The 1153433-nt window shown below is 41.2% G+C and overlaps 3 protein-coding genes and 1 non-coding gene across 17 annotated transcripts; all 4 read right to left on the minus strand.

Moving 5' to 3' along the window:
* Nucleotides 1-107413: 107413 nt before the first annotated feature.
* Nucleotides 107414-107552, minus strand: LOC134609531 (small Cajal body-specific RNA 11). The gene has a single exon (XR_010090813.1). It is a non-coding gene; the product is annotated as a small Cajal body-specific RNA 11 (non-coding RNA).
* Nucleotides 107553-183349: 75797 nt separating this feature from the next.
* On the minus strand, nucleotides 183350-735339 carry SLC4A7 (solute carrier family 4 member 7). Of its 14 annotated transcripts, none has more exons than XM_063452197.1 (27): nucleotides 735073-735339; nucleotides 660253-660334; nucleotides 648813-648956; nucleotides 646936-647074; nucleotides 642603-642763; nucleotides 632230-632379; nucleotides 626672-627004; nucleotides 621691-621806; nucleotides 618614-618771; nucleotides 615629-615716; nucleotides 614859-615005; nucleotides 614514-614617; nucleotides 613635-613809; nucleotides 610542-610675; nucleotides 609460-609705; nucleotides 608627-608732; nucleotides 607272-607433; nucleotides 606714-606827; nucleotides 603786-603947; nucleotides 602654-602905; nucleotides 600086-600154; nucleotides 598932-599105; nucleotides 597224-597355; nucleotides 596020-596043; nucleotides 589236-589336; nucleotides 587265-587372; nucleotides 580079-583521 (listed from the first exon to the last, which is right to left on the minus strand). In XM_063452197.1, exons 1-27 carry the CDS (start codon nucleotides 735118-735120, stop codon nucleotides 583440-583442), a joined length of 3711 nt encoding a protein of 1236 aa, XP_063308267.1. In that variant the 5' UTR covers nucleotides 735121-735339; the 3' UTR covers nucleotides 580079-583439. The 14 variants fall into 14 exon arrangements, with proteins under 14 accessions (XP_063308271.1, XP_063308267.1, XP_063308264.1 ...); XM_063452194.1 differs by having other exon boundaries at nucleotides 596020-596040; nucleotides 632191-632379; XM_063452193.1 differs by having other exon boundaries at nucleotides 632191-632379.
* Nucleotides 373717-568070, minus strand: NEK10 (NIMA related kinase 10). Its single transcript, XM_063452208.1, has 36 exons — nucleotides 568015-568070; nucleotides 552490-552600; nucleotides 549531-549591; nucleotides 543991-544112; nucleotides 542979-543077; nucleotides 529809-529893; nucleotides 528252-528293; nucleotides 519008-519086; nucleotides 516360-516427; nucleotides 498683-498762; nucleotides 496510-496596; nucleotides 492876-493100; nucleotides 490660-490799; nucleotides 489673-489734; nucleotides 488522-488605; nucleotides 487723-487787; nucleotides 485861-485963; nucleotides 484140-484268; nucleotides 482422-482559; nucleotides 481598-481643; nucleotides 481006-481127; nucleotides 476401-476503; nucleotides 463945-464020; nucleotides 434053-434182; nucleotides 431601-431671; nucleotides 431199-431409; nucleotides 419150-419324; nucleotides 418680-418766; nucleotides 415361-415412; nucleotides 407820-407857; nucleotides 402854-402954; nucleotides 394589-394699; nucleotides 385545-385647; nucleotides 376821-376873; nucleotides 374547-374602; nucleotides 373717-373975 (listed from the first exon to the last, which is right to left on the minus strand). The coding sequence occupies exons 2-36, from the start codon at nucleotides 552564-552566 to the stop codon at nucleotides 373957-373959; spliced, it is 3300 nt and encodes a 1099-aa protein (XP_063308278.1). The 5' UTR covers nucleotides 552567-552600; nucleotides 568015-568070; the 3' UTR covers nucleotides 373717-373956.
* A 171690-nt stretch (nucleotides 735340-907029) lies between the features above and the next one.
* EOMES (eomesodermin) lies at nucleotides 907030-912650 on the minus strand. Its single transcript, XM_063450674.1, has 6 exons — nucleotides 911704-912650; nucleotides 910160-910314; nucleotides 909115-909236; nucleotides 908489-908647; nucleotides 908338-908399; nucleotides 907030-907771 (listed from the first exon to the last, which is right to left on the minus strand). Exons 1-6 carry the CDS (start codon nucleotides 912480-912482, stop codon nucleotides 907030-907032), a joined length of 2019 nt encoding a protein of 672 aa, XP_063306744.1. The 5' UTR covers nucleotides 912483-912650.
* Nucleotides 912651-1153433: the final 240783 nt, after the last annotated feature.

Below are 1153433 nucleotides of genomic sequence, written 5' to 3' on the forward strand. Positions count from 1 at the left end.
TAGAGGGGGTGCGATGGTGAGAGGTAGAGGGGGTGCGATGGTGAGAGGGAGAGGGGGTGCGATGGTGAGAGGGAGCGGGGAGATGGGGTGCGATGGTGAGAGGGAGAGGGGGTGCGATGGTGAGAGGGAGAGGGGGGTGCGATGGTGAGAGGGAGAGGGGGGTGCGATGGTGAGAGGGAGCGGGGAGATGGGGTGCGATGGTGAGAGGGAGAGGGGGTGCGATGGTCAGAGGGAGTGGGGGGTGATGGTCAGAGGGAGTGGGGGGTGATGGTCAGAGGGAGCGGGGGGTGATGGTCAGAGGGAGCGGGGGGTGATGGTCAGAGGGAGCGGGGGGTGATGGTCAGAGGGAGCGGGGGGGATGGTCAAAGGGAGCGGGGGTGATGGTAATGTGAGAGGGAGGGGGTGATGGTAATGTGAGAGTGAGAGGGGGGTAATGTGAGAGTGAGAGGGGGGTAATGTGAGAGTGAGGGGAGTGTGATGGTGAGAGGGAGAGGGGGTGCGATGGTGAGAGGGGGCGGGGGGTGATGGTGAGAGGGGGCGGGGGTGATGGTGAGAGGGAGCGGGGGGTGATGGTGATAGTGAGAGGGAGGGGGGTGATGGTAATGTGAGAGGGGGGTAATGTGAGAGGGGGGTAATGTGAGAGGGGGGTAATGTGAGAGGGGGTAATGTGAGAGTGAGAGGGGGTAATGTGAGAGTGAGGGGGGTAATGTGAGAGTGAGGGGGGTAATGTGAGAGTGAGGGGGGTAATGTGAGAGTGAGAGGGGGTTAATGTGAGAGTGAGGGTAATGTGAGAGTGAGGGGGGTAATGTGAGAGTGAGGGGGGTAATGTGAGAGTGAGAGGGGGTTAATGTGAGAGTGAGGGTAATGTGAGAGTGAGGGGGGTAATGTGAGAGTGAGTATTGTGAGAGGGGGTAATGTGAGAGTGAGGGGGGGTAATGTGAGAGTGAGGGGGGTAATGTGAGAGTGGGGGGGGGTAATGTGAGAGTGAGAGGGGGTTAATGTGAGAGTGAGGGTAATGTGAGAGTGAGGGTAATGTGAGAGTGAGGGTAATTTGAGAGTGAGGGAGGGTAATGTGAGGGTAATGTGAGAGTGGGGGGGTAATGTGAGAGTGAGTAATGTGAGAGTGAGAGTGAGTAATGTGAGAGTGAGTAATGTGAGAGTGAGTAATGTGAGAGTGAGTAATGTGAGAGTGAGAGGGAGTAATGTGAGAGTGAGAGGGGGTAATGTGAGAGGGGGTAATATGGGAGTGAGGGTAATATGAGAGTGAGTGTAATGTGAGAGTGAGGGGGGGTAATGTGAGAGTGAGAGGGGGTAATGTGAGAGTGAGTAATGTGAGAGTGAGAGGGGGTAATGTGAGAGTGAGAGGGGGTAATGTGAGAGTGAGTAATGTGAGAGGGGGTAATGTGAGAGTGAGAGGGGGTGATGTGAGAGTGAGAGGGGGTGATGGTGAGTGGGGTGAGGCTGAGGGTGGTGACGGAGGGATATGCTGAGGGTGGTGAGGGGGTGATGTGGGGGGTGATGCTGAGGGTGGTGGGGGTGAGGGTGAGGGTAGTGGGGGTGAGGCTGAGGGTGGTGGAGGGTGATGGTGAGGCTGAGGGTGGTGGGGGGTGATGGTGAGGGTGGTGGGGGGTGATGGTGAAGCTGAGGGTGGTGGGGGTGAGGCTGAGGGTGGTGGGGGGGTGAGGGTGGTGGGGGGTGATGGTGAGGCTGAGGGTGGTGGGGGTGATGGTGAGGGTGGGGGAGGGGGTGAGGCTGAGGGTGGGGGGGTGAGGCTGAGGGTGGTGGGGGGTGATGGTGAGGGTAGGGGGGGTGAGGCTGAGGGTGGGGGGGTGAGGCTGAGGATGGGGGGGTGAGGCTGAGGTCGGTGGGGGGTGATGGTGAGGGTGGGGGGGTGAGGCTGAGGGTGATGGTGAGGCTGAGGGTGGTGGGGGTGATGGTGATGCTGAGGGTGGTGGGGGTGATGGTGAGGGTGGTGGGGGGGTGATGGTGAGGCTGAGGGTGGTGGGGGGTGATGGTGAGCATGGGGGGTGAGGCTGATGATGGTGGGGGTGAGGCTGAGGATGGTGGGGGTGAGGTTGAGGGTGGTGGTGCTGAGGGTGGTGGGGCTGAGGGTGGTGGGGGGTGATGGTGTGGGTGGTGGGGGGTGATGGTTAGGGTAGTGGGGGGTGATGGTGAGGGTGGTGGGGGGTGAGGCTGAGGGGGGTTGGGGGTGATGGTGAGGCTGAGGGTGGTGGGGGTGATGGTGAGGCTGAGGGTGGTGGGGGTGATGGTGAGGGTGGTGGGGGGGTGATGGTGAGGCTGAGGGTGGTGGGGGGTGATGGTGAGCATGGGGGGGTGAGGCTGAGGATGGTGGTGGGGTGAGGCTGAGGATAGTGGGGGGTGAGGCTAAGGGTGGTGGGGGTGATGGTGTGGGGGGTGATGGTTAGGGTGGTGGGGGGTGATGGTGACGGTGGTGGGGGGTGAGTCTGAGGGGGGTTGGGGGTGATGGTGAGGCTGAGGGTGGTGGGGGGTGATGGTGAGGGTGGTGGGGGGTGAGGCTGAGGGGGGTGATGGTGAGGGTGGTGGGGGGTGATGGAGAGGGTGGTGGGGGGTGATGGGGAGGGAGAGCCTACCTTTCCCTGGTGGTCCAGTGGGCTCCCTGGTGGTCCGGTGGCCACGCAGACCGTGTAGTCTCGCGAGATTTCAGAGCGTTGCCGTGGTAACCCGCGGCAACGCTCTGATTTGCCAATTCTCGCGAGTCACATGGTCTGCAGCTCTGCACACTGCGGAGCTGCAGACCAGTGTCTGCCATGGTGGCCGGGCAGCCAGGAGGGGCCTCGCACCCGGCGGCATACCGGGCAAGCCGCCGGGCCCCCTCCTGGTGTCAGGTCCTCGGTCAGTGACCGAGGACCTGACACACTCTGCCAACAGGCGGTTTAGGCGGCCGCGAGGCCCCCGCCAGTGCGAGGCCTTAGGCGGCCGCCTAAACCGCCTAATTAGAGAGCCGCCTCTGCAAAGACATACATATATTCACTCACACTAGCCCTTACAGTTAATATACACACAGAAACACACATCCACTTTACACGTACATATAATCAAATACACGGTACACCTACACCAGCATATATATCGGTCTGCTTTGGGCCCAGTTGCTAATTTTGCCCGGGGGCCCAGGCCACTGTCAGTCCGCCCCTGACCTAACCTATAATTAAATGAATGATAACCTCTGCACAATTTGCAGAAGCAAATGGATTATATTCAGATCTAGCATGCAAATTCAGAGGAATAGATAAAGCATGTAAATAAAAATGGTGGCATGCTCTACTTGGCGAACCTCCACTGCATTCTAATCCTAGAAAACATTTTTATTTTCTGTAATAAAGAAAAAGGCTAAACAAAACAGGATCATTACAGCTTCCCTTAAGAGCAACCACATCATCAAGAAGCTGAAATATAAAGAGATTTTCGGTTAATTGCATTGTTTATGAAAATATTAAATGTACCCGCGGCGCAAATATCTATTGCTTTTGAGAACCAAGCTTTTTTTAATTTTTTCCGACTCGATATGGCTTTGTTCCTAATGGTACATTACAAGCAAATGAAAGCAATGGAGCTCGTAAATGCATGGCCTACTCGTTCAAGTAATCTAATGGCAGTTTTAATTAACAATTATGTGTTTTGATACCATCACTTATTAAAGGAGCTTTGTCAAAATCGCCAGTAAGTAAGAGTGTTTTAAATGGAATATAATGTTGTTAGGGGAATATCCATTACATTTCAGTGCCAATACTGGCTAGGAGATTCATTGCTAACAGATTCCGACACTCGTTGCTATAAAAAGAACTGGGTTCTCTACAAAAGAATTGGTAGGTCAGGATCACCTTGTGTATCATCTATTTTTAGTTTCACTTAACATTTCTGTATGCATTCATTATCTATTTAACCTTTGTTGACCATTACCTTCATAAACTTATCTTACGAAGAAAATGACATAATGAATGACCACTATAAAGGAAATTATCTGATCAAGTGTCTTTCTGCCTTTATAGTTAAATGTGACATTCAAAGTACTTTCAGACTGGATGACAAACACTGATCATGTGCAGAGATTGCTTACCCCTTTTTTTAAGGTCACTACACTTGTATTTTTGTCCTCCGGCATGACTTGAAGCCTCACGCTCTTATTTTTATTTTTATTTTTTTATCAAAGTTTCATTTTCTTTAAAATTTATATGTTTGCAGAGATAATGAAAACATGGTCCTATTTTTAAATTTTTATTTTTTTTTACATTTTTTAAACTTATTAAAAATTTATTTAAATAATAATTAATAAACAGCTCCATAATTAACATTGTCAGTCTTTTAGTATTCTGCACTTTATTCTTTTAAATGTTTGCAAATAAACATTATACGTGTGAGTGAATGAACAATATTTCAAACTGCCTTCTATTATGGCTCTGCTTATAACATCATATCTGCTATTAAAATTCACTGGTAAAATAAGGTTTGATAATGCATAAAAAGTAAAAAGCCTCATTCTTCATCTAATTATGTTTTTTTTTTGCTGCCAGAGTGGACTTCAAAGCATTGTAAAAGCGTGTTTAAGGGAGACACAAAGCAGCAGGAACCTTTAAAGAGTTGGTATAATTGTGTTCACACAGATATATATTTACAGGAGGCTTAGCTGCTTGTGTTCTAAATGTGTTCATTCATGTTGGCTAATATTACTGCTGCTTCAGCTGTTAGCATTTGTATTGTCCCTCTGCATTGTTTTGAGACAAGTCATCTTATTTAGGTTACGATCTCGGCATGCGCACATGTATGCAATCATTCTGAAATAAAACATAATTGCGTGATTACGGGACCTTCATCTCCCATTGTTCCCTCTCAATGTGCCAGGACTTGTGTGTGTGTGTGTGTGTGTACATGTATGTGCTGTGTGATCTCCTATTACTTCAATGTGCAGTTTGTGCTTTCAAATGCTGTACTGTTTGGATGTTTATGTCACCCATGCATTGTTCTCCCAAATGCACGCTTTGAATACCTTCTGCAGGGAGTGGTCCGTAATCCAGAGTTATATTAATGTCAGCAACTGCAAATAGAAGCTACACTCCGGTATCTTAACTCCCACTAATCTTGGCCGAATGGAACTTGTGTATACTTTACAATTCGGCCCTAAAAATAAAGGAACTCAACCAAACCCATTCAATGGCATTATTCTCCAATCATGTATCACCATTATGTATATTTTCTTCAAACTCTCCCTCTTCAAACTATGTGTTTTTTCCACTGTAATTTAATAATTTCCCTCTAAGTCAGTGTACCCATACATGACATATTTTTAAAGGACAGATAGGGTTTTCTTCTAAAATCCTGGATGTATAACGAACACAATACTAGTCATGAGCAAAATACAAGAAAAATTTGGAAAAATTAAAGAAACATTTTTTCAAGGTTTTGCACATAACACTTGTCACTGTGAAATATAAATCAAAACAGATTCACTTATTAGTCGCTATTATGAACATGTTTCATATGCCTAGGATTCTGTTGAATTTGTTGAAGCTATAGGGCAAATATGGCGAGTAGAGGGTATCAGGGTATTTAACTTTAAGTATGCTAACAGTATCACTTAACCATTTTGTCACCAACCCAGCCAAAACCATTTTGCCAGGGTTAATTTCCCAGACCATATATGTCCTACTAATGTAAAGGCCCCTCACTTGTGTTCTGCTACTGCATTCGAGTACAGCAATACCCTACATACATAACTTTGTTAGGTCTGGGGGAAACTTACTGGGTCACATTACAATTGTGCCCTAATTTTGGCATAATTGCTTCATAGATATGTCACCATACTGACCAGTGTCAGGGCTTCACACTTTTTCTAACCCTTCCTTAAAGGAACACTTAAGCCAACAAAACCACTTCATCTAAATCACGTTTTTTGGTGCCAGGAGGCCCCCAGACACACTCATACAGTCAATACAGTCAGTTTTAAAATGGTTTAACTCTCCATTCCATCTTACCTCCCCCCCCCCCCCCCCAAGCGGCATAGGGGCGTCACTTGTTATGAAATGCATATAACAAGGTGAACTGGTTTAAAGATGTCCTCACTGCAGAGCTTAACTTGAGGCCAGAAACAAAATCTTCAGCAGTCGCATTACATTTTGAAAAATTAAAAAAGTTAGAATTATACTAAAATTGCTTACTTAATCTGTGATTGAAGCGCAGGGCAAATGCCTTCCAACAATATTGATATTTCTTTGATTTAAATGGTGGCAAAAAAATGACAGTGCTTATTCACATTTTCTCTGGGCACCCTTGACTTTCATCTGAATATAAATGCTATTTCCCTCCACTTACCAGATATTGAAGTGAAAACTAGCACAACCAGAGGGGCACATGGTTCGTGAGCCCTCTAGGATAAATAACAAGAGGGCTCAGTCCCTAGAATATAATACCTACAGGACCAGAAGGTATCATAATGGTAGCAGAGATATATCAGTGTTAATACCTATGTTGCTACAACAACAAAAAATAAATGCTAATGTGTTATTTCCAAACCTTGTATGAAGCAGAGTTTAAATCAATGATAATTGTACATATTAGTAATATAGTTACCTTCGTTTTTGGTAGTTCTTATCACCAATTACGAGAGAGAGAGAGAGAGAGAGAGAGAATGACTGTCTTACTTACCTAATCCAGCTGCTGTCATTATTATCAATAGGAGCTAAATATATCCCATAATTCCTGTCTATTGGACATGTAGTTCAGTAATTAGCAACAGATCCATTCAGAGGAAAAATTCTTACCTAATACTTAAGAGAGCTATAGTGTGGTGATGGCTATAGAAAAAATTATTCCTAAAGGATTTCGCTGGTGGGAATCTCATTCGTTAATAACTTTAAAAATACCCCAAAACAGACTGCTAATATCCTGTCAGGGTGGCGGTCCGGTGACTGGGACACAGACACTGTCTGGGCGGTGGTCGGACGACCGGGACCCAGTATGCCTGATGAATAAAGTAGGAGTCACAGTGTGGAAGTGGATTAGCAGGGTCTGGTGCAGGGTAACCGCACGCCCCCTGGTGTAGAGCACCTGCGTTTGTGCAGCCACATACCAGGACCCTGATGCAGCTTCAGCAGATCTCAGGAACTAGGAGATTGGAAATAAGCAGACCTCCCAGGAGCTGAATAGAAAGGCTCTGCAGCAGGAATGTATCCAGTACAGAAACAAGGCAAGGCTAGGATAGGCACCAAACATGAAAACAAGACAAAACTAGTAGAACCCAGAACCAGAGAAGGATAGGAAGCTAAACCCAGAACATGTACACAATACATAAGGGAAACATTAGCAGAACAGGGGCAGGACAGGACAGGACATGACTGTACATGGACTGGGAATACAAAATAAAACAAGACAAGATATAATAGGCAAAACAAGAGTAGACAAAACTAAGTACTATATATGTAAAACATTGGAGATTTAGACATACATAAATGGCCAAGATGTATGCACGTGGGAAACTGCCTAAATATGCATGACTAGTAAAACACACACAGCACTTACCTGCAAGAAAGACTTGAGCAACTGCCTGCAGGATCCAACTGAAACAAAAGGAATCATGGAGAAGGAATGGGTGTGGCAACATAAAACAAACATATAAAGGAATCCTGGAGACTGGGAATTCCAGGAATGGAATACAGGAATGAACCCAGAAAACCCAGCATAAAGAAAACCAGACATGGAATAGAAAACCAGAAAAAACAAAAATCTAAACAAGAATTGTAAAAAGAGTATTGGATACTAGAAGCCATTGCCAGAATGATCCACAGCTAGGAACAGGATGTGACATATCCACAATTATAATTAGGTATAAACTCAAGACAGAACAAGACAGAACTAGTAGAACCCAGAACCAGAGAAGGATAGGAAGCTAAACCCAGAACATGTACACAATGCATAAGGGAACCATTGACAAAACATGGGCAGGACAGGACAGGACTGTACATGGTCTGGGAATACAAACTAAGTACTATATATGAAAACTATGGGGATTTAGTTACAGTATATGATCATACATTGCATAAGCCTGCCACAACGCCAATGTACCCCATATCTGGCAGGTCCTACTCTGCCTAATGTATGCCAAAAGAAGCATAAGAAACACATATAGCACTTACCTGCAAGAAAGGACAGAAGGCTTGAGCAACTGTCTGTAGGCTCCAACTGAAGGAATCATGGAAAAGGAACGGGTGTGGCAACATAAAACAAACATTTAAAGGAAGCCTGGAGACTGGGAATTCCCGGGACAGAATACAGGAATAAACCCAGAAAAAACCCAGCATAAAGAAAACCAGACATGGAATAGAAAACCAGAAAAAACAAGAAAAACTAAACAAGAATTGTAAAAAAGAGTACTGGATACCAGAAGCCAAGGCCAGACATATCTGCAGAACATGGCATGATGTGGCATGATGTGAGAAAAACATATTTGTCAACTTCAGGGATAAGTAAACAAAATATTAAAAATCTTGGGTAGTGTCAATAACCTTTAAAATAGTCAATGCTACACCTCATGCAGAGGCTACTGGTGGCCTTATTGTCCCAGAGGTTATTGTCCCAAGTTAAGAATGTCACCTTCGATGGAATATTTCTAATTCCCAAGCAAAAGAGGGCCCCAGACACAGCACCCAGAGATCTAGTGGTGCGCTTCCAGAATAACAGAGATAAAGAGGTAGTACAGACGGCCCTGAGAGGGACATCTCCCTACAAATTTGAAAACTTAGAGCTTTTATTCTACGCTGACCTATCTGGAGACAAGTTACAATGGCGGAATTCACTACAGCCATTCACCACTTTCCTTCGGGTACATGTCATCCGCTACCGTTTGCTCCTCTCCCAGAACCTGCTGGTCCTCTACGCTACTTCGTCTCACACTGTCCAAGACATGCAAGAAGCGGCTGCGCTGTTAGAGATGCACTGCTGTTAGAGACGCACTGCAACTGCCTGGACCACAAAGAACCTCTACGTCTTTGCATTTATGGGACATGGCGAAGGTCACTCCATTTGTCCCACAACGGGCCTTCTCGGACTCCTACGCAGCGGCCACAAAGGCCTGAGGCCTCATGCACCCTTTATGGCTTAACATAACATCTTCGACAAGATCTGTTTATAGTTAGTTGTTTACTTTCTTCCTCTTCTGCAAGCTTTTTATTTATTTTACCCATTTTCATTTCCTTACTGGACACCAACAAGGTGCACCATGCTTTTAGTGAATTTTTGAGGAGCGCATAGCTCTCTCCTATCCTCCCCGCTCTAACTCTGTGTATGCCCAATTAATTTCTTAAGGCCCTGATGCGTTAAAAACACCTAGGCATCCAACCTCCCATCTGGAGTCTACCTGACACCCAGCAGTTCTAGCTGGATGGCGGTATACGACTACGCCCCCTGATGCTCAAAATAACCCACTTACTTAGTCACCTAAGCAAATGTAGGGCCAGAAGCCGATTGTTGAAAAGAGCGTCAGCCCCAACTAGCCCATCATTCACTTTATTCCACTACACACGGCAGTTTAGTTCTACTTGTCTGTAGTTCACTCTTTACTCCTGTAATAATCCTCAGCTCATTGACTCCCCCATCACTGCGTATTGCAAACTCATATATACTTATGTCTTATGACAAATTCTCTCTCCCATAGGACTGTGTTTCTTATCTATGCTTAACAGTTGAACACTAATGACCTAGTTATTCTATTATATTACAAAAATTGTGCATATCAATTTGAATGTCCCAAATGTGCTGCATGATGCTATGCTTGGGCAAGCCGTTGGGGCACCACAAGCCTGTTTGTATATTTATGCACTGCAAAAATACCACATAAACAAAATAGTCAATGCTGTACATCAGTAAAAGAACAAATGTGACATTAAAAGTAACCTTTCTATCTAATTATCTAATTGTTTCAGACCTCGCATTTCTGTTCATTCAATGTTCATAAAACTGTTGCCATCATAAATCACACTCTATAAATTAAAACTGTAGATACCGTTAAATCTATATTATTAATCTGTTTGTCCAAATGCTTTAAGTTGGTACTGATGAGTCCATCGAGTCCAAGGTTATTTTTTTATATAATTAAAGTCATACTCTTGTGTTTTTCTTTCTCTTTTATTGTTTTTTTTTCTTTCTTTCTTTCTTTCGTTCTTTCTTTCTTTTTCTTTATATCTGTCTTTCCCCTTGTATCTTAACCTCTTCAGTTTGAGATACAACTCTGTGTTTTCACACACTCTGCTTCTTCTGTACAAAGGACAACACAATAACGTCCCCGCAATTCTGGCTTTTTTAAAGGATAATAAGGAAGAATCAGGCTACCCCTCATCAGATGCCACAGGACATGTACAGTGGTCTTGTGGAGTCCATGCCTCTATGCATCAAAACTGTTTTGGCAGCATGAGGGGGACCTACATGATCAGTGGCGGCTCTCTAATTAGGCCTCGCACTGATTATGGCCTCGCGGCCACCTAAATCACCATAGTTCCAACTGACCTGTCGGGTCCTTGGTCCATGACAGAGTTTCCGACACAGGAGGGGGGCTGGCAGCTTGTCCGGTGTCGCCAGGTGTGGGGCCCCTCCGAGAAGTCTGCCCTGATCGAGAACCACCCAGTACTAGAGTCACTAGAGTGCACAGGGCAGAGCTGCAGACTGAACTGTCTCTCGATCTCCAGCCAATCGGAGCGTTGCCGCAGGTAACCATGGCAATGCTCTGACTGGAGATCGCAAGAGACTTACCACGTGGCCTGCAGCTCTGCACCCGGTGGAGCTGCAGACTAGAGAGCCGACCCACCGGACCACCAGGGACACAGGAAGCCCACTGGACCACTAGGGTATTGACTAAGAAAAAACAAAAGGTACATTACAATCCCCCCTCACACTATGTCATCCCCCTCATTCTTTGTCACCCCCCTCACACTATCTCACCCATACTCTCACACTATGTCACCCACCCTCTCACACTATATCACCCCATCTCACATTAATGTCACCTTCCCTTACACTATGTCACCCCCTTACACTATGTCACCTTCCCTCTCACACTAATGTAACCCCCTCTCACTCTAATGTAACCCCCACTCACACTATGTCACCCCCTCACATTAATGTCACCCCCTCTAACACTAATGTCACCTACCCTCTCACACTAATGTAACCCCCCCTCACACTATGTCACCCCCTCACACTATGTAATTCCCCTCTCATACAGTCACCTTCCCTCTCACCCTATCACCTTCCCTCTCACACTATCGCCGTCCCTCTCACACTAATGTAGCACACTCACACTATGATACCCCCTACTCACACTATGTCACCTTCCCTCTCACACTGTCACCCCCCTCTCACACTATGTCACCTTTCCTCTAACACAATGTCACCTTCCCTCTCACACTGTCATGTCACTCCCACCTCCCCTTGTCCTTTCACACTCCCTCCTCCAACCATACCACACTCATCCCCAGCCCTGTCACCCCCCAACCCTTCCACACTCATCCTGTCACTTTAATGCCTCTAATCCTGTCACTTTCACCCTCTAAATTAACCCCCCTTAATACTGTCACATTCACCTCCCCTTGCCCTGTCACACTCACTCCTCCAACCATGCCACATTCACCACAACCCTGTGATACTCACACCCCAAGCATGCCACATTCGCCCCAAGAATGCCACATTCACCCTAATACATTAACCCCCTAATCCTGTCATATGTACCTTCTCTCTGTAACACTCCCTCCTCAAACCATGTCACACTCACCCCCTTGATCTGTCACACTCACCCTGCCACAGTTACCCCTTTACTCACTCTGTCACTCTCTGAAGACAATCTTTATACACATAAAACATAGCTTCGCCATAAACTCAGGCAGCACACTCCCCCATACACAAAACACTGCAAGCAGCTGCCCCACACAAATACGGTCCCAGACACAAACATACACATGCTCAGAGAAACATACATACAGATACAAGGACACACACTCTCAGGCACACGCTGGTAGACAATGCCGTACACACTCAGAAATACACACAGCCAGATAAATACACATTGTGACTGATTTTTTTTCAAGCACAACCAATAAAATTTCTGTTTCCAATAACCCCTTCACACCAGCACTTATGTAGACACAACTGCCACGCTATGCAACTGTACCCCGCAATCGTGTATAAACAATTAGCATAATTGTTCATTTATATTTGTTTATTGCAAGTTATGCTATAACCACAGTCAGAGAGCTTACAATTGTCAGGGTACCTGAGGTCTCTACCTCCGAAAGAGGTAGAGACTTAGTAGTTTATCCTTCCGGCAGGGCTGCTTCCTCCATCCCTCGCGGCTCTCCTAGTCACTCACACGCCGGCCGCGAGGGATCCGTCCCCTTTTATAACGTCACGCACAGTGCTCGACGTCATGACGTCAGTCCGGACCGACCTGTCACTCAATTGACTGGAAGCCAGTCAGGACTCGTCGGAGGCGGGTCTAATCACTGATCCAGGGTATTTAACTCTGTTTCTCCCATTCACTCATTGCCCTGTCGTGGTTCTAGTCAGCCTAGTCACACAGTGCTCTTGTATCCTCTTGTCTTTTGGTTCTGACCCGGCTTTGTTATTTACTTACCTGTCTTCTCGTTCCCTCGACCTCGGCTTGTCCCTGACCATTCTATACGTAGTTTTATGTTAAGTCCGGCCATTCTAAGGTCCGGTATACGTATCTGCTACTCTTTGTACCCTGCGTGTTGGATCCCTGACCCGATCCTGACATTACGACAGGGCCATGGATCCTGCAGGTACAAATTGTCAGCTTGGTTCTCCTGATCCTAGGTTTGACGCCATGGAGCATAGGATGGATCAGATGGCAGCACTACAGGCGTTACTATCACGTCCTATTAATCCACCTGAGGAGATGCGTAATACTTCTGTTCCTCCTGTGGGTTCAGGGCTAGAGGTAGCTACTGTAGGTGCTTCTTCCCGAGTTACCCCACCTGTACGTTATGCTGGTTCTCCTGAGAGGTGTCGTGGCTTTTTGAACCAGATCAGTATTCATTTCGAGCTACAGCCCCGTTCCTACCCTACTGATAGGGCAAAAGTGGGATTTATTATCACCTTACTCATTGAGAAGGCTCTGAGATGGGCTAATCCGTTGTGGGAGAATGATAATCCATTAGTCTATAACTATAATGCCTTTGTAGCTGCTTTTAAAAGAACTTTTGACCCCCCTGGCAGGAAGGTCAATGCAGCTAGATTACTGTTGCGCCTTAGACAAGACAACCGAACACTTGTGGATTACGCACTAGAGTTCAGGTCTTTGGCGGCAGAGGTGAAGTGGAATGAACAGGCCTATATAGACGTATTTTTAAATGGATTATCCGATGTAATACTTGACGAGGTAGCGACAAGAGAGCTTCCCGAGAACTTGGAGGACTTAATTTCCTTTATCTCTCGCATTGACGAACGTCTAAGGGAAAGGCAGAACACTCGAGATAGAACCGGTAGATCTTCCTTTAGACTAGCTCCATCATTTCAAAGTCCTGAAACCAACACTCCACAGTTTCCAGAACCTATGCAGTTAGGCCTTACTCGCCTGTCAGAGGAGGAGAGACAGTACAGGAGAAGGGAGGGACTGTGTATGTATTGTGGAGTCAGAGGTCACTTACGTTTGAACTGTCCCAGTCGTCCGGGAAACGCTCGCACCTAAGTTTCTCTAGAGGACAGACCTTGGGTGTTTCGATTTTGTCCTCTACTCATAACTATAAAGAACATAGACTCCTATTACCCGTCTCTTTAACTTGGGAGAGGGGAACCTTAGAGACTATGGCATTGATAGACTCTGGAGCTGCTGAGAGCTTTATCGATCAAGTTTTTCTCACCAAACACGCTATTCCATCCCAGTTAAGGAAGACACCCTTGGCTGTTGAAGCCATTGATGGTAGACCTTTAGTTGAGCCTGTGATTTTCCGGGAGACCACACCTCTTAACTTAACTACTGGTATTCTACACAAGGAGGAGATATCTCTACTACTCATTTCATCTCCTTCTGTTCCCATAGTCCTGGGATACTCCTGGCTTAAGAGACATAACCCCGTTATAGATTGGAAATCAGGGGAAATAGTTTCGTGGGGTCAGGGTTGTCAAGAGAGTTGTTTAAAGAAAGTGTCACCTCTCTGTAGTGTTAACACACTTAATAACTCTACCGACTCTACTAAATTACAGATACCGTCCTTGTATCTAGATTTAAAGGCGGTATTTGACAAGGGAAAGGCTGATACCTTACCACCACATAGGCCTTTTGATTGCAAAATTAATTTACTTCCTGGTACTATGCCTCCCAGGGGTCATGTATACCCTTTGTCTACGAATGAGAACTTAGTCTTAGAGGAGTATATTCGTGAAAACCTAGACAAACGGTTCATTAGGAGATCCTCCTCTCCTGCTGGGGCTGGATTTTTTTTGTTAAAAAGAAGGATGGTTCTTTAAGACCCTGCATTGACTACCGAGGTCTGAACAAGATAACCATTAGAAATGCCTATCCGATTCCCTTGATCACCGAGCTTTTTGATCGATTAAAGGGTTCTAAGATTTTCACTAAGTTAGACCTTAGAGGTGCTTATAACTTGGTGAGAATTCAGCAGGGACACGAGTGGATGACTGCGTTCAATACTCGATATGGGCACTATGAGTATACTGTAATGCCTTTTGGTCTCTGTAATGCCCCGGCGGTATTTCAGGATCTAATTAATGAAGTTCTTAGGGAGTTTCAACATGACTGTGTTATTGTATACCTCGATGATATACTTATACATTCCAGGGAGATTGAGACTCACCACGGACAGGTCAGAAGGGTTTTACACAAACTTCTTCAGCATGGCTTGTACTGCAAATTAGAGAAATGCAGCTTTGACCAATCCCAAACTACCTTTCTTGGTTACGTGATTTCTGGAGAGGGGTTTGAAATGGATCCGGAGAAGCTCCAATCCATTTTAGATGGGCCTTTACCTAAGGGTCTCAAGGCTATTCAGAGATTTATTGGTTTCTCTAATTACTACAGACGTTTCATTAAGGGATACTCCTCTATCATTGCCCCCATCACCAATATGACCAGACAAGGGGATGATACTAAGAATTGGTCTACTGAAGCACTTCTGGCTTTTAAGACTCTCAAGGAGCTGTTTGCTTCTGCACCAATTTTAGTTCACCCTGATACTACTCTGCCTTTCCTACTCGAAGTTGACGCTTCTGAGACAGGTATAGGTGCCATTCTGTCCCAAAGGTTGGGTGTGGATAAACCATTACATCCATGTGGGTACTTTTCCAAAAAATTATCAGGTACTGAGAGCAGATATGACATTGGTGACAGGGAACTCCTAGCGGTCATCATGGCCTTAAAGGAGTGGAGACATTTATTGGAGGGGACTTTGCATCCTGTTACTATTTTGACAGACCATAAAAACTTATCCTATATTGGGGAGGCTAAACGATTATCATCGAGACAGGCTCGTTGGTCTATATTCCTCACTCACTTCAACTACATACTCACATATAGGCCTGGTTCTAAGAATTCTAAAGCTGATGCCTTGTCTCGCCAATATGAACCTTCTGCCATATCTGAGCCGGTTTTGTCCTCTATAGTACCCAAGTGTAACATTATCGCTAACACAACTCTCAAAATCCATTCCCCGCTTCTTGATCAGATCAGGAGCTTGCAGCATCTGGCACCTAGACTGACTCCTGCGTCTAGACACTTTGTTCCTCCTGAACTCCAACTGGAGCTCTTACAGTGTCTTCACGAGAGTAAGGTGGCTGGCCATCCGGGCGTCCGCAAAACTTATTCCTTGATCTCTAAGGATTTCTGGTGGCCTTCGTTACGGAGGGATATTAAGGATTTTATCGGAGCCTGTGAGGTCTGTACTAAGACTAAGCTACCACATTCGCTTCCTTGTGGCCTTCTACATCCTCTGGAAGTTCCAGAGAAACCTTGGTCCTGTGTGGCGATGGACTTTATTGTGGATTTGCCTGTTTCGAAAAGGCACACTGTTATCCTCACTGTGGTTGATAGGTTTACCAAGATGGCACATTTCGTACCTTTACCTAAACTTCCGACTTCTCCTGAATTGGCGGAGATATTTGCTAAAGAAATTTTTCGCCTGCATGGGATACCTTCTGAAATTACTTCTGATAGAGGCTCCCAATTTGTCTCACGTTTCTGGAGATCATTCTGTTCTCAATTAGGCATCAAATTGAATTTTTCTTCCGCCTATCATCCTCAGTCTAACGGAGCTGCCGAACGTACCAACCAAAAAATTGAGCAATATTTACGTCGTTTTGTTTCCGAACACCAGGACGATTTGATTCCTTGGGCGGAGTTTGCGCACAACAATCTCGTTTGTGACTCTACTCATTCAAGCCCCTTCTTCATGAACTATGGCTTTCATCCATCTATTCTTCCCTCGGTTTCTCCTTCCCAAGGAGTACCGTCGGTTGATGTCCATGTTGCCAATTTGAGGAAGTTGTGGGATCAGACTCGACAAATTCTTCTACACAATTCTATGCTGGTTAAGAGACACGCTGATAAACGTAGAAGGGCGGCTCCGAATTTTGTTCCAGGCGATAGAGTTTGGTTAAGTACTAGGAATATTCGGCTTAAAGTTCCTTCCATGAAATTCGCTCCTCGATATATTGGCCCCTACAGGATCTTGACTCGAATTAACCCAGTGGCGTATCGTCTAGCTCTCCCAGCTGCCTTACGCATCCCGAACTCCTTTCACGTTTCATTGCTGAAACCTCTAGTCTGTAACAGATTCTCCTCCACGATCGCCCCTCCTCGCTCTGTTCAGGTGGAGGGTCAGGAGGAGTATGAGGTTAACTCCATCATCGATTCTCATATCTCCCGGGGGAGAGTACAATATTTGGTTGACTGGAAGGGTTATGGTCCTGAGGAGAGGAGTTGGGTACCACAAGAGGATGTTCATGCTCCTCGCCTTCGCAGGGCGTTTCACTCCCGCTTTCCATCTCGCCCTGGTTCCTTCCGCCCGGTGGGCGTATCTGAGAGGGGGGGTACTGTCAGGGTACCTGAGGTCTCTACCTCCGAAAGAGGTAGAGACTTAGTAGTTTATCCTTCCGGCAGGGCTGCTTCCTCCATCCCTCGCGGCTCTCCTAGTCACTCACACGCCGGCCGCGAGGGATCCGTCCCCTTTTATAACGTCACGCACAGTGCTCGACGTCATGACGTCAGTCCGGACCGACCTGTCACTCAATTGACTGGAAGCCAGTCAGGACTCGTCGGAGGCGGGTCTAATCACTGATCCAGGGTATTTAACTCTGTTTCTCCCATTCACTCATTGCCCTGTCGTGGTTCTAGTCAGCCTAGTCACACAGTGCTCTTGTATCCTCTTGTCTTTTGGTTCTGACCCGGCTTTGTTATTTACTTACCTGTCTTCTCGTTCCCTCGACCTCGGCTTGTCCCTGACCATTCTATACGTAGTTTTATGTTAAGTCCGGCCATTCTAAGGTCCGGTATACGTATCTGCTACTCTTTGTACCCTGCGTGTTGGATCCCTGACCCGATCCTGACATTACGACAGGGCCATGGATCCTGCAGGTACAAATTGTCAGCTTGGTTCTCCTGATCCTAGGTTTGACGCCATGGAGCATAGGATGGATCAGATGGCAGCACTACAGGCGTTACTATCACGTCCTATTAATCCACCTGAGGAGATGCGTAATACTTCTGTTCCTCCTGTGGGTTCAGGGCTAGAGGTAGCTACTGTAGGTGCTTCTTCCCGAGTTACCCCACCTGTACGTTATGCTGGTTCTCCTGAGAGGTGTCGTGGCTTTTTGAACCAGATCAGTATTCATTTCGAGCTACAGCCCCGTTCCTACCCTACTGATAGGGCAAAAGTGGGATTTATTATCACCTTACTCATTGAGAAGGCTCTGAGATGGGCTAATCCGTTGTGGGAGAATGATAATCCATTAGTCTATAACTATAATGCCTTTGTAGCTGCTTTTAAAAGAACTTTTGACCCCCCTGGCAGGAAGGTCAATGCAGCTAGATTACTGTTGCGCCTTAGACAAGACAACCGAACACTTGTGGATTACGCACTAGAGTTCAGGTCTTTGGCGGCAGAGGTGAAGTGGAATGAACAGGCCTATATAGACGTATTTTTAAATGGATTATCCGATGTAATACTTGACGAGGTAGCGACAAGAGAGCTTCCCGAGAACTTGGAGGACTTAATTTCCTTTATCTCTCGCATTGACGAACGTCTAAGGGAAAGGCAGAACACTCGAGATAGAACCGGTAGATCTTCCTTTAGACTAGCTCCATCATTTCAAAGTCCTGAAACCAACACTCCACAGTTTCCAGAACCTATGCAGTTAGGCCTTACTCGCCTGTCAGAGGAGGAGAGACAGTACAGGAGAAGGGAGGGACTGTGTATGTATTGTGGAGTCAGAGGTCACTTACGTTTGAACTGTCCCAGTCGTCCGGGAAACGCTCGCACCTAAGTTTCTCTAGAGGACAGACCTTGGGTGTTTCGATTTTGTCCTCTACTCATAACTATAAAGAACATAGACTCCTATTACCCGTCTCTTTAACTTGGGAGAGGGGAACCTTAGAGACTATGGCATTGATAGACTCTGGAGCTGCTGAGAGCTTTATCGATCAAGTTTTTCTCACCAAACACGCTATTCCATCCCAGTTAAGGAAGACACCCTTGGCTGTTGAAGCCATTGATGGTAGACCTTTAGTTGAGCCTGTGATTTTCCGGGAGACCACACCTCTTAACTTAACTACTGGTATTCTACACAAGGAGGAGATATCTCTACTACTCATTTCATCTCCTTCTGTTCCCATAGTCCTGGGATACTCCTGGCTTAAGAGACATAACCCCGTTATAGATTGGAAATCAGGGGAAATAGTTTCGTGGGGTCAGGGTTGTCAAGAGAGTTGTTTAAAGAAAGTGTCACCTCTCTGTAGTGTTAACACACTTAATAACTCTACCGACTCTACTAAATTACAGATACCGTCCTTGTATCTAGATTTAAAGGCGGTATTTGACAAGGGAAAGGCTGATACCTTACCACCACATAGGCCTTTTGATTGCAAAATTAATTTACTTCCTGGTACTATGCCTCCCAGGGGTCATGTATACCCTTTGTCTACGAATGAGAACTTAGTCTTAGAGGAGTATATTCGTGAAAACCTAGACAAACGGTTCATTAGGAGATCCTCCTCTCCTGCTGGGGCTGGATTTTTTTTGTTAAAAAGAAGGATGGTTCTTTAAGACCCTGCATTGACTACCGAGGTCTGAACAAGATAACCATTAGAAATGCCTATCCGATTCCCTTGATCACCGAGCTTTTTGATCGATTAAAGGGTTCTAAGATTTTCACTAAGTTAGACCTTAGAGGTGCTTATAACTTGGTGAGAATTCAGCAGGGACACGAGTGGATGACTGCGTTCAATACTCGATATGGGCACTATGAGTATACTGTAATGCCTTTTGGTCTCTGTAATGCCCCGGCGGTATTTCAGGATCTAATTAATGAAGTTCTTAGGGAGTTTCAACATGACTGTGTTATTGTATACCTCGATGATATACTTATACATTCCAGGGAGATTGAGACTCACCACGGACAGGTCAGAAGGGTTTTACACAAACTTCTTCAGCATGGCTTGTACTGCAAATTAGAGAAATGCAGCTTTGACCAATCCCAAACTACCTTTCTTGGTTACGTGATTTCTGGAGAGGGGTTTGAAATGGATCCGGAGAAGCTCCAATCCATTTTAGATGGGCCTTTACCTAAGGGTCTCAAGGCTATTCAGAGATTTATTGGTTTCTCTAATTACTACAGACGTTTCATTAAGGGATACTCCTCTATCATTGCCCCCATCACCAATATGACCAGACAAGGGGATGATACTAAGAATTGGTCTACTGAAGCACTTCTGGCTTTTAAGACTCTCAAGGAGCTGTTTGCTTCTGCACCAATTTTAGTTCACCCTGATACTACTCTGCCTTTCCTACTCGAAGTTGACGCTTCTGAGACAGGTATAGGTGCCATTCTGTCCCAAAGGTTGGGTGTGGATAAACCATTACATCCATGTGGGTACTTTTCCAAAAAATTATCAGGTACTGAGAGCAGATATGACATTGGTGACAGGGAACTCCTAGCGGTCATCATGGCCTTAAAGGAGTGGAGACATTTATTGGAGGGGACTTTGCATCCTGTTACTATTTTGACAGACCATAAAAACTTATCCTATATTGGGGAGGCTAAACGATTATCATCGAGACAGGCTCGTTGGTCTATATTCCTCACTCACTTCAACTACATACTCACATATAGGCCTGGTTCTAAGAATTCTAAAGCTGATGCCTTGTCTCGCCAATATGAACCTTCTGCCATATCTGAGCCGGTTTTGTCCTCTATAGTACCCAAGTGTAACATTATCGCTAACACAACTCTCAAAATCCATTCCCCGCTTCTTGATCAGATCAGGAGCTTGCAGCATCTGGCACCTAGACTGACTCCTGCGTCTAGACACTTTGTTCCTCCTGAACTCCAACTGGAGCTCTTACAGTGTCTTCACGAGAGTAAGGTGGCTGGCCATCCGGGCGTCCGCAAAACTTATTCCTTGATCTCTAAGGATTTCTGGTGGCCTTCGTTACGGAGGGATATTAAGGATTTTATCGGAGCCTGTGAGGTCTGTACTAAGACTAAGCTACCACATTCGCTTCCTTGTGGCCTTCTACATCCTCTGGAAGTTCCAGAGAAACCTTGGTCCTGTGTGGCGATGGACTTTATTGTGGATTTGCCTGTTTCGAAAAGGCACACTGTTATCCTCACTGTGGTTGATAGGTTTACCAAGATGGCACATTTCGTACCTTTACCTAAACTTCCGACTTCTCCTGAATTGGCGGAGATATTTGCTAAAGAAATTTTTCGCCTGCATGGGATACCTTCTGAAATTACTTCTGATAGAGGCTCCCAATTTGTCTCACGTTTCTGGAGATCATTCTGTTCTCAATTAGGCATCAAATTGAATTTTTCTTCCGCCTATCATCCTCAGTCTAACGGAGCTGCCGAACGTACCAACCAAAAAATTGAGCAATATTTACGTCGTTTTGTTTCCGAACACCAGGACGATTTGATTCCTTGGGCGGAGTTTGCGCACAACAATCTCGTTTGTGACTCTACTCATTCAAGCCCCTTCTTCATGAACTATGGCTTTCATCCATCTATTCTTCCCTCGGTTTCTCCTTCCCAAGGAGTACCGTCGGTTGATGTCCATGTTGCCAATTTGAGGAAGTTGTGGGATCAGACTCGACAAATTCTTCTACACAATTCTATGCTGGTTAAGAGACACGCTGATAAACGTAGAAGGGCGGCTCCGAATTTTGTTCCAGGCGATAGAGTTTGGTTAAGTACTAGGAATATTCGGCTTAAAGTTCCTTCCATGAAATTCGCTCCTCGATATATTGGCCCCTACAGGATCTTGACTCGAATTAACCCAGTGGCGTATCGTCTAGCTCTCCCAGCTGCCTTACGCATCCCGAACTCCTTTCACGTTTCATTGCTGAAACCTCTAGTCTGTAACAGATTCTCCTCCACGATCGCCCCTCCTTGCTCTGTTCAGGTGGAGGGTCAGGAGGAGTATGAGGTTAACTCCATCATCGATTCTCATATCTCCCGGGGGAGAGTACAATATTTGGTTGACTGGAAGGGTTATGGTCCTGAGGAGAGGAGTTGGGTACCACAAGAGGATGTTCATGCTCCTCGCCTTCGCAGGGCGTTTCACTCCCGCTTTCCATCTCGCCCTGGTTCCTTCCGCCCGGTGGGCGTATCTGAGAGGGGGGGTACTGTCAGGGTACCTGAGGTCTCTACCTCCGAAAGAGGTAGAGACTTAGTAGTTTATCCTTCCGGCAGGGCTGCTTCCTCCATCCCTCGCGGCTCTCCTAGTCACTCACACGCCGGCCGCGAGGGATCCGTCCCCTTTTATAACGTCACGCACAGTGCTCGACGTCATGACGTCAGTCCGGACCGACCTGTCACTCAATTGACTGGAAGCCAGTCAGGACTCGTCGGAGGCGGGTCTAATCACTGATCCAGGGTATTTAACTCTGTTTCTCCCATTCACTCATTGCCCTGTCGTGGTTCTAGTCAGCCTAGTCACACAGTGCTCTTGTATCCTCTTGTCTTTTGGTTCTGACCCGGCTTTGTTATTTACTTACCTGTCTTTCTGTTATCCTTGACCCGGCTTGTCTCTCGCTTACCTGTCTTCTCGTTCCCTCAACCTCGGCTTGTCCCTGACCATTCTATACATAGTTTTACGTTAAGTCCGGCCATTCTAAGGTCCGGTATACATATCTGCTACTCTTTGTACCCTGCGTGTTGGATCCCTGACCCGATCCTGACAACAATGCACGATGAATACAGCTCTCTGTATCCAACACTGCAATCCCACCCTTCAATATATGTACAGCTTCTTATACACAAACAAGTCAACTGCTATTTTCTTTTCACAAATGGTGTTAGTGGGGGCCTCATGTTTGAGTTTCGTCCAAGGCCTTGCCAAGTCTAGAACCGCCACTGTACATGATATTAGGCAGGTGGTTTTAATGTTGAGGCTGATCAGTGTATGTTCTCTTTGTTACAATTATTTTTTTTAAGGGATTATATGATGTACATAGTTCCATTAAATGCGGGGCTAGAGTTCAATCTTGCGAGATCGGAGCGTTTCCATGGTAACCGCGACAACGCTCTGACCTCGCGAAAGGAACCCATCAAATCTTTTATTTTTATTACTCCCACTGCACTGTTTGTTGGAAGAAGTGGTTGAGCAGCCAATCACTGGGATCTGGATTCACTTAGCAGAGTAAGGTGGGTCACTTTGACTCCCATATTTATTTACTTCACGGTCTATCCTTTTGCTAGCAAAAAATTATTGGAGGTCCTGGAGACTCCTGTCATTTTGCTCTAACAATATATGTATTTTATGTGCTAAATAGATGTGCAAAATATTTATATATAATGAAGCAGACTATATATATTCAAAATGCACTAATATTTGCCTGGCACGCTAAGATAAGATGCTCGTATGTGACCAACACCCAAACCTGCACTCTATCACTGCTGGCTCTCTTGATCTGCAATATGTGTACAATTCTTCTCAAATGTGGTCACATACATGCAACAGTCTAGTATTACTTTGACATTTCAAAAAGATCACGCTTTTTCTAAGAAAAAGTAGTCACAACCTTTTCTTCTGTATAACCCCCCAAACTTAGATGAATTTAAAAAAAAGAACAAGAAAAACAGTGTTTAACAGTATTTATCAGTGTTAGATGCACCTGAAGTACATGCAGCGCTTTTGCACACATGCCGTATTCCGCTTCTGTTATTTATACTGCAGTTGCTTTGTATTGTTGAATTTGTGCGTATATGAGCTATTATATTGTATATGTTTATGAGTAGTTTGTGGTATCGTGTATGATACCTATGAATGTGGGCTGTGTATCCCCCATACGTACGTGCTTATGGAAATGTGTGTGTGGAGGATATGTCACATTGTGTGTTTGCTAGTGTGTGTATGTGAGGGGATGTTTGGGGTATTGCATGTGAGACACTGCATGTGGGGTTGTGTGCATGTACATATGAGAGGAAGGCTGAACTTGATGGACGCAAGTCTCTTTTCAGCTATGTAACTATGTAACTATGTATGTGGATTGTCAGTGGTGTTGAGTTTGTGTGGATTGTGTGTTGTGTTTGTGTGAGTTGTTCGTATTATTTGTATGAGGGGAGTGTTATTTTGCATTTCTGTGTATATCTGGAAGTGTTGGTGGCTTCCCTGGGTTCCAGTGGGGAGCAGGCTGGCCAGGTACAGGTCAAGGACAGGAGCTGCAACAGCAGCTGTGCGGGCTTCTCTACTCCAGTGTGGATTCCCATTCACAAGTGCTGGGGGGAAATTATTGTAGATCACTTCCTCCATGTGCTTCAAGGCATAAATTGAGGAGTCACCACCTTTTCGTATCATCAGATATCTGAAGTTTTACTAGGACTCCTGATAGGCTTGAGCCTGTTTGGCTCTTGCAGTCTTGAGTGCCGTGCAGAGTACCGTGCTTGGCACACGTGCCATAGGTTGCCTACCTCTGATCTAGGTCTAGGTTATCTGATTTCACAGCTAGGAGATTGTCCCTGCTGTCTATTATTATACAGTTTTATCAAACAGAAAACTAATAGTATATATTATCTGGATCTGATAGTAAGTGGAAATGTCTACGCATCAGAGCTGTTTTGGCAGCATGAGGGGGACCTACAGGATAATAGGCAGGTGGTTTTAATGATTATATGATGTACGTAGTTCCATTAAAAGTGGGGCTAGAGTTCACTCTCGCGAGATTGGAGCGTTTCCATGGTAACCGTGACAATGCTCTGATCTCGCGAAAGGAACCCGGGCAGAGCTGCAAGCCAGAGCTCTCTGGGTCTTCTCCTTTCTCCCTCCCCAGCCTGTGGCTGCATGTCAGAGTCTGAGGGCCAGTAAGGGAGATATTTGACCTCCCAACTTGCCATGAAGGCACACAGCAGGGCCCGAGCTCAAATAGCAATTATTTTTTAAGGGATTATATGATGTACATAGTACCATCAAAAACTTTTATTTTTAATACTCCCACCGCACTGTTTGTGGGAAGAACCTAAAGTATATGCACCGCTTTTGAAGAGTCAGATGTAAATTACAAAACTACTTCTTCGCAGAATCAAAAAGATTAAAATGTAGGCACACATGCTGTGCTTAAAGATTTTAATCTAGGTCTAACTTATTTGATTTCACAGCTAGGAGATTGTCCCTGCTGTCTATTACTATACTGTGTTTATAACAGTATGTGAGGGGTGCTGTGTGTGTGTGAGGGGTGCTGTGTGTGTGTCTGTGAGGTTGATGTGTGTGAATATGTTTGGAGGTATTGTGTGTGCAGATGAGATAGATTAATGTAAATATATATTTTTTATTGTAATTAAAAAAGCGGATTCAGAGTGTATATAGGGATCTATTGTTTGTGTGTGTAGATGATCCAGAGTTGTTTGAGGGATCTAGTGTGTGTCTGGAATGTAATGTGTGGAGGGGTGCAGTGTGTGTGTGAGGTGGGGCTGTGTGTGAGGGGAGTGTGTGAGTGTTGTGTGTGGGTTGCAGTTTGTGTGTAAGGGGTGCTGTGTGTGCATGTAGGGGCTGTATGTGAGATTTGCTGTGTGTGTGTGTGAGGGTGCTGTGTATGTTTAAGTGTGCTGTGTGTGAGGGTGCTGCGTGTGTATGAGTGGGTGCAGTGTGTGAGGGTGCTGTGTGTGTATGTGAGGGGTACAGTGTGTGAGGGTGCTGTATGTGAGTATGTTAGGGTTGCAGTGTGTGAGGGTGCTGTGTGTGTGTATGTGAGGGGTGCAGTATGTGAGGGTGCTGTGTGTGTATGTGAGGGGTGCTGTGTATGTGTATATTAGGGGTGCTGTGTGTGAGAGGGCTGTGTGTGTAAATATGTTTGAAGGTATTGTGTGTGTGGGGAGGGGGAGATAGATTAATAAATATATATTTTTTATTTTAATTAAAAAATCATTGTATTCACCCTCCCTTCTTACCTTTTGCCTGAGAGGGGGGACCATGCTTCCATGTTATTTGCCTGTAGGCACAAAATTCTATGGTGCCACCTGTTTCCCAAAACCGTAAAAAAAGGCATATAACTATAATAAATTTATTAACTGGACATTCCAGGTCTAAAACATCTAAAAAATACATTCATTTTTGACAACTGCATATGTATTAATATATGTATGTTTTTAATTGTAATTTATAACTTTACAATAGTCAAGTATGATTTACACATTCATTTGCATGATTCACAAGTTTTAAATGAAGACAATTAAAACACAAAATAGTAGTAAATACAACTAATTTTAATGTCTCATTTGTTTTACTCCTGTTTTTAAGATTGTGTCAAATGTTTATTAATCTGTAATATTCTCTACAGGCATGAAATAGGTTTAAGGAGTTTAAAACAAATACAGTGTTTGAATGAAGAAAAATTTCACATAAATCTTTCAAAACAAGTATGATGAGTATAGTTCCCTCTGCTGTTTTGAGCCACTGGGCTGTAAAATGTATCAGTAAAGGCAATAGCTAAATAATGTATGAAACAGAAATCCGGAAAAAAAAATATGGAAGAACATTTTATCTTGTTGATATTTCACTAGAACACACAAAAGGTACCACTAAAAATTTAACAAACTCAATATTGCTTTTTTTGGTTTTAAAGGAAAATTGTAATGTTAGGAATACAAAGATGTATTCCCAACACTAAAGGGTCTCTTGCCCTCAGTCAAACCCTTCCCCTTATGGCAAGTAAAGAGTTAACAAGCTCACTTACCTAATTTCAGAACCAAAAGCCCTCAGTGCTGTTTCAGGCTTCTCCTCCACCGACATTAGCCAATCGGGGGACCTAATGCGCACGAGTGGTGCGCACTGCACACACATTAGGTCTTTTTAATATGAAATAATTGACTCAATGCTTTCCTATGGGGTTTTAGAAGATGCTGGATGTCTTCATGCAAAGCGTGAGGGCGTCCAGCGACATTTCACGGAGCCATGAAAGGCAAGAAAGTGCATGGGAGAGAGCCGCTAGCAGCAGGCGTAACCCGGCAACTTAAATATTGTTATTTCTCTGAAGCTGCAATGTTTGTAGCTGTATGGCTAAGGGGAGAAGAAACAGAGCACCCAGACCACTTCTATGAGATGAAGTAGCTTAAGTGCCTATAGTGTCCCTTTAATTGTTTTTATTTTTCAAGTATTCAATGTATTATTACATCAAACTCATTATGGTTAGCAATAGCAACTGCAATTATATATAAATATAAATTATATGTATGTGAATAATTATCTCGGATCCAATTTATCATGTTGCTAATACAGTGTTATAATTATAATACTTCCAACTAATGCTTTTTCCAGTGTGGTACCCTGTAATGATCTTCCTTGACTTTTTTTTTTTTCAAGACACTGCCTCAATACTTTACTGCTCTTAGTTGTCCCTGCCATTCATGCTATCATTTAGAATGCAGTCACTTTGGTAAAATAACCGCAGCTCACAGAGTTATAGAATTTATTTGACATGCATGGAAAATATATGCTAGTGTGTCTCTATTAATGTATCGATAGAACCTTTATAACTAAGTCCTGTAGTCAATGTATCAATATTGAATGAAAGAAAGAGGCAATTCAGTGCTTGTAGATACTGGTACATTTCACTGGGGCAGCCTAACAGCCAAATCTGATGTTTCTCTTATCCGGTGCAAGTCAGAGTCAAATATAGCAGAGAGGTTGATGTGGCGCCTTTGTAATTCCTCAGATGTATATGCAAAAAATAGAAGACAAAAAGAAGAAACGAGCTGATAGTGTAGTATATTTTGTATTCTTTAGAGAGATGTAATCAGCAAGATGTACATTTATACTTTTCTGGAGCTTCAATTCAGCTCCAACTTGAGCACTTCGGCAGAACAATCCCTGCTTAAGGATATGATGTAATAGTGATACAGCAAGAAGTCTTTTGGACATAAGGTAGAGTAGAGAAAATAATATAGTGTAGTATATCAAACATAGTGTTTAATGATTAAACCTACTCATTCATTTATTACACCACTTCGAAGGAAATGTGTCTTGGCATATTTAAAAGGAGGAAAGAGAAAAATGATGGAGTTAATAATTACATAGAGGCAATAAACCTACTGGTAGGCTATAAAATATATCTCTGGTTGATGGCATTTGCAGTGAGAAGATGGGGGGTTGTTCAAAGAGCAAACATAATGCATAATCGTCAGGAATTGACTATACAAATAGAACAAAACAAATCAATACTGCACCTTTAGGTAGCATATTTATCTTTTACCTCCTCAGCCGATGTCCAATCCAGTGCTCCTCATAAAGTGTCATTTGGGACCTAATGTGCATGCTCCGCAAGCTCTGTGAGCACAAACTTCCCCATAGGAAGATATTGAAATAATCACATGACCAAGTGTTATTCAGTCAGTGCCTCAGTAGGGCCTCTAGTGGCTGTCATACTGAGGTGGACTTAACACTGTAACAAAACATTGCATTTTCTCGAAAACAGCAATGTTTTACAACATGTTAAAAGGACAGGGACTCTGCACCCAAACGCAAAGATAAAGTGGCCTGTGTGATTATACTTTGGTCAAATGTGTACTTCTATACCTCAACTTCCTACCTTACTTTTGAATTGCAAACTGTTGGGTTTAACAAGTAAAAACTGTAAAATTAACACGTTTTACACTCTTTCTATACCAAAATGTCTAATTTGACGTTTCCTGGTTGTTTGAGCTAATCTCCACTGCAGCTCTCAAAGGTTTACTTTAGCCATGTAAAGAAAGAGGCAGATCAGGTACCTGAAATAGAGAATATAAGCACGTTTCTGGGTGCAATATCAAACCCCCACCATATTTTCCTTAGTGCTGTCAGTAGGCAACATAGACATTAATGAAACTGAATATAATTATTTTTTTCCTGCTTCTTCTTCTTTTTGGTTTATAGTATGCATTCTGAAGTGTTGCACTATTTCCCATGTAATCACCTGGGGCTAGAAATCAGTTGTCACAGAACATCAGTGACATATTGCTAAAGCCATGATTTGTGACAGGAAAAATACACTTTTATTCTTTATCATGATTTACCAGTTGAAATTATGGTATCCCTATGAAACTGTACCTTATTTCTTATGATAAATTAACAAAAATAAAATACACAAGCATGTAAACTAAAATTAGCAAAGCGAACTCTATGTTTAATCGTTGTCTCTTTAAATAATTTGTAAACACAGAGTAATGCAAAATGAAGTTTAGCACATAAATCTCCACCTATTTCATCTTCTCAGTCATTAGAGAAATATTTTTTCTTTAACCCCTTAAGGACTAAACTTCTGGAATAAAAGGGAACCATGACATGTCACACATGTCATGTGTCCTTAAGGGGTTAATGGTTCCACTCTGTCCCTTTGCTACCCTGCTGACGTACTGTAAAATACTGAATGGTCTGACCCACTTTTCTATGAACGCCCGCCAATTAGGACAGTACAATTGACATGATTTGCCCTGCCATCTAACATCCCATGTGAGAGAATGCTGATATTGGGTGGTATGCATGGAGTAACAGGATGTAAGCTGGGAACTTGATTGCTGTTGATCTGAACCACATCCAGGGTTCTACCCCATCATTTCAATATATTATTAGCTGTCATTGACATATCTGTTTTTTTATCACGATAGTACCTTCTCAGTATGGTCTGATTTTCCTACAATTTATGAAACTTCACAGACCTGATATTCTGATTTCACCAGGCTGTGGAGATGTGTAACAGCACCAAAATGGAAATACTGTCTGAAGTAGCCTTTTGCAAAAATAAATAAATGAGGGACGACAAACAGATGAACTTTTGGGGCAAGATTTTCTTGGTAGAGTTCATCCTGCTTATTCCTCCAATTAAATATATGGGTAAATGCTCTTTAGGTGGTAATCCTGAACTTTGATAAGCGAATTCAGCGATTATTTTCTCAATATATAATTAAATCACATTTGCAAGTACACGTGAAAAGGATGTCACTTTGTGAGACATTAAGCTGCAATAAATGAACACAGTTACAGCATAAAAACCGTATTAAACATTTTAATTACATAGTACATTTCATAGCTACATCAATAACTTTCAAACCCTTTTCTACTAAAATCATGTATACACATTTTAGCAATGCTTTGCAATTCAAAATTAAATACATACAACTCCAGTTATCTTCCTTGCTACCTGTATACTGTATGTCAGCCATAATGCTGGCAAAAGCATCGTGGGAGGTGTAGTGCATATCTGGAGTTCCAAAGGTTATCTAACCCATCAGCAGAGTCTCTAAATCCCCTCAATATTTAATGAAAAGGATAAACACCTTGTGCACATGTAGAAAAATACATTTTTTAATTGTGTTTGTTGGTAAACGGGTTAAGTAAATCAAACCGCTGTGAGTTATTTTCGGGATATGATGTTTCTTAAGATTTCTTTCTTTCAAGGCACTTGGAAGTGCCACGTTATATTGCTACTGTATGAAAAAATGAATGCACTAATAAATTGCAATGCAAGAGAAACTTTGCAAATTTGTAGGTACAATGAGTCAAAATTCTAAATCCTGGGTTACTTGCAGACTTGAAGGATGGAAGGCATTAAACTACCTGTAACGAGAGATTCTACTGTAATAATCAAGGTCATGGAATAATACCAGAGGGGAAGAAGCAATAATACAAGCTTCTAGAGAAAGTACAGTTTTAATGATTAGCCCACATTACTCTGCAACAGAAAATGCAGCCACACGGTTTAAACTTCAAAGAGGGCCACATTCTGGGTCAGGATTTAAAGATTTTAAAACCATTTAATTTATAAAATAATCAAATTGCTTTATCCTGATTACGTTTTAATCCCCTATTAATGTCAGATCTTTTACATAATACGCCCCAAGGTTATGTTTATTTAGAAATGTTTCCTTTCAACATATTATTTCTTACTAACCTTGTTCTTGACATTGTATTAGACAAAGGTATTTTGTGCATAAACATGATCCTTCCCTGTCCTTGGTTATAAACTTTTACCTAGATTAATTTGGAATCATAGCACCCAGTTTGAGCTGTATTTTTAACATGTGTCTACAAATCTATTAATATTTCAGAAATGAATTAGCTTTTTAGTTACTTCTATTTTAACTATGAACACTGAAAAAATAAAAATTAAAAATACTGAGCATGAAATGATAGCAACAAATATATTTACTTTATTTGCTGCATATCTACAGTTATTTTACATCTCTACAGTTATCGTTCTGGTTAGTGACTCAGTCATTCTTGATATATCTTTATGGGAATGCTGAGCATACTGCCTAAACCTCAATCAGGCAGAATTCTAAGAACCCAGAAGTGATTTAAAGCAATCACTGAGAGTTATAGTTAGTTCAGCTGTTTAGTGCAGAAAGAAATCCCTCCTGTGCATTTGGACTAACACGACTGAATGTGAAAGCATTATGCACTATAGTGCATTAAGATTTATGAGAATATTAGTCATGTGAACATTTGAAGATCTTTTTAAGGTAAATCATTTTGAAGCATTAGCAACTAGCTATTACATGTGTGACTTGATTTGTGACCTGCCTTATTGTCATCAGCAGGCCCAGACTGGCCATTAGGAAAACCGGCAAGTGAGATGCCAGTGGGCAAAAGCTGACAAGGGAGATCAAGGATCTCCCCGGCTGGCCCATGCAATGCCGACCTTGCTGTCTGCCTTCTTGAGTAGGTTGGGAGATCAAAGTTCTCCCTCATTGGCCCACCAGCACTTTGTTGAGGAGAGGTAAAACAGAGATGCTGAATATTCCTCTCGCGAGCGTGGAGCATTGCCGCACTGCACTCTGTCACAGCACTTAGCCAGAGCTTGCAAGAGGAGTGTGTTTAGCTTGCAGCCAGCAGACCACAAGAGCTTGTAATGCCCCCCCTCTATGGGCAAAGGTTAGAAAAAGGGAAGGGAAATATAACATTATTTTTTTTACTTTTTTTTTTAAATAAAAGTAATAAATATGTTTGCTCACTTCTCACTCCCAAACCCGATAGAGAGCTTACTCAACCAAACACATTGCACCCCCACACGCCAAACCCCCTCACACACTGCCCACCTACATACACTGCACCCCTCGTACACATTGCACCACCTACACACACTCAACCCTTCCTCACACTACAGCCCTACACACGCTGCACCCCTAATACACATTGCACCAGCAACACACACACTACATCTCCTATACACACTATTGATCTCCTAAACACACTAGATCCCCTATAAACACTCTACACAACCTACACACACTACATTCCTGACATACACTACATCCCTCTTACATACTCTGGATTCCCTATGCACACACTAGATATCCTGTACGCAAACACACACACACTACATTATGTAAACACACACTCTCTACATACCCCTAGACACACTATATCATCTATACAACCTTACACTACAGCCCCTATGCACACTCACTGTACCCCATTTACACACACGTTCTACAGCCCTAAGCCACACATGTTACACCACAAACACAACAGAGCTGAAACTAACCTATTTACACAAAACACCGTACCACAGCCCACTCTACACACACTCATTCCCACAAGCAGCCTCCAAACACGTGCACAATATGCTTTCCTGGCCCTTTTGTTCTCTGGTATCCTACTTATGGATACACCAGAGACAAGTCACAAGCAGATGCAGCACAAGCATGTCACTAAGTTTGCTTGCACACAACAAATACTGGACCTTTTTTTCATGCAAGAGCTAGTCAACAGTGCTCTGCGCATGGGCTGCCCTGAAAGAGCATTGAACCGACATGCTCACTTTGAGAAGAGGCATGTTTGTCATTGATAATGGACCCTCTTTACTTCCCCCTTGATCCACTGTGATTAAACAAATGCCTGGGCCAATTTATTTTTCCAGTCCTGCCCTGGTCATCAGCACCACCTCCAACTCTGCAACCGACCTTGCATACAACTAGCCTAACACCAATTTCTTAAAATGAAACAAAAAGTTTCCTTGTTTTTATATCATATTTACTTATCTATACATTGATTAAATATGTATTTGTGTGAAAAATAAGATTAATTGTAGAAATACACACCTTTTTATAGCAACTATGCCTCTCCATCGTAGCTCCCTGTCCATCACTGTTATAAGCTCTGTCCCATCTGTAGGTGATGTTTAATGTTGAATAAACTGTGTAAATTCTAGAAAAGTGATAGTTCCCTTTTTAAACTCCAATTCCACCTCTGCCACCATTTAACCAAGAACATACCATGCAATTAGTCTCACACTTCCTTGAACCCCAACACCCCCAAAGTGAAGCTCATCAATAAACAGACTCCACTTTCCCATAGGTAATGACCTCCTATGACAGTCTCATAAAGAACTGATCATGGAACAGAAGAGGTATGACAGTGGTCTCTAATGCTCCAGTAAATTTGTGAAGAGATATGTGGATGCTACATCATGCATTGGTGGCAAAAGGTGAATCATTAGCTGTGGTACGATAACATGTATCTTTATTTGCTTTATATATCAAAGAGAAAGGATCCAGAAAACCATAGGTAAATATCAATACCCCCAAACCAGGTGTTCACAAATAACATACTGTAGAGAATTAAATTAAATTAATACTTTACATTACACATTTTCAATATTCCATGTTAGGTAATGTATGTCTATATCAAATAAACAAATAGAAAATAGGCTATTTTGTGATCAGATTCATACAGGTGATTGCAGCCAGTCACAAACATTACACCCCAATACCTTAAACAAACAACAAAACAGAGTGTAAATAGGTGACCTCACATACAGCTGAGCGCGTGAATCACCGCAAATATTCAAGTATGCAAGTTCAGTTGTGGAAATACAATAAAATTACCATACAGGAATGTGTTATTAATTCCCAGAGGAGTTGCAATGTTTGTAGATCAGGAAAAAGCCTTCATTCAATATAAATTCATCCTTGGTAGTGAATGCCTTTTGTAGCTGCCACAGAACCAGTTCTCCATGACAATATAACACTCTTGAGGTGAACAGCCTATAACCCCATCTTCAATGGGAAATGTACCTGAATTCTATTGCAATATGTCAAAACTTATACCCACATAACAATTATGGTTGATGTTTTCAGAGCTTCTGCAAAGCATAGATTTCAGGTGTATCGTGTAAATGTATTGTAATACTGAAATGTAAATAACTAATTAAACATGGGGATGAACATTACCTATATACAGAGGCGGCTCTAGACTTTATGAGGCCTTAGGCGAAACGCAAACATGAGGCCCCACGAACAAAAAAGTGTCACATATACACATTGATGCACTGTCTACCTGTGTATGTGCGTCTGACAGAGAGTATCCTTGTGTGTGCAAATGTATGTCTCTGTGAGCATGTTTGCGTTTTTGTCTGAGACCCTATGTGTATGGGGTAGCTGATGGTGAGAGGGAGCGGGGGTGTGATGGTGAGAGGGAGCGGGGGGTTGATGGTAATGTGAAAGGGAGCGGGGGGTTGATGGTAATGTGAGAGGGAGCGGGGGGTTGATGGTAATGTGAGAGGGAGCGGGGGGTTGATGGTAATGTGAGAGGGAGCGGGGGGTTGATGGTAATGTGAAAGGGAGCGGGGGGTTGATGGTAATGTGAGAGGGAGCGGGGGGTTGATGGTAATGTGAGAGGGAGCGGGGGGTTGATGGTAAAGGGAGAGGGAGCGGGGGGTTGATGGTAATGTGAGAGGGAGCGGGGTGATGGTAATGTGAGAGGGAGTGGGGGGTGATAGTAATGTGAGAGTGAGAGGGGGTAATGTGAGAGCGAGGGGGTAATGTGAGAGTGAGGGGGGTAAATGTGAGAGTGAGGGGGTAAATGTGAGAGTGAGAGGGGGTAAATGTGAGAGTGAGAGGGGGTAAATGTGAGAGTGAGGGGGGTAATGTGAGAGTGAGGGGGTAAATGTGAGAGTGAGAGGGGGTAATGTGAGAGTGAGAGGGGGTAAGGTGAGAGTGAGAGGGGGTAATGTGAGAGTGAGAGGGGGTAAGGTGAGAGTGAGAGGGGGTAAGGTGAGAGTGAGAGGGGGTAAGGTGAGAGTGAGAGGGGGTAATGTGAGAGTGAGAGGGGGTGATGGTGAGTGGGGGGAGGCTGGGGGTGGTGACGGAGGGTTATGCTGAGGGTTGTGATGCTGAGGGTGTTGGGGGGTGAGGCTGAGGGGGGTGATGCTGATGGGTGATGCTGATGGGGGTGGGGGGAGTGATGCTGAGGGTGGTGGTGGGTGGTGAAGCTGAGGGTGGTGAGGGTGATGCTGAGGGTGGTGGGAGGTGAGGCTGAGGGTGGTGGGGGGTTATGGGGGATGATGAGGCTGAGGGTGGTGAGGGGTGAGGCTGAGGGTGAAGGGGTAATGGTGAGGGTGGTGGGGGTTAGGCTGAGGGTGGGGAGGGGTGATGCTGAGGGTGGGGAGGGGTGATGCTGATGGTGGTGGGGGGTGATGGTGACGGTGGTGGGGGGTGATGGTGACGGTGGTGGGGGGTGATGGTGACGGTGGTAGTGGGTGTAGCTGAGGGTGGTGGGGGTGAGGCTGAGGGTGGTGGGGGTGAGGCTGAGGGTGGTGGGGGTGAGGCTGAGGGTGGTGGTGGGGTGATGGTGCGGAGGGGTGATGGTGAGGGTGGTGAGGGGTGATGGTGGTGGGGGGTGAGGCTGAGGGTCGTGGGGGGTGAGGCTGAGGGTGGTGATGGTGATGGTGGGTGATGGTGGTGGGGGGTGAGGCTGAGGGTGGTGGGGTGTGATGGTGACGGTGGTGGGGGGTGAAGCAGATGGTGGTGGTGGGTGTAGCTGAGGGTGGTGGGGGTGAGGCTGAGGGTGGTGGGGGGTGATGGTGGGGAGGGGTGATGGTGGTGGGGGGTGAAGCTGAGGGTGGTGGGGGGTGAGGCTGAGGGTGGTGATGGTGGGTGATGGTGGTGGGGGTGAGGCTGAGGGTGGTAGGGGGTAATGGTGATAGTGGGGAGGGGTGATGGTGGTGGGGGTGAGGGTGAGGGTGAGGGTGGGGAGGGGTGATGGTGGTGGGGGTGAGGCTGAGAGTGGTGGGGGTGAGGCTGAGGGTGGTGGGGGTTGATGGTGGTGGGGGGGTGAAGCTGAGGGTGGGGAGGGGTGATGCTGAGGGTGGTGGGGGTGATGGTGACGGTGGTGGGGGATGATGGTGACGGTGGTGGGGGGTGATGGTGACGGTGGTGGGGGGTGATGGTGACGGTGGTAGTGGGTGTAGCTGAGGGTGGTGGGGGTGAGGCTGAGGGTGGTGGGGGTGAGGCTGAGGGTGGTGGGGGTGAGGCTGATGGTGGTGGTGGGGTGATGGTGGGGAGGGGTGATGGTGAGGGTGGTGAGGGGTGATGGTGGTGGGGGGTGAGGCTGAGGGTGGTGGGGGGTGAGGCTGAGGGTGGTGATGGTGATGGTGGGTGATGGTGGTGGGGGGTGAGGCTGAGGGTGGTGGGGGGTGATGGTGACGGTGGTGGGGGGGTGAAGCAGATGGTGGTGGTGGGTGTAGCTGAGGGTGGTGGGGGTGAGGCTGAGGGTGGTGGGGGGTGATGGTGGGGAGGGGTGATGGTGGTGGGGGGTGAAGCTGAGGGTGGTGGGGGGTGAGGCTGAGGGTGGTGATGGTGGGTGATGGTGGTGGGGGTGAGGCTGAGGGTGGTAGGGGGTAATGGTGATAGTGGGGAGGGGTGATGGTGGTGGGGGTGAGGGTGAGGGTGGGGAGGGGTGATGGTGGTGGGGGTGAGGCTGAGAGTGGTGGGGGTGAGGCTGAGGGTGGTGGGGGTTGATGGTGGTGGGGGGGTGAAGCTGAGGGTGGTGGGGGGTGATGGTGGTGGTGGGTGAAGCTGAGGGTGGTGGGGGTGATGGTGGTGGGGGGGTGAGGGAGGTGGGGGGTGATGGTGGTCGGGGGTGAGGCTGAGGGTGGTGAAGCTGGGGGTGAGCCTGAGTGTGGTGAGGGGTGATGGGGAGGGAGAGCCTACCTTTCCCTGGTGGTCCAGTGGGCTCCCTGGTGGTCCGGTGGGCACTGCTCCCTCCCCCGCGGCAACGCTCTTATTGGGCAATTCTCGCGAGTCACATGGTCGGCAAGCCGCCGGGCCCCCTCCTGGTGTCAGGTCCTCGGTCACTGACCGAGGACCTGACACACTCTGCCCTCAGGCGGTTTAGGCGGCCGCGAGGCCCCAGCCAGCGCAAGGCCTTATTAGAGAGCCGCCTCTGCCTATATATATATATATATATATATATATATATATATATATATATATATTGCCTTTATATAGGAAAAAGCCCACAAAACAACACTCATCTTTCCGTTTTATCTAGTTCTGTTTTCACTCTGCACACAAAAACATTTGTCTGTCATTTCTGCATAGGGGCCTTCTTCATTTTCAGTCCTGAATTTTGCATATTTTTCACATGCTATCATTGCACATCAAATTGCACATCAAATTTCACATGTGCACAGAAATCATTGCACATCAAATTTCAGAGATTTGTTTTAGCAGCCAGAGAAGGATGTGAATTTAGAGAGGTATTCGAGCACCCTAGACATACTACAGTGATTTCTTTCAGCTGTAATGTAGTCATGAAACAGCGTAGCTAAGGGGAATGGGCCTTGACATTGCTAGGGAACAGGCATAGAATGTGGGTGTTTGTGATTGGCTAGTGGGGGAGGGGTTGTGGCTGTGGGAGTATATATAATGGCCATTTTAGATTAGTGGCCACCTTAACTAATCCTAACTTACCTGTTGTTGTCCCACCTTCCCTCCCTTTGTTTTAGCTCCCGTTTGGTCACTGCGGTGGGGAATGGATAGAAAACTTGGGGTGTAGGTCGTTCATTCATCTGTAGGATAGTTTTAGTTTGATAAGAACAGTTAGGTTTGGAATGGTATTGGCAGGTTTAAGCTTATTGGTAGCTCCGAACCTGGTGTGTATCTCGGTATATCCCTACATTGTGAAAATCATGCCCTCGGTGGCGATGGTTTATGTTTCATATGTTATTAGATGTTATAATGTGGCATTAATTATTGTTTATGTGGGTCATTGTCTTGGGTAGAATTATTAAAAGAATTGGTGTTGAGATGTAATGTTCAAGCATGTTGACACGTTTTTACGTGTCTATCATTTAATGTCATTAAAGCTGTGATATTTTTTTTTCCCCAAAACAAGGTGTCTGAGTCTTCTTGGTGGGGTTATGGGTTATGTAAATCATATGCCAAGAGGGCGACTATGCATATGTCATGTAGTTGTTCATGCAAATGCTTGGTGTCATTTTGCTTAGTGTAAACAAGTATTGTGCCCACATATAACCATCAGTTTTATATTCTAGTGGCATCTTTAATAAGTTGCATGCAGAGAATTGTCACAAGGTTTCTAATAAATAGACATAAGCTGGATATTGTCCTACCGCCTGTGAAAAACGTGAAATATCGGCTTCTGTGCTAATATTTCAGACTCTGTCTGAGATCCCTTATACCATATCATTTCCAAATTGTAATGAACAATAGAATTGAATATAAAACTTTGTACATTTACAATATATTCTTTTTGTAGGTATCCCTGAACAAAAATCAGTAAAAAGAAATATCTGTTTTATCTAGTATTTATACATTAGCTATAAGCCCCTTGGTTTGAATACAAGTCATGCAGTTTCTTACAACAAATAGAATAGGCAGTGGATGGCTTTAATGTATATATTAACCTGCCTTGTTGTCAGTTTGTTTCTATTGCATTATTATTATTATTTTGTTTAGGCAGCATGAATAATTCTGAGATTATGATGTTTTATGGAACACGTTTTTTAATTGGAATGTAGTGCCAATACACTCAAGTAGCTTGTGTAAACAGATTATATAATAATGAGTTTCTGTGTTTTATTGCTTTAGAATGAATTGCAGTTTTAACCCCTTAAGGACACATGACGTGTGTGACACGTCATTATTCCATTTTATTCCAGAAGTTTGGTCCTTAAGGGGTTAATAGACTTTTGCTTTAAATTTACATTCTAACAGACTCCTGCTTTAAATTTATGTTTTTTTACGTTTTAATGCTGTCTATTTGTAGTGTGTGTTTGTGCGCATGCACGCGTGTGTATTTTGCCTAGGGACTTAGCTTTTACAGTAGACAGACATTGTGCTGTTTTGACTTTAACTTGGCCACTCAGTATAAATACAGAGCTCAGGTAGTAAAAGGGAAATGCAAAGAAAATTGGTGTTTTACGAAAGGTTAAACCAGGACAATGTACACCAAAATGTTCTGATTTTTGAATGTTACTGAAGGCTTTCAGAAACCTCTTTGCAATGTATTGTTTCATGACAGAATCACTGATCTATTCTGATAATCTGAGTGAATTTCTACCTGACTGCATGTTATGGACATAGGAAGTGATTTGATCACTTGTTGGAAATGTTGTTGCCCAGAAACATCAATGTGTGAGAAGCAGAGCGTGGTCCCTTTCATATGATTCACAGTCAAAATGGAGAAAAAGCACATGGCTAAACAGATAGCATCCATTACACTCCTTTCTCCATGGAACACATTAAGTCAGCTTTATGTAATCTGTTCTTTATAAAACAATATTGGCAACTGCTAATGATAGCTCAAAATCTATCCATAAATTTTACTTATTCTATTCCTTCAAATACAGGGGGGCCAGATCCACCATGTTTACAGGGACACATATACGTTTTTCATATTTATAAAAACCATGAAAAGGGTTGCCCTGCAGTCATAGGCGTGCGCAGCCTCTTGCATTAGGATGTGCATTCTAAAGCACAAACACACACACACACCGTGTGTATATGTATGTGTATGTATATATGTAAATATATATTTTATATACACACACACATATACATACAAACACTGCTGTGTGTGTGATGGTGCTGTTAGTGTGCTGTGTGTGTGAGGGTGCTGTGTGTGTGTGTGTGTGTGTGTGAGGGTGGTGTTGATACCGGAGAAACTGACGGAAGCCAAGCACAGAGAGATGGACACAGGTTTCTTCAGGAAGGAAGAGATTCTTTATTCGATTCACCGAACGGGACTCAGAGGGACTAGTGTCACCAAAATACAACAAGTTCTGAGCCCCGGACAATAGTGTAGGCTCCTTATATAGGCATGTAACTCCACCCATAATTAGCTCCACCCACACATACTCTTACCCAATCAATCGAACAAGAACTAACTTCCTGTTTGACCACATGGCTTGCCCAGCACAATGGAGGAGGGGAATACTACATCCGGTATTCTCGCACATGCTCCGTACATTACTGATTGTATCTTTGCCACGTGCAACCAACCGACCGAGACACCAGTATATGCACGTACACATGCCACGTGGTAATCTCGGCCTACTAAATTTATTTTTACCGAGATTCCACCACAGTGTGTGTGTGGGTGGATGCTGTGTGTGTGTGTGAGAGAGATTGCTGGTACTGTGCTGTGAGGGTGCTGTGTGTGTGTGTGAGGGTGCTGTGTGTGTGTGTGTGTGTGTGTGTATGTGTGATAGTGCTGATAGTGTGTGTGTGAGGGTGCTGTGTGTGTGAGGGTGCTGTGTGTGAGGGTGCTGTGTGTGATGATGCTGTGTGTGTGAGGGTGCTGTGTGGGCTGTGTGTATGTGTGGATGCTGTGTGTGTGTTTCTGAGGGTGTTGTGTGTGTGTTTCTGAGGGTGTTGTGTGTGTGTGTGTCTGAGGGTGCTGTGTGTGTGTGATAGTGCTGGTAGTGTGTGTGGGAGGGTGCTGTGTGTGTGTGTGTGTGTGTTTGAGGGTTCTGTGTGTGTGAGAGTGATGTTAGTGTGCTGTGTGTGAAGGTGCTGTTAGTGTGGTGTGGGTGTGTGTGGGGGTGCTGTTAGTGTGCTGTGGGTGCGTGTAAGGGTGCTGTTAGTGTGTGTGAGGGTGCTGTTAGTGTGGTGTGTGTGTGTGTGTGTGTGGGTGCTGTTAGTGTGCTATGTGTGTGACACACAGTCACACACACACACACACACTAAGACATACAGACACACACACACACACACACTAAGACATACAGACACACACACACACACACACTAACAGACATACACACACACACAATAACAGACACACACCAACAGACATACACACACACACTAACAGACATACACACTCACTTTTTATTTTTTTTATTTAACCCCCCCAGCCTCCTTACCTTTGGGAATGCTGGGGGTGGGGGGGTTCCCTCTCTCCCTAGTGGTCCAGTGGCTGCTGGGCGGCACTGGCGGGCGGCTGGCGAGGGAGCACTTCATCTAAACTGTCTGCTCAGCTCCCTCGCACACCGCAGAGTGAGGCTTTGATCTCCCCACCGGCCCATGGAGGCACACAGCAGGGCCGGCGCTTGGATAGTGCCGGCTCTGCATGGGCCGACAGGAGAGATCCTGTGGTCTCCCCTGCCGGCCTCGATCCATGCGCAGGCCGTGGGGATTAGGGTCTGCCCAGGCACACCCTGCACCCCCCCATGTGCACGCCTATGCCTGCAGTATGTATAATGCATATTCTGCATTATTGCCTCCTGTTTAATTGCTTGGTTGCAGGATTCTTCATTGCCTAATTGCTTAATCTAATACCTTCTGAATTCTACATACTACAGGGCTACCATTTTCATGTGCTGCCCATCAATATGTATTTGTAAAATATGTGCAAAAAAACATGATGCATCTGGTCACCCTGACCATATAACTCTATCATGCATAAATTTCAAGCTAAAATATTATACGTGCTGTTGCTTTTTAAACATGAGCACAATACTTTATGCCATTTCTTTGCTTTAATTTAATTCATTTAATTTTTATTTTATAGTATAGACCAGTGGTTCTCAAACTTTTTAGGTTCAAGGCGCCCTTAATATTTCAATATTTTTCCTTAGCAACCCAAGTCAAAATTTCTAGGTTGTATATCTGGACAGCACTGCAACATTTAATGGCGCTATAGTGTAATGTACAGTGTTGGTGTTTGAAGAGGTGCTTGTATATAGCTTTTGTGTTTTTAAAAAAGGGGTCTGTTTGTATGTAATGTTTGCGTTTGATTGCAGGAGTGTGTTTGAATGTAATGTTCACTTTTAAATGCGGATGTACATTTTTGTGAAGTATTTGTGTTTGAGTAAAGGGGTGTGTTTATTTATCTTTTGGGAGTTTGAATGCAGGGGTGTGTTTGTATGTAATAGTTGTGTTAGATTGCAGGAGTGTGTTTGTATGTTGTGATGTAGATTAATTTAGAAATAAACAAATATGTTTAAATGTCTATCTGTTCCTGTCCAAATCTGAGATGATTAAATTGCGTATACGCAGAAGTAAGTTCACACTGACACATGCAGTTCAGGTTAAAAATAACTTCAGAAAATTTAATGGCATCTGGGAAAAAAACAGGCTTGCAGGCCCTTATAAGACCAAAATGACATCATCATTGAATATCAGATAATAACAAATAAACATCATTAATTGGATTAAATGTTAAGTGGCTATGTCAATGTCCACCCATCAATATTATTAATTGGCTCAGGGATTTGAGTGACTAGTGGGGCACCCTCCCATCATGGGATGTCGTCTTTACTCGATGGGAGGGGGAATCTGGCGGCTAGCCATTTTGGGTAGTTAGTGATGTCAGACTCGTGATCAGGCTCAGGGTTCTTTTTATGAATAGAACATTTCATTAGTACAGTGTTCTCATGGCCTTCAGATTATACTATGTTGCAAATTACAGGAGATTCAGCAATTCCGGGGTTAGTCATGTCTTTATAGAAAATACAGTCTCTATTCATTATACTAAATGCTGTTAGGAAATTCTGTCATGTAATGTAGACAAAATGGAGGGTCTGTCATAATGTGAGGTTATGTGAGATTAAAATGGAGTTAGTACAATAATTCAATACAGGTACAATACAGATTTTTAAATAATTCTACATCAGTTGTGTTGATGTATGACTGCTTGGATGTATGCACATACACTACCACATACATACATACATACATACTTACACAGATATACATACACATTCATATAGACACAGACACCTATACACTTAACACACACATACACCAACTCACACAAACTTTGATACACGCACACAGATACACACACTGACATAAAAACACACACAATGACACACAGATGCATATCCTGACACACAGATGTGTGCGCATACACATACACACACACTGACACAGAAGCACACCGACATATATACACACACACACAAACAGATGCACATCCTGACACACACACACACTCATACACACATGTGCAGACACTTATACATACATAAACACACACTCATACATAAACACACACAAATTCATACATATACACACACACACACACACATACAATCATACATACACACTCACACTGATACAAACACACACACACACACACACACAAATAATATTTTTAAAGGGACACTAGTGTCACAAGAACAACTACAGCTTATTGAATTTGTTCTGATGAGTAGAATCATTACCTTCAGGCTTTTTGCTGTAAACACTGTCTTTTCAGAGAAAATGCAGTGTTTACATCACAGCCTAGTGATAACTTCACTGGCCACTTCTCAGATGGCTATTAGAGATCGTTCCTGGGTCATGACTGCCTAAAATGCATCCAAATATTCAATATCTCCTCCCTCTGCATGCAGACACTGAACTTTCCTCATAGACATCCATTGATTCAATTCATCTTTATGAGAAGATTCTGATTGGATCAGGCTACCACTTCTGCTGATGTTAGCAGGCAGTGGGCAGGTCTAAAGGAAGCAGGGACAAAGTAAACAGCTGCAGACTTGAATACAAGTAAGATTTTACTATATTTAGGGAGGCATGAGTGGACCAGGGCGGCTAGATGGTGGTTTTAACCCAATAGGGTCAGGAATACATGTTTGTGTTCCTGATCCTATAGTGCTCTTTTAATATCTCCAGCCACCCTCCTCTTAGCTTAACTTCTGCTTGGAGTCCTGGTCCTGCTGCTGCTTGTGGGAATGAGGGGTCTGGAGCTCTTTTTGCTCCCTAATGCTGTGGCTGCCTGCTCTCCCTCCCACGCTGACACCCGACTGGGCCCCTGTTAAGCAGTATTGTTTCCCTGGTGCTATAATCATATCACCGAGGAAACATTGGGGCACTGCAGCACACAGTTTGGGAACTGCTGGTGTAGACCATATAATTATCAGTTTGCACAACATTTGGTATATTTGCATTTCTGTATGATGGCTGAATCATCTGACATGTATTATATCTTAACTAATTTCTCTCAAGTGTCATATCTACCTACAATGATTGATATCATTGATAACCTTACAGCTGATAGCTTTGCATATTACTTTACTGACAAGATTGAACAGCTAAGGAAACAATTCTCCCCTCCTTGCCGTTCTCTTTCTCAACCACACATAAATCATGCTTTCCCTACCCTTCAGACTTTCTCCCCAGCTACTGAACAAGAGGTGGCTGCACTTCTCCATTCCTCTCGCCCCACCACTTGCCCACTTGATCCTGTCCCATCTCACCTCATCAGATCTCTCTCCCCTTGTCTTGTGCCTATCCTAACACACATCTTTAACTGCTCTCTCTCTTCTGGCACTGTTCCTGCTGACCTTAAACATGCCACTGTAATACCTATCCTGAAAAAAACATCTCTTGACCCGTTCTCCCCCTCTAACTATCGTCCCATATCCCTGCTCCCTTACTCATCAAAGCTTTTGGAAAGACTTGTCTTTACCCGTGTGTCTCACTTCCTTAATTCCAACTCTCTCCTTGACCCTCTTCAGTCTGGCTTCCGCCCTCTCCACTCTACTGAGACCGCTCTTAGGTCTCAGTTAAAATCTCCGCTAAATCCAAAGGTCACTACTCCATATTAATTCTCCTTGACCTCTCTGCTGCCTTTGACACAGTTGATCATGCTCTCCTCCTTCAAACTCTTCAATCACTCGGTCTCTGTGACTCTGTCCTCTCTTGGTTTTCCTCCTATCTCTCCCAACGCTCATTTAGTGTCTCCTTTTCCAAGGATACCTCCTTCCCTCGCCTTGTCTCGGTTGGAGTTCCCCAAGGCTCTGTCCTTGGTCCCCTTCTATTTTCTCTTTATACTGCCTCTCTTGGAAAACTTATTGCCTCTTTTGGATTCAACTACCACCTGTACGCTGATGACACTCAGATATACCTCTCCTCCCCGGACCTCTCCCCGGCCGTCCTGCAACGTGTCACTGCTTGCCTCTCTTCCATCTCTGACTGGATGTCGTCACGCTTTCTCAAACTTAACCTCTCTAAAACTGAACTCCTTGTCTTTCCTCCCCCTAATACTGATCCTCCTCTCTCACTCTCCCTTCAAGTCAGTGATATCCACATGAGTCCATCCCTACAAGCGCGCTGTCTTGGCGTCATACTTGACTCTGGTCTCACCTTTGAGTCTCACATCCAGTTTGTTACCAAGTCCTGTAGGTTCCAACTCAAAAACATAGCCCGCATCCGCCCCTTTCTTACGCAAGATGCTACGAAGGAGCTTGTCCATGCTCTAGTAATTTCCCGCATGGATTACTGTAACCCTCTCCTGATTGGTCTCCCCAAAAGCCGTACTGCCCCGCTACAGTCTGTAATGAATGCTGCAGCTAGACTGATTTCCCTATCCAGTCGGTCCTCTCACACCTCGCCCCTCTGCCAGTCCTTACATTGGCTCCCTGTATCCTATAGGAGTCAATTCAAAGTGCTAACCCATACATTTAAAGCACTGAACAATTCCAGCCCCTCTTATATCTCTTCACTGATCCAAAGGTATGCCCCTCCTCGTACCCTCCGCTCTGCCCGCGACCACCTCCTGACCGCTGCTCGCACCCGTACGGCCAACTCACGCTTGCAGGACCTCTCACGGGCGGCTCCTCTCCTATGGAATAACTTGCCTACTGCCATCAGACTCTCCCCTAGTCTTCAATCATTTAAGAAGTGCCTTAAATCCCATCTCTTCAGGAAAGCGTATGGCCTCCCAGAGTAATCTCTCCCTTACATACCTGTCTCTTGCTCTCCTATGGGATAGTGCTTTGCTCTCTCCTCCAGCTCTGCTTCACTCCTACTTGATATTTCCTATCCTAATGTTTCTAATACCCCACCTCCTATAGACTGTAAGCTCATTTGAGCAGGGTCCTCTTCAACCTATTATTCCTGTAAGTTTTCTTGTAATTGTCTTATTTATTGTTACATCCCCCCCTCTGAAAATATTGTAAAGCGCTACGGAATCTGTTGGCGCTATATAAATGGCGATAATAATAATAACAATAATAATAATATGAGGTTATTCCTTTTAATAACCACAGATATTAGTGGAGCAATTACTAATGGGGAAAGTGGTATAGAGTTGGTATTTGTGGCGGTACTTATAACATTACCTGAGGTTGCCCGAACCTATGTTTAAGTGTCCCGAAATGCTACGTACCCCCCTGTTCATGGACCGAATTGAACTTGTGTGATTTTATTAGTTTAATGGCTGCCATTTTGTCTCCCGAATGCAAGCAGCAGTACTTGGTCATCAAGCGCGTGGACCTCCTTTCGGCTACACAATCTCGAAAACCCTGGCAAAGATGGAACCGCTGCCCATATTCTTTTCTGACCAGCTACACGAACAACATTCGGGAGATAAGAACTACCGACTGAGGGGAGCATTCGCTCACTAAGATGCAGGGGGAGCATTCATTGGTGTTTGTACGGGAACCCCTTAAAGTAGGTCAAAACTTCACCTGAATGGCGATTTTGTGTTACCGAACAGATCTGAGTGCTTTTTGGATATGTTGGGCACTCAGACCTGGGCTATTCGAGGATATCAGACGTGTGGGGTTCCTGTAATATTTTCATATGATTTGTAATATTTTCTGTTACTTCAAGTAGCTGAGAGATAATTGAGTTAGCTTTTCTCAATTATCTCCCAGACACAGAGACACCTGGGAGGAGTTTGTACTATTTTCTATGAAGAACCCCTTCTGGGGGTCTGTGCATAAAAAGCCAAGTGTGGCACAATAAACGTCAGTTGACTCCCAGAACTGTGTGTTGTCCAGTTACTGGGGGAATAGGCTATAATCACTGAACAGCACTTTCTTCCAGCTCCAAAGGATTCCAGCGGAGATATTCAGTCTTCTGATTGCAGCTCCACTACAGATATATTGTTACAGTGAAATCTACAGTATAGTAGTTAAGTGAAATTCTGTTTAATGTGTTATTGTATTGTTATTCCAAAACAAAATGTTTGGAATGGGCAAAAAAAACAAAACAATGGGGATTTAGTTACAGTATATAGTCATACATTGCATAATACCCATCTCTGTCTCATTGGAGATTTTGCCTATTAGCTGAAAGCAGCAAGGTGAATGCTTAGTGTATGCCTACAAATATACTAAAAAACCTCCAGTTATTTAACTTCTTAAGGAAAGCAGACGTATGAGGTACTGTGACGGACCGCCTGCTACCCCGACCTGGTGCCTCCATCAATCGATGCTCCTAGTGCTCACCGAGGACTCCAAGCACTCACCATAGTGATGTCCCGAACAGTTCGCCGGGAACCGTTCGCCAGCGAACATAGCTTGTTCGTGGCGAACGCGGCGGGCGAACATATGTGATGGTCGGTCCGCCCCCTATTCGTCATCATTGAGTAAACTTTGACCCTGTACCTCACAGTCAGCAGACACATTCCAGCCAATCAGCAGCAGACCCTCCCTCCCAGACCCTCCCACCTCCATGACGAATAGGGGGCGGACCGACCATCGCATATGTTTGCCCGCTGCGTTCGCCACGAACAAGCTATGTTCGCTGGCGAACGGTTCCCGGCGAACTGTTCGGGACATCATTACTCCACCAGATACCATCAGCACTGTAGCCCCCTGGCCGCCGTAGCATGGCTGGGGGTCTCATCATCCCTCCCCAACCTGGTCCAAACTCCTGGATCCAGTTCCGATGGGGAAGGCCTCTCCTCCAAGAGAGTATAGCTGTGACGCTCTTATAAGAGCTTGTGATATATCATGTATAGCAGGTCCCTACAAACACAAGGCGAGGTTCTATGTTGAGGGTAAAGCATGACTCAATTTGAATGGTGCCACACTGGCCTTTTATGACAATCCCCATGGAAGTGGTACGCACACATGGACCTTGTAGGGGACTCCAACACAAAGACACAGACCAATAAGAACAGTGATTAAATGCACGACACTTCTCTAACAAACATACAATCCCTGGGAGATAATTGAGTCAGATACTGTATTAACCCAATAATCTCCCGGCAGAAAAAACACATATTTTACAAAACCCACATAGTACCCCAAAAACAAATGATATCCCCACAATTGTAACATCCACTGATAACCCTTATCTGGGTGATCAACATATCCAAAAATCACCCAGATCAGGTCAGGGGTTCAAAAGTTCGAAGGAAGTCATATTTTGACCGACCGCGCGCATGGCCCAAGTTCCAGAGAATCAGGCTATGCGGCCGGTCTACTTTGGAGATTTGAAGTACAGTTTGAAATACCAAACGTAACCGTTCGTGGATGAAGTCAGTGTATGTCTCTTGTTCGTGAGTTTCTTTTTAACGAACGCCGTTCGACTCCCATTCAAACAGCTGAACATCCATAGAAGGTAAAGTTTAACGGTGTTCACGCCTATGAGTGTCCATTTTGAGTGCCATGAACTTGATGACCAAACACCGCTCATTGTACTCGCGGCATAAGATGGTCGCCGCCACGTGGTCTAATGGCAATTCCAATGGATTCGGGAGTTCGAAGTGCCACTTCGTAAGTTCGAATTGTTCATGTTAGAAGTCCAAGAGGCACAACCAGAGTCGTTAACCCAAAATTCATTACAGGGACCATAGTCACAGGACAAGAGGCTGGCAAGCATGCCCCTCCAAGAACCCGTGACAAAGTCCAGAATGTATTTTAGCCCCCAGAGAACCAAACACACCTGTACATGGGTGGTATCACTGTACTCAGGAGACGTTCCCGAACACATATTGGGGTGTTCTTTGGCAGTAATACATACCAGGAGCTGAGAATCTATGCCTAAAGTACAATGTGTGTAAAAAATAACACAAAAAAATTACTACCTGAAAGGTTGACAAAGACTGGTGGTAGAATTAGTGCATGAAAAGTGTTAAAATACCACCATTTGAAATACCCTAGGGTGTCTACATTTCAAAAATATATGGTTTTATGGGGGTGAGTTACATTGGCCGGCTTCAAAAATGTCCCAAATAGGACATGGGTGCATGATGACCATATGTGAAAATTCCAAGTTGGAAAACTGGAATGCACAATCTCCAAATAAGGTATTTTAGCCCCCAGAGAACCCGACACACCTATACATGGGGGGTATCACTGCACTCAGGAGATGTTGCTGAACACATATTGGGGTGTTCTTTGGCAGTAACCCTTAAAGTTCTCAGTACATGTATTCTTATATTGCTATGTGTAAAAAAAATCACCAATATTTTGTTTGTTTTTTTACATTTGGCATAGATTGGTGGTAAAATGGTTGCATAAAAAGAGTAAAAATACCCCAAGTGTAATACCTTAGGTTGTCTTGTTTTAAAATATATATACATGTTAAGTTTTTTCAGGGATTCCTGACAAATATCAGTGTTACAATGTAACTTCCGTTCATTTTGAAAACAAAATGGTTTGGAAATAGCAAAGTACTACTTGTACATATTGCCCTATAACTTTCCAAAAAAAAAGATAAGAACATGTTAATATTGGGTATTTCTAAAACCAGGACAAAATGTAGAAACTATTTAGCATGGGTGTTTTTTGGCGGTTGTAGATGTGTAAGTTCAAAAAAGTGTTTTTTTTTTACATTTTTTCATCATATTTTATCATTTCTTTTTATAGTAAATTATATGATATGATGGAAATAATGGTATCTTTAGAAAGACAATTTAATGGCAAAGAAAACGATATATAATATGTGAGGGTACAATAAATGAGTAAGAGGAAAATTACAGCTAAACACAAACACCGCAGAAATGTAAAAGAAAATTGAAAAGTGGTCTGGTCACTAAGGGGTAAATGTGCATAGGGATTTGAAAGAGTGTGCAAGTAACATTTGTCTTTGTTTTTTATTGTGTGTAATGGGGCTGATGTGTATTATAGTCTTTGCTGCCATCAAGGAGTAGTGGACGTTTGAGCACAGGGATTAATATTGTACTATATATATATATATATATATATATATATATATATATATATATATATATATATATATAAATACAGACAGCTCTTGCACTCTTCACTATTTGTAAAGTACCTGGTGCTCTGGTAGCTCATGCACAACAATAGAAAAAATATACCAGCACTCCTAGGATTTTCAAATGAAGTTTTCCTTTTATTCCAAAGTACAATATCGACGTTTCAGCTCTCCCTCAGAGCTTTCATCAGGACATATACAAAATTCTAAAACATAAACAGACTTATATAGGGAGCTAAAATCAAGGTAAGTACTCACTTTTACAGCTTTTCCCATTCCCGCCCGATTGCTCAGGTTGCCTGTGCATGTACTTCCGGGTATGGTCATGTGACCACCATAAGGAGTTCCGATTCGCCGAGCACATCACGTTTCCTGGGCAACCATGGGCATATTACCTCATTGGTTAATCCCCCGTGTACTGGTGCTGTCAAGGCTCAAAATACATCATTGCCACGGACTTCCTATTTACACGTCACCATGGTAACCTGATCGCAGCCGGGCTGATTTTCTGGGAAGGGAAATGTACAAAGAAACATAAACAAAGGGGGAACACACTTATTTATATGTTAATATACCAGGGCTGTGTGAAATCTATTCCTAGAATGTGCATATTAGTAAGGATTATCTACTTAACTGTGCACAATAATGTGTCTTATACATAAAGTGCAAATTTTAATCTGCTCATACAAATAAATGAGAAACAATCAAAATATGTAAATATATTATAAAAAATGGTGAAAATATGCTAAATCACTTAGCAAATGTAAATATGTGAAAAAAAACGTGTTTAACAAATGTTGCATGAGTTGTTGATAAATGTGATTACATTAAATATGAGGAATTACTATGTGAAAAAATTGCAAGTGCCACAAACTATTTTACAATCCCCATATTAACAATTAAGTGTCTGATGTTACCTCTATGAATGAGTCATTATTATATTCCAAGAAATCCTGCTTTTGCGAGCCCACCTTGAATCATTATCTAAAAACATTATTAATATGGAATTCTTAGTTAACAGTAGTAGTAGTATACAAATAAGTCTAAATCACGTCACATATTAAATCACCCCAAAAAAACTGTTAAGGAGTATTTTTCGTTCAGGCCCTTGGGTGCCAAGGTGTTCAGTTGTGTTATCCAATATATTTCGCGTTGCATCAGGAATCTGCCTCTGTCCCCTCCTCGGGCCGATATAGGTATATGTTCAATTGCCACACATCTCAGGGAAGATAGTTGATGTTGGTGTTCCAAAAAATGTCGGGCCACAGGTTTGTCCGACTTGCCATCACGATAGGCAAGCCGGATACTAGATCTGTGGCCCCTAATTCTCTCGCAGAGTGCCGTCTCTGTTTTACCTATATAGTTGAGGCCACAAGGGCATGTCAACTTATAGATAACATGATCCGTCCTGCAATGAATTCGTTGTCTGATTTTATAGATTTTACCAGTGTATGGGTGACTGAAGGTTTTGCAAGGAATGATGTGCCCACAAGTGACACATCCCAAGCACCTAACGCACCCAACATTCTTACTCTCTTTAGCTGCAGGATTATAGCAATGTTGCGGATCAGTTCTCACCAACAGATCGCGCAGGTTTTTGTTCTGTCTATAACAGAATAACGGTTTTTGACGTAACTCATCTGGGAGAGTGGGATCAACTTCAATTATATTCCAATTTCGACGTATGGATGATGTCAATTCCTTAGATGCAGTGTTAAAATTCATAGGAAAAATGGGTCTGGTGTTAACCATTTTTTTATTAGAGGATGTTGGTGAGGACAACGTCGTTTTAGCCTTCAATACAGCCTTATCAAGGATACTCCTAGGGTACCCGCGTGCCTGGAATTTCTTATACATGTCCCCCAATTGTAGGTCCCCTTGGAAGCTTTGAGAGTTGTTACGTAATACCCTTAGAAATTGTGTATAGGGCAAAGACTCTTTAAGATGCTTTGGATGAGCACTTTCAAATCGCAGCAAAGTGTTGCGATCCGTGGATTTAGTGAACAGTTTAAATTCCAACTTCTTATTGATGTTCATAATTTCCACATCCAAAAATTGGACACTCCTCTCATCAATGTTGGCGGTCAGTCTTACCGGTGTAGGTAGCTCGTTGAGGTTTTGTACAAACTGTATTGCTTCATTTTTAGAGCCTCGCCACAGAATCAAAATATCGTCGATGAATCTAAAATATTTAACAATTGAATGGCCATATTGTTGAAAGATGTGTTTCATCTCGTATTCATACATATACGCGTTAGCATACATGGGGGCCATCGCTGCTTCCCGCTATCTGGAGGTACCATTGTGATTCAAAACGAAAATAATTGTTCTGTAAAGCAATCATAAGCAATTCCAAAGCAAACTCAATTGATGGACCTTTGTAGCTTGGAGAGTGAGTGAGGAGGTCCCGCATGGCCTGCACAGCTTCCTCATGTGGGATGATCGTGTACAGGCTCCCTACATCCATTGTAATGAGAACCCCATCGAATTCCTCAACTTGCTTAAGTTGTTGCAGCAGATCAGGGGTATCTCTAATGCAGGTGCTGAGGGACGTTACAGGGTCTTTGAAGATGTAGTCAAGGTACTTAGCTATGGGTTCCAGCAGGCCTTGTACTGCAGAGACTATGGGACGACCCGGCGGTGTTTTTAAATTTTTATGTATTTTTGGTAGTGTGTAAATTATCGGGGTTCTGGGATGTTTCTTTTGTAGGTATTGGAACAGGACCAGATCAATGTGTCCAGCTTGTAGACCAAATTGTAGTGTTTCACTGATTCTGTTGGCAATTAGAGTTGTGGGATCACTGTCCAGTGGTTTATAGGTATCAGTGTCCATTAATTGTTGTTTGATCTCCTCAGCATATTCAGAGTAATTCAAGATCACAATCCCACCACCCTTATCCGCCGGTCGTATTACAATCTCAGGATCCATAGCCAAGTTTTGTACCAATTCACGTTCTTTCTTTGAAAGGTTGGAATGCGTCTGTTTGTGTTTCTTCAACATAGTATCAGTTTCATTTTGAACCGTTGTTAGAAAGTATTTAATGGCCACCTGAGTTGAAGGAGGGTCAAAAGTGCTAGGTGTTCTAAATTTATAAGGTGTCCCAGTAGTTGATGAGGGAGTCAGAGATTTTGGTTTCTGAAAAAAATCTTTTAGTCTGATAGTGCGACCAAATTTAAACAGTTCTATGTCCCATTGAAAGTGGTTGGGGGGAGTGGTAGGTATGAACGACAGACCTTTACTCAAAATATTCACCTCTAGGGGTGACAATTCCCTTGTGGATAGATTGAAGATTGGGATCATTTGCGTATCGGTGGTTTCCCTTTTTGACCAATGGAGACATCCCTTGCATCCACGTCTGGTATTTGTCCTTTTGCATTTTTGAATTTGCTTCTTGTGACCGTTGTCGGTTGTTTCTCCGCACTCGATTCCCCTTCTCTGTCTAAAAAATGTACAGAGGGTCCTCGTTGACTGCCCTCACCCTCTGATGCAGACTCACCAGATGTTATATCGATGGTGGTGATATTCGGTTTCACTATTCTCTTACGGAATCTTCTCTGTTTCCCCCTCTGCTCACCTGATAGCCATCGGTAGACTGAATGTTCTTGATAGTCCAGTTGCACCCTCTCCATCTTCTGTCTCTTAAATTTGATCAGCTGGTTCTTATATTTGAGGATTTCTTCACTCAATTTCAATGCCGTATTGTTACCCTCCTGTGTATTGAGAAGTAATGCATACTCAGATTCAACATTTTGTATTTTCCTCCGAATTTCCACCAGATCCTCCTTGACATCCTGTATAGTTATAAGCATCAGGTCTAATGAACACTTATTAAGGACTGCTGTCCAGTCCCTGCAAACTTTTGCTTTTGCTCTCCCAATTGTAGGGATGTAGGGATGTTCCTCACAAACAGACGCATTCCAACCTTTCAAAGAAAGAACGTGAATTGGTACAAAACTTGGCTATGGATCCTGAGATTGTAATACGACCGGCGGATAAGGGTGGTGGGATTGTGATCTTGAATTACTCTGAATATGCTGAGGAGATCAAACAACAATTAATGGACACTGATACCTATAAACCACTGGACAGTGATCCCACAACTCTAATTGCCAACAGAATCAGTGAAACACTACAATTTGGTCTACAAGCTGGACACATTGATCTGGTCCTGTTCCAATACCTACAAAAGAAACATCCCAGAACCCCGATAATTTACACACTACCAAAAATACATAAAAATTTAAAAACACCGCCGGGTCGTCCCATAGTCTCTGCAGTACAAGGCCTGCTGGAACCCATAGCTAAGTACCTTGACTACATCTTCAAAGACCCGGTAACGTCCCTCAGCACCTGCATTAGAGATACCCCTGATCTGCTGCAACAACTTAAGCAAGTTGAGGAATTCGATGGGGTTCTCATTACAATGGATGTAGGGAGCCTGTACACGATCATCCCACATGAGGAAGCTGTGCAGGCCATGCGGGACCTCCTCACTCACTCTCCAACCTACAAAGGTCCATCAATTGAGTTTGCTTTGGAATTGCTTATGATTGCTTTACAGAACAATTATTTTCGTTTTGAATCACAATGGTACCTCCAGATAGCGGGAACATCCATGGGGGCAGCGATGGCCCCCATGTATGCTAACGCGTATATGTATGAATACGAGATGAAACACATCTTTCAACAATATGGCCATTCAATTGTTAAATATTTTAGATTCATCGACGATATTTTGATTCTGTGGCGAGGCTCTAAAAATGAAGCAATACAGTTTGTACAAAACCTCAACGAGCTACCTACACCGGTAAGACTGACCGCCAACATTGATGAGAGGAGTGTCCAATTTTTGGATGTGGAAATTATGAACATCAATAAGAAGTTGGAATTTAAACTGTTCACTAAATCCACGGATCGCAACACTTTGCTGCGATTTGAAAGTGCTCATCCAAAGCATCTTAAAGAGTCTTTGCCCTATACACAATTTCTAAGGGTATTACGTAACAACTCTCAAAGCTTCCAAGGTGACCTACAATTGGGGGACATGTATAAGAAATTCCAGGCACGCGGGTACCCTAGGAGTATCCTTGATAAGGCTGTATTGAAGGCTAAAACGACGTTGTCCTCACCAACATCCTCTAATAAAAAAATGGTTAACACCAGACCCATTTTTCCTATGAATTTTAACACTGCATCTAAGGAATTGACATCATCCATACGTCGAAATTGGAATATAATTGAAGTTGATCCCACTCTCCCAGATGAGTTACGTCAAAAACCGTTATTCTGTTATAGACGGAACAAAAACCTGCGCGATCTGTTGGTGAGAACTGATCCGCAACATTGCTATAATCCTGCAGCTAAAGAGAGTAAGAATGTTGGGTGCGTTAGGTGCTTGGGATGTGTCACTTGTGGGCACATCATTCCTTGCAAAACCTTCAGTCACCCATACACTGGTAAAATCTATAAAATCAGACAACGAATTCATTGCAGGACGGATCATGTTATCTATAAGTTGACATGCCCTTGTGGCCTCAACTATATAGGTAAAACAGAGACGGCACTCTGCGAGAGAATTAGGGGCCACAGATCTAGTATCCGGCTTGCCTATCGTGATGGCAAGTCGGACAAACCTGTGGCCCGACATTTGTGGAACACCAACATCAACTATCTTCCCTGAGATGTGTGGCAATTGAACATATACCTATATCGGCCCGAGGAGGGGACAGAGGCAGATTCCTGATGCAACGTGAAATATATTGGATAACAAAACTGAACACCTTGGCACCCAAGGGCCTGAACGAAAAATACTCCTTAACAGTTTTTTTGGGGGTGATTTAATATGTGACGTGATTTAGACTTATTTGTATACTACTACTACTGTTAGCTAAGAATTCCATATTAATAATGTTTTTAGATAATGATTCAAGGTGGGCTCGCAAAAGCAGGATTTCTTGGAATATAATAATGACTCATTCATAGAGGTAACATCAGACACTTAATTGTTAATATGGGGATTGTAAAATAGTTTGTGGCACTTGCAATTTTTTCACATAGTAATTCCTCATATTTAATGTAATCACATTTATCAACAACTCATGCAACATTTGTTAAACACGTTTTTTTTCACATATTTACATTTGCTAAGTGATTTAGCATATTTTCACCATTTTTTATAATATATTTACATATTTTGATTGTTTCTCATTTATTTGTATGAGCAGATTAAAATTTGCACTTTATGTATAAGACACACTATTGTGCACAGTTAAGTAGATAATCCTTACTAATATGCACATTCTAGGAATAGATTTCACACAGCCCTGGTATATTAACATATAAATAAGTGTGTTCCCCCTTTGTTTATGTTTCTTTGTACATTTCCCTTCCCAGAAAATCAGCCCGGCTGCGATCAGGTTACCATGGTGACGTGTAAATAGGAAGTCCGTGGCAATGATGTATTTTGAGCCTTGACAGCACCAGTACACGGGGGATTAACCAATGAGGTAATATGCCCATGGTTGCCCAGGAAACGTGATGTGCTCGGCGAATCGGAACTCCTTATGGTGGTCACATGACCATACCCGGAAGTATATGCACAGGCAACCTGAGCAATCGGGCGGGAATGGGAAATGACAATCAGCTGTAAAAGTGAGTACTTACCTTGATTTTAGCTCCCTATATAAGTCTGTTTATGTTTTAGAATTTTGTATATGTCCTGATGAAAGCTCTGAGGGAGAGCTGAAACGTCGATATTGTACTTTGGAATAAAAGGAAAACTTCATTTGAAAATCCTAGGAGTGCTGGTATATTTTTTCTATTGCTATATATATATATATATATATTGTTTTTAACCCCTTAAGGACACATGACGTGTGTGACACGTCATTATTCCATTTTATTCCAGAAGTTTGGTCCTTAAGGGGTTAAAGCATGCAAGCATTTTCTCATTTAAGGTAGGAACTTAATCCTTTGTTTCATTTTATAATATGTACTACAAAAAAAAATCAAATATACAGGCACTCTTTTATCCGTATTGGTGCAAAGTATCCAGGTAGCCCATTAACCTCCTAATGATCAAAAACAATAAATGATACTGCACTCAAAAAATAGAATAGAATATAAAGTTGTATTTAATTATTTATAATTAATGGATTTCATAGGTATTTCATGAGTATTTAAATATATACAAAAAAAACTTGAAAAAATAAATAATGTAGATCGAATAAATCCTATAGCAATCAATATGATTACATGTAAAAAAAAATACACTATTGTATTTGGGTGGATCTCACCAATATGTCCTGTTGAAAAAAAGAAGGTCCAATTCCAAGTGAAGCTGCCATACTTTGTTGTCCCAATTGTCTGGGTTGTAAAAGGGACTGCGATGGGCTCAAATGTAGCTCCTACATATGCTAATATCTATATGAACAGACTAGAAGAAGTACACATATACACCGCCCCATTATTTGAGAAATGTCTCACGTGGAAGAGATTTATAGATGATATATTTGTATGCTGGGGGGGTACGAGAGCTCAGTTGGACACTTTCTTTGACCAACTGAACTCTCTGGACCCCAACATTAAATTCACCATGACATGTGATAGGGCAACTGTTCCATTCCTTGATACTCAAGTATATTTGATTGCGGACAAATTACACACGAACATTTATACTAAACCCACGGAAAGAAATAATCTCTTAGAGTATACCAGTTACCATCCTCAACATTTGAAGGATGATCTGCCGTATGGTCAACTTCTGAGACTTAAAAGAATAATCTCACAGGAAGATCAAGTTAACTCTGGGATGGAATTTATGTGTAACAAATTTATAGATAGAGGCTACCCACTGGAATTAGTGGAACAACAAAAAAGTATATAATAGTATCCTATTGGCACAAGGAATACGATAGACAGAAATCCTTTTATCTCACCATTTACACCTTATAGTTATGATATCAAAAAAATCCTAATGAAGCTCTGGAACATTTTTCAGGGTGATGTCAACTTACCAAATGAGTTTAGGAATCCACCTCTGTTCTCTTACCAAAGAGCACAGAATTTGAGAGACAAACTGGTACACTCTGGCAGTAATAGAAAACAAAAAAGATTTTTTTCAGAACCTAAGAAGGGCACTTACCCATGCCTAAATTGTATACATTGCAACAGCATAATCAGGGGTGAATGTTTTGTTCACCCACGATCAGGCAAGTCATACAAAATACCTGATTACTACACGTGCAACTCTGATTATGTGGTTTATATTTTGAAGTGTCCATGTGGGTTTCTCTATGTTGGAGAAACAATTAGACCTGTGAAAGAACGCATTGGAGAGCATAAAGGGGATATTAGAGCAGCTATCCAGAAAAGGACCTGTGAGAAACCTGTACCAAGACATTTCTTACAACAAGGAGATAATGTCAACCAATTACGCTTTTAAGTGATTGATGGTATTAAACCCCTATGGAGAGGGGGAGATCGACAAAAAGCGCTTTTGTGAAAAGAAACAAAATGGATTAGCACTTTGGAGACATTACACCCGGATGGTCTAAATGAGGACTATGACCTCAAACATTTTTTGTAAACTAATTCCCGGGGGGTGTAGACTTTTATTTAGGGAGTACATTTATTTGTCCCCTAAGACTAATGTTCTATGTTATATTTACAGTGTACTATTGGGTCTATATATGGTACGTCTGTCTCCATTATCCCTTAAGGATCTCTAAAGAGGTTTACCAATTGTGGTCCGTTACCCGACTGAAAGCGGGGTCCAACTTAAGGGAACCCATGGGCATCTTTCACACACAACACTGCTGGTGAGTATGCCCTCCTTTATTCACTATATTATCAAACTTTTAGAAGAGTGAACCACTAACTTCTGATTATCTGTTGCAATACTACTCCTTTCGAACACAAAACAATTTGAGCCCTACAACTATGTGAAAAGGTATCGAATAGAAATATTAACCATAACTTTATGTATACAAAAGAAATATCTTCTAAAATAAATTTTCAAATAGTTTTTTAAATATAAAAAATTATTTTTCTAAAAAAAAAATGTTTTCCCCTGAGATAGTGTCCCTACAGAAATATTAAATTTATTTCATCTTTGAAGCAACCCTCTACCTTAGATATATTTGAGAGGGTACAGGAGACAGTACTCAGATATTTTACAATACCCTGCTGTATATCCTGCAAGTAATTTTCAGGTTATTTCATGTATTTATGTTTTTATACACATATATATGATGTAAAGAGTGAACATTTATGTGTTTTTGTATGTGCTTTTTATGTTTGTTTACATTCTTGTACTGTATTTTTTACACCCCTTTGTATAAATTAGGGTGGAACTGGTAATGTGGCAATAGTACACATTGACATGTGTGGTTGTACACTGCATAAATTATGGATACTACAACTTTGAAAATTGGACGTATAAGAATTAATTGGCTACATTTTCCTCCGGTATAATGCATATGAGCGCATTCAATGGGAGACGCATGCGCTGGTGAAGCAGTCACATGCATGCGCATACGGAGAGTAGCACGTTAATGACGTCATGTGTGTCATGACGTCATTCGGGGGCAACCCGCGCGAACAAGCGGGCGCGCCCAATGCCTTCATAAATGCGGACACATCACTCTTTCCTTCACCTACACAGGGCCACCGAAGGGACTAAAGGGTCCCGAGCGCGCAGCCCATCTTCTCAAGAGTCTGCTCTCTAGACACATCTGACCAGGACCTGCCAAGGACGTATAGCTGTACATTAACTAAGAAGGAACAGTCTTGACAATTGGGACAACAAAGTATGGCAGCTTCACTTGGAATTGGACCTTCTTTTTTTCAACAGGGTTATTGGTGAGATCCACTCAAATACAATAGTGTGTACACACTGGGACTGTATATACATTTTTTCTTTTTTCTCTTTTTTTTTCTTTTTTCTTTTTTTTTCCTTTTTGTTTAATTTTTTCATTTTTTTTCTATTTACATTTTTTTCTACTTTTTTCTACTTTTTTCCACTATTGTATATATTTCCTTGTCAGTATTTGTCAATATCCAGATTTGGAATTGCTCATGATACTATAGAGTTTAAACATTTACTGTATATCAGTGAGTCAGCTCTTGTAAGGATCTCTTTTTTTTTTTTTTTTTACATGTAATCATATTGGTTGCTGTAGGATTTATTCGATCTACATTATTTAGTTTTTCACGTTTTTTGTATATATTTAAATACTCATGAAATACCTATGAAATCCATTTATTATCACTAATTAAATATAACTTTATATTCTATTCTATTTTTGAGTGCAGTATCATTTATTGTTTTTGATATGTACTACAAAAGCCTTAGCATAAGTTATTATTCCCCCATTTATCTTTAAAATGCATGTGCTTTTAAAATGCAAAAGTAATCAGTGATTTGGATATGACCATTTTTCTCTCAGCGTGTGTTTGCTTCTCTGTGGTTGATTCTGGGTTTATAAATCCATTTGAACAGCTGAGAGGTATGCTTTATTGCATCTGTTACTCCCAATGACAAATAAACAATAATCACACCCTGTCAAACAAAGAAACACAGCAACCAGTGTCAAGCATTGTTTCGTTCTCTATGCCTTTGTCAGGATTGTATATTTCCAGATGCTACAATACATTATTTTGTGCTCCATCATAGAATCCTCATTAACCCCTTAAGGACCAAACTTCTGCAATAAAAGGGAATCATGACATGTCATGCATGTCATGTGTCCTTAAGGGGTTAAACCACACATGCCCATTAAATGCCCGATATCCAACACTGCTCGTTATAAATATTTTGCCATTATATAATTGTATACATATTATAATTATCTTGTAAAATAATGAAACTAGAAATACACAGTTTTCAATAAACATTTTTAAATAGAGATGTGCATTGAGGCTAGTGTGCTGCTTCTAGCAGTGGTACAAGAACGTGACTATGGGACTTGCATAAGCAATAATAGGTAAAAATGCCTCTGGCTCCTTTCGGAATACTGTTTCTTTCTTCAACTCATGTAATCAATTAAGTGTTCATCCAGAACTGTGGCAGTTGGGGATAAGATCAGGCGATTTACTGACTTTAGTGTGCATGACAATTCACTTACACTATGTTTTTTATGGGCTACAGGTCATTTCAAAAGTGTGCAGAGCCACGCAAAAGTTAGCTACAATTGCCAAAATGGATACATAAAAACAGGGAAAACAGAGAAAGATTTAACACAAGCAAGGGAAATTTCCAACTAAAAGCCACAAAGTAGATACAAAAACAAACAAACAGGGTAGTGCAAAAATTCAAAGAAGAAAGAGTTTATCTATTGCCTCAGAGCAGTTTGTAGAGTGGGGCAAGAAAAATTGGACTGACAAATTAGTCGTAATAACCTTAGGGGTGAAGATCCAAATAAAAATGTATCCATGTTGCAATTAGCCATTGACTGAGGGCTAGTCTCAATTGCCTTGGAGCTCCTTATATTTTGTTATAGACCGCACATTGAATATAAATAAAATATATCTAGAGTAAAAACAAACGTGTAACCCTAAAAACCTCTTTTTATGATATGGTAGAGCCTAAATTCTCACTTATCATAGTAAAAGTATATATCGGGCATTAATACTTAATGTGTGTCAAAGAGACCAAAAGTTAAATGGTCATTAAAAACCACTAGCAAAAAGTATCATTAGAAGAAGGGAAAGATAAGCTAGAGACAGGAGGGAAGGTATAGAATAAGTGCAAAGAGAGAGGAGAGGAACATATTCAAGAACTTGTAAAGGCAGCAATAGGATTTCACACCTCTGATTAGGTTAAAAAAAAAAAACAGAAACACTGTACTGCCCACCACACACAGGGATGGAAATTCAAGAGGTAGAGAAGGCACCTGCCTACAGGCGCCTGTTATGTAGGTGGTGCCAAGTTTTAGCACTAATAATGTACTCTTATGAATCTCAGCTGGGTTGATGGGGAGAGAAATGTACCAGATGCATGTCCTCTGAAGCTCAGCCAACCTCCTATGCTTGCATCAAGGCAAGCCTAATTCTAATACGTAATTTCATAAGGTATAGACAGGACAGAAGTGTGTACCGGTCCTTGATAAAGGCTGGATCTAGAAACCGATTAAATGGCTGCAAGCAGACTGAGACTAAATGTGAACCAGCTGAGATCAAAGGGACCTAAAGGTTCCAAAAGATGTGTTTAAGGAATTAGGAAGTAAACTGAAGAAAATAACCTCCAGGGTAGTATTTTCAGAGATATTACTGCACTACAGTGGAAAGGAAGTGGGATATTTGGGAGATTAATGCGTCGCTAAAGTTGCATTGTAGGAAAGAGGGTTGAGGCTTTTTAGAGCACTTAGCTAGTGTTGAGCTTGGGTACAATCTCGATAGGCATGATGTATTGCACCTAAACAGAAGAGGGTCTGCTATGCTGGAAGACAGTATTACTAGAAGGTTGGAGGTAATTGTAATTTTGTGTTAGGGGGTGAGAGACACAGAAGTCGCCAAAATGAAGATAGATTAGAAAGAAGATGACAGAAGTGTAGTGGAGATGGAGGAGGGGCAAGATCAGAAGAGAGGAAGTATGTCATAAAAATGTACGTACAGTGCAACTGATTATTGACAATATTAAATGTATGCTTACTAATGCAGGTAGCCTAAATAACAAATTGGTGGAACTAGAGACAATAACATACACTAAGCAATATGACAAATTAGGCATAACAGTAATATGGTGTGACGAAACACATGACTGGGCAGCTAACTTAAATGGAATCATATCAGTTATACAATTTATATGTTTGTGCGGCAACCATGAGTTTAAAATATCATGCAAGTGGTATGTGATTAGGAACATGGGAAAAATGTTGAAGACTTATGGGTAGATATCTGCTTACGACAAACGAGGGAAACAATTATTGTCTGGAATTTGTTATAAACCAACTAATATTAATGAGAAAAAAGCAAATTGAAAAAAACGCACATCTGGGTCACACATTTATTATTGGAGATTTTAATTAGCCAGACATAAATTGGAATACATGGACCAGAGGTTTAGCTAGGGGATACAGGTTTTTGAACCTGTTAAATGACACCTTCATGTCAATATTGGTAAAAACACCAACTAGACAGGATGCTTGTCTGGATCTGTTTATAACGAGCACATGAACAATGTTGACATTTTGCCAACCATTCAAGTAAGAAGAATGACCTTGTTACTCCAACAACTTTAATGGGCCACCGGGTGCTATAAGCTAATATCCAGCATTTATTTATGTCCTTAACCATTAAATAGTGTGCAGAAGGTTATTAGTCTTTTGAGGCACTCACTTCCTGACCAATGTAAAATCATGTGGTACAAACATAAACCCGTTCTGCCAATTTTCATAATTCTTTACAATGTATTTTTATGTTGATTTTAATTGCAACATTAAATGAAGATTGTTACCAGGCAAACAGTCTTATATTTCATATTGTATACCTAAATATATGACAGGCATATTTTTAAAAACAAATCTAAAATACAGAAATGAGTATCATTATTTTGCTAATGGCAACCATGATTTTGTGTGTGGCATATGTTGTCTGAGTTACTTTAAAAGAGCTCAAATGATGCCATCATTTCAATTTATGCATTGCTTCACACATGCAGAGATTTTGCCAGTTTCCAAATGTTAACATCCTTTGACACAGCAGTCAGTTTTTTTTGTGTGTTCTGCTCAGAAAGGTCACTGTATGACTGTCGGTGGAAAAGGTCATGGCTATCTCTGTTTATTTTTGATCTGTACAGTATGAACACAGACAAGCGAAATATGTTCCACTTTGAAAAAGATCATTTTTACTTACCATAAATCCTCAAAGATCCTTTTGGTCTGGTAAAGTTAATGTTTGTTCTCAGTCATTTGCTCTCATCTTGGAAACAAACAATGTAACATTTTACAGAAAAATCCTTACAGTTTTTTTTATCGCTACACTGTGTGTTTATATGCACACTGATCTGCCATAACATTCAAACCACTGACAGCTGAAGTGAATAACGTTGATTAATCATTTCAGTTGTGTTGGAAGAAGCAAAAAGTGCCAAATAGTTATGACTAGACAACTGGATGAGAGAATCTCCAAAACAGAAAGTCTTGTAGACTGTTCCTGGTATGCAGTGATTAGTACCTACCACAACTGGTGCAAGGAAGGACAATGGGTGGACCAACGTCAGAGTCGTGGTTGCCCAAGGCTCCCTTGATGCATGTGGGAAGAGAAGACAAGTCCTTCTGGTCCAATCACACAAAAGAGCTACTATAACTCAAATTGCTGAAAAACTTAATACTGGCTCTGATAGAAAGCTGTCAGAATATACAGTACACAGTACACAGTTTGCTGGTTATGAGGCTGAGTAGCCACAGACCAGTCAGAGTGCCCATGATGACCCCTGCTCACCTCCGAAAGCACCTTCAATGAGGATGTGAGCATCAGAATTGGACTATGGAGCAATGGAAGACCATGGTTGCCTGGTCTGATGAAAAATGTTTTCTATTAGATTAGGTGGATGGCTGGGTGTGTGTTATGTACCTGGGGAAGAAATGCCAGCTGGATGCATTATGGGAAAAAGGCCACCAGCAGAGTCAGTGTTATGCTTTGGATAATGTTCTGCTGGAAAACTTTGGATCCTTGCATTTATGTGGATGTAACTTTGGCACGTGCCACCTACCTAGAGATTGTTGCAGATCACATATACCATTTTAATGGCAATGGTGTTCACTGATGGCAGTAGCCTTTTTCAGCTGGATAATATACCCTACCACACAGCAAAAAATGTTCAGGAATGGTTTAAGGAACATGACAAAAAAATGTAAGTGTTTTCTTGACCTCCATGTTCCCCAGATCTTGTTCAGATTGTGCTTTTGTGAGATGTGCTGGAACAACAAATCTGATCTATGGAGGTCCCACCTTGAAACTTGCAGGACATAAAGGATCTGCTGCTAAAATCTTGGTGCTGGAAACCAGAGGACACTTTCAGAGGTTTTGTTGTGTCCATGCCTCAATGCATCAGAGATGTTTTAGCAGTACGAGTAGGACCTATACAACATAGGACAGGTGGTTTTAAGGGTGTGACTGATCAGTGTGTATTTAAATAAATATGTATATTCACAATGTGTATTGTGTATCTGCCCTGTCTATATACAATATGGTATAATATAAAATAGCTGGAAACCAAAGATTAGCTGAATAAAACTAAATACAAGTTATTCATACACAACTATAGCATAATGTTAAAATAAAATAGTCAAAAAGCAAATTAAAAAAAAAACTACTACTACAAATTAAAAAAAATAAAATACTTATGAACAACTGTGCTCATAAGTGTATACACAGTTGCCAAAAGGAACAAATTGCACTTCTGCACAATTGGGCTCATATCACCTGAACCATGAAACCAGTGAAAAGCCATCACCCAGCAACAATTGAGCCCAAAAAATAAATAAATAATCCGGCAGAGAATAAATAACATATATACACAAAAAGGCAATCGACACTTCAAAAGGCAGAATAGGCGGTCCTCTAAACTTAAACAAGTATGCAGCAGAGTGAAATGTCTTGAGGAAGTCATCTTTTTGAAAGACAAAACACGTAAACTATGTCAGACTTTTTTTACCACTGCTACACTCTAGGGCTATTTAATGGCGGCTTATTTCACCGGCTCTTTTCACAAAGCAACGTCACACTCCTGGAATTTTGCAAGCTGTACGAAGATTTGCGGTGGTGGTTGAATTAAATCTGCTCATATCTGCATTCATGAAGCTGCTTTGCCACAGCCAGGATTTGAATATCTCACTGCTGCACACTTTCTTCGGTTTGGTGGCCCACCTATTTTGCCTTAAAAGTGTCGCTCATGGACCAAGCTGAATATACAGAGATGGTGAGGAACTTTAGTGGTCTTGATCATCCCCCTGCTGATTATACTGCTGTTATATATATATATATATATATATATATATATATATATATATATATATATACAAACTGCAAATGTCCCGCACTCAATGTACCGGTCTTGTGCTTGCCTCGGTGCTGCCTCAGCCTTCAATATATACAGATGAAAAGAGTGCACTCGAAAGGTCTTCTTAAAGATATAAACAATTTATTGTGCCAAACTTCAAAGACATACAAGTCGACGTTTCAGTCCTCGTGGGACTTTTTTCAAGACAATGAAAGGCGGAAAAAAAGTGATTTAAATATACCTTACAGGTGATTTGATTGGAGAGTAGGTTATATGAAAGAGAGGCTGTGCAAACGTGAAAGTGATTACTCAACTTTGAAATAGGGATTAACCCCTTAAGTGCCTAATAGAAAGGCCTGAAGGTGAGTGTGGTTACGGCCAAAAGTCTAATAATCTGCACTCGCAGACATATTAAAATTCAAGGATAAGAAATATCGAAGCCACCTTAGATTGACTAAGTGTTTAAGACTCTATTTGAATATTTAAACAAATTTGTACAATACCTTACGATTGCTACATTTTTTAATTTTTAAACAATAGCATAAGGTGGCTACGTTTTTAAATTGGAATTCCAAGTGCCAAGTGGTTGCAGACCTAATTATAGACACATTGTAGAAAAAAACTTCAAAGTATATTTGAATAACCCTAGGGATACTATGTATATACTTACTTAATTGTATTACAAATTAACGGCCATACAGTCTATGGAGTATAACAGGAGCATCCATAAGCTAACATACCCAGCTAAATAAAAATTAATATATAATTAATATACGATTGATTTAACAAAAAGTCTCATGAGATAATCACCAATAATGGTTTTTCTGTGACTTTTAGTACAGATATGTATCAATTACTATTATTTACAAAACTGTGGCTTCTTTATCTTTTCGGGATGAAGCAGCTGAGTGGGTTGATTTCATTAAGTCCCCCCGGGGACAAAGTTCCTAATGTGAAGATCCAAAAGGCTTCTCTTTGAAGAAGTAGGACATCTCTGTCACCCCCCCTGTTCGGGGCCGGAACATGTTCAATGCCCATAAATTTCAATGTGGGCAGTGTATGCCCTGTTTCCAGAAAATGTTTGGCTATAGGGGTGGTTGCTGTGCCGCTGGATAACGCAGTCCTGATGGTAGATCTGTGTCCCCTCATGCGCTCCCTGAGGTCATTAGACGTTTTGCCGATGTACATGAGTCCACATGGGCAGGTGATGCGATAGACTACGTGTGTAGTGGTGCACGTGATCCTTTGCCGTATCCTGTATTCTTTACCTGAGCGAGGGTGGTAAAACGCTTTGCCCGGGGTCATACTATTGCAAGCCATGCACTTCAAACAACGATAACAGCCTGGACTTTGAACAGACTGATGCGCCATAGATGTATCTGTATGAACCAGATAATCTCTCAGGTTCCTGTTTCTCCTATAACTAATCATAGGGGTATTCTGGAATATCGTCGGTAGTGTCTTGTCTTTTTTAAGAACCTCCCAGTTGTGTCTTATTTTCTGGGACATCTCGCCCGATAGTGAATGGAACGTTTGGGGGAAGATCATTCTATTTTGGTTGCTTTTAATTTTAGGGCCATCAGTGTAGTTTTTGAGTGCTTTTGAATATGCACTCTCCAGCATCTGTCTTGGATATCCACGTTGTGAAAATTTTTCAAGCATTTCTTGTACCTGGTTTGCTGCTTTTATAGAATCAGAGTTGTTCCTCAGTATTCTCATAAATTGAGATACCGGTAAAGATTTTATGAGATTGGGTGGATGGTGACTGCTGGCGTGTAGTAACGTATTGCGGTCAGTTTCCTTTGCAAATAGAGTATACCCCAGCTTGTTATTTTCTATAAAGATACGAAGATCCAGGAAGTCGATTTGTTTGTTGTTAATTTGATGGGTAAGTCTTACTGGTGAATCCAATTGGTTCAGTGACCCTATCATGTCATGTAGACTTTGTTCCTCACCCATCCATATGATGAACACGTCATCGATATATCTCAGGTATTTCAGAATATGTTGACCATATTTTTGGAGAATGTGTACCTGTTCATATGCATGCATGTATGCATTAGCATACATGGGTGCCATAGGGGCACCCATCGATGTCCCGGATATTTGTATGTAGAATGCTTTTTCAAATCGAAAATAATAGAGTGTAAGACATAATTCCAATAATTCAAGTATATATTCAATCGGGGGCTCTATACGTTCTTGGTACTGTGTTAGTACTTGGCGCATCGCCTGGATTCCCTCCTCGTGGGGAATTATGGTGTATAAACTGCTTACGTCAATGGCTGCTAAGAAAACTCCTTGTGGGGGGAGTTCTATGGAATTTAAGGCTGCTATGACTTGCGCCGAGTCTTTCACATAGGTAGGTAATGACATTACCGGTTTTTTAAATTTTGTGTCTAACCATTTCCCTATGGGTTCTAACAATCCCCCGATCGCCGATACTATCGGTCGTCCTGGTGGGCGCTCCAGGTTTTTGTGAACCTTAGGCACTGTGTATATGATCGGGCACCGAGGGTGGGTTTCAAATAAGTACTCATATTCCGTAGTGGTGAGGAAACCTGCTTCTAAACCCCTTTGCAGTGTCTGTTGAACAACTTTACTGAATTCATAGGTGGGATCTATTAGCGTGTATTCATAGACTCTGGTATCTTTTAGTTGTTTAAGGATTTAAATCACTTTTTTTCCGCCTTTCATTGTCTTGAAAAAAGTCCCACGAGGACTGAAACGTCGACTTGTATGTCTTTGAAGTTTGGCACAATAAATTGTTTATATCTTTAAGAAGACCTTTCGAGTGCACTCTTTTCATCTGTATATATATATATATTGATTTAACAAAAAGTCTCATGAGATAATCACCAATAATGGTTTTTCTGTATAAATATATATTACTGGTCTGCTGGATTATTTATTTATTTTTTGGACTTACTATTTTATGGACTCAATTGTAGCTGCCTGATGCTTTTTCACAGTTTAAATTAAATGAGCCTGTGGCGGACCACCTGGCACCCCGACTGGGTAACTCCATCAAACTCGCTTCCTAGCTTCAGCCCCTAGCCGCTGCAGTTTGGCTGGGGTCTCTCTGTCGCTTCCCACCCTGGAACAGAGTCCTGGGTACAGCTTCAAGTGATTAAGCTATTCTGCAGATAGTACAGCGGATCCACCCAAATACTAGCCCAGACTGAGTGAAGGGTGTAAAGGAACTGGTTCATTATGGCCAAGTTGACTGCTTTTATACACAGCCCCCAGCATATGGTCTCCATTCAATGCAAGACAAGCCCCTCTCATAAATCTTTGTGCCTGGGAGATAATTGCATTAAATACCGGTAAGCTAATTATCTCCCAGGAACAGAAAGGCAGGAACAGAGAGGCAAACAAACATAAAAATACCCCGAAAACATCATCAACATATATAATAACCCCACAAATAATATATCCCCAAATAGCCCTGATCTGAGCGCCAAGTTCTCCAAATAGCGCTCAGATACATGATCCACATAGGGGAAATGCTACCATGTTAATGATCTGACCGGCCGTACATGTGGTCCTATGCCCAAAACAGTTTCAGGGCATTTGGTGGTTTGGTCAGTCGACTTTCGGGAGCTCCTAGTCTCTTGCACCTTCCCTCCAAAAAATGGTTCAAAACCGCAAACCAAGGTATCCGGGAACTGCATGGTCACTTAATGCCGAAAACAGTTCCATAACATTTGTGGTTAAGTCCCGCTGAGGTGATCAGGAACCCACGAAGTCCTCATGCTGAAATTAATTCCATAGCGATCGCAGCTAAGTACCGCTGAGTACTATTTGTGGGTTTAGTTTATGCTAACGGCCGCCAGAGAGCCAGCATTCGGTTCCATTCACATGAAGGGAAAGTGCCGAACCAGGGGCACCCAGGGCAAGCTACTAATGGTGGCTGGAGAGGATTAACTCCTGAACAGGGTCTTTGTATATGGTCCATAGTCCTTGGGCAGGAGGCCAGCTAGCAGACATAGGCATGTTTGCCACATATCCCTCCTGCCCTCCAAGGGAAGACTAACCAGGTGCCAGACTTCCTGTCAGTCTGTACCTGAGTTAGTCGAGAAGCCTGTCCAAAAACACCCAGTTAACCTTGTAGTGTCCTGCACCATTCTTCATTTTAGCAGTTCCACATCCGTCAACCCTGATGTCTCCTGATAACAGGCACTACCGCTGGGGAGTGACACGGATTATCTCCCCTCCCTGGAACATACTCTATTACTGGGGAGTGAGACTGACAGTATCCACTCCCAATAAATCACACTGCTGCTAGGGTTTGACCGGTTGTGTCACCTCCCTAGAACACAATCTGCAGCTGGGGAGTGAGACCGGTTGTCTCTACTGGAGATTCAGTCGACTAATATCTACTGGAGAATTAGTCGACTAAAACTAGATTAAAACTAAAGCCACTTAGATGACTAAAATACAACTAAAACTAAATTACCTTTTAGTCAAAAACTATGACTAGAACTAAATTAAAATGTGCCGTCAAAATTAACACTGCAATCAATGCTAGAAGGTTGGAGGAGATTTTAAACTAGTAGTAGGGGGGGAGGGTCATAGCAATCTACAAAATGGAGATAGGACAGAAAGGAGATGGGCTTTAGAACAGTATAAGGAGGGTGGAGACGGGGGGAGGGGCAAGCTCAGAACAGAGAAGCTATGTAATGTTGGTAATTCACAAAATAAACAAGAGACGCATGATATTAAATGTATGCTTACTAATGCAAGGAGCCTAAATAACAAAATGGGGGAACTAGAGGCATTAGCATACACTAAACAATATGATATAATAGGCATAACTGAAACATGGTGGGATGAGACACATGACTGGGCAGTTAACTTAAATGGGTACACATTATTTAGGAAGGATAGGAAAAACAAGAAGGGTGGTGGGGTATGTTTGTATGTCAACCATGATTTAAAGCCAAATCTTAAGCAAATTGAATGCGATGAGGAAAATGTGGAAGCTTTATGGGTAAATATCTGCTTGGGGGAAAAGAAGGGAAACCAACTATTGGTTGGGATATGTTATAAACCACCTAATGTTAATATTGACGAGGAACAACAGCTGTTTGAGCAAATTGAGAAAGCTGCAAATCTTGGTAACACTTTAATTATTGGAGATTTTAATTACCCAGACATAAATTGGGACATAGGGACTAGTAGCTCAGCAAAGGGAATTAGGTTTTTAAACTTGCTAAATGACAACTTCATGTCACAACTTGTACAAGCACCAACTAGAATGGACGCTTGTCTGGACCTGGTTTTAACAAACAACGTTGATCTTTTGACCAACATTCAAGTAGGTGAGCACTTGGGAAATAGTGATCACAATATAGTGTCCTTTGAAATAAACTCAAAAAAACAAAAGTACATGGGGTATACTAAAACATATAATTTTAAAAAGGCCAATTTCAATAAGATAAGGGAAGCTTTACAATATATTGACTGGCATAAACTCTTTAGTGAAAAGAACACTGAGGATAAATGGATCATCTTCCAACAAATATTAGAAAGGTACATTTCTCAGTATGTACCATTGGGAAATAAGTATAAAAGAAACAAATTAAAACCAATGTGGCTTAGTAGAGAAGTAAAACAAGAGATTACAAATAAGAAAAGGGCATTTAAAGCATTTAAATCAGACAAATCAGATGCATCTTATAAAAGATATAAGAAAGCAAATAATGCGTGCAAAAAGGCAATTAAACTTGCTAAACTTCAAAATGAAAAAAATGATAGCTAAAGAGAGCAAAACAAACCCCAAAGCATTTTTTAAGTACATAAATTCCAAAAAACCCAAAAATGAAAGTATAGGTACACTTAAAACTGAAACGGGGGTGTTAGTTAATGAAGACCAAGAAAAGGCAGGAATTCTAAATAACTATTTCTCCTCCGTATATATTAAAGAAGAACCCATGGCAATAGATGTGCAAATGATTGCTACTAAAAACTTGCAGAATAATTGTAATTGGTTAACTCAAGACAATGTGCTGCAGCAACTAAAGAAAGTTAATATAAACAAAGCTCCAGGGCCTGACGGTATCCATCCACGTGTACTTAAGGAACTAAGTGTAGAAATAAGTGAACCTCTGTTTTTAATCTTTCAAGATTCTTTTCTTTCAGGAAGTGTTCCGGAGGATTGGAGGAAGGCAGATGTGGTTCCTATATTCAAAAAGGGTTCAAAATCCTTGCCTGGAAATTATAGACCTGTGAGCTTAACTTCTGTGGCTGGTAAAATATTTGAAAGGTTATTAAGGGATAATATTCAAGAATTCCTTGAGAAGAATATGGTTATCAGCAAAAATCAGCATGGTTTTATGAAGCACAGGTCATGTCAAACTAACTTGATTGCGTTCTACGAAGAAGTAAGTAGAAGTATAGATCAGGGTGTTGCAGTGGATGTGATCTATTTGGATTTTGCCAAGGCATTTGATACAGTTCCACACAAAAGATTAGTGTTCAAACTCAAGGAAATCGGTCTCGATGAAAATGCTTGTTCTTGGGTAGAACATTGGCTTAAAAACAGAATACAAAGAGTTGTCGTTAATGGTAAATTTTCAAGCTGGACAGAGGTGGCAAGTGGTGTCCCTCAGGGGTCTGTTCTGGGACCCCTTCTATTTAACATTTTTATAAATGATCTTGAAGACAGCATTGAAAGTCATGTTTCAGTGTTTGCAGATGACACAAAACTTTGTAAAATAATACAATGTGAGCAAGATATTACTTTGCTGCAGAAGGATTTATATAGACTGGAGGACTGGGCACTCAAATGGCAGATGAAATTTAATGTTGAAAAATGCAAAGTTATGCACTTCGGCGTAAAGAATACACAAGCAACGTATACCCTTAATGGAAGTGAATTAGGGATAACAACACACGAAAAGGACTTGGGAATTGTTATAGACAACAAACTATGCAACAATGTGCAATGTCAATCAGCAGTGGCCAAGGCCAGTAAGGTATTGTCATGCATGAAAAAGGGCATTCATTCTCGGGACGAGAATATCATTTTGCCTCTCTATAAATCACTGGTAAGACCACATATTGAATATGCTGTGCAATTTTGGTCACCTGTTCTAAAGAAGGATATCATGGCACTAGAAAAAGTGCAGAGGCGGGCTACAAAATTAATAAAAGGAATGGAACATATCAGCTATGAAGAAAGGTTAACAAATTTAAACCTATTTAGTTTAGAAAAACGTCGCCTGAGAGGGGATATGATAACATTATACAAATATATTCGGGGCCAATACAAACCATTGTGTGGAAATCTATTCACAAACCGGACTTTACATAGGACACGAGGCCATGCGTTTAGACTGGAAGAAAGAAGATTTCGTCTAAGGCAAAGGAAAGGTTTTTTTAATGTAAGAACAATCAGGATGTGGAATTCTCTGCCTGAAGAAGTGGTTTTATCAGAGTCCATACAGATGTTCAAACAGCTACTAGATGCATACTTGCAAAGACAGAATATTCAAGGATATAATCTTTCAATGTAGGGTAATAACTGCTTGATTCAAGGATAAATCTGACTGCCATTCTGGGGTCAAGAAGGAATTTTTTGTCCTAGCTTGTTGCAAAATTGTGCTTCAAACTGGGTTTTTTTTTTTTTTTTTTTTGTCTTTTGGATCAACAGCAAAAAACAGGTGTGAGGAAGGCTGAACTTGATGGACGCAAGTCTCTTTTCAGCTATCTAACTATGTAACTATGTAATGCCAGTCCGGCAGTGCTGAACATGTTCAAGTGGCTTGTATATTCTTCTGAGGGAAATTATGTATATGCTTCACAAAGAGTATACGCTCACCAAACCTAGAGGGTAATGTAATGAAATGTACTACTTTTACAACCCAGAACTAAGTTATCACAACTATCACCACTATATATTGATGTGTGCTTTTACCCTGCAGTGATAAACCAATTCTGTTTGTCTACTTGTCAAAACATGTTTTACCGCTGCTACAAGAAAATATTAATAAAAACAATAAAACATACAAATATAGCCAGCAAGATATATCATGGATACATTATTTAACATTGTGTACATTTGCATGCCAGGAAATATAGTCTATACAGAATACTACTTTCAAATAAATCAGCAAAATTAAATTAAAGGATTAGAACAGTACAGTTTTTGGGTGTAGGTAAATTAGTGTTACAACCCATAGCTAAAAAGGATTACTACAAAAATTGGAATAAATTATTTGAATTAAGTGATTTTTTTCTAAAAAAAAAAATGTTCTTAAATTCCTAATCCCTCCAGGCTCAGACCTCTCTGAGTGCACAACTGTCTCAATAATAATTATATTTTAATAAGCAATATAAAGAGCTAAATGTGGCCAGTCACATTTTACTTTTATTTATATGTTCTTATTTCATGCTATTTTGTTTTTGTTCTGACAGTGTCTAGCAATTTGCAGCTATATTACTTGTAATAAATAGCTGCATGGAATGTTTATTTGTCTTGCTACCAAATGTTTTAAAAAAAAACAATAATGGTTTTGAAGTTACTATTATTATTGAATATTTTTTTATTCAAAACATTTCCAGTTGTGTTTTACTAATTTTGAAATTTTAAAATGTAACAAGAACCTTTCTTTCTTACTCATTTTTATAAATTGTACTGTGTTAAATTCGGAGCTCAGATTTTTAGTATTATCATGTATATCTATCATTAAAAAGCTGATATCCCTTTAGCACACTTGAGTTCTCTTTAATGAAAGAGCCTTGTGTCCCTCTAGGTAGCAGGCGACTGCCTCATGGATTGCAATCACCTGTCTACTAGGTGACTTTTAGATAGAAAACTGACTTTACATCTTTCATAACTGGGATTTCTGATAGGCAGGGGACATTGCCAAGGTGAGTCAGTGCTATGCCCAAAATATTATTATTATTATTTATTTTTTTAAATATCCAGATTACAGTATGAGTTATTACCACAAAGAAATGCATGAACATAGATATGAGTAGCAGATATGATCATATAATAAATAAAAACAATAGAAAAGGCTGCCCACACAGGATAGGCAATAAAGTCCAATTTTAAGAAAGAAAGGAAAAGTCCAACTGTTTTATCCTTACAAATGTCCTTGGTAGGTAGGGTCTTCTACTATTGTAGTGGTTCCACTTTTTATGAAAGATAAAAAGAGAGAGAAGGACAACCAATGGTGCAGTATGTAAAATTCAAATGTAGATGTAAAAGAATAATAGTATAAAACTCACATTTACCAGAGCTAATGTCCAGCTCTGGGGTGAAGCGCATACAGCGGTTTAATCCCCGCTTATGGTATCCAGTTCTCGGGATAAAAGAAAACAGCCAATAGTGCTCACTGTATAGCAATATTGATAAAATAATAGAAGAAATGTACTTACAAGGCGAGAGCAGAACTACTGCTCTATGATGACAGCTTGGGTGGATTGATCCCCACCTAAGGATTTCAGTACAGGAAACTTCCAGGGATTTTCAAGGTTTTTTTATAAAACCAATAAAAAGTAAATAAAATAACAATAAAAAGCCAGGGTAAAAAAGAAAGGTTATGTGTCTATAAAAAAGATAATTGGCACAAACAAATGACCAAAAATACTTTAATATATATAAAAAACATAATATTTAAATTTCCATAACGCGTTTCATCAAGAAGGCTTTTTCAAATCGTTATTCCATTTGAAAAAGTCTTCTTGACGAAACGCGTTATGGAAATTTAAATATTGTGTTTTTTATATATATTAAAGTATCTTTGGTCATTTGTTTGTGCCAATTATCTTTTTTATAGACACATAACCTTTCTTTTTTACCCTGGCTTTTTATTGTTATTTTATTTACTTTTTGGTTTTATAAAAAACCTTGAAAATCCCTGGAAGTTTCCCTCATCGTTGTGTCTCTTTCTGTATCCCCGACCTCGGCACGTATTCAGACTATTCTTTGGTACATTAAGTCCGGCCATTCTAAGGCCCGGTAAGACGTTACCTTTTAGTACTAGGTGTGATACAATTCTAAGTGGTGGATCAACTTGTGTTCCTGACAGCACCCATGTAGGGAGCCGACCACTATTTTTGCTCCCACAGGTGTTTCCATGGCAATGTTCCACTTGAAAGAAGCAATACAAGTGCTCCTCACCCACAGAAGGTGCAAACCAGATGATGCACTAACTGCATCAACAGGAATTAGTATTATAGTATTATATAGACATGTGCAATTTGTTTTGGTCCGAATTTAAATTCTGAAGAATTTTGTCAATTCGGACATTCGAATGCTTCTGAATGTCCGAATTGCCGAATTTCCAAACTAAGGAACCGAATTGCCGAACCGCCAAATTCGGCAGTGCCGAAGTGCTTCTGATTTCTGAAAAGTGGCAAAACAGTAGAGGGAGAGAAAATTAAGAGAATGATGACAGGAATCTAGCCCTTACCCTACCCCTAACCCTAACCATCTAATCACATACACCAACCATTTTGCATATATGTATATATTAAGGGAGGGGCGGCATTGAGAAAACAAGCCTTAAGCAGCAAGTAGGGTACATGCAGCCTTATACAGAAGCATTGTATTTTTCTTGTACATTAAAGTACATTTGTATACAACACTACACATAGCTACTCGAGAATGAATGAATATTATAAAACAAAACAGTAAAACTAAATAATTCTCATATGTGCCCTCTCTAATTATGAAGAGAGCAGTTACACCCCAATTCAGGTTCCATCACCAATCTTGGTCCATTACAGTGAATAAAGAATAAAAAGCATAACACTCTATTCTTTGTAATGGATAAAGTGCCTTGTATAAATTGCAAAATGATAAGACAAAAAACATACAGTTAAAGCTGGTTAAAACCAATAAGCCAAATAATTTAGAATGACCCAATCATCCCTCAATCTGATTTTAATTTTATTACGTGGAAATATTTCATTATTTACTAACCTTACTAACCATCAAACCAGGCACAACTAATTTTGCCAAGCAGAATGATCAAACATTTGCAGGATCCAGATGTACAAAGCTGTTATAGACTCACCTCAAAAATCTCACAACTAACTAATTATAGCATTTATTGTTATATTAACAATAAATATTAAAGTATTAATTCAGGGGTTGAATACTTTAGCAGACATCAAATATATGTAATTGTTTTATTTACTTGTGTATCACAATTCTAAGTACTCTATACTGTGATGTAATTCCAGTAAAATACAAGTTTAGCAGGCTAAGATTGCCACAAGGCATATGTATGTATATGTGTTTGTAGTATCAGTTAGTTAATTACACGTAGCTAAGATACTGTTATCACTGTACTGACCAGGTGCAGGAATGTAAGAACTGGAATTACGCGTCCCTCTCCTTTGTATCAGATGAGCCACGTGGTTAGACCGGATGGATGAGTTTAGACTCTATTTATTAAATAGGTTAAGGGTATGTGTGGGTGTAGTTAATTGTGGGAGGAGCTACAGTGCTATATAAGGAATGTACTCTATGTATTCAGTACTCAGACTTTGCTGTATTTTGGTGACGCTAGTCCCTCTGAGTCCCGATCGGTGATCCAATAAAGAATCTCTTCCTTCCTGAAGAAACCTGTGTCCATCTCTCTGTGCTTGGCTTCCGTCAGTTTCTCCGGTATCATTTGGTGCGTTGGCCGGGAAGCTCATCGTTCAACGGTAGCTGAGAGGCAGAGGCGTGAGACGGTCTATCTTTGCCCACGTTCTCTACGGCTGCACCCCTGAACTTCTGCGTGGACCTCCCTTCGTCTCGGCGCCACTGGTCTGTTGTCCAGGAGATCATCGGCCTCTACGTGAGAAGTGCTGGGGTGTCCCCGTCGATGAGTGTGAACTCAGGTTCAGGAACGAGGAGGTAAGACAACTGCTGTTTTAGACGGCAGGACCCACTAGGGGTATACCGATTGTGCGGTAGGCCCAAAGGGGTTTTGAATCTGTGTATCTGCCCCCTCTGTCGGAGGGAAGGAGCGAAGGCGCACCGCTCGATCGAACGCTCTTTAGTCAGACCGTTTGATTTGGTTAGTCAGGCGGGGTCCTGGTGTAAATAGCCCTAGCCGGACACCGGTGTCTTGTCTAGACTAGCGTTCTAGGGTGTATATTACGTTCGCTAGGTCGGAGGGACCGGGAGACTAAGCGGCGCCTGTGTAAATTCGGTTCGCTAGTTCTCATCCTATCTGGGCTAAGTGGGAAGGCGTGTAAATTTGGAACCCACTAGACTTTTGATAGTGCGACTAAGAGGCGCCTGTGTAAATTCGGTTCTCTAGCTCGCTATATATGTGGTGATTGGGCAGTGTGGCTAACCAAAACGGGTGTATATAGTTTTAGGTAGTCCATTCAAGGTACTGGCCAATAGTTTAGTTGGGAATTGTAAATGTGTTAACGATTGTTTTAGTAAAGTGTATATCTTGTTAGATAGCGCGAGCTCAGCCGTCTAGCGAGAGTGTTAATAGTGTGTTGCTGTATTATAGTGCACGGTACCATAACCCTGTATATTTACTGACATTATATAATAAGTACTAATCATTGTCGTCCATTGCATGTTTAACACCATAACCACTAATAATTGTATTGTGACCTTAACTTGTGCTTTGACCTATGCTAACCGTACTGTAACCGCTATTTGTAAAAGACGATGTTACTGGGGTGTGTTATAGACGGGTAATTCGTATATAGAGAATTATAGCGTGGGTGACTGTATAGTTACGCCAAAGGGCATAATATTGATTATATAGTGACTGGTGTAACAGCTGTGTGTGTACGGGAATTCCCTGAGTGTTTATTGTTATTGTGTACGTTTCACTTGGTAACCGTACCACGTGGTGCTGTTGCCAGAGGAAACGGGTGTGACTGTTGAATAGTACGCGTGTATAGTATTCGTTGTCGACGACGTTCCATTGTTAAGTATGGGTGCGTCGCAGTCAACGATTCCGGATCCCTTAGGATGTATGGTTAAGAATTTTAAAAAGGGATTCAAAGTTTGTGATTTTGGGGTAAAGATGTCTCCTGTACGTTTGGTCACTTTGTGTACTAGGGAGTGGCCTACTTTGGTTGCGGCATGGCCGCCACGTGGCAGTTTGGATCCAACTCTGGTACAGCGCTTACACGTGGCTGTATCGGGTAGGCCTGAACTTTACGGCCAGTTTCCTTATATTGACTGTTGGAGACAGGCCGTAAATGACTCGCCAAAATGGCTCCAGACATGCCACGAGGAGCAGTGTCGCCTCATGGTAGCTAGGACTTGCTCGTCCACTAGGACTGGTGTTAGGCCCATTTTGGACACGCCCCCTGAGTCCGAGATCCCTTTGCCGCCCCCTTACTTTCCGTTAAGAAGAAGTGACGCAAACGCAGGAAGTCCTGCACCCCTCCCCTCATTACCCTCATCCACTTCCGCTTCCTCCTCCAGTACAGGATCCACCCCCCCTCGTACTAAATCTCCCCTTCCGGAACCAGAATCCACCCCCATTAGAAACGAATATCCTGATTTGGCGCCACTTCAGACTTCCGGTCAAGCTTCATCTAGCTCGGCTCGAAGTGTTTTATTTACGACCTTTTCCCAAAACCGACCTCCCACATCCCCATACCCTATCTCTCCCCGACCGGAACCCATGACTGACGCCTCTCTACGTAGCCCCATCCAAACCCGACAGTTGACTGGTGCCCAACAATTAAAGCACTATCAGATGCCTCTTCGTCTGAATCCCGGGTCAGCTTATATCGATGCCGCAGGTCAAATGGCACACGCTGACCCAGTCTTCGTATATGTCCCATTTACCACAACCGATCTTTTAAACTGGAAGACCCATAATTCCTCGTATACTGAGAAACCACAAGCTATGACTGATCTGTTCACCTCAATAGTACAGACGCATAATCCGACATGGGCTGATTGCCAGCAGTTACTAATGACTTTATTTAACAATGAGGAAAGGACAAGAATAAATCAAGCAGCCATTAAAGCATTAGAGGATAGAGCCCGTGCTTTGAACCAAGCCAATCCAGCAGCATGGGCCGCGACACACTATCCCAACACCGATCCCGATTGGAACGTAAATGGTGCTGATATGGTTCAACTCAGGGCCTATAGAGACGCTATAATTGCTGGCATGAAAGCCGGAGGAAAGAAAGCCATTAACATGTCGAAGACAGTTGAGGTGATCCAGAAAAGCGATGAAGCGCCCAGTGTCTTTTATGACCGATTATTGGAGGCATACCGCTTGTATACCCCCTTTAATCCGGAAGACGCAGACAATTCCCGAATGGTTAACTCCGCCTTTGTCAGCCAAGCATACGGAGATATTAAGCGCAAGCTACAAAAGTTAGAAGGGTTTGCAGGTATGTCCATCACCCAACTAATGGAGGTAGCAAATAAGGTCTATATGAACAGGGATACAGAAAGTAAGAAAGAGGAAGAGCGCAAGATGCGTAAAAAGGCTGATATGCTAGCGGTAGCGATCGCAGGCGTAGATAAACGGGGCCCAGATAGAGGCAATAATAGATGGAGTAGGGAGCCTTTGAGTAGGGATCAATGCGCGTATTGCAAGGAAGAAGGGCATTGGAGGAACGAATGTCCGCAAAGAGAGCAGTACGAGAGAGACCAACCCAGGGCAGGCTACGGAAACTTTAGAGGTAGAGCGAGAGGTAGAGGAGGCCCCGGAGGGAGTAATGGTTATAGAGGGAGTAATGGGAACAGAGGAAGTGTTAGGGAAGACAGGTATATTCCAGCAGCGCAAAGGTCCCGCGATAGAGAAGGTAGGGACTTTGTAGGATTGGCTGACACTGTCATGGAGGACTATTGATACCGACCGGGCTCCATCCCCCTTGGTCGAGCGGAGCCTATGGTCGATGTATCAATAGGGGGGAAAAGGAGTGCGTTCATGATCGACACTGGTGCTGAACATTCAGTGGTGACTAATCTAGTTGCTCCTCCATCTGGAAGGACTATTACTGTGATAGGAGCAACTGGAAGAAGTGCTGAAAAACCGGTTCTTAAAAGTCGACTCTGTACATTGGGAGGCCACGTAGTAAAACACCAATTCCTTTATATGCCTGAATGTCCAGTCCAATTGCTGGGACGTGATATGCTATCAAAATTACAAGCGCAGATTACGTTCCTACCAAATGGAACAACATCCTTAAAGTTTAATGGACCTTCAGGTATTATGACTTTATCCGTACCAAAGGAAGAAGAGTGGCGACTTTATACAGTGTTGACTAGCCAAAACCCTAGGAGTGATGAGACATTGTTTAACATACCAGGAGTTTGGGCAGAGAACAACCCACCAGGACTGGCCCGCAATATTCCACCAATAAAAATTGAACTGAAACATGGGGTTTATCCAGTGAGCCTAAGACAATATCACATTCCGCAGAAGGCTAAGAAGAACATCCAATCCTATCTGGATAAGTTCATACGGTATGGTATCCTAAAATTCTGTACTTCCCCCTGGAACACCCCATTGCTGCCTGTTCAAAAGCCCGGTACAGATGAGTATCGACCTGTACAGGACTTAAGAGCAGTCAATGATGCGGTTGTTAGCATACATCCAGTTGTACCCAATCCATATAACCTGCTTGCTTTAATTCCGGGCGGGGCTACTTACTTCACAGTCTTAGATCTCAAAGATGCCTTCTTTTGCCTCCGAATTGCCGCAGAAAGCCAATGTATTTTCGCTTTCCAATGGGAGAACGCTGTAACGGGCTCAAAACGCCAAATGACTTGGACAAGACTGCCCCAAGGGTTTAAAAATTCACCTACCCTATTTGGTTCAGCTCTAAGTCAAGATCTACTGGATTTCGAGTCTATCCCAGGAGAATGTGTATTGTTACAATATGTAGATGACTTGTTGATAGCAGCAGTTACAAAAGAAAAATGTCAGCAAGCAACGCACGATCTACTACATATTCTCTGGAAGGCAGGATACAAGGTGTCCAGGAAGAAGGCTCAGTTGTGTTTGCCAACTGTCAAGTATCTGGGATTCCATATCTCTGAAGGTCAAAGGATTATGGGGCCAGAGAGAAAAGAAGCTGTCTGCCAAATACCAATACCCAAGAATAGAAGACAAGTGCGAGAATTCTTGGGGGCAGCAGGCTTCTGTAGGATATGGATTCCCAGCTATGCGATACTGGCAAAACCTCTGTACGCAGCCATCAAAGGTACAGAGCACGACCCCTTCTTATGGACCCAAGAACAGCAAACGGCATTTGAAGATGTGAAGAAGGCTTTGATGAGTGCCCCAGCATTAGGTCTACCTGATCACACACGACCATTCTACTTATATGTACACGAGCAAAGAAGAATGGCTGTGGGAGTATTGACACAGTACTTGGGATCATGGCAAAGACCTGTTGCCTACATGTCTAAGCAACTGGATGCAGTGGCCAGCGGACTTCCACCTTGTCTAAGAGCCGTAGCTGCAGCCGCCCTGCTAGTAGCTGAAGCCGATAAACTCACTCTGGGTCAAGAACTTTATGTACGAGTCCCACATGCAGTACAGACGTTGTTGGATTACAAAGGAAATCATTGGTTTAGTAACAGCCGTATGACCAAGTATCAAGCAATGTTGTGTGAAAACCCAAGAGTGCATTTAGAGACTGTAAACACCTTAAATCCAGCTACCCTTTTGCCGCAACCTACTGAAAGTCAACATGATTGTTTGGAAGTAATGGATGAAGTATTTTCAAGTAGACCAGATCTTCGTGATTTTCCCATCCAGAACCCCGATGTTCAATATTACACCGACGGCAGTAGTTATGTGAAAGAAGGGATCCGCTATGCAGGATATGCAGTGACAACAATAGACAAGGTGATAGAAGCTCGGCCACTGGCGAAAGGAACATCAGCACAAAAGGCAGAATTAATAGCACTAACACGAGCGTTACAATTGGCTGAAGGTTTAAGAGTAAATATCTATACGGACTCTAAGTATGCGTTTTTAACCACTCATGCCCACGGAGCTTTGTATAAAGAAAGAGGACTACTGAATTCAGAAGGCAAAGAAATCAAGTACGCAGCTGAAATCCTACAACTATTGGAAGCAGTGTGGGAGCCGAAAGAAGTCGGTATCATACATTGTCGAGCGCATCTGAGAGGAGATGGTGATGTAACCAAGGGAAATCGGATGGCAGATAGTGCAGCTAAGCGTGCTGCTGAATCAGGAAGACAGGAGTATGTGGGGCATATAGCTGCTCTTATACCAACTCCACTGTCCCAATGGACTCCAGTTTATACAGCTCAAGAAGAGGAGTGGTTAAAGACTGAACCGGGAAAGTATTTGGAGAACAAGTGGTATCAGCTAGAAGATGGAAGAATAGTCATACCAGCATCACTAGCGGTAGAAATTGTCCAAAATTATCACAACGGGACACATTCTGGGAGAGACAGTACTGAAGAATCTCTCAGGAAACATTTCTACATACCAAGATTGTCCAACTTGACTCAGACCATTGTACGCAGATGTGTAACGTGTGCTAAGAATAATGCAAGACAAGGACCAGTAAAGCCACCAGGAGTCCAGTTTATGGGGGGACTCCCCATGTCCGATCTACAAATAGACTTTACAGTAATGCCTAAATCGGGTGGACATCGTTACCTGTTGGTAATTGTGTGCACCTATTCAGGCTGGGTAGAAGCATGTCCTACTCGTACAGAGAAAGCAGGAGAAGTTGTAAGATTCCTGCTACGAGAAATAATACCCCGATATGGACTACCCTGTTCTATAGGATCGGACAATGGTCCAGCTTTTGTTCATCAGTGCCTACAACAACTGACTCATATGCTTGGTATAAAGTGGAGGCTTCATACTGCATATAGACCCCAGAGTTCTGGTAAGGTAGAGAGAATGAATAGAACTATAAAGAACCAGTTGGCTAAAATGTGTCAGGAAACCCAACTTAAGTGGAACGTTCTCTTACCCATAGCTTTATTGCGAATCCGCAGTACCCCTACCAGAAGGATGGGCCTCTCTCCTTTTGAAATCATGTATGGGCGACCACCTCCCGTACTTGGTAACTTAAGGGGGGACTTGAGTCAGTTGGGAGAAGGAATTACCCGGCAGCAGGTTGTAGAGTTGGGTAAGACTATGGAGGAGGTACAGAAATGGGTACAAGATAGATTACCTGTGAATATTTATCCCCCTGTTCATAGTTATCATCCAGGAGACCAAGTGTGGATTAAAGAGTGGAATAATGTACCGTTAGGGCCCAAGTGGAGAGGTCCTTATGTTGTTCTTTTGTCTACCCCTACAGCGATAAAAGTAGCCGAAGTAACTCCGTGGATACATCACTCCAGGGTTAAACCAGCAGCAGTCGATTCTTGGCAAATTACAGCAGATCCAGAGAATCCCTGCAAGATCCGGTTGAAACGCACTACTCAGTCGGAGTAACGAGGAATTATTGTGGATTACAAATTTTATTGTTACAGGTGTGAGTGAGAAGGCCATAATAAAGCCTGTCCGCTTACCAACACATAGTGTATAAGCCAGGAAAGTCTCGAAGGGACACCTGTGAAGACGAGCAGAACTCCATTCCCTGCAGCCCTCACATCCTGGAAGCTGAGGTTCCATCGCACGGACGAAGACTGAGGATGACGGCGAAAGATGTGCTTTTGATTGTGTTTATTTATATGTGTTTTTATATTCAGGAAGGTAGAGGTACCGACACTCCTAGCTGTGAGGTATGCATTAAGACTACGAGAACAGGTAACCATATTTCCCAAACCCTAATTTGGCATTCACAATACGAATGTAAAGGAGAGGTATCAAGATGTAGATACCTAAATATAGACTATAGTGTGTGCCATTTAGGAGTAGGAGAACCTAAGTGCTTCAGTCCAGAGTATCAACCTCGTACAATTTGGTTGACTCTCAGGAATGGAGATCCTCAGGGGACCCTAATTAATAAGACGGTGTTAGAATCCGTACATTCTTCGGGTGTTCTGCTATTTGATGCATGTAAGGCGATATCAAGTGGTAGAAAACCGTGGAATGTATGTGGGGATCTTAGATGGGAGAGGACGTATGGGTCTAATGATAAATATATTTGTCCCAGTAGTAAAAATAAATATGTGAGTCCTAGATGCCCAAATAAAGACTATAACTTTTGTCCATATTGGTCTTGTGTGGGGTGGGCGACTTGGGGACAGACAGTAGATAAAGACATGATAGTGACTAAGTTGCCGACTAGCCCTTATTGTAAGTCTATGGAATGCAACCCAGTCCATATACTTATTAATAACCCCGACAAGTTCCTAGATAAGTATGGAAATTTATTTGGGTTTCAGATATACGGGACGGGTTTAGATCCTGGGACATTATTGTTTATAGGAATAGAGACTGATACGGTATCCTCCCAGACTCATCAAGTATACCATTCCTTTTATGAAGAGATGAGTATAGATAATAAGATCCCCCATAACGCTAAAAACCTGTTCATTGACCTAGCTGAAAGTATTGCCGGTAGTCTTAATGTTACCAACTGCTATGTGTGTGGAGGTACTAACATGGGAGACCAATGGCCTTGGGAAGCAAAGGAGGTAATGTCCGGTTCTGAGGCAGTTGACCAACTAATATCTACACAAGCCGATTATCATTTGAGTGTTAGAGGTAAATCTGAGTGGAGATTAAAGACCTCCATCATAGGTTATGTTTGCATAGCAAGGAAAGGAATAATGTATAATACTTCTGTAGGAGAATTAACTTGTCTAGGGCAAAAAGCTTATGATGATGATACTAAAAATACAACTTGGTGGTCGGCTTCAAATGTCTCAGAACCATCTAACCCGTTTGCTAGATATGCCAGTTTAAAGGATGTGTGGTTTGATTTATCCATCACATCTACCTGGAGAGCCCCAGCAAATTTGTACTGGATCTGTGGTAAGAAAGCCTATTCGGAGTTGCCACAGGACTGGGAAGGGGCATGTGTGTTGGGTATGCTCAAACCATCCTTCTTCTTGTTACCGATTGAAACAGGTGAGACTTTAGGTGTTAAAGTGTATGATGTGAATCATAGGAAGAAAAGGGGACCCTTAGAGATAGGCACCTGGGAAGATAATGAATGGCCTCCCCAGCGTATCATAGATTATTATGGGCCAGCCACGTGGGCAGAAGATGGTACCTTTGGTTATAGAACCCCAATTTATATGCTCAACCGTATTATAAGATTACAGGCGGTGGTTGAGATTATTACTAATGAGACCTCACAAGCACTCAATCTTCTAGCGAAGCATAATACCAGGATGAGGACAGCAGTGTACCAAAATAGATTAGCCTTGGATTACCTTTTGGCAGTAGAGGGAGGTGTATGTGGGAAGTTTAACCTGAGCAATTGCTGTCTTCAAATAGATGACGAAGGGCAAGCAATAGCTGAGCTTACTAGCCATATGGTTAAACTAGTGCATGTGCCTACTCAGGTATGGAAAGGGTACAATCCAAGTAGTTGGTTTGGTAGCTGGTATGAGTGGTTTGGAGGGCTTAAGGCAGTGGTAGGTGGAGTCCTACTGATTTTACTGTTGTGTCTACTCCTACCGTGTCTTATACCCTTAGTAGTTAGGTCTGTGCAAAGCCTGATAGGAAGTATAGCAGAGAGGAAGGCTGCTGCACAGATAATGGCGATATATAAGTATAAGGCTCTAGATCAAGGAGAACCAATGCAGGAAGATGAGTGTTAAAAGATTCACATCATAAGATAAGTCTGGTCTGGTTCATGGTAACCTGAGGTATATGCAAACCAAGGTTAAGTGATGCCTCAAGTAATTGTGAAATATCAGAGGCATCAAAGGGGGGAATGTGATGTAATTCCAGTAAAATACAAGTTTAGCAGGCTAAGATTGCCACAAGGCATATGTATGTATATGTGTTTGTAGTATCAGTTAGTTAATTACACGTAGCTAAGATACTGTTATCACTGTACTGACCAGGTGCAGGAATGTAAGAACTGGAATTACGCGTCCCTCTCCTTTGTATCAGATGAGCCACGTGGTTAGACCGGATGGATGAGTTTAGACTCTATTTATTAAATAGGTTAAGGGTATGTGTGGGTGTAGTTAATTGTGGGAGGAGCTACAGTGCTATATAAGGAATGTACTCTATGTATTCAGTACTCAGACTTTGCTGTATTTTGGTGACGCTAGTCCCTCTGAGTCCCGATCGGTGATCCAATAAAGAATCTCTTCCTTCCTGAAGAAACCTGTGTCCATCTCTCTGTGCTTGGCTTCCGTCAGTTTCTCCGGTATCAATACCTTCAAAGAGACAGGAATGCAATTTAAAACAAATGGCAAAATCCTTCTAAATTCCATTTAAAACTAAAAAGAGAGTATTTACTAAACAACACATTTTACAAATTAAATCCAAAAGAAAAAATTCAGGCTAGGAATAAAAAAATAAGCTGTGACTAAAGCTGAGCTGAAGAATTTTTCCAATGTAGCTATTTTTGCCTATGTTTGCAGTTTGCTAAAATTGATAAGTGATAATGAGGAAATATCTAAAGGAGTCAATACTTATGCAGGGCATTGCATATAGGTAGGGTTGAAACTTCTGTAAGGACGAATAGCATTCATATTGATAGAAAATGGCTTTCCATTTCAATATTATTATTAGGAAAAGTATTTAATTATTTAATTTTAGTTAGAGACCAGAGATCAGCATTGCTAATACTGTATGTTAGTATGCTAATTTAACCCCTTAAGGACCAAACTTCTGGAATAAATGGGAATCATGACATGTCACACATGTCATGTGTCCTTAAGGGGTTAAATCTAAATATTGGATTAAAGTAGCTATCTGGACCAATCAACTGATTTCATTAGATTCTCCTTTTCACATTCTATTGTAAAGGTTTACGTTGACATGTGACCATTGGATGAAGGAGCCCCAAATTGTGTAGTATAAATACCTGCCAATCGCACATTTAATCCATTTTAGTAAGGCACCAAATAAAACTAAATTATTAGGCGTCTGAAAGGCAATAACTGCTCACAACTAGACTCACTGCTGCTCTCATATACTTGGAAACAACCAAGCCCATTTAAACGGGGTCTGAAAATCAATATTAGGCCACGCTGCTCTTTTTTTTTTATTATTTAAAATGCCAATCTCCTTAAGGTATAACATTTTGAAAATGACAAAGCTTGATCTGAAACTTTCTTGACAGATTTTGAACATAAGAACACTGCTATTTTACAGGTAATCTTCTTTTTTTAACATTTATAGTTTATTAGAGTTTTGTTACAAGTAGGATAGCACAAAGTTACTGTGACATATAATATTGTACTACAAGGTAGTACATCACTTAATGTCAGCACTGTGATAACTGTTCAGTACCTTTCTTGTCATGCATGGGGTAATAGTAGATTACAGGCATAAATATTTCAACATGGTGTGTTAATGACAAAGTATGTGTTTAATAATGAGGGCACAAAGAAAAATGTATAATGGGAACCTAGGAATTTTCCAGGTATCTAGAAATGCCCATGTTTTGTTACTGGAAGAGAGAGACATGCATTCATTTATGTAAAAGTGCTGAATTTTATCCATGAGTTGGAAGAGTTGGGCAATTAACAGATTTCCAGTTGGAAGCTATAAGGTTAAGAGCCGCTAACAAAATAATAGCAGTTAGCTGTCTGTGCTTACGTTTTAGGGTTGGGGCAGGGGCGTACCTAGAGCATTTGGCACCCGGGGCGGGTCCTATTTTTGGCACCCCCCCTGCCCCCTCCCCCCCTCAAATTTAAATATAAAAACAACCAATTTTTTTTTATGTATTTAGCACTAAGCAGTGTTTGTGTGTTTGAATGTATGCATGTTTTTGTATGGAGTATATGTGAGTGAATGTAGCGGTGTGTTTGTATGTAGTGTTGGCGTTTGAATGCAAGCATGCATTTGTGTGTTGTGTGGTATTTGAATGCAGTGGTATGGTTATATATAATGGTGGGGTGTGTATGTAGTGTTGACGTTGAAATGCATGAGTGTATTTGTGTGTAGTGTTGGCGAGATTTTTAGATGTCTGCACATATACACATACACGGACATACACACATGCAGATACATATACACACAAACACAGTCACACACAGATACACATTGACACACATGCAGACATCGTGGCGACTCTAGGAACAATATATATGGGGGGGCACATAAGATACCACAGTCAAAACAGGAGGGGGAGGGGGAGCAGTAAATCTTCTCACTAGGAGATGGGGTAATATGCTGCCATTGGCTGTCTGATGCCAGCATGCTGTGTTCTGCATGCTGGCATCTGACTACACATTTGCATATTATTCACATTAGCCACCCAGATTTCTTGTTGTGGGCTGGCTGACACCTCTTAATTTCAATCTTTGTTTAGCAGATAACTCCTATTTGCTATCCTTTGTGGGATTGCCATATTTAAGGACACCAAATAAGGTGCTATCTGCTAAACAGCACCCTCATTTAGTATCTTTAAATATGGAAATCTCACATACGGGCACCAATTCAGGGAATGATCTACTAAACAGCTAAAGGATAAAAAAAAGCCCTTTTCTTATTTTCAGTTGTTTAGCAGATAAATCCCTTATTTGTTATCCTTATGTGGGATTGCAATATTTAAGGACAGGATAAGGGATCTATCTACTAAGCACATACGCAGAGATACACACAATCACAGATATACACAAACACAATCACTGACCCACACACATACAATCACAGACACACAATCACATACACACACAAACATTACATACATACACACATTTAATCATTAAGAGGTCCACCCTGACTCCCTACCTTGCTCTAGAAGGGCTGGAGTGGATCCTCAGTCCCTGGTGGTCAGTGGTTGCTGCTGGGATCTCTGTGCTCTTTCTGCACAGTTCCATCGCACGCCCTGTAATGATGCAGAGGCCGCGATGACATCATATCCTGGCTGCCGGCTCACTGCAGGGCGAAGACCGTCAGACACAGTCAGATGCACACAGTCCCACACACAGTCACTCACACACAGTTACAGGCAGACAGTCAAACACACAGGCAATCACACAGGCAGACAGTCACACATACACACACAGATTCACAGACAGTCACACCCACAATCACAGGCAGACAGTCACACATACACACAACACAGTCACAGGCAGTCACTCACACACACACACACACACAATCACAGGCAGTCACACACACACACACACACACAATCACAGGCAGACAGTCACACACAGTCACACAGACAATCACAGTCAGACAGTCACACACACAGTGGCACACACACACAGTCACATACAGTCACACACACACTCAGAGGCAGACAATCACACAGGCAGACAGTAACACATACACATAACATAATCACAGACAGTCACACACACAATCAAAGACAGTCACAATTAGGGATCGACCGATGTTGATTTTTTAGAGCCGATACCGATAAGCTGTGAACTTTCAGGCCGATAGCCGATAACTTGCCGATATTCTGTACATTTACCATTTTGAAAAAATAAACTCTTTCTAACGGTAAATGCACAAAATATACATGCCACATGTAGTGGATGAAGTGTATTTAGACAGGGGAGCTGTGTGTGTAGTGGATGCAGTGTGTATTTGTGTAGTGTGTATATATAGCGTATGCAGAGTGTATAGTGAATGCAGTGAGTGTTTGTGTAGTGTGTGTGTATATATATAGTGAATGCAGAGTATGTATAGTGAATGCAGAGTGTGTGTTTGTATACTGTGTATAGTGAATGCAGAGTGTGTGTTTGTGTAGTGTGTGTATAGTGAATGCAGTGTGTGTAGTGTGGGTAAAGTGAATGCAGTGTGTGTATATAATGCAGTGTGTGTGTTTGTGTAGTGTGTGTATGTAATGCAGTGTGTTTGTGTAGAGTGTGTGTTTGTGTAGTCTGTGTGTGTGCAATGCAGTGTGTTTGTGTAGTGTGTACATATAATGCAGTGTGTGTTTGTGTAGTGTATGTATGTATGTAATGCAGTGTATGTGTTTGTGTAGTGTGTATGTATGTAATGCAGTGTGTGTGTGTGTTTGTGTAGTGTGTATGTATGTAATGCAGTGTGTGTGTGTGTAGTTTGTGTATGTAATGCAGTGTGTGTGTGTGTTTGTGTAGTGTGTATGTATGTAATGCAGTTTGTGTGTGTTTGTGTAGTGTGTATGTATGTAATGGAGTGTGTGTGTTTGTGTAGTGTGTATGTATGTAATGCAGTGTGTGTGTGTGTGTTTGTGTAGTGTGTATGTATGTAATGCAGTGTGTGTGTGTGTGTGTGTTTGTGTAGTGTGTATGTATGTAATGCAGTGTGTGTGTGTGTGTTTGTGTAGTGTGTATGTATGTAATGCAGTGTGTGTGTGTTTGTGTAGTGTGTATGTATGTATGTAATGCAGTTTGTGTGTGTGTAGTTTGTGTATGTAATGCAGTTTGTGTGTGTTTGTGTAGTGTGTATGTATGTAATGGAGTGTGTATGTATGTAATGCAGTATGTGTGTGTGTTTGTGTAGTGTGTATGTATGTAATGCAGTTTGTGTGTGTTTGTGTAGTGTGTATGTATGTAATGCAGTGTGTGTGTGTGTTTGTGTAGTGTGTATGTATGTAATGCAGTGTGTGTGTGTGTTTGTGTAGTGTGTATGTATGTAATGCAGTGTGTGTGTGTTTGTGTAGTGTGTATGTATGTAATGCAGTGTGTGTGTGTGTTTGTGTAGTGTGTATGTATGTAATGCTGTGTGTGTGTGTGTTTGTGTAGTGTGTATGTATGTAATGCAGTGTGTGTGTGTGTGCTTGTGTAGTGATGTAATTTGTGTAAAATGGAGGGGGGGATTTTTTATGTTTATTATTTTTTTTTTATATTTAAATTGTGTTGTTTTTGTTTCTTTTAGTCCCCCCCCCCTCCCTACTTCTTAACGGGGAGGGGGGATATAGTATTCCCTGGTGGTCCTGTGGCTTGTTAAGTACTGTGGGGCGGCTGGCAGCAAGCACTGACTTACCCTCCCAGCAGCTCCTCCAGCTCCCCAGTGTAAATCTCGCAGCCCTTAGTGCCGCGCGGAGCGTTGCCATGGTAACCTGTGGCAACGCTCTGCAGCCGCGGGTCTCGCGAGATTTAGACATGGAGCTGCAGGAGCTGCTGGGAGGATAAGTCAATGCTTGCTGCCGGCCCCCCAGGACCGCCGGGCTTGTAATGAGCCTGGCGGTCCTAGGAGGTATTATCGGCAATATTGGTAGCTATATTGGCCGATATTGCCGAAAATACCGAATATCGGCCGATTATATCGGTAAAACCGATAATCGGTCGATCCCTAGTCACAATCACAGTTACACACTCACACACAGTCAAAGACAGTCACAATCACACTTACACACTCACACACAGTCAAAGACAGTCACAATCACAGTTACACACTCACACACAGTCAAAGACAGTCACAATCACACTTACACACTCACACACAGTCAAAGACAGTCACAATCACAGTTACACACTCACACACAGTCAAAGACAGTCACAATCACAGTTACACACTCACACACAGTCAAAGACAGTCACAATCACAGTTACACACTCACACACAGTCAAAGACAGTCACAATCACAGTTACACACTCACACACAGTCAAAGACAGTCACAATCACAGTTACACACTCACACACAGTCAAAGACAGTCACAATCACAGTTACACACTCACACACAGTCAAAGACAGTCACAATCACAGTTACACACTCACACACAGTCAAAGACAGTCACAATCACAGTTACACACTCACACACAGTCAAAGACAGTCACAATCAGTTACACACTCACACACAGTCAAAGACAGTCACAATCACAGTTACACACAGCACACACTCTCTCACTTACAGTAAGCTTGGGCTGGAGTAGGAGTGGATCCAGTCCCTCCTGTGCTGTAGTTGGGGAAGCAGGGACTCCTTCCTGCTTCCCCTCTCTCTGTGTGCAGCAGTATGAGGCTGCATTTAGCTCCGCCCCCGCATCCGGCTTGGCTCCGCCCCCACGGCCGTTTTAGCTCCGCCCCCAAATCTCCGTGCAGGTTTCCTGCTTCCAGCCCCTGCGTGTGAGCTGTGTCGGCTGCCCGGCGCCCCTGCTGCTATCTATGGCACCCGGTGCAGCCACACAGCTCACAGAATAGCAAGCCTGGCCAGCCCTGGTGGCACCCCCCTGCCTGATGGCACCCGGGGCGGACCGCCCCCCCCCCCCCGCTCCCACCTTAGTACGCCACTGGGTTGGGGGAAACAACAGGAGTAATCAACTGGATGCCATTATGGGGAAAGTGGAAACTCCAAGTAATTTCAGGATGAAGTCGACATCCTCCCAAAGTGGCCGAATGCCACCACAAGACCACCAGATATGGATAAGGGTCCCCCTTTCTGAAGCACATCTGCAGCACATAGGAGGTATTAGGGAACATATGTTGTAATCTATGGCGGGTCAAATACCACCGGTAGAGTAGTTTCCTATGTGCCTCTATATGGGAAAAAACATCTCATCCATTTGGAGAGATCGTCAAGGGCATGTAGCCAGTCATCGTCAGTCAGTGTCATACCACAGTCAGATTCCCATTGTGACTTGCTTGGCAGCAGTTCTAACCAAGCTTTATAGCACAGGGAAAACGTTTTCAGTTTATTGGGGGATATCCAGCATCTCTCCAATATGAATTTGGGGGAAATAGAGCCTAGATCTAGTGTAGGAGTTAGGAGGGTTATCTGTTAAATAAGTATACTCTTGGTTTATAGTTATGAGAAGATAGTATGGTTAGGGACATGCCAGGTATCTTGTAGAGTGGGGCTTGGTTTGAGGGTTTGCCCCTCCAGGAACTGGGATACCTGAGAGATCTCTTTCTCCAGCCAGTCAGTATATCTGCTGCCAGAGCCCCAAGAGCTGTGAGAGGGGATTTGGCGTGACATTTGGTTTTGTAGCTCATATCAGACAGGAGCTCATCACAGTATTTTAAGGTTACAAGTGTGATCGGGAATAAGTCCATTCTGCTTTTCCTAAGGTGTTTAGAGGTTCACAGGTAGTCTACAAGTGAGTGGTCTTGGAATTGCGTTTTTTCCTTGCCTACCCACTGGATTATGTCTGATGGCGTGTGGAGTAAAATCCCTGCCGACAGGCTACCTTATAGTAAAGCCAGTAAAGCCAAAGGTTTGGTAACCCTACGTCTCCGGTTCGAGGAGTTTTCTGTAGGAGGGCAGAGGGCACCCATGGTTTCTTCCCATCCCACACAAACAGGTTGGAATAGTTTGCAGTAGGTAGCTGTGATATGGATGGGTATCATTCAGAAGGTGTACAAAACAAAGGATAGGGTCATCATCTTGTATGCATTTATCCTTCCCATCCATTAAAATGTTACATGTTTCCACTTGTTAGTTTCTGTTTTGCATTTTTGTTGTAAGGGGACATAGTTAAATTTCATGATGCTGGCCGTAGAAGAGGCGATCTTTACTCCCAAGTAAGTGAGGGTAGTCGTTCTAAAGTCAAATTGGTAAGAGGAGCGCAAGGAACCATTGAAGTCTGGAGGTAAGTTAATAGTGAGAGCCTGTGTTTTATCTTGGTTAAAACGATAGTGTGAGATATCACCAAAAGTGTGGAGTAGGTCCAAAAGGGGATGTAAGGATCATATAGGTTTAGAGAGTGCTATAAAAATTTAATTTGCAAATAGGGCTAGACAGTAATCTCGACCCAATACTGGTAAACCTGTGATCAATGGATGGTTGCATATCTTATATGCCAGGGGATCCAGGGAGAGGATGTAAATGAGGGTGACAGGGGGCAGTTTGTCCATTTGCTGCCACTTGTCTATTAATGATAGGTCTATATTTACATCCTTTATCATTTCATAACTGGATCTTATTATTCTACATAAACAATATACCACTGGATTTCTGGATACTGAGCTGCCCTAATAAAAATAGCTCTGCTCTGGATAACTTCAGAATGTTGAACAACTTTCTTTCTTTCTGAATTTTTAACGGTTCAGAACTATAAAATAATATCCATTTTGCTTCTATGTGCCCTAACACACATGTGCGGCTAATGGACATTCCACAAATGGGATTTGAACGTGCAACCCAGGAGTTGGGCAGATTTTGCTGGTGGTGCAACAGCCCGCTGAGCTATCTCAAAAACAACAATAGTGATCCTTTCTGAACTGCCTGATATACATGCGACACGTCACTTCCGGTTACGGATCGAAAATGACAGGAAGCCATACAAGTTTTCTAAACTAACCAATGGGAATTGATATGCTAGTTCAGACTTGAAAGGAAGACAATGAATATTGTTATACATTTATATTAATTGTTAATCATATTAATTATTTGCCTATATAAACTGATGTTATATATTCCCAAACCACACTTCTGATGAAGCCTCCAGGGTGAAAGGCATAAAGTATGGCTCTGTCTTCCATTTGGATTGTAATATATATATATATAGTCTATGCTCTAGTTCATGTGAGTAAGATACCTATCTTTTCATATCTGCATTACCACTTTGATATAAATATTGCACTCAGGGCCGGTGCAAGCATTTTTGGCGCCCTAGGCGAAAACAAATTTACCGCCCCATTTGCTTCACCCAATCATGCAGACTAACATACACGCTGACTTAAGTAGACACACACTGACCATGCAAACTGACAACAGACACACAACAGACAAGGTTAAAAAATACCTTTTAGAAGGTCGAAACGTTGCTGCTCTTTTTGTTCCATTAAAATCTGCCTGCGGCTTTAACACTCTGAGTGCCTGGAAATTCCCTTTTTGCCTAAACGTGTTGGATTGCTGGTCCTGTTCCAGTGCACCGTTAGTTGCTGGGATTGAGTGCGGTTCCTACAATCATCTTTACACTGACCCATACAGACACACACACTGACCCATACAGACTGACACTGACCCATACAGGCAGACACACTGAGCCATACAGACTGACACTGACCCATACAGACAGACACACTGACCCATACAGACTGACACTGACCAATACCGACAGACACACTAACCCATATATGACAGACACACTGACATATATAAACATACTGACTGAAACAGACTAACGCACATTCTCTGACATACCTTACTTTCATTGATGTTCATTCCCTGCACCTGGCTGCTCTTTCTCTACACATTTCCTCCTTTCTCTGCACATTATGCTCCCATCCACTTCTCCCCACGTACAGGTAAAGGGGCGGGAGCGAGGAATGGAAGCACCCGCACGCTGCCACAATGCATGCATGGGAGGGGAGGCCTGGCTGAGCGGACAGGTCTGTATGCCTCCGGAACTGTGTTCTACTTGGCGCTAGTAAGTAACAATGTAAGTGCTTCCAAGCACCCGGTAAAATGCCCGGTGGCATACTCAAAAAGTAGTAAAATCTTACTTGTATTCAAGTCTGGAGCTGCTTGCTTTGTCCCTGTTTCCTTTAGACCTGCCCACTGCCTGCTGACATCAGCAGAAGTGGTAGCCTGATCCAATCATAATGCTTCCCCATAGGATTGGCTGAGACTGACAAAGAGGCAGATCAGGGTCAGAGCCAGCATGATTAAAACACAGCCCTGGCCAATCAGCATCTCCTCATAGAGATGAATTGAATCAATTGATGTCTATGAGGAAAGTTCAGTGTCTGCATGCAGAGGGAGGAGATACTGTATGTTTGGATGCATTTTAGGCAGCCATGGCCCAGGAAGGATCTCTAATGGCCATCTAAGGAGTGACCAGTGAAGTTATCACTAGGCTGTAATGTAAACACTGCATTTTCTCTGAAAAGACAGTGTTTACAGCAAAAAGACTGAAGGGAATGATTCTACTCACCAGAACAAATTCAAAAAGCTGTAGTTGTTCTGGTGACTATAGTGTCCCTTTAATAGAGAAGGGCAAAATGTTCATAAATTGTTTTGCTGTTTATTTGCCTTTTTGTGGATTTCTGACTTCTCATTAATGATGTCATATTATACATTTTGCCCTCACACCTTTCTTATTTTGTGTCTGCTATTTGATGCAGCCATCTGATCCTATGCTGCCATCATTAATTTCTGCATGTTGTTACACATCTGTTCCCCACAATTATTATCTCATAAGTGAAACTTCTTTTGCAAACTTTATTGTACACTGTCTTATGCTTGTCAATATTTGTATTGAAGATTTCTATTATATATGTTTTGTTTTACCAGAGACTTTTTCACTAACCTTGCTCTGACATTTTGATCTTTCTGACTGAGTGTTTGAATTAACGAACCAGAACTTGTCTGATCTAGGGAATTTTTATTTCTTTATTCTTGCACAGGTGGGGATCTGTTGTCTGCCAGAGACTGAGTGAGAGTCTTTGCCAATGTGTTAGATATAATCCCCACAGCAGAGAAAATTGCCTCTCTTACTGATGTATTCACTGAGGCGTCAAAATAAGTCTGCATATCCTCTGCTTGAACACTAAAACAGGTCTCTTTGCCATTATCCTCATTAAGATTCATTGCAAAATCTATGTTTTGAACAGCAGTCTTATTTTTATCCCTTGTTAAACTATGACTAGTAGAAAGAAAGATTCTATCTTTTTTACAAGACATTGGGGGATTTAACCACTATATTACTTTAGGTTCTACACTAATCACTTCAATTAAATCTGTTTAATTCTAAACTAAACATTTGGAATTAAATACATTATAGTAACACTTCACCCAGTGTAAAATTACACCAAACTTTTTGAGTACAAAATTGAAGTTTCCGCTGTCACTAGATTCATAATTTAACATTTGATTTGAACACGGCTGTGTGACAAATATCAGGGTAGAACTATTTTTTTCTGCACTTGTAAAAGTAAATTAGATTAAATTACAAAAGAATGTGGCAACTTTAAGATGTCTGCATGGGCGGCAGTAAAATGGCTGATTGCTACTTTGCATGTGCCGCAGGATTCGAGATGGAAGCTAATCATCACAAACAACTGTTACAGCAATAATAGGTACAGTAAAAACACACACAATGCAAACAGTTTCACAAGAATAATTCCCCAACCAAAAAATTTCTAGTTAATCTTATGAATAAAGAGAATATATGAAATGGTTAAAAAAAATCTAATCAAACATTTGTGGTCCCTAACAAATAATGGGGACACGCCACTATAAAAATGCTTTCATTATTATTAACAATACGATAAAAATAAAGCAATTGAACAATGTAACAACAAATACATTAAACTTACTTCTCCTAAATGAAAAAGTAGATACATACAAGACACGCATAAACATACAAACATACACTAACACAGATACATTTTCCAAACACATACACATACAAGTACATTAATGACTGTACAAGCGGTGTTATTTTTCTCATTTATATTCTTCTATTTTGTAAGTGGTTGGTATCAGTTCCCTTTAGCAGACCTATAAATTGATCTTAATGTTATTTGTATCATACATAGTTCTCGATTTAAGAATTTTGGATAAGCTTTTCAAATGATTTTTTTTTTCAATTTGTATTTTATTTGAACTTGTACACATAGTATAAATGATTTCCATTATGCAAGGGTAGTATAAGATGTAAAAAGACTATATACTGAACATGAGCACAAAGCAGCAAACAAAGATCAGTGTAACAAAAAGAGAATGTTTATATCTCAAGGACACATAAGGCTATATGTATAACTAATCCTTAACTCTGTGAGGATTAGTGAATAGGAATGAATAAGTTATACATAACGATGTGTAGACAGCCTAGTAATGATAAACATGGAGGTCCTTAGACCTCTGAGCAGTAATCACCTCTGATGGGCAGCAAGTATGACATTCTTTATGGAGCTTCCTCTGTATTCATCTTCCCTTAGTTGGGATCTCTGGCTGTGGTTTGGCAAGCAGGTCTAGTCTCTTTAAAAATGTCTGTGGGTCACCAGAAGAGGTCAGGGTAAGTAACTCATATTCATGCATGACTACAAGGGAGTCTTCCACTCCCCAGTGGTATTTAGCATACTCCCTTATCCACTAAACAGCAACTTCGGTGCTAACAGATTTTGTTATTTTTTTTTTTTAAAAAACACCTAATCTAGGCAAAACATAATGGGGGTTTAGCCTGCCACAACGTCAATGTACCCCATCTTTGGCAGGTCCTACTCTAACAGCCTAATGTCTGCTTCATGAGCTACTTACAGAAATTTTTACTTACCATAAATTCTTTTTTTTCTTAATATGGTGGCAGTACCTGTGGGTTGTGCCTCCTTAATTGGGACAAGCATCTAATATAAGAGTTGGTTAAAAGTCCATCCCCTTTATCTCATAAAGGGCTTCCCCTGGCAAACCCACCTCATTTATAGAAAAAAAAACACACCACACAAGTCAAATACAACAAGTAAATTTTTAATTCAGAGGGAGTATTGCAATGCCACCATATTAAGAAAAAAATAATTTACGGTAAGTAAAAATTTTTTTTTTTTTTTGGAATATGGTGGCAGTATCTGTGGGATATAGCAAGATTCCTATTGGGTGGGTATTACGCCACAGCTGCTTGAAGCACCTTATTCACAAATGAGAAAACATGAGAAAACATCTAGCCTGTAATGCCTGATGAAGATGTTGAATGATGACCAAGAAGCTGCCTTGCAAATTTCTTTGGACAAAGCAAGAGCCTTTTCTGCCCATGATGTCAACATTGCTCTTGTGGAATGTGCTTTAAGAGAAGTAGGTATAGGAAGGTTACTGGAAGCATACGCCATCTTGATGGTATCAATCAACCAACAAGAGAATTACGAGAGGCTCTTTCCCCTTTCAATTTCCCTTGGAAATTGACAAACAGGTGATCAGATTTTCAATAATCGGCAGTTCTTGGAAGGTAGATCTGTAAAGCTCTTCTAACATCCAATTTGTGCCATTTTAGTTCCTGCGGCGAGGTGGCATTACTGCAGAAGGAAGGTAAAACAATGGGCTGATTAACAGCTCTAGAAGCGATAACCTTCGGAAGGAATGAAGGTTTAGGATGGAGCACTACCTTATCTTGATGGAATATAATTAATTTGTTTGATGAAGAAAGAGCCTGAAGTTCACCTACTCTTTTGGCAGAGGTGATGGCCATTAAGAAGGCTGCCTTGATGGTTAGATTATTTAATGGGACCTTCTCCAAAGGTTCAAAAGGAGGTTCACAGAGCGCTTGCAGGACTGAAGAAAGATCCCAGGAGGGAAAATATGACTTCCTGGGTGGTCTAAGAAGCCTTACTGCTTTGAAGAATCTCATAATTAGAACATGCAATGCTAAATCCTTCACTAGAAAAAAACTCAAGGCAGATAGTTGGACCTTCAAAGTGGAAATACCCAGACCATTGTGAAGCCCATCCTGAAGGACGTGTAAAATAGAATCAACCAAAGGATGAACTTGAAGATATTGATGTTTCTTACATCAACGTAGAAATTTCACCCAAATTCTCATGTACAACTTTGAGGTGGAACGTCTGGTAGATTGAAGGAGTAATTGGACCCTGTCTTCCTGAAGACCCTGATGACGAAGGATTAGCCTTGCAACAGCCATGCCGTCCATCTGAACATCTGTAGAATTTCCAGAGGTAACTCCCTGTTTTCTATCAGAGCTTTTGAGATTGGAAGTTCCCAGTACGTGGTAGCCATTTCCTTCAAGTATGAAAACCAACTCCTGTTTGGCCAGTATGGAATGATTGCTAGAACCACTGCCCTGTCTGTTTTTATCTTTTGAAGAATTCTAGGGATCAGCTTTATTGGAGGAAAGATGTATGCTATGGAGAAAACACATTGGATAGATAGTCTGTCCATTGAGGATGATCTTTCCTGAACAGGGAGGCAAATTTGGGAACCTTGGTGTTCTCTCTTCTTGCCATTAGGTCTACGACGGGCATTCCAAATCTCTTTATTAGAAGGTCGAATATCCTTGGGTTTAGAGACAACTCTTTCTGATTTAATTTCCCTCTGCTGAGGTCGTCGGCGATAACATTGTCGATGCCCTTTATGTGAACTGCAGATATGTCTTCTAAGTGAACCTGAGCCCAGTACATAATGTTGGTGCATAGCCAAAACAGACTTTCCACTCTGGTACAAGGAAGAACTGAGGTGGGTTTTCCCGGGGAAGCCCTTTATGGAATAAAGGGGAGGGACTTTTAATAAACTCCTGTAGCGGAGCTGCAATATTAAATCCCAAGATATCCGCTGGTATAGAAGGTAATCCAAAGTAAAGCGCTGGAAAAGAAGGCAATATCCCAAATCCCCCCAGTAACCGGACGAAAACACAGTTCAGGGAGTCAACTGTCAACTGTCATTTTATTCCACGGACACAGTATTTATGCAAGACCCCATGCAAGGGATTTCCTGAATGACATTGCAGGGGTTTTACTACAGAGGACTGTGTGGGGAACCTTGCTGTACAGGAGAGATAATTGTGCAAGAATGTACTGTTAACCACATTATCTCTCTGTACAGGAAAATTTAAATAAAAAAACATAACTGATATAATATTTTTAGACAAATGCTACACACTGCATATAAAACGAGCATAGCAACAGTTAACAAAATATTCACCCTGTAGATAAAAAAAATAGAAAAGTATTAGCGCTATTTGAGTGGTGTGTTTTATTTATATATATATATATATATATATATATATATATTAAATCTAAATAGCTGCCAATCATCGTGAATATCTTTTAAACCAAGGTGGTAAGAAAATAGAAAGGTGTACTGGTGAAGCGCTTATGTATAATATGAAATAGATATGGGATCAAATAAACTTTTACCTAATACATTTTTTTCCTTTTTTACGTAGTCAATTGTCTCTTATTAACCCCTAGGTAAAACACAAAAAGATACACAACATAGTGCAAACTGTATTTTAGAAACAAATACATTTATGAATAAATGCCAATTGGCAACTCACACTTTTCTGAGCTATTGAATCTAGATTTTAGCGCCTTAGGGTCCGTGTAGGCGACCCTCTCCCTTCTTCTTATTTATGCAATCCAATCCTATATAGGTACAGAAGGGGGTATATAGTGCAGTACTGTCTGTACTATAAATAATATATATAAAATAGTGAATTAGGTACTCACAAACCCAGAGCCGATATATAGGCTCACTTCAATGCGCATATGTGGTTAAGGACCACATTCCTTCTTTATATCAGCAGGAAAAAAAGCCATAAGTGTATAAAAATTATAATTTATTGACTATATTTAAATTTATTCAACAATATAAAATCATATAAAAAGTATATATAACTAAACACTTATTTGGCTTAAAAGTCCAATAGAGTCCAACAAAGTCTCTGTGCTCACTTTTCCTCCAGAACGCGTTTCGCCAGAAGGCTTCTTCTAGGCTAAACCCCCATTATTTTTTGCCTAGATTAGGTGTTTTTAATAAAACTAGTCAAATCTGTCAGCATCAAAGTAGCTGTTTAGTTGATAAGTGAGTGCGCTGGATTTCTATTTTTACTGTACTTATTGGCCCCCAGCACCCTATTTAAGCATGTTTAGGTGAGTGCAGCCAGTCCCTTGTTTTCCCATATATATTTAGGAGCCTAGCCAGCTCCTTGGTTTTGCACCGCCCCCTGTCACAGGTGTCTCATCTCAGGACCCTATTTAAGCCTTGTACTGCATAGAACTCGAGATGGAAGGATTTCCCCAAGTGCGTAGCTCATTTAGTAGACAGTTGGCAGTGAGAGTAGGACCTGCCAAAGATGGGATACATTGACGTTTGTGGCAGGCTTATGCAATGTATGATCATATAGTGTAACTAAACCCCCATTATTTTTTGCCTAGATTAGGTGTTTTTAATAAAACTAGTCAAATCTGTCAGCATCAAAGTAGCTGTTTGGTTGATAAGTGAGTGCGCTGGATTTCTATTTTAACATATGATGTAACTAAACCACCATTTTTTGCCTAGATTAAGTGTTTTTTAAAAACTAACAAAATATGTCGGCACCGGAGTTGCTGTTTAGTGGATAAGTGAGTGTGCTGTTTTTTTTTTCATTGTATTAATTGGCTCCCAGCAGCACCCTATTTATGCATGTTCAGGTGAGTGCAGTACTGGAGCTCCATTAGATACTGCAGCAGATTTGCGCACCCGGGAGGTCTGTGCACCACTTAAAGCGGCACTGTCATGCCGAACTTACCTTTCCTCAATCTCTTCCTCTTCTCCCCCTCTCTCGGCATCTGTTATTCTTTTCTTCCTGTCTTCTTTAGTTTTCTTTAAAATCATAAGACAAAGTAGGGACTCTTTGCCTTATGGAGGTTTCCTCCGCTTGACCAGCTCTGACCAGCGGAGGAGCAAAGTGTGCTTCATTTCCGCTGGTCAGAGCAATTTTCCCATAATCCTTACCTTTCCTCTGTGTTCCCGCGATGCTTCCTGTCATTTTAGATGAAAGAGAACAGTATGTTCGTTTATTTTAGAACGCAATTCGGCACTTTGTTCGTATTGGAATTTCATTTTCATTCAATCTTGCAGCCGCTTAGTAGATAACTCCCTAATTCCCACAGTATCAGGGAGCTATCTACTAAAAGGCTGAAAGACCTAAACTGGTCTTTCAGACACATTTACTAATACTAAGCCTGTGGCTGCTCACTGTAAAAAAACAAAATCAAAACAAAAAAACTAATAACCGCCCCCCCTTGCACGGCTGGTGGGGGCCCCCTAAATAACAATAAGGGGGGGGGACCTACTGTCCTCCCACCCTGGCCCCCACCCCTGAGTGGTGGGTGGGGGCCCTAAATAAACATAGGGGGGACCTACTGTCCTCCCCCCGGCCCCCACCCCTGAGCGGTGGGTGGGGGCCCTAGATAAGAATGGTGGGGGGGACCTACCGTCCTCCCCCCCCGGCCCCCACCCCGAGCGGTGGATGGGGGCCCTAAAAAAACAATAAGGGGGGGACCTACTGTCCTCTCCCCCTGGCCCCCACCCCTGAGCAGTGGGTGGGGGCCCTAAATAAAGATAGGTGGCGGGACCTACTGTCCTCCCCCCCGGCCCCCACCCCTGAGTAGTGGGTGGGGGCCCTAGATAAGAATGGTGGGGGTGACCTACCGTCCTCCCCCCCGGCCCCCACCCCTGAGCGGTGGGTGGGGGCCCTAAAAAAACAATAAGGGGGGAACCTACTGTCCTCCCCCCTGGCCCCCACCCCTGAGAGTTGGGTGGGAGCCCTAAATAAAGATGGGGGGGCCTACTGTCCTCCCCCTGGCCCCCACCCCTAAGCGGTGGGTGGGGGCCCTAGATAAGAATGGTGGGGGGACCTACCGTCCTCTCCCCCGGCCCCCACCCCTGAGTGGTGGGTGGGGGCCCTAAAAAAACAATAAGGGGGGTCTACTGTCCTCTCCCCCTGGCCCCCACCCCTGAGCAGTGGGTGGGGGCCCTAAATAAAGATAGGGGGGATCTACTGTCCTCCCCCCTAGCCCCCACAACTGAACAGTGGGTGGGGGCCCTAGATAAGAATGGTGGGGGGGACCTACCATCCTCCCCCCCGGCCCCCACCCCTGAGCGGTGGGTGGGGGCCCTAAAAAAACAATAAGGGGGGAACCTACTGTCCTCCCCCCCCCCTGGCCCCCACCCCTGAGAGGTGGGTGGGGGCCCTAAATAAAAATGGGGGGACCTACTGTACCCCCCAGCCCCCACCCCTGAGCGGTGGGTGGGGGCCCTAGATAAGAATGGTGGGGGGGACCTACCGTCCACCCCCCATGCCCCCACCCCTGAACGGTGGGTGGGGGCCCTATAAAAACAATAAGGGGGGGACCTACTGTCCCCCCACAGCCCCCACCACTGAGCGGCGGGTGGGGCCCCTAAATGAAAATCCCCCCCCATCAAGGTGACTAGGGGTCCCATGCCCCTAGTCACTCCCCCCACCCCCCCCACCCGAATCAAACTATCCCCTACCTACCCTCCTCACCCTAAGAATAGTGAGGGGGGAATAAAATAACTAACCTGTAAAGAAAAACTAATCTTACCATTTGACGTCTTCTTTTTTCTAAAATCTTCATTTTTCAGCCCCCAAAAAATAGCCATCATACACGTCGTTTTTAAATTAAATTTAAAAAAACGAGCGCAAAAAAAAATCCAGACAAAAAATGAAAAATCCGACGCTAAAAAAACATAATCCATCTTCACCCTTCGAGGGCACGCCGCATACTGAGCTCCGCAGGGCGGGTCAAGGCTTATAAAGCCTTGCCCCGCCCTGCAATTAGGCTTAGAACACTCTGATTGGTTGGTTTAAGCCAATCAGAGTGCTCTTTGTCATTTTACACAGCGTGGGAAAATTCCAAAGAACTTTCCCACGCTGTGTAAAATGACACAGAGCACTGTGATTGGGTGGCTTGAAATCCATCCAATCACAGTGCTCTTTGTCATTTTACACAGCGTGGGAAAATTCCAAATAACTTTCCCACGCTGTGTAAAATGACACAAAGCACTGTGATTGGATGGATTTCAAGCCATCCAATCACAGTGCTCTGTGTCATTTTACACAGCGTGGGAAAATTCCAAAGAGCTTTCCCACGCTGTGTAAAATGACACAAAGCACTGTGATTGGATGGCTCAAAATCCATCCTATCACAGTGCTCTGTGTCATTTTACACAGCGTGGGAAAATTCCAAAGAACTTTCCCACGCTGTGTAAAATGACAAAGAGCACTCTGCACCTTCGGATTGTGTTTTATATTGGAGTCATACATAGTCTTTTCATTATGAAAAGATTTACATTAACTGTTTAAAGCTATTTAAACTCTAAATATATATTAAAGGGACACTATAGGCATCAAAACAACTTAAACTAAATTAAGCAGTTGTGGTGTATAGATCATGTCCATGCAGTCAGACTGCTTATTTCACAGAGTGTTCTTAGCCTAATTGCAGGTCGGGGCAAGGCTTTATCAGCCTTCCCCCGCCATGCGGAGCTCAGTCTGCGCGGAGCCCTCCGTGGGTGAAGATGGATTATTTTTTTGCGCTCGGGTTTTTTCTTTTTCGTCTAGTTTTTTTTGCGCTCGGGTTTTTTATTTTATTTTATGTTCGACGGGTGTGATGGTTTTTTATTTGGCCTTTTTGGGGCTGAAAAATTATGATTTTAGAAAAAAGAAGTTGTCGAATGGTAAGTTTAATTTTACCAGGTTAGTAACTAAACCACCATTTTTTGCCTAGATTAAGTGTTTTTTAAAAACTAACAAAATATGTCGGCACCGGAGTTGCTGTTTAGTGGATAAGTGAGTGTGCTGTTTTTTTTTTCATTGTATTAATTGGCTCCCAGCAGCACCCTATTTATGCATGTTCAGGTGAGTGCAGTACTGGAGCTCCATTAGATACTGCAGCAGATTTGCGCACCCGGGAGGTCTGTGCACCACTTAAAGCGGCACTGTCATGCCGAACTTACCTTTCCTCAATCTCTTCCTCTTCTCCCCCTCTCTCGGCATCTGTTATTCTTTTCTTCCTGTCTTCTTTAGTTTTCTTTAAAATCATAAGACAAAGTAGGGACTCTTTGCCTTATGGAGGTTTCCTCCGCTTGACCAGCTCTGACCAGCGGAGGAGCAAAGTGTGCTTCATTTCCGCTGGTCAGAGCAATTTTCCCATAATCCTTACCTTTCCTCTGTGTTCCCGCGATGCTTCCTGTCATTTTAGATGAAAGAGAACAGTATGTTCGTTTATTTTAGAACGCAATTCGGCACTTTGTTCGTATTGGAATTTCATTTTCATTCAATCTTGCAGCCGCTTAGTAGATAACTCCCTAATTCCCACAGTATCAGGGAGCTATCTACTAAAAGGCTGAAAGACCTAAACTGGTCTTTCAGACACATTTACTAATACTAAGCCTGTGGCTGCTCACTGTAAAAAAACAAAATCAAAACAAAAAAACTAATAACCGCCCCCCCTTGCACGGCTGGTGGGGGCCCCCTAAATAACAATAAGGGGGGGGGACCTACTGTCCTCCCACCCTGGCCCCCACCCCTGAGTGGTGGGTGGGGGCCCTAAATAAACATAGGGGGGACCTACTGTCCTCCCCCCGGCCCCCACCCCTGAGCGGTGGGTGGGGGCCCTAGATAAGAATGGTGGGGGGGACCTACCGTCCTCCCCCCCCGGCCCCCACCCCGAGCGGTGGATGGGGGCCCTAAAAAAACAATAAGGGGGGGACCTACTGTCCTCTCCCCCTTGCCCCCACCCCTGAGCAGTGGGTGGGGGCCCTAAATAAAGATAGGTGGCGGGACCTACTGTCCTCCCCCCCGGCCCCCACCCCTGAGCAGTGGGTGGGGGCCCTAGATAAGAATGGTGGGGGTGACCTACCGTCCTCCCCCCCGGCCCCCACCCCTGAGCGGTGGGTGGGGGCCCTAAAAAAACAATAAGGGGGGAACCTACTGTCCTCCCCCCTGGCCCCCACCCCTGAGAGTTGGGTGGGAGCCCTAAATAAAGATGGGGGGGCCTACTGTCCTCCCCCTGGCCCCCACCCCTAAGCGGTGGGTGGGGGCCCTAGATAAGAATGGTGGGGGGGACCTACCGTCCTCTCCCCCGGCCCCCACCCCTGAGTGGTGGGTGGGGGCCCTAAAAAAACAATAAGGGGGGTCTACTGTCCTCTCCCCCTGGCCCCCACCCCTGAGCAGTGGGTGGGGGCCCTAAATAAAGATAGGGGGGATCTACTGTCCTCCCCCCTAACCCCCACCCCTGAACAGTGGGTGGGGGCCCTAGATAAGAATGGTGGGGGGGACCTACCATCCTCCCCCCCGGCCCCCACCCCTGAGCGGTGGGTGGGGGCCCTAAAAAAACAATAAGGGGGGAACCTACTGTCCTCCCCCCCCCTGGCCCCCACCCCTGAGAGGTGGGTGGGGGCCCTAAATAAAAATGGGGGGACCTACTGTACCCCCCAGCCCCCACCCCTGAGCGGTGGGTGGGGGCCCTAGATAAGAATGGTGGGGGGGACCTACCGTCCACCCCCCATGCCCCCACCCCTGAACGGTGGGTGGGGGCCCTATAAAAACAATAAGGGGGGGACCTACTGTCCCCCCACAGCCCCCACCACTGAGCGGCGGGTGGGGCCCCTAAATGAAAATCCCCCCCCATCAAGGTGACTAGGGGTCCCATGCCCCTAGTCACTCCCCCCACCCCCCCCACCCGAATCAAACTATCCCCTACCTACCCTCCTCACCCTAAGAATAGTGAGGGGGGAATAAAATAACTAACCTGTAAAGAAAAACTAATCTTACCATTTGACGTCTTCTTTTTTCTAAAATCTTCATTTTTCAGCCCCCAAAAAATAGCCATCATACACGTCGTTTTTAAATTAAATTTAAAAAAACGAGCGCAAAAAAAAATCCAGACGAAAAATGAAAAATCCGACGCTAAAAAAACATAATCCATCTTCACCCTTCGAGGGCACGCCGCATACTGAGCTCCGCAGGGCGGGTCAAGGCTTATAAAGCCTTGCCCCGCCCTGCAATTAGGCTTAGAACACTCTGATTGGCTGGTTTAAGCCAATCAGAGTGCTCTTTGTCATTTTACACAGCGTGGGAAAATTCCAAAGAACTTTCCCACGCTGTGTAAAATGACACAGAGCACTGTGATTGGGTGGCTTGAAATCCATCCAATCACAGTGCTCTTTGTCATTTTACACAGCGTGGGAAAATTCCAAATAACTTTCCCACGCTGTGTAAAATGACACAAAGCACTGTGATTGGATGGATTTCAAGCCATCCAATCACAGTGCTCTGTGTCATTTTACACAGCGTGGGAAAATTCCAAAGAGCTTTCCCACGCTGTGTAAAATGACACAGAGCACTGTGATTGGATGGCTCAAAATCCATCCTATCACAGTGCTCTGTGTCATTTTACACAGCGTGGGAAAATTCCAAAGAACTTTCCCACGCTGTGTAAAATGACAAAGAGCACTCTGCACCTTCGGATTGTGTTTTATATTGGAGTCATACATAGTCTTTTCATTATGAAAAGATTTACATTAACTGTTTAAAGCTATTTAAACTCTAAATATATATTAAAGGGACACTATAGGCACCAAAACAACTTAAACTAAATTAAGCAGTTGTGGTGTATAGATCATGTCCATGCAGTCAGACTGCTTATTTCACAGAGTGTTCTTAGCCTAATTGCAGGTCGGGGCAAGGCTTTATCAGCCTTCCCCCGCCATGCGGAGCTCAGTCTGCGCGGAGCCCTCCATGGGTGAAGATGGATTATTTTTTTGCGCTCGGGTTTTTTCTTTTTCGTCTAGTTTTTTTTGCGCTCGGGTTTTTTATTTTATTTTATGTTCGACGGGTGTGATGTTTTTTTATTTGGCCTTTTTGGGGCTGAAAAATTATGATTTTAGAAAAAAGAAGTTGTCGAATGGTAAGTTTAATTTTACCAGGTTAGTTATTTTATTCCCCCCTCACAATTTTTTAGGGTGAGGGGGGTAGGTAGGGGCCTTTTTATTTTGGTGGGGGGTGGGTGACTAGGGGCTTGGGGACCCCTAGTCACCTTTGATGGGGGGGATTTGACTTAGGGCCCCCACGCGCCGTCCAAGGGTGGGGGCTGGGGGGGGAGGACAGTAGGTCCCCTCTCCCCCCTTTTTATCATTATGGCCCCCACCCGCCGCCCAGGGGAGGGCAGTAGGTTCCCCCCCTCATTATCATTATGGCCCCCAGCCACTGCCCAGGGGTGGGGGCCGGTGGGGGGGAGGACAGTAGGCCCTCCCCCATTATCATTATGGCCCCCACCCGCCGCACAGGGGTGGGAGCTGGGGGGAGGACAGTAGGCCCCCCACATTATCATTATGGCCCCCTACCCGCCGCACAGGGGTGGGGGCCAGGGGGGGGAAGGACAGTTGTCCCCCCCTTATTATCTTTATGGTCCCCACCCACCGCCCAGGGGTAGGGGCCGGAGGGTGGGGAGGACAGTAGGCCCCCCCCCTCATTATCATTATGGCCCCCACCCACCACCCAGGGGTGGGGGCCTGGAGGGGAGGACAGTAGGTCCCCCCCATTATCTTCATGGCCCCCACCCGCCGCTCAGGGGTGGGAGCCGGGGGGAGGACAATAGGTCCGCCCCCCTTATTGTAATGTATGTAATTTTTTTCTACAGTGAGCAGCCACAGGCTGCTCACTGTTTAGTAGACATGCCCCTACTCGCGGTGTAGCGAGCAGGGGCATTGGGGAGATTTTAATCTCCCTTATGCTATTATGGGGGGCCTTATGCTCCCTGCCGCTTCTGTCTTTACATATTAAAAGGAGGGTGCTGCGTGCCGGTAGCTCCCTCCTTGTAACAAACTGAACGAACAAACTAACACTGATACACAGTGTTAGTTTGTTCGTCTGATTTTTCTATTCATTCATTCGTCTGTCTGATGAATGAATGAATAGATGAAATTCCCGTTCGCATGTCCAGGTTTTTCACTGGGCATGTGCGGGAATCTCAGCGCTATCTAGTGTGGGCAGCTGACGTGTCCCACAGGGACTTCACCTACCCACACAAAGATGGCGGCGCCCTGAATAATGATCGGGGCAGAAAATAAAGATTAAAAAATAGGTAATATGGGGGGCTTAGGGGCCTTTGGGGGTGACTAAGGTGTCAATTGGATGTAGTGGAGGCGGGAGGGGGTTTAAAAAAAAAAACAGGATTCGGCATGACAGTGCCGCTTTAATACCCATTGAGGTGATTTGTTTCTGGACAAATTGCCGCAGCATCTTACATTGCACCTTTTCTGGCCATCTCTGGTAATCTCACTTGCTTCCATTGCTCTTACTTTTTGATGTATTATTCCTATCATAGTTTAGGCCTCTAGAAAGTTGGCCTTCATTTATCAGTAGTTTTTCCGGAACTACTAGAGGCATCCCGCAATATATCCTGAGACGGGGATTGTACCGTCCACGCGCACCAACAGCTGAGCTATGGGATAACTCTGGGAAATGTGAGTGTAACTGCCTTAAAATATCTACATAACCCGCTGGTTATAGCTATAATACTGCACTATTGTTCTTTTCTCGATGTTCTTATATTTTGAGGTCAACTGGATTTAGACCTTGTTCACACTATTTCCGCCACAAGGTTGGGAATCCTTGTGCTGGTTACTGCTGCCCAATACTATTAGTATACCTACTACTATAGTGAGCGCCTTATCCTTCTGTTTTTCTATCAGTTAGCACAGTCTAGATTCTCCAGTTGGCACTAAAATTGAGGTTACTACGCTATTGGCCTTAGCATATCATCCACTCATAACCACAATTCTTATTATTTTTATCACACTGAGTTTATTTAAATATTGAATTTTAAAACAGTTATTGCACCCTAAGGAGATTATTATTATTTTTTTTTTTTTTTTAAAACTCCTACTGGATTTTGAAAAGCCTCAGGCATTTACACATTTTAAATATTCAAAGCAATGCCAATACTTGATCTAAGTCAAAATAAATGCAGGCAACAGCATGCAAAAATATTCTAGGTGAAGACATGAAAAAAACAACTTGACATTTAGCAGAATATGCCTAGTACTTGAATTCTTTTTTTATGTTTCTGTATTTAAAAAATGAAAATGTAAACCAGCACAAACCATTTGGAATTGACAGTATATCATATAGAAAGATGAAAGTTGTGACATTTATGAGTTGTCCAAATATTTTTAATTTGTTTCAACATTGATGTAACACTTCTGCTGCAAAAATGTATTTTGTGATAAGTTACATTAGGATTATATTATTGTTAAAGTAATGTTACTATATTTTCTATAGTAATATTTTACCACATATGCTGTTTTTGTGAAATTAAAAGTTGGCACATCTTGGGCAAATACTGACTCAGAAATGTTCTTAGTAAGTACTGCAATGGTTTGTGTACTTTACCATAAAATAAAACAAGAGTCAAAAATGTCAAACAGTCATTACACGAAAATAATTTGATATATCATATTGAAGTCATTGTTTTACAGTAAAATTGGATACATCAGTAGTGGTATAGTGCGTAGAAGTTAGGAAGCACACTATAGGTAGAGCATAGTACCCTGGCTGATGCGAACATTGCATAGGATCAGGAGTTATGACCCTTATCACAAACACCATTCAGTTAACATACAGGATCCTAATTGCTGATATGTGTGGCATTGGCACTCAAATAGAAAAAAAGTATATTGAATTTATATATAGAGTGCTTGCTTTCAAAACAGTTGTGAAAAGCAGCTTCAACACTTGTGTGGATTTCCCTCCTATATAACTCACCCAAAAATATATTTTTAAAAAGTGTGCGATAGTGGAGCGCTTCCTATTACTTACCCTAATTTGTAGGGTTTCTAATAAACTTTTGCCAGTATATACAAATAAAAACAATATAGTGTAATACAGTACTACAACACCCAATGTGTATGTAAAACATGAGATAGTCTATATACATATATACAGGGAGTGCAGAATTATTAGGCAAGTTGTATTTTTGAGGATTAATTTTATTATTGAACAACAACCATGTTCTCAATGAACCCAAAAAACTCATTAATATCAAAGCTGAATATTTTTGAAAGTAGTTTTTAGTTTGTTTTTAGTTATAGCTATTTTAGGGGGATATCTGTGTGTGCAGGTGACTATTACTGTGCATAATTATTAGGCAACTTAACAAAAAACAAATATATACCCGTTTCAATTATTTATTTTTACCAGTGAAACCAATATAACATCTCAACATTCACAAATATACATTTCTGACATTCAAAAACATAACAAAAACAAATCAGTGACCAATATAGCCACCTTTCTTTGCAAGGACACTCAAAAGCCTGCCATCCATGGATTCTGTCAGTGTTTTGATCTGTTCACCATCAACATTGCGTGCAGCAGCAACCACAGCCAGACACTGTTCAGAGAGGTGTACTGTTTTCCCTCCTTGTAAATCTCACATTTGATGATGGACCACAGGTTCTCAATGGGGTTCAGATCAGGTGAACAAGGAGGCCATGTCATTAGATTTTCTTCTTTTATACCCTTTCTTGCCAGCCACGCTGTGGAGTACTTGGACGCGTGTGATGGAGCATTGTCCTGCATGAAAATCATGTTTTTCTTGAAGGATGCAGACTTCTTCCTGTACCACTGCTTGAAGAAGGTGTCTTCCAGAAACTGGCAGTAGGACTGGGAGTTGAGCTTGACTCCATCCTCAACCCGAAAAGGCCCCACAAGCTCATCTTTGATGATACCAGCCCAAACCAGTACTCCACCTCCACCTTGCTGGCGTCTGAGTCGGACTGGAGCTCTCTGCCCTTTACCAATCCATCCATCTGGCCCATCAAGACTCACTCTCATTTCATCAGTCCATAAAACCTTAGAAAAATCAGTCTTGAGATATTTCTTGGCCCAGTCTTGACGTTTCAGCTTGTGTGTCTTGTTCAGTGGTGGTCGTCTTTCAGCCTTTCTTACCTTGGCCATGTCTCTGAGTATTGCACACCTTGTGCTTTTGGGCACTCCAGTGATGTTGCAGCTCTGAAATATGGCCAAACTGGTGGCAAGTGGCATCTTGGCAGCTGCACGCTTGACTTTTCTCAGTTCATGGGCAGTTATTTTGCGCCTTGGTTTCTCCACACGCTTCTTGCGACCCTGTTGACTATTTTGAATGAAACGCTTGATTGTTCGATGATCACGCTTCAGAAGCTTTGCAATTTTAAGAGTGCCGCATCCCTCTGCAAGATATCTCACTATTTTTGACTTTTCTGAGCCTGTCTTCTTTTGACTCATTTTGCCAAAGGAAAGGAAGTTGCCTAATAATTATGCACACCTGATATAGGGTGTTGATGTCATTAGACCACACCCCTTCTCATTACAGAGATGCACATCACCTAATATGCTTAATTGGTAGTAGGCTTTCGAGCCTATAAAGCTTGGAGTAAGACAACATGCATAAAGAGGATGATGTGGTCAAAATACTCATTTGCCTAATAATTCTTCACTCCCTGTAATAGAATTCAGATAATATAATGGAGCTCAGATCCTATTCATTTCTGTGCCATTCATTGAATGACTTATATTGTAAAATTAATTATGGATATACCATAACTCCCATCAATGAGGCTGGGAGGCCACTGAATATTTTTTAATAAAAATTATTTTTTTTTTAAAGATATACATATTAATTTTATAAGAGGGGCCATCCTATTAATTTTCAATTAGAATTATTTTAGCTCAACTGTGATTTTTATTTACAGATTTGTGGAACATTGATGGGAACCAGGTTTTCACCCATTTATGCAAATTTATTTATGGCCTTTTGGGAAAAATCATTTGTATATCAAGACCATGGTTGGGTAACATAGATTACTTATTTTTTATTTGGAAGGGCAAGGAGGCAAGTTTATTTCAGTTTGGTTGTGGTACATGTTATGCATGCACCAACACAGGCAGCACAAAAAGAAAAATTGATACTTTTATAGATGGCCACAATAGGAAACATGAAATAAAATGATCAATCCCGCGTTATTTCAAGAACATAATTAATTTATTAAAGTGTCCACGTGGTACATTTTTTAGGGCAAACCAACCCCTACATATAAGATTGAGAAAACAAATAAGGAACAGTAAAATATATATTTGAAAAGCACATTGTTTCAATCCATTTTATTAACGGACATTGGTGTTCTCTAGGACTTGAATTTATGGGCATTTAAAAAAAGTTAATGTAAATTGGAGAGGCGACGAAATAATAAGAAGATTAGGTCAGGCTCAAATGAAGTGGATATTCAAACTTAATACATTAGTCCCCGCTAGTGATGTCGTGAACGGCGAACGCGAACTTCTGCAAATGTTCGCGAATGGGCGAACCGCCATAGACTTCAATTGGCAGGCGATTTTTAAAACCCACATGGACTCTTTCTGGCCACAATAGTGATGGAAAGTTGTGTCAAGGGGACTAACACCTGGACTGTGGCATGCCGGAGGGGGATCCATGGCAAAACTCCCATGGAAAATTACATAGTTGATGCAGAGTCTGGTTTTAATCCATAAAGGGCATAAATCCCCTAGCATTCCTAAATTGTTCGGAAAAACGTGCTTTAAAACATCAGTTATGAAGTTGTATCGATCAGGTACCGCTTCACAGTGACAGGCCAAATTCCCCGTTTAACGCACCGCAAACAGTTCATTTGCACAACCGCAAACTCCCCATTTGCACATGTTCTAGTCTAACTACTAATATAGTTGAAACTTGCTACTTTTATTCATGCCAGACAACCATGCAGGCCAGACTAACAAACATGCCAGGGCCAATCATAGTTAACCACCTCAGATAGTAACATGGCTCCCTCTATATACAGAGTAAACATGGCTCCCTCTATATACAGAGTAACATGGCTCCCTCTATATACAGAGTAACATGGCTCCCTCTATATACAGAGTAACATGGCTCCCTCTATATACAGAGTAAACATGGCTCCTCTCTATATACAGAGTAACATGGCTTCCCTTTATATACCGTGTAAACATGTCTTCCTCTATATACAGAATAACATGGCTCCCTCTATATACAGAGTAACATGGCTCCCTCTATATACAGAGTAACATGGCTTCCCTCTATATACCGTGTAAACATGGCGTCCCTCTATATACCGTGTAAACATGGCTCCCTCTATATACAGTGTAAACATGGCTCCTCTCTATATACAGAGTAACATGTCTCCTCTCTATATACAGAGTAACATGGCTTCCCTCTATATACCGTGTAAACATGGCTCCCTCTATATACAGAATAACATGGCTCCCTCTATATACAGAGTAACATGGCTTCCCTCTATATACCATGTAAACATGGCTCCCTCTATATACAGAGTAACATGGCTCCCTCTATATACAGAGTAACATGGCTCCCTCTATATACAGAGTAACATGGCTCCCTCTATATACAGAGTAACATGGCTCCCTCTATATACAGTGTAAACATGGCTCCTCTCTATATACAGAGTAACATGGCTCCCACTATATACAGTGTAAACATGGCTCCTCTCTATATACAGAGTAACATGGCTCCCCTCTATATACAGTGTAAACATGGCTCCCTCTATATACAGTGTAAACATGGCTCCCTCTATATACAGAGTAACATGGCTCCTGAGCTGCGGGTGGGGGCCCTATAAAAGAATAATGGGAGGGGGGACCTACTGTCCTCCCCCCCCCCACCCCTGAGCTGCGGTTGGGGGCCCTAAACAACAATAAGGTGGGGGACCTACTGCCCCTCCCGGCCCCCACCCCTGAGCGGCGGGTGGGGGCCCTAAATGAAAATCCACCCCTCCCCCATCAAAGGTGACTAGGGGTCCCCAAACCCCTAGTCACACACCGAAATAAAAAAAGCCCCTACCTACCCCCATCTCCCTAAAAAATAGTGAGGGGGGAATAAAATTACTACCCTGTAAAGTAAAATACAACTTACTATTCAACGTCTTCTTTTTTCTAAAATCTTAATTTTTCAGCCCAAAAAAAGCCATCATACCCGTCAAACTTAAAAATAAAATAAAAAAACCCGAGCGCAAAAAAAAAATTAATCCATCTTCACCCATGGAGGGCTCCGCGCAGACTAGGGTATTAACATATACCCTATTGTTACAATTGTTACTTGAAAAGCATGAGGAATGCCGTTGGGGTACCACATGCTCATTTGTTATACCTCCATGCACTACAAAAATAAAGAATTAAAAAATAAATAAATAAATAAAAAAATGTATGCAGCTTCCAAATGAATCTAAAATGGATGCTGTCAAGGAGGTGGGAGGGTCTGCTAGGGAGGGTGTGCTGCTGATTGGCTGGAATGTGTCTGCTGACTGTGAGGTAGAGGGTCAGAGTTTACTCTGTGGCGAACGCGAACACGCTATGTTCGCCTGGAACTATTCGCCAGCGAACCGTTCGGTACATCACTTGTCCCCGCTGGTTTAAACATTGACTTCGAACTACATAATTTTTTTATAAAAACAAATGTGCTTCCTATAAGTCCAATTTGTTAGGGTATGCAATTTTTAGGGTGTTCCCTTACATATGTCTATTGATTTTAATAATGATAATTTTTCAGCATTTTTTAATTATCATCCATTGAGTGTTTTGCAAAAATAGTGTTGCTTGCTTTATTTTTTATTTTTAACTAATGTTGTTTTTTTTGTTTTTTTTAACTGCTGTTTCATTACATATATTTGGATTAAACATTATTATCAATAATTTAAATTTCTGAGCAGTATAATTCCATGTTTTGCAGGCTGTAAAGAAAAGGGTTACATTATCATGAATAATTGTTTATTTTAAGAAGCAGCAGTAGGGATTAAAATATTCACAACCTCTATGGGAAATTTGAAGATTTCAAATATTGTGTCTTAATACTTTTTTGTGTAATTGTAAAACTCTAAGATTGTTATATGATTCCTTCTGTGTGCATCCATACACATTCTACAAGTATCACTATGACAACAAGGACACCCCTTAAGGACCCCTTAAGGACCAAACTTCTGGAATAAAAGGGAATCATGACATGTCACACGTCATGTGTCCTTAAGGGGTTAAGCATCAAGTCCAAGACCAGAAGTGACGTGACGCAGTGGCTCTAATAAGTCACTTCCGGTAAAGATTGGGATAAGGGAAAAGAGGACAAATGCCCACAATTACACTGACTGGATGTTTGGTGACCATGTGACACCTTGGGGCGAAAAATTTTGGCGATTTTATTTGTATTTTAATCTTTTTAAATTTAACAAATAGAGTTTTTTTCATTTTCTCCATTTGGATTTATTATTTCATCACAGATCCAGAGCTGCTTTATCTGTGGCAAAGGATTGCCAGCTACATTTGGCACAATATTCTATACATTTAGAGCCAGCAATATTTTAGGCTCTTTACAACGTAGGAACACCATATAGTGTCTTACTTACCTTTAAGAAACACTCACATCATATCCTTTAAGTGGGGATCATACCGCTGTATGCTATCCACACCAGAGCTGGCTTAAGCTCTACTAAATGTGAATGCAACCCTATTATCTTATTGTTATTAGTGATGTCGCGAACATAAAATTTTCGGTTCGCAAACGGCGAACGCGAACTTCCGCAAATGTTCGCGAACCGCCATAGACTTCAATAGGCAGGCGAATTTTAAAACCCACAGGGACTCTTTCTGGCCACAATATTGATGGAAAAGTTGTTTCAAGGGGACTAACACCTGGACTGTGGCACGCCAGAGGGGGATCCATGGCAAAAGTCCCATGGAAAAATACATAGTAGATACAGAGTCTGGTTTTAATCCATAAAGGGCATAAATCACCTAACATTCCTAAATTGTTTGGAATAACGTGCTTTAAAACATCAGGTATGATGTTGTATCGATCAGGTAGTGTAAGGGTTACGCCCGCTTCACAGTGACAGACCAAACTCCCCGTTTAACGCACCGCAATCAACCGCAAACAGTCCATTTGCACAAACGCAAACTCCCCATTTGCACAAGGTTGGATACCAAGCTAGCCATGTCCCGTTCCTTGTCCTCACTGATGTCATTGAAGGTCTCTCTTCCTCCACCCAGGAAGTGGGAGATGGAAAAAGATGCTTGGTCGGTCCTCCTACTTCAAATTTGGGGCACTGCGCGTGCAATCTAATGTGCCACCAGATAGGAGTGGTGTGTTAAGTAGTCCCCCTCATCAGGCCTTTTTTAGTCAAATGTATCGCCCACTGTCAGTCCCTTCGGGATCCATCCCTCATTCATCTTAATAAAGGTGAGGTAATCTAGACTTTTTGGACCTAGGCGACTTCTCTTCTCAGTGACAATACCTCCTGCTGCACTGAAGGTCCTTTCTGACAGGACACTTGAAGCGGGGCAGGCCAGAAGTTCTATCGCAAATTGGGATAGCTCAGGCCACAGGTCAAGCCTGCACACCCAGTAGTCAAGGGGTTCATCGCTCCTCAGAGTGTCGATATCTGCAGTTAAGGCAGTTAAGAGGTAGTCTGCTACCTGTCGGTCCAGTCATTCTCTGAGGGTGGACCCCGAAGGGCTGTGGCAATGCGTAGGACTTAAAAAGCTCTGCATGTCCTCCATCAACAACACATCTTTAAAGCATCCTGTCCTTGCCGGCATGGTCGTGGGAGGAGGAGGATTACTTTCACCTCTTCCCCTGTTAGATTCCCGTTGTGCTGTGACATCACCCTTATACGCTGTGTAAAGCATACTTTTTAATTGATTTTGGAACTGCTGCATCCTTTCCGACTTGCCATAATTCAGTAACATTTCAGGCACTTTCTTATACTGGGGGTCTAGTAGCATGGACACCCAGTACAGGTCGTTCTCCTTCAGCCTTTTTATAAGAGGGTCCCTCAACAGGCACGACAGCATGAAAGACCCCATTTGCACAAGGTTGGATGCCGAGCTACTCATGTCCTGTTCCTCGTCCTCAGTGATCTCTCTGAAGGTATGTTCTCCCCCCCAGCCACGTACAACACCACGGGTACCAGATAGGTGACAACGAGCACCCTGGGATGCCTGGTGTGGTTGGTCTTCCTCCTCCTCAAAGCCACATTCCTCCTCTGACTCCTCTTCCTCACAATCCTCTTCCAGCATTGCCACTGGTCCAGCAAGCGATGCTGATAAGGCTGTTTCTGGTGGTGATGGTGACCACAACTCTTCCTCTTCATGCTCATCTACGGCCTGATCCAGCACTCTTCGCAGGGCACGCTCCAGGAAGAAAACAAATGGTATGATGTCGCTGATGGTGCCTTCGGTGCGACTGACTAGGTTTGTCACCTCCTCAAAAGGACGCATGAGCCTACAGGCATTGCGCATGAGTGTCTAGTAATGTGGCAAAAAAAATCCCAACTACGCAGAGGCTGTCCTAGCACCCCGGTCATACAAATACTCGTTAACGGCATTTTCTTGTTGGAGCAGGCGGTCGAACATTAGGAGTGTTGAATTCCAACGTGTCGGGCTGTCGCAAATAAAGCGCCTCACTGGCATGTTGTTTCGCCGCTGATATCAGAAAAGTGCGCCATGGCCATGTACGAATGCCTGAAATGGCCACACACCTTCCTGGCCTGCTTCAGGACGTCCTGTAAGCCTGTGTACTTATGCACAAAGCGTTGTACGATCAGATTACACACATGTGCCATGCATGGCACATGTGTCAACTTGCCCAAATGCAAGGCCGCCAACAAATTTCTTCCGTTGTCACAAACCACTTTGTCGATCTCCAGTTGGTGCGGAGTCAGCCACTGATCCACCTGTGCGTTCAGGGTGGACAGGAGTGCTGGTCCGGTGTGACTCTGCTTTCAGGCAAGTCAACCCCAAAACGGCGTGACACTGCCGTATCCGGGATGTGGAACAGTACCTGGGGAGCTGGGGGGGTGCCGTTGATGTGGAGCAAGACACAGCAGCAGAAGAGGACTCAGCCGAGGAGGTTATGGAAGAGGATGGAGTAGGAGGAGTAGCGGAGGTGGCAGCAGGACTGCCTGCAAGCTGTGGCGGTGTCACCAACTCCTCTGCAGAGTCACGCATTCCATGCTTGCCAGTCGTCAGCAGGTTTACCCAATGCGCAGTGTAGGTGATATACCTGCCCTGACCATGCTTTGCAGACCAGGTATCAGTGGTCAGATGGACCCTTGCCCCAACACTGTGTGCCAGACATGCCATTACTTCCTTTTGCACAATCGAGTACAGGTTAGGGATTGCCTTTTGTGCAAAGCAATTTCGGCCGGGTACCTTCCACTGCGGTGTCCCAATAGCTACAATTTTTTTGGATGCCTCAGACTGGACCAGCTTGTGTGGTAAAAGCTGGCGGGCTAAGAGTTCAGTCAAGCCAGCTGTCAGACGCCGGGCAAGGGCGTAGGGGTGACTTTGTGACATTGACTTCTTACGCTCAAACATGTCCTTGACAGACACCTGACTGTGGGCAGATGAGCAGGAACTGCTCAAGGCAAGAGACGGAGGGGCGGATGGTTGAGAGGGGGCAAGAAGGACAGCAGTGGTTAACATGGCTGAAGATGCTGGACCAGGAGAAGGATGGCGGCTTTGAGTTTGTGTGCTGCTTGTACTCATGTGTTGATCCCATAGGCGTTTGCGATGTGCGATCATGTGCCTTCGCAAAGCAGTTGTACCTAGGTGGGTGTTGGACTTCCCACGACTCAGTTTCTTTTGGCACAGGTTGCAAATGGCATCGCTGTTGTCAGAGGCAGACACACATAATAAATGCCACACTGCTGAGCTCTGCAATGACGGCATTCTGGTGGTGGCAACAGCATGCGTTGATTGGCGTGCTGTCTGGCTGACCCCGGGTGCCGATGCATGCTTTCTGACTGTGCCACTAGCTCCTTGTGACAACCTCCCCCTGCTTCCAACTAGTCTCCTCCTCCTCCTCTCTGTCTCCCCATCTGAACTTTCCCCCTGTTCTTCTTCTCTTCTAGTGGGCACCCACGTGACACCCACGGATGCATCGTCATCATCAACCGCTTCACTTGTATCTGACAACTCAGCAAAGGAAGCAGCAGTGGGTACAACATCATCATCATCACACCGTACGTGTGTAATGCTGCCTGACTGAGACATATCCCTGTTATCTACATCCTCTGGCAATAATGGTTGCGCATCACTCATTTCTTCCAACTGATGTGTAAATAACTCCTCTGACATACCAAGTGAAGCGGCTGTGGTGCTAGTGTTGGTGGTGGCGGCAGGCGGGCGAGTGGTAACTTGAGACGTGCCCGAAGCTAAGCTGGAGGAGGATGGTGCGTCGAGGTTCCGAGCGGAAGCTGTAGAAGATTAGGTGTCCTGTGTTAGCCAGTCAACTATGTCCTCAGAACTTTTCAAGTTCAGGGTACGTGGCCTCTGAACACTGGGCATTATTCTACTGCCAAAGGGAATCACAGCACCATGACCACAACGGCCCCTGCGGGGTGGCCGGCCTCTGCCATTCATTTTTTTTTCGATTAGTGGTACTATGCGTGCAAGCTACTGTGACAACAGATATGAGTGGCACTGGTGTGACACTGTGCCCTGGCAGGCCCTGAAACGCACACTCGTGAAGGAAACTGACTGCTATTATATTACAGTCCAAAAAGTTTTTGTTTTTTTTAAATGCAAGCTATTGTGACACCAGTGAGTGAGTGGTGGCACTGGGCAAGTGGACACAGTATATGCTGTGAGCCTGACACACAGGCTGGCAGGCAGGCAACTGCAATTACATTACACAGAAAAAAAATAAAAATAAAAAAGCAGACTGATGTTCTAGCCCTAAAAAGGACTTTTTGGGGTGCTGTCCTTAAAGCAGAGATCAGATGAGTCCTTCAGGACTGTAGTGGACACTGAATACACTAGCCTAGCTATCAATTTCCCTATCAAATCAGCAGCAGCTACACTGTCTCTACTCTCACTAAGAATGCAGCTTCACAATGAATGTAAAATGGATGCTGTCCAGGAGGTGGGAGGGTCTGGGAGGGAGGGTCTGCTGCTGATTGGCTGGAATGTGTCTGCTGACTGTGAGGTACAGGCAGGGTCAAAGTTTACTCAATGATGACGAAAAGGGGGCGGACCGAACAGCGCATGTGTTCGCCATCCGTGGCGAACGCGAACAGGCGATGTTCGCCAGGAACTATTCGCCAGCGAACAGTTCGGGACATCACTAGTGTGCAGCACTGAAGGTCAGCATCTCCACGCTCTGCATGGAGATGGTAAATGCTCCTCATAGAGATGCATTGATTCAATGAATCTCCGTGAGGAGATGCTGAATGGCACAGTGCAGCATTTTGCAGGGCATGCAATAGCCTCCCAATGCTTTCCTATGGGAAATTGTTGGATTGGCTGAGATTGTCAAACCAGCTGCAGTGAGACTGGCACTGCACTAATAAAAAGTAAGTAAAATACAATTTTAAAGGGAGGCAATTGGGGCAAATTAAAAAGTGATACAGTCATGGCTGACAAAGCAGAATTATGTGCCCCTGAAGGCCTCTAGACCTGGCTTTGTGCTGCCATAGCGGACGTGTTGCCCAAAGCCCTTGCACCCTTCCATGGTGACACCCTACCTGACCCCCTGTACCCAGCACCTGGCCGCTCAGGTGCTCGGGGATCTGACTCGGGTGACTCCCTCCGCTCTGGTCAAATGGGCTCCGCGTGCAAAAGGCCTTGGACAGACCATGGTGATCCCACCGGCAAAGGGAAGATGTCGGCCAAATTGGCCAGGATGACGTTTGGCTTGGGTGGCCACCCGGTGGATGAGAGTTATAATGTACTAGATAAGACCAGGGCCAACAGCTCTGGCGCTGAATCCCCCAGTGAGGTATTTTTTCGGTGGTCAATCCTTTTAAGTGAGGGAGACAGTGTTAAACTCCCCCGAGTCCGATCGCCAGAGGACCCGGCCAGCCACCGCTGTAGATTCCGGTGAGATTCTGGACCCTTCAGGACACCCCCTCTTTGACCCAAGGCTGATCAAACATCTTCGATCATCGGAATGGGCCCCTCCAGACCACATTGTGGAATTCCTACATTACTGACTCCGCTGCCCTTTGGACAAGGAGGTCAGGGCAAAACTTCGGGCAACATGCCCCCGCCCAACACTGCTGGAACAAGTGACCCTCACACCCAACTTTGACCCGGTGTTTAGCACCTTTATGACCAAGTCTGGGAAAGACCCTTGTAAGGTCCTGGAACAGGGCCTACGTTCGGCCCAAGACAAGTTACTTGATGTCAATGGGCTGCTTACGCAGATGTTTCTCATGGCTGATGATGCACCACAGGGTGGTACCCCGGCGGATGCGGAGCTTCTTCGCTAATGGGCCCAACGGGCCATCTGCTTACTTGGCAATGCCGATGTGGCACTGTTCTCTGAACGCCGCAAAGCAGCCCTTTACAAATTGGACAGCAAGTTGGTGGATTTGGCGGCCATGGAACTGGGTCCTGATGCCAAAGGACTTCTATTTGGGGACACCTTCATGACAGAACTAAACTGACATGTCGCTATATATGCATCCCTCAATAAGGCACAGATGTTCCTTTAAGAGAGTTTTCTGATCAGAGGATTGTTTTTCCTCCATGGCTAGTCGACAGAGGGGTCGTTCCACCAGCAGAACCGCCTTCATGATCAACAGATCACACCTCTTGGAATTATTCTCCGCCTTCTCCTCCTCCTGGTACCAGTACCACCCACCGTTTTCCCGAGGTGCCTCCAGAGAACGCTGTGCATTCTCCACGAGAGGAAGATACGCTTCAGGTAAAAGTCCATCCTTATTTGCCAAACTTACCCATTGCGGGCAGACTGTCTCATTTTTTCCCTCGGTGGGAGGCCATTACAGGGGACCCGTGGGTTCTGAAGACCGTGTCCGGGTTTAGGATCGATTGTTGAACCTCCGAGACAGGTCACCGCTCCCCAGCGGATACGCATGGCCGCAGCGGCCTCCGCTCTAGTCCACTCAGAAATTCTATCCTTGCTGGACAAAGCCGCAGTGGAAAGGGCGACAGGCCCTCCTTATTTCTTGAGCAATATCTTCCTTGTACGGAAAAAGATGGGGGACTTCAGCCCCATTATCAACTTGCATGCCCTCAACGCATTTGTCATCTACCGACATTTCAAGATGGAGGGCATCCATCTGCTCAGAGATCTGCTCTGCGAGGGCAATTGGTTAGCTCAATTGGATCTAAAGGACGTCTACCTCCCGGTCCCTATCCACTGCGAGGACAGATGCTTCCTTCAGTTTTCCTGGAGGAGAGAGCTCTTCACATCAACTGTGTGGAACTGATTGCAGAGTTGTTTGCCATTCGCAGCTTTACCAAGGGTTAGAGTCACTGTTCTCTACTTCTCTGCATGGACAACGTCTCGGCGGTCCGCTACACAAACCGTTTGGGAGGTTCCCATTCCAAACTACCTTTGGACCTCATGGGACAGGACAATCAAGTAGACAACTGGTTCTCCTGCCACTGGAGAGACGCCAGCGATCGGCAACTCCACCCTCCGGTGTTTCGATTGGTGGATTTACTTTGAGGCCCCCTTCATCTGGATTTTTTCACATCCATGGTGAATCATCAAACGGAAATTGTTTTTCAGTTGGCTTCCGGGTCCTCTCAGCGAGGCGGTGGACGCGTTTCTCCAAGACTGGCCTCCCTTGGGGGTGTATGCGTTTCCCCTTTTCTCCATGATACTTTGGAAGTTTCATCGGACCAAGCTTCTGGGGGTATCGATGCTCCTGGTTACACCTCTTTGGTGGAGTCAACCGTGGTTCCCTCTCTTGCTGGAGTTGTCGTGTGAAGACCCTCTACAACTCCCTGTCTCCAGGTTTCTCCTACGGAATCCTCGAGGGAATCCACATCTGTTGATGTTAGAGGTACACCTACCGCTGGTGGCCTGGACCATTTCCGGGGTTCCTGGGATGTGTCGGACCTATTGACAACGATTAGAGAATTGCCCTGGGACTCTTTGGTGCCTGGAACCAGACAGTCATGTCTGGCGATCCTGGCATGGCTGGTGTCTGGAGAGGCGTTTGGATCCCTTTACGACCCCTAATATGGCCGTCTTGAATTTTCTGGTGGAGTTATTCTCTCGGGGTAAGTCGTATAGGACCATTAACATTTTCCAGTCAGCCATCTTGGCAACTCATGTGCCTTCTCAAGGTTCTCGCGATGGTAAAGACCCCTCAATCTGCAGACTGCTTCGACTTGTACTCCTTTCAAAACCCCCTACTTCTCACTATTCCTCATTTTGGGATGTATCACTTGTTTTCAGATTCCTCGAGGAATGGCCTGATAACGGGGACTTGTCTATATGCCAGCTTTCTGCTAAGCTGGCTCTCCTGTTATGTCTTATGTTGTTTGATGTTCATGCTTTTTGATGTAGACTCTTTTTCCTTTTCGACAGATGGTGTGTCTGTCTCCATCTCACACAGGATGAAATCTAATTAATCTTCTGTGTTGTATCCCTAAATTCCGCATAGACCACATCTCTGTGTAGCACGTTGTCTATAGACGTATATCTCTAGGACCTTGTCCTTTCACCCTTCTGCTTATGAGCAGCTGTTGATTTCCTATGTACGACCGTTTAGGGCTGTTTCTACTCCTACGATCGCTCGTTGGATTCACCGGCTTCTATCATCGGCTGGCGTGGCGAGTTCCTTCGGGTCATATTCGGTTCCGGGCACTGCAGCTTCGGCAGCCCTTGAAGCTGGTGGGTCCCTTACGGATATTCTCGGTGCTGCTGATTGGTCTAGGGAATCGACTTTCCATACTTTTTATTTCCATCCACAATCTCATGTTTCTTTGGCTTTTATATCTGGGTGTTAAAATTCCAAATATGAAGCCTCCTGTCTTGCCATAAAATTAGGGATTATTCTAGCCTCGGTGAGGGACTGATCTAAATTTTAATAAAGACAGGAGGTGAATATTTATCTCACTTGACGTTCCCCTCCCTGCATTTGGAGTTTTTTCTATTATGTTAATTGCAGATATTGTCATGTTTTTGTAATGTACGGTCTCATTTTGTTTAATAGATGTTTTTTCTTACTCTGTCTTGGTTGTCCGTGTGCATTTGTTCATCATGTGCTATATCGTTGATGTAATATTGTATGTGCCTTGGCAGTTTACTTTCACAATGTTTCTTTTTACTTGCAGTGTAATCTGGATTCCCTCTGGTTTTGGCGATTTCTACTCTAGATGTGTCTGTTAGAAGTTGGATTTGTTGGTTTTCCTTGCTCTCCTGCTCAACCTCATCAAATAAAGAGGAAGTGGGAGGGTCTGACTGAGGGATTTCATACTGCTGTTATTTTGTTCTGATTGGTTGTTTGAAAAAGTTCTGTTAACTATTTCTTTGCTGCTGGAGTTTTTCAGTAGAAGGTAAAGCAAATATTTGCCTCCTGTCTTTATTAAAATTTAGATTATTCCCTCACCGAGGCTAGAATATTCCCTAATTTGTTATATAGAAATTTCCCTGTGAGTCTGTATTCTACTGTAGTGAATTGTATAACGTTGATAGAATTAACATGCATTTATTTTTTGGAACCACAATTCGTTAATTTTCATGCTATCACGTTTATTTACTAAAACCTAATTTGGCCATGATGGAAGGAGCTAAATATTATTATTTTAAAAGCCTGTTTTAGTCTACAGTTGTGTTTTTTTGTGTTTTAAGCAAAAGAGTGTTAAGATCCCTTATTATATTACCCATTAAGGCCTATGATAACCCAATTAACACTACCAATACTTGAAGGTTTATTATTTCACCTCTGGTACTTACTATGTTATACAAAAGTAAGCATTCGGTATTTAAGTGTATTTAACTTGATGGGTACAATGTTGATTTTTTTTAATTCTCACACTGGATCGTGATTTTTTTCTGCACATACATATACACCACACAATCTTTCATTTTATGGTATAGTCTACAGTACACCCGATATTGGGTTGGAGATTAACCTTCAGGCAGCAAAAAAACCTATAACAAACAGCCAAATCAGATTTTAAGTGCAACAACCTGAATGTCTTACCACTATCGAACCAAAGAACAGATTGAGAATCTTTGGAAATTATTAAATAATTGCTGTTCATAATCATGATCACTACAATCAGCTGAAGTGGTGTATTGAATGTGCTTTTTATTTTTGGGGAAAAAGGTTTGCACCTTCCATGTGTTAGGCATATTGTGCAAAAAATATGATTAAAAAATTCCAATACATTTTAACAGTTCATCTTGTGGAAAAACACAAATTGAATACCCTTAGAATGAATTGTAATTTTACCCACCTAGTGTATACAAACATGTAATCGTAGCTACAGCAATGCGTTGTACTGTTACACAGTCATTCGTTACAGGTATGTAAGTAAAATGTGGTTTCATGAACTAAAACAATTGTGTTCAAACTGATGTTTTAATCAGAATCCTGCAAACACTAAACCAAATACACATTTTGTGTAAACGAGAATCCCTGCTGCTACTTCACATCAGAAGTTCTAAGTAAATATATGCAACTTGCCAAAAATACAAAAATCGATTCATTGTAAACCTGAAAAAACAATTTACACAAATAAATTCTATGAATGGGCTTGTCTAAAATTGTGAAAAATACAAATACATCACTGTAACATACAACATGTAATTTTGAATTAATCTAGTATTTATTTTTATTTTTAAATTCTCTGTTATGAGTATAAAAGTTAAATATATATGAAAAGAAGGATAATCACACAAAAAAGGAGAAAACACAAAATTAGAAATTTTTGATGATACAAGGATTACTCGAAATATGCACCTTGCATTGTATGTTTAATATTGTACAGTACTGGCTATATTCTATACCACAGTAAATAAATTCATCCATTGAAATCACTATCTGAAATGTGTACTCTCACAATGTAGGCTAATTGCTAAACAGTGAATTGTGGTGAGTTAAAGAAACACTCCAAACACAATAACGGCTAAAGAAAACTGTAATCTGCTCAAGGAGCCAGTAGTGCCCTGTTGCCAAAACTCAATGTAAGTAGTCAAACAAAAACAGAGAATATGTGAACTCTGAGAATGGGCAAAAGCTTAGAGAAACTCAGTAGTGTGCCTTTCGGTTAGTCCTCTCTCAGGTTTCAAAAATGCTTGTGCCACTACATAGAAACTACACTGTTTGCATATCAGACTGATTTAATTAATGAGGGCAGTGCAAAACAGAAATGGAAGCAAGTCCCTTCTGTACAAGAGATACAGCAATCCTGGACAATCTTTCTAAACTTTTTTTTTAAGTTTCAATAAATGGGGTATTCATTTAACTGTTAATTATAGCAATAATGTAGTCAAATTTCAAGACTTAAATATCTACATTGAGAAAGGCACTATTAGAACTAGTACACACTTCAAATTGTCAACAACTATATATATTTAAAAAGTTGCAATTTCTCCCCATGGTTAAACAATATACCCAGATCAGTTTTTTTAGGGTGTGTAGAAATCAGATCTCAAAAATTTTCACACACAAACTACAAAAATTCAAAAAATGATATATATTTTAAGATGAAGGGTATAACATGGATGTATTGGGGGAAAAAAATGAGGAAATATCAACAATAGATAGTGACTCCATATTTAGATATAAACCACAAAAAGCACTAAAAGTCAGGTGAACACTTTTATAGAACCACAGATTAAAGAAAGGAAATGTAGAATATAAAAGTCTAATCACTTGTTTCTCAAAGAACGTTATCTACCTAGTATATTGCATATGTAACTTTTAATATGTGGGAAGAACAAAACACCCCCTACATATAATGATAGAAGAACATTCAAGAAAAATTGTTATGAAAAACATAATGTTTCTTTGCACTTTAAATTAAAACACAATCCAAAAGATCCCCAACACCCACATTTTTTTTCTTTTTTGTATTTCCGACATATACCTGCCTTGTATGGTTTTGTTAGTGTTTCTGTAATTCAGGCCATGGTACTTTAGTCATCATAGATATCTCTTGCAATCTTAAATGTGCTCCCATGCCCCCCACACCGCCTCCAAATCCATATAGATTAGTTATATATTCTAATCTATTCTATCGTTTTACTTAATACCTTTCTTTGGGAAAAGAGAGAGAGAGCCTCTGGGGGTTGCGATCTTGTATCTTTTCTTTTCCTACCTCCTCGTTTCTGGTCCTCTGCTCTTTCACCTGAGCTTTAACTATACTTAATTTAATTATTTCATAATGGGTAGAGTAATGGGTAGAGTAACCATATTGGTATTTGTTAGGTTATAATTTCCAATTTACATATCCATGCATCCCAGTCTTCTATTTGGGTGTATCAGTTTCCTAAATTCACCAGGATGCCCTTTTCCATTCTTGCTTACCATCTGATTTGAGATGTTAATTCTTGAGTGCCTGGTATTGTCGCAGTTTTCCAGTTTCGTGCTAACATAATTTTAGCTGCTGTAATTATATGTAGGATAATCATCAAATAGTTTGTTGTCATTTTTGGCCAGTGCAGGTTTAATAAAATCACTTCAGGCTTGAAAACGAATTTTATTTCTGTTAATTGATATATTATATTAATTACTTATTTCCAAAAATTATTTATAGGTATGCAATTCCACCAGCTGTGGATTACGTTACCTTCGTTAGTATTGCATTTCCAACATCTGTCTGAAGATTCTGGAAAGATTTTTTTTTTTTTTAAATTTCGGTGTTAGGTACCACCTGTTTGAGAGTTTGAATTGGGTTTCTGTAAGATTTAGAAAGTGTACACGTTTATTTAATTTGTTTAGAGAACGTATCCATTCTTCTTCTTCTATTTGTACTTGTAGTTATTTTTCCCATTTGTTAATAAGTTCTATCGGTTTGTCATGTCTCCATTTGTATATAACTTTAGCGCAGTTTTCCATTAGATTCTAATCGTTTTTTAATTCAAAAATATGTTTGAGGGATATCATTTTCTCCCCCTCATGTTGGAAAAGGTGTTTTACTAAAAGGCTCTTCATTCGCAGGAAGTTGAAGATTCTCTTATTCCTCCAGATATCAGGTCTATTTTTATGTTATCTTGCATATCTGTAATGCTAGAGAAAGGGAGTTCATCTATTCTGTTTCTAAGGCCTATATTGTTTGAGAATTTGTTCCACCAGCTCGTTAATTCTTTGAGGATCTGAGATTTAGTTCGTGCCTCTTGGATGGATTTTTTGTTCCCGTCTTGGACCCAAAATAGTGATGTTAAATTTCTTACCTTGGTTTTGCCTTTTTCCATATACCATGTTTCTTGGGTTGCTGCAATGTTTTGTGTAAGCATTATGTGATTTAGTTCGTGCCTCTTGGATGGATTTTTTGTTCCCGTCTTGGACCCAAAATAGTGATGTTAAATTTCTTACCTTGGTTTTGCCTTTTTCCATATACCATGTTTCTTGGGTTGCTGCAATGTTTTGTGTAAGCAGTATGTGGAAAAGTCTATTAGCTTGGTAACATTGTAAAATTTCCAGACATCCCAGACCGCCATCCTGCCTTGATCTAGCCAAAACTTTCATTTTAACTCTTGCTTTCTTACCACTTTACCATTTTAGAAAATGATGAGTGTAGCAGGGATAACCAGTTTTCTGGGAAGTCCAGTTTAAGGCCAGTTTAAATGTAATAACATAACTTCCGGTGTTAAAGAAACTTTAACTTTACATTAACTAAATATTATTTTTTGAATCCATGCCCAAATACTCAACACTCTTTTACAGGACCACCACAAATGAATATAATTCCCATTTTCTGCCCCACGTCTCCAACAGTTTTCATTAACTCCATATGAGAACTCCATAATCTTGTTGGGGTGATATACCATTATAACGAATCACCTGGCACCCCGACTGGGTACCTCCGTTAAAGGATGCTCCTAGCACTTCCCGATGGCTCCAAGTACTCTGGCAGACTCCACAACCACCGCAGGCCGAACCTCTCTTCTTTCAGAGCGAAGCAGGAACAAGCTCTTAAAAGAGCTTAGGAGTGATTATAGCAAGGGAATATGCAGAGCATAGCAATCCCTTGTAGCAGATTCCCCCAATAAGAGATGGAACTCCAAACTGAGGGTGAAGTAGAACTGAAGCTTTAATCCAACACTCTGCTTTTATGCACATTTTACACAAATAGTACTGCCCCCAGGGTTTTGCAGAACAACCAATCAATACGTACAATACACTCAGACACTCCCAGCAATTACACATAAAATCCAATTACACTCCAAAAACCAGTGGCGAGGTCCCCTCCGCCACATCCATAAATTTACAACTTTCTGTGTTTCGATCAAAGAAAGAGAGTGAACATACTTATTGATCTTTTGACTAGATAAATTCCAATCTTTTACACTTATATTAATCTTTAACCCCTTAAGGACCAAACTTCTGGAATAAAAGGGAATCATGACATGTCACACATGTCATGTGTCCTTAAGGGGTTAAATCTCTAGTCTTTTTTTTTAAAACAGGGGTAATTGTATATTTTTTGCTCTGTTCCATTAATTTTACACGTCAAGAGAACAGATGTTTTAATCTATTATCTTTTACTATGCCTTTCATGATGTTATATAGATTACCATTTGATACTAGTAATGTTTGATCCAAAAAGTTATTTACTGTAATATAAGAGAAAGACTAGTTTTTCAACTGAAACTCTCTCATTAAAAGATTGAGAGATTTTATCTTATTGTTTAGGATTAGATCTTTTATTGTATCTATATGACTAAGTTTCCAGGATTTTAAAGAAATATTGTTTATTGCTCTCTCTAATACCTCAATTTTCAAAAAATACAATACTTTCTTTTCCAATCTCAATCTCTTATTCAATTTTATCTATAAATGCATAATTTGATTTAATATAAAAGTATTTGAATAGTCATATTTTTTTGTATTCCATATTAAATCTAATGGATTTTTAATCTGAATGGCTTCCAATTCTATACTATACCATGTTTCTAATTTACTTTGCTGTAATTGGATTATCATTATATGCATGGCTATATCCGCTTCATAATATTTTGTTATATCCGGATACCCTACTCCTCCTTCCCCGATTTTGTTTGACAGTATAGAGTTCTTAATTCTTGTTTTTTTCCCCTCCAAACAAACATTGTTAGCCAAGGAGTAGGAACGGACAGTGGTAACATCCGGAACATATATATCCATTTTGGGAGTACATATGACTCCAGGATGTTAACTCGTCCACACCAGGAGACCTCCAAATGACGCCATTCTTTTAGGTTTCTATTTGTTTCTTTTAAAAGTTCCATACAATTTTTAGACATTAGTCTTTTTAAGTTGTTTGCATATCTTTATCCCTAGGTATGTAACTATCTTGGGGTGTAGAAAACCATATTGTTCTTGGCAGCCTTTTCTTATCATTTTTATAAATATTCATATATATAGCAGTAGATTTAAAATTATTCACTTTGTAGTTAAAAACTTTACTATATGTATCCAATTATTCCACAGTATATCGAAGTGATGTTGAAGGATTAAATAAAAAAAGTATAACTTCGTCTGCATAAAGTGAGAGTTTTAACTTGTTTTGTGTTGTAGAGTAGCCCTTTACTATATTTGTCTAAGTCTTAATGCTAATATTTCAATAGTTAATATATACAAGAGAGGAGATAGAGGACAGCCTTGTCTTGTGCCATTTTTTAATTCAAACCAATTTGCGCATATATTGAGGCGTCTTGTCCTTGCTGTCGGGGCTTTATATAATGATAAAATTGTGACTAGTATCCTGCCTGACAACCCAAATGCTTTAAGAGTAGATTCCATGAATTCCTAGCTAACCTTGTCAAATGTCTTTTCGACATCAAGAGACAGGATTATCATGGGTTCTCCATTTTTATCTGTGGTATCTATTACATCAATCGACCTTCTAATTTTATTACTAACCATTCTTTCAGAGAGAAAACCTATCTGATCTGGAGGAATTATGAAGTTTAATACATTTTTTAATATCTGCGCTATAATAGAAGAAAACTGTTTAGTATCCACATTTATAAGAGATATTGGATGATAACTTTTTACCTTTGTTGGATACTTCCCGGGTTTTAATATTGGTAAGATGTTAGCTTTTAACATCTTACTTGGGAATCTGGCTTTGGTTACAGTGTTATTAAAAGTATTGGTTAAGTAGTCTGCAATTACATGTTTCATTGCTTTATAAAAGCCATTCCCGAATCCATCGGGGCCAGATATTTTGCATCTTATTGTTTCTTCTTTTGATATTTATTTATTTAATTAGGCTAATTGTATGGAAGTAAGCTTAGTGAAATTTACAGAGTCAATATATTCATTTACTACATTTAAAGGGGTATTTTCTGGGAGATTATATAGTTTTGAAAAATATTGATTAAAGGCCTCCCCTATCTCTGGTAATATGCATATGTTATTATTTGAAATAATTTTTTCTACTAAATTATTTGAGTTTCTTTTTTAGCAAGTTAGAAAGTATCTTATCAGCTCTATTATATTTATGATAATATTTTATTTTTGATTTTACCATATTTTTATTTATTCTCTCCATATTTTTATTTTTAATCTCTTTTTTTAAATTAGCTATTTTTTGTTGCATTTCCTTAGAATATTGTTAATTACTTTCTTTAGTTAAATTATAAAATTCAACATGGAGTGTTGATTAACTTGTTCCCACTTTTATTATCTCTTAATTTCTTTAACTTTATGCAATGCCCCCTTATAACTGCTTTATAAGAACACCAAATAATATCCTCTTCTATTTCTCCTTTTTTGTTTTCTTCAAAATATAAAAAAAATTAGTAATTTTTCTAAGTGATCTTTATATTCTTTATTATTCAACAGAGATTCATCAAGTCTCCATGTTATTTTTGGGTAACCTCCTCTATTCTTTTTCAATTCTAGAGTAACACTGTTGTGATCTGACGAAGGTATTGATTTAATTTCTATTTTATGGGTTCTCTCTATTAACTTTGAGTTCCCCCCCCCCCCTAAAAAAAACGATCCTAAAATATGAGTCATGAGGCCATGAATAAAAAGTAATTTTTTTTGATAAGGGGTTATTAATTCTCCAAATAGCGAATAAAGCTTCCTTTTTCAATATGTTATTAAAATTCTGGCATTTTTTATCATGTAGTATTTTAATGTTTGGAAATTTATCTAGTAGTGGATCATGAGTACAATTTAAATCTCCAACAATTATATACAAGCCCATTTCTACTTTTTCTAGTCTTTTTAGCACCTGTCTCATGAGACTCAGAGGGTTTTTGTTGGGAAGATATAAATTTACTAGGGTGCATAGTTCATCATTGGTAGTACATACAGAAATAATAAATCTGCCTTTCTAATCTAAATCTATAAGTTTAACATTAACTTTTAAATACTTTGAGAAAAGAATTGTATTAATTGATACAAATTTAACCATATTTGAAGGTTCTAATTATTTTTCCTGGGCTAAGTAGCGGGCTCTGGGTGACTAAGACGCATAACAAAATCATAAATACACTATACATACAGAGGATGGATAAGTAAAAAACTAGGGGCAAAAAATTTATTTATTTATTTATTTATTTATTTTTAATCTTTAGATTTTTTCTATAAATTCTTCCTAATTTCATAAGCTCTTATTAAGGTGCCTTCCCTTTTTCCTCTCCTCTCCTCTCCTCTTTTTATTTTCCTCCTCCTTACTCTCTTCTATATCTCAATATAATATCCTCTCCTATATTTAGGAAGTCAAAACCCCAAGAAAGGACTGATGCGGAGCCAAGCAGCCGAGCGAGACGGACGTACATTTCATGAGCTCCGTAATACACAGCGATATTTACAGCTTCCAAATACCTCCGGTGACCCGAACCCGGGAAAAACAAGCACCCTACTCATAATGGGTCGCAAAACAAAAAAGCAAAAACCCGACAAGCCCAGGATGAGCATGAATATCGGGGACCTCCTGAGACAAGCGCACACAGTGAGTGGGCCCAAGATGGCCGCAGAAAACGACGACTTTTCAGATTCCTCTGAGGAAATGCTGCCACACAGGGGATCTACTATACTACCTTTACCTCGACCTCCGGCAGCCCCTCGAGGAGATGACTCCCAACCAGTGACAACAGCTGTCCTGAAGGACCTGCTAGCCAGCCTTCAGAAGACCATTCAGGCCGATGTGGCCTCCCTCCACTCGGACCTCTCAGGCCTTGTGGGTCATATAGAGATCGTGGAAACAACATCCACGCAACAATCCCAACGGCTCACATCCCTGGAAGACGAAATGCGATGCCTTAAAAAAACACCAACTTTGAGCAACACTTTGCGCTCCTGGAAGACGCCCTGCGCCGCAATAACATCAAGGTCCGTGGCGTCCCAGAAGACCTGCCAATGGCAGAATTCCCACACCTGGCACGGCGAATGATCGGGGCCTTGCTGACCCCCAAAAGGGCCAGAGGCATCAACATCGATGGGACCTTCCGAATCCCAAAACCACAGAGAGCACCGGAATCCGCCACAAGCGACATCGTGATACGTTTTTCCTGCAATGGGGATAAGGCGGCTGTCATGGCGGCACTGAAGGGAACATCACCATACGAGTTTGAAGGCATGGTGCTTACCTTCTATATCGACCTTTCTGGAGACACACTTAAATGGAGAAAATCCCTGCAACCCTTCACAACATTGCTCCGCAACAGAGACACTCAATATCGATGGCGCTCCCCACGAATGCTACAGGTCCTGCAGGGCAATGTTACCTATATGGTTCGAGATCTGATGGAGGCATCCACTCTACTAGAGGTCCTAGGCCTCCCGCGGGACTCTTTATCCAGGCCCGGCTCGCGCGGCACTTCAGCGCTAACACATACCTGGAACATGGAGAAAGTTACCCCTTTTGTTACCCCTACAAGGCAGCCGCAACCTGAACAGTCGCAATGAAGTTTTTATTGTTTGCTTTGTTACCTATCACTTTTTTTTTTTTTTTTACATTTGACACACTCTCAGGCACTTGACTTACACAAGTCCATACAACTCAGCAAAGGGCCACTAAGGCCCGAATTCAGCTCCTCAACCCCTCCGCCCCGACGACCCTGACGACCAACCGACAGCCAAAGCAACACCCAGGGGCGTAACATTACCGCAGCTGTCAGTCTACCATCCTGCAGCCCAAGACAAATGCCAAGCCCATAAAGTCAGGCTCCGGAGGCTAGACTAGCTCTAGCGACGCCCACACACCAATACTACTCTAATCGTAATCGTTTTGGTTCCCTTCTAACCATCAAACGTAATTTTTACTTTATTATTTTATTATACTTTTAATGGCCCCCATATGCAACCTCTAGCCACAGAACACCTAAGAGTCACACGCTCACTGTAGCACCTTGCAATTGACAACATGACATACGGCCACCCCACATGGAGGCCACTTAATAGATTATATACAACGTACCGAACCCAGCATTCTAATAACCAAAAAATACTCACCTCAGTGTTTAAGAAGCATCTGACACAATCTCTGTAATGTTGTATGCAAACCGTGTATTAATATTGTTTGTAAGATTTGGCAACTTACTGCTTATCTCCCAACATTGAGGAGAGCAAAAATAAAGAATTAAAAAAAAAAAAAAACAAGAAAGATGAGGAAAATAAAGAAGATCCCAATCAATAATTAAAACATTCAGAAGAGAAGGAGAAAATAAAACACCAAAAAAAAAATCTTACAAACTTTAATCTACTTATTTGTATTTTGATTAACCCTTTCAGAGATTTGACTCAAAATGTGATTTCTTTCTTGTGGTAATTTCTGTGAACTGTATAAAATTAACTAGTGATTGTGTTCACTTCCACCAAATTTATTCCTATGTAACCCTTCCCTCTCCTTTTTCCTTCCTTTTATCTCTTTATATAATACTCTAAATGTCACATCTCAATTGGTGCATAGTAAATTATGTCTTTCATAGTTCTGTTTGCCAACCTTTCACATAGTGTCTAAACTGTCTAATTTATAGGTGAAAAAATACAAACACCCAATACATATTAGTTGCTCATATTATCTAAAAATAAATAAATATATATACATAAATATATATATGTATATTACATTATTAATATCCTTAATTATTTTTTATTAAACCCTTTCCTATTTAACATGATTCCTCTCTTTGTTTATCTCTTTCATTTTATAAAGCAAGCTTGTGAATTTCTTCATTCAATCTTGTGTGTTATCTTATTTAACATTTTTCTTTTTTTTCTTTTCTACTTTAACCCTTTGCAGATATACAAAATGTTCTAGATTCCCGTCACAATTGTGCATCTATCATCTCTTTCCCTAATATCTGAGGTGTCTATTTTACAAATACAATTTTTGTATTAATTGCTTATAACCTTTACCATAAAAAAGCCGCAAAATGTCTAATATGAACCAACATTCTTTATTCTCCCTCTTTATCTTCTCTTTCTCTTCTTTCAATCTTCAATTATTTTCCCGTTTTCAAGTTTCTTTTCCTTTTCCTTCTTCTTTTCAGGAACCTTAAATTTTTTTTTAATGAAAACAGTCCATATTTATTCTTGAGTGTAGATCTTTTAATTTTCCTTTCTTTTGTTTTCATGTGTACTTCGTTTAACTGGTTTTTTTTTTTAACAGCGACATCAAGAAAAATTGATAGACATTTGCAGTACAAGTCGTGGCATTCGTTTGTCAAGGCACATTTTTAGATTAATGAGATCAATATTTCGACAGCTTAGGTTCTCGTTTAGTTTAAATGATTTAACAAGATTTAACAAGATGCATACGTCAGGTAGGAGTATTCAGAGGAGTGACAAAGAAGGAAAGTGCAGGGTAAGTTATAGGCATAAACAAAGACTCGTCCAACAGATTAGGTCGTCATAGACATTTGGTATAGGTAGTCAAGATATGCTGCACCATATCTTTTTTGTGAGATATCAAGATAGGAGCATATTTAAAACAGGGCATGGTATAGCAATGATTTACAGTAGATTCAGGCTAAGCACGCATAGCTATATGAGTCAGCATAGACAGGTTTTTGATATGGTCGCAGATTATACAGTTTCATGACATTTGCTAAGGTACTAAATGTACGCGTGTATATCAAGCGTGGCTAAACAATAATTATGTCAAGGTTAGATAAAGTAAGATAGGTGACGCTTAACAATGCTAAATTAAGTGTGTCAATGTCATTTTAAAAACAGTGGTTTGTCTTGCAATGTGTCTATAGTTTGGCCTGTGTATGCTATTTATACATATTGTGCTGTACGTACATAGGCTACGAGGTATTAAAAGACAAAAAACATAACATAAGTAACCACAACATGCAAGGTGAGAGTTATGAGCGGCATACATTCTCCTCTAAACAGAAGGGATTCAGGAGACCTTATTATGATACTATAAAAGAGGGAAACATAAATATATCTGTGAGTCTCAGAATGCATACAGTTGATTAACTCTCATTATATGATGAAAGTAAAAACGAAAATAAAAATCACATTCACTAAAAAAAGAAAAAGAAAAAGTAGACTTTTGTTGCCTCCGGGTAATGAGAGATTCTGCATTATGAGCAGGGGCACAGGCTGTGAGCCGTGCAACGTGTCAGTCCAGGCTGCTTCAGCCAATGCCTGTTTTGGAGGCCTTATCCGCATACCTGGGGCGGCGGATTTCATGTATAGTTGCTTGGCCATGCCGTTGGAGCGGTGTCACCCCTGTTGCATTGGGTACCTGTGGAGGTCTTGGCTTCACCGATCTCCTCTGCTTTCTAGCTTTGCGTGAGAGAGGTGAACGCTGAGCTCTGTGGTCTGCATCCGAGTGGTGAAGGTGGAAGAGGTTCAGTGGGTACTGTCCCGACCTACGCGGTTGCGCCCAGTCCCAGCATGTAGTGGGGTGCGGTACCTGTAAGGTTCTCTCCGCTTGCCTTGATGGCAGGCTGGGTTTGGCTGGGTTGTTGTTGCGGCTTGTTGGTACCATCGGCTAGGTTGATTGCGTAGGGTTGCGCTTCCTCGGGAGGGCCCTGTTTCTTTCGGCGCCTTTTTCAGGCTCTGATTGCCGGAGGGAGTGTGCGCCCGCATTGGGAATGTGTCAGCAACACCTTGGGATGGGTGCATGTTTCGAGAGTGGGGTTTGTCTCATCTCTCCCATTGCCTTTACGTGCCGGGTCCTGCCACTTCTTGCCAGCCGAGGGTTCTGTGAGTGGGGACTGCAGTAGGGCCTCCAGCCTCTCCCAGACTGCCCTGAACATGCGTTCGTACCTGAGCTCTGTGTCCCTTCTGATCTCGCACCTAGTAGTGGTGTGTGAGCCGGCCGCCATTGTGATTTCTCCGCATGTGGCCTCCGGACTCCGTGGTCCTGACTCTTGGGTATGGCTTGTCCGGCTGATCTTGTGATGGAGGACCGGGAAATCCCCCGCCGGTCCATAGGGGGGACGACGAGGGCTCTGAGTCTGCTTTTCCATTGTTCTGGGCATCAGGAGAGCGGCCGCCTCTCCCGCGCCCGCCATGCCAGCGTGCCTCATCGGTGCATCGTGCTTCGATCGGGTTGGGTGTCGCTTGTGGGGTATCATTCTGTTTGCCCCGATTTCCCCCTTCGCTTGGTGGCTGTAGCTTGGCGTTTTGGTGCCGTTTTTAGCAGCTTAATGTCGCTTTTACAGAAGCTGGTAGCAGGAGCTAGTTAGGATTGCTGCCGCTCAGCTCTGCGGTCCGGCCCCGCCCCTCGTTTAACTGTTTAACCCCTTAAGGACGCTGGACGGAAATTTTCTATCATTGCAGAACTCCCGTTAAGGACGCAGAACGGAAAATTTCCATCTAAATTGTTGGGTTAATGTTCCTGTAGTGTGTCTCCATGTTGGAGGCACACTACTGTGGACAGTTTCACTTTAACAGCCAATGTGATCTCGCTCTGACCATGTGTCAGAGCGATCACACATGCTGCAGTGAAACCTGATCTGTTTCCCTGTAGCTCCGTGTGAGCTGTGAAGTGCAGAGAGACAGATCGGTGATGATCTGGCTCTAGCTGTAAAAAAAAAGTGTTAGTAAAATCCCACCCCACCCTCACCTCTTTTAAATAAACGTTAACCCCTTCCCTGCCCTTTGATCACTGTCTGCAATTATCAAAATACAGATAACAGTATTTCAATGTGATCTGATTTTATCTTTTAACCCATGAGGGTTAACTTTTATTTTTTTTTTAATCCTCACGGGTTAAATTTATTTGGTTAGTTACTTAAATATGTTTAAAACATTTATTTATTTAGCTAAGGTGGGTAGAAGTTAGTGGGGAAATTGGGGGATTTACTGTTAGGCTACTTAGGGGTTAACAGTAAAAAACAAAGTTTTAAAATAGTAGAATGAGTTGTTAAAAGCTACAAAAAACTTTTTAAAACTTAAAAAAAATTAAAAAGGGAAACAATTCATATTATTTCTACACTTGGTACAGGCTAGCAAAAAAATTATTGCTGTACTCAGGCGACATAGCTGAGCAAGATAGGAAGTATTATATAGCCGTAGCACACATAAGGTTTGCAACATATACAGTACAAACTCAATATGCGTGTCAAGAAGGCAGAAAAAATGCTTATTACTACTACACTTCGTATAAGCTAGCGGAAAAATTATTGCACACTAAAGTTCAAAACATGTCTTTTGAAATACCCTAGGGTGTCTTCTTTAAGAAATGGTATGCCTTTATGGGGTAGCTGGAATAATTAACCTACTAACAAAACTCCAAAGTGGGGTATGGACACAGCGTAAAAATGTAAAGTTTGAAAAAAACTTAAATGGCTGTGTCTCAAATGTGCACCTTCAATGTCCACATATACCTGGCAAAGGTATATATGGGGGTATTGCTGTGCTCAGACGACATAGCCGAGCAAGATAGGAAGTATTATATAGCCGTAGCACACATAAGGTTTGCAACACGTACAGTACAAACTGAAAATGTGTGTCAAAAAGGAAGAAAAAAATGCTTATTACCACTACACTTGGTAAAAGCTAGCGGAAAAATGATTTTACGCTAAAGTTCGAAATATGTCTTTTGAAATACCCTAAGGTGTCTTCTTTAAGAAATGGTATGCCTTTATAGGGTAGTTGGAATAATTAATCTACTAAAAAAACTCCAATAGTGTGAATAAAAAAGGAGAGGGAACCACGCCCTAAGCAATATATGTACAAATGGTATACGTACACAGATGTTGTAGTGATGGTCTCTATACAATTGACCTCAAAGTAAAACAAACATAAAAAGTAATAGTGCAGTACAATAAGTATAGTAGATATGTGAATGAGTTCTTTAGTGAATGCACACTCACATTTAACAGAGCTAACTCAGAGCTTAACTGTTATTTCGCGTTGACGGAACAATCCCCATCTTAGGATATATATAGGCGTCTTATCAGTCTACGGTAGATGATATGTGGAGAAAATATAGAGAACCCAAATAGTGCAATATATATTGGTAAAAAAAATATAAAATAACAGTATAAAATGGCTTACTCACATTTGCTAGAGCAAAACTTGCTCTAGTCGGTATGGCATAGGTGGTATAATCCCCGCCAAGGAGTATGATGGCAACCAGGAAGTAAAGAAGTTGAAGTCCAGAGTGATAGGAATAATAAAATTGTACTATTTAATAACCAACAAAAGTAATAAAACGCTGAATATAAAATCACTCTTAAAGTCCACTTAACGCGTTTCACCTGTAGAGGCTTCTTCAGAAGTGTAGATAGAGTCCTGGTGCCATCCATTTTTATAAAGAGTTTGTTAGGGATAATGGTTTCCTGATGTGTGGTAGGGGTTATTTCCTGTTTCCTGTAGACATCGGTGAAGCGCACACTAGTAGACAGGGATAGCACACACTAGCTTTACGAAATATGCATTACAAAAACCTTGTTATATGTGAATATGTGTTGCGGTCACCGGCCCGCCGAGCCTCACGGCCGTGCCCGACCGGCACGGCCACGCCTACAACACGAGCTTACCTGCTCGTCGGCGAGCCGGGAACCGCTCCTTCCGTTCTTCCGGGCATCACGCCCGAATCAAACATGGCGCCGACCACGTGGTCGCGCCTAAGAGTAGCTCCGCCCCCGAAAATTATACCAACGTGTGCGTGACGTCACGACGTCAACGCACACGCACGTTTTGGGGTCAGAGGTCGCCCTCTGACCAATCATAGCCTAGAGAGGGGTATTTAAACCCCTAGCTTTCCCCATTACTTTGCCATGTCATGGTTTCAGTTTCCTGGTTTCCTGAAAGTGCTAATTCTGTGTTTCTGATTTCCTGGTATCCTGATCCTTGGCGTTTCCCTGGTTATTCTGATCTCTGGTTTCCCTGACTTGGCTTGTTTAATCGGTATTGAGTATTTTCTGGCTTTCTTGACCTCGGCTTTCCCTTTGACCATTCTCTGTCTCTAGCGTATTAGTCCGGCCATTCTAAGGTCCGGTTTACGCTCTATCCTGTTATTTTCCTTTTCTTACTTATGTATATGTTTACATAGTTTCTGCGTGCTGGACCACATTACTAGTCGTGACATTACGACATGGCCATGGATCCTGCAGAACTATGCAAGCATATGATCGCATGTGAGAGTAGGGTGGAGGATATGGACCACAGGTTAGACCAATTTCCCCAGGCATTTCAGACCTTGCTCCAGAGGACTGCCTATTTAGAGGTCCCTCCGGTACCACCTGTGGTTCCGCCACCTGTAGTGGTTCCCGTACCACATAAACCACCGTCCATAACCTTGTCACCGCCCCCTCGCTATGGAGGTGATTCTAAGGAATTCAGAGGTTTTTTAAACCAAATTGAATACCACTTTGAGGCCTCCCCAGGTTCATTCCCAACAGATAGATCAAAAATAGGCTATCTGATGAACCAATTAACTGGAAAAGCCTTGACCTGGGCTAACCCCTTATGGGAAAGTGGTGACGCAGTAGCCCGTGATTACAGTACTTTTCTTACGGCCTTTAAGGCTACGTTTGAACCGAAAGGCAGGGAGAAGAACGCTGCCAAAGCCCTTATGAGAATCAAGCAAGGCAGTCGTTCTGTAGCCGATTATGCAATAGAGTTCAGGACATTAGCGTCTGAGGTTGATTGGACCAATAGTGGTCTGGTGGCTGCTTTCTCTGAAGGTCTAGCTGAGAGTATACAAGATGAGACTGCAGCTAGAGACCTTCCGGTTAATCTTAATGAGTTTATTGCCTACATGATAGACATTGATAACCGGCTCAGAGAGAGAGAGAAAAACAAACAACGTAACAGACGTTCTAATTTGTCCATAGCTCCTCGTTTCTCTAACCCAGTGGTGAGTAGCCAAACGCCTCTTCCAGAACCTGAACCCATGCAATTGGGTAGCGCTAAACTCACTGAGGCAGAGAGACAACACAGACGTAACGAGGGGTTATGTATGTATTGTGGCAAGAAGGGACATCTAAGATCGTTATGCCCGGTTCGGCCGGAAAACTTGCACACCTAAGGCACGTACGGGGACCGACCTTAGGTGTGATGTATATGTCCCCTAAATTGACTAAGAACCGTTTCCTTGTCAAAGTAACCTTATCTTTCAAGAACACTACTGTTCAGTGTGAGGCTATGATTGACTCTGGGGCAGCGGAGAATTTCCTAGACAAAGAATTCTCTGCAAAACATCTCCTGCCCTTAAGACATAAAGAGAAACCGATAGCAGTCGAGGCCATTGATGGAAGGCCTCTTACCCAGCCTTTCATCACACACGAAACTCTGCCAATCACTGTTTCAGTGGGTATTCTCCACTCTGAAGAAATGACCTTTCAAATCATATCTTCACCTACATTTCCGATAATACTCGGTTTCCCTTGGCTCCTGAAACACAATCCACGTTTGGATTGGATTGAAGGAGAGATTGTGAGTTGGGGTGAGAGATGCAAAGGTGTTTGCTTTAAGCAAATCCCACAACCTATTGGTACCATTAATGTTCCTGTTGCACCTCCCTTGACCACACAAATTCCACCGCAGTATATGGATTTGAAAGAGGTATTTAACAAGGTCCAGTCAGAAGGGTTACCTCCTCATAGACCTTATGACTGTACCATAAACTTATTACCAGGGACTATGCCTCCCAAGGGAGGAGTCTATGCCTTGTCCCCCCAGGAAAATCTTTGTTTGGAGGAATATATTAAAGATGCTCTCAGAAAGGGTCATATCCGTAGGTCCTCCTCACCAGCCGGGGCTGGATTCTTCTTTGTCTCTAAAAAAGAAGGAGACCTACGCCCTTGTATTGATTATAGGAGTTTGAATAGGATTACCATAAAAAACGCCTACCCTATTCCCCTTATATCAGAGCTGTTTGACAGATTGAGGGGAGCTCGAGTCTTTACCAAGCTCGATCTCCGAAGCGCATACAATCTAGTCAGGATTAAGGACGGTCACGAATGGATGACCGCATTTAACACCAGAATGGGACATTACGAATACCTGGTTATGCCGTTTGGATTATGTAACGCTCCAGCGGTATTCCAGGATTTTTTTAACGATGTCCTAAGAGAGTACCTTCACATGTTCGTTCTAGTGTACTTGGACGACATTCTCATCTATTCCTCAGACCTAGAGACACATCACGAACATGTGAGAATTGTACTGAAAACCCTGTTACAGAACGGCCTTTACTGTAAACTGGAAAAATGCCAGTTTGACCAAACGGAGATACAATTCCTTGGATACGTTATATCTCCGTCTGGTTTCCAGATGGATCCCCGTAAACTGGAGGCAGTCTTACAGTGGCCATTACCCAAGGGCCTTAAAGCCACTCAACGCTTTATAGGTTTTGCGAATTACTACCGCAAATTCATAAAGGGTTTTTCCTCCGTGATTTCCCCTATAACCAATTTAACCAAAAAAGGAGCAAATTGTACATCTTGGCCCAAAGAAGCAAGAGAGGCATTTGAACTGTTAAAATCTTTATTTTCCTCAGCACCTGTCCTGACCCATCCTGATCCAACCAAACCATTTATCCTAGAGGTGGATGCATCAGAGACAGGAGTTGGAGCCATTCTGTCTCAAAGAGAAAGTCCTGATACACCTTTACATCCTTGTGGATTTTACTCTCGCAAACTCACACCTGCAGAGAAGAATTATGACATAGGGAATAGGGAACTTTTGGCCATTGTACTTGCACTTAAGGAATGGAGGAATCTCTTGGAAGGTTCCAAAGAGCCACTTTTGATCTTTACTGATCATAAGAATTTGGCTTATATTGGGGACGCTAAGAGACTGTCCTCTCGTCAGGCTAGATGGTCATTGTTCCTCTCCCGATTCAATTTCATAATTACGTACAGGCCTGGTACTAAAAACACCAAGGCAGATGCACTTTCTAGGCAGTTTGAGACAGATGAAGCTCCGGAACAGGTGATATATCCTATTATACCTCCTGAATGCCTCATTGCCACTACAGTTACCGAAGTGTCTTCTCCACTCTTCTGTGCCATAATAGCAGATCAAACTCAGGCACCTGTGGGAAAACCTCCGGACAAACTGTATGTGTCACCTCAGTTTAGAAAGAAGGTACTAGATTTGTTCCATGACAACCTCACAGCAAGCCATCCTGGAGTTCACAAAACCCTCTCCGCCATCTCCCGGAGGTTTTGGTGGCCTGCTCTTAGAAACGATATCAAAGAATATGTTGGGGCATGTCAAATATGTGCCGTTTCTAAAGTTCCTCCTAGATCGCCTCCTGGACTCTTACAACCACTGCCCATACCCAGTGCTCCTTGGACCCACTTAGCCATGGATTTCATTGTGGATCTACCCAGTTCAAACGGGTTTAATACAGTCCTTATGGTTATCGATAGGTTCACAAAGATGGCACATTTTGTCCCCCTTAAAAAATTACCATCTGCTCAAGATCTAGTTCAAATATTCTTGAGAGAGATCTTTCGGTTGCACGGTGTACCTAAAAGCATTGTATCTGACAGAGGTACCCAGTTTGTTTCTAGGTTTTGGCATTCCTTTTGTAAGCAATTAGGCATTGAACTCTCCTTTTCGTCGGCATATCACCCTCAAACTAATGGAGCAGCAGAGAGGGCGAATCAGTCTCTAGAAGCCTATTTACGTTGCTTTATAAATGCCAATCAGTCTAACTGGTGTGAGCTCTTACCCATGGCTGAGTTCGCCAGGAACTCATGAATCTTCTAATCATAGTCCATTCTTTGTAAATCAGGGTTATCACCCCACTGTTTTTCCTTCTGAATTCTCAGACACGGAAATTCCTGCCTTGAACACCCGTTTGGAATCAATTCATGATACCTGGGATTCCGTCCATTCAGCTCTGCAGAAAGCTTCATTACGAGCAAAGGCCCAAGCTGAGAAAAAACGGGGCGCTAATCCTGTATATCTTCCAGGTGACAGGGTGTGGCTCTCCACAAAACATATCAAGCTTAAGGTCCCGTCCATGAAATTTGCCCCTCGGTACATAGGTCCCTTTCGAGTTACCCAACGTATTAATCCAGTGACCTATTCATTGGCACTTCCGGCTCACATGAGAATTGCAAATACTTTCCATGTGTCTCTGCTCAAGCCCCTTACTTGCAATCGCTACACCAGGTTATCCACTCCTCCTCCGCCCTTGGTAGTGGGTGATCAAGAAGAATACGAAGTCCGTTCTATCATGGACTCCAAATTATCCAGAGGTGTCTTGTCCTATCTCGTTGACTGGAAGGGTTATGGTCCCGAGGAACGTTATTGGGTTCCTGCTGACCGGGTCCATGCGCCCCGTCTTATCCGGTCATTTCACAACCGCTTTCCTCTTAAGCCGGGTCCTTCCCGCCCGGTGCGCGGTCTTCGAGTGGGGGGTACTGTTGCGGTCACCGGCCCGCCGAGCCTCACGGCCGTGCCCGACCAGAGAGGCTTCTTCAGAAGTGTAGATAGAGTCCTGGTGCCATCCATTTTTATAAAGAGTTTGTTAGGGATAATGGTTTCCTGATGTGTGGTAGGGGTTATTTCCTGTTTCCTGTAGACATCGGTGAAGCGCACACTAGTAGACAGGGATAGCACACACTAGCTTTACGAAATATGCATTACAAAAACCTTGTTATATGTGAATATGTGTTGCGGTCACCGGCCCGCCGAGCCTCATGGCCGTGCCCGACCGGCACGGCCACGCCGACAACACGAGCTTACCTGCTCGTCGGCGAGCCGGGAACCGCTCCTTCCGTTCTTCCGGGCATCACGCCCGAATCAAACATGGCGCCGACCACGTGGTCGCGCCTAAGAGTAGCTCCGCCCCCGAAAATTATACCAACGTGTGCGTGACGTCACGACGTCAAAGTACACGCACGTTTTGGGGTCAGAGGTCGCCCTCTGACCAATCATAGCCTAGAGAGGGGTATTTAAACCCCTAGCTTTCCCCATTACTTTGCCATGTCGTGGTTTCAGTTTCCTGGTTTCCTGAAAGTGCTAATTCTGTGTTTCTGATTTCCTGGTATCCTGATCCTTGGCGTTTCCCTGGTTATTCTGATCTCTGGTTTCCCTGACTTGGCTTGTTTAATCGGTATTGAGTATTTTCTGGCTTCCTTGACCTCGGCCTTCCCTTTGACCATTCTCTGTCTCTAGCGTATTAGTCCGGCCATTCTAAGGTCCGGTTTACGCTCTTTTCTGTTATTTTCCTTTTCTTACTTATGTATATGTTTACATAGTTTCTGCGTGCTGGACCACATTACTAGTCGTGACAATATGCCAAAATAGAGGAAAAACACAATTTTACTCCAATATTTAGAGATTGGCGTTGAAATGGCTATGTAAAAAGTGTCAAAATAACCTTAGGTAAATAGCATGTGATGTCTACTTTATACAAATATATACTTTTGTGTGGCAATTTTGTTTTCTGTAATGGGTATTAAACTTCCAAGACAAACATACCAACTTCTAAAATTGTTTCACTTGAAATTTTATTTTAGACCTTGTAGATTGTGACCTGTAACTTTCAAAATAAACTGAAATCCTACACATATTATGTACTTTGTAAATCAAGATAAATGAATTGATTTTGAATTACTTTTCCTAAGCTGGACATATTATGCACATGTTAATATTGCCAAAACTTGGGGGAAAAAAGCATTTTTTTTGTTTTCCCCCCATTATTTTGCATTGTTTTTTTTAATAAATAAGAATGTATGTATGTATATGTCACATCAAATTAAAGTTAGCAAATTGTCTAAATAATGGTATATAATATGTGTTGGTACAATAAATGAGAGAGATGCAAATTGCAGTTGAAAACAAACAGCCAAAAATTCAAAAATTGCTTGTGTCCAGTTTCTGAAGCTGTGTCCTTAAGTAGGAATCTCGCTGTTTATGTTTTTTTTGTCTTTTATGTTTTTATGTTTTCATCCAATTCTGGACTTGTATAGACTCAAATGTTTCCATTTGGCCATCGGTTATAATCTTGAGTTTATTTGGATAGCCCCATGAGTATTTTATATTATGCTTGCGCAGAATATTTTTTACAGGAACAAATCTTTTTCGCTGTGATCTGGTATAAAAAGTATGGTCTTGATAAATGATAATATGTTTAAATTCGTCTTCTTTGACAATCTTGGAACAGCTGGCACAGAAAATATTTTCTTTAAATTGAAAAGATTGAAAATGTATTATAATATCTCTTGGATGTTTCTCAGATATTGCTTTTGGCTTATATAAGCAATTATATCTTTCCATGTTAGTGTTATATTTGGTTACATCTATATCCATTGCTATCCATAGCTTTCCTAAAAAGACTGGGATCTTTTCTTGCGTTATCGACTCTGGAATATTACATATTCTTAAATTATTTTGTCTTGTAAGATCTTTGTCAAATGTAAATTTTGTTCTCTCAGTCAGTTTTCTTGATATTCTAAATTAATAATTTTCTCTTAAGTTACTTGTAATCTGGTAGATATATATATATATATATATATATATATTTTTTTTTTTATATATTTTTATATTTTTATTGAGGCATAAGCATTGCATAAATAGATACTGTTGACAGCGACAACAATTAACAATAGGGTAGAGCGCCATGGCATGGTTACAAGAGTAAATACAAGGTACAAGGTAAATACAGTACGTCAGGAATGATGGCAGCATAGTTAAATGAGATTGTGAAGGTACAACATTTTTTATATGTGGGGACATAGGTTTTGTGGTGTGTCCGCGCTGGGAAAACCCATGACTTGGTAGGCCGCACCCTACCCTCTCTATTCCCCGCAATGTTCCCCCGCAAAGGTCTGCAGGTCCTGAAGCTAGAGTTTTGCTGAACGGCCTTTGTCAGTTACTGCCTGTGTAGGGTTGAAAGGGGAACTAAGGGGACAGAGATGTTATGCTATGCTGGTTATTAGAATACCCGGTGTGACATTCAGGCATGGTGTGTGGATAGTCATAAGCACGGTGGAGTGCCGATTTTAGTTAATAAGTTTGTTAAGCACAGAACTCTGGTGTGGGGGGGGGATTCGTTAATGCCTAAACATGGGTCAAGATGGCTTATCTTTCGTCCTCCCTTTGACAGGAAAGGTAGTTCGAGTTTACCAATGGCTCCCTTGTAAGATCAAGGATTGTGTAAACTAAGGAAAAGAAAAATGGTTAACAATTCTAGCAATCATATGTATTTACCCAGACAAACAGTGGATTAGGCAAGTATCTTGGCTGCACTTGCTATCTTCAACCTGGAGCAGAAGACCCAGCAGGGATGAATACTGTGACATTGGCAACGTCCCAGTGGTGAGTGGGCCTAGCTGTGGTGCTTGAGGTGCTGGTGAAAACGGAAACAGAGCTGCTTCTGTTGCTGCTGTGAGCCTGAATCGTTGGCCATTGTGTTTGGTTATCAGAGCCCGTGGGTAACTCCATTTATAGGGTATTGCTGCTGCCCGTACCTTCGTTGTCACTCCCTTAAAGGCGACCTGCCATTGCAGTGTGGGGCGGCTTAAGTCCTGGAAGAAACTTAGAGAGTGTTCCTCAAAATGAAAAGGCGTTTGGTCCCTGGTTGCTTTTTGGAATGCTTCCTTGTCTCCTCTGGACCTGAATCTCATGATGACATCCCTAGATATGGGGGATTTGTTGTGAGGTTTGCCCGGCAGACGGTACATTCCATCTAGGATTAGGCTTTTGGCCTGCTTAGGTGGCAGAGCTGCAAAAATCAGTCTCCTCATGAACTGTGGCAATTCCCCTGGGTCAATAGTGTCAAGGACCCCTCTCACCTTCAGGTTGTGTTGTCTCATTGTATCTTCGAGGTGTGGCCTCTTGGCACTTAGTTGTGCACATGTGAGCTGTACCGTTTGTAGTTGCGCCATGGTTGAGTCTTGCTTGACCCTCAGGTCGTGTACAACTTCTTCCGTGGCCCTGATGTGTCTTGTCAGAGTGCTCAGATCCTCTTTCAGGCACGCCATTTTGGATGCAAAGAAGTTCTTGAACTCCGTGACCATGGAGCTCAGGTCTAGTTTTGTGCCGGGAGTGGTTCTGGCCATCGTGCAGGTGGCACTTTGCTCCGCCGCAGTGGAGGTATAGCCTCCTCCAGCTCTCATTCCTCCTCTTCCGAAGCTGATAGTGAGTCCGGGGTGGAGGCATGGAGGATGTCCGCCATTTTTGTCCTATTCGGCTGGGATAGGAGCTGCCCGATATCCCAGATCTGCCCCTCACTGAGCCCCTGAGATTTCTTGGGGTGTTTCCCCATTGTAGCCCAGAGCAGTAGGAGGCCTTTGGTAAGTTGGTGCACCGCCAAACCGCTGTAGTATGCGTGGTTTATGTGTATGAGCGGGAGCTCAGGCGCCATGCGACACGCCTATTTGCTGGTTAGTTCCGCCCTCGGTAGAGAGATATTTTTCTTGACTTTTTATTTCTGCTGTATTGATATTTATGTGTGATTGCCTCTAGTTGTGTCTCTAAGCAAATCTTCAGGAAGTCAGTTGTGATGTAATTCTCATTTTGTTAAGGAACATTTTTAGATGACTCTTCCATCCTTGTAGGAGAGAGAAGTATTATCTGTTTTTTTATCCTTTGATGATTGGAGAAAAAACCTTTATTGGGAAAAAAAGGACTTTTGTCCTTTTTTGTAGGAATTTTCTCTGAGGATTTAGTTGTCATTTTGAACAGCTGTGTTACGCTATCCAATTCTTTGATTAACAGTTGATTAGTGGTTTTAAGATCTTAACCTTTTTCCTTTTTATTCTTTTTTTATCCACCTAATTGAAGCAAATATTTAACCTATTCAGGTCTTTATTTAGCTTAGCTTTCTTAATCTACATATTTACATTAATTTCAAAGCTTTGTGATATTTTTTTCTATTCACATCTTCATTCCTCCAGAATTGCAAGGATTCACTCAGAAAAAAAAAGAGAAAAATAACTTAACAGAGTAAAAGAGAGAAAAAAAATAAAAAAAATAAATGAAAAAATAAATATACTTTGTCCAATTAAGACTTGATTGAAGCAGGGATTCAAGTTGTTTAGTTAACTTTCCCCCGGTGACGAGGTTATGTTCGTCACATAAAATGTGACGGACACCTGGCACCCCGACCAGGTACTTCCATCAATCGCTGCTTCCTAGTACTTGCGAGTGCCATAAGCACTGCACTAGAACACCATAAACACCGTAAGCCCTACAAACCGCCGCAGCTTGGTTGGGGTCTCGCCGTTCTCCACCCACCCTGGACCCAAAATCAGGATCCAGCTTCCAGTGGGTAGGCCTCTCCTAGTCCAGAGAGCGTAGCAGGAACAGCTCTTATAAAAGCTAGTAATTATACTCAGGGGAGTATTGTGATATAGCAATCCCCAGAGTGTATGTAGTTCTCCAATCCTCCAAACATGAGCCAAGACTTCATGAAGGGGTAAAGCATTCTGTTTAATGGCAGCCACCACTGGCCTTATATGCAATATAATATATATTGGGTCTGTCAGCTTTGTTTATCCCTTTCTCTTTACTCTGGCTGAGTTTGCTGGCATCTGTTGCTCTCTCGTGTTTGCATTCTTCCCTTCGTCGAGACACCGTCTCCCTGCCTTAGGATGCGTGCGTCCTCCCACTCTACGACATCACTCAACCAGCTGTTTTCATTAGGGTTATATGTAAAAACAGCTTGCAAATGCTATAGATCTTTTGTTTTCCCCTTGTAAACAGACTGTCTGTGTCTGACTATTAAGTTTAGCTCCACAGAGCTAAACAATCAGGAAGTAACAGGACTGGTTATCTGATTGACAATGAGGTGGGTGTAACAAGCAGGGCCGGACTGGGAACAGAAAGCAGCCCTGGAAAAAAAATATTCCAGCCCTTTAATTCATTGTGTCACATAGTATGCTTGTATTGTTTATATGTATGTACTTTGGAAGACTTTTGTCTTACCTGCAGCCCCTCGCTCCAGATGATCCATGGGTGTTACAGTGCTATAACCGCCACCCTCCAGGACGCCCCCTGTCCGTTGGTGACCGGCTCTGCTTGGGGACAATTCTTTAAGCAGGGAAATACTCCATGCCGATATCAGCATATCGGCATCAGTGTGTCAATTATATAATTTCAGAAAATATATATATATTAAAAGGATGTTCCACATTAATAAATCACACTAGTTCAATGGCACACACACACTGACTACAGAAAAGCTCACTGACACAAACAAGCTCACTACAGACGAGCTCACCGATACACACAAATGCTCTCTGACCCATGTACAAGCTCACTACAGACAAGCTTACGTTCACTGACATTCACTCAAGCACACTCGAGACAAACACAACCCAACTACAGACAAGCTCACGACACACACAACCTCTCTGACCAACACAAGCTCGCTAATAACAAACACAGAAGTGCTCTGACCCACACAAGCTCACTGAGACACAGAAGCTCTCTGACCCACACACGCTTACTACAGGCAAGCTCACTGACACACACAAGCTCACTAAAGACAAGCACACCAAAACACACAAGCTCCCTGCGCCATACACAAGCTCACAACAGTCAAACTTATTGACCCACACAAGCGTATTACAGGCAAGCTCACAGATACACACGCACACTACAAACTCACTGACAAACACAGGCTTACTACAAGCTAGTTCATACACACAAGCACACTACAAGCTAGTTCATACACACAAGCACACTACAAGCTCATTGATACACACAAGCTTACTGATAAACACACAAGCCCACTACAAGCTCACTGATACACACAGGCCCACTACAAGCTCGCTGATACACACAAGCTTACTATAAGCTCGCTGATACACACAAGCTTCCTACAAGCTCGCTGATACACACAAGCACACTACAAGCTCACTGATACACACAAGCACACTATGCTAGCTGATACACACAAGCACACTTCAAGCTAGCTGATACACACACAAGCACACTACAAGCTTACTGATACACACAAGCACACTACAAGCTAGCTGATACATACACAAGCACACTACAAGCTAGCTGATACATACACAAGCACACTACAAGCTCGCTGATACACACACAAGCACACTACAAGCTCGCTGATACACACACAAGCACACTACAAGCTCACTGATACACACACAAGCACACTACAAGCTCACTGATACACACACAAGCACACTACAAGCTCACTGATACACACACAAGCCCACTACAAGCTAGCTGATACACACATAAGCACACTACAAGCTAGCTGATACACACATAAGCACACTACAAGCTCACTGATACACACAAGCACACTACAAGTTCACTGATACACACACAAGCATACTACAAGCTAGCTGATACACACACAAGCACACTACAAGCTCACTGATACACACAAGCACACTACAAGCTCACTGATACACACAAGCACACTACAAGCTAGCTGATACTCTCTCTCTCTAACTCTTTCAGTGTCACTCATACAATTACCTGGCAGTGTGGATTCTAAGCTTGGTGTGAGTTTCCTTCATGATATGCTTCCTCTTCCTGTGTGAAAGTTCACCAGGCTGAGGCTGGGGGCGGAGCTCCAATGCAGGGGTTGGACCCTACCAGACTGGCTGTGCAGAGGAGCTGGCAATGTGTGGGAGACTCTCACTGCTCCCTGCTGCAGATGGCTGCTACCTGTCTGTGTACCAGCCTCTAGCAGCTACCTCGGTAATTATCTGACCCAGCCCCCAAACAAAACTCAGAGGAGGAAACAATATTTTTTCAGGTGCTGCACTGCCGGCCCCAAGTCTACCGGCCCACCGGGAAATTCCCCGGTATCCCGGTGGGCCAGTCCGGCCCTGGTAACAAGGTTAATTTATAAATGTTTTTTTTTTAAATCTGCACTTTGTATAAAATAAAAAAGAAGACACACTCTTCACACAAGCTAAAATTGCTTTAGGTGTGTGGAATGTCCCTTTAAGCAGAACTTGAAAATTGAATATTGTTAATGGACAATCATTTCTCATGCTTAGCTTTGTAAGAAATCCTTATGGGTCCTGATTCTAACGAAATGAGGATTAGAAAATCTCTTGTGTTCAATTTCTTTGCTATAATGTGACCATGTTGAAATTGCATAATTAATAACTGCATTTGTAAAGAATAATGCAGGACAGCCGTTAGGCTAGCTTCTGACCTGCTTTTCTGTGTGTGTCAGTTCATTCTGCAGAGGATTGGCCATTCTGCTAAATTCCACATTTTACTTTGCAATTTATTTGATATTAATATATTAATGTAGCAGAGATCTGTGTACATTTCAGGCCAATGCTCTGTAACTGACAAGGTCATAAATAATAATAATGAAGAAATCAATAAAACTCATAAAATATGTTTCACCTGCTGACTTGCATTTAACCCCTTAACTGCCCAGGTCCTTTTGATAAAAAAAAAAAAAAAAAACATGGGACACGGGACGTCAACATATAATAAAAAAAAATAAAAAAAAATTACAGAATGTAAATGTACATAATCTTTGTTTAATTTATTAGTTCACAAATTAATGAACATGCAGTGTTTCTCACAATGTTTGCTTAAAAGGAAAATTACATTTTTCTTATACACAGTAGGTGTGACAAAAATAGATAAATAAAAATGGTCACATAACCAGTTTATAGGAATTAGCAAGGACCATGAAGATATTACTAGCAGTATAACTGACAGAAAATTGAAACACAATGCAAAAAGAGTAATTTCCCTGCGTACAATAACCCTTAAAAAAACTCCCCACCAACCACCGTGCAACAACTTCCCCCAGCAAATTCACCTTATAATAAAATAAAACAAAACAAAACTTAACAGGAGAGTAAAAGTCACAACTAGCTGGATTTATTAACACCACTAAGACATTAATGGAAATAGAATTACACGTTTCTCTAATGGAAGTGCAATCATGACCTATAAATAAATAATCGGTTATACTCCTCAGGCCCCAAGGAGATCCAGCTCCAACCTGATCCTGCAGCAGAGTACCCATTGCACGCACCCAAGTTGAGGTATATAGACTGCAAGGGAGGTTTTCGGCACAGTCTCTTTATCAAACTTTATGAAAGTACTTTATCAAATTTTTTAAGTCTCTGGAATGACTAATAACCGAGAGCTGGGTACACTCTGGACTAAGTAAGGGCTTGTATCCAAACTCCAAAAGTCATCCATCAGACTGCCATATGGTGATGCACAATAGTGCTTCTTCCACAGGGACAATTGAAGCTGTGGAGTAAATTAAAACAAATCCCCACTGCTATGTATCATTGAAAACTAATACCATGAGATACGAAGCCGTTAGTGCATCAAATAAGGAACCAATACCATATTAACCCCCATGATTTTGAAATGAGGTATTCAATATGTATCTATAGGTGACAGCTGTAAATGGACCCTTGGTCCATTAGTATAAGACAGGGTTTGTATGCTGTGTTGTATGCTGTTGTCTCTGCCACCTGCCATCTCAACACACATACATCATGAAAATGAAAGGTGAGGTAGCAGGCAGGAATTGTGCACTACCCTACCCTTTGGTTATTTAAAAATTGTTTGATTTCAATATAGACAATATATGGTCATCTTCGAAAAACCATGGAGGAAAAGTTAGTAGGTTCTTTTTCTGGAAAGAAAATGGCTTAAACTAATTGGTGCTTGAGACATCTGCTATCCAACAATTTATTGATGAAATAAAAAACAAACAGGCAAATGGTTAGCGCCTAATTGTTTCTTTCCATCCATTTATTGTTTGTGTTCTTCTTTTCATTTCCCATCTGAAATTTTTCATAATTTACATTCACACGCTGTTGCAGAGAGGTCTGGCATAATTAGTCACAAGCCTGACAGATGGGGCGATGATAAGGAAGTGAATGGACCTTCTCTTGGCTAACAGACTAAGAAACGCATGATGGCTACACAGTGAATTACAGCCAGTAAAAAGTACTTGAGGCAATTGACTTTAGAACAGTAAAATGTCCTCTTTTGAAAATAGTTTATGGAGTTGTAAGTGTAATGGAAAATAAAATTCTATAAAATGTAACATGCTCAATTATTTTATGTTTTTGTTTTATCATTTCTATATGACAGTATTATATTTATTTTTACTGATGAATGAACAATTTACAATCTGTAGGTTTTTTTTTTTTTAAAGAAATACTATAGATGGTAACTATCCATGTCAAAGTGTGAAAATTGTAGATTATACTAGCTTTAGTGTAACTATAATCTTAATTTTATTAATGACAGGAGGCGAATATTTGCTTAAGTCTCTCTTTACTAGAACTCCACAGCAGCACATTAACAGAGAGATAAACACCAAAGACAAAAACATAAGGTATCTATATAAGGCTCCTCCTAAGCCACCATTTCCTCTTTCACGCTGCGACAACGTAACGTACACAACAATGACAATAACTAAATAAAGAAAAATTCACAACATAACGATGAATGTCATCTGGAAAAACTTCGGATAATGGATGAACTTGATCTTTATCCCGCCAAACGGCCGATCCTATGAACTGAAGTCGAACCATTAAACTGAAACGAAATAAACAGAATCGAAAACACTGATTAGTGAACGAAATGTACTGATAAAACATAAATCCCACGATCCAGTACTGATAGAATAAAGACACGAAGTCCATACTAATGACCGTCAATACAGTATAACATGCACTTCCCACAACATCACCCCAGACTAACCAACCTAGCCCAGATAATCAGACAAATCAACAGAAATACAATCCATCCAAAACAAGGGGGGGAAGAAATCAAATTGGGTGGGAAATATTCGCCTCCTGTCATTAATAAAATTAAGATTATAGTTACACTAAAGCTAGTATAATCTACAATTTTATAGCATGACAGGAGGCTTCATATTTGCTGTTTTAACGCTCCGACAGCAAAGCAAAAGAAGCATGTTCCGACGGTCTAAAGTAAAATAGGCGAAAAAACTCTACACGGGACCCGTCCGCCGAACGCAAAATGTCCTGAAGGGAAGCGCTCGCCAAAAAAGCTCCGGAAGCTGCGGCGCCCCTAACCAAAAGCGCTCCGAAGGTCGCATCCACGCCCGCCAGAGCCAAAAGACATCTTATCCATCGCGCCAGTGCCTTCGCTACACGAAGCTTAGGCGAGTCCTAGAAGTAAGGGCATGATACAACCGTCGAATCCGACTTGGTACGTCTAAGCACCTTGACTGAGACCCCCTCTGGAGAAAAACGAGAAAGCGCCGACACCGAAGGCCCGGACATCCGAAACACATCTGAACGAGACCAGACACAAGAGGGCAAATTTCGCTGAAAGCTGGCGAAGAGAAAGGTCCTGGTTATCAGGCCAATTCCGAAAGAACGCCAAAACCAAACGCACGTCCCAGAGGGAAGAATACTTGGGCGCCGGAGGGCGCACCAGTCTCATTCCACGCAGGAGCCTGCAGACTAGCGGATCCTGGCCGATGGGGAAAAACCCGAAGCGGGACAAGTGCCGTCGAGATAGCTGATCTAACCACGATAACCAAGCGATATGACCGACCCAGGTCAAAGACAAGAGACAAGAAATTCAGCACGCTAGATACAGGACCCGTAAAGGGATCGGTATCCCGTTCCAAGCACCAGCGAAACCAGGAGCTCCATGTTGAGAGATAACACCTCTAGTGCTCGAAACCGAGTGGTTGATGTATTGCACCGCCGAACCATTGTCCATCCGAAGGAGCACGCATCAGTCTGACAGATGCTTCGCCAGGCTCCGAATTGCCAACGAACCTGCAATCAACCCCAGGCAATTGATGCGGGATTCCGATCTATTGTCTGACCACGGGCCCCCCGTGGACCTCGTCGTGCACGAGGCACCCCAGTCCCAAAGACTCGGATCCGACTCCTACACGAGATCCAGGGTCATCCCGAATATCGCCTTGCTGTTCCAGGCGGATATATGCGGGAGGCACCAGCTCAATCCGGCCTGCACGTCCGAGGCCAAGGAGATCATCTGGTCCTAAGAGGGTCTCTTGCGTAGAGAGTGCGCCTTCAGCCGCTGCATGGCCCTGTAATGTAGTGGGCCCGGGTAGAACACCTGTATAGAGGCCAAGAGGAGACCCACCACGCGAGCCAACCTCCAGAGGGGAGTTCGGTCTTGTCGAAAACACGTCTGATCTCCTTCCGAATGGTCGTTATCTTCGCCACAGGCAGGCGGAGAATGCCGTCTTGCGCAACGACTACGAAACCCAAGAATTCCACCGTCTGCACAGGCTCCAAGGCCGATTTCTTCAGAATGACCACGAACCCCCGGCATTCCAACGAGGAAAACGCAGAGCGCGTCCGAAATCTGAGCCCGGCGGGGTCCTCGCAAAGATAAGCAAGTCGTCCAGATAGACGATGCAGCGTACGGCCTCTGCTCTGAATTGGGTGACCACCGGTTTCAGGAGCTTGGTGAAGCACCAAGGGGCCGAGCTGAGGCCGAAGGGGAGGCATGGGAATTGGTACGGAGAGTCTCTCCATACGAATCAGAGGGGACTGCGACAGCCCCCATCCACCGGGATGGAGAGGTAAGCGTCTTCTAGGTCCAGTCTCGTGTCCCAGTCTACTGGCCAGAGAAGGCATCGAAGAAGGTGAATGCCCTCCATCTCGAAGTGGTTGTATACCACGAAGGCGTTCATTTCTCCTAAATTGATCACTGGACGGAATTCTACAGACTTCTCCCTTACCAGGAGAAAATCGAGCTGACGAAACCCCCCAAATCCGGGGCCTGTAGGACCGCGCCTTTGGCTAGCATTGCTCGAACTTCCACCTCCAACAAGGGCTGTTGGCCTCTTGTGATGACGGGGATCCTCGGGCGTCCAACCTGTGTAGGGGAAGAGTGGAAGTCTGTGACATAACTCCGCACTGTCCCAAGGTAACCGTGGGCGGAAGACCCTCCCGATTGAAGACTTCGCTTTATCCCGGGAGGTAAACAGAATAATCTGTTTCTGCAGTTCCTCAACGAAAGGCTCCCTGAACAGCAGACCTTTAGCCAAAGGACCCACATCTTCGGCTCCCAAATCCGACAGCTTGTTGTCCATATGGAAGAGTGCCGTCTTCCTGGGTTCCGTGCAAAGGGCCACAGTGGCATTGCCCAGCAGGCAAATTGAACGAAGTGCCCAGTCCCTCATGGTGGCTGGGTCCAGAGCCCTACCTTCTGTGAAGGCCTTGTCTGTTAGGGCCAACATCCGGGGTAACCGCCACCCTGTCCGGCAGTACCGGTCTGGGGCATTCCGCCCGCAGCTTCTTGCAGGCCTCACTTCCAAGGGGTCTACGGACCCAGTAGCGCACAAATTGTGCCAAGTGGTCGGGCAGTGACTAGTCCGAGGACCTGGGGCGTCGGATAGATTGAGGCTCTAACAGAGGTTCTCCAGTAGTGCCCAAAAGGGTATCGTCCCCCAACATTGTCGTGGGGGCCCTAGTCGGTGGCGCGTCTTCCTCCTCCCAGCGTCCACCGGGACCCTCGCCAAGGTCCGCAACCCAAACATCTTCTCCATCTGAGGGAGGCTGGTCTGCCCGCCACACATCCAGCACGGCCAAGGTGGGGGTGGGGGGTAAGGAGGCCTCCTCCCCTGCGCCCGATAGGCGGTGGCGCCTGGCCGGCGAGGTTGTCAACCTCAAACCACGTCACTTCGCCGGAGTCTTGCCCGTCCGGGAGCGTGGTTCAGGGTCTTCACCCTTTCAATAGCGCGTTCGCGCACTTGCCTGCTCTCGCACCTGAGAGTCTGACTCATCCGAGTCTTCTGCCAACTGAGGGGTTCCACACACACCCCTGTCCGTATGTGGTTGAGGGAGGGCCCTAGCCAGGGCTTTTTCAACAGATGCGGTCAAAGCCGCATTAAGTAAAGCCTGCAAATTCTGCTCCTGTGCAGAGGCGTCCATAAAGTCTGAGTCTATGATACTTGATACCTACGAAGCTAGAAAACAGGTATCATAGCAGGCAAAAGGGGCAGCACCCCTAGTGTTGGCAGAGGCAAGTAATAATGCATGCAGGCTCAACAAACCGTTATCCAGGGTATGGAGCCACCAGTCCAATAGCATGCATAGTATGGCACAGACAAAGCAGGCCAATCATGGGGCACAGACAAAGCAGGCCAATCAAGGGGCACAGACAAAGCAGGCCAATCAAGGGGCACAGACAAAGCAGGCCAATTATAAAGGCACAGACAAGGCAGGCCAGTATAAGGGTACGGGCGGTACCGACCCAGAGGTATAATGCAGGCGGAAACCTAGATCCTTTTAGACATGTAGTAGAATCTTGACTATTAGGGTGCAGGGTAGAGACGAAGCTGGGTCCTTATAGGCAAGGTTCTTCAAGATAGCGATACACTTTAGTTTTTATATGGTTGTGCCTAATCCATTAGGCCACAAAATAAGAGTGCCATGCTCAACCACCCAGATGGGGCCTGAACCCACAATCCCTGGCTTTTGACGCCAGTGCAACCTCCATCAGGCAACCGAGGCTTGATTAGAGCAGTCCTAGTTCAATAAGTGGGTAAGGACACCAGGCAGGGACACCTGCAGGAGGCACGCAGTGCCATGTGGAAGTCAGGAGAACCAGTAAACCGTAAAACCATGTCCATAGAAAAACACGCGGTCGCGGGGAAGGTGACCGGGAGCCGAGGCTCCCGCGGCAAATGAATAGATCCCTGCTCCGTCCCCACTCTGATAACAGTGTTAGCGAGTGAGCGGGGACGCGGGCAGGGTAAAGAACAAAACGGGGATTCCCGCTCGGCGGACGAAGCCGGCGGGCGGGAATCAAAGGCAACACACGAGGGACCGCAGGAGTCTTTCTCCGCGGTCCCGGCGGTCGGCACGGGGAGCGGTCGGAAGACCGCTTCTCGGCGACCACCACGGCCAATAAGCCAGAGGAAACAGAACAAACAATAAAGCCAACAGGGTAAAACAAAACTCCCAAGGAGAAAACAAGCACAAAGAAATAAACACATGGCAAACTGTCAGTAATCTGTATAACTAAACACATGGCAAACTGTCAGTAATCTGTATAACTAAACACATGGCAAACTGTCAGTAATCTGTATAACTAAACACATGGCAAACTGTCAGTAATCTGTATAACTAAACACATGGCAAACTGTCAGTAATCTGTATAACTAAACACATGGCAAACTGTCAGTAATCTGTATAACTAAATACATGGCAAACTGTCAGTAATCTGTATAACTAAACACATGGCAAACTGTCAGTAATCTGTATAACTAAACACATGGCAAACTGTCAGTAATCTGTATAACTAAACACATGGCAAACTGTCAGTAATCTGTATAACTAAACACATGGCAAACTGTCAGTAATCTGTATAACTAAACACATGGCAAACTGTCAGTAATCTGTATAACTAAACACATGGCAAACTGTCAGTAATCTGTATAACTAAACACATGGCAAACTGTCAGTAATCTGTATAACTAAACACATGGCAAACTGTCAGTAATCTGTATAACTAAACACATGGCAAACTGTCAGTAATCTGTATAACTAAACACATGGCAAACTGTCAGTAATCTGTATAACTAAACACATGGCAAACTGTCAGTAATCTGTATAACTAAACACATGGCAAAATGTCAGTAATCTGTATAACTAAACACATGGCAAACTGTCAGTAATCTGTATAACTAAACACATGGCAAACTACCAGTAATCTGTATAACTAAACACATGGCAAACTACCAATAATCTGTATAACTAAACACATGGCAAACTGTCAGTAATCTGTATAAATAAACACATGGCAAACTGTCAGTAATCTGTATAACTAAACACATGGCAAACTGTCAGTAATCTGTATAACTAAACACATGGCAAACTGTCAGTAATCTGTATAACTAAACACATGGCAAACTACCAGTAATCTGTATAACTAAACACATGGCAAACTACCAATAATCTGTATAACTAAACACATGGCAAACTGTCAGTAATCTGTATAAATAAACACATGGCAAACTGTCAGTAATCTGTATAACTAAACACATGGCAAACTGTCAGTAATCTGTATAACTAAACACATGGCAAACTGTCAGTAATCTGTATAACTAAACACATGGCAAACTGCCAGTAATCTGTATAACTAAACACATGGCAAACTGCCAGTAATCTGTATAACTAAACACATGGCAAACTGTCAGTAATCTGTATAACTAAACACATGGCAAACTACCAGTAATCTGTATAAATAAACACATGGCAAACTGTCAGTAATCTGTATAAATAAACACATGAAAAAAACGATCAGTATTGTAAAGGAAACATTCACCAAAGAAAATAAAAGAGCCAGAAAGGCACATAAATCTCACAACCAAGCATAGTTCATAACAATCATAAATAAATCACACTAAATCCCAAAGCCACCCACAAGAAGCAGGAGGCAGAGGTACTCTGACCTGTACTGATGCAGAGCAGCAAAGAAAGAGGAAATGGTGGCTTAGGAGGAGCCTTATATAGATACCTTATGTTTTTGTCTTTGGTGTTTATCTCTCTGTTAATGTGCTGCTGTGGAGTTCTAGTAAAGAGAGACTTAAGCAAATATGAAGCCTCCTGTCATGCTATAAAATTGTGCTTTTTAAATGGCATAACAAAGCTGTTGTAGAAAAGCTTTTGTTATCATGTCTTTATAAAGATACACTTAATTCTTCAGTGCTGTACATTGTGCAAAATGACACATTTAACTTGAGAGAATGGAGAATGCAGAATATAAAGGAATAAAAAAAAAATCTAAAACATTTTGCGGTATCCAAGAAAAACCTGCATTCAATCTTAAAATTATGTTTTGCTGTTTTACTCTTGATACATATTGTAAAATAAAACATATATTCAATATAAAATGTGATACCTTTGATGTAAAAGAAATATAAATAAGTAAAAAAATATAATAAAACAATGAGAACATTAATTATATCTTCTTTATAATAAAAGCAATGCAGACATCCTAGTCCTTATAATTTTGACTATATGTTGGATAAGCTATCTAGAGATCAATGCCATCCTTTAATAAAGATACATGGCCAATTAATAAATAATTTACAGACTGAGGGGCATTGCAAGTTGCACCAGTTCAAATTATGGAATATCTGAAGTGTGGTATCTAAAAGTTAAACATATCCTTTAAGGACTGAGTATCAAAATGGTGCCAAATACTGGTTTTGAAGAAATGTGCATTGGACCTTATTACTTTAATGATTGAAATTCTAAGTAAAAACTTGATAAAATAGCAGCATAAAAATCTGAAGTATTATTATGGCAAGATGCACAGGTTGAACTCGAAAACATACAGTAGTCATACGTACTCAGGAGATAATGTTAGTATCACTAATTTCGAAAAAGACTTGGAATCTCTAAATAATCTATAAATTTAAAAGGGATAGTCTTGATTGCCAGTTTAACTAGGGGGTATACATGTAGATAGAAGTATTGCCCAACAAAACCCGAAATAAAATTGGTCCCAAAAGTGAATCTGTTTATACCGGTTTTATAGCAGATCTTTTTTATGGTTGCTACAAAAACCCAAAGAAGCAGGATGGATGCTATACCCAAAAAAAGAATGGCAACAGATCCTGAGCAAAATAGCCAGAAAAAAAAAACATAATACAAGGGGTACTTGACTAATTTACCTCTTTTAGAATTACAGATCTCAGCATTGCCGAAAATGACTTGATTTTGTCCCACTATAAAGGGGTGATCATTTTTTTTGTCAGATAGACTTCCAAAGATTATTTGATGCCATTTATTTATCTGTGTTTTCTTTTTAGCACTCCCAGATCTCAAAAACCAGTCAACACAAGACAATGATTTTACAGTGGATGCTCATTCTACAACTGGGTATAAAGTTAATTTGGAGGTTTATAATAAATGTTTGTCATTTCCTCTTGTGACTAACAGTTCAGTGCAAACATTCGAATGTGGTAAAAACTAGAGCGGAACAATTAAATTGGCATGCACAAAATATCAGACACAATATGACTGTAAGAGACAGATCCTAAAGGAATTACAAACTAATCCTAATATTACCATAAAGCCAATGGATAAAGGTGACTTGTTCGTGATACAGAATAAACAGGATTACCATGAAGAGGTAATGCAACAGTTGTTAGACAGATATAACTATAGAAATCTTAAATATTTTTCAAATAGGCATGTACCTAAGATAAGCATGATTGCTATTGATAGAGCCGTTTCTGATAATATTATCACAAAAGCGCAACATGTTTACTATATTTCAAGTAACACTTTTTTGATATGCTTTCAAAGATGAATAAGAATGCAATATGCCCACAGGGCAGTCAATGTTCCAACCACTAGCAATTCATATTGACTAATTTCTGCAGTCTTGGGTAAGCTCTAGCTTTTCCTATGTCACGAACCCCAAAGATTTTCCTTGCAGAGATCAAAGACATGGTACCCTCTGAAGTCTCTGCGCGTCGATGTTTGCACCTTGTTTAATGACGTGAACACGTTCAAGTGCTTGTTCAGCTCCTTCATAAAAGGTTCGCCGAACAAGTTGCCACGTGCCTGAGGGCCCAACTCCTACGCCACAAGATCCACCAGTTTTTCATTGATTCTAACGAGTGCTGCTCAGTGTCTCTCTTTAACAAGAGGGCCACATTAGTATTGCCCAAGTAGCAGAAACATCTTTGGGCCCACAGATAATAAGACTGTGTGAACAGCTCCGCTTAGCAGCACCAATAAAATGAAGGCTCACTCTAAACCGGAGTACTAGGTAATACCCTGACCGACTGACCTCTTATGGTTTCTACTAACCTGTAGCAGGTCACTGAGACAGGTAGTAAGTAGAAAGCAGGATGTTGAAGAAAAATTCCACAAGTTTTCACACTGCACTGTAAAAGACGTCTACACAGTATAAACTCCAATACACACTCAGCATTTAAAATGGCCGCCGGGACTCAAATCCAAAATGGTCATTGAAAAGACTGCGAAACTGCAATAGGATTTATGGGAAAAAACTCCCAACCATTCACAGAGAAACAGACAAACCTAATGGGAAGCTAACTAACGAACGTGAGTGCTTTGTTAGTCAGGTTCAGTAGGTACGATGTGGACGATATGCGAATGCTGGCGCCCCGAACACACAGGGGAAAATTTCACAGACCACGTAACATTAAACTGGCTAGGGGTTTGCTGAGTGTCACATGTGACTGTATGTCAGATATATGGCTCAGTCAAAAGAATGGTCCACAAAGTTAAGGGAAGAAATCATCACCCTTTGCAAACAACGAACAGGATACAAAAAGATAGCAAAGGCATTGAGTGTTCCTAGAGATAGCTTTGGAAGCATTATTCGCAAGTTCAAAGGAGAAGGAAACTACCGAGACAGGGCAGAAAAAGGAAGCTATCAATGGTTGCAACCAGATTTCTGATAAGGCAGGTTGTGAAAAACCCTTGAGCGACTGTAAAAGACCTGCAGCAAGACTTGTGGCAAATGTTACTGACGTTTCAGTGAGCACAGTAAGGTGGTGTGTCAAAAGTAACCTCGCCACTGGTTTTTGGAGGGGCCTGTTTGCCAGCCTCCTACCCTGGGACTATGGTCCCTGTGATAACCCATGTTTAAAAGTACTGTTTCTGCCCTTTGGACTTTTAACTAAAACAGATTAAAGCATATGGCGGCGGCCATCTTAAATTGTCCAGCAGTGTTTTGTCGTCGAGTGTATGGAACTGTTTTGGGCATCGTACCAACGTGCACGGTGGAGCAAAAATAAGACTTCCAGAAAATTCCTGAACCCCTGAGGTGATTTTTGGATATGTTGTTCACCCAGATCAGGGGATGTGACTTTTGTGGGGATATGTTATATGTTGGGGTACTTTTTGGGGTTTGTAAAAATTTATGTTTTTTCTGCTTAGAGTTAATTGAGTTAGTCCATTGTCTTTGTTAATTATATCACAGGCAGAGGGGAGGGATTGTGCACACTATATGGGAGTGACTGAATGTAAAACTATGTTTTTATTGGCTTGTTGTTCCTGTGTCTCTGTGCCTCACAAAGTCCACCTGGGTGGTAACCTTGGGGGGAAAACTGTATAAAAGACCAAGCTGTTCAATAAAACCTCAGATCTCAGAGTTCCTGTTTTACCCTCAACATAGAGCCTCGCCTCATGTGTGGGGGGAAAGGCTGCATCTACCCTGGCGATTGCTATATCACTATACTCCCCAGGGATTATAATCACTAAGCTCTTTTAAGAGCTTGTTCCTGCTACTCTCTCTTGGAGGAGAGGTTCACCCACTGGAACCGGGAGCCTTTTCGTAGGTCCAGGGTGGGTAGGAGACGGCGAGTTCCCAGCCAAGCTGTAATGCTGGACATGGGGACTGCGGTGCTGATGGTGTCTCGTGGAGTGCTTGGAGTCCTCGGTGAGCACTAGGAGAACCTGTCGGTGGAGGTACCCAACCGGGGTACAGGAAGCTCTGTTATAGGTGGATACTAAATGCAGAAAGTTTTCATGCCAGAACTCAAGACATACACCACTACTGATCCAAAAGCACATTTAAAGTCATCTCCAATATGCTCAAAATCATATAAATAAACCACAGAAGTTATTTGTTTCTATTCTGTGGAGTGATAAAACAAAACTGGAACTTTTTGGCCCAATGCATCAGCAATATGTCTGGAGGATGGAGAATGAAGCATACATTGAAATGAACACTCTACCTACAGTTAAGAATGGTGGTGGCTTTGTGATGTACTGGGACTCTTTTGCATCATCAGGCACTGGAAACATGCAGCATATGGAAGGCAAGATGGATTCACTGAAGTATCAAAAAAAATCGTTGGAGGAATCTGAAGCTTGGCCATTATTGGACCTTTCATGATGCCAAGCATGCCTCAAAATCCACCACGGCTTAGTTGGAAAAGTCTTCAGTGGCCATCACAATCACCTGGATTAAACCCTTTAGAAAATCTCTGGTGGGATTTGAAGAAGGCAGTTGCAGCATGCAACTGGAAGCCATTGCTTATAAGCAATTGGCTAAGATTCCTCAGGAAAACTGCCAGAAGCTTGTGTCTGGCTATGCATCTCAATTCTAGCAGGTCATGATAGCCAAATGGTGCTGTACTAAGTACTAAAGATGCTTGGCATGAAAGGGTTGAACAATTTTGAGACTGGATAAGTCATTATAATATGCATTTACAATTGAATATGGGGAAACCACTTGAAGCATTCGCTGTGTTGAGCTATTTCAAATGCTTTTGTTTGATTTGTTCATTGCAAACAGCTGAAAGTTTGTAAATTTTGACAATAAACCTGATTTTTAATGGAGGTTGAATAATTATGATCACAACTCTCTATTTATATTTCAGAAAAAATATTACAGAGTATTGCATATTTTTATTTATGTCGTTTGAGTTTTTTTGTATTTGTTATACTCTGGGATCTGGTTTTCATTTATTTTTTTTATAAGAAAACACATGGGGGAAAAAAAAGAAAGGAACAAAAAGTAGCAAAGGTTCCTTTTAACAAACATTTCACTTTGTGTGCTAGCTACCAAATCCCAAATGCAATGACCAAAATGGACTCCATTAACAACTCTAATGGAAAAAAGGACAAATGTTTAACACTACAGTAAAAACTGCTGAGTATTTCATTATTTCCAAGGAGACTTTGTTGACTTTGCAACATAACAGCTTATGATTGTGTTGTATTTTAATTAAATATATCGACAGTTAAGGCTGCCTGCTAAAATGACACCTCATAAGACACTTGATTTTTATGCTAAAAAGCAGATGTTGACTTGATTGGAGAACTATAAAGTAGATCAGTTTTGTCAATATGTATAATTCCCACAAAGCACCTCTTCAGTTTTTCTTGGTTGATCCTGTTTGAGAAAGCAAATGGAGGAAAATTAACCTATCATGCCTCAAATTATCTTCAATGAGAAATTGTTGTCAAGATCAGTCAGAACAGCATTTTCTTGTATTGATGCAGATGGCAACATTTTAGAACAAAACTGCTTTAGATGTTTTAAAAGCAACTACTGGAGCTTAGCCACTAAACATTGAAATGGTTTTGTTCACAAACATTGTAAAATTCAGTCCATGATAACAAAGCTAGAAAAATAGCTCAGATGTAGAATTTGTCTAATTTGAATACTTTGGCCTAAAAATATGCAATTGCCTGGCAAATCCTCTATAATTTCCAGTTTAGGGAACTACCCCATTTAGTTCAGATTCTAGTCTTGGAATCTGAAGGCTTGCACAGACAGCTCTTTATAAATAAAAATTACTGTTTATTAATATTATTGTTATTATTATATTTATATAGCTACAAAGAAACAAGTCCTGCGCTCAAACTCCCATTACTCCTGGGCGGCAGCAACGACCATAGTACACATCAGCCAAAATACATATAGTAAAAACCAAAGATAAAAGTTACCTGCGCTCTTTCCACATCCCTATGTATTTTTAAACAAATTGATTTTTTTAGTTACCTCCAATGGCCATGAGAGGATATGCCCACCTGCCACGTCAAGGCAGACCTCTTAGGTGGGTCCAAACTCTAACCATTTACCTTGCTTCCTTGAGCTTCTGGCAAAGATATCTCTAATGAGACAGAAAGGGGATTTTTTTTATATACATCCCTACATGCTTATTAACCCTTAATAGGGAACACATGGGATGGGCAGCAGCATTGTAACCTAGCTGTGTGATACAAAAATAAATACAAATACAAAGAAACAAGTCCTGCTCTCAAACTCCCATTACTCCTGGGCAACAGCAAAGACCATAGTAAACATCACATCAAGGTCTGCCTTGACGTGGCAGGTGGGCATACCCATAGCCATTGGAGGTAACTAAAAACCTCCATTTGTTTAACCCCTTAAGGACACATGACATGTGTGACATGTCATGATTCCCTTTTATTCCAGAAGTTTGGTCCTTAAGGGGTTAAAAATGACATAGGGATGTGGAAAGAGCGCATGTAACTTTTTTTCTTTAGTTTTTACTATATGTATTTTGGCTGATGTGTACTATGGTACTATATGCCGCCCAGTAGTAATGGGAGTTTGAGCTGGGCATACCCTCTCATGGCCATTGGTGGTAACTAAAAACCTCCATTTGTTTAAAAATACATAGGGATGTGGAAAGAGCGCAGGTAACTTTTTTCTTTGGTTTTTATTATATTTATATAGCGCCAACAAATTACGTAGCACTTTACAATGGGTGGACTAACAAACATGTAATTGTAACCAGACAAGTTTGACGCACAGAAACAGAGGGGTTGAGGGCCCTGCTTTATGAGCTTACATGCTAGAGGGAGTGGGGTAAAGTAACACATAAGGTAAGGGAAGTATTAGGGAAGTAGATTGATAGAAGATAACTAAATCCCAGTGCTTGTCATTCAATAAGAGTTCACTGGGAGAAAGCACAAGAAAGTCATAAGTAGCCAAATAAAAACCTAAGCTTTATTCTCAATTAGTACATGAAAATAGACCACACAGCCCCCAAAAAAGAACGCAGATTTTAGCGTTGGAATGTGTTGTGCTTTTTTTTACTGATGGATGGCATTTCAGTAATCTTAATGTAAGACTTTATACTTTTCTGTAATAATTGTTATGGTTTTACACTAACTGGTGTTGCCTTCCTTGTGCCCTTTTTTATCTGAGGATCAAGCTCCAACCTGTCTAGATCCATATTACACTGCATTTAAAGTGATATTACCTGAGCCAGTTTTGACATAACAGGCTCAATCAAATGTGAGTTTGACCATACAGAGACTTGATAATTTTATTTACTACTTTTACAGTGTTGTCCTATAAGATTTTCCTTCTTTATATTGTGTAGGAAACCTTGTGTTAATATCTCCATTATTGGAGAAGGGGCTACACTGTATTAAGGTACAGTTGCAAGAAAAAGTATGTGAACCCTTTGGAATGATATGGATTTCTGCACAAATTGGTCATAAAATGTGATCTGATCATCATCTAAGTCACAACAATAGACAATCACAGTCTGCTTAAACTAATAACACACAAAGAATGAAATGTTGCCATGTTTTTTATTGAACACACCATGTAAACATTCACAGTGCAGGTGGAAAAAAGGATGTGAACCCCTAGACTAATGACATCTCCAAGAGCTAATTGGAGTGAGATGTCAGCCAACTGGAGTCCAATTAATGAGATGAGATTGGAGGTGCTGGTTACAGCTGCCCTGCTCTATAAAAAACACACCAGTTCTGGGTTTGCTTTTCACAAGAAGCATTGCCTGATGTGAATGATGCCTCGCACAAAAGAGTTCTCAGAAGACCTACGATTAAGAATTGTTGACTTGCAGAAAGCTGGAAAGGGTTATAAAATTATCTCCAAAAGCCTTGCTGTTCATCAGTCCACGGTAAGACAAATTGTCTATAAATGGAGAAAGTTCAGCACTGCTGCTACTCTCCCTAGGAGTGGCCGTCCTGTAAAGATGACTGCAAGAGCACAGCGCAGACTGCTCAATGAGGTGAAGAAGAATCCTAGAGTGTCAGCTAAAGACTTACAAAAGTCACTGGCAAATGCTAACATCCCTGTTAGTGAATCTACAGTATGTAAAACCGTAAACAAGAATGGATTTCATGGGAAGATACCACAGAGGAAGCCACTGCTGTCCAAACAAAACATTGCTGTACGTTTACAGTTTGCACAAGAGCACCTGGATGTTCCACAGCAGTATTGGCAAAATATTCTGTGGACAGATGAAACCAAAGTTGAGTTGTTTGGAAGAAACACACAACACTATGTGTAGCGAAAAAGAGGCACAGCAAACCAACATCAAAACCTCATCCCAACTGTGAAGTATGGTGGTGGGGGCATCATGGTTTGGGGCTGCTTTGCTGCATCAAGGCCTGGACGGAGTGCTATCATTGAAGGAAAAATTAATTCCCAAGTTTATCAAGACATGTTGCAGGAGAACTTAAGGTCATCTGTCTACCAGCTGAAGCTCAACAGAAGATGGGTGTTGCAACAGGACAATGACCCAAAGCATAGAAGTAAATCCACAACAGAATGGCTTAAACAGAAGAAAATATGCCTTCTGAAGTGGCCCAGTCAGAGTCCTGACCTAAACCCGATTGAGATGCTGTGGCATGACCTCAAGAAAGCGATTCACACCAGACATCCCAAGAATATTGCTGAACTGAAAGAGTTCTGTAAAGAGGAATGGTCAAGAATTACTCCTGACCGTTGTGCACATCTGATCTGCAACTACAGGAAACGTTTGATCGAAATTATTGCTGTCAAAGGAGGTTCAACCAGTTATTAAATCCAAGGGTTCACATACTTTTTCCACCTGCACTGTGAATGTTTACATGGTGTGTTCAATAAAAACATGGCAACATTTCATTCTTTGTGTGTTATTAGTTTAAGCAGACTGTGATTGTCTATTGTTGTGACTTAGATGGTGATCAGATCACATTTTATGACCAATTTGTGCAGAAATCCATATCATTCCAAAGGGTTCACATACTTTTTTGCAACTGTATATCCATACTCACCTTTTTATACATTTGGTTTAAACTTATACATGGTTTAAACTTTGGGAGCTCGAGCACCAATGCTACTCCTTTCAAAATTTAGCGCTGAGCACTTTAGTTTGTATTGTATAAAATAAATATATAATTTGTTTTCAATTTTGTATTACAATATGTTTTGTTTTTCTCTTATTTTATGTACCCATTGAAATGCTCTTGTATTTTATATCTACTGTAAGTACATAGTTATAGAGCTGTACTTTCTGGTCTCTCAACTCCACCTGTATGCAGTACTGCTTGCTGTTTTTTTTACTGTTTGATTGCTGAACTATACGATACATACTATAAATGTGTAATGAGGCTGACTTAAAATCACAGTACCAGTAACTGTAGAAAAAACATGTTTAATGCATTATAGTTATGAAAATTATAAGAATGCAGAACAGTATGCTGTTAACCTTCCACTCTTAAAAAACTGTTTTAGTTGCGTAGTTGCATAATTAGATTTAAATCCAGTAGGTCAGTCATCAAAATATAAACCCAATATGGACATTCTAATGCTATGAACAATGCATTAGAAAAAGCCTGACTTTGTGAGGCAGCAAATGAAGCTCATTTAAAAGATGTCATCTTCCATACCTAGTCAAACCTAGTCAAACCTAGTCAAACAACTCTCTATACGTTAAGCATTCATTGTACGTAATATCATTGAAATTGGTCCATTGATAAAAATGTTATTGACTCATCAAACCCTACTCTGAATTTTGACCCACACTGTATTATGTGTATGTTTGAACAAGAAATATAATTAGGCATGCTGTTTGTTTATTTTGCCATATCGCATGAAGTTTCGAAATATAAAGCAGGTTAAATGCAATATTTTTCACTCTGTTACAACTGTCAGTTACACTGATTCTTTTTGGAGGTTGTTTTCCAATGTTAAGGAGTATGAGGCATTAATTGTCTATGAATTGCATATTGAAGTGGTTACCAGGGATACTGAGAGAAAGAAATCAGAATTTTGTCATCACTCTAATAGCAGAAAATGGAAATAGATAGCATTTCTATATAGCAAAATTGCCAAGGCCAATAGAAAACACTGGGGATTATTGAGTAAACAGTGAATTGTAAATTGTGGTCACAAAAAAAGAAAAGAAAAAAAGAGTTAACCAATTTAGGCCATAATAAGTAAATTGTAAATATAACTAACCTGGAGAATTGTTTAAACCTATCTTTGGTGGATAACATTTGGCAACTCATTGTTTTTATTCTTCACAACAATTTAATATTATTATTATTATTATTATTATTATTATTATTATTATAATTATAATTATTTATTTTTTATGTTTCTTTCCTAACATCAGTGTCCGAATAATGTAATTTTTTTATTAAGGATAGGAGGCGAATATTTACTTAGCCTTCTTTACTGTACACCCCCAGCAGCAAAAAAACTGTTGATGAGTGAAAAACAGAATCAACCCATCACAATGCATACAGGAGGTGCCCACCTGACTGAATTCTTGTTCTACTTACTGACTTTTTGTTTGGTACCATGTTATAAATTATTCTTTGAATTTATTTTCACTTCTGTACATAATTTACTTATCTCATTTATAAAGGAAACTATAATGTGTATGTGTATTTCACTTATGTATCTGTTTTATTTGACAACAGTTCATACATGATTGTATTTATGTCATTATTTTGTTATCTGTTGTATTTTCAAATACAAAATATTAATAAATAAATTAGACAAATAAAGTTTAGTAGTTACACCACGTGTAGTCAACTATGTAAACCAAAACAGCCCAAACAAGATGATATATAGTCAATCATGTAAACAAGAACAGTCCAAACGAGATGATATGTAGTCAACCGTGTAAGCAGGGAATTGTTCAAACGAGATGTAGAACGAACACACCTTGAAGGTGGAGAAGATACTTCACACTAAAAAGGAAAAGAAAATATCTTAAAAGTGTGGTTCTTGTTAGGCAAATGTAAAATGTGCCATAATGGAAAACCTAATCATGGATAACATAAACTATGTCATAATCAGAATAATTAACAGTAATGATACAATAGATAAGATATGCAAGAAAATAATGAAATCCAAAATTACACCGTGGGAAAAATATAAATACAATTTTGATTATTTTGTTACTAAAGTCAAAATAATTCCTAATTTTAAGGTAAAACAGAGGCTTCATATTTGCTATTTAATGCCTGAAAATTAAAGGAAAAGATGCGTGAGATGAAGGTCAGAAAAAAAAGGTACTGGAAGTACATTCCCTAGAACAATCAGTCAATGATAAAATGTCAGAAAGGGAGCTTCCTATGAGAAGGGCAAAACTATCCACGGCACCACGAACAGGAAGCATCCTTTGCCTGCATGACCGATAAGAGATCTAATCCAGTGAGCAATACTGGGGCAGCAAACCTGGATGGTGAAGACATACATAAGAGACAAAGAGGGATCCTGAAGGAGCGAGAATTGGAGTAGTAAGAGTGATATACCATTATAAAAAACAAGCCACACAGACAGAAGGTCTATCTAGAATATATGTATAGAACATGGAAGAGGAAAGAGCTTTTGTGTGATGGGTGATGAAAAGACATACTATTTCATGTGTAAAGATGACAGCATGGTGTCATGACTACTATATGACCCAACACGCAGAACAATGAAAAACCAAAACGTATACCAGTCCTTAGAATGGGCTGTACTTAACGTAAGAGAATAATCAAAAACAAGCCGAAGACTGGGATACAAAAGTAGAAAAGACATTACAGGGTTTAAATATGCCTCTCAGTGCTGTGATTGGTCAGTACATAGCTTTTGACCCCAAAACGTGCGTGTGTGTCGACAGCGTGATGTCAAACGCACATCAGTGCCATCTTTGATGTGGGCATTGTATCTTTTATTACTTAAAGTGGGACTGCAGCGGGCTGCGTCCCATAGAATGGTGCACCAGTCGGGACCAGTCTCACAGGAGGATCGGGCGGCAATCCAGGTAAATAATCCTTTCCCCTCTCGGCGTGACCATCCTGCTCATGTGTGGCCATGCCAATCGGGGACTTCTGTGCAGCGAGAGTATCGGCGTGACTGCACTGATCAGGCGTGGTCATGCCGATACGATCTCCCAGCACTGTGACACATCAAAGTCAAATGTCCTGATATCAGAAACTCTCAGAAAGGAAATTAAACAAAGGAGTAACGCCAATTTAGCTGAAAATTTTGTAAAGAGAGATCCGAATTAGAAGGCCATTTCTCCAAAAGGTAAAGATTTGTGGCACATCCCATGAATGGGTGTATCACTGTGAAGGAAGCCTGATGAGACTAATACTCCTTTTGCAGACAGAAGGCTGTCTGCCCATGGATGAGTTGAAAGATTACTGGTAAGGGTAGACAAAAAATGAATGATATTAATTAAAGATGCTGAAAAGGGATCAGTTTCACCACACACCAGCTATTCCAGATCTGCCATGTGGAGAGGTAGGAACATAGTGTTTTGGGAGCCCATGAATCTCATAGTACTCCCCAACCAGTGTTCAAAAGTCCTGAGATATTCCAGGTTACCCTGAAATGGTCCAAGTCATAAGCTGAAGAGAAGATTGTGGGTTTGAGGTAGACAAAGAGGGTGATCCACAGACATTTCCAAAATTTCCAAACACCTGGGGTATCAAGGTTGGGCCTCCAAAGAGGGGTTATCAGGAGGATTTTGACCCCAAGAGTTCTGAGTTTGTGAAAAATCCAGGGTATCAGGTAGAATGGTAGAAAGGTGTAAGCACCCAACATCATGCTTGAAATAATGCATTGATGGCACAACACCCAGGGTCTGGTAGCCAGCTGAAAAATTAGTCAGTTTGAAGATTCAAGCATGAGGTCTAGGTAGAGAGGACCATGATACAGATCAAGATGATTGAAAATGCAAGGATACAATTGCCCATCACTCCCGTTTCTCCAGTGACGAGAAAACCAGTCGGCCACAAGGATGTCCTGACTGAGTCTGTTGGTTAATGGGATTAGAAACTTGGACAACTTGGTGTTTAACAAAAGACTTGGTGTATTGTGAAGGAGCATTGTTCTGTTCATTAATGGGAGGGCCATCATATGAGTATCCAGCACAATACTCATCTGTGATATGTAGATCATAATTAGAACAGAGCCCTCAAAGGGATCTAAATTCTGACGAGTAGGAATGTCCTACTTTAGGGGTCTTAGCAGGCACCTTGCCTTTACCAGTAGATATATGCACATAGATTGGGGGAAGATCTGCTAAATGTAATTTTTTTTTCACTGGGTTGTGTTCACATATATTGTTGTTTTTCTTTACCAGTAGAGTTCTGCAACCCTTACAGCGATATTTGCGAGGAGCTCTATCATGATCAGAGAGATTTTGGAACTCAGAAAGGTGTTGGAGTATTGCCTTGGGAAAAGGATTAGGCTGCTCCTGAAAAACAACCAGTGCTTAAGGAATAAATTCTGCAATATCAGAGTAAAGCCAAGCCTTAATCTCAGCAGTGACAGAGGGGTCTGGTTGTTGACACTTATTAAATTGATGGAACTAATAAACTCAAGAGGAGTAAGGATTATTAAGTAATAGATGTGAGTATTGGCACCTTAATAAAAATTATAAATTAATATGCATACAAAATTGGGGGTCACCAAATATAGGCTAAGTTGGGTCACTTGGGGCAGAAACCATGCATCGTTAACTGACATGAGTGGAAAGGAGAGAAAAAGCGTGATCATGAGGGAAAGAGTGGTTGCGGCACTTAAATATTAGCGTGGTGAATGAGACCAAAGAAGGCAAAATTACACTGGAGTACAAAGAAAGGCCAAAAGGGCCAAAATTACATAAAATAACTAAATAGAAGCCTTGAGGGCTGACAGAAAGGTCGGCCCAGCATAACATAACTAAGACCAGTGGAATAAGTACAAAAATAAATATTTAAGAAATATTGAATACTTAGCAAAATAAATACACAAGAAATAAACTCTAAACAGGGCAAAGGGTATAATTTCATATATTTTACATATCTGAAGGCAATATAATTAGAATAGACTCACCTGTGAGGTAAGCAGCAAAGAAAGAGGAAGTGGGAGGACTCTCGCAGCCCTATATTACTTATATTTGCATTCGGATTGGTTGATTCTGTTTTACACTTTTTAACTGTTTCTTTGTTGCTGAAAGGTGTATAAAGAAGGTTAAGCAAATATGAAGTATCCTGTCTTGTCATAAAATGTTATGTTTACTAACTAAAGTCTGTCACATAGAGCTTGTGTGTATTAATTCGTGATTATTGTGATAGCACCATGTTTATTTGTTGTGACAAACATAATTGTATGCCTGGTCACAAGATTTGCAGTAAAACCTATGGACTTTATGCACAAAATTTTTAAACATTGGTTATAGATTTATGGAAGCATCACAAATTATATACTATATTATATGTAAAAAGTATACACTATCTGAAATTGATGAATACAAAATAGGGTAGGGGATCATAGCACTTAGTGAGAAGGGATGCAGATCACATTTAGCTCTTGCCAGTCAATAGACTGGAAAAGGGGTGATGGAGGATGAAGCCTCTTGCCCCCAGTCTTGTGAACCCTGATTTCAGAGACCGCCTGCTTCCAGGGATGTCATAAGTCCCATGTGGAAAACTTACAATAAAAGTAATGTCATGCTTAGCGAATGTCAAGGAGTGATTTACACATCAGCCAAAATCACAGGCCGAGAAGTCAGATCTCAGCAGGTGACAGGCAACAAGTTGAATCAATATCTTTTAAGATGATAGTCGGGGTCCACTGAAGATATGATTTATGGAAACCTCACTATTATATCTTTTATGCCTTTAGTACCAGCTTGGTCAGTACATATTCACTCAAAGTCCTCCACGGCGCCTCTGTCAGCCTAACAGGTGGCTGTTACTGTGAGAGGGCCCTCGGTGCTCACTCTCCAGCTAACCTCAGAGGACTAACTGGAGAGTGAGCACCGAGGGCCCTCTCACAGTAACAGCTAGATGTGATCTGCATCCCTTCTCACTAAGTGCTATGATCCCCTACCCTATTTTGTATGTATGCTGAAGACAAGAGGAAGTCTTTGGGGACCTTTTCTGGATACTTCACCTAACACAGGGAAGTTCCATTGTTGTTTACAAACCATCACTATTTTCACTGGGGTTGTGTTCACATATTTTGTTTTGTTTGCATGAAATTGATGAATGTAATGGATTTAACTGGATATTGCTGGCATAAAAATATCAAAAAAATATAAAAATTTCTGCTTATAATGTATTCAATCAGTGAGTGCATGCAGCTGTGTAAATGCATGCAGCGGTAAATATAGTGTCAGAAGTTGGTTAGAAAGTGACTAATATTACAGGTAGATTACATAGGCATGGGCGTCCGCATGGGGGGCAAGAAGGGGCACTTGCCTCCCCACCCCCTGTTTTTTTTATCTTGTGCTGCTATTTTTCGTTTAGTGTGAGAATACATTGCAATACCGGCGTCGGCCAGTAGATGGCGCTGTGAGTCGAGAAAGGCAGGGATAGGAAGCTACAGCTTATCCCTGCTTCTCTCTCCTGACTGCATCCGCAGGGGAGCAGCACAGAGCCAGCAACTCCCAGACTGCAGAGACAGCCTACATATCAGGTAAGTAAGGCATGGGGGGGGGGGGCAGACTACAGTTCAGGTAAATGAGGTATGTGGGGGCACCCTACAGAAAGGGTCAGCAAGGAGCTGGAAGGGGCTGCAAGAAGCTGGATGGGGCAGCAAGAAGCAGGAAGGGTTGGCAGTGAGCAGAAAGGGGCAAGAATGGACTGAAGGAGCACAGCGGTAAAGGAGCAGAAAGAATCAGAAGGAGCACAAAGCTAAAGAAGGAGAAGGAACAGAAAGGGTCTAAAAGGAGCAGAAGGGCAGAAATGAGCAGGAAGGGACAGAAGGAGTCAAAAAGGTGAAGGAGCAGAAAGAATCAGGATATCAAAGGTAAAGTAGGAGAAGGAGTAGAAAGGAGAAGGAACAGAAATGAGCAGTGAGGGTCAGCAATTATCTGGAAGCGGCAGAAGGAGCAGAAAGGAACAGAAATGAGCAGGAAGGGTCTGCAAGGAGCAAAAAGAGTCAGCAAGGAGCAGAAAGGGGCAGGAAGGGACAGAAGAAGCACAAAGGTAAAGTAGGAGAAGGAGCAGAAAGGGACAACAATGAGCTGGAAGGAGCAAAAGGAGCAGGAAGGTACAGTAGGAGAAGGAGCAGAAAGTGTCTGCAAGTAGCAAAAGGGGGCAGCAGGAGCAGCAAGCGACAGAAGGAGCACAAAGGTAAAGGAGCAGAAAGGATCAGAAGGAGCAGAAAGGAGAAGGGACAAAGGTACACAGGTAAAGTAGGAGAAGGAGCAGAAATAATCAGAAAGAGCAGAAAGGAGAAGAAACAAAGGTACAAAGGTAAAGTAGGAGAAGGAGCAGAAAGGAGAAGGAACAGAAATGAGCAGGAAGGAACATCAAGGAGCAGAAAGGAGAAGGAACAGAAATGAGCAGAAAAAGGAAATCATGGAGCAGAAAGGGTCAACAATGATTTGGAAGGGCAGAAGGAGCACAAAGGCAAAGTAGGAAAAGGAACAGAAATGAGCAGGAAGGGGAAGCAAGAAGGAGGAAGGGTCTGCAAGAAGTAGGAGGGCGCAGCAAGGAGCAGGAAGGGCCTGCAAGGAGAAGGAAGGGTCTGCAGAGAGCAGAAAGGGATCAGAAAGAGAAAGGAGCAGAAGGGCACAAGATAAGCAGAAAGTAGCAGAAAGGTAAAGGAGCAGAACGAGCCAAGGAGGAGAGAAGACTGTGTCAGAAGAAAAAGAAGACTGTGTCAAAGGAAGGAGAAGAAAATTAGATTGGAGCAGGAAGGACAAGTGAAGTGATCCCTCCACTTCATTCTGGACACCATATCATAAGGCTTTGGTACCTGGGCCTGGCAGGAAACTTTAGACTTTCTCATCTCCCCAGGTAAAAAAAATATCATTGTTAATGTGTTCACTTTTATTTACTGAGTGTCAGGGCCGCTGGGTAGGGGTGCTGCTAATTGGCTAGAGCAGTCAGCTGGCACTCTAAGCCAATCAGTAGCTCCCCATTCATAAAAACGTAAAAACAATTATGAATTGGGAACTAGCGATTGGCTTTGAGTGTCAGCTGACCACTCTAGCCAATCAGTGGCATGCATGCCTGACGTCAATCTCCACTTCCTGACACTTTGTTTCAGAAGCCGAATACCACTGAGCGACATTGAGATCTGGAGCTGGAGGAAGCCTTTGGGGGTTACAAAATTTGAGAGCGGTTTCACTCCTTAAAGGAAAGAGAGCGCCCAGGGGCCTCCTTGCATCATAGCATTTTCATTTAGATTAAGTTGTTATGATGACCAGACTGTTCCTTTAATTTGATTAAAGGAACACTAAAGTGTCAGGAATACAAACATGTATTCCTGACACCATAGTTGTGAAAACGCTATTCACCCTGGCTTCACGTGATAATAACTATGCTCCTCCCCTTCATGAGACTATCAAAAAGTAGCCAAGCATGGATGTAATTACAATTAGCCCTCCCCCTCTCCCCCCCCCCCCACCAGAAAAATTCCTGTGGATGCCCATGGTTAAGAAGATGTATCTCTTGAGAGGGGTTATACTGTAGTTGTGGTGTAAATGGTGTTTAAGATTTTTTGGTTTATGGTTAGTTACATTTAGTTTTGGGGTACAGGGGCTGTAAAGCTTTTAAGAAGAGTTAAAGCTAGGATTAAGATTAAGGTGTTGTTTAAGGTTAAGGCTTTGAGTGCTTTAATTTGGGATTAATGAAATGTTTTGTTTAGGTTTTGGGAAGAGTTAAGTGTAGGGTTAAGGGTAAAGGGGTGTTTAAGGTACATCCATGTATAGTTAAAACAGTTGTCTCTAACCGTTGGCCCTGAACCACTTGTAATACAGCCAGTTGTTTTCCGAACTGCCCTGCAGTGAGCCAGCACCTGGGATATAATGTCCTCCCAGCATCAATACTGGGTGCATGAGGGACCTGTGCAGGAAGACCACAGTGATCCCATTACAGCAGCAACCACTGGATACCAAAAAGAGGACCCACTCCAGCCCTCCCAGAGTAAGGGAGGCTGGGTGGACCTTAATTACTGAATGTGTGTGTGTGTGAATGTGACCTAACAGTCAGAGTGCTTTGATTGGTTGGCTTACTAGTCAACCAATTAGAGCACACTTGGTCATATTCCAGAGCATGGCCAATTTTCCCATGCTTTCCAATAGCCGAGGTAGCGTGTTAAAGCCCATATAAGGGTTTTCCCCGCTATAAGAGCTCTACGGTGAGTCATCCATCAGTGAAAATGGATTAATTTTATTGCAAAGCACTTTTTATATTTTCTGTTTTAGGGGGCTATTGCAGGATTTTTATTTTTATTTTTTTTCATTAGATGCATTCTGGATTTTTATTTGGTCTTTTTGGTTAATGAGAAACAGAAGAAAGAAGACTTCTGAATGGTAAATATAATTTTTTGTTAACAAGTTTTACATTTATTGTCCTCTTCTCACAATTATTAGGATGATCCCATGGGTGGGAGCCAGGGGGAACATTAGGTCCTCCCTCCTTTACTATTAATATTAGCTCCTTCCCGATTTTTTTTTTTTAAATATTTGGGTTTTTAACTTCATGCCCACTGGCTGCTAATGCTACCAATGGGACATAGTTCTTCAAATTATCGTTCACTTGCAAAAAGCAAGTGAATGAAATTTTGCAAATGTGCATCCTGCCAGGTGAGTTCAGTGTATATACGGTCACTCTGCGGTCATTGATAAATATGTGATTTCTGTGCGTTATATTGTTTCACGTGGGGATATGGATTTTCCGAGTGCTTTTGTAAATTTGAGGATTTGCCAATCCAGGTTCCAGTATTCTTCCATTCAGACAACATCCGGTTGTTTAGTGAATAACCCTGTTGGCGTAACCTTGTAGGAAAATAATGGTTTAATTAAGATATAACATATATCTGAAACAGGATATAAGAAATCTAGTTAAAAATGTAACACATCTAAATATGTTCTTTATATTTACATGCCTGTCTCTACTTTTGGTCCGGCTAAGCCTGCACCCAAAATTCACCTTACAGTGTTTTAAGAACTGTTTAACTGTCAAATTTGAACCTGCCTCCACCTCTTTTATCATTAATATAACATGCTGATGTTCTAATATAACCATTTTAAACAAAACCTCTCATAAAAGTAACAGATTTAGAATACTATGATTTGTTTCTTTAATGTATCAGTAAAACAAATTTTGTAGCGTCACTTCAGAGATTAAAGAGCCTATCGTAGCATAATGTAACAGTCTGTGACTAAGCATCTGTCAGGGCCTTCCATCCCAAATGGATTCCAGGATGACTCAACGTTTCAGACACGCTGTCTTCAAAAATTAATTAAATTTAACTCCTTTATAATAGGGTAATCTGAGCTGAGCATAGCCAATGTGAATAAGTCATTATTTTAGTGTGCTATTATTGTAATGGAAAATGGAATCCATTCTTTTTTAACTGCTCAACAAATAACTCAAAACCTAATATAAGTGTTAGAAAATAACAGCAAGACAGCACAGAATTCTGTAAATAATAACATACTTTTGTAACACACACTGCCATAATTAATAAAATATATCATTGCAATCAAATTTCACCAGCAGTTTGCTAATTAGATTATATAGCTGGAATATTATATGCATTAAATTCTTCAGTTTCCTTACATAACGGATATACAAAATGTATATGGGTTGGTTAGAGCAGTGGTAACATCTACGTCTTAGAACTGTAAATAAGTAAGTTTCCCTGGGCAAGACACCGAGCAAGATATATTGGCTTCATACAAATTGTAATAACAATACAAAATACAAAAAGAAACAGCGCACACAAAAACAGTTTTACGTATGAGGTATGTAATAGTAATAAAAATTCACATAAAGTACAAGAGACTCGTGCTAGTTTTAAATGTATGCTTACTAATGCAAGGAGCCTAAATCATAAAATGGGGGAACTAGAGGCAATAGCATACACTAAGTAATATGACTTAATAGGCGTAACGGTGACATGGTGGGATGAGAGACATGACTGAGCAGTTAACTTAAATGGTTACATATTATTTTGGAAGAATAGAAAAAAACAGGAAAGGTGGTGGAGTGTGTTTGTGGGTCATCCATGAGTTAATATTTGGCTAGTGGAATGTGAAAAAGGAAAATGTGGAAGCTTTATGGGTAGATATCTGCTTGAGGCTAATGAATGGGAATCGATTATTGGTTGAGATATGTTATAAATCACTTAGTGTTGATAATGATGAGGAGGAACAGCTGATACAGCAAATTGAGAAAGCTGCACATCTGGGTAACAATTAAAACAAAATAATTAGCCTTCATGTCACTTTTATGTCACAACTGGTTCAAGCACCGACTAGAAAAACACAGAGGATAAATGGAGTATCTTCAAACAAATATTAGAAAGGTACTATTCTCGGTAAGTATCATTGGGTAATAAATATTAAAGAAACAAACTCAAACTATTGTGGCTTACTGGGAAGGTACACCATGAAATTAAAAATATGAAAAGGGCATTTACACCATTAAACCAGAGGCATCCTATATAAGATATTGATCAAAGATAATGCATGCCGAAAGACAATTAGATGGACTAAATGAGAAGGAGATTGCCAAAATAAACAAAACCAAATCCCATTTTTTTAAGTACATAAATTAAAAAAAAAAAAAAGTGTAGGTACACTTAAAATAGAGATGGGTGAGTTAGTTAATAAAAAAACAGGAAAAGGTGGACATTTTAAATAACTATATTACTTCAGTATATATTAAGGAGAAACCTATGTCAAGAGTTATACAAAAGATTGCTCAAAAAAACTTGCAGAAAAATTGTGATCGGATGAGTCCAAAGGTGGTGCTGCAACTAAAAAATGTTAATACAAACAAAGCTTCAGACACTGACGGTATTCACCCATGGGTACTTAAGGAGCTAAGTGTGGAAATAAGAACTTCTTCTCACAGGGTGTGGCAGTGGATGTGATCTCCGTGGATTTTGTCAAGGCATTTGATACAGTTCCACACAATAGGTTAGAGTTCACACTAAAAGAAATTGGTCTAGATAATTATTCTTGTTCTTGGGTTGAACATTGGCTTAAAGATAGAGTTTAGAGAATTGTCATTGATGGTACATTTTCAGGCTGGACAGAAGTGGTAAGTGGTGTCCCTCAGGTTTTTGTTCTGGGACTGCTTCTATTTAATATACAGTGCCTTGCAAAAGTATTCACCCCCCTTGACTTTTTACCTATTTTGTTACATTACAGCCTTAAGTTCAATGTTTTATTAATCTGAATTTTATGTGATGGATCAGAACACAATAGTCTAAGTTGGTTAAGTGAAATGAGAAAAATATATACATAAAACTATTTTTTAGAAAAAGAAAACAGAAAATTGGCATGTGCGTATGTATTCACCCCCTTTGTTATGAAGCCCATAAAAAAGCTCTGGTGCAACCAATTACCTTCAGAAGTCACATAATAAGTGTAATGATGTCCACCTGTGTGCAATCTAAGTGTCACATGATCTGTCATTCATATACACACACCTTTTTTGAAAGGCCCCAGAGGCTGCAACACCTAGGCAAGAGGCACCACTGCCATGAAGACCAAGGAACTATCCAAACAATTAAGGGACAATGTTGTTGAGAAGTACAAGTCAGGGATAGGTTATAAAAAAATATCAAAATTTTTGATGATCACCAGGAGCACCATCAAATCTATCATAACCAAATGGAAAGAACATGGCACAACAGCAAACCTGCCAAGAGACGGCCGCCCACCAAAACTCACGGACCGGGCAAGGAGGGCATTAATCAGAGAGGCAGCACAGAGACCTAAAGTAACCCTAGAGGAGCTGCAGAAATCCACAGTAGAGACTGGAGTATCTGTACATAGGACGACAATAAGCCGTACGCTCCATAGAGTTGGGCTTTATGGCAGAGTGGCCAGAAGAAAGCCCTTACTTTCAGCAAAAAACAAAATGTCACATTTTGAGTTTGCAAAAAGGCATGTGGGAGACTCCCAAAATGTATGGAGAAAGGTGCTCTGGTCTGATAAGACTAAAATTTAACTTTTCAGCCATCAAAGAAAATGCTATGTCTGGCGCAAACCCAACACATCACATCACCCAAAGAACACCATCCCCACAGTAAAACATGGTGGTGGCAGCATCATGCTGTGGGGATGTTTTTCAGGAGTCGGGGCTGGGAAACTGGTCAGGGTTGAGGGAAAGATGAAAGGTGCTAAATACAGGGATATTCTTGAGCAAAACCTGTACCACTCTGTGCGGGATTTGCGGCTAGGAGGGAGGTTTACCTTACAGCAGGACAATGACCCCAAACACACTGCTAAAGCAACACTTGAGTGGTTTAAGGGGAAATATGTAAATGTGTTGGAATGGCCTAATCAAAGTCCAGACCTCAATCCAATAGAAAATCTGTGGTCAGACTTAACCCCTTAAGGACCAAACTTCTGTAATAAAAGGGAATCATGACATGCCACACACGTCATGTGTCCTTAAGGGGTTAAAGATTGCTGTTCACAAGCGCAAACCATCCAACTTGAAGGAGCTGGAGTGTAGTGTTGCGAGGAGGAATGGGCAAAAATCCCAGTGGTAAGATGTGGTAAGTTTATAGATACTTATCCAAAGCGTCTTGGAGCTGTGATTGCCGCAAAAGGTGGCTCTACAAAGCAGTGACTTTATGGGGGTGAATAGTTATGCACATTGACTTTTTCAGTTATTTTGTCCTATTTGTTGTTTGCTTCACACAAAAAAAAAAAATCTTCAAAATTGTGGGCATGTTCTGTAAATTAAATGATGCAAATCCTCAAACAATCCATGTTAATTCCAGGTTTGAGGCAACAAAACACAGAAAATGCCAAGGGAGTGAATACTTTTGCATGGCACTGTTTCTATAAATTATTTTGAAAAAGGCTTTGAAAGTCATGTTTCAGTGTTTGCAGATGACACAAAACTCTGTAAAGTAATACACTGTGAGCAGGATATAACCACTGAAAAGGGATTTAGAGACTCAAATGGCAGATTAAATCTAATGTAGATAGATGCAAATTAAAGGAATTCTCCAGTGCCAGGAAAACAAACCTGTTTTCCTGGCACTAGAGGATCCTGGAGTGTCCACCCCCCCCCCCCCCTCCCGCCCCCCATGCGCGTGCATTACACCTCCCCATAGGAAAGCATTATTATTCAATGCTTTCCTATGAGGATTCGGGTGACGCTGGAGGTTCTCATGCATAGCGTGATGACGCCCAGCTTCATTTAGACAACCAAAAGTATTTTTTTTTTTTAATTCTTTATTTTTGTAGTGCATAAGCTTTGAACAGTTGGTTGTGAGGTACCCCAACGGCAATCCTCCAACGCAGTATAAACAGCTGAACAGAGAGGTACATGAAATAGCTAGCACAAATGTTATATTTAAAGGTAATTGAGTATTAACATGGTAGGAAACAAGCTTAGGTAACATTATACTGAGTAACGCTGTGCAGACGTTTGAGTGCATATCTACTGAGTGTATGAGTAAGGCTAAACGATGTGCCATGCTGGGGCGCACAATGTGTAAGCATGTTAGGTCTATACAGTATTCTGTAAAAGTAATTTAAGTTAAAAACAAAAACAATGAAGGGTCTCATAGCCAAGTCTTGCTCGTTACAGTGATTAGCCTCATTGTGCTATCTAGTCATAAGTATTAAGTTGTGTAAAAGCTGCCTAGGCATTGAGTTATGAACCACTGGAGGTTAATTTACGCTACAGTAACTTGCCTTCATGTGCTGATATTAATAGGGGGATTTGCATGAGACAGGTTATTACAGGCTTAGGTTTATGGCAAGATGGGCCAAGCTGTGCATTATGCATGAGGGAGAGGCCATTGATAAATTAAATATGCCTGAAACTGCAAGGAACTTAAATGAGTAGCTGACTACATGTTGGTTATTCTGCTGCGCAAGCCTAAGTAAACAAACACGTTAGGTAATAGTCCCCAGAATGTCCCCACAGGATAATAAACTAATCTTGACTGGATAGGAGATTTTTAAGGTTAACCTGCGGTTCTCTCCCTGCGATCGCTGTGTGCAGGAGAAGCTGGTGAGGGCAGGTTTCCCAGTGCTCAGTCCAAGAGTTCATTCAGCCGATGCCTTCCAAAGGGGCTCTACAATCCCGCAGCTCAGAGGGGCACAGTGAGCCTCTGATTCCAACACCAAAAGTCTTTTAAAAAGCCGGAAGTCCCTCTAGTGGCTGTCTGGTAAACAGTATCTAGAGGAGGACTTAACCCTGCAAGGTAATTACTGCAGTTTATAAAGACTGTAATATCTTAGGTTCAATGAGCTGAAGTGGTCTGGGTGCCTACAGTGTCCCTTTAATGCATTTTGTGTCAAAGAATGTAAAAGCAACTTACACCCTGAATGGCAGTGAATTAGGGATAACAACACATGAGATTTTTAAGATCTCAAAATGTTTTATGAACAATTTTTACCATGTGGGCACAAAATAGGATTAAAGCACAGATTTTGAGCAGCTCTCATTGGCAGCCTAGATAAAGGTGGTGAGGGATACTCAGCAAATGGCGGGGACACTGATGGAACTACCGCAGTCCCAGGGGTCGCAGCTGTGACTGGACCCGTCATTCTAGGTGGCCTGGCCACCCCATCGACCCCTGAGACCGGGGTGCCCACCAGCATTTTATGCGGCCTCGACCACATGGAAAAAACTTTGGTGCTGCATTGAAGGAGCCCATCGGGTGGCCTATGCTCTTGGGGCCACCCGATGGCAATGGATTTCCTGGGGCACGGTCAGTGCTGTGGTGCTTTAAGAGTGCAACCAGGCCCCAGATATGATGTCAGAGCTGGGAGAAGGCCGTCACTTCCTCCCAGCCAACAGAGTACCGCGCAGGAGGAGAGGAGCGAGTCAGAGTGGGAGCTCTGACTCCCACCAGCATGAGGTAACCACTGGACCACAGGTAAGTCACTAAATGGTTTTAACAGTTTGTGTGTGTGTGTGTGTGTGTGATAGAGAATGTCTTTATCAGTATATCTGTGTGTGTGTATGTGTGTGTGTGTGTCTGTCTGTATGTGTGTGTGTGTGTCTGTATGTATGTGTCTCTGTGTGTATGTGTATGTGTTTGTATATCTGTGTGTGTGTGTGTGTCTACATGTGTGTGTGTGTATGTATGTGTCTCTGTGTGTGTGTCTGTATGTGTCTCTGTGTGTGCGTCTGTATGTGTCTCTGTGTGTGCGTCTGTATGTATAGGTCTGTGTGTGTGTGTGTGTGTGTGTGTTTGTATGTATGTATCTGTCTTTGTGTATGTGTCTGTATGTGTGTCTGTGTGTATGTGTGTGTCTACATGTATGAGTGCCTGTGAGTGTGTCTGCGTGTGTATCTGTCTGCATGTGTGTGGGGGGCGGGGACGTATGGGGTGGGGGGTAGACGTGTCGGGGGGCCCAGGGCAATTTTTGCATCGAGGCCCCATGGTTTCTAGTTACGCCTCTGGGCGGGGATAATGTCTCATGCTCATAAATCTCACTCACCTTACTTAACTAGATGATACTAATGGTTGTAGTATGTGTACTCCCTTACGTTTCTTTACTATACAAATCAGAGATTCTGAACTTGAGGCCTCATGAGTTATGACTTCAACCTAGTAGGTGTTGATCTCAGGAATCTGTAATGTAAATGATTTAGCATTTCTCACTGAGGATATCATCACAGGCAACTTCCTTTCCCTTCTTTATTTTTCTCCCTCTCCATTCTAATCATCTTCTCTTCCCCCTCTTATTTATTTCCAGTAACTCCATGTGTTTCCAATACCTTTTTTCTCCAGTGGAAACACAGCACACTATTCTGAAAGTTGCATAATGCATGAAATTATTAACCCCCTTAACCCCCACGTATCCATGGATTGAATAAAGTTATATGACAGACGAGACAGGTAAACAATGCAAGGTTTGAGTATGATAACTTCAAATCTCAATGCTCTATGAGACCTTATAATATCAAATGATTTACAAGAGCAATCACGCACACTGGCCTTTAGGAGTCCTGGTTACTGCAGAACGGCATAGTATTCTATAAATTATATCAAATAAAGTTATATGAGGCTGTATCCAGCACACAGAAGTATTTATGTATCCAACACAATCTCCTACAGCGCAGCGCTCTAGAATACTATGACCATTATGTGTATTTTTTTTTATCCTGAAAAGCCTAAAGTTAGTGTCTCATTTCCAGTTTTGTTGCTATTGTTTACTTTCCAGCCACACCTTACTAAAGTGCTCCTAATATTATTATTAGCAGTTATATAATACCTGCTGCTTAGCAAATGGTTTTTGACTGGTTTCCAACCCCTTTATGACTGTTTAATGGTTGACACTATTCCTCAAAACTTAAAAGGACATGCACATGTTTGAGACAACTGTCTGATTGAAAGACTTTGCTTTTAAATGAAACAGTTATCACATTCAAATTTAGAAAAAAAACATGTAAATATGATTTCCCCCCCCCCCCCCATATATTGACTTGGTTCTTCTTTTCTGCATTTTTCATGCCTAACTTATGGCGGACACTGGACCCTGCCAACCAGTGTCCTCTATCCTTAGGGATCATTGAAAATCGCATTGTACAAGCACGACTTGGTTAAGCATGCACAAGTGAAAGATCTTGTGACGTCATATGTGGTGTTGCAAGATCCTAGGACATGTGCCTCTGTTTGTCATTATTATTTTCCTGACTCTCACCCTCCTTTGCTCTTTTGTTTGCAAAAGTCATGAGCGAGCACTTCCTTTTTCATGCATTGCTAGTGCTAGTTTATGTGAAACTGAGATGGATGGGTTAGTGGATGTGTAGGAGGCGAGAAGGAGGCTGAAGAAACTCCCCCAGCTCAGAGGTCTGTCAGAGACAGCAACTGACATAGTTTATAGTAAGTTTATTAATGTTTATTACATACTTTTCAAACTTTTACTTAGCCTATTTTTGCAAAAGTATGCAAAAGGTTTAAATAAAATTGCAAGTCATGCCTGTCCCCTCAACACCAGCCCCTTGCCTGGTGCAAAGTAGTTAAAAATACCTAACTCCCCATATACCCAATAGTAGAAATACATACACTAAAACGGTTTCATTATGCTAAAGTTGTTTTGATGCCTATAAATATGCTTCTATATGTGCGTTAGGGTTTCCATTATATGGAAGGGAGAATGTTTTAGCAGACTTTCTTAGCATACACCAGATAGAGGCAACAGAATGACATCTTTCAAAGACAGTATTCCAGCAATTGGTCCAGAGGTGGGGACTTCCCCAAGTGGATCCCATGGCGAAGACTCAGAATGACCAGGTTCTGTCCTTTGTGTCAAGGAGGTACCATCCGAAGGCGATCGTTCAGAATGCCCTGTCAATCAAATGGTCTTTTCATATGGCTAATGTTTTTTCCCCCATTCCTCTTATTCACACTGTTATGAGGAATATTTCCAGGGAACATTGCAAGGTGATAGCAGTAATCCCTTTCTGGCCACATCACCCTTGGTTTCCCTTTCTGAAAAGGCTAGTGATGGGGCAACCTTGGGAGATTCCAGTCTCCAAGGATCTACTGACTCAAGGCCCTGTGTTTCATCGGGAACCTCACAAGTTCAGGCTTCAGGCATGGCTATTGAAAGGCAATCCTTAATTGAGCAAGGCTTATTAGACCAGGTGGTCTCAACCCTCTTATGTTTCAGGAAAATAATCTACTTCCTCTACTTACCATAAGATCAGGGAAGCTTTTGCATTATGAAGACATTCCATTGTACAGAATATAGGCACTCCTACCATATCTCAAGTCCTACAAGCAGGCCTGGAAAATGGTCTTAAGCTTAACATCCTTAAAGTGCAATGTTCAGCTACCTCTGCTCTTTCTGGGATTTGATGGGCTATGCATCCTATGGTAGTTCGTTTTTTTCAAAGCCGTAATATGTGTTAGACCTCCTATTAGAAAATGTGCTGCACCTTTGAATTTCACTCTGGTGCTCCAGGCTTTGATGGATCCTCCCTTTGAGCCTATTGGTGATATTCATATGCAGGTCCTTTCCCAGAAGACCCTGTTGTTACTGGCATTGGTCTCAGGGAGAAGGATGTCTGACATCAGGGCAATATCTGCCAAATAACCTTACACTACCTTCTTTGATGATAGGGTGGTTCTATGTCCAAGACCAGAGTTACTCCCAAAGGTAGTAACGACTTTCCATCTCATTAAGGAGATTGTCCTACCTGCCTATTTTCAGAATCCATTTTCTCCAAAAGAAGCAAGGTGTCACAATCTAGACCTTCGGAGGTGTTTATCTACATATATTGAGCATTCAGCTGATTAGAGAAGATATTTTTAATTATTTGTGATCCCATGGGGTTCTCGCAAAGGTGAAGCTGCTTCAGTCTCTACTCTCCGTTCCTGGACTATTTCTGCTGTTTTTAAGGCATATACAGCAAAAAATTTACCTGTTCCCAAAGACATCAGGGCACATTCTACAAGGTACATTGCTACGTCATGGGCTGCAGAGTAGGTAGTACCTGCAGAGAGCCTGTAAGGCTGCCAATTGGTCTAAATACCTTTGTTAAATACTACAAAGTTGATGTATCTTCTCGCTTGGATTCTGAGTTCGGCCTGTCTGTTCTGAACGGTTATAATCTGCAAATGTATTAAATAAAATGTTTTATGCAGCATAAATTACCCTGCCTGTGTTATTATTGCTTTGGGAATACCATATGTTAAATGCTGCCATGATTAGCCAGGAATATGGAAAATGTATTCATAATTACCGTAATTTTCTTCTCCTGGCATCATTCGGTTTTCCCACCCTCTATTGGATTTCTTCTTGTTACTTGACTGAGGAATGGAAGCTACTGGGGTCCCTGTTATACCAGGGGAAGGTATGCTTAATTTTTGAATTGATTGTGTTTCCTGTCCTGATCGTTATGGGGAGGAACTAAATCATATGTTAAATGCTGCCTTGAATAATAGCCAGGAAAAGAAAATTACAGTAAATATGAATAAATTTACCGTAATAACACATCTAAAGCTAATTCTCTCTATTTTGTCCGGACTCCTACATTATCTTTCTGAAATATAAAGCGTTTTTTTTTTTATTTTTTTTTATTTTTTACTGTACACCTTTTATCTCATATTAAGAATGAAGTAGACTTTCAAGATTAACAACACATATATTTTGAACATAGCCATTAAAAGAAAAACATTATTTTACATAACATGCTCTTTTTCAGATTTGTATGAATATGCACTTTGCTTTTAATATAAACAATTTCTTCAATGGAATGTTAACATGTATCATCTAGTTCACTTTTAATGAATACTATTTTTGGACATTGTATAACAGTACGCAGTATTTTCAAGACTTTCTATTTCAGTTTCTTATATTCTTAGTGCAAAGATGAGCATTGTTAACAGACCACACACATTGCCCGTTTTTTTTTTTTAATTCTTTCTCATCATTATTAAAATGGCCCTTATGTAGCTCTTTGTCCAGCTCTCCTATTGTAGACGATACACTTTAATCTTAGCTGCAAGATATTTTAAGCATTATCAGAGTTCTTATTTGTCTCCTCTGTGAATTGTAAGGTACAGCAGTGTTATTGTATATTTTAAATTTCATTTTATTCTTGAAGATGAAGCAATACCTTTAAGGGAAATGTAAAGTCTTTACACGACTTCCAAGTTCATGTTCATTATAAGTAGGTCTTTTTTTTATATATAAGAACCATTTAAAGAAAGACCATGAGATTACAAGTCACCTTAGGATTTTGGTATTTGTACTTGCAGAAGATTTGTTGGCCTTTTTTTCTTTTCCACTTTGCGATTTAACCTCTCTCTTAATGGTTAAAACGAGGGAGAAAAAAACCCAGCCACCTAAAAATATATTAACTACATTAACTTAATATATTTCTATATTGTTTTCATACCTAAGAAACAAACAAATTGTGGTGTAGCGCTTAAAACTACAGAAAATTCAATATATGTGCAGAATATTTACTATTTAAGGTGTCACAACACCTGTGCAAAACCAACTTGCAATATGCTCTTGAAGTGCTCGTGCAACAAAAACATTCATTTCTATGTGTAATAAACCCTTAAAGGACCACTATAGACACCCAGACCACTTCAGCTTAATGAAGTGGTCTGAGTGCCAGGTCCAGCTAGGATAACCCTTTCTTCTATAAACATATCAGTTTCAGAGAAACTGCTATGTTTACCTATGGGTTAATCCAGTCTCTAGTAGGTGAAGCAAAATATATACTTTCCTCTCTTCTCAATTGGTCCAGCAATGCTGCAAAGACAGAGAGGTATACAATAGTGCAGATAACTGACAGCTATATTAAATATTGCTTATATATGAATGCACTCACAAGAGTAGAGCCATAAAAATAACCTGGCTCTGGTGTAGATGGCTTTAGGATCTATAACGGTGATCCAAATCCCTCTGTGGACGGTCTGGGTACCTGGTCTGGATACCTTCTCTGGATTACTGGAGTGGTATGGTCTTCTCCCAGCAATTAATAGCAGGAACTCCAATAATGTAAAAAACAAATTATTTATTAAACATGTGGATAAAAGAAAATAGAAATAAATACTTTATAAAATGTCCAATTTGTTGCCAAAACGCGTTTCGCCTGATATGGCTTCCTCAGTTGGCTTGGTTAACTTTCTCCAGTCCGTTTTGTTCTTTAAGTACATTTTGGTTCTCGGTCTTTTTTTCTCGTGGAACGCATCCTGCGTTCCACCTATCCATCGATATCTCAGTTCCGGGTTGTATCACTTCCGGATCGCGTCACTTCCGGGTTGTGATGTATCGAATCATATGGTTCTATGATGTAATTGAAACGCACCTCGCTCATTTAGTTGGCAACATACACCCATTCAGAGTTTTGAGTCTTTGGAACGCACTTTGCGTTCCATTCAGCCGATAGTTTTTAACAACAAAAGTCCTGTGTCTCTATATGGTCTCATATTACACCGAAATCATACACATATCAAATCATTATATTGGAAACATATGAATATCTATTGAATAGTGCCCTATTGGATAAACATATTAAATTAATTTCCCCTTTTTTTTTTTCATCCTCACAGATATAAGGATTAAAAAATGTACACATAGCTAATATTTAAAGTGACCATTTAGCCATAATATATGTGCATCAGCACAATCCTTTTTTAAAAGCCCTAAACATATTGATATATGGTCTTTATGTTAAAAACATATATGGATGTATAAATATCAATTAAATCACACTTTCCTCCATTTTATTTTTACTTGTTTACAAATCACTCATATTTAAATTGACATATTTAAAGTTGAGAATGCTTTCCTATGGACTGGCTGAATGTGCACGCGGCTCCTGCCGCGCATGCGCTTTCAGCCGATGACGTTGATATGGAGAAGAGGAGGAGGAGAGTTCCCGCCCGGTGCTGGAGAAAGAGGTAAGTTTAACCCCTTCCACCCCCTAGAGCCCGGCGGGAGGGGGGCCCTGAGGGTGGGGGCACCCTCAGGGCACTATAGTGCCAGGAAAACGAGTATGTTTTCCTGGCACTATAGTGGTCCTTTAATAACATATCTTCACAAACGTGTTTAAAAATCTTATAAGGTGCTTAATGTGCTGAACAAATTTTTGTGCAAAATTGTAAACACAAAATACCAGCCGTGGTTAAAGTGCATGGGCTACAATAAATATTTGTGTCAATATCGAGGTATTGGATACTTAGTAGCGATACAACTTCTTTGGATTATATGCTCTAGTAATTTCCTGCATGGATTATTGTAATCCTTTCCTAATTGGTCTTCCCAAAAGCCGTATTGCTCAGCTTCAGTGTGTAATGAATGCTGCTGCCAGACTGAATTTCCTCTCTAGTCGGTCCACTCATATCTCACCCCTCTGTCAGTCCTTACAGAGGGGTGAGGTTTGTATCCTATAGAAGTCAATTCAAAGTGCTAATCCATGCCTATAAAGCATTGACCAATTCTAGCCCCTCTTATATCTCTTTACTGATCCATAGGTATGCCCCTTCTCGCTCTCTCCGCTCTGCCCATGACCATATCCTGTCCGCTGCTCGCACCCGTACGGCCAACTCGTGCTTGCAGGACTTCTCGCGGGCGGCTCCCTTCCTATGGAATATCCTGCCTACCGCCATCATACTCTCCCCTAGTCTTCAATTGTTTAAGAAGTGCCTTAAAACCCATCACTTTAGGAAAGCTTATGGCCTCCCAGAGTAACCTCTACCTCACATACCTGTCTCTTGCTCTCTCCTAAAAGGCAGCACTCTACTCTCTCCTCCAGCTCTGCTTTACTCCGACCTTATTTGATTGCTATTTCCTGTCCTAATGTGTTTTACACCCCACCTCCTATAGTCTGTAAGCTCATTTGAGCAGGGTCCTCTTCAACCTATCGTTCCTGTAAGTTTTCTTGTAATTGTCCTATTTATAGTTAAATCCCCCCTCTCATAATATTGCAAAGCATTACGGAATATGTTGGCGCTATATAAATGGCAATAATAATAACCATAATAATAATATATACTTCAAAAAATATAAAAACAGAAAACCACATTAATAGTGAAAACTGTTTATACAAGATGAGAATCAAATATATTCCCACTATAACCTTTTGGACCTTCACTCACATTGCTTAAAGCCTTGCACCTGGCTCTAGTTCATACGCCTTGGGGTCTCTTTTTTGGGGGATTTCTTCCCTCTTGTCTCTGGTGATACTGACCTCCAAGGACAAAGACAGATTACAAAATTGAGTGCTATATTTCTAAATGCAGTCCACACTTCATGTCCAGTATAACCCCTACACCTGTGAATTGACCTGTTTACACCACTGACATGCTATTGTTCTTCATGTTTATTTAAAAAAAAAAAATTAAGTGCAATTTCATCACATGTCATGTATAAGTAACCAATTGTTTTGAAGTCTTTTGTTAATGCTCTCTTGGCCATGATGGCATATGTGTTATTAAATGCACTGCAATCATAAAGAATTAAAATAAATACAAAATAAAGTGAAATGACTAAGCTAATTAAACGATTTAATGAGATTGAGTCAAATCACCTTACAGGTTATTTTTTGCAAAATTAATTTTTTTTTTATTATCTTGCCTGCATTTCCAAGTATATTCAAACAAAACATATTTTGAACGTCAAACTTCTTGATCCAGCATCCATGCTGCCCTTTAAAAAAACAAAACAAAAGCACACTGTTTCAGAATTACAATTGTATTTCTGTTGAAAAGTTTATTTGAAAGAATGTACACTGTCTGATCATGATAATTTGATGTAGCAATCAAACAATAAACGTTTGAATTGCTATAGGGATTTATAGTTTCACATTTGTAAATCTATCATCCTGTCTTCCAAAGCCATTCCTTTCTTCAAAGCTAAGCACTTGTTTCTTTGACATACTAGCCTAAGCACACGTAACAAGTCTTTTAATTAGAAATCTAGACAATAGGTTAAAACACTATTAAAGTTACTTAAAAATACCACAATCAAAGCTTAAAATAACATTTTAGCGTACTGCACCAGTGCTACCTCAGTTGCCGCCTCTTTTGCCATTTTGAGCTTGGACACCCTTGGAACTAGTCGTTCCTAATTGTGGACAGCTAACCTAGCATAATTGCTGCATGTACCTTCTCAGGACCAATCATCAATTTTACATCTCCAAAAAATAGGTTTATGTGATCCATTTGGTCACTGCCTCTTTTTTCTTTTGTGTCACAAGCTACCATGATGGTGTTCTTGTTGATACTCAAACCAGGTGGCCATATGGATATTTGGTAGAGGACAGCCCTCATGAATGGTGGCTTCCCAAAGATGAATGCTGAAAGAGGGCCTTTGGGGGTGAGTATTGCCCTTCCCTGGCTACGATATCATAATCATTACAGTCTTTTTTGGGGGCCAAAATCTACACCCAGAAGTGCTTAAGTATCATGCATCCATTTGACCTTTTGCTCTTATGTTGTTTAATAAACCCAAATGACTCTGATTACTGGGGTTTATTAAACAACTTCAGTTGTTATTTACAATAACTTCAGCTTTTTGACACTACTGACTGAAAGACTCTGCAACTTTGTGTTAAGTTGTGGGTCTCCAGATATTTAAAGAGAAATGTTGAATTTGTCATTAAACAGTGTGGCTTTGGACTTCTGGCTTAAACATTACAATATGTAGAATATCAGGATACATCATGTTGTGCTTTTATGCTATTAGCATTTGTTTTGACTTTATATCCTCTTTTGGGAATGCTTGGATTTCATTTGCTGATGTAATATTCACATATATGTTTAGTGAGGGATATGTGACCATTTATTTGGCACGGTGTTGTTTTAATTGTTATTTACTCTCTTGTCAGTTCACAGTTTGTTCACACTCTTTGGGGATATGTTTCACTTTATTTTCATTATTATTTCTAACTGTATACAATTGTAATCCCATGTAATACATAGCAGGGAAAAAAAAACTACTTTGAGCTTTTAGCTTGCAGTTTTTGCAAATACATGTTTATTGTATGTTTGCAGGGGGCTTGCCTTTTTGTGAATGCATATTTATTTTATGTTTTCTGAGAGTCTGCCTTTATCTCATCGTATACATTACTGGATCCTGAATGGTAAGAATTATACTCCAAGACAATATCCATGGGGTGGATGCAGGGTCGTAACTGGGAACCACGAGGCCTCAGCACACAGAATCAAAGAAGGACCCTTCATTGCCCCTGCAAGATTCCCTCAAAGCAATACAGCTGACTCGGATGTGTGTGGTGACTGTGTGCGTGATTGCAGGTAGGACTTGGCTAAATGTACTTGGGGTGGCTGGATGGGTGTGATATGCATGTGTGGAGTTGGCATGGTGTTTTTGTATGTTTATGGAGTTGGATATGTGGGATAAGTGTGAGGGCTGGCTGAGTGTGTTTGTGTGTGGAGTTGGCTGAGTGTGTTTGTGTGTGGTGTTGGTTGAATGTGATTGCGTGTGGACATGTTTAAGTGTGATTGAGTGAACATCACTTAGTGTGATTGAGGGTGGAATTGGCTGAGTGTGATTGTGTGTGGGATTGGTGCTGGAGGTTGTAGTTGGCTAAGTGTGATTGTGTGGGAATACGTGTGATTATGTATTATGTATGACACCTTGGAACATTGTACATTAGAGGAATGTAACAGTTGTTTTTTTTATTAAACAATTGATTTAAGATATGAAGTATAAATTTAAACTGTTTGATTCAATTGATTTATGCTTTGTTCAACCAATGTAAGTCAGTAGGATTTATGTTCTGTCAGATACAGTATGGCTATACAGTTTGTGCTATAATTGTTTTAAAGGCCATGGTCTCACATAAAAGCAAATGGGTAAAAATATGAATCCTTAATATTTTAAGCAACACACTGAACAATGCCTGATGGCTTTCTGAAGAATTATTAAGTAATAATTAATTATTAATTTTAATACTCTTTAACAGAGTATTTGGTTGATAAATATTGGCCAAAACAGCAAACTTGTATAAATCAACTAAATAGGCTGTTTTGTTATAAATTAGCAATTCACTTAAAGGAACACTATAGCGTTAGGTGTACAACAAACAAAACACTGCGCTATGCCAGTCAGATGGCCTCTATAAGACCTTCTAATAGAAATAGCTGTGTTTGCTCAGCTGTTGCTTAGTAAGCGCCTCTAGTGGCTGTCAGAGTAATGAGGCATTTAAACCTAGCAATGTAAATATTTTCTTCTTTGCAGAATGGCAGTGTTTTACATTGTTGGGTTAAGCAGACAGGAACATTGCACCCAGACAACTTCATCATTTGGATTACTCTTTAGACTTAGGGAGACAATAGTCCTAATTAACCCCTTAATGACCAAACTTCTGGAATAAAAGGGAATCATGACATGTCACACATGCCATGTGTCCTTGAGGGGTTAAAGCAGTCAAAGACAGAATTTCTGAAAACACTGGGAATGGATAAGAATCTCATTAGTTTGCTGTTTTTTATTATCCACCACTCAGGTTTTCAAGTATCCATTTGTCTATCAGACTGATCCCACTCACAGGAGCAGTCCAGAATTGAAATACCAGCAAGTGTCATTATATAGGAATTATAGTCACCACAGAATTTAGTTAAAGCATGTATAGCTTATAACCCTCTGGACACAGTGAACAAGGGCTCCACATATGGATTACCATTTTAACTGAATAGACAATAGCATAATAAGCCAAAACAGACTTTGTAAGAACATTGAGAATAGTTGGACCTGTATACAAGCTTTACTGAGAGAGAAAATCTGTGTACAAACCCATCACCGCCTACATCACACTTTGTTGTAAGAAGTGACAAATACTTACACTAGATTGGTTTAAGTGTTTATCTCCAAAGATGATTGAGATGGAGAAAAATCTGGTAATCCAGTTTCCAATCTATGTAATAATTCAGGACCCTGGAGTTCCAGTCCGCAACCACATTGGACAGACTTAGAAGATATTCTGCTTTGAGGCAAAAATGCCAAAACATTTTGTTGAGATCTACAATTGGTTTGGACTTCCCCCCAACTAAATGATTTATATGTTGGACCACTGAAATGCTGTTCATCTTCAGAAGGATGAAACAATTCACCCAATCCTTTGCAAAACTCTTCAAACCCACTAACAATTCCAGGCAATTTATGTGTAAAGCAGTGTTGTCTAAGGACTGCTCTCCTCACATGGAGAACAAACTGCACCAAACTCCCTAACGCATATGTCTCAATGAACAAGTCTGGAAGGAATCTGAATATGGCTTTCCCGTTCCAAACTTGAATCTGATGGAGCCACCAAAGAAGTTCTTGTCTGGCTTTGGAATTTAGGAGCATTTTGTTTGAATATCCTAAACTGTTTCATAACTGTGCTGCTTTTAGGCGTTGGAGAGCCCTATACTACAATGGTGCTGGGAAAATGGCTTGAATTGATGAGCTTCAAAGACCGCATTCAATCAACTCAGTCAATCAACTCTTTCTGTAAATGAGTCTTAATTTCTTTTCTGAAGTATGGAGTTTCAGATACGATAGACTGAGGGAAGCTGATCTGGTGACCAATAGAAATCCCAGAAATTCTATTGTCTGGGTAGGATTGAGAACAGACTTGGATTTGATAAATGATAAAACCTAAATCTTTAAGGAGGGAAGTGTTCATTCCATGTAAATGTGTATTTGGTGCACATGTTTGGACATAATGAGATAATTGTCCAAATATATACCGTATTTACTTGAATCTAATGTGCACCTTTTTTGGAAAAAAAAAGGTTCCAAACTTTAAATGTGCATTACATTTGGGGCCAAAATTAGAAAGTTTCCGGCAAATTGCATTCCGGCGAATTAAAACTGGTGAAATAAAACTAGTGAATTAAAACACAAACACACAAGTTCTAACAGACAAATTTAAACAGGTGAATTCACACTGGCAAATTAAAACCAGTGAATTCAAACAGGTGAATTTCATTTTGGTGACTTCACACAGAGAAATTTAGTGCTTAAGAAAGAATAGACTGAACATGCCACTTAAAATTAAAATACCATGGTATATGCCAATAAATCTTTTCATTGTAGCACAATGTTGTATTGTAGTATCTAGTATAACTGTGCATTACATTTGCCAACAAAAACATTTTTCAGCTTCCAGGTTTCAAAAATTGAGGTGCGCATTAGATTTAATGGCGCTTAAGATTTGAGTAAATACAGTTATTAACCTAACTCCTCTTCTCTGAAACAAAGAGATCACCGTTTTCAATAATTTAGTGAAACACCAAGGGGTTGAGAAAGGGACTGAAAGGGACTGAAAGGGAGGCAACAAATTGCCATTTTCGACCTTGCCAAAGAAATTGTAGATAATGTTGGTGCAATGCATAGTCATCCTTCAAATGAATCTTTATCATCCAATCAAATTGGAGAAAAAGATTGTAAAGAATCCTTTCCATCACAAGATTGCTGAGAAAACTCGGGAAATCTAAAGGACCTGAGATCATGGCTCCTATTTGGAGCCATGCTAGTTCTTTGATTCCCTGTGATGCTTGGGTTTGATCTTCTGATAACAAAAGGTTGAGGGGTTCTTGACTGTATTTGATCAAATTCTATCTGGTAACCTGAAAGAGTGTTTAATACCCAACTGCATGATTCTATCTATGGCCAATTGTGAAAAAAAAATAGGGCAATTCTGTTTGTGGGGGAAAATTTATAGCTAGATAGCTTACCTGATAAATGTCTTGATCTGGAGAAACTTTATTATAATCTTTGTTTCCATGGACATTCTCAAAGGGGTAAGAAAGAAGTCGTTAAATTCTGACTTCGAATTTTCCTATGCTGGAATGATAATGGGGTCTGAATCCCTGTCTAGCCTGGGAGGCCACCTTTCCCAGTGTTGTGAAAAACCTTATGGTGGAACATTTTGCAGAATGAAATCTGCGCTTTCTCTCGGGAAGTTAAACCATTGACATAGTTATTTATTTATTTTATAAAGATATCACCAAATAACATATCAGCAGCAGGACATTACAAATTACTTCCTTCTTTCATTACACATAGCAGCATTGGTATTGCCTTACAAGCAAACTGCTCTTTAAATCCAACCTCTCATGGTGTGATTATCATATTCACACATTCTGGTCAGTAGACCAATAACATCCAGCATTTTGTCCTGACATAGTTTAGAAGATCTATCTAGACTGTTTCTAGGGTCTTTACCCAATTTACATGGAAATTGGGCAAACTTAGGATCCAACTCTGGAGTGAAACATACCTTTTTTGGAAGAGAAGCTCTAGGGAAGTCAGCCTTTAATGTATTTTGAGCCAGTCTATCCAATGGTTTACGTAACCAAGTATCTATGTATTTAGACACTGCAGGCATTGGGACCCATTCGCTCAATCTCAGGTGTTTGATATGATCTGGGTCAAATAAGGAGTAACCTTGAACATCTAATAGTGAAACGTCTGTGCTTTCAAAAGTCAAATCTAAATTTGGCTCTGAATCTGAAAAAATGACTTGCATTTTCAGTAAACAAATTTGGATATGCACTCCCAGAATCCTTTACAGTAGTAACATCATTGCAGATTTGTGATTTCTGTGAGAAAAGCAAGTCTTATGACTTGAGTGGTGTGCAGATTTTTGGTTAATATTGTATTAACTAGCTATATATATATATATATATATATATATATATATATATATATATATATATATATATATATATATATATACATATATATATACACACACACACACACACACACACATATATATATATATATATATATATATATATATACACACACACATTCATACATACATTTGCATTCATTATAGGGTGCTGCTGGAACCCTCCCTGTCACAGGTGCCTCATTCCAGGATCCTATTTAGCCTTGACCTGCAGAGAGTCCCAGGAGGAAGTATTTCCCAAGTAAGTGGATTGATCTTACAAGGGCAGGCATTAGGCTGCTAGAGTAGGAACTGCCAAGAATAGGGTACATTGATGTTGTGGCAGGCTTTTGCAATATATGATCATATAATGTAACTAAACCCCCATTTTTTTTTTGCCTATGTGAGGTGTTTTAAAATAAAACTATTACAATCTGTGAGATTTCAAATAATTGTTTAGTGAATAAGCGAGTGTGCTGAATTGTGTATTTTGTATTTTTTTTTTACATATATATATATATATATATATATATATATATATATAAAACATATATATATATATGTGTAACAACCCCTGGATGTTGGGCTAAGGTAGCATCCCCAGGACGTACTTGGAAACCAGAATAATCTGAATGTACCTTTCCTGGTTAAATACTTTGTTATTTTATATATATATATATATATATGCAACCACCCCCCCATGTTCCATATATATATATATATATATATATATATATATTTTGCATTTGCTAAACAAAAAGGAAGACAGTGAAAGTTGGTAAAAAGATTACACTATTGCATTTGGAATATAAATATATATTCTTCACACTATAGTTCCTTTTCATGCCATATCCAAGTGCATAAAAAAAGTTTAAAACATTTTTACTAACCTTATCCCAGACTCATTTGGTGCTGCCATCCTCTCCTTGAATCCAATGCTTCCCTATGAGCAGCTTTTGATGAAGTTTAACATTGAACGTCACATGACCAAGTCAAACTCGGCTGTTGCAGTTGAAGCACCTCTAGAGACTGTCAGGAAGACTTCCACTAGAGATGTGTTAACCTTGCAATTAAAACATTTACCGTTTCTACAAAACGGCAATGTTTTTTATTGCATGGCTAAAATGTAAGCAGTGCAAGGGTTAACCCCTTAAGAACGGTGGGCGTTCTATGCCTTCCTTGGGGACCCGGCTCTAAACACGGGCAGGCGGCATAGAATGCCCAAGTTGTCCTATGTACTTACCCGGTCGCCAGCGAGCCCAGGGAGTCCCCCTCCTTTCTCTTCGGCCCCCCTGGGCCATGTGATCGCGAGGTCCAGTACTCTATTCTCTCCTCCAGCTCTGCTTCTCTCCCACCTTGTTTGATTGCTCTCTCCTGTCCGGTTGTGTTTTATACCCCACCTCCTATAGACTGTAAGCTTGTTTGAGCAGGGTCCTCTTCAACCTATTGTTCCTGTAAGTTTTTGTAATTGTCTCATTTATTGTGAAATCACCCCCTCTGATAATATAGTAAACCGCTACGGAATATGCTGGCGCTATATAAATACTAGTAATAAAAATAATAATAGTACTTTAAAATAATAATAATAAAAAAAACTGTAACGGAGCTTCCTGTACCCCGGTTGGGTACCTCCGCCGACAGATGCTCCTAGTGCTTACCAAGGGCTCCAAGCACTTCTCCAGAAACCATAAGTACCGCAGACCCCACAAACCGCCGCAGCTTAGTTGGGGTCTCGCCGTCTCCTACCCAACCTGGACCTATGACAAGGCTCCAGTGGGTGAACCTCTCTACTTCCAGAGAGCGAAGCAGGAACAGCTCTTACAAGAGCTAGTGGTTATTCAAGGGAGTATGAAGAGCATAGCAATCCCTTGTAGCAGTTTCCCCCAATAAGAGACAAGACTCTAGATTGAGGGTAAATCAGGAACAGGAAGTTTAATGGCACACACTGGTCTTTTATACAAGTTTTACAGCAAAGGTGACAACCAGGTGGACCTAGTTGGGCACCGAATACAAAACATACAAGCCAATAAAAACAGAGGTTTACATTCAGACACTCCCATACAGTGTACACAATCCCTCCCCTCTGCCTGTGATACAATTAACGAAGACAATGGACTAACTCAATTAACTATAAGCAGAAAAAAACATACATTTTTACCAAGTCTGGAAAACACCCCAAAACACCACATATCCCCATAAAACATCCCCTAATAGCCCTGATCTGGGTGAACAACATCATCGAAAATCACCCAGATCGGTTCAGGGGTTCAGGAATTTCCTGGAAAATTCTGATTTGTCTTTTTCCAACCTTTGTAACTAGGTAACTATGGCAAAGCCTTTTCTGTAGATCCTTTTACTCATGTTCCTTTTCAATTAACATGTTCCTTTTAAAATTAATAAAAAATACTAATACTAAAGAACAGTCGTCAAGCTAATTGAAGAAAAACAGAAAACTTTATTTATTTATTTTTTGGCTGAATAATGCCTTTTTGTCACCAAAGATGTAATTGCCCTATTATGCTAAATAGACTTGCATTTGTGTTTGGAAAAATTATCAAAAATGTAGGTTTTCAGTCATGTAGTTAACATCCGTATGTCTTGGTAGGAATTATAGAATTTCTGAATGACTTGACTGAATTTTGTTCAGAGCCATTTGATTATCCGGCAATTGAAGTGAGCAGTCACTGGCTGCATCCTGTTTATCAGACATGTCCTCACTCATAGAGTGGTGAGGGTGGGCAGGTATAAAAAGCATTTATACCTCCTGCATGCCCCTATTTGCGATGCCAATGATTGCTCGCTGTAATAAAAAACTAATGACTGGGCAGCTCGGAAGGCAGCCCTCTTTGCACTCTAAGACATATATGATCTACAGATCTTCTCATGCAATGCACAAAGAGATGTTTATAGTATCTATTGTACATTATGTAGAAAAATACTATTTTAACACATTTTCTGTCCTGAGTCAAGGTTGATCGAAAATGGCAAGGCAAGTGAAAGCTCACTAGAGTTCCACTTTTTGCCACGTGTTCCCTCTTTTTCACAAGTACATAAAACACAGCAGATCAAATATATCAACAATTTTTCTATTCAATCTTTGTGCAAAACTATGAAGCAACAGTGCTGCTTTACATTAATTTATATGAACAACTTAATTGAAAAATAAATATTGCTACAAAACGTTTCCCATTCCATCCATGCACATTTCTCTTTCACATCTTTTGATTATCTTTCTTGCTTCTATTTAATGTATCTGTGTATTTTCCTTTGTATCTGATGCTCTTGTACCTATAGTGATGATTCTTTAGAAGTAATTTTTTTCATAACTATAAAAGGTTGCACCTGCTTAAAGCCGCTGGAGATCAGAGAACACAGATGATTCTCTTCAGTGCACAATAGCTACAGTACCCGTTCTGGTTGACAGGGACCAGCTGAGACAGGAACACTCGGGAGAAAACATATATAGATGCCAGAGCTGGCCCTGGTACAAGCTAATATGCTGCAGACAAAATATTCAAGCTCCCAGAAAAAAATGCATTTTAAAGCACTCCTATAGAGTAGTTACATGCAGCATTTCATAAATATGAATTACATTTGTCCCTTGATAACTAATCTAATTATCTTCAAAAAGGAAGTAAAACCACATTCGTATTGCTAAGTGTAAAGGCATACTTACTGCATAAAAATCTATGTAGTATCAGTTTACTGCATCTTAGTGAACATGTTTACCAGATTTATTAAAGGGACACTGTAGTCACCTGAACAACTTTAGCTTAATGAAGCAGTTTTGGTGTATAGAACATGCCCCTGCAGCCTCACTGCTCAATCCTCTGCCATTTAGGAGTTAAATCCCTTTGTTTATGAACCCTAGTCACACCTCCCTGCATGTGACTTGCACAGCCTTCCATAAACACTTCCTGTAAAGAGAGCCCTATTTAGGCTTTCTTTATTGCAAGTTCTGTTTAATTAAGATTGTCTTATCCCATGCTATGTTAATAGCTTGCTAGACCCTGCAAAAGCCTCCTGTATGTGATTAAAGTTCAATTTAGAGATTGAGATACAATTATTTAAGGTACCGTATATACTCGAGTATAAGCCGACCCGAATATAAGCCGAGGCCCCTAATTTTACCCCACAAAACTGGGAAAACGTATTGACTCGAGTATAAGACTAGGGTGGGAAATGCAGCAGCTACTGGTAAATTTCTAAATAAAATTAGATCCTAAAAAAATATATTAATTGAATATTTATTTACAGTGTGTGTATAATGAATGCAGTGTGTGTGTATGAATGCAGTGTGTGCGTATGAGTGCAGTGTGTGTATGAATGCAGTGTGTGTGTATGAGTGCAGCGTGTGTATGAGTGCAACGTGTGTATATGAGTGCAGCGTGTGTATATGAGTGCAGTGTGTGTATGAGTGCAGTGTGTGTATGTGTGCAGTGTGTGTATGTGTGCAGTGTGTGTATAAGTGCAGCGTGTGTATGAATGCAGTGTGTGTATGAGTGCAGTGTGTGTATAAATGCAGTGTGTATATTATGAGTGCAGTGTGTGTATGAGTAAAGTGTGAGTGTATGAGTACAGTGTGAGTGTATGAGTGCAGTGTGTGTATGAGTGCAGTGTGTGTATGTGTGCAGTGTGTGTATGAATGCAGCGTGTGTATGAGTGCAGTGTGTGTGTATAAATGCAGTGTGTATATTATGAGTGCAGTGTGTGTATGAGTAAAGTATGAGTGTATGAGTACAGTGTGAGTGTATGAGTGCAGTGTGTATGAGTGCAGTGTGTGTATGTGTGCAGTGTGTGTATGAGTGCAGTGTGTGTATGAGTGCAGCGTGTGTATGAATGCAGCGTGTGTATGAGTGCAGTGTGTGTGTATAAATGCAGTGTGTATATTATGAGTGCAGCGTGTGTATGAGTGCAGCGTGTGTATATGAGTGCAGTGTGAGTGTATGAGTGCAGTGTGTGTATGAGTGCAGTGTGTGTGTATGAATGCAGTGTGAGTGTATGAGTGCAGTGTGAGTGTATGAGTGCAGTGTGAGTGTATGAGTGCAGTGTGTGTATGAGTGCAGTGTGTGTGTATGAATGCAGTGTGAGTGTATGAGTGCAGTGTGTGTATGAGTGCAGTGTGTGTGTATGAATGCAGTGTGAGTGTATGAGTGCAGTGTGAGTGTATGAGTGCAGTGTGTGTGAGTGCAGTGTGTGTGTATGAATGCAGTGTGAGTGTATGAGTGCAGTGTGAGTGTATGAGTGCAGTGTGAGTGTATGAGTGCAGTGTGTGTGTATGAATGCAGTGTGTGTATGAGTGCAGTGTGTGTATGAATGCAGTGTGTGTATGTGTGCAGTGTGTGTATGTGTGTGGCAGAGCCTTGGTGGGGGGTGGGCAATTGTATTGTTATTTTTTTAAATGATTTTATTATTATTTTTATTATTATTTTATTTTTTTATTATTATTTTCTATTATTATTTTATTATTATTTTTTTTGTCCCCCCTCCCTGCTTGATACATGGCAGGGAGGGGGGCTCTCCTTCCCTGGTGGTCCAGTGGCATTGGCAGTTCAGTGGGGGGGAGGAGGGGGGCTGCAGATATGTTACTTACCTCTCCTGCAGCTCCTGTCAGCTCTCTCCTCCTCCGCGCCGTCCATTCAGCACCTCGGTCAGCTCCCAGTGGGAGCTGACAGAAGAGCTGACCGGACGGCGCGGAGGAGGAGAGAGCTGACAGGAGCTGCAGGAGAGGTAAGTAACATCTCTGCAGCCCCCCTCCTCCCCCCCACTGAACTGCCAATGCCACTGGACCACCAGGGAAGGAGAGCCCCCCTCCCTGCCATGTATCAAGCAGGGAGGGGGGACAAAAAAAATAATAAAATAAGTAACATCTCTGCAGCCCCAGTCTGTATTATGGCAATGTAAATTGCCATAATACAGACTATTGACTCGAGTATAAGCCGAGTTGGGGTTTTTCAGCACAAAAAATGTGCTGAAAAACTCGGCTTATACTCGAGTATATACGGTAAATTACATCTGTTTGAAAGTGAAACCAGTTTTTTTTTCCATGCAGGCTCTGTCAATCATAGCCAGGGGAGGTGTGGCTAGGGCTGCATAAACAGAAACACTGTGATTTAACTCCTAAATGACAGTGAATTGAGCAGTGAAATTGCAGGGGAATGATATATACACTAAAACTGCTTTATTTAGCTAAAGTAATTTAGGTGACTATAGTGTTCCTTTAAATATTAGCTTATTCCCAAGATTTTACTGCTGCAGAACCAGTTTAAAGGGACACTATAGTTACCAAAACAACTTTAACATTATGAAGTATTTATACATACATGCAGACAAACACACACACACATACATCCATACAAGCAAACACACACAAAATGTTTAGGTCACCCTCCTGTGTCCTACCTTTAGGTGAAGGAGGGTGACTTTCACTGGGGTCCAGTGGTGGTTCAGGTAGATGGGAGTCAGAGTTCCCACTCTGACTCCCTTTGCTTCCTCCCGCGCGGGCTCTCTGTATGCTGGGAGGAGTGACGTGCAGTCACTTCCTCTCAGCTTGTGATGTCATCACAGGGGGCTTGGTCATGCTGTTAAAGCACCCAGCGCTGACCGGGGCCCCTTACAATCCATATCCATTAGGTGGCCCTGACAGCATAGGCCACCCGATGGACCCCTTGGACGGTGGCCACGGCGGTTTGCCGCGTGGACCGGAGCCGCAAAAGATGATGGCGGGTACCCAGTCGCAGGGGTCTGCAGGGCGGCCGGGCCCCCTGGAGTGACAGGCCCGGTCGCAGCTGCGACCCCTGTGACCGCGGTATGTACGCCTGTGGTGCTGTTCTCTGTATAATACAGGTCTGTGTCTGTATAATATCCCAGGACAGTCAGTGCTCCCTGTATAGTGCTGCTCTTTGTATAATACACGTATAATACCCACAGACTCCAGGAACTAGAAGAACTAGAAGCAGTGAAGTGGTGACTGAAGCTTCAATCTGAGACAATGAACATGTTGAATTGGGGGAATGAAAAGGGGCTAATGGAATATGTGCATATGTTTTCCTTTTGCTCCCATTTCTCTCATTAATTCCATTCTGTAAATTCTCCTTCTATATCTTTCATTTCCTATTGTCAGCTTTTTTTTTTTAAATATATCACTCCCCAATATAATTATTTTTGCAAACTAATGTATGTTCTATGTTATAGACACAAGTCTCTGACTGAAGCACATCCGCATAAGGACTTTCTATATTTGTACTGACCGTGTCACCACTGATACCCAACTCACCTAAAAGTGATAAAATGTACCTGCCTGATATAGGTGTTGTGCTGTGAATGTATCTATCGCACACCATGGATGCATGGTTCTGTTGGTGGGAACTTGCTGTTAAAAAGGTCTACTCGATAAAGAGAGAACTGCAGGGAATTGTGTTGGGAATTTCAAACTTTAGGTCGAAATAGTGCAGCTGAATGGGAGCATTTTTCCAACTAAGGCCTTAAGTTTAAAATTACCATCTCAATTCTTTGTAATTCTCTCTTTATTGAGTAGACCCTGTAATCTGCACTATAAGTAGGCAGAGATGCATAATGTGGCTTGGACATAGTGGGCGGAGCTTTGTGGCAGTGGGTGTGGTAAGTTTTCAAGATTATAATTGATAGCCTCTTCTGCAAAGTGTCCCTGGAATTTTTCTTTCAAATGTTGGCAACTATGCATAAAAAGTAATGACTGTGGGAATTAGGTAGTGATCTGTGGAGGCTCCCACCACCTCGCGAGATCCTCCATAGAACTCTGTCGTACTTTTGCACATGCACAAGAATACAGCATTGACATGGCTTCTAGCAAATGTGGCACCAGGAGCTGAGTAAGACCACCAGGAAGATGATGGAAGTGGTCACAAGGAATAGTTCCAGGTAAGTAAAACCACTTGCAGCCACAGGACCCATACCTGATCTATCACTTTATTGGTTCTTTGCATAGTATGAGCCATGGAAAAGGTCCTTTGACTCTAAAAAGCTTCCATGTGCCTCAAATAAGTAATCAAATAGTATTATTAAGAAATCAAATAGTATTATTAACCCTGTAACTGACACACCTCTGACGGTTTGCATGCAAATAAATAAATAAAATAAAAAGCATAAATAAAAACAATTGAGAATGTAAAGATCCCATATGTAGGGCTTGGGGACTATAACAAATGACAGTTCCTAAAGATCTCTAAGAATCATTACAAATCAGTCAAGATCATTGACGATTCTTTCCACCACATGCCACCTCAGTCCACTACTTTTTAATGAATTATAGCTTAATACATCAAAAATAATATGCAAACAATAAACTAAACGAATACAACAAATAAAGATAAAATCGAATCGTTTTTAACTGTGCCTCGTATACTTTAAAATCCCCAACAGTTTACAATAAACCACTTGCATTGCAGGAGAAAAAACATGTTTTAAAACATACTGCATCATTTTTATTGTTTTCTATTCTTTTAAATTATTCCTCTCTCCCATGGAACTACTTCTCTAAAAACTTCACAGCCCAACACCTGGTCTACTTTAAGTCTTTGCTGCAAGGCTTTTACTCTTTTACTCCTTTAATCCTTTCTCACAACCGGTCTATGTGAACCCATTCCTTTGCACATTTCCCTTCCCTGTCAGCTGCTCAATGTCAATAAATATATTTAACTTCCTTATTACCACTGACACAGTCTATATATATTTTCATTCCTCATAGTTACATAGGCTGAAAACAGACATGTTTCCATCAAGTGCAGTCTTTCTCACATCTGCTTTGATGCTGGACCAAAATAAGTAAAAATAAATGCCCAGTTTGAAGCACTTTCCAAATTTGCACACAAAAAAAAATGGTAAAAATGATTTCTTGATCCCAGGATGGCAGTCAGATCTGTCCTGGAATTAAGCTGTTACCCCACAAATTAGAAATGATATCCCTGAACATTATAGTTTTGCAAGTATTCATCCAGTTGCCATTTAAATATATGTACAGACTTTGATAAAACCACCTCATCAGGCAGATAATTCCATATCATTATTGATCTTACTGTACCAAACACCTTTCCTTTGCCTTAGACTAAATCTCCTTTCTTCCATTCTAAGTGAGTGACCTCATGTCCAGTGTATAGTCATGTTTATGAATAGATTTCCAGAGAATGGTTTGTATTGGCCCCGAGTATATTAGTATAATGCTATAATTTCCCCTCTGAAGCTATTTTTTTCTAAACTAAAGAGATTTAAATATGTTAACATTTATTCATAGCTAAAATGTTCCATTCCTTTTATTATTTGTAATAATTGTAGTCTGCCACTTTTTCTAGTGCCATAATATCCTCCTTTAGAACAGGTGCACACTATTGCAAAGCATATTCAAAGTCACCATTGATTTATAAAGAGGCAAAATAATATATTCATCCTAAGAATGAATGCTCCTTTTTATGCATAACAAAACCTTACTTGCCTTAGCAACTGCTAATTGACATTGCACATTGTTGTCTAGTTTGTTGTCTATAACAATTGGCAATTTATTTTCATGTGTTCTAATCCATAATTCACTACTGTTTAGCGTGTAAATTGCTTGTGCATTCTTTACCCCAAAGTGCATAACTTTGCATTTACCTACATTAAATTTCATCTGGCATTTAAGTGCTCAGTTCTCCAATTTATCTAAATCTATGAGGGACACCACTTGCCACTTTTGTACAGCTTGAAAATCCACCAGTAATGACAACTCTCTGTACTCTATCTTAGAGCCAATGCTCTACCCACGAACACATTTTTTTATCTAGACCAATTTTATTTGTGTTTAAATACTAACTTATTCTGTGGAACTGTATTGAATGGCTTGGTTAAATTCAAGTAGATCACATCCACTGCAACACCATGAGCTATATTTCTACTTACTTCTTCATAGAATGCAATTAAGTTTAACATGACATGTGTTTCCTAAAACCATACTGATGTTAGCTAATACCAATGTTCTTCTCAATGAGTTCCTGAAAATTATCCCTGAAGTTAAGCTAACATGTCTATTCCTTAAATGCAAATATGTTAAACCCTTTTTATATATAGAAACCAAATCGGCCTTCTTCCAATCCTCTGGTGCAATTATTAAAAGAAAATAATCCTGAAAGATTAAAATCAGTTTCATTTATTTCCACAGTTAGCTCCTTAAATACTTGTGGGTGAATAATGTTAGGCCCTGGGGCTTTGTTTACATACATTTTCTGTAGTTGATGTAGCACCATGTCTTGAGTTATCCAAACATAATTTTTCTGCATGTTTTTTGCAGCAATCATTTGCACATCTTTTGCCATAGATTCATTCCTAATATATAATGGTTAAACATATTTATTTAAAATATTGCAAAAAAAGGTATAGACTATATACCAACAAGTGGAGCGCTATAGTAAGTGTGAAAGATAAGGGGGTAAACTTACCCCTCCAGTACAGTGACACTCTTGTGAATATATACTCGAATGTACATACAAAATAAAATAACAAAAAGGAAATATAGTGCAGATGGTTTAAAAAATAGGGATGAGTGATAGTAACAAATGGCTAGAACCACTCACATGGACTGGAGCCTATATGCTATTGGCTCCGTAGGTCAATCCTTTTTGCTTTTGAGGCAGCAACACACCCCTTTGTCCCAAGCGGTATTCCTCCGGGGATATAGAGTAAAAAAGAAGAAATAAACCAGATGTGTAGTACTGTATGATAAATTATATACATACAATGGGTGGAATGATTCGGTTCAGGGTAAAAGATGGTGATATGAAGATATCACCATCTTTTACCCTGAACCGAATCATTCCACCCATTGTATGTATATGAATTTCTGTGATTATTTGTGTGGATAGAGAGGTTACCACACGGGTGTTTGAGTGTCTTGGTATCTATTTGGGAAACACGCTGTGACTCTGTACTTTTATTTCTATATTGTATGATAAATTAGTATAACGTAAGTGGTGATGGTTTTGCTCACCTTAAAAAGAGCCTTGGATTCCTGGCTCCAAGGTTGATTGGCAGTATGCTAATTTTGTTGAGATAGCATTCCCCACATGAAGTTCCTGAAGGCTAGAAAGGACTTCTTGGACTAATCTATGTAATTTTAAAAAGTAATTAACTTCCTCCAATCCTGTCACACTGACTTCCCCATGACCTTTCACACTCGCTCCTCCAACCATGTCACAATCGCCCCCCTATCATTCTCACCCTTCCTCATTCTGTTACACTCACCCCCTAAACCCTGTCTTATCTACCCCCTCACCCTGTCACACTCACCCTGCCACAGTTACCCCTTTACTCACTTTGTCACAGTCACAAACTGAAGACATTCATCATACACACATGCACAATGGTCACAGGCAATCACCATAAACACCACACACCGCAAGCAGCTACCCCACACACACGGTCCCAGACACATACTCATGAAGACATACATTTACACACAAGGATACTCTCGGTCAGACACACACTTTCATGCACATACATAGGTAGACAATACCAAACACACTCAGAAATACACACACTGGCAGTAATGTATACACGACTGCAAGGCTATGTAATCATACCACGCAGTCATGTATAAATAATTAGCATAATTGCTAATTAATTTTTTTTATTGCAGATTAATTTAGTTTGCAAATTATGCCATAACTACAGTCGGAGAGCTCACAACACACTTTCTTTTTTCTTATTTTTTTTTTAATTTCGAAAAAAGACAGTGTTTACTGCAAAAAGTCCAAAGGAAATGATTCTACTCACCAGAATAAATACAATAATAAGCTGTAGTTTTTCTGGTGACTATAGTGTCCCTTTAATAAAAAAAAAATATATATGTTTTATCAAAACACTGTTATTTGGTTGGAGTAACACTTTAGTATCTTACTTTCTATGCATATCTCTCTATAGGTTATACAGTTTGGATTTTATTTTATTTTTTTATCTACCCTTCTTATATAGAGCATTATATGTAGATTAGATAGAAACACTAAAAGCAATGCAATTTAGAACAAATTAGAATTAGATAACTAAAACCTCTAAAATATTAATGGTATATTTCACCCTATACTCTATATGACCCCCAAGTGTGTATGTTTTCAATATGCAAGAAACTGTACCTGGCGACATGGTACTCTCTATTTTACAGATTTCACTTTTCTCTTTTGTGAATCGAATCAGAAGAAAAGAGCATTTTGGCTGCATGCCACCTGTATGAAAATCTTTGAGATAAATTGAAGTGGAAATATTATCATTGTAACACCAGGGGATCAGTGAGAAAAACAGATGAGCCTCTCATTTTTCTTTTGTTGAGAAATACAGAAGAATAGTGTTGATGTGTGTGCACGTGTATGTGTGTTTAATAATTTCTATGCACAGGTATTTGCACAAATGTGTAAAAAAGCACAAAACATGTCTTTATCTTTAACATAAGCCAGAGCATTAGAACAAGTTTTTATTTTATTTTTATACCTACCATAAATCATAATTTCAATAGTAATAGGTTTTTAGAATCTTGTATTCTATTTGGTTTGTCTCTGTTATTGTACACTTGATTCTGTAGTAACTAGTATTTTAATCCACAAACGTGTTGATACACTATTTTAGTTTTACAATCCTTGCTTTTCTTTGATTTGCTGCATGTAAGACGTACAATGTAGATTATGTTTTTCCATTTATATAGGGTAATGGAGCATGAAACTAGAATTTCTCCTGGATGTTTCCACATTGAACTTTTATAACCTGGAATCAAAATTGACTTTATTGGGATTTTTGCAGAAATTATTTTTCAGAAATTGGAAGGTAATTAAATATTTTTCCATTGTGACCCAAAAGATAAATACATTTAAAAAAAAAAAAAAACACGTATGTTAGTTAGATGAGAATTCATCTCCTTTGCTGTAAAATCCATAACCAACTGATTTGGGAAATCATATAGTAAGCTAAAAGGAGACCATGTGTCTGCAATTTAAGTGTGATATAATCTCAAAAATAACAATACTTGCATGAAGCTTGATATAGATCTTGCCAGAGATCATAGCTAAACAACAATGCTTATGAAGATCAAGGAGTTTTCAAAAACACACGTAGGATATATTTCTGGACAAGCATTAATGAAACACACATGAATACATGATGCAAAAAAAATGAATATTTTGCTTGTATGTTGAAAAAAATAGGCAATACTTAGATATTCTGAAAACTAGACTTGGAGATATGGATCAGTCAGAATCGATCAGAATACAACATTTTGAATGATTTTGTGTAATTTTGAATCTCGTATTTTGAATTGAACTTTAATCGAAATTCATCACAAAATGTTTTTTTGAAAATCGGAAACATATCTGTTTGGAAGAATCGAACATTCTAGTAGCAAATTCCTCTTAACTCCAACTTTGAATCACTAATTTACAGATTGAGAGTTATTGTTATCTTGTTAAAGGGACACTTTATTTCACTTCATTTTAGGACTTCCTAAAATTAACTTTATAGGCACTTTTCTTTTGCTTCATTTTAGGACTTCCTCTTTAATTTCCAATCCGAAATATTTGGAAATTACCCTTAATTTTGAATTCTGAAAATTTGTGACTGAAATTCTTTAGAAGCATAACATTTTGGATTCTTAACTGTATCAATTTAGAAGTACCAAAAATGTTGCCATGCACAATGATATTAAAATATCTGGAACATGCAAAAAAGATATTACTTCACAAAAATTGTGTATGACTGGGCTGCAAACAAAATATATTTTTTTGTAATATTCGATCTACAAAATTTAGGTTGCATTAGTGTGACTATAGCTAAGTTAGATAATTTTATGTCTAACTCTTTAACTTTTTGAAGAGGGAAATGGGTTCTTGTTGAATTCAACTATATATGAGCAGGACTGGATTAAGAGCCCATTGGGCCAGGAGCTGGCTATTATGATGGGCCTAATAATAGATTATCTTATCGACAGAAAACACTAAAACGGTTATATCTCCCAAGCGTCATATATCTGGTGGAGGTGGTGCTGGAGGGAAACTCACAGGATACACAGAAAAACATACTCTATGCCAATCTCTCGCTTTCATTTTTCAAGTAAATCCATTCCCCCTAACAGCGGTCCAATGAAGCAGGATGTTGGTGGGCGGAGTAAAAGGGTGGGCCAGTGACGCAAGTCACATAACCAAAATCGCACAAAGGGGTGAACTTGCCCAAAAAGGGGGTGTGTCTGCACAAAGAATTAGATGGTCAGCCTGGCATTAATGCATGTCAGGCTGCATGCCAATCATGCAGCATGACCAACCAAGGGCATACTGTGCAGACAGCAACATGAGCTTGGTATAAATGTGTCTAATGAGGGGCTAGGTCTAAGCAATCACTTTTCTACTCCTCTCCTAACCTTTTTACTAGCAGACAGAAGCTCCTGTTATACAATCTGGGACAGAGAAAAATTATATGTAGTGAGTGTTGAAGATAGGGAACGTGCCTTAGTGTTAGAGAGACTGAAGCACCAAGAGCATTTGCATAGAGGGCAAAGTCAGCTTTACCTTAACTAATTTTATTGTCTGCCAATCCACGCCAGTTTTCCTCCCCTACATCCCTCTTAAGTTTCCATACTTAAACACCAGAATGTGCAGAGTAGTAAAAAAAAATATATATATATATATATATATATATTATAGGGTCTATTCCATAGGTATGCGCCTGGAGCTACAGCTCCATCAGCCCCTATGTTAATGTGGCTCTGTATATGAGCAACCTTAAAATACTGCCTGAAGGGAATGTTTTATGTATGTTTTGTTATATGATGAGTACTGGTGGCATATTTATTAAATATCACAATCAGGATATCTGTTACCATGGCTCGACAAAAACTGTACAGTAGGAATTAAACAATGCTGACAATTATGGCTTAACAGAAACAATCTATATCCAAGGGCAAGTCATGAAGATCACTTTCATAGATTGTGATTTACTTTTTGAGTTGAGAGATTGAACACAATGTGAAAATAGCACATATTAATTCTAAAGAACTGTGATGGCCAAAGGACCCTATGGTAAGACTTACAGGGTTAGTCACTAAAGTGAAAATTCAAATTCAAATTCGAGGCCAGCGTTACCGAACTGAAAGCATAATTGACTTAAAGAATGTTTCCAGTTTGGCTAGTTTGACATTAAATTTGAAATTCACCTTGAAATTAGTGAATACCCCTGTTGACAGTGTTTTCTTAAAGTGAACCTGTCATAACAGATATGAGTCCCAAATCACTTGTGAACAGTGTTCCCATGAACCATATACACACTTACCTGTAACAGTGTTCATTCTGCAATTTCCCTCGAAATACAGCTTATTGACTTCCTGGAGGTGGGATGTGGTAATTAGATGATGCATTTTGCTGTCTATTCAGCTTCCTTAGATCACTTAATTGGGTGCATCATGCTGCAGCCTTTTAAACCCACAAACCCTGACAATCAATGAGTGCTCAATCAATTAGGGGTCCTATATGGCACTGTAACTTCGCAAGATAGTGCCAATGGCATATATTAGGATTTTGTTGTATTCAGGGTTTGCTGAGCATAATTTGTAGCACATATCAGATGTGCAAAATAGAAAACTTTGATATAAAAATGCACAGCACGTTAAAGCACAATATACACCATACGAGATAGCATGGAATGTTTACTTTTACAAATGGCAGGCATTTGTAGGTTAATTTGAACAGTCAGACTGCTATGATGCCCCAGAATGAGACATAGGCCCACCAAATCAATCTATTAAAATTGTAACTGTAAAAACTGAAATGGTCAGGTTTCATATGGCACTGTAGCTTCACAGGATAGTGGCAAAGGCATACATTGGGGGTAAGGTTACTACAATATTTAGCAGAGACTGGCAGTTAAATGGCTAAAGTGTCAAAATACCCTTTGATATGTAGTCTGTGACGTCAACTTTATATAAATGTATACCACATTTGTTTTCTGTGATGGCCATTAAACTTACAAGATAAACATACCAAATTCTAAAATCATTCCACATTGAAATTTTATTATATTCCTTGCATTTTGTGACCTGTAACTACCAAAAATAAACTGAAATCCTAGACATATGATGTATGCATAGAGTAAAGGGAGCAGCGCCTTGAGAAATACTCAGTTGTGGCCAAATACGTAACAATACAAGAAGAAAAAGGGAAAACTTTATATGATTTGGAAAAAGTAAGCTCTGCTTCTGTGCAACTGCGCAGTATAATCCCCATCTGAGGATATAAGGTGTATCACTTGGTCCAATAAGAAGTGACCCTTAGTACCAATATAAAGTGTAGAATGTTCAGTGTAGTGGATATGGAGGATATAGTTTATGAATATGCATTCACATTTTATAAACCCTCAAGATTGTTCTTACTAGATGACTTGAAGTATAATCCCCACTCTTGGACATGCAGGTATAATGGTCCTCATGGTAAGAGTGTAGATAAAAACAGAATACAATATAGTGGTAAAATATAAACAGATGTAATTGGTAACTCACAAATTGAGACCAAAAAAGGGTTTTGTTTTATTTTTGCTCAATACTGAAGACATAGGGCAAGGGTAGGCAACCTATGGCACGTGTGCCATGCACGGCACTCAAGGTGCTTTTGCATGGCACTCAAGGCTGCTAGAACCAAACACGCTTTGGCCTATCAGGAGTCCTAGTGAAACTTCAGATATCTGCTTATACGAAAAGGTGGGGAAGGACAATCCTCAATTTATGCATTGCAGCATGTAGAGGAAGTGATCTCAGATCACTTCCTCCTAGCACTTGTGAATGGGAATCCACACTGGAGTAGAGCAGCCCGCAGGTGCTGTTACAGCACCTGTCCTTGACCTGTACCTGGCCAGCCTGGCCACCCACACTGCTAGATATATACAGAGCTGTAGAATAACCCTCCCCTCATACAAATAATACACACAGCCTACACACAAACATAAATCCAATCCCCATAAATTCAACACCACTAACAATCCACATACATGACGGAAATGTTCCGCCATGCGTCCTTAAGGGTTTCACTGCAATGACGAAAAATTTCTATCTAGAGAAGAGGTTAATTATGCACACATTATTATGCCCACATTATTATTGCCAAATTATGCTAATTATGCACACATTATTATTGCCAAACTGTGAAAAATGTTAATTTTTATTTTTCTTGCATTTGATTCCATTAAAAAGCAGTATATTATATGTGCTGTGCAATAAATGAGAAAGATGGAGTTGCGGTTGAACACACATATATCAAAAATGCCAAAATTGCTTATGTCCTTATTGCAAGATAAGCATCTCAAGCTGTGTCCTTAAGGGCTTAAACAGTGCTTCATGTAATAGAAATATTTCATTAATATTTGCTTCACTAATGGCAACTAGATCATGTCATGTGTACAATCCATTTCATTCTATTTAAAATGTATTTGATTGTCTAAGAAAGTGAGATGTCTATTAGACGTTTTTTGTAGACATTCATCTTGAAGTTCAACAGTTACCAATCCTAGTTCAATTACATTCTAATCTATGCAAACATTTTATGACACATCCTATTTTAATACAAGTTTGATAAATTCAATTAGTAGTGGAGTTTGCAAGTGTGGTTTAAGAATCATTAAGAGAACACTGTATTCCTAACACTACAGTCCTGATGTCCCTAGATAGTTTAGGTCCCTCACCTGTTAAAAAATAAAAAAACATGAAAAAAATTACTAAACTTTCCTCCAGCGGCGAGCCTCCTTTGGCACTGTTGCAACCTCCGATTTGGAGCTGCATCATCCTGGAGGTGTGCCCTTATAGAGGAGCATTGAAGAACATAGGCACATGCATGGTGCTTGCCGTGATGCACCTCATATTCCTCCATAGAGAATCGATGTATTCAATGACTTATGCACTACACGTGCGTTATATCACGTTATTAGAGCCAGGAAGATTTCCAGCTCTCATACCCAAAGGCGTAGCTTGAGGCTGCGCTTTCAGGCTTTCTATTTAGTGTAATATTGGGTTTTGGTGTATAGGACGGGGGTGCAGGACTGCAGCCACTTTAAGAACTTCAGTAAGATGAAGTTGTTGAAGGGCCTAAAGTGTCTCTTTAAGGTCCAACTGGCAGTGAAAAAGACGAGTGCAGAAACAACATCAATGCATTTGAATTTTTACACGACATAAAATAAAGTACATTACTCTAGACTCTAGGCTCATACTGCAGTTACTTACTGATATCCATAATGACACATTTATTTCACGATATATTAATTTAAAGAAAGGTAACTGGAGCATTTGTGTTTTTTCATTATTCTTTAATATGGATAAATATGAATTGATACAGCATTTTAGTGCACTTCTATGAAGAAAATGAAATCCAAAATAGTAGATGTATGAAATTGGAGATTATATTATAAAGGACTTCATCTATATTAACCTAAATTTTGCAAGTCCGTTCCCAATTCCCGAGAAGTCATAGTTAGAGAGTAGACCCCTAAGAAAATAAATACATTGAAAAAGAATATAGATTTAAAGATTTGTTTTACTATTAACCGAAATCCTTCGGAAAAAAATTCAGAAGAAGCCCTAACCTGGGCAAAACGCGTAAAGTAAGGGACTGGAAGCTTGCTTTTAATACATAGATTTTATTCTTTAACTAAATAAAGGTACTGCTTTTTTCCAACTCCTTTTTTGATTTTCTACTTGTTCCTGGTGCTACTGGAATCCTGCTTATTGTTTATATTCCTTGATGGGGATTATACCATCACCACCAGAGCAAGTTATTGCTCTGGAAATCGTAAGTAGGATACCTGCTTCTTGTTATATTACCAAATACACTGTACATACTGTAATTTGTATCCTTTAACTTAAATTGTAAGAACAATGACCATATTAGGAGATGGCTCATGTTCCGTTTCCCCATTTTTCAATGTGTAATTGCTAAGGTCTCACTGTGATCACAGTTTCTTTGCATGATCAATAAACCTCTTCACTAAAACTGGTGGTTATTTTATTATTTGTCCTCCGGGAGGCATAACCACCTAGCAAAGCTAGTGGGTATGCGGCAGCCTACCGGAGTCAAATACCAGAGCTGAAAAAAACGCTTGCGCTGTGCTCCTGCACAGCAACAGCTTTTCAGCCAATCAGGTAATCTTAGAGGCAGCCCCATCAATGTTAGAAAGCTCCATAAGAGAGCTTTCCTTGTTGGGGATCTATCCTCTTCATCTTCTGAGGAGAATATGGTCCCAGTTTTACGTAAAAAGAATAAGAAAGGTGTTTGGTCTCTTCTTCAAGTTCCTTGTCTGAGGAAAATTTTTCTGCTCCTCCTTCCCCTAATACTTGTTTGAGTAAGCACAAAATTAAAGGGACAGGATCCCAGGATCCCAAAAGAGGAATAGTGTGTTTCCCTCGTTTGAGCACCAGAAACACCTTCCAGAGAAAAAAGGACAAATCTCATTGAAGGTTAGATAGTTCTTCTCCTTCCTCTTCTAGAGCTTTTGCTCATTCTTCATCCTAAAGCCGTTTCAGTTCTAGACACAGATCTCCGGAAAAAGACTGGGAATCTGAGGAAGTGGTCCGTTCAGCAGCTTCCACTGAGTGAGGGAAACTTAGCAACATTCAGATGGCTAGAGTGAGTCTGCTAGGAAAGACTCTCCAATCAAAATTATTTCCCTCCAACTGGCTACGGAGCAGGATTCTAAGGTTAGAGATTTTGCCAAACTAGCCTTTAGATCCCCCTTGGTGCCGGACATCCAGGCTTTAATGGCTCCTGAGGTAGATTCTGCTCTGTTATCTATCACAGGGAGTAATGTATCTACAGATCCCACAGACCAGACTTTCTGTAATATACAGTTTAAAATTGCTGTTGTGGGCTCACTATTACTGATGGTGGATAAAGCAGAAAAAGAAGGCAATGCTCAGAAATCTTCTGCTTCAACTTCGCTGGCATCTAAGATGGCTATATTGAATGCGTCTGGCAGGGCAGTGCTAATTATTGGCAAATCCTTTAATTACATCTCAAACATTCACAGAACCCACTGGCTTCATGTCTGACCTAGCCCCTAAATCACATGAGTTCACAAATTTGGAGGATTCTTACCTTTTCGGTTCCTTCTTCATTCAGGAGGTTAAAGGCTGTTATAAGGTAAGGATATCCTTTTCAGAGCTCAAAAACATATTTTTCTGGCTACAAGAAGTCCTTTCGGACAGAGGGTCACCCCTATTGGGTTGCAGGAGCATCCCGAGAAGCATCTCACCAGGCCCCAGTACTGCCACTATAGTGAAAAACAAAAGCTCCCATGCGGTGGCAGAGGAGTTAATTCCAGAGGTGGTCCAGCTTCCAAGAGAAAACATGGATTCAGGTAAGTGTGCCTCCTCACACACCAGTATATTGGAAGAATATTTATTTAGCCAATTGGGTTGTAAAGATTTTTCAAAGGGGTTTACAACTCCCCCTTTTAAGGTTCCCAGTTTAGAGGTTTGCACCCGGCAGAGCGGTAAACCTAGTGCTAGATGCTTCCCTTTCCCTAGCTTTAAATCATGGGAAGATAGAGTTGGCAGACATGTCTATTTCAGTATGGGTCAGTCCGTTGTTCCCAATCCCAAAATCAGATGGTTTCTGGAGACCGGTTCTAAATGTGAGGTCTCTGAATGTTTTCATCTAAAGAAAAAGGTTCAGGATAGAGTGTTTATCAGATCTTCCAGGCTTAGTACAGAAAACATTTTTCTGCATAATGTTAGACCTAAAAGATGCTTTCCATTCAGTCCCTATAGCCGGGTGTTTCCTCAGGTTTCGGTGGAAAGGAAAGGTGTGGCAGTGGACTGTTATGGTGTTTGGCCTATCCAATGCACCATACACATTCTCCAGAATAAGGAAATCAGTGATAGTCCATGTCAGACTAAAAAGTTACATGTATTATGTTCATGCTACCCAGATAGGCTATTCCTTGCTTCTCAGAGGGACTATCTTGCTTCCCTTTTATAAGACCTAGGATTTGTAGTGAATTTACAGAAATACTGCCTAATTCCCACTCCAAGCATTCTCTTTCTGGGTTTTGTACTGAAAACCAGGGCTATGTCACTAGGAATCCTTCAGGACATATTGGACACATTATTGGTACATCTGACCTCATCTCTCAGGCACCAGAGTTGGTCCTTTAGAGATCTTGCAAAGATTATCGGGAAATTAATAGCTTTAACACCAGTCTACAATGATTCCCCTTTACTTTGCAGAAGTCAGCTGTTTTTAGAGAATCGATTAAGACAGGGTGACGAGAAAAACAAGTAGCAAGAGAGTTGAGAATGGACAACAGTTCAATTAGCCTGTCCTTCAGTGGGTCCCTGCTCAGATCTCAAACTGGTTTTAGCTCATCTAGTTCCATTACAGAGAGAACATATCTAAAGCATATCAGACTGGTCCCACCCATACGGGCAGTCCAGATCCAAAATGCAAGCAAGTTCACTCTGCACGAGAAATACAGCAACCCCAGACGATTATTTCAACCTTGTAAGGTATCATCAGTGAGGTATAGCCAATATCCCTCTAGGCACCGTGAGCAAGGGGTCCACATTTGGATTGCTCTTTAAACTTAAGGTGAGAAAAATAAATAGCAAGAGAGGTGAGAACGAACAACAGCTCAATTAGCCTGCCCTTCAGTGGATCCCCGCTCGGATCTCAAGCTGGTTTTAGCTCTTCTGTTGCCATTACAGTGAGAACATACCTGAAGCATATCAGACTGGTCCCACCCTTATGGTCTGGCATTTCAGATCAGGACTGCCCGTATGGGTGGTATCAGTCTGATATGCTTTAGATATGTTCTCTCTGTAATGGCACAAGTTTAGCTAAAACCAGCATGAGTTCTGAACGGGGATCCACCGAAGGGCAGGCTAATTGAGCCGTTGCCCGTTCTCACAGGGATTCCTAGATGTTATAAATAATTGACTGATATTTCTAAACATAGCAGAAAGGTCAATGTCAATCCAGACGTGGACCTCTTGCTCACGGTGCCTAGAGGGATATTGGCTATACCTCACAAGGTTGAAATGATCATCTGGGGTTGCCGTATCTCTCGTGCAGAGGGAACTTGCTGGCATTTCAGGTCTGGACTGGCCGTACAGGTGGGACCAGTCTAATATGCTTCAGATATGTTCTCTCTGTAGTGGCACAAGTTTAGCTAAAACTAGCTTGAGTTCTGAGCGGGGACCCACCGAAGGACAAGCTAATTGAGCTGTTGTCTGTTCTCAACTCTCTTGCTTTTTATATTTTTTTCACCTTGGGGTGGCCATTGGGAATCAAAATTATTTATCCCCTAGAATGTCAGAGAAGAGTGGAAGTCTATTCTGGGGTTAGAAATTCCACTTCCTCGTCCCCTGTTAGAGCAGCTGTTTGCAGTTACTCTGACGTCAGATGCCTCAAATCACGGTTGGGGTGCGTTTACAGCCCAAAACGCGATGAGAGGAATTTAGTCAGACCAAGAGAAACTCCTTCATATAAACATCTTGGAGTCAATAGCAATGCAATTAGCTCTCCAGGGCCTAGTTCCTCTAAACCAGTTACCGACATTGGTACAAGTCCAATCGGACAACAGGACAGCAGTGGCTTATATAAACCACAGAGGGGGCACAAGATCAAGGGGTCTTTGTTTGGAGGCTCTAGATCTTTGGTCTTGGACTTTATCAAACAAAGTTTGTGTTTACCAGAATGCGTTCTGGTAGAGGTGAATGAGCTCACAGATTCTCTCTCTCGCCAAAGTTTGTCTCTGGCAACAATTCAATTAAAGAAAGCATTTTTCGCCAGAGACAAGAAGATCTGTTTGCATCCCAATTTTCTGCCCAAACTCCCAGGTTTGTCTCCAGGATTTGGACAAAGGGAGCTTGGAAAATGGATGCACTTTCTTTCCAATGGACAGATGTTCCAGTCCCTTATGCCTTTCCCTCTCCATCCTTACTGATGAAAGTGCTGGAGAAGATCCGCAGGGACAGGGTACAGAGTTTAGTTCTTGTTTACCCAGTATGGACCTCCAGACCCTGATACCCCTTGATCCGTCAGTTAGCCAAGGGAACCAATGTCCCATTGGGCAGGACGGTGGACTGCTTTCAGGGAACCAGGGATCTTTTGCTAAAGCTTTCGCAGCTGATGTGGATCGCATCCCTGGTAGGTTGTTAAAGCATCACCTTTTATTGGATCAGGGTGGTGCAGTAGACATTGCTTACCTAGATTTCAGTAAGGCGTTTGACACTGTTCCACATAGAAGGTTCATCAATAAACTGCAATCTTTAAGGTTGGATTCCAATATTGTTGAATGGATATGGCATTGGCTGAATGACAGGCAACAGAGTGGTGTAGTCAACAGAGTATATTCAAAGCAAGGTCTAGTTACCAGTGGGGTACCTCAGGGATCTGTACTTGGACCTATAATCTTCAATATTTTTATTAGTGATATTGCAGAAGGTGTTGATAGTAAGGCATATCTTTTTGCTGATGATACTAACATTTGCAACAGGGTTGATGTTCCAGGAGGGATAATCCAAATGGCAAATGATTTAGGTAAATTAGAAAAATGGTCAGAGCTGTGGCAACTGACATTTAATATGGATAAGTGCAAGATAATGCATCCTGGACGTGAAAACCCAAAGGGAGAGTATAGAATATTTGATACCCTACTAAGTTCAGAGAAGGGCTACTAAACTGGTTCATGGATTGCAGGGTAAAACTTACAAGGAAAGGTTAAAGGATCTTAACATGTATAGCTTGGAGGAAAGATGAGACAGGGGGATATGATAGAAACATTTGCATACATAAAAGTGAATCAACACAGTAAAGGAGGAGTCTATATTTAACCCCTTCCCGTCGAGTGATGGACCTGGTCCGTCATGGCTGGGAAACATTTAACGCTGAATGACGGACCAGGTCCGTCATGTGGTAAAGTTAATACCAGAACGCCGTGGTCGCGGCGGTCGCGGGGTTGGCGCTCCTCCGATCTGCCTCTGTATTAGAGGCAGACGGGGAGCACCCTTTTAGAGCGGTCACATGGCCCCTGGGGGTCCTAAATTGCAGAGGGGGGACTGTCTGGGCTGGGCCCAGACAGTCCCCCTTAGAGGAAGACTGATCGCCAGCAGGGGAACGGCAGTACATGGTCAGGGAGGGGAGGAGTTAATTATTTTTTTTTATCTTTTTATTTTTAACTTAGTGCCTTGACCCCTCGAAGCACTAAGTACAGGCAGAGCATCGGAAGCCTGCCTGAAGGCTTTCGATGATATTGCCTTCACTGCCAGGCGCCACGTGAGGCAACCCGGAAGTGATCATTCTGAGCGGGAGTGATCCCTCAGGTGCCTGGCAGTGTGGGGGTATTTCACGATGCCTTGGTATCGTGTAATACCCTTAGAGTGGGTGGAAGCAATCACGATCGCTTCCAGTGCTCAAATTTACCACGGATGTATGAGGAATGTTTTTGTCCGCAGTCCTTAAGGGGTTAAGGGGTTAAATTTTTACCCTTAAGTTCCATTCTGGTTTAGCGGTCAGCACCATCAAGACCTATGGATCTGCTTTAAATTCCCTTATCCCTATCCTTACTCAGGATGCCCTCTATTTGAGATTACTAAAAGGGTTATCAGTCTGCTGCCCATATACTTCATGTTGCACATCTACTTGGGATGTAAACCTCTTATTACATTTTCTTAATTCTTTGTATAATGCTAAAATTGCTTTAAGATGGACTGAAATTAAATTGGCTTCTCTGCTGTCTTTGGCCATGGACGCTAGAGGAGCTGAGTTAACACAAATCCATATTTCAGAACCGTGGTTGTCCTGGACCCCGGAAGGGTTCCATATTATACTAAAAGGGAGACGAAAAACATTCCATATACCCCAGGTCCGGTGGAATTGGATTTGGTTCAAGATCCTTCTGAACCAGGCTTTTATGTTTAGTCAATCTGTTACAATTGTACCTTGACTTTTCTGCTGCAGTTAGAAATTATATCAGCCAATTATTTATTACATCAAGGAATCCCTTTCGTCCAGCCAAGGTTAATACACATAGAGATTGGATACTTTCCACCATGTCTTTGGCTGGTATTTATGTTTTGGTGTTCAATTAGGGGTGCCTCGGCTATTAAAGTAACAGCAAAGGGCCTTCCCCTCCCTATTATCTTGAAAGCTGCAAGGTGGTTGTCCAGTAAAACCTTTGTTAGATTTTACTGGAGGCCATAAGAAGTTGAACGCCTTCAGTTTCTTAGGACCACTACTAGGTGTGTGCTAGGTGGTAATACCTCCCGGAGGAAAAATCTGAGTTTGCTGGAATCTTTAATCTGTAAACTTTCTTTGTCTTAGCGAGGAGCATAACCACCTCGTAATAGCGCCCATCCCACCCTCTCCTAGTGTAAGGGTGTTTTTCTTTACATAAGGTTATCTTGTGGTTGTTCGGCCTGTTTCTAACTGCTTTCTGTTTTTTGCAGACTATAACCGTACTCAAAGAAAAGACCAACAAACCAAGTAGGAAGATCGGATGCTAGTAGTATTGGCAATATGGAATTCGCATGGGCTCCCTGCATTAAGAAACTTGCTTTCAGAAATCTGCTTTCAGAAACTTGTTACAACATTTAATTTATCTTTACAGAACGTATTTTGTTGCAATTTACGATGTTCCAGTTTCAGTGTCTATTGAATACTTTCTTAAGCTTATACATTGTTGCCTTGTTATCTGTTTAGCTGTGTGCATTATTGTCACGCCACTCCTTAGCTGATTTGCCTTTGTGCAGTACTCATACTCACCACTGTTTCTGTTTGGCACTGTTCCTCATTTCTTTTCATTTAGCACTTCACCTGATCCTTGTTTAGCACCTATTTAGTTTGGGTTCTCCCCTCACTCCTGGCCAGATCATTGTTTCTTGTCTCCTGTTTCCCCGGTTCCTGGTTTCCCGTGATTCTGGCTCCTGCCTCCTGGCTCCTTGATCCTGCATACTGTTCTTTGTTCCTGTGTTCTCCTGGTCTTCATCCTGTGTCCTCCTGGTCCTTCGTTGCTGTGTCCTCCAATCCTGTGTTCTGGTTCCGTGATCTCTGCTTTATTTCCAGTGATCCTGACCCTGCAGCCTGGTTCATTTATTTTGCCTTTGGTCTTGCTTCCTGGTATATCTGCCTTGTGATCTTTGGAACTGTGTCCTACCTATTACTAGTGGTGCCTGCACAATCCTGCCTTCATACCAAAGGACTATTTTTTAAGTATTCACTGCCAGCACTATTCATGCTTATCCTATATTGTTATATACATTTTGTTCTGTGACTTTGTATATATTTATTATGTTGTTTTGTTATCTTTTTGTACTTTGATTCTCTTAAATATATATTTCTTTATTTGCACTTTTCATTGTGTCTTTTGCATTTATTCTTTGCTAAATTGGTTCCTACATTTAAAGGGATAGTGCTGTCTCTGGGCAGCACCCCTTCATGTCCATGACAATTATACAAAAGTTTTCAAGTCCATCTCATATGTCTTTGTGACCTATTAAATATTTTCTTGTTCCCCTTTACTATTGGGTTCTTGAATTCTTTTTTTGTTTAGATGTTTAAGTTTCTCTACCCTCTTGGGTAATATATATTCTCAGTGCTTCGTGGGATGAGCTAACCATCCGCAGTTTCCCAATTTAAAAAATCTGAGGTAATCAGAATTCCTGCGCTGAGCACAGCTCTCCTGATTATCGGATTGGCTGAAACGGTGTTGATGTGCAAGAGCACAGCGCAAGCGTTTTTTTCAGCTCTGGCATTTGACTCCGGAAGGCTGTTGCATACCCACTAGCTTTGCTAGGTGGTTATGCTCATCCCTAAGACAAAGAAAGTTCCTGCAAACTCTGATTACTCCAACACCTGTCAGTGGTTTTAATGTTGTAGCTGATCAGTGTATGTTAATTAGAAATGTTATTAAGAGCTCAATAAAAATATAACACTATTTGACAAAGTCATGGATCTGAATTCTAGCTTTAATATATTTAAGATTAATTAAACCTACACATTTCTAACTGCTTGTATTAGCTGTTCTGCATTTTTATATTATTGCATGAATAGTGTTCCTTCTTTTATGCATCCATTTTAATATGAAACCTGCTAATACTTAATCATTTTTTCAAATATATCAGACAATTTTGTTTTATTAGACTAGACATTCATAGCATACTCTGATACTTCTGTTTGTGTCAAAGTCATTTCTCTTCATATGCTCCACACAACCACTTTCCTAAATAAATGAGGCAAAGCTAAAATGGTAGTTGGAAGTGTATCAAATGGAGCAATACAACCGAATGAAATCAGTCATTATGTACTCTGATTAGCAGACTATCAGAATGTCTAATACTGTATTCTTGAAGCTATGATTGGACTGCTGAGCATGATGGTTCCAGTTCATAAACTGTATTAGGTCCTACGTGTGAATCGGAATAATAGGTTTTGTTTTTCGATATATATTTATAAGAAATGTTCAAACCTACATGAAGTTCAAAAAGTGTTATTTTTATTCTCTTATGTGCCAAAAAAGGAACTTGAGGGTCACTCCCAGCACTTTTAAAAAAAAGTGTACAGTTAGGGGGGCGGAGTCAATGCCAAGCGGAATGGCCGCATAAGAGCAGAGCTCCTGGCAGGCTGGCGGCAAAACGGGCCAGAAAAAAATGACTAGTTGACAAAAACGGCGACTAGGAAGATGTCCCACCCAAAAGGGAAGAGACAAGGGGATAAATCCTCCCTCTTTGTGCCAAAACCCTGGCGAAATCGCAAGCAGAACAGGAAGCCCTTCAATATGGCGGCCCGGAAGGCAGGGAAAGCCACACATATGGGGATGACCCCTACCCTTCTCCAAACGATGCTCAACATGCAATCTGATCAACTAATTGCCAAATTCGAAACATCCATACAGGATCTGAAAAAATAAATACAAGACATTGGCTCCCGTAGCTCGCACCTTGAGTCCAAACAGGATGAGTTCACCATCTCTCACAACTTGGTGGCTGACCAACTGCTGAAAATGGAAGACCGGCTGGCAGCACATGAAGCAAAATTAACCGACCTCGAAGATCGTTCACGCAGGAACAATCTTCATCTCCGCGGCATGCCGGAGTCCACGGCAGTGAGTGACCTGTCCTCTTATGCTACAGGGTTGTTTCACACACTGTGCCCAGATATACCAGCGAACATGTTCCTTCTTGACAGGATACACCAGGTGGCGAAAGCATGGGTAGCCCCACTAACTGCACCACGGGACATGCTTCTTAGAGTCCACTATAACCACATTAAAGAGGCCATACTACAAGCCAGTAGTGCAAAGGAATTACCAGGCGTTAATGCACAGATCCAAATCTTTGCAGACATCTCGCCTGCTACCTTGGCACAGAGACGGAGTTTCACTCCCATCACTGCGCCACTTCGGAAACAACAGGTGGCTTACATCTTGGGAATTCCCCACAAGTCTGTTGATAAACAGGAATGGGCAAACTCACCCAACCAAGTGAAAAACCCTGAGGAAGGGTACACTATGCTGAAACAATGGGACATACCGTTTGAGAACTAACCATCTAGTCTTAACAGGCCACTGCGCCCATCCCAAGAATGGCAACCAGTAAAACACTAACAAGAGTGGCTGGACTGCCACTACAGCCACACAGCAAACCATGACATGCATGTAAATACGCAAATTCCTCACACTGACAGATGCCGACATGGGCCTACCAACAGTGAAGCGCTGAGCACTGAGGATTAAATACTACTAGAGTTAAAAACCTCAAACTGTACGTCCACAGGCGAAACACTACTACCGAACGGGCTCGCAGCAGGCCTAAGAGGTATAGTCTAATACTGACTCACTTTTCCCATGGCTCCAAGGGCGGGTGGGGGTTCATGGGGCCTCACAATTCTCAAAGTTAATGATCAGCCCATACCTGAACCCTTGCCCGATTTGCACAAGCAGACTGACTGATTTGGCTACACACAGCAATTTGCATTGCACCCTCACCGAATCCTAAGACACTGTAGGGGGGGCAAGGTTTAACCCTTTGGGGCTAGGAGGACCTTAACCCAGTGATGCCGCAACACTGTTGGTCTGATAGACATGGCTTGAAACCGGACGATAATGAGCAGTGGGGGGACGCCCCTGGATCTGTGAGCATGTATAATACTTTGTATAGTTCCCTGAGAGAGGCATTCAAGCAGGGTAAAGCACCTAAAAACTAAAGCGATCCCGCGACACGGGTCATTTAGCCCAGAGCTAGCGCAGATCTACTAATGCTTCAGGGGTCATAGATAATGTATGTGTAACGGAATGCAGTATATTAGTCCACGATATCCGTTGGTATCCTCAGGAAATCCACAGTCAGAACAGAAAGCACGGCAATATTCCCCATCCTCCCAATAACCGGACGAAACACAGTTTGGGAGTCAACTAACTCAGTTTATTCGCAAGCTGGCATATTTAAGCAGTTCCCCATGCAAGGGGTTTCCACACAGATAATCCAGGGGATTTCTCCCAACATGCATTGTGACTTTCCCAACAGGCACCGCTGCACGAGAAGGATACTCCCACTAAAATGGACGATTAAGTGGATTATCCCCTCGTGCAGCAAAACCGACAATTGACTTTAAAATATATATTTTACACAATATTCGGTACTTTGCGTTGGCGGAACGTTCGGCAGATAGCTGGGGTCGGAGCGCATACTTTGTGAGAATACCGCTCCGATCCCAGCTGAATTGACCAAACGCCGCACAGAATACATTCAAACATTGAGTTCGGTTTAAAAGTACCGAATCATTGTGGGGAACATAATGTACCGAACGCGGAACTCCCGAACGCTCTGGAAGTCCAGCGGTGTTCGGATCATTGAGTAGCCGTTTTCAGTTCCAGGCTCTCGACGACCGAACACCGCTGCAGAGACAAAGGATCCAAGATGGCCGACCGCCGCATGGTCGGTAGCCGAACGGCGGCCACCTTGGAGAGCCCTTAATTACCGATTGCAACATTGTTGCAATCGGTTAATTGGTGCCACACGACTTGTGAATGTGTGGTCTACCTGGGGAGCCCGCATTCGTACGGCGAACGGCCGGGATAGCCGTGTTTCGTCGAACGAATGCTTTGTATGCTGGCAGCGTACGGCTGCCAGTATGCGAACGGCCATAACACAGCACTTATATAGGTAAGGACTTACAGTATACATTCAGCCTATGGACAACCTGCAATACATATAGTTCAGAAGTGGCTAGGTTTGCCACAATGCTCCCCCAGAACCAAGCCGGCATACACAGTCTGATCCCAACGGATCGGCTTGGGGATGTCCGGGGGAGTACTCACAGATCACTTCTCTAGTTCAGTCTGTCTGGATAACCCGTCAGCGTTACCGTTTTGTTTTCCTGGCCGGTAGTGGATGGTAAAGTCAAAGGGCTGCAGCGCCAAACTCCAGCGCAGCAGCCTGGCGTTGTCTCCAGATACACGGTTTAGCCACACCAACGGGTTGTGATCTGTGAGTAAGGAAAAAGGTTGTCCATACAAATACGGCTGTAACTTTTTAAGGGCCCACACCACGGCCAGGCATTCTTTCTCAATGGCGGCGTAGCTCACTTCACGGGGCAACAACTTGCGGCTTAAGTAGGCTACGGGATGCTCTCCGCCATCGGCTCCCACTTGGCTCAACACTGCCCCCAATCCAAACATTGAAGCGTCTGTGTGGACAAGAAATCTTTTAGTTGGATCAGGAGCAGTTAACACAGGAGCATTAGTTAGGGCTGTCTTGAGCTGTTGGAATGCCTGCTCACACTCTGGGGCCCAGACAACCAGTCGAGGAAGGTTCTTTTTGGTCAGGTCCGTCAGGGGTTTGGCCAGGGTGCTGTAGTCGGGTACAAATTTCCTATAATACCCTGCAGTCCCTAGAAACGCTAGCACCTGGGTTTTGGTCCTTGGGGTAGGCCACTTAGCTACGGCCTCAATTTTGGCTGGCTCGGGTCTCTGCTGCCCACACCCTACTCGGTGTCCTAGATACTGCACCTCGGCCATACCTACGTGGCACTTACTTGGTTTTAACGTTAACCCGGCTTCCCCAATACGGTCTAAGATCGCCCCTATATGTTGTAGGTGATCTTCCCAGGTCTGGCTGAAGATGGCTATGTCGTCCAAGTAGGCACAGGCATAGTCCTGGAAGCCGTCCAGTAGCCGATCTACCATCCGCTGAAAAGTAGCCGGAGCGTTTTTCATTCCGAAGGGCATGACCTTGAACTGGTACAGGCCAAACGGAGTGACAAACGCCGACTTGGGGATGGCATCATCGGCTAAAGGAATCTGCCAGTATCCCTTACATAAGTCAATGGTAGTGAGATACTGACCCCGTGCCATCTTATCTAGCAGCTCGTCTATCCGAGGCATCGGGTAGGCATCAGACACTGTCTTGTCATTCAGCCTCCGGTAGTCAACGCAAAATCGGGTCGTGCCGTCCTTTTTAGGCACCAGGACTACCGGCGATGCCCAGGGGCTATCTGAGGGTTCGATAACCCCTAGCTGCAGCATTTCATCCAGCTCGGCCTTCATATGGGTCCGGACTGATTCCGGAACTCTATATGGCGCCTGTCGCATAGGTAGCTGTCCCGGGGTTTCAACTCGGTGGGTGGCCAGCGGAGTGTACCCAGGTAAATTGGAGAAGGTAGCCCCTTTAGCTACGATCAGCGCCTGTACCTGGGCACGCTCGTGAGGGCTTAGCCGCTCCCCCAGTTGAACTCCCCGGGAGGGCTCTACCGGTTCTTCCGGTTCTAGTAGATCAGGTAGTGGCAAGTTCTCCTGATCTTCTACGGCGGAGGCACAGATTGCCGTCACATCCTCTATCCGCTCATGGTAGGGTTTGAGCATGTTTACGTGAAGCATGCGTCTCTTCCCCACCCCTGAGCAGGGGCCGATCACATAGGTAGTGTCGCATCGCTGCTCCACTACCTGGTATGGGCCTTGCCAGATGGCCTGCAGCTTGTCTGTGCGGACAGGTTTTAAAATTAAAACCTTCTGTCCCACTTGAAAGCTGCGGTCCCTGGCTCCTCTATCGTACCATCGTCGCTGACGTTGCTGTGCCGCCTGGAGGTTGGTGTGCACAGCCTGACTTAGCGCCTCCAGACGGTCTCTGAACTCCAGTACATATGATACGATAGGGGTTTCGCTAGCGGTACTCTCCCCCTCCCAGTGCTCCCTAATCAATTTTAAGGGTCCCCGTACTCTTCTCCCAAACAATAGTTCAAATGGGGAGAACCCGGTCGATTCTTGGGGGACCTCTCTATACGCAAAGAGCAGGTGAGGCAGGAACCTCTCCCAGTCTTTGTGGGTTTCCCCGAACGTCCGAAGCATCTGCTTCAGCGTCCCATTGAATCGTTCACATAGTCCATTGGACTGGGGGTGGTAGGCTGAATTGACTATTGGCTTAATGCCACATACCTTCCACATATGTTGGGTGACCTCAGCAGTAAATTGGGTGCCCCGGTCGGATATTATTTCCTGGGGAAACCCTACCCGGGAAAATACTTTCATTAGAGCTTCCGCCACGGTTTCAGCGTGAATGTTAGTGAGGGCCACAGCTTCGGGGTATCTGGTGGCGTAGTCCACCACGGTTAGAATGTACTTTTTACCAGAGGGACTGGGTTTTGGCAGGGGCCCTACTATGTCTACTGCTACCCTGCTGAAGGGTTCGGCAATAATGGGTAGGGGGCATAACTTGGCCTTGTGGCGATCCCCTCGTTTACCTACTCGCTGGCAGACGTCGCAGGAGGTGCAATATTGTCGCACATCCTGCGAGATTCCGGGCCAGAAAAACGCATGCGTTAGGCGGTATCGGGTACGGGTCATCCCTAGGTGTCCTGACAAGGGGATATCGTGAGCAATTCTGAGCAGCTCCTGCCTATACTTCCGTGGTACCACTAACTGTTTGTTAGTCAAGGTGACAGACCCCCCCACGTCCTTGGCTGTGACACGGTACAATAACCCTTTCTCCCACGTGTAATGCTCCCCCTCTAGCCCGGTCTGGTCAGCTTGTGCCCGGTCCCTATAGACTTGTAGAGTGGGATCGGTCTGTACTTCAGTGACAAAGGTAGTCGGGTTATCCCAGGATATGGGAGTCGGGTGGGGGTCATGGTCTCTTACCTGAGCCTCAGAGTGTATCGGTGTAGCCGTGGTGCGAGCCTGTTGCCGTGTGGTTACTGGATGGGCTTCCTGGTAGGGGGCCTGTGGAACAAAGGCAGAGGTCATCTGACCCAAATCATTCCCTAGCACAACATCTGCTGGTAAGTTCTGCATTAGCCCCACTTCTACTGTCCCCTCTCCCGCACCCCAGTTCAAATGTACTTTCGCCGTGGGTAGTCGGTATACAGCTCCCCCGGCTACCCGAACAGCCACAGATCCGCCGGTATGCGTGCCCTCTGAAACCAAATGGGGGGCTATCAGGGTTAAGGTAGCTCCCAAATCCCGCAGTCCCTGAACCTCGTTCCCCTCAAGTGTTACCAGCTGCCGGTGATGCTGCCGGTTATCGGTGGCTCGGACCGACATTACTTCGTGTAAGATACCCAGAGGTTCCTCCGCATGCACACTCCACAAATCCTGAGTGGCTGGTTCCCTCTGGTAATGGTGAGCAGCCGCCCTGGGTGCGGGGTTTGGACGCCCCTGATTCCAGGTGGGCCTGCCGCGATTCTGGGTGCATTCTCGGGCCATATGCCCCCATTGTTTACAGGAATGGCACTGGATGTTGGCCCGCCCGTTGTATCTGGACGGTGGCGGTATCTGTCCTTGTGAGGGACGGAACGGAGCGGCGGTGGGCGCTAGAGGTGGTGTAGCGCTAGGTAGTCCTGGGGGTCGGGAGTAGCTTTTGGCTACAGGTCCCTGGTGCCTCCGGGCATCAAAGTGTTGATCGGCCAATCTAGCCGCTTCAGTTAGGGTGAGGGGTTTCCTGTCCCGCACCCATTCTTGAGTCTCCGGGGATAATCCATTAAAAAATTGCTCCAGCAACACCATTTGACGCAATTCCTCCATGGTGGTGGCGTTGCTGGCCTGTATCCACCCTTGGAAGGCTTGATCCAATTTGTGTGCCCATTCTGCGTGCGAATCTCGCTCTGGTTTGCGTAAGTGTCTGAACTTGCGCCGGTATGCCTCTGGGGTAATGGCATACCTCTCCAAGATTGCGCGCTTTACTTTTTCATAATCTTTGCTGTCCTCACTGGGCACAGCACGGTACGCTTCGGCTGCCCGACCTGCTAGTTTGCTTGCTAGCAGTTGCACCCATACTGACCGTTCTAGCTCATGCAGATCACACAGTCTTTCAAAGTCCTGCAAGTACCCATCTATCTCGTCCTTTTCCTCGCAAAAAGCCCTGAAGGCCTGGTACGGGATCTTGGGCTTTACCGGGTTGTAGAGGGACCCTGTGTTGGACTCGGTTCGAGTCAAGGTGTGTTGCGGGCTGTGTGCCATAACATATTCCTGCACATTTGCTATTACCATTGTCAACATGGCCTCCGATATAGGCTGCGGCAAAAATGCTAGCCTGGTCCTCATCTCTCTTTCATAGAGCGTTTCCTCCATAACTACTGGGGGTGTAGCGCTGCGGGCTTGGTCTCCCTCCATCAGCTCGGCAATTAGTGTAGCCTTGGTTTTGCTGCTGGCTACTTTCCCTCTGGCTTCCAGTAGTTCCTGTAAAGTCTGTCGTTTCAGTACGGTATAATCAATCTCCATACGAATTGCCTTTGCTTTCCTCGTTCGGTAGTTCCAGTTACACAAACTCCGCTTTTCGGCTGTAAGGTTCGGATCCCGTCGCTTGCCACCAATTGTAACGGAATGCAGTATATTAGTCCACGATATCCGTTGGTATCCTCAGGAAATCCACAGTCAGAACAGAAAGCACGGCAATATTCCCCATCCTCCCAATAACCGGACGAAACACAGTTTGGGAGTCAACTAACTCAGTTTATTCGCAAGCTGGCATATTTAAGCAGTTCCCCATGCAAGGGGTTTCCACACAGATAATCCAGGGGATTTCTCCCAACATGCATTGTGACTTTCCCAACAGGCACCGCTGCACGAGAAGGATACTCCCACTAAAATGGACGATTAAGTGGATTATCCCCTCGTGCAGCAAAACCGACAATTGACTTTAAAATATATATTTTACACAATATTCGGTACTTTGCGTTGGCGGAACGTTCGGCAGATAGCTGGGGTCGGAGCGCATACTTTGTGAGAATACCACTCCGATCCCAGCTGAATTGACCAAACGCCGCACAGAATACATTCAAACATTGTGGGGAACATAATGTACCGAACGCGGAACTCCCGAACGCTCTGGAAGTCCAGCGGTGTTCGGATCATTGAGTAGCCGTTTTCAGTTCCAGGCTCTCGACGACCGAACACCGCTGCAGAGACAAAGGATCCAAGATGGCCGACCGCCGCATGGTCGGTAGCCGAACGGCGGCCACCTAGGAGAGCCCTTAATTACCGATTGCAACATTGTTGCAATCGGTTAATTGGTGCCACACGACTTGTGAATGTGTGGTCTACCTGGGGAGCCCGCATTCGTACGGCGAACGGCCGGGATAGCCGTGTTTCGTCGAACGAATGCTTTGTATGCTGGCAGCGTACGGCTGCCAGTATGCGAACGGCCATAACACAGCACTTATATAGGTAAGGACTTACAGTATACATTCAGCCTATGGACAACCTGCAATACATATAGTTCAGAAGTGGCTAGGTTTGCCACAGTATGGTTATGCAATGCCTAGCCGTCTCGCCTGTGTGGAGTAAGCCTTGGTGGCGCACCTTCCTGTTTGGCGTTAACCAAAAATCCCGAGGGCGCTGAGAGGTCCTACTCAGCACACTCAAAACACACTGTAGATCGCTGGAGGGTGATCATCCTGGTCAAGATATGACCAGTACTCTTTCCTTCTCAAGGAAAGTTTTTCTTTGCTGCTTTTCCATTTTCTTCTCTCTTTCTGCTTTGATTCCTCTTCAGAGGCCTCGTATAAGGTGGTTCGGGGGATGGGGAGGACAGAACCAGGGACCAACAGGGGTTGTACGCATCCTTCATTTCAAACCATGAGATAACTATCTCACAACGTTAAAAGGCTTAATGCCCCATTTAAACGGCACACACTGTATGGAGAAATTACCCGACTGAAGGGTGACATTGTATGCCTACAAGAGACGCACTATAAACAAACCGATCCATGACGATTTCAAATTAGAAAATTCCCAACTCCATGCATCAGCTGACAACAAATCAAAAGGGGTCTCTATGTTGATCAGCCACCAATTCACTTTCTCCCTGATCAAATCCATTAAATGGTAGATTCATTATCATAGTAGCGAACATCAATGGAGGCACATACACTATAGTTAACATATATGCCCCTAATGACAATCAGGCTAGTTTCCTTAGTAAAGTATTCCAGAAAATAGAATAGGTGCACCAAGGCATGGTACTGCAATGCAGAGATTTTAACTGCACATTGGAACCAAATTTGGACTCCTCCTCGCAAAAAAACCCCACCAGGGCCGCACAACAACAGAGTGTGGCTAAATGCCTACATATACTTTTCGCAGTTCATAATCTATACGATGCATGGAGGGTGACCCACCCATCAAACAGGGAGTATACTTTCTGCAGTGCACAATAGCTACACAAGGATAGACAGGTGGTACATACAGGGAACGTCATTGTTGCAGGTAGAGGACTGCTCCATAGGTAACATAGAATGGTCAGATCATACCCCAGTCACCCTGGACATATCAGACTTCTACAATTTTAAGGGTAAGCCCCACTGGAGACTGAATGAATCCCTTCTTCAAGATACTGAATTTTCACGTGCACATTGACACTATCTTGCAGGCACAACAAGGCGGTCCTGCGGGGGCTAATAATAAAACAAGCATCACATGTCAAAAAGAAAGCCCAACTCCAAATACAAATATGGACGGATAGACTAAAACACTTAAACAAACTAAACCAGACCAAATGTACAGGAACGAGATTGTACTCCTACAATCCAAAATATCTGAAGCGAACCTCAAACACTCCAGCTATTACTTAACGCAACTGAAACTGTCACATTACACTCAAGGTAATAGGGCAAGTAAGGCAGCCAGTCTTAAAGATGGAAGGGCCCAATCTAGAATCCCTTACACAGTCACAGAGATGGGGGGGGGAGGGAGGGCAAGATCATCACACCCTCAGAGATCAGCACTGGATTCTCTCACTTCTATAGTGAATTGTATAATTTACAACAGGATAACTCTTTACATCATGCATCTAGGGAAGAAATTGTGTTATACCTGGGACCCATCGGTACCCCGGTACTTTACACTACACAACAGGCCAGTCTAGATACACCCTTTACCGCAGAAGAAATTTCAACAGCTATTGACAACCTCCTCCTTAACAAATCACTGGGTCCCGACAGCCTACCGAACGTATATTACAAAAAATTCAAAGAAGTTCTGACCCCACACCTCCTTCGACTGTTCAATGAAGTGATTGAGCTCTCAAGACTACCCAAAGACATGCTGACGGCGACAGTGATCATCCTTCCTAAACCAGGAAAACCCCCAACTAGCTGTAAAATCTTTTGACCGATTTCCCTACTTAATTTGGACTCTAAACTCTTTGCAAAATTGATTGCCAATAGACTCAAGGAAATCTTGCCATCCGTCACTCACCCTGACCAGGCGGGGTTTGTGAAGGGGAGACAGGGGACAGACAACACTAGAAAGGTAATAGATATTTTGCACTCAATACATAGATGCAAAACGAAGGGCATCCTGATCTCCTTGGATGCAGAGTAAGCCTTTGACCACCTAAGTTTGAACTTCCTAGAGGCAGTGCTGCAGAAATTCCACTTCCCAGGTAGATTTAGCCCCGCCACCCTAACACCCTCACCCAAATCAATAATACACATGGTCAGCTCTCAGCCTTCTGAAACACTAACTTCTATTTTTCCTATTTTCTTCCTGTTCCTTTCCTTTGCAATCTCTATCCTTGCTCTAAAATGGAAAGTTGTTAATGTAGCGGTATTTGTTTCCAAATAATATCATACTGTTACAATCTACAAGCTAGTGACGGGGCTTGTCCATCATCTTGCCTTATAATGCTTCACTGTACATCACACTTTTATTGTTCTTATACAATTACTGCTAGTTTGCGAGTAATCGAGTTTTTCTGACTGCAAAAATAAAAGAAATACTGATTTAAAAAAAAAAAAGGTACAGTTTCAAACCTTACAGGGCTACTTAAATTCACCTTTAAAGAGTAAATAAACAGTAATATCGATATGTAAGATGTAATGAATGTAATAAATGCACTTTTATGTTCGTCCATTTGTTTTTTTCATTTGACTACGTTATTTTCAGATTTCATATGTTAATGAAACGTTTTCATAGGAATATTCATAAATATATAATATCAAAAGATATCTTTACAGCAAGATGCATTATGATAACATTCAATGATATTGTTTCTATTAATATCATACATTTGGTTGCAATCAGTACAACGTTTTGATTTAAACATCCTAGTAATTATTGTTGTTTTGTTTCTTTGACACCAGGCCCTCTTTACTTTCAAACAAAACCTATTAATCTGATCTTAACCCCTTAAGGACAAAACATCTGGAATAAAACGGAATCATGACATGTCACACATGTCATGTGTCCTTAAGGGGTTAATGGAAGTCAAGGTCCTGAAGGTGTTATGTTAGAAAACCATAGAAATTGAGAACCAGGAGGTCAATAGGCAATATCAGTAGCCTATGTCCTGATGTCCCACATAAAAGCAAGTATGACTTCTTTGTGCTGCTTTTCTTGTCACAGATTGTCATTGTCATTGCCTGTTATCTAGTATTATGTAATATTGATTAGTAGAGCAAAGAAGCTCATAACAATTTGTGGGTAAATTTGACAGGAACACAACCAATAAGAGTGCTACAGAGAATGGTCTGCAACAATATTTTCCTTGTTTTCTTATTCCATTTTTCACTCATTGAAATCCTGTAAAGAACAAAATATTTCAAATCATTAACATATCTCCCATTCCAGCTCCGTCCTCTCCGGACTTCGTTTTCTGTTAGATACAAAGGGGATCCTACGTAAATCCTCTCTCATCAGTGTGTCTAGGAGTATGTATCTGTGTGTACCAACTTGTGTCTGAGTGGGTGCCCGGTCAATTTTAAAGGGCCCCTATAATTTCCAATGGTAAACCTGAGCATGACATGTAAATTAAGTTAAATTAATCTGCTTTTTAAAATGTTCACAATATTATTGAAATAAAAAACATGGCAGACAAAAAAAAACAAATTAACATGACCTAGCAAAAAAATGTTTGGGGATAATATTTAAGTCCATGATCATTTGGATAATCGCATTCAGTAATAATTCCAAACAGCCAAGACATATCATAGCTTGAAACAAACTTTACAAAAAAGGCAAATGCTGAAAACACATTGACAGACATTAATGATTGTTCAGTGAATATGGTTATCTATATATGCTTTTGGGGATTAGATATAAAGCCATATGTGACTAGATAAAAGGCAAGCAAGTAAACTGAAAAGGATAACAAAACATTGTGATTATTTCAAGTCTTAAGGGACAGGGGCATCATTCAAGAAATACAAGGACAGTGACAAATCTGTAAAAGGCCAAGAGATTATCTAGAGGAAAAAAATTGAAAACAATTGCCAAAGATAAATTGTAAACTGTTTTTAAGTAAATAAATGGCACATTGATTAAAAAGCCCTTACAATGTCACACAAGTAAGGTTACACAAGGAAGGTTACAATAAAGAACCACACTTAGGTTTCATATTGATTTTGCACAGTGGAACAATTAAAATTAATTGATACTGTAGTAAATAAAGCACTGGTCCCAAATGGAATATGCTCAATATCAATATACGTTGATCAGCCACAACATTAAAATCACCTGCCTAATACCGCGTATATCCCCCTTGTGCTTTACAAACAAGCTCTGAAGCATCAAAACATGGACTCCACAAGACCTCTGAACGTATCCTGTGACCGAGACATTAGCAGCAGATCCTTTAAGTCCTACAAATTATGCAGTAAGGCCTCCATGGATCAGATTTGTTGTTCCAGCACATCCCACATATGTAAAAAATTTACTTTACCAGCATTATGGGTGTAAGAGCATTATTGGGGGATGTAGTCCACAACATCTGTAGTGCCAAAGGTTGCCTATGCCTGGTCTAGAGCCTGACAGTATTCACCCATGAGTGAAACATAGGTTGCGTTAAACTAACTTAATTGCATTCTACAAAGAAGTAAATAGAAGTATAGATTAGGGTGTTGCAGTAGATGTGATATACTTGGATTTTGCCAAGGCATTTGATATGGTTCCACACAATAGGTTAGTGTTCAAACTAAAATAAATTGGTCCAGATGAAAACAGACATTTTTACTCATTATAAATTCTTTTTTTTTTAATATGGTGGCAGTACGTATGGGTTGTGCTTCCTAATTGGGACAAACATCTGCAAGATAGGTTACATAGTTACATAGTTACATAGCTGAAAACAGACTTGCGTCCATCAAGTTCAACCTTCCTCACATTAATTAAGAAAAGTCCCTCCCCTTTGCCCTATAAAGGGCTTCCCCCGACAAACCCACCTCAGTCGTAGCAAGAATACACACCTAAGCCACACACTGTAAGCAAAATTTTAATTTAGAGGGAGGGAGATTTGTACTGCCACCATATTAAGAAAAAAAGAATTGACGGTGAGTAAAAATTTCTGTTTTTTTCCGACATATGGTAGCAGTACGTATGGGATATAGCAAGATCCCCAGTCGTGTGGTCCTTATGCCTAAGCAGCTTGAAGTACCTACGCCCCAACGCAATTTTAGAGGCAGAGAGTACATCTAGCCTGAAAATGCCTGAAGTTTTTTAAGGTGCTTAAAGCTGACCAAGAAGAGTCATGCTGATTACTTGGGTGAAGCAAGAACTTTCTCTGCCCATGAAGTGGCCATTGCCTTTGTGGAATGCACTGAGAAAGATGCTGGTGAATCAAAACTAGTGAAGCATAGGCCATTATGATTGGAAAAAAAAACCAGAGAAATAGAATTACGAGAGGCTTCATTCCCCTTGAACTTTCCTAGAAGTTGACTACAGGTGATCTGATCTTCTGAATTCGGCTGATATTGATAGGTATATCTGAAATGCCTTTTTTTAACTCTAGAATATGCCATCTAGTTCCAGTGGGGAGGTGGCATAATTACAAAAGGATGAACTGATGAACGTCTCTAAAAGATAACTCTGGTAGAATTTAAGTTTTAGGATGAAACACAACTTTCACCCTGATGGAATATAAGAAATACTGAAGAAGATATATCCTGAAGCGTGCTTGCTCTCTTGGCAGAAGTAATGGCCACTATGAATGCTGGTTAAGCTTTAGCATAATAAAAGGAACCACCTCCAAAGTAAAAGGGGACCTGACAGACTGAATAAAGATCCCAGGAAGGAAACAGAACTTCCTGGGTGACCTAAGAAGCCCATTGCTTTAAAGACATTTCTAATCAGTATATACAAAGACCAATCAGTTCTCAGAAAGAAATCAGGGAATACAATTTGGTCTTAACATGGAAACGCCCAACCTGTGGAAATCTCCTGCTGGTGGTGTAAATTTTAACCAACCGGACAAAGGAATTAGAAGACAATGACATTCCTTACAACAATGTAGAAACTCTACCCAAATCCTCATGTAAAAGTTAGAGGCGGAACGACTAGAAGATTATGTGCAACAAGTGGACTCTGACTCATGAAGACTCAGGAGATGAAGGATCCACCATGCAGCTGTCCTACTGTCAATAAGAACCTATTCAACATTTTCAGAAGGATATTCTGTCTTCCAAAGTGTTTTTGAGATCGGGAGATCTCCAAACTTGAAAGTCATCTCCACCAAGCCTGAAAACTGTCTCGTGTTTGGCCAGTACGGAAAGATTGGCAGAACCACTGCTCTGTCCGTTCACCTCTTTTGAAGAAGTCTTGGGAACAGTCTATAGGAGAAAAAATGCAAGCCTGGAGAAATACCCTTAGATAGATAAACCAACTATTCAACATGAACTATCTGACCTGTATAGAGAGGCAAACATGAAAATCTTCATGCTCTCCCTCTTTGCCATAAGGTCTATCTGGGCACTTCAAATCTCTCTGTAGACCATGAACATGATCGGATCTATAGACCATTACTCTTGATCCCAGTTTCTGGTGCTGAGGTTGTAGGTGATGACATTGTCAACACATCATGAGTGGAATGGAGAGAGGTCCTCCCAGAGATCCTGAGCCCAGTACATCTGAATCAGTGAGGGGAGTTAATAACTGCCTTAAGAGCTCTGAAATCAGTGGACTATATTTCTTAGGACCAAGAACACTGGCAAAATAGAGAATTTAGACGAGCAACCCAGCCTGTGTTAGATGCATTCTGAGGTGAAAATTACTTCTTCTATAGGCTGAAAGGATAGACTTATCGAAAAATAACTTGACATTGTCCACCAGTTAAGCTGATCTTCTGCTTTTTTCCAAGATTTCCACACTTTGACCCAGAGGAGAGAATTTTCCACTGTAGCAGCCAAATCCAGATTTTGCCCAGTTGACTGCAGGAATTGAAGAAGTCAGACATCCCATCAATCTCATTTCCTGTTCATACGGAGGAATTTTCGCTTTATTAGGAATTGGACCTTTCCTTCATGAGTGCAGTAGATGCAGAGATAACTTTTAAGGTTAACACGCATTTTAAAAAAAACAAAAAACTGTTTCCTGGAGAAGAAGAAAATACATTATAGTCTCCGTATCCAACCGTGTTGCAGTAGCGCTCTGCTAGCTACCTGAACATACTTAAAGGGCGACCAACCTGATTAGCACTAAGTAGCCTAACTCCCAAGTAGGGAATGCCTCCTTCCCTAAAATATGCTGTTAAGGAGTGTTTTGAAGAGTAATAAAATCTCTTCAACCCACTTATTATGGCGTATTCTCAGAAAACATTTTGAGGGGCCGCAATAGGGATATGTGGGAATATATCTCTGTGATCTATATACACCGTGAAATTCCTTTCTGCAGAATCAGAGTTACAGAAGCAGAAGTTTTGATTCTGAACCGCAGGAGAGGAAACAATAATATAAATTCAAACTCGGATTGATCCGAGTTTGATAACCAGGAGATTCCTGAGGAACCCAACAAACTTTGTGGTTCACAGAACTTTGTGGTTCACAGAATCCAACAGGAACACTGTTTCTGTAAATAGAGTATCAGATGTTCAGAAAATTATGGATTGGGCAGATTTTAAAAGAGCAAGCAGTGTCCTTTTTAACTAGATCAAGAAACCAGGGATTGCAAGTAGGTTCTACTTAAAGCCTGGCAACAGATATTGCGATATATACTAAGTGACTCCATTGAATGGTACTTCAGTCATCTACCTCAAAGGGATGTAGGGCTAAGTCTACCCTGCAGGGTAAATGAACCTGTGAACCCCCAAGGGTTGAACAAGGTCTAAACCCACTGAGCTATTCACACTTCGTATAGAAATGCAGGATTACGCCTCCAAGGAAGCACAACCCATCCGTACTGCCACCATATGTCAGAAAAAAATCTTATTCTTCGGTAGAACAACTGGCTTACAGATAGAGTTGTCATTAATGGTAAGTTTTAAAACTGGACAAAAATGGTAAGATGATTGTGTTCTGGGAACCCCACTACTCAACATTTTGATAAATGATCTTGAAACAGGGCTTGAAGGCCATGTTTCTGTGTTTGCAGATGACAAAAAACTCTGTAAAGAAATAGAATGTGAGCAAGATATTACTTAAGTGCAGAGGGATATTGATAGATTGGGGAACTGGGTATTCAAAAGGCATATGAAATTTAATGTAGAACTTATGAACTTTGGAGTAAAGAAAGCACAAGCAACTTACACCCTAAAAGTCGGGATAACACACGAGAAGGATTTGGGAATTTTTTTGAACAACAAACTAGGCAACAATGTGCAATGTCAATCAGCAGTTGCTAAGGCCAGTAGGTTATCATTATTGTCATGTATAAAAAGGGGCATTAATTCCCTATGATGGCATACCATTTGCAAAAGTAGGGAGCCCAAGGTATTGCAAGTGGGGTATGTCCAGTCTTTTTTAGTAGCCACTTAGTCACAGACACTGGCAAAATATTTATTTTTTTGCTTTTTTCACACAAAAACAAATATGAACGCTAAATTTGGCCAGTGTTTGTGACTAAGTGGCTACCAAAAAATACTGGACATACCCCATTTGCAATACCTTGGGTTGCCTACTTTTGCAAATAGTAGGCCATCATGGGGGTGACTCTCATTCCTGGGCTACCACACGGTCTCAAAGGTAACATTACCAATCTGGCAAATTTCAATATGAAAAAACAGAAAATGGAATGTGCTACATTTGACCCTGTAACTTTCTAAAACACTGTAAAACCTGTTAGGGGTGTACTGTTGTACTCATGAGACTTTGCTGAATATAAATATGTGCATTTTATTGCAGTAAAAGCTAACAGTATTATGACATTTACATTTAAAATGTCAGGTAGTACTACACATTTTTAAAGAAAATCTTAATTTCTCACAGGTTTTTTATTTTATTCATAATAAATTATGTTTCATATATGAATAGTTCATGAGTAATGAAAGCCCTGTTTCTCTGATTAAAAAATATATATATATATATATATATATATATATATATATATATATATATATATATATATATATATACACCGTATATACTCGAGTATAAGACGAGTTTTTTAGCACATTTTTTCTGCTGAAAAACCACCAACTCGTCTTGTACTCGAGTCACTGTCTGTATTATGGCAATTTACATTGCCATAATACAGACAGGGGGCTGGCAGCGAGCGCTTACCTCTCCTGCAGCTCCTGTCAGCTCCCTTCATCTCTGCGCCGGTCCGTTCAGCACCTCTGTCAGCTCCCAGTGTAAGTCTCGCGAGAGCCGCGGGGTCATAGTGCGGCTCTCGCGAGACTTACACTGTGAGCTGACAGGGGAGCTGACTGGACCGGCGCGGAGGAGAAGGGAGCTGACAGGAGCTGCAGGAGAGGTAAGTGCTTCCTGCCAGCCTCCCTCTTCCCCCCACTGAACTACAAATGCCACTGGACCACCAGGGAGTGAGAGCCCCCCTCACTGGCCAGCTAAAATTAATATATATAAATAATAATAATAATAATAATAATAATAATAAAATAATAAAAAAATAATAAAATAATAAAATAATAAAATAATAAAATAAATAATAATAATAATACAAATATTAATGAAACAAAAAAACAATATTAAAATAATAATTAAAAAATAACGCCCCACCAAGGCTCTGCATCACACTCTGCATCACACACACACACACTGCATTCATACACACACACTGCATTCATACACACTGCACTCATACACACACACTGCACTCATACACACACACACACTGCACTTAGATGTGCACTCATACACACACACTGCACTCATACACACACACTGCACTCATACACACACACACACTGCACTCATACACACACACACTGTACTTAGATTCTTTATTTAGAAATTTACCAGTAGCTGCTGCATTTCCCACCCTAGTCTTATACTTGAGTCAATACGTTTTCCCAGTTTTTTGGGGTAAAATTAGGGGCCTCGGCTTATATTCGGGTTGGCTTATACTCGAGTATATACGGTAAGTGTGGGTGCACTTAATATGAAACAGGTGCATTACGGTTGAACAGACATATAGCGCGAATTCCAGTTTTTGTTTACATTTTGTTTTGATCAGAACGTGTACTATTAACTCCTCCTGAAGGGGTTAAAAGGCCTATGGCCTGTTTATTTTCTGTTGGTAATGAGTAGCCAAGTACATCAGGATACAACAGGATATACAAAGCAGCAATGCTTCCAAATAGTAGAAAACCTTCTTTCTCCACAAAACACTTCCCTCCCTCCACCCTGCTTTACAAGCAGTTATAAAGCTGCCACGCCCCTATAAGTGAGGCTAATTACCTTGTTAGGCAGTGAGCCAGAACTCCTCAGAAAATCTGGGCTGGACTCATGCACCGTCACTCTGACAGTGGGGTGGAGAATCGGCCCACCCTGCTCTTCCGAATACTCCACCCCAGGGACGCAAATAACAACATAGAAAAAAAAACTAAATTTAAACTTAACTTTCTCTGGGGCATCATGTCCTAACCCACATGTCAGGATAGTGGCTGTGCAAAAGTCTGGGTGCCAGATATACACCCCTGACCCCTATCCCCAACACTCTGTCACAACATATTAAAATCATGTAAATAGTGTGCATTGCAATAGTCCCAAATTTGTCAGAACCGTCCCAATTTTTGAGTCCCATCCCACCATCCTGACTGAGAAACTGTCCAAAATAATCATAGCATGAGCACATCATGAGATCATGAGATGTTCAGGGCACTAGGACCCTGCAGAGAGCAGTCAAATAGTGTTCCTGCAACATCTGCCTGAATCAGCTGGCCCTACAAGATTCACAGGAAGCCAGGGGTGTATTCAATCCAGGCTGACTTGCCAGTAACATGGGCAGAGCCAGCAATTGCATCACTGGCGTGCCCTCTTCACTCTTCTCCCACTGACATCCCGATTCGTGGACTGCCTTAGTTGGGAGGTATGATCCTAGTGGTCTTGTCATATCTAGTTACCACCATCAATTCTAGTGTGCTGCCCCAAAGTAATATTTCTTCTGAGGAAGCAGGTAGAAACCAAGTCTTAGACAACCTTTGGGGCAATTACTACAACTTGACATCAATGCACAAACATTAAATTACACAAAGATATGCTAAATGTATATTTGTTGAGTTCTTCCAAAACCATTTGTTGAACTAAGAAATTAACGCTTAAAGTTTAAGTTCTAAACAAAAACATTTTTTACGAATCTGGATGCCCTGGATGTACAGTGAGATTTTGTTTATTACATTCAACCATTTCATGTCATGTCTATGTCAACACTCACTAAGCAATGTTTTGGATTTTTCTCACAGTGATCCAAAATATGTGACTTGTTCATCAAGATTTATTTCATGAAATTCATTGAAGTCTACATATGTCTGAATAAGTTAGGCTATGTCAAATTCAATGTGTACTGAACTCTGTGTAGAAGTTATTAAAAATGCACTTTCCTTGTATCTGACAAATGTGTTTTAAAATATATCTAAAAAAAATGAAAAAGTGCATTGAAACATTTTAGCTACCAAACATAACAAGATGTGTGGTAACTAAAATGTCCTAATGTGTTTTAAACCCCACCTCCTATAGAATGTAAGCTCGATTGAGCAGGGTCCTCTTCAACCTATTGTTCCTGTAAGTTTTTTGTAATTGTCCTATTTATAGTTAAATCCCCCTCTCATAATATTGTAAAGCGCTACGGAATCTGTTGGCACTTTTCCCACTTTTCCCACTTTTCACAGGCAAACCACCCATCTATTAGAGAATGGATCCAAAGGGTGGAAGGGGTAAAACAAATGGAGGAAATCACATATGCTATGTCTAAAAATTACAGAAAGTTCTCCCTTATTTGGGGACCTTGGAACCCCTTTTTAACCCCTTAAAGACACATGACATGTGTGACATGTCATGATTCCCTTTTATTCCAGAAGTTTGGTCCTTAAGGGGTTAAGGAAAGTAAATAAGGACGTAGTACTAACACCTGAAAGAGTATAGACCCAAAATTGATAGTAATCAAGGAAATAGCTGTTCATTATAGGTCATAGGTTGCAAAGCGCAAAGTTGTTCTCCTATATGACCATAGCGATGTATAGCCACTCAATGTATGCATTTAATCATATAAATTCACTATGTACACACCCATATCCCAGATGCTTTCAGATGTAGAAGAAAGATATCTATTAACTGTAGTTGATGCACCTATTTTATTTTCTTCACCACTGTTTTAAATGTTCATAATCTCTATGTAAGCATTTATACAAAATCGAATATAAAAGATTAAATAATAAAAAAAATTTAAAAATGGCCAATATTCCTTTAATAATGAAATAGTTATTAAAAACAAACCAAATGTTCATGTAATAGTGAAACTGACAACCTGAGTTGGTGTAAATGTTCCAGGAGCTGATCCACCTAAAATGGCTTTTGTGTTTTATATCACCAATAGGATTGTGTTGAAATTAATATTGCTAAAAACAAACAAAATCGAGTACTTCAGGAGAAAGTGCAGCAGTAGGGTGTGGTGTGTACACCTTTAAATCTGCTACAGGCAGAATAAATGGAGTATACACCAAATACTATACTTTATAAGTAAAGTTGTAAACCATATATGATAGAGATATAGTATATAGAACTATTCTCTATAATGTGATGGAATTAAGTCACCTGGCTCTATAACGTAATACAACCATATATGGTGCATATATCTTCCAATCTGTTATAAACAGACAAAATAAAGTATACACCTATATAATATACTTTATAGTAAAAAGATGTAAACCATATATGATGTAGGAATACAGTATTTGGAACTGCTTCCTATTTTGCAATAAAATCAGGTATCGCTTTAAAATTAGAAACCACTTATTTTCTAAAAGACTGGATATAAAAATATGATTTTAAACAACAATAAGTTTATTAGTATAAAAAATATATATGTTAAAATGTTAAAATATATAGAAATACAAGCCAGGAACGATGTGCAAGAATGTTACCAGCAAAGTAGTAGTCCTTGTTTGAAATTTGCCACAGGGACCGGCTAGGATGGATATAGATACTTTGTGTTACAGTTGGTTTCTCTAGCGGCCGGCTGTCAGTGAGGTTGGCGTGCGTCTCAGACCTCACTCTGAGGGATGAACGCTGTAAGACGATCGGTCCCCAATTTGTGGAAGATTGTTGCATATAATAGATCGTTATACAATCAAGTTATAAATTGTAGCACTAATAAGTCTGGTCACGGTGGTTTAAAAAAATTAGCATATTACACAGGGATATGGTATACAATTATATGAGAAAAGACAATAAGTTACAAATTAAAACTTAATTATTAAAAGTTGTGTAACAATTATAATTCAGATATGTAGAAATTACATACTATTGCACTTTATGATAACATGTTTGAACACTAATTCTTGTATTGTATAGGAAATAAAATATAGATAAAGATACAAATAAGACAAATATAAAAGGAATTGCATTATGATATATGTATGGAAACTCATAAATGTCATTGTTTAGTTGAATTCAATGCCGTGCGAGGTACATAAAAAGGGGGAGAAAGAGAGATGGATAAAACCAGTTAAAAATAATCCAAAGAGCAGTACAGAAAACAGTTAATGATGCACACATATGGATATTTGTTGTTAAATAGCAAAATGATCTAATAATATGGTATAAATCCAATATGTACATACTTAATTTGGAATGGACAAATGCATATTTGTAATATAACCTGATATGATATGTTGTACATGAGAAATGTAAATATAAATATAAATATATTTTTATATTTTTATATGTATGTGAATGTATATGTCTAAATCTTTAAATAAATAATGCAAATGCGCAAATTCATTTGTGTCATGGTATTATAGTACATCGTCTGCTAGATACGTGGTGACTGTGTTACCGTCAAACTGCCTTGTTTAATTTACAAAGTGACAGTATTTTTATAAAACTAGTTGTACAATGTATCCTTAGTCTCATAAGGAAACGGTAAAATACGATTTTCTTTCCTATTATCCCTAAGTTGATTCCAATATAATTAATAGGCAAGAAGATCGTTATAAAGGGCATCCCCGAACATTCTAAAACTATAAATAAATATAGGAGCGAAAAAAAAAAAAAGGATTGTGGAATACAGAATAGATAGTAGAAAGGATATGCAAAGGGAGAACTATAAAAATAACCTTATTGCAGCTCGTACTTCCAAAAGGTTAATAAACTATATTAATATATATGTCTATGATATAAACGAACATAATTGAACACATATATAACATAAATAGTATCATGAACCCATATTTCTGTTAGGGATAAACATAAAGTGTATGGTGTACATAAAAGGGAGTGGGGTGAGGGTGTATATGTAGAGTTACCCATATTCATAGGTACATGGGGTATATGGGAGATTAATCTATCTTGATAATTATAAATGTGTTACATATAATGTGGGGATTGTGACTCCGTATACATCGAAAGGTGTAGATATATAAATATGTGATTAATAAATATATAAAGGTGAGAATATAGAGATTACTACAAAGAGCTTATTTTAGAAATGTGATTTATCATTGAATGATTAAGTTTAATGTTAGGGAAAGAGTGCCTGTGATAAAAAGATATAATCCAAGAGGTCCTTAAAAAAGGGGAGGGGGGGAGGGGGGGAAGGAAAATGAAATGTATAAGATATATATGAGAAGTAGAAAATGGATGGAAGAAATTAGTGTAATATGATCCAAATAGAAGAAACATATAGAAAAATATATATATAATATATATATATATAGAAAACATGTAGAAATGTGTATAGAAAATCTATAATAAGGGAAGCAATATATGGATATAGAGATAAGATAAAAATTCATTACGTACTCATAAATAATTCTTGAAAGGTCTATGGATAGACAGACTGTGAAAAATCAGATAAAAAAAAAAATCATATAATAAATAAAGTATAAAAAATAATTTAAAAGCCAACATTATAAAAAAGAGTGTATCTGGGCTCCTATTTGCCGATGCATTTACTTTGACTGTATTCACTTTATTTTATTTTTATTTACCTGGGCTCCCACAATGTCTGTAGCTGCTCTATCATGTGCTGGAGTTTGCATTAAGTGTTGAGGGATATTGTTAGGCTGCCTCGAAGCAGCAGTTTAGCTTTCCACTGCTGGTTCTGGGTTAGACAGTCAGTCTAGGGCGGTATATAGGTGCTGTGTTGCTTTATTTCCCCCCGGTTTACGCTGGGAGGTTCAGCTTTATCTCAGTACTCTTTCCTTTTGAGTCCTTTTTACTACAGGGAGGGGTTACATACAGGGCCGGTGCTAGGATTTTTAGTTACACAGGCGAAGATGCATTTTGGCGCCCCCAACCCTCATTAAAAAAAAAAAATGCATCTTCACCTGTGTGTCTTTCCTCCCAAGCCACAGGCACACAGGCATCATTTTTCAGTCACACAGTCAAAGTCATACAGGTACACTGTCATACAAAGACAGCAATAATCATACAGAGACATACAGTCAGAGACATACAAGCAGAGATATACATGCATACAGAGACATGCAGGCATATAAAGACACACATGCATACAGAGGCATACCGTCATACAGACACATACATACAGACAGGCATACAGAAACATACATACAAAGACATTCAGGCACATACATACAGACATCAGGGCCGGCCTTAGGGGTGTGCGAGCTGTGCGGCCGCACAGGGCGCCATGGAGCAGGGGGCGCCGTGCGGCCGCACAGCCGGCCGGGATTTAAAAAAAAAAAAAAAAATTTAAAAAGAAAAAAAAAAAAAAAAAAATTGCAGCGGGGGCAGAGCTTAACGTGCGGCGGGGGCGGAGCTAAAAGCGCCGGAAAACTGATGCAGGGGAAGCAGGAAGGAGTCCCTGCTTCCCCACCAAACAGTCACCAGGAGCTGCACTGCCTCCACAGGTAACTGTGATTGTCAGGTGAGTGTGACTCTCTGCCTGTGTGTATTACTGTCTGTGTGTGTGTGTGTGTATGACTGTCTGCCTCTGTGTGTGTATTACTGTCTGTGTGTGTGTGTATGACTGTCTGCCTCTGTGTGTCTGTGTATGACTGTCTGCCTGTGTGTGTCTGTGTGTATGACGGTCTGCCTGTGTGTGTCTGTGTGTATGACTGTCTGCCTGTGTGTGTCTGTGTGTATGACTGTCTGCCTCTGTGTGTGTATTACTGTCTGTGTGTGTGTGTATGACTGTCTGCCTCTGTGTGTATGACTGTCTGCCTGCATAGGCGTTCGCACGGGGTGTGCCGGGTGTGCCTGGGCACACCCTAATCCCCGCAGCACGCCTATGTATTGAGACCGGCAGGGGAGATCTCAGGATCTCCGCTGTCGGCTCATGCAGAGCCGGCGCTATCCAAGCGCCGGCTCTGCTCTCAGCCTCCCTCCCCACCGACCCACAAGCAGGGAGGGAGGCAGGAGAGGACCGGCGGAGCTCTTGCCAGCAGCTCCGCCGGGTTCCTCTCGCGAGATTTGAGCGTTGCCGCAGCAATGCTCAAATCTCGCGAGAGTGAACTCTAGCCCCGCAGGGTAGAGTTCACTCTCCACTGGACCACCAGGGATGGCGGTAGCATGGTCCCCCCTCCCTACATAAGGTAACAAGGGAGGGGGGATATTAACTAAACGGCACCTCACCTCACCTCCACTGGACCACCAGGGAAGGCAGCAGGAACAAGAATACCCCCTCCCTACATAAGGTAAGAAGGGAGGGGGAATATTGAGTCATGTACCCCCACCTCCACCCCCCACAATCACGCACACACATACAGCACACACACCCACACACATACAGCACCCTCACACAGCACACACACACATACAGCACCTTCACACATACAGCACCCTCACACAGCACACACACACACATACAGCACCTTCACACATACAGCACACACACACAGCACACACAGGACCTACACACATACAGCACCCACACACACAGCACCTATACACATACAGCACCCACACACACATACAGCGCACACACACACATACAGCACCCACACACACATACAGCACCCACACACACATACAGCACCCACACACAGCACCTACACACATACAGCACCCTCACACAGCGCACACACACATACAGCACCCACACACAGCACCTACACACATACAGCACACACACATACAGCACCCACACACACACAGCACCCACACAGCACCTACACACACATATAGCACCCCCACATACACAGCACACACACAGCACCCACACCCACATACAGCACCCACACACATACAGCACACACACACACAGCACCCTTACACGCACACACACACACACACAGCAGTGTGTGTGTGTGTATAAATAAATATATATATATATATATATATATATATATACACACATACATATACACGCGGCGTGTGTTTGTGCTTTAGGGTGCACACCCTAATGCAATAGGCTGCGCACGCCTATGTCTGCCTGTGTGTGTCTGTGTGTATGACTGTCTGCGTGTGTGTGTGTATGACTGTCTGCCTCTGTGTGTGTCTGTGTGAATGACTGTGTGTGTGTCTGTGTGTGTCTGTGTGTATTACTGTCTGCCTCTGTGTGTCTGTGTGTATTACTGTCTGTATGACTGACTGCCTCTGTGTGTGTCTGTGTGTATTACTGTCTGTGTCTGTGTGTATGACTGACTGTCTGCCTGTGTGTGTCTGTGTGTGTGTGTGTGTGAGGCTGTCTGCCTTTGTGTGTGTGTGTATGACTGTCTGCCTGTGTGTGTGTGTATGGCCGTCTGACTCTGTGTGTGTCACATACAACCAATACACGCATATCACACACTGTTAATACACCCATTACAAATATCACACATAGCATACATATCACACACAGTCATCACACCTACTATCACATACACAGACAACACAAACATTACAGCATACGTGGATGACGGGGGGGGGGGCGCTGTGAAGATTTTTCGCACAGGGCGTCTAAATGCCTAAGGCCGGCCCTGACAGACATACAGGCATAACGAAACATACATACAGAGACATACAGGCATGCAGACACATACATACATACATACATACATACAGGCATACAAAGACATACACACATACAGATACATGCATGCATACAGAGACATAATGTCATACAGACACATACATATAGACAGGCATACAGACACACATCCAAAGACATTCAGGCACAGACATACAGGCATAAAGAAACATACATACAGAGACATACAGGCATGCAGACACATACATACATACATACATACAGGCATACAAAGACATACACACATACAGATACATGCATGCATACAGAGACATAACGTCATACAGACACATACATATAGACAGGCATACAGACACATACATACATGCATACATACAGAGGCATACCGTCATATAGACACATACATACATACAGAAACATGCATACAAAGACATACAGGCATACAGAGACACACAGACACACACATACGTACATACAGAGACATAAAGGCATACAGTTACATACATGCATACAGAGACATATATACAGACATTCAGAGACAAACATACATCCAGTTACATACATGCATACAGAGACATACGTACAAGACATACAGGCATACAGACACATACATACATACAGAGGCATACCGTCATACAGATACATACATACAGACAGGCATACAGAAAAATACATACTCACACACACACACACAAACTCACAGACACATACTCGAACACACACACACTGACAGACACACATACTCACATGCGCACACACACACTGACATACACACTCACACACACCGACAGACACACAAACTCATAGACACACTTACACACACACTGACAGACACACATACTCACATGCACACACACACACTCACAGACACACTGACATACACACTCACATGCACACACACACATACACACACAGTAATTAATAAATAATTAATAATAAATTAAATTTAAATGTCCCCCCCAGCCTCCCTACCTGGAGAGCTGGCGTGGGTCTCCCATTGGTGGTCCAGTGGGGCTGCTGGGAGGCGTGCGGCTGAAGTGGATTAGGAGGCGGCGAGGGAGCTCTGATCTCTCTGACCGGCTCCCTCGCAGGCTGTTTTCTGATGCCGCGGGAGCCGGAATATGACGTCATATTCCGGCTCCCGCGGCATCAGCAAAAGGCGCGCGAGGGAGCCGGTCAGAGAGATCAGAGCTCCCTCGCCTCCTCCTAATTCAGTTCAGCCGCACGCCGCTCCGCTCCGCTCCGGGGATCCAGGAGGTGACCAGGCAGGAGGGAGCACTTCCCTCCTGCCGGTCACTGGAATTTTTCGCCCCCAGAGCCGGTGCGCCCTAAGGCGGCCGCCTGTGCCGCCTTATGGACGCGCCGGCCCTGGTTACATATTAGACCCCCGGTAGGTTTCTTTAGGACCTTCCTGGCCGCCTATACGTGTGACTACTGTTATACCCTTACTCCTGTTATCGACACTATTACCACTGCCAGGCACCTACTATCCCTCACCTCCTTTTTATGCTACTCCAGGGCCGCCATCAGGGGATGACAACCATAACGGTTGTCACGGGCCCGGCGGCCCTGGGTGATCCCACGTGTAGCGGCGGAACTGCCGCCGGTGCAGTTGCACCGGCGCCCGCACGCTGATGGGGCCCGTCGGGTGACCCATGCACTTAGGGCCACCCGATGGGCCCCATATCTTCAGGGGCCCGGTCAGTGCTGCGGCCGTGGTATAGCGCGACCGGGCCTCTTTAAAAAAAAAAAATGCAGCCGCAGCGCAAGTGCTGCTGGGAGGAAGTGGTCACTTCCTCCCAGCTCACTCCGCGCAGGAGGAGCGCTCGCCAACCGACTGCCAGTCCCATCAGCCCCAGCCAGCCACCCTCTTGCAAAGACAAGGTAAGAAACAGGAGGGTGGCTGGAAAATGAGCTGTGTGTGTGTATGTCTGTCTGTCTGTGTGTATGTCTGTCTGTGTGTGTGTTTGTCTGCATGTATGTCTGTCTGTGTGTATGTCTGCATGTCATTATGAGAGTATGAATGTCAGTGTATGTATGTCTGCATGTCATTATGAATGTGTGTATGTATGGATGTCAGTGTCTGCATGAATGTATGTATGCCAGTATGAAGGTATGTATGTAACTATGTATGTCTGTATGCATATCTGTATGTATGTATGTATGCATGTCTGTATGTCTGTATGCATGTATGTCTATCTGTATGCATGCCATTATGTGTGTATGAATGTCAGTGTATGTCTGTATGTCATTATGAATGTGTGTATGTCTGTTTGTATGAATGTATGTATGAATGTATGTCTGTATGTCATTATGAATGTGTGTATGTCTGTTTGTATGAATGTATGTATGAATGTATGTCTGTATGTCATTATGAATGTGTGTATGTCTGTTTGTATGAATGTATTTCTGTATGTCATTATGAATGTGTGTATGTATGGATGTCAGTGTCTGTATGAATGTATGTCTGTATGTATGTCTGTATGCATGTATGTATGCATGTTTGTCTATCTGTATGCCTGTCATTATGTGTGTATGAATGTCAGTGTATGTATGCCTGCATGTCAGTATGAATGTGTGTATGTCAGTATGAATGTCTGTCTGTATGTCATTATGAATGTGTCTGTGTCTGTATGTCCTTATGCATGTGTGTCTGTATGTATGTTAGTATGTGTCTGTCACTATGTACGCCTGTGTGTCTGTATATGTGTGTATGTCTCAGTATGTGTGTGTCAGTATGTATGCCTATATGCGTATCAGTATGTGTGTCTGTTAGTATGTATCAGTGTGTGTGTGTGTGTATCTGTGTCCTTTTGTATCAGTGAATGTGTTTGTGTCTGTGTGTGTATTCCTGTGGGCGGGATTTGGAGGCGGTCTCTGTGGGCAGTTTTGGAGGCGGGCCCCCAAGGGCCCAGACCCTGAGCTCAGTTAGGGGCCCCAAAATTTCTGGTGGCGGCCCTGTGCTACTCTAACAAGTATTTATACTGTTTTCATTAGAACCAGATCAGACCGTGTTGGGCTCCTATTTGCCGATGCATTTACTCTGATTTAATTTACTTCATTTTACTTCTACTCACCTGGGCTCCCACGATGTCTGTAGCTGCTCTATCAGGTGCTGGAGTTTGCATCAAGTGTTGAGGGATATTGTTAGGCTGCCTCGAAGCAGCAGTTTAGCCTTCCACTGTTGGTTTTGGGTTAGACAGTCAGTCTAGGGTGGAATATAGGTGCTGTGTTGCTTTATTCCCCCCGGTTTACGCTGGGAGGTTCAGCTCGATCTCAGTACCCTTTCTTTTTGAGTCCTTTTTACTACAAGGAGGGGTAACATATTAGACCCCCGGTAGGTTTCTATAGGACTTCTCTAGACGCCTATACTAGTGACTACTGTACACCCTTATTCCGGTTACTGACACCATTACCACTGCCAGACACCTAATATCCCTCACTCTCTTTTTATGCTACTCTAGCAAGTATTTATACTGTTGTCTTTAGAACCAGATCAGGCCATTTTCCCACCTAAGTTATAAGGGTTGTGGATGTTTTTCTTATTTGATCTTCTTTGAAGCTCCTCCAATATCAATCTATCCACTCCCCTACATATGTATATGTTTAGGTGGTATTATAGGAGCATTTCCTCCAGGTTTTTATGATAAGTGATTTGTTTGTTTTCTTCACTTTATCACTATTTATACACATTTATGGTGTATTTAGTCTTTGGTCATTTTGTTTCTAATTACTATTATTACTATTAAAGGTCCTTTATCATACTTATGTTACTTTCTACTTAAAAGGAGTATTTTGTGAACAGGAACGGACCCCATTCACTACTAGTGAGTGGACTCCCCTTCCCATTCTTTTGTCTTTTGTTTTATACATATTTAAACCATTGCCGAACTACCAAGCTTTATTCTATCTCTGAAGAAGTGGGGCTGACACCCACGAAACGCGTCAGACTGAAGTAAACCAAGCAGGATACGGATGCAGTTTGTGGATCCAGCAGTAGGAACCTTATCTGTGCCAAAAAATCTTCCACAAATTGGGGACCGATCGGCTTACGGCATTCATCCCTCGGAGTGAGGTCTGAGACGCACGCCAACCTCACTGACAGCCGACCGCTAGAGAAACCAACTGTAACACAAAGTATCTATATCCATCCTAGCCGGTCCCTGTGGCAAATTTCAAACAAGGACTACTACTTTGCTGGTAACATTCTTGCACATCGTTCCTGACTTGTATTTCTATATATTTTAACATTTTAACATATATATTTTTTATACTAATAAACTTCTTGTTATTTAAAATCATCTTTTTATATCCAGTCTTTTAGAAAATAAGTGGTTTCTATTTTTAAAGTGATACCTGATTTTATTGCAATATAGGAAGCAGTTCCAAATACTGTATTCCTACATCATATATGGTTTACATCTTTTTACTATAAAGTATATTATATAGGTGTATACTTCATTTTGTCTGTTTATAACAGATTGGAAGATATATGCACCATATATGGTTGTATTACGTTATAGAGTCAGGTGACTTAATTCCATCACATTATAGAGAATAGTTCTATATACTATATCTCTATCATATATGGTTTACAACTTTACTTATACAGTATAGTATTTGGTGTATACTCCATTTATTCTGCCTGTAGCAGATTTAAAGGTGTACACACCACACACTACTGCTGCACTTTCTCCTGAAGTACTCGATTTTGTTTGTTTTTAGCAATATTAATTTCAACACAATCCTATTGTTGATATAAGACAAAAGCCATTTTAGGTGGATCAGCTCCTGGAACATTTACACCAACTCAGGTTGTCAGTTGCACTTTTAGACAGGTTTTTGGTGAACTCCTGTTTCTATCCAGTCTTGAGCAATTCACCGAAAGTCAGACTCCCTCATCCCTGTGTGTTGCAATAGGCATACCAGACAACTATATTTTTACAAATGTTCATGTAAACTGGTGAAAGCCCTGTGTTGGCGAAACACATTTGTTTAGTTTTTTAATCATTATTTCATTATTAAAAGAATATTGACCATTTTTATCTTTTTGTGCCATATACCTGTTTTTATTTGCTCATGTATTTTTATCCTGGTCACCTATCTACATCTTCGGAGAACAACTCACCAAAGAATCCCAGGTGGGGATTATACCACCTACGCTTCAAAAATTGAGCAGTAGTCCCTGCTCCGTTAAATGTGAGTATAAGATCACTCTTTACTGTATATTACATACTGGTTGTATAAAGAGAGCACTATTTTGCCTCGGCTCTTTATTTTTGGGATACCCATCTCTGAGAAATCTGTTGAAGATACCATTACCTATATCCTACCAGTGGAGGATCAACACCACTGGATGTGAATTACACCAGAGCTTGTATTAGTTCTAATATATGTGAGTAGGACTATTACATACTGTACACTACCTATCACTTGTCTGTGACATATCACACTATTTAGTTTTTTCCTTCTTTTTACAGTTAATCGGATTGAAGAAGCCTTAATCTCCTGATTCCCACAAGAAAGCAATGTAAATAAGGTCCTGATTATAACATTTGCTGTACTTCATAGTTTGGAAATGTTTCTATTTTTTTATATTGAACACATACTGGACTTTTATTGTTTTTTTGTTAGTTTTTTTGTATTTTTATTTTTGTTGTGCAGGTAGGTACAAAGCATCAGCAAACGCCACAACAGCGTACATAGAGTCATACAGGCAAAACAGCAGCATTAGTAATTGCACAGTTTTTGTGTTTTATGAACAAGCATACCATAACTGGTGTGTCGCTGTATAGTATATGTGTGAGGTAAGACTGTGTCACGTGAGAGTTACGTAGTTTAGGTCAGGCTAGGTACCGTGTGGTAAAGAATGGCATGCTTGGTTACCCATTAACATAGACAATGATAAACTAGAATAAACAATTAGAAAACAAGTTAGGCTTAGTGTACTGCTAGGGTTTATACATGGTGTGCATACACAATATATGTGTCCTAAAGAAAGCTGGGTAAATCTGCCTAAATGTATTGTTAATAATAGCTAGCTTAACCAGTATCCTAGAATCTGTCCAAGCTGCAAATCCAATTGTAGTGCACATTATTTCCCATTGCCGGGATCAGACGAGTCCTCTGTGCGGCAATGTTGGGGGAGCGTTCAGGAGAGGAGTTAGAGTTGACGACGGGTGCATTTGCTCAGATATCGGCTTGGGAGCAGTAGTCAGGTGAGATCGATAATTCAGCCTAAGCTGCATGTGGGCCACTGCAGACAATCTATTTCCAGACTAAGTATGGGGTATACAAGATGGCCAGAACCTCCTCGGGTATCATGCCCGTCACCCTCTCTCCGTGTGTCTTTTAGGTAAGATCCTGGTGATTTTTGGAAAGCCCCGATCGGCATTGGAGCTGGGGCTGTGGAAGTTCTCCTGTGGGAGAGAGACTCTGCGGTGGGGCTCTGCGAGCAGGCCTAACTCCTGAAGCTGGTCGCTTGGGTGGTCTTCTACAGCACTTGGGTGTTTTGCCGTTCTTCTTTGGAGGCCTCGGCAGGGACTGCTGAACTACAGGAGGTGAGTGGTGACGCAAGGTTTCCCCTCTTTCCTCTCCTCGAGCTTTTGCCAGAATGCTTCAAAGATTAAGTTGAATTTCATTAGTAGCAGCTCTGTCTGGCCTTGTGGTGCGGTGAAGAATCCGGCATCCTCTATCTTGGGTCAGCTAGGAGGGTAGGCTTTATGCCACTGTATGCGCTTGTGCCTCGCCACAGGTCTACCAGCAACAGGTAAGTGTGGCTGGGGTGATGGGGTCAGGATAACCCCCACCAGCAGGGGGACTGGAGCCCATGCTTTATCAGCTTATTCTAGTTGGAGAGATATTGTTGAGAACGGCCGCTTCTCCCACACTCTCACCTCCAGGTAAGCCTCAGTAGTGGTACGGGCTCAAACTGCTTGTCGGTGCCTGTAAAGCTTCAGGCTGGAACAAAGTAGGTTGTAGGCTAACTCCAGCTCATGGATTGCCATTTTTCAGCTCATTCAGGGGGGTGTAGGATCAGCAGGGATTGTCTCAGTTCTTTCAGCCTCCAACCAGCTCCTTCCCAGGATCAGGCAGTGCAGTGATCCAAGGGGAAGGGAATCTAGACAGGCTGACTCTGATTTCCTGCATGCTCAGTGTGGACACGCAGGGGAGAAACCTTCTTGTTCTTGATTATTATTGCTTTTTATTGCTTTTATCTGTTGATATCTCATCAATATTTTAATATTATCTATTTTAGGCCCCAACCATCAATCAGCAATTTTACATTCTATATTTTGATTGTGCAGAAAACAAAGCAGACATATTTGATGTAGACATGTTCACAACAAAATTAAGTTAAAAAAAATCAGTTAGAAGTGAACAATACACATTAAAAGGCTTAGCACAATCTATGTTTTTTTTGTAGTAAGTCAAATATAACAGGCTTTAAGGCAATCAGCATCGGCATCAGGTGTACTCCATGCTTGTATACTCCTAAACTATTATGGGCTGGGATACAGGTGATGCTAAGGTAGGTGAAAAAACGTAAGCTACAACAAAGAGTTGGATAAAAGCGAACAAGCCATAAAAGTCCAAAATGAAGTATAGAGGTATAGGTAAGTCTATAAAAATGTGCCTTTATCTCCAGGTGAGTATGTCTTCTAGATAGTTGATGTCCAGGGACATAAAAGAGAAAAGAAGAATTCCAATAGTGCAAAATGTATAAAATATATTGAAAGCTTAGGTAAAAGGAAAACCAAACTGGCCTACTCACATGGAATAGAGCTTAAAACCAGCTCTAGTGTGAAGCGCTTGCAGTGGTGTTATTCCCCCACTTCAGGGATTTGGTAGAAGGTATAGGCCAATGTGTATCTTGTCAGCAGGATATGTAAGAATGCAAACAAAAGGGCAACAGATAGTGCTCTCTGTATAAAATATATGTATCCAGAAGAATAAATAAATGAATAATACTCACATTTACCTGAGCAGGTATCCCGCTCAGTATAATCAGCGTGAGTGGTATAATTCCCACCAAGGATACTTTGTGAGGTAAGATAAAACATTAATGCCAGGTAATAAAGAAAAAAAAGGTATATGGTACTAATATTGGTAATAAAAGATACCAAAACCTTTATTAAAACCTTTATTAAAACAAATATAATGATAATACAAATCCACAACGCATTTCACCCAAAATGGGCTTTTTCAAGTGGTGATTAAAAAAATCCCTAACCCTATTGAATAGCTTTGCTTTTTTGTAAAACGTACAGTCAGGTCCATAAATATTGGGACATCGACACAATTCTAATCTTTTTGGCTCTATACACCAACACAATGGGTTTGAAATGAAACAAACAAGATGTGCTTTAACTGCAGACTTTAATTTGAGGGTATTAGGTGAACGGTGTAGGAATTACAACAGTTTGTATTTGTGCCTCCCACTTTTCAAGGAACCAAAAGTAATGGGACAATTGGCTGCTCAGCTGTTCCATGGCCAGGTGTGTGTTATTCCCTCATTATCCCATTTACAAGGAGCAGATAAAAGGTCCAGAGTTCATTTCAAGTGTGCTATTTGCATTTGGAATCTGTTGCTGTCAACTCTCAGTATGAGATCCAAAGAGCTGTCACTATCAGTGAAGCAAGCCATCATTAAGCTGAAAAAACAAAACAAACCCATCAGAGAGATAGCAAAAACATTAGGTGTGGCCAAATCAACTGTTTGGAACATCCTTAAAAAGAAAGAATGCACCGGTGAGCTCAGCAACACCAAAAGACCCTGAAGACCACGGAAAACAACTGTGGTGGATGACCGAAGAATTCTTTCCCTCGTGAAGAAAACACCCTTCACAACAGTTGGCCAGATCAAGAACACTCTCCAGGAGGCAGGTGTATGTGTGTCAAAGTCAACAATCAAGAGAAGACTTCACCAGAGTGAATACAGAGGGTTCACCACAAGATGTAAACCATTGGTGAGCCTTAAAAACAGGAAGGCCAGATTAGAGTTTGCCAAACAACATCTAAAAAAGCCTTCACAGTTCTGGAACAACATCCTATGGACAGATGAGACCAAGATCAACTTGTACCAGAGTGATGGGAAGAGAAGAGTATGGAGAAGGAAAGGAACTGCTCATGATCCAAAGCATACCACCTCATCAGTGAAGCATGGTGGTGGTAGTGTCATGGCGTGGGCATGTATGGCTGCCAATGGAACTGGTTCTCTTGTATTTATTGATGATGTGACTGCTGACAAAAGCAGCAGGATGAATTCTGAAGTGAGGCACATATACAAACTGGGGTAATTACTCTGGGCATAACACGTGTAGTGTCAGCTTATGGAGCCAGGTATGGGAAACAAGTAACAAGTGAAACATAACAGATACAGAACTGAAACTGTAATCAAAAGAGATATATTAGAAGGCGGAGTCTGAAGTTGTAGGAGGGGTAACCCGGCTATATAAGCCCAGGCCCCCTACTCCACAGGGCTGATGCCTCCAGGTTCATTGAGAACTCTTGACTTCTGGTTTCCTTACCTGTATACCTGATCTCTCGCTGACAACGCCGTCTCGCCAAAATTATTGGTCCCGCCGGTATTTACTTACCGTTCCCGCCCGCTCTCTGGACCTGCCACAGCATCTCTAGGATCCCTCCTGCATCCAGCCCGGGCGTCAGCTCCTCCAGCCACCGCTCAACCGGCTCCACAACCCCAGCAGGTCACACGGTCGACCTATTACCTCTCTTGCACTTCCGGGTCGCTCCATCCACTTCAACGAACAGTGAGTCTGTCCGAACAGGCAAATACACACCAGCCCATCACCGTTCGTATAAACTTACCACACAAACCATTTGTTACCATGCCTTCTCCACAGTCTAAGTAATTCACCTGTTCGGCAACCGTCCAATTAGATGAACACTCGGGTCAAATCATTGCCACACTGCCATCTAATGGCCAAATATGGGTACTACGCCGTTCGATATTATACCCTATGCATAGAAAAAATTTGGTCCTATCATTCCTTTTAAAAAACTGCTACTCCCATCTCACCCAGACCAATACTGTTTTAAACTGTAAATGCACATACAGATAAAGAATAATGTCACGCTGCCTCGCAGAGCTGCCACTGTCATTACGCCTCTGTACTGTTTTCACTATCTCACCATACGTATGCTAAAAAGTCACTCTTTTCCTCATAACTAGGTCAACCATTATGTCCGTGCTGATTTTCAGCAGCCTATACGGCCAATATTTACTGTCAGTTAACCGAATATCTTCCCCTCAGAACCATAAAACGTAAGTCTGCTAATTTCCTTCACATGTTATGTCACAATCATAATGCTGCTCTATTCTCAAATAACCTACTACTGCCATATGTACTTCCGTATACTCATGTCTCCTAAGCCACCATAATGACTATATATCTATACCAAACTAGGTGCTAACTACGTCGCAAACTATCCTCCCATCCTCACTACAACAGGATCCACCCGGTACCACGATTCAGGTATAGAATTGCGCCACGTTATGGGGGGCCCAGATGTTACTAGGACATCTTTATCCTTACCTTAGAGGGCCGCCTGTTCTTAGTAACACTCTCAAGCCTTACCTTACCTGTTACTTACTTGTTGTTACCCCTATATGCATATGACCGGGTCCGTCTTTGTCATCCATATTCTCTTTAGGTACTCCCTAAAGTTCAGACTACTCCCTTTTCTTTTGTGTATCCAGCAGTTCCATACAACCTAGGTAAGTCTGCCTTAAGCCCAGGGCAAGTAAGCCCGCATCCCATTCTTCCCTGGAAACCCTAACCCTACCCCTGTCAGCACTGATAGAGTAACCAACTGGCTACGTTGTTAGGATCTTAAGACCTTAATTAGTCACTTAAACTACCCTGTGAAGCATGCAACCCACCCCCCCCCCAACCATACTCAACTCTAGCCTAATACATACGCTTTGTCACGATTCCGGGGAACCCAACACGCTAACGCACACACAGACACACACACAGAAAGTGTGCAGTACCGGTCCTTAGAGTGGCCGGGCTAAGCACACACAGAATAGTCAGGAGACAAGCCGAGTAAGGGGAACCAGAAAACAGAATAACGAGAAACAAGCCGAGGTCAAAGGGTAGGAGAAAGTCACAAAGTCAGTATAACAAGCCAGAGAGTACGTAACCAGAAAGCACACGTTCAGAATCAATACTATGAAGCAAAGACCACAACAGGGCACAGAAAGACAGGAAAGGTAAGTATTTAAATCCTAGCCTGAATCCTGATTGGCTAACCACCAATCAGTATTAACAAACACACGTGGGGGATATCTATACCCCCCACTGTGTTTGTTGCACTGTAGCTTTAACGGGCGAAGCACCCAACCGTTCATGTCCTCTTACCCTGTGAAGAATATAGATAACCCCACTACAACTAAAAGAGATCCAATAGATATTCCCAAATTCCAGGCACTGTCCGACCTACTAGACACCAAACCCTTCAAACCAAATACGAACCTCACCATCAAAACTGCAGTTTACCTAGCATTCTATGGGTTCTTACGACCCAACGAATTTACCGCTGACAACATCAAATCCTGTAAAAGTTACCTAAAAGTATCCGACTTAAATAAACATTCAGATCATTATGTTCTCACCATCAGTCACACTAAAACCAACCAACCAATCAGAAATAAATTACTATCCCACTGCCAACAAATGGTGCCCGGTGGTAATACTAGACCGGTATGTAGCATCACTCGTTGACATAAATTCTAACAAGGCCCTATTCACAATACAGGGCAAACTACTCACCACAGCCAAGTTCATTTCATATAACATAACATTTCATATATCAGAATTGGAATCCATGCTCAAGCTGGAGAGATATTATATGTAACAGCAATCACTTATACTAAATAAATGCTTATTCCTGACCATGAATGGTATTTTGTAATATTGATTTCTTTTTTGTATGTGATATCTTTTTTGATATTCTAATATTTAAAAAATAATAATTTTAAAAGTTAAAAAAATAATTTTAAAAGTTTATCATTCAATATTAAATAATTTGAAAATCGTATTCAATTTTATTAAATCAAGACCCGACTATTTAATCCGTAATGACTATAAAGATCTTCACTGTAAAATATCCTTTCCTTTCTTTATAGTTTACCCATTGTCATTTAAAAATATTTACAGCAAATTTATAAAAACTTCAAGTATGCCTTGTTATATACAATAACAATGCACATCTTCTCATCTTGCATTAGACATTTCTAAAAAAAAAAAATTCCTCTTCAGTCACCACGTCGGATTACGTCAATGTATTATGACATCATCATACAATGATGTCACACTCAATCAGGAAATCTCAACAGCAGCCAGACTTCTTGGTTGCTTATTAACCAAAAACAAGCAGAAATATTTAAAGGTCCACATATTTTATCCTATACAAGTTTAAATTCAAAAGTTAAAATGTGCATATACATCTCTAAATTCTGCACCAGTTATTCCTCATTCCTCTAATAGAATACTTAGATAATAAGTTTAACAGATCTTTTGAGATTTTTGAGACAGGTTAAACTTATTCAGATACTCACTTTTACCTATAGAGCATAGCTAGCTAATGATCGTTATATATTAAATACATCTTCTGAATATGTAGTTTTATATTCATTGAGGGATTTAGAACAATCTCCAGGAAAAAAAACATTGTGCATTTTGTTAATGTTTGTTTTGATTGTATTAATCATTTTTACTTCATGCACAAATTATTATCTATACTTCTCTAAAATGGAGCAAAGACCAATATCCATTAAACATATACTCATTTTGGCTCATTTTGTTGAAAAACATGCAAGTGACCCTTTCTCTTTTAGCATATATGGCAAGTTTTAGAAAGCAAACAAATTGGAGTTGTGAAGATAACTTCAAGGAATTGGCAAAGTTAGAGACTAAATAGATCTTCAATGTAGACACTCTTTTTCCAAACGGTTTAAATTTAGATTTTAAATTTGTACATTTTTAATACTTCTTATATATATTTTTGTACTATATCTTTATGTATATGTATTTATTTTTAAATATTTACATATATAATATATATATATATATATTTATTAATATATAGTTTTATATACATATTGTATTTATTTCTATAATCCCTAAAAAATGTGTCTGCATTGGTATATTGCATAAACTCCTATTACTTAACTTATTATTTTTGCATTGGAGGCACTTAGATTGCTGGTGAATGTAGACACTCTTTTTCTAAATGGTTGTACATTTTTTATACTTTTATATATATATTAGTGTACTATATTTTTATGTATATGTATTGTAGTTTATATATTTATATTTTATATATTGTTAAAGTCTCTAAAAATGTGTCTGCATTGGTATAATGCATAAGCTCCTACTACTTAATTTATTCTTTTTGCACTTTGAGTCACTTAGTTTGCTGGTGATATGTTATGACATTAGTTATTCAGTATGTATGTAGGGCTAATAGACTTATTGCATTTTTATATTCTGTATTTCTTGGTTAATATTTCCTTAATTTTCTTCTGGTTTTAGAATGTGGCCTATTGCATAGAGTGTTGGTGATTGATTTGTTATGCACTACATATGTCCACTACCAACTCTTTTATAGTACCCAGTGATTTTATCTTGATATTATTATTTCTTGATCAACTGTGTCCTGTATTAATACAATATATTTTGGTGGAACTAATGACCATTGTGTACTTCATCCTTGGAAGTGGATCCTGTAGCCACCATATTTGGCACATTCAAGCCCTTTATACATAGCCTGGCATGTCTCTGGGTCATTTCAGTTGTATCTCAGCCCATACCCCTGTGCTATATATTGCTTATAACAGTTCACACTATGTTGCGTTTTTTTTCTCTTTTTTTTTATTGTAGATAACTCCATATATGAGTTGGTATATTGTTTCATCTATTCATTGTTTGCACTTGCGTTTCCGATTCACTGGTATATTACTTGTTTATGCTCACATCTGTCTTTGCCCATAATGCTATACATGTAGATTTTTAAATAGGTACAGTTGCATTTTTGTTTAAAGTGAACACAATATTTATTTATCTCTTTTTGGAAAAACTGTCTTTACATCTGAATTTGCACACATCCCAACAGCATCTGTTCTACCCCAACAGCAATCTGCAAATATGAGACCAAACAAAATTGATATAAAATGTGTAGAACATCTTATTGCCTTCCTTTACAAATTAATCAACGTGCTACATGCCATGGTCCACATCCCACAAGCAACATCATGTTAACTATGTCAGTTCATAACGGATGAATTTGGTAGTTCAGTGTATATTCTAAGTTACAATAAGTGCTTGAAATGTAACACATGGAGGTTTGTCCGAGGGTAAATAACAATACATTTATTTCCGAGCTAAGCAATAGAACTCCAAGATAAACTGATAACAAGGCTGTTGAACTCCTGCAAATGATAGTTATTGTTCAAAACTAGACAGACAAAATAAACAAAGTTTTAACAATGAAGTAACAGTTATACTATATATACAGAATTAGAGAATTGATATGCCAGTGAACATGTCATTGACATTTAAACATCAATCTATCTAATTATTTTATCCATTTTAAGTTGCACAAAGACTCCTTTAAAAATTGAGGTGGAGTTGAGAAATAGCATTGTACTATTTTACAAATGGTATTTTTGCTTTGCTAAATCACAGTAGTGATAATAGGTGATATGTGCCCTTAATCAATGTTCGTATATGTGTGTTCTTCTAACATGTTTTTACAATGGATATGTGTATGTGTTGTGTAACATTGCTTTTTTTTCTTGCTTTATTTGCAGTAATTAATCAAACAGGAAGCACTTTTATAAGGTTTTGTCATAAAATATGACAAGTTGTATGTGATTATTATTTTATTTTAATTATTTATATAGCGCCATCAAATTTCGTAGCGCTGTACAATGGGTGGACTAACAGACATGTAATTGTAACCAGAGTAAATGGTGAGAACCGCACTCAATCCCAATGGCCAACGGTGCTCCAGAGCAGGACCAGCAATCCCAGAACAATAATCCAAGAAGTAAAAAAAAACTCACAGGCACTCCAATTTCAAGCCGCAGGCAGATTTATTGTGGCAGAATGCAACGCAACTTTTCAACCGGAAAGGTCTTTTTCAAGCTCAGCTCTGCCACAATAAAACTGCCTGCGGCTTGAAATTGGAGTGCCTGTGAGTTTTTTTTTCTTCATGTAATTGTAACCAGACAAGTGGACGCACAGGAACAGAGGGGTTGAGGGCCCTACTCAATGAGCTTACATGCTAGAGGGAGTGGGGTATAGTGACACAAAGGGTAAAAGTAGGGGTGTCAAGTAGGTTGTTAGAAAAGTATTCACTGAGGGCTTAGTAGGTAATTTTTGACAGTTGCACGAGAGGAGTCATTGGGGACAGGGGATGAAAACCTGCTAACAGTTAAATTGATATGCTTTCCTGAAGAAGTGAGCTCTCACATTTTTTTTTTTTAAGGAGTGGAGACTGGGTGAAAGTCTAACGGAGAACGGAAGGGAGTTCCACAGAAAAGGTACAGCCCTGGAGAAGTCTTGAAGGTGAGCATCAGAGGTGGGAGTACGGACAGAGGATAGGCGTAGGTCTTCGGCAGAGCGCATTATAGATTGCGGCGGTGCCAGCTGGTAACATGTATTAACCACTGAGAAGGGGATTGCAGTAGTCAAGGCGAGAGAGAATGTAGATCATTTGCACCTTTATGTTTGACAATTCCAGTGTGAATAATTAATTTATTGAATGGTGACAGGGCCGGACTGGGAGAAAAACTCGGCCCGGGCATTTTTTTATCACAGCGGCCCACTAAGAAGGGGGCGGGGCAGAGAGGGTGTGTTTCGTCATCACCAATGACAAACACGCCCCCTCTCAAAGTGTTGGTTAAATGCTCTTCCAGGGCAGACCATGCGCAGAACTCTGCTAAAGAGCTCTAGCATGAGAAAAAAAAGCCCTGTATTTGCTCTGCACAGTGCAAGCAAATTTAATAACATGCTTGCACTGTGTTTCCTTGCAACTTGTCTCTGGTGTCTCTATAAATGGATACCAGGAGACAAAAGAGCATTGTGCATGTGTTTGGAGCCTGCTTGTAGGATTGTGTGTGTAGAGTGAGCTGATTGTGGTGTAGTATTGTGTAATAAGGTCGGTTTTAGTCGTGTTGTGTTTTTGGTGTAATGTAATCCATATGTGGCTAGGGGCTGTAGAGAATGTGTGTATAGGGGATGTAGTAAGTGTGTGCATACAGGCTATAGTGTGTGTGTGTGTGTGTGTGTGTGTATATATATAGGTGATGTAGTGTTTGTAGGGGTTGTAGAGAGTGTGTGTTTAGAGGTGTAGTATGTGTTTGTTTACAATTAATCTAGTGTGTTTATAAGGGATCCAGAGTGTGTATTTTAGGAATGTTGTGTGTGTATGTGTGTGTGTGTAGATGGTGCAGTGTGTGTGTATACAGGAGTCTAGTGTGTGTTTGAAGGACCCAGAATGTGTAGGAGATCTAGTGAGTGTGTGTATATAACGGATTCAGAGTGTATAAAGGGATCTAGTGTGCGTATATGATCCAGAGTTTGGTAACGTAATGTGTTTAGGAGTGCAGTATGTGTGTAAGGGGTGCTGTAGTGTGTGTGTGTGTGTGTGTGTGTGTGTGTGTGTATATATATATATATATATATACACACACACACACACACACAAACATATTTATATTATATATAGATATATAGATATATATATACATACAAACATATATATATATATATATATAATATAAATATGTTCGGAAGTATTGTGTGTATGTGAAGGGTGCAGTATGTGTGTGTGTGATGGATGCTGTGTTTGAGGCGTGCTGTGTGGGATGTGTGTGTGGGTGCTGTGTGTGAGGGTGCTGTTTATGATGTGTGAGGGTGCTGTGTGTGATGGGTGTGAGAGTGCTGTGTGTGATGGGTGTGAGGTGTGAGAGTGATGTGTGTGAGTGCTGTGTGTGATGGGTGTGAGTGCTGTGTGTGATGGTTGAGAGTGCTGTGTGTGAGAGTGCTGTGTGTGATGGGTGTGAGAGTGCTGTGAGTGAGAGTGCTGTGTGTGAGAGTGCTGTGTGTGATGGGTGTGAGAGTGCTGTGTGTGAGAGTGCTGTGTGTGCTGTGTGTGAGAGTGCTGTGTGTGCTGGGTGTGAGAGTGCTGTGTGTGCTGGGTGTGCTGTGTGTGATGGGTGTGAGAGTGCTGTGTGTGAGAGTGCTGTGTGTGAGAGTGCTGTGTGTGCTGTGTGTGAGAGTGCTGTGTGTGAGAGTGCTGTGTGTGAGAGTGCTGTGTGTGTTGTGTGCAGGGCCGGCCTTAGGCATTTAGACGCCCTGTGCGAAAAATCTTCACAGCGCCCCCCCCCCCCCCCCGTCATCCATGTATGCTGTAATGTTTGTGTTGTCTGTGTATGTGATAGTAGGTGTGATGACTGTGTGTGATATGCATGCTATGTGTGATATTTGTAATGGGTGTATTAACAGTGTGTGATATGCGTGTATTGGTTGTATGTGACACACACAGAGTCAGACGGCCATACACACACACACAGGCAGACAGTCATACACACACACACAAAGGCAGACAGTCTCACACACACACACACACACACACAGACACACACAGGCAGACAGTCAGTCATACACACAGACACAGACAGTAATACACACAGACACACACAGAGGCAGTCAGTCATACAGACAGTAATACACACAGACACACAGAGGCAGACAGTAATACACACAGACACACACAGACACACACACAGTCATTCACACAGACACACACAGAGGCAGACAGTCATACACACACACACACGCAGACAGTCATACACACAGACACACACAGGCAGACATAGGCGTGCGCAGCCTATTGCATTAGGGTGTGCACCCTAAAGCACAAACACACGCCGCGTGTATATGTATGTGTGTATATATATATATATATATATATATATTTATTTATACACACACACACACTGCTGTGTGTGTGTGTGTGTGTGTGCGTGTAAGGGTGCTGTGTGTGTGTGTGCTGTATGTGTGTGGGTGCTGTATGTGGGTGTGGGTGCTGTGTGTGTGCTGTGTATGTGGGGGTGCTATATGTGTGTGTAGGTGCTGTGTGGGTGCTGTGTGTGTGTGGGTGCTGTATGTGTGTGTGCTGTATGTGTGTAGGTGCTGTGTGTGGGTGCTGTATGTGTGTGTGCGCTGTGTGAGGGTGCTGTATGTGTGTAGGTGCTGTGTGTGGGTGCTGTATGTGTGTGTGGGTGCTGTATGTGTGTGTGGGTGCTGTATGTGTGTGTGTGCGCTGTATGTGTGTGTGGGTGCTGTATGTGTATAGGTGCTGTGTGTGTGGGTGCTGTATGTGTGTAGGTCCTGTGTGTGCTGTGTGTGTGTGCTGTATGTGTGAAGGTGCTGTATGTGTGTGTGTGTGCTGTGTGAGGGTGCTGTATGTGTGAAGGTGCTGTATGTGTGTGTGTGCTGTGTGAGGGTGCTGTATGTGTGTGGGTGTGTGTGCTGTATGTGTGTGCGTGATTGTGGGGGGTGGAGGTGGGGGTACATGACTCAATATTCCCCCTCCCTTCTTACCTTATGTAGGGAGGGGGTATTCTTGTTCCTGCTGCCTTCCCTGGTGGTCCAGTGGAGGTGAGGTGAGGTGCCGTTTAGTTAATATCCCCCCTCCCTTGTTACCTTATGTAGGGAGGGGGGACCATGCTACCGCCATCCCTGGTGGTCCAGTGGAGAGTGAACTCTACCCTGCGGGGCTAGAGTTCACTCTCGCGAGATTTGAGCATTGCTGCGGCAACGCTCAAATCTCGCGAGAGGAACCCGGCGGAGCAGCTGGCGAGAGCTCCGCCGGTCCTCTCCTGCCTCCCTCCCTGCTTGTGGGTCGGTGGGGAGGGAGGCTGAGAGCAGAGCCGGCGCTTGGATAGCGCCGGCTCTGCATGAGCCGACAGCGGAGATCCTGAGATCTCCCCTGCCGGTCTCAATACATAGGCGTGCTGCGGGGATTAGGGTGTGCCCAGGCACACCCGGCACACCCCGTGCGAACGCCTATGCAGGCAGACAGTCATACACACAGAGGCAGACAGTCATACACACACACACAGACAGTAATACACACACAGAGGCAGACAGTCATACACACAGACACACACAGGCAGACAGTCATACACACAGACACACACAGGCAGACCGTCATACACACAGACACACACAGGCAGACAGTCATACACAGACACACAGAGGCAGACAGTCATACACACACACACAGACAGTAATACACACACAGAGGCAGACAGTCATACACACACACACACAGACAGTAATACACACAGGCAGAGAGTCACACTCACCTGACAATCACAGTTACCTGTGGAGGCAGTGCAGCTCCTGGTGACTGTTTGGTGGGGAAGCAGGGACTCCTTCCTGCTTCCCCTGCATCAGTTTTCCGGCGCTTTTAGCTCCGCCCCCGCCGCACGTTAAGCTCCGCCCCCGCTGCAAATGTTTTTGTTTTTTTTAATTTTTTTTTTTTTTTTAAATCCCGGCCGGCTGTGCGGCCGCACGGCGCCCCCTGCTCCATGGCGCCCTGTGCGGCCGCACAGCTCGCACACCCCTAAGGCCGGCCCTGGTTGTGTGTGAGAGTGTTGTGTGTGCTGTGTGTGAGAGTGCTGTGTGTGAGAGTGCTGTGTGTGCTGTGTGTGAGAGTGATGTGTGTGAGAGTGCTGTGTGTGAGAGTGCTGTGTGTGCTGTGTGTAAGAGTGCTGTGTGTGCTGTGTGTGAGTGTTAGAATGGATAGTGTGTGTGTGTGATTGGGGGGTAAAAAATAAAAATAACTAAACAGGCATTAAATCCCCCCCTCCCTTCTTACCGTTAGCCTGGGAGGGGGGGACCGGCATGGTGGTACCTGGGAGGGGGGTTCCGGCACGATCCCTGGTGGTCCAGTGGTGAGTGAATTCTAGCCTGCGGGCTAGAGTTCACTCTCGCGAGATCCGGTCGTTGCCATGGCAACGCGCCGGATCTCGCGAGAGGAACCCGGCGGAGCTGCAAGATAGAGCTTCGCCGGGTCCTCTCCCTCCCTCCCCAGCCGCATGTGCCACATGTCTCTCCAAGGGGGCCGGTGAGGGAGATCTTTGATCTCCCCACCGGCCCTCCATGGCAAACAGGGGGGCCTGCGCTCGATAGTGCCGGCCCTGCATAGACCGGCAGGGGAGATCCTGGGACCTTCCCCTGCCGTCCTCGGCCCGTGGCCACCGTGGCCCACCGGGCATTTGCCCGATGTGCCCGATGGCCAGTCCGGGCCTGAATGGTGATGTGAATGGTTTATCAAATAATGTTGGGGAAAAATTACTCCATTAATGTGCAGATAAAATGTATCTGTTATTGTGATATTTAAGCTTAACTTAAATTTGAAACGTTACAGTAAGCCTCCAGCTTTTAGCTTTAATAATAAAATAGATACTATGCTATTTCTGATTCCTGTCTCAATTTTTATGTAAGACTTTGTGGAACATGAAATATGGATACGATGATCAGATAGATTGACATTCAAATGTGATTAAAATCAGCTCTATTTATATAATTCCCCCTAATTATATCATGTTCCATTAAAAAAAAAACTTCACGTGCAGGAAATGTCTGGTTATCTTAAATCTGTAAATGTTATGTCCGAAGAAAGATACATCATGTAAGGCATGCTGGAGCTTGGAGCACAATTCACATACATGGGAAAGAAAATATCTATTTTTAAGTGTAACAACTCATACTGTCAACAACTATTAGCCAAAAGCCAAAGGGAAGGAGAAAGAACGCTCTTCACTTGGTACTTCATTCAGCGGAGTGGATTTATAATGGATTCAGATTATTTATGGCCTATCAGTTTCCATTGCAATATATACAGCCATTTTATCCACTGGAGCATGCTTTTATGGAGTTCTTAACGTGGAATAAAAGGAACAAAATAATATAGTATAGTTTTGCAATATTTCTCTTTCTTGTACGCCTAACACAATCCTGTACAATATTAAAACCAAAAGCCTTCTTTTAGGTTACTGGGGACACATGAGAAAACCTGAAGTAGTTTTATTTCCATTCACTTAGTAGTTTTGAAAAATGTTGTCACTATATGTGATGAAAACACCTGTATCATTTTTATGACAGACTGAAAATGATGGGAGGTCTGTAACATGCAAGCATTCAAAACAGGATTGGCCTAGTTTTTAACCTTGAACTCAGATCAACCCTGTATAGGTTTCTATTAAAGAAATGCCTGTGGTGGTATATGTCTATTTGCTGTATTTTAAGAAGCCAATGAAACCCACTGAAGATAGCAGGATCTGGCACCACAATGTTTATTTATTAAGGGGTGGAAAGGCAGTCATACCTATAAAAGCAGTATCCTCAATAATGTATTATCTTTGACTTGGCAGAAAATTGGGTTCACATGAAAAGCCTGTTACCTCAAAAAATCATTGTCCTTTTCCGTATCGCCTTAAAATCTGTGTTGCCTGAGGGACCTAGGATATATTGCTCTGTCTGTGCAGCAAATCCCTCTGAATGGAGTGTTAAACGCTGAAATACAATATTAACTGCATTATCACCAATAGCAATAGGCTGAAATGCATGTTTAATATTTTATGGGTGGAGACATTTGGAGCATTAAATCTGTTACAAAACCCAGTCATTATATGGCTGCCTGCTATATTGTAAATATTCACTTTATTATTCCTACTATTAAGTTGATCTTTGATATATACTGCAATTAATAGTTTCTAAGTCACAAATATTTGGCCAAATGAGATACAATTCAAAATAAATCAAACACATGTAAGGCACTTACAAATGACCAAAAAGGTGCTGTAAACACCACATACATTAAAAGTGCTAAAATTAAAAATTGTGATGTGCTGTCACTTTAAATTTTAGATGTGTGCGTCAAACCAATATTTATACGTATACCATTCTTTCCCCTTCATATCATTATTGTATATGTTCCTGTCAGAAGAAAATTCTATGCGCAGTGCAGAAATCTTCTTCAACAAATATGGGCAACACCCTCTTTCTCCCTATGGATTGCACTCACATATACCAGAGTTGAACAACACGATCATGTGAGGGGATCACCCCCAAGAATCTTCCACCAACACACTGAATATAGCAGAAGCTCACATGGAAGAGGAAAATAGCCAAGGACACTCCAATAGTGTAAAACCATTCACAGCTTTATTACTACACACAAGATTAAACGTGGGAGCCTATTACATGTCTTTTGGTCCTGAGGCCGTTTTCAACTATTTTGGCTGCAGATTCAGTCCATCATTGGAAAAGCGACTGGAGTCTCATTGACCCAACAACCAGAGGTATTCCTGTAAGATATGTTACTGAATTCTCTGAAAGGTCCACAGAGGGAGCTAGTCATGCATATATTAGTGGCAGCAAAATTGAGCATAGCTAGAAACAGGAAGCAATCCGCACCCCCTCAAGATACAATGATGATAGACTATTTAAACACAACAACATTTGTTGAGGATATGTTGCATAGAATAACAAACTCCTTGCTGAGTCATGATAAGGTATGGGCGAACTGGGATAGTGCTGTCCCCGCACTTTCTGGTGTTCAGTAACTCAGTTTCAGATGAAAGGCTCAGTTAACTGTTTAAAGAGGGTACCCTTATTGATATGTTCCATAATGAGCGGGTACGGGAAGGGGTCCATAATGACTGCTGGTGATGTATATATAGGATGCTGTGATGTAATGTACTGAGATGTTGATGTTACTATAATAATGTTATTGTTATTTTATATTATGTTATTTTACTTTGTTTTCCTTTCTGTAAATGATACAAAATGTTATGATAAATGTTAATAAAAAACTTAGACATTCAACAACAAAAAAAAAACACTTACTTTGAAGGATGTGAGCTCTCAAATAAAAAAAAAAATCTCCCAAACAAAACTTTATACAAAGGTTCTGGTTATCTCTCATATTGCTTCTTCCATGTCCGTCGCGTGAACCATTCTTTAGTAAATTAATCCCATACAAGGTTAATTGCTAAAGTTAAGATTCCAAGTAAATTTCAAAATTAGACCAAAATGGCAAAATTGGAAAGATTCTCTAAGTCAGCTGTGTTTACAGTTCAGTTACTTTGCACTAAAATTTTAAATTCACGTCAAACATTCTTCTCACTTTAGTAAATAAATCTGTCTATCTTTAGATTGTTGCTGGCTCTGTTAGAGATTTAATTAAATCAATGCGGAGTAGGGATGTGAATGGGCAAAAACTTTGGTTCGGAAATTTGGGTAAGTAAAATAATTTGTCTGCTTCGGCAATTCCAAAACAGGCATTCAGTTACGTTCAGTAAGGCATTCAGTAAGGCTATCCTAACTATAAGATAAGGCCAGGGACTAATACAAGTATTTAGAAAATTGTGCAGACTAGATTGGCCGAATGATTCTTATCTGCCGTCACATTCTATGTTTCATTCGTAAGCATCCGAATGACCAAATTGCATGAAATTCGTCTGAATATACATTCGGAACAGAACTAATTGCACATTTAAATGCGGAGTTATGTGACTTTTTCATTACAACAATACCAATGCTTGAAGAAATTTAGATACAAATATAAATATAACCCAGAATATGAGCTCAGTTTTGTGTTTCAATACGTTTTTTTTGTTCATATTTCTTAGTTTGCTTAAGGGTTCACAGGGTACAAAAAAAAGCCAACAAGATGGAAGCACTATAAGACTATAGAAGTTTTCTCAATGTATCATTAACATTGAGGTTCAGGACTTAGACACCGATTTCATTTTTTAAAAATATTAAAATTATAAAAGTAGATAACATAAAAAATCTAACAATATTTAAAAATATCTAAATATTTTTCAAAACATTAAATCATTTTAAAAGTTTTTCTTAAAAAAATTAAATCATTTAAAAAGTTTTTCAAACATATTAAATCAGATCCTTATAGTTAGCACAAGACATGAATAACCAATCAAAGTTTGCCCAAAAATTCACATTATGGAAATTGTCAGTTTTTTATTATGATTTAAGATACAAGCCTTCTTTTAAAAAAAGAACCAGAAAAGTTCACAATAACATTACAAAATTCAGTAAGGAATTGACATTTTTAAATAATGTGTCATAGCTGTTTTTTTCATGCAGGTTAGAATAGTGTGAAAGTCAACTTATTGATATATTAAGTCGAATAAAGTCTTCTTACCTTTTGAGACCATGATAACTTTGCAAGTGTCAAGAGAAGAGATTAATAGTAAAAAGTGGAGGCCTTCAGGCAAAGAAAATGTATCCTGTATGTGCCAGCTTGAAAAATAAAAGTATCACAAAAAAAAAACACACATACAATGAAATAGTCTAAACAATAGCTGTGGATGCTATCTCAGGGAAGGCAAACTAATATGTAAATGTTCAGGTTTCCACTATAAATATGTTAAAGGAACACACTAAGCACCAAAAACATTTCATCTTAATTAAGTCTAATTTTTCAGGCAGACTAAAACATTGCAATTTCAGAAACTGTAATGTTTGCATTTGTCTGAAATCACACCACTATCGGCTGCAGGGGCGGACTGAGAGTGTCCTGGGTACCCAGGCAAAATTAGGACCTGGGCCCCCTGCAGACCTGTGTTTCTGTGTGTATATTCACTGTAAGTGAATGCATGTATGTCTTTGTGTTTCGTGTTAGAATATGTGGGTTCAGAGTATATTTAAACAGAAACAAAGATACAACATTCAAAACTTGGTGGGGGGTGGGGCACTAGTAATTTCCACCACTAAATCCTTTTCGTAGTATATGCACTAATTACCTAGTGCTGCTCTTATGATATTAAATCATTTACTTGGCATATCCATCTTTCAGGGGCTCCCTGCAGGTTAAATAGGTTCATTGTTGCCTCATTCCAGAGACATATTTAATTTTGTACTGCAACAAGCCCCAGAAGAATGGATGTCTCAAGTAAGTGGGCCACGACTCTGCACCCGACTCAGCAGATGCAGAAAACCATTTCAGTTTTCATTATGGATGTTCATCTAAAGCTCACAAAAAAGAAATAGTTGCTTCTCAACATTTAATAGGGTACATCGGACAAGCGTGAAAGCATTTATTAATAATGGTGAGGGGAGTTCTTAGCAAAAATGAAAAGTATATATCTCAGGGCTGGATTTCCCTCTGGTGGGTGCTTGTTTTCAGAATTTATAATGTGCTAGGGATGTGCATGGGAAAAATTTGTTTTGGTCCGTTTGGAAATTTGGGTAAATAAATAATTTGTCTGCGCTTTGGGACTTAGGCATTTTGGACATTCCGAAGCATCCAAAAGTCCGAATGGCATGTAATTCATGCGAATGTACATTCGTAACGAAACGAATCGCACATGTCTATAATGTGCCTTTTTAAACTTCTGTAAGCTCATGGAGAGAGAGTACCAGGATCCTTGCCCAGTAGTGATGTCGCGAACGGGCGAACCGGGCGAACCGCCATAGACTTCAATGGGCAGGTGAATTTTAAAACCCACAGGGACTCTTTTTGGCCACAATAGTGATGGAAAAGTTGTTTCAAGGGGACTAACACCTGGACTGTGGCATGCCAGAGGGGGATCCATGGCAAAACTCCCATGGAAAATTACATAGTTGATGCAGAGTCTGGTTTTAATCCATAGAGGGCATAAATCACCTAACATTCCTAAATTGTTTGGAATAACCTACTTTAAAACATCAGGTATGATGTTGTGTCGATCAGGTAATGTAAGGGTTACGCCCGCTTCACAGTGACAGACCAAACTCCCCGTTTAACGCACCGCAAACAACCGCAAACAGTCCATTTGCACAACCGCAAACTCCCCATTTGCACAAGTTTGGATACCAAGTTAGCCATGTCCCGTTCCTTGTCCTCACTGATGTCATTGAAGGTCTCTTCCTTCACCCAGCCACATACAACACCAAGGGTCCCGGAAAGGTGACAACAAGCCCCCTGGGACGCCTGCTGTGTTTGGTCTTCAACCTCCTCAAAGCCACCTTCCTCTTCTGACTCCTCTTCTTCAGACTCCTCTATCTGCATTGCCTCTCTCTGCGTTATTATAAGGTGTGTTAAGTAGTACTATTCCTATCAGTTTAATTCCTGTTACGTCCCCTATCAGGGGACGTGGATATAAGGCATAGATTTTAGGAAGCGGGAGATGGAAAAAGATGCTTGGTCGGTCCCCCTACTTAAAATTTGGGGCACTGCGCGTGCAATCTAATGTGCCACCAGATAGGAGTGGTGTGTTAAGTAGTACTATTCCTATCAGTTTAATCCCTGTTACGTCCCCTATCAGGGGACGTGTATATAAGGCATTGATTTTAGGAAGCGGGAGATGGAGAAACATGCTTGGTCGGTCCTCCTACTTCAAATTTGGTGCACTGCGCGTGCAATCTAATGTGCCACCAGATAGGAGTGGTGTGTTAAGTAGTACTATTCCTATCAGTTTAATCCCTGTTACGTCCCCTATCAAGGGACGTGTATATAAGGCATCGATTTTAGGTAGCGGGAGATGGAGAAACATACTTGGTCGGTCCTCCTACTTCAAATTTGGGGCACTGCGCATGCAATCTAATGTGCCACCAGATAGGAGTGGTGTGTTAAGTAGTACTATTCCTATCTGTTTAATCCCTGTAACGTCCCCTATAAGGGGACGTGTATATAAGGCATCGATTTTAGGAAGCAGGAGATGGAAAAACATGCTTGGTCGGTCCTCCTACTTCAAATTTGGGGCACTGCGCGTGCAATCTAATGTGCCACCAGATAGGAGTGGTGTGTTAAGTAGTACTATTCCTATCAGTTTAATCCCTGTTACGTCCCCTATCAGGGGACGTGTATATAAGGCATCGATTTTAGGAAGCGGGAGATGGAAAAACATGCTTGGTCGGTCCTCCTACTTCAAATTTGGGGCACTGCGCGTGCAATATAATGTGTCACCAGATAGGAGTGGTGTGTTAAGTAGTACTATTCCTATCAGTTTAATCCCTGTTACGTCCCTATCAGGGGACGTGTATATAAGGCATAGATTTTAGGAAGCGGGAGATGGAAAAAGATGCTTGGTCGGACCCCCTACTTCAAATTTGGGGCACTGTGCGTGCAATCTAATGTGCCACCAGATAGGAGTGGTGTGTTAAGTAGTACTATTCCTATCAGTTTAATCCCTGTTACGTCCCCTATCAGGGGACGTGTATATAAGGCATCGATTTTAGGAAGCGGGAGATGGAAAAAGATGCTTGGTCGGTCCTCCTACTTCAAATTTGGGGCACTGCACGTGCAATCTAATGTGCCACCAGATAGGAGTGGTGTGTTAAGTAATACTATTCCTATCAGTTTAATCCCTGTTACGTCCCCTATCAAGGGACGTGTATATAAGGCATCGATTTTAGGAAGCGGGAGATGGAGAAACATGCTTGGTCGGTCCTCCTACTTCAAATTTGGGGCACTGCGCGTGCAATCTAATGTGCCACCAGATAGGAGTGGTGTGTTAAGTAGTACTATTCCTATCTGTTTAATCCCTGTAACGTCCCCTATCAGGGGACGTGTATATAAGTCATCAGTTTTAGGAAGCAGGAGATGGAAAAACATGCTTGGTCGGTCCTCCTACTTCAAATTTGGGGCACTGCGCGTGCAATCTAATGTGCCACCAGATAGGAGTGGTGTGTTAAGTAGTACTATTCTTATCAGTTTAATCCCTGTTACGTCCCCTATCAGGGAACGTGTATATAAGGCATCGATTTTAGGAAGTGGGAGATGGAAAAACATGCTTGGTCGGTCCTCCTACTTCAAATTTGGGGCACTGCGCGTGCAATCTAATGTGCCACCAGATAGGAGTGGTGTGTTAAGTAGTACTATTCCTATCAGTTTAATCCCTGTTACGTCCCTATCAGGGGACGTGCATATAAGGCATCGATTTTAGGAAGCAGTAGATGGGAAAACATGCTTGATCGGTCCTCCTACTTCAAATTTGGGGCACTGCGTGTGCAATCTAATGTGCCACCAGATAGGAGTGGTGTGTTAAGTAGTACTATTCCTATCAGTTTAATCCCTGTTACGTCCCTATCAGGGGACGTGTATATAAGGCATCGATTTTAGGAAGCTGGAGATGGAAAAAGATGCTTGGTCGGTCCTCCTACTTCAAATTTGGGGCACTGCACGTGCAATCTAATGTGCCACCAGATAGGAGTGGTGTGTTAAGTAATACTATTCCTATCAGTTTAATCCCTGTTACGTCCCCTATCAAGGAACGTGTATATAAGGCATCAATTTTAGGAAGCGGGAGATGGAGAATCATGCTTGGTCGGTCCTCCTACTTCAAATTTGGGGCACTGCGCGTGCAATCTAATGTGCCACCAGATAGGAGTGGTGTGTTAAGTAGTACTATTCCTATCAGTTTAATCCCTGTTACGTCCCCTATCAAGGGACGTGTATATAAGGCATCGATTTTAGGAAGCGGGAGATGGAGAAACATGCTTGGTCGGTCCTCCTACTTCAAATTTGGGGCACTGCGCGTGCAATCTAATGTGCCACCAGATAGGAGTGGTGTGTTAAGTAGTACTATTCCTATCTGTTTAATCCCTGTAACGTCCCCTATCAGGGGACGTGTATATAAGGCATCGATTTTAGGAAGCAGGAGATGGAAAAACATGCTTGGTCGGTCCTCCTACTTCAAATTTGGGGCACTGCGCGTGCAATCTAATGTGCCACAGATAGGAGTGGTGTGTTAAGTAGTACTATTCTTATCAGTTTAATCCCTGTTACGTCCCCTATCAGGGAACGTGTATATAAGGCATCGATTTTAGGAAGTGGGAGATGGAAAAACATGCTTGGTCGGTCCTCCTACTTCAAATTTGGGGCACTGCGCATGCAATCTAATGTGCCACCAGATAGGAGTGGTGTGCTAAGTAGTACTATTCCTATCAGTTTAATCCCTGTTACGTCCCCTATCAGGGGACGTGTATATAAGGCATCGATTTTAGGAAGCAGAAGCTGGGAAAACATGCTTGGTCGGTCCTCCTACTTCAAATTTGGGGCACTGCGTGTGCAATCTAATGTGCCACCAGATAGGAGTGGTGTGTTAAGTAGTACTATTCCTATCAGTTTAATCCCTGTTACGTCCCCTATCAGGGGACGTGTATATAAGGCATCGATTTTAGGAAGCAGGAGATGAGAAAAGATGCTTGGTCGGTCCTCCTACTTCAAATTTGGGACACTGCGCGTGCAATCTAATGTGCCACCAGATAGGAGTGGTGTGTTAAGTAGTACTATTCCTATCAGTTTAACACCTGTTACATCCCCTATCAGGGAACGTGTATATAAGGCATCGATTTTAGGAAGCGGGAGATGGAAAAAGATGCTTGGTCGGTCCTCCTACTTCAAATTTGGGGCACTGCGCGTGCAATATAATGTGTCACCAGATAGGAGTGGTGTGTTAAGTAGTACTATTCCTATCAGTTTAATCCCTGTTACATCCCCTATCAGGGGACGTGTATATAAGGCATCGATTTTAGGAAGCGGGAGATGGAAAAACATGCTTGGTCGGTCCTCCTACTTCAAATTTGGGGCACTGCGCATGCAATCTAATGTGCCACCAGATAGGAGTGGTGTTTTAAGTAGTACTATTCCTATCAGTTTAACACCTGTTACATCCCCTATCAGGGAACGTGTACATAAGGCATCGATTTTAGGAAGCGGGAGATAGAAAAAGATGCTTGGTCGGTCCTCCTACTTCAAATTTGGGGCACTGCGCGTGCAATATAATGTGTCACCAGATAGGAGTGGTGTGTTAAGTAGTACTATTCCTATCAGTTTAATCCCTGTTACGTCCCCTATCAGGGGACGTGTATATAAGGCATCGATTTTAGGAAGCGGGAGATGGAAAAACATGCTTGGTCGGTCCTCCTACTTCAAATTTGGGGCACTGCGCATGCAATCTAATGTGCCACCAGATAGGAGTGGTGTGTTAAGTAGTACTATTCTTATCAGTTTAATCCCTGTTACATCCCCTATCAGGGGACGTGTATATAAGGCATCGATTTTAGGAAGCGGGAGATGGAAAAACATGCTTGGTCGGTCCTCCTACTTCAAATTTGGGGCACTGCGCATGCATTCTAATGTGCCACCAGATAGGAGTGGTGTGTTAAGTAGTACTATTCTTATCAGTTTAATCCCTGTTACATCCCCTATCAGGGGACGTGTATATAAGGCATCGATTTTAGGAAGCGGGAGATGGAAAAACATGCTTGGTCGGTCCTCCTACTTCAAATTTGGGGCACTGCGCATGCATTCTAATGTGCCACCAGATAGGAGTGGTGTGTTAAGTAGTACTATTCTTATCAGTTTAATCCCTGTTACATCCCCTATCAGGGGACGTGTATATAAGGCATCGATTTTAGGAAGCGGGAGATGGAAAAAGATGCTTGGTCGGTCCTCCTACTTCAAATTTGGGGCACTGCACGTGCAATCTAATGTGCCACCAGATAGGAGTGGTGTGTTAAGTAGTCCCCCTCATCAGGCCTTTTTTAGTCGAATGTATCGCCCACTGTCAGTCCCTTCGGGATCCATCCCTTATTTTTTTTTATTCTTTATTTTTGATGTGCATAGCAGAATTCACAGAGTAATCAAGACATTGCATAGTAAGACATGAGTGAACATTAACAAGATTACATTATGCCTGTCTGAGGTACGGCACATTTTTTAATAATTATGATAGGAGATAGCAGGGTATGGTGCCTACCAAGGATGGATTATAATGAATGGAAATGGTGACTAGTAGCTATAAACTTGTTCTATGTATTAGTGGGGGTTGCAGCGGAAGGTAACCTTGGCAGCGTACAAGGCATGAGGGGATTATCAGACTATTATTGCCACTAGTGGGATTTAATTAGGCTACAGCACACATTGTATGTAATTAAGTTTACAGGCTACAACAAAGCAAAAGTAGTAGCACAAGTGTCGCTGTAGAGGTTGCGTTTAGCTCACTCAGCCGATGACTTCAGGAGGTGAGGCACAGTCCCTGGGTCATTGGGTGCCATCAGACTTGAGCAGGTTGCTCCACTGATCCCTAGCTGCATTCTGCGTGCCTCTGGGTGCCGCCGTGGTGCAGGTATAGTTGCAGGTGCGAGTGGGGGTGTCCCTCCAGCCCCAGGCTGTTGTATAAGTCGGTATTTCTGTGCCGCATCTTAATAAAGGTGAGGTAATCTAGACTAAACTAGAGTAGAACTAGGTGACTTCTCTTCTCAGTGACAATAACTCCTACTGCACTGAAGGTCCTTTCTGACAGGACACTTGAAGCGGGGCAGGCCAGAAGTTCTATTGCAAATTGGGATCGCTCAGGCCACAGGTCAAGCCTGCACACCCAGTAGTCAAGGGGTTCATCGCTCCTAAGAATGTCGATATCTGCAGTTAAGGTGAGGTAGTCTGCTACCTGTCAGTTGAGTCGTTCTCTGAGGGTGGACCCCGAAGGGCTGTGGAGATGCGCAGGACTTAAAAAGCTCTGCATGTCCTCCATCAACAACACGTCTGTAAAGCGTCCTGTCCTTGCCGGCGTGGTCGTGGGAGGAGGAGGATTACTTTCACCTCTTCCCCTGTTAGATTCCCGTTGTGCTGTGACATCACCCTTATACGCTTTGCAAAGCATACTTTTTAATTGATTTTGGAACTGCTGCATCCTTTCCGACTTGCCGTAATTCGGTAATATTTCAGGCACTTTCTGCTTATACCGGGGGTCTAGTAGCGTGGACACCCAGTACAGGTCGTTCTCCTTCAGCCTTTTTATGCGAGGGTCCCTCAACAGGCACGACAGCATGAAAGACCCCATTTGCACAAGTTTGGATGCCGAGCTACTTATGTCCTGTCCCTCGTCCTCAGTGATCTCTCTGAAGGTATGTTCTTCCCACAGCTACGTACAACACCATGGGTACCAGATAGGTGACAACGAGCACCCTGGGATGCCTGTTGTGATTGGTCTTCCTCCTCCTCCTCAAAGCCACATTCCTCCTCTGACTCCTCTTCCTCACAATCCTCTTCCAGCATTGCCGCAGGTCCAGCAAGCGATGCTGATAAGGCTATTTCTGGTGGTGATGGTGACCACAACTCTTCCTCTTCACGCTCATCTACGGCCTGATCCAGCACTCTTCGCAGGGCACGCTCCAGGAAGAAAACAAATGGTATGATGTCGCTGATGGTGCCTTCGGTGCGACTGACTAGGTTTGTCACCTCCTCAAAAGAACACATGAGCCTACAGGCATTGCGCATGAGCGTCCAGTAACGTGGCAAAAAAAATCCCAGCTCCACAGAGGCTGTCCTAGCACCCCTGTCATACAAATACTCGTTAACGGCTTTTTCTTGTTGGAGCAGGCGGTCGAACATTAGGAGTGTTGAATTCCAACGTGTCGGGCTGTCGCAAATCAAGCGCCTCACTGGCATGTTGTTTCGCCGCTGGATATCGGAAAAGTGCGCCATGGCCGTGTAGGAACGCCTGAAATGGCCACACACCTTCCTGGCCTGCTTAAGGACGTCCTGTAAGCCTGGGTACTTATGCACAAAGCGTTGTACGCTCAGATTACACACATGTGCCATGCACGGCACATGTGTCAACTTGCCCAAATGCAATGCCGCCAAAAAATTTCTTCCATCATCACAAACAGCTTTGCCGATCTCCAGTTGGTGCGGAGTCAGCCACTGATCCACCTGTGCGTTCAGGGCAGACAGGAGTGCTGGTCCAGTGTGACTCTCTGCTTTCAAGTAAGTCAACCCCAAGACGGCGTGACACTGCCGTGTCCGGGATGTGGAATAGTACCTGGGGAGCTGGGGGGGTGCCGTTGATGTGGAGCAAGACTTAGCAGCAGAAGAGGACTCAGCCGAGGAGGTTATGGAAGAGGATGGAGTAGGAGGAGTAGAGGAGGTGGCAGCAGGCCTGCCTGCAAGTCGTGGCGGTGTCACCAACTCCTCTGCAGAGCCACGCATTCCATGCTTGGCAGCCGTCAGCAGGTTTACCCAATGCGCAGTGTAGGTGATATACCTGCCCTGACCATGCTTTGCAGACCAGGTATCAGTGGTCAGATGGACCCTTGCCCCAACACTGTGTGCCAGACATGCCATTACTTCCTTTTGCACAATCGAGTACAGGTTGGGGATTGCCTTTTGTGCAAAGAAATTTCGGCCAGGTACCTTCCACTGCGGTGTCCCAATAGCTACAAATTTTTTGAACGCCTCAGACTCCACCAGCTTGTATGGTAAAAGCTGGCGGGCTAAGAGTTCAGTCAAGCCAGCTGTCAGACGCCGGGCAAGGGAGTGACTTTGTGACATTGGCTTCTTACGCTCGAACATGTCCTTGACAGACACCTGACTGTGGGCAGATGAGCAGGAACTGCTCAAGGCGAGAGACAGAGGGGCAGATGGTTGAGAGGGGGCAAGGAGGACAGCAGTGGTTAACGTGGCTTAAGATGCTGGACCAGGAGGAGGATGGCGGCTTTGAGTTTGTGTGCTGCTTGAACTCATGTGTTGATCCCATAGGCGTTTGTGATGTGCGATCATGTGCCTTCGCAAAGCAGTTGTACCTAGGTGGGTGTTGGACTTCCCACGACTCAGTTTCTTTTGGCACAGGTTCCAAATGGCATCGCTGTTGTCAGAGGCAGACACACAAAAAAAATGCCACACTGCTGAGCTCTGCAATGACGGCATTCTGGTGGTGGCAACAGCATGCGTTGATTGGCGTGCTGTCTGGCTGACCCCGGGTGCCGATGCATGCCGTCTGACTGTGCCACTAGCTCCTTGCGATGACCTCCCCCTGCTTCCAACTCGTCTCCTCCTCCTCCTCTCTGTCTCCCAATCTGAACTTTCCCCTGTTCTTCTTCTCTTCTAGCGGGCACCCACGTGACATCCACGGACGCATCGTCATTATCAACCGCTTCACTTGTATCTGACAACTCAGCAAAGGAAGCAGCAGTGGGTACAACATCATCATCACCACACCGTACGTGTGTAATGCTGCCTGACTGAGACATATCCCTGTTATCTACATCCTCTGGCAATAATGGTTGCGCATAACTAATTTCTTGCAACTGATGTGTAAATAACTCCTCTGACATACCAAGTGAAGTGGCTGTTGTGCTAGTGTTGGTGGTGGTGGCAGGCGGGCGAGTGGTAACTTGAGAGGTGCCCGAAGCTAAGATATAGGAGGAGGGTGGTGCGTCGAGGTTCCGAACAGAAGCTGTAGAAGATTGGGTGTCCTGTGTTAGCCAGTCAACTATGTCCTCAGAACTTTTCAAGTTCAGGGTACGTGGCCTCTGAACACTGGGCATTATTCTAGGGCCAAAGGGAATAACAGAACCACAACCACGACAGCCCCTGCGGGGTGGCCTGCCTCTGCCTGTCATTTTTTTTTTCGATATGAGTTGCACTGGTGTGACACTGTGCCCTGGCTGGCCCTGAAACGCACACTAGTGAAGGAAACTGACTGCTATTATATTACAGTCAAAAAAGTTTAGTTTGTTTTAAATGCAAGCTATTGTGACACCAGATATGAGTGGTGGCACTGGGCAAGTGGGTACTGTATATGCTGTGAGCCTGACACACATGCTGGCAGACAACTAACTTCTATTCAATCTATTACAGTCAAAATTGTATTTTTTTTTTAAATGTACACTACTGTTACACCAGATATGAGTTGTACTGGTGTGACACTGTGCCCTGGCAGGCCCTGAAACGCACACTAGTGAAGGAAACTGACTGCTATAATATTACAGTCCCAAAAGTTTTTTTTGTTAAATGCAAGCTATTGTGCACCAGATATGCGTGGTGGCACTGGGCAAGTGGGTACTGTATATGCTGTGAGCCTGACACACATGCTGGCAGACAACTAACTTCTATTCAATCTATTACAGTCAAAATTGTATTTTTTTTTTAAATGTACACTACTGTTACACCAGATATGAGTTGTACTGGTGTGACACTGTGCCCTGGCAGGCCCTGAAACGCACACTCATGAAGGAAACTGACTGCTATTATATTGCAGTTCAAAAAGTTTTTTTTTTTTTTAATGCAAGCTATTGTGACACCAGTGAGTGAGTGGTGGCACTGGGCAAGTGGGCACAGTATACGCTGCAAGCCTGACACACACGCTGGCAGACAACTAACTGCTATTCAATCTATTACAGTCAAAATTGTATTTTTTTTTAAATGTACACTACTGTTACACCAGATGTGAGTTGCACTGGTGTGACACTGTGCCCTGGCTGGCCCTGAAACGCACACTCGTGAAGGAAACTGACTGCTATTATATTACAGTCCAAAAAGATTTGTTTTTTTTAAATGCAAGCTATTGTGACACCAGTGAGTGAGTGGTGGCACTGGGCAGGCCCTGAAACGCACACTAGTGAAGGAAACTGGCTGCTATTATATTACAGTCAAAAAAGTTTAGTTTTTTTTAAATGCAAGCTATTGGTACACCAGATATGAGTGAGTGGTGGAACTGGGCAGGCTCTGAAACGCACACTAGTGAAGGAAACTGACTGCTATTATATTACAGTCAAAAAAGTTTAGTTTTTTTAAATGCAAGCTATTGGGACACCAGTGAGTGAGTGGTGGCACTGGGCAAGTGGGCACAGTATACGCTGTGAGCCTGACACACACGCTGGCAGACAACTAATTGCTATTCAATCTATTCCAGTCAAAAAAAAATTTTTAAATGTACACTACTGTTACACCAGATATGAGTTGCACTGGTGTGACACTGTGCCCTGGCAGGCCCTGAAACACACACTAGTGAAGGAAACTGACTGCTATTATATTACAGTCCAAAAAGTTTTGTATTTTTTAAATGCAAGCTATTGTGACACCAGTGAGTGAGTGGTGGCACTGGGCAAGTGGGCACAGTATACGCTGCAAGCCTGACACACACGCTGGCAGACAACTAACTGCTATTCAATCTATTACAGTCAAAATTGTATTTTTTTTTTTTAAATGTACACTACTGTTACACCAGATATGAGTTGCACTGGTGTGACACTGTGCCCTGGCAGGCCCTAAACGCACACTCGTGAAGGAAACTGACGGCTATTATATTACAGTCCAAAAAGTTTTGGTTTTTTTAAATGCAAGCTATTGTGACACCAGTGAGTGAGTGGTGGCACTGGGCAGGCCCTGAAATGCACACTAGTGAAGGAAACTGACTGCTATTATATTACAGTCAAAAAGTTTAGTTTTTTTTTAAATGCAAGCTATTGGGACACCAGATATGAGTGAGTGGTGGCACTGGGCAGGCCCTGAAACACACACTAGTGAAAGAAACTGACTGCTATTATATTACAGTCAAAAAAGTTTTGTTTTTGTTAAATGCAAGCTATTGGGACACCAGATATGAGTGGTGGCACTGGGCAAGTGGGCACAGTATACGCTGCGAGCCTGACACACACGCTGGCAGGCAACTAACTGCTATTCAATCTTTTACAGTCAAAATTGTATTTTTTTTTTTTTTTAAATGTACACTACTGTTACACCAGATATGAGTTGCACTAGTGTGACACTGTGCCCTGGCAGGCCCCGAAACGCACACTAGTGAAGGAAACTGACTGCTATTATATTACAGTCCAAAAAGTTTAGTTTTTTTAAATGCAAGCTATTGTGACACCAGTGAGTGAGTGGTGGCACTGGGTAGGCCCTGAAACGCACACTAGTGAAGGAAACTGACTGCTATTATATTACAGTCAAAAAAGTTTAGTTTTTTTTAAATGCAAGCTATTGGTACACCAGATATGAGTGAGTGGTGGCACTGGGCAGGCTCTGAAACGCACACTAGTGAAGGAAACTGACTGCTATTATATTACAGTCAAAAAAGTTTAGTTTTTTTAAATGCAAGCTATTGGGACACCAGTGAGTGAGTGGTGGCACTGGGCAAGTGGGCACAGTATACGCTGTGAGCCTGACACACACGCTGGCAGACAACTAATTGCTATTCAATCTATTACAGTCAAAATTGTATTTTTTTTTTTTAAATGTACACTACTGTTACACCAGATATGAGTTGCACTGGTGTGACACTGTGCCCTGGCAGGCCCTAAACGCACACTCGTGAAGGAAACTGACGGCTATTATATTACAGTCCAAAAAGTTTTGGTTTTTTTAAATGCAAGCTATTGTGACACCAGTGAGTGAGTGGTGGCACTGGGCAGGCCCTGAAATGCACACTAGTGAAGGAAACTGACTGCTATTATATTACAGTCAAAAAGTTTAGTTTTTTTTTAAATGCAAGCTATTGGGACACCAGATATGAGTGAGTGGTGGCACTGGGCAGGCCCTGAAACACACACTAGTGAAAGAAACTGACTGCTATTATATTACAGTCAAAAAAGTTTTGTTTTTGTTAAATGCAAGCTATTGGGACACCAGATATGAGTGGTGGCACTGGGCAAGTGGGCACAGTATACGCTGCGAGCCTGACACACACGCTGGCAGGCAACTAACTGCTATTCAATCTTTTACAGTCAAAATTGTATTTTTTTTTTTTTTTTAAATGTACACTACTGTTACACCAGATATGAGTTGCACTAGTGTGACACTGTGCCCTGGCAGGCCCCGAAACGCACACTAGTGAAGGAAACTGACTGCTATTATATTACAGTCCAAAAAGTTTAGTTTTTTTAAATGCAAGCTATTGTGACACCAGTGAGTGAGTGGTGGCACTGGGTAGGCCCTGAAACGCACACTAGTGAAGGAAACTGACTGCTATTATATTACAGTCAAAAAAGTTTAGTTTTTTTTAAATGCAAGCTATTGGTACACCAGATATGAGTGAGTGGTGGCACTGGGCAGGCTCTGAAACGCACACTAGTGAAGGAAACTGACTGCTATTATATTACAGTCAAAAAAGTTTAGTTTTTTTAAATGCAAGCTATTGGGACACCAGTGAGTGAGTGGTGGCACTGGGCAAGTGGGCACAGTATACGCTGTGAGCCTGACACACACGCTGGCAGACAACTAATTGCTATTCAATCTATTCCAGTCAAATTTTTTTTTTTAAATGTACACTACTGTTACACCAGATATGAGTTGCACTGGTGTGACACTGTGCCCTGGCAGGCCCTAAACGCACACTCGTGAAGGAAACTGACGGCTATTATATTACAGTCCAAAAAGTTTTGGTTTTTTTAAATGCAAGCTATTGTGACACCAGTGAGTGAGTGGTGGCACTGGGCAGGCCCTGAAATGCACACTAGTGAAGGAAACTGACTGCTATTATATTACAGTCAAAAAGTTTAGTTTTTTTTTAAATGCAAGCTATTGGGACACCAGATATGAGTGAGTGGTGGCACTGGGCAGGCCCTGAAACACACACTAGTGAAAGAAACTGACTGCTATTATATTACAGTCAAAAAAGTTTTGTTTTTGTTAAATGCAAGCTATTGGGACACCAGATATGAGTGGTGGCACTGGGCAAGTGGGCACAGTATACGCTGCGAGCCTGACACACACGCTGGCAGGCAACTAACTGCTATTCAATCTTTTACAGTCAAAATTGTATTTTTTTTTTTTTTTTAAATGTACACTACTGTTACACCAGATATGAGTTGCACTAGTGTGACACTGTGCCCTGGCAGGCCCCGAAACGCACACTAGTGAAGGAAACTGACTGCTATTATATTACAGTCCAAAAAGTTTAGTTTTTTTAAATGCAAGCTATTGTGACACCAGTGAGTGAGTGGTGGCACTGGGTAGGCCCTGAAACGCACACTAGTGAAGGAAACTGACTGCTATTATATTACAGTCAAAAAAGTTTAGTTTTTTTTAAATGCAAGCTATTGGTACACCAGATATGAGTGAGTGGTGGCACTGGGCAGGCTCTGAAACGCACACTAGTGAAGGAAACTGACTGCTATTATATTACAGTCAAAAAAGTTTAGTTTTTTTAAATGCAAGCTATTGGGACACCAGTGAGTGAGTGGTGGCACTGGGCAAGTGGGCACAGTATACGCTGTGAGCCTGACACACACGCTGGCAGACAACTAATTGCTATTCAATCTATTCCAGTCAAATTTTTTTTTTTAAATGTACACTACTGTTACACCAGATATGAGTTGCACTGGTGTGACACTGTGCCCTGGCAGGCCCTGAAATGCACACTAGTGAAGGAAACTGACTGCTATTATATTACAGTCCAAAAAGTTTTTTTTTGTTAAATGCAAGCTATTGTGACACCAGATATGAGTGGTGGCACTGGGCAAGTGGGCACAGTATACGCTGCAAGTCTGACACACACGCTGGCAGACAACTAACTGCTATTCAAAAAAAAAAAAGCAGACTGATGTTCTAGCCTTAAGAGGGGCTTTTTGTGGGTGCTGTCCTTACAGCAGAGATCAGATGAGTCCTTCAGGACTGTAGTGGACACTGAATACACTAGCCTAGCTATCAATTTCCCTAACAAATCAGCAGCAGCTACACTGTCCCTACTCTCACTAAGAATGCAGCTTCACAATGAATGTAAAATGGATGCTGTCCAGGAGGTGGGAGGGTCTGGGAGGGAGGGTCTGCTGCTCAATGGCTGGAATGTGTCTGCTGACTGTGAGGTACAGGCCAGGGTCAAAGTTTACTCAATGATGACGAATAGGGGGCGGACTGAACAGCGCATGTGTTCGCCGTCCGTGGCGAACGCGAACAAGCGATGTTCGCCAGGAACTATTCGCCAACGAACAGTTCGTGACATCACTATTGCACAGTGTCCTCTGTATTTCAATTAGTCTTATCAGAGCTGCATGAACAGTAACAGAAGGCATAAAACACAGTGCTGTCCCAGCTCCCCTAGTGTCTGTGTGTGATGCTGGACAGGAAGTGGAAGGAATCAGTTCCCATCAGCCCACTATCAGCCTCTCACACAGGAAATGTCTTGCAGAAAGGGTAGGGGAAGCTCTGAGTGTTGCACACTTTATAACTGCAGCTCTAGTCTCAATCATATGAGATTGAATGGTCTACAGAAGACATAGGAGAGTAAGTACTTTGCGAATAAAAATTTAAACTCAACAAAACCTAAACCCTGAATGTAACCCCTCCTAAAAACCTAAAGTAACCCTTTCATTAGACCCGAAGATAGGCACTGAAAGCATAAACCTGAAAATAAACATGTAACTTAAAGGGACACTATAGTCACCTGAACAACTTTAGCTTAATGAAGCAGTTTTGGTGTATAGAACATGCCCCTGCAGCCTCACTGCTCAATCCTCTGCCATTTAGGAGTTAAATCTCTTTGTTTATGAACCCTAGTCACACCTCCCTGCATGTGACTTGCACAGCCTTCCATAAACACTTCCTGTAAAGAGAGCCCTATTTAGGCTTTCTTTATTGCAAGTTCTGTTTAATTAAGATTTTCTTATCCCCTGCTATGTTAATAGCTTGCTAGACCCTGCAAGAGCCTCCTGTATGTGATTAAAGTTCAATTTAGAGATTGAGATACAATTATTTAAGGTAAATTACATCTGTTTGAAAGTGAAACCAGTTTTTTTTTTTTTTCATGCAGGCTCTGTCAATCATAGCCAGGGGAGGTGTGGCTAGGGCTGCATAAACAGAAACAAAGTGATTTAACTCCTAAATGACAGTGAATTGAGCAGTGAAATTGCAGGGGAATGATCTGTACACTAAAACTGCTTTATTTAGCTAAAGTAATTTAGGTGACTATAGTGTTCCTTTAATCCTATGTTTAACTCTTAAAAACGAAACACCACATGTACCTCAATAGTACATTTAACCCAATGTTACCCCTAAACCAGGCATAGGCAACCTTCGGCACTCCAGATGTTTTGGACTACACCTACCAGGATGCTTTGCCAGCACTTAAGGTTGCCTATCCCTGCAAATATTCCTAAACACACTCTGCACCCAAGTACTAAACTTAACCTCACTCTAACCCTAACCCCAATAATCGTAAACAGACCTTATACTGCAACTTTAACCCATTTTAAGATATACTCGTTTTAACACTAAACATCCTATGTAATCTATCACTGATGTTAACCCTTCTTTAACATTGACTCTGCCCCCTTTACCTTAACCACTTCTAATATCATCTTTACCATGTTTCCCCGAAAATAAGACCTACCCCGAAAATAAGCCCTAGCCGAATTTTCGGGGTGGGCTGCAATATAAGCCCTACCCCGAAAATAAGACCTAGGCATTTTACCTTTGCGGCCCGGCGGGACTTCCTTCTTCTATGAGGAAGAGGTGGAGGAGCGTTGCGGGCCCGGCATCGCGCAGCGTGATGACGACGTGCGCAACGCCGTCAGTCTGCCTTCACGGATCTTCAGCGGAAGGATCCATTCCGGGCGGTGAGGCACCCAGTGGTTGGACTCTTTGAACTGTGAGTAGATACCGGTATTTTATGTCTGGGACTTAATTAATTAAAGGGGGGGGTGAATTAGTTAAAGGGGGGGTGAGTTAATTAATGGGGGGGTGAATTAATTAAAGGGGGGTGAATTAATTAAAGGGAGGGTGGATTAATTAAAGGGGTGTGGATTAATTAGAGGGGGGGTGTGGATTAATTAGAGGGGGTGTGGATTAATTAGAGGGGGGTGTGGATTAGAGGGGGTGTGTGGATTAATTAGAGAGGGTGTGTGGATTATTTAAAGGGGGTGGATTAATTAGAGGGGGTGGATTTATTAAAGAGGGGGGTGGATTAATTAAAGGGGGGTGAATTAATTAAAGGGAGGGTGGATTAATTAAAGGGGTGGTGGATTTATTAAAGGGGTGGTGGATTAATTAGAGGGGGTGGATTAATTAGAGGGAGGGTGAATTAAAGGGGGGTGGATTAATTAAAGGGGTGGTGGATTAATTAAAGGGGTGGTGGATTAATTAGAGGGGGGTGTGGATTAATTAAAGGGGTGGTGGATTAATTAGAGGGGGTGGATTTATTAAAGAGGGGGGTGGATTAATTAAAGGGGGGTGGATTAATTAGAGGGGGTGGATTTATTAAAGGGGGGGTGGATTAATTAGAGGGGGTGGATTAATTAAAGGGGGGGTTCAATGTACATACCGGTACCGTAAATAAATAAGCCCTACCCTGAAAATAAGCCCTAGTGTGTTTTGTGTGACTAAAATTAATATAAGACCCGGTCTTATTTTCGGAGAAACACGGTAACTGAGCTAGCATTTACACAGCTGCACACACTCACTATACTCACAAATTCAAGCACAATAAATTACAAGTAGAAATATGCACATATATATATATATATATATATATATATATATATATATTTATGCATATGTATTTGCTAAATATGAGTATGTGTTTTGCATATGTGTTATGCCTGCAATGTCCAGTTAACAAATTCATTATATTTACTTTATCTACCATTTTCTGGTTTGGGGGGTAGAGTGAGCCTTACAATGTTGTGCCTAGAGGCACCTGACATGTAAATCTGGCCCTGATAGATAGGCATCTATAATATAGGGCTAGAGTAGATATACCACAAGAAAATAGGTAGCTGTAGACAGGTGCCAACTCTAGCAACTGGTAGCCCAGGGGAGTCCTAAGCCAAGACTGCAGATTTTTAGGCACTTTAAGAATGCAGTATCATAATGTGTATAACAATATGTAAAAAGTGGAAGCATGACTAAGGGAATATATTTTATGATTTCAGGAATATTAAAGTTTCCCTGAGGAATTCTTATTGACATCGGGTATGTGATAGACCTCTCTATCCTTGTATTACTTTTATTTTATGCTGGTTCGTCTGTTTGTTCGGTTATTGCCATGTCCGTACGGTCCCTATGCTGAGTTCCCCTTTTGCCGAAAGAACTACCGAATGGCCGGCCACCCAGCAGAGAAGTGTGCTGCTTGTTAACCTCTTGGCCTCATTAGAACTTTGTGGTTTCTATTATCGAATGATCGGCTGGGTGGTCGTCATTCGTATTAACGAACACGTGGTGGCGGCCATCTTGGACATGCGAATGCCCAGCGGTGTTCGTCGACGAATCTATGGAACTAAAAACGGACACTATTTTCATATGAACACCTCTGAAGCCGCTGATCTTCTGTCATCTGTTCATACGAACGCTAGGCCGTTCGGTACATTATGATGCGAACAGAGACACCCCAGATAGCTATCCCATGGAGCCCATTCATATAACGATAGACTATGTGAAAGACTTTGGCTCCATGGCGATTGAACTGTGTGTATAGGATCTGAGTGCTGTTCGGTAATATTGTGTGCTCAGATCCAAGCTATCTGGGGATATGTTAAATGTGGAGATTCTGTTCGGGAGTTTTGGAATTATGTATTTTTATGTGTTTTTATTGTACATATAAAATTGAGGTTATGCCCTATCCTGGAAGGTAATTGAGTTACTTCTAGCACTTAACCCAATTACCTCCAGGATAGAGAGGATGGGGCTGTAATGCTTATGTGGGAGTGTTTATACCTGTATGTATTCTGATTGGTTGTTACAGGAACTTTTCCCAGTTTTCCACCAGGTCCCCTATGGCAGTGTCCCTGGTGGAAGACCTGCATAAAAACCAGGCATGTAGCCCACATTAAACAGATTCCTGCTTGACCCTCAATAAAGAGCCTTGTCTTGTACTTGGGGGAATTATTTGTGTGTTTTGCTGTTCGGTGCTTAGGAGTGTTCGGTAGCTGATCCTGCGTTCGGGAAGGGAATATCTTTGGCAGCATTAACCCCTTTTGTACCTGGGGTGCCGTTACAGGGTACAGTACAGTGCTTCTCTTGCAATACTGCACATATTAAAACTTCCAATGTGACTAACCCCTCTTTATTATTAATTCTTTTCATATTGGTCTTGCTTTCAGATACATAAGGAATAAGATACAAAGGTATATGTTTAATCACTCTTTTTATTTTCCTAAGATAATACAAGAAACAAATGTTAAAACAGAAAAATAAAGTTACGTATTACTAAGGTACCATAATTATCGTCCAATGCAACAAAGAGGCCATTTAAATATAATGTATTGCTGAGCAGATTGACACATAGAAAGAGATAAACAACAGAAAGGACAAAAGCCCAAGGAAAATGGAAGTAAGAGGGAAAAAGAAGCATTGAAGCAAAAAAAAAAAAAAGACCAAATTGGAAGGGAAAGGAGAGACTGTCTATTGCCTGTTCAGATTTTGAAATTGAGGTGTGAGCAAAATATAGTGGCGCTGAACCATATTTGAGTGTGCTCAGGGGCTGGAATACATGGGATTCTGGGTAAGCCTCAGTCTGTGGGCCCCCATTACTCATTCATCTCTGTGAGCGCTGATACAAACATACACATAGAAAAGAGCAATGGCAGACATATATATATATATAGAAAAGCACAACACAGACAGAAAATAACAATGATAGACACAAAGAATGACATACTACAATATTATTATTTTATTATTTATAGAGCGCCATCAGATTCCATAGCGCTGTACATACACACTACACACACATTATATTTTCACACATACACAGTCTTGCACACATCACATTCTCACACATACAGTCACGCACACATAGAAAAGCACATACGTAGAAAAAAAAACATTTTTACTAAACAAGAAAATGTCAGGACACCTGGGCATTGTATTTTGGAAGCTAAAATAGCAGGTCTGAAATTAATTTACAACTCATTTATTTTACAGGCTGACTGTTTTGGTTTAAGATTTTTAATTCCCTTGTCACTTTCTGACAATTCTGGTACACCGAAAACCTGGTAACTCTCTGGAGAACACCCTCACAACCTTTGGGCCTGGACTGGCTGGTCCAGACTATTTGGTTTGTATGGTAATTGAAGCTGATTCATGGAAGGATATGTTATTCTGTCTCACTCTCCAGAAATTTTTGTCCCAAGCTGTCAATCTGCTTTTCCCTTCCAAGTAAGCATGTCAAACTCAAAGGCTAACCCTGGCCAAATAAACAAGGTGTAGGTTTATGGGCTACTGAGAAGGGGCTACTGGTACTGAGCAGTGGTGAGAATGGTCTACTAGTAAAGGGGAGGATCTGCTTTTGGTAATGTGCAAGGGAACAAATGGGCTACTGATACTGGACAAGGAAGGGAGGAGAATGGGATACTGCCACTAGGTAGTCGGGAGGGGTAATGATATTCTGTGCAGGGCTGACTTTAGGGCTGTGCAACCTCTGTGATTGCACAGGTTTTACAGAGAGAGGAGCATTCCTCAATTCCAAATGTATATTGTTCTGGTGTACTTGTATTATCACCATACTAATGTTAACTTGCTATTGCTTAAAATGTTTTGTAACAAGTAGTAAAAAATCTGAAATAATATTAACATGTGCATATATATAATATTAACATATACACATAAACACAAGTTTCTTTACGTAAATGTATACACACATCCAGTGAGAGAACTACTGCAGTCACAGGGGTCGCAGCTGCGAACGGGCCCGCCACTCCAGGGGGCTCAGCCACCCTGCTAACCCTTGCGATCGCAGTGTCCGCCGCCATGTGTTCCCCCCTGGCCAACATGGTAGAACTGCCTGGGCCGCACGTTAAGGGGCCCATCGGGCTGAGCCACTGGATACTAGGTAAATTCACCCACCTGCACCTAAAAGGTAGGAAACAGGAGGGTGACTAAAACATTTTGTATATGTATGTGTGTATTTGTGTATGTGTCTATATGAATGTTTCTCTGTATGTGTGTGTATGTGTGTGTGTTTGTATGTATCTGAGTCTGTCTGTGTGTATGTGTATGTGTGTTTGTATGTATGTATGTGTGTGTGTTTATGTGTCTGTGTGTATGTGTATGTGTATGTTTGTGTTAGTATGTATGTGTCTGTATGTGTGTTAGTATATGTGTGTCTGTATGTATGTGTTTGTGTCTGTATGTCTGTGTGTGTGTGTTTATGTATGTATGTGTATGTGTGTCTGTCTGTGTGTCTGTATATGTGTGTTTGTATGTATGTGTGTGTGTGTTTGTATGTATGTGTGTGTCTGTATTTATGCATGCCTGTATGTGTGTGTATGTTTGTGTCTCTGTATATGTGTGTGTGTCTATGAGTTTGTCTGCATGTGTATCTGTTTGTCTGCATGTGTGGGGGGGCAATGTATCGGAGGGGGAGGGTAGACATATGAGGTACTGGCAGGGATGTAGACGTATTGGGGGGGGTGGGGGCCCAGGGCAATTTTTGTACTGAGGCCCCCGTGGTTTCTAGTTACGCCTCTGCACACATCCAATACACTGTAAGGGAATAAATGCATTCAATTTTCATCCCTTGCCTGCTAGACTCTTTAGTTTGCTTATTCGCAGCTTGTTTCTTGCACATCCTAAAGAGATTTTATTTTTTACTTTACGTAATGATGCTTTTTCTACAGAAAGAGCCTTTTTACTGCCTTATTATAAAAACAACAAGATACCAAAGTACAAACTTTACAGAATTTCTTTAGATCCCCCTTTTTTAAAGACAAGGCTTGCTGTCATTCCTCTGAGTTTATAGACGCCCTGCTTGTTTATCTTCTCTTATTGCATGTTTGCTTATAGATGCAGTATCATTTTTCACATCAAATACTGTCTCTCTTTTTACAGCCAATCTAATAGCCTGCCAAACCGCTATAAAAAAAACCTTAGTCAATGAATTCACATTGTGTTTCAACAGATTTCTCAAGGGAAGAGAAGAAACAAAACATCAAAGGTGAAGGGGGAAAGTATCTGGTAAGAAAATGTATTCTGCAAGGTACCAGTTTTAAGCAGAAGCAAATCAATCAGCTGTGTTAAACCATTAGCCACAAAGGGTTTTCAATTTCATTTTCTAATAACATTATAGGTATGGCAAAATTAACTTACAAAACCAACGGTTCTGCTGAATTCATGTTTATAACATAAATGCACATGCATTCCTGTTTTTATTATCTGAACTTTCATATTTTTTACATTGTACAACTGAATACATATATACATCAGAGAGTTTGAGGGGTGAATCTATTGGACTTATAAACAAGACAGATTTACTTTGAGGCCCAGGGAAGAAGTCATTGACTAGGGTACAATATACTCAAAAATGAGGTCCATCAGGGGTTTACTCACTAAACAGCAAATTGTAAAAAATGGCATTAGAACTGATTTGGAAAAAATGTTTGTAACTATCTACAATAACAATTTGGCTTTGTTAGCTTGCATTTAGTTCGTCTTTTTTATGAATGGAGCCAATGATATTATTCACATTGGATTTTACTGTACATGCAGACCATGTTGTAGTCGTTTGAGGGGCGTTTGTCAACATTCTGTCACTATTGAGTATTTCATAAAGATAAAATCTTTATGAAATACTCAAACTGACTACATTTGAATTTCACTGTATATCCAATGGAACTAAAATAAATAATTTAAACTACTTTGTCTCATGGCCATGGGCTACATTGACAAAGTTCCACCATCTAGTGATGCATACCCCACATCAGCGTCCCATGAAGGTGGAGTAAAAGGAGGTAGGCCAGTGATACAAAACGCATTACTGACACTGCTGAATCGGGTAGGATTGCCCAAGGAACTGGCTGGGCTCTTTGTTTCAGCACCCTTCGTATTGTCTTAGTGCTTGCACTACACTTTCTGCGGGGGGGATGGTGTTCCCAAAACTGTGACAGCAGGTATCAAATTCGAGAGCATGTGACAGGTCCCTAAAATGCTGAAATTAGCATTGTCTCCGCAGCTCCTGTCATCTTGAGATCACCAAGATCGATCTCGGCCAATCTAACGCTTTCCTAGGCCAGTGCGCATGCTCAGCAAAACGTATCAATGTGCCAATCGGGTGGTCTCTCTGAGAGTTTCACTCTGCTATTTCCTCAGAAGTGCCTCTATATAGTTACATAATTGTTCTATGCTTTGAGATGAAGTGTCTTGGTGTCTATAGTGTGCTTTTATAGAGCCTAGGATCCTGCCTTCTCAGGTTATTTCAGTTTTTTTGTCGTAGTGACATGACTATATTAGTATATAGCAGTAAGTTTTAGTGCTCCAGTATTTGTGGGCTACATTTCCCATGATTCTCAACAGCTGGATTTCCGGAGGTAAGTGCTCATTAGTGTACAGGATCAGAGTCTTAGCAATCAGTAAACAGAAGACAAGTTTAATAAGCTGTTTCATAAAAATAAATAAGGGACATTAAATAAAGTTATAAGCATAGAAACATTTGCAAACTAACACATTAAATTCTATAATCTAAAATCTCTAATTACACATTCATCATCTTCCTGTGCAGTACATATTTTCCATTATTGATGTCCCCTCAAGATATTCTGTCATTCAATCATTCACTAATTTTACTTCCCTCCTTTCAGTGCTAATCCTTCACTGAAATGAACATGGTGTTTGTATTATTATGGAAACCTAAGGATAATGCTACTCGGAAAGTCACAACTGTAAAACCAATGTAAAACCAATTACTAATCTAACCAATATAAAATAGGGATTTTTGATTAAAATGTTAAAGGCTGCTTCATAGAATGATTACTAACTTCAAAAAAGGCAGAGCCTGCAGGCTGATAATAAAATTAACAAGGATGACTGAGAATATTAATATTTAAAGTTACATTACAAGCTGTATTTTACACACATGTAATGCATTAAGGAAGAATACATTAAAAAGAAAAAAATTAAAGTTGAAAAAAGTAATCTGAACTTTCTAGTCTTTGCTTCACCAATGCAGCTGCTCGATGCACCATTAAAGGTCCACTCCACACATATTAAGCACATTCGCTCGCTGAAATGTTTTATGTGTTTGATGTGTTTTATGTGTGACGAGGGTGTCCTCTATTTTTCCATTTATAAATTGCAGATTTATAGAAATTAAAACTTTATTAAATAAACCTTGTTACACCCCCTAACTGTTAATCAGACAACCACTCCTGTAACTTCCTGCTTTGGTTAGCTCAGTGGAAATAAGGTCAAGAGGCAGACACTTGCCCAGAGCACCTGCCTTTGTTTACATTGTTTTAAGTACAGGGTTTGTAACTGATTGTGGTCCCCAAGGGACAAAGGAACCATTTGTGCACAAGCATCCTGATTGTCCAGTTCAATAAAACAAATGATGTGCATTTTTTGAGGCTGTGTATATATATATATATCCCTATATAGAATTATAGCAAAAAACAGAGGAAAACCAATGGCTCTTTTTAACTATGTCACAATGTATTGTATCCTATAGATTCCAGTAACGTCTGCTATCTATGCATGCAGCCACATGAGAAAATTAAATCCATTTTGAATTATTTTCTAAAAAGTTAATTGAATTGCGAGAGCTAACAAGTAACTAACGAGTTGATTGTATTCTCAAACTGCAATTGCATTAATAAATAGCCTAAAATAACACAAACCAAGCAAATAAAGAATATAGTATTAACATACCTACTTAGCAGCACTGTGAAGTGACTAGCTCTCAGTGGCGGAAACATATCAGTCAATACAAACTGAAGTCTCATTATGTAGACAATGTTAAGAAAGGTGGCAATGTAAATGTATCTTCTCTGCTGCGCAGCCTCATATAATCACTTAAAACTCAGACAAAAGTGATGCCCACATCTCATCAGTAGCGAAAAAGGTCCTTAGTGTAGTTTCCTCGTTGGTATTTGATGTAGCAGAAAAACCGCTCAGTATATGCACATATTCCTGTCTAGCTGGACATGCTAGCAACCACCTAGATGTTTCATAGAACATTCATAGTGACTTCACAAGGTGTAGGCAGCAGGCACCCATTGTGACCTCATCTGATCTGCACTACATTTACATGTACTTTTATCTGAATGGACAATGTATCCTTCTCTACAATCCCATCTTCACGTCACTGTATTTTCAGGAAACTTATTTAGGTATGTAGAAGGGAGTGATATATATTGTAGTAAACTACAAGCTTGTCTTTTCTAGAAAAAAAAAGTGTGACGGCAGATAGGAAACATTTGGCCCATCTAGTCTGCCCAATTTTGTTAATATTTCTTTAGTCACTGGCCTAATCTTATAGTTGGGATAGCCTTATGTCTATCACACACATGCTTGAACTCCTTTACTGTGTTAACCTCTACCACTTCAGCTGGAAGGCTATTCCATGCATCCACTACCCTCTCAGTAAAGTAATACTTCCTGATATTATTTTTAAACCTTTGCCCCTCTAAGTTAAGACTATGTCCTCTTGTTGTGGTAGTTTTTCTTCTTTTAAATATAGTCTCCTCCTTTACTGTGTTGATTCCCTTTATGTATATAAATGTTTCTATCATAATAATTTTTACAATCAATTATGGATGCTTTTGTGAGATAATAAAAACGTAATCTCTAATTAATATGGTTAGTTGCAAACTCACAAATTTTGATAACATGTGTGTCAAGGCAATAGGAGTACAAATGTGACACCTTGATTTGTACATTACACAAAGTATGCAAAATGCAGGATTGTAGGAGAAGAGAACCTCAGATGTGTGATCTTTCTTACCCAATTTTCTATACCTTTTTTCTTTTCATGAGTGTGCTGCCAAAATCTATTGCAGTGTTATTAAGAAGACTGAGAATTGCTGGAAATTCAAAGTGAATTTGAAATTTAAGGCCAGAAAAGCTGAAATGGAAACATTCAAACAAATGTGAAATTCACTTTGAATTCCGAACAAATCTCAGTTTAGTGAAAAATGCATTTGCTGTGCACAATGTCAGTATGAGTTTTGCAATGCTTGTGTGTGTGCAATTTCAGTGTGTCTGTGTAATGTCAGAGCTGGAGTGTGTCTGTGTGAAGTGCCAATGTGGCAGCTAAACAATACATGATGATTATGGGGAAACGGAATGTAAGTGGCAGTGAATGAAAAGTCCAAAATGTCCAAAACATCTTAATGCAATCACCAAAGCCATTTGTGTGTTCAGGAAGTGAAATCAAAAGGTGAATGCTGTAATGTCCAACAGTTTGTAGCACTACTAACCTGAAAGTTAACCATTATGATCATTTTTCCATTACCTTCCTCAAGGCAATTAATGGTTGTATTGCACTCTACCTCATACAGCTACACACAGAGACATTGCAACACTGATACTGCACATAGACACAAACACTGCCACACTCACACAGACGTCACACACAGAAAATGCTACCACACTTATACAGTTATTTACTAAAGTGAGAATTGTCACAAATTCAAAGTTCATTCAAAGTGTATTTCAAATTTAAGGCCAGGTAAGTAGAGAAAGAAAATCCAGCTTGGCTATTTTGCCTTACATTTTGAATTCCCATTTAATAAAACACAAATTCCCATTTTAATAATTAACTGTGAATGTTTATTGTTATGGGCAAATGCAAATATTACAAGTTTTAGAATGAAATATTGTATTCCTCAAACTGTGTACTTTGTCTTTAAGAGATATTGCAAACTGACAAGGTGTTAGAAATGGAACATACATACATGTTTCTTTAAGCAATAACCTCTTACTCACAATCAGTGCATATTATGTTTGCACCATTTTGTCCCAGACGAAATACAATAACAATAATGCATAAACAAGCTTCAATGCAATGCTACGACTCTTTCAGTACATAATATACTGCGGTAACGCTAAATAGATAAAGATGTTCAGACTTTAAGATGCCATCAGGGAATTTTCTATGACGTGTACACCCTTAAATTTTAGTTGTATTTTTTGCCAGGGTCCTAAAATGGATAAAGTAAAATAAGTGTTACTTTTTCATATATGAACTACAGTAACCCTAAAATGAAGACACCTAAGGTATAAATAGGTGTACTTTTAAATGTTAAGGGACAGAGGAGAGATTTAGAGACAGATGCTGCTCCATCTTAAAATGACAGAGAGGCTGACATGATGACATGTTCAGGAGGGTATGTTAATCTATTAATAAAATATTTGCAAGCATATAGTTTACTCTTAATTATTGTAATGGATTTTATATGTCTATATTTATATTTTTATTTAATAAAATATCTAAAAGACAAAACTTTATTGCTTCCAAGACAATCCTTAGTTTTATATTGTATTCTCAAATTTTCATACATGTCAAATAGATGATCTCTTACTAACCAAACCCCCCCTCTTCCTCCCCCCTTAGGGGTCATCCTCTCCCTGACACCCTTAGTGCCCCCCCATTCCAAACCCCCTAGTGGTCCTTCCCCTCTTCCCATGGTTACATTATAAGTACAGTAAAGTTGTGGAAGTTATTGGGAAACTGCTTTTGGTTATCTTTGAGGCCATCAGTGCTCCAAACTGTTAATCAGACAAACCTCTCTGACATAAACCTTTAGATTTCATTTCCTGAACAGGCAGATGGATTTCGGGATTGTACAAAGATGTTTTACATTTATACATTTCCATATACTATATATATCATGGAGCCAGTAGTTCCCTAGTACCCACACTCCCATTTGTTAATGGTTTGATCTTAGAAACAAAAGGGCACGAGGTGCTTGGTTCCCAACAGGGGGAACTAGAGTGTGTCTGCAGGACTCAGTAGGGGATAACCCTTGTATATATACAAAAATAGAGAGAGTAGGCGTATTCCCTAGCTTTCAAAGCTTCGGGAGCGCCCAGAATGGGAGTTCTGCAGCTGTTGTACTGCTTTAAATAATAGTCTAAAATAATTTAATCGTGGGTATCATTAAAAATATGATCCCAAATGAAAAGTAAATCAACAAATAAAACTTAATATACCGCCACCATAATAAACACACTGGGGTGGGTCTGTACAATATATATACAGTGAACCTGGTGCTGTAACAGGGACAATACAGCTGCTTGCGTTAAATTGTGCACTAAAGGCTTGTTAGCCTGAGAGGCCCAAGTAGATAACTGCTAACTGTGTCCCTTAGCATCAGAATGTAGAGAAACCTATTTTAAAAGGGAATAGGTAACTTGATCCCAAGTATCCACTAGTAGGAAACAAAGTATCTCTGTATAGCCAAGGGGATACAGAGTTGCCGCTTGACCTGCTAAAGATACAGTGTTTCAGCCCAAAGGTAGGGCAAAGTTAGTGGTTGCAATAGTTGCTCCTATTCCAGTGTGGGCTCAAAGAACCTGCTGCAGGAGAGAAAAGATTACTCCACTTTTAACAGCCCAAATCCTGTCGAAGGCTGACTAGAGTAGCTTGCTGCAGTGCTTGCCCCTACTGTTTCAGGAGCTATGGTGAGTCCGCTGTGGAGGAAAAAAGATTTCTACACTGTTCACTTCTAAAATACTAATTGTAGATAGCTCTAACGTCGGTTAGGCGAGACATAGACCCACTACCCTCACCCAGTGATCACATCAATTCGTGCTGGTGAAATAAAAGAAAGAGTAACGACCTAACGTCCGTTTCGGCGCTGTTAGAGCGCCTTTGTCAAAGGTGAACCGGCTCCTGTGCCTCGCTGGGTTTAAATAACCAGACCGGCAGTGCAAGTGACCAATCGCGGCGCTGGGCGTGTCTTGCCTCTTAGCGCCAAATTTCCGTGTAGTCTGTCAATCGTCCGTGTATCCGCCCACGTGGGTGTCAGTAGGGCGGGTCTGCGGACGTAGGGAGGATGTCAGTCATCGGCTGACTGAAGGAGGACTCCTCCCCCGTATGTAAAACGGCTTTTACGGCTAACCACTTATACCACATACAAGTTCTGGTTACAAACCCCTAATATACGGTATCTTGGGTTTAAAGACCCATAATCAGCGGAGGCTTAGTTTACATGTATCGATAAGTCCTGTATTGGGATTTAGGAGTGCAGGATTGAGTTAACCCTTGCTGGTGTATGACAGGGATCGTGCTACAGAAAGCAAAAGAAGAAAAAATAATAAATACGGCTCCCACATTCATCATAGACTTGTGAAGTGGGAAGCACTGTTATTGTAGTTGTACTGAATGCTTCTGAACACTGTAGACAGTATTTGCAGATCTCTTCCTAACGGAAGGTGGGATGCAAACAGAGACCCTCTATTTCATACAGTGTAGGGAGGATCCTATTGGTAAAAATAGGCAATCACTTTTTCTCCTAATGGAGCCAAACAGGACAACCGGGGGAGGGGGGGTACCAGGACTGGTGGTTTAGTGGAATAGGTAATGAGCGGTCACTTGTTATGCTGGCACATAGGCGCCCGGTAAATCACACTTCACATGTACAGAAAGAAATATCTGTTAACAAAAAGACCTAAGTTAAAGACTGGACAACACAGATCTATATACATATATACACAGTGGGGATAATCATCATTCAATAAACGGGGTGAAGGTGAAGCCTTCATTGAGGCCTTTGGGGGCTAGTGTGTCAAATTTGTAAATCCAATAGCATTCCCTTCTTTTAAGGGTTTGATCTAGATCTCCACCCCTTTTGCCCAGTTGGATTTTTTCTATTCCCGCAAATTTAATACATCTAGGGGTGTCCATGTGGTTGGTTCTAATGTGTCTGGCAACTGACGTGTCTCTGTTAGATGTTACAGAGTGGACATGTTCCATGATGCGTCGCTTGAATGGGCGTATAGTTTTGCCCACATATTACATGCCACACTTACACGTGAGTAAGTAGACCATTCCCTGGGTATTACAGTTAAAGAACTGTTTTATGGGAATCTCTACAGAGTTGTTGTGGTTAGTAAGGGTTTTAGACCCTTTGGCTATGTATGTACATGCAACACATTTCCCACATTGGTACGTGCCGTGTATAGTCATCCAGGTGGTGTTCGTTTTTTTAGGGGTAGAGAGGTAGCTGGGTACAAGCATCTCTTTTATGTTTTTACCTCTTTTCGCTGTAATAGACACCTTAGTGGAGATGGTGTCCTTCAGATGTGGATCCTGTGTCAAAAGAGGCCAAAAACGGCCCATTACTTTCTTTACCTCGTTCCATCCAGCATCATAGTTTGCTACACATCTGATTAATTTCTTTGAGTCCTGCTTGGGCTCATCCATGAGCAGATCTTCGCGAGTACTATTAAGTGCTCGCTGGTAGGCATGCTTTAGGCAGCGATTTGGATAGCCTCTTTGTTTGAATCTGAATCTCAGTTCGGTTGCTTTTAGTTTGAAGTCCTCAATAGACGAGCAGTTCCTCCTCAATCGGAGATACTGGCCCACCGGAATCCCTCTTTTGAGTGGAGTAGGGTGGTGGCTCTCCCATCGTAGCATGCTATTGGTAGAGGTGGGCTTACGATATAGGGTGGTTTCAATACCCAGGTCCTTGGTTATCCTGAATGTGCAGTCTAAAAAGTTGAGTGCCTGGTCTCCAAACTCCATAGTGAATCGGAGATTTAGATTGTTCCTGTTGAGTGTCTCAACAAAAGTCTCAAATTGTGATTGAGTACCTGTCCAAATGATGAGGATGTCGTCTATGTACCTTTTCCATAAAAATATATAGTCGGTAAAGTCGGTGTTGTGTTCAGTGAAGACCCTTTCACTCTCCCACCATCCTAGGTGCAGGTTGGCGTATGATGGGGCACAGGATGTCCCCATCGCATTCCCCTGCACCTGATGGTAATATTTACTTTGGAAGATGAAAAAATTATGTGTGAGGATAAATCTCAGTAGGTCTAGCAATGGTTTGATCTTACCTGGAGTTTGTCTGGTGCTACCCCCAACCTTCTCTTAGCAAGTAGTAGCTTATGTTAGCTCTTCTAAGCTAATCCCTGCATTGTATGGCCAGCTTATTGGATGAGAGGATCAGTTAATCACTCTCAGCCAAGGAGCTAAGTCCTACACCGCCAGGCTTATCGCAGAAATTAGAACTTTAGTTATAACTCAGTTATGGAGAAAGCAGGGGATGGTGCCCGCCGGAAAACAATTTGACTACTTACATTGGTGGGGAGCCAGAGTACTCCTGGGTACTACAGCACACTCTAGTGATTATGATGCATGGAGTGGTTTTTTTAAGTGTTTGACTTGATCTGCTGAATAGAGCTGTAATGGAATTCTTCCCTTTGAACACCACTTTACATTCCCTTTAACCATAGTATCTTAGCTTACGACCAGAGCCCTTTAATCCTTTTTATATTGCTTTGTCTATACTGTGTGTCTATTTTCCCCAGTTGTACAGGGTTGCAGAATATGTTGGCTCTTTACAAATGGCAGTAATAATAATAATAATAATAATAATAATGGGTGAAATGTGTGTAGTAAAAAAAATAATAATCTTTAGAACGCATTAGACTCTCACTGGTCATTAGCATTTAGCCAGTGGACTAGTGTCAAAGGGTTGATGTGTATCATCAGCATACAGGAAAAACATATGGCAGTGCACAGACACTCAACATTTATTTGGTAATCTATAAGTTCATTCTCTGTTCCAATCTTACATATGTTTATATATATAAATATATACAACGAAAAAAATAAATAACATTATATATATATATATATATATATTTATATATATATATATATATATATACTGTACTGCTGAATGCTTAGCTATGCACTGTGAACCGGGGGCAATGCTACTCGAGATCTTTTTAAATAGGATGTGAAAGAAGGAACGTCTCTGGCAATAATATTTTTATATGTAATCTTTCCATGCCATGTCAGCGTATTGTAATAAGATTGTGTCAAGCCCAGTCCCTGTGCTACGGGGGATCACACTGATTAGAATATGATAGACTGCCATTGGTAAGGTCTGCTTAGTGCAGATTCAGCAGCTACGTCGTGCATGGGTAAAAGCAGCCTTGGCAGGTTTTCATTAACAGGACTGTTGAACAATCTTTAAACCTAAGAATATTTATATGTCTTCAAGGAACAAAAAGACACTTGCTGAAGCATTTTATCTTTTGGTGCACTTATTTGAACAGCAGGTAAGAATGGCTTAAACAGTATTGACATATTATACAGTAGAAATCTGTCAACTCCTTTGTTGCCGGAGAGGTTTATATATAATGGCTTTCTTTTCTAAATTATGAATTGTGCAGAATTTAAAAGGGAAATGCCATTTAGGCCATCCTAGCTAAACTGGAAAATGTTGCCAACTATGTATTCCAGCCTGCTTGTATTGACATAAATCTTAAAATTCACTTGACATTTCTTATAAAATCTGGGTTAGCGGGTTAGCCCAAATATTTTAAATATGTTATAGATTAGAATTAGAATTAGGATTTGGGGTTTTAATGAGCTGTAAGTCATAATCATCGCACTTATGACAAATCACGGCTTGAACTATCTTGCTTTGCATGTAATGTGTCTATCTCATACATTAGTTTCCCCTTTTACGTTGCATTACTGAAATAAATGAACTTTTGCACAATATTCAAATTTTTCGAGTATCACCTGTAGGGATAGATGAGTAATCAACTATACTAATTAGGTGGTGTCAAATTTCAAAGTGGAAAATACATAAAGGGACAGATTCACTAAACTGTCATTTGACTATAGTACAGATACCCTAAATGTGGGTGATTTGTGAGGCTTAATATATGGGAAGAGAAAGGGAGGAAAGTTCAGTCCAAAAAGAAAAAATGAAGGAAAAAATATTCCTTAAACGAAATACACAGGTAGGAGGAAACAAATGTTTCAACGTCACACAAGATAATTTGAATACGATTGGAATATAGTGCAGAAAGGTAGCACAGTCTGATAACCATCAATACAAGCTTCCCAAGGACATCACAAAAAGTCTAGTAACCTTGGAAGGGGGTAGATAGTTTTATACAGGGCTCGAGTCCTGCAGGAACGCGTGGGAACGGCGTTCCTGCACTTTTTTTTAGTGCAGGAACGCCGTTCCCGTTTATGGTCCTGCAGGCACTCAGGGGGGCGGCAAAAAATGCCACCCCCATATTTTCCCGTGTTCCCCCTGTCATGGGGGGCCCAAGAGGTGGCCAAATGGCCACCTGATGGACCTCCCCGGCCGGCTCTTGTCTCTCTCTGTCAGACGCGGTGAGGGAGCTGTGTCCTCTCTGCTCCCTCTCGCCGCGCCGTTTGCTGATGCTGGGAGCCGGAATATGACGTCATTTCCGGCTCCCGGCATCAGCAGACAGCCCGCGTGGCGAGAGGGAGCAGAGAGGACACAGCTCCCTCGCCGCGTCTGACAGAGAGAGACAAGAGCCGGCCGCACTGAAGCCCCACTGGACCCCAGGGACAGGTCCACGCCAGCTCTCCAGGTAGGGAGGCTGGGTGGACATTTTTAAATGTAAAAAAAATACAAATAATTTTTGTGTATGTGAGTGTATGTATGTGTCTGTGAGTGTGTGTGTATGTATGTATGTGTGTGTGTCTGTGAGTGTGTGTGTGTGTCTGTGAGTGTATGTGTGTGTGTGTCTTGGAGTGTGTGTGTATGTGTCTGGGAGTGTGTCTGAGTGTATGTCTGGGAGTGTATGTGTCTGTGAGTGTGTGTGTGTGTATGTGTGTGTGTCTGGAAGTGTGTATGTGTGTGTGTGTCTGTGAGTGTGTGTGTGTGTGTCTGGGAGTGTGTGTGTGTCTGGGAGTGTGTGTGTGTGTGTCTGGGAGTGTGTGTGTGTCTGGGAGTGTGTGTGTGTGTCTGGGAGTGTGTGTGTGTGTGTCTGGGAGTGTGTGTGTGTATGTGTCTGGGAGTGTGTGTGTGTATGTGTCTGGGAGTGTGTGTGTGTGTATGTGTCTGGGAGTGTGTGTGTGTGTATGTGTCTGGGAGTGTGTGTGTATGTGTCTGGGAGTGTGTGTGTATGTGTCTGTGAGTGTGCGTGTGTCTGTGAGTGTGCATGTGTCTGTGAGTGTGGGTGTGTCTGTGAGTGTATGTGTCTGGGAGTGTGTGTCTGTGAGTGTGTGTGTGTGTGTCTGTGTGTGTGTCTGTGAGTGTGTGTGTGGACCTGAGTGTGTGTGTACGTGTTTATATATGCATGCAAGTTTTGTTTTTTTCTGGTGGTGGGGTGAGGGTGGAACTCGAGTGAGTTCCCACACTTTATTCCCCAGGACTTGACCCCTGGTTTTATATATAGAGGTAAAGTATGCTCTTTCTCCATTAGCCTCCTAATTAATTTTAAAACTCTCTGTAACGGATCCACTGGCACCCCGACTGGGTACCTCCGTTAAAGGATGCTCCTAGCGCTTCCAGAGGACTCCAAGCACTCCACCAGACACCATAAGCGCCGCAGGCTGCAGCTATCTCCCTTCAGAACGAAGCAGGAACAAGCTCTTACAAGAGCTCAGTGATTATAGCAAGGGAATATGCCTAGCATAGCAATCCCTTGTAGCAGATTCCCCCAATAAGAGACAGGACTCAAGTTGAGGGTAAAAATAGAACTCTCTGGCTGCTAGCTTGCAGCCCTTTTTATTAGGTGCTCCCATGAAGGGGAGGGACACACACAGTAACGTACATTAACCAATCACACAATAGTTACATCCCACACATAGCCCTCCCCTCTACCTGTAAACTAATTATCTGTACACACAGGAAAATACAATTATCATATGTAGGGAAAATACAGTTTTTACACAACATTCATAACTCCCAAAATATACATCACATTCGCATGAAAATACATATTCACAATCAATCCATTCGGGGGAACAACATACTCAAAAATCATACGAATTGGACCAGGGGTTCAAAAGTTAGTACAAATGTGCATTTGACCTTCTGGAAGCATGTTTTTTCCAGCTTAAATTAGTTCCCCAGAATCCTCTATCCTGGAGACAATGGAGAAGCTGATTTAATTATATCCAGGGACAAACACAGCCTCCATTAAGCACATGTTACCAGCAACCACCAAAAGACATAAAAATACATAACTCCTGTTATACTAAACAGAACCCCCACATTCAACCCATCCCCAGATGGCTTGGATCTGAGCCCTCAACATATCCAAACAGCGCTCAGATGCCACAAACACAGTTCAAACGCCATGGGGTTTAAGTTTCGTATGGGCTGATGAGAGGGCCCATAATCCTGGGGCAGCCCAATAACCCACAGTATGGCCAAATACCGTGCATAAAGGGCCAAATCGCCCAGGGACCGTAGTCACAGGGTAAGAGGCGGGCAAGCAGCCCCCTCCAAAACACAGTGGCGAAGTGGCTTTCGCTACATATCTTCCCATTCGGGGGTAGACTAACCAGGTACCTGACCTTCTGCCGGTCAGTACCTAGATTAGTTGGGCAGCCCACCCATAAAACAAAATTAGCAGAGTAGCCCACCCACAAAACAAATTTAGCAGTGTAGCCCCCCCACAATAAAGAATTCACAGAATAGCCCCCCCACAATAAGTCATACTGGCCTGTAGGTCCCAAGTTGTAGGGTGAAACTGTGGCACCCTCGGCCTTGCTGGGCAAATGGCTGTGAGTACTTGGGGGCCAGATGCCCGATGTGCTCTGCTCCGGGGTCAGAGCTGGGGTAGTCTCAGGGTAAGGAAAAAAGGAAGGACAGAGGCCAGCGGCGCTCTGCCCAGTTGCCAGTTCTTCCTCTGGGGCAGCCTGTAGAAAGTCAGGCTCAGGGGAAGGAAACAAGGGAGGACAGAGGCCAGCGGCGCTCTGCCCAGTTGCCAGCTCTTCTGCTGGGGGGTCAGGGAACAAAGGAGTTGACTGGGGAGGAGAGCTATCACTTACCTCCCCCTGGTACTCCGGCTGCTGCTGGGGGGGAAGGTCGATGCTCTCCACTTTCTGTAACTCCAGCTCTAGTTGGGGATCTGGGCCGGTTGCCCAGCATCCCTGTAGGGCCGGTGGAGAGATCTCGGTCCCATCTCCACCTGCCTGCAGGGGGTCCTCCCAGGACCAGTCTATGAGGTCCTCTACCTCGGGTACCTCTGGTTGCTGTTGGGGAGGGAGACCGGTTGTCTCTTCCTCCAATAACACATTCTGCCGCTGGGGAGTGAGACCGACTGTCTCCCCTCCCTCTAAAACATACTGCCGCTGGGGATCTGGGCCGGTTGCCCAGCATCCCTGTAGGGCCGGTGGAGAGATCTCTGTCCCATCTCCACCTGCCTGCAGGGGGTCCTCCCAGGACCAGTCTATGAGGTCCTCTACCTCGGGTACCTCTGGTTGCTGTTGGGGAGGGAGACCGGTTGTCTCTTCCTCCAATAACACATTCTGCCGCTGGGGAGTGAGACCGACTGTCTCCCCTCCCTCTAAAACATACTGCCGCTGGGGATCTGGGCCGGGTGCCCAGCATCCCTGTAGGGCCGGTAGAGAGACCTCGGTCCCATCTCCACCGGCCACCTCGGTTTCTTCCTCATCCCACTCTACCTGTGGCTGAAGTTTCTCCCAACGTGCCCACTGGCCTTCCCTCAACGCCCTGTGTTGTAGGTTCCGGGTCACCATGTCCCACACGAACCGCACGTATTTCTCCTCTGGATTGGGTCCGTAAAACTTCAGGTGCAACCCTACCATCGTGCCAAACTCTAGTACGGAGTAGCTATACACCATGCTGCTGTAACCACTGCTGGTTCAATTATGTTGCTGAAGATAGGGACGCTGCACAACTCCACACGTTACCAGTGTCTCTGAGCTGCTTCTCCTCACACTAGGACGCCATCCCACCGCTTGCCACCAATGTAACGGATCCACTGGCACCCCGACTGGGTACCTCCGTTAAAGGATGCTCCTAGCGCTTCCAGAGGACTCCAAGCACTCCACCAGACACCATAAGCACCGCAGGCTGCAGCTATCTCTCTTCAGAACGAAGCAGGAACAAGCTCTTACAAGAGCTCAGTGATTATAGCAAGGGAATATGCCTAGCATAGCAATCCCTTGTAGCAGATTCCCCCAATAAGAGACAGGACTCAAGTTGAGGGTAAAAATAGAACTCTCTGGCTGCTAGCTTGCAGCCCTTTTTATTAGGTGCTCCCATGAAGGGGAGGGACACACACAGTAACGTACATTAACCAATCACACAATAGTTACATCCCACACATAGCCCTCCCCTCTACCTGTAAACTAATTATCTGTACACACAGGAAAATACAATTATCATATGTAGGGAAAATACAGTTTTTACACAACATTCATAACTCCCAAAATATACATCACATTCGCATAAAAATACATATTCACAATCAATCCATTCGGGGGAACAACATACTCAAAAATCATACGAATTGGACCAGGGGTTCAAAAGTTAGTACAAATGTGCATTTGACCTTCTGGAAGCATGTTTTTTCCAGCTTAAACTAGTTCCCCAGAATCCTCTATCCTGGAGACAATGGAGAAGCTGATTTAATTATATCCAGGGACAAACACAGCCTCCATTAAGCACATGTTACCAGCAACCACCAAAAGACATAAAAATACATAACTCCTGTTATACTAAACAGAACCCCCACATTCAACCCATCCCCAGATGGCTTGGATCTGAGCGCTCAACATATCCAAACAGCGCTCAGATGCCACAAACACAGTTCAAACGCCATGGGGTTTAAGTTTCGTATGGGCTGATGAGAGGGCCCATAATCCTGGGGCAGCCCATTAACCCACAGTATGCCCAAATACCGTGCATAAAGGGCCAAATCGCCCAGGGACCGTAGTCACAGGGTAAGAGGCGGGCAAGCAGCCCCCTCCAAAACACAGTGGCGAAGTGGCTTTCGCTACATATCTTCCCATTCGGGGGTAGACTAACCAGGTACCTGACCTTCTGCCGGTCAGTACCTAGATTAGTTGGGCAGCCCACCCATAAAACAAAATTAGCAGAGTAGCCCACCCACAAAACAAATTTAGCAGTGTAGCCCCCCCACAATAAAGAATTCACAGAATAGCCCCCCCACAATAAGTCATACTGGCCTGTAGGTCCCAAGTTGTAGGGTGAAACTGTGGCACCCTCGGCCTTGCTGGGCAAATGGCTGTGAGTACTTGGGGGCCAGATGCCCGATGTGCTCTGCTCCGGGGTCAGAGCTGGGGTAGTCTCAGGGTAAGGAAAAAAGGAAGGACAGAGGCCAGCGGCGCTCTGCCCAGTTGCCAGCTCTTCCTCTGGGGCAGCCTGTAGAAAGTCAGGCTCAGGGGAAGGAAACAAGGGAGGAAACAAGGGAAATTATGGGCTGATGAGAGGGCCCATAATCCTGGGGCAGCCCAATAACCCACAGTATGCCCAAATACCGTGCATAAAGGGCCAAATCGCCCAGGGACCGTAGTCACAGGGTAAGAGGCGGGCAAGCAGCCCCCTCCAAAACACAGTGGCGAAGTGGCTTTCGCTACACTCTCTAATAGTCTATCCAATGCTAGTATAATATGCTCCTACAGCAGCACCTTCCTGCACCTTTGAGGGTAAGAAGGACTCATTTATTGGGAGCCACAACTGGCCTTATATGCATGTCCTCATGCAAGGGGCACTCCCACCTGGACCTTGTGGGGGACTGCAACACAAAATCACAGACCAATAACAACAGTGATTAAATGCCTGACACTCCCATATACAAACATACAATCCCTCCCCTCTACCTGGGAGATAATCGAGTCAGATACTGTATTAACTCAATTATCTCCAGGCAGAAAAAAACAAATAAGTTATAAAACTCCAAAAGTACCACAAAACACATAAGACCCAAACAAATGTATCCCTTGATAGCCCTTGATAGCCCTGGGTGACCAACATATCCAAAAATCACCCAGATCAGTTCAGGGGTTCAGGAATTTTATGGAAGTCTTATTTCTGACCAATCGCACACGAAATTACAGTCCGAAAAGAGTTCCATGAAATCAGGCTGTGTGGTCGGTCTACTTCGGGGATTCGAAGTACAGTACAAAATACTGTACGTATAAGATCGGGAGTAGGCTCAGTTTACGTCTCTCGTTCAGGAGTTTATTCCCACCAAACGACGTTCGATTCCCATTCGAATAGCCAAACATCAGTGGAAGGTATGTTTTTAGTGGTGTTCGGGTCCGATTTGAGTTCCATACACTCGACGAGTCCATTGTGGTCGTGGCTTAAGATGGCCGCCGCTACGTGTTCGAATGCCAGCCAACTGCTTTCAACCGCTTCTAAGCGCTTCGGGAGTTCGAAGTAATGCTTCGAGAGTTCAAAGTGTTACCATACAAGTCCAAAAGGCATGAACATTGTCTTTAACCCAAAGTTCATTACAGGGGCCATAGTCACAGGGCAGGAGGCTGGCAAACAGGCTTCTCCAAAAGCCAGTGGCGAGGTTACTTTCGCCACACACATTATCCCGGAAATCACACACACAATCTGATGTGTGTGTGGGATTTCCATTATATTGTGTATGATTTGGCCCCCTAATTCCCCATATTGCCCACTAATCAGGGGCCCAGTAGGGTGCCAGCCCCTTTAAGAGCCGACCAAGCTACTGTGATATCAGCCTGCAAGGAGGAAGTGACCACAACTTCCACCCTGCTTCACAGAGAGCCACCAGGGAGGACTGGATGGAGGAGGCAACAGATGAGAGAATAGCAGCATGGAGGTACAGGAGAGGCTGGAGTGAGCTGCTGCTACATGCTCAGTACCATCAGCCTCAACCACCACCATAACTTCAAGCAAGCCTGAGTGTATGTGTTAGTGTGTTTGTGTGTATCTAAGTGTCAGTGTGTATCTGAGTGTATGTGCCGGTGTGTGTGTTTCAATGTGTGTATCTGTGTGTCAGTGTGTTTGTGCCAGTACGTGTATCCATGTCTGTGTGTTTGTGTGTTGGGGAAGAGTTAAGCTTGTGAGGGGGTTGGGGGGGGGGGGGGCAGTATCTTGTGAAGCCACCTTTCTGAAATGTATTTTTGCACGTTGAGATGTCTGAATTATATATTGTTTTATTATTCCCCTTTATTTATGCAATCAACTAGCAAATTATTTTTGGTTCATCTGCATAAAATGGGTAAGCAAATTTTGGGACAAAGAGCTCTCCACTTTCTTTTTTTAACCAAATTATCACATAATTCATCTAATTTATATGGTATTGGTGTAGTGTCCTAGAAGAACCCATGTCAGTGTTGTTTACGTTGTTGCTTTTGTCTATGCTTTGTTTAGTTTTTTTGGAAAAAAAAGTCTATTTCACAAATCCACACATTAGAATGATCATATGTTACATAAATCTGTAACTGCTTGCAAAATACAATAATTATTTGAAACTAAATCCCCATGTTTTTTTTTATAAACCTGCGTGCATTAACAGCTTTTGTCAGCTGATCATTTCTGATCTGTAGAGTCTACAGCTGCAAGTTAGTAGGTAAGTCTCTTTTAAGTAATCAGTGACCTATAGTTGAGCATTATGGGAGCTGTAGTTAACAAATGTATGGAGTGTCAAGATCAGCCATCACTGCATTGCACGATACAAGGGTATTTGGACAAAGTCATTTTAGATTTTTTTTATGCTTTTGTGCTTAGTCCTGTGCCTTGTGAGTAACTGTATTGTGGTTGTATTTTATTTAATTACAGATGCTATAATATTTTACAGGTAACGTTTTATCACTATGCAATCAGGACAAATAACATTGATGTATCACTTCAATTCAGAATTTCACCCTAAGGTTTGCAATTTTTTCAAAATGTGCAAGCCTCCCAGCAATAAATCCTTTCACAGAAACACATTGCACTGCATTTTCTTTTCTATTACACATTTTTTTTCTTTTAGTTATTGAAGAGCTGTGAACGGGATGACAAATATTTTGTTGGTATATGTGATAAATTGAAAGTATGAATGATGAGTTAAACATGCAGTATTTAGAGAGGAACTGCCGCTTCCCTATGTTCTTCGTTTTTCAGTTCACTATACTTAATAAATCTTTTTAGTGAGGTTCAAAGACTAATATAACGTTTATGTGTGTATTAAAAATAAATTGTGTTTGTATCACAGTTATAGCAGCTTCGTTCAATAATTACATTTTGTACAAGTTCTCCCTATTAAATTATTCTTCTCCTTTAGAGACAGTCGATTGGTTCACTCAGTAGGTTTTATTGCCACTGTACAGTGCTGCACTAATCACAGGACAGCACCAGAAATTACATTTCCTGCTTTGTTTAGAGAATAGTGGGAGTTTTATGCAGCAGCTGGTTAATGCAGCATCCATTCTAAGTCATAGCTCTCCTTAGCTGAAATAAAATTACACTGTGGGCACCCAGATCACTTCAGCTCATTGAAGTGGATGGGTACAATGTCCCATGTCCCTTACCCGTACAGTGGTAATTATTGCAGTTTCTGAGAAACTGCAATATATACCTCTAAAGGGTTAACTCCACCTCTAGTTGCTGTCTATGAGACAGCCACTAGAGGGACTTCCTAAATTGAGACAGACCCTCGGTCTGGTATCTGACGCTGAACGTCCTCACGCTCTGCACGAGGACTTCCAGCATCAGATTTGTTCCCCATGGGAAAGCATTGAATAATGCTTTCCTATGGGGAAATCGTAATGCGAGCACAGCCTTTGCCATGCATGCGCATTAGGTCTCTCCAGCCGGTTGACGTTGGAGGGACACCGGAGCTGGATTTAGGTAAGTGACTGAAGGGGTTTTAACCCTTTGAGCTCCGCAGGAGGGGGGCGCAAGGGAGGGGGGCATTGTAGGATTCTATAGAGCCAGGAAAACGTCTTTGTCCTTCCTGGCACTATAGAATCCCTTTAATGGCAATGGTCCAGACACTAAAACAGTAATCCTAGCATTAACAAAATCATGGAATATAAAATATCCATAATGGTGAAGCATGTATTGGATGGTAATAATGCCCTCTTTGATTTCTCCTTCATTAGTGTTCCTTTGGTCTTGTGGTTATTACGGTGTCTCCACATCCGCTCAATGACATTCTTTTCCACAGTTTTTATGTGTCTCTGCCCCTGTGTGTTGTGAGTGTGGCTGTGTTTCTGTGTGTGCAATGCCATTCTGACAGGGATTTGTGAGTGCAATGCCATTGTGTGTGTGGCAGTGTTTAAATATATGCAGTAACTCTGTCAAGTGAGAATTGACTGGAATTCAAAGTGAACTTCAAATTTTTTTTTTTTTTCAATTTGTTTTTTATTGGAGTTTCCAATTCCAAGAAGCATCTGCATCATTATATGAGGTACATGTACAGATAAGCAGGATCAGAGAACTACATGTACTCAGGTGGTAGCAACACATAATAGACTCTAGTTATTTAACAGGTAGTGGTATGCCTATGAGGGTAGGTATATCAACCTGTCTCTGTAGGGCGTCTGAGCTAGGAATGGTCATACTTAAAGCCAGATGCGACTAAGGTGTTGGTCCATTCTACTGTACTTTCTCGCCTTGACTACTGTAATCCGCTTCTCAGTGGTCTTACGTGCTCCCAACTTGCGCCGTTACAGTCCATAATGAATGCGGCGGCGAGGCTCATCTTCCTGTCCGCCCGCACCTCCCATGCCTCACCCTCCTGTCAGTCCCTACATTGGCTTCCTATAAAATATAGAGCTCAATTTAAAATTCTGGTTCTTGCTTTCAAATGTCTACATAATGCTGCTCCCAGCTATCTATCCTCCCTTATACACAAGTATGTCCCGTCTAGGCCCTTACGCTCTGCTGAAGACTTACGTCTATCTTCTGTCCGTACTCCCACCTCTGATGCTCGCCTTCAAGACTTCTCCTGTGGAACTCGCTTCCCTCCTCCGTTAGATGCTCACCCAGTCTCCACTCCTTCAAAAAAAATCATTAAAAACCTGTATCAATTAAACTCTTAATAGCTCCCAACTGATTCCTCTTCTGCAACTGTCACTAGTCTAATACTATCCTTACCTTTTGTGTCATTTAACCCCACTCCCTCTAGCATGTAAGCTCAATGAGCAGGGCCCTCAACCCCTCTGTTCCTTTGTGTCCAACTTGTCTGGTTACAACTACATGTCTGTTCGTCCACCCATTGTAAAGTGCTGCGGAATTTGACGGCGCTCTATAAATAATATAATAATAATAATTAAATAATAATAATGTAATATAAGGAAAATAATTGGTATAAATGAAATAATTATGCAAGATAAACTGGATAATGGGACTACGACTTACTGTCCTCAGTAAAGTATCGCTTTTCAGGGCGGGGCTTCCAATATATGGGTTCCTTCAGAACGGCTCCCAGCCAGGTGCAGTCTCTGCAAGAATGCATTAGAGTCCCCTTGCAAGGTCAGGGTGATCCCGGTATTGCCGTGTGTCACAGTTATGGAACCATCGGCTCCCCAACGATATTTGATTGCAGTGTTTCGTAGTTGTGTGGCTATCGGGGCTAGTCGTTCGCGTTCTGTTAGTATGGTAAATGGCAGATCTCCATAGATCGCCACTGTGTATCCTTCAAATCTGATGTTTCCAAGTTCTCTAGAGTGTTTCATGATGGCGGTGCGAAATATGACTGTCACCGCTATAGTGTCTCTGGGTGCTCCAGGTGGGGAGGCCACTGCCTTGCGGACTCTGAAAGCAGATGTGAGGATTGAGCACTCCATGCCCCCCTTCAGGCCTAGGGATGCCACTAATCTCTGAGCAAAAGAGAGCAGTGCTTTCCCCTCCAAACTGTTACGGTATTCCTCTGAGACGTATATTGCATCTCCTATGTCTGGTTTCCAGCACTGTGACTGACCTGGTGAGTGTCTGAACCTGTTGGTTAAGGTTGTCTACTTGGTTCTGGGTATTCTGCAGCTTGCTTTCTCTAGTTTGCTCCTTTGTCTTCACTGCATCAATCCTCTGTCTGAGAATATCCATCTCGGCTTGTGCTTCCTGGAGGTCGGCCTTCAAAACCTTCCTCGCCTCTTGCAGCAGGCTCTTTATATCCCCTTTTGTTGCTGGGGAAGTGTCCTCATCGGATTCAGACTCCTGAGATATGTCAGCCTCTTGGGGAGAGGTAGGCTTCTCACTTTGTCCACTCGACCCTTCTGATGCCTCTGGCTCTGCTCTTGGCCGCGCCAGATAAAGCGGGACGTTCAAGGCACAACCTGATGTTGGGCAATTTGGGGGTTTCTGGGTATTGAAACCTCCTATGTTTGGGCCCCATGGTGTCTGCTGGTGGGGGTAATTAAAGATGGGGTGTCCATGGAGCTTTTGGGTCAATTTACAGGTCTACTAGCCGAAACTCTGTCGGAACTACTCTTAAACACGGTTTTGCCGCTGCCCAGTCAGCGAAACGCCCGTGAACTTCAAAGGTAAGGAAAAAATTGACAAACTGGAACAATTATTAATGTATTTATGATTCAATTGACTCTAATTTGGCTTTTAATATGAAATTCACTTGAATTCACTTTGAATTCCCAATAATTCTCACTTTATAGAATAAACCTATGTGGGTACGTTAGAATTTTGTGTGTGTTGTGATGTGAAAGGCAAAAACTATTACACGTTGATTTTGTTGAGAAGATGTTATGTAATGTCACTACCCTAAACTATCTACCTTAAACAGTTGAAGAATACAACTGTGATACTGGTTACCTGAAGTTACGGATAGGGAATACTACTATGGATGATCCTGGTTATGGAGATCAGTTAAAAACTAATCAAGCCTCAAAGTTTTCATTAGTTATAGACATTTTGCCTCTTAAAGGAACACTATAGTGTTAGAACCACCATCTAAGAGGCATGTATCACCATAGCCACCTTAGAAATTGTTAAAACGTACCTTTTATCCGGTGCCGCCTTTGGCTAACATCATCTGAACTGGCGGGCCTCATACAAATGCATTGAATCAATGCATCTCTATGAGGAAAGTTCAGTGTCTCCATGCAGAGTGTGGAAACGCTTAACATGTGCATGACTGCACCAGGAAGCACCTCCAGTGGCCATCTTTAATATAAACACTCGCTCTAAGGTAAACAGTGCCTTTTCTCTGAAAAGACAGGGATTCCATGAAAATGCCTGCAGGGACAATCTATACACACCAGAACAACTTCAATTTTCTGTAGTTGTTCTGGTGACTATAGTGTCCCTTTAATGAGTTTGTTTTATTATTTTGTTTGTTTTGTTTGTTTGCTTTTGTTTTGTTTTGTTTTTTTACAGAATCTGTGAAAGCCACTGAGGTGGCTTACATTCTTCCCTTGGAGACTACCTTCCCTTGGAGACTACTTTGTTGATAAATCTGTTTTCCAACATATGCCACAATTTTCCAGTGTCTTGCTATCCATTGTAAAGAATTGCACTAGAAGATATTTTACACCCCCACCTTTATAAACTTGTAATCTAATGGATTCTGATACTGTTTGCATCACAACTGCCAAAAAGGAGAACTTTAGGATTAGTAAGCATTGCAGACAGAAATTCAAGTTCAGGATAATATTAAACTGTGTCATAAGAAACTCAAGATTTCAGTTTATAGACATTAAACACTGTCTACTTTTGCTACTTGGTTGTTCTATAATGTCTGGGCCATGCGCACATATTCTGAATTATAAACTAATTTGTGTATTGCTATCCGGATCTATGTGCATTTTTTTTTCTTCTCTTCTTGCCTTTTCTCTTTTTTTTTTCTTTCTTTTCTTTCTTGTTCTATCTTCATTAATTATTTCAGACATTACCAGCCTTATGTGCATTTTGTTACACATACTATACGTTTTACTAAAAGACCCCTTTTTTATTTATATGTGGGTTTTTTTTGTCTGCCCTGGCCCCTGGATCATAATTGCATTTCTAGCTAAAGTAACATTGTGTTTACTATCTTTATATTAAATGCTGAGCTATTTTGAAAATACTCTTTCTATATTACTGCTTTTATCCAGTTTTTCTTTTTAACTGTAGGATTATTTATTTAAAAATTTTTTTCTTGTTTATTTCATATACTCTGAATAACTGTGCTTATTTAAACTTACATAAAGCAATAGCTTACAAAGTGTAGAAAATACATATCTACCAGCTATTTGGTCAGACAAAATGTTTAATGATGGCTGGTAATGTAATCTGGTGACCTCGGCCAGATTTGTAAATTAGGCAACTGAACTGAGCACTGATGTGTGACCTTTGGCTCTCTGCCTGTTGTAAGCTGCACAGAGCCATTACACAAAGAATATATCTAACCAACCGTACATGATCAGAGCTCAGAAAAACAAGTATGAATATGGTTGAGGAAAAGAGTTATTTTCTGAAAAATAAAAAATAAATACATGACAGATATTAGTCACATACACATACACACACTCCATCATAGGCGTGCGCACGGGGTGTGCCGGGTGTGCCTGAGCACACCCTAATCCCCGCGGCACGCCTGTGAGTCCTGCAGGAACGCGTGGGAACAATGTTCCCACTGTTCCTGCAGGCACTCTCCCCCCCCCCAAATGCCCTCCACCTCCCCCCCGTGTTCACCCTGTCATGGGGGGGCAGCAAGAGGTGATGGACACCTCTCCCCCCCCCGGTCGGGTGCCTGTCACCATCCGCGGCGAGGGAGCTGTGTGCTGTCTGCTCCCTCTCGCCGCGCGCCGCTTGCTGATGCCGGGAGCCGGAATATGACGTCATATTCCGGCTCCCAGCTACTGTAGACAGCCCGCGCGGCGAGAGGGAGCAGAGAGCACACAGCTCCCTTGCCGCGGCTGATATGGAGAGAGGCGTCCGCCTCACTGGACCCCAGGGACAAAGTCCACGCCAGCACTCCAGGTAGGGAGGCTGGGTGAACAATTTTTTTATTAAAAAATAATAATTTGTGTGTTTGTGAGTGTAAGTGTGTGTGTCTGTGAGTTTGTGTGTGTGAGTTTATGTGTGTGTGTGTGTGCCTGTAAGTGTGTGTGTGTGTATGTGTGTATGTGTGTGTCTGTGAGTGTGTATGTGTGTGTGTCTGAGTATGTGTGTGTGAGTGTATGTGTGTGTACGCGTATATATATACACACACACACACACACACAAGTGTATATTTTTTTTTGGGGGGGGGGGGATCTTGGGAGAGTTCCCACACTTTATTCCCCAGGAATAAAGTGTGGCTCTGCTCTAAGCCTCCATGGGCCGGCGGGGAGATCAAAGATCTACCTCACCAGCCCACAGCAGCATGGAGGGAGGCAGGAGAGGACTCGGGGAGCTCTAGACAGAAGCTCTGCCAGGTTCCTCTCGCGAGATCTGAGCGGTGCGGCGGCAATGCTCAGATCTTGCGAGAGTGAACTCTAGCCCCGCAGGCTAGAGTTCACTCTCCCTTGGACCACCAGGGATGGCACATGACATCAAGGATCCCCCCTCCCTACATAAGGTAAGAATGGAGGGGTGTTATTTACTAATCTGCCCCCACCTTCACAATCCCCCCAAACATACAGCTCACACACATACAGCACCCACACACACACAGCACCCTAACACAAACAGTGCGCACACACAGCACCCTCACACACAGCACACAAACAGCACCCACACACACCGCACCATCACACACAGAGCATCCTCACACACACACACACACACACACATAGCACGCTCACACACACAGTACACTAACAGCACCCTCACAAACACACACACACAGCACCCTTACAACACACAACACCCTCACACACAGCACACTAACAGCACCCTCACAAACACACACAGCACCCTCACACAAACAGCATACTCACACACAGCACACTAACAGCACCCTCACACACAGCACACTAACAGCACCCTCACACACACACACACCACACAAACAGCACCCTCACACACACACCACACAAACAGCACCCTCACACACAAAGCACACTAACAGGACCCTAACACACAGCACACAAACAGCACCCTCACACACAAACCGCACCCTCACACACAGCACACTACCAGCACCCTCACCCACATAGCACACTACCAGCACCCTCACACAGCACACACACAAACAGCAGTATATGTATGTGTGTGTGTGTGTGTATATATATATATATATATATATACATGCGGCGTGTGTTTGTGCTTTAGGGTGCACACCCTAATGCAATAGGCTGCGCACGCCTATGCACTCCATCAAAACTGGCGACATCTGTGGCCTATAGTGGCCTTTTATTGTGGCCAGCCTAAGGCACACCTGTGCAATAATCATGCTGTCTAATCAGCATCTTGATATGCCACACCTGTGAGGTGGATGGATTATCTCAGCAAAGGAGAAGTGTTCACTAACACAGATTTAGACAGATTTGTGAACAATATTTGAGAGAAATAGGCCTTTTGTGTACATAGAAAAAGTCTTAGATCTTTGAGTTCAGCTCATGCAAAATTGGGGCAAAAACAAAAGTGTTGGGTTTATAATTTTGTTCAGTGTACATTCATAATTTACATTCCTGAAAATAAATTAGTGCAATACAGAATGCTTAATGTATCCTGATCAAAGTCATCCAGCTGGCTGGGTACATTCTGAATTGCTTAGGGGACTCTTCTCAGCTTGGACAATGGTACCCACTGGTGAGGATAAAGCCATTTCCAAATGCCCATTGAGGAACTGTAGGGTGCCTCCTGAAACACATGCTGATCCCTACCAGTTGCCCTCTGGGGCATGTGATAAGCCCCAGGGCACAGGTAGGTATTTTCTGGCACTCCAGATGTTGTGAAGTACATCTTCACTGATGCTTTGTCAGCATTATGGCTGCAAGAGCATTATGGGAGATGTAATCCACAATATCTGGAGTACCAAAGGTTGATTACCCTTGCTTTAGGGTACTGATAAGCAATGTGACAAACTGCCATTTGCCACTGGGCATTGGAGAGGACTTATTGCTAGCCTCCTGCCCTGCGACTATGGCCCTGGAAAGTATTGCCCTTTGAGACTTGCATTTGGGCCTAATGGATCTTGGTATACTGTTTCTGGCCCTTTCACTGTGTTGTACAAAGAAAGGGTTTGTACTTTTAAACTGGCACTTAGAATGCAGTCGAAGTGCCGAAGCAGTCGAAGTGCCGAAGCCGTCGAAGTGTCGAAGTCGTTGAAGTGGCCGCCATTAGACAGTCGAACACGTGGCGGCAGCCATTTAATCCAGTCGAACGCGGTGACCTGTACCTTCTCCTACCCTTCGACACTGCGGCTGGAGGCTAAGTCCCGTTCGAAGATTCGAACACCCGTTCGAACGGGACTTTGTCATTTTGGTGTAAGAAAGACCTCCGTTATACTATTGAACACTGCTGGAACGCAACCCCAGTTCCACTTCGACAAAAGTCGAAGTGAGTTCGACGATTCGAACACCGCCTTCGGATGGGACTTTTCAGGGCAGAAATAGACCGACCGCACAGCCTGAATCTGTGGAACTGTTTTGGGCAGGAAAATGTGCTTGCGGTCGGTCATAAAGGACTTCCAGCTAACTCTTTAACCCCTGGATGGAATTGGCTGAATTTTGGATATGTGTGTAAGTAAAGTATGCTAATTAATAATATGTGTTTTGTATGAAGATTGAATGTATAGTTGTAAAGTTATAAAAATTTATGTTTAAATTGTACGTTATAATTGGGTTACCTCTCAGGCTAAGGGGAGGAGATCTGTGGGATGTAACCATTGTGTGATTGGGTAATGTTTAATTGGATGTGGGCGTCTCCCTTGCAGGGGAGAATTGCATAAAAGCAGAGTGTGTGTAATTAAACATCAGAGTTCTTCTTGACCCTCAATACGTAGCCTTGTCTCGTTATTGGAGGGAGCTGCTATATCACACTGGGGATTGCTATGCTCTGCATACTCCCTTGAGCTTTAATCACTTAGCTCTTTTGCGAGCTTGATCCTGTTACGCTCTCCTTGGAGGAGAGGTCTTCCCCACACGGTCCTGGATGCTGGAGGTTCATACAGGGTGGAAGGAAGACGGCGAGACTCTAGTTAAGCTACGGCGGTTGTGGAGTCTGTGGTGGTTGTGGTGTCGTCTGCAGTGCTGGGAGTCCTCAGGAAGCGCTAGGAGCATCCGTCAATGGAAGGTGTCCGTTACAAGCAACTCCCATAGCAAATTGAGTCACTGTAGCTAAAATTGTGATAGTATACTATCCAGATGTGTAATAAAGCAAGGTAACAGGGATACAAAGTGATAACATTCAAGTGTGCAATGTAGTGAAGAGGGACATTTCTAACACACTATAACACACTGTACTGCCTGTCACTTATAGTTTTAATAACTACTACTGCACATACCCTCCATCTTCTTTAAAGTGCTCAGTCACTCTGTAGTTGAGACCTGAGACACATATGCTGTGACTAGTTGAAAAGTTGTGAAGCTTCAAACTGCAGGACTGGAGCTGTAACTCTGAGGACTGATCTGATTCTGATTTCAAACTGTTTTAATGATGGTTGATTCTGTTAACCATATCAGCTACATCTTTGCTCCATATAATCACTGCAGATTAATTATATTGTCAGTTGGAAATCAAATAAGGAGTCTATCAGGATCCTGCTGCATTAACACTGTGTGCACTGTGTGCTGAGCGCTAATAGTGAGTCAGGAGTAGCTGGTATGGTTGGAGTCTATTAGTATCTTGAAGTTTTAACCATGTGCACACTGTTAGATAATGGAAAGCTAAAGTTATCATTGCAGGAGCACTACTGAAGATGAGATCATGTAAGGGAGAGCTAAGAGAGGGTTAGGAAGAGAGAGATAGATGGGATATTTACAGAGACATGTACTATGTGGGGATCTCTTTATTGCAGCTCTAAAGTAATCTGGCTCTATGGTATATTTATGAGTATCTCCTTATTGTGTCCATCTCTTTGTGGTATTTCTCTGTATTTTACTCAGCTCTACCTGTTGTATGGTTATCTCTAAACTCATTAGCTCCTTTGGCTTCCAATATCATTTCTATGCGGATGATATGCAAATCTATCTGTCCTCTCCTGATCTCTCCCCATCCCTCTTGACTTGTGTCTCTGACTGCTTCTCTGCTCTTTCTAACTGGATGACTGACACTTCCTTAAACTCAACTTGACCAAAATTGAAATTCTGGTCTTTCCTCCCTCAAGTGTTGCTACTCCTGTGTCTGTCTTCCTCCAAGTCAACGGTGCTACCATCAGCTCCACCACGCAGGCTCGCTGCCAAGGTGTTCTCTTTGTCTCCGACCTCTCCTTCATGCCTCATGTTTAGTCTATCGCCAAATCCTGACGCTTCCATCTCAAAAACATTGCGCACATCCGACCCTACTTAACGCCAGATGCAACTACGGTGCAGGTCCATTCCTCTGTCCTTTCTCACCTTGACTACTGTAATCCACTTCTCAGTGGTCTTACGTGCTCCCAACTTGCGCCATTACAGTCTATAATGAATGCGGCGGCGCCCGCACCTCCCACTTCCTGTCTGCCCACACCTCCCATGCCTCACCCTTCTGTCAGTCCCTACATTGGCTTCCTGTAAGATAGAGGGCTTAATTTAAAATTCTGGTTCTTGCTTTCAAATCTCTACATAATGCTGCTTCCTCCTATCTATCCTCCCTAATACACAAGTATGTCCCGTCTAGGCCCTTACGCTCTGCTGAAGACTTACGTCTATCTTCTCTCCGTACTCCCACCTCTGATGCTCGTCTTCAAGACTTCTCGAGGGTTGCACCTTTCCTGTGGAACTCACTTCCCTCCTCCGTTAGATGCTCACCCAGTCTCCACTCCTTAAAAAAATCTTTAAAAAAACACTTTTTCATAAAAGCTTGTCAATAAAGCTGTCAATAGCTCCTGACGACTGATTCCTCTTTAGCAACTGTCATTAGACTAATACTGTCCATACCTTTTGTATCACTTTACCCCACTCCCTCTAGCATGTAAGCTCATTGAGAAGGGCCCTGAACCCCTCTGTTCCTGTGTGTCCAACTTGTCTGTTTACAATTACATGTTTGTTCGTCCACCCACTGTAAAGTACTGCAGAATTTGTTGGCGCTTTATAGATAATAACATAATAACATAATAATCTCTGTAGTCTACCAAGCTTTGTACATTGTATAGGTATCTTTGTATTGTGCCCAGCTCTATTTTTCAGCATCATATATGACGAAAATATAGAAAAAAGGGAACACATAGAGTAGATCTTTATATATATAATCCCTCTATTTATTAGAAGTAAAAGAACACAGTGAAAATAAATTTACATCTGCCCTACGCGTTTCGTCCACATTCTGGACTACCTCAGGGAAAATAAGTCAGTAATACATAAATATACAGACACTGCTTAATACATATATACACACTGCCTAACACTTACATACACACACTGCCTAATAAATACAAACACAGACACTGCCAAATACATGCACACACACTTCCTAACCAATACATACATACACACTGCCTAATGAATAATACCAAAACACCTCCTAATACATACACACACAGACACTGCCAAATACATGCAAACATTCACACAGATACTGCTTAATGCATATACATACATACAAACACACTGCTAAACACATACATCAGCAAACACTCACACACAGTAAACAGCCCTCCTTGGTCTCTTACATACTCAGGTGGGGGTTGGGTGCACTGAAAGCAGCACATTTCGGTTACCGTTGCATCTCCTTTCTGTCTTGGGAGATCCTGCTGCCATGCTTCCAGTACTGAATTTTTATTCGAGGACAAGTTTTTTTTATAGCCAGAGTCCCAGTATGGGGTTTCCATACATTTACATTGTAAGCCTGGGGTAGTGGGGTAATAGCTGCTTGATCCAAGGAGACATCTGACTGCTATTTTGGGGTCAAGAAGGAATTTTTTCCTAGTTTGTTGCAAAATTGGAAGCGCTTCAGACTGGGTTTTTTGCCTTCTTTTGGATCAACAGCAAAAGCATATGTGAAGAAGGCTGAACTTGATGGACGCAAGTCTCTTTTTAGCTATGTAACTATGTAGCCTGCCCAGGCATCTCTGTGTCTGGGAGACAATTGAGTCAGCGACCATCAACTTAATTTTCCCCCGGACACAGAGCCCAAACATGAAATATAATTAAAAAAACAAAATACAGTTTCACCCCACAGGAACCCCACATTTCATATATCCCCGGAAAGCTCTTGTCCGGGCACCCAAGTAGTCAAAATAGTGCCCGGATCCATACTGAATTGTCTAATCACCAAATGGTGGCCACCCAGACAGAGTGCTTCGATGTCGTTGGGGAGAGGGAAGATATAGAGCCAGGGGAGCACATAGGGTTCAGTAAATGAAGGGGAAAGAATCCTTGTTCGGGAAACTAACAGTGGGGAGTACGGGCAATGGAACGTACTGAAAACCAGTTCTGCTACACTTCACACTGTAGATGACTCCCAGGTGCAGGACAAGGGGCAGCAGCACATGAATGTTGCACCCTTGCATTGCCCTGCTGTTTGGGAGTCGGGACTTCATGGAGAGTGATGTCGGGCGCGAGATCTGCCGGGTAATTTGTGCTCCCGCTTGCACCCGACAGAGTGCAGCCAGCATTTTCTTGGAGGTGCCCAGGCAGGCAGTATATCCTTTACGGGCAGCTCCACTTAAACTGCCTCATCACCTAACTGGGCTAACGCTGGCATGATTGGTTATAGGAAGGGCAAGGAATAATCGAGAGGGGTGGAATTGCTCCCCCTTGTCCCCCTGTAGTGTTACCTATTGTTCCAGCACTTACCTATTTTCTATTACAGCAAAATTGATTATTTAAGAAACATTAACATTATAGATATAATTGGAATGCTAGTCTAGTAGTTGTTTAAAACATTTTTTTTTGTTTGTTGTGAAGCAGAACATAAAACGCTACACATCAATAGAAAGTAACTTCTCTGACAAATTGTCGATGTCTCTCAGCAGTTAAACTAAGACACAAAGAGCACATTGTTTTTTTGGAAACAATCAAATATGTGTCCTCTTAGAGCTCAGGAAGAAGATTTATCACTGTATTGCAGAATATATTTGTGTGGCCTTGGCAAAAATATATTAAACATTTTCTGGTTTGGATATATTGGGTAAACACTGCAAACACAGCAACGCTTCGATCCACACTCGGATCTTTGTCAGCTTGTTTCTCCAATAAAACTGCTATTTGAAAAAGACCCTGAGTGCCTGGACTACATTGTCTTCACTATATGGAATGGGGGATTGCCAGCCCTATGTACAGTGCACCCATGTCTACAAGTGATGAGAGTGTGGATCCCTCCTTTGTTTGCAATCACTGGTTTGGCTATAGGCTGATGATATTCATGAAGTTAATACTATCATTGATCCAGCCATATTTCAGGATGTTTGCTTACTGTGTTAGTTTTTTTTCTTGCTGTTTATGAAATAGAGGAGAACTGATAGAGCTTTATATGGTATAGCTACAGCATGTAATTATAATTTATCTTTATGTATCTGGGTGCCCAGCATAGGCGTGCGCACGGGGTGTGCCGGGTGTGCCTGGGCACACCCTAATCCCCGCGGCACGCCTATGTATTGAGACCGGCAGGGGAGATCTCAAGATCCCCCCTGTCGGTCCATGCAGAGCCGGCGCTATCCGAGCGCCGGCTCTGCTCTCAGCCTTCCCTCCCCGGCTCACATGCAGGGAGGGAGGCAGGAGAGGACCGGCGGAGCTCTTGCCGCGGCAAAGCTCAGATCTCGCGTGAGTGAACTCTAGCCCTGCGGGGCTAGAGTTCACTCTCCAATGGACCACCAGGGATGGCAGCAGCAGAAAGGATCCCCCCTCCCAGGCATAAGGTAAGAAGGGAGGGGGGATAACTGATCTGCCCCCACCTCCACTGGACCACCAGGGAAGGCAGCAAGGAAGGATCCCCCCTCCCTACATGAAGTAAGAAGGGAGGGGGGATATTAAGTAATGTACCCCCACCTCCACCCCCCACAATCACCCACACACACACATACACAGCACCTACACACATACAGCACCCACATACATACACAGCACCCACAGACATACACAGCACCCACACTCATACACAGCACCCACAGACATACATAGCACCAAAACACATACAGCATCCACACACATACACAGCACCTATACACATACACAGCACCCACACACATACACAGCACCTAAACACATACAGCACCTACACACATACAGCACCCACACACATACAGCAGCCACAGACATACATAGCACCAAAACACATACAGCATCCACACACATACACAGCACCTATACACATACACAGCACCCACACACATACACAGCACCTAAACACATACAGCACCTACACACATACAGCATCCACACACATACAGCATCCACACACATACACAGCACCTAAACACATACAGCACCTACACACATACAGCACCCACACACATTCAGCACCCACAGACATATACAGCACCCACAGACATACACAGCACCTACACACATACACAGCACCCACACACATACAGCACCCACACACATACAGCACACACACACATACAGCACCCACACACATACAGCACCCACAGACATACACAGCACACACATACAGCACCCACAGACATACACAGCACCCACACACATACACATCACCCACACACATACACAGCACCCTCACACATACACAGCACCCTCACACACATTACACAAACAGCACCCTCACACTCACACAGCACACTAACAGTACCCTCACAAACACAAACAGGACCCTAACAAACACACACACACACACACACACACACAGCACACTACCAGTACCCTCACACATAAACAGCACCCTCACACACAGTACATTTACAGCACCCTCACAAGTGCACACACACACACAAACAGCACCCTGACACACAGTACATTCACAGCACCCTCACAAGTGCACCCACACACACAAACAGCACCCTGACACACAGTACATTCACAGCACCCTCACAAGCACGCACACACAAACACCCTCACCCACATAGTACACTACCAGCACCCTCACACACACATCACACAGCTTTGTGTGTGTATATATGTGTATATATACATACATACACACATATATATATATATATATATATATATATGCCGCGTGTGCTTGTGCTTTAGGGTGCACACCCTAATGCAATAGGCTGCGCACGCCTATGGTGCCCAGGCAGTTGGAGTGTCATTGGAGCTTTCCTTTCAGTCAATCCATACAGCATCTCTCACAAAATCTGGGCATTTCTAGTTGTCAGAGGCGGCTCTAGACTTTATGAGGCCTTAGGCGAAACGCAAATATGAGGCCCCACTAACAAAAAAGTGTCACATATACACATTGATGCACTGTCTACCTGTGTATGTGCCTGAGAGTGTGTCTGACAGAGAGTATCCTTGTGTGTGTGAATGTATGTCTCTGTGAGCATGTTTGCGTTTTTGTCTGAGACCCTATGTGTATGGGGTAGCTGCTTGAAGTGTGTTGTGTGTATGGGGGGGGTGATGGTGAGAGGCGGGTGATGTGAGAGGCGGGTGATGGTGAAAGGGGGGTGATGGTGTGGGGGTGATGGTGAGAGGGAGCGGGGGGTGATGGTGAGAGGGAGCGGGGGGTGTGATGGTGAGAGGGAGCGGGGGGTGTGATGGTGAGAGGGGTGTGATGGTGAGAGGGAGCGGGGGGTGTGAAGGTGAGAGGGAGCGGGGGGTGTGATGGTGAGAGGGAGCGGGGGGTGTGATGGTGAGAGGGAGCGGGGGGTGATGGTGAGAGGGAGCGGGGAGTGATGGTGAGAGGGAGCGGAGGGTTGATGGTGAGAGGGAGCGGAGGGTTGATGGTGAGAGGGAGCGGGGGGTGATGGTGAGAGGGAGCGGGGGGTGATGGTGAGAGGGAGCGGGGGGTGATGGTGAGAGGGAGCGGGGGGTGATGGTGAGAGGGAGCGGGGGGTGATGGTAATGTGACAGGGAGCGGGGGGTGATGGTAATGTGAGAGTGAGGGGGGTAATGTAAGAGTGAGGGGGGTAATGTGAGAGTGAGGGGGGTAATGTGAGAGTGAGGGGGGTAATGTGAGAGTGAGGGGGGTAATGTGAGAGTGAGAGGGGGTAATGTGAGAGTGAGAGGGGGTAATGTGAGAGTGAGAGGGGGTAATGTGAGAGTGAGGGGGTAATGTGAGAGTGGGGGGGCATAATGTGAGAGTGGGGGGGCATAATGTGAGAGTGGGGGGGAATGTGAGAGTGGGGGGGTAATGTGAGAGTGGGGGGGGGGTAATGTGAGAGTGGGGGGGGTAATGTGAGAGTAGGGGGGGTAATTTGAGAGTAGGGGGCTAATGTGAGAGTAGGGGGCTAATGTGAGAGTAGGGGGCTAATGTGAGAGTAGGGGGCTAATGTGAGAGTAGGGGGGCTAATGTGAGAGTGAGAGGGGGGTGATGTGAGAAGGAGGGGGTGATGGTGAGTGGGGTGAGGCTGAGGGTGGTGACGGAGGGTTATGCTGAGGGTGGTGACGGAGGGTTATGCTGAGGGTGGTGACGGAGGGTTATGCTGAGGGTGGTGACGGAGGGTTATGCTGAGGGTGGTGACGGAGGGTTATGCTGAGGGTGGTGGGGGGTGAGGCTGAGGGTGGTGAGGGGGTTGATGCTGATGGTGGTGGGGGGAGTGATGCTGAGGGTGGTGGGGGGAGTGATGCTGAGGGTGGTGGGGGGAGTGATGCTGAGGGTGGTGGGGGTGAGGCTGAGGGTGGTGGGGGTGAGGCTGAGGGTGGTGGGGGTTGAAGCTGAGGGTGGTGGGGGTGAGGCTGAGGGTGGTGGGGGTGAAGCTGAGGGTGGTGGGGGTGAAGCTGAGGGTGGTGGGGGTGATGGTGGTGGGGGGTGATGGTGGGGGTGGGGAGGGGTGATGGTGGTAAGGGGTGAGGCTGAGGGTGGTGGGGGGGTGAGGCTGAGGGGGGGTAATGTGAGAGTGGGGGGGGTAATGTGAGAGTGGGGGGGTAATGTGAGAGTAAGGTGGCAAATGTGAGAGTGAGGGGGTAATGTGAGAGTGAGGGGGTAATGTGAGAGTGAGGGGGTAATGTGAGAGTGAGAGGGGGTAATGTGAGAGTGAGAGGGGGGTGATGGTGAGTGGGGTGATGGTGAGTGAGGTGAGGCTGAGGGTGGTGACGGAGGGTTATGCTGAGGGTGGTGGGGGTGAGGCTGAGGGTGGTGAGGGGGGTGATGGTGGTGGGGGTGAGGCTGAGGGTCGTGGGGGGTGATGGTGGGGAGGGGTGATGGTGGTTGAGGTTGAGGGTGGTGGGGGTGAGGGTGGTGGGGGGTTATGGTGGTGGGGGGTGAGGGTGAGGGTGGTGGGGATGGGGAGGGAGAGCCTACCTTTCCCTGGTGGTCCAGTGGGTTCCCTGGTGGTCCGGTGGCCACTGCTTCCGGTCTGCAGCTCCGCATAGCTGCAGACCATGTAATCTCGCGAGATTTCAGAGTGTTGCCGTGGTAACCCGCGGCAACGCTCTGATTGGCCAAATCTCGCGAGTCACATGGTCTGCAGCTCTGCACACTGCGGAGCTGCAGACCAGTGTCTGCGATGGTGGCCGGGCAGCAAGGAGGGGCCTCGCACCCGGCGGCATACCGGGCAAGCCGCCGGCCCCCTCCTGGTGTCAGGTCCTCGGTCACTGACCGAGGACCTGACACACTGCCAACAGGCAGTTTAGGCGGCCGCGAGGCCCCAGCCAGCGCGAGGCCTTAGGCGGCCGCCTAAACCGCCTAATTAGAGAGCCGCCTCTGCTAGTTGTGCAAGACTTTGGTAATACTTCTTTCCTGGCCATATCCATGACAGCACAACAATGGGTAGCTCCTCCCTTATCCCTAATTAGACAGGAACTAATTAAAATAAAGGTACAAATACCCCCTCCTACCTCCTCCTCCCTCAGTCTTTTTGTTCCTGTCCTATCCCTATAGGACCTATTAGTCTATTACAAGACTACAATTATTTACTTTTTTGGCTTACCTGAGGATCAAAGAAAAGAAAATGTTACTTGCGCTTTCTCCTTAATCCCTATGTATATTTAGACACATTACCTGAGGATCTCTACCTTCTGTCCCCAAGGGAGTTCAGCCTCTCTTCCTTGGGAAGCTTCAGTACCCGGCCCTGTGCAAAGGTGTCCCCCTGAAGATACCCCCTTAGTGACTGGGGGTTTACTTGCTGTGACCCTAGGGGTAGCAAGAGAAAAAATGCCAATGAACTCTTTATTCCCTGCAGTGACCAAGAGGTAGAAGGAAGTGGCAAGAAGAATATATATATATATATATATATATATATATCCTGATAAACATCCTCAGATTTCTCCATATTGAAGCCCACATGTAGGTATACATATAAATACTTTTCATATATATATTGTATTTCGTATACTTATACCTGTGGGTTCCCCCTCCTGCCTATCATTCATTCATACATAGCTTTGTTTAATTTTATTTCTGTCTAAAACATTTAAAGGGTTGATATGTATTTTATTGTTGTTATAATAGAAGGGCCCAATGAAAGAAATAAGACCACTTCAGGTAAAAAACTGTATCATTACCATGCTCGGCGTCCAAGAGGTTAATTTGCGCATGTGTGCGGTGTTCACACGTGCGCGCTGTCCTGTTCACGTGCATGCTGATCCTCTAATGTGCACTTAGGCTGGGGGCACAATGGTCGCGGTCGGGCGCGGGGGCGAGTGCCCACGGGTCCATTTTGATGATTTGACATCGCGGTTTACTTCCGGGTTTGCCGCGCATGCACATAGGAAAATTTGGAGATCCCCTGGTTCAGAGCATGCGCGAACAGGCGGTGACGTCAGTTATGACGTCACACACCTATTTAAGCGCCAAAATGGATTTAAATCATCGCCTGATTCCTTCATTAGGTCCCAAAACTATCGCATGCAGTTCAAATTTTCAATTTGAAGTATTCACTTGATTCTGGCAGAAAACCAAACATTATCAAGCTTAAGGTAGGTTTTTTCTTCCTTAAACATAGAAACATAGAATGTGACGGCAGATAAGAACTATTCGGCCCATCTAGGCATAATTGGTAACATTTATTTAATAAAGTAAATTCCTTTTTTTAGTCTATTCTTAAGATCAATATGGAGAAAGAAAAAAGGAGATCAATTTCTTCTGACTCAGACTCTTCTGGATACAAAAATAGGTCACACTCTAAGAGCTATAGGTAAGCCATGAATTTTTTTTCCCCCTCAATCTATATTACAGATGTAATAAGTAAAAACAAAAGAGAGCTAATACAAATTGTTTCCCTATCATGATAGTTCTACGGGAAAGAAAACGATGAGACCATCTAAAGGAAAATCACCAAAAAAGAATCATCGTGAAGCCTGTGATAAAAGACCGCTGGAAGGCAAAAGATTATGTGCAGAATGTCTATCGGCAGCAGCCGGAACATCTAATCCTTCCTCTGATATTATACAGTTTATAAAACAGGCGGTGACTCAAGGCACTAAAGAAGCAGGTGCAAGAACCAAAAGACCCCGGTTATATGATCCTGCAGATTACCAACAAGACGATTCATCAGACAAATCTATGGATATGGAGTCATACTAAGGAAATTTCTTGTCTTCAGATGAGGAAGAAACTCAAGCTCCCCCAGATATTCTAGAGCCAGCTCAAATAGACCATCTTATTCAACTCAAGACAGATGGGTGCTGAATATAATACAAGGAGGTTATTTCATAGAATTCTCCAGAAATCCTCCTTCTCGCTCCTTTCAAAAGACGAACTGGCCAAGAGATATAGAAAAAAGAAACGCCCTAAAGGAATTTATCTCATCCCTTCAAAAAGATGGGGTTATCGTTCAAGTGCCACGGGCTCAACAGACACATGGGTTTTACGCCCATATCTTTCTCACCAGAAAATCCACAGGGGGATGGAGGCCTATACTAGACCTAGGCAGGCTAAACAAGTTCTTGAACATAAGAAAATTCAAGATGGAATCTCTTCAATCCATTGTAAAAGCAGTATTCCCAGGACAGTGACTTATGTCAATAGACTTGGCAGACGCATACTTCCATATTCCCATCGTACAACAGCATCAAAAGTTTCTAAGATTTGCAGTGGAAGAAGGCCACTTTCAGTTCTGTGCGCTCCCCTTTGGCCTAAGCACAGCCCCACGTACTTTCTCTCAAAGGTTCTGGTAGTTCTAATTGCGGAACTCAGGAAAAAAGGCATCGCAATATATCATTATCTGGACGATATCTTGATTCTGGCAGAAAGCAAAGATGTTCTAGAAAATCACGGTCTCATATGTTTACAATTCCTTCAGCAACACGGTTGTAAAATCAAAATTTCCAAAAGCAATCTAAAGCCATCTCAGAGCATGATATATCTAGGTGCTTCATTCAACACGGCAAAAGGATTGGTACAGCTGTCCCCAGAAAGGGGTATGAAAATTCAGAGAAAAGTCAAAGACATGTTGGAATCCAGTGTTTCATCGGCAGAGAAAGCTATGAGTCTCCTAGGATCCATGTCCTCCACTATAGGACTAACAAGATGGACCCAATGGAAGATGAGACCTTTCCAAATAAATTTCCTTCATCAATTCAAAAGGGAGAATCTGTCTCGTCCTATCAAAATCCCTTTCTCAACTTCGGAAAACCCTCAGGTGTTGGACACAAGAAGAGTTTCTCTTCAAAGGTTTCCCCTAGGAAATATCCCTTGGACCATTATTACCACAGATACCAGGCAATGGGGTTGGGGAGCTCACCTTCAGGACAACTATGTTCAAGGGAAATGGTCTTTTCAGGCTTTAGGTATCCCTTCAAATCTCCTAGAGCTTCTTGCAGTTTTCAAGGCTCTGAATCACTTCCAACAGCTTCTATTCTACAGGTGGGTCAAAATCAGGTCAGACAACGCTACAGTGGTGGCATATATAAACCATCAAGGAGGAACGAGGAGTTGCAGAATTATGAAAGTAATGACACCTCTGATGGCCTGGGCACAATTTAATTTGGAGGGCATCTCTGCAATACATCTCCCAGGAATACAAAACTCAGTAGCCAACTTTCTCAGCAGGGTAACAGTAGATCCAGGGGAATTGAGTTTATCAAACGGCATATTCCTTCAAGTTGCAGGGAAATGGGGTCTTCCTCAAATAGACTTGATGGCGACAAGCAACAAAAGGAAGGTAAAGAATTTTTTCTCGAAAATTCCAGATCCACAAGCCATAGGAAGAGACGCATTGACATGCAACTGGGAATTCAACCTGGCCTATGCATTCCCTCCAAATCCTCTCCTCTTTCCGCTGCTAAGGAGACTGAGATAAGAGAAGGTATCATTGATCCTGATAGCCCCTTTTTGGCCATGCAGGCCTTGGTTTCCTCTCCTACTAAGTCTCTGCAAGAAAGACCCATGGCGTCTTCCATCGGTTCCGTTCCTACTACAACAGGGTCCAATCTTTCATCCAAACCCAGCATCCCTTCATCTGATGGCATGGTAATTGAAAGGGAAGGGCTGAAAAACAAGGGATTTTCTCAAGCTGTAATTGAAACTCTCCTACAAGCAAGAAAGAAGTCCACTTCTTCGACTTATTACAGAATCTGGGATGTATTTTCTTCATGGGCCAGTTCAAGACCTTTGGATATTCTGAATCCATCAACCAAAGATATTTTAGAATTTCTACAATCAGGCCTGGAGAAAGGATTGAGTTACAATACCTTGAAAGTTCATATTTCAGCCCTCTCTGCTTTAACTGATCACAAATGGACATTGGACTCGGACATAGCAAGATCTATGACAGCGGTCTTAAAAATTAAGCCTCCCGTTAAACCCATTACTCCACCTTGGGATCTTCCTCTGGTCCTTATAGCTCTTAAAACAGATCCCTTTGAACCATTAGAATCGATTTCTTGTCATCTCCTCACTATCAAGACTGTTCTGTTGGTGGCCTTAGCCTCTGGGAGAAGGGTGTCAGATCTTCAGCCTCTTTCTGCTGAAGAACCTTTTACTATATTTCATAAAGACAGAGTCATTCTAAGGACAGTTCCAGAATACCGTCCTAAAGTAACTTCGGAGTTGCATGTTAATGAAGAAATAATACTCCCTGCATTGATTCCAGAAAAATCAGACGACAGAGAAGACACTGACTTGAGGGCTATTGACTTAGTGAGATGCCTCAAGATATATGTACAGAGATCATCAGAATGGCGTATTTCTAAAAGGCTTTTTGTAGTTCCCAACAGCTCTAGGAAGGGCCTCCAAGCCTCTAAAGCCACGATCAGTAGATGGATAGTTGCAGCTATTATACAATCATATAAAGCATCTAAAACAAGTATCCCTGAAGGTCTAAAAGCACACTCTACACGTTCTCTTTCCTCATCCTGGGCAGCTATTGCAAGAGTTTCGGCAGAACTGATTTGCAAAGCGGCCACTTGGTCATCCTCAAATACGTTTATCAGACATTATCATTTAAACGTAAAGGCTGGTCAATACGATGCATTTGGAAAATCTGTTCTTTTCGCATCTAATGATTAATTTTCCTCTTTCAATGTTTGTCACGTTTGGTTATTTGTGCCAATACACTTGCAGTATATCTTAATTGTCTGAGTTGTCTTTCCCTCCCTTGGTTTTAGCTTGGGTATTACCCATTGTTGTGCTGCCATGGATATGGCCAGGAAAGAAAAACATGTACTCATACTTACCGTAATTTTATTTTCCTGGTCATAGGCCATGGCAGCACAAGGATCCCACCCAGGGATATTGCTGTTAACTAGACTGAGGGAGGAGGAGGTAACATTGATCCTTCTTAGAATGAATATACATTTTATTTGAGAAAATAACTGAAATCATAAGCATGAATAAGCAGACAAAAAAATAGCAAACATGGATAGAACTTGTAATCTTTATATTACAAGCCCAATATAGCACACTTCTACTAGGCTGCTTTTTTAATAATGATTTTGGATAAGATTAACTTTGAGATATTATCAATAGGACACCCTGCCTCGTATGTCCTAGAGGAAATTAAATGGACTCTACAGAAATCATCCCAATGAGCAGACTGAGCGTGTCTGAGACACATTCAAACTAGGCATTTCTTCACATTTGGCCAAAGTTCTACACATGTTCAACAGCTGATCCAGACAGCCATCGTTCATTATCAAAAAATTATCATGTACTGTACAAGAAACTGTGGAGGGGAAATTGCAATACTGAAGTAGTGTGTTAAGCATATTTACCATTTAAAACTTAAATTTTTAATTTACAGTATATTCTATAGAATTTGCTTTTAGAATGGCAATTTGCCAGTTAATCCACCCCACCCAGTACACAATGTCAGTAGTTTGCTCTTATACCACTGGCAATAGACTTATTTTAAATGTATGTGATGCCAACAATTATCTAGTGGGGCACTGCCCTAAGTACCCTTAAAAACTTTAAACTTTAAACTTGGGCTGTCTGTTGATTGGGGCTAAGAGCTATGCGTTTGGAATTAAACACAAACAACTACCGGTAATCAAACTTTTGCACAAAAGCGAAGAAATACGATACAGCTAAAGTTATTTATTATGTTTTTGTTTCTTAATCTGAAAGAATATTTTCTAGGTGACATTTATAAGAAGTGAAAACAGGATGATGCCAAGCCACTTATCAATGCTCCAAATGTGTCAGTGAATAGTAAATGCACTAAATTCTGGCTACATAGCTCTAAAATGTGACTGCTTTAATTAAATTGTTTGTAATTTTTATCAATAGAACTTGCTGCGTTACTTTATTGTAGCTGAAGAAATATGATAGCTTCCAGCTGCTTTCCTTAAACCTAGATACTTAACTCAGTAATACAATTGTCTAGTTATTTTATCTTCATTGTATCTTGCAGACAGGGCCAGATTAAGAGCCCAGTGGGTCTGGTGCTGACAATTATGATGGGGCCTAATTACAGAAACTTATCGACCAAAAACACTAAAACAGTCATACCTCTCAAGAGTCATGTATCTGATGGAGTTGGTGTTGGAGGGAAACTCAAAGGATGCAGCTATAAGAAAACACATACTCTATGCTAATCTCGCAATGTCCATGGGCAGGGTAAAAGGGTGCACCACTGACGTGAATCACGTGACCAGAACTGCCAAAAGGGGCGAACATGCCCAAAAAGGGGGCATGTCTGTCCAAAGAATTGGAAGGCCAGTCTGGCATCAGTGTCCCTATGTATCACAGTGTCAATGTCCCCATGTCGCCCAGTCCCCTAGTCTCCCAGTGTCTGTGTCCCCATTTCTCCCAGTGTCCCCATGTCTCAGTGTGTCCCGTGTCACTAGGATACTAGGGGACACAGAGACATGGGGGCACTTGTGAATACAGACATGGGGACACTGGGATACATGAGGACACAGACATTTGGGGACACTAGGAGAAATAAGGAGACAGACACTAGGGACACAGACACTATGGACACTGGCTGGGAGGCATGGGGACACAGACACTTGGGGACACTGGGAGACATGGGGCACTTGTGGACATAGACATGGGGACACTGGGAGGCATGGGGACACTGAGACATTTGGGGACACTGGGAGACATGGGGACACTAAGGACACAGAGACATGGGGACACAGACACTGGGAGACATAGGGACACAGACACTAGGGACACTGGCTGGGAGACATAGGGACACTGGAGACATGGGGACACTGAGACACTAGCTGGGAGTCATGGGGACACAGATACATGGAACATTGAGAGACATGGGGACACAGACACTTGGGGACACTGGGAGAAATGGGGCACTTATGGACATAGACATGGGGACACAGACATTTGGGAACACTGGGAGACATGGGGACACTAAGGACATAGAGACATGTGGACACAGACACTGTGAGACATGGGGACACTGAGACACTAGGGACACTGGCTGGGAAACATAGGGACACTGGGAGACATGGGGACACTGACTGGGCGTCATGGGGACATTGAGAGACATGGGGGCACAAAGACATGGGGACACAGATACTGGGAGACTAGGGGACACTGGGAGCCATGGTGACACAGACATTTGGGGAAACTAGGACACTAGGGACACTGAGAGACATAGGGACACAGACTCTAGGGACACTGGCTGGGAGGCATGGGGACACAGACACTTGGGGACACATGGGGCACTTGTGGACATAGACATGGGGACACTGGGAGACATGGGGACACTGAGACATTTGGGGACACTGGGAGACATGGGGACACTAAGGACACAGAGACATGGGGACATAGACACTGGGAGACATAGGGACACTGGGAGACATGGGGAGACTGATACACTGGCTGGGAGTCATGGGGACACTGGGAGACATGGGGACACTGAGAGACATGTGTCCCCATGTCTCCCTGCTGCCTTTTCCCCCATCCTTCACTTACCTGAACTGTAGTCTGTCTCTGTGCTGTGTAGCTGCTCGCCGGTGGATCAGGGAGTAGAGAGAGGCAGGGAGATGCAGAAGAAGCTGTAACTTCCTATCCCTGCCTCTCTCCCCTACTGGCCGGTGCTGGTATTGCAGAATAATCTCCGTTTATACGGAGAAAAATATTTGCATTTGTATTGCTTGTATTACTGCAGTACCGTCATGGCCAGGCAGTCTTAAATACCAGCTGTGCCTTAAAATACCAGTCAGGTGGTAAACCTAAGAGTAGTCTGTAAAAAAAAAAAAAAAAAAAAAAATTTTTTTTTTTTTTTTTTTTACAATGGGCCTATTCCATGGGCCTGGGCCTGGAGCTGCAGCTCCATCAGCCCCTATGTTAATCCGGCCCTGCTTGCAGATTTGAGGCAAAATGTCTGTTGATGCTTGGAATGGAATACGGGTTTTAGGGGCCTATTCACCTGAAATATTCACTAAAGTGAGAATTGTTGCAAATTAAAAGCAAATTAATGGTTAACTGGCCTGGAGAATGAGGGTCTCTGCCCCATTCTGACATGTACTTTAAGAATTTGACACCTTGTAGAAGCCTTGAAATACTCAGCCTCTGAAACAAGCATCCAGTTTGTGCTTTGGAACTTATGGACATATACATAATTGACCACAAGGCAACCTTTGGCACTACAGATGTTGTGGAATGCATCTCCCCTGATGCTCTGCCAGCATTATACTTTAAGAGCAGTGTGGGAAATGTAGTGCACAACATCTGGAGTGCCGCAAGGTGCATACCCCTGCTCTACACGTTGGGACACCATATCCGTTTTAAAGGACACATATCACCTATCTATATGGATGGACTATACATGGAAAGTGTTAGCCTGTAGTAATCAACAAATCTATTGACTTTTAATCAACATCTGAACGAAACGATATTTCAGGGATTTTCTTGTGGAGTCTTATTTAATGAATGAAGCTCTGCAGTAAAATCCTGGACAGATCGATGCATTCTGGCGCAGACTAAAAAGCATTTGATTCGTTCATCCCAGCTGAAAAGCATTTGTGCACAAGTCTAGTAATCTAGTGATCAATCAGGAATCCTACAGAACATAAATAAATGTTTACATGCTGCAATTCAACATGATGAAATTACTGGTATGTGCGCACAGGAAAACATGCTGGATATAGCCACCCTGCCTACTTAACTCGGCCAATGGGCGGCCCTAACACACAAAGATTTTTTGTTGTATTTATGCTGCTTGGAGGCTACTTTCCTCTGCGTATACCCACTCCCCATTAATCCTACCATAACATATATAAATATCACCCTTTTTATTTTGCATTTGTATTTGCCAGGGAATACAGATATCCTTGTGGTGGTTTTTATATTTTGGGCACCCCTGCTATACATACAAGCAGTTGTTTTTCTGTTTTTATCGTTATGTTTATTTTTATAGCTTGGGTTTAGCAATATTCCTTTTTTTCTATAGTTTATTTTTACTGCTGTTCGACTTTTCACTGAAAATAAATCAAGGAAAAAGAACAACCATCTAAGAGGTGACAAGAAATTGAAAACATTTTATTTATCATCTCCACTAATAATCAACGTAGGTTTGAACTGAATTGCAGTACGTAGAGAGAGAGAGAAGAAGAATCTCTGTTAAATTATCATAGCTGTTTCCATATAAAAATAATTGGCTGAAGAAATCTTTAAATATAAATAGCATATGTTCTGTTGCCTTTTTCTCTCATTTATTTTGGATCATTTACCTCTAAGACCATTAGACAGAGAACAGTATAACTGTACATACATTTTGTATTAAGAGTCTACTTTGTGTAAAAGGCTACACTAGGGATTTATTTTGTTATTTTTTATTTTTCAATAACATTGCATTTTTTACTTTGAGCTGACCTATGCACAACAGGTCTTATCATTTAAACAAATGATGTAGCAATGTATTCAGACATTGTAAGGAACTAAAATATTATTCTAGGCAAATGCAGTACTGTAAAGAACTCGAAGAAACATACAACCGAGACACTATTTACAGTAAGGGTAGTAAAATAATGGAGATCCCAGTCTATGGATAGTTTGACCCCTGATTTCACGGAAGTCTGTCCATCAGAGGGAGCCAACGAAGACCAGTATATTTGCTGCAGATGTTGGCTTGTAATTACATAAGTAATTCTAAAATACATATATCTATATACATTCATTGGCCACTTTTTATTAGGTACAAATATTTTGTAAAGAGCAGAAACCCTCTCCCAGAAGCTCTTCGGAAGCAATGCTTTGTTGCAATGTGAAATTCAAGATATGTTTAGCTGGCACCAATATGTAACAACAAAACATTTCCACGGAACAACACATTTTACCAATTGTCCCTTAGATTCATGTGACTTAGACTACATACTGACCTTACCAGTGGTGTGTCACTGTGAAACCAACGACCATTCATCCCATCATCAATCGTCCATTGTTGGTGTCACTTTTCTTGTCAAAGCTTGGTGTGATAACTTGGTGTGATATGCATGTGGTTTGACATGTTTGACTTTCAGAGATGATGTCCAGTGTATGATTCTTATAAACAGTGGGTATTTGAGCATTTTGCCTTCCTTCATACCAGCTTGAATGTATCGGGTAATTATTTTTTTTTTACTCTCTCACGAACACAGTATCTTCACCTATAGAACTATTGCTCACTGCATAGGTAGTTTTCTTTGTCTATTGGATATATACCAAGGGTAGGCATGCCAGGTGTTGTGAACTACATCTACCCTGATGCTTTGCCATCATTATGGTTTAAAGCATTATGGGAAATTTAGTCCAAAACCTCTGGAGTGCCGAAGTTTGCCTAACCCAGAATATAGCATTCTAGCTAGATATAGAATGTAGTGTTTTATGGTTCCAGAAGGTGAGCTGTTTCTGAGATATCTGAACCATATCTGGAACAATCATCTTGTACAATAATATTAAACTAAAAGTTGCCTAGGGCATCCATCTTCTTCATTCTAATGTTTGACCAATGTCAGACAAAATCTTTTGACCATGTCTGCATGCTTTATGTATTATTTTAGATCTATGTATAATTAGTGTTTGTGATTAAAATAAACTGCTTGCCATATACTTCTGTATACTCATCTTATACCCACACTTACGCTACTTTGATGTTTTGTACTGAAGTCAAGCATGATTATTATAAAAAACTGTGCAGTCTTAATCTATGCCATATGAATGTTCACTACGAGACGCTGATACCAGCTATTGTGGCAGTACCAGCATGTTTGTACTCTTTATGCACTCAAAAATAAAGAATTTAAAAAAATAAAAATAAATAAACTGCTTGCTCTTCTTCTGCATTTTATTTTTATCTACTGACAGTTTTATATCTGTTTCCTGAAAATGTGTCTGTCATACATGAGAATGTTTTAATTAAAGTGATGATTATAAATGTGTGTGCAAATACAGTTTAGGAGTATAGATGGAAAGCGGGTGTTTGTCACCTCTGTAAACTTATCACAATAGGAAAACAAAACCTCAAGGAACCCAAAATAATGTGAGTCAACAAACAGACTTGTGTGAGTGTAAACATTAGATAGAGTGTGGGGACTGGCAATTAGGCCAAGCAGATGTGTCTGAGTTGGGCTCCTCACCAAATCCCAAATACATGGATTAAACTGTGGCACCCAGCCCTGATTGTGCACTTCAGCTACTACTTAGCTGACCGTGCTAGTTGAGAGGACACCTCGCTCCATTATTGAGCTTCCCCTCGATCTCTATGTCCTGTAAATCAAGATGCGGCCTGTGAAGCCTGACAGGCCCTGGAGGCGGGAGATGCAGGCGATCTCCCATTTTGTATCCACTGATTCTGCTGCAGAGTCCTGTTGGGACCTCATTCCTCCCCGGGCCGGTGGGGGGTTATCCCGGTCCGCACTGGAGCATAGTGCAGGCTCTGGAAGCTGGGCCATACACAAGCTACAAGTGTGCAAAACGCTTACCTACCTAAGATGGCCATCGACATCCATGTGACTGAGCCCGTGATCAAGGCGAAGCAACAGTGACAGCATTGAGAAGCAGCTCCTGATGCCATGTACGACCAGATTTGCTGCAGCCTGGAGGTGAAGACACATCAGCCCTTTGTACCTGCAGTGCTGCTTGCTGAGGTGGCTTGCTCCTCTCCTGGGTTGGAGATCTATGGGAGGATCATCCAACACATAGTCTGTACCCTCCGGGAGATCTCTGCATGCGGGAACTGTCTGGGGACTTAGTCCTGAGCTTAGTTCCACACTTTGTGTGGTCTCCGGAACGGACCTGGGGCAGGGAGTGTGGAACAGGGGGATGCACACATGCTTAGGCATAGGATAACTTTAAATCCTGACAGGCATTTAGAGCTATGTTTAACTTGTAACTTCCCTTCATTTGAGTAAGCTTTCATTTTTCCATCGGCAATTCCACTTTATAGCCAGCAACATTCATTAAGCTTGATTTGTTTTGTTTTTTAAGTGAATCGCACTATCTAGTTACACAAGTTTTATATTAGTCACTATTCTCAGAACATACTCATGCATTAAGGGGTGTGCCTCCTCTCCAGTGGTTATTTTTTTCTTGTATCTTTTTTTTTTTTACTTTTATTTATTTATTTATTTTTGAAAACATATAAATATGTAGAAGAAAAATTCAAATACATAAATTCCAGTGTAGTCTACACGATTAAACTACATATTTAAACACAAAGTATAAACACATTTTCATAATGTTATTAATGCATAGATGACTATCATTAATAATACAAATCATTAATTGTAAATTGAAAACTTGTAATATTCTAAAGAGGACTAACAAAGATATGTTAATAAATTATAAAGCAGACATAATAATTTTACACTATACAAGAGGCTCAAATATTTGTACCTCAAAGGAGCTGAGACAACTGTGAAGGGCAGGTAGGGCTCTCTCATCCAAACCTAAATGCAGTATTTTATAATAAATAGGGGACCAACCTATAGGGCAAAATAGCAGAGGATATTATATATCGTATATCAATGTCAGGTATTAAATGCTGTAGGAGCATTATTAATTCTTTAAATTACGTAAACCAGGTCTCCCATATCTTATTTTATTTTGTTATTGTAACGGACCGTTTCACTTACAAGAGGATAAAACCCAGTTTAGGCGATAATCCCCTTTCCAGATGCAGAGGCAGCTACTGCAAACACCATTCTCCCGACTGGAACCACACGAACACTGGAACAGCTGAACAAGAAAAGCAGACATCGGCTTACACTCTTGGCAGTCAGCATACAATCCCATTCCCCCAAAGACCGAGACGACACATCGCTTTGAGGGTTAAGCAAGAACTCTAGACTGGGACACCCAGTCTGGCTTTTATTTCCAACTCACACATACAGGCCACACCCAGGGGGAGGCATAAAAGAACCAATGACATAGATGTTACCTCCCACACATCCCCTCCCCTTAGTGTGACACATAATCCCATTATGCATACAGAGTAAAATATACTTTTACACAACTTTCATAACTTTAAAACCATACATCACATTCACATAAAAATACATATCCACAATCCATCCATTCAGGGGAACAACATATTAAAAAATGGCATGGATCCGACCAGGGGTTGAAAAGTTACTAAAAGTATCTTTTGGGCCTTGGCTTGCAGCATGGCACAATCTGGCCCAAACAGAAGTAAAACATCCCCCACAATGCATCCCGGCTTCCTCCCTTCTGCCCTGGAGATAATTGGAGAAGTAATCCAATTATCTAGGACTAGAGTCAGACTCCATTAACCACATGGTTGCAAAAAGACAGTAAAAGACATAAAATTAAATACTGATACATTTAACACATAAAACACACATTTCTACATATCCCCAGTTTAACTGAACACATAAATACCTACATAATATTTAAGACAGTATTACTGTGATATGTTACAAAGTCTTAAAGGGACATTAGTCCCAAAAGTCCCAATATGTCCATCGCTGATTTTAAAGGGCCAGTAGCAGCAATATAAATTATTACATGCCCAAATATAGTTTTTCCGGTACAATATGTCCAGGGGCCATAGTCGCAGGGCAGGAGGCTAGCAGCCAGGCCTCTCCAGTTCACAGTGGCGAAGCTGGTTTCGCCACAGTTATGTTACCATCATTATAATATACTGCTTTTTCCATAAATCGTTGGTAATTAATCTGTGCTCTTATTTATTCTATGCTGGGAGATTCCTCCTTTTTCCAATATCTAGCCGTACAGAGTTTCAAAGTCATTAAGATATGGACAACTAGATATAACAATGGTCTAGATAAACAAGGAAGGTCAACATGAAAAATAAATCGTTTTAAAGTTATATCAATTTTCAAGACTGAGAAGATTTTTTTAACTTCCAATTAAAGATGGTTTCATTTAAGACAGTCCCACCATATATGTTTTAGTGAGCCAACATTTCTATTACATTGCCAACATAGATTAGAAATATTTGGTTGAAATTGACGTAGCTTAGTAGGAACCATATACCATCTATGTATAAGTTTAAAGAAGGTCTCCTATATATTCACACAGTGGATAGATTTCCCAATTGTTTTAAAAGAGTTTTTTCCAAGTCTGAAAAGAAAACGTTTTATCCATGTCTTTTTCCCATTCTTTAATAGATTTTATTTTCATATTTGGATTTAGGAAATATATGACTTTCCTAATCTTAGAAGATATATTTCCATAATCTCCATTAAGGAGCTTATCTAAAGGTGATTTATATTTGAAACTTTACGTAATAAATCTTCTAATCTGATATATGTAGTTCTTTATAATCAAGATTTGATCTTATTTGTAGATCCAAAAACGTATTGATTTTACCAGCATAATAAATATATTTTATTCTTATTAATCCAGCGTCTTACCAACCTGTCAGATTTAAATCTTGAAAGAATAATTTCCACGCTATCAATGGGGTACGCTTAGAAAGTAGCTTGTTTGTAAAAAAAAAAAAGAGCTTCTTTATTGGCTCTACAGAGTAAAAGACTTGATTAATAACAAAGTTGTCAACCTTCAAATTTTTCTATCCAAAAAAGATGGAAAAGCTTGAATTTGCCACACAGCTTCCTTTCATATATATACCAAGGTTTCATAAAATAATAATTGTTTTTCCATTCAAGAAAATGTGAGAAGATAACAGTGTCATGAATAAGAAAAACATTTTGAAAGGATAAACCCCCGTCTGATTTTCTAGTTGTCATTGTTTCAAAGGCAATTCTAGTTTTTTTTGCTCCCCCAAACAAAAGATACAAATAGTCTATGGAATGATCTCAACATTATGGGGACTCTGAAAGGTATTGTCCAGAAGAGATATTCTAACTTTGGGAGTAAATAAGATCTAAGTGTATTTAACCTCCCAAGTCAGGAGAGCTGTATTTTACTCCATTTATCTGTCATCTCTTTAAGCTCTTAGAGCAGTTCATTATAGTTTTCCTGAAGCCAAGAAATAATGTTAAAATGTATCTTAATTCCAAGATATAAGATGGAATTATTGGACCACTTAAATCTAGAATCTTTTGATAAAACTTCCACCTGTGAATGTGCAAGATTATTATGAATAACTTGAGTCTAATGTATATTGATTTTATAGTTGCAGAGGTAGTTGAATTCCTGTATATAGCTCATTACTGCTGGAATAGACGTTTCTAGATTAGTCCAGGTCAAAATGATATTATCGGCAAATAACGTTATTTCCTGTTCTTGGCCAACTAGGAAAATACCTGAAATGTTACGTGATGATCTGATATAGTTTCTCTTGTATCTTAACTGTTTTAGTAGTTCTCTCAAATGCCATAGCACTCTATATTGTGTACTGCTTATATTTGATGTTGTGGCATACCAAGCTTGTATGTCAAACTTATGCACAACAAAAATAAAGATATATAAAAATCAAAAATTACAAAAAAAAAGGATGGGGGGAAGGATACTGTCATACCAAAAATTACAATAAGTAATTAAAAAATGTTTAGAGAAGCAAAAGAAGATTATTTCCATGGCTCATTTAGTGGTATACAAATACATCACAAAATAATAAAACACCTAAGTGCTAATTTTAATGAAGGACACAAAAACAAACATAGACGTTTTGAAGATACAAACCATTCTTCAAAGGGTAATGCTTCTGTGAGTGGAAGGAAGGCCAAAAGCATAGTCAGAGTAATCTTCAATATCAATGGATGTTAGAGTGACCATTCGTTTATTTTTTTAAAGGGATAACCCTCTGCCCAAATAAAACATTTAAAAAAATCATTATTTAGTAAGTACACCACAAATAAAAACATGCATGCATTTAATTATGCAATTTTTCACCCTACTCGTCATTTTATGATTACCTGCCATTTTTGGACAGAATACATGGACAGAAACGTATTCTGCTTCACTTTTCTTTTTCCCTCCTCTCTACATTAGAGGTTTTCTGAAATGGATATTTCTACGAAAACTGGCTGAATTTATTATAAAGAAGAGCAACACATTTAGAACACGTTAATACATTTTATTAAAGAAGTTTTAACATGCGTGGGATAGGCATAAGGCTATCCTAGACTTAAGATAAGGCCAGGGACTAATGAAAGTATTTAGAAAATTGGGCAGACTAGATGTGTCGAATGGTTCTTATCTGCCATCGCATGCTATGTTTCTATGTTATCAATGGAATTTAACTTTCATTTTTCGGAACACTTTGATACATACCACCCACTATTTCTTCCACCCCTCAATGCTGTGCTTTTTTTCACTAAACAAACAGACCGTGTGCGCTTGTATAAAAATAGACCTAAAACATATAGTGACATGCCAAATTTGTTGAGTTTGGGTCACATCAGTTCTCTTGTTGACACCTATAAATTATATTACAATGATTTCAAGGATAATTGATTTTGTGACCTCCAAATTAATGTTAACATAATTATTTTCTGTATCTCTCTTCATTAATTACATAGACAAATAAAGAATGACAAAGAGTACAAATGACAGCGCTATAAATTACTTGAAAATTATTTTCGTCTGTGTAAATCACAGCTATCAGACCCTGTTCCAATTAATATATTACCATTAAAACAGCACCAATTACAGGAACAAAACATCTGACCAATATGAATTTATAGTTACACATGTATGTTGGGATTTCATATAACAAAGTTATGGATTTTTATACCATATAAACTGTGTTTTACCTACCGAGTTTGTTAGCCAATACTCAGAGGAGATCAGGTGGATCTCAAGTGAACATCAGACAACTTGAAAAATTTAACAGATGCCCAGTTTAAAGTTAAAGTATTAAGCATTCCCCTTAATTGATTTGCATTCAGTAAAGGCTCCGAGGCAACCTACCTCAGCCACATTGCTACTTAGTAGAAGACATTGAGGGAGCAATTACTGCATTTTGAATTCTCCATGGTATTGATTGACTCATGTTGCATTCAGGATTATTCACTAAAGTGAGAAATGTTAGGAATGTAAAGTGAATACATATTAAGAAACATAATGGGGTTAATAATGTAAAAACAATTAACTTTTCCCCTTTATGTTATTGCACATTTATGTGGATGTGTGTTTTGGGGGTTACTGTGTTAGTTTGTAGTAGCCAGATTAATGAGAGGAGCTGTAGAATTTTACGTAGCATTGCACAAGTGTGAAAGTGGTTGAAAGCATTCGAAGGAAGGCTCAGAAAGGCAAGTCCCACCAACTCTTCTTACCATCTGCTATGATTGGATCCCAGGCATGCAGTTCCTATCCTATAAACCATCAGTGAAGCAGCTCTTTCTAGTGCCTGGAGCAAAGTAGTTAAGAACAGAAACATCAACTGCAGAACCCCAAGCACACTCCTGTTGACTACACAATGCTGACTCGGAGACCAAAATAACAGGGAGACCAGTCCCAAGCACTGCTGGTTTCAACAGTGAGTACAGGCATTTGACATCTGTTACATGTCTGCAAAAGTCTCTTAGGATGAGGGTGGATGATTCTGCAGAGCCAAGATTTAAACAGGAGGGTGTAAATAATGGTAGCTGATGGGTTTGAGTTGGTGGTTTACAAAATCGTTGAAATTGGAACATAAGTCCTTTCTCACCTGGCATGGATTCTACATGAATCCTCTTAATTGTAGCCAACCCTGCAGTATAGCCTGCTAAGCCAGACTAGCTGTTTGTCATGGTTCTAACCGCGACATCCAGTCTGCCAGACGAGGTCACCCTAGGAGTGCCCAGCAGGGGATTTGAACCCTGGACTTTGGATTGTGAATCCTGCTCTTTTGCCACTGTGCTATCCAGCCATTCATGTATTGCTTTTATAGGTGTCCTCACCTTGTTTAAAGCACTGGGAGCTGAACTTACCCGTGGCTGCTCTGTACACCTGTATCCCATATTAATTGGCTGGATATAAAAGCCTGCCTCACCCTGGGAGGGGTGTCAGTTCATTGACTCTGATTCCCTTGTTTGGTTCCTTCTGACCTTGGCTTTCCTCCTGGACTATTCTGATCTCTGGCTTCCCTGATTTTGGCTTTCCTTGACTACGCTTCTGCTAATCCCTACTGTACTGAGACTTGGAGCACTTTTCCTGGAAAGCCCCGTGCACAGACTCACAGGCCAGGTGGCGTCTTACCTGGTCACCCTGGTCTGTGTCTACTTTGCAAGGGTGAGCGTATAACTCTGCGAGCTGGACTCCCTATCAGGTAAGACTCATTACAGATGAACTGAACAATGGAGTCCGCAGAGTTATACAAAGTACTCACCTCCCTGGCCGAGCAGGTCTCCAACCTGTCCCAGAATGTTATGAATCTGCAGAGATGTTCATTGGCATTTAAGGGAGCAGCACATCCAATCCCGGAACATATATACCCAGAACCTTATGTCATTATGCCTGACAGGTTCGACGGTTCCCATTCTGCTTTCCCGATGTTCAAGACGGATTGTGAACTACTGTTTGCCCTGAAACCTAGAACCTATGCCACCGACCTTATCAAAGTCCGCTCCACTATTACCTGTGTACCGGGTGGATTAAAGCGTGGGCACACCAGAAGCTGCAGGAGTGAAGTACTGTCTTGGACTCCTGGGAGTTGTTTATGTCCGCAATGGATTCTCAGTGTTTTGCATCAAGAAAAGCAACGCCCAAGCCTACTTCAGGTTCTCGCAGAACCCGGTTGCCTAGAGAAGAGGAATTATTTTATGAATACAAGAATCCCATCTTGCTACAGTCTAAACCTACCTCCAGGGACCTGCCTTGTCATCATAACGTTACCCATGTGGAACTTGGCACTCTAGAGGACAAGGAGGAACCCATGGAGATCGGCTCCGTCCGCACTAGAACAAGACTGCCATCTAGAGAAAGAGACCAAAGGAGGGCTTGTTGTCTCTGTTTTTATTGTGGAGAAGGAGGGCACTTTATCTCCCACTGCCCTATTCGCCTAACTCGGCCTAAGCCTTTTCAAGTAGGTACTACTCAGCTTCATCCTGTCATCCCGGCAAGACAGCCTGGAAACTGCCAATCCTGTCCCCGTCCTGTGACACAAAAGGGTACTCAGACTATGGCAAATATCACACCCAGTACTCCTAATGAGTCTGCACCACCTCCAGAAGACTCTCCTGTTAAAACTGGTACAAACACCACTTCCTGCCTGCCCAAAGGAGAACTACCTGCGGATTGCACCTATGGTACCAAGGTCCACAGAACAGATCTGGAAACATTTGAAAGGGCTTTGAAAGCCGCAAACTCTGCTCCTGGTGAGGCACCTAAGGAAAAAAGTTCAGAGAAAATGACTCCTGGGATCAAGGTACTTACCGCCTGCACCGAATCCATGACTAACCTTGACCTCTCTCGTTTAGTACCCGAAACTGGTACCAATAAGTCCCAGGCTGTAAAGGGACTCCGCTCTGGATACCTTGATTATAAAGTCTTTCTTAGTGATACTGAGACCGAAGATGAGCAGTACTATTTCCAAGAAGAGCCTGTTCACGCCCGGAGGGCGTTCTTGAAGGGAGGGTACTGTCACGTTTCTCACCGCATCATCCAGTCTGCCAGACGAGGTCACCACAGGAGTGCCCAGCAGGGGATTTGAACCCTGGCTTCGTGAATCCTGCTTTTTTGCCACTGTGCTATCCAGCCATTCATGTATTGCTTTTATAGGTGTCCTCACCTTGTTTCCAGCACTGGGAGCTGAACTTACCCGTGGCTGCTCTGCACACCTGTATCCCATATTAATTGGCTGTATATAAAAGCCTGCCTCACCCTGGGAGGGGTGTCAGTTCATTGACTCTGGTTCCCTTGTTTGGTTCCTGTCTCTCTGTATCTGCGTTCCAGTTTTCCTGTCTGATCCGGCTTCTGAACTTGGCTTTCCTCCTGGACTACTCTGATCTCTGGCTTCCCTGATTTTGGCTTTATTTGACTATGCTTCTGCTAATCACTGCTGTACTGAGACTTGGAGCACTTTTCCTGGAAAGCCCCAGTGCACAGACTCACAGGCCAGGTGGCGTCTTACCTGGTCACCCTGGTCTGTGTCTACTTTGCAAGGGTGAGTGTATAACTCTGCAAGCTTGACTCCCTATCAGGCACTTTTCCTGGAAAGCCCCAGTGCACAGACTCACAGGCCAGGTGGCGTCTTACCTGGTCACCCTGGTCTGTGTCTACTTTGCAAGGGTGAGTGTATAACTCTGCGAGCTTGACTCCCTATCAGGTAAGACTCATTACACTGTTATACTCAGGCCCTTAACAGGCTGACACAGCAGCCAGTCTTTTAACACAAAAGATCCCCTGGCACCTCAGTGCAAAAAGGAGGAGAAAAAAAGGGAATTGACAGCTGCATATTGTGTACTGCATAATGTTGAAAATACAACAGTTTTATAGGTATTTATTAGTTGTGTACACTCTCCTCTTCTCATTGCACCCGTGTCCAGTCCAGTCTTTCCTGCCCCGTGTGCCCTGTCCTCACTCGCTGCTCCTGAGTTAGTTGTCCTCTCCTCACTACCTCTGTGCAATACCACAGTGTGTGTGTATGTTGAAGCATGCTGCCAGACAATCCCAGGATTCCTGATACAGTTTTGTTTTTGTCTTATTCTGTATCCTCAAGACTTCTTTTTAAATAAAATTCTCTATGATGACAATTGTAATATGTTCTTATTTCAGAATAATTTATTGTATCAGAGCAGAAGTAGTACAACGTATTGGCCTACACAATGCCCTGCATACTGAACAATACATAATTATATGTTTTTAAACAATTCACAAATACTGTGCAATGTGCTGGTCATATCTGTGGAACTCAGAAGGCTTAAACCAAGATTTTTTTTTATTTTTTTTTACAGCTATTAACATTTGGAGTTTAGTGGATCAGAACATGGGGTTTCCAGAAAGAGGGATGGAGTCAAATTCTGTGGGTGGAGCCTGGTGCACCACAATCAAAAACCTTCACCAGCCATCATTGAAGGTGGATACAAGCTTAATGGATGCAGTGATACATACTAAATGGTTACTGGGTGTGACATTGCTGGCTTTATTTGTACCATATGAAAGATTGTGCCTCCAAAAGAGCTGTATAATATAGAGTTTATAGCATTACAATTGGTTAGCTAGAAAATAGATATAACTGTGATAGGAGTGTGGTGTTTGTTTCTGTATGGAATGTAGGCTAGAGTGTCTGTATGTGACTAAAGGTTTGGTTGAGATGACAGTTGGGCAAGTGCACAATTCAGATTACCTACATGTGGGTGTTGTGATTTTACTTTCCAAATACATTTCTTTGTATTTGTGAATTTAAACTATTATCTGATCCATTCAACAATATGCATACATTTTATAAAATTATCCAAGCCACCATATTAAAATGAATCATAATTTCACTGTTATTGAACAATTACAATATAAATGTTGTTATTTTGCTCAATGAACTTGCTTCAACAATCAATGTATATATTTTTTCAATATCTTTGATTTCTGGAACGATCTCTTTTTTTTTATCCTCCGTTTAATCCACCCCTGAAAAAATAAATTACTGTAGGAAATAAAAATAAAAAACTCTGCTAAATAAGGGATACTGAAGTTTGAATTTAAATATCCCTTAATCCTGGGAGAGGCTCTTTGACTGCTTGAGACTTGAAATAAAGTGAAACAGCCAGATTCCTCTACAAGGAGAAAAAAACTCACAAAAAAATAAGGAAAATAAGAACCTTTATGGAATTAAATAATATCACGGCTTGGGCATACAATGGGGAAGAATTGAATCAATTCAGACACATTTTGAGCCTACTATAGCACTTCCTTGGGGGCCCATCTATGCCTACCAAGCTTTGTCTAGCAATCTATTCCCATTAAAAATTGTCCATAAAAGTCAAATGAAGTTGGCTAGCAAACCCTGAATAATAGGATTTAAATATCCCTTCACTTATTATGCCAGTCTCATATAGCAGGCAAATGTCCTGCAATCCAGTGCACAGAATGTATGATTGTGTGTATGTGAGATTAGGTCCAAAGGGGGTGGATCCAATGCTTAAAGTCCTTTTGAATCATTCTACATAAATTTGATAGCTGCACGCCAGTAGCTAAATGTAATCTGCACAATAAATCCTGATCATTTACTGACAGTTCTGGCACCTGAAATGTTCAGTATTCAACCAAGTGATTTTAGCAACCTTTACAAAAAATAAATACCAGCTGTAATTAGATTTGCAGTGTTACTTGATCTTTTCATACAACCCACTTTCTCCATAAAATAATAATGCTTTTCTGTAAAACTTTTCATAGTTAAAACTGTAGCTATTTGCTACCATTTAATTAAGAAATATATCCTTTTATTTTGCAGCCATCTTGGTTTTTAATTAAAAATATAAATATAATATGTAAATATAATATGTAAAAATATTATGCATTCATTTGGAGGGCCATTGTGTCACCTGCAAATATATGAAGAAGAATTTAAAAAGCTTTGCAAACAAGTCTTAGAAACAAAGGATTTCTTTAACTGCAGATCCATGGGAGTTGTATATTTGATCCGTTGCTCTTGTGGAAAAAAGTAAGTTCGGGAAATCTTCAGATCATTTAAATTACGTGTCTTGGAACATGTCATTTTAATCAGAGCCTCAAGACAAAAAAGTGTAACCAGACACTTGAAGAATATAACCGTAACCAGAAACCATAAATTCTGCGGGGTAAAGTCTATAAAATAGGGCCAGAGATTGGGGCTTTGAATTGAGCACATGGAGTCTTTTTGGATCTACAAATTAAAATCATTGACCTCTTTAGGCCTGAAGGAAGATAAAGTATTGCCTATGTAGGAGATGCTCGTTATACAAGGAAGCGGGGCTACCAGTCACTCACAAGGGAAGTGTTGTCCAATAGGGCTACACGAAGAGGGAAGAGATATATCGCCTTCCCCCCTCTCTAAAATTCTGCACATTCTCGGCCACATCACTAACAATTGTAGTAAGGTCTGAGACGAAGCCCACCTGTAATGGGGTGAAATGCGTGTTGGACCCATGCTAGCACCTTAGTGTGTTCAACTGTTTTTTTGTTTTTTCCTCTGCATTCAGCTCATTTCAATGTTGCCCTCCGGATTGAAATGCTGTGGCGGGACCTTAAGAAAGCTGTGCATAAATAAACGAATGCCAGCAAACCTCAATGCACTGAAGCAACATTTTAATAAAGAAGAGTGGGCAACAATTCCTCCACAACAATGTGAACAGCTAAGGAAAGAATTCTCCCCTCCTTGCCTTTCTGTTTCTCAATCACACATAGATCATGCCTTTCCTACCCTTCAGACATTCTCCCCAGCTACTGACCAAGAGGTGGCTGCTCTTCTTTGCTCCTCTCGCCCCACCACTTGCCCGCTCGATCCTGTCCCATCTCACCTTATTAGATCTCTCTCCACTTGTCTCGTGCCTTCTCTAACACACATCTTCAACTGCTCGCTCTCCTCTGGCATCGTCCCTGCTGACCTTAAACATGCCACTGTAGTACCTATACTAAAAAAAACATCCCTCGACCCATCCACCCCCTCTAACTACCGTCCCATATCCCTGCTCCCTTTTTCCTCAAAGCTTCTGGAAAGACTTGTCTTTACCCGTGTGTCTCATTTCCTCAATTCCAACTCTCTCCTTGACCCTCTTCAATCTGGCTTCCGCCCTCTCCACTCTACAGAGACTGCCCTTATCAAAGTTACTAACGACCTAATCGCAGCTAAATCCAAAGGCCACTACTCCATACTAATTCTTCTTGACCTCTCAGCGGCCTTTGACACCGTTGATCATGCTCTCCTTCTTCAAACTCTTCAATCGCTTGGTCTCTGTGACTCTGTCCTCTCTTGGTTTTCCTCTTATCTCTCCCAACGCTCATTCAGTGTCTCCTTTTCTAATGATACCTCCTCCCCTTGCCCTGTCTCAGTTGGAGTTCCCCAAGGCTCCGTCCTTGGTCCCCTTCTATTTTCTCTTTATACTGCCTCTCTTGGCAAACTTATTACCTCTTTTGGATTCCACTACCACCTGTACGCTGATGACACCCAGCTATATCTCTCCTCCCCGGACCTCTCCCCTGCCGTCCTGCAACGTGTCACTGCTTGCCTTTCTTCCATCTCTGACTGGATGTCCTCCCGCTTTCTGAAACTCAATCTCTCAAAAACTGAGCTCCTTGTCTTTCCTCCTCCTAATACTGATCTTCCTCTTTCGCTCTCCCTCCAAGTCTGTGGTACCAACATCAGTCCATCCTTGCAAGCGCGCTGTCTTGGCGTCATACTTGACTCTGGTCTCACCTTTGAGCCTCACATCCAGCATGTTGCCAAATCCTGTAGATTCCATCTTAAAAACATAGCCCGCATCCGCCCCTTTCTTGCACCAGATACTACCAAGGAGCTTGTCCATGCTCTAGTAATTTCCCGCATGGATTATTGTAACCCTCTCCTGATTGGTCTCCCCAATAGCCGTACTGCACCCTTACAGTCCGTAATGAATGCTGCTGCTAGATTGATTTTCCTCTCTAGTCGTTTCTCTCACACCTTACCCCTCTGCCAGTCCTTACATTGGCTTCCTGTATGCTATAGGAGTCAATTCAAGGTACTAACTCACACCTATAAAGCACTGAACAACTCTAGCCCCTCTTATATCTCCTCACAGATCCATAGGTATGTCCCTTCTCGGTCTCTCCGTTCTGCCCGTGACCACCTCCTGTCCGTTGTCCGCACTCGTACGGCCAACTCGCGCTTGCAGGACGTCTCGCGGGCGGCTCCCTTCCTATGGAATAGCCTGCCTACCGCCATCAGACTCTCCCCTAGTCTTGCATCTTTTAAGAAGTGCCTTAAAACCCATCTCTTTAGGAAAGCTTATGGCCTCCAAGACTAACCCTTACCTCACATACCTGTCTCTTGCCCTCTCCTAAAGGGCAGCCCACCTTATTTGATTGTAAATTCCTGTCCTAATGTGTTTTACACCCCACCTCCTATAGAATGTAAGCTCGTTTGAGCAGGGTCCTCTTCAACCTATTGTTCCTGTAAGTTTATTTGTAATTGTCCTATTTATAGTTAAATCCCCCTCTCATAATATTGTAAAGCGCTAATGAATCTGTTGGCGCTATATAAATGGCAATAATAAATAAATAAAATAAAAGACTAATAAAGGCATACAGAAAATGATTACTTCAAGTTATTGCTGTCACGGCAAGGGTGCATAATTTAGTATTACATTATGAAATATTATCCTTTAATGCCATTTGTGTAGTAAATGGCACAAAAGGATGCTATTGCTGAGGTCAACAGGGGTTACATCTTTTGAAGCTGGGACCCCCACAGAGGTTGGATAACAGAAGGGGAAGTGTGGATGGCATAGCAAGGTTCAAAGGGTTTTACTAATATGGATGTGAAGCAATCAAGGCTCTGCAAGGTGTGAGGTTCTACACTTGGGAAAAGTCTGAATGTCTCTTCATCCATTTGGCCTGTACCATTAAGTGCTGAGTAAAACTCTTTGAAATGTAAATGCAATTTTAGCTTTGCTCCAGTATCATACCCAAAGGAAGGACAAAAACATTCATATTTACCCCACAGAATAATAATAAAGCCTAATTTTTATTATATTTGGAATGGGACAAGCCCAGTCTTTTAATTAAGCCTAAACATGAGTTGCACAACTTAAACCGTGTGACAGGAATTGTGATGTCTGTCCTATTGGATCGCAGGTGGGGCGTGCAACATGTCTATGGAATGGGAAAACAATAACAAATTCATAGAGGCAATTATTATTTCTGTGGTAGGTACAGTAGAGGAGATAAAACCAAAAAGTTTATATTTGGCTTGCTGTTTCTGGAACAAAGGAGGTGGTCACTTGGAATCACTATAGGTACGCCCCTGGGTGGGGTGTGCTAATTCCACAAGGTATATCTCCTGTGATCCTGAAGGGTGGTGTGTACTTTCTTGGGGCCAAGATCTAATTTTGAGTGAGTCACCATCATCCTTCCTTGCCAGAGACCCCCTGGACAGAAGTTGTACTTTGAAAAACCTAAGTGAGTAATTAGGACTTCTGTTATTTTATCCTTTTTGTTTTTATCTGTTGTTGGTGTAAATAATTTGTTTATTATATATTGTTATATGCACTGTGACTATTTTTGCTCATAATAAACATTCATTTATTAAGTTCTACCTTTGTCTGGTTAAGAATCACGTTACCTGAAGAGACTAGTTAGTATTTTTGTAATTCCTTAAATATTGTACTAAGTAATATTTGGTGGGTTTTATTGTTGATTTACCTGGGGGACCAAGGCACCCCATTTATAAATTGTCTTGGTGGTGGCAGCGTTAAGATAGTAATAGTTATATTATTATGTTTAAGTGTGGGTGGTGTTAAAAAGGGGGATTTTGTCATTATTTCCGGTCTAGTGCAGACAAATAGTGTACTTTAACCCTTTCACCACCACAACTACGTCACGCACACTCTTGGAGTAGGGTGCGTTCGTGACAAATTGGTGGCATAGCGGTGGGATAACTAAAAGATTTTTCATCTTTTTATACCAGATTTTAGTGTTGCTGGATTTGTTGGTTAATCCAGGCACTAAAAGAAATTGTGTCTCAATTTCCAAAGGCTGAACTCAGTGCATATATAATATATTTACACCTCAACAGTCCCCCCCCCCCGTCTCTGTTTTTTCTTTGCTATCTTTTATTTACCAAATGGAGTACCAGGCGCAGTCCAAGGCAGTGCTAGACCAGCTTTGCCGGGAGAGATCTATCCCCTGTCGGGGAAAAACAAAAGAGGAACTATTACAAGCACTGGTGGACTATGATATGCAACAAGCGGTGCAAAATGATGCCTCAAACACTGCAGAGGAGATACCTGCAGCTTTTGTCAATGATGTACCGAGATCTGGAGATCCTTTGGATTTGTACTTGCAAACTGTGTTGAAATATGTGGACTCAGCAGATACAAACCAAAAACTGCAGCTTATCCTTAAATATCAGGAGGGTGAGAGAGAGCGCCAAGCTGAGAGAGAGCGCCAAGCTGAGAGGGAGAGAGAGGCTGAGAGGGAGAGAGAGGCTGCAGAGCGGCAAGCTGAGAGAGAGGCCGCGGAGCGCCAAGCTGCCAGAGAGCATGAGCTAAAAATGGCTGAGTTGGAGAGGTTGACTGCCTCCCCTATAAGTATTAATTCCAGAGACTCTTCTGCACCCAAACCACGTGCAGAGAACTTTCCAACTTTGGACAAAGATGGTGATTTGGATGTTTTCCTGCGCAGTTTTGAAAAGGTTTGCAGGCAGTACCAGCTACCAAAGGACCAGTGGGCAAAATACCTCACCCCTGGTCTCAGAGGTCCTGCACTGGAAGCATTTGCTACGCTTCCAGCAGAATTTGACCAGGACTATGATGTGATTAAGGCTGCCTTGCAAAAACGGTACAACCTTACTCCTGAGGTGTACCGAAAGAAATTCAGGACTTTGCAAAAGCATCCCACAGAAAGTTATGCAGCAGCGGTGGGGCACCTGGCGACAGCATTCCGACAGTGGACTACAGGGCTGGAGATTACCACTTTGGAAAGTTTGCAAGACTTGTTAATAAAAGAACAGTTTTTGCAGCTCTGCCCAGCCGATGTACAGGAATGGTTGCTGGACCGGAACCCCAAAACGGCATTGGAGGCGGGTGAGCTGGCAGATTTCCACACTGCCAATCGAGCAACAGTGGACCGGAGCAGAGGTTTTGCCAAGGGAACATCCAGCTGGAGGACCACACCACCACGACTCCCCATCACCAGGCCTAGCGGGCCATCCTTTGTTTCAGCTCCTACCTCAGGGAGAGGGGGAACTAGTGCCACTTCTGCGCAAGGAGATAGTCGCAGATGTTTTATTTGCAACCGAATGGGGCACTTGAGTAATACCTGCCCAGAGAAAAGGAGGTCAGCACCCTCGTCCGGAGGGGGTCAACCTGCAAGAGCCCCATCTTCTGTGTTGTTCGTGACCAAGTCAGAGGGCAACAACAATGGTAACCTGCAGCCTGTTACGGTGGGAGAGAAGGTAACTGTGGGACTCAGGGACACTGGGGCAGATGTGACTCTTGTGCGTCCAGAGCTAGTGCGCTCTGAGGACTTCATTCCTGGCAGGACTTTAGCCGTAAAAGGGATTGGGGGAATACGTCCTGCAGTGCCAATGGCACGTGTATATTTGGATTGGGGAGCGGGCAGGGGTCTGAGGGATGTGGGGGTATCGGATAATATTCCTACAAATGTATTGCTTGGTACCGACTTAGGTAGGTTGTTATCCCAGTATGTGCCTGAGAGTGATATGTGTTACCAACCAAAGCCCTGTAGGGGACCTGCTGAGGAAAGGACAGGGTGCACATGTTTATGTAAATTACTGTGCTCTGAGGGAGGTCAGAATGTATGCCAGTCTGTGCCAGAACCAGATATGTCTGCAATACGATGTGAGAGTGTGCCAAGACAGAGTCACTGGGAGGGAGGGCAGAGTGAGTGTGTGTATCAGTCTGTGCCAGAACCAAACTTGTCTGTGGTACCCTGTGAGGATGTGCCAAGTGCAAATCACAGGGAGGGGGAGACAGAGGTTTCCACTGTAGCTGTTGTAACCCGGCAGCGGTCTTACCCGAGTAGGGAGCAGGGCCTGCCGCAGCCTGCAGACTCAGAGCATATGTCAACAGGAGAGCACCTAGATGGGGGAACCAGGGAGTCTTGCACCTTGTTACCATCCCTTCCTGTAGTCCAGGGGCAGGAATCTGTGTCCGAGCCCCCTATTGACTCTGAGACCGAGGCGCGGTGTCCTGAATTCCAGCAGGCCCAACAGACAGATCCCACGTTAGAGGTATTGAGGGAACGTGCTAGGCAGCCACTCACAGACAGGGATAGGGAGAGAGTGTACTGGGATAATGAGAGGTTATACAGAGAAACCATTCCTACTATGGGGCAGGAGCCTTGGGTAACAGAAAGGCAGCTGGTGGTACCTCAGAGGTACCGGGACCAGCTGCTGAAGGTAGCTCACGCCATCCCCATGGCTGGGCACCTAGGGGTGGCGCGGACTAAGTCTCGCTTGTCCCACCATTTTTATTGGCCTGGTATGGGCACAGATGTGGCAAATTATTGTCGTTCCTGCCCTGAGTGTCAGAGGGTGGGAAAGCCTGGGGAAGTAGGTAAGGCCCCCCTAATACCCCTTCCTATAGTTGGGGAACCATTTGAGAGAATAGCTGTGGATATTGTCGGCCCCCTTGCCATTCCCAGTAGTTCGGGCAAGCGATATATATTAACCGTGGTAGATTACGCCACTCGCTACCCAGAGGCAGTAGCCCTATCATCCATCAGGGCTGACAAGGTGGCTGATGCTCTGTTAAGCATATTCTCCCGTGTGGGATTTCCCAGAGAAATGCTAACCGATCAAGGCCCCCAGTTCACCTCTGATCTGATGCAGTCCCTCTGCAAAATTGTACAGGTAGAACATCTAGTGACCAGCCCCTACCACCCCCAAACAAATGGCTTGTGTGAGAGGTTTAATGGGACCCTCAAGCAGATGCTGAGGACCTTTGTAGAGTCACAGGGGAAGGATTGGGAGCGATACCTGCCACACCTCCTGTTCGCTTACAGGGAGGTGCCACAGGAATCCACAGGCTTTTCCCCATTTGAGCTCCTCTATGGACGTAGAGTGCGCGGCCCCCTAGCTCTGATCAGAGAGGGGTGGGAAGGAGAGTTGGGGGCCCCAAAGACCTCTATTGTAGATTATGTACTCCGGTTTAGGGACAAAATGCAGACTTTCATGGGGGAGGTGTGTGAGAATCTGAGGGCTGCCCAAACCAAGCAGAAGGGGTGGTATGATCGGGATGCCCGAGAAAGAGTGTATGGAGTGGGTCAAAAGGTTCTTGTGCTGATACCCACAAAGCAGAACAAATTGCAGGCCGCATGGGAGGGTCCATTTACTATTCTGCAGCGGATCAATGATGTGAACTATGTGGTATCCCTGGATGAGGGGGGAAGGAGGAAAAAGGTGTATCACGTAAATATGATTAAAGCCTATTATGACAGGGAGACTACGGTGTTAACCGTATGTAGTCTGCCTGGGGACGAGCAAGAACCTGATCCCCTTGTGGATCTACTGGCTGCAACCCGGGATCTAGAGGGCATTGAGGTAGCCCAGGTTAATACCCACCTAACAGAGGGACAGAGGAGTCAGCTATTTGAGGACCTTAGACCTTACCATAGTTTCTTCACAGGGAAGCCTGGCAGGACACGCCTAGTAACCCATAACGTGGACACTGGGGATCACCATCCCCTCAGACAGGCTGCCTATAGAGTATCCTTAGAAGTGAAGGCAGACATTAGGAGGGAAATAGAGGAAATGATGGAGCTGGGTGTAATCCGGAAGTCTCACAGCCCCTGGGCCTCCCCAGTGGTACTGGTCCCCAAGAAGGACAAGACCACTAGATTCTGTGTGGACTACCGGCGGTTGAACCTGGTAACTGCATTTGATGCATATCCTATGCCACGCATTGATGCATTGCTAGACCAACTAGCTGGAGCTAAGTTCCTTAGCATTATGGATCTCAGCCGAGGGTACTGGCAGATCCCCATGACCCCTGAAGCGCAAGAGAGATCGGCCTTTATCACTCCCTTTGGGCTATATGAGTTCCAGGTGATGCCCTTTGGGATGAAAAATGCCCCTGCCACCTTCCAACGTCTAGTTAATCACCTGCTAGAGGGACAGGAGGGGCATGCGGTAGCATATCTGGATGATATTGCGGTGTTCAGTGATACTTGGGAGGAACACCTGCTCCATTTAACACAAGTTGTGGACCGCATAGCAGCAGCTGGGCTCACTATAAAACCAGATAAGTGCCAACTGGGCATGACAGAGGTTCAGTACCTGGGGCATAGAGTGGGAGGGGGGACGCTTCGCCCTGAGCCCAGTAAGGTAGAGGCTATAATGGCCTGGCCTGCCCCCCAGACCAAAAAGCAGGTGATGTCATTCCTGGGTACTGCAGGGTACTATAGGAAGTTTGTACCACATTATAGTACCCTGGCCAAACCCCTAACCGATCTCACTAAGAAAGCACTTCCACGAGTGATTAAGTGGACACCTGAGTGTGAAGTGGCCTTCAACTCCTTAAAACAGGCCCTTACTGATTCTCCCATACTACAGGCCCCTAATTTCCACAGACGGTTCTTAGTACAGACCGATGCCTCTAATTATGGCCTGGGAGCGGTGCTGAGTCAGGTGGATGAGAAGGGGGATGAGCATCCTATTGTGTATCTCAGCCGGAAGCTGCTACCTAGGGAAGTGGCCTATGCCACTGTAGAAAAAGAGTGTTTGGCCATAGTTTGGGCCTTGCAAAAACTGCAACCATACCTGTACGGGCGCCAGTTTACCGTGATTACCGATCACAACCCCCTACACTGGTTACATAGGGTGGCTGGGACAAATGGGAAACTCCTTAGGTGGAGTCTGGTTCTCCAGCAATATGAGTTTACCATACAGCACAAGAAGGGAAGTACACATGGCAATGCTGATGGTTTGTCCCGCCAGGGGGAAGACTCCACCTAATGCGCAAGGTCGAGGCATAGGAGCCTCCTCCCATTGCTTCTCTTATTTGGGGGAGGTGTCACGGCAAGGGTGCATAATTTAGTATTACATTATGAAATATTATCCTTTAATGCCATTTGTGTAGTAAATGGCACAAAAGGATGCTATTGCTGAGGTCAACAGGGGTTACATCTTTTGAAGCTGGGACCCCCACAGAGGTTGGATAACAGAAGGGGAAGTGTGGATGGCATAGCAAGGTTCAAAGGGTTTTACTAATATGGATGTGAAGCAATCAAGGCTCTGCAAGGTGTGAGGTTCTACACTTGGGAAAAGTCTGAATGTCTCTTCATCCATTTGGCCTGTACCATTAAGTGCTGAGTAAAACTCTTTGAAATGTAAATGCAATTTTAGCTTTGCTCCAGTATCATACCCAAAGGAAGGACAAAAACATTCATATTTACCCCACAGAATAATAATAAAGCCTAATTTTTATTATATTTGGAATGGGACAAGCCCAGTCTTTTAATTAAGCCTAAACATGAGTTGCACAACTTAAACCGTGTGACAGGAATTGTGATGTCTGTCCTATTGGATCGCAGGTGGGGCGTGCAACATGTCTATGGAATGGGAAAACAATAACAAATTCATAGAGGCAATTATTATTTCTGTGGTAGGTACAGTAGAGGAGATAAAACCAAAAAGTTTATATTTGGCTTGCTGTTTCTGGAACAAAGGAGGTGGTCACTTGGAATCACTATAGGTACGCCCCTGGGTGGGGTGTGCTAATTCCACAAGGTATATCTCCTGTGATCCTGAAGGGTGGTGTGTACTTTCTTGGGGCCAAGATCTAATTTTGAGTGAGTCACCATCATCCTTCCTTGCCAGAGACCCCCTGGACAGAAGTTGTACTTTGAAAAACCTAAGTGAGTAATTAGGACTTCTGTTATTTTATCCTTTTTGTTTTTATCTGTTGTTGGTGTAAATAATTTGTTTATTATATATTGTTATATGCACTGTGACTATTTTTGCTCATAATAAACATTCATTTATTAAGTTCTACCTTTGTCTGGTTAAGAATCACGTTACCTGAAGAGACTAGTTAGTATTTTTGTAATTCCTTAAATATTGTACTAAGTAATATTTGGTGGGTTTTATTGTTGATTTACCTGGGGGACCAAGGCACCCCATTTATAAATTGTCTTGGTGGTGGCAGCGTTAAGATAGTAATAGTTATATTATTATGTTTAAGTGTGGGTGGTGTTAAAAAGGGGGATTTTGTCATTATTTCCGGTCTAGTGCAGACAAATAGTGTACTTTAACCCTTTCACCACCACAACTACGTCACGCACACTCTTGGAGTAGGGTGCGTTCGTGACAATTGCTACTAAAGGTGGTTATTATAAGGTGTACTTGGTTTTTCACACATGACTTCTCCATTTTGGCTTTATTTTTGTTAAATAAATCATAACAATGTCATTTGTTGCTGTTCATGTTCATCTGCATTTACCTATTTTAAGACCTGCTAAGGAACAGATGATTGTTTTTTTCCCCATGACTGTATATATCCAATAATGTGTAGGACTGGACTGTTTGTTTTTTGCATATTTATATACTGTTTTATATTTTTTGATAAACAGTATAAACATTATTTATGCAGTATGAAAACAAAAAGTACTTGTTCTTTAAAGGGACACTAGAGGCATCTAAATAACTTTAGACTAATTAAGGTAGTGTTATTGTATAGATTATGCCCTTACTGTTTCACTGCTCAATCCTCTGCCATTTAGTAGTTAAATCACTTTTGTTTCTCTCCATGCAGCCATAGCTACACCTCCTTTGACTGTGCTTTGCACAGCCTGTGTAAATAAAAATAATTGGATTCATTTCATTTTCATTCAATTTTTATCTTCTGCTCTGTAAATTGATATTTAATCCCACACAGGGTCTAGAAGGCTCTTGACATATCAGGAGATAGGAAATTATAAATTAAACATAATGTGTAATAATGGAAGTTTAAACATTAGATCTCTCTTTGCAGGAAGTGTTTAAGCTGTGTAAGTCACGTGCAAGGGAGGTGTGACTAGGGCTGTATTAACAAAATGATTTAACTCTAAAATGGCAGAGAATTGAGCAGTGAAACTGCAGAGGCATGATACTGCTTCTTTTAGCTAGTTTTTTTAGTGCCTATAGTGTCCCTTTAAAAATCCTTCAATACACTGAAATGGTAAAAAAGTAATATAGTAAATAAGTAATAATATAGCAGCATAGGGTATCCCCCAACATTACAATGTAGCATTTTGAACATGTATAAGGAAGGAATAAACATTACTAGCATTAGACCAATACAGACAAACACGCACGCGACATGCAAACCTAAGCCACATAAACAGGAAACAACCCACAAGACATAACACACAACCAAACTGTATGCCTCTGCACCACACACAGGTTTACGCCTACCTTGGGCCTGCGTGCCGCATGAAGGTCAACAGATGCGAGACCTGCGTGTCTCCAGACAACCTGAATTTTATTAAGTCGAACATCTGAGAGTTTATAAACATAATCTGTACTAAAAAGTTTGCAGTAATGCAATAACTTTTTGTACGCCTAAGGGTACCTGCGAGTCCCAAAATTACTTCCATATCAGAAAATCAAATAAAAACATATTTACAAAAAAAAAACATTACTAGCATTGATTGCAAAAACAAATAAACTTTAATAAATAAAATGCTTCTTACATATAAACAAGAGAGCTGGAATAAATGCCTCTAAAGCAGTTAAAGTAGGGGCTACAGTCTGTGAACCAAAGTGGTTGGTAAAAAAAATTGCAGCAATGAAGCCTTCCAGGTTTTGGTTTTGGTTCTTCCCCTTCCTAGGTGATCTGTATTTCCACCATGGCTGTATAAGGTGCTTCTCGTGTCCACACACAACCCGTTTATATAGGCATCTTGATTGTGGCACAAATCCAAAATGGTCCATAATGAACTTGGTAATATACCTCACAGATCGCAAGGAGTTCTATAAAATATTGTCATACTCAGTCAAAAGAAAAAATAACTGGTAAAAACATTGTAAATAAATGTAAAACAAGTGCATTTTAGTGAGTCTGACAATTCAGAGATAAAGCTACACAGTTTTTTAATTAGCCAGCAATTATAAATACAGATACATGAGATACACTATTTGCAAGTAAATTGTGATATCTACGTTTCCTAGATTTTAATAAAATTGAAGATAACTAAACATTATAATATCTAGTGTAAGAAAAAACAGCCCCTAAAATTATGAATAATTAAATGGGTTGAAATTGAAATTCAATTCAAATCTATAATTTGGTCATTATCCATACTAGAAAGCATTTATACTTTGACAAACCTGTTTTTTCAGGAAGTGTAATTGTTACAATATAAAAATAATCATGGTGTTTTTAGTATTCGATGTCTCCCATTTAATTAAGGGGCTGTTTGTGAATGTTAGCTATTAGCTGAAAACCAACCCTGATGAAAATAGTGTTTTAAGAATTTTCCTTAATATTAAATGTATAATGACCCCCCACTTTCTGGCTGTTTCATGTAATTAATATTCATACCTGTTGGACGATAGCTTATAGTAGCCGCTGTCTTCCAGAACATCTTCTATCATAGTCTGTGTAAAAATAATTTTAGTTCATTAAAAATAGGTGCCTTGGATTTAAAAGGTAACTTCAAGCACCATGTCAACTTCAGTGTTTTGAAGTGGTCACAGTGCCGGGATCCTCTATGTTCAGGACTTCAGCTCTTCAGTTTGAAATGCTACATATACAGTTGTTATCACACTTATTCAGCCCCCACTGAAAATCAGGTTTATTTTTAAAATGTACAGACCTTCAGCTGATTGGAATAAACAAAACAAAACAAAAGCAATTGAAATAGCTCAACACAATGAATGCTTCAACTGAAAATGCAGCTTATAAGGACTTCTTCCATCTCAAAATTATTTAACAATCCTTCACAACAGTACAAATATGCAAAAAAAAGCATTGTCTCACACACATCATCAAGGGCTTCATTAGTTGCACCAGGTGTGCTTGAGCTGGAACACTTGAAATACTTGAATTGGCTAGGTATTTGTTGAGTGTCACCTTTTGACTGCATGATAAAATATGGCTAAGCCAAAAGAATAGTCCACAAAATTAAGAGAAGAGATCATTGCCCTTCACAAACAAATAACAGGATACAAAAAGATAGCGAAGGATTGCTCTGAGAGACACTGTTGGAAGCATAGCTCACAAGTTAAAAGTTAAAGGAACAGTAGTTACACTACTTGGATGGGGCAGAAAAAGGAAGCTATGACTGGCTGCAACCATATTTTTGAGAAGACAGGTTGTGAAAAATCCTTGAGTGACTGCAAAAGACCTGCAGCAAGACTTGGTGGCAACAGGCACTGAGGTTTCAGTGAGCACAGTAAGGCGCGTACAACACGCAGAAGGTTTCCATGTCAGATATCCAAAATGTACACCATCTTATACATTTGGGGAGCCACAGAAATTTTGGGATTCTGTTCTGTGGAGCGATGAAATAAAACTGGAACTTTTTGGCCCAATTGATCAGCTGTATAACTAGAGGAAGAAGAATGAAGCATATGCAGCAAAGAACATTTTGACTACAGCTAAGTATGCCGGGGCAGCTTTGCATCATTTGACACTGGAAACCTGCAGTGTGTGGAAAGCAAGACTCATTAAGGTATCAGGAATTCTAGAAGAAAACATCATGCCGTCTGTGAGGAAGCTGAGCTCGTTGATCATAGGACCCCAAGTATACCTCAAATTTGTTGCAGGGGAAGTCTTGGAAAATTCTACAGTGGACATCAGTTACCTGACTGGGCACACAAACCCAATGATATTACTGAACTGGAGGCCTTTGCTTATGAGCAATAGGCTAAGATTTTTCAGAAATGTTGACAGAAGCTCATGTCTGTCTATGCGTCTCATTTGCAGCAGGCTATAACAGCAAAAGGGTGCACTACTAAGTACTAAAGATGCTTGCCATTAAGGGGTCGAATAATTTTGAGACTGGAGAGGTTATTATAAGTTGCATTTTCAGTTGAATTTGGGGTAACCACTTGAACCATTTGTTGTGTTGAGCTATTTCAATTGCTTTTGTTTATTTTATTTTTTTATTGCAAACAGATGAAAGTCTGTACATTTTGACAATAAACCTGATTTTCAATGGGGGTTGAATATTTTTTTTTTCACAACTGTACAGAGCTATAACACATTGCTGCCAGAGGTGTAACTCCACCTCCAGTATCGCCATTGGCCTTTCTCATTTGGGGCTGACTAATGTTAAATCTGTACATAGTGGGCATCTATCATCAGCATGCATGGTAGGGTGAGGATCAATGGAGACACAACCCCCTACATGCTGCCCAAGTCTTCCCTTCAGGCTGCCCTCTAGGACATCCCTCCCCCTCCAGTGAGGGAGAATGACATCACCAGAGGAATGGACTGCGCGGAACAGGTAAGTTGTGGTGAACAGGTAAGTTTATACTTATTTTGTTATTATTTTTTAAAAGGGGAGATTGTGCCAATGTTTCATGTCGTCAAGTTCTTACTTTTTTCCCTTTGCATATGAATTTGCAATTGTTAGTAGATGCTATGAGCACAATAATAACTTAAAGTGCCTTATGGAATTCTATTATATGCATTATGACATCATAATCAATTCCCACCGTAACTAGGCAAGTTAATGTTTCTTGGACTCTAAACAAACGTAGTAAGACTGTGAGATCCTTTGACACTACAAAAATTACTCAAGGGACAGGGAAAAGCTCTCGAGTGTTGGTAATGTAACTATTTCAAAATGCATAGATTTTTCCATCTTACCTGTAATTGTTCATAGGTTATTCCTTCATCAAATTCAGAGCCATTAGAATTGCCTGTTAGATTAAAAATACAACGGTCTATATATCATATAAATTCCTCATAAACCACGTAAGCAGAATGTATTATAGAAAATGTATTGGCATTTACTGAAAACATGCAAAGAAACCCCCAATAATTTACAAGTTACTTTATGTAAACAGCCTTGTAAATTCTCCCCAGTTAATGAGATCCGATTAGAATTTAAATCAGATGCCAAGTGGAAAAAAAAAATATCTGCTGATAAAGTTACAAGTAGTTGGCTCGCCTACTCTAACCGAACCATTAAAACACTTAAACAAGTGACATTTAAAAAAATAAAATAAAATATTACTAAAATTACACTAAAAGAAAAACAAACATAAAACAACACATAGAAACACATGGGAAGTCCTCGACTCCCCCCATCAAATGCTAGCTGTTAAATTTATTATGTAGCAAACCTAACTATGTATCAATACAAAAAAGAAAATTTGCATAAATGACTTTCATGGAGCAAATCTGGGTATAACAGGCTAAAAAGTGTGTAAGCCATATCAATAACTGCACACATAAAATCAGCAGGATAATGTAACTGTTGACATATAATAGGGACAGTAGTCAGAACCATCCAAGAGTAATGAATAGAGATGTTGCAAACATAAAATTTTCCGTTCGCAAACGGCGAACGCGAATTTCCGCAAATGTTCACGAACGGGCGAACCGCCATAGACTTCAATAGGCAGGCGAATTTTAAAACCCACAGTGACTCTTTCTGGCCACAATAGTGATGGAAAAGTTGTTTCAAGGGGGCTAACACCTGGACTGTGGCATGCCGGAGGGGGATCCATGGCAAAATTCCCATGGAAAATTGCATAGTTGATGCAGAGTCTGGTTTTAATCCATAAAGGGCATAAATCACCTAACATTCCTAAATTGTTTGGAATAACGTGCTTTAAAACATCAGGTATGATGTTGTATCGATGAGGTAGTGTAAGGGTTACGCCCGCTTCACAGTGACAGACCAAACTCCCCGTTTAACGCTGTAACGGATCGTTTCACTTACAAGAGGATAAAACCCAGTTTAGGCGATATCCCCCTTTTCCATAGACCAGCAGCTACAGCAATCACCAATCTCCCGAACTGCAAACTGTACGAATTCTGGAAACACACGAACCCTGGAATCAGCCGAACAGGAAAAGTATAAGATCTGCTTACACTCCTGGCAGTCAGCATACAATCCAATTCCCCCAAAAACGAGACGACACATTGGTTTGAGGGTCAAGCAGAATCTCAGGTCTGGAACACCCAGCCTGCTTTTTTTACAGTTGTGCACATACAGGACACACCCAGGGGGAGGCATAAAACAACCAATCAAGTAACAGTACAACCCACACCCCCCCCCCCTCAGATAAGCAATTAACATAATTATTACATACAGTAAAAATACAGTTACCACACATACTCTGTAACTTTAAAACCATACATCACATTCACATAAAAATACATATCCACAATCAATCCATTCAAGGGAACAACATATAAAAATGGCATGAATCAGACCAGGGGTTCAAAAGTATTTTAATCTGGCTCAAACAGGAAAAGTAAAACATCCCCACAATGCATCCTGGCTTCCTCCCTTCTGCCCTGGAGATAATTGGAGAAGTAATACAATTATCTCCCAGGTCAAAGACAAAACTCCATTACACATGTGGGGACCTAAATACAGGATTATGTTTTAAAATATATAAAGTTACTTTTTATACATTAAACACAGACATGTAACATATCCCCAGATAGCTCAGGTCTGCGTGCACATTATTAGGTGAATGGCACGCAGACCACACAAACACAGTTTAATTGCCATGGAGCCAAAGTCTTTCCCATAGTCTTTCATTATATGAATAGGCTCCATGGCATAGCTATCTGGGGGTATCACTGCTCACACAGGGCAAGTACCGAATGGCCCCACTGTCTTTAAAGGGCCAGAATGAGTGACATGCACTCTGTTAGGGCCGAAAACGTTTTGTAAAAGGGCCCAATCTCCCAGGGCCATAGTCCAAAGGCAAGAGGCGGGCAATCAGCCCCCTCCAAGGACACGTGGCGAGGTCGGTTTCGCCACAAACGCACCGCAAACAACCGCAAACAGTCCATTTGCATCCTTGTCCTCACTGATGTCATTGAAGGTCTCTTCCTCCACCCAGCCACGTACAACACCAAGGGTCCCCGAAAGGTGACAACAAGCCCCATGGGACGCCTGCTGTCTTTGGTCTTCCACCTCCTCAAAGCCACCTTCCTCCTCTGACTCCTCTTCTTAAGACTCCTCTCTCTGCGTTATTATAAGGTGTGTTAAGTAGTACTATTCCTATCAGTTTAATCCATGTTACGTCCCCTATCAGGGGACGTGTATATGGCATTGATTTTAGGAACCGGGAGATGGAAAAAGATGCTTGGTTGGTCCTCCTACTTCAAATTTGGGGCATTGCGCGTGCAATCTAATGTGCCACCAGATAGGAGTGGTGTGTTAAGTAGTACTATTCTTATCAGTTTAATCCCTGTTACGTCCCCCTCATTAGGCCTTTTTTAGTCGAATGTATCGCCCACTGTCAGTCCCTTCGCGATCCATCCCTCATTCATCTTAATAAAGGTGAGGTAATCTAGACTTTTTTGACCTAGGCGACTTCTCTTCTCAGTGACAATACCTCCTGCTGCACTGAAGGTCCTTCTGACAGGACACTTGAAGCGGGGCAGGCCAGAAGTTCTATCACGAATTGGGATAGCTCAGGCAACAGGTCAAGCCTGCATACCCAGTAGTCAAGGGGTTCATCGCTCCTCAGAGTGTCGATATCTGCAGTTAAGGTGAGGTAGTCTGTTACCTGACAGTCCAGTCATTCTCTGAGGGTGGACCCCGAAGGGCTGTGGCGATGCGTAGGACTTAAAAAGCTCCGCATGTCCTCCATCAACAACACGTCTGTAAAACGTCCTGTCCTTGCCGGCGTGGTCGTGGGAGGAGGAGGAGGATTACTTTCACCTCTTCCCCAGTTAGATTCCCATTGTGCTGTGACATCACCCTTATACGCTGTGTAAAGCATACTTTTTAATTTATTTTGGAACTGCTGCATCCTTTCCGACTTGCCGTAATTCAGTAATATTTCAGGCACTTTCTGCTTATACCGGGGGTCTAGTAGCGTGGACACCCAGTACAGGTCGTTCTCCTTCAGCCTTTTTATGCGAGGGTCCCTCAACAGGCACGACAGCATGAAAGACCCCATTTGCACAAGTTTGGATGCCGAGCTACTTATGTCCTGTTCCTCGTCCTCAGTGATCTCTCTGAAGGTATGTTCTTCCCACAGCTACGTACAACACCATGGGCACCAGATAGGTGACAACGAGCACCCTGGGATGCCTGTTGTGGTTGGTCTTCCTCCTCCTCCTCAAAGCCACATTCCTCCTCTGAATCCTCTTCCTCACAATCCTCTTCCAGCATTGCCGCAGGTCCAGCAAGCGATGCTGATAAGGCTGTTTCTGGTGGTGATGGTGACCACAACTCTTCCTCTTCACGCTCATCTACGGCCTGATCCAGCACACTTCGCAGGGCACGCTCCAGGAAGAAAACAAATGGTATGATGTCGCTGATGGTGCCTTCGGTGCGACTGACTAGGTTTGTCACCTCCTCAAAAGGACGCATGAGCCTACAGGCATTGCGCATGAGCATCCAGTAACGTGGCCAAAAAATTCCCAGCTCTGCAGAGTCTGTCCGAGCACCCCGGTCATACAAATAGTCTTTAACGGCTTTTTCTTGTTGGAAAACAAAAAATGCCACACTGCTGAGCTCTGCAATGACGGCATTCTGGTGGTGGCAACAGCATGCGTTGATTGGCGTGCTGTCTGGCTGACCTCGGGTGCCGATGCATGCCGTCTGACTGTGCCACTAGCTCCTTGCGATGACCTCCCCCTGCTTCCAACTCGTCTCCTCCTCCTCTCTGTCTCCCCATCTGAACTTTGCCCCTGTTCTTCTTCTCTTCTAGCGGGCACCCACGTGACATCCACGGACGCATCGTCATCATCAACCACTTCACTTGTATCTGACAACTCAGCAAAGGAAGCAGCAGCGGGTACAACATCATCACACCGTACGTCCATGTGTGTAATGCTGCCTGACTGAGACATATCCCTGTTATCTACATCCTCTGGCAATAATGGTTGTGTATCACTCATTTCTTCCAACTGATGTGTAAATAACTCCTCTGACAGATCAAGTGAAGTGGCTGTGGTGCTAGTGTTGGTGGTGGCGGCAGGCGGGCGAGTGGTAACTTGAGAGGTGCCCGAAGCTAAGCTGGAGGAGGATGGTGCGTCAAGGTTCCGAGCGGAAGCTGTAGAAGATTGGGTGTCCTGTGTTAGCCAGTCAACTATGTCCTCAGAACTTTTCGAATTCAGGGTACATGGCCTCTGAACACTGGGCATTATTCTAGGGCCAAAGGGAATCACAGCACCACGACCACGACGGCCCCTGCGGGGTGTCCTGCCTCTGCCTGTCATTTTTTTTCGATTAGTGGTACTATGCGTGCAAGCTACTGTGACAACAGATATGCACTGGCAGAAGTTGGCAGAGTAGAAGCTGTAGGCCTGACACACACGCTTGCAGACAACTAACTGCTATTCAATCTATTACAGTCAAATTTTTTTTTTTTTTTTTAAATGTACACTACTATTACACCAGATATGAGTTGCACTGGTGTGACACTGTGCCCTGGCAGGCCCTGAAACGCACACGTGTGAAGGAAACTGACTGCTATTATTTCACAGTCAAATTTCATGTTTTTTTTTTTAATGTACACTACTGTTACACCAGATATGAGTTGAACTGGTGTGACACTGTGCCCTGGCAGGCCCTGAAAGGCACATGTGTAAAGGAAACTGACTGCTATTATTTCACAGTCAAAAAAGTGCTGTTTTTTTAAATGTACACTACTGTTACACCAGATATGAGTTGCACTGGTGTGACACTGTGCCCTGGCAGGCCCTGAAACGCACACGTGTGAAGGAAACTGACTGCTATTATTTCACGGTCAAATTTCTAGTTTTTTTTTTTTTTTTTAATGTACACTACTGTTACACCAGATATGAGTTGCACTGGTGTGACACTGTGCCCTGGCAGGCCCTGATACGCACACGTGTGAAGGAAACTGACTGCTATTATTTAACAGTCAAATTTCTAGTTTTTTTTTTAAATGTACACTACTGTTACACCAGATATGAGTTGCACTGGTGTGACACTGTGCCCTGGCAGGCCCTGAAACGCACACGTGTGAAGGAAACTGAATGCTATTATATTACAGTCAAAAAAGTTTTTTTGTTTTTTTTTAAATGCAAGCTATTGTGACACCAGATATGAGTGGTGGCACTGGGCAAGTGGGCACAGTATACGCTGTGAGCCTGACACACACGCTGGCAGGCAGGCAACTGCAATTAGATTACACAAAAAAAAATAGCAGACTGATGTTCTAGCCCTAAAAAGGGCATTTTGGGGTGCTGTCCTTACAGCAGAGATCAGATGAGTCCTTCATGACTGTAGTGGACACTGAATACACTAGCCTAGCTATCGATTTCCCTATTAAATCAGCAGCAGCTACACTGTCCCTCCTGTCACTAAGAATGCAGCTTCTGGGGGACGGGGCCTAGCTGTCATGGAGGAAACACGCACTTCATGTGAGCTCCCTCAATATCTCACTTTAAGCAGCTATCAACAAGCGAATTTCACTGCAGAAGGGGATGACCCAGCAATGTTGCTCATACCTGACCGACCCGACATGCTTAATAGCGGTCAGCAACTCGACAGAGTCTTACTTACCTCTGCAGGGCAAGTGTGGCCTGGTGCTCACCCGGCGGGAGAGGCGGCCGATCTCCTGATGCTGGGATGCCCAGGAGCAGCTACTTCCCGGCAGGAGCTCCGTTACCTCCCCCGGACTGGTGGGGGTTATCCCGGTCCACCCCTTAGAGGCTGTCTGGAGCTAATGGACGCACAGAGCCCAGGCTAACATACTCATCTGCGACTCTCCCAATATGGCGGCAGCCGCGTGTCCTCCTGGTACCAGCAAAGCATGGCAGGATATTGAGTCTAAGCTGGACAGACTCTTTAATCAATTTTGGAAGCAAATAACAAGCAGGAAGCCCCAACAAGCTCCACCACAGCCCCAACAAGCTCCACCACAGCTAAGCGAAGCAGTCCCCATTAAAATCCACCAACGCAAAAGGCGTCGAAGACGGGACCGGAGGCACAAACAGAAATGCAGAGCCTGCCCCATGTCAAGCACTCGCCTCCACCTTAAGCCACCACAATCCCGCACCGGACGTGAAGCACCACCGGGACAGATCCGACCACCTGACAAAACAAGCTTCCACCACCTCAGGCTGCGAACCTGGCACTCAGCCAGAGACTTGCCTTTGTTGTTCCAGGTATCAGGGACTCCCAGGGTCTGCACCTGGCGCCCAGAAGGGATCGGATGAGCACAAGCAGTAAACAGCAGCCTGCCAAGCATGTCCCACTATAGCTGCTCCTCCACACCATGTCTTTGATCACATGAACTGCTCTCTGCACATTAACTAATCGTAAAGTAGCAAGCGTTTAAACATGTCATTATTTCACCTCCTAAAGAGTTTATTGTCGTAGTTCCTTACATTCCTTTACCATAACCGTTCATGTATTATGTTATTCACTAGTCTCATCTCATGGGGCGACTCACACTTGATTTATAACTAGTGGTGGAGCTGCTGATATAAATACACAGTTGATAATGTGCAAGCTACACCCTAAACATGACAACCATCTTTCACAACAATGTACTGCTATATACTCATACCCTCAGTGCAACTATCCATGATATACGCACATTCAGCCTAGCATGCTCAAATATAACACACTTCTGTCAAAAAAAATACAAAAAAAAAAGGCTGGAAATGAGTAGGGCAGGGGCACTATAGCGGTAGGAATACAGATTTGCAATCCTAACTTTATAGTGTTCCTTTAAGGGATGCTAGAATATGTAGCTTGCTAATAGAGAAAAGCTGACTATACCAGTAAGTTTTACCTAACGATTCATTGAACCCACACTCTCTAATGGTTTTAAGGCACACTACAATCAAAAGGACAGAGAACAGAAGCACAAAACTTCAAAAACAAAAATAACATCTATAAAAGGGAATTACAGCCTTGATTTAATTAGGTTAAATCAGAAATTATACAAAATATGTGGGATTTATGAGACAAAGTCAGGATGATATGCAGTTACTGAAAGAAGCTTTGAAAATAAGAGCAAATCTAAAACAGCTTCACTGCAAATGAACAAAAAAAAAATATGAATATGTTCTAACCAAAGCAACAAGACAAATGTAGGAACAGCTAATAAATGATGCACTTGGTCATGTTATCTGGCCTAGCAATGATCAAAGTGTTAGTTCGCATTTATAAACAACCATGTTGCTGCACAGAAGCGCTTTTTTTTTTATTCTCTGAAAAACGGAGACGTATGCTCTCATTGATACTTTCATTTTTCATTATGTAGTTCTAATGTAACTTTGCTTTGATCTACAGTCTGCTTTGATTATTTCTGTAATGAAAAATCACTAAAAAAAAAGGCATTATTTGAGCAATGCTGATCTTGGTCTATGGACAAAGCAGATCAAGAGTAGCTTTAATACGCTATAATATGAGTAGGAATAAACATAAATATAAGATGTTTAAAATTAATAAAAGATGAAATAATGTTTTATTTAAAGCAGATTAGCTATACAATGGAATATACATTATACCACTACAGTGCTCTCCTTCAACTCCCAGTAAGGCTTCTATTTCTGTGGAACAGGCCACAAGATAACTGATGAAATGTTCTTCACATCCTCATGAGTATATGCATAACTCAGATATCTATCACACATTGTCTAACAAGAAGCATATAATGCTATAGAATCCCTTTAATATTAGTTGTCATCGTTGACAACTAACATTAAAGGGATCCTATAGTGCCAGGAATACAATGCTGTATTCCTTTATTTACTTACCTGTTCCTAACCCTTTATTTACTTATCTCCTCCTTAACCCTGCAGGCTCTAATGCGCATGCGCGGCATTGCATTATTGCTTTCCTATGGGGAAAAAATCTGCCGTTGGAGGTCCTCATGCAGAGCGTGAGGATGTCCAGTGTCAGACACTGCACCAAAGGTCCATTTCAAACCAGGAAGCCCTGTGGCAGATAGCCAATCGAGGCTGACTTAGTGATGCAATGTAAACATTGCAGTTTCTCTGTGGCGTGTGGCATGTATGTGTATACATTTCAACATTCAAACGCCAACACTACACACAAATACTGCATGCAAACTTCAACCTTACTTATAAACACACTCCTGCATTAAAACGTCAACACTACATTAAACACACTTCTGTGTTTTACACCAAAATTAAATATAAATACACCTCTTCATTTGAAAACCAACACTACACATAAATGCATGCTTACTTTCAAACGCCAACACCACATACAAACACACCCCTACGCTTACACAAACATACTCCATACAAAAACTTGCTTACATTCAAACATGACACATTTAAAAATCTGTATTTTGAGAAAATGTGTGACTTTGGTTAATCTCAGCCATTCATTTTTTGTTGTATGCGTTGCAAGAAAGCCGAGTCATTTTTAATATTACACACCTGTCCTGTCATCACTCATTGAAGATGTCCCACCAAATGACTGAAGCAATCCATGGATGTCGGCAGTGAAAAACTCAATAAACTCTCGGGATCCCTGTAAAACCTAAATAAAAATATAATCAAACACACAACAGAAATAAAACTTGTTTTTTAAATTCAATAACAACATGAAACATCTTTAAATCAAGGTGCACATTTTTAATATGTTCATTAGTTGTATCTAAAATTAAGCTCTCATACGTGCACTAATGCACTAATTTTACTGGTATGATTAACAAATATATAAGATACAGAAATAATGGGGTTTGTAAGTAGAATATAGGAAAAACAACAATAGGTTTGAGAAAAAAAATAACCGTGTGCAGACCAGGACACAGGGCAATAAATATAATGGAAATGAGGTAAAAAATGTTTTTATATATAATTATTTTTGCAGTGCAGTGTTATGGGTACACGTTGAGCAAGACATGAAAAAAAGGGTTTTACATAGACATTAAGAGTATCAGGTCATGTCTACAATGCTGCACTTTTTTTGTTAGGTAAATAAGGAAACACATATTATTAAACAGAAGCAAAAACATAGCAGTAGGGTTAATGACTGCAGATCTATGCATGGAGCCTTGCTATTCATAAGCACAACTTCCCAGGACGACATGGTCAACCCATTAGGAGCATGATAGGGATCAGCCTATCCCTTTCGAACACCAAACACAGTCCCTTAGAGTGATATGCAGCATGGGGTGCTTGAGGCCCAGTGGGTAACAGGTGCCATGCAGCAGGTAGACGTCAATAGAGTCCGGCGCTTCTATAATAATAATGGTCAGCTGCTGGTGTAGTAGTATGACGTCTTGGCTTCCACCTACAGTATGGCAGACATGCTCTCTGTTTCTGTTTGCAAATCCTGCCTCGACTTTGCCCACCCCATGGAGGACCGTCGGCGACCTCAATCCTGCGGCCACTCTTATTTGCTAGACTCCCACAGGTGGAAGCTCAGCTTCTGTCTGCTCCGTTGATGCAGAGGCATTCTCATGTAGAACTTGGCTAAAAAGGCTGCAAATATCTTGTATAAATTGTTCAGAGTAGCTAGACCACATTGGGATGAGGGCCTCCCGAGCAAAGCACAATGTCCACCATCTTGGACTGTTTCTCCCCTCTCTTTTGACTTTGCCTTGTTGCTCCTGTCCTTTGAGGGATCCTTTGAGGTTTACCTCCCCTTGACTCCTTTATTTCTTCTTTTCCCTTGTTTTCTCTGTCTTTCTTAGGTCTGCCCCTTCTTCCTGGCTGTTTGGCGCTGTTTTGAGCCCGTTTTTAACGCCTTCTGTTCGGCTGTTTCGTAACAGACTTGTGCCTTTTGCCTAAATTTTACAGCGAGTTCGTGCCGTTCGGGAGTTTGGCCGCGAATGGTATTGTTCGGCAATTTTGCCGCAAGCGATCTCGTTCGACTATTTTGTCCATGAATGGTTTCTTGTTCAGCAGTTTTTGCCATGAATGGCCGTTCACTAGTTTGTTCAACAAATTTGTCCCATTCGCCGAATTTCAGTTCACGAATTGGACGCGTTTGCGGTATTTGTTGCCGCAAGTCTCCCAAGACTATCGGAGCCCATTTTCTGATTTTACCCATCCATCTGGCTCTGTCTTTGCCTTGAGTCTACCCTGTCTGCTGGTCTGGGCCCTGGTGAGCATCCCTCTCTCCTTCTCTGGTGTAGCTAGTTTTGGTGATTAACCCCTACTGGTCTGTATTATTTTGTCTACAGCTGTAGTTTTTTGTAAAAGGCTTTTTCGTGGGTCTCACATTGCAATATGCCAAGCCTAAGGTGCCTGCCTGACCCCCTTCTCTTGGTAAGATTGATATGCCTCAAGGCCTGGGGAACCCCTCTTCAGTTTCTAGCTCCCCTCCATCAGTAGTTGGCCCTATGTTTCACCCTGATGAGGCTCAGTCCCTGGCGCTGCAACGCTCAGTCACTGACGCCATTATGGCAGCTATGGGCTCTAGGTCCTCTGCCCTCTCTCAGACCATCTCCCAGGCCTTACTCTCGTGCTCACTGGGTGCAGAAAGTTTGGGTCCACTGACATGCCAGCCGCATTCTGGTTCAGACCCTTCAGTGGACACACTCAAGAAGGCTACTGCCAAATCCACGCATTTAACTCCCTCAGAACCCCTAGAACTGGTGAACCTGAGGTCATCCATGATAGCATGTCTGTATCACACAAAAGAGCCTTTCTGTGCCAGGCAGAATGGATGCGGCAATGGAAATATGCTAGAGCACAACCTGAGAGCGACTCCGACTCAGAAATTGGGTCTAGTGAGGAGCCTGGTGCTGAGTCCTTGAGTGACTGATGATGAATCCATTGGGCAGGACCTTGACATTTTGACCTCTGCTCAGTCGGGGGTGGCAGTGAGTGGTTCTTGAAGTGACTACCCCGCTACAGCGGGCTCCACTCTCCTGGATCCAGCTGGAGAGCCTATGTTTGACCCAGATGATCTCCATCACCCGAGGTTGGCTGAGTTGCTCCCAGCGGACCATGTGGCACGTTACCTGGAGAACTGGGTAAGGCGCCCCCTCAGCAAGGTGGCCCGGAGTAGGCTCGGGGCTGAATGCCCACAGCTTTTGGTGCCCAATAAGGTCTTTGAGACCCTGCCTGTTGACCCTAAAATGACCCAATTCCTTACCAAAATTTGATGAAACTTTCATAAGGGTTTGGATTTGGCACTTAAGTCCTGCCAAGATAAGCATTTGGATGTGTTTGGTCCCTTAGCTAAGCTCCATGATCTGGCAGAAGACGCTAGAGCTGAGAACAGACAGGTTCAACCAGAAGAACTCTGTGGGTTGGTGCAGAGGGCTATCTGCATTGTGGGCAGTGTTAATACCTCTCTCTCTATTGTATGTTATAAAGCCATTCTCTTGAAAATCTAGCCAAATTTGGCCAATATCGCCCTCACCGAGGCGGGAAAGGATGCCCAAGGCCTCTTGTTTGGGGACTCCTTTATAAAAGACTTGGGGCGCATTTTGGGGGATTTTACAGTCCTCTATAAAGCCCAATCCTCCATGAAGAGGGTATTTCGGAGGGGTCTCTACCAAGGCCAGCAGATTCTGGGGTCGTTTGTCCGGCTGTAACTACTACAACTCCTGTAGAGCAAAATACAAGTTGCAACAGAGTACTGAAAACTGTCACGTATTCATCCGCTTATAAAAATGTGGTTAATGGCATTTACTGTCCACACAGTAAAAGTTGTGCTGAGCAGCAACCAAATCCACAAAAGGGTTAATGCTGAGCAGCAATTATGCAAATAGGAACCTAGTAACTGCCTTTGGTGTCAAAGGCCGGTTACAGCCTATGAGATCTAGAGGAGGGGTATTTAGGCCCAGTTCTCATCCTGTCCAGTGCCCTGTCGTGGTTTCCCTTGTGGTTGTGTCTCTTTCTGTATCCCCTGACCTCGGCGAGTATCCGGACTATTCTTTGGTATGTTAAGTCCGGCCATTCTAAGGCCCGGTAATACGTTACCTATTAGTCATCTGTGTGACACAATTCTACGTGCTGGATCAACTAGTAATCCTGACAAGAATGGACAACAGCTCAATTAGCCTGCCCTTCGGTGGGTCTCCACTCAGTTCTCAAGCTGGTTTTAGCTCATCTTGTGCCATTACATAGATAACAAGGCTATGCATCTCAGACTGATTCCACCCAAAAGGGCAGAACAGATACAAAATACAGACGGGCTCTCTGCACGAGAGATACAGCAACCCCAGAAGATTGTTTCAACCTTGTTAGGCATCATCAGTGAGTTATAGCCAATATCCCTTTAGGCACCGTGAGCAAGGAATCCTCATCTGGATTACCCTTTAAACTTAAGGAGAGCAAAAAAACGGCAGAAATAAATAATGGAGGGCAGCCACCAGATAGCGAGCAGCCAAATAGACCTAGCAGATGGAACTCCAGCACCTTTTCTTTACCTCTGGTGGGGGCCCACACCGAGGTCAGGTATTCTTTCATATTTATTCAATATATTTAGTATTATTATTGTTTATATTTGCATTTATTATTTTGTATTTTATGTTTCTTTTGTCCGCACTATCTCCACCTCCCATATATCTTTGAATTGCCCTTGATGCACTATTTTTTAGTATATATAGTGGCATCTGCTTGGTGGAGATATTTAGTGGATATTACTAGTGTCACTTATTGTTACATTTTTTTTGTTATTTTTGTATTTATTTGATCTATTTGTTACTATCCTTGTCTGGTTAGATCTAATATTGAGGATTGGTAACAGCTTGTTTTTTATTAATTGCCTTTTTTATATATGTGGTCATTATTAAAAAGACTTCATCATTGATTTCTTATCTGTTGAGGTTTATATTTATAAGCGCACATACCTATTTATCCATTCAGAGTTCACAGCTCATTAAGTCGCTTAATTGGGTATGAAGCTGCTCTTTTTATTTATTATTATATTTGTGTGTACCCTTTTTTATATAGATTTTAGAAATTATAAGAGACTACAAATGGTTTTATAACCTGGCATCTTCGAGGTGCACAGCAAGAGAGCAGTGCATGTAAATAATTGGTCTGGATGTTAAGATGTTAACGCAATAAGTGTAAGGTAGTAAATTGGTAATGGTATGTGCTCCGGCTGGGGCAATCTTGGATCGGCTTGGGGGCCGCTCTGGGGTCAGAGGTAAGCAGGGAGGCTGTCTGTCTTTTCGTATTTAGTGTTTCATCTTCCTCTGGGGTACACGTTAGGCCAGTATGGCTATCAATGTAAGGCCATCGCCTATGTGGTTGTTAGTCAGGGCCCCCTGCTGCGTAAGCCGATGAGGCTCCATGTCTCTGAGTAGGGGCCATGGAAGAGACATGGAAGGGCACTAATGCTTGTGGGATGGCTGTTCGCCCGGTGTTTGGGCCTGTCTGTGTCTCCGCAGCCGCTAAAGTGTACTGTCCTGTCCGCCAGCTCAGCTCCTCTGATGTCGCTGCGGGCCAGCTATTCGTGAGGGTGTCGCTCTGGGTGGGACCACTACCGGGGACGTAGAAGAGGGAGGGGTCTGTGGCCTAAGTCAGTTGGGAAAGTATGTCGGATCCCTATGAGGGTGATGGGTCTGTGGTACGATGTGGGTATCGTGTCATGTATGTCCCCACTCCCGTCTCCCCATGCCGTCACCTCATTGTCAGCGTAGGGATTGTCTCCTGTCCCCCGTGTCCCACCTTTCTGTCACATAGCCTCTGCGGTCTTTAATAACTTTGAGGTGCCATGTATCTGTCCATAAGGCGCCTGAAACATAAACATAAATGTAAACGTAAACTTTAACTCTTGGCAGGTATAAACATTTAGTGCTGTACATCAGATGTAGCTTTTTAGCCACAAGGCCTCAGGGATCCCAAGCTTCGTCGTCGCTGTAGCTGTTTGGAGGCCCTCCAGGACCGTGGGTATAGGCAGTCTTATGGGGGGTTCTGCAGTCTGGGGGTATCCCCTCTCTCCCTCGCCCCAGATTTGGATGTCTTCGCCATCGTGGATGCCAGGGGTCCGACCCTGTGTTGTATCTGGGGCTGTGCAGGTATGGGAGGCAACTGGAGTTGCTGCAAAAAGTCTGTTGGGTCCTCTGTGGCTGACAGGACATGGATTTCCTCCCCCCGAAAATGGTAAGTCCGCATACACTGCTATGTTGCAGGAATCTACTTGCACACTCGGGCTTTTTCTGGAGCAGGCCATTATGGTCGCCTTCACTGCTATGTCTCATGTCACCGCAATTACGTCTCTGGGTGCATCTGCTTGGGCGGTCAGTGCTTTCCTTATTCTATAGGCTGCCACCAAGAGCAGTGAGTCTCCAGACTCTCTGACCCCCATCGCCTTTATCACTTTATGTGCGTAGTCCAGGAGGGCCTCCGGGCTCACTGTTTCTGGAGCTCTCCGGATCCGGATATTCTTCCGACGGTGTCTGACTTCCAGTGATGTCACTGTGCGGGTGAGGCTTTGGACTTGTTGCGTGAGGGTCTCCACCTGGGAGTGGGTGTCCGTCAGGCGCTGCTCCTGGGATTCCTCTCTGGATTCCGCTGCCGCGAGTCACTGTTGCAGCCCGCCGACTTCCGCCTGCACCCCTGCCAGATCTGCCCTCCATCCCGCTCTCAGGTCTTGGAGGAGTTTCTTTATATCCCCCTTCATGGAGGGAGAGGCATCGGAGTCAGAGTCCGCCCTCAGGTATACTCTGCTGGTGGTTTGTGACGGGTCCTCTTCATCTATGGAGTCGCTGGAGTCACTGGTGCCATGCGGCCTGTCCGGCACCATCTTGTTGCGGGCCTGTGGCCGGTCAAAGGAAAGTCTAACACTCTCCGGGCGGGCAGTTTACTTGTGTTTGCGGCCCATGGTACTCTGTGGGGCAGTAGGCGCTTTTGGGTCGTTTTCTGGGGTTTGAATTCCAGTGATAAGGTCTTTTTTCCAGTGTGTGAAGCCGGAGCTGCACACATGCACGTCTGCTCGGTTACTCAGCCGGCCACGCCCCCACCCCGTTGGCTCCTGTTTTATGTCTCTCCTCGTGATGTGTCTTGACTGTGGAGCAGCAAAGAAAGAGGAAGCTTTAGAGGCAGTGCTTACTGGGACTAGGATGGGGATTGGCTGGTGTATCACTGTATATGATCTATTTTTTCTATTTGTGTTCTTAGCTGCTATTGGTGGACAGTAAAGAAAGGGTTAAGCTATACTCGCCTCCGTGTCTTTCATAAAATAATGACTTTTTGTCATGAAATAGAAAAATCATGTAATTTAATAAGCTTTTTAAATGATTCAATAATGTTAGAAAAACTCTGAGTTATTTATCTACAGAAGTCACCATTAAGGTATGTGGGATTTTTTGTAGATACATAATTTTGAAAGTTTTTTTTAACAGCATTGAATCACTTGCAAAGCTTATTACATCAAGGTCAGTTTTGGATATCAGATTGTAATTGCTCTAATTATGGTTTCAATGTAATTTGTCTGAATCAAAAATGATTAAATTGCGTTAGATAAAAAACTTTCTAAATGATTTATCTACAGAAGTTACCACTAAAGTATATGGGAATTTTTGTAGATACATAATTTGAAGAAAAAAAATTCTTACAGGATGGAATAATTTCCGATTCAAATAAATTAAACTTGAAAAGTGCTAAATTTGTAGTCCTTTTAATAATCAGTAAAATATGTCTTCCTATAGTTCAGCATTTGACACTTTGACCCATAAATACACCAGCTTTTCCTTGATAAATATGGAAACAGAAAAACCTTAAAGGGACACCATAGGCAACTAGACCACTTCAGCTCATTGAAGGTCTGTGTGCCAACTTCCATCATCCTTAACCCTGCAGTGGTAATTATTGCAGTTTTTATAAACTGTAATAATTACCTTTGAGGGTTAACTACTAGAGGGACTTCCGGAACTGAAACTGACTTTTGGTGCATGAGAACTTCCAGCGTCACCAAAATCCCCATAGGAAAGTATTGAATAATAATTTATAATATGCTTTCCTATGGGGAAATTCTGATGAGAGCGCGGCCACTGCCGCACACGCGCATTACATCTTAATTTGCTTGTTCTTATGTTGTATCTTAGATTGTGAGCCTGTTTGAGCAATGTCCTCTTTACCTCTTGTCTCTATCAACACTACTTTGTATACACTGATCAGCCACAACATTAACACCACCTGACTAATATTATGTAGGTCGCCTTCATGCTGCCAAACAGCTCTGGTGCATTAAAGGACCACTATAGTCACCCAAACCACTTCAGCTCAATTAAGTGATCTGGGTGCCAAGTCAAACTAGTGTTAACCCTGCAGCTGTAAACATAGCAGTTTCGGAGAAAACTGCTATGTTTACACTAGGGTTAATCCAGCCTCTAGTGGCTGTCTCACTGAAAATCACAGTGTGAAGACGCTGGACGTCTATAGGAAAGCATTGAGAAATGCTTCTCTATGGACTGTTTGAGTGCGCGCGTGGCTCTTGCTGACGTCCGCAGAGGGAGGAGAGTTCCACAGTGCAGAGGGAGCCTGGCGCTGGAGAAAGGTAAGTGTTTAACCCCTTCAGCCCCCTTCAGCCAAGCGGGAGTGGGACCCTGAGGGTGGGGGGGACCTTCTAGTGCCAGGAAAATTAGTTTGTTTTCCTGGCACTATAGTGGTCCTTTAAGGCATGGACTCCACAAGACCTCTGAACATGTCCTTTGGTATCTGGCATCAAGACATTACCTGCAAGTTGTGAGATGGGCCTGCATGGATCAGATTTGTTGTTCCAACATATCCCACATATGCTCAATCTTTTTGAGATCTGTGGAATTTGGAGGCCTAGGCACTCTTTGTCATGTTCCTCAGAACATTTCTGAATAATTTTGTAGTGTGGCAGGGTGCATAATACTGCTGAAAGAGGCCACTGTCATCAAGGAACACCATTACCATGAAGGGTAAAGATGATTACGGGCTGCAACAATCTCTAGGTACATGTCAAAGTAACTATTATATGGAAAAAAGTGCACTATGCATTTTTAGATACTTAAAAATATATACTTATGTATATATATGTGCATATACATAAAGTGCAAACCAATATAGTGAAAGTGCAATATCAAGTGCACAATATAATGTACTACAATAGTGCAAACTATGCAATATATCATAGACATTGTGGGCTATCCAACCATTGTGCACTCTGTGGTAAGAAAAAAGAGCACTTACTCCTTTATAACTCGAGGAAAGGGACTAGGCAATATACCTTTCCAGATATGGGTAGTGCAGCTCAGAATATAAAATTGGAAGAAAAAAAAGAAAACAGGGGACATATAGTGTAACTCTGTAACAAAAGTATGAAATGAAGTAAGAGAATTCGGCAACTCACAAGAGTGGAGCAGTGAAAGTCTGCTCTTACTTTGACAGCTTTGACATGTCAAAGTAACATCCACATAAATGTGAGGATCCAAGGTTTCCCAGCAGAACATTGCATAATGAGCATATATTATATCATAAATGATGGTTTTATTGGAGTGCACCTAGTTCTGTTACTATATTCAAAATATTAAGACACATACCTTGTTGATTTCTGCTTTCAAGTTACATGGGTTACTTTTCAGACTGAAAAGAGACTTTTTGTATCTTTCAATTATTCTCCTTTTCATGTTATCATGTAAAGCTGGGGGGAGCTATGTGAATAAAAAAGAATAAAATGAAAATACACAATGTAGTTAATCTATGTCCTGTTAAATATGCCACCCACAAACAAATACATTTACACAAAATTATGCTACTGTTATATGCATAGACATTATAGACATATACAATAAACATTTTTCTTAAATGGAGTATGAACTCGATACTTCTTGCAGCTTTCGTTGCTTTTAAAGGCAGAGTGCACAAGCAGTATAACATATCCTGTCTATTTTGACATTATCACTTTTGTTTTGGTTTAGTCATTCAACTTTTTGAATTATTTTCCCATGAGATAACTACCAATAAAGGTTTTTCTAAATCAGTTGTATTTTTCTGTCTTCAATCCAGTTTGGTCCTACTTGTTGGGATCTTCTGGTTTTCTTCCCAGCAGGGATTTAATGCAGTTCACATCAAAACGAAGGATGTTCCATGTCATCCAAATGGTGATGACATGAAACATTCTAACATCATGAAGACATTAATAAATATGCTCTTTTGATTTTGCGGAAAATAAAAATAATAGCAAGCTCACCTGACATTTTTCATAACCATCTGACATCTCTTGATGTGAACAACACCCTGACACTACTTGGGACTGACCTTGCCTATTGGGGTCAGGTTATACCCAGGAAGGACTTGTCTGAGGCCTGCTGAACAGAACGAGCTGGTGGAGACAGCTGATTCTCTGCTTTGTAGTGCTCCTGTTATTGCTCTGTATCTACCTTGAATGTCATTTGAGATCCTAGCAAACCCTCCTTAAGGCATTTGACTGTGTTGGCCAGTCATTTTGTCAGAGACTAGGAGCCAAATAGAATTTACCTGCTCCAAAAACTCCTTTATCACTGTATGTCTTCCCTGCACACAGGATGCTGGGAATTGTCCCGGGGCTCCCATCGGTAGCTGGCTGGTGGAACTGAACGAGGGTGGCTGACTTTCTTCAGGTAGCGGATGCTCAGGGGCTTTCAACCCCGGCAAGGCTTCATTCCCGAAGGTCCTTAAAAGAAGCAAAATCAGGCAAAGTAGACTCTAGACCTGGGACCGATCACAGCGCCTGGAGCGCCCTAACTAGGAAGCATGGTGCCTTTGCCTGCAAGCAAACCTGAAGGCCGGTTGGTGCTTACTTGCAGTTCCTAGAGTAATTGAGCCAGTTGATGGAGAGACTATGAGCCCTTGTCAATTACAGTTGCAAGAAAAAGTATGTGAACCCTTTGGAATGATATGGATTTCTGCACAAATTGGTCATAAAATGTGATCTGATCATCATCTTAGCCACAACAATAGACAATCACAGTCTGCTTTAACTAATAACACACAAATAATAAAATGTTGCCGTGTTTTTATTGAACACACCATGTAAACATTCACAGAGCAGGTGGAAAAAGTATGTGAACCCTTGGATTTAATAACTGGTTGAACCTCCTTTGGCAGCAATAACTTCAACCAAACGTTTCCTGTAGTTGCAGATCAGACGTGCACAACGGTCAGGAGTAATTCTTGACCATTCCTCTTTACAGAACTGTTTCAGTTCAGCAATATTCTTGGGATGTCTGGTGTGAATCGCTTTCTTGAGGTCATGCCACAGTATCTCAATCGGGTTGAGGTAAGGACTCTGACTGGGCCACTTCAGAAGGCGTATTTTCTTCTGTTTAAGCCATTCTGTTGTTGATTTACTTCTATGCTTTGGGTCATTGTCCTGTTGCAACACCAATCTTCTGTTGAGCTTCAGCTGGTAGACAGATGGCCTTAAGTTCTCCTGCAAAATGTCTTTATAAACGTAGGAATTCATTTTTCCTTCGATGATAGCAATTCGTCCAGGCCCTGATGCAGCAAAGCAGCCCCAAACCATGATGCCCCCACCACCATACATCACAGTTGGGATGAGGTTTTGATGTTGGTGTGCTGTGCCTCTTTTTCGCCACACATAGTGTTGTGTGTTACTTCCAAACAACTCAACTTTGGTTTCATCTGTCCACAGAATATTTTGCCAGTACTGCTGTGGAACATCCAGGTGCTCTTGTACAAACTGTAAACGTGCAGCAATGTTTTGTTTGGACAGCAGTGGCTTCCTCTGTGGTATCCTCCCATGAAATCCATTCTTGTTTAGTGTTTTACGTATTGTAGATTCGCTAACAGGGATGTTAGCATTTGCCAGTGACTTTTGTAAGTCTTTAGCTGACACTATTGGATTCTTCTTCACCTCATTGAGCAGCCTGCGCTGTGCTCTTGCAGTCATCTTTACAGGACGGACACTCCTAGGGAGAGTAGCAGCAGTGCTGAACTTTCTCCATTTATAGACAATTTGTCTTACCGTGGACTGATACTTTCATAACCCTTTCCTGCTTTATGCAAGTAACAATTCTTAATCATAGGTCTTCTGAGAGCTCTTTTGTGCAAGGCATCATTCACATCAGGCAAAGCTTCTTGTGAAAAGCAAACCCAGAACTGGTGTGTGTGTTTTTATATGCAGGGCAGCTGTAACCAACACCTCCAATCTCATCTCATTGATTGGACTCCAGTTGGCCGACATCTCACTCCAATTAGCTCTTGGAGATGTCATTAGTCTAGGGGTTCACATACTTTTTCCACCTGCACTGTGAATGTTTACATGGTGTGTTCAATAAAAACATGGCAACATTTCATTCTTTGTGTGTTATTAGTTTAAGCAGACTGTGATTGTCTATTGTTGTGATGATGATCAGATCACATTTTATGACCAATTTGTGCAGAAATCCATATCATTCCAAAGGGTTCACATACTCTTTCTTGCAACTGTATTATATGTCTGAGTTCAAATTTCTCTTTCGATAAGGAGTTGGATAGCCCACTGGGAAAATATCTTTGCTTTCAGTTCTGCATGATGCAGTTGTCATTATATTTCATGTTACTATCTTTTTGATTTCTTTACATTTTTTATATGCCTGTGAATTGCCAAGCGTGTGTCAGGATCTGTTCCATTCTGTTCAGATGTCTGACCTTGGCTTCTGGTATCCAGAACTCTTTTGAAAATTCTTGTTTAGATTTTCTTGGTTTTTCTGGTTTTCTTTATGCTGGGTTTTCTGGGTTAATTCCTTTATTCCGTTCCTGGAATTCAAAGTCTCCTGGATTCCTTTAAATGTTTGATTTATGTTGCCACACCCGTTCCTTTGCCATTTTTTTGTGTTTCAGTCTGTTCCTGCAGGCAGTGGTTTCATGTCCTCTGACCCTTTCTTTGCAGGTAAGTACTGTGTGTGTTTTATTGTTGTTTATTTAGTCATGCATATCTAGGCAGTTATGACCCACCATAATTGGAGTACTTTGGCGCAGTGGTGGGCTGCATACATCTTGGCCATGTATGTATGTCTAAATCTCCAATGTTTTAAATATATAGTACTTAGTTATGTCTCCTCTTGTTTTGCCTTGTATCTCTTGTCTTGTTTTATTTTGTATTCCGAGTTCATATACAGTCCTGTCCTGTCCTGCCCATGTTCTGTTAACGTTTCCCTTATGTATTGTGTACATGTTCTGGGTTCTGCTTTCTGTCCTTCTTCAGTTCTGGGTTCTTCTCCTTGCATTCGCTTAAGCTGCATCAGGATTCTGGTTTGTGGCCGCACAAACGCTGGTGCTCAACACCAGGGGGCATGTGGTTACCATGCACCAGGCCCTGATAGTCCATACCCACGCTGAGACTCCTATCATCTACACCAGGCACACAGGGGTGCCGTCTTTGGACCGCCACCCTGACAGCGTGTTGCTGGTTAGTGTCATATTACCTCAGCCAACAAATAAGAGTCATATATAGTCCTATTATTCTGAGCTTACTTCTTAAGATTGATTAAGCTTCTTGTCATATGCTCGTTATACACTATTAATGTCTGTGACTACTGATTCTCTTGATGTCATATACCCATATGTAAAAATATAGTTATTCTTTAATATATTTTTCATTGTCATGTATAACCTTCATGCCACAATAAAAATAGCGAAATAGGAAAAGTTCTGTAAGACCTCGATTTAATATTTTTGTATACATTTTTCAAATGATTTTATATTTTTAGATAAAGTTTTCAAATAATTTATCTAGACATATTCCCATAGACACTGATTGTCACTTCTATAGAAAAATCATTTAAAAAATGTGTATCCATACATATTAAATCAATTGAAGGAGCTTTATCTAAAAGTAATCAAGGTCCACGTCAGCTATGCTTCCAGTTCAGCTTTTTGGGCTGTAAATTTGAAATCCACTTATTGGGCCTTTTATTCTTAGAGATCAAGTTCAGAAATGTATTTGTTTTTTCCAGCATCTATGAGCTAAGAGATCAGAGAGGAGAACAAGCTTAAATAAAAAAAGAATTATTGAATCGCCTTGTTACAATGTATTCTACCAAGATATATTTAAATCGACCCAATTATCCCCAAGGTGGTTTCATTAAACTGGTGGATTTTAGTGAGTTGCCAATAAAGTTCATGAAAGTTAAGTTCAGAGAGCATATGCTATTATTTTGTCACATTTGCTTAACTGAAAGTATAATGAATAAAACTTGGGCCCTGATTTAATATTTTTGAATAGGTTTTTCAAATTGTTTAATATTAGTACATAAACGTTTTAAATGATTTAACATTATGAAAAAAAATTGTATAGATATTTTTTTATATATATGATATATTTTGATATTTTGATATTTTAAAAAAATACATTTTAAAAGAATATCAAAAAATATTAAATTGATGCCTTAGACAGTTATAAACAGACCAGCCATTGTCTTAAAAGAGACAAGATTTAGAAATTCCCTAATTCTGCTTTGGTTGTGCTATTGATAAAGACTGGGCTATTTTAGACTTTGTTCTTCTCAATAGTGAAACAGTGGATACAAGGTGAAGCGCTGTATATTTTAAACAATGTGAAGTATAACAATTAGGATGATACCTTAATTTCATACACAAAAGTCCATATGTGACATATAGTACCTTGAAATAAAACACAAATAAAGACAAAAATAGTGTATCCTGTGATATGAATAAATAGGTATAGAATGAAATAAAGTTCCCACTCACACTTTTAAGAGCTAATGGATATAGCTCAATAAAATCGCTTGTAGGATCCGTAAAGGCGATCCTAATCCCTTCTTTTGGTGGGAGTTCTTCCTCTTCCTTGGTGTCTAAAATCAGGAGAGGTATATGGTGCAGTAAACAGACAAAAGTGGAAACCACCCAGAATACGTATAACAGATAAAATACAAAAGGACAACCTGATATAGGTCAAATATTCTTAATTCGAATCTGTGTGAAAATTGAAATAACTTTCATAGCGTAAAAAAGTAAATATGAGTAGTGATATAAGTGAGATTAGAAATGCACTCACAAACAAACGATAATTCGGGCCTTTCACCCTCTCAGGGGTAGTATGATGAGTAAAGATATCCTTCAACACGATATATGTAAATGTAAAAAAATGCACTATAGTGAAGTATGTTAGAAATATACAAATTCACATTTATTCATTGCACTTACAAAATAGCAGCATAAAAAGGCATCTCTCCATATACATATGGAACTCCTGGTGATGACAATCGAGTATCCACAGTCCAGAGCCAGGAAGAAGATACAGCATTCAAATACATAAAAATAAATAAAAGCAATTATAAGTACATTTGAAGTTCGGTTATATCCAACGCATTTCGTCCTATCGGGTGTCGGACTTCTTCAGGGATCCCTGAAGAAGTCCGACACCCGATAGGACGAAATGCGTTGGATATAACCGAACTTCAAATGTACTTATAATTGCTTTTATTTATTTTTATGTATTTGAATGCTGTATCTTCTTCCTGGCTCTGGACTGTGGATACTCGATTGTCATCACCAGGAGTTCCATATGTATATGGAGAGATGCCTTTTTATGCTGCTATTTTGTAAGTGCAATGAATAAATGTGAATTTGTATATTTCTAACATACTTCACTATAGTGCATTTTTTTACATTTACATATATCGTGTTGGAGGATATCTTTACTCATCATACTACCCCTGAGAGGGTGAAAGGCCCGAATTATCGTTTGTTTGTGAGTGCATTTCTAATCTCACTTATATCACTACTCATATTTACTTTTTTACGCTATGAAAGTTATTTCAATTTTCACACAGATTCGAATTAAGAATATTTGACCTATATCAGGTTGTCCTTTTGTATTTTATCTGTTATACGTATTCTGGGTGGTTTCCACTTTTGTCTGTTTGCTGTATATTTCCACAGGTGGTTGTGAAGTTCACCTGGAGCTATCACAGTATACGTGTATCTCTCTAGTGTATATACTTTGTTTTTTTTTGCTTCAGTATATGGTGCAGTACCTTAGATATAAAATCTATAAAAGGGTAAAGCAAAATGGGTACTTACAAACCCAGAGCCATCCAAATCGGCTCTGATCAGGAGTGTATGTGGTTAAGGACCACAATCCTTCTTTGTGCAAATAAAAGTAGCAGGAACAATGCCAGTAGAGTTAAAAAATATATATAAATACTTTATTTACATAAAAATATATAACATTATAAAAACACTTTACTAGGCATTAAAAAAAGTCCAATTCCATGAAGACAAGTGATCTCCAAGTTCCCAGGACGCGTTTTGCTCTATCAGATTCCTCAACTGGATATGTCCTGATTTTAGACACCAAGGAAGAGGAAGAACTCCCACCAAAAGAAGGGATTAGGATCGCCTTTACGGATCCTACAGGCGATTTTATTGAGCTATATCCATTAGCTCTTAAAAGTGTGAGTGGGAAATTTATTTCATTCTATACCTATTTATTCATATCACAGGATACACTATTTTTGTCTTTATTTGTGTTTTATTTCAAGGTACTATATGTCACATATGGACTTTTGTGTATGAAATTAAGGTATCATCCTATTTTTTATACTTCACATTGTTTAAAATATACAGCGCTTCACCTTGTATCCACTGTTTCACTATTGTTTAAAGATAAGAATTTGATGTTGAAGCAGCTTGTTCACCTATATCACATCCACTAAATTAGCGCTAGTACACCCCCCTTTTTCTACATTTGTTCTTCTCAAGGTGAAAGGGGTGAGCTAGTCCTCAATTGCCAACTGACTGTTTTCTCTCATTTCCAGTTTTCATCTTAAAATGACTCCTGTTACAGTTGCTTCCCATTTTTCATTAATACAAGATTGCAAAAGAAAAAACAAGAAAAGCAAGCAATCATCATTATAAAATAATGCTAAAATAAAAGGCCTTGATTTCAGTCTTTTGAATCAGAATCGGAAATTATTCCAATCTTTTGGAAAAAAAAAATTTGAAAAAATGTTTATGGTAACTTCTGTTGATAAATAATTGAAAACTTTTTTTTTTTTCTAACAGATTGAAATCAATTTTTTATTCACACTAATTAAATTGAGGCCTAAGACCTCAATTTAATATCGATGCTTAATCTTTCAAGTCATTTAATATTTTTAGATAAACTTTTTAAATGATTTAATATTACAAAAAATATTTTCACTTTGTAATATTTTTATATTTTTTGAATAGTCATATATTTTGATATTTGATATTTTTTTTTACATTTTAATATCCTGAATTTTTTTTTTTTAATGTTTATCCAAAAATATCAAATCATTTATAAAGCTCATCGAACAATATTAAATTGAATTCTCTTACTTAATATAATATGATATTGAATTTAATTATGAGAAGCTGACAACTCAGAATTGGCATTGCAAAAATGACTTAATATTTTGTATATATTAGGCTGGGCAATAGTGTAGCTTTTTTTTTATCTTGTCTTTTGTTTTCAGGAAAAAAAATCAGCTTAACCTAATTCTCCCACCATGCACAAGTCTATACTATTTAGAATGTGTAGGAATGGTGGGAGAATCCATGCTCTAAATTACTTTAGAGCTCAAACAAGCTTGCATGATACAGACTCCATTACCCAGAATAACATATTGACTTTGCTAATATGTAACTATTAACATTTCTGTTTAACAGGTTCATTGAACATTAAGGACTAAGCAGCAACATATTAGTAAATAATTAAATTATGAACAGGCATGTCTAATATACTATGGCTATGCATTAGTATCAATGTTATATCAAAGTATTTGCATAACCAAGGCTGGAGCCAATATCATTGATCTAGATTTGAAGATGCTCACCTGTGTGATGTAAATAACCTTATGGAGTTGTATTAGGATCTGCTGAATAGGATCACTGATTTGACGCACCTTTCTCTGCGAGACTGCAATCCCTGCAGATGCTAGATAGCAAAAATAAGAAAATGTACTGCTTAAATTCCAATCACTGCATAAATAAAATAAATAAATAAATATATATATCGGAAGAGGGGAATGACCCTGTTTTAAAAAATAAATTGCCTTTAGTTCCTAATATCATATCACATCCAATTTCCTCCACCTTAAAATTTTTTAAACTAAATATATTTGGTTATATAGGGTTACTCAACCAATATTTGGTTAAGCACATAGCCTTTTGCCTTTCATATGAAACAAAAAATCTTGTTCTGGAAAATGAATATCTTAGTGAAAAAAGTAAGTCACTGAAAATAATTAGGCAGAAGCAATACTGCTTATTCCTTATTGTTTAGTGGCTAGCATCACAGCTTGCTTCTTATAATGCAATGTCTTCTTTTAAAGTAAGTCTCCCAAATGAATGAAGACAAACATCAGTAAATCACTATTTTAACCCCTTAAACCAAACATTTTTAGTCTTTCCTTGTGCCCTCCAGAAATAATAAGAGGACTAGAGGGGAGACTAGGAGAAGGTAAATTGTCCGCAGCTCTCAAGTCTTCCCTCTGGAGGAAGGGGGAGAGCTACCCTTAGTAGAAGTTTAAAACGTCATTTTTAATTGATATATTTAAAATAACCAAAACAGGGATGTTAAAAAAATTGTAGTTGTAAATAGATCTTAATGCATACTGGTTCACAGAGTAAGTATGCAGGTATAAAAAATAACAACTATAGCTATGGGTGGAAAGCAAAACAAAGAATAATGGAAATACTGTATTTATTGGCGTATAACACGCACTTTTTCTCCCTGAAAATAGGGGGCAAATGATGTGTGCGTGTTATACGCCGATATACATAGTTTTCGCTCCATAAGACGCACTTTTTTCCCCCTCAAAAGTGAGGGGAAATGTCTGTGCGTCTTATGGAGCGAATGTGAAGGTTTACTTACCTGTCTTGAAGCGTGGGCCGGTGTTCAGCGCGCACCGCGGTACTGGAACTTCAATTTCAGGTTCCGGTTTCCGGCGGGACTCAGTGTGCACACTTCCTTTCAGTCCCGCCGGAAACCGGAACCTGAAATTTAAGTTCCTGTACCGCGGTGCGCGCTGTGAAGCCGGCCCACGCTTCAAGACAGGTAAGTAATTATGGGACAAGGGGAGGGAAAGTGCACTATGGGACAAGGGGAGGGTTGGGACACTATGGGAGGGGGGGAGAACACTATGGGATGAGGGGGGGAACACTATGGGAGGGGGTGGAAAATACTATGGGAGGGGGGGAGAATACTATGGAAAGGGGGGAACACTATGGGATGAGGGTGGGGGAACACCATGGGAGGGGGGGGAGAATACTATGGGAGGGGGGGAAATTCCTTCTTAAAATGAGGTGCGTGTTATACGCCGGGGCGTGTTATACGCCGATAAATACGGTAAATGTAAAGGCAGGGATCCGTATATCTAATAGTCACTAACAGAATAGTGGGAATAGGAGAGCCAGGTACATGTTTACCAATCCTAACCAGCTAGTGCCCTATCGTGCCTTTGATGGCACCATTTAACAAAAATCTAAGGCTCAAACTTCCTCCCACATCCCCCCTGAGAGACTTCCAAATAGAAACGAAGGAAAGTCCTGCTTTCAAACACCCTCAGCAACACATAGCAAATAATAAGACAAAGAAAAATAAAAATAAAAATTAGATTAAGCTAAGTAAATATAATGGCGAGGTGGCTAATCTGATGGAGGTACCAATATAATATCCCTAATATGATTGCCAAAGCCTCTGTCAATAATTGCCATTCCTTGTGCCCTCCCATACTTTCTACTGCATGTGCATCATTGTGCCATCTCATAGAAACAATGTTACATGGGAATATAGGTTAAAAAAAAGACTCAACTCCATTAGATTCATGTTTCACAGATCCATTATTGATATCTGCTATTAATCCAAAAAAGATGAAAACTCAATTTGAAACAATTTGAACAGTGCCAAACAGGTAAAAATTCCCTTTTTATTCCAAAGGGGAAATCAGTTTACTACTTGGAACAACAAGCCGTTGGTGAATGTCACTTAACATTTTTGTATATTAAATTATCTTTATTTTTAATTACTCACACAGTTATTCACAAAATATCTGCACTTGAGACATAGCTCGCTTGGAGAATGTTTCCAATTCAACTATTTTGGCCTTAAAGCAGCATTGGCACGGTCAGGGGTTTGGTGTATATATCATGCCTATGCAGACTTACTACTTAATTATTATTATTATTATTATTATTATTATTATTATTATTATTATTAGTAGTAGGAGTTAAATCACATTGGTTTCTGTTTATGCAGCCCACACTGTGATTCACATCCAGAATTAAAAAAAGGTTTCATTTCAATCAGATGTTAACTTACTTTAGATGTTTATAATATCCTGCTCTGTAAATTTTACTTTAATCGTACACAGGAGGACCATACAGGGTCTAGAAGGCTTTTAACAGAGTATGAGATAAGAAATTCTAGATTTAAAAGACTGTGCAATAAAAGCAGTATGTGACTATGGCTGCATAAAGAAAGTGCTTCCTAAATGGAAGATACTTGAGCAGTTAGACTTCAGGGGCATGATCTATACACCAAAACTGATTCATTAAGAAACTGTTTTGGTGTCTCGAGTATCCCTTTATATATCAGTATTTTGATATATATTTTGTTTCTAAATGTGAATGTGTGATTCATATTGATCTCAGTAAATAAAGAGAATTACTAAATTAAAAAAAACAGCTACCCAACATAAAATTGGTGCACTAATTATTCATATTTAATATTCATACATTTATTATATATATATATAATAAAAACAGTCAACGTAAAATAAAATTAAGTAAATATTCTGACCACATTCAAGTGACCACACAATGCGGAAACAAATCAATTAAAATATGCACAATATATAAGTACAGTGCACAAAGTAAGTTTTAAATGCACTTGTCCTTTAAAGAATTAGTGACTTTAAAAAAAATATATGTATTATATCAAACTGCACTCACAAGTTCAGGACTTCTATAGCATCATTCAAAGAAAGCTCTGGTGTTTAGGATATTTTGTATAAGCCTTGTAAATAAACACATTCTGAGTGCAACGTTCATATTCTTTGCAATGTGACACAATGTAACCCTGAGATCTAAAGGTCCATCTCTATATCCATACACAGGTATTGCACTACTCATATAAGTATGTATCAGTTTGTGTATACAATAGCTATACATAAATTCAAATCACAGAGTGATTTTTGTTTGTTTTTTGTTTGAGAGTGAAGTGACCTGGTTGTATTGCAGCCAGCATTGGTAACAAGCAGCTCCAAGCACCATTATTACTTTATTGATTTCAAGTGGTCATGGTGCCTGTATATGTGCAACCCCTCTGCTGCCAGAGGTAGAACTAGAGTTCTGGGCTGCTAATGTTATCTCTGTGCAACAAAATGACAACCATTGGCTGAGAGTAGTCAGCTGACACTCTCAGCCAAGAAATGGTGATGGCCGTGGTTTCCACCTTCTGCAAGAACCCATCATTGGACCACCAGGGAGCATTAGAGCCCAGCTAGGATCCAGGTATGTGGGTAATCTGTTGCTAAACCATTATCAGGAACTAAGATTTCACTGTACAGAATGCTAGTCTCAAGGTGGTACAGTTATCAGTGATATTTTTCCCATGATGTAAAAGCTGTTTTTGCTATATTAATGCTTAATGTTAATTATTTTGAAAGTGTGTTTCTTTTTTTATAACATTTTTCTTCTTCATCATCATCGTAATAGAGCTCAAATGGTCTTTTCCACTTTCATTCACAGTGGAGTGCTGTAAATTACTTGTCAAATAACAGTTTTTTCCTGGCTTTTGAAAACGTGCTTTCTGAAATCTTGTTTTTTTTTTATCAATAATTGTCACAGAGAAAATTGTGATGCAATGTCTAGATGGCCATTTCTAAACTTAAAATAGCTGGATACCTCAATTAAAAGAAAAAAACAAACAATTGACACTACTACATATCAATATACTTCAATATACTTCAATATGCTTCACTTCTTCTGTCTGTCAACATAAACGTACTATCAAAAAAATGTAGGCACTATATATATTAATATATTAGATATATTAAAAATATTATGTTGGAATTAGCCCTGAAAAAAAAACACCGAAAAAAAAAACTGGATTTACTAATTGTTATCTCAACAAATTAATTAATCAACATTACCCTTAAGCCCAAAGTCTGGGTGCTGTTTCAAAGGTGCTCCCACTAGGGTAAAATCTAGATTAACATTTATGGATTCCATCACTATTTTAAATATGATATACCTTCTGTTTGGTTTTGATAATTTCCTTTACATGTTTAGTTATTGTTATTTAAATTTCACACAAATACTTTCTTAAATACGTACTCATCTATATCTCATTTTACTTATATGCAGGTCTGAAAATTCTATAAAAGAATTCTGTAAATAGAACATTATTCTGCTGGTAATATTGTTTTAAACTAAATTATCAAAAGGAAGATTAATAAGTACAAATTTAAATATAATATAGTATACACCTCCCATTGCAAACTATTTTACGCCTAATTACAAATAGAGAAACTAAAAATATATTCCACATAACGTGAATACCAGAATGTATAAAACTATGAAGACCCACAGCAGGAGAGCTGTGGGTAGGCCATTCTGCCCCTAACGAAGATGCTAGTTTTCTACTTCCTGCTCTGAACATCACTGAAGGAAATTTCAGGAGAAGGTCAATAGGATGCACAACTGAAGAAAGAAAAGCAAGAAAGTTCATTTGATATTACAGCCAATAAGAACACATATTGTCATATAATATTGTGCTAAAAGCTACCAAAAAAATACCTGGCCTTGGACGAGATCCAGTGCTTCCAGTACGATCTCTGCAAAAGAAAACATTAAACAAATTACACATCTGTCAGTTTCTGTGCTACTGATAATGAGAGATGACAGGCAATCTTGATGCAAATTGCATCTCGTGGGAGACTCTGAAGAAATGGCTTATAGGCATACTTCCACATAAAGATATGCTTAATTTGCGGTTTTATTAAAGGGACACTGCAGACCACTAAAACACATTAGCTTGCTAAAAAGCTTTATGTGCGAAGAGTGTGACGTCTTTATTCATTTTGAAAAAAGTGCACATTTCAATAGAAGTTTATACTTTTATAAATTAAAATGGTTACAACCCCTTGCTTTCAAGCAGGCAACAGGTCATTCTAATTCCTGGTTTGGTTAGCTCAGTGGAGCAAAACTAAAGAGACAGCAACTGCTTGGAGCACCTGCCTTGCACAGACATAGCATTAAAGGGACACTCCAGTGCCAGGAAAACAATCCTCTTTAGTTTTATTCCAGTAGTCATTTGAATATAAGCTCACCTGCCACGTCAAGGCAAGCCTCAAAAGTTGAGTCCTACACTAGCCATTAGATTTGCTGAAATTTCATGGCATGACCAACATTTGTAACGTGCAATGAAAGATAAATGAGGCATTATATCATCATTCTATCAATTAATAGTGAAAGAAAAAAGTATGAGGGGGGTGCAGACAGAATATACACCAATAATGGTATACTTAATATGATGAGTGGAACACCTCCTGATTTCCTATAATAAAAACATATATATATAGTGTAACACTGTATATATATGTTTTTATTATAGGAAATCAGGAGGTGTTCCACTCATCATATTAAGTATACCATTATTTGTGTATATTCTGTCTGCACCCCCCTCATACTTTTTTCTTTCACTGTACTTGGAGTGCCATTTAGTGATTTTAGGCACTGGGGGTAGTTGCTTACTCTTAAAGCGCCAATCCACCATTTCTGTGTTTTGTTTGTATTCTATCAATTTATGATTAGATTCTACAGTTATAACTATAACGGAACTTTTATGAATAATTTGACACACCTATATAAAAAATTATAAACGCAACACTTTTGTTTTTGCTGCCAATTTTTATGAGCTGAACTCAAAAATCTTTTTTTTTCTATGTACACAAAAGGCCTATTTCTCTCAAATATTGTTCACAAATCTGTCTAAATTTGTGTTAGTGAGCACTTCTCCTTTGCTGAGATCCATCCACAGGTGTGGCATATCAAGATGCTGTATCAACAGCATGATTATTGCACAGGTGTGCCTTTGGCTGGTCACAATAAAAGGTCACTCTAAAATGTGCAGTTTTACTGTATGGGGGAGGGGAGGAGGGTCCACAAACCCTCCAGTATCTGGTGTGACCACCATTTGCCTCACACAGTGCAACACATTTCCTTTGCATAGAGATGATCAGGTTGTTGATTGTGGCCTGTGGAATGTTGGTCCACTCCTCTTCAATGGCTGTGCGAAGTTGCTGGATATTGGCAGGACCTGGAACACGCTGTCGTATACACCTATCCAGAGCTTCCCAAACATGCTCCATGGGTGACATGTCCGGTGAGTATGCTGGCCATGCAAGAACTGGGATGTTTTCAGCTTCCAGGAATTGTATACAGATCCTTGCAACATGGGGCTGTGCATTATCATGCTACAACATGAGGTGATGGTCGTGGATGAATGGCACAATAATGGGCCTCAGGATCTCGTGACGGTATCTGTGCATTCAAAATGTCATCAATAAAATACACCTGTGTACGTTGTCCATAACATACACCTGCCCATAGCATAACCCCACAGCCACCATTAGCCACTCTATCCACAACGCTGACATCAGCAAACCACTCACCCACACAACGCCATGCATGCTGTCTGCCATCTGCCCTGTACAGTGAAAACCGGGATTCATCCATGAAGATAACACCTTTCCAACGTTCCAGACGCCATCGAATGTGAGCATTTGCCCACTCAAGTCAGTAATGACTAAAAACTGCAGTCAGATCAAGACCCTTATGAGGACGACGAGCATGCAGATGAGCTTCCCTGAGACGGTTTCTGACAGTTTGTGCAGCAATTCTTTGGTTATGCAAACCGATTGTTGCAACAGCTGTCCGGGTGGCTGGTCTCAGACGATCTTGAAGATGAAGATGCTGGATGTGGAGGTCCTGAGCTGGTGTGGTTACACGTGGTTTGCGGTTGTGAGGCCGGTTGGATGTACTGCCAAATTCTCTGAAACGCCTTTGGAGACGGCTTATGGTAGAGAAATAAACTTTCAATTCACGGGCAACAGTTCTGGTGGGCATTCCTATAGTCAGCTTGCCAACTGCACGCTCCCTCAAAACTTGCGACATCTGTGGCATTGTGCTGTGTGATAAAACTGCACATTTTAGAGTGGCCTTTTATTGTGGCCAGCCGTTTATACAACATTTTTTAAATGTATGAAAAGAGGTGGGTCATTTCAAAAACAAGCTGATTGCAACAGAATTAACCATAAATTAGGCATATTAATCTGGGACAATTTAGAAAGAGGCATCATTGTATTTTTTTCAAAAAACATCTTGTAGTACCAGAAACAAGTGTAATGATGGAGATGAACTATAATTTTAGGTACAAACAAGGAATTATGAGATAATCTCTACAGTGCTATCTCTATCTCTGTTCTTCAGGCCTCATCTCACACTCTTACTCATAGGAACAGCGATTGTGATGCTGTGCATTTTTTTTCCTCAACACTTTTAGCCATCACCTCCAAATTTCCCCTGCTACCTTTTGTCTCGAATCCCCACTGTATCATTTAGATTGTAAGCTCATGGGCTATCTAGCTAAGCACTTTCCATAAAAGATCTCCAATGGCTAGTTATCAGCTTACGGGCAGGACACTCTTTACCTCTTGTATTTGTCTGTGTATATTGTACATTTTCCACTAATTGTACAGCGCTGCGGAATCTGTTGGCGCTTTATAAATACCAGTAATAAATAAATAACTAAGTATCTATTTCATGCACAAAATATTTAAGCTATTAGCTAAGGTGAAAATGCTAAATGCACAGCATTAAAGAGAATGAATTGTGGTGTTTGAATGTCACAAGAAAGCTAAACAGAGAAGAAGCACGTGATAGATAGATAGATAGATAGATAGATAGATAGATAGATAGATAGATAGATTATAGTGATTAAGCCTTTCACAAGCAAGTTATTTTTCATTACCAAAAACAACATAACATCAATTTAAAAGATGGTTTGCATAGCTAGCATATACATCTAGAATAAAACAGAAAGTTCACATACAGATTACTATTCAGAGATACCTACAAAATTAAAATAAAAAAAGGTTTAATTTTCAATCAGATGTTAACTTGATTTAGACATTTTTATCTCCTACTCTGTAACCTGAACTTTAATCACACAATCATGTAAGGTCTATCAAGCTACTAACAGCACATAAGATATGAAATTATAAATTAAACAAACTATACATTAAAGGAAGTGTAAACATTAGATCTCACTTTACATGAAGTGTTTTGGAAGACTGTGTAAGTTACATGCAGGGAGGTGTGACTAGGGCTGCATAAACAAAGTGATTTAACTCCTAAATGGCAGATAATTGACCAGTTAGACTACATGTGTATGATCTATACACCAAAACTGATTTATTAATCTAAAGTTGTTTTGGTGCCTAAAGCTTAAAAAAAAAACACTGAATTTAATATTGTTACTGGGGATATCATTCGATTTTTCACAATGTTCTGTCATTTTTTATATATTACGTTCTATATTGAAACTTCTGTGCAGTTACAGTTGAAGTATATTTATAGATCTGCAGACCCCAAACATTATACACTTTTCTTCATTTTTCATCCTTACATTCTGATCATCACACATAGGGCTTGTTTCCACACTTGCTGTAATCATTTAGGAATAAGCTAGTAATTGCTAAATAACTGTTGCTATTATGTGCAATAACCAGCAGTTTTTTTGCTGTACATTTTAACAACTGAAAGTTATCAGGTACTAAAGGTTTAAACATATCTCTTAAAGAAGAAGGAAGAGAAAAGGGAAAGAGGAGGACATAGAGCAGAAAAAATGGAAGGGAAAGGAAATACGATGAAAGGTGGTAAAGAAAATACAACCAACTCATAGCCCAACCACTTAATATCTGAGTGCATTAGTTAAAATAATTGTATTTTGTTTGCAGAGCTACATTTCATTGTATAATCCTTGTTTTATTACTTAGTATGTTGTTTTGACAGAAATAAATAGGAATAGTCCAATATCAGGTAGAGAAGATTATACAGGAGATACATTGTGACAAGGAAAGTAATGCATTTAACTAGTAACATACCAGTAGGTAATTAATGTGTAAATGGCTGGTTCTTTTTGTAATGGCACAAGTTGAACTAAAACCAGCTTGAGATCTGAGCGGGGACCCACCAAAGGACAGGCTGTTTGAGCTGCTGTCCGTTCTCAGTACACTCTTGCAACTTCTTGTTTTTATCCTCTCCCTAAGTTTAAAGGGTATTCCAGACATGGACCCCTGGCTCACAGTGCGTAGAGGGGTATCAGCTATATCTCACTGATGATGCCTAACAAAACTTGAATGATCTTCTGAGGTTGTCGTATCTCTTGTGCAGAGAGAGTCAGGCTGCATTCCAGATCTGGAGCACCCTTTTGGATGGGATCAGACCGATATGCAAATGTCCCTGGTTCTTTTTGTAATGGCACAAGATGAGCTAAAATCAGCGTGAGATCTGAGCAAGGACCCACCGAAGGACAGGCTATATGAGCCGCTGTCAGTTCTCAGTACACTCTTGCACCTTGTAGTTTTATTGCTCTCCCTTTGAGATTAAAGGGACACAATAGGCACCAAAACAACTTTAGCCTAATGAAGCCGGTGTTGTGCATAGATGATGTCCCTGCAGTCTCACTGCTCAATTCTCAATTCTATTTAGGAGTTAAATCACTTTCTTTATACAACTCTCCAGTCATATTACCTGAACAGCCTTCCTAAATACTTCCTGTAAAGAGACATCTAATGTTTAAACTTCTTTAATTGTTTAAGGTAGAATTTCTTACCTCCTGCTATATTATTAGCCTTCTAGATCCTGCATGATCTTCCTGTGTGTGTTAAAGTTACATTTACAGAGCAGGAAAAAAAATCCTAAAACAAAATAACATTTGATTGAAAGTAAAGCCATTTGTTCTTCATTAAGATTAAGTTGTTTTGATGCCTAGAATATCCCTTTATGATTAGGTTATTCACTAAAGTGAAATTTCAAAGTGAATTTCAAATTTAAGGTAATGAAACCGGAATCATTCTCTAAATCAGATATTTTGGCCTTAATTTTAAGTTTTCTTTGAATTCAAGAAAATAACTCTATATTGTGTCTGTGAGTAGATAGGGGCAAGCTGAAACCTGAAAGAAGTAGAACAGATGGAGGGACGTCTGGAGCTATGAATAAGCAGTAGCAGACATACAGGGTTATTCACTGTCGTCCAAATGGAGCAAAGTCTAAATGCTATTCACAGTGTGTAACAACGTCCAGATTTTGTAGCGTAGGCTCTGAATGAGCCTGCATTTGGTCCAGATATTAACCGAAAGCTGATGGCAAAGAAGAGAATCACGCAAGCACAACCTCTTGAGGACAGATTGCAGCCGACGCCATATCCCTCTCTCCTGGAAAAGGCTAAGCAAAGAGAAGGGTGGCTAAAACAATATCAATATTCTCTGTTGGTGTGTATGTATATGTGTCTGTCATGGGGTGTATTTTTTCTGTCAGTGTGTGTTTCCGGCAATGGGTGTGTGTGTGTGTGTGTGTGTTTGTTTGTCTGTGCATGGCTGTCAGCATAAATGTGTATGTTTGATGTGTGTGTATGGCATTCTGTATCTGAGTATGTATTTGTATCAGTGAGTGTGTCTGAAATGTGTATATATACATGTGTGTGTGAGTGTATATCCATGTGTCCAGGAACATGTGTGTTTGTTTATGTGTGGGTTGGTCGTGGCTCAGCGACTAGGTTTGCAAAAGAAGCCCTGCTTACATTACCTATATGTGAATATTTGCAGTATAAACAGGGCAAAATATAGTTAGTTTAATACATAAGCTATGGTATACACTGCAGTTCACATGCAAGAAAAGAAAGGCATAAGGTGAAAATAGAAACATGAAGACCAAGTCAAAATCTCACAAGATTTGTGGTACTAATCGAGATACAAAACTATAATTTATCATAAAGGAGTGCTATATTAAGTGTAGGCAACAGTAATCTGTCACATTATGTTACTAGCATATCAGTCATCATTATTGTATTGAACCACAAGTTAAATAACGCTTCTCTTTCAAATAATTAGAAAACATTTACACACTTTAACGTGTATGCCTTACTGCCAATACAACATAATTACATAATTGTCCCTTCACAAACTTTACCACTTGAATCATTGCTCGTGAAAAGAAAACAAAAAGATTTGCAGAAGAAATCAATTTTTTCCAGTCCACATGTAAATGCGGGATTTTATGCCTGCCAGCTTTAACAGCTATTATAGCTGTTAATAACTCACGCATTGATTTTAATTCTGTAATTATTTATTCCAGCGAATACAAATATTAAACCAGGAAGGGAGAAATATAATAAAATTGAGCAAAGCTGAAAATGCTTTTTTTTTCACTCAGTGATTTCACATTAATACAGCAATATTATTGAACAATGTTTATTAATGAACATGGCCAGAAGAATGCTATAAATCTTTACAAGCTGGAAATGTATTCTGCACACAGCACAATATGTTAAACGTGTGTGTAATAAAATGTGCACAGGAAACATAATATAAACGTTTCGCTAACCGTCAGGATGCTGAAAGTGGGTATCTGTTTGGCAAAATAATGATATGCTTATACAAAGTGGAAGCATGGACAAAAAGGGCCGTATTAAATTTGTCTTTAATTATGTTTATATTATGTGTATTTTCATTATTGACAACTGTAAATACCATCAAGTGCAAAACTATACCACCTAACTGTCCTGGATATGGTAGGATAGTCACAATGTTGGACCCATGTTAGTATAGCACAAACATGACATTAAATGCAGTGTATTTTAGTGCATTTCTAATTATTCAGTTATGGTCCAGCAATGCCCTGTGTATTGGTAACCAGGTTAGGTAACTTGCATGATTACCAGTATATCTACTGCATATAGATCCCAGGATTACACAATCCTTTTCCATACACACCTTGCCCGTTACATAGATTGTGTCACAAAAACTTTAAACAATTGGGCCTGCTCTATTCACCTCCCATCACAATTTCATACAACTCAGTGGTGGCAGATGTGCAAAATGTAACTAAGTCTCGGATATGCTTTACATATAGAATTATAGCTTAATTATTAAAAAATATTTGCATGCCTGTTATAGTTGCAATATAATGGAGAATTACAATAGCTTGCGATGCCTTTTTATAGGACAAAAATATTTTAGATCATATCTAATAAAGTTCATTTGTAAGTAACACACCTTACTTGAGGAAGTTCTACTCCAGAAGCACTGACACTTCGTTTCAATGAACCTGAAAAAAGACAGGTACTTTAATATATGCAGTATGATAAAAAAAAAAAACGCATCAACCCAGCACTTCATGTTAAATAATTATAAATTCCCAACAGAGGCAGTGTTTTCATCCAAATTTCATTTTTTTTAAGGATTGAGAAGGACGCACATTTGGGTTGAAAGGGCACCAGTGTTGGACTTAATAAGGAAATTGCTTTATTTAGCAAAATGTATTCAGCTGCTAAGTTTTTTTCTAAAATTGAGTCAATTGGAAGTCCATGCTCAGATAGACAGTACCCTCAACACCTATTATTGCCTATCTGACATCCAATGTCCTTATTGAGGTCACTCCTATATACATCTTCTAAAAGATATCAGCCCAAGAACTTCCTCACCATAAGATCAAGGCTATCCACAGGCGGGGATTGTACCACCTAGGCACACACACTTGGAGCTGGATAAAAGCTCCAAAAAACTGTAAGTGTATGTCTCTTAGCTACTTCATGAACAATAGTGACATTCTACACTATATTGCATTTGTTTTTGTCCTCTTGTCTTTCATATCAATTTGTTTGGATCTAAACTGAGGACATCCATAAGGCGCTGTTTCCCTCTACCATTATGTATAGTGGTACAAGTTTGTAGGTAAAAGCATCTGGGAGGTGGGAAGTTAACCCTTCGCTATCAACCTTTCATTGCTGGAGAAAAATAGATAAGTTATCAAACAGTGTATACTGAGTGGATAACACCAAGTTCGAACCAGAAGATTTAACTAGATAGTTTAAAGCACGATTGAAAGATAATATATTGGGCATTTGCTATTTTCTATATAAGCATGTAAGCAGATGTCTTTTAATGTTTTGTTAATACGTATTGGTTGATTTTACCAATACCAAAGTATAGAACATGTATTTATTTTCTATACTCATGGTTCAGGGGTGGTCTGGCATTTTCCCCCAGGGCCACTAGTATATAGATAGTTGTGGGCTGCTGACTCCCAGCCCAATAATGAGTATATTATGTAACTTTAGCCATTATTATTGTATTACAGTATTGTATTCTAGTTCTTGTAGTATAGAGTAAAGTATGATATGATAATGTACTGGTTTGACCCCAATATGGCTATTTGTTTAGATTTTCTCCAGGACTCATGTAGTCAGTCCTCCCCTGGTATTTATTTATTTGTAAAACATTTTACCAAGAAGGATACATTGAGATTTTGCTTATTTTCAAGTTTGTCATGGTATAGCTATAATGCTAGGAGGACTTCAAGTGGTCTGGTAATGGCAGTAAGGTGTGTTCTGCATTATACATGTTTGTTTATCTTTATATATATATATATATATATATATATATATATATATATATATATATATATATATATATATCTCTTGCACTGAAATATAATATTAAATTCATACCTACATTTGTAATATGTCTAATAAATAAACCAAATTAAGGGGTTAGAATTAGTGTTAAGGTTATGGCTAATGTTTCTTTAAACTTGGCTGCACTGGAACATAGATGCCTTGGTCTGGAAAATGGTGAAACTTTACCCCCAAAAAAGCCAACTTATCCATCATTATACCAGCAAGTCATACACAGTAGACAGGATTTTTATATATCTATTTCTAGAAAAAGTCATCATTAGATAGGAGAGTATGCTCTCTCTATGTTTCTCCCACCCTCCATTGATGTATATATATACAAAAAAGAGCGCTATTGAGACTTTCCTGCTATGAAAGACAATATTGCCATTTCACTCAACATAACAACAAAGTCGATTTTCATGAAAAGTCGAGGTTTCAGTCATTGCAAAACAGATCTTGAGAAAAGGTCCATGGGACATTTATGTAAAATAGGATTAGCCTACGCCTTGTGAAGAAGAGGTTAAAACACTATCTTTAATGGAGTTACAAAGTTACAAAACTGAATTTTAAATATTAGAGAGGGGGAACAGGTCTATACATTCTCTGCAAGCAGCGATATTTTGGCAAAGCACAAATTAGTTTAAACAATCCAGTTGGTCCTAAACAGATTATTCTCTTTTAATTAAATAGTCACAGTTGATAAATTTGAAACTACGGTTCTGCTATAGCTTCCTGTTTTGATTAATTGGTCCCATGCTGCACCAGTGTTTGAATCTCTATGTTTGCATACTGTTGTGGTTATTTCTGCTTACATGATGAATTTCCCTTGTACATCAAGAAGCACCAGTATGTTTCTTTAATTTGCATTTGTCACACGTCGCTCCGAGTGACAAAGATGTCTACTCAAACTATAAATGGTAATAACTAAAACGTCTCAGAAAGACAGACTTAATAAGACTAAGGATGTGCATCATCAATCGATGTGTTTTTCTTGTTCAAATTGTAGGACTAAATCATCAAGTTTCATCCTGCTTATCGGCACAAACTATACAAGAAGAATAGTTTTACATTTTGTAAACGTGAACTATAAAGTTTTAAAGTAAACTTTTTAAGGATGACAGCATACAAAAAAGAAAATCCAATGCTAAATATATATAGATACACTTGCGGCAGACAGTGGTGTAGTAGACGCCAGCAGGAAATAATTTTTAAGCCTTCTTAAAAAACACACACACAAGTGTTGAAACTATTGCCAGGTCACTTTTGTGGCTTGGATAACTGCTTCTTAAAACGCATTGAAAGATTCAGAAAAAAATATTATAAAAATTAATCCACTGTCAGGTGAGTGTTTATGTTCTGGGGTCACTCAGTAATAGCAGTAGTTGAACTATTAAACATTGATGTTTAATTTTCTATTCTAGTCTTAGCAAGGGACCCCTGTAATTCTGGAACATACGTGGTAGAAAGCAGCAAGTTGGTTTTCCGTGTTTACGGATGTAAATCAAAAGCCTCAATGATTAAAGCCCACTGCATATTGACATTATTTTGATACACATGTGCCATTTCTTACCCTCTGCTGGAAATTCCTTAAACAATATTTTTTTGTTTTAATGAGATAACACAAAAGTGTATGTGCCGTTTTCCCATTTATACACTTGTAGAATTCTGGGAAGCAGGACAGATGTCTATTTTTTAATGAAATACTTTTGAGAAAATTGAGAAAGTAAGAATACATTATATCAGATTACTAGATTGTGTAAATGAAGACATCTAAATAAGAGCAAGTTTAACTTGACTAAATTGTTGAATATAAGTTTATGAGATTTATTGCATCATATTAAACACCTGAACAAATATATTAGATTTCAAGAAAAGGGTAAGCTTCAGTCGTACCACCCACCTAAAACCAGCCTTACCCGTGGGAATTTCTTTAAAATAACAAGAGCTAGGACTGTTGGAGAGATCAGAAGTATTCAATTCATCATAAAGTTCAGAAAAGATATCTGCAATCAAATGCAAAGAACATTGTTTAGTTACAAACAGTATGATAAAGTAAGTTGGATAATTTCTTTATGAACTCTAGTAGCAATATCAGTTTTTGTAACCACTTTAATCAAGGCATTAAAACAAAGATTTGTTTTCATATTTTCCTATTCATATTGCACGGGAAGAAGTGTAAGTAAACCGTATATATTAAAATAAGACAATTTAATGCCGTTACTACATATAGTAATTGTTAAGATCGATTACACATATTCTATGCCTATATTTGCTCAAAGATAAGTTTAAATTGAACACTGAATATTTTTTAACCAGTTTTATTGTTGTTCACTATTATTATTTTTTATTGTTTCATTTATTTTTGAATTTCCTAAAAAAAAATTACCTTTTGAATTGCCATCTAGGGTGTAACTATGATCTGGAAATAATACATCCGACACCTTATTTTTCTTGCCAGATCGTAACATCTCCATAGAAATAGTGTCACTCTCAGAAAAGTCACTCCTGCAGCTACTTATGCTGCTGATGCTGGGACTGCCACTTGATTTCTTGTTGCGCTCCTATAAAGGATTTAAGAGGAAGAATACAATAAGATTCTGTACTTTTGCATGTATTATTAAATGTGGTCTTTTCTGTAAAATATAGACACAGAGTTACACTGTGTAGAGAAGTTCTAACTATAACTATAATTGTGAAGACCAAAAAAATAAGTCAGAAACTTGAGCCATACAGCAACACAGCCTTTAAAGATATGGTCACAGGTAAAAAAAAAATAATAAAAAAAATGAGCCTTTCCATCTGGTCTGATATATCTAATATCTGGTAAAAAAAAAAAAAAACAAAAAAAAAAAAAACAGGAACAGCTCTTATTGCCTCACTAAGCTTAGTTAAAATTCTAAAATAGTAAAAATATATTAATTACTAGTTTCATCAAAGGATCACTATAGTGTCAGGAAAGGGTCACCCTACCGTGGCGCTGAAGGGGTTAAAACCCCTTCAGCAGCTTACCTTAATCCAGCGTCGGGCTCCCTCGGCGCTGGTGACCTCTCGTCCCCCGCCGACGTCAGCTCCCGAGTGGAGCAAGTGCCGCCCGCGCATTCAAACTTGTCTATAGGAAAGCATTTCTCAATGCTTTTCTATGGACGTTCTGCACGTTGGATGCGAATTTCGCATCCAGCGTCGCAGATGCACCTCTAGCGGCTGTCAGGAAGATTTAGACCTAGATTTAGATATTTAGACCTCTTGCTTTTTTTTTTTTTTTTTTTTTTAATTCTTTATTTTGGTTGTGCAGGTGAGTACAAACAAAACACAGTCATGCGCCACAACAGCGTAAAATAATAGGGGAACATAAACAGATGGAGCAGTGGCTCTGAGAACTTGCACTTTTTTTTTTATAAAGTAATAATAGTTACAGAGTTATGCCTGAACGATGATTGCTTAGTTAAAGGTCAAATATACCTGTAGCATCTTGATAGCTTTGGTAGATAAGATTGCACATAAGCCGTAAAAGCAATATGCTAGTACCCTAGTACCTCTCGTGGGCTATAAGCCAGAGTAAAACAGATGAAGGTAGTTTAAGATGAAATAGTCGCCGGATAACACTGGGCATATCAGCATTTATATTATGAATTTTGTTGGGTTAAACAAGGTAGTAATTTACAAGAGAGACCGTGCGAGCGCTGGGTCACAAATGGTGCCTTCTAGTAATTGCCTGTCTCGCCCACTAGGGCCTGTGCTCAATCTGGCTGCAATATAAAATGAACGAAGGGTAAACAACTGAGCAAGGTGAGGGGGTGCAACAGATTGCGGGGTGACCGCGGCTGGGGTGTAGTGTACTTAAAAACAAAACCTTACATTCAAACCTTAGTTGCACAATTCCCATAACAGTGGGACAGATATATATGTGGATAGTGCGGCGCGGTCGGCCCACTAAGGGCGATCAGTAAAAGCAACATTCTAACGCTCCAATATAAACATTCATGCCCTCACGTGTCCTATGGGCTACAAGCCAGAGTAAATCTGATTAAGATAATTTAAGCTGAAATAGTCGCTGAATAACAATGGGCATATTAGCATTTACATTATGAATATTGTTGCGGTAAACAAGGTTGAAATTTACAATAGAGAACGTACGAGCGCTGAGTCACATAGGGTGCCTTCTGGTAACTGTCTGTCTCGCCCGCTAGGGCTTGTGCTCAATCTGACTGTAAGATAAAATAAACGAAAGGTGAGCAACTGAGCAGGATGAGGGGGTGTAACAGAATGCGGGATGTCCGCGGCTGGGGTAAAGTGTACTTTAAAACAAAACCTTACATTCAAACCTTAGGTATACATTTCCCAGAACAGTGGGGAAGAGTTATATATGAACAGTGCGGCTCAGTCGGCCCACTAAGGGCGATCAGGTCGGGGCCACAGTCCTTAATCCCCTTGGGACAAAAGCCACAGAGTCAGCTGGGTTCCAGATGTGTGGTCTGGAGGGTATGCTTGATTGCTGCAGAGCGTCCGGTGGAAGGCCCAAGGTAACCAGTTGTGTTTTAGCCTCCTGCAGGTCTGCTATGAGGCATGAGATGTCTCCCTGGAACACTTGTAGCTTGTGTGGTGTGCGCCAATGATATTTAATGTTATGGGCGCGGAGTATGGAGGTGAAGGGTCTCATGGTGGCGCGCCAGGCCATAGTTCCCCTGGATAAATCTGCGTATAATGAGAGGGCCATGTCCTCGAAGGGGTATGGTGTGTTTCCCCTGGTGGCGATCAGAATCGCGTCTTTGTCCTGCCGCTTTTGGAACTTAACAATCACGTCCCTGGGTGCCTCTGAAGGAGCCATTGGTGGTTTGGGGATTCTGAATATGCCGTCTAGGCCCACTGCTTTAGCTTGTTTCGGCTGGAGTATTTTGCCTGTGAGACGTCTCATGAGGTGTGGGAGTTCCAAGTGTGTTTCCCCTGGTGGCGATCAGAATCGCGTCTTTGTCCTGCCGCTTTTGGAACTTAACAATCACGTCCCTGGGTGCCTCTGAAGGAGCCATTGGTGGTTTGGGGATTCTGAATATGCCGTCTAGGCCCACTGCTTTAGCTTGTTTCGGCTGGAGTATTTTGCCTGTGAGACGTCTCATGAGGTGTGGGAGTTCCAAGTCCGAGACCGACTCTGCTATGCCACGGATTTTTATATTGTGGGCTCTGCGCGAGTCCTCCAGTACCGCCATTTTCTGTTCCATTTTCAGATGCTGCTGTTGCAGCGATTTCACCTCCTGCTGGAGCGTGGCTACGGCCTTCGAGCGGCTGAGGGAGTCTTGTTCCACGATACCCATGCGGTTCGTGAGGCCTTGTATGTCTTTCCTCATGTCGGCTACATCCGCTTGGATATTCCGGCGGAGCTCCGCCAACAGCTCTCTCATTTCGGCCTTTGTGACCGGGGCAGTGTCCTGCTGTGTCTTTGGTTGCACTGTCTCCTGCATTGCAGGTAAGCGTGGGCCCTCTTGTTCCGAGAGTCGTTCATCGGAGTCGTCGAGGTCGTCGAGGTAGGCGTCCATAGTTGGTTCCAGGGCGCCATGTGCTCGCCGCCATAGGTCCCCTATGCTGGTGCCCTGTCGAGGCAGGTCCTGCTTCGGTTTTTTGTTTTTCCTGCCCATTGCTGTTGAGTCTGCTACAGTGGGGCAGTGTTGTTTGCCTTTTGGGGGGTAAAAATCGTTGGGTTTTGGGCTTTATTCTCCGTTAATTCTCGGAGCTCTCAGAGGATGCGACCAGTCGTTTCGGCAGTTAGCTCCGCCCCGGTCTAGACCTCTTGCTTTTTAATATGGATTCAGAATGACAGGTGGGTGGCAATCCTCTAGAAAAGTTTAAATATATAACACAAAATGGAGAAATAAAGTAAACAGAGTGCAGGTCAGGAGTCCGGATACAAATCAAAGGCTCATGAGCTGCACCACTGTAACCACCTAATAGGGAGCTCCAATGAGGGGGTAACCCTCCAAAATATGTAGGTAATAGGAGTAGGTGATGTGTAGAGTCCCACAAGGGGAAACCAACATCAGGAGAGCTCCACTGTATAAGAAATGAGGAAGGGAGGCCCTACCTTTAATCAATCTAAGGATAAAAAGGGATTTGCAAACAAAAAGTATAACTTGAAAAAAAGGGAGACCTACTAAACGGTGCCCAGGGGATCAATTGTCTGGAGTACTAGCTAGCATCTAAGGTCCAGTTCCCCTAGTGTCCGACTGACAGGAAGGTAGTGTAAATGAGGTTAGGGAGAGAGAAGAGGCACAGGGTCCCCAGAGAACAAGGGACCGGGTAATCAGGTCTAAACGCAGATGAAGCTTGTTTATGCATTATTGTTATTGTAATTCGTCTGGGACAAAATGGCGCAAACATATTATGCACTGAGGTTATTGCTTAAAGAAACATCTATGAAAAACAATATGTTCCATTTCTAATACCTTGTCAATTTGCAATATCTCTTAAAGACAAAGTACACAGTTTAAAAAATACAACATTTCATTCTAAAACTTGTAATATTTGCATTTGCCCATAACAGTTTCTTGTAGGTAGTCATTGACATTTATATTTTATGAAATGTTTTGGTTGAGAACTGGTTACCTTTACAAATTAAGTTTGAAATTTTGCCTAATCATTATGGACTTAATATGAAAAGCTTAATCACAACCTATTATTATTAAAAGCGCATACAAGGCATTCAAATACTCCAGTCCACTATTCCAAGTAATCAAAATGTCATCAATGATATGGTAATAGAAGGCCAACTTTTTCCACCATGGGCAAATTGGCCCAAGCATGGATCTCTTCCCAATAGCCCAGGAAAAGGTTGGCAGATTAGTGTGAAAAACTAGCCCCATCATTGCTTCCTTGGATAAATAAAATAAAAAGTTAAAAGTAAAGAAATTATGCTTCAAAATAAAATATGTAAACTCCATTAGATTATCAGCTTGACCATTGGGTAGATGTGGATTGTAGCACAAATAAAAATGCAAGGCTTCAATTTCTATTAAATATTTGAATAGAGTGAACAAACATCTACTATGGTCCACTTGAAGATGTCTCTCCAGTAGAAATCTAATAGAACTCTGATATTTCATTATGCACCCCATTCAGTAGATGTTTCATTGATTTAAATTTTTGAGGTTTGGCTTCTCTCCTTTTCCTTGTTATTTATATTTTCCCTTTGTATGTGTTATTTCCCTTTAAGTTTCAACCAAGTGATGTTGGGGCTGTCCTATTTTTGGATATTTACATTCACCTATGAGTCAGGCATTCTTACAGTTTGGATCAAATAGACAACTTTCCATGCAGAGGTCTTGTCACTTCCGCACATTGATGTCACTTCCAGCTGCCCAAGATTCGTGTTTCTGTTTAGTACAACCTTTGCAGTACAGGCATTATTAAGGCAATATTTTACTCTACATTAGAATTTTATACCCCTCATAATTTATTAAGCATGGAAGCATTTTAAAGATTATTATACAATGAGCCATCCATGGGACATTTTTCAGCCCAAGTCTTTTTGTCCATGGACATTTTGGGGCATCACAACATGCCAGCGCCATAAGACACATGAGTATCCTGTTTAATAGCTTAAAGATTTATTTTACTTTTAGTATAGCCATAGGTCGTTGATGCTTTCATTGTTTATTACTTTATCTTTGTATTATTATGCCAGTATAATTATAGTAAGTGTTTATTTTTTACATTTTTTATTTTATTACTTGGTGTATGCTTGATAAATATTTTTACGTACTTTGTTCAACTTTTTTGCCTTGGTTATAAACAGCTTAGAATTGTAGCAACCAGAGATGAAAAGGAATTAACCACTGAGTTGCAGCTGAGTAACCATCCAACCTGTTCCATGAACCACATGTCAGTAATTGACTTACGATGTTCATGATACAAACTCAAAATGCAGTATAAAAGCCTCAAGGAAGAAATGAGCACACAGTAGGAATAGGAAATCCATAGCAGCTGGGCAATACAAAAATTCTAATGTGTTCCCTGGATTCCATATTTACCATAGGAATACAGAGTAATATCCTTTCCTTCAAGCATTGCACAGGATAAGGAAAGCTTTTTGGAGTAAAGTGTGGTTGCCCTTGCTCCTACCCTCCCTGGAATGTAGATCGGGTGCATATAACATATGCAAATCACTCTAATAAGCAGCAGGAGTCACATGTGCAGGAGGTAGATATAGTAATATTGAGAAAGGGGATCTTGCTGCATCCTAACTCTGTCCCCAATTCCATGGGCTGGGGGAAGGGGAGCATAATGATAAAGAATGGGCTAGGGGGACCTTAATCATCATAAACAATCCATAAAGTTCCCCTTATAAGAAAGCACACTCTCCATGGCAATCAGAAAATAAATCGCCTCAAATGTTAATCCAGTAAAAAGAAAACAGCCAATATTTTATCAACTGTTAAAACCAATGTGACTGAATACAGATATAATAAACAAGTTACCTACGAACTTTTTAACTTATGTGACAGCTCCAAAATCAGAATTGTAAACATCTTCTGTTATTTATCTTTTAATAAAATGGAATTTCTAGGATACTTATTTTATGTCTAACTTTCGAATCTTAATCTAATGTAATGCGAATTTTGAATTAGCAATGGCAACATACATATGGCAAGTGCAACACATTTTGATTACATGGATGAATGAGTCGCAATGTGACATTTATGTTCTGTGGATGTGATGTATTACTAAGAGTTTCTTTAATGTCAGCGTGGAAGAAAAATGTATTGTGATAATGAATTTGTATTTTATTATATTTTAATAATATAGAACCTGTTAGCTCATTCTACTCTGTACACAGATCATAAGAAAAATAAGCATGGGGGAAATGCCAATAAATGGTTGATTCATGGCAGCTGACAAGAGTAGAAATTGACTGCTCGAACAATGTTAGCTAAAATAAACATTGGAAATTCGAATATACGATGAAACCTATTTTTTTTTATAGATAATTTATTATACTTGAGTCACACCTAGAATACAGAGCATTTATTTATTGCACTCAGGTCAATACAGTCCAGATAATTCATTATAGTCTGGTCCCACCAAGTGTACTGTACAGTTCCTAAGTATTTGGACATTGCCACAAACTTTATCATTTCACAGACCATTTACTAATTAAATCATTTTTATACATTCCCAGATCTCTATTTTAGCAGACTAAAATGAACTATAAATATTACATTTATCTTCAGGCTGGAAAATCATTTTCACGTAAAAAAAAACAAAAACCTAATGGCTAAAGTTTCTTTTTGTTTTGGACATTTTTTCCTACACAAAAAGAGATGATGAATTAAAGGAACACTCTAGTGACAGGAATACAAACATATATTTCTGACACTATAGTTTTAAAAATTCCATTTAGGTCCTCGGCCTCCACTCCTTACTTTAAGAAGGTGTTAAACTCACCTTTTTTCCAGCCTCATCACGACTAGCTCCACCTTGCCTCCTTGGCTGAGGCACTGCCAATTAGCATCTCCTCATAAAGATGCATTAAATCAATGTATCTCTATGGGGAGCATTCAGTGTCTCCATGCAGAGCGTGGAAACACTAAACATCAGGAAGCACCTCTATTGGCTGACTAAGTGACTGGAACTGGAGGTGTTACTAGGCAGCAATGCAAACACTGCCAGATTTCCAGTAAAAAATGTAACTGGCTTTACCCTTCAGAATTGTATTGCTCCCATCGGCTGTCAGAACATTTCATTACAAAATTGTAAAGGCAAATGGCATGAATTAGATCACATGCATTTTCTTTCTCCAACTTACCTATTTCAGTAAGTCTTGTACAATTGAGATTTGTCTCATGTCTGTAAGACTTTGTTTTTGAGGCATTAGAAAAGCATCTGATGATATATTGGTATAGTCACTTCAATACAGGACTTTTTGGCATGTGCATTCCTATTTCTTAAATAATGTTCTTGATCAGGTGGATAATTGAAAAGGTTTTTCCCAACTACATGCATTCCTTGATAGTCCACTAGAAATGTCTACCAGTTAATTGTCTTAGGCTGCATTCAGCAATTACCGTATTTTTCTGTCTATAAGACGCCCCCTGTATAAGACGACACCTATTTTTTAAGCCCAAAATGAAGAAATCAATATTTTAAACATCTACAGCACTGAAGTCCCCACCGGCCCCTGGGTCCCTCACACTCCGTTAGACTGCTCCTAGAGGTCCGGCCACGTCCAGACACTAGTTCCCTGGACCGCCATCCTACTGTTGGCGGCAACGATGCCCTCTGCCCACAATACCTTATGGGGGATGTCCAGGCCAGTCTCTCTCTACTGTGTTTATCTGTAGTCCAGAGCCATGAGGTCTTGGCGTGGTCCGGAGTGATGCAAGGAAGCATGCAGTTGTGCAAGATCTCCCGTGTTCAAGCACACGATCGAGCAAATTCATGGAGAAGCACCTCCTCTGCTTTAAGTATGTCAGCAGGTCGCAGAGGTGTACAACACAGCCAATGTCCGCAGGAACCTGGCAGTACTGAACCCAACAGTCAGCTGAGGGTTCTGTCAGCGAGTAGCCAAGTTTTTTGCCTAAATTTTGCTGAGGAGCTCCGGCCACATGCGACTAGCTTGCTTGGCTGTCAGGACCTGCGCACAAGTGTTTGTTTTTTGCACCCCTGCAGTGACATTCCGTGTATAAGACAAACGACAATTTTAGACTAAATTTTTTTAATTTTTTTGACACTTCTACTGTTTTTTGCTCTTACTCTGATTTATTTCCATTTTTTAAGCCTTGTGTGTCAGAGGCACTGCTAAAGGTGGATCTTAGGGGCTGAATCCCAGATGTGGAGTGGTCTCTCAGAGATCTCTTCATGGAAAAGGCCAGGGGGAATGATATTCCAGCCTCCACTTTCATTTTTTTTTATATCCTACAAATTCTGGTCTTAAAAAGTGCTTTTCCCCATAACACACAGTATCCTGACCTTCAAACTCTGCCCAGTCACTGCCTTCTTATCATTCCAGCTATTTTTATGTAGCCACTTCTAGGTAAACATGGCAGTGGCCAGCACACTGCAGCAATTAAAGATCCACGGAGTACACAGGATGATCAGTGAATGAAGCACACAGACTAAATGGTAAGAATGTTTTGCCCTATGCTCCTCTACAGTGCTGGATCATTGGCATCGGTAATTAATTTTTTATGTAAAAATGTATTTCACATTATACTACACTGCAACAGCTGCCCCATTTGTTTCTTTTATTTATCTGTTATATAAAGCATTATTTGACTTAAATCTAGGCACTAAATTCCAAAATGTGACATCTGCAAGTGTAGTTGAATGAGCTTGTTGTCACTTGCGCAGTATTCAGATACCTTCTTCTATTCCAATGGTAATGTAGGAAACACATGTTGCACTTCTAACAATAATAGCTGTGAATTAACAACAGTCTCTTGTTTTCTTTTATATCCCTGCACGGTTTAACAGAAGACTCCCCTCCCATTGCTGCAGGCTAGCTTAGTACTCCCAGATTGGGTAAGATGCTTTAGAGATTCTTGGTTCTGTATTTGTTATGCTGTGATTGCTTGTGTGTGTGATCTGAGGGATGTGTGCATTGTTGGCATAATAGAGATAATAAGTATTAAGGTAAAAGAAGAAAAAGGAATACTATATGGTACAGCTACCAGACTTGTATATTCTGATTCGGACGAACCACAATTTGGACAAAAATTATCAGTTCGTCTGAATAACAAAATGACAAATCGCCAAGTGTGGTGTGAAACAAAGAAGTACAATGAATGCAATTTGTTCATTCGTAAACTTCGTAGCACTTGCATGACACAAAGGAGATGGAATGTGAGCTGATTTCATCTGCCAAATTTGCTCACTACTGTACTATTTGAAGGAAAAGTAGATTGGCCAATGGTGTGAGCTCATTCCCAATAAAAAAAAAAAAAAAAAAAAAAAAGGTTGAGCAAAGACTACATAAACCCGAAACAGGATATTTTCTCCAATGTTTGACTGGGCCATTGAGAGAGACATACTAACACACAGTGTGCCGGATTGGCTGCTTCTGTCATTAATTCTATGTAATGGTAGTAGATAAAGATATATTGGCACACCTGGCAGTCTTTATTAGGAACACATAAATGGAGACAACGTTTTGGCTCCTTCATAAAGCTTTGTCTAGACTGGACAAAGGTTCATGTAGGAGCTGAAATGTTGTCTCAATTTATGTTTTCCTAGTAAAGACTACCTTTTAAAAGAAACCATCAGGTGTGCCCAGATATGTGTCTCTACTACCATTGCAGAAGGAAGCACCCTGGTGGGAGTATGCCTCTTCTTAATGTGCGTGCATCCTCCGATCTTGTAATCAAGTTAATTCTGTGTAAGACTGGTGAGCCAATTGGCTTACACAACAGACTTTCCTTATTTTATTTCACTTTACTGAGAGAGAGAGTAGATATTAGATTTTTTTTTTCTGCATTGTTATCTAAGTACTTAAACACTAAGCAGAAACATCCATCTGCCTGGATGATGTAGTGGAGGCGAGGAATTGTGTGGGAAAGAGGTCAAACCATAATCATTGTGGTTTGATTCCTTCCTAATAATGGGAAGGCAGAAGGGTAATCTTTCCTGGCACATTTAGTACTACAGCAAAGTTTAGTAGTTATGGTGCCACTTTGTCTGCCTAACCTGTTTGGAAAGTATAAAAAAGCAAGCTTGAAAACACATAGTCTGATCTGTCTGGTTCAGAAATTAACCAAATTTAATGGATGTAAGTCAGACAAACTAAAACGTTCAATGGTCGAAATTCGGTCTGGACTATTTGTTAGAATTTTTTTATTTGGACAAATCGATTCGGATTAACCAAGTTTTTTGCCCATGCCCAAGTTTAATAGCTACAGTAGAGAGAAAAAAATGGAGTACAGTACGGTTTTGTTATTGACAGGAAAAGAGAGACTATTATGCAGTTTTCCTGTTGACAAGAAAGTAAAACGATTGCCTCACAGTTTTGCTGTGTAAAATATAGAATAACAATTTACGATGTAGTTTAGCTCTTGACAGAAGAAAGGGAGTACCATGCAGTTTTACAATAAACTAGGAAAAGTTGTATACAAGTTTAAAACAATATTGCAATATGGCAGTCTATAAAAAGTGCAATCCATGCAGTTCTGTTATAAATGTGAAAATAGATTAGTTCCATGCAAAATCTTAATTAAAAAAAGACATATAATTCAGAGTAGCATTGCAATAGATAAGAAAAGTAAAGTTTTACACAGTTCCCCATTATATAAAACATTTTGTTTAGAATTGTTCGATGAAACAAATCTTCCTGCCATGTTTTCACCCTAAAATAGACGTCCGTTTATCCCTACTTGAAACATCATGTGGAAGTACTATTAAGAATTGAGCAGAGAAAATATCAATAGTATTTAAGTGTAATCAACAGCCTAAAATGTAAGTTCTCTAGAGAAAACTTGAAATCCAGCTGTGTACCTCTTCTTCCTAAATGCATTATGTTATCGTTAGTACATTGCACAGCATCACAAATAAATATGAAATGATGCAGAAAAATGTGCTGAAAATGTCAGTATGATTTAATAGAATATACTAATACATACTACTCCTTTTTTCGTGTGGAATTACAGGCAGCTCATAGGAATAGAATGTGTCCTATGACAGATTTTGCAGAAATCTATGTTTAAATTCAGATTACTTAAAGGGGCACAATAGTTACCAGAACAACTACAGCGTAACCCCTTAAGGACCAAACTTCTGGAATAAAAGGGAATCATGACATGTCAGACATTTCATGTGTCCTTAAGGGGTTAATGTAGTTGTTTTGATGAGTATAATCATTCCCTGCAGGCATTTTCTTGCAAACATTGACCACTAAGGACACCTCCAGTGGCCATTCCTCAGATGGCCACTGGAGGTGCTTCCTGGGGCAGTGCTGCACAGTATGTAGCATTGCCATTCCGCTGAACATTCCTCATAGAGATGTATTGATTCAATGCATCTCTATGATAAGGTACTGATTGGCCACACCTGCATTTGACCCCGCCCCCAGCCACCTCCTTGCTGATTTCAGCTAAACGAATGCTTTCTCTATGGGCTTAAATCCTAAATTTTGATGATGTTAGCAAGGAGGCGGGTCGGGGGCATGGCAAGAGCCGGCGGACCTGCGCAGAACTGGAAATTAGGTAAGCTTTATTTACCTTTTAAGGGTGGGGGGGGGGCGGAAAACCTAAATGGTGGTTTTAACACTATATGGTCAGGAATACATGTTTGTGTTCCTGACCCTAAAAAAGTGTTCCTTTGATTATTCAGGATTGCAAGCTATAAAAGTTCCTGCACTATAAAATAACTTTGGGTTTTCCCTCTTTTCTCTATAAACACAAAATAAAATATTAAAAAGTCTGGCATTAATTAATCTATGCCTGTTTTAAAGAAATACTTACATGTGGTACATTGCTTAATTGTTGATATGTCACCGAATGTTTGTTAACTTCTTTAAAATATTTCTGAGCACGTTTTCTTTCTCGCTCCAATTTTTTCTCTATTGCGAGCTGACCGGTAGATACACTGTCAATATATTTCATCATGGCATCTGATAGCAATGAGCACACTTCTACAATGTCAGGACGAAGCTCTGCATCTGATGTCAAACACCTGGGAATAGGCACAGAACAGTTTGCGATTTTTTTTGCATACGTATTAAAATGAATCACTGCAGATGAGAATCTATCTCATCTTCAGAATTTGCTAGTGATTACAGTAGACTGAGTAAGATTTTTAATTAAGATGTCCAAGATAACTTTAATTCATTCATATTGTAAATAAAGCAATAAAAATCATATTACCTTGCAATAGTGTTTTTAACTTTTTCAGAATAGAGCCCATCTGGTACAGGTGCATACACAGCTTCCACTATCTGAAAAATACAACAAATATATGACAAAAAGAGAACACTATCTGGACAAAGACAAATTTAGTCCTACACAACTGGACAAAGACAAACTGTATAGCTAGAGTTAAGAAGATAGAATACAAAGTAAGACTGAAAGGTGTATTCATAATGTAGATCTACATTATCTGAATGTCAGATTTAATTGCAAGGCTCAGAGTTATACCTACAGAGAGTTGTACTAAAGGAATAATCAAATGGAAAATGTTTTGTTTTGTTTAGTAGATATATCTCACTAAAGACAACGTGTTTAATTGTGCATGTTTTCGTTGGGGTATAGATAAAACAGTTTGCAAAAGCATTTGAAAGCTCCCCCCTTCTTGCCCAGCCCAGTCTGTGGCTGTTTAATCACAGACTTCCCAATGTAGCTCTCTGTGAAATCTTTGCAACGTGCTCTGTGACAGTGGTCTCCAACCTAGCCCTCATGGACCAAGAACTATACAGGATTCATGTATTTCCCTTTTTTTATTTTAATGGAGATACTGAAAAAAATATTGATTGTTGGTGGTCCATGAGGACTGGGCTGGGGACCACTGCTCTGGGATATTGCTTACCTCCACTGAGCTAAACAACCAGGAAGTAACAGGGCCTGTTGTCTCATGTAACAAGGTTAGTTTATGAAAGTGAACATTTCTATAGAAATGTGCACCTTTTGAAAAATAAAGCAAGCTAAAGTGTTTTAGGTGTGTGGAGTGTCCCTGTAATCTCCGTTCAGGAATAAGTGGCTTAGCTCCATCAATTTCCAATTCATCTCTGCACCACTCTTAACAATATCTGTACATTTCAGGCTAATACTTCCCTGCTGTTCAGTCCCTGAACACAGGGAGGCAGGGGGAGAACAGCCCTCTGTCAAACCCCAAATATTCTATTTAACCCCTTAAGGACCAAACTTCGTGAATAAAAGGGAATCATGACATGTGACACATGCCATGTGTCCTTAAGGGGTTAAAGCCCCCACCTGATGCCCATGGCTGGCAGTACAGGGGGACTTGCCCCCTCCCCCCTTAGACTCCCCCATTATTTTGCAGGCCTCATTCCATGGGATAATGCCTTTCTAGCCATTCATTTTTAGTAGTAAACAGCCACACAAATAGTACTTCAAATGATCATTCTCCACAAAAAAATTTGAAAAATATTTTGCGATTATGTATCCTGCCAGATGCATTCAATCTCAATTGAGTTTAAAAACGGTGCTTTGCACACATTCCAAATCCTCTACTGTACATAGCATTTGAATGGGGAAAGCACTAACTTTAACCCCTTAAGGACACGACATGTGTGACATGTCATGATTCCCTTTTATTTCAGAAAGCTTCCGACCAAATGACACAGATTTTGTTGGATCAATAAATTCCAACTGGAATTGGCAAAAGTAAATAAGAGAAATGCCATTCCTGTCGGAATTTGACAATTTTAACTAAATTTGGGCCATTTAGACAAAATGTTTAGTGAACCCTGCTAGTGTCAAAGCCCCTGCTTTCAGGCTATTTAACTTTCTAACTCGCGGACAAAGAAAAAGCATACATTGGATCGGGTTCTAACTAAGGTGCAGAGAATAAAAAAAGTGCAAGCCACTGTATTGGCAATGTATGTCCCTTCAGATTGAGTCAAAAAATATGCAAATCTCTGCCAGATGACAACTGCTATCATGCTCAGTGATATTATGGCTGAGGCCGGAGGAAGTAATTAGAACACTTTAATGCTATAAATACATATATGTATTTATTTATTACCTTTGGGTGTTCCTGGTGGTTTTAGATTTCTGCGTCGCCTAGGATGATCTCTGGATAAACTAATGTATCTCCATAAAGAAGCGTTGAGGATCTTACTGCGTTAATCACTGTGTCAATAGAATTCTTCTCATAGAAAAGCATTATAATGCTTTTCTATGAAGATATTTAACTGTGCTCTGCGGTGTTATGATACTAAATATAAATGCCTTAAAAGTGAAGATGTCCTGTGATGTAATGCTTCTAGTGGTATTGGTAATATAAACAGAAATGCTTACTTTTTGGTTAGCATCTAGGAGTTGATTAATGAAATATATTAAACATATATGCATTTTTGTATAGAGTTTCCCCATGAGACTTTAGAGTCACATGAATCTGTACTATTTTGCCCTTTAGACTACATTTCTACATTTTCTACTTTAAAGAGACACTGTAGGCACCCAGATCACTTCATGTCAATGAGGTGGTCTGGTGGCCATGGCTCTCTCATTTTAACCCTGCAATGTAAAAAAAATATATGCAGGCACAACAAGGTTTACATTGCAGCCACTAGAGGCACTTCCGCAGATATAGCCGAATGAAGTTCTGCAATATAAATACAAATTTAAACCTGCGTACTTTAGTGGCTAATGATAGCATGTTCGTACTGTGGAATGGTGGGTTCAGAGTTGCCATCTGATACAGAATACATCCTGCAGCCCAGACATCTGCCTTCTCGCCATACGGCTCACTTTTAACAACTTCTGGGCTGTGAAAGAAAAGTAGTTATATTTTTTATCAATTCATTTCTGATACCTAGTTTAAGCACTTAAAGTTTCACTTAGAGTTTCATTCGCTTGTCCTCTTTAATGAAAGAATGAGCTAAAAGAAGGGATTTCATTATTTTTTTAAGTTTAAAGGGCAATCCAGACATGGACCCCTTGCTCACGGTACCTAGAGGGATATTGGCTGTACATCACTGATGATACCATACAAGGTTGAAATGATTGTCTGGGGTTGCTGTATCTCTCAGGCAATGGAAACTTGCTGGCATTTCGGATATAGACTGCCCATATAGGTGAGACCAGTCTGATATGCTTCAGATATGTTCTCTCTGTAATGGCACAAGATGAGCTAAAACCAGCTTGAGATCTGAGCGGGGACCCACGGAAGTTGTCCGTTCTCACCTCTCTTGCTACTTGTTATAATCTTATGTTGTTTCCACTCACATTTGATGCACTAACCTAGAGCTCTGCTGTATTGCGCATGGACGGAACAAGCCCCGTCTAAGGATGTGTGATGATATGGTCGTCACAGGTGCCTCAAATAAAGTGCAGTATGCAGGACATGTGTGGAAGTAAATACAAAAAGAGATACTCCAATGGTGAAGTAAGTATTGGTAAATAGTCAGGTAAATAAATTAAGTAATACATTTACCAGAGCAGGACTTCCAGCATGGATGGTATAATCCCCACCTAAGGATATGATGGTACCAGGAAGCAATGGAGGGATGTATATATATATATATATATATATATATATATATATATATTACACTATCTATTAACCATACAAAAAAACAAACAATAATAACTGTATAAACAGTTTTGTTTATATAGGCAGTCTGTAAATGGAGATTGCTTCCTGGTGTGCTGATTGCTTATTTCCTGTAACCATTCTCGAATGCACACGTCATACCGGAAGTGACAACGCAATCTTCTGACATGGTAATATTGACTTCATGCGTTCCAGCTTGGAACACATACGGAACCAAAATGGCGCTGCAGCGTACCAATTTATATTGTACGTGATCCTTTCCATACTGGGGTTGGATGTGTGCCAAATTGATCTGTGCCATTTCTCTTCAGACAATATATTTAGTCAGTTTAGCACCGGAGTGGCCGTTAATTATCCGTAATTGGCGTGGCGTCAAAGGGGAAGTGACGCAACACACTTATATCTTACATGCAGTAAGTTCAGGAAATGTCTTTGCGGTCATATTTAAAGGTAATGGAATGGGAACAAGAGAACAAGTGTATAAGGAATGGGAAGAAGAAACTACTTAAAAAATTTGAAACTATCGTTTGGGAAGAAAATTTAATATTACCTGTGACGTACAGTCACTGTACACTGTGATCCAACATGATAAAGGATGCCAAGCAGTCAGGGTCTATACTAAAAAAGGATGGCTCCATGATACAGGAAATATATTTTTTGATTGAAGGCATAGACATGATTTTAAAAAATATATTATTTCTGGTTTAAGGATGTTTTTTATTTACAAAGAATTGGAACAGCTATGGGCACCCAGCTATGCCAACCTCTACATGGCAGAATGGGAAGAACAACGTGTTTAGGGTGGGCATGGCTGGGTGAAAAACCTGATGTCCTATTCAAGATACATAGACGATCTCTTTATTTGGAGCGGATCTGTTACAACAGCACAGGATTTTATTTCATTTCTAAATTCCAATGAAGAAGGTATCATTTTAACTGCAGATTTTAGTAATATGGAGTTCACCTATCTGGATCTTAATTTCTATATAAAAGACAACAAAATAAATACAAAAACACATTTTAAAAGTGTTGATGTCAATAATTATATAGACACTAAGAGTTGTCACAACAGAGTAGGGCTGGAAAGCATACGCAAGGGTCAATTGACAAGATTAAGAAGAAATTGTTCAGAAACTCCTATTTTATTTTATTTTTAAAAACCAAGCAAATGATTAAAAAAAAAAGATTCACACAAAAAGGATATGGTAATAAAGCAATAGAGTCCACTATAAATCAAGCACTACTGCTAAATCAAAAAGACCTTATATATAAAGAAAAAGCTCAAAAAAATTTCTCACTACCTATAGTGTTGGACTGTAATAATAAAAATAAACAACTCAAAAGGATTTTAAATAAACACTGGCATCTATTAAAAGAAGATGAGATACTAAAAAACAAATTACAGAAAGACTAAAAGTGGTGTTTAGAGGTACACCCAATCTAAAAATGTACCTCACAAGAAATTACACGAAAAAATTTTTTTAAGTGCAACTGTTGTTTAGCTTGCAGAAGAAACAATCCAACAGAGAAATTGAGAACCACATTTAAATCAAATATCACATATAATATTAAAGTTATAATCACCTGCAGTAGTAAAAATGTAATCTATCTACTGGAGTGCCCATGTGGCCTCCATATGTAGGACGTACTATCAGGCCACTAAGAACAAGATTTGCAGAGCACTGCAGAAATACAAAGGATTTAAAGACCACTCTGTATCATCTCACTGCTGTATGCACGATAACAACCCCAAATATCTCACCTTCACAGGTATTACTATTGTAAAGAATCATTTGAGAGGGGGAGATTTTATTTTAAAAAATTGGTAAAACGGAAATGGAATCGGTTCATTATATGGACACTTTACATCCAAATGGTTTAAATACAATACAGTACAATTTGATTTATTTAATTTAATATAACCTTTTTTATAGTTATATATTTTTTTACATTTGAGAGGTCATATCATTGACATATTTTTATATTTCCTCTTTTTTTTTCCTGGTTGTTATATAACACCCACTCCTATTTTGTTTCCCAGTTTTTCAACACCACTGCACCAAAATAATTCTATGTAAGGTGGCATGTGCTAGTACTACTTTACCTATGGATTTGCTTAATATATGTATTTTCATTATCCATTAACCGTCATTTTTAATTGTTAAAGGGACACTATAGTCACCCAGCCCACTTCAGCTCAATGAAGTGGTCTGGGTGCCAGATCCTTCAGGTTTTAACCCTTCACATGTAAGCATAGCAGTTTCAGAGAAACTGCTATGTTTACATAGCAGGGTTAATCCAACCTCTAGTGGCTGTCTTCCTGACAGTCGCTAGAGGCGCTTCTGCGACGCTGGATGCAAAATTTGAATCCAGCGTGCAGGATGCTAATAGGAAAGCATTGAGAAATGCTTTCCTATGGACTGTTAGAATGCGCGCGCGGCTCTTGCAGCGCATGCGCATTCTGAGCTCGTGTCGGTGGGGGAGGAGAAGTCACCAGCGCAGAGGGAGCCCGGCGCTGGATAAAGGTAAGTGGCTGAAGGGGTTTTTAACCCCTTCAGCACCACGGGAGGGGGACCCCGAGGGTGGGGGCACACTCAGGGCACTATAGTGTCAGGAAAACGGGCTTTAAATTATCATTTTAATGTGCAATCACATCTCAACTTCTAATTCTCAGATCTCACATAGTGATTTTGATGCATCCACTGTTCATCATTTCCTTCTTTTTGTATATATTTTTATTAATGATATAGATATGTTATGTACATCCTTTTACAATTCAGATATTGTATTTAGTAATATATCCAAATGTTTCTTCTTCCCATTCCTTACACACTTATTCTCTTTTTCCGATTCATTGCCCTTTGGTAATATGGCCGCAAAGACATTTCCTGAACGTACAGCATGTAAGTGATAAGTGCGTTGCGTCACTTCTCCTGTGACACCATTCCATACCATACCATACGCCCATTCCGGATCATTAATGGCCACTCTAAAACTAAACAGACAAAATATATTATCTGAAGAGAAATTGAACAGATCAATTTGGCACACATCCAATCCCAGTAGGTGAAGGATCGCTTACAATATAAATTGGAACGCTGCGGCGCCATTTTGGTTCCGTATGCTTTCCAAGCTGGAACGCATGAAGTCAATATTACCATGTCGGAAGATTGCTGAATCACTTCTGGTATGACGTGTGCGTTCCAGAATGGTTACAGGAAATCAGCAATCAACACACCAGGAAGCAATCTCCATTTACAGACTGCTTATATAAAGAAACTTCCCAAGGACCTAACCACACCTCTAAAGAAGCCTTGGAGAGGCGAAACACATTAAGTGGGACACCTTTTAGTTATTTTATACTGTTTTTATTGATTTTTTTTTTTTGTATGGTTAATAAATATACACACCTTTTTATTCATCCATCCACTGCTTCTTGGAACCATCATATCCTTAGGTGGGTATTATACCACCCATGCTGTTTATACCAGAGCTAGTTCTGCTCTGGTAAATGTAAGTACATTACTTAATTTATTCGCCTGACTATTTACTAGTACTTACTTCACCATTGGAGTATCTCTTTTTGTATTTACTTCCACACATGTCCTGATACTGCACTTTATTTGAGGCACTTGTGATGACCATATCATCACACATCCTTAGACGGGGATTGTTCTGTCCATGCACAATACAGCAGAGCTCTAAGTTAGCTCAATCAAATGTGAGTGGAAACAACATAAGATCATCCACCATTTATTCACTGTACGCACTGTACTGCACTATTATTGTTTTGTATTTTTCTTTTTATCTTTGAGGTCAATTGTGTACATAACCCTAAAGACCTGTGTATGTGTACATTTCTGTAAAAAAAAAATTGGCGCAGTTTCCCCTATTCTTTTTCATATTCCATCTACTTACAAGGTTTGGGAATCCTTGTGCCAGTTACTGCAGCATATACATATCTTGTGTTAAATACTACAGTGAGCGCCTATTACTTCTTCTCTACGTGCCTGCCTACAAGCACCTGTCCTGTAAGGATAGCCTGTTTTCAGCACTTGTTATGTGTCTTTTTTCGGTCTTAAGTAGGCTGTTGAGGAGAGATAAGTAATCTTTAGTAGTCCAATCAACATCCTATGTTTGTGCTGCAGAACAGCTCTAAAGGTGTAAAAATCGGTGCTGTCCCAGTTCTTCCAGGGTCTGTGTGATGCTTGACAGAAAGTAAAAAGGATCACTTCCTATCTGCCCACTAACAGCCTGACACACAGGACTTGCCTTGCTGGAGGCGTAGGAGCACTGTATAACAGCTCCTTTATTTCTGTTATCGCCTAACACCTTTGTTATGTTGTGCCTACAGGCACATGACGTGTAAATCGGCCCTGGTGTTAGACAGTTTATTAATTGCATTATGATGATTTACAGAAAATATCTTATGACTGAACTGCTTTAATGGATTAAAGGAATAAGAAGCATGGGTCAGGAACATAGCAAACTGAAGAATATATGTTCACTAAGAACAACTGTTATTTCACTTATTATATACTTATTTTGCTTTTGTTTTTCTGCTGAACTTCCTCACTTTTTACAAAATGAGGTAACCAATGGACAAAGAAGAAGCATCAGTATCATAAACTTTTTTTTGCCATACACAGCCTTTTAGGTAACCAGATTGTCAGCCCCGTCTATAGTGCCTCCTCAAACATTGAAAAGTTATACAGTAGTCAATTGAGAATATTAGACTGTTCCAATTCCAGATTTCATGTTATCTGCTCAGATGTGGCCGAGGCTCCTGTATTTTAAAAATGGATATTAAATTATTTAAACCATTTATATGAGAAATACACTCTAGGGTCTGTGGAGACCTGTTGCAAAGGTACCATTAAGATGATTTCCAGACTTGTTCCTCTGAAAAAGTAATCTGAGGCTTAATGTAAAAGTATTGTAAGCAACAGAAAACAAACATTTATCGGCACAAGTTTGACACACGTATTATTGAATGGAGTTGGCAATCTAGAGCGCAAAGGTTGAGTTAATAATTAAATTAAAAGCTATGAGGCTCAATACGGTTCAATAAGCTCTGCACAAAAATAACATCTCTCTTTCTTTATTCAAAGATGTGAACGTTTACCTGAAACAACTCAGAGAACAGGAATAAAACAACTAACTGCACATAAATTCCTAACTCATAGAATGAATTGTATAGACATCATACAGCAAAATGGAACTTAGAGATAGACATGTTATTTGTGGCAAGTATTAGTGCTGCATCACATGTAAATTATAGGTTATGTTCTACCACTCGTGTCATTATGTTGCAGCCTTGCAACTCACATACAAAACCATACAAGGTGCATATATATGGCTGAAGGGTCCTGTTGTATACTAATGGTAGGGATGAGGTTTTCTAATTATTTTTTTTATTTTTTTTACATATACTCCATTTAAAAAAATATGGTTAGGAAGTTGAAAGGAACACTATAGCATTAGGAATACAAAAATGTATTCCTAATGCTATGGTGCCACTGTCCCTAGATCTTTATAGGTGCCCCCCTCCCACACATTTGCAATAAAAATTTATAAAATAAATGGTGTACTTATCTTTTGCCTGTGCTATGGTTCCCCAGGAATGCTCACCTCTCCACCTACTGTAACATCACATTCAGGGGCATTACCACATCCGCAATGGTTCAACCCATGCTCATCATTGATTTCATTGAGATAAAAAGATCTGGGTGCCTATAGAGTCCCTTTATCCCTTAAGGACACATGGCATGTGTGACATGTCATGATTCCCTTTTATTCCAGAAGTTCCTTAAGGGGTTAAGTTTTTTTTTTTTTTTTTTGGGTAGTCACAGACACTACAGAAAAGGTTACTCTAAACAAAATCAGTGTTTTATGAAAACATAATATTTTTGGTTGGAGGAACCCTTTAGCTAGTACTTGCAAGGGCAGAGCCAGATACCAAATTCAAATTGGATTGATATCTTGGGGAAGTTCAACACATTGAACTTTTTGTCATGTTCCTCAAACCATTCTTGAACTATTTTTGTAGTGTGGCAGGGTGCAATGACCTGCTGAAAGAGGCCACTTCCATCAGAGAACACCATTGACATGATGGGGTGTATGTTGTCTTCAACAATCTGTAGGTTGGTGGTATGTGTTAAAGTAACATCCACATTGCCCAGAACATAACACTGCCCCCACAATCTGCCTTCTTTCCATAGTGCATCCTGTTGCCATGTCTTCCCCAGGTAAATGACGCACATGAACCCGATCTAAAAGAAAACGTGATTCATCAGACTATCCAACCTTCATCCATTGCTCCATAGTCCAATTCTGACGCTCATATCCCCACTGGAGGAGTTTTTGGTGGTGGACAGGAGTTGTCATAAGCACTCTGACTTGTCTGCGACTGAAGAGCCCCATACGCAGCAAACTGTGATACACTGCATTTTCTTCTTTTTTATCATGGCCAGCATTATGTTATTCAGCAATTTGAGCTACAGTAGCTCTTCTGTGTGATCGGACTAGACAGGCTAACCTTCAAACCCCACTTTATCAATGAGTCTGATTACCATTTCTCCTTCTTGCACCACTTTTGATAGGTACTAACCAGTGACAGAAGTACCGCGGTCGCAGGGGTTGCAACTGCGATCGGGCCAACCAGCTATGTAACGCAGCCCTGGCCGCCGCATTGAAGGGGTCCAACGGGTGGCCCATGCTTTTAGGGCCACCCAATGGCAATGTATTTCTAGGCAGCCCGTCAGCACTGCAGCACTTAAGCAGCACGACCGGGCCCCCTGTGATGATGTCAGACACTGGGAGAAAGTGACAGCCCCGGTCCAGCACATGAAATTTAATAACTGGCTGTTCACATGCTGCCTCATATATATATATTTGTGTACGGGGTAATTCAAGGACGTACAATTAAAGGTATGTGGTTCGATAAGGACCAAAGTCGGTTGAGGTGTGCCGAAACCGACGAGAGGTCAGGCCTGCAAAAGAGGGCCCACCTGGTATTTTGATGTAAATAATAAAGGGTGAGGTGGGAGGGGAACTTCAAAACGGCGACGATAGGTGAGCTGGGATTTGCTGGGATTTAACCCCTTAAGGACACATGACGTGTGTGACACGTCATGATTCCCTTTTATTCCAGAAGTTTGGTCCTTAAGGGGTTAAATAGGAAAATAAACCCCTCCCACAAATTCAGGCATTTTGCCTTCCACTTGTGTACGGGGTAATTCAAGGACGTACAATTAAAGGTATGTGGTTCGATAAGGACCAAAGTCGGTTGAGGTGTGCCGAAACCGACGAGAGGTCAGGCCTGCAAAAGAGGGCAAAAATATAAGACAAGATTAAGTTCACAATTAGTAATCATTTAGTCATATTATCGAAAGACCGTCTGTTTCCTGGGTTAGGAATGTTCCTATTGTATGCCAACTTCCCATATTTTACTTATGTGTGTCGTAACACGCCTATTAGAGGCTGCTGTTGTATAGACATGGGATGCGTGGCCCGAGTAGGAGGATTAAGGCCTGGTGGAGTATTTAAAGTAACAAATATCACAGTTATTAAAGATAATAAGGGATAGGTCGGGACCTGGCTAACCTGATCTAGTATAAATTTTGAACCGGGCACAATTTAAATTGCCTGACTGATGAGTTCAGGTATGAAGAGTAGATATGTAACAATTGTTGATTTCCTGAATTCTTGGTGCACGGGTAAAGGTCAAATGTTCCCGACAGTAAAATACTTCTTTTGGACTCAAGAAATCGTAGAGAGCCAAGTAAGCTGCTGACTTAAATTAGTAGTTTATAAACGGGAGGCTTAATGTTAATTTGAAAATTCCACCATAGATTGTACTGTTGATAGGACGTGACTTGGATGATTTGTTTGGAGTATTGATCTCTGACACCTGTCAGCGCTTTTACTGACTAAGAAAGAAAATGGGAGCTGTTGGGAATTTGACTACAAGTAATGTTACATTCCTGTAGGTATAGTTTCAATAGTATTGTAGGCTGGTTTCAAAGAGATGTGGCAAAAATTGTGCAAGCAACCATTATAACTGTAACACATTTATTATCTTAATCATATACCATACTTACCCATCGTAAGCCGTAGAGTATGTTAGAATTAGTATTCGTAGACAAATCTTACCTGCATACAAACTCTAATCTAAGGCATGATTAGATCTTATAGACCTGCAGAGCATCTCTGGACTGTACGGTCTTTAAGCTCGACCTACAACGTTTAAGCAAGGTCCGACTTCAGGACTATAGGAGCGGCTAGGGCGGGGGACTTGAGAAGATAGTACATTACCTAGAGATATTTCTAGTAGCATGCTGTGAGGAGGGAAGAAACATATATATGTTTTAACTATGCAAACTTCGATGCCTATTGAATATCCCGTATAGTAGAGCTTCTTGCGAACGAGTACTGATAGGTGAAGATAAGGACTATGCCATGATAGGCGAGGCCCTACCATTCGCCCTGTGTCTGGGAGAGGCCCTACCCTTGATTTGGCTTACGTGGACTTGTATCTACTACGCATGGCGAGTTGTTAAACTGTTGGTGGCGGTAAAAGAGAGACTATACTTGTGGTCGTGATATGTGAGGCCTATCCAAGACCTTGCGAGGTACTAACTCAGAGTTGGATCGCCGGTAGGAACCTCCGTGTTGAGGTGAGTAGATGACCTCATGCAAAATTATTTGACTAAGTTCAGAACTTCTAACCCTTGGCAGGCTTGTTTCTTGTGGATGAGCGTTAACCTAACCTGTGAGTAACTGGATAGAAGCACTGTGAAAAGGACTGTAAAAAGGCACGCGACGAACAAGCTGTTGTGATGTGAACCGAAAAATAGAATGAAATGCCGTGATACATAGTAGGGAGAAAGTGTGCACTTAAGATAGGAAGCTGAAAAGGAGCTTTGATTGTGGTTTAAGCTTAAAGATGATACGTGATTGTATAATAAATACCCTATAATCATACTTGATAAGCTTGGGAATGTAAATGTCTGTATTATACAATGCCTATGGTGTAACGGTAACAGATAGCATGACCGAAGTTAAACCTGATGGACCTCTTGAACTTAAATAACATAGTGAAATGTATGCAATATTAAATAACATGATGAATGAATTGAATGCGCCTGGAGAACCCTGCAAATGTCAAGCGAGCAGAGACAAGTCTATATTAGTTGTTAAGGATTTGAATGTTATTCGTTTGTTCGTAATGACTGTCGAATGATGTCTCGATATTCGATATGAACGAGTGGGAATTCTGTTTACCCTGTTTTTATTAGATAGCTAATGTTTAACCTGCTGTCACGGCTTACCTTGGTGGGAGTCCAGTTTGCAGAGATGTGCTTACCCTTGCAATTAAACACAGGCCGAGGTGGTCAGGGAAGAACTCACCTGGCCTGTGAGTCTGTGCACGGGGGCTGATTCAGGATCACCGGGTCGAAGTACAGACAAGGACAAGAGCAGGAGAATCGTCGTGGGTAAGCCGGAGGTCAGAGGATGCCAGAATACAGGATCAACAAGAACAAAGCCAAGGTCAGGAGCCGAAAACCAACAGGACAACAGGAACACGAAATAACAGGAACCAGAGTCAATGAACTGACCCTGCCTTCTGGGAGAGGCAGGGTTATATACCTGGCTAACGGCCATCAGCTTCAGGTGTGCGAGAGTATTGGAGCAGCCACAGATAACGGCCAGCCCCCAGTGCTGGATACAAGGCAAGATGTACTTCTGGCTATCTATAGAGCTGATATGGTGGCTCAGAGGCAAAATAGCAGGTTCAGGATAGCAAGGTACCTGGGTTCAAATCCCTCATCGGGTATTTCTGGGGCGACCTCGACTTGCAGTCTGGATGTCGCGGCGAGAACCGTGACAGTACCCCCCCGTCAAGAACGCCCTCCGGGCGTGAACAGGCTCTGCTTGGAAATCGTATTCATCTTCGGTCTCAATCTCACTCAGGTAGTCTTTATCATTCAGGTATCCAGAGCAGAGTCTTTTTACATCCTGGGATTTTATGGTACCAGACTTGGAGGAGGCTGTAAGTACCTTGATCCCAGGAGTCAGTCTCTCTGTACCTTTTTCCTTATGTGCATTGGTAGGTAATTCTCCTCTGGGCAGGTAGGAAGTGGTGCTTGCTTGAACAGCAGTTTCTTCAAGAAGAGGTACAGAAGTCTCCGGGACTGGAGGCAGAGATACTTCAGAGGCACTGGTATCTGATTTTAGAGAAACACAGGTAGTATTAACTACCGTGGTCTGAGTACTCATATGTGTCACGGAGCGTGGACCAGACTGACAGTGACTTTGGCGTGTCTCAGGCAGAGGTGCAGACTTGGCCGGATGGGTATGCACAACCCCAACTTGAACGGTTTCTGGCCGATGTGGGCGAATTGGGCAGTGTGAGATAAGGTGCCCTCTTTCACCACAATAAAAACAAAGACCATGATTTCTCCGCCGGTCTCTTTCTTCAGTAGTCACCTTGCGCTGGACCAATCCTATTTCCATAGGTTCATCAGAATCAAGAGGAAGGTAGGGTTGTTCTGGGACCTCCCTAGGAACAGGAGCATAAGGAGGCAGCACGGGATTGTGGTAATGGTATAGGTTCCCTTTGTTTCTTGGAATCTGGGATCCTCTGGGACGTGGTGCTGGTTTAGGTACAGCGGTCTTGCTAGAAATCTTGCACTGTGCCTCCATGGCAGTCATGAAAGCATCCCATCCAGCAAGGACAGGACTCTGAGACTGCAACCTTTCATGTGCCCATTGTTTGATTTCTCCCGACAGCAGGTTAATAGCTGCTCGGACCTTTATGAAGTCATTAGCATAAGTCCGAGACTTCAGGGAAAACACCAATTCACAATCTGTTTTGAAGCACAGGAAGGAAGCATGGTTACCATCAAATTTCTCCGGCATAACGGTAAATGGTTCAGGATAACCAGGTTCCAGGGCTGGGCGTACCGTGCCTTTAAGAAAACTGACTTCTCGCTGCAGCTCCAAGACAGTCTGGGCCAGACTGGATACTTGCTGGGTAAGCAATTGAGACATCTCTGCAGACTCCATTATGGTCAGTTCATTCTGTCACGGCTTACCTTGGTGGGAGTCCAGTTTGCAGAGATGTGCTTACCCTTGCAATTAAACACAGGCCGAGGTGGTCAGGGAAGAACTCACCTGGCCTGTGAGTCTGTGCACGGGGGCTGATTCAGGATCACCGGGTCGAAGTACAGACAAGGACAAGAGCAGGAGAATCGTCGTGGGTAAGCCGGAGGTCAGAGGATGCCAGAATACAGGATCAACAAGAACAAAGCCAAGGTCAGGAGCCGAAAACCAACAGGACAACAGGAACACGAAATAACAGGAACCAGAGTCAATGAACTGACCCTGCCTTCTGGGAGAGGCAGGGTTATATACCTGGCTAACGGCCATCAGCTTCAGGTGTGCGAGAGTATTGGAGCAGCCACAGATAACGGCCAGCCCCCAGTGCTGGATACAAGGCAAGATGTACTTCTGGCTATCTCTAGAGCTGATATGGTGGCTCAGAGGCAAAATAGCAGGTTCAGGATAGCAAGGTACCTGGGTTCAAATCCCTCATCGGGTATTTCTGGGGCGACCTCGACTTGCAGTCTGGATGTCGCGGCGAGAACCGTGACACCTGCATAGCTGGTAAAATTGACGTGGAAGTTATAATTAAGCGATAGTATGAGTCAACGTAAGTAATTTAGAACTCAATATACTGTAAAGCCCCTAATGGGTTGCAAAGTAACAATAGTATATCTGTAATGCATAAACTGTAAGCAGTCATTATATGTACTCAAGTGTCTTGAGGACCTGACGATGGTCCAATGCAAGTCCTAAACCTGTACGATGTGTAACATAAAGGCAGCATGAGGCCCAATATACATGTTTAACTGAGAATATATGTAAGAAAAAATGCCTGAAACAAATTGTTGGAGGAAACCGCAGATCTTGGTTTCTACTAGATTGATATGCACCTAGTGTATGTGGTATAATGGGATCACAAGTGAGTGACACATTAGGGAAATATATATAATTTGGGTATCCTTGTACTGCTATATCTAATTATCTAGTAGACCCTTAGCCATAAGTGATTGACGTATTGAAAGCATGGATTAGCCTTGTATGACAGTTCTGGCATACTGTTTGTAATACTGTAAGGGTAAATGAGCTCCCAAATGAAACTAAGCTATAACGAGGCGGGGAATAAACTGCTAGGAGACCTAATCTGATTACCGGATCTGAAACCTAGTGGTTATGTGTGACAGAGTACTGTAGGATGCCGTCCCCCAACTGTGTGTGTGTGTGTGTTTGAGTGCTGGCTGACTAGCTAGTGCCAAAATGCGGCGAAACGATTACTCTTGATTGGTGACAGGTGAGGCCCTGCTATTTGCCAAGCGGCTTGAGAGGCTCTATCTATGCGTTGGCGCGAGGGGATAACGTGGCCACTGAGCGTTGTGGCGGGGTGTCGGCCTCTCGGTGACCGTTAAACATAAGATAGAATGGGAGTGACAGGTGAGGCCCTTTCTATGCCACAATGCTAGGCGACTAACTATGATTTCGCCCGAGGGGCGTAGTACCTCCGAGTATGAGGATGGGTGTTGGCCTCGCGGGACCACTAGCCAGGGGGAATAATAACTAGTGGACACCTAGGAACCTGACAGCCAGCCACTGCTAACTAAGAGGGAAGGTTAGTTAGTGAGAGAGAGGACATACCATGGAACGAAACGTGGGTGGTAATGAGTTAGGATCGTAAGGCTGACCGAACTGGAGTGCCCTGTGAGCACGTCGGGGTCCAGAATGGTCGGTATGTATGAACTAGAATGCATGTATGTACGGCCCTCGGGGCGCCAGATTTTTTTTTTGATTTTTTTTTATAGAAGCGGATCTTGTACATAGTACTGTTGCAACGTGTACTCGCCTTCGCCGAGGCTTGTTCATCAGAACTGCAGATAACGTGAGTGTGAGCTTAATGCACTTTGTTTAGAAACATATGTGCTTGTCTGTGCAGAGGTGTACAGGTCAAGGTAATCAGGCTATGATCGGTCTTAAAGTCTGAATCTTTATATGGGTTTAGTAATGAAATGTGCAGGCGTAATTGTCAAGTATGTATAGCTGTGTTTATTCAAAGCGTCTGCTGATGACTGTAAGATGTGCATAACAGTCTGCGTTATACTGAGGTGTAATATATCGTGCTGTCGCCAGGCTAGCACAGAAGCACTAATAGTCTTCCTATACAACATGTTTACTTTGCATTAGATTAGACAAAATGTATACATCCTCCCACTGACTGTGTTTAGCAAGGTAAAATATTTATTGACGGTAAACGCTAGGTAATGCAGTGGGTAGGCATTATGGATAACAGAAAAGTGTATGCCTCTAAGTTAAGGCACAGTAATATATATTGTAGCAATCAGACAACTAAGTAAGCAGCATTAAACCACCGTAACAGCGTATATATATTGATTTTAAGAAAGTAAATATTCTTTTACTGGATATACAATGAATACCCAGGTTGCTCAGTCTGTTTTACCTGCAGGAGGTTGCCCACAGTGTCAGTTAAAAGTGCCCGGAAGTGTAGCCGCTGCCACGCGGAAGTTGTTGGTTGCTATGCGGAAGTAGCATGCGCTAGTTACGGACTGGCTTCCATAGCTCAGCACGTTGGAACGCATATGCGTTCCACTTTGCCCAACATGCTTCAGGGTTCAGATTTGAGAGGCATGATGCGGCTAGCGATTAGCAAACATGACACCGCAAACGAGAGAGGGAGAGACAGGGAGAAACAGTAGGATTGACATTTATGAATTAATTGTTTAGGAACCTGGGTAAATGTTCATGGTTTACAGATTAACCTTATGTAGATTAAATAAATACAATACACCCAGCACATTGTGTATGTGGTGCTCGATACATATCCATACTGTGTAAACAAACATGTCATGACGAGCTCGCACTGACCCGTAGTACTGATTTACAACTGACTGTGGAAACAGAGCTGGCAGATCAGCCAGAAAACGCAATTCATCTGTATGACCACCTCAGCTGTTTGTAAGCTAGCAGACCTTGTGGTGTTTGTTCTGTGTGAACGTGGCTTGCAACGAAATGCCGTTCGTATGGTTGAATGAATGTAAGATTCTAGGTAGCCGGATGACTAAATGTACGAAAATTTGAACAAATGGTATGGCAGGTGTATTGTTTTGTTTGTATGAAATATGTAGGATTTGAATTGAGAAGGTTTCGAACGGCGAGAATAGCCCGATCGCGGCCATTCTCGCCGGTTACCTGGTGTTCGCATGTTTGGCGGTTCGTGTTCGTTGGTTTGAGTTGCGAGCGTCTGAGCGAAACGGAGGCTGGCGGGAAAGCCGCAAGGAATGACGGGACCGGAAGCATGCTGTAGAGGACCAGAAGTAGTGCTGACGAGAGGGAGGCGAGCAGGCCAGAACTTCAAAACGGCGACGATAGGTGAGCTGGGATTTGCTGGGATTTAAATAGGAAAATAAACCCCTCCCACAAATTCAGGCATTTTGCCTTCCACATATCACTCCTTGACATGGACCATTGTAATGATATATTCAATGTTATTCACTTCAGCTGTCAGTAGTTTTAATGTTTTGGCTGATCGGTGTATAAATGACTTCTTGGGGGGAGCATTAAGAATCGTTATTTACAGTATTCAGTACATGAGAATTTGTATTTACAGTCCACAATTCAGTACATATTCATACTTTTATGTACCTTAAGTATATATATATATTTGTGACACTTTATTGATACTTTTCCTCAATCCGCATCAAATCTAAACTTCTGACATTAATCTTACACACATTTCCATTTAACATATTTTTTAGTTGTCACTGGATAGCCTATTTCATGGCCGACTCTAACAAAAAAGTAGTGCTGAGTGGTGTGTAGCCCACAGCATGCTACCAGGTTGTAAATTAGAATGTTAAATCTTTTACATGAAGAACTTGGAATGGAAATGAGTACCAATAAATTTCTTTATAAATCTGTAAGTTTGAAGAAGCATCTGGCAGCACTTTATGAGCTGAAAATCATATATTAAATATATCACATGGCAATGGCAACCCCTGTAGTTTATTTAATAAATAATATTCCACTCTCAAAATGTTGGCAGATGCTTTTTCCAGCATGCCAAAATTTATTTCAAAAAACTATTTAAGGCATACATTTAGAAGTCTGCATAGGTCAACCATCTGTTCCAAGAGAAAACCTGCAGAATTACTCAGTAACTGTTGGCGTTGTTGAATATTTACTGAGTTCTGAAGCATACATTACATTAAATTGCTTTCTATCAAGTACCACAACATATTTTGTTTCATTGATGAAAAACCTCTAAAGTATCAACAATATAAAAAAGATATGATTTGTGTAGTGTTATAGCACCCATTGCGTGTGTGCTGACAGTCAAGAAGATTGGTGCAACTACATAATACACAATACCCATTTGTGATGGAACCTACAGTTTAATGGATGTGTCAAATATTGCACTCTTCGGTGACTCCCTTAAACGTGAGCACACAACCAGTATTTGCTGCATTTGTAATGGGATCATCTCTATTTGCCTGTCACTGAAAAAAAGTACACCGAAACTAGAAACCATAAACTCGTAAGTTTAGATGTACAATACAGTAGCATTGTTTCACTTTTCACGGGCTGCTCTTTTCTTTAGAAAGAGTCTGCCTTTGGATCAGACTCTCCCCTAGTCTTCAATCACTTAAGCAGTCCATCAAAACCGATCTAAACAGAAATGTGTATGGCCTCCTAGAGTAACGTATATGTCACAAATCTGTCTCTTGCTCTCTCCTAAAGAACCACACTCCACTCTCGTCTCCAGTTCACCTTGTTTGTTTGCTGTCCCCCTTGATGCTCTTCCTGTTGTGTCTTTCTTTATACTGTATAATTTTGTAATTGTCTCATTAAGTTGACGCTATATAAATACTACTACTATGACTATTAATAATAATAATAATCAATTATATTTATCATGGCACTCTTGGAAATCCTTACTTGACCATAGACAAAAAACATCTAGATTCCTAAAACAATGCTGGCCATAATGATGCAAACCAAGATAACACTTAACAGACAAACTGTGTATAAACAATTAAGAATATACCGGTACATGCAAAATATAGTCCAGTTTAATGAAGATCAGACACAATATTTTCATACACAAAATGAGAAGATCAGAAGGCCTGCTTCAGATGTATTATAAAAAGAAATCTATACATTACGGAAGAGTTATCAAAGTGTTGACACTTTAACATGTAATTTCCTCTGAGTTTTTGGCAAAGTTTATTAAATCTGTCAGGTTTTTTATCATTTGCTACGTTTGCACCCTTACCACCATTTTTTTTTTGTCAGAGCAACACATCAATCTGTATGACTTTTTTTTTTTCCCAACAGAAAAGTGTTCTGTTTCACTTCTCTTTTTTCTTCCACTCTAGATTTTCCATATTTAGGAAATGGAAATCAGTGCAAATACTTTAATTTACTCTGAAGACATTTGTCACCGCTTGGAACACATTTAGAACAAATCAATCAAAATAATGATGGATTTAACAGTCACTTTAAACAACACCTTGATCAATATCCCTCATTGTCAGTAATACATACAAATCTTGCAAAACCTAAGTATGGGCTTTTTGGCATTATTCACTTTTATTTAAGTGTAGTCAGTTTTTTCTGTGCAGTGCAATATCTATGGAAAATGTGATTTCCTTCTAACACTTTCTTCGGATTTCTCGCACAAAAGAAATGGATTACATGCAAAAAGCAGCGATGTCCTCCACTGACCTCCAACACACAATCTCCTACGGTACAGAACTGTAAGAAAAGTTAAGAACAAGCATCTTTACCGTTGCCTGCAGTAATAACACTGTAATTATTCATTCTCACTGCCTCTGCTGATTACTCTATGCAGTCTTGTTCTTGACCCATTTCTTTTACCACTGTGCCCAGAGAGAGTGTCATGTTGTACATTCTCACTGCCTTTACAAATTACAAATTTGTTCTTGACTGCATTTTTTGTGAGAATGCAACATTGCCAAAATTCATCATTTCTTTCACGCAAATCAAAATATTATGTTAAGTCCTTGCTACCTATGTGTGCGAGCACTTAGGGTAGACAGATGTATATAAGCCAGTCCCGTCTTGAATATGTAGTAAGAGCCAACCCCAGTTCTGGCAAGTCTCCTTGTTATATACACATTAATGGAGTCTGGTGTCAAAGGGTGTAAACTTGCATACCAGAGCACAGTGGTTGGTTGGCTTCAAAGCCAACCAATCACAGTGTTCTTACTCAGTATGCAAGGTGCAGAGACCCATATATAGACCTTTCCGTCTTGAATGCTCAGTCTGTGTGGAGCGCTCCAGTCATACAGCGCTGCATTTTTAAAAATGTTTTTTTGCAATTCAGGTATTTTTTTTATTATTATTTATTTCATCGCATCAAGATGTAATTGATTTATTTGGCCATTTTGATGACCAAAGAAAGAAGATTTCAGAAGTAAGATCTTTAATTAATACTTAGACAGGTAACTCCTTAGGGGCCAAGAGACTAGGACTCTTTAAAGACATTAAAGAGCTTAACCCACTCATGAGGTTTAACCCCTTGGGGGCAGGCCCGGACTGGCCATCGGGCACACCGGGCAAATGCCCGGTGGGCCGCGGTGGCCAGGGGCCGAGGCCGGCAGGGAGATCACAGGATCTCCCCTGCCGGTCTTTGCAGGGCCGGCACTATCCGAGCGCCGGCCCTGCTGTAGTCCATGGCGGGCCGGTGGGGAGATCAAAGATCTCCCTCACCGGCCCACATACAGTATCCTGCGGCCGCCGGCTGGGGAGAGAGTGAGGGAGCCAGGAGAGGACTCGGCGGAGGTCCTACTTACAGCTCTGCCGGCTTCCTCTCGCGAGATTCGGGCCGTTGCCATGGCAACGCTCCGGGTCTCGTGAGAGTGAACTCTAGCCTCACAGGCTAGAGTTCACTCACCACTAAGACCACCAGGGATGGAAGCCAGCAGCAGGCTCCCCCCTCCCAGGCATAAGGTAAGCAGGGAGGGGGGATATAGCCTTGCTCGCTCATAGGGAAGCCTGTGGTTGGACAATTTTGTCGGCTCAGAGAGCATGTGCACTCTGAGCCGGTGAAGTGAGGAAGGAAAGATATAATTATATTTATAAAATAAAAAATAAATAAAAAGGTAATGGAGGGAAGAGGGAGGTGTGAGAAAGCTTCCTCTTGCAGGTGTGATGCATGCAACAGAGAAGATTGTTGTAACTGTTGCCAGCATACAATGTACAGAATTGGCATTTTGCAGTCTGCAACAGAGTTCTTGGCTCTCAAAGTATCATTTGCCATGGGTGTAACTAGTCCCTGCAAACAAGTACAAATATCTTTCAGCTTTACAGACACCCCTAACACTCACAGCACACACACTCACACACACTGCACCCCTAACACTCACAGCACTCACACACACTGCACCCCTAACACTCACAGCACTCACACTCACACACACTGCACCCCTAACACTCACAGCACACACACTTCACCCCTGACACTCACAGCACACACCCACACACACTCTGCACCCCTAACACTCACAGCACACACACACACACACACACACACACACACTGCACCCCTAACACTCACAGCACACACACACTGCACCCCTGACACTCACAGCACACACACACACACTGCACCCCTAACACTCACAGCACACACACACACACTGCACCCCTAACACTCACAGCACACACACACACAAACACACACTGCACCCCTAACACTCACAGCACACAAACACACACACACACACTGCACCCCTAACACTCACAGCACCCTCACACACACACACTGCACCCCTGACACCCACAGCACCCTCACTCACACACACACACACACTGCACCCCTGACACTCACATCACCCTCACTCACACACACACACACACACACTGCACCCCCGACACTCACAGCACACACACACTGCGCCCCTATCAATTACAGCACCCTCACACACAGCATCCCTGACACTCACAGCACACACACACTGCACCCCTAACACTTACAGCACCCTCACACACACACACACACTGCACCCCTGACATGCACAGCACACACACACTGCACCCCTGACACTCACAACACACACACTGCACCCCGGACGCTCACAGCACCCTCACTAGCACACACATACACATACACACACACACACACACTGCACCCCTGACACTCACAGCACCCTCACTCACACACACTGCACCCCTGACACTCACAGCACCATCACACACACACACTGCACCCTGACACACACAGCACCCTCACTCACACACACTGCACCCCTGACACTCACAGCACCCTCATACACACACACACACACTGAACCCCTGACACACACAGCTTCCTCACACGCACATAGCACCCTCACGCAAACAGCACCCACTCACACACAGCACACACACACTACACCCCCACACACACACACACTGCACCCTCTTGCACACACACTACACCCCTTACACACACACACACACTGCACCCCTCTTGGACACAAACTACACCCCTTACACACACACTACACCGCTTACACACACACACACATACTGCACCCCTCTTGCACACAAACTACACCCCTTACACACACACTATACCTCTTACACACACACACACACTGCACCCCTCTTGCACACACATTACACCCCTTACACACACACAGCACCCTCACACACACTGCACAATATGCTTTTGCTTGCATTTTTGTCTCACTGCACCCCTCTTGCACACACACTACACCCCTTACACACACACACAGCACCCTTACCCACATAGCACCCTCACGCAAACACAGCACCCATCACTCACACACACACACACACACACACTACACCCCACACACACACACTGCACCCTCTTGCACACACACTACACCCCTTACACACACACACTGCACCCCTCTTGGACACAAACTACACCCCTTACACACACACACACACACTGCACCCCTCTTGCACACAAACTACACCCCTTACACACACACTACACCCCTTACACACACACACAGCACCCTCACACACACTGCACAATATGCTTTTGCTTGCATTTTTGTCTCCTGGTATCCCAACTATTGAGACACCAGAGACAAATTTCAAGCAAACACAGTGCAAGCATGTTATTGAATTTGCTTGCGCTGTGCAGAACAAATACAGGGTCTTTTTCTCATGCCAGAGCTCTTCAGCAGAGCTCTGCGCATGGTCTACCCTGGAAGAGCATTGAACCAACATGTTTACTTTGTGATGGGGCGTGCTTGTCATTGGTGATGACAAAACACACCCTATCTGGCCCGCCCCCTTTTTAGTGGGCCGCTGTAATTAAAAAATGCCCGGGCCGAATTTTCTTCCCAGTCCGGCCCTGCTTGGGGGTTAAGACTGGACATTGCGAATGTGGTGAATGAAAGTGTAGGAGTTACTCGCGGGGCATCTACCCATCAATATAGTTCTTCTTTCTCACTTCACACAGACTGGAAGAAAAGAAGAGGCTGCTCGGAAGGTATCTGCTTGTATTAATGGGGTCCTGGCAAACATCAGTAAGCATTATTTAGTTTTTTAATAAAGAGAGAGACAATTGTCTCTCAATGTGAGGGAGCCAATTGACTATCTCTAATTACATATTGCCGTATCACAGATTTATTTATTTATTTATTTTTAGTTTTAGAGCCACATGTGAAAGCATTATATAATGCTTCTTATTTTATTTTATTTTTTCAATACTCAAAGGGATAATGCTCGTAGAGCTCTAGTAGTGAGATGTTATGCCTGGTCTCATTAGGAGTAACATTTAAACCATTAAATGGTTTTTGCTTTTTTTTTTTGCAAGTGAATCACAAATTATTTGTCGTTTTATGGATTCTTATTTAGTGCCTGCACTTCATTTTGAGTCTACTACAAATTGGATTTTCACTGGCTATTAAATAGCATTTTTGTGTAACCTTGCTGTGGTGCCAATTATAACAACGTCAGGCTCTAGTGAACTAAGGATCCAAACGAATAAGCTTTGCAAATGATTCAATGCCGTCAGAAAAACTTTCAAAATTATTTATCTACAAAATCTTCAAATACATTAATATTGCTTTCTGTAAATAAATCAGAGAATATGAGAAATCTCAGAACTCGATAGCTTGCCCTTTGGTAAATCACCTCCCAGGTCTCAAAATAGTTTTTGCTCACTTGTGCTATTACATAGAGAACATATTCCAAGGTGTATCAGACTGATCCCATTAGCTTTGCAAATGAGTCAACATTGTTAGAAAAACCTTCCATGATGATTTCTCTACAAAATCCCCATGTACGTTAATAGTGAGTTTTGAAAATAAATCATTTGGAACATTTTTTCTAAAATTATTGAGTTATTTGGAAAGCTTATTAACATTGAGACCTAAGCTGGATAAATGTAGATTATAAATTGTTGTTATGATTATTATTTCTAAATATACCGTATATTTGCTATTACGTAGTTATTGACCTATATTATCTGTATGGATAACGTACATAGTTGTATCTTAAAATCCACTTTTTTACAGATAGTCTTTATTTTCCTTTGCATATAGTCTAACACCAATAAAACCAAAAAGGGGACATGGTCTGATAGCAGAGAGCTTATTAAATATATTTTTTTATGAAAAAGACAATTTAACAAAATAACTTGGGGTACACAAATTCTTCAATTAAACTTTGACTGAGTTATCAACCGTCCTAAGTGAAATGTCTCCTGAATTTTACTGAATATGGATATTGTGTCTGCTTACCATATACTCTTTACAATATGGGATTTACACCAGCTTTTTCTTTTCACCTATTATCAATCCTGTTTTGGGGGACGGGGAGGGGGGTTATATTTTTTATTTGGCTTGCAACGCCCATTGATCCTATAGAAATTACAACATACTTTAAGCACAATTTATGCTTAAATATGTGTAGCCGTTAAGATTTTCCTTATGTACAGCGCTATTTTATATAGATCGTAGTTCAAATAACATCATAACACACCACATATTATGCACAAACTAATAAGTGAACAACAAACAGAGAAACAAACTGTTTAAAATGAATACAGGTACTTTACAAAATTGTAAATTCATAGGTTTACTGACCATGGCAAAAAGTTAACTCATATATGGGATCGCTGGTCACAACCTAAGTAATTTCCATTCCACCTTAAATGCATGAAGATACCCTCGAGCTTTTAAATCAAATAGGATTGCAGAAGCATCATTTCATTGTCATTTGAGATATACCCTCTAAAAAAAAATTGTTTCAGTAGTGCATTTCGTATAATTTTATTTTTGATTTTTTAAATCTTTCAGTCAAGAGCAGCATTTTCAAATTATTGTTGAACGTTTACAATGAAAGAATATTTCAAAAAATGCAAACTGGCAAATTAAAAGCAAATCTAGATACTGGACGTGACCACCATAAAGAACAGTCACTGGGCGCTCCTGAGACACAAATTAAGCTTTGCCTCATGGTGACTACATTGTAAGCCATATTTTATCAACGGGGACAAGTTGTTCATCATGGATTGAAACTTCAATTGTGCAGGAGCAGAACTAGCTGACTGTACAGAGCTGACCTGAAAGTAGACCTGGCTGACTATATGTATGGCAGTGGTGAGTGAATGCTTAGAGACATCAGGGCTATTTCTTGAATACAACAAATTGCCATACTTCTCCCCCTCCCTTGGTCAGCACAGTAATCTTGGCCCAACTCAGCTAACTTTATCCGCAGAGGCCTAAAGTAATCAGGGCAGCTGTCTGCAATGATATGGAGACCAATATGTCCTACACTTTACACTTAACTGGAAATGGAGAGTAGGTGTGAAGTCATCCATATGTATGTCTTTGAAGGGGGAGGGAGGAGGGCACTTCAAAGACAAGGTAATTGAAGAGTTCTATCAAAGGATAAAATAGCAATCATCCAATGGCACACTGACAGCTGTCCACTCCCCTGTGACCAGCTTGCAAAGACAAATGACTTAGCCCCAGATGAAGACACATAGTAGGTTCTGAAAAATGCATTGGGGGAGGGTGGGGAATAAATTGAGAACATAACATTATTTTTTCTTTTTTTTTTTATTCTTTATTTTAATTTTCAAAAAGAATAAGTACAATGTGTGCATGAAATACAAATTTGTAGGAGTAGTTCATCAAACAGTGGAATAGACAAATGTTATACCATGGGGAGGTATCCCTACCCAACATTTTGAAAGTCTTTAGGAAATTCAAAGCTGTATAAATTTCTAAATCCTACATACTGAACCAGAGATAGTGCCATCCCGCTCTGCCTGAGTTATACATTCCAATGGGCAGACCAGACGATACAATACTTATTCAAAGAGAATTTTGCCCACTTGCTGACTAAATTTTGCGTGGAAATGGCAGAATGATCCAATCCACACATCTCCTGGTTGGGCAGGATCCAGGTCACAAAAAGGAATTTCCTTCCCCGTCTCCTGTACCTGCTACAAGCTATCCTGATGAAAATCCCAAAATCTTTCTTTATCGCCCTTAAATCGGCCATGGGAGGCTATGTGTGCAACAGGAAAAGGCAGAGAGTTAAGTTTAAAACACTTAAGCAGCCTAAAGAACAAGGAGGCCTAGCTATGCCAGACTCCTACATTTATTACACATCATTCCATCTCCAAAGAGTGGTTGAATGGCCCAAAACCAATGTACACAAGCTCTGGAAGGGGTAAAGGGGAGGCAAGTAGAGGGGACGCAGGCCAGTAGTCTTGCCATGGTGACCTGGATGGGTGGAGGGAGGTGGTGGAGACAGCTCCACATACACATGCAGCACTTTAAATGTGTGGTGTAGGATGTCTAGGAGATGTGGCCTTTCACCATACCCATCCCCCTTCACTCCCTGACATACAATGAAGACTTCCCACCTGGTCTTGACCCTAAAATCATTATGGACATGCTCAAAACCCTGAAACCCAGACTACACTATCTTCAAATCTAGATGGGCTGTAGAACACTACTGGACCTACTGGGCACTAACTCTACCTTCCTACAGAGCACCAAGTACAAACAACTTCTTAGCTTTGTCAACGTTCAATAAACTGTACGTGGACTCAGATCCTTTGCCTCATGGGTTGTTGTTTCTATATTCCATGTTGCAAGGGGAAATCAGGACAGTAAAACCGACATTCATGGGGAAATGGGAATCCGATCTAGGCAGGACTTTCACTGATAAGGAAAGGGAAAAGATGTGCTACCTCACGCACCAGTGTTCGGTTTTTAGAAAAACACAGGAAACAGCCCATAAAATACTGATAAACTGGCACTGCCCTACTTCATGCCACCAACCCACCCCAATCTATGTTGGAGCTGTGAGACATAGATGTGGGACAGAGGATCCACACTACACATATGGTGGGATTGTGAGGCAATCCACCCATTTTGGAAAGGGATACACGGCATGCTAGAGACTTTCTCCGACAATCCCCCCTCCCATGTGACCCAGATGCAATGCTCCTACACTACACAGCTACACCTAGGCCCAGTTACATGAAGTTGATTACCATAAGAAGTCTGAACATAGCAAAATAAGTTATTCCAAAATACTGGACGCAGGTGATAACCCCTCTGCTTAAAGAGTGGCTCACCCAGATGGAGGAACTCAGGGCGATAGAGGACCTGAATATGGCTGCTGCTAGTTCCTCACATACATATAGGGAGATATGGACACACTGATAATTGACAATTGATGAGGCTGACTTTACTCTTCGACTTAGGTACTCAGCAGACTAGACCGATGTAGGGCTTTTAGAACTGCATCATACACTTCTATATACAGAGCTCCCTCTCTCCCCTGCCCCCCTTTCCTTTTCATTTTCTTCTTTCTTCCCCCAACAAAGCACCCTAACAAAAGTAAATTTGCATCTCATGACCCAGGGGAGAGATTCTGGTCCAAAGATATACCAAATCACTATATGTTTTATGTATCAGAAAACCTAGCTATCTGCTTTAGGTCTATGCTAAATGGGTTGGATAACACAGGCCCTGCGACTCACTGGCTGTGAGTCCAGCAAAGGAAATGTGACATTAATAGTTGAATGGGACCTGCACATCTCTGTTATACGTTATAATGTTTTAACCTATATCAGAAGTTTTGACACACATATGTCCTAATGATATACTTTATATAAACATAAAAATCTGATAAACAAATATTTACCCAACAAAAGTAATACTGTGGATCATAATTCAAGTAAACCATTTTTGGTTTTAATGTTATATTAGCTCTTGAGCTGGGTTCCCAGATTGATGTTCATAATGATCGTTATCCTGCCAAACCACACAAAATATTTAATGTAGTGATAGGAAGTGACAAGTTTGTTATCACATAGATGGTGAACAGCAGGGAAGTGATATGTTTCATCAGCAAGGTAATTTGTTAACGGTAGTAGTTGGTCACTTTGAGAAGTCCAGAAATTTGTTTCAGTGTACTAACTAGGTTTTTACCAAATTTTGAGAAGCAGGGGAAGTGGGTGTAGGAATGAGAACAGAAAGTAAGAAGAAAGTATGAGAGTAAGTGTAGATATGCAGGATTGGCTAGGAGAAGGATATTCAATAATATGCAGTTTGATTGAGGCCCATGCTCCCACCCCCCACTGAGAAGTGAAGATAGGAAAGAGAGAAAAAAGTAGTAGCGTAGGCAAGGGATAACTAGGTGCTGGCACTGTGGTGTGTTTAGTGAATAATCTCTGCGAAATCTCAGGTATTTATGTGTCGGATTTGATATTTTCTACCATTGAAGGGATGTATCGCTATCTAGCCAGAGATCCCAAATCTTGTGAAATGATTTGGGGGTATTATGAGCTTGAGAAGTAAGTCTGTCCATGACAATACTGTCTTGTATCTTTTTTCTGATCACAGGACGGGAAGGAATATGCTTCATGGCCTACAACTCAACGATTGCTCTGTGAGTGGCCAGTTCTACCTTAGCAAAAATATTATTTTCAGCATCCTGTTCAGTACTGAAATTGCTTCGTCATACCGCACACAATTTTGGACACATCCACCAACAATGGAGGAAGGATACGGTATCACTGCATTGCATCCAATATGAATTGTTTTGCAGGCGATGCATAGCCGCTAGATGTTGAGGAGTGAGGTACCACCAGGATAACATTTTATAGGCTTGTTCTCTGTGTGTAACACAGATGGTAAGAGTCGCTATCACCTACAAGATATCCGACCAGTCCGTGACTTTGTCAGGGGGTCCATATCCATGCTAATATGTATGGGAGGAAGATTTGAGACGTGTGTGTTGGTAATAGCGTGTATATATCTGAAATTTGACACTTTTGAATGGGTGAACATATGCAGTCATGTTTGAAAGGCGTGAGTGGTGATGTGCCAGCTTGATGAATGGCAGAGGAAGATACCAGACTTTCAAGTCGCAAGCAGCAAAAAAAGTCAAACGTTGTAAGCGATTTATTTATTTATTTTTTCACTTATTCTTGGGCAGGTTAATTTGTTGGAGAGCTGAGTGTTTAGAAGCTCTGATACGGCCTCTCATGGAGTTCAGCAGCCTTCAATAGTGCTAAGAATCTTTTCGAAGCAGCCTAGATAATTGTAATGTAGTATTTGACTCTCTCTATATAATATAAGAGGATACCAGCACTGTATGTTATTTCTCAGCACTACAGTTTTTTATCTATTCTAGGCACTGATACAGAAAGCATCAGTGCCTAGATGCTTTTTTATATTTTTGTATTAACTTATAGACTAAGTAAAACAAGACGCTCTAATAAAGGATAGCCCTGATTTTGTAGCACAGGATTTAACTATTCAGATTGAACGTATGATATATAACTTGTTGTACTATTGTATAGTATTAGATTATGTTTTTCTTTTTAGTTAATATTTCTTAACTTTTTGTCTGTGTACATAAGGGTTTATTATCACATTATCTAACCTGTTAAGATCTGAGATGAGAGATTTTGTTTTTTTGTTTTGTTTTCCTTCCCTTGACTGCACAGTTTGTTAATTCTACTAAAGTATTTTGGATATCACCATTTTATAATGGGATTTTCTCCATGATCCTCTTTATTTAGGGTTATGTTCCTTTTATATGCACAAAACAAGTAGTATTTTGTGGTCTGCTAAGGACCAGAGGCCCTGATGATGGCCCACTCAGAAGAGTCTCACATAAACTGAGAATGATCTGATCCAGTTAGGCCACACCCAAGATAACACTTTGCCATAAGTGGGGTGAGCATGATACCACACTTCCATAAGGAATATAATTTTATCTACTGCACTTACTAACTGTGTACATTTGGGTCCTTTAAAGACCCCTTGCTTTCCTCCTACAGGCATGATTTGAACACCCTTCTCGCCACCATAACCTGGCTACACAGATCATGGTGTGGATTTAGGATTTGGTTTTGAAGTTCAGAGAGATTCTAAGCATATGCTTATGTCGTTTTGATATTAGCATTAATGTTTAAGAAAAAATTATTAGAATAAAAAGAAAAAGAAAACAACCCAGACCTTCCTGTCTCCCAAGACAGTCCTTCAATGGCTAAACAGACGTCAACATGGATTTAAGACTTGGTTCTGCCCTGTGATATGACTAGCAGCCAAACCAGAAGATGTAAAGTTTAGATAATTTCTCAGAGGTACTCTATGACATCTAATCGGACAATAGACATTAAAGCCTGGTGAGTAGAAATTATCTAGGCTTATTTTTAAAGTCTGGATAGTAGCAAATGACTTGAAATCTTAAGCCCTTGATTATATGTTCTACTATACTTAGCCTAACTCACTATTGTTGATCTTCTAATCTTCTGAAGTCCAACATCTTGCAAGTACAAAGAGATCTTAAGCAAATCCGTACTAGTTTTTTTTTTTTAAATCGTTTACAAGCAATCACAATGGCTCGCTGCCTAGGTGTTCTCTTTGACTCTGACCTCTCCTTCAAGCCTCATGTTTAATCTATCACCAAATCCTGTCATTTCCATCTCAAAAATATTGCGCACATCCGCCCCTACTTAACGCCAGATGCGACTAAGGTGTTGGTACATTCCACTGTCCTTTCTCGCCTTGACTATTGTAATCCGCTTCTCAGTGGTCTTACATGCTCCCAACTTGCGCTGTTATAGTCCATAATAAATGCAGCGGCGAGGCTCATCTTCCTGTCCACCCGCACCTCCCATGCCTTACCCTTCTGTCAGTCCCTACATTGGCTTCCTATAAAATATAGAGCTTAATTTAAAATTCTGGTTCTTGCTTTCAAATCTCTACATAATGCTGCTCCCACCTATCTATCCTCCCTTATACACAAGTATGTCCCGTCTAGGCCCTTACAATCCGCTGAAGACTTACGTCTACCTTCTGTCCGTACTTCCACCTCTGATGCTCGCCTTCAAGATTTCTCGAGGGCTGCACCATTCCTGTGGAACTCACTTCCCTCCTCCGTTAGATGCTCACCCAGTCTGCACTCCTTCAGAAAATCGTTGAAAACTCACTTCTTCATAAAAGCGTATCAATTAAACTGTTAATAGCTCCCGACTGATTCCTCTTCTGCAACTGTCACTAGTCTAATACTATCCTTACTTTTTTGTGTCATTTTCCCCCATTCCCTCTAGCATGTAAGCTCATTGAGCAGGGCCCTCAACCCCTCTGTTCGTGTGTGTCTAACTTGTCTGGTTACAACTACATGTCTGTTTGTCCATCCATTGTAAAGCACTGCGGAATTTGACGGCGCTATATAAATATCATAATAATAATAATTTTGTACCATGTACAATTTGGTACCCAATTTGTACCCAAATTGTACCATGTATCATCTGCATCAATGCTTAGTGATCTGTGTAGCAAAATACAAGTAATTGATAAAAAAAAAAATTAAATACAGTGGTCTTACCAGGAGTAAAGGATTGTCCCCACAATTGAAGTAAGTTTGCTGTTTTCTTGCTTCTGTTTAGCAAGGCCAAAGTCAGCTACAAAGAGAGAAATGTGTTGTATGTGTTAGATTCAATATAATTGTTCAATTCACTTATTTCAACAGAGTATCAATTAATTCATATCTGGAAAATTACCCAGGTGTTTGTATCCTATTTTCACTTTTAAGGAAGTGCCATCTGCGTGTCCTCTACACCTTCTACTGCAATAAATTGTCATGCATTTTAATGAGCATTTCCCACAATAATAAGAGAAGAAATTCCAATCAGGACCATATTTTACTTTAACAACATGTTCTATAATATATAATGTGATAGCATGCTACAATTACTCACTTTCAAATTAGTCAGCATAATTCTACCTTGTTAGGTAAGATAAGTCTACAAAAATATGAATAATGGCACTTCTTCTAGTTATATTGCAAATGTAAAAAACAGGAAATAATTGTGTTCATGTCGAATCTGACATAAATCTTGTAGCATGGTGATGGGGAACCTTTTTCAGCCAGAGTCCCCAAACTGAAACATCAAACCAATGTGTTTATCTCAAAGTGCCAACACTGCAATTAAACCTGAAAACAGAAGGTTTTTTTTTTTGGGGGGGGGGTTTAAGTAAACCACTTTACACAACTAACTAAATTGATCAACTGCTTTTTCTTAGAAGGAAAGCACATTAAAGATATATTACAGTAATAGGTGTGCACAACTTACTATATTAGGGTGTGCACCAATGGTAATTATGCACTAAGAAAATTTCTATCTCCCCATCTCTCTCTCTCCTTCCCTCTCATGTCCAATCTCCCATTTTACCATCGCTCCCTCATATATCCATATATTCCTATCTCCTCAGTCGTCCCTCCCTCCCCCCCAATTCTCACATCTCTCCATCCTTCTCTCCCATATCCATTCTACCATCCCTCCCATACTCTTTTCAAACCTTTTCAGGGTTTCTTTGCAAATTATTTAATTTTTTATTTTCATTAGTTGTGCAGGGAATTATGTATTTTTATTTGGCCTTTTTGAAGCTGTGGAACAGACGAATTATAAGAAAGAAGAATTATGATGGTAAATGTAAGTTTGTTTTTACAGGTATTAGTATTATTGTCTCCTCCCTCACTGTTATTAGAGCGAGGGGCAATAGGTAGAGGCATCTATTTTTTTGGGGGGGGAGGCTAGAAAATGGGGACCCCTAGCCACCTGGGGTAGATATGCCATCCATATGTCAGGATCCGGACAGGGATCCAACACGCAGAGTACAAACAGGTACAGGATACGTATACCGGACCTTAGAATGGTCGGACTAACGTACGGAGAATATAGAGAATAGTCAAAGACAAGCCGAGGTCGAGGGAACGAGAAGACAGGTAAGCGAGGAACAAGCCGGGTCAAGGGTAACAGAGATAAACAGAGTAAGTCAAACAAGCCGGGTCAGAACCAAAGGGATAACAGAAATACAAGAGCACTGTGTGACTAGGCAGACTAGAACCACGACAGGGCAATGAGCAAATGGGAGAAGCAAGTTTAAATACCCTGGCTCGGAAGGGTAGACACGCCTCCGACGAGTCCTGATTAGTCTCTGAAGGATTGAGTGACAGGTCGTTCCGGGTTGGCGTCATGACGTCGGTTTCCGGACGTCATGCTAGAAAAGAAAGTGAGTCCCTCGCGGCCGGCGTTTACGTGACCGGATGGACCGCGAGGAACAGAGGAAACAGCCCGTCCGGACGGATGGACGTCTAAGTCTCTACCTCTCTCGGAGGTAGAGACTTCAGGTACCCTGACACCATACTCCCTTGTTTAATTAATAAGAGCAACCACCTGCCACATATGGGTGGGGATTAGGGGGAAACTAGGTTCTCCCCCTGAATATTATTTATTTGCACCCCCACCAGCTACTAATGGGTGGGGGCTGGGTGGGAAAACAAGGTCCTCTACCTTATATTATAATACACGAGTTTGACAGGTCCCCATGGATGCATAGTCGCAAGTGAATAATTTGCAAACTTGCATCCTGCCGGGTGCATTTGGTCATGAATTTTAACCTTCCGCATCCTAAACTTGCAAGCACGGAAAGCACTGATTTTAATCAAGATATCAAATGCGCCCAGGCAATTGATGCAGATTCTCTCGACCTAACCAAATTTCAACCCTATTCGGCTTTAGTAAATATGAGTATTCCCATTCTCAGTATTTAGTAATAACAGAGTTTAGCGAATAACCCTGAATATTTCTATTTTTCCTCCTTATCTGCCCTGGCTTTGCTTTGATTGTGATGTAATTTTTTTACATTTTTAATAGAAATTTAAAAGAAAATGGAGCAACCGACGAAAAAGGTTAACACCATAGCTGATTTTCAATGTTTGATTCAATGGTATATTTTCCAGAGAAGTGACAGAACCTCTTTAAGCTGTAACTTGACCTCCAGAGTATGTTGATCACCCATATGGCAGAGTGAAACCACACAACTAATGAGTCGGCCATGTACAGTCAGTTATAATTTTTCTTCATAGTGATAGATACCTATGTGATCCATGCTATGGATCCATCCATCCATACTATTGTGTGGACGGGTAATGACACATTGACATTTATACTGAGATTAATTTACACTGTCTTTTATGAAATCAACCACATCCTGCTCAGATCATATACCATGCTATCATGCTTGTCTGGAAGGTAACACTCCTTGATAGCATTGTACATCGCATTTAGTGGCAGCAAAGGCTGTGAAGATTAGTGATTAGTGCCTGAGACTCTCTTTTGTCAAACGCCCCACCTTTACCAATAACATGGAAACAAAGCCCAAAGTTAATGCTGTTACATCTAACAGAATTTGTGTGTCTATGCTCACTGGGTTAGATCATCAAACCATGGGACCATAGAGCCACGGGATAGTCAACTTTAACATTAATAGGCACAAGCATAAAAAGATCATGTCTCTTTGCATAAACCCCAGCTGGTCAAACGTTGGCCATACAGTATATCGCTTGTGATGGCAGAGACACACTTAAAAACAGAGAAACAGAAAAATATGGTTGAATAAGCAATTTAAAATATATATATATTTTGGTGACCACACCGAAATACGACTGAGTGGAGCACTAACAAATAAAGCAACTTACTCATATGTACACTTGGGGTTACTGTTAAACATGCAACAAAACATAAGAATATACAAATAATAGTGTAATACTACATACAAAATTAAACAAAATTTGAACTATTTAGTGAGCTATACAATTCATATGAGGTGGAGCCTATGTAGATTGGTTTTGATTTTAAATGCTTTTGTGCCTTTAAGGTGGTACACAACCTTGCTCAGTGTCTCCCTCAGAAAAAAACAGAAAATAAGAACCACTGGTGCAGTATGGAAAGCAGTCATGAAGCCATAGATTATTCTGGTATATTTTTTCCCTGCTCACCTGCTCTCGATCCTTTAACAGCCTTACTCCATTTAGTAACAGCGTAGTGTCAATAACCGCGACACCTCCCTTCTCAGTAGATGAGCACAGCTCAAATTTATGAAACCAGGATATTGCAGGCCCATCACTGTAATATTACTCATTTATTGGTAAAAAAAAATTTACTTTACATACTGTAGGTAAGAAACTATTAAAAAGGAAAATTATGTATAATCCTCCCTAAATGCAATAAAAATATAAATATGCTTGGCCCTGAGATTTGGACAAAATTATGATACCTGTAGGTACAGATGTTTCAAGAGTCTCCTACACACAGCTTCCAAATGTAAGTTAAGCTAAATCTTAGTTTATCGATGCTGCATATGAATGCAGTGGGCAGGGTTGGATTTGCAATTAGGCAGAGCAGGCACCTGCTTACAGGCACATGTCCACTAAGGAGCACCTGTTTTTAGCAATTATAATGTACCTCCCTGGAGGTTAAGCAGGCTGATGGAGAGAGATAAGTACCAGGAACCTTGGCCAGTGTTCTCTGTAGTCCAATAAGCCTCCTATGGTTGATAGTAGAACTGCAAGAACAGGGCAGCACAAAACCAGGATACACCACTGGTGATACCTCTGCAACAACCTATTCCTAATGCATATGAGAGAATGAGACACCTCAGTGTGATGAAATAGGAAAAGCATAGAATAGATTGGTTGGGCAACTTGGTATTTTCTGACAGACATGAGAGCTGGCTGCTGACCATGACCAGGAGACAGCATAGTCAGAGAGACTGTGTGAGTGTATGATATTCTACATCTGATTTGTGACTATTACTCAATGTTGGTGCAAAGCAAGTGCCTGCACCCAAGGCAATGGGTAACTTCTATGTGCCCCTGCAAATTATGGAGCATATGGCATGTGCCCTTTATACCCTGTAGTAAAGACACCCCTGGCTTGAGTGCAGCATTCAGAGTGTGAGTTCACAGTGTAAGTGTAAAACACAGTTGGTGAGAATATATTAATAAGTGTTAGTATCCACTAGAATTTATGCAAAAAATGTAATACTGACACAAATAACCTTACTTCTGCATTTCCAAGGAAGTGCCCCTGAAACAAAGGCACCACTAGGCAGATGCCTAATCTGCCTACTGAGAAATCTGGAACAGATGACTTAAATGCAACAGAGTTTAAAACAGCATAGTTTTAAACGGCTCATCCGTTCCGCACATCATACTGAAATGTTTTTTTCAATGTGAAAAAAATGAAAGGCTCCCATTGTACATCACAGGGTTACATCATATATGCGTATTGTATCTGCAAAGCTCAATAAATAGTCATATTGCTATAAGCCATGTAATTACAGATAGTCCATTGTTATCCCCTTTATTATTGTTAACAATAACCCTAATTTATAAGGTGTCCTATGGTGCCCATTACAATAGAGCCATGCAGAAAATAATAAAATATGCATAGACAAAGGAGCATCAAAGGCAGATAAATATTTAAAACAGGATTTAGAAAGCACAACAAGGCAACTGATTTACAATAGAATTGAAGTGATTGTTTTATTCAAAGTATTACAGAGAACACAAAGTAAAGTTTTCACCTCGTCGCTCCAGGTCATAAAATAAAAGGATCGTGATGGATGTAGAGTACACCTGTTTCTTTAGTTTTGCTTGAATTAAGCATAATAGGTTACATGTCCTATTTAAACAAATAGATATTGGGTCAGGGCTATATGATCAAATAGAAGCTAAAGCGGATATAAATATTGGTATCATATTGAACAGTATCTTGCTCATGCCAATGTGAGTATTTTATTTCTTCACAATTTACCTGTTTTACAATATATACAGAGAGCACTATATTTGGCTTTTATCTCTCTACATACCGAGGAGCTCTTCCGATTACCAACACCTATATCCTACCAGTGGGGGATCGACGCCACTGAATGCCAGATATACTTGAGCTAGTCTATGATCCTCAATAGGTGAGTGGATTACCTCCCTGTTGTGTATTTGTAACTCATTTACTTGTAAGTTCGCAATTTGCACTATTGGAGTACTTTTTTCTTTTTATGTCCACATATCCAAATATGAGTCAAGACGACTTCAGTACCTGAAGATCCAGTACCGTATTGGACTTACAACCTATTCAAGTATCTACAGGTCAACTGGACCCTATAGCAGCCTACTAAGTATTAGGACTATTAGAAAATATTTTTTGCCTTATTCATTATATGTGAGTATATTACCACTACATATTATTTTTCTGTTACTGTAGCGTGACCTATTTTCAATTACATGTCCTATTTATCTGAACATTTAGCTTTTTAGCTGCCCAGCCCCATATGTGCATGCCCCTCCACCTTACCACTCACCTAGCATCCCACATATATTCAAAAATACACAGCTACATAGGCAAACACGTACAATATAATGACAGAAATATTGTGAAGCACGTGTTAATTATAGAATTCAGGTGGTTCTATTAGACCCATTGCCACTGGTTTATAAAATCAAGAACCTAGCCATGCAGTCTGTATTTACAAACATTTGTCGAAAAAAATGGCTCTTTCTGAGGAGCTCAGTAAATTCAGGCGTGATAGGATGCCACCTTTGCAATAAGTCAGTTTGTGACATTTTATCCCTGCTAGATATTCCACAGTCAACTGTAAGCAGTATAATTGGAAAGTGGAATAGTTTAAGAACAGCAGCAGCACGGCTATAGAGCAGAAGACCATGTACAGTCACAGAGCTGGGTCACCGAGTGCTAAGGCGCATGGTGCGTAAAAGTTGCCAACACTCTGTTGATTCCAAAGCTGAAGAGTTCCAAACTTCCACTGGCATTAATATCAGCACAAAAACTGTGGAATGGGTTTCCACAGCCGAGCAGCTTCATGCGTGCCTCACATGACCAAGTACAATGCCAAGCATTGACTCAAGTGGTGTAAAGAACACAGTCACTGGACTCTAGAGCAGTCGAGGCATGTTCTATGGAGTGAAGAATTATGTTTCTCTGTTTGGCAGTCTGATGGGTTAGTCCTGGATTTGCGGATGCCAGGAAAATTGTTTCCTGCATGCATTGTGCCAACTGTAAAGTTTGGTGGAGGAGGGATAATGTTATGGGGCTGATTTTCAGGAGTTAGGGTAGGCCCCTTACCTCCAGTGAAAGGAAATCTTAATGCTTCAGCAAACCAAAGATATTTTGGACAATCACATGTTTCCAACTTTGTGGGAACAGTTTGGGGAAGGCTCTTTTCTATTCCAGTATGACTGTGCCCCAGTGCACAAAGCAAGGTCTATAAAGACATGGTTGGATGAGTTTTGAAATGGTAATGTTTTGGTCAATAAGATCTATATCATTACACTATATTGACAGATTGTCTGAACTACCACTGAAGTAATAAAGATACCACTTGCAAAAAAAAAATAATAATTATGTGTCTGTTTGCATATATTGCTATGGCTATAGCATAAGTATATATTAAGTGCATGGTTAATGCATTTTACAGTAGATCATATGCCCACCCATGCCCAGTAGGTGGCATGTTAAATAAATTCACAGGTGGGCAGTAACGAGCTGGTTACTATTCAGGTGTATCACCATCATATACATTTCAAAGATTGCTGATCATTGACAAGATTAATATTGTAAAGACTTAAATAATTTTGTTAATTTAATTAACCTTCATTTAAATAAAGGAGGAAACTATCAATTTTAAGAAAATAATATTCTCATCTCCTATAATTCTAAATATCCTACAATTGATTAGCATATGTGTGTGCATATCAGCCTTTCTAAAGTGCAGCAGTGGCTGAGGCTCTGCGTGTAATTCTCTATTTGATGTCATGATGTCATAGCTTCCATGTATCACACCAAAAAAAGTCTGACATACTGGTGAAAAAAAAATGGTTTAAACATGGAGCCAGTGAAAGCAGCAGGATAAGTATTTTTAAATTGAGAAAATAAAATGAATTACAAATGTAACATTGCGCTGTAAAAGGCATACATATAAACTCAAACAATGTATACATTATATATGTTTTAAATCAAAGATGTAATATACACATTTACAAAACTAGTATTTTAAAGCATAATTCTTTGGTATTGGAATAATCCCTATTCTTCTTGTCTGAGCTGATGTGCTTCCTGAGTATTCTACAGACCAGACAGTTGGACTGTCAGACTGTTTGCGACACTGGCAGTAATGTAAAACTTTACGTATATGACATTAAATTAATACAAATATGTTTGTTAACAGAAAACAGTAAGTACTAGTTAATTCACTTTCAACTATTATTCCCACAAGTCTTATTAGCTCTCAATTTTTGGAATATACATCATTTTCTCATAATACATGATTCCCCATTTTGTTTCTTCTCTCTCATAGAAACATAGAAACATAGAATGTGACGGCAGATAAGAACCATTCGGCCCATCTAGTCTGCCCAATTTTGAAAAAATACTTTCATTAGTCCCTGGCCTTATCTTATAGTTAGGATAGCCTTATGCCTATCCCACGCATGCTTAAACTCCTTTACTGTGTTAACCTCTACCACTTCAGCTGGAAGGCTATTCCATGCATCCACTACCCTCTCTTTCTCTCTACACTGTTACCATGATCAATTCATCCCTTTTCCCATTTGTTATTTGCCAAATGAGGAGATGAGAAAATAGAGAGAGTACAATTTTGCCTCAGGTCCTACTGCTGCCAGTCCTTCTGCTGAAGATAACTGTGGACAATGCACTCATGTTGTCACGACTACTAGTGTGGTCCAGCACGCAGAAACTATGTTAACATATACATAGACAAGACAAGGAAAATAAAAGGACAGAGCGTAAACCGGACCTTAGAATGGCCGGACTAATACGCTAGAGACAGAAAATGGTCAAAGGGAAAGCCGAGGTCAAGGAAGCCAGAAAATACACAATACCGTAAAGACAAGCCAAGTCAGGGAAACCAGAATTCAGAATAACCAGGGAAAAGCCAAGATCAGGATACCAGGAAATCAGATTCACAAATATAAAGCACTCTCAGGAAACCAGGAACAGGAAACCACGACAGGGCAAGGTACTGGGGTGAGTTAGGGATTTAAATATCCCTCTCAAAGGTCTGATTGGTCAGAGAGCGGCCTCTGACCCCAGAACGTGCGTGCATCCGTATAAACTTCGGGGGCGGAGCTGAGTTTAGGCGCGACCACGCGGTCAGTGCCATTTTGGATCCGGGCGCGACGGTCGGAGGATGCGGAGAAGCGGCTGTCGGCTCGCCGGTGAGCAGGTAAGCTTGTGCCGTCGGCTAGACTGTGCCGGTCGGGCACAGCTTTACCACACGGCGAGCCGGCAACCGCAACACATGTGTATGTATTGTGAGGTCATCACATGATGTCACAGATAAGTCAATATGTGTTGGTGGCAGCAATAGACTTAACTGTTCAGTTGCTAATGAGGTTTTTCACATGCAAAATAACTTTATTTACAACAGATCATTTTATCAGTAATAGGATCTGGGAAGAGCAGTGAAAAATATGCCTGCTATTCACAAGGCCCACAAGCCTGTAAAATATTTAGCTTCCATAATTATGCAATTTTCATGGTGGAAATTGAGAGTATGAGTACAGTATTAGGACAGGACCAGCATATGGTGCTCCTCTATATCCTCTTATCTACCTGACCATAAGGTGGGGGGTAATGATAATTATTTTATACTGTATTCACACAGCTGTAACATTATCTCTTTTATTACAGGAATAAACAGAGTATAAATAGAAAACAAAACAGATAGTAAGTCATAAATGTATTTTATTGCCAAAAGTCATGCCTTGCACCCAGATCAGATAAAGTAAATGAGAAGGATCATATAACAAAATAAAATACTTGTTACATGGGGACAAGAAGGATGATGACCCCCACGCTATAGTATATGCTAATGTTAAAAAAGCAATGTTATTTATATGTGAATTTGTGAATTTGGATCATGAGGATAAAATAAAAAGAGGGGGCATTATTAATTCTGTTTTGATAGAAAATTATTTTTAATTAGTGCACGCGCTATGCTGATTTGTGTGGGTTAATGTACAAATATTAAAAGTTAGATGGAACAATCATTACTGCAACATTTTTTTCACATACTATGCATTAGCTGTAAATACTTCTGTTTATTGTATTCCCTCCATGGTATACTGCGTGCTTAAAGACCATTTTTCTTACGAGCACTTTACACTTATCTTTAACTGTACCCGTAATAATGTTAGAAGAAGTCAAGGGCACAAGTACAGATATATACAACTAAAGCCATAACCTATCCACTCTTCTTCCAATCTATACACAGCTTTTTTTTTCCTCTTGTTGACCAGCAGATAACACTTGATATACAAATGCAATAAATATATTCTACACAGTCAACAAGGACAAGCTGTGTCATGTGTTTAATAGATTTATGTTACACTTATAAACAGATTACACATTCTGTACAAAAGTGGTACAAGAGTATGTAGCCTCAAGGACATGTTAATGCAGTCGCTCCATCTAACTCTTAATTAGCTTTTTACAACTAGTTTTTCATGCCATTAGGTAAATATTTGTATTTAATGGAATGCTTATAGAATATATATATATAGATATATATATATATAAAATATAAAATGCAAAGCTACAGATTGTTTTACAACGTGTACTTAATATCCTAGCACAGATTTAAAATTACATGGAAAGTGTCACAATAGCTTTTAATTAATGCTATACTACTTGTTAGAGAGAACCATGCAATCCAGTTTATTAGATTGCAATTTATTGTTTGTCATTTTGATTACATTATTGAATAGGTGGCCAGCATGCATGTCTGTCACTTAGAATATGGACTTTTGCTAGTATAACATTAAAGGGAAAGCTTAATGTAGTTGTGCTGGTGTCTACGCCCTGTCCCTGCGGTCTTTTTGCTGTAAACACTGCCTTTTCAGAGATTATGGCACGCTAAACCTACTATCTTACAGGACGTGCTCGAGGTTTATACTATTTTTATATACCTTACAACTGGCCCCAATTTGCATTTCAGAAGATATTGTGACCATCGGTATATCTAATACTGAGTGTTAAAGATAAATGTATCCGTATCAGAATCCCCATGGTCAGTGTGTGAGTTTTGAGCGTGAAAATAAATGCCACTGATATACCAAAGAATACATCTTGTCTTGCTACATCTAAGTCATTTTAATTTGAGAAACTGAAATAAAACAAACTGTCTTATGTATACTGCATATTGTAAAATGATGATGGCACTTTTTTCCCTTCATCTTTTCTTTGTTAAGGAATATATGTTGTGCAATAAATTTTACTGTAAATATTGAAATTCAGAATTTATGGATCTAAAACTATTTAAGAAATAACATATGAGCAGTACAGTCAATTATGTCCCAGTGTGATTTAGCATTATTTAGCACATTGCAGCAGAATTGCACCAGTTTGCATCGAAAAAATTGCAAGTTGTTTTGGAAGTGTGAAATATATCTATGAAAAGAATCACTATCTATACATTTCAGAATAATTTACTGAGTTTTCTGTTCTTGAAATAAAACAGAAGAAAAAACACTATTATATGCAAAGACCAACAGCACCCCACAGTGGTAAGACAATAGAATGACAGTTTTTACATTGGATAGTGCATTAATAAATTAATAGATAGACAGGCAGGCAGACAGACAGATAGATATTTGACTAAAATATAATTAACTTAAAATTGTAATTGAAATTAGAAAGCATAACAAAAGGATTCAATGCACATCCACACTTTCTTAAATATATGATGTTAAGCACTAAACATTTTTGCTATACTATACATTAGATATATACTAATAGTAATACTCTATTTTCATCTCAATACATGGACATATTATACATATAGAGGCATTGCTGATGCAGAGTTAGACAGATGTTTGGCTTCAAGAATATAGGAAAGGTGAATTTATGGAGTGATTAGTTGTATCGCAAATGAACTAGTGGGTACAGGACTGAAATAAATATATTTATGGTTTGCCCATATTCTCGCTAAAATCCAAACAAAATTCATCAATCAAAATGTCTTTTTTTTACTCCTTCCACACATGAAGGAACTCCTGCCCCTCTAGTGTCTGCAGAGTTGCTATGATTCCTGCTCACTATTCATACAACAAGAAAATAATATTAATAGTAGCTTGTAACTGACTTAAATGTAATTGTGTTATAACTGTAGCTGATGTTAGTATACACAGTGTCCCACAACACAGTAGTATACACTTACTAACAATAGAGTTAGTAAGTAATCCTCCTTACATTACCATGGAGACTAACCTATGATGAAAAAAAATAAAGTCGATCATACTGATTTTGCACATCTTATGTTGCATATACCTTGCTGAGATTGACACTGAGGAACTGAATAGACAATCAAGGAACAGTAATGGGCACCAGCAGACCAATGATTTAGAGTATTTTAGAGTATTTTACAAACAACATGTACACGTTACAATATTGGCACTGGCAATACATGGGAACAGTGAATAAGTGTTCAAGTGGCTTAAAGTAGCTATTAATGTGCAAGCGAAACAAAAAAATATGATCTGCAGATAAGACAATGTACAGATAAAAGGACTGTGATCGAGATGAAGAGTTTGAGTTACAGCTTCTGAATACTTAGCAGTAAATGACATGATCAATAAATATTTTGGCTCTTTTATCACACCATTGCAGACAGTACAGCCATAAAAGGGGCTAGAAATTGTCAGATTTATATTTCTGGATATTTAACACACTTGCAATGTCCATCGACAAATACAGAGAAGTGATACTTTATAAAAGGCAAATGTTAAAATTAATTACAAAAATATAACCATAAAATAATGTGGCAAGTTGAATAGGGGAATAGATTAGATAGGAAGGGAGGTGTGAAGGTGTTACTAAAGAGCCTGATGGATAAGAGCTTGTATAGCACAATGCCAGATTTCAAGTGCAATAGAAAAGCATTATTTTATGTCAATACTTACTAACTGTAACTTTATCTCTTTCTCCAAGCATTATATTGTTAGGTGATAAATCTCTGTGGACAATTCTTTTTTCCTTGTGCAAATACCTCAGTGCTAAACACAGCTAAATTAAGAGAGAAACACTTTAGCCGAGATACATATGTTGGTTCTATCTTAAAACACCTTATTAAAATAACTGTTTCAACATTATGGTTTTTTAATTATTATTTTATTTATTCTGTCAAAAGAACAAAATGTAGTGAATTGAAAACCAAAATGCAAAATTTAGGCTATAGCAGATATGGGAAAAAAATCTCTAACCCATCTTTACTTACAGCCAAGCACATATTTTAGTGTAAGCCATTAAGCAAGGGGAGCAGTAAAGAGGGTTTTGCATGTAAATGTGTGTGCATGTATGTAAATAGCTGTATGTAATGGTATCTGTCTATGTATGTGACTCTATGTGTGTGTGTTTGTGTGTCTGTGTATGTACATTACTTTTTGGGTATATATGTGTGTGCTTATGTGCATCTATATGACTGTGTGTATGTGTGCATCTATGTGTATGACTGTGTATGTGTGTGAATGTGTGTTTTGTATGTATGTATGTGACTGTGTGTATTTATGCATATATTTGACTGTCAGTTTGTGTTTATATGTGGCTCTATGTGTGGTTGCTTGTCTATGTGTGCATGTGACCAGTACATAAGGAGGACAGATAAAACATAGAGCTGTCAAGAGCGCTGGCCCCAGCCTGGCTATTTTGGGCTAAATTTCCCAATGTGGTACTTCTTGGAATTTTTAATATTATGTTTACATATCCCTATAATTAAAAAATATGTATTTGTGATGTCTGAAACCTAAAATGAAATGTATCCATCCTCACATATTCACCCTGCAAGTGGGCACCTCTATCTTAGCTTATTTTCAGACCTTGTTATGAGCTCTGCCCTTGCAGTCAGCATAGAGACAAAAAGGAGAAATTAAACAAAGTTTTTATTTCTCCTCCTCATTTGTATTGTGCGCACTCAAAGTGACTGGACTGAAATGCATTGTGTTATAATTTGCTAAATCTTTAATATAAATTTAACAGATTTTTACAAAATGTTTAAAAAAAAAAGTTTTACAAAAGCAGATTTGTCACTTTCAGGGTCTTTGCATATTTTGCAAGGCTCCCCGTGGCGACATTTTCAGTTAGGGTTCACTGGATGTAGGGTGCAGTCAAACCTAGTTTTTACCTGCCGGAAGCTGTCCTTTGAAAACTGCCATCTTGGTCCTGGAGACTCTCTTCGGTTCCTGGCACTTTATCTGCCAGGAGCTGTGTCAGCACTGTACTCTTGTGCATGCACAAGCGTACAACACTGAGCTCTACGGGCTTTCCCGTGTGAGCCTCCATATCTCACAATGAGTGAAACAGTGCTTGAATCCCACAGCCATAACTAGTGATAGCTGCTGGGATTGGACTAAAGTTGACAGAGGATCTGTGCCTTTTGTCAACCTCAGGCATGACTGTAAGATAAAGTACTCCATACTTTGTCTTACAGAATCTTTGGATTGTGTTGGAACGTCAATGAGATTGACAGAGCTGCTTTAACACAAGATATAGGGGGTATAGGAGATGGTCAATGTTTAATTTTAAGAAACACCAAGCTCATAAACCACCTCAGCTTGCTAAAGTGCTCTGACGGCTGACTGTCTGTGCCCTTTGTCTAATTGTATAAAAATGTCAGTTTAAAGAAAAATTGGAAGTTTTATAAACCGTCTTGGTAACATCCATTGGCTGTCACCAAGTCTGATTTTTATTGGCTATCACAATGATAGTAATGATCATTCCCGTCCTAATTCAGGCAGAAGGGAGGGCTTCTCATAAAGCAGCAATGGATGATCGGGGCATTTGCTGTGTATGCTGTCTGCATCCCAATGCTTCTCTTTGGGTGGTGGGGCAAAGATTTTGAGAAAAGGTAGCATTCTCACTGGATTATAGGTAACTTCTTTTCTTAGGAAACTTGAGGGAGGGCTGAATTTGATAATGAGCTTTCCAGAGCGGCAAGTTTCCCTTTAATCCAGATTAGAAGATAGAAGAATATATTGTAAAATGTGAATGTGAGCATGTTTTTCAGAACATGTATTTTAAACACATCTTTGTGTGACTGTTTTAGGATGGCCTTGTTATTTCCCAAAATGAAAGTTAAGTGGAAGTACATATAATTAGTGCTAAAATATATTTTCCCATAACTGGTAATTGACAATCACATTTTGTTCATTTTAGAATTACATAATATGAAAAATCGGGCTTTTGCAAAATAGTGTTCATTAAACAGACATTCTAAGTTCCATAGACAGACTTGTGCATGGCGCAAAAATGTATTCGGGTAGTCTGATATTTGCCCAGTGACATTTTGTCTAATTCAAATATTGTCCATGCTATATATTTGGGAAAATGATTCAGATGAACCAAAAATTGGGCAAATCAGAGTACTACAAAATATAAATAGTATGTATGTATTTCGCAGTACACTGATAGGTGCATTTTAGTTCTAATTGGGTCACAGATCAAGTGAGAAAAAGTAACTAAATGAGGGGAAAAGAGAGTTGAGCAGTAAAAAAAAATCTGCATTTATTTCACTGCTCCTCCGGTCGCTTCTCGCTTGATCTGTGAATAAACTCAATTTAGTGGCCTTCAATCAACTTTATTCCCATCTAATACCGTTTTTTTTTGGCACCATGGATGGAAATTACAAAAACAGACAAATATGCACATCCATTGTCAGATTACTTGACAATTATTCATCCATGTGGTGCTTCATGCTTCAGAGTTATGGAATTTGGATAATCCGCCAATTGTCTGAAATTTGGGTTAATCCCAGTTCTTATGAATTTAAATGCACCAGTCTACTAGTCATGAATGCTTGAAAAGCATCTGGAAAATGTCTTGGTTGGCTAGAATAAAGAGACTTTGTGTAGCGGAGAGCTGATTTCCCAAAGCCTATTTTCACTGGTATCCTAGAATGGCTCAGGAAAGGGTAGTAAATCCAAAAGGGTAACAAGCACAATCAGCAAGGCAATCCAATAATATCCCATCACCTTTCCCAATAACTGGACGACACACAGTATCAGGAGTAGAACTTAACTAACTTTTAATCACACAATCCCTGCTTTTATGCAATGCTCCCGTGCAAGGGAGCCACCCACAATAATTAGTACATTAACCAATAAATTACAAGGTACAAGCCACACATCTCCTCCCATCAGTTTATCTGTTAACAGAATTAAAATGTACAATTTTTCCCCAAGTTCTAGATGTACCCCAAATACATAGGGTACACCCCTAAATGTGGTATCCCCTGATGGACCTAATCTGGGTGAATAACATTCAAAAATCACCCAGATCGGGTTCAGGAGTAATCAGGGTTAAAAAGTTAGGTGGAGTTCCCTTTAGGACCACTAAAGCATGGCTTTCCAGCCCAAACTTTCCAGCGCAAACCAGTTCCAACTAGTCTGGCAGTGTGCCTGGGACAACGCCCTGCTGGAAACAATGGGACAGGAAACGGGGGAGGGGTACACCTTCCTATACACAATCTATACACAGTCTAATAGAAGTCCATACTAAAACCTTTTATGTTCAAATAAAAAAATATGAAGGAAATGTGTTGGACAGCCAGAGAGGTTCTGCTACACTTTGCATTTCCTCTTTTGACATGTTAGTTTTGTTTGTCGTGTCTGTGTGTCATACACGCACCACAAATACAAGCAGGGAAAATGACTCTGTCCTCTCCAGAGAGACAAGCTGAGGCCAAGTGCATGTGTGGTCTGGAGCTCTTGTGATCAAGACCTCTTGTGGCAAAGCCCAGTTTAAAAACTGTAAACCAAGTTGTGTATAAACTGATAGCAGATGCCCGTTTATCAGTGTATTAGCTAGTTTCGCGCAACTAATGTGAACTGTTACTGGGAAATAAAATATGTATTCCATAAAGCATCAATGGACAGGGATTTATAGGATAAGATCTCTTCTAGGTAAGGGAGGGGTTATCTTATAGCTGCAAATAGTCTCTTTTAGCTGTGTAGCTTCAAGATATTTGAATGTGAATATCTTTTTATTTTCATTTTATGTTTATAATTTAATGTTTTGCCTGTTCGAATGCATTGTCTATACAATCTAGTAAGTAAATGTTTGTGTATTGCTTCCCTTTAAAAATGGCTACAATTTACCTTGTAAACTGATGTGTTTAGGCCCAACAAAATCTTCTCTTTAAGTTAGACTATTGATCATGAACTGATCACCACAGCTATTCACCCACCCACTCTCCATTACGTGCTGTCACAAGACAATCTATGCTTGTCTAGACCATACATCGATTTGACTGCTTGTAAAAGTTTTAGGTGACTTGATTAAGCTTTCTAATAGATGTCTATTAGTGAGCCAACACAATAGCTGCCCATATGCAAAATCATTTCTACTAGTTTGCCAAGTAGATTATTTAATATGTTTTCATGAATGAGCCTACTTGTAAGTGTTCAACTGCACATCTCAAAAGCCTCATGTATATATATATATATATATATATATATATATGTTAATAAGTAAGTAAAATGTACAATTTTAACATATTTTTATACTATTTTCACCTGTATGAATATGTTCCAAAGCCGTTCTTCTATAAAATACTGCTTCTTCTCCTTCAGAGATTTAAAGTGCTCTCCAAGAGGAGCTCCTTCAATGAGTTCCATAACAACATATAGATTGTCATCTATGGTAATCACAATAAAGAAGCATTATTTTTTTGCAATGTTCAGACCATCGCTAACAAGTTTATTCCAAGACATTTTTTTTCAAGGTTTGATGATGCAATAGGAAGTCTGCAACTGTGAACAATATATTTCCGAGGTTCTACAGAGGTTCATTTAGTCAGTAGGACATCTTCTTCCTGTTTATCAGCAAAGTAACATCTATTTATATCACTCCAATAACTTATCTGCAGCTTTTTACAGTACTTTAAGCTTAACATAAATTAAATTTGACACGACAAACTGTACAGTTGCTAAGGTAATAATCTCTGTATGAAGATACCAGCAGCCCTAGATGGTCATTAAGCCTCTTGTAATCTCCAGCGTTTAAAGTGTTTAGTAAAAAATTTCTTTAGAAGAGGTATTGTCCACATTATTTTACAAGTAAGATTACACATAACCTTAATTACATACTAGACTAGATGATACTTACTTTCTAAAAACGTTCTATAGTACCGCACTATATTTGGGTGGCACAGCTGTAAAAAAGCATACAGTATAGACTAAATTAAACATAGGAAGGAAGAGTTTGATAGATCATAGAATGTAATATTTAAAAATCAAATATAAATGTGACATGGTAAATTACTGTTGACATTGCATCTTTGGCTGGATTTAATGCAGTCATGAGTCAGCATTACCAAGTAGTGAAAGGAATGGCATGCTTTACATTGTTGAATATTGTAATGAAAAAAAAGGTTGCAGGGTGGATGGGTAAGGTACTGCCAGTGTTGAAAGCAAGTTGGAGGGTTGATGGGATTGATTGGCACTTTAGGCAAATAATATGGAGGGAGGTTGGGAGCATGGTAACTGTGTTGTGCAACTTATGTGTCCACTGTACCAGTCTCAGTCAACTTTCAGCATTATGCTACCAATGGCCCACACTGCACTCACACACATCAACTTATTTTCCACACAGTCCCCCATTGAGACCCAAATTTGGTTACCCATGGCATGACAGTGGTTCTTCTGTGGTTCTTGACACACATAATATTCAGCATCCTCTCTACAACAGCCCTTGTTACGTTGTTTACTGTAGAGATGCTGTTTTTGCCATAAAATCTAATTTACATTTAAATAAAGGTAGCTGGCTCCATAATACGAGAAACTTTAACAGCTTTTACTTAAGTATTCAAGAAAATGAAGGAGTGTATTTCAATAAAAAAAAATAATCAAACCACATTTAAATATTGTTATTCAGCATACAAGAAAGGATATTAAAATAAATTGAAAATATTAGTATAAAGACAAACGTACTTGTTCCTTGATTATTGACAGCTCAGAAACAATGTTCTCTGCATTGTTATCACGGTCTTTTTTGTCTTTTCCAAAAGCCGGATTGTGTAAATTAATCTCCTTCATTGCAAAGAGAATTTGTCCGCTGCGTTTTCTGACCTGCACAAAAGGTTTTATTAGAAAACATGAGATAAGAAAAAAGAATGCATCTTGTATTATTCTATCCAAAAGCACATTAGCTACAGTCTACAGACTTCCTAAAAATACACTTTTCTGAGATATCTCTGTCATGATCAGTAGCATGTAAGTCACCAAGTTCTACGGGATCCTGCATAATAATTGCTATGTTTATGACTTTTGTTCTGTAGCAGTGACATCATACAGTAGAAGGATGACCTCACAAGTGTGCATGGTTACGTGTTTTGTCTTCATGGCTCACAAGAATTAGGCCACACGCTATAATGCTACTGTACACCCTGAGAACTATCCACAAATTATTAATTTTTAATGCATTGAAAAACCAAAGTGCAATATTTAAGCAAAATTACCAAGTTGTAACAATAGATGAGGAAATGAAAAGTAATAAATATCACACAACATACAAGGTATTGTACAACTAAATACTTAAATATGCTAAGACATTAGTAAATATTTAGCCTTTAACCCATTTGACTCTCCTAAAGACTGCTGAAAAAAAAATATTCTCTCACTTATTTCACCTTGTGTTCCCCCACCCAAGGCTTTGTTGCTTTTTAATGTGTATCATCACCCTATGTGTATCATCACCCATTTGGTCTACTACTGTTACCCTTCTGAGCTTAAACCTTTCATTCTGCCCTTCTAACTTGTTTTCCGTTTTACTTCTAATATCTTCTCCCTGTTATATCCCTGCCTTGCCTTGCCTTAGCCCCCTCTGTTGTCTGCAGTCTTTTGTGTTCTTTGTTAAATAGTTTTCTTTCTTTTCTTTATTCTTCTTTTACCAATCTCCGTTATCGCAAGTTTCCCGTTCCCTGTCACCATCGCGGCACAGCTCTCTTTCTCCAGGGATTCTTTAATATATGAATATGCCTTTTTCATCTCTTTTACAACATTTTCCTTCTTCTTTCAGTTACCTAACTTTCCACCTTTGTTCACGTCCTCACACCATTCTACTCCTTTTTTTTTCTTGCTAAATCCTTCGAAAACCTTTCAACGGCTAATTCAATTTCTATTCCTTTTCACTTTTTTATTTTTCCCTTCTTTCCTCAGTCATTTTCCCCATTTCTCTTTTTCGATTTCCTCTTTTTTCTATTACTTCATTATCTCTAAATCTCTAATACCCAATAGCCTATTTTCAATTCAAAAGCCTGTTTTGTTATTGTTATGCAATAATAACTCTCTTTACTTGTATCTCATGTCGAGAATCCAAAGATGTTGTACGTCGAAGTGCCTTAACCGGTTCCTCCTATCTCTTCCATGCCCTAAGAACAAAACTTTAGAGCTTTCACTTGTCTATAATTTCTTTAAGTTATAATGGCTCACAAAAACATTAAAATAATGGAAAATAGAAAAAATAATGTAGAGTAAGCACACAACAAAGTGGAAAATATAACATGACTTTTATTTGCTTCATATTTAAGTTCATAACATTATGGAACAAGGTAGGAATGTTATAATATTTGTTTTTCTAGCACATTAATAACAGATAAGATAAACAACCTTTAGTGAGCCTTTAGAAATGCTAGAAAAGCAAAGCTCACCTTGTATACACTTCCAAAAGCTCCACTCCCAAGGTGATCTAAAATAGCATAGTTTCCAATAAATTTTGTAGGTGATTTATTCTGATTGATTCCTTCTATATTATCAGCAATCTGTTTTAGCTCATCTTCCTGAAAATTATAATATATTATATTGGTTATCTCTCATTGTTAAAACAAACAAATAACTCAATTGTCAGATGCAAATACACAACGAAGACTAAAGTAGAGCAAATATTTAGTGTAGTGATAACAAACTTTGCCATCCAAGATATTGCTAGACTACATCAGAAATGTACTAATGATGTGTTAAATGCTGTAGAGGTTATGGTGCCTGGAGCTCCCTAGCGCTAATCCAGTGTAAGTAGTTAAATAGTTTAAGATTGGTTTGACAACTTACCTTAGGTCCTGCACTGAGCTAAGCTTAGTGGTGAAAGGGGGTGCTCATTGGCAGAGAACACTCAAGTAATGCTGACAGCCAATAAACCAGCCTCTGGTCAGTATAGCTAACAGAAGCTCTTGGGGAGGCTACTGCTCCACAGGAGGTGGTGGCTAGCAACATGTGCATCCTTGGTAAGTTGTTAAACCATTCTTAAAGGGAACCTGGCATGCCCCAAACAACTTATGCGCATTCAATTGAGCATAAGATTTTATCGATACATTATGGTAGCCGTTTGGCGTGCCAAGGTATTGACTGACAAGGGACAGCAGAAAAGACCTCCCACAGGAGATCCCTCTGCTCTCCTTCCATAGCAACCACAGCGAATATGCTGCGGTAGCTATGAAAGTAGAGGAAGAGAGAGACGTCACTCAATTCCGATGTCAGCACTCTGGCAACAAAGCCAGTGTGCTGACGTCACTTATGAGATTTGCCCTGCTTGGGGATGCATCCCAAGCATGGAAAATCAAAGAAGTTACATGAAGAGTAGCACTTACAAAGCATCGAGATGCCGGCACTGGAACGCAGGGAAACGGAGTAAATCTTTATATTTTACATGGAATACACCATGTACCTTTGTGATATATGGTGCATTCAATTTATATGGGAGCGATTAAAGATAAGTTAAATCCCATAATTTAATAATAAAAATAAGGTTCACTTTAAGCAACTTAATTATTTGCTCACTACAGAGGTGTTTTTTGTTAGTTTTTTTGCTATTTATTAGAATATATAAGATCTCTGTTCCATTCCATGTTAAAATAAATCGTAATTTATTATATATATAAAATACTATTAATCAATATAAGCAAAGAGAATAGTTTAATTGTACCAGTACAAAGTGATGCATATTACAGGTCATGTGTTTTATCTAAAATGTTGCACATTGATACATGAGTTGGATAGTGGTTTTACAAACATACTGACTTGTCTAAAAAAAGTTCCAACGTTAGATAAGAAATGAGCAAATTAATGGAAGGCACCCACCTTTTACTAAAAATCACAATATTTCTATTTTATTATTTATTTATTTTTATGTTAAGACAGCATGATTGCAAATATCAAGGATTTTAGTTTGAAACCCATAATTTAAACACACCCCATGAGTTAAGCAGCCATGTTTTTTTTGTTTTTTTTTATTTTACAGCCATTATATAAATTTGTGTCGTATTTTAGATTAATCTTTAGAAATGCTTCTTTTTATCGCAGGTAAATAGTATGAATTAAATTAAAAGTGTCTATTTTCTTACAGCACAACATGCAGCATGTCAAGTAGGCTACTTACAGGCAGTGAATTTAATTTAGACACTAGTTCTTCATAACAGTTGATATCTCGGATGTAATGTCCAATATCAATAAAAATCTCAAAAAGGTCCGGAGGAAAAAACCTTGAGCAAAAAACAAACAAACAAAAGACAAAGGAATAAAAAATCAAATACAGGAATTTATTAAAATGTTCTATATAACAAAAACATATCTTGAGAATGTGGAAGTCAGAAGAAGTAAAAAAAAAAAAAAAAAAGTTTTATAAAATTTTAAGGTGTGTATCCTGTATTTTAACAGTTTAATCTTGCAATCTGTGTTTTGTTTGTTTTTTACATGTACCAAAAACACCTGTACTAATAAGAATACCATTGATCCTGACAAATCACTTTGACACCATGAATATCCTATGTGTAGACGATATATTTCATACACCATTTTAGCTTTAGTGCATGTTTTTCTTTGTTTTTATATTGTGAAGAAACTAGGCTTGCCATAACCGCTAATAATAATGATGCCAAGGTATCAAGATAGTGATCAGGTCAAACTCCCTTGCTGGGCCTTCAATTTCCACTTGCAAAATGCAAGAATAGGAAATAATAGTTTGAGTTCTGATCTAACGTAAACCCTAGCAAAAGAACGCTCTGGTCTTCTGTAGGTAAATCTAAGGATAATTATACACAATGCATATTTGGATCTGTTCAATTAAAGGGACACTCCATAACAAGTTAATCAGATTGAAAAGTATGTATTTTTCTCACTCTATTTTGTGAATAGGCTGATGCTCTCAGTACTCCTGCCTAAAACTTCCCATTTGAAGCTTCAGACTGCAATGGAAGTTATGTGGCCATTTGTTAACAGTTTAACTCCTGTAAATAAGCCAGAACCAGGTACCTCCTGCAACACTAAAAACTTAATTCTGATTAGGTTGTTATGGTGCCCAGAGTGTTCATTTAACTAAAATAATAAAAGCGTATATATGGTTAAAATAGAATAGCCTAATAATCTGGACTTTTAAATATACATGTAAATTGTGGCCTGGGGCCAACTAGCCATCGAGGGTGGTAGATTTCTTTAAATTTTAGGACCAGGAAATTGGGAATCCCCTGGCCTTTATTAGATTATCATTGGAGGACTGTGCCTCATCTGACCCTTATTGGTTTAGGACAAAAACTAAGGGTGTTCTTTGGTCATAATAGCTAAGAGCTATCCTCCAAAATACCTAAAATATATTATTCTTCAATCTACTACATCGAGGGAAAGGTTTTATTTCTATAGAGCAGCCCATCCAATGAGATGATACACCCAGTGTCACTTGTAGGTTTATTCACTGCACTCTGAATTTCTGCAAATTCATTCTGAATTGCAAAATACAGACAAGAATAGCTCTGAAAAAAATCTCAAACTGATCTCTTCCATAACTTGGTTATTTAATCTTCAGTTTTTCAATTCAGATTTAATTTGCTAAAATTTTGCGTTTAGCAGTTATGCCAAAAATCTGGCTTTTTTACACCCACAGCTTTTTTGAAACGGCAGCACCCGTTAGTAATTAATGTAGTTTTACAATTTTTGTGGTTTGCTATGGCGTGATTTGGCTCCAGTCAGAAACATTTACTATTTCACAGACGTGTTATGACAGTTAATGAATAGCATTTTGGCAATGCCCCATTTTTAACGCTCTAAAACTAAACCCCATGCTGTAACATATATACATAAACTACTGTACAAACGACTTTAAGGTTTGCTCACTAAGAATTAGGAACATTAAAAAGTGAATTGCAAAAGTAAGGAAAAATGTTTGTGACGCAGCGAGTAAGACAACAAATAATTATTTTATTCTTTAATGTACTATTTTGAATAATCGACTACAAAGTGTAGCTTTACCTTTTGAAAAGATCTCTGTTCCGTTCCATGCTAAAAATAAATCGTAATGCTCTGAAAGCATAACACTGTAAAATGAAACAGATAACAGAATTGTTAATGACTTATTAAAGGAACCTTCATTTTTATTTCTCCAACTATTTAGTAAATATATTGAGTATTGAGTATTTTTTCTGTATGTTTTCTCTGGGGTATGTGAAAGAACAACTTCAATAACTAAAGACCTTTGCAAGCCCTCCTCTCTTTCCCCAACACAGAACTTCAGCCTGGGAATACATCAATCAGAGGCTTCTAATTAAATTATTATTAGTAGTAGTAGTAGTAGTAGTAGTTCCTATAAAGCGCCTACAAATTAAAAGTGAAGCCACAAAATGTGTTGACAGTTTGACAACCCAATTTGGCGGCCATGATTCTCTTTACGTATTCTACTAATATTACGCCACCAAGTGCACTCACATCAATTATTGTCAAATATGGGACACTGCAATGTAGTAGTTAAATTAATGCCATTATTCTTGTATTTTGCATTTGAGAGTTGTTTTCAGAATTTACAATTTGATCAACAATTTAATCAACATTACAGAACAAACAGCCGTATAAACGTGTAAAACACAGAAAAAAATAAAATAAAAGGAATGACTGGGTAGGTGCTGCAATCAGACCTTGAAGCATAACTACATTTCCAGATTTCCAGTATTAATCAGTATGTTAACAAGCTGTGCAATTTAAAGATTTTATGCTTTTTTTAAATTATGGGGGAAAAAACATCCTTGAATCTACGCTGTTGAATAGAAACCGTTACCTGTAGAGAAGCAGCTTTATTTCTAATGCAATCATTTTGTTTACTTGGTAAAATCAACTTTCCGATAATGTAAACGCCATTTTCCTGCACCGCAAAATGAAAAATAAATGTTAAAATTTTACAACAACATTTCCCACTAACACAAAAATACAGTCAGGTTATTGCGTATCCTGCTTATGAAATAAGGTCAGTTTAAATGGACATCATAGACACCAGAACCGATGCAGCTTAATGTAGTGGTTCTGATGCATATAGAACTATTTTCTTCAAATCAGTTCACTTGCAATAAGCAAGGGAGTTTTTCACTAAACACCGGATTTTATTAAAATGGACAAAATCCAGTGAAATCGTCCGAATTCCTTCCGCATTGGCATTTCTCAGACTTACTAAAGTCAAATGCAGTCAGTTAGTCATTTGTGCATAGAAACTAATCTACCGCCAATCACATAGTGGACAATCGATGATAAACGGAAGGCATCCAGCAGGATGCATGTTTGCAAATTATCATTCACTTGGTTTTTGTAAGTGAATTGATCATTTGCGCAGCCAGCTCGCAAATAGTTAAAAACCCTCAGCAGTGCGATGGTTAATTATGTGGCTGCTGGCCAGCGCTTGCTTGCTTGCTTGCCTGCCTGCCGCCTCATGTAAAAAATAAAAAAGAAGTATAATAATAATGATAAAATTAAAGAAAGAAATATCATGGTGGTTAATAAGATCCCCATATTACTATAATAGAGGTAGGTGGGAGCATATCTACTAAAGATTTAAAAGTAGTGACTGAGCATACATTGGAGGACCTTACTGTTATTGGGGGGTGGGGGGTGGACAATGGTAGGTCCACCCCCTACTTTATAGTTAAATAGGGTTCGAACTAAGGGAGGGGACATTAGGTCCTCACCCCCCCATTTTATAGAAATTAAGGCCCCTGCCAAAACCAGGGGAGGGGCATAGATTTTAAATATCACCTAAATTATATATTCATAATTTGCATAGATTTTAATTCAGTTGGTCTTTATATATTTTTGTCAAGTTCATAGTGGTATCAAATTTATGTACTGCTCTGAAAACCTGATAAATTCTACTAAAATAGCATTTTATTGTAATCGCTTTTAATGAATGGAAATATGCGTGTATGTGAATGTTTAATATACCTGTACTACATGGTAAGCAGTTGTGTCATTTAGTACAAGTTCAGTAAGAGCTGCGCAGCAGGCTGAAAAGAAAATAAACACTTCAATATATCACTTATCACAAAGTATATTTTTGTTTATTAATGACTTCATACTGCATATGAAAATTATCATTGAAAATATATATCTGAATTTTTGCTAGATCTATTAAGCGGTCATATATTATTCCTATACTGAAATCCCAAATTAAATTTCTACACTGGTAGTATTATTTCCCCAAGTATTTAACTTGGATAACATGTCACCAATATCGAGTTGCAATGTATACAAAAGCAAAATGAAAACATTTTGTGAGCAATAAATACTGTAATAAATACGGGATATTTTGTTTATTTACATTGCTACCGATTCTAATTAGTTTATACCTAAAATATCAGTAAAATATTACATCATACTCGTGTACAAAACTTACTTGATATTAAAAATACTATGGAAAGATTTCCATCATATAATGTTTTGGAAAACGAGCAGGACATAGTTTGAAACCAAAATAATCGCATTATTTACTTTGTACATGAATGTGCATTTTTCTTAGCTTAGATTTTTAGAACAAACATTTTCACTCATTGGGTGGTAAGTAGGCTGTCATTGAGAAATAACAGTATATAAGCTGTTGAAAAAGTATCTATAGTCCAGTTTTACTAAACATATGGTATGTCTATTTTCCTCTGTGTTCTGTAAGTATTTTTATAATTTGTTACTGCTGATCTGTTGAATTTTTGTATAATTTTTCCAACATTTTATTGTGAATTTCAGGTAAAGATTATTTGAATACAGCTAAATGCACTGTCCTTCCTTATGGCGTGACAATACATAGCAATTAGCAGTACAAACAAGCCAATCATGGCTGCCCAACCTGGGAACCAGTTTCAGGACACTTGGCCAGCCTGTTTAAAGAAACTTTCACCATTCAGAATGTAAATGGTACACATTGTCATTTAGTGTTACCTGCTTGAAGTGAAAGTGTATTCTCTTGTATTTCCCTTGGACTCAGATCTTCTGATAAGTAATGATGGCGGAGGCGGCCAGCTGCATTCGCACTGGACAAGCTACCAATGGAGGAACGGTCAGACACAAGGTACTGCTCCCTTAAGAAAAAAGGGACAAAAAAATAAAATTACAGCATATTAGGGACCAGGAACCAATGCATATCTCATTCTGGAACTCACGAATATTTGATGAAGTAAAAATTTAAGATATTCTGTTAAAACATGTTGGATGTTTTATACAAATTATATCTCGTCTGTCAGCAGCCACTGTTTTTATATACATACCCATCACAAGAATGTATTATTATACATGCTGATTATATGTGTCACTTGCAACCATAATAGGTATTTGAGCTAGAGCTTTATTAAGTAATGCCTTAAATGAATTTTGTGCTAGTTTGCTTGGTTCTTGGACATAGTAACCACCACCCTGACACAGCGAATTTTAAATGTCAATGTTATTTGGTGACACTGGGATGTTCATAGAAGAGCAGTAGCATTATATCAGTATTACATCACAACAAATGTGCCCTTTAGTAAAACACTAACCCCTGGGATAATGTAGAGGGTGAGCTTAAGGAAACGTTAGAGTTAGTTTAGGAGGTTATGATGGACTGATGGCTAAGGATCTCAGGGGTACCTGCCTACAAATGCTGTGAAATAGTTAGTCAGCAGAGTAAGAACACCCGCCACTAGAAATGGTACAATGATGATGTGGTCTTATCTACTATTACTTAATTTCACTTCACAACACTCAACACTCTATATGCTTCTTATAGATAAAATGACTAGACTGGACGAAAGTCATAATTACTTATGTCTTCATCAGAGAAGGGTAGGGTGAGGCAGTATTCTAAGTACTAACATATAATATATATTATTTCTATTTATTTTTTATTGTTAGATTGTTCCTTTAACCTTGACACATGTTTTTGGATTACAGTAAATATGTGTGGCCTATATTTCATGTGATGCTCTTGGGACTGCACAAATATTTTTCATAGACATCACTGATATAGGGACTTGATTGAACCACATGCTTAATGATATGCTGATCTACCAGGGCCGTCTTTAACGCGGGGCAAAAGAGGCAGCTACCCCGGGCCCAGTCATTCCTAGGGGGGCCCAAAGCAGCTGTCCCTTGAGCCTGTCGGCCGCCGTGGTGCGTGCACAATGAGAGGGCCCATGCTCTTAAGGCCACCCGATGGCAAATAGTCTGCAGGGGCCCGGTGTTTCTGTGTGTATATCTGTCTGTATATGTATATGCACATGTCTGTGGCAGCACAAGTGGCCACCTTAGGGCGCACTGGCCCGAGGGGAGCTAGATTGGAGTGACCGGCAGGAAGTGGGTGCACAGTGCTCCCTCCTACCTGTCACTCAGTGTGGCGTGGCCAGACTGAGAGGAAGTGCTCACTAAGGAAGTGCTAAACTAAAAGCAAAAGGAGAGGAACACTAAGAGGGGGTGGGAGTAACATTAAGGGAAATTGGGGGGGGGCACTAAGAGACAGGTAAGAGGGAGGGGGAGAGCAACACTAAGGGACTGGGGAGGGGGAGGACCTACACTAAGGGACAGAGAAGGAAGGGGAGAGGAACACTAAGGGACATGGAAGGGGAGAGGACCACTAATGGACATGGAGGTAAGGAGACAGGAACACTAAGGGACATGAAGGTAAGGAGACAGGAACACTAAGGGACATGGAAGGGAGGGTGGCACAGAGAGGGGCCTGATTGAGGAGAAAGACACACAGATGGGCCTGTGGGTGAGAAAGTTCACAGAGGGGCTGGGGATGAAAGTGATACACAGAAAAATCACACCAAAATCATCTTCGCCCAAAAATCCTTGCACCGGCCCTCTGTGTATGTGTGTTTTTGTGTGTGTATCTGTGTGTCTATGTGTCTCTGTTCAAGCAAGGGTTCGAGCAAATGGTTTCCCAGGGTCCAATCTACATCAAAGGTGGCCCTGTGATCTACTCCAATCTTCCTGGCATCTTTTGAATAGCAATGCACATACAGACCAGGGGCAGTTACCAGTGTTTGATAAATTTGCACACAAAAAGTGATCGAGGTGGGCAGACAGCTATGGATGACTCTGAATTTGAAACAATGATTTGAAACAAGCAAGCATGATGTAGACATGGATAAACATCTCTGAAACATTAACATTTCAAAACATACCCTTTCAATATATGGAGTAGCTGTTTGATTCCTCCCCATGTTCGGATTTCAAAACTTATTTCAGGATCCTCACAAATTTGAACCAATATCCAGACAACACTCCGCAGCAACTTTAGATGATCAGAGTGCAGCAAACTGAGTAGAGTAGGGACACCATCATAGATCTTCACTTGTTTTTTTACATCTGACTCAGAACAGAGAAGTCGTAGCAGTTCTGCTGCAAGTCTAGATGTAGGGGAAATAGATGTTACCAGTCTTCATTTTTGTAATGCATACATAGATCTTACTTGACCCCTGCAGCTTCTGTTCCTGTTTTCTACATACTGTATGGTTTAATTGAAAACTGTTCACTTCCAAACTTAGATAGAATGTTTGAGGTTTATGGAAAAAAATGGATAAGTGAAAATACAACTTACTTAAAGAAGAGCAACCTACTGAATGGTAATAATCTGTCATTTTTTTAAAAACAGTCCTGTAAGTTCTCCATGATTTAATATTTTGTAACCAGAGATGTAACCAAGTATGCTCACGTTTAAATAAAGAAAAAAGTATTGAACCTTGCACAAAGAGCCACCATAATAGACCAATTGTGACACAGAATTAATGTAAATACATTTATTGCACGTGTTCCTTACAAATATAAAACAATTATAAAGCAGTAAAATCTATTTCAAAGAGCGCACAACAGTCTTCAGTATAGAAGTACTCATATTTGGAGACTCCTGTTATAACACCCGGAGTCTTGGTATTTAGTGTAAATACCGGGTACATAAAAATAGAAATAGAAAAGAAGGTCACTGCTCCTCTATGACAAGATACAGGAGCACACTGGTATCAAATCCACCGTCTCTAGTCCTGCCGGCACTATTAAACAGTCTCCTGAGCAGTCTTACTTTCAGGTATGGATCACAACGACTGAGTCTCTATGGGACAAAACAACTGCCAGTTTGATCTGTATGTTGTCTAGATTAGCAGGCCATAGGCTTGTAGGTAACCAAAGTAGAGCAAATATCATGGATTCAGTTGCATTTTAGAAGCCCAGAGAAATGGTCAACAAAATGCCGCTCAAAGAGGATCATTTTATTAGTACCTAGTAGTGTATGTATATTTTATTTTTTGCTTTTACTGCATGCAGGAAATTTTTATCATCAATAATTTGTTTTTCTGTACAGTTTCCCACAGTGTCTTGCTCCTTTAGATATCTACTAGCCTACATCCTCTTCATGGAGATGTCACCATAGCCAGCCTAGGTTTTTATACATGTATGCGTATTATCTCTGGTTTCCAAATATTACAATACGGCTATGATATGTCTGATCCCACTACATATATTCGAGGCTTGATTAAGGTATACAAGTTAAATAATGGAGAGGTAAGTGGCCACCTGTACAGTATTGACAGTCATAATTATTAGTGCCAAGGTACAAGCTCTGAAGCTCAAGGTTGTCCTTTTGCTAATACATAACTTTTTTTATTAGGACATTCATGCCCTATAATTTGATTTCATTTTTGTATTTAATGGAATAGGCAGGGCCGGCGCTACCATAAGGCGGCCCAGGCGGCCGCCTTGGGACGCACCAGCCCTGGGGGTGCAATGTCAGGCTGACCGGAAGGAGGGAAGCGCACTGCGCTCCCCTCCAGCCGGTTACTATTTGTAGCGTGGCCAAGTCCAGAGATTCCTGCCCGCGGAGCCCGGCCTCTGCCCGCCCACCTCCTACCCTGGTGTCTGCCGACTGCCGCAGGCTGTGTGGAGGGGGCGGGGATATGACGCCATATACCTGCTCTCTGAGTACCGCACAGCGCGGCTGGCGCCCAGTGATGGGGCTAGGCTGCAGGACTCCACAGAGCCGGACAGCATGCACCCAGGGGACAAGATTGAACTGTACAAATGTAAGTATGTATGTCTCTGTCTGTATGTCTCTGTCTGTATGTATGTATGCCTCTGTCTGTATGTATGTATGTCTCTGTATGTCTCTGTCTGTATGTCTCTGTCTGTATGTATGTATGTCTCTGTCTGTATGTCTCTGTCTGTATGTATGTATGTAAGTATGTATGTCTCTGTCTGTATGTCTCTGTCTGTATGTATGTATGTAAGTATGTATGTATGTATGTATGTCTCTGTCTGTATGTCTCTGTCTGTATGTATGTAAGTATGCATGTCTCTGTCTGTATGTCTCTGTCTGTATGTCTGTCTGTATGTATGTAAGTAAGTAAGTATGTATGTCTCTGTCTGTATGTCTCTGTCTGTATGTCTCTGTCTGAATGTATGTAAGTCTTTATGTCTCTGTCTGTATGTATGTATGTATGTCTCTGTCTGTATGTCTCTGTCTGTATGTATGTCTCTGTCTGTATGTCTCTCTCTGTATGTCTCTCTCTGTATGTATGTATGTCTCTGTCTGTATGTCTCTTTCTGTATGTATGTCTCTGTCTGTATGTATGTCTCTGTCTGTATGTCTCTGTCTGTATGTCTCTCTCTGTATGTATGTATGTCTATGTCTGTATGTCTCTGTCTGTATGTCTCTGTATGTATGTATGTATGTCTCTGAATCCATGCATGTATGTATCTGTATGCATGTGTGTAACTCTGTGCCTTTAAGTCTCTGTATGTACGGATGTATGTATGTGTCTGTGTGTCTCTTTATGTCTTTGTATGCATGTTTCTGTATGTATGTGTCTGTATGACGGTTTGCCTCTGTATGTATGTATGTATGTTTGTATGTGTCTGTATGTCTTGTATGTATGTTTATGTATGCCTGCATGTACTTATGTATGTTTATGTATGCCTGTATGTCTCTGTATGTACGTATGTATGTGTATGTATGCCTGTATGTCTTTGTATGTATGTTTCTGTATGCCTGTATGTCTCTGTATGCCTGTATACATGTATGTGTCTGTATGGCGGTATGTCTCTGTATGCATGCATGTCTTTGTATGCCTGTATGTATGTATACCTGTATGTTTCTGTATGCCTGTATGTCTCTGTATGTATGTATGTATGTATGTGCCTGTATGTCTTTGTATGTATGTTTCTGTATGCCTGTATGTCTCTGTATGCTTGTATGTGTCTGTATGACGGTATGCCTCTGTATGTATGCATGTCTTTATATGCCTTCATGTCTCTGTATGCATGTATGTATTTGCCTGTATGTCTCTGACTGTATGTGTCTGTGTCTGTATGTCTCTGTATGATTATTTCTGTGTTTGTATGACAGTGTACCTGTGTGACTGAAAAATGATGCCTGTGGCTTGGGAGGAAATACACACAGGTGAAGATGCATTTTATTTTTTTTTTATTTTTAAAGAAGGGTGAGGGGTGCCAAAATGCATCTTCGGCTGTGTAACTAAAAATCCTAGCACCGGCCCTGGGAATAGGTATTGTTCTAACACAGATTAAAAAGAATATCAATGCAGTTTATATCATACAGTTTGTGGGAGTTTACTGTCATTGATTTCAAGTCTTCTGTTGATAAAGTGGTTTATATCCCTATGGAGAAGTTATATATGCACCATTCTATTACATATTTTAACATTTCATTTTTTGAAATTAGGAATTATCCATTACCTTTGTTAACAGCTGTTGGTGATTAAATTTAAAAGGGTTAACATTTCTTGAGCATTTCTCTGAAAAACATACCTTTTGGATAGTAGATCATATTCGTGCAGTATCATCATTAGGCTTTCAACAATACTGAGCTCACTTATCTTCTCCCGACATTCTGTACTGTAAACATAATAAACATCTATGAAGAATGCACTATCCTTCTTAGTCCACATTTTGTAAGACGCAGCAGCATACAAAGGCCAAAAGACAATAGAAATACAAACAGATCGATAGATCTCAATGTTTACAATATCTGTGATTTATTGCATGGAATGCACTGAACTTTAGTTGCTTGACTTTTTTAAAATAAAGTAGCTTTTGTGTAAAAATTATTTCTCCATGGGGGATAATTTAATTACATAACAAATGAAAGGAGATTGTGAAAAGATTTGACTTTTTTTTTATTGCAGTTGCTAATGGCTATATTATTATTATTACAATTATTTATAAAGCGCCAACAAGTTCCATAGCGCTGTACAATGGGTGGACTAACAGACATGTATTTGTAACCAAACGAGTTGGACACACAGGAACAGAGGGATTGAGGTCGGAGTCAAAGAGAACACCTTGGCAGCGAGCCTTAGAGGTAGAGCGGATGGTAGCACCATTGACTTGGAGGGACAAAGACAAGGGAGTAGCAGCACTTGCCTACTGTATAATTAAATTATTTACCATGAAAGGACCAATATTTTGAATTAGAAAAAAAATTATATGGGGCTGGCATACATTTTTCCAGGGCTGCTTTCTATCCCCAGTCCAACCCTGGATGTAGTCAGCCAACACCTGCTGTCGGTATACCACTGCACTTTTGTCAATGCATTTTTTTTGTCTTTTATTTTCTTTTTTCCTGCCTTAACAGTGTCTTCATACTGTCACGTCTCAGAATTCCTAATATTATTTTTACTTATCTATATATTTGCCAAATATGTATTTGCAAGATGTGAAAAATGAAATTAAATGTAGGACTGCACACCTCTTTATCCTGCATCTGGGTACCTCCATCTTTGCTCCCTTTTAAATTATTGTTACATGCTCTGTCCTTTGCACCTGGCAGTTGACATAAAGCAGGGGTGCCCAAAAGGTAGATCCCCAGATGTTGCAAAAATACAATTCCCTTGTCATGGAAACTGTAGTTTTAAAACATCTGGTGGTCTACCTTTTGGGCACCCCTAGCACAGAGAAACCATACAAAGAATATGAGAAATTGCATAATGTTTCTATTTTTCCTCAATAATTGCACTAGTTGCACTGGCTTTGCCTGGTCTGAATGGAATGATGATATAATTTGCTAAATCATTAAACTTTAAAGAAAAATTGAGCATATTGTTAAAATAAAATGTTAACACAGGTTGTAGGCAATTTAAAAAATGTTATTCAGTGGTGTAAATTCTAGTTAAGGGACCATTTTATTTGATTTATGCTCATATGCCTTTCCTCACTTTCATGTTCTAATCCCAAACTTATCATTTTTAACTGAATTATCTTACCATGCCATATCATGATGCATAAATATATATTATACCTTAAACTTCAAATAATTGGCTGGGTGCAATGCATATCCTAGATGAATACAAAATAAAGGAGTGCACTTCTAATCAGTGAATTCAGATGCTTGGTGACCAGCTCTATATCATAAGCATTGGTGAAAGGCCCAAATTGTGGCCAAAGTGTCGATTGTTGAAATGTGTTACTGATAACATTAAAGGAGAATGGGATTTGTTTAGAGGATGGAAGGAAGGTAAGGGAAATAAAAACATAGGACTGAAAGGACAAGCAGGTTCCTAAAGGTCGAGAGGAGGAATGAGAGATGCAGGAGGAACTGACAAGAACACAAAGCATAGGGTTTGCTAAAAGAAAATGAGGGTCTGGAAGAGACAATGGGGTTCAATAAGAAACGAGATGGAGAAGAATCGCACTGAAAGGGTAATGAGGAAAGCTGAGCAGTGATATGAAAGCGACAAAGGGATGAGAGAAGGTCTGATAGGAAATAAAAGGTCTGAGATGGACTAGAGCAGCAAAGTGGTTGTGGACAAAAGAATGCGAGAGGGTGAAATATTCTAGGTAATATTTTGCTCCTCGGTCTTCTTTTGTCATTCTTCCATAATGAAAAAATATGATCACTGATTATACATTACAACATAACAGAGAAACCAAAACAATTATAATCACATTTCCCCCTTTATCTGTCATGTTATTGTTAACTCACCTTTCTGCTAGACTTGTAAGAGCGAGTACCGCTCCCAGCAGCACATTGCTGTTTCTAGCAGCTAATAACTTTACCAGAGTCTGAAAAGAAAAGAAATGATCGGTTTTATGTGAACATCTTTTACTATTTAAAATCAGTCAGAAAAGTCAAGTGAGAATTAGTTTAATATGAATACATTTTACTAGACAAAATTATGTTTTCCGTCGTATTTTTTTTTTTTTTTTGTAAATTCTTTATTATGACGATCAGGTGAGTACAGAATCACAAATATTCATACACCACAACAGTGTATATACGGTTTATCAGATCGTAACTCAACGTTGAAAATAAGCATTGTTAGCTTCTGCTCATCTAACATTCAGCAAGCGTCATATGGCTGTTAATCAATCAGTAAAGCGTAGGTAATTTGAGCAAGTTAAACAATTGAACGACTATAGATAGATGCATCTTTTAGAGCTAAAACAGTTCCAGTAACTTCAATAATCAAACAAGCAAGGTTAAACAAGAGGATATCTCGAAGCCCCTGTTCTGCAGTCCTTCTAAGTGACCTGGCATATAGACCTAATAGCCAAGAGAGTAGGTAAGAGCTTCAGTCTCAAACATGGTTAGATGTGACATGTATGGCTGAGAGAACCTGCGCATCCCCAGTTGGGGGTAGTGTCGAAGATGTGTAGGCATATGATGTTAAGCTAAGTGTGTTGTGTTGCAGGCGAGATTGTGAGTTCCAAGCACTTACAATGCACCACTAAGGGTGCCACCCCCAAATCCGCACCCTAATCTGGGGTCTCCCGAAGATGGGAATTCTAGTAGTCCCTCGTGTTACATAGGTGGTTTGGGTGTGTCTGTCTACTTCAGTAGTCCGTCAGTCAGACGTCTGATGAGGTGCCTTGGAGTGTCGTAGGGCGTATGTTTTATTCCCTTCCTTTTGTCGGTCTAGTGTGTCTTACTTTGGGGTCACCTCTCAGTATGGTCAGTTCTCTAGTTGTCCTTTTAGTCAGCTTGTGGTGATAGTACTGGTACGCCTCCCTGGAATCTACCGCCTATTTCGCCTATAGCTCGCGCATCCTCACAGTCGGGTACCCCTGATCCGACCTCCCCGGGCCAGTCCGAGCCGCCGCCACTGTGTCCCAGAAGTAGGTCGCGTGGGTTTGAGTAGAAACCTTGTACGTTGTGAAAATGAGAAAAGGAGGGGGGGAGGAAGGAGGGGGGGGGGATACAGATGTGGGGGGGGGGGGGAGAAGGAGGGTTGGGTTTATAGGTGGCACCATACGTCAGCGCGCGCCCGGGCACTCCTGAACCGTGTGAAATAGTGTGCTTTACGGTCTTCTTGCTCCCGGTCTTGAGAGGTATACATACCACGGGGTCCAGGCTTCGACATGTTTGGTGCTCCTTCCGAGCAGTTCTGCGTATCGCGCCTCGGCCGTGTGTATGTCCTCTATCCTCTGAAGCCAGTCTGTCATAGTTGGTGGTTGTGTTTGTTTCCATTTAGCGGGTATGGATGCTTTGGCCGCATTTAGTAGGTGGCGGATTATCGACCTCTTGTATTGGGCTATTGAGCCTTCCGTGTGATGGAGTAGAGCCATTTCTATATTGAAGTCAGGTAGGTCACCCAGGATGATTGTCATTTCCCGTTGTATGTCTTCCCAAAACGGCTTAATCTTTGCGCAATCCCACCAGATGTGTCTGATTGTGCCTGTGTGGGTTTCACATCTCCAACAAGTGTCTGTAGACCCCGGGAATATTCTACTTAATAGAGATGGAGTCCTGTACCAGTGGGAGAGTAGCTTGAAGTTGACCTCCTGGTAGTTGGTACTAATGGAGCTCTTGTGCTGCAAAATCAATATCTGCTCCCATTGTGTGTCAGTAAACGTCCTATCCGTCAGCTCTTCCCATCTTCTCTTGAACGCCGTGTTCCGTGTGCGGTCTCCTGTTATTAGCTGTTGGTAGATGACTGAGACACTGCCATCGGCGGCGGAGCCGGTCATGCAGGAGCGTTCAAACCACGTCTGTTCTCTATGTAACGCTACCCTGTTGGGGAGGTTGTAGTAAAAATGTCGTAGTTGCGCGTAATGAAATCTGTGCATTAGTGTCGGTTGTGGTATTCCACTCCATTCCCGAAGATTTCGTATTCCCGCGTTACTGAGGACCTCGAATATTGGGACAAAGTCTCCACTTCCCTCTATTGGCCAGGAAGAACGATGTAGTCCTCCGCCTATCTCCGAATTATGAGTTATCGGTATCAGGGGGCTCGGCTGTGGGGAGATATGTTGGTTACGTCTCAGGTGAGACCATGTTTTTAACGTTTGAGTGACGGGTGATTCAGCGCCCAGCTTCGAAGTTACGTCCGCCGAGTTATGCCATGTGAGTCTGGGGAGGGCTTTGTTTATGACTTCTCTATTCAGCGCCACCCACAGTTTGTCATCAGATGCCACATGCCAGTCCCTGATCCGCTGCAGTACCGTGGCATGGAAGTATTTGCGGATATCTGGTAAAGCCAGGCCCCCCCAATTCTTAGGTAGGCATAGCTTGTCAAAGCTGAGTCGTGCCCTTTCTCCCTTCCAGACGTATTGTATCACCGCCGACTTAAGAGATGTAAAAAATCCTGGCGGGATGTGCCAGGGAATGGTGTGAAAATGGTAAAGTAGCCGCGGGAGAATGTTCATCTTTATTACCGATATACGCCCCTGCCAGGAGATGTGGTCGTAATTCCAGTTCTTAAGGTCGTTTAGTATTGTGCGCAAGAGGGGGATGTAATTCTTGGCATACAGTTCTTTCGGGTTCCTGGGTATCCAGATTCCTAGGTACCGCATCTGGTCCTGGCACCAATGGAAGGGGTACTCACGTTGAATTCGTTCTCCTGTGTTCGTCGGGGTTGAGACGTCTAATAGTTCGCATTTAGTTAAATTGAGCTTCAGCCCTGATAACTGGCCATACGTATCGAATTCTCGCATCAAGACCGGCAGGGATTCAGCTGGATCGTTTACGAAGAAGAGCATGTCGTCTACGTATGCAGCTACCTTGTGTTCCTGGGTCCCATGCCTAAACCCTCTGATCTCTGGTGTATGTCTCACTCTATCCAGGAACGGTTCCAGCGAGATGGCAAACAGGAGTGGCGATAGTGGGCAACCCTGTCGCGTGCCATTGTGAATGGTGAAGGTGTCCGTAAGCGCACCATTCACCCTTACTCTGGCGCTGGGGTCTGTGTAGAGCGCTTCAATCCAAGTCATCATACCTCTTCCCAGTCCCACTTTTCGTAGTGTCGCCATCATGAAGCTCCAGTTTACCCGGTCAAAAGCCTTTTCGGCATCTGTTGAGAGCATTAGTAGGCCTGGTTTCTCCCTAAGGGCTAATGCTTGTATGGAAAACGCCCGGAGTGTGCAATCTCTGGCTTCCCTTCCCGGCACAAAACCCGTTTGATCCGGATGTATTAAGCGCGGTACATATTTTTGTAGTCTGGTGGCAATGATCTTGGTGAATAGCTTCACATCCGCGTTGAGAAGCGAGATCGGCCGGTAGCTACTGCAGTTTTCGGGGTTCTTGCCGGGTTTAGGGATTACCGTGATAGTAGCTGCTAACGTTTCCTGATGGAATGTGTCTCCCTGCTGGAGTCGATTGAGGGCTGCCATTAGATGTGGCGTAAGAATGTCTCTGAATGATTTGTAGTATCCCACCGAGAGTCCGTCTGGTCCCGGGGCCTTCCCTTTCTTCGCTGCCTTAATCGCCGCCTGTACCTCTTCCTTGGTGATCGGGGCCTCCAGTAGTTCCGCTTCTTCTGGTGTTAGAGCGGCTGGTTGGAAACCTTGTAGGTAGCGCCATGTTGCGTCTTGTAGGTCCACTCCGCGGGCGTCGGGAAGTGACGGTGTGGAATTGTACAGTTGTCGGTAGTAGTTACAAAATTCAGTGGCAATTGCTTCTGGGAATTGTGTGAGTGTGCCATCGGTCTTCCGTAGTTCATGTACTTGCGCCCTCGCTTGTTGGGGTCGGATCATGCGGGCCAGGAGCCTCCCACCCTTGTTAGCATGGATGTAAAAGAAGGCCTTGGATCGTTGTGTCGCCCTATGGTGTTTGCTGGCTACCAGGTCCGCCAGTTGTCGGCGAGCGTCCAGGAGTGAGCGATAATGCTCTTCGAGTTGTGATCGCTTGTGTTGTGCTTCCAGTCGGGAGATCTGGTCGGTGAGCTCCAACATACGTCGCTGCGAGTCCCTTTTTTTACGAGAGGCAATCCTGATGAGATGGCCTCGAAGTACACTCTTGTGCGCTTCCCATAGCGTCACTTTTGACACCTCTTCCGTGTCGTTTTCCCTGAAGTAGTTGGTGAGGTGTTCTGTCAGGGCAGCCTGCACTCCTGGGTCTGACAGGAGCGACTCATTCAGTCTCCACTCCGTCTTGGTGGGCCTGAACAGCGGGGAGTCCAGCTTCACGGACACTGCGCTGTGGTCCGACCATGGTGTTGGTGCGATTGTTGCTGACTGTAGGTGTCGTAGGCCTTCCTGTTGTATAAGAACATAATCAATGCGAGAGTATCTCCTATGTATGGCTGAGTAGTGCGTATAATCTCGAGTCGTTGGATGTATGGTCCGCCACGCATCCACCAGTCTTGAGTCCCTCATGGTCTTCTTTATAGCCCTGATCGCGGTTTGTGGTATACTGCTGTGTCCTGTCGAGGAGTCCAGCAACGGATCAAGCGGTGCGTTAAAGTCCCCCCCTATGATGAGCGAACCTTCCGTGAATATTGCCAGTTGGCGGAATGTTTTGCACAAGAACATCGCCTGTTTTGCGTTGGGCGCATAAATAGAGGCAAAGGTGTATGTCCTCCCCGTAATCGTGCCTTTGATAAAAAGGAACCTACCGTTAGGGTCTGTCTTTTGGTCCAGCAAAGTGAAGGCAAGATTAGCAGCCAACAGTATCGCAACTCCAACCTTTCGGGCTTCGGGGTGAGTGCTGTGGTAGTTGATTGGGTAACCTCTGTCTTTCAGTCTATGGGTATCCGAGGATTTGAGGTGCGTTTCTTGTAGCATTGCTACTGAGATCCGTTTGCGATGGAGTTCCCTTAGGAGGTGTGTGCGCTTCTCAGGCGAGTTAAGGCCTCGGCAGTTCTGCGTGAGAACATGTAGAGGTGCTGCTGTGTACGCCATGGAGTGAGTGTGGGCGAAGTCGCTGGCGTCTCCGTAGTCGTGTTCAGGAGGTCTGGGTCCAGTGGCCCTCGCGCACGTCAACTGCCGGTGGGAGAGGGAGGGGGGGGGGGGGGGTGGATGGGGAAAGAGAATATAAGTACAGTTAGAGAAGAGGGAAGGTAAAACCTTCGTGAGTCACAATTCCCACGAGTTGGGGGCGGCTCAGCCCACGCCCAGTTCAGCCCGTCCCAGGAGGCCCCCGGTGTGAGTGCTCAGAGGTGTGATGTCAATAAGAGTCAAAGTTATCCCTTCAATACGAGGGAGTCCTGTGTAGCTGGGTGGATTACAAGACCGTACCGTTCCCTAGCAAGCTAGGGCAGCCGCGGTGTTGGGTCCCCCAGTAGTGTGGTCTACACAGGTGTAAGTCGGGGTGGTGGTGAGACCGAAGAAGTCCAGAGCCACTGTCCGGTCGGCCGCAGAGGCTCAGTGTCTAGTGGTGTAGTAGTGTATGAACTCTCAGAGGGGCGTCCGTGTCCCACTTGTTCCCAATCTGAATTCAATGGCTAGTACAGTGAAAATATCGATTAGTACGGTCACGTAATATGGGGGTATGGGTTAACATCTGTTGGGATATATGGTGTGAGCGGTTGCTGGTCCTTCCCTATGTCGGGGCGGGTAGCCCATTGCTATCTTAAGTTAGTTCAGGTCGTGGGTCGTGCCGGGCCGGGCCGGCTGCGTGTGGAGTGCGTTCTGGGTCCCCCCACCTCCCATAGCGGGCTCTGTCTTGGGTCCCCTATCCTGGGGATAGGAAGCGGAGCTAGCCGTCCGTGGGGGAGGAGAGAGAGGCGCTAGGTGGTGTGGGCGCGTGCGAGCCAGTCCACCGTGGGTGAACGTCTCAATTTGCGACTGTCTTACGGTGCAAGGAACTGACAATGCGACATAGTAAACATATAACATCACTCCTCAGTACCACTCAGAAACCGACCGCCCCCCCACTCAGCCAGACCCACCCGTATCCCCGCAACCCCAGGTATCTTGTGCTACTAGTGAGTCATAGGTGTAGTCCCAGTTTAACTCCCCATATATCCCCTACTCCCTCCGTGTCCCTAGGGCACGGCAGCATCCCTGCCATACTCCCACCCCCAGAGCCATCTCACCCATTACAGCCCGGTACATCAGTATTAACGAAATAAGATCACATACCCAAATATGTCCCCCAATTGTTCCCCACCTCCCTCCATCTATCTTTTAGATAGTGTTATAGGCAGCTGTTAAGTGATTAATATGACCCGACCAAATCACATTTGCAGCATCAGAAAAACCCACAATATATCAGGTGCTCAAGCGTCCCGTAAGTAACCAACAGTCGTATATAGCGACATAGTTCATGTTCCGTGTGCACAAATGGGGCATTCCTTGCAAGGGTCCCAACCCGCGGGCAAGTCAGGCAGTGCGTCCCATCCCCATCAGGCCCCCCTCCCCAAGCAACTCGGGGCAGCCTCCTTTCCCCAGGGGCATGTTAGGAATGTGTGGCAACACCCGGTCGTGCGTAAGTCTCCGCACATGTGCACGTGTATACAGCATTTCAACAGTCCCGTATAGCGACACAGTTCATGTTCTACGTACATATGTGGGATATTTCTTGCAGGTGCCCCAACCCACGGGCAAGCCAAGCGGTGCGTCCCACCCCCGTCAGGCCCCCCTCCCCATTCAACTTGGGGTAGCCTCCCTTACCCAAGGGCGTGTTAGGAAGGTGTTGCAACACCTGGTCATGTGTGAGACCCCATACATGTGTATGCGTGAACAGTACTTATCTGACTTCTGCTGTACGCGGGATGGCGTTGGCATCTGTGGGTATCAGCAGGCCGTGATATGTTGGTGTGTCATGGTCGGTCTTCCATGCCTGGTGGGTGTAGGTGGGGAGCATAACCTTATTCCTCCGGGTCCGTGGGTATCAGTTGCCTGCGGGCCTGCGGGCGCCTAGGTGTGACGTCTCGTCTCCTTCGCTGCAGGTTCGGAGTGTGAATTCCCTGCCTCTGGTCCATTGGCCCCAGGATCCAGTCGGTGACCTCCGTAGGCGGAAGGTTGAGGCGCTGTAGGAACCTGGGCACCTCCTCCGGCCAGCGTAGCGGGAGCCAGTCGTCCTGGTGTCTGGCCAATAGCATAAAGGGGAAACCCCATTTGTATGGGATCCCCCTATCTCTGAGTAGCGCTGTGATGGGTCTCAGGGCCCTGCGGGCCTCAAGCGTGAGGGGAGACAGGTCTTGGTAAAGGGCAACTTCTGCGCCGTTGAAACGCCAGGTGGGCCTTGCTCGGGCTTTGTTCATTATTTTCTCCTTCAGTTTGTAGGAGTGTAGGCAGCATATAATGTCTCTCGGTGTGTTATCAGACGTGCGTGCTCTGTTGGCCCTATGCGCCCTATCAAACGTTATGGAGTCTGGCGCATCTGAGCCTAGTATGTCGCGGAACAGTGTCTGTAGTGTTTCTTCCACGACCTCCGCCCACTCGTGTTCTGGTAGGCCGCGGACCCTAATGTTTGATCTGCGGCCCCTGTTATCAAGATCTTCAGTTTGGCGTCTTAAGTGTAGAAGAATATTGCCTTGCCTGTGTATAGCCAGATTTGAAGCCTCAACCCTCTCTCCAACAGCCTGCACTGAAGCTTCAGCTGCCTGTATCCTGGAGGCCTGTGTGGAGATTTCGGCCTTAAGTGAGTTTACCTCCGTGCGGATCGCCGCATGTAGATTATCAGAGAGGGTCTGCATGTCAGTTTTGGTGACCATTGCTGCTGCCAGGGCTTTTATTGCCTTAATGTCCGCACTGATCTCCGTCAGCGTGGGTGCAGCCGCCTCCGTTATTGGTGAGTGGGCCGGGGAGTCGGCCATGCTTGCGCCCGCGGCCTCGTGGTACTCGGCGGATGCCGGGGCCAGGTACCCGTCCATGGGACCCGTTTGTGCGGCAGTCGCTGGATGCCTGGGGGTTTGGGAGCCGTCAGGGCGTTTAGTGCGCCCCATTTCCGTGCCGTGCTGGTAGGTAAGCCTGCTATATTTGCTGTGTGGGTCGGAGCTTGTCCCTTAAGCGGCCATCTTCGATCGCGGCCAAACCACGCCCTGTTTTCCGTCGTATTAGGCTATGCCACGCTATAACAATGAGCGCTAAATATAGCATTTTATATATATATAATATAGATAATATATATAATATAGCACGCTCATGTATCATTGTAATTGTTTTGAAACCTTTATTTCAATATAAATGTTTCAACAGAACATTCACATTTTCTATCTTTTTAAAAGTGATTGAGTTAGAGGCCAAACTTGTTGTCATAATTATAAATGTACATGTTATTTATGTTGTTAATTGTAAACAAAATAAAAGTGAAATTTAAAATTGCATCAAACACAATGGCATAAAGTATTATTTTATGATTCATTTTAAAAATGTCCCCATTTAAAAGTTGATCTTAAAAAACTACTGTCATTAAGAACAACGTAAGAATTATGTTGCATTAAAAATATAAAAGTTACATTATAGCATTCATACAATGATGACTAGAAACTGTTGTACTGGGGGGGGGGGGGGGGAGAGGGAGGGGGAGTGTAATAATGTCGGGAGTCCTAAGCCCCACTAGTGACACTTGGCTATAAACCACCTCTAAAACTAATCTACCAAACATGTAACTTATCCTAACCTAGTGTTTTTCTATGAATTACAAATATTCTTATGAACAAAGAAACATTACTGCTATACGAAGTTGCCCTGCATAATACATAATTTCAGAGGCAGCATTTTAAGTGTGTTTGACTGTTTACCTACATGCCATATATTATGCACACTGCATGCCATATATTAAGTATAATAATTAACACTATAACTAAGAAATCTAGTTTAAATGAACATTTCCACACATTTGTAATAGTAACATAGAAACATAGAAACATAGAATGTGACGGCAGATAAGAACCATTCGGCCCATCTAGTCTGCCCAGTTTTCTAAATACTTTCATTAGTCCCTGGTCTTCTCTTATAGTTAGGATAGCCTTATGCCTATCCCACGAATGCTTAAACTTCCTCACTGTGTTACCTCTACCACTTCAGCTGGAAGGCTATTCTGTGCATCCACTACCCTCTCAGTAAAGTAATACTTCCTGATATTATTTTTAAACCTTTGTCCCTCTAATTTAGGACTATGTCCTCTTGTTGTGGTAGTTTTTTTAAGGTATATATTGATCAATATTCGTATTTAAAACAGTGCCTCTTTTTTTTGCAAAAATGTGGTAATCAACTGGTACAGAAGAAAATGAAAGCATGAATACGAAACTGAAAAGTAAACTGTATCTACATACTGCAGCATTACTTATTTATTATATGACTTGATAGGTGATCTCATACACAAATATAAGGCAGAATGCCTGGAATTGTGGGAGTGGTTGCCTGCCTATATCTAATCCCTTCCTCCCAGCTTCCTCCTGACATTCTGACGACGTTTTGGAAACCTAACCACCTCTCCCTTTTTTATTCTCTTTCAATAGGTGGGTCCTCTTTTTTAGGGCTACGCCATTGCTTGGTTTTGGCACACCACAACAGGCTTGATACTACTGGTACAAGTAAATATTTATTGTGTGACTCGGCAGATGTTCCTGTACTCAAATACATATATGTAAATAAGGTGCCAAAATACCAGAGTATTGCAGTATTCAATGATACCTTTTTTATTGGACTAACATAATATTTCAAAGACAAGATTTCGAGAGAGTTTTCCTCTCTCTTATGTTAGCGTATTAATAAAGGTATCATTGCATATTGCAATACTCTGGTATTTTGGCATCTTGTCTACTGGACTAATACGGCTAATTCAATCTACAATATATATATATATATATATATATATATATAAACAAATTCGGAGTCTGGCACTCTACCTTACTTGCTTTTCTCTTCAAAAAATGCCTTGGTGCTGCAGAGCGTTGTTATGTAGAGAATAAAGATTCAGAGCACTCCAAAGGGCTTGGTGAAAAAATACTTTATCTGTGTAGAAAGATCGACGTTTCGACCCGCAGGTCTTTATCAAGATAACATCACATACAAACAAGTGTTCTTAAATAACCATGGTAATTAACAGGAAATTACTTACCCCAGTGTGACCGTGATGCCCCATCACCATGTGTAGCCATTGTGTGGTGATTAAAATGTGGCGTGTAGCGTGCGTAGCCCAGTGATGACGTAAGCGGTGTGTGTCCAATGAGAATTGTGAAGAGATATCATGTGTCTATGGTAACAGTCGTTGCGGGCGCATGCGTAAAAACGTGAGGCACGGAGAATCGCGCTGTGATGACGTAGGCTGTATGTGTCCAATAGAAAATGCGAAGAGGGCGTTGTGTATCTATGACAACCACCTTTGCGTGCGCATGCGTGGAACAATAAAACACGGAACATTTAAAATCAAGGAAGACAATCTAACAATTATTAATAAATGAAAACGTAGATACAGAAGTTATGGAAAAGTCTAAATTTAGACCACAGATGCATGTCTAATGAGTTAACGTGGCATATATGCCGCTTCTAAAGGTTATGAAATAGCGTCCTGTAGCCATGGGAACCAGTTTGGCGTGTGCCTGCATAAAGAGATGAGTGAATCTCGGGGGGACCTAGAGAAATATGATGTGTATGTACGAAGCATATGCTAGAAATGTATGATCCTGGGTGGATCATAGATATGTGTAAGAGTAGTAATAATTCTAGTGAGTGTGACCATGGTGAATGTGGTGAGAATCTTAAAGGTACAGGAAGGGGGAAAAAAAGGAAGAGTGTGGAGTACAAGCGTGTATAGGGACCTAACGAGTGCAAAGCATAAAAACGTAAGCAATGTGAGTGAAAGAGGAATCCCATTAAGTGACCCCGGAGAGGGTAAAAAACATAGTGTAACCCGTGATGGTAGGTGTATATACATATGTACAGGGTGTAGAGGTCTCGAAACACTGGGTGTAAACCATCTGTAAAAATGCATTGTATAGCATACAGGTATGGGCTATAGATCAATGTGTTGCTCTGTGTATATCATGAGGATGAGCATGAGAATAAAAGAAAAAAATGATAAAGGGAAAATAATGAAAAATAGAGATTATTCTTTCTTATTTTTCCTATGGCTAGACAGGAGAGACACCATTTAGCGATTGTCCAGAAAAGAGTGAAAAGAAATATATTCGTTGAGGCCTCTGGGGTGAACTGTGTCCAGAGTCTTTATCCAGTACGTTTCGCGTTGGAGCAGACTTTTGGAGCGATCGCCACCTCTGGACAGTGGGGGGATATGGTCGATGGCGATGAATTTCAACGTCGGGAGTCGATGGTTAGCTTCTAGAAAGTGTTTGGCCACCGGTTTCTCCGTTTTGCCGTCTCTAAATGCGGTCATGATGCCTGAGCGGTGTCCCCTCATTCTGTCTCGTAGTGTAAGGTCCGTCTTCCCCACATAGTAGAGGCCGCAGGGACATGAGATTAAATAAACAACGTGATCCGTAAGGCAGGTGATGTGATGTCTGATGAGGTATCGTTTACCTGAGTGAGGGTGGACGAATGATGGTCCTGCAAGCATGTGTCCACATGTGACACAATTGGTGCATTTAAAGCAACCCATCCTCGTGTGTCCTTTTTTGGTCTCGTATTGGTTGGTATAATCGCTTTTAACCAACATGTCCCTCAAATTGCGGTTGCGTCTGAAAGCAATCCGGGGAGGGTGAGAAAATTTAGGATGTAGTGTAGGGTCTGCGGCCAGTAGGTCCCATCTGTTTCGAATCACCTTAGCGATCCGATCGCTGGCTGTATGATATAAAAATGGTAATGTGATGGTTGCTGGATCTTGTGGATCTGTGCCAGTTTGTGGCAGAGATTGATGGAAGATCTCAGTGGCTCTCTGTAATGACCGTTTAAGTGTGTGGGGCGAGTATCCCCTCTGTAAAAAAGCTTGTCGCATGGTTTCCATCTGATGTTTGATGTTCTCTGGATCTGAATTGTTCCGTAGTACCCTAAGGAACTGGGAGATCGGAAGGGATCTCTTAAGTGCACTTGGATGGAAACTAGTGGCGTGTAACACTGTATTACGGTCAGACGTTTTTTTGTATAAAGTGTATCCAATGGAGTTCTGTGTTCGGTAAAGTTCAACGTCAAGAAATTGGATCCTGTTGGTGTCACTGCAGTGACTTAGACGTACAGGAGAATCTATGTTGTTAAGGTCCTGGATCATACTGTCGAAAGATGAGGAGGAGCCTGACCACAATATCAGAATGTCGTCCACATATCTAAAATAAGATATGATGTTAGATTGGTAATTTGACAAAATGTGTTGTTGCTCATAGGCATACATATAGCTGTTGGCGTAATTGGGCGCTATGGCCGATCCCATGGCCGTTCCTGTTTGTTGAACATAAAAATGCTTCTCGAACCGAAAATAATTATTGGTCAGGGTAAATTCTAGACATTCCAAAAGATATTCGATAGGGGGCCCCTGGTATTGATCTGAGTGGATCAGAATTTGTCTCATGGCCTCTAATCCCTCTGGGTGGGGTATTATGGTGTAGAGATTTTTAACGTCTACGGTAGCCAGGGTGATAGGTCCATCCGGAAGAGAAATTAGGCCGAGGTGGGTGAGGAGATCCTGTGTGTTCTTGAGACACGTAGGTATGAGTAAAGAAGGTGTTTTGCAGTGGTGATCAATGAACTTCGCCAATGGTTCTAATATGCCACGTCTGGCGGAAACAATGGGTCGGCCAGGGGGGTTGTTGGGGTCCTTGTGGACCTTAGGCAAGGTGTATAACACCGGAATGTTAGGATGTGGGTCTATCAGGAATTTGGCGGTCTGTTCGTCGATCCATCCTGCTTCCACGCCCCTGGTGACTAATGATTGTAGTTTACTCATAATAGTGTTGGTTGGGTCAAACGTGATCCGTTGGTAGGTGGTTTGATCAGATAATTGTCTAAGAATCTCTGTGCGATATGCTGTGTAGTTCTGTATGACAATAGAGCCACCCTTGTCGGCCGGTCTGATGGTAATGTTGGTGTCACCTGCAAGGTCTTTGAGGGCTTTGTATTCCATGCGTGTGAGATTGGGCGAGGTAGGTCTGGGCTCCAAAAAAATGTGGTGTATGTCGTTTCTGACCAGATTGGAAAATGCTTTGATAGAAGGATGTAAGGTCTTGGGTTCCCATATGCTTTTGAGTCGAAAGTGATGTTGAGATGGAGGATGATTGTCATGTTTGAATGTTTGTAGGTTAAGAGTTCGTTCCATCTTATATAGGTCGACGTCCGTTTTAAATGTGTCAATCTTAGGAGTGGGGACAAAGGTGAGCCCTTTTGAAAGTACCTTGATATGATCTGAGTTATATCTCTAATATATCTCTTCACAATTCTCATTGGACACACACCGCTTACGTCAGCACTGGGCTACGCACGCTACACGCCACATTTTAATCACCACACAATGGCTACACATGGTGATGGGGCATCACGGTCACACTGGGGTAAGTAATTTCCTGTTAATTACCATGGTTATTTAAGAACACTTGTTTGTATGTGATGTTATCTTGATAAAGACCTGCGGGTCGAAACGTCGATCTTTCTACACAGATAAAGTATTTTTTCACCAAGCCCTTTGGAGTGCTCTGAATCTTTATTCTCTCTCTATATATATATATATATATATATATATATATAATTTATTTTTTTACATAATACACAAATAATGAAAATATACAAACATACCCCGGGGATACCGGTGAGAAGAATGTAAAGAACCAGGGACATAATTGCGTCACTGGCTCTGCCCAAAGCAGTCGGTCCTGCCAGGAAAGAGGGTGTATGCGCCTGACATACTGACAGGTCAGTCTAGTGTGAATGCATGGCTTGCTGCCTGGTTATCACCCAGGCTGGCTCACTGGGGAAGGACTTGCAGGGGGCACTGTTTCAGTGCTGTCTGCAGAAACCTAGTGCCCTGAGTGTAGGTGTAGCTGCTTTTTTTGGGACACTTCCCTGGTATCTCCAAAATGTGACAACAGGATACAAAGTCAGGATGCGGGACAGGACCTGATAATTTGGGGCTGTCCTGACAAAAACAGAATTGGTGGGAGGCATGTATAAATGATCATAGTTTTTTTTAGACATTTTTTTAAAACATAAAATATGCGAATCTTGGGGGCGGAGTCTGACCACCATGCGGACAAGTCCCACTCACCCGGAGCTCAGAGTGAATACCCATATTTAAGCTAAATATTGTTATCTAAAGCAGAGCAGACCAAGTACTTAACTCATCCTCTGCTCCCTCGGGAATGGAGTTGAGGCAACATCGACTCTTCTGACGCATCTGTAGTGGCTGGCCTGTCTTGCAACCTAGTGGTTGATACAGGGCAGGTGACACGATCGATCCCCCAGCCTCGACGTCCTGCCAGGCCTCGCAAACCCTTCCCCCTCGTTCCCCCCTTTGGACCTATGCTCATGAGTTCCACATTCGAACAAGAGTGTGGGAAAATTCTGCAACTCATCCACTAAGATGGCGGCTGCCTGCTCTGTAATATCTCTTGTGTGCCAGGCTAACCCCACATATCTGAGCAGTAGGCTGCTGGAGCTATTTGATCTAATCTGTGATGCATTCTAGAGGCGAATGCAGAAGAATCTGGTCGTTGATGTCAGAGTGGGGACAACACCACAGAAACCTACTTTCCCTCAGCCTGGCTATACCGCTGAAGCATCCAGGGTGGGGACGACTAGGCCTATCCAAAAAAGCAGATGTGGAAGACGGCGGCGAAGAAGTGTAAATAAATTTGCCCAGTATCACAATCAAGACGGAAAGCACAGGCAGCAAAGAGTGGCTGCTTCTGGGGGGCACTCCAGACCACCCACCTCCACACAACACAAGAATGACTGCGGCTGGAACATGGTGGAAATCTCACAGCTCAGCAGTGTCCAACAATAGCTCCTTCCCGGCCCTTGCCCTGATCCCATACAATATGCCTTTAGAGCTGGCGTGGGATGAGATGCATGGACTGCTCTATTTCACAGGTCCAGCCCCAATAGCTTGCAGCTACTTTTCGTTAATTTTGTTAATTCCATTTAATTTTACAGTTATCAGAGTGCCTTTGCCTTTCAGTTTATGCTCTCTTCCCGTCCTTATCCTATTATCCTAGGCCTCCACTCTGCATCTCAGTCTCTATACTTCATGCAAATTGATGAGTGAGTGATGAGTATTTATGTTCCTTATTAATGTTGCTGTTAGGGCCAGCATGTCCATAAGGCGGCACAAGCGGCCGCCTTAGGGTGCACCGGCTCGGGGGGCGCTAGATTAGAGTGACTTCTGTTTCCTGTACCCAGCCGGACTGAAAGGAAGTGTTCACTGAGAGAGCACTTCCTGTCAGTCCGGCCGGGTACAGGAAACTGAAGCTTCAGTACCGTGGTCTGCTCCACTCAGCCATGCTACAAGAAAGGTAGAAAACACACCAGGGACCAAGGGGGGGAGAGAGATGGGCACTAAGGGACGGGGGAAAGAACACTATGTGAGGGGAGGGGGGGTTGGAACACTATGGGAGGGGAGCCAAAATTTGTTTGGCTGCACTATATTTTCACTTTGGTATAGTACATTAACCCTAAGTTCAGTCGCGCTACTTTTTCACTTTAGTACATTCGGCTGTGCTTTCATTACTTTCATTTTAAACTTTGTTTGGCCATGATACCTGTCTTTAGGCATTCACATATCATTTGTTATATCATCAGTTAGGTTTCATGTAGTTTTCCCATTTAATATTGATGCGCTGCATCCCTAATTGTAATTTATACTGTGTCCTACTTTTAAGAACCTACGTATTGTTCATTGGTTGTTTCTAACTTTACAAGTTTTGATTTATCACAGCATAATTCAAACTAAACCTTTCAAACTTAATAGCACATGATGATATCCAACTTATTTATCATCTGCTTTGTACTTTACATCTAAAGCCACAAAGTCACTGGAAATTAGCCATTACAATTTTTATGGCTCCAACACTGCAACCGCTATGAACCTTCTGCCAGCCCTGTCTCTCATTTGTCCTCTGGTATGAACAGAAACATATTATTTACACCCACATACTGACACTCCATAGAAATACACCCCCCTGTCTGCATACAAGTCCTCAAATTGGTATTTGATACTGAGCTTCCTCTATCACTGGGGATATGCGCTCATCAAATTCACATTTGGTTAACTTCATGTATTTACATTGGTCATCCACTCATCAATTAGGTACTTGGTTACTGATCTTCCTCTATCACAGAGGATACACACTCTTATTAAACAGTTTTTCATTACTAAGCTTCCTATTTACAGAGGTCAGGCATTTATTAGTTTTGGTGTTTGGTTACTGAGCTTCCTCTATCACAGAGGACTCACACTCATCAATTTGGTAGTTGGTTATTCAGCTTCCTCTATTACATAGGATACGCTTATCAAGCTGTCTTTCAGAAGTCACACACTCATTAGATTTGGTATTTGATTACTGAGCTTCCTCTTTCACAGAGAACAGACGAGCAATAAATCTCATTGTTTTTCTTAACTTCCTCTATCACAGAGGTCACACACTCATCTAATTATTATCTGGTTACTAAGTTTCCTTTATTACAGGGGGGACACGCGCTCATCAAATTTGCATTTGTTACTGAGTTTACGCTATTCTAGAAGGACATGCGCTCATCAAATTCATATTTTATTACCGAGCTTCCTCTTTCAAAGAGGTCATGCGCTCTTCAAATTGGGATTTGTTATTGAGCTTCCTCTTTCGCAGAAGACACATTGGTATTGGTTACAGCTTCCTCTTTCGAAGAGATCATGTGCTCATCTAATTATTTTTGTGATTGAGCTTCCTCTTTCGCAGAGGACATGTGCTATCAAACTAGTATTTGTTACTGAGCTTTCTCTTTTGCAGAGGTCACGCACTCATGAAATTCTGAAATATTCTGACAATTCATTTAGTCAATTTTCCTTTTGTATATCTATTTAGCCAAATTGGGTTATATTTATGTTTTCAGTTTGTCGATTCTGACAGTTTGTTTCCAATTTTTGGATGATGCACACGAGCCATTGTAATAAACCAGTATTTACCTTCTCAGGAGCAGTAGTTATATCCATCACATCTTACAACCAGCATAGTTTCATGTTTTCAACAATCCTCATTGTTGCTGTATCATTTTACGCAACTTTACCAACTGATTACATTATTAAATCATTCATGCTTATCTTCCTAGCAACCTGGGAAGCTTACTGGTATAGCTCAAACCTTATTGAATACCTTCTGCCTTTATCCCTGACCACACATATTTCTTACACTATCTATTAATACTTAAAATAATCTGCATTAAAATAAATTATCAAAAAGCTGATCTCTTGAAGTCAAACTCAATAACACAGAATACAGACAGAAATGTATTTCAGAAGAAAACTGTACAACGTACAAACAGATAGCGCTACAATATCATATTCATTATTTTGCTTTTCTGCACCTAACCATCAATAAAATGTTGTTAGTTGGTGTAAATTGATAATGTCCACTTACTGTGTGTGCTCCACTTGCTATTACCCAGTCCCTCTGGTCTTTGACAGCAGCCAATTTTTGAAAAATATCTGCAAAAATATAATTGTATTTTGTTATTTATTTATTTATTTTACACAAACCACAGCATCTAAATAAGAAAAGGCAAAAGATTAATTTAACTTAATTAATTTTACTAATTTTCATAGCTTAAGTAATTTGTTAAACAATGAAGCAGTTGTTGTCTAATGCCATGTTTGTCAACCTGTCGTACGCTTATCCCAGGAGGTACATGCCCCTAAAGCTGGTCAAGAGCTGGTCGGCTGGCCACCTTAGGGCCCCCCAGGAGGCGGCCGGCTGTGCGCTAAGGCAGAGGCGGCCGGCTGTGCGCTAAGGCTGTGCTTAACAGGTGCCTACTCTGCCCAAATACAGTGTTTGGGGGGAGGCTGCAGCCAGGCAAGAGGAAGCTATAATCTCTGTGCTTTTACAACACTGTCTCCTCGTGCTACTGAAAGCTAGGTTATGATGTCACTTTGGGCCCCGGCATCACTAAACAGCGCATGAGGGAGCTGGAAACCATGAAGATGACAGCAGCCCCACTAGATCCCAGGCAAATATCAGTGTCTGCACGTATAATTTGGAATTTAAATCTATAGAAATCACTTTCTCAAGGCTGGGGTACTTAGGATTTCTTTTTAGGCCTGCGGGTTTACTTCTCCATGAAAGCGTCATAGAAGCAAAATGATACCACTTGCTTAGATAGTTGCAGAAAAGCCTTCAATGTTGGATAAGTTGCATCATTTAAGGGAATTTAGTGATTGCAGAACATATTACACATTGTTATTCTTATGCTTTGGTGGGATTTATTGTCAATAAAACACAAAACACAGATTTTTTTTTTTTAAATGTCTTCTTTGAGATTAAATGAACACTATAGTCACCTAAATTACGTTAGCTAAATAAAGCAGTTTTAGTGTATAGATCATTCCCTGCAATTTCACTGCTCAATTCACTGTCATTTAGGAGTTAAATCACTTTGTTTCTGTTTATGCAGCCCTAGCCACACCTCCCCTGGCTATGATTGACAGAGCCTGCATGAAAAAAAAAACTGGTTTCACTTTCAAACAGATGTAATTTACCTTAAATAATTGTATCTCAATCTCTAAATTTAACTTTAATCACACACAGGAGGCTCTTGCAGGGTCTAGCAAGCTATTAACATAGCAGGGGATAAGAAAATTTTAATTAAACAGAACTTGCAATAAAGAAAGCCTAAATAGGGCTCTCTTTACAAGAAGTGTTTATGGAAGGCTGTGCAAGTCACATGCAGGGAGGTGTGACTAGGGATCATAAACAAAGGGATTTAACTCCTAAATGGCAGAGGATTGAGCAGTGAGGCTGCAGGGGCATGTTCTATACACCAAAACTGCTTCATTAAGCTAAAGTTGTTCAGGTGACTATAGTGTCCCTTTAAGGAATATATTTTATTTTCACAAATATTTCCCAAATTACTGCTAGTTAAAGGATCACTATAGGGTCAGGAACACAAGCATGTATTCCTGACCCTATAGTATTAACACCACCATCTAGCCCCCCTGGGCCCCTTATGCCTCCATAAATATAGTAAAAATCTTACTGTATTCAAGCCTGAAGCTGTAACTCTACATGCTGTTAGACTCAGAAAAACAAGCAGTCTGCTGACATCATCAGATGTGGTAGCCTGATCCAATCACAATGCTTCCCCATAGGATTGGCTGAGACTGACAAGGAGGCAGATCAGGGCAGAGCAGAGCCAGCATGATTCAAACACAGACCTGGCCAATCAGCATCTCCTCATAGAGATGAATTGAATCAATTGCATGCAGAGGGTGGAGACACAGAATGTGTGGATGCATTTTAGGCACCCATGACCCAGGAAGGATCTCTAACAGCCATCTGAGGAGTGGTCAGTAAAGTTATCACTAGGCTGTAATGTAAACACTGCATTTTCTCTGAAAAGACAGGTTTTACAGCAAAAAGCCTGGAGGTATGATTCTACTCACCAGAACAAATTCAATAAGCTGTAGTTGTTCTGGTGACTATAGTGTCCCTTTAAGGGAATCTCTGCAAAACTAAATGAACAGAAAATTGCTATAAACCTATATGGATAGGCTCAGTATTATCCACAAAGTCTGATAAATCATGCCTGGATTCCAATTGGCATTCCAAAAGTCTATGACATAGGATCACCTTTTCCACAGGCAGTTAAGCGGTACACTCTGGATCCCTGTAAGGAGAGCCCTGAATTATAGCCTCAACTGGAGGTAATGTTAAAGGAAAACTTTATTGGGACATTAAAAGGGCTAGGGGCGACGGGAGGGGGATTGAGGGGGTGACAGAACAGAAAGGATGACAGTCAAACTCATTTGGTGCCTTTGTGGACTTTATATCAGTTTGCATTTGACACAGTTCTCTATGTGTGACAAAAGCATGGCTTCTACTATGTCTGTGTATAATAAATATGTAAATCAGAATGGTTACTTCAGGTCAGCATGTGATGCAATCATAAGTAAATAAAAACCACAATGTCTTTGAAGGGGAATTTAAAAAAAAGTGACCACCAGCAACATATACATCACAAGTTAATTTGCTAAGTTTATAATGTATTTGTTTTTTAAATAATTGATACTTACAAGTCAAATTGACTAGTTTGTCAACATTAAAATCCTCTTCTCCATACAAAAGATATGTATCACATGTTGTCTCCATAAACTGAAAAATTGTATAAAAACATGTTAGCAATGTTCCTTAACATTCCCTGTAGATGGCGCTTCAGTCTCACAATTGTGTGCTTTGTGTCTGTGATCATATGTAATGTGCAGCATAGTGCTTACTCGGACATTCGATTGCTTGTTTTTAACACACACATACATAAAAGCAATACAAAAATGTGAGTTATGGGAAAATCATGCCATCAAGGGGTGCTGGAGATATCATTCTAAACCAATATACTGAAGGCCAAGTGGTTTATGAGTTTCTCCAGGACCCTCACATGGGAGGTGCTTCATTTAGCCACTCTCCTATTAGATATATGTTCGAAGAAGAGCCGGGGAGAGAGAATTATACTATTTCTGTTACCCCTGTTCCTCTACTGGCATATCACTAAAGGGAGAGAGCATGCAACTCCCACCATTACTGAGATCTGAGATGTCCGACCCTGCATTACATAGTGTCATACATAAACAAGCATATATAATTTATTAATCACACCATCAAATGTTTACAGATAATGCTTGAATACCTATATATAGCCACAGTTTTTATATATGGAGATACATTCCTTAGTTGTAGGGTTAAAATTAGAGATATAATTTACAGCAGAATTAACAAAGCTGAATGTGGATGCACAATTCTTAAGAGACATTAACGTTTCAAAGTGTGAAAATATCCTGCTGTATCAACAATTATTTATTATTTAAAATAATTCAAGGAACAGTTGCACACGAGTTCAGGACAGGGCCGGATTAACATAGGGGCTGATGGAGCTGCAGCTCCAGGCCCAGACCCATGGAATAGGCCCATTAAAATAAAACTTAGATATTCTAGGTTCATTTATTGCACAGTCTGTTTAATCTAGAATTATTCATCTTGTTCTGTTAATAGCCTCCTGGAGCCTCCTGTGTGCGATTCAAGTTTAATTTACAGAACAGGGGATAAAAACTTCTAAAGAAAGTTAACATCTGACTGAAAGTGAAACTTTTTTGATGCAGGTTGTGTCATGTGGAGGTGTGGCTAGGACTGCATAATTAGAAACAAAAGTGATTTGACTCTTAAATGGCAGTGACTTGTACAGTAAGACTGCAGGGGCATGATTCATACACAAAAACTGCTTCATTAAGCTACAGTTGTTTTGATTCCTACAGTATGCCTTTAAAGGTGACTGGTTCCTAACAAATATGAGGATAATATGCATTAACCTAATACAATTACTGTCTTTGTGAAAATTTTTGACTAAGGATATTTTTTTATTTATTCTTTTTTTATTTGCTAAACAGTGAATTGTAAGCTTATATGAGCAGGTCCATCATCACCTATTGTTTTTTATAAGTTGTTTTTTTGTTTTTTTGTTTTTTTTAAAGTTCATGAATTTACTAGTATGTCTTGTGAACCCAGCACTGCAGAAAGGTTGGTTGTTTTATAATTAATAATAAAAATATTAGTTGTACAATTCCACAAACCAACTGAAACAAAGCCACTTCTTATTGCAACTTTAAAGTACAGACTCAAATTTGGAAGGTACTTAATTGAAGATTATGCTAGCGTCAGTGTACCTATAATCTTAATTTTAATAATGACAGGAGGCGAGTATTTTGCATATCTCTCTTTACTAAAACTCCATAGCAGTAAAGAAAGTAAAACGTTTTAACCAATCAAAATGCAAAAGAGGGTTAGGTATTCCCAGAAAATAGGCTCCTCCTCCTCTTTCAAAGCGACATCGTAACAGAGAAAAGTTAATATTGTAACATAGAGAAAGTTCTTCAAGGAGATCTGGAAGGCACAACAGCAGAAACGGCAGTAGTGACATGATCAAACTGCAACCAACGTCAACGGGTGAGCGTGCAACAGTAGACAGTCCTCATGGAGAGTTGTTGTCTTGAAACTTCGCCAAAGTGGCTCTTGAAACTCCAGACTGATGAAGTTAAACTGAAATGAGAGTGTGAAATGGGTTAGACTCTGGTCTCCTACTGGTTGTTATAATGGCAGTGACCCAGCAATGATATTAGCAACATATGCGAAATGAGAGACACAAAAGATAACAGTTTACTGTCCCCAGGCGATGAAGAAAATAGCTTAGAGACAGATAATAGCTTAGAGACAGATATGAAATAGAGGGAGAGAACATAGCGTTTAGTTCTAACAGTTCTATCTTACATAGCGATGGTACTAACAGTTCTATCTTCCCCGGGTGGGAAAGGGGGGGAAAATACTCGCCTCCTGTCATTATTAAAATTAAGATTATAGGTACACTGACGCTAGCATAATCTTCAATTTTATCACATGACAGGAGGCTTCCTATTTTGCATTTTTAACGCTGTAGTAAGAGTGACATGGCCGCGTTAGAGTTCGGTCGAAAGTAAAAGGTACGAAACGTAGATTCTCTCGACCAGTCTGCGGCACGTAGGATGTCCGATAATGATGCGCCCGCAGAGAAGGCTGTGGATGCAGCTGCTCCTCGTACCGAGTGGGCCCCAAAGGAAGCGTCTACGCCTGCCAACGAAAGTATCCAGCGAACCCATCTGGCGAGTGTAGTGGAAGTGATGGGGACATGTGGTCGAACATACGACACGAGGAGTTGTCCAGTAGGTGGTGTCCGAATCGGGAGCGTAACTTCAACATATCGTCGGAGAGTGGCTACGACACAGAGCTGTGGGTCGGAGTTGAAGAAGGGATAGAAAACTGTAGAAGAATCCGATTTCGTGCGACGTGATATGTGGAATGTGACCCCCTCCGGGGAGACCGAGAATGCGTCTATGTCAAACGCCCGGACGTCTGAAACTCTGCGGAAGGACACTAGACAGAGCAGAATTGTTAGTTTTGCTGATAGTTGTCGGAGTGATAGTCTATCGTTAGTCGGCCATTCCCTCAGGAAGCGTAGGACTATCTCGACATCCCAGAGTTGAGAATATCTAGTTTCGGGGGGCCGTTGTAGGCGGATGCCCCGGAGGAGTCGACATACTAGTGGGTCTTTACCAACTGGGGTCCCCATAATAGGAACGTGGGCCGCCGAGATGGCGGAGCGGACTACATTAATTGTCCTATATGACCGTCCTGTTGAGAACAGATGTGTTAGGTAGTTTAAAATGGAAGGGATAGAGGCCGTAAATGGATCAAGGTTCCGTTCCATGCACCAATCGGACCAGGAATTCCAAGCGGACAGGTAGGATCGTCTGGTTCCTGGAGCCCATGAGTCCCATAGGAGGTCCTTAGCAGCCTGCGATAGTTCGCCGACGTGCCAGGTACCCCGGAAAGTGTCCAGGCCACCAGATTGAGTCGGTTGGCTAGGATCAGTGGGTGGGGGCTCCCTTTCGGATCCCTGAGGGTATACTGGTGCGATGGCAGTAGGAGGGGATCCTAAAGAGATAGGGCTAGGAGGTCTGGAAACCATGGTTGTCCCATCCATAGAGGTGTGATGAGTAGAAGAGATACTCGTTGTTGCCTCAGGTAGTGTATGGTCCTGGCTATCATGGCGAATGGGGGAAAGGCGTATGCCCTGGTGGTCGGCCATGGTTGGAGGAAAGCATCTGTTGCTGCGCTCTCCGGGTCCAGTAGCCAACTGAAGTATGTCTGTGTTTGCCTGTTGTTGCGAGACGCAAATAGGTCTAGGTGAAATGGACCTCGATGTTGTTGCAGACTTTGGAATATTTGGGGATCCAGTTTCCAATCGCTGGTGTCCCTCCAATGTCGTGAGAACCAGTCTGCCGTGAGGTTCGTGTCCCCCGGGAGATATTCCGCTTTGAGGGAGATGTTTCGGGGTAAGCAGAAGTCGAAAATCTCTTTCGTTATTTCTGACAGAATCCGGGAGCGCGCTCCGCCCAGGCGGTTGATGTAGCGGACTGCTGAGATGTTGTCCATCCGAAGGAGGATGCAGCAGTCCGTCTTTTCTTTTGCAAGGCTGCGGATGGCAAAAGATCCTGCCAGGAGTTCCAAGCAGTTTATGTGCATGTGGAGGTCTTGAGAGGTCCATGCTCCGCCTGTTGATGCACCGTTGCTTGTGGCGCCCCAACCCCAGAGGCTGGCGTCTGATTCCAGGACTATGTCGGGTGTGCTCCCAAAGATGGCTCGACCGTTCCATGCTTCCATGCTGTCCAGCCACCAACTGAGTTCTTGTCGGACCTCCTCCGTTACTGGAATCGGTTGGTCGTAAGATGGGTTCTGCCTGAGGAAAGAGGCCTTGAGGCGTTGCATTGCCCTGTAGTGGAGCGGGCCCGGGAAAATAGCTTGTATGGAAGCTGAGAGGAGTCCCACTATTCGAGCGAGGGCACGGAGTGGAATGGTGTGGGCGCGAATGGTCTTGCGCAGTTCTTTGCGAATGTTTGAGATTTTTGACGCCGGTAGTCGTAGAGTGCTTGTGGTGGAGTCTATCTTGAATCCGAGGAATTGTACTGTTTGAGAAGGTGTCATGGCTGACTTGTGGAAGTTTACTATGAAGCCCAGGGATGAAAGAAGGTCTGTGGCATATCCTGTGTGGTGTATTAGTCTGGACTTGTCGGAGCAGAAAAGCAGGAGGTCGTCCAGATATATGATGCACCGAATTCCTTGTGCCCGAAGGTGAGCGACCACGGGCTTGAGTAGTTTGGTGAAACACCATGGGGCTGAGCTGAGGCCGAAAGGGAGGCATGTGAATTGCCAGGGGCGGCCCTGCCAATGGAATCGCAGGAATTGTCGACAGGCATGGTGGACGGGTACTGAAAAGTATGCGTCCTTTAGGTCCAATCTCGTGAACCAATCTTTGTCCTGTAATAGGTCTCTCAGGAGGTGTATGCCTTCCATTTTGAAGTGCCTGTAAGTAACATATTCGTTGAGTCGTTTTAAGTTGATGACGGGGCGAAAGTCCCCTGTCTTCTTCTTCACCAGGAATATATTGCTGAAGAAGCCTTGTGGTCCGGAGGCGGGTTCGATTGCGCCTTTCGCTTGTAGGTCTTGTAGTTCTTTGTGAATGAGTTCGGAGTTCTCGGTTGAACATCTGATGGGGTATGGAGCGACCGTCTGTCGTGGTTGGGACGTGAAGTCGATCATATAGCCTTGCACCGTTTGTAGGATCCAGCTGTCTGTGGAAATGGTTCGCCATTCCTGAAAGAAAAGGGAGATGCGACCTGCAATACGATGGGAAAAAGAAGGAATCAATTGGTTGCTTACCTGTGGAAAAGCGAGCTCTGCCACGGGTACGTGGTCCACGTCCTCTGTCTGCTCCTCTGGTGTAAGGGAACTGTTGACGGTACCCCACTTCGGGGTAGAAAGGTTGAGGTCTCGAGTTGCGGGGGCCTGAAGGCCAGAATCGGCTGGCAGCACGGCCCCTTTGGCGGCCAGCCCTTCCAAAAACACCCCTGGTGGGGTTATTTCTAAACACTCTCCTCATGGACGATTGGGCTTTGTTTAGTGAAGTAAAAATATTTACATGTTTGTTTAAGTCTTTGAGGAAAGGATCTCCAAATAGTTTGCCCTGTGCCAAAGGACCTATTTCTTTGGTGCCCAATTCCACCAACTTTCCGTCAATACGGAGTAAAGCTGCTTTGCGCCGCTCAGAAGAAAGGGCAGCATTGGTATTTCCCACAAAGCAAAAGCATCTTTGTGCCCACTCCCGTACATCGTGAGCCCACTCGCGAACCATGGTCGCGTCAAATTGGTCTGCTTTTGTGAGAGCGTCATCTGCCAGGTACATGATCCTGGAAAGTGGCCCCACCAAGTCCAGGAGTTTGTCTTGGACTGCCCTGAAACCTTTTTCCACGCCTTTGCGTGGGTCACGGCCACCGCGGGACATAAAGGTGGTCATCACCTGGTCAAACTCGGGCATCTCCGCTACATGGTCTGGTAGCGAGGGTCTTGGGCATTCGGAACGCAGTCTATTGCGGACAGTCTTGTCCATAGATTTTCGAAGCCAGAGGTGCATAAATTTTGACAAGTGTTCTGGGGGCGTCCAGTCCCCTGATCGTGGGTGCCTTAGATTTCGTGGGTCGAACAGTCTCTGGCCTGATGGATCGAAGATGGCATCTTCGTCCTCTGGCAGGTTAACCGCGGCATCGGTCACTTGGGAGTCCCCCAGTAGTGTGTGTGGAAGTAGACCGGGTTGGGACTCGGATTCAGAGCCCCAAGAGTCTTCCTGTCCGTCTGATACTTCAGCCTGCCACTCGTCTAAAATGGCCAAGGACTTGGACTGCATGTCGTCCTCATCGGAGGAGTAATTAAGTAGTGGGGTCGGAGTAGCGACCGTGGAGGGCTTACGCTTTTTAGCTGGGTTTTTTTCCTTAGTAGGGTTCTGTTTGCCCTTTTCCCCTTTCCAGTGGCGTTTGCCAGTGGAAGGTTCCTGGCTCTTATGTGGTTCCGAATCCTCGGAATCTGAATCGTGTCGGGATTGGTGGGTTTTTGGTGGCATTCTCTTTTCGGTAGTAGAGGCCATCATTTTGGAGAGGGCTTTCTCCATGGAGGCTGCTATTGCCTCGTTTATCATAGTCTGGAAGTCTGCTGTATTTTGAGAAGCTTCCATGTTTTATTACTAGCAGATAATATATATGGCACAGGGCGAAATAATTATATAGTAGCTATAGAGGTCAGTGCAGCTGTACGTATTTTTATATAGGTAACACTTGGCTGACCCCAGCAGGGTGCAGTGGTGTCCCAACAGATATAATCACAAAATTATAGTGTGATAATAACCCCAGCAGGGTCTGTGGTGTATTGAAAAAAATGATCCTAGCAGGATCTAAGGATATATATATACAGGTAAGTGTATCACAGGTGAATAGTAAAAAATATATTGTAATGCACTGATAGTGATAATAAAGGAGGCTTTTGGAAGCCAAAACACCACACCAATTGGGCTTTTCAATGAGCTGGGCTTCACCCAGAGAAAAACAGAGGTGGCCACAGGGCGACCTCCAGATAAGCAGCAGTTTAAATGGAGCAGCACTCCAGACAGGCACAGTCAAAAGTTTCCTGGTGCCTGTGTACAGCAATGAGTAAATTAACAGACTGACCTCAAACTAAGTGCAGGTAATTAACCGCCGGTCTCCTGAGCGTGTCCCTCGCGGCACCGAGAAAAAACAAGATGGCGGCCGCAATCTCGCGAGACGCGAGATTGCAAATGGCCGACGCGCGAGTGAGGAGACGAGCGTGAGGAAAGCCGCGAGAGCGGCAAAGAGGGTAGAACAGCCGTATGTATGCGGCGTTAGAAGGTAGGGTAGGGAAGAAAGACCTCGGCGGGTCCGCCCGCGGGCGGCAAGTGGAGAGAAAAATTATATACCGAGTAGATGGAAATAAAGTAAAGGAAAAAGTATATTTAAAGACAGTACACTGTACAAACGATAGATAGGAAAATAATTCAGTACACAATAAAGATATATATATATATATATATATATAAATGAATATAAAATAAACAGATGTAAAAATACAACACAGTAAAAATAATAGTCAAATATATATATTAGGGAAGAGCCCAAAACTCTGACCTGTCTGCGATGGAGCAGTAAAGAAAGAAGGGCAGGAGCCTATTTTCTGGGAAACCTAACCCTCTTTTGCATTTTGATTGGTTAAAACGTTTTACTTTCTTTACTGCTATGGAGTTTTAGTAAAGAGAGATATGCAAAATAGGAAGCCTCCTGTCATGTGATAAAATTGTATTTATTTCACCTTTGTTACTATATTATTCATTTACTATAACAATGCTACCATTTTTACCTATAACTTAATACTGTAATATTTTGTACTTGTAGCTACATGTAGTTATTAATATTTTGGCTGACATAATTTGATTGGCAAATATTTCAACTGTATACACAAAATGTTTGCTTAGCTCTACCACCCCCCTCACCCTTGCAGAGATTTTCAAATAAAATGTAACTTTTATTCAATCCATTTAAAAAGTCAACGTTTCAGCTCTCACATGGAGCTTTCATCAGGACAAAACATGTTTTGAAATGTTGAAAATGTTGACTTTTTAAATGGAGTGCGGTCATTTCTGCTATGTCTACATGATCCTTGCCAGACCAGCACCGGGCACCACAGGATTACACCAGGAGTGCAAGCCCTCGCTATATATTTTTTAGCTTTAATTAGTATTTACTTTGGTCTAGGTAGGGCAATTCTGCCATGAGCTAAGTCTTTTGACTGTTTAGGGGTTATCCCTCATTCATGTGGGTGTTTTATTTCATGATTATTTATTATCTCCACGAGTTCTAGTTTCTTTATGTAATAACCTAAAAAAATTGTTTCTCTGAGGGGTGAAACATTTACACAAAGGGCAAGGTAACTAGAGCAGAATACAATTTTAAATGAGTATATATTGTCAATTAAGGCGTCAATTTATTTGTGACATGGTGATCAAAGTCAAAAAGAGGTCTGAGAAATATTACATAGTGTATCAATGGTTAAAATGCTATTCTGTCTAGATTATGTTTTGAACTGTAGGTTTTCTTTAGACACATTTATAAATAAACATTATTAAATAACACTTTCTTTGAGAGACTTTCTCACCACTAAATATATGTAGCGTAGGTGTTGATTGCCTAAACACACACTGAAGTATTTGTGGATTCTGGCTTATGGTTTTGTTTAAAAAACACGTTTGCTTTCTGGATTCAGGTTTTTTTGTGCCAATAGAACACCTACAATGGAATGCCCACAACTAGCTGATTCATGCCTGTTTACTTATCTATAGTTATAAATGCTTTTAGCCGGTATGTTAATAATTCTACCTTTTTTACTTTAAGGAAAATAAGGTAAAAATGTGTTTCATTAAAAAAAAAAAATTGAAATCCTATATTGCAGAATGTTCTCAGTTTACTAAAAGCCTGCTTTTCTTCTTCGTCCTTTCCTAGCTGCTAGAGTGCAGCCAAGAAGTTTGAACTACAAAATGTGATGAGTAAGACAAAGGAAAGACCACCATATGCAGTTTATACAGGACAATGATAAATTATAGAATAGAACCCTGGTAGAGGAATTTGGTTTTATTCAGAATGAAGACCAGGGTGTTAGGACAAGTGGAGGTAAGTGTTTCATGTGTGAAATTTCATCTGATTTGCTGGAATTGTTTTATATCAATTACAGCCCTGGATTGTTCAGTCACCATATAACAATGGAAATGGAAACATTGATCTGGCAAACTTAGATAATGGCAATTCATGATTAATGTCAGTGAAAATGAGTTTGTCTTAATTTTACCTGAGCAAGAACATCAACTCCATTCATTTGGTGAAGAGTACCCTAAAATAAACGAGATAGAGAATAAAATAGAAATAATAATGAATGCATTATGATTTTAAACATATGTGTAGGAAAAGAGGAGGGAGCCTCAATAGTAATCCCATATTCTTTAAAATGATGTTTATTTACAAGTAGTCTACAAAACCATTTCAGGAGGGAGTGGAAGGCTAGATTCCTATATGAATATGAAGTACTTGTAAATGCCTTTTCAGTGGCTATAAATTAAAAAAAAAAAAACAACAACATTTTTTTCTACTCACTTGAAAGGGGGATTGTTATTATAATGTGTTCTCTGGAATAGGGGAAAGGTTCTATTATAAAAGTTACACTATAAATGTCAGTAATATGTTATGAAGCTAATTTTTGGCATTTCTCTCCACAGAAAAACATTGGAGCTTGAAGTTGCCAACAATGTTCTCATAAAGTCATTCTTATCTCTCCAGATCAGTGGTCATAAAACTTACCTAGGGTATGTGGCATTTGGGGCAGAGTTGCCCATTAGAACACCTCTGAAATTGTTACATTTAAAGAGGCACTCTAAGCACGGTTGTCACTGCAGTTTGTTCTCTGATTGTGTCTCCCTCCTCCTGACTTTTGCTTGTATCTCCCTCCACTTGAGTACCTCACCCCTATGTTTCTACCACTTGGGTCCCCCACTCCACTCCCCCCCCCCCCCCCCCCTGCCTGTCCACTTCTCCTTGTGTATAGGAGACAGACAAAAACTCTCCTATCCCTTCCTGAGATATCTGCAGATGATTTAATGCAACCCCACTTGGTTCATTAATAATTCTAAGTTCATTAATAAGTGGGGACTCCGCATTGTTCTTTCATACAACCTGACAGCTTTAAACAAGTCCTCAAACAGCATTTATATTCCAGTTGTCATTGCAGTTTCAGACCTCTCAACGATATCAGTTTCATCTGGAAAGTCCCTATTATAGTCCTATCCCACCTCTGCAATTTTGTTTCCTGGTGTCTCATATCCTGGGACATCTTTAGACATGCTCGCACTATGCGGATGACGTTTGGAGCATGCAGAGAGTACATCAGCAAAGCTCTCTGCAAGGTCTACTGTGGTGGGGTTCAGTCATGGAGGCTATCAGTCTGGTGCGCATGATGCCAGGATGACATGCCATTTAGAGTCAGATCTACCCATTATGGATATTGCCAGTTAAAGCACCAGCGTCACACATAACTTTCTCCTATGGTTTCCCCTTCTCTTCCTCTCTCAGAATCTGTTCTTCTTTTCTTTATTTCGAATCTAGTTTTCTTTAAAACATATGACAAAGTGGGATAATTTTATCCTACTCTTGACTTTCTTTCACCAAAGGATGAGTTTAAGTCAGCTGCATTTCCTTGACACAGGAATGGAGCATAGACAGGGCACATTTGACAATTTGTTTTGTTGATCGTCAAAATATGTAGAGCCAAATAGCCAATTCATCAATTTGAACAAACATATATATAACTCAGAAACAATACATAGTAAGATTTAGATATGTTTATTGAACACACCTGATAAAATGGATCACGCATTAATAACCTCAGACAGATTAGCACACGCAGCAAGTGAATTGATGGTGCTCTGGAAACCCATGCACTATTAAAAATAAACAAATAAGAAGACATTCAACATAAAATTGTCCACAAATTAGTTTATGTCTTATTTCCATTCCAAATGTTTTTAAGTTGAAAAATGAAGGAAATATAAATGTCGAACAAGTAAACATTAATGCAGTTACAGACAAATAGTCTGCTACTTATAGTTCTTAAGAATTTAACAATGTTATAGAAAAACAGATGGCTACATTTTATGTGTAGATGCAATAATAATGTAATATTAGATTGAAGGAATTAAATCAGATTGGTCATGTTTTGCATGTTATATAAAAAATGCCTTCTCCTAATTCCATATATATGTTTTGTTTATTTATGTATTACGCCCTAATTCAAGTATTAGAATATGAGCTATTTAAAGTCATGGGAATTGCTCCCTGGGTGTTAATTGGCTTCCCTTGCTTTGTAATGTAACAAAGGGGAATTAATTCCGATATCGTATTTGTGTTTAAGGTACCTTTCTCAAAGCACTACAATGGGTATTAGGACATTTTTTAACCATTCAGTTTTTTTGTCACGCACATTAAACACTGTACGGGTTATTTAAGAAAGTATGAATTGTCCGGAAATCAAAGTGAATTCATAGTGAATTTCAAATTCAAGGCCATAATTATCCAAGTCAACTACACTTCCACTTCAGCTAATTTGGTCTAAAATGTGAAATTCACATGGAATTGACTTTGAAGAATCTTAAGTTTCTCCCTGTGTGAAGACACTAGAATAAATGTATTTTTGTTGAATTCCTGAGGGAGTATGGAGGTGTAGACTGCTACTTACTTTCGATGTGCATCTTTGTACATCTCTACCTTGCTTCTTAATGTAACTGAGTTCCGTTAATTTATGTGTAGTCAGATGTACAAAGGATTAAGGTTTAGAGTAAACCAATATAGTAGTTGGCTCTTTGTAGCCTTTTTAATCTTGAATAGTCCCTGCTTATACACAATAATAAATGAACCCTTGACACAAAAACAAACCTAACATGAATTAGGAGAATTGTATTAAAAACCAAAACATAACCATGACAGAGAGGTTTGTTTGTTTTTTAAAAAAATATGTGTTTATTAAAGTTTTCATGTGTATAAAACACATATACAGGAAAGATACAATCTATTAAACATATATACAAGAAAGATACAATATGAGCGGAATTACTTTGATAGAGATATTTTAAGTGAAAAACAGGGGAGGAAACAGCACATGTAATTAGTAATTTTCGGGGGAAAAATAAAAAGACTGCTCTAGCAATCAAGTTAGACCCACCTCTAAAATAGGATCAGCTTATTTTTTGTAAATGCAAACTCAGCCTTAGGGTGTTTTTTTTTATTCTCTGCTTAAACACATCAGCCACTAGTTTGTCATATTCATTACCCTGGGAATAAAAAAGGTCTATTTTCATAAGAAGAGAGCATTGAGCTCCCTGGTTAAATAAGGTAATTCTGTGGGTCGTAAGTCGGCATAAAGTTTCAGAGTCTATGTTGGTTATTGAATGAAGCCAATTAGGCGTATTGTCTTCTTTGGCTCTTTAGATTGTAAACCTTCACAATAGCTTTAGATATTATCCTGCTTTCTATACATTGATTGGTATGTAGAGCCTAGTTGACAGATAAGCACTGCAGGTGAGAAACTCTCATTGGGTAAAAAAACTATCCATCTTATTGTCAAGTACTTTATAACAGTCTGTATTGTAATCCCGTCTTCATAGGTAGTCACCAGTATTAATGTTACTAAAAATAGACTAAAACTAAAACAATTCAGATGGCTAAAATACGACTAAAACTAAATTGAAATTTGTCACCAAAATTAACACTGGCAGGTAAGACACATGGGGGAGGGAGAAAAGGAGACACATGGGTGGCTGAGGGATTGAAACACATGGGGGACTGGGGGATTGAGACACATGAGGATGGCTGGGGGAATGAGATACATGGGGGGGCTGGGAGAATGAGGAACTTGAGGGGGCTCGGCGAATGAGACACATGAAGGGTCTGGGGGAATGAGACACATGGAGGGCTGGAAGGATGAGGCACATGGAGGGCCAGGAGAATGAGACAAGGAGGGGCTTGGGGTTATGAAACACAGGGAGAGATTGGGGGGGAATAAGACATGTGGAGGGGCTGGGGGAGGAATTGAGATACATGGGCAGCTGTGGGAATGAGACACATGGTGGAGGTAAGATGCATGAGGGGGCTGTAAGGGACACACAAAGTGACATACAGGGGCTGTGGGAGATAGAGACAAGGTGCTGAGGGGAAGAGACCCACAAATGGGGCTATGGAGAGAAAGAGGGGTTGAGGAAGGGGCAAAAGAGACAGACAGGGACTTGGGGAGGAGACACCAAGAGGGGCTGGGGACACACAAAGAGATACAGAGGGGCTGGGAAAGAGGCAAAAAAGACAGATAGTGGCTTTAACTAAACCTGTTTAGCTTTTAGTTGTGTCAACTAAAATCTACTGGAGATTTAGTTGAATAAAATCTACTGGAGATTTAGTTAACTAAAGCAATTCAGATGACTAAAATAGAACTAAAACTAAAATAGCTTTTTCGTCAAAAGACTATGACTAAAACTAAATTTAAACGTGCCGTCAAAATTAACACTGGTAGGCACCCAATGTAATTGAAATTCTAACAAAGAAACAATTAAACTGAAGTTCCGCACTGAAGAATATTCCAACCAAAAAGTACATATATATTGGGAATAATCTTGGAGAGCTCCAATCACTTTAAACAAGGGTAAATTCAACTCCAATCTTGTTCATAATAGATCACCACAAGATGAGATAAATGAAGGAAGAAGATGGAGGAAAAAGACAAGAGAAACAGAGAAGAGAAGAGAGAGAATGGGAACAGAGAGGATTGTAATTGGTTTGTTAGAAGCATTCATAAACATTTATGTTTAAGAATTAGGTACATATATACCTCTGTAGTGGTTTGATGGTAGGAGTACCTTGGTGCCATTCTCCGGTAATGGGGCAATTTGTTTTACAGTAGTTTGCCTGCTTACTTGGGTCCCTACTGGGCATCCAGTCTCCTCTCAAGCAGATTTACAACATCCCGCTTCTGCAGCGCTACATAAGGTGAATGCCTATCTTGACGCTCATTTATAGGTCGAAAGCATCTGATTGTACAGCCAATTAATGCAACTATGTGCTTAGAAATATGCACAAAATTGACATTAGCCAGCCAAGAACTCTTGTTCCAAGGTCCTCTTGTATCAGGTCCTTAATGATAAAATGTATATAGGCCAAAATCAGAATGGATGTACCCTTGGACTTTACCTCTTCATAGTTACTATAAAAGAAGTAGGATGAAGTAAGGGCAGTGTTTACCCTAAAGTGGGATTTGTGGATAAAAAAAACACACATTATCTCATGAACGAGTTATGTAATTGTCCATCAAGAACATCTTTTCAGGAGTATTCAGGCCCCACACATTAAGGGGGATATCTTATGACTAGATATAGATAAATTGAAATCAGTGGTGGATTAAAGGCCTCATGGGCAATGATGTGAAGGTTTGATGGGTCTAAGTTTATTAAAGGAACACTCCAAATGCTTTAACCATTAAAAAGCACTATATTGATTATGGTGCCAGAAGTGCCCTGCTCCTTCCCCCCTTCCCCCCAATAGTTTTAGAACTGTTTGACATCTTAGCTGGGGTCCCCCAGGCACTGCTCCATAACTCCATTACCTCAGTGAGAGACCTAGAAACTCTTGCTTAGGAGCTTAAGTTAGCTCTCCAGAGTTGAGCAGGGCCAGCACATTGCCTGAGAATGCGAGCTGATAGCTTTCAGTTAATGACTACATAAATAAACTAATAGTTTGCTTGCATTAGGCTGTCGCTGGAATCCAGACGCACCCTTCATCTTTCCAGCCTTGTGATTAAGAACTTTTCTGGGAAACTCCCACCCTACCTGAACACAATGCTTTCCCCGGCTGTTCCCACTTCCTATAACCTCCGATCCAGTACCAACACTTTACTTAGTCTACCTCAATATAAAAAGAAAGCAGCCCGATCCTCCTTCTCCTAAAGAGCACCACAATTGTGGAACGACCTCCCGCACAATTTAAAATCTTCCCCAAGCCTAAAGTCCTTTAAGAGATCCCTTTCTACATACCTCAAAACAGAATGCACCTGTCATGGTTGATTATATATTTCCTACCTGTTCTATGTTCAATTTTGTATTTATTGTGTATTAATATTGTTTTTGTATTTTATTGTACCCTATTTGTAACAATGCAATGATTTGTTGACCCAGGACATACTTGAAAACGAGAGAAAACTCAATGTATCTTTCCTGGTAAAATATTTTATAAATAAATAATTAAATTAGTTGTCAACATGTAGAACACTAAAATTTAAGAATAAATAATAATGAAAATGCCATTCAAGGGTGCTCAAGACTCATCAAGAAAGGGGGGGGATCAGAAGTGATAGTACTCCCTTGTATTCTATACAGAGGTTCCCAGTCAAATACCCTGGAACAGAGAGAGGAATGAACAATGATTTTCAAACTTCACTCATGGTCAGCAATACATACAGGAGAAGTGTATGTGTGTGACATGAAAAATTCCAACCTAGCTCTCACATGTGGTTAAAAAAACAAAATAAATTAAAAGACGCTGTCTCAAAAGGTGCCATCCATCACATATATAATCTAACATGTCTCCTCCATTAGACTGGACTCAAATCATATATTTCCGTTTTTGTGGGGGGTTGTGTTTTTTTTTTAGACATGTGCAATTCGTTTCGGTCCGAATTGAAATTCGGCCGAATTTCAGGTAATTCGGACATTCGGGTGCTTCCGAATGTCCGAATAGTTGAATTGCCGAAGTGCCGAATTGCCGAAGACCTGAATTGCCGAAATTACCGAATTTCCGAAGTGCCGCATTGCTGAAGTGCCGAAGTTCCGAGGTGTCAAAGTGACGAAGTTCCGAAGCACAGTATTGCCTAAGTACTAATATACTTACCCAGTGAAAGAAGAAGAATGTTACACTGTATACAATTTTAAATAAAAAGTATACAAACATAGCCAGGATTCAGCTGTAAGCGTTTGCAACATTTACAATAATCAAGTAACATACATTCATATAAAATGTAAGTTACTTGGCCAGTCAATGTAATGACAGGAATGAATAAGTAGATAACTCCATAATTCCCACTGTATTAGGAAGCTATCTACTAAAAGGCTGAAATACCTAAATTGGTCTTTCAGACAAATTTACTAATACTAAGTAAAGATTACTTAGTATTAGTAAATTATGCCCCTACTCGCTATACCGCGAGTAGGGGCATGTCTATTAAACAGTGAGCAGACTATGGCTGCTAGCTGTAAAAAAAATAAAAAAATAAGGTCCCCCCTCCTGAGCCCCCACCCGTGACGTGCGAGTGGGGGCTTTTAAACTAAAGGGGGACCTATTTCCCCCCCCCCTGCCCCCACCCCTGAGTGGCGGGTGGGGGCCCTAAAGTTAAAAAAGGGGGGAGGACCTATTGTTCTCCCCATCGGCCCCCACCCCTGAGCGGTGGTTGGGGGCCCTAAATAAAAATTGGGGGGGACCTAATGTCTTCCCCCCTGGCCCCCACCCCTGAGCGGTGGGTGGGGGCCCTAAACAAGAATAAGGGGGGACCTAATGTCCTCCCCCCCTGCCCTCACCCCTGAGCAGTGGGTGGGGGCCCTAAATACAATTTTTTTTTGGGGGGAATTAATGTCCTCCCCCCTGGCCCCCACCCCTGAGTGGTGGGTGGGGACCCTAAACTAGAATAAGGGGGGAACATAATGTCCTCGCCCTGGCCCCCACCCCTGAGCGGTGGGTGGGAGCCCTAAATACAATTTTTTTTGGGGGGGACATAATGTCCTCCCCCCTGGCCCCCACCCCTGAGTGGTGGGTGGGGACCCTAAACTAGAATAAGGGGGGGAACCTAATGTCCTCCCCCTTGCCCCCACCCCTGAGCGGTGGGTGGGGGCCCTAAACAAAAAGAAGTGGGGGGGGGTAATGTCCTCCCTCCTGGCCCCCACCCCTGAGCAGTGGATGGGGGCCCTAAATACATATTTAACCCCCCTCCCCCAGATGACTAGGGGTCCCCAAACCCCTAGTCACCCCCTCCCCAAAAAAATAAACTCCTACCTACCTCCCTCACCCTAAAAATAATGAGGGGGGACCTTTAACTAAATACCTGTAAAAATAAAAATAAACTTACCATTTAATGTTTTCTTTCTTCTAAAATCTTATTTTTTCATCCCCAAAAAAGGCCAAATAAAAATCCATAATAACCGATGCAATTTAAAAAAAAAAAAAAAAACGAGCACAAAAAAAAATTCCATCTTCACCCAGCGAGGGCTCCGCGCAGACTGAGCTCTGCAGGGCGGGGGAAGGCTTATAAAGCCTTGCCCCGCCCTGCAATTAGTCTCAGAGCACTCTGATTGGTGGGTTTAAGCCATCCAATCAGAGTGCTCTGACAGGTAAATGAAGAGACTGACAGGTAAGTCTCTACATTTACCTGTCACAGCACTCTGATTCGTTGGTTTGAAATCCACCAATCAGAGTGCTCTGTGTCATTTTATACAGCGTGGGAAAGTTCTTTGGAATTTTCCCACGCTATGTAATTTGACTCATAACTCTCTGATTGGTTACTTAATCCACCAATCAGAGAGTTATGAGCAAATTACACAGCGTGGGAAAATTCCAAAGAACTTTCCCACGCTCTGTAAAATGACACAGAGCACTCTGATTGGTGGATTTCAAACCAACCAATCAGAGTGCTGTGACAGGTAAAGGTAGATACTTACCTGTCAGTCTCTTCATTTACCTGTCAGAGCACTCTGATTGGATGGCTTAAACCCACCAATCAGAGTGCTCTGAGCCTAATTGCAGGGCGGGGCAAGGCTTTATAAGCCTTCCCCCGCCCTGCAGAGCTCAGTCTGCGCTGAGCCCTCCATGGGTGAAGATGGATTATTATTTTTTTTGCGCTCGTTTTTTTTTTTTTTTTTTTTTATTGCGTCGGTTATTATGGATATTTATTTGCCCTTTTTTGGGGCTGAAAAAATAAGATTTTAGAAGAAAGAAAACATTAAATGGTAAGTTTATTTTTACAGGTACTTAGTTAAATGGTCCCCCCCTCATTATTTTTAGGGTGAGGGGGGTAGGTAGGAGTTTATTTTTGGGGGGAAGGGGTGACTAGGGGTTTGGGGACCCCTAGTCACCTGGGGGGAGGGGGGTTAAATTTTCATTTAGGGCCCCCACCCACCGCTCAGGGGTGGGGGCCAGGGAGAGGACAATAGGACCCCTCCAATTTGTATTTAGGGCCCCCACCCACCGCTCAGGGGTGGGGGCCAAGGGGGAGGACATTAGGTCCCCCCATTTGTATTTAGGGCCCCCACCCGCCGCTCAGGGGAGAGGCCAGGGGGGAGGACAATAGGTCCCCCCCTTATTCTTGTTTAGGGCCCCCACCCACCACTCAGGTGTGGGGGCCAGGGGGAGGACATTAGGTCCCCCCCAATTAATATTTAGGGCCCCCACCCGCCGCTCAGGAGTGGGGGAGGACATTAGGTCCCCCCTTATTCTTATTTAGGGCCCCCACCCACCGCTCAGGGGTGGGGGCCAGGGGGGAGGACAATAGGTTCCCCCCCACCCAATTTTTATTTAGGGCCCCACCCGCTCAGGGAGGGGGGACCCTTCTTTATTTTTTTTATTTTTTTTTAACAGTGAGCAGCCACAGGCTGCTCACTGTTTACTAGACATGCCCTTACTCGCGGTATAGCGATTAGGGGCATAATTTACTAATACTAAGTAATCTTTACTTAGTATTAGTAAATTTAGCTGAAAGACCAATTTAGGTATTTCAGCCTTTTGGTAGATAGCTCCCTAATACCGTGGGAATTAGGGAGTTATCTACCAAGCGGCTGCAACAAAAGTCCCAAAATGCCAGAGTTCCGAAGTTGCCGAAGTTCCGAAGTTGCCGAAGTTCCGAAGTACCGAAGCCGAAGTGCCGAAGTTGCCGAAGTTCCGAAGTGTCTTAAATCCGAAGTGCCGAAGTGTTCAAGTGCCGAATTCCTGAATTGATCAAGTCCCGAATTTCGGAATGCCGAACCGAAACGAATATTTTCCCCATGCACATGCCTAGTTTTTTTGACTGGTATAAAGACATTAATACCAGAAAGGTCATTTGTATCTTTTAATATGCAATGCACACTCTACACAAAATTATTTAGTATAGCTACTATGTGGAATTACACTCTATACCTAAGCAAATCTAATATATCTCCATTATGGTCAAGAAAGTGTATGGCTTTAGAAAAGGTTTTAGTTGCGTATTAGTTTTGTTTAGTTTTTTTGCATTTTTGGCATACTTTCATCTTGTAGATAGAGATATTTGTTCATTCTTCAATAATATGTGACTGTGTGCCACAATACTGACAGTGACCCAGCTGATTCCACATGGGAAACAGAGTGAGCGGAATCTCTGCGTGGGATATCATACTGTTTGTGTCTACAGTTATTAATGGATAATCTGGGAATACCGCCAACATTGATGATAAAATAGCTCAGATTTAGAATAAAATGAAAGACAGTTTTTGCACTCATTTAAAAAGAATGTCTAGAATGTCTAGAATTTCAACACTTTAGAAACAAAGTAATTTTGAAAGTCAGTAGAGTAAATATTAAAAAATGTCAGAATGTATAATGAAGAATTAAATTGCACCTGTCATGATATACATGTCATGGTTACACTTTATAGAGAATAAAATGTAATCTCTTCACTGAACTAGCCAAATAACAAACACATATATATACAAACAATATTTTTTATCTTCTTAGTCATCACAGCTCTGATGTCTACAGGCTGCTAGGCATCCTGTCACACCTTACTCCAGTTTATTTAGCAGAATCCCGATAGTCTTAGTGTAAACCCAGGCATCCCAACCAACCCAGTCCTGATTTTAAGATTCTGTCCCATTGTCCTGACTTTTGTAAACACCAGGGAACTTTCCCCAACAGGTTTTGTGCAAATGCATCATTAGAAGCATGAGAACTATATTCAGGCATGTGAAATAGTGCTCTCTGCAGGGTCTGCCCTTAGTGGGCTGGCCTTAGGTGATAAGCAAGCAAAGTGGTGTGCACTCGCAATTGCATCACTGTCCCGCTCCCTGTATTCCTCCCACTGGCGTCCTGATTACTTACACTTAACAATTTTCTGTTACTATGGGAATATTTTTGGTGTGGATCAGTTGTGTTGTGAGTTAGTATCAGGCAGGTACGTGTATCTTTCTAGCTACACATTTGCTGAAAATTCTGATATCATATGTGATATCTGACTAAAGGGAAAATGTGATTTAACAGTATTACCAAGTTGCATGCAATCTCCAAATAGTTTCACACTGTATGTCATGTTAGTATAAACTATGTAATATGTATACATGTTTAGCTGTTTACTTACATCGTCATATAAAAATAGGTATTTATACATAATATACTACAGTGCATTAAAAAGAACACAAAAGCATACCTTCCCTATCGTCCCTATTAGGGAGGGGGGGGGGGGAGCCAAAGCCTAACGTGTCCTTACTCATACGCATAAGTTACATACACCTATAGATGTACCTATAAATACATAGACACCTTAAAGAGACAGTCTCAAAATTGTATACAATCTAAAAAGAAAAATATATTTACACAGGAATAAAAGGATATAAATACACAAAGGTATATACAGTTGCAATAAAAAGTATGTGAACCCTTTGGAATGATATGGATTTCTGCACAAATTGGTCATAAAATGTGATCTGATCATCATCTAAGTCACAACAATAGACAATCACAGTCTGCTTAAACTAATAACACACAAAGAATGAAATGTTGCCATGTTTTTATTGAACACACCATGTAAACATTCACAGTGCAGGTGGAAAAAGTATGTGAACCCCTAGACTAATGACATCTCCAAGAGCTAACTGGAGTGAAATGTCAGCCAACTGGAGTCCAATCAATGAGATGCGATTGGAGGTGTTGGTTACAGCTGCCCTGCTCTATAAAAAACACACACCAGTTCTGGGTTTGCTTTTCACAAGAAGCATTGCCTGATGTGAATGATGCCTCGCACAAAAGAGCTCTCAGAAGACATATGATTAAGAATTGTTGACTTGCATAAAGCTGGAAAGGGTTATAAAAGTATCTCCAAAAGCCTTGCTGTTCATCAGTCCACTGTAAGACAAATTGTCTATTACTCTCTATGGCTACTCTCCCTAGGAGTGGCCATCCTGTAAAGATGACTGCCCCATATGCAACAAACCGATACCTTTCTATCATGGACAGCATTTGTTTTTTCACCAATTTGAGCTACAGTAGCTCTTCTGTGTTATTGTACCACAGAGGCTAGCAGTTGATCCCCACATGTATCAATGAGCCTTGGGCACCCAGGAGCCTGACAACAGTCCACAAGTTGTCCTACCACTTTTGGTAGGTACCAACCACTGCATACCAGGAAAACACCACAAGACTTCTAGTTCTGTAGATGCTTTGACCTAGTCGTCTAGCCATCAACATCTGGCCCTTGTCAAAGTTACTCAAATCATTTTGCTTACCCATTCTTTCCTAGTTCCAAAACATGAAATTCAACTGACTGTTCACTTGCTTCCTAATATATCTCACCCCTTGACAGGTGCCATTCTAAAGATATAATCAATGTTATTCACTTCACCTCTCCGTGGTTTTAATGTTGTAGCTGATCAGTGTCTGTGGTTAAAGGATCATGTTGTATACTAAAGGTAGGAATGAGTTTTTCTAATTTTTATATTTAAATATACTAAATTTAAAAATTTATATTTTGAAAACTTGATGAAAGGCTTATTGTTTTCAAAAACAGTTTTGATCAAGGGAACTTTTCCTTATGTTTTTGAGAATATGTATATTACCTTTTATGCGGATCTCTAGGGTGGCACAGTGGTGTTGAGGAGATCTCTACAACCATTTACATTGCTTCTTAGGGGTCGTGGTATCCGCTATATATAGTGCCAATGCCGCACTCTTCAGGTCCTGCATGGGATCTCTTCCTACACAGTTCAAAATCTACAAGGACTGACGGCACTCCCTGAGACCCCTGGCCTCCCACGGGACTCCCTGCAGCAAATTGGGCCGGGACAAGCTACTAAATCGGTCCATAGATGGGATGCAGCAAATATCACCCCATTCATTCCTCAAGAGGCCAAGAATATTTGACATGTTAGGTTTTTTATTAGTTTGCTGGTTTTTTTTCGTATACTTAATATTTTTGTTTTTAATAAAAAGTGTTAATGCATACCCTGCTCTCAGATGGGTTGGTTAAATGGTCAGCTACTTCCTCCGCTTAAAAATCTAGCTATACATGAATATTATGGCTGTAAGAGGCCCTGAGGTGTAATTTTAAGCTTCCTAACTATGGTGTACAAACCAAATTTATGGTCCATTATGTCTGGGAGGCATATTGTCAAATTGTTTGGATTGTTTGAAATTTTACTATTTTACAAACTTTTACTAAATATTTTACCATTATATTATGCACTACGGAATCTGTTGGCGCTATATAAATTGCAATAATAATAATATTATATTAATATTTAGCATGCTAGCTTTCAATTATATGACACACTAGGTGTTTCTTTACATTATATGTCGAGCTTTTTCGTGCCAACACTAGCCTTCTGTTACTATTTTTAGGACCAGCGAATGGCATGCTGATAATTGCACCGCTTTACTATATATACAAAAACTCTCAGTTCATTGGAATTCTTGCTACAGTACATTAGGTTTTATTGCTTGTTTACATACTACTGTTTCTCTCATATGTCAGTGCTTGTACTAAAAATTATTTCTCAAGCCAGTGAATTGAGTATAAATAAAGCGAAAATGTTTTGAAGTGACAGCTGTCCATTAAAAATTTTTTTAGAAAGTGAGTGGGCATTATTCAACAGGGCAAATAATCTTGACAACTGTCATAATTTTCACTTCCTGGTTTTTTTAAAGTTTAAAGAAATCTTTTTTAAAACAATGATTTTTGAAAAGGAGGTATATTGATTGTTTTCACTTGTTTTTTTTTATCTGGCTCAGTCAGACCCAACTGTTAACTAACCAATTGCTGCTCAACCAATTTTGCCTGCTGCTGCAAGTTCACACAGAGGTTTCCCAACAAATTTTATAACAAAATGTTATTGTTATAGGGACACTAGGGTCACCAAAACAACTTAAGCTTAATTAAGTAGTTTTGGTGTATAGATCATGCCCCTGCAGTCTCACTGCTCAATTCTCTACCATTTAGGAGTTATATCACTTTGTTTATGCAGCCCTAGTAACACCTCCCTGCATGTGACTTACACAGCCTTCCTAAACACTTCCTATAAAGAGTCACCTTATGTTTCCACTTCCTTTTTTGTAATCTCTGTTTAAATTAGAAATCTGCATCTCCTGCTCTGTTAATAGCTTACTAGACCTTGCAGGAGCCTTCTGTATGTAATTAAACTTTTTACAGAGCAAGAGATAACAACTTTTAAAGTAAGTTAACATCTGATTGAAAATGAAACCACTTGCTTTCATGCAGGCTATTTCAGTCACAGTCAGTGAGGTGTGGCTAGGGCTGCATAAACAGAAAAAGGTGATTTAAATCCTAAATTGCAGAGTATTGAGCAATACAACTTCAGAGGCATGATCTATATCCCGTAACTGCTTCATTAAGCTGAAGTTGTTTTGCTGACTTTGTTTTGGTGTCTAAGGTGTCCCTTTACGTTTCCAAGTTCTATTTAATGGATGCCCAGAGTTATTTGTCTTCCCAAGTAAGTTTCTACTGTCATGAATGGCAAAGTATTTGGGGATGAAGTACCATTTTATAGTACTTAACTGCCAAGTTTGGCATCCTTACGATGTGCTGAGCCTGCATTTACAAAAAGTTCAGTTCAGAAGAGAAATGGGTCTCTCAAAGAACAGATCACATTTTCTCAATGTTAAGTTTATTTGAAACTAAATGTGTGTATTAAACCAACTATTGATTTAACGTTATTCTCATTTTAATGTTTACTAAGAAATCATTAAACCATCAGCTTTTTACCTGCATGCCAGCCGGTTCTTTATCAGTGCATTGAAGATATCAAGAAACAAGCTGTGCTGTGAATGTTGACAGAAATTTCTTTCATTCTTGTAGTTTACACTAGAAATCAAAGTTTTATGAGTTAAGAATACATAACAGCAGAAATATTGTCATTTTAAATCAGCTTATTCCTGTAATATATAAATTACAGGAATACGTTGATTTGTTCCAGTAAATCAGCTCACTCATCCCGTTTCTTTCTCTTTGTGAGATGCAAACAACGATCGCGTCATACAATTACAATTATTCATGTGACGCCATCATTTTCAGCAGCGTTGTACACTAAGTAAACAACACAAACACTTCTAATAAAACACAATTCACATACTTGAACAGTATGTAACAACACAGTAGGCAAACAACACAAAAAATTCTAACAAAACACATTAACATACTGGAACAGTAGTTGAAGAGGGCCCTGGCCAAATGAGCTTACATTTTAAACAATCTTATGAATGGGGCATGGAAGAATATTAGTTTGTTTTTTTTCATGATGCTGTTCGCATAGTCGGAATTTGGCCAAATGGACAAATGAGCCATTTTTCATTTGAATTGAGATTCTTCCAAAAATTAAGTATAGTTTTTATTGTAAAATATAGGTTAGCCGAGTATTTTTTTCATTTTTAGATATATTTGTTTTATCAAATAGTGACATATGTATATCAAGCATAGTGGTCATGAGTAACAACCAAAATTCTGTCAATCAAAGATAATGTATGTGAGAATGTTTTAAGGGTATGTTATTGTGTCTGAGATGAGTGTGTCTGTTACAGAGTGTGAGTGTGCATGTAAAAGGGGAATATGAGCCATGGGGTGTCACAGTGGAATTTAAATTATGGGGAAGAGTTTTGCTTTCATTTTGCAATATCGGCAAATGAACATCCATTTAAAGGTTAGAAAATGATTGGTGACTCTTTACTAAACAAGATACATTGTATTTTCTATTTATAAATTATAAAGTGATTTGGCTTACCTGAATTTTTCAAGTTCAACAGCTTCGGTTGATTCCTGCCATTGACTCCGGCTTTTGAGTTCATTCGTTTTTCCTAACTTCGACTGAGTATTTGAAGAACTGTTGACTTTTAAGGCTGGAAGCTGTCAATAAAAAGCAATACGCATTCCAAAACACATTTTCTCATATAACACAAAGATACAATAATTATAAAATAATAATATATGTATATAATATTATGGCAATAAATAGAGTATATGATTACAAAGCTGTCCCAAAGTCCATATGGACTGACCAAAGAGTTGTCTTGTGTCTAATCATAAGCATATAGAAGTGTTTTTTGCCTGCTCATACAGGCAGATGCTTGTTGCCAAGAAATATTATATAGATAAAATATATAGAAGCATCTTGAGCCTGGCCAATTTCTGAGATTTGTGACCTGGAATGTAAAATGTAAGCCAAATTAGTAAATAATTTTGTTGCAAACAAAATAGTATAATAGATAGCTAAATAAATGAACACATAACTAGCTATATTTTTTTTATCAAGAAAGTGTATAATCAAGAAGAATATGTTGAGATTTAATGTTTTTTTCATATTTAAAGTTTTTATTTATTTTCAGAAAAAGTAAATTGGGATACAGAATTCAAAAAGGGAAGGGGAAGACAAGACCAATACATCTGTTAGTTCCAAGTACATGGCATGAGCTGAAATGTTGGATACACATATACACAGCATTAGATAACAACATATTTTGGTTATGCGCTCTTACATGTTGGGCTCAACGGGTCCAACTCTCAGACAATAGTGGCCCTATGTATGACTATGTTACGTTAAACCTTCGCTAGATTACAAGCATTGATACATGTTGACTATTTGGTGGGGTTGATGCGTCGCACCTCTCTAAGAGTGTACGGGTTTCCAGGGATGTAGCCCCTGTGTTGGAGTATTAAGTGGCAATTCCGCCTCCAACCCGGTGTCTCGGGAGAGTAGGGTAAGAATGATGGAATAGGTTCGGACCTGTACTATAATTGCCACCAGCTCTTGTGCCATTCGTGCGTTGTCGGGGAAAGGAGATTGGGGGAAGGGGAGGTTTGGTCGGTGTGTTTTATGTAGTATGTGTGTATGGTATTTCGTCTAAGTCATCCTCAGCTAGCAACATTTTTGTGCTCAGCCGGTGCCCTGATATTCAGGTTCGAGGTGAGTGTGGTCTCATACCCATTCTTATTTTCTCATAAGGGGCACGGTCTTCGATTCACCAGTATGTCTTAGGGCTTTAGGTGGCCCATTAGGGCAAACCATGGTTTCCACAGACATTCCATCTGTCTCGTTTTCTCGTATGAGTCTGAGGAAAGCACCTCACATCTGTAGTATTGGTATATCTTATCTATCAGTTCCTTGTTTGAGGGGCAGTAGGTGCTTTTCCAATGTTGAGCGAGGAGGTTTCTCAGAGAGATCAATGGCTACCACTTCTTCATAACATCAACCTTTAGATCAATGTCAAACTAAATGTCACATTTCCTTCTCTTGCTAGAGATGTCTCCAGTGACTGTCATAATACACCTGGTGCATATTTCCATGTTGCAAGGTTTTAATACACAATAGTTGCAACAGGACACAATTGCAATCAATATTAGCACACATTTTTGCCTGAAATTAAATGGTTTAAAGTTTTGCTTCAAATAACATGCATTCCCTGAGGAGGAAAAAAACATATATAAAGTTATAACCTGCATTACTCTTCAAAGTCCTAAACTGGATTCCTGCTCTGCAGAAGACAGTCTCTCTCTATAGATTACCCTCCTACAGAGCACCTATATTATGGCACTGGATGAAACTTGAATCTCCGGCCTTCCTTTTCGGCTATGAGAGCCATTTGTATGAGATAGATGCTGCTTGCAGGCCAGATGTCACTTCCTTCAGCATCACACGCCACTGCAGGGTCGGTCGGTTTAGATCTTTGAAAAAGGTTAGAAAATGTCACCGCAAGACCTAAAGCACATGATGACATCTCTTGGTGTCTGGGACTTAGAGTGTGACTGGCCAGGAAGGCAAAAAAGTCCCTCGAGTTGAAGTCCCTTCGCCTGTTTAGGCGTTAAAGCTATAGAGAACAGTGTTCGGATAAATTGTGGCAGCTCAGCCGCATTGATAGTGTTAGGGATCCCCAGTACCTTTAAGTTGCACAGTCAAACGCTGTCCTCTAGTTGCCCGATTCTGTTCTTACAGGTAGAGTTGCGGTTATTTATTTGTGTTGTAGAGGTGTCTTGATGGAGTCTAAGGTCGTGGATATATTCTTCTGTGGCCTTGATTCGGCCTGTCAGCGTACCCAGGTCCTCCCAAAGCACTCCTATTTCAGAAGCAAAGAAGGCCTTTAGGTCTGAGACTATAGTTGCAAGGTCTGACTTTGAGACCAGTGAGGGTTCAGGCTGTCACTGGCCCTGTCCCCGGCGTTTGAGGGGTGGGAATGGAATTTCCAAGAGGCCGTAAGCGAGCCCTGAAATGAGCCTGGTCTGTGATCCGCCATCTTGGGCCTACTCGGCTGAGTAAGCAGCAGGCCTATATCTCTGGTCTGTCCTTCACTGGGCCCCCGAGACTTTTTGGAGAGTTTCCCCATGGTGTGTTGGAGCTTCTGGCCGTCCCGTATGTCTCTGCCCGGTGTGTAAAGCCACCCAAAGTTGAGGCATTAGCAAGAAGCAGCGGGAGCTAGTGTGGCATTCGTCCGCTTAGCTCGCTGGTCAGCTCCGCCCCCCTTATTTATTTTTCTTTTCAGAATTGCAAAATACAAATTGTCAAATAAAAAACACCAGACAGACAAAACAGACATACATACATACAGACATACATATGGTAGCAATTCTCATCATGTCTCTTCCTGGTTGTCTTCTTCATACAATATGCCACCTCTGCCTCCCAGAAGCTCAGCTCATACTACTCTCAGTAGCTGAGTACTAGCAGAGAGGCAGAGGCCAGTAAGGGGAACACACTATGTGAAAAGGGGAGGCTTGGCTAAGTTTTACTCTTTAACAAAATAAATTTGAAAAGGGAGAAAAATACCTCAGAAATATACAACTAAAACCAATGTTGTGTTGGTGCCCATAGTGTTTAAAGGGACAATATAGTCACCAGAACAACTAAAACGTAATGTCTATGTCTATTCAGTTTAGCATTGTATTAGCATGTTTGTCTAGCGATGGGTGAAATATATCCATTTCCAATCCAAAGAAAACTTTGCATTTGTAAAGCAATTGTTCAACTTTCAGCTGAAAACATCCTGCAAACCTATTAATTGTTATGTCTTCCAACGTTTACCTTTCGATTGTGGGAACTCAAAATATTGCTCTGTTGGACTCTCCTCATGGAATGAAAGATGTCAGTTCTCATATAAATGCAGAAAATTAGATTACTTCATGCTTTTTTTTTTCATAAGTGAAGTAAATATGCCAAAAGGCAGATTTAGGTATTTTTGTGAGAATTACTGCTAAAGGCATGTTTGTGTATTTTTTCTTTGGGGTATTAGTAAGCTGTGAATTTAATAGAAGCTAAATTTGCTTTAAATAAAAATCCACATTTTTATGTATATTATTACATTTTTATAATTATTTTGATTCAGAGTGAAATAAGTTAAATGGTTGCATTCCATTTCTTGTTCTATAGCATTTACTTATCTTTCCCCACAATATTCTCCCGTCACAGAGTACATTCGATATCTCCCCTTAATTTCTCATCACTCAGTGAACTGAAATTGTATAAGGTTAGCTACTAAACTTTAAATAGTCTGGATTGCTGAGATGGTAATATAGCTGATTTAACCCCTTAAGGACCAAACTTCTGGAATAAAAGGGAATCATGACATGTCACACATGTCATGTGTCCTTAAGGGGTTAAAGAATCATTCCAATTCAATGTTATTGTGAATAACCACGCTATATCAGAAATAGATCATAAGAAAAGGTTTATTTTAAGTATATATATATATATAAGCATTATTACCAAAATCAAACAATTGAAATTAAATTAAAACAAAGCTAAATTAAAAACAACCAGAAAATAAACAAAATATGATCAATAGAATTCATTTTTTTCTTGAGACACATGTAAATTATTAGCACAGTTCCCGTAGCCAGACTTAAATTAATAAAATGTTGTCCCTCCTAAGTTTTTTTCTTCTTAAAAAGAGTTAACAAAAGTTTGCAAAATTGAAGTCTTTAGAGTCACAATGCAATTCAAAATGAGACATGCTCAAACCATGTTAATATCTTAAAAATCGTCATGAATCTTCATGTAACATTGCTATTGACTGCATTGGAATTTAAAGCTAATCAAAAAAAAAATCATAAGTCAAAGGAAGGTCCTACCAATGTTTTTGGAACCTTAGTGCACTAGGTTCTGAAACGTTGCCAGATCCATTCAGTTGGATGTTTGGTTGAATAATAATCACACTGAATAAATGGAGCGCAAAGTCATTATATATTTTACTGCTTCATTGGGTCTTGTGGGAAAGAGCCCTTCAAACCCCAGCACCCAGAAATCAAGTGAGTGCTCTATAAACATTGTTAGTTCTGTTCTTTGTTTTATGGACAGTACCTCATGTGGAATCTTCCACAGACCTCTGTTTTGTACTCTTGCCCTGAAACGTACAGCAGCGACATAGACTCCTGACAGATAAATCACCAGCAGTTGACAGTAGATTCCAGAAAAATATGTAATGAATCCACAAGTGACTTTTCAAGGTTAGCCAATAGGTAGACCACTGGCTATTGTAGAACTACAACTACTTTATTGAATTAGTGGTTGAATATCTCATTCAATATTTCAGAGATAATTTTCTTAACACACTCATATTCCAATAAAGCCTCTGAAAACACACAGAGCAATTACAGTCACTGCAAACATCAAGTGGAACTTGGGAAAACTATCATGACTGCAGGAAAGTATCTAACCCAGGGATGGTTCTAGACTAAATGTTATTATGAAGACTATTTTCTTCTTCAATAAGGGAACATCCTATCCAGAGAGAACCATCGAGTCCTTCTCCACCTCAAAACCTTTCCACTCGATTACAGCTCAATTCTCCTAATTCACGACATACTTTTCTTTACTACAAATTCTCTCTCCGTTACAGATACCCCCAGTCCTAATTGCACCAATTATAAACACCATCAATAAGGTAGGCATTGCACTTGAATCACCTGGACTTAATGACTAAGAATCTCATTGTGAATTACAAAGAACACATACATCTTTGTGAAGTCCCACAGGCTGCTGTCTTGGCAACCATGTACAAATACCAGCCAGGAATGCATCCTCTAAACAAAAAACGAATTGAGTGTATTTTATATTTGTTTTGGATATGAAAAGTATGTTAACCTTGTTTAAGACTTAGTTGGAATATATACAAAGGATTTCTAATATTTCTAATGAAGGGATTAAAAGTAAATACATTTAAAACTATGTAATTTTGTAACAAATATTGAATTAAAAATGTTAGGCTCTAAATGTGTATGCAATATTAGTTTTGAAAAAAAAAAAATCAAATGAATCAGTACCACACTAAATCTTACCTCATGTTTGTTTCCCTGGACATGTAAAAGAGACCAAAGTTTTTTAACATCAAAGTTTTTCCTAAAATGCAAACATATGCACTATTTAGTTAATTTAAATTGCTGAGATTGAAACAGGTTAACATATTGGTACACAATAATGTATTAGACTACTTTTTTCCGATCCAATTAAATAATTTCTTAGAAATATGAAAATTAGATTATCTGATGAAAATATATATTTTTCCATTTGCCAGGTTTTTGGCAGTCATAATTTTAGACTAAAATATGTTTTACAGAAACATATTTTCTCACAATCACCTCTAGAAGTACATCTGGAGACACTAACAGGGTTATTTACTAAAGTGAAAATTCAAAGTGAATTTCAAATTTAAGGCCAAACCAACTAAACTGGAAGCAGAGCTGAATTTTTCTAGTTCAATCTTAAATTTGAAATTCACTTTTCCAAGTTAAAAACTATAATTTCCAGAGAAGTGAAACTTTCTCCTTTCTCTTCCCCAAAAACTGTTATTGCAATGTTTACTGGGGTGAATAAAAGCAGCAAAGGTAAGTAAAAAATGTAATTCCGGCAGGGGAGTAGAGGAGGGGTGGCCGGACTGCCATGTTGTAAGGATGCAAGAAGAACAAACAGCTCCTGCAGTCTTTTAATTATTAAGCTCACCACAGCAATTAACTTGCCTATGTAACACCTGGAAATTGCGGTCCAAGTTGCAGAGCAGTACTGGTTCAAAGGATAAGCTCGCAAATAGCCTTTTGGTCTCTGCGAGGGAGATCCTTGGTCCACGCGGCTGAGGCCTACTCTGGCAGTGAATGGGGTGAACGGCCGCCGCCTTGCTATCCTGCCCAATTGCAGCAGATCGGATCCTCGGTCCCACACCATGCTGGCCCCCGTCCCTTAGGAGCGGCGAGGGTGATCCCTGTCCTCACCTTGGGGGGCCCCACTGCTACTAACAACCTAGAGCTGCTGAAACCAACTTAAGTGGCAGAAAAGCCTCAGCTAAAATGGTGGATACTGCATGTTGGAACAACAACAAGGAGCATGCTGATTTCCCCTTGCCTACCAAGGTCTCTGTGGGTTCTTGGGACTATTTGATACAGCACCTCGGTCTAATTGTGAGTCGGGAGCAGATTGACCACCCACCCCACAACCTACCAGAAGGGTTGAAACACGCAGCTCCGGTCCGGGAGCTAGCCCAAATAGGGCTGCGGCGTCGGAGACACCCCAGTATAGCTGCCACACTGCATGACCCACCTAGGATCCCACATCTTGCAGTCGCCAGGGAGGGCAGTGCGCCGTGAATGGGACCAGTGCCCTCAGCCAGCCTCTTCCTCCACACCATCTGGATGCTGCTCTAGCCTTGGCTGGGGCTGTGGTATGCACCAGCAACAGAAACGCAGTGGAAATGTGCAGAGCCACTGGAGGGCATTGACTGACTTACACTGACTCCCTGTCACTCACTACCAAGCCTATGATTAACATTCTATGTTTATTGCTAACTTGTTTAGTATTACTTTATAATTCTCACTATGCATTACCATTAACCTCCTGCTCCTTAATAAATGTTACATAGTTACATGGTTACATAGCTGTAAAGAGACTTGCGTCCATCAAGTTCAGCCTTCCTCACATTTGTTTTTTGCTGTTGATCCAAAAGAAGGCAAAAAAAACCCAGTTTGAAGCACTTTCAATTTTGCAACAAGCTAGGGAAAAAAAATCCTTCTTGACCCCAGAATGGCAGTCAGATTTATCCTTGGATCAAGCAGTTATTACCCTACATTGAAAAATTATATAATTATGTCCTTGAATATTCAGTTTTTGCAAGTATGTATTTGGTAGCTGTCTGAACACTTCTTCAGGCAGAGAATTCCACATCTTTATTGTTCTTACAGTAAAAAAAACTTACCTTTGCCATAGATGAAATCTTCTTTCTTCCAGTCTAAACGCATTACCTCGTGTCGTATGCAACGTCCGGTTTGTGAAAAGATTTCCACGTGTATTTCGTAGCTCTCACTTTGGTGCGGGATCCGCCGGGTGACATATATTTCAGAATGTTACTAAAGCTACTCAACTTCTTTTAACTTACTCTTAGTGCATAAGCCTCTATGACAGGCTGCTCCAAACACCGGCCCTCCAGATGTTGCCAAACTACAACTCCCATGATTCTCAGCGTATCTATTTATTTCTATATTTATTCCATTCATAGAATCACGGGAGTTGTAGTTCAGCAACACCTGGAGGGCCAGAGTTGGGAAAGCCTGCTCTACGAGGTACTAGTGTTTCGATGACAAGCTAAATTAGTACATACAACTTACTCACGCACTGAGCTGTTTTCTTTCACATGTACTATATCTTCTCTTGTTTCAGCTTAATTCATTATATGAAAATGTTCAGTGTTCTCAATACCACAAATATGTTTTACTATGTACTACTATGTTTGCTCCAGTTGTTGTGGTAAAGCAAACTTGCTTGTTTAACCTATGCACAAAAAAACAAAAAAACATTCCACTGCATTTCCAAATTGCTGCAGCACAACATCATCATCAATTTATGACGACTACAGAGTCAAGTAACCAAGAAACACAGTATAACAGTTTGTTACTGCCGTGTCCTGCTTTTGTCCTCTGGTGTCCTACCTATTGGGATACCAAAGTAAAATCACCAGGAAACATTAAATTTCATCAAATGTGCTTTCAAAAAAAGGGTATTTTACCTATGCAAGAGCAATTCAGTAGGGCTCTGCACATGGGTTGCCCTGAACATACACCAAATTCTCATGCTCACTCTAATGGGAGAAGGAGGATGCAGACATTTCTAGCCCCTCCCTCTCCTATTGTGTTACTCTGCATATAAATTCTGGGTCCAGGTTTTGTCTCAGTTGCAACACGGTTCAAGTTATTACACCACACTTTATGATCCCATGCAGACACGCATCTATGAATTAACAGGAAACTAACAAACCTTGCTGTAGTTCCTTGGATTTTGTTATCACGTGTCTTGTCATTTTTTTTCCCTTTTTCATCTTGATCAGGCATCATAGAACCTCAATTCTAAAAATCTGATTTCTCATTCCTGTAAGATAGAAATATGATCATTGTGAATATATTTCATTGATTTGTTTTACTACTACTTTAAAATAAATCAGAGAGAGCAAAAAATCAAAGTATCTAGGATATCAAACACATGAGAAACCTAACAGTTTGTTCTTAATAAGGATGGACCACTAGCCACTTGGAAAAGTTAAATTAAGCAACGTTGTCTCCCCTCTCCCCCCCCCCCCCCCTTAAAATTGAATCTAAATGCTTCATTGTGTTACAGAGTTGTGATGCAAGCAGAGACAATCTCCAAACACTTACAGTCTACACATTTCTTAATAAACGTTACTTTATCTTGTCTAGCAACAACTTGCCATTGCTGTATATGTTAATACTCCTTTGTTACAGACAACTTATGGGATCAGTGGCAGAATAAACGTGGAGAGGGCACTGGTGGAAGATGGGCGCTCCTATTGCAAGGGCGGACAAAAATTAGATCTCCATCTCTCATACAACTCACATAATGCTTTGCCAGCTTGTGATCTAATATTTGCCCATCCTTGCAGGTTCTTATTTAGCACTGAGCATTGTTAGTTTGTTTGATTGTATTCATATTTTTGCATGGACTATGTGTGAGTGAATGTAGGAGTGTGTTTATATGTAGTGTTGGCGTTTAAGTGCTGGTGTGCATTTGTGTGTAGTTTTGGCATTTGAATGCTGAGATGTATACACATATACATATATACTGTCACACATACATGCAGATACACAGACACACAGTTATACATACTGACACACATGGAGACACACATATGCATACACTTACCACATCCAGATAAACAGACACATAGATACAAACATAAACACATCTACAGATATACAGACACACAGACACATATATAAAAACAGACACATATATAAAAACAGTGATGCACATACAGATACACCAACACACAGAAATACACAATGGCACACACACAGATACACAGACACACATATACAAACACTGACATACATGCAGATACACATATACACACACTGACACACGTACAGCTACACAGACCTGCAGATACAAACACTGATAAACATACAGATACACAGATACAGTGAGACACATACAGATACACAGACACACAGAAACACACACTGGCACACATACAGATACACAGAAATACACAATGACACACATACAGATACACAGACCTACATATAAACAGACACACAGAAACACACAATACACAGATCCAGACACACAGACATATACCCTAACATGCATACAAATATAAAGCACAAACAAACATATACACAGACACATAATACACACACATACACACAAAAACACAATGACACACATACAGATACCCAGACATACAGGAACACACAATATCACACATACAGATAGTCAGACACACAGATACAACCAGATACACAGACATACAGATACAAACACTGACACACATGCAGATACACAGAAACACACACTGACACACATGCAGATACACAGATACACAGACACACAGGAGTAATAATCTTAAGAGAGTATATTTCCTTCCTTCCTCTCCTCCACCCCCCCCCCCCCCCCTTCCCCCCCTTTATTACCTTTCTTTTTTTCTCTGGTTTTCCTCACCTTTAAAATTATTTTCCTTGTTTATACTTATTGATGTAATTATTTAATTACATTGTTTTATTGATATATAATATAATTGTATTTTTACTGTTTATGTATTTTATTGTTTATGTTATGACATTATTTCAATAAAAAAATATTTGAACAGAAACACACAATGACACACATCCAGATACACACGCTGATACATATACAGACATACATGCTGATCAAAATGTAAAACATTTGATTCATCCTCCAGCTTCCTACATTTTGGGTGCTGGCTGAGTCAGGGGCTGGGTCTTGCAGTTTGCACTCCTCCTCTCTGCCTTCTTCTCTCTCCCTCCACGCGGTTTAGTTTGTTAACTGGGAGGAAGTGACTGGCTTACACTATCTCCCAGCACTGCCATTATTACACTCAGTGTGAGGTTACTAAGTACAAAGTGAGCTGCATCTTTTCTGAGGTCATGGAGAGGGAAGAATTACTAAAAACTGAGTCCCACCAAACTAATCAATGAAATGTCCAAAATGTTATGTGAAACAATTCCAAGTCATGCCTTTCACATATCGAGATTTAAGTGAGACAGTTCCTATTTTAGAATCCTGCTCCAGAGTTCTGATAAAATTCCTTGGTGTCCTGTATTTGCACAGTGTGAGCACATCATTAGTATGTTGGAAGCATGCTTGACGCTAGGTTGCAATGCTTTTCAGTGGGCAGACCTGTTCATTGAGGGACTCGCCAGTGACACAAGTTGCATCACTGACAATGCTCTGAATGCCCGCCCTCCCATTGTTGGGAGGTATGATGTGTAGCACAGGCCATGCCACATTAGAGTTAGACTACTACCCATGCATTCAGAAGAGATGCAGCTCACATTAAGCTTTACTTATGCAAGAATTGTCAGAGAGCAGAACACTTATAGGGTTAGTCAGTGAAGTGAGAATTGCTGAGAAGTGAAACTAAAAATGTATATCAAATGTATATATTGCCAAATTGTCCATAACTGCAAGAAAAATAAAATAAAAACATCATATTTCTCACATCATGTTATTGCTAAAAGGATTCTCCAACATGGCAAAACAAAAAAAGCATGGAAAATCATCACATTGATTGGAGAACAGTGAAAGACCGTTTCTATCACCTGTCCCGTTCATGGATGGCACACAATCACCTTGTAATGTGGTAATTACAGTGCCTAACAACTCTAACAGGCTAGATTACTCCCCAGTAACAGTTTCTAAATGACTAATCCTTCTCCGACAAAATCATGAGAAGATCTGTAATGATCTAGGCGCCCGTAAAACAGGAATGAAAAAAATAACATAACAGCGTTATATATTCGGACAGACCGAATTGAACACAAATTAGAGGTTATGCGAATGACCAGTCCTCACCTATTTCCTGTGTGCAAATGTAAGAATCACAACTCCAATTATCAAATTCAAAATTAGCAGATTTAGAAGATAGGAGTAGAAGAAATAATATACGAATTCTCAACATACCTAAATCCATTAAACCAAATGAACTATCTGACTATGTAAAAGGTGCCGTACATTCGGTTGTACCAAACATAAGTGAAACAGGAATCATTGACAGATGTCATATGATTTGAAAACCTAACTCAGCACCAGAGACACAATTGCAAGACAAAATTTCACATCAAAGAAAATTTTATGACCAAACTAAGAATAGGATTGGAATTACCAAACAAATTCAAGCACTTGAAAATATTTGAAGACCAGTCAACTGAGACACTAATGCACAGACGTGAATTCAAACATTTTACTTTAGGAACTTTAAACCAAACAAATCAAATATAGATGGGGATTTCCCATAAAAATTGTATTCATATATGAAGGCTAGAACTACACCATAAACACACCAGAAGAAGAAGATGATTTTTTGGCAGCTTTAAACAATGGAGAACCCTTACCACCGATGATTCCAAGAAAATTCGAAAAAAGAGACGTACCTGGAAATTAACAACCAAAATATATAAAAACAAATCAAGAGGGGTGTCAATCTTGTTTAGTAGGAATGTAGCATGCCAGACTGTGAAAGTAATTGAAGACCCTGATGACAGATTCCTTATTTGTTAAGAAAGTTTTGAGTATATGTAACGGGAGACTGATTTTGTGCGATGATACAAACTTTGTGATGGATCACAAATTGGATGTAGTGAGAGAGACTCTTTCTTCGTCTAAAAGGCATGACCTATCATTCGGTATAGTATAACATGTACTCACATATTGATAGATTTTTGGATGGTGAGGCAACTTTGCATTATGTATTAACTTTGCATTATTAAGATCTGAAATATTGGACATTAATTGGTCTGACCATGCTGTTACATGTCTATGAGTCATCTCACTGACTCCAGACAGTCCGTGTCGATTAAGTGACAATTAAGTTTTAAAACTGGATTTCTGGGTCTCTCCCACAGCCAATATGTCTCTCATTAAGCTAATGGGCAATGGCAGAGGTGAGACCGCCTTTACTTATCAACACGGAATTCGTTTATGACCCTGTATGGAACGCTACATGCACTCCATCTTACGGTTTACTGACGGTGTTGTATTTTTATGTTTTTTTTTATTTTTTATTTTTCTCCATTCTCCTTAATAATCTTAAAATTTGTGCTGTATTAACCTGTGGCATTTTCAAATATTGTAAATTGCACTCAGATGCAGGTATGGATCGGAGTAAATGTTGTTGATACATGCACGACAAAAGTAGAGAATTTAGGGAAAAAGAAAAGACATGCAATACCATAGATATGACATAACATTTAACACAATCTTAAACGTGACTAAACCATTCTTAAGCTTGTCTAGCCTAGCGTGTTTAAATCTACCTACTATTGTTATAAAGCCAGTTATTTTCATGTTTTTTTCTCTCTTTCTTTTCTAAAAAAAAAAAAAAGTGCTGTTTAATCTGCCACACTTTAACTTGTAAATATTTTATGAAAAGCCTGCAGCTGCTATCGTGGCTCTGCACGCCTGTTGTTATTTCATGCACAATGAAAATAAAGAATTTAAAAAACAAAACAAAAAAAAAACTGGAAAATAAATTACTAGTTGAGACTACCCTCACTAGTTACTTTAAAGAGAAATTGGATCCGGACCTGGCTCAACAGTTTGGACCGCTCACAAATCTGTTATGAAAGGTAATTTTATTCAATGGGCAACCTACTTGAAAAAAAAAACTAAATCTAAAAATGAAAAGAGATTATACAACTTAAATATGGCAAATAACTTTGGCCAATCCCCCTCACTATTGGCTATAATATGGGACGTCAAGCAACAAAGTAACACTATACAATTGGCTTGTTGAAGCTTGGTGTTGAAACATTTAAAACAAATATTCTACTCTAAAGGTAATAAAGCCTCAGCAAGGCTTGCCTCCAAATTGAGACATTAGATGGCACAGTCTAGGATTGAGCGCTAAAAAGATAGTACATGCAACCAATATTAGCAATATAATTTTAGAGTGCTATACGTCCCTTAACAATCTTAATTCGGACCCAAACATCACTCAACCTAATTTAAACACAATTAGATATTTTCTAAATAAAATGCAACTATCAAAAATTATTCAAGATAAATCTAAAAGTCTAAATTTAGTTTTAACCCAGGATGAAGTGTTGGAGGCAATTAAAAATACTCCTGCTGGAAAGGTGCTGGGCCCCGATGGTTTTAACAAGCACTACTACAGGACTTTTTTTAGTATTTTGACTCCACACTTGTCTGTGCTATTTAATTCGTATTGGAATAAACGTGGGATGTCCAGTGAAGCATGGTGCGCCCAGATTGTGACTCTTCCCAATCCAGGTAAGGATCTAAATAAATTTACTAATTTAATTTGGTTGCTCAACAACCATACCAAATTGTACAACAAAGTTTTGGCTACTAGGTTGGTCCAAAATAATCGCTGATCTTGTAAAGATTGTTCAGGTTGAATTTGTGTTAGGCAGACAAGACACTTGGCACTAGGAAATGTATCAATATGATTCATCAAATTAGAATGGAAGTTCTCTACTTCTTTCATTGGACTCAGAGAAGGAAGTTAGTGGAAGATTTGTGGAAGTCTAATGTAATTCCTGTTATTAAAGATATGTTAACAGTGGCCTTAGAGAATAAGTGTTATGACATGCAGGGCCGTCTTTAATAATGGTTGGACCCTGGGCAAACATTTGCTTGGGCACCCTGGACCCTGCCTCCCCACCCCCTGACATGCAATCACATCCTTCACTGCAACGCAATGGCAGAACTAAGTAGAGAGGGCCCTGGTGCAAGACTTTTTTTGCGCCCCACCATTGCAAGTTTGGCCAAAAGGTAGATCCCCATCTGTCACGCAACTCCAACAATGCTTCGACAGCTGGGGCTCTACCATTTCCCCATGCTTGCAAGTTTGTATTTAGCACTGAGCAGTGTTTGTGTGTTTGAATGTAAGCCTGTTTTTGTACAGAGTATGTTTGTGTGAATGTAGGGATGTGGTGTTGGCATTTGAATGCAAGTATGCATTTATGTTAAGTGTTTGTATTTGAATGCAGGGGTGTGTTTAGATTTAATTTTGGTGTTTAACACCGAGGTGTGTTTGTATGTAGTGTTAACATTTCAAAGCAGTAGTGTGTTTGTATGTAGTGTTGAAGTTTGAATGCAGGGGTGTATTGATGTGTAGTGTTGGTGTTTGAATGCTGAGCTGTATACACATACACTGCCACACACACTGTGATACACTCACACTGATACAAATGCAGATATACAGAAACACACTGAAAGATACTGGACCAAAGGTGTGTTTCGATCTAGGAAGCCCTCTAGTGGTTGTCTGGGAGACAGTCACTGGAGCCAGACTTAGTGTTGCGATTTAGACATTGCAGTTTCTCTGGTACTAATGTTTTACTTTGCATTCAGTGTTACCTCTATGTTACACTCCCGGGGTGTGAGCTGCTGTGTTCTCTGAGTTTTGTGCAAGCAGCAGTTTGACTGTTTAACTGTTTGGAACACACACAGCTGCCTGATATGCTTTGCTATGGTGGAGATAGTTCAATTTACAGCTACCATTATGTCTAATTAGGATTTCCATATAATTAAAGAGGTTTCAAATAAAATAAACAGTTGTAGCATTTTTTCACAGTATCGTGGAAATCTTCCAAGTAGTCTAAAATGTTCACTAATGGTGTTTTGTGTGTCCTTAGTTGAGAATTAAGAAAAAAAAAAAAAAAGAGTGTAATGACTTTGAAAGCATTCACAAAGAAAAAAGTTACAAAAAATAATGACACATTTTCAGTATGATAATTTAGCAAAATGACTCGTTATGACATGCATGCCTTGCTTTCTTTTGCTTTTTAGCTTGAAGTTAAGTGACTACAATTTATTTCTTTTTAACCTCAATATGCCAGTTACACTATTTTTTAGCCTAGTTTGTTATTCAAGGCATACCATTTGTTTTATTTTAGTACAAAAGTGTCTTGACTAATCTTACAGTGACCTTGTCTAAACATTACCCTACAGTGATATGGTGATTACAATGTCTTCTTGTGGACACATGTCTTTGTAATTGTAATTGCTTATACCAGTGATGGCGAACCTATGGCACGCGTGCCACAGCTGGCATGCCGAGCCCTCTCTGTGGGCACGCGGCCATAGGTCACTGGTAGGGTGCCCAACGGTGTATTCACCGTGAGGTTAACAAGGCATTTGCCTTGGGCAGCACTGCCTTGTTAGTCTCGTGTCCTGGGGGGGCCCAAGAGCTGGCTGGCTGGCCACCTTTGGGCCCCACCCGAGGTGAGCGGCAGCTTCTATTGCGGGCTTGCAGCTTAGTGAACCTGGGAGCTGGAATATGACATCAGACCGGCTCCCAGCATCACTAAGCGGCGTGCGAGGGAGCTGAGCAGTAAGATCAGAGCTCCCTCACTGCCTACTCTGCCAGTTCGCCCCCTGCCTGTCTGTCCAGCAGCACAAACAGCCCCTGCAGCCCCACTGGACCCCAGGTGAGGAATTCACTCAAATTCTCCCACAGAGGCTGGGTGGAGTTAAATTAAAATAAAAAAATATTATAATAATAGTACCGTAATTTGTGTAATGAGTGTTGGGGGAAATGTGTATAAGTGTGTGTCTGTCAATTAATGTGTGTGTGTTTGTATGTCAGTGTGTGTGTCTGTGAGTGTGTGTGTGCCTGTCAGTCACTCTGTGAATGTCTGTCAGTGAGTGTGTGTGTGTCTGTCAGTTAATGTGTGTGCATGTCTGTCAGTGTGTGTGTCTGTGAGTGTGTGTGTCTGTCTGTCAGTCACTCTGTGTCTGTGAGTGTGTGTCTGTGAGTGTGTGTGTCTGTGAGTGAGTGAGTGTGTTTGTGTCTGTCAGTCACTGTGTGTCTGTCAGTGAGTGTGTGTGTGTGTGTGTGAGTGTGTCTGTGAGTGTCAGTGTATATATGTAAGTGTATGTGTATCTCTGAGTGTATGTGTATCGGTGAGTGTCTGTGTATCTGTGAGTATGTGTATCAGTGTGTATGTATCTGTGAGTGTCTGTGTGTATAATTGTTGTGTTTAATTGCCGTGTTGGCACTTTGACGAACAAAAGTTGGTTTGTATTGCGGTTTAGGCACTGGGGCTTAAAAATGTTCACCATCACTGGCTTAATTGCCGTGTTGGCAGTTTGACGAAAAAAAGTTGGTGTCTGTGTATGTGTGAGTGTCTGTGTGTATAATTGTTTTGTTTAATTGCCGTGTTGGCACTTTGACGAACAAAAGTTGGTTTGTATTGCGGTTTAGGCACTGGGGCTTAAAAATGTTCACCATCACTGGCTTATACGTTTGCAGAGGTTTAAAACCTGATGTTGTGAAAATAGAATGCTGGTTCAGTAACCAGGAGGAAGTCTAAATAAACCGTGCTCGCATTTTTAAATATGTTTTAGCTCAATCATCACATGATTGTAAAAAAGAGTGTAGTGTTGGACTGGACAAACCATTTGCTTTCATTTAAATAAGAAAATAAATAAAGATAAACAAAATTAGATAAAACTGACTATATATAACGCTGTGCATTTCTCTGTATGAGACTGAGCAAAAATAAGTAAAAACAAATGAGAAGCACTTGTGTAATTTAATGTAAGCTTACATATGCTTCCATCTATTAGTGATAATGCTTCTCTTTTCTTTTTTTCATACATGAAGGGCAGGCAATGGGTCACTGTGTGACTAATTATCCTGGTATACACTCTCCTATAGAAAAATTGTGAGATATATAGGTTTGAGAAATCTCAACAGTTTACTGGGATTACTTGTACATTTTCTAGTTTATCTTTCTTCTATTTGAAAGATTAAAAGAAGGGGGGTAGGACTAAGGTGCACACACCATGCAGCTGCTATCACACAAAATACTTAGAGTGATTATTTGCAGGAGGTTTCATTATATATATTGGTTGTACAGGATACATATTGGATATACTGGATAAGTCACATCTATATCTATATAACGTAAAATATCTTCTACCTTAAAAATATGAAAGACCTTTCACATTAAAAGGTGACTGTAATTCTAACACACAGTTAGGAACATATAAAGTTATTCTAAGCTAAGAAAATATTTGGCATCGCTTGAGTATTTTCATGCTGTGATATAACGTGCGAGGCAAGGTGTTCAAAAAAAGATGAAGGAACTTTATCCTTTACAAAAGCCTGATTTATCCCTGCTAAGACATGAATCCATCCAAGAGGTGATCATCTGCTATACATGAAAAGAATACTCAGCAGTTGTAAATTACAGCTTGTTATAGAATAGCTTTGGTAATAGATAAACAATATATTATAACGTAGGTGTCCACTTTTTTTCTGCAGTGGGCCACTTCATCAGCAATTTACGTGGGTCACACTCATTTTTCACTGAGAGAAAATCACTGACACACATACAGATGCAAACACTGATACACATACAGATACACATGCACAGGTACAGACATGCAGATACACAGACATAACTCATAAGAGCAGACATTAGACTGTGAGAGTAGGACCTGCCAAAGATGGGGTACATTGACGTTGTGGCAGGCTTATGCAATGTATGCTCATATAATGTAACTAAATCCCCATTATTTTTTTTGCCTAGATTAGGTGTTTTTTAAAAAACTTTTAAAAACGAATAAAATCTGTCAACATTGAAGTTGCTGTTTAGTAGATAGCAGAGTGCGCTGGATCTTGTGTATTGTGTATTGTTTATTTTATATATATATATATATATATATATATATATATTTATATCAAAATACACATAGAATGAAATTATATATATTTCGATGTTTATATAAATAAATTAAAATAATACGAAATATATATATATATATCCATATACATAATTACATTAATAATTTCATAAATATACACGTAGACTTTAAATATATAAATATGTATATATATTTAAATTATATGTGCATATTTATGTAATATTTTTACATAATTAAGTAATTTTATTGATTGCAATTTGAGGGACCTGTCTGACAACCCAGGCCGAAAGTCCGGATAATTTAATTTGCTAGCACTGTATTTAACCCTGTAAATTTCCATGACACCCTAAAACCTGTACTTGGAAGGTACTGTTTTACTCGGGAGACTTCGCTGAAGATAACAGTGTTACAATGTCACAATTGATAAATTTTAAAAATATATATTTTGAAACAGCAATGTCCTACTTGTAATTATAGCCCTATAACTTGCAAAAAAAGAGCTAAGTACATGTTAACATTGGGTATTTCTAAACTCAGGACGAAATTTAGAAACTATTTAGCACAGGTTTGTTTTTGGCGGTTGTACATACATAATAGATTTTAAATAGTAAATTAGATGATATGATGAAAATAATGGTATCTTTAGAAAGACCATTTAATGGTGAGAATAACAGTATATAATTTGAGTGGGTACAATAAATAAGAGGAAAATTAGTAGGTCCCAAACGGTATGAAAATTGAAAAACCGTCTGGTCACTAAGGGGTTAAGGTTTTCACCTCAAGTCACTGAAGAGAATATTTCGGTGGAGCTATCTTGTTGGAAAATAGGTTTTGATGGAACACCCCAAAGAGGGATGATCACTGCCCTCAATGATTTCATTTTGAAAAAGGACTAGTGTTTCACAAATGCACACATCAGCTATATACAAGGTGGGCCAAAATTCAGAATAGGGTTTGAGGAGTCAATAACAGTTTTGTTAGTAAACCAATTTCAATGATATTACATACAATGAATGCTTAACGCAAGGAGATTTGTTCGACTTTTAAAAGAGATCGATTTGCCGCCTCGCAATTTTGGGCTTTATTGATTGCATTGTTTATAACATTAGTTAATGTTTGAGGTTCTGGTGTTCAATTTTCTGCACAAATATTCTCCTTGAGCTGCTCAAGTGTACACATTTGTTCACATACACCAACTTCTTCAAATATCCCCACAGGAAGAAATTGGTAGCTGAAAGATCAGGCGAATGTGGCGGCTTACAGTGAAGTTGCGGCGCTAAGCTCTTTGTGTCAAAATAATGGACCTGCAATCTTGAAAGCAAATTTAACTATTTGTACTCGTTCCTTCATGAAATTACCGATGATGGATCTCCCAAGTTGTAATATGTACCTGCAAACAAATAAATTAAACTCCTAACAAATAAGTTATTTACTTGTCAAATCCTACTCTGCACTTTGGACCACTCTGAAGTAATGAGGTGTGAAAAGTAAAGTTAAGAATCCATAACGCTTCATCCTGCTACTGGGCACCTCCAATGTAAGTCTCCTTCTATGATTGTTTCACACCTTGCAGACACCGAAGAGAAAATATATAGAGAAGAGGATAAATGGAATTATGTTTTTATTTTAGCTCATCATTTGCATTATTTGCGCTGGCATTACCTTGTCTGAACTGGATTATGCTGTAATTTGCCAAGTCTTTAATATATATTTAATAGAAAATGGACCATCTCATGAAATAAAAGTTAACACAAGTTATCAGTGATCTGCAAAGTTTTATTCCAGAGAAGTAAAAGTTCCCTTGAATATTCTTTAGATAATGGGTAATCATGTCAAGCTGAACACACAAGACCTGGAGCAGTATAGGGTGGGTAGTGACTGGCATGTGTTTAGGCCCTCACAGTCAATAAGCTTGATGTAGCACTATGTCATAATGGTCAGCATTAGGCAACAAGGTTTGGATAAATAGATATTATGTATTGTAAAGATCCAGTGCAGAATATTCATAAAAAAGCACTATAAGTAAGGGTATGGTGCCACAATGATCTGTTGCCAGAAGGGCCCCAGTTGGGCTCTTGCCAGATATCCTTGCTATTGAGATATCTGGCAAAAGCTTCCAGTTAATGGCAAGCCCTATGATTTGGGGGTTTTAAACAATGTATGTGAACTTTATGTCTGCCATCACAAAATACACAAGTGACAGGGACATATAGGGTTCATTTGCTGCCATAAAGAGATTATTCAAGTATTTACCTTTAACAGCAGTTCAAAACCAAAAACCAAAATAACAAAGCATAGTCAGGTGCCAGAAGTCTAATAAGAATGACCTTCCATTAGAGTAATAGGATGAAACTCGGATCTCTGCTATAGGTTTAAAGCAGCAGTTTGTATTTAAAATAATATTAAATGCAATGCAAAACTAAAAACTGACATAGATTTTGTCTGTGTACTAGCACGGTACACAGCTGGTGTTGCATGAACATTGCACGCATTGGTCTGGATCTATGCCAAATGACCAGAAACGTTATTGCATACACACTGCCATGATCCTTGTGTCCCAAATGTGACATGCAGTTGTGCTCAAAAGTGTGCATACCCTGGAATAAATTGTGACATTTTGGCATTGATTTAAAAAATATGACTGATCATGCAAAATATTTAATTTTATTGAAGGATCGTGATCATATGAAGCCATTTATTATCACATAGTTGTTTGGCTACTTTTTAAATCATAATGATAACAGAAATCATCCAAATGGCCCTGATCAAAAGTTAACAAACCCTTTAATATTTGACCTTGTTACAGACACACTAGGTGACATACTCAGGTTAAAATGGAAATTAAAGGCTAATTTGCCACACCTGTGGCTTTTTAAATTGCAATTAGTGTCTGTGTATAAATAGTAAAAGAGTTTGTTAGCACCCCTATGGATGCACTGAGCAGGCTAGATACTGAGTCTTGGGGAGCAGAAAAGAACTGCGTAAAAGGTAATGGAACTTTATAAAGATGGAAACGGATATAAAAAGATATCCAAAGCCTTGAAAATGCCAGTCAGTACTGATTAAGCACCTATCAAGAAGTGGAAAATACGTGAATCTCTTGATACCTGACCAAGAAAGATTTCAGCCACAACTGCCAGAAGAATTGTTTGGGACACAAAGAAAAACCCACAGGTAACCTCAGGAGAAATACAGACTGCTCTGGAAGAAGAAGACGATGTGGTTGTTTCAAGATGACGATACGTGAACAAAAATGAACTGCATGGTCCTTGACACACCTCACAGCTTCTGGTATACTGTAATTTGGAGTGACAAGACCAAAATAGCGCTTTATGGTCACAACCATGAACAGTATGTTTGGAGAGGGGTCAACAAGGCCTATAGTGAAAAGAATACCATCCCCACTGTGAAGCATGGTGGTGACTCACTGATGGTTTTTTTTTGGGGGGGGGGGGTGAGCTCTAAAGGCACGGGGAATCTTGTGAAAATTGATGGCAAGATGAATGCAGCATGTTATCAGAAAATACTGGCAGACAATTTTTCTTCCTCATTAAGGCTGCACATGGGACGCTCTTGGACTTTTAAGCATGACAATGACCCTAAGCACAAGGTCAAGCTGACCCTCCACTGGCTACAGCAGAAAAAGGTAAATGTTCTGGAGTGGCCATCATAGTCTTCTGACCTTAATATCACCGAGCCACTCTGGGGAGATCTCAAACGTGCGGTTCATGCAAGACGACCAAAGACTTTGCATGACCTGGAGACATATTGCCAAGAAGAATGTGCAGCAATACCACCGGCAATAATTAGGGTCCTCATAGACATCTATTACAAAAGACTGCACACTGTCATTGATGCTAAAAGTGGCAATACACAGTATTAAGAACTAAGGGTATGTAGACTTTAGAACAGGGGTCATTTTTTTTCCATGTGTTACCATGTTTTGTGTTATAAGTGTGCCATTCTGTTATAACATACAGTTGATCATGAATCGCATAAGAAATTAAAGAAATGTGTTTTGCCTGCTCACTCATGGTACATATATTACCACTTCTCCAATGGTATGCAAACTTTTGCGCACAACTGTAAAATGTGGTATAAATTTGACAAATGTGGAAGAAAAAAAGATAAATTAATAACATCTAAATACAGAACCTGCTTAGGAAAAGTGGAGGGGTTGACAGGGCAGGGCAAGGGCTCAGTGTTGCAGGCAGGGGACATCATATTGCTCTTTAGACTCAAGCCTTAGATATTTTGGGACCTACTAACACCTTTATTGAGTCTGTATGTTTGCAGGACAAATAGTATTTCATACATTTTTATTTTGTTTTTGTTTTTTAAATCCCAAATGTTGCATGTCTGTTAGATTTAGTTATATCAGTGAGAGTTTTCTGTCATACCTTTGCTCATCACTTTAATGTCTGGTGTTTATAGATAGCATGACAGACAGATTGAAACAAGTATACCAGAGAATACTAGTAACCCTGAAATGTTACCCTACTAGAGTGAACCAATAATTTTATTTTTGACAACTTAATCCTGCCCATGTTCAGTTCTCAAAAAATCCCAATATTACATTTCAAGAAACATGTGTGCAATTCACACATGCTTATCACATACCTTCCATGCTCTATTTTTATAGATCTTATTTCGGGCATCACAACAGACTGCTCAATATCACATTCCACAATCCAGATACAATGGAAAAATCCGGTTACAGACAGGTGACATATCATGTTCCATCTCAGTACATACCTACCCATCTGAAGTTTGGTTAAGATGTATCAAGGTTTTACATAGCCAATTTCAATTACATCGCCCTATATTTTAAACATCTGAGCTCATGCGAGTGCCTATTTTTGCACCTAATTAAATGTGCTTATTTTTGCACATAATTTAACCCACTACTGACACTAAAAACACTTATTTACTTAAAAACAACATTTTTTAAATCTAGTCCAGTATAAAGTCAGTCCCCAAAAGCTCTAGACCAGGAATATCCCTCAGATATTTTAGAACCACAACTCTCTCTGAAGCTTTGCACACCTTTAGAATGACATAACATCATAGACAAGGCATCTATCTACCTTTTGGGCACCCCTGCTCTAGATCCTACACATAGTCACAAGCACTCCATGAATAAACCACTACATTTCCTTTTAATTCCACTGGAATGTGTACAGCCTTTCAAATGTTAACAATCTGACAAAAGACACAAGTGACTTTTGTTTTGGTCTTTTTAATGATGTATTTGTTTAATGCTTTGCCTTGGCAATGAATGACAGCTTAAGGCACATTTACTGTCAGTGGATGTGGTGGGATGTCCCAGGTTACTCGGGGAAACCCCTTCTTTTACAGCATGAGTGCTTTAAACCAAGGGTGGCCAATAGGTAGAACCCTAGCTATTGTAAAACTGCAACTCCCATTGTGCTTAGCCATCCTTCAGAAAGGCAAAGCACCATGGAAGTTGTAGTTTTACAAAAACTCTGGGGTCAGCCTTTTCCCTACCTTTGGTTTAAACTAGCATGAACTCTGTGCAATAATCCCATACACACACAGGTTAATGCATACCCAGCCTCAGCCTTGCACACAGGTGATGGGAGTTTGTTGTCAGGGGGTACTCACATGCTGCAGGGCCCAGAGCTCTGCTGCCGCTTTGAGGGTTCCAGCTGCTCGTTTCCTTAGTAACGGTGTAAACAATGATTGAAAAAAATAACACCGTTGCCAGGTGACTGGAAGGGGCGTGGCTGAGGGACACAGGCACACCTAGAAGCATGGACAGCACTATGTATCGGCACGCAGGCAGACAGGTGAGTCACAGTGCCCTGTATTAGGGAAGGTGTGCCTATACACAGAGTAATGGCAGTCACACAGAAGGGGGACTTTATTAAGATATTATATTAAGATAATAAGCAATATATTACTGCCCATAACAGATTATGGGGCACTTGGATGACAGTTTAACTCATTTAAACCACTGACATGATACATTATATCTATAGGGAAGGTGATACTGTGACACAAACATAGCAATCATTTCACTTGTTGCTTCATTAAACATTTGGTAAGATTTATTTGAAAAAATGTGTGCATTATTCTATACTGATATATTATAATATTGTACGGTGCTGCGGAATAAGTTGGCACTATATAAATGTTGTTAATAATGATAACCTTTTTTTTTTAAAAACGCCTTTTTTTTTTAAATTCTTTATTTTTGTTGTGCAAGAGTTACAACAGTGTCTGCTTAGCCACAATAACCATAACAGACTCAATCATATGAAACAGATAAAAAAAAAAAAAAAAATTAAACCGCCTTTTTTATTTACAAGTTAATTTAATGTTTATTTACCTTGCCCCTTTCACAAAAACATATGGTGATTTTTTCTTCAAAAAAGTAAATTTAAATAATGTTGGACCCTTGCAAAGTTAAGCTAGGACAGGTCTGGTAGCTACACAAAAAATGAAAATTGTGGCTTTTTTGTCCTCCATTTACAAATAGTACAAAAATGAATAAAAAAAATAACTGTGGGTTAGGTTAAATATTCAAAGCGAGATCTCCATTTATTTTTTTAGCAAATAATCTAATCCAAATAGTCTGCAATATTATTACAGTCCTGAAAACAAATTTTCATTTTTTTAATATTTATTTTTGTAAAAGAGGGTCATAATACTGTTCTAAAACGACTTTGTAGGTGTTCCCCTTGATAACACAGGCTTTAAATGATTCTGCAAAGGTTTCTTCAGTTTTTAAAGGGACACTATAGTCACCAGTGCAACTACATGTATTCCTGACCCTATAGTGTTAACACCACCATCTAGCTCCCTGGGCCCCTCATGCCTCCATAAATATAGTACAAATCTTACTGTATTCAAGCCTGAAGCTGTAAATCTGTATGCTGTTAGACTCAGAAAAACAAGCAGTCTGCTGACATGTGGTAGCCTGATCCAATCACAGTGCTTCCCCATAGCATTGGCTGAGACTGACAAGGAGGCAGATCAGGGGCAGAGCCAGCATGATTCAAACACAGCCCTGGCCAATCAGCATCTCCTCATAGAGATGAATTGAATCAATGAATCTCTATGAGGTAAGTTCAGTGTCTGCATGCAGGGGGAGGAGATACTGAATCACAGGATGCTCGTGTACAGCAGATCTGAGTGGATGGAGGCATATTATGCCTTCATCAACTCCGAAGTCCTTCTGGTTCACTCTGAGTGACTGCAACTGGAGGTGTTCCTAGCTTTCAATGTAAACACTGTATTTTCTCAGAAAATACAGTGTTTACATGAGAAAGGCTGCAGGGAGCTATAGTTCTCACCTGAACAACCTCATTAAGCTGAAGTTGTTCAGGTGACTATAGTGTCCCTTTAATACCGGGAATCCTATGTACGCAAATGTAAATTTTTGTCCTTACCTACATACTTGTAAATAGTCTATCAGAGACAACTAAAGCATGTTATCCTTACTTTATATAAAATCAATTGTGTTTTTTTATTTTATACCCATGATTGAGAAATCAAGGTATATCCCAAAATCCACTTGGAAGAAAATAAAACAATTAAAACCCTATGACATTTAGAAAGGCATAGTGATAGTAAAATGAATTGTGTTTTTTACCGTGTGGGTATTAATTCATAGCGCAGAGACCTGGACATTTTTTGCAATACAGGTTGTACCAGCCTTGCCTGGACTTACTCAATACTCTAGAACAGTGACGGCTATACATGGCCTTAATGATTAGAACCTTACATTTCCTTAAAATCTAGCTGGATATTATGTGAAATATCATTTAGAGTGCCAAGGTTAGCTATCACTGCTTTAAAAACAGTTAAAGAAACACTATAGTGTAAGGAATGCAAACATGAATTCCTTACACTATAGTACAGGCTGGTGCGAGGATTTTTGCCCTCCTAGGCAAAACAAAATGTTGCCGCCCCTATACACACTGACCCATACAGACACACAGACATATACACACAGACCCATACAGACAGACACACATATGCACACTGACCCATACAGAGATACACACCTTGACCCAGGGCCAGTGCAAGGACTTTTGCCGCCATAAGCAAAAAAAAAAAACGTTGCCGCTCCTATGCAAAAAATGTTATGCAGTGTGTGCAAAATCACATACACTAACCCATACAGACACACACTGACCCAAACAGACACACATAGAAATACACACACTGACCCATACAGACAGACAGACACACAAGCACACTGACCCATAAAGAGACACACACTGACCCATGCAGACACATCCACACACAAACACTGACCTATGCAGGCTGATACACACACAATGACCCAAACAGACTGAGATACACAAACAAACTGACCAAGGCTTGAGTTATCTCTTTAGTGAGTAATAGAGGATCCTATGAACTTCCATATTTAATAAGCCCACTCAAGCCATAGAATGGTTAAAGGGGAAGGCTTCCCGTACTCATTATTATTATAAACATTCACCATTCTGTCTAATTGGTAAGAGGAAATGGGAGATGGCTTTGTGATAAGCCACTTCATAAATTTCTCTCACATATTTGGTTAGAAAGTATGTTGTCCAAAAAAGCAGTAGATAAATGGTTATGTACAAAGAATTCACGTATAAAGTGACCCACCAATTCTGTAAATCTCTATTTACCCATTCCTGCTATAAACAGTCACCCTAAGATGATGGCATACTGCAATCACTGAATATGGAACAATCAAATATTTTGCCAAAATCTTATCAACATCATTTATCAAGTTTAAATGTATTAGGTTCCAAGAAAAGATTCTAAACTGAAATGTGGGGATACTTGATAGCCACATGTATTAACATCAATACTTTGTCTATGACCTTTCTAGTGAAATAATCACTAGAATACATGATGATAACACATCCCCGCTCTTATTAGGAACACATATGGTTACATCTGATTTATTCTTAATGTTGAAATTAATCTTTTGAGGAACCACAATATTGGACAATGTAACAGGACGCTGACACACACACTGACCCATACAATGTCCCATGCAGACACACACTGACCCATCAAGATACACACTGACTCAAGCAAACGTACAGACTGACACACATTTCGAGGCCCCTTCTAACCTTCATGACATATCACTTTGCAGTTCATGTGTTAGTCAGTCCCAGCCGCATTTCCTGTTATGCTCCCGCCCACTTGTCCCCACATGCAGGGCAAGGTGCGGGAGTGAGCAAACGATGCGGCCTTGAGCTGCCGCCCTATTAAATGTCTGGGAGGTGGGGTTTGTTTTGTGAGCCGAGATGGATGCCTGTGCTGTACCGGGGCTAGTCAGCAGCCAGGTAAGTGCTCCATAGCGCCCGGTAACATGGATGGCGGCATGCTGTAAATAATTAGTCTAACAGAGGGCTGCTAAAGAGCAGTAAAGGCACTGTGAGTAACACCGGCGCCCCCTCTTAAAAGGCGCCGTAGGCGGCTGCCTAATTTGCCTATAGGGAGCGTCGGCCCTGACTATAGTGCTGGAGTAAATATTAGGTCCCTGGGCCCCCTCTCTGTGGAGAAAAAAAAAAAGCCTAAATGGTTGAGATCAATCATGAGGATTTCAGCCAATCCGATGCATTCCCATAGGAAAGCATTGGAAGGCAATTGTGCATTTGCAGCAAAATGCAGTGCTGCGTCAATAAGTTTCTTTTCATAGAAATGCATTGAACCAATGCATCTCCTTGGGAAGCATTCAGCGTCTCAATGCAGAATGTGGAGACGCTGAACGCAAATATCTCCTAACAGTGCAGCACTGAACTAGGACGCACTTCTTCTGGCTGTGTGAGTGACCGCCCGTTGAGGTGTTACTAGGCAGAAATGTAAACATTGCCTTTTCTGTAAAAAGGCATTAAGCTGTAGTGGTTCTAGTGACTATGGTGTCCCTTTAAGGTAGAACTAATACGATACATCAAGGCAGCTTTGAAGTCTGAAATAACATTGCACTGAATAGCTCCCATTCCAGGATAAGGTCATGTTAACAATGTCCAGATGGCTTGTGTGCAATGCTTAGCACTAAAGTATTATTATTATTTTATGATGCATATATTTTATATAGCGACAGCAAATTCCGTAATGCTGTACAATGGATCCTATTTTTCCCCATATGTAAACACAAAAAGAATTCAGCGCTAGTAATCACAAAATTAGTCAAGGTAGGCAGCAACCCAAATGAAGGAAAACCCCTCGGATCCTTCGGTGGATAGATACAAAAAGATATGGAAGGGCTGCGCCAAATAAGGGTAGATAGTCCAGTAAAGTATTGCTAGGGTGCCAATAGATGGTCTAGGATACTTGATAGAGTTCCTCTGTGGATGCGTCTAGTGTAGACCGTTCCGTATATGTAAATACAAGAGAGGTAGAGGCGACTAATGGTATAGTATGAAAGTTCAGGGTGTGATAGGTAACAAAATGTAGAGAACTCACATTCAAGAGAGCTATGGCCAGCTCTGGTGTGGATTGCATACAGCGGTATAATCCCCGCTTATGGGATATGTAGGGAGGGGGTCTCCGTCAACACCGTCTGGTAGTCCAGAGCTCGGAAAAGAAAAACAGAAAGCGACAATAGTGCTCTCAATTTTGATGTGGTTCAGTGTGCAGATAAGAAGAGGTAAAAAACTCACATTTGAGGGAGCTATGGCCAGCTCTGGTGTGGATAGCGTACAGCGGTATAATCCCCGCTTATAGGATTTGTAGCGGCGATACGTCCGTCAGCACCGTCTGGTGATCCAGGGCTCCAATATAGAAAAATAAAAAGCAGCAATAGTGCTCTCAATTGTGATAGGTTAAGAGAGTAGTAGAGGAAATAAAATAATACTCACAAAGATAGAGCAGAGGTACTGCTCTATGGATAGGCGCTTATGGTTATTAATTCTGTATTTTATTGTGTATTTTAGATCAATAAAAGTTTTTTGGCTACTTTATTGTACCAATCCTCTTTTTATTGCACTCTCTATGCACTTTAAACTTTTTTTTTTACCTATTCCTGGCATTTTAACCTTTCCTGGTTACTTTTACTTCCACTGGCAATTTTAAAGTTCCAGTACTCCAAGAAATCCTAGGTGGGGATCATACCACCAGCGCCTATCCATAGAGCAGTACCTCTGCTCTATCTTTGTGAGTATTATTTTATTTCCTCTACTACTCTCTTAACCTATCACAATTGAGAGCACTATTGCTGCTTTTTATTTTTCTATATTGGAGCCCTGGATCACCAGACGGTGCTGACGGACGTATCGCCGCTACAAATCCTATAAGCGGGGATTATACCGCTGTACGCTATCCACACCAGAGCTGGCCATAGCTCCCTCAAATGTGAGTTTTTTACCTCTTCTTATCTGCACACTGAACCACATCAAAATTGAGAGCACTATTGTCGCTTTCTGTTTTTCTTTTCCGAGCTCTGGACTACCAGACGGTGTTGACGGAGACCCCCTCCCTACATATCCCATAAGCGGGGATTATACCGCTGTATGCAATCCACACCTGAGCTGGCCATAGCTCTCTTGAATGTGAGTTCTATACATTTTGTTACCTATCACACCCTGAACTTTCATACTATACCATTAGTCGCCTCTACCTCTCTTGTATTTACATATACGGAACGGTCTACACTAGACGCATCCACAGAGGAACTCTATCAAGTATCCTAGACCATCTATTGGCACCCTAGCAATACTTTACTGGACTATCTACCCTTATTTGGCGCAGCCCTTCCATATCTTTTTGTATCTATCCACCGAAGGATCCGAGGGGTTTTCCTTCATTTGGGTTGCTGCCTACCTTGACTAATTTTGTGATTACTAGCGCTGAATTCTTTTTGTGTTTATCTATATCTATTCCCCTCGTCTTTAGCTGCTTGTTCTCCTCAATTATGTCCATCTTTGACTTTAGGAATAATTATGTTATTGATGTTAACAATGTATTTGATTCTGAACCTACAAGACCCATTAGCCCTGTACCCATCAGACACCACACCTTAAGCCAACAAGAACTTTTCATAAAATTAGAAAAAGCATTAACATCTGAAATTAAACTAAAATGGGAAATAGCCACCATGAAAAAATACATAGAAGAGCAAATCACTCCCCGAGGCTTAAGATTGCTCAAACTCCCTGCCTCAGATCAAGATGACTTAGAATTTATGGACGAGTGGTACAGTAAACTTGAACTATGCACATTCGGACTGATGGAGACTCTAGTCACTAAAAAAAGTAAAAAATTGTCACTACTAGACATAGAAATTAATGACCTAAAAGAGAAATTAATGCCATTTATGGATACACGTGTATACAGACAAAACTCTATCCTTATTCAAAGCAAAATAGAAAAAATAGAAATGGACACCAAACACCTCAAAATCAAGAAATATATTAGAGACAAACACGACTACGCAAACAAACAAGTGAGGACATATCACTTAAACAAAAAATACATTTCTGACAACCCTCCTCACAATGAATACTCCTCTGAACCATACAAATATGACAGATCTCATCACCAACAAATTGCACCCAAACCCTCATACCGACCACCACAACACCACTACCAAGGACACAGACCCCCCTACCGGTCTCCTTTCAAACCACACACTTATAGAACTAACCACCACCACCACCAACCTACCTCCAAGCCATCCTACTCTCACCCTCCCCAACACTTACCAGCACCCCAAAGATATCGCAAAACTTCATATAAACCACCACGATCACCCCACTATTACAATGTACCTGAACACTCACCCAAACCCCAAAGACCACAATACGCAAATAGTCACCAACAATATTCCAATTTCACCCAATCACCTACTATTCCCAATCACCCTAATCGTTTCCAATTACTGTCACTTGACTCAGAAATAGAAAACGAAGATCATTTTTTAGAGATTCGCACCCACCCAAATTTAACTGCCAATACACCTTACCCTCCACGAACAAAAAAAAGAATTTTAAGCCCAGAGGTAAACGCAGCGGCGGAAGAGCACAAAAGAGAAAGGCTAGACAGACAGTAAACCCTTCAAACACTTCCTGCAACGGTATTTTTAATCTATCCAACAAAATCTTATCCGCCACCCAAATAGCCGTCCTTAACAAAGGTATGAAATTTGCACCGACTAACCCTTTTAAATCTTTCGAAGCCTTTTTAGACATCAACAAATTTGTTCGCAAAGCTACCCTAAAGAGATTTTTTAACGACAAATTACCCACCACAACCAATTCTCCACCCCCACGCCTCGTATCAACCCCAATAACATCAACACTCATTTGAAAGAAAAATCAAAATTTTACCCTTCCTACTGCAAATCTGCACCCCTCATCATGTTCGAAAAACTTGTGTTAAAAGACTTTGAAAAAATTAAATATAACAAATATGACTCACACAACCTCACCCATGCCGAGCGTAACACATGAAACAACTACAAGAAGACAAAGATATTGTCATAAAGCCGGCAGATAAAGGAGGTGGGATCGTTATCCTATCTAGCAAGAGGTACATAGATGAGGCACATAGACAACTACACGATACAGAAACATATAACAAGTTACCCTCTGACCCCACCCCTACCATCCAAATCACCCTATCCACTTTTTTACAAAAAAGCTTGGATTCTGGCATCCTAACCAAAAACGAATACAACTATCTTAACATCAAATACCCTAAACTCCCTGTCATATATTTTTTACCAAAGATACATAAAAATATTAATAACCCCCCTGGCAGACCCATCGTGTCAGGGATAAATTCCCTACTCTGCAATCTGTCAGAATACATTGACATCCTCCTCCAACCATCTGTTAAATTAATGTGCTCTTACCTAAAAGACTCTATGTCACTACTACGTTTTTTAGACAAATTCAAATGGCAAACTAATTACATTTTAGCTACTTGTGATGTCCAATCCCTATACACGATTATACCCCACCATATAGGATGCCAGGCAATCAGAGACATTTTAACTAAAGAAAACAGAATCCCCCCAGCCCAAATAGATTTTATTTTAGAAGGTATTAATATAATTTTAACCAACAACTATTTTTGTTTTTTTGACTCCTTTTACCTACAAAAACAAGGCACTGCGATGGGTACAAGGTTCGCGCCAAGCTACGCCAACCTCTTTATGGCCGACTGGGAATCCACGGCCATATGGGGAAGGCACGCTTGGTGTACGAACCTTGTAACATATTTTAGATATATAGACGATTTGTTTTTTATCTGGGATGGCACAGAAGCTCTTTTTAACTCTTTTATCCACCACCTCAACATCAACAATAGAGGCATCACCCTAACCCACGAAACAAGTAAGGAATCTATTAATTTTTTAGACCTCAACATCTTCATAACAGACAACACCATCCACACCAATTATTTTTTTTAAAAAGTCTGCGTTAACACAGCTATCGAAAGATCTAGCTGCCATTACAAACCTTGGTTGGAAAGTGCCCCTCAAAGCCAATTCCTTCGTCTCAGAAGGAATTGCTCCCAAATAGAAGATTTTAATAAACAATCAAATTATCTAAAAGAAAAATTTATTGAGAAAAATTACTCACCAACCCGCCTCAACACCACTATAAATACCATCACCAAAAAAGATAGAGCAGACCTCCTAACTTACAATACCCAACCCACCACCAACCCCATGCCCCTTCCTGTTATTTTCAATTTTAATAACAAAAGTGGCCATGTTAAAAAAATTATCAAAAAACATTGGCACCTCTTAAAAGAAGACGAAATACTTAAAAATATTATACCTGACAAACCTAATGTTGTCTTTAGAGGTGCCCCAAACTTCAAATCCATTTTAACCACCAATTTTACAAAAGAAACCAAACCTACTTTTAATTCTTTTATGCCCAATGCCAGTGGCTTTTATAAATGTAAAAGATGCATTGTATGCAAAAACACAGACCCCTCCGTCCCTTCCAAAACCACCAGTTTTAAATCAAATATCACTAACAAAACCTATAAAATTAAAGATTTTATCAGTTGCGATACCAAAAATTTAATCTACTTGCTGGAGTGCCCTTGTGGTCTCCAGTATGTAGGCATGACCACAAGAAGTCTTAAAGTGAGACTGAGTGAACACTGTAGAAATATCAAAAAAGGCTACCTGAATCACTCAGTCTCCAAACACTTTTGTACACATAATAACGACATAAGACACCTAAAATGCATCGGCATAAAAAAATGTATAATACCATGGAGAGGTGGTAACATTAAGAATATATTAGGTAAAGCTGAGATGGAAAGGGTTTTTAATCTAAAAACTCTTACCCCATCTGGTTTAAATGTTGATTTTGACCTGTTCAATTTTATTTAAATTCCTATATACAACCCTTATCTACATGCCTTTATTCTTTATGTTTGGACCTAACCAACCCTCATAATAATAATTTTTAATTATTTTTTTCTATGCCTTTCCATTTATGTATCTTGTATTCTGTGTTATCTTTTATTTAAACCATCTCCTTATGTTTTTTTTAGATATGAGACATGTTTTTCCTTTTTTTTTTTTCTTCTGAACTTTATAAAACAACCTTTTTTTCTTCTTCCTTTTTTTTTTTCGGAACTTTATTAAAATACCTTTGCTGTTTTTTTTTTTATGAACTTTATAAAACAACCTTTTTTTGTTGTTGTTTTGTTTTTAAAAACAACTTTCTCACCCTCGTTTTTACATTTAAATAATTTAAATGGACTCATCACCCTTATAACATCACTCCCATACTTTTGAATCCTAATTTTTAAAAGTGTTTTTAAAAATTGTCTCTGATTGGCCAATTACACTTTTGGCGCAATTTTCAAATTAACATAGCCCTATTTAAACAACCCCTGCCAGGTTACTACTTTTATCCCATTCTGAAGAAGCCACTTATGGTGAAACGCGTTTATGGTTATTAATTCTGTATTTTATTGTGTATTTTAGATCAATAAAAGTGTTTTGGCTACTTTATTGTACCAATCCTCTTTTTATTGCACTCTCTATGCACTTTAAACTTTTTTTTTTACCTATTCCTGGCATTTTAACCTTTCCTGGTTACTTTTACTTCCACTGGCAATTTTAAAGTTCCAGTACTCCAAGAAATCCTAGGTGGGGATCATACCACCAGCACCTATCCATAGAGCAGTACCTCTGCTCTATCTTTGTGAGTATTATTTTATTTCCTCTACTACTCTCTTAACCTATCACAATTGAGAGCACTATTGCTGCTTTTTATTTTTCTATATTGGAGCCCTGGATCACCAGACGGTGCTGACGGACGTATCGCCGCTACAAATCCTATAAGCGGGGATTATACCGCTGTACGCTATCCACACCAGAGCTGGCCATAGCTCCCTCAAATGTGAGTTTTTTACCTCTTCTTATCTGCACACTGAACCACATCAAAATTGAGAGCACTATTGTCGCTTTCTGTTTTTCTTTTCCGAGCTCTGGACTACCAGACGGTGTTGACGGAGACCCCCTCCCTACATATCCCATAAGCGGGGATTATACCGCTGTATGCAATCCACACCTGAGCTGGCCATAGCTCTCTTGAATGTGAGTTCTCTACATTTTGTTACCTATCACACCCTGAACTTTCATACTATACCATTAGTCGCCTCTACCTCTCTTGTATTTACATATACGGAACGGTCTACACTAGACGCATCCACAGAGGAACTCTATCAAGTATCCTAGACCATCTATTGGCACCCTAGCAATACTTTACTGGACTATCTACCCTTATTTGGCGCAGCCCTTCCATATCTTTTTGTATTTTCCCCATATGTACTTGCAGAAAACTCTTTCTAAACAAATGCACCTAAACCATCCTTTCCCATAAGATGTGTCAGTAAATTATGTACAATAAAAATGTTATATGATGACAAAACACAAAAATGGCACTTCATTTAGAAATTTCAGTAGACCTTTATTGCTTGAAATCAACTTTTTTACAGTTACAAAATATAGTTTGCATTTTTTTCTAGGTTTTCCAACAAAATATAAAAGCTGTTTTTCCCCCAAAATGAGAGGTAACAAGATAGCCAAATATTATATGTCATAAAAACTAACTTTCTTTTCCATTTATATCATTTTGGAACTCGCTTTGGATTTTTTACAAAGTAAGAAAAACAAAACAAAAAACTACTACTACGACTATTGTCAATACAAAATCGGACATAAAAACCTGTGTTGTTTGTAGTTACACTGGACAGTTTAATAAATACTAAAAGTCTGGCTATGTTCCGGTAAATTCACAGAACAGTGGAAGACAAACACAATCAACTTCATGATACTTTAACAGGGCAGGAAAGGGGGAAAAAAAGCACTGTCAAGAGTTTTTGTATGTAACAAAACTGTATAATGACTTAAATGCATATAAAATCAAGATCACTTATTCTTCACAAACATTATTTTAAATAGAAAAACAAAACTAGGTATTGAACCGTTACTGTGCCATGAGGGCTGGGAGGACAACGGATTACTTCTTCAAAAATACTGGAGGAACTGAGGAGCGGGAAACTTGTGAATAAATTATTGTTCATACAAAAAAAAATACACACACATACACACACTTACAAAGGATTACACACTCACAAAATTATATGGGACTTTCATCAGTCCTACTTTAAAACTACCTGCAAGAAATAAAAAACAAAAACCAACAAAAATATCACTGAATCAATTTTTACACGTCCATTTACATCATGATTGTTCAGCAAAATGTGAATTGTCAGTAATTCAAAGTGAATTTCAAATATTTGGCTAAAATTGTCTAAATGACAACAACCGCTCATTTAGAGAAGATTTATAATTCAGCCACTCTGGCTGCAAGTGTTTAAATTTACTTTGAATATAATTAACAATTTAGTGAATATTCCAACATGGTGCACAAATGCAGCATTGTTTGTTACATTGTACAATATCATGAACCTATAGCCAACGTTTGATGGCATTACTGTGTTATTATACAATTGCAGTCAATATTTAAAGAGAATCACATTTTGTTTACCACAATATGTACAGGCCATGTACATAATTAAGTGAATATTTAGTTCTCCACTACAGCAGAGAAATATAACTTAAAACCTTTGCTTGCAAATGCAAAAACAAAAGAAAAGTATTCCAATAAATGCAAAGTTAGATAGATTCACATGAACATAATTTGCTTCACATATGTCACTGTGATGCTTCAATAGTCAAGTGAAATATACTTAAGCTTCTAAGTAAGACATATGCGGAAATCTCTGTGAAAAAGAGTACTTGTAATTTGAAAATATAATTTCTGATACTATTCAACAAAAACGGTTGTACAGTCATGGAAAAAGGAAAATACACCCTCTTTGAATTCTATGGTTTTACATAGCAGGACATAATAATCATCTGTTCCTTAGCCATTCTTAAAATTAGGTAAATACAACACTAGATGAACAACAACACACAACATTTTACACTGTGTACAATACATGACATATTACACTGTCATGATTTATTTAACAAAAATAAAGCCAAATTGGAGAAGCCACGTGTGAAAAAATAAGTACACCCTTACTGCTTTCATCGGAATTGAGAGACTAATTAGCAGACAGGTGTTGCTATTCAATAGGCCCTTGATTAACTGATCATCAGCAAAGGTAACCACCTCTATAAAAGCTCACGTTTTAGCAGCTTGCTGGTCTGGCGTTTCAGGTATGTGTTAACACAATGCCAAGGACGAAAGACATCAGCAAATATCTAATTTATCTTAGAGAAGCAATTGTTGCTATCCATCAAACTGGGAAGGGTTATAAGGTCATTTCCAAACAATTTGAAGTCCATCATTCTACAGAACACCTCATGCCAACGGTCAAGCAAGGTGGTGGAGGAGTGATGATTTGGGCTAGTTTTGCAGCCACAGGACCTTGCAGTCATTGAGTCGACCATGAATTCCTCTGTATACCAAAGTATTTTAGAATCAAATGTAAGGCCATCTGTCTGACAGCTCAAGCTTGGCCAAAACTGAGTCATGATCCCAAGCACACCAGCAAACCTACAACGAAACGGCTGAAAAAGAAAAAATAGAGGTGTTCAATGGCCCAGTTAAGTCCAGACCTAAACTTAATGAGGGGACCTTAAGAGAGCTGTGCATAAACAAATGCCATCAAACCAAAAAATGAACTGAAGCAAAGTTGTAAAGAAGAGTGGGCCAAAATTCCTCCACAACGATGTGAGAGACGTACAAAGTCATACAGAAACCGATTGCTTCAAGTTATTGCATCTAAAGGTGGTTCTACAAGCTATTGAATCATAAGGTGTACTTAGTTTTTCATACATTGCTTCCCCATCTTGCATTTATTTTTATTAAATAAATCATGACATGGTGTAACGTGTCATGAGTTGTTGTCCATCTGAAGTTGTATTTCCTTAATTTAAAGACCTGCTAAGGAACAGATGATTTTTATGTCCTCATATGTAAAACCAGATAATTTAAAGAGGGTGTACTTTTTCCCGTGATGTTATATAATTTTTTTGGAGACAATCTGGGCTTATGAGTGACAATTGTACAGTATGAAGTACTGATGGAGAACGGTGGGTTGTACACACACACTGCCCATAAAATAAAGCCAGATTTTTAATTAGTATAAAGAACTGGTGCCAAATGAAGATATGGCTTCTAAGAACCATCCATGTACCATAAAATTCACCTTCAATCAAGTGTCATCGTGCTCCAGAAACAATATAGGGAATTTGGACACCATATACACGGGCTTCTTTCATATAATACTTACTGTGTTCATCAATTCAAGTAATCTTAACCAGAATTTTAACAGGGTTATTCAGTAAAGTGTAAATTATTGTGAACTCAAAGCAAACTGAAAGTGAATTTAGCATTTTAGGCTGAAATAGCCCAAGTGGAAAATTTACATCAGCATTGTTTTTTGTTTGGTCATTTTAACCTAAAATGTTAAATTCAATTTAAATGTCTGACAATTCAAACTTTGCCGAAACGGAATGGGTTATTGAATCGTCCTGTGAATTCTAGTTAGCCAAGAAAGATAAAATGAATGAAGAGCAAATATACACTTTTTATGGTGACACCACTGTACCAAGAAGGATCAACTCCAGTGACTTAGGAAACGGACAGCCATAAGTTGTCACTGGCTCAACATAATACAAAATATTCATTAATAAATAAAGTTCACTGAATATAATCCTTAAGTAGTTCGACCAGTTTGTCTTTGATTACGCAGGCAGTAGACAGTAAGCAAAACAATTGTTAAAAAAAAATCCATTCTACGTGCTGGAGGCAGAAACATAGAATACATTAAATACTGCTCAGAGCAACAGCAGACAGAGTATGTGTTATAATGAGCATGTATTGAACACGGGCAAACGTTAACATGTTCTACTGCAGTTAAAGAATGTGACAGGTTAAATACAAAAACTGAGAATCTACTTTTACTAAAACTAATTTCACATGGACACGTTGCATATCCACTCTTTGCTATGTAGTGTGTTTTTGAGACCTAGTTACAGGCATGTTGAATATTGTCGATCAGAGCAGAACTTCTTGCCACAGAACATTTTGCTTACCAAATATACATTTATGTGAAAAAGAAATGGAACAAAAAGTGTAAAGTACAAATACGCAGGCTTAAAAAAATACATAGTAAAACATTTTCTTTTATGGAAATTATGGGAATTAGAAGTTGAAACCTTTCTGATGCATTCACTTTAGGGAGCGGAACGATTCAACACTATTGCTTGATGAAAGGCTTTCAAATATACAATAAAATCCATTTAAAAATATTCTATAAAAATGTTCCTATTGAATAAATAATTGTTGCGTGATCATATGGTGCCTTATTACAGTTTGAAGCCTGTTCAGTTCCTATACAGTATTTACAGTGCTAATAATTTATGAGGTGTACATACAGTATTTTGAAAACAATTTTCACACTTTGATGGTCTTTTACTCAGTCATGATTCATGCAGTCCATTCATCTCTTTCCAGAGAACACACAAACACACACACACAAACACACATTTATTCATTATTCTTGGTTCAGCTCTATAGAGAGGTTTCTGCATCAACGTATTTTCTAGACGTTTCATCTTCAAGGGTGATTTTTACACTTACTGGCTTGTCAGGGCTGTAACGAGAGACAAAATTATTAAAATTACATGTAAAATATTCAAAACACCAAAATTCTAAATTCACATTTATACTGAAGTATTTAAAATGTAATTTATAAAATAGATGGAATCTAATTGGTCTTACAGTGAACTTACTTCACAATCATACCAAGTCAAGGCAATTTCTTGCCATGGTGCTGTTTGCGTTCTATATCATACTGCAAAGGCACAGCCCTGTTTGAGTCACTCTCCTACTCTAATCCTTGTCTCATTCCTACCAAGTCACTCTCCTGATCTAATCCTTGTCTCGCTACCAAGTCACTGTCCTGCTCTGATCCTTGTCTCATTCCTACCAAGTCACTCTCCTACTCTAATCCTTGTCTCATTTGTCCTGCTCTGATCTTTGTCTCATTCCTACCAAGTCACTCTCCTACTCTAATCCTTGTCTCATTTGTCCTGCTCTGATCTTTGTCTCACTCCCACCAAGTCACTGTCCTGCTCTGATCTTTGTCTCATTCCTACCAACTCACCGTCCTGCTCTGATGCTATGTCTACATCTGCCTAAGGGATATATCATCTCACCACGTCATCAAGACCAAAATAAAAAAAATAGCTAATCAAGAAATAATACAAAGCCAACTGCTCGAGTACTTCAATGTAGAACCTGACTCAATTCTGTATATGTTTCCTATAGTCCAATAATTTCATGAGGTGTATTAAAGGGATACTGAAGTGCCAGGAATACAAAGTTGTATTTCTGGCACTACCGATCCCTCTGTCTGCCCCCTCCCTCGCACCCCCTCCTACCCAGTAAATAAAGGGTTAAAAACCCTTTATTTACCTACCTGATCCAGCGCTGATGTCACTCAGCGCTGGGTCGAAACTCCGCCCCCTCCACCTTCCCACAATGAGCGGGGACTAATGCGCATGCGTGGCAAATGCTTCGCGCATTAGACCTCCCAATAGGAAAGCATTGAATCAATGCTTTCCTAACGGGACAAATCTTGACACTGGAGGTCCACATGCAGAGCGTGGTAGACAGCCACTGATGGCATACTTAGTGCTGCAATGTAAATAATGCAGTTCTCTGGAACTGCAATGTTTTACATTGCAGCACTAAGTGCAAAAGGGACCCAGCAACCAGACCACTTTAATGAGCTGAAGTGGTCTGGGTGCCTACAGTGTCCCTTTAAGTGTTTTACCTTTACTACATACAAGGCCAAGGCTTAAAGACAATCACATAGCATTTTGCACTTAGAATAACAAAGTCTTTCAGGAATGGGATTCATAGGAGGCAGATTTCATACTACCAGACAGTTTGGTTATTTTAATTAAGCTACTATGGAATTAAATTAAAATAAAATGCATGGAAAAGCAAAAAATATTTAAGCAAGTAAGTATAGCACCAATGATACAGCACAAAACATCTTTATATAGGTTAAGCTGATATCTGCTAAAGCACAACTTATGTGTTTTGAGAGTATACGGAAACGTCTTTTAATGATTTAGACATTTTTAGAAAATGCACAGTATATGCGTGTACATAAATTATAGAAGTATTTATAGCTATATAACCAAGAATATGTTGTGGACATCTGCTCAAGTAGTGAAATTCTCAAATGTGAGATAAAGTCACTTTGTGGTATCATTGGGAAGTTAAAGCATATTAGAAGTCTGTGTATAAAAAGAAGCATTTGGAACAATTGGCCTTTTTTGACACTATAACAGAAATAATACAAATCACAAGGAAGTGCCCTCTTTTATAAACAGAACAGGTACAAACAAATGCAAGCTGCAGAATTTAGTAATACATTTTTAGTGTACGGTGTCACTATAGTCCAGCAATATACTTATCCAAAGAGATATTAGTAATGTTTTTAGAACACTATACAGAATAGGACTATGTTATTTATGTTTGACTCAGAATGTAATCTTGTTTGAGCCGGACTCTCAGGACCTTCTGTTCCTGTACATTCAACTTGTCTAGTTGCAACTACTTGTTTGTGTGTATACCTATTGCACAGTGCGCGGAATTTGTTGGTGCTTTATAAACAATAAATCAAATAATATATATATAACGTAAGAGCATTGTTTAAAAGTTATTAATATTTTGGGTTTAATGTTTGTTAAAATGAAAAATTTGCTTTAGAGGGCTTTCTTTTGCTTATCTGACATGTGTTGACTGTAAGATGATGTTATGAAGTAGTATGTAAAAGCACAGAGGTAAACTCTCATTATACTGAAAGAGGGAGCAGATGAAGAGTTAACCTCATTCAATGATTATATACTGATACCGGGTTATTAGTTAAGGAATGGTTATAATGCCAGGAGTGACCTGGCACCCTTCCAGAGTAAACAGTCAATCCATTTAAAGGGACAATATAATCACCAGAACAACAACAGCTTAATGTAGTTCTTGTGAGTACAGTCAGTCCCTGCAGGCTTTTCAACGTTAAAGCTGATTTTTCATAGAAAAGGCAGTGTTTACATTACTGCCTAGGGAAATCTCCAGTGGCAGTCACTCAGATGGCCACTAGAGGTGCTCCTTGGATCAGTGCTGCATATTTGTTCAGTATCTCCACACTCTGAATGGAACGCTGAATATTCCCCATAGAAATGCATTGAGTGAATGCATCTCTATGAGGAGATGCTGATTTGCGCAACGCAGTATTTTGTTGGGTCTGCGCATTAGCCTCCCGCTAATTGGATTGGCTGAGATGATCGATTCTTCTGATCTCAGCCAAGGAGGGGGACTATGTTTATATTCCTAACCCTATAGCGTTCCTTTAAGAATGGTTTAACAACTTACCTAGGTCCTGCTGCTGGAAGCCCCTGCTACTGAGCTAAGCTTGACTATGCAGGACCACGTTCATTAACTGTAAACTCTCAGTTGACACTCTCAACCACTGAGTGTGGCCTTCCATGGCCATGTTTAGCTCAGTAGAACGAACAGCAGGGGAGGCAGTGGCTTGCCTGCTGGGACCCAGATACGTTTTCAAACAGCTTCCTGACACCATAACCCCTAGAGCAGGTTGCATTATTTATGGTGTTTCTTTAAAGGACATTATAGTCCAGAAGTGGCTGTTTAGGTCCCCGGCACCCCTTCGAGCTCAGTTTCTCACCTTTTCTCCCACACCACTCCAGTCTCGCTGACCTTGCCTCCATGGTTGAGATCATCAATCTTGATGATGTCAGCCAATCCAATGCTGCACTGCCAGTGCGGGAACATGCTATAGACACCAGAATCACTAGATTAAGCTGTACCTGTAACTGCATTCCATGTATATTAATATTTATCATATTTACTAAACTACAATATCATTAAAGTAAGCAAAAAACTTAAATATTTTTGTTGCAGCGGTTTGCATGATTTTTAGCCAGTTCTTAAATTTGATTTTTTTTTCTGGGTAAAATGATTAGAAAACAGACTTTCCATTGAACAGTTCCATAGAACTGGTAATCTATGCCTATGATGGCTTATTATGGCTGCTGACATTGGATGCCTATGTTATTTACCAAACAGGACAGAACCAAAAAACAATTGACCTTATAAGGTATGGGATGACTATCTGGACCATTTCGTTCTCACCTCAAACCAGTTACCAAAATCATGGGAGAAAAAGGGGAAAAAGGTTACTATACCCAACCCCCCATGAAAAATCAGGATTTCACCTTCAATAAATCAATCTTAAAAGAATGACATTTAGTTCACATAGTGAAAGCCTATTACACAGTGGATCGGTAAAATTGTTATAGCTACCTCAGGTTAGACCTGGTTACTTTGGCATTTTCAGGATTCATTGAAAGAGCCTTCCATTGAGCGGTTTTTGCCATTTCATCTGATATGTTTACAACAGAAGGATCAAGGCTAGAGAACAAACATAAGTCAAGGTTAGTAAGGAATTCTACATAAGCATTAATGTTGTTATATGCTTGATCTTCATGGAAGGTGGTGTTCTTCAGTAGTTCCCCTGATAAGAATACTTTCGAATAAAATAAATATATATATATATATATATATATATATATATATAGATAGATAGATATTCTAGATATATATCTATATACATATATAAAAAAGAACTGCAATATCAATGCTTAGTTCACATGTTTGTGTAAGCATTACAACACGCACAATTCATTTTTAGATATTTGCATGTTGATAGCATGACAATAATAATGTATACTGCAAAATCTTATTAGTTGAACATTGTTAGCCATGTGTTACACTCTTTGTTTAAATACGTTTCCAACATACAATTTTAATAAAAGACTTATAATGTGTGTGTGTGTAAATATATATATATACACATATCCACAAATACACAACAAACTTATAATATAACATGCTTCAAATCAGAACTTGTCACTATGCTGGTGATCTCAGTGTGTGTTCCAGATTAATACACTGGATATGTCTGATATGTCTGGTTCCGAGGGAAAGATGTCAACCAGACATAGATTGCAGTCACTTTTGGTTTCCCAATAGTCCTTATCCCCTGACCTGTGGATATCATCACTTGCTCAAGGCCAATGAGGGGAATATAGGTTCCTATTTAACAGATCACCAGCAGAGTGAGGACTAGCTATTAGTGACTTGGTGACATGCAATAACAATTAAACACAAGATGCACAAGTGTTTTTTTGTATGGAGTATATCAATTTTGTGCTTTTCTGATGCACAGAAGCAACACTTTCAAGAGCCATTATGTTTACCAGCCCGATCTGGTGAATTGCATGTGATTAAGAGACTTCCTCGGGTGTTACAAAAATTGTGACACTATGGGTAGCCAACTGCTTTCTTTACATGGTAATGGTCGACATCCATTGTTGCATAATCCACAAGTAGTCGAGTAAATATTGGAGTTTATTTGATGGTACTTTTAATGACACAAACTTGACCTGTTTTTCTGTTTTATGTATGGCTTCTATCCCACAATATTTACCAGAATGCATTTCTCTTAATGTTCAATAAATATGAGTTTCATGGTAAGTAGGTTGAAATAGTTATCTGAAAGTGGATCTGTTACTTTCGTTACATATTTTCGCAGACCCCTAAATTGACAGATCCGGTGTAGGTCTGGTGGCTGCAAGGTGCAGGGGAAGTTAAGTTTTACTTACCTAAAGCTGTCCCTCATGGCTGCTTCCATCTTCTTTTGCAAGCCCTCTTCAGCTCCTTGTGCTTCACTTGCATGCGCAAGAATACAAATTGAGGTCTATGCCCTGGCCTAGATCAATGCCTGAAACCCGCACGGCTGCTGCGATTGGACAAAAGTTGACAGTGGAACTTTGCCATTTGTCAACCTTAGGTATTTAAGTAGTCCCTACTTTGTACTTAAGTAGTCCCTACTTTGTCTTATGGTATCCTTGGTTGCATTAGCATTTCAGTGAAACTGCTAAAAAGCATATATATACACACATACACATTATTCAATACCCTGTCATTGCAAACTTTTTTTACTACAATGTCAAGCAGTTTGCTTTATGTTCTGACACAGTTTGACATGAGAATTATTTGTAAAGACAACCTATATTTATGGATTACGGATATTAAGCCTGGAGGCAGACATGTTAAATTAACACTGTTAATGTTAAATTAACACTTCCTGCAGAACAAGTCTGAAAGAACTACCCAGGGAGTATTCTGTCCCTTGTTCAGCCCTCTAATCAGTAACTAATTAATCATAAATAAAAAACCAAAAAACTGATGGGCGATTCTGGGAGAGTATACCTGTATTTCAGGCTCTTGACTGGAATCTGGAGAAGATTCCTCCCTTCGTAATCAAGGTGCAAATTATCACTGTCATCAGCTTGAAGCATTCGTTCCGCTTCCTGAAAAAAGTAGGACAGAAACCGTTAAAATGCTGGTTTATTACAAGGGTTGCAAAACTTTTACTACAGTATAAATTGGGGAGGACTGTTGGCTTTGCTCTTAACTCTGTGGGTGTTATAATGCTTATCTAGGCAGACATGAAAGAGAGGTTTGTGTTGACTACGGTCACATTTTTAGCACCATAACCACTATAGCCTGCTACAATTTGTTCTGTATATCGCCAACATATTCCACAGTGCAGTACAATAGGAAACACAATTTAATTAATCAAAACAAAACATTTATGACACCTGAGAACAGTTGGTGAAGAGGGCATTGCCCATATGAGCTCACAATCATTAATAACTATTACTATAGTCATTATGCAGTGAATTCTCTTTTCTTGTTCCACTCTATCCTATAGTAACATTTGATTATTGTTTTTTTAATCTGGTGACTTCACAATAGAAATGGTACATGCAGAGGATTCACAAGTGCAGTATAAATGTTGCCTTTGAAATAGACACATTAAAACTAACAACTGCAATATACAGGAAACACAATTAAATGTTAAAATAGATAAAACATGCAGACTGTTAACAAATGACCAACTACAATATAATTTAGCCCTGAAAGATCTATGTTCATGCCAATAAACACTCATTAGTTTGGCCAACGAGAACAAAAGTGATGGAGCAAGATGATTTATCAAAATGTTCTGTTGTAAAAGGTGGTGCAAAATGTAATAGGAGAGGAGTTTCACTAATGGGATGTTCCTCCAGCTGTCACTGATCTCTCTGGTGATTGCCCCATGTTTGGTACTTTAGATCACAAAGCATTTGCTAAGCATGGCAGTGATGATTTTTTTTTTTTTTTTTTTTAAATAAATGGGAAAAGTAGGTTCTAAGAAAACAGTGATGGACTCAACCCCACCAAAATAAAAAATGTCTCTTCAGAAGGATATTTATTGATACTTTAGAGAGAGTTCAGAGAAGGACTACTAAGATGGTTCATGGTTACATGATAAAAAACTTACCAGGAAAGGTTAAAGGATCTTAACATGTATAGCTTGGAGGAAAGACGAGACAGGGGGGATATGATAGAAACATTTAAATACATAAAGGGAATCAACACAGTAAAGGAGGAGACTTTATTTAAAAGAAGAAAAATGACCACAACAAGAGGACATAGTCTTAAATTAGAGGGACAAAGGTTTAAAAATATCAGGAAGTATTACTTTACTGAGATGGTAGTGGATGCATGGAATAACCTTCCAGCTGAAGTGGTAGAGGTTAACACAGTAAAGGAGTTTACGCATGCGTGGGATAGGCATAAGGCTATCCTAACTATAAGATAAGGCCAGGGACTAATGGAAGTATTCAGAAAATTGGGCAGACTAGATGGGCCGAATGGTTCTTATCGGCCATCACATTCTATGTTTCTATGTCAATATTAAACATTACACTTTTTAATTAGAATTTGTAATCTGTAGTTCAAACAACTCTAATTAGGGATCGACCGATTATCGGTTTTACAGATATAATCGGCCGATATTCGGTATTTTCGGCAATATCGGTATCGGCCAATAGGGATACCGATATTGCCGATAATACCTCCCAGGACCGCCAGGCTCATTACAAGCCCGGCGGTCCTGGGGGGGGGCGGGCAGCAAGCGTTTACTCACCTCCCAGCAGCTCCTCCAGCTCCCCAGTGTAAATCTCGCGAGACCCGCGGCCAGCTCTGACGGCCGCGGGTCTCGCGAGATTTACACTGGGGAGCTGGAGGAGCTGCTGGGAGGTGAGTAAACGCATGCTGCCCACCCCACTTCCCTCCCCTCCCCCAGCTAAGCCAATGCCACTGGACCACCAGGGATTAATATATCCCCCCCCCCCTGGCAAGGCAACAAGCAGGGAGGGGGGACAACAAAAAATAAAAAATAATAATAATTAAATATATATATAAAAAAAATAATTGAATATAAAAATGTAAAAAAATATTTTTTAATAAAAAATGCCCCCTCACACACACTGTATATAATTCAGTGTGTTTGTATAGTGTGTGTGTGTATATATAATGCAGTGTGTTTGTATAGTGTGTGTATATATAATACACACTGTATTATATACACACACACTATACAAACACACACTGCATTATATACACACACTATACAAACACACACTGCATTATATACACACACATACTATACAAACACACACTGCAGTATATACACACACTATACAAACACACACTGCATTATATACACACACACTATACAAACACACACTGCATTATATACACACACACACACACACACTACATTATATACACACACTACATTATACACACACACACACACTGCATTATATACACACACACTATACAAACACACTGCATTATATACACACACACTATACAAACACACACTGCATTATATACACACACACTATACAAACACACACTGCATCCACTACACACACACTGCATCCACTACACACACATACACAGCTCCCCTGTCTAAACACACTGCATCCACTACACATGGCATGTATATTTTGTGCATTTACCTTTAGAAATAGTTTTTTATTTTCCAAAATGGTAAATGTACAGAATATCGGCAAATTATATCGGCTATCGGCCTGAAAGTTCACTGGATATCGGTATCGGTATCGGCTCTAAAAAATCAATATCGGTCGATCCCTAACTCTAATACAATATAATAATATTGAACTGCAGCCTTTGCAGTTTTATGTGGAAACATGTCGTTGAGTTTGAAAGGAGAACTGCAATTTGAAGTAATAAGAGAACGAATAGTCAAATGAATGAAAAGGTATGGTATGTAAAAGGGGTTAAGAATATAAAAATGCTAAATGACAGTGAAATGTCATGTTTTAAAAGTAAGCTAAAAATAAAAGCACTGATAAATAAGACTCCATAAACCTTGAATATAACGGCTGACTCCTGGTGCTCTGTCTTTCTTCTATTTGTTCTATAAATGTTGTTAATATTAATGTTAAACTTTTGGATGTTTTAACATGTTTGCAATGATGGCATAACAAATTCTGCATTCCAAGTTGAATTATGGTATCCTGCACAGGTAAACAAAGGCCAACTAATTTTTTTCCTCATAGGGAATGTCCTCAAGTAAATAAATAGAAATGTGCTTTAGTACCTTTTATAGCAATCCATTCAGGATACTAATATAAATGATCTTTAATATAGAAAAATGACTACAGAGTGAGATAAATCTGACCCTGGAGTCAAAGAGAGGACTAGATGGGCAACAACTTCGGGCATAACCCAGAGCAATAATTAGTAGAGAAAAAAATCCCCAACTGTCAGAATTGCTGGAAGGGAGAGCAAAAGTCCAGCTTCCCAAAAATATTAACAGGGGGTGTGCCCATACATAAGGGTACCTGGATAAGCGTATTTCGATTATGAGACAGGAGAATTAGGGATTTCTTGAACAAGCCAATTTGCTTTATACCAACCTTATAAGACTATTTAATAAGCTCTCCTTTGTTGCTACTACGTATCTTTGTCTGCATAATCCATTATTTGGATACTGTCTAGCTATTGCTTATAAGTGGTGGATGATTTAGGTGTTTTTTCATCACCTCCACACTTGCTGCCATTGTAGCTGCAGATACAGGTGTAAGATATCTGACACTCCAGACTGAGAGTTAATCGATTTCTTATCATATTTATCTATTCAGGGTTGCTCCTACCACTAGTAGCACTTGATATTAGTATATGAACTAAGTCCATAAGAAGACAGCTTATAATATATTATTTTACTGTCTCCCTTTATGCTCTATTTAGTCTCCTAGAGGAGTGTTTATCTCCCTTACAATCTAGGTACTAATAATAATAAACATACAGGTTTTTGGTAACCCACACTCTCTGTCTCTCCAACTTATTGAATACCAGGCACATAATTGGTCTAATTGCCCTAAGTTCCCCCTACATTTGTATTATATTAGCTAGACTCCACTTAAGATCTAGACCCAGTATGGGTAGCACCGCTTTTCACCTTTTTCACTGTTAATATTGTTTTTTCTATGACTTTTCTATTAAAGATTTTTTATTTTTATTGATATTGTATACACCATGGAATTTGAGCTGTATACCCTTATGTATGGGCACACCCCCTGTTAATATTTGTTGGAAGCTGGACTTTTGCTCTCCCTTCCAGCAATTCTGACAGTTGGGGATTTTTTTCTCTACTATAAATGATCTTTGCCTTTGTTAAAGTAATAAGTTGTGTAATGTGTTTGATACATGTTAGAATGCATTCTATTAGGGGTTGCAAAATAGAATGAACTTTGCATTATAAAGTTATTACATATACAAACATAATTGCATAATAAAAAAAAAAGTATTACATTATTAAAGGGACACTCTAGGCACCATCACCACTACATCTTTATGAAGTGTTTTTGATGCAAAGAGCTGTCCCTCTTAAAGATTGAGAACTGTCAATGTTCACATTTGTCTGAGATCATGCTCATAGCCACTGAAGTGGTGCTCTGAAACAATGGGTTCCTTCTATGAGAAGCATTTGATTGGTGGAGAGTGCTTTATGCTCGATGCTACTTTTTGAGAAGTTTTTGATTGTACAGAAGCCATCATAACTTATTACTTCACTAAAAGCAGAGCAGCTGCTCTATTGGGCCTGACCCAGCATTGGAATAACGGCTAGTTTTTAAAGATAATAGGTTAGGGGGTGTATTAAACCATACCAATACTACCTAACGTTAATGATATATTTATTTTTTAACTTCAAATTGTTTCTTTAAATAAAATTACAGTATAATTAATACAATACACAAACATTCTAGTTAGTAAAAATACAGAAATGTGAGAGAGACAGCTGGTTACTACAGAAGGGCTACAAAAACAGAAAAATAAATTACATATATACAGTCAATCTTTTCATAAAATTTATATTATATTGTTTATTTAGAGCCAAGAGAATAGGACATGGTTGCTAATGAACCTTTTAATTCTATCACATCCTTCCCAAGTTAGTGGTACAAATTCCAATTCTGTTTAATGAATCCAAAAATTGAGCATTTAGGGAAATGTTTTAAAAAAACTTTCAATAAACAGAATGTTTAGAATTTGGTGGTTTCACACACTGTACCAACTACACTTATATAGTCTGTTTATTAGCCCATGAAATAGCTAAAAGCTTATTGTTCTGTTTCCTCCAAGATGACCTTCAAGAAATAGCATTCACATGTGATGCTAGGAATCGCTGCAGAACAGGATTTGACTTGAGAATCCACAGCTAAAATCTGCAGAATATAAGACAATCCCCATATCGCATGCATGATTCTTTTTTGATACTTAATTTTAAGAGATTATAAAAACCACAACAAACATGGAATGAAGGTGACAGAAAAATAAGAATACAACATTTAGAAAATAAAGACTGAATTCAATTTGGATCTAAATAACACCTGTCACTCGATTATTTATATAGCCAAAATCACGTGTCATGTATTAAAAAGATTTATGATTTATATACATTGTATATGTAAACTTTACATATGTAATGTACATTTTCGAGAAATGCCCACTGTACCTCTGTTTCAGCGTTAATCTTTGTGTAATACCCACCTCCGTTATGTCCCTTGATCCTCCTGCTCACTTTTTTAATTTGCCAGTCTCTGAATAAAGTGACATCAGTCACCCCGTTCCTATACTCATAGCTACCACTGTTTGCTAGGGAGTTAGCATAGCAACCACAGCACGTGCCTTGTGGTCGCTATGTGTGGAGAGCAGAAGAACAACCTTTGGGAGGCACTTTCTGTGAATTTTATTTTACAATGAAAATATATTACAATTATAATAAATAAGCATAAAATGTAATAAACATTTGTTAATAGACATATATTGTGTGTGGTGTTATTGCATATATGTTTGTTACTATAAAATAGTTTTAAAGGGACACTGGAGGCCCTTTAACAAGATAATCTTATTGAAGTTGTTATAATGCCTGCAGTCCTGCCTTCCCTGTCTAATTCTCCAAAACCCAAACTCTATGAGGTGCAATGGATTGGCCTGTCATCCTGAAGGCACGCCAGGATGACTCAACCCGAGGGAAACTCGGCACTGGAGAAAAGATGAATAATGTGTTTCTGTTTTTTTTATTGTACAGATAGGGTGCAAAATGATATCGGGCATCAGGACTGTAGCGTTAGGAATACGGATATGTATTACTAATGTTACGGTGTTCCTTTAAGGGTTTATATTGTGTGCATTGGTTCTCATTCTACATAGCACACACATTCATTTCTGCGGTATTTTCTCAGTAAAATACAGAGTGCCTTAGGAAACACCTACTGTTTGTCATTTGGCTTGGGGACAGCAACATGCAATAACATCCATTACAATAAAAGCTGAGATGTTTGCAAACATAAGAAACGTATATAAAGTTTCAAACTAGCATCACATATGAGTATATTAAATGCAAAAAACATGACTAATGCACAACAGCATTAGCAGATACATGCTCAACCTTTGCACTATAGAACAGTTTTTGCCTATAAAAAGAATGTCATGAACTCTCTTGTTCTAAAGAATAATGTGAAAATCTGGTCTGCTGAGGAGTACCGAGAAAAGGTTTGTTGAACAAATTTCTTAGTAATATAAATGTTCTCAAGCTCAAACCCAACGTAGGCTAGAATACACATACCTCAGGCAAGTCATCTTCAATCTTCTTGTTTTTTGAAGATAAAGGTATTTTTAAAGGAGAGAGGAAGAGGAAGGTCAAAAGCCAATTTACTTCCTCTAGAAAACTTAGCTTATACACACAGCTAGTGCAAGAAATATGTTGTTTATTGACAAACGTGCACGTTACAATTCCATGGGTGCAAGACATATGAGAAACAGAAACGCCTAATTCAAACTATCAAGGGACGATAACATTTGGCTGAGATTTTATGGACTATATATCTCTCCCCTGATGCTTTACAAGCATTATGTCTGTAAGAGCAGTAAAGGAAATGTAATCCACAACATCTGGAGTGCCCAAGGCTGCCTACCCCTGCGAACATACTATTTACACATATCTGTATTACAAGGTAAGTTTGTAGATCATCTGCCTCGAAAGATGTCAGGAATAGGGTGGTACTGGTCATAATGGGATGATCCTAGATGATGCAGGGACGCCCAGAGTAGACAGTATAGAGAAAAGGTTACAAACCAAACCACTTACTCAGGTCACAGCGATAGTCCAGGATCACAGCATTTACAATTTCTGTTCTAACAGAGTAACTGACAACATCTGGAACACTGTTGTACCTTGAGGACTAGGTCGGAAACCACACGCATCTGAAATGAATGCATTGTTCCGAATGTCTGATCACTAAGTGTTAATTCTTGAACTTTTGGGGCCAATCCAAAAAAACAGCTAGGATATCTTAACAATGATAAGTACCTGCATATAAACCTATAAACATTTTATAAAGAATAGCATCCTATGGCCTTTATGTAAAAGAAGTACATGTCATTAATAACACTACTGACAGTTGTGCCAGACACAGCTATTTGCGTAAAGAGAAAAATGTGTTATATTGTTGCAAATACTTGGATTGAAATTGCGAATATATTTTAGAATGATTTTGCACATCATATTTTATAAAAAAAAATATGCATAAATATATACAAAACTAAAATATGATAATTTCCCGGGACATTCCAAACCATTTTCAGCACTAATATTGAGACCATAGTCATTCTATTCATTGAAAATTCAAAGGGACGTAGGGACCAAATAAGCCACATGTTCCTAAGTATAATTCTTATTGGATTAATATAAATATATATTCTACAGATACTTCAGTCAATATACATACATTCATATACATGCAATGCACGCTTACTGTCTATATACATACCTCTTTCTCTTTTTTCTTCTTATCATCTTCTTTCTTCTTTTTGCTTTCAGGCATCAAATCATCCAGCCAACTCAGCTCTCTTTTGGTGAAAAAGAAATCTAACAGCTTGCGAATGAAGACCAAAGCAAGGACCTTTAGTAAAAAAAAAAAAAAGAAAACACAATTGTTGGGGCATCATGCCACTGCAGATGTGAAAACAGGAAAAAAAACAGGAACAATTACTGTGGTATATACAGTAACTAGCAAGCACTGGACAATTCCTCACTAGTAAACATTGCCCTACTAAACATCTGTCTCCAATAGACAATAGCCAGTTTGGGCAATGTAGCAGACCTCAGAATATCTAATTCTAAATGGATACTCTGAGCACCACAACCACTTCAATAAGTTGAAGTGGTTATGAAGCCTGGAGTAGACATACAGTGTTTTACCCTCCCCCTCGCCGGAGGTGTAACCCCCACCTCTGGCAGCGTCTTTTGAATTTTGTTAGCATATGCCAGTTTTGCACATATTGGAAGTCTGCTGTCAGCATGCACAGCCAGTGCCATTCCTACCCTCAAGTCCTACCCTCAGCCCATCCTCCAGGATGTTCCTCTGTAGTGGGAGGGACATAAGCAAAGAACGATTGGGCTGAGTGAAAACAAGGTCTTGTTACCGAAACAGAAGTGAGTTTTAGCTATTTCTTTTTTTTGTTGTTGTGGGGGGACCAGGATAGAAACAATTTAACCCTAACAACACTATTTGTAAAAAAGTGACGAGAAGTTTGTTTAAAGGAAAACTATAGAGTAAGGAACACAAAACTCTATTCCTAACACTATAGTGTCTTCTGCGCCCCCCTCTCACTCCTGCAACCTTACCAGTGGCAAAAAATGAGTTAAAACATACTTTTAAAACTTACCTGGTTCCAGAGCCAATGGTCGCGCTTCTCCTCTGCTGATGTCAGCTGATGCGTCTACGATTGCCTAAATGCAATGCCTATGGGGATTTTTAACACGCTGGACAGCCACTAGAGGCAGTCTTAATCTTTTAATGCAAATATGTTTTACATTGCAGGGTTAAGAGAACAGGGACACTGCACCCAGACCACTTCAGTAAGATGAAGTTGTCTGGATGTATATGGTGTCCCATTAAGTAATAACTGCAACAACAAATGCTAGCACATAACGAATAACTTTTTTGTTTTTCTATATCACTGCAGTTACTTCTGCTGTACAGTAAAAACAGACATGTAAGCAACTTGCTGCACAATGATTTAAATTAACAAGAAATGGTGTCATATTAGCAAATCCTAAATATATAGCTAATGTCAGCAAAGAGTTTATATTAAAATAATGTTTTTTCTTGAACCAGTCATCCATAAAATATGTGGAAGGCAACATTATGTATATACAGATTTAATCTGCAATGTAATGACCTAGCACAAAGGCCAGGTAATGTACAGATTGAAAATAAACAAACACACACACACACTACGTTGTCTACCTCCAATACACATTCTCAAGAAATTTTAGTGATGGCATGCACAGCTGACGATCCCAAATACCACAATTGGCATCCCAAGTTACAGGTTAGGCAATGTGAGATACTGCATGTCCAGTTTGCTTTTTCTTTCCAAAACATTTGTCTTTTTAATTTAATGTCATATTTCTGTAACTGTGTGGCCGCTACATGCAAATATCAAACATAGACCTTTCAGAAAGATATTTACCATCATGGGAAATACAACGGCTGCATCAGAATGTTTTATAACCCACAAGACAACAAGGCAGGTTAGCTGGATGACGGTAAAGACGTGAACTTTCCATAGTGGTACATAGCGCAGGTAAATGAGGTCCGGCTGGTGTTTGGCAGGCATTGCGAAGAGTTTTATGCGATCGAATAACTACAAAAAAATTTAAGTTTAGGTAGCTACTAAAATTGTTATCATAGATAATCAGGCATACATTGCAAAAGTGCACTTTTTGCATTATAATTAGACTTCTTTTGTAAACAAAACATGGATAAAATGTACAATTACATAATAAAAAATGCGTAATATATAGTAAGTTGTGCAAAAACTTTAATTAGAAATAAAATTATATAGAGACCAAGAATTAAAAGATATTTATTTATAAAATATTTTACCAGGAAAGATACATTGAGATTTCTCTTGTTGTCAAGTATGCTCTAAGACAGTAATTTGTCACTGGAAACTTTAATTTTTTATATTTTAAGGTTTCGGTTATTTGCTCATTTTAAAAAGTAGCATCTTTTCACTCATAAAGCGTGTAAGAAAAACAGAATGCAATTTATTATCTGACCTCTAAGGGGATCACATGTTTTTGCATTTTGAAACGAGAGAAAAACGGGTAATAGCTTGAAACTTCTGGGGCAGTAACAACAATGCCAGCTCCGTAATTCCCTTGGTTCCAAGCAGATGTAATTCTCCTGCCTCATCACTAGTTAATGCCGGCTTCTGTTCATAGTGCCAGGCCATACGAAGTAGTCATATGGACAAGCTGAGCATTGGAGAAGTGCACCACTGTGTTGCTTTCCCTGCATATAATTATTTTAAAATGTCCACAAAAATATAGTGGCTAAAAGTAGAAAAGGCGATCTTCCATATACAGAAACGTGGTGTCATATTAAAATGGCAACTGGCCGTGATAAGGCAATTGAAACCGCATACAATAAAGTTCAAGAAAATTGCTAACAATTTTAGGGACGGACATTTGTGACTGTAGGAAGACTACACCAGGACGCTCCTTTCTAAACAACTGAAAAAGCCTGAGGGTACTGCTGGGTGGCAACAAAATCAACTTATATAAACAATCTTTATAATTTAATGGGTAATATAAATAGCACCGCACAAAACAAACTTACCTGGATACCTTTCAGGGAAGAAGCACCCATATAAAGGAATACACCATACAAGACTGGCATTGGAATAAACTGAAATAATAAAGACAAATACAAAAATAGTCCTTAGTAAAAAGTAACATATATTTGGGCATATATATATATATATATAAACATCGAACCAATTTGCAACCTATGTATAATACTATTTTGCTACACTTAACCATGCTTAAGAATTTCTACAGATCAGAAAATGTTTATTTAGGAGTACAGAAATTTACATGATTGAATTAAATATTGAACATCAGATATCACTGGTATTATTTTTCATGGGGTGCTCTGTTTTTTTTAGCAGTTGAAATGACAATCCAGTAATACCAGTGTACACAATGTACCGCAGAAGGAACAACAGGAACATTGCCTGGTTTTTACACCTCGTTTTACAATGATCAGTGAAAGAAAAAGGCAGAACTTATAACAATGATCGACAGATTTTGAAAATCCAAATAAGGGAAAGGCATTCTTTTATAATACATTATTCCTAATCTTACGCTCTAATAAAGTTCTTCTTATCCCCTGGGAAGGCCATATTATTTCATAGATCGATTAATCGATTAAAATAGTTTAATCTGGCATATTACATTTATTACGCAGAAATCTTCATCATAATAAATTCCTTACTGGAGAAGCATTGCCTTCCTCAGGTGTTCAGCGGAATTTACTTTAATACATCTAATATTAAAAAGTTAACAAAAGGTCACCAGTCTAAGGTCATGTATATAATTTGGGACCTTGTCAAAAACCATCAGTTGCGCAAATGCTTAGAAATACTTAAAACTTCCTAATATATTCCAGGAAGCCAGAAAAGGTTTTTTTTTTTTCCCAGATTATTTGCTTATTGAAATTTTTGGGGGCGATTTTATATTAGCACAGGTATTTCCAGCGAGAGGGGAAACATGGACTTTTGCAAATTTATATAGTTATTTATATAGTTATATAAAGCTACAGCTTTCTATAAAGCAACCTACAGTTTAATATTACAAAAATATCTAATGAGATTGGACTAAATAATTATTTCTACAAAAATATAGACAGTCCATTTTGTTATATTGCTAAATGTTAACCAAAAGATGGCAAGTCCATTTGAACAGAAAAACAATTAAGCATTAAAGGGAGGTACTCTCCAGTTCACATAGCGGGCTGTAGTGTTTGTGGTGCTTGGAGTGCCAATTTAAACGTGTATTCTGGACACTATAGTTCTGAAGTGGCTGTTTAAGTGACCGGTCCCCTCTCTGTGCAGTAAAAATATGATTTTACTCATCTTTTCTGCCAAGCTGTGCCAGTCTCGCTGCGGCTGACCCTGCCTCCATGGATGAGATTATCAATCTTGATGAATTCAGACAATTTAATGTTTTCCAATAGGAACTCATTGGTAGGCTATTGTGCACATGCGGCAAAATGCAGTGTTGAACCAATCATCATCTCCTCATGGACTAGGAAGCACTTCTAGTGGCCATCTGAATGACTGTCACTAGAGTTAGAGGTGTTCTTAGGCAGCAATGTAAACACTGCTTTTTCTCTGAAAGGGCACTGTTTACAGTGCTAACACTGCAGGGATATGCTATAGACACCAAAACTACTACATTAAGCTCTACTGGTTCTGGTAACTATAGTGACAGTTTAAATATGTTCAGGGTTGTTAATGGAAATAAAGATTGTATTAGTAAAGAAGAACGGATCTTTATTTCTTGCTCATAATAAAATCTGCCTAGTTTTGCTTATCTGCTCAAACTTTTCTTACATGTTAAGCATTCTAACATTCCTTTACTGTTTAAGTAGTACTGCAGAGCTATTTTATTTACAAAACTTTCATAAAGATTCAGAGTATCTCTCAGTATGTCACCTTACTATGTCAAAGCATGCAATCTTGTGCTAATATTCTAAAAGTTAATTTATTTATTTTTAAATATATTTAAAAGGACACTCTACACAATGTAAAAAGACTTTTTAATACATTAAAGCAAACATGCAGAACAGCAGCAACGGTGAGCTCTACCCACATCAAGGAGAGGTCCACCAATCAAAAGCCCCCTTTCCTGTCTAAGGGATATGATCTTGTCCCATAAACCTCTGTTTAGCAGATTTATTGGATATGTAATTCAACCACCTGCGTTGAATGGAACTCCTGAATAAGCTGATTGCTATACCATACATTCTATCCGTTTACTGACATCAGTGTTAACAGGAGAGGTGATTAGGTGCATACTAGGGAGACACACACTGTACAAACAAATTAAATATATTTGGACAGCAAAGGAGGATGTAACATTTCCTGATGTCAGTCACTGTATTGATGATCTTACAGATTTTTGCAGTGCTGCATTTATAAGAAATTGATGCCAAGAGACAGAGAGACGGCGAGAGATGGGTGGAACACATAACCTATGCAGTCATGAGTATCTCTATAATTAGTAAGATCACATCCCAGTATAACATAAAAGGACAGGCGCCAAAAATAGATCACAATTAAGATGCCCAATGCACAAAATGCTATTACACAAATGGAGACAACATAAGCTAGTGTCTTCTTACCTTTAAAACAGAGGTCATGAAAACGGAAAGTCCCATCAAAACAAAGATCAGGAGACCCGTCACTCGTTGCTCTCTGATTCCCAGAAATTTTGGCTGCTCTCCTGGGGCAGAACATTCAGATTCCACTTTCAAGCTGTTAACGTGGCTGATTGATAGAACAGTTGCAGCGACAAACCAGGGCAACCCCATAATGGAACAAATTCCGAGCATGATGGCAACCACGATAAGATCGAGATGATAGCCACAACCTTTCTGCAGAGACAAAAAAAAAAGCACACAAACAATTAACTAAAACCATTCCAGTAACAGATACCTATTTAAATACAAAAGTACACAGTGATGTAAATCCACTTGGTGATATAACAAAGGGAGGTTATACGTGTATTTTTGATACAAAATAATATATATGAAGCACGGAATACATTTTAAACAAGTTGGAAATACAACCCAAAAAACAAATATGACAAATATTTAAACAGTTATGTAGGAGATCTGATTGTAACTATATATTAGTTTGATTATGTCAGTGGTATACTAATAATCAGTTGTTTGGATGCCACGAAGATGAGCATTGGACTGAATATTATTGCAGACATGTCACCTGCAGCCAAGCATGCAAAGGATTCAGTGATCGTGATTGTTTCAAAATCTGTATCAAAGAAATCAAAACCAATGCACGCAAACAAACATCTATACAAAGTCAATAGAAGAACACAGTGGGGATTAGTGGACACCGGCATTAATTACATTTGTAATTTAAATGAAATTCTAGATTGGTGGCAGACGTCTGAGGGATCAGCAGTGATGTGTTTGGATTATCAAGAACAAACATGAATGTTGTTATTAGAAAGCCAGGGTTCATCACTGATGCACTGATGTTGTAAACTGCTTGTAATAAGCTGCAGGTAAGCCCACACGATCCAGTGATTATAGACCGAAAACTAAACATAACATTTATTAATTAGATAAAGGGTATAAAAATGGGAATACATGTGCAGTAAATAATATTTATAATAAAAAATGGGTTGCAATCACCAACAAGTTTTATGTCATCTTGTAAAAAAAAAGTGGCGATGGTCCCACTTCTAGAATGACTTAACTAGTAGGCTACTGTTTTAATATAGAACAATACCTTCAGCTTATGCTCCTTCCGATTGATAATTACAGCTGTGATCTGCTGATCCATGAATATGAGGATGGTACAAAGAAGGGCAGGTATTGCAGCTGCCAGTAATGTCCACCAAGGATTTTCCCCCAGGGGATCGATTATCCACCCTCTGTCTTTTAGAGTGGGCTTGCAAAGAAAACACAATAAGTGATAAATACATAAACTTAATTGATTACTTCATTCTTTTTGCCAATACTGGGGAACCTGGGAGCAGGAGCCACAAACTCAGAGTACCTATAGTTCAAAACAAAGACTGCTGGCACTGAAATATAAACGCAGTCAAGAGATATCATTTGACAAAGTATGGACTACTATGTCTAATGCATTTTTCCTACATCTGATAAAACACAGACTGCCACTGTCACTAGTGACGGCTGTGAGGAAAAAGGCAGTCTATGGAGGTCTTCCATACACATCCCCTTACCTTACATTTCCTTGCATCCCCAGGCCACCCCTCTAACAAGTGGCAAAGTCACCATCGGATGTCTTTGCAAAATATGCAAAGACCCTAGATGGTGACAGAGCGGCTTTAACACCAAATGTATAATACCAGTAGTAAGAAGACATGACTGATACACAGGCTAAATATAAACTGGTCTCGACTAAAAGGAACAAAGTGAGCATATCAAACAAGACAACTTGAGATTAACAAAACCTAATAATATTTTGAAATCGATTTTTTTTAAGCCCTTTTTTGAATTTTTGGAATAACAGGAGCAATTACGCTACAAAAAGTAAACACAAAAATATAAAATTAGTCAAGCAGGAGAAGGTGGTTAGATGCACAATTGTAGCCTAAATTAAAAATGAAAAGGGTAAGGTCCAAATATGGACCTTAATCTAAGAGTACAAAAAACGGCTAAAGGAACTCAATCACTTTCTGGCACCCATCGCAAAGAAGACCGGGCTTCACTTGGAACGCAGGGAGATCAGTGACACGCACGCGGCTATCCACAGGTCCATTCATCTGCCGGCAGACCTGAAGAAATCAAGCTGCTAACGCCGAACTTTCCAGTTTCCAGTTAAGCACCAGAAACTCTTTGCAATACTGTGAGTGCTCATTTTAACTTTTTATCCAATAAACGGATTTTAATGCAGTAAGCACTTTGGATCTGTATTCACTTTCCACTAGCAAAGGAGAATTTATCTACTAAACTACAGACCACACATTATGATCTGGTAGTTATTACACTTTGTTCCATATCAGGTACATTTTTATAATATTATATATATTGCAGAACTTGCTTAAATCTATAAATCTGTACTATATCAATTCAGCTCATCCAGCTTTATTGTTCCAGTTTGTCTATAACTGGAAATAGCTGTAATAGCTTACAAAAAACGGACTGCTGTGAACTTTCATTTGAAAGATACTATTGTATCTATATAGAGACACTTTATATTTCATTTGACTTGATAACAATATTATGTAGTTTAACACATCTCCACATATTGTTTTATTATTTATTCTTACTAGCTATTTTGATGTCTGTTTATTTCTGCTATATATCCATTTAAAGGTATACCACTCCTGAAATATTTATTGGATTTTATCTGATACTTTCTTTTTTCACAATTGTAGCCTAAGCTCAAGACACAGGTTCGGTGTGTGCAAAAGGTGTTTTTTTTTTTTTTAACAGAATTAAATATTAAACGGTAGGAAGTTATTATATTTAATGTATATTTAATGGGACAGTTCCACTTTTACCTTCGACACAAATAACCAATTGTGCCAAATCAGTCATAAAGTTATCCCTTAGTTACTTCAATCAATGATGAGTTGTTTTAAGTTGTTTAAAGAGGATTCATCACTTCTGTGGAAATTACACCATTGAATAAAACAGTGAATATCATCCATAATGATGCTCTACTGCAGGGGTCCTCAAACTCCGGCCCCCCAGATGTTGCTGAACTACATCTCCCATGATTCTTTGAATTACATAGATAGCCAGAGAATCATGGGAGTTGTAGTTCAGCAACATCTGGGGGGCCGAAGTTTAAGGACCCCTGCTCTATTGTCTTGTGTATGAAATATTTGATAACTGACATCACAGTAAAGTACCATCCTGACACAACCAGGGAATGCATTACAATGGAAAAACAGAAACATAATTTCTTTATGCTGACTGACAGACAGAAAGGGCAAAGTTTATAACAATCATTAACAGGGAGACAAGAAAGATGCTCTCAGTCACAGATATAAATACAGTGGTGTGGATTTAAACATTTAATTTCAGACCTCACAAACACATATGTACAAAATATAGGAAACAAGCAAACACAATATTAAAAAAACAGGGAAATGTCAGTTCACATTTAAAGGCTTTCTGAAGTGCTTTATGTGTGTGGAGTGTGCCTTAATTGTGTCATTTGTAGGGTTTCTTTCTGATTCCGTTAGCTCCATTGAGCTAACTGAAGAGCAGGTGCGCTTGACTGGTGCGTGCTTGCTAATTCTTCTCAATGAGGTGTAATACGGCTCACTGAGTAGTGTGAATGCAAAGCTGATGCGTGGCTACACCACAGAGGCTTCTCAATGGATATCTATGGCAAGTAAAAGTGTAAGGCTTGCAGTAGTTACAGATACTAGAACTGCAACTATTGCAAGCTAATTTCTTTCATATACCACCACATTAAAAAAAAAATGCAAAATAAAATACATGTAAGTTTTCTTATCAGGTATATCAGCTAAATTGTTATTATTTTTTGGGGGGTTGAGTTTTCCTTAAAGAGAATAGGAAATTTAGCGTTCAGACCAGTTTGCGTTTAGACAGACATTCCACAGCTCGGTGTGGGCAATAATAAGGGTAGTTTACAGTTGCCTAATTGAATTATTTAAATGAGGTGAAATCACTTTAAGTAAAGTATTAAAAAGAAAGAAAGCAATTTAGTTACCTCAAATTTCTCAGGAACATTAAGTTTAGGGGAAGGAACACCGACGAGATAATCAATCAGCACCATGATCAAGATGGTTAGAAACACAGCAAAATCGCTGATTGTAGATCTCACCTAGAACCAGTAAGAACCACATTACTTATTACTAGACACATATAGGTACATATTAGCATAGCACTAAACATTTTGGGTTTTTTCATTAAATCAAGTATTGTAAAGAATTCACAAAGGAATAGCAAAGCATACGCCAAATTAGCCAAGCGAAAAATTGCTGAACTGGAGATTTATTTTTCCAGTTAGATGTTTACACTCCCTTTAGTAACTTAAATCATTATTATCGTCATACAAATCTTCTACAAACATACTCGCAATTTGTTTATTTTCAATTAAAAAATATTCTACAACATGTCTATAGAACGGCGATCATCGGTAACACTTTATACAGTGTGTAGAAAATATTAAAATGATTTGTCTAGATTTATTATAAAAGACAATTAAACATTTCCAAGATATCTTTGGGATAAATGATCTAGAGTTTAAACAAAAAATAAATCCTACCTTGGTGGGAAAATAATGCTTTGTCTTGAATTGTTTGAGAAAGGACGAAAGTAAGAACGTTGTGAAGAATAAGATGACTGACCAGAAAAACACATCAGGTATGAAAGGACCATGATGTCCACACGCTGTGCCAACGAATGAGCCATGTGCTAGAGTGCATTCCTAGATGGTGGAAATAAATTCACATTGTTTCTCTATAGAGAAAAGTATTTTTAATCAACATTACATTGGAGCTTTCTACACCCTCAGATATTTACCCAGAAAGACATAACATTATTTTAACAGATATTATGCCTTCAACCTATTCCTCATCTCTGCCTTCTAAATATTCCATTTGGCAACGCATTTATTAACAAAACAGAGCGTTTAATAAGATAATACAAAACATAATTTATAAGCAGTCTATAGTTCAACACTTGAAAGTAGTTACATTCACAAAGCATGTATGGAGCTTTTCAGTAAATGTATAATTCAATTGTGTATGTGTGTGACATTAGCTACCAATAAAATATGGGACACTACACATTTTGTAGATATACATTAACTGCTTATAGCAATGTTTTTTTTTTTTCCTATGTATGAATGCTATCTGTTTTTTCTCATATGCAGATATAAAAAGCAAAATGTGCTTCACTGTTACTTGTACTTGTTGCCTTTCTACACTACACTAAAGACTTGTTTTATATTAAAGTATAACTAAACCATCTAAGTGATCTATATTTTTTAAACTACCATCTGCAACCTATCCAACACTTTCTTTCAAAATGCTCATGGTAATGATGAACCATCTATCTGAATTAATCTCTGATTGCTTCCAAAATATCTCACCAATGGCTTATTTGACCATCATAAAAATGTAATTTTCTAAGTTGTCCTCATATCCAACAGTCTTGACCTCCATTTGTTGCCATTACTTTTGGTACTGACCTTATATATTGTAAGTTGATGGGCACTTTGCATATGAGTGTTAGAAATGCTAGATTATAATATAGTATATCTACTGATATTTTGTACTATCTGAAACCTATGAATAATTACAAAACTGTGTAGGGTTCTGGACATGGACATTATGACTTTCAATTTAATATTGTTGGATAAGCTTATGAAATAATTTTAAAAAATTCGGATAAAGTTTTAAACTGATTTTTTTTTTTTTAAATGTGGTTATATTTAATGATAAATTATACATATAAAAATATCACAATTTTCACAATATTAAATCAGTAATTTCAGCATTTATCAAAATCTTGGGTGTGAAACATTGCATAGTGGGGGTACAAACCAACAGTCCGTTTAAGCACAAAAGGAATTTTAAATACCGTATATATCTCACCCTGCTTCTATTAGATACTTACAGACACTGTGAGATTTTCCCATGGAACTTCACTGGCCGTGACATTGTTTTCCTGCCACATAAGTAGGGTATTATTGCTGGGATTGCTTGGCTCAGAACACCTACAGCTGGAACATATTTAAAAACAGGAGATGTAGGATAATAAGTCTTTTTTTGGAGCATTTTTCAAGCACGAAAACATCTATACTGCAGTCATGGCTTCCCAGCTGGTAGAAAGAGCTCAGTAAAAACAGTGTCTGTTATAGTTGAAGACGTACCCTGACTTCTCACACTTTTTTAATGTGATTCTCATTTTCTTTTATCAATTTAGCAAATTAAATTGTAATCCAGTTTATTACAAATGCAGTCAGGGCACAAATGAAACAAAAGCACTGTTTCATGTCTCCTCCTCTGTCTATGTTTCTACACCGACTTCAATGTGCAAAAAAAAAAAGCTTAAAACAACGATTGGCCCGATGGAGGTTCTCAATTGCAGAGAGGAGTGGGGGATTTTTACATTTATTTTGCACACAAGAAAAAAAAAACACATTTGTTAAATAATATTGCAAATCTGGGGAAGTTACCCTTTAATAATACATTTATTCATATTCTACTCTATACAAACAATAAGCATTACATTAAGGACGGAAAAACATGTAATGTCAGCAAAGATATCTTTAGCATTACAGAACATGTTAATATGAGGAATATATCTTTATGTTCCTAACACTACAGTGTTCTTTTAAATCAACTATGATGTGAATGTTGAATTAAAAGTTGAATAAAATTCACATAAACAAAAAGTGATCAAGATTTGGCCACATTAGTGAAACATTAATCATTAGTCATACTTACTCGTATGTTGTGAGCAGATTAATATCATTGTGCATGTTGAAGGCATACTTTTCTCCCAAGTCGAACAGTTTCTCTAATGCTTCATAAATAAATATAATGCAAATAAGAGCAGCAAATGCTTCTTCCGTAAACCGAGTAATATAACAAACTAAACTGCTAGCATCCGTTGCCACCAGCACCAAACACAGAAATGCTGTCCACAGACCAATACTTGTACGCAGTGAAAGATAGTTCAGGCCATAATCTCTGTCATTAAAAACTTGGTATTAATTGACAATGGAAATTACAAAAATCACAAACTAGGATCACAATTTCAAATCCAAACAAATACATATTAAATGGAACTTTAAAATATATATATATATATATACAGTATATAAAATCTTCTTGTCTCTATAGCATACACAAGCAAAAAATACAGATTTTTAAGTAGAGTATAAGCTTGGTTTACAAGAATGTTATTTCATCTCTCTTTATACAGCAGTTTAAAATACTTATAAAAGAAAAACTGGTATCCTATAGCATTTATTTATCTAGTAACTCATAATTCTGCTATTAATTGGTATTGCTATTATAGGGACACATATACAAACACACACACATACAAAGAGACAACATATCACACAGACACATTTTTAATTGAACCAATTCTCTGGCCCCACCTCCTGCAGCTCACTTGTATTGGCAGTGACACTTTGTCGCATACACAACCTTTTCTCTTATCCTTGCGCATATTGATTTTTAAAGACAAGAGAAGATATTGTCACATTAATTCCTCCTTAAACTGTAAGTCAGGTTGAGCAAAAGAAGAAGAGCAGAAAAGCTGTCTCTGTAATAGAGCATGCAGTGGCAGCTTGCTCCCATGACAACCACAAGGGCTGATCAGGGAAGCCCAACAGGGACACAAGATTTCTCATTTCTGTGTCGCAATAAACCAGCACTGCAGATTTGTCATGCTCTGATTTGAAGAAGTCAATACAGATACCAGGCAAAGTGGTATTTTTTTAAAAAAAAAAAACGTCATGCAAATACTAGAAATTGGTACAAATCTAAAATAAAAAAATGTAGTAAAGTATACTTACGTGCAGAATTTGAACAATATCTTCTCAAAAACCAGAACAGGGCCCGTGCTGCCCAATATTGTTAAAGGTTGTCCAGCAAAAAGAGAGTAGGCAATACCCGTTAAGGATGCTCCAAAAAGAGACTCGATTGCACTCTGTTTGGGATGAAAAATACTATCTTGTTGCACTGTTTTAAGATGTTTTGGTCACATACTATATGTATACTATAAAAGTACACATAAAAATAGGAAACACATACAAACAGTGAAAATAAGTACAAAACACAAACTATATTCAAATATTAAAACAATGGCCATTCAAAACACACAAACCTAAAAGACATTAACCTGCAAAAAGGAAATATATTTTAAAAGGTTATACACTATAGAGGCTATCAATTTTAATATTACACCTAAAAAACAAAAAACAAAAGCACAGAACCAGCAGAATCTTTTCACAAAAAAGCTAACCCTGATAATCGATAAAACACACAAAATAAATAATAAATATGCCCTAACTATAAGCTGGAAAAACACATATGGCAAAAAAAGGAAAAGAGCTAAAAATAAAAGATAATCTTCATTAAATGTGACACATATTTAAAATACAATTTATACTGTGAAGAAATCATGAATCCAGTCCTGAGACAGTAAAGTATAAGCCACTATACTCTTGAAAAGAGCAGACTCATAAAGAATATAACAGGAAAAGGTCTCAACAGCAGGAAGTGGAGAGCGCAAATCTACAGACCACTTACAAATTAAGTAGGACTTGCAGGTAAATAATAAAAAGAGTAGGCAGAATATTCCTATACTTACAGAGTCCAAAAAAGGGCTACGCCTTAAATCTATGATATAACACAACAAAATCTACATGCTTAATCAAGCTAAATACAACAGATTAGGTAAGTACTAATGTAGATAGAGGTATATAAATAAATTGAGAAAAGCCCTAGTAATCACCTTGGCTCATCTAAACGTGAGCCTACTATATCGTAAGTGAAAAAACTAACCAACACATAAATTGACAAATACTCTTAGACTACCTAGGCCCATGATAAAGAGAAAGAGTAAATGTGCCTGTATTACCAATAGTAGTAAACCTCACAAAAAAAAAGCAGACAAAGAAAGAAAAAAAAATACTGGTTCTTCTTTATATTCTTAAAGAATGTGTCATATTTAACAAAGATTATCTCTTATTTTTTTAGCCATTTCTCTGCCCTTGCCATCTTTGTATTAACAGCTCATGGTTAGGGCTTATTTATTATCTCTTCTGTGCTTTTTACTGAATAATACATGTATATTTGTGTGACTTATAATTTAAATTAGATGAAGCAACTTAAATATGTATTGATATATTAACAAAAATAGTGAAGTAATAAAATTTAGGTAAATAACTATCAATTTTCAAAAGTACAGACTGGTTAAATCTGTAAATTTAGGATTGAGGAAGAACTCAAGAGAAAAATAAAATAAAACACTAAAACAGTCAATCGGGTAACTTCTGCCAAATTAGAAATTCCATAATCTCAATCCAACAACAAAAAGCCTCTTATTGAAGCAGTTTCTTTAACAGAAAATAAATAAATAAATAAAAACAAGGCTTTAAATTGACCATTTAGGCCTAAACCAACAAATAATTGGAAATCATTTACCGTACTTTTAATTCTATTTCCACCCCCCCAAAGGCAGAAAGATGTCAACATACCCGAGATCATTAAAGCATACATTAAAGCTACTTCTCTGTAATCCCAAATAAAAAGGAATGGGGCAATGTTATACTGGAAGTTATGGCTTTGGTAGCAGTAGGTTAGGGATATGAATATCTAGATGTGAGGTTTGAACTGGATTAAACATAGGGAATGAGTACAAAAAGAAAACTATCCCAATATTTATGGAATGTCGGAGAAATAATAAAATTAGCCTTTTAAAAAGAAATTTCCTGCATAAAGAAAAAAAAATTGACAAACTGTAACCTGAGAAAAAAACAATTAAAGTGGACCTTATAGTACAGCACTCCAGAGTACTCATGACGGCTGCAAATAATATTTATATTTCAAAAAGTTATATTAAAGGGGCATTCCAGACATCCACACTTTTGATGAGATTGTTTTAATTTTCCTCTTCTCTGTATGCTTTCCCTATGCTGACTACCAGATACAAAGGACAGAGTTTATAACAATGACTGAAAGGGAACTAACATGGAGACACTCAATTGCATGATAAAGAGGTTTGAATTTTTACAAAAACTTTATTTTCCGTACCTCACAAATACATATTTGTTAACTATGGGAATAAATTAATGTAATATAAAAACATGACAAAGGAGAGTAATGCAATTCATTACATATGGAATTCATTAAAATATGCAAGCAATTAAATCAAATATACTGAAATATAATATATGACTTTCAATGATCTGTCACCAAGCCAGTGCTTACTATAGCATTGATGAGCTTTTCCTATAGACCATGGTCTATGGGCATAGCGGTCGTTTTGGAGTAAAACAAAAAAGACAAACCTTTTTGGATGAAAGGCCGGGGGAAGAAATTGTAGGTTTATAAAGCAAACTTAATTAGCACCAATTAGTAAAAAAAACAAAACAAAACAAAAAAGGAAGACTATAGTAAAAATAAAATATTTATAAATATCTCATCTAAACATTACACTAAACTTGTGCGGGTGCCTTGGATGCCCCTTTAAGACAACTGCTCATGTGTATAAACCAATGCATTTAGCAATGACCAAGCTCTTTAAAACACTTGACTTCTAAGAGATCAGAAATACCCATTCACCATAAGAAAATAAGAAAATAAAAAAAGACAAAACCAAGTAAATACACACCACATAACACTCTCCATTGTAAAGCAGTCAGCGGAAAGTGCTGTGTCTCCACCATGTTAAAGACATCCTGAAACTCAGGATAAAACAAATTTTACCTTGCATCTTCTGGTCTCACCCAAGCTTGCCACAGCAGTTATCATGAGCAGGGGAAGGTCAAATACTGTGGGTAAACTCTTTGGATCAAGCATGAACACGTGAGACAAAATACACATGGACACCTTCTTTGGAAAGTCTAACAGCCTGGCCACTACCAATCTTTCTTTGTACTCACTATTCTGTTTTGTGTAGCTTCTCCCAGGAGCCCTCCAAAAGTGATTACAGGAGACATACAGGCACAGTATAGGAAAAGAACGGAGGCCAGGCACTGCAGGTTTAATGCATCCTTGAAGTCACTCAAGTAAAAAGGTGCTTTCCTTTTGATGTCAAGCATCAAACCACCAAAAAGCCTAAATAGGTGAGATGAAACTCGTCAAACTGAACACTGCAGGATTCTAGCTATTTGTTTTCTTTCATTAGGCTTGAGAAACTAGCTTGGGACACTTTGATGCTAGATGTCCATGAACACTTACAGAAAAAGTGGGGAACCACTAATTCCTTTATTAATCTACTAAGCTATCAAAATAGTATTGGCAATGTAGATTTTTTTGTATTGCCTTTGTCTTATACTGTTCTCGAGATGAGGTCAATATAATATGCCACTGAATCAAGCTATAATAAATACAGATTCAGATTTCTGTAAACGTGAAGAATTTCACATTCTATTTTAGAGGGCAATATGTATCAGGAAATGAAAACTCAACAAAGATGAGTAGATGTGATATTTGTTCCATGAAAAAGCCACAGTTTGCTAAAACTTTCTATTTTTAAAAGTTTTCTCAAAATTCTCATAGATAGGTCAGAGTTGAAGTAAGTTTGCTCACAAATCTATTAATAAGGCAGTAAAATTACTTCCCAGATTAATTAAACTTAGCTAACTAATGAAGCGGTAAGCATGACTGTCTGTGGTTTAGATACAGTTTTCAAAATATTTTTCATAATTTTTACATACAATTACATTTTATACTTCTCAAGCACTCATGGAACAATTTTTTTTTTGCCTATACACATGTACTTCTTCTCAATATTACGAAGAAGAGACAACAAAACTCACCTCCCAGTTCTTTGGAGCTCAGGACCAGCTTCATGCTCCTCTTCTTTCAACATCTCACCTATGGGAGTTGAACCATTTGGGACGGTTGGGATCTTTCGTTTCTCCTACAATTGTAGTGGACAGCACTGTAAAGTATAGCTAAGACCACCAATCTTATGTGAACTACTTACTTTATACTAGATCTGCAACGAAAATAGTAGGACTCATACATTACAAAATTAATCTCATCGTCTAGAAATTTCAAGATGAGCTGAAACACTTTCTAAAGCTGGCATTAACACATATGTAATGCAGACTATATGAAAAGTAGTGTTAATTTGTGACTTCATTATGAATAGCTCTGACCTGAGATGGAACACTTTTTGGTGGCTCAATACGTATAGATGGATCCCATTCTCCAGGAGGTAGGACTGTCACTTGGTCTAGAAATTCATCGATTCCAGCAAGAAGATCATTTCTGTCTTTTGCCTTATAAGCAACATCATGGAAAATCTGAAGTTGAGACATTATAAAGAAGAGAGTGCTCATGTTGTATAGAAGTTGTTTTTTTCTTTGTACTGTAGACCAAAGATATGTCAACTTGTTTCTCTTTTGCTGTCAATGATCTACAACTTCTCTCTCTAATACTATTCAGTGTGGGGATCGTGGACTTCAATTATATTGAGGAGCCTTTGACTCATACTTAGGTCGTTTTTATATATTTAGATTTCTTAGTTACAATAAAAAAAAAAAGAAAAGAAAATCAGAGCAAAGTTTCCATTGCTAAATGCTACATTTCCATTCTCCAACCTACTGTCCCTTTATACTGTATGTACTACACTTTAGGTTTTCAGCCATAGCCTTAGTCATGTATTACTGTTTCTTGTCCCACCGGTCAGTCCTGCTACCCTTTACTAAAGTTGCCCAAATCCATTATCCCATAGAAGTATAGAGAGTACCTACATACATATAAGCATGTTTGGTTTAGATTGCAAACACTGGCTCTGCAGATGTCTATATTCACAAATGTTATGTAAGATTGACTCGATGCTGCATATCACGGAGTGGTTATAAGGAGAACAGTCCAATAAGCTTATCCACAATCAAGCTGAACATGAGAAATAAATAACATTTACCTCATCAGTCATTAAAGTTGCTATTGATCTTCCAATTTCATGGTATTGTGCAGCTTTTCCAGTAGGGCCCAATAAAATAAACAAAAACCTGTTGAAATTAAAAGGTTATTAACTAGAAAAATAGACTGTGACGGCAGATAAGAACCATTCGGCCCATCTAGTCTGCCCAATTTTCTAAATACTTTCATTAGTCACTGGCCTTATCTTATAGTTAGGATAGCCTTATGCCTATCCCACGCATGCTTAAACTCCTTTACTGTGTTAAACTCTATCACTTCAGCTGGAAGGCTATTCCATGCATCCACTACCCTCTCAGTAAAGTAATACTTTACCTGATATTATTTTTAAACCTTTGTCCCTCTAATTTAAGACTATGTCCTCTTGGTGTGGTAGTTTTTCTTTTAAATATAGTCTCCTCCTTTACTGTGTTGATTCCCTTTATGTATTTAAATGTTTCTATCATATCCCCCCTGTCTCGTCTTTCCTCCAAGCTATACATGTTAAGATCCTTTAACCTTTCCTGGTTTTATCTTGCAATCCATGAACCAGTTTAGTAGCCCTTCTCTGAACTCTCTCTAAGGTATCAATATCCTTTTGAAGATACGGTCTCCAGTACTGCGTACAATACTCCCAAGTGAGGTCTCACCAGTGTTCTGTACAATGGCAAGAGTACTTCCCTCTTTCTACTGCTAATACCTCTCCCTATACAACCAAGCATTCTGCTAGCATTTCCTGCTGCTCTATTACATTGTCTGCCTACCTTTTAAATCAGAAGTAATCACCTCTAAATCCCTTTCCTCAGATGTTGAGGTTAGGACTCTATCAAATATTCTGTACTCTGCCCTTATGTTATTATTATTATTATTATTAACAGGAGACAAACATTGTATAACAAGTAAACTGAATCTTCATTAATTAAAAAAAAAATTATGTCGTAGTCAGTAAAAAAGTATGTTCAACATACTTGAACCCCACACTTTTCCAGATGTACACTAGGCATTCCTTTTAGCTGAGGAGGTAAATAATTTGTGGAGCTTTGGGAGATCATTGAAGTTGGGTTACACAATACTGGGTAAAATAGCAGACTTGGTGAAAATTATTCACTTATTATTCGTAAATTAATTAATTGTTAAGTTAAATAAATATATTCATTTAAATCTGCAAACTCACATATAAATAAATCATTGCAACTTCACCAGTTTTTAACCCTCAATTTTGTTGCAAAAAAATGATCAAGTCTGTCCCCTACGCTACAACTAGGAATCATAGGTCTGTATCTCAAGACATACCAAACTGAATACCAAGAGAGTAAAAATTCAAAAGCAGTTAGAAATTGAGTTAAGCCCTACTAACCAATAAAGGAATTGTGAGTTGAGCTCTCCCTCACTCTATGTTTAAGAGAAGATGGCCACATAGAAAATAGAACAAGTGCCCCTTGTACCACGTTAGTGGGTAGGTGGAGAAGAAACAATAAACAGATCAAGATTATAATTTAGCCTCCTTCTTCCTGGCACAGGAAAGAAAAAGAAAGTGCAATTTGCTGGCTCCGCTTTCTGAATACACCTACACTAGACCTATTTTTAGTGGTCTAGTTTGAGTGAACAGGTGGACCTTTCTCCCCATAGTTCTTGAGATGCAACGTTTCACCATTAATAAAAATCTGTCAATTGCACGCACAAAGAAAACATAAAATTCAAATTGCTCTGCAGCTAATAGCCACAAGCGAGGGTATGAAATAAAAATAAAATAAAGTAAAGCTCTATTTGAGCATACAGTTGTCTTGTAATTAAATTAGCTTGCAGATGGAAAACTGCAAAATATTGATCTATGGATAACTGCTGTTAATAAAATTTCATTCGCTCAGACGGCAGAATAGAAAAGTGTGAATTCAAATTGATTTTCCATCAAATGAATTCCTTCACCACTGAAATGGAAACAACGTCCGTGCTTTAACACACAAAAAGTTTGGTCAAAACTGTGCCACTGTGAAATAATAATAATTATACACTTATTAAACTGGAATCATATGTACTTACAACCATAGTGAATGCACAGTTATATCTAGTGTGACATATATTGTTTATAAAACGCTGTTTTCTCCATCTACTTTCCAATATACAATTACATTTTGTAGCACTTACTACAATAATCTGATGACGTATAATATTTATACAATCGGTTAAAGCCAAAAATATAGAAATACTACAAAATAGTAATTTAATAGTAGTACTAGTAATTTCATGATAGACAGCTGGAGTGAGTGGAGCCCTAGAATACTTTATGCCATAATCTGTTGCACTAGCAGGCTAAATCAGTGGTCCTCATCTGGTTGGGTTCCAAGTAAGATTGTCTAACTGATCTGACCTCATGAGCCACAGCATTCCCTAAGTCCTCCCAATCACCCGACAAACTTGCTCTGTGACCTGATACTGGGAAGACTGATGGAAAGTGCATGATTATTTGAGCTTCAACTATACTTGCATTTCAATTCAGGGTATTTAAACCCATATGCGTGCACTACACCAGCACTTGGAGAATAGATAGCCCTTTTAGGAGCGCATGCACCTCATGTTGACATGCCCACTTTATGGGTGGGCATATTGTCCGTGATGCTAGTTGTATAAAGCGCACGTTTAGTCACCAGCCCCTCCAACTCACGAACTCAGACTCACAAAAGTTGGGTGGTGTGTGGAAAGGGCACAATATTTTCAGATTGTCCGACCCCAGGTCTTTTTTATTATTATTTTATTAAATTACTGCAGGATATTAAATACTGGGAAGTGCCTGACAAAGGGGTTTTGCTCAACTAATGTTATACTATATACTACAGTGGATGAATGGGTCACTTGGGTAATGCTTCATTTAAAGAATGCATCTCCAAGCTAATACAATGTACATCATGTGGGTCTGTTTTGTCAATAAAAAAAAAGTCCCAAAAGTGATATAATAAAATACAATAACTACATTATAGCAGATTTCTCATACCGTGTGGGAATTGGGACTTCAGTAAGACCGGAAAGAAGAACTGCTGGACTCAACCTTACAAAGGCAATAATTGGCCGGTCTAAAAAATCCACTTCTCCAACTAAAATGTTCGATGCCTCAGCTCCAGGTGGAATTTTTCTCATGAAGTTCATGTCCACCTAGGAAATAAAACAGTTTAGTTTTTTTTGTTTTTTTATTTACAATTCTGAAGTTGTTTTATTGGAGGGGAATGAAATGGAACATGGTTTCTTCTCTCAGAAGGACTGTCTGTTAGAGCAATGGTCTCAAGGCTGTCTTACTGTCCCAGGTTTGTGCCTCATCTTTCTAGATTACCGATACATTTAAATGATCCTTTCACATACAGATTTTAGATACTAACCATTACTATGACAGACATTCCCCATACACATGGAAATTACCTTCATAAGATTTATTAAGAAACTGTTAAAATAAATAGAAAATCTGAAATTATACACAACACATACGACTCAAACAAAACATAACTACGTGTTTTTATATATTTAATCATTGAAAGTTTGGAGAGAAAAAAAATCAATAAGAATATCAAACTATTTTTATGAAGAATTATACATTTAGCTTTTTGCTAGTTTTTAAGTAGAGGTTGTTTGTGTATAATGACAGTGAACTATTTGATAGGGACTACGACACCAATGAATATTTACCATAAACATATGACATGATTGGCAATAGGAAATAACAACATCAATACAGCTATCTGAAGAAACTTACAGGTGACCTCTTGAGTCCCATTACAAGGGTGCCACAACTACAGTGCCAGGATGCATAGTCCTGCCCACGAGGAAATAAGACGGGCCAAGCAAAAAACATCAGCGCTATTTACCGGAACATCAGAGCTTCAGGTAAAAATGTGAAGCATTTTTCTCACAATCATGGCAAACTAGCAAAATTACATTTATACTCACTAGCAATATGCAAATGTAATTATATTGTATTAAAAACAAAATAGCACAATTTAAAGGGACACTCTAGGCACTGTATCTGCTTCATATAATTGAAATGGTTTTAGTGTCTGGAGTACCCTGGAGCTGTCCCATCATTCAGTTTCAAATGTTTTTGCTTAAATGCTAGACAAGAGCCTTGAGTAGCCCGACCCCACTGTAATGCTTTGGCTAATGAGGAACGATTAGCCTGAGCAGCAGTGGCCAGTTGTGATTGGCTGAGAATGTCAGCTGACTGCTTTTAGCCTATCAGAGTGACCATTATGTATATGAATGGATATGACTACAAAGAAATGTGTAATTGCTGCTCTAGCCTAACATTCAATGGGGCAGAACTGTGGGGGTAGCCAGAGTCCCTCATTCAGTGTTTAAGAGCTCAAAAAAAGGTCTAACACTGAATGGAAAGGAATTGCCAGCAGACTTCAGGCACTATAACCAATTCACAAAAAGCAAATGGGTATAAACGACTAAAGTGTCCCTTTAAAGCTGATATATTATTCCAGCAATGCACTCTTATACTGTATGGTATACACAGTATTTCAAAGAATAGCAACATGTGTGAATCCAGATAACTGTGTTTTCTAGGCCAAATACAGGAATGTTACATTTAACCTTTATCTTCAATATACAGTATCACTAGCAGAGTATACAGTAAACATAGATTCAGGGAATCCACCTTATTTTTTGTGATAGCATACAAGGTGTTCTATTCCCAAGAAAAATACAATATGTACAAACAGTCATTCTAGGTTAGAGAACTACATTTAGAGCAGCTCCAGATCTATCGACACATAGGCTTGACTATGAATTATAGAAATGTAGCAAGCCAAGCAAATCAAAGCAAGCCTGTGCACGAGATTTATCTGATAAATAAATGGCCACTGAACAAAATCTTAGGTTCACGTTTCTTTAGAATATAGAGCTTTTCATGTTAGTCTAATACCACTTGTTATTTGTGTTATACATTTAGAGCTGAAATATTACACAGGTGACATGAACTGTGTCTCCTGACAGAGCAAGGAGAGTGGTGTTCCAGTAAAAAGATATTGACTCACCCCAATACCCATAGCATAAGACACTCAGATTATATCATACTGCATGCATTAAAGGTACACTCCAAGCACTACAACCACTACATCCAGTTTAAAGGAACACCATAGGGTCAGGAACACAAACATGTATTCCTGACCCTAGAGTGTTAAAAACAACATATATCCTACCTGCAGAGCCATCACAAGCCAAACACAAACCTGGCCAATCAGCATCTCCTTGTAGAGATGCATTGAATCCATGCATATCTGTGAGGAAAGTTCAGTGTCTGCATGCAGAGGGTGGAGACACTGTATGTCACAGTGCTGCATAGTGTGCCACACTGCCCCAGGAAGCACCTCTAGTAGCCATCTGAGAAGTGGCTATTGGAGGTATTCATAGGCTGTAATGTAAACACTGCCTTTTCTCTGAAAACACAGTGTTTACTGCAAAAACGGGAATGATTATACTCAACAAAACAAATACAATTAGCTGTAGTTGTTCTAATGACTATAGAGTCTCTTTAAGTATGGTTTGACAATGTACTTCGGTACTGCTAGGGCATTAGAGTTGCTCCTTTTGGAGAATTCCATTAGCTCAACAGAGCTAAGTATAGTCATGCAGGACAGGACTCCATGGCTGAGTGCTCTCAGCCAATCAGCACATTCCCCAGTAACTTATCACACCATACTAAAATGGTTAGGCTACTTATTGTGGAAAAGCTCCATTACACTCCTCGCACCATAACTACTACCAATGAGACAGTTAATGAAAGAGTACAGTTCAGTGAAGGATCATGATCACTGAATATGCAAAGCGCATTGTGGAGCAGTTAGTTAGAATATTCACATGAGCTCAAAGTCACTTTCACGGACAAATCTTGGATTGCAGGTGTGCATTAAAGGGACACTGCGACCACTATAACCATTTCATCTCTTTGAATTCATTATAGAGCCTGGAGTCCCCTGGCAGTGTCCCTCCATTCAATGTTAAGCCATTTTAGAGCAGTCCGGCCCCTTCTGGAGATGTGGCTAAGGCAGAGATTACACGCCCCAACATATTGCGTACCTTGCTTGAGCCAACTGTAGTATTTTCTTGGCTTCCTCCTGTTCCATTTCGTTTGAGCTCAGACACTTTTCCGATATCCATATTTGCTGGCATTGACTGAGGTGAAGAAAGCAGCCCTAAAACAAAGATATTAGTTAGAGAGAACTGTAGTAGGGGGCTGGTCGGGTGCATGGTGAAGTGAAATGTGTGTGAAGTTTTGAAAGCACTGTGCAGGTTAATACAACAGTTGTGCTAAATTAATTAACAGATGCACACACTTCTTTCTCTCTTACTGATTAAAATACAGAAACGTGCAGAAAACAGAGCACATTCAAAACTAGGTGTAATGCAGTCCATGTGGCACTAAAATAAAGAAAAGATGAGGGTCGGATACTTCACTCCTGGGTTAAGTATGTAAGAACAGTGAAATAACCACAACATTCCAAAATTTTTGTTTTTAGTTGGCATTTTTATTAAGCACTTTATATTTTGATGTGCTTTAAAAAGAGTATTGTATATATTCACAAATATAATATTAAATAAATACTACTAAAATGGTTAACTTAGTGATTTTAAAATCCACCTTCAAACACAACCAATATTCCTGGTTTTAGCAACAAAGAATTTTGTAATTCCTAAACTACACAAAAGTTGTGGTACTGAAACCATTTTTGGAGACCCTTTAATCTGAGATGTTAGTATTCTACTAGTGCCGGAGTGGACAAGCGTGGCTCCTCAGCTTTTCTAAAATGACATCTCCCATGATGCTTTTCCATTCTTAAGCCATAAACCACTTCTCTGTTCTCTTGTAACATGTTGCAAACATTACAAAAAAAATTAGAAAAAAAAGTAATAATCAAGCTGACACAAAGGCAACCATATAGATAAATAGCCCAAAAATGTAAGAAGCAAATACAATATGTTTACAAACCACATCACTCTCACTCAAGTTTGTAATGGAGTCTGCTATAGCACATGACATTAAACCTTATGTTTGATCTACTTGTAGCAGTAGCAAATAATATCAGATTTCTTGTTGGTGTACTGCCGTTTCTCTTCACTCAAAAATGTTTTACTTTAAAATGTAAAATAATGTATTGATAATGGGGGTGATTCACTAAACCAAGAATTATAGGGAATTGACATGGATATTACAAATTGCAGGCAAATAAAACATTTAGAAAAATAGCCATTCAATTCCCCAAATTGGAAATTTTAAAAAATGTCCCAAATTGCTAGACTTTTAAATAAATCCCATTATTGTTAAAGGTGCAATATTTAGAATGAAATACCAAAAGTGATTACAGGCTGTCCTTATAGTGTTGATACTGTTTCTAGAAATGTGTAAATATTAAAATATTCTTCCAAACTGAAAAATATATATAAAGGAAAATAAAAGTCATTAAATTGTATAATCTGACCCTGCAACAAGGGCTGGAATCTTCAGGTCGAGGAGGTCCGAGTGAGCAGCTACACAGGTAATTTGAACATGCGAGAATTGCTCAATATTATTGATTAGCTCAACCACTGATACATACATATGTCTAAACTGCAATAATCCATAACTGATAGCATGCTTGTGTGGACTTTACCTGAATGGAACAATGGCCACATACAGCACAGCTGCACATGATGAGGATGCCAGCATAGTGATATATTTACACAAATGCAAAGCTAAATACAGTTAGAGCAAGCAAGCAGAACACTCCATACACAATACCAGGTCATCTATACAAAGAATAAGGTCATTGCAAAAATATCACACCTCTAATAACAACAATCATAGCAGCAATTTAGGTTGCTACTAATGGCCTTTGTTATTTTCACATCTTAAATACCAAAATTCTCATTCAAATGAAAAACCTACAGCCAAGGTTGAAACAAAAGTTAGAAAAAGTAATACAAAAGTATTAATTCCCCATTGTCTTGATGTGCACAAGGTTTTTTTTTTTTTTAGACATACAGCAATTTAAAAAATCTGAATGAACAGTAAAACCCCCGGGTGGACCTAGGTTTAAAGGGACAGTCCAGGCAACAAAACCACTTAACTCCACGGAGGCGATTATGGTGCTAGCATCCCCTAGTGCAGTCCCATTGCTCAGTGCTAAAGGAACACAATAGGGTCGGGAATACAAACATGTATTCCTGACCATATAGTGTTAAAACACCATCTAGCCCCCCCCCCCCCCCCCCCCACCTTGCCCTGCTATATATAGTGAAATCTTTCTTGTATCCAAGTCTGCAGCTGCTGCTTCTGATCCACCTGCTTGGCTGACATCATCAGAAGTGATTCTGTAAGTCAATCACAATGCTTTCCCATAGGACTGGCAGAGACTGTCAAAGAGACAGATCTGGGGCAGAGCCAGCACAAGCCAAACACAGCCCTGTCCAATCAGAATCTCCTCATAGAGATGAATTGAATCACTGCATCTCTATGAGGAAAGTTCAGTGTCTGCATGCAGAGGGTGGAGCCACTGAATGGCAGTGCTGCTTACTTTGCAGCACTGCTTCAGGAAGCACCTTTTAGTGGCCATCTGAGGAGTGGCCAGTGGAGTTATCCCTAGGCTGTAATGTAAACACTGTATTTTCTCTTTAAAGACAGTGTTTAATGCAAAAAGCCTGAAGGGAATGAGTATATTCACAAGAATAAATACAATAAGCTGTAGCTGTTCTGGTGACTATAGTGTCCCTTTAACATGTTTAGAAAAACTTTGACAATGAGTGAAGTTCCTTGGGCCCACATGGCTACTCCTCCCCACTTGAAATATGGTTAAGGCAAATCTGCATTAGCCATACCAATCCATAGCTGACATGGATGACAATGATCCTGCTGAATCTCTCAGCCAATCACTGCCATCCAGTGCTGAATGAGAATCGTTATCCCACGTAACAGAGAGGGGAAAAGCTGAAGGCATCTGGAGACCCACATTCTGTGTTAAACCAATTGAAATTACTAATTTATTTCATACTTAACATTTGGAAGGCACCAGGGGACTCAAAACACTTTGATGAGATTAAGTGGTTATGATGCCTAGAGGGTCCCTCTAGCAAATACAAACCCATTACATCAATAGATACTGATTTACAGAACAGTTTCCAAGCAAGCCTAACTAATGTTCTAAAATATGGACTGTAGAAAATAAAAGAGAAAAAAAAGTCTTGATTTTGAAAGCAACAATATGTGATGTTGCAAGAGGGTGTGTTAGATCATAGAGTACACTGAAACAGGAATTTAGACGACTTATTTCCTGAATCTGTTACATGCAGTTTTAAGGATTTAAAGTTCCTTCATCAAGAATAAAAAATATTTAAAGGGACACTATAGTCACCAGAACAAGTACAGCTTAATGTAATTATTAATCAGCTGATGGAGACATTTACCTGCTAGTGGATTGGGCCCCACGAAAGTGGTTAATTACATGGTAGGGTTTTTAAGGAGGTCAGGAACGGCAGCTCGGTCACTTTGCCCCTGACATCAGCGTCTGAGCACGCCGAACCGCACGTCGGGCGTTTCTTTCCATTGTCACTATATTTTTTTCCCACTTAGGTAGCACTATGCACAGTTTGATTTAAGTATATTATTTGTAGTCTATAGGGATTTTTGGTGCAGGTAGGCACTAGCTTCATGCGTTGCCGAGGTAAACAGGAATAGCAATTATTTTTGCTCCTTTACTTATCCCCTGAATACCAATATATCTGGCTCCTCATGATTGAGAGACTCTATTTAGTGGATAGTTTGTGGTGATTATGTTCTGTGTGAAACCTTAATCCTCACTTGGTACACTTAGGGATCTGTTCTCTCTTTTTTCACTTTACTCCCTATAAGGTGTTCCTCACTTGGGTGCTGGGGTCTCTCTTTCTTTACAGATGGGGGAGTCCCATTAGAACTTTTTTCTTGTGGATTTCCCGATTGAGACCCTGTACCTTTCTCTAGTAGGTGGGATATTATACAGGGGGGTTTCTTCTGGTTTACCCCACAGTAAAACCTACCTGCCCAGTGGTGGATATCATGAGGTGGCTTTTTATACAGCAGTATGAGAAACTGTTGGACTCCACCTTTTCCCTCATTACATAGACCCAATTAGGCTTACATCTTCAATATTGAGCTATTTGGTATATTTACTTTTTAACATAAGATGCCAGTGGACACGTTTTTGCTGAATTTAAAGGGGGACAAGGGGGGGCGGGGAATTAAAATGATTTGTTACCATTGTAGGGTTTAGAAATACACTTTTGTGTTCCTGACCCTATAGTGTTCCATTAAAGTTTCCTGTTTAGATATTTTTTTTCAAAGTACTTTGGATGTTCACCATGGAAAATATTATGCTATGAAAATATTATGTATTCTGGGTGTACATCATATCACATATGATGTATTTATGTATTTATTTCTAAATGTTCACTTCCTACACAGGAACTACTTGTGCAAAAATATCAAAATAATGGAAAAAACAAAAAAACAAGATCCCAACAGATATTACTGCGTGATGGTTTCCTCTTCTTAAATAAATGCCCTTTCTGTTTTATTCAAAACAAACCTTTCAGGCAATTCTTTCTGCTGTAGTTTTGTTTACTTTAAACATGGGATGGTTTCAATTAAATCGCAGGCTCTTTGCAGGGGGTAAAATAGTATCAATCTTTACATGCCATTTTTATTCCTGAATACATGCTTTTTAAAAATCTTTACTTCTCTTAGAAATATTATGAAATATAATGCAATGGATAGCATTAGAGTAGAAAAGGAAAAAATGCCCCAAAAACTCTTTTCTTCATGTTTCTAGAAACCTACGTTGAACAAACTGGAAACTGCAAAGAGAGATTAAATTATGACTACATATAATATATTTATGGCAGTAGCTTAATGAATGCACTGCAAACTTCAAAAGCATGCACAAGGGATGTAACTAATGCTAATTACTTATGCTTAAGCAATGTGCTCAAAGGCATTCCAGTGTGAGTGAAGTTGCAAGGTGCATCACACAGGTAGAAGTGAAATAGTTGCCTGAGTCAATATTGCCATCATTTTCCTTCTTCTCTTCCTGGATCTCCTGCTCCTCAACGTCTTCTTCAGGCGGGTGAATTATTACAGATGGAATAACATCACAAGCCAATGAGTGAGGCACAGGGTCCCACTGCTCACTTTGTTGGGAACTTGTAGAAGCCAGCCGATTGAAACTAGGGCTCCGGGGAGGGGTGTTTTGGGGGGATGGCACAGGTGAAGTACGCCTGGAGCCTGTTGGGGTCCCAGCTCTTGAAGGAGGTAGAAGATAATTGAGCAGGAGAGATAGGCGAGATTCTGCTCGCAATGAGTTACGGGAGGCGGAAAGGCCTTCCCCTGAGGTAAAACAAGAAATACAAAGAAACACTCTTTTTAAAATAAATGAATATCTAACGTTTTGGCACATTTTACACATCAAATTCCAAACCACGGCCTTAAAGAGGCAAAAACATGCATTAAGTAAAAAATAGGTACAATGAATGTCCATGCTGTTAAAGAGTAAAGGACTTACTTCTACAAAGTCCCAAGCAGTTACGTTTAATTGGTTACATTTTCTTTTAACAAATGTAAAGAATTAATTACCAATAAAAAACTATTACATACACGTTGCCACTTATATATAATAGGAAAAAACACATACTTATTTATTGTCTACAACAATAGATGAGACAATGCTTATAAAATATGTATATGTGTATGCCTTATCTGTCTCTGTATAAATCTACCTATCTATCGATGTATCCATCCATCCGTTCATCCATCGAACCACCCACCTACCTACCTATCACAAGAAGCCACTGACAGTCTTACTAAAGGCAAGTTGGCCAGATGTGTGCTAGCTTTTAAAAACCGAAGAATTATCATAATTATCCGATACAAACCCCAATCAGACCCAACATTTGCCCACTCTCAGCCCTGCACTGCTGGGCTTAGTTCAAACAAAGAGCTTGTGGGTGTAGTGGAGGAAGTGAGTGGTGCCAAACTAACCCCAGATAAGAAGTCAAATTGTTCTAAAATTAATTGACTACTTACACTGGCACTGGAGTGGTTATGGCGGTTGTAGTGTTCCTTTAATAAAATGGTTTTGTTGTCTAGATTTCTTCTGATAATTTTTACATAAACATACCTCTGTCTAGACATTAGTATTATTAAAAGTCTTCACAGAATAGCCAAACACTGTCAATGCCTGTCATAGAAGATGTCATGCTTCTATGAAGCACCTGATTGGCAAAAAGCAGCAAGTGCCATACATGCCCCCAGGTTCCCAATAAGAAGCACTAGATATGACGAGAGATCATCTATCAGAATTATCTCAAAAGATGAGGGGCAACAGCCAGTGGGAGACTGCATTGCACTGAATCAATGGACAGTTTTTCTGTGTTAAGCAAAAACCTGAAACACTGTTATTCTATCCTACTGTATATTATGAATTTAGTAGTAAAACTATGGATATACAATAAGAACATAGTTACAAAAGTATTTAATACAAACTTACAAAAATGAAAATATCTTTACTTCCTATTTTGGTTCTAATACTTAGATTTTGTACGTCTCCCACCTACAACAGTTCTGTGTGTATACATAAAGTTCTTTTTACACAAACAGAAGTGGCTTTATGGAACTTGTGTTATGTAAATGTTGACATGGTTACTTACTATAGACAATTACGTACATTTATAAAAAGGTTATAAATATCAAAGCATTGGTGAGAACTGGTAAAATCAGGCAGGAGAAAAAAATTAAAGGGACACTATAGTCACCAGAACAGCTACAGCTTAATGTGGTTGTTCTGGTGAGTATGATAGATCCCTTTAGGCTTTTTTCATACAAACACTGCCTTTTCAGAGAAAAGGCAGTGTTTACATTGCCTCTAGGGACACCTCCAAGTGGCCACTTCTTAAATGGCCACTGGAGGGGCTTCCTGGGTCAGTGCTGCCGAAAAAGCAGCTCTGATGTTCAGCGTCTCCACGCTCTCCATGGAGACGCTGAATTTTCCTCATAGAGATGCATTCATCAATGCATCTCTATGAGGAGGTCCTGATTGGCCAAAATGGCATTTGGCCCCGCCCCATGCCGATTTTAGCCAATCCAATGCTTTCCCTATGCCATTTTGATGATGCCACAAAGGGGGCGGAGCCAGCATCAGCAGACCCGTGTGGAAATAAGGTGAGTTTTAAACTTTTATAAGGGGCCTAAGGGGGGCAAGCCACCTAAATGGTGGGTTAAACACTATAGGGTCATGAATACATGTTTGTGTTCCTGACCCTATAGTGTTCCTTTAAGGCATAAGAACACATACTTCTGAAATATTGTAAAACTATTGTTTGGTGTATTCCAAAGCATATATCTGAAAATATTCCGTTAAACTGGACTGAACAATCATTCGAGAATCAGAACAAAAGCCAAAACAAAAATAATATAAAGCCAGGGACCCATAACTGTGACAGTTTTTTCTTCTTTAAAACAGGTTAGCCATGTTTCTCGTACGTTTACTTCAAATAGATATATTTATATATAAAAAGATATATATATATATATATATATATATATCTAAATATAAAAAGAACCATGCATGCCCTGGTCTTTCCAAGATTAGTGGGAGTTACTCTCCCTAGTGGCAGGTACCACAATTGTAATGCAAGCAGCTGAAATAGTAGTAACTAGCAGTAATTTTACGGCAAAATCCTTTCCTTGCAGTGGACTACGATTAAAAATTAACCTCTATACTATCACTACATAATAACTACTACACTAAACTAACACCAAACATTAACCCCCTACACAATCTTAACTCTTCCATGAATCATTAACAGCTACACAGCTAAATACTAAGCCTAACCTAAAATATGTAATAGAAGAGATACAAGGCATAGCGTGTATTATTTAAATAAATATATATATATATACATACATATATATATATATACACAAACACACACACACACACACACACACACACACACACACTACATAAATATCTATACTATGTTCACATTATAAAAGCAGATCCATAAGGCTATGAACTGTTTAAATATCTACAACAAAATCCCCATTCATTCACAAGATTACTCACTCAATCTCACTTCCTCGGTCTCAGAGCTTACACAGTACATAAATGATCAAATGCCACAAGAGATCATATACTGCAAAATACAAATGAAATTTTATTTCACAATGCAACCAACATGTTATCAATCCCTGAGTAATGTATTCAGAGATGCCTAATCAAAACAAAAGGCCAAATGTCCTAAATTTGATTTAAGTGGATCGATACTAGACAGTGCATACGGCAATGTTCCATATGCAAAAATCAATAAAAACAGGAAGCATGACACAAAACAGAATTGTAGTTAATTACTTTTTATCCAACTCAACTGTAAGTCTTCTGGACTTTTTGCTGCTACATACAATACGCGCACACATTTCCTCCTCCCCCATTTAACTTCTTCCTATATCTAACCTTGCTACTACAGAATTTTTTGATCTACATTGCCTATGGTGCACTGCTAGAAGAATGCATCTTGGGAAATGTAGTTCAGAGGTATCTAATGTGTCAAGGTCAGCCATCATTCATAATTAATGATGGCTGCAAGGTTTGTCTCAAATTATATTGTGCTAGGGAATTTGCTAAGATTTTCTACCCTAGAGAACAAAAGACAGCTCAAGCAAAACCAATACACGGTAATATGAGAGAGTATAAATATTCTTGTTTTTTTTAAATTTTAAAAGACTATGGAACATATGTTGCAAGACTTTTTAATGTTGACTCTTCTGATGATTTAAAAGAAGACTTCAAAGTAAGGTAGGAAGGGTTTTTAGACGAGGGGATAATTGAAAAAGTGCAGGACAATTGCTGAAAAAACTGCATAAAGCTCAAGTCTACATTGTATATGCTATGCACCAGGTGTTTCATAAATGTCGCAATGACTGCATATCTTTAGGGGCTGTGAAGATTGACGAACAACATGCCATGTGTGGTAAAGGTGAGGTAGTAAAGTTAAAATGACAACTGGAGAACATGTCAAACAACATGTCTCGGATAATAAGTGATCTGGGTCATTGAAACGCTTATTAAATCTTACAGAAATAGGTTGGATGAGGTATGAAAAGTGGTCATGTAGGTTAATAAGTACATAGCATGAAAATGCTGTAAGAATCTAAAAAAAACAAAGACAAACAAATCTACATATGGACAAATTGGTGGGACACGATGTGTAAGTTTAACTATTTTCGAGCTATGGTAGTAAATGATGTATAGAGATTAAGCTGTCAATTTGAGGTTATATTTACTCAATAATTGCTAATGCCGTACTTTTTAATGTTTCTGATGTGCAGGACAGACAGACAGACAGACACTTTTTTTTTTTTTTTTACTGGTCCCATAGAGATAGAATGTTTTTACTGCTCTTCTACTATAAAAAGAATTCTACACCTTTATAGTTTCAGACGCCCAGAATAACTGTGAAGTTGAATGTAGATTTTTGCATATATCTGTATGACTTTACTTTCAACATGTACTGTCAGGCTTAACCTCTCAAACGCGAATGGTCAGCCACTGCTGCTGGATTCGACTTAACCGATGACCCATGATATAGTCCACGGATCAGAACCAGTTTGGAAACCTACAGTGGTACCAAGGAACACCTCTTTAAAACATCCACAGAGAGCACCTACCACTGTTCAGCACATAATATTTACATAGTGTAAACATTATAATGAAAACAAATAAGAGGCCTAAATTATTCCAGAATAGTCTGATGTTAACCTTCTGCTTACGAGGTTAAACCATCACATTTGCTGTATAAGATATAGGTGTTGAAGTAAATTAAGTACAACATGTAAGATAGAGCAAAATCAAATTTTAGAAAGTTGATTATAGGATTAAAGCAGCAGCGAAATCCAAATTTAATTAAGTCAAATTTAAAATAGTTTTGCCGAACCTGGGAACTTTCTACACGGATCGAGCAAGAAACTCTTGTAACTTACAACAAAATTATTCTACGTTAATAGTAATTTGTTTTATTTAATTGGTTTAGTAATAATGCCTACTAGAAACACTAACATCATAACATTTGGAGCTTCAAGAACCCTCTGTACAAGCAGGGACCTTAGAGTAAAAAATCCAATGGGATGTTTCCGTATGGTCAGATTACTAATAATCTTTAAATAAAAGCTCATGGATGCGAATTTGTCCATAAACACCAAATCTGGAGTAAAACCCCCGAGATTAAGAGCCAACTCTCAAAAGTTCACAGGTACAGCATTGCTTCTACTTCTACTTTATTTTCTACAATGCAAAGCTTTATAGATTTTATTACTTTGGCAGCGAAAAGTAAAGTTTTGATCACAAGAAGCAAAAAAAAAAAAATAAGAGATTAAATATCCGTGATCATTTTGAAAACAAATTATGCATTACAACACTGATAGCCAAGGATGAGATAGCTGCTGCTTTAAGAAGACATGAAGCAATCTGGTAATAGCGAAATTGGTTAGAATAAGCTGCTTATCACAACTTATCTCACCGTTTCGTTCAAGTAAGTGAGGATCAGAATGTTTCTTGCCTATGTCAGCGAAGGATCTCACTAATGGAATTCGGTTACTGAACTTCTTCTCGTTCTGATGGTGATGCCTCCTCAGCAAGGCTTCCCGCACTTGCTCCCTCATCGTTTCATCCATATGACCGGACCCAATCATATTATCCAGCGCCATATCTGAGAAAATAATAGAGATTATCAGACAGTGGATTTAAACATTTGCAAAAATCTACTGATGCAATTACCAGCTTGTTTTACCCTATTCTAAAGAAATGTACCTTCACGATATGACACAGTCTACAAACAATATGCACATTTACAGTGAAGTAGACTTCATATATTACATGAAATCTCTACATACAGCCCTGCAAATCAGCTTCATGCAATCTCCGATCTCAGGTCGTTTTCTCTTGTAAGTCATTAATGCTCCAAAATAATGTAAAAGCAAGAAACACCATGAAAACACATCTGTCTATATCTATTTTAATGAGTTCCTTCTTCCAAACTATAATAATCTAAATGTAACATAAATGAATTCCCCATCAACCTCTGTCTAGATTTTAAGGACCTTTATTATTTTCTACATTGCATAATATTCATGAAATATGAGTGTTTCTACAAAAAAAACCTCTCCCCCTTCCCATTATATTGTGCTGTGCAATGACTTTGACCTTTTGTAAATAATACATATATGTACATAATTTCGCATTTAAAATACCGGACCTATTAGATTGTTATTTATTTATTTTTTTCAGTTAGTTTTTACAGTCATACTGCCGCCACGTTCTTCCCACCATACTTCTTTGGTTCCTGATGACGTTATGTGCTAGGAGTCGTTGTCACTATAATACTATTTTCATTGGGTCCAAGTAGAGTCACATGAGACACTCCATAGATAATCTTGCACATGTGCAATAAGGTGCAATAATAGGGATCTACTGCGCATCGAGTGAGATCATGTTCCTATCACTCATCACGACCCTGCCTTTTTCCAAAGATGGCCAGTTACATAGAACAAATGAGTGGCTACTACATCTAATGTGTAATTTTGATTGTGTTCAAAGAAATTCCAACAGAGTCAAAATGAGCTTTATAAAGATTCTATCTTCATGAAAATCTCAAAAGTGATAGATACCCTTTAAAAGGTTTAAACAACCTTTTAACAACCTCTCGAATAACTGCCAGACAGCACAATTAGCATTAATAGTACTTGTGCTGAGAACATTATACTCTCAACATGCTTCAGACTTCCTCTTCCTGAGAAGTATCTTATTTGCTTTTTTTGAAATTGCCTCGATAAGTTTTATAGATGCAATCAAGAAGTGGCGTAGTAAACACATAATGCCCATACTATAAAGAGATTCGCAGCAAACAGTTTTAGAAAAATATTTACAGGGTTATTCACAAAAGTGAGAATTCTAAGTGAATTTAAAGTGATTTCCAAATTTCAGGTCAATATAGCCGAAATGGGAAAATCCGTCAGCTATTTTTCCGGTTCGGCTACTATGGCCTTAAATGTGAAATTTACTTTGATTTGTCACTTTAGTAAATAGCTCTGTAAGTATACAGTTTGTAATGATTTAATGCCTTCTTACAAGTGACCAGTCTATTTTAATAATCACTCGCTAATGTTAATCCTCTAGTTAACAGTGTTTGACACATGTCTAAATGAACATGATCACAAAATGACTGGAGTGTTCCTTTTGACTAACGTATGTGAAAGGTATTTGAGTATGCGAGCTGACAAAGTGACCTCTGCTAAAGGCTGCACAGAGAGATCCTATTAGAAACACATGGTGGGTCAGTCAAACAAATGACAACCAGAGAGGATTAAATGTCCTGGAGCAAAAATGATTGCATAATACCATTAAAATCCGGGTTAGACAGCAGAGAACCTGTCTGTCGCCCATAGGGTCCCTAAGCATTATGGGGGATGCAGCTTTACAACAGCTGAGAGTTCCCTCTTGGTTAACTCTAATTACATTAACCCGTTTTGCTTTTTGCAATGAACAGAGAAATAAAACAATAGCTGAGGCATGGAATGTGTTTGTTTGTGAAAATATGTTATTTCCTCATTTATTAGACCAGGACTTTCAGACTCACACAAATGTATTTCTTAAAATTGGAAGAAAAAAAAAAAAAGCTTTTTCAACAGTGTTTTGTTGTGTTTGTGAGGGCGCAAACTTCTAAAAGCTTATTTTCGCACATTTTTTAAAGACTCTGGCCTGAAAATATTGAACTGTCACCATTACTGGCAATTTTTACAGCATTTCAGTTTCCCCCTGGAATAATAAGGAAGGGGGAGCATGACTGCTGCCCAAGATTGTGGGCTGGGTTAAGGTAGATACATTTGTGTCTAAAGTTGTGGTTCTTAAGGAAAGGGAGAGGGAGGGGACTTACCAGTCAGCAGGATCAGTTAGGGCTCCTGACTGTTTTCCCACCCTCCCACCCTGTTTCTGGTGTCGTGGCTTGTGTCTTGTTTCTCGTTCTTTGTGTTGTCACAGCACAGAATAAAAAAGGAACTTTGGGGAGACGACAGCCTGCACGGAGCTGATGGCGAGGAGCCGGCTGTCGAGGCTCATGGTACAGAATTTGGGAGAACTGCCTGTTGGGAAACATCTGGCAGAGTTGGACTGAGTTAAAATTGTTATATTAAATAAAGCTGTGGCCAATGCCCTTATCCACAAGAATTAGGTGTCACGTGTATTATTGGGGGGCAACGGGTTTTGGTCGAGGACTGGTTGGGTCAGCAGTTATTCAACTATGAGACAGCACAAGCAACTATTCTTCTTTACAAGAGCCAGTTCTCCAGGATCTATATTTAAAAGCGAGACAATTTAAAACAATATTTTATAAGCATTCAGAGTGTTTAGTGGCTAGTTTTTACATTTTTATTAGCTATCCCTTAAAAAGTTTAAACTACGAGATCACAAAAGCCAGCACATGGGGGAGGGAGCCGAACTGCATGCAGACCAGACGTACTCAGCTAGAGCTCCGGCGTCTGAACCTCAATATTGGGGATTATTCCTGGGCCACTCAATCTCACTGACCACAATCACCACTAATCTTGTCACATGGTCATAGCTGTACCTGGGGATACCGTTTAAGTGTCTCTCCGGCGTTAGATAGTCTGAATCGAGGCTTGCGACCTACACGAGTCTGAGCCGTGGGGAGAGGACCGCTCTCCCGGCTCTCTGGTTAACGGTGTGATCCATATCTCTAGTTGTCCCCTCCCCATTTGGACCGGCGGGGGTTATCCCAGTCCCCACTGGCCCACTCGCCCTACTTTGACTGCCTGCAAGCTGCTGACACAGCACTGGTCTCACTGAGGCAAACAAGATGGCGGAACCATACTTACCTCAGCAGCAAACGGTACAGCCTCACCAGAGTGCAATTGACCGACTGATATAGCGCGTCGACCTAACCTTTGACCGATTCTGGGAAAAATTACAAGCCCAAATGCAGGCAGCACCGGCTTGGAGATGGAAGAGGGAGCCGGATGGAGACGGCAAGGAGTAGGTGGGCCCCCACCGGGCACTACTTCCACAAGCGCACTAGCCTGCCCGGGCTGAGAACCGACAGAGATACATTCCCTCTGCATTGACCACGGAGGCTGAAGAAGCACCATTACCACCGGCCACGGCGCTACAAATGTCTGCTAAATGAGCTACTTACAGGTGCCTCATCCCAGGGCCCAATTTAGCCTTGTACTGCAGAGAACTCGAGATATAATTTTTTCCCAAGTAAGTAGCTCTAGCAGACATTTGGCTTTTAGAGTAGGACCTGCCAAAGATGGGGTACATTACTTATGCAATGTATGCTCATATAATGTAACTAAACCCCCATTATTTTTTGCCTAGATTAGGTGTTTTTAAAAAAACAAAACAAAATCTGTCAGCCCCAAAGTTGCTGTTTAGTAGATAAGGGAGTGCACTGGATTTTCATTTTTAGAGACACACTGACAGAGACACACTGACAGTCATTGACAGAGACACACACACACAAACTGCAAAGGTGAATAGTCAGTGTAGGACCGACCTAAGAGGATTGCCTTGACGTGGCAGGTGGGCTTGCATCTAATCCCCTACTGTTCTCCATCTATACTGCCTCCCTTGGTAAACTCATTAGCTTCTTTGGCTTCCAATATCATTTCTATGCAGATGACACGCAAATCTACCTGTCCTCTCCTGATCTCTCCCCGTCCCTCTTGACTAGTGTCTCTGACTGCCTCTCTGCCATTTCTAACTGAATGGCTGCACACTTCCTTAAACTAAACTTGAAATTCTGGTCTTTCCTCCCTCAATTGTTGTTACTTCTGTGTCTCCCTCCCTCCAAGTCACCGGTGCTACCATCAGCTCCACCACGCAGGCTCGCTGCCTAGGTGTTATCTTTGACTCCGACCTCTCCTTCAAGCCTTCTCCACACAAAGATTTTTTTTATTTTAATTGAAGTCCACTCAGTCTCCATACCTTTGGGAGAGCTGAGTGGATGTTTCCCTGGGGTCCAGTGGGGCTGCTCTCTCTTCCTGCGTGAGAGAGAGCGGTGATCTACCTGCAGATCCCTCGCGCTCTCTGTGGTGATGCCGGACTGACATTATATTCCGTCTCCCAGCATCATTAAACAGCGTGAGGGAGCTGCGTGTATATTATTGCTCCCTCACAAGCCGCCTACAATGCCTCCGCAGGTGGCCACCTCAAAGTGCCGACATCCCAGGCGCCAGGGAGAAATTTTGCCATGGCGACCTGGAGCCTGGGCTTTGTTGAGCGTTGATTTAGGGTACAAGATGCTTGTGCATGCTTTACCCCGAAGTGCATAACTTTTGAATTTTTCTACATTAAATTTCATCTGCCATCTGCCATTTGAGTGCCCAGTTCCCCAGTATATCTAAATCCCTCTGCAGCAAAGTAATATCTTGCACACATTGTATTACTTTACAGAGTTTTGTGTCATTTGCAAACACTGAAACATGACTTTCAATGCCTATTTCAAAAATATTTATATGCTACATTGAATGCTGCCGCCAGACTGATTTTCCGCTCCAGTCGGTCCTCTCACACCTCACCCCTCTGTCATTCCTTACATTGGCTTCCTGTATCCTATAGGAATCAATTCAAAGTGCTAATCCAGTGCTAACCTATAAAGCATTAAACAATTCTAGCCCCTCTTATATCTCTTCAGAGATCCATAGGTATGCCCCTTCTTGGTCTCTCCCCTCTGCCCTGACCTTCTCCTGTTCGCTGCTCGCACTCGTTCGGCCAACTCATGCTTGCAGGACTTTTCACTAGCGGTTCCCTTCCTATGGAATAGCCTGCCTACCTCCATCAGACTCTTCCCTAGTCTTCAGTCATGTAAGAAGTGCCTCAAAACTCATCTCTTTAGGAAAGCTTATGGCCTCCCAGATTAACCTCCACCTCACATACCTGTCTCTTGCTCTCTTCTATAGGGCAGTGCTTTACTCTCTCCTTCAGCTCTGCTTCTCTCCCACCTTATTTGATTGCTATTTCCTGTGCTAATGTGTTTTATGCCCCACCTCCTATAGACTATAAGCACCTTTGAGCAGGGTCCTCTTCAACCTACCGTTCCTGTAAGTTTTCTTGTAATTGTCTTATTTATCGGAAAATCTCCCTCCTTTATAATAGTGTAAAGCGCTACAGAATCTGTTGGCGCTATATAAATGGCAATAATAATAATAATAAACCAAGGGACTTATTCACTAAAGTGATAAATAAAAGAGCATTGAAAGTGATGTCAAAATTAAGGCCAGAGTAGACGCAATGAAAGCATAGCTGACTTAGAGAAATGTTCCAGTTCGGCTATTTTGACCTTAAATCTTAAATTCACTTTGAATTTACTCTAGTGAATAACCCTGCTCCTTGCAATGGGTTACATTGCACCCTTAAAAATCAAAGAGTTCTACTAAGTATGGCAAAGCAGCAGAACAAACAATACAAACAAAAGCAGCCTATGCACATTGGTTTTTAGCTTGATAACATTGTGGGACACAATCCCACTGAATCAAGGGTTGCTTGCTCTTTTGTTTTTGATTGTTTATGTAAGTATTACACCCTATCATAATAAAATGTCATTATGCATTTAAACAAGCTAGCGTTTAACGTGGGAACGCCATCCTAGTACTGACATAACCATTATATTTCATTGCTGAGCACATTTGCTTTAATACCCGCAGTGAATTAAATATAATTTCTGTTGTTGTATAATTGTAATAAATGTTCATTACACACAGCTTTTTTAAAGTGCCATGAAATACACTGCAACAGAACAGGAATGCATGTTTAAAGTAACAAAGCAACAATTTATATTCTGATAAAATGTCAGCGAAGAATTCAAGTTTTGTTCTAAGCACTGACACTGATCAGCTACAGCCTTAAAACCACTGACAGGTGAAGTGAATAACATTGAATATATCTTTACAATGTCCTTACAATGTCAAGGGGTGGGATATATTAGGTAGCAAGTGAACAGTCAGTTCTTGAATTGCATGTGTTGGAAGCAGGAAAAATGGGCAAGCAAACTGATCTGAGTGACTTTAACACCCCTTCATGGCACTGGTGTTCCCTAAAGGTAGAGGCCTCTTTCAGCGGGATTATTTATCCTGTCACACTGCCAGAATTGTTCTGTAATGGTTTGAGGGATATGCAAAGAGTTCAAGGAGTTGATTCGGTCTCCAAATGCCCCAAATCTCAATCTGAGTGAGCACGTCTGTGTTATGTGCTGGAACAACAAATCTAATCCATGGGGGCCCAAACTTGAAACTTGCAGGACTTAAATAATACGTTGCTAATGTCTTGGTGCCTGATACCACAGGACACATTGGGAGTACATGCCTTGACGCATCAGAGTTGTTTTGGCAGCACATGGTGGACCTACACAATATTAGGCAGGTGGTTTAATGTTGTGGCTGATCAGTGTATTTTTTACTGGAAACTGCATGGTGCTTAGAGTTTCCTGGAAACATTAATTTCAGACAGTAGATTATAGTGGCAGTGAATTGCAAAAAGAAGAAGAAAGTTCACCAAGGCTGTCAATCAAGAACTTAGTTACAGGGTGCTTAGATCAATATTGTTTATACTGCGCACGCAGCAAGCAAATTCCCAACATACAGAAAGGAAGATTCTCTCTCTTCCTGGAATGCACAAAATGCACAGGTCACAGCTCTGCGGGTAGGAAAACACAACTTAGTTCATTAAACAGTGAACAGCCCTGTCTATAAATTGATAGTTACCACAGTATGGCTGCTATAAGTTTACCATGCAGTTTACATCATCCTACGTGATGACTAGAACTGCCGGTACTGGATAAACTTACAACAAAAAACAAAGAAAAGAGTTACCTGCGCACTATCCCAAATCCCTATACATATTTAGACATATGGAGGTTTTTAGTTCCACTCCAATGGCCATTATTATTATTATGTTATTATTTATATAGCGCCATCAAATTCCTCAGCGCTTTACAATGGGTGGACGAACAGATATGCAGTTGTAACAAGACTAGTTGGACACACATGAACAGAGGGGTTGAGGGCCCTGCTCAATGAGCTTACATTCTAGAGGGAGTGGGGTAAAGTGACACAGAAAGGTAAGGATAGTATTAGACTAGTGACAGCTGCAAGAGAGGAATCAGTCGGGAGCTATTAACAGCTTAATAGATACACTTTTATGAAGAAGTGGGTTTTTAATGATTTTTTTGAAGGAGTGGAGACTGGGTGAGCATCTAACGTAGGAGGGAAGCGAGTTCCACAGGAAACGGTACAGCCCTTGAAACGTCTTGAAGGCGAGCATCAGAGGTGGGAGAACGGACAAAAGATAGACGTAAGTCTTCAGCAGAGCGTAAGGGCCTAGATGGGACATAGGGAGGATAGATAGGTGGGAGCAGCATTATGCAGATATTTGAAAGCAAGAACCAGAATTTTAGATTGAGCCCTATATCTTACAGGAAGCCAATGTAGGGGCTGACAGAAGGGTGAGGCATGGGAGGTGCAGGCAGACAGGAAGATGAGCCTCGCTGCCGCATTCATTATGGACTGTAACGGAGCAAGTTGGGAGCACGTAAGACCACTAAGAAGCGGATTACAGTAGTCAAGGCGAGAAAGGACAGTTGAATGGACCAGCACCTTAGTCGCAACTGGCGTTAAGTAGGGTCGGATGCGCGCAATGTTTTTTGAGATGAAAACGACAGGATTTGGCGATAGACTGAACATGAGGCTTGAAGGAGAGGTCGGAGTCAAAGAGAACACCTAGGCAGCGAGCCTGCGTGGTGGAGCTGATGGTAGCACCATTGACTTGGAGGGAGACAGACACAGGAGTAACAACACTTGAGGGAGGAAAGACCAGAATTTCAAGTTTAGTTCAAGGAAGTGGGCAGCCATTCAGTTAGAAATGGCAGAGAGGCAGTCAGAGACACTAGTCAAGAGAGACGGGGAGAGATCAGGAGAGGACAGGTAGATTTGCGTGTCATCTTCATAGAAATGATATTGGAAGCCAAAGGAGCTAATGAGTTTACCAAGGGAGGCAGTATAGATGGAGAACAGTAGGGGATTAGATGCAAGCCCACCTGCCACGTCAAGACAAACCTCTTAGGTCGGTCCTACACTGACTATTCACCTTGCAGTCTTGCTCCAGGCAAACAAATATCTAATGAGACAGAGAGGGGTATTTTTCTAAACCCCTACATAATTCTTGACCCTTAATAGGGAACACATGGGCTGGGCGGTAGCACTGTAACATAGATAAAGGTGGATAAAGGTAGTTTTTCATAAACCCATAATTGACAGAGCTTTATGGGAAAAGGTCAGCACCTGAGCCCAAAATGAGAAGCCCCTGATTGAAGTGTCTCCTCCTAGTGAGCAGGAGTCTGCCAACATCTGCAGACAGACCCACTAGACCAGGGGAACCAAAAAGGTAGATTCCAAGATGTTGTAGAACTACAACTCCCTTGATGCTTTGCATACATTCAGAGTGCTTTTAGAATGATAAAGCATCATGGAAGCTTTGTTGTAAATTATCTGGGGATCTACCTTTTGGGAACCCCTGCACTAGACAGTGTCCTGAGTGACACATTAAAGTTAAGCAAATTAAATTATCTTTGATTTATTGTGTTGACATATTCTTGAATACATTATCTTAATAATGCATTAAAAGTAAGGTCAACTAGACAATCACATTAAGAATATGCCTGTGGGTTTACTATCTAGAATTTATAGCACTTTAAAAATTATAATCAGAAAATAGAATGCATAAATGCTTCTAATATCACTAAGCTTTTGAAAATTTGAAAATTTCCCACTTTCAAATCTCTTTTACACAATTAGTGTAAAAGAGATGTGGGCTTAACTACTTTGGCACACCCTAAAGCACAGTGGAAGTGGAACATCTAAGCTAAAACAAAATTAAAGGGACATACAAGACAGTAAGTGTGTAATTATTAATGAAGGATTGTTTGCAAGTTAAAAGAACACTATAGGATCAGGAACACAAACATGTTTTCCTGACCCTATAGTGTTAAAACCACAATCTAGCCCTCCTGAATCCCATTTGCCCCCTAAATATAGCAAAATCTTACTTTAATTGCAGTCTGCTGCTGCTGGTTCTGCCCCTGACATCATCAGAAGTGTTGAACAAAGGCTAAACACAATGCTTTCCCATTGAAAAGGCTGAGATTGTCAAGAAGGCAGATCAAGGGCAGATCCAGTACAAGCCAAATACAGCCCTGGCCAATCAGCATCTCCTCATAGAGGTACATTGAATCAATGCATCTCTATGAGGAAAGTTCAATGTCTCCATGCAAAGGGTGGAGACACTGAATGTCAGTGCTGCACACTGTTCAGCACTACCCCAGGGAGCACCTTTAGTAGCCATCTGAGGAGTGGCCAGTGGAGTTATCCATAGACTGTTATGTAAACACTGCATCTTCTTTGAAAAGTGTTTACTGCAAAAAGCCTGAAGGGAATAATTAAACTCACAAGAACAAATACAATTAGCTGTAGTTGTTATGGTGACTATAGTGCCCCTTTAAGAAACCAACTGTTCCATAGCTCCACTTCCAAAGTGATGGGTCAGTGGTGCGACACCTTTGGGGTAGTTTTATATAAGAGGATTAACTATATTTTCTATCTATCTGCATGCCTGCAAAGTATCATGGGAAGTGTACATTTCTCAGACCGCAATATCTTGCAGAGCCATGAAGCCTTAGACATTGCCTGTTGAAAGAAGGTATGCTTGGAGAACGAATATACAATGAAGATTTGCTACAGATTCAAAACCCTTTCAAGGAAAAATAAGTTGCGGTGACAGCTCCCCGTAGAGGCACAACTTATAGGAAATGTGCCTCAGACTGACTATTGTGCCAACAAAGTACAGGAAAATAGAACAAAACCTAACCTGCAATTTCTTCAATTGTGCTGGCTCTCATATCCAACATCACCGTGCCATTGAGAATACAGCTTCTTAGTTCAAAGAGGCTGTGTAGAGACAAAGTAGCCACATAGGGTTTACTCCATCTGTCACCGCCATCTTCAACATCTTCTTCAAATTTGAGCCACCTGAAAAAAAAAAGATTGCTTTATAAACTTATTTCATAAACTTGGAACATAAAAAGTAAATACATACATGCCTGGTCTGACAGACGTCAGTAGTTGTTATAAACTGGCTTTATCTAACCCATACTTTCCAATATAAAATGGATGGAATCCAAGATGGGCAAGTGGGTAGGGAAAAAAGAGCATAAGACTGGCACACGTACATTGCAGGATAACTATAGTCTGTCTGGCTAGCTCTACCTAAACAGTTCTGCTGTAGTCTCTGAGCAGTTAAAAACACCATGCTTGATGACGAAGAAGAAGGCGGATTTGGTAGCTGCAACAACAATGTCTCTGCACTGGAAATAAGGTGAGTAAAATAAACTTAAATAGAAGATTATATTACATATATATATATAAATATATATATATATATATATAAAATATATATACCAAAAAGCTTGGACTCCAGACGTGGTGAATATTTAATGCCTGGTTCAGTAAATACAAATTAAACCGCACGCCGAGGACTTCCAGATAAAGTATAAAAAGTAACTTTTAATTACATTTACATGATCCATAAAATATTGATGTTTCAGTCCCCCTCAGGGAACTTTCATCAGAACAATAGAACATATTCAGGACTATAGGTTCCATTTAAAGGGATACTGTAGTGCCAGTAATGCAAAGCTGTATTCCTGGCACTACCGCTCCCCTTGATTTCTCCCCCTCACGCTCTACCCTCCCTGGTAAAAAAAAAAAAAAGAAACCTTTTATTTTCTTTCCTTTTTCTAGCGCTGATGTCCCTCGACGTTGGGTCGATGCTCTGCCCCCTTCTCCGTCCCGCAACGAATCAATGCTTCCGTATGCTGTCAGCTGATATTGATTCACAACTGCTTTCCATCCCTTCCCTCTCATGTCCCTCACTGGCCATTTCCATATATAACACTACCCTCACCTCTGCCTTGAAAGCTGCAGCCCTGCTCCAAACATGCACCTCGAGGAGGACACGCCCCCAACCGTGGCATAGTAAATCAACACGCTACCTGCAAAGATGCTGTTGTGCTGAATGCTCCTGGAGGAAGTCCCGCACCCAGGCACACTATCTCCAAAATAGATTCATTCATATTGTGTTCATACAGCGCAGCCCTTGCCATCACCAAACAGTCCTACTTTTCCTCTCTCATTAGTTCATGCTCCCGCAATCCCAGGCGTCTCTTTGACACCCTTAACTCACTTCTTTGCCCTGCTGTGGCCAACCCCAAAACTAACCTTACAACTGAGAACTTTGCATGCTACTTTACCGACAAGATTAAACAGCTAAGGAAATAATTCTCCCCACCTTGCCATTTTCTTTCTCAACCATACATAGATTATGCCTTTCCTCTCCTTCAGACTTTCTCCCCAGCTATTGAACAAGAGGTAGATGCGCTTCTCCTTTCCTCTCGCCCCACCACTTGCCCGCTCGATCCTGTCCCATCTCACCTTATCAGATCTCTGTCCCTCTGTCTTGTGCCTTCTTTAACTGATCTCTCTCTTCTGACCATAAACATGCCACTGTAGTACCTATCCTGAAAAAAACATCTCTTGATCTGTCCTCCCCCTCTAACTATCGTCCCATATCCCTACTCCCTTTTTCCTCAAAGTTTCTGGAAAGACTTGTCTTTACCCATATGTCTCACTTCCTCAATTCCAACTCTCTCATTGACCCTCTTCAATCTGGCTTTCGCACTCTCCACTCTACTGAGACTGCTCTTATCAAAGTTACTAACGACCTAATCGCAGCTAAATCCAAAGGCCACTACTCCATACTAATTCTTCTTGACCTCTCTGCTGCCCTTGACACCGTTAATCATGCTCCACTTCTTCAAACTCTTCCATCACTCGGTCTCTGTTACTCTGTCCTCTCGTTTTCCTCTTATATATTCAGTGTCTCCTTTTCTAATGATACCTCCTCCCCTCATCCTGTCTAGGTTTGAGTCCACCAAGTCTCTGTCCTTGGTCCCCTTCTATTTTCTCTTTATACTGCCTCTCTCAGCAAACTTATTACCTCATTTGGATTCCACTACCACCTGCACGCTGATGACACCAAGCTATATCTCTCCTCCCCAGACCCCTCCCCTGCCTTCCAGCAACATGTCACTGCCTTTCTTCCATCTCTGATTAAATGTCCTCTCGCTTTCTGAAACTCCCTCTCTCTGAAACTAAACTCTTCTTTCACTCTCCCTTCAAGTAAGTGGTATCCACATCAATCCATCCTTGCAAGCACGCCGTCTTGGCATCATACTTGATTCTGGCCTCACCTTTGAGCCTCATATCTAGTATGTTGCCAAATCCTATAGATTCCCCCTTAAAAACATAGCCCGCATCCACACCTTTCTTACACAAGATGCTACCAAGGAGCTTGTCCATGCTCTAGTAATTTCCCGCAAGGATTATTGTAACCCTCTCCTAATTAGTCTTCCCAAAAGCTGTATTGCCCCGCTACAGTCTGTAATGAATGCTGACGCCAAACTGATTTTCCTCTCTAGTCTGTCCTCTCACACCTCACCCCTCTGTCAGTCTTTACATTGGCTTCCTGTATCCTATAGGAGTCAATTCAAAGTGCTAACTCATACCTATGAAGCACTTAATATTTCTAGCCCCTCTTCACAGATCCATAGGTATGCCCCTTCTCTGTCTCTCCGCTCTGCCCATGACCATCTCCTGTCTGCTACTCACACCCGTACGGCCAACTCATGCTTGCAGGACTTCTCGCAGACGGCACCCTTCCTATGGAATAGCCTGCCTACCGCCATCAGACTCTCCCCTAGTCTTCAATCGTTTAAGAAGTGCCTCAAAACCCATCTCTTTAGGAAAGCTTATGGCCTCCCAGAGTAACCTCTACCTCACATACCTGTCTCTTGCTCTCTCCTAAAGGGCAGCACTCTACTCTCTCCTCCAGCTCTTTTTCACTCCCACCTTATTTGATTGCTATTTCCTGTCCTATGCTATTTCCTGTTCCTGTGTTTTATACCTCAGCTCCTATAGACTGTAAGCTCGTTTGAGCAGGCTCCTCTTCAACCTATCGTTCCTGTACGTTTTTTGTAATTGTCCTGTTTATTGTTACATCCCCCCTCTCATAATATTGTAACGCGTTGCGGAATCTGTTGCCACTATATAAATGGCAATAATAATAATAATAATAATAATAATATGCAGAAAATTCTTATACATTGCAGCACTAAGTGCAAAAGGGACAGTGCACCCAGACCACTTCAATCAGCTGAAGTGGTCTAGTTGCCTACAGTGTCCCTTTAACATTTGAGTCTTTGTTTTAACTAGTTTATCAAATAAATAAACATATATTAAACAACAACTACCAACATAATGCTGTAAATCTTCTTTGACAGCCATCATCCTGTTGAATGCTAAATGAGTTTCTAAGCAAGGTGTATATTGACTAGGCAGAGAATAGAAGTCATTTGAAAACGGAATTGCAAAACTGAGGCCAAAATAGCTAATCTGGTTTTAAATTAAAAAAAACAAAATCCAAGACAGATGCCAAATTTACACAGAATTCAAATTCGCTCTGGTTAAAGGCTGACTAATGATGCTCCAGTGATGCTGCCAGAGTTGGTGTTACATCTCCAGAAGCAGAGGAGTTAAACTCTGTATGTGCAGCGTCATAGTGAAATCTTGCACACATAGACTCCAACCGCAATGACAACTTTAAATCAGTGAAGTGGTCCTGGTGCTTGGAGTAACTCTTTAAAGATTTACTTTGTCATTTTTATTGAGAGTCCTGTGCACTTTTGAGCATATCTTCAAATCATCACCAGCTTGGTGGGTCCGGTGGACAGGTTTGAAGAGCACTGTGAAATAATGGCCACTGTAAACTACTAAGTGCTAAATAGTATTCAGAAACTCTATATAAATGTATGGTTCTTGAAAAGTTAACTTTAAAGGTTATGACGAAAAAAAAAGATATAAAACAAGCTCATAGAATTTTACGAACATATTAATACAGAGGAGCGTTATAAACTGACATTTACCATACGGTCCGTCTGAACATCTAAAAGAAACATTCTATTTTTGGTTAGTGGAATGTAAACATAAACTCAACATGCGAAGTGAGCTGCACAGCTACAGGTTATGAAAAGCGATGCTTTACATGGTAGCACATCTTGACTACATAACAAACCAGTAAACCTTACCGAGCTGTTTCCTTCCATTCACATTCTTCACCGTCCCGAAAACAGAGCTCGTCCATTTCAGTAAAAAGGTCATGAGGTATGTGCTCTTCATCGTCATCCTCTGTTCCAAGGATAAACTGAACACGCTGCGAAGGAGTGTCTGAACGGATTAAAAAAAAAATGAAAATAAATAAATAAATAAATATATATATATATATATATATATGTATATATATACACAATTATTGTACATTTTACAAAAGTAAACTAACAGATATATATCACAATCTATAAGGAACGTCAAATTAAATAAAATTTACAATTGGACTATATTATAGTATATAACATTATACTATAACTGCAATTTCCCCAGTCCAGTCCCCTGTCATGGCCAGTGACGAAAAAATAATACTCAAAACCAGGTGGAGGCTCTCAACTATACCCACATGCCATGTATGGCAGATGTGGGGCAATGTCCATGCCCTGTTTGAGTCTGTTATTTTAGTTTATACAAAAGCTTTAGTGTCCCTATAGCCTGTGAGGTTGTTGATTTTAGGTACCATTGCCACAGGTCAAAACTATGCCTGACTGTATCCATATTTAACTGAAACCATATATAATGTTTAGGCTTCACGGGACACAAAGGTTTGAAGCAGTGTTCAATGGCAGTGTTAATTGTTTGATTATATGTTAAAAAGGGAAATCTTGAAATTCTGGCACGGTTGTCCATAATGGATGGAACGATGAGGCACACAGAGTATAATTAAGTGTGTTGTGGGATGGAAGAGAAGGAAGGGTCGCGAAATACGCAAGGACTACAGCCAGCCAGGCTTGACCAATTATGCTTTCTTTAGCTAGGACTATAATCATGATGCCCAAACACAAGCTACATGGTGTATTGTGCCAGGACCAAATTATATGATGTGTATATTTTAATAAAAAGACTAGTGAAAGTGGTAAAACGTGGTTAATTAACTTGTTGTGACTTGATAGTGCATGCCATTTTGGGGGATTGCCAAAAAAAATTCTCAGAGAGTGGAAACATAACATTTTAATGTCAAAATGTACAAGTTATATTAAAAAATAGTATACTTCTATCTGCTTCTGGTTAAACATATTTTAAGCATTTAATGACATACAGTGCCTTTTCCAACGTTACTAGTGACACGTGCAAGATTTTACTTGTGGATTTTCAAGGTTGAGGAGAACAGAGGAGCTAACATTTGCTAGAGGCAAGGGTTAATAACTTCGCTGTCCACTAGCCATCACCAAGTACAAATTGAGTCATGGCAAAAGGAGCTAGTTAATTTTGGTTTGCATATCACATATGGCCACCTGGTATGAGGTAGGCAGAGACTTTTAGTTTATTTGGTTGGTGCATGATCACAGCGGAAGGCCTAGTCGCATGTCTACTTCACTTGAATAAAATGTACTTTTCAGTGGGATAGATGCCATTTCAGCATTCCTACAATTTTCCTGTTTGAGAATGGTGTTATGGTGTATTAGTATTAGTCATACCACTGTAATGCTTCGCTTGTTTTCTTTCCTTTTTTTTTCTACCCTTACATAAATGCTTCATTGAATAACCCCCCTTCCCAAAAAGTAAAAAAAAAAAGAAAATTCTATTTTTTAGACATCAGTAAAAGGAACTTAAAGTGAGAAGGAAAGGAAAGTGAGACTTTTAATGACAAGTAGAAAAACACTGGAATTCGTTCACAGAAAAAGAAGAAAATGTGTTAAGTGTTCTTGAAGATGGTATAGATTTAAGTCTGAATTTTTAGACAATTAAAAAAAAAAGAATAGGGTAAGTGATAAGTTAAACAATTTGTAGAAATCTCACTACCTGGTGCTAAAAAAGTTGAAAGAATTTCTACAACTGCATTGATCACAATAATTACCATGACTGGGAGATTCTCGTCCATCATCTTTATCATTTTCTCGTTCTCTCCTTCTCCGGTGATGCCTGTGGCCACGGTGCCTGTGACGCCTCCGTGTCTGCCTGCCAAGTGGTACATGGACGCCAATGTAAACTGCTCGGTGACCTTTATGAAAGATTAAATTAGAAAAGGATTTATTTGTGAATACATGCGTTAAAAATATCCTGAAGATCCTACAAAACCTAGAATAAACAAATACAATTATCTGTTTTTTATGTCATTTTACACAACATTTTGAGAGGCGAAAAGGGGAGACAAAGGGAATGTCACCATGATCACACTGTGCCCTATTGTGGTACTATAAGAATTAAAAAGGGACACACACATAGCTCTATTGATTTAAAAATTGATATACATGGTGTAGAGAATTGTAGACTCACACAGGTCCAAATGATTGATATAAATACATACATACAAGAATGTGTTATAATATGATATACCTTTAACAAGGCCATAAATATGTTTAAGGATTAAGTTCCACAAACATTACAACCCAGCAACTACCATCATGAATCAAACTGGTTAAAAGAACACTATAGGGTCAGGAACACAACTATGTATTCCTGACCCTATAGTGCTAAACCCACCATTTAGGTGGCTCGCTCCCCCCACCCCCCTCCTCTAGTCCCCTTAAAAGTAATTAAATCTCACCTTATTTCCAGTGCCAGGTGGCCCTGCCGGCACCAGCCCCGCCCCCTTGGTGACATCATCAGAAGGGGCAGGGCCAAATGCAGTTTTGGCCAATCAGCACCTCCTTATAGAGATGCATTGAAGCAATGCATCTCTATGAGGAAAATTAAGCCTCCCCATTCAGAGCGTGGAGACGCTGAAACGCAGTGCTGCCTACTGTGCAGCACTGAGCCAGGAAGCACCTCCAGTGGCCATCTTAGGAGTGGCCACTTGGAGGTGTCCCTAGGGGCAATATAAACACTGCCTTTTCTCTGAAAAGGCAGTGTTTGAATAAAAATGCCTGCATATAATGATTATATCAACCAGAACAAGCTGTAGTTGTTCTGGTGACTATAGTGTCCCTAAAGTAGTAATCTACTTCCACATTAGCTAAACAGAAGTAGAGGGCCAGGGACTCTAGACTCTTGGGAGAGTCATGTTTATTGCCAAATCACCTCAAAGTATTTGACATAAACCACATGAATGGTGTCCCCAAGCTCTATGCACTCTAACCACTACAATGAGCTGTAGTAGAGATGGCGTTTAATGTGCTCCTTTATCCGTTAAAAACTAATTTTAATATATATTTATATTTTTGAAAATTTCAATAAAGAATAACGTACATTAAAAAATTAGAAAACACAATTAATGACACCAAGTCTTCATCTCGTTTTAAAAGCAATTGACAAACCTGTAGTGTCATAGCAGAACTACATCACGCTGAATATTGAGCAGAGGGAGTACCAGTTTAAAGATTTACCTAATATGTCAGCATGAATAAAACGATATAACTAGCAACTCTTACAAATTCAGGCCTCGCCATTTCAGCCATGATAAATAAACCTTTTTTTTGTCTTGTTTGGGAGTATAAAACATAAGAGATTTTCCTAGACACTAAAGTTTTGAGACTGGTTGATTGCTGAGGTTCTGGATTTGGATACTCATACAGCCAGTAAACCAATCTCTCTTGAACCACTTGGACATTACATACATATTACTTGAACACAGACAGTGTATCTGAGAGTAATTTCAGACATTTCACTCTACATGTATCTAATTATAGCCTCTATCTATACTATCAGGGAGGCCACAAAGTTTGCTGTTCGGCCATGTGTGTGTGTTTATGTTCTAAGAAAGAAATCCCCAAACTTTAGTGTAGAAACCTTAGGTTTAGAAATTCTAAATCAATCTGTTAGAACCACATACATTTAAAAGACTGAAGACTATTAAAAGAAAAACGTTGAAGTTCTAATTTTCAACACAAACTTTATGTGATACAATAAAAAGCTCAGTTTTCCTATGTTGCCAATGTTTCCTATACATATGCTGGCTGCTCAGAATACATGTATTGTATATCTCTCCCTTAATAGACATTTATATAAGTTTACGACTTGCACTTGGTAAATGTTTACTCTACACTGGGAACATTTTGATGTGCCTTCTGGAGTTTTGTTTTTTGTGTGTGTTTGTTTTTAATTAAAGCTTATTTTCATGGACAAGGAGGTTTAATGGTTAACTGTGCCATATACTGTAAATCTGGATTATTTTATGTCGCCACTGCTAGTTTATTTTTAGGTAACCCCCTCCTCCTCCTCCTGAGCGAACTATTTCACAGAAGTAATAGAGAGTTCTCGTTACTGTATGTGACCAGTTGCTTAGGGACCACTGACTATTTAGGACAGGGGAACTATTCACTTAGGATAAATGAATTAGACATTCCATCATCTAGATACATTGGGGAGATTTTAAAGTATTGAGACCAGGGGTTTTGAAAACACACAGATCCCAGAAAATACTGGACCAAAGAAGAAGAGGCCCTTAGGAACAGCGGACTGGACATTTCCTCATGGGAGAATAACAGAGTAACTGGGCTAAGGAACCCACTATCTTATTATTATATCTCCATTCCAGCAGTCTGTGTGGGAATAGGTAGTGACATTACAGAGCTCCTGCCGAGTATATTAAAAAGTTACTCCAACCACCATGACCACTTTGAAATGTGGTCACTTGGAGATTTGAAATGGTCATGGTGGTAAGAGTCAGTATGCCCAATGTTTCAGCTTGAAACATTGCACATACAGATATATTTTTAATTATGTGCTTGGGGCTAGCTGCACCCCTAGCACATGTGACATTGGCAGCACAGTCTGTTGTCAGAGCGCACTTCACATAGAAATCATCCCCTTGCTTGCATGCAGAGAGCCTACAAATGAAACTAGCTCTCCACTCCCACCTTCCCACCCACTCTGCACTCCATCCCGCCTTCCCCTGTTCCACATTAAAAAACACCCTCCCTCCTCCCCAATCACTCTCTTCCTTGGCCCGGAGTAAGCACATGCACTCTGAGCTGGTAAATGGTCCAATCATAGGATTCCAGATATGTAAAAATTAAGAGGTGAGGCATTACCCCGAATGCCCAATAGGGCATATTAAACAGAAAAGGTCCCCCTCTCTCAAAACGATTAGAGTAATATTTTAATAAAGGACATTGGGGCCGCTACAGAAAGCTTTACAGAGGGACAAAAGGTTTAAGCATTGTCCCTACTATAGACGCCCATAGACGGACAGCAGTGTGACCTCTAGTTTGTTGTAGGGCTGAGAAGTAATTAATAATGGAGGTTGCACATACTTCGAGGGTTTAGGGTTTTTTGCCGGGTAAATAATGCAATGGAAAGGTATAATGTTAGCTAATGAGGATTTAAAGCAGGTGAGTTGTGGTGTGATTTTTGTGTTGCCCAAAACTAAGGTGCAGAACATAGTATGGAGTTCATTTTTTATTATTTTTTTGCTCCCAAGGGCTGGTGGGTGTTCTCTTAACAGCGATAAGTTGTGTTTGTCAATAGCAATGGATAAATATTTCACAATATGTTTCCCCCCGAGAAGTCATTTCCTTACTGCCGCAGCATTGAAGTCTGTTTAAAGTGAATGGTTTACATACGTTACCACATCACAGTTGCTGTAGGCGCTCAGTAACCTCAGTAATGTGATTTTCGAGCAGTTGATAGAATTACAGTAATCAGGAATAAGAGTTCTAAACGTAATCAATCTTAAAAATGTAACAATGCACCTCACAGCAAAACAGTAATACTTTCTTAAAGAATCAAGAAAACAATCATAGGAAAAGTAAAAAAAAAAAAAAAAGGTGTTTGCCAAAGAAACATTTTGTGATAGATTACATAGAAATATAAACAGAAAAAGCATTGCATTACCAGTGCAACAGGAAGGGCAATGCATGCACGGAACAGTATGTCAGCAGAGAAAAATGTATAGATGGGGGGTGGATGTTCTAATAAATTGCAGTTACAGGAAATTCTCACATCAGCAGGTTACATATTATAACAAAACTACAAAAGCATAAAATGTGGCATACAGTATACCCTCCTGAGTCTTTAAAATAAAAAAGAGTGATTGTTATCTTCACCTTTGCTATCTAGACGTCACTCAATGCTTAGCCAGACCTAATATGATCATTTGTACTGCCATCAGAACCCAGTACTGTAGCAGTAGTGTATGTGGACATGATAACAGATGTATTTTTCATTAGCACAGACTGGTTGGTAAATACACCTATATTCATGCAATCAGACATGGCATGCACTACTTTAAGACAACTGTCCATTTCAAAAGCTTTAGCTCTGTAGCCTGAAAAATGCAGGTAAATAACATGTTGTTTTTATATTTACTTTATTTGTCTTTCTTATGCTTTTTGCACTCACTCCAAGCGGGACACTGATCTAACCAATCAGTGTCCTATCCCTAGGAATGCTGGAAAACCCTCACAGTGTCACATGTGCAGTTAGAAGAGCTCTTCACCTTGCAACATCCTAAAAGGGGGGAAGAGAGTAAGTCTGCACACTGCACATCTGCACAGCTTGTGCAGTCAGCCTGATCCGTGTGACATCTGCATAATAAACAGAAACACAACTATGGAAAACCTGGACATGTTTCGTATCTAATAGATGACAATTTTTCAGCAAGTCTTGCTGAAAATGTATTGTTAAGTAGATGCAAAACTTCTCCCGTTTTTCCCTATTTTTGTTTCTGTTAGTTTTTTTGTTCGTTCAATGTTTTGGTGCATGGAAACTATGATATTTTGCATGTTCTTTCATGTATACTGCCTTGTGTATCTATGTGTGCACAATATAAAAGCAGGTAAATGCTTCAATGTTCCCTTTGATTTCCTAGGTGTTTTTATGAGCGTGCGGTTCTTCTATGTTTAGATCATGTGCTTCGTGGAACACAATTACAAACACCAAATAACCCAGAGTCAAGCAGTCAGGCAGTCAAGTGAGTAATATGTTTTCTATACACCACATGGAGTTATAATTTATTTTTTGTTTGGGGTGCAGCGGTCTTTTGTTAGATAGTTTTGCTAAGCGTTGCACCCATCAGCTTATATAAAATAATCCATGTTGTATATCAGCTCTGCTCTTGATGCTATAAACCCATACTACACACAAGAAATTCAGCTCTCTAGTTTCAGAATGCCCCTATCTCCCGTGTTATTCAATAAAGACTCGCTTTCAAGACGAAAAAAGGCCCGAGAAAGAGAAGATGTTTGAAGTTGTCATTTCAGTCAATCTATCACACCATGCATTGTATAACAGTATTCATACAGGACAAAAGCCCAATCAGCCTGCCAGTCTGACTGCATGCTTGTCAGTGTTAGCAGGTATGTAATAAATAAGTGAATATGTTTTTAAACTTTAATAGATCATTCCATACTTTTGTTTGACTGAAACTGTAAATCACAAAGGCAATAAAAATCCAGCTATGACAAAAAGCTCAGCTCAGTAGTTTGGTTTACAAGGTTATTGCAACCCAAAACTGTGCTCTATTAAAACATTGTTTTGGGTTGTTGTTAGCATTTGGTTTCTCCTGAAAAAATTAAAAATAAAGAAATAAAAGGAAATCCTCGGGGGGCAGAGCCTACTGCCGAGACAAGCGGTCACAAGGACTGAGAGCTCTGAGGCAAAAACGGGGAAAAAACGAAAAAACCTAGGCTGCAAGCCCTCAAACTACAACAGCGACACTCTATACCCCCCCTGCATGCCATGGGGTGAAAAACCAAAAAATTACCTAAAGAAAAAAACAATCCGGGACTCACAATTGGGGACATGTGGAGACAGGCCCGCGAGGCAAACGAGACCAATATGGCGGCACTCAACGGCAGCTGCTCCGACTTTTCTGATGATCTATCCGGAGAGGAATGTCTGCCAGCCCCCACACTGGGTAAGCCGACACAGCCGACTAACGTTAACCCAGACACCGCTCCAGTGACTATAGCAGTCCTCACAAGGCTACTTGCAGGCCATCACAAAGACTTGCATGAGGATATCACGGCCTTAAGGGGCGACCTGAAGGGTCTGACTACCCGCTTAAATGCGCTGGAATGCACAACCGGCACCACCGCTCAGGACCTTGGGGAACTCAAACAGGCCGTACGAGATCTTCAACGGCAACAAAAATTACATGAACACCGTATGGCGGAGCAGGAAGATGCCGGAAGACGAGATAACTTGAAAATCAGAGGGATCTCTCAAACGATCCCCGACACAGATTTACCACAAGTTGTCAAGCGTCTACTTGCCACTATACTACCACCCGCAAAGGCTAACAAGATGGCCCTCGCCAACATTTTCAAAATCCCAAAACCGCCTAAAGCGCCAACCGAAGCCACGCGAGACGTTATGCTTGCCTTCCAAACCAGGAGGGATAAAATGGCGGTCCAAGCCGCCCTGAGGGGCAAGACACCACACCAATTTGATGGGATGGCGGTGAGCTTCTTTGCCGACCTCTCGAGAGACACCCTGGCCTGGCGGCGTTAAACAACGCTCACGGCACAGATAAGACACGCCATACTGATCACACAACAGGGTGCACTCTGGGGTATGAACGGTACGAACTGGGCCTGACAGACCAAGCACTGCCCCAACATGACGACCCACCACGGGGTAACGCGAGCCTACGAGCGACACATCAGCACCAACAGCAGCCCTGATCCCCCGGGGGTCCCTGGCCCCACATAACAGTGCTTACGCTCCTAAGGTCGCTACTCTTAGGGGAAAACCTTACCCCCCCCCCCCCCCCCGCCTTACCCACCAAAGACGCACTACAGCGCTTCCCCACTAAAGAAGCCGCTTCACCAGCGTTACACATTACCCAGCGACAGCAGTTTGGGATAAATCCTCTCCCCCACAGGGTATGATGACTCAACTCAGGTCCCTATTGTTAAGCTTAATTATGCCAGCATGTTCCCTTATATGTACAGGGCTCTTTTAGCCGAATGTCTTCCTGCTTTAAAACAAAATATAAGTTATCTAGCGTTATACAAAAAACTTCAAAAAGTGCTACTAGTCTAACATAGTACTTGCTACATTAGAACATGTGCAGTTTATCTACAATGTATTTATGACCATGCAGCGCAGGCACTGCCAGCCTACTAAACAACGTTTTTTTTTTTAGCTTTGACACCGACTATATGTTACCCATGTTTTAATGTTCCACCTAACCGTATACCACGTCTTCTTGCTACTGTAATACCAACACATATAAAAATGTGCAACCTTCTCCAATGCATAATTTAATGTTACATACGCTAGGGACAAAAACCATGCGGCCACATGCCCGGAATGTCCCACCTTAAACTGGCTCAATTACCCCCCCCCCCCCCCCCCCTCCTTGCATCCACAATAGAGTTAACACTAAAAGTTTAACCCTGGAGGGGGTGGCGCCCACTGGGGCACAATCAGCCCAACAGCATAAGAATACCCCAGTATTGAGTTTAACAGATGTGCCCCAGAGGGATGTTATTGTTGTACTTCATCAGTTGTACTGTCCTGTTACTAAAACAAAAATCCTCACTCTGCATTTTTTCTTACCAAAGCCAATGTGAATACTGTACTAACTGTCTGCTTCAATGATAGGGCGGTAGCCCACTTGTTGTATTACTTGCATGCAGAGTGATCAAATAAAGAATAAAAAAAAAAAAAAAAAAGGAAATCCTCACCTTCGATGCAGTGTCAAGCCCAAGTTCTCTCTGCAGCCCAGTCCTACCTTGGTAACAATACTCTCCCTCACTAGAGACGAGGAAGGTCCAAAAGGCAGGGATGATGGGAGACTTTGGGCAGCACAGAGAGAAATCGTGCTGTCATTGGTCCATGCTACGCATGCAGATGATAGAGGCCCAACATGCGTAGCATTAGCCATTTTAGTTCTGGGATGGAAAATGAGGCTGTCAGCGGTGGAGTTACACCTGTAGCAGCAATGTGCTAGAATTTAATTGAAATGCTGCAAACACGAGTCCAAGTACCAGAACCACTTCAAATCAGTGAAGTAGTCATGGTGTTTGGAGGAACATTTTGAATTTGGAAGTCAGCTCTCAATTAATCGCTCGTTGTATCATAAATATTCCCAAAATAAAAACATATAAAAATAAAATGAAACACTAGCTATCTATTATATAATGTATGAATAAGGAATAATTTTTATGTTTAATAGCTAATGTTCTACTTTATTATGTACCGGTATTTATACTTCTTTTGTAAAACATTAGACAGTCACGAAAAGAGATGAGACAGCTCCTCTTAAACTTAAAAAGGAATGTATAATGTAATCACTGGATAAACTGCCTCACAGTACTTTCCTGATAAGGTAATAACTTCATTGTATAAATCAGATAAAGGGAGCAGGGCAAAAACGGAGTACACACATTGACTTCTGAGTTTATTTGTTATTTAAGATCCATGCCAGATCTGCCAATAACACAATGCCACAAAGAGTTTAGGGGTTCAGCCCACATATCAAACACAAATAAATAAGTATTTAAATCATATTGCAGTGCTAACTAAAATATTGAAACAGGCTGCTAGGATCTAAATTTAGGGATTTGATTATTAAAATAAGCAAGTAACATGTATACGTATATTATAAATAATAATATTATTATTATTAATAATAATACGGCAGGTTTTTGTCACATTTTGCGTATATGTTAACCTTGCGTGTTCAGTTGGGTTCTGTGGGGCATAAGCAACTTCAACAACTAGCAACGATCAATTACAAGTGATTGGGTCAACTTAATGACAGTGCCGCTTTAATGACAGTTGCTTTTTCAATCACCCTAGATTGCAATAAAAGAAGTCCCTGTCGAATGTATATTTGCAGTCATGAGTAGGTTCCTTACCGATGTCTCACTAGAAGTTATCACAGAAAAGCATACATTTGAGGGGAGTTACTTGACCCAGTTTAGGCAGTACGTTTTGCAGTTCGCATGTTTACGTGCTATGTTAAAAACAGACTAGGAGCCATTAATGTTTTGGAACTTTGTAAACACCAAGCTGAAGCACGAAACGGCTAAATGGTTTAACTAAACACACAATCTTTTGCTTAAGACAGGTGATCTTAAGTAGTTTGGGAAGATTGGAGACTTAATGTACACTTAATGTACAAAAGACAAATATTGTATTTTTTAAACAATAACTTGAAGCAACAGTTTCTTGCTGCCTCAACGCAGTTACTCCAAGCACCATGAACTTTAGTGATTTGAAGTGGTCATGGTGCCTGGAGTTTGTATATGCAGGGTTTCGTTATGAAACACTGCAGATACAGAGTTAAAGCCCTTTGCTGACCTAGGTGTAACACCGCCTTTAGGTGGCATCATAACTGCATCATAAGGCAGTCTTAAAGAAATGTTCTGGGTTGGCTAAATTCTCACACACTGTAGATCAGTGTTTTTGATTGAAGAAACCATTTAAAGGAACACTATTGGGTCAGGAACATAAACATGTATTCCTGACCCTATAGTGTTGAAACCACCATCTAGCCCTCCCGGGGCCCCTCATGCCTCCATATATATAGCAAAATCTTACTCGTATTCAAGCCTGAAGCTGTAGCTCTGCATGCTGTTTGCCTCGGATAAACAAGCTGTCTGCTGACATCATCAGAAGTGTTCACAGAGAAAATGTGAAACTGCACTCAGACCCTTCATTCCAAGGTATCCCTGGGTGCTAAACTGGATCAGTCCCAGTACCAAGAGGCCAAATATGTAATAGAAATGCAAAAAGTAATCCAGGCACTCCAGAGTATCCAATACAAAGGCAATTTATTGAACCCACAATCCAAAACAAAGTTTCAACAATAAGGTCTTTGTCAAGCTATTAAACACATAAACAGCAAGCAATATATAGGTGTACAAATAATTAACAAGTGACCAAACATGTGATTTAATCTTGTTAAATCACATATTTGGTCAGACAATATGTTTGGTCACTTGTTAATTATTTCTACACCCATATTTTGCTTGCTGTTTATGTGTTTGATAGCTTGACAAAGACCTTAGGGTCAAAATGTTTTTTTGAATCGTGGGTTCAATAAATTGCCTTTGTATTGGATACTCTGGAGTGCCTGGATTACTTTTTGCATTTCTATCATCAGAAGTGTTGGCCTGATCCAATCACAATGCTTCTCCATAGGATTGGCTGAGACGACAAGGATCAGGGGCAGAGCCAGCACAATTCAAACACAGCCCTGGCCAATCAGCATCTCCTCATAGAGATGAATTGAATCAATGAATCTCTATGAGGAAAGTTCAGGGTCTGCATGCAGAGGGAGGAGACACTGAATGTGTGGATGCATTTTAGGCACCCATGACCCAGGAAGGATCTCTAACAGCCATCTGAGGAGTGGCCAGTGAAGTTATCACTAGGCTGTAATGTAAACACTGCATTTTCTCTGAAAAGACAGTTTTTACAGCAAAAAGCCTGAAGGTAATGATTCTACTCACCAGAACAAATTAAATAAGCTGTAGTTGTTCTGGTGACTAAAGTGTCCCTTTAATAATTGAATAATGCTGGGATAAATAATAGTTTCCCTATGGCATTTTCATGTTTGCGGTGACATTGACTTCCATCATGCATTGAAAGTGATAAGATGAACCATGTAAATACAAAACTAAAAGTAAACCTACTTTTTAATCAAAATTTTAATCAAATAAAATCACAGATTTTTAATCAAATAAAATCACAGTCTCATAGCTAACTTTAAACTAGCTATTGGGTTCTGCAAATATCTCAGTAGTGCAATTTCTTCTTAAACATAACTGTGCTTGTCTTGTTTAGCCATTTCATTTAAAAATATTTATATTAGGGCATAACATTTTAAGAAAAATGAGTGCCTATGCGGTCTTACAAATTTTTATGTAATTTATGTATTTATGTAACTCACGTATTTATGTTACTTGTAAAAAATAAATATCTGAAAATAAAAAAGAATTTACTCTGTGTCTGATTGTTGTGTTAAATGCATGCTTTCCTTCATTAAATGTACTAAAAGTCTTACATTAATGGTCTAAATTTTACACCAATGCAGGACAAACAATACAGAAAAAAATACTCCACAGTTTTTAAAATATAAAAAATAATTTCAAAAAAATGAAATACTTATTGATATCTTTGGTCCTCTAATGAATGAAACATCAATACACATATATGTAAGTAATGAAAAAAGTTTTGCCTCATCATTAAGTTACTGTGGAAAACGTGTAGGAGGCTAATTATGTCCCAAGGGTATGGCAATAGGACAGAGGACACTTCCTATTACACTGGTCTGTAAGCGGCTTACTGTGACAGTACTTGTGCTAACACAAAGCTGATGCCTGATGCACATATTTCCAGGACAACTGACTTGACACATAATGACTTCTAAATAATAATCTGCTCAGATCGCCACTTACTTTCTAGCTCTTCTTTCTCAAAATTTGTGTTGACTGTAGAGCTAGTTTTTCCAAGGTCCACCACAGCTTCTTCATCATTACCCTGGAAAACAAAGTGGGGGGGGGGGGGGGGGGATTTAATGTTTGAAGTTTAAATTCAGGCTAAAAACAAACAAATGGTTGTCTATATTTTCACTGGAAATATTTTTTTGTTACCCTGTTGGGGCATGCTCCACCTTTTAGCCAAGAATGGTCATACTACCTACAAGATCCTAGAAGACCTATATTTTCCTGCACTAATCGTTTATGATAATATTCACATGCACGGTCATAAATGTTAATGAAAAATTACACTCTTGGACTTTATTCATGATCTTTGGTAGAGATTAGGTCTTGAAACCAATAGGACGAAATACAGAAAGAGTAGAACTAAAGATTTGCGGGTGGTGGTAAGTTATGAACTTAGAAAACACATAAACCCATAACTCCTGAAATATTTCAAATGCAAGCTAACATATAAAAGAATGGTTAATATTTGCTCACGAGGGAGGCATATGAAGTCATGGCATGATAAAAGCCAAGAACAAAAAAATCTACTGTTAAATGATATTATGCAATGACCACTTCTACAAACACTCTTGTGTTAAATTAGAGGGGCAAAGGTGAAGTGGTAGAGGTTAACACAGTGAGGGAGTTTAGGCATGCATGGGATAGGCATAAGGCTATCCTAACTATAAGAGAAGACCAGGGACTAATGAAAGTATTTAGAAAATTGGGCAGGCTAGATGGGCAGAATGGTTCTTATCTGCCGTCACATTCTACGGGTTCTATGTTGCTGACATTACTTATTTCTTGTTATTATACAGGTATAAACCCTACTGTTCAGATAGTTTGCACACACATTGAATGCATAAACACTAAAAACCTATTTTAAAAGGTCTGCTATACAAACAAGAGGTCTGCCCTCTGCACCAACATTGTGCATTGCTCAAATATGTTTGTGAATATCGGCAAAATGTCATCTAGTTATATGTTTATATTTAGGATATAAAATGTCTCTTTCATGGGGCATTACCAAATGGATTTTCGTTTTGACCATCAAATAGGTTTAATGTGTTTAGTAATTCATTTTGGCTTTTCATATGAAAATTAATATAGTGGGAGAAATGTAAATAATGTCTCATGGCACTTAAGATGTTTTGTTTCTCTAATCATTCTATTTCTTAGGCATCTGTTACAGTGCATTTGGCCTTGATGCTGGCTAACATTTCTGTGGCTTGTGAAATGGTGCACTGATATCTGAAAGGTTATTCTAGCTTGTGAACTTTAGACGGCACTGACACCCCCTTGCAAATGACATTCACTATGTACTCTGGCAACACTTTCCAAAACATAAGAGCACAAACTTACTACGTGTCACGAAAAAGGCTGAGCATAAACAGTAGAAAACAAAATTACAATTATCGGTTATTTTCTTAGCTTAAGCAGACAAAAAAATAATAACTAGAAAAGCTACAATTTCTGGGGAAATTGGGTGAAGTGTTCTTGCCTCCACCAGTAGTCTACAAATGGAGTGTGCGGAGTAACTGTTATTATTTATTTATATAGCACATTTAATTGCAACGTTGTTGCCCAAAGTGCTTCACAGTTACATTCAAACATACATTTATAAAAACATTAGCAAGTGTACAAAAGGCCCTGTCTATGACATCACTTGCTGCTGCAGCCTGGCACAGGTCAGAGTATTTTGGCGGTTGCCATCTTCAAACGGTCTACATCCTACATCGAAGAGCTTTATATTGTGAGAATCACAAGACCCAGTCCTACATTTTGATGTATAGTATGTCTCTGAAGTATTAAAAATTAAGGCACAGTCGCAGTTTAGAAATTGCCCTTCAAATGTGAGGTTTGCAGAGTGGAGTTTCAATGAATGTCAATGGACGGCGTGAGTTGCAAACAAATGGCCATATTGTGAAAACTATTCGGACTATGGCTTAGCCGTGGGCATTTTTAGTGACAGCAGGGATAGCTGAACGTTTTGATATAGGATCTGTGTAGGTGGGCTTGAAAATGATGAGTGGTGGCAGTTTAGAAATCATGTCCTGATTTTTCAGCTTTTGCCAGCTCCCACTCTAGTTTTGAACATTTTGCCATTCATTCCTATGGGACCAATTTTGCCACAAGAACGACGATATTCCGTGAACCATTCGGCGAAACGTTCCACAAAGTAATAGCACACCAATCGGGACCAATCCGCACGTTTCGGTATATTACAGTCTATGTAGTGTAAAAACTGTGGGAGGAGTTAGGGTGGTAAATTTGGCTATAAGAATAATAATATATATGTGAGATAACATTAAGTGGTCTTGCTATGCAAGAACACTTAATTATCATTTACATACATCAAACAGAAGACAAACCCATAGCTGATGAAGTCACATTATATTGTATGTGAAAACCATGGCTTGAGCATATATATATATATATATATATATATATATATATATCATCTTTCACCATAGTTCTATCTTTTGGTCTCCCACTTGCGAGAGAAAATGGCGAGACAGCTAGTAAGTAATATATCACTGCATATTTCCTATAAACCAGTGTGAACCATATATATCTTGTGTATATCTCGTGTAAAGGGTTACTGATCTGAAGTGGACACGGTGCCTGGAGTCACCGTGTGAAACAGCGTTTCACTACGAAAGCCTGCACAGAATTAAATCCTTTTCTGCCGCTATGAAACACTACACATTCAGAGTTTAACCTTTCTGCTGCCATTGGTGAAGTCACATTGGAGATTTACAGGTGGCTAATGTGAATATGGTAAAAATTTGGTGTCGGACGCCAGCAAACACAGCATGCTGGCGCCAGATAGCAAATGGTGACATGCCTGTCCCCACCCATGTTACGAAAGCCCCCCTTACAGCCCACCCTCCCTGAGCAGAGGGGAGTGACAACAACCGTGAAGAATCGGACTACAGCAAGAAAATGGCCTCAGTACTAGGTCAAGATGAGTTTTAACTTTCTTTCTTTCTTCAATTTGGGGAGAGGGAAGCAGACCAGCACAGTAATGATACACTAGCCAAAACCAGTGCTTTATGAAAGCACAGGTTTTTGGTTGGAGTAACCCTTTAAGTTAAACAGAGCCACACTGACTTATACATTTTTTTTACGACTGTTCATGAAAAATAATTGAGACCACTGTGCAGAGGATCATGGGAAGTGTATTGTCTCACATGCATCTATATGAAGAACATGATTGGTTGAGGGATTTAACTATGAAGAGAGTAACTAAAGGTCTATGAGAACAGGCAGTGTTTACATTGTCCCTAGTGACACCTCCAAGTGGCCACTCCTCAGATGGCCACTGGAGGTGCTTCCTGGCTCAGTGATGCACAGTAGGCAGCACTGCCGTTCAGCGTCTCCACACTCTGCATGGAGACGCTGAATTGTCTTCATAGAGATGTATTGATTCAATGCATCTCTATGAAGAAGTGCTGATTGGCCAAAACGGCATTTGGCCCTGCCCCCACCCCGCCTCCTTGCCGATGTTAACCAATCCAGTGCTTTCCTTTACACTTTATGAAAACACATATATTGTATAACACAAATACAGTAATTGAGGTAATAGGTCCACCCCCTCAAGAAACATTTTTGATCACCAAAATGTTAAAACTGGAAAGCACTTTAGGATTAAGGGAACATTTTATAAGGGATAAAAATAAATGATTAGACTGCATTCTCCAATGAGGTGCAGTAATAAAAGCGCATTGGGCCAAGGAGACCATTTGGGACACATGAAAGAGAAGAGTTTGGCAACTTGATTCATCTTAATTCATCTTAATACTCACTAGTTCACTTCTGAATGCTACTCCATACAGCAGACATGCTATGATACTGGTGTGAGTGTTTGATTGTGATGTAGTGGTTATGGTGCTTGGAGTGTTCCTTTACGACTTCAGATTTTGAACCCTGCTTATACAGTCAGCCAGTGTCCCTCTTCTGATACAATGTTACTCAGACATGCCCAGCATCAACAGTATGCGTAGACACACTGCAGTGGCCATTGTTGCTCCTTTTCAGAATGGACTTCCCAGCCAATGAAGTCTTTGAAAAGGTTTACACTAAACTAATTTTGTGAGTTAGCAATCCATCTCAGCTAGGGATCGACCGATTATCGGTCTGGTCGATTTTATCGCCCGATATTCTGCATTTTCAGCAATTTCGGTCAACAAAGATACAGATATTGTTGATAATGCAAACCAGGGCCGCCATCAGGGTCCTGAGGGGGGCCCTGGCGGTTCTTGGGGACCCACCACACTCTTACTTACCTTCCCAGCAGCCCCCTTCAGCTCCCCTGTCTAACTCTCACGAGTCCCGCGGCCGTCAGAGTGGTGCCACGGGTTACTATGGCAATGCTCCCTGCGGGTTAGACAGGGGAGCTGCTGGGAAGGGAAGTAAGTAAGAGTGTGCTGGCCCCCCCATGACCGCTGTGGGCCCCCCAGGGAATGCCATATCTCCCCTCCCTGGCCAGGTAAGAAGCAGGGAGGAGGGACTAAAACAAAATGTAAATACAATTTAATATTTAAAAAAACAAAAAAAAGTTAAGAAAATTAAAATGCCCCCCCCACATTTTACACACACTGCATTCATTATACACACAGTACACAAACACACACACTGCATCCACTACACAAACACACACTACATTCACTAATCAAATACTCTCACTGCATTTACTACACACACATATTTTCTTGAAAACATAAAAAATGCTGACTGGCATGTATATTTTGTGCATTTACCTTAATAAACAAAATATTTGATAGATAAATAAATAAATAATAAACATGTTTAGTTAACAGTAGATTTGTGTAGAAATAGTTTATTTTTTTCAAAATGGTAGTTATTGGCTATCGGCCTGAAAGTGAACAGATTATCGGTATCAGTATCGGCTCTAAAAAATCAATATCGGCTGATCCCTAATCTCAACTGCTTATGCTCTTATGCTGATATTACGCAACCATAAACCAGTTAGAGAATCTCGCATGGTCTTGCTGGCATGAGGTCACCTTGCTAGCATTGTCCATCAGTTTACAGAATTGTCTTGTAGTACTGCAGTGCTATCAGCAGATAATTCCCATGATTCCTTCTTGGCTTTTTCCTACAGGAAGGTATTGTAATTTCTTCCTTGTAATAATTCCACAAACAGTGTATAAAGAAATAAGGCATCACAGATTTTTTTTACATACAACTGAAAACATCTACCACCCTTGTTTTACATGGCATTAAAATCAACAACAAAATAAAAAATGACTATAAATGTAATAAATGAATCACCATGTAATTTTATAGAAGCATGTAGGTGCATATTTTCAGTACATTAACTATATATGCATCTCTTTTACCATCACAAAACACAGTTGTCATCAGACCACTTTGCTCATTAAAGATTGCCGTCGGCTGGTTGACTGACTGCCAGACCTGACCTAGTCTCTTGGTTGCTGTTGACTAATCTGGTCTTCCTGTTACATTATGCACATTCCCATTCATGGGTGAGAAGTACGTTGAATTGAGAGTGAAATCAGCTTTGTTGTGCAAGGGTTGTTTCGTATTTGGACCCAGCAGCCTTACGAGCTATCCCTACTAATGCCATTCAAACTTCGTTAATGAAAGCATACAGACTGGGAAATTTATTAACACTGGTATAAGAAGAGGAATTATGTAGCCGTACCAAATTTAAGCTTTGGTTTTTTTTATTTTTTGCATAACACGGGTTGGACAAGCCAGTTTTGCATTTTTGGCCATGATTATAAACATTCACAATATTGGTATTCTTTCAACCTCACTATATAATGATTAGTTATTACAACATGTTTTCACATTGGGGAAACTGGAGTTTAAGTCTTTAAAGGATCATGAGTCAAAATCAAAACGTTGTTGCATTAAATACTAGGATACTATCTACCGTATATACTCGAGTATAAGCCGACCCGAATATAAGCCGAGGCCCCTAATTTTATCCCAAAAAACTGGGAAAACTTATTGACTCGAGTATAAGACTAGGGTGGGAAATGCAGCAGCTACTGGTAAATTTCTAAATAAAATTAGATCCTAAAAAAAATATATTAATTGAATATTTATTTACAGTGTGTGTATAATGAATGCAGTGTGTGCGTATGTGTGTGTGTATGAGTGCAGCGTGTGTGTATGAGTGCAGTGTGTGTATGAGTGCAGTGTGTGTGTGCATGAATGCAGTGTGTGTGTGCATGAATGCAGTGTGTGAATGCAGTGTGTGCAGGGCCGGTGCAAGGATATTTGCCGCCGTAGGCAAAAAAAATGTTGCCGCCCCCTCCCCCCCCATATGTCCTGACTTCCCCTCCTCCTCCCTCAGTGGTCCTTACCTCCCCACCCCCGTGTTCCTTCACTCCCCCCCCCAGTGGTCCTGACTCACCCCTCCCCTAGTGGTCCTTACCCTCCCCTCCCCTAGTGGTCCTTACTTCCCCCTCCCCTCCCATAGTGGTCCTTATCCCACCCCCTCCCTCTCATAGTGGTCCTTATCCCCCTTCTCCCTCCCATAGTGTTCCTTATCCCCCCCCCATCCCTCCCATAGTGGTCCATATACCCCCCCTCCCTCCCATAATGGTCCTTATACCCCCCCTCCCTCCCATAGTGGTCCTTATCCCACCCCCTCCCATAGTGGTCCTTATACCCCCCCTCCCTCCCATAGTGGTCCTTATACCCCCCCTCCCTCCAATAGTGGTCCTTATCCCCCCTCCCTCCCTCCCATAGTGGTCCTTATCCCCCCTCCCTCCCATAGTGGTCCTTATACCCCCCCCTCCCTCCCATAGTGGTCCTTATACCCCCCTCCCTCCCATAGTGGTCCTTATACCCCCCTCCCTCCCATAGTGGTCCTTATCCCCCCCCTCCCTCCCATAGTGGTCCTTACCCCCCCCCTCCCTCTCATAATGGTCCTTATACCCCCCCTCCCTCCCATAGTGGTCCTTATCCCACCCCCTCCCATAGTGGTCCTTATACCCCCCCTCCCTCCCATAGTGGTCCTTATCCCCCCTCCCTCCCTCCCATAGTGGTCCTTATCCCCCCTCCCTCCCTCCCATAGTGGTCCTTATACCCCTCTCCCTCCCATAGTGGTCCTTATACCCCCCCTCCCTCCCATAGTGGTCCTTATACCCCCCTCCCATAGTGGTCCTTATACCCCCCTCCCTCCCATAGTGGTCCTTATCCCCCCCCCTCCCTCCCATAGTGGTCCTTATCCCTCCCCCCTCCCTCCCATAGTGGTCCTTATACCCCCCCTCCCTCCCATAGCGGTCCTTATACCCCCCTCCCTACCATAGTGGTCCTTAACCCACCCCCTCCCTCCCATAGTGGTCCTTATACCCCCCCCCCCCTCCCATAGTGGTCCTTATACCCCTTTTTTATTTTATTATTAATTTTTTTTTTATTATTTTATTTCTTATTTTATTTTTTTTTTATTTTTTTCGTCCCCCCTCCCTGCTTGATATATGGCAGGGAGGGGGGCTCTCCTTCCCTGGTGGTCCAGTGGCAGTTCAGTGGGGGGGAGAGGGGGGCTGGCAGAGCTGTACTTACCTGTCCTGCAGCTCCTGTCAGCTCTCTCCTCCTCTGCGCCGTCCGTTCTGCTCTTCTGTCAGCTCCCAGTGTAAATCTCGCGAGAGCCGCGGCTCTCGCGAGACTTACACTGGGAGCTGACCGAGGTGCTGAACGGACGGCGCGGAGGAGGAGAGAGCTGACAGGAGCTGCAGGAAAGGTAAGTACAGCTCTGCCAGCCCCCCTCTCCCCCCAGTCTGTATTATGGCAATGCAAATTGCCATAATACAGACTCTGACTCGAGTATAAGCCGAGTTGGGGTTTTTCAGCCCAAAAAATGGGCTGAAAAACTCGGCTTATACTCGAGTATATACGGTACATTTATTATCCTTTACATAAGTAGAACAAACATATTTTGCAATGCTAAATACTGAAGCAACGTCAAATAGAGATAAAAGGTATATAACAGGGAACGCCAGTAAGGGTGGTTTCCTAAAGATATAGGGTTACTGGAATGGCTTAAAGGGACACTGTAGCCATTTTAACAATTTTATCTCTGTGAATTGGTTATATTACCTGGAGTCTCCTGGCACTCTCCTTCCATACCCATTCATACTGTCAATGACAGTTCTGATAGGCTAAAAACAATCAGCTGACACTCTCAGCCAATCACAGCTGTCCACTGCTGCTCAGGCTAATACTTCCTCATTAGCCCAAGCAGCACATAGGGGATGGGCTGCTGGGGACGCTCGTTTAGCATTAAAACGTAAAACATAAAAATTTGTTTAACACGGAATGAAAGGAAGGCACTAGGGTACTCCACATACCATAATCAATTCAATGAGATGAAGCAGATCCAGTGCTTTCAATGTCCCTTTAAATGCTTGTCAGAACTTTAAAAATGGTGATTGGGTTCCAGATCTTTGGTACACAATAAGAAAACAGAGAGAGAGAGGATGTAAAACAGAGAAGAGCTGCAGGTGGCGGAAGGATGCTTTTGGGAAGTATTTGTTTTTTGAAACACATAAATCTGCAATCTGCATATTTTTAAAGCCACCTCAAATATGGAAGATTACCCTATGTCTGAAAGCAGAGATAGAGTGCATTATTTGATAATCTTGTATAATCTTCAGGAAACTAAAAACAAAAAAGTAAAGTTTTTTTTAGAAGTTGATTACATTTCTCCAATGGAATTTATGTCACAATGATTAAAGGTTAGCAAGTAAAGCCTCGTGCAAAGGAGAATTCACATAGGAGTATTGTTATACATTTTGTTACATTCCTGGTACGTGTGAAATAAGCGACTACTGTGCTGGTTCCAAGCAACAAGATGCCATTCACGTGGAGGCTGCATGTTTATTGGTATAGAGTTACTGCCAGGCATGCCTTTTAAATCTTGATGTTACATTATATCGCAGTTAAGTATGATATTCAGGGATCTTTCCAAGAATAAACCATTGGCAACTAAAAACATCTTTCAACGTAGTGCAGGAAAACCTCCATAACTGGCACACACCGATAGGCTCGGCCTCTGTTCTAGAATAGAATAACATTATTGCTGCTAATTCGCAACTTCGCCAACTTAGCTGGCAGTGCAGAAGGTTACAATAAGATAAAACAGGAACATACAACACAAACCCATTCAGATAAAAAGAGCTACTTAAATTACTTAGCAGGAGTGGACTCAAGCTCGATGGGCAAACTGCTTAAGGCAGAGGAGGATTAACTACAGGCATTGAAAATCACTGCAATGTATTCACGTAACAGAGAACTGTAGTGAAGTAAAAACGGAAGTTGGGGCAGAAAGTGCTGATTTGGAAACATTGTCCAACTTTACTATAGACACACAAACAGCCAAGCTGGAAAAATTCAACAACACAGTTATGCTTTCCACTCAGCTACGCCGGCCTTAAAGGGTTACTGTAATCACCAGAACAACTACAGCTTAATTTAGTTTTTCTGGTGAGTATAGTCCGTTCCTGCAGCTTTTTTGTAGGAAACACTTTCTTTTCAGTGGCCACTCCCCAGATGGCTACTAGAGGTAATTCCTGGAGCAGTGCTGCACAGTGTGCAGCACCGACATTCAGTGTCTCCACCTTCTGCTTTGAGATACTGAACTTTCAAGAGATGCATTGATTCAATGGCTGAAATCATCAAAATTGACAATCTCAGCCAGTCCAATGCTTTCCTATGGTTAAAACCTTGTGATTGGCTGAGATCATCTCTTCCAGCAGACTGGAATAAAGGTAAGATTTTACTACATTTAGGGTGAAAGGGGGGGTGGGGCAGGAGGGGGGGCTAGATGGTGTATTTAATACTATAGGGCCAGGAATACATGTTTGCAATCCTGACCCTATGGTGTTCCTTTAAAATTTAAATTCACTTTGAATTAACACTGCAGTAAAGAACCCTGTAGGACTAAATTTTGCAATTCAGTTTTCAGGTCACTACAATTTGCTGTTCAGTGCATTAAAGCAACACTCAAAGTAACATAACCAATACAGCTCTACATTACAACAGTGACCTGGTGCCCGGGTGCCTAAATATGTAATATAAATGTTTAATTAAACCGAGCATTTCATAAAAAAAAAAGTTTTAATATAAGTTATAGGTACTTTACAATTGTTTATTCAGTAGTGTGGATTCCAGAAAAGTGATCGTTCTCCTTCAAAAATTTTACATTTCAACTAAATACCAGCCGTAAGCGTAGAGTTATTGTGCATTTTGTATGTAATGTATTTCAGTGTTTTTGCACATGATTTGTTGGTGTTTGTTAGACAGACTTTGAACACACTGTTCTATAGATCGACATTCACTTTTTAGAACACCTAGTGCAGGAGTAACATAACAAGTCCAGTTTCAAATGTCCCCTAAAGAAAAATGCTATTCAGAATTTCTTCAGTTAATAGGAACACAGAGCTGTAGAAAATAAACTGAAACAGTCCCTTTAACCACAAAATACTTGTTCTCTGCAATGCAGCTAGATAAACCCAGAGAGATCTTATGCATGGCATAAACCACATTAAAGGGACACTATAGTCACCAGAACAACTACAGCTTCTACAGAACAACTACAGTTGTTCTGGTGAGTATAATCCTTGCCTTCAGGCATTTTTATGCAAACACTGCCTTTTAAGAGAAAAGGCAGTGTTTACATTGCCCCTAGGGACACCTCCAAGTGGCCACTCCTCAGATGGTCACTGGAGGTGCTTCCTGGCTCAGTGCTGCACAGTAGGCAGCACTGCCGTTCAGCTTCTCCACACCCTGCATGGGGACGCTGAATTTTCCTCATAGAGATGCACTGATTCAATGCATCTCTATGAGGAGGTGCTGATTGGCCAAAAGGGCCACGCCCTATTGCTGATTTCAGCCAAACAGGGAAAGCATTGGATTGGCTTAAAATCGGCAATTCTGATGATGTCACCAAGGGGGCGGAGCTAGCGCCGGCGGGGCTGCGCAGCACTGGAATTAAGGTGACTTTGAATTCCTTCCAAAGGGGGGCAAGCCACCTAAATGGTGGGTTAAACACTATAGGGTCAGGAATACATGTTTGTGTTCCTGATCCTGTGGTGTTCCTTTAAAGCGCTTTGTGGCGAAACCAGCCTCGCCACTGGGCATTGGAGAAGACTGATTGCCAGCCTCCTGCCCTGTGACTATGGCCCCATGTTAAAATGCTTGATTTTCCCCTGCAAAGACCCGAAAGCCGGGTCATTCTGTACTTTCCCTATGTGAGCAGTGTTACCCCAGATCGCTATGCCATGGAGCCCATTCGTATAACGAAAGACTGTGAAAGGCTCCATGGCAATTGAACTGTATGTATGTGATCTGAGCGCCATTCAGTCATAATGTGCACTCAGATCTAAGCTACCGTATATACTCGAGTATAAGCCGACCCGAATATAAGCCGAGGCCCCTAATTTTACCCCAAAAAACTGGGAAAACGTATTGACTCGAGTATAAGACTAGGGTGGGAAATGCAGCAGCTACTGGTAAATTTCTAAATAAAATTAGATCCTAAAAAAATTATATTAATTGAATATTTATTTACAGTGTGTGTATATAATGAATGCAGTGTGTGCGTATGAATGCAGTGTGCGGATGAGTGCAGTGCGCGTATGAGTGCAGTGCGCGTATGAGTGCAGTGCGCGGATGAGTGCAGTGCGTGAGTGCAGTGTGTGTGTGTATGAGTGCAGTGTGTGTGTGTGTGTATGAGTGCAGTGTGTGTGTGTATGAGTGCAGTGTGTGTGTGTATATATATTAATTGAATATTTATTTCCAGTGTGTGTATATAATGAATGCAGTGTGTGTGTATGAGTGCAGTGTGTATGAGTGCAGTGTGTATGAGTGCAGTGTGTGTGTGTGAGTGCAGTGTGTGTGTGAGTGCAGTGTGTGTATATGAATGAAGTGTGAGTGTGCGATGCAGTGTGTGATGCAGTGTGTGTTTGTGTATGTGTTGGTGGGGGTGGGCATTTGATATATTATTAATTATTATTTTTAAAAAAAAAATATTATTATTTTTTATTATTATTATTTATTATTTAATTATTATTAATTTTTTTTTTTTTTTAATTATCTTTTTTTTTTCGTCCTACCTCCCTGCTTGCTAGCTGGCCAGGGAGGGAGGCTCCTTCCCTGGTGGTCCAGTGTCATTGGCAGTTCAGTGGGGGGGAGAGGGGGGCTGGCAGAGCTGTACTTACCTTTCCTGCAGCTCCTGTCAGCTCTCTCCTCCTCCGCGCGGTCTGTGCAGCTCCCTCTGTCAGCTCCCAGTGTAAGTCTCGCGAGAGCCACTTACACTGGGAGCTGACCGAGGTGCTGAACGGACGGCGCGGAGGAGGAGAGAGCTGACAGGAGCTGCAGGAAAGGTAAGTACAGCTCTGCCAGCCCCCCTCTCCCCCAGTCTGTATTATGGCAATGCAAATTGCCATAATACAGACTCTGACTCGAGTATAAACCGAGTTGGGGTTTTTCAGCACAAAAAATGTGCTGAAAAACTTGTCGTTTACTTGAGTATATACGGTATCTGGGGATATGTTTTATGCAATAGCTGCATAGTTATATATTTTTATGTATTTTATTGTATTTTGCTACCATGTGGCTAATGGAGTTTTGCCTCTGTCCTTTGGAGATAATTGGATTACTTCCCAATTATCTCCAGGATAGAAGACTCTGTGAAACTGGTTTTGGGCAGAAAAGCCATGCTTCATTTGGTCAAATAGGACTTTCCCTTAACTTTTTAACCCCTGGATGGAATTGGCTGAATTTTGACTATGTTTATAATTAAAGTGTGCTGAGTTCGAATATTGTTATGTTTGTGGCATGTATATTTTGGAAGTTATTAATATTTGGTAAAAACTGTATTTCTCTGCCTGTAATAATTATATAAACAATTGTGTTCAGTAATCATATCACAGGCAGAGGGGAGGATTTTGTGTGGGAGTGTCTGTGTGTATTGTACGGATTGATTGGTTGTTCTGTAAAACCCTGTGGGCAGTACTAAGTTTGTGGATTGGGAATAAAAGAGGCTGTATGTGCCAGTACAGTCAGTTCTGCTTGACCTCAAAACGAAGTGTCATCTCGTTATTGGGGGAATTGAATTGTATGCTGATTGCCAGTTGTGTAAGCGGATTGTATGCTTTTCCTGTTCAGCTGTTTACAGCATTCATATGCTTGAGAGCATTCGTATGCTTCTCCGGTTCGGTGGTTGTGGTGTCTGCTGCAGGGCTTGGAGTCCTCAGGAAGCGCTAGGAGCATCCTTCAACGGAGGTACCCAGTCGGGGTGCCCGTCGATCCGTTACACGCTTCATTTTCTATTTAGTTATTTTTATGCTTAAGAAGGAATATATAGCTCTTCTCATTGTCATAAGTTACATATAGTCAAGAGTTCAAAGCAGATTTTTGCACGTATTAAAATCCATCTTTATTAATTATAGAACACTCCTGCAAACAATATTTCAATGAGAAGAACGTATCAATGGCAGTCACAACTCACAGCAGCAGATCTAGCTTAGTGGGGTACAGGAACGATCTATGCGTTTTGTGCATCCAACACTTATTTTATCGAGGTCATTGTCGACATCTTGACAAAGTACATTTTGGATGCCCAAAACATTTTGATTATTACCCGTGCTCCATTAAGGTAGATCTGCTTCTGTGACTTGTCACTGTCATTTATACTTCCTGTCCCTTGAAATTTTGTTGACAAGTGTTTTTAAGGCACACTCCAGACCCCTAAAGCTCTTAGCTTGGTGAAAAGCTTTCTGTGTGATGAGTGTGTCCTATTTTTTCATTTAGCAAAAAGTGCCGATTTCAATAGAAATTGACCCTTTAAAAAAAATTAACCTGGTTACACCCCATTGGCTTTCAAACTGACAACAGATCCTGTTACTTCCTGGTACTTAGTTAGCTCAGTGGAGTTATACTCAAGAGACATGAATTGCTTATAGCATCTTCCTTGTAAAGTTTTCTCATTGAGCAAGATTAGGGAGTCTGTGATTGGACAGCCACAGAAAGTGTTGGTGGGGTTAGAAGGGGAGGGTTTGCAAAGGCAGCAGACAAGCGAAATGCAGAGTTTACAAACAGTTTTTAGATATAAACCCAATTTATAAATGTATAATTAAAAGCATGCAACTTTTCATTAGGGATATATCTACTAAACAGTGTTTTTTTATTTATTTATCTTGATTTATCTAGAGTGGAGTGTTCCTTTAAGTTGAGGGAGGCACGACATGATGTAAAGGGGCCAAAAAACAATCCAGCATTATAAATAAATATATTTATTTATTTACTACAGGTGTATTTTAAAAGAAGCAAAACACTCCTATGAGGCCTACTCTTCCTGTTACATATGAATCTGTTTTAATGTTGGGGAACTGCATTATTTACCTACATTATCATTTTTTCCAGCACCACAACCAATAGGTGTAAAAGGATAATATTCTATTTTTGTGTATTACCACCATCATCACCTAATATAATACACAGATAATTTTTTTACATTGACTTTCTGCACCTTCCATATCCTCAAATGTATTTTCTTTAGCAGTGATCAATCAGGTATAGTTACATACATTAAGGAGGTTTATTCACTATAGTTGGAAGTCTGGAGAAATGACAAGGCAATCTGTAAATTGTAGGCTAAAATGGACAAAAATTAGAAATGTACAATTAAACTGATTACACTACTGCTTTATCCTCATTAAAGCTATACCTGTGTGATTTGTTTATGATTCCTTTGTAGTTTTCTTCCGTTTCCTCAATACATTGCCATTATAAAACCTATTACAGGCTTGCATCAGCCAAGACTAAGTAAGCTCTGGAGGTACTTATTTATAGAAGCCTCCATTAAGATTAATGGTGAACTATAGGGGAAACTATATATATATATATATATATATATATATTTGTGCTCGGAATTTAAATACGTAATGGATAGTAACTGTGAGCAAAGTTGGTTGTAGTGTGCCGAAACCAACGTACGAGTGGGCCTGTAAATAAAAGAGGGCCCACCAAGGAGAATGTAATTATAACAGGGTGTAGGTGGGTGGGAACAATCAGCTGAAAGGCAGAGGTGAGTAGGGGCTGGGAGTTTAAGTAGGGGACTTACTCCTCCCACAAATTCAGGCCTCCACAAGTTCAGGCCTTTTAACTTGTGCTCGGAATTTAAATACGTAATGGATAGTAACTGTGAGCAAAGTTGGTTGTGGTGTGCCGAAACCAACGTACGAGTGGGCCTGTAAATAAAAGAGGGCCCACCAAGGAGAATGTAATTATAACAGGGTGTAGGTGGGTGGGAACAATCAGCTGAAAGGCAGAGGTGAGTAGGGGCTGGGAGTTTAAGTAGGGGACTTACTCCTCCCACAAATTCAGGCCTCCACAAGTTCAGGCCTTTTAACTTGTGCTCGGAATTTAAATACGTAATGGATAGTAACTGTGAGCAAAGTTGGTTGTGGTGTGCCGAAACCAACGTACGAGTGGGCCTGTAAATAAAAGAGGGCAAAAAGATAAATTAGAGAAATACACACTTTATTGCATTTTTTACAAAACCAAGTTGCTGAAAGCTTGGCGAAGCTCTTTCTCCGGCTGTGGAATATATGCAGTATATATGGAGGATTTCCACCGCCCCAGTCTCTTGATGATATGGACCGGTGTGTTAGTGCTAGAGGCTGCTCCTATACGGAAGGAGTGCCTAGAGAATGCAATCGGGTTGTGTCCGAGCTTAGATAACAGAATTCTGATATGAACCATCAATTTTGCTGTGGTTAACGGGTGCCCTTGTAGTGTTAAGAGCGGAGAGTCCAGTAGGTGACCGTGCAGAGTTGACCGTAGGTGGTCTAGTACTTTTACCGGACACCAGGCATTATCAGTAGGGAAGAGAGGAATTATAGTAGGGTGTAGTGACCGGTTGGTTTTAGTTGTAGGGATCGAAAGTTGGTAGTGATCCTCTATTTTAGTGAGGTGTGATATTTTAAGTCTTAGCTTCGTATCTCCTTGACAAATTACGGTGAACTCTCTAGGTCTGAGAAAACCGTAGAAAGCGAGATATAAAGCAGATTTGATCACCGTATTTGTGCCGATGTCGAATGGGGCTGTGTCAAGGAGATTGCCAAGTGACCTGAAGATAGGCCCATCTATAGGTAATCTAATGGTAGAGAGTGGAGGTGAAACCTTTGATATTCCTTTCAAAACCTTTTTGACGGGGTATGAAGACAGGAAAGGTGTGTTGTTAGGAAAAAAAGGTGAGGCTGTGGTGCTGGACCCCCGTGAGATATAGTTTAATGGTGTTGTGAGATAGTTTAAGGTGTAGGTGGAAAAAAGAGGCAAAAGCCACCATGGTTTGAATAGAGAAGTCACCTTGTAAACCGAACTCTGCTGTGAATTTATTAAATATATTAAGAGCCCTATTGTAAGTGATAGCCGTGTTTGGTGATAATGCTTGGTGAGTGAGTGCTCTAGCGTGGTTCAAGAGTGTGCTTAATCCAGGATTAGATCGTGGAACCATGGTGTCCTGGATGGTTGTAGGTGAGCCGTTGGGAGTGCCTGAGAAAATGCCTGAAATTGAGAACGAGAAAGAGCGTCAGCGGCCGTGTTGTGAATACCCGGGATGTGAAAACAAACTAAGTGAAACTGGCCGGATGCTGCCAACCAGGTCAGCTTGCGAATCAGCCGCATGATGGTCAGGGAAGATGATCGCCCTTTGTTCACGATTTCGCAAGCTGCCGAGTTATCAGAGTAGCATTTGACTGCCTTGCCAGACCAGAGATGACCCCAGGTGTGTGCGGCCGCCACAATGGGATAAATTTCAAATAGTGCTGAGGTCTCTCTGAATCCTGGCAAGGCATCCGTATCAGTGGGCCAATGGCCCCTGAACCAGTGGTTCCCAAAAATGGCTGCAAAACCGGTATTGGCTGCTGCGTCTGTGTGGATGATGGGTGAAGAGGTGGAGAGAGGGGGAATAAACATGGAGATTCCATTCCAGTCCTTCAAAAACTTCCCCCAAGTCAGCCTTGGCGTGGGGGTCCAAAGAAACTGTGCCAGAGTCCGGAACTCCGTGCAGCAGGCAAAGGAGTCTGGATATGAAAGACCTTCCCTGCGGAATGATGCGCATCGCAAAGTTCAGGGATCCGAGAAGGGACTGAAGTTATTTTCTAGTGCAAACATCATTCCGCAGGAACAAGTCATCTCCCCTCTCAAACGTGACAGTTTGTCGTGGGGGAGGCTAGCTCTGAGGTTAACCGAGTCCAGTTCTATCCCCAGAAAGGTCAATTTAGTTGTGGGGCCTATAGTTTTGGCTGTGGACAAAGGGACTCCAAGTGTGGAAAATAGTGCAGTAGTGCTTCTGATTGCTGTGGGTGAAGGTGACCCTGGCTCTATTAGTAAAAAGTCGTCGAGGTAGTGGATAACGGAGTGACACCTGGTGACGTTCAGAAGCAGCCAGCATAGTGACTCTGCGAAAATGTCGAACAGTTTGGGGCTGCTTCGAGAACCGAAAGTGAGTCGTGTAGAGAAGTAATATTTCCCTCGCCATTTAACACCGTGTAAGTGCCAGAGTGAGGGGTGCATGGGTAGTAATTTAAACGCGTTTGTGATGTCCGTTTTGCTAAGCCAGGGTCGATTACCAGATGATATGATGGACTGTATGGCGTCGTCGATGGTTACGTACTGAAGTGAGAATTTGTCTGCTGGAATGAGTGCGTTTATGCTTGGAACAAAAGAGGAGTGCGGTGCCGATAAATCAATAATTAGACTTTTTTTTTTGGTTTTTTTTTTTTTAGAATATTTGTGAATAGCAATACCAATGGGGTTAGTGCGCCAGGAGGAGAATGGTGAAGAGGTGAAGGGGCCGATCATGAAACCGTTGGTGATTTCAGAGGCAATGAGAGTGTCTATGGAGACTGGGTCTAAACGTGCTGACTGGAGATTAGGGCATTCTAGTGTACCTGGGGGAATGGCTACAATACCCGTGAGAAACCCTTTAGTGAACCCTGTGGTGAGATAATCCACCAGATGATTAAGCCTGGGATCCCTTGTCTTGAGCACCACAGAGATATCACCGTAATTGAATGCCTTGTTCTCAAGTACATCCTGTGAGGCTATGAGCAAGGACACCAGACACACATCCTTCCCGTCTAGGATATCTTTCCTGATAGAGTCAGGGACGGAGTGTGCTGGTGACTCAAATGGTGTAATGGCTGTGCCTGGTGCTGGAGGGGGGAGTATAGGAGGGCATGTTGGTATAGTAGGTACAGCCGTGAAAGCGACTGGGACTACCGTGGTAGTACCTGGGGAGGAGATGGCGCTTTCCACCTTAGATAGCCTGCTATTGAGGGTCTGTAGATTGGCCAAGATCTCTGCCAGGGTATCCTGGGTGGCCGTGCTGTTGCTTGGTGGTTGTCCTTGAGAGCTAGTCCCTGGCCTGGGCTCGGGGGCTTGGTGAGTAAGTAGCCTATAAAGTTCAGCCTTCCTAGCTGTGGCCGGAAAGGGGATTCCCCTGAGCCTAAGCTCGGACGTAATTTTGGGAATAGTCCATGCTCTCAAGGACGTGGGGTTTGAAAGAGTGAGTGATTCGCCTGGAGACCCGGGTCTGGTAGGCGTGAATGGAGTTTCTTCTGTCAATTCTTTGGTTGGAATAGGTTCTTGGGACATTCTAAAAGGAATGATTATGTGAAAGATATATTAGAAGGGGCATAAGGTAAGTAGGCAGGGTATGTGGGGTGGTGTATATGGAAGAACTGGACTGTAATGCTAGATGCCAAAGCGAAAAACTTAACTGTTGAATGTTTGGATAGGTGAGGCCCTGCTAATGCCAAGTGGCGGTGAGAGGCTCTACCTATGATTTGGCTTATGACGTAGTTGCCACAGACGTGGTGGCGGGATGTTGGCCTCTCGGTGACAGTAGAGAGAAATCAAAACGTGTGGCCGTGACAGGTGAGGCCCTGACTAGCGCCCTGTAGTAGGGCATGCGAGGCTTGTAACTATGATTTGGGCGTGGGGCCGTACCTCCGTGTTGAGGTGGGGGGGGATGGAAGGCCTCGCTGGGACGGGTTTTCTGATAGGGTGCGCTAAGGCATTAGCCTAGACCCTGTAGCCAGTTCGATTGTATATTTAAGGATAAGGTGAGAGGACTGGAATGTTGTGTAGATACTAACCTTGACTTCTTGCTAATGGTATCTGGAACCTTCTGGTGGTAATAAGTGTGGTAAGTCTCGTCTTATGCTGTCCTTGAGGAAGAGTCCTGAGGCTTTAAGACAGATGTTGACGTATTTATGCGTATCGTGGTGGCGTATGATTTGAATTGGGAGTAGGTTGTTTGTTAGGGGCGCAACGTGAGATCCTGCATTGAGGGATCTGGAAGGTTTAAGTGTGTGACTGAGCTGAAATAGATATTTGTGAGAAGGCTGGATGAGGCCTTGGGGTGACGATTGGACGTATTTGGGTATAGTCGTAAGTACCTGAAGGTATGGCTGAGTACCGGGTCAGGTTTTGGTGTTTTCCGGAGCCTGATGGCTGTATGACCGTATGTCTGAGTAGAAATAATAGTAAAGAATTAACGTACCGTGGGCGTAAGCCTGTGGAAAAGTAGTAATGAACTTGAGACCGTGATAGGTTTTATATGAGGTGTAGTAACAAACGAGTTGTGAACTATACCTTGGTTTGACATAAAGAAATTACGTTATGTGAAACGGTTTAACTGTGTAGAACCGGGGGAAGCCTAGAATAATACTGGAGCTAAGGGTTAACCGAAGAAAAATTCCATAGTTAACGACAGGTGTGGAGGTAAGTAAAAAAAACCAATATGTAAACATTTTAGGCCTATGGCTTTATAATGCAAAGTGATAAAATACAATACCTGTTCCTGTAATAAAAGACCTTGAAATAAACAACTTTAGCGCAGAAAAAGCGAGAAACCGATGCAGTCTGTAAAGCCAAAAATATGTGACAGCGTGATTATATGGAAAATGAATAGTACAGACGTTTATGTGCCGGATATTGTGTTTATAAACAGTATTTATTAGTATATGTGACAAAATGAAGTGTTTAATAGGTAAATATGTGTTGTGGCAAGGTCAGAGAGGCTTTCTATGTTAGTAATAGATTGGAGTGCTCTCTATTCCCAGCATGATGGGGTTAATTGGTGGGAGTCACCCCTTGAATGTTATATACCAGGTGAATGTAATTAACCAGCACTAGGGTTTTAAAAGGTTAGCCTCTGAAGACATCAGAGAGTCTAACAGCTGGGAGAGAGGAGGCAGTTAAGCCTGAGACAAAGGTACTGTGTGAAACCTGCTTAAAGTGCTGTATTTCATTTTGTTTAAAACTGGGAACTAGATTAGCTGGCCAGTTGGATAGTTAGTAATACTGTTTAGTAAGTCTCCAAGTTGGAGTAGGATTTATTTTCTTTTTGTTTTATTTTGTGGGAGAGCACAACCTTGTATATATTGTGGAAAGTGACAATAAACTGCAGTACTATTTTATCCTGACTGTTGCATTTGAAGTTTGTGACGAGCCTGGCCATCCTGCCACAGTGTATAGAAACCGTACGTTTATGATAGACGTGGATATTTTAAAAAGTAGTAAAACAAATTAACTGGTTAACATAGAAAGAAAAATCACAAGGCAGATTTTTAAACAAGCTAATTATATCCCCAAACTGACAAAAAAAGGTATCAGTAGCAATATGACCGAACAGGGAATATACGTAAAGAAAAGTAGAATTCGTGAAATAGAACTTAGTGCATACTGTAGCCTATTTGAATAAGAACTAGCCGAATATGGATTTAGAGCAAGGTGTTTGTGTTTTAATCGTACGAAATAGATTGGTCCTGGGTGACCAAACGGAAATAAGAGAATGCCCGTAATAATATTACTGTGTATATAAATAATAATAGATTAGGTAGTTTCCGTACGAATATGTAAAAGCAGTGATAAAGTGCCGAGCGTTCGTCTGTTTTGGCGTGAACACTGAAATCGGTTAAAAAAGCGTGTATTTGTACGAATATGATAGAGGGAGCCTACCCCTACGTTTTTAGGCCTGAACGGCGGGAAATAGCGGGGCGCTATTTCCTACGCCTAACTTACGTGAACGTGCCGGTCTCGTGACCGGAAACCGGGTACCTTGACTGGGAACCGAGTGGAAGGCCTCAAACGGACAGAGGACTGGTCAGGACGTCTGACTGCTGGAAACAGGAAAAAATTCTGGAGGGAAGCTGGACAGGAAGTGCTGGTTGCTATGGGGACAAAACAATCAGCTGAAAGGCAGAGGTGAGTAGGGGCTGGGAGTTTAAGTAGGGGACTTACTCCTCCCACAAATTCAGGCCTCCACAAGTTCAGGCCTTTTAACATATATATATATATATATATACTTAATTTTACAGATACTCCTAAAAAATTGTGATCTATTCAAGACTTCTAAATTATGCATTATGTCAATATTGTCATACGCCCATGGGCATTGAAAGTTCTATTGTGATGTACTTTAACATTATAATATATTTAATATTTAAGTATTGATTAAAGGGTTATTATAACCACCACAACCACTTATGATTTTTGAAGTGGTCATGGTGGTAGGAGTTTGTATTTGCTGTGTCATGTGTTTCAGCTTAAACCACTGCACATCCAGAGATATTTTAATTGTGTGCTGGGGCAAGCTGAACCCCCAGCACATATGACTTCCGCAGCCCAGAACACTGTTCCAATTCTCTGCATAATTTATATATGTCAACAGCGTGCACTACATGCTGCCGACAGATGTACCTGCAGATGTTAGAGCCTGCAAGGGAGAAGCTCTTGTGTTCCTTCCTTCCCAACCCCATAGTATTTTAGATCATTGTTCAATATGAAACTGAGTCGGTTTATTCACCAAACACTAAATTGTAGTGAAGTGAAAACTAAATAGCAACATTTAGGCTAAAATTATGGAGTTGTGAAAAAAAAATTATGGAGTTGTGAAATTGAGAATTTCTCCAAAATCAGTTATTGCTGCCTAATTGTGCAATTTGGTTTTGTTCAATTTAGTGTTTAGCTCCGTTTGTTTATTATAATTTTTTTCTTTAAACATTGGTTTCTAGAAATATTTCCACATGATGTCCTTGCTTTGTTAAAGTGAATCTGTTGTGAAAAAATGAACTCATCTGAAATCGCCTTTATATACATTGACTACACCATATATCACAAATATGTATGGTGTATTCAATGTGTTGCTTCGTGGATGTTACTCTTCGTGTAACATCCACCTCAAGGCTGTCCTCTGCTCCTCCTGACGTCTTCTTTGAGATGCTCTGCCTGTGAAGTTGGCATGCTGGCTTTGTTGCCAGCACTGCAACGGAATGATATCACGTCACGTTGTTCCTATACTCCCTAGTCAGCCTAGAAGCACCAGCTAGGGAGTTTCCATAGCAACCACAGTGCAAGATTCCTGTCTTCCTTCAAAGCTACCCTGTCATTTTTGGCAAATTCCAGTCCTCACGTGGTTCTATCAGCTCCTTCCTTTTTTTTAAATCTTGTATGCAAGAAAGACATCCACCTCAACTACGTAGAAGAAGTGGTTGGTTTTGTTTTGCAAACCATAAATAGTTGTTTTGTTTTTTAAATGGACCTTTCCTAAGGTTCCCACAATACTTTTTGTTCTGCTCTTAAACCAAGTGTCCCATGACACATCCATCCCAGCAACCTCAGGCTGACATAGTATTTACATGCAGTCACCCTTTGCCACACTGCACAGGAGCCCTGAAGGCCCATTAGGTAGAGTTACTGCAGCAGCTCTGAGAGACAAAGAGAGACAAAGAGGAGTTGAGCCAGACACTGTGGAATGTTAGGGACGTTTTAACAACTGTGACAATAAGTGTCTAGAGTTTTTGTTGCAGCTAAGGAAACAGTTGCAAAAATCTACTCTGAATTATGGTGACCATTTTGTTGAGTGTTCAGTTAAGATCTTTCTGCACTGGCAAAATATTACTGATACGTTTATAAGTGCTAAAAGTTCAGCAAGCATACAAGATTTCAGTATCAAAATACTGAAGTATGAATTCAAGCTAATGAACACAAAAAACTATGAAATATGTTTTAATATTTTTAGTTCGCAAAGTCATCAGCATGTAAGAAGAAAATCTAAAGTGACACTCCACAGCCCAAATAATAAAATGAAATTAAGCTATTTCACTGCTTTACTAAATCACTGTTTAGTAGCTATACCCCGACAAAGACATGCATGCATTTACTTATGCATATATTTAACTGTGGGTATATATAAAAACAACTTGCAAAAGCTGCAGATCTTTTGTCTGCTGCGTTTGCAAGCCCTCCGCCCCCACTTCTGTCTCATCACAGACTTCTCAATTCAGCTCAATGGGAAACATGCAGGTGCTCTGCTGCCTCTTGAGTTTAGCATCACTTAGCTAAACAAACCAGGAAGTAACAAGACAGGTTGTCTGATTGATAGCCAGGGGTGTAACAAGGTTCATTTATAGAAGTGCCCATTTTTATTGAAATCTGTATCTTTTGTAATTTTTTGTTAAAAGGCTCACTCTTCACGCATAAAGCATACTGATACATTTCTGCATCCTTCTGTGAATCAGGTTGGTGCCTCTGTCAATGTTTGCAGTGTGTTTAGCCAACAGTACAAGAATCTGGTAAAACTCATTGAAATTATAAATGCTGAGAAACAGACAGGGCTTGATTATGGCGTATTTTTAAGAAATCTCCAGAATGGAAAAAAAAAAAGAAAATCAATATTACATTACTCAGACAAACTGAAAAAGTACTGAAAAATGTAACTCACAGTAATGCAGAATCTCAAACTTAGCATATCTGAAGAAACTCAGAATTTGGACTACATGGAAAAAGACGAAAATCATCTAAAGTAAAAAGAAAAGTTATGGCAAATTCTCTAATGAATCTGGGAGAACCTAGTAGTGAATGACTTGAAAAACAATTAAGAAAATCTTGAAAGATGTCTGGGAAGGCCTAGCAGAGAGCCACTTGAAAAACAAGAAAAAAATGAATTCAAATTGCCTCAGTTTTAAGGAACACCATGATGGATTATACAGATCTAAAAAAATGCACTTCTTATTTCTCACCAGAGTTTCTACACATCTACTTAAAGGAACACTATAGCATTATAAATACAAATCTGTATAGTATAGTGTTCTAGTCACTGTGTAAGAGACTGGACCCCCGCTGCCAGGGTCAAAAAAGGGAAATCAATGATCTCAACCAATCCAATACTTTCCCATAGAAATATAGTTGGCAGCTAGCGCACAGCGATGTACCAATCAGATGGTCTATCAGAGACCATCTACTTGGAATAGCATTTTACTACTCAATTTTGTCAGAAGCGCCTCTACAGGCAGGTTACCCCTGCAATGAAAAAGTTGCTGTCCCTGCAAAATGGCAAAGTTTTCCTCTGCAAGGTTTAAAACTTTGATTGGGGGCATGGCTACCAGACAACTTCATTGAGATGAAGTGGTCTGGGTGTCTATACAGTTCTTTAATTTAAAGCAACTCTCTGGAAGTGACAGGTTTGCATACCCTTAGCATAGTGATGGGCTAATTGGGATGACCAGTGCAGCAGAGGTAAGTAAAAAAACATACCTACCTCTGCAGCATTTTCAAATCCAGGTGGACATCATTCTATAGCACTGCAGGAGATCCTGTGCATGCTCGGTCATTTGGAGAGAAATGTCAAACGAGCGCAGGCATACACCGTCATTCCATTTATAGAACCACATTTGTGTATGTGTCTCCTTGTATGGTACCAGGTGGGTTAAATTAATTAGCATTAACTAACATTAAAAGAACAAACTGTACATCTCACTGCTTTTAGTTACCTATTGGCTAGCGCCAGAAAACATTTCCTTTATTTGTTCTTCGGAGTGGTTTTATTCACATTAAAGTTGCTCTTGAACCTGTCTTTATATTTACAATAACAACTTCCACTGCATCCGTTTCACTCACAATTAACAAGTGTCCCGAAATAGGATGGATAATCCCACATTCTAATGCCCTTCTTTTACATACTAATGTCCCTTTTTGTTATGTTACAAATTTGTTCTGGGATGCGAGTGTGTAACAGCTTCACACCTACAAAACCCACAATATGTTTTCAGAGATTAGTCTGTATAAATAATACATTTTAGCCCTGTACCAAGTTATATTTTCAGTTGCACAAATGGTTAGCAATAAGGCATAGCATCCCCTAAATTGCCCTGAAATAACCCTTCCCCTGGCCAGCGCCACACCCGCTAAGAGAAAATCAGCCCTATTTGGAAGTTTGAAATGTTAGCTGGAGTAGTGTACGTCCATTTTTTTTTTTTTAAAGTACTATTTTCTCACACTGCAGCCCCGTTTTTCACCCTCCCACCTAAAGCCAAGTCAGATTATCAAGCTGAATATAGCAGAGTCACTGAGATAGCATAAGCACAGGAAATATTAGTGTATGAAAAAGTTTGAAGATATTGTTATAGCCTTTCCTTTGTGTGATGATGGTGTTTGATACAATTATCTAAGGATATCACTACCAGTGTGAGAAACTGCTCAAGCAAATCCACCATGCAATGTAATAAACTAGTTGTAAAACATCGCCCATCGTACTGCGCAACTGTTTGAACATTATAAACAAATCATCTTTAGTTGCAGTTTTATATATTGAAAAGACAATCTATGCTACAACTTAGAAATAAAATACTACTAAAGCGACGGACCGTACTGTGTGTTTCATTTATCACTTTCAAAATAGTCAATATATACCAAGTAGACCCAATAGAAAAAAAAATGTATATTGACATCACAATACATGTTCCTGCAGTTACAGACAAATCCGATCTTCCCTTTTTTTTAAACAAAATAGAAAAAAGAAGTGTTAAAAAGGCTAAACATGTGGCTGTTGGACACAAATGCCTAAAAATAAGGTTTACATAGCCTGTGGAATAATTGGCAGCTACGATGCATGCAGGGCATACAATACAGATCTGTAAACTGATTAGGTTTAAGCTAAGCTGATTTTGCGCTTGAGGTTAAAGCGGATCAGTGTCATTACGTAGTACTTTTACATGCACTGCCCGCATATCACTATATTGTATTTTTGCCTGTTTTTGTATAATCAATACAGAAACACAGAGTACTAAAGAAGGCAGGAAATAAAGCGATGGATTTGTGATGATTTAAATGGTTTTAAGTCTACAGCCTGCCCAAACTGATTTGTTCCCTTATTATGTCACCCAAGCTGAATCCTTTTACCAACAGGTCCAAAGGAAAGTAAAAACATACACACATTTTCTATATTATTTCTTAATTCTGAATGTATGTGAAATTAACAAATTAACTGGGTTGTGATAAAACTGGATTATACTAAACAAGGTATACAGAAAAATCACTGCGAAAACCAGAAGAATATTAAGAATGATTGCATTTGTTTTAGAACTTAGTTCCAGAAATTATCTTTATATCCATACAACCTATTGTGATTGTATGCTCCTTTTAAAGAAAAGCATGACAAACATCCACAAGACTCGAGAGTAGTAAGGACTATGCAAGTGAGAAAACGAGGTATTAAGTCATAAGCAGGACTAGGGATTTATAATACAAAACACAACACCCCTCGTTGTGTGCTTTGGGATTCAGAAAAGTACAACACTTACAGATATCATATCCTTGCGAGGAAACTTTCTTTCCATGCTGCTTGGTCAGGGAGAGTGCATGTCCTTGACTGAAGTCGTGTAATGCAATACAACACATTCAGATCTCTGGAGCAGAGTACGTGACGGCTTTAGAACTGTGCTCTCTCGAAGATGAACCCTTCAGCTTCCATCCAATCTACAGTCACGTAATCTGCACTAGAGAAATTGCAGGTTTGTGGTATGTGCCATGTTTTTACTTAGATATGCCCGCAAATACCAAAAAAGGAATCAGATATTACGGGGACATGACCTTTCCAAGCTCTATAAACAGCCGAAAGAAAATCTTCGAATATGTACTTCTTTTTGCAAATTATGTTATTTTAGATATTTTTTTTTTCTAAAGGAAAGGAGCCCATGATTGAGAACTATATTAAAAGTGCAAAAGTGTACGAAAAATGTGTGTAATAAATAGAGAGTAACAGCAAATAGTTAAAGGGACACTATAGTCACCAGAACAACGACAGCTTAATGTAGTGGCGCTGGTGTCTATATCCTGCAGGCTTTTCAATGTAAACGCTGACTTTTCAGTGAAAAGGCAGTGTAGTGTTTACAATGCTGCCTAGTTACACCTCTAGGTGCAGTCCCTCAGATGGTCACAGTGGACAGCACTGCAGCACAATCTGAATGGAGACTATGAACATTCCCCATAGAGAGCATAGGAGATGATAATTGTGGAAGCGCAGTGTTTTGCTGCGCATGCGCAATAGCCTCCCAATCTATTTCTATTAGAAAACATTGGAATGGATGAGATTATCAATATTGACGATCTCAGCCCTGAATGCAGAGCCATGAGGGGCCAGCCGCATTGAGACGGACGCAGCATGGAAGAAAAGGTAAAATTCCCAGAGGGGGGCCGGTCACTGAAATAGTCACTTCAGGACTATAGTATCAGGAATTCATGTTTGTGTGGACTCTGCCACTCTTCCAGCATGTGACAGACATGTATACACTTACACAATCATACAGCAGAGTCAAGTCTATTATTACATAATAGATAAATAACACTGCTAATAAAAAAAAGATAGGCCCAGATTTCTCCAATGCTAAAGCACAGAATCATTGGGAAATGATGGCTGACATAAACGCATGTGCAGGATTTTATTATAACTATTAAATTGTTCACCTCTTTTATTGCATGCTTCACCCGTTTGTTAACATTCTTCCCAGAATTTTACTATTATGTTTACAAGGTCTCTATATTTAATTATGTGTAGCATATGTGATTGAAGAAATATCTGAAAAATAGCATTAGTTATAGAAATACACAAATCTGAACTGTAGATACTGATTGCCTCCATCTTGGCTCTTTTCAATTATTGTTATACATTCTGCACTTTGCATCTGTCAGTGAGGACAGAGAGAGAATGAAGAGAGGGAGAGACACAGACACATTTTTCAATGCAACATGTGCCCAGGTTGTGCCAGGACTTAACTGGTTTGGGATATTAATTGCTAAAATGTTATTATACATTTAAAAAAAAACAGAGCATCTCATGAAAAAACGTTACAGCGACACTATAGGCACCCAGACCACTTCAGCTAACTGAAGTGGTCTGGGTGCACTGTCCCTATTGCTCTTAGTGTTCTAATGTAAAACATTGCAGTTCCATAGAAACTGCAATGTTTACATTGCAGCTCTCAGTCAGCCTCTAGTGACTGTCTACCAGACAGCCACTAGAGGGCTTCCTGTTTTGAAACGAACCTTTGGTCCGGTATCTGACTCCTCATGCTCTGCATGAGGTCCTTTAGTGTCAAATTTTTCCCCATAGGAAGGCATTGATTCAATGCTTTCCTATGGAGAGATCTAGTGCGCTCACGGCAGTTGCCGCACATGCGCATTAGACCCTGCTCGTCACGAGACAGAGGAGGGGACGGAGACACGACCCAGCCGCCGAGGGACATCAGTGCTGGGATAAGCTAACTAAATAAAGGGTTTTTTAAAGCTTTATTTAGAGGGGAGGCAGGGGGAGCAGTGGTGCCAAGAATACAGCTTTCTATTACTGGCCCTACAGTATACCTTTAACACAAATTATAGGTCATTGTAAATATTGTATACTCTGGTGTCATTTTCAGAGAAGTGGTGGTTTCCCTTTAAGCTGGCTTTCATAATTTGCAAGATTCATTTAGCAAAGGTATAATGTCAGAAAAGTGAGATAAGCACTACATTTCGCACACAAAAAAACTGCATGCATGTTTTTAAAGCACATTTTATGAGCAATCCAGTGCTGAAACAGTTAAAGTTATATCTACACAATAATAACCCCCTACAGTTTTCTTCAGAACAAAAGGTGTTCAATGCAAGCTACAAGGTTTAGCTCTATAGATCCCTTTAAAAAAAGAGGAACCGTCAGTTCTCTGCAAGAAACACACCTTTTTTTAAGAGTAAAAACTGCTAGCTAGCACAATGGTTTCCTCCTCCATTACAATGTTGAATTCTTTTTTCACAGAACAATGCACAGATATCCATCATCATGGAAAGGCCGTGTCAGTTTATAAAAGCGGAGTACAGAAATCAGACTGCTCTGGCTGAAACTTCTCATTCATTAGTTCCCACTCATCTGCATTAAATTGGACATTGAGCACCAGAACAGCTCAGTGTTGTAATTATGTCTACAGAGATTCTAAGGGGAACCATTCCACTTTGTTTGTTTTTTCTCTCTCAGAATTTTAAAACTTAGGATCTCTCCGTACACATGTCCGAACCCCTCCCCCCTCCCCTTTACAGCATTTATAATGCAGAATTTACTTTTCCATATAGTTAATATTAATCTAGATGTCAATGATGACTGTGATCACAGTACTAACCAGCCCTCAGTGGTGGACTGGTGATTTTTTTTTTAAAGAAGGAGAGGGTTTGCAAAGGCTTAATCCCTTAAGGACCAAACTTCTGGAATAAAAGGGAATCATGACATATCTCACGTCATGTGTCCTTAAGGGGTTAAAGGCTTCAAATCTGCAGCTTTTGCAGGCTGTTTTAGATATACCCCAATTAAAAAATACATAATTAAATGCATGCATGTTTTCATTTGGGGTATATCTACTACATAATGAATTATTTTTGTGTTTTGGGGCAGTAGAGTGTCCCTTTATGTGTTTACAACTGCAAAATATGTAAGTTTGTGGAAGTATACTTCATAGCCAATACACTTTGTTTTTGTTTGTAATTTTAATGGTTTCAAAAATTCTTGTTTTTACAATATCTGAGTCGTATGCTTCCACCAGCTCATAGAATCATCAGGTGGGTGTCTTGCGGGACTGCAAATTCAGTCTTAATTTATGCTTTTACTAGTGATGGAAAAGCTGCCATGCCTATCAACTTCCCCTAACATTATATTAACTACTAATAGTTGAAACTGTAACTTGCAATGATTTCAATTTAATTTTGAAATTTTGTTGTGTCAAGGCAAAATCAATTTATTAGAGTAAACAACATGCTGTGTTCTTGTCAAGGATTGGTAATAGTTTCAAAACACATAAACATTTTTTTTCTTTCACCAGAAGGCATGGTGGTCTGATGTGTATTATTTGCTATAATTACATGTGTCAGAATATCAAGGATGCAGACTCCAGAAGCAATTAAATAGCTGCCTTGAAATCCATAAACAGACTGTTCAGCAAGCTGCTGGGTGCATAAACACAGAGGGAAACATAGATTGAAAGTATCTCAAGGCCTTGTGTGTCTACCCCCACCCCCCGGAGAGGCCATTTTGACACACAAACTGTTACTGCTTAAACAATAAGGCTCTACTGAGAGCAGAGATTCACGTCATGAAATAGACAGAAAAAATGTAAATGAATTCTACAACTACGTAGTTACATACTGCTCCTGTTTTACTGTTCACTGTAAACTCATGTCAACAGCAATGAGTATGCTAAGCACACGATGAAACTTAAAGTGAAGGCTCGTGACAGGAAATCCTGAGCAGATGAAGTTTGTAATGTACGGATACTTCAAAAGGTTATTTGAAACTAAAGTACTGTTGGGTCCTGCGTTTAACTTCATATAATAGTTCTTTATCTAATGGAATTATATATTTTTTTTTTATGGGATGCATAAAGAAAAAGGAAGAACACAGCACTATTTCATAAAGGATCAGTACTTAGAAAACTGAGTGAAGGCATAACATAATGGGGGAGAATTGAATTTCAAGGAATGTGAAAGTTGAGCTGCTCAAAGAAAGCGCAGCGTATTCAGCATCTCGGTTCTAACTTATTTTGCTAGATGTGTTTAGTTTGGATTACAATCTATAGCAAATTTACAAAACAGACCATCACAATAGGAGTATCAGGTTTAGCTTTCAATAATAATACTAAAAATTATTTTAAAGGCACACTCCGGTCACCATAAGAATCTCATCAAAATTAAATTGTTACTGTGCCATTTTTACGAATGAGGAGCCACTGATTAGCTTAAAACATCAGCTGGCCGCTCTAGCCAATCAGCTGTGCTCCTGCCCAGCAGTACTCAGCCCTTACTGAAACCCAATTTCAGAAGGCAGATTCCACTGGGGAACTGCAGATCCTGCGCTGGAAGCAGCCTTTGGGGTTCAACCGTTTGAGAACGGATTAACCCCTTCAGGTAAGAAAGTGCCTGGGAGCTTACTAGCACTATAATAACTTAATTTTGATGAAGTTGTTATGGTGACCTTAGTGTTCCTTTAAACTTTCAAATAGAAACTGATACTGTAGGCAACAATCATTTTGTACATCATATATATTGTAAAAAGAAGCAACAATAGACAATATAATCCCTGAAACATTTATGTACGACAACATATCTAAAAAATAAATATTTCTATCGTTTAACCCCTTAAGACCGGAGGGCGTACAATTACGCTCTATTTTAAGCGGCTCTAAACGCCGCCGGGCGTAATTGTACACCCTCTGGTCTTTTCTTACTTACCCGGTCGCCGGCGATCCCACGCCGGCGATTGCGGTTGGGGGGACTCCCAGGGAGCCCCCCGCGGCACATCCGCCCTCTTCCGACACCCCGGCCATGTGAGAGTGAGGCATGGGTTGTCATAACTTTGGCCAGTGTTTGTGACCAAATGGCTACTAAAAAAGACTGGACATACCCCATTTACAATACCTTGGGTTGTCTACTATTGTAAATGGTATGCCATTATGGGTGTAAATTTATTTCCTGGGCTACTATACAGTCTCAAAGGCAACGTAACCAATCTGGCGAATTTCAATTTCAAATGTAACACGCTATATTTGACCCTGTAACTTCCCAAAACACCATAAAACCTGTACATAGGGGGTACTGTTTTTCATGTGAGACTTTGCTGAATACAAATATGTGTATTTTATTGCAGTAAAAGCAAACAGTATTATGACATTGACAGTTAAAATGTTATGTAGAACTAAAAAAATAACAAAATGTCTTATTTTCTCCCATTTGTTTCATATTAAATTATGTTTCATAGCTAAATATTTGATATTAAATGAAAGCCCTGTTTCCCCTGAATAAAATGATATATAATAAGGGGGGTGCATTTAATATGAAAGAGGCGAACTACGGTTGGACAGACATATAGCGTAAATGCCAGGTTTTGTTTACGTTTTGTTCTATTCACGTGTACATTTGGCTCAGTCCTTAAGGAGTTAAGAGGGTCATTCCAGGTTGTAACACAATGTTTATGTACTTCATCATTTTTTTTTAATAGCTAGTTGCATACCCAATTTTGTATAATTTTTGCATTAAAAAATAACTTTGTTAAATTATCAGCATGGGTATGAAATGCCCCTTCTACTTTCTATAAATCTTGGTGGCCATGGGAATCTTACCTGGGCCAACAGAGAAACCTGCTGAGGGCTCCTGACCTCCCTGCCAGCTGCAGCATTATCTTGTTTTATCTTTTTATTTATTTTTCTAATGTTTTTTTTATTCTTCTATAATTCTTTTTACTTCTGTTTTGAAGTGATTTCCCTTTCTTCCCCATTGTAAAAACACAGACATTTACATGCAATTTCCTGTATTGCAATATCTCTGATGTCTCTGGGACAACTATTCTGCTCAGCTGTCTTTTCTTAAATAAAGATTTTTTTTTTTTACAAAAAGTGACTGTTTTGTAACATTCCACAACTGAACTCTGCCTCGTGTCCCACCTTCTCCCATTTCCCAATTTTAAAATACTTTCCTTCTTTCTGACTACTGTAGCTGCATACAGCTCCCTTATTTTCTCTCCCTCCTAAACTTCAGCATCCAATAACAGCTTTGTATATATAGGTTGGCAGGAAGCACAGAAAAGCTTTCGGGTTGTTGTAGTTCAATAAACAGCCTTCCTAAGTAGGCAGCTTATAACTAAACTACATGTCCCAGAAACCCCAGTTGTTAGCAGTTAAGATGCCACAAACAAAAATGAGAGGTTCTCATTAGCAAAACAAAATGTATTTGATTTAAATCCTTATCTTTCTTTAAAATATGCCAATGTTTTTGAAAGGGTTTTGGTTTTTGTATCACTGTTCTCATTGATATCCAAAATTATACTTAAATTAAGAGAGAAAAGGCTAAATGTTTACATTTCTGCCTATGGACACCTCCTGTGGCAGTCATTCAGATGGCCACTAGAGGTGCTTCCTGGGTCAGTGCTGCACGATGTTCAGCAGCTCCACATTTTCCATGGAGGCACTGAACATTCCCCATAGAAATGCACATCTGTATGAGGAGACGCTGACTGGCGCAGTGCATGCGATTTGTCACACGTGCAATCGCCTCCAAATGCTTTCCTATGGGAAAGCATTTGCTTGGTTGAATTTATCAAAACTGCTGATCTCAGCCAAGGAGGCAGGATTAGGTGGGCCAGCGCCAGCGTGAGAAAAAAGGGGAGTAAAATCCCCTTTACAAAGCAACACGAGAACTACAGTGGCATGAATGCATCTTATCTTTGTATTCCTGACACTATAGGGTTCCTTTAAGTATTACATGACAAGCAATTGTGTGTTTGTCTCTGGGGCTGCACAGCATGTTTTGAAAGAAGTATGACACATGTTTTTTTGTTTTTTGCACTCACTTCATAAGACTACAAACAAAGTTCTTAAAGAGGCAGTGCATATTTTAAGATATACAAAATATTTTATGTCACATATTAATAGTATTGTCACAATATCAATAACTACCTAATTGTATGTTTAATATCTTTACTGTGCATTAAAATTCGGAATAGGTCAATTCCAGCCTGCATTGCTATTTTAAAAAGAGTAAATATGTACCATTAATTACAAGTATGTAACAATCAATTAGCAACAAGTTGTTATTTGTGCTTGTTTATTTATACATTTGTTATTCCGCTTCAAAGACAATCTGGATGTGACCTTTAACGCTTCCATTTTAAACGCACAGTGATAAGCTGCTTTGATTACTTGTCACTAGCCATAGCGTGCAGGACTCAATAATGACAATTATGGTGGGTAAGTGAACAATATGGCACTTTCTGAGGCATTATGGGTATTTTATTTAAATTTGTGGAGTCAGTGACTGAAATCATTGCTTGTGCTTCCTCTGAGGTCACTGTTTGCTGCGTGAATCAGCCATTAGGAATATCCAGTGCAGAGTGTGTCAATACACAGTAGGCATTTTCTTGCATTGCCAATGCAATCTTTATAAAGGCTTGGGTCAGCACGAGGACACCTTACCCAACCACATGGTGCATAAAAAGCTTGTTAGACAGGCTAGGGCACTGTATCAAAGAAAGCGACATTTGTGTGAGATTTTATCTTAGAACCACTATAAAGTGTGTATATATATATATATATATATATATATATATATATATATATATATATATATATTTAAATGCAAGAAAAAGTGTAGAGTAGGTTAGCGCTAATAATATACAAAGGAGGCAGCAACCTTACAGAGGGTCACCCTCTAACCCTCTGGGATAAGGATGTACAGGAAAAAAGGGGAGAAAAGGCTGCGCCAAGAGATACAATAAAATAAGTCCCAATAAAAATATAAAAAGGATATATATAAATATATATAAAAGTCAATATAAAAAGGAGGATAAATGTCTATGTTGCGCTGGTGTTCTCTCTTCTTATGATGCTTTGGATCCTCCCGTGATATGTAAAATATAAAAGGGAAAAGGACCAATGGTGCAGATTGTGGGGTACGTGGAAAATGAAGAATAAAGATGTAATAAACTCACATTTGTATGAGCTATAACCAGCTCAGGTGGAATGGGCGTTCTGCAGTATAATCCCTGCTAGTAGGATATCAGGAAATTCTGATCCACTGGTGCTGTCCAATTCTCAGGAGAAGGGAGAAAAATATATAACAGATAGTGCTCTCTGAAGATAAGATGTGGTATATACAAAACAAAATAAATATACTCACAGTATACAGTGCAGATGACACTGCACTTGAGATATGGCGTGGGTGGTATAATCCCCACCTTAGGATATATAAAATGCCAGGAAAGGATAATATAAAATTGGAGTGATAAAAATATATATAATAAAAATATGAATGGCACAGAGATAAAGCCAAACGTAATTTATTATTAAAAGTATACAATAAAATCCATTAACGCGTTTCACCTCAAGGGTTTTATCAAAATGGAATAACATCTTACCACCCACGCCATATCTCAAGTGCAGTGTCATCTGCACTGTATACTGTGAGTATATTTATTTTGTTTTGTATATACCACATCTTATCTTCAGAGAGCACTATCTGTTATATATTTTTCTCCCTTCTCCTGAGAATTGGACAGCACCAGTGGATCAGAATTTCCTGATATCCTACTAGCAGGGATTATACTGCAGAACGCCCATTCCACCTGAGCTGGTTATAGCTCATACAAATGTGAGTTTATTACATCTTTATTCTTCATTTTCCACGTACCCCACAATCTGCACCATTGGTCCTTTTCCCTTTTATATTTTACATATCACGGGAGGATCCAAAGCATCATAAGAAGAGAGAACACCAGCGCAACATAGACATTTATCCTCCTTTTTATATTGACTTTTATATATATTTATATATATCCTTTTTATATTTTTATTGGGACTTATTTTATTGTATCTCTTGGCGCAGCCTTTTCTCCCCTTTTTTCCTGTATATATATTTAAATGTTTAGTTCGGATCAAACTCCCAAGGAATAGGAAAATAGGTGTTTTCTGTACTTTTAAATTATAAGCATGCTAACTACATTTTCAAACTCAATTGATAGTTTTAATAAAGAACTAGCCAAATACCACTTGTTTTTATGATATGTTTACGTTCTTAAAGTGGCACTGTCATCCCCAACACACACACACACATCCCTTGAAAACTTAGTATTTCATAAAAATATAATGTTGTTTATAAAATACTCATATTGACTGTGTTGAAGAAGAAGGCTCCCACCAGGAACCGATTCAGGTAATTAAAACTCACATTTGTCTGCCCCTACCAGACCCCAAGTGGTGATGTCACTACCTGGGGCCTTTGCAAACTGTGACAGTGGTACTTTAAACAATATCAGTTAGTTCCAAAAACACTTTAATGTGTGAGAACTGTCAGCAATTAATAGTGAATTTCAAATTTAAAGTTAAGACAGAATTGTCAATGAACCAGACCAATTTTAATACATCCAATTAGGTCAAATTTATGCTTATCCTTAAAAATCTTAAAATTATGTCTGCATATTACGGAATAAAACATAATAGTAGAGGTCAACCCAATAATGTAAAAAATTATAATATATTGTGCTTTGCCTCCCCACATCTTAAAATTATGTCTGCATATTACGGAATAAAACATAATAGTAGAGGTCAACCCAATAATGTAAAAAATAATAATACATTGTGCTTTGCCTCCCCACATGCTATCAGAATTGACCACATTATAAACCATTACTGTAACTCGATGGTGAAAGATAGAAGGCTGTGTTGACCCCGTTGAGAATCAAAGCGCTCCTGTGCCAACTAACCTATCTAATTGAGGGTTCCTAAAATCTTTACTTTGCCAAGCACAGATGATATAAGCCATTTGTTTTGCAAGTACCTCTGATAACTGCTGCCTCTTGGCATTTGCTCAAATTGAAATAGTTACTGAAATACCCCCAAGGACATATCAGAGGTATTGCATGGGTTAGATATAGTAGAGGTCAAGAAACTGACCTCCATTCTGGTTACATTTTTAGAAATCCACTTCATGTGTCTTAATGTCTCTTTCTTTTAGTGGTTGGAAATTTGTAGTGCTTTGCTTGATTCTCGTCTGTCAGTGCAGTCAGAGCAGAAATAATGGCATGGCTGTCTGGCATATGTCCCAGGAAAATGAACAGGACTGCTTGTGATCCCAGATATCTCTATTTTATCTATTTTATTCTGTGATATTTTTTTTTTTTGGAGCTTTCATTAACATAGTGCCTAACATTTTTTAGATAAAACTAAGCAGATAAAAAAAGAGCTAGTAGCAATGAAAACAACAACGACACATAGGTATCACTGTAAAATATTTTGTGATGGCTCTCCATGTTCATGATAAAGTCATATAACAACTACAAGCGCTAATTTTTATAGTTTTAAAAAAATAATGCATAAGTATGTGTTAACTTTATGGAAATAGGCAGGATTATGCAATATTACTATTTTTAGAGTAGGTTACATGAAAGCAACAATGGACAAAAAGAAACTTCTAAAATGTATTCACTAAATTCCAAATTACAGTGACTTAATAATAAAAAAGGAAAAATTGAGGCTAAAATAACAAATATAAAAAAGGAAATTCTCCAACTTAATTTTTAGCCTTAGTGTTGACATTTCATATTTAATTGACTAAATGTTTTTAGTGAATAACCCTGTTTATGTCACTGCTTCATTAGGAATGAAAATCACCAAAGCATCAGACTATATATATCTGACAATAATATTCACAGGATAGATCCACAATCTAGATTCTTGTTTTCTTAAAAGCTTTTTCCAAAAAAGAATTTGGGGACAATCTTCCTGACGGATTGGCTCACATGACTAGTTCTCAAAGGAGGGGATATTTCATTATTGCCAGGAATACGAAGCAACATTTTTTTTTAATAATATATATCTTACTACACAGGGAACAATGATAGCTAATGTTGTCTTTATTTTCTAGTCTAGCAAAATCTTTAGTTTGAGCGGTGGAGGAAACGCTCACCAATACACAATACACAAGATGCTGAGTGTGAGCTGTTGCGATAAAGAGAGTTTTACATTCTACTAGAGATGTCTGTAGAGGTCCCCCCCATTCAGAATTATTCCTGCAGAGTACTCCTCATTAGTCAATGGACAATAAATGGAAGACAAAAAAAAAACAGCTGTTCAGCTCTTTCTCATTCATTGAATAATCACGCTGGACAAATGCTAGAGAATTAATGAAAAGGCAGTGTCTGTCTCATTAGGGCCATACACCGAGTAACGTGAATCAATCTGTAGAATTTTGAAAGGGGCTACTGATATCTACTGACAATAGCCAAGGCTAGAACCCCTTCTGGCCAAACCCTATTACAAGGTGCTAGCCAATGGCTAGGTGAGGCTCTTGTTTTATGTATTTACTTTATATGTCGTGTCCATGTGATATCACAATCTGATGCAATTAGAGCAGATATTGAGTTTCCTATATATCAACATGGAGAATAACTCTACTGTGTCTTTAGTATACTTAAATTGTGATTAAAGAGCCCTGGAGTTTTCAGTCCAATCTAGTATACGTGTTTAGGAAAAGCTCTATCTCAAGCTGTGATAGATACCTAGTTTTTTTGCAATATATCAGAACAGAGGGTCTTGAGTCCATTTCATTCATACCGGTGCCAAGAACGTAAGAAATCATGCCAATGATTAACTAAGAAACAAGTACTCAGATTTAGGAAGGGCTGTGGCCCTTAGCAGTTTAACAAGTGCACATGCATTGTCTGAGATTAGGGTATGGCTCCTGCAATAAAATGTAATCTCTTCCTTTCTTATTTCCTCCCTTCATATATTATACAGTCTCATTTCTCTATTCAGTTAACCCATTCTATGTAGGTAGCGTGATTTAGGCATCAACATTAAAAAAGCCAGCTCAAAGTTTTCTCAACATTTATCTCAACAGATACAAATAGTTTTTAATTCACCTTTAAATTCAATTAAGAGGCACCAGTTAAAAGTGCATATTTCCCAGAGTTTGTGCACATGCATTGAAATAGGATTTTTTTGGCCATTTTATGTTATTATGGGATCAGCAAAAATCTTTCAGCCAATGTGCGCCTTCCTGCAGAGCTACTGGATCCAGAGGAAATAGAGGATGGCACCCAGCAGACCCCAGATACGTTGTAATACCATTCTAAAACATTTGATTACAAACTGTGGGAGCCTGTGTTCTACTGGCACCATAACCTACGGTGCGTGACGTGTTCCTTTAGCTGTCATATACTTCAAGGAGCACAGTACTCACTATACAACTTTATCTAGAGGAAGTTGTTATTGTGCCTACACTTGTTCGCCCCCTCCCCAATGTTCCCAAATGTAAATATTTGAATAATTAGAAGGCTTGGAAGGGCACCTTGAAGCCATGCCTACAAGCATCTTTAAGGATGACTGCAAAGGTAATCTGGGACTGTGCTTCCTAACTCTAATACCCTAACATACCATGACATCACACAAACATGTGCATGCAGTCATCGTCTTCCACTGCAATGATTCCATATGGCAGAATCGTAGGCGCATGCATGGTACTCTCCACGGTGCTCTTACGATTCTGCCATATAGAATCACACTAGGAGGAGGCTGTGGCAGTGGTGAGAGAGACTCGGGACAGGAAGAAGGACAGTAAATAATTAATTTTCACTTTAAATCTTTTGTATTTCTTATTCAGGCTGCAGGGGTGGGAATGGGGGGAGGGAGTTGGGGGGCACGTAAACCAAGTAGGAACATGAATACTGTAGCATTAAGAATACATGTATTCTAAACGCTACAGTGTTCCTTTCATCATAGTTCAGAAAAATATGAATTCAATTTAGTGCATGAAAACAGTATTGGTAGCTTGTGTTAAAGTAAACTGGCATGACTTTTTAAATTTTTAGTTAAAATAAAAGTTTAATTATTATTATTATTATAATAGATATTTTTAAAAGAACACTCCAGTGTGATAAATACACATCATTTTTTATAATGGTAGAGTGTTTTCTGGGCCCTGTGGTTGTCCTCTCTGCAGCTCTGCTCCACCTGATCACTGGTGATATGGAAGCTAATCTATTACTTCTCACAGAGAAGCACTAGGCGGCAGCGTGCATGCTCATCAATTGGCTGGCTGCACCAGCTTCTCACAGAGTGCCAGAGAAGTTTGAGGAAAACTACCCTTCTGGCTGTCAATCATTTTTTTTTTTTTTATGATGAAAGAAAGAAGGGACACTGTTAACCCCTAAAGCATTTCAGCAAGCGTAAATGTTCTAGTATTTTTGAGTGTTCCTTTAAGGATGCCTGCAAGGGTAAACCAGAAGATGCACAGGAAATAGGTATTATATATATATATATATATATATATATATATATATATATATATATACATTGTAAAACAATACATAGGTGATCTGTTACACGTAGTCTTTTATTCTATGTTGCAATGTAACAACTAGTTAGGGAGTGGCACGGGATGACAGTGCGGCCTTTCTGTTGTAACCATGCTGTCTAATATTGCCCAACCTGCTAGTAAATTAATTTGATTCAAAGTGTTTTTGATACTGTTTTCATTGTATTTTTTAATTCTGCAATATATTTTTGGTTATATATAAAAGAATGTTTAACCTGTAAATGAATTTTTTTTTAATGTATCTCAGTCTTACCCATTTATATTGTTATTATAGTACATTGTTGTACTCCTTTCTATTTTCTTTTGATTGCGACTATTCCTTCAAGAGTTCAAATTTAGCTTATTTGTTGTGTTCCACCTAGCTTTTCTTGATTAATAGTTGACCCTAGTCACCAATAGTAATAGCTACTAGGATACACAAAAATAAATGCAGGTACCGAGTGATTGCCAGCACAAATCACTCCCTGTGTCAACTGAATTGTACGTTATAACTAATTGCATTTTGAAAGTTCTCAGCTGTGGTTGCTAGATATAGTGTTTTACATTTAAAGGGAAGAAGGTCTGAAATATTAAGAATTTTCTTCCTTCACGGTCATAATCGTTTATCAATAAAAAAAAAATAGTCCATATCAGTTTAAATGTTTGAAGTGGATCTCAATGTAATTTTTTATGGTGCAAACAAAAAATAAGCAAGTGCCAGTGGACATTTATGAGTTCTAAAAAGATACAAATTATCTATCAACTGAATTAGTTGCTTTAGAAGCTCTTAGGGTCATAGCTTCGTAGCGATGGCAGCACCGTGATGCGGAATTTTGGGACATGTAGATCCAGTTTATTTTTAACCTTGACGCAGACAAGTCTAGAGTGGTTCATTGAGAGTGTGGTCTGCACATCTGGCAGGTGCAGACCACAGTAATTACTCTGCCACAGTGCAACACTTTCTAATGTGTCAGAATGCAAGCTGGTAATCCACCAGTTTTGTGTCGGACCAGAAGCGATTGCTGTAGTTTGCACCTGCGACAGGTGCAGACCACATGCTCCCATACTAGTCCTCCAGGGAATATAACCCTCCACAGGACCACCAGAAATCCAGGACTTTTCACAAAGAAAGATAAGTTGTGTGTTGGGATCAGAGCACCACATGCTACATGAAGCCACATGCACAACACACACTACACACATAACATACAGCCAGCACACACTGCAAACAGCACATATCATACACGCACTACATACAGCCAGCATGCACCATATATACATTACATACAGCCAGCACACACATTACAGAACGCTAGCACACACCACACACTACACCCAGCACACACATTGCACCCAGTCCACACACGCTATGAGGGATACTAATAACCCTTTGTAAGAACAGTTCCCAAAGAAAAGCAATACTCTCACTCACTCTGGTTTAAAGCCAAAGTATCAGCACCAAAATAAGAGTGGCATCTGTCATTCTTATACTCGTGTAGCAAGTGCCAGACATGACTGCAAGAGGAGTAATCATGGCAACTACAAATCACAAGCTGTCTCTGCCACACCTTAGAGCAGGTGAACGTTCTGTACGAGGGTAGGAGGGTTCTCCAGCTCTCCTCATTCCTCAATGAATGGCACAGAGGTCTATGCCTTCAGCATTGCCTTCTATGCTGAATATGGATTGCCAGGTTGGGGAGGGACTAAAACTTTACATTTATATTTGCTAGAAATTCTGTTAGCACAATGCCAAAGTGACATTTTACAGTCTTTCCTTTTAACTAAACCATGACAGGTACACTTTAAAGGATAAGTGGATGTAACCACATACCACCATGCCTTGCAGGAGAAAGTTCTAATTCTAAATAATTATTGCACTGACAAATACTGCAACTGCTAAAAAGTATAGCAAAACTACATAGCCAGCGGCATACATACCACGGTCGCAGGGGGGCCTGGCACTCCAGGGAGCTCGGCCGCCCTGCGGACCCCTGTGACCGAGTACCAGGCCTGCTGCCACATTTTGCGGCCCCGGCCGGCCGCATATGGAGGGGTCCATCGGGTTGCCCATGCTGTCAGGGGGCCCGGTCTGCGCTGGGCGCTTTAAAAGCGCGACCGGGCCCCTTGGATTACATCAGAGCTGGGAGGAAGTGATTCCCGGTCACTCCTCCCAGCTATCAGCCCGCGCCGGAGGAAGGAGGAGGAGGAGGGAGTCAGAGTGGGAACTGACTCCCATCAGGCTGAGCCCCCACTGGACCCCAGGGAAAGTAACAAGGTAGGAAACATATTGTATGTGTGTGTGTGTGTTTCTCTGTATGTATGTGTGTGTGTGTTTCTGTATGTGTGTGTCTGTGTCTCTGTGTGTGTATGTCTGTCTCTGTATGTGTCTGTTTCTCTGTATGTATGTGCGTCTATGTATGTGTGTCTCTCTGTATGTGTGTCTGTGTCTCTGTATGTACGTGTGCGTGTCTCTGTATGTACGTGTGTGTGTCTATGTATGCAGTGGCGTACACACAATCCATGGGGCCCGTATGTATGTGTGTGTGTCTATGTATGTGTGTGTGTCTCTGTGTGTGTATGTGTATGTGTGTGTGCCTGTCTCTCTGTATGTATGTGTCTGTGTGTATATATGTGTGTGTCTGTCGAGGGATGTGTGTGTGTCTGTCGAGGGATGTGTGTGTGTGTCTGTCTGTGTGTATGTTTGTGTGCGTGTCTGTATGTATGCATGTGTCGGGGGGTGGGGGGGCACGGATCGGGGGAGAGAGGGGAGGGGAGAGAGGGGAGGGGCCCACGGATCAGTTTCGCACCGGGGCCCCATGGATTGTGTGTACGCCACTGTACATAGCTCATATTTAAAGTGACACTATAGGCACCCAGACCACTTAATTTCATTCCTGCGGTCTGGGTGCAGTGACCCTGTACCTGTTAGTCCTGCAACGTAAAACATTGCAGTTTAGAGAGACTACAATGTTTATATTGCAGTACTAAGACTGCCTCTAGTGGCGTTTCCCGGAGTTTAACTGCATGAAAAGAATACACCTTTATATATGTATCCTAAAGTTTCCCTTTAATGTATTGCATCCAGTGCAAAATTCATTAAAGAGAACCTTTAGGGATCAATCATTATTTTGGGACTATAGGTTCCCTTATAGCAGTGGTTTCCAAACCAGTCCTCAAGTACCCCCTACCAGTCCAAGATTTAGGGATTACCCTGTTGTATATAAAGTGTTTTTTTTCTTTTCTTTTTCTCAAAACACCTTAAACACCACTGGTAATTCCTAAATCCTGGACTGTTAGGGGGTACTTGAGGACTGGGTTGGGAACCACTGCCTTATAGCAATGGGATCACTGTCCATTTCATTTTACTCAGTAAACGTAAGGTCGAAGATAACTCACCTATATCATCCAGTCCAATGCTTTACATATTGGACTGAGAGGAAGGTTCTGGAGGAGGAAGTATCTTTAGTGACAGCTAGTAGAGATGTCCTTGCAATGTAAATATTGCGTTTTTTTACTAAATTGCAATGTTATACAATAAAAAGGACCATTGCACCCAGACCACTTTATTGAGATGACGTAGTCTGGGTGACTTTAGTGGTCCTCTAAGCATTATTCATCATTAGGTCAGAACATTCACTATGTAAATTTATCATGTGAAATGATTTGGCAGCAGAGACTAACTAACCAGACCATTTTATAAATAAGAATTAATATCTTTGAGTAGAAACTCAAAAACAGTACAGTGTTTGTTGATTCTGCCTTTTCCTGGATCAGTGTTTCTAGTGGTTCATGGAAAGGTTAAATTTTATAGATTTGATCTTCTTTCAAAATATTTAACAATGTGGCACAATGAATGCTGATTTTACTTAGTATTTTCCTGTTAACTGATCTGTATTCATATAGTAAAACTTAGCTGTTGAAATTAGAGGAAGCATTTGTGTTCGTGTGACGTACATATCAACTTCCAGAATCACTTTCTCAGCAGTTTACTAAGTACAAACCATATCTGTGTGTTTCTCCTAGATGTACAAAATACTCATCTGAACGGACATGCCAGGATTGCAAACGGCCCAACCACTATGCTTCCAATATTCAAACCAAACAATTACAAATGGTCCTACGTATCTCACTCCAGGGCAAGAAGAGAGATACATGGGACCATTTATCAAGCCATCTATCATCTGATCTCCCTAGGTCACGTGCAGGCAACCTTCGGCACTCTAGCTGTTGTGGACCACATCTTCCATAATGCTCTTTCAGCTACAATGCTGGTAAAGCATCAGGTGAGATGTCATCTACAACATCTAGATTTGAGTGCCATAGGTTGCCTACCCTGCTCTAGGTTTATGATGCTAGAAGAGTATCAGGGTTCAGCTGTAGAGCTACAGTGTTCCCACAAAAACGTTTTTGAGATGGAAGCAGCAGGATTTGGCGATAGACTGAACATGAGGCACGAAGGAGAGGTTGGAATCAAAGAGAACACTTAGGCAGTGAGCCTGCGTGGTGGAGCTGATGGTAGCACCGTTGACTTGGAGAGAGGGAGACACAGGAGTAGCAACAATTGAGGGAGGAAAGTCCATAAAGTGATGTCCATTAAATTTACAGACTCTCACGAATAATCTGAAAGAAACACACACACACACACACATTACTTCATCACACTTTTCCTCTAACCATCTGTGTGGTCCCTCAAAACCATTGTTTTAAAAACAAACTTAAGACATTATTTGATGCCAAACTTTCAAACAAACCAAATGTTGTGATAATCTTTTAATACAGGTATTACTTTCCTTGCAAAACAAAATCTTCAGAAAGGGAATAAACTGAGTTCCTAAGACAATAGTATGATTGAATGTAAAAATAAATAGGAGTATAAAAAAAATACTCATTAGAAATCATAAGATGCCAAACATAAATTTCCAATAGCAACAGAAAAATATTTTGAGTCCACATGTATTTTAGAGAATCTGAGGTTTATTCACTACGCTATGTATGTTCTGAACTAAAAATATATTTTTATTTTTTTTAAATGTTAGGATTTTGGATATATAATGTCACCAACAATATAAAACGTACACAACGTTAGAGAATGCTTTTTTGTTTTTATTATTAACCCTCGTGATGTGAGTCCTCAAGAAACATTCCAGTTACACTGTAGTGGTTATGATGCCAGGAGAGTGCCGTGACTCCCCTCCCCCAAACTATTTTCTGGAGAGTCAGAAGTTCCTAAGCTTCTGTTTGCTCTCCTGACTTAAGTCCTGCAATGCACGGCTAGCTCACTGGTTTAGCGCAAAGGCTGATCACTCTCAGCCAATGTACTAAGCCCTGCACCTCTGGGTTTTCATAGAAAAGGCCGTGTTTACATTGCTGCCTAGGAACACCTCTAGTGGCCACTGCTCGGACAGCCACTAGAGGTGCTTCCTGGGTCAGTGCGGCAAAGTGTGCTGCACTAACGTAAAGCGTATGCAGAACGCTGAATGTTCCCCATAGAGAGGCATTGATTCAATGAGGAAATGCTAATTGGCCAGGACAGCGTTTTACTACTAATACATCAATTATGACTTTTTGATGATGTCAGCCCAGGATACGAATTGGGGCGGACCAACACGGACAGACCCGTACTTCACAGGAAACATGGGGGGGGGGGGGGGTAAATAGTGATTTCATATGGGATATGGGATCAGAAATACACATTTGTATTCCTAACACTACAGTGCCCTCTGCCCCCGCTCCTCCCTCTCCCTCTCCCTGACCATGTAAAGATTAAAAAACCCTTTAAACACTTACCTGATTCCAGCACCGATCCTTCTCTACCGACATCAGCGAGAGCCAAGAATCTAATGCTTTCCTACAGAGTTTTTCAACATGCTGGAAACTGCAGGAAGTGGCTTTAGTGGTTGTCTGATAGACAGCCAATAGAGGCCGTCTTAACCTGCAACGTAAACACTGCAGTTTATGTAACACTGCAATATTTTAAATTGCAGGGTTTAGGGAACAAAAACACTGTTCCCGGGCACTTCAATGAGATTAAGTTGTCTCAGTGCCTATAGTGTCCTTTTAACATAGTATTAGTCTACCAGCAAACAGAAAAATATTCAAAGTAGCATTTACCAAAGTCCTTTCAGTTTAAGTTGTTTTTAATACAGGTGGTCCTCATTTGGCGCCTTACCTGTTTTACGACGGCTCGCACTTACGACCAGGCATAAGTGCGAGCCGTCGTGGGGATTCCCTGCTCTGATGCGCATGTCTAAGTTCGGGGAAACTTCCCCGGACAAAGATTAGAGGGGTTCCCTGCTCTGGTGCGTTTGTCTATGTTCAGGGACGTTTCTCCAAACATAGACAAACGCACCAGAGCAGGGTATTCTTTAACTCCTCACTTACCAACCAATGTGTTCTACGACTGGGTCATAGGAACGGTACACGGTCAGTAAGTGAGGAGTGTCTGTATTTCATTTAGAAAACATAACACAATATAAAGTGTTCTCAACTTTAGTTAGATAGTTGCAAAGAGGGTGGAATGAGCAATGATTCCTAGGAGGGCACCAAGCCAAGTGGTTTTGTTGTGTGGGTCACAGGATAACAGGGAGCATAACAATGTAATTGAAATAAAGTTGTTATGGTGCCAGATTGTCCCTGGCACCGACTTACCTTTAGAGGTTAAACCCCTCACAAGACTTTACTTTAACCCTTAAGTCTTGAATCTGGTGCTGTTAGCTCTGCCCTTGCCATTTTACAATGCTCTCCTTTTCTTCAGACAGGGGCGCCGATGTATGGCTAAAAGCATCAGTTGATGCTCTATGCCAATCAATAAATTCCCATGCATAAAATCGGCTTAAAAAACAAAAGTATATTTCTCAAGCCCTTCAGAGAGCAGCAAAATACCAGGGATAGAGCTAAACTGTGCTGGAATCAAGACAGTCTCATCCCTAAAGGTAAGCCAGCACCAGTGATCTTCTTGCACCATAACAATTTAATTCTGATAAAGTTGTTATGGTTCCTGGAGGTACCCTTTAACACACATTTTAAAAGACAATGGAGCATCACACGAAGAACAAAAAAGTTAACACCCATTGCAGGCGATTTTCACTGTTTTGTTCAGTGCTGTAATTTCCATAGAGGCGATGGTTCCTATTTAAAATTATAAATATAGTACCCTATATTTCTGGGATCCCTACATGCAGGAGAAGTTGGTGTTAAGTTTGTCACATATAAAGGAAAATTAGTAAGGAACTAAAAATGTTACACTTTTATTAAATAATAAAAAAAAAAGTTAAGCAATTTTTTCAGGAACCTTTCTACGGAACAAAACAAATCAGAGGTCAGTTACAGAATAAACAAAAAAAAGAAAAAAAACGGAGAGTCTTGACAGCTATAATTTGAGTTACCGTTGAAGTAATTTTCCTGGAAATCACTGTTCTTGTCATTGGCTTCTATGTTATTTTCTGATCTCATCAACAGATTTGTAATCTTTCCATGAAGCAATTCTTTTTCATAGATTTTGAGAAAACGGAGCCAACACATGCATAAATACATTATAAAAATAGATACGTTCAGGCAGGGATTTTAGAAAACATGAACGGAAAATTTCACATTTCAGACCAGAATAGACAAAAGGGGAACGGCACTGCGCTGGCAAGGCCAATTGGTCACTTTTGCCTAAATTGTAAAATGGTCACTTTGGCCTAAATTGTAAAATGATCTTGTCAGTTCTCCAAAATTTCCAATTTAATAAGTAAACCCCCCACAGTGCTTGAACTAGCTTATACAGGTGGCTTTCTGATTAAAGCAAACACCTGCTTCAGCTTTAGAGTTGAAATGCTAACTACGTAAACCTTCAGTATGCATGACATCGCTGTATTTTCTGTAAGGATTTAAAATGTATAGATTACATGTCTTCTGGCACGACTTGGAAATAATGAAAAACAGAATGAAATGCCTGCGTGCTAGACATTTGAAAACAACTATTATAGGTTATACGTCTGTATTCAGAATGCAGAATTTGAATAACAAGCCGCATTAACCCACACAACTGCGATGCATTCACAGATGGTTATTTTGCATATTCTGAGAAAGAGCTCACAAAAGTGTAGAGATAAGGCTCGTTGAACAGAAAACAAACTTGCACTGTAAATTTAAACCCAAATTGTGGAAAATACTAATGTCCCAGCTAAAGTAAAGATTTCAGATCAAGCATTAAATTTCAGTCATATTAAAGGGACACTATGTCACCAGAACCACTACAGCGTAATGAAATTGTTCTGGTGTCTATAGTCTGTCCTTGCACAAATTGTAATGTAAAGATTGCAGTTTCAGAGTAAATGCAGTGTTTACATTACTGCCTAGTAAAACCTCTAGTGGCACTTGACGCAAATGCACCCTACTTCAAGAGTGTGTGTGACGCAGTTGTGGTGGTGAAAGGGTTAAAGTTTACTATTTGTCTGCACTAGACCGGAAATAATGACAAAATCCCCATTAACACCATCCACCCTTAAGCATAATAATATACCTGTCTCATTAGAGATATCTTTGCCAGAAGCTCAAGGAAGCAAGGTGAAAGGTTAGTGTAGGGCCCACCTGAGAGGTTTGCCTTGACATGGCAGGTGGGCTAAAGTCTCTCATGACCATTGGAGAAACAAAATAACCTCCATTTGTTTAACCCCTCAAGGACCAAACTTCTGGAATAAAAGGGAATCATGACATGTTATACATGTCATGTGTCCTTAAGGGGTTAAAGGATCACTATAGGGTCAGGAACACAAACATGTATTCCTGACCCTATAGTGCTAACACCACCATCTAGCCCCCCCTGGGACCCTCATGCCTCCATAAATATAGTAAAAATCTTACTGTATTCAAGCATGAAGCTGTAACTCTGCATGCTGTTAGACTCAGAAAAACAAGCAGTCTGATGATATCATTAGAAGTGGTGGCCAGTTCAAATCACAGTGCGTCCCCATAGGATTGGCTGAGACTGACAAAGAGGCAGATCAGGAGCAAAGCCAGCATGATTCAAACACAGCCCTGGCCAATCAGCATCTCCTCATAGAGATGAATTGAATCAATGAATCTCTATGAGGAAAGTTCAGTGTCTGCATGCAGAGGGAGGAGATACTGAATGTTTGGAAGCATTTTAGGCAGCCATGACCCAGGAAGGATCTCTGACAGCCATCTAAGGAGTGGCATCTGAAGTTATCACTAGGCTGTAATGTAAACACTGCATTTTCTCTGAAAAGACAGTGTTTACAGCAAAAAGCCTAAAGGTAATGATTCTACACACCAGAACAAATACAATAAGCTGTAGTTGTTCTGGTGACTATAGTGTCCCCTTAAATATGCATAGGGATTTGGGAAGAGCGCTGGTAACTTTTTTTCTTTTTTTTTATAATAATATAACTATTACTATTTTAACGCTGCCACCACCAAGACAATTTATAAATGGGTTGCCTTAGTAAAACAATAATAAAAATCCACCAAATACAACTTAGCACAATATTTAAAGGACCACTCTAGTGCCAGGAAAGCATACTCGTTTTCCTGGCACTAGAGTGCCCTGAGGGTGCCCCCCACCCTCAGGGACCCCCTCCCGCCCGGCTCTGGAAAGGGGAAAGGGGTAAAAACTTACCTTTTTCCAGCGCTGGGCGGGGAGCTCTCCTCCTCCTTTCCGCCTCCGTTCCTCCCCGTCGGCTGAATGCGCACGCGCGGCAAGAGCTGCGCGCGCATTCAGCCGGTCACATAGGAAAGCATTCATAATGCTTTCCTATGAACGCTTGCGTGCTCTCACTGTGATTTTCACAGTGAGAATCACGCAAGCGCCTCTAGCGGCTGTCAGTGAGACAGCCACTAGAGGAAATAGGGGAAGGCTTAACTAATTGATAAACATAGCAGTTTCTCTGAAACTGCTATGTTTATAAAACAATTAGTTAACTCTAGCTGGACCTGGCACTCAGACCACTTCATTAAGCTGAAGTGGTCTGGGTGCCTAGAGTGGTCCTTTAAGGTATTGCAAAATACTAATTAGTCTCAGGTAGCATGATTCTTAACCAGACAAAGGCAGAACTTATAGTCACAGTACATACAAAAAATAGAAGAAAAAACTAATTATTTACACCAACAGTAAAACTTCTGCCCAGGGGGTCTCCGGCAAGGAAGATGGCAACTTACTCAAAATTAGATTTTTGCCCCGTGGATCACCACGCTTGGTCTAGAGGTGAAGTTAAGCCGTATTTATAGAGTAACCACCGCCTTGTGTTCCAGACCAACATCAATCCAAATAGAAACATTTGGTTCTATCTTCTCTTATGTATCTGCCGCAGAAATAATAATTGCATCTACGAATTTGTTATTATTTTCCCATTCTATACATATGTCCACACCTTACTAGCGACCCAATATGGCGGACATCACAATTCCATCCCCTACGGTTAAGTTATGCCAATCAAGTCTGGGCTTGTCTGGAAGATGGCACTTGTCAGATTCCAAATATAACAAAAATTAGGCTTAATTATTATTATGTGGGTAAATATGAATGTTTTTTCCTTTTGGATATGATACTGGAACAAGGCTAATGGCATTAACATATCAAAGAGATTGACCCATCAATTAAGAAGTACAGGCCATATGGCTGAGCCAGACATTCAGGCTATTCCAGTGTATAATCTCACACCTTGCAGAGCCTTTGAGTAATCACAGGATCCATTCATAGGATAAAACACTTTTCACATTCCTATGCAATTTACATTACCCCTTCTGTCATCTGACCTTTCATACAATCAAATTAACCCCTTTTGAAATTGACAATACTCCATCTCTACCAGGCAAGCAGAGTATCTATGCACTACACAAATTACATTAAAGGACAATATTCCATAGTGCAATAATAAATTATGCACCCTTGCCGTGACTCCTGTGTCAGTGCGTTGCACCTATGTTCAGCATCTCTACATTCCGCATGGAGATGCTGAACATTCCCCATAGAGATAAATTGATTCAATGCATCTCTGTGAGGAGGTGCTGATTGACACAGCACAGTGTTTAGCTGCATATGCGTAGTAGCCTCCCAATGTTTCCTATGGGAAAGTATTGGATTGGTTGGATTGGCTGAGATCATGAAGTTTGATGATCTCAGCCATGGAGACGGAGCAGGGGAGAGATGGGGGGGGGGGGGGGGGACTGAAGCAAGACTGCTACGGCGTTAGGAAATGGTGAGTAAAAACACCTTTTCGTTGCTCTGACAGGGGGACATGTGATCTAAACAGTGGGTTTAACACTATAGTATCAGAATATGTTTGTGTTCTTGACACTGTAGTGTTCCTTTCACGATAATGTAGAAAAGTCCACAATAGGACTACTTGTACAATGCAGGGTCAATGAAACCACTTTAAAGGGGAAATGTCAGTGGTAAACCAAACCAAATGCTATGGCTTTGGGTATTTATTGTTTAAACTTCACATTTTTGGGGAAATGGCATGGAAATTAACCCACACATTGCTGTACGCATTGCACATGTTCATCAACAACACAGGGAAAGATCATATAGAATGTTTCTGTAGGTACCAGAGTCCACAATAGAACAAGTGCATGATCCAATGGCTAGCATTAACTGGGGTGGGGAATATGAATCTGTCACTTCCCAGAAAGAGAAGGTTCTGCTTTCAAAGTAAAACAAACAAATTCAACTTATGCTTAATTTATATCAAAAGGTACAAATAGAGAAGCTTAGATACAGGTCTATTGTTGCCCTTTTTTTTTTGCTACAGTGAGTCTGCATTTCATAGTAGACAGCAATTATAAAATAATTTTGTTTAACCCCTTAAGGACACATGACATGTGTGACATGTCATGATTCCCTTTTATTCCAGAAGCTTGGTCCTTAAGGGGTTAAAGGACCACTATCGGCACCCAGACCACTTGGTCTGGGTGCCAGGTCCATCTAGTGTTAACCCTGCAGCTGTAAACATAGCAGTTTCAGAGAAACTGCTATGTTTACAATAGGGTTAATCCAGCCTCTAGTGGCTGTCTCATTGACAGCCGCTAGAGGCGCTTCCGCGCTTCTCACTGTGAAAACGCTGCCGTCCATAGGAAAGCATTGAGAAATGCTTTCCTATGGACTGATTGAATGCACGCGCATGCGCATTCGGCAGATGACGTCGGAAGAGGGAGGAGAGTCCCCGGCGTCAAGGTAGCCCGGCGCTGGAGAAAGGTAAGGATTTAACCCCTTCCTCCCCCTTCAGCCCGGTGGAAGTGGGACCCTGAGGGTGGGGAGGACCTAAAGACCCTATAGTGCCAGGAAAATTAGTTTTTTTTTTTCCTGTCACTATAGTGGTCCTTTAAACAGTTTATTGGTTGGATGAAAATTACTAAACTCCTAGTCAAAAAAAATATTTAATTTCAAATGGGACAGCTAGTTTTCCAGAATGTTTGGTCTCTCCTTGTAACTTTTATTACTTTCTTTTTTTTTTATAAAATATTGTGGTTATAACTGTTTTGCAGACAGATATTGCACATCAATTCATTACTATATCACTGGCCCTTTAAATACATTTAGACTTGGAAGGTTTCTATTTACCTTCTGTGTGAGTTGATGAAGTTCTTTTTTTATGCTTTCATATTTCTGTGGTAGTGTGTTTTTAAGGATTCTTCAATATCCTTCATAAACAGACAGTGCTTTTAAAGTGACGTAATACAGGGATTAACGGCACAGCTGGTAAAACACTGTACAAGACACCTTTCAAATGCTATATAAAATTATCTCTCCAGTTTCCTATCAGTGCAGACTCTCAGCTAAGCTATTGGTAACCGGTAAGTTTAAATACAGCAAAAAAACATATTACTCCTATACAATGAATGCACTATCCCTATAACAGGTTTAAAGAACTTGCTTTGCCCTATTAATAGACAACAAGTACTAAATGAGTACTAAAACTCTGGGATAAGAGTTTGATGTAAGCTGATGTCGTCCTGTCAAGACGCTGTTTTAAGATTCAATTGCAGACTTTAAAACTATTTTACTGGGATAATGATAACCTATTCAAGAGGTGCATCAAGAAGTGTGGTGTTTGCGAACAAGATACCTAGGATTGGCCTGAGCCTAACACACAAACCTAGGTATATGCAAGCAATGAGTAGCAGTCCTTAGACTACCCAAGCTATCACTGAGATTATAGTCAGAAACTCTGCAAGCAGACACAGAATAAATGTTAACAAACTAAGGTCAGGAAGTACAGAGGTACACAGAAACTAGAAACAAGCCATGGTCAGGGTTACAGAGATAAGGAATGGTCAGATAAGCAAAGTTCAGAAAATGGCATAATAAGTAATATAAAACACATTCTCAGGTTAAAGGAAACCACAACAGTGCATGGATACAAGGACAACCAGGAAGTGCATATACCCTGTACTGGGTTGTGATTGGTTACAGAGAGCCATGATGTCACACGTGTGTACACATCATCAAAAAGCATCACAAAGACTGACATTATAAAAGGTGATCAATGGGAGGGTTCTATCTCATTTTTAATATCAGAATGAGTAACCAGGAAGCTAGGGATGAGTGGGTGTGCATCAGAACACAGAAGAGACATCACTTCCTTGATCGTACCGGTATTACGACAGCACTGATCTAATCAATCAGTGTGCTATCTCTAGGAATGCTGAAAATGTGCACTGGGCATGCCTGACAGATTGCACTGGAAGATCTCTTCAATTTGCCATACCCTGATAAAGGGAGAAAAGAGGGAGTCTACTTAGTGTGATTCACACAAAGGAGGTTCTGGTGTCGGGTGTCTCTGTTCTGCTGCCCAGTGATGCCCTGTTCCTGTCATTAGTGAAATTGAGAATGGTGGGTAAGTGGGAGGGGAGGCTGAAGAAACTCCCCTAGCGGTGAGGTGTGACCATTAATGCAATCTGACAAAGTTTATATATGTTTATCACATACTATTTAAAGTTTTTCTTGCTTTAGTATATGTGTTTAAAAGTGTCCACTTACTAGTTTAAAAAAATAATTGACAAGTGATGCATGTCCCTTTAAAGGATGAACCTCAGTATTCTTACACACCAGCCTAGTTGATGGACCTCTTGAACAAAGAAAGTTTAACATTCACCGATAACCAGGAGACCCACGATAACATAGCCCTCTGCAATTTAATTTATACATACTTTGAGATACACTACCTAGCAAAGTGCTTTGTATTCCCAATATATTTAATTAAAGTTCTAAGCATTATAATTTCCTCATCCATCTTATTATATCACAGAGAAAAAAATATTGTCTGGTGAAAATGTTTCTAAAAGTTGCTGTGAAAGGAATTTGAGTCCACTGCCCTCTACTAAACTGTACGTCCTACTCCTTTTGCATTTGCATAATAATTTAAGTAATCTTGTGCCAGATGACATTTTCCTAGGAAGCAAAAAAGGGGCAGAAGAACAATGATTTCAACAGAATCAGACGTAAAACATTCTTTGAGTACGAATGTTGCACTGTTTCTGGTCATGCTGTATTTAAATCACAAAGTATATGACAGCAATGAGGCAGCATCGACAATCAGGAAGGTTGAAAATTCCACTCATCACTATTTTTTCTAGCCATCTCCCAGATGAATTGCTCCTTAGAGTCTTCATCTTTTCTGGCCATGATTTGAAGCTTGAGCATGCGTATGGAAAATGTCTAGGAATCTTGCAACTAAATTCAGAGAGACATGGAAAATGACGACAGAGCCCCGAAACAACACAAGTGCATAAATTCATAAATGGAGTAAAGTCCAAGTTCTATTTTTGAATCCAAGACTGATTATAGCACCGGAGAAACATTACTGCTGAACAGGGGCCCAATCGAGTCCTTTAAGACCGCGACCAGGCCCCTGTAATGTCGGCCGGCTGGGAGGAAGTCATGCCGGGAGACAGCCACCCTCCTGGACACACAAGGTAAGATAACAGGAGGGTGGTTGGAGATATTAAAAATATCACGTGTGTGTGTGTGTATGTATGAGTGAGTGTGTGTGTATGTGTGCGTATGTATGAGTGTGTATGTATGTATGAGTGTGTGTGTGTCAGTGTGTGCATCTGTGTGTGTGTGTGTGTATATATATGTCAGTGTGCTTTTGTGTCAGTGTGTGTGTCTATGTGTGCCAGGATATGCATCTGTGTATGTGCATCTGTGTTTCATTGTGTGTGTATATGTCGATGTATGTCTGTGTTAAGGTGTGTGTATGTGTCAGTGTGTTTGTATGTGTCGGTGTGTATCTATCTGTGTGTATGTGTCGATGTCTATGAATTTGTGTGTATGTATATCTGTGTAAGTATGTATGTATGTGGTAGTTTATTTGCATACATCCAAGCAGCCATACACCAGCACCACATACAAACACTCCTGCAATCTAACAATACTTACAATATATTACATACAAACACACCCCTGCATTCAAACTCCAAAAGGATATACAAACACACCCCTTCAATCAAACACAAATACTTCACACAAATGTACGTGTGCATTTAAAAGTTAACATTACATTCAAACACACCCCTGCAATCAAACGCAAACATTACATACAAACACACAAGGCCCCCTTCAAATTGTTCATTACACTACAGCGCCAGTAAATGCCGCAGCGCTGTACAGATATACAACCTAGACATTTTGACTTGTGGTGCCTTTGAAAAATATTGAAATATTAAGGAGCCTTGAACCTAAAACGTTTGTGGTGTATACAATGGGGCAAAGGAGGACATGTGACAGACTAGGAACATCCCATCACTGCATTCCACTTCTAATATATGTCTCTCTAATGCAGAGAAAGATTATGATTCCACTGGGACCTAAGTAAGTTACCAGTTTGCCCCCTACCCTTCATTCTTTCACATAGAGATTGTAATTGAGCCAAGCAAATTCATGGTTTTAGGGGCTCTTTGAGAAACTTCTGGGTTTTAGGCAACTTCCTTATGGTTAATCTTGTTCTGCTCTAATGCAAGTCACTCATCTGAGGAACAATCTCTTTCTTCTCAGAGTTCTGCATTTATTGCCCTGTTTTCTCCTTTCTGATAATTCTCACGAGCAGGTAATTAAATCAAAAGTAAAACAATATATTATGGAGCTATTCAAATAAGATAATTATATATAGAAAAGTCAATAATGCAGTCCTAAAATAATTCAGAATCCCATAACTTCAAAAAAACTATTTAGTAACCAAAGACATAAGACATGCTAGTACCTGCATAGTGCATACACTTCTCCACAAACAGCTTGTCATGACGCACACTCAGCAAGCTTCAAACTACAACACAGTTATGCTCTCCTGGAGTTGACAAGAAGGCAACAAAAAACTAAACTACCGTTTTCAACACTCTCTTTCTTATATGATTTTTGAATGTCGGGTTAAGTTTCTTTTGTTTTTGATTCCATCTTTGTCTTTCCTTAGTCCGTAACCAATCAGTGATAAAATTACGAGACCTGTGATTTGACACTTGGCAGAAAGATGATTCATCATTAAAAACCAACTACTCCTTGCAGTTTGTTTGTTTTTATTCCATTTTGTTTGGATTGTATACTCAAAACTACAGCCAACTGTAGATTAAAGTAGAAGTGTGTACAATGAGAACCATTGCTGGCAGATCATGGCAATTTCTGCTCAGCTTGTTTGTGTCTTGAGAAGAATCTAAACTATGCATCTCTATGAGAAGATGCTGATTGGGGCAGTACACCTTTGAGGAATCATTGGATTGGCTGAGCGCATAAAGATTGTGTCAACAGCATAAACATATGTGAGGAAGGCTGAACTTGATGGACGCAAGTCTCTTTTCAGCTATGTAACTATGTAACTATGATCTCAGCCTGAGAGCTGGAGCAGCTGCACATAGAAACTGTGCATGGAGGGCTAAAGAGTAAGTAATAAGGCTACTCCTAACACTATAGCATTTGTTTAATTGTTTGATGACGTTTGAGACATTTTGCAAAATTACAAGCCCTAAGGATTGAGTTTGACACCTTGCACTACACCCAGTCAAGTTACAGATAGTTGCAGATCATCACAGCCTTATGTGTCAAGCTCGGATACTTTTTTTTTTTTTTTTTATTACCGTTGAGGAGTGTTTGCTTTGGTTCTGACATACCATGAGTATTAGGTTCATAGCAATAAAATGATCCTGTTTGCAGGTGAAAACAGCATAGCTCTGTAAAAACATTCATCATATCCCTGCCATGTTACTTCACCCATAGGAATTTGGAGTAGAGGAAAAACAGCACATTTCCCCTAGAGGCCCATCTTCATACAGTAAATCTCTGCAGGCAAACCAAGATTTTACATCTCACACTACAGAAACCATAGGACAAATTAATGACATTTGAAAGAGAGATAGTACAACATATAAGGCTGATCAGTCCATGATGTTACAAATTAACCCTTTTCTCAATCTTCTTACTGTCAACGATTCCAAACAAGTCACAATAAATAAAATGAAAGTCACCTCTTATTTTCCTTTGTCTAAACTCGATAGGGTTCAGTAAAATAGAGGCAAATCCTCATCATCCAGTCATCTTCAAAGATAGCTCTGTGCACATTCCAAAAGCTAATTAGCATATGCAGCTCATCAGTTGAGAGTAGTTTCATTCATGATAACGTATAAATGAAACTGTCCAGCACACCTAATGAGAAACCTTCATTTAATTGTCATTTTGAATTCTCCAGAAAGGGTAACTTAATGTACAGAAGAACCTCCTGTTTTTTTGTCAAACCATTTAAAAATAGTTTAACAAAACCTAGATTGATCATAAATGTAGCATCCCAGTAATATCATAATTATAATAAGCTGTAGTGGTTATGGTCTTGTGATTTTGAGTGCCCTGTTTAGGCACCTTTTTATAGCAACTACCTAGGGATTTGCATTATAGGTCTGTATTAAGTGAAATTTAAACAAAATTATCACCTTTTGTGCTTTATATCTAACATTCAGTCACAAGAGCCCAGTTACAGTACTACACTCTTGTTTCTCTGTAAGCACATATTTGTTTATGGTCTCTATAGTGATGGCTTTATAATGAGAAGATATAACACCAGACACTGAATGTGTGAAAGCTGTACGCTGCAACACTGAATTCATATTCCTCCAGGCACGTCAAGCAAAATACACAAAGATCAAAGCCAGTGTTGGTAATCTAGCGCAGAATCTAGAAGCCAAGCTGTTCTGCTTATCAGTCATTTATACAGTATTGTATAATTCCGTGAAATAGTACAGTTTTAGATATTGGTCACTGAAGGTTTGAAGACTGTGATGAATTTCCAAGAGGACCACAGGACAAATACCAGATCTTCAAGATGCAATAACAGCAAGATATACAATAGTTTACTTAGGTGAACAGAATATTAATGTGCTGGGATTTGTGAAAACAAAACATTGAGTGAAACAGCTGCCTACATGTGCTTAAAACGTTACATTTGCTTCTCTGGAAAGAAAAACTATAATTTTGTATTCACAGAAATCATTAAAGGGACACTGTAGGCACCTAGACCACTTCAGCTAATTGAAGTAGTCTGGGTGCTGTGACCATTTTGTACTTAGTGCTGCAATGTAAAACATTGCAGATCTAAGTCTGCCCTCTGAGGCAGTCTACCAGACAGCCACCAGAGGGCTTCCGGAATCTAAACAGACTTTTGGTCAGTTATCTGACGCTGGACGTCCTCACAGACCTCCAACGTCAGATTTTCCCCATAGGAAAGCATTGAATAATGCTTTTCTATGGGGAGATCGAATGCGCACGGCAATTGCTGCGCATGCGCATTAGGTCTCCCCCGTTGGCAGGGGAGGAGAATGGCGGAGCCTAACCCAGCACCAAGGGACATCGGCGCTGGATTCAGGTAAGTGGCTGAATGGGTTTTAACCCCTTCAGCCCTGTGGGGGCCCCGAGGAAGAGGGGCACTCCAGGAGCCTGTAGTGCCAGGAAAACTGGTTTTATTTCCTGGCACTATAGGATCCCTTTAATTTGTTTTACCCCATCGTGACAGATGACTTGTTATGCTATTAATGAATTTGCATAACCACTGATTATGAAGGTATGCAAAAATTGGAGGAACCACCATCTTTAACCCTCTTTAAATTGGGGCTTTCATATTTCATAAACATAGACTCTGGCATATGCTGGCATTTGAATGCTGGCATTTGAATGAAGACATAACTGAGACATAAAAGTGACTAAGTGAAGAATCATAGTAAAATGTGGGAATGGGAAAAGCTTCAAACAACTACTGTCACCACATGTTGCCATTTCTCATCAGCTGTGTTCTCACGTGGTGTGCATCAGATGTCTCTGTCACCCCATAGTGCATAGAATGAATTAATACTAATATGAAAAAAATAAAAAATAAAGCTATTTAAGGCAAGCCTGAAAACAATTACTTGCCCTCTATGATCAACACCCAAATGTGAGAGGTTACGTGGAAGGCTTACTGTAGAGTGAGTTGGCACGTCAGCCAATTGCAGAAACTTTTCTGGGCAGAAACAACTGCACATTTAATACAAATAGTTTCATGTGGCTTAAAGAGGGTTAAATGAAACACTCTCACTGAGATTTTTGGATTTTTAGCCCACAAATCCTGGAACACTGGTGGCCTCTAATAGAATAACTGGGAAGTGTGGTTTGTATGGATTATCAATGAAAAAGATCACTATGAAAACATGTTATATGAAGCTTGATATGATATGTGTACACACCTGTGTAAACTTAAACATACTCGGTTTTAGTGCACACAAAAATGATGTCACAACTTCTCATGGCAAGTTCACTTTAATGAGTGAAAACATAATTTATGTTTTGGAGATGAAACGCCACATACAATAAATAAATAAAGTAACATGGATAAAATATGGCAGCCTCATCCACCGCCAAGGGACATCGGCGCTGGATTCAGGTAAGTCACTGAAGGGGTTTTAACCCCGTTAGCAACATGAGATTGGGGGGTGGGAGGGAGGGGAAGGAAGGAGACCATACATATGGCCTATGCAGGTCTTGTGATGATGTATAACTACTGGAAAAAAATATTGTGTTCAACGAAAACACTACAATTTACGCTACAGTTACTCAGTGTGTGTTGCTCTGGTGTCATGTCTAGCACCAATCGATTGCTACTCCTATGAATTGGAGACGCACATTCCAATGTTTCATCAATGTGTCACCATCAACACGTAACACTTATAAACCTATTGAACAGGCAAGTTATTTCATTAATTCAGATTTCTAGTACATTGAGATTTGCCATTTCTTACATTAATTCTGATTACTGGTATTCTTCACATTTTGGCTTGCTCTCATTTACATGACTCTTAGTATCCCCAAACCTTGGTTCGTCAGATAGTTCTCTAACCTGATCATGCGTGTGTTATTTCACCTCACTATAGGCAATACTTAACGTCTATAGTGGTCCGGCACGATACTATCCTCTTTTGTTTCTTTTATATCCATTTCCTGGAAATAAGACAAAACTATGCTCTGTATGCTAGGTTCACACGTAATCCTGAAAATTTGACATCAACAAGGGTAGATGAAAAATAGGAATTGCGTGATACTCTTGTGTAACAGATCTGGAAAAACCTTGTTATTCAGGTGAAACTTTGCCCCAGCTGAGTATCCTGAGCATACTGTTAACCTGCAGAAGACAAAGGTGGTGTTTATAATAGCTCAGGTTGGAGACAGTTGAGAGAAACATACCACATAGCATAGTCAGATTTACCAATGGGGAATTAAAAAAATGTACAGATAATTCATCCCTAAAAAGTACAAGTTACTAGACAGTAGCTGACTGTACTTTTTCTCACGGATAGGTCTTGCATTCCTGACAGCAAGTTACCCACAAGGCAACTGGAATGAACACTGTAGAGAAATAAATCAGCTGCTGCTAGGCGATTCTGATCTAAAATAGAATATACATCCATAATCGGATATTAATATAATTAATCTAGTACTCAAACAGACAGAGCAGACAATCCCTAGTTTCAAAAAGAAAAGAACACATAAGGTTTAAGAGAAGTGTAAACACGTAGACACGTAGACATCACAAAGACTGATTTGATCTCCAGGTTTAAAAAGTTACATGACTTTAAACACAGGATTTACATTACCTTGGTTTTAGTAATCTAATCCCCATATACAAAATGACTCAAAGCAAAAGGTGGGTCAGCAATCTGTCAGAGAACAGACTCTCTGCACTCTCCCACACTTCAAAGCTCCAAGTTAAGCACTGATTAGGGAATTCAGAAGCTAGCTCTGGGCTGATGATTGCAAATCAGCAAGTTTCTCCCTGTGTGCTGCATTTTTTATAAACCACCAGATTAAATGGAGCTTCGTATGGATCAGACAGATTTTAAAAGGCAGGTGTTAATGGCAATCAGTGGTTTGCAGAACTGGGTGAATACTAGTCTAACTTGAAACATATCTACTTATTTTTTGTTTCCAGTGGTATTTATCTAGGTCGTAATCAGCATATACCGGTAATTTTCAATCCTTAGAAACCTCTGTTATATTAAAAATATGGAATAATACAAATATCTTCATCTGTTACAAAATGTTTTACAAAAAGTTGCGCCATAACCCTGCCTCCTTAGCAATGCTGCCTCATTGCAGAAACCAGTGGTAGAATAGGAAAAGCATATTCAATATTATACGATGAGAGATTTTTTTTACCTTCAATATAATTGATACATTGTTTATAATAATCCATGTTTAAACCTTCACTGTACAGTTTTTAAGAGGTAATAGTACAAATCATTTGAAACAATCTCCCCTATAAGCTAGTGAGTGCCAGAGTTTGAACAATCTTGATTTTTCCTACTTGTTAAAAATATTGCTCTTCGTTATATAAAAATATAATATCAGTATTAGATAGCTAGACAGATATGAAAGTAATTATTTACTGGGCACTGAAAGATGTTGGATTCGTTATTGATAATGTAAGTTTCAAGATTGAAGACAATGGTGGCAAAATGTTTGTGAAACTAAATAATGCCAGCAGGGAATGTCTATCAATAGAGTCCTTACCTCAAACTAGGCAGTTCTTAGAAAGAGGCCAACAATCCTACAATAGAGTACTGGGCCAGGATTAATCAAAATGTGAGTGGATCAGACAATTCACATGGTAAGTGGTAGGTAATGAGTGATCCCTGTACAATACAAGGGATCACATATTTACAAACCCTGGACTGCTGCCTATAACAGAAACAAAATAGGTATATTGTGTTCCTTAACAAAGACATTGAAACACTGCATTGTGTTAACCCAAAGTGGAATATTTAACAAAAATAAATGCTTTAATTGAATATGTGTATGACTGTAATTGTGACAAACCGCAAAAGCCATGAAGACATACATTTTGCTACAACTTCTTTTCTGAGACTAATTTTTAATGGGGCTTTGAAGAATTATATTTGTCCTGCCCACCTCCACAAAAGAAATAAATAAAAAACAAAAATTAAAGCTATCTTATTACTATGTTACTAACCATGTTTATTTTTCCTATTGGGTAAACACATTAATTACAAATGAATTCATGTAAGCAGCAGTGTAAAAAGGGGCTTCAGTTATAAAACTGTATTCAATGTTCTTAATCGAAACCCAGCAGAGAAACAGACCTCCCCCCTTTCTACCAACTACTTTCTGTCAAATATCGTGATAGACATTGAAGGTATCACAAATCTACCCACTGTGTTGGAGACTGCCATTAAAAAAAGGCACAAACAAATATTCTCATAAAAAGCAGGTAAAAGACGGGCAGCCAATTAAAGGCTGGCAGAGGGCAGGAAATAAACATGGTGAAGAGAAACCGGCCAATCAGAGAAGGCACTAGAAATGTAAACAACACTGAGTAAATATAATATCACGTAATGTCTCTTACAAGACTCTGGTGGTTTGTTCTGCTAATAGATACCGAAAAAGTTAGTTTTAAAACTCAAGACTTATTTGAGAAATTCTATCTAGAATTGGTCAACAATTGCTCGGTTAAAGATGTGCTCAAGTCTAGTAATGCATTTTGGCTTGCTGAAATGCTTTAGGGATTCATTAAAGGTCCCTTCTGTTCTATTTTATAAAAATTCTAATTTCCAGAGAAATTTGCAATTTTATAAATGGTATCAGTAACAGCTCTGAAACTGATCAAATCAGTAGTGAGCGCTTCCCATAGAAAAGCACTGGTTTCAAATCTTCTATATGAGAACCACTATTCAGGTGGACGGAGGAGAATGCAGTACATGCACTGTAAGACCCCAAAGCTTCTCTATGACAAGCTGTGGATTAGCAGAGAGATCATCAATTCAATCAATAAGAGATTGAAGCTACAACATGGAGATAGTATCGGTGATGGATTATAAGGAAATTTACTTTTACTAAGAATTAAAAATTAATTTAATAAAAACAGGGGGTTCTAAAGCTAAATTAAAAAGAAACCCTCCAGCATTAAAAATAAATATATAAAATGTTAACATTTAAATGTCCCTTTAAGTTCACTTCTGTAAATCATGCCAACTGCTACCCAATATCCATATATACTCAGTTATAACCTGCTTAGTTATTTGCATCATCTTTTAGTTTTACAGTAAAGTGTCTAGGGCAGGGCTTTACAAATTTGCTTTGAATTTAGGAGCCAGCTAAAAAAAATTAGGAGCCAGTTTTTTTTTCAACTTACAAAGCTTTATATTCAACGTCAAAATACAGCTTAATGTAGTGGTTCTGGTGTCTATAGCCTGTCCCTGCAGACGTTTCAGAGAAAAGGCAGTGTTTACATTGATTCCTACTTTCCACCGTTTGCAGCACCTACATTCAGCGTCTCCACGCTCTGCATGGAGGTGCTGAACGTTCCCCATAGAGATGCATTGATGTGTATACATCCACCGTACAGTCCGCTGTAGTGGTTATGATACTAGGAGTACCCTGACCCAAGTTCCCTGGTAACAGGGCAAACTGTTTAATAACGGTATGCCTCCTTACCTTTGTCTCGCCAGGCTCCAATACTCCCTGGTGGCTTGGTGACATGCTTTCCGCTTCTACAGAGTGCCAGTCTGCATTCATTGGCTGAGACTATCAGCAGAGCGCTCTCAGCCAATTCATTATGAGCAACGAAAGTTGCACAGAAATTACACTAAACAGACTGGAATTTTAGTTCTGGGCTGGTTGATGACACTCCTATGACCTACTGGAGGCGGAGTTACACATCCAGTAGCAGAGGAGTTAATATCTGCAAGTGCAGTATTTCAAAGCAAAATATTGCACATACAGACTTCAGACAGTATGACCTGTTCAAATCACTGAAGTAGTTATTGTCCTTGGAGAAACACTTTAAAAGCAATGAGCCCTCTGGCCGTGCCAGGACTGAGCTTTCTTGTAATGTCAATTGTGTTTTGATATAACACTTGGAAGAAAACAGAGTTTTATAAGAAAAAAATTAACATAGGTAAGTTATAGGTAATTTCCATTTTTTTTATCCAATGGTGTAATTTTCATATAAGTGACAGTACATGTAAACAGGTTAAAACACCTTTACCATTTAAGGTGAGGTTACTTAGGGATAATGTTAGGGTTGTTTGGCAGGATTAGTCAGTTGCTACTCTTGCTACTCAATGGACATGTGTGTCATACCGAGTGCGAAATTAAGAGTACAGATACTTAAACCAAAGTACTGTTTGACAGAGGTTGATAACTTCAATTCGATCCCATGGATACTACACTGCCGCTATGTTGTTCAAATTAGCAGTGATTGTTGGTATGTTCTGATCAACTAGTCCATTAAAGGGAAACTGTAATTTCTCTCTAGAAATTACCCCACTAAATAAAACCTTGAAAAATACCTATAATTTGAGTTTAAAACACTCTAGTCACCAAAACAACTTTAGTTTAATTAAGCTGTTTTGGTGTATAGATAATGGCCCTGGAGTTTCACTACTCAATTATCTGCCATTTAGGAATTAAATCACTTTGTTTATGCACCTTAGTCACACCTCCCTGCATGTGACTTGCACAGCCTTCCTAAACACTTCCTGTAAAGAGAAATCTAATGTTCAAACCTTTATTGCACAGTATGTTTAATTAGAATGTATTATGGCCTGCACTGTTGATAGCCTGCTAGACCTTGCAGGGGCCTCCTGTGTGTGCATAAAGTTCAATTTACAGAGCAGGAAGTAAAAACTTCTTAAGCAAGTTAGCATCTGATAGAAAATGAAATTATTATTTCTTGCATAATGTGTGAGTCACAGCAAGGGGAAGTATGGCTAGGGCTGCATAAACGGAAACAATCGTTATTTAACTCCTAATGGCAGGGAATTGATCCGTTTTGGCAATTATAGTGTCCCTTTCAACTTTCTCTCATATGATGCTCTGTTTTATTTTAAATATATATTAAAGATTAACAAATTACATCACAATCATGGGCAAGTATTGTGAATGAGCATAAGAAGTTTTTTTTTTCTCCTTTGTCTGTGGACATTAACTATAAGAACAAACAGAAAAGTCTGGGCACTTAATGGTCAATCCAAAGTAGACTTTCAACTAAAATAGCACTTCATCACGTGTAAAACTAATCGGCCACTAGGACAGTATAGCATTAGGAATACGGGTTTGTAGTCATATTCAAACTACTGGACAATGTAATGTTACAAAGTTGTTTCCAGCTCCGGCCCTCGCAATGTCACACAGATGTTGAAGCTGGCTCTGCCAAATGCAACATAAAAAAAGAAAACCTGTTCTCTTGTAGCTTTAAGGTCAGGCACATTTCTGTGTCAGTATGGTGACTTGTGCATGCCTCTCGTCGGGATAGTCCCAATCTCGGGGTCCTGTCTTGTTTTAGTCCCCTGGTGTCCCACATTTTGGTACACCAGGCAACATACAATGCTGTGGGCATTAGGACCATGCACAGAGCGCTTAAGAAATGCTTTATGCTTGGTCGTCTATGCAGGGGGCTGGTCATCAGGAGGGGAGCCTGGTGAGCTTGACATCAAGCGAGGCTGGTCATCAGGAGGTGAGCCTGGCGAGCTTGACATCAAGCGAGGCTCACACACCACTTCAGTGGGTGGATTTGCCTACTTTCCTGTGAACTGGCCCATTTTAGGGGCCCTACTAGTGACGGACATCAGACGCCATGAAGGTATGCATGTGTTCCCAATATCCACAGTTCCTAGTGAAAGAGAATTAAATATATATATATATATGTATATATATATATAATCTGCATAGCAGCAAGATAGATAATTCTACAGTGGTTAACATATATATTTAAAATAATACAAAATGTGCCCTATGCAAGTTAACAGTTTTGAAGAAATTAAGGATATTTTAGATGACAATCTCTGATCTGATAACAGGAGTGATTTTCACTAATGAATAACTGTGCCAAAAAGCTTGTGTTGGTGTTAAAACGCAGTATTAAAATCTGTCAATGGTGTCAAATGTAGAGTTAATTTACAAATGGGCTGGATTGGAATAATCGACCTTGTCAGATGCCATGACAAAATCAATTAGGACATGAAATAGGGTGGTTTCTTGGTTTCTAATTTATTTCCTATAACCTGACTAACTGAAAAGGACTATAAATGTTCTTGTTTAAGAGATGGAATGCCATCGGGAGGCACCTAAAAAAAATCGAAAGAAAGACAGAGCCTGTTGTTTCCCATGCAGTATGGGTCTAAAAGGAACATTTTGGAGCAGTTCCATCACTGCTTAATTCAGCAGGTTTGCTGAGAAAACTGGACTATTTTTGCATCAACTATTTCGGTGGACTAATAGTAGATGACTAAAGATATGATTTAATCATGAGTTATGCAGCCCAGTATTAGTGTGGTTCTCAGGGTTTCTTAAAGAAATAATAAGTAACAGAACGATTGGCTTTTTATGTGTGCGCTTGGACTAAACTGTCCAGGGTGTCCACTTACCCACATTATAAACCAAGGAACTGATGTATGTACCAAAGTAAAGTAGTTTAGGTAAACTGAGATTTTGCATTACTGTGAAGAGGACATGATCCTAAGGTAATTTTAATGACTGCCCTTAGAACAAATTAGCAACTGTATCTTGAAGGTATTGCCATTTTATTTATTCAAACGTGTCAGGAAATATATTGCTTTATAGTAAATCCAAATATATTTTAAACAGATATGATTTAATAAAATAATTAACACAATGAGTCTAGTATGTATTCATAGATTTGGTAAAGGAGTCGCAATCTTACTTGTTGACCTTTATCCAACAGTAGTAATTATATGGGACGAAACAGGACGCGTACATTAGCCATATGGCTAGCAACAAATACAAAACGGGAGCATAAAGTAAACAAAACAAATACAACTTATTTCAAGTGCTAAACAGCTCAACACTGTTGAAATAAATACATTTAATAGCTATAACATTTCATAACGATTTTGCTAAAGGATATATTACAAGAAGTTCTAGTATTTTGGGTGCGTTTTTATTTTGTTAGAGAAAGAAGCGAGAATGTTTTCAAGCGATACTTGTTCTTATGATAAGTGTTCTTTATACTAAGCCATGGCATGGTAACTTCAAAGCAAATATCACTACCTCATTTCCTTTTCGAGCCACAGAAAAACTTAATTACGGCTTACGTCGTCCCCAATTAAAGGGGCAGTGCTTAAAATAAAAACAGAGGGGAAAAAAAACACAAAATGAGGATTAAAAAAAGAAAAGGAGAGAATGTGAAAGAGTGAGAATGGATAAGTAAGAAGGGGGTTTAAGGGAAAAAACTGCATCACATATATGTCAATTGTGGTTCAATATTCCACTATTACTAGTTATAAAATAGTTTGGCTACTAAAATATTGTCATGTTTTCAGTATTTTCTTTATTTGATTAGAAGCAAATGTTTGAATCCCTTAAGGCTCATAGACATAATTTTCTAACAAACAAAAAAACACTACTTGCTTAAAGGAAAACTCCATGCTCCTATGATGATATGATGCCGTACTTTGGGGATTGACAGTGCCTCATCTACCTTATTTATAAAAGTGCCAAATTCAAGATAAGTTGTAGGTGGTACCCTCAGATGTCAGACAACTGCGGGGGCGCTCTTCAACATACTGAGCGCTTGCCTAAAGGAAATGTCAGACTTCTAATAATAACAAAACATTGGATTCAATGTTCTCTATCAGAAGCACTACCAGCGAATCACGAAATTATGGGCCCTGACTACTAATGCTATCCTTTAAGAACTGTCTGGGAGATCACCAGTAGTGATTATGTTGTGGAGCAGAATGGAGATGCAACAAGGAGACAGGCCTTCGCAAGCTGAGTTAGAAGTAATTGTTTTTTTTTTGTTTACATAGGAACAGGGGGCCCAGAAACGCAAACCAGAATGGAACACTCTAGCATAGAGGCATACCCCGCTTTAAGTACAATCGAGAGTACAGATATTCCCGCGCCTCTTCTGTCCGCGAGCGAACAGGAAATGGAAGGTTCTATTCTCCCCGGAGCAGCTCAGTTCAGTGTCTTTTGGGCAAGAACTATTCACACCTTCTGACATGGCACAGGTTAATCATCTCAAATTTATAATGCCTACTCCTAGCTGAATATATATATTTTTTTTTCTGCCCCTACATTGTCCATATTCTGCAATTGGATACCATCCAGTGAAAGGGTTTACCCTGCCATTTTCTATGACTTAGTAGCTTGAAGAGGTGTTGCTAAACAAAGTGTGCAACTAAGCTGCTAACAAATACAAATTGGCACTGTATTGACAGAAAATGGCCCAGTGGGCAGCTTTATTTTACTTTTCCTCCCAGTTTAAGGTTGTCAGATGAGTAAAACATTAAAGATAAATGGTACAATCTGGAATGAAATTTTTCTTTTTACTGTTTGTTTTAACTGAATAAAGCCCACTTGAAATCACTGGAAATAAAATCACTGGAAATCTGCAGTTGCCGTATCAGTTATGCCTGTAAATTACTATTGTAATGCCGTACATGCATTGGGAAGTGAAAAAAGGTATTGCTTCACTTTAAGTACATTTTCGTTTTACATACATGCTCTGGTCCCATTGTGTACTTAAAAGTGGGGTATGCCTGTACTGAGTTTATGAGTCTGAATAAATACATAAATAAATGTATTTATTCAGACCACCAGAGTGTTTCTTTAATATATGTAATAGCAAATAACGTTTTACGAGTTTAGTTTTTAACAATAGGTTCTTGATTATTCGGTTGAAACAGTGTAAGGAGAAAGACTTGTAGAAAGCTCTCAAGTTTCAGTAGAACTGATAATTTGGACTAAAAAGTACTGGAGCTCTCAGGAACTCATAAATATGACATACAAGTAACTAACCAACACCTAACGGACTTCTCCAATGTATTATATATGGTACATGTTGTTCTATTAGAGGGGGTCTCATTTAATTTAATTTGTGGCATAGTGGCATAGAGCATAGAAAGAGCATCAATAACTTGGGTTCTATTTCTGTGATATCTAGTGAAAATCTTGAGTTCATATTACAGAGTTCAATGATTTCATCACAGGACGACATTGAAAAGAAGTGTAAAATGTTTAGTGTTTACTAACTGTAAAGTCACGGCTATGCTTTTACAAATTCTTCCAATCAAAAGGTCACTAAACAAGCAACTAATCCCTTTAAGGTATTTTATGTGTGTGACAATCTCAATGGCGACATCGTAAAATGCCCAACAAAAACCATAATCCTAGTCCACCTAAGATTATCCTTCTTAATGTCTTTGTGACCTCATTTTAGCAAAACAAAGCAGAATATAATGCACCCAAGGCCAAATTTTACTGCTGTATTTTACTGTATTTGCTCTAAATGTATGCTAACGAGCTACATTTTTCTCGGAATAAAGGAACCCAGTTTATGTAAACTAACTTAAAGGTTTAATACAAACTCCTTTTTTTTATTAGATATTCCAGTCAAAACAAGTATTACTGTTGTTGTTTTTGTGCTAGTTTTATTTTTTTCCTACACAATGCACATATTATATGGGCAACAGATTACAAAACTCAAGCAGCCATTAAAAAAAAATCATTTAAATGTAAGCTCTAACATTGTTTTAGATTAGTCACTATATGTGTCACTTATCAATGATTTAGCAAGACGTACAATTCCTTATTGCCTGGGCCTGCATTGCATCATGGGTACTGATTCCTATACTAACTATATGAATCATGGTAGCAGCAAGGACAGCAGGAAGCAAAGATCCACAACAATTGGCATCTTTTATAATACTTTACAGTGTCTGAATAATATTAGTTACGTGTCTGTAATGATGCACCCACAGGACAGATTGACAATGTTTTCTAAATTCAGATTGGGTACCAGACTACTAACAGGGTGCAATGATGGTAAAAGGTTTCCCCGTGTATGTTGAAAGTCATACTGCTCACAGTAACAGGCAAACAAACGAATGACCGCTTTTTTTTTGTAAATAAAACATCTTCAGGTCACCAATGCCAATTAGGAACAGTGTCTCACAGTTACATAGGAGAACATTTGGAATCTTCCCTGCCAGACAGTGAACAATAGCCCTTACAACCTTTAACATAAATAGCTGTGAGCACTTTTATATACAATGAACTATAAGCCTTTTGGAATCTCCAGAACTCTATGGTGTTCTATTTCAGCTCAACCATAAACAAAGAAATCTCACAAAATAATAATACAATGACTGAATACCTGTGCAAGGAAACGTTAAACTACATACCGGTAATTTGAAATCAATGAAGTCTCATACTGAATACTGATACACTCTCTGTGGGTTGATATTAATGGGGGGGATATCCATCTGTGCTCGTCCACTGCTTTTGTTCTTAAAGGAACACTATATCCTTGGGAATACAAATATGTATTCTTAACACTATAGTACCCTAGTTGCCGTTAAAGTGACAGTGCCAGCGCTGCAGGGCTTTCAGCCCTCGCAGCACTGGGGTCCTCCGAGCTTCGTCTCTTTGGCTGAGATCATCGAGATTTCCCATTGGAAAGCATTGGAAGACTAATGTGCATGTGCAGCAAATCAGAAGGTCTCTCTAATAGTTTTACTCTGCTATTTCACAGAAGCGCCTCTAAAGGCTGTTATATTGACAACCACTAGAGTCAGGTTAACCCTGCAAAGAAAACATTGCCAGCAGTTAAAATGGGAATGGGGGATGGGGGAGACATTGCACCCATATCACTTGATTAACATTAAGTGGTCTGGGTACCTATAGTGTTCCTTTAAGCAAATGAGCTTGAAACATGGGTTTTTGCAGTAAATATTTAGCGAGGTATGGCACTGTTGTAATATAATATCCTTAGTGTAATCTGGTTTTAAAGTGAGCATTAGCCGTGAAATCTCTATGAACAGAAACATACTGAATACTGAAGATCAGCATATCTTCATTTAAAGATTAAATATCAAACTAAGCTAAGGGTATATGAGTGATTTTGTTTTTGTTTTATTTATTTTTCCACATATTAGCACAAATGTACTTATACAAAGTTTGCTCACATCAGGTGAAGTGGTAATTAATTGCTGCTTTGCATACTTTGACTTCCGTGGCCAGTAAGACTTAGTTAATGATCAGCACACCTGCTACATAGGGTAGAGCCAGACTGGACCAAGGCAACTACATAGGCTAGAACCGCAATGGGAAATAAAGTGATAAAGAAAAACTTGTGTTAAGGTGCAGACCAGGATACAGGTAGATGGATACCTGGCCAGTAACTATCCACATAGTATCAGGTCTTATTTGAGAACAGGATGAGGACAGACTGAAGACACAATCGGGAACAATTCAGGTCATCAACAGTATCACTCATTAAAGGGGTAGGAGCAGAATGGAGTCATGCTCAACAATGGGCTGAATCACCACCAGTATGTATCAGTACAGACAGTAGACATGTTCAGAAACAGGTGGAGTCGCACATGGAGTAACACTTACACAGCTGACCGCATTAGCTTGCTTTGTAGTATTACAGCATGGTGTTTAATTTCACACACTATTGTTTGGCGTCACTGTGCCTTTAAATCTAATACAGAAATAACAGTGGAAGCTGAACAGAGTGGCTCAGGCGTTCGCAAAACATTGTACACCTAGCACAGGGCATGCTTGAGTTACCGTGGAAACAAAACCTGGTGAAAAAATAGGCACCAGTAAAAAACATTTGACTCCGGTGTCTTTGGTCTCACAGCGAAAGACATAGCCAAATGAGAGCAACATTGCATAAAAAGTAGGCTTCTTAAAAGTTAGGCTACATGGGGGATTATTCTATTACTATGTCTAGGTGTCCTGCAGCCTATAGGGGCACGTTGTGTTTTTCAGGAAGGTTTTCTCTGCATTGTACCAAGGCTAGTCCATTGGGCAGAAGAAAGACATTGTCTACTGTTGCCTACTTTGGATTTGATAATTATTGGTGTCAGAAAAATAGGGCATCCCTCTGGCACCCGACTAATGTTGAGGGGTGATGGAGAACAGGCATCAGTTTGTGGCATTTATTAATCAAGAATATCTATGTAAGATGCAGCTAAATATGTATCCTATCTATTATGTTCTCATGAAGATGCTTGAGGATGTAAGATGGCAAAACAGAGGAAGAAGAGCTTCAGGTAAACATATATCCCATTCCCTAGGGCAGGGATAGGCAACCTTTGGCTCTCCAGATGTTGTGGACTACATCCCCCATAATGCTCTTACACACATAATGCTGGCAAAGCATTATGGGAGGTGTAGTCCAAAACATCTGCAGAGCCGAAGGTTGCCTATGCCTGCCCTAGGGCACTACCATGTGCGTTCCCTTCAGAGTCACTTACAAGAGATGTGAAGACTCTACAAGAAACAGTGTCTGCTTGTCTAGGGTTTAGATGTTATTACACAACTCAATGGACCAGCATTTGAAATTGTAATTATTTAACAGAGTGCTAAGCATCAGTTTACTAACTAATCTGCAATTTTTTTTAGGCATTATCAAAAAGAACCCTACAAGGATGTAACGAAAATATTAAAAATGTAATATCCCTCTTGAAATCAAAAATTATAGATGAAAATAAACACTTAAATTGCAAGACATATGACAACAGACATACAGTCAAAACCCTTTTATATTGATTTATTTATGTCAACACATTTGACATGGATGCCAAAATCCCTTTTCTATCTCTCATTAAATGTTGCTAATTAGTTTGTGCATTTTCCATTTATAACAAATACATAAAAAGTTACCAAATTAATACATCAGCAAAAACTGTTAGCCAAAACAAGAAAAAGGAAGATCTAATATATTTATATGAATGCAGTTAATTTTATATTTAAAAAAAAAAATAAGAAGAAGAAACATCAAAAATGAGACTCTGGAATAGGCAAAACTAAATAAGTTTATCTTACGTAGATAAAGAAATATATACTAAGAAGAAAATTCAACTATACTTCTCTTTCCAAAACATTCATTAGTAAGAGGAAAGAGGATTGCCACAATCACTTCTTACTGAACTTGTAAAATGTAAAATTTAGAGAAGGGAGTTATAGTGTATGTACATGTAGAAAATGCTATTTGATGACCACATGAATGGCTCAGACACTCAATGGCTAGGTATGTGAGAGGATAAAAGAGTAAGGACAGGGAAGTTGATGTGAAATTCTCCTAACTATGAGATTGGAACATTGACACTTTCCTCCCCCCGCTTTCATTCTGTCATACTTGCAGGGGAGGGACACAGACAGGGGATGCAACTTCCGTGTGAGTCATTTCCACCAAAAAGCTGTTCACGTAGGATGAGAAGCCATCAAGTGCACTAGCAGCTAGGAGGAAACCCCCATCACATGTGCTGGACAGACTCCCTCCAGCACTGCAAGCAAGGGATCCTCTTTCAGACACTAGAGTAGGAATTTAAGGGATGCCCCCCTGAGGATCACTGGTCATGGGCTGGGGGGGGCGGCATGGCAGTGAAGACACCTGTAACATCATCATGAAATTTCATAGAATTTCGAGAACAAATGGCTCAGAGAATCAATGGAAGTTTCAGCCCCAGATGTCCGGCTACCATTCCCCAATTCAGCAACGAATTTGGTTAATCCCACCTCAAACTGCAAGATAACTCTGGGTCAAGTTGTCCCCGTCCCCCCCATTCACGTGGCACATATCATGCAACAGAACTATAAACCTTCAGCCACAAATGGTAACAAGGGGTAGTAGCATCACAACTCTGAGCCACAAGCAAGCAATCGTTAGTGCCCACATATATATTAACCCTTTGAGGGTGCTAGAGATGTGCCCAAGATATTGTGCAGTTACCTGGCACTCAAGGGGTTAAATAGTTTTTTTTTTTGGGGGGGGGGGGTGATAACATCCGGGATGATAATAATGAGTGAACTTCTTAGCCATACTTTACCATCCTTCACCTCTGCCAAGTCTTTTAAACATGGTGGGTAAGAGTGGAAGTGGTGATGGTGATGAGTAGCTGGCTAACAGACAATGAGCCATATCTTTTGTCTGCTCATATAGTAGGCATCAGCCTGCACTCCTGGGGTCACTACACAGCCAGGCAGACTCCTATATGACCCATTAGCCCCCACCACCCTCTTTCTACTACTAGTATGTGTGAGGGGTGCCATGCTAACTGCCCCCCACATTTACATACCGTGGTAAGCAGAGGTCTCATTTGCTCCCCTGCACGATCTTCATCCATGGCGGTCCTCTGCTCTGCCCCTGATGCCGGCCGGGTGAGGGTAGACTGGGGCGGTTGGGAGCTGGATGGGGATCAGGTCAGAGCAGCACGTGGGCCCCTCTATAACCAGAGCACCAATAATGCCAGCATGGGATTAGCAATGTCTTCACACAATCCCCGGTGTTCTAGCAGCAGAATCTTTATCGGAAAGGGAGCTTTGTCGTTAATTTCTCCGCCTCTGTTCCTCCCCCTGAGCCGGCCCTCCTCCTCCTCCCCGGTGTCCCCTTCCTTTCTGCTTGGCCTATTTCATGTCTTCTATAGCCAGCTCCTCCCAAACCCTCTGCTGCTCAGTCTCTCCAGCAAGACCGTCCCTTAAGGAGGGGCTAGTGGGGTCTCCTGCCCCTGTCCCCGCGCTTATATGAAACATTTTTATTGCTTTTATTTCACTGGGAGAAGAATCCTGTCATTAGGACTAAACACTAAATGGGGAAAATGAGCGTATGTCCAGCTAGCACCCATATTTCACAGCCTCCCCTCCTATTTTTTTTAATTTAGCATTCTCTTCCAGCGTGCTTTATAAGACGTTTTATTCAATAAACGCACCTAAAAAATGTAGGCTAAAACAGCCAAGTTGCAAAATCAGCTGAATTGGGTAACTTCTGAAATGCAGCTATTTTGGCTAACATTTTGTGGTTCCATTTTTTTTTCTAAGACAGTATTCAGCAATGCCACTACCTCCTGGTGGACAGTACAATTAACTCATTTTTCTAGCTGATAAAAGAGGACATTATCTAAATGTTAAAATGGCTCTGTTCATTGTAGGGACTCTAGAATGTTGCTCACATAAATAATACTAAGAACTATGACAGTTCCAGGTACCCTGCTGTGTCCAATGCTCTAATGATGCTTGGAAAAGAAGTGTACACCACAGTTTAGGGGAAGGGAGCATGGGGTTTGAATGTAGCATTCTTAATGATACATAGTATAGATAAAACACAACCACTTCTTCCTTTAACCCCTTCAGGACTGAGTCAATAGTACACGTTCTGATCAAAACAAAATGTAAATAAAACCTGGAATTTGCTATATGTCTGTTCACCCGTAATTCACCTCTTTCATATTAAGTTCACGCACACTTATAATATATCATTTTGTTCAGGAGAATCAGGGCTTTCATTTCTCACGAACTATTCATATATGAAATAACTTATTATGAATAAAATGTAAAAAAAAAAAAGGTGAGAAATTAAGATTTGAAAAAAAAATTGTAGTTCCGCCTGACATTTTAGCTGTAAATGTCATGATACTGTTCGCTTATTGCAGCAATAAAATGCACATTGTATTCAACAATGTCTCACGAGTAAAACAGTACCTCCCATTAACAGGATTTCAGGTGTTTTGGAAAGTTACAGGGTCAAATATAGCACATTCCATTTTGCATTTTTTTCACATTAAAATTTGCCAGATTAGTAATGTTACCTTTGAGACAGTGTGGTAGCCCAGGAATGAGAATTACCCCCCATGATGGCATACCACTTGCAAAAGTACACAACTCAAGGTATTGCAAGTGGGGTATGTCCAGTCTTTTTTAGTAGTCACTTAGTCAGAAACACTGGCCAAAGTTAGCATTCATATTTATTTTTGTATGAAAAAAGCAAAACAACTAATATTTGTCCAGTGTTTGTGACTAAGTGGCTACTAAAAATGACTGGACATACCCCATTTGCAATACCTTGGGTTGTCTACTTTTGCAAATGGTATGCAATAATGCGTCTAATTCTCATTCCTGGGCTACCATACGGTCTCAAAGGCAACATTCTTCAAACTAAAATAAAATTGGTCTAGATGAATATTCTTGTTCTTGGGTAGAACATTGGCTTAAGGATAGAGTACAACAAGTTGTAATTAATGGTAAATTTTCAGGCTGGACAAAAGTGGTAAGTGGTGTCCCTCAGGGTTCTGTTTTGGGACCACTTCTATTTAACATATTTATAAATGATCTTGAAATGGGCATTGAAAGCCATGTATCAGTGTTTGCAGATGACACAAAACTTTGTAAAGTAATAAAATATGAGCAGAATATTGCCTTGCTGCAGAGGGATTTGGATAGATTGGGGGACTGGGCACTAAAATGGCAGATTAAATTTAACGTAGAGAAATGCAAAGTTATGCACTTCAGGGTTAAGAATGCACAAGCAACTTACACACTAAATGGTAGTGAATTAGGGATTACCACACACGAGAAGGATTTTGGAATTGTTATAGACAACCAATTAGGCAATATGCAATGTCAATCTGCAGTTGCTAAAGCCAGTAAGGTTTTGTCATGCATAAATAGGGGCATAAATTCTCGGGATGAAAATATAATTTTGCCTCTTTATAAATCGCTGGTAAGACCACAACTTGAATATGCTGTGCAATTTTGGGCGCCTGTTCTAAAGAAAGATATCATGGCACTAGAAAAAGTCCAGAGACGAGCTACAAAATTGATAAAAGGAATGGAGCATTTTAGTTATGAAGAAAGGTTAAAAAAATGTAATCTGTTTAGTTTGGAAAAATGGCGCCTGAGAGGGGATATGATAACTTTATACAAATATATTCGGGGCCAGTACAAACCTTTATCTGTAAATCTATTCATAAACAGGGCGATACATAGGACACGAGGTCACACATTTAGGCTGGAAGAAAGGAGATTTCATCAAAGGCAAAGAAAAGGTTTTTATACAGTAAGAGCAATAAGGATATGGAATTCTCTGCCTGAAGAGGTGGTTTTGTCATAGTCACTGCAGATGTGTAAACTGCAATTGGATAAATACTTACAAAAACATAACATACAGGGATATAATTTATAATTAGTGGGGTAATAGCTGCTTGATCCAAGGAGACATCTGACTGCTATTTTGGGGTCAAGAAGGAATTTTTTCCTAGTTTGTCAGCATTGACTGAAACGTCGACATTTTTTGTATTCTGCACAATAAAGCAGCATTGTGAGTATTACCAACAATCAAACTATCTGACCCCTGATCAATCGGGCTTTTGCCAGAATCACTCCACTACAACTGCCCTCTTAAAAGTTTGTAATGACATGCAAACTGGCATGGGACCAGGAAACCTAACTGGAGCTATTTTCCTTGATTTTGCCAAGGCCTTTGACACAGTAGACCACGACATTCTACTGCACAAACTTAAAAACTCAGGTATTGGTGATTGTTCGCTAATCTGGTTTCAATCGTATGTATCGGATCGCTGGCAATATGTGTCCATATCTACACAAATTACACAATTCCCACTTATCCATCAAAACAAATTCAAATGGCACATTGATGCAGTCCACTCTTTCAAATACTTGGGTATGATGTTAGACCCCAATCTATCTTTTGGCCTCCACATAGAAAAACTTGCATCTAAACTTTATCCAAAACTAGGTGCCCTGTACAGAAACAAATCCTGCCTAAGCCCTACAGTAAAGGAAAAAATTGTACAGCAAATGCTGATGCCAATCATTGATTATGGGGATGTAGTATATGCATCTGCACCGCAATCCCACATTAATAAACTCAATACATTGCATAACTCGTTCTGCCGATTTGTGCTACAATGTCATTACAGGACCCACGATTGTGACATGCTAAAAGAACTAAACTGGCTGTTGCTGGAATCCAGAGACACCCTTCATCTTTCCAGCCTTGTGTTTAAGAGCTTTTCTGGGAAACTCCCACCCTACCTGAGCAAAATGCTCTCCCCGGCTTTTCCCACCTCCTATAACCTCCGATCCAGTACCAGCACTTTATTTAGTCTACCTCAATACAAAAAGAAAGCGGCCCGATCCTCCTTCTCCTACAGAGCGCTGCAATTGTGGAACGACCTCCCGCACACTTTAAAATATTCCCCAAGCCTAGATTCCTTTAAGAGATCCCTCTCTACATACCTCAAAACAGAATGCACATGTCATGGGTGATTATATATTTCCTACCTGTTCTATGGTAAATTTTGTATATATTGTGTATTAATATTGTTTTTGTATTTTGTATTTGTATTGTATTTGTATTTTATTGTACGCTAATGTTACAATGCAATATTTTGTTGACCCAGGACATAATTGAAAACGAGAGAAATCTCAATGTATCTTTCCTGGTAAAATATTTTATAAATAAATAATAACTTACTCCCAATCGTCTTGTTAAATTTAAACCACTCGTTCCATGCCCTGACATAAGCTAGCCAGAGGCGTCACAAGGGAGTGCTGGGGGTGCGGACCGCACCAGGGTGCATCACAAGGGGAAGGGGGTGACACCACACAGGGCCGATGCGTCCATAAGGTGGCACAAGCGTTTGACTTAGGGCACACCAGGCCAGGGGGCGCCAGATCAGAGTGACCAGCGGGAGGTGGGCACACAGCATTCCCTCCTGCCAGTCACTCAGTGTAGCGTGGCCAGGCAGCTTGGACAGCGGTACAGGAACTTCTGTTTCCTGTACCCAGCCGGACTGAAAGGAAGTGCTCACTGAGAGAGCACTTCCTGTCAGTCCCACCGCGTACAGGAAACTGAAGCTCCTGTACCGCGGTCTGCGCCGCCCGTCTCACCGGGTCCATGGGTGGAAGAAACACTATGGAGCGGGGGGAGGAAGGAAAGAATACTATGGAATAAAATACTATGGGACGGGGGTGAGGGGAGAATACTATGGGACAGGGGAGGGGGGAGGAAAGAGGTGGCAAGTGGTGTCCCTTAGGGTTCTGTTCTGGGACCCCTTCTATTTAACATGTTTATAAATGATCTTGAAAAAAGCATTTAAAGTCATGTTTCAGTGTTTGCACGTGACACAAAACTCTGTAAAGTAAATCAATGTGAGCAAGATATTACTTTGCTGCAGAGGAATTTAGATAGACTGGGGTACTGGGCACTCAAATGGCAGATGAAATTTAATGTTAAAAAAATGCACTTCGGCGAAGTTATGCACTTCGGCGTAAAGAATGCAAAAGCAACGTATACCCTTAATGGAATCGAATTAGGGATAACAACACACAAAAAAGGACTTGGGAATTGTTATAGAAACTATGGAACAATGTGCAATGTCAATCAGCAGTGGCTAAGGCCAGTAAGGTATGCATGAAAAAGGGCATTCATTCTCGGGATGAGAATATCATTTTGCCTCTTAATAAATCACTGGTAAGACCACATATTGAATATGCTGTGCAATTTTGGGCACCTGTTCTAAAGAAGAATATTATGGCACTAGAAAAAGTGCAGAGGCGGGCTACAAAATTAATAAAAGGAATGGAACATATCGGCTATGAAGAAAGGTTAACAAATTGAAACCTCTTTAGTTTAGAAAAACTTTGCCTGAGAGGGATATGATAACATTATACAAATATATCTAGGGCCAATACAATCCCTTTTGTGGAAATCTATTCACAAACCGGACTTTACATAGGACACGAGGTCATGCGTTTAGACTGGAAGAAATAAGATTTTGTGTAAGGCAAAGAAAAGTTTTTTTTTTTTACTGTAAGAACAATAAGGATGTGGAATTCTTCCTGAAGACGTGGTTTTATCAGAGTCCATACAGATATTCAAACAGCAGCTAGATGCATACTTGCAAAAACAGAATATTCAAGGATATCATTTTTCAATGTAGGGCAAATACTTCGTGAGAGGAACACTAAGGAACAGGGGAGGGAGGGGAGAGGAACACTAAGGGACATGGAGGGGGTTGAGGTGACACCGTGAATAACCGCACCGGGTGACACCAACCTTAGTGACACCACTGAAGCTAGCTAAGTAAAAGCGGCCACTGAATTCCTTAAAAAGACACTTAACTGTCCCCATTCAATTCCCAAATGTCTGAAGGAAACTGGATTCCTTTCACAGCTGCTCGAGGTGCCATTTCCTAGAACTCCTGTAACTGTAATCGTGAAAAAGCATCAGCCAGTTTATTCAATTTACCAAGTATGTGTCTGGCTTTTAGCCAAATGTTTAATTTTAACCACCTTACGACCAAATGCCTGAGCATATTGATTACCTCTTTACACTTAGACTGCAATGAATTAATCACCATGACTACACTTAAATTTTCACATGTGGCAATCAAATGCCTATCTCTCCACTCTTCCCCCCCATAGATATATAGCTGCTACTATAGGAAACGGTTCCAACAATGTTAAATTCTTTGTTAAAGGGAAACTCCAGTGCCAGGAAAACGATCCGTTTTCCTGGCACTGGAGCGTCCCTCTCCCTCCCACCCCCCAATCCCCAGTTGCTGAAGGGGTGAAAACCCCTTCAGTGACTTACCAGAGGCAGCGACAGGTCCCACGTCGCTGCTTCCTCCTCCCCCGCCGCTCCTCCTTCTGCTTACATCGGCCGGTGGGCGAGACTGATCTCGCCCGCCGGCCGAGGAGACCTAATGCGCATGCGCGGCAATGCCGCGCATGCGCATTAGCGCACCCCATAGGAAAGCATTGAAAATGAATTTCAATGCTTCTCTATGGGGAATAGAGCGACGCTGGAGGTCCTCACACAGCGTGAGGACGTCCAGTGACGCTCTAGCACAGAAAACCTGTGCTATAGAGCAGAAAGTGTCCTCTAGTGGCTGTCTAATAGACAGCCACTAGGGGAGGACTTAACCCTGCAAGGTAATTATTGCAGTTTAAAAAAAAACTGCAATCATTACACTTGCAGGGTTAAGGGTAGTGGGAGTTGGCACCCAGACCACTCCAATGAGCAAAAGTGGTCTGGGTGCCTGGAGTGTCCCTTTAACCCTTCTTGCGCCCAGGACTCTGGCCATTCTTGCGCACACCACTGTCCACTCCAATATATACCGAAACCAATAGCACCTGCTGCATCTGTGAACAGCTCCAGACTGGCAAAATCTGTGAACTTTGCCACAGCGACCTTCCTTTAAAATTTTCCAAAACCATCTTCCACACTTTCAGATCCTGTTTTACTTCCCTTTTTACTCTAACCTGTGCAAAGGGAGACTTAATGTTTGCCATTGCCATACCCAATTTCCTAGAAAATACTCCCCCCTTGGTATCACCCTTGATGCAAATGTCAACACACCCAATAAGACTGTAGCACCTTTAACCCCTTAAGGACCGGACTGTTTTTGTGATGTTGGACATTAAGGACCAGGGCTGTTTTAACACTTTTGTGGTGTTTGTGTTTAACTGTAATTTTCCTCTCTCTCATTTACGGTTCCCTTACAAATTATATATTGTTTTTTTCAGGACAAGAAGGGCTTTCTTTACATACCATGATGAAAAATTGAAAACAAAACATGTTTTTTGACTTTTACTTGAAAAATATTTTACTTATCTACAAAAACTAATGAAAAAACTGCTAAATAGATTCAAAATGTTGTCCTGAGTTTAAAAACACCCAGTGTTTACTTGCTTTTTTGCTAGTTATATGGCTGATACCGGAGAAACTGACGGAAGCCAAGCACAGAGAGATGGACACAGGTTTCTTCAGGAAGGAAGAGATTCTTTATTGGATCACCGATCGGGACTCAGAGGGACTAGCGTCACCAAAATACCACAAGTTCTGAGCCCCGGACAATAGTGCAGGCTCCTTATATAGGCATATAACTCCTCCCATATTAAGCTCCACCCGCACATTCTCTTAACCAATCAACACAAATAAGAATTAACTTCCTGTTTGACCGCATGGCTTGTCCAGCACAATGGAGGAGGGGAATACTATATCCTGTATTCTTGCACATGCTCCGTACACTACTGATCGTATCTTGCCTCGTGCAACCAACTGATCGATACGTCAGCATATGCACGTACACATGCCACGTGGTAATCTCGGCCTACTAAATTTATTTTTACCGAGATTCCACCACATTCCCCCCTTTGATGCCTCTTGATATTTTACAATTACTTGAGGCATCACATAACCTTAGTTTTGCTTACACCGCAAGTTACCTTGAACCAGACCAGACTTATCTTATGATGTGAATCTTTTAACACTCATCTTCCTGCATTGGTTCTCCTTGATCTAGAGCCTTATACTTATATATCGCCATTATCTGTGCAGCAGCCTTCCTCTCTGCTATACTTCCTATCAGGCTTTGCACAGACCTAACTACTAAGGGTATAAGACACGGTAGGAGTAGACACAACAGTAAAATCAGTAGGACTCCACCTACCACTGCCTTAAGCCCTCCAAACCACTCATACCAGCTACCAAACCAACTACTTGGATTGTACCCTTTCCATACCTGAGTAGGCACATGCGCTAGTTTAACCATATGGCTAGTAAGCTCAGCTATTGCTTGCCCTTCGTCATCTATTTGAAGACAGCAATTGCTTAGGTTAAACTTCCCACATACACCTCCCTCTACTGCCAAAAGGTAATCCAAGGCTAATCTATTCTGGTATACTGCTGTCCTCATCCTGGTATTATGTTTCACTAGGAGATTGAGCGCTTGTGATGTTTCATTAGTGATAATCTCAACCACCGCCTGTAATCTTATAATGCGGTTGAGCATATAAATAGGGGTTCTATAACCAAAGGTACCATCTTCTGCCCACGTGGCTGGCCCATAATAATCTATGATACGCTGGGGAGGCCATTCATTATCTTCCCAGGTGCCTATCTCTAAGGGCCCCCTTTTCTTCCTATGATTCACATCATACACTTTAACACCTAAAGTCTCACCTGTTTCAATCGGTAACAAGAAGAAGGATGGTTTGAGCATACCCAACACACATTCCCCTTCCCAGTCCTGTGGCAACTCCGAATAGGCTTTCTTACCACAGATCCAGTACAAATTTGCTGGGGCTCTCCAGGTAGATGTGATGGATAAATCAAACCACACATCCTTTAAACTGGCATATCTAGCAAACGGGTTAGATGGTTCTGAGACATTTGAAGCCGACCACCAAGTTGTATTTTTAGTATCATCATCATAAGCTTTTTGCCCTAGACAAGTTAATTCTCCTACAGAAGTATTATACATTATTCCTTTCCTTGCTATGCAAACATAACCTATGATGGAGGTCTTTAATCTCCACTCAGATTTACCTCTAACACTCAAATGATAATTGGCTTGTGTAGATATTAGTTGGTCAACTGCCTCAGAACCGGACATTACCTCCTTTGCTTCCCAAGGCCATTGGTCTCCCATGTTAGTACCTCCACACACATAGCAGTTGGTAACATTAAGACTACCGGCAATACTTTCAGCTAGGTCAATGAACAGGTTTTTAGCGTTATGGGGGATCTTATTATCTATACTCATCTCTTCATAAAAGGAATGGTATACTTGATGAGTCTGGGAGGATACCGTATCAGTCTCTATTCCTATAAACAATAATGTCCCAGGATCTAAACCCGTCCCGTATATCTGAAACCCAAATAAATTTCCATACTTATCTAGGAACTTGTCGGGGTTATTAATAAGTATATGGACTGGGTTGCATTCCATAGACTTACAATAAGGGCTAGTCGGCAACTTAGTCACTATCATGTCTTTATCTACTGTCTGTCCCCAAGTCGCCCACCCCACACAAGACCAATATGGGCAAAAGTTATAGTCTTTATTTGGGCATCTTGGACTTACATATTTATTTTTACTACTGGGACAAATATATTTATCATTAGACCCATACGTCCTCTCCCATCTAAGATCCCCACATACATTCCACGGTTTTCTACCACTTGATATCGCCTTACATGCATCAAATAGCAGAACACCCGAAGAATATACGGATTCTAACACCGTCTTATTAATTAGGGTCCCCTGAGGATCTCCATTCCTGAGAGTCAACCAAATTGTACGAGGTTGATACTCTGGACTGAAGCACTTAGGTTCTCCTACTCCTAAATGGCACACACTATAGTCTATATTTAGGTATCTACATCTTGATACCTCTCCTTTACATTCGTATTGTGAATGCCAAATTAGGGTTTGGGAAATATGGTTACCTGTTCTCGTAGTCTTAATGCATACCTCACAGCTAGGAGTGTCGGTACCTCTACCTTCCTGAATATAAAAACACATGTAAATAAACACAATCAAAAGCACATCTTTCGCCGTCATCCTCAGTCTTCGTCCGTGCGATGGAACCTCAGCTTCCAGGATGTGAGGGCTGCAGGGAATGGAGTTCTGCTCGTCTTCACAGGTGTCCCTTCGAGACTTTCCTGGCTTATACACTATGTGTTGGTAAGCGGACAGGCTTTATTATGGCCTTCTCACTCACACCTGTAACAATAAAATTTGTAATCCACAATAATTCCTCGTTACTCCGACTGAGTAGTGCGTTTCAACCGGATCTTGCAGGGATTCTCTGGATCTGCTGTAACTTGCCAAGAATCGACTGCTGCTGGTTTAACCCTGGAGTGATGTATCCACGGAGTTACTTCGGCTACTTTTATCGCTGTAGGGGTAGACAAAAGAACAACATAAGGACCTCTCCACTTGGGCCCTAACGGTACATTATTCCACTCTTTAATCCACACTTGATCTCCTGGATGATAACTATGAACAGGGGGATAAATATTCACAGGTAATCTATCTTGTACCCATTTCTGTACCTCCTCCATAGTCTTACCCAACTCTACAACCTGCTGCCGGGTAATTCCTTCTCCCAACTGACTCAAATCCCCCCTTAAGTTACCAAGTACGGGAGGTGGTCGCCCATACATAATTTCAAAAGGAGAGAGGCCCATCCTTCTGGTAGGGGTACTGCGGATTCGCAATAGAGCTATGGGTAAGAGAACGTTCCACTTAAGTTGGGTTTCCTGACACATTTTAGCCAACTGGTTCTTAATAGTTCTATTCATTCTCTCTACCTTACCAGAACTCTGGGGTCTATATGCAGTATGAAGCCTCCACTTTATACCAAGCATATGAGTCAGTTGTTGTAGGCACTGGTGAACAAAAGCTGGACCATTGTCCGATCCTATAGAACAGGGTAGTCCATATCGGGGTATTATTTCTCGTAGCAGGAATCTTACAACTTCTCCTGCTTTCTCTGTACGAGTAGGACATGCTTCTACCCAGCCTGAATAGGTGCACACAATTACCAACAGGTAACGATGTCCACCCGATTTAGGCATTACTGTAAAGTCTATTTGTAGATCGGACATGGGGAGTCCCCCCATAAACTGGACTCCTGGTGGCTTTACTGGTCCTTGTCTTGCATTATTCTTAGCACACGTTACACATCTGCGTACAATGGCCTGAGTCAAGTTGGACAATCTTGGTATGTAGAAATGTTTCCTGAGAGATTCTTCAGTACTGTCTCTCCCAGAATGTGTCCCGTTGTGATAATTTTGGACAATTTCTACCGCTAGTGATGCTGGTATGACTATTCTTCCATCTTCTAGCTGATACCACTTGTTCTCCAAATACTTTCCCGGTTCAGTCTTTAACCACTCCTCTTCTTGAGCTGTATAAACTGGAGTCCATTGGGACAGTGGAGTTGGTATAAGAGCAGCTATATGCCCCACATACTCCTGTCTTCCTGATTCAGCAGCACGCTTAGCTGCACTATCTGCCATCCGATTTCCCTTGGTTACATCACCATCTCCTCTCAGATGCGCTCGACAATGTATGATACCGACTTCTTTCGGCTCCCACACTGCTTCCAATAGTTGTAGGATTTCGGCTGCGTATTTGATTTCTTTGCCTTCTGAATTCAGTAGTCCTCTTTCTTTATACAAAGCTCCGTGGGCATGAGTGGTTAAGAACGCATACTTAGAGTCCGTATAGATATTCACTCTTAAACCTTCAGCCAATTGTAACGCTCGTGTTAGTGCTATTAATTCTGCCTTTTGTGCTGATGTTCCTTTCGCCAGTGGCCGAGCTTCTATCACCTTGTCTATTGTTGTTACTGCATATCCTGCATAGCGGATCCCTTCTTTCACATAACTACTGCCGTCGGTATAATATTGAACATCGGGGTTCTGGATGGGAAAATCACGAAGATCTGGTCTACTTGAAAATACTTCATCCATTACTTCCAAACAATCATGTTGACTTTCAGTAGGTTGCGGCAAAAGGGTAGCTGGATTTAAGGTGTTTACAGTCTCTAAATGCACTCTTGGGTTTTCACACAACATTGCTTGATACTTGGTCATACGGCTGTTACTAAACCAATGATTTCCTTTGTAATCCAACAACGTCTGTACTGCATGTGGGACTCGTACATAAAGTTCTTGACCCAGAGTGAGTTTATCGGCTTCAGCTACTAGCAGGGCGGCTGCAGCTACGGCTCTTAGACAAGGTGGAAGTCCGCTGGCCACTGCATCCAGTTGCTTAGACATGTAGGCAACAGGTCTTTGCCATGATCCCAAGTACTGTGTCAATACTCCCACAGCCATTCTTCTTTGCTCGTGTACATATAAGTAGAATGGTCGTGTGTGATCAGGTAGACCTAATGCTGGGGCACTCATCAAAGCCTTTTTCACATCTTCAAATGCCGTTTGCTGTTCTTGGGTCCATAAGAAGGGGTCGTGCTCTGTACCTTTGATGGCTGCGTACAGAGGTTTTGCCAGTATCGCATAGCTGGGAATCCATATCCTACAGAAGCCTGCTGCCCCCAAGAATTCTCGCACTTGTCTTCTATTCTTGGGTATTGGTATTTGGCAGACAGCTTCTTTTCTCTCTGGCCCCATAATCCTTTGACCTTCAGAGATATGGAATCCCAGATACTTGACAGTTGGCAAACACAACTGAGCCTTCTTCCTGGACACCTTGTATCCTGCCTTCCAGAGAATATGTAGTAGATCGTGCGTTGCTTGCTGACATTTTTCTTTTGTAACTGCTGCTATCAACAAGTCATCTACATATTGTAACAATACACATTCTCCTGGGATAGACTCGAAATCCAGTAGATCTTGACTTAGAGCTGAACCAAATAGGGTAGGTGAATTTTTAAACCCTTGGGGCAGTCTTGTCCAAGTCATTTGGCGTTTTGAGCCCGTTACAGCGTTCTCCCATTGGAAAGCGAAAATACATTGACTTTCTGCGGCAATTCGGAGGCAAAAGAAGGCATCTTTGAGATCTAAGACTGTGAAGTAAGTAGCCCCGCCCGGAATTAAAGCAAGCAGGTTATATGGATTGGGTACAACTGGATGTATACTAACAACCGCATCATTGACTGCTCTCAAGTCCTGCACAGGTCGATACTCATCTGTACCGGGCTTTTGAACAGGCAGCAATGGGGTGTTCCAGGGGGAAGTACAGAATTTTAGGATACCATACCGTATGAACTTATCCAGATAGGATTGGATGTTCTTCTTAGCCTTCTGTGGGATGTGGTATTGTCTTAGGCTCACTGGATAAACCCCAAGTTTCAGTTCAATTTTTATAGGTGGAATATTGCGGGCCAGTCCTGGTGGGTTGTTCTCTGCCCAAACTCCTGGTATGTTAAACAATGTCTCATCACTCCTAGGGTTTTGGCTAGTCAACACTGTATAAAGTCGCCACTCTTCTTCCTTTGGTACGGATAAAGTCATAATACCTGAAGGTCCATTAAACTTTAAGGATGTTGTTCCATTTGGTAGGAACGTAATCTGCGCTTGTAATTTTGATAGCATATCACGTCCCAGCAATTGGACTGGACATTCAGGCATATAAAGGAATTGGTGTTTTACTACGTGGCCTCCCAATGTACAGAGTCGACTTTTAAGAACCGTTTTTTCAGCACTTCTTCCAGTTGCTCCTATCACAGTAATAGTCCTTCCAGATGGAGGAGCAACTAGATTAGTCACCACTGAATGTTCAGCACCAGTGTCGATCATGAACGCACTCCTTTTTCCCCCTATTGATACATCGACCATAGGCTCCGCTCGACCAAGGGGGATGGAGCCCGGTCGGTATCAATAGTCCTCCATGACCGTGTCAGCCAATCCTACAAAGTCCCTACCTTCTCTATCGCGGGACCTTTGCGCTGCTGGAATATACCTGTCTTCCCTAACACTTCCTCTGTTCCCATTGCTCCCTCTATTACCATTACTCCCTCCGGGGCCTCCTCTACCTCTCGCTCTGCCTCTAAAGTTTCCGTAGCCTGCCCTGGGTTGGTCTCTCTCGTACTGCTCTCTTTGCGGACATTCGTTCCTCCAATGCCCTTCTTCCTTGCAATACGCGCATTGATCCCTACTCAAAGGCTCCCTACTCCATCTATTATTGCCTCTATCTGGGCCCCGTTTATCTACGCCTGCGATCGCTACCGCTAGCATATCAGCCTTTTTACGCATCTTGCGCTCTTCCTCTTTCTTACTTTCTGTATCCCTGTTCATATAGACCTTATTTGCTACCTCCATTAGTTGGGTGATGGACATACCTGCAAACCCTTCTAACTTTTGTAGCTTGCGCTTAATATCTCCGTATGCTTGGCTGACAAAGGCGGAGTTAACCATTCGGGAATTGTCTGCGTCTTCCGGATTAAAGGGGGTATACAAGCGGTATGCCTCCAATAATCGGTCATAAAAGACACTGGGCGCTTCATCGCTTTTCTGGATCACCTCAACTGTCTTCGACATGTTAATAGCTTTCTTTCCTCCGGCTTTCATGCCAGCAATTATAGCGTCTCTATAGGCTCTGAGTTGAACCATATCAGCACCATTTACGTTCCAATCGGGATCAGTGTTGGGATAATGTGTTGCGGCCCATGCTGCTGGATTAGCTTGGTTCAAAACACGGGCTCTATCCTCTAGTGCTTTTATGGCTGCTTGATTTATTCTTGTCCTTTCCTCATTGTTAAATAAAGTCATTAGTAACTGCTGGCAATCAGCCCATGTCGGATTATGCGTCTGTACTATTGAGGTGAACAGATCAGTCATAGCTTGTGGTTTCTCAGTATACGAGGAATTATGGGTCTTCCAGTTTAAAAGATCGGTTGTGGTAAATGGGACATATACGAAGACTGGGTCAGCGTGTGCCATTTGACCTGCGGCATCGATATAAGCTGACCCGGGATTCAGACGAAGAGGCATCTGATAGTGCTTTAATTGTTGGGCACCAGTCAACTGTCGGGTTTGGATGGGGCTACGTAGAGAGGCGTCAGTCATGGGTTCCGGTCGGGGAGAGATAGGGTATGGGGATGTGGGAGGTTGGTTTTGGGAAAAGGTCGTAAATAAAACACTTCGAGCCGAGCTAGATGAAGCTTGACCGGAAGTCTGAAGTGGCGCCAAATCAGGATATTCGTTTCTAATGGGGGTGGGTTCTGGTTCCGGAAGGGGAGATTTAGTACGAGGGGGGGTGGATCCTGTACTGGAGGAGGAAGCGGAAGTGGATGGGGGTAATGAGGGGAGGGCTGCAGGACTTCCTGCGTTTGCGTCACTTCCTCTTAACGGAAAGTAAGGGGGCGGCAAAGGGATCTCGGACTCAGGGGGCGTGTCCAAAATGGGCCTAACACCAGTCCTAGTGGACGAACAAGTCCTAGCTACCATGAGGCGACACTGCTCCTCGTGGCATGTCTGGAGCCATTTTGGCGAGTCATTTACGGCCTGTCTCCAACAGTCAATATAAGGAAACTGGCCGTAAAGTTCAGGCCTACCTGATACAGCCACGTGTAAGCGCTGTACCAGAGTTAGATCCAAACTGCCACGTGGCGGCCATGCCGCAACCAAAGTAGGCCACTCCCTAGTGCACAAAGTAACTAAACGCACAGGAGACATCTTAACCCCAAAATCACAAATTTTGAATCCCTTTTTAAAATTCTTCACCATACAACCTAAGGGATCCGGAATCGTTGACTGCGACGCACCCATACTTAACAATGGAACGTCGTCGACAACGAATACTATACACGCGTACTATTCAACAGTCACACCCGTTTCCTCTGGCAACAGCACCACGTGGTACGGTTACCAAGTGAAACGTACACAATAACAATAAACACTCAGGGAATTCCCGTACACACACAGCTGCTACACCAGTCACTATATAATCAATATTATGCCCTTTGGCGTAACTATACAGTCACCCACGCTATAATTCTCTATATACGAATTACCCGTCTATAACACACCCCAGTAACATCGTCTTTTACAAATAGCGGTTACAGTACGGTTAGCATAGGTCAAAGCACAAGTTAAGGTCACAATACAATTATTAGTGGTTATGGTGTTAAACATGCAATGGACAACAATGATTAGTACTTATATACAGTGTCAGTAAATATACAGGGTTATGGTACCGTGCACTATAATACAGCAACATACTATTAACACTCTCGCTAGACGGCTGAGCTCGCGCTATCTAACAAGATATACACTTTACTAAAACAATCGTTAACACATTTACAATTCCCAACTAAACTATTGGCCAGTACCTTGAATGGACTACCTAAAACTATATACACCCGTTTTGGTTAGCCACACTGCCCAATCACCACATATATAGCGAGCTAGAGAACCGAATTTACACAGGCGCCTCTTAGTCGCACTATCAAAAGTCTAGTGGGTTCCAAATTTACACGCCTTCCCACTTAGCCCAGATAGGATGAGAACTAGCGAACCGAATTTACACAGGCGCCGCTTAGTCTCCCGGTCCCTCCGACCTAGCGAACGTAATATACACCCTAGAACGCTAGTCTAGACAAGACACCGGTGTCCGGCTAGGGCTATTTACACCAGGACCCCGCCTGACTAACCAAATCAAACGGTCTGACTAAAGAGCGTTCGATCGAGCGGTGCGCCTTCGCTCCTTCCCTCCGACAGAGGGGGCAGATACACAGATTCAAAACCCCTTTGGGCCTACCGCACAATCGGTATACCCCTAGTGGGTCCTGCCGTCTAAAACAGCAGTTGTCTTACCTCCTCGTTCCTGAACCTGAGTTCACACTCATCGACGGGGACACCCCAGCACTTCTCACATAGAGGCCGATGATCTCCTGGACAACAGACCAGTGGCGCCGAGACGAAGGGAGGTCCACGCAGAAGTTCAGGGGTGCAGCCGTAGAGAACGTGGGCAAAGATAGACCGTCTCACGCCTCTGCCTCTCAGCTACCGTTGAACGATGAGTTTCCCGGCCAATGCACCAAATGATACCGGAGAAACTGACGGAAGCCAAGCACAGAGAGATGGACACAGGTTTCTTCAGGAAGGAAGAGATTCTTTATTGGATCACCGATCGGGACTCAGAGGGACTAGCGTCACCAAAATACCACAAGTTCTGAGCCCCGGACAATAGTGCAGGCTCCTTATATAGGCATATAACTCCTCCCATATTAAGCTCCACCCGCACATTCTCTTAACCAATCAACACAAATAAGAATTAACTTCCTGTTTGACCGCATGGCTTGTCCAGCACAATGGAGGAGGGGAATACTATATCCTGTATTCTTGCACATGCTCCGTACACTACTGATCGTATCTTGCCTCGTGCAACCAACTGATCGATACGTCAGCATATGCACGTACACATGCCACGTGGTAATCTCGGCCTACTAAATTTATTTTTACCGAGATTCCACCACATGGCTATATGTACAAGTAGGACAATGCTGTTTTAAAATATATTTTTTTTAAATTTATCAATAGTGACATTGTAACACTGTTATGTGTCATAAATCTCTGAATCACACCTCACATGTACATATTTTATTAAAGTAGACAAGCTAGGGTATTCAATATGGGGTATGTCCAGTCTTTTTTAGTAGCCACTTAGTCACAGACACTGGCCAAAGTTAGCATTTATATTTGTTTGTGTGTTAAAAATGCAAAATAAAAACAATTATGAACACTAACTTTGAACAATGTTTGTGACTAAGTGGCTATTAAAAAAGAATGAACATACCCCATTTGCAATACCTTACATTGTCTTCTTTTGGAAATGAAGTGCCATCCTGGGGGTAATTCTCATTCCTGGGCTACCATACGCTCTCAAATGCAACATAACCAACCTTGCAATTTTCAATGTAAAAAAATGCGACCCTTATATTTGATCCTGTAACTTTCAAAAACACTATAAAACTTGTACATGGGGGTACTGTTATACTCAGGAGACTTTGCTGAACACAAATATTAGTGTTCAAAACAGTAAAACATATCACAACAATTACATCATGAATGAAAGTGCAGTTTGTGTGTGAAAAATGCAAAAAAACTTTACTTTCACTGACAATGTCATCACTGTAAAATGCTTTACTGTTTTGAAACACTAATATTTGTGTTCAGCGAAGTCTCCCGAGTAAAACAGTACACCCCATACACAGGTTTTAGAATGTCATAGAAAGTTACAGGGTTAAATACAGTGCTAGCAAATTAAATTATCTGGACTTTTGGCCTGGGTTTTCAGGCAGGTCCCTCAAATTGCAATCAAAAAAATTACTTAATTATGTAAAAATATTACATAAATATATACGTAGAATTAAAATATGTATTTATATATATGAAAAGGGCAAACAAACAAAGCAATGGGACAGTTAGAACGACATATATATATATATATATACAAAATATTCAAAATCTGGCACTCTACCTTTGAATGAATCCCAAAAAAAGCCTCGGTGCTGCAAGCGGAGGTATGTATACAGGAAGTGAAGAGAGCACTCCAGAGGACTTGTTTGAAGAGTTTTATTACGTGTGGAAAATCGACGTTTCGACCCTTAGGTCTTTATCAAGATATTAAACAAAGTGCAAAATGTGCCATTATATACCCTAACAAATTAAGAAGTAATCACTTACCCTAAGAAAGCTGTGCGCCCCAGACCCATGTGTGAACGCTTGTGGGTGATTGCAGAAACTGCCGTGGCGATCCCGTCTGTGAATGATGACGTCACCGGAGGTGCGACTAGAAACGAGCGTGATCATGTGTCTAGGTAACCAGGGAAACCAAGTGTGGGCAGACTGACGGGATGTGTGCATTTGCAAAATTTGCAAATATAAAAAACATATTAAAGAAGTATGGGACTGGACTAAATTTATAAGTTAGACTAGGTACTGAATTGGACAAGTATTGTCTGGGTGAAGTGGGGCTCCTGATAGTATAACAGCCTTGAGAACGGCATAATGTATATGGATGAACTGGATAACGATGTACTAAACAAAGTTAGTATACTACTGAATAGTTGGACGTAAAGGGCATGAAAGTGAAGGTAAAAATAGGGAATACTAGGATATATGAAAAATAGAAAATGGAAGAGATGGGTCGTGTAGGGACAGAATGTATAGAGAGGGTGAGTGAAAAACGTGACCAAACTGGAAAACAACTAACAATATATTAAGAGTGAAAACCAGTGGAGAGTGACCCTAAGATAGTGTGGATGTTTAACAATATGGCCGCAAGGTAGTGAAAAAGGAGTGGTGACATGCCTGGGATCGTGTATCAGATGGGCGCAAGAATAGGGATGACTGATGAATGTGAGTGAGAGAGTGGATGAAAAAGGGTGAATAGAGCCCAGAACGCAACTATAGAATGGGGATAGACAGTGCCCAGATATGTGCAGATAGTTACATGCAGATAGACAGGATAAAGTCCAAAAGTACCTAGATGGCGTGTACCAACGCCTAAAGTGGTAAAAATCATCATATTGCAGAATTATGCAGAAGAATGAACAGGTAGACCTTCTTGGTCAAGAGCATAATAAGGAAAATCATCATGATAAACAAATAAAGCTAAATATAAGTAAAAAGGAAATGAAAATAAAAATAAGAGTAAACATAAAAATGAAAATAACAATAAGAATAGAAGAATACTGAAGAATAAAAAAGAATGAAAAAATGATAACAATATTGCCGACGGCCAAAACTAGAGGTGTCCAAGTATTAGTAGTCCTGACACTTGATGGGTTATTTGAAAAAATTCCAAAAGAGTGCAAAAGGAGTCAGCGAATATCCAAGAAAGCATGGAGGGAAACGTATTCATTCAGGCCCCTGGGATGTAAGGTGTCCAGTGTCTTGATCCAATAGGCCTCCCGTTGGAGCAGGATCCTAGAACGGTCACCCCCCCTGGACAGGGGGGGGATGTGGTCAATGGCTATAAATTTAAGCGTGGGTAGACGGTGGTTCATCTCCAAGAAATGCTTGGCCACCGGTTTGTCTGTCTTGCTGTCCCTATAGGCCGTCATGATGCCTGAACGGTGGCCCCGCATTCTGTCTCTTAATGTGAGATCAGTTTTACCCACGTAGTATAGTCCACAGGGACACGATATCAAATATACTACGTGGGTGGTGAGACAGGTGATGTGGTGTTTAATAGGGTAGCGTTTCCCTGAGTGTGGATGGGCAAAGGACGAGCCTGTGAGCATATGGCCACACGTGACGCAGTTGGTGCATTTAAAGCAGCCTGTTTTACTGTGCGTTTTTAGTGTCGCATATTGTTCAGGGCAGTCATTGTGGACCAAAATGTCCCTGAGGTTCCGATTCCGTTTGAAGGCAATGCGGGGGGGGTGTACAAAGGCAGAGTGCACTCAAGAGATCTCTCCCGATCTCACAGTTCCTCAGAGTTCTGAGGAACAACTCAGACCTGGACAACACCAGGACACAGATTTCCTCGATGCAACAAGCATTTCTGAAAAGAGGATACCTATATCCAACATTGAAACGCGCATTAGACAGAGCCTATGAGATCCACAACAAATCTGGTTTACCACCCTTTGAATGAATCCCAAAAAAAGCCTCGGTGCTGCAAGCGGAGGTATGTATACAGGAAGTGAAGAGAGCACTCCAGAGGACTTGTTTGAAGAGTTTTATTACGTGTGGAAAATCGACGTTTCGACCCTTAGGTCTTTATCAAGATATTAAACAAAGTGCAAAATGTGCCATTATATACCCTAACAAATTAAGAAGTAATCACTTACCCTAAGAAAGCTGTGCGCCCCAGACCCATGTGTGAACGCTTGTGGGTGATTGCAGAAACTGCCGTGGCGATCCCGTCTGTGAATGATGACGTCACCGGAGGTGCGACTAGAAACGAGCGTGATCATGTGTCTAGGTAACCAGGGAAACCAAGTGTGGGCAGACTGACGGGATGTGTGCATTTGCAAAATTTGCAAATATAAAAAACATATTATACCACACGGCCAGTGATCAAATCGCCAAGGCTATCCGCAGGAGATGGGACCTATTATCCACCGATCCTACACTTCACTCTGCCTTTGTACACCCCCCCCGCATTGCCTTCAAACGGAATCGGAACCTCAGGGACATTTTGGTCCACAATGACTGCCCTGAACAATATGCGACACTAAAAACGCACAGTAAAACAGGCTGCTTTAAATGCACCAACTGCGTCACGTGTGGCCATATGCTCACAGGCTCGTCCTTTGCCCATCCACACTCAGGGAAACGCTACCCTATTAAACACCACATCACCTGTCTCACCACCCACGTAGTATATTTGATATCGTGTCCCTGTGGACTATACTACGTGGGTAAAACTGATCTCACATTAAGAGACAGAATGCGGGGCCACCGTTCAGGCATCATGACGGCCTATAGGGACAGCAAGACAGACAAACCGGTGGCCAAGCAATTCTTGGAGATGAACCACCGTCTACCCACGCTTAAATTTATAGCCATTGACCACATCCCCCCCCTGTCCAGGGGGGGTGACCGTTCTAGGATCCTGCTCCAACGGGAGGCCTATTGGATCAAGACACTGGACACCTTACATCCCAGGGGCCTGAATGAATACGTTTCCCTCCATGCTTTCTTGGATATTCGCTGACTCCTTTTGCACTCTTTTGGAATTTTTTCAAATAACCCATCAAGTGTCAGGACTACTAATACTTGGACACCTCTAGTTTTGGCCGTCGGCAATATTGTTATCATTTTTTCATTCTTTTTTATTCTTCAGTATTCTTCTATTCTTATTGTTATTTTCATTTTTATGTTTACTCTTATTTTTATTTTCATTTCCTTTTTACTTATATTTAGCTTTATTTGTTTATCATGATGATTTTCCTTATTATGCTCTTGACCAAGAAGGTCTACCTGTTCATTCTTCTGCATAATTCTGCAATATGATGATTTTTACCACTTTAGGCATTGGTACACGCCATCTAGGTACTTTTGGACTTTATCCTGTCTATCTGCATGTAACTATCTGCACATATCTGGGCACTGTCTATCCCCATTCTATAGTTGCGTTCTGGGCTCTATTCACCCTTTTTCATCCACTCTCTCACTCACATTCATCAGTCATCCCTATTCTTGCGCCCATCTGATACACGATCCCAGGCATGTCACCACTCCTTTTTCACTACCTTGCGGCCATATTGTTAAACATCCACACTATCTTAGGGTCACTCTCCACTGGTTTTCACTCTTAATATGTTGTTAGTTGTTTTCCAGTTTGGTCACGTTTTTCACTCACCCTCTCTATACATTCTGTCCCTACACGACCCATCTCTTCCATTTTCTATTTTTCATATATCCTAGTATTCCCTATTTTTACCTTCACTTTCATGCCCTTTACGTCCAACTATTCAGTAGTATACTAACTTTGTTTAGTACATCGTTATCCAGTTCATCCATATACATTATGCCGTTCTCAAGGCTGTTATACTATCAGGAGCCCCACTTCACCCAGACAATACTTGTCCAATTCAGTACCTAGTCTAACTTATAAATTTAGTCCAGTCCCATACTTCTTTAATATGTTTTTTATATTTGCAAATTTTGCAAATGCACACATCCCGTCAGTCTGCCCACACTTGGTTTCCCTGGTTACCTAGACACATGATCACGCTCGTTTCTAGTCGCACCTCCGGTGACGTCATCATTCACAGACGGGATCGCCACGGCAGTTTCTGCAATCACCCACAAGCGTTCACACATGGGTCTGGGGCGCACAGCTTTCTTAGGGTAAGTGATTACTTCTTAATTTGTTAGGGTATATAATGGCACATTTTGCACTTTGTTTAATATCTTGATAAAGACCTAAGGGTCGAAACGTCGATTTTCCACACGTAATAAAACTCTTCAAACAAGTCCTCTGGAGTGCTCTCTTCACTTCCTGTATATATATATATATATATATATATATATATATATATATGTTTTTACATTATTTATTTTGTATTATTTTTTTATTTTGAACGTATTTATAGATTTATTTATTTTATATTATATATGTAAAGCTGGTCCTGTAGTTTTGGGAGGGGCTTGGTTTCCCTTCTTAAGGGCCGCCAGACTGCTGCCCATTATCGTTTCAGTCTGGCGATTTGCATACCGTGACTTTCGGTCGGTGCAAATCGCCATTTTACTTACCTTCTACACGGGGGAACGCTTACCTGGTCCTCCCCTACCTGTAGCTGTATTCTCGAAGAGAGCCGTAGTCTCAGTGGTCAACACCTGGGTCAAGGCGGAAAGGAAGCCAACCTCAGGAGAAGTTCCTGCTTTTTTCTCGAACGGTTTGATCCTCACGAACGATTTAATTCAAACAAGCTGACTGCTGTAAGTATTGTCGTTCGTCCCACGATTGGACCCCTCAGAGCCTGCCAGCAGGAGACTGACAATCGTGAGTAACCTATCCTTTCAGGCCTTGTGCGCTTTGTTCGGCATTAATATTTTCATACGCAAGTATTACTTATTCCATTATCTAACCCCACAAAATACTTTACCTAATTCTCACGAACTAACGCATGAATTTAAACGAAAGCCACACAAACCGCAATGAGACTCTGCAACTCACATACGATTAAACATACGAACGCCCACGTTTCAAACTATCCTTCTCGATTCGTTCAAAGTCAGCTGAGCTACCTCACTAACGCTAGTACTTTAAGTACTGATTAGCAGAAACAAACTGGACAAACTACACGAACCACTCAATTCTCATGTCTATCAATGGATGTATCAATTGGTTAAAGTAGATGCTCGCTAAATAGGTTTTAATTTATATGAAATTTAAATGGTTCATAACTATTATGGTGGTATGGAGTGATAGGGTTTTTAAGTATATATGAATTCCTGCTTTATTATACCTATTTAGGTCACGTTTTTAAGTTTTGTTGGCATAGGGATCATTTGTATAAATTCAGTTGTTAGTGCTTATGGTTGTCACTACGTTGGAGTATTTTGTTACTTATTAGACCTGTCAATTCAATACCGGTATGTTGAGGTCATACTGCATGTTTAAGGCTGACCTCTACTGGTCAATTTTGATGTTGCACAGGCTATACTTGCTGTTGCCTGATATTTAAGTAAAAATTAATTCAGGTCAAACAAGAGCTTGCCCGTTAATTATGTTCACGCTTTATCAGTAAATGCTGACGTTGCGCTTGTTTTTATTTTTAGGTGACTTAATTGGGTTATTCAGGTTAATTGAAATTTCCCTTTATTCAATCCATAGGGAGACCGGCTCTCACTAGTACTGTTTAGTAAGTTACCTGAATATTGCCTAGGTGTATATTTACAATTATTTTACTTCACTTGTTATGGTGGCTTCCTTCACTGCTTGCCTAAATTCGACTCAAATGTATAGTATAGTCGCTTGACTATGTTACCACGTTTTATGTCCCTTAACAGCACTACCGTTTTATCTTAAGTCGGGTTCTACCCTCGAGGAGGTCCTGGGCAGGGCCACGCACATACTCCTCACATATCCCATTACATCTTTAGGTCTATTAATGAGGACTGCTGCCTTCACTTGTATCCATTTTCTTCCATAGGGGTCAGGGGTTAGAATATATTTGTATCATGGGCATTACTATTAGTATGTTTATTACAAGTTACGGAATACTCAGGCTTTTAGGGCGACAGTACTCATTATACCCCTTATATTCGTTAGGTAGATCTTTTATAGATTATTCAGTTGAATCCACAAGCTGGCCTTAAATCTCACTCATGTACGTTACATCATTGTATCGTTAGGTTCTAGGTATCCACGATTTACTGCACAACCTCCTACTTATGGCTGACCGTTACTTCTGTACATATCCTGTTAGGCAGAACTGGATATCTACTTTTACATGACATACCATAATTCCTACTATATTTCGTTACCGCTGTAGGTCTGCGCCAAGTCATACCGCATTTCTGAATACTCGTTCTCAGATATGTCAAATTACACGTACTCATTCGATACCTTATCCTGCCTCCCTTAATTAGTTTCATTACTGTCTGGCAGGGTCCCGCGAGGCCAGTATCCATCCTCATATATGGAGGTATTACACCCATCGGTCCAACTCATAGTTAGTCACCTCGCATGGTGGCATAGAGAAGGCCTCACCTGTCACTCCCATTCTATCTTATGCTTTATAAATCACTGAGAGACTGACACCTCGCCACAAGTTCGGTGGTCATGTAATCCCCTCGCGCCAACGCATAGATGGAGCCTCTTTTGAATGGCACATAAGGTACCAACACAGCTATATAAACCAAATTATCAAACCACATACATACATATTTTTCATATATATAGGTACCGCTAACCAGGCTTTTAGTAGGGAAGCGACTAAAGTTCCCTCTGTCCAATTACACTGGATTAGAACATCACGTGATGAACTATATTAGGTACACACAGTAGCTTTGGTTATCAATAACAGGTATAGGTTCATATTTGCAAATACCAGTCAGGTAGAGGCCGTTAGCAGGTTAGATACATTAGGATATATATATCTTTGTTGCCCTATGTAATTGGGTTTCAGGTATTCAACATTACATTTCATTCACATTCATATAAATTCAAGACCTCACTCCTTTCTCCTTTATGTCTCGTACATACATTCAAACTCCGACTTTTACAAGGGTCTGTCTCCTTATGCTGACCCTCGCAGAGTCTTCCATACGCATTCGAGCATATGTTACATAACTCAATATTCAGTGCATGTTTCTGTACGTTCAAGATATCCAATGGGATTTTGACTATCTGTCTACATCATAAGTAAATTAGGATCCAGATTACATGCATTCCACGCAGATAGATGGGATATATCTTCTTATGATAATATTCAGATTGAGCCACTTCCCCCCTCATACATGGAAGCGGCTATGTTCATTCGGGGCGATTTTCACAACTAGTACAATTTAGCTTTTCATCTAAACATAGCATCACAGCATGCCTCCTTTAGCTCATGGTAATAGGCCCCTTACGAACACATATCATTTCTATACTGTCATTCTCCTTAGCTCCCCTCAATAACAGGTGTCGCTAATGACAGGATCAGATCAGATTTAAGCCGGTCTAGCAAACCAAAGATAACAATGATATACATCATACGTATCTTAATATGTAAATATATATGTAGGTATATAGTGGTAAGGGGTGTGTGTACGCAAATATAGGGAAGAGGAAGAGGAGAGAGGTAAATTGCCTGCACACTTCCACTGATGGGTGGTCCGCCTGTGTGGTACTTGGTTCAGTAAGCCCCATTTACTGAACCAAGTGGGAAATAGCCAGGAACAAAGGGTTTTAACCAAGTCTGCGGACACAGGCTTAAAGGGGCAGTGTCCCAAACACGTCTTAGGACACCGTCTTAAAGGGGCAGTGTCCCAATTTTCCCTATTCCCCAAAACTGTGCTTAAAAGGCCAGCTCCAGTCCCATAAAAAGTCCATAAGCCCCAAATATTCTTAAAGGGCCATACACACCCGGTCCTCCATAATCCAGGGAAGCAGGGCAATTTGTCATTTAAAGGAACAGATACAAAAGGCGTTTTGTAACAGGAAGTATCTCATAAATATGATAGACTTGCTTCAACAGGGGCTGTATAAATTGGCCTATATATTGTGACAAAGGCCTCGATTTAATACGCTTTCCAAACTATTAAATAATTTTAGGAAACTTTCCAAATTATTTTTCTACCAAACTTCCCATTAAAATATATGAAAATGTATAACATTATTAAATGATTTTGAAAGTTAATTAAATCAACAAAAGAATTAGTGAGATAGGCCCATAATATCTGGCATTGGGTCTATCTGGAGGCTTATTGGGGTTCTTCTACAGATTATGTAAAAAATAAAAAATTAATTCTGGGATATACAACTACTAAATATTCATATTCTTTCTTGTATGATATATCACAACATAACTTCCTAATAAACTTATTTAAACCCACGTATACCGAAAAATAATCAATATTTCAATTCCTTAATGCGTTTAATTAGGCCTTAGTCAACATTTTTTTTTTTGAGAGGTTAAACACTGGAGTCTGGACATATTCACGTTTTTTCTCCTGTGCAGTATCCCCCTTCATCTAGTTTATCTTCTTCCATATTTCTTTTTAAAAGGGAGCTGGAGAATATTTAACCCCTTAAGGACACATGACATGTGTGACATGTCATGATTCCCTTTTATTCCAGAAGTTTGGTCCTTAAGGGGTTAAATGTATGTTTTCTTTTCTTCTTTGATCCCACTCAAAAAAAACAGCTGGGCTTGTAAAAGACTGATAAATGTGAGTTGAACTATACTGGGTGATTTCTTAAATAATCATTTATAATCATTTCTTAAATAATCATTTATAATCTTATACTGGGTGATTTCTTAAATAATCATTTAAGTAAGATTTATCTGCAGCATGTTATTTTGTTTTACTTCATATAATGTTCTACGATGCACCAATACAAATAATTATCCATTGAGTGTTAAATTTATATTTATCTGACTCTGGAGCACTCTGGATAAGTTCATGTTATTACCATCTATTTTTTAGATGGTAATAACATGTACTTAAACCGTGTCATAAATGAAAGTTGCTGCACTGGCATATTAAAAAATGTTTTGCGTCCATGCCCTAATTATTAAACAATTTGTAAAGGTGTGGCTCCTATCACACTATGATAATAGCTTGTTCTTTGAAGCCAAGTGTACTTTAGCTTTTTGTTCATTAGTAAAAGAAATCCAATTGCAGATATTGAGCCTAATGTTGTGATATGAAGGATCATAAAAAAGGTTAACATTTTATTCCGCTGGGTAAAATATAATGAGTACATTAAACGATAAAATGTCAATTCAATTGGGGCAGAAGTTAAATCAACTTATGCAAGAGACTTAGATTCATTTCTGTTCTGAAGGTTAAATCACTTTATTTTCTGTTTGGTGCATAGGATGCAAAATATTACAGTATTTTCCTTGGAAGCTTCTGTGCTCCATCTTTTTACTCTTCGTGAATTAAGGTACAAGTCAATTAAATTGAACCTGTCATGACATTGAAATCTCCCCATAGGCAATCAATATATCACTTATCTTAATTATAAACAATATACTCAGTGGCAAGTGTTTAAATATTGATGCTACACCTTCAGTATCACACTGCCGTGAGCATACATTTACAAGTGTTATTGTAACACCAACCTCCAGTCCTGCTTTCGTTCCACCCTCGAAAGGATTGGTCCTGCTTGATGACCTCTTCTCCATGACTCCACCATGCTGGCTTCATTGCCAGTGTTCAGCATTAGAGCAGAGTGACACTCTATTCCAATACTCTTCTAGCCAGCAGAAGTGCTGACTAAGGATTAATCATAGTCTCAGAGGACCGGAGAGCTGACTGTCAGAGGTTCTCCTGCTCTCCCCTGTCTGTCAATTCTTCAGCTAATGCTGACTCTAAGTTAAAAGAGTGATTGACAAGTTGGGTGAGAAACCTATTTTTAAATAGTTTTTTTTTCCCAATCTATACATTTGCTAGCAATTCAGCTAGCACAATGAATATATGAAATGTAATTCACTTTTAAGTTAATATATCAGTGATTACTCTTGATGACGAGTTTGAATAGGTTTTGTGAATGCAGAACACCAGTGAACAAAATCTGCACAGCGGGACAGGTCTCTCAAAAAAGGGACTGTCCCACCAAAAGTAGGACCGTGGGAGGTTTGATGTAGGCTTTTATATAACATACACAAGGAGCAGAGCACAAAGCACAGTTTGAAATATAACAAGGCTATTTAAAATCATCCATCGCAGCAAACAAAGAGGGGGATTCAGTTCCACTAAATGGCCATATCGTGTTAAGCCCACTACTACGCCTTGTGCTTAAAGCGGCACTCATGCGAAACATACCTTTCTCTTATCTCTCCCTCTCTCAGAATGTGTTCTTCTTTTCTTTATTTATGATCTAATTTTAGTAGGGACTATTGGTCTTATGTATTTTTTAATATAGTTTACTTTTTTTGACCAAAGGAGGCGCTTAAGTCCGCTTCATTTCCTGTGTCAGAGAAAGTACTTACCCTTCTTATTGACACAGGAAATAAGCTGACCTCCTTTGGTCAAAGAAAGTCAACTATATGAAAAATACACAAGACAAAGTAGTCTAGAGAAGAGGAAACAACAGGACAAAGGAAAGTTTGGCATTAGAGTGCTGTTTCATGGGGTGCAGAGTGTCCCTTTATGCAAGATCCTAACAAGACATTTGCCAATTCGTTTAAAAAGACTAATGTGGGGAGGTTATTAAACCCTTAGATTACAGCAGAATATCATTCTCAATGTCTGAAAAACTGTAATCCCATTTTAAGCAGTTTATTGGGAAGGTGTAATCTTTTTTGTATAAAATATAACAAATGTAATTTATATAAGAAAACATTTTTTTCCAGGCTTACAAAATGTCATTCATGTGCCTTTTGGTTCAAACAAACTTCATCCATGATAATATTTTGGAACACTCAGCGTACTATAATATTGTAACATTATGCATACATTTTGAATTTTCCTCTCATTTCCTTGTGCTGCGCAGAGATTAGGGGCCCCCATGCATAACATTCTGTTTACCTACCATGCAGTATGGGATTAAAAAAAGATTATCTGTTCAGATTAAGTTACATATATCCATGTTTATTTAACAGCAGTAAGGTATTTAAAATAATCTGTTTTATTTATATTATTTCCTTTAAATTGAAATTTGCCTGATTGGTTTGCTTGGCCTTGGTTGCCCATGAGTCTCTATGGCAGCCCAGGAATGAAAATTACCCCCATCATGGCATACATTTGCAAACAAAGACAACCCGAGGTATTCAAAATAGGGTATATCCAGTCTTTATTAGTAGTTAGTCACAAATCCTGGCCATACGCAGTGTTAATGTTTGTTTTTTTGCATTTTTTTACTCAAAAACTACACTTTCACTGATGATATCATCGTCACTATATGTTTAACTGCAATAAAACACTCATTTGTGTTCAGCAATGTCTCACAACTACAATAGTACCCTCCATGTACAGGTTTTATAGGGTTTTGTAAAGTTACAATTTCCAGATATAGGGCCTATAGACCTATATTGCCTTTGAGACCACATGGCAGACCAGGAATGAGAATTACCCCCATCTTGACATACTATTTGCAAAAGTAGGCAACTCAGGGTTGTAACTTGTGGGATCTGAATGACAACCAAGGCACATCCCCTGCAGGCAGTTGTGTTAATTGCTGATCTGGACATATCATTGCCATGACATAGAGATCATATGGCCCGGAAGGGCAAGACTGGCTGCAGGGGTACTACTTGGGTTGTCAGGTAGTCCCCACAATCGGGATCGCCACGGTAGGTGAGTAAGTGGTTAAATCTGATAGGGGGTATGTTATCTACAATGAATGTGAATTACTGTTAATGTCTATTTACTCTTGACTGTATATTACTCTTGACTTTATATGTCAATAGAGTATATAGAGTTAATACAATGTTAAACAATGTTAAACAAAAATCTGCACACCAGTCGAGCCATAAGACTTGCTTTTCCCACAGAAATCACAAATCTGCAGTGATGTTACTACCGCAAAGGATTCTGGTTGGGCATAAGCAAATTAGTTTAACATAGAATCACATTTTTTTATCATATATTTATATATACTTTATTGTCTTAATATCTGCATTGTCTGCGTATGGCAGTGGCAGTTTATTAACCTTTATAATGCTGGGAGCACGTGTTTCTCGGTGATAGTACTGTATCACAATTGGTATCTTTTGGCAGTGTGCTAATAGGGAGGCTGGAGCCATGGTGCAAAGTACCACAGTCACATACTTGGTATCATAAACATAGATTAGGATAAGAAATATTTTCACATGATATACTATCATTTTGGAAAACATTTGGAATACTAGTTTAAAATCAATATCATCACTAGTGCACATAATGCTTTTCTAAAATGTACAAATATTTTGCCAATGTTCAAACCTTGGGAACATTCATTTGAAATTATTAATTACAAATACATAAATTCATTTTTACAGAACTATTTTTAATATAAAAATAATGCTAATGTTAAATTGTGAATTAATCAATTTCTGTGTATGTCTATATAAATGTCATGCTTATTCTTTTGCTATGTTTGATATGCTTTTAGATTGAATCAGTATTTTGTAGACATGGCTATATAAATTATACATGAAACCTGTAGGTGAATATACAGTACGTACTTCTCTGTTGCACTATGATGTCTAACAAGCTATCTATGACCTGTTTAAAGCAGGTTCAACAAACAAAGTTTTCTAATTACAATCACAGTGACATATTTCAGTGTTGCAATGAAATGACAAATATTTCTCTCTCCATGACAGCTTTGTTTGACAGATGAAAAGAGACATTCTGACTGTGGGGCACTAGTTAAAAATTAGAGTATGTCCTCAACTTAACTATTTCATTGTAGAAAAAGTAAAACAATAGTCTCAGCATGACACATCAGATTCCGAATGGTCTTCTACGTTCTTAGATCTATTTTTTTTTAGCACAGTTATTTTTTAAAATAAACCATGCTATTAATTTACATTTTTAAAAATCATTTAATAATATAATTAATTGAAACAGAAATATATTTTTTAATTATCTGTTTATTACATTTGAAATTATTTATTTTATTTTACAATACAGATGATTTAAATACAAATTCGTATATTTTTATATATTTTTTTTTTATTCTTTGTTTTTGCAGTGCAAATAACAGTTACAAACGGGCCCCAGGTACCCCAACAGCAATCCTCGAGCTACTTAACTTGTCTAACAATTAGGGTAGTTGCTAAGCATTGCACATTTTATTTTGTTAATAGTTACAAGATAAAGGTACATGCATGTGTTATTTTCTGTTTGCGATTCGCTTGCTTAAATTTGAGAGTTAACATCCCCCATGTTCCCCCCCACCCACCCCTGAGTGATGATAGCAAGGCTGGTACATTATGACAGGTGTAGTTCAATATTGCATTGCCGTTCAATATTGGGTGCCGAAAGTCCCCTTGTGTCTGTTAAGCGTTTGCCCTCTGTGGGCTCAGCATTTTCCCGCTGTTGTTCGGCGATCCGCCTGTGTTGCGGCTCTTGCGAGGTTGATTGACATGTGCTTCACGACAGTCCGGGGGCAATATGTGGCATCCGGCTCGATGGATTTGGAGACTAGCGTGTCCCGTGTTGAGGGCTGATGGTCCCTGCTGTGTAAGCGGTGGTTGGCTGTGCCCTTGATTGCTGCTGGTCTATCTCCTGAACGGAGCCGAGAGCTAGAGGAGGGTCTACAGAGGTAAGTGCCCCGTTATGGGGTTAGTATGTGCGCGTGCAGCTGGGCTTTGTGTTTGTCGGAACCGTTGGTGCTTCTGGTCCGCGTTGGATGTGGAGGGGCAGCTTTCATGCACGCCGTTCTTGGTGCTGTTGTGCGAAGCCTCCGCCATCTTAGATTCATCGCTAAGGTTGCGTATCAGTTTGACCGTGCTGCTAGGCCTTAGACTCAGTCCCTGTTGTAGCCGCTGGGGCACCGGGGTGTGGACCGGGATCACCCCCGCCGGTCCAGAAGGGGGGGGGAACAGAGCCGGTTCCTCGAGGGTCTGGGCCCCTAGCTGGACACTGTGACAGGATAGCGGGCTCGTTGAGCCAGCCTCGCCCTGGGTCCAGTGCACCCTGTCCATCGAGGGCCGCTGTTGCCGGTCGGCATATTGGGCAGAAATTTTAGTTTTGTGGCTGAATGGTTTAAGTTTTGCTGGAGCTGGTCTGTCTTGCGGCCATCTGGCTTGGCGGTCCGGCCCCGCCCCCCCCCCCCCTATTTTTATATAATTTTATCTGTTTTTTTTTTCTTTGTGATTAGTTCACTCCATATTTTTAATAAAGATTCGACTTTGAGATTTGTTTTGTGTCAAACTGCAATTTGGCCGAATTTTGGGTAATCAGTTGATCATTCAAAATTTCGACTTCTAAGCTGCCACAACCCAGAATCTTGGGGGAACCAAAGTGTGCAAGCTTGAACACAATTTTTTTCATTCTTGATTTAGGGTGCTGTTTCTGGCACCAAAAAAAAAAGGGGTGACGGAGAAAAGGTTGTTTTTTTTGGTGAGGCAAGTAAGCAGCTTAGTTTGACAAAATGGACAAGAGTTCTGCTCAATCATTTGGGTTGTATCTCCTGTCTTATCAGGAGGAGGAAAACAAAAAAATGATGGTTAGGGGACAACCAGTAAATATTGATTTTATTCACAGATCATGTGACAAATGACAAATAGAGGGTAAAAAAGTAATTGCTGTAAAATACTGTATTTACTCAAATCTAATGCACACTTTTATTGGCAAAATAAAGTTTCTAAGATATGAATGTGCATTAGATTAGGTGGTGTATTAGATTAGAGTAAATTCAAAAAGAGGGCCTTCGAAGGAACCGAACTCGGTTGTCAAGTAAGAAGCAATTTGAGTTAAAAGGTGCGATTATAAAAAAATTATGAAAAAAATAATAATACACAATGTTGTATAGTAGTATTGTCTTGTACAAACAGGTTCATCTATAAAAATTTCTATTACAATCTATACTTTTTGTAAAATGAAAAAAATACACTCTTTACACATAATTGCAGTTCAGCAACTAAAAGCACTTTAATAGTGTAAAATGTTCATTTACAACAACTTTGTATGGGACTTTGAGTTGGAGATGGGAGAACGTTTGTTAGGGTTAAGGTATCTATATACCTAGCAGTCAGTGGTGCTTAAAAGAACACTATAGCCACCAAAACAACTTTAGCTTAAGCAGTTTTTGTGTATAGCTCATAACCCTGCAGTCTCACAGCTCAATTCACTGCCATTTAGGAGTTAAATCACTTTTGTTTATGTCCATACAGCCTTAGCCATGACTCCCCTGGCTGCTATTGACACAACCTGCATGAAAATAAAATGGTTTAATTTTTATTCAGATGTTAACTTACTTTAACCCCTTAGTGACCAGAACATTTTTCAGTTTTCTTACCGTTAAGGACCAGGGCTCTTTTTACATTTCTGTGGTGTTTGTGTTAAGCTGTAATTTTCCTCTTACTCATTTACTGTACCCACATATATTATATACCATTTTCTCGCCATTAAATAGTCTTTCTAAAGATACCATTATTTTCATCATATCATCATATAATTTACTATAAAAAAAATTACAAAATATGATGAACAAATGTAAAAAAAAACCACACTTTTTCTAACTTTGACCCCCAAAATCTGTTACGCATCTACAATCGCCAAAAACACCCGTGCTAAATAGTTTCTAAATTTTGTCCTGGGTTTAGAAATGCACAATGTTAACATGTTCTTTTTTGGGGGGGGAAAGTTATAAGGCTATAAGTACACGTAGCACTTTGCTATTTCCAAACCATTTATTTTTTCAAAATTAAATTAATGCAAGTTACATTGGAACACTGATATCTGTCAGGAATCCCTGAATAACCCTTCACATGTATATATTTTTTAAAAGAAGACAACCTAAGGTATTAAACTTGGGGTATTTCTACTTTTTTCATACAACCATTTTACCACCAATCTATGCCAAATAAAAAAATAATGATTAGTGTTAGCAATTTAAGAATACATGTACGGAGATCTTAAAGGGTTACTGCCAAAGAACACCCCAATATGTGTTCAGCAACATCTCCTGAGTACAGTGATACCCCCCATTTATAGGTGTGTCGGGTACTTTGTGGGCTAAAAGACTTTATTTGGAGGGTGTGCATTCGAGCTTTCCAATTTGGGATTTTCTCCGCTGGTCATCATGCACTCATGTCCTATTTGGGACATTTTTTAAGCCGGCCAGCGTAATTTACCCCCATCAAACTATATCTTTTTTAAAATTAAACACCCTAGAGTATTTCAAATTGGGGTATGTTAACACTTTCCATGCACTAATTCTACCACCAGTCTTTGTCAAACTTTCCGGTAGTCATTATTTTGTGTTATTTTTCTCTCACAATTGGGTGGCTTCCCACTTACCAGTTTACAATAACAAAATACACATGCAAGACACACCATTCCTCTGGCTCTTTCTCCCTTACTCTGCAGCAGGCTGATCCCTTCTTTTAAAAGCCTGCCTGCTAATTGACCAGCTACAGGTGAGTATCAATTAGTTCACATCTCTGGAACTTCTAAGGTATATACAAGTCCTGGCTGTTACAGAGCAACTAGTGCTATTGGAGCTCTGGCCCACCCTGCTCTCCAAATGCTCCGCCCCAGGGACCCTTAGCCTGGTTTGCAGAGAACCAGCAATGTATCTTGCAAACCTAACATCTCTCCCTGGGACATTTAAATGAGAAACCTCAGGCTGCTGTTTAGTAAAGCAGGCTAATATATCTTCACTCAACAACCATTCCACATTTTCTCTCACAATATATATATATATATATATATATATATTATGTGTGTGTGTGTGTATATATATGCACACACACATAATATGTGTGTATGTATGAGTATATACACAGCTCAAAAAAATAAAGGGAACACAAAAATAACACATCCTAGATCGGAATGAATTAAATATTCTTCTGAAATACTTTGTTCTTTACTTAGTTGAATGTGCTGACAACAAAATCACACAAAAATTAAAAAATGGAAATCCAATTTTTCAACCCATGGAGGTCTGGATTTGGAGTCACACTCAAAATTAAAGTGGAAAAACACACTACAGGCTGATCCAACTTTGATGTAATGTCCTTAAAACAAGTCAAAATGAGGCTCAGTAGTGTGTGTGGCCTCCACGTGCCTGTATGACCTCCCTACAATGCCTGTGCATGCTCCTGATGAGGTGGCGGATGGTCTCCTGAGGGATCTCCTCCCAGACCTGGATTAAAGCATCTGCCAACTCCTGGACAGTCTGTGGTGCAACGTGAAGTTGGTGGATGGAGCGAGACATGATGTCCCAAATGTGCTCAATTGGATTCAGGTCTGGGGAACGGACGGGCCAGTCCATAGCATCAATGCCTTCGTCTTGCAGGAACTGCTGAAACACTACAGCCACATGAGGTATAGCATTGTCTTGCATTAGGAGGAACACAGAGCCAACCGTACCAGCATATGGTCTCACAAGGGGTCTGAGGATCTCATCTCGGTACATAATGGCAGTCAGGCTACCTCTGGCGAGCACATGGAGGGCTGTGCGGCCCCCCAAAGAAATGCCACCCCCACATTACTGACCCACTGCCAAAACGGTCATGCTGGAGGTTGTTGCAGGCAGCAGAATGTTCTCCACGGCGTCTCCAGACTCTGTCACGTCTGTCACATGTGCTCAGTGTGAACCTGCTTACATCTGTGAAGAGCACAGGGTGCCAGTGGCGAATTTGCCAATCTTGGTGTTCTCTGGCAAATGCCAAACGTCCTGCATGGTGTTGGGCTGTAAGCACAACCCCCAACTGTGGACGTCAGGCACTCATACCACCCTCATGGAGTCTGTTTCTGACCATTTGAGCAGACACATGCACATTTGTGGCCTGCTGGAGGTCATTTTGCAAGGCTCTGGCAATGCTCCTCCTGTTCCTCCTTGCACAAAGGCGGAGGTAGCGGTCCTGCTGCTGGGTTGTTGCCCTCCTACGGCCTCCTCCACGTCTCCTGATGTACTGGCCTGTCTTCTTGTAGCACCTCCATGCTCTGGACACTACACTGACAGAAACAGCAAACCTTCTTGCCAAGGTTTTTGTGGGTTGTAGACTCCGTCTCATGCTACCACTAAAGTGAAAGCACCGCCAGCATTCAAAAGTGACCAAAACATCAGCCAGGAAGCATAGGAACTGAGAAGTGGTCTGTGGTCACCACCTGCAGAACCACTCCTTTATTGGGGGTGTCTTGCTATTTGCCTATAATTTCCACCTGTTGTCTATCCCATTTGCACAACAGCATGTGAAATCGATTGTCACTCAGAGTTGCTTCCTAAGTGGACAGTTTGATTTCACAGAAGTGTGATTGACTTGGAGTTACATTGTGTTATTTAAGTGTTCCCTTTATTTTTTTGAGCAGTGTATATATATATATATATATATATATATATATACACACACATATACATATAATATGTATGTGTGTGTATATATATATATATATATATATATATATATAATATCCAGAAAGGAATGGCTGCTCACCGGTCTTAAAAAATGAAAATGTATTTAATTGAGTTAAAAAACAGTGACCAACGTTTAAGTCCCCGTTCGGGACTTTCTTCAGGGTCAAAATAGCAAATAGCAGGACAACACTTTCTGGATATTGTTTCATTTGGAGCTCTGGTTCATGCGCCCGGCATTGAAGCAGCTAAAGCGTGAGTGCAGGGGATTTTTGCTTTTTTTAAAATATATATATATATATATATATACACATGCAAACACACACACTTTTATTTCCTATATATGTAAAATATATTATAATTAAAGCATTTTATTTTCCCGAACATAGACATGTGCACCAGAGCAGAAAATCCCCACGACGGCACTCACCTATGCCTGGTCGTAAGTGCGAGCCGTTGTAAAACAGCTCAGACAGTCCCCCAGCTGGCAGCTCCTAGAGTTATATTGCGGCGAGGGCCGGGGTGGATGGAGCTGCTGCAGGAGGACTGCTGCAATCTCCGGCAGTCCCTCCCGATCGTGATCGCCGCGGATCGCCGGTCCAGGTAAGTCCAGGGCTCCTATTTGCCACAGATGTACTAGGTAAGTCCGCGGTCCTTAACAACCGTTTTTTCTTAAGGGGATATATATATATATATATAAATATAAAATATATATATACCGTATTTTCCGGCGTATAAGACGACCCCCAACTTTTCCAGTTAAAATATAGAGTTTGGGATATACTCGCCGTATAAGACTACCCCTCTTCCAACGCACACCAAATAAAAATTAGCCATGATGTACAGTGAGCAGACAGAGCTACACAGCAAGACATTAAAGAATGATAATCTGAAATAGCATTTAAAGCCCAGGTATGTGCCACGCTGTTTGGGCATATAATCCATGCCTGCTGGTCTAGCACACAGGAGGCATACTGCCAATTCTTAACCCTTTATTCTGCTGTGACTACCGTATTTTAAACCTGGCTGGACTCGGCTACCTGGATTTGGGGAATTTATGGGGCGCATGGGGTAAACACTACCAAGGCTGGGCGAAATGGGGCAAACTGTACTCAGACTGGGGTGGCATGGGGAAAACACTATACCAGCTTGTTGGCATTGTGGAAAGTGCACTCATGATGTGTGGCATGGAGCCTACACTATACAGAATGTTCTTCTTACTACTCTCCCTCCCTCCCTGTGTCCTTCTTACTCCCCCTCCCTCCCTATGTTCTTTTTACTCACCCCTCCGTTCTTTTTACTTTCTTTTTACTCCCCCCGTTCTTTTTACTCCCCCCTTCCGTTCTTTTTACTCCCCCTCCCTCCCTATGTTCTTTTTACTCCCCCCCCCAATCCTCCCTATGATCTTCTCACCTCCCCTTCCCTGTGTAGCGTGGGTGGCCGAGCTCCTCTTCCTCCTGTCAGTCCGGCCGGGTACCGCGCACGCTGAGTGCTCACTTCCTTTCAGTTCGGCCGGGAACAGGTAACTGAATCTCCTGTACCGCGTGGTACCCGGCCGGACTGACAGGACAAAGAGGAGCTCGGCCACCCATGCTACACAGGGAAGGGGAGGTGAGGAGAGAGGCAGTGCTGCAGCCGCCTGAGGCTCTCTATAGAACGCTCAGGCGGCTGCAGCATTAGAAGGGCCGGCGATGGGGGTGCAGGGCGCCCCCTCCTATATGGCGCCATAGGCAGCCATATAGACGACCCCCAACTTTTAGGAAGCCCTATACCCGGCGTCTAAGACGACCCCCGACTTTTGAGAAGATTTTCCAGGGTTAAAAAGTCGTCTTATACGCCGGAAAATATGGTAGTTATTATATATATATATTATATTATATATATATATATATATATATATATACATACATGTGTAATTTTACTCTAAGTGTATTTTTATATTAATATATGTATATATTAATAAAAAATACACTTAGTATGACGTTATATATAAGATATATATATATATATATATACATATTATATATAGATATAATATATGTATATATATATATATTTCATATATACATATTTATAGATATATATATATATATATTTATATTTGTTAATTTCTTAACTTTATTTTAATTTTTTTTTTTTTTTAAACATTTTTAAACTTTCAAAAACATTTTCACCAGCAGGGGGACTGCCGATCAGTTCAGGCACTCTCCTGCTGGCTGCACTGTGGACACCTATTGTGGCCATGTGATCGCTCTTTTAAAATGTCCCCAACGTATGTTGGTGGTGGTGATGAATCCAGTGATGAAAATTCTGTATTCATTATCACTGCAGACATAGCACTTTTACCTCTGGCACACAAGCTACTTGATGCTGAGTATGAGGAACTAAAGTAATTAGGTGTGGAGAGAATAGGCAGCAGCCCACTATTTTCTTACGCTACTAGTGTGCACTCGCCTCCTGCATCTTTTCTACCATCTCCAAGTCCACTGTTTCCTCTAATCTTTCTTATTTGGTGTGTGGAGGATTTTTTGTTCATGTGCAAATTCTTTTCCTGATTTAAAATTTTGTGCACACTGAATGTTTGTGCAAATGTAAACCTGAAATATTTTATTGTTAGATTTGGTACAGCCATTCTCTTTCTCATGGTTTATAACACATGTATATTACATTACAGTATTACTCAGGGCCGTCTTTAACGCGGGGCAAACGGGGCAGCTGCCCCGGGTCCAGTTGCTCCTGGGGGGCCCCAGAGCAGCTGCCCCGTGGGCCCTGCGATTTCAGCCGCCCCCATGTACCCGGCGGTGCGGCTGCCCAGAGCCGCACCGGCCCGCCAACTAAGGAGGCCCGCCAACTAAGGAGGCCCCCCGGGTGGCCCATGCACTAAGGGCCACCCGGTGACCATGTGTCAGCAGGGGCCCGGTCGGGTGCTGTGACGCTTAAACAGCACGACCGGGCCCCTTTCTGTACCGGCTGGGAGGAAGTGAGTGCTGCTTGTCACTTCCTCCCACCGGAGATAATAGCCGCGCGGGAGGAGGAAGGCATGGAGGAGGGTTCTTCAAGAGTTCTTCAAGATAACTCCCATCTGCCTCAGCCTGTCACTGGACACCAGGGAAACCACCCTCCATAAAAAGGTAAGAACCTGGAGGGTGGCTAAATGTATGTCTGTGTGTGTGTGTGTGTGTCAGTATGTCTGTGTGTGTCAGTATGTCTGTGTGTGTGTGTCAGTATGTCTGTGTGTTAGTATGTCTGTGTGTTAGTATGTCTATGTGTGTATGTCAGTATGTCTGTGTGTGTGTGTCAGTATGTCTGTGTGTGTATGTGTGTGTGTTAGTATGTCTGTGTGTGTGTGTGTTAGTATGGGCGGTGTCGGTGTGTGTGTGGGCGGTGTGTGTCAGTATTTCTGTATGTGTGTGTCAGTATGTCTGTGTGTGTGTGTCAGTATGTCTGTGTGTTAGTATGTCTGTGTGTTAGTATGTCTGTGTGTGTATGTCAGTATGTCTGTGTGTGTGTGTCAGTATGTCTGTGTGTGTATGTGTGTGTGTTAGTATGTCTGTGTGTGTTAGTATGGGCGGTGTCGGTGTGTGTGTGGGCGGTGTGTGTCAGTATTTCTGTATGTGTGTGTCAGTATGTCTGTGGGTGTGTATGTCAGTATGTGTGTATATGTCTGTGCAGGGGCGGACTGAGAGAGTCCTGGGCCCTCGGGCAAAATTAGGACCTGGGCCCCCTCCAGATATATATATATATATATATATATATATATATATATACATATATATATACTGTTGCAGATGTACCTTGTATTTGCATGTAAAGTGAATGTATGTTTCTGTGTATATTCACTGTAAGTGAATATATGTATGTCTTTGTGTGAGGTATTAGGATTCACAATATATTTGATTGTATGTGCATGTAAAGTGAATGTATGTTTCTGTGTATACTTACTGTAAGTCGTGTTGGGATATTAGGATTCAAAATATATTTGATTGTATGTGCATGTAAAGTGAATGTATGTTTCTGTGTATATTTACTGTAAGTGAATATATGTATGCCTTTGAATCCTCATATCCTAACACGAAATACAGAGTATCTATGAAGGGACACTATAGGAACCCAGACCACTTCCGCTCATTGAAGTGGTCTAGGTACAGTGTCCCAGGTCCCTTAACCCTGTAAAAGAGGGGGGCACATTAGGAAGCTATAGTGCTAGGGAAAAATAAAACATGTTTCCTGGCACTATAGTTTCCCTTTAAGTAGATAAAAACTGTGGGGTGTTGTAGTCGGTGTAGGGGACATGGGGCTGCCGTGGGGGCAGGGGAATAAAGGCTGAAGTGGGTGCTGGGGCATAGAAACTGTAGTGGTTATAGGGGCTGTAGTGGGGGCAGAGGCTGTATTGGGTATAGAGGTTATAGTGGGGGCAGCGAATAATAGGGGCTATAGTGGGGGTAAGGCGAAATAGTGACTATAGAGGGGGCAGGGGGTAATAGAGGTAATAGAAGCTACAGTGGAGACAAGGGGTAATAGAAGCTACAGTGGGTGCAGGGGAGTGATAGGGACTGTGGTAGTTGCAGGGGAGGCATAGGGACTGTGGTTGTTTTAGGGGGATAGGGGCTGTAGTAAGTGCAGACAGCAATAAAGGCAGTAGTGGGTGCAGGGAAAAAGGGCAGTAGTGGGCATGGGAGCTTTCATGGATATAGGGTTGTAGTTGGTATATCAGCTGTAGTGGGTGTAGAGGCTGCAGGGGTTCTAGTGGTTTTATGGGATATAGGGGCTGTAGTGGGTGCATGGTATATAGAGAATGTAGTGGGTATAGGGACTATAGGAGGTGTAGTGGGGTATTGTAGAGCGCTACGGAATCTGATGGCGCTATATAAATAATATAATAATGGATAAGGGCTGTAAGGAATATATAGGCATGCGGTTTGTGCATGCGGTAAAGGGGCTGTAGTGGGTATAGGGACTGCATGGGGTACAGGGTCTGTAGAGTTTGCAGGGAGTAGGGAGTAGGGGGAAAAAGGGAGTAGGGGGGCAGCAGGGCAGTAGAGGGGCAGCATGGTGTAGGAGAGCAGCAGGGGGTTTGCTGGGGCTAGAGGGGCAGCAGGGGGTAGGGGGACAGCAGGGGGTCTGCTGGGGCTAGAGGGTCAGCAGGGGGTCTGCTGGTGCAGCAGAGGGTAGAGGGGTGTGGTGGGTATAGGGGTTGTAGTAGGTAGAAGGGCCGCAGGGGTAAGGGCTGCTGGGGATAGAGGAGTAGCAGGGAGTATGGGGGGCAGCAGGGAGTAGGGGGCCAGCAGAGTAAGTGCGTAGAGGGGCCAGCAGGAGGTAGGGGGACAAGCAGGAGGTAGGGTGGGCAGCACCAGGTAAGGGGGCCAGCAGGGAATAGGGAGCAAAGGGGCAGAAGGGGTAGCAGGGAGTAGGGGGTGTGCTGGGGCTAGAGGGGCAGCAGGGGGTAGAGGGACAGTGGCTGGTCTTTTGGGGCTAGAGGGTCGACAGGGGGTCTGCTGGGGCAGCAGAGGGTAGAGGGGCTGTAAGGGGTAGGGGCTGGGGTGGGTATAGGGGTTGTAGTAGGTAGAAGAGCTGCTGGGGGTAGAGGAGCAGCAGGGGGTTGAGGGGCAGCGGGGAGTAGAGGGGCAGCAGGGAGTAAGTGGGAAGAGGGGCAGAAGGAGGTAGATGGGACAGCAGGGGGTAGGGGTTGCCAGCAGGGGGGTGCCAGCAGGGAGTAGGGGGCAGCCAGCAGGGAGCAAAGGGGCCAGCAGGAGGTAAGGGGGCCAGCAGGGAGTAGTAGGCAAAGGGGCAGCAGGGGGTAAAGGGGTAGCAGGGAGTAGGGGTGCCAGTATAAGGTAGAGGGGCAGCAGGGGGCCAGCATGAGGTGGAGGGGCAGCAGGGGGCAAAGGGGCTGCTGGGGTAGATGAGTAGCAGAGGGTAGAGGGGCAGCAGGGGATAGGGGGGGCAGCAGGAGCTAGAGGGACAGCAGGGAGTATGGGGCAAAGGGGCAGTAGAGGGTATAGGTGCTGTAGGGGTAGGGGCTGTGGTAGGTATAGGGGTTGTAGTGGGCTGCTGGGGGTAGAGGAGTAGCAGGGGATAGAGGGGCAGTAGGGAGGCAGCAGGAGGTAGAGGGTTGGGGGGCAGCAGAGGGTAGAGGGGCAGTATGGGGTGAGGAGCAGCAGCATGGGGACAGCAGAGGGTCTACTGGGGGTAGAGGGGCAGTAGGGAGGCAGCAGGGGGTAGAGGGATGGGGGAGCAGGGGGTAGAGGGGTGGGGGGCAGCAGAGGGTCTACTGGGGGTAGAGAGGCAGTAGGGAGGCAACAGGAGGTAGAGGGGTGGGGGGCAGTAGGGGGTAGAGGGGCAGTATGGGGTGAGGAGCAGCAGGGGGACAGCATAGGGTCTACTGGGGGTAGAGGGGCAGTAGGGAGACAGAGGGGTGGGAGACAGCAGGGGGTAGAGGGGCAGTATGGGGTGAGAAGCAGCAGAGGGTCTAGGGGGGTAGAGGGGCAGCAGGGAGTAGGGGGCAAAGGGGCAGCAGAGGGTAGAGGGGCTGTAGGGGTAGGAGCTGCTGGATGAAGAGGAGCCTTACCTTTGGCCAGATGGGTTAATCCTTCTCCCAGCAGCACTGGAGCATGCTGTCTCTCCCTGAAGTGCTGCCTCTAACACAGATCAGGCAGCTCTGCACGGCTCCCTGACCTTTTGACACATGATGTCATTTCCTCTATCAGGAGCCGCACGGAGCTGCCTGATCAGCACTACAGACAGCTCTCCTGCTCTGCTCACCAGTCAGGCACAGTGAGAGACAGCATAGTGGGTCTTTAGGAGGGCCCTTTAGCTGTCTCTGACTGTGCCTGCCCGAACATGGGGGATATGTATTTTGTAACAGGGGCCCGCGGAGTGCCGTGCGGGCCCCTGACTGACTGCATGCAGGCTGGGGAGATTGTTTAACTCCCCAGCCCAGCTATTACTTTACTGCATGGCAGGCAGGCGGGCGGGCCCCCTAGAGCCTCGGGCCCTCGGTCCATGACCGATTTGCCCGAGTGCTCAGTCCGCCCCTGTGTCTGTGTGTGTATGTCAGTATGTCTCAGTGTGCCAGTGTGTGTGTGTATGTCAGTATGTCTGTGTGTTTCAGTATTTCTGTCAGTGTATGTGTCTGTGTGTGTTTCAGTATATCTGTCAGTGTATGTGTCTGTGTGTGTCAGTATATCTGTCAGTGTATGTGTCTGTGTGTGTCAGTATATCTGTCAGTGTATGTGTCTGTGTGTGTGTGTGTGTGTGTGTGTGTGTGTGTGTATGTATGTATGTATGTGTCTGTGTGTGTATCAGTATGTCTGAATGTGTGTCAATATGTTTGCCAGTATATATTTGTGTGTCAGTGTATGTGTGTGTCAGTATGTACCTGCAAATGTTTTAATATGTCTGTCTGTGTGTGTATGTGTCAGTATGTCTGTCAATGTGATTGGGAGTTGGGCGTAATGGGGAGGGGGGGTGCAGGGACATTGCCCAGGGGGCCCAAGAAAATGCTTTGCCCAGGGTCCTATTCATATTATAGACGGCCCTGGTATTACTACATGATAATGTAGTATTATTCGTTACACAACAGTATAATTGTAATTTCAGCCATTCAGACAGACAAGCCTCTCTGTTAATGCTCATTTTGGTCTGTCAGACAGTCCATGGAAAGCAATAGGGGGCAACTGTGCAGACAAGGGTACATACATTTAATTGTTTTCGATAAAAAGTTTCACGTTTGTTGCCGATTTACTTCACCACGAAGCTTCAGCTCTACCTTCACCACAGTAAATAGAAATGTAATCCATAAAACCTTCTGACTTTTCATTCAGCCAAAAGATAATATTGGTAGCTTGTTGACTGTATTTGGTTAAGCATGTTAATTCACGAACTTGGGCAGGAACAGTGAATGCAGTCCAATAAATGGGGATATATCCATAATAAATGTTCCTTACACATAAATCAAACACAGCTGACACAATTATAGCAAACATTATATGGAGATGATGAGAGATGTCACATCACCATAGATTGTGCAAAAGTAGTTATTTGCCCAATAAATGGTGAGATATACATTAATGCTTTAAAAAAAATAGTCTTATGATTATGAATATGATGGGATATGTCCAAATCACACAGGAAAAACAAACAAGCCAATTCATCAGACACAAATACAAAACTTATAATGAGAAATGTCACCCATAGATTTTTCAAAAGACTCTTTGCCCAATAAATGGTGACATATACATTAAACACAGAAACAAACAACCTCAATGACAGACACACTCACTGACAAACACACATACACACTGAAAGACACATTCAATGGCAAATACATTTTCTTTCTTTTCGTTTTTTTATGTCTACTTTTAGAACTGGTGTGGGTCCTAGCCCTGGGGCCCAGCGGGGATGTTCTTCTTGGGGTCCAGTAGGGATGTTCCCCCTGGATCCAGTCTCTTCCTCCCTCTTTGGCCCCCGCCACCTGCCTATTCTCTTTCTCTGTCCAATCACCTCCTAGGTCCCCTGTGACAGGCCATTGACTAGCTTCTCACGACGCCCCCCCCACCTGCTGGCGGGCGCTGCAAGGAGCTATGCGCAGCTTCATATCCTCTGTGTGCTCGCTCAAAAAAGGTGTGTGGGCGTGCACGTGCACACACCTTAAAGGGAACAGTGTCCAAGTCCATCTGTATCAGCTTTAGAATCAATGAAGACAGTTGTGACATCAGTATCTCACCCACGGTCAATGTTACCAACACCACCACCATCAACATCACCAGTACTGGTAGAATATTTACTACAATTATTTCATGTGGAAATAATATAAATGAGAATTATGTAGGATAAATTACTTATATGTTACTGTATACCAGTGTGTTATAGCCAAAAAGTAAAGTAAAAAAGCAAAATTATTGTTTATGCAAATTATCATATGCCTAATGCTTTTCTATTAGTGCCATAAATGTAAGATAATATCTAGGTGTGCAATATTATGCAAGCTATTTTCATGAAAGTACCATGCCTAAATTAAAAAGCAAACATTACATGCTGTTTTTTTACAAATCAATCAAACAAACATTATCAGTGTAAATGTGACATAACATCCATTGGACAAAGGTTAACTAGAATTGACATCCTGTACTCTGAATAACAGCAATTGAGACTTTTAGCATAGAAAAAGTTATCCATTTTTTCTAGGTTAGCCACAAAAACGATAGAAATAAATTACAATCCATTGTCAGTATTCGATAGATTACATTTTTTGACTTTCATCTGGATTCAACAGAATCACAGTTTAAATAGTCTGCAACTTTTCTGCAGATAATGCCACCATTATTGACAATAAACTGGGCATAACTTCTGTCTTGACCATTAATTACACACAGGATGGACAAATTATGTTCATGTGGTGGTTCGACTTGTCAGTAGTTTGTCCGCAAACAAAGATTCAGCAAAACAAATTAGACAAGCCAAGAGGACGCGAAAAAAGGGCCAATTAGTGTACTACAAAATACATACATAATATAAATATTACATATATTAAAGAAGGAGAGGAAAACGCTGGGGATTTGTAGTGAATAGTTCAAATGCTTTATTCTCAACAAGCAGGTAAGTCACATATAGTCGAAGTTTTAGTTTAAACATAAAACTTTTTTCAAGTGTTATATTAATTACAGTTGCAAGAAAAAGTATGTGAACCCTTTGGAATGATATGGATTTCTGCACAAATTGGTCATAAAATGTGATCTGATCATCATCTAAGTCACAACAATAGACAATCACAGTCTACTTAAACTAATAATGAAAGAATAAATAGTTGCGGCGCACTCAGACTACAAAGAGAACAAAGAAGGCTACTAAAATGCCTATCTAAGTATAAATATGGGGATTTGGATCCACCATATGGCCGTATGTTGTTAAGCCCACCACTACTTTCAAAGTACCCCATTATTGGTGGGTCCTACACTAAAATGTGGGGGGCAAATAAATAGTAATAGTGTTAAAAATAAAAGTGTAAAATGTAATACTGGTAAGAGCATAGTGAGTATACAAACATGTGTGATGAAAGCAATTAAAAACAGTGTTAAAACTAAATAGTTAATGTGTTTGTGCTAAAATGGGTATACTCACTATTGCAAATGACTGTGCTAGCTGGAAAAAAATAATAAAAGTGAACTGACTATTGATAAACTCCTCCTATATATACACACATGTGGCAACCTCTAAAGGAGACTCTGAAGCTGGGGGGGGCCTGGGCGGGGTGCTTATCCCCTAGGAATCTGGTCTGGATTGCAAATATAATATGAACAGAGAGAGGATAGGGGGCACTCCCGAGACCTACTTTTGTATGAAAGGTGCTGCCGCTGTGACCAAAACTTCATGTATGAGAGAATAAATAGTTGCAGCGCACTCAGACTACAAAGAGAACAAAGAAGGCTCTTTCTGTTCATATTAACACTGTTTTTAATTGCTTTCATCACTTATGTTTGTACTTAAGGACAGTATACTAAACAGTGCACACCTCAGGGGATAAGAGCAAAAGACAAATAGAAGGAGGGAAGGGAGGGAGGGTTAATTGGTAGGTACAAATCTGCAGTAACCCAAAGAGGAGTAATTAAACCCCAAAATCCGTAAAGGGATACAAACAGCAGTACTAAACCCATAAGTAGAAACCTCTTCCCAAACCGAAAAAATCCCAAAAGACAACCATCTCTCTAAGCTAACCTTCTATCTCCTATTTAATACCTTCATGGGTGTTCTGATCTAGTAACTCGACCTAAATGTCTGTAGCCCCAGGTAGATGATACTAAAATATCATAAGTGCAGAGTGCTCATAAGTGCTGACAAAATAATCCCGACGTGCGTTTCGGCATAACCGCACACCGTCCTCAAGGGTATCGCAAATGAGGCTATCCCGGCAGTATAATATATACCCGTTGTGAATTACATTCACCTGTGTGATAGCCAATAGGTGCGTTCAGCTATTCCGGTCGTCTAGCCAATAGTATTGTGGGGGCGTGGTATGAAACTCCACGGTCCCTGCCCATAGAGCATAATCGTGAGCGGCTGTAATTAACTGATATGATTTGACCGGGTTCAGAGAAGTTAACCCTTAGTGTTCCAAGATGGCTATATGGATAAGCATTACCAGTATCAGGCTTAATATTCTAATATTCAAAGGGAAAGATTCATTAAATCTGACACATACAAGAAAAAATGAATTCATGCAGATTATAACTGCTAAACGAAAGTCAGTAATTAAATAGTCAGCTTGGCAATATGCATCGAGGGAACAACTAAAGGGCCATATCATATCAGAATACTAAATTACCACTATAGTGTATCGAAAATTTGACACATAATGTTGCCAATACACCTGTATGTGAGTACTCAGCTTTACAATGTATACTCATACATACAGATGATAATCTTGGGCAAATTTAATAGTGTGTATGGTAGGACTATGTTTCAGGCACACTAGGTAAAAAAGATAAATATATATATCACAAACCAAATATGTAATGGGTATAAAATCAAGGGATAACCAAAAGAAATAATAAATAAAGACTAATAAAGAATTATATACATATATACAAACGTAACAAGAGATACCATTATGCGAACAGTATTTAATCAGTAAATTAAATAAACGGAGAATAAGAGAAGCCTTCATTCAGCCCAGATGGGGACACCGTTTTAAGACGGTAGATCTAAAAGGCCTCTCTTTGTTTTAACCTTAAGTCCCAATTGCCTTTTCGCGGTGGTTGTGGTATGTGTTCAAGACCCATAAAGCGGATACCTGCTGAGGAATGATTATGATGTAAATGTAAGTGTCTTGAGACTGGTGTCTCCAAATGTCTCCTGACTGAATTTACATGTTCTCGTATCCTAAGTCTAAAATTACGGAAGGTCTTGCCCACATATTTTAAACCACAGGAGCAAGTCAATAAGTAAACTACTCCAGTTGTATGACAATTGAAAAAGGAACGAGGTTTAAATTTCTCCATATCACTACTGTCGGAAAACATCTTGGAATGTCTACTAATAAATGGGCAGGCACTACAACGACCACATTGAAACGTACCCATTGGTAAGTATTTTTGGAAATAACCGGATGGAGGGGTAGTCGAGAGATGACTAGGTGCTAAAAGGTCTCTCAAATTCCTACCCCATCCGTGCCGTAATCGAAGGGAAAGATGGCAATATTTCCTTAAGATGCTTATCGGATTGTAGAATAGGCCAAAACTTATGAAAAACATTCTTCATAGTGTCCCATCCTGCATCATTTTCACATTCTGTGGGGACTGCCCTCAAATAAGCCCTCTTCAAAACCCTATTGGGATTACCCTTAGCCTTAAACATGTGACACATTTCATCCGCTTTTAGTTTGAACTCATCCATGGTCGAACAATTTTGGCGAAGTCTCAGGTATTGGCCTATCGGAATTCTTGATTTCAATTATGTAGGGTGATGACTTGTCCAACACAATAGATTATTGGAGGCTGTCTTTTTTCTATACAACGTTGTGTCTATTTTGCCTCCTATAGTAATCTGTAGTGTTAGATCTAAAAAACAAAGACATTGACCCCCTACCTCGCTTGTGAACCGTAAATTGAGATCATTGATGGTCAGCAGATGTACAAATTCATTGAATTTGTCTGATGTGTCTAGCCATATAAGGAAGACGTCGTCGATATATCTTTTCCAATAAAAAATCTGGTCAATGTATGATTTTAGCTTGGGGTCTGTCTTAATGCACCTCTCCCACCAGCCTAAATGAAGGTTGGCATATGAGGGTGCACAGGATGTTCCCATAGTTGTACCAGTAATCTGATGGAAAATGTTTCCATTAAAAAGGAAAATATTCCGAGTTAGGATGAATTCTAATAATTCCGTCACAAAATTCACATAATGTTCAGGTAGATTGGTTTCAAGTTGAAGAAGCTCACGAGTATGTTTAATGCCTAGATTGTGGGGAATGGAACTGTAGAGGGCTTTCACATCTAGGCTGCATAAGATGGCATTTGTGGGTAAGGTGAGATTAGTCAGTAGATGCAACATCTGTTTGGTGTCTCTAAGAAATGATGGTAACTTCTGTACCACTGGGGACAGAATTCAGTCTACATAAATACTCACATTTTGAGTTAAATTACAACAGCCGGAGACAATTAGCCTTCCGGTTGGGTCAGTTAGTGATTTATGCACTTTAGGCAAGCAATAAAAAGTAGATAGGCATGGTTGTTTTGTACACATAAATTCAAACTCATCTTGATTAATGAGTTGATAATTCACAGCCTTTGTAAGTAAATTTCTTAACTCAATTTGGAATTGTTTGGTAGGATCTTTTGTTAATATGCGGTAAGTGTTACCATCAGATAATAAGCTTTCTGCTATACGGATATAGTGGTCTTTATCGAGTATCACCACATTTCCCCCTTGTCAGAGGGTTTAAAGATCAAATCCATATAGCTCTGAAGTTTTTTTAAAGCCATTAGTTCTTGTGTGTTTAGATTCCCTCTAGGGGATAGGTGAAAGTCATCCACATTTACACTTTTGATTTCCCTAGTCACCATTTCAAGGAATACCTCCAAATTTTTGTAATCCTGGAAATGGGGAGTAAACTTACTCTTAGGTTTCAAATTTGTGTATGGAATATCATTATGTATAGTACCATCCCCTGAATTAAGTATTATTATTATTATTATTGCCATTTATATTCTTAAAAGATGCAAGACTAGGGGAGAGTCTGATGGCGGTAGACAGGCTATTCCATAGGAAGGGAGCCGCCCGCGAGAAGTCCTGCAAGCGCGAGTTGGCCGTACGAGTGTGGACAACGGACAGGAGGTGGTCACAGGCAGAGCGGAGAGACCGAGAAGGGACATACCTATGGATCTGTGAGGAGATATAAGAGGGGCTAGAGTTGTTCAGTGCTTTATAGGTGTGAGTTAGTACCTTGAATTGACTCCTATAGCATACAGGAAGCCAATGTAAGGACTGGCAGAGGGGTGAGGTGTGAGAGAAACGACTAGAGAGGAAAATCAATCTAGCAGCAGCGTTCATTACGGACTGTAGGGGTGCAGTACGGCTATTGGGAAGACCAATCAGGAGAGGGTTACAATAATCCATGCGGGAAATAACAGCAAGTAATTCCACAAGAGTATCCAGACACTTCAGATCTTTTGGTGATAAACCCAAACTCTGTGCCTTTACTTCTTTACGCACTGCATGGTACTTATGTAAGGTCAACTTTCTCCCAAATAAATTTACATCCTTAGTCCAGTTGAACTTGCTAAATGTTGGAATAGGTACAAACGAAAGCCCTTTCTCCAACACACTAAGCTCGGTCGGACCAAGGGTAGTCCTTGAAAGGTTAATGACGCGCAGAGAAGACTTATTTATTCTCTGTGTCGTCTCTGACCTCTGCCTCTGTATCTGGTGTGCGGACCCTGAGTTAGATCCGCTTGTCTTAAGCCTAAAAAATCCACCCCTTTCTTAAGGATGCTTTTTGATGGATTTTTAGGAATCATGGTTTGGGATTTTTCTGATTCAGTATCCGTCGATTCATACTCAGATGTACTGAATTGGTCAGAGTCTACTTTATTCCTCCTTTTAAATGAGCGGTAGACTCTGCCTTGTTCGAAATCCTTTATGTCTCTCATATATTTCTGATGTTTCCTCACTTTTATTATATGTGAGAATTTATCTAGATTGGATTTAAGTTTTATCTCTAGGGTCTCGAATTGTGATTCTACTTTGAAACCCTGAACCAGCTCAATCTCTCCATCCAATTCTAGTTGAACATTAGCTAATTTAATAGACTCGTATTTACAAATGATATTCATAAAGGTATTCAAACACTTTGATGCTGCCTCATCCCATTCCTTATAGAACGCTTCCATCTCCACTTGTCTTGCTGGGGAAATCTGTACTCTCAGTCCTCTAGGTATAATGTTTTTAGAGATATATTTTTCGAGGGTAGAGACTTCCCAGCTTGTCTTTATCTGCTGTTTGAAGAGTTTAGTCAATTTATTAAAACTAGTATGAATGTTAGGAGGAGACAGTGTTTCTATTGTACTTTCTGTGCTAAAGACGGAATCAACGTCCGCACACCAGGTGCTTGCATTGGGTTTATTAGACAGAAATCCGGCCATTATAGAGAAAAGGGACAAAAAAACTGATAGGCAATAATGGTGGTGACCAGGGTGAATAACACCGATGAAGTTAATAATAAGTATGGAGAACACAAGAGGCCGGAAGGTAGGGAGAAAAAACGTACCCACCTCCCGTCTCTCAAGTTAATAAGGTCATCTAGACTGGGTAATAGGGGGTAACCCAAGAAATTTATAAAGTAGAAAATAATACCCAAAAAGCTACCTTACTAGATGATAGCCAATAGGAGAAGGACCCAGTCCAATCTCAACAGTAAGTGTAAAGATAACAAAAAAAAACAAAAGCTTTATTGGAGTCTTCAAACCAGAGCTCCAGCTTAGTTTTCTGCAAGATTATGAGGGTTCGTTAAGCTAGATGCTGTGTGATTTATCAGATTAATTAGTGCCTTTTTCAGGCTTAGGCTGAGGAGCTCCAGCTATGTGCGTCCTGCTCGGTTGGCTGTCAGGCCCGCCCCCTATTTATTTATTTTTATAAAATGTTTGTATAAGAAAATGATTATTAGTGGTACATTAAAGGAATAGTCTATAAAAATGTTTTTTTTTTATATAGTTTAGTAGATATACATGTAATTCTTTTTGCATAGTTTCTTTGGGGATTTATGAAAGTTTGACTTGCAATAAGTGCAGATCTAGTAGGAAGTTTAAAACTTGTTTTTTAAAATTGGCCATAACACTTTATACTAGTTTCTTTATAACCCTCTTCCTTCTCCATGCATGGACTAAGTTTCATTTTGAATTGCAAAATGCAAAAGAAAATGTTCATAATTCTTAAGCACAATTAAAAAAATGAAATATATTTTTTTTTTATATATAAAAGTGATAGACCAGTGACAAATGTCTATGTCTATGTCTATGTATTCATTCATGAGTGTCTGGGTGTATGCATCTCTATATGTTGCATGAATATGTGTCTGGATCTATGTATCGGTATGTGTATGCAAGTATGTGTAACTAGAATTATGTGGTTGTTTGTTTTGTTCCCTACATCCAGTCATGTTAATCAGACCTTTAATGCAATCATTTACAATTACATTAAAATACAAGGTATGTAGTTATTGAGATTTTAAATGATCCATTAACCAAATCTCTCATTAGAACTTCTATTATAAGTCATTACTATCCTATGTATCTGTGTACAGTACAGTAAACGTTGCGTCTCTAGTTGTATGTGGAAATATAACAATTGGACAAGAGAGACCTCTAGTGGACAAACATATACACTGAAAATATTTTCTAAAGTGTGCAGTACCATCCATAAGCACTAACTGATAATGTAAAGATAATATAAAGATAAAGATAATATAAAACTAAAAGCAAACTAAAAGTAAAGATAAGATTTGTGCTTCCAGGTGTTTTTTTCACTATTAATGGTTTTCCAATACAACATATCTGTGATATAAATTTACTGATATTGTACTTTGCCAAAAACCACCTTGCTAGATCTTCTGCAACTGCCTCAGGAGTGGATTGCTGTGGGAGGAAGCCTATGATTGACCTAGTTCCCGTGACAAGATGATGAGAGGAGCCTACCTGTCAGATAGTTTTTCTACACATCATCTCGCTCTACTGTGCTGCTACTGCTAGGCATTGGAGGCTAGTTTATTTGGGGTGGTTGTGGTTGAGCAGGGTGGTTCAGTTAAATAGGGTTTTCTTCCTGCCTTCTTGATACCTACCTGAAATTAGTTGTATTTTGGGTACTTACTCTGACCATCATGTTTTTTAATGTTTCGATGTGGTAATTCTACCAGTTTTTGTCATGGGTTCTAGCCTCTGAGTAAATTTCTCTAGGTAGTTGCTGTGTTTTTTGGGATAGCTGGTTGTTTTTAAACATGTCTCTATACTCACTTTGTATTTGATAAATTATATTAATATATGTTTTGTGATACTTGCACTTGTTATCCTGGATAATATGCTGTCGTTTGGTATCATAATAGGTTTTACACTGTTCGCTGAGATTTTTCATGGCTTTGCAGGCCCTGGAGTGCTTGAATTTTTCTGTAGATGTTAGAGTTGAGTCTTTCTTCTCTCCCCTAAGTTATGGATGTGGTGTTCGAAGAGACAGGAACCCACAGGGCCGGTGCAAGGATTTTTGCCGCCCTAGGCAAAAGTAAAGTTTGCCGCCCCCCCCCCATATGACATCACAATGCCCAACCCATATGATCTGCCGTTAACTAACGCAAGTGCTGCAGTGCTGCTGTGTTTACATTAAAAGGCCTGCAGGGACAGGCTATAGACACCAGAACCACTACATTAAGCTGAAGTGGTTCTGGGGACTATAGTGTTTCTTTAATGTGAGGTAAATTAGAGATTAGTGCCACGAATAATATACTAGATTGCCTACTTACAACCAGATTAGGATGATGATGGGCTCTAGCTGTAGTCTGGCTCCACTGGTCTGGTGTAGAACAGGCTCTCTGGAGGCTGTTTGTAACTGTGGTCACAAAAATCAATGTTCTGGGAGAACGGGAAGCAGCTCCATTTTTTTAACGCCCTTGACACAGCTCAAGATCTGGGTCCCAGGGTCCACCTTCATGTTCCACCAATGAGTTTGTTCACAGGAGGTGGAGTAGGGGATGTCCTGATATGTGTAAGGAATGCATTGTGTGAATCTGTGTTTGTATGTGTAAGGGCTGCAAGGTGTGTTTCTGTGTATGTACGGGATGCAGTGTGTGCGTCTGTAAGGGGTGCATTGAGTGTGTGTAAGGGGTGCATTGTGTGTAAGGGGTGCATTGCTTGTGTGTGTGTGTGTGTGTGTCTATGTGTGTAATGCATTGTGTGTTTTTCTGTGTGCAAGGGGTGCATTGTCTTTGTGTGTAAGGGGTGCATTGTGTGTGTGTGATGGATGTCAATCTCTCTCCCCTCCCTTGTCACTCTCTTCTCCCCCTCTCCCTCCCTTGTCACTCTCTTCTCCCCCCCCTTGTCTCTCTCTTCTCCCCCCTCCCTTGTCACTCTCTTCTCCCCTGCTTGTCCATCTCTTCTCCCCCCTCCCTTGTCACTCTCGTCTCCCCCGTTGTCACTCTCCAGGTGTCATTAATGCCTCCTAGACTACTATACGAAAACACCCATAGCAATGCTGACATGATCTGGTGGGTATTTGTGACTCAATCGCCCCTCAACCTGAATGTGAAGAAGTCATTTGACAGTATCCTATAGATATATCTGGATTACTGATATTCCCTGGGGAATTTACACATTCTCTATACTTCAGTCCTCGGGCTCAGATATTACCATTTATTTATATTAAAACAAGGTCAGCTTGCACTCAATTTTTGTTGCAGGATGCCATACCACAGATATGACCCATGTCTCCCTTTGCTCTGTCCTTAGATTCTCTCCTAAATTTATTAGGCTCCATTGAATATAGAGGGATTTGGCAATTCAGGGGGCAAGTATGTAGTTTCAGCATATTATTATTTTATTATTTATAAAGTGCCAGCAAATCCCATAGTGCTTAGCCGCGTCTGGCGTTAAATAGGGGCGAATGACCACTATGTTTTTGAGATGGAAATGGCAGGATTTGGCGATCGACTGGAAATGAGGGGTGAATGAGAGGTCGGAGTCAAAGAGAGCACCAAGGCAACGAGCCTGCAAGTTAGAGGTGATGGTACGCCATAGACTTGGAGGGAGACAGACACAGGAGTAATTACACGTGAGAGAGGAAAGACTAGAACTTCTGTTTTGGACATGTTGAGTTTAAGGAAGTGAGCAGCCAGCCAGTTGGAAATCGCAAAAAGGCAATCAGAGACACCAGTCAAGATGGGCGGAGTGAGATCAGGAGAGGACAGGTAGATTTGCGTGTCTTCCGCATATAAAGGATAATGGAAGCCAAATTTGCTGTTGTTAAAAAGTACATAGCTCCACACATAATGATCCCATTTTGGCATAATATTACGAGACTTTTACCTGATGTTTTTCACAGAAACTTTGAATTGAACCCTTTCTTCTTTCTATTATCCAAACCCCTAGATTGTATTCTACGCCATGTTCAAACACTCTACAACAAAATTACTTTAGATCAGCGTTTCTTAATTGGTGTTCCGCGGAACCCTAGGACTCTGCAAGAACAAAACTGGGGTTCCACTATGATTTGCCCATTGGGTGACCCATTCGCTTAGGGCCTCCCGATTGGTATTCCTGAACAGGGGCCTGTTTAAAAGTTGCAGGCGTTTAAGAGGGTGACCTGGCTCCTGTTGCTGGGAGGTAGTGGCGGCCTGTCACTACCTCAAGATAGAGTGCGCCAAGTTGGTCAGAGAGAAGGCAGGATTGGGGAGAGCCTCAGCCAGCAGCACTCCAAGCAAGCCACCCTCCTGCAGAAAAAAAGGTCAGCTAACTGGAAGGTGGCTGCAACTATAAACATTATGGGTGTGTGTGTGTATTTGTACCTGTGTGTCAGTGTGTATCTGTGTGTCAGTGTGTGTATGTGCCAGTATGTGTAGCTGTGTGTCAAGGTGTGTGTATGTGTCAGTGTGTGTATGTTAGTGACCAAGAACCAGACAGAGAAAGAATGTAGATGCAAAACACCTTTATTAATAAAATAGGAAAAATAAAAATCCAAAAGCAAAGTCCAGGCGGCTAGCAAGGGTCAGGCACCAAAGCGGGTAGTCAGACGAGCTGGAATCAGGAGAACGGATAGCAGCAGAGTCAGGAACCAGGAATACACAGAAAACAGGAAACCATGCAAGGACAAGGAGGTACTGACACTTGCTGCTTAAATAGGCTGCACTGATTAGCACAATGGCTGGCTACTAACAACCAGGTGAGTAATGAAGGAGCTGATCATTAATAGTAGCTGAATAGCTCAGACACAGAGTAGGGAAGGGTTGCTGTTTAAAACAGCAGAGAAACCCTGACAATGTATCTGTATGTCAGTGTGTGTATCTGTGTGTATGTGCCAGTGTGTATCTGTGCATCAGTGTATCTGTCAGTGTGTGTATCTGTCTGTGCGTGCCAGTGTGTGTATCTGTTTGTGTGTGTATGTGTCAGTGTGCATATCTTTGTGCCATTGTGTATCTCTGTGTGTCTGTGCCAATGTGTGTATCTGTGTGTCAGTGTGTGTATCTGTCAGTGTGTATATGTATATCTGTGTAAGTATGTATGTGGCAAAACAACATGCAAACACACCCCTGCAAACAAAAACATGACATACAAAGACACCTCTGAACTCCAGTTCCAAAATTATATACAGACACTCAAACACACCCTTCACTCAAACACCAATACTACACAGAAATGTAGAACACTACATCCAAAGACAACACTGCACGCAAACATTACATACAAACACATACCTCTATTAAAATGCTAAATTTATGTACAAACACTAACTTTACACACAGATGCACACCTGTTCCTAAGTACTACTATCTGTAGAAATTAGCGTACATATATAAAAAAACTAAATTTGCCACAAAAAAACACATTACACTCTGCTTATTAAAAGGTTTGTGCTACGGAGCAAATTTTTTGGGGGTATTCCACAATGTTGGTACACTGTGTCAAAGGGTTCCATGTGAAAAATTTGGAACTCCTGCTTTAGATGCCTGTAGGGGCAATGACCTCGAAATGGTTGAGTTTTACTGTACCCTCTGTACATATCACTTGCACAGACTCTTGCCAGAGCTTATCCTTTTCAATAGCCAGTGTAGGCAGCTGTCTAAGGATACTGGTCTACTAGGGTCACCTCCTTTGGCTGCAAAAGATAGACTTTAACGTACTTTTTAAATTTCTATGTGATGTAGTAGCAGTGACAGAAAATTAAAGTTGTACCTCCTGACTCATGTGTCTACACAATACATCATGAAGCAAGCATGTGTTTTGTTAGAGGTTAGAGGTCCTTGAGAACTCTATGTTTGTTGGAATCAAGGATCTAAACCCAGGATTGTCTCTTATCTCTTTTTTTTACCACTACTCTTGACCCTCCTGTTCACCATGCTTCTTTTCTGCCCTTTCCTATCCCTTCTCACCACTCATTCTTTCTATTCGTCTCTATTTTATGTCCATGAGCTTTCTTCATTTAATTTACCGCAGCCTTTTCCATCTCTTATCCTTTTCCCTTTCACGTCTTTCCTATTTAGATTTTTTCCTCTGCTCCTTTCCTAGGTTGGGTAGCTAGCTCTATTCATTATAAATATGGTTTGCGTTCATTATTTAGACTATAGACGTGTTGTGAGATATAACAAAAACAATGCTCTATGTCACACCAGTAACATTAAATATGATTTAAAATATCGCACTGAACTAGTATAAGGCAACCACCAGGTGGAGTGTGTGTTAATGGTGTGTAGAAAGGAAACAAACAGTTGATGACCAAGTCCTGTTGCACGTTGCATTAGATGAGAAATAAGCATCTCTACAATGAATAAAATTGCATGATGTACCAGTCGAGTACTTTTTGTTTATTTCATTCGGGAAAAGTATGTACTTTCATTTTGTTGTTCATTGTTATACAAATTTAGTAACCATTTTTAGGAAACTATTTGCTATTATCTGAAATGGTGATAATTCCATTTAAATTCTAACTATAATTATTAACAGTCTTGGTATTTTTATTTTATTATTAATATTATTATTACTATAACTATATCCATATTTATTTCCACATATTAGAGCATAAATGCATTGAATTCTGGTAATTTTTTAAATTAGCAAATATATATATATATATATATATATATATATATATATATAAACAATGTACTTGTGAAATCGGTCTATCTATCCATGTATCCAGATACATGCACCGTTTCCTCTGATTACAAAAATATTAAAGATCTGGATTCCTCTCTGCTTTATTTCCTAAGGGGTTTTATTGAGTGCTGGAACAAATGTGATTCAAGGAGACAAAGCAAGCGATTTCTGCAGCAACTTCTATGATCTGCAGGTGCATATGTGGAGCCACTGGGCAGAAGTCTGTTGACAAATAATTATCTGTGACATCCAAAAAGTATTGTCTGGTTTCCCCCCTATATGAAGAAAAATTGTACTGCCTGTGGCCACTGGAAAGATCCAAGGTGTTAATGTACCCGCTTGACTTATAACATCAAGTCATCTGTAGAGAAGCAGTTGTAAGCTTTTCTTACATTCTTCATCTCCTTTCTTTAAGCACTTGGTTTTTTTAACGCATATGGTTAGAAGTCTGGTGTGATAGATAGGTAGAGCTCTAGAGGAAATCTGTCACTGCAACTAAATAATTCTCTATCTGTTCTTTTTGTGAAATGGGCAAACAGACTAATAGAAAAGAAATATGTAGAATTGGAATATTGAATTGGTGCACAAAACCAGCACCTTGCATGGGTATACAAACCTATTACTCAGAAGGAAACTACCTTAAAATTATTTTTGTAAGCGTAAATAATAATGTAAAGAAGGAAAACGAAATAGAGAATGGCACTTTTTGCATGATGACTAAATTAGCATTGAGCATTTAAATTTAGCACTTAGAATGATAGTTTAGAAATGCACTTTATATGGCAAATAATGTATCACACATAATAATTTAAAGGATAATAAATTGTTGATTATAGTAAATATTGGTCAGAGAATATGAGGGACTTTCTACTTAAGAAACAATAATTATAAAATAAATAATTGTAAAAGGAGGATGGGTTCTTTGATTAATGAATCAGAACTTAACACGTATTTAAATTTAGTACTTAGAAGTAGTGATGTCCCGAACGGTTCGCTGGCGAATAGTTCCTGGCGAACATCGCATGTTCGCATTCGCCACGGATGGCGAACATATGCGATGTTCGGTCCGCCCCCTATTCGTCATCATTGAGTAAACTTTGACCCTGTACCTCACAGTCAGCAGACACATTCCAGCCAATCAGCAGCAGACCCTCCCTCCCAGACCCTACCACCTCCTAGACAGCATACAATTTAGATTAATTCTGAAGCTGCATTCTTTTTTTTTGTGTTTATTATACATTATCCTCCATAGCCAGTAACCTGTGTTTATTATACATTATCCCCCATAGCCAGTAATCTGTGTTTATTATACATTATCCCCCTGTAGCCAGTAACCTGTGTTTATTATACATTATCCCCCATAGCCAGTAACCTGTGTTTATTATACATTATCCTCCCAAAGCCAGTAACCTGTGTTTATTATACATTATCCTCCCCTTAGCCAGTAACCTGTGTTTATTATACATTATCCTCCCATAGCCAGTAACTTGTGTTTATTATACATTATCCTCCCATAGCCAGTAACCTGTGTTTATTATACATTATCCCCCCATAGCCAGTAACCTGTGCTTATTATACGTTATCTCCCCCATAGCCAGTAACCTGTGTTTATTATACATTATCCCCCCACAACCAGTAACCTGTGTTTATTATACATTATCCCCCACAACCAGTAACCTGTGTTTATTATACATTATCCCCCATAGCCAGTAACCTGTGTTTATTATACAATAACCTCACCATAGCCAGTAACCTGTGTTTATTATACATTATCCTCCCATAGCCAGTAACCTGTGTTTATTATACATTATCCCCCCATAGCCAGTAACCTGCGTTTATTATACATTATCCTCCCATAGCCAGTAACCTGTGTTTATTATACATTATCCCCCCATAGCCAGTAACCTGTGCTTATTATACATTATCTCCCCCATAGCCAGTAACCTGTGTTTATTATACATTATCCTCCCCATAGCCAGTAACCTGTGTTTATTATACATTATCCCCCCATAGCCAGTAACCTGTGTTTATTATACATTATCCTCCCATAGCCAGTAACCTGTGTTTATTATACATTATCCCTCCATAGCCAGTAACCTGTGTTTATTATACATTATCCCCCCATAGCCAGTAACCTGTGCTTATTATACATTATCTCCCCCATAGCCAGTAACCTGTGTTTATTATACATTATCCCCCCACAACCAGTAACCTATGTTTATTATATATTATCCCCCACAACCAGTAACCTGTGTTTATTATACATTATCCCCCATAGCCAGTAACCTGTGTTTATTATACATTAACCTCACCATAGCCAGTAACCTGTGTTTATTATACATTATCCTCCCCATAGCCAGTAACCTGTGTTTATTATACATTATCCCCCCCCCATAGCCAGTAACCTGTGTTTATTATACATTATCCTCCCATAGCCAGTAACCTGTGTGTATTATACATTATCCTTCCATAGCCAGTAACCTGTGTTTATTATACATTATCCCCCCATAGCCAGTAACCTGTGTTTATTATACATTATCCTCCCATAGCCAGTAACCTGTGTTTATTATACATTATCCCCCCCATAGCCAGTAACCTGTGTTTCTTATACATTATCCCTCCACAGCAAGTAACCTGTGTTTATTATACATTATCCCCCCCATAGCCAGTAACCTGTGTTTATTATACATTATCCCCCCATAGCCAGTAACCTGTGCTTATTATACGTTATCTCCCCCATAGCCAGTAACCTGTGTTTATTATACATTATCCCCCCACAACCAGTAACCTGTGTTTATTATACATTATCCCCCACAACCAGTAACCTGTGTTTATTATACATTATCCCCCATAGCCAGTAACCTGTGTTTATTATACAATAACCTCACCATAGCCAGTAACCTGTGTTTATTATACATTATCCTCCCATAGCCAGTAACCTGTGTTTATTATACATTATCCCCCCATAGCCAGTAACCTGCGTTTATTATACATTATCCTCCCATAGCCAGTAACCTGTGTTTATTATACATTATCCCCCCATAGCCAGTAACCTGTGCTTATTATACATTATCTCCCCCATAGCCAGTAACCTGTGTTTATTATACATTATCCTCCCCATAGCCAGTAACCTGTGTTTATTATACATTATCCCCCCATAGCCAGTAACCTGTGTTTATTATACATTATCCTCCCATAGCCAGTAACCTGTGTTTATTATACATTATCCCTCCATAGCCAGTAACCTGTGTTTATTATACATTATCCCCCCATAGCCAGTAACCTGTGCTTATTATACATTATCTCCCCCATAGCCAGTAACCTGTGTTTATTATACATTATCCCCCCACAACCAGTAACCTGTGTTTATTATACATTATCCCCCACAACCAGTAACCTGTGTTTATTATACATTATCCCCCATAGCCAGTAACCTGTGTTTATTATACAATAACCTCACCATAGCCAGTAACCTGTGTTTATTATACATTATCCTCCCATAGCCAGTAACCTGTGTTTATTATACATTATCCCCCCATAGCCAGTAACCTGCGTTTATTATACATTATCCTCCCATAGCCAGTAACCTGTGTTTATTATACATTATCCCCCCATAGCCAGTAACCTGTGCTTATTATACATTATCTCCCCCATAGCCAGTAACCTGTGTTTATTATACATTATCCTCCCCTTAGCCAGTAACCTGTGTTTATTATACATTATCCTCCCATAGCCAGTAACTTGTGTTTATTATACATTATCCTCCCATAGCCAGTAACCTGTGTTTATTATACATTATCCCCCCATAGCCAGTAACCTGTGCTTATTATACGTTATCTCCCCCATAGCCAGTAACCTGTGTTTATTATACATTATCCCCCCACAACCAGTAACCTGTGTTTATTATACATTATCCCCCACAACCAGTAACCTGTGTTTATTATACATTATCCCCCATAGCCAGTAACCTGTGTTTATTATACAATAACCTCACCATAGCCAGTAACCTGTGTTTATTATACATTATCCTCCCATAGCCAGTAACCTGTGTTTATTATACATTATCCCCCCATAGCCAGTAACCTGCGTTTATTATACATTATCCTCCCATAGCCAGTAACCTGTGTTTATTATACATTATCCCCCCATAGCCAGTAACCTGTGCTTATTATACATTATCTCCCCCATAGCCAGTAACCTGTGTTTATTATACATTATCCTCCCCATAGCCAGTAACCTGTGTTTATTATACATTATCCCCCCATAGCCAGTAACCTGTGTTTATTATACATTATCCTCCCATAGCCAGTAACCTGTGTTTATTATACATTATCCCTCCATAGCCAGTAACCTGTGTTTATTATACATTATCCCCCCATAGCCAGTAACCTGTGCTTATTATACATTATCTCCCCCATAGCCAGTAACCTGTGTTTATTATACATTATCCCCCCACAACCAGTAACCTATGTTTATTATATATTATCCCCCACAACCAGTAACCTGTGTTTATTATACATTATCCCCCATAGCCAGTAACCTGTGTTTATTATACATTAACCTCACCATAGCCAGTAACCTGTGTTTATTATACATTATCCTCCCCATAGCCAGTAACCTGTGTTTATTATACATTATCCCCCCCCCATAGCCAGTAACCTGTGTTTATTATACATTATCCTCCCATAGCCAGTAACCTGTGTGTATTATACATTATCCTTCCATAGCCAGTAACCTGTGTTTATTATACATTATCCCCCCATAGCCAGTAACCTGTGTTTATTATACATTATCCTCCCATAGCCAGTAACCTGTGTTTATTATACATTATCCCCCCCATAGCCAGTAACCTGTGTTTCTTATACATTATCCCTCCACAGCAAGTAACCTGTGTTTATTATACATTATCCCCCCCATAGCCAGTAACCTGTGTTTATTATACATTATCCCCCCATAGCCAGTAACCTGTGCTTATTATACGTTATCTCCCCCATAGCCAGTAACCTGTGTTTATTATACATTATCCCCCCACAACCAGTAACCTGTGTTTATTATACATTATCCCCCACAACCAGTAACCTGTGTTTATTATACATTATCCCCCATAGCCAGTAACCTGTGTTTATTATACAATAACCTCACCATAGCCAGTAACCTGTGTTTATTATACATTATCCTCCCATAGCCAGTAACCTGTGTTTATTATACATTATCCCCCCATAGCCAGTAACCTGCGTTTATTATACATTATCCTCCCATAGCCAGTAACCTGTGTTTATTATACATTATCCCCCCATAGCCAGTAACCTGTGCTTATTATACATTATCTCCCCCATAGCCAGTAACCTGTGTTTATTATACATTATCCTCCCCATAGCCAGTAACCTGTGTTTATTATACATTATCCCCCCATAGCCAGTAACCTGTGTTTATTATACATTATCCTCCCATAGCCAGTAACCTGTGTTTATTATACATTATCCCTCCATAGCCAGTAACCTGTGTTTATTATACATTATCCCCCCATAGCCAGTAACCTGTGCTTATTATACATTATCTCCCCCATAGCCAGTAACCTGTGTTTATTATACATTATCCCCCCACAACCAGTAACCTGTGTTTATTATACATTATCCCCCACAACCAGTAACCTGTGTTTATTATACATTATCCCCCATAGCCAGTAACCTGTGTTTATTATACAATAACCTCACCATAGCCAGTAACCTGTGTTTATTATACATTATCCTCCCATAGCCAGTAACCTGTGTTTATTATACATTATCCCCCCATAGCCAGTAACCTGCGTTTATTATACATTATCCTCCCATAGCCAGTAACCTGTGTTTATTATACATTATCCCCCCATAGCCAGTAACCTGTGCTTATTATACATTATCTCCCCCATAGCCAGTAACCTGTGTTTATTATACATTATCCTCCCCTTAGCCAGTAACCTGTGTTTATTATACATTATCCTCCCATAGCCAGTAACTTGTGTTTATTATACATTATCCTCCCATAGCCAGTAACCTGTGTTTATTATACATTATCCCCCCATAGCCAGTAACCTGTGCTTATTATACGTTATCTCCCCCATAGCCAGTAACCTGTGTTTATTATACATTATCCCCCCACAACCAGTAACCTGTGTTTATTATACATTATCCCCCACAACCAGTAACCTGTGTTTATTATACATTATCCCCCATAGCCAGTAACCTGTGTTTATTATACAATAACCTCACCATAGCCAGTAACCTGTGTTTATTATACATTATCCTCCCATAGCCAGTAACCTGTGTTTATTATACATTATCCCCCCATAGCCAGTAACCTGCGTTTATTATACATTATCCTCCCATAGCCAGTAACCTGTGTTTATTATACATTATCCCCCCATAGCCAGTAACCTGTGCTTATTATACATTATCTCCCCCATAGCCAGTAACCTGTGTTTATTATACATTATCCTCCCCATAGCCAGTAACCTGTGTTTATTATACATTATCCCCCCATAGCCAGTAACCTGTGTTTATTATACATTATCCTCCCATAGCCAGTAACCTGTGTTTATTATACATTATCCCTCCATAGCCAGTAACCTGTGTTTATTATACATTATCCCCCCATAGCCAGTAACCTGTGCTTATTATACATTATCTCCCCCATAGCCAGTAACCTGTGTTTATTATACATTATCCCCCCACAACCAGTAACCTATGTTTATTATATATTATCCCCCACAACCAGTAACCTGTGTTTATTATACATTATCCCCCATAGCCAGTAACCTGTGTTTATTATACATTAACCTCACCATAGCCAGTAACCTGTGTTTATTATACATTAACCTCACCATAGCCAGTAACCTGAGTTTATTATACATTATCCCCCCCCCATAGCCAGTAACCTGTGTTTATTATACATTATCCTCCCATAGCCAGTAACCTGTGTGTATTATACATTATCCTTCCATAGCCAGTAACCTGTGTTTATTATACATTATCCCCCCATAGCTAGTAACCTGTGTTTATTATACATTATCCTCCCATAGCCAGTAACCTGTGTTTATTATACATTATCCCCCCCATAGCCAGTAACCTGTGTTTCTTATACATTATCCCTCCACAGCAAGTAACCTGTGTTTATTATACATTATCCCCCCCATAGCCAGTAACCTGTGTTTATTATACATTATCCCCCCATAGCCAGTAACCTGTGTTTATTATACATTATCCCCCATAGCCAGTAACCTGTGTTTATTATACATTATCCCCCCATAGCTAGTAACCTGTGTTTATTATACATTATCCTCCCATAGCCAGTAACCTGTGTTTATTATACATTATCCCCCCCATAGCCAGTAACCTGTGTTTCTTATACATTATCCCTCCACAGCAAGTAACCTGTGTTTATTATACATTATCCCCCCATAGCCAGTAACCTGTGTTTATTATACATTATCCCTCCCATAGCCAGTAACCTGTGTTTATTATACATTATCCCCCCATAGCCAGTAACCTGTGTTTATTATACATTATCTCCCCCATAGCCAGTAACCTGTGTTTATTATACATTATCCCTCCACAGCCAGTAACCTGTGTTTATTATACATTATCCCTCCCATAGCCAGTAACCTGTATTTATTATACATTATCCCTCCATAGCCAGTAACCTGTGTTTATTATACATTATCCCCCCACAACCAGTAACCTGTGTTTATTATACATTATCCCCCCATAGCCAGTAACCTGTGTTTATTATACATTATCCCCCATAGCCAGTAACCTGTGTTTATTATACATTACCCCCCCATAGCCAGTAACCTGTGTTTATTATATATTATCCCCCATAGTCATTTATTGTTGGACCGAGGCAGCATGATGAGTGAATAATATAATATATATGTTCAGAAACATATTAGTAATATATGTAAATCGGGTTCATGCAAAGAGGGTGAAAAGGTATTAAAGAAAAACACACTTATTGCATCAAATTTACAAAGCCAATCTTTTAAAAGCTTTCCTCATTTCTTTCTCGGGATGAAGAATATATCGGTTGTAGACTGAGGATTTCCATCTGCCCAATCTTTTAATAATATGCACTGGAGTGTCAGTGTTGAAGGAGACCGAAGCTGCCCCTATTCTAAATGAAAGACCCGAGACATGGATACAACCCAATCTTAGGAGTAGTGTTCTGATGTAGAAGATGAATTTAGCCGTAGTCAGAGGGATTCAGTGAGAGTAGTGGTGAAATGTGTGTGGCATGACTGAGTGTGGGTAAGTAAGAGTCAAGTATTTTAACTGGGCACTAGTTCTAGGTGGGATAAAGTGGTATAGCGGATGGATGAGTAGTTTGGTTCGTTTTAGAGGTTTGTAGAGAAAGTATATAGTGATCATGATTTTTAGCGATATCCAATATTTTTAAGGTGGTTCCAGTGCCACCACTCATATCTGGTATCACAATAGCTTGCATTTAAAAAAAACAAAAAAAACTTTTTTGACTGTAATATAATAGCAGTCAGATTCCTTCACACGTGTGAGTTTCAGGGCCTGCTAGGGCACAGTGTCACACCAGTGCAACTCATATCTGGTGTAACAGTAGTGTACATTTAAAAAAAAAAAAATACAGGGGGTTTGTTGTCACCTTTCGGGGACCCTTGGTGTTGTACGTGGCTGGGTGGAGGAAGATACCTTCAATGACATCAGTGAGGACAAGGAACGGGACATGGCTAGCTTGGTATCCAACCTTGTGCAAATGGGAGTTTGCGGTTGTGCAAATGGACTGTTTGCGGTTGTTTGCGGTGCGTTAAACGGGGAGTTTGGTCTGTCACTGTGAAGCGGGCATAACCCTTACACTACCTGATCGATACAACATCATACCTAATGTTTTAAAGCACGTTATTCCAAACAATTTAGGAATGTTAGGTGATTTATGCCCTTTATGGATTTAAACCAGACTCTGCATCAACTACCGTATATACTCGAGTATAAGCCGACCCGAATATAAGCCGAGGCCCCTAATTTTACCCCAAAAAACTGGAAAAACGTATTGACTCGAGTATAAGACTAGGGTGGGAAATGCAGCAGCTACTGGTAAATTTCTAAATAAAATTAGATCCTAAAAAAATTATATTAATTGAATATTTATTTACAGTGTGTGTATATAATGAATGCAGTGTGTGTGTGTATGAATGCATCATGTGTATGAGTGCAGCGTGTGTGTATGAGTGCAGCGTGTGTGTATGAGTGCAGCGTGTGTGTATGAGTGCAGCGTGTGTGTATGAGTGCAGTGTGTGTGTATGAGTGCAGTGTGTGTGTATGAGTGCAGCGTGTGTGTATGAGTGCAGTGTGTGTGTATGAGTGCAGTGTGTGTGTGTATGAGTGCAGTGTGTGTGTGTTGCAGAGCCTTGGTGGGGGGTGGGCAATTTTATTATTTTTTTTATTTTATTTATTTTTTTATTTTATTTAATTTTTTTTTGAATTTTTTTTATTTTATTTAATTTTTTTTTATTATTTTTTATTTTATTTAATTATTTTTAGTATTATTTTTTATTTTATTGTATTATTTCATTTTTTTCGTCCCCCCTCCCTGCTTGATACATGGCAGGGAGGGGGGCTCTCACTCCCTTGTGGTCCAGTGGATGGGCACTGTGTAGGAGGGGGCTGGCAGAGCTGTTACTTACCTCTCCTGCAGCTCCTGTCAGCTCCCTCCTCCTCCGCGCCGGTCCGTGCAGCTCCCAGTGTAAGTCCCAGTGTAATTCTCGCGGCCGCACTATTACCCCGCGGCTCTCGCGAGACTTACACTGGGAGCTGACAGAGGTGCTGAACGGACCGGCGCGGAGGCGGTGGGAGCTGACAGGAGCTGCAGGAGAGGTAAGTAAACGCCCCCACAGCCCCCAGTCTGTATTATGGCAATGCAAATTGCCATAATACATACAATTGACTCGAGTATAAGCCGAGTTGGAGTTTTTCAGCACAAAAAATGTGCTGAAAAACTCGGCTTATACTCGAGTATATACGGTATGTAATTTTCCATGGGAGTTTTGCCATGGATCCCCCTCCGGCATGCCACAGTCCAGGTGTTAGTCCCCTTGAAACAACTTTTCCATCACTATTGTGGCTAGAAAGAGTCCCTGTGGGTTTTAAAATTTGCCTGCCTATTGAAGTCTATGGCGGTTCGCCGGGTTCGCCCGTTCGCAAACATTTGCAGAAGTTCGCATTCGCCGTTCGCGAACGGAAAATTTAATGTTCGCGACATCACTACTTAGAAGGAATGTTTGGAATGCACTTTATATGGTTTAGAGTTTATCACACAAAATCTAAAGAAGGAAAAAAAATCTATTATAGGTAATATTTGTGAAAGAGAGTGTATGAGGGATTTTACTTAATAAAAGTTAAGAAATTTGCAAAGGGAGAAGTATTTTTGTTTTGTTTTTTTCTCTGGGAGAGGTAGATTGGGAAAGAGCATTGAATGCATTAGACTCCACCTATTACCCCGATCCCGTCATCAACTGTGGTTTAGCCTAGATAGAAATTTAGGCTAGGATTCTGTCTATTTAGACATTGTTTTAAGACAGTAAGGATGAATGTAAGATTGTCTGTATATGTGTATGTCTTGTCCCAGTTGTGTGAGGCGTTGGCAGGGAGGATTTCTGTGGGCTCTGCATAGATGACATTAAAGGTCTTTTCAATCAATGCACAGGGTCTCAATACACCTCAAGAAAGAGGCTATTTATATGACTATATAGTAAAAAACAAATCCAATTTATGCTTTGTGCAGGAGACCCATTGGAAGACTGGTGGAGCACACCGATGACGTTTTACCAGATTTCCTAGGGTTTTCTCCTCGGGTCTTCCAAATAAAAAGAAAAGAGGAGTCGCAATTATCCTTGCAGAATGGTTAAAATTTAAACTGATTGTAGAATTAATAGATCCCAAAGGAAGTTACTTGATATTGGTATATAATATAAATGACATTTGCTACACCCTTGTTAATGTTTACTCTCCAAACGTATACTCTCAAAAATTCTTTAAAAAAATATTTTCTGGGGGCGTGGCTTGGACACGGAGCGAGCTGGACGCGTTTGCTTAGAGCTCCGCTCTGACCGTGTCGCGAAACAGCAAATTAATCCTACCTAAGAGTAGCCAAACTGCTCCCAGGGATGGACAAAAGGCCCCCCAAGAAGAACCCCAAAAAGGGCCACGACACAGGTACCTCCGTGGCGGAGTTTTTCGCGGCTCCACGTGTAGTACCCACAGACCAGCAAGATGGCGGCAGCGGGGAAGATGGAGGAGAAGGGCCCGCACACAGGAATGGGGCCGCGGGACTTCAGAACACGGCTGACACAGCCCAAATACTAGCCACCCTTGCAGAGGTAAAATCATACCTGGCAGGGGAGATTGATCGCTCCCCCAGGCTCCTCCGCGGAGAAATCCAAGCCCTGGGAGACTGCACCATGAGGCTGGAAACGAGGCTGGAGGCCACGACAATGGCACACAATACGGCTATCACACAAGTAAACTAGCTAACGGCTAGAATGGCAGCAGCCGAACTAGCCATTGAAGATATGGCAAACAGATCACGCCGCAATAACGTACGCCTCAGGGGCCTCCCAGAAAAGGCGGGAGAGGGACCAGTGGCAGCCATAGTGACCACCATATTAAAGCCACTGCTACCAGATATCCCTGACCATCAATGGCACATTGAACGAGCGCACAGGGCGCTGCGGGCAAAGAGACCGGATGCCAACTACCCAAGGGACATCGTTATCAGGTTCCTACACTTCCAAACCAAAGAAGCTCTCCTCAAGAAAAGCCGAGAGGCCCGGATCACCTTCCAGGGAGCCGACTTATCCATCTTCCAGGACCTGGCACCAGCTACCCTACAGAGGAGGCGAGAATGGAGGCCCATCACGGAGACACTGCGGGACGCAAGTATTCGCTACGCCTGGGGTTACCCCTTTAAGCTCCTAGCGTTCAAGGAGGGAAGAACCCACGTCCTTCACCCAGGAGCAGATGCACTCTCCTTCTTTGCGGCCCTAGGGCTACCGGCACCTGAGGGAATTCCAGGCACGGCGACAGGTTCCGAGGATCTGCAGCCCCTGCCAGGAGAATGGCATTCAGTCGGAGAGTAAGATACAGGGGAACAGGTGCCATCAAGGGACAGTGACTTGCCCACATAACATACACTGGGGGACACTGGGGGGTCCGGGGTGACCAGCGTTGGGAGGGGATTGGGAGAGCCGCTTCAGCAATGGGACTGGGGGATCAACTGCACCAACTAGGAGGGAACACTGAGCTTTGACTACACCATACAGCATTCTTTGGGAGGGGGGTGGGGGGAAAGGGAGGGATCACTGGGGTCCATGGTCACTCTCAAAAAAAAAAAAAAAAGATGAAGGTTGGGCCCTAAGGAGTGTGGAGGGAGGAGTATCCGGATTATAGGCTATACTAATATGTCCCCCAAAAAGGCCTATAATGTGCCTATAATGTGTCCTACATACACCGGTGCTCCGGGGTGCATGGGGTGCATGGAGCGGAGCTGGCCCTAGAAATGGGGTATTTGGGGTACCGGTGTATGGGGTATTTGGCAACACTCCCAAGTCCTAAAGTAGGGGAGCTATCATACAGATACTTAGCTATCCCAGATGGTAGGGTATCAGCGCAAAGCTAAGTACGCACCTGGGGGTGAATACCCCACCTCCCCTCCCCCTCCCCCCCCACCCCCCCCCAAAAAAAATATATAGCTACATTCTTTAAACCCTATTCTCCGGCCCCGGATTACAACGTGAGAGGCAGTCACAAGAGGCGTAGCACATACCAAGCGCAGGCGATGCCCACAACAGATAGGCCTAGGAACCTTTCCGCCAGCATACTAACATGAAGATGTCACAGCCGGCGATAGCCATCCCCTAAGGGTTCAAGGGCTCTCCCACCGAGCTCCTCACAACCCACGCCACACCTGCGCCCGACAGTACGAGTAACCACTCGGCCTGAACTAGCACAGAGCCAGGCCTAACCACCTACATGACAGAAAGAGCAAGCGCAGGCCTGTCCGAGCCACCCTGGGTGCATAAAGGTAGACAGGCTCGAGTGTAGGTGGGGGATAACTGAGCGGGTCTGCTGCCATATACACATGGGATCGCAGGGGGGTGCGGGGAGAGAGCCAAAGCAACTTGATGCCTTGGACAGGCCTATAACCTAAGGGTACAGGGGAAAAGTGCCATGTGGCCGGACGGGGCGGGTTCTTGGGAAGCAATGTATGTACCATACCTCTATTGTGTATATGTATATGTGATGTATATTTTCCCACACATGTGCTTAGCCCCACCACATACAAGAGAGGCGGTGGCTGAACACGCCGGCCACAGAAAGGCCTATAACCTAAATGCATGGGGGATGATAGCCCCCTAGCCAGATGGGGCAAGTCCAAGGGAAAGTAATGTATGTTTTACATCATAACTATGAACATGTATTAGTGATGTATATCCTCCCACACATGCGCTTACCCCCACCACAAACAAGTACGTGTACTGCAGCCCCGCCACAATAGAGGCTGTAGTGGAACGCACCGGCCTCAGACAGGCCTATAGCCTACAGGAACAGGGGACAATAGCCCTCTAGCCAGAAGGGGCTGATCCATGTGAAATAATGTATGTAACAGACCTCAATTATGTATATATACTAGTGATGGCTACTTTTCCCATACATGCGCTTACCCCTCGACACAAACAAGTACGCATAATGCAGCCATGCCACAATGGAGGCGGTTGGCGGGCACACCGGCCCCAACAAGGCCTATAGCCCAAAGGTACAAGGAAAAGTGGCCCTCTAAACAGAAGGGACTGGTCCATGGGAAGTAATGTATGTAATACACCTCAATTGTGAATATGTAATGGTAATGTTTAATTTCCCACGCATGCGCTTCCTCTCACCACGAACAAGTACACATACTGTAGTTAAGGCCACAATGGAGCCTGTGGTTGAGAGCACCGCCCCCTCCCCCCCCGCCCTCACGGAAGAGCTCCACCTACTGGACACCAGGCGTTCCCCCCTCCCCCCATCTCCCACATCGAAGTCACGACCCTAACCCCTCCCCAGCGGAGAAGTGGTTTCCCATAGAGGGAAGACCTCGTCCTGATGAACCCGCAAAGTCTCACGACCGACCCTAACTCCACAGAGTTACACAACTTTGTCCTACCCTGGGACGCACACACACATTCACAAGGAACACGTATCAGCACGACATATAGCGGCAAACGCGGTGCGGTCCCACCATGGCACTGTAACCCGTATTCCATATGGAACCTGGCGCGATACGGGATATGGACGCGGGGACGACACCCCACACAGGACTGGCGATTAGTAAGTCCAGCCATTACATTTCTCTTCATCTAATCTTTTCTCTCTTTTCTCTCCTTGTCTTACCCCCTACCCATCCCCCCCATCCTATGCGACGGGCTCAGGCGCGGAGGAGCACTCTACGAAATCAGTACTCAGTAGTCATGACAGCAACAGGGACAGTGGGGGAGGGAGACCATTAGACGGTAACGAGCGACCAACACCACGATGGGAATGGCCCTGAAACTGCTCTCCATAAATGCCAAGGGCTTAAACGCCCCTAGAAAAAGACTCCTAATGCTCAGGGAGATCAAAAGACTCAACCCAGACATAGCGTTCATACAGGAGACACACCTCTCTAAGAACACGACACTCCAAATCAGGGACCGTACATACTCCACATTCTACGAAGCCAGATCACACCGGAAAAATAACGGAGTGGCTATCCTCGTGCACAGCAGATGCCCGATTCAAATACGATCCAAGGACCTAGACACCGACGGCAGGTACATTATCCTGACAGGGACATTGTATTCCCACCCTGTGCATTTAGTAAATGTATACGCCCCCAACATACGGAAAAAATTAAGGCCCTACCCCACGGTATGATACTTATGGGGGGCGACGTTAACGCCGCACCGTGCCCAGCAGTTGACAGAAGCGCCAAGGCAGGTACGCCGAGGTCACAGGGCAGGGGGGTACAAGATAGACTACTTCACAGCTTTGTCCAGAGCACTGGCTTGATTGATGTGTGGCGGGCCCAACACCCCGGAGAACTCTTCTATACATTTTACTCTGCACCACACGGTACCTACTCGAGGATCGATTACTTCCTCGTTAATAACACGAGCATGGCAAAGGTAAAGGAGACAATGATCGGTTCTATTACGTGGTCAGACCATGCTGACGTCACCCTGACGCTAGACCACCTATGCACGGTGGCGCCATGGAACTGGAAGATGAGCGCCCACCTGTTGTGGGATGAGGGAACCAAAGCAGAACTACGCGCCGACATACAAAACTACTTCGACGAAAACGAAACGGATGACATTGCCCCGAACACTGTATGGGCGGCCCACAAGGCAGTGATCAGGGGCACATGCATTAAACTGGCAACAAGGAAGAAGGCACATAAGACCAAACAGGTGACACGACTTCTGGAAGAGCTGAGGAAAGCGGAGCAAAAACATAAAACTGCCCCAAATCCTCAACTCATGGAGCAAGTACAGGGGATCAGACGATCCATAACCGCTATACTAATGGATGACACCATAAAGGCACTCAATTGGACGAAGAGAACATACTATGAACAATCAAACAAAATGGATACACTATTGGCCAGAACCCTACGACCGCGACAAAACCGTGCCCCGATCACCACGATCAAACACAGTGACGGGATGATAAAAAGCACCCCCGCAGAGGTCGCGCAAGTCTTCACCGACTACTATACGAAACTCTACAACCACACGCCGAGAACTCAAACGTCCCAAGAAGAGGCTATGACGCAAATGCAGAACTTTTTACAGGACCTGGACTTACCAAAACTCCCGACAGCAACAGCACACCTTCTTGACGAGGCGATAACGAAGGAGGAAGTGGACAGGGCTATCGCAGGCCTGAAAGGTTACAGGGCGCCGGGACCAGATGGCTTTGACGGGGCATACTACAAGGCCTTTCGGGAGGAACTCTCCCCGCGCCTGGTACGTTTATTCAATGACTTCATGGAGGGCGGTAGCACAGAAAGCAGTATGTCCCTAGCCAACATAATACTCCTCCAGAAACCGGGCAGGGACCCCCTACTCCCTGATAATTACAGACCTATATCGCTGATTAATCACGATGTTAAGATACTAGCGAAAATACTTGCAGACCGACTGAACCCCGCACTAAAAACTCTGATTCACCCTGACCAGGTGGGCAGGGCCGGACTGGGAATTAAAAGCAGCCCTGGAAAAAAATTATTTACCAGCCCCATAATGCGTCGCGCCAGCATAGTGTGCAGATACAGAGTTAGAAAAGATAACTTAAAATTAAAATTATTACTCCAATGTGAAAAAAAGCACATATAGGCTTAAAAAAAAGAGTGCAGATTTATTTTAAGCAGACGTGCCTTTGCATATAACCAATGTTTCAGTCCAACTACCATGACATATTAAGGAACGCTTGGTAATGGGACTGAAATGGTGAATGTCAGAGGCGGCTCTAGACTTTATGAGGCCTTAGGCGAAATGCAAACATGAGGCCCCACTAACAAAAAAGGGTCACATATACACATTGATGCACTGTCTACCTGTGTATGTGCCTGAGAGTGGGTCTGACAGAGAGTATCCTTGTGTGTGCGAATGTATGTCTCTGTGAGCATGTTTGCGTTTTTGTCTGAGACCCTATGTGTATGGGGTAGCTGATGGTGGAGCGGGGGGTGTGATGGTGAGAGGGAGCGGGGAGTGTGATGGTGAGAGGGAGCGGGGAGTGTGATGGTGAGAGGGAGCGGGGTGTGTGATGGTGAGAGGGAGCGGGGTGCGTGATGGTGAGAGGGAGCGGGGGGTGTGATGGTGAGAGGGAGCGGGGGGTGATGGTGAAAGGGAGCGGGGGGTTAATGGTAATGTGAGAGGGAGCGGGGGGTGATGGTAATGTGAGAGGGAGCGGGGGGTGATGGTAATGTGAGAGGGAGCGGGGGGGTGATGGTAATGTGAGAGGGAGCGGGGGGTGATGGTAATGTGAGAGTGAGAGGGGGGTGATGGTAATGTGAGAGGGAGCGGGGGGTGATGGTAATGTGAGAGGGAGCAGGGGGTGATGGTAATGTGAGAGGGAGCGGGGGGTGATGGTAATGTGAGAGGGAGCGGGGGGTGATGGTAATGTGAGAGTGAGAGGGGGTAATGTGAGAGGGGGTAATGTGAGAGTGAAAGGGGGTAATGTGAGAATGAGAGGGGGTAATGTGAGAGTGAGAGGGGGTAACGTGAGAGTGAGAGGGGGTAATGTGAGAGTGAGAGGGGGTAATGTGAGAGTGAGAGGGGGTAATGTGAGACTGGGGGGCTAATGTGAGAGTGGGGGGCTAATGTGAGAGTGGGAGGCTAATGTTAGAGTGGGGGGCTAATGTGAGAGTGGGGGGGTAATGTGAGAGTGGGGGGCTAATGTGAGAGTGGGGGGCTAATGTGAGAGTGGGGGGGTAATGTGAGAGTGGGGGGGTAATGTGAGAGTGAGAGGGGGGTGATGTGAGAAGGAGGGGGTGATGGTGAGTGGGGGAGGCTGAGGGTGGTGACGGAGGGTTATGCTGAGGGTGGTGATGCTGAGGGTGGTGGGGGGTAATGCTGAGGGTGGTGAGGGGCGATGCTGAGGGGTGATGCTGAGGGTGGTGGGGGGTGAGGCTGAGGGGGGTGATGCTGAGGGGGGTGAGGGGGGTGATGTTGAGGGTGGTGGTGGGTGGTGATGTTGAGGGTGGTGGTGGGTGGTGAAGCTGAGGGTGGTGAGGGGTGATGCTGTGGGTGGTGGGAGGTGAGGCTGAGGGTGGTGGGGGGTTATGGGGGATGGTGAGGCTGAGGGTGGTGGGGGTGAGGCTGAGGATGAAGGGGTAATGGTGAGGGTGGGGAGGGGTGATGGTGGTGGGGGTGAAGCTGAGGGTGGTGGGGGTGATGGTGACTGTGGTGGTGGGTGTAGCTGAGGGTGGTGGGGGTGAGGCTGAGGGGGGTGATGGTGGGGAGGGGTGATGGTGAGGGTGGTGAGGGGTGATGGTGGTGGGTGAAGCTGAGGGTGGTGGGGGGTGAGGCTGCGGGTGGTGATGGTGGGTGATGGTGGTGGGGGGTGAGGCTGAGGGTGGTGGGGGGTGAGGCTGAGGGTGGTGGGGGGTGAAGCTGAGGGTGGTGGGGGTGAGGGTGGGGAGGGGTGATGGTGGGGAGGGGTGATGGTGGGGAGGGGTGATGGTGAGGGTGGTGGGGGGTAATGGTGGTGAGGCTGAGGGGGGTGATGGTGGGTGATGGTGGGGGTGAGGCTGAGGGTGGTGGGTGGTGATGGTGAGGGTGGGGAGGGGTGATGGTGGTGGGGGTGAGGCTGAGGAGGGGTGGTGGGGGTGGGGGTGAGGCTGAGGGTGGTGGGGGTGATGGTGGTGGGGCGTGAAGCTGAGGGTGATGGTGGTGGGGAGTGAGGCTGAGGGTGGTGGGGGGTGATGGTGGTGGTGGGGGGTGAGGCTGAGGGTGGTGGGGGTGATGGTGGTGGGGTGAGGCTGAGGGTGGTGGGGGTGATGGTGGTGGGTGGTGGGGGGTGATGGTGGTGTGGGGGTGTGGGGGTGAGGCTGAGAGTGGTGGGGGTGATGGTGAGGGAGGGGAGGGGTGGTGGGGGTGAGGCTGAGGGTGGGGAGGGGTGATGGTGATGGGGGTGAGGCTGAGGGTGGTGGGGGTGATGGTGATGGGGGTGAGGCTGAGGGTGGTGGGGGTGATGGTGGTGGGGTGAGGCTGAGGGTGGTGGGGGTGATGGTGGTGGGGTGAAGCTGAGGGTGGTGGGGGTTGATGGTGGTGGTGGGGAGTGAGGCTGAGGGTGGTGGGGGTGATGGTGGTGGGGGGTGAAGCTGAGGGTGGTGGGGGGTGATGGTGGTGGTGGGGGGTGAGGCTGAGGGGGGTGATGGTGGTGGTGGGGGGTGAGGCTGAGGGTGGTGTGGGTGGTGGTGGTGGTGAGGCTGAGAGTGGTGGGGGTGATGGTGGTAGTGGGGGTGAGGCTGAGGGTGGTGGGGGTGATGGTGGTGGTGAGGGTGGTGGTGGTGATGGTGGTGGGGGGTGAGGCTGAGGGTGGTGGGTGGTGAAGCTGGGGGTGAGCCTGAGGGTGGTGGGGGGTGTTGGTGGTGGGGGGTGAGGCTGAGGGTGGTGAAGCTGGGGGTGAGGGTGATGGTGGTGGGGGGTGAGCCTGAGGGTGGTGGGGGGTGATGGGGAGGGAGAGCCTACCTTTCCCTGGTGGTCCAGTGGGCTCCCTGGTGGTCCGGTGGCCACTGCTCACGGTCTGCAGCTCCTCAGAGCTGCAGGCCGTGTAATCTCGCGAGACTTAAGAGCGTTGCCATGGTAACCCGCGGCAACGCTCTGATTGGCCAATTCTCGCGAGTCACATGGTCTGCAGCTCTGCACACTGCGGAGCTGCAGGCCAGTGTCTGCGATGGTGGCCGGGCAGCCAGGAGGGGCCTCGCACCCGGCGGCATACCGGGCAAGCCGCCGGGCCCCCTCCTGGTGTCAGGTCCTCGGTCAGTGACCGAGGACCTGACACACTCTGCCAACAGGCGGTTTAGGCGGCCGCGAGGCCCCCGCCAGCGCGAGGCCTTAGGCGGCCGCCTAAGCCGCCTAATTAGAGAGCCGCCTCTGGTGAATGTATGTAGGGCACAACTGTAAAAAATTACGTTATCTTGTTTATTTTGAGGTCCTGTGGGTGCACTCTTCACTTTAAATATGTTATTGTGCTGGATTATGCACCTAGCAACAAGACTGGGCCAATATCTGCTTATTACATATTGTACATATCAATGACATTTCTTAGTGTATTATGCATATATAAATGTACATTAATATATGTGTAAATATAATAGGCATAATTATATATATATATATATATATATATATATATATATAATATAATATAATATAAATCAGTGGCGGATCATGAGCCTGATCTCAGGAGGGGCACCTATAGATTATTTAAAGAAATAATCCATGCACAATAACCACTACTGCTCTGTGTAGTGGGTATGGTGCCAGGAGTGCCGGGACCCGCTCCCAGAGTAAGTAGTCAAACCGTTTAAGTACAGTTTGACAACTTACCTGGGGTCTGCTGGGATATGGGGCTGTAGTAGGGTATAGGAGCAGTGGTGCAATGTGTGAGGGGTGCAATGTGTGTGAAAGGTTCAGTGTGTAGGGTGCGTGGGGCAATGTGTGTATGGGTGGCTGTGTGTGTAGGGGAATGTGTGTATGGGGGTCTGTGTGTGTGTATGGGGGGGCAGTGTGTGAATGTGTATGGTGTGTGTGGGCAGTGTTTGTATGGGGCTAGAGTTCACTCTCACCACTTGGACCACCAGGAATCCCTGGTGGTCGCAGTGGTGAGAGTGAACTCTAGCCCGTAGCTCCAGGGCTAGAGTTTCCCTGTGGCACTCTCCCTCCCCCTCTGTCTCTCTCTATTCATCCCTCTTTCTCCCCTTGTGTCTCACTCTCCCCCTTTCCCTGTGGCACTGTCTCTCTCTATTCACCCCTCTTTCTCCCCGTGTGTCTCACTCTCCCCCCTCTGTCTCTTTCTCCCTCCTTTCCCTGTGGCACTCTCCCTCCCCCTCTGTCTCTCTCTATTTACGCCTTTTTCTCCCCTTGTGTCTCACTCTCCCCCCTCTGTCTCTTTCTCCCCCCTTTCCCTGTGGCACTGTCTCTCTCTATTCACCCCTCTTTCTCCCCGTGTGTCTCACTCTCCCCCCTCTGTCTCTTTCTCCCTCCTTTCCCTGTGGCACTCTCCCTCCCCCTCTGTCTCTCTCTATTCATCCCTCTTTCTCCCCTTGTGTCTCACTCTCCCCCTTTCCCTGTGGCACTGTCTCTCTCTATTCACCCCTCTTTCTCCCCGTGTGTCTCACTCTCCCCCCTCTGTCTCTTTCTCCCTCCTTTCCCTGTGGCACTCTCCCTCCCCCTCTGTCTCTCTCTATTTACGCCTTTTTCTCCCCTTGTGTCTCACTCTCCCCCCTCTGTCTCTTTCTCCCCCCTTTCCCTGTGGCACTGTCTCTCTCTCTTCACCCCTCTTTCTCCCCGTGTGTCTCACTCTCCCCCCTCTGTCTCTTTCTCCCTCCTTTCCCTGTGGCACTCTCCCTCCCCCTCTGTCTCTCTCTATTTACGCCTCTTTCTCCCCTTGTGTCTCACTCTCCCCCCTCTGTCTCTTTCTCCCCCCTTTCCCTGTGGCACTGTCTCTCTCTATTCACCCCTCTTTCTCCCCGTGTGTCTCACTCTCCCCCATCTGTCTCTTTCTCCCTCCTTTCCCTGTGGCACTCTCCCTCCCCCTCTGTCTCTCTCTATTCACCCCTCTCTCCCCCCTTGTGTCTCACTCTCCCCCCTCTCCCTGTGGCACTCTCCCCCCCTCTGTCTCTCTCTCTATTCACCCCCCCTCTGTCTCTCTCTCTATTCACCCCCCCCCCTCTGTCTCTCTTCACCCCCCCTCTGTCTCTCTCTTCACCCCCCCTGTCTCTCTCTTCACCCCCCCTCAGTCTCTCTCTTCAACCCCCTATGTCTCTCTCTTCCCCCCCTCTGTCTCTCTCTTCATCCCCCCCTCTGTCTCTCTCTTCATCCCCCTCTGTCTCTCTCTCTCTTCACCCCCCTCTGTCTCTCTCTCTCTCTCTTCACCCCCCTCTGTCTCTCTCTCTCTCTCTTCACCCCCCTCTGTCTCTCTCTCTCTTCACCCCCATCTGTCTCTCTCTCTTCACCCCCCTCTGTCTGTCTCTCTCTCTCCACCCCCTCTCTCTCTCTTCACCCCCTCTCTCTCTCTTCACCCCCCCTCTCTCTTCACCCCCCCTCTCTCTTCACCCCCCTGTCTCTCTCTTCACCCCCCCCTCTGTCTCTCTCTTCACCCCCCCTCTGTCTCTCTCTTCACCCCCCCTCTGTCTCTCTCTTCACCCCCCTGTCTCTCTCTTCATCCCCCCTCTGTCTCTCTCTTCATCCCCCTCCTCTGTCTCTCTCTTCATCCCCCTCCTCTGTCTCTCTCTTCATCCCCCCTCTGTCTCTCTCTTCATCCCCCCTCTGTCTCTCTCTTCATCCCCCCTCTGTCTCTCTCTTCATCCCCCCCTCTGTCTCTCTCTTCATCCCCCCCACCTCTGTCTCTCTCTTCATCCCCCCCACCTCTGTCTCTCTCTTCATCCCCCCCCACCTCTGTCTCTCTCTTCATCCCCCCCACCTCTGTCTCTCTCTTCACCCCCCCCACTTCCATCCCCCCCCCACTTCCATCCCCCCCACCCACCTGAGAGGAGTCAGGAGGCCGGCCGCATTGCACGCTGCAGCCTCGCCGGTCCGGCAGCACTGTTAATGCTGAGGGCTGAAGGGGGAGGGAGCATATCTCTACCATGCTCCCTCGCGGTTCCCACAATCCCCAGCACGGATGCTGCTGGGGATTGTGGGAACCGCGAGGGAGCATGGTAGAGAGACATGCTCCTCCCTCAGCCCTCAGCATTAGGTGTGCCGCCGGACCGGTGAGGCTGCAACGTGCAATGCGGCCGCCTGCCGGCCGGCCCCCTCAAAGTGTGTGCCACCGGACCGGCCACCCGGTGGCACATATTGCCAGAGCAGCCCCCAGGAGCCGCGGCCCACCGGGAAATTTCCCGGTATCCCGGTGGGCCAGTCCGGCCCTGCAGGTGGGATTTGTGCCTGACAGGCAGCTATTTGAGAACACCCGGAGGAATATAGACCTCATATTGCGCCAAAAGACCTCCAACTCACCGACACTACTAGTATCACTAGACGCTGAGAAGGCCTTCGACAGAGTTGAGTGGCCATACCTGTTTGACCTCCTGAAACACCTGAACTTCCCAGAAAGATACGTAACATCAATCAAGGCCATGTACAACCACGCTTCCGCACAAGTCAAGATTACAGGAGCTGGGCCCCAACCATTTTTTCTGAGGAATGGAACCAGACAAGGCTGCCCCCTCTCCCCCCTCTTGTTTGTCCTATCGCTAGAGCCACTCATGCAAGCCATGCGACAACACCCTCTGATCACGGGGATAAAAGTGGCCGGGCAGGAGTTCCTCGCCTCCGCCTATGCAGATGACATACTGTTGACCCTCACGAGACCCACAGAATCCATGGCAGTGCTCAGAGGCCTATTAACACAGTTCGGTGCCTTCTCCGGATACGAGGCGAATCTGGAAAAATCAAGCGCCCTCCCGATCGGCATGACGGCAGAGGACATAGCGACTCTACAGGAAACCCACAACATTCCGTTAGCAAGAGACCATCTAAAATACCTAGGGGTACGCCTACCCGAAGACCCGAAAAAACGACACCTCTTGAATTACACCCCCCTGATCCGGACCCTCATACACGACATGGAAAAATGGCACGACAAACCCATATCCTGGGTAGGGCGCATCCACACAGTAAAGATGAATATATTACCAAGAATCCTATTTCTCTTTCAGGCGTTGCCTGTCAAGTTGCTCAAATCTGACCTGGCCAGGGCCTGGCGCGTCCATAAGGCGGCACAGGCGGCCGCCTTAGGGCGCACCGGCTCCGGGGGCGCAAGATTTCAGTGACCGGCAGGAGGGAAGCTCTCCCTCCTGCCGGCCACCATCTCCGCCCCCAGTGCGGCAGTGCTGCGATCAGGAGCTGCGAGGGAGCTCTAACCTCTCTGCTCTGCTCCCTCGCGCGCTGTCTAGTGATGCCGCGGGAGCCGGAAGATGACATTATATTCCGGCTCCCACGGCATCAGCAGACAGCCTGCGAGGGAGCAGAGCAGAGAGGTTAGAGCTCCCTCGCAGCGCCTGATTGCAGCACTGCTGCACGCCGCCCAGCAGCCCCACTGGACCCCAGGGAATGATCCACACCAGCTCTCCAGATAGGGAGGCTGGGTGGATATTATTTATTTATTAAAATAATTTGTGAATGTATGTGATGTGTCTGTGTGTGAGAGTGTCTGTGTGTGAGAGTGTCTGTGTGTGTGAGTGTCTGTGTGTGAGAGTGTCTGTGTGTGTGAGTGTCTGTGTTAGAGTGTGTGTGTGTGTGTGAGAGTGTCTGTGTGTCTGTGAGTGAGTGTGTGAGTGTCTGTGTGAGTGTGTGTGTGAGTGAGTGTCTGTGTGTATGTGTCTGTGAGTGAGTATGTGTATCTGTGTGAGAGTGTCTGTGTGTCTGTGAGTGTGTGTCTGTGAGTGAGTGTCTGTGTGTGTGAGTGTCTGTGTGTGAGTGAGTGTCTGTGTGTCTGTGAGTGTGTATGTGTCTCTGTGTGAGTGAGTGTCTGTGTGTCTGAGTGTGTATGTGTCTCTGTGTGAGTGAGTGTCTGTGAGTGTGTGTCTGTGTGTGAGTGTCTGTGTGTGAGTGTCAGTGTGTGTGTGTGTGAGTGAGTGTCTGTGAGTATGTGTCTCTGTGTGTGTGCGTGAGTGAGTGTATGTGTTACTGTGAGTGACTGTGTGTGAGTGTGTGAGTGAGTGTATGTGTGTCTGTGAGTGTGTGCGTGAGTGAGTGTATGTGTGTGCGTGAGTGAGTGTATGTGTGTGCATGAGTGAGTGTATGTGTGTCTGTGAGTGTGTGCGTGAGTGAGTGTATGTGTGTCTGTGAGTGTGTGCGTGAGTGAGTGTATGTGTGACTGGGAGTGTGTGCGTGAGTGAGTGTATGTGTGTCTGTGAGTGATTGTATGAGTGTTGCATGTGAGTGTGTCAGTGTATGTGTGTATCTGTCAGTGTGTGTTTGTGAGTGTCTGTCAAATCAGTGAGCGTATCTTTGTCATTGAGTCTGTGTGTGACTATCAGTGTGTCTGTCAATGAGTGTCAATCAGTTTGTGTGTGTCAGATCAGTGAGTCTCTGTGTTTGTCATTGAGTGTGTGTGACTGTCAGAAGAACACTAAGGGACAGGGAAGGGAGGGGACCAATAATGGACGGGGAGAGGGGCTGGTTAAGAGGCACATAGGTGAAGATGTTATTTTTGAATGGGGGGGGTGGGGGGGGCGGAAAAATACATCTTCGCCTATGTATCCAAAAATCCTTGCACCGGCCCTGGACCTGGAGCACATTCAAAAAGCAATAGGCGATTTTATATGGCAAAACCGCAGACACAGGATCTCCAGGAATATATTATATAGACAGAAGCAAAGAGGGGGGTTGGGCCTGCCACACCTCTACTCATACTACCTAGCGGCACAACTGGCACAGGTCGCAATGTAGCACGCTCCCCTAGAGGTGAGAACATGGGTAGACCTGGAGTCACTCATGACAGGGACCGACCTCCCACAGTATCACATGTGGGTACGCAGAGAAGATAGGCCTATCCTGAGAACGACATGCCCAGCCATACTGAACTCCCTTACCATATGGGACACCTATCCACATCAGTCCATCCTTGCAAGCACGGTGTCTTGGTGTCATATGTCTTGGTGTCTAGCCTCACCTTTGAGCCTCACATCCAGCATGTTACCAAATCCTGTAGATTCCATCTTAAAAACATAGCCCGCATCCGCCCCTTTCTTACGCAAGATGGTACCAAAGAGCTTGTCCATACTCTAGTAATTTCCTGCAAGCATTATTGTAACTCTCTCCTAATTGGTCTTCCCAAAAACCTGTATTGCCCCGCTACAGTGTCACGTCCTGCTCTGTTCTGTGGAGATGTCTGGCCTTGGCTTCTAGTATCCAGTACTCTTGTTACAATTCTTGTTTAGTGTTTCTTGGTTTTTGTTTCTATTCTATGTCTGGTTTTCTTTATGCTGGGATTTCTGGGTTCATTCCTGTAATCCATCCCTGGGATTCCCAGTCTCCAGGTTTCATTTAAATGTTTGTTTTATGTTGCCACACCCGTTTGTTTTCCATCATTCACTCTGTTTCAGTGTTCCTGCAGGCAGCTCCTCAAGGCTTCTGCCCTTTCTTGCAGGTAAGTGCTATATATGTCTTGGGATGTTTTAGCATACTTTAGGCAGTGTAGGACCTGCCAGATATGGGGTACATTGGCGTTGTTGGCAGGCTTATGCAATGTATGATCATATAGTGTGACTAAATCCCCATGATTTCCATATGTAGTACTTAGTTATATCTCCTCTTGTTTTGCCTATGTTATCCTGTCTTGTTTTAGTTTGTATCCCAGTCCATGTACAGTCCTGTCCAGTCTTGCCCATGTTATGTTCGTGTTTTCCTCATGTCTTGTGTATATGTTCTGGGTTTAGCTTACTATCCTTCTCTGGTTCTGGGTTCTCCTAGTTTTGTCTTGTTTCCTTGTTTGGTGCCTATCTCTAGTCTTGCCTTGTTTCTAGTACTGGATACAATCTTGCTGCAGAGCCTCCCTATTCAGCTCCTGGGAGGTCTGCTTAATTTCCAAGCTCCTAGTTCCTGGTATCCGCTTAAGCTTATTCAGGGTCTTGGTATGTGGCTGCACAAACGCTGGTGCTCAACAACAGGGGGCGTGCGGTTACCCTGCACCAGACCCTGCTAATCCACCTCCACGCTGTGACTCCTACTTTGAACATCAGGGATACTGGGTCCCGGTCCTGCACCGCCGCCCGGACAGTGTCTGGGTCCCGGGCATCGGACCGCCACCCTGACATATAGTCTGTAATGAATGCTGCCGCCAGACTGATTTTCCTCACTAGCCGGTCCTCTCACACCTCAATCCTTTGACAGTACTTACATTGGTTTCCTGTATCCTATAGGAGTCAATTCAAAATGCTAACCCATACCTATAAAGGATTGATCAATTCTAGCCCCTCTTATATCTCTTCACAGATCCATAGATATGCCCCTTCTCTGTCTCTCCGCTCTGCCCGTGACCTTCTCATGTCCGCTACTTGCACCCATACAGCCAACTCACGCTTGCAGGACTTCTCGCGGGTGTCTCCCTTCCTATGGAACAGACTGCCTACCGCCATCAGACTCTCCCCTAGTCTTCAATCATTTAAGAAGTGCCTTAAAACCCATCTTTTTAAGAAAGCTTTTGGCCTCCCAGAGTAACCTCTACCTCACATACCTGTCTCTTGTTCTCTCCTAAAGGGCAGCACTCTACTCTCTCCTCCAGCTCTGCTTCACTCCCACCTATTTTGATTGCTATTCCCTGTCCTATTGTGTTTTACACCCCACCTCCTATAGAATGTAAGCTCGTTTGAGCAGCGCTCCTCTTCAACCTATTGTTCCTGTAAGTTTTCTTGTAATTGTCCTATTTATAGCTAAATTCCTTCTCTTACAATATTATAAAGCACTATGGAATCTGTTGGCACTATGTAAATGGCAATAATAATAATAATAATAATAATTATAGATTGCTTGTGGACACATATCTATTTTTGGGTAGAAAAAGATGTGATGTGCCTATATAGTGTTTCATATATACATCTGTATATGTGTAATTATATACATAAAGTGCAAACAGATCATATAAAAGTGCAATCCCAATACACTATACAGTGTAAATATATAATTTGTCTTGTGCCTCTCAAGCAATGTGCATAAGTGATAAAATATGTAGAGAGAAGGACACTTACTTTTAAAACTTGAAAAGGAGGATATGTTTTGTATATCCTCCCAAATAATGATAACACAACTCAACCATATCTATTCTTCCCTGGACTGGATTGAGGTGAGGGTTAAAGTAAACTAGCAAACAGTTTTTATATCCCACATGATTCATGAACTGCTCCAATAATAACTTTTCCATATTTTAATTTCACATATATATATGTTAAAACCAATATCAATGTACATAATTACAATGCATGACTCTGTGGGCAGTGAGCAAAAAAAAAAACAAAACCAATAGGCACATGCAACAAATTAGCATTAATTTGAAATAATTGCTATATAGCTGCTCAAAGTCTGTTTTCTAATGAATAACTACAAAATTGGATCAAATATCTTTATATATATATATATATATATATATATATATATATATATATATATATATATATATATATATTGTTTATTATTATTATTATTTTTGTACATCTGCAGAATTTGTGGTTGAAATGGATTTTCAAACTGTCTTGCATAGGGTAATGTCCCAGAGCGCTTATAGTTTGTCATCTTTCAATGAACAATGAACCTGAGTTCTTCATCTTCAGAGAAATGAGGGTATCAAATAAATAAACATAGATACAAGAAAAACTCAAGGGAAAAGAACTTTGACAGCGTTATAGCTTGTTAATTTCACGGCACTGATTTCAATTGTATTATCTAAAGGGATTTCTGTAGTATGATATAAAGATATCATGTTGTTGCTTCTTATGCCATTTTGATATACCGTACTACGGTATTTTTTTAATCAAAATTACAATCTGAACATAGTACATAGTACAAATATGTTTGGAGTCTCAATTCAAAGAAAAGAAAAAAACTATTTAATGGTAGGTCTTTGTTAACCCTTCACTTTTTTAAGTACAATTTTGTTCCAAGATCTTTTTCAGTGTAATTCTGTATAATTGTTTTAAAACATGGGATGCATTAGCTAGCAAATAAATAAAGGATAAAACAACAATTTTGTGTTTAGGTTGCAGTCCATTAATAATATTAAATTTTAAATGATATTAATAAATAAATAAAAATACATGTTTAATGTATTCACTAAAAATATTGCAAACCTTGGAGCCAATTACATTTTTGGGGGGATAAGCATTTCAAATTATTTCATATTTTTGTATAAACTTTAAAAAAAATTCAAAATATTAAAATATAAAAAAATTATATAATTTAAAAAAATATTTCCAGGGCAGTTATTCTTCCCCACAAAACCAGACTGTCTTTTGTTCACTACAGAGTCGGAGAAGGGGTGCATGGCCATATTTGTTCTATATTAGTATAGCATGCCAAGTGAAAAGTTAGCATTGGAGACCTGGGAGCATGCATATTGTATTAAGACTTTTCAGTTTGGCACTGGGGGGCTGTGAACAAATACCCACTCAGCACAGCACCTGGAGTCAAAGATGAGGGGTTCTGACAGAACGTGAGCGCTCCCAGGAGGGGCTCACACTCTCATGTGGTGCAAGCGCACTAAAAAATAAATAGTGACAACATGATGGGGCAAAGGATAGAAGTGGGGGAATGGAAAGATAAGACCAAAGCCACACAAGTGGTTGGAAGGGAGTTATATGAAGACATGGATGGGATAAATAAATGGGACAAATAGGACAGATTAGGATATGAGCACTAGTATGGAAAGATAGGGATAGGAAATGCAATGTATGTTGGTGAACCATCATTAGGAACATTATATAAATATAAGAGTGGACCATGGCAAATACAAACAAACCATATTACTAGTTTGAGTGAATCAAATTAAATATGTGCCCTGGGGTTTTATAATGCTAAAATATTCTGTATAAACAAAACTTCATACTTAACCACTCCCTTTAGAAACATTTATTTTCTTTTTTTGTTTTTTTCTTTATCCTTTTGGCTTTTTGTATAAACAAAACTTTTTAAATAAAATGTTACACTGCTGTGAGAATGTTTTTCTACCCCGTCTTACTCTACTCTCATTTTATGTTTGTGGCACTTCGTAATCTACATAGTATCACTTAATTTATCATACGATTTTACATAAACGAGTATAGCCCAAACTTAATAAAGTGTGAATGTGTTCTGCTCCATGTAATGTGATAATATAACTTACCCTTCCATTGTTTATGATTAAAAAACAAACAAGTAAGATATTTAATGTACTTTGAGATCATCGGCATATTGTGCCACAACAATAATTTAAAAGAAACAACTGATATGACCTGTTGTCATGGATACCAGATAAACTGTGGATGTTACTAGCAACCAAAAAGGATAACTAAGGCATCATAAGGTAAACTTTAAAATCTCATTATAATCAAATAAACTTTTAATTAACCTGTTAAAGAACCACTAAAGGCCCCAAACCACTTAATCTTAAAGAGGCACTGTCATGCCGAACTTACCTTCCACAATAGCTTCCTCTTCTCTCCCTCTCTCAGGATCTGTCCTTCATTTCTTCCTATCTGCTCTAGTTTTCTTTAAAACATAAGACAAGTAGGGACTATTTTGCCTTATGTATTCTTCCTACGCTTGACCAGCTTTGACCCAGGGGAGGAGCAAAGTCCGCTCCATTTCCTGTGGTCAAAGCAATTTTCCCACATTTCTCACCTTCCTCCTGCTGCTTCAGAAGGTGTTCGAACGCCAGCGAAACTACCAAATTTCGTCCTAACAGAATGAGAACAGTTTGTCCCTTCGTGTAAGGACGAAATTCATGACTTTTTGTTCGGATTGGAATTTCATTTGAATGCATCTTGCAACCGCTAAGTAAATAGCTCTCTAATTCCTATGTTATTAGGGAGCTATCTACTAAAAAGCTGAAAGATCTAAATTGGTCTTTCAGCCAAATTTACTAATACTAAGTAAAGATTACTTAGTATTAGTAATTAATCTGCCCCTTCTCGCTATAACGCCAGTGGCTGCTCACTGTTGTAAAAAAGACCCCCACTACTTTAATAAAGTGCCACTTAGTGGGGCATCTATAGAAAAAATTAATTGGGAGACAAAGTGTCCCCCCCCAAACTCCACTCATGCACCAAGAATAGGGGGCCACTGAACTAAACGGGGGACCTAGTGTCCTCCCTCGGCCCCCACCCATGAACGGCGGATGGGGACCCTAAGATACAATAGGGGGGGAAGGACCTACTATCCTGTCCCACCCATCCCTCCCACCCATGAGTGGCGGGTGGGGCAATAAGTTACAATAGTGGGGGAGGACCTATGTCCATGCTCCCACGGCCCCCACCCGTGTGTAGCGGGTAGGGACCCTAAAATACAATAAAAGAGCCTCCATTTTGTTTAAATGCACATGGGGATTTAGGCCAGAGCGCAGTTCAAGTGATTCCAGGGAGGGGTAGTGTCACCCCACAAACTGACACTAGGCCTATATACTTAGAGTCAGTTACCAAAGGCTCTAAACAAGGTGAGCACTTCTGTATTTTGTTTATATTGGTATAATCAGTATTTAAAATACTACACTGAGATTGGATCATCGGTGTATTTTCCTGTTTAATGTGGACAGAAACGTACCCATACATATCGTGAGAGAAGGGTTGGGTGATCTACCCCAAAAAGACACAGACACCAGGAAGTTTAGAGCCTTACATCTGTAAAAGGCTCTAAAAAATGTGAGTGGATTTTCACTTATAAAACTCACAAAGCAAACTAATTTATTTGGTCCCTCTTTTTTTGATATACTGCACAATTATTTGTATATTTGTGTATGGGGGCGCTGCTTGTGGGTTTGTATGTGTAGTTATGTTGTAATATGTGAATATACCTGAATAAAAATCTTTTCTTGCAACCTTAACATTGATATAAGATTCCTTAAAAGTATAAACACACAAAATATATCATAGTATAAAACTGTAAAATACACAGTAAAATATATACATAAGATTATTCCCACTCACACTCTCTAGAGCCAAAAGATTTTAGCTCAGTTCTTGCGCATGTAGGGTCCGTAAAGGCGACCCTCTCCCTTCTTGGGAACCTTTATTCTTCTTTTTTTCAATAAACCCAGAGCCTTCAGCATAGGCTCAATGGAACAGCATATGTGGTTAAGGACCACAATCCTTCTTTCTTGTAGCAGGAAAAAAAAATGCCAAATAGTGTCTCAGTAAAAATATTTTATTAAGCTATCACTTTAAAAGTATATAAAAGTATAAAACAATATCTATACAAATATCCACTATTTAGGCAAAAAAAATGATTTTGTGTGTTTATACTTTTAGTATGTGATGGATCCTTCAGCCATATACATACACCTTGCGTCAGACAGTGTTTGAAAACTGACGGTTAGTCTCTATGGTTTTTCTTGCTTCTGTGCAGGGAATGGAGCAAGGAGGATCACAGTTTATCACAGAGTTTACTGAATATCCATGTCATATGTTGTATGAATTGGCCCCGGCAGCACCCTATAATGTATGCATGTTCAGATGAGTGCAGCCTCTTGGTTTCATATATATATATATATATATATATATATATATATATACATACACATTTGGGAGTCCAGGCCAACTCCTTGGTTTTGCATCCCTTCCTGTCACAGTTGCCTCATTCCAGGACCTTATTTAGCCTTGACCTGCAGAGAGACCCATGAAGCATTTCCAAAGTAAGTGGATTAATCTCATAAGAGCAGGCATTAGTTTGTTAGAATTTTTTTTTTTTTTGTATTTCTTTACATTAGGTTGTTAGACAAGGACCTACTAAGAATGGGGTACATTGACATTGTGGCAGGCTTGGGCAATGTATGATCATATACTGTAACCAAATCCCCATTAGTTTTGCCTAGGTGAGCTGTTTTTAAATAAAACTATTATATTCTGTAATGAAACTTGAAATTTCTGTTCAGTGAATGAGCGAGTGCGCTGGATCTTGTATGTTACTAGTAACTGGGCTGTAAGAGCTCACTTGAGAAACCTCCCTAACTTTTATTGTATGACAGGATCTCTCAGCCATATACATACATCTTGGGTCAGACAGTGTTTGAAAACCCACAGTTAGTCTCTATGGTCTTCAATGCAATACTTGACAAAAAGATTACTTTATTAAAATTTTGTTTGGAGGGAACAGTTGTCCTTTAAATCCTGCAAGCAAGCAAGTAAGCCAGAAAACGTGCTATTTCTGGTGCAAAATTAAAAAATGTTTACAGACTTTCTATTGGTTTTCATGGCGATTACTTTTTATTCAGCACTTTGCTCCTGAATAGCACCTGTTTTACTGTGATATAGCTCCCTTGTAGCTCTAACAATATAAATAGTAAAGATAAAGCATTAATGTAAATGTATAACATCCAACATACTTAAATTAGTTGTAGATCAAATCTTGGTTTCTTGGATACATGTGGTCTGCTGAAGTGCTTCGGGATTTTTTCCTGGAGAATCTCTGCTGGAATGACTCTTTCCGATGATTGTCTCATCAATATGATTAGGATCACATCCTTCAGTCTGCTCTATTTGCGCAATCTGTTCTGACAGCTCAAGGCCTGGGCCTCCCTACAGGGAAAGTTGGATACTACGCTATCATTTTATTCAAATCATAGTTTACACGCTGTACTTCTGGGGTAAATTTGTTCCCCTGTGGTGTTATTGTCCAGACATCAGAAATACGTGTTTTTTTTTTTTATCCTGACAAACATGCCTTGATTTAATTATTTTCATTATTTCCACAGAACCATACTCAGTTTACACCATGTTGATTTGGTGCAGGTTTCACGATGAATGCCTTATAATGGATCAAGAGCAACATAATGAAAAAAACACATTAAAATCTCTAATTAAAAGAAAAACAATTAGTCTTTCTGTGTAAATTGGCTAACAAATATATAGAACTTGAAATATTTTAATGTATGTCTTGTTTGGCCCTCTATACCTTGCAACTGGGAGATTTATATTTGGGGTTTTATTCGTTCAAATATTTTGCATGATTTCGGCAGCGTAACCCCTTAGTTATGTCTTCCTAATTAGAATGCATTCAGTGTAGCTCAACCAATGAGAGGGTTCATTTCACCTGACTTGTGTGACTTGACTCTTCCCCACAGTCCATCACAATAACAAGTATGTGTTCTTAGAAAACTTATTCTGGACATGGTTAGTAGGTTGGATATGTTATGTGTGATCTTATATAAGTGTTGTGGAGAATGAGAGTGTGTGATGCCAGTGATTTTACAGGGTTACTCCTGCCACCAAGACTACTTTAGTGATTTGAAGTGGTCATGGTGGTATGAGTATGTATGTGCACTGTTACAGCTTGAAACATTGCACATCCAGAGTTGATTTTAATTTTGTGCCAGGAGCTAGTTGCACCCCACGTGAATTCGGCAGCTCAGAAGTCATTAAAACACAACTCTGGATATGAGCCCGGAATTAGTATTATTACATTAAATTATTACATTATTACATTACATTATTACATTAAATTATTTAATTTGAAAAGAATACATACAAATACTCTTTCTATAATCCTTCACATTTTTACAACAGCTAAACTAAGAATTGATAGGAATTGGAAATCTCTCATTATTCCGAAACTTGACGGTTTACACCAACAAATTTTTTGCCAATGCAAAATCCAATTGGGGGTGTGCAAGAATGAAGAATTGGAACTCAAATACTATTAAAATGTGGATTTACTGGATTAAAACATTAGATCCCTTATATGAACATATTTCAATTTAGAAAGAGAAAAGGAAAAGAAAGTAAATAGAAAGGAAGAAAGAAAGAAAATAGATAAGAAAGAGAAGGTTTGTTTGTTTTGTTTTTCCTTTTTTGCTTTCCTGTAGATGCACTTGCGTTTCTCGTGGAGATACTTGTCTCTATCTTTTTTCTTGTAGTTGTTACTACTTTGTTGCTATGTAATTATAGTCACTACTATAATATGTTTAACTATTGCACCCAACATTGTGTGTGTGTTATTTAATTGTAGATTATGCTAGCTTTAGTGTACGTATAATCTTAATTTTATTAATGACAGGAGGCGAATATTTGCTGAAGTCTCTCTTTACTAGAACTCCATAGCACCAAAAAACACAGAGAATAAACAACCAATTAGAAAACAGCAAGGAGACCATATAACTCCCTTCCCAGCATTCCATTTCCTTTTTCAAGCTGCGATAATAAACACAGTCAGAAAAAACACAACATAACAATAACAGTCCGTCTCTGACAGAAATAACGACTCTCATAGAATTCTTCAACCGAATTGGAAATTTGAACGTGAAATCATCCTAGAAATTTACACTGAAACGAGATAAACAGAATCGAAAATGTGATTAGCCAATGAAATGTACGTCTAAAACATGCAGCCACCCAGTGCAAAATTGATTGTGAACACCACCAAGTCTAGAGATTCCCGACCTAGATAGTAATGAGGACAGAGAGGTGTTCTAATAACCATAAGAACATCTGAAAAAGTGACATACCTCCTTAATAATACTCCACACATAAGATAAATACAAACAAGGGTCGGAAACAAAAGGGTGGGAAATATTTGCCTCCTGTCATTAATAAAATTAAGATTATAGGTACACTAAAGCTAGCATAATCTACAATTTTATAACATGACAGGAGGCTTCATATTTGCTGTTTTAACGCTCAGTCAACAAATCTAACGATGTTTGTCTCGCTGGTACCCATTCCGAGAGATAACCAGAGTGATCCTAAATGGCCTTCCAAGTGCGAGAAATGACAGCAGATGGATCGATGAAGATACCAGCTTGTAGATGTACCCTCAATCACGGAAAAAAACACTCAATCCGCTGACAGATCCACTGTACATGGGATTGCGACCCCTTTCCATGAAATGCAAGGCCGATCCATATGCGGACTTGGAACCGCAGAAACTGTCAGCAGGTCTCGACCTTTGATGTGGAAGATGGCTCCTCCGATCGAGGCCAGGGTCACCAGGTGATGTGGCTCTGCAGGCAACTCCAACCTCAAGTTACGCATCTGAGTCCATCACCAATTTCGTGACAGACCCGAATAGGGTTTTTTTCGTACCTTCATGACCTAGTATGCGAGTGGTCTTCTCTGAAAAAGATTCTATCCTGCTGGCAAGAGTGTGGGCCAAACTCGTCGTACTCTTGGATTGGATTGTGGAACCTGCGACTGTAGCAGGCAAAGTACTCCCAAGGGACGTCCGATCAGAATTCTAAACTGAATTTGTGTAGTGAACGGTGATCAACTACTCTGGGAGATTGTGAAACCTGGAAGAACCAAATGAGGAAACGAAACCAGAGGTCGAGATATACATCCAGATGCATCCTCGTAGAGGAGTGAAGAGTGGTCTGGGTCCAAGAGGTAATTATGACCAGCATAAACGAAGAAGAGCCGTCACGTGTTGTAGTCGCGTGGTCTACCGCAAAGGGGTCAAAGGTGGTTCGAAGGGTACACAGGCTGGATGAACCCGAATCGGTCTTGGTGCGTGGGTGTGGACCAGGATTTCTGACCTTGAGGCCGCCAGCTGATTAGGTAGAGAGTGCAAGAAGCTGATTAACTGCTTGAACGATCCCTCTCCTGTCCAGCTCTGTCAAAATTCATGGAGGGGGTAATGGTATGCCCGTTACACCCAAGTTAGGGTATAAAAGCGTGAGTCATCTAGGTATCTGAATTCGAGATCTGAAGTCTAGGCATTCCATCCTTGTCTCGAGCCCCGTGATCTCATAGTGTCCTCTAATCCGTAGATAAACGTAAGGTCCCTTCAGAAGTGACAGCTGACTCCAGATAATAGCTATAGTGAAAATGGGGCATAGCCTCTACCGTCCGAATCATGGTCTGTCCGGGTTGATAACGTCGGGTAGCCCGGTCCGAACCTGATACAAAAGCTGAGCATACTCCAGCGGTAGGTTGCGTTCCGACTCCGTGCCGTCTGTGTAGGACTCACCGTCAACGGGGGTTCCCCATAGAATCCAAATGCCATCGTTGTCGGTACCCGAAGAGGTGGTTGAGAGAACATCAAGACCAGGACGGCTCGTGAGAGGGAATTAGTGTATAGAAGCATAGGCGTGCGCAGCCTATTGCATTAGGGTGTGCACCCTAAAGCACAAACACACGGCGCATGTGTATATATGTAATATATATTTATATATATATATATACATACATACATACATACATACACACATATACACACACACATACACTGCTGTGTATGTGTGTGCTGCTCGTGTGCTGTGTGAGGGTGCTGGTAGTGTGCTATGTGGGTGAGGGTGTTTGTGTGTGTGTTTGTTAGGGTCCTGTTACTGTGCTGTGTGAGGGTGCTGTGTGTGTGAGGGTGCTATGTGTGTGAGGGTGCTGTTTGTGTGATGTGTGCATGTGATGGTGCCGTTTGTGTGATGTGTGTGGGTGTCGTGTATTTGTGAGTGTGCTGTTTGTGTGTGTTTGTGAGGGTGCTGTTAGTGTGCTGTGTGTGAGGGTGTTGTGTGTTTGTGAGGGTGCGGTTAGTGTACTGTGTGTGTGAGCGTGTGGGCTGTATGATTGGAGGGATTGTGGAGGTGGGGGCAGATTAGTAAATATCCCCCCTCCCTACCTTATATAGGGAGGGGGGATCCTTGCTGCCATGTGCCATCCCTGGTGGTCCAGTGGAGAGTGAACTCTAGCCTGCGAGTGTGTGTGTCTGTGTGTATGTGTGTCTGTGAGTGAGTGTCTTTGAATGTATGTATGTGTGTGTGTCTGAGTGTGTGTGTCTGAATGTGGTAACACCGGTCTTTCCCTGCGACCAAGGCATTTCTGCAGACCCGAGAGTGGGACTCTCCCCTTCCCGTCAACAGAGTAAGGCATCGCCTGTTTGCCCTATGAAAATCTCAACATCTCATGTTATCTTGATAGGGGAGAAACAGTCTGAGCGGTCTGTCTAGGATAGCTTGTATAGACCTAACAGAGCATGGTTACTCATTCGATACAATGCAGAGTATACCAAAACCTACATACCTGCAATAACTAGGGTTCACCCCACAGTAATACAACCTCCCGGAGTATATCGAGTAGGGAGGTATCGGGGCACCAATCGGGAGCTGCACCCGAGACAGCCAGTTCCGAAGCCCATACCCTGTCCAATAGGGTCTCATGGAGATGGAAATTAGGTGGGGGAACTTCCCCAATGCTACCTCAGTGAGTACATCCCGAACAGGATACAGTGGCATCGATCCAGCAGACCAATTATAGGAGATTAAATAGAGACAGTTAGTTTAAACATGCAGTACCATGTCCCATCAGGTAGCACCTCCATAGCGAAAACTGAGAGAACGTTAAAATAGTCCTCCTGGTCTGCGCATCTGAAAGAAACACCGTAGCGGGTTGCAAATATGAGAGAGCCGCACTCTCTAATAACATAAGCGGTGTCCATGCCACTATCAGGTTGACAGTCTGAGATGGTCGTACCCGTCAATAACGGAATCGGTGTCTATATCCATGTCTGGCTCTGCATACAAGAACGGGTCATGCTCAACACCAGCAATTTGCATGAAGATTGGTCTCGGCTGAGGTCATCTTGTTGAGTGAGCACGTGGTTAGTTCTAGGACTTCTACCAGATAGTCCCTTAATGCCTGCAATCAACTACAGGAGCATCCAAGTAGTAGGAAAAACTCAGAGCAGTGCAGGGTAGACTGCCTACAGACTGCTCTCCCACACAGTAAAAACAAAACACAAAACAAATATATACATAGAAATCTACCTATAGTCTAACTCCAGTAAAGCCTAGTGAGGGAAAAAATTACCAGGATGTTTAGTCTAACCCTGAAGCAGGGTGAGGCGGTCCTAGCAGACCACCAGATGGTCCAGGATGCGGTCTGGGAAGATCCCCTCATAGAGGGGAAAAACTGTCACCACGTGGAAATAGAAATCATAGCCTCTGTCTTAGAAAAAAGGTGCACAATCTTGCCCTCTGCTAAGCAGTAGTACCCTTATCCAGTTATAACCTGAATCTATACATATGAGGTGACCAGAAAATCCATCCGCAGACCTTCTCCAATAAGGTACAGATGGGGGAGGGGTCACGAGCGGGCACACCCCCCCTCCCCCCCTGGTCGGACACACGTGGTCCATAAAACAGGGGGGGCCGCGGGCAGGGGCCACGTGGAGAAAGGATCCGGCCGCCGGGTACTTTTGCACACTCGCGAGTACTTGCGCGACCATAGGAAAAAACACACTGGACTGCTGGAGATGAGCTCTGCGGACCCGGAGCTCAGGGAGATGGAGGAGGCAGACAATGACAGCCTCCTGGAGCGGCACTTGCCCTGCCCGGAGTAAGGGGAAAGGGCGCCGACAAAAACACCAGCGAAGGGTAACCGTAATATAGGAACTGGACAGGTGGCAAAAACCAATGGAATAGATGTGACAGAAGGGGCCCCAAGGTTACAGACAAACAAAATCTCACCAAGACCATAGAAAAAAAACAGTCTATAGTCATAAGATCCCCCAAGGACAATAAGCACTGAAAATGAGCAACAACATTCCCCAGTCCAAAAATTAATTACTGTATAAGCACAAAAAAATCCCACAAGGGCAATGGAAAATACTGAACATAAGCAATAACATCCCACAAGGGGAATAAATTACTGTATATAAGCAATAAAAATCCCACAAAGACAATATATAAAATACTGAATAATCAATAACATCTCAAAGGGCAATTTAAAATACTGTATATAAGCAATAAAATCCCAAAGCCACCCACTAGAAGCAGGAGGCAGTGGTACTCTGACCTGTACTGATGCGGAGCAGCAAAGACAGAGGAAATGGAATGTTGGAAAGGGAGTTATATGGTCTCCTTGCTGTTTTCTGATTTCTGGTTGTTTATTCTCTGTGTTTTTTGCTGCTGTGGAGTTCTAGTAAATAGAGACTTTAGCAAATATGAAGCCTCCTGTCATGTTATAAAATTATGTTGTGTCTTTCATACTTTAAAATATATATATACACATATATATATATATATATATATATATATATATATATATATAGCCAAAGTAAATCAGCACTCCCAGGATTTGTGCAAAAAAAATAATAATTCTTTATTCCAACGGTCAACGTTTCAGTTTCGCTAGGGAACTTTCATCAGGGACCTCAACTTGGTATTCTGTCCTGATGAAAGTTCCCTAGTGGAACGGAAACGTTGACCGTTGGAATAAAGAATTATTATTTTTTTGCACAAATCCTGGGAGTGCTGATTTACTTTGGCTATATCTTTTCAGTGCAATCGAGCACCGGGTTTGCTACTATGTATGTCCAGTCTGGTTGCTTTACTCGGTTGCAAAAATGAGTTAAATTATGCTCAAGTCAAGTTAACCCCTTAAGGACCAAACTTCTGGAATAAAAGGGAATCATGACATGTCACACATGTCATGTGTCCTTAAGGGGTTAAAGATTTGTGATATTGCGAGTGGAGCCTGACCTTCAAGCTGTGCAGACCTGTGGCACATGTGCTCCTGCATCTTTGGCAGTAATTGGGGCACTATTCTGGACTAACTCACATTTTAAACGTCCAATGGGCATTACCTGGGTCAGGGATTCCCGGGCAAGCATTCTTCTCATGACCTACACCCCCACCGGGAGCCCAGACGAACCTGTTGAGGCCTGCTGAGAGCTTCACTGCTCACGGCTCAGACCAGCCACACTCCTACTCCCCTCTGGACCAGTGGGGGATATCCCAGTCCCCAATGCTCGCTTCACTCAGCCACTCGGGTAGTACTAGGTTTACACCACTCAAGCAACGACTGCAGCTGCAACCCTAAGATGGGACACTCTTCTTCCCTGTGTACACAGGCCCACATACCCTTTGAAGACCCAATGTAGCGCCATGGACCAAATACTACAGCGATTCGACCAGACCTTCTTGCGCTTTTGGACAAAACTGGAAGAACACCTTGGGGCAACACTGTCGCTAAATGCGGCTGAGATGCTTGGAGCTCAGAGGAGCAACATCAACCAGGGGACAAGCAGGCCCTTTCAGGGCGCACCGACTACACTAAAACGCACCTGCCTGGTTGTTCTCACTCCTGGGCCGAGAGTCACACAAGGTCGTATCCCTCGGTATCGACCGCACAGGTCGAAGATCGCCTGCAAAATGTCCCGATCATCTTTCAGCCCCTAAGGGAGGGGAGCCTTGGCACCTGTGCTACTAACCGGTGGAGTATGGATGCAGACTCCCAGACAGGACTGGGGCAGAAGGGGAGTCCTGTCATGGTGCTGCAGCAGGTCTACTCACCGGCCTGTGGCTCCAAAGAGTGGACGAGCTACCATCGGTGGGCATGGGCTGAGCTGCAATGTGTTACACACACTCACCTCTAGCCCAACGATGTAGTTTAGACATTCTATCCTGCTATACCACTCCTGCACAGGCTGGGCATTGGATGAAACTGCCATACCTTCAAAGCATGGGCCCTCGACCAAGAATCACAACCCGGTCGGATGACTGGCGTATAATCCTACCATTAGTTCTTAACCAATCATACAATAGAACACTCTCCTGGGGTTAATGTTTTTTGCTTAATGTTTATTCGATTTTGTTTTACTGTTTACCTATCCTTGATTTCCAGTAACAGTATCTGTGCCATTTCTCCTGTCAGCTACACTGCCAGGTGATATAAATGTCATACAATAAATGAAGTATGGAGAAACTAATTAATAAAGGCTATAGCCACCTGGGTGCTAATCATCACTGGTACTCCCTCAAATACCAATATAATTAGTAGAAAAATAAGAAAGAGAATGCACACCAGAAATCACACGTAATAACTAACCTGGTTTAATAAACCAATACTAGGTTCAAGCAAAAAATAACAGTAATACATAAAGTGACACAAAAACAGGCACAAAGCATAGATAATAAACAATAATAGTTTACACAAATTCTCACAAGCCTAATAGGGCAGAAACAGGAATCAAAAATAACCCCCTTGTGTGGGGAACATATTTTTTATTTTAAGCAAGAACCGGAAGTTTTATAAAAAATGTCTCCCACCCATTTTATGAGTTTAAAAGACTTAAGTGTCTATTGCAATCCAGCTTTGGTGTTCAAGTAAAAGCTTTTTTTAAATTTTGAAATATATTGCGTGACTTTTATCAATGTGATCAGAACAAAAAAAAGTGTTACTTTTCTGCTGGTAATGTCACTAAAGTAATAAAACATTTGTTAAAATTCGAGATTAACTCATATCTTTGTTGTTATTCACATGATTTCAAATGCAATAAGCTAACATTGCAAGGTTAACGACAAACCGGCGATTTTGTGGGCTGTGTGATTGCATCCAAAGGTAAGAACAGCAGTAGTGATAACAATAGGTGACACGTGTTGATGGCTTGATAAAGAGTCTTTCATTGAGTTGAAATGCTGCCTTTTTGTTTCCAATAAAGTCTGTGTGGAATGACCCTCTTGTGCCCAGATTTTTGTATCCTTACTGAATAGGTGACATGTCTTTCATTAACCTGTTATGTTCCAGATGGACATTGCTTTGTGTACACGTGTTTCTTTAAGGATGTTCAAAAGAGTTATTATAATGCGCGTGTGTATTTGTTGTGTTGTTGATTTCACTGTTCCCTCGTTGCTAAAGAGCTTATTTGTTTATTAATTGATTAACGAGGAATCATTAGTATCCATTTGATAAGATTGCATGCAAATGTCGTTAACTCAGAAGGTGTTTGTGTTGTTCATTCTGCTCATTTACAAAAACATTTGCTACCTTTAAGACTATTCTCACAGAGAAGTATCTAATTAATGATTAATAAACTCACTTTTGGAGGATCAGAATGTAGAACGGAGTGTGTTTTGTAACTGGGTAACAGGTCAATTTTGCAATTATTTTTAACAAAGTGGCTTAAAAATAAATAATACATTCATTTTAAAAGGCAGTAAAAGGGGAATGGGATTACTTGCTGAAACTCCTGGTTACTGGGACATGGGGATTCACACATGTTCTTCTTTTTTGGGGGGAGGAGGTCATTGACAGCCAGTAAATATTTCACTTAGATATTGCTATTGCTCTGCTCTCTAATCAGACATTTCTCTTCTTTCTAAAACACACAAGGTTACCTATCTGTGAATTGACAAGAATTAATCAGAGAGTTTCAAATATCAAAAAAGAATAATCATAATGAATAAAATTATCCAACTCAGCTTGGCAATTTTAAATGAAACTCCCAGATTAATTCCTAACTGTTCCACAGTCACGAGTTAACCGTCAGTGTCTCTGAAACAGAATATTCTAATCTTTCCTTCTGCATACACAAGCACATTACCAGCCCAGTGTCCCATCAAGTCAATATTACCATAACTCCTACAGTGCAAGGTTCCAACGTTGGTATCCTTACTGATTCTGGTGACTGTTTTACTCCACATGTAAAGTCAACCCAAATCTGTCTCCTTTCATCTAAACTGTACCTTCAGTATTAAATTTTATAATATACTGTCTTCTTTCTCTTCAAAATTTTAAATATGAGTGTGTTACCTTTTGGCCACTCCACTATCTATCTCGCTAGCTATCTCGCTATCTAGCTATCTAATCTGTATGTCTCTTTCATTTTACGAATCTTGCTTTCATGGGATCTGCCAGGCAAAGTTCCCCTACACTACATTTGACAGAGAGCTGTAAGTTCAGGCCTAGGAGATTTTGTTAGCTGAGAGTGTCAGCCGATTACTTTCCGGCAATGAGCTAAGCCCTGTACCAACAGCCTTAACTAAATAAGAAATCAAGCCATTCTAAACCAGTTTGACTGCTTCCAATGAAGTAGCACCAGGGCATTCCTGACACCATAACCACTACATGCCAACATAGTAGTTATGGTGTTTGGAGATTCCTTTAAACTCGCACTGTAGGTTCCTTCAAACTCACATTGTTTTTTGAATTGCATATTAGGTAAATACACTTTTGCTTAAATAAATACTAGCAGGTAGAAGTACATGATAAGAAAATGATCAAAAAAGTATAAATATTTATAAAATCATAGAATACTATTTTCTGTCCATGTATGGAAACTTGTATTATTTTTTTAAAATTCTAACATATGTTACTTCATATTTAAGCTACATGGACAGTTTTATTTTAATGATAGGCTTTGCTGTTATTAAAATGTGTTAAAACATGCTAAGACTTTCTCGCACCTTGCAGAATATCAAGTGCTGACAAAAGTGCACAGGAATAAGCAGCTATGGGTATATGTAAATTCACTAAATCTATAAATAGAAAATACATTAGGTTAATTTTGACTCATTATTAAAAAAATAATTAAAGTTGTCACATGAATACAGTCCATTCAATGTGTTAAAATGTATTAAATTGATTTGAACATTTTTAACATATTTTTTTTAATTATTGGAAATCCACAATTCTATAAATGCCATGTGTGTCATTGTCTTCCTTAATACCTTATATTTCTGAAAGATACTCCGGCATTAAAAATTGCAGAACTCTGACACCTTTCTTAATCTATATAGATGTTAGCGAAACAGATAACAAATGTAGATCTGATGAATTATGTAGATTTTATTCTGTGAGACCAATCTGGTTGCTGATTTAGTTACCGGACTAAGCTTCATATCTGATCTCCATTTATATGTTCCTGTTGTTGACTCCAATTTACCCTTATTCCACTACTAGCATACTTGCCTTTTCTCAGTTTTCTGACCAGCTCCTGGACTACCTTTTTGCTGACTCTGTAATCAGCCTGACCCCTGCCTACCTGAGATATTCCAGTGCACATTCCTACTATCTCTGCCACCCGGCTTAAGGCTTGCAGACTGTATTACTCAGCTTTAACATATGTGGTAGCAGTGTTAGTCAACAGCAAAGTTCCAGCATTAGTCCAAGGGCTTAACTTCCAGATGAAGAGACACCTAAGCCTACACCTGCACCAGGCTTTAAAATGTGCCACAAATCTGGATTTTATGGGCTGCCCAGAAGTGGAACTACCGCCAGTGCTGGTGGTGTGGCTACACCGGGCCCTAATGCTCAGGGGGCCCATTGAATAGGCCATGGATTTAGGGCCACTCGATGGGTGCTGCAGAACAGGGGCCCGTCGGATGCTGCAGTCTTTTAATAATGCGACCGGGCCCCTGTATGATTGATGTATGGTGATGCCGGGAGGAAGTGAGTACAGATCACTCCCTCCCAGTTTATAGTAGAGTGCCTATGCGGGACTGAGAGGAGGCACAGGAGTGGGGAGAAGGAAGCAGAGAGCCAGCAAATATAAACATTATGAAATGTTTGTGTATGTATCAATGTGTGTATCAGTTTGTGTGCATGTGTATAAAGATGTGTCAGTGTGTATGAAGATGTTTTAGTGTGTATCTGTGTCAGGGTTTGTGTTTTCCAGTGTGTGTATCAGTGTCAGGGTGTGCGTATGCGCCAGTGTGTGTATCTGAGTGTATGTGTATGTTTCAGTGTATTCTGAATGTGTTTGTGTTTATATGTGTGTATCTGTGTGTTAATGTATATGTTTATCTGTGTAAATATGCTGGAATGTATTCACATACACACATACAGACGCCAACACTACATGCAAACACACCCCTGCAATCAAACACAATCATTACATACACACCCTTGCATTCAAACTGCAAAATGTTATACAAATGATATACTTCACTCATTCCAAACGACAGCAGTACATACAAATACATCCCTATATGCACTCCATGCAAAAACATGCTTACATTCAAACCCACAAACACAACCCTGCAAGAATGGGTAAATGGTAAATCTCCAGCTGTTTTAGTATCATGGGAGTTGTACGACAGGTGGAGATCTACCTTTTGAGCACCCTTGCACTAGAAGGGAGCCCCAAAACGGTCTTGCACCAGGGCCCTATCTTCATTAGTTCTGCCACTGCAGCTACCTGTTGTGTTACATACTGTAACTGCTATGGTGGCTTCTTGTTCATTAAAGCACAATGTAGTGGTTATGGTGCAAAGGGTGTATAGATACTATCACCTTAATCGCAGAAAATTTTAGCCTTTATGTGAACTGCAGGGTAAAAGTCAACAGGTTTAGTCCCTGGTGTGCTGATAAACTTGATTTGGCTCTAACTGACTCATTAGGGCAACTTATAAGGACAACAGGAATAGGAGAGACCTCTCTCTGCTACTCAGGGCTGTATTAACATAGGGCTGATGGAGCTGTAGTATGGAATAGGCCCATTGATTGATCTCTTTACATGGAAACTTAAGAGGGATGTAGGGGAACAAAACTAGTGTGGACTGGCTCACAAATAAATGACTTTGCACATTATGCAAATGCTCTTGCTTCTTCAGTCTCTCTAACACTGTGCATGTTCCCTTTCTCCTACCCTCACTACATACACTTTTTCTCTGTCCCGGACTGTATAACAGGAGCTTCTGCATGCTAGTAGGAAGGTTAGGAGAGTAGTGGACCAGTGAGTGCTAAGGAACAGTACTTAGAAAGTGTAGAGTTAGCAGGGCTCGAGTCCTGCAGGAACGCATGCGAACGGCGTTCCTGCACTTTTTTCACAGCAGGAACGCCGTTCCCGTTGCTCCTGCAGGCACTCAGGGGGCGGCAAAAAATGCTGCCCCCAAATGCCCCCCATGTTTCCCCTTTCAGGGGGGGGGCAAGAGGTGGCCTGATGGACACCCCTGGGAGCTGTGTTCCCTCTGCTCCCTCGCGCGCCTTTTGCTGATGTCATATTCCGTCTCCCAGCATCAGTAGACAGCCCACGTGGCAAGAGGGAGCAGAGCTGGGAGAACCCAGCTCCCTCGATGTGTCTGACATGGAGACAGGCGCCCACCGCACTGAAGCCCCACTGGACCCCAGGGACAGGTCCACACCAGCTCTCCAGGTAGGGAGGCTGGTTAGACTTTTTACATTTTAAGAAATAATAATTTGTGTGCTTCTGTGAGTGTGTGTGTGTATTTCTGTGATTGTGTGTGTATTTCTGTGTGTGCACCTGTCAGTGTATATGCACGCGTTTATATATGCATACAAGTGTATATTGTTTTTTTTTTTTGGGGGGGGGGGGATCTTGGGTGAGTTCCCACACTTTAACCCCCAGGACTTGAACCCTGAGAGTTAGCACATCATGTATGGCAAACTCAGGATGCTTTCTGCACAATATGCCCTTAGTTGGTTGTGGCGGAACCAACCTCGCCACTGGCCACTGGAGGAGCCAGGTCGCCCGCCTCCTGCCACTAGACTATGGCCCCATGTTTAACCCTGTTCTTTTTCCCTGCAGAAAGGCTGGTTCGTGCCTTTCTGCGGACTGTTAAAGTCACGAACACTGCTGAGCCGCCGACCTCCCTTCTCCTACCTGCAGTCAATTATCCGAACACCGGTCTATTCGGTACTTTACTGTTTAAACCATGCTACCCCAGATAGCTATGCCATGGAGCCCAGCCGTATACTGAAAGACTGTATGAAAGACTTTGGCTCCATGGCGATTGAACTCTGTGTATGTGATCTGAGCGCCATCCGGTAATAATTTGCGCTCAGATCTAAGCTATCTGGGGATAGGTAGAATGTAAACAAAGATTAGACGGAATATCTTACATATAAATAACAGTAGAAATTCAGATGGTGTAAGTATCGTTCTTTTTTCTTTCAGTCTTTTCGGAAGGACTTCTCTTTTTAAAGACCCGCAAGGAAATAGAATTGGTGTTGAAGGCACAGTTCCCTTGGAGCAAATATGGTCAGCGAGTTTTTCCGCATTGCCAGATTCTTCACCTTCTGAAAGTAATCCAATTTCAGCAACAAGAGCAGCTGTAGCTTTTCCGACCACATAGACTGGTTTTGAATTCCATTTGTCTTTCAGACAATGCTCCCACACAATATGACATGATTCTCATGAATCATGTCATATTGTGTGGGAGCATTGTCTGAAAGACAAATGGAATTCAAAACCAGTCTATGTGGTCGGAAAAGCTACAGCTGCTCTTGTTGCTGAAATTGGATTACTTTCAGAAGGTGAAGAATCTGGCAATGCGGAAAAACTCGCTGACCATATTTGCTCCAAGGGAACTGTGCCTTCAACACCAATTCTATTTCCTTGCGGGTCTTTAAAAAGAGAAGTCCTTCCGAAAAGACTGAAAGAAAAAAGAACGATACTTACACCATCTGAATTTCTACTGTTATTTATATGTAAGATATTCCGTCTAATCTTTGTTTATGTTATGTACTATTGGTGAAGGCTGAGGGGACCACACCCAGACGTTAGAGTATCTTACACACACACTTATCTCTCATTGAACACTTGCAAACCTCTATCTTTTGATAGGTAGAATGTGTATGTTCTATGTGATAAATGTAACAGTATGTATTTTTATGTCTTTTATTGTCCTTTGTCTGTCATGTGTGTAATGGAGTTTTGCCTCTGTCTCCAGGCCAGAGAGGAGGGATTGTGATGCATTGTGGGATTGTTGAAATGTGTAAGTCTGTGATTGGTCCTTTTACCCTTTGTGTCCCAGTCTTCCATCTAGTCCCCTAGGGGAGTGTCCACCAGGTGGGAGACCTGCATAAAAGCTGGGCAGGTAGCCCCAGTAAACCGGATTCTGCTTGACCCTCAAAACGAAGTGTCGTCTCGTTATTGGGGGAATTAGATTGTATGCTGATTGCCAGGAGCTGATTGTATGCTTTTCCTGTTTGGCTGTTTCCAGTGTTCGTGTGTTTCCTGTTCGGAAGTTGGAGGATTCGTATAGTTTGCAGTTCGAGAGATTGGTGCTTGCAGTAGCTGCCTGTGCATCTAAAAGGGGAATATCGCCTAAACGGTTTTTAACCTCCTGTGTGCAAAAAGGTCAGTTACATTGGTAATCCTGCATGATTGGCAGGCAGCCTAACATGCATTCATGCCAGGCTGACCATCTAATTCTTTGTGCAGACACGCCCCCTCTTGGGCATGTTTGTCCCTTTTGGGCGGTTCTGGTTATGTGATTCACATCAGTGGCCCACCCTTTTCCCCTGCCCACCGAAATCCTGCTTCACTGGACACTGCTGTTTGGGAGTATGCATTTTCTTGAAAGATGAAAGCGAGAGATTAGCATAGGGTTTGTGTTTTCTGATAGCTATATCCTGTGAGTTTCTCTCCAACACCGCCTCCACCAGATACATAACTGTTTGAGTTTTACAAAAAATACAAAGTGATCTGTGTAAACGCACTTATATACTTAAATATTAAAGATTAGCAGCTACCACAAACTGTGAGTATTTCCTTCACAACACACGCTATAGAGTAAATGGATGTAGAGAAACTGAGTAGAAACCAGTTACCACCAGTGATAGTAGTGGAGTGTAGTGATGTCGCAAACCCGAAATTTTCGGTCGGCGAATGGGAACTTCCGCAAACGTTTGCGAACCGGCGAACCGGGCAAACCGCCATTGACTTCAATGGGCAGGCGAATTTTAAAACCCACAGGGACTCTTTCTGGCCACAAAAGTGATGGAAAAGTTGTTTCAAGGGGACTAACACCTGGACTGTGGCATACCGGAGGGGGATCCATGGCAAAACTCCCATGGAAAATTGCACAGTTGATGCAGAGTCTGCTTTTAATCCATAAAGGGCAGAAATCACCTAACATTCCTAAATCGCAATGAATATGGATTGACACCTGACATATGACATATTGACACCTTGACACCTGTCCTCAGAGCCCCTGATGCACACGGACACAGAGCAGAATAGGGACTGTTCCCCTTACATAGGGTCACTTGGCAGGTTTAGATTGACATCGGTCCTCAAAGCCCCTGATACACACTGACACAGAGCAGAATAGAGACTGTTCCCCATCCTCAGAGACCATGATACACACTGACACAGAGCAGAATAGAGACTGTTCCCCGTCCTCAAAGCCCCTGATACACACTGACAAAGAGCAGAATAGAGACTGTTCCCCCTACATAGGGTCACTTGGCAGATATGGATTGACACCTGTCCTCAAAGCCCCTGATACACACTGACACAGAACAGAATAGAGTAGTACTATTCTTATCAGTTTTATTCCTGTTGCGTCTCCTATAAGTGGACGTGTATATGGCAGCGATTTTTTGAACAGGGAGATGGAAGAAGATGCTTGGTCGGTCCTCATACTTCAAATTTGGGGCACTGCGCGGGTAATCTAATGTGCCACCAGATAGGAGTGGTGTGTTTAGTACTATTCAGTTTAATACCTGTTGCGTCTCCTATCAGTGGACGTGTATATGGCAGCGATTTTAGGAACCGCACACTTGGGACCCGAGCAAGGTCACCTCGTTCAACAGGCTACAACATTTGTCCCTGGAAACCTAGCCTGGACATCATGCACAACTTGAATGGAAAACGGGACTAACAGGTCAACCCTGCTTACGGAGACTCTCAGGTCATTGATCGTGTCAAGAGGAGGGGAACAACTTCAAAAAAAGATTCCTGGCAAATTCTTAAAAAAAAAGGGGAAACTGCTGCTGCCGAAAATTCCAATACCTGACTAGAACACTACAGATCCCATTACCCAATGCGTACTTGCGACGTCTACAAAGGACTCTATAGGGACTGTTTACCTTACATAGGGTCACTTGGCAGATATGGATTGACACCTGTCCTCAAAGCCCCTGATACACACTGACACAGAGCAGAATAGAGAATGTTCCCCGTCCTCAAAGCCCCTGATACACACTGACACAGAGCAGAATAGAGACTGTTCTCCGTCCTCAGAGACCATGATACACACTGACACAGAGCAGAATAGAGACTGTTCCCCGTCCTCAGAGACCATGATACACACTGACACAGAGCAGAATAGAGACTGTTCCCCGTCCTCAGAGACCATGATACACACTGACACAGAGCAGAATAGAGACTGCTCCCCGTCCTCAAAGCCCCTGATACACACTGACACAGAGCAGAATAGAGACTGTTCTCCGTCCTCAGAGACCATGATACACACTGACACAGAGCAGAATAGAGACTGTTCCCCGTCCTCAGAGACCATGATACACACTGACACAGAGCAGAATAGAGACTGTTCCCTGTCCTCAAAGCCCCTGATACACACTGACAGAGCAAAATAGAGACTGTTCCCCGTCCTCAAAGCCCCTGATACACACTGACACAGAGCAGAATAGAGACTGTTCCCCCTACATAGGGTCACTATGTGCCTTTTTTTTGGTTTGTTTTTTGAAGCCACAGTGCAGCACCAGAGGGCCTAAAAATTAGGCATGTACACATGCCTGAAAAATTCGGTATTGTTGCAGCCGCTGCTGCAGCAGCGGGCAGAAAAATTGATGTTTGTTTCACAGGCAGAAAGTGCCCTAAAACATGGCGGCTTGAACCCTAGTTGGTGGCGGATAAGTCACGCAAGTCAACCGGCATTCCGAGCTAAAATACAGCAGCGTGTGGACCATTTTTAGCCCAAGGCAGCTCATCTCATCAGGCCTTTTTTAATCGAATGTATTGCCCAGTGTCAGTCCCTTCGGGATCCATCCCTCATTCATCTTAATAAAGGTGAAGTAATCTAGACTTTTTTGACCTAGGCGACTTCTCTTCTCAGTGACAATACCTCCTGCTGCACTGAAGGTCCTTTCTGACAGGACACTGGAAGCGGGGCAGGCCAGAAGTTCTATCGCAAATTGGGGTAGCTCAGGCCTCAGGTCAAGCCTGCACACCCAGTAGTCAAGGGGTTCATCGCTCCTCAGAGTGTCGATATCTGCAGTTAAGGCGAGGTAGTCTGCTACCTGTCGGTCGAGTAGCTCTCTGAGGGTGGATCCCGAAGGGCTGTGGCGATGCGTAGGACTTAAAAAGGTCCGCATGTCCTCCATCAACAACACGTCTTTAAAGCGTCCTGTCCTTGCCGCGTGGTCGTGGGAGGAGGAGGATGACTTCCACCTCTCCCCCTGATAGATTCCCGTTGTGCTGTGACATCACCCTTATATGCTGTGTAAAGCATACTTTTTAATTTATTTTGCAAATGCTGCATCCTTTCCGACTTGTTGTAATTCGGTAACATTTCCGCCACTTTCTGCTTATACCGGGAGTCTAGTAGCGTGGACACCCAGTACAGGTCGTTCTCCTTCAGCCTTTTTATACGAAGGTCCCTCAACAGGCACGACAGCATGAAAGACCCCATTTGCACAAGGTTGGATGCCGAGCTACTCATTTCCCGTTCCTCCTCCTCACTGATGTCAATGAAGGTATGTTCTTCCCCCCAGCCACGTACAACACCACGGGTACCAGATAGGCGACAACGAGCACCTTGGGATGCCTGTTGTGGTTGGACTTCCTCCTCCTCCTCCTCAAAGCCACATTCCTCCTCTGACTCCTCTTCCTCACAATCCTCTTCCAGCGTTGCCGCAGGTCCAGCAAGCGATGCTGATAAGGCTGTTTCTGGTGGTGATAGTGACCACAACTCTTCCTCTTCACACTCATTTATGGCCTGATCCAGCACTCTTTGCAGGGCACGCTCTAGGAAGAAAACAAATGGTATGATGTCGCTGATGGTGCCTTTGGTGCGACTGACTAGGTTTGTCACCTCCTCAAAAGGACGCATGAGCCTACAGGCATTGCGCATGAGCGTCCAGTAACGTGGCAAAAAAATTCCCAGCTCCCCAGAGGCTGTCCTAGCACCCCGGTCATACAAATATTCATTAACAGCTTTTTCTTGTTGGAGCAGGCGGTCGAACATTAGGAGTGTTGAATTCCAACGTGTCGGGCTGTCGCAAATCAAGCGCCTCACTGGCATGTTGTTTCGCCGCTGGATATCGGCAAAGTGAGCCATGGCCATGTAGGAACGCCTGAAATGGCCACACACCTTCCTGGCCTGCTTCAGGACGTCCTGTAAGCCTGTGTACTTATGCACAAAGCGTTGTACGATCAGATTACACACATGTGCCATGCACGGCACATGTGTCAACTTGCCCAACTTCAATGCCGCTAACAAATTTTGTCTGTTGTCACAAACCACTTTGCCGATATCCAGCTGCTGCAGAGTCAGCCACTTTTCCACCTGTGCGTTCAGGGTGGACAGGAGTGCTTGTCCGGTGTGACTCTCTGCTTTCAAGCAAGTCAAACCCAAGACGGCGTGACACTGCCGTATCCGGGATGTGGAATAGTACCTGGGGAGCTGGGGGGGGTGCCGTTGATGTGGAACAAGACGCAGCAGCAGAAGAGGACTCAGCCGAGGAGGTTATGGAAGAGGATGGAGTAGGAGGAGTAGAGGAGGTGGCAGCAGGACTGCCTGCAGGTCGTGGTGGTGTCACCAACTCCTCTGCAGAACCATGCATTCCATGCTTGGCAGCCGTCAGCAGGTTTACCCAATGCGCAGTGTAGGTGATATACCTGCCCTGACCATGCTTTGCAGACCAGGTATCAGTGGTCAGATGGACCCTTGCCCCAACACTGTGTGCCAGACATGCCATTACTTCATTTTGCACAATCGAGTACAGGTTGGGGATTGCCTTTTGTGAAAAGAAATGTCGGCCGGGTACCTTCCACTGCTGTGTCCCAATAGCTACAAATTTTTTGAACGCCTCAGACTCCACCAGCTTGTATGGTAAAAGCTGGCGGGCTAATAGTTCGGACAAGCCAGCTGTCAGACGCTGGGCAAGGGGGTGACTTTCTGACATTGGCTTCTTGCGCTCAAACATGTCCTTGACAGACACATGACTGTGGGCAGATGAGCGGGAACTGCTCAAGGCGGGAGACGGAGTGGCAGACGGTTGAGAGGGGGCAAGGAGGACAGCAGTGGTTGACGTGGCTGAAGATGCTGGACCAGGAGGAGGATGGTGGCTTAGAGTAGGCGTGCTGTTTGTACTCATGTGTTGATCCCATAGGCGTTTGTGATGTGATATCATGTGCCTACGCAAAGCAGTTGTACCTAGGTGGGTGTTGGACTTCCCACGACTCAGTTTCTTTTGGCACAGGTTGCAAATGGCATCGCTGTTGTCACAGGCAGACACACAAACAAAATTCCACACTGCTGAGCTCTGCAATGACGGCATTCTGGTGGTGGACACAGCATGTGTTGATTGGCGTGCTGTCGGGCTGACCCCGGGTGCCAATGCATGCTGTCTGACTGTGCCACTAGCTCCTTGCGACGACCCCCCCTGCTTCCAACTCGTCTCCTCCTCCTCTCTGTCTCCCCATCTGAACTTTCGCCCTGTTCTTCTTCTTGCCGAGCGGGCACCCACGTGACATCCATGGACGCATCATCATCATCAACCGCTTCACTTGTATCTGAAAACTCAGCAAAGGAAGCAGCAGCGGGTACAACATCATCATCATCACACCGTACGTCCATGTGTGTAATGCTGCCTGCCTGAGACATATCCCTGTTATCTACATCCTCTGGCAAAAATGGTTGCGCATCACTCATTTCTTCAAACGGATGTGTGAATAACTCCTCTGACATACCAAGTAAAGCGGCTGTGGTGCTAGTTTTGGTGGTGGCGGCAGGCCGGTGAGTGGTATCTTGAGAGGTGCCTGAAGCTAAGCTGGAGGAGGATGGTGCGTCAAGGTTCCGAGCGGAGGCTGTAGAAGATTGGGTGTCCTGTGTTAGCCAGTCAACTATGTCCTCAGAACTTTTCAAGTTCAGGGTACGTGGCCTCTGAAAACTGGGCATTATTCTAGGGCCAAAGGGAATCACAGCACCACGACCACGATGGCACCTGCGGGGTGGCCTGCCTCTGCCTGTCATTTTTTGGGGGATTAGTGGTACTATGCGTGCAAGCTACTGTGAGACCAGATATGAGTGGCAATGTGCAATGGCAGAGGTCTGCAGAGTACACGCTGTAGGCCTGACACACCCGCTTGAAGACAACTAACTGCTATTCAATCTATAACAGTGAAAAAAAAATTATGTTTTTAAATGCACGCTATTGTGACACCAGAAATAAGTGGCAATGTGCACTGGCAGAGGTTGGCAGAGTACACGCTGTAGGCCTGACACCCGCTTGAAGACAACTAACTGCTATTCAATCTATAACAGTGAAGAAAGTTTTTTGGTTTTAAATGCACGCTATTGTGACACCAGATATGAGTGGCAATGTGCACTGGCAGACAGGGCTCGAGTCCTGCAGGAACGCGTGGGAACGGCGTTCCTGCACTTTTTTCATGGCAGGAACGCCGTTCCCCCTGCAGGCACTCAAATGCCCTGTGTTCCCTCTTGGGCGGGGGGGGGGGGGGGCACCTGATGGCGGGCGGCTCTCTCCCTATCACACGCGGTGAGGGAGCTGTGTCCTCTCTGCTCCCTCTTGCCGCGCGCCGTTTTCTGATGCAGGGAGCCGGAATATGATGTCATAATCCGGCTCCCTGCATGAGCAGACAACCCACGCGGCGAGAGGGAGCAGAGAGGACACAGCTCCCTAACCGCGTGTGACAGGGAGAGAGCCGCCCGCCTCACTGCAGCCCCACTGGACACCAGGGACCCATCCATGCCAGCTTTCATAAAAGGTAGAGAGGCTGGCTGGGTGGGGAATGTTTATTTTAATAATATTAATAATTTGTAGATATGTATGTCTGTTAGTGTGTGTGTATGTCTGTTAGTGTGTGTGTGTGTGTGTGTGTATGTCTGTTAGTGTGTGTGTATGTCTGTTAGTGTGTGTGTATGTCTGTTAGTGTGTGTGTGTGTGTGTGTATGTCTGTTAGTGTGTGTGTATGTCTGTTAGTGTGTGTGTGTGTGTGTATGTCTGTTAGTGTGTGTGTATGTCTGTTAGTGTGTGTGTATGTCTGTTAGTGTATGTCTGTTAGTGTGTGTGTATGTCTGTTAGTGTGTGTGTGTGTATGTCTGTTAGTGTGTGTGTATGTCTGTTGGTGTATGTGTGTGTATGTATGTTAGTGTGTATGTCTGTTAGTGTGTATGTCTGTTAGTGTGTATGTCTGTTAGTGTGTATGTGTGTGTGTCTGTTAGTGTGTGTGTCTGTTAGTGTGTGTGTGTCTGTTAGTGTATGTGTGTCTGTTAGTGTATGTCTGTTAGTGTATGTGTGTGTATGTCTGTTAGTGTATGTGTGTGTTTGTGTCAGTGTATGAGTGTATTTACGTCTGTTAGCATATGTGAGTGTATGTGCTTCTATTAGTGTATGCATGTGTATGTGCTTCTGTTAGTGTATGCACGTGTGTATGAGTGTATGTGCTTCTGTTAGTGTATGCATGTGTATGTGCTTCTGTTAGTGTATGCACGTGTGTGTATGAGTGTATGTGCTTCTGTTAGTGTATGCACGTGTGTGTATGAGTGTATGTGCTTCTGTTAGTGTATGCATGTGTATGTTTGCGTGTATGTGCTTCTGTTAGTGTATGTTTGTAAGTGTCTGTCAAATCAGTGAGTCTGTTTGTCATTTAGTGTGTGTGTGACTATTAGTGTGTGTCTGTCAGTGTGTTTGTTTGTGTCTCTCTGTCAATGAATGAGTGTGTGTCAGTGAATGTATGTGTGTCAAATCAGTGACGTCTGTGTGTTTGTCATTGAGTGTGTGTGTTACTGTCAGTGTGGATCTGCCAGTGTGGGTGTCTGTCAGAGAGTTTGCTTAAAGGGACACTATAGGCACCCAGACAACTTCAGCTCATGAAGTGGTCTGGGTGCAGTGTCCCAGTCCCCTTAAACCTGCAAGTGTAATTATTGCAGTTTCTCAGAAACTACAACAATTACCTTGAGGGGTAACACCACCTAGAGCCACTAGAGGGACTTTCGGGTGGTTAGGTGACCAAAAGTCTCCTAACTGATGCTGGACGTCCTTACCCTGTGCATGAGGACATTCAGCATCTGCTAAATACCCATAGGATTTTAACCCCTTTAGTGTCCATGTGGTGGAGGGTAGGACACGAGGGAGGGGGGCACTATAGGGAATTATAGTGCCAGGAAAACAGCTTTGTTTTCCTGGTACTATAGTATTGCTTTAAAAGGAGCAGGAAAAGGTGGAGACTAAAGAGGAAGGGGTGGGTTCTTAATCAGGAAGCGGTGCGCCCTTGACAGGAAAGGGTGGTGCTCAGGTATAGTCATGCCTAGGGCAGCATAAAATTAAAATACACCACTGTGTGTGTCTGTGAGTGTATATGTGTGTCTGAATGTGTGTGTGTGCACACGTTTATATTTGCATACGAGTGTTTTGTTTTTTTGGGGGAGGGGGAGTTCCCACACTTTTCCCCCCAGGACTTGACCCCTGCTGGCAGAGGTCTGCAGAGCACACGCTGAAGGCCTGACACACCCGCTTTAAGGACACTGACTTCCATTAGCTTACACTGGAAACCTTTTTTTCTTTGTAAAAGCACGCTATAGAGACACCAGATATGAGTGGCAATGTGCACTGGCACAGGTCTGCAGAGCACAGGCTGTAGGCCTGACACACCCGCTTGAAGACAAGTAACTGCTATTCAATCTATAACAGTGAAAAAAGTTTTTTGGTTTTAAATGCACGCTTTTGTGACACCAGATATGAGTGGCAATGTGCACTGGCACAGTTCTGCAGAGCACACACTGAAGGCCTGACACACCCGCTTTAAGGACATTGACTGCTATTAGCTTACACTGGAAACCTTTTTTTCTTTGTAAAAGCACGCTATAGAGACACCAGATATGAGTGGCAATGTGCACTGGCACAGGTCTGCAGAGCACAGGCTGTAGGCCTGACACACCCGCTTGAAGACAAGTAACTGCTATTCAATCTAGAACAGTGAAAAAAGTTTTTTGGTTTTAAATGCACGCTATTGTGACACCAGATATGAGTGGCAATGTGCACTGGCAGAGGTCTGCAGAGCACACGCTGAAGGCCTGACACACCCGCTTTAAGGACACTGACTTCCATTAGCTTACACTGGAAACCTTTTTTTCTTTGTAAAAGCACGCTATAGAGACACCAGATATGAGTGGCAATGTGCACTGGCACAGGTCTGCAGAGCACAGGCTGTAGGCCTGACACACCCGCTTGAAGACAAGTAACTGCTATTCAATCTAGAACAGTGAAAAAAAATTTTTGGTTTTAAATGCACGCTATTGTGACACCAGATATGAGTGGCAATGTGCACTGGCAGAGGTCTGCAGAGCACACGCTGAAGGCCTGACACACCCGCTTTAAGGACACTGACTTCCATTAGCTTACACTGGAAACCTTTTTTCTTTGTAAAAGCACGCTATAGAGACACCAGATATGAGTGGCAATGTGCACTGGCACAGGTCTGCAGAGCACAGGCTGTAGGCCTGACACACCCGCTTGAAGACAAGTAACTGCTATTCAATCTAGAACAGTGAAAAAAGTTTTTTGGTTTTAAATGCACGCTATTGTGACACCAGATATGAGTAGCAATGTGCACTGGCAGAGGTCTGCAGAGCACACGCTGAAGGCCTGACACACCCGCTTTAAGGACACTGACTTCCATTAGCTTACACTGGAAACCTTTTTTTCTTTGTAAAAGCACGCTATAGAGACACCAGATATGAGTGGCAATGTGCACTGGCACAGGTCTGCAGAGCACAGGCTGTAGGCCTGACACACCCGCTTGAAGACAAGTAACTGCTATTCAATCTAGAACAGTGAAAAAAAAATTTTGGTTTTAAATGCACGCTATTGTGACACCAGATATGAGTGGCAATGTGCACTGGCAGAGGTCTGCAGAGCACACGCTGAAGGCCTGACACACCCGCTTTAAGGACACTGACTTCCATTAGCTTACACTGGAAACCTTTTTTTCTTTGTAAAAGCACGCTATAGAGACACCAGATATGAGTGGCAATGTGCACTGGCACAGGTCTGCAGAGCACAGGCTGTAGGCCTGACACACCCGCTTGAAGACAAGTAACTGCTATTCAATCTAGAACAGTGAAAAAAGTTTTTGGGTTTTAAATGCACGCTATTGTGACACCAGATATGAGTAGCAATGTGCACTGGCAGAGGTCTGCAGAGCACACGCTGAAGGCCTGACACACCCGCTTTAAGGACACTGACTTCCATTAGCTTACACTGGAAACCTTTTTTTCTTTGTAAAAGCACGCTATAGAGACACCAGATATGAGTGGCAATGTGCACTGGCACAGGTCTGCAGAGCACAGGCTGTAGGCCTGACACACCCTCTTGAAGACAAGTAACTGCTATTCAATGTATAACAGTGAAAAAAGTTTTTTGGTTTTAAATGCACGCTATTGTGACACCAGATATGAGTGGCAATGTGCACTGGCACAGTTCTGTAGAGCACACGCTGAAGGCCTGACACACCCGCTTTAAGGACACTGAGTGCTATTAGCTTACACTGGAAACCTTTTTTTCTTTGTAAAAGCACGCTATAGAGACACCAGATATGAGTGGCAATGTGCACTGGCACAGGTCTGCAGAGCACAGGCTGTAGGCCTGACATACCCGCTTGAAGACATTAGCTTACACTGGAAACCTTTTTTTCTTTGTAAAAGAGACACAAGATATGAGTGGCAACTGTCAAAGTACACAGGCAGGGGTCAGCAGAGCACACGCTGAAGGAGGCCTGACACCCAGACGCTTGCAGACAACTAACTGCTCTTCAATCTATTACAGTGAAAAATAAAAAAACATTTTAAATGTAAAGCTTAAGCTATTGTGACAACAGATATGAGTGGTGGCACTGACTGGGCAAATGGGCACAGCATCCACTGAACCTGACACAGAAGCTGGCAGGCAGGCAACTGCAATTACATTACACAGAAAAGAAAAATAAAGCAGACTGATGTTCTAGCCCTAAAAAGGGCTTTTTGGGGTGCTGTCCTTACAGCAGAGATCAGATGAGTCCTTCAGGACTGTAGTGGACACTGAATACCCTAGCCTAGCTATCAATTTCCCTATCTAATGAGCAGCATCTACCCTTTCCCTCCTCTCACTAAGCATGCAGCTTCCAAATGAATCTAAAATGGATGCTGGGAGGGAGGTGGGAGGGTGTGGAAGGGAGGGTCTGCTGCTGATTTGCTGGAATGTGTCTGCTGACCGTGAGGCACAGGGTCAAAGTTTGCTCAATGATGACGAATAGGGGGTGGATCGAACCGCCCATGTGTTCGCCCGCGGTGAACTATTCGCCGGCGAACAGTTCGGTACATCACTAGTGGAGTGCTAAAAAACTTCACTTACGTAATTAATATACAGCAATATTGGAATGAATATACAGCCGTTTGCTAGATAAATAAGAAACACAATATAGTGTAGTATTTTAGATTAAACGAGTGAGTGTAAATATAAATCGATATGCACTCACATGGGTTGGAGCCAGATTAGGACAGGCTCAGATCTCAGGGGACACAGGCCCTCTTCAGTCTTTGTTCGTAGTGGCTCAATGGGAGATATAGAACAAATAACAAAAGCAGCTGATGGTGAAGTACAGTTTTAAAAAGTCTGAAAAATTTTAAGTGAATAGAAACATTGCTCTCCTGGTTCAGAGCCAATTGGGCCTGGCTCTGGAATAAACAGCTTATGTGTCTCTATAACGTGGACACTTCCCTTTTTTGGTCCAGTAAGCAGTGCAAATGGAGTAGCACAGACTTAAAGTTAAAAAAAATATACATTTATTAAACAAAAGTGCAACATATATCATGTATAAAATAAAAGATAAAAAATGTGCTCTAGTCCCGCCAAGAAGTGTTTCACCCCGTTCTGTGGCTTTCTCAATCAATTCCCATCATAATTGTCAGCACAAGGCCCAATGAGCTCTTAAACCAGGCCTGCTGCTACTAAATAAACAGGGACTGTTGACTAGATAATGAACACAGCTTTTTGATCACACTGTGATACATTGAATTTCAAGATGGCAACACCTTGACACACACACACTCGACACCATACACTGGACACCATAGTTTCATAAATGATGATTCTGCAATAAAGCTAAGTCCACTAAACAACAAGAACCCTAAGATTTAATCCCTTGTCTAATCTTGTATTATGCAGCCAGGGACAGACTGGAAAAAAAATAGCATTTTTGCATCAAGGAGGAGAGACAGAGCCAAAGAGAGTGTTTTGTCATCATCAATGATGAATAGAGCGTGGTTGCTTCATCTAAGTGTTGCTTCTAAGTGTGTGTGTGTGGTTGGAGATATTCTGGAGAGTTTAAAGAATCTTCAACTGTCTAAGAGTTGTGCTAAGAGTTCTTTTTTACTGTTATAGGTAAGATTCATCTGTAGGAAAAGGTTACTGACTGCACAAGGTTTGATTTCCTGTTGGTAATTATAAGGCATTTGATTGGATTAGGAAGCTACTTGATATTGATTGCTGTTTAATTAGCTATTGTGTGCAAATAAGCAGAGGCCTACCCAGATGTTAAACATTCCTAGTGGGTGGTGATTTTAGGAGTATATAAGGGTAGTTGTCATTAGCTTGGCTAATAGAGCTTGGTTGCTTCATCTAAGTGTTGCTTCTAAGTGTGTGTGTGTGGTTGGAGATATTCTGGAGATAAGCTGGAGGTAATCCGAGGTATTCAGGAGGATAAATAAAAAAGTTAAGGTTTGTTTGATTTAAATTATTCACCTCATTGGAATGGCAGACTTAGTTCAGTGTAATAGTTGCTTTGCATTTGTTTCACGTTCCACTTTTTGGAGGTTTGGTTGTTGTCTAATCTGTAGACAGTTCTCTATTTTGCGGCAGGAGATTGTATTTTTGAAGTCTGAGATTTGTAAATTATCTGGTAAACAAACTCAGGCTGGAACTGCTGCAAAGCCACTGCCGCAGAGACATACTAGGAATGGCAGATGGATTACTGTAGGATCTGGTAGACTTGGAGTTGTGGATAAAAAGCATATCTGTTGCTCTACATAATTCATTTTCTGCACTTTCAGAGTGTAGTGGTGTCGTGGAGAGAGGCACTGAGGCTAGTGGTGTTGTGCAGAGAGGCACTGAGGCTAGTGGTGTTGTGCAGAGAGGCACTGAGGCTAGTGGTGTTGTGCAGAGAGGCACTGAGGCTAGTGGTGTTGTGCAGAGAGGCACTGAGGCTAGTGGTGTTGTGCAGAGAGGCACTGAGGCTAGTGGTGTTGTGCAGAGAGGCACTGAGGCTAGTGGTGTTGTGCAGAGAGGCACTGAGGCTAGTGGTGTTGTGAAGAGAGGCACTGAGGCTAGTGGTGTTGTGAAGAGAGGCATTGAGGCTAGTGGTGTTGTGAAGAGAGGCATTGAGGCTAGTGGTGTTGTGAAGAGAGGCATTGAGGCTAGTGGTGTTGTGCAGAGAGGCACTGAGGCTAGTGGTGTTGTGCAGAGAGGCTTGAAGACTATGGGGAGGCCTAATAGAAAGCAGTTGTTGGTGGGGGATTCCATCATAAGAGGTGTGGAGATGGACAATGGTGGTCTTGTGAGGTGTCTTCCCGGAGCTACTGCTCACAGAGACAGGAGACGTATCTGTAATATTGTTAAGAAAGCAAAGCAGGAAGGGGAATTGGATGTACTTGTCCATTTAGGGACAAATGACTTGGCTTGCAATGAGGTTTCAGAGGTTAAGGAAGTTTTTAGTGTTTTTGCCAATGATATACGGCAGGTTGCTTCCACATTGTTATTCTCTGAAGTTCTGCCTGTGCATAACACTCAGAATGACAGGCGGATGCGTATTAGGGACTTTAACTTGTGGTTTGGTGAATGGTGTCGGGAGCAAGGATTTGGCTTTATTGCTCATGGTAGCTCTGTTTGGAATGGAAATAAACTGTACAAAAAAGTGTTCTCAGTGAGCAGTTCAGAGGTTTTGCTAGGATGTATTTAAACTAGGAGGGGGGGCAAAAGGGTGATAAAACATCAATCCAATTGTCCCCCAATACAAGGACAGAAGGTGCCTGTAGCAAGTGTGTTAAAAAATGATAAGCTTAGAGTCATGTCTACAAATGCTCGCAGTTTAGGGAATAAGATCCATGAACTTGTGGCAATAATGGCAACTGATAGTGTAGATTTAGTCGCTGTTACTGAGACATGGTATAATGAGAAAAATGACTGGGACATAGCAATACCAGGGTACTCTTTATATAGAAAAGACAGGGAAGGCAAGAAAGGGGGAGGGGTGGCCCTCTATGTAAAGAATAGCATAAAATCTAGCCTAATAAAGGTTAGTGAGGCGAACATAGAGTCAGTTTGGGTTACGTTAGAATTTGGTAATCACACAGTAACTCGTGTAGGCGTGATTTATAGGCCCCCAGGACAAATTGAAGAGTTAGATAATCTACTAGTTGAAGAAATAGCTAAAATGACAATGAAGGGGGAAGTTATCATTATGGGTGACTTTAATCTTCCTGATGTAAATTGGAAAACAAAAATAGCTACTTGTGCCAGGAGCACACATATTCTAAACTCCCTACTGGGATTCTCTCTAAAACAAGTCGTTGAGGAGCCAACTCGTAAAGAGGCCATACTAGATTTAGTGTTAACAAATGCAGATTTGGTATCAGATATTACTGTAGGTGAAAGTTTAGGATCCAGTGATCATCAGTCAGTGTGGTTTAATATAAGAACAGTGACCGAGTCACACCACACAAAAACAAAAGTTTTAGACTTTAGAAAAACAGACTTTTCCAAAATTAGAATATGTGTAAAGGAGTCATTATCAGACTGGAGCAATTTAAATGGAGTCCAAAAGAAATGGGATTATTTAAAAGTTGCACTACTGAAGGCAACAGAAAATTGCATTAGGCTTGTCAGTAAAAGCAAAAAATTCAAGAAACCACTGTGGTACTCCACAGATGTAGCCAAAATAGTAAAAAACTAAAAGTTAGCATTTAGTAATTATAAAAAAACCCAGAGTGAGGAGACAGAATGACCTATAAGATTAGGCAGAAAGAGGCTAAGCAAGTTATAAGAGCTTCCAAATCACACACAGAAGAGAAAATAGCACAGTCAGTAAAAAAGGGGGACAAAACCTTTTTTAGATACATAAATGAGAAAAGAAAAGTAAAACAAGGATTAGTTAGATTAAAAACAAAAGAAGGAAGGTATGTAGATGAGGATAAAGGTCTAGCTGACTGCCTCAATGAATATTTTTGTTCGGTATTTACAGATGAAAATGAAGGAAAGGGACCTCAGTTAAGGAAAAGGATAAATGAGTCATTTATTACACGTGAGTTTACAGAGGAAGAGGTTCTATTTCAACTGTCAAAAGTAAAGACAAATAAGTCAATGGGACCTGATGGAATACACCCAAAGCTATTAAAAGAGCTTAGTGGTGTACTAGCAAAACCATTAACAGATTTATTTAACCAATCATTGATAACAGGAGTAGTCCCAGAAGATTGGAAGTTAGCAAATGTTGTGCCCATTCACAAGAAAGGTAATAGGGAGGAGGCGGGCAACTATAGGCCAGTAAGCCTAACTTCAGTAGTGGGGAAAGTGATGGAAACCATGTTAAAGGAAGGATTGTTGAACATCTAAAAACACATGGATTTCAAGATCAGAGACAACATGGGTTTACTTCAGGGAGATCATGCCAAACTAATCTTATTGATTTTTTTGATTGGGTAACTAAAATTATAGATCAGGGTGGTGCAGTAGACATTGCTTACCTCGATTTCAGTAAGGCTTTTGACACTGTTGCACATAGAAGGCTTATCAACAAACTACAATCTTTGAGTTTGGATTCCAATATTGTTGAATGGGTAAGGCAGTGGCTGAGTGACAGGCAACAGAGGGTTGTAGTCAATGGAGTATATTCGAAGCTTGGGCTTGTCACCAGTGGGGTACCTCAGGGATCTGTACTTGGACCCATTCTCTTTAATATTTTTATTAGTGATATTGCAGAAGGTCTTGATGGTAAGGTGTGTCTTTTTGCGGATGATACTAAGATATGTAACAGGGTTGATGTTCCAGGAGGGATAAGCCAAATGGAAAATGATTTAGGTAAACTAGAAAAATGGTCAGAGTTGTGGCAACTGACATTTAATGTGGATAAGTGCAAGATAATGCATCTTGGACGTAAAAACCCAAGGGCAGAGTACAGAATATTTGATAGAGTCCTAACCTCAACATCTGAGGAAAGGGATTTAGGGGTGATTATTTCTGAAGACTTAAAGGTAGGCAGACAATGTAATAGAGCAGCAGGAAATGCTAGCAGAATGCTTGGTTGTATAGGGAGAGGTATTAGCAGTAGAAAGAGGGAAGTGCTCATGCCATTGTACAGAACACTGGTGAGACCTCACTTGGAGTACTGTACACAGTACTGGAGACCCTATCTTCAGAAGGATATTGATACCTTAGAGAGAGTTCAAAGAAGGGCTACTAAACTGGTTCATGGATTGCAGGATAAAACTTACCAGGAAAGGTTAAAGGATCTTAACATGTATAGCATGGAGGAAAGACGAGACGGGGGGATATGATAGAAACATTTAAATACATAAAGGGAATCAACACAGTAAAGGAGGAGACTATATTTAAAAGAAGAAAAACTACCACAACAAGAGGACATAGTCTTAAATTAGAGGGACAAAGGTTTAAAAATAATATCAGGAAGTATTACTTTACTGAGAGGGTAGTGGATGCATGGAATAGCCTTCCAGCTGAAGTGGTAGAGGTTAACACAGTAAAGGAGTTTAAGCATGCGTGGGATAGGCATAAGACTATCCTAACTATAAGATAAGGCCAGGGACTAATGAAAGTATTTAGAAAACTGGGCAGACTAGATGGGCCGAATGGTTCTTATCTGCCGTCACATTCTATGTTTCTATGTTTCTATGTTTCTAATGACAAGTGCAGCCCCTCTCAAAGTAAGCATGTTGGTTCAATGTGCAGAGCTCTGCTCAAGAGTGCTCACAAGAAAAAAGTCCCAGGTCACTTAACCCAGCAAAGTTTTTAATAAACTGCAATAATTAGCTTTGAGGGTTAACTCCACCTCTAGTGGTTGTCTACCAGAGAGCCACTAGAGGGACTTCCAGGTTGTTAGGTGACTTGTTTGCCTAACTAATGCTGGACATTCTCATGGGGGGCACTATAGGAAACTATAGTGCCAGGAAAACAAAGTTTGTTTTTCTGGCACTATAGTTTCCCTTTAGCATACTTGCGCTGTGTTTGATTGTGTCTCTGGTGTTTTCATAAGGGGGATACCAGATGTCAAAAGAGCCAGGAAAGCATGTTGTGCATGTGTTTGGAGCCTGGTGTGAGATTGCTTGTGTGTAGAGTGAGCTGTGGTGTGGTGTTTTTTGTAAATTGGTGAGTTTCAGTTTGTGCTGTAATTTGTGTGGCCCACCTGACATTTGTCTGGTTTGCCCATTGGCCACTCCGGGCCTGTGTGCAGCCACCGCATGTTGGGCCTTAGTTGAAGGTGAGTTCCCATTTTGAAGAATACCAGTGAATGCTTTGCGTCCTGTTGTGCTTCCAAGGAGGAACCAGTGGCAGTGCCATATTAATAGCATTATGGCCCCCGTGGGCAAAGAAGTGCACTGTGGCCCTGCCTACACAACAACTCAGAGGAATAAAAATGTAAATTATCTATAAAATGAAGCTTATATTGATTAGTACCTTCGGCAAATGCAAAACATTTATACACACAGACTGCTGAACACAGCCACAGACTGCTGAATACATGCACACACCGACTGCTGAATACACACACTGACTTCTGAGTACACACACACACACAAACAGACTGCTGAGCACACACAAACAGACTGCTGAATATACACAAAAATAGAAATAGGGTCGCACTCAGTCACAACAATTACACACAGGGTGCTACTGAGCATGGGTCAGCAAAACAGACCCCAAGAGACATATGTAGAGTAAAAAGAATCTCAGGCACTCACTGTGATTGTTCTTCAAGCAGGTTTATTGCAACGTTTCGACCTCAATGAGGTCTTTTTCAAGCGTGAAAAAGACCTCATTGAGGTCGAAACGTTGCAATAAACCTGCTTGAAGAACAATCACAGTGAGTGCCTGAGATTCTTTTTACTCTGCTGAATATACACAGGCTTCTGAAACACACACACACAGATTGCTGAATTTGCGCACACACACACACTGCTGAATACACGCACAGATACTGCTAAATACACACAGGCTGCTGAATACATACATACACACACACTGCTGAATACACACACAGAGACTGCTAAATACACACATACTGCTGAGTACACACACACACACTGCTGAGCACACACAGAAAGACTGCTAAGTACACACATACAGACTGCTGAATATAAACACACTGTGATCCTTGTTTGCAGATAGCACGGTCCTCTAGCGTGCAAACATGCACAGTCTTTAAAAGTAACTTAATTCCAGGTACTTTATTGTTGAGCTTCACCACAGAGACAGCAGCAATTGAAAAACAAAAAACAATAATGTAACACAAATTCCTATAAACAAAAGCCTAGCTCGTCTGAGCACTAACTCACATCAGATTCCCTATCTCTCAGGGGTTAAACTATAACAAAAAATATTGGTTTCACCAACCTAGTGTCTTTGTCAGCTCTCAGCACTCCAGTGTTTAGTCAGCCTGCTGCTTCCAGCCTTTCAAGAGAGAAAACAAACATTCTCCCCTTACCTGCCTAGCAGGGAGGGGTTTATTCCCACTGCTGCAGCTGATTACCTGCAGCTGAGCAGTGGGTTGGAGACAGTCCAAAAAACCTGGCCTGGATCTATGTCTCCCAAGAAAACCGCTAAGCTGCGGAGTGGAGCACTGGCCCACCCTGCTCTCCAAATGCTCCACCCCAGGGGCCCATAACTAAATATTCATTTCGGTTATATACACACAGAAACACACACTCCCCCTGGGGTTAAAAATCATATGCCTCACTGAACAATTCAGTCAAAATATAAACTCCCTCACAGACCACCCCATTCACCTTATCACAACACACACAGATACTGCTAAATACACACAGACTGCTGAATACACACACACACACAGACTGCTGAAAACACACATACCACTGAATACACCCAGACTGCTAAATAAACCCAGACTGCAGTGAGGGTGCAGTGTACGTGTGTAGGGGTGCTGTGTGTGAGGGGTGCCGTGTATGTGAGGGAGCAGGGTTTGTGACGGTGCAGGGTTTTGTGTGGGGGTAAGGGCTGCTGTGTATGGGGGTAAGGGTGCTGTGTGTGAGCGGTGGGGAGTGTTGTGTGAGGGGTGTTGTGTGTGTAAGGGGTGATGTGTGTGAGGGGTGCTGTGTGCATGTGTGTGTGTTTGGAGCCGTGCTGTGTGTGAGGGGTGCAGTATGTGTGTGAGGGGTGCAGTATGTGTGTGTGTGTGTAAGGGGGATGTGTGTGGGTGTGTGAGGGGTGCTGTGTGTATGTGTGTGTGTTGGGAGCGGTTCTGTGTGTGTGGGGTGCAGTGTGTGTGTGCTGGGTGCTGTGTGTGTGTGGGGGAAGGGGTGATGTGTGTGTGTGGGGGGGGAGGAAATAATAATAAAAAAAAATTATAAAATCTTTATGTCCCCCCCACCCTTCTTCTTACCTTTGGATAAGGTGGGGGGGGACACTACCAGCCTTGGTGGTCCGGTGATGATCTATGATCTTTAGCCTGCAGCTCCTCTGGCTACAGGCTGTCTTCACTCCCACGAGCAGGATGCTGTGTCAGAGCATTTCCGTGGTAACATGCGGCAATGCTACGCACAGCATGCTCGTGGGAGGAACGATCTTCCTCCCAGGTCCCTCCTGCCCTCTCTCTCTCCCACTAACTAAGGGCCTTTGGGCCGATGAGGGAGATCTTTGATCTCCCCACTGGCTGGAGAGGACCCACGGGAAGAAAACACGTCTGGCTCTCCATGGGCCGGCAGGGAAGATCAAAGGATCTCCCCTGTCGGCCTGGATGCATGAGCACCGCTGTGGGGCCCCCATGCTTGTGGGGCCCCTGGGCAACTGTCCAGTGTGCTCATGCGTAAAGACGGCCCTGACCAGTGAAGGTTCAAAAAAGAGGAAGTATGGTAAAAATATGGAAAACAGTGATAAGCATATTCTAGCCCAGGCTTCCCCAAACTCCGGCCCTCCAGATGTTGCTGAACTACAACTCCCATGATTCTATGAATGAAATAGATAGGCTGAGAATCATGGGAGTTGTAGGTAAGCAACATCTGGAGGGCCGGAGTTTGGGGAAGCCTGTAATCTAGCCATTGCCATGTTTGGATCATAATGAAAAACAAGCAAACCTGTTTTAATTCCGTAATAGGTTTTAATACTATACTGCCCCTACCCTGTGATTGGTGGTTGTCTGGTGATGCTTTCTTGAGATCAACTAGGTCCTATCCTAGCAACGTAATGCCTCCTCTTATGAGATTAACCCACTTACCTAGGAAATCCTTCCTCCTAGGCCTCTCTGCAATGCGAGGTTAAATAAGGCCCTGGAATTAGATAATTATAACAGGAAGTGGGAAAAGGACCAACCGAAATCGGGACGGTTGGAGGCAAGTCAGTATTGTATGTGTACATCTGTGCTATCTATATTGTATTGCTATCTCCTTTGTCAGGATATTTATATCGGCAGACATTTTGTGCTAAAATAGAAATTAAAAGTGTATATTGTCAGAGTCACTCAGAACAGAGCAGACTCCATTTTGCTATCTTCAGGCAAGATAAAGACACATAATTTCTATCCTTTCTGTAACACTAACCACTGAGCCTTAGCTAAGGAATGCATTATATAAACAAGCCAAGTGATAAGCAATGAAGCAAGGAGATGGAATGCTCTGTTTAAATGTTAATGTAATAGAAATAATTTGAAACACAGACATTAGTGACAGAGAAGACTAAATAATTAATTTTACTTTCTAAATTTTACAAGGTCCCATTGTAAGTAAGGGGTGAAATTGAGTTTACAACTGACAGTTTTAGAAATTACGATCAAAGTCGTTGCCACAAAGACTGAGGCAAACGCTTTGAACTGACAGTAAATTTAAGTTATGATTGTCATTTTAGATAATCCAAATGACGTCAAAATCATCATCAAGAAAAGTTAACGATTTCCTGGATAGGAAGGTTTAGTGAGGCGAGACTGCCCTATATGGACCAAATACCTAAATTGCAATCTGCAGGTTTACCACACCTTCAGTTTCCTATTGGCCTTATCAACTAATGACGTACAGAGAGTCTGGCCCTTTAAAAGTTAGGACAAAGGGAAGAGAGAGTTAGTTTGGTTGAAGTTTGGGGCTTTCAGTTTTGGACATGCAGAGAGATCCATGACAGATATTCACTCTGGGACTAACACTCAAACTCTCTTGGACACAACTCAAGAAACACTACTTGACACTTACTTTTTACTATTACTTACATACCTCCATACAACCAATCATACACGCATTCAAGTTCCTGGGACTACCTACTCATCTGATGAGAACATCTACTTAACTGGTAATTATGCTGGTTTTATTTAATTAATCTAAATTAATTACAAATCTAATAGCATGATATATGACTGGCTAAATCACAGTCAGATTTCAATATTTAGAAATCTTAGTTAACTAAAGAATATATAGTTATAAACAATCCATTCTGCAGGTGGAATTAAGAATAATTAAATATTAATGTGATATTATCAAGTGTTAGCATACCGATGCTTTTATCCAGGTGTATTGATTTGCTCTAAATAAGATAAGATATCTTTTTAGGCAAATTAAAATTCTGTTTATAGAATCTGGTAGATTATTCTTATTGGATGGTTCCAGGAAATGATTAATGAGCTGGTTTGAATGTTATTTTAATTGAAAATTACATGAAAATAGGATATATAAATGCCTAGGAGGATCTAGCCAGCATTGAAAGGGTTACTCAGTTGATCTGTTAGCCAAGGTTTTATGGCTTTTCGCTGGAAGTTTAGCTTTCTGTCTGTGAAGTACCCTCATAAATCTAAAGTCTTGACAGTTGATGCTGTTAGCCATTGGAACGTGTTTAGCCATTCCATTGTATTGCATACTTATGTTATACTAAATATTCACTGATTATTATCATGCATGCTGCCTAATATTATTATTATTTTATTTGTCACAATAAATTACCGGTATATCTATTTTTTATAACAAATTGTGATTTTATTTGTATGGAATACATTTCACTTATATGATAACGATCTCTAAGATCTAAGATAATTGAAATAGTGGGCAATTCTCGACTGTTTAATATTATCATCCCATAAATATCCCCACACCTTATTGGATCTCTGAGTTGTACCTGGCCCTGTGTGTTGTATTGGTACCTCTGTATTGTATTTAATTTGTGTATAGTATATGTATCTCAGTTTTGTACCTAGTTTTGAGTATTGTATTAATATTTCTATATCATGTCCCTATCTAGGAGGTACAGTCCCTATTTCAAGCCTGAATCCCTCTGTCCCGCTTTTCTAGCGCTCCACAGTAATAATACAAATAAACTAGTCCTGCGCTCAAACTCCCATTACTCCTGGGCGGCAGCAATGACTATAGTACACATCTGACAAAAATATCTCTAATGAAACAGAAAGGGGTATTTTTTATATACATCCCTACATGCTTATTGTTGGGGTCATAATAAACTGCTGGGCAAAGCGTTCCATGCACCTCACTATTGGACCGAACGTCCGGGGAGAGCTTTCAGTGATACACAGACAACGTGTTTCAATTTGGGCTACTACCAATGTATTAAGGCTCAGGCAAACATATTTATAGACAGAAGTTACAGCAAATGTAACATGACAAGATCCCATCAGCTAAACACGATAGTTCTTATTCAGCAACCAACAACATGTATTTCTGTAACCAGAGGTTAAAAGGTTATTTCTTTGATGGTCTGCAGCAGGTTTTACTTTTAAGCTGACATTTAACAATTGTTATTTCTAATAATATAGTCTTGTCCATTTACAGTAGTCACATACTTAATTTTTAACCCTTTCACTTATTAACCCTTAATAGGGAACACATGGGATGGGCAGCAGCATTGCAACCTAGCTGTGTGATACAAAAGTGAATAACTAGGAAGAAAAAATTAGGAAGAAGAAGTGAGACAACACACATTAAGGTTTATACGTTTGGGAATTCTAAATGGGGTGTTGCAACCTGTGCATACATTTCCAAGAAAGCCATAGTTTTACGGAACCTGTTGGGTAGAAAGAATGATTGTTAAGTATTCTTTTCTAGGTTCCCAGGAGTAATATGTGACTAACTCTTAGCAAGGGGCAGTGGTTTTTTTTTTGTGTGTGTGAATGAGTATACGTTTTTGTGTTTTTGTGTTTCTTTATATTTTTTTATAAGATTAATATAGGCAGGTAGGAAATTTCATCAAATGTATAAATATATAAAGAAGAGACATGATGGAAGGAAAGAGGGGCGAGAGGAAAGAGGAAAAGAAAAGGGCTTTTAGGAATTATGGTATACATTTAAAACTTTCTCTCCTCTCTGTCCTGAAAATTATTGAATTGTGATTGAATTGTAATGTTTTTACATATACCTCATGTCATTTCCCTTTTAATGTCTAAATGTTCAATGTTTAAGAGCAAATTGTCTTTTGTAATATTGTATGTGAACACCTTTTTCTCCAAAAAAAAAAAAAAACAATGGAAGAAAAAGGGAGAAAAAAGCTTTTCAATAAAGATTAAATATTTAAAAAAACAAAAGTGAATACAAATACAAAGAAACTAGTCCTGCGCTTAAACTCCCATTACTCTAGGGCGGCAGCAATGACGGCGCAGGTAACTTTTTTCTTTGGTTTTTACTATATGTATTTTGGCTGATGTGTACTATAGTCATTGCTGCCACCCAGGAGTAATGGGAGTTTGAGCGCAGGACTTGTTTCTTTGTATTTATATTCATTTTTGTATCACACAGCTAGGTTGCAATGCTGCTGCCCATCCCATGTGTTCCCTATTAAGGGTTAATAAGCATGTAGGGATGTATATAAAAAATACCCCTTTCTGTCTCATTAGAGATATGTTTGCCAGAAGCTCAAGGAAGCAAGGCCAATGGTTAGAGTTAGGACCCACCTAAGAGGTCTGCCTTGACGTGGCAGGTAGGCATACCCTCTCGTGGCCATTGGAGGTAACTAAAAACCTCAAATTTTTAAAAAATACATAGGGATGTGGAAAGAGCGCAGGTAACTTTTTTTCTTTGGTTTCCAAAGTAATAATACTCACAGTAATGTGTTTTTAAACCACAATAGGTGTTTAGAAATCAGGCGGTGTAAATGAGACATATTGTTTGTGTTCTAAATTACATATTAATTGAATAAATTGTAATTAGTGAATCTCAGAACAGCCCCTGCCCTGGCCAGATAACCACTCACACTCCTAAAATAAAAGTGTCCCTCTTTGTCCATTTGAAATGCTGGGAGGTATAGAAATAATACTTATAAATAATTATTTATAAGTAATATAAGAAATAATTCTTATAAAAGAAACACAGCCTACACATACCCAAGAGGCAGAATCTTAGGTGAAGGGGTGTACCAACGATACAGAAAAGATTCCTATAATAATAGGAACCAACATAGACCATATAGGCGTCCCAGAACTAATATCAATTATAGAGAAGAGAGGATCCCTGTACATAACTGCCATGAGGTCTTAGAGAACCATAGGGAAGAAGAGGTTTTTGGCAGAGCAGAGCCAAAGGGAGGTACAAGAAAGATCAAGAGATAGATGCACCTACTCATTCGAAAAGAAGGAAGAGGAACAAGAGGAGGTAAACACATACCATATAGGAAGAAGAGATATACACTAAAATACCTATCTAAAGGAATTTTCAGCCTGAGCAATAAGGAATTGAATATCCACCACAAAACATGTGCTAAATAAAGGATTTTAGTTTGCACACAATATAGGTCTAAATCACTTTGACATGTATATAGATCTCAATCGTTTTAAAAGGAACCTCTGTTTAAAAAAAATTAAAAAATTTAAATCTGTTAGAAAGGAATCAATTAGAATGTTACAACTCCAGGAGATATACCAGATTCCAAACACACTTCCTTAAAAAAAAAAAAAAACATTCTTTCCTAAACAGATGATTTCAGACAAAATGATATCTTTTGAAACTATGGTTATGACTGACATCAATGAAATTCCCCCTAAAGATAAGATCAGGAATAATCTAAAACAAATGGAAAAAAAGTCCCTAAAGGATTTACAGGATGACACAGATCTTGTCATAAAGCCTGCGGACAAGGGAGGGGGTATAGTTCTGATGTCCACATTATTTTATGATACAGAAGCAGAGACATTTTTAAATGATGCTAACACTTATCAGAGATTAAATAAGAATCCAAGTGAGGTAATGAATAAACTGTTTCTCACATTTTTTTAGAAAGGTCTTAACACAGGCATCTTAAACACTAAAAAAATTAAATTTTCTTAATATTAAATACCCCAAAATACCTGTATTCTATTTCTTACCGAAAGTCCATAAGGATGTTAATAACCCCCCAGGCAGACCCATCATAGCAGGGGTACATGCTATTTCAAGTAGGCTCTCCCAATATATCGATGTCCAACTACAACCATTAGTACAGAAAAACAAATCTCACATTAAAGATACAATATCGGTTTTAAAACTTTTAGACAATTTTAAATAGGAAAATAACTACATCCTAGTAACATGTGATGTGGCGGCACTATATAGCAGTAAACCACATTCATATGGATGCAGGACAGTTAAACATTTTTTTAACTGAATCTACAAATTTTTTACCTCTAAAAATTAGTTAAATTTTAGAGGGAGTCAATCTTATATTAAAGAATATTTTTTTCTTGTACAATTAAGATTTTATTTTACAGATCAATTGGACGACCATGGGGACCAAGTTCGCCCCCAGTTATGCTAATTTATTTATGGCTTCATGGGAAGAATCTTTTATTTACGGTGACCATACCTGGAGGGAGAACTTAATCTCCTATGGCTGTAACATCAATGATATTTTATTTGTTTGGAAAGGTGAAGAGAATAATTTATTTGCATTTATAGAGTTTTAAATGACAATGTCTGGGGGATTAAATTAACTAGCACATGTAGTGCGAAAGAAGTTACTTTCTTAGATCTTAATATCTACATTGAGGATGGAATTGTCCAAATGAAAAGCCATTTCAAAACAGTAGATTGTAATAGTTTTATTAAAAGTATAAGTTGCCATCATTTCCCATGCTTGAAAATGCACCAAAAGGACAATTCTTAAGGATCCAACGTAACTGTAGTAATTTAACAACTTATGAAAATCAGTCGTTGAAAATCAAGGCAGATTTCCTTGAGAAAGGATATGATGCAAATAAATCAAGATTGGAAATAAAAGAGAAAGAGAGAAAGGATTTATTGCTTTACAAAACGAGAACCAACCCAGAAACAAAAGATATCCCTTTTATTTGTAATTTTAATACGAATAACCACCAAGTCTGGAAAATTGTGAATAGATATTGGCAAATCCTCCTTCAGGATCCTGTTTGGAAAACAATCAGCAAAACCTAGATTTATCCATAGGGGGGTAAAAAATCTAAAAAGCTCATTGGTAAAAAAAGTTGTATTAAAGAGAAAAAAGACGTGTCCATTATTTTTAAAAATGAAAAAGGATGTTATGGTTGTGGACAGTGCACAGCCTGCGAAAAATCTGGCAACACTAGAAGAGTTGTTAACAGTATTATTAACGAAGGAACACATATATCAATTAAAGAATTTATGACGTGTTATACCAAAAATTTTATTTATGTTTTAACTTGCCCCTGTGGACTCAGATACATAGATGAACTACTAGACCTCTACACGTCAGAATTAGGGAACATATATGCAACATTCAAAAAGGTTTTGAAAAACATTGTGTCTTTAGTCATTTCAAAACATTTCATAATCAAAATCCAGAGGGTATATCCTCAATGGGTATTAAAAAGGTAAAAAAGGAACTGGAGAAGAGGTGATTTCATCCAAAAATTGGGAAAGTTAGAGATGGAATGGATATTTAGATTCAACACCTTAATACCATATGGTCTCAACTCAAGATTTTGAACTATACAATTTTTTATGAATTTAATCATTTTCTAATTGAATAAGTTTTATAAGATACAATTTTCTATCTCTTGATCAATTTTTAGATTCTTCTGTTAGGGGTTAACTACCTTTTTTACTCTCTTGTATGTAGTTTTTAGTTAGTTCCCTTTGATTTTATCTTTTCGCCACTATAGAAACATATGTATTCATGTGAGATACTTTTATACCTCTTATTGTATATATTTAGCCTTCAGATGTGGATTTTAACGTATACTTGAGGTTAGTACTAACTCTTATAACTCTAATGTATCTATATATATATATATATATATATATATATATATATATATATATATACAATAAACAATACACAAGATCCAGCGCACTCTCCTATCTACTAAACAGCAACTTCAATGTTGACAGATTGTATTAGTTTTTAAAAGGTTTTTTTAAAAACACCTTATCTAGGCAAAAAATAATGGGGATTTATATATACACGAGACATCAACATCCAGTGAGATATCTCCCATGTGCAGTAAATAATTCACTCAAACCGCCCGTCTTTAAAAAATTAAGTGTAGGTGTGGGTTAGTGCCTATTGGTATTTTCTCTTAAGGCTGGTACATAATCCCTTTATGTGCCCCACTATAAGATATTAAAAAAAGTTCTATTTGGGGTATATCAAATTGAGCCTCTCCGGTAATACCCATTATATTTCTCTAAAGCTTTTTGTTTTTTAACCTGTTTTATTAGAAGATTTTCCTTAGCTAATTGCTTCTATCAATAAAATTTTGTCTGCCAGTAATGGTATTTATTTTTTGTAAGTTTCTGCAAGAATATGTATTGTATTTTATTCCCTGTATATGACAATTATTGATTTAAGATTGACTGATCGCTAATTCTCACTAGACCATCTCAGTTGTTCAAAGTTCCTTTTATTCATGATTTTAAAAGGGACAATAACTATGTATGATTATATCCCCCATTGATACTTGTTACTATTGTTGTATCTTCATTCATACTCATTACCATTTTTGAACTGAGACTTTCTCTCTATGTCTGCTTTATGTTACATACATCAACACATTTTGAGAACATATCTACGGCCTCTATTTTCTGAAAACACAAAATGAACAATCTTCTTCTCTGAAACATAAGGAAAATAATGAGCAGAACAAATTTCATCTAAAAACTTTGTCTGGATACTGATTTAATACAATTTCTATCCTGAGAGAAGACGGGAAGTCATTCAAGCAAAAGACATAGGAAACCTGATCAAAGACATAGTAACATATTCATTAACGGAACTCAGAGTGAAAGTGCCTGTCAATCACCTTTGACGTGAGACCATGTGGAGGTATGAACCGCAAAGTTTTACCTGAGTGTGGTAATTACGTAGCGGAAGAAAAAAGGTATTTCATCCCCCAATTTAGGGTGTATATAAACAGTCTACGGAGAACTAGGAACTATTCGTCACTTGATCCGGCTACATTGGAAGCTACATTGAAGTAGCGAAACGCGTCCCGGTATTATTTGGACATTGTGACACTTTTATTTGTAATTTTGTTATTAATAAATTATTTGGGAAAATATTTTTTTTTATCCTGGTTCCCGGTTTCTATCTTCAATTTGCATCTAGGGAGTGCAGTCCCCAACTGCATAACGCTTGACAGGGGCTCCACGTATGTAAGTACCCATTTAGCACTTAAACTTATTTAGGTACTACATAATGTGCTACTCTATTTCCTACCTTATATTTTCCCTCCAGGACAAGATACATATTTCGTATAGGGGTGGGTTGCCTGTACGGACTCGGAGGCTATCTACACCAGAGCAAGGTTTATAGCTCTCTGTTTGTAAGTTTAAATATAACATCTATATACATATATTCTAGTTCTGTACCTTCTACACTATGTTTAATTATTCTTTATTAAGTGTTATCTAAAGTACCAATACCATTAATTTAGAGGTGATTATTACTATATTATATAAGCGCTACATTTTTTATTCGTTGTTTTATTCGCTGTGATATTTGGAAAAGTGTCACATTAATGTTTAGCTGCTACTATTGAATATTAGACTTGTGAATACCGCATGTAATTCATCCATAAGCACTAATACCTGTCTATTCTACTGTTAGTCATGCTATATTATACCTAGTTCTAAGTATTGTTTGAGCAACTCTGTATTGTTTGCAGCTCTATGTATTGTATGGGGATAACCATTAGAGGTTGAGTATATGAGGTAAGTGGACAAATGCTACAGAGTTAAGAGGTGGGGTCAAATTCTGAGGGTGGAGTCTGGCACTCTATCATCTTAAAACTTTACTAGACACACTGGTATGAACTTTGATGGAGAGTCACCATTAGATAAAATTCACCTTTTGTGACAAACTACCCTGAAAACCCTGTGATTCACCACTCCCCTGTTATTTGATATTTATTCGGTGGTTGGATCTACCAAACTCAGACTACCCCCTGGCTCATTATCTTCAAAGTAACCATAAAGTTAACTGCTCTCTCTGGGCGGCCGCTGTTCATATAACCGAACAACACATGCGCTGGAAAACGGCCATCTTGTCTCCTGAACGCAGGCAGCGGTATTTGGTCATCGAGTGTCTGGAACTCCAAGCCGGACACTCTACCTCGTGAACACCAGTAACTTTGTACCGCCGCCTGCTTCTATTTCTGACAAGTCAGGAGAGCCCTATTCGGTGGAAAGGTATGCACAAACTAGATGAACAATCGGAACCTATAGCCCGGGGAACAGTTTTTTGTTTTTTTGTTTTGGGATTTCCAAAAGTGACCGACGCTACCACTTTTCTTCTGGAACTATTTTGGGCATACACTGCATGTGCGGTAGGTCAAAACTTTACCCCGATGGCGATTCGGCTGTATTTGTGAGCCCTATTCGGTGGAAAGGTATGCACAAACTAGATGAACAATCGGAACCTATAGCCCGGGGAACAGTTTTTTGTTTTTTTGTTTTGGGATTTCCAAAAGTGACCGACGCTACCACTTTTCTTCTGGAACTATTTTGGGCATACACTGCATGTGCGGTAGGTCAAAACTTTACCCCGATGGCGATTCGGCTGTATTTGTGGGATCTGAGCATTTTTGACATTTTGGGCACTCAGATCCAGGCTATCCAGGGATATAAGACTTGTCGGGGTCCCTATTAATGTTATGTATGTTTTGGAGTATTTTATGTTTGATTTTTTTTGTACCTCTAGTGCCTGAGAGATAATAAGTTTAAGTAAAGTACACTCAATTATCTCCCAGACACAGAGACGCCTGGGCGTGTTTTCCTATACTTGTGCTGGAGACCCCATGCTGGGGGTCAGTGTATAAAAGTGGGCCATCTGGCCATAATAAAACATTCCTGTTGTACCCTTCTTCAAGTCTCGACTGATGTTTGGGTATGCGAATGACGAAGCATTTGATTTTCTCACGACCTACTTGGATTTCAGGAGAGTACGAAGGAACGTACTCTCTAGGTGTTCGGGAGAGTGCGAGCAAACATACTATACGAAGTACAAGGGGTTCGTTACACCTCTGTCCACTCACTTATCCACAACAAGGTTGCTTTAGTTATGTTCTGGTAGCTATGTTTTTGTTGTGTTCAAAGATCTCCTTAAGAAACCTGGTTATTCTTTTTAGCTCGCCTCCCAAAGTCACATTTCACATTTTTCCATAAATCAGACACAAGTTTAGAATATTGGTTCAGCTTCTAGGCTATGGGAAAAAGGCATCTTCAGAGATTAATTTAGAATGCATGCAATTGCACACTCAGCCATTTATGAAATCTGTACACTAGAATTTTCACAATTGTGCCCCTAGATGGCATACAAAAACCATTGCTTAGCTGCTGTGTAATTATCCATCCAAATTTAATGAATCGCATCATGCAAAAATTAGAAACAAAATAAGCTGTAGAAATCACTGTTATATTATCATAAAAGCTAAACAAGACTAGCTGTCTATTTCTCCTTTAGTTTTTGTTGGTGTTGAGAGGCGTATAAAATTGGCCCATTGTCTAATTCATAGAATTTAGTAAGCTTCAAACACCCGTTAAATACCCATGTAGAGTTATTATGCTGAGCTAGGTGATGTAAAGAGCCGTGTTGCTGAGTGCAGTTCTGCCCAGAAGCCAGTTTAAAGATCTATGATATCTGCGCTCACAAGCTGAATTCTGAGTATAACTATGCTTAGCCAGCAGATGTATTTTCCTTTCATAGTTTCTTAGAAACCACAATGCTAGGGAAACACAAGGCATAAAGCCCTTCAGCAACACATATTTGATGTTTGCAGATGTAAACAGCACAAATAGAACAAAAAAAAAAACTTAACATACTAATGTTTGTGATACCTTGGGTCTCTCCCTAATAAAATTAAATACATAATTAACCCCTTATGGACACAACTTCTGGAATAAAAGGGAATCATGACGGAATATTTCCATCATGTGTCCTTAAGGGGTTAAAAAAACAAAAAAATGTGGATTCCCGTGGCAGCCCTAAAAGTGGACTTTCCTTTTTCTCTAACTGAGTGGACTAGAATCCAGGAGAATGGGCATATCATTGCCTCCTTTTATATTACTTGCCACCTGACAGTCCATGGAGTTGCAAAAGAAGATAAGCCAGGACTCTCCTGTTTTTAGGGGTGTCCCAGGGGAACCCACTGTTTTTACTTTTTATTTTAACATGCAGCCATCAAATCGACTTTCTCAGTGTGAGTCGGATCTCTCTTGTTACATGCTGAGTCCAGCAAATGGCTATTGGAAAGTAATATAAAAGTGTCTAGGTGATGTTCTCGCACCTGGGCCCCATTATTAAAAATGGTGGGGCCCATTAAATACGAAAGATATGACAAGCTTCCTGGGATGGATTACTAAAAATTTGCATCTCCTGGGCTCATTTTATATTACTCTCACATGCCTCTCCTATTTTTAACATGGAGAGATCCAGTCAACTGTGAGAGAGCAAATCAGGTCTCTCTTATTATGATTAAATAGTACAGAATGGAGTGCATGTGCAGTTTTCGTACCCTTATTAAAATAATATAGTAGGGATGTATACCGGATATATGCAAAAAAAAAAATAAACATATGTATATAGTGTAGCTGGTAATGTATATACAATTTATAATGGACATATTAACAAATAGATTACATTTGAGGAATAATATGTAACAAGGTTTTTTATGGTGTAGCTCTTTTCTTCTTGTGTATCCCTAAAGTTCATGATGCATCTCTTTCTTTTTTTAAGAGAAATTTTTAAGTTTAAGCCCGAGGTTGGATGCCACACGGACTTTGTAGTTTATTTGCTGCAGTGCCCGTGTAGCAAACAGTATGTCTGACGTACTAAAAGAATCCTTAAGGTTAGGGTTTTAGAACATCTAAATAATATAAAGAAGGGCCTCATGAAACATTCGGTCCCAGTTCATTGCAAGTTCTGTCTCTATTTTTCACTTACATTTTTTTTAATGTATAGGTTTTGAAAGGGTGACATCGTATTGGCGTGACAGGGTAAACAAACTTGCTCAACGTGAAACCTATTGGATTCACAAACTCCAAACATTGGAACCAAAGGGACTTAATGTGGACATAGATTGAATTAGTTTTTTATGATTTGGACTATCTCTCCTATCATATCTTTTCCTCTTTGTTTTTGGTTTATTTGGTATATCTTTTCTAAATGTATTCTCTTCCTCTGTACACATATATACTCTCTATATGGGGGATACCAATCACCGATTTATGATAGGCTACACAATTATATATTATAGGAGTGAGCATGTATGAAAACAATACAGTACATCAATTTAATCTAATCACTATTTTGAATCTAATCTAAATATTAGGTATTTATGGTTTAATATACCTATTCACCTTAACATATTTGGGGGGGGGGAGTGGGGGGAAAGATGTGGTACTCCCTCCTGCTGGCGGTGTCTTGCATTACAGTGCCAATGTGCGTCCGTCAATAGTATATTTAATTCAATGTGTGTTAAGCAGGCTAGGTAGGCCTACTCTGGACCATTTGTCTATTCCCAGTAGGTGGGTCTTCTGTGGAGGGCATGTTGATCTGTCCTTTGGTCGTAGTGGGGGGAGGAGGGGACAGCGTTATGTTTCTTAGAGGCATCAGGCCTTGTACCGACTATATTTGTGTCAGGATCGGGACAGGGATCCAACACGCAGAGTACAAACAGGTGGTAGGTACGTATACCGGACCTTAGAATGGCCGGACTTAACGTAAGGAGTAAGTAGAGAATGGTCTAGGAACAAGCCGAGGTCGAGGGAACGAGAGGACAGGTAAGCGAGAGACAAGCCGAGACAAAGGGTAACAGAGATAAACAGGGTAGTACAAACAAGCCGGGTCAGAACCAAAGAGACAACTAGAATACAAGAGCACTGAGTGACTAGACAGGCTAGAACCACGACAGGGCAATGAGCAGATGCCGAAAGCCTTACTTTATACCTTGATTCTAGAGGGTAATCACGCCCCCGACGAGTCCTGATTAGTGCTCGGGACTTGACTGACAGGTCGACCCGGGTTGGCGTCATGACGTCGACTACTGAGCGTCGCGTCATATAAGGAAGTGGATCCCTCGCGGTCGGCTTGTAAATGGCCGAGAGAACCGTGAGGAACAGAAGAAACAACCCCTCTGGGAGGATAAACGTCTAAGTCTCTCACCTCCTCTGAGGTAGAGATTACAGGTACCCTGACAGTACCCCCCCTCTCAGAAACGCCCACCGGGCGGAAGGAACCGGGACGAGATGGAAAACGGGAGTGAAAAGCCCTGCGGAGGCGAGGAGCATGTACATCCTCCTGAGGTACCCAAGTCCTCTCCTCAGGACCATATCCCTTCCAGTCAATAAGATATTGTAACTTCCCCCGGGAGATTCGAGAATCGATGATGGAGTTGATTTCATACTCCTCCTGACCCTCAACCTGAACAGAGCGAGGAGAGGATATAGTGGAGGAAAATCTGTTACAGACTAGCGGTTTCAGTAAAGAAACATGAAAGGAGTTAGGAATGCGTAAGGCAGCTGGAAGAGCTAGGCGATACGCAACTGGGTTAATTCGAGTCAGAACCCTGTAAGGACCAATGTAACGAGGAGCGAATTTCATAGAAGGAACCTTCAAACGAATGTTTCTAGTACTCAACCATACCCTATCACCTGGAACAAAAACCGGAGCCGCCCTTCTGTGCTTATCAGCGTGTTTCTTGAACAACATGGAATTATGTAGGAGAATTTGTCGAGTCTGATCCCACAACTTCCTCAAATTGGCAACATGAACATCAACCGACGGTACCCCTTGGGAAGGAGAAACCGAGGGAAGAATGGAAGGATGAAAGCTATAATTCATGAAGAAGGGACTGGAACGAGTAGAATCACAAACGAGATTATTGTGTGCAAACTCCGCCCAAGGAATCAAACCGACCCAATCGTCCTGGTGTTCAGAAATAAAACAACGCAAATATTGTTCAATCTTTTGATTGGTACGTTCAGCAGCTCTGTTAGACTGAGGGTGATAGGCAGAAGAAAAATTCAATTTGATGCCTAGTTGAGAACAGAAGGATCTCCAAAAACGTGAAACAAATTGGGAACCTCTATCGGAAACAATTTCGGAAGGTATCCCATGTAAGCGAAAAATCTCTCTCGCGAATATCTCCGCCAATTCAGGAGAAGTCGGGAGTTTAGTTAAGGGCACGAAATGAGCCATCTTAGTAAACCTATCAACCACCGTGAGGATCACAGTCTGTTTTTTAGAAACAGGCAAATCTACAATGAAGTCCATAGCCAAACAGGACCATGGTCTCTCTGGAATGTTCAAGGGATGTAACAACCCACATGGAAGCGTATGAGGTTGCTTAGTCTTCATACAGACCTCACATGCTCCGATGAAATCCCTAATATCCTTCCGTAAAGAAGGCCACCAGAAATCTTTAGAGATCAAGGAACATGTCTTGCGAATACCCGGATGCCCAGCCGCCTTACTGTTGTGAAAACACTGTAAGAGTTCCAGTTGGAGTTCAGGAGGAATGAAATGCCTTGCCCCAGGAGTCTGTCTAGGCGCCAGATGCTGCAACTTCATGATCTGACCAAGCAACGGAGAGTGAATCTTAAGACTCGTGTTGGCGATAATATTGCACCTGGGTACTATAGAAGACAAAACCGGCTCAGATATCGCAGAAGGTTCATATTGTCGAGACAAAGCATCGGCTTTAGAATTCTTAGAACCAGGTCTATAAGTGAGCACGTAATTGAAATGCGTGAGGAATAAAGACCAACGAGCTTGCCTGGAGGACAAGCGCTTGGCCTCCCCAATATAGGACAGGTTCTTGTGGTCTGTCAAAATAGTAACAGGATGTAAGGTGCCCTCCAATAAATGTCTCCACTCCTTTAAAGCCATGATAACTGGTAGTAGTTCCCTGTCACCAATGTCATATCTGCTCTCAGGACCTGATAGTTTCTTGGGAAAAAAAACACATGGATGTAAGGGCTTATCCACACCTAACCTTTGGGACAGGATAGCACCTATACCTGTCTCTGAGGCGTCTACCTCGAGTAGGAAAGGCAGAGTCGTATCAGGGTGAACTAAAATTGGTGCAGAAGCAAACAGTTCCTTGAGTGTTTTGAAGGCAAGAAGGGCTTCAGTAGACCAGTTCTTAGTGTCAGCCCCCTGTCTGGTCATATTGGTAATAGGAGCTATAATTGAAGAGTAACCCTTAACGAAGCGCCTATAATAGTTGGAGAATCCAATAAACCTCTGAATGGCCTTGAGGCCCCTGGGTAAAGGCCAATCCAAAATGGACTGGAGCTTATCCGGGTCCATCTTAAACCCTTCCCCAGAAATCACATAACCAAGAAAGTTTATCTGGGATTGGTCAAAGCTGCATTTCTCCAATTTGCAGTACAGGCCATGTTGAAGAAGCTTGTGCAATACCCTTCTGACTTGTCTGTGGTGAGTCTCAATCTCTCTAGAGTGTATAAGTATATCATCCAGATATACAATAACGCAGTCATGTTGAAATTCCCTAAGAACTTCATTGATCAGGTCCTGAAATACTGCCGGTGCATTACAGAGGCCAAAAGGCATTACTGTGTATTCATAGTGCCCATAACGGGTATTGAACGCCGTCATCCACTCGTGTCCCTGCTGAATTCTCACCAAGTTATACGCCCCTCTGAGATCTAACTTGGTGAAAATCTTGGAGCCTTTTAGACGATCAAAGAGCTCGGTAATCAAAGGAATTGGGTAGGCATTTCTAATGGTTATTTTGTTCAAACCTCGATAATCAATGCAAGGTCTTAGTGTACCAGCCTTCTTTTTAACAAAAAAAATACCCAGCCCCGGCAGGAGAGGAGGATCTCCTAATGAATCCTTTTTCAAGGTTCTCACGAATATACTCCTCTAAGACTAAGTTCTCTTTAGTGGACAAAGGATATACATTACCCCTGGGGGGCATAGTACCAGGTAGTAGATTAATCTTACAATCAAAAGACCTGTGTGGAGGTAAAGTATCAGCATTCTTTTTGTCAAATACTGCCTTTAAATCCAGGTACAGGGGCGGTATTTGTACCTCTGTAGAGTAGGTAGAATTAATCGGTTTGTTAACTGCGCAAAGCGGTGACACTGTCCGTAAGCACCTGTCCTGACAACCCTGACCCCATGAGATTATCTCCCCTAATTCCCAATCAATAATAGGGTTATGTTTTTTTAACCAAGGGTACCCCAGGACTATGGGAACAGAAGGAGAAGAAATAAGCAATAAAGATATGTCTTCCTCGTGTAAGATACCAACAGTTAATTTAATGGGTATGGTTTCACGGAAAATAACAGGCTCAACTAAAGGTCTACCATCTATGGCCTCAACGGCCAAGGGTGTCTCCCTTAACTGGGATGGGATAGCGTGTTTGGTAACAAAAACTTGGTCGATAAAGCTCTCAGCAGCTCCGGAATCTATCAATGCCATAGTTTCTAGTACTCCCTTCTCCCAAGTTAAAGAAACGGGTAGCAGAAGCCTGTGATCTTTATAATTAAGATTAGAGGACAAAATAGAAACACCCAAGGCCTGTCCTCTAGAGAAACTTAGGTGCGAGCGTTTCCCGAGCGATTAGGACAATTTAGGCGTAAATGACCTCTGACTCCCCAGTACATACACAACCCCTCCCTTCTCCTGTACTGTCTCTCCTCTTCTGAGAGGCGAGTATTGCCTATCTGCATAGGTTCTGGAAAAAGTGAGGTTGTGGATTCAGAACTTTGAAATGAAGGAGCTAGTTTAAAGGAAGGTCTACGGTTTCTCTCTCGAGTGTTCTGCCTCTCTCTTAAACATTCGTCAATGCGAGAAATAAAAGAAATTAAATCCTCCAAATTTTCAGGAAGCTCTCTAGTAGCAACCTCGTCAAGGATTATGTCTGATAACCCGTTTAAAAATACATCTATATAAGCCTGTTCATTCCACTTAACCTCTGCCGCCAAGGACCTGAACTCTAGTGCGCCGCCAAGGACCTGAACTCTAGTGCATAATCCACAAGTGTTCGGTTTTCTTGTCTAAGGCGCAACAGTAATCTAGCTGCATTGACCTTTCTACCTGGAGGGTCAAAAGTTCTTCTGAAAGCAGCTACAAAGGCATTATAATTATATACTAACGGATTATCATTTTCCCACAATGGATTGGCCCATCTCAAAGCTTTCTCAACAAGTAATGTGATAATAAATCCAACCTTCGCCCTATCTGTAGGATAGGAGCGGGGTTGTAATTCGAAATGGATACCTATTTGGTTTAAGAAACCACGACACTTCTCTGGAGAACCACTATAACGTACAGGTGGAGTGATACGGGAAGAAGCACCTACAGTGGCTACCTCTAGACCTGAACTCACAGGAGAGATAGAAGTATTACGCATCTCCTCTGGTTGATTACCAGAACGAGATAGTAACGCCTGTAGTGCTAGAGCCATCTGGTCCATTCTGTGATCCATGGCGTCGAACCTAGAGTCAGAAGGACCAACCTGAGTGTTTGTACCTGCAGGATCCATTGGCCCTGTCGTAATGTCAGGATCGGGACAGGGATCCAACACGCAGAGTACAAACAGGTGGTAGGTACGTATACCGGACCTTAGAATGGCCGGACTTAACGTAAGGAGTAAGTAGAGAATGGTCTAGGAACAAGCCGAGGTCGAGGGAACGAGAGGACAGGTAAGCGAGAGAAAAGCCGAGACAAAGGGTAACAGAGATAAACAGGGTAGTACAAACAAGCCGGGTCAGAACCAAAGAGACAACTAGAATACAAGAGCACTGAGTGACTAGACAGGCTAGAACCACGACAGGGCAATGAGCAGATGCCGAAAGCCTTACTTTATACCTTGATTCTAGAGGGTAATCACGCCCCCGACGAGTCCTGATTAGTGCTCGGGACTTGACTGACAGGTCGACCCGGGTTGGCGTCATGACGTCGACTACTGAGCGTCGCGTCATATAAGGAAGTGGATCCCTCGCGGTCGGCTTGTAAATGGCCGAGAGAACCGCGAGGAACGGAAGAAACAACCCCTCTGGGAGGATAAACGTCTAAGTCTCTCACCTCCTCTGAGGTAGAGACTACAGGTACCCTGACAATTTGGTTGATGATGTCATTGGGTGTTTGATATGGTGTGTTTGTTGTTCCAGATTGTCCACGCCTCAGACCAGAATTTTGCGTGAGGCTGTGTTCATCTGGCCATATTTTCGTATTGGCTGCTGGTCTCAGGTCTAACACAGCTCAAGGTCTGGGCCCCCGAGTGACCGCCACCAAGTTCTGCCTCCAAATCCCGCTCACAGGAATACACACACACAGACACAAAAGGACACAGACACACACACAGAAAGATACACACATACTAACAGACACAAATACTGAAAGAGACATACACACATATAGACACATACACATGCATAAGGAGATACAGATACACACACACACACACATACTGACATACAGACACATACACTGACGTACATACATAATCACATACTGACACACACATACATACATACAGACATACATACATACTGACAGTCATTCCTACAAAATGACATACAGACCTACAAACATACATATATGCATAAACATAAATACATACTGACATACATACATACATACATAATGGCATACATACACACACACAGATAGATACATATATACATACACAGATACATACAGACATACTGACATACACACACACAGACATACATGCATACTGACATACATACTGATAGATATATACATACATACACACATACATACTGACATAGACACACACACAGACATACATACATACTGACATATATACATACTGACATACACACACACATACAGATAGACACATACACACATGCATACAGACATACTGACATACACACAGACATACATGCATACTGACATACTGTATATACATACACACATACATACTGACACACACACAGACATATATACATACTGACATACACACACAGACATACATACATACTGACATATATACATACTGACATACACACATACATACAGACACATACACACATACATACAGACAAATAAACTGACATACATACACACATACATACTGATAGATATATACATACATACAGACATACAGACATACATACACACACACACACACACACAGACATACTGCCAGACATACATACACACATACATACTGATATATATATATATATATATACATACATACATACTGATAGATATATACATACATACAGACATGCTGATAGATATATACATACATACAGACATACATACACACACACACACAGACATACATACATACATACATACATGCAGACACATACATATACACACACACTTTGTGTATCAGCCACCCTCCTCTTCCTTACCTTTAAGTTGCAGCCATTGCGGTGTAGCCGCAATTTTTTTTAAAGGGGCCCAGTCGCGCTATTACACGGCACAGCGCTGACCGGGCCCCTGAAGATATAGGACTCATCGGGTGGCCCTAAATACTTGTCAAGCCCTGATGGCGTCCCTGGTTGGTCTCCACCACTTGTGTGCATTGATCAATAGTAGGAGGGGTTGTAGCTTTCCATTGCCTGCTGATAACCGTGAGGGTAGCTATGAGGATGTGGAAGAGGAGATATTGTTGAGTCTTTATTAGATATTACGGTAGGAGTAGAAGTAGGAATGGCTCTGGTTTGAACCGGAGTTGTATTCCGGTGCATTTCCTTGCCACAGCAGCTACATCTTGCCAGTATGTAATGAGTCGAGGGCAGTGCCACTAGGTGTGCAACATCATTCCTTTGTCAGTGTGGCATGTCCAACAGGTGTCCGAATAGTTAGGGAAGCTGCGTTTGAGACGCATAGGGACTAGATACCACCGGTATAGGATTTTGTGCGATAGTTCGACATGGGACATGCATAATGTCATTGGTTTTTTGGCCTTAAATATTTTCCTCCGTAGGGAGTCTGTCAGTTTGTGTGTGAGATCCTTTTCCCATGCCTTTGTTAAGTTGAGGTATTCAATATTTTGTGTAGTGTTCTGAGGCGTAGATTATGGAGATAAGTTTCTTAGGCGGCATGAGCTGTAAACTTATCTTCTCCACTTCTGTCAGGTGAGGTCTTGATGGCTTTCGAAACCGCTGTCGTTGGCATCATTTTTATCCATGTGTGAAGTTGCATGTAGGAGAATTGGGCTATAGTAGGTAGATTGAATTCTGTTTGGAGGTCTGTGAATGGTCTGAGGTTGGAGTCTAGTAGGAGTTGGGACAAAGTATATACCTTGTGCCTGTTCCAAATCATATAGATAAAATGTGCTGCGCTAAGCCTAGGTTAACTCGATAACTGTCCCATAAGGTTAGGGTAAGTCGTGTTGTGGGTAGCATATTTCAGCACATAGGTCGCCGATCTTTAGGTAATCATGCCAGTTGCGTCAGGGGGATTCCCTCGGTGAAGCTTCTTTTTATCTCCATCCAGGTTAGCTGGTGTTTATGGTGGAGTGTGGAGAGCATGGGGGCAATATGAGCTGCCCTGTAGTAGCCTGTCATGTCTGGAAATCCCATTCCACCTTGGTGGAACACTTTGTACATTGTCGATTTTGCGACTCTAGATTTGGTGTTCCCCCATACGAATGAGTTTAGGATCTGTTGCGCATCGCTGAGGTACTTTGTCGGGAGTTGCAGTGGAAGTGTTTGAAAGAGATATTGAATCTTCGGCAGGAGTACCATTTTAACTGCCGCTATCCTACCAGTCCAGGAGAGATATCTCCCCCGCCATCCTTGAATAATATTTTTGAGTACATTGAAGAGTTTCGCGTAAGTGGCTTTGTGTAGAGTGTTATTTGTGGGTATTATGTTTACTCCTAGAAATTTGATGTGGTCTCGTTGCCAGTCATATGTTTTTTGTTTGAGAGAGGTCATGTCATGTTTTTGGATGTTTATGCCTAGGGCTTATGTTTTGGCAACATTCAATTTGTAGTAGGAGCATTTGCTATATTGGGCAAATAGGTTGTGAAAGTTGGGTAGGGATATGTGCGGCTGTTCTAGCGATAGCATGATGTCATCCGCAAATAGAGACAGTTTGTTTTCGCGGCCTTGGAGTTTTATGCCGTGAATATTCTGGTTGTCTCTTATCATTGACCACTCTAGCGATTGGGGTGGAGTATAGCGCGGTGATAAGAGATGTAATCTGAGGTGGGAAACCAAATTTGTTAAGGACCGCAAGGAGAAAGGGCCAGTGCAACCTATCAAGGTCTTTTTCAGCATTACTGGGTGCAGGCCACAAAGCTCTCTTAAAGTAGTAAGGGGGCACAGGGCTGTGCATGGAGATCTTTTGGTCTCCTTGACAGTTCACGGAAGGCCCGCTCACAGTTAGAGCTTGAATTCCAGGCCCAAACCACGCGGCCCATCTGAACCTGGCCCTAGCTGCCCGACTATGCCACCTTATGGGTAATCCGGCTCTGCTCACACTCTGATTACTGTTCCATGTAGATGTTCCCTTTGATGTCCATATTTGAAGATTAAGTTTTTGTATCTAAGTACTTTACATCCATTATCTTTCCATTATCTACAGAAAGGAATGTTCTTATAGTTGTGTACTTCACTAATGGAGTGGCTACCTCTTTGCTTCCACAGTTGTTATCAAAATTGTTCAACGCCCGGTGAAAATCAGGTTTACTGTCCATATGTACAGACTTTCAGCTGTTTGCAATGAACAAATCAAACAAAAGTAATTGAAATAGCTCAACACAATCAAATGCTTCAAGTGGTTTCCCCAAATTCAACTGAATATGCAACTTATAATGACTTCTCCAGTTTTAAACTTTTGAGACTGCGTCTTTCAACCAAAAGAGTATTTGTGAGGTCAGGCAATGAAGTTGGACGATAAGGTGAGGCTTTAAATTAGCATTCTAACTCATGCCAAAGGTGTCTGACTGTGCAAACCTTCAAGTTTGTTAAATCATGTCTTCATGGACCTCACTTTCTGCTCACCCAGTTCTAAACCCAAGTCTAAAATGTCTTTGTATCCTGTAGCATTAAGATGACCCATCACGGGAACTAAGAGGCTTATTGCAAAAAAACCCTGGTCTGAGACCCTCGTCCCTCCTACACAAAACATTGCAGTACATTCTAGTAGGTAGAGTTATCATGGCATCCATTACACCCAAATTATTCCATAAGAATGCTAGATAGTGCCATGTGATTCATCACTCCAAAGAACATGCTTTCATTGCTTTAGAGTGCTTTACACCACTCCAGCCTATGCCTGGCATTGTGCATGTTGATGTAAGGCTTGTGTACAGTCACTTTAAATGGAAACCCATTTCATGGTGCTTTCAATGTACAGTTCTTCTGCTGATATTGGATTTCTACAGTGAGTGATGCAGCAGATTATAGTTGATTTTTTATTAGCTGTGCATTTCAGCACTCCATGCCTCAATCTTTGAGTATGCATGGTCTACAACTTTATGGCTTGGCTGTGTAGCTCCTAGATATTTCCACTTCACAATATTAGAACTTACAGATGACTGAGGCAGATCTAGTATAGCAGAAATTTCACAAACTGACCTGTGGCAATGGCATCCTGTAACATTGCAACACTCATCACTAAGCTCATCAATGCTATCATTGTACTGTCAATGTCAGTTTCTCATCACTTCTATGTAGAGGTATGTTCAATCCACCCATCTCCATCTGGCACACTTGTAAGTAACTTTACAGCACACAATTCATTTTGATGAACCTGGCACTTACCTCTGTTCTCCAGCTTTCCAGATGGAATGATTCTTTCACAGATGTCGCGGTTATATGTATAACAATAACAAAAACGCATGGAGAGAAAACAAAATATAGTTAGGTGTAAACCTCATAAGCACTCCCTCGAGTTCTATTGCTGCCCAGATGCTAGTGCAATAAGGGGGGACCTGGCACAGGTGAGGAACCCAAATAACTGAAATGGGGGGGACATAGTGCCTCCCCCCGACCCCACCCATGACCGTCTGGTGGGGACCTTAATTAAATAAATAATGTGGGGGACCTAATGTACCCCCAGGTTCCCACCCATGACCGGCGGGTGGGGACCTTAAATAATTAATTAAAGGGGGGGACAGCTAATGTCCATGAATGGTGGGCGGGACCCTAACAGACAATGGGGGGGGCCCTATGTAACAAAAGAGGAAGAGACCTATTCTCTCCCCCCTGGCCCCCACCCATGAGAAGCGGGTGGGGGCTAAAAATAAAAAATCCCCCCCACAAACCCCAAACCTCTAGTCACCCCCCTCCCCAATAAAATTAAATCCTACCTACCCCCTCGCCCTAAAAATAGTGACTGGGTACAAAAAACTAAATACCTGTAAATAAAAAAAAAAATGTTATACTTACCATTAGATATCTTCTTTCTTCTTAAATCTTCTTTTTTCAGGCCATAAAAAAGCCAATTAAAAAAGCCATATATCCCAACAAACTTTGAAAAAAAAAAACAGAGGTCAATAAAGAAAAACCTGGAAAAAGAAAAACCTGATGCCAAAAAAAAACTGTGCCCCCCCCCCCCCCTTATTGCACTAGCGACTGGGAAGCAATAGCTACTCTGGGAAGCAATAGCTACTCTGGGATGAATAGCTTACTCTGGGATGAATAAGGGCCCCATGGTGTGGGTCTGGGTATATAAAACTGTGTATAAAAACAGTTGTACTCCCTGAACTATGTGTCGTCTAGTTACGGGGGGGAGAGAGCTATAACACTAACCACACTAACTACAACTAGCTATGAGGGGCAATAGCAGAGATACTAGCGTATTGGAATATTGGAACTCTGCTACAAATATTTTGTTATAAAAATAAATATTCTTACAATACATAATAACATATTGTTCACTTTATTATTTAGATTAAAAAATGATATATATAGTATACAAGAAGGTTTACCAAGTGTTACCAGAAGTAAGATGTAGTTCAATGTGAGTCTTTGATTAAGTACTCTACATGGGCAAATGTATGTGGACACCACCTTGACTTTGCTATTTCAACCACATCCATTGCAAGCCGGTGTATGAAAACCATCACAACTCTGTCCAATCTTCAAAGACAAACACTGGCAGTAGAAAGGCTCATACTACAAAGCCCAGGCAGGCATTGAAATCTGTTTCTTTGTTCTTTGACACACCGTTGTAATTCCTTATATTCCCATTTATAATAGACGGATCTTTGGCAGGAAAAAGGAGAATCAATTTTATAAACTGAGAAGCTCCTCAACACCTAGCAATAAACCCCTTAAACATATTTGTTATTTGAAAGGAACCTCACCTTCCCAGGGCAAACTCTAATACAAAATCCACAGGTGTGCCAACACATTGTTCACAATCCAATAATTGTATTCAACAAAATCATTGTGTTGTTGTTTTTTTTACACTTCCATTCGGTACATGACAAACAAGACTATTATTTGTTTTATTATGATAGCAGTAAATAGCTAACACTTAGTTTGAGATTAAAAATAAAACAAATACATGTAGCGATTGAGAGACAAAGTTATTTTGTGTAACAAATTGCATGACATTTGTTGTAATTTTGTATGAATAGCTAGCATAACAATGTAAATTGAATTACGTGTTCGGGGATTTTTTTTTAAAAAATTTGAAATATGCAAATGTTCACAACATTATTTATTTCGTTTATTATTTCATCATTTACAGATATATTGGAGGAATGACATGATTTAGAATATAAAACATTAGGAAGAAGAAAATAAAATATACAAGTAGTGTAATTTATGGTGAGTGTGACAAAATAGTTTAAAAAAATTCTTCTTAAAATGCCTTCAGATTGTAAAAGTAATGGCTATGTGTGTGCTTTATAGTGCCCATATGAAGTATTAAGTATAATTACACCAAGTATCTGCACAATACAGGATATAGTAATCTGATATCTCAGCTTCTAACGAATTCTTTGAAAGTATATTTAGATGCTTCCATGCATCTTTTCCATATAAAAAACCTTTCCATATGTGTGATAAATCTGCACAAAGCCCAGTTGGATCGACCAGGTTTTCATCAAGGATATCTCTGCACAGTCTCTCAATCTGTGGCACTGATAAACACCCACAAAGCATGATGCTACCATTACCATGCTTCACTGTTGGGGTGGTATTGTGTAGGTGATGAGCAGTGCCTATTTTCCTCAAAGCATGACGATTTGAACTAAGGCCAAAAATTTCAATCTTCATTTCATCAGACCAGAGAATTTTGTTTCTCTCAGTCTGAGGGTCCTTTGGTTGCTTTTTTTTGCAGATTCCATGCAGGCTTTCATGTGTCTTGCAGTGAGGAAAGGCTTCCATCAGGCCAGTCTGCCAAAAAAGACAGATCAGTGGAGTGTTGCAGTGATGGTTGTCCTGCTCACGGGTCAAGTCCTGGGGAAAAAAGTGTGGGAACTCACCCAAGATCCTTAGCCTCTGCCCTTAGCCTCTCTATGCCATCTCTCTGCCATCAGCCTCTCTCTGCCATCTCTCTGCCACCAGCCTTTCTCTTCCCTGTGCCATCTCACTGCCACTAGCCTATCTGTGCCATCTCTCTGCCACCAGCCTCTCTCTCTGCCCTTAGCCCCTCTGTGCCATCTCTCTGCCACCAGCCTCTCTGTGCCATCTCTGTACCACAAGCCTCTCTCTGCCCTTAGCCTCTCTGTGCCATCTCTCTGCCACCAGCCTCTCTCTGCCATCAGCCTCTCTGTGTCATCTCTCTGCCAGTGTGACAATGTGTGGTGATGGGGACAGTGTGTGGGATTGTGACAGTGTATGTGGGAAGGTGACATCTCTCCTTTCATCCATGTCTCTCTCTCCCTCCTCTACATGCCCCCTTACCCCTTTTCCTTCATGTCACCATACCCCTTCCCTATACGTCCTGCTACCTATTCCATCCATGTCTCTCCCCTTCATGTCCCCCTTCCCTTCCCCTCCCCTCCATATACCCCTACCAGCCATGTCTCCCCCCTTCTCCTCCATGTCCCTTTACCAATTTCATCCGTGTCCCCCTCCCATCCATGTCCCCCTTTTCCTCTCCATGTCTCCCCCTCCTCTCCTTGTCTTCTCCTCTCATCGATGTTTCCCCCTACCAGCCATGTCTCCCCCTCCTCTCCATGTCCCACCTCCTCTCCATGTCTCCCCCTCCTCTCCTTGTCTCCCCCTCCTCTCCATGTCTCCCCCTTTCCTCTCCATGTCTCCCCCTTTTCTCTCCATGCCTCCCTCTCCTCTCCGTGTCTACCCCTCTCCATGTCTCCCTCTCCATGTCCCCTTACACATTCTATCCCTGCCCCCCCACCCCATGACACTGATGTGTCTCTCTCTCTCCCTTCTTTCCCTAACTGGCAGGCAGGCTGTTTCCTCACCTAATGATATATGCCCCCCCCCTCCCTGCCTCCTTCACTGTGAGCGCCAGGTAGTCATGTGACACCCGGCGCTCCCCCACATCTCTCCCCCTTCCATATCTCTTTCTCACATCTCTCCCTTCCAAATATCTCCCCCACATCTCTCCCTTCATTCCAAATCTGTCCCCCACATCATTCCCTCCCTTACCTATCTCTCCTTCCTTCCATATCTCCACCCCCATGTCTCTATCCGTTCTATAACTCTCCCCCTACCCATTCCATCCAAATCTCCCTCCCTAACCCTTCAATTGAAATTGAAATCACCCTACCCTTTTCCATTCCTGTTTCTCTCACAGAGCCGGTGCCCAAGGTGTTGGAAGCCCCTTGCCCTGCAATATTGATAGATGGCCCCCTCCCTGCTGTTTCTCATCTGACCTAGCAGGAGAGGGGGGCCTCTCCATCTGCGGTGGCGCACAGTGTCAGACTGAGCGCCGGGTAGTCACGTGACACCTGGAGCTCCTATGCAGAATGGGAGGGGGTGGCGCTCACCCTCCCAGTGTATTGTGGGCGGAGGAAACATAGGCCAAAACAGGTGCAAAAATCACTTGTCAATCTTACAAGTGATTTTTGCACACTCCTGATTGACTGGACCGTGGGGCCACAATGAAATTCATTGCTCAAATGCTCTACAGCAATATAACTCACAGAAACATGCAGTTTGTGAGTGTATTACATCAATACAATGCACAGGAATGTGGAGTGTGTGAGTATATCTCAGCCAACCCACTGCTTTGGGAGGCTATTGCGCATGCACGGCAAAACACTGTACTGCACCAATCAGTATCTCCTAATAGAGATGCACTGAATCAATGCATTTCTATGACGAGTGTTCAGCATGAATGCCAGTGCTGCACATTGTGCAACCCTGGACTAGGAAGCACCTCTAGTGGCCTTTTTGAAAAGGCAGTGCTTACATTAAAAAGCCTGCAGAGACATGCTATAGACACCAGAACTACTACGTTAAGCTGTAGGGGGGTGGCTATAGGGTCCCTTGAATATTATTATGCACATAAACTAAACAGTAGATCTTTTTTAAGCAGGGATCAGTGTTTCTAAATCTACATGGCTCATCAAAAAAAGTTATTAAACAAATGTCACTTGTGAGAAAATCCTTAAAAAACATCGGCACAAATGTATGAAATAAAATGTATCAATATTGTAAAAAAAATTTGTAAAACTATGCGCATTCCCAACTTGATTTTTAGCACAACTTCTGACACAAAAATGTTGTACTTTGCAGATTACTTTTTATATATTTTTTATACATATACAGATTGTACAATACCGCCCCTCACCCCCCTCTAACCAGCACAGAAATTAGCACAAATGTATTAAATAAAATGTCTGTATGATTATTCAAAAAAATTTAAAAAGCACTTCTGACACAAATATTTTGTATTTATCAGATTACTTTTTATTTTTTTAAATACGCAGATAATACTGTACTAGTATTATATTATATTTTGCACACTATTGTGGGCAGCGGGGTTCAAGAGGCAGCTGCCCTGTGTCCCCAAGGAGCAACTGGGCCCAGGGCAGCTGCCCCTCGTTAAAGGCGGCCCTGGTCCTGCAGGACTACTAAAGGAAACAACGTTCCTGCTGTGGAAAAAAGGGCAGGAACGTTGTTCCTACACGTTCCTGCAACACTCGTGCCCTGGTCCTGCTGCAAGTTTCTCCTATCTCCAAATATCATCTCAGGAGCTCACACAGAGTGGCCACCTGGCTTTAGTTATTTCTTTTACCAAGGCCCTTCTTAACGATTACTCAGTTTGGCAACTCTAGGAAGAATCCTGGTTGCCCCAAACTTCTTCAAACCTTCAATGCAACTAAAAAAAATGTAAAATCCAAATGATGTCTAAAGCGCAGAAGGACAAATATTAAATAAGTTCACGTTTCGATATAAAGTGATAAACAACTTGATCCAATACCAACTAAAGCCGCGATTTAATATTGCTGGATAAGCTTTCTAAATGATTTAATATTTTTGGATAAACTTTTAAAATGATTTAATATTATGAAAAATATTTTCATGTTTTAATCTTTTGATAATTTTTGATATGTGTTATATATGATATATGTTTTGATATTTTAACATGTTGAGAAAATCATTTGAAAGGTTTATCTAGAAAATATTAAATCATTATAAAAGCGTATCCAACAATATTAAATTGGAGCCTAAGTGATATTTTAAAACATTTATATAAAAGTGCTAAATAAATATGTAAGTGCAAAAAATGGCAATCAAAATGAATAAATGTAAGATGGATAATAAACCAATCCTTATTAAACTTCCACGAATATATAGGAAAGAGGAAAATGAGAATTGTTATAGTGTAGTATATTTAATATTCACAAACAATAAAAAACATAAAAAGCCACAAACATAAAGATTGTGCAAACAGTGCATTAGCCCCCAAGTTCTCTTACTGTCCAAGTTACAGTCTTTTCCAAATTCCAGAAGTCCAATGGAGAAAATTACCCATTGGTAAAGTGGGTCATTCAGTTTCAAGAAAATAGCTCTACATGTTTTGTCAATCCTTTTCGATTTCCTTATGACTCTGAATATTCTGAATCCTATACTTTGTAAAGAGTTTCAATGCATAAGCACCAATTTTAATCTGGACACCAAATGCATCTGGGCGATTGTTGAATCTTTGGTCATTACATCACTGGATTTTGTCCATCTGGACACAATCTGGGGTTTAGTGAATAACACTGAAAGTGGTGAAACATCTCAAATACGAGCCAGAGAAATGGAATGCACCTAAGCTAAATTTCAAGTGTCATATTAAAGTGTTTGAATACTTATATCAATGTGATATTCGAGCAGTTTATTTTTAATACATTTGACAAGGTTGCAAAAATCTTTTTTTTTGTTTTGTCATTATTGATATTTAGTGTAGAACGATCAAATAATAATAATTAAAAACAATTGAAGCATAAGGCATGAAGATAAAACTTGTGAAAAATATGAACAGGTCTGAATACTTTCTGAATTAACTGTGTATTTAAAGATAAATGGTAGTCCTTTTTGGAGTTTTTCCATTTTCTTTCTTTCTTTTTTTTTTAATTCAGCACGGTCTCTTTAAGAATGTTGATATTGTGATAGAAACATAAATTATTTGGAGGATTGTTATATTATCAGTATTAATATGAATTTTAATAGTGATTTTTTTTTTTATGCAAACTGCAACACACTGGAGCCATGGTTTATGTAATATTTATTTATGTATTTGAGTAGATGTATATGAATGTTTTTTGATGAAAGAGTTTGGATAAGTGATTGTGCCTGGAGGGCTCTGGTGGGAATTTATTAGGGCTCTCAGGGAACATAACTTAGGGACTTAAGCCTAGGACCTGAGGAGACAGGACTTTGTTAGAACCTGTGGTCTTAACTCTCTAGCAGGTGGGATTACTTGGCTTGGAAGACTGTAGTCAGTATTGAAGTGAATGCTGCTGTGCCCCCTGGCCTATGTCCTAGGCTTACCAACTTCACAAGATTCAACCAGGGAGGGGGTTTAAACCTGGGTCAGGAAGGGGGGGCCTCCTGTGTGTGATTAAAATTCAATTAACATAGCATGAGATAAAAACTTCTCATGCAGGAGATAATACGATCTATACTATGCTGTCTCATCTGAATAAAAAATATACCCAATTTTCATGTTGGCTGTGTGAGTCACAGCCAGGGGAGGTGTGGCTAGGGCTGCAAAAGAGAGACAAAAGTGATTGATCTCCTAAATGGCACAGAATTCCTTTAATAAAACTGCTTCATTAAAGGAACATTATAGCATTAGAAATACAAACTTGTATTTCTAAAGGTACTGTCCCTGTCCCTAGTTTTTGTAAGCCTGTCAACAATGAATAAAGTGTTAAAAACTCTTTCGTACTTACCATAACTCCAGGTCCTCGGTCTCTTCCTCCTGCGAGTTCCTGGCGATGGTGGGACCTAATGCGCATGCGAGGCACTCAGTGCACATGCATTAAAGCCTTCCCATAGCAAAGCATTGAATCAAAGAGTGAGGAAGACCAATGTCATTTGAGTGTTTTAGTACTTAGAGTATCCCTTTAAGCAGACAGGGACATGGCACCCAGACTAGTTTATTGAGGTTTAACACATATACTTCAGGTTCCTCATATTGCTGCCTTGCTACACAGGGTTTCTGCAGCACCAAATCCCTAGAACATTTCACCAATTGACAACAGGAACAGGAAGTCCATCTAGAATCTCCCTTGCTGTTTTTACAGTGCTGCGTTAAATAAGTGTACTGTTATTTGAAAAAAAAAGTTGACAAAATGTACAAACATTTTTCAGATTCAAGTTGCCTGGGCTCAGGCCATGTTGTCCTTGTTCAAAAATCACAAAGAAAACCCCTTTGTTTTCCCCAGGTCCATATGTTGGGATAAGGGGTGTAATTTCTCACTGCTGTTTCTATTGGAAGTAAAGGACGCTAAAGCTGTAGCTGCATAAGTAATTGTGCTCTCTTTCTAGGCACATTTTCCATTTTATAATAATTTGAGTACTGTCACAAAAATCAATATTGTGATAGAGAATCACTTTTATTTCTTCGAAATTATAAACATTTGGGATTTAATTGGTAAAATACTGTTTTATTTTTACTGATGTTTGTGTCAAATTGTACATTAGTACATTAGTTACATATTTCGATTAAGTGCAACATTTTTGTGAGTTTCTTTGGAGCCTGAGATAAGAAAGTAAAAGGTTTTATTATAAAACCATTTTAATGCCCAGTCCCCCAGTCTATCTAAATCCCTCTGCAGCAAAGTAATATCTTGCTTACATTGTATTACTTTACAGAGTTTTGTGGCATCTGCAAACACTGAAACATTACTTTCAATGCTTTTTTTCAAGATGATTTATAAATATATTAAATAGAGGCGGTCCTAGAAAAGAACCCTGAGGGACACCACTTAACACTTTTGTCCAACTTGAAAATTTACTTTTAATGACAACTCTCTGTACTCTATTTGTAAGCCAATGTTCCACATAAGAAAAATAATTTCCACTAGACCAATTTCTTTGAGTGGATGCAACAACCTGATCTATACTTTTATTTAGTCAAAGGTTTATATATTTTTTTCTCTATGAAAAAAACTGTGGCTTGTTGTGGAGGAAGAAAAAAAAATGCTTCCCCTAACAGCCTGTTGTGCCTTGATGTCATCCTCAGTGTTTCATCAGCTTCTGTGATGTCATGCTGTCCTTGTGATGTCATTGAGTAAGTCTTTCCATAGCCAGCACAGCTGAGGTCCCTGCCAGTCCACCCTAAGCTTTGACAGAGGAAGGATGCAGCAGAGCAGAACTCAGAGCCATAGAGGGATGTAGCGTTCCCGTTCAAGATTCACCAAAAATGTAAGCAAGGGAGGCAGGGTTTTTTTAAAGCTGTAGGCAAAATAGACAAGGTAAAAAAAAAAAAATCAAAATTTTTAAAAAGATCAAACTCACACTTTGGAGTGCTAGAACCTTCTCTCTAAATTGTAAATAGGATACCTTATTGTTAAGATATACTTACATCTACATTCCACACCATAGGATTTTCTGTTTTCTTATCTTCACATATTAAATTACTATTGAACGTAGCCACTGTCTTCCATTGTAAAATTTCCACACATCCACAGATGGGGATTGTACCATCCATGACCAATACAGCAGAGCTATAAGTAGTAAAAGTATAAAAGTAGGAGCTAGATGTGACCGGACGCATGAGCCTGCAGTTTTGGGTCAAAGGGGTGCCTACCGCGTGATACATAGCAGTTGCCGCAATATTTTGCACCTGCGACGGTGAGACGCAAATTGGCGACAACATGACATCAGTCTACAAAAAAATATTGACCAAAAAAAAAAATGTCCTCTTAACCCTTCGGTTGAAAATACTGCTGTTCTGCAGGAACTACAATGTTTTCTTTGCAGGGATAATCTGCATCTACTAGCTGTCAATATGACACACACTAGCAGTGCTTTCGTAAAATAGCAATGTAAAACTCTGCCCAATCTTGTCTTTTATCCTAACATGTTTCTGTTATGCCTATTATGTCATATTGCTTGGTGTATACTATTGTCTCTAGTTACCCCATTTTGTTATTTAGGCTTCTTGCATTAGTAAGCATACATTTAATATTGTGATACACCACTTGTACTGTATGTGAATTTGTATTTAACTCTGTTCTGATCTTACTCTTTCCCCTATCTCCAACCCCTTGTATTGAGCTAAATTCCATCTACTTTCTGTTCTTTCTTCATTTTGTAGAGTTCTCACCCCATCACTAGCCTAAATCTCCTACAACCCTCTAGCCATCCTGCCCCCCAGCTTAGTAGACCCTCTCCTTGTTTGGTGCAGTCAGTCATAGCTATAGAGATTATACATAAGCACACAAGTCAAAACGCTTCTTGCTCACCATGCCTTTAGCCAGTCATTAATCACCTAATCCCCTTCTGCCTTTCCACTGTAGTGCATGGTGCAGGTGATATCTTGGAAAATACTACCTTGGAACGTCTTTTCTTCAGTTTATTTCCTAATTCCCTGAACTCATCCCCCATCTTCCATTGACTATGTCATTGGTACCAATATGGGAAATGACGCTGGGCCATCTACAGCCCTTTCAAACAATCCATCAACTCTGTCATCAACATGCCAAACCTGCGCACCTGGAAGACAGACAGATGTGTTTTCCAGGATTCAAGCTGAGGACCTCACCATCAATCTAGTTGATGCAATTAGAGTGGCAGCTTAACCTGTTTCATCTCAATAATAGAGCCCCTTACCACAACAACCTGTCTAGCCTTTCTTACACTTTCAGTTCCAATCATATTAGAGGGGATGTGCCCCCATCTGCTAGAAGGAACACCTTCCTCCAGTACAGCTACACCTCAACTGGTGCTCCCAACATCTTTACTCAAATAATCAAATCTGCTAGGCTGCACAAAATAAAGACTAGCCAAAGCTCTCCTCCCCCTTCCCCACTTTCTTCTAGGTATAACTGTCATCCAACTTCTTCGCTCCCCAACTGTCTTATCTCCTCCCACTCTATTAGATGCCCCCACTAAACTCTGCTTAGTGAGCAGCAGACCCTTTTCAACAGTGTCAATCTGTCTCAGTTGTTGCAATTTGCTTCTCCAGATGTCTAATCTCCAATCTGAACTTCCAGAGAAGCTACTTGCTCACACCTGCCACAGAGGTGTGTACCCTGAACAGATTCTTCCAGGCATGCATACATGGTACAAGATGTGCACTGAGTCAGACCTGCGATCTTGCTAACACTTATTTTCCCAGACACAACAAAAACCATAAGTTTATAAAACAGTGAAACAGTAATTACCTGATTTGCTTGGACTCTTGATTTTTAATTCCTACTTAAATGTAGCCTGCTTTGCAATAGACTATTCAGTCAACTCCAAGTGAGCTAGTTGTAGGTTTATGTAGCCATACAAAATAACAAAAAAACACCACAACAAGTGCTTACTAAAATCAAAATGAAATTTCTTCGGCACAAAATCAAACAGGCAAAACAAAAAATGTTTTTTAATAAAGACTTCCTTAAGCATTTTAGACCTCCGGGTCCTCAGACATATTCAAACAAACACACGGGTGAAAATTAAGAGACCACTCTCCCAATTTACCCTGTCATCGGTTCTTTACCCCTTGTGAAAGTTAAAGCAGATTTAACTGAATGTACAAACCACTATTCGTGTTTGTGATGAACTGAACCTTGTCACGGGTGATTGGAGGGGCCTGCTGGCCAGCCTCTTACCTCAGGACTATGGCCCAGGTGTTAGACTTTGCTTCAGGACAGTGAAAAGGTTTTATTTGTGACTTTTACCTTGTCTGATTCGGTATATAGGACTTACTGTATGGATCAGGAGTATTCTGCTTGTATATCGAACCAACTTCCGAACTCTTGGACCACCCGTGGGAGACGTGTGGTGTCTATTAGCCTTATTGACCTCGTTAACTGCAATATTCTAAACGGTGGGCTGGGTGGCCGTTGTTCGAATGGACGAACACGAGGTGGTGGCCATCTTGTTCCCGCTGACACATATCGCGGTGTTTGGTCGTCGAGTGTATGGAACCCAAATCGAACACTCGGCGGCGCGAACACTGCTGGGACTTCCATCTCCCAGTATGTTCAGTGGCGTTCGTATGAGAAGAGTGGCATTCAGTGGGAGCAAACTCCTGAACGAGGGACACAAGTCAAGCACACGTACAAACAGTTCTGTTCAGTATATTGTTGTATTTTGTACTCCCGAAAGAGACTGGCCGCACAGCCTGAGTTCATGGAACTCTTTTTGGCAGGGGCCTCGTGTGCGGTTGGTCAAATTATGACCTCCATGGAAATCCCGAACCCCTGAACCAATCTGGGTGATTTTTGGATATGTTGGTCCCCCAGGTCAGGGCTATCAGGGGATCTGACTGTTGTGGGGTTTCCATGTGTTTTGGGGGTACTTTCGTGAGGTTGTAAAATGTGTGTTTTCTGTGCCTGGAGATAATTGAGTTTCGTACAGTTCCTGACTCAATTATCTCCCAGGCACAGAGGAGGGATTATCTTGTTTTATGTGGGAGTGTCCTGGACCTTAGAGCCAATGTAATCATGTGCATGTGTTTACTGTAGTCTGCTCTCCAGTGGGGAATGCCCCTGGAATATGTAACCGGAAACCCTTTGCATGGGGACCTGCATATAAGGCCAGTTGTGGCTGCCATCAAACAGAACGTTTTACCCCTTCATGAAGTCTAGGCTCATGTTTGGGGGATTGGAGAGCTATATTCACTCAGGGGATTGCTATATTCACTATACTTTCTGGATTACAACACTTGCTCTTGTAAGAGCAGCCTGCTTTGCTCTCTGGACTAGGAGAGGTCTACCCACTGGAAGTTGGATCCAGGTCCAGGTGGGTGGAGGACAGCGAGACCCCAACCAAGCTGCGGCGATTTGTGGGGGTTTACGGTGTCTGGTGCGGTGCTTATGGTACTCAAGGATTACTAGGAAGCAGCAATTGGCAGAGGTGACCGATTGGGGTGCCAGGCGGTCCGTCACAATATTTTTGTAGAACCCCAAGGGAAACTGCTATTTTTTAACTCATAGGTAAAAATAGCCTACTTTACTAATACTACCTAAAGGAACACTATAGGGTCAGGAACACAAACATGTATTCCTGACCCAAAAATGTTAAAACCACCATTTAGGTGGCTTGCCCCCTTAACAGCTTTAGAAGGGGTTAAAACTCACCTTATTTCTAGCGACACACAGGTCTGCCAGCACTGACCCTGCTCCCGATCCGCCTACTTGGTGACATCATCAGAATTTACGATTGGATTAGCTGAAATTGGTTAGGAGGTTTTGGGCAATCAGCACCTCCTCATAGAGATGCAAACAACTCCAAACCTTAATAACTACAACTCCAAACCTTAATAACTACTAAAGATTTTATGAGAGTGCAGAGGGGGCAAGATCAAAATGTTCTTACCAGGCAGCAAGGTCTTCTTCCCTTAGCTTGAGCTTACAAACCTGAATTATTGTACATTGCAGGACTGATGACGTCCTTTGTGTTAGCCAGTGTGTAACACTATAGACCTGGGATACTGGCAGATACTTCCTAACCCTGAAATCCAGAACAAATCACAATTTTTCACTCCTGTGAGTTTGTACCTCTTTTGTTAACCATCTAGGACAGGGGTAGGCAACCTACGGCATGTGTGCATTGCACGACACTCGAGGTGTCTTTGCACGGCACTCAAGGCTGCTAAAGTCAAACAGGCTCTGGCCTATCAGGAGTCCCAGGGGAAACTTCAGGTATCTGCTAATACAAAAAGGTGGTAAAGGGCAATCCTCAATTAATGCATTGCAGCACATAGAGGAAGTGATCTCAGATCACTTAATTCCAGCACCTGTGAATGGGAATTCACACTGGAGTAGAGCAGCCCGCAGCTCTACTCTACTTGACATGTACCTGGCCAGCCTGCTCCCACTGGAACCCAGGGAAGCTACCCACACTGTGTAGATATACACAGAAATGCAGAATAACCCTCCCCTCATACAAATAATATGAACAGCCCGCACACAAACATAACAAACAATACGCACAGACTCAACACCACTGACAATCCACGTACATGCACACAACGCCACATGCAGCCTCTCACATGCAATAACCCAAGCAGCCCCACAACTACACACACTACCAAACACACTATGTGACATATCCATCCACACACACAATTCCACAAGCAGCCCCCATACACAGCCCACATTCATAGGTATCATATACGATATCACAAACTACTCATGAACATATACTATATAATAGCTCATATACGCACAAATACAAAGATACAAAGCAACTACAGTATAAATAACACAAGCAGGATACGGCAACATACACAGCTCAATTAAAAAAAAAAGACCGGCACGCTACGGGACATCACAATCTTATTTCGGCACAGTGCTGCTAAAAGTTTGCCTACCCCTGATCTAGGAAGATGAACTTGCCAGAATAAAGGCTTGAGGACCTCACCATCAACCTCAATAATTTTCAAGTAGGGATGGCAGAGTCCTAATCCATTGGGCACCAGGTTAACACCACACTAAGACGTATGTTTTGACTTATCTGGTATACATTTGTCCGCTTGAACAGCATTCTAGCCAAATTCTGCTATTTAAATTAAAATCTGTGTACTTATATGTTCTTATAGGTAACTATAAGGCACATATAGGTGGCTCTATGGGTACTTAAAGATAGTGCCAAATGAAATCTATATTTTCGAAACACCAGTATTATATATCCCACACAAGAAACGTAAGTAGGTATAAATATGTATATATTCATGGTTCACATACACTTATGCCCAGACTGGCCATCGGGGAAACTGGGCAATTGCCCCGTAGGCCAAAATGGCCATGGCAATGGCCAACAGAGGAGATCAAGGGATCTCCCGGACTGGACCCTACTGGGCTGGGGCTCGAGAAGCTTCTACCCCAACACAGCTCTTTTCCCTACATCATAGCCCTTATCCCCGTTGACACCCGTATCCCCCACTTACAGTCCCTATCCTTTCACACACCGCAGCCCCTATTCACCGCATATACTACAGCCCATATTTCCCAAAAACACTACAGCCCCTTTCCATCACAACCATTATTCCCCCATCATAGCCCATTTCCCTCTCCACAGCCCCTATCCCCCAAACACTGCAACCAGTATTCCCCCATATACGACAGTACATCTTCCCCATACACTACAGCCCATATCTCCCCCAAACACTAAGGCTCTATCTCCCACCACTGCCCCCATTTGTCCGCTTGTACAGCATTCTAGCCAAATTCTGCTATTTAAATTAAAATCTGTGTACTTATATGTTCTTATAGGTAACTATAAGGCACATATAGGTGGCTCTATGGGTACTTAAAGATAGTGCCAAATGAAATCTATATTTTCGAAACACCAGTATTATATATCCCACACAAGAAACGTAAGTAGGTATAAATATGTATATATTCATGGTTCACATACACTTATGCCCAGACTGGCCATCGGGGAAACTGGGCAATTGCCCCGTAGGCCAAAATGGCCATGGCAATGGCCAACAGAGGAGATCAAGGGATCTCCCGGACTGGCCCCTACTGGGCTGGGGCTCGAGAAGCTTCTACCCCAACACAGCTCTTTTCCCTACATCATAGCCCTTATCCCCGTTGACACCCGTATCCCCCACTTACAGTCCCTATCCTTTCACACACCGCAGCCCCTATTCACCGCATATACTACAGCCCATATTTCCCAAAAACACTACAGCCCCTTTCCATCACAACCATTATTCCCCCATCATAGCCCATTTCCTTCTCCACAGCCCCTATCCCCCAAACACAGCAACCAGTATTCCCCCATATACGACAGTACATCTTCCCCATACACTACAGCCCATATATCCCCCAAACACTAAGGCTCTATCTCCCACCACTGCCCCCCTACCTCACAGCCTTTATTTCTCTATTAAAGCCCTATCCCTCCATACACAACAGACAATATCTGTCCCACACACTACAGCCACTATCCCTCTGAGACTGCAGCCCCTAACCATGAAGACATGTTTTGACGAGTTTGGTGCGGAGGAACTCAACTGAGCTGCACAGAACTCTATCCTCAACACAACTGAAAACACTTGGCATGAACTGGAAGACTGATTGTGAGATAGACCATAATGTCCAACATCAGTACCTGGCCTCACAAATGCTATTTTGGCTGAATGGGCACAAATTATTTTTGCCATATATACATGTGTTTATGTATATATACATATACATTCAAACACACACACACACACACACACACATATTATTATATATGTGTAAAACATTTAAAGGAATGCAGATTGATAATTTCCTTTTTCTTTCTTAAAAGTCCTTTTCTATATCGTTTCCTCCCTTTCTCCTTTATCTTAGTAAATTTGTAAATAATACCAATTCAGACCCATTCAACAAAGCAAACAAGTGGTGGTGGAGCTGTAGAAAGGTGTTGGTGTCTGGGTGATGGAAAGCACACCGTAAGCAAGTGGCAGAGAGGCAAAATGAAGACAGCTAGTGGGAGGTGAGAGAGGAAGAGAAAGAAAGACAGAAAAGTGTGAGACTGTTGGTGAGAGATGTTAAAAGTCTCCAAGGATAGGTAGCTACAGTAAAATGGGAGAACCTAGGCATTGGGTAATAGACGGTTAGAATGTTAAGGCAAGAGAGATCTGTAGATATAGAATAAATTTGTGTTGAAATTTTCAGACATTTTGGGGGGTTCTATTCACTAAAGAGTGATTTATGGTGACTTTAGAACCAACAACAAATCTTGATAACTTGGCTATTTAGTGGTTTGTTTGTTTTTTCCAATAGATTTTCATCAGCAACCAACTAGCTTTTTAGTGAATAGAGCCCATAGTTTGTGAGCATGTGTTTGGAGGAGGAGAAAAGAGTTCTCTCTGTTATTTTATATCAGATAAAATGTAACTGTTACTTTTTATGACTGCAAATGGCTACAGACATTTTTGTTTAGGGAATTGCAAAATTTAGAACAAAGGAACCTGCTCTGTTCATCTTCAAATCTTCAACTCAGCCAGCTCTCCAACACTCCTGTTTTGACCTCACATTTATAATCCCACAGTCAATTTTGAGAGTTACCCGACCAGTGCTATTAAATGTTAATAGTGCAAACATTTGCTGTGGTGTTGCACAATATTAAAATGAGGATTACAACAGGAAGTCGTTGACAAATGCAATAATGTTAGCAAAAGCAAGAAGTGAGTAGGATCGTGGGTTAATTTTTATTTTCTTATTCTCTAAAAAGTAAATTTTTAACTGAACCCTGAATTTGCAAAATTTAGACAAAAATAGTTCAGATGGAACAATAGCTGAGCATATGAGTATTTCCAAAACAGCTATTAAGGGCTAAAATGTCACCACAATTAAGAGGTAGGGACATTTACTGAAATCTGAATTCACATTTAAGGTCAACGTGATGGAAAAAAAAAATTAGCGGTCAGCTATATGTTTAGTTCTATTATTTTGACTTGAAATGTTAATCTCACTTTAAATTCGTCTTAGATTCCCTACAAGCCACCAGTTGAGTTGTAAACCTGCAGCTGCCCTACAGATTTAGTCTCCAAACTCGCAGTGAATTTAAGACTGAATTTCAAAATATAGACAAAAAGCTTATTAATGACATAATTGCCCTTCTGTCCCAGCTTGCCTATTCTGTACAGTTTTCTTTGCACTCCATGTCGGTGTTCTGGGAATCCAAACTTGTGTACAAAGTGAAAGTGTGTGAGCTCGCCTTGCAGTTAGCTGTACACAACACTGACAAAGCAATCTGCAATGCAAACATGTTCCTCTTAGCTCCAAACACGTATATTTAACCCCTTAAGGACCAAACTTCTGGAATAAAAGGGAATCATGACATGTCACACATGTCATGTGTCCTTAAGGGGTTAAACCCACGCATGTGGCATAAGCTGTGCACCCATTTAAAAAAAAAAAAAAAAAAGCCATTGATTCTCAGATCAAAAATATGCATCTGAATTTACAATTGAAATAGTTACTGACTCAAAACTAATAATGGTGTATGTAGTATGTGTGTTATCTTTTGAATTTATATATTAACCCCTTAATGGGCAATGGTATAACACAACTGGCCTGATATAATAATAGAGAGAGATTGTGTGTGTGTGTGTGTGTGTGTTTGTGTATTGTATAATCCAGAAAGTGACAAACAGGACTCCTTGACCTAATCAAATGAGAAGTGCAAACAGACCCTCTTGACTTGGACTCTTGATCTCTCTTTAAATATAGACTTGTTTATCAGTGTCATCCTATGAGGATTAATTAGATACATTTATTCACAATTTGGTGTCTGACACCACAGCTTAGGAATGCCTTATAATCACAAGGTGTTAATTGGGGCCAGGCAAGCACTTACATTTCTATTAAACAGTGTGAGAATTTTTACAGTGCCTGCATCTTTTTTTTTCCCTTTCTTTGTTACATAAACGCTGCTCGTTTGTCGTTTATCATATTATTTCATTGAGTTGAGTTTTTTTTTTCTGATTTAAAAGTCCACAAGCGCAGCCCTGAATGTGAATATTTGGAGAGCTCATATCAACTCAAGTCCTTTAATATGTAATAAATCGTGTCTATAGGTTAAAAGGTAGTTTGGATGTACACACATGTATGTGACATTCCTAGCATTTACATGTGTGTGATATTGATAGATTATATATGTAGAATAGATGCCTAGATTAGATTAGATAGATAGACAGAGAGATAGACAGAGAGACAGACAGACAGAGAGATAGACAGAGAGACAGACAGACAGAGAGATAGACAGACAGACAGACAGACAGACAGACATATAGATAGATAGATAGATAGATAGATAGATAGATAGATAGATAGATAGAGATACACACTGCATATATGATGTGGGGGTCTGTGTGTGTGCTTGTGCGTGTACATATAAATATGCACACACACTTATGTTACTCAGTTACATTTCCGACTATGTAAGGATGCACAATGCATTTGCATTTAAAAACAGTATTGCTATTCTGTTTCCATTTTATTCTTGTTATAACGTATTCCACATGATCTGTTTCTTCACACGTTAACTACATGATCGTACACGCATAAATTAGACTTAGACACATGCACATCTTGTATTTCCTCTCCAAATAAGACGAGGTTAAACTGTCTAGAAAATAATGATATATCATTATAATTAATACTAGTATAATTGTTTGTATTTGTATTATTATTATTATTGGTATTTATATCGCGCCAACTTATTCCGCAGCGCTTTACAATATTACAAAGTGGGACATTTAACAATAAATGAGACAATTACAAAATGTTACAGCAACAATAGGTTGAGGAAGAACTATGTATTGTTTTTCTACTTCCTTAATATGTATAGAAACAGAATTCGTAGAATCAAGTTCAAAGAAGACGAATTCGGTAATGAAATGCAGTATATGCATCTAGACAAAGCAGGCAGAATTGTGAAACTGGGTTCTGCATGTGGATCAGTCATGTAAATGACAATACGGTGTGATATTATTGAGAATCTCCTTTACTTTGCATGTCTAAAATGGGGCTGTTTTCGAGCCTTCTTGTTGTTTGCACGACAAGCAGTTTAATCTCATTAACTTCTGCATTTCCTGCAAGAGATTTCTTGCGTTTTCCTTAATTTGCTTTTATGCAAAGCCTGTAGTGACACGATTTGATGATAAAACCACAGGGACCTGCGATTTAATTTTATCTTAATTACATCTATAAATACAGCGTTACAAATTAACGAAATAAACCCTTCCAGGTGTGCAGTAGAATTACCTACTATTTAATATTCTGCTAATCCATAATTTACTCTGAGTTTATTAAACAGATTATTTATTAACATTTAAACAGTTAAGTGTGTTTAGTTAATTTCCTTTAAAATTGCAATTATTTCAATTAAGTTTTAATATTAAGCCCTTGAAAATTAACTCTAATTAGCTAATCGATTAACAATTGCAGATTCATCTATTCCTCTTAATGCAAACGAGTTGAATTCAATTTGAAAATCTACAAGGAACAAACTAGAAAAATCGATAGGCAAATCGGAATTTTTTCTAAAACTTACTTGTTTTAGCCTAGATTTTTGAAGTTGGCTGTTAATGTAAATTTAATGTATATGCTTGATTGATTACATATTTCTTTCAATGTGTGCGCAGAATCGTTTTGTTTTATTATTATCTATTTATTTATCCTTTTATACATCTATTTATTGCAGTGCAAAACTAAATATAAAATGATCAGACTTCTTCACCTGAATATATTTTAGTAAGAGACTATTAATGTAAATTGACTGTACTAATAGATTTGTAATTGATGTCCCTAAATCTAAGATCATATGCATGTTTCGATGTATTTGCTGTTAATTTTTTTTTTTTTTTTGTAATTTGGATTTAATTTGTACTTAAATCCATATAAATGTTTGAGGAAGAAAAATGTAATAAACTCAAATAATGATATGGATGTAGTTAATTTACCATTGTTTCTCTAATTTATTGATGATAAAAAGTGGATGTGTGTTTTTGCTTTGTTTGTTAGTTTGAATTTTTGTATTCAATAAAATGCAATTCATACTAAAAATGCTAATACTAATAATTAACAAAAAAAATAAGGAACGTTTGTATATATGTATGTTTGTGCTTCATTAAATAAATATATTCTGTTTTTTTTAAAAATAATTTCTAATGTTGCTAGACTTGTTTTTCGATTAACTTTGTACGAATCTTATTAGAATGATTTAAATTGATTTACTATTCGACGTAATGAGCAAACGCTGCTTATTTCTTTGGATAGAAAATGAAATACTTGTTAATTAACACAATGGTTTTTGGATCAGTAGCTGATCAAATTAAATATACAAATACACAGAAAACGAGATAAAGGGTAGCGCGGAGAGAAGACAGAAGAGATAGGTAAATAGGGGATGAAGGGAAAAATAATATTTTATTATTTAGATTCTTATCCTCCAATTACCCAAGTATTTAATAATACATAATTAATTCAAAGCAAACTTTTTCCCCATAGTCAACACATTTATTAAAAATGATCGAACAATATTTACAAATAAAATTAAACTCACACCAGATTAACCAATAACCAATTTTACATTATTATTTTTTACAATATTTGCCATAAAAGACAGTTTTTGTTTTTTTAAATGTACCTTTTCCAAGACATGGTGGAAAATACATTCTGACAATGCGATTTAAATTTTCTAGATATACATTTTTTTCGTGTGCTAACCAATACATTGTACAACAGAACAGTGCATTTAATGTCTGGTAAATCATTAAATATCAATACACCTCTTTGCATACAATATATTATACTCCACAATATGCATTATTCGTATATCTACACAGACTGTACATTATTCGCCTGTCATAAATAAAAATCACAAAAATAACAGTAATAATAAAAATAATAATATTAACAACAATTAAATAAAACGAGAATAATGACGTTTTATTAACACGATCAAGCAGATTCCAACCACTTTTTATTTTTTTTTTCTGTAAAATGGATCTTGTTACAGTCACAAATCAAATTGTGTCAAGGTTCCATCTGCAGAAGATCAGAGACTTTTTGGCACTTTCAATTTCAGAGAGAACTGCAAAGAGTTTATTTTTTTCTCTTCTTGAAAGTATATTTACCATACACTTTTTTGGCATTTAATGCAAAGGTCCATCCAGTTTCATTTGAGAAATTAGACTAATATATATTTATATAAATATATTTATATATATTCCTTAAGAGCTAGAGTAGAAGGCATAATAGCCCAGTCCCTTAGATGCATCTTTATAGTCCTCTGGTGCAATATCTTCACATTTTATAGGGGGTGAATTTTCATTACTAGATGTGCTGGGAGAAAGCCTTCTTCTCTTACATGCCCCTGTGTAGACCCCAGAATCATTGGAGTCCAATGATTTTATGGAAGGTGGAGTTTCAACCCACGAGGAGCTCATTTCTTCTTTGACCTTATCCTTGGCTAGAAGATCTTCAGAGAAAGTAGGTGGGCTTGACCTTGAAGACCAAGGTAAACCTGTGGTCATTTTCCTCTGGTATGGAGAACCCCTGCTCCCCCACCCAGTCATGGAGGCAAATGCTGCATCGGGGTAATAGGCCATGGGGTGAGAGGTTTGGAGAGGCAGAGACTTGATGCCATAGGTGAGAAGAGAGCTGGAGGAGTAATCTGTCTCATATGGCCCCATGTCCAGTTTGTTGGCATTGGCCTGTTGGACTGGGGTCACAAACCATCTCTGTGGTGGAGCAGTGGCAACTTCTTCTGCGCCCTGGGGGGACAGGAGCCCACTGGTTTGGGGTACAGTCCTCTCCCCACTGTAGTACCTGGCAGCAGGGGGTAGGTTGTTGACAAATTGTTCTTGGAAGAAAGGCTGGACACTGTAGCGGGCCCCAGGCACTATCTGATGGGATCTAGGAGAATCCGCAGGAGATGGTGTTAATCTGTCATTCTCTGAGGCCGTGTACATGCTACAAAAAGAGATACAAGTCTGATATCACTAGGAGAACTGGCTAGTACTACTCAATCCAGCCATGTTTACTATTGTCATCTCACTTTTTGGAAATTAAAAAAAAAGAAGCAAAATGGTACAAGATTCTATAAATGGATTTTAAAAATGTTGATTTCCCAGTTTAGAACATTAGTCCATAAACCTCCAACAGGGTTTCAGTTACTACATATTAATGGTCTTTAATCATTACAAATGGAGAAAATCAGTCAACTATATCTTTACTTTAATTAAATAATATCTGATTAATTCGGTGACAGCTTAGTTTAGCCAAACAAAAATCTATCAATCACTATTTTTTTATCTCTATGTCTCTCTCTCTCTCTCTACCTTACAGTCTTTCTTGATTTATGTTATGTATATCTGTTTTGGAGTTGAACATTTTAAAATCAAACATCACAGTGCCTTTCTATTTAGTTTGATAGAATCTTTCATTGTGCAAGCTCTAAATATTGATAAATATTAAGAGATATAGAGCTTAAAAACACATACATTAACATAGAGATGTCGAATAAGAAAACTACTTACGAATCATAGTTATCTCTGAAGCCTTTTGCAAAGGGATTGTGGTCAATCTTGAGTTGAGTTATCTGAAAAAAGATTTATACATGATTAAGTTTTGAAAGGGAAAGCAGATATGTAAAGCAAGCAGGTCTTTTCTGGAGGTCAAGACACTCACATCAGTGTTCTGGTAGGCAGTGACAGCAATAAACTGGTTTTCTGGGAAGGTAAAGGTCTGTGTTTTGGCAGAATCATTTAGATCTTCGACCCCTTCCTCACTCACTTCAACAATGTGCAGGCGAGGCTGATACTTGTGTAAGGACTGCAGCACAATCATCTGAAAGGAGAAACGATATGAAACATTATATATATAAATTTTTCTCCTTTTAAGGCTAATTTCTTACAAGGAAACCACCCGATTCATTTAAAAATGTGATGATTAATTTACACCCATTGATTCCCTTAGATAAAGTCAGTGACAGTGCTATTAGTTTTGTTTAAAATAATCAGTAATTAAGGGGAGCTATGAGCATCCAGCATGGGACACATTAATAATCATCTTGTTCTAATGAATGAATAATTTAGGGCTGTAGAAAAGGAATATGTGCAATGAACCAATTTAGAACTAAGAGGTCAAACTATTTGTTGTAGGACGATACAGTGTATTAATTTAGTGGGATTTGTAATGCAGTATTGCAGCTGGTAGTGTTTAACCCATTACTGGCCATTATGTGTGCCTTGCATTTGTACATTTGGATCCCAGTTATGGATGGGGACTGAGAGCTGTCCAAGGTAGCTCCTTACCTGGGTGTTGTTGTTATTTGCCCCCTTGTTATTAGTAAGTTTCAGTTTCCCGAAAGAAATCTCCTGTCTCATCCAGTGTGCCCCAGTATTGGGAGATTCGGGGTGCACATACACTTTATTACCTATAGGGAGAAAATAAAACATTATAGGCTGGGGATATCGCAGAGGCTTATTTACTAAACACTGAGAAAAAGATTCACTAAACTGAGACATAGAGAGAGGGATTTGTAAAATACAAGAATGTAAAGTAAATGTATATAATACATAGCAATATCTATCTATCTATCTGTCTCTGTCTGTCTGTCTCTGTCTGTCTGTCTCTGTCTGTCTGTCTCTAGAACTATTAGCAAATAAACTATTTTTACATGGAAAGAAACTGTATCGAGAATATCAGTTTCAAACATTTACAAAAACGCCTGGAGATTATTCACTAAACAGCGAGTTATGATGACTTGCCAACCGATTTTCCAAAGTTCGAGCCGCATTGGCGAAACTGAGAAAATCTGTAGCCCCCTCCCCCTTTCTCTGCTATATTGGTGTACACTTTGAAAGTCGGTCTTGAAGTAAGCAGACGTGATTGTTTTGAACCAATATTTATTGGTTCCTAATATTGGATAATTTTTATTAAATAGTTAATATATATTGTTATTTTTTTTTATTTATTATCTTGGATCATTTGTATAAAGATTGAGTCACTGAAACAAATGATAACGTTAAACAAAAACCTCAATGTTAAGCAATAATATTGATCTGCTAGAATACATAAAAATAAAATGTCCAAAATCTACTTAAATAATGTAAAATGATTTGAATTAACCTCTTTTATCCATGTGACCTGCAAATGGATTTTATAATATTCAGTTGAAATATTATTGTTGGAACTAATCAGTTGTGTTTGTTTGTCTGTCCTGATTAATCTGTATGTAGGTCTTTCTGACTGTACATTTAGACCCTATGTGTTTATCTATCTTGTTTCCCTCTGCAATGTAATATTTGTAGGAAATTAGCTGAAAGTTGGAACGCTCAGTCTGAGAAGGACACTAACCTTGCATGTTGTTGTCCGCTTTGCCACATGTCACCCACTTGCCCCCTTGGAAGCGCCAATGATTTGGGTCAGCCAGAACCACCTCTACAAATACATTGTAATGGGCAGTGGGATTTAACCCTGTGATGTTAAAACTGAGAAAAGGAAACATCCTCCTGCAAAAACATACACTGTGTTATTTCACATAAAAAGAGGAAAAAAGACATGGAATAACAAAGAAAGTTAAAAGAAAAAAAAAACCAGTTATTAAACACTAGAATATATAGAGTTATACTGGAACCAAATTGCACCGAATTAGCCAGCTTGGCATGAATTTTATCGTTCAGTTGCTACAAAGGTGCTACAAAAACAGACCCCGGCACTGAATGGGTTAAATGATCAGCCCTCTTGTCTCACCGGACACAAAAACCAAAGTGTCTGACAGACACCAAGGGGGTCTCATTCATTCCCAGGCATCATCTCACTGTGGGATTTAAATACATCCCATTATAAAATTATAGTATGCTGGATATATGCAATTACACAGGATAAACACACACCTGGACAACATTTTTTTATAGAAACAAACAAAAAAGCAACAAATAACTTATAAAATAAAAATAATATAGCAGCTAGGGGGCCGCTATTATTAAATAGTTAACAAAAAATGTCAATTGTATTTATTCCTTAACTTTGGGTCATTTGTTTAAATATTGAATCACTAAAACAAATTATAACCACTTTAGAAAATCCTTAATGTTAAGCAATAATCCTAATCTACTAGAATAAATAAATAAAAAATGTCCTAAATCGATCAATAAAGAATTCAGGTGTTTACAAAAGAGCCTGTAGATTTTGCGGATATTTGCTAAACGGCGAGTTGTGATGCCTCGCCAGCCGATTTTGTAAATGTTGAGCCACTTTAACGAAACTGGCAAAATCTGTAACTATTTCCCATTATTTCTGCTATATTGGTATCAATTTTAAAAGTAAGTCATGAAGCGATCAGAACTCATTGTTTTGTAAATAAGACCCAATTGAAAATGTTAAATAATTAAATTCAGGATAAAGCGATCGCACAAAGTAGATACAATGCAAGAACCAAACCAAATCCTGTTCCATTAATGGGTGACATGCTAAGATAGATTTATAGTATCAGTAGCCAGAGATACTTTGTTAAAGTATAAGTGATTCGACGTCAGAGATTGTTTGTAAACCTTTAAGTGATCAGTAGACAAGGATACTTTGTACATCTGTAAATTATTATTAGTTCATAGAGATACTTTGAGGTGCAATCAAAGACCAGCTGTTACTTTGTTTTACTATAAGAGATCTGTTGGCATCGACACTGTGTAATACTTTGTTATCATTTGGCAGAGAAACTATGAGATCGGTTGGCAGAGATACTTTGTTATACTAGATCGGTTGGCAGAGCTACTTTGTTTTACTATGAGATATAATTTGGCAGATACTTTGTTATACTATAAGAGATCATACTATGTTTTACTATAAAAGATACTGATAAACACAGCTGATTGCTGCCCAGTGAATTTGCCAGTCCTTACCTGCCCTGCTTGGTGATGATCATCTCAGTCTGGTGACGGTGAAACTTGAGCCACAGAGGACGGTTGCAGAGGAAGACTTGCGCCCTGACCCCAGCTCCACTGGCCGGCAGTCCGAGAGCATTCAGCCCGCTGTTAGAGCCCGCTGCTGGGTAAGGGCTGTACATGGTGGCCGGTGCCTGCCCATACTGGTACCCCGTGGGGTACTGAGGGCGAGAGGGGCACACAGGAGGAGAGAAGCCGGCAGGGGGCAGCATGCTGCCATAAGGGGGGTACCTGGCTGCACCCCCTGCTTGGTACACGGCGCTGTGCTGGGGGGGTGCATAGGGGAAGATGGAGCAGGGGGAGCCCAGCTCTGCCCCTGCCTGTTGGGGCTGCTGACCCTGGCCTTGCAGGTAGTATCTCTCAGAGGCTGCCTGCAGGCTGCTGTCCAGGTAACGGGGGGCTGAGGTTGGGGCCACTGAGTTCATGTCCTCCTCCCCTGTTGGGGTTCCTTTACGCCCACTTTCCTGCAGAGTCTTGGTGGCTGTGAAGCCTTCTCCAACCTCTCCCAGCATAGAGGGGGCAGCTGTACCAGTGCTTCCAGGGTCTCTGGGGCTGTCCAAGTGGAGCCCTCTGGTGTATTTCTTGTGCTGCTGCTGCTGTTGTTGCCCCTTGTGTTGCCCCACGCCGAACTCCAAGCCTGGGCTCTGAGCTGCAGTGCTGGGGTCTCCAGGCAGAGGGTAGAAAGTGTGGGGCAGGTTGGGAGCAGAGCTAGTCAGTATCTGCTCTCCTAGCTGCATCCTCTGGCTGGGGGGATGGAGTCTTCTTCTTAGTCAAACCCTGAGCTGGAGAATGATGCACACAGCATGCACCGAGAGAAGCCCCCTTTCAGAGTGATGAATGTCCCATAGGTGTCTCCCCAGCAGATGAATAGTTTCACAAGAACAGGAAGCCCACACAGATCTCCTTTACTTGAAGGGGAAAATCAAATGTGTCAACCAGCAGCCTCTGAGCTTTTATATACCATAGGCAACTTCACACCTCCATTAGGGCTAATGATTCCATGGGAGGGGCTTGCTGTTTCTTTCAGTGCAAGATGCACAGAGAAGGAGAAGAGGAAAAAAAAGCCTCTCAGCCCACGGCCTATTGGTTGCTTTCTGTGACACTAATTTAATTAGACAAGTCCTAATTGGAACATGTCACCTGTGCCTCTCACTGGCTGCTGAGCAGCAAAGATCAAATGCACTCTGAGCAATTATTTTTACCCTAAACTCGCTGAAAAGGAGAAGGTTGGGGCTAAACTAAAAAAAAAAAAAAAAAAAAAAAGTCCAATTTTGAGCTGTTTAAACCTCCCTTTGTAATTGTTTGTTTGGATCAGACAGCCCATTCATTGAGCTTGTATAGTCCCAGAAAATACTTAGCTCTTTGATGGAGAGAAAGGCCAGCCGCCAGGAATTGATCTGATCTCTGTTTAAGCTAAGATCCAGGCATAACTGGTGTCACATTTACACACAAATTGTGACTGGCCAAGTCTTGGACACAATATTTCACAAATCATAGTGACTGCATGTACATAGCTAAAATCCCACTCGCAGTCCCTCCCTTCCTCTGTCTCTGTCTCTTCCCCTACTCTCTCTCTCTCTCTCTCTCTCTCTCTCTCTCTCTCTATTTTTTCTTTCTCTTTTATCGTCTTCCTCTTTTTGTCCTCCCGTGTCCCCTTTGTTTCCTATTTTCTTTTTGGTTCTTTTTCATTTTAACACCCCCTCCTCACCCCCCACCCCCTGTGTGTCTGTCTGATTCTGCCTTATATATCTCCTTTTTCCAAGTCATTTGAAGACGACCTAACAAATTGACATACATTTTTTTTTATGTATTTTACTTATGTATTCCACAATCAACCAGAGCAATACATTTCTCATAACAAGTAATTGACACTTTAATCCCTTACACCAGTGTCTTAGTAAATTACTTTAAATTAAACACTCACAACAACAACAACAACAACACAATAAACACAGTTTGGTTATCGAGATGCAGGTAGCTAGACTTTAGCTAGCTAAAATTATTTTTGCAACCAGATCTTAATAATCTAAAGACAGATTTCTACTCAACGATACTTGATTATTAATAATGAATAAATAATTAATCAGAAGATAATAATTACTCAGACAATAATAATAAAAATAATAATAATAATAATAATAATAATATAATATACGTATATTCCTTTTAAAAGTATACAATGTACAGGTGACCAGAGATAAGTTAATTTAATGCAGAATCGTGCTATAAGCTAATATCTTGGAATTTTGTTGTCTTTTATTTTCTTATTGTGACCTTGACAATGATTTTTAACACCTCTTTTATATCAGATGTATATTTATCTGCCCCTGACAAAAGCTCACTTGTTTGAATTTAATAGATCTTCTATGCAGGAAACATTGTAAGCTATATGTTAATTTATTTAACGAAAGAGGACACAGAGGAATGACAATATATATTTAAATTGAATTAGTTGTATTTTTGTTGTCATATAATAACCCAACTTCCTTCTAATTGTGCTACAGTTTGTAAATTGTTATTCTCTTTTACTGATCTCCAAAAAAGTGAAATCGGTAAAATATGAGTTCCCTTTGTGATTTAAATTCTGTAAAAAGCTGGAATCCTCTGGCTGAAAGAGAAATCTTCACTTTTGCTTTTGTAATATCACATTGGCTGAGCTGCTAGCATTGTATACATGAGGGATTCACACTATTCTTGAAAAGCCAGCAGAGCTACAAATTCGCTCAGAAAGTACCTTGAGCCTCTGCCAGGGACCCCAGACACAGCAGTTGGGGTATAACAGGGTTGAAATTGTTTTGGGACTACAAGGAAAAGGTTTTGATAAATTATTTTCACAGACATGTAGGTAAAGAAACATAATCATCCCGAGCCATTTGCCATGCTTCCAATTTCTTTTTTCTTTTTCTTTTCTTTATATCCATAAAAAATGAATTTTGAGGTAGAGGACAGTGATCCCAGTTTATATATGTGAGGGCATCTTAGAGCTTTTTCATGATCAGTCTCTTGTCTCATTCTGAGTTTTTTTTTCTTTTCATTTTTTTTTTATGTCACTTCGGGGCATTTCTCTGTATGTGGTATATTCTGTGAAGGGAAGCCAGTGAGATTTAGAGAATGGGGCATTTTTGACTATTTCCTAATATACTACTCTCATCGTCACCACAACAACTAATGATGAAATGGTAAAAGGACAAACAAGAAGATGTCAAGATTTACAAGGCTAAATTGAGAATTCAAAGCGAATTTAATATTTAAGGTCAAAGTAGCAGAATTAAAAGTATAGCTAATTTAGATAATTTTTCCTGTTTGGCTAATTCGACCTTACATTTAAATTTAACGTTGAATTCACTATGAATTCTCAGTTTAGTGCATAATTCTCATGTTTCTTAATGGGTATTTAGGATGACCTAGAGCAACATGGGCGTTTAGGATGTACTAAAAAAAAAAAATAGGTCGTTAAGGATATTATCTCCCATTATATCAAGATATCACATCCTCATCTACAATATGTTATACATCACTTTTATGTCTAAAGAAAATAAAAAAAATCGGATTACAAAAGAAAAATAGCACTCTACAAATATATATTTGCCTTTGAAGCATTAATTAAGTCTTGTCATTTCTATCATCTAAAGGTCTTTTATTATTTGTATTTAAAATGTATTACAAAGGCAAATTAAATATGAAATGGTCATGAGTACCAACTTAGACGTTATAATAAAATGTAAACGTTATCATTTTAGCACTGTTATTGTTGACACTCATATTAACCCTTTCAGTGCCAATATGTATGTACGTGTGTTTTATTTTGGAATGAGATGGCCATTATCCCTTGTAACATAATAATGGTGTCTTCTTTAACTCACAAGGAAGATTTAAACTAACACGGGCCAGTGGGGGGTATTTGTGTGGTTGGGGTACAAGACGTGTCTCTTTTATTTTATTTGAGGCTATAATCTGGATAGAAAGGTTTTGTTAAATATTCAAACCAATTGGTGGTGGGGTGTACAGAGGGGCTTAGAGGGAACAGCATCGATTAGGAACCAAACTGAGTCCTAATTATATCCTGTGATTTCTCTGTTTAAATCAAGTACACAAGGTGTCAGGGCCAATATGGCAAATATTGAACGCTTTATTTTTTAACTAAACAAATCCTTTAAGCGATCTGTCGATTTTAACCCCTTCACACACATCAGACTGTTATGATAAAAAGGGAGTGCGTCTAACTCACTATCATAAGAGGTTTAAACTGAACTCATTGTGTGCCTCACATAAGGCCTTTAAATCAAAAATACATACACCCGTATAAAAAAAAAAACCACTGGAAAATCATATTTTTAAAATGTTCCAATTCTGCACAAATGTAATTTTTCTGTAGGAGAATCTTGAATATGATCTGCTAACACAAAAGGTTTATTTATTAAAAGTGTTTAAAGGTTTGTTGTAGTAGTGTGACAGCTACTGTATAAATTTAGGCCAAAGGAGACAAACTGAAATTGACTAACTGACTCAGAAGGTTTTTTTGTTTGTTTTTTGACTGATTTAGATTTAATAAATAGATAATCATGTAAGTTCAAGTCACAATTAAGTAAATTGGCCTCTAAATATATTCCCATTCTAATCTCCATTCCCTCTAAAACTGCTAAAGCGTTTCAGTGTTAGAAAGTGAGCCCTGCACTTGAACTTAAGGTCCTTTGATGTGATGATTAAGCATTTGGCACCCTCAGGGTTAAAAGGACATTGTGACATGAATGTTGCCTCAAATCAGGTGTCATACAGTCCTGTATTTGCGGTTGTTTTTTTGTAGAAAGTCTATATGAAATGTGTAATTAACTGATCACCTTAGAATCAGGCAACGAGAGTAACAGGTCTGAATAACCCCCCCATCCATAAATACTAAAAGTGGGTCAGAAAGTGACAGTAATATTCTGTGTTTATGTCATAACTTTCTCCCTCTCTCTTTCACTTTTATTTATTTATTTTAATAAAATCACACTGAGCTCCTGTACAAGGCTGTACATCCACCGTATTATCTCCCATACACAGTCAGGGTTATTTACTAAAATGAGAATTCAAACTAAATTATAAATTTAAGGCCAAAGGTCAAATTTAAATTTGACATTCTCTTCGAATTTAAATTGATTTCTCACTTTAGTAAATAACCTTGTGAAAATTAGTTGTCTAGTTATCTTTAAATTCTTTAGACCCAACTTTAATTCTAATTCTAGTAATGTTTTAGTATGCGTCTCTGTGACTTCATGGATAATATTAACGACGACCCATGCTTTCATATAGTAACACTGTGTAGTCCTTGCTCATAGAAAGACAAAACAATGTCTAGAGAATGTTAAAGGTATCCATCATTTCAATAATATAATATAATGTACAAATCAGCAGTCACTGGCACTCACAGCATGTCACAGCATTTATGCAGGTAAACTAAATTACACACACGCTCAGCATCATGGGAAACGTAGTCCACCATGTTCAGTCAGTGACAGGCCAGAATCCATCAGCTGTGCCCTTTGCTCTTGCCCAGCCAGCAGTACCTGTGTACATAGAATGTCAGCCTGGGTTTCAGTAATTCCAGCACTCTATCACCATGGAGCAGAGATGTGCATTCACACCTGCTGGTCACGTGCTGCCTCTCTCTGCTCGTTACACAGAGCCAACATTCTCACAAATATCCGGCACATTATTCATCAGAGCACCAGTCATCCACAATGAGATTACAGTGTGCTGTCACACCTCCTACTGTACACCAGGGAGCGTGTCTGCTGTGTGTGGGGGAGCTCTGCCTCCTACAGCATGTCATCTTCTGGATGGAAGAAGAGCAAACTTTAAAATAACCCTTTCAGATTTACCAGCATTGACATGATAAATAGCATCCATCTATATATCTGTCTGTCTATCTGTCTATCTATCTGTCTGTCTGTCTGTCTGTCTGTCTGTCTGTCTGTCTGTCTGTCTGTCTGTCTATCTCTGTCTGTCTATGTCTGTCTGTCTCTCCCACACTCCATCTAACTTTAGGGGGGAAAAAAAATGCAAACCACCGATTGACTAAACCTTGCAAGTTAATATTCACTTTACTACTTTTGGCTTTTCTACATTTTGGCAAATAGTCCCCCCCAATTAATTCTGAGATCTTTTATTTCCCTTTGACTAACTATATTAAGTCTGGTGTCAATTTACAACTTACTTGCTGATCAGTCTTCTTGAATGATTTGATGTTTTAAATTAACATTCCAGAAAATGCAGTAACTTAGTGTTTTAAATAATGACAACTGAGCAATGCCATATAACACTTCATACACTTTGCTCTGTGTCACAAAACCTTCCTGAATTCATGCCTAAACATTAATTAATAAAATAAACTCCTAAACATTCAGGAATTTATCTTTTATTTTTATTATTTTTAAGTCAGTTTAATTATTTTATTAGTTATTTGACAAAATCAATGCAGTGCAGTAAATATAGGAGAAAAACTAAAACCACTAGTTACAATTTATTAGATTTTTTTAAGGGATTGAGCAGTGGGGTTCTATCACAATTTACTGTCATGGTAAGCAGTTATTTCATATAAACACATCATATTTATGAAAGGGCTATGCATAGTGTATAGTGATGACCCGAACTATTCGCTGTCGAATAGTTCCTGGCGAGCAAAGCATGTTCGCGTTCGCCACCGCGGGCGAACACATGCGATGTTCGGTCCGCCCCCTATTCGTCATCATTGAGTAAACTTTGACCCTGTACCTCACAGTCAGCAGACACATTACAGCCAATCAGCAGCAGCCCCTCCCTAGCAGACCCTCCCACCTACTGGACAGCATACAATTTAGATTCATTCAGAAACTGCAATCATTTTTTTTATTTTTTATTATTATTATTATTATTTTTAAATTCTAAATGCAAAACATTGGTATATAGGGGAATATTCACTAAATGCCAAACATTGGTATATAGGGGAATATTCACTAAATGCCAAACATTGTTACAGAGGGGAATATTCACTAAATGCCAAACATTGTTATATAGGGGAATATTCACTAAATGCCAAACATTGTTATATAGGGGAATATTCACTAAATACCAAACATTGTTATACAGGGGAATATTCACTAAATGCCAAACATTGTTATACAGGGGAATATTCACTAAATACCAAACATTGTTATATAGGGGAATATTTACTAAATGCCAAACATTGTTATATTCTCCTATATAACAATGTTTGGCATTTAGTGAATGTTCCCCTATATAACAATGTTTTGCATAATTCTATTCTATTCCCCTATATTCACTAAATGCCAAACATTGTTATACAGGGGAATATTCACTAAATGCAAAACATTGTTATATAGGGGAATATTCACTAAATGACAAACATTGTTATATAGGGGAATATAACAATGTTTGGCATTTAGTGAATATTCCCCTATATAACAATGCTTGGTATTTAGTGAATATTCCCCTGTATAACAATGTTTGTCATTTAGTGAATATTCCCCTATATAACAATGTTTTGCATTTAGTGAATATTCCCCTATATAACAATGTTTGGCATTTAGTGAATATTCCCCTATATAACAATGTTTTGCATTTAGTGAATATTCCCCTATATAACAATGTTTTGCATTTAGTGAATATTCCCCTATATAACAATGTTTGGCATTTAGTGAATATTCCCCTATATAACAATGTTTGGCATTTAGTGAATATTCCCCTATATAACAATGTTTGGTACTTAGTGAATATTCCCCTATATAACAATGTTTTGCATTTAGTGAATTTTCCCTTATATTCACTAAATGCAAAACATTGTTATATAGGGGAATATTAACTAAATGCAAAACATTGGTATACAGGGGAATATTCACTAAATACCAAACATTGTTATATAGGGGAATAAAATAATGAGGGGGGGTGGGGGCCCTAAATCACAATAGGGGGGACACCTACTGTCCTCCCCCCCGCCCCCACCCGTGAGTGTTGGGTGGGGGCCATAAAAATAATGAAGGGGGGACCTACTGTCCTCCCCCCCCGCCCCCACCCCTGCGCGGTGGGTGGGGGCCACAAAAATAATGAGGGGGGGACCTACTGTCCGCCCTCCCGGCCCCCACCCCTGCACGGTGGGTGGGGGCCCTAAAAATAATGAGGGGGGACCTACTGTCCTCCCCCCGGCCCCCACCCCTGCGCGGTGGGTGGGGGCCATAAATCACAATGGGGGGACCTACTATCCCCCCCCGGCCCCCACCCCTGAGCGGTGGGTGGGGGCCCTAAAAAAAACAATAAGGGGGGGACCTACTGTCCCCCGCCGGCCCCCACCCTGAGCGGTGGTTGGGGGCCCTAAATACTAATAAGGGGGGGGACCTAATGTCCTCGCCCCTGGCCCCCACCCCTGAGCGGCGGGTGGGGGCCCTAAATACAAATGGGGGGACCCTTTTTTTTCTCTTTTTTTTATTTTTTTTTATTTCAGACATTACCAGCCAAGAGATTTTTCGAATGCATCATTGTATAAGGCTTTGGTAAAGAGTCATCATCAATATAGTATTTCCTCTTCCTATCTCATTTGACTACTTTCCGTATCCCCTATCTCTCTTCCTCTCTCTCCCTTCCCCATCGTCCCTTCCCCTCCACTCTCCTCTCCCCCTCCCTCTCCCTTCTCTCCTCACTTGCTCTCCTCTTCTCTTCCCCGAATTCCCGACCACTTTTATTTTAGGGTTCTACTTTTCGATCCTATGAGAGTCTGTTTCCATATCCATGGATCAAATACCATTGAATATTCGATGTCTCTATTTATGGAAGGCAGAGGGCAGGGGGTAGTGGTGGGTAGAGACAGGGGAGAAAAATCTCTTTCTACATTCATTCATCAATCACTCATACATTGTCTTGGTACAGTGGTGCATTTCATTTTTCTCATCTCAAACTTATGGAAGTATATGTTATGTATTTAACTATTTCTATGACAAATTTTTATTTTCCTCTTGTTCCAACAATTCTAACCAGTTAAACAGGAAATTATTCTCTTTACTGTTACTTCGACTTTTGTTTACTCCCATTTCCATTCTTATCTGACATTTTACTTGTTGTATAAGCTTTGCTTTAGAGAATTCTTGTGTCTTTTTCCAGTTTCTAGCTATAATTATTTTTGACGCTATCAAACAATGAGTTGTCAATATCTGTTTTCTTTTGATTAAAGCAGGCCACCTAAAGTGAAGCAACATCATATCTGGGCTGGTCTCTATTTTGATATTATCCAGTTTAAGTAACAGAATTCTCACCCAGCTCCACAAGGGGGTTACTTTTTTACATTTCCACCATATGTGAAGATAATCTCCTCTTGATTCTCCACATCTCCAACATAGGTGATCATTATCTGTTGAAATTCTAAACAGTCTTGCAGGTACCAAGTACCATTTATTTATTACCTTGTAATGGGTTTCCATTAAATGTATGCTATGCACATATTTGTTTACCTTAGCTAACGCCCCATACCATATTTCTATGTCTATATTTATATGTAAACAGCTTTTTATTGCTGTTGGATAATGTTCTGTTACCTTAGTATCTAATATTCTAATACTTTTTGAGAATAGTTTTCTTGTTTCGTCATTATCAAATATAGTTTTAATTGCGTTGTACATATTCCCTTGATTCATAAATTTGTATTTTTTTAGGTAGCTATTTATTCTTAGATATGAAAAGACTTCTTGTGGCGGGAGAGACGCTTCGTTTTTTAATATTTTAAAGGATTTCACCTTATTATCTATATATATATTTTCTACTGTAGTAATATTTCCTTCTTTCCATTTTTTTAGAGAAATATTAGGTATTTCTCTTTCTAGATGTTCAATATTTTGGAAACCAAAAATTTTGTTTTTGATATCTAATTTCTTTTTTAACTTTTCCCACATAGGTAGTAAGTGTCTCAGCACATAAGAAGTAGAATAGTCACATATTTTGTCATTCCATATTATGTTAGCTAACTTCTTGGTTTGACACATTTCAGACTCTAACCAGAACCAACCCTCCTTAAATATGGATTCTTTCTGCAATAGTGTTATATGATGAATTATCCCCGCCTCATAATATTTTTCTATATTTGGATAACTTAGTCCACCTTTACTTGTGTGATTGCATAATGTATCTATTTGTATTCTACTTTTTTTGCCTCTCCATACAAAATTAGAAAAAGTTGATTTTATCGTTTTTATCCATGGGGGAGGGATTGTTAGCGGCAACATTCTGAACATATATATCCATTTGGGGAGGACATAGGACCTTAAGGTGTTAATTCTACCCCACCATGATAGTTCTAGTTGGCGCCATTCCTTTAAATCTTTATTAGTACGTTTTAGAAGGTGCAAGAAATTTATTTCCATTAGTCTGTCTATATGCTTAGTTATTCTAATCCCCAAATATACAAATTCTTCTGGTTGTGAGAAGCCATATTTAATTTGATATTCCTTTGTTATACTTACTCCTACGTTTTTATACAGAGCAATCGATTTGGTCATATTTATTTTATAATTTGAAATGGTACTATACAGTTCAATTTCTGTCATTATTTGGGGTAGAGAATTTTCTAAGTCTTTGATATATAAAAGGGTATCGTCTGCGTATAATGATATTTTTAAATCTCCCTTAGTTGTATTGAGGCCTTTTATTAATTGATTTTGTCTTATTTTTAAAGCAAAAATCTCCATGGTGATGATATATAGGATTGGAGACAGGGGACATCCCTGCCTCGTTCCATTTTCTAATCCGAACCAGGAAGAACATATGTTTTGGCCTACCGATCTTGCTAATGGGTTGGCATATAGAGCTCTAATCGCATCCAGCATCCACCCAGAGATATTAAATGCTTCCAAGGCCTTAAACATGAATCCCCAACTGACCCTGTCAAACACTTTCTCTGCGTCTAAAGACAGGATCAGTAGGGGATCCCCGTTTTTGTCCGCCATATCCATTGCATCTATTAGCCTCCTCACATTATTACCTGAGTTTCTCCCAGGGATAAATCCACTTTGATCTGGATTAATTATATCCTCCAATATTGTTTTTAATCTCTTGGCTAAAATTGATGCGAACAACTTGACATCAACATTTATTAAGGAGATTGGTCTATAATTTTTCACTTCTGTTGGTATTTTGCCTGGTTTTAGTATTGGCAGAACATTTGCCTTCAACATTTCTTGTGGAAACGCTCCCTTTTTTATGGCATCATTAAAAGTCTCAGTTAATGGATCTGCAATTATATCCTTCATCTCTTTATAGAACCTAACACTAAAACCATCTGGGCCTGGAGTTTTATATTGTACCAATTTATTTATATGTTCTAATACCTCTTCTTTTGTGATATCTTTATTTAGATTTTCTCTTTGTTCTGTGGATATTTTTGGAATTTTCACCTCCTTAAGATAATTATCTATTTTCTCGTTTGAGTTATTTTTAGGTAAATTATACAAGGATTTATAGAATTGATTAAAAGCTTCTCCTATTTCTTTAGGTGCTATGCATGTTTTTCCATCATATATAATTTTATCTATTCTATTATATGCTTTTTTTTTTTTTTAGTTGGTTTGTTAAGATTTTATCCGCCCTGTTTTGACGATAATAATATTTTTTTTTATTTTTTTTTGAGTCTCAAAGGCTTTAAGCAGCAGACTTACGCTTTATTAAAGAATCTTTCTTGTACTATACATAAAGCCAGTGTGAAACTTCATCTGATTACTAGTCTTGGGTGTTAAAGGTTTAAAGTGTATATAGGTATATGTACAATACATATTCAACAATGTCTGGCCATAAATACTGCTATAATAGTCATAAAATACACAATCTACAAATATTCCTGAACATAGTCAATGCACATATTAAATGACAGAGTTGGATTACAACATGGTAGTATTATCTCCAAAATGCTCAAGTACTGTGCACATAGCAGTCAGTATAACTATGAAACCCAGCGGTCATTCTAAGGGTATGAAACCCCCTTGATGGTTTGCCAGCCTAATAACTGGCAATGTATCATGGAACTTGTAGTTCTATATTAGTTGAAGAGCTGCATCATGAGTAGACCTGCCTAAGATGGCTTCTCAAAGTTACCGTACTCCTCTATGAGAGTAGTATCAATGTTGAGTATCCTTTCCAAGTTTAAACTTCTCTTTACCACTTTATTTTATGTTTCTCACTTTAGAACTTCTGAATGCTGTTTATAATCTTTATGGGAATGCTGCGTGATAAAGAATCACATGTTTCTTGCTCTGAGTTCTTTTAAAGGAACACTCACTATGTAGTTATAATTGTGGGATAATATGTCTGACAACTATAGGGTTAGGAATTCAAAAATTGGATTCCTAACACTATAGTGTCCCTTTGCCTCTGCGCTCCCCCCTTCTCCCACCCCCCTAGCAAATTTTTTTTTTATTATATATTTTTATTTCTTCAACATTTTTTTACCATACAAATATTACAAAATACATACATACAGTTTCTCTCTAAACATATCAAGATTACTCCTATGGGTGTTTCCATTTAACCACGCTGCAAGAATTGATGATAAACACTAATACAATAAATACTAGTATATATCTTACATTCTTATACCCAAAAGATATACTTCTATAACTTTACCTGAGTACCTCAATACAAAATGATCCTATCCATGGAAACCATAAATATAAAATTAGAGGAAGCATTAAAAGAAGATTCATACCGTTCACATTCATACCATTCACACATACCATCCCGTGGAACTAGCATATTTCCATCCACTAATTACTTCCTTCACTGATAAATACGTTTTGCTAGTATCACTCCAGGATCAGACGCACATTGGGGGCTAAACCAACCTTCTAAATTACAAGTTTAATTACTAGCGATAAACGTATCCACCATTTTATCCCAATTACAAGATTTCTTCAAGCCAACAGAGTTTCCTTGGATTATTCCGCTTTCCATATTACATTGATATATTGCTTGCTTTTTAATTTCAATCCAGTCTGGAACTTTATTACTTTTCCAATATCTGGCTAGAACTATCTTAGTTGCCATCAAGATATGTATTATCAGCATAACTTTCTCAATAGACATGGAGGGCCATCCCTGATGTAGCAGAAGACTTTGGGGCGTAAAAGGTATATATATCTGGCAAGTACTGTAAATCTGTTGGTATATAAACTTCCATATACTGCCCAAGGACCCACAGTGCCACCATATATGGAGATAATCTCCTTTACCATCACCACATCGCCAACAAAGATGATTATGATCTTTATACATTTTAGCCAGCTTTTCTGGGACCATATACCATCTGTTTGTAAGTTTATAAAAGTTCTCTACTATATTTAAACAATGTACCGATTTATTGACCTTAACAATCGCACCTATCATATCTTGCTCAGAAATTGCAATATGTAAGTCTTTTTCCCACATTCTTTTAGATTTCCAAGCAGAGAACTTCTGAGAGTCCCCTAAAAACTTTGACTTTTGACTCTATGAGTTTCCAGAATCTTTTTTAAATTGATAATATTTTTATTAAGCTGGAAATCCAAGAGTTTCCCCAAATAAAACTTAATTCTTAAATATGTGAATATCTCCTTACTGTCAATCCCAAACTCTGATTGTAACTGATTAAATGGCTTAATTTCCTCTTTATCTATGATCTCTTGTATATTCGTAATTCCCTTTTGTGTCCATCCTCTAATATTAATATCCTCAATGTTCCCCTTAATTACCTCTAAGGGTAAAAAGGGAAACAGTTGATATTCTATTTTAAGTTTCTTCTTAGTGTTGTACCAGTATCTCAGAATGTTATCTATGATAGTAGAGTGTTCTGGGTTTACTGAGTTGGTCTTATTTTCCTGCTTCCTTGTTGTCCAAAATAAAGCAGGTAAGTTATTTGTCTCTACTAAGGATTGCTCTATTTGATACCATGCTTGGTCTTTTTGATCGCTACTTAAGGTGTTGGCAACATGTGCCAGCATACAAGCATTATGATATTCTATTATATTAGGGGCGGCCAAGCCTCCATCTTTTTTTTTCCTAGATAATAACTGTAAGCTTAGTCTCGTTTTTTTCCCCTTCCAAATAAATTTGGAAAAAGCTGATTGTATCATTTTTAACCATGGGGTTGGAACTTGTATTGGTATCATTCTAAAAAGATAATTCCACTTAGGCAAAATGTATGAGCGGATGGTGTTTATACGTCCTATCCAGGAAATCTCTTTACTAACCCATTCTTTTAGGATCTTATTTGTAGATTTTATAAGTGGGAGAAAATTAACCTCTATAATATTTTTTATATTTCTTGGAATTTTAATACCAAGAAAGATAGTATTATCCTTTACCCAAACAAAATCATAAGACATTTTAAAAAAGTTATTTTCTTCATTAGAGAAATTAGTTGTCATTATTGTAGTCTTGTTAATGTTTAATTTATAATTTGAGTATTCACTATATTGAGCCAATATTTTTATCAATTCCGGTAGCGAGGATCTAGGATTCTGGATCATAAGCATAACATCATCTGCATATAAATTGATCTTATGTTCTACATTATTGAGCCTAAATCCCTTAATCTTCTCATTTATCCGAATATCTTCTGCAAGAGGCTCTATGGTTAAAACATAGAGTAGCGGGGACAGAGGGCAGCCCTGCCTAGTACCATTCTTGATATTAAACCAGTCTGCCTCTATTCCTGGTCCTATGGTCCTAGCAGAGGGCCTAGTATATAATGCCATGATAGCGTCGTAAACCGCTCCCACAATGCCGTATGACTTAAGTGCATTCCCCAGAAAGTCCCATCTGACCCTGTCAAACGCTTTCTCAGCATCCAGTGACAGGGTCAGAAGGGGGGCATTCTTCCTTATCGCAGCGTCATGTACATCCAATATCCTTCTAAGACTACTAGAGGCTGCTCTGCCGGGTATAAATCCGGCTTGATCTTGATGTATCAAAGCGGGAATGCAGGTTTTTAAACGATCTGCTAAAATCGAAGCATAAATCTTTACATCTCCATTAAGGAGAGATATTGGACGATAATTCGCCAATTTAGCTGGATCTTTGTCCGGTTTCAAGATTGGGACAATATTTGCTTGAAGCATCTCCTTAGGAAATGTACGATTCTCTACTATCTCATTAAATGTCCTGGCCAGGCGCTCTGAAAGGATATCCCTAAATATCTTATAAAATTTATTTGAGTAGCCGTCTGGGCCGGGAGCTTTACGTAACTGTAACTTATTGATTGCTACTTTAACATTATCAGAGGTTATTGGTTTGTTCATCTCCTTAAGTTGTTCTCTAGTTATTTTCGGTATTTTTTTGTTTTTAAAATATTCAGATGAGGGCAGTTGTTGTCCCACAGGTTCCAAATTATGTAATCGACTGTAATAATCGTTAAAGGCTGACCCAATTTTCTTTGGGCACAACAGCCTTTCCTTTTCGGTGTCAATTTTATAGATCCTCCTTAATTGTTTTTTATTTTTCAATTTATTTGAAAGCAGTCTGTCTGCCCTATTGCTCTTATAATACCAGTTTATCTTTAATAATTGTAAGTTTCTATTAGTCTCCTCCATTAATAGTTTGTTTATACCGTTTTGTATCAATAGCATTTTATTACTTATTTCCTGGGTTGGTGAGGCTTTATTTTCTTTAGATAATTTGTAAAAATCTACATAAAGATCTCTAAGGGATTTCCCCTTCTTTTTTTTCCCTAATGTACCTAATTTAATTAAATAGCCTCTTATAACGCATTTATATGCATTCCATACTATTGGTAATGAAACTTCTCCCCCTCATTTTCTTGGAAAAACCTATCTGTCATCTCCTCTATATATTCTCTATTTTCTTTGTTAGAAAGAATATTATTGTTTAATCTCCAGTTAGTTCTTCTATCACTATTATTCTTTGTGTCCAACTCCAAAATTATAGCGTTATGGTCGGACCATGTAACTTCATCTATAAGAACTTTTTTAGTGCAGTTGGCCAGAGCATCATTACCCAAGAATAAATCAATTCTTGAGTATGAGAAGTAGGTTCTGGAAAAGCATGTAAAATCCATCTCCTCTGGGTGGAACATGCGCCATATATCCATTAATCCATGTTTCTTAAGCATCTTTTGAAATTGAACTGCCTGTGAAGTTGTTACTTTATTTGGCCCCGCAGGTTTTAATGTTTTTCTGTCTAAATTAGCATCCAATATTCAATTAAAATCCCCCGTTAGAAGTAATTTTCCCTGTTTTATCTATTCAACTTTATCTAATAGATCTTGAAAGAACTTATTAGAAGGATTATTAGGCGCATAGACGTTAACTAGAGTTTAGATTTCTGTTTGAATTTTAATTATCATTATTATTACTCTAATAATAATATTTAATTTTTAATTTAGACATTTTTTTTTCTATATTTTCTACTATTTTGTTTTTTATAGTCTGTTTGATTTTCTCTATTTTTATTTGACCTTCTCTATTTGGATTATCCTTATATTCTTTGATAATTTGATTTAGTTGAATATACAGCATAGCCAACCCCAATCCTTCTGTTCTTTGAATATGTTTTTTAATCTTTTACAGTGCCCTCTAATCGTTGCCTTATATGCGCACCATATCTGATAACTCTAACGATCTATTTTCTATAAAAAAATATTTTGAGACCTCTCTCAGGAGTTCTTGATTTTCTTTATTGTATAAGATTGACTCGTCTAATTTCCAGGTTGACCTTGGATGGTTTATCTTCCCTTCTTTTAATGTCATTATAATACTGTTATGATCAGACCATATCATGGTTTTTATCTCTATCTGTTCCACTTTTTCTATTATTCTTGAGTCACCTATGAAAAAATCAATCCTTGAGTGTGAGTTGTGGGGCCATGAGTAAAAGGAATATTCTTTAATTATTGGGTTTCTTATTCTCCAAATATCGTACAAATTGTTCTTTTTAATAATATTAGAAAAGGTTTTGATGTTCCTAAGTTTAGTTTTATCTATGTTTATACTGTTTTCTCTATGTGTGTCCATTTCTGTGTCCAGAACACAGTTGAAACCAGCCAATCAGAGTGTTCTTAGCCTAATTGCAGGGCGTGGCAAGGCTTTATAAGCCTCCCCCCCCCAGAGCTCAGTCTGCGCAGAGCCCTCCATGGGTGAAGATTGATTTTTTTTTTTTGCGCTGTGTTTTTTTTTTTAATTGCGTCGGTTATTATGTTTTTTTTATTTGGCCTTTTTTGGGGCTGAAAAAAGAAGATTTTAGAAGAAAGAAAACATCGAATGGTAAGTTGTTTTTTTCTAATTTTTTTTACAGGTTCTTAGTTAAAGGTCCCCCCCTCATTATTTTTAGGGTGAGGGGGATAGGTAGGGGGATAATTCTTTTTGGGGGGGTGACTAGGGTCCCCCCCATTTGTATTTAGGGCCCCCACCCGCCACTCAGGGGTGGGGGCCAGGGGCAGGGACGCCATCAGGGGGTGACAACCATAACGGTTGTCACGGGCCCGGCAGCCCTGGGGGGCACGGCCGCCCGGGTCCCACGTGTGGGGCCCATCGGGTGGCCCACACTCTTAGGGCCACCCGATGAGCCCCCTCTTTCAGGGGCCCGGTCAGCGCTGTGACCGGTATAGCGTGACCGGGCCCCTGTAAAAAAAATAAAAAAAGCAGCCGCAAGTGCTGTTGGGAGGAAGTGGTCCCTTCCTCCCAGCTCACTCCGCGCGGGAGGAGCGCGCGCCTGTGAAGAGGGAGCCACGCCGACTCCCATCATCCCCAGCCACCCTCCTGCAAAGAAAAGGTAAGAGACAGGAGGGTGGCTGAAAAATGAGCTGTGTGTGCATGTATGTATGTATGTCTGTCTGTGTCTGTCTGTATGCATGCATGTATGTCTATGTATGTCTGGATGCATGCATGTCTGTCTGTATGTCTGTGTGTATGTCTGTCTGTCTGTCTGTATGCATGTATGTGTATGTCTGTCTGTGTATGTATGTATGTATGTCTGTGTGTCTGTCTGTCTGTGTCTGTATGTCTGTCTGTCTATGCATGCATGTATGTCTGTCTGTCTGTTTGTGTATGTCTGTATGCATGTATGTCTATGTATGTATGTCTGTCTGGATGTATGCATGTCTGTGTGTATGTCTGTCTGTCTGTATGCATGTATGTGTATGTCTGTCTGTGTATGTATGTATGTCTGTGTGTCTGTCTGTCTGTGTCTGTATGTCTGTCTGTCTGTCTATGCATGCATGTATGTCTGTCTGTCTTTTTGTGTATGTCTGTATGCATGTATGTCTATGTATGTATGTCTATCTGGATGCATGCATGCCTGTGTGTATGTCTGTCTGTCTGTATGCATGTATGTGTATGTCTGTCTGTATGTATGTATGTCTGTATGTCTGTATGTATGCATGTATGTGTATGTATGTCTGTCTGTGTGTATGTATGTCTGTCTGTGTATGTATGTCTATGCATGTATGTCTGTCCGTATGTGTATGTATGTATGTCTATGTCTGTCTGTCTGTATGCATGTATGTCTGTCTGTGTATGTATGTCTGTCTGTCTGTCTGTATGTATGCATGTATGTCTGTACGTATGTATGTGTATGTATGTCTGTATGTATATGTCTGTATGTATGTATGTATGTATGTCTGTATGCATGTATGTCTATGTATGTATGTCTGTCTGGATGCATGCATGTCTGTGTGTATGTCTGTATGTATGTCTGTGTGTATGTCTATGTCTGTCTGACTGCATGCATGTAGGTGTATGTATGTATGTCTGTCTATGTATGTTTGTGTATGTCTGTATGCATGTATGTCTGTATGTATGTCTATGTATGTATATATGTATGTCTGTATGTCATTATATATGTATGTCTGTATGTCAGTATGAATGTATGTCTGCATATCATTATGAACGTAGGTCTGTATGCATGTATGTCTATGTATGTATGTCTGACTGGATGCATGTATGTGTATGTCTGTCTGTGTATGTATGTCTATGCATGTCTGTCTGTATGTATGCATGCATGTATGTCTGTCTGTATGTCTATGTCTGTCTGTCTGTATGCATGTATGTCTGTGTATGTATGTATGTATGTCTGTCTGTATGTCTATGTCTGTCTGTATGTCTGTCTGTATGCATGCATGTATGTCTGTCCGTATGTCTGTGTATGTATGTCTGTCTGTATGTATACGTCTGTATGTATGTATGTATGTCTGTATGCATGTATGTATGTCTGTCTGGATGCATGCCTGTGTGTATGTCTGTATGTATGTCTGTGTGTATGTCTGTGTCTGTCTGACTGCATGCATGTAGGTCTACGTATGTATGTCTGTCTATGTATGTTTGTGTATGTCTGTATGCATGTATGTCTGAATGTATGTCTATGTATGTATATATGTATGTCTGTATGTCATTATATATGTATATATGTATGTCTGTATGTCATTATATATGTATGTCAGTATGAATGTATGTCTGCATATCATTATGCGTCAGAGCTGGCCGCGGGTCTCGCGAGATTTACACTGGGAAGCTGGAGGAGCTGCACGGAGGTGAGTAAACGCTTGCTGCCCGCCCCCCCAGGACCGCCGGGCTTGTAATGAACCCGGCAGTCGTTATTATCGAGCACCCACTCGAATATTTATTCGAGTATAACAAGCACCCTAATTTTAGATTAAAAATCGGTATAAGGGGGCGTGGCCTGCTGCTGGAGCTGAGCGGACGCATGTAAGATCAGCTCCGACTTATAGAGACCAAAAGAGCAAAAATAAACGGCACACTGAGCGCAAAACCATCTACAAATACATATACTGACGGGGGAAACAACCACCATGTCGCACAGACAAAAAAATAAACCGGGTAAAACCGACAGAGCTTCATTCTTCTTAACAAAAACTGCGGCCTCCAGATTGAGGGAGAATCAGGAGCCTGCACAAGATGGCGACGCCCAAGAAAGGCGGGAAACTTCCCCCTCACCGCACACATCACCCTCTCGTGCACCAGACGAACAGCCCCTAACAATGGGAGGCATAAGGGAGATGATGGAAGAGTTCACTACCAATATACAAAACAATATGAAGAAGCAACTTCAGGAGCTGAAGGCTGAATTGCATAAAGAGGTGCAAGAGATCGGTAACCGCACCGCATTAATCGAAACAAAACTGGACGAACATGCTGTAGCCCATAACAGCCTGGCGGACAAACTCCAAGAACTGGACAACATTGTGGAAGCACACAGACTCAAATTGGCAGATATGGAAGACAGAGCGAGGAGAAACAACCTCAGGTTCCGAGGCATCCCAGAATCTGTCCAGACAGCTGACCTTCATAACTATCTGTCCGACATGTTCCAAGCTCTCACTCCAGAAATCCACCCTGATCAACTTATAATCGATAGAGCGCACAGACTGCACAGGCCTAAACATCTACCGCCTACAGCAGCAAGGGATGTGATCGCTAGAATTCACTTCTTTCACGCCAAAGACCGAATCATGAAAGCCAGCAGAACGGCAGGCATGCCTGACGAATATAAAGCTATCAAAATCTTTGCGGACTTGTCAGCAGAAACCCTGCACTTCAGGAAATCGATGTCGCCCATCACCACGACCCTGAGAGAACAAAATGTAAGCTATCGCTGGGGATATCCTGCTAAACTCCTCATCTCACACCAAGGTGCGGTCCACATGGTCGCTGATCTACCACAAGGCATTCGTAAACTGAAGGACTGGGGACTGCCGCTGCCACCCGGTGGACCTGAAAAACCGACGAAAGTTACAAGAATGTCGCCAGAATGGTCCTCACAGTGAAGAGCTCGAGATATACGTAACTATATTACACAAACACACGCACACCTAAACAACATGACAACCCTAGACTCTGCTAAACTTCAACAGAACTTTTTACCCTCAATGCACAGCACAAGTTCGGACTGATTATGGTCATATAGCCATTAAGCCCGGGACATTGGCAGCTATCGCAGCTGGTTAGACTTTGACTCTGCCCCACACACAACAGATTTCGCAAAAGGGCATGAACTGTGCACAGGGACCTTGTCATTTATCTCAATTACGAGGTCAAAAGATGTGGGCTCTTGGCCTGTAAACTTAATATTTGTTTTGAATAATAATTGTTTGGTTAAAATGTATGTTCTACTGTTAAAATTGCTCTGAGGCCCCTAGGTGAATGACTAAGTTATTAATAGGCATCACCTGCACCCCCCCCACTACCCGCACCTACTGGTTAGGTGGCGGATCGCGGCCCCGAGTATGGGAGCCCGTCTGGGTACACCACCCATTGATTGCTCTGACCCCTCCCTACACCCCTCACTCTCGGCACACTAGTAACCTGTTACACCCCAAGAAAATGCATTCCTCTATTCAAAAACAAAGTTGGGCGCTCAAAACCGCCACGAAACACAGGGCACACTTAAAGAAACCATGGAGGCACAAAATTAGCACAGATAACACCTTTACCCCAACATGAAACTGGTCACCTATAACGTAAAAGGTCTAAACACACCAGGCAAGAGACGCCTTTTATTGCAAGAACTTAGATCTAAAGGGATAGATATTGCTTGTATCCAGGAGACGCATCTCCAAAACGCTAAGACACCTGAATTATACTCTAAATACTTCCCCAATCAATACCATGCGCTGTCCGCAAGTAAAACGAAGGGAACATCCATTTTAATACACAAGGATGTAGCATTTATTGAGCAACGAAAACTAATAGACCCACAGGGCAGGTTCATCGTGCTGGTGGGTCTCTTTAATAACACTCAGTACACCCTGGTCTCGGCGTACTTCCCCAATACAGGGACAGAGACCTTCCTTCATCGTCTCATGCAAAAGATTGAACTGATCAAATTAGGGGGGCTGATCCTCTGCGGCGACTTTAATTTTATCACATCGCCAGAGGAAGACACGACAACGCTCCCACAAGGTGTAAGACGGGGGCAGATGGTCTCCATATGTAAATCACTCTCAAAAAAAATCATACTACACAATATATACGACAGCTGGAGGGTGCTTCATGCAGGGGAGCGTGACTACACGTTTCACTCGAAAGTTCACAACACTTACACAAGGATCGACACCTTCTACGTAGACCAACAAACATTGGCACAAGTCTCTAGCTGTAACATTGGGGAAATAACTTGGTCGGACCATAGCCCAGTTTACCTAACCCTATTTGACTCTTTCCAATTTAAAGGAAGAGGAACTTGGCGAATGAATGAGTCGCTCTTACACGACCGCACTTTCACGTCGCAGGTACATAAAGACTTGGCGAATTACTTTAAAGAGAATTCTAACGGGGAGGTGTCGGACCAACATGTATGGCTAGCACATAAAGCTGTCGTGAGGGGAATTTTCATTAGGCGCTCCTCTTACCTCAAAAAGAACAGACAGAAAACCTTACTAGAATGCCAAAAGCTACTGGCAATAGCGACATCCCAAAATAAACTTAACCCGTCCCCAGCCCTATTAGAACAAATACAAACATTAAATAACCAACTCATAGAACTGAATGCAGTGAAAACTGCATACTGTTTGCAAAAACTGAGGGCAACGTCTTACCATCACAGTGGGAAAGCAACTAAATACCTAGCCAATCGGCTAAAAACAAAGCTAGCCCAATCCAAAATACCCTTCATACACACCACAGACAACAAAAAGATCCAAAATCCCCTAGATATCTCTCAAGAATTTGCAAAATACTATGCAGATCTTTATAACTTAGGACAACGTCCCGGAACAGCTCCTCTAGACGACAATTTGATTAAAACGTACCTGGCAAGACTCCCCTTACCACAGCTAGACCAGGCACAACTTTCGACATTAATTGAACCGATCACACTAAATGAAATTCTAAACACAATCCAACAGCTACCAGTGGGGAAATCCCCCGGGGCGGATGGCCTCTCTAATTCGTACTATAAAACATTCGCAGACATATTGGCTCCGTGGCTGGAGCGGACGTTCAGGTCGGCAACAGACACGGGTCAACTCCCCCCTGAGATGCTTCTAGCCACGATAGTGACCCTACCCAAGCCAGGAAAACCCCCAGACCAATGCAAAAACTTCAGACCCATATCACTGTTGAATTCTGATGCTAAGATCTACGCCAAGATACTAGCCACCAGGATGAACAAACTACTCCCAACACTGTTAAATGACGACCAAACTGGGTTCGTACTGGGGAGACAAGGGACAGATAATAACAGAAAATTGTCCCTAATTCTGGAAAGAATGAGGGGAGCTGGACCCGGTGGTCTACTCTTAGCCCTAGACGCCGAAAAAGCCTTTGACCGCCTGGGCTGGCTCTTCCTCCGCCGGGTATTGGAAAGGTTTGGGTTCCCGCAGCAATTCATCAAGCAAATATTTGCCTTGTACTCCCGCCCCACAGCCCAAGTCCTGCAGGCTGGCTTCATGTCCACACCATTCGATATTACCAACGGCACGAGACAGGGGTGCCCTTTGTCACCCCTGCTTTACGTGCTCGCCTTAGAGCCTTTACTCACTGCAATTAGAACCCATCAAGAGATAGAGGGAGTGGACTGGCACGGACGGCAGGTTAAAATCAGTGCCTTTGCGGACGATATTTTACTGTACATTACAAATCCAATAAAATCATTACCCCATATTATGCAACTCATTAAGGAATACGGGGCGCTGTCCTACTATTCCCTCAATACTACTAAAACACAAGCACTGGGCTTGAGACTAGACCCAAATGTACAAGCGAGACTTAAGAGGGAATACGTATTTGAATGGAGGACGGACAACATAAAATATCTGGGCCTGACATTTACTAAAAACCCTCAAGATATGCTCCCCTCAAACTACATTAGGGTCTGGAGGGACTGCACCGAAACTCTGAAGGGCTGGGGAAATCTTTTTCTGTCCTGGACAGAGCGTATCATAGCAATTAAAATGACGATATTGCCCAAGCTCCAGTATCTGTTCAGGAACCTCCCATGGCAAGTGCCAAATTCCTATTTTAAAAATGTGCAAACCAAGTTGATACAGTTTGTGTGGGGAACGGGACGGGCGAGAATATCCCAAAAAATACTAATGGCACCCGCAAAAAAAGGGGGGATGGCGTTCCCCCACATTAAGTCGTATTATCAAGCAGCAATACTGGCATCACTACTAACGCATCTTAAAGGGTCAGACCAACCCCAATGGGTACTTATGGAGAACCAAACCATGACCCCCTTCCGGGTATCTAGAATACTATGGCTCCCTAAGCCCCTCAGACCAGTAATCCCGTCCATGCCGACACAGCTCAGTTTAGCCTTTAAAACCTGGGACAAATATAGAATGCACTTCGAATCGCAACATCCACTACCGTTAGCTACCCCTATTGATGCAATCCCGTACTGCATCCCCACATTCCACGCAGCACCTTGGAGAGACAGGGGAGCCACTCACCTGACGCATTTATGCAAAGGCGGTAAATTATTGCCGTTCTCGACACTATGCAGCAAATACGAGATACCTCCCTCCTCCCACTATTCATACATCCAAATACAATCCTTTCTCCACAAACAGACTAAAGAACATCCACATGAGCAACCCCCAAAAGGGAAAACAACGATCTGGGAACACACGGGAATCACAGGGGTACTCCCTCAAACTCTCAAACCACTATCTGAATGCTACAAAAGTATTCAGCCCTACCAGCCGTTCCACAGCTCCACTCAGGCACAACAATGGGCTGCAGACACGAGCAATAACATCACAGACGATGCATGGTCACACATAGTGACATCAGTAAGGAAACTGGTGAAGTCAGCCCCACTGGTTGAACAATATTTTAAAACAATATATAGGTGGTACATGGTGCCAACCCGCCTGCACAGATTGTTCCCCAATACATCCCCGACTTGCTGGCGATGCACCAGAGACGTAGGATCCGTCCTCCATATCTGGTGGCGATGCCCAAAACTGGAAAGGTACTGGGAGGAAATAAAACTAATCATAAAACAATCCACCAAGGTCGAACTGGCCTTAGACCCCCTGACCTTTTTGATACTAGACATACCAACCGACTTACCTACCGCAACTAAAAAATTGATATATCACATTCTATTGACGGCACAGAGGGTCATAGCGAGAGCCTGGAAATCCCCTACTACACCGAAAACCCTTCAGCTCATACAAGACATAGACAAGCAACTCATATATGAAACCCATTACTCTGCGACACAAACGAACCAACATAAACACACAGACGCATGGGAAATGTGGAGATCATGGAGGGCGGACACACGATCTACCCCGAGTTAACAATGCTTTGTAATGACACACAACAGACATAGACGTTCCATAGACATAGGTTGGACACTAGACAGCTATCCACTTGGTACCTAACAAACTATGCCAGGTAGCAGCGAGACAGACAAGGCGGACTCAGCAGAAATTACTTAAGTCACCGTAATCCCTATAGGCACGTAATTGTCGGTTGGGTACTACAACATACCAGGGCAAGCGGTTTGAAATATTATGCTGGGAATGTAATCACTAACTGTAAAACGTGTAACGTACAATGTAAAGTGAACGTATGCCTTCCCCTCCCCCCCCCCTCCCCTCTTCTCTTCTGTATCCCTTCCCCCGTTACCACGACTCGTGGAAAATTCAATAAACTTCAAGTTTCAAAAAAAAAAAATCGGTATAAAATGTTATACCGATTTTTAATCGAAAATTAGGGGTGCGCGTTATACACGTGTGCGCGTTATACTCGAATAAATACGGTACATACCCTCATGCTCCAAGCACAGGTTCACCTCCTAACCTCCCAAATTGCAAACAGATAAATTTGTATCAACATAAGCATTCTTAATTAATGCTAAACATTGTTTAAGAGCTGTTGTGCCTCACCCGAAATGTATAATCTTGTGGTGAGGCGAAGAATTCCTGTTGGTCACCCAATGCCAAACAGGGACAGACACCGGCGATTTTCATGTATGGGGAGAGTATATCTGTCCTCTTTACCGACTTACACAAAACTTGTTTGATTATGTATTTCTGTATACAGTTTGTTATATTTTTGGTTATTGGCTGCTGCCTGGGGAAATGAAGGGGGTAAGAAAAAAATATCTTTGATTCTACAATGGCTACTCTCTGACTAGTCTCTCTTGTGGTCTGAGGCTTAAAATCTCATGAAAAGCGCCCACTAACCCTTACTGAATTCCATAAGCTCAAGGCAGACATAGCCTTTTTACAAGAAACCCATTTCCAGAAATATTCAGTTTCTAAGCTCTCTAACTGTAAATTCCTCACCGCATATTTCAGTAACTTCACAGAGGCCAAAGCACAGGGAGTGGCCTTTTTAATATCTGCACAAGTCCCATTAACATATGTCAAACATGAAAGTTATGAGAGTGGTAGACTGGTGATGGTCAGGGCACTCATAGGCCACAACATGGTAACTTTTGTAAATGTGTACCTTCCAAATAGACAGCAATGTAAAACCCTATGACGATGCATACAATCTATTGATAAATTTGCTGAGCGAATCTTAATCATGGGGGAAGACCTGACTATCGCCTTAGACTCTACACTTGATACCACATCAGGCACACATACATATCAAACATCCGCACGACAAAGGATACATCATTTACTAGATCAATCTCAACTTTTTGACTGTTGGCGCATTACCCATCCAAATACGAGAGTCGAGAGACAACTCCTTTTACTCCTCTGCCACTGGCACATATTCCAGGATAGATTTGTTCCTCCTACCACTTAGGTTTTTCCATCTTATACAATAATGCTCAAACGGCCCAATCATGTGGTCAGACCATACGCCCCTGTCTCTTGCCATTACCATCTGTCCCGATCAAATCTTTCCAATGGAAATTAAATGACATGCTATTAAATGACCCTGTCATAATATCCCAGATGAAACTCGCACTAGAAAACTACTTTACAGAAAACAATTCCCCACCAGTAACCCCTCCCATCACATGGGAAGCACATAAATGTGTGATTAGGGGACTTTTCATAGCCTTATCATCCAAATGAAAAAACTTCAGGAGGCCCAAACAGAAGCACTGACCAAAGAGATTAGGCAATTAGAGATGTTGCACAAACAGAATGGCTCTTTAGAAGCCTATTAAGATCTAGTAAATAAATGATCCACACTGAGACAATTGCTCAATGTACAAACCAAACTAAAAATGCTCCTCAACAAATTCTCTTACTACTCACAAGTGGGCAAGTGTGGCCGCATGCACGCTAATGCACTAAAACGAACTAGACCGGCCACCTTTTTTGCCAAACTAAAAAAACCTCTGGAGAAACTACTCAAATGCTGCCAGAGATAATGGAAGCATTTCATGAGTATTACTCCACATTATAGAAACATAGAAACATAGAAACATTATACAATTTACGGGACGTTCCCCACTCAGACATAGAGCTGTAAAACCTCCTTTCTATTAGAATAAAACAAACCATTCCAAGCAATATACTACGAACCTTTGATGCACCCATAACCTTTGATGAATTCCAAATAGCGGTAAAAAGTACACCCACGGGCAGGGCCGGTGCAAGGATTTTTGCCGCCCTAGGCAAAAGTAAAGTTTGCCGCCCCCCATCCCCCCCCCCGATATGACATCACAATGCCCCATGTTAACTAACGCAAGTGCTGCAGTGCCACCGTGTTTACATTAAAAGGCCTGCAGGGACAGGCTATAGACACCAGAACCACTACATTAAGCTGCAGTGGTTCTGGGGACTATAGTGTTTCTTTAATGTAAATTAGAGATTAGTGCCACAAATAATATACTAGATTGCCTACTTACAATCAGATAAGGATGGTGATGGGCTCTACCTGCAGTCTGGCTCCACTGGTCTGGTGTAGAACAGGCTCTCTGGAGGCTGTTTGTGTTCTGGGAGAACAGGAAGAAGGCTCCATTTTTTTTAAGGCCCTTTGCACAGCTCAAGGTCTGGGCCCCAGGGTCCACCTTCATGTTCCACCAATTAGTTTGTTCACAGGAGTAGGGGATGTCCTGATATGTGTGTAAGGAATGCATTGTGTGAATCTGTGTTTGTATGTGTAAGGGCTGCAATGAGTGTTTCTGTGTATGTACGGGATGCAGTGTGTGCGTCTGTAAGGGGTGCATTGAGTGTGTGTAAGGAATGCATTGTGTGTTTCTGTGTGTGTAAGGGATGCATTGTGTGTAAGGGTTGAATTGCTTGTGTGTGTGTGTCTGTGTGTAATGCATTGTGTGTTTTTCTGTGTGCAAGGGGTGCATTGTGTGTGTGTGATGGATGTCAATCTCTCCCCCCTCCCTTGTCACTCTCTTCTCCCCCTCTCCCTCCCTCGTCACTCTCTTCTCAACCCCCCTTGTCCCTCTCTTCTCCCCCCTTGTCCCTCTCTTCTCCCCCCATGTCCCTCTCTTCTCCCCCCTCTTGTCCCTCTCTTCTCCCCCCTCCTCCCTTGTCACTCTCTTCTCCCCTGCGTGTCCCTCTCTTCTCCCCCTCCCTTGTCACTCTCGTCTCCCCCATTGTCACTCTCTTCTCCCCTCCCCACTCTCATTCCCCCTCCTAATCCCGTCAATTCCCCTCCCTGTCAATTTATCCCCCCCCTTTCAATTTATTCCCCCCACCCTGCCTGTCCATTTATTCCCCCACCCTGCCTGTCCATTTATCCCCCCCCCTGTCCATTTATTCCCTCCCCCTCCTGTCCATGTATTCCCTCCCCCTCCCTGTCCATTTATTCCCCCCTCCCTGTCCATTTATTCCCCCCCTCCCTGTCCATTTATTTCCCCCCCTGTCCATTTATCCCCCCCCCTGTCCATTTATTCCCCCTTCCCTGTCTGTCCATTTATTCCCCCCTCCCTGTCTGTCCATTTATTCCCCCCACCCTGCCTGTCCATTTATTCCCCCCTCCCTGTCCTCCCCCCCTCCCTGTCCATTTATCCCCCCCCCTGTCCATTTATTTCCCCCCCTCCCTGTCCATTTATTTCCCCCCCGTCCATTTATTTCCCCCCCTCCCTGTCCATTTATTTCTCCCCCCCCTCCCTCTTCATTGATTTCTCCTCCTCCCCTCCCTGTCCATTTATTTCTCCCCCTCCCTGTCCATTTATTTCTCCCCCCCCTTCATTGATTTCTCCTCCTCCCCTCCCTCTCCATTTATTTCTCCCCCTCCCTGTCCATTTATTTCTCCCCCCCCCCTTCATTGATTTCTCCTCCTCCCCTCCCTCTCCATTTATTTCTCCCCCCCCCCCTTCATTGATTTCTCCTCCTCCCCTCCCTCTCCATTTATTTATCTCCCCCCCCCTCTCTATTTATTCCCCCCACCCTCCCCTACCTCTATAGTAGCGTGGCAGAGCTCTGTATCATGGTCCGCGGGTACAGGGAGCTTTTGTTTCCTGTACCCGGCGGACTAACAGGAAGTGAACACCAGTGTTCACTTCCTGTTAGTCCGTCCGAGTACAGGAGACAGATGCTCCCTGTACCGGCGGACTATACTGCGCTCGGTCACGCTACAGAGAGGGAGTGACAGGAGGGAGCGCTGAGCGCTTCCCTCCTGTCAGCCCCCTCCCTCTCCTCATGCTGTGCCCGGGCGGTGCGCCCTCATGGACGCACCAGCCCGGGCAAAGCTGCAGCCGCCTGAGGCTCTCTACAGAGCGCTCGGGCGGCTGCAGCATTAGGGGGGCCGGCGCTCCTGGCGGCGCCCCTTCCCAAGGGGCGCCCTAGGCGGCTGCCTAGTCCGCCTTACAGGTAGCGCCGGCCCTGCCCACGGGAAAGAGCCCAGGCCCCAGTGGCTTCACTGCCAAGTATTATAAAACCATCCTGCATACACTCTTCAACCCCTTTCTCCGGGCCTTCAATTCCTTAACCACAACCTGCACTTTACCAGAGTCAGCCTTAGAGGCACATATTACATTACTGCCAAAGCCCTGAAAGACTAGGCCTACCAGACTAAGAAATGTATCACAAAGCAATAACTTTAACTAGGATATATGATTGGGCAACCCCTTCACCACATGGATAGACTTGGAAAATTATATGTTCACTATACTGTGCCCTGGCATATGAATGGACGAAAACACCTACACCATCAAAATCAATCCACCCAATGATCATACCGGCCCTTAAACTGTAGAACCAAATTAGAAAATCATCTTACGTATCCCCGCATCCATCTACCCTTTACCCCTTGGCACAGAACCCCCTCTTCTGCTCTGGCCTCCAAACCACCACCTCACAACTCTAAATATCTTACTCTAGGCCCGCTCTTAGAGGCTAACTCCCTAAAACCGTTGTCTAGAATAGTGCACAAGGCACAACCATCACCTTTAGAATCTTTTTTCTATGCCCAATTCTCTCACTTCATACATTCAGACACATTGCTATTATCAGGGGACACCCCCTATACTGACTTTGAAACAAAATGCAAAACCCGCAGTGTGAAGACTAAACATCTCTCGACATTCTATATGTTACAACTTGAACACAGAGATCAGCTACCTACATACACATCATCATGGGCTACAGACCTCTAAATCACACTAACAACCACAGAATCTTCGCACAAATACACACGACCACTATTAGCTGTAATGTAATGTAAGCAAATTACAAGAAAATCTCCCGATGGCACTACTCATCAGATAAATTGCACACACTATTCACGACTACCTCTAACTGGAGATGTTCCCAAGGGATAGGGCACACCCCCACTCATATGGTGGTCATGCACTGTAATTCAGAAGTATTGGAGATGAGCAGCAATATTGATACACAGCATTACAGACATACACATAATCGGCACAGCCAAGACAATGCTGTTCCTCCTACACCCACTCCCACTCCCACTTCCCAAGACAAAACGCCTTCTCATAAATCACTTGCTCACAGCAGTAAATCTACTAATTCCAATGACACGGAAATGAAACACAGCCCCAACGACATAGCCCGATTAATTAAAATAACTGTTGCATCAATATTAATATCCTTTTTTATTATTATTTTTAATGAGCTTTAGGCAAAGCCAATAAATGTGACGACATTAGATAAATGTGCACAGAAACCAACAATATTTTCTGGAGCAAGAGAATGGATTCAGAAAATGGAAACTGTGAGAGTGATGGAAGAACTCCACTACTCATTTACCGATAAGTACGCCCTATATAATAAAATATGGGAACCATGACTGAAGTTCATTCAGAAAAATCTGAGGGGTTAAGGACTTAACTGGAAAATATAGGTCACACGTCAAAACCGTTGACCACCATGACCACCTACTGTCCTCCAAACCACTGGAGGGAAGAGACATGGGACATAGGGGAGACATCCCGGAGATGTGCTTACTAACTACAAGCCTTAGAAGAAGGTCCAAACTCAATAGTGATACGTTTTAGTTGTGTCATCCACTGAGTTTGCATATTATGGCTCTTGTAAACCATCCTAAACTACAAATTTATGACCCTGATGAGGAAACGTATACATTAAATTGCATGTATTCACCATATTGAGATAACACTATTCTTAACATGTACCCCACCTTCTTAGTAAAAAGATCAAAGATCACACCCCTCCATGTCAAATTCATCATACTAGGCCCCCTATTTGATGAGCTAATATCACAACGACTGTGGTGGGAAAGATGACTGGACAACCCCTCATTCCGGTCTTGTACATTTCTACAAACTCCTACTTACACACATAGATATGCTGTGTGACTCACTGTTTTAGTCTGTAATATTCATGTATAATATAATGATGTATATATAATACCATTGCAGCCAATAATGACAATATCTGAAAAATGTAAACAATTGATGAATACAAAATGTTATGTAACCTCTTGGATGAACAATAAACATAAAACAATAAAATAAAATAAGAAATTCAATAACTGACTGCTCACTGGCTGCCTAATATATCCCACCTCTTGACAGGTACCATTGCAACAATATAATTTATGTTATTAACTTCACATGTCAGTGGATTAATGCTGTGGCTGATTAGTTTATAAATAGTATTTGTGGGGTCATTCACTTTATTAGGAATTAATTCATATACAACTGAACTAACCACTGAGATCTTATCAGTGGTAATGAAAGTACCTACAAATGTCTGTACATGAAAGCACATCTCTATGTGCGCTTGCAGAAGCTTATGTCCATTTTTTCCAATTTATTCCAATTGAATGCAAATGATTACTGACTGACACCATGCTTGAGAAAATATTCCTTCTATCCTTCCTTCCTGCAAATTGAACTTCATTTTTATCTGTTAGATATAAGGCCAGTTCTCCTGTTCAACTATGAACAGAGGAAATAGTGCCAACATCCAATCATAATGCTACCATTCTTATTGTATACATATATTTTTTTCAATTTATTTTGGAAAACTTTACATGACATGTTGGCCACCTTATGACATTTTTTTAGAGTCTGCATCTCCAAAAATAGACACGTATTTCTGCAAATGTCATCAAGCAGGGAATGTGACCATCCCAATTTTAGTCTTGGATCCACTGTCCATTATAAAATTCCTTTGACCTTTTTGGAACCGGTTAGATGTTCTGCAAGATAAGGTATACCATTAGTGATGTACCGAACAGTTCGCTGGCGAATAGTTCCTGGCGAACATAGCGTGTTCACGTTTGCCACGGAAGGCGAACACATGCGCGGTTCTATCCGCCCCCTATTCGTCATCATTGAGTAAACTTTTACCCTGTACCTCACAGTCAGCAGACACATTCCAGCCAATCAGCAGAACACCCTCCCTAGCAGACCCTCCCACCTCCTGGACAGCATCCATTTTAGATTCATTTGGAAGCTGCATACATTTTTTATTTTTTAATTTTTTTAATTTTTTTAAATTTTTAAAAAAAAATTTTTAAATTCTTTATTTTTGTAGTGCATGGAGGTATAACAAATGAGCATGTGGTACCCCAATGGCATTCCTCATGCTTTTCAAGTAACAATTGTAACAATAGGGTATATGTTAATACCCTAGTCTGCGCGGAGCCCTCCATGGGTGAAGATGGATTAATTTGGTTTTTGTGCTCTGGTTTTTTATTTTATTTTTAAGTTCAACGGGTATGATGGCTTTTATTTGGCCTTTTTTGGGGGCTGAAAAATGAAGATTTTAGAAAAAATAAGACGTTGAATAGTAAGTTGAATTTTACTTTACAGGGTAGTAATTTTATTCCCCCCTTCACTATTTTTTAGGGTGAGGGGGGTTGGTAGGGGCTTTTTTATTTGGGTGTGTGACTAGGGGCTTTGGGCCCCCTAGTCACCTTTGATGGGGGAGGGGGGGATTTTCATTTAGGGCCCCCACCCGCCGCTCAGGGGTGGGGGCTGGGGGGGACAGTAGGTCCCACCCTCTTATTGTAACTTAGGACCCCCACCCGCCGCTCAGGGGTGGGGGCGAGGGGGAGGACAGTAGGTCCCCCCCCATTATTCTTTTATAGGGCCCCCACCCGCAGCTCAGGAGCCATGTTACTCTGTATATAGAGGGAGCCATGTTTACACTGTATATAGAGGGAGCCATGTTACTCTGTATATAGAGGGGAGCCATGTTACTCTGTATATAGAGAGGAGCCATGTTTACACTGTATATAGAGGGAGCCATGTGTAACGGATCGCCTGGCACCCCGACTTGGTACCTCCGTTAATGGATGCTCCTAGCGTTTCCTGAGGACTCCAAGCACTCTGGCAGACACCACAATCACCGAATCAGAGAAGCATATGAATCCTCTCAAGCCTCTGAATGCTGTAGACAGTTGAATAGGAACCATACGAATAGGTTTGCACTCCTAGCAGTCAAACTGGAACAGCATGCAATAAATCCTCCCCCAATAATGAGACGACACTTCACTTTGAGGGTTAAACAGGAACTCAGGTCTGGAACACCCAGCCTGGTTTTTATTACAGTTGTGCACATACAGGACACACCCAGGGGAGGCATAAAACAACCAATCAAGCAACAGTACAACCCACACATCCCCTCCCCTCAGATAAGCAATTAACATAATTATTACATACAGTAAAAATACAGTTTCCACACATACTCTGTAACTTTAAAACCATACATCACATTCACACAAAAATACATATCCACAATCAATCATTCAGGGGAACAACATATTAAAAAATGGCATGAATCAGACCAGGGGTTCAAAAGTTACTAAAAGTATCTTTTGTCCCTTACTAGCCGCATGGCAAACCGGTTTAGACAGGTTTTACATAGGCCTCTATCCTGGAGACAAAGAGGAAAGTAATCCAATTATCCAGGGCTAGAAGCAGACTCCATTAACCACATGGTTACAGAAAGACATAAAACACTTTAAAATACAGAAAGTTACTTTTTATCCATAACACACAGACATTTAGCTGGGATCTGAGCGCACAAAACTACCGAATAGCGCGCAGATCCTATTCACACAGTACAATTGCCATGGAGCTAAAGTATTTCCCATAGTCTTTCATTATATGAATAGGCTCCATGGTATAGCTATCTGGGGTATCACATTCCCATAAAGTCTGGTCCATAGTCCAAAGGCAAGAGGCGGGCAATCAGCCCCCTCCAAGGACACGTGGCGACGTCGGTTTCGCCACACCATGTTACTCTGTATATAGAGAGCAGCCATGTTTACACTGTATATAGAGGGGAGCCATGTTACTCTGTATATAGAGGGAGCCATGTTACTCTGTATATAGAGAGGAGCCATGTTTACACTGTATATAGAGGGAGCCATGTTACTCTGTATATAGAGAGGAGCCATGTTTACACTGTATATAGAGGGGAGCCATGTTACTCTGTATATAGAGGGAGCCATGTTATTCTGTATATAGAGGGAGCCATGTTTACACGGTATATAGAGGGAAGCCATGTTACTCTGTATATAGAGAGGAGCCATAATTACACTGTATATAGAGGGAGCCATGTTACTCTGTATATAGAGGGAGCCATGTTACACTGTATATAGAGGGGAGCCATGTTACACTGTATATAGAGGGAGCCATATTATTCTGTATATAGAGGGAGCCATGTTTACACGGTATATAGAGGGAAGCCATGTTACTCTGTATATAGAGGGAGCCATGTTACTCTGTATATAGAGGCAGTGGCGTACTAAGGGGGGAGCGGTGGGGGCGGTCCGCCCTGGGTACCACTCACTAGGGTGGTGCCCGGGGCGAACTTTCACAGGGGCGGCGAAGTGCCGCCCTGTGTCTTGTGTAAAGGGGCCGGCCGCTAATAAGACTATCTACTCGAGTTTCCCATCCAGCAGCAGCAGGGTTCTCTGTTCTCGCGATCCGCGAGAGCGTTGCCGTGGGTTGCCATAGCAACACTCTCGCGGATCGCGAGAATGTTGCCATAGCAACGCTCTCGCGGATCGCGAGAACAGAGGACCCTGCTGCTGCTGGATGGGAAACTCGGGTAGATAGTCTTATTAACGAGCATGGAGAATACTGGGCCCCTCTAAACTGCCCAGTGATGCTGTGCCACCGGACCACCAGTCGAGGAGGACGGGAGGGACAGGTAAGTGGCAGCACTTATTCCACACAACATACACACTGCATCTGCATACACTCTACACACACTCTACACACACTGCATACACTCTACACACACTGCATACACTCTACACACACTCTACATACACTGCATACACACTGCATACACTCTACACACACTGCATACACACTACACACACTGCATACACTGCACACACACTGCATACTCTGCACACACACTGAATACACACTGCACACACACTGCATACACTCTACACACACTATACACACTCTACAGACACTGCATACACTGCACACACACTGCAAACACTGCACACACTGCATACACTGCACACACTGCATACACACTACACACACTATACACACACTGCATACACTCTACACACATTGCATACACTCTACACACACTATACACACTCTACAGACACTGCATACACTCTACACACACTGCAAACACTGCACACACACTATGCACACACTGCACACACTCTACACACACTGTACACACTATACACACACTGTACACACTATGCACACACTGCATACACTATGCACACACTATACACACACACTACACACACTGCATACACACTGCACACAATATACACACACTACACACACTGCATACACACTGCACACACTATACACACTGCACACACTATACACACACTGCACACACTATACACACACTACATGCACTACACACACTGCATACACACTATACACACACTATAACACACTGCATACACTATGCACACACTATACACACACACACTATACACACACACTATACACACACTGCATACACTATGCACACACTGCACACTCTATACACACTGCACACACTATACACACACTGAACACACTGCACACACTATACACACACTGCACACACTGCACACACTCTACACACACTGCACACACTATACACATTCTACACACTGCATACACACTGCACACACTGCATACACTATACACACACTGCACTAACTATAAACACACTGCACACACTATACACTCACTGCATGCACCCTATACACACACTGCATACACACTATACACACACTGCATGCACACTATATACACACTATACACACTGCTTACACACTATACACACACTGCATACACACTATACACACACTGCACACACTATACACACACTGCACACACTATACACAAACAATACACACACACACTGTACACACTATACACACTATGCACACACTGCATACACTATGCACACACTATACACACACACTACATACACACTGCACACAAATATACACACACTACACACACTGCATACACACTGCACACACTATACACACTGCACACACTATACACACACTGCACACACTACATGCACTACACACACTGCATACACACTATACACACACACTATACACACACTGCATACACTATGCACACACTATACACACACACACTATACACACACTGCATACACTATGTACACACTGCACACTCTATACACACACTGCACACACTATACACACTGCATACACTTCATACACTATACACACACTGCATACACATACATTTAATAAAAATTGCAGTTGTTTTTTACATTTCAAAGTTGGGGACGGGGGGGGGGACAAATAAAGGATCCGCCCCGGGTGCCAAATGCTCCAGGTACGCCCCTGTATAGAGGGGAGCCATGTTACTCTGTATATAGAGAGAAGCCATGTTTACACTGTATATAGGGGGAGCCATGTTACTCTGTATATAGAGAGGAGCCATGTTTACACTGTATATAGAGGGGAGCCATGTTACTCTGTATATAGAGGGAGCCATGTTATTCTGTATATAGAGGGAGCCATGTTTACACGGTATATAGAGGGAAGCCATGTTACTCTGTATATAGAGGGAGCCATGTTACTCTGTATATAAAGGGGAGCCATGTTACTCTGTATATAGAGAGGAGCCATGTTATTCTGTATATAGAGGGAGCCATGTTACACTGTATATAGAGGGGAGCCATGTTACTCTGTATATAGAGGGAGACATGTTATTCTGTATATAGAGGGAGCCATGTTTACATGGTATATAGAGGGAAGCCATGTTACTCTGTATATAGAGGGAGCCATGTTACTCTGTATATAGAGGGGGGCCATGTTACTCTGTATATAGAGAGGAGCCATGTTTACACTGTATATAGAGGGAGCCATGTTACTCTGTATATAGAGGGAGCCATGTTATTCTGTACATAGAGGGAGCCATGTTTACACGGTATATAGAGGGAAGCCATGTTACTCTGTATATAGAGGGAGCCATGTTATTCTGTATATAGAGGGAGCCATGTTTACATGGTATATAGAGGGAAGCCATGTTACTCTGTATATAGAGAGGAGCCATGTTTACACTGTATATAGAGGGAGTCATGTTTACACGGTATATAGAGGGAAGCCATGTTACTCTGTATATAGAGAGGAGCCATGTTTACACTGTATATAGAGGGAGCCATGTTTACCATACCTGATGTTTTAAAGCACGTTATTCCAAACAATTTAGGAATGTTAGGTGATTTATGCCCTTTATGGATTAAAACCAGACTCTGCATCAACTATGTAATTTTCCATAGGAGTTTTGCCATGGATCCCCCTGCGGCATGCCACAGTCCAGGTGTTAGTCCCCTTGAAACAACTTTTCCATCACTATTGTGGCCAGAAAGAGTCCCTGTGGGTTTTAAAAATCGCCTGCCCATTGAAGTCTATGGCGGTTCGCCCGGTTCGCCCGTTCGCGAACATTTGCGAAAGTTCGCATTCGCCGTTCGCGAACCGAAAATTTTATGTTCGTGACATCACTATATACCATATACTTTTCATTACTTTGGGATTCACAACATTTCTGCAAAGGATGATAACTAAAAATAGTATTTGCATTCTCCAACTTGTCATTTTTAGGTATCACTAAATAGCAATCTATACAATTATTGTAGCTTTACTCCGATTTCATATGCAAGCCATGTATACCAGATTCAAAAAAATATTAAACTAAATATAATAGATAAAAACTTGGTAGTGAAGAGGTTAAGCAAATTTGTTGCACTTTAGTATACTTTATCTTAAAGTGCTCAAATACAAAAAAATATTAAATAATACTATTTAGTAGATATACCCACAATAAAAACATGCAAGCATTTAAATATGTATTTTTCCATTGGGTGAATATCTAAAAATATTTAGCAAAAGTTGCAGATTTTTTGTCTGAAGCCTTTGCAGACTCTTCCCTTCTTCCCGAGTCCAGACTTCTGTCGCTGTCCAATCACAGAATTTCCAATGTAGCTCAAGGTACTTTGAACAATTGCCTGCATCTTGAGTTTGGCTCCAATAAGCTAACCAACAAGGAAGTAACAGGACCAGTTGTCTGAATAACAACTAGTGGAGTAACAAGACTAATTTATAGACATGACATTTCCTCTCTTGCAACTGTCATTAGTCTAATACTATCCTTATCTTTTCTGTCACTTTACCCGACTCCCTCTAGCATGTAAGCTCATTGAGCAGGGCCCTCAACCCCTCTGTTCCTGTGTGTCCAACTTGTCTGGTTACAACTACATGTTTGTTCGTCCAACCCACTGTAAATCGCTTCAGAATTTGTTGGCGCTATATAAATAATAGCATAATAATTTCCAATTGACATCTGTATTTTTTGTTAAATAAGAAAATAAAAAAGAGGACACACTTTTTACATATAAAGCAGTTTTGGATGCTTAATTGCTTTAGAAGTGTGGAGTGTCCCTTTAAGGAACAGTGTGTAATACTGAACAGAGGCGAGTCCCTGTCATCTTATGGTTCATGTGAGTTTTCATACATTCTGACTTTTGCACGTAGCAATTTCTGACAGCTGTTTACTATGCATTGATTTCTAGAGAGTAGTGCCACCTACATATATTTCTATTGAAATTCTGAAACTGAAAGCTAATGCTGCTCTTTGCTGCCATTCTTTCTATTTTTGCATGGAGCTTTCTGCCTGGAAATGTAACTCATACTGATTAAAGGAGAATTTGGACATGTATGCCCTGGTCCTGCCCTATCCATAAACCATTATGTCTTCCGAACTTCTTGATGGCAGTATTTTCCATTGACACATACTTCACCCTTGCGTATTCTTTTACAAAATTTCTCCCAGGCTTTCCTTTCGTTGACTCATAAGTAGTTTCTGGTTGTGAGGGTAGAAGATAACAGTAAATTATAGAAATGAAACCGAGTGACTTAGTCACATATGGGTTCAAAATGTGTAAAGCCGAAGAACATGAAATTATCTAAGCACCCTTATTGGTTATTGAAGACTTTTACCACATGTGTAGGACTGGGGAAGCACTCTGAACTGGAGTAACTAATAGGTAGCACATCAACAGTTCTTGTGATAACAGCATACCCAACTGATGACTGTGATTCATGAGAACTATTAAAAGAGCACTCCAAGCACCATAAGTACTAAAGCCTGCTGTAGTAGGAATGGTGCAAGTAGTTTCTTGGTGCTGTTCACACAGTAGTGTTAGTATGGTTTGACAACATATCTAGGTCCCACTGGGTACCTCCAATCACAGCCTCTGCTTCAGGTCTTTTCCTTTAGGACAGCTAAGCAGGACTGTGCAGGACCACATTCATTGAGAAAGTTTTAGTTGAGTACTCTCAGCCAAAATGCGTGGACCTGGATTGGTTGTGGTTTATTCTTCGTAGTCATCTGGCTTCCCATGAGAAAACTGGTTGCAGCACGGACAACTAGGAGACTCACGAAAGTGTTCAAACTGTATCAAAACAGTTTGACTACCTAACGTGGAACGGCACAAGGGAACTTGAACTGGAAGTTAGTTGTTGGCTAACCATGCCATAGGTTTCACACAGGAGGTAAAGAATTTCATTTAAAGAGTCTTGTCCAATGCAAACAGAAATAGCTAAAGACAGCAGTGCATTGTGATGGAACTTAAATGTTATACTCACTGCATATTTCCATAATGTCCCTTCACATAGCTTTTCATTGACTTAGTATATAAGGTGTCTCTTTTGTAATCTCAGTATGTGTTGTGGTCTTTTCTTTTACACAGAAGATTAATACGAACTGTCCTAATTATTACTTTCATTATAATTGCTTCAAAGCGTTTTCCACACCACATTGTTGACTAAAAGGTTACATCTAACAGATACGAGAAGACAATTGAGAAATCAACTCACCAGTGTTAGTACTGTACATATATTATCCACAAATAACATTAGTGTCAACTACCTTTGCAGTGTCTGGGTTCTTCAAGCAGACTGAGAATAGTAACAGGATTTATAGCAAATATATTTCTTATAAACCATTTTGTAAAACCCAACTCTACACTTGTTTTTTTTTTTGTTAACTGAGGTGTGAGTGGGTTTCTTAGGCATTGAAAAAAAGAAAAGATAAAATAAAACAGTAATATTTGTTTTTGATCACTTTTGGGGGTTTCTCTTATCCACACAGGTTTCCGTTGTTGGTAGGATGCGAAGCTGACTCAGCCATGTAGGAGTAATACAAAGGTATATATCAAGAGGAGAATACCACCCCCAATAAATATGTAGGATCATTAAAGGGTTTCAGTTTATAATGACAATCTAAAACCCTTCAGTCACACATTGTTGAGGTTTACGTTACAAAAGATGATTCATTGCTTTTCTAACAGTTGTATATAATGATGACATATAGATGTTTTTTACCTAGACAAATATATATTTTTTAGACGTATATATTTTAATTTTTTTTTACAATTTCAACCAACAATTACATATTAATGAAAACCAGAACATCAAAAGGATGGTAGACCTCCCCCTCCCCAGATCCCTGCCATGTATCCTCTTTTCCCCATTCTCCCAACTATGGGTTATTTCTTTCAATAAATCAATGTTTTGCTATTGGCTTTACTCTCAGAGCTATTCACTAAAGTGAGACTTGTCAGTATTTAAAAGTGAATTCTGAGTAAATTTCAAATTTAAGTAGATGCATAGCTGGCTTGGATTTTTCTTCAGTCTGACTATTATGGCCTTAAGCTTTTAATTCACTTTAAATTCACTTGAATTCCAGACGTAAATCACTTTAGTAAATAACCCTTGTCTGCAGATTTTATTCCTATGACACATTTTTTAGTGTTAGGTAGGGTTATTGTTGTTTGCAGTTGGTGTTAAAAATAGTGTTATGGCTTTTTTAATCAGGGCAGTAAAAAGACTCACATGCCCTGCCCTGGTCTGCCTGACATTAGGTTCTCCCAGCTCAGGAGAGGGCTGAATTAAAACAGTGACAGCTGCATACAGCAGCTTGCTTCTCGGAGTGTAACTTGGAGAGACCACCTTTTAGCCCTTGTGATGGATGTCGTGAGCAAGAGTAAAGATGCCATAACATTGCATCTCCTTACCAGCCTGACACGTTCATTATAAAATATCTTTTTGTCTCTTTGCATATCTGTTTATATATTTGTTTTGGGAAAATACACGCTCAACTTTTCTATTAATTTCCAACTATACTCCTTCATCTTTAATCATAGAAAAAAAAGTATGAAGGTGATATTGTTGAGAATTTCCTAAGATATTAGTCAAAAACAGCCAACATTCTAAATCTTTCTAGCTCTAATTTGGCTAAACACGTGCAATTGCAGTCTTTTTTTAGTGAGTAACCGAAATATGTCAAGTCAGTGTGGTTTAATTATTTTTATAAGCTGTGAATACTAAAACACTTGGGGATAAATGTCATTTTCTTTGCGGAAAATGTACTATTTTACAATATATATCCTATATTATACATTATATCTTATATTATATAAGTAACACAAGAAACATAAAACTAACTGTTGCAAGAATACCCTTATACATTGATCAGCCATAACATTAAAACCACCTTCCTAATATTATGTAGGTCCCACTTGTGCTGCCAAAAACAGCTCTGATGCAACATAGCATCGACCTTCCAACACCTCTGAATATATCCTGGTGGCATCTGGCACCAAGACATGAGCAGCGGATCTTTCACTAGTCTGCAACAATCTTTAGGTAGGTAGTACATGTCATAGTGACATCCACATGAATGCCAGGACTCAAGGTTTCGTAGCAGAACATTGCCCAGAGTATAACACTACCTTTGTGGGCCTGCCTTCTTCCTACTTCCTGCTTTAGGCAGTAGACAAGAATTATTAGGGACACTCTAATTGGTCAGTGTCTAGGCAGCCCCCAATGCAGCAAAGTGTGTGTAATGATACCTTTCTGTCATGGCCAGTATTATGTTTTTTGGTCCGATAGCTCTTCTATGGACCGGCCCGGGCGGATTAGCTTTCGCTCACGACGCGCATCAATGAGCCTTTGGTGCCCATGACTCCGACACTGGTTCTACTTCCTTGCACCACTTTTGGTATGTACTAACCACTGAAAATCGGGAACACCCCACAAGACTTGTCAATTCTCACATTAGTAAATAACTCAAAATGAGCAACGTTAGGTTGCTGCCCTAATATTAACGGTTGGTATGAAGTTTGATGGAGCCCTTTCAACTCACTGAAGATTCAACGGATGATTTAGTGGCCAGCCTCAGGTGAGACATTTGAGACATTGTAAGATTGTTCAAATTGCAGCAAGTGAGATTTAAAAAATAACATACATTCTGCAATGTTACTATTTTATTGCTGTGGGACTCTGCAATTTGATATTATAGGGATACTATCGGTATCACAGCAACTTTAGCTTAATGAAGCTATTTGTGTATTGATCATAACCCCTGCAGTCTCATTGCGCAATTCTCTGCCATCCAGGAGTTAAAACACTTTGGTTTCTGTCCATGTAGCCACACCTCTCCTGACTGTGACTGACACAACCTGCATGAGACAAATGATTTAATTTCAATCAGATGTTAACACTTAGCTGTGCAATTTGAGATTTAAAGGGATACTATGGGCACCCAGACCAATTCAGTACATTAAAGTGGTCTGGGTGTAAACTCCCATCACCCTTAACCCTGCATTGGTAATTTAGCAGTTTTATAAACTGCAATAATTACCTCTGAGGGGTACCTCCTCCTCTAGTGGCTGTCTACCAGACAGCCACTAGAGGGACTTCTGGAGTTGAAACAGGCTTTTGGAATTGAAAAAGGACTTTATAGACAAGATGTCTGTCCAATGATGTTGGCTGCATCTCCTGTCCAATGAAGCGGTGGAAAAAAAGATGGTTGATGGTTAATTACAGTCACTAAATGTTGATTTTATTCACAGCTCAAGAGAGAAATTACCATTAGAGGGAAAAAGGATGAGCAGTAAAACATATACATCCAAACAGGATACTACTGGAAGACACATTGACTTCAACTATTGAGGGAGACAGACCCAGGGCCGGACTGGCCCACCGGGATACCGGGAAATTTCCCGGTGGGCCGCGGCATCTGGGGGCTGCACAGGTATGTGCCACCGGCTGGCCGGTCCGGTGGCACACTCAGAGGGTTTCCCTTTTATTCCAGAAGTTTGGTCCAGAAGTTTGGTCCAAACTTCTGGAATAAAAGGGAATCATGACATGTCACACATGTCATGTGTCCTTAAGGGGTTAAGCTAATAACCCACAAACAATTAGTCACCTGAACAACTAAAGTTTATTGTATTTGTTCTGCTAAGTATAATCAGTCCCTTCAGGCTTTTTGCAGTAAACACAGTTTTTTCATAGAAAAGGCAGTGTTTACATTAAAGCCTAGGGATACCTCCACTGGCCACTCCTTAGATGGCTACTAGATGTGCTTCATGGGGCAGTGCTGCACAGTGTGTAGCATTACCATTTAGTGTCTCCGCCCTCTGTATGAAGACACTGAACTTTCCTCATAGAGATGAATTGATTCAATGCATCTCTATAAGGAGATGCTGATTGGCCAGGGTTGTGTCTGGCTATGCTATAGGAAAGCATTGTGATTGGTTTAGATAATCATTTTTGATTATGTCAGCCAAGGAGGCAGATCAGGAGCACAGCCAGCAGCAGCAGACTGGAATAAAGGTAAGGGTTTACTATAATTAGGGGAGCAAGGGGGGCTAGATTGTGTTTTTAACATTATAGGGTCTGGAATACATGTTTGTGTTCCTGACCCTATAGTGTTCCTTGAAGCACATTGTGTTTGGTTATACTTGTGACTTTGATGAAGATTAAATCAAATTTTATGACCAATTCATGAAGAAACCCACTTAGAGTTCACATAAATTTTCTTGACAATATATATATATATATGGCCACTCTTTTTTCCACCTCTCACTAAAATTCTCAATCTCTCTCTCTCCTCTGGCATATTTCCATTGCCCTTCAAACATGCAACTGTATCCCCAATTCTAAAGAAGCCCAACCTTGACCCTAACTCCCTGTCCAACTACCGTCCTATCTTGCTACTGCCTTTTGCATCCAAGATCCTTGAAAGAGTTGTGTATGCGAGATTGACAGACTTCCTCAAGTTCTACTCACTGCTAGACCCGCTTTAGTCTGGTTTCTGCGCTAAGCACTCTGTGGAAACTGCACTGACAAAAGTATCCAATGATATACTTGCTGCAAAATCTCGTGGTCAATACTCTATCCTAATTCTCCTTGACCTGTCTGCGGCTTTTGACACTGTTGATCATCAACAGCTTCTTCTCATCCTCCGTAATATCAGTCTACAAGATATTGCTCCTCCTATCTCTCCCAGTGCTCTTTCAGTGTTTCTTTCTCTAGGTCTGCTTCTTCTCCCCAACTTCTCTCTGTTGGTGTCCCCTGAGGTTCAGTCCTTGGTCCCCTACTGTTCTCTATCAATACTGCCTTCCTTGGTAAACTCATTAGCTCCTTTGGCTTCCAATATCATTTTTATGCGGATGATAAGCAAATCTACCTATCCTGATGTGATCTCTCCCTGTCCCTCTTGACTAGTGTCTCTGACTGCCTCTCTGCTATTTCTAACTAGATGGCTGCCCACTTCCTTAAATTCAATTTGACCATAACTGAAATTCTGGTCTTTCCTCCCTCAAGTGTTGCTACTCCTGTGTCTGTCTCCCTCCAAGTCAGCGGTGCTACCATCAGCTCCACCATGCAGGCTCGCTGCCTAGGTGTTCTCTTTGACTCTGACCTCTCCTTCACACCTTATGTTTAGTCTATCGCCAAATCCTATTGTTTCCATCTCAAAAACATTGTGCGCATCCAACCCTACTTAACACCAGATGCGACTAAGGTGCTGGTCCATTCAACTGTCCTTTCTCGCCTTGACTACTGTAATCTGCTTCTCAGTGGTCTTACGTGCTCCCAACTTGCGCTGTTACAGTCCATAATGAATGCAGCGGCAAGGCTCATCTTCCTGTCTGCCCGCACCTCCCACGCCTCACCCTCCTGAAGCTGGAGCATTCAGCTTGTTGGCTTGTGTGAAAGCGTGGTGTGTGGCATCGTCGGATACATGACGTGTGGGTCGTGTTGGTGTGTGTCCCACCCGAGGGTGAGTTAGATTCGGGAGGTCAAGGGGTGTCCTGTCCCACACCATGTATTGCGTTTGGTGGCTCCTAACCATGGGAGTAGCGGGGGGGGGGGGGGGATGTGAGGGAGAGAAGCAGGGGTTGTCCCCGATTCTATGTGCGGTGGGGTGTTAGCGGTCCCCGTTACGGGAGATGGAGCTAAGTGTTGTGCCTGAGTGTTTGCTTTGCCCTGTTGCTTGTGTGGGTTAAACAAATGCAAAATCGTAGGAATAGGATATGGGAGAGGAAGGGAGAAGAAGGGAGAAACAGGGGTGAACCATATGGTTATACGTTATCTAAGTCGTGCTATTCATATATTCCTGAGCATGCAGTACCATGGTGAACTTAGGCCCGGTAGGCAGGGTGAGTGGGCCCCCGGCTGAGCAGCCGTCTCATGTCGGGTCGTCTTCAGGTAATTCTTTATTTTTACTGTGCATAGCATTACAACAAGCTGGCAATGCCACAGCAGCTATTGCCAACATACATAAGACATGGTAAAACATTTGTAGGGCATTTCTAGAATACAGCTCGTTTTTAATATTATTTCAATAGTCTGGGCACACATCTAGGTATTATGTTAGACTGCTGCTGTGAATAGGCATGGAAAGTAGTGTATGTCAAATAATATATGAAAGTATACATGCTAGATAATGAATGTATAACGAGTGATTTTAGGCATGCTTTGAACTACCCAGAGTTGGACACCCTATACTGCTCCCTGGGTATTATGAAGAAATGCTGATAAAGTATAGAAAAACAATATTTGCATAAAGGTGAAGTAGGATGCTGTAGGTTGGTTACAGTCCTCCAGATTTGTGGAGAGCCTCAGGCTTGGTGCTGCATGTGCAGGCAGTCGGTCCTGTAGGGGTTCTAGTTGTCTGTTCTGTACCTCATCTTGCTGCGTTGACCCCGTGCTCGCCGCTGGCTAGTGCAGGCATTGTGCTGGTCAGGCAGCTCGCCTCCTAGAGACCTGTTTGTTTGACCTCCGCCTCTTCTGGTCTTGCAGTGGTAGGTGCAGGTTGGCAGTGTGTGCATCGCGGAAAGCCCAGGGGAGGATGGACTACCTGTGGGACGTGCTCGGTCCACTTGTCCCTCAGCCTCCTCCAGAAGTTGGCAAACACTTTGTTCAGACAGCGTGAGGTAGTAGACATATCTCCCAGGCAGGTCGGAGAACATGTGGCATCCGCCATTTTAAGTGTACCTCTATCTGTGTGGTCAGTGATTGCGGCTCTACCACAGGGCACAGATTGGCCAGGGGGGTTTCCAGGGTGGGGCCTGGGATCACTCCCACTGGTCCAATTGGGGGTGGGGGAGTTGCTGGGCATCAGCGTGGTGGAGTCATGTCTGCGCGCTTCACTGTTTCTGAGCACTCGCCAGGCCCCACTAATGGCGCTTACAGGCTTTGACCATACAGCAGCAAGTGACCACGGGAAGTGTGCCCATGCCGGTCAGCCGATTGAAGGGCTTCAAGAGGTGGTTAATGAGCTTTAGGCAGGGTTTTGGTAGGAGCTCTTGTGAAATGCGACCTCTTGCCATGACAGTCAGGCCCCACCCCCCTGCTGGTCAGTTTTAAAGCACAACTGACACCTCAAAACAATTTCTGACCTAAGGAGCATGTATGTGGCTGAAAGATCCTGCCTTATAATCAAGATTGAAATTATTTTTTTCTCTTTTACATATATTTCATTGAAATAACCAACTAGATTTCCTTTAAAAATTTGATGAAATAATTTTTATTTTAAAACTGTTTTGAGGTTACAGTTGTGTTAAACGTGCAACAAAATGATTAGGTTTTAAGAAAGCATAATTTGAGACTCTGGACAAAGTTTAATGAAATGTCTCAATAGCTTACTCTCGGTGACTGGCGGTGCTACTGCCCTAAACTAAAATTAATGGTTATAAATAACACAACATTTGGTGGAGCTGCTATTAAGATTAATGTAACAAGAATAAAAGTGTATAGAACAATTCTGCAGTTTGAGCCATCTTGCTATAGAAATAGAGGGTAATAATAAAGGTAGCTAGATGTAAAGCCCGAAGTGGAAGAATGCTAAATACACTGAAGTGATATGAAATTAATGAGGATAGAATTTGCAAAACTAGGCAAGACGGTTTAGAAGTTGTATAAACGTGCTGCCTATATACTGTTACGCATAGTAGGACGATAGAGAGGTCATGTGAATTTCGTACTATAGCAGCATACACAACTGAAGTTAGTTTCCTGTAAGACTAGGTGTGAACACCAAACAAAATCACAGGAGTTATATTTAATAATTAAAATAATTTCACTTTGTAATAGAACATATACTTACAGAAGCTAAAACCTATTTAAAAAAAAGGTTTCAGTTTCTATTCCTTTTTTTTATTTAGTTTGTGAACTTAACGGTACCTGCCAGAAAGGGGGCTTGTGGTTAAAGTGTTATTTAAAACCAGATATATTACCTACTACTCATTTTAACTCATGCCCTGATTTCCTGTTATGCAATTACAATGTATTGCTGGTCACAAATAATTCCAAAATAACATGATTAAAAATCTCACTTAATCCACCTCCATTACACTTTTAACCTTTAAACTGCATTTTATCAGTGAACATTCAATTGTTCAAAATGAGCAACATAGGTAAATTTCATATGTGAGAATTCAGTATTCCAAATAAATTGTACCAAAAGGACACTAGTTCAACTATTTATAGGTCTTACATAGGCTATAATAAGGGGTTAATGATAACAGCCTGGACGAGGAGGTAGCCAGAGATCTTCCAGTCCTTCTAGAAGATCTTATCGATTACCTAATCAACATCGATAATTGACTAAGGGAAAGATCACAACAGAGGACTTGTGTTAGATGTCCTACTGTTACCATAACCCCTAGGGCCTCAGTTCCTGATATTTCTTCTTTTTGCAGATACTGAGCCCATGCAACTAAGGGTGACCAAATTGTCTGAGGCTGAGAAACAGTATAGGAAAAAGGAGGGGCTTGCCTATATTATGGCCAGAAGCGGCATCTTAGATCGACTTGTCCAGGCGGCATCTTAGATTGACTTGTCCGGTGCGTCTGTAAAACTGTTGCACCTAAGGTCGCTCAGGGGACTGGCCTTGGGTGTGACATTCTCCGTTAATCACCCATGAGACAGAACAGTTGACTATGCGTTCTGGTCTGTTACACATGAAGGATTTGTGTTTTCAGGTGATCACCTCCCCTTCTTCATCAATCGTACTGGGTTACCCTTGGTTACGTCTACACAACCCCACTATTAATTGGAGACAGGGCGAAATCATCTCATGGATTGATACGTGTCAGGAGAAGTGTATAAAAAAGGTCACTCTTGTCCGTCTCATTAATGTTCCTACTACCCTATTGCTGTCTACAGACATACCATCCCCATATGTACACCTGAAAGCAGTGTTTGATAAGAGGGAGGCAGACAGATTACCACCTTATAGGCCTTATGATTGTGCCATAGATCTCCTACCTTGTACTATGCCACCTAAAGGAAGGATTTATCCCTTGTTTTTCAAGGAGAGTACCATCATGGAAGAGTATATAGGAGATTCATTAGCGAAGCGTTTTATACGTAGATCTTCCTCTATGGCTGGGGCTGGTTTCTTTTTTGTATCCAGAAAAGAGGGAGACAGTGGTGGACTACCTGGTGCACCGACTGGGTACCTCCGCCAATAACGCTTCCTAGTAATCGCCGAGTACCATAAGCACCGTGCTGGACACCATAAGCACTGTAGCCCCCCTTAGCCGCCACAGCTTGGCTGGGGACTCGTCCATCCCTTCCCCCCCTTGACCAACACCTGGATCCAGCTCACAGTGGGAAGACCTCTCCTTCCAAGAGAGTATAGCAGGTATAGCAATGATAATAGCAGGTTTGCTGTTCCCCCTACACATAAGCCAAGGCTTAACGCTGGGAGTAGTCTGTTTTATTCAGGGCTTTCTCAAACAAAATCACAGGGTAATCCCTTCCCTGTGCCTGAGAAATAATTGAGTCAGGAATGGTACTAACTCAATTATCTTCAGGTACAGAAAACCCACAGTTTACAAACATCCAAAAAGTACCCCCAAAATACATTGAAGCCCCACAAACGTCACATCCCCGGATAGCCCCGATCTGGGTGACCAACATATCCAAAAATCACCCAGATCGGTTCAGGGGTTCGGGTATTCCATGAAAGTGCCTTTTCGGTAAATTTTGGTAGCATAAAAACAAAAGAACTACCGAACGTAGTCTATATTTGAACCATGGCACTTGTTCCCCTCATCCAGACGAACGATTCCACGAACAGTGCTCTTCTAGGATATACAGAACCAAACGCAGGAAGTCCAGGATGATGGAAGTCCAGTGGTGTTCAGGAGTTTCAATGTTTGATTTTAGTTCCATGAGATCGACGACCAAACACCGCTGTCTGCGTTCATGCGAGAGAACCAAGACAAACAATTAGAACACTGATGTGAGAACCATTACAAGGTGTTAGTAGGGTTTAACAAGCTCCCGGGTGGTCCATAGTACGTGCGTCTGTTCGGTTCCCAAATAGTATAGGGAAATGGCACGAACAAAGTCTTTTAACAGGGTTTTGCAGGGCCCGTAGTCTTTGGGTAGGAGGCTAGCCAGCAGGAACACGTGGCAGAGGCATTTCTGCCACACACTATGACTTTGCATACACTATAGAGGGTTGACTAAGTGCACATAACATACACGTCTCTAAGGTCTTACAAACACTTCTCGACAATGGTTTATATTGTAAGCTAGAGAAGTGTTTGTTTGATCAAACAGAAGTAATTTTTTTGGGTTATGTCATCTCAGCCTCTGGATTCAGTATGGATCCCAAGAAGCTGTCAGCCGTTGTTGAGTAGGGATGTGCATGGGCAAAAAATTTGGTTTGGTTTGGCACTTCCGAAATTCGGGACTTAGGCAATTGGGGACTGCGGCACTTCGGTTTCGGCACTTCCGAAATGCGGGACTTCGGCAATTTGGTTTGGTTCAGTTCGGCACTTCCAAAATTCTGGACTTTTCCCTAACCTTACCCTTAACCCTAACCCTACCCTTACCCTACCCCTAACCTAATCCCAACCCCAACCCCTAACACTAACCCTACCCCTAGGGTTGGGGTTAGGTTAGGGTTAGGGGTAAGGTTAGGGAAAAGTCCCGAATTTCGGAAGTGCCGAACTGAACCAAACCGAATTGCCGAAGTTCCTGTCATCATTCCCTTAATTTTCCCTCCCTCTCCTGTTTTGCCACTTTTTACAGAAATCTGAAGCACTTTGGCACTTGCTGTTATCATTAACTCTAGGTTCCTGAGGGGTAGTTTCCAGTATCTGGTCCATTAGCAGGGGTATGGTCCTGAGGAACATTCCTGGGTCACTCAGGTTGATATGCATGCTCCGAGGTTGGTCCGTTCCTTTCACCCGGCCATCACCCGGCCAAGCCTGGTCCTTGACGCCCGATGGGTGTATCCTCCCTTGGGGGTTCTGTCACAAACCTACCTTTACCCGGCGGTCCAAATGCTCCATATGGCCACGCGGCATGAATAGAATGCTTACCTTCGGTCCTGCAAATGGCTCCCTCTTCTGGACGAACTGCAGGCCCTAGAAATAATATAAAATTAAATCATGACGTCATTACTTTAAAGGGACCACGTCATCTAGGCGACAATGCTTTTTGAGCTCGCAGAGATGATGTGGACCAATGGGAACTCTTTTCAACCTACTTAATGCTTGTTTTAGCCTCTATTCATTGCCCTATCATGGTTTCTGTTAGATCATGGTTTAGTGCTCCTAGATATTGCCTTCTGATTTCCTGTTTTTGACATCGGCTTCGTATTTGACTTGTGCTTTCTGGTATCCTGACCTCGGCTTTGTATGTGACTTGTGTTTTCTGGTATCCTGATCTCAGCTTTGTATTTGACTCGTGATTTATGGTATCCGGACCCGGCTTTATCTTGACTTTGAGTATTCCTGTTATTCCTGTCCTTGATTTATCTTATCCCTCTTTCATGTTATATAGTATGTTAAGTCTGGCCATTCTAAGACATGGTAATAAGTCTTTCGGATTCACCTTTTGTGGGCTTTCTATTTCCTGCTGTTGGGATACGACTCCTGTGACAGAAAATGAATGGTACAGCACTGCCTACCTAGGTTTAGATAAGGAATGGACCTGCATTGCTCACCTAGATTTAGATAATAATTGGCACTGCGCTGCTCATTTAGGTTTAGATAAGGAATGTCACTGCACTACTTACATAGATTTAAATATTGAATGGTACTGCACTGCATACCTAAGTTTAGATAAGGAATGGGCCTGCACTGTTTACCCAAATTTAGATAAGGAATCTTACTACCTATTTACTGTTAGTTTTAGCATCTAAAACTATCATAAGGATCAGTCAGGACATTGCAATTCATGTGATAGGGACACATGCTGTCATAAGTAACAAGGCTGTAAAAGCTCAAAATAGAAAGTGTCTCACAAGTCTCTGTTTTACGTAAATACAAATACAAAAAGAGAAGTCCTGCGCTCACTCCCATTACTAGTGGGCCGGCAGCAAGGACTACAATACACATCAGCCCCAATATATAGTAAAAACCAAAGAAAAGAAAAAGTTACCTGCGCTCTCTCCTTAATCCCTATGTATATTTAGACAAATGGAGGTCATTTAGTTTCTCCAATGGCAATTGGAGGGAATGCCCGCCTGCCAACGTCAAGGCAGACCCCCCTAAGCGGATCCTAACACTGACCCTTCAGCCTGCTTCCTTGAGCGTCTGGCAAAGATATCTCTAATGAGACAGAGAGGGGTGTTTCTGTTTTTTATATACACCCCTATATACTTATTAACCCTTAATAGGGAACACATGGGATGGGCGGCAGCATTGTAACCAGGCTGTGTGATACAAAGTAAATACAAATACAAAAAGAGAAGTCCTGCGCTCACTCCCATTACTACTGGGTCGGCAGCAAGGACTACAATACACATCAGTCCCAATATATAGTAAAAACCAAAGAAAAGAAAACGTTACCTGCGCTCTCTCCTTAATACCTATGTATATTTAGACAAATGGAGGTCATTTAGTTTCTCCAATGGCCACTGGAGGGAATGCCTGCCTGCCAACGTCAAGGCAGACCCCCCTAAGCGGGTCCTAACACTTACCCTTCAGCCTGCTTTCTTGAGCTTCTGGCAAAGATATCTCTAATGAGACAGAGAGGGGTGTTTTTATATGCACCCCTACATACTTATTAACCCTTAATAGGGAACACATGGGATGGGCGGCAGCATTGTAACCAGGCTGTGTGATACAAAGTCTCTGTTTAACGTGGCTGTTTACCAGTCACTTTATCTCAGTGGTGGATCCAGAGCCTGATCTCGGGAGGGGCACTTGTAGATTATTTAAAGAAATAATCTATGCACAATAACCACTACAGCTCTGTGCAATGGTTATGGTGCCAGGAGTGCCAGGACCCCCTCCCAGAGTAAGTAGCCAAACCGTTTAAGAACAGTTTGACAACTTACCTAGGGTCTGCTGGAATATGGACCTGCAGTAGGGCATAGGAGCAGTGGTGTGTGTGTGAGTGGTGCAATGTGTGAGGGGTGCAGTGTGTGTGAAAGGTTCAGTGTGTGTGTGTGGGGTGTAGTGAGTGAATGTGTAGGGTGTGTGGGGCAATGTGTGTATAGGGGGCTGTGTATGTGTGTGTGTGTGACAGTATGTGTATATGTGTGGTGAGGAGGGTAGAGGGGCTTTTTTTAATATAAATTTATTTTTTAAATACAAATAAATTAATTTATGTCCCACCTCCTCCCTAAGTAAAGGTAAGAAGGGAGAGGGGACATAAATGTATTTATTTTTATTAAAACAAAAAATTTCTCGAGTGAAGGACACGGAGGAGCTGCCAGCACGGTGCCTGCGGACCGAGGAGGGAGATCTCTGATGGACAGTGCCAGCCCTGCATTAGCCGGCAGGGGAGAGCCTGGAGGGGGGGGTGGGCAATTGCTTTGTTGTCCCCCCCCCCCCACTATGGATCCGCCAGTGCTTTATCTGTCCCCTCTATTAGACTTAACCATACTTTGACATTTTGCACACTACATTACACTATTATAAACTTGTGTACACTTTCCTATTACACTATAAGCATAATGGCAAAGTATGATTAATCAGTTATCTTGGCTTTACTGATTCATATTGGACCATGACTAAATGTGTGAAGACTAATAGGTAATTGTTTATATTTTATGGCAGATATTAGGTGGTTTTCTTTTTTCTTTGTCCTTTATTTTAGATGCCAATGTTGAGGATCAATGGCATCAGTGACACTACAATATTTAAGTAAACAAATCAATAATTATAGGTGGGGGCCCTGGCAAGTAAATCTAGTTGTTAATTTAAATTTGTAGGGTAAAGATGTAAATATTTTATGTGGTTACATGGTTAGAAGTGTGCAAAGAATGACAGATATTTAACTTAGAGCCTGGGCACATGGCATTGCTTGTCTTAAAGTACGGGTCACAATAATAGGTCCAAAATATTTGTATTATATAAATAAAAAAAGACAACCAAGTCTTCTCTTGTGGATCATTGTTTAAGTATTTATTTCACACACCTATTGAAATTTCATGTTGACTTTCACAGGGTTGTGTGTCTTACTACTTTACAGACTCTGTATTTGTATTCTGCTCCATCCCTTGAGTCAAGCAATACCCATAGTTATACCTTTGCCAGGATTTTGGTGACATTATATGGTCAAATTAGAGGCATGCCTGATTTCGGCATCCCTCCTGGTTTGCTTCCCAGTCAATGTTATTTGATAAAGTGATACTGTCTGTGTTGCCATAGTGACCAGTGTTAAATGTTTACTATTAATGTCAGCGCATTATGGCATAATCAATAGCAGAGTAGATTAAAAAAAATAACTTTCTATATTAAATAATACATTATATAATTGACTTTTTTCTTTACATTTTTTTTATAATCACTCAAAATTATCATTCTAGCCATATGTACAACTTTAACTCTAATTAGCACTCTAACCTTACTTCTGGGCTCTCTGTCCCCCATCCAGCCAGACTTCAATGGTATATCTCTCCGCCTGCATCCAGCCCCCGTTGTGTCTATCTCCTTCCATTTAGTCCTCATTGTGTTTATTTCTTCCTATCCAGCTGATAGTGTGTCTCTGGCATCACAGCCAGCCTCCATTATTGTCTCTATCTATCATTCAGCCATTCCAAACTGTTCTTTCCCCAAAGCTAGGTCTATGTCTCTCTCCTTACAGCCAGCCCCCACATCTTGCTCTCCTCCAGCCCAGTCCCAAATTGTATCTCTCTCTTTCTCTCCCAAAGCCAGCCACATTGTGCCTCTCTCCCTCTCCTGTTAGCCCTAATTGCGTCTCTCTCCCCTCAGTCAACCCTCTTGGTTTCTCTCTCCCCCAAGTCAGCTCTCTTGGTTCCCATCTCTACTCAGCCAGCCACCTCTCATTGTTTCTCCCTCCTCCCAGTCAGACAACATTGTGTGTCTTCCCCATCATCCTTGTTACCACCCAGTCAGTGAGGACCTTTCCCTCCTATTCAGCCTCCACACAGTAAACTCTGTGATACTGGCTGCAGTGATGTAAGCATAGGGGGCAAGGATATGATTATAAATCTCAAATTTCTGCTGTTGCATTACTAGTGAACTGTGGGGAAAAAAAACGGTGGGACCTATGGATTGGGACAGGGGAAGGGGTTTGGGGGCTAGCCAGTGCTGCAACGTACATCATTGATGATGTTGAAAATAAGCTTTCCCACATAGAAATATTGTAGGCCCACTCACTGAAGGGCCATGACAGCCTGGCATGATTATATGCCAGGTTAACCGACAGACTGCCGGCTGGCCCCAATCAAAGCAGACCGTGCAGAGTTTGCATCTGAAGTATACTCGGCATTGCCCTAGTATATTGTGCTGGTTGAGTAAAGTGCCCTGGGGTCATCAGATATAGAACACCAGAGAAACTTTAAAACCTATTTAAACATCATGAAGAATGCAATATTTGCATATGTTAACAGGACAATCATTAAAAAAAGAGTGAAAAAAAATTATAAATTTTTACATGTGCAAAATTTTCAAGCTGGAATACATACTTACTCAACATAAAAGCTTTTCACCTGTTAAAAATAATAGAATTTGTAGTTGTATTCAGTATTCAACTGAATCAAAATTAAAATATCAGGGTAAATTCAAATGCAACATACAAAAGTCAACATATTAAAAATTAAGTACCAGTAAATAAAAACCAAAATGAAATAATATTCCAGAATTACGGAAACTGCAATTCCCTGCAGAGATCCATTTTTAGAGACAGAGAGAAATAGCCAATTATTTTTCTGTCTCAAAGAATATGTGATGTGGCAGAGAGTGACAGGTCTGAGAGGAAGACAACACTTCATTAACATTGCCATTAAATGTTTTGAATATGAGTTCATCTATACAAGTCCATGTATCATTGGATCAAAAGAAAGATATTTTTAACATGGAAGTCTGTTATGTACGGTTTGGTTGCATAAGCAACTATGCATAAACATATGATTCACATTTAACCTCTCTGCACAGGTAGACGTTTTACACCATAATCTTGCAGAGCATCTTGCTAATTAGACTAATTACCGTAGGTGAAATGGTATAATATAGTGTCCTCTTACCGTGTTGGGTAGATATTCAACTGAATATGAATTTGAGTGAACAAAGAAACCTTTGTTTCATTATACCCATAAGAACATCAATAGAAATGAGAAAGATGTTCGTCTTTCTTAACCTTCAGCTATTGAACAACCAGCAGCATACTACTGTTTCATGAATATTGAAAATAAAGATAAATTATAGTTTTATTATTGGATGAAAAATGTCCTATAAAAATAGAATGAATGCACCTTTGCATTGAATGCATTTTTTTTTTTTTTTAAAAAGGAGCAGATTATTTTTTTTTTTAAAGAGCAGAAAGATTATATACTTAGGTGAGAGTTAAATATTTATTTTATATTTTATATATTTATAGGACATTGGAAGACTGGGCAATCACCTGCTACAATCTATTAGGAGAATATTTCACATTAATGAGGCTCGTACTAAGCAAAGTGTGGATATTTGTCTTTTTACAGCTTAACATGCCTTCAGGGACTGTATACAACGTTATCAAATAATATTAGCATTCCAGCAAGTCAAGTCAAACCTTTAACATGTTGTATATGTCTGTTCATCTATCTGTTTTAAAAGGATACTAAAACTATAGCTTCCCCTGCGTCCCCCCTCCCTCGTGCCCCCCCGCCTGGGTAAATAAAGTGTTAAAGACCCTTATTTACTTACCTTTTTCCAGCGCCGATGTCCCGCCCCCTCCGACAGCTCGTGATGAGCAGGTGCTAATGCGCATGCGCAGCAAATGCTGTGCGCGTATTAGAGCTTCCCATAGGAAAGCATTGATACAATCTGAAAAAATCTGAAGCTGGATGTCCTCATGCAGAGCATGTGTGCAAGGCTTTACAGCCAACCAAGCTAATCGCATGTAGTTGGAGCTCCATCAAAAATCTACTTATTAAGCCAAATACTTACAGTACCTATTCAGCACAATTTGGGCACAAAACCTGGCTACTCGCTGACAGAACACTCCGCTGACTGTTGGGTTGGCTACTGCCAGGTTCCTGCGGTCATAGGCTGTGTTGTACACCTCTGTGACCTGCTGACATACTTAAAGCAAATTAGGTGCTTCTAAGTGAATTTGATCGATTGTGTGTGTGGGTCTGGGAGATCTTGGGCAACCGCATGCTTCCTTGCATCACTTTGGACCACACCAAGACATCAGACTCCGGACTATAGACTCCGCAGGGTGAGATCTTGCCCGGACATCCCCCGTAGGGTGCTGCAGGCAGAGGGCATAGTTGCCTCCAACAATAGGACGGTGGTCAAGGGAACCAGTGTCTGGACTTTTGGGAGCAGCCCACTGGAATGTGATGGGGCCCGGGACCGGTGGGGGATCCTGATCAGCCAAATTGTATTTCGGAGCCATAGATGTTTAAAATATGTATTTCTTAATTTTGGACTCAAAAAATAGGGGTCATCTTATACATGGGGGCATCCTATTCATTGAAAAATATGGTAATTCCCTCTGCACAAAGCAAGAGCATGTAAAGAGTAGTAAAAAATAAATAAAAATGTAATCTATATCTTGTAAAATCAAAGCACCTATTCTATGGACATGGACCTGGAATTTTAGCTTGTGTTAACCCCTTAAGGATGGTTCGTGTAAAAACATAAATGGACAAGCCGTATATTTGACCCTGTAACTTTCCAAAAAAACAATACACAAGGGTACTGTTGTGCTCGTGAGACATCACTGAACAAAACTAGGAGTGTTTCAGAACAGTAAAATATATGCTGACAATGATATTATTAGTGAAAGTACAGTTTTTATGTAAAAAATGCGGGAAAAAAATCTGAACACTAAATTTGGCTAGGGTTTGTGCCCAAGTGGCCACTAAAAAGACTGGGCATACCACATTTTGAATACCCTGTGATGTCTTCTTTTTCAAATGGTATGCCATGATGGGGGTAATTTTCATTTCTTGGCTGCCATACAGTCTCAAAGGCAACCTAGGCACAGCTAACTAATCGGACAAATTTATATGTAGGAAAGAAAATAAAAAATGGACAAGCCGTATATTTGACCCTGTAACTTTCCAAAACCCCATAAAATCTGTACATGGGGGTTACTGTTTTACTCGTAAGACATTTCTGAATACAAATATGCATGTTTTATTGCAGTAAAACTGAACAGTATTCTGACATTACCAGTTAAATTGCCAAGCAGAACTTCAAAAATAACAAAAATTCTTAATTATTCATACTTTTTTAGATTTTATTCATATAGAATGGAGTTCGATATATGAATGTTTGATGTGAAATTAAAGCTCTGTTTCCCCTGGACAAAATGATATATAATAAGTGAGGGTGAACTTAGTATAAAAGAGGTAAATTATTGTTGAACAGACATTCAGTCAAATTCTGTGGTTTGTTTACATTTTGATTTGATCACAACTTGAACATTTGGCTCAGTCCTTAACTCCTTAAAAGAACACTGTAGTCACCTAAATTACTTTAGCTAAATAAAGCAGTTTTAGTGTATAGATTATCCCCCTGCAACTTCACTGCTCAATTCACTGTCATTTAGGAGTTAAATCACTTTGTTTCTGTTTATGCAGCTCTAGCCACACCTCCCCTGGATATGATTGACAGAGCCTGCATGAAAAAAAAAACTGGTTTCACTTTCAAACAGATGTAATTTACCTTAAATAATTGTATCTCAATCTCTAAATTGAACTTTAATCACATACAGAAGGCTCTTGCAGGGTTTAGCAAGCTATTAACATAGCAGGGGATAAGAAAATCTTAATTAAACAGAACTTGCAATAAAGAAAGCCTAAATAAGGCTCTCTTTACAGGAAGTGTTTATGGAAGGCTGTGCAAGTCACAGGCAGGGAGGTGTGACTAGGGTTCATAAACAAAGGGATTTGACTCCTAAATGGCAGATTGAGCAGTGAGGCTGCATGGGCATATTCTATACACCAAAACTGCTTCATTAAGCTAAAGTTGTTCAGGTGTCTATAGTGTCCCTTTAAGGACAGAGCTTCAGAAGCTTGTCTTACACTTAAGGACAAAGGCCATTTTTGCATTTTTTTGCTGTTTGTATTCAAACGCAATTTGCATCTATGTTATTTATTGCACCAACACATATTATACATCGTTTTCTAGAGGGCAAACATGGCTTTAATTTGATGTAACATATACATAGGTACATTCTCATTAATTATATAAAAATGCTAAAAAATGTAAAAAAAAAGAAAACAATTTTTTTTTCACAGTTTTGGCAATAATAGCGTGTGCATAATATGTCCATATTAGAAAAAGTGATTACAAATGTATTCATTTATGTGTCTTGATTTATACAGTACGTCATATGTATAGGATTTCAGCTTATTTTGAAAGCTACAGGTCACAAAATACAAGGACTAAAATACAATTTCAATTTGCAACAATTTTAGAATTTGATATGTTTGTCTTGTAGGTTTAGTAGCCATCACAGAAAACAAAATTGCCACACAAAAGTATATATTTATATAAAGTAGACATCACAGGCTATTTAACTTAGGTTAGTTTGACACTTTTTACGTAGCCATTTCATCGCCAATCTCTGCTAAAAATTGGAGTAAAATTGTGTTTTTTTCTCTATTTTGGGATATACACAAATAACAAGGTTTTTGTAATATGTATTTCGTAAAGCTGGTGTGTGCTATTCCTGCACAGAACCCCATATTGTGTTCAGCTACATCTGCTGAGTATAACGATACCCCCATTGTATGACTTTGGCACTTTTTTGTAAAGCTACAGTGCCATACAAGAGAAGGCTATTTCAGTTTTTATAGTTAGAATTTTCATAGATGGATTTCACAAGCCTTTGTCTCATTTTAGGGTATTATAGCAGTGTGACTGTTCAAATAACCCTACAAAGGGCTTTCATTTAATAAAGCAGACACCCCAGGTTATCTTATATGGTGTATTTTGTGCCTTAACTTGTCACCATTTTTTCACCAATTTATGTCAACGTTTGTGGTGTGGCGGGATGGCCTTTTTACATATATGTTGCATTTTAGCTGAGTATTTCTTACACTTAATATGTACCACTGTCATAAAAATCCCCAAATTATACTCAGTTACACCTTCTGAGTAAAACAATATGCCTAATGTATGACCTAGACACTATTTTGTGAAGTTACAGTGCTGTAAAAGAGATGTGACAAGTTCAGGTTTTTAAGTATGAATTTTCATGGAGGCTTCGTGTCCCACTTTGGAGCACTTGAGCAGGCTTCATATTACAACCACATTATAAAGACATACCATTTCTTAACCCCTTAAGGACCAAACTTCTGGAATAAAATGGAATCATGACATGTCACACATGTCATGTGTCCTTAAGGGGTTAAAGAAGATATCCCAGGGTATTTGAAAAGGCATATTTTGAACCTTAGCATGAGATAATTTTTCCGCTGGCTTGTACCAAGTGTAGTGATAATAAGCATTTTTCTGCCTTTTTGACAAACAAAGTGAGTTTGCACAGTATATTTTGTAAACCTTATGCATGCTACGACTGTATAATACTTCATATGTTGCTCAGCTACTATATGTCAGGTAATGAAAAAAACATGTTTTTTTCTCCCTGAATATTTAAATTTGTCTTGTTGCATTTTTTTGTCTTTTGGTTTTCCTTTTCTCAAGTCCCCTGTATCGCAATGATTATATTGCCCCCATTGCTACTTGCCTTTATTTATATTTATTATCTTTTCTTCCTTGTGCCAGATAAAAAAAAAAAACTTGGGTGCATCCATTTTGTTCTCCTTTGCTCATGATGTCTGCTGTTTGCTTTTCTGTGGGGTTCATTTTACTGATGGATTGTGGGTAAATGTGATTGGCAGCTGAAACAGAACCTTGCTTTAAGCTCCCTCCATTATCACTTTTTGTCACTTTGACTGCTATACTCCGTACTTTTCCTTATGGATTTAATGAAAACTAGAGCACTCAGGAAAAAAAAAAGTGAGAACAATTGATTCAGACACAGGGAGTTATAAATGTATTTTTGGTGATATAACTGCATTAAGGAGATTGAGACAACCAATAGAATGTTATGCCTGTAAAGGCAGGCAAAACTAATTCCAGCCACAATTTCATATTCCATTAGGCTATACTTTATTGCCAAGTATGACAAGGGAACATGCCCATGAGTGGCTCCTGTGTAATAAACTGCAATAGGTCATTACTGGCTAATTACTAAATAATCTTATCAGTGAATAAGATTGCTAATAATCTTAGACTTGTAATTTTACAGTGTATTGCAAAATACACACATAGCATTTATTATGTATATATATATACAGTACACGGTCTAGCCCATTTTCACGCCATTTTGGTTTGTCTGATTTGTTTTCCTGGCCCTTTTTCAATCAACAAGCTGGCAAAACCTTATGGCAAAAATTCTGTTGACCTGAAAAATGTTTTTATTTACGGATGAAAAGGTATGACCGAAACACTTTTGCCATGCGCAATTCTAGACTTTCATGTGACTATGATAAGAATCCATCAAGGTATACACAGTATATATCATTTTTTTTTTTTTTTATAAATAGAAGTTAAGCTACAGGCATGGTAACGGCTTCATTTCACTGTAGTGTTTATAGTGTCTGCAGTCCCCTGACACCATGCTTCCGTTCAGAGTAAAACCACTTTTTATATTTCAATGCTAAATAGGATAATTCAGCTCATTCCCTATGTGCTGCTTGGGCAATGCGGAAGAATGATCCTGATCATCAATGAGAGGCTGTAAATGACTAAGAACTCTTCACACCCTTTGCTGGTATGAATTGGTATGTCTAGGAAGAAGTGTGTAATATCTGCCTCAGCCATACTTCCAGTAGGAGTTGGGCTCTTGGTGGCCATGGACACTTATTTCGAATTAAACTGCTTGAAAGTGGTTTAATACTGAATAGAAGTACAGTGCCAAAGGACTCCAGGGAGTACAATCAGTGAGATGAAATGGTTATGGTGTCTAGAGTGCACTCTTAAGTACACAACAGCAATAATAATGAGCTGCACCAGGGAATTCAGCTCTTTGGGACTATAGGTCTAAATATTAAGACCACCCAGGGTGATATCACACCGTATTCTTAAAGTATACATGGTACACACAGGTTGGCCTTTAATTAAAGAGTATTCAATTTAATCTGTACATTGTGCTATCACTTTAGCTGTTTAGGCCTATCCCACACCTGTCAATCAAAGCATCAATGTTAGAACCTGTGCTGGTGGCCCATAGTGTGTGTATGGGGGCAATGTGTGAAAGGGGGTTAGTGTGTGTATGGTGGGCAGTGTGTTAATAGGCAGAGGCGGCTCTAGACTTTATGAGGCCTTAGGCGAAACGCAAACATGAGGCCCCACTAACAAAAAAGTGTCACATACACATTGACGCACTGTCTACCTGTGTATGTGCCTGAGAGTGTGTCTGACAGAGAGTATCCTTGTGTGTGCGAATGTATGTCTCTGTGAGCATGTTTGTGTTTTTGTCTGAGACCCTATGTGTATGGGGTAGCTGATGGTGAGAGGGAGCGGGGGGTGTGATGGTGAGAGGGAGTGGACGGTAATGTGAGAGGAAGCAGGGGGTGATAGTAATGTGAGAGGAAGCAGGGGGTGATAGTAATGTGAGAGGAAGCAGGGGGTGATAGTAATGTGAGAGGAAGCAGGGGGTGATGGGGGGTAATGTGAGAGTGAGAGGGGGGTAATGTGAGAGTGAGAGGGGGGTAATGTGAGAGTGAGAGGGGGGTAATGTGAGAGTGAGAGGGGGGTAATGTGAGAGTGAGAGGGGGGTAATGTGAGAGTGAGAGGGGGGTAATGTGAGAGTGAGAGGGGGGTAATGTGAGAGTGAGAGGGGGTAATGTGAGAGTGGGTAATGTGAGAGTGAGAGGGGGGTAATGTGAGAGTGAGAGGGGGGTAATGTGAGAGTGAGAGGGGGGTAATGTGAGAGTGAGAGGGGGGTAATGTGAGAGTGAGAGGGGGGTAATGTGAGAGTGAGAGGGGGTAATGTGAGAGTGAGAGGGGGTAATGTGAGAGTGAGAGGGGGTAATGTGAGAGTGAGAGGGGGTAATGTGAGAGTGAGAGGGGGTAATGTGAGAGTGAGAGGGGGTAATGTGAGAGTGAGAGGGGGTAATGTGAGAGTGAGAGGGGGTAATGTGAGAGTGAGAGGGGGTAATGTGAGAGTGAGAGGGGGTAATGTGAGAGTGGGGGGTAATGTGAGAGTGGGGGGGTAATGTGAGAGTGGGGGGGCTAATGTGAGAAGGAGGGGGTGATGGTGAGTGGGGGGAAGCTGAGGGTGGTGACGGAGGGTTATGCTGAGGGTGGTGATGCTGAGGGTGGTGGGGGGTGACGGGGGTGATGCTGAGGGGGTGACGGGGGTGATGCTGAGGGGGTGACGGGGGTGATGCTGAGGGGGTGACGGGGGTGATGCTGAGGGGGTGACGGGGGTGATGCTGAGGGGGTGACGGGGGTGATGCTGAGGGGGTGACGGGGGTGATGCTGAGGGGGGTGACGGGGAGTGATGCTGAGGGGGGTGACGGGGAGTGATGCTGAGGGGGTTGACGGGGAGTGATGCTGAGGGGGGTGACGGGGAGTGATGCTGAGGGGGGTGACGGGGAGTGATGCTGAGGGGGGTGACGGGGAGTGATGCTGAGGGGGGTGACGGGGAGTGATGCTGAGGGGGGTGACGGGGAGTGATGCTGAGGGGGGTGACGGGGAGTGATGCTGAAGGTGGTGGGGGGAGTGATGCTGAGGGGTGGTGAAGCTGAGGGTGGGGTGAGGCTGAGGGTGGGGTGAGGTTATGGGGGATGGTGAGGCTGAGGGTGGTGGGGGTGAAGCTGAGGGTGGGCAGGGGTGAAGCTGAGGGTGGGCAGGGGTGAAGCTGAGGGTGGGCGGGGGGTGAAGCTGAGGGTGGGCGGGGGGTGAGGCTGAGGGTGGTGATGGTGGTGGTGAATGAGGCTGAGGTTGGTGGGGGGTGATGGTGAGGGTGGGGGGTGAGGCTGAGGGTGGTGGGGGGTGATGGTGGTGGGGGGTGAAGCTGAGGGTGGTGGGGGGTGATGGTGGTGGGGGGTGAAGCTGAGGGTGGTGGGGGGTGAAGCTGAGGGTGGTGGGGGGTGAAGCTGAGGGTGGTGGGGGGTGAAGCTGAGGGTGGTGGGGGTGATGGTGGTGGGGGTGAGGCTGAGGGTGGTGGGGGTGAGGCTGAGGGTGGTGAGGCTGAGGGTGGTGAGGCTGAGGGTGGTGAGGCTGAGGGTGGTGGGTGGTGAAACTGAGGGTGGTGGGGGGTGAAACTGAGGGTGGTGGGGGGTGATGGTGAGGGGTGAGGCTGAGGGTGGTGGGGGGTGATGGTGAGGGTGGGGGGTGAGGCTGAGGGTGGTGGGGTTGATGGTGGTGGGGGGTGAAGCTGAGGGTGGTGGGGGTGATGGTGGTGGGGGTGAGGCTGAGGGTGGTGGGGGTGAGGCTGAGGGTGGTGGGGGTGATGGTGGTGGGGTTGAAGCTGAGGGTGGTGGGGGTGATGGGGGGTGAAGCTGAGGGTGGTGGGGGGTGATGGTGGTGGGGGGTGAGGCTGAGGGTGGTGGGGGGTGATGGTGAGGGTGGGGGGTGAGGCTGAGGGTGGTGGGGTTGATGGTGGTGGGGGGTGACGCTGAGGGTGGTCGGGGGTGAGCCTGAGTTTGGTGGGGGGTGATGGGGAGGGAGAGCCTACCTTTCCCTGGTGGTCCAGTGGGCTCCCTGGTGGTCCGGTGGAATAACCACCCACCCTGCCCCTTCCATACCTTTTGGTTGCAGGGAGGTGACTTTCTGGGGCTGGCTGATCCTGGTGGGAGTCTGAAGCTGCAGAGCTCTCTCTCCTCCCTCCTCCATCTCTCCCAGCTGCCTCCTCCATCTCTCCCAGCTGCCTCCTCCATCTCTCCCAGCTGCCTCCTCCATCTCTCCCAGCTGCCTCCTCCATCTCTCCCAGCTGCCTCCTCCATCTCTCCCAGCTGCCTCCTCCATCTCTCCCAGCTGCCTCCTCCATCTCTCCCAGCTGCCTCCTTCTTCTCTCCCAGCTGCCTCCTCCTTCTCTCCCAGCTGCCTCCTCCTTCTCTCCCAGCTGCCTCCTCCATCTCTCCCAGCTGCCTCCTCCATCTCTCCCAGCTGCCTCCTCCATCTCTCCCAGCTGCCTCCTCCATCTCTCCCAGCTGCCTCCTCCATCTCTCCCAGCTGCCTCCTCCTTCTCTCCCAGCTGCCTCCTCCTTCTCTCCCAGCTGCCTCCTCCTTCTCTCCCAGCTGCCTCCTCCATCTCTCCCAGCTGCCTCCTCCATCTCTCCCAGCTGCCTGCAGCCTGTGTCTTCTCATCCCGCGCGGTCTGTAAGCTGGGAGGAAGTAACAGTCACTTCCTCCCAGCACTCCCTGCAACTTTAAAGGGGCCCGGTCTGCCAAAGGGCTGCAGCACCCGACCGAGCCCCTAATGAGGTACAGAGGAGAGGCGGCTCTCTAATTAGGCGGTTTAGGCGGCCGCGAGGCCCCAGCCAGCGCGAGGCCTTAGGCGGCCGCCTAAACCGCCTAATTAGAGAGCCGCCTCTGTTAATAGGGATAGTGTGTGTGGGAGCACAGTTTAAATGGGTGGTAGTGTGTTTGGGGGGCAGTGTGTGAATGGGGGGGGGGTTCTCCTCTCCGGCACGTGAAGGCACACAGCAGGGCTGGCGCTTGCATAGCGCCAGCCCTGCATGGACCGGCAGAGGAGGGCAATGGAGAGGGAGCGCCTGGACACTATTTTAGCGGGGATCCGCCACTGGTCAGGAATACATTTCTATTTATAGTGTCAGTTTGTACTCCCGACACTATAGTGTTTCTTTAATGATTAAGGACCTGTTATTGCATTAGGTGATCCTCTAATTCTAGGTTCATTTTAAACTGTGTTCTGCACATTTTAAACTTACCTTTCACCTATTGTTTTATCTTTTCTTCCTCTTTCAGAATCTGTTCTTCTTTTCTTCATTTCTTATCTAGCTCTCCTTAAATCATAAGACAAAGGAGAGACTATTTTGTTATGTATTTTTTCTACTCCTGACAATTGTGACAAAAGGGTGGAGCAAAAGCAAGTTCCACTTCCTTTAACAAGATAACAAAGAATGATGCTTGCCTTACGATCCACCCTTTGTCAAGATTGCCATGTGTAGGAAAAATATACAAGACAACGGAGTCCATACTTCGTTTTATGTTTTAAAGAAAACTATATCAGAAATGAAGAAGAGAAGAACAGATTCTGAGAGAGGAAACAATGGGGATAGGTAAGTTTGAGGTGAAAGAACCACTTTAATGCCCATTTTCATACCAAATGATCGGCATCAGCATACATTGTAATAACATCTGGGTGCTAAAAAGTCCACATTAGAACAAAAATCTAAGGAAATTGAAAACGAATAATAAACCAAGAGGACCACATGTTACTGTAGAAGAGAAAACTCCCTATCTTAACCCTTTCAGTACTGCAGCCAAGTGCAAAAAAGCACAGCTCTTAGCAGCACTGAAAGGAAACTTACAATGATATTACATTCATTTATATGCAAAAAAAACCATTTAAATACTGTGAAATAACAGGAAGGAGCATGAACGTCCCCAGGATAGGGCAACAGGGGGCAAATGCCACTTGAATATTGTCCTTCCTTTGATTTAAATGGTGTCATTTAGAAGAGTGACAATGCTTATTTATATAAAGACTTCCCCACCTTATTATTATTATTATTATTATTATTATTATTATAAATTATTCTGCTGACCCCTCTTGGAAGGAACCCACAATGAGTCCTTATGTAAATAAAAAGAGCAGGTAACACTAGGAAAAGCCTAGACTAGGCAAATGGTGGTCACTGTAGACCCTTATTTAACAACAGGAATTCTTGACAAATAGCCCCCCATTTAATAGTCCTATGTACAATTGGGTGGAGAGTAATAAAAATTGGTGAGGGGGCTTGATGATTTCCCCTTATCCCTTCCTTCTTTTCAAGGAATCTGAGTGAATAGTAAAAATTAATAGTAGGTCCCCAAGTTCCTTAGCCTAATAGAGGTTTGGGGGTTACCCTGTCCTCTGTTCGGAAACCAGTATGGACAAACAAAAAATATGTAATTCCCAATGTTGCCAAATCCATGGTGAAAATAATCTCCTACCAGATGTTCTAAAGTCCTTTTCCAGTAATTAACTCTCTGTTTACCTTTACTAACCCCCCCCCCCCACTTTTAATATTTTATTAGAATTAGAAATTTTACTTACCTTTCAAATGTCTTTATTGGAGTTTACGTCTACTCTTTTCAAAGAAGCAAGACAATAAACAAAAAAACATAAAGACCAGTGTGTGAATATGTAAAACAAATGTATACAAAAAGAAAACAGATTTAAAAAAAAAAACAATGAACGTCAATATTAAATAAACCATGTATTTTAGCCTCTAAAACTATAGGAATATTTATATAATGAATGAGCAGCATTTATCTGAAATCGGATTTTTTTTTTAATGTAGGGACTTAGTGTAGGTCAATTATATTGATTAAAGGATTCAATGTTTTTGTACATTTACATTTATATAATGTATGATTTTCCTTTAAACACTACAGCTTTAACTTTCATGTAGTCTAGTCCAATGACACAAAAGAAATACTGTTGCTGAAAAGGCTGAAAAACGTAATGCTGGTCATGATTGAAATGTATTGGAATACAAAGTACATCACTGTTTGCTGTGTCTGGGGCTGTGTAGCAGCAGACCAGTCGGTGTGCCCAATGGACATCTTTGCGGTACAGCGAGCCGCGAGTACATGCTTGGTGTTAAAGCAGAGGAGGCACCTACTTTCTCCGGCATCACTAAACTGCGCGCGAGGGAGCAGTGAAGAGCAGGAAGGAGATCTCCAGATAATAGACGGTCCACATCAGCTTCCAAAGGTAGGGAGTAGAGTTGAGCGGACACGGGTCCGGCAGGTCCGGACGAACTTTGGAAAAAAGTCCAGGTTTGGGATCGAACTTGACCCCGAATTTGACCCTGAACCCCAATGAAGTCAATGGAGACCTGAACGTTTGGGCACAAAAATGCCTCTAAAAAAGTCCTGGAAAGGGCTAGAGGGATGCAAAAGGAAGAAAAATGTGGGTAAAAGTAGGACAAGTGCCCTGCAAACAAATGTGGATAGGGAAATCACTTAAAATAACATAAAATACATAAAATAGGCAGCCACTAGTAGATAACTCCCTTGGCAGATATGGATTGACACCTGTCCTCAGAGACCATGATACACACTGACACAGAGCAGAATAGAGACTGTTCCCCCTACATAGGGTCACTTGGCAGATATGGATTGACACCTGTCCTCAGAGCCCCTGATACACACTGACACAGAGCAGAATAGGGATGTGGAATAGTACCTGGGGAGCTGGGGAGGGGCGGTGCCGTTTATGTGGAGCAAGATGCAGCAGCAGAAGAGGACTCAGCCGAGGAGGTTATGGAAGAGGATGGAGTAGGAGGAGTAGAGGAGGTGGCAGCAGGCCTGCCTGCTTGGCAGCCGTCAGCAGGTTTACCCAATGCGCAGTGTAGGTGATATACCTGCCCTGACCATGCTTTGCAGACCAGGTATCAGTGGTCAGATGGACCCTTGCCCCAACACTGTGTGCCAGACATGCCATTACTTCCTTTTGCACAATCGAGTACAGGTTGGGGATTGCCTTTTGTGAAAATAAATTTTGTCCAGGTACCTTCCACTGTGGTGTCCCAATAGCTAAAAATTTTTTGAACACCTCAGACTCCACCAGCTTGTATGGTAAAAGCTGGTGGGCTAATAGTTAAGACAAGCCAGCTGTCAGACGCTGGGCAAGGGGTTGACTTTCTGACATTGGCTTCTTACGCTCAAACATGTCCTTGACAGACACCTGACTGTGGGCAGATGAGCGGGAACTGCTCAAGGCGAGAGACGGAGTGGCGGATGGTTGAGAGGGGGCAAGGAGGACAGCAGTGGTTGACGTGGCTGAAGATGCTGGACCAGGAGGAGGATGGCGGCTTTGAGTTTGTGTGCTGCTTGTACTCATGTGTTGATCCCATAGGCGTTTGTGATGTGCGATCATGTGCCTACGGAAAGCAGTTGTACCTAGGTGGGTGTTGGACTTCCCACGACTCAGTTTCTTTTGGCACAGGTTGCAAATGGCATCGCTGTTGTTAGAGGCAGACAGACAAAAAAAATGCCACACTGCTGAGCTCTGCAATGACATCATTCTGGTGGTGGACACAGCATGCATTGATTGGCATGCTGTCGGGCTGACCCCGGGTACCGATGCATGCTGTCTGACTGTGCCACTAGCTCCTTGCGACGACCTCCCCCTGCTTCCAACTCGTCTCCTCCTCCTCTCTGTCTCCCCATCTGAACTTTCGCCCTGTTCTTCTTCTTGCTGAACGGGCACCCACGTGACATCCTTGGACGCAACGTCATCATCAACCGCTTCACTTGTATCTGACAACTCAGCAAAGGAAGCAGCAGCGGGTACAACATCATCATCATCACACCGTACGTCCATGTGTGTAATGCTGCCTGACTGAGACATATCACTGTTATCTACATCCTCCGGCAATAATGGTTGCGCATCACTCATTTCTTCAAACGGATGTGTAAATAACTCCTCTGACAGATCAAGTGAAGCGGCTGTGGTGCTAGTGTTGGTGGTGGCGGCAGGCGGGTGAGTGGTATCTTGAGAGGTGCCCGCAGCTAAGCTGGAGGAGGATGGTGCGTCAAGGTTCCGAGCGGAAGCTGTAGAAGATTGGGTGTCAACTATGTCCTCAGAACTTTTCAAGTTCAGGGTACGTGGCCTCTAAAAACTGGGCATTATTCTAGGGCAAAAGTATGCCTGACACCCGCTTGAAGACAAGTAACTGCTATTCAATCTATAACAGTGAAAACATTTTTTTGGTTTTTAAATGCACGCTATAGTGACACCAGATATGAGTGGCAATGTGCACTGGCAGAGGTTGGCAGAGTACACGCTGTATGCCTGACACCCGCTTGAAGACAAGTAACTGCTATTCAATCTATAACAGTGAAAACATTTTTTTGGTTTTTAAATGCACGCTATAGTGACACCAGATATGAGTGGCAATGTGCACTTGCAGAGGTTGGCAGAGTACACGCTGAATGCCTGACACCTGCTTGAAGGACACTGACTGCTATTAGCTTACAGTGAAAAACTTTTTTTTCTTTTTAAAGGCACGCTATTGTGACACCAGATATGAGTGGCAAACTACACTGGCAGAGGTATGCAGAGTACACGCTGAAGGCCTGACACCCGCTTGAAGGACACTGACTGCTATTAGCTTACAGTGAAAAACTTTTTTCTTTTAAAGGCACGATATTGTGACACCAGATATGAGTGGCAAAATACACTGGCAGAGGATGGCAGAGTACATGCTGAAGGCCTGACACCCGCTTGAAGGACACTGACTGCTATTAGCTTACAGTGAAAAACTTTTTTTCTTTTTAAAGGCACGCTATTGTGACACCAGATATGAGTGGCAAAGTACACTGGCAGAGGTTGGCAGAGTACACGCTGAAGGCCTGACACCCGCTTGAAGGACACTGACTGCTATTAGCTTACAGTGAAAACCTTTTTTTCTTTTTAAAGGCACGCTATTGTGACACCAGATATGAGTGGCAAAGTGGACTGGCAGAGGTTGGCAGAGTACACGCTGAAGGCCTGACACCCGCTTGAAGGATACTGACTGCTATTAGCTTACAGTGAAAACCTTTTTTTCTTTTTAAAGGCATGCTATTGTGACACCAGATATGAGTGGCAAAGTGGACTGGCAGAAGTTGGCAGAGTACACGCTGAAGGCCTGACACCCACCTGACGCTTGCAGACAACTAACTGATATTCAATCTATTACAGTGAAAACATTTTTTTTGTTTTTAAATGCAAGCTATTGTGACACCAGATATGAGTGGTGGCACTGGGCAAGTGGGCACATTATCCACTGTGAGCCTGACACAGAAGCTGGCAGGCAGGCAACTGCAATTAGATTACACAGGAAAAAAAGCAGACTGATGTTCTAGCCCTAAAAAGGGCTTTTTGGGGTGCTGTTCTCACAGCAGAGATAAGATGAGTCCTTCAGGACTGTAGTGGACACTGAATACCCTAGCCTAGCTATCCATTTCCCTATCAAATGAGCAGCAGCTACACTTTCCCTCCTCTAGCTAAGAATGCAGCTTCAGAATGAATCTAAAATGGATGCTGTACAGGAGGTGGGAGGGTCTGGAAGGGAGGGTCTGCTGCTAATTTGCTGCAATGTGTCTGCTGACCGTGAGGCACAGGGTCAAAGTTTACTCAATGATGATTAATAGGGGGCGGATCAAACCGCGCATGTGTTTGCCCGCCGTGGCGAAAGCGAACACGCTATGTTCGCCAGGAACTATTCACCGGTGAACAGTTCGGTACATCACTACTCCACAGCCATAGACACCTATTAGGTTGCTGATAAAGTCCTTCGGTTTCGCTGTTTCTAAGTTGCTCTTAACTAAAATCATCTTTAAGTTATTCGTGCCTCTGTATATAATCTTAGGTTTTGGGGGTAAAGTATCTCTGATTATGGGGTCATCTCTTAAAATATGCCAATGTTTATTTATTGCTCTTTGGATTTTTTTTGTACTTCCATTGTATTTACTAATAAACGGAATTTTGTGATAATTTCGAGAGGTGTTCTTAGGTTTGTACTTCAAAAGTTGACTTCTATCCAGAAGTCTGACTTCTTCCATACTGTTCTTTAAATCTCCTTCATCATAGCCTTTCTCTATTAACTTGTTCATTATGTGTTGAGTTTGTTTAACGTATTCTTCCTCTTCTTTGCAATTCCTCCTTATTCTTTTAAATTGCCCTTTTGGGGCATTTGTAAGCCAGGGGGTATGATGACAGCTGGTCCGATCGATATAGCTGTTTGTGTCTACTGGCTTAAAGTAATTCCTAGTAAAAATCATGGATTCTTGTATATAAATATTATTGTATATAAGTGATATGTCCGTGTTCGGGTCCGGGGTCCAAAAAACATAATGTTCGGTACGAACCCGAACTTTCCATGAAGAAATCTAGACCCCCTGCGCAATGTGGTCTAGTATGCGACCCCCATGCGTTGTCTTCGGAATCCGACTTGACCAGCTGCCATTCGTCTAGTATGGACATAGAATTGCCCAGCTCACCCTCCTCCTTTGAGGAGTAGTCATGTGTAGGGGCAGGAGTGACGGGGGGGTGCAGACTTACGTCTCTTAGCGGGTGCCTTTACCTTGTATGGGTTATATTGCATCTTCTCACACTTCCAATGGCATTTAAAAGGTTAGGCTTCATCTTCAGTGTGGGAGTCCAAGGCCTCAGAGTCTAACTCGTAGCGTGTGCACTGAAATTTGGAGGATTTGGTCAGATTGGCCTTCGTCTTCATGTGTGACAGGGCCTTCTCCATGGACGTGGCCACAGCTGCATTTATCATGGCCTGGAAGTCCACAGGGGTATTCTGGGAATCTTCCATCGTGAGTAGGGGAGGGACCTTGGCACTGAGTTGGTACAGGGTTTAGGTTGGCCAGGGGTCAGACTTGTAGGGTAGGATCCTACAGTGGTGATAGCACCAGCAGTACTATAAGTAAACCTCAGCAGGGTCAGATGAAAACTCGGGATAGAGTACCAGCAGTACTAAATATAAATATAAACCCCCAGCAGGATGTAGTAGGTCTGATTGGGATTTATCTGGGCCTCACCCAGGTATACAGAGAATGCCAAAGCAGAGCTCTGATCAGCAGCACAGAATAAGGGGCCTCACCCAAGAATACACAGGGTGTTGAGCCCTATAGTGCATACCACAGCAGCAAGTTTTGACTGACCTGTGGAGACCCCTGCCTGGTTGATTGAAGGATCCAGAAACAATATTTGCAGAGTAAGGGTGAAAAAAAAGTCACTTGCGAAACTCCTAAAATGGCGGCCGTGAATCTTGCATGACTCGAGATCGAAGATGGCCTTCGTCACTGGCTTTGTGGGAGCAGTTCCAGGTAGGAACAATCTCCCATGGTGGTGAAAAGCTCCCTCCGGATTCGAGGTGGCGCAAGACTCTTGACAGTCGGGGAAAGAAAAAAAAAGGGGGGGGGAGAAGCGCAATACAAAATAATAACACCAATACAAAATAAGGCTAAAGAATAGTGATGTCCCGAACGGTTCGCTGGCGAATAGTTCCTGGCGAACATAGCGTGTTCGCATTTGCCACGGACGGCGAACATATGCGATGTTCGGTCCGCCCCCTATTCGTCATCATTGAGTAAACTTTGACCCTGTACCTCACAGTCAGCAGACACATTGCAGCCAATCAGCAGCAGACCCTCCCTCTCAGACCCTCCCACCTCCTAGACAGCATACAATTTAGATTAATTCTGAAGCTGCATTCATTTTTTTTAATTATTTTTTTTTGTGTTTGTGTTTATTAAACATTATCCTCCATAGCCAGTAACCTGTGTTTATTATACATTATCCCCATAACCAGTAACCTGTGTTTATTATACATTATCCCCCCATAGCCAGTAACCTGTGTTTGTTATACATTATCCCCCCATAGCCAGTAACCTGTGTTTATTATACATTATCCTCCCATAGCCAGTAACCTGTGTTTATTATACATTATCCCTCCCATAGCCAGTAACCTGTGTTTATTATACATTATCCCCCCCATAGCCAGTAACCTGTGTTTACTATACATTATCCCCATAGTCATTTATCGTTGGACCCAGGGCCGTCGCGTCCATAAGGCGGCACAGGCGCACGGGCTCTGGGGGCGCAATATTTCAGTGGCCGGCAGGAGGAAAGCTCTCCCTCCTGCCGGCCACCATCTGGACCCCGGCGCGGCAGTGCTGTGATGTGATACGTCATATTCCGACTCCCGTGGTATCAGCAGACAGCCCGCGAGGGAGCAGAGCGGTGAGATTAGAGCTCCCTCGCCGCGCCTGATCACAGCACTGCCGCACGCTGCCCAGCAGCCCCACTGGACCACAGGGAATGATCCATCATCCACACCAGCTCTCCAGGTAGGGAAGCTGGGTGGAACATTTTTATTTATTAAAATAATTAGTGAATGTATGTCATGTGTCTGTGTGTGAGTGTCTGTGTCTGTGAGTGGCAGTGTGTGTGTCTGTGAGTGACAGTGTATGTGTCTGTGAGTGACAGCGTTTGTCTGTGAGTGACAGCGTGTGTGTCTGTGAGTGACAGCGTGTGTCTGTGTGTGAGTGTCTGTCTGTGAGTGACAGTGTGTGTGTCTGTGAGTGACAGCGTGTGTCTGTGAGTGACAGCGTGTGTGTCTGTGAGTGACAGCGTGTGTGTCTGTGAGTGACAGAGTCTGTCTGTGAGTGACAGCGTGTGTGTCTGTGAGTGATAGCGTCTGTCTGTGAGTGACAGCGTGTGTCTGTGTGTGAGTGTCTGTCTGTGAGTGACAGCGTGTGTGTCTGTGAGTGACAGCGTGTGTGTCTGTGAGTGACAGAGTCTGTCTGTGTGTGAGTGTCTGTCTGTGAGTGACAGCGTGTGTGTCTGTGAGTGACAGCGTGTGTGTCTGTGAGTGACAGAGTCTGTCTGTGAGTGACAGCGTGTGTGTCTGTGAGTGATAGCGTCTGTCTGTGAGTTACAGCGTCTGTCTGTGAGTGACAGTGTCTGTCTGTGAGTGACTGAGTGTGTGTGAGTGAGTTCGTCTGTGTGTGTCTGTGAGTGATTGTATGAGTGTGTGTGCATGTGAGTGTATGAGTGTGTCTGTCAGTGTATGATGAGTGTGTGTCTGTCAAATCAGTGAGAGTATGTTTGTCATTGAGTCTGTGTGTGACTATCAGTGTGTCTGTCAATGAGTGTCAATCAGTGTGGGTCTGTCAGTGTCAATGAATGAGTGTGTGTCAGATCAATGAGTCTGTGTCTGTCAGTGACGTCTGTGTGTTTGTCATTGAGTGTGTGACTGTCAGTGTGTACAGAGTGTAGCGGAGCAGAGCGCGGTACAGGAGCTTCTGTTTCCTGTACCTGGCCAGACTGACAGGAGGGGCTCACAGAGAAAGCACTCCCTGTCAGTCCGGCCGGGTACAGAAAACTGAAGCTCCTTTAGGGGATGTGCTCCGCTCGGCAATGCAACAATAGAGGTAGGAGGCACACCAGGAAGGGGAGTGTGACCACTAAAGGGGTGTGGGGTGCACCAAGGGACAGGGAGGGAATAGGAGAGAAACACCAAGAGACAGGAAAAAGAGGGGGGAGGGGAGAAGAACACTAAGGGACAGGGAAGGGACCACTAATGGTCGGGGAGGGGAGAGGGGCTGGTTAAGAGGCACATAGGTGAAGATTTTTTTTGGGGGGGAGGGCTGCATTCATTTTTTTTTATTATTATTTTTTTTTGTGTTTGTGTTTATTATACATTATCCTCCATAGCCAGTAACCTGTGTTTATTATACATTATCCCCATAACCTGTAACCTGTGTTTATTATACATTATCCCCCCATAGCCAGTAACCTGTGTTTATTATACATTATCCCTCCCATAGCCAGTAACCTGTGTTTATTATACATTATCCCCCCCATAGCCAGTAACCTGTGTTTATTATACATTATCCCCATAGTCATTTATCGTTGGACCCAGGGCCGGCGCGTCCATAAGGCGGCACAGGCGCATGGGCTCTGGGGGCGCAATATTTCAGTGGCCGGCAGGAGGAAAGCTCTCCCTCCTGCCGGCCACCATCTGGACCCCAGCGTGGCAGTGCTGTGATGTGATAAGGCACGGCGAGGGAGCTCTAATCTCACCGCTCTGCTCCCTCGCGCGCTGTCTGCTGATGCCGCGGGAGCCGGAATATGACATCATATTCCGACTCCCGCGGTATCAGCAGACAGCCCGCGAGGGAGCAGAGCGGTGAGATTAGAGCTCCCTCGGCGCGCCTGATCACAGCACTGCCGCACGCTGCCCAGCAGCCCCACTGGACCACAGGGAATGATCCATCATCCACACCAGCTCTCCAGGTAGGGAAGCTGGGTGGAAAATTTGTATTTATTAAAATAATTAGTGAATGTATGTCATGTTTCTGTGTGTGAGTGTCTGTGTCTGTGAGTGACAGTGTGTGTGTCTGTGAGTGACAGCGTTTGTCTGTGAGTGACAGCGTGTGTGTCTGTGAGTGACAGCGTGTGTCTGTGTGTGAGTGTCTGTCTGTGAGTGACAGTGTGTGTGTCTGTGAGTGACAGAGTGTGTGTCTGTGAGTGACAGCGTGTGTCTGTGAGTGACAGCGTGTGTGTCTGTGAGTGACAGAGTCTGTCTGTGAGTGACAGCGTGTGTGTCTGTGAGTGATAGCGTCTGTCTGTGAGTGACAGCGTCTGTCTGTGAGTGACAGTGTCTGTCTGTGAGTGACTGAGTGTGTGTGAGTGAGTGCGTCTGTGTGTGTCTGTGAGTGATTGTATGAGTGTGTGTGCATGTGAGTGTATGAGTGTGTCTGTCAGTGTATGATGAGTGTGTGTCTGTCAAATCAGTGAGAGTATGTTTGTCATTGAGTCTGTGTGTGACTATCAGTGTGTCTGTCAATGAGTGTCAATCAGTGTGGGTCTGTCAGTGTCAATGAATGAGTGTGTGTCAGATCAATGAGTCTGTGTCTGTCAGTGACGTCTGTGTGTTTGTCATTGAGTGTGTGACTGTCAGTGTGTACAGAGTGTAGCGGAGCAGAGCGCGGTACACGAGCTTCTGTTTCCTGTACCTGGCCAGACTGACAGGAGGTGCTCACAGAGAAAGCACTCCCTGTCAGTCCGGCCGGGTACAGAAAACTGAAGCTCCTTTAGGGGATGTGCTCCGCTCGGAAATGCAACAATAGAGGTAGGAGGCACACCAGGAAGGGGAGTGTGACCACTAAAGGGGTGTGGGGTGCACCAAGGGACAGGGAGGGAATAGGAGAGAAACACCAAGAGACAGGAAAAAGAGGGGGGAGGGGAGAAGAACACTAAGGGACAGGGAAGGGACCACTAATGGTCGGGGAGGGGAGAGGGGCTGGTTAAGAGGCACATAGGTGAAGATTTTTTTGGGGGGGGAGGGCTGCATTCATTTTTTTTTATTATTATTTTTTTTGTGTTTGTGTTTATTATACATTATCCTCCATAGCCAGTAACCTGTGTTTATTATACATTATCCCCATAACCTGTAACCTGTGTTTATTATACATTATCCCCCCATAGCCAGTAACCTGTGTTTATTATACATTATCCCCCCCATAGCCAGTAACCTGTGTTTATTATACATTATCCCCATAGTCATTTATCGTTGGACCCAGGGCCGGCGCGTCCATAAGGCGGCACAGGCGCATGGGCTCTGGGGGCGCAATATTTCAGTGGCCGGCAGGAGGAAAGCTCTCCCTCCTGCCGGCCACCATCTGGACCCCGGCGTGGCAGTGCTGTGATGTGATAAGGCACGGCGAGGGAGCTCTAATCTCACCGCTCTGCTCCCTCGCGCGCTGTCTGCTGATGCCGCGGGAGCCGGAATATGACATCATATTCCGACTCCCGCGGTATCAGCAGACAGCCCGCGAGGGAGCAGAGCGGTGAGATTAGAGCTCCCTCGGCGCGCCTGATCACAGCACTGCCGCACGCTGCCCAGCAGCCCCACTGGACCACAGGGAATGATCCATCATCCACACCAGCTCTCCAGGTAGGGAAGCTGGGTGGAAAATTTGTATTTATTAAAATAATTAGTGAATGTATGTCATGTGTCTGTGTGTGAGTGTCTGTGTCTGTGAGTGGCAGTGTGTGTCTGTGAGTGACAGTGTGTGTGTCTGTAAGTGACAGCGTTTGTCTGTGAGTGACAGCGTGTGTGTCTGTGAGTGACAGCGTGTGTCTGTGTGTGAGTGTCTGTCTGTGAGTGACAGTGTGTGTGTCTGTGAGTGACAGAGTGTGTGTCTGTGAGTGACAGCGTGTGTCTGTGAGTGACAGCGTGTTTGTCTGTGAGTGACAGAGTCTGTCTGTGAGTGACAGCGTGTGTGTCTGTGAGTGATAGCATCTGTCTGTGAGTGACAGCGTCTGTCTGTGAGTGACAGTGTCTGTCTGTGAGTGACTGAGTGTGTGTGTGTGAGTGAGTGCGTCTGTGTGTGTCTGTGAGTGATTGTATGAGTGTGTGTGCATGTGAGTGTATGAGTGTGTCTGTCAGTGTATGATGAGTGTGTGTCTGTCAAATCAGTGAGAGTATGTTTGTCATTGAGTCTGTGTGTGACTATCAGTGTGTCTGTCAATGAGTGTCAATCAGTGTGGGTCTGTCAGTGTCAATGAATGAGTGTGTGTCAGATCAATGAGTCTGTGTCTGTCAGTGACGTCTGTGTGTTTGTCATTGAGTGTGTGACTGTCAGTGTGTACAGAGTGTAGCGGAGCAGAGCGCGGTACACGAGCTTCTGTTTCCTGTACCTGGCCAGACTGACAGGAGGTGCTCACAGAGAAAGCACTCCCTGTCAGTCCGGCCGGGTACAGAAAACTGAAGCTCCTTTAGGGGATGTGCTCCGCTCGGCAATGCAACAATAGAGGTAGGAGGCACACCAGGAAGGGGAGTGTGACCACTAAAGGGGTGTGGGGTGCACCAAGGGACAGGGAGGGAATAGGAGAGAAACACCAAGAGACAGGAAAAAGAGGGGGAAGGGGAGAAGAACACTAAGGGACAGGGAAGGGACCACTAATGGTCGGGGAGGGGAGAGGGGCTGGTTAAGAGGCACATAGGTGAAGATTTTTTTGGGGGGGGAGGGGTGCGGAAAAATGCATCTTCGCCTATGTACCTAAAAATCCAAGCACCGGCCCTGGTTGGACCTAGGCAGCATGATGTCTTAGGCCGGCCCAGAGAGTGACTGAGTGAGTGAATAATATAATATATATGTTCAGAAACATATTAGTAATATATGTAAATCGGGTTCATGCAAAGAGGGTGAAAAGGTATTAAAGAAAAACACACTTATTGCATCAAATTTACAAAACCAAACTTTTAAAAGCTTTCCTCATTTCTTTCTCGGGATGAGGAATATATCAGTTGTAGACTGAGGATTTCCATCTGCCCAATCTTTTAATAATATGCACTGGAGTGTCAGTGTTGAAGGAGACCGAAGCTGCCCCTATTCTAAATGAAAGACCCGAGACATGGATGCAACCCAATCTTAGGAGTAGTGTTCTGATGTAGAAGATGAATTTAGCCGTAGTCAGAGGGATTCAGTGAGAGTAGTCGTGAAATGTGTGTGGCATGACTGAGTGTGGGTAAGTAAGAGTCAAGTATTTTAACTGGGCACTAGTTATAGGTGGGATAAAGTGGTATAGCGGATGGATGAGTAGTTTGGTTCGTTTTAAAGGTTTGTAGAGAAAGTATATAGTGATTGTGACGAGAGCAATCTCGCCACATTGCATTGGAGAAGCCTGGTTGCCCGCCTGCTGCCTTTGGACTATGGACCAAACTTTAAAAGACTTTATTTTCCCTGCAGAAAGGCTTATTCGTGCCTTTCTGCCGGGGTGATCGGTAGATTTTATCTACCGAACAAACTACCGAAGGAGCGACCACCTGGGAGCTGGAGTGTGCCGCCAATTTACCTCCCTGAAGCTGCGGTTAACCGCAGCTTAATTGACGAATACAGGGTGGTCTTTGTTCGTTTACCGAACACGTGGCGGCGGCCATTTTAAAAGTCCCGAGCGGCCAGCGGTGTTCAGCGCTTACACCATGGATCTAAAAACGGACACTTATTTGCACAAACACCGTTGAGCCGTCCGCCGCCTGGTTCTTATTCGTACAGATCTAACAAATACATGTTCATCCGGTACTTTTGTTATGTGAATGTGTTAACCCAGATAGCTATGCAATGGAGCCTATTCGTGTAATTAAAGACTTTGGCTCCATGGCAACTGAACTGTGTGAATAAGATCTGAGCGCTATTCGGTAGTTTTGTGCGCTCAGATCCCAGCTATCTGGGGATGTGTGACATGTCTGTGTTTTATGTATAAAATATGACTTTGTGTATTTTAAAGTGTTTTTATGTTTTTGTGCTCACCATGTGCATAATGGCGATTTGCCTTTGTCCTGGGAGATAATTGAATTACTTCTCAATTATCGCCAGGGCAGAGGAGAGGAAGCCAGGCTGCATTGTGGGAAAGTATTGTGACTGTATGTCCTAAATTGATACCTGTCTGTCTTTTGTTACAGTCTCCCATTTGGTCCCCTAGGGGAGTGTCCACCAAGTGGGAGACCTGCATAAATACTGGGCGGGTAGCCCATAATAAACCAGACCCCTGCTTGACCCTCAACACGGAGCCTTGTCTCGTCTTTGGGGGGGATTCACTGTATGCTGATAGAGACTGATTGCCAGGAGTGTAAGCCGCTTGGGAGCTTTTCCTGTTCGTCTGCTAGCAGCTATTCGTGAGGTTCCGGTTCGGGAGTTTGGAGTGCTACCTTATTCCCTTGTATGCAGTTCGGGAGTTTGGTGCATTCACTTGTATTCAATTCGGGAGTTTGGTGTTTTACTGAAGCTGCCTTTATATCTGAAAGGGCAATATTGCCGAAACGGATTTTAACCCCTTTTCTGCTGAAACGATCCGTTACAGTGATCATGATTTTTAGCGATATCCAATATTTTTAAGGTGGTCCCAGTGCCACCACTTATATCTGGTGTCACAATAGCTTGCATTTAAAAAAAAACAAACTTTTTTGACTGTAATATAATAGCAGTCAGTTTCCTTCACACGTGTGCGTTTCAGGGCCTGCCAGGGCAGAGTGTCACACCAGTGCAACTCATATCTGGTGTAACAGTAGTGTACATTAAAAAAAAAAACTAGAAATTTGACTGTGAAATAATAGCAGTCAGTTTCCTTCACACGTGTGCGTTTCAGGGCCTGCCAGGGCACAGTGTCACACCAGTGCAACTCATATCTGGTGTAACAGTAGTGTACATTTAAAAAAAAAAAAAAAAATACAGGGGGCTTGTTGTCACCTTTCGGGGACCCTTGGTGTTGTATGTGGCTGGGTGGAGGAAGAGACCTTCAATGACATCAGTGAGGACAAGGAACGGGATATGGCTAGCTTGGTATCCAACCTTGTGCAAATGGGGAGTTTGCGGTTGTGCAAATGGACTGTTTGCGGTTGTTTGCGGTGCGTTAAACGGGGAGTTTGGTCTGTCACTGTAAAGCGGGCATAACCCTTACACTACCTGATCGATACAACATCATACCTGATGTTTTAAAGCACGTTATTCCAAACAATTTAGGAATGTTAGGTGATTTATGCCTTTTATGGATTAAAACCAGACTCTGCATCAACTATGTAATTTTCCATGGGAGTTTTGCCATGGATCCCCCTCCGGCATGCCACAGTCCAGGTGTTCCCCTTGAAACAACTTTTCCATCACTATTGTGACTAGAAAGAGTCCCTGTAGCGTTTAAAATTCGACTGCCTATTGAAGTCTATGGCGGTTCGCCAGGTTCGCCCGTTCGCAAACATTTGCGGAAGTTCGCGTTCGCCATTCGCGAACAGAAAATTTCATGTTCGCGACATCACTACTAAAGAACAGTAAATTGAAGTAAATAAAGTGTTAGACAGATATAGGAACAAAGAGGAAACAAAATGAAGTAGAAAATGTGAGTAAAAGACTATATGTTATGAAAACACAGAGAAGAGGCAAAACTCCGACCTGTCTGCTGATGGAGCAGCAAACAAGACTGTGGATACTGTTCTTCCTACTGCATTTTGATTGGTTCTTGTTATACTTTTTTCTTTGCTGCTGTGGAGTTAGTAAAGAGAGTTAATGCAAAATACTCGCCTCCTGTCATGTAATAAAATTACATAAACACACACATAAATTAATTTGTATGACTGCAGAGGTAACATTGAACCTCGAACCGTTATTACAAAGATAGTTTCAAAAGTAAAATAAAAAAATCATAAGAAATTTCTCTTTTAGAAACAAAGAACACTTATTTGTATGGTAGCTACAATATAATTGCCTTGATTGCCATATCTTTTAATGCATTACATTACTAGGCATTGTTGACATATTACATTCTCAGAATGTTGATATTATCTGTTTAACTAGTGTTGGCATGAATCCCTACAAATAATGAGTAAGCGATGTTAACAACCTCAATATTATAGAGCTAACTATCATATTGTTCTTTTTAATAGATCAAAACACTTTCATTTCCTGATGCTTTCTGTTCTTGTAAGCAAAGATGGAATCCTGAGATTTATTTCCATGACCATTTTAGGGGTGAAATCCATAATTGTATTTTATTATATTGAGAGATTTAACAGGTGTGAACAATAGTCTTAGCACAGTAATCATGCTTTTCTAATTACTGCTTTGACAAAACAATGTAATTTCCCCTGTGTTTGTGTCCACGTTGCAAAGATACTCAATTATTTTAATAGAATATATTTCTGAGATTGTTTTGGGTAATTTATCTTTGAGTAAAAAAAAGCGCAGTTTGAGCTTTGGGTAAGTTTTTGGCAAAAGCCAATCATTTAATCGCTACCAGGAGAATGTGCAGTTTACGCGCAGATTATACCAAGGGTTTTCTCAAACTAAAATCAATCCATCCACTTTAGTCATTTTGAACACACCGACAATGCAGCTGAAATGTCAGAAATCGTTACAGTTGCTTGAAAAACCAGTAAGGTGTCAATTGACCATAATCTAGGTGCAGGAATGTTACATGGACATGCTACAGTTTTACCAGTGATTTTCTCTAGCTTTACAAATGGACACAGAAATCTACAAGGGATAGGAAAATATCACGAGAGCAAGGCTGAGCTGAAGCAGGGCAAATCAAAATCAATATTTTGCTTTTAAACTCTTAAGAGGAGGCCCACGAGGGATGCACTTATTTCTTATCCCTTACTTATTATCCTCCAAGGATTGTTAGGAAAAGCACCAAGACAGCTCCATTCTTAGTATAGGATGAGCATAACTGGCTAATAAGTCGCTCGTTAACAACTGCAGCTTTGCTTTTTAACACACCAACTTTTTTCCCCCGTGGTCTATAATTGTAAGCTACCTTTTCCTTTTGATCTAAGAAAATGACAGCAGCAAAAGCAGGAATTTGGAAGGTATTATATTATATATTGAAATGACATACATATTTAACAACCCGCAATGAGGCAAATCTCAGAATGTTGTACACATAGCATATGTAGCGTATATAATTCCAGTGTGCCCCAGGTTACCATCTAAACTTTACTTAAAAAAATTAAATGCAGTGTTTGTTTTAGTGATAAAGAGGTGTATAGACAGATAGTTATGATTAAAAAACAAACAAACCATAACTTGCAAACTCTTGCAAGAGTCCCTATAGACACATTATCAGGGGACCAAAAACAATTATTTTAAAAAATAAAACTGACACTTACAAGAGAGGAAGAAAAGGATGGATAACTACAGCTCTCGCCCCATCATAACTATAAGTAACGTTACATTATTTGTTAAAAGTATTCAAATCGTAATTCTTACATCTCATATTTAAAAATAATGATTACACCTGCCATTTTGCCATTCAAAAGTTCTTGACATGTTTTGCACTGATGTTGCATTGAAATACGTATTATGTTCCCAATACTGTAGTGTATTTAAATAGGGACAGATAAAGATTTGATTTATTTTAACTGCAATTATGCCATCATGCCTCCTACTTAAAGTAACACTGCAAACCCCCAAAACACTTCAGCACTTTAATATACTCCCTTGGTATTACATTCTGGCTGTCAGCTAGACAACCAGGAGACCTTCCTTTCTCACGTTCTTTGGCTGCTGATTCAAGGTGGAAGTAAAGGTTTCTCATAGGAAAACATTACGTTTAATTCTAATGAATTTGCTTATCTCGGCGCCAAAGTTACTTTATTAAGTAGTTTTGCTTTCTTGGGAGACCCTCAAATGGTTTAGATCCTTCTAGAATGGAACAATAATGGGAATGCCCACAACATGTCCTGGGCTTTTACGCTAACAGAAACCTTGACTGCTGCCTTCCACATGTCTTCTCAAACGTCCCCCTCAACCCCATCCACCAAATTCTGCTCCCTTGTGAGATATAATGCATTGGTCCTTACATTTTGGAATGAGTAATTATAAATCTGGGACCCTAGGCCCTTTTGATATTTGCTCTTAATGCAAAAGATTTTGAACGGGGTACCGGGTCATTCTGATGCTCCCCTCACCTTAGTCTGAATGGCAAAATCTCTAATCTGGTTATACCTAAAGAAATCCCTGGTATTTTAAGTAGCTTTCTCCTGTAATTTTGTGTAACTGATATATGAGAAATTATTACTTAAATACCCATAGCATTGTATACCGGCTACGTCTAGAGGAGAAACTCCCTATTTTGTAGGACTGGAGTCACTGCAGTGAGATCAGAAGTTAGTTGGAATTAATATTTTATTTTATCCCATATGGATGAGTATGTTAGAATGACAGGGCAAGCATTGTAGAGAAGGGCTCCAGTAGGGACAGAGATATTTGAAGGTTGCCTCATTTAGTGCTAAACTTCTTGAAAATGGTTTAACACTGAAAGGATTGACACTGCCAGGGAACTCCAAGCACTGTAACCAATTCAATGAGATTATATGGTTAAGCTTTTACAATGTCCTTTTAATGGAGTGATTGTACCAATCATTGTGCCATTACAGAAAAGTCTGAAACCTAATTTTTCATTCCTTAACGAACAAAGGCACTAGAGAGATTAATTTAGTCGACAGTGTTATTTATTTAAATATCTAAAAAGAACTGTGTTGTCTTTTATCACATATTAATGGTCAATGACATTTAAATCTTAGGCTGTCCTTGGCCTAGTCAAGGCATTGCAACTCACCCTAATATTTATGACCTTTTCCTCACAATATCAGATATAAAAGATCAGCCACTCACACAAACATATGTGCCTAAGAAAAGATCAAAGTACTTACTCTTTTTTATTTTGTTCCACAGCATAAACCCTTTTATGAAGACTCGAGAATGAATACATTAATAGTGAAACTGCTATGTTACATAATAGCAATACTCAGACTTTAAATGTGGTAACACGTAGCAGAAATACCTCTTATTTATCAAGCATCAATAAGAAAGACAGATGCCAGCTACATAGTGCCAATGAAAAACTGCACTGTATTTTTGTTTCTCATACACATCCAGTATTATGTGGGGTCTTGAAGCCTTACAGAAATTTTTTAAGCGAGAATTCTAAGTGCATTTCAAATCTAAAGGGATCCTATAGTGCCAGGAAAACAAACCCGTTAAAACCCCTCCAGCCACTTACCTTAATCCAGCTCTGGGCTCCCTCGGCGCTGGTGATCTCTCCTCCCCCACAGATGTCAGCTTCCGAGTGGAGCGGCATGCGCGGCCAGAGGCGCATGCGCATTCAAACCCGCCCATAGGAAAGCGTTACCCAATGCTTTCCTATGGGGATTTTTTTTTACGCTGGAGGTCCGTGAGGGGATCTGGCACCCAGGCAACTTCATTGAACTGAAGTTGTCTGGGTGCCTATAGTGGTCCTTTAAGATTAAAATAGGTGAACTGGAAAAATTCTCTGTCAGCTTTTAGTTCGGCTACTCTGGACTTTAACTTGAAATTAATCTTGAATTCAATTTGATTTCTCACTTTAGTAAATAACTCTGCTAATGTGGATCTACTAAATTTAGATTCCCACAGTGAAGAGTATCATGTAGAGTAAGCTTAATATGGATGTGGGACAATATATGCTTAATATGGATGTGGCACTATAATTCCTCTTTTAAAGCTGCCCTCTGGAATGCACGCTCTGTGTGCAGCACCTTTAAATCTACTTCCATCCATGACCTATTTATCTCACACTCCCTAAACCTACTTGCACTAACAGAAACATGGCTCTCTCCCTCGGATACTGCTACCCCTGCCTCACTGTCCTTTGGTGGTCTTCACTTTACCCACAATCCAAGACAAGCGGAGATTAAAGGTGGCGGTGTAGGTTTTCTTCTCTCACCCCACTGCTCCTTTAAAACCCTGCCCCCCTTCCCTCTCTTTCCCATCATTCGAAATTCATTAAATTTGCCTTTTCAAACCCTTCTCTGCTACCATTGCCGTCATCTATCGTCCCCCTGGTTCCCCTCTCCTCTTCCTTGACCACTTTGCTGCCTGGCTACCCTACTTCCTCTCTTCCAACATTCCATCCCTAATTCTTGGAGACTTCAATATTCCCATTAACCCACCTTTAACCCCAGCAGCCTCTAAACTACTTTCAATTACTTCCTCCCTTGGACTATTGCAGTGGGCTAATTCTCCCACTCATGTAGCTGGCAATACCCTCGACCTTATTTTCTCCTATTCATGTACATTATCTAATATCTGCAATACTCCATTTCCTCTCTCTGATCACCACCTCTTATCGTTTGCTCTCAATTACCCCCTCACCCAACAACCTCAGCCTAACCCCCCTCAGCTCAGGAGGAACCTTAACTCTATTGACCTCCAGCAGCTGTCGGCTGACATTGATTCACAACTGCTATCCATACCTTCCCTCTCCTGTCCCTCACTGGCCATCTCCACATATTACACTACCCTCACATCTGCCTTGAACACTGCAGCCCCACTCCAAACATGCACCACGAGGAGAACACGACCCCAACCTTGGCATAATAAATCAACACGCTATCTGCAGAGTTGCTCCCGCTGTGCTGAACGCTCCTGGAGGAAGTCCCGCACCCAGGCAGACTATCTTCATTATAGATTCATGTTGCTTTCGTACAGCGCAGCCCTTGCCCTCGCCAAACAGTCCTACTTTTCCTCTCTCATTAGTTCATGCTCCCGCAATCCCAGACGTCTCTTTGACACTTTTAATTCCCTTCTCCGCCCTGCTGTGGCCACCCCCCAAACTAACCTTACAGCTGATAGCTTTGCATATTACTTTACTGACAAGATTGAACAGCTAAGGAAACAATTCTCCCCTCCTTGCCGTTCTCTTTCTCAACCACACATAAATCATGCTTTCCCTACCCTTCAGACTTTCTCCCCAGCTACTGAACAAGAGGTGGCTGCACTTCTCCATTCCTCTCGCCCCACCACTTGCCCACTTGATCCTGTCCCATCTCACCTCATCAGATCTCTCTCCCCTTGTCTTGTGCCTATCCTAACACACATCTTTAACTGCTCTCTCTCTTCTGGCACTGTTCCTGCTGACCTTAAACATGCCACTGTAATACCTATCCTGAAAAAACCATCTCTTGACCCGTCCTTCCCCTCGAACTATCGTCCCATATCCCTGCTCCCTTACTCATCAAAGCTTTTGGAAAGACTTGTCTTTACCCGTGTGTCTCACTTCCTTAATTCCAACTCTCTCCTTGACCCTCTTCAGTCTGGCTTCCGCCCTCTCCACTCTACTGAGACCGCTCTTATCAAAGTGACTAATGACCTAATCTCCGCTAAATCCAAAGGTCACTACTCCATATTAATTCTCCTTGACCTCTTTGCTGCCTTTGACACAGTTGATCATTCTCTCCTCCTTCAAACTCTTCAATCACTCGGTCTCTGTGACTCTGTCCTCTCTTGGTTTTCCTCCTATCTCTCCCAACGCTCATTTAGTGTCTCCTTTTCCAAGGATACCTCCTCCCCTCGCCCTGTCTCGGTTGGAGTTCCCCAAGGCTCTGTCCTTGGTCCCCTTCTATTTTCTCTTTATACTGCCTCTCTTGGAAAACTTATTGCCTCTTTTGGATTCAACTACCACCTGTACGCTGATGACACTCAGATATACCTCTCCTCACCGGACCTCTCCCCGGCCGTCCTGCAACGTGTCACTGCTTGCCTCTCTTCCATCTCTGACTGGATGTCGTCACGCTTTCTCAAACTTAACCTCTCTAAAACTGAACTCCTTGTCTTTCCTCCTCCTAATACTGATCCTCCTCTCTCACTCTCCCTTCAAGTCAGTGATATCCACATAAGTCCATCCCTACAAGCGCGCTGTCTTGGCGTCATACTTGACTCTGGTCTCACCTTTGAGTCTCACATCCAGTTTGTTGCCAAGTCCTGTAGGTTCCAACTCAAAAACATAGCCCGCATCCGCCCCTTTCTTACGCAAGATGCTACCAAGGAGCTTGTCCATGCTCTAGTAATTTCCCGCATGGATTACTGTAACCCTCTCCTGATTGGTCTCCCCAAAAGCCGTACTGCCCCGCTACAGTCTGTAATGAATGCTGCAGCTAGACTGATTTTCCTATCCAGTCGGTCCTCTCACACCTCGCCCCTCTGCCAGTCCTTACATTGGCTCCCTGTATCCTATAGGAGTCAATTCAAAGTGCTAACCCATACATTTAAAGCACTGAACAATTCCAGCCCCTCTTATATCTCTTCACTGATCCAGAGGTATGCCCCTCCTCGTACCCTCCGCTCTGCCCGCGACCACCTCCTGACCGCTGCTCGCACCCGTACGGCCAACTCACGCTTGCAGGACTTCTCACGGGCGGCTCCTCTCCTATGGAATAACTTGCCTACTGCCATCAGACTCTCCCCTAGTCTTCAATCATTTAAGAAGGGCCTTAAATCCCATCTCTTCAGGAAAGCGTATGGCCTCCCAGAGTAATCTCTCCCTTACATACCTGTCCCTATGGGATAGTGCTTTGCTCTCTCCTCCAGCTCTGCTTCACTCCTACTTGATATTTCCTATCCTAATGTTTCTAATACCCCACTTCCTATAGACTGTAAGCTCATTTGAGCAGGGTCCTCTTCAACCTATTATTCCTGTAAGTTTTCTTGTAATTGTCTTATTTATTGTTACATCCCCCCCCTCTCAAAATATTGTAAAGCGCTACGGAATCTGTTGGCGCTATATAAATGGCAATAATAATAATAATAATAATAATGAAAAAAATGTGGGAACTCCTAGTTCCCTCCCAAAAATGTTTAATTAAAGGGACGCTATAAACCATTTCAACTATAAGGGATACTATAGTGCCAGGAAAACAAAGCTGTTTTCCTGGCACTATCGTTCCCCCGGCCTCCCACGCGCCCCCTTCCCAATGAATAAATGGTTATTTAGTTACCTGATCCCAGTGCCGATGTCCCTCTATGCTGGGTTGAAGTTTCTCCCCGTCCAAAGCCCCGAAAGCAGGCTCTAATACGATGCCGCGCCCACATTAGACCTCCCCATAGGAAAGCATCAAATCAAGTTATATTAAATCAATTCTTTCTTATGGGGAAACATCTGACGCTGGATATCCTCATGCAGAGCACGAGGACGTCAAGCATCAGATACCGGACCAAAGGTCCTTTTCAATCTAGTAAGCCATCTAGTGGGACGTCCGGGTCGTTAGGCAAATTTGATTGCCTAACTGGCGCTGGACATCCTCACGCTATGCATTAGGACATCCAGCGTCATCCAAAACCTAGTAGGAAAACATTGTATAACGGTTTCTTATGAGGGAAGAACTAATATGAGCATGGCCATTGGAGAAAAGGCAGAGCCCGATTCAGTGCCGAGGGACATCAATGCAGGACTCAGGTAAGTCACAGAAGTTTTTTTTTAATCACTTCTGCACCATGGGGGGTGGCTTGACGTAGAGGGGGGGGCATTATAACTATAGTTTCCCTCTAATATGTGTCCAATGACGGTAGTTCTTGGTCTACAGTTACATTTGCTGCTGCTTGTTGTATCACGAGACGTGAGCTGATTGTGTGTGTGCTACTGTGCCGGGTAATCACCATATCCCGCCTACCTACCCGCCTACACCATTTTTATACACATAGATGCTAACTTAAAATATATTATAATTTGGTGTGTTCTGGCCATTGTATGCAAAAGCAGAATGGAATGGCACAAAAGCGAAAAATCTAACTCAAATTAGCATTTGTGTTTAGAAGCTTTACCTAAATAATTTAGGTAAAGAGTATAAACAGAATTTCCAACTTGAGTTTGATTGCACGCTCTTGGGCCAATTCCATTTAGCCTTTTCATACTGTACTAAACAGGACAGTTTAGATATGATGAACTGTGAAAAATAGATATGTAGATGTCATAAGGCTGTAGTGTGTTTGACCATGAAGGTCATCAATCTCAATTAATTCGGAAATAAGTTAAATGTGTGATTTGTGGCAAAAAATGTAACCTCCCCAAAAATAGTTGTGTCAAAAGGTGGGGCTTCATTGATTTTTGCACCAAAGCACTTGGTTTTCAAGTTATGTCTGTGACCATTTTTTAACTTCTTTGGCAAATCTTGTTGGAAAAATGCTGGTATTTCTCAGCAAACTCTGTTGGTTTGCCATCCAGAACATTACCCATCTTTATCAGTAAATATTTAGACAATGGCCTTGTTGCACTTAACATCTCTGCTTAGTGTGAGTGTGGCACTTCTGTATATATATAGAGAGAGAGAGAGTAAGGAAGCAATTTCTCATGGAAATACAGAATTAATACAGGCTGACACCCTTTTTGATATTTCTAAGATATGGAAGCTGGTGGAGGGAATATAAGTCTGATGGATTTGAATACATATAAAATGAGGTTGCCACTACTTTCATTACATCTCGACTATAAACATGTGACTGTAAAAATATTTTAAGTTTGTTCATGAAATTAGCTAATATTCACTAATAACTTACTTTTGCCATCTTGAACCAACCCTGGCAGTAATTTTGAGGCTAATTGGCTGTTGGGCGATACTGCGTGTTAAGACTAGTGTTATGGTATTAAAGAGAAAAAAATATAAGATAAGTAGGAAATTAAAAGACATTCAGGAAATCAGGCTATAATTGTTACACATTCACAAGAGAATATACTTTTTGCATAGACTTAGTTTTATATATTATTTTGTGTTTTTTTACATTTTGGACTATGAATCATTTATTGGATAATTAAATAATTCCAATTTCCTGACTATATAATAAGGAGTACATTGGCATTGTTTGGAGGGATTTAGCATCAGGGCTAGGGCAGTTGGAAGACACATGAGTATGTGCCAACCTCTAAGCACAAGAAAAAGCTTTAAGAACAGTAGATTTTAGGTTCCCTCCAAAACAAAAATGATGCATTACTATGCCACCGATCATCTGAGGGTTTAGAAATGAATCCAGAGCTCCTTCTGTGTTCATATGTAATTAGGGGATTCCCCATATGTGATTATTATCTCAATTTAATTAGAATGATTGGGCGACTGCATGTATCAGTAATGCACATGACATGACAGGTATATGGCTGGCATGTTCAAATAATGTGGCTTCCATGGTTATAATGGGAATCTCAGCTTTCCCCACTGTTGTACTACTTTCAATTCATTTATTTATTCTTTCTTTGTTGCTAGCTGTTTTCAAACATGTTTGATATAGCTTGTAGTTCATTGCCGCTGGCAGCAGTTTTCATTGTACACTTGGTCAAGATAAGATCGGGAATATGCAAACTGAACTACCAACATGGCTTGGTTTCAATAATCAGGCTTTATATGATGCTTAGTTTATAGCAATTCCATAAGAGAATACATTGGCAAGTTGGCTATTTCCCAAACCATAACCGATTGCAACTTACTTGTGAGGTTATTTTTTCTTTTCTTTTTTTCTTTAATGTCAACTGATTTGCTTCGACATTGTTCTTCTATTTGGCTCTATTTTTAAAATATTGTGTCTTCCAAAGTCAGTGCAACTAACCATACAGTTGAACAAACCAAAAATGTTTCTAATTTGTGTTTTGAAATGTAACTCGTTTAACTTGTCATTTAGTTAATCCCACTTAGGTCTCCAACATATTTAAGATTACTCATGCATTCACAGAGGTAAAATACATAATTTGCATTTAGACTGATCCCATCGACCCAAAGACTGATCCCATCCACCCAAAGACCGATCCCACCCACCCAAAGGCTGTGGCTGAGTGACAGGCAACAGAGGGTTGTAGTCAATGGAGTATATTCGAAGCTTGGGCTTGTCACCAGTGGGGTACCTCAGGGATCTGTACTTGGACCCATTCTCTTTAATATTTTTATTAGTGATATTGCAGAAGGTCTTGATGGTAAGGTGTGTCTTTTTGCGGATGATACTAAGATATGTAACAGGGTTGATGTTCCAGGAGGGATAAGCCAAATGGAAAATGATTTAGGTAAACTAGAAAAATGGTCAGAGTTGTGGCAACTGACATTTAATGTGGATAAGTGCAAGATAATGCATCTTGGACGTAAAAACCCAAGGGCAGAGTACAAAATATTTGATAGAGTCCTAACCTCAACATCTGAGGAAAGGGATTTAGGGGTGATTATTTCTGATGACTTAAAGGTAGGCAGACAATGTAATAGAGCAGCAGGAAATGCTAGCAGAATGCTTGGTTGTATAGGGAGAGGTATTAGCAGTAGAAAGAGGGAAGTGCTCATGCCATTGTACAGAACACTGGTGAGACCTCACTTGGAGTACTGTACACAGTACTGGAGACCATATCTTCAGAAGGATATTGATACCTTAGAGAGAGTTCAAAGAAGGGCTACTAAACTGGTTCATGGATTGCAGGATAAAACTTACCAGGAAAGGTTAAAGGATCTTAACATGTATAGCATGGAGGAAAGACGAGACAGGGGGGATATGATAGAAACATTTAAATACATAAAGGGAATCAACACAGTAAAGGAGGAGACTATATTTAAAAGAAGAAAAACTACCACAACAAGAGGACATAGTCTTAAATTAGAGGGACAAAGGTTTAAAAATAATATCAGGAAGTATTACTTTACTGAGAGGGTAGTGGATGCATGGAATAGCCTTCCAGCTGAAGTGGTAGAGGTTAACACAGTAAAGGAGTTTAAGCATGCGTGGGATAGGCATAAGGCTATCCTAACTATAAGATAAGGCCAGGGACTAATGAAAGTATTTAGAAAACTGGGCAGACTAGATGGGCCGAATGGTTCTTATCTGCCGTCACATTCTATGTTTCTATGTTTCTATGATCGCACTTTTGTGAAATGCCAGCATTTCTTTTGGATTTATTATATCTCATTGTATTTTTTGTGGAGATTTTGCTGGGATTTTATTACTTAACTGCCTTTGTGGTGGGATCAGTGTTATATGCAAACGAAATATATGTTCCCTCCTTAATGGAACATGTGAGCTAAAATTTGTTGAGAATTGAGGGAGGACTAAATGAAGGACAATTTAAGAAGTTTTTGTCTATTTTAAGTGTTGTTTTACACATCGTTTTGATTTTATAGTATTTTATAGTATTATGATAAAATCTTCAAGAGAAGATTTTATCATAAACATATCTTTTCACAGCTACCAAATCTGTTAATAATTTTATCTGCTTGTATTTGCACTTTATGTTTAGGTTAAATTTTCTATTTTTATTTACTTGAACAAATCTAGTACCATATTTATTTTAAGTATGTTCAAGTATAATATTATATTGATTTTAACTGCTGACCTTTTATTTTAATTGAAATTATACAAAATTAAAACACTACATTTTTTAAATATATTCCCTTGCAACACAAATACACCTTTCTTTGTTATAAATCTGCTCTAAACTTTTATTTAATGATCACATGCATTTTAAACAATGATGGGCATATTATGTGACACATTATTACTGGTGCACTTGGCTGGTTTCTTCATAATGCCCCACTGTCAAGTGATGAACGCATCTGTTGCCATCTGGCACTTTGAGAACAGCATATAAATATCATATTGACAGACATACAACAGTGACATAAAATCTAGCAAAGAATGGTAGCAAAATACATGCAATGTTTTATAATATTTATGATAAAAAAAACACAAACACATTCACACATTAATTCTCTTTGACTCTAGGTATCAGTTTCTTTGTGGGCGAACAGTCTACACTAACAGGTCTAAAGTGACAGGAGGTGATAGAGAGAAACACTACAGGGAGGAGGTGATGGAGAGTAGGATGCTCTGTAGGAGGAAATGTGGCTGTGTGGGGATATAGTGAGGGTATAGCAGAACCAGGAGGGAAGAGGAAGATGATCTAGCAAACAAGATGGTCAGTAGAAATAGGGAGGACAGATTGCTGCAAAATGTATACATTTTTAAAAACTGCACATAAACACATAGAGCAAAGTATGTTCTTGCAACACATGACCTTATAATGTGAGGTTTATTTTATTCCTGTTATAATATAGATTTCAGAAATTCCTTCTTAAAGGACACTACGCATGTGCAAAACCTGCTGAAACAGGGCAGATTTCAATCAAGCCCCATTTTTTTACATGGCCAGATACTCTCAAGTAAACTTCTCCAAACAGTTACCAATGAACCTATTACACTATTGTTTCCCATAATTTTTTGGTTTACCACCCACACATCCAGAAAAAGAAAGTGCTGTCCCAAGGGCCCCAATGTACAAGCCACCACTGTTCGCCAAACCTCTGAACATGTCCTGTGGTATCTGGCAACAAGACATTAGCAGCAGATCCTTAAAGTCCTGCAAGTTGCTCGGTGGGGCCTCTGTGGATCAGTTGTTTCAGCACACCCCATAGATGCTCAATCTCTGATTGAGATCTGGGGAATTTGGAGACCACGGCAACACATTGAACTAATTGTCATGTTTCTCAAACCATTCCTGCTGAAAGTGGCCATTGCCATTAGGGAATACCATTGCCATGAAGTGGTGTACGTCGTCTCCAACAATCTCTAGGTAGGTGGTACATGTCAAAGTAACATCCACATAAATGTGATTCTTGAAACCAGGAAACCTTCTTACATTGCTCCATGATCCAGTTCTGACACTCATGTCCGTACTATAGACATTTTCAGTAGTGACAGTGGTCATCAAGGGCACTCTGACCAGTCTCTGGCTACGCATCCTCTTATGCGCTGTGTGTTCTGACACCTGTCTATCATGACCAGCAATTTGAGCTACAGCAGCTCTTCTGTGTGATCTGACCAGATGGGCTAGCCTTCACTCCCCACATGCATCAATGAACCTTGGGCACTGAGGACACTGACGCCTGTTTACGGGATACCCTTTGTTGCAGCATTTTTGGGAGGTACTAACCACTGCACACTGGGAACTTCCCAAGACACTTGACGTTTTGATGATGCTCTGATCCAGTCATCTAGCCATCACTCTTTGGCCCTTGTCAAAGTCACTCAGATCTTTTTGCTTGCCCATTTTTTCTGCTTACAACTTAACAAATTCAAAAATTGCCTAATCCAACCCCTTGACAGGTGCAATTGTTACAATATAATCGATGTTATTTACTTCCCCAGTTATGGGGGTTTTAACCCCTTGAGGACAAAACTGTTTTTGGAATGTTGTACCATTCAGGATACAAGCAGTTGTAACACTAATTTTCTTCTCTCATTTACTCTACCATGCAAATTGTATATTGTTTATTTTTTAAAGGTTGGTTACCTTCAGATACCATTATTTTGATCATATTATGTAATGTATTCTAAAACACATTTTGTATTCTAAAAATTGAACCCCCTCCCAACTTTTTTTTTTTACTTTTATTTAAAAAATATTTTACTTATCTACAAAAGCTATTGACAGGAACTGCTATATAGATCCTAATATTTGTCCTAAGATTAGAAATATCCAGTGTTTAAAGTTTTTCTGTAGTTTTTTTGCATGTTTTACAGCAATAAATACAAGAAGCATTTTTTTCTATTTAAAATATATTTTTGCTCCAGAATTAGTGATAGTAATATTTAACACTGATATCTGTAATAAATCACTGATTCACCCCAACATATATATATTTTTCAAAGGTAGATCGCCTAGGGAATTCAACCTGGGGCATTTTACCACCAATGTTTGCCAAAATTTGCAGAGATAAATTATTTTTGGTAATTTTTTTCACATTGAATACAATTTGGGTTTAAATTTACTGAACATATAAATGGTTACTGCAAACAATACCCCAGTATGTGTTCAGCAACATGTACAGTAATACCACCCTTACATAGTTTTTTGGGGTTGTTTGAGGGGTAATAGGTCACATTTGTAAATGTGCATTTTAGTTTTCCAACATAGAATTTTGATGTGTAGTCAACTTGCAAACATGTCCTATTTTGGATATTTCTGAAGCCAGCCAATGGCATTTACCCCCATCAAATTATATATATTTTTAAAAACATAGACACAATAGGTTATTTCAAACTTTGGCATGATAACACTTTCTGTACACTTATTCTACCACCAGCCTTTGTCAAAATATTGTGTAGTATCATTTTGTGCTTTTTTTACACACATTGTACTTCAGACATGTACTCAGATTATGTCAGGGGTCAAGTCCTGGGGAAAAAAGTGTGGGAACGCTGTTCCCACGCATTCCTGCAGGACTCGAGCCCTGTATTATGTTATGCATTACTGCCAAATAACACTCCAATATGTGTTTCAGTGACATTTCCTGAGTACAGTGATACCATCCATGCATAGAAGCATCACATAGAGGTAAGACTACTTTTTTGAGGTGCCCATTTCAGTTTTCTAAATGTCTAAATTGAGATATTTTTTTAAACTGGCCAATGTAATTTACCCCCATCAAATCATGTACTTTTGAAAAGTAGACACTCTATGGTTTTTCATATGTAAGTACTTGATTCTACCACCAGCCTTCGTCAATGTTTTATAAAGTAAATATTTTTCAAAAAGTAAAAGTAGAAAATAAATGTAAAAAAATTCAAGAAAAGATTTATCTAAAGAATTGATCAAATCAGGTTCCCTGCATTTCCTACAAACTACAGAATCTACCAGTATTTGCAAGCTGTATGGTACAGCTTGAAGCAGTCCCCAATACACAGGCCAAGCTTAGATCTGCAGTTAGGGCAGTAGTAAGAAGAATTGCATCTTATACCTTTTTTTCTTAGAGCAAACTCTACATCACTTCTGTGGCATCTTTTTTCGTGGTGTAGGAGGGATCCTAAATCGGAAGTGTATGGTTGAAAGTCTGGTAGAAAGTCTGCTCTCTTTACCACAGAAAAATATTTCAGAAGTTATCTACATCTGGATATCCAGAAGCCTGCATTTCTGTCCAGAGTTAGCCAGTTTGTAAATTACGAATGTGTGGTATGTTGCTATTTGCATCATAGAGATGGTAATTTTTTGTACCAGTATTTGGTTTTACACATTATCAGGTAAGTCTGAAGTAATGGGCCTGAGAGGTCTACTCGCCCCCATGTATTTAGTATACTCTGTCACAAAGATTGGTTTATTGATTATTTCAAATTTTCCATGGACAGATAATGGCACAGTGTTATCATTTTGTGTTAAATCAATTTTTATTTAGATCATCTTATTGAACAGTTTCTTATTGATGAAGTACGAACATTGCAAACAGAATGGGAAACAGTTACGGTTTCATGGTTTTTTTTTCGTCTCTTTTCTTCTTGTTATCTTTTATCGCATAACATGCAAACAATACATAAGGTTCCATAAGGTACATTCAATAGATAGTGGCTTTTGGCAGCACTTTGTCTTGTGTGCAGAGTGATTCAAAATGTGTTCGGTCTCGGAGTAGGCAAGGTTTCTGTGGAATCAAACAAGCGTATTGTGTTATTTGTTCTCTCGCCGGTATGTGAAGAAACGTGTGTGGCCGTTCCGGGAAGAGTTCGGTGAGTGGACGGGTTGCAAATGGTGACATAAGTACATCTGCAATGTGGAGTATCGGTACATGCTTTGTCAAACATAGGAGAGATCCTTGATCCTGTCGGGAAGTCTGGGTTCCCTCTCAATGGGTGCATGGGGCTGGGGTCCGTTGTTAGGTAGTGCTTTGTGATGCATCTGCGCCAGATTCATAGTATTGCACAGACAAATTGATTTGTGAGTGGTATGCATTTGCTGGCTTCTTTTGTGATCCACGGTAAGGTTCGTAGGTCGCATTTGGTGCTGTCCGATTCCAGTTGTACCCATGGTTTGTCTCTAACTACAGTGTATCTGCTGATGACTCTAGTGAAGTGGGCTGCCATGAAATATTTCTCAAAGTCTGGCAGCACCAGTCCTCCTCTGAGCTTGGGTAGTGTCAGTTGGGAGTGTGCTATGCGAGGGGATTTTCCTTTCCAGATAAATTTGCGGATTTCAACCTTTAGATTGATGAAGAATGATTTTGAGGCTGAAATAGAATCTGGGATTTGGAATAGTTAATTTGTAGGTTAGAGACATGACCATAGGCTTCAAATGGGACTTTGTGGTGCATTCGCCCCAGTGGCACAGTGTTATAATTTTGTATAGTTGTCACAAGGTATGTATCTTTCTTATCAGTAAGCTTTACTGCCAACAGCTCTTCTTGGCATAAAGTGGATGTCCCAAAGCAGAATACAAATTGTCTATGTATAAATGTATTTAGCAGTGGGTAGATTAAATGCCATACTATTTTTCCAGAGGTTCATAAAAGTCTGGTCAACCGGGTGGGTTTAGTTGACTGTCTCTACCCACATGAATTCAAAATGCCTGTGTATGACCTGTGGAACTTTTACATAACATGCTAAATTTCGCATCATACCTTGCTTTCTGTGATTGGATGTACTGTTTGAACTGAAATCAACCTTTAAACTTCATCAAGGACTCATCCATGCTGATGTTTTGGTCCGGCGTGTACATTTCTGAAAATTTATTTTGGAAATGGGCAATGAGAGGCTGAAGTTTATGAAACCTAGTAAAGTCTGGGTGTTCTCTGGCAAGGCACTTGTTGCTGTCATTAGAGTACACGAACCTCAGGATCATCTCACATCTAGATCTGAACATGACATGTGAGTAAGTGGCATTGAGCAGACAAGATTTTTGCTCCAGGAGCTGATGCAAGGCTTTTTTTTTGTAATGCCCATAGCCACGGTTAAAGTCCAGAATTTTTAAAATCCATTCTTGTCTATTGGCAGCCAGACATTATAGCGTGCCAAGTGTGAAGTGGGATTCTTCGCTAGTTTTTGGGCAGCATATAGATTTGTCACAATTCTGTCCATTTTGCTATCACCCAGTAATAGCTCCAAAAACTGAAGTGGGCTGAAACTGGTAACATTAGCATTTATGCCAGGGCAGGCGGTAAAAGTGGGGACATCTGCTGTATAATTATTTGGCGATGCCAAACAATGAAAGGGTCAGGATTATCTTTTTCGGTGACAGCAAGACATTATTGCTCATGAAATAGCTGTACGATTCTATGTTAAACTCTAACATAGTGTCAGAGGTTTCTGAATCAGAGGCAAGGATGGCATATACCTCTTCTGTTATATGCAATTTTTTAAAAACTATTTTTTTATAAATGGTTTTATATTATTTTCCCTACCTACCTAATTCTAAAACCTGCCTAACTACCCTCTCACAAATTCCCACCCCACAAGAACAATTAGAAAACGATATATATATATATATATATATTGTATAACTTTTTTACTTTTTCCCCCTACCTATGCAACACTAAAACCTTCCTACCTATCCTCTAAAATCTTCCCATCCTTACAAAAACAACTTTTTAAAAGGTTTTTGCAGGGCCGGTGCTAGGATGTTTGACTACACAGGTGAAGATGCATTTTGACGCCCCACCCCACGCCTCCCCCCCAAAAATAAACAATGCATCTTCACCTCTGTGTCTCGTAGCCCCCTTTTGAATTTCTTACACCCATTAGTGTTGCATATCCAACCTCTTCAATGTCTTACCCCTTTGGCCCATTTGTGCCCTTTAGTGTGTCTCCTACAACCCCTCTTTTGTATTTCTTACTTCCCCGACAGCCCCTTTCTCTCTCTTTCTTCCCCCCAGTCCCTATCTATCTCTCTTTTTCTCCCACATAGACATGGATACAGGCAAAAATACATACATGCACAAATACACAAACATACAGACACACAACCATACAAGCACACAGACATAATTATTCAGGCACACAGTCACAAAGATATACAGACACACAGTCCTAAAAGGCACACAATCAAACAAACACAGTCATACAATCTACACATACAGGTACATTGTTGTGCAAACACAGACATACATTCATACAGACACAGGCACACACATAAATACAGACACAGACATAAAGAAACAGAGAGGCATATAGAGACATACATACACAATGATACAGACAGACATATACACACACACACACTGAGACATATACACACACACACTGAGACATATACACACACACACTGACAGACTGATATACACACACACTGACAGACATATACACACACACACAGACAGACATATACACACAAACACTGACAGACAGACACACACACACACACACTGACAGACAGACACATACACACACACTGACAGACAGACACATACACACACAAACACTGACAGACATATACACTCACACACACAAACACTGACAGAAAGACACACACACACACACTGACAGACATATACACTCACACACACACTGACAGACAGACACACATACACACTGACAGACAGGCACACACACACACACACACACTGACAGACAGGCACACACACACACAGACAGGCACAGACAGACACACACACTGACAGACAGACACACACTGACAGACAGACAGACACACTGACAGACAGATACACGCACTGACAGACAGATACACGCACTGACAGAAATACACACACACACTGACAGACAGAAATACACACACACTGACAGACATACACAAACTGACAGACATACACAAACTGACAGACATACACACACTGACAGACATACACACACTGACAGACATACACACACACACACACTGACAGACAGACATACACACACACACACACACACACACACTGACAGACAGACAGACATACACACACACACACTGACAGACAGACATACACACACACACACTGACAGGCATACACTGACAGACAGACATACACACACACACTGACAGACAGACATACACACACTGACAGACAGACACACTGACAGACAGACACACACACACACTGACAGACATACACACACACTGACAGACATACACACACACTGACAGACAGACATACACTGACAGACAGACATGCACTGACAGACAGACATACACACACACTGACAGACAGACATATACACACACTGAAAGACAGACATACACACATACACACACACTGACAGATAGACATACACACACACAGACATACACACACACACACACACACACACACTGACAGACAGACAGACATACACTGACAGGCAGACACACACACACACACACACACACACACACACACACACACTGAAAGACAGACATACACTGACACACACACACACACACTGACAGACAGACATACACACACACTGACAGACAGACATACATACACACTGAAAGACAGACAGACATACACACACACTGAAAGACAGACATACACACACACACACACACACACTGACAGACACACACACACACACAGACATACACTGACAGACATACACACACACTGACAGACAGACAGACATACACTGACAGGCAGACACACACACACACACACACACACACACACTGAAAGACAGACATACACTGACACACACACACACACACACTGACAGACAGACATACACACACACACACACACTGACAGACAGGCATACACACACACACTGAAAGACAGACAGACATACACACACACTGAAAGACAGACATACACACACACACTGACAGACAGACACACACACACACACAGACATACACTGACAGACATACACACACACTGACAGACAGACAGACATACACTGACAGGCAGACACACACACACACACACACACTGACAGACATACACACACACACAGACAGACATACACACACACTGACAGAAAGACAGACATACACTGACAGGCAGACACACACACACACACTGACAGACAGACATACACTGACAGACAGACAGACAGACACACTCTGACAGACAGACAGACATACACTGACAGACAGACACAGACATACACTGACAGACAGACAGACACACACACACACACTGACAGACAGACAGACACACACACACACTGACAGACAGACAGACACACACACACACACACTGAAAGACAGACATACACACACACTGACAGACAGACAGACATACACACACTGACAGACAGGTTCAGGAGGGTGGCTTACCTGAGATCAAAAGTGCTGCCTGAGGTAGTTGGGAGTTGGATGAGCTGGACCTGCCCAGCCCCCCTCCTCTCTGCCTCCTCTCTGCTCTCTTCTTGGGAGGACTTCCTCCCATGCTGACGTGAGGGGGCCGGCGGTAGCTCTGCCCCTGCTGGGCACCAGCCGTGCTGTGTGCTACAGAGGGAGCAGGGATATGACGTGTTCATATCCCCGCCCCCTCCACACAGTCCGCGGCACTGCCGGTTTGCGCTCAGCCACGCTACAAGAAGTGACCGTCAGGAGAGGAGCTGTGTGCTTCCCTCCTGCCGGCCACCCGGACTTTTGCGCCCACGGGCCGCTGCGCCCTAAGGCAGCCGCCTGAGCCGCCTTATGGACGCGCCGGCCCTGAGTTTTTGTATATATTTGAATCCCCCCTCCACCCGAAACAAAATGACCCCTGCAGTACCAGCACATCAGCACTGTGCTACACACGAAACCAGGAAGGGAAGGGTTAAAAATTAGTTCATGACTAAGATCACAAAGCTGATACAATATTGCTTTGTCTCTCTCATCTCACAGAACACAGTAATGGAGAGAGAGGGGCAGAGTTTAAAAACACCTCCAAACAGCAATTGCTGTGATTTGTCATCACAGAGATCATCTGGGCAGATCTTCACTGGTTGACTATTGCTGGAACTGCCACAGCAGAGGCAGTGATAGCAGGCACCGGAGCACAATAATTTATGTGTTTTACTAATGACGTCCCATGCCGTCACCGAGACCTCACAGCAAAAAAAGTAATGACAGCATGGAGCGTCCATGGTTTCTCAATGGGTTGTGGCTGATCAGTGTTTACATGGTATATAATGGAGTGTATGGTTTTGCCTATACAAAACCATGTTTTCCCAGGCCAGTCCCTGTTTTAACACTGTAAAATCAAATGTATATGTAATGACAAGTCTGCAGTATAAGATTTACATTTTGTGATTCTAGCTTTCAAAATCTTTCTCTAGTAGTCTTTTAAATTAATTTATAAACAGTCCCATGTGCACACAAGCAGTGACAGACATGCAGTGTGTCAGACTTGGAAATAGCAACAGAAATATTTGGGCTGGAGGAAGTGAAATGCTTTGATCTAATGTGGATGTGGAGGATCGTCACGAAGAGAAAACATCATCTGTTGTTGCCAGCATGATACACAGACACTGTACAAATGATCAAAAAATAACATTATTTGCAAGACAGCATATTGATTGCCTTATGGTTTAAATGTAATGTGAAATGTAATTTACTGTTGCGCGATTATTTACAAAACAAGTCTACATGGACTTATTTATTTGTAATAGAAAGCTGGAATGTATTTACAATAAACATTTTTGAAGAATACAAGTTATACTCAAGTCCAAGTGTTGTGTGTAAGTATTTCAAAAGAGGTCTTTATAGTGATATGTGTGAAGGAATATATCCCCATCACTTTTCAAATAATATCCCCATCACGTTCGGCTCCTTTTGTTTATTTTGTTCGTTTCTATAGTCATTTAATTTATTTTGTTCGATTCCCGAACCGAGACCACCCCGGAAACCAATTATAACATGAAATAACATGGAATGAAAACCGCTAAGGAAATCGTTAATAGAATGATCCACTGGGGGCGGAGCCAACCGCGAGCCGAGCTGGACGTGCTGTAGCTGAGCTCCGACTGGGACCGCGGGTAATCCACAAACATCGGGCGAACAACGCAATATGGGACACCCCAGAAAAGGTACCAACCCAGCTCAAACCTCCCAGAGGCAGTCCGCAGCAAAAACGGGCGCTCTCACTAAATTCTTTAAGGATAATCTGGCGAAAAACGCCGATGAAGTAGGCCCCAAAATGGCGGCGGAAATTTTAAACGAGCAAGCTCCATCCTCACCCCCATTAAGCCCAGCCAGCTCAGACACGGCCTCCACACATATCGATGCAGATCTGAGAGCTATACTTAACAACCTGCCTACAAAACAAGATATTCAGGCTTTAATCCAGAAAATGGAATCCTCATTCCAAAATAAACTAGACAATATGGCGGCAGAGGTTAAAGGGGTAGAGGAAAGATTAGAAGCACTCGAAGATAACCAAGACCACACACTCACCCAGGTTCAGCAGGTTCACCAGGCCCTAGAAGCACAAAACACCCAGATGGCCATGATGTACAGGGCTATTGATGATATCGATAATAGGGGAAGGCGCAACAACCTGCGACTAAAAGGCGTACCAGAAGTTGAAGGGGAAAACCTCCCTAAATTACTACAGGAGCTATTCAATTACTTACTCCACAAAGATCCAGCGGAGCACATTCTGTTTGATAGAGCCCATAGAGCACTGAGACCGCGAGGCCCGGCCTCTGATGCCCCAAGAGACATAATTTGCCGTTTACACTACTTTGGGACTAAAGAAGAAATACTGCGAGAACTAAGAAAAACATCTCAACCGTTACTATTCCTTGGGGCCCAAATACAAATTTACCCGGACCTTTCCTGGATGACTCTACAAGCTCGACGGGTTCTAAGACCCCTGACAGACCTACTACGTGCCAGAAACATCAAGTACAGATGGGGTTTCCCCCTCTCGCTGACGGCCACACACAACGGAACCACCGCTACCGTGACCACTGCAGAAGATATCGCCACATTTACATCTACTTTAAACATACCCGACGTGCAGATTCCCGATTGGTACGGCCCGATTCAAGCACCCCATAACTACCCCCGCCCTCAGAGAGCGAGATGGCAAACACCGCCAAAGAGACGTCGCAACGATCACCATCTTCCCCAGCGAAACTCACAAGGACAACAGGCTGAACCACACCGAAACTGACACCCGGGACAATATTACGCCAGAAAAGACCGAAAAACCATATAAACGACCAGTAAGACATTGCCTATATTTTGTTTACGGACCACCATTCTGTTTATGACCGACCAGGAAAATCAGCAAAACAGGACTCAGATGTTGGTTTCACACTGTATGAGGCCTCACCTACCTCTTCCCAGAAGCAACAAGGATCCCAGCACAAAGGTTTCTCTGGTGACTCACAAAAGGACTTTACCACTGGGTCAACACCGAAAGACAAGTCTGTGCAACCCCAAAAGGACTTACCGACCCAAACCAGTGACTCTCACCGCCAGAACGGGATAGGTAACACACAACTGGTATTTGGGAGTACCCCCTCCTCCTCAGCACATGCCAGAGCGGAGAGCTGGGGTTACCTATCTACCTAGAGATTTTCCGAATGTGTTGAATAACTTTAACAGGTTATTGTTCAGTTTTGCCTCTGTATTCACTCTCCTACCCTCCCTCCCCTTGGCTAACCTACCATCCCCCCTCTGAACCGCTTCCCCCAACTGCTTTGGCCCTCAGGGGCGACCGGGGGCTGGAGGGACTCAAAGGGGCGACCCAGGGTCCTCTCCCCCACAACGTGCTCTTTCTCCATCCCCACCTTTCTATCATTGGGTTACAACATGTATCAGAGAGATATTGAAGGGGAGCGGGAGTATGGGAGCGGGACGGGGGCCTAGGGGAACTATGACCAAGAGAGAGCGAGAGAGAGTGCTAATCTAGCTTGACACCTTACACATCCCTGTCTAAGTAAGCTGCTCTAAATTACCCTACGGGCCCAGAGGCCCACTTGCAGCGCATAGAATGGTCCCAATTCCTAACAGAAATACTAAGCCCGAAACCCACTACCATCCATAACTAGTCAGGTGGATTACCCGCCACCATCCCTACGTCGCACACACCAACCTAGACTTCCCCCCCACCACAGATAGACTGTGGAACCCTCTGTAGCAGCAATACAAGCCCAAGCGGTGCCTTACCTGCCTCCCTGCGCTCACCTAGCACACAAGGGGAGAAGCCACCGGCTAAAGGGGCTTACCCATTCATAATACTAAAGCACTCTCATTCGCTAGCTCCAGAGTCTATCCTAAGTCTTTGTATATAGTTGGATTTAATCCGGTTTATTTTTTTCTTTGTTTTTCTTATTGTTACGCTGATAATTGCACCTAACCTAATTTTCTTGGAATCACCTCTCCGCACACACTAATATCTGGACAACCGCTACCCGAACAACCCTACCACTCCACACTCTTTGAAATAGGGAGCTCTTCCCTCTCTCTGACTGTCCCACCATGGCAACTATTCGTATAACGACACTGAATGTGAGAGGTCTCAACTCCCCTCTCAAAAGATCTCTGGCTCTCAGGGAACTTCACGACCTTAAAACGGATATAGCGTTTCTACAAGAAACACATTTCAGAGCAGACTCAGCCCCAACCCTACGCAATAAACATTACCCACTGGGCTACTTTAGCAATTATGAAGGTTCCAAATCAAAAGGGGTGGCCATTCTGATAAATGCACACATACCCTTCACGTACTTGTCACACCAATCGATCGCAGATGGCAGGCTCCTGATAGTCAAAGGAAAGATAGGGAACTCAGTAGTGACCCTTGCCAACCTATACCTCCCCAACATAAAACAATGCACATACACCCGCAAATACCTGGCTGCAGTAGACAAAGTCACGGAAGGGTTACTTATTTTAGGGGGAGACTTCAACATTTCAATAGACTCTGATTTGGACACTACCTCCAAATACACCAAATACAACGCAACCTCCAGGTCCAGAATTGTCCAGCTCTTAGACGAGCATCATCTCTTCGACTGTTGGCGTGTGACACACCCCACCTCCCGTGACTACTCCTTTTTCTCAGCGGTTAAACACACATACTCAAGAATAGACATGCTTTTTCTCCAACATAGACACCTTCACCTCATACAGTCCTGCGAATATGGCCCTATTACCTGGTCTGACCATGGCCCCCTCTCCATGACAATTCGGATACCAAACCTGATCCCATCAAGATCACAGTGGAAGCTTAATGACACACTACTTAATGACCCAGTCAATGTAGCCTCTTTAAACGAGACACTTACTAAATACTTTGAGGAAAACTGTACACCGGCAGTATCGCCCACAGTTGTGTGGGAAGCTCACAAAGCCGTAATAAGAGGACACATAATTGCCATAGCTTCCAGACAAAAGAAAGCGAGGGAGGCTCAGATTACATCCCTCACGACAGACATCAGACACCTAGAACGCACCCACAAACATCACTTGCACCTAGATACCTACAAGGAACTAACGGACAAGCGTTCCTCTCTCCAAACACTACTGAATGCAAAAATCCAGAAATCTCTCTTTTACTCCAAACATAAATACTACACCCAGAGCGGAAAGTGCGGCCGCATGTTGGCCAGGGCAATACAAAAAGAGAGGCAACAAACATACATAACCCATATTAAAAAGTCCACTGGGACTATGACTCACCTATTACCTGACATAATGGAAGAATTCCACTCCTATTATACGAATTTATACAATCTCAGGTCCCAACCGCCAGACCCAAAGGACATCCAAAACTTTCTCACCCAGAGATTAACACAAACGATACCACCCAATGCCAGACAGGCACTGGACTCTCCACTCACACAAGAGGAATTCTCACTAATCACACGACAGTTGCCATTAGGGAAAAGTCCAGGGCCTGATGGATTCTCAGCCAAATACTTTAAAACATTTTCCGCGACCCTGAACAAGCCGTTCCTACAGGTATTTAACTCCTTACACCAAGGTCACACCCTACCGCGAGAAACACTTGAAGCCCATATCACACTCATTCCCAAACCAGGCAAGGATATGACGGAATGTGGCAGCTACAGGCCCATCTCACTAATAAACGTAGACTTAAAAATCTTTACCAAGATACTGGCAGTCCGTCTCAAGCCCTACCTACAGGGACTTATCCACCCAGACCAATCAGGGTTCGTGCCAGGCCGAGAAGCCAAGAATAATACCACCAAAGTATTAAATCTCATATACCATGCAAAGATGAACAATGACCCAAGCCTTATCCTCACAATCGACGCCAAAAAGGCGTTCGATAGGGTGGACTGGGCCCTGTTACAAGCTACATTGCAGGCCATGGGCTTCGGGCCCAACTGGTTAGCTTGGCTCTCAGCCGTATATTCAAGACCGGGGGCTAAAATAAGAATAAATGGCCAACTCACAGACACAGTCCACATTTCCAATGGGACGAGGCAAGGGTGTCCCCTTTCTCCCCTCTTGTTCATCCTAACACTAGAACCCTTCCTCCAGGGAATTAGAGACAACCCGAATATTCAAGGGATACAAGTAGCAGACAAGGAGTATAAGGTATCTGCTTTTGCGGATGACCTTTTATACACAATTCGAAACCCTGAAACCTCGCTCCCTCACCTGCTACAGGAAATTGACCAATATAACTTGGTGTCCAACTATAAGATGAATAGCAGCAAAAGTGAGATCCTGCTTCTAACCATTCCAGCAGAGCTAGGGGACCAACTTAGGCAGACATACCCCTTCCACTGGCCACAGAACTCAGTCAGGTACCTAGGAATACAGCTCACAAATACACTCAACAAAACATACGAACTCAACTTCCCCCCACTACTGGCCAACATTGATAGAGACTTAAAAAATTGGAACAAACCCCAATTCAGCTGGCTATGCAGAGTACACATACTAAAAATGGCCATCTTGCCGAAATTTCTATATGTACTACAAACACTGCCTATAAAAATACCAGCTACCTTCTTTAAGACGGTAAAACACATCTTCTCCACTTTCCTTTGGGCTGGTAAACGCCCGAGAACCCAATATACACAACTGACGAGACATAAGTTCCACGGAGGCCTAGGAGTACCGGACATAGAGACATACCACAAGGCAGTGATCCTGTCCAGAATCTATGATTGGACTAATACCTATAACCAGAAACAATGGGTACAAATAGAAGCGACAAGCCTAAAAGTTCACATCAACACAATACCCTGGCATGAAACGGGCCTACCGTGGATTAGACAGGACCACTCAGACCACCCGACAGTAATCCCTACTCTGAAATATTGGAACACTATCAAGACACTTGAAAACATTGCCCCCTACCCCTCCCCACTATACCCAATAACTAAAAACCCATACTTCAAACCGGGCCTCTCACAACACGCCTACAGTAACTTTGGGAACCAACCAGAACAACTACATCTGAAAGATGTAACCAATAGGCAAGGAATAGTCCCACTGGCGGATCTAATCCAAACGCCCACACACACACCCATGCAACACTACAATTACGCACAACTCTCACACTTCCTACAAGCGCACCAATCACTCTCACAAGGACACAGACCAATGTCCACATTCGAACACAGGGCCCTCCTGGGGACAATGAAAAAGAAACACATCACCGTGTTCTATAAAATCCTTCAGATGACCGTACATGCCCAACTCCCAGAATTCACAAAGTCATGGGAAAAAGAACTAAAGATTACACTGACAAATGACGAATGGGAATTGATATTTAAAAACACCTTTAAGTCCACTACTAACACTATTGCCCAAGAGAGTAATTACAAGCGCATCTCTAGATGGCACTTTACTCCAACCAGGTTACGCAATTTCTTCCCGAACGCTTCCAACCTCTGTTGGAGATGCAAAACAGACATAGGGACTCCGGGCCATATCTGGTGGTTCTGCCCCATAATTCAAACATACTGGAGCAAACTAACCACCATAATGCAACTTATAACAAAATATGTGGTACCGCAGTCTCCCGAGGTCCTCCTTTTCATGCTGTATCCCACCGTTCTACCGAAATCAACACGCCTCCTGCTTAACCACCTGCTTACAGCAGCTAATGCCCTAATTCCTCTCAAATGGAAGCAAACCAGACCCCCATCTATTAGGGAATGGATCACCAAGGTGGACTCCATCAGGCAGATGGTGGAACTCTCGCACTCCATAGCAGGCACATATGATGTATTTACGTACACTTGGGCACCCTGGGATTCATATATCAAAGACTCAGCATTATCCCCTCTTCACAATACTTAACCCACAGAGCTAACCATGGGCGAGTTCGACGAAGGCCCTCCCGTGCAGAAGTCATCCCTTAGAGTAACGCTATTGATACCCCACTGAATGTAAACCTGTCGCTATCGATATTGTACTAGTGGTGTTTAAAAGGTTAGACATTCCTTAAATGTTCAGCGGTACACAACTGTCATTTTACCCCAGAATACTGTGTGATATAATATGTTCTGAACTGTTTTGACTCATATGTTCATGTATTGTAAAGTGCAAAAATGAATAATAAAAAAAAAAAAAAAAAAAAAAAAAAAAAAAAAGAATGATCCACTGGGTGGCTGCCATTTCGTACATACGAACGCACGTGGCTGAAACAATGGATGGTGGCCATCTTGTCTCCCGAACGCTGGCAGTAGGACTTGGTCGTCGAGTGCCTGGAACAAATTTCGACTAACGAACATGGGGAGCATTCTACACAAACCAGTTTACCTCTATCTTATGTGGTTTTCATACAAAACCCCACGAACGGAGACCGGCTCTTGCCACCATTTCCATGGAACTATTTTGGGCTTACTCCTCATGGCAGACCGGTCAGAACTTCCCTGCGATGGCGATTCAAAAATACCGAGCGGATCTCAGTGATTTTTGGATATATTGTTCGCCCAGATCCAAGCTATAAGTTTAGCATATTTACTAACTCAATTGTCTCTCAGTCACAGAGTAGGAGTTTATTGACTGTATAAAGTTGATGCCTATAATTCCATAATTCCATAAAAATCAGTCTTTACCCAGCATTAAGCCTTGGCTCATGTTTGGAGGGTTATTCTATGCCAGTGACATTTTGCCTGTGGGAATAATTTATTTTCTCTTAGAAAAGGGGTATCCGTGACAGTGATACCTTGGCAGACCGTCACAATATGCTTCTGGAAAATCTAGCTAAATAAATTTTCTGTGTTTTACAAAAATCTCCAACATTCTATAAATGCTGATCAGGACTCAATGTGAGGTGTTAATGATGGTATTTGTTTTGCTATTACCCAAAATGCATTTGTGGCTTTCAGGGATTTGATCTTTGGACATGTCCTTACAGGATCTGCTTATTATTATTAGCATTTATGTAGTGCCAATATTTTCTTCACCGCTAAATATCCCCCTTTCTATAATTGTAAAGTGCTGAAGGACCAGTTGATGCTATATAATTGCTAATAATAATTCCCAGATTTTACTATTAACATGACGTAAAGTCATGATTTTATTAAAGACACGGAGGCGAGTATTATGCATAACTCTTTCTTTATTTCCTCAGCAGCAAAGATAGAGGAATATAAATATTGTCAAAATGAAAGAAAAAACTGTATAGGTACACAGGCAACCAATCACATAACAGAGGAAGTGACTATATAAGGCCTGTATCTCCCACAATCCTCCTCTTTCTTGCAAAAACCGAAGACCAGGTAAGATGAACGATATCCCACTTGGCCAGAACAGAAAACGGGAACAATTCGATAGTTTCAAGCTAAAAAAGAGAGAGAAATATGGTAATAGCCAAACTCCAAACTGTAGACTTACCAAGCAAAACTGTCGGTTGTTCATAGAGAAAAACTAAAATCTGAAAAATATAAAATATGATTAATATTAAAATTGTAAATACCATTCGCAATTCACATAAAACAGACCAAATTGCAACATACCCGAAGAGTCCAACAGCATCTCACCCCTAGACCCACACCGGGAGGGTGGGAGGGAATAATACTCGCCTCTGTGTCTTTAATAAAATCATGACTTTACGTCATGTTAATAGTAAAATCTGGAAATTTTATTAAAGACACGGAGGCTCATATTATGCAAGTTTAAAGCTGTGCTATCAAGGAAAGAGAAGGTGGGTGAGTGGGAAAGGAATTTCAATATAAACCAAGTGCAGGCTAGCCTCTGTAAATTGGACACTCCAAATCCAATACCAAGAAAAATGTATATATAGATTAACAGGGCGCCACAGTCACTAAATAGGTATAAGTGGGGGAAAGAACCATATAATAAATATACTGGTAAAAATAGTAATTTATTGGTCCAGAAGTAGATAAAAATATAAATAAATAGCACAATCACAAGTGCTCAAAACATATAAGACAGGAACCCATAGGTATAGCAGCTCACTAATACATAATGCTGACCTGGGCAAATAAGGTGCAGATAGTAAAAGTGCAAAATGCAGTGCTAGTATAAGGTGCAAAACACTAGTACCAAAAATGCACCAAGTCCATAATATGTAGCCCAAGAAAGAGAAAAAATCAGCATATATAAACAATAAAACCGCTGATACCACGATGCAGGGTCCCAAGGGGTCGTCAATGTTGCAATGCTCAACGCGTTATCACCTGAGATGCAATGTGTTCAATTTGTCTGAAATAGAAGTTACGGAAGGTCGATTCCCGAGACCAATCCGCTGCTCGCATAATGTCCTCTAGATGACAGCCGACTGCAGATGCTTTCGAAGCCATAGCACCCCGCACAGAATGAGGTGTAAAGATAGAGGTGTCTATTCCCGCTGAAGATAAAAGCCAACGCACCCAACGTGCCAGAGTCGGTGTCGAAACAGGCCGGTGAGGCGCTCTAAAAGAAATGAATAAGGGATGTAGATCTGACAAACGAAGAGACTGCGTAGCTTCGAGATAAGCCTTTAGACAATCCACTGGACATAGTGCCGGACACCCCGAGAACCTGGGGTACACAAACGACTTGAATGCTGACTTAGTCCTCCTGGATATGTTGAAAGCAACACCTTCAGGAGTGAAAACAATGGCATCCCAATCAAGGGCCCTCACGTCGGAGACCCTCTTACACGAAATCAAACAGAGTAACATCACTAGTTTGGAGGACAATTGCTTGAGAGTCAGTCCTTGGTTAGGGTACCATGACGATAGGAACTGCAACATCACGTTGACGTCCCAGAAGGCAGAGAAACGAGACTTAGGTGGACGAGCGAGGTGAATACCCTTGAGAAGGCGACATACGAAAGGATGTCTGCTGATGGGTGAACCATCCAAACCACTATGTCTGGCTGAAATAGCCGAGCGGAAAAGGTTGATAGTGCGGTACGCCTTGCCCGAATCAAACAGGAGCGTGAGGAACTCCAGGATCAGATGGAGAGGGGCAGATAGGGGATCCATTGCCCGTTCCATGCACCAACTAGACCATGAATTCCATGAAGCACGGTAAGCTGATCTCGTACCTAGAGCCCAGGCGTTATCGAGGAGCAGGAGAGTTGTTCGCGGAACATTCGGGACAACCCTGGTTCCCCTGAAAGGAGCCACGCTACCAGAGGCAATTGATGTTGTAACACCAGCCCGTGTGAGTTCCCATCCGGATCCAGAGGTCCTGGAAGCTCGGGATCAGCCGGGGTAGTCTATCGACAACTCCATCAGGCGTGGGAACCATGATCGGGATCTCCACAGAGGGGTGATCAGCGCCAGGCAACAATCGTGAAGAACCAACTTCGAGATTGTTTGAGCAATCATGTTGAATGGGGGAAAAGCATACAGGCGGCCCGACGGGCACTCTTGGAGAAAAGCGTCCGTCGCCACCGCTGCCGGGTCCGGTCTCCAACTGTAAAACTCCGGTAGATGAGTGTTCAGGCGTGATGCGAACAGATCCATCTCGAATCGTCCCCATAGTCTGTCTAGGCTTCGGAATACCGAAACGTGCAAGTGCCAATCTCCCGAGTCTCTTAAATGTCTGGAATTCCAATCCGCTGCCGAATTGTCCAGACCTGGAATGTGTTCCGCTGTCATAGAGACATTGTTGTAAAGGCAAAATTGCCAAAAATCTTTCGCCTATAGAGCCAACATCCTGGACTTGGTTCCCCCCAGGTGCCCCTGCCAAAAGTTCCAGACAGTTGATGTGTAAGGATCTCTCTATTTCGGACCATCTGCCTCCCGTGGAAACGTCGCCACAGTGAGCACCCCATGGCATCGGACTCTATTACTACGTCCGGGAAGGAACCGAAAATGGCCCTTCCGTTCCAGGCCTCCATGTGTGCCAACCACCACACTAGTTCGTCCCTGGATTCCTCGTCCAGTCGTATCCAGGATTCATAGGAATGGCCCGAACGGAGGTGCAAACCTTTGAGCCGTTGGAGGGCTCGGTAATGTAGCGGACCCGGGAATATCGCCTCAATGGAGGCTGCAAGGAGGCCGATAATTCTTGCTAGCTGTCTGATGGACAGATCCGGTACTCGAAGAGCACATCAAAGCTCTTTTTGGAAGGCCTTCATCTTGAAAGTAGGTATAGGAATTGTCGGATGGAATCCACCTGGAAACCTAAGAATTCCATCGATTGGGCAGGGATCAGGACCGACTTGTCCCAGTTGATCAGGAAACCCAAGTTTTGAAGTAGGTTGATCGTCCATTCCAAATGAAACAGTAGATGGCCTCTGGATTGGGACATGATTAAAATGTCATCCAGGTAAATAATCAGGCGTACCCCACGGGTACGGAGGAACGCCACCACTGGCTTCATGATCTTGGTGAAGCACCAAGGGGCCGAGGAGAGGTTGAACGGCAGGCAGGTAAAACGCCATCGCCTCCTGTGCCAGGTGAAGTGGAGGTAATCCTTGTATTCCACCGCGATGGGAACCGTAAAATACGCATCCTTCCGGTCCAACTTGGCCAACCAATCCGACTGCCGAAGGAGGTCTCTGAGGCAATGTATGCCCTCCATCTGAAAGTGTTGATAGTGGAGGAACGCGTTGAGAGGACGGAGATTTATCACTGGGCAGACCCCGCCCCCTTTCTTTGGCACTAGGAAAAGATTGCTCGTAAAGCCCGGAGCGGCAAACGGCAACTCTTCTATGGCACCTTTTGACAACATCTCCTTGACTTCCGCAGAAATCATTTCGTCCTGATCCGGTGGGAGGGATAACTCCCTGGGGATAGAAAATTGGACAGGCAGAGAAACGAACTCCAGGCGATAACCACTTATGCACTGCAGTACCCATGCATCTGAAGTTATATCTGCCCACCCTCGGTAGAATAAGGCCAGCCTTCCCGCCACCCGTACATGAGCGAGAGGGGAAGAAAGGGTACTCACCATAAGGACGTCTGCCTGAAGTGGCACCGCGGGGTAATCTGGAGCCCCAAGATCTCCCTCTGGCTGGGAAGAAGGGAGGTGTCCTCGGATCTTGAAATCCTTGGGATGGAAAAAAGGAACCTCTGGAGGCACGGAACAAGCCTCAGAAACCATGGCCGGGTGGACGGTTCCTGCTACGCCTGGCCCCTCTGAAAACCTTGGGTGCGAACATGCGTTTCATGTTCGCCTGGGCCTTGTCTATGGCCGTAAAGGTCTTAACATACGATCCCAGGTCTTTTACAAAGGTAGTACCGAATAACATCCCTTCGTCGGATGGACCTGATTCCGCCACCGTCATGGCAGCCAATTTAGGGTCGATCTTAAGAAGGATCGCCTTACGCCTCTCTGTGGACATAGCGGTATTCGCGTTTCCCAAAAGGCAGATAGCCCGCTGGACCCATCCTATGGCCACATCGACATCCAAAACTGAATCACCAGCTCTAGCGGCATCCAGAAGCTCGTACAGCTTTCGACAAAGGGCCCAGGGTATCCAAGATCTTGTCCTGACAACCCTTAAGGGAGTAATCTAGGCCCTTCTTGGACTTCCAGCCTGACTTGTTCAGGAACTGGGCAATCTGGGGGTCAATGTCAGGAGTCTTGCAGGCCGAGCCCAGGAGGGAAGGCCTGGGGCATTCGGTGCGCAACTTATTGCGACCCTCCTTGGAAAGGGGGGTACGCATGCATCGAACCACATAATGGGCGATATGGTCTGGAGGGACCCATTCTGCTGATCGGGGATGGCGGAGGTCATCAGGGTCAAACAGGGGGTTGCCCTGAGGGTCAAACAGCGCCTTATTATCCCCAGTGGGGCCTTGTATCTGACCCCGGGTAGTGGCAGAGGACCCAGAGGGGGTTACACCCATAAGGGGTAGATCCTCGCCCGATTCTCCCTTTATTATAGGAGTCGTACTCCATAATGTCAGACTCATTCTCCACACTCCGGTCGGTATCCGACCCTTCATCCAGGGCTCTAGCCCGTTTCCACAATCTAGCCTTTTTAGCCCGGCCAGGGGCTCTTTTGCGCGTGGGAGGCGCGCCATCTGTGACCGTCTCAAGCGAGTCCATCATGGCAGGTAGAACCTGCATCGAGGAGTGGGAGTCGACGTGCTTAGCCTTAGCCTTTGCCTTACGGGCTCCAGGCATGGCGGGGGCTGACGGGGGGGGGGGGGGTTCCATCACCTAGGAGGGAGGGAGCCGCCATAGAGGGCAAAAGCATACTCTGCAGTGACTGGGAGAACGATGAGGACACCGCTCCCATGGCAGAGGCAAAGATGATGCCATAGTGGCATCCAATAGGGCCTGGAATTCCTGGGAGGCTACATTACCCTCAGGAATATCCTGGTTAAAAGTCTCAGTATTCCCTCTAGCCCCTCATCCCTGTCTTGCATATTGGCAGGAAATAATACTCACAAAATGGCAGTAGAAAAAACTATTTGAATTAACCAGATGATGATGAAAGCAGCAACAGGGTTGATTAACCCACAGGCAGAAGAAAAAACAATAAATAGGCTGTAGGTGTGCCCAGGGGTGTACCCAGAGGACTGCGGAGGCGGGCAGTAGGCTGACCACAAGCCGCAGGGAGCAGGAAGACCGCCCGCGAGTAAGATCCGCCTCCAAAATGGCCGCTATACGTGGAAGCCGGCAGGTACCGCTCGCGGCCAGCACACACCTGGGGGAGGGGGTGCGTGCACTTCACCCACGCGGTTTACCGGCAGCGAGAGTGAGGAATAGACCGCCGCCCAAGGACCGCGCTCGAGTACACAGCAAGGGTAGTTAACAGCAGGAGAGCAAGGGAGGGGAGCTCCCCGGCGGGGAACCAGTAAATAAAAAAGGGGGAACCCTGCTAGGCACACCACAGAACAGTGCAAACACAGTTAATAACAGCAAGCAAAAACCATAACATGCAGAAGAACAATAATGATGTAACATCTAGAGCAAACAACCATAAGAGCAGTAAGATACTTAGCTGGTCTGAGGAAGCAGCAAAGAAATAGGAGGATTGTGGGAGACACAGGCCTTATATAGTCACTTCCTCGGTTATGTGATTGGTTGCCTGTGTACCTATACAGTTTTTTCTTTCATTTTGACAATATTTATATTCCTCTATCTTTGCTGCTGAGGAAATAAAGAAAGAGTTATGCATAATATGAGCCTCCGTGTCTTTAATAAAATAATAATTATAAGGAGCATTGTTTGGCCTTTCGGGAAACATATAAGGTAAGAAAGTAACCAATAGAGGAAAAAGAAGGAGGAGCAGTAAACAAAATCTATATTTATATATTGTATTTAATATAAAATGATTATTATTTTTTATTTATATTGCGCCAGCTTATTCTGCAGCGCTTTTCAATAAAAAGGGAATTTACCAAATGAGACAATAACAAAATGTAACAGGAACGATAGTTAGTTGAGGACACTGCTCAACCAAGCTTAGAGTCTAGAGGGGTATAAAAACACAATAGGAAGGGTATTGAGAGAGTCAGCAAAAAGACATATAGGGATAGTAGCAGAGCTGAGGCCCTATAGGAAATAGCGAAAGGAAGGTTTGAGAGATAGAAGTTACTCTTGGAGGCCATTAGCATTCCTGAAAAGATGGGTTTTAAGGGACTTCTTAAAGCATTGAAGACTAGGAAAGAGTCTGACAGGGGTAGGCAGGCTGTTCCAAAGGAAATTAGCCGCCCGTGAGAAGTCTTGCAGGCGTGAATTTGCAGTAAGGGTGCGATCAGCAGAAAGGAAAAGGTCACCAGTAGAGCAGAGAGACCGAGAGGGGGCATACCTATGAATCAGTGAAGAAATCAATCAATATTTCCCCCCAACAAACATCTCTTTTGTTGGCACCATGGGTGGAATTCAGGATAACAAATCAAAATGAACATGATCGACCATTGGGTGTTTTGGTTACATAGTTACATATGCTAAAAAGAGACATGAATCCATCAAATTCAGTCTGTCACATCTGTTTTTGATTGTTTATTCAAAAGTAGGAAAAAAAAACATTTTGAAGTGCTTTACAATTTTGCAACAAATGTGTACTCTATCTTTATGCTAGAGTAATTTCCATCTAGACCAATTTATTTTAGTTTGAACACTAACCTATTGTGTGGCACTGTGTCAAAAGCAATAGGAAAATCCAAGTAGATCACATCCAATGCAACGCCCTGATCTTTACTTCTACTTCTTCATAGAATGCAATTAAGTTAGTTTGCCATGGCCTACGGTTCATAAAACCATGCTGTGTTTTGCTAAATGCAATGTCCTTCTCAATGAATTCCTGAATACTATTCCTTAATAACCCTTTAAATACTTTACTAAACACAGAAGCTAAGTTATTATTATTATTATTATTATCATTATTGGTATTTATATAGCGCCAACTAATTACACAGCACTTTACAATATTATGAAAGGGGGGGACATTTACAATAAATTAGACAATTATACAGGAACAATAGGTAAATGAGGGCCCTGCTCAAACGAGCTTACAGTCTAGAGGAGGTGGGGTGCAAATAAACAACAGGGCAGCAAGTGTGACAGCTACCAACAAGGTGGAAAAGTAGCATAGCTGAAGGTAGGAGTGGAGTGTGGCTCTTTAGGAGAGCAAGAGACAGATATGGCTAGGTATAGATAAGTTACTCTGAGAGTCCATAACCAATTTTCCAAAAATTATACCTCTGCTTATGACTTTTCCTGCAGGGTTTGGTACTGTGAGTCCTGGGAGTAGCTTTTGAAATGCTGTATAGGACCCAGGCTATAATAGAGAATCTGGGGTTAGATAAAACAAATTGTGGGTGTGGAAGCATTGAGGTGGTACAAACAAATCATGGGGGGTGGAAACAGAGGAGAAAGAATTTAAATGTAAGAATATTATTATTATTATATTTATATATAGCACCAACAAATTCCATAGCGCTTTACAATGGGTGAAAATCATAAAAAGGGTACTAAAATGCCACAAAATGCACCATTTACAATTGTAGACCAATCTACAATAAACATTTTTGAAAAACTGTGCTTTACAGGATCTAAATTCAGCCCTTCTTTTTCACAAAACGTAGTAAGGGTATAGAATGGATCTATTCTGTACTCAGAAGATATAGTTGAGCACTAGAGATGTCCTGAATAGTTCGCTGACGAATAGTTCCTGGCGAACATAGCTTGTTCGCGTTCGCCACGGCGGGCGAACATATGCGATGTTCGGTCCGCCCCCTATTCGTCATCTTTGAGTAAACTTTGACCCTGTACCTCACAGTCAGCAGACACATTCCAGCCAATCAGCAGCAGACCCTCCCTCCCAGACCCTCCCACCTCCTGGACAGCATCCATTTTAGATTCATTCGGAAGCTACATTCTTTTTTTTTTTTAGACAGAAGTGTGTTATATTTGAGCATGCTAGGCTGAACGTGCGTATATCATGGCTAGTTGCACTGAGGGTATGAGTATATAGCAGTACATTGTTGTGAAAGATGGCTGTCATGTTTAGGGTGTAGCTTGCACGTTATCAACTGTGTATTTATATCAGCAGCTCCACCACTAGTTATAAATCAAGTGTGAGTCGCCCCATGAGATGAGACTAGTGAATAACATAATACATGAACGGTTAAGGTAAAGGCATGTAAGGAACTACAACAATAAACTCTTTAGGAGGTGAAATAATGACATGTTTAAACGCTTGCTACTTTACGATTAGTTAATGTGCAGAGAGCAGTTCATGTGATCAAAGGCATGGTGTGGAGGATCGGCTATAGTGGGACATGCTTGGCAGGCTGCTGTTTACTGCTTGTGCTCATCCGATCCCTTCTGGGCGCCAGGTGCAGACCCTGGGAGTCCCTGATACCTGGAACAACAAAGGCAAGTCTCTGGCTGAGTGGAAGCTTGTTTTGTCGGGTGGTCGGATCTGTCCCGGTGGTGCTTCACGTCCGGTGCAGGATTGTGGTGGCTTAAGGTGGAGGCGAGTGCTTGACGTGGGGCGGGCTCTGCATTTTTGTTTGTGCCTCCAGTCCCGTATTCGACGCCTTTTGCGTTGGTGGATTTTAATGGGGACTGCTTCGCTTAGCTGTAGTGGAGCTTGTTGGGGCTGTGGTGGAGCTTGTTGGGGCTTCCTGCTTGTTATTTGCTTCCAAAATATTTGGACTCAATATCCTGCCATGCTTTGCTGGTACCAGGAGGACACGCGGCTTCCGCCATATTGGGAGAGTCGCAGATGAGTATGTCAGCCTGGGTGGCTGTGCTCTATGCGTCCATTAGGTCCAGACAGCCTCTCAGGGGTGGACCGGGATAACCCCCACCGGTCCGAGGGGGGATAACGGAGCTCCTGCCAGGAAGTAGCTGCTCCTGGGCATCCCAGGATCGGGAGATCGGCCGCCTCTTCCGCCCGGTGAGCACCAGGCCACACTTGCCACGCGGAGGTAAGTAAGACTCTGTCGACTTGCTGACCGCTATAAAAAAAAAATTTGCTTGTTGATAGCTGCTTAAAGTGAGATATTGAGGGAGCTCACACGAAGTGCGTCTTTCCTCCATGACAGCTAGACCCCGCCCCCCGGAAGCTGCATTCTTAGTGAGAGGAGGGACAGTGTAGCTGCTGCTGATTTAATAGGGAAATCGATAGCTAGGCTAGTGTATTCAGTGTCCACTACAGTCCTGAAGGACTCATCTGATCTCTGCTGTAAGGACAGCACCCCAAAAAGCCCTTTTTAGGGCTAGAACATCAGTCTGCTTTTTTTTTTTTCTGTGTAATCTAATTGCAGTTGCCTGCCTGCCAGCGTGTGTGTCAGGCTCACAGCGTATACTGTGCCCACTTGCCCAGTGCCACCACACATATCTGGTGTCACAATAGCTTGCATTTAAAAAAAAAACAAAAAACTTTTTTGACTGTAATATAATAGCAGTCAGTTTCCTTCACACGTGTGCGTTTCAGGGCCTGCCAGGGCACAGTGTCACACCAGTGCAACTCATATCTGGTGTAACAGTAGTGTACATTAAAAAAAATTATAAATTTGACTGTGAAATAATAGCAGTCAGTTTCCTTCACACGTGTGCGTTTCAGGGCCTGCCAGGGCACAGTGTCACACCAGTGCAACTCATATCTGGTGTAACAGTAGTGTACATTTAGAAAAAAAAAAAAATTTTGACTGTAATAGATTGAATAGCAGTTAGTTGTCTGCAAGCGTGTGTGTTAGGCCTACAGCGTCTACTCTGCCAACTCCTGCCAGTGCACAGTGCCACTCATATCTGTTGTCACAGTAGCTTGCATGCATAGTACCACTAATCGAAAAAAAAATGTCAGGCAGAGGCAGGCCCCCCCACAGGGGCCGTCATGGTCGTGGTGCTGTGATTCCCTTTGGTCCTAGAATAATGCCCAGTGTTCAGAGGCCACGTACCCTGAACTCGAAAAGTTTGAAGGACATAGTTGACTGGCTAACACAGGACACCCAATCTTCTACAGCTTTCGCTCGGAACCTTGACGCACCATCTTCCTCCAGCTTAGCTTCGGGCACCTCTCAAGTTACCACTCGCCCGCCTGCTGCCACCACCAACACTAGCACCACAGCCGCTTCACTTGATCTGTCAGAGGAGTTATTTACACATCAGTTGGAAGAAATGAGTGATGCGCAACCATTATTGCCAGAGGATGTAGATAACAGGGATATGTCTCAGTCAGGCAGCATTACACACATGGGCGTACGGTGTGATGATGATGTTGTACCCGCTGCTGCTTCCTTTGCTGAGTTGTCAGATACAAGTGAAGTGGTTGATGATGACGATGCGTCCGTGGATGTCATGTGGGTGCCCGCTAGAAGAGAAGAAGAACAGGGGGAAGCTCAGATGGGGAGACAGAGAGGAAGAGGAGACAAGTTGGAAGCAGCGGGAGGTCGTCGCAAGGAGCTAGTGGCTCAGTCAGACAGCATGCATGGGCACCCGGGGTCAGCCAGACAGCACGCCAATCAACGCATGCTGTTGCCACCACCAGAATGCTGTCATTGCAGAGCTCAGCAGTGTGGCATTTTTTTTGTGTGTCTGCCTCTGACAACAGTGATGCCATTTGCAACCTGTGCCAAAAGAAACTGAGTTGTGGGAAGTTCAACACCCACCTAGGTACAACTGCTTTGCGAAGGCACATGATCGCACATCACAAACACCTATGGGATCAACACATGAGTACAAGCAGCACACAAACTCAAAGCCGTCATCCTCCTCCTGGTCCAGCATCTTCAGCCACGTCAACCACTGCTGTCCTCCTTGCCCCCTCTCAACCATCCGCCACTCCGTCTCTCGCCTTGAGCAGTTTCTGCTCATCTGCCCACAGTCAGGTGTCTGCCAAGGACATGTTTGAGCGTAAGAAGCCAATGTCACAAAGTCACCCCCTTGCCCGGCCCGGCTTGTCTGAACTCTTAGCCCACCAGCTTTTACCATAGAAGCTGGTGGAGTCTGAGGCATTCAAAAAATTTGTAGCTATTGGGACACCGCAGTGGAAGGTACCCGGACGAAATTTCTTTGCACAAAAGGCAATCCTCAACCTGTACTCGATTGTTCAAAAGGAAGTAATGGCATGTCTGGCACACAGTGTTGGGGCAAGGGTCCATCTGACCACTGATACCTGGTCAGCAAAGCATGGTCAGGGCAGGTATATCACTTAAACTGCGCATTGGGTAAACCTGCTGACGGCTGCCAAGCATGGAATGCGTGGCTCTGCAGAGGAGTTGGTGACACCACCACGACTTGCAGGCAGGCCTGCTGCCACCTCCTCTACTCCTCCTACTCCATCCTCTTCCATAACCTCCTCGGCTGAGTCCTCTTCTGCTGCTGCGTCTTGCTCCACATCAATGGCACCCCCCAGCTCCTCAGGTACTATTCCACATCCCGGATACCCCCCAGCTCCTCAGTGTCACGCCGTCTTGGGGTTGACTTGCCTGAAAGCAGAGAGTCACACCGGACCAATCCTGTCCGCCCTGAATGCACAGGTGGATCAGTGGCTGACTCTGCACCAACTGGAGATTGGCAAAGTGGTTTGTGACAACAGAAGAAATTTGTTGGCGCCATTGAATTTGGGCAAGTTGACACATGTGCCGTGCATGGCACATGTGTGTAATCTGATCGTACAACGCTTTGTGCATAAGTACACAGGCTTACAGTACATCCTGAAGCAGGCCAGGAAGGTGTGTGGCCATTTCAGGCGTTCCTACACGGCCATGGCGCACTTTGCCGATATCCAGCGGCAAAACAACATCCCAGTGAGGCGCTTGATTTGCGACAGCCCGACACGTTGGAATTCAACACTCCTAATGTTCGACCCCCTGCTCCAACAAGAAAAAGCTGTTAATAAATATTTGTGACCGGTGTGCTAGGACAGCCTCTGGGGAGCTGGGAATTTTTTTGCCACGTTACTGGATGCTCATGCGCAATGCCTGTAGGCTCATGCGTCCTTTTGAGGAGGTGACAAACCTAGTCAGTCGCACCGAAGGCACCATCAGCGACATCATACCATTTGTTTTCTTCCTGGAGCGTGCCCTGCGAAGAGTGCTGGATCAGGCTGTAGATGAGCGTGAAGAGGAAGAGGAAGAGTTGTGGTCACCATCACCACCAGAAACAGCCTTATCAGCATCGCTTGCTGGACCTGCGGCAACGCTGGAAGAGGATTGTGAGGAAGATGAGTCAGAGGAGGAATGTGGCTTTAAGGAGGAAGACCAACCACAACAGGCATCCCAGGGTGCTCGTTGTCACCTATCTGGTACCCGTGGTGTTGTACGTGGCTGGGGGGAAGAACATACCTTCAGTGAGATCACTGAGGATGTGGAACGGGACATGAGTAGCTCGGCATCCAACCTTGTGCAAATGGGGTCTTTCATGCTGTCGTGTCTGTTGAGGAACCCTCGTATTAACAGGCTGAAGGAGAACGACCTGTACTGGGTGTCCACACTACTAGACTCCCAGTATAAGCAGAAAGTGCCTGAAATGTTACCGAATTAGCGCAAGTCGGAAAGGATGCAGCAGTTCCAAAATAAATTAAAAAGTATGCTTTACACAGCGTATAAGGGTGATGTCACAGCACAATGGGAATCTAACAGGGGAAAAGGTGAAAGCAATCCTCCTCCTCCCACGACCATGCCGGCAAGGACAGGACGCTTTACAGATGTGTTGTTGATGGAGGACATGCAGAGCTTTTTAAGTCCTACGCATGCCACAGCCCTTCAGGGTCCACCCTCAGAGAACGACTCGACCGACAGGTAGCAGACTATCTCGCCTTAACTGCAGATATCGACACTCTGAGGAGCGATGAACCCCTTGACTACTGGGTGTGCAGGCTTGACCTGTGACCTGAGCTATTCCAATTTGCGATAGAACTTCTGGCCTGCCCCGTTTCAAGTGTCCTGTCAGAAAGGACCTTCAGTGTAGCAGGAGGTATTGTCACTGAGAAGAGAAGTCGCCTAGGTCAAAAAAGTCTAGATTACCTCACCTTTATTAAGATGAATGAGGCATGGATCCCGAAGGGACTGACAGTGGGCGATACATTCGACTAAAAAAGGCCTGATGAGGGGGACGTAACAGGGATTAAACTGATAAGAATAGTACTACTTAACACACCACTCCTATCTGTTGGCACATTAGATTGCACGCGCAGTGCCCCAAATTTGAAGTAGGAGGACCGACCAAGCATCTTTTTCCATCTCCCGGTTCCTAAAATCGATGCCATATACACGTCCCCTGATAGGGGACGTAACAGGGATTAAACTGATAGGAATGGTGTGTTAAGTAGTACTATTCCTATCAGTTTAATCCCTTTTACGTCCCCTATCAGGGGACGTGTATATGGCATCGATTTTAGGAACCGGGAGATGGAAAAAGATGCTTGGTCAGTCCTCCTACTTCAAATTTGGGGCACTGCGCGTGCAATCTAATGTGCCACCAGATAGGAATGGTGTGTTAAGTAGTACTATTCTTATCTGGTGGCACATTAGATTGCACGCGCAGTGCCCCAAATTTGAAGTAGGAGGACCGACCAAGCATCTTTTTCCATCTCCCGGTTCCTAAAATCGATGCCATATACACGTCCCCTGATAGGGGACGTAAAAGGGATTAAACTGATAGGAATAGTACTACTTAACACACCTTTAATAACGCAGAGATAGGCAACGCAGATAGAGGAATCTGAAGAAGAGGAGTCAGAGGAGGAAGGTGACTTTGAGGAGGTGGAAGACCAAACACAGCAGGCGTCCCAGGGGGCTTGTTGTCACCTTTCAGGGACCCTTGGTGTTGTACGTGGCTGGGTGGAGGAAGAGACCTTCAATGACATCAGTGAGGACAAGGAACGGGATATGGCTAGCTTGGTATCCAACCTTGTGCAAATGGGGAGTTTGCGGTTGTGCTAATGGACTGTTTGCGGTTGTTTGCGGTGCATGAAACGGGGAGTTTGGTCTGTCACTGTGAAGCGGGCGTAACCCTTACACTACCTGATCGATACAACATCATACCTGATGTTTTAAAGCACGTTATTCCAAACAATTTAGGAATGTTTGGTGATTTATGCCCTTTATGGATTAAAACCAGACTCTGCATCAACTATGTAATTTTCCATGAGAGTTTTGCCATGGATCCCCCTGCGGCATGCCACAGTCCAGGTGTTAATCCCCTTGAAACAACTTTTCCATCACTATTGTGGCCAGAAAGAGTCCCTGTGGGTTTTAAAATTCGACTGCCTATTGAAGTCTAGGGCGGTTCGCCCGGTTCGCCAGTTCGCGAACATTTGCGGAAATTTTATGTTAGCGACATCTCTATTGAGCACAATTAGGTGATTTTTTTTTTATTTCAGAAGCACACATGAAGTTTGCTAAACCGCTAAATTGCAATATGTATGTAAAAAAATGGGAAAATAAAATATTGCAATAAAGTTTAAAAGAAATTGGTTCTAAAAGTGCTGTATAATATGGTTAAAAATATACCATATTGGATCCTTTCACAAAAGGTATTTATTTATGTGCTGATTTCAAGTGTCAAACTGCTACAATGACCCAAAATAAGTAAAAAGAAAAAACAAAACAAAAAAAATAATAGAAACAGCCAGGTCTCTTAAAAGGCACTGTAACTTCATAAGATAGTGAAATACTGTGGATTATTTACTTTCACAAATGGTAGGCCTTTTTTAGGGTAATTTGAACAGTCAAACAGCTATAAGTCCCTAAATGAAACATTAAATCAATGTATCCAATCCATAGCCCATTAAATCCATGTATCAAAATTCTAACTGTAAAACCTGAAATGACCAGGTCTTTTTTTTATGGCACTGTTGCTTTACAGGATAGAACTAAAGGCATACAACGGGGGTATTGTTATACTCAGATAATGTAGATGAAGACAATACAGAATTTTGTACAGAAGTAGCACACATTAGGTTTAAGAAATCCAGATTTAAAAAACCTTGTTATATGTTACAAACACTATTTTACTTCAAAAGTTAGCAGAGATTGACAGTTAGATTGCTATGTACAAATTGTCAAATGCCTTTAGGTAAATAGCCTTTGATGTCTGCTTTATATAAATATATACTTTTGTGGGGCAATTTTGTTTTCTGGGTTGGCTATCAAATTCACAAGACAAACATACTAGATTCCAAAATCCGTTCTACATTGATTGAATTTTACTCCTTGCATTTTGTGACCTGTAACTACGGTACTAAAAATAAACTGTAATCCTAGACATATGATGTACTCTGTATATGAGGATGAATGCATGAGTTTATTATGAATTACTTTTTTAAAACTTTCCTAATTATGTGCACATTGTTATTACCAAAATTGAGAAAAAAAAGTTTAGACTTTGCCCTTAAAGGACCACTCTAGTGCCAGGAAAGCATACTCGTTTTCCTGGCACTAGAGTGCCCTGAGGGTGCCCCCACCCTCAGGGACCCCCTCCCGCCCGGTTCTGGAAAGGGGAAAAGGGGTAAAACTTACCTTTTTCCAGCGCTGGGCGGGGAGCTCTCCTCCTCCTCTCCGCCTCCGTTCCTCCCCGTCGGCTGAATGCGCACGCGCGGCAAGAGCTGCGCGCGCATTCAGCCGGTCACATAGGAAAGCATTCATAATGCTTTCCTATGGACGCTTGCGTGCTCTCACTGTGATTTTCACAGTGAGATTCACGCAAGCGCCTCTAGCGGCTGTCAGTGAGACAGCCACTAGAGGAAAAAGGGGAAGGCTTAACTAATTGATAAACATAGCAGTTTCTCTGAAACTGCTATGTTTATAAAACAATTAGTTAACCCTAGCTGGACCTGGCACCCAGACCACTTCATTAAGCTGAAGTGGTCTGGGTGCCTAGAGTGGTCCTTTAAGTACAAAACAAGCAAATTAAAGTTGTGATCTTAAGGGGATAAAATTAAATTAACTGAGCAGAAGATAAAAACGTCTAAAGTAAGCAAACGGTGATGTTTTGTTTTTCATGTAGGCTTTGTTAGTCATAGCCAGGAGATGTGTGATTAGGGCTACATTAACAAAGTGATTTAACTCCTAATTGACAGATAATGAACAGTGAGACTGCAGGTGCATGGCCTGTACACTAAAAGTGCTTCATTAAGCTAAAATTGTTTTGGCTCTTGGAGTATCTCTTTAAGAATAGTATTTTCTTTTTTATTAACTGCTGGTATATTCACAGACATATTAAAGTACACCTTTAATTTTACCACATGACAGGAGGCTTCATATTTTGCATAATCTTTCTTTACTAACTCCATAGCAGCAAAGAAAAGTAATGAGAAAAATGAGAACCAATCATAAACAAGCAATGGTTATAAGAGGCATGTATCACTGAAGCACTTCCTCTTTCTTTTCTGCTCCATCACAAGATAAGTACAGAGTTTTGGTTATCCTCTCTCTGTTCTCTATTCACCTTATATTTTCTGTTTTCTAGTCTGTTTCTGGAAGTCTGTTTATTCCTATGCTTATTTTCACCTGCTTTTTCTATTATTTTCTCCCCGTGAGTTATTTATTCCTTTCCTTGCTTTCCCTCAATGTTACCCCATCCTACTTTCTAGGGTCTTTAGGGTTCTACCTGCTTTTCTTTTGCCCTTGTCTGCCTTTAGGGGCACCCTGCTTATCCCCGCGTCCCCGGTATTTTCCCAAGCGCGATCGAGGGGAGGGAGGCACGCAGTTTTTCTACCTACCTGTTTGGCAGTTTCTCCGCTGAACTGACCTGTTCCGGAACTGAACACTTTACTCGCCTACGAACGCTTGACAACCAGGCGTTCGTACGCAAGCGTCGCATTTGCCAGACAAATGCCTTGGGCGTTTGGCAACTAAGCCGCGAATGCCTTGTTCTGGCACTCGCGTCCGGCTTTACTCTTGCACACGAACGCTAGGTCTGACCAGGCGTTCGCGTGCGTTTGGTAGTTTTGTATTCACTAATTTCAGGGAGATGCTTGTTTTTCCGCAGTTTTTGCAGGCAGACAGTCTGACAGCCATTTTTATTTCACCAGTTTGTCTGCATGATTGTTACTACTGCAGACTCCTCCAGGGAACGGTCGCACCCCCCTAAGTGCCACTGGAAAGGCGAAAACACCAAGGCCAAAAAATGCAATGGCAAAGCCCCTGCTAAACGCAAGCAAACCGCGACCCGTACGGTCCACAGACCTGCACAAATTTCCTCAAATTGAAGAAGACGCAGAACAAGATCAGGCACTTTCGGTGCTAGATGAATGGCGGGCGGAGGCCTCCGAACCAGATGAGGGCGATTGAGACGTTACACCCAAATCTGACCCGAACTTCGCAGGGGATACATACCTGGGTGAGCCCCAGCGTTCACAGGCCATTACAGATGGCACTCCAACTCCACACGGGGACTCTGAGGTCTTTTTGGATGCTTCTGGCCTTCGGATGTTTGACCCCAGGAACATACACCAGCCCCGTTTTGAGAAATATGCGCCCCAGAGCATCTTGTAAAGCTTATGCATATCTGGCTTAGAAAAACTCTGGACAAGGAGGTACGGAAACGCATGAGGTCCGAGTGTCCTCGTCCCATACTACCTGACAAGGTGGCACATACCCCCATCTTCGATCAGCTTATGCTCACTATCATGGCCCGTGGGGGCCGGGACCCATGTAAAGGGGTGGAGCGAGGATTCAAGGGGGCACAGTAATGGACTTGGCTGAGGATGCCTATGCATGAGCAGACAGCTTCAACTCCGATACGGTGCGTGAATGGGCACATGATAGTAGGGAGTGGGCACATCGGTTCTTCTGCTTCCTAGGGAATACAAACGTGTCTCTCTCATCTGAGAGACGCCGAGCAGCACTGTTCCGTATCGATGAGAAGCTCGTGGAATTGGGGCATAAAAAGCTCAGACCACTGGAACATGGTAAACTATTTGGAGAGACCTTCCTAAAAGAGCTCAACAAGAGGGTCAACATTTTCACCTCCCTCAACAAGGCTCAATCATCGATGTGGAAAGTCTTCCATGGCCATGCCACCAGCCGTTTCTGTCTATCGGGCCCCCGCACTACCAGGACACAGCCTTTCATAATAAACTAGCAACTGGGCAGCTATTGCTGCCCAGTGACTTTAAAAATACAGGATGGACCTGGTACAGTTCTCCCCCAGTGCCACCACATGTGGGCATCTGGTTGGGGTTATAAATGAAATAATGCAGAGTGTATAGATGTGGAGTGTATAAATTTTATTTACTGTTCACCCCTCTGACCATGGGTTTTGGGGCAGGGGAACATTAGGCCATCATGGTTTATTATGTGTGGGCCAGGGCGGTGGGGAGGGGGCAACACTAGGCCCCCGTTTATTTTAACCACAGGTGGGGGCAGCGTGGTACATTGACAGTGCCATGTTCTCCCTTTATTTTTATAGCATATGGACTGCAATAATAAATTGTATGGCCCTGAGCAGCAACTGGGTGCTCACTGTTTAGTTGACATGCCTAAGCCTTCAAAATGGCAGCTGGGGGCATAAGAGAGGTGCAAACATCTCTTATACTAATATGGGGGTCATATCAAACTCATAATTAAAAAAAACAAAAACTTTTGCCCACTGGCTGCTAGTGCCATTTTATTTTAAATTTGATGGAATTGTTCGCTTTAGAACATCATCGTCTAATCACCACACTCATAAATTATATTGATATCTATCAGGGGAAACGTCTCAGGATCTGTTTTCTTCTCTTCACACCATGTCAAACAAATCTGAAAAATCTCAGGTGTCAGAAAGCTGTTTACAAGTTCTGTCAGTTGACGGTGTTAACTAGAATTGGCAGAGAAAAAAAGTGAATCAAGTAGCACAATACGGTATTTTTAAATATCTATACATATGACAATTTAAGTGACTTTGGTGAATCTATCAAGAAGCACAATTTAGAGATAGATTGCATCGCAATACATGGATTTACAAGTGTTTTATTGGAGCAATGAACATTTCTTTGGACCAGGAAATAATACAATGAAAGAAATGTATTTTTTTTTTTTTACATTTCACAATGTTATTAATGTGTTCGACATATTGCAACCTTGTAGATATGTGTTAGTGGTATGCTTTGAGATAGCTTGAAGAACAGTTGAAAACCACTGAGTTAACACTAAGTTTCTGTTCATTGTACAATTGTAGTACTTTATTCCATTATACCAAAAACATCAAAATAGACACGTCTAGTGTCACTAAACAGTGAATCGACAACTGAGTTGGTTAAAACTAAAAATAGACTGAATTAGCGGAATAACACAAATGGTCAATTTAGAGAACTTTTAAATCTGCTATTTTATACAAAATCTTTCCATTTGATTCTCAATTCATGGTTTACCGAATCAGGCCCGGATTGGCCATTGGGCACAACAGGCAAATGCCCGGTGGGCCGCGATGGCCATGGGCCGAGGCCGACAGAGGAGATCAGTCTATCTCCCCTGCTGGCCCATGCAGAGCCAGCGCTAGCAGAGTGCCAGCCCTGCTGTGTGCTTTCATGGACCGGCGGGGAGACAAACTATCTCCCCACCGGCCCACAGGCACTGAGATATGGCTGGGGAGGGGGAGAGAACCCGGGGAGCTCTATCCTGCAGCTCTGCCGGGTTCCTCTTGCAAGGTCTGAGCGTTGCCGCGGTTACTATGGCAACACTCCAATCTTGCTAGAGTAAACTTTACCCCAGGAACTACAGGGTAGAGTTCACTCCTCACCGGACCACCAGGGATTTCCCACCAGACCACCAGGGCTATAAGGTCCCCCTCCCAGGCAAAGGTAAGAAGGGAGGTGGACATAAATATTACAATAATAAAATAAAAATTAAAAAAGAAAAAACACATAAAAATGTTTTTGTTTTACCCCACAGTACCCCAAACATCACACTACACCCCTCACACACACACACACACACTACACCCCACTGCACCCCTCACATGCACACACTACACCCCAAACACCCCATTGCACCCCTCACATGCACATACTACACCCCACTGCACCCTTCACATGCACACACTACACCCCAAACACCACACTGCACTCCATATACCACAGAGCACCCAAAACACACACACACACACACTACACCACAGAGCAACCCAAACACACACACACACACTACACCACACAGCACCCTTCACCCCTCACACATCCTGCACTCCTCACACACCATGCACCACACACACACACACACAGTGCACCACTCACACACACACTGCATGCCTCACACACCCTGCACCCCTCACACACACTCCTCACACGCACACACACTGCACCCTTTGCACACACACAGTGCTCACCCTGCACCCCAACACACATTACATTCTAGACACACACACTACATCCCTTATACACACACTCTAGATTCCATACACAACTATGGATCCTCTACACACTAGAATTCCAATACACACTCAGAATCCTCTACACACACACACACACACACTAAATCTCCTATGCACACCCTGGGTTCTCCACACACACTAAATCCCCTACACACACAATAGATCCCCGATAGGCACACAATGCACCACCTACACACACTACATTAAAGACATACACACTCTGGATCCCCTATGAACACACTAAATCCCCTGTAAGCAAAAACACAATACTTTCCCTAAACACACACACTTTACAACCCCTACACACACTGCACACTACAACCCCTACACACTAATCTATACACACATACACTACAGCCCCTATGCACACACTCGCTACATCACATATACTCAGACTCTCTACAGCCCCTAGCCTAGCCTGTACAATACGCTTTCCTTACAATATTGTCCTCTGGTATGTCACTTTTTAAGACACCAGAGAAATGTCACAAGCAAACACAGCGCAAGCATGTTAATACATTTGCTTGCCCTGCATAGAACAAATACAGGGCCTTTTTCATGCAAGAGCTCTTCAGCAGGTCTCTGCGCATTGAACCAACCTGCTCACTTTGAGAGGGGGTGTGCTTGACACTGGAGATGACAAAACACCCCCCCCCTGTGGCCCGCCCCCTTCTCAGTTGGCCGCTGTGATTTAAAAATGCCCGGGCCGAATTTTTTCCCCAGTCCGGCCCTGTACCGAATGTCATCTAAAGTAAAAGTTTGCTTGTCTTTTATCACGGACATGTTATATTATAATTACTTAATATGAGTTACAAAAATAAAAAAATAATATATAATAAAAAATGGAATAGCAATCAATTAATTCCACCATGCCTGTACCTTTGTACAATGTTTGAGTCATTTTATTTTTATTGCAACTTTTTAAGTTGCAAACCTGTTATTTTTCATTGGATTAATTATTTTTTTCCAGCATCAGACACGTTTTTGCTGCTTATATAAGGATTCTTTTAGATTTTTTGTATAACACAGATAATTCTTTTGCAGCTGAAGTATATATGCTTTTAACACATTTACTGAATAAATGGGTAACGTTGTCATCCTATTGTACACTCACTTATTACTATGATTACACTGCAAGGGTTAAATACATCCCTACTTGTATTTTCAATATAAAGTATTCCTTGCACCCAAACCTCGTCATGGCGATCCATATCTAACATATGGTTAGAGAATTCTTGTGATTTTTTTTGCTTTCTCTTTCCAAATAAAATAAATATAAAAAGACAAGTAATTTTCTCACCTAATTTGCATGCGGAACTGATAATTAAGTGTTGTTGGTTGCATCACCAGCACACATTTGTGATACTTGCTTTAGTTTCTCTGCATATTTAGTGACTAAAATCTCTCTTGTAGACAGTATAATGGACTTTTAATCTGGCCCTAAAATGTATAAATGTTCTAACACGTGATTGCTTTTCCAGTTTAGAGTGCAAGCTCAAGAGTCTAATTGGCAGGTCTGTATTACTCCTTTTATATTTAGAATGGGGTAGATGGTAAGATAGAAATAATATATACACCATGGTAATTGCTGTACATGTGATAAAATGTTAATATCTAATCATCAATCTTTATTTTGTAAGAAATGTATTACAATTTGAAGTCACATATTCAAATGATTTTTTTTTATGTATCCATTTCAAAATGAACTGATCAAAATTGAATTCAAAATAATTTCTTTTTAAGTCTTTATGATTTGTCATGGATTGATTACAAAAACTCTTATTTATTAACTATTAGTTATTCAATAAACTGTAGCCAGTGATTGGCTATGGGAAAGAGTAGTCGTCTCGGCTCACGCTAACCTCTCATTTGACTTGGCTGAGTACGTACTCAGAATACATTGTGAACAAACGGGCTGAACTAAAGGGAGAGAGAACATGCTTCAGAAAGCCAAAATACATTTTGTTTTAGCAAAACAAATGAGATTTGAATGTACAGAAAAACACAGCATGCAGCAAATATGTTTTACTTATGTTGGTGTCCAGAGTATGACTGGAGTGTCATTTGAATTCCCTGATCTATAAATGGGAATGAAAACAATTACCAAGGGATTTTCTTAATGAAGATTGCTGTTCTCATAATTGTGAGTGGCTAGTCAAATCATCAAAATAATATAAAATAAAATGTTCTAGGCAAAACTAATATTTGATTATGAACCAATACCAGAGATAGTTAAAAACACAAGCAATTGTTTTTCTTTATTTGCCTATACTGGGAGGTTCTAAGAGTTTTGACTTGTGTTTCTTTCTGTTGGTTGGCATACAATATGATTGCATACTGAATCTCTATTAACATGTCATTGTTTTCAGATCAGGGATGATGGTAGTATATATGAATACGAACAAATTGATGTGTCATTCCCGGTTGTATTTCCATAATAAAAAGACATTTAGCCCAGGGATGATCTATATCAGGGATTGCCAACCTTTGGCGGTCCTGATGTTGTGGACTACATCTTCCCTGATGCGTTGACAGCACTATGTCTGTAAGAGCATTATTGGAGATGTAGTCCACAACATTTGGAGCTCTGCAGGTTGCCTACCCCTTGTCCATACGGCCAAAACAATATATTCCTTTCAGCCCCAAAAGTCCTTACTTTGGCATGAATATACTGCTCATTCGGTGAAAGTAGGTCATTGTAAAGTTGATGAGGCTAATGACATTCCGAGGTGGCATCTAATCTACATAGGCCAGACTGTCATAATGGCCCAAAATATCCCTGATCTGTTAGTGATTATGTAATTTGACTTCCATCTTACGAAATGATAATTTAATTATTCCTTCCTCCCAAAAATTCTGAATTACGAAAAAAAATATTTTTCAGTAGCAGAAGGGATAAAATAAGGTACTGCTAAAAAAAAGTATGTATTTTTTTACTTTACTAGAGAATAGTATTTTTTTTCTTTACTACAGAGTAGTAAAAAAGCCAGGTATGATAATAAAATGACAGGTAAAAAATAAAATAAAGTTAAAATGAAATAAAATAGTTAAAAGGAATTTTGCACAAACCTTGATGTATTGTCCAAAAGAATTCCTTTATTTAAAGTACAAAATAAAACATTCAATAACGCTTTTTGCCACTAGGGCTTCATCAAATGGAGTAAAACAAACATCCTGACTGATTAGGTTTATATAGGTGCTCCAATGATTGAAAAATAGTTGAAAATGGCGCCAAAATGATGTCATACACCGGCAGCCAATCAGGGAGCAGCATAGAAAAAACAAGCATTTGGTGCTAGAGCAGGCCATAGCTCATAAGAATGTGAGTATAATATTAATATTTTCCCTATAACCACATTGTACTATACAAAGTTGCACTATTGGGTCCTTTTCCAATTCCTCTCTCCCTTTATATATACAGGGAGTGCAGAATTATTAGGCAAATGAGTATTTTGACCACATCATCCTCTTTATGCATGTTGTCTTACTCCAAGCTGTATAGGCTCGAAAGCCTACTACCAATTAAGCATATTAGGTGATGTGCATCTCTTTAATGAGAAGGGGTGTGGTTTAATGACATCAACACCCTATATCAGGTGTGCATAATTATTAGGCAACTTCCTTTCCTTTGGCAAAATGGGTCAAAAGAAGGACTTGACAGGCTCAGAAAAGTCAAAAATAGTGAGATATCTTGCAGAGGGATGCAGCACTCTTAAAATTGCAAAGCTTCTGAAGCGTGATCATCGAACAATCAAGCGTTTCATTCAAAATAGTCAACAGGGTCGCTAGAAGCGTGTGGAGAAACCAAGGCGCAAAATAACTGCCCATGAACTGAGAAAAGTCAAGCGTGCAGCTGCCAAGATGCCACTTGCCACCAGTTTGGCCATATTTCAGAGCTGCAACATCACTGGAGTGCCCAAAAGCACAAGGTGTGCAATACTCAGAGACATGGCCAAGGTAAGAAAGGCTGAAAGACGACCACCACTGAACAAGACACACAAGCTGAAACGTCAAGACTGGGCCAAGAAATATCTCAAGACTGATTTTTCTAAGGTTTTATGGACTGATGAAATGAGAGTGAGTCTTGATGGGCCAGATGGATGGGCCCGTGGCTGGATTGGTAAAGGGCAGAGAGCTCCAGTCCGACTCAGACGCCAGCAAGGTGGAGGTGGAGTACTGGTTTGGGCTGGTATCATCAAAGATGAGCTTGTGGGGCCTTTTCGGGTTGAGGATGGAGTCAAGCTCAACTCCCAGTCCTACTGCCAGTTTCTGGAAGACACCTTCTTCAAGCAGTGGTACAGGAAGAAGTCTGCATCCTTCAAGAAAAACATGATTTTCATGCAGGACAATGCTCCATCACACGCGTCCAAGTACTCCACAGCGTGGCTGGCAAGAAAGGGTATAAAAGAAGAAAATCTAATGACATGGCCTCCTTGTTCACCTGATCTGAACCCCATTGAGAACCTGTGGTCCATCATCAAATGTGAGATTTACAAGGAGGGAAAACAGTACACCTCTCTGAACAGTGTCTGGGAGGCTGTGGTTGCTGCTGCACGCAATGTTGATGGTGAACAGATCAAAACACTGACAGAATCCATGGATGGCAGGATTTTGAGTGTCCTTGCAAAGAAAGGTGGCTATATTGGTCACTGATTTGTTTTTGTTATGTTTTTGAATGTCAGAAATGTATATTTGTGAATGTTGAGATGTTATATTGGTTTCACTGGTAAAAATAAATAATTGAAATGGGTATATATTTGTTTTTTGTTAAGTTACCTAGTAATTATGCACAGTAATAGTCACCTGCACACACAGATATCCCCCTAAAATAGCTCTAACTAAAAACAAACTAAAAACTACTTCCAAAAAGTTTGATACTAATGAGTTTTTTGGGTTCATTGAGAACATGGTTGTTGTTCAATAATAAAATTAATCCTCAAAAATACAACTTGCCTAATAATTCTGCACTCCCTGTATATATATATACCGTATTTATCGGCGTATAACACGCACTTTTTCCCCCACGCACAATAGTGTGCACACTTCCTTTCAGTCCCGCCGGAAACCGGAACATGAAATTAAAGTTCCTGTACCGCGGTGCAAGCTGTGAAGCCGGCCCACGCTTCAGGACAGGTAAGTAATTATGGGAGGGGAAGTACACTATGGGAGGGGAGGGGGAAGTACACTATGGGAGGGGAGGGGGAAGTACACTATGGGAGGGGAGGGGGGGGAAGTACACTATGGGAGGGGAGGGGAGGGGGGGGAAGTACACTATGGGAGGGGAGGGGAGGGGGGAAGTACACTATGGGAGGGGAGGGGAGGGGGGAAGTACACTATGGGAGGGGAGGGGGGAAGTACACTATGGGAGGGGAGGGGGGGAGAATACTATGGGAGGGGAGGGGGAGAATACTATGGGAGGGGAGGGGGAAATACTATGGGAGGGGAGGGGGAAAATACTATGGGAGGGGAGGGGGGGGTGAATACTATGGGAGGGGAGGGGGGTGAATACTATCGAGGGGAGGGGGGAGAATACTATGGGAGGGGAGGGGGGAGAATACTATGGGAGGGGAGGGGGGAGAATACTATGGGAGGGGGGAGAATACTATGGGAGGGGAGGGCGGAGAATACTATGGGAGGGGAGGGGGAGAATACTATGGGAGGGGAGGGGGGAGAATACTATGGGAGGGGAGGGGGGGAGAATACTATGGGAGGGGAGGGGGGGAGAATACTATGGGAGGGGGGGGGGATACTATGGGATGAGGGGGGGGAATACTATGGGAGGGGGGGAAATTTCCTGGAATTTCTTTCTAAAAATGAGGTGCGTGTTATACGCCGGTGCGTGTTATACGCCGATAAATACGGTATATATATATATATATATATATATATATATATATATATATATATATATATAACTGGATACTGGAGAGACTGATTATGTATACTACTCTGAAGTTATAAAGAACCCATATCCCACTTTGAACATACTCCAAAGATACCATTCGGTGTGAATTACAAGGTCCCTTAATTTCTTCTCTGTTGTATTTCTGGATTTCCTTTTACATTTTATGTTATTTTAATTTTGTGGCCCAGCCCATACTGACTGTTGTGTAATAGAGATCCAGGAAGACTTTGGCTCTAATATCAACAAAGCCAAACATTTCACAAGCCTTCAAGTCCTAGTAAACAAAACAACTCACTCAACTTATGACTTCTTTTTGTACATAAATGTGTGCTTGTAACCTCTCAGTTCTTCATATGTGATGTTCTCAGCTAGAGAACAAAAAAAGTTTTAGTTGGCAAATATGCTATATTTTAAGCTAGCCAAATAAGAGTTTTGTGTCTGTGGCTACTCATTTTTTCTTCTCTGTTGTATTTCCGGACTTCCTTTTACATTTTATGTTATTTTAATTTTGTGGCCCAGCCCATACTGTCTCTTGTATACGTTTTTGTCAGAGGGTAAGAGGGATTCCCTTTGTTGTGTTTGCTGCCTTTATTTTGAAATACTAGCGCTGATCTATTTGTGTGTTTCTGCATATTCTGGATCTCTATTAGGCTAATGGATTGGGGAACATCTATCTCACTTTTTTTATTATGCTGCACCCTACAGTATAGAAGATGTGGTGGTAGCAGACAAATATCAGACCCCTATGCAGTTTTTAACATGTTCCACGCCACTACACATGCACTAGATTAGGAGGGGGAAATACATTTAGCTCACCCCCGTAAATTGGTGCTCTACAGATTCCCAATAATGTGTTTAAACCCTTAAGGACACATGACATGTGTGACATGTCATGATTCCCTTTTATTCCAGAAGTTTGGTCCTTAAGGGGTTAATGTAGTTTGTTATCTGAAAATGTGTGTTGCTTTCTTTTGAGTGGCAGCTGACAGCTTTGCACCTACTTAGTGAGAATTTAGGCATGTGCTTATTTCTCCTACTAAAAGGTTTACAACATCTTTAATAATACTGAGTTGTGGTGGAATCAGTTTGGTATGTTCCAAATGGTAAGTTGAACATTTTAAGTGATAGTTGGACAGCTGCGAATTTTAACTTGAATTGAATATATTACTGAATTGAGAGAGTGACATTAATTTACCATGTGGAGTTAACTCAAGGAGCTGAAACTCGGTGTTCAAAGTAGCCATAATGTACTTTAGATTATGTATAGAAAATCCAGATCTGTTTGAAAATATTGTGGGTTTCTGAATTTTAATCCATACAAAATCTATTTGTTTAACTTCTGAAAAGTAAAAAATACCTTCTGAAAAGTAAAAAAACAACAAGTCTCATCAAAAAAGGGAAATGTTTTAATTGCTCTTTAAAAAAAGTCTTTCAATACACTGTAACACTTGTAGGTCTTCCTCTTGTAGTGCATTATCATGAGAAATGAAAGGACTAATTAAGGTATGTAGGCATATTGTTTTGGGTCATCATGTGCCATTGTGTTAGGTATGGGCATGCAAATGAGACTTCCTTCACAGTTGTCTTGATATATCCATTGGCTTCCTCCCTTTTCAATTCTGAAATGTAGATGTAAGGTCCACAAATACTATTTTAGTCAGTCTTTTAGTTCAAAGAAATGGGTGTTTTGCTTCCTGCTGAATGGATAGAATATTTCCTCAATTTGTGTAGTACTGTTTTGGTTTGATAGTTCTACCAATCTCTGAAAATGTTTTTTGAAAGTCTATCACTTTTTTTTTTTTTTACATTTTTGTAAGGGGCAGGGGGTGATGCTGTGAATCATTGGACAATGAATTCAAATGCAAATTGCAAATAGCTAAAGTGTAAAAAAAAAAAAAAAAAAAAAAAAAATAGAGTCTGTAAATTTCTTTTCCAAACCTTAAATTTACAATTTAGAAAAATTAAAATATTTAGCTCCCTCAATTTATATTTAGTAATATTATCATTAAAGTGAAATTTTAAAAAAAGTTTTTCTTTTAATTTAAAGCGAATTGTAAAAACTGTTTTTTTTCTAGGAATCCCTTGGAAAATTTTAAGCTTGAAAATGGAACACATAATAGACAAGGGTTCTCAACCGTTTTTAGTAGTAGTTTAATGATGTTGCACTTGCGTGAACGGAGCATCATTATAATGTTGCCACTATTAACAGATACATTTAAAACACACCTTTTCTATCCGTATGCTTTAAATGTATTCAAAGGGATAGTAGATTGGATGGGTGAATTATTTAATGGACTGACTAGCTGATGGAGTATTGGAAAGAAACAGCATCTAATATAAGAATGAGGTTTGCAATGAACACTGTTGTAACAAGACCCATAATCCAAAAAGCCTAGATGATCTAGATAACGATCTAATGGTGGGAGTACAGATCGATGTCTAAGGCAGTGCAGAATGCTTACCTGCTACCTCTACTGCATATATTATATCCTGGTGTTCTCTGCCTTTCAAATGTTAAAGAGTCCAGGAGGAAGCAGGGATGAGATATGTTTTGCTTGGCTTCTTTTGCTTCCCCTGCTGGAATACTAAGGAATGAATCCAAGATCACTTCATCCCATGCTAAAAATGTAAGTAACAGGTAAAGTGGCTGGATGTAATTGTTACCAGTAGACTATAATAATTTTTGTTTTCTGCAAAATTATTTCAGAGTACTGGGTACAATCAGTGATTCTTGTATAATACAGATTTCAATCATTTTCCAATGTATTTTAACATTCTTATCTTCTAGGTGGTGTCCAAACTTAACCTAGAACAGCTACTATATAAGCTATTTTTGATTATATTTCAGACAGTATTTTGAATTCAATAATTTAGGAGGCAGCCTCGAAATTTAGCTCAATTTTTCCAATTATCGTAATTTTCTGTAAATTCAAATGTTTCACGAATTAGATTAGTTTTTTTTTTCTACTTATATAACCTGTTGAGTGCCAGATATTTAACTCGTTGGGTCTCACAGAGTTAATACTTTAATAACTTTTTTTTAATATGCCAAAGAAGTTCTTCAAGAGGAAGAGATCAGTTTTCTTTTTTTAGGTTAGATTTCCGTAGCTCTCCATAGAGCTTCTATAACAGAAGATGATTTTTTAACACTGTTGGGCAAAGTCACACAAAGAAAGCAACTGGCCTTTTTATTTTCAGCTTGACTTATTTGTATTCCCAATATGCCTGTTTTTAATTTCCTTCAGCACTTTAGCACCTCTTCAGGAGTCACACTTTAAAGACACCCAGAAATCCCTCTTACCATCCCTCCAGCAACAAGGAGTACTGCTGCGGCTTCTGTCTAATCACCTGCAGCAAATCCTACTTAAAGATCACCCAGGAACCTTAGTGTAAGCTCACGGCATACTGTGTTCTGCGTTCTCATGCATGTCTAATATATAGGCAGTTCGGATATATGTATAAACATTGCATATGTATATGTTGCCCAAAGGTTAAATGTTTGAGCTGTTCCTTTTTTTGTTTTCATCTGGGTGTAGTGCCGTAACAGCTAACATTACTGTAGTCATCATATTCCTACCATCAAGAATAATCTGGGAAAATATATTTCCTCTCTATGTTACGTTGTCTTTCTTATTATCTGCTTTCTTATGCTATCCTATCTTTTTCTCAATTTCAACTGCTCTGGAAGTATTTAGTGAAGTTTGCTTAAGACACTAATTAACAACAATTAGCAAGCATGACATTAAAAGAAAAACTAGATTCTTATTGTTTAAAGAAAACAAGATGATACTTGGTTATTTTAGCAAATAAAGTATTTTATGGAGAAATATGTTAAAACAGTGCTTGGGATTCAAAGAAATAGATACAGATTCAGAAAGTTCTAAAAGTAGAGTAGTTACCATGGAAACCAATAAAATGTCCCTGATTGCTCCATTTGTAGAATTTTGCTTGATAATTGTGCTTTATGCAGGACCACAGAGCACCCCTAAAATATCCTAAAACATTACATATTTCAGTATCGGATGTCTGGTGTGTCTGTAGTTTCAGACTGAGCGCCTGTTAGCCACATGAGCGCAAGGAGGCAGGTGCTCCCCTGTCCCAACCAGACTTATTGTAGGGCCAGCTTTGATCAGTTAATGCAATTTTTTTTAAACATTTGGCCATTTTTATTGGAAGCATTGTCATCGGTCATCAATCACATGTCCATCAGTTGTACATATCGAATAAACAAAGATATACAATGTTTCAACTAGATACGCATTGCAACACACTGTCATGATGTTCTTACAAGGTATTTGACAGGCTTTACTTCCAACATTACAACCAAATAATAATTGATAGTGAGAGTTGAGAAGGGAAAGAAAGAGAAAAAAAAAGGATCGGGTAAGGAAGGTATTGTCGAGGTTGCAGAGAAGAAGCAGAAGACAATAGGCCATTCATATTCCCCCGATGGTTCCCTTGTCATACTACCCCACCCCATACAGTTTCACACATGGAGGACGAGACTTTTGCAATGGTTTTTATTGATTAATACCGTCATTTGCCTCTGCACTGCAACCCCCTTCAAATGGGTTCCACACCTGCCAGGTGAGTGCTGTTTTATTGTTATTTGCACCCAGATTTGAGTGTGCAATGTTATGTTTCTTATTTTCTATTTACAGTGGAAACTATATCACTCATAGCAGGCGCTTTGTTTTTTTTTTTCCAATTCAAAGCTATTTGAGGTAGGGCAGCTAAAAGAACGTGTATTATCACCACTTTGTTATCCCACTGTATTTGGAATGGTATGTTTAACAATAGTAGACATAAGAGCAGTTTGGGGATGTCAACCCTGGCAATTTCACACACCAGAGAGTAAACATCTGACCACATATTTGACCAAATGTGAATCATTGTGCCATTGTGTGCACCGCATCTCCAGCAAAGTGGAGAACAATCAGGATACATGCACGGCAATCTGGTTGGGAGTTTATGCAATTTTTAATTAGGGAACTGCGGGAGATATGTATAAAATGGGTTGTGTTCCTTAAAAGTACTAAAATTGGGTCAGTTGCCATGGAAATAAGTGTAACTATCAGGCACATTGCTCACCTTTAGTGATGTCGCGAACACAAATTTTTCGGTTCGCGAACGGCGAACGGGAACTTCCGCAAACGTTCGCGAACTGGCGAACCGGGCGAACCGCCATTGACTTCAATGGGCAGGCGAATTTTAAAACCCACAGGGACTCTTTCTGGCCACAAAAGTGATGGAAAAGTTGTTTCAAGGGGACTAACACCTGGACTGTGGCATGCCGGAGGGGGATCCATGGCAAACTCCCATGGAAAATTACACAGTTGATGCAGAGTCTGGTTTTAATCCATAAAGGGCAGAAATCACCTAACATTCCTAAATCACAATGGATATGGATTGACACCTGACATATGACATATTGACACCTTGACATATGGATTGACACCTGTCCTCAGAGACCCTGATACAAACTGACACAGAGCAGAATAGGGACTATTCCCCCTACATAGGGTCACTTGGCAGATATGGATTGACACCTATCCTAAGGATCCCTGATACACACTGACACAGAGCAGAATAGGGACTGTTCCCCCTACATAGGGTCACTTGGCAGATATGGATTGACACCTGTCCTCAAAGCCCCTGATCCACACTGACACAGAGCAGAATAGGGACTGTTCCCCCTACATAGGGTCACTTGGCAGATATGGATTGACACCTATCCCAAGGATCCCTGATACACACTGACACAGAGCAGAATAGGGACTGTTCCCCCTACATAGGGTCCCTTGGCAGATATGGATTGACACCTGTCCTCAGGGACCCTGATACACACTGACACGGAGCAGAATAGGGACTGTTCCACCTACATAGGGTCACTTGGCAGATATGGATTGACACCTGTCCTCAGGGACCCTGATACACACTGACACAGAGCAGAATAGGGACTGTTCCTCCTACATAGGGTCACTTGGCAGTTATGGATTGACACCTATCCTAAAGATCCCTGATACACACTGACACAGAGCAGAATAGAGACTGTTCCCCCTACATAGGATCACTTGGCAGATATGGTGTGGTCGTGGGAGGAGGAGGATGACTTTCACCTCTTCCCCTGTTAGATTCCCGTTGTGCTGTGACATCACCCTTATACGCTGTGTAAAGCATACTTTTTAATTTATTTTGCAAATGCTGCATCCTTTCCGACTTGTAATTCGGTAACATTTCCGCCACTGTCTGCTTATACCGGGGGTCTAGTAGCGTGGACACCCAGTAAAGGTCGTTCTCCTTCAGCCTTTTTATACGAGGGTCCCTCAACAGGCACGACAGCATGAAAGACCCCATTTGCACAAGGTTGGATGCCGAGCTACTCATTTACCGTTCCTCCTCCTCACACAGAGCAGAATAGGGACTGTTCCCCCTACATAGGGTCACTTGGCAGATATGGATTGACACCTATCCTAAGGATCCCTGATACACACTGACACAGAGCAGAATAGGGACTGTTCCCCCTACATAGGGTCACTTGGCAGATATGGATTGACACCTATCCTAAGGATCCCTGATACACACTGACACAGAGCAGAATAGGGACTGTTCCCCCTACATAGGGTCACTTGGCAGATATGGATTGACACATGTCCTCAAAGCCCCTGATACACACTGACACAGATCAGAATAGAGACTGTTCCCCCTACATAGGGTCACTTGGCAGATATGGATTGACACCTGTCCTCAGAGACCATGATACACACTGACACAGAGCAGAATAGAGACTGTTCCCCCTACATAGGGTCACTTGGCAGATATGGACTGACACCTGTCCTCAGAGACCATGATACACACTGCCACAGAGCAGAATAGAGACTGTTTCCCCTACATAGGGTCACTTGGCAGATATGGATTTACACCTGTCCTCAAAGCCCCTGATACACACTGACACAGAGCAGAATAGAGACTGTTCCTCCTACATAGGGTCACTTGGCAGATATGGATTGACAACTGTCCTCAGAGCCCCTGATACACACTGACACAGAGCAGAATAGGGACTGTTCCCCCTACATAGGGTCACTTGGCAGATATGGATTGAAACCTATCCTAAGGATCCCTGATATACAGTGACACAGAGCAGAATAGGGACTGTTCCCCCTACATAGGGTCACTTGGCAGATATGGATTGACACCTATCCTAAGGATCCCTGATACACACTGACACAGAGCAGAATAGAGACTGTTCCCCCTACATAGGGTCACTTGGCAGATATGGATTGACACCTGTCCTCAAAGCCCCTGATACACACTGACACAGATCAGAATAGAGACTGTTCCCCCTACATAGGGTCACTTGGCAGATATGGATTGACACCTGTCCTCAGAGACCATGATACACACTGACACAGAGCAGAATAGAGACTGTTCCCCCTACATAGGGTCACTTGGCAGATATGGACTGACACCTGGCCTCAGAGACCATGATACACACTGCCACAGAGCAGAATAGAGACTGTTCCCCCTACATAGGGTCACTTGGCAGATATGGATTGACACCTGTCCTCAAAGCCCCTGATACACACTGACACAGAGCAGAATAGAGACTGTTCCTCCTACATAGGGTCACTTGGCAGATATGGATTGACAACTGTCCTCAGAGCCCCTGATACACACTGACACAGAGCAGAATAGGGACTGTTCCCCCTACATAGGGTCCCTTGGCAGATATGGATTGACACCTATCCTAAGGATCCCTGATACACACTGACACAGAGCAGAATAGAGACTGTTCCCCCTACATAGGGTCACTTGGCAGATATGGCGTGGTCGTGGGAGGAGGAGGATGACTTTCACCTCTTCCCCTGTTAGATTCCCGTTGTGCTGTGACATCACCCTTATACGCTGTGTAAAGTATACTTTTTAATTTATTTTGTAAATGCTGCATCCTTTCTGACTTGTAATTCGGTAACATTTCCGCCACTGTCTGCTTATACTGGGGGTCTAGTAGCGTGGACACCCAGTACAGGTCGTTCTCCTTCAGCCTTTTTATACGAGGGTCCCTCAACAGGCACGACAGCATGAAAGACCCCATTTGCACAAGGTTGGATGCCGAGCTACTCATTTCCAGTTCCTCCTCCTCACACAGAGCAGAATAGGGACTGTTCCCGCTACATAGGGTCACTTGGCAGATATGGATTGACACCTGTCCTCAGGGACCTTGATACACACTGACACAGAGCAGAATAGGGACTGTTCCCCCTACATAGGGTCACTTGGCAGATATGGATTGACACCTGTCCTCAGGGACCCTGATACACACTGACACAGAGCAGAATAGGGACGTTCCTCCTACATAGGGTCACTTGGCAGATATGGATTGACACCTATTCTAAGGATCACTGATACACACTGACACAGAGCAGAATAGGGACTGTTCCCCCTACATAGGGTCACTTGGCAGATATGGATTGACACCTGTCTTCAAAGCCCCTGATACACACTGACACCGAGCAGAATAGAGACTGTTCCCCCTACATAGGGTCACTTGGCAGATATGGATTGACACCTGTCCTCAGAGACCGTGATACACACTGACACAAAGCAGAATAGAGACTGTTCCCCCTACATAGGGTCACTTGGCAGATATGGATTGACACATGTCCTCAGAGACCATGATACACACTGCCACAGAGCAGAATAGAGACTGTTCCCCCTACATAGGGTCACTTGGCAGATATGGATTGACACCTGTCCTCAGGGACCCTGATACACACTGACACAGAGCAGAATAGGGACGTTCCTCCTACATAGGGTAACTTGGCAGATATGGATTGACACCTATCCTAAGGATCCCTGATACACACTGACACAGAGCAGAATAGGGACTGTTCCCCCTACATAGGGTCACTTGGCAGATATGGATTGACACCTATCCTAAGGATCCCTGATACACACTGACACAGAGCAGAATAGAGACTGTTCCCCCTACATAGGGTCACTTGGCAGATATGGATTGACACCTGTCCTCAGAGACCGTGAAACACACTGACACAGAGCAGAATAGAGACTGTTCCCCCTACATAGGGTCACTTGGAAGATATGGATTGACACATGTCCTCAGAGACCATGATACACACTGCCACAGAGCAGAATAGAGACTGTTCCCCCTACATAGGGTCACTTGGCAGGTATGCATTGACACCTGTCCTCAAAGCCCCTGATACACACTGACACAGAGCAGAATAGAGACTGTTCCCCCTACATAGGGTCACTTGGCAGGTATGGATTGACACCTGTCCTCAGAGACCATGATACACACTGACACAGAGCAGAATAGAGACTGTTCCCCCTACATAGGGTCACTTGGCAGATATGGATTGACACCTGTCCTCAGAGCCCCTGATACACACTGACACAGAGCAGAATAGGGATGTGGAATAGTACCTGGGAAGCTGGGGGGGTGCCGTTGATGTGGAGCAAGACGCAGCAGCAGAAGAGGTCTCAGCCGAGGAGGTTATGGAAGAGGATGGATTAGGAGGAGTAGATGAGGTGGCAGCAGGCCTGCCTGCAAGTCGTGGCGGTGTCACCAACTCCTCTGCAGAGCCATGCATTCCATGCTTGGCAGCCGTCAGCAGGTTTACCCAATGCGCAGTGTAGGTGATATACCTGCCCTGACCATGCTTTGCAGACCAGGTATCAGTGGTCAGATGGACCCTTGCCCCAACACTGTGTGCCAGACATGCCATTACTTCCTTTTGCACAATCGAGTACAGGTTGTGGATTGCCTTTTGTGAAAATAAATTTCGTCTTTGCACAATCGAGTACAGGTTGGGGATTGCCTTTTGTGAAAATAAATTTCGTCCGGGTACCTTCCACTGCGGTGTCCTAATACCTAAAAACATTTTTGAACGCCTCAGACTCCACCAGCTTGTATGGTAAAAGCTGGCGGGCTAGGGGGGCGTGTCCTAACTACTGAAGCGAGAAGTCGCCATGCGTACGCCAGGCATACCGTACGCAACATGCAGGAGGCAGAGGGAATCCTGGGGCAACTGGGTTTCCCCCCGGACTCGCTACTCACATCGAAGCCTCCAACAAACTCCACGGTCCCTCCATATTGGGGCAACGCCGAGGCTCCAACATTTGTCCCTAGAAACCTAGCCGGGACATCATGCGCAACTTAAATGGAAAACGGGACTAACAGGTCAACCCTGCTTACGGAGACTCTCAGGTGATTGATCGTGTCAAGAGGAGGGGAACAACTTCAAAAATAGATTCCTGGGAAATTCTGAAAAAAAAACGTGCAAACATGAATCCTGAAAGTACAGAAAGACAAAACCACAAGAATAATTTTTTGAAGACGACAAATAGCTGTGTGATATAATGTAGAAACATTTTATTCACCAGATAAAAAGAAAACAACTGACTTAATACAGTTTTTTACAACTTTGCTAGTTTTGCATTGCATTTTTTACCAGTACTTCCTTTAGATATTGCACTGAATATAGTAAACTCTGTAGTATGTTACTTTTAGTTGCCAGAAAAGCTAAATAATAGTTTTCACATTTGGTAGATAGCTTGTGTGTGCTAATATTCATACTTGCATTTTGAATTTTAAGGCAGTATTTCTTTTTTATAAGCAGATTTTGATATTTTTGTATCTTTTTAAACATATATTTTCTCAAGCCGCTTTGATAGATTAACATTTCTTTATTTTATTAATCAATGTGCTTAATCGTATTGGTGTACTAATATCCAGTATATCTAAAAATGTTTTACATATTTTCTGATTTTAATTGCCATGTGTACCTTTCGTATGCCCATGTGAAACGTTTTACCATTTAGGGCCCAGAGTGGGGTCATTTAAACAGATCATACCTCGAGTGCAGAGTGCGTTTAATCCGACTCGTTAATGTTAGTTATTCACTAAGCTTAGTGAAAACATAGTTGGCTTAAAGATGTTTTCTATTCAAGTTCTTGTGCCCCACAGTTCAAATTAACATTCAAATTACAATTCATGACAGATCACACAAGTGAATAGCCTTGCCAATGTCGTCTCAGAATTTTTTTGTTATCTAAGAAGAAATAAAAATGCATATCAACGAAAAATGCTTTTCCTAGCTGTTATAGTATTGAAAGCCAGCTGTGATTTCCCTATGCACAATTAGCAATGCTAACTGCTGTATGACGCCCCCTAGCTGTGTACACATAGTTTAACTTTTATAAGTATTATTCCAACTAGGTACGATGTTACATTTGTATTCAAGTGTCCTAGATCAGTTAGATAAGCCAGTGCCTAGATTGAATGATTGGTTTTGTTAGACCTGCTCAGCTAAACTAGGACCACATTTTAATTGTATACTCAGTGTAATGTGTAAACGTGGACAATCTCGACATAAATAACTAAAAAATGTGCACGGATTTATGAAAACCCCATTGTTAAAAATGTTGATGATCAGCGTGAGGAATGCTATTGGGGCACCACACGCCTGCTGTTATGATTTTTTGCACTGCAAAAATAAAGAATAAAAAAAAAAAAAAGCAAGCTGGCGGGCTAATAGTTCGGACAAGCCAGCTGTCAGACGCTGGGCAAAGGGGTGACTTTCTGACATTGGCTTCTTACGCTCAAACATGTCCTTGACAGACACCTGACTGTGGGCAGATGAGCGGGAACTGCTCAAGGCGAGAGACAGAGTGGCGGCTGGTTGAGAGTGGGCAAGGCGGACAGCAGTGGTTGACGTGGCTGAAGATGCTGGACCAGGAGGAGGATGGCGGCTTTGAGTTTGTGTGCTGCTTGTACTCATGTGTTGATCCCATAGGCGTTTGTGATGTGCGATCATGTGCCTACGCAAAGCAGTTGTACCTAGGTGGGTGTTGGACTTCCCACGACTCAGTTTCTTTTGGCACAGGTTGCAAATGGCATCGCTGTTGTCAGAGGCAGACACACCAAAAAAATTCCACACTGCTGAGCTCTGCAATGATGGCATTCTGGTGGTAGACACAGCATGCGTTGATTGGCGTGCTGTCGGGCTGACCCCGGGTGCCGATGCATGTTGTCTGACTGTGCCACTAGCTCCTTGCGACGACCTCCCCTGCTTTCAACTCGTCTCCTCCTCCTCCTCTCTGTCTCCCCATCTGAACTTTCGTCCTGTTCTTCTTCTTGCCGAGCGGGCACCCACGTGACATCCATGGACGCATCGTCATCATCAACCGCTTCACTTGTATCTGACAACTCAGCAAAGGAAGCAGCAGCGGGTACAACATCATCATCATCATCACACCGTACGTCCATGTGTGTAATGCTGCCTGCCTGAGACATAGACCAGATATGAGTGGCACTGTGCAGTGGCAGAGGTTGGCAGAGTACACGCTGTAGGCCTGACACACCCGCTTGAAGACAACTAACTGCTATTCAATCTATAACAGTGAAAAATGTTTTTTGTTTTTAAATGCACTCTATTGTGACACCAGATATGAGTGGCAATGTGCACTGGCAGAAGTTGGCAGAGTACAAGCTGTTGGCCTGACACACCCGCTTGAAGACAACTAACTGCTATTCAATCTATAACAGTGAAAAAAGTTTTGGGGTTTTAAATGCACGCTATTGTGACACCAGATATGAGTGGCAAAGTGGACTGGCAGAGGTTGGCAGAGTACACGCTGAAGGTCTGACACAACCGCTTGAAGGACACTGACTGCTATTAGCTTACAGTGAAAAACGTTTTTTCTTTGTAAAGGCACGCTATAGAGACACCAGCTATGAGTGGCAAAGTACGCTTGCAGAGGTTGGCAGAGCACACGCTGAAGGCCTGACACCCGCTTGAAGACAACTAACTGCTATTCAATCTATAACAGTGAAAAACTTTTTTGTTTTTAAATGCATGCTATTGTGACACCAGATATGAGTGGCAATGTGCACTGGCAGAGGTTGGCAGAGTACACGCTGTTGGCCTGACACACCCGCTTGAAGGACACTGACTGCTATTAGCTTACAGTGAAAAACTTTTTTTCTTTGTAAAGGCACGCTATAGAGACACCAGATATGAGTGGCAAAGTGGACTGGCAGAGGTTGGCAGAGTACATGCTGAAGGCCTGACACACCCACTTGAAGGACACTGACTGCTATTAGCTTAAAGTGAAAAACTTTTTTTCTTTGTAAAGACACGCTATAGAGACACCAGATATGAGTGGCAAAGTACACTTGCAGAGGCTGGCAGAGCACCCGCTGAAGGCCTGACACCCAGACGCTTGCAGACAACTAACTGCTATTAGTTTATAGTGAAAAACTTTTTTTCTTTTTAAAGGCACGCTATAGAGACACCAGATATGAGTGGCAAAGTGGACTGGCAGAGGTTGGCAGAGTACATGCTGAAGGCCTGACACACCCGCTTGAAGGACACTAACTGCTATTAGCTTACAGTGAAAAACTTTTTTTCTTTGTAAAGGCACGCTATAGAGACACCAGATATGAGTGGCAAAGTGGACTGGCAGAGGTTGGCAGAGTACACGCTGAAGGCCTGACACACCCGCTTGAAGGACACTGACTGCTATTAGCTTACAGTGAAAAACGTTTTTTCTTTGTAAAGGCACGCTATAGAGACACCAGATATGAGTGGCAAAGTACACTTGCAGAGGTTGGCAGAGCACCCGCTGAAGGCCTGACACCCAGACGCTTGCAGACAACTAACTGCTATTAGCTTACAGTGAAAAACTTTTTTTCTTTGTAAAGGCACGCTATAGAGACACCAGATATGAGTGGCAAAGTACACTTGCAGAGGTTGGCAGAGCACATGCTGAAGGCCTGACACCCGCTTTAAGGACACTGACTGCTATTAGCTTGCAGTGACATTTTTTTTTCTTTTTAAAGGCACGCTATAGAGACACCAGATATGAGTGGCAAAGTGGACTGGCAGAGGTTGGCAGAGTACACGCTGAAGGCCTGACACACCCGCTTGAAGGACACTGACTGCTATTAGCTTACAGTGAAAAACTTTTTTTCTTTGTAAAGGCACGCTATAGAGACACCAGATATGAGTGGCAAAGTACACTTGCAGAGGTTGGCAGAGCAAACGCTGAAGGCCTGACACCCAGACGCTTGCAGACAACTAACTGCTATTAGCTTACAGTGAAAAACTTTTTTTCTTTGTAAAGGCACGCTATAGAGACACCAGATATGAGTGACAAAGTACACTTGCAGAGGTTGGCAGAGCACATGCTGAAGGCCTGACACCCGCTTTAAGGACACTGACTGCTATTAGCTTACAGTGAAAAACTTTTTTTCTTTGTAAAGGCACGCTATAGAGACACCAGATATGTGTGGCAAAGTACACTGGTAGAGGTTGGCAGAGTACACGCTGAAGGCCTGACACCCAGACACTTGCAGATAACTAACTGCTATTCAATCTATTACAGTGAATTTGTTTTTTGTTTTTTTTAAATGTCAAGCTTAAGCTATTGTGACACCAGATATGAGTGGTGGCACTTGGCAAGTGGGCACAGTATCCACTGTGAGCCTGACACAGAAGCTGGCAGACAACTAACTGCTATTCAATCTATTACAGTGAAACATTTTTTTTTCTTTTTAAATGTCAAGCTTAAGCTATTGTGACACCAGATATGAGTGGTGGCACTGGGCAAGTGGGCACAATATCTACTGTGAGCCTGACACAGAAGCTGGCAGGCAGGCAACTGCAATTAGATTACACAGGAAAAAAAGCAGACTGATGTTCTAGCCCTAAAAATGGCTTTTTGGGGTGCTGTTCTTACAGCAGAGATCAGATGAGTCCTTCAGGACTGTAGTGGACACTGAATATCCTAGCCTAGCTATCAATTTCCCTATCTAATGAGCAGCAGCTACACTTTCCCTCCTCTATCTAAGAATGCAGCTTCAGAATGAATCTAAAATGGATGCTGTACAGGAGGTGGGAGGGTCTGGAAGGGAGGGTCTGCTGCTAATTTGCTGTAATGTGTTTTCTGACCGTGAGGCACAGGGTCAAAGTTTGCTCAATGATGACGAATAGGGGGCGGATCGAACCGCGCATGTGTTCGCCCGCCGCGGCAAACGTGAACACGCTATGTTCGCCAGGAACTATTCGCCAGCGAACAGTTCGGCACATCACTACTCACCTTCCATGTTTAAACAACTTTTCAGAACAGACACATTTTAAATCTATCTGCCCAAATGTTTAAATATAAATTTGATAATTAAATTCTTAGCATTAAGTCTACTTTGTTAATTTCTAATTATAATGGAAACACAATTTATAACACAAAATAGATAATTCATCCCTATACAATGTATATTTAATACTTCCCTATAGAGTAGTAATATCTAACCTTGGCACTCTAGATGTTAGTGAACTACATATCCCATGATGCTCAGCTTTTTAATGTAGCTAACCAAGATTTAGGCAGTCCCAGTTTGGGTCTCCTGTTCCACCTTTCCTGTTTTCTCTGTGTTCTGAATCTGGAGACACCAGCAAGTACCCAGAATTCACAGTGGGAATCATTAGACATGTGTACTGGCTGGAGTGAGGTTGACCAACATGGCTGTCTGTCCCCTACCCCATTTTCAAGCAGTCCTGTCCCGTTTCAGGGCATGTTTGCTCTGTTATGGGCAGGTCCAATAAAATCAAATCCAATAAATATTCACCCTCAAATTTTATGCTACAGCACTATTTAGCATATATATATTTTTATCAAAGTATAATTAAAATATGTATCAAAGTGTGGACCGGCATACCATAAACATAACTGACAGTTTCTATATATATCTATTATATCACACACATGCAAAAGTCTCTCAGTTTGTAGCTTGTTAAAAATAATGTTTCATGTAGGCCATGCAACTTCTCCTTTTATTGACATAATTTCTCAGAAAAATTGATCTGAAGCACAGCATCCCAAAAATAGCATTCCTTCAGCAGTGCGTACATTATTTAACAACTCTATGCTGTCAAAATAGTTTAGATGATATAAACATATATTTATCCTAAAAATATACAGAGGTTACTCTTCTGTTCTGAACATGACATTCGTAAATTCACCTTTGAGGTAAATTGTTTGAGCAGTGTCCTCTTTGATTGTCATTTTACGAACGTGGTAAGTTGATTTACTCCATACAGAAGAATGAAGACACTTGGTTGTTTACATTAACTCCTAGGTATGTGCAAGAGATAAGTCCACTGAGTTGCATATACAGTTGCTACTTAGGGAAACCAACAATCTATTCAATGAGTATAAAACTGCAAACTCAGTTCTAATGGAAACATGGTGGCACTCAGTTTACAACAGTTCATGTTAGCTTTACGAGTAGTGATGTCCCGAACGGTTCGCTGACGAATAGTTCCTGGCGAACATCGCTTGTTCGCGTTCGCCACGGTGGGTGAACATATGCGATGTTCGGTTCGCCCCTATTCATCATCATTGAGTAAACTTTGACCCTGTACCTCACAGTCAGCAGACACATTCCAGCCAATCAGCAGCAGACCCTCCCTCTCAGACCCTCCCACCTCCTGGACAGCATCCATTTTAGATTCATTCGGAAGCTGCATTCATTTTTTATTATTATTATTATTTTTTTTTAAATTCTCAATGCAAAACATTGTTATACAGGGGAATATTCACTAAATACCAAACATTGTTATATAGGGGAATATTCACTAAATACCAAACATTGTTATACAGGGGAATATTCACTAAATACCAAACATTGTTATACAGGGGAATATTCACTAAATACCAAACATTGCTATACAGGGGAATATTCACTAAATACCAAACATTGTTATACAGGGGAATATTCACTAAATGCCAAACATTGTTATACAGGGGAATATTCACTAAATACCAAACATTGTTATACAGGGGAATATTCACTAAATACCAAACATTGTTATACAGGGGAATATTCACTAAATACCAAACATTGTTATACAGGGGAATATTCACTAAATACCAAACATTGCTATACAGGGGAATATTCACTAAATGCCAAACATTGTTATACAGGGGAATATTCACTAAATGCCAAACATTGTTATACAGGGGAATATTCACTAAATGCCAAACATTGTTATACAGGGGAATATTCACTAAATACCAAACATTGTTATATAGGGGAATAAAATGTTTAGGGTGAGGGGGGTAGGTAGGGGATAGCTTGATTTGTGTGTGTGTGTGTGGGGGGGGGGGGGGGGGTGACTAGCTTGAGCAGAGTTACTTCACAGCAACTCCAACACAATTTCTTAAGTAATAGCCAAAAACAAGCCAGCAAGTAAACATGGTTAGAAAATAACAAAAAAATAAAGAGAAGACTCTAAAGTGTGACAAAGCCACAAACGTGCCTCTCCCTTTACACTATGAGCAGCAACTGCAAGCCAAAAAAGTTATCTGTTAGTCAGATGGACCACTTGTTAAGTAACTCATTTAGAGTTAATAATATCACAGAACATGAGCCATATGCCATTCTCATTCTTTCCCACATTCAATGAACTATGACCTTTGAAAAATAGTCTGAATGATGGGCCAGTAAGCTCCAGGTGTGTTCCAAACGCACCTTGAATTTTTATATCATCAAAGATATAACCAACTCGCCTTTGTTGTTTACATTAACTCCTAGGTATGTGCAAGAGATAAGTCCACTGAGTTGCATATACAGTTGCTACTTAGGGAAACCAACAATCTATTCAATGAGTATAAAACTGCAAACTCAGTTCTAATGGAAACATGGTGGCACTCAGTTTACAACAGTTCATGTTAGCTTTACGAGCAGTGATGTCCCGAACGGTTCGCTGACGAATAGTTCCTGGCGAACATCGCTTGTTCGCGTTCGCCACGGTGGGCGAACATATGCGATGTTCGGTCCGCCCCTATTCATCATCATTGAGTAAACTTTGACCCTGTACCTCACAGTCAGCAGACACATTCCAGCCAATCAGCAGCAGACCCTCCCTCTCAGACCCTCCCACCTCCTGGACAGCATCCATTTTAGATTCATTCGGAAGCTGCATTCATTTTTTATTATTATTATTTTTTTTTTTAAATTCTCAATGCAAAACATTGTTATACAGGGGAATATTCACTAAATACCAAACATTGTTATATAGGGGAATATTCACTAAATACCAAACATTGTTATACAGGGGAATATTCACTAAATACCAAACATTCTTATACAGGGGAATATTCACTAAATACCAAACATTGTTATACAGGGGAATATTCACTAAATACCAAACATTGCTATACAGGGGAATATTCACTAAATGCCAAACATTGTTATACAGGGGAATATTCACTAAATGCCAAACATTGTTATATAGGGGAATATTCACTAAACACCAAACATTGTTATACAGGGGAATATTCACTAAATGCCAAACATTGTTATACAGAGGAATATTCACTAAATACCAAACATTGTTATATAAGGGAATATTCACTAAATGCCAAACATTGTTATACAGGGGAATATTCACTAAATGCCAAACATTGTTATACAGGGGAATATTCACTAAATACCAAACATTGTTATATAGGGGAATAAAATGTTTAGGGTGAGGGGGGTAGGTAGGGGATAGCTTGATTTGTGTGTGTGTGTGGGGGGGGGGGGTGGGGGGGTGACTAGCTTGAGCAGAGTTACTTCACAGCAACTCCAACACAATTTCTTAAGTAATAGCCAAAAACAAGCCAGCAAGTAAACATGGTTAGAAAATAACAAAAAAATAAAGAGAAGACTCTAAAGTGTGACAAAGCCACAAACGTGCCTCTCCCTTTACACTATGAGCAGCAACTGCAAGCCAAAAAAGTTATCTGTTAGTCAGATGGACCACTTGTTAAGTAACTCATTTAGAGTTAATAATATCACAGAACATGAGCCATATGCCATTCTCATTCTTTCCCACATTCAATGAACTATGACCAGTGGCGTACACACAACCCATGGGGCCCCGGTGCGAAAACTGATCCTGGGTCCCCCCCTCCCCCCGCGCGAGCGCTTACTCTGCGCAGGCTGGGGCCGCAACACATGGGGCGGGCACCTGGTCGCAGGGCTGCGACCCGTGCGACCGCGGTATGTATGCCAGTGCATGCATAAACACATACACTTAAAGGACCACTACAGACACCCAGATCACATCAGCTCAATGAAGTGGTCTGGGTGCCTGGTCTCTCTAGTTTTAACCCTGCAGCTGAAAACATAGCAGTTTCAGAGAAACTGCTATGTTTCACTGAGGGTTAATCCAGCCTCTAGTGGCTGTCTCATTGACAGCCGCTAGAGGATTTTCTGCGATTCTCACTGTGAAAATCACAGTGAGAAGACGCTGAACGTCCATAGGAAAGCATTGAGTAATGCTTTCCTATGGGCGGTTTGAATGCGCGCGTGGCTCTTGCCACGCATGTGCATTCGGAGCTGAGAGGCGGATGGGGACGGAGAGATCCCCAGCGTTAATGGAGTCCGGCGCTGGAGAAAGGTAAGTGCTTAAGACACACACTCTCATGAACAGACGCACACATTTACTGACAGACACATACTCAGTGACAGACGCACACAAACATACTCAGTAACAGACACACACACTAACACACACACACTAACACACACACTCACTAACACTAACACACACACTCACTAACACACACACACACTCACTAACACACACACACTCACTAACACTAACACACACACTCACTAACACTAACACACTCTAACACACACACTCACTATCACTAACACACTCACTAACACACTCACTAACACACACACACACTCACTAACACACTCACTAACACTAACACACACACTCACTAACACTAACACACTCACGAACACTAACACACTCACTAACACACACACTAACACACTCACTAACACACTCACTAACACACACACTCACTAACACACTCACTAACACACACACTAACACACTCACTAACACACTCACTAACACACACTCACTAACACACTCACTAACACACACACACTCACTAACACACTCACTAACACTAACACACACACTCACTAACACTAACACACTCACTAACAATAACACACTCACTAACACTAACACACACTCACTAACACACACTCACTAACACTAACACACACTCACTAACACTAACACACTCACTAACACTAACACACTCACTAACACTAACACACTCTAACACACACTCACTAACACTAACACACACACTCACTAACACACTCACTAACACACTCACTAACACATACACTAACACACACACTAACACACACACTCACTAACACACACACTCACTAACACTAACACACTCACTAACACTAACACTAACACACACACTCACTAACACTAACACACTCACTAACACTAACACACTCACTAACACTAACACACTCTAACACACACTCACTAACACTAACACTCACTAACACACTCACTAACACACACACTAACACACACACTCACTAACACTAACACACTCACTAACACTAACACACTCACTAACACTAACACACTCACTAACACTAATACACTCACTAACACTAACACACTCCCTAACACACACACACTCACTAACACACACACTCACTAACACACACACTCACTAACACACACACTAACACACTCACTAACACACTCACTAACACACACACTCACTAACACTAACACACACACACACTCACTAACACTAACACACACACACTCACTACCACTAACACACTCACTAACAAACACACACACACACACACTCACTAACACACACACTCACTAACACTCACTAACACTCACTAACACTAACACACTCAAACTTTTTTTTTTTTAATCCCCCCAGCCTCCTTACCTGTGGGAGAGCTGGGGGGGATTCCCTGGGGTCCAGTGGTGTTGCTGGCCAGGCTGTCACCCAGCTGGCTGGCGGGCGCGCGAGGGAGCACTGTCCCCTGGGTGCTCCCTCTTCAGCTCCCTCGCGCGCCGCGTACTGATGCCGGAGCCGGAAGATGACGTCATCTTCCGACTCCGGTTTCAGTGCGGTGCGCGAGGGAGCTGAAGAGGGAGCACCCAGGGGACAGTGCTCCCTCGCGCGCACGCCAGCCAGCTGGGTGACAGCAGGGCCAGCCTCGGGGGGCCCGGAGGTGGCCGGCTCCTGGGCCCCCCAGCAGAAGAGGCTGGCCCAGTGACCTACATACCTGGGTCGCAGGGCGGCCGGGCCCCCTGGTGGGCCGGGCCCGGTCGCAGCCGCGACCCCTGCGACCCTGGTATGTACGCCACTGACTATGACCTTTGAAAAATAGTCTGAATGATGGGCCAGTAAGCTCCAGGTGTGTTCCAAACGCACCTTGAATTTTTATATCATCAAAGATATAACCAACTCGCCTTTAGTGAATAACTGAATCATTATGAGATTATAACCCAAGTAGAACATTGCTTTCTATATGATGGCAGTCAGTTGCATTCTCACATAAATGTAACCATCAGTGAACAGAATGGAGTGGATGCAATGGATGTGATTGGAAATATACTGATTATTTTTTATCTTTAACTCAACAACTAAATATATATATATATATATATATATATATATATATGTCAATGGTGTAATTCAATCATTTTACATAGAGAATGTTTGGCTTTATATTATATTGTTTGTGTAAATAATATTAACTATATTTTATTGAAACAATAATTCTATAAAGAAAAAACATGTTATTTTAGATAAAGTCCCAGTGCTTGAATAATAATTAGCAAACAATCACACATTTGTTAGGGGTGTGTTAGCATTTCTTTATTATCGTCTCTTAATTATCTTTAGATATTTGTACAGTCTGAACGTATCCCATCACATTATTTTGGGGACTTGCTAATAAGAGCCATGTATATGATCATATCTATCAGCAAAATGGTAAGTAATAGGAATGTGTTAATGAGGGTATCTAAACACTTGCCCAAGACTGCACTTAATCACCTTTTCAGTAAGCCTGAATCGTATAGTAGACTCTTACAGCTTTCTTGCTATTGTTCTCTGCAATTTCTTTTTCTTGACACAATTTCTGCCCAGAATTATATGTGTTTTCCTGGCTTGCATTAGTCCATATTTACTCATAATAAATGTTAGATCAGTATAATAACGGTATATTATTTTACGATAAATGCATTTGGATGAATGTTATTAGCATGTAGTGTCCTGATTTTCTGTATCTTTGATTATTATTATTATTATTATTGTCATTTATATAATGCCAACAGATTCCGTAGTGCTTTACAATATTATGAGAGGGGATTTAACTATAAATAGGACAATTACAAGAAAACTTACAGGAATAATAGGTTGAAGAAAGTTAAATCATTTTAAAATTAGATTTAAGGTGACAGTTGTTCTTTAAATATATTATTATATTGTGTAGCCAGGACATTCTTTTAACTGCAGCCTGATCCTCCTCCAGTGGGATCATCAATCCCTTTGCACAGCGCTACGGAATCTGATGGCGCTATATAAATAATAAAATAATAATAATAATGATCTGTGTCCAATCAAATGCTTCCCATGGAGAATTATTGAGAACACGGTGCATGCACGAACATCATTGCGATCAGTTAATCCAATGCTTTTATATAAGAAGCATTGAATCCAGTGCTTATCAGCTGTCTATTTTTTAATGCCAAAATCTTAATCAGATAGTGGTGAACCTACTGCTCCTGTCAAAATGCCCTATGGAAGGATAAACAACTGCATGTGCAAGTAGGAGACTGCTATATTTGTGTAGTCCTTTTAAGCAGACACAAATTTTTGCTTGAAACGAACAAACTGAAAACATGGTTTCCCAATCTAATATAATGCATTTGTCAGCACTGAGAACATATGAACTCAATTTGACAACTTGACTAAACAGAGAGTGAAGGATTCCGGTGCTAATAAGAAAAATAATGATAATAATTATGTGTATTCATTTTTGGAAATTTGTCTGAATTCAGCAGGTTGTCTGAATTGTGTTACTCCAAGGTGCCATATGCAAGTATAACCGAACAAAGCATTTTTGTTAGATTTTTGATTCTGAATTTTGCCCGTGACTCCAAAAAAAGAGATGATTGATGGAAAGAAAGATGATTGATGGCTAGCGGGCAGCCAATAAATGCTGATTTTATTGGCCGATCAAGTGAGAAGTCGTCAATAGAGGGAAAAAAACGTACGAATGGTAAAAAAAATTGATGTTTATAATTTATTTAACACACGTATAAATTATAAATATACATTTTTTTTAATTTCATTTGACAATTTGTATTATTTTGAGCGAGTAAGGGTACAGAAAAGAGAAGGGGGGGTAAACAGATTTCATCAACGCATAATAGCACCATACATACAGTTGGCAATGAATACATACACGTCGTACATGTCAGGTACCCAGCAAACATTGAGTTTCTCTTCCTATATGGGACAGAGTGTTGTGATCTTACAGTTGAGATATCCCTATAGGGGGACTAATACATTCTTCCATCTCTCTCAATTTCTGTGTCCACCTATTTGGTGGGCACAGTCACATCTACTTTTATGTAGCAGGTACATACACCATTGTTTGTTAGGTACATGCCCTAAGGTTTACGCTACTTACGCGATCTCCATGATTTCAGGGAGGTGTGATTTGGTGGGAACAATGTTTTTAATCCTTTCTCATACGAACGTTGTGTGTCTAGGTCTGTAATTACGCGATATACACAAGGGGGTGTCGTTTGTTTCCAGCTTTGAGCAATTACTCTCTGCGCTGTCAGGATTATATGCAACAGGAGTTTTTGTGCGTCTCTAGGTAGTCCTCTCGGGAGGTCAGTTATCAACATTTGTTGAGCTGCTAAGGGAATGGAGCAACCTGTTGCTGCTTGCGCCAACTCATGGACACCCACCCAGAGGGTCTGGATACGGGGGCAAGACCACCAAACGTGTAGGACGGTGCCCTCTGCCTCATTGCATCGCCAGCACACGCTGGGGGTGTTAGGGTATATTCTATGCAACCTGCTAGGTACCATGTACCATCTATATATCGTTTTGTATAGTTGTTCTAGATGGGTGGATGATTTAATCAGGAGGCGAGGCAATCGGAATATGCGTTCCCAATCTTTGCTTAGGAGGGAGCAATTTAGGTCGACTTCCCATAGCTGTGCTATTTTTGAAGCAGCGAATGGCAAGTGACGTGAGAGTAGTTTGTAACTCATGGAGATCGGTTTACATGTAGCAGGGAGTAATCCTGAAACACACACTTTTTCCCATACATTGGTTGTTAGGGGTAGTAAGTTGGGCACAGCGTCCCTACAGTAATGTTTGGTCAAAAACGATCGTAGTTGGATGTAGGAATAGTGGGATGCCCTAGGTAATGAATGTTGTGTTTCCAGCTCTTCAAAGTTTAGTAGTTTACCCTGTTTATACAAGTGATCCAAATGTGTGACACCTCGGGCGTGCCACGGCCTGGCATGGAATCTAGGGATACAGTATGCAAGGGATGTAATCGGTGTTGCTAGTGATAGACCGGTGTGGCCGCTTAGTTGGTTTGTATGTTTGTCCCAGAGTTGCAGTAGTAGTTTAATCGTGTGTGGTGCTTGGGGTAGGTGCGGTCTAGATTTTTTGGGTAACCATACCATGTCAGCAATAGCATGTGGGGCCACGAGCTCCCATTCTACATGTACCCATTGTGAAGGTGGTGCCTGTAGAAAATGTGGAAGGGCAGTGGCCATGACAGTTGCACAGTAATATGTGTGCACATTGGGTAGCGCCAAACCCCCATCATTATTGGTAGCATTAAGCAATGACTGGGCTACTCTAGGTTTGCCCCCTTTCTATACAAAGTGGTTTATATCCAACTGGACCGTCTTGAAAAAGGAACGGGGGAGTTCCAGCGGCAGGTTACGAAACAAGTAGAGTAGTCTGGGGAGGATTGACATTTTGATCGCAATGATCCTCTCTGTCCAGGACAGGAACAGCAGGGACCATTTCTTAAGCAGAGTGCGGCAGCTATTCCATACAGCCACATAGTTTGCGGCGAATAAGTCTGTGTGGGCTCTCATGTATGTAATCCCTAAATATTTGATAGTATCTGTTCTCCATTCGAACATGTAGGTTTTCTGAAGTTGTTTGACTAGGGTGGTTGGTAGAGATATGCATAGTGCCTGTGTTTTGGTCGCATTGAAGGAGTCGTAGGACACCCTCCCATATTCCTGTATCATCTGCATAACTACGGGGAGTGTGGTATGTGGATGAGTCAGGTGTAGTAGTATGTCATACGCAAAGGCTCCTACTTTAATTACCTTATGGCAGACCTGCACCCCCTGGATCTCGTAATTTGTTCTAATCCCCTCTAACAAGGGTTCCAAAGCCAGAACGTACAACAACAGGGAGAGTGGGCATCCCTGTCTTGTCCCATTTGTTATATGGAACGTGGAGGAGAGAAACCACGACTGAAGCACCTGCACCGATGGATCCGCGTAAAGTGTGAATATTTGCTGACTAACCCATGGTGGGACTCCGTACGCCTCTAAGACCCCTTTAAGGAAGGGCCAGCCAAGGCGGTCAAACGCCTTTTCAGCATCTAGTGCGAGTAGTAGACTGCCCCGTCTGGCCCCCCGAAGCTGCTGGAGGACCACTGATAATTTGCCTGTGTTATCCAGGCCCTGCCTTCCTTTTACAAAACCCGTCTGGTCATCCTTAATAAGTGAGGGCAGCAGCGGGGCAAGGCGGCTTGCCAAAATCTTTGCATACAGTTTAGCGTCCGTATTGAGTAGGGAGATGGGGCGGAAGTTCTTACAACTGTCAGTCGGCTTACCAGGTTTCGGCAGGGTCACTATAGTGGCCAGTAGCATTTCCGCCGGTAGTGCTCCCCTCTCCATCGCCTGGTGAAAGGTTGCCAACAGGCATGGAGCTAAGGTCGAGGCATATTTTTTATATTAGAGATTAGAGAACCCATCCGCTCCGGGGAATTTGCCGCTAGGCAAGCCCTTAATAGTGTCTAGCACTTCTGTCAATGTGAGGGGCTCGTCAGAGTTTCAATTTGGGTCTGCGAGAGTTTAAGGAGTTTGATGTGGTCAAGAAATGTTTTCACTTCTACCTCAGTGGGGGGGTGTGTATCTGGGTCGTCTTTCAGATTGTATAACTTGGAGTAGAATTTGGCGAACGTGTCACTAATTTCCTGTGGCCCCAGTTTCTTTGTCCCGTCCTCTCCCAGTATGTGTGCTATCCTATTAGTCGATAATTTGTCTCGCAGTCTTGCCGCCAGGTATTTGTTAGCTTTCCCGGTGGAGTGGTAGGTGTTAGCTTTTAGTCTTTTCAATAAGTATGCAGTTTTCAACGCGTTCAGTGTGTGTAGTTTGCGGTAAGCTTGCTGGAGTTCCGTAGCGAGTGCCCTAGTGGGGCTGGTTTTATTTCTGTCTGACAGCTCAGCAATACGTTTATGGCACTGGAGGAGTTAAATATAAATTTTTTTAATGATCCTCTTCTTTTATCCTCTAATACCATTTCTCATTTATCTGTGAACCAAATGACAAGAAAATGGGCCTACTGCGAAATATACATAATATTTATATGGCCTATCAGTGTATGGCAAAATATACATAATATTTATATTGCCTATCAGAGTACTGCGATGTTATTATTTATCATTATTATTTTATTAATTTATTTTGCAATACACTGATAGGCCTATTTTCATGCCATAATGGAGCGAACCACTACATGGACGACAGGCGGATGTCCAAACACATTATATTATGGTTCCGCCATGCACAAGTCTAATAATAATACTGTAATAATAACAATGCTAATAAAAGAGCTCCTGCACTTTGTAAAGCATGGCATTCTGAGCCATGCTGAGTCTAAACTGGTTAATCAACCCTCTCAAATAATATGTATAAAATAAATCATATTTATTAAGTCACATTAAAGGAAATCCAAAAATTAGGAACATAATTTATGGAACCATTACAGGGGACTAAAATAGTTAATGCATGGAATTCAACACATCTAAAACTTTAAACAGCTATGTATGTGAACGTATTGGTTTACCACCATAACAACTTATATTGAGAACAGTAACTTTTGAAGTGGTTTAAACTGAGAATAAAAGTGAAAGATATACAGTATGTGAAATGTAGTGTGTAGCTAAATGGAAACCAAACTTTTGGTAAAGTTATTGAGGCTTAACACTAAATCATCTAAAAAAACATTTCAAAGAAACTGTTGGTCATGTCCCAGTCGAGGTTCTTGCTGGATAATGCTTCTCACACTTAAAGAGTAACATAATGTTGCAGTGAAGAATTCACAAAGTGGTATTCTGAATAGACTTACTTTACATGTTTACTGTCACATGATTTTTAATGTTATGTTTACTTAACCCTATATTTAACAAAAAGGTGAGGTGTAAAAAAATAAATAAAATAAATAAAAATTAAATTAAAGCTATAAATCCACCCTTCTTTACCCTGCAACTGGACACCACCATCTTAGCTCCCTGACAATCATTGTTATAAGCTCTGTCTTTTACACCTGGCAGTCAGCATAGAGAAAGCATTCGAAGAAAAGGAGAAATTAATGAAACACAATTAAGCAACATATGAAAAAAGATTAATGTTATGTTTTGTCAAGAGAAGTGACAGCTTTACTTCAATTCAATTAATTAAATTTAATTCAAGTCTAGCCAATATCGAATCGAATATTCTGGAACTCAGAGTGGCATACAAATCTATTAACTCTTTCAAAAATCTGCTGAAGAACAAGTGTGTCAGAGTCCAAGTAGACAAGGTGACTGCAACGACCCACATAAACCACCAAGGCAGGATAAAGAGCCAGAGTTAGTGCAAGAAACAAGACCTATCATTTTATGGGCTCAAAGAAATCTGGAGGGTCTCTCTGCTATTCAACAAAGTCAGGGAAATACAACAAAGTCTCAGATTTTTTTTAACTACATAGACTTAGGAGAGTGGAAGCTAGATCTGAATATTTTTCAGTCAGTATGCAACAGATGGAGGAAATTAGAAATAGATCTTATAGCCACCTATGCGAACAAGCAAGTTCCTTCCTTCTATTCCAGGAGATTCGACCCAAGAGCTCGGGATCAAGATGCTCTGACCCAGAACTGGACATTTCACCTAGGTTATATATTTTCTCCTTTTCCTCTGATTCTGAAAATCCTCAGAAAAATATAAAGGGGAAAGTTATCGCCATTCTCCTATATTAGCCCAGGAGACCATGGTTTACATTTCTATGCTGAATGTCACAGGAAGATCCTTGGGAAATAACTTTCAAGAAAAACCTGTTGTCTCAAGGATCGGCCTTTCATTAGAATGCACCACAGTTCCAACTAATGGCGATTGAAAAAATAATCCTGAAAACTAGTGATCTATCAGAAAAGTGCTTCAATCCACTTCTAATGTCTGTTATAAAATCCAGAACATTTTCTGTGATTGACCTGGCCATTAAGCACTTTATTCTTAGAATTAGACCTTCTATTAAGAACTGTGTTCCAGCCTGGGATCTTTTCACGGTAGTACATAGTCTCACCATATCACCGCTTGAACCTCTGGAATGTTCGTCCTTATGGGATCTGACTCTTAAATGTGTGTTTCTTGATGCCATTAACTTGGCTTGTAGGGAATTGGAATCAATTAGGCTCTATCCTTAAAGACTCCATTCACCCAACATGTAGGAAATACTGCAATCCTTCTTCCAGTGCTGGAAGAGGTTTTATGGCATAACCTTGGTGTGATTAGAGCTTTGCACATTAATCTTGAGAGAACAAAAGAATCTCAGAATTCAAGTAGGCTGTTTGTCATTCCCTTTGGACTTCATAAGGGCTTGACAGCTTCAGTTTCAACTTCCGTAGGTGACTTACGTCTGCTATTCAGAAGGTCTACAAAGTAGGTGGAAAACCTATTCCAGAAGGCATCAACTCTCACTCTATAAGGGCTTTCTTGTCATCTTGTGCATCACTGGTGGATTTATTTTACCAAGGAGATTTTTGAGGCTGCAGCATGGTCATCATCCAACATGTTTCTAATACATTACCGTCTGGATGTTGCCTCCTCCTCTACCTCCTTCTTTGGGAGAAGTGACCTGCATTCAGTCATCATCAATAAATTAATATATTTAAGCAGTTATTTTTTTTTTATTTTTTTTATTTCTCACCCATTTAAACTTTGGAAGTCCGTTAGGTGATGCTGATATGGCTCAGCCAGGAAAGTGGAAAGCTCAATACTTACTGTAATTTTATTTTCCTGGCTATTTACTATTTTGCTTCCCTCCCCTCCTTTGGTTGTCTTCTGTTTAGGGGGTGGACTCCTTTTATATCATCCTTGATTTTAATATGTGTGTCCTATCAGCTCAGAGGGAGGAGCTTAACCAACAGGTGATGCCGACAGATAATAGCAAGAAAAAGAAGATAACGGTAAGTATTGAAAAAAAATCAGATTTACTGTCCTCCAAAGTTACAATCTTTGAAGACAAATTAACTTGTGTTGTATGAGTTGTAAAGTGGCTGATTCTTTTGAGGTCACCAAGGTTTTCACTCGTTGGATATCTTCTTCAGCTCATCACACTCTGCGCTCCATTTTATGGACGTCATCTTGTATTGCCTTAATATCTATAGTAAATATTTGCAATATATCCTGTAAAAGCGGTTTACTATCCCGTTGTCAGGAATCTTACCTGATGTGGAGTCCGGTATGCAGAGATATACGCTCACTCTTGCAAATAAACACAGACCAAGGTGACCAGATAAGAAGCCACCTAGCCTGTGAGTCTGTGCACGGGGGCTGTGCAGGATCTAGCTCCAAGTTGCAGTACAGGCAAGGACACAAGTAGGAGGACTGTCGAGGAGAGGCCAAAGTCACAGGAAGCCAGAGGTCAGGATAAACGAGGGTAAGCCAAGGTCAGGGGATGCCAGAGGTCAGGATAAATGAGGGTAAGCCAAGGTCAGAGGATGCCAGAGGTCAGGATAAATGAGAGTAAGCCAAGGTCAGAGGATGTCAGATGTCAGGATAAATGAAGATAAGCCAAAGTCAGGAGCCATCTGGAATACACTGAATCAAGAACCCAAATACAGGAACCAAAGTCAATGAACTGACAAAGTTCCCAGGGCAAGGCAGTACTTATATACCCTGCTAATAAATGATCTTCTTAAGGTGTGCTAGATAGACAGGAGCAGCCACGGGTAAAGTCCAGCCCCCAGTGCTGGAGACAAGGCGAGGATAATCATTGGGCAAAAATAAGAACTGAAGTGTGGTTCAGAGGCAAGATAGCAAGACTAGAACACAGATGAACTACAGTTCAAATACTGAAGTGTGGTTCAGAGGCAAGATAGCAAGACTAGAACACAGATGAACTACAGTTCAAATACTGAAGTGTGGTTCAGAGGCAAGATAGCAAGACTAGAACACAGATGAACTACAGTTCAAATCGCCAGTTGGGCACTTCTGGGGTGACCACGTCTGGCTGTTTGGATGTCATGGTGTGAATCGTGACACCCGTTTAGTAATATCCACCCATCAATAAGCTGGATATTGCTGTTTAAGACTTTTCACATTGCTGTACTAAAAATTTAAATTTTATCTAGAGACTGTATAATTTAGATTTTGATGTGTACTGACAAAAGATATAAAACCAGCAGGGAAATATGATACAGTATAAGTCCACTAAATTGTGGCAGTCTCTAGCAAAATAAACATCAAAATAAACGTAGAACTTCCCTGACCACTTTAATCCCTTACATTATAACTAGTTTACGATACTTCTCTGAAAATACTACATAGATACAGTATGTAAAAGGCCATAGGACTGAATTTGTGGGAGGAGTTTTCCCTATATAAACTCTACCCCCTGCTTACCTATGCCGTTTCCTGTGTGAGTGAGAGGTTGCCACGACATCCAGCACTTCCATTTCACGCCAAATTGAACAGCTCCAGCTCGAAGTTCTCCGTCTCTGACCCAGTTCCAGTATTGCAAGACGCTGGCTTCCGGCCACGAGACCCGGCACGCTTACATATGCACTCGTGGGAACATCCTTTTGCGGTGTTCCCACGTTCGGGCCTACAAAACGCGGGGTTTAACTCCCATTGTTTGCATACACTTGTAACATTCGTTTAGCTTTGTATAATTATTCTTGTAATTATTACTCACATTCTCGTATTTTGCTTGTTCATTCATTTACTCTGTTCATTCATTTGATTCGAACCATACATTTGTGTACTTTCCTGTTCGTACGTCGGTTGAATCATATGCTCATTCGTTTAAATTCTTAGACTACTTAGACACTGACACTTTATCTTCCATTTTCACCTGTTCGGTTGGTTATTCTCATAATTTTACGATTTGCATGTTTTGTTTAATTCATGAGGCTTGATACAGTTTAACTGTTCGGTTTAGCATTTGTTAAATATCAGTATCACTTAATACTTGCAGGCACGTCTGTTCGTTTTTCCCTGCACGTATTAAGGGATTTTAGTTCCTGGAACCTAGCTGGCTCTTCACGATTTTTCTCTTACTATATCCATATGCATGTTTAAATATTTGTTCACTTATTAGCACTTTACATTGTTTTAAGTCCAACGCACGGTTCAATGCACAGATACATTCGTATGGTTTTACATGCACCATATAAATGTAGTCTATTAAAACTTTTTCCTGTTTGTCTGGGATTCTGTTCACTAGATACTATTTCTAAGTAGTCACACATGATTGACAATAAATTACGCTTGTTCGATAGGTTAATCACTATTGTACATGTTTAAAATTATTGGACATGGTCATACATGGCGACCATTACGTTATGTCTTTACATACTCTAAGACTAACCACATTAACTATACTACTGCAATCCCTCTCTTTCCAACAGATAACCTCTGGTGTCCTGTTAAAATACTCAACTCATTTCTATCCACGCGCAATAGTCTCCCAGCTAACTCTCCCTTACTACTTCTTCATGGACACCCACTTACCACTTTCAAGTTAATTTTTCACGTTACAACATTGCTGCTAAGATTGGGACATGACCCTGCCTCGTTTTCTGGTCACTCCTTTAGAATTAGGGCAGCCGCCGCAGCCTCCTGTACGGACACACCAGTCCATATCATTAAAAGAATGAGCAGATGGAAATCCTCTGTTTACAGCACATATATCCCGCAACCTAAGAAAGAACTCAGGAAAGCTTTTAAATGTTTAGCATTATGAGTATGCAATAAAGTGTGTTTTCCTTCAATATGTTTTTATTACAGAATTTGTGGGAGGTGTTTTCCCTATATAAACTCAACCCCCCCTGCTTACCTATGCCGTTTCCGGTGTGAGTGACTCCACCCACCACTCCCTCTAATATCTTACTATTATTATTACATTACCTCTGGTGGACCCTATTTATTACAGGCCTACTCGTACGTTGGTTTCGGCACACCACTACCAACTTTCCCCTTTCCTCTTTTTCCATATACGATTCTAACCACATATATTTTTTAATGAATCTGTAACTGGGCCATATCACCTCTTCACATTTTCAAACAATAAAATAAATGTGTAAAATAAAATAATGTAATTTTCTTTTTTTTATTTCCAGGGTTGTCAAATAATACCCACAAGTATGCATCATCTTCACATAAAATGCATACTTTTAAATAATAATAATAAAAATTCAAAAGTCTAAATCCTCTTTCTGATTGATTACTGCAATGTGAACACTGCTCTCTCCTATTAATATTAAAAATGTATTTTAAGACTTTAATAAAAATCTGAGTCCCTGAATTTACACACTAAGATTTACTTTAGTTTAGGCACAGAATTAATAGTTACACGTATTTATCTCCCCTTCAGCTCGAAGAGGTTATCAATTACTTAAAGGGACACTATAGTCACCCAGACCACTTCAGCTCAATGAAGTGGTCTGGGTGCCAGGTCCCTCAGGTTTTAACCCTTCAGATGCAATCATAGCAGTTTCAGAGAAACTGCTATGTTTACATTTGGGGTTAAGACAGCCTCTAGAGGCGCATCTGCGACACTGGAGGCATATTATGCCTCCATCGCGCAGAGCGTCCATAGGAAAGCATTGAGAAATGCGCATGCGCATTCGGCTCCGCTGACGTCGGCGAGGGAGGAGAGGTCACCAGTGCAGAGGGAGCCCGGCGCTGGAATAAGGTAAGTGGCTGAAGGGGTTTTGACCCCTTCAGTGCAACGGGAGGGGGACCCTGACACCGCTTTGTTTTCCTGACACTATAGTGATCCTATAAGTTACAATCCCCCCACCCCTGACTAACTGGCTCTGAAAAGAGCTAACATCACAAGCCAAGTTCTCCCATTCCTAGGAGTACCTTTAACACCATAGCAATATGTCCCATAGACAGCAAAGTTTTGAGACTCATACCTTCTTGCCTAGCGAGGCCCAAACGGCATATGACTACATGGGAGATAATCTCTGATGTTTATCCTTTAATATCACTCAGAACATAACCACACAAATTTTAGTTCATAGTAGGTGGCACAGACAGAAGTTTTATCTTGTTGAAATGTACATGTTTTCGCTTACAACAAATGTTTACATGTCCTGAAATATCATGCCTGTGAACTGAATACAAAAATAAAGAATTAAAAAATTTTGAAAAAAAAAATCAGTCTCTTAATTCAGACTTGAATTAATAAAGTCCTGCAACTATTTAGCTGCATGACTAAATAAAGAATATTAGGGTTATTCACTAAAGCGAGAATTGTGAGAATTTTGGGGAATTCAAAGTGAATTTCTAAGTCAATACGGTAATTCTGAAATATGTTTTGGTGAAATTTAGTAATTATCAATTCAGAAAGAACCAAAATATTGTACAAAACGGAGCTCCAATTTTGTATCCTTCACTGGGCAATCCCCCACATAAGGGTGCCAAATTAGAGGAGCTATCTACTCTAAAAGGCGAAAGAGCAAACTTATGAAAAGCCTTTTTTCTAACATTTACTCTTCAAGTTGCTTAGTAGATAAGTCCCTAATTTGATACCCCTAATTATGACAATCCAACATAAGGCTACCAAATTAGGTAACTATCTACTAAAAAGCTAAAAGATCAAAATGAAAAAAAGCCCTTTTCTTAATTTTGCTGTTTCGGTTGCTTAATAGATAAAGTCCCTAATTTTATCAAAGACTTTATCAAAGACTCCTATAATGCTTAACTCTTTCTTTATTTCCCTCAGCAGTAATAAATATGAGAGAAATCATATGAACACTATACCAAAAAACTGCATTGAAACAATGCAACCAATAACAAAATAGGTTAGGTCCATAAAAGGTGTGTCTCTAAGTAACTCATCATCTTTCCTTCCTGCTCTCTCAAACCAGTTAAGTACTACTTTATTTGTTACCATATTCATTACATCTCATATATCTTTTAATACTGTTTATTTTCATTTATTTTCATAAGTTCATTATCTTAGGAGATGTACTGATATTACTGCATTATACTTTATGTCTGGTTGCCTCTGCTTTGGTTTCTGCTACTGTGGAGTGTGCCACCCTTCCCCCTTCTTTGTCTAAAATGACTTGTGCAGGCATTTATATTCTGTAACTCTTACCACTGCTCTAGCTCATCTGGCACACTCCCACTGTAATTTCAATTTGGCCCATTTTGAGCTTATTTGTTCTTCTTATAGTATACTTAGATGAGATTCTCATCCTCTCGCACTCTCCTTCACAACTCCAAAACCTCATGAATTGGAAAAAATCCATACTTCTACTGACCCAGTCAATAGAATTCCTGGGTTCTCAGGTCAACTTTATCCAACAAACCTTCTGTATACCAGGAAATCAGACGAGTACTTCGATATTCAGATATTTAGCTGATACTTCTGGCATGCGTGATTGGATCGCTTGCTTCCTCAATACAAGGGATATTTTCAGGTTCGCTCCCTTACCAAGCATTCCAATGACTGAAAACCTCCTACCTACGTTCCAGTCATTCTTACGAGACACATGGTTGATAGACGCAGGATCAATGGAGGAACTGAATTGGTGGCTGGCTATCATGTAAAGTCATGATTTCATTAGCGACATGAAGGCGAATATTATTCCCACCCACCACCCATGGGTACATTGAGGTTTTCAAATTATCACGGTAAGTGATTAAGTGAACACGGTGATTGGATTATTAATGATGTTACAGGGCTTCTGTCTTCTCCTGGTAAGCGAGTTTTTACTAAGGATTATAGTCTTTCCAGATTGTTTTCAGTATCTCATTGATTGCCTTCATTTCATGGCCATGATAATACTATTATTTTCCTAGTTATGGATCTTGGATCTTACCATATTCTTTTCTTCTTGTTGTCTAACCTGAATTTATCAGTTTTGATCTGTTGGGTGTCTACATTGTTCCAGTTTGTTCAAGTATCCTGGTCTTTGGTGTCTCGCAAGAAAAAGGAGGAGTCACTTAGAGACACAACTTTTATGGCCCTCACCTGTTTTAAGATTGATTGCATTGTTTTTATGCAGTTTTTTTATATTGTTCATATGATTTCTCACATTCTTTTCTGCTAATGGAAATAAAGAAAGAGTTAAGCATTATAGGAGCCTCCATGTCTTCAATAAAATCATGAGTTTACGTCATGTTAATAGTAAAATCTGTGAATTCTCTATCCTTATGAAAACCAACAGATCTAAAAAGTTTCAGATCAATTGGTTCCAAAATCTTTTATTTTTGGTAATTGCAGGAGCTACTAGATTTGGAATTTAGAAGCTTAAGAATTGCTAAATATGGGTGAAGGCCTTGATTTAATATTGTTGGATATACTTTCCAAATGATTTAATATTTTTGGATAATACAAATTTCTCTATAGTAGATGTGGCGAAACCAGCTTCGCCACTGTGAACTGGAGAGGCCTGGTTGCTAGCCTCCTGCCCTGCGACTACGGCCCCTGGACATATTGCTCTATAAAAACTATATTTGGGCATGTAATAATTTATATTACTGCTACTGGGCCTTTAAGGGCCATCCGTGAACTTATTGGGACTTTTGTGATACTGTACCTTTAAGACTGTGAATGGATGGGAGCCAATTATTTAAAACTTAATGGCTCCAAAACGGAATGCATCATCTTCAGTAACCAGGAGGTGAATAGTATCTTTCCCTCATGGCCGGACTCGTTTTCTCCACCTCCGAGTCCTGCCACTAAGGTCAGAGATCTGGGAGTCATTCTCGATTCCAGGTTGACACTGAAGCCTCAGATTAATCAGGTGGTAAGCTCTTGCCACTACCACCTGAAGCTTCTGAGGTCTATTTTCAGATTCATTGCCCCCTCCGATCAAATCTCGGTGGTCAACGCCATCATCAGTAGCCGATTGGACTACTGCAATGCTCTGTACATTGGACTGCCTCAGAACATCATACACAAGCTACAGTTGATACAGAACACAGCTGCAAGGCTACTTACGGGTGTGGCCCGTAATGACCATATCACTCCATCATTAAGTGCCTTGCACTGGTTGCCCGTTCGTGAACGGGTTCTGTTTAAAAATGGTTGTTTGGTATATAAGGCAGTCCATGGTATGGGACCAGACTATCTGAAGGATAAATTCACACGCTATACTCCCAGTCGATCCTTGAGATCGGCTGATTTAGCCTTATTGAAGATTCCAAATTTTAAAACGAAAAAGTTCGGAGGGAGAACGAGTGATGTTCAGGGAGCGCAATTTTGGAACTCCCTGCCTCTGACATTAAGACTTGAGAATGATCTACTGAAGTTTCGCCGGAGCTTAAAAACAGTTTTATTTGCTCAGGCGTATGGGATGACATGAAACTTTTAACCTGGTTCAAATGCATGTGATTATAATGCTGTTGTTTGCTGGATATTGTTTTGTCTGTTTTATTGCTGGTATGCGCATCGAGACCCTATGGGTAATAAGACTGCGTTTCTTAAGAATTTTTAATAAATAAATAAATAAATAATAAATAGTACTTTAACCCTGCCTTTAATATCCTGTATGTATTTATGTATTGAGTTACCTGGGATATATATATGCAGTATTCATCTGATTGTTCGGTAGAATCACTCCGTTCAGTATATTGAGTGAAACTACCGAACAACCAGACCACCCAGGAATGTGTGCCTCCAATTACCGTTTGCAACAATGTTGCAAACGGGTAATTGGCAATCAGTGTAATGTATGCTTTGTCCTCTGGGTGGCCGCCATTCGGGAAACGAACACGTGGCGGCGGCCATCTTAAACTACCGAACAGCGGTGTTTTGCCGTCGAGTGTCTGGAACTAAAATCAGACACTTGACTAGGCAAACACCGCTGAGACCTCCATACTTCCAGAAATTCGTATAGAAACTACCGAATGACCCGCCGTTCGGTAGAAAGAACCCCACAAACAAGGGAATTCATTCAAACCCTCTCCAGGCTCTATAACACAGGCAATTCGTCTGTTTTCATTCCCTTGTTTGTGACCGACCGCAGGGCCAAAATGCATGGAACTGTTTTCGGATACTTTACCCATGCGGTCGGTCAAATCTTTGGAACCTCATATCTCCCGAACCATTCATCCGAATGACCTGATTCTTGAATATGTTGTCCCCCTGAATAAGGGCTATCAGGGGATACCTTTTTTGGAGGTGTAGCATATGTATTTGGGGTACATCCAGGAATTGGGGAAAAGGGTGTACGGTATAATTATGTTAAGTGCTAATCTAAGGGGAGGAAATGTGTGGGAGGTACATCCATGTGATTGGTTAAATTCATCCTCCCCCTGGGAGTGTCCTGTATGTACTTGGTTGTAATAAAAGCCAGACTGGGTGTCCCAGTCCAGAGTTCCTGTTTTACCCTCAAAGTGAAGTGTCGTCTCATTATTGGGGGGAAGGATTTATTGCATGCTGTTCCAGTTGACTGCTAGGAGTACAAGCCTATTCGTATGGTTCCTATTCAATGGTCTACAGCATTCATATGCTTGGGAGAATTCAAAAGGTTTCTCGGATTCAGTGTTCGTGTGTCTCCAGTCGGGAGAATGGTGTTTGCAGTAGCTGCCGGTGCATCTGTAAAGGGGATTATCGCCTAAACTGGGTTTTATCCTCTTGTAAGTGAAACGGTCCGTTACAGTAGACTACATGATATTTCCAAAAATAAACAAATGTTGAAGATATGGAACCAATACCCAATGCTGTATTGTCAAAACCTTGAACGACTCAAATAAGTATCAGCAGACCTGTAAACATATACATTACAATAAACATTTCATATTCAGACTTTGTAGAACAAAATAAACTGCCAATATAAGAAAAAACAGAACAACAATTTATGTCAAATATATTTTATTAATGTTTTAATATGATATAATATATCATACAACATTGGCATATATATAATGACTTATGAACCATTGTCAAAACTAAACAAGCAATTGAATAAAATACACATAAATATTATAAATATTTGTATATGAAATAAGTAAACTATGTACAGAAATAAAATAAAGTGTAATTAATAACAACATGGTGTTAAAAAAAAATCAGAAAATAGAATATGTATTCAGTCAGATGGGACAATAGTTAAAGTCTGAATTTATCTTTCACATCATCTTCCCACATTCACCATTCATGCTGCAATATAGATGTGAAGAGTAGATGGATCACGAAAAGCCAATTCACACCTTTTATGTTCAAAAATGAGAGATAAGACCTCACCCAGAGTTGGTAAAGTGGGTGACTTCCAACGACGAGAGATGAAGGAATTATCTGATATGAGAAGATGGCCTCTTATAATTTTTTTGTATCTAGGCACGTTAGATGGAATTTTCTTAAAGACATGGGGATGATATTACATCAAATTCTAATATGTGATTAATTAATTTGAGAATTTTCAGCCAATAAGTTTTAACTTTGGGACACGAATAAAAGACGTGGATGTCACATCCTGTTCCTGTTGCGGATCATTTCTGGCCTTGGCTTCTGATATCCAGTACTCTTTTTACAATTCTTGTTAAGGTTTTCTTGTTTTTTCTGGTTTTCTATTCTATGTCTGGTTTTCTTTATGCTGGGTTTTCTGGGTTCATTCCTTTATTCCATTCCTGGAATTCCCAGTCTCCTGGATTCCTTTAAATGTTTGTTTTTTGCTGCCACACCTGTTTCTTTGCCATTTTCCCTTTTTGTTTCAGTGTTCTCTGCTAGCAGTGGTCTCATCCCTCTGCTCCTTCCCTTTCAGGTAAGTACTGTGTGTATTTTATTGTTGTACTTTTAGTCATGCATAACTAGGCAGTCAGGACCCACCGTAATTGGAGTACTTTGGCGCAGTGGTGGGCTGCATACAGCTTGGCCATTTATGTATGTCTAAATCTCCAATGTTTATTACATATATAGTACTTAATTATTTCTCCTCTTGTTTTGCCTTGTATCTCTTGTCTTGTTTTATTTTGTCTTGTATTCCCAGTTCATGTACAGTCCATGTCCTGTTCTTGTTTCCCTCATGTCTTCTGTACATGTTCTGGGTTCTGCTCTCTGTCCTGCTACAGTTCTGGGTTCTTTTAGTCTTGTCTTCTTGGTGCCTGTTCTAGTCTTACCTTGTTTCTAGTACTGGATACACATCTGCATAATATCTAGCTTCTGGGATCTGCAGAAGCTGCAACAGGGCCCTGGTATGTGGCCGCCTAAAACATGGTGCTCAATACCAGGGGGCGTGTGGTTACCCTGCACCAGACCATGATAGTTCATTTCCACACTGTGACTCCTACCATCATCAGGCATACAGGGTTCCTGGCCTTTGGACCGCCACCCGTGACAGTAGAATAATGTACCAATTTGACCGCAGTCTCTTCAAAATGTATTATTTTCAGTAAGGTGCATGTTAAAAAGTTTGTTAGGGGTTAGGTACCATCTATAAATTAATTTGTAACGGGATTCCAAATGGCTTGCACATTGAGTGATACCTTTTAACGATAATAAAAATTAATTCCACTCCTCTACTGTGTATACCCAGCTCACTCTCCCACCTCAACATGTAATTAATTTTATCACACATGTCACCTGCAAAAATATTGTAACACAAGGAGGTGCTTTGTTTCCGACAAGGATCTAATAAATAGATTTTTTTTCAATTTTGTCATATGCAATTTCAACATGTTCGGATCCTGATCGGAAAGAGCAAAATGTTCTCTAATTCTTGTTACAAGTCTCTCATGTGTTGGGACATCGAGTAAACTTAAATCAAATTTATCTTTCAATTGATCGAAAGGCAGAAGGCCATTGGAAGAAAATAGATCATTAATAGGGACAATCAAATGGGAGGACCAGTAATCTACATCTAATTCAGGTAAAGCATAACATACTGCTGATAATGGTGTAGCTCTGGACCATGTGGCAAAAGGTTGCATTTTTTGAATAGGTTCCATATTTTAAGGGTTAATTTAATAGTGGGAAACATGTCTGCCACCTTAGGGCTTTGAGATGACCAACCATAATAAATCTTTAATAGAACATGGTAAAATCCTCTTTGCCTCCATCTCAAGCCATTGGGGCCTGGTGTTATTGAAATTAAATTTAAGTGCCATTGCTGCATTAGTAGCATAGTAGTAATGAATAAAATCTTGCAAACCCATACGTCCCCCAATCCTTGGTTTTTGTAAAATGGATAATTTAATCCTAGCAGGTTTTTTGTTCCAAAACAATGAAACAAGGGCAGAGTGGACTTCTAAAAAAGGACAAAGGTATAGAGAGGGGAATTGTTCTAAGTATATGTAAACTTTTTGGAAGGAGAGTCATTTTGACCTACCTAACCAAGAGATTTCGAGACCACACCATCTCTCAATGTCTTCCCTAAGTTTGGACCAGACCTTTTCTAAAATACATCTATGCATCTTGGACAAATTCTTGCACAGATTGATGCCCAGGTTAGAAATATAGGAGTCCCTCCAAACGAAATCATACATTATCTTCATGGTATCCAAATCGAACCACGGTATAAAAAAACTGTAAAAAAACTGAGTGTTTGTCGTATTTAATTTGTAATAGGAGATATTGCCAAATTCTTTAAGAATAGACATCAATGGAGATAATGAGGAAGAACAGCAATTTAAACAGAGGAATATGGTAAGAGGAGTTTTCTAGCCAGGAACTAGAATATAAAAGTAAAAAATGGCACCCATCCCTCTGTCAGGTTGATAAATATTGTATGGTGGCTTGAAACAACTGTTTTGGAACCCACTTTTACAGTGGTTCTTTCTGGAGAAGCCATTCTGATCTTTTTTTTCCTGAATGGTTTAACCCCAAAGTCTTTGTTCCAGTGCTGAATCTCCGTTCCTCTCTGCCCTTCCATTTTCTAAAAATCTCTGAACTGGAAGGCTCTTGTAAAATCGGGCATTGAGAGCAGTCAACTGACACTCAATGCCAATCACAGAATCCCCATTCATAAAACGGGCTTAATAAATGTACATTACTTTGGGGTTAAACCATTCAAGCTAGTGCCAGGGACCTCCAAGCACCATAACAACGTAAATGTGATGAAGTTGTTATATTGCGCAGAGTGTTCCATTATTGGAATATGCAACAATATATATTAAATCATGTTTGTAGTTGGCTTCTATGTTTATTTTATAATTTATTACTGTTTTTATAAATCACATAAAGCAAATTTAGTATTATTATTCAGAAATTTTTCACTTAAGCTGTTCTTAAATAAAACAAAACAAAAAAGAAATGGACTGCAGACATTTGTGATTCTGTGAATTTTATTTTCTAGGTTCATCCACATTCATAGAAATAGTATTTATTCATTGCTAAAATACTAATATATTACAGCACAACAATTTAGGCAAACAGGAATCAAAATACTTTTAATTAGATAGATTACAGCTGCTTTTATGAACTTTGCAATTTTCTTCAGTAATGATGACAACAATGGGGATTATGTTGTGTCAGAATTGTAGGAATAAATAAAAACAATATTATAAGGGGCAAAGAAAAGTTCAGCAGAGACAGCTGGTCTAGAATGCCATGTAAAAAAACAAAGGTATAAATTTACATATTAAATGAACTGGAAACAGCAGAAGGTGTGATAAAGGAGTCTTGCTTTTTAAGATTCATGTTATTTACAATGTATGGAAATGATTTTAGTTGTATCCTCGTAGAACATGAGTGTTAAAATGAATTAAACTGCATATTGCTCGTCACCCCTTTAATTATGCAAAATATATTATGTAGAATATATGCAAAAACAAGAAAGTGAATGACATTACAGAATTGTGCAAAGATCAGCTAATAAAAGGAAAAGTAGGTTATTATATTTTAGTCTATAAAAAACAAAACAAATTTATATAATTAATTATTAAGCATCATTCCATCATTTTCTGAATGTATAGCCTTGCAGAATATGACAACCCTCCATGAATATAAAAATCATAATAATAATAATAACAAAAACAGCAACCACACAGCGAAAAAAAAAAAAGCATTTTGGTCAAACTTCTTTGTCTGAAAAGAAAAAAAATAGGAAAGCCCAAATTTCGGCCACATGGCGTTATGGCTTGTACGAATTTTGGGATTTGGGAAAAACTAATAAGACAAACTAAAAGGGCATAAAAATGGGCCAACCAGGGTACTTCAAAATATATACATAATATTTATTATACATATATATATATATATATTACGTATAGATTTTCTGGCCATTTGGTTCACTGATCAAGTGAGAAACAGAAACCAATAGTAGGAAAAAACAAGAGAAGCAGTAAAATAATCTATATTTATAAAATATATATGTAAATATATAAATATAGATTTGTTTTACTCCTCCTATTTTTCTTTATTGGAAACTTCTCACTTGATCTGTGAATAAAATCAACATTTAAATCAACATTTAGTGACTGTCCCCTAGCCATCAATTATATATTTTATTACCTTTAATCATCTCTGTTTTTTTTTTTTCAATTTGTACTTTTATTGAATTTTTCATTACAATTGGGGTACAGAAAGGAAGAGGGGTAGGGGGTAAAAGGCAAAAGGCAAGTACACACCAAAAAAAAGGATACTCAAATATATTTCAATTTACGTCAACATATTTCAGAACTGGCAAGTCCTGACTTTATATTTAGTGGCATTCTAGTTATATAAATACAAAGGGGGAGTAGGGATGCAAAATGAAAGATAAACACTTCTAAGGTGCAGATATAAAAATATATACAACCTTATAATGATGAAGTAAGCGATATCTATCTAAAAATAAATCGCATATAGTGTATTACAGAACCAAAGTGTTATAACACGCAAGATGATTATTGGAACTCACAAGATTGTAATGTAAAACAGGCCCATCATCCTCAGTCAGGCAGGATCTTCAGTGTATATGAAGTAACAGACTCTTCTATAGACTTGGAATAGAAGAAACCAAATGATAGTGCAGACAGAAATTATATAGAAATGAATTTAATATACAAATGCACTTACAAAAGGATCCAAGTAAAACAGCATAAAAACCACACTAAGGTGGTATTAACAGCATCAAAGTAAGTCCCCAAGTGATGTAATCCGACGCGTTTCGTCTAGTTGACTTCCTCAATCCCTGAGGAAGTCAACTAGACGAAACGCGTCGGATTACATCACTTGGGGACTTACTTTGATGCTGTTAATACCACCTTAGTTTGTTTTTTATGCTGTTTTCCTTGAATCCTTTTGTAAGTGCATTTGTATATTAAATTCATTTCTATATAATTTCTGTCTGCACTATCATTTGGTTTCTTCTATTCCAAGTCTATAGAAGAGTCTGTTACTTCATATACACTGAAGATCCTGCCTGACTGAGGATGATGGGCCTGTTTTACATTACAATCTTGTGAGTTCCAATAATCATCTTGCGTGTTATAACACTTTGGTTCTGTAATACACTATATGCAATTTATTTTTATATAGATATCGCTTACTTCATCATTATAAGCTTGTATATATTTTTATATCTGCACCTTAAAAGTGTTTATCTTTCATTTTGCATTCCTACTCCCCCTTTGTATTTATATTATTGTATTGGTGTTTGTAGAGGGCACACTGTTTAGTAGGTTTGCTGTTTGCAGTTGTGTTCTTTAGTGGTTGGGAACTTTTTTGCTTTCTAGTTATATACCATACTTAACAGTATAGTGTTACGGGTGAATGTGTTATGGGTGTTATCTCGAGTGGTACCCTTACGGCCTATCTCTGCCCTGCGGTCTAATTGAGGTACGACTCCTGTCTAAAGAGCACATCTGCATGATTGCCTGCAGGTTGTTCCTCAGTCTAAGGTTGGACAATTCGCCCCTATGATCGAGGGCGGTCGCCCTTTGGCTATTGTTGCTGCTGAGTATACATATGTTTACTTGTGCTGCCCCCTGTTATCGTGGGGCCTTCTAGACTGCCCCTCCCTTATACCTGGTTGTCCAGTGCCTGTGTGGGATGTAAGTTCTAGGCTATGGTACTGACAGTGGGTCAAAAGTTGTCCATTTGTGCCAATTATTGTGTGTGGCATTCCTATGTTTAGGCGTAGCTGTAGATAATTGCTCATACCTAAGGTATTGTCGTATTTTGCTGTACAATAGTTGTGACGGTGGGCATTCTTTCTGCTTCCAGTGATATGCTAGGAGATTACGTGCTGCCATGATTACAATGATCATTAGCTGTCTATCTTGGAAAGGGGTGGTTATAGGTATTAGAAGAAATAGACCTATCTCAGGCGTGATCTTACCCCGGAGGACCCCTAAGGAATTACAGATCGTCTGGACCTCAGTCCATAACGGTTGTATATCCGGGCAGTGCCACCATATGTGACTCATTGTACCTCTGTTCTGTTCACACCTCCAACATTGTGCGGAGGATAGTGGATAGATTTTGTTTAGTTTATCTGGTGTGAGATACCATCTATAAATCAATTCTTTGTGTGCTTCTACATGCGAGTAGCAGGATTTTTTTAGTGCTAAGATGGATCGCAACCACTGATCCCTGGTAAAGTGAATAGCTTGCTCCCTATTCCACTGTGCCATAAAGGCGAATTCTGGCATCGTGTTATTATGTCTTAGGGCTGCATAACTGAGGGATAGGGAGCGGGCTTTGACTGGGGCCTTACGGCATCTGTCATACAGCGCCAACTTCTCTTTGCTGGAGTTATCAGCAAGTTGTGGTGTAAGTATTACTCGGTCTTTGATTATGCTCTTTTGTTGAACATATCGGAAGATGAAGGATGATGGAAGATTGTATGTGGCTCGTAAATCTGGGAAGGGTATGGGTAATTCCCAGTTCAGACCATTTAACTAATGATAACCATGGAGATATAGACTGTAGCGCCCCTATGGGTGCCCATTTTAGGAATTTACTATTAGTCGCTTGCAGGCGGTGTAACTGGTCCCAAACCTGTATGGTGGTCCTAGTAGGGGGTAATAGTGCTTGGGATTTGTCTCATAGGCGTTTAGGCGTCCACATATAGTGTATAGCTGAGCTTCCTGAACAGTATTTATTCTCCATGTCAACCCACTGTAGTGTATTTTTTTGAGCATGTAATTTAATAGCTGCTTCTAGTACTGCTGCTTTATGGTACTGTAGAAAATTAGGGAAGCCCAATCCTCCCAAGCTAACCGGTGTTTGCAGCAGGGATAGGGGAATGCAAGGTTTTTTTTTCCCACACAAAAACCAATATCAATTTCTGAATCTGAGTACTCAGCGAGGGTGAGAGAGGTAGTGGCAACATTCTGAAAACATATAGTAATTTCGGTAGTATCATAATTTTGACAGTATTTATCCTGCCTAGCCATGTGATCTGCACATCTTACCATTTATGTAAAAGCTGCTTACACATTTGAGGGAGTGTGGATATGTTATGCATGGCTGTTCTCCTAGGAGTAGCAGCAATTTTGACCCCTAGGTATGTAATGTGAGAGTGTCTCCAGTCGAAGGAGAAGTGGTTTTGCAATGTAGCCACAGTTGTGGTCGGCAGTCGGATTGGGAGTGCTTGGGTCTTAGCTTGATTTAGTTTGTAGTACGAGATTCGTCCAAAGTTATGTGCGCATAAGATGAGGTAGGGATTGCGTGGGCGGAGTCATGGATATTGGGACATCATCCGCAAACATGACCAATTTGTATTCTTCGTGCTTTATCTGTATTCCCCTGATGTTTGTGTTCTTGTGGATTGTGTATGCTAGTGGTTCAAGGGATAATACAAACAACAGGAGGTACAGCGGACACCCCTGGCGCGTGCCGTTTGTGATCTTAAAGGGGTTCGATAAGAAGCCGCCACTGGAGACCCTAGCTGCTGGACTGGAATACCAAACCAATACGCCTGTAATGAATGTTGCGGGGAAGTAAAATTTTAGGAGAACTTGCTCCATGTACCTCCAATTCAATCTATCGAAGGCCTTCTCTGCGTCCAGCACCAGTAGAAGACCTTCCATTTTCTGTGTTTCCATATGGGCTAGTATGTTGAGGATTTTCCTAGTGTTGTCCGACCCCTGTCTTTACTTAACGAAACCCGATTGGTTGTTATGCGTTATTCTGATGAGAATGTCTCTCAAACGTTCGGCTAGAGCTTTAGCGTAAATTTTCGTATCACTATTGAGGAGAGAGATTGGCCGGAAGTTTTGGCATAAATTTGCTGGTTTTCCAGGTTTGGGTAGTGTGGAAATGTGTGCTAGTAGCATTTCCGGAGGCATAGACCCTGTCTTAAACAGTGAGTTAAGAGGTCTGTTAAGTGAGGTAACAGTAGGTCAGAGAATGTCTGATAATATACATTGGTAAAGCCATCCAGTCCTGGGGATTTGTGTGTGGGCAAATTATTTATGATGTTTAGTATTTGTGTGCTAGTGATGGGACGAGTAAGGGTCTCTATTTCTGCTTCCGTGAGTTTAGGTAAGTCAATGTCAGCTAAGAAGTGTTGTATTTGAGTTCCTGAAGGAACGTGAGTAGACTCTTGTTTCTCTAAATTGTAAAGGGAGCTATAATAGTTTGCAAATTCTTCCACGATGTCTTTGGGGTTCATCAATTTGCGCTTATCAGAGGGTAAAAGAAATTCCACTCGTGAGTGGGAAGTACGTGTTTTAAGTTTGGAGGCGAGGATTTTCCCTGATTTGTTGCCTTGCGCAAAAAAATTGTGTCTGAATCTTTGTAGGATATGATTGGTTTTGTCTAGTTCCACCTCATTGAGCTGGGTTTGTAGTGTTCGAAGCTTGTCATATTGTGCTTGTGTGGGGTTTTGTTTATTGGCATGTGTGATGACCATGATTTGTTGGAGAAGGTTATCGTAATTAGCCGTTCTCAGCTTTTTAGCATAACTGCCGTATTTGATCAGCGAACCCCTGATGACCGCCTTATGGGCTTGCCATATTGTGTCAACTGTTGAGTCTCCTGAGCAGTTTATATCAAAGTACGTTTTAATGTCATCTCTAATGTGTTGAACAATTTGGGGGTCTTTTAATAAGGATTCGTTAAGTCTCCAGGATCCTTGGCTCTTGTTCGGGAATTTCTCTGTTATCGTCAGGGTTATGGGTGCATGGTCTGACCATGTTATCTGTCCTATGCTTGTTTTCTGTACTATCAGAGTTAAGGAGTGAGGGATCAGGAATCTATCGATCCTAGAATATGAGTTGTGCGCATGGGAGTGAAAAGTGAAGTCTTTTTCCGAAGGATGTAGTACTCTCCAGATGTCTAATAGGCCTGCTTTGTGTGTATGGCTCCTAACCTGGTGTGCAATGGCATCTCGTTTCTGAGCAGTGGCGCGTGACACTGTGGTGTTTGATGTTGTGTCTAGGTTACTATCTAGAAGAAAGTTTGTGTCTCCCCCTATAATCAGTTTACCATATGTATGTGTTTGGGTGAGCAGAATTATTTTGTCTAAATATGTGCCTTGGTTATCGTGAGGGCCGTAGACATTCAGAAGCGTGTACGGTTCGTTATTAATCTGACATTGTACTAAAAGGTATCTCCCTTCCTTGTCCCCTACTTTCTTATGAAGCGTGAAGGAGACATCCTTACTGACCAATATTGATACACCTCTCTTCTTTTTTGTGTATCCTACATGGTACCCAATAGGGTAGAATTTAGACGAGAATCTAGGCATTTTGTTCCTGAGAAAATGAGTTTCTTGGTAGAAAGCTATGTGAACTAGTAGTTTCTTTGCTTCGGCTAGAGCTAATCTCCTTTTATGAGGTGAATTAAGCCCGTTAGTGTTGAGTGAAAGAATAGTTAGAGCCATTTATGTGGTATATTGATGCTATCCCTAATCCTTTTTTGTGTATATCACACCCATTTGGAAGTTATTAGAGTATATTTATAACCTTTTTTTGGTATGTGTACATCAAGAGTCAATGTGTATTGTCTTATCCTTTCTTGTGCGTTTACCTGACCAGTCAAGGATTTTTCTGGTGGGTACCATGAAATAGGTGAGCTTTGAAGAGGGAGGAGGGGGGAGGGGTAGATAGCCAATTGGCAACTATATACAACATGGAGTACAGATGGTCTCCGTCTGTGAACGAGAACTGATCTTGCGGCTCTATGGAGCCAAAGTGGGGGAGGGTGTTCGTGAGGTTTGAGAAACTGCCCAATACCCTTGTGATATCTCACGTTCTTGTGGTAGTTTGGGAGTTAGAATGTTAGGTTGGTTGGCTACATACACTGCTACGCATACATATAACATTCCTGTCTGTAAGATGACATTAAAATAAACAAAAAAAAACCACATAATTGTCCACTCATAACAGAACATCATATGCAATCAGGTATGTATATGCTCACGCATCTCTATGTCTGTGAACCAGGTCCATGGTAGAGAACGGCAACCAAAAGAATGTTCGTTTTTTTCTCTATTTTTTTTGTAACTCAGTCCTTGTCATTTGTGTTTAGACATTGATATCCAGTCTTTGGACCCTTTTGTAGGCGATTTGCGTTGTTTGCTAGGCGGGTCTGCGGTCTCTTGGGGTGCAACGGGCAGGTTCCAATCCTTGAGCAGTTGGACGCCTTCTCTGGTGGTATGGATTTGGTGCTCCACTCCGTTCCTCCTGACAATGATCCGAGTGGCGTAGCCCCATTTGTAAGGCATATCAGCGTCCCTTAACGCTTTGGTGACCGGTGCCATCTCTTTGCGTTTAGCTAGCGTAGTTGCCGACAGATCTGTGAAGAGTTGTATGCCGTCGTATTCCCCTGGGATGTTATCCTTGTGTCTTGCCGCTCTCATGACACTTTCTTTAGAAGTGAAATAGTGTACTCTAGTGAGTACATCTCTTGGCACGGAGGCTGCAAGGAATCGTGGCTTGGGAAGCCTGTGTATGCGATCCAGGCGCAAGTCTGCCTCTGGAAGATCCAGGCATAGTGCTTTAAATAATTTTATGGTGAAGTCTTGTAATTCCGCTGGTTTAATATCCTCCGATATTCCGCGCAGGCGTATGTTGTTTCTTCTATCGCGGTCCTCATGGTCCGCCACCTTTGCAATCAAAGTGTCGATTTTAGCACCAAAGGAGTCATAGGCTTCCACTAGGTTATTATGGGCCTCTATGATTTCCTCAGTTTTTTCTTCCAATATAGTTGTACGCTCCCCAATGGCTTTGATATCAGCTCTAACATCTCGTGCTAGCTTGCTGAATTCAGTTTGTAGATTTTGTTGCAGCTCCTGCAGCATTCTGTGCAGTGAGGATTCAGAAGCTGGTGCTGAATTCCCCACGGAGATAGAGGTGCTGTCGCTCCGATCGGAGCATGCTGCTGGTGATGTGGGGTCTCCGCCGCCTTGGGCCCGGTTCCTGGGTGGCGTGAGCGAAGTAATTTGTAGCTCTGCCGGGCGCAATTTAGCTTTTTTAGCCGTCCGTAAGGACATTGTCTATCTGTGCAGCTTACCGCTCAATTTGCGTGCTGGGTAAGGCAGTTTATGCTCATCTATTTGCGGTGTAAGTAGTCACCCTTGTCGGAGCTGGGAGCTTACGCGTCCATGTTCGCGCACTGCCAGGCCACGCCCTAATCATCTCTTTTTTTGTCCCAAAGTGAACATACTCGTCATTGCACAATTTGTTTGGTTTTGTGATCTGGCTACATTTTGGACTTTGGGACTTCATTTGATCACCTGTAACAAAACGCATCTCCAAGTCTAATATACAGTATATATATATATATATATATATTTTAGATCTATGAATCAGTCAGTTATTCTCCAATGTATGGACCATTGAAAATAATCTTGTTTTCTTTACATTGCAAAATCAGATATATTCTAACCTCTGGCATTGTGACACTCGTATTCTGTATGAGTTAGGAATTACCTTCAGAATAATGCCTCATTGACCTTCATGTGCAGGCTAAGACAAGTCTAGTGAATGGATGATTAGAAGTACACTCTCTATTGTGATTCTGAATGTGGATGACTGGGAAAGTTTACTTGGAGCGTTATGTAGCCTTTTATTTGTATATGTCTAATACTCTTGAAGGAATGTCTACATTTTCTAGAAACCAGTCATTCCCCAGTGTTTTTATTTGTCTGCTCATCCAGATAATGTGTTCTTTATTCCTCTTTGGACTTAAAGGCTCATTATCTGGTGGGCCCTGGATTTACAAGACTCCAGAATGAGGCTTTTTAAATACTGGAAGCAAAGCGGTAACATACTTCTATGTTTAATGCTCTCTGTAAAAAAGAGGCAATTAAAAATAATAGAAATATATAATCAGGTAAAAAAAAACTGAGTATGTTTATAGAAAAATAAAGTTAGGTAGGTATGTATATTCAGCCATTGATAATAATAATCAAGACAACCTGGAAATCCAATGTGATATTTTTTAGCTAAGTTATCTTACCATCAGCACTCTCATCCAATTACTACCATTCAGATTAAATATAATTGACATTGATAATGTGTGTGCATTCCAGATTATCAATGTGACTGATCTCTGGGTCCCTGTGAGAGCTCAGTTTTTTGTGAAAGTGCTTCTAAATGGTTTTAAATAAAAATGTGAGACAGCACCAAAACACTCTAGGCAATGTGACTGCTACACCAAGCTGTATTATGAATAATAACCCTCTCATGGGAATTAAGGCAATTTTTTAGCTCACTTTAGCTCACTTTTGCCATCTAATAATAAGACCATATCATTAGCTGATCACACTGGTTTCATCCACTGGAGAAGCCCAGTACCTATATTACTGGACATGTCCCTTCCAAATACAACAACCATAATAAATTCGGACTACTAGTACTGGCTTACTATCCTTGTCTTTGAACCTAGTTGAGATCTTACAAATACGACAAATTAAGAAAATAAAAATAAAATATATATAAATATATGTATATAGTAGCCTCTGCATGTCTCCATCTGGCTCTATTAGACATCTACATAATGTAACACACTTGCCTTGACCTTATAAAGTGCCACAAATGAAAACATGCCCTTCCTCTGCACTCACAATACATCCCTCACCTTTACCCCATTTGATCCCTTGTGATTGAACAATGAGTCATTTTAACATTTGATTTTGATTTACTCAAAATTTACAATTTGTAAAGATACTGCACTTCTGTTGTCATTAATGATGTAGAAGAAATATTATCAATTCTATGACTCAAGTACAATTGATATAAATATTGCCATTTACTGCATGCTTTACTTAATGCTAAATACTGTAGCCAAAACACTTTGTCAATTTAAAAAAAGTTATGCGAGGAAATGTGAAGTTTTGAACAACAATAAGCCTGCAGTGGTAAGATTTACAGAATATAAAGAGTGGGAGGCATTGCTGGGGTGTAAAGTTTCTACTGCAGATTTCGTAGATCTCTCAAGATGAAAGGATATCAGACAGAGTGTAAGCCTAACCACATCCAGTAAGCGACACTGCTGCATCCACACCAACATAACATGCCACCTACTTCGGAGTATGTCACGCAACAGTCAGCTCTACACAATACTTGGAGGATTTAGGAAACGTGAAACAAAGCAGACTTAGGCACAGCTCCATCAAATAGGCCCAGGTAAGACCAGGGCCAATCCTAGGGTCACAGATGTCTGGGTGCAGAATTTGTTTTGGTGCCCCCAGGTGGGTGCGGGCGTGACTATCTTACTAGCTCCTCCCCTTTGCAAATGTACAGCCCAGGCATGAATGTTTTTATGGCAACAACGCCACCTCTCTACCTAGACACACACTCACGGAGAGACACACTCACTGATTTGACACACTCTGACAGAAACATACTTAGACAGACACACTGATACACACTCTCAATGACAGACACACAGTCTCACTGATTTGAAACACTCACTGACAAACAAAAACGCTGACATATACACACTTACTGACAGACAGACACACACACTGACAGACACTCTCAATGACAGACACACACTCTCGAAAACAGACACACACTCTCACTGATTTAAAACACTCACTGACAAACACAAGTGATGAAAGACACACATATACACTCACTGGCAGATACACACACAGAGACAAGGCCGACATTAGGTCGTTAGGCGCCCTGTGCAAAAAATCATCACAGCGTCCCTCCTTGATCCTTCCCCTTGCCCTACCTAAAGATATTGCAATATCTTGGCCAAAACAATATATATTGGACAATATAGCTAATCTGAAAATTCAATAAATTGGATATTTTCTTTCAGTTTAGCTGTTTTGGAATAGGTTAGTCCTTCCCATGCCATTCGATTTTTAGATTAAAATATGCAAAATAAATAACGGTTTCAGGCACTCCAGGATAATAAAAAATAGTAGCTTCATTGGGGGTAAAAACAGAAAAGTTTCGACCGTACTGAGTCTTTATCAAGCTCATATTGAAAGATTAGAATAAACGTTTTCGTGTTACTTCACATCTCCTCAACCACTTGTGCATGAATGCCTCTCCTAATCCCCTCTTTTCACCTTTCCACCTTATTTACTTTTACTGTCATGTCTCTTAGTCCACTTTTACTTCTTGTGTGTCTCTTAATCCCTTTTAAAACCCTTTTTTGCCCTCACATAAACACAGTCACATGCATAGATGTCTAGACATGCAATCTGCCCTTTGGGATAAGCAGGTGCCTACTCTGCCTTGCTCTGGGGTCGCCCTAAGGTAGCCAGCCAGCCAGCCACCTCCTGGCCCCCCTGTGACAGGCCATAGGCCTGCTCTGCGATGTGCTCGCCACCTCCTGGCGCCTGCGCGCAGTGCACCCTGTGCACCAGCCCAGGATCGGCCATGGGTAAGAACCACTTAAACAGAAATTATACAGAGCCATTATGGCCTCTCCAAGACTAAATATGAATTTGTCTATGCTGCAGGGGTACTGGAATGTCCCTGGCGCCTAGGAGAGAAGTGTTGTGGGTAAGGGGAATGTCATTTTTGATACCATCCACCCCTACGCATGATAATACATCATTAGATTTCTCATACGGGAACACATATTTTTCCTGTAACATTGATTTAGCAGTGCCAGTGTCCACAGGAAAGGGACTATTCAGTCCCTGGGCAGTGTAACATTGATAATGGGTGAGGGTCCTGCAGAGTCAGGGATATTTATAATATGTAAGGACACTGGTTTGCCAATTTCCTAATGGGGGGAGGGCGGTGGTGGAGGTGGTTGGCTCTCATGGGAGTTATCATTAGAATCCTGGGGTTTTCTATTTTTAGGAAGACACTTGCAGTTACGTTTAATGTGTCCTTTCCTGCAACAATTCCAGCAGTCTACCTGCCTTCTGTCTCCACCAGCTCTAAGGACAGTTACAGCCATTAGAGGTGTGCTCCTCTTTCTAGTATTTAGATTAGCTTCCACTCCCCTAGCCACCTTCACCAGATCACCATAGGTTAAACTTCTCCACTCAGGTCTAGCATTTTGGAGACCAGTCCTTATGGGTATGTGGATACCATCCATGAAGCAGTTAATAAGCAGTCTGGTGGAAGTGGTTACAACATCAGTGTAACCCAATGCCTCCCAAGCCATCTGTAGTCTGGTGAAGAATGTTTCTACAGATTCATCTTTCCCTTGTAGTATATCTCCTAATTTATGGGCTAGTTCCTCTGTCTTTACCTTATTCCATTTTCTCATTGCAGTGACATAACATGCTCCAGATGCAGACTTGGTTCTAAACCATTCATCTGTTTGCATGTTGCTTTTTCTGAGGTTATCTTCATGGGCATCCGTATATTTAGCAATTATTCTAGCCCAAATGGGGCCAGCTTTTAGTGCCACAATCTTTTTTAAATCCATCCAAGTACACTGGTAAGTAGCTTGAATTGTGGATAGAGACTGGGCTAAGGGGGCCTTTTCAACATCTGCGAACTGCTGTATTATTGCCAGTTGTTCACTGGGTGTCCAGGGCTTATATTCTTCCCAGTATTGGATACCTGAGCTCGGCTGTCTGTTCTCATGGTATACGCTCTCAACTTTGGGTATCATGGGAGTAGAAAAGTGTGGAGCTAATGGCCCCACTGGGGTGTCTATGGGGGCAACTAGGGGTTCCCTTAAGTCTGGACTACCTGCCTGCTCTAATGAACCCATATGTCTTACTGGGACTACTAGGGAACCATATAAAGTCACACTGGAAATTACTAGGGGGCAACTAGGGGTTCCCTTAAGTCTGGACTACCTGCCTGCTCTAATGAACCCATATGTCTTACTGGGACTACTAGGGAACCATATAAAGTCACACTGGATATTACTGGAAAGAGAGGTTTTGATCTCCGTAACTAGGGAAATCGCCTGGCCTTTAGGGACCAAAGGAGTCCCTGCAGTATCCTGGTAAAGGGGTGGGTTTACAAGATTTTTCCCAGGATCTTGCCTACTCTGGGACCCTAGAGGTCCAAAACATTGATAATAGGGTACACCTTTCCTGGTGGTTTCTCTACAACCACATTTAGTTAATTCAACAGCAGTATCATGCCATTATTGTGCAACTTCTACTAAGTCACTATCTTCTAACCAACCTCTGTAATTTGCTATAAATTCACTCCATATATGTGGGTCTAGAGTGCCCTCTGAGGGCATGCCAGCTTTCTTAAGTAACCTCTTAACATTCTTAATTGCTCCTTGTCCTTGGTGATGCTTGACAATAGTCAAAGCCTTAAATCCTCCTTGGGTGCTTTCAGAGCTACACTTATGAGCGCTGCAGTGGAATTTTCACAGTTTTGTCTTCGTTATTCTCAACACAGATCAGGAGAACTGCACTTGGAGGATTCTAACTCAAATTATAAAATAAATGACAAGGCAAACAATAAAAATAACTTACAACCCACAGTTATATTCCACTACCTCCACCTGAATATAACCATTATACCACAGAAAACAAGTTCTTTAGATCAGACGTTTTTAAGTCGTTCTTTACCCAGACAGACTAGTAGGACATGGATCTGAGAGCGAAATTGATAAAGGTAGAAAAAAAGTTTTTCTTACCTTGCTGTATAGCTGATTTCACTGTCAGAGGGACGTCCACCTGTACGCTAGTGTCAGAGTCTCTCGACTGTCAGATCCCGGGGTCACTGCACCAAATTGTTGTTGATCAGAATGTTGATCTTTGTTATATTGAGAGGAAGCCCAAATTGTTGTTACAAGTTCTCTTGGAGAAGCGAGAATTAGACACCAGACACCTGTTGGTATTCATAATAAGCCTCTGCCGTTTTATTCATCAGCTGGGTTTTATACATTAAAAAGTAAGTGCTTACGTGCAAATACTCATAGAACGGTAATAGGAAGGGAGTACAGATAAGACATAGGGATGAATGCCATGTACACATAACAAATAAGTTCCAAGGTAAGAAAGAACAAAAAGATTAGAGAAGAGACATCTCAGGTGGGGGCTCTCTGCTCCCGGAACTAGACATATATGGTCTTAAGTGTTGTTTAAGCATCAAGCATTTCCTGAGTCCAAGTTAGCCAATTTTAATATAGGATATCATTATATGACACCTATAAGCTTGAGCCTTGGAATCAAGATAAATTCTATCACAGAAGCATGTAAAGGTGGACTCTATGACCACTAAATGGAGTACATGTTCTGTTTTAAAAAAAATATGTAAAGGTGGACTCTATGAACACTAAATGGAGTACATGCTCTGTTTTAAAAAACAAATTTCAGTGCCTCAAAGGATTGTGGTGATAATCGACATATTGTCCATATGATGCATTTTGACACAAAGAAGACAACCAGGATAGAGATATGCGTGTTCTTCAACACAAGCTGTGTTTTTACCACCAGCTACAGACTCAAGGCCATATCAATTATCCATCACATCAACTTAAAGATCTCCTCTCTGCACAAGGTGTTGCATTTCAAGAAATGTTAGCTACTATGACTGTTACAAGTCTTACTCACAGCCAACAATAAAATGATCTCAATAGAATAAAGTACAGATAAAGTAGAACAAACACATTCACTATGAAACAAGGTAGTTGTACAAATTAAAACCAATAAAGACAGCTTTTCCACTTCATATTCTTTAGATTTCCTGCAAGAATTCCGTAGAGATAAGTAACATGGATTCTAGCAATTGGTACAGGAACAAGGGCGTTAAGTCAAGATATTCTGAATTTACCTTTTCAGGTTAATAGTCACTAACAAAACATCTTTATTCACTTGTTCAGAGTCTGACTAAAACCATGGATCAAAAATGTGAGCTGCTCACTCCAAACATTCCCTTCATTCCTTTACCTCTGCCTTTATTTAGAAACCCTGTTTTAATTATGATTTTCTAATAACTAGTTAAAGAATTCCTTTATTAGTCATTTTTTATCCAGTATAATATTGGAGGCCCTTGAGTTAGTCATGCAGAGTTAAACTTATATCAGCAGGAGAGCTCATGTACCTGTTCTGGTGCACGTGAAACATTAACTTAGGTTAGATCCCAGATAATTTAGTTTCCACTCTCCAAGAACCAAGATTAATGATAGCTGGTTAGCTTGCTCAACTACACTTTTCATTGACTGTGAACTGTAAATCAATGTGAACTGTAATTCTAAATCTGTAATGTCATGGACATATATTAGATGTAGACATAATAACACATACATGATGTACTGGTTTTTACATAATTGATAATTTTACGGGAGGCACGCAGGTTTCTGTAGTGAGGCACTCACAGTCAATGTTTTGTGATACATTTTTAACTATGAGAAGAAATGTATGCTTAGTGGGATATTAATGTAGCATGTTTAGAGAGATACAGTGAAATGGTTTAGAAGCAAACAAACCTAAATTTTGAGTAAGTCTTGCAGGTGACATCTTCAGAATAGTTGATCAAGATGGTATTGTATATCGGTAAAAATTATAGAAAGTCATGTAGTTAAGGTGTAGAAAGTCAGTAGTTAAGGTGTCTCAGAGAGCACATCAGTACAATTTACACCATTTATAGCTGAAATACTTACGTATAACTTTGCACACATTTGCAGTATTTTCACAATGATGTACTGTATCCAGACATTTACACTTAGAGTTAAGCAGGCCAAAATGTTTGTTTAATGATATTCTTTATCTCTGAATGAGCATCCTTAGCCTGTGTTAGGCTGGTTGGCAGAGGATTGAGAAACCGATTCTAGCAGATGTAGCCAAAATCAACTTTTATGGGAATTACTAGATAATATGGCAGTTCCTAAATATGAGTAATGATATTTGCGTAAGTAAGCATCATCTGTCAAGCAACAAACTTGTAGTGCCATCTTCAAACCTGGAAAAATAAATGACGAATTCTGATCGCATTGGCAATTTTCAGATTTGCTACAGTCAGATGTTGTAAGAATTCTGTCTGCCTGGCCAATTCTGTAACAATTCTGTAAAATCATTAATATCCGCATCCGAACCATCTTCCAGCAAAGTAATTGGAGATTTATTAATGACCACATGACAGCCAAAGATAAACCAATAATGGAGGTATTTTACCTCCATATACCCCACCTGCCATTATTATTGTCAGTAGGGACTCCACCCATACCCCATGGGTGGAAGTCAGGTGGTGACACTAGGTTCCCCCCATAAATATTTAAAATAGCCCAAATATTTAAAGTAGCCCAACATTTAAAGGCGACTATGCACCCTCTGTTATTTTACAGGCGCGAACCCTGTATTTTCTAGTGACTGAGCAGCGCAGGTGGGGGCATATGGAGGTAAAAACAATCTCATTAAAGTAATATGGGGGTCTTAAATGTGGCAAGCCGCCACATAATTAACCCTTGCGTGGTCGAGGGTTTGCAACTATTTGTTCGCTGGCTGCTAGCACGGCCAGAAGGTAAACAGTTCAGTTTTTTTATTTAAATCCCCAGAGTTGAAGCCCGGATTTTATTCATCATGTCCGGGTTTCAATTGTCTGGCAGTGGTTTGGTACCACTGAAATCCAAACCAACTTGCAAAATTTGGATATGTCTGGATTTGCAGCCCGAATGGCCTTTTTATGCAGCCAGATGATTTTGCCCTATTCCGTACCAGGCCATTTAGTGAATAACCATGCATGGGATTATTTGCAGATACATCATTTGGAAAGTTTTGAATCTTTTGTTAGTAGGCAAGTTTTCCTAACAATAATTTCGAGAGTCTTTGCTATTACAATATTTAAAAGAGTCATTGTTAAACTGTATCTGAAGTTTAATATTTTATTAATCACATCTTAAAGGCGATGCCTATTTTCCATTCATTGTTATGAGTAAAGTATGAACTGCTTGGAAAAAGCCTTTTTCACCTCAAACCCCCAATTATCTGTTAACTTACAATTTAAATAAATGCCTATTTGACTTTAGCCATTGCCAAGTCACACACGTGTGTTACATTGCTAGTTATTGTTGTTTTTTTGAACATTCTATACTTAGAAATTGATACATGTATGCCATTGAGTTCAAGCTTTAAAACCTTTAACCATTTAAAAGTGAGTTGTGAAAATGAAATCAACTACACAGGAAAATATTTTACTCTTGTTTCCTGGCTGTGGTATACAATGTACGGTTTTACAGACAGCTAAAACAGGAAGATAAATATGTTTACATTAAGAAAATGGGTTTACAATGATTAAATTAAAATTCTTGTCACCCACATGTAAGATGGTGAGTCATATTGTGGAACAAGTGACATACTGAGCTTGAGTAGGCATGAAAAGCTATATTTCATGTACATGCTATGCAAAAATGACATAGTATCCCTTAGCTTTAAATATAATAGCATTTTCATCAATACATTTTGATATCCAAATTTGTTGGCAAATTACTAGATCAGGGGTGCCCTAAAGGTAGATCCCCAGATATTTTAAAACTACAGCTTCTGTGATGCTCTGTCATTCTAAAGGCATGCAAAGCATCATGGGAATTGCATTTCTACAAAATCTGGTGATCTACCTTTTTGGTACCCCTGATCTAGATACTATTTTATTCTAATGGTTCATTGTAGCCCTTAGTTAAACTATCTTGCCACAGAGATATAAATTAGACTAATGAATGGCAAAAAAAAATGGTTCAGATAAATCAATTTGCGCGAAAATATATTTTGAACCAGGTTATGGTTTGTCTGAATCACTTTGTTCACACAAAATGATTTGGACTTACCACAAATGTAAAAAAAAAAAAAGAACCTATGGGGGCCAGTATGTCCTCCTAAACTAGTATAAGGCAGGTTTAATACTGTCCTTACGCCCCCACCCATCATGCTGCAGGTGGGGGTATGTCAACTGAACACCATGATTCGATAAACAGTGAGCAGTCAGAAGATCCTCACTGTCATTAACACTAGTGACAGAGCAGCTATTGCTGCCCAGTCGCTAATGAAGTACAGGGGAGGGAACATGGTAGAAGTCCCCCCCTTGCCTTCACCAGTGGACATCCCATGGGGGCTTAAAATTAAACAATGGGTGGACGAGTCTAGTAAATAAAAAAAAAATGCAGAGGCCATCCTAGTGCCCACATTATCGGCAGGTGATGGCTATTCATTAAATAAATGGGGGAGAACTAGTGTCTCCCCAATGCCCACCCATGGGTAGTAGTTGGGATTGTATGTAAAAATATTGAAGGGCTGTGGACATGTCTTTGTCCATCGCTGTACCCCCTTTAGGCTTTGGGCGATAGGTTGTTAATGACAATAGGGGGATGGACATACCATCTACTCACCTCGGGTTGGCTAGTGGTCCGTAAGGCCTAGCCACCATCTATATTTAAAACAATTCTACTTACCCCCTCACCCTGGTAATAGGAAGAGGGGTCCAATAAATCTAATAGCTGTAAAATAAAATGTAATACTTGCCATCATAAGTCTTCGTTTTTCTTAAATCTTCTTTTCTTAAGTCAAGCCAAAAATAAGGCCAAATAAAAATATTAAATAACTAATGCAACATTTTTAGCCTAGTTTTTTTTTTTTTGCGAATCTGGCCATTTTATTTTACAATACTAGAGTTGGTAATCAATAGATTTATTATTTGGCTATTTGTGGGGATGAAAAAAAAAAGATTTAAGAATTATTAATAACTTAAAATCACCTGCATTTAAAAAAAAAAAAATAATAATAATGTTTTAGGACCCTGAAGAGGTCAAAGCATTTGGAAGAAATATGTAGGACTGCTTTTATTTTATTTTATTGTATTTTTTATTTTATTTTTTTTTTAATTTTTTTTTGTATGTGGATTTTATCTACCAACCATGTGAGCATTCTGGGAGTACTTTTAAAGTAGAGCTCGGAAATACTGTTAATGGTTGAAGTGGTGACATGCCCATGTTATTCTATATTTTGTAAGTGCAATATATATTGAATTAGCTATTTTATCTAGAAGGTTTAAACTATGTGTCTGCTTTCTTTTTATCCCTGCATGTCTAAGTAACCTGTGAGTGAGAGAAAAGGTTTATACCCATTATTGAGTGACATATCAATTAACCTCTTGTGAGTACAATACTTAACAATCTTCAGGTGTACAGATGTATTAACAATATTACCCTATATTGCCTTCTGTGTTCTACTTGTAGCTATTTGTGTTTGCATTTTGGCAGATTCTTTTTTACTTGTTAAGGGGGTGGCTAGGGGCTTGGGGGCCTCTAGTCATACACATTTGGGGGGCAGTGGTAAGTCCAACCCCATATTGTCCTTAATACCTCCTCACTTAAGGTGTATGGGTGTGTGTGTGTGTGTGGGGGGGGGGGGAGGGGGCAGGTATGGTGGTATCCACCTCTTGCAATATTTTTCAAAAAGCCCCCATCTGCCCCTTTATCATGTTAATAGACCCTACCCGCCACTCTAGGATGGGGGTTGGGGCGGGCACTATGTTTCTCCATTTATTTAAAGAATAACCACCAACCACCACTGGGAATATCCCCCAATCTCTTTTTATTTAGTAAAGCCTACACTTACTGGCCACAGGTGGGGGCATAGTTGGTGACCGGTCCAACCCTGATATTTAAAGGACCACTCTAGGCACCCAGACCACTTCAGCTTAATGAAGTGGTCTGGGTGCCAGGTCCTTCTAGGGTTAACCCATTTTTTCATAAACATAGCAGTTTCAGAGAAACTGCTATGTTTGTGAATGGGTTAAGCCTTCCCCTATTTCCTCTAGTGGCTGTCTCACTGACAGCCGCTAGAGGCGCTTGCGTGATTCTCACTGTGAAAATCACAGTGAGAGCACGCAAGCGTCCATAGGAAAGCATTATGAATGCTTTCCTATGTGACCGGCTGAATGCGCGCGCAGCTCTTGCCGCGCGTGCGCATTCAGCTGACGGGGAGGAGAAGAGGAGGATCAGAGGAGGAGAGCTCTCCGCCCACCGCTGGAAAAAGGTAAGTTTTTACCCCTTTCCCCTTTCCAGAGCCGGGCGGGAGGGGGTCCCTGAGGGTGGGGGCACCCTCAGGGCACTCTAGTGCCAGGAAAACGAGTATGTTTTCCTGGCACTAGAGTGGTCCTTTAATGTTAGTCCCTTACTAATGCTTACAAGTGCCCACCTATGACAGATCCCCCCCACGTATGTTTTTAATGACTAACCAGTAACAGCCCACTAGAAGATAATGACAGTAAGCAGCCACTGGCATGGTATGTGTGGGCATTTCTACTAAATATGGAGGTCATATTTCTTTTAACTTATTTAATGTGGCTGCTGCCTAGCAAGCGTTGGCCAGTGACTGTAAGATTGATTCTTGCACTGCTGCTAGTGCACAAACAATTGACCCCAATTCATGAAATAAGCCATTCGGACACTGTCTGTTTCATTTACACAATGATTCGATAATCTGACAATTTGGAAATCCAGATGCATTGCCAATCGCACAAAATTATCGCAATGTGGCCAAACTGAATCCACATGTCTAGTAAAAAACTGTTCCATTTACTTAATCAATCCTAAGTACAGCACCCCATTATTCTTAGAGTGATGTTTAGCATGATAGGAGGCCACGCTGGGAATTATTCATTTGTGGAAGCCCCCTCTACTTGCATCAACTGTGTCAAATTTCTTGTGATTTCAGTAACAGAAAGAGAGTTTGTACTTACCCTAAGTGTATTTTTTTTTTTTTCATTTTGTTTTCCATTTCTTCCTGTGCCCTGGATCTTAATGATGCCACTTGCCTTTATTTACAATTATTATTGTTTCTTTTTTAAGCTGGATCTCAATAACTGGGTGCAACCATTACCTTCTCTTCTTCTTATGTTGTCTGCTGTTTGCCCTTCTGTGTATTTAATTTGACGGATACACTGTGGGTAAAGTTGATTGGAAACCTAAATTTGTGAAACTTTGTCTATTGTCAAGTTTTGCCAACCTGACTGCTATATACAAAGAAAATTAATCACAAAGTTTCCTTATGAATTCTATTAAAACTAGAGTGCTGAGGAAGAAAATTAGACACAGGAAGATACTCAGAAGCAGGTTAAGTAAAAAATATTTTTGGTGAGAGAGTCACTTGAATCGTTGCTCCAAAATTATTCTTACATGACTAAAGGTTTTAAATTGGAACTACTGGATGAATTCTATAATCACTGAGGGTCCACTCCTTCTATGAGTGGTGCAAAAGGCACCTGCTGGACCACCATTTTGTTGAATCAGGTTGGAATCCCCATCTTCAGATGAACTGACAGGTTCCTTCAAATATTTGTTTTCTTTCTAAGACTTAAGAACCGTATAAAAAGTCAAACACTGTTTTATTTTTAAGAGTAAGTAGTCATTATATAAACAGGAGGTATAAATGGTGTAAAACAGTAACAGTCACTTCATTGACTTAGTAATAGTATGTTTACTTACCCCTATATTTAACAAATATGTATTTTTGAGGTGTGAAAAGTAAATATAATACTTATCTTTGATATGTAAATGGTTGCCACCGTCACGGCCCCTTGTCAATCATTGTTATAAGCACCGTTGTTGCACCTAAACTGGATTATGACATAATTTCCTACATTTTTAATAAAAACTTAATAGAAAACACAGCATTGCACAAACAAACCAAAAAATGGTTAACACGAGATATAAGTACATTTCAAAGAATAAATTTCAAAGAAGTGACAATTCCCCTTTAAGAAAAACTCTGGCACATTTAGATCGGTAAATGTTATTTAGTTGTTTTAAATCCTATAGATTGTGATTTTACATGTTGCAAGCTTGAACATCTTGCAATTATGTGAATTATAATCTGCATTTTATACAAATGAACTGTACCCTAATGCTCATGCTCAATGCTCAATGCTTCAACTAAACATTGAACTGGGGAGGGGGGGGGGATTTAATATTCAGCACCATGTGTGGTAATGAGACTTACATGTTGTTGAGCAATATTTCCCATAATCCACTGCCAGAGAATCAGATAGCAGTAAACTGTGGAAAGACAACATCTTCAGGGGCAAGGTTGGATACCCAAGGTTGGAATGGAAAATCATGAAAATCTTGGTTTAGATGCTATTATAAATTTTAATGGAGTAAGTATTAAGAACAGTTATCTCTGTATCATTCAGTTCATTTCTTTTATTTTACAGCCACAAGTTGGGTAAACCGATGATTCAGATGTGTGAAAATTCATATTTTAACACTTAACAATTGGAGACAGCATTAAACCATTTAAAATGAATACTGATGAAAGCTAAGAACATTACATCTGCTTTAGGCAATGGCATACATTAAAGCCCTAATTAAAAATGAATGACTTAATTGCTTTTAACTCCTGTTTAATTCTTATTTTAGATTTTAAGACAAGGAAATAAATTACCATTTGTAGGGATTTTATACTGTTCTTGGACTGACATGCCCTTTACCATTATTAATGTTTCCTTCCTATATTGAGAAACAGATTAAAAAAATTAACATTAATACCATTTAGCTAGTTAGATAACTTTTTTTTTAATTTTAAGAAAACTACGATAAAGCAATTGTTAGAATAAACTCATCTTTTAGCTTCATATGGTTTAGTTAGTCTTATGTTAAGCAATGGTTGATTAAGAACGTATTCTTATCATCAGAGAACTTATGCTTTTATTTTACTTTGCAACCCTACTTCATGTCATTTAACCATAGCTCTTCCATTGTTCTAGTATTAAAGTTCTTTAATGTACGTTTAAGTATACTTCCTTCTCAGTTTTGCAAGAATTTTCATATCTGCACAGGTAAATATTGCATTTTCCATGGAAAATCCCAGCAAATCATTAGTGAGTGCATTTCTACCTGGATGAGTTTTGGGGACAAAAGGAATATATTTTTCCTGAGGAAAATTACATTTTGCTTGTGGGTATCCAGTTTTTGATTCACACCAATATTTCATTTCCTAGAGATAAAAGTGATTTCAAGGCTGCCAGAGACAAACAGGCTCTGGTCTTTCAGAAGTCCCAGTGGGATTTTAGATATCTGCTAGTGAAAAATGAGCGGTCATTGAAGTGGTGAGGGATAATCCTCAATCCAGACATTGCAGCATGTATAGGAAGTGATCTAAGATCACTTCCTCCAAGACTTGTGAACGTTAATTTGCACATCCCACAACAGCTATTGCAACTAATGGTCCCCACTGGATCCCATGGAGGCCACCCACACAGAGCTGCAGAATAAGCCTCCCCCTCATACAAATAATTCAAATGGCTCACACACAAACACACAGTCCCCACAAACACACCACCACTGACAATCCACATACACGCACACAACCACACATGCAGCCTCTCATATGCAATACCCAAGCAGCACCACACACCTCCAAACACAGAATGTGACATATCAACCACGCAGACAAATCCAGAAGCAAGCCCCATACACAACCCACATTCATATGTATCATACACAACACCACAAACTATTCATGAACATATAGAACATAACAGCCCACATAGGCACAAATACAATGATAGAAATAAACCGCACCACCCATAAATAACACAAGCACAACATACGCACCTCAATTTAAGATAATAGGACTGGCATGCCAAGGTACTTCAAGATCTTTTTTTGTATTAATACTACTATTAGTATGCCTACCCCTGCAGTAGGCATATTCATAGGAAGACAGAATGGATGGATTATTGGGAGGGGCTGGGGATGACCCAGCGGTCATGGTCCATGTTGGTACTAATGACAAAGTAAGAGGAAGATGGAAGGTCCTGAAGAATGATTTCAGGGAATTAGGTAGCAAACTTAAGAAAAGGACCTTCAAGGTGGTATTCTCTGAGATATTACCTGTGCCACGCTCGACAGTGGAAAGGCAGCGGGAGATTAGAGAGGTTAATGCGTGGCTGAAGTCTTGGTGCAGGAAGGAGGGTTTGGGGTTTTTAGAGCACTGGGCCGACTTTGCAATTGGGTACAACCTTTATAGTAGTGACGGATTGCATCTAAACAGGAGAGGGTCTGCAGTGCTGGGGGGGTAGGATGGTTAGTAGTAGGGGGGGAGGGTCATAGCAATCTACAAAATGGAGATAGGACAGAAAGGAGATGGGCTTCAGCACAGTATAAGGGGGGTGGAGACGGGGGGAGGGGCAAGCTGAGAACAGAGAAGCTATGTAATGTTGATAATTCACAAAATAAAGTGACGCATGATATTAAATGTATGCTTACTAATGCAAGGAGCCTTAATAACAAAATGGAGGAACTAGAGGCATTAGCATACACTAAACAATATGATATAATAGGCATAAATGAAACATGGTGGGATGAGACACATGACTGGGCAGTTAACTTAAATGGGTACATGTTATTTAGGAAGGATAGGAAAAACAAGAAGGATGGTGGGGTATGTTTGTATGTCAACCATGATTTAAAGCCAAATCTTAAGCAAATGGAATGCGATGAGGAAAATGTGGAAGCTTTATGGGTAAATATCTGCTTGGGGGAAAAGAAGGGAAACCACCTATTGGTTGGGATATGTTATAAACCACCTAATGTTAATATTGACGAGGAACGACAGCTGTTTGAGCAAATTGAGAAAGCTGCAAATCTGGGTAACACTTTAATTATTGGAGATTTTAATTACCTGGACATAAATTGGGACAGAGGGACTAGTAGCTCAGCAAAGGGAATTAGGTTTTTAAACTTGTTAAATGACACCTTCATGTCACAACTAGTGATGTACCGAACGGTTCGCTGGCGAATAGTTCCTGGCAAACATAGCGTGTTCGCGTTCGCCACGGCGGGCGAACACATACGCGGTTCGATCCACCCCCTATTCGTCATCATTGAGTAAACTTTGACCCTGTACCTCACAGTCAGCAGACACATTCCAGCCAATCAGCAGCACACCCTCCCTAGCAGACCCTCCCACCTCCTGGACAGCATCCATTTTAGATTCATTTGGAAGCTGCATACATTTTTTTTTAATTTTTTTTATTATTATTTTTATTTTTTTATTCAATTATTTTTTTCATTCTTTATTTTTGTAGTGCATGGAGGTATAACAAATGAGCATGTGGTACCCCAACGGCATACCTCATGCTTTTCAAGTAACAATTGTAACAATAGGGTATATGTTAATACCCTAGTCTGCGCGGAGCCCTCCATGGGTGAAGACGTTGAATAGTAAGTTGAATTTTACTTTACAGGGTAGTAATTTTATTCCCCCCTCACTATTTTTTAGGGTGAGGGGGGTAAGTAGGGGCTTTTTTATTTCGGTGTGTGACTAGGGGCTTGGGGACCCCTAGTCACCTTTGATGGGAGAGGGGGGATTTTCATTTAGGGCCCCCACCCGCCCCTCAGGGGTGGGGGCCGGGGGGGACAGCAGGTCCCCCCCCTTATTGTTGTTTAGGGCCCCCACCCGCAGCTCAGGGGTGGGGGCCGGGGGGAGGACAGTAGGTCCCCCCTCTTTTTGTAACTTAGGAGCCCCACCCGCCGCTCAGGGGTGGGGGCAGGGGGGAGGACAGTAGGTCCCCCCATTATTCTTTTATAGGGCCCCCACCCGCAGCTCAGGAGCAATGTTACTCTGAATATAGAGGGAGCCATGTTTACACTGTATATAGAGGGAGCCATGTTACTCTGTATATAGAGGGGAGCCATGTTATTCTGTATATAGAGGGAGCCATGTTTACACGGAGGGAAGCCATGTTACTCTGTATAGAGGGAGCCATGTTACTCTGTATATAGAGGCAGTGGCGTACTAAGGGGGGGGCGGCGGGGGCGGTCCGCCCCGGGTACCACTCACTAGGGGGGTGCCCGGGGCAAACTTTTGCAGGGGTGGCGAAATGCCGCCCTGTGTCTTGTGTAAAGGCACCGGCCGCTAATAAGACTATCTACCCGAGTTTCCCATCCAGCAGCAGCAGGGTCCTCTGTTCTCGCGATCCGCGAGAGCGTTGCCGTGGGTTGCCATAGCAACGCTCTCGCGGATCGTGAGAATGTTGCCATAGCAACACTCTCTCGGATCGCGAGAACAGAGGACCTTGCTGCTGTTGGATGGGAAACTGGGGTAGATAGTTGTAGCGGAGAGCCGATCTTTCACAGCTATTCTCCACTAGAGATCCCAGTGAGGCTCAGGAACAAGGTGATGATAAGTCCACAGGCAAGGTTTCTAGCAGGTAGAGTAATACAGCAATATCCCCATCGCAATCCCAATAACTGGACGACACACAGTTTCAGGAGTAGAACTGACAAGCTTTATTCCACAGTTCCTTATAAAGCCCTTTCCCATGCAAGGGAGGAGGTTCTATCACTTAAGACATTATCCAATCTGTGAACAGTAACCTCCCACACATCTCCTCCCCTCCTCTAGCATCATAATCCCCTTATCATGTACATCGTTTTACCCAAGTTTTGGATGTACCCTAAATACTTGGGGTACATCTACAAATCCAATATCTCCAGATAGCCCTAGTCTGGAGGAACAACATATTTTAAAATCAGCCCATTCGGATAAACGGTTCGTGAGATATGGGGTTCCAAAGATTTGACCGACCGCATGGGTAAAGTATCCGAAAACAGTTCCATGCATTTTGGCCCTGCGGTCGGTCACAGAAAAGGGAATGAAACAGACGAATTGCCTGGGTTATAGAGACTAAGGGGAATTCGCATGAATCCCCTAGTTCGTGAGTTTCTTTCTACCGAACGGCGGGTCATTCGGTAGTTTCTATACGAATTTCTGGAAGTATGGAGGTCTTAGCGGTGTTTGCCTAGTCAAGTGTCCGATTTTAGTTCCAGACACTCGACGGCAAAACACCGCTGTTCGGTAGTTTAAGATGGCCGCCGCCACGTGTTCGTATCCCGAATGGCGGCCACCCAGAGGACAAAGACCACACTGCACGAATAGGTAATTACCCGTTTGCAACATTGTTGCAAACGGTAATTGAAGGCACACTTTACACAGGGTGGTCTGGTTGTTCGGTAGTTTCATTCCCTTGTTTCATTCGAATGATTCTACCGAACAACCAGAGGAATACAGTACTTTACACACATTCAACTGCCAATATACCCGGATACAATGATTTCTATGCATGTTCACACACATTAAACTAGCAATATGACCAAATACAATTATCCCCATACATGTTGTAGGACAGCCCGGTACCAATCCGCTACAATAGTCTTATTAACGAGCATGGAGAATACTGGGCCCCTCTAAACTGCCCAGTGATGCTGTGCCACCGGACCACCAGTCGAGGAGGACGGGAGGGACAGGTAAGTGGCAGCACTTATTCCACACAACATACACACTGCATCTGCATACACTCTACACACACTCTACACACACTGCATACACTGCATACACTCTACACACACTGCATACACTCTACACACACTCTACATACACTGCATAGGGGCTTGGGGACCCCTAGTCACCTTTGATGGGAGAGGGGGGATTTTCATTTAGGGCCCCCACCCGCCCCTCAGGGGTGGGGGCCGGGGGGGACAGCAGGTCCCCCCCCTTATTGTTGTTTAGGGCCCCCACCCGCAGCTCAGGGGTGGGGGCCGGGGGGAGGACAGTAGGTCCCCCCTCTTTTTGTAACTTAGGAGCCCCACCCGCCGCTCAGGGGTGGGGGCAGGGGGGAGGACAGTAGGTCCCCCCATTATTCTTTTATAGGGCCCCCACCCGCAGCTCAGGAGCAATGTTACTCTGAATATAGAGGGAGCCATGTTTACACTGTATATAGAGGGAGCCATGTTACTCTGTATATAGAGGGGAGCCATGTTATTCTGTATATAGAGGGAGCCATGTTTACACGGAGGGAAGCCATGTTACTCTGTATAGAGGGAGCCATGTTACTCTGTATATAGAGGCAGTGGCGTACTAAGGGGGGGGCGGCGGGGGCGGTCCGCCCCGGGTACCACTCACTAGGGGGGTGCCCGGGGCAAACTTTTGCAGGGGTGGCGAAATGCCGCCCTGTGTCTTGTGTAAAGGCACCGGCCGCTAATAAGACTATCTACCCGAGTTTCCCATCCAGCAGCAGCAGGGTCCTCTGTTCTCGTGATCCGTGATAGCAACACTCTCTCGGATCGCGAGAACAGAGGACCTTGCTGCTGCTGGATGGGAAACTGGGGTAGATAGTCTTATTAACGAGCATGGAGAATACTGGGCCCCTCTAAACTGCCCAGTGATGCTGTGCCACCGGACCACCAGTCGAGGAGGACGGGAGGGACAGGTAAGTGGCAGCACTTATTCCACACAACATACACACTGCATCTGCATACACTCTACACACACTCTACACACACTGCATACACTGCATACACTCTACACACACTGCATACACTCTACACACACTCTACATACACTGCATACACACTGCATACACACTGCATACACACTGCATACACACTGCATACACTCTACACACACCGCATACACTGCACACACACTGCATACACACTACACACACTATACACACACTGCATACACTCTACACACACTGCATACACTCTACACACACTCTACACACACTATACACACTCTACATACACTGCATACACTGCACACACTGCAAACACTGCACACACACTGCATACACTGCACACACACTGCATACACTGCACACATACTGCATACACACTACACACACTATACACACACTGCATACATTCTACACACACTGCATACACTCTACACACACTATACACACTCTACAGACACTGCATACACTCTACACACACTGCAAACACTGCACACACACTATGCACACACTGCACACACTCTACACACACTGTACACACTATACACACACTGTACACACTATTCACACACTGCATCCACTATGCACACACTATACACACACACTACACACACTGCACACAATATACACACACTACACACACTGCATACACACTGCACACACTATGCACACACTATACATACACTGTACACACTATACACACACTGCACGCACTACACACACTGCATACATACTATACACACACACTATACACACACTGCATACACTATGCACACATTGCACACTCTATACACACACACTGCACACACTATACACACACTGCACGCACTGCACACAATATACACACACTACATACACACTGCACACACTATACACACACTATACACACACTACATGCACTACACACACTGCATACATACTATACACACACTATACACACACTGCACACACTATACACACACTGCATACACCCTATACACACACTGCATACACACTATACACACACTGCATACACACTATATACACACTATACACACTGCTTACACACTATATACACACTGCACACACTATAAACACACTATACACACACACTATACACATAATATATACACACACTGTACACACTATACACACACTGTACACACTATGCACACACTGCATACACTATGAACACACTATACACACACACTACACACACTGCATACACACTGCACACAATATACACACACTACACACACTGCATACACACTGCACACACTATACACACTGCACACACTACATACACTGCATACACACTATACACACACACTACACACACACTATACACACACACTATACACACACTGCATACACTATGCACACACTGCACACTCTATACACACACTGCACACACTATACACACACTGCACACACTTCATACACTAAACACACATGGCATACACATACATTTGAAAAAAAATTGCAGTTGTTTTTTACATTTCAAAGTTGGGGAGGGGGGTGCCAAATAAAGGATCCGCCCCGGGTGCCACATGCTCCAGGTACGCCCCTGTATAGAGGGGAGTCATGTTACTCTGTATATAGAGAGGAGCCATGTTTACAATGTATATAGAGGGAGCCATGTTACTCTGTATATAGAGAGGAGCCATGTTTACACTGTATGTAGAGTGGAGCCATGTTACTCTGTATATAGTGGGAGCCATGTTATTCTGTATATAGAGGGAGCCATGTTTACACGGTATATAGAGGGAAGCCATGTTACTCTGTATATAGAGGGAGCCATGTTACTCTGTATATAGAGGGGAGCCATGTTACTCTGTATATAGAGAGGAGCCATGTTTACACTGAATATAGAGGGATCCATGTTACTCTGTATATAGAGAGGAGCCATGTTTACACTGTATATAGAGGGGAGCCATGTTACTCTGTATATAGAGGGAGCCATGTTATTCTGTATATGGAGGGAGCCATGTTTACACGGTATATAGAGGGAAGCCATGTTACTCTGTATATAGAGGGAGCCATGTTATTCTGTATATAGACGGAGCCATGTTTACACAGTATATAGAGTGAAGCCATGTTACTCTGTATATAGAGAGGAGCCATGTTTACACTGTATATAGAGGGAACCATGTTACTCTGTTTTTAGAGAGGAGCTATGTTTACACTGCATATAGAGGGAGCCATGTTACTCTGTATATAGAGGGGAGCCATGTTACACTGTATATAGAGGGAGCCATGTTACTCTGTATATAGAGGGAGCCATGTTTACTCTGTATATAGAGGGAGCCATGTTACTATCTGAGGTGGTTAACTATGATTGGCCCTGGCATGTTTGTTAGTCTGGCCTGCATGGTTGTCTGGCATGAATAAAAGTAGCATGTTTCAACTATAGTAGTAGTTAGACTAGTTTGCACTAAAACATGTGCAAATGGGGAGTTTGCGGTTGTGCAAATGGACTGTTTGCAGTTGTTTGCGGTGCGTTAAACAGGGAGTTTTGTCTGTCACTGTGAAGCGGGCATAACCCTTACACTACCTGATCGATACAACATCATACCTGATGTTTTAAAGCACGTTATTCCAAACAATTTAGGAATGTTAGGTGATTTATGCCCTTTATGGATTAGAACCAGACTCTGCATCAACTATGTAATTTTCCATGGGAGTTTTGCCATGGATCCCCCTCCGGCATGCCACAGTCCAGCTGTTAGTCCCCTTAAAACAACTTTTCCATCAGTATTGTGGCCAGAAAGAGTCCCTGTGGGTTTTAAAAATCGCCTGCCCATTGAAGTCTATGGCGGTTCGCCCAGTTCGCCCGTTCGCGAACATTTGCGTAAGTTCGCGTTCACCGTTCGCGGACCGAAAATTTTATCTTCGTCACCTCACTAGTCACAACTTGTACAAGCACCAACTAGAATGGATGCTTGTCTGGACCTGGTTTTAACAAACAACGTTGATCTTTTGACCAACATTCAAGTAGGTGAGCACTTGGGAAATAGTGATCACAATATACAGTAGTGTCCTTTGAAATATACTCAAAAAAACAAAAGCACATGGGGTATACTAAAACATATAATTTTAATAAGGCCAATTTCAATAAGTTAATGGAAGCTTTACAATATATTGACTGGCATAAACTCTTTGGTGAAAAGAACAATGAGGATAAATGGATCATCTTCCAAAAAATATTAGAAAGGTACATTTCTCAGTATGTACCATTGGGAAATAAATATAAAAGAAACAAATTAAAACCAATGTGGTTTAGTAGAGAAGTAAAACAAGAGATTAAAAATAAGAAAAGGGCATTTAAAGCATTTAAATCGGACAAATCAGATGCATCTTATGAAAGATGTAAGGAAGCAAATAATGCGTGCAAAAAAGGCATCTAGACTTGCTAAACTTCAAAATGAAAAAATGATAGCTAAAGAGAGCAAAACCAACCCCAAAGCATTTTTTAAGCACATAAATTCTAAAAAAAACAAAAATGAAAGTGTTGGTACACTAAAAACCTGAAACAGGGGTGTTAGTTAATGAAGACCAGGAAAAGGCAGGAATTTTAAATAACTATTTCTCCTCCGTATATATTAAGGAAGAACCCATGGCAATAGATGTGCAAATGATTGCTACTAAAAACTTGCAGAATAATTGTAATTGGTTAACTCAAGACAAGGTGCTGCAGCAACTAAAGAAAGTTAATATAAACAAAGCTCCAGGGCCTGACGGTATCCATCCACGTGTACTTAAGGAACTAAGTGTAGAAATAAGTGAACCTCTGTTTTTAATCTTTCAAGATTCTTTTCTTTCAGGAAGTGTTCCGGAGGATTGGAGGAAGGCAGATGTGGTTCCTATATTCAAAAAGGGTTCAAAATCCTTGCCTGGAAATTATAGACCTGTGAGCTTAACTTCTGTGGCTGGTAAAATATTTGAAAGGTTATGAAAGGATAATATTCAAGAATTCCTTGAGAAGAACATGGTTATCAGCAAAAATCAGCACGGTTTTATGAAGCACAGGTCATGTCAAACTAACTTGATTGCGTTCTACGAAGAAGTAAGTAGAAGTATAGATCAGGGTGTTGCAGTGGATGTGATCTATTCGGATTTTGCCAAGGCATTTGATACAGTTCCACACAATAGATTAGTGTTCAAACTCAAGGAAATCGGTCTAGATGAAAATGCTTGTTCTTGGGTAGAACATTGGCTTAAAAACAGAGTACAAAGAGTTGTCGTTAATGGTAAATTTTCAACTTGGCAAGTGGTGTCCCTCAGGGGTCTGTTCTGGGACCCCTTCTATTTAACATGTTTATAAATGATCTTGAAGACAGCATTGAAAGTAATGTTTCAGTGTTTGCAGATGACACAAAACTTTGTAAAATAATACAATGTGAGCAAGATATTACTTTGCTGCAGAGGGATTTAGATAGACTGGAGGACTGGGCACTCAAATGGCAGATGAAATTTAATGTTGAAAAATGCAAAGTTATGCACTTCGGCGTAAAGAATACACAAGCAACGTATACCCTTAATGGAAGTGAATTAAGGATAACAACACACGATAAGGATTTGGGAATTGTTATAGACAACAAACTATGCAACAATGTGCAATGTCAATCAGAAGTGGCCAGGGCCAGTAAGGTATTGTCATGCATGAAAAAGGGCGTTCATTCTCGGGACGAGAATATCATTTTGCATCTTTATAAATCACTGGTAAGACCACATATTGAATATGCTGTGCAATTCTGGGCACCTGTGCTAAAGAAGGATTTTATGGCACTAGAAAAATTGCAGAGGCGGGCTACAAAATTAATAAAAGGAATGGAACATCAGCTATGAAGAAAGGTTAACACATTTAAACATATTTAGTTTAGAAAAACGTCGCCTGAGAGGGGATATCATAACATTATACAAATATATTCGGGGCCAATACAAACTATTGTGTGGAAATCTATTCACAAACCGGACTTTACATAGGACACGAGGCCATGCGTTTAGACTGGAAGAAAGAAGATTTTGTCTAAGGCAAAGGAAAGGTTTTTTGTACTGTAAGAACAATCAGAATGTGGAATTCTCTGCCTGAAGAAGTGGTTTTATCAGAGTCCATACAGATGTTCAAACAGCTACTAGATGCATACTTGCAAAAACAGAATATTCAAGGATATAATCTTTCAATGTAGGGTAATAACTGCTTGATCCAAGGATAAATCTGACTGCCATTCTGGGGTCAGAAGGAATTTTTTTCCTAGCTTGTTGCAAAATGTTGCTTCAAACTGTGTTTTTTTGCCTTCTTTTGAATCAACAGCAAAAAACAAATGTGAGAGCCTGAACTTGATGGACGCAAGTCTCTTTTCAGCCATGTAACTATGTAACTATGTAACTATGTATAACTAAAAGAACTGTCATATATTTTTTAAATTATCAATGAGAACCAAAAAAAAAAAAAAAGAATTGCTGTAAAGGAACAGTTTAATATTAAATTGCCTGGTTATCTATGCCTAATGTACAAAATTATTATGATATAACTATAAATTATCAACTAATATGATAGCAACAGCACTTTAATTTACTGCTGTTATACACACTAAACAAAATCCAACTTTAAATTCAAGTTTAAGAATTCTTGTTTAGTAATATTAAGGATCCTAAACAATACTCAGATTGTAGGAGAGTTTTTTTGGAGCAGATAAGCAGTGGTGTAAATAAGTGATATAGCTAGGAACACATATTTCTCCCATGCTTAAACAATATGTTGAAGTGGTGGGCTCAGACACAATATTGCAATGTGGTGTGAACTAATTAAACATTTTGTATATGAGATTGGGGACCTTAAATAGCCTGAAAAAAAAATTATAAATACATTTGTGTGTGCACTGAGCTTTGCCACACTTGTGAATTAAGTATCAACTTTGATCATTTCAGGCTCCAGCAGCAACACTATTACATAATACATGTTCTGAATATGCCCTCAAATCTATAGTTAACACAGTAAGGGAGATAGTGGGCAACCTTTTCCATTCCCACTGTTTATTTTTGTTTTACAATCAATGACAATTAATATACAAGTAACTGCTAGCTGAGATTTATAAATCATTATTGCGTTATACATTAAGCCATACATTTGTGCTGCATATTTTGTTATGTTTCCATAACTACATATATCTTTTGAATATTATCTTATCCCACTGTTTTGGTGATGCAGCTTGATTGTTCATTGTGGATAATTATTTCATTTAGTGTCACAATACCCTACTCCATCTAGCAAGTAAGCTCATTTGTGCAGGGCCCTCAACCCCCTTTCTGTGCATCCAACTCATCTGTTCACAAATACTTGTCTGTTAGTCCACCCATTGTACAGCACTGCAGAATTTGTTGACACTTTATACATATTAATACTAATAATTTTCTTGAAGGTATTTTGCATAGACTGGCAAACATCTTTATATTTATTTTGATAAATAAAATCCTATAAATTCATGTAATTGACTCGTCTAAAAGGTGATTGCTCTTCTTTATGTTGTTGTTCCATAAAAGGGATGGACACAGGGCCAGATTAAGAGCACATTGGGCCTGGTGATGACAATTATGATGGGCCTAATCACGGAATCTTATCGACCAAAAACACTAAAACAGTCATACCTCCCAAGCATCATGTATCTGATGGGGATGGTGCTGGAGGAAAACTCATAGGATGTGGCTATAAGAAAACACATACTCTATGCTAATTTCTCTCTAATTTATGCTTTCATCTTTCAAGTAAATCCATAACCCCTAACTGCAGTGTCCAGTGAAGCAGGAAGTCAATGGGCGGGGTAAAAGGGTGTACCACTGGCGCAAATCACGTGACAAGACCTGCCAAAAGGGGAGGACATGCCCAAAAAGGGGGCATGTCTGTCCAAAGAATTGAAAGGTCAGCCTGGCATGAATGCATGCTATGCAGGCAGCACCCTGAGCTTGACATAAATGCGTCTAATGATGCGCTTACTCCATGCTTTCTAAGTACTGTCCCCTAACACTCGCTGGCCCACTTGTCTCCTTACCTTCTTACTAGCAGGCAGAAGTTCCTGGTATATAGTCTGAGACAGAGAAAAGGTGTATGTAGTGAGTGTAGAAGAAAGGGTACATGCCACAGTGTTAGAGAGACCAACGTCTGCATTACATAAACTAATTTTAATGTCAGCCAGTCCACACAAGTTTTATTCCCATACATCCCTCTTAAGCTTCCAAACTTAAAGGGACACTATAGTAACCAGAACAACTACAGCTTATTGTATTTGTTCTGGTAAGTAGAATCATTCCATTCAGGCTTTTTGCAGTAAACACTGTCTTTTCAGAGAAAATATCTCCACTGGCCGCTCCTTAGATAGCTGCTAGAGGTGCTTCCTGGGGCAGTACTGTATCTTGGTTTTGTGCTACCCTAGGCAGGACAAAACTCAGACCCCCCCCCGCGTGCGCCACCACCACCCAACCCTTCCCCCCTGCCCCGCCTTCTAAATACACACACATTCACTGACAGATACGCATACACTAGCTAACAGAAACACACACTTGCTAACAGACACACACACACACACACACACTAACAGACACACACAGTCGGACACACAGTCAGACACACACACACACACACACACACACAATAACAGACACACACAGTCTGACACACACACACTAACAGACACACACAGTCGGACACACAGTCAGACACACACACACTAACAGACACACACAGTCAGACACACACACTAACAGACACACACACACTAACAGACACACACACACTAACAGACACACACACTAACAGACACACACAGTCAGACACACACTAACAGACACACACACTAACAGACACACACAGTCAGACACACACACAGTCAGACACACACAGTCAGACACACACAGTCAGACACACACTAACAGACACACACACTAACAGACACACAGTCACACACACACATTCACTCACATTAATACTCACGTCTCTTTTTTTTTTATTCAACCCCCCCAACCTCCTTACCTTTGGGAATGCTGTGGGGGGGTGGTTCTCCCATTCTCTGGTAGTCCAGTGGCTGCTGGGCGGCACTGGCGGGTGGGCGGCTGGCGAGGGAGCACTTCCCCTGAGCTCTCTGCTCAGCTCCCTCGCGCACCGCCCGCAGAGTGAGGCTGGGAGGCGGAGCCGGAATATGACGTCATCTTCCGGCTCCCAGCCTCACTCTGCGGGCGGCGCGCGAGGGAGCTGAGCAGAGAGCTCAGGGGAAGTGCTCCCTCGCCAGCCGCCCGCCCATCAGCCCGTTCCGGCATGTCGGTTAGCCGCAAGGCTAACAAGGCATTTGCCCTGGGCATTTGGGGGCAGCTTTTTTTGCCGCCCCCTGGAAAATGCTGCCCAAGGCAAATGCCTTGTTTGCCTCACGGCTAATACGTCCCTGACTGCCTAGTGCAGCACTGCCATTCAGTGTCTCCACCCTCTGCATGCAGACACTGAACTTTCCTCATAGAGATGCATTGATTCAATTTATCTTCATGAGGAGATGCTGATTGGCCAGGGCTATGTTGGACTTGTGCTGGCTCTGCCCCTGATCTGCCTAGTTGACAGTCTCAGCCAATCCTATGGGGAAGTATTGTAATTTGCTCAGACCACCAATTCTGAGCCAGCAGCTGCAGAATTGAATACAAGTAATATTTTACTATATTTAAGGGGCAAGAAGGGGCCAGGGTGGTGGTTTTAACATAATAGGGTCAGAAATACATGATTGTGTTCCTGACCTTATAGTGCTCCTTTAAGCAAGAGTATGTAAAGAGTAGTTAAGGTTGCCACCTTTCTTGGAAAAAAATACCAGCCTTAATCATTTGTATAATTAATTAGTTATGCGTGACATCACATGATGTAAATCACAAGGAGTGACATCATAGAAAATTCAGTAAAATCACCAACAAACTACTCACAGTTAGATTCTGCTGTATAGATGGATTGCTCCTAGTATCTCCATGTCTCCCAGTGTCTCAGTCTCGCAAGTCACCTAGTGTCTCAGTGTCCCTATGTATCACAGTGTCAGTGTCCCCATGTTGCCCAGTCCCCTAGTCTCCCAGTGTCTGCGTCCCCATTTATCCCAGTGTCCCAATGTCTCAGTGTGTCCCCATGTCACTAGGATACTGGGGACATTGAGAGACATGGAGACACTGAGAGACCTGGGGACACTGAGAGACCCGGGGACACAGAGACATGGGGACACTGGGAGACATGGGGACACTGAGACATTTAGGGAAACTGGGAGAAATGGGGACACTGAGACACTAGGGACACTAAGACACTAGGGACACAGAGACATGGGAACACAGACACTGGTAATCTAGGGGACACTGGGAGACTAGGGGACACTGGCTGGGAGACAGACACTTGGGGACAGTTGTGGACATAGACATGTGGACACTGGGACATATAGGGACACTGGGAGACATGATGACACCAGGCACACTGAGACACTAGGAACACAGACACTGGGAGACATGGAGACACTGAAACATTTGGGGACACTAAGACACTAGGGACACAGACACTGGGAGACTAGGGGATACTGGGAGACTATGGGACACTGGCTGGGAAACAGTCACTTGGGGAGACATGGGGACAGTTGTGGACATAGACATGGGGACACTGGGACATATAGGGACACTGGGACACATGGGGACACTAGGCACACTAAGAGACATGGGACACAGACACTGGGAGACTTGGGGACACTGAGACACTAGGGACACTGGCTGGGGGACATGGGAACATAGTGTCTCCGTGTCCCAATGTCTCAGTGTCTCCCAATGTCTCTATGTCTCACAGTGTCCCCATGTGTCTCAGCATCCCCATGTGTCCCAGTGTCCCCTAGTGTCTCAGTGTCCCCAAGTATCTCAGTGTCCCCAGGTCTCCCAGTGTCTGTGTCCCCATGTGTCCTAGTGTCTCAGTGTCCCCTAGTGTCTGTGTCCCCATGTGTCCCCTAGTGTCTGTGTCCCCTAGTGTCTCAGTGTCCCCATATGTTCCCAAGTGTCTCAGTGTCCCCTAGTGTCTCAGTGTCCCCATGTTTTCCAGTGTCCCCAAGTGTCTCAGTGTTCCCAGGTCTCCCAGTGTCTGTGTCCTATTGTCTGTGTCCCTTATTGTCTGTGTCCCCTAGTGTCTGTGTCCTCTAGTGTCTCAGTGTCCCCATATGTCCCCTAGTGTCTGTATCCCCATGTGTCCCTTAGTGTTTCAGTGTCCCCATGTGTCCCTGCTGCCTTTCCCCCCATTCCTCACTTACCTGGGCTGTAGAGCTGCTGTCTGGACTCTCTGTGCTGTGTAGCTGCTCCCCCACGGATCAGTGAGTAGTAGAGAGAGGCAGGGATATTCTGTAACTTCCTATCCCTGCCTCTCTCCACACACAGTGACCCCTACTGGCCGGTGCTGGTATTGCAGAGTAATTTCCATTTATTCTGAGAAAATTACCTGCATTTGTATTGCCGGTATTACTGCAATACCAGCACAGCCAGGCAGCCTCAAATACCGGCTGTGCCTGTAAAATACCAGTCAGGTGGCAAACTTAAGAGTAGTGTGTAAAAAAAAAATAATAATAATTTTTTAAATTTTTTTTTAAATGGGCCTATTCCATGGGCCTGGAGCTGCAGCTCCATCAGCCCTGCGAACTGGACACATTTTTTTGCCTATGCTCATCCCTACAAAATTATATAAGCAACAAATAGTTAACAGTGAAAACAAGCAAACAAAAAAAAAGTTTTTTTTAATAGTTTAAACTATTGTTTTTAAAACCAGGAAATCTTGTGTAAGGCAAGGTAAGATATATAGTGAGAATAGAGTTAATGTTGCAGTTTTACATGATAGCATTAGGGCAAGAATACAAACACAAAAATGTAAGTTGTAAGAACAAATGTTACAAATATTTTCTTACCTTAGGTAAATATATACTATAGATGATGGAGCTTACTGAGCTCATTCTATTTGCTGGTCATTCTGTGGGGTTTTCATACTATAAACATCTGCCTACTGATCTACCTCCTTAAAGATACTCTCATTCTATGGGTGATTTCCACAGGTGTGAATTTGAAGGGACTAAGGATGTAAAGATGACTGGTCTGCTTAGGATATAGACAAAATGTATTTACCCCTTGATCAGGGCGAGATACTGTGCATTTCGAGTAATTGTACAACTATATGAGCTAAAGTTTTTCTTTGTTTCATAAGTGCATTAGTCATCTTCAATTGGAGCGTCATTTTGCTGTTTGTAGTCATATGCAATATGTTGCGGAATAAGTACATTGCATTATGACTTTACTCACATGTGCAGCTGTTTGCTAAAATATTTTGAATTGTCTGTGTCTGTTCATGTCACATATTATCCAATGCTTCAAATACATTTACATGGCATTCAGTGTCACAAAGTAAATTTTGATCACATAATGTTAGATTTGTGCATTGCAATGTTACCTGATAGAGAATTATTGTTAAAGGAACACTCCAAGCACCATAACCACTACAGTGTGCTGTAATGATTATGGTACTAGAAATTCCTTTGTGTCCCTCCATTGTAAGTAGTGAATCCATTTTAGAACATTTTGACTTCTTAGCTGGGAGCAGGAGATTCCGAGGTGGGGATGCAACAGTTTACCAGGCTGTAGTGGTTATAGTGCTTGGGGTATTGCTTTAATATGTGAAAGTTGATCGATGAGTGGTATTTGTGAATTTGATTATAGAAAAATAACGTTTTACTATTCAAAGACAAAAAAAAACTGTTATGTTAATTATTTCTTGCTTATCTGAGCTAGCAAAAATAGCCAGTGTTTATTTTATTTGACCTAGCAAGGTATTTTATTGATTTAGGTGTGTAACCACCAGAAAGTAGTAAGAGTAATTATTCTCATTTCAAAAGAAGAAGATAATGAATTTATCCACTCTCTGAGAGAGGAATAGACAGTGCCAGTGCCACCACTTGAGAGTCTAAAGTATCAGTACTCTATTTACATTTAATTAAAACCTAATATCCAACCTATCACTAACACATTTTTATGTACAGATGGATTGTCACCACATTTCTTTTTTTTTTTTTTTTTTAAGTAACCTTAACAAAAAAGCTTACATGAATATCTTGCATAAATGCACAAGTGGACAATTTCTATTTCTAAAAATACACTATAGTATATTAGTTAAAGCTAGTTACATGACAGACTCTTCTGTCCTCAACATTTTGGGACACATTGATCCCTAAATACATGTGTATATATAGATTTATGGTGGCAAACACGATATGACATCTCACTGGGTTGAATGAATGAGATTATATGGACAGAGCCTAATAACTAGTGCTTCATTAGCTTTAAACAGAAGTGTGTATCATCTACAGAATCTCAATATCCTTTTTTAATTTTGTATGTACTGGCTACACATGAGTCTGTAAACCTTGTTCACTGACTGTTATATTATCAAGAGAAACTACAGAAGGCAGTTAAAATTTTGATGTTATTTAAACAAACAAAACCGTTACAGCTCTGCAAAGTAATTCTCGCTTATACTTATGTAAAGTTATTTTTTGGGTTTTTTTCATGACGGTCCTTTATGATAATCTCATTCTAAATAAGGATGCTGGTTTGAGTGAATGCTTCATCCTTCTGAGGTCAAGGAAATTAGCCTTATTGGGTAACAACAACAAGTGTACACCAGGATCCACTTCAAATTGAGAGAGAATGCCAATGTTAAATTTGCTTGTAAAATACAATTGATAATTTCCCCAGTTGTTCCCTTCCTTTATCATTTTAGAAAGGAGTAGCCCACCCTTAGTTTGACCCCTTTACGTTAAATGGGTTTGAAGTAACTGTGAAATAAATGCAAGATGAGATGGCTTTTAAGAGTCGTCATGCAATGTATGTCAGATATTATTTTCATATACTGATGACTTCATCTAGATATCTCAATTGTAAAATGTATAATAAAACAATAAAGAATTAACATGAAATCATAATCCAGTGTTGGAGGAACAGATAGGTATCACATATTAAAGGAACATTATAGGGTCAGGAACACTAACATGTATTCAAGACCCTATGGTGTTACAATCAATATATAGCCCTCCAGCCCCCACCTTACCTCCTTAAATATAGTAAAATCTTGCCTTTATTCCAGTCTGCTGCTGCTGGCTATGCCCCTGATCTGCCTCATTGGCTGACATCATCAAAACTGGTGATCAGAGCCAGCCACAATGCTTTCCTAGAGGAAAGCATTGAATTGGCAGGGTGTTTATGCAAAAGCAATGTGTAAGTAAAAGGCCTGAAGGGAAAAAATATACTCACCAGAACAAATACAATAAGCTGTAGTTGTTCTGGTGACTATAGTGTCCCTTTAAAATATATACTTAGCTAAATGTGACCCTGTCATCCATACAGTTCGAACCAGACATGTTCACTTTAATGTTTAATTTTACCAGTACAGTGCAATGGAATATGTTGATGCTTTATACATAAAGTATAATGATAATAATACAATATAACATTTTAGAAAGAAGTAGTCTATACTCCCTGACTCCTTTACCCACATGTATACATATGGTTGCCCTTCTTTTACACTGACAGCGGATTTCAGAGCCGGTGACATCAGAAGAAGCAGTACGTGTAAGAAAATAAATAAAAGCAAAGTTGAAAACAATACAAAGTTAATAAGCCACTATAAATCCATCATACAAATTGTGATGTTAGGTAGCCTAGTGAGTCCTTACTCATACATTGCCTGCAGAGCATTAATTACATGTAAAACTGCATTAGTTTATTTAAGGTTATTTACTCTGAACGAAAACCTATTCATTTTAGGGTAAAGTCACAATTACACAAAATACAAATTGTGTCAGCTTTCACAAATGTATACATTATTTATAGTGAAGTTACCAAATATAAATGACAACATAGAATATATTGTGGTATTTCATTTTGGAAAAATTAAGTCATCTTAATTTGCACAAAAAAAAAATGATAGTTTAACACTACAGGCAAATTGAAAGCCCTAGAAGACAACTTAAATGCCATAAACCACTCAACCCAAATAAATCTTACTTGGATGGGAATACTGTGTGTGTGAAGCATTCAGCGTTAGCAAGTGATCGAAAACAAAATGTGCATTTTTTCACTTCAGAGGATTTAGTAGTTGATTAAATACAAAAGAGGCAGACTTACTGGGTAAAAGACCAACATTTCACTTCAGGGAATTCAGGTCAAGCCTTGCAAGAATCAAGTTCATGTCTCAATTTGGTTTCCCTTGACGGATACAAAGTCCCATCACAAAACCACAGTAAATGATTTGGCACCATAAGTCAGAAATTATGATCTTTTCCTCAGAGGGGGTCTTCAGACTGAATGAACACAGGGACTGTATCATCCTCCGCTTCTAGAAATGGCTGGTCCTTGGAGGTCAGATTTTGACGGGGATATGAAGGGAAACTGCCATTATGGTACACGTCTCTCTTTACTAAATATGGCAAAACTGCACAGGGGCACTTTTCACATGGAATAAACAATAAGCAACATTTGACAAAAGACTCAAATTACAGACTATTACACGCTTTATGCAATTCCTTTATGCAATTCAAACATATATAACCAGCGAGTGGTTTATAAGGTTAATCTTCTATTAAAAGTATATTACTGATACACGTTTTATTAAAAACTTTATCTGACATAACGCACACATAGTTACATAGTTACGTAGGCTGAAAAGAGACATGTGTCCATCAAGTTCAGCCTTCCTCACATTTGTTTTTTGCTGTTGATCCAAACATGATCCAAACATCTGTATAAATGCAATCATACATATACCTTTTTATATAGTTATCTATCTATCTATCTATCTATCTATCTATCTATCTATCTATCTTTCTCTCTCTTTCTCTCTATCATCCATAGATTAGTAATTTATTATATTAAACTTACTATTATTTTAATCCTTTAGTGACAACAGGTTAAGCAAATTCCATTTATATTATTACATGTATGCATAATATAAAATCTAATATTATTTTAACCCTGTAGTTACAACAGATTAGGCAAATTCCACTACGTTAGTACATACTTTTAATTAAGGGTTGTATGCTTATTGTAATTGTGCATTCTTAAATACTCTGAGTTGGATACATTTTTTAACCCAAAATGATGTCACATTTTAGAAGTAACTTTGGAAGAATGGATACTTTGTGATGACAGAGGCTATATTGTGCAGTCATCAGTGCACCTGTCTGACAGTAAGTGTGAAAAACTAGAGATATATATGACAATTCAAGTGACAGCCATGGAAAGGTTCATTATTGTAGACATGGTATGGTGCGTATGAGTGTGATAAGGTATGACAAATTTGACACATATAAATTATAAGCAATTATGATATATGCAGTGTGCAATATAAGGTGACAAAAATACATATTTAGTGTGCATTACAAGGTGACAAAAATACATATTTAGATGTGGACTGCATTAAATATAGCTTAAAAATCAGTGCTGCTGTAAAAGCAGGATTTGAGCTGTGGATCAAGACTATTCTATCCATAAATCGTTTTTACATATTCATTGTATTTCCGAACAAAAGAGGGGTACCCACAATCCTAGTAATGTACCCCTGAACACTTTTCTGGTCTCACTGACTCATTATGTCAATACATATGAAAAATATATCCTACCAAATATTGGCTTTATAGAGTAAGATATGTTAAACCATAAAACTGGCCACAATAGTTTAACAGTGACATCTAACCCCTTAACACCGCAGCCAAATGTACAAGTTGTGAACGAAACAAAACGTAAACAAAACCTGGCATTTGCGCAATATGTCTGTCCAACCGTAATTCACCTCTTTCATATTAAATGCACCCCCCCTTATTATATATCATTTTATTCAGGGGAAACAGGGCTTTCATTTAATATCAAATATTTAGCTATGAAACATAATTTAATATGAAAAAAATGGGAGAAAATAAGATTTTTTTTGATTTTTTTCGTTCTACATGACATTTTAACTGTCAATGTCATAATACTGTTTGCTTTTACTGCAATAAAATACACATATTTGTATTCAGTAAAGTCTCACGTGTAAAACAGTACCCCCTATGTACAGGTTTTATGGTGTTTTGGGAAGTTACAGGGTCAAATATAGCGTGTTACATTTGAAATTGAAATTCACCAGATTGGTTACGTTGCCTTTGAGACTGTATAGTAGCCCAGGAAATAAATTTACACCCATAATGGCATGCCATTTGCAATAGTAGACGACCCAAGGTATTGCAAATAAGCGATGTCCAGTCTTTTTTAGTAGCCATTTGGTCACAAACACTGGCCAAAGTTAGCGTTCGTATTTGTTTGTGTGTGAAAAATGCAAAAAACGCCAATTTTGGCCAGTGTTTGTGACTAAGTGGCTACTAAAAAAGACTGGACATACCCCATTTGCAATACCTTTGGTTGTCTACTATTGCAAATGGTATGCCATCATAGGGGTAATTTTCATTCTTGGGCTACCATAGGGTCATAAAGGCAACGTAAGCAATCTGGCGAATTTTAATGTGAAAAAAATTAAACACAAGCCTTATATTTGACGCTGTAATTTTTGAAAACACCATAAAACCTGTACATGAGGGGTACTGTTGTACTCAGGAGACTTCGCTGAACACAAATATTTGTGTTTCAAAACAGTAAAAAGTATTGCAGCAATAATATTGTCCCTGTAAGTGCTGTTTGTGCGTGAAAAATGCAAAAAACTTCACTTTTACTGGCGATATCATGGTTGTAATACATTTTACTGTTTTGAAACACTAATATTTGTGTTCAGCGAAGTCTCCCGAGTAAAACAGTACCCCCCATGTACAGGTTTTATGGTGTCTTGGAAAGTTATAGGGTTAAATATAGTGCTAGCAAATTAAATTCCCTATACTTTCGGCATGGGTGGTCAGGCAGGTCCCGCTAATTGTAATTAATTAGGATACCTAATTATGTAAAATGATTACATAAATATATGTGTAGAATTAATATATGTATATATATACATATGTGTATATATACGTATATATATATTTTTTTTTCTTTTAATATTTTTATTTATATATAGGTACATATATAGTGATATATACGTATATATTTATGTATATAGATATATATATTATTTCGTTCTACGTGTATTTTGATATAAATATATATATATTAATATCACAATACAGTTAGAACGAAATAAAACATATCTATATATTTTTTAATATTTTATTTTTAATTATTTTTTTATTTTATTTTTTTACGTATTTACATATTTATTTTTTTATATTATTTATAAATATATATATAACAATAATTATATATATATTTAATCAGTATCAGTCTACGTGTAATTTGATATTAATATATATATAATTATATATATATATATTAATATTAAAATACACCTAGACGGTGTATGTGTGTGTATGTATATGTGTATATATATACTTAGATCATATATATATATATATATATATATATATATATATGATCTAAGTATAAATTTTTTTTTTTACACTTATTTAACATTTATTTGATTTGATTTCAGCCAGCAGGGGGACCAACTGTCATTACAGTTGGTCCCCCTGCTGGCATTGCTGCAGCCAGCTATACCGGCCATGTGATTGTGAGGTCCTCGCAAGGACCTCACTCTCACATGACCGGGAGGGACCGGAGGAGGAAGATGTGCCGCGGGGGGGCTCCCTGGGACTTACCGCGGGGGGGCTCCCTGGGACTTTTTAGTAACTTACCCGCCGGCGACCGGGTAAGTTACTAAAAACCGGAGGGCGTACTATTACGCCCTGCAGCGTTTAGAGCCGCTTTAAAAAGGACGTAATAGTACGCCCTCCGGTCTTAAGGGGTTAAGTGAAGGCTTTTATCTATTAAGGATTCTGGTTTGGTTAAAACTGTTGCTATTTTAAAAACAATAGGTAAAGGAAGGCATTTAAAATATGTCATGCTTACTGAGCACTTTGATATATTCCCTTATTATTTAATTTGATAATATTATTATTATTGGTATTTATATAGCGCCAACTAATTCCCCAGCTCTTTAAAATATTATGAAACGGAAGGGGGGAGGGGGGAGAATTTACAATAAATGAGACAATTACACAGTGACATATGAACAATAGGTAGATGAGGGCCATGACAAAAAAAGCTTACAGTCTATATAGACTGTAATTGGGAATTGTCATGAATTCAAAATGAATTCAAACTGACTTTTAAATTTAAGGTCAAAGTAGCATAATTGGAAAAAAAAATCTCAGAATGAGCTATGCTTCCAGGTTAGCTACTTTGTTCTTAAATTTGAAATTTAATTTGAATTTCCTACAATTCTCACTTGTGACGAAGTGCCCTTCGACACTTGGTCCTGGAGAGGGCTGCTTGTCAGCCTAATGCCCTGCGACTATGGCCCGGGGGTGTGTGGCCCTTTAAGAACATTATTGGGGCTTATGGACTTTCATTGGATTGGTGCAGGCCCTTTAAGCACATTTTTGGGACATGGGGAAAATTGGGACAATGCCCCTTTAAGATGGTGTCCCCAGACATGTTTGGGGCACTGCCCCTTTATGCCTATGTCCCCAGTGTCCCCAGACTTGTTTAAAGTACTTTATTCATGGCTTCTTTACATTTGGTTCAGTAAATGGGGCTTACTGAACCAAGTACCACGCAGGCGGACCACCCAGAAGTGGAACTGTGCAGGCAATTTACCTCCCAGGCTGGGAGCCTGCTGTAGGTAAATTGCTGACTGCTGGGTGGCCGCAGTTCGTGCAAACGAACACATGGCGGCAGCCATCTTTGTTCATGTGTAGCCAAATCCATGGAACTGAAATCGGCTACACATTTAGATGAACACCGCTGACCCGTATCTTCTTCTCCACTTCGACACTGTGGCTGGAGACTAAGTCCCGTTAGAAGATTCAGTGATTAATTTTTTCAGTGTAAAATAGACCGACCGCACAGCCTAAATCCATGGAACTGTTTTGGGCATGAAAATGTGCTTGCGGTCGGTCACAATGGACTTCCGTCTAATTTGTCATCTACTGGACGGATTTTTATGATTTTTGAGTATGTTTATATTTAAAGGATGCTGATTAATAATATATTTTTTATGAAGATTGGATGTGTGGTTTTAAAGTTACAGTGTATGTGTAAAATCTGTATATTTTCTGCCTGTAAAATTAAGTTAGTCTATTGTGTTGAGATAATTGCATCACCGGCAGAGGGAAGGATTTCTGCTGGGATGAATGGGAGTGGTTTACTTTATTGTATGTGTTGTAATGTTTTTATTGGTTGTTCTGAAAAACCCTGTGGGTGGTCCTATGTAGGGAAAACCACACAGTCCTGGAGGACAGAAGCTGATCCAGGGTGGACAGAAGACGGCGAGACTCTAGTTAAGCTACGGCAGTTGTGGAGTCTGTGGTGGTTGTGGTGTCCGGTGCAGTGCTTGTGGTCCTAGGCGCAGGCTTGGAAGCGTCCATCAATGGAAGGTACTCGGTCGGAGTACGGGGAGTTCCGTTATATCACTTTTGTAAATAACCCCGCAAAATGTGGATCAGCACCATGGATGAAATTAACAATATTGTCCAATAAATTATTTTGCTCATAGACAGCTATCTATTGACTAGACCAAATAATCAGTGGAATATTCACATTTTAAGTATATTCAATTTGCATTTGATAGCTTGAGTGGAACAGCAATGGGATTAAAAAATACTTATGTAAACAAACTGTAGGGTGTACTCATTAACCCCTTCCCGACCGGTGACGGAAATGTTCCGTCAACCTTGACCTTCAGTTAAGGACCGTTGACGGAAAATTTCTGTCATTTACTAAAGTTAACCCAGATCGCCGCAATAGCGGCGATCGCGGGGTTAATGGTGCTCCGGTCTGCCTCTGTATTAGAGGCAGACCGGGAGCACCCGATCGGGCTGCCCCAGCACTGGTGCACGCTCTGACAGCATGTCAGAGCGAGCACATGTGCTCCAAATACTCACCTTCCGCCTCCCTGCACTTCCGGGTTCTGTGCTGATCTGCTTCCCTGTGTAAAAAAAATAAAAAATAAAGTTAAATCCCACCCCCCTTTCCCCTGTTTTAATAAAATTAACCCCTTCCCTGCCAATTGATCACTGACTACAGTGATCAATTGGCAGGGTATACATTTTAATGTCATCTAATTTTTTTTTAACCCCTGAGGGTTAATTATTATTTTTTTTAACCCTCAGGGGTTACATTTATTGTATTAATTAATTTAAATATTTAAAAAATTATATATTTATCTAGCTGGGATGGGTGGAAGTTAGTGGGGAATTGGGGAATTTGGTGTTAGGCTAACTAGGGGTTAACGTTAATTTTTTTTAAAATAAGTTTTAAAAAGGTTAAAAAAAAAAATGTAACTGTTTAAGTAACTTTAGGAAAAAAAATACCACCCCCTTTACCCAGTCTAAATAAAAATTAACCCCTTCCCTGCCAGTTGATCACTGCCTACAGTGATCAACATACAGATTGCAGTATTATACTGTGATCTAATTTTTTTTTAACCCCTGAGGATTAACTTTTAGTTATTTTTTTAACCCTCATGGGTTCAATTTATTTAATTAATTCATTTAAATATTTTATAATTATATATTTTGCTAGCTGGGGTGGGTGGGAGTTATGGGAAAATTGGGAATTTACTGTTAGTGCTGCTTACTGCTAGTTAGGGGTTAACGGTAAAAGAAAAGTTTAGAAAAAAATGTAAAAGTGTAAAAAAGTTAAGAAAATTTAAAAATTTAATAAGTAAAAAAACGTTTAAAAACGGGTTTTACAAAGTAAAAACGGGTTTTACAAAGTAAAAAAAGTTTTACAAAGTAAAAAAAGATTTACAAAGTACAAAAATACATTAAAAAATGCTCATTACCACTACACTTGGTACAAGCTAGCGGAAAAATGATCCCACGCTAAGGTTCAAAATATGCCTTTTGAATTACCCTGGGATGTCTTCTTTAAGAAATGGTATGCCTTTATGGAGTAATTGGATTATATAGCCTTGTAAAATACTCTAAAATGGGACATGGACACAGCGTAAAAATTCGAAGTTTGAAAAAAACTGGAATGGCTGTGTCTCAAATGTGCCCCTTCAATGTCCACATATACCTGGCAAAGGTACATACGGGGATATTGCTGTACTCAGCCGACATAGCTGAGCAACATATTAAGTATTATACAGTTGTAGTACACATAAGGTTTGCAAAATATACTGCGCAAACTCACTTTGTGTGTCAAAAAGGCAGAAAAAATGCTTTTTACCACTACACTTGGTACAAGCTAGCGGAAAAAATATCCCACGCTAAGGTTCAAAATATGCCTTTTGAATTGCCCTGGGATGTCTTCTTTAAGAAATGGTATGCCTTTATGGGGTAATTGGATTATATAGCCTTGTAAAATACTCTAAAATGGGACATGCACACAGCGTAAAAATTCAAAGTTTGAAAAAAACTGGAATGGCTGTGTCTCAAATGTGCCCCTTCAATGTCCACATATACCTGGCAAAGGTACATACGGGGTATTGCTGTACTCAGTCGACATAGTTGAGCAACATATGAAGTATTATACAGTCGTAGTACACATAAGGTTTGAAAAATATACTGCGCAAACTCACTTTGTGTGTCAAAAAGGCAGAAAAAATGCGTATTACCACTACACTTAGTACAAGCTAGCGGAAAAATTATCCCACGCTAAGGTTAAAAAAATGCCTTTTGAATTGCCCTGTGATGTCTTCTTTAAGAAATGGTATGCCTTTATAGTGTAGTTGTAATATGTAGCCTGCTCAAGTGTTCCAAAGTGGGACACGGACGCATCAAAACCCTCCATGAAAATTCACACTTAAAAAACTTGTTATGTCTCTTTTACAGCAGTGTAACTTCACAAAATAGTGTCTAGGTCATACATTGGGCATATTGTTTTACTCAGAAGGCTTAGCTGAGCATAATTTGGGGGGTTTGAACTTAGTGGCACATATGAAATGTACAAAATGCCCAGCAAAAATGTAATCCATATGTAAAAAATGCCCAAAATTATATTTTACCACATACTTTGGCATATATTGGTGAAAAAATGGGGGCATGTTAAAGCACAATATGCACCATATGAGATACCCTGAGGTGTCTACTTTTACAAATGGTAGGCCTTTGTGAGGTTCTTTTGAACAGTCAAACTGCTATAATACCCCAAATTGAAGCATAGGCCCATTAAATCCGCCTCTCAAAATTCTACTGTAAATGTTGAAACGGACAGGTCTCCTATATGGCACTGTAGCTTCACGAAATAGTGCCAAAGACATACAATGGGGGTACCGTTGTACTCAGCAGAAGTAACTGAACACATAATAAAACCTTGTACAGGAATAGCACACACCAACTTTACAAAATACACATGAGAAGTTCTTTGTTATAAGTTTGTGTGCCAAAAACCCCAAAATACTAAATTTTACTCCAATATTTAGCAGAGATTGGCGGTGAAATGGCTACTTAGAAAGTGTCAAAACAACCTTAGGACAATAGCCTGTGATGTCTACTTTATATAAATATATACTTTTGTGTGGCAATTTTGTTTTCTTATATGGCTATTAAGCTTACAAGACAATCATACCAAATTCTAAAATCGCTCCATATTAAAAGTTTATTTTACTCCTTGTGCTTTGTGACCTGAATCTACCAAAAAAACCTGAAAATCCCAGAAACATTATATATTCTGTAAATCAGAACAACTAAATGAATTTATTTTTAATTACTTTCTTTAACCTGCACTAATTAGGCACACATTATTATTGCAAAAAACTGTACAAAAAACACAACATTTCTCTTTTTTTTTTGCATTTTTCTGTATTGTTTTAATAATAAATAAGCATATATATATATATATATATATATATATATATATATATATATATATATATATATATATATGTTACATCAAATTAAAGCCCTTTCTGTCCTCTAAAAAACAGTATATAATATGCGTCGGTGCAATAAACGAGAGAGATGCAAATTGAAGTTGAACGCATACAGCAAGAAAATGCAAAAATTGCTTGTGTCATTAAGCGTAAGACAAGCTTCTGAAGCTGTGTCCTTAAGGGGTTAAAGATCTATTTCCAAAATGTTTTAATTAGAAGAGTGTCAGATGTGCACAAAGGGTAGGCCGAATGTAAAGGCAATGTCACAATGTCTACATATTAGACTGTCCTGTCTAACTCTGCAGTTTGTGGACCACAAGTTGGTTCCACTGGCCGTATGAACTGCCTAACATATCTTTACATCGGTTCACTAATAGTAATCTACACTTATATTGTTTCTCTATGTTTATGATATAGGAGGCATCAAAGTGACAAACCCAGACTAAAATCTTATCTGCAGCTTCCCTTTGTGTAGAATAGTATTACAAAATAAATTTAAACTTACTTTCAGGTTTTCTGAACATGTGCAGGGCTGCAATAACTCTAGTGTCTCTCTTTAGGACATGCAGATGCCAAGACGTTAAGGCAATCGACTCTATTTTAGTGTTATTTGATTTTTTTTTCTCTTCTTGAGACCAGTCAGCATGGCTTTGACATGTGCTTGTCATTATTCAATTAGAACTATGCTCTCAGCCAATTATGCTCTATACTATAGTGAGCTATAGTACTTATGGAGCATTTATCCTTCACTTTGTTTTCATTGGAATTGCAATAAAACCACTATATTCAACTAAGATAAATTATTTCTGGTGCATAGCCTAATGTTTTATTGCATTTTAAAGGAATTTTCTTCCAAAGTTTTACAGGTTTCATATGTACTTACTCTTGGGGTTAGGAGAAACAGAGCTAGAGCTGCTGGTGAACTACAGCGCCATAGTTTAAAAACATATAGAGAGGGAAAAAAGGGCTCTAGTTTTTCATAACCAACCATATATATATATACATAATACTTATTACCATTACTTTACCTTACATAGTGTAATTGTCATCTGGGTTTGCTGAAAATAATTATGACAATGGAATGACCAATTATTTTGCTCTAGAACATATTATTCCAAAACAATTTGAAAAAGACTGCAATAAAGTTAAGCTAAGGATGTGGTGTTTTGGTTTACCAGAAATGTATGTGGGTTTTATGTTCCAGAACACCATTTGAAATTAACCACCTTAAAGTTACCTACTTTTGGTTTCCAAAACAGCTCACATTCAAATAGTGAAATTGTCGTGGCTTGGAAACCCATGACTGATAACCTCTTGATTTTGCTGTCTATCTTTCCAGCTGAATTCTTCATTATGCTTTCAACTATGCTCGTGATACCTCCTTCATCAGCATGACCATGATCATGTCCATGTATCAAGCTATCAGGTGTGAATCTTATTGGTTTTATTTTTTTTTTATTATAAATACTAATATTCTTATCAAAACAGCAACAAAGCTGACATGGTTGAATCAAATACAACTAGCTTGACTGGGCTGTGATTACTAAAATTCTAAAAATAGTTTTACAATTTAGACTATAATTTAGATGGGGCAGGAGGAAATCTTATTTTCTGTCATATTTTTTTTTACTAGGTCTGATCTGCCCTGTTCTTTGACTATTGTATGAACACATGATTCACTTAATTTGCAAAGAATCATTCATTGACCTACCATTTGTTCTTGAATATGATCTCCTTCACTGAAATTAATGTCACATTTTCCTGGTTGCCAAACTTGCTATTGTTTACTTTTGGAGGTCTCAGGCAATCCTTAGTAATCGTTTGTGTTGTGGACATTAAATATTACTCTAATTTTTCTAGTTAGTAAAATGTCTATTTACTTTATATAGTTCTTAATCAGCATTTATAACTTCATAATGTGATTTACTTAGTTTACCTAAAATGGCCGCTAGGGCCAGGGAGTTTCCCTTAGTCATCAAATAACATCCTCACTAACAAGATGGCGCTGTGAATCTGGGGGAGACCCGCAAGATGCCAGTGGCATCACACCCGGTAGGACGAGCAATGAATCAACCACTTAACCCCTAACTAGTGATGTCCCGAACAGTTCGCCAGGAACTGTTCGCTGGCGAACATAGCGTGATATTCGTCATGGAGGTGGGAGGGTCTGGGAGGGAGGGTCTGCTGCTGATTGGCTGGAATGTGTCTGCTGACTGTGAGGTACAGGGTCAAAGTTTACTCAATGATGACGAATAGGGGGCGGACCGAACATCGCGCTATGTTCACCGGCGAACAGTTCAAGGCGAACTGTTCGGGACATCACTACCCCTAACCAATTATTGATGTATAAATCAATGTTATCTCTGACAATGCTTATGATTCAATTTTTATAAGGGGCATGCCACCCCTCTAATAAACAGTCCTCAAGTTTTTCATTAACCTTAAACTTGTGTCCGGTGTGAATTACTTCAGGGAGCGTGCACGCACTGTTTCTTTACTTTGGCCAGGGGCAGATACACAAAATAATCAATTTAAAGATTGATTTCCACTTCAGTTTGTAATACTCATGGCATTTGCAAAGATCTAGGCCAAGTGGATAGCGTATAACATGACCATCTCCTTCTATTATGTTACAGTTCCATAGTATTCCAATACTATTTGTGTTAAAGTGATGGCCTTACCAATTACATGTATTTTTCATAATACTTTCTACTTTTTATTTATTCCAGTTTGACATCTTCTATTCTTTCATTTGTGCTCTTTTCTCTTCCTTTTCTTACTTAAATTCCCCTTTGTCATATTATTTTTACTTATACTTTAGTTTTTCTTCTCTTTTGTTTTGTTTTGTTATTTTATATGTGTAACGGACCGTTTCACTTACAAGAGGATAAAATCCGTTTAGGCGATAATCCCCTTTTGAGAGACAGGCACAGCTACTGCAGAACACCAAACTCCCGAACTGGATACAAGATAACACTCCGAACTGGAACAGCTGAACAAGAAAAGCATACAATCCGCTTACACTCCTGGCAGTCAGCTTACAATCCAATTCCCCCCAAGAACGAGACGACACTTCATTTTGAGGGTTAAACAGGAACTGAGGACTGGCTCATCCAGCCTGGCTTTTATTTCCAACTCACACATACAGGCCACACCCAGGGGGAGGCATAAAAGAACCAATGACATAGATGTTACATCCCACACATCCCCTCCCCTTAGTGTGACACATAATCCCATTATGCATACAGTTTAAAATATACTTTTACACAACTTTCATAACTTTAAAACCATACATCACATTCACATAAAAATACATATCCACAATCAATCCATTCAGGGGAACAACATATTAAAAAATGGCATGGATCAGACCAGGGGTTCAAAAGTTAGTAAAGTATCTTTTAAAACCCCTAGCTTTCCAGCTTCCTTCTCTGTGCTGGAGAAGTAATCCAATTACCTCCCAGCACAGAGACAGACTCCATTAACCACATGGTTACAGAAAGACATAAAACACTTTAAAATACAGCAAGTTACTTTTTATCCATAACACCCAGACATTTCACATATCCCCAGATAGCTGGGATCTGAGCGCACAAAACTCCCGAATAGCGCGCAGATCCTATTCACACAGTACAATTGCCATGGAGCTAAAGTCTTTCCCATAGTCTTTCATTATATGAATAGGCTCCATGGTATAGCTATCTGGGGTATCACATTCACATAAAGTCTGGTCCATAGTCCAAAGGCAGCAGGCGGGCAACCAGGCTTCTCCAGTTCACAGTGGCGAAGTTGGTTTCGCCACAATTCTCCCCTTTACCAATTAGACTAACAGGGTACCTGACCTCCTGCCGGTCAGTGCCCTGGTTAGTCCAGCAACCCACCCACAAAACAGAAACCGCAGAGCAGCCCACCCACAATAAACAGTTACTACACCTGGGTGAGGGAGAATCTTGTCCAGGTTCAGGTGCCGCACCACGGCTGTGTGGGGGACTGGTAGGCTGCCTTGGTGGGTTGCTGAGGGGGCAGAGACCAGCGGTACTCTGTCCTGTTGCCAGCACTACCACGGGAGTAGTCTGGTTGGAGCCTGGTTGCTGGAGACCGGATGTCTCCCCTTTGGATATATCGCTCTGTGGCTGGGGGACAGGACCGTCCGTCCCTACCCCTTGGGCTGTAAGTGCAGAGACTTCGGTCCCATCTGCACAGTTGTGGGGCTTAACATCTCCCCTTGGTGGGTTAGGCTGCCGCTGGAGAGAGGGTGTAACAAGCTCCTCCCTCTGGACGGTAAACTGCCGCTGGGGAGAGAGGTTAGCAGCCTCCTCTCCCTGCCACTCTCTCTGCTGGTGGAAAGGGAGACCAGCTGTCTCCCCTTTCATTCTCTTGTCCTGCTGCTGGGGTGCGAGACTGACTGTCTCTGCTCCCTGGGTTACACACTGCCGCTGGGGAGGACGGACGACACCATCAGCTCCCTGGGGTACACACTGCCGCTGGGGAGGAAGGACGATACCTTCTGCTCCCTGGGACACACACTGCCGCTGGGGAGGGAGGACGCTGCTCTCCGCTCCCTTCAGTTCACACTGCCTTCTTGGCATATCACTTTGCTGCTGGGGGGCAGGAACAACTACCTCTGCCCCCTGTAACTCAGCCTGCCGCTGGGGAGGATAGACGACACCATCAGCTCCATGGGGTACACACTGCCGCTGGGGAGGAAGGACTGCACCTTCTGCTCCCTGGTACACATACTGCCGCTGGGGAGGATGGACGACACCATCAGCTCCCGGTGGTACACACTGCCGCTGGGGAGGGAGGACGCTGCTCTCCGCTCCCTTCACTTCACACTGCCTTCTTGGCATATCACTTTGCTGCTGGGGGGCAGGAACAACTACCTCTGCCCCCTGTAACTCAGCCTGCCGCTGGGGAGGATGGACGACACCATCAGCTCCCTGGGGTACACACTGCCGCTGGGGAGGAAGGACGACACCTTCGGCTCCCTGGGTTACACACTGCCGCTGGGGAGGACGGACGACACCATCAGCTCCCTGGGGTACACACTGCCGCTGGGGAGGAAGGACGGCACCTTCTGCTCCCTGGGCTACACACTGCCGCTGGGGAGGATGGACGACACCATCAGCTCCCTGGGTTACACACTGCCGCTGGGGAGGATGGACGACACCATCAGCTCCCTGGGGTACACACTGCTGCTGGGGAGGAAGGACTGCACCTTTTGCTCCCTGGGAGACACACTGCCGCTGGGGATCTGGGCCGACTGCCCAGCATCCCTGTAGGGCCGGTAGAGAGACCTCGGTCCCATCTCCACCTGCCTGCTGGGGGCCTTTCCAGTACCACTCCATGCAGTCCTCTACTTTGGGTTTCTCTGGTTTGTGTTGGAGGAGGATATCGGCTACCTCATCTCCTTGACCATGTCTCACCATTAACAGGATGAAATCGTACTCAAGATCACGTGACCTCTGGTTCTCTTGAAGCAGTTGCTGCACAGCTGCATCAACAATCTCCTTCCGGGGATTCGGGCCATATTTGGCTATTCTTCTCAGTACCTCAGTATCAAAATCTACGCCTTCATATCGATAGAACATGACTGCTGGTGGGGACGCTGTACGGGTACTGGCGTTGCCCTCACTTTGTAAATCCAGGGGATGGTGTTACCTGTAGCTGTCCTTCTGGTTATAGGAACGATCCCGCTGCTTGCCACCAATTGTAACGGACCGTTTCACTTACAAGAGGATAAAATCCGTTTAGGCGATAATCCCCTTTTGAGAGACAGGCACAGCTACTGCAGAACACCAAACTCCCGAACTGGATACAAGATAACACTCCGAACTGGAACAGCTGAACAAGAAAAGCATACAATCCGCTTACACTCCTGGCAGTCAGCTTACAATCCAATTCCCCCCAAGAACGAGACGACACTTCATTTTGAGGGTTAAACAGGAACTGAGGACTGGCTCATCCAGCCTGGCTTTTATTTCCAACTCACACATACAGGCCACACCCAGGGGGAGGCATAAAAGAACCAATGACATAGATGTTACATCCCACACATCCCCTCCCCTTAGTGTGACACATAATCCCATTATGCATACAGTTTAAAATATACTTTTACACAACTTTCATAACTTTAAAACCATACATCACATTCACATAAAAATACATATCCACAATCAATCCATTCAGGGGAACAACATATTAAAAAATGGCATGGATCAGACCAGGGGTTCAAAAGTTAGTAAAGTATCTTTTAAAACCCCTAGCTTTCCAGCTTCCTTCTCTGTGCTGGAGAAGTAATCCAATTACCTCCCAGCACAGAGACAGACTCCATTAACCACATGGTTACAGAAAGACATAAAACACTTTAAAATACAGCAAGTTACTTTTTATCCATAACACCCAGACATTTCACATATCCCCAGATAGCTGGGATCTGAGCGCACAAAACTCCCGAATAGCGCGCAGATCCTATTCACACAGTACAATTGCCATGGAGCTAAAGTCTTTCCCATAGTCTTTCATTATATGAATAGGCTCCATGGTATAGCTATCTGGGGTATCACATTCACATAAAGTCTGGTCCATAGTCCAAAGGCAGCAGGCGGGCAACCAGGCTTCTCCAGTTCACAGTGGCGAAGTTGGTTTCGCCACAATATGTTACTGATGTATAGTTTACAACCACATGTCTTATTTGTGTTTTGTGTTTTATCCACATTGGTGTTGGAGCAGGGATAGTCCAAGACTGGGTCCAAGAACAAGATGCTACTCCCCACTATACACAGCCATGATAATCAAGCCCCCTACAACACACTTGCTACATTCATTAGAGCATAAACTTCCCTCTGTCCTCAAATCATACTTTACTTCCTCATAGTTATCTCCCTTCCAATTCTTCCCCTGTTCATTCTCCACTCCCCACATCCCCCCTTACCCCATGTATGTACCATCCCACAGATCTCCCACTTGTGTACGTCTACCCATACGTACCTTCCTCGTATGTGTCCAACTCAACGTATGCCTCCTTCTGTCCATATCTCCCATTTTCACATATCACATTATGTGGAGTGATGTTTTTTTTTATTTTAGTATTTTGCTTCTTACTTTCTTTGCTACTTTCATTTTCATCCCACATTTCAATATTTTCTCTTAACAACAGTGTCTTAACCATGTCCCACTAACTTATCCACACTTATCCTCCATTTATGATTTTCATGTGTGTACATTTTTAACAGACCAGAAACAATGGTCAACCAAGAGTTGTCACAGAACTATTTTTCTCACATTCTACATAGAAAGTCACATCTGTCCGGGTGACATGATATTGTACACCCCTGCCACATTGTAAAAGAAATGTCCTGAAAAAATAAACGTCCGGGTGCAAAATAAGTAAAAGTCCAAAGGTAATCCATTAAAAGCTCCATGTAGACTGATAGGTAAATCATACAAAGCTTTTACATAGGCTTTCCAAAGTTTTGAATATCAGTTTGAGCACTGTGAGACTTACAAGACATATCAAGTAATGTGGATAAATGAATGGATGAATAATTGTTGGCATTGTGTATATAAAATGTACTCCTTTAACACGTGTCTCTTTTAGAGTTCCTTCTATGGCAGAAGTGTGATACCTACATTCAATATTGGCTCTCAAAGCAAACTTGGAAAACATTTAAATATTGTCAAATAGTGTCTGCGTTTTGTAATTTAATTTTTGCAATGTTCCATGTTTTGTTTATTTGGCCAAATACCCATCTAGCATAAACTGGCGTTGAGTTACTTGCATCTTATGCTCATATGTGTTGTTCACTTTGACTTTCTTTCACTCAGAGGTGTAAAACCAAGAGACTGGGTGTCAACAAATAAAGACTAAAATATGCACAGAAGACACAGATACATTTTAAAGACAATTTTTCACACTGTACTTAATACATTTCAATATGAGAACTGAAGCATTTTGAAAGAAGATTTTCTGTGATCATTTATTATTACTATTATTATTGTTATTACTATTAGTAGAAGCATTTCTTCGGAAATTGTCTGTAAACTGAATTGTGCTGTTATATAGTATCAGTCCAGTCTATATATCTGGATAATGATTAAATAAAGAAATTTAAGGGGTTACTCTGAATTGAATTGGTTAGGATGTAAGAAATTCCCTGGAACCATCTCCTGTAAGTGGGCAAACAATTTTGTGATGGCACACATGTTCCCTGGATCATGCAGGGCTCAGAGCCTCCCTCAATGCCAGCATGGTCACATTTAGCTTCTGCAGAGCTGCAGAACCCAGATACTGATTCTGCCGGTCATTTATTGGCTGAAAGCATCAGGAGAGCTAATGGGTGTTCTTAGCAGGAGCTTTCGGCTCTCAAGCAGGAAGAGAGGAATTCTAAAATGGTTTGACTACTTACATTGGAGGGATTCAAGGGGATTCCTGGCACATAATCACTATAGAGCACTGTAACGGATTTGGTGCTTGCACATTAATTGTTGTTGCTTCTTCATTAGCGACAGAAAAAGTGTGAGAATGAAGTCTAGAGAAATTGCTGATCGGTATTGGTAAAATTTCCATTACTAAACGTTTTTCTTTGTAGTGTTTACTTTTCTAAAATAAAGAGGAAAACACATAGGATGCAGCTATAAGAAAACTCAGATTCTCCTAAAATATGCTAATCTGTCTCTAATTCATTCTTTCATCTTTCAAGTAAATCCAACCCCCCTAACAGCAGTGTCCAGTGAAGCAGGAAGTCAATGGTTAGTGTAAAAGGGTGGGCCACTGACGCGGATCATGTAACCAGAACTCCCGAAAGGGACGAACATGCCCAAAAAGAAGGCGTCTACCCAAAGAATTGGAAGGCTAGCCTGGCATGAATGCATGTCAGGCTGCCTGTCAATCATGCATGCTGGCCAACAGCATCCTGAACTTGGCATAAATGCCTCTAATGATGCACTCGCTCCATGCTTTCTAACGATTGTCCCCTAGCACTCACATGTCCACTTGTCTCCTTACCTTCTTACTAGCAGGCAGAACTCCTGGCATACAGTCTGAGACAGAGAATAGGTGGATGCAGGGAGTGTAGAAGAAAGGGAACATGTGTGTCTGTGTCCCCGTGTCTCCAAGTGTCCCCAAGTGTCTCCCATTGTCCCCTAGTGTCTTAGTGTCCCCATGTCTCCCTGCAGCTTTTACCCCATCACTCACTTCCCTGAGCTGTAGGCTGTCTCTGCAGGCTGGTAACTGCTGTCTGGACTCTCTGTGCTGTGTAGCTGCTCCCCCGCAGTTCAGCGAGTAGAGAGATGCAGTTATATGCTGTAACTTCCTATTACTGCCTCTCTCCACACACACATGGACCCCTACTGGCCGGTGCTGGTATTGCAGAGTAATCTCTGTTTATACTGAGAAAAATACTGAATTTGTATTGCCGGTATTACTGCAATATCGGCACCAGCTAGGCAGCCTCAAATAAATACCGTCCAGGTAATTTTTTGTTGTTGTTTTAAATCAATGGGCCTATTCCATGCGCATGGGTCAGGAGCTGCAGCTCCATCAGCCCCTATGTTAATCCGGCCCTGGCGGGAGTTGGAGCCCCCTATTTGTGTGAATGGCCCCCACTTGCAGGTCATAGGTGGGGGCACTATGTCCCCGTAGTTAGTTATTATAGTAGGTGTCCCACCATGTGGGGAATAGATGAACTATGCCAGGTTCCCCTTTGTTGGATTAATGACTTGGCGGTAGTAGCATCCCAGTCAATAGTATTTCTTATTATGCAAGCAGGTAAGAGACATGCCCCTACTCGGTGCACATCGGGTAGAGGCAGGAGGGAGTATTTAACCTCCCTTATATATTAATAGCAAGTATTTCTTACATAGTATTAGTAAAGTTGTCTGAAAGACCAAAATTACAAAAAGGAAGGGCTTTTTGTAAGTTTGGTCTTTCATCTTCTTGGTAGATTGCTCCCTAATCCTTATGTGAAAGTGCTTTCAGGATGGCAAAAAGGAGCTATCTACTAAACAGCTCCCTAATTTGGTAATCTCATTAATATGGCAATCCCACAAGGGTACCAATTTAGGGAGTTATCTACTAAATGACTGCAAGATGCAGCCACGGACGTGCGTTATGACGTGCTGACGTGTGGACGTGCCCACGTGCGGTATCGTCGTGACGGAAGAGGAGGGGCATCTGCCGGCGAGGGGGATGGCGGGCGATGGCGGGCTTTGAAGCGGCCGCTCTCCGATGAGGCGTCTGCATTCCTGTCGGCATCCCCGCGTCAGCCTTGATGGTTCATCCTAGGAGGCATACACACAGATCCCCCTCCCCTCAACTCAGCCCTCAACTCACCATGCTATAACGGCAGTTTGTCTTTGCTGTAGTTCTGCCTTGTGTGAGACTTCTCTCTTCTCAAGTGAAGGTACTTTTGATTTTCCACGTGGCCGCTTTTTTTTTTTTTTTTGCCATAAATTTGTTATAATATGGTATTAAAGACTACTGGAATGAACTGGGCTGCTTAGTCCCTAAGGACTAACATGGGTATTACCCTGTTCATCTCCTGAGACAGAAA

This window comes from Pelobates fuscus, chromosome 4 (assembly GCF_036172605.1).
Source record: "Pelobates fuscus isolate aPelFus1 chromosome 4, aPelFus1.pri, whole genome shotgun sequence".
Lineage (NCBI taxonomy): Eukaryota > Metazoa > Chordata > Amphibia > Anura > Pelobatidae > Pelobates > Pelobates fuscus.

Coding starts and splice junctions, on each gene's coding strand:
- SLC4A7 (XM_063452207.1), bottom strand. CDS start 735,120: ATGGATGAAGATCGTGCAGGGGAGCAAATGAGACCTCTGCTTACCACG. Junction 632,380..642,602: donor CACAATTGAAGAAATTGCAG/GTTAGGTTTTGT, acceptor TTATTTTCTCAG/ATATGGCGCTGGATAATATG. Junction 603,948..606,713: donor ATGTTCCTGAGAAATTTGAG/GTAACTAAATTG, acceptor TTTCTTTGCAAG/CCCACTCTAAAAGACAGAGG.
- EOMES (XM_063450674.1), bottom strand. CDS start 912,482: ATGCAGCTAGGAGAGCAGATACTGACTAGCTCTGCTCCCAACCTGCCC. Junction 908,400..908,488: donor CTGCCTACCAGAACACTGAT/GTGAGTGTCTTG, acceptor ATCTTTTTTCAG/ATAACTCAACTCAAGATTGA. Junction 907,772..908,337: donor TTCAGAGATAACTATGATTC/GTAAGTAGTTTT, acceptor CTCTTTTTGTAG/CATGTACACGGCCTCAGAGA.
- NEK10 (XM_063452208.1), bottom strand. CDS start 552,566: ATGATGCCTGATCAAGATGAAAAAGGGAAAAAAAATGACAAGACACGT. Junction 402,955..407,819: donor TGGATCTCGTCCAAGGCCAG/GTATTTTTTTGG, acceptor TTTGCTATCTAG/CATCTGCAGGGATTGCAGTC. Junction 385,648..394,588: donor TGAAAGCAGAAATCAACAAG/GTATGTGTCTTA, acceptor ATTTTTATTTAG/GTTTTACAGGGATCCCGAGA.